At 42.1% G+C, this 1,153,433-nt stretch overlaps 2 protein-coding genes and 2 long non-coding RNA genes across 6 annotated transcripts; 3 read left to right on the top strand and 1 right to left on the bottom strand.

The window, feature by feature from the left end:
- The first annotated feature begins 19,871 nt into the window (after nt 1–19,871).
- On the top strand, nt 19,872–60,804 carry LOC117363276 (cytochrome c oxidase subunit 7A-related protein, mitochondrial-like). The gene is made up of 3 exons (XM_033950709.1): nt 19,872–20,094; nt 54,826–54,975; nt 60,264–60,804. The coding sequence occupies exons 1-3, from the start codon at nt 20,023–20,025 to the stop codon at nt 60,402–60,404; spliced, it is 363 nt and encodes a 120-aa protein (XP_033806600.1). The 5' UTR covers nt 19,872–20,022; the 3' UTR covers nt 60,405–60,804.
- A 34,354-nt stretch (nt 60,805–95,158) lies between these two features.
- Nucleotides 95,159–104,880, top strand: LOC117363438. The gene is made up of 3 exons (XR_004540055.1): nt 95,159–95,223; nt 103,168–103,265; nt 104,626–104,880. It is a non-coding gene; the product is annotated as an uncharacterized LOC117363438 (long non-coding RNA).
- Nucleotides 104,881–421,001: 316,121 nt separating this feature from the next.
- Nucleotides 421,002–818,350, bottom strand: TMEM121 (transmembrane protein 121). Of its 3 annotated transcripts, XM_033953463.1 has the most exons (3): nt 817,858–818,350; nt 613,242–613,310; nt 421,002–423,707 (listed from the first exon to the last, which is right to left on the bottom strand). In XM_033953463.1, exon 3 carries the CDS (start codon nt 422,956–422,958, stop codon nt 422,020–422,022), a length of 939 nt encoding a protein of 312 aa, XP_033809354.1. In that variant the 5' UTR covers nt 422,959–423,707; nt 613,242–613,310; nt 817,858–818,350; the 3' UTR covers nt 421,002–422,019. The 3 variants fall into 3 exon arrangements, with proteins under 3 accessions (XP_033809354.1, XP_033809355.1, XP_033809356.1); XM_033953464.1 differs by lacking the exon at nt 613,242–613,310; XM_033953465.1 differs by lacking the exons at nt 613,242–613,310; nt 817,858–818,350 and adding an exon at nt 466,404–466,515.
- Nucleotides 724,985–911,420, top strand: LOC117364341. Its single transcript, XR_004540216.1, has 4 exons — nt 724,985–725,191; nt 879,418–879,560; nt 893,293–893,520; nt 910,809–911,420. It is a non-coding gene; the product is annotated as an uncharacterized LOC117364341 (long non-coding RNA).
- Nucleotides 911,421–1,153,433: the final 242,013 nt, after the last annotated feature.

Raw genomic sequence — 1,153,433 nt, forward strand, 5'->3', positions numbered from 1 at the left:
CTTAGGCTCCCTGAGGCAAGGGACCCAGGGTAATTGCCCTGGTTGCTACTCCCTAACACACTTGCATACATTCACATATTTTTTTATTCTGAAATGTACTGTATATGTTGCATTAATTGGATTTTACTGGAGAAAAGGGATTTTAGTGATCAGTGCTAGGAAGGGAGGAATAAGAGTCTAACTGAAGGGGGTCTGAAGAGGGCGAGAGGATTTCAGAGGAAGGGCATGAAAAAGGGATCCCTAGCAAGAGAGATGAGGAAGGAAGAATGTGGTACAAGAAAGGGAGAAGAGAGCAGAGAGAATCAGGTAGCTGAACTAGGAAGGAAACGGGGATGATAGAAGAGGAAAGAAGTTAGGGTGGAGGGGAGAGAATGAGAGAATTGGAGAGGGAGGAGGGAAAAGATGGGACCAAAACCACAGAGGAATTTCCAGGATCAAGAGAGGGAAGGACATTCTGATCACAGCCTACCTCCTAGCACTGATCCGTTCTCCTACTCATACACTTTCCCACTCCTTCCCTCACAACCTACACCTTTAAGATTCCCCAATTAATTTTCATCTCTTCCTCTCTCTTCTCACATAGCCCACCAACCCCCTAATTCATTGTTTCTCCCTGCATATCCTCACTCATTTTTAACCCCATCCTATCCTTTACTCTCCCTTCCCCATGCACACCCTCTGATCTTCCCATTCACTGTTCACTCAGCTCTGCATTTGTCCTCATCCCTATCCTACTCTCTTGCTTTATTCCCTCTTTCTCTTTGTTTTCCCTAATTAGACGTCTTGGCCACCGGGATGTCTATACCACCAGAACATCTAACTTTATGCTCCATTTTCCATCAGAAAAACATCCTTGTTGAAAACATCCAAGTATAGACCATTTGGATGTGGGAGGGGCCAGCATAATAATAATAATAACTTTATTTTTCTATACCGCCATAGTCGAAAGACTTCTAGGCGATTCACATTCGAAGAAGACTGGACAATCAGCGAATTACAGGGTGCAAGAAATGAGGGTTACATAAGGAATAGGTAGGGGACAGCAAATTACATTGAGGTAGATAGAGGGAGAATATAATATTGTGAGAATATAACAATGTGAGTGGAGAGGCTTCTGATTAGGAGATGAATTTGTCAAAAAGAACGGTTTTAATTGATTTTTGGAAAGTGCCGTAGGTCAGACTGGCTCTATTTATGTAGTTATTCAGCCAGGACTGCTGTCTGCCTGCATAGTAACGGACTTGCCACATAGACATCCCAACAAAGCAATAGGACACTTTAGAGGGCATTGCTGTGAACGTCACATAAAGGGTGCCAGATGTATATATCACCATAACCCTCTTATAATTTATGGTGAGCCCCCCAAAAAAACCTACCATACCCATCTGTGTACCACCCCAATAGCACTTATTGCTGCAGATGGCACCTATAAGGTAGTTTATTAGGGTATGGGTGGGCTCACACTTTCTACCACAAATATCATGGTTAGAGTGGCATATGGGACTGGGTCCTCCTCTCTATGGTTCAGTAGCCCACTCACCAGGCTACTTAAGAAAATTGTGTGCAGCTCTCTTGGGCTTCCCCATACCAGATGATGCTGTTTTAGAGACAGGTATGTACCTTTTTGTTCTCATATTTGTGTGGTGAAAGGGAGGGTCAGTGAGCACTGGGGGAGTGTGAATGTGTCTTACTTTGATGCATGCAGTGATCATCTGATAAATTTGGGCATATTTGTGGTACTTAGACGCTTCTAAAACAGGTTTAGTTCCAAATGTCTAAGTTCCATCCAGGATGTCAAAGTGTAAGTTGCCCTTAGGCACATCCAGAGTCCGCCCATAACGTACCTCCACCATGCCCATCTCATGCTCTGAACGCAGAGGCTGGGACACCTCGCTAAACGTACAGAAAATCGGTTTCAATTATTGGCACTTGGATGTCCTGACAATTTTTTTTTTTCTGTCATGATACAGCCAATCATGAAACATGGTACTATGTTGGGGTATTTGCAGGAAGAGTGAACTGAATTTATAAATATGAATAAATTAGCTGGACAACTAAAGATCAGCTCTAAGATATATATATATAAAACATTGTTTGGATGTTTATAAGCATAGTGATGTCATTGACCAATGAAGAGTGGAGTGAGTGATTCATATAATATACAGTAGAACCCATTTAACCAGTATTCAACTAACCAGCATTCTCAACCAACCAGCCAAAAAATGCCAGCAAAAAAAGGTCTTCCATGCTCCTCAGACAACCCCCAAAGTTGTGCTCCTGACTAGAGAATGACACGGGGAAAAAATCTGTCCCCGTCACTGCACCGTCCCCGGCCCACCATCCTCTGCACCGCCCCATCACCGCCGTTCCCTTCACCGCCCCATCACCGTCACCGCCATCCCTTTCACCGCCCCGTCACCGCCACTGCCATCCCATTCACCGCCCCGTCACCGTCCCCGCAGCATCCATATAAGCCTTAGTACTGCAATATTTAGCTTATTCCTTTCTTATAAATCAAAGTTCCTGCTGCTGAACTAGAGAAAGAGATGTTCAGCTGGCAGGGCTTTGTTTATAAATTTTTATCAACACAACTAATATACTACTTTATCCTAAAGCAAAAAATAAATAAATAAATAGAATTTTTTTTTCTACCTTTGTTGTCTGGTTTCTGCTTTCCACATCTCATTCAATTCCTTCCATCCACTGTGTGTCTTCTCTCTGCATCTTCCATTTGCTGTTACTGTGCCTCTCCCTTCACCCCCTCACACAATTGGTCTAGCACCCATCTTCTTCCCTCCGCTCCCCATAGTCTGGCATCTGTCTTCTTCCCTTCCAGCGTCTTCTCCCCACCCTGCCTTCCACATTTCCCTTCAGGGTCTGTTCCTCTCTACCCTCTTTCAATGTCTGTTCTATTCCTTTCCACCACCACCCTTCCCTCCCTCCTTTACCATCCGTTCCTTTCTACCACCCTTCTTTCATATCTTCTATCAGTCCCCCCCACCATCACTAGCAGTCTCTCTTCTCCCTTACCATGAGCAAATAGAACTTCTGGAAATTGTATTGCTGAGGCATTATTTCTAATGCCTCAGCATTAGACATCAATTTTATAATTCTTACTGTCTGCTCTGATTTCATTCACAATTTGGTTTGTGTTGTGGCTGAGGAGTCCATGAGGCATTTAACCTTTTCCTGTCTCTTGAACTGTGATTTCAAGTTGATTCCTTCAATAATGGAGTCTCACGGCAGTAGCAGTTTTCTCTTTTGGGCTCTTTGACATTGTTTAAGGGATTTCTTGTACATTTGGTGCTGGTCTTCTTTGATGAGGTCACTTCAGAATCTATTTCCAAGGAAGAGAAACTTTTTCCCTTTCACTCCCTCCTTTCTTGTGTGAGCCGGGAACACGCGGTCCCCGCAGCCCCCACTCGCACGCCAGCTCAATCGTTTAACCAGCTTCCTCTCTCCACCTCACCTTAGTTTGTTGGCTTTCTTTTTCATCGACCAGCACGCGTGGCTGCTCAAAGTTCAATCTTCTGCTCTGCTGCAACTTCCTGTTTCTGGTTGGGTCAGAGCAGAAGATTGAATACTGAGCAGCCGTGCATGCGCGGCTCTTTGAAAGCGTGCCGGTCGCCGAAAAAGAAAGCCGGCAAACTAAGGTGAGGTGGAGAGAGGAAGCTGGTTAAACGATCGAGCTGGCGTGCGGGTGGGCGGGTGGGGGCTGCGGGGACCGCGCGATCCTTGATGCCTCACTGCGGTGACAAGACCATTCACCGCTCCACGGAGCGGTGAATGGCCTTGTCCCCATCCCCGCAGAGGCTGCTATTTTTCATTCCCCGTTTTGGTGGGTTACCCGCGGCTAAACGCGGTAGCCGCGGGTAAACCGCCACCGTGTCATTCTCTACTCCTGACCCAACCACCCCACTCTCTTCCTCCCTCCCTCCAGCCCCAGAAACATCAGTAGCAGCCACAAATCTCTCTCCTACCGCCAGCTCCCAAAGCATCTGCGGCAACCACAAATCTCCCTCCCTCCCTCCCTCCAGCTCCAGCAACCGGAAGTTGCGTCAGAGGAGAAGCTTCTGCCCACACATGCATGTAACTGCACATACGCTCTGGCGGCTTTCAACAAGTCTTAAACCTTAAAACACACAATGAAGATAAGAGGGAGGGAGGGAGATAGGTAGATTCGGGTGGGTAGGTAGGAAAGAGGGAAGGGGCCACGTGAGATCGGTGACCGCGTGCGTTGCCTCCCTTAACTGCGGGGACAAGGCCATTCACCGCTTCATGGGGCGGTGGATGGCCTAGTCCCCGTACCTGCGGTAAGCACCTTTCCCCCCTACACCGTTTTGGCGGGTTACCCGTGGCTAGCCGCGGGTAACATCCACCGTGTCATTCTCTAGACTGTACATCAAATTGGGCCTAATGAAACAATTTGTCAGAGCTCTAAATAAGGAGTTGGCAGCCTTCAAGTATCTTCAAGACATCTTCCCTAATCTGTCTGAAGCAAAAGTCAAAGCTGATGTCTTCATCGGAGCACAGATAAAGAAGATCCTGGAGTGCAAGGAATTTCCCCAAAAGATAACTAGGAAGAAGAAAACTGCTTGGATCAGCTTTATTGTAGTAAAGATCATGAGTCCATGATTCAGTGCTTCCTGGACAATCACAAGGCTGGAAACTACATGGAATTAGTTAAGAATTTGGTGAAGAATTACAGTAAAATGGGATGTAGGATGTCTCTCAAAGTTCATGTCCTTGATGCTCATCATGAGACATTCAAGGAGAACAAGGGAGCATGCTCAGAGGAATAAAGTGAGTGTTTCCAAAGGCCTACCAAAGACAAAATAATGAGAACTTGATGGGAGACTACATCTTGGGGTTGATTCATGAAAGCGATTTACAATATAACCACAAATCTCAAAAATCTACTCACTTCTAAATATTCTCCGGTCATAGCTGTATAACTTCAATTTAGATACATGCTCCATATATTGCTTTTTATGACTTTATAAGAATGAAAAGATGAAAATTCAGTTTTAAATAGGTAAATTACAAAATTTGACTATCTTGCTCACTAAAGCAAAGTTTTATGGAAATAACAGATATTTTCTATACTTTTTAGGCATGAGCAATTAGGAAAGTACACTAAGGTCCAGATTCTGTATAGGATGCCCAATCTCAGAAGCATCCTATATAGAATTGGGCCTAAGGCCACCTAAAATAAACTTGATTCTGTAACCGATGTCCATATTACAGATGCCGATTATAGAACCGGCTTATTGTAGATGCCGGCGCTACACTTATCACAGCCTGCCTGGGGAGCATTTTAACTAAAAACATGCGTCCCGATTGGCTGGTTAGATAGTCAGGATCCACTTTACAAAATCCGGGCCTTACTGCCCAGGAACAAAAATTGTGTTACTTGAAGGCTTATATTCAAAGCACTTAGGCAAACAAAGTACCATAGATTTCTATAGTAGTACTTGGGGGTTTTCCTTATAAGTTACTCTAAGTGCTCTGAAAATGAACCCCATAGCGTTTTCAGTCCACCATCTGGCGAAGTAATTGCATAAATTAAGACAACAAAAAGGCTGTCTTATCTTTATGTGCTAAAGTTAACCAGGCACTGATCTGAATATTGCCTGGTGCCCAGTTATCTTCTGGGTGACCATTGATAGTATATATTCAATGCCAGGAGATATGTATGCAACAGCATTGAATATCTGAGGTCAAGTCAGCCCACGCCTGTGAGTGGTTCTGAAGACACATACTGTCATGGGCTGAATATTAGGCCCACTATTTAAATTTATGCTTGCTGCTTGGTCTACCCAGTATGAATGTTTAAATTACAGAGAGAAGCTGAATTGCCCCCTTTCATATAACTTTAAGCCTGGCTACCTGCCTACCCTAATAAAGATGCATACATTCAGACATTCAGCAACTTGAATAGTCAGAATTTAAGCTTTCCATGGACACCAAATTGAAACATGGCCCATTTTGTGGTTAGTAACCTACTGACCACTGCAAAAGTGGTTTTAAATATCGGACTGTTCCTTTATAATGTCCCCTTAATCTTTACATTAGGGTTTTAAGCAAAACATCTTTGTTATTCTTTTCTAAAAAGTTTAACCTGTAGCACTTGGGTGGATGTGGGGGTGGGGGGGGTGGGGGGGAGGGGGTGTTCCTTATAAGTTACTTAAATTGTGGTAGAAAAATAAAAGTTTTGGACAGAACAACTCCCATGAGACAAGTATTACTGTGAGTTCAGCTAACTGGGGCTTACAAAATCAGCGGAGCCATTCTCCACTCTTATGATCAAGTTGAACATTGTCCAACATTCTTGAAACATGAGACATTTTGCTCAACTAACAAATAAGCCCTTAATCATAACATCTTAGAGGAGTACTCATAGGCAGCCGTAAAATTATTTGCAGTAGGAGGAAGAACAGACTTCAGATTACTGATTTTTCCTGTGGGATATTTTGTGCATTATTTATTTATTTATGTGCTTACTTTTTGTAAAAACATATGTTAAAGGTTGCTGCATGCCTGTAACAGTTGCACATATAATGGAAGCAATTCCATAAATTGGTGCTTACAGTTATGCATTACTTATGGACATCATTTCTGAGAAAATTAGCAATAGGTTTGTAAATGCACTAAACGCCATTCTATACAGGTGTACGTAACTGGTTTGGCACATAAGTACTAGGAGGCGTGCCAGTGAGTGGATCATGAGTTGGGGCACAAATTAACACATGCAACATCCAGTTTCCGTGATAGTGAAGGGGATATTGTGAGGGGAGATGGGTTTTGTTGATCCTTTTTCTCTAGTTGTGATTTATAAAATGACAGTTGTATGCCATATTGTTCCTTTTTATGCTTTAATAAAATGATTTCAATATAAAATAGCTATTCAAGACTTGTGTGGATGGGATCAGAGTCCGTGGGGATGGAGCGGGATGGAGAGAGAGTCCGCAGACATGGGGGGGGGGCGGTTAGGGGATAGGGACAGAGTCCGTGGGGATGGAGCGGGATGGAGAGCGAGTCCGCAGACATGGGGGGGGGGGGGGGGTTATGGGGACAGAGTCTGCAGGGATGGGGCAGGGACGGGGAAATTTTTTTCTCCATGTCATTCTCTACTCAGTCCAGTATGGGCTGCCTAATTTAGGCACTTCATATTAGACAGGATCCTACACCTGGCTTAACAAACATACTTATATGATCACGACATGTGCTATTCCCATTGACTATGTCTGTCTTGAATTTAAATCTATTGACTCCAGATTTTTACCTAAGCTACTCACTAAGGGCCGGATTCTCTATACTGCACCAATATCAGTGGTTGCCTAAAAAACAGATGCTGATCACGTGTCAACCACACAATGGAGCCTTATTTAAAATTGAGCCTCCAAGAAAGGTAAGCACCAGAAATGTAGGCCAGGGTTTTACAAGCCTACATTTCTGGTGCCTATCTTGTCGTGAATCGCGCCTACGTAGGTGCTTTATGGCGCCTAACACTGCTTCCGGTGTTAGCCATGCCCATTGTGGCATTAGGTGCCATAAAGCACCTATGTAGGCATGATTCCGGTGCCTTTTATTAAGATGCCAAGAGGCCCTTTAACGTTGCAGTTTTATGCCATTTTAAACGGCGTTTGTTAATTAACTTAGGTGCTGGCAGAGCGCCTACCGATGCCTATGTTTATGTGCCATTTCAATAATTTCCCCTTAAATTAACATTAATAATTGATTGTTAAAGGCTTGTTAACTAAGAAGTTTGTGCATGGATCCGAGATCCATACTCAGATTAGAACAACAATATTAATGTATTTTTTTAAACATGTTTTAAATGTATTTTGTGTTGAGCTCTTTTATATTATTTTTATGTGTTTATGTACATTTATGTTATTTTAACAGACTCCTGACGCTGGTATAGATGCTGAAACATGGCCCGTGTCAGGTCACGCAATGAAGATCCTCTTTGCTATCTCAACTCTGAAGGCCCCTGGTGCTTTTCTTTTTGTTTTAGATTGTGCGGTGCACTGCAAATTCCCTCTCTTTGTACTTTTCATTATCTATGTGTCAGCACATATGCATGTATATACAGTACAGCATTTTAGAAATCTAAACTTCTGTGGTTCATGGTTCACTTGACTTGATATGCCACCAATCATAGTGCATATCTAAACAGTTGACAATTATAAAATAAGAGATAAAAGCAAGTGACACATCAAAAGGTCTAGGTTACATTGAATCAAGGTAGGGAGTAAGGTAAGGTTTGCAAGGGGAAGCCTGACAGTATGTGCCAGGTTTGCTTTCAAGCGGGCTTTCAAGTGGGCCTTATTACCTCCTATTTGAGAGTGGATCAAGGGGAGTCAGCTCTGATGGCTCCTGAACAGCTGCAGATTTCTGCAAATTCCAAAGGCAAAAGATTTAACACATTTCCTTAATTTATCAAGCTGGTATGAACTTCAGTCTAAAGCAACTCAGAGACCCTGATTTCATAAAAGACACCTACCAATCTAGATGCCTAACTTACCCCCCTCCCCCTCCCCTTTTACAAAACTGCACAAAAGCTTTTTGAGTGCTGGCCATGCTGAATGCTCTGTGCTGCTCTGGCTGGCATGCTGAATTATTCTCCGATGGTCATAGTGTTCCTAAGAGTGTGGGAGCAGTGCAGAGCATTCAGTGCACTGGCCAGCGCTAAAATCCTCGTGTATGGATTTGTAAAAAGGAGGGGGGTGTTATTATTTTTTAATCGGGTTACTTGGCACTAATTATTAAAAGCACCATTAAAAACTGATTAAAAAACCAATTTATTATTTATCATTCTATTGTCCATTTATTATGAATTTCTGGAAATCAATTTGGGACCAAATTAATTGTTTATTAGATAACCCAGTGGCATTATCATATGATACTGTGCTATTTGGTATGGCAATGAGAGCAAAAAGTCAGATTTCTACAAAGAATAACAAATTATTACTTACAATGACTGGGGTTGCCGTTCAACAAATTACGTATAATTGGAAAAATTGGAGTAGATTAAATTATAATTTCTGGTGGAATTCCTTATGTCATGTTTATAAAATGGAAAGATTTATTGCATTACAGCGTGGTTTTTTCAGGAAATTTTTAAGATGTGTGGGAGCCATTTACAAAGTATTGTACCAATTAGATGACATTTTATTTTATTTTTTTTTTCCTTTAAATTTACAAGTTCGATTGTGAGAGGGGGAGGGGAGGGTAAATTTATTGTTACGTATCGTATAAGTATTGATTACATGATAAGAAAGGGTGGGAAGGGTGGGAGATAAGAGCATATTTTTTGTACCATTGATGATTATTAAGTGTTATATTTATTGTTAATTTGTTTGGATATATTGTTACACTTATTGTAAATTTGAAAATGAATAAAGAATTAAAAAAAAATAATTAATTAGACAGTAGGCACCTAACCTCCCCTCCCCCCCCCCCCCCATTTTACAAAACTGCACAAGACGTTTTTAGCACTGGGCAGTATGCTGAATGCTCTGACTCTGACGCTCATAGGAATTCTATGACCATCACAGCGGCTCCGAGCATTCAACACACCGGCCGGCGCTAAAAACCTCTTGCACGGTTTTGTAAAAGGGGGGGGGGTCAGTCGGCACCTACCACCATATGGTAGGGTCAACACCAAGGTGCCTACCAACACTTACATGCAAAGTAGGCGTGGCTAGGAGCAGAGTTTGGGCGTGCTAGGAATCTATGTATAGTGCCAGAATACGAGGCCACGGAAACCCTAGCTTAATATACTGGCGCCTAACATTATGATGTCTACTGGCGCTTAAGTTGATTTATGCACCACTATGTGAGATTCTACAAACAACGCTTAATTTACCCTCCTTTTACAAGTGGTTTTTAGCACCGGCCGGCGCTCTGAAGCTTCTGTGCTGCTCCAACACACTGTGCGCTAAAATCCGTATGAGCATCAGAACAGCGCAGAGTATTCGATGTGCCAGCCGGCGCTACAAACCACTTGTGCAGTTTTATAAAAGGGAGGGGGTGTGTGATTGACATAAGGTAGGTACCGCTTTGCTAAGTGCCTTCCGAGTTAGGCGCTGTTTATAGAATCTGGCGCACAGTGCAAAACGATATCAGTCACACAATGATGGCAGATTCAGAGGCTGAGGTCTACGATCAGATTTAAGGATTGGAGAAAAGGGCTCCTTTCACAAAGCCACGCTAGCGGGGTTAACGCGCGTGACGTTTCATCATGCGCTAACCCCTGCGCTGGCCAAAAACTACCACCTGCTCAAGAGGAGGCGGTAGCGGCTAGCACGTCTGGTGGTTAAGCATGCGCTATTACGCATGTTAAACCGCTAGCACGCTAGCACCTAAGGGCGCCTTTTACAAAGGCGCTAGCAGTTTAACACAGGTAATAGCGCGCACTAAACCACCGGCCGCACTAGCCGCTACCGCCTCCTCTTGAGCAGGCGGTAGTTTTTGGCCAGCGTGGGGGTTAGCGCGTGATGAAAACTCACGCGCGTTAACCCCACTAGCATGGCTTTGTAAAAGGAGCCCTTAGTGTTGTTTGCACATTATTTAGCAAGCAAAGTTCTTTTGCAAGATTTGGTTGCGTTGCCTCAAATTTATGCCTTATGTAAAACTTGTACTATTTCAAAAGGGGGCCTGTTGCATAGTAATTTTGAGGGATATTGTTGTACATGAACCTTACATTTGGTGTAATTATAAGAGTCATTACATGTGCAGAACACTAACCATTTTGAGAGAATTTTGCATATTCCTTAAATGTTACCCATAAACTGCAGTCACTGCTTTCTTCTTGATGCTCAGTGTAAACTGCTAGAAAACAAGCTACAATAGTAACACTCAATGTAGAATAATATTTTTTAGGGGAATAATTAAAAGGGATCTCATGATATATGCTAGCTTCTATAATTACTGTATCTGAAAGAAAGCTTAAGATAATGGTCAGGGAACCAGTATACTCTATCATTTCTGCATCTTTGGACTGCCACTTCATTTCTGCAACTGCAAAAGGATAACAATGTTTCATCTCTTCTCTTCTATAGAAGCCACAAATCATATCGTTTCTAAAACGAATTGCTGCTTCATCCCCCCTCGAGAACAGCTGTGTGTACGTTTCTGGCACAGTGGGAGTCCAAAACTGCCAAGATCTTGCGTGGATGAAAGACGTCAAATCCTGAAAATCAAAATTACTATTATTTGTAAGGACAACGTAATCAGAAAAAAAACTAGATTGCATGGAACATATTAGAAGTTGCACAAGCTCCACAAGTATGCTACATTTTTCTGTTTTCTGTTTCTGTAAAATTGGATAACAAGCTGTATGGCAACATGGGATAAAACAATTGGCTTTAACGGTGAAGATCTCTTTCATCTCAACATTTCTACTCCCACTGTATGGCAATAATATTGTGTGTGTTTATACAACACATTAATGACCACAATATACTACAGCTCTTTAGAGGTTGTTTATACTGAAGTATCTGAGTCACCGAATTCACACGCAGTGCATTTTTATGATTTCTTTATGGGTGCAGTTTTCACAGTGTTTATCTGTAGCCAGATGAGATGCTGGTCAAGAAACCTTTCAATAAAACAGTCAGCTCCTAGCTCTACATCAGTCTGGATCCAGATTCAGATTCATAAAGGAACATGTATATGTTTGTTCATAAGAACATAAGCAATGCCTCTGCTGGGTCAGACCTGAGGTGCCCAGCAGTCTGCTCACTCGGCGGCCCAGCAGGTCCAGGACCTGTGCAGTAATCCTCTATCGATACCCCTCTATCCCCTTTTCCAGCAGGAAATTGTCCAATCCTTTCTTGAGCCCCAGTACCGTACTCTGCCCTATTACGCTCTCTGGAAGCGCATTCCAGGTGTCCACCACACGTTGGGTAAAGAGGAACTTCCTAGCATTCGTTCTGAATCTGTCCCCTTTCAACTTTTCTGAATGCCCTCTTGTTCTTTTATTATTCGAAAGTTTGAAGAATCTGTCCCTCTCTACTCTCTCTATGCCCTTCATGATCTTGTAAGTCTCTATCATATCTCTTCTAAGATATTGAATTTATATAACCTTTAGAATTCATCAAAGTAATTGATTAGAAGTCAGGAATAGAGCTAGCTCTGGGCTAACCAATACCTTATAGGAAACGTGAAATTGACACCTTACCCTCTTTCAGAAATTGTGGCTTTGATACAGCATTCCCTTTTTTTTGGGTGCTGGTGGTAGCTCAGGAAGAACACTTCCCACGCCCTCAAACTCCTTCACCCACAATCTGTCCTTTCTATTTTTCCACGGCACAGCAGCATTCATTAGGAATGGGCTATCAATCGAAATGACTTTCGCCTGCACTCGTTACACATAGGGCATGTGCTGGAATCATCTTTAAGAAAATGGTGCTCTATTAATAGCATTTATTTCAAATGCAAAAAAAAAAGAAAATAAAAGAAAAACATAGGAGTCCTTTTACTAAGGTGCGCTAACCGATTTAGCACGTGCTAACTGATTTAGCACATGCTAATCGATTTAGCGTGTGCGCTAAATGCTAAGGCGCCCATAGAATATAAGGTGATGGGACAAAAGCGTGTGAGACTTTGGTGCGCCGACATTGCAGCACAGATAATTTGGCAGAAGACCTCAGCGCGCCGCCTAAAAAGTTACTTTTAAAGAGCTCTGACGCGGGGTGTGAGTGGGGGGAACCCCCCCCCCAGTTTACTTCATACTCTATGTGCTGCCGTTGGGGGTGGGGTGGGAGGTGCAACCCCCCATATTATAGAGAAAATTTAACTTTTTCCTAAAAAATCAGGAAAAAGTTAAGTTTACTCTATAATGGAGGGTTCCAACCCCCCAACCCTCCCCCCCAAAGGCAAAGCGAAGAGTTTGAAGTAAACTGGTGGGTTCCCCATTCACACCCCATGTCAGAGCTCTTTAAAAGTAACTTTATAGGCGGTGCGCTGGGGTCTTGCGCCAATTTGTCTGCACTGCAATGTCGGCGCACCGAAGTCCCGCGCGCGAATGACTATGAACCGAATATAATGAGTGCCTTAGCATTTAGCGTGTACTAATCTTTAGCACGCACTAAATCGGTTAATGCACCTTAGTAAAAGGACCCCATAATATCATAATATCATTCCTAGGATTCATCTTCTTTTCTCACACTAGGAACTCTCCCTACCTCTTCCTCTACCCTGTTCCGCATCCCCTTCTCTTCACCTCAGGCAGCATTCACCTCATTCTCATCTTGCACAACAGTACATTACATTACATTACATTAGTGATTTTTATTCCGCTTGTGCATTGCGGTTCAAAGCGGATTACATAAGAAGAGAGCTGGACATTTCCAGGAGGGTACATGACATTGGAGAATACAGCTTGAGGGTATAGACTAATGACAGAGAGAGTGTGTAGACATAATAACAATGGAAGATAAATCAGGTTACATTACTATACATATCAAATATTCTGTTTCCATACGTTGGTAGGCAATCTGTTTCGGTAGGGTGAATTGGTTCCAGGTATTTTTTTTTTTTATATGTGTATTTTTTGTCGATTGATGGTATGGTGCCAGGGAGTGATCAAACCTGGTTGGTGGAAGAGGAGAGGGAGATTAGGTAGATTGTAAATACATTTTGAAGAGCAGCGTTTTGATTTCTTTACGGAATGCTTTGAAGTCAGATGTTGAGGTTAACAATCTAGTGATGGAGGGTTCGAGTTTTGCTGCATGCGTTGCTATGAGGTTATCATAAAGCTTTTTTCGATGAGTGCCATTGAGTGGTGGATATGCGAATGGTGTCAGTGTTCTTCTTATTCTGGGTGGAAGGTTACGTTTTAGGCGATCGTTTAGATAGGCAGGTGCAGTACCGTTGAAAACTTTGAAGATTAGACAGTACAGTTTGAATTGAATTCTGGCTTTAATTGGTAGCCAATGAGAGTCTAGGTAGGCGTTGGTGATGTGGTCATATTTTCCGAGGGAGTAGATTAGTCTGAGAGCTGTGTTCTGAACGGTCTGTAGTTTTTTGATCATGTTTGTAGGGCATGGTAGATATAGGATATTGCAGTAGTCCACAAGACCTAGAACCAGGGATTGTACAATGATCCTGTAATGTTCTTTGTCAAAGTATTTCCTTATTTTTCTTAGGTTGCGCATTGTGAAGAATGCTTTTTGGGTAGTTTTGTTGATTTGAGTCTGCATAGTGCAGCATCTGTCTATCAGCACTCCCAGGATTTTGAGGGAGGATTGGATTGGGTATTTGATTGCTTTAATTTCCAGGTCTGTTATGGATGGGTTTTTGTCCGTTTCGAGCATTAAGAATTTGGTTTTGTCCGAGTTTAGTTTTAATTTGTGGTTTGTCATCCATTTTTCTACTTCGTTCAGTATTGTTTCCAGGTGTCCTGTTGAGGTGTGGTCTTGGGTTTCGAAGGGGAGGAGAATAGTTATGTCGTCTGCGTAGCTGAATGATGTTACATTTAGGTTGTCAAGAGTGGTACCAAGGGAGGAGATGTAGAGATTGAATAGAATGGGTGAAAGTGGAGATACCTGCGGGACTCCGCATGGATTTGACCATGGGTTAGATTTCATATCGTTTATCTTAACTCTGTACGTTCTTGTTTTAAGGAATCCTTGGAACCAGTTGTAAACCACCCCTGAGATTCCTATTGCATCAAGTATCTGGAGTAGTATGGTATGATCAACTAGATCGAAGGCGGCGGAAAGATCTAGTTGGATAATTAGGATCCTGTGTCCTTTACTGAGGTGTTGTCGGGCTATGTCCAGTAGTGTTGCTAGTAGTGTTTCCGTGCTGTGGTAAGATCTAAATCCTGATTGGGATGGGTGAAGTATATTGTGGTCAGCTAGGTAGTTGGTGAGGTATTGAGCCACAAGTCCTTCAATCAGCTTGACATATAATGGGATCGAAGCGATAGGTCTATAGTTGGTAGGTGTGTCTACTGGACCTTTTTGGTCTTTCAGTAAGGGTGTTATTATGATCTCTCCAAGATCTTGTGGAAATTGGCCTTCTATGAGAGTGCTTTGTATCCACTGCGTGAGGCTGGTTTTGAATTTGTGGGAGGCATTTGTGAGTAGATACGATGGGCAGTAGTTCAAGTCGCATGAGGTGTGGCTGTATTTTTTATATAGTCGGTTCAAATCAGGCCATTGTAGAGTTGGGAAGGTGGTCCATGTTCTGTCTGCAGTTACGGCTTCTTCCATTGTGGGGGTTGTTATTAACAGTATGATTCTCTTTCTTTTTCCTCTGCAAAGAAGGGACATTCTCTCTGTACCCTGCTCTGCATCCTCGTCTTCACTGTCTCTCCTCATTCCTCCACCCAGTAACATCTCTCTCACACATGCACACTTTCCCCTGGATTCTGTATATGGCATCCAGATTTGCATGTCCAAATTTGGGTATGCTCCTGAGATCTGTGCCTAAATTAATTATCAATCCCTTAACTCTAAATAATTGGATGCTGTCAACCAATTATTGAAGTTAAATGGCACTCATTACAATTTGTGCATGCATCTGGCTGTGTGCTCTCCTCTAAGGCATATGGCCAGATTCTGTATATGGTGCCGCTATCGGCAGCTGCCTAAAAAGCAGCCGCTGATCACATGTCAATCAAGCGATGGTGCCTTATACAGAATCACGTCTCCGGGCAAGATCATGTAGGCCAGGGTTTTTGGGCCTACATTTCTGGCACCTATGCCATGAATCACACCTACATAGGTGTTTTCTGGTGCTTAACGACACTTCTGGATTAGCCATATCCATAGTGGCATTAGGCACTGGGAAACACTTGAACATCAGGGTATTTCGCCATTTCTAACAGTGTTTGTCAATTATCTTAGGTGCCAGTAGGGTGGTTACAAGCACCTAAGTGTTGGCACCAGTTATAGAATTTCTCCGATAATGCCTAATTCAAAAGGGAAACACCAACGATGAGAGGCGCAGCTCTGCAAACACCAGAGTCGTAGAATCAAGGAACAGACCAGATACACCAAGCAATGTGGAAACCAGACTGTTTTGTTGAAGAACAGCCAATTCAGACCTGCCCGACGTGGTCGCATTTTGCCTAAAATTAGGCTGTGTCAGGGGCTAACAACCAAAAGAGAGACAATTCAAACGTGTTTCCCCCCCTAATCAGCCATTTTAATAGACCTCAGAACCACCACTCCTCCGTCCCACAGAAGTGTTATAACGGGGAGATGCAAGTGGTGAACTCCTCACCGGTCTATGCAATTTAAATAATGTGCAATTCTTATCGGTTTTAAACTTGAGTTTTACTTATCTTGGTAATGGTGAACTTTCAGTTCTCATTATAGGCTAGCGGTGAAGAGCACCTTAGAAATTCATTTAAAAATGGGATATTGATTTTTCTAAGGTAACATTTGGCCACACATTAGGAGTCCTCCCTAATCAGGGCCTGAGCACATAGAAAAGCAGACTAAGTCAAAGCACATTCAATTTGTTCAAGCCCTGATTAGATGAAGCAGTTTTCAATTGTCCCTCTTTTGGTTGTTACCCCTGACACGGCCTAAATTTAGGCAAAATGTGACAACGTCGGGAAGGTCTGACTGATTATTCTTCAGTAAAACTGTCTGGTTTCCACATTGTTTGGTGTGTCTGATATGAGCATATCAGGGGCATTGTTTTGTGCATAGTTACAGAAAAGAGCCTTAGTGTGACTAACTTGGGAGCCAACATATATACCAGGTTTCAGCAAGTGTAAGGCTGGTGCCTAAAGTTAGGCAAAGGAATTGGTACTAAGAACAATTCTATAAAAGGTGTGTGCCCTTTATAGAATCACACTTAGGGGCTGATTCTGTACAGGATGTCTAAAGTTAGGCACTTCTTAGACATCTAATGAGGTTGTGCAATTTGTTTCTTTGCATTTGTGTAAGGTTTGGAAACCATTAACAAAGTACTGTAAAGATTAATTTGAAATTGTTTCCCTTATACTTATCGATTTAAGGTGTAGGGAGGGGGGAATTTTATTATTACATGTTTTATATGATGATGGAATATAAGGGTGGGTGGGATGGGAAAGGGGAAGGGATATGTTTTTTATGTAATATATCAATGATTGTTTATAAGTGAGGAAGTAAATGTTAATCTGAATGAATATTTTTAACACTTAATGTAATTTTGAAAATGAATAAAGAATATTAAAAAAAAAACCTAAAAAAAATAAAACTTTTTGAACTGAAAAAAAGAAAGGTGTTGTAATGACTGACTATCTTCCAATGGGCCAAACAGTTAGGGCTCTTTTTACAAAGGTGCATTAGGGCCTTAACGCGCAGCATAGCGCACGCTAAAATGCCACGCGCGCTTGCCGCTACCGCCTCCTCTTGAGCAGGCGGTAGTTTTTCGGCTAGTGCGCGCTATAACGCTAATCTGGTGCGTGCGCTAATAACGCTTGCGCACCATGACCTCAAATCTGAAGATTATTTTTAGTCATTCTGGTTCACTTACAAAATGTTCCTATTTGACAAATTTATCACTCTCATGTGTATCTACAGTCTTTCAAGTGTGAGCCAAAAGTTCTCAGGTTGGATGCCTTGAAAAAGAGAAGCACATTTGCTTCATCCTGTAAGAATTATTTGTCTTTTAGGAGTGTCCAAATGCCATTCAGAATACAGGGGTATGTTTACTTTAGAGCATTAAGCCCTTAACATGCACTAACAGGGGTACCGCACTGCAGGAGAGTGCTAAGGTGTTTTGTGGTAATGCAGTATATCTGTTACCACATCCACTAGGGAATTTTTGGGGGGACAAGGCATGATGTGGGCATGGAAACCTAATCCTGTTAGTTCATTCATGTAAATATAAATTAATAGGAAAACAGATGATTTAACCCTGGATCACTTAACACCCTCCTACTACACAAAGGAGTCGCTAACTTCTCTCACGTTAAAAACTTTCAGTTAACATGTGCGAATGCCTACATTAGCATGCAATCTCATAAAATACCCCCCCAAACAATCAATAATATTAGTTTTGTAGTTAATAGGGTTACCATATGGCTCCAGAAAAAGGAGGACCGACTGAGACATCCGGGTTTGATTTCAATTGAAAGCAATGGAAGTAAAACCCAGATGTCTCAATTCATCCTCTATTTTTTTCTGGAGCCATATGGTAACCCTAGTAGTTACCGTAATAAATGTTAAAATCCATATTAATTGTAGTTCTAATGTCCTTTGATAAACAAACTCCAAAGTTATGATGAAACTGTGTTCTTTCACCGTAGTCAGGCACTCTTTTATCTGTGTTATGCAGTATTCAGTTCCCTCATATCACCCCACTGATATCAAATCTCTGTCTTTTATGAAGGCATAAATATTTTTCCCTTCTGTGTATTGTAAGAGATCAGAAAGGATTTATATCTCTCCTCCTTTAAACTGTTAAAGTTCTTTTCCTTCAATTTTTTCATTAAGGCATGTTTGTGGAATCAAGAAATAACCCTGCTTTCATTACGTTGACACAGTGTCCATAAATCCTATCATCTCTGTCCACTTGTTCTTTTCCCCCTCTGCTTTTGGACACAAATTAAAGAGGTTATTAATTATTCAGAATGCACCTCCCTTTTTGTTATCTGATCTCTGTAGGTCTTCCAAGTCTTCCTGTTTATATTCTTAGTTTCTTCAGTAAAAACTTCAATTGTTTTAGGTTTTATCAGAAAATGTGACACAGAGTCTGCCTTCAAATATCAGTTTCGCTCATGATTGCCCAATTGTCTAGGCTCTAGAGCAGGGCTGGGCAAACTTTTTGACTCATGGGCCACAATGGGTTCTTAAATTTGACAGAGGGGCTGGACCTAGAGAATGACACGGGGAAATATCTGTCCCTGTCACTGCCCCGTCACCGGACCACCGTCCCCTTCACCACCCCGTCCCTACCGTCCCAGTCCCCGCCATCCCCTCACCACCCCATCTTCATCCCCTTCACTGCCCCGTCCCCATAGCATCCATCCCTCTCGCCACCTCACTGCCCTTCGGCACCCCTTGTGCGGTCCATGCATCTCCTTCCCTCCCCCTTACCTTTGCGGCGCGTTTTAAAGTTTGAGTAGCTTGTTGAAAGCCACCAGAGTGTCCGTGCAGTCGCATGTGTGTGTGGTTGGAAGGATGTTGCGTTAGAGAAGCTTCTGCCCACAAACATGCGTGACTGCACATACGCTCCGGTGGCTTTCAACAAGTCTCAAACCTTAAAAATGCGCCGCAAAGGTAAGGGTGAGGGAGGGAGATAGATAAATTTGGGTAGGTAGGGAGGGGGCCGTGCGCAATCGGTGACTACGTGCGTTCCCTCCCTCGGGCCGCAGGTTGGACACCCCTGCTCTACGGTTTGGGTCTTTAAAGTAAGTTATCTGGAACACTTAAAGGAGGTCTTTTACTAAAGATGAGCACGTTATCTGCAGCGAACCCCATATGAATAAAATGAGTCCTGTGGCAGATATCGTGCGCTAATCTTTAGTAAAAGACACCCCTCTCCCCCACACATCACCACATACATTTTTTTTTCTACAATGTTATATCTGCTGTTATAGTGATTTAATCTTTCTTTGCAGTTCATACTCCCCTGATACACCTTATGAGAAATGGAAGCCCTTGTCAGGAATCTAAACATTATTTTTGCCATCTCTAGCCTCCCCATGAAGTTGGATGCCTCAATAATTGAACGCTTATCCAGAAACTTTGCAATGCTCCATAAGCTACTACATATCGCTTTTAAAATTTCTGGATCATTGAACAGTGTTAATGTTTGTGTGCTTAAGATAGAAAAGCTCTGTGGTTCCCTCTTACGAACTACAGCCCAGCCCCGTCTCTCCCTCAATCATTGGGCACAGAGCACTACATTTCCCAGCAAGCCCGCGGAAGCGAAGGGCGCACGCGCGATCCGTAAACACTCGGTGACGTTTTGTTATGGACCGGGCCCGGTGGGGTTTCCGGTGACTGAAGAGGCTTCTGTTTTTTGAAAGAGCTTATTTGGGTGTGGGAACAGGCTCTCGATATGTATTACAAGTTCAATGGGATAACTCAGCGGCTGACGGGCTCCTGTTCTCACGCGGCCTATTTTCCGCAGGTGAGCGGCGCTGCAAGGTCAGACAGGGCCGAAGGCGTTGAGACCAAGGACATGAGCTGCGGTTAATTTAGTCTGCGTCCGTTGACAGCATTATTGTTCTTATTATTTTTAAAGGATTAGCGTCGCCTCGTGCACGCTATCTTTTACATGTGCTGGAGAGAATTTTTTTTTTTTTAAATCAATGCACACACTCTTAGGGAGGCAAAATCAAAACTCAATATCAAAAATATTTCACTTGTAATAGAACCTCAGTGTGCATAACCATGCCACTCAGCAAACTGCAAAATAGATGGAGGCAAAAGAGCTCAGTATTTACATAGATAATGGCGCTCCGAAGTAAAAGTAGAGACACCGTATTCTCTGTCATCGGTCATTAAAAAAAAAACCAACCCTCCACCTTTTTCATAAAACAGGCTCATGCATATCGAGTATCATATACTAAAGAAACATTGTTTCAACCCGCTATAATCAAAAGAAGAGAAACTTAAGGAGCCATGGTATTTGCTTTCTTCAATCCTTCAACATGTGGTTCATTAATGATGTTCTGTCAATCAGAAGAAGAGCATTCTTAATGAATCACATTGAAGGAGTGAAAAAGTGAACATGATGGCTCCTTAAGTGTCTCTTTTGATTATAGAAGGCTGAAAAATTGTTTCCATAGTACGTTATACTAATGTATACAAGATAGATAGAGAATAAACGTGTCTATTTTACTTCAGAGAATGGTTATCTGTGTAAATACTGAGGACCCTTTCCTCCTCCTATTTTTGATAATATAAAAGTCTTGTAGTTTGCTGTGACCTGTGTATGCACATTGAGATTCTATTACAGGTGAAATATTTTTGATATTGAGATTTACTTTTTACCCCCTTTGCTAACCTTGCTTGGACTGGATTTCTTTAACCTAATAGCTATGCAGTAGTGCTGCCTGATTCAGAGAAAAAAAAATTGATTCAGTTCAGCCTATTGAATTGATTTTTCAATTTGATTCGCTTTTCATGCCCAATCGGGTGTTCTTTTTCAAACGTCCTGGCAGATTTATTTTGTAGCCTTTCCACCCCCACCCCCTTTGCCGTCTCCTACCCCATGCCAGTGCTGTGGTGTAAAAATTAACAAAAAAGTTAACACCAGCTCTGGCAGGATACATATTTCAAATTGGACATATTGTAATTACAAAAAAGAAAATATATATTTTTTTCTACCTTCCACTGCCATATCCAACATTTGTTTGTTTTTTTTCCCCACTGTCTATCATCTCTCTTTTCTCTCTTTGCTTTGTGCCCTGGGTCAAACCTCTCTATTCCCCTCCATACAACATCTTTGCCTTCTTTGCCTTCATTATAATGTGCAACAATTTTTCTCTCTCCCCATGAACCATCACTCTCTGCCCTCCACCCTATGCCTAACATTTCTCCCTCTTTTCTCCCTGCATGTCTCCTTCTCCTCCACCATATACAGGATTTCTCCCTCTCACCCCTTTCTACCTCTTTGTTTCATCTCTCCCTTCCTCTCCTCTACCCCCAACAATTCTTCCTCTCTCCCCCTATATGCAGCATATTTCCTCCCCTCCCATTCCCCTGAGCAGCAGCTTTCCTCCCCTCCCACCAATTCCCCTGTGCATCAGTTTTCCATCCCTCCCTTCCATCCCCCTGTATAGTAGTTTTCCTTCCCTCCTCCCTCCCATCATCCTGTGCAGCAGCAGCACTCCACCAACCTACTGTGAGACATACCTCTGGGCCTCCTAAAGTAGTGGCATCGCTGTGAACAGGTTGATTGCAGTCCAGCCTGCCCTTCCAGGGCTTCACTCTGCCATGTCAGCAGTGACGTGGCAGAGGGATGGCCCCAGAGGAGCAGGCCATGAGCTACCAGTTCAGAGCACTGCCTCTGCTGACTGGCCATCGCCATGGCTGTAGCTGCTGCTTTAGGAGGCCTGGGGTTATGATCATGGGGGGATGGGTGGGGTGTTAGTTGCTGAATCAGTGGGTCTGATTTTTTTTCAGACAATCAGTTTGAATCGATTCACTGAAATGAATCGGTGAATTGATTTGAATTGGGCAGCATTACCATACAGTAGCAGCTAAGAGGTGTTATCCACAAATGTGTAAGTGCCGCATAGGGTGTCTTTTGCATTATTTTTTTCAAAGAATGACCAACCCTACCCACTGCATGCAGTGTTCTTGTATATGCGCTACCAAGAGTGTTGAGGACAAATATATTATTATTCCTTTTTGTTACTCTTGCTCAGTCTAGACTTTTTAATGCCTGTGCAGGAACTTAAGACATGCATTTTTAACACAACTGTAAAGCAGCATAGGATGTATTTTGCTGGGCATGATTGAAATATAGGGTCTGCAAATCTTTCATCTTGGCTAAAAAATACATCATGAAATCTATATGTTTTCAATTGCTGGTGTAGCCAAAACATAAGTTTGAATTAGAAAATACTCGTAATAACAGAAGAATTGCCATACTAGGATAGACTAGTATTCTATTTCCAACAGTGACCAACCTAGGTCCCAAATACCTAGCAAGATCCCAAGCAGTTAAACAGATTTTATGCTGCTTATCCCAAGCCATCTCAATGGTGGTCTATGGACTTCTCTTTTAGGAAATTATCCAAACCTTTTTTAAACCTTCCTAAACTAACTGATTTCACCACATTCTCCTGCAAGGAATTCCAGAGTTTAATTATACATTGTGTGAAAAAAATATTTTCTCAGGTTTGTTTTAAATCTACTTCTTAGTAGCTTCATCGCATGCTAGTCCTCGTATGTTTGAAAAGAGTGAACAAGTGATTCACATCTACCATTTCCACAACACTCAGTATTTTATAGACCTCTCTCATATCATCCCAAGCTGAAGAGCCCTAACCACTTTAGCCTTTCCTCATAGGGAAGTTGTCCCATCCCTTTTATCATTTTCTTTGCCTTTCTATGAATCTTTTCTGATTCCGCTGTATTTTTTTTAGATACAGCGACCAGAATTACACACAGTATTTGAGGTGCAGCCGTACCATAGAGCGAAATGAGGGCATTATAACATTTTCATCTTTCTTTTCCATTCCTTTCTTGATGATTCCTAACATTCTATTTGCTTTATTAGACACTGCCACTACTTATTGAACTGAGGGTTTCAACGTATCCTCAACAATGACGCCTAGATCCTTTTCCTGGGCAGTGACTCCTCAAGAGAACCCTGCATCATGTTGCTATAGTTTGGGTTCCTTTTTCTCATATGCATCACTTTGCACGTGCTCACATTAAACGGCCAGTCTCACAAGGTCCTCTTGCAGTTTTTCACAATTCTCTTGCGATTGTGTCATCAGTATCTCACTAGTTATTCCCAAATATACCTAAAATAGTTTTTGCTGTGTTTCTTTTGGAACTTTAAAGTTAAATAAAATGGAAATAGAACAATGTGGTATTTCATTCCATAACATTGTTTTCTTTCTTAATTTGTGTTGCAATACTGTTATCCATGAGCCTCCTCTGTTGTTTTTCCTCTTTCCTGTTATGGATTTGTAGTTCCGCCCTCTCCTGCTAACTGATACTCTTGCTATCAGTTATGTTTTATTATTGTTAATTGCCTAGATCAGTGTATCTCAAACTGTGTGCCTCCTGAGATTTCAGGTGTTCCACGGTACACTGGGGAGGAGGAGGGGTGCCGGTACCAGCTGACTGCCTACAGGATGTGCCTCTCGTGGCAAGAGGCACGTCCTGTAGGCAATCAGTGGGTGCCAGCACCTAACCTACTCTCTGGCCCTCTTCCCATCTGGCACCCCTCACTGGCGTCTCAGGGCCCGCCTTGAGGGCCTTTGCACATACGCGGACATCATCATGATGTCACACATGCGCATGATGTCATCACGGCGATATCCGCGCACTTCCAGGTGCCTTGAGCCATGGCCATTACCTTTAGTGTGCCGTGGCTCGAGAAAGTTTGCGGGACACTGGCCTAGATCGTACCTCCCTGTTACAGTATCAAATAAAGATGAGCCTGAACCTGATCATCTGGTTCTACAGTATTAGAACATTTCAGTGAAATGCATAGGTCTGACCTGTCCTATCTTGGTGGGGTTTTTTTTGTCTTTTCAATGTCCACACATTAACTGGTCTAGACCTAGGAAGGAAGCATTTTTTTTTTTTTTAATGTATCTAATTTTTGAAATACAATTCCAAGATATACATTTTTGTCACAGAAATATATCAGAATCAGTTTTAGTTAAGTAAATGAAATATATTACATAATCATTCTGTGGCACTGTATTCAAATCCACAAGATATAAGAGGAAGGGTGGGGGATGTCCACAATTCAGAAATAAAATTTTTGTATTTAAATAGAAAAAAAGGAAGGAAGCTCTCTAATTATATTCTGTTCTTATGGAGTGGAAGTTGATAGAGGTCGATCTAGGTGTAGATATAGGCAGTTTTGAATTTTAAAAAGCCTGTAAATGTTCAGGACCCCAAAAAGATATATTTAAGGGAATTCCATTTTATAACACACTTGCACAGGAAATTCAACCAAAATAAAGCTCCTAACTGTTCAACATGTGGCCTTAACTCCCAAAACTGCTGACATGTTTTTAAGTAACTCTAGTCACATCTGGAAATACTCTTACTAAGCAGTTAAAAAATCCCAGTGTTGGAAAGATTGTCTCAGTGCCCTGTCACGAACATGGTTTAAAGGGGGAAGGGAATGGGGCTTGATATACATATTATATTCAGGTACTTATTTTGCACCTGGGGCAATAGAATGTTAATTGACTTGCCCAGAATCATAAGGAGCTGCAGTGGAGATTGAACCCAGTTCCCCCAGGCTGCACTAACCACCACTTCATAAAGTAGCTGGTTTCACTCCCACTGTATCATCTTGCAAGGTTTGAGTCAGTTTCAAAACATCAAATGAAGTCTCAGTCTCAATAGGACACTGTGAAGGCTGAGGTGACCCTAGTTTTTTTAAAGGGAGGGATGTCCGTGAATACAGAAAAAACGCAAATAACTTTTTCATGTTATTCGCTGTTTTCTATTAAAAACCATCATGAATAGGGTGAAACTGCGAATAACATGGTGGGAGACCTGGCCTGTTCCTGAAGGAGAGGCAAAACACGGTGAAGAAAATGCTGGGAATCAGCCATTTTCTCTGTAAATGCTTGGAATCAGTGATTTCTCTTTGCAAGTTGACATAATTTGGGGGGAGAAGCCAGCAAGCTAAAAACTGTAAATTGAAACCGCGAATGCTGAAACCGCGAATACAGAGGGAGAAGTGTATAGCTATGTGGCATAAATTGTGCATGAGGCAAATCTATTTAATTGGAAAGAAAGCTCTGGAATGAGAGGGCATAAGGTGAAGTTAAGAGGTGATAGATTACTCCTGAGCCTAAGGAAACACTTTTTTACAGAAAGGGTAGGATGTGTGGAATAATCTCCTGGTAGAGGTGATGGAGACAGACTGTGTCTGAGTTTAAGAAAGCATGGGACAGGCACAGGAGATCTCAGGGAGAGGAGGAGATAGTGGTTGCTGTGGATGGGCCATTTGGCCTTTATCTGCCTTCATGTTTCTATCATTAATAGTGCTACTGGAGAATATTTCAGAAAATTTATAAACCACAAGGTACTCATCCTTGACAAATTATCCAAATTTTACAATTTTCCTTGGCAAAGTCCTGAATGCTAGGGTTATGCATCTGAACCTGCAAATAGCAAGTTGCTTGCAGAATGCTGTCAATTATCTTTTAAACTCCACCTCCTTCCCAGGTAGCTGTTCCTGCCTCCTCATTTATTGGTTTATTTATTTAATCCGTTTTTTACCCCGTTTTTCCCCAAAGATCTCAGAACAGGTTACAGGTTAAACATACATAATATACAGTTTTCAGCAAGTTGCTCAGAAGTGTTTCTGCTCTGTGGTTTTATTATTTCTGAGTATTATGTCTAAGTTCGGTTGGAGGCTCGGTGCACAGAGGTTCCCACTTGTTGGAACCTCTGCCTGGGAGAAGATGCAGACTTGCACTGCAGAAGTCTGCTGCTAGCAGGATCAGCCCTCAGGGACACCCAGTCAGCCTGCTTTTGTATTTTTTGAGCTCAAGGGGCCATCCCCTGCATAGCTTCTTACATCCCTGATTTATCAGGAACTTGAGTGGCCAGGCTTAATAGTAGATTGGCTGCATGGTCCTCTCCCCCTTTGCAGCACAAGGTTTTCCATGGGTTGAGACTCAGTCCAACCTTGTTCTGACTGGCAACCTGAAGACCAAGTTCATCCGGTGAACCTGTGAGGAAGAGTTCTCTATTTGTCCTAGCTGCATTCCTAAGCTGAATCAGGCAGGCATATGGGAAAATTGAGGGGGGGGGGGTGTCTCTAAAAGTGAAATTTAAAGGCTTCTGCAGCCTGAGTCAAGATCCGCCACCTCTAAAAATGTTTTCCCTGCAATTTTTGTACTTCAGGCCATTTTTGGCATGATTTTACTGGTGGTGGCCATCTTGGATATTAAATGATCTTTTTTTCAAAAGCCTCTATCTGCCTCAAAACCCCTTGATTTTACTTAAAATCGATAGGGATGAACTCCTCAGGTCTTCCTACCCCTATATCATGCTATATCATTCTACTACTATTTCTCACTTCTTTATTGCTGAAAGGCATATGCAGAGCTGTACATTTTGACATTTAATAGACTGTCCCTGCTCGGAAGAGCTTAAAATCTAACTTGAACAGACATGACATATAGGGTGGGGATTAAGAACCCAAGGTGAGAGGAGTAAGGTGCTGAAAGCAGTCTCGAAGAGATGGGCTTTTAACTTAGATTTGAGCACTGCCAGAGATGGAGCCCACTGTAAGGATTCAGGCAGTTTGTTCCAGGCATATGGTGCAGCAAGATAGAAGCAATGGAGTCTGGAGTTGGCAGTGGAGGAGAAGGACACAGATAGGAGGGACCTACCGGCTGAGTGGTGCTAACGGAGGGATGGGGAGGACATAGGAGGAGACAAGTGAAGCGAGGTAATATGGGGCTGCTGAGTGAATACATTTGTAGGTCAGTAAGAGGAGTTTGAATTATATTTGGAAACAGATGGGGAGCCAATGAAGTGACTTTAGGACAGGGGTAACGTGAGTATAGTGACTCTTGCAGATCACAAGTCATTCATTTAAATTTTGAATGGATTGAAAAGGAGAAAGATGGCTGAGCGGAAGACCTGAGAGTACTGAATTGCAGTAATCTAAGCACAAAGTGAAGAGGGTGTGGGTAAAGGTTTTGGTAGTGTGCTTGGAGAAGAGGGGTCAGATTTTGGCAATGTTATAGACAAAGAAGCATCAGGCTTTAGCAGTATGTTGTATCTGGGAGGAGAAGGAAAGAGGAGTTAAAGATGACCCCGAGATTGCAAACGGACAAGACAGGGAGGATGAGAGTGTTGTCCACAGAGACAGAGAATGGAGGAAGTGGGCTTAGATAGAAATTTGAGCAGTTCCATTTTAGCCATTTTCAGTTTTAAATGGTGGTGAGACATCAGGCAGCAGTGTTGGATAGGCAGTCTGAGACTTGGTTTGGGTTTCAGTAGAAACATCTGGTGCGAAGAGATAGATTTGGGTGTTATCAGCTTAGAGGTAATACTGGAAATCATGGGAGTAGATCAGTGTTCTAAGTGAGCAGGTGTAGATTCAGAAAAGGAGTGGTCTCATGATAGAGCCATGAGGTACACCAATTGATAGTGAGATAACTGTGGAGGAGGAACCATCATTGTATACACTGAAGGAGCATTGGGAGAGATAGGAAGAAAACCAGGAGAGACAGAACCTTTGAATTCCAGGAAGGACACTGTATTAATAAGAAGGTGGTGATCAGTTTAAAGGTGGCAGATAGATCGAGAAGGTAGACCTGGCCCAAAACAGGTCAAAATTTGGATCTGGCCCAAAACTTTGGATCTGGCCCAAAAGGGCAGTTTTTGTGAAATGCAGCTGGCGAAAGTCTGAGTGAAGCAGATCAAAAATAGCTTGGGATGAGAGGAAGTCCAGGCAATAGCAATGAACAGCAAGTTCAAGTAACTGAAGGGGAGGAGGGAGATGGAGCGATAGTTGGAGGGGCACATGGGGTCTCCCCGTCTGCTTCTAAATATAATTCAAACTCCTCTTACTGACCTACAATCTGGCCCAAAAGAGGTCAAACTTTAGTAAGGGCTGCATATGCCTTTCATCAATAATGAAGTGAGAAATAGTTTTAGAATGATATAGCATTCAGCAATAAAGAATCTGGCCCAAAAGAGGTCAAACTTTAGTAAGGGCAGTTTTTGTGAAATGCAGCTGGCGAAAGTCTGAGTGAAGCAGATCAAAAATAGCTTGGGATGAGAGGAAGTCCAGGCACAGCAATGAACAGCAAGTTCAAGTAACTTGGATATGAAGGAGAGGAGGGAGATGGAGCGATAGTTGGAGGGGCACATGGGGGTCTAGTGAGGTTTGTGCTGAATAGCTTGGTGAGGAGCATCCATGTCCCATGTGTAGCAGAACACACAGAGGAGGGGTGAGAGCCTTGGGCTCAGCCTCCTTTGAATCCTTCAGCGCTACAGGAGGATATGCAGGAGACGTTTCTAGAGCCCTCTGTAGGTGCTTTGGCCAAGCGCAGATGTGTGGTGGCTGTGGAGCCCAGGAGGCTTCTCTTCATCGCTACTCTCATTCTGACAGGGATCACCCTTGCAGCACCGGTTGACTTTCCAAATTATGCATGCTTCACCTATATGTGACTTTTAAAAAAATTAAACTCCAGCATTATGCTCTGGCTTTCACTCTTCAGCATACTTCTCCACATCTGTGCTGAATAGTGAATTAGCCTCTCAAGGGGCATGCCTCTCTGAATAGGCTCCCTAGCAACCCCACCCTGGTGAGACCCGACATATCTCTGATGCCTCATAAAGCAGTTGCAGCAGCATCATTCTGAAAGGACTTCTCTTGGCCTGCCCTTCCAGGGCCTTCCCTCTGCCATGTCACTAATGTCACTGATGACGCGGCAGAGGGAAGCCCTAAAAGGGCAGGCTATGCGTAGCCCGTTAAGAACGATGCTGCTGCTGACCATCTACCACCACAGCTGCTTTAGGATGCCTTGGAGGTATGTCAGGTCTCACGGTGGGAGACTCGGTGGGGTGCCGCTGCACAGAGTGATGGGAGGGATGGAAGCTAAAACACAGGGGAATGGGTGGGAGGGGAGGAAAGCTACTGCTTGGGGGTTATGCCAAGAAAGAGAGGCCAGCGTCTAAAGCCTCGATTTCCAGATGGATTAAAATGACCATTTCCTCCATGTATGAAGGCTGTGGTAAGCAGCCGCCAATCATATTGAAAGCTCACTCCACTAGAGGAGTTGTTACATCATGGGTAGAGACTCAGGTGGGTTTGCCCAAGGAAATCTGTTTAGGAGCTATTTGGTCTACCCTTCATGCCTGTACCAGGTTCTATAGGGTGGATATAGCAGCCGTGAAAGACTTTTTACTGGTCCTCCATTTTGAAGGTGGGCTCAGCAGGTCAGTCCTAGACTCTGAGGACTGCTTTGGTAAGTCCCTAATGTTTAGGACCACTAGATATTGCACTAGAAAGAAAGATTAGGTTCTTACTTTGATAATCTGTTTTCTTGTAGATGTGTCTAGTGGTCCTGAAGCCCAGCCCTGTCAGTGGGCTTCGCCTGCCTTCTGTCTTAAGGTCAGTCTGAATTTGGAGAATTCTTTGTTTCTCAGATTAACTGAGAGGATTAAGAAAAAGAAAGAAAGAGGAAAACACTCAAGAATGTAAAGTCTGGCTTAAGTCTCTGCTTGATAGGACATGCGAGTAGCTACGATCTTCTGTCTAAGATTAGTGCTAGTTGCACATGTTTTTGTATCTGGTTTGAGTAGTTACTTGAATGTTATGTTAATTGGTAATGTTGTTACAGAGCAGAACAGAATTGTAGTGTCAGGGACTGACACTCCTGTTTCCCTCCTGGTCGTCTGTTATTACAGTGCTACTTGATTACTTTTGTAAAGATTGAGGGGGCAGGGACAGCTTCCTGGGAAGGAGGCAGATTCAAAAGATGATTGACAGCATTCTGCAAGCAACTTGTGGATTCAGATGCATAACCCTAGCGTTCAAGACCAGTAGACTCATCTACAAGAAAGAACCTAATCTTTTTCTTTAATCAATGCTGTTTGTCCTTCATAAAAATCATTGTACTTTGTCTCCAAGTTAGTAAAAAATTTCTGCTCCATTAAGTCTATCTCAGCAAAAGAATTATCAATTTAACTGTTTTTACCAGCTTCTGGTAAACAGTATAGAGGCTTCTGTTCCTGCCATGGTATCCTGCAATGAGTCCAGGCTTATCTCAGTTGGCTTCTGAGGAAAAGAAGATTTAATCAAGTCTGCTTGCAATTGGGAGATTTCCTTCCACAATTTCACCAATTATTTTGGCACCTCTCCCGATTCAGTCCCACTGACAACTAACTTTATTTTTCTTTTTCCAGAGACAAGAGAAAAAGTTAGGGCAAAGCAAAAAAGACAGAGAGAGACAGAACTGGAGTTTAGAAAGACAAAGCTGAGAAACACAATTTCTTTTTTCTTTTCAAAGTAGTTACTTCAGATAGGCACTGTAAATGCAGAGGGAGACAAAGAAGAAGGGGGGGTGCCCTCAGCCCGTTTTTTCAAACAAAGAGACGGGACAGAGGGAAACTTTTCAAAGTCAGATTAAAACAGACAGTTTTCTTTTTCACAGAAAGAGTTAGTTCAGAGACAAAGTTTATACACACAGCAGGAAAATATATATATTTTTTTCTCTTCAAACTCAGTAACCTCTGTTATCAGACAAGCAAAAACTTAATTTTTTTTTTCTTCTTTCAGACAGGCATTGCTCAGTTTAAAAGCCAGATGGAAAAATGCCAGCACTGCAAGGGCTGTTACATTCTTTCTGTGTTACTTTTATTTCTAATTTTTTCTTTTTTCTTTTTCCATTAATATTTAATTTCTTATGTACAGATATATACAAGCATGCATGCTCATTATTGTTAAATAATATTTTTTTATTATTTTTAAATTTTTTTTTTTATTATTTTTTTAATTTTTAATATTTTTTTTTATTATTATTATTTTTTTTCTTTAAACAGGCGTAATACTCACAATTTTCCAGTTTTCCGGTCCCGTTTTATCTCTAATTTCCCGCCATATTCCTGCGCAGCCAGTCAACCTGTGACTACCTTTTGTTACACAACCATGCGAAATCTCTAAATTTCCTAGAGGTTCCATGAATAACCTATAAGCTTTTTCAATGCGTCAAATTAGTTAGTTCCCGGGTTTCGCCACCAATTGAGCATGGGGCATTGACGCCATTTGTGAAAGCTTCAGGTTTGAAAATAATTCTACATGCAAAATGACACCAGCGCAAGGTTTTAAAATTATAACCAGGATTTATTGAATTATTGGTTCTATTTTCCCATTATTAGATCAAAAGAATAGCATAATTACCTGCCGTTGCAGGCCTAGGTAGTACATTTTTCTGGCTTTTGCTATCTAATTGGCATTTAAAAGAATATACTTGCACAGACACACTGATCCATAAGAAGAACCGTACCCTGAGTGAACCCCAGCGCCACAGATAAGACCACGAGCTCAATTATGAATATTACTTCATAAATTCAGTAATATCCAAGAGGGGACTGAGTCGTGGCGCTTGGCGCGTGGCGCGTGGCTCGTGGTGGCTAGCGTGCTGTTTATGGTACGATGCAATGGATGTCAGAAGCATGATAGTGCAGTATTTTTGTAGCGCCAGTTTTTCATATGGTTCTGGGTAATTCTAGTTAGACAAACATCTGTGTTAGTTAAGGACCACGCCCAAATAGAAGCGTACGAAAAACAGGTGAATAAAACATTTAAATATAATGTAGCTAAGGCCAGAGAAAAATATACTAAGGATTAATATAAGGGAAAGCATAATAATATCTGTGTATGTACTTTGCTGTTGAGCCAAATCATGGTGGAAATCAGGATTACATGGAATCCATTTTAGGTTCTTTGTGTGTACTATAACTGTCCTGTCTTAGGTCAGCATCTTGTGCCAGTGAATAGTTTCTGTTCTTTGTTCAGCTTCCCGCCTTTAGCCTCGTGGTTCTAATTGAAAACAGATGTGCTCAGGCTAGTTAGAAAAAAAGCATATTAGATTCCATATTCCAAACTGAGATATAAAATGTATGAAGTATGAATGGCCAAGATATGAATGAAATTATGAATGTTTGGGGCCCCTGAATGTGATATGTGGTGACATGAATGTAAAATATGATTGTGGATATATAAATGGTTTTATAAGCATAAACACGCTTCAGGAAGAGGAGAGGGGGATTTAACCCCCCTTTTCTCCTGAGTAAGATTTCTGTGTAAGGCTATGCAATTTGAATCTGTCAGCTTAGGAGTTTTTTTTCCTTTAAGGCTCAGAACTTGTCAGCATGGAAGGACTGAGAATTTACCATGTTAATAATTGTGAATTCTTTTGAATGTTAATGTTAATTCAGAAATCAGCGCAAGGTTTTAAAATTATAACCAGGATTTATTGAATTATTGGTTCTATTTTCCCATTATTAGATCAAAAGAATAGCATAATTGCTTACGTTGCGCTCATGGGAGATCATCATCGTGGCCAAAGACTGGCCTTCTCACAATGGTCTCGTCTTTCTATCTCATTACAGTCTATTATATAACTTTTGGTTTAGTGACATCATCAAGTTTGACGACCAATAACATTTCTCTGGGTGGTCTTAAAGTTTAGACAAAGAAACATTCCTCCATGTTTAAAAGTTATACAAAGTTTTCAGAAAATTACTTTTGATTTCTGAATTAACATTAACATTCAAAAGAATTCACAATTATTAACATGGTAAATTCTCAGTCCTTCCATGCTGACAAGTTCTGAGCCTTAAAGGAAAAAAAACTCCTAAGCTGACAGATTCAAATTGCATAGCCTTACACAGAAATCTTACTCAGGAGAAAAGGGGGGGTTAAATCCCCCTCTCCTCTTCCTGAAGCGTGTTTATGCTTATAAAACCATTTATATATCCACAATCATATTTTACATTCATGTCACCACATATCACATTCAGGGGCCCCAAACATTCATAATTTCATTCATATCTTGGCCATTCATACTTCATACATTTTATATCTCAGTTTGGAATATGGAATCTAATATGCTTTTTTTCTAACTAGCCTGAGCACATCTGTTTTCAATTAGAACCACGAGGCTAAAGGCGGGAAGCTGAACAAAGAACAGAAACTATTCACTGGCACAAGATGCTGACCTAAGACAGGACAGTTATAGTACACACAAAGAACCTAAAATGGATTCCATGTAATCCTGATTTCCACCATGATTTGGCTCAACAGCAAAGTACATACACAGATATTATTATGCTTTCCCTTATATTAATCCTTAGTATATTTTTCTCTGGCCTTAGCTACATTATATTTAAATGTTTTATTCACCTGTTTTTCGTACGCTTCTATTTGGGCGTGGTCCTTAACTAACACAGATGTTTGTCTAACTAGAATTACCCAGAACCATATGAAAAACTGGCGCTACAAAAATACTGCACTATCATGCTTCTGACATCCATTGCATCGTACCATAAACAGCACGCTAGCCACCACGAGCCACGCGCCACGCGCCAAGCGCCACGACTCAGTCCCCTCTTGGATATTACTGAATTTATGAAGTAATATTCATAATTGAGCTCGTGGTCTTATCTGTGGCGCTGGGGTTCACTCAGGGTACGGTTCTTCTTATGGATCAGTGTGTCTGTGCAAGTATATTCTTTTAAATGCCAATTAGATAGCAAAAGCCAGAAAAATGTACTACCTAGGCCTGCAACGGCAGGTGCCTAGAAGATCATACCCAAAGCTTACTTGAATTCTCTAGTGAGAATGCAAGCAAATCCCATCCACTATTCTAGATAAAACCCATTCAAGTGTACATTTATGTAAGTTGCTGTCTAAACCATATCATATAGGAAACTTACCATTCCAGTGGTAGTTAGACAGTGTCTGTTCTAGGTGCAAGTACAGTCCTAGAGCAGAGACGTCTGTTGTTTTATTCATAGAGGTATTCATGAAACTCCAGTACTTTTAAAGTTTAAAAGTCAGAAATTTAGAGAAAGTATAGCTAAAGAAAAATAGAACCCTAGATTTCCCTAAGATAAAGAGAACCTCAGTATTACCTAATTTAATTAGTCCCTATGCTCAAAAGTGTTATAACACCTTGGAATTATATCAATAAAGTGTAAAATAATGTACAGTGTTAAGAAAACCCAAATATATGCTTAATATGGAAATGTACTTATGTGCAGATAATGCATGCACATTAGATATAAGTTTTCTTTTTCTGTGTGTGTTGCAGGAACTCATTTCTCAAATTTAAATTAAAATCATTAAAAGGACTGATGATATCAGCTGTTAAACCCAATTAAACAATATTGTGGCACTGTGTTACAGCTTAGAAGCTGCCACTGTGTATAGAAATACAGTCATATGAAATAAAATTTAAAATACAGGATACACAAAATATTTTCTGAGAACAATGCATGAAGACAATGATAAAGAAAATACAGTTATTAATACAATATCAGAATAAGTCTATGAAATTATGCAAAAGCATAATTAAAGTTCAGAAGCCTAATTCAAATGAAGTGATTTAAAGTAACGTGGTTTAAGATAAAGTCTGTTTTTTCGTTCAAAATTTTTTATATGAGTCCAGAAATGTCTTTTGCAAATAGTTTTAGCAACTTGTAAGGTCGGAGTCTCTAAATTAATTTCAGTGAAATTTAAATCATGGCTTTAAAAAGTTCATGCTGCAACGTTTTCATAATTCAAGCTTGGCTTTTCTGTAACTATAGAATTGCTTTTTTCTTTACACCCGGTACAACTGAAAGGTAAGCACAGCTCATTAGTTGAAGACAAAGGAACACTGAAATTCCCGCCGAAAATTCAGCATCGGAATTTTTCTTTCTCTGTGTTCTCCACAGCTCTAGTGGTGGAATGTGGTACTGCTGGTCAGTGTAAATCCTGGAAGGAAAGCACATGTTCATTAACAAAAGAACAAAGAAAAAAAACACATAGCACGTTATCACGTTATCCCCTCTGCAAACTGTACTAATTCTTGTATTGCAGAGCCACATTCTCTGTGTTGAATTGTTGAAAGGATTCAAAGAAGGTTCTTAACTGAAACACAAAACATACAGATTAAATAGACTTTTTTCAGGGTCCTGTAGTACCAAAATTGGCCACAGGAAAATTTAAACATGCAGACACATTCTCTACATGGTAAAATTAGACTTTCTTTTTTTTCTAACATCAGGGAATTATTCTCAATTCCATATTCTTTATTAGGTTCCTATCCTGAAGAGCTTACTTGTAAAAAGTAAGCAAAATTTCAATTCCGAATTCATCCACTTACATAAAAGTTTATTATAATTGTTCTTTTCCGTTAACCAAGTTAGCAAGCCCTTTGTTTCACATTTATTTCGATTTTCAAAAAATATAGGTACTTAACCTCTACTTTTCTTAATCTTTTTATTTTAAACTTCCCAATTTAATTTTAAAATGTATTTAAATTTAATTACTCCCTAATCATACATTTTGGACAATGCACAAGTTTAAAAATACTTTATAAACCATGCAGGGGCACAAAAATTCATATTCAAAATTAATTTGAAACACTGAGATAAAAATATAAAGGCAGGGATTTTATTTTTCCCTTATGCACACTTGCCTGCTTTTAAGCATGGTATCTGTTTTTTGGAATAAATCTTTTTCTTTTCCACAAAATTATCCTTTCATTCCCAAGTCCAGCAGAATTCTTTTCTCTTCTCTCATCTTCCCTATCGAACTTCTCCATATCAGATCCCTTACAATCAGGTCATAATTCATAGCACATCCTTCCTTAACACGTCTCACAAAACTTTCTTCCACATTCCTGTACATTCGTTCTACAAACTATCTCCCTGCTTTGAAATCGCCAGACATTTAAACTTTCTTTTCCTTTTCACTTCACTTTCTTGTTTAAAAATCACTTTCCAATTCCTTCTGATCCTACAGTTCTGTTCTTCCAACATTCTGATAACCTTTTTTTTTTTAAATATAAAGAAACAAGGGAAAAATTCAAGCTACATAACGTCTTTTTTTTTTTTTTTCTTGTACAGAGCCCTTAGGCTACAAACATCTTCTGAAACTACTAAAGTACCTCAATTGTTCTTAACAGCACAGATCTACACTACAAAAACAACATACACAAACTTTCCGGAACTCTAAACAGCATGCTGGTAAAGTTTTATCAGAGAGAGACCACATTGAATCCTGATAATAAGCAAATACCTGTTGGAAAATCTGTAGCCCTGAGACAAAGGACTCCATTGCTGCTATATTCCCTCCCCCTCTTTCCTCCCCCTTCCCCTCTGCCTGATAGTGAACACAGGAGAAACTCAAAAAAGCCCGCCTTCCAAGCTCACGTGATAGCTCTGTGGAAGGCATAGAAGGAGGAAAAACACAAATGGCGTCAATGCCCCATGCTCACAACTTGAGCCACAGAATACTCTAGCTAACTCTATCACCTCTTCTGACTAAATGAGGCCTGCTCCAGAGCTCACAACATCTTTGGGTGTACAAGTTTCTGCCTGAGACTGGTTTCTCAGTGCTTGCATCAGAGGAAGGCTTTGCAACTGTGGACTAAAGGTTGTTTCTACCTCTAGTGAGTTGAGGGGGAACATTTCCCCTCTTAATGTTCCCTCTGCAAGCGTGGGTCTTTGTCCAGAGATCAACTTTGGAGTCATGCTACAGTTCATTGGTTCTGTTACTGAAACAACCAACCTGGCAGGAAAGATATGGTGCATCCCCCTTCTCTTAAGCATAGTTTGAGAGAATAATAACTTTTAGGGAAAAGGTCCAGGAGATAGGGATAATGTTCCCATTCAATGCTTCCTTTAAGACACTGGAAGGAAGCAATTTCTGAGACTTCTCTTCATCGCCACTCTCATTCTGAAAGGGATCATCCTTGCAGCACCGGTTGACTTTCCAAATTATGCATGCATCACCTGTATGCTTACATCTTATTGAGTAAGATACTAGAACACTGCTTGACTGTGACAAAATCATTGCTTCAGTTCAACTGAAATGTATGCTTTCAACTGACCAAAATCACTGAATAAATGTCAGTTTTTGTTTACTGATGTTACTTTAATATTGATATAGCAAGCTTCTTTTGGAGCTGTACACACAGCTTCCTAACAAAATGTTGGCTTCTTGGTGCAATAAGCAAATAGAATGCAAATAGCCACTGTGTTTAAAAGTGTGTACTGTCAGAATAAAAATACACATGCAATGGTAATATTACAGCATTTGCTGTACTGAAAATAAAATGTCTCCTTTCCTGAGGGTGCATGAGCCAATCATTGCTCATACATTGACAGGAAGGGAGACAAAAATATTGAGTTATCTCTTTGGGTTCTCTGCAACACTTCTCCCAACAATCTTTCCTGCCTGTAGAATCCATAGTGGACCACTCAGATGATTCCTCCAAATGATCCCTGGTGGCCTAGTGGATGCTTCCCTACTCCCCAACCCTAGAGATGACTTTCTAGTGCTGTCCTGACATCCTATGTCCTTCCCCCCCTTCCTTATAAGTTTAAAGGTAGGAACGATACACACTTGTTCCTTCCTTTTCACCACTATCTTTCAAAATGGTGGTGCCTGATCCTGCATGGTGGATCCTATTGAGGAGTCTGGGCAGAGTGTGTCAAACAAAACAAAAAGCCCTTATTTGGCAGACTAATCCAAACCTGGTCTATCCCAGGATGCCCTACACATGGTTAAGAGCTGCCATTTTTAAAAACAGTGGTGCAGAAACAGTATAAAGGTATATGGACAGTGAGGGGGCTATAGAGGAGTTGGAGTTCTATAGACCACCAGAGATGTCGGGAGAGTCAATTCTGGGGTAGTTTTTGAGGATGGGGAATCCTTTATCTGAGGTAAAGTGCAGCACTTTACCGTTTATCACAAAAACAAAGTTGCAGGCCCATTACACCTGCTGTGACTTTTTTTTTTTTTTTTAAATTAAACTCCAGCATTATGCTCTGGCTTTCACTCTTCAGCATACTTCTCCATATCTGGGCTGAATAGTGAATTCGCCTTATCTTTTTTTTTTTTTTTTTAATGTGCCGTGTACTCAAGTTTTTTGCACAAGGTTAGCTTGGGTAGAAAATCTTTCTGAATTGTGAGTTAAAGCCACATTATGCCTGTGAAAAACTTGACTGTACTTTATTGCATTGACCTGTGAGTGTTGCTAATGATGGCTCAAAATTCAATTCTGGTTTTATGCAGTTCTAAGTTCATTTGGTGGATTAGTTTTCTATTTTGTGTCTTTAAATCAAACGCTGATGTGCTGCTGACCTGTTCCCCCTAGGAAGATCTGGCTTCTTCTCTTATCAGTTTTTAACTCCCTAGTGCTACCATATTCTCTCTGTCTCCTCCTCTCAACATAGTGTGCCCCATCCCCAGTTGTACCACTCTCCCATACTACATCACTACCAATCAATATGGTGCTACCCTGGCCTTAGCCCCACTATCAACTTTAACCACCTCACTACTTGTCTTCTACAACCTGTTACTGTTATGATCACTGAGCTGGTGATTGACCCCCTGCTGTTTTCTTTTGCCCTGCACAGCTGCTCCAACCTCCATGGCTGGTCTAACCATGGGCTTCCTCTGGTCCAAGGATGGGCAACTTGCAGTCTGTGGACTAAATGTGGCCTGCCATTTAATTTTATGCAGCTCACGATCATGGAGAATAATACACAGAATACGTTAACCAGAGTTTTGAAGACTTTAAGTATTATATTTTGCAAATATTTTGTGAATAACCACTCTAGCAATTTGTTTCCATCATTTTTAGTTAAAATTTTACTTATGGAATTCTGTTCATTTCCAGTTCCAAATTTATGTAATGTAGCCCACTAGGAATACTACTGACATTTACATGGCCCCCTCTGTGTGTATAATAGGGTGGTCCAAAAAATTAACACATTTAGTTTGTCCACAAGGCAAGTTTTATTCCTTTATATAAAAATGAAAACACACAAAATTTTACTTAAACCTCACTTTTTTAAAACTACCGCTAAGCTTAACAGTATATTGTAATTGTTGTACACTAGACAGATGGTCTATGACATAAGAGCTATCTTTGATGCAAAATCAAACTTCTTTTCAAACTTCTTTCAAACTTCAAAATCAAACTTCTAGCCGAGGAACAAATTGCTTCTGTTCTTCATCTTTTGTCAAAGTATTATAGTATTTTTCAATGAGGCTTATCCCTCGTTTTGCTGCGTTATTAACAACAGTCAGTTTAGATACCTGATTCCAAAATTCCTTGAAAACTGGATTTGCAGATTGTCAGTCCACGATGTTTCTTCAGGAATATTTTCATTTTTGTTGATCCTCCTTCAATCAAGAGATCAAACAATGATTGTGTTCTCTGTTACAAGACTTTCAAAGGTCACAGATTCCATTTCATCTGTAGCATGAGACATCATGGAATGTCTGGCAATGGTGGACACTAAGTTTTGCAGAATTCATAGCTTTGTTTCTGGTTCAATTCTGGAAATGGCTGTGAGCGCCTTGTTTGCAACAGTTTTATTTGTGTAGTTTCTTCACCTTCCTATCACAAGACTCTATGCATTGTGTCGGTATGCTCGCTCAATATCATACCACCATCGCTGACTCCCACGCCAACTTATAGCTTTCCGGTAAAGGTTTTCCTTCGAAATAGTGATAAAAATTGACCAGTTCAACATTCAGTCCATGTGGCAGTCTAGCATTTGACTTCCCAAGGAACCAGTGTTCAGGTGCAGATCCACAAACTAGATGATGCCATACAAACTAATTATGCACAATCTCCTACATACACTACAAACAAGAAAACAGTGCGTGCTGGGGTGACCTCTAAAATATTGTCTAATCAAGCTGAAATTTGACACATGAGTAAGACATATCAAGTGGACAAAAATAAGCTTTGTGGAGACAAGATTTGACAAGGTTGATTTGTTTTTGCATACTACCATAGACCACCCAAGTGTATAAAGGTTGCTCACCTCTGCTTTGGTCCCTTTTCTAGGAGACTATTGTTCTAGGTCGTCTGTTCTAGAGCACCAATGGTCTCACAGATTACGGGTTGGGAACCACTGAATTAAAAGAGAAGTTATGACTCATTCCGTACTGTTACTGAGTTGACACACTAAATGGCATGAGAATAATGCAGTGACTGGCTACTTTTGAACTTAGATTCAAACATTTGTTTAGTTTATGGTCAAATGGCAGAACCACAGTACAGTAAAAGGTACTTTAAAACCTCACTGTGGTTTTTAGTTAAATGCATGATCTCAAAAGTGAGTTATAATCTTGAGTCTGAAGAATAAGTAGCTAATTACTTTGGACACCTTTGAATCTTAAATATGGATACCAAAAATAATTTACCTTTGTGCCTAATTTCTTGTATATAAGAGGAATACATTGATACTATTGAAACAGTTTCATTCACACATCCTGGAGTTTAACAGTCTTGAGTTCCATCACAAATTTTGTATCCATTCATAAAATAGTAGGCTAGAAGTAACTAATGTTTCTATGTAGTTATTAAGGAGGAAGTGTATCTAAATATACATAAATAGCAGGTGTGCAACCCAGAGAAATATATATTATTAGCAGTGTTGACTAAGAAATGATCTGGGGTATTTTACAAGAATTACTGCATGTTAGGATCAGCTGTGCAGCTGGAAGGAATTAACTTGGAACCAAACTCTAATGTAGTTCAACCCCCTTCTAAACTTTGTTAAAAGAAATATAGATAAGATATACACACTGTGAACAATGGGTGAGCATTACCCTAGATTCTAACTTTATGCTAGCAATTGGTCAAAATATGAGAGGGAAGTATCTTCCTTAAAGTTCATAGCACACATGTGCCCCTTTTATCAAGCCGCGTTAGGGCTTTTTATTGCTGGCTGCGGCAGTAAAAGCTCCGACACTCATAGGAATTCTATGGGCATTGGAGCTTGTACCACTGCGGCCAGCGATAAAAAAAAAAAAATCCTAATATGGCTTGATAAAAGGGGGTCCTGAGGAGGAGCTGAAAACCTGGAGTGGATTCCTTCTGCTCGGCTCGCGAGCATGGGGCGAATACCCTACTGCCCAGAATGACACACCTATCTACTAGTAAACATATTAGCAAGGTAAGAACCTAATCTCATTGTAAAACAGATTTCCACACTCAACTTTCAGACACCAATATATACACTTGCTGAAACCTGGTATAATTACTGGCACCTAATTTTTAGAGTTGTGTACAAATGACAATATTCTATACAGTATAATTTTGTTATAACGGACAGAGTCACATTTTTAAAAAACTTTATGTAGGTCAACTTGAAACAACATACAATCAATGAACAACAGTCACTGCACAAGCATATCAACAACATCAATAACAAAACTCAGCAAAACATTGGTATGGCACGAAATGATTGCAAAACCAGACCACTAAGGGCCTGTTTTACAAAGCCGCACTAGCAGCTGCAGCACGGTAACGGCCCCGAAGCCCATAGAGATTTAAAGGGCTTCGGGGCTGTTGCTGCGCGGCTTTGTAAAACAGACCCTAAAAGATGCTCTTTAAAGCATTATACTGTACTGGAAAGAAAAATAATCTGTCATTTTCTTCTGGGCTGCATTTTGATACTATATCACTGGCATGCCATGCGATTTGTAGGCATGTCCGTTATAGCTGAATAAAACTACAGCTCAAAGCAGCTCTGGGGACCAAATTAGTTGTCCGTTATATCCAAAAGTCTGTTATATGCAAGTCAGCTATATGCAATGATTTTCTGCATGTTTATAAAGGCGGTCGGCCGGGACCAACGGATCTTGTCCACTATAGACAAGGTTCCATTATAAGCGAGTCCGTTATAACGAGATTATACTGTATAACATTGTGCCTAATTTCTAGGAACATTTCCCTGATCCACCCATACCTCTTTCATGGCCATGTCCCTTACATAGTAGAAAATTTAGATGCTGATATTATAGAACAGCAACTAGGGCCGATGAGTGTGCAAATGCAAATTCTTTACCAATTAACTCCATTTATTGATAATGCCTTGTTAAATAATAGTTTGTATGCACATTTGCCAAATTTGGGCAACCTATACAAAATCTGGTGAATAGTGGATTATTCGTGAAAATGGCTTGATTGAATTTTGGATTCCACAATAAGAAAAATTGCTCAGACTTTAAAAGGAGGTTATCATCAATGTGGGCTACGGTTGGGGGTTTGTTTGTTTTTGTCTTTTTTTAATTGTTTATTTTATATAGCAAAATATAGCTGATACACAGTGTAAGAAAATTTACATAAATTAGCTATATGTTCAGAAAACACCAAGAAACTATACATAAAAAACTTATGACTAACCCCCAACCCCCCAAAATAAATCCTTCCCCCACCCACCTCCTGTATGCGTATAAAAGGATCTTGAACTACTGTTAAGTCGGGTTATTTTTAGAATAGGGTCCCATTTTATGCAACTTAACATTTTTTAAAAATGCTATAATCCTGTTTTTCACATACATTTACTTGTGGCGAGCAGCGGATTTCCAAGCATGAAATTTCTTAATGTACTTATGCATTTTCAAAAGTAATATGCATACATTTGCAAGAATTGTAAGCATAGTAAATGGAAGGGTTACCAGTTATGCACAACCTTTTTAATAAATATACTTGTCCAGGCACAGATGTCCTTTAAGTATATTAAAAGTAGAGAATGATGGGGACAAATTTTTCCCCGTCCCCATGGGAACTCAATTTTCCCCGTCCTGTCCCTGTGAGTTTTGTCACTTTCCCTGTTCCTGCCCCATTTCTGTAAGATCTGCCATAACTGCACAAACCTCCAACATTTATAATTTTGAAGTGTTAGAGGCTTGTGCAGAAATGGGGCAAAGACAGGAAAATAATTTGTGGGTATGGGATGGGAAAATGAGTTCCCACGGGGACGGGGAAAAATTTGTACCCGTGTCATTCTCTACTGTAACTAAAAATTTCAAAGCAGTCAGCATTTGGGCCCTGAATTCTCATGAGGCATAATTTTAGCAGAAAGACTGATAGATACCTTTATACTGACTAGATTAAATATTATTTTCAGAAGGTCAAACTGTATACAATAAATATACTTTTGGAAGGCTAGATTTTATTTATTAAGGTTTATTTACTGCTCTTTTTGAGGAATCTCAAGGTAGTGTACTGAACGTGTAAACCTGCCATAGGCAATTTACAACTATAGTGTTGCTTTAATAAAAATAAATAAATAAAATAGCATAGTACATGATTAGAACGGCAAGGTGAAAACCTGGTAGCAAAGTAAAGCATAATAATAATAATATGATAGTGTCAGCACAGTACATATTAAAAGTGCAGTAAAATATTCAGATTACAGTATACATTAAAGCAGTAAAACATACTGTAACTGGAGGCATGATAATACAGCTATGTTTAAAATGCAGTTAAAAATTGTATTCTTTTAGGCCTTTGTACTGTTCTCATGACTTTTCTTGGTGTTGTGGCAAGATCAAGTGCATTGGTTAATTTATAGTTTAAGTCCATATTATGATTAGTTTAGGGCTCCTTTCACAAAGGTGCGCTAGCGGTTTTAGCGCGCACTAAAATGCCATGGCGGTTAGCACGCGCTAGTCACTACCGCCTCCTTTTAAACAGGCGGCAATTTTTCAGCTAGTACGCGCTATAGTGTGCGCGCTAAAAACGCTAGCGCACCTTTGTAAAAGGAGCCCTTAGTTTTTAGTTCTTTATTTGTTTTATTTTATTTTTGTTTATATGTTTGAATATTTAAGTTTTATATTGCTCAGCTATTATGATGGGTGGATTATACATGCTTTAAATAGATAAATGCTACAAATAAATACAGATTAAAAATAGCACTTATCTAACTTGAAGGAAAAAAAATTGCATGTGCATTTGGAAAAGGTCTATGATAATGATCTCAAGTAGTTGTGATAAGTTTTTTGTTGCAATGTGTGCAGTCAGTGTCAGTCTGGGTGTTTATTATTTAGTTTAAATTTAAACCATTAAAACCTTGGGAGAAGAGAGAAACTTTCACATACTACTGTTTTTTCATTTTTATAGCACTGAAAGGCATATGCAGTGCTGTACATTTAATATGTACTAGATCAGGGGTCTCAAAGTCCCTCCTTGAGGGCCGTAATCCAGTCGGGTTTTCAGGATTTCCCCAATGAATATGCAAGAGATCTATATGCATGCACTGCTTTCAATGCATATTCATTGGGGAAATACTGAAAACCCGACTGGATTGCGGCCCTCAAGGAGGGACTTTGAGATCCCTGTACTAGATGGTCCCTTCTCAGAAGAGCTTACAATCAAATTTAGACAATCAGAAAGGACATATAGGATTGGGGAGTTTCTTGCATAGATTTATTTATTTTTAGTATTTATTTACCACTTATAGTCTAAGTAGTTTCTCAAGCATTTTCCCTATCTGTCCCGTGGGCTCATACTCTATTTAATGTACCTGGGGCAAAGGGGGATTAAATGATTTGCTCAGGGTTACAAGGAGCAGTGTGGGACTTGAGCCAACAACCTCAGGGAGCTAATGCTGTAGCTCTAACCACTGCTCCACACACTCCACAAAATATGTTTTCTGAAGTATTTCTGGGAGTACCAGAATTTAGGAACAGCTGAGGAGAAAGCTTACTGGTGAATATCACATCATGTGATTTCCTTTGGTGATGAACCTTGTGAGACCTTGAATGTGCATAGAAAAAAAATCTCATTCCTTCTCAGCAGTAGATGAATCCAGAGACAAGTGGGTCATGACCATTTACCAGTAGGCAGAGACAGAGAATATAAAAGCTGAGCTCTGCCATATATACAGCAAGCTTCCAGGTAAGCCAGTTTTTGTCTCTTAGTAGGTGGATGGATGGTCTCTCACAAGTTTCTGGTCTTGGTTACTTTGCTTCTGTTCTGAGTTTCTCAGTTCAGTGAAATGGGGTGTTTAAGCTAAGCAGTACCTACTTTAGGGGGTACATTTGGTGGTGCCAGATCCTTCCCCTACTCCACTGCCCCATTCTCTCTCCTCACAAAATAAAGGGGGGGGCACACTCTTTTGGCATCTTCTAAATGCTTGTAGCTTCAGTTTGGAGGGAGATGAATTAATTCTGAGCCACTGAAACTGCTTCATGTCTGTCAGCCCTTTTACAATGGTGAGTACACTAAGTTTTTTTTCCTTTCTCTATTGGCTGGGGCTATAAAATGTGCTCTCTGGATGGAATGTGAAGAGCAATGGCAGGGCACAGTTTAGGATATCCCTCAGGGTCAGAGCCTTCGGATTTGGCGGTGGTGGCGGCAGTGCCATTGGGTTCTTGTACAACACAGTCTTGTAGCTCAATCACTCCACCCGTGGCCATTTTGAAACCCATGTTTCAAACTTTGCAGGTGAGAGGTCTCCCTGCTGTTTTATCAGACAGCTAATTTCAATGCCAGTTCCTGTGCCTCTGTTCTTGAACCAATGTGTTTACTGGAAGGGCATTCTGTGATTCTTCGTGGCATTTCTGTCAGCTGGTGTTTCTGCATTTAATAATGCTGTTGGACTCTTAACTCGAGACCTGTATGAAATTCCCTAAAAGGGGAGTGATTTAATATGAAACTCCCTAAAAGGGGAGTGGTTTAATTGAAAAATTAGAATTTAGGGGTAGCTGCAGGAGAAAGTGCACTGATGAATATCATATGTGATTTTCTTTGGTGAGGGTATGATTAGGGTTGCTCCTTTTGAGACCTTCAACGTACATAGAAGAAAATCCCATTTCTTCTAAGGGCTTGGAGAGCAGATAGTTTTAAATTTGGTTCTGCAATGTAGAAGACGTTTCAGAATAGGAGACATTTTAAATCTCAAAAAGCTGGTCAATTAGATTGATGATGCAGCCATTGAACCAATAACTACTCCTCCCCCCCCCCTTCTTTAGCCGTGCCGTGTCCCTTGGTCTATAGACCAAAAAGTCTTTTCTTTGTTTTTGTGTCTCTTTGGAAATATCAGGAAACAACCTAATTGTTGAGCCGAAGAAGGTATAATTCATACGTCTGTAAAGTTCATGCAGAAACAGTGTGGTGTGATGTGATGTTGCTTGCAACCTTTTATCAGCTGTACTACAGCATTCTGAAGTGAAGCAGTTAAAAACCATTTGTGGTCAAACCAATACAGAGTGCATTACATTAATTCAGCTTTGACCTGATCATAGCATCTCCCATTGTGACAAGAATTAAGCTTTTCTTAGATCTTCAAGAATAATGGTCAAACTCCAAAAATACTTGTTGACTAGCTAGGTCAGCTCATTCTCAATGCAGGGCTAGCCTAACTTATAGTAAGGTGGTGTATATATACATAAAATATGAGCCAGTCCATAATCAGCAGTCAACATTTTTAAAAATGCTGACCATCACTAGCTGAATTGTGCATGTCTGTGTCTGTCCATCGTGCGTGTCTGTCCTAGCAGCCATCTTGGATCGATCTCAAGTCAACTCTGCGAGCTTCTTTAAGAGTTTATGGCAGCCATTTTCTTTTAGTAGCCACAAGGGTCAGTAGCAAGTAGCCTTTCCCAAAGAATGACTCAATGGATCACTGGGGCCATAAGGTAGGCTTGGACCTCCCAGAGGGGTAGAAGAGTGGAAGAGAGATCATATTCATTGTGGTGGGCTGGGGAAGAGGGTAGGAGGGGACATTGTATAGGGTTCAAGGGACTTTAAAAATAAAAAGTTATGCGGGTGCTAGCTGATATTCAGTGCTGGTACCAACATAGCTAAGAGATCTTTTCTAAATTAGGCTGCTTAGCTGTGCAGGTGCTGGCACAGAATAGTACCAGCACCTACATAACCTTGGGTTTCTCCCTATCACTCATCTCTGTACTACCTCTGACCTGCCTGCTTTTCTTGTGGCGGTCAGAGACGATATTCAGCGGTACTACTAGTTTAGTGTCACTGAATATTGGGGGTTAGGCGGCTCCCAGGGAATTTAAGTAGGCAGGATCCTCTTCTGCCTACTTAAATCCCTTTGAATATTGGGCGGAATGTATATACAATATACTGTATACTAGAGAATGACACAGGACCAAAGTTTGTCCCCACCCCATTTGTACAGGCTCCATCTTTGTCTCTGCTTTGTCACCACAGGCTCCATCTCCATCCCTACCTCATCCCTGCAAACTCTGTTTCTATCCCTGCCACGTTCCCCTGGACTCTGTCCTCATTTGCTCAAGCTTTGAACACTTACGATTTTGTATTTCTTTTTATTGAAGTATAAAAAGGAACAATAGTCTGTTCAACTGTTCATAAATCACAAATAGAGCTTTCCATTTCTATCTGATAGTGGTACAACCTTCCCAAAGATTTAGATGCCTCTGTGTTTACTTCTTCTGAGATGTTAATTGGATTGTCTTTCATACATGGGTGTCAAAGAGAACCTAAACTGTGTAGTGGATGAACAGGAAAATAAGTGTATATTAAATGTTAGAAATGTTCCTTGATACCAGCAATAATGGATGAATCTGTTGCAGTAACAGTAAGATGCTTAAGTAGCTGGGCACATGATGGGCGGGTGTTGCAGATGACAGACAAGACACAAATGATGTAATTTAAAGTAGTTCATTGAAATTCAAGAGCAACTTCTAAAGTTTTTTTTTTTTTTTTAATCATTGAATTCAGTTGCCCTGTATCAGTAGCATGGAATATTGCTACTGCTTGAGTTTTGGCCAGGTACTAGTGACCTGGATTGGCCACCATGAGAACAGGCTACTGGGCTTGATGGACCATTGGTCTGACCCAGTAAGGCTATTCTTAAGTTCTTATGTTCTTTGTTACAACCAGAGCAATTTACTTATTACATACAGGTACAATAGGTATTGTTGATTGGTGCAGCTTTATGAAATATTTGAACATGAATAAGTCTTGTACTAGTGGTAAAAGACTTTTGATAAATTAGGTCCTAAATTGTCTGAAGAGCACCAGCTTGGAATGGATTCAAATTTAAATGAAAGATAGTGCACTCATCTTATCAACCATACTTTTATTCAGTTGTGTGACTGGTAGATTGTAAAGCTCAGCTCTTCACATAAAGCTTAACTGAACCAGTAATTCAAAAGGACTGAAATTTCAACTATTTCTGTGGCTTTCATATAAATCAGTGATTATGTGAATGTATCCTTTTTTTGGTCATCACTCAATATTGAGCAAACTCCATTACTCTGAACAGAGAGCATTCACTTGTGTTGAGTATACCGTCTGTCAACCATTTTGGAAAAGTTGACTCCTATGACCTCAAATGCGCTGCCTACTAATGTAGCAATTGTTTCTCTCTCACATTATGCTAAGGGTACAATTTCTAAAATTCTGACTGGCACTTGTATTAAGAAGATTACTCCTTAAGCAAAACAATATACAAAATGCTGAGATAAGCACAACTGAACCAGTTGCAGCATTTGTTTTGCACAATATTTGAAATTAGAACCTTAAAACATTAACTCCCTATAAGAATGATGGTAATAATAGTATTAAGCGGGATATAACCAGGGGGGGGGGGAAGGGGGAGGCAGGCATAACCCAATATGTGTGAGACACCTCATGCCTGGGAAATCTGAAGAAAGACACCTACATACATATATATATATATATATATATATACACAGTATAAATAAAAAATAAAACTGAATGATATTGAAATATTTTCATTTTAGTATTTCCAGTAAGGTGATTGTTTAAAGGCTTTGATCTAGCTGCATCCTGTTCCAGTAACAGAATAGAGGAAGTGCCCAAGTTCTAGAACAGGGAACAGATCACTGTGCCCTAAGCTACCATGTTGTTACATGATATCTAATGCATTAAAATAAATAACGACCTTGGCTAGTCAAAATGTAAATGCCAACAGGAGCAAAATTAAATAGCATGTGATAACAAAGTCATTATATTGTTGCTAGGGAAAAATTACTAATGAAATAAGATTGACAAAAAACCATCTGAACAAAACTAACCAAAAGAAAATTGCTGGAGTATGCAATTTATCATTGTACTAACTTATGTATGATTTATAATGAATGAAGTGAGGTCATGAAGCTAATAAAAATGGGTTACCACCCATAGCTCTGAGAGATTCTTCATTTCTACCAGTTAGTAGATTGCCAAGAATTCCCAAGGCCTTAAAAGTTTAAACTACAAATTGTGTCTGGTGGTTTATTCTTTGGTCTTCAGAGATGTAAGAAAGGGCTAAGGGGGTATGAAGCCTGTCTGTGTAGTTATTCAGAGCAACCAAGAACAGCCATGTTGAGTCAGATATCATTGAGCCCAACATCCTGTCTAGAAGCATGGCTAGTCTGGCTCACAAGTACTTAGTAGATCTTAAACAATAAAACAAAATAGATCAACAATGGCTCTCTTAAGCATAGCTGATAATGTTTAATGGAATTTTCTTCCAATAATCCTACAATGTTAGTTGCCTGAACCATGTCTTGTAACAACAGATTAATTTGCATGACATGCGAAGAATTACTTCCTACTGTTTGCATGCTGATTAGTTTCATAGAGTATCCTTTTCTATGAGTTATATTGTTATTTGAAAGGGTCAATAACCATTCCACCTCCTCATAATTTTGTAAATTTCAGTCATTTCTTTTTGAAGATGAAGAGCCCTATCATATTTAGTTGCCTTCATAAGGGAGGTGCTCCATTTCCAGTATCATTTTTGTTTCCTTCTCTGAATTTTTTCTTGTCCCATTATATCTTTTTTTGAGGGAAGTGACCAAAACTGCACACAATACTCAAAGTGTAGATCTGGATATAGAGAGAAGTATAATGATATTCTCAGTTTGTTCTTTAATTCTTTTCAAATAGTCATTAATATTTTATTTGTATTTTTTGCAATTGTGTCAAACTGCATGGAAAAGTTTAACTCGATGTCCACAATGAAAATGTTCTTTCTTTGGTGGTGACTCCTAACAAAGAATACAGTATATTTGTGTGTGTGTGTGTACAGTATATATATATATATATATATATATATATATATATATATATATTTGTATCAAAACTATTTTATTCTAAATTTTTAAGAATTGTTTAACAAAATTGTTAAAATGGGAAAACTTACCCTAGTATTAATAACATCAAGAAGTCTGGTCTTGACTCTTTGCATCCTCTTATTTTCTCTCTCACTCTCTCTCATGTTTAAATCTTGATTATTTTTTTTCTTCAATATTTTGCCCCTATAAATTCTCACTGTTGCTTTTACTTTCTGTCTTATTCAAAGTTAATCTGTACCATGCACCTTTATTGGCATCTCTCTGGGGGTTTTGAGCCTTTTAAAAAATGTATATATATAAATGTCTCAAGATCTTAGCTCATGGATCCTTAATATAAATGTCTCAAGCTCATGGATCCTTAATAATGAGCAGTGAGATGAAAGTTTTCATTTTCTCTAGATCAATATAATGAGCTGTATCATCAAGCCCTACATAAGAACATAAGAATTGCCACTGCTGGGTCAGACCAGTGGTCCATCGTGCCCAGCAGTCCACTCACGCGGCGGCCCTTAGGTCAAAGACCAGTGCCCTAATTGAGTCTAGCCTTACCTGTGTATGTTCTGGTTCAGCAGGAACTTATTTAACTTTGTCTTGAATCTCTGGAGGGTGTTTTCCCCGATAACAGCCTCAGGAAGAGCATTCCAGATTTCTACCACTCTCCTTATCTTGAATGTTTCGATCATGTTCCCTCAGTCTCCTCTTTTCAAGGGAGAAGAGGCCCAGTTTCTCTAATCTCACTGAACGGCAACTCCTCCACCCTCTTAACCATTTTAGTTGCTCTTCTCTGGATCCTTTCGAGTAGTACTATGTCCTTCTTCATGTACGGCGACCAGTGCTGGACGCAGTATTCCAGGTAGGGGCGTACCATGGCCAGGTACAGAGGCATGATAACTTTCTCCGATCTGTTTGTGATCCCCTTCTTAATCATTCCTAGCATTCTGTTTGCCCTTTTTGCTGCCGCCACGCATTGCGCAGATGGCTTCATTGACTTGTCTACCAGTACTCCCAAGTCTCTTTCCCGGGGGGGTCTCTCCGAGTACTGCACCGGACATCCTGTATTCATGTATAAGATTTTTGTTACCGACATGCATCGCCTTACACTTATCCATGTTAGACCTCATTTGCCATGTTGCAGCCCATTTCTCGAGCGTGTTTATGTCACGTTGCAGGTCTTTGCAATCCTTCTGGCTCTGTGTTTTTAAGTGCCCCCCCCCCCTCATCATACGACTTAGTAAGCTTTCTCTTGCCTGCCTTCTAAATCCTTGTCACATACATTTATCCCATCTTGTATAGTCATATTTCTCCAAATCTCCCCGTCTATTTTACTCTCAGATCTTTCTACCTATTCTCACAATTTCATCTACCGTTTCTCTTTCCCTACTTCCCTTTATTTCCTAAGCATACTTAGTATACTGACTGAGGCAATAGTAATCATCTTGAAATGGGGTCTGTTGTTCCACAACCTAGACTTTCTACAGAATATCACCTCTTATCCCAGTTTTGATTCATTTGTTGTTACAGATTCTGGGCCTCTATTTTGCTGGAGGAATTGGCTCTGACTCCCAGTTTGGTGATGACACTGATTAATCATAATGAAATGTAGGCTGGAAACCAAACCAATGCAAACAAGCTTAACAATCATTAGACTGCAACACCAGTAATTCAGCAGTAAAGCCAGTGCTGGGCAGACTTATGTGGTCTGTTAAATAGCGTAATGAAGTGTGTGTGTGTGGGGGGGGGGGAGGGGGGTCAGACCACCTAGGGCACCATCTTGGCAGGGGTGCCGAATCCTTTCTGCCCACCCACCTCTTCAAAATCTTCAACAGCAGCAAGCAGCATCTAGCTGCTGTGCCAGCTTCAACTCTTCTTCGAATGTCACTTCTTGGTCATGGGACCAGGAAGTGATGGAAGGACCAGGAAGTGATGGAGGGAGAGTTGAGGCTGATGTGAGTAGCATTTAGGAGATGATGCTGCCACTGAAGATTTTGAAGAGGCATGTGTGTGTATGTGGGTGGGGGGGTGCATGACAAGGAAGGTGGGTGGGTGATAGGAAAGAGTGTGGGGGGAGCACAGCGTGGTGATGCTGGGCGCCACCATCCTGGGAGCCTTGCTCCCTCACTACAGCTCTGGGACTGTGCCCTGAAAATGGCAAGGACAAATCAAGATCAAATATGTACGAGGTTGTATCACATCATACCTTATGCCAAGGGTGCCCAAAAGGTCGATCGCGATTGTCCAGTAGATCGCAAGGGCAACGCAAGTCGATTGAGGAGCCCATCCTGGGCTCCGCGATAGACTCGTGTTGCCTTTGTGTTCCCCTTGCTTCCCTGACGCTGCAAAAGATAGGCAAGTGCATCCACTGCACAAGCGCCAGGCCCATAAGCCTTCCCCCCTCCCCGATGTCAATTCTGACATCGGAGAGGAAGTTCTGGGCCAGCCAAATGCTGCCTGGCTGTCCCAGAACTTCCTCTCCGTTGTCAGGGGGGGGGGGAAGGGAAGGCTTGTGAGCCCGGTGCATGGTTGGGAGTGAAGTCATGGGAAGAAATAGAGGGGACTAGGAAGGGATGAAGTGAATTGAAAGGGTTAGTAGCTGGGACAGAGAATGTTGGTATGAAGAGCCAGAAGTGTCTGAAAGTTCTAAAGGGAAGAGTGACAGACTGATGGAGACAGAAACTTGGAGTGGAGCTCTGGCAGTGGAGAAGAAATAGGCTGTGAGGGTGACAGGAACTCAGAGAGGGAGCATGCGCTGTAATGGGGGAAGAGAACTGAGAGAAAAATACATAATTTGGGAAATAAGAGTAAGAGCAGACAGGAGGAAGTATTTGCTGGGGGTATTTGGCAATGGTGGAGGTGGCTTGGGGGTGCAGGGAGAGAGAAAGAAAGACAGAAAGATAGGGAGCAGGAAGGCAGAAAAAAGAAAGGGGGCAGGGAGAGAAAGAAAGAAGGGGTAGGGAGAGTGAAAGAGGAAGAAAAATTTTGGGGAGGAAATGGAATGTGTCGGGTGGCAGGGGGAAGGCAGGGAGAGAAGAAGAAAAAGTTGGACTCATGGAAGGGACAGAATGGAATTAGGTCTGGAGGAGAGGAAGCATGCAGGAGACAGAAAAGGGAAGAAATATTGGATGCATAGTCAGAAGGAAGTGCAACCAGAGACTCATGAAATCACCAGACAACAAAGGTAGGAAAAATGATTTTATTTTCAATTTAGTGATCAAAATGTGTCAGTTTTGAGAATTTATATCTGTGGTCTATATTTTTCACTATGGCCCCCTTTTTCTAACTGCAATAGTGTTTTTTAGTGCAGGGAGCCTATGAGTGTCGGGAGCAGTGCGGGGCATTCAGTGCAGCTCCCTGCACTAAAAACCGCTATCGCTTCCCCTCTTGCAATCCTCCTCTCTTGCATTCCTCCCCTCTTGCAATCCAGTCTTCCTCAGTCTCCATTAAAGCAGGTAGTAAGACTAATTTGGCTCCCCTTTTAGTACTGTTGGAATTTTGTTTTGGACTCCTGGGTTCCCCTTTTGTGCCAGATAGAGCTTGGACGGGTCCTGTTTGTTACTGAGGTGACATTGCATATTTTAAAGTCATCTGCCTTGACCTCTTTGAAAAAAAACCTGAATATAAATTATAATTAACATTTTCTCTACGTACAGTGTGCTTTGTGCTTTTTTTTAAATTTTATTGTTGGTAGATCATTTTGACTTGGTCATTTTAAAAGTAGCCCGCAAGCCAAAAAAAGTGTGGGCACCCCTGCCTTATGCTATAAGTTTATTCTTCTGCTTCATTTTATTTTCCCAAAGAATAAAGGTGTTTGGTTTTATTTATGGGCATACTCTTCTCTTTCAATTTTACATTTCTTTCAAGGGGCTCACTACTTAAAAGGTTATTCTAATGTAGCAGGATAGCCACCAAATAAGTTTTGGTCTGATGCATGTATGGGTTTGTGATATCCTATAAATTTGTAAAGCTGTAAATGATGAAACAGTGTAGTTCAAAATGGGTTTTATTTATATATTTATCAGCTTTGTACAGTGTAATGAAACAAGAATGTAAACTCTATTGAGTACGGATTGTCTCTTACATGTTAATGTACAGTGCTGCATATGGCATGCAGCTCTATGGAAATGATAAGTAATAGTAGTAAGATAATTCTGCATCAACAAATACATTCATATCCACACATCAAAAACCACCATTCTTAAAAAAAATAGAAGAAAAGAACAAACTTTCAAAAATTTTAAAACACACACATCTACTTAAAAAAAGCTGACTAAAAAAATCTTATTTTGTTAGTCACCAGAAACAAAACAAAACAATGAGACTTTAATTCTATTAGAGCAAACAATTTGACCCCATTCTTTTATGTGATTAAAATAAAAAAAAACAAGTTACAAAAAGTTCACGCATGTAACTTTTGTAGATTGCTTATGAGCCCATGACACAAAAAATCAGCCATTCTTAACATTTTGGATCTGCTATTTTAGTCACCTTTACCATTTACATATAATATTCATCGTTTAGCACTCTTCAGTATACATTTTTAACGTTTAATAAAACATGTTAATTTTTGTTGTGCATCTGTAGGGGTTTAAACCTGTCACTCCAGTAGAGCCAGCACCATTGATATTTGCCACGCCAACTAAATTAGTCACAGAACATGGTTCACGTGGTTCCCTCCAAATGTCAAGTTACCTGGGAAAGAACAAAGTCCCTGAGCTACAAAAATTCTTCCAGGTATTCTTCTAGTATGTTCTACAAGTTGTGCTTGAATGTTTTCATTTTGAAGAAACAAATGTAAGGTTTGGACAGCAGAACACATTGTTCTAATAGGGGATAATGGTGTTTAACAAGTCACTTTTCTTGCCTAGCAAATAATTTTGTAATGTCCTCTGTTCTATATGTTATCATTCATTTTGCATTCTTTAGTGCAGTGGGTTTGGTAGGGGGTGTCAAACATGAGGCTTGTGGGTTGTGTCAGATGTGTAAAAGTCTTTTACCTGGTCCCTGAGGCAGGAAGCCATCTCCGGTGTACTCTTACAGGATGCCTTCTTTCTGGATCTTCTGCTCATTCTTCCGGTACCTACTAAAATCAAGTGCTACTTCTGTCACTGACACACTTGAATTTGGATAAATCACTTTCTATCCCATTGCCTAGGACATCCATTTAGATGTAAGCTCTTTTGGGCAGGGTGTGTTGTACCTAAATTCTTATTACTATACTGTAGTGCAAAAATACAATACAGCGATAAGTAATTAGTTCATTCTTTAATTCTATCTGCTCTCGACTACTGTAAAATCATTTACTTGGCATCTTATAAGAAAATCTTAAATTGTATTTGTTTAATACAAAATACAGCAGTGCGATTGATTTTTAGGTTCAAAAAATGTGACCATGTGAGTCCTTTCTATCAACGACTCCATTGGTTGCCATTTGAAGTGAGAATTTTGTTTAAATTTGGCTGTATCTGCTTTAAAGCCCTGTTTGGTTTGGCTCCAGGATACTATCCTCCCAATTTAAGTTATATAAGTTGAATAAAAATACTCAAAATAACTGTTTGTTTATGTATCCATCTGTAAAAGTTTGTCATTATAAGAGATTTGAACATAAGAACTCTTTTCACTTGAGAAGAGGAGACTTAGAGGGGATATGATAGAGACTTACAAGATTATGAAGAGTAGAGTAGATAGAGAGAGTAGAGAGGGACTGATTCTTCAAACTTTCGAAAAATAAAAGAACAAGAGGGCATTCGGAAAAGTTGAAAGGGGACAGATTCAAAACGAATGCTAGGAAGTTCTTCTTTACCCAACGTGTGATGGACACCTGGAATCTGCTTCCAGAGGACGTAATAGGGCAGCGTACAGCACTGAGGTTCAAGAAAGGATTGGACAATTTCCTGCTGGAAAAGGGGATAGAGGGGTATAGATAGAGGATTACTGTTCAGGCCCTGGACTTGTTGGGCCGCCGCGTGTGCGGACTGCTGGGCACGATGGAATTCAGGTCTGACTCAGTGGAGGCACTGCTTATGTTCTTATGTTCCACAAGCTCAATCATATTATGCTTTCAGAAAGTTGTTGAAAACTTACTTGTTTGATAAGTTTGTGACATGATTATTGTTGTATCCCTGTTTACATGTATGTTTCACTGATTGTACATTCCTTGGTTGTGAACCGCCTGGAACTCATGGTTGGGCGGTATACAAGAATAAAGATTATTATTAATAATATGTAAGTATTAAGAATTAGAAACCAAAACATTCTTACCTAATTTTCTATTTCTTTATTCTCTCCTGTTGAAATTGTAGAGTATTTTTTGTAGATCAGTAAATCATGGAGTAAAAAACAAACAAACTAGAGCTAATATTAATACCTACATAGAACTTTAGAACTACAGTCATGGTACATGGGCTTGTCGTGCCACTGGGGCCTGCACACATCTGAAGCTGAAAGCTATGCTATCGGTAATTTCACTACCAGCAGGGCCTCACAAGGTGGACAGGTTTCAGTGGAGATGTTAGACTAACTAGACGACCTAGATGAACTACTAGCTATTATAAGCAACCTGTCTGTAAACCACAAATAAATCATCATCCTATGAGATTTCAATTTTGTGGACTACCCAGAACTCACCGGTACCCGAGACTTCACCAAGTCACTGTTTGATGTTGCATTTATCCAAGTCCACTCCTCCACACATTCCTCCGGGAACACACTTGACTTGATCTAATCAACCACAAATCAACCCCACCAGTCAACATTCTGGTCCCCTGGACCTACCACCATATAATCACGTTCAACCTTCACATTAAGGCCAAAGGGACTGCAGACCAATCAACATCACAAAAAACAACCACACTTAACCCCAAATCAGTCAACCTTCACACTTTTTCCCTTGGCATCTCTAAAGACCTAAACACAGGTCCCACGACCAACTCCCTAGAGGAGAAAGCACTGGTGTGGCACACAGGCATAAAAACACTCTATGAGGAATTAGCAAAAGTCAAGGAAACCAAAATGAACACAAGATCTTTCTCATCCCCCTGGTTTACAGAAAGTCTGAGTGAACTAAAAAGAAGAGTCAGGAAAGCAGAAAAAACTTGGTGCAAAACACATAGCACTGAGAACAAATCTACTTGGGAAAAGCCTTCTGCAAGAGTACAAACTAGTGACACTCGAAACAACCTAATGAACTCCTACTGTAACTCAAATACCACCCCTAGTACAACTTAAATAGCTACCTAACAGGGTTAGATTCACTAAGGGCACAGATCTGATCATGAGGGATCCGATCTGTGTCTGGGGGCTGATTCATGAATCGCCCTCATGCAAATGAGGGTGATTGGAATCATGCCCCCAACCGACTGAATTGGATTGCTTAACAGCGATCCTTGAGCACGCGCAGACCATCTTTAGATGGTCTTTGCATGCGCTGGCCCTCCATGCCCGGCAGAGCAGGAAGCTTCTTCTTTTTTTGCTTTTTTTTTCTTCCCAAGCTCGTGGTTTTAACCCGCTTTAAGTCCGCAGGTTAAAACAACGGGCTTGCACTGCGGGGATGGGCAGGAGATCAGAGCTGAGAGCAGGAGATCAGGGCTGAGAGCAGGAGATCGGGGCAGGCAGGAGTTTGGGGCAGAGAGCAGAAAAACATGGCAGAGAGCAGGGCGGCAGAAGGCAGGGCAGTTGGAAAGGACCTGAGTGACTGGTCCTCAGCAGTCGCTTATTTTTGGATCGGTCAGCCCAGTCGGTGTCCCTCTTTTTTTTTTTTTTTTTAGTGAATCACTGCCTGCCTGCATTTAAATGCCATTCCCCCTCATTTGCAAGCGCGGATCAGAGGATGATCGGGACAGAGGTAAGTGAATTGGGTCGGAGGGAAATTGGGTCGCAAAGGAGTCGCTAAGTGGTCAGAAGTTGATCGGTAGTGAATCTAGCCCTGTATGGACACTCCTAATACTACTTAAATATGCTACCTACTTAACTCAAATGTTACTCCCATAGCACTTCCAATATAACTTAAGTGTGCTCCCACGGGAACACAAATGCTATACTATCAACCATGTTTAGACCTGTAACACAAAGCTGTACTACCTTTTTGTTATGTATGTATTTGAAATACAATCAACTATGGTATGTCCGCTAAGTCTTTATCATTTAAGTCATGTTCTGTCGGTGAATGTACTCTTGTAACCCATTCTGGGCTCCTTTGGGAGGACGGGCTAAATGAATAAATAAATAAATAACGATGTACCACCCATCTGAGCAACAGTAGATTGGCAATGTTGAGGATCGTGTTTGATACGACATTGGCAATAACATCAAATTTATACTGCAAAGAAGAAAGGCCAGGCAATCTTCTTCTGTATTCTGCCATGAAAACTTGTTATCAAGTTGCTAGGAGTCAAACATGAGTCAATGGCACTTAACCAACAGAATTTTAGTGCCCCATATTCAGAAAATGCTAAGTGCCTAAATTAGGCTCATAAATTAGGCTCATAAATCTGTGCCGTTTTCAGCCAAATTTAGAAGCATCAGATTTCAGCTGAAAATTTCAATTTAATGTAGGAGCTTAAAAGTTATTCTTATAAATTTAGTTTTGCCATTCGTTTGTCTAGATTTATGAGCCTAATTTATGAACCTAGTGTTAAGCTCCCAGCTTCTTTTCCCTACCCCTGTTGCCACCCACTTCTTATGCTCCTAAATTTAAGAGTCAAGTAAAAAATTATGCACTCAATCTTAGTAAACTTTCAAAAACTCCAAATTATGAACATAACTCTCAAAGAGGCCCTTGTACTAAGCTGTGGGTAGCACTAATGTGTGCTTATTGCAGGCTAAAAAGCCCTACCTTGGGGCACACACAGGTGACTTGCAATATTTGCATGTGTACGTACTATGAAGGGGTGCTGAAAAGTTCTCAGCCCAACCAACCAACTTCCTAAATTCTGAGTGTTGTTTTGACAGCGTTTCATATCACTCATTAAACCATATCCATGTTGTTCTTTTTTTGATTGGGCTGAGAAACCTTTCAGCATCCCCCTTGTGCTCACACGCTAAAAACAAAAAACTCTGGGGCACGTTTCATGAGGTGGAAAGTGGACACAGTTATGCTTTCAGTTAGTGCATGGGCATTGCTAAATGCTGATTAGCGCAGGATTAGCATGTAATCCCTTACTGCCTACAAAATAGGTGTCAGTAAGCGCTTACATAGTAATGAGAAAATTAACACATTATTTCAGAAATAGGAAATTTGGCTATTTACCTGCAATTATAAAAGCAGCCTTAGCACACAAAAAAGACCTGTGCTGAGGATAGTGCAGGTTATCTCTAAGTGCTGCTTAGTAAAAGGGCCCCAAAGTTAGCATTAGGGTTACCAGATTTTTCGTTTGGAAAATCCAGACCCCTAGACCTGCCCCAACCCCGCCCCCATCTGCCTGCATGTGACATCATCGCGTGGCATCCACACATGCGTGGATGTGCTCCTGCCCGACAGTGATTTGTTCCAAACTTTTCAAAACAAAGTGCTGGGTTTTGAAAAGCCGTCTGAATCCCAGGACATGTCCGGGGAAATTTGGACATCTGGTAATAAATCGTTTGAATTTCAGGCCCATAGCAATTAGTGGTGTATAAGGAATCATAAATATGATGCCACTTTAAACATTAATTAATGGAATAGGTTGAGAATATATGTTGCTTTCCAGATCATCAGAAAATAATTTGGAGCTGCACCACACATAAGATATCTCATGCTTTGGTGTGTTTGGTGTTTGGGTCCTTTACACAGATATTTTTTGTGATCAATGAAACACACTCCTACTTTAAAGCACTCTTTATTTTTTAGACAGCGGATTGTGAAAAATGTCTTCATACCCTTGTATTTTTACAATATGATAATTTTGCCTATGCTCATTCTCCGATGTATGTCTATTCACTTCAGATACCTGTAACTAGCTGTAGGGTCATCAGACAGGCTTTAGCACCTCTGGTCCTTTGAGCGACCCCTGTGGCTAATGTTTGTTATTGGTTTTTAATTTTAGAGACCAGATGGGTTACCAGTTTATCTGAAAGGAGGATATTCAGATAAATTGCTCTACCGGATTACCATGGCATTGACAATTGGAGGTGCCATCTATTCTTTGGTTGCTCTCTTCATGGCAGCTCAGCCTCAGAAGAAATAGGAAATGAACCTTCACTATTGGATATATTTAATGATTGGGCAATATTGCAATGAATTGATCATTGTTTAACAAGCTTTTAATTTATACCTTGTGAATCAATTGTGAGTGTATAGCAGTATTTTTCATGTAAAAGTATTGTGTATGCAATTTATGTTTTTGTTAAAATTAGATGAATGAGTTTGATTATACATGTTTTCTTGATTACAAGTACGCAATAATCAGAGATGTAATATTAAGTGAATATATAATTAATCAACATTTCTTCAAGTAAATGAACAGTAAATGTTGAAAGTGGAGGAGGCAGAAGTTTCTTCCAGAGTTTTGGAAATATCTGATCACGTTATTTAGCTATGATTATGGTAAATTTATAAAGTAAAATAAAGTACCATTTTATACCACATTTGAACTATTTATTGCTTTTCTGCCTCTTGTTTACTGTATTGGGGGCTATAACAAACTGTCCCCCTCTTTTACTAATGCGTAGTATGGGTTTTAGCGCCAATAACTGCTCCAACACTCATAGAAATTCTATGAGCATTGGAGCAGTCACCGCTAGTGCTGCCCGATTCACGATTCGAATCGATTCACCGATTCGAATAAGGTGAATCAATTTGAATCGATTCAATTTAAAAAAAATCGGCCTCCCGTTTCAATGGCCGACTCTTCCCCCATGCCTTCCTAAAGCAGGAGCTGCAGCGCTGCCTCTTGCTGGCCATCCGCTGCTGCTCCTGCTTGAAGGGGGAGGGTCGGTCAGAAAGGCCTCCCCCAACTTGCTCGCTCTTACCTCCTTACCGCTAATAGGGCAGCTTGCAGGCTCGCTGGTGTTATAACGATCCCTGCAGCTGCCCGTGGCCCTCAGCGGCACGTTCTTCCTGCTACGTCCTGCCCCTGCTCTGACGTCAGGGGCAGGATCGCGGCAGAGAGAACGTGTCACTGAGGACCTCGGGCAGCTGCAGGGATCGCTACAACACCAGCGAGCCTGCAAGCTGCCCTATTAGTGGTAAGGAGGTAAGAGTGGGGAAGGTGCAGGCAGCGGAGGGAGCAGGCGTTCGTTCACGGCGGGGGAGGAGAAAATGTGCCTTTGCGGCGGGGGAAGCAGGCATTCGTTTGCGACAGAGGGGAGCAGGCTTTTGCAGCGTGAGCAGGCCTTCGCGGTAGGGAGGAGGAGAAAATGTGCCTTCGCGGGAGAAGGGAGCAGGCCTTCACGCGGGGAGGAAGGGAGAAAGTGCCTTCCTGGGGGGAGCAGGCCTTCGTGGGGGGAACAGGTCTTCATGGTGGGGAGCAGGCCTTCAGGGCAGGGAGGCAGGCCTGTGCAGAGGGAGGAGGAGGAAGGAGTAAGAGAGGGGAGGGGAGATGCCAGACCTGGGGTAAAGGGAAGAGAGAGACCAAAAAGAGGGGGAGGAAAGCAGAGGAGAGGTGTTGGACTAATGAAGAGAGGGAGAGAGAAATGCAAGACCACAAGGGGAAGGGTACAAAAGGGACAGATACTGTTCTAAAGTAGGTGGGCAAGGTGCAGGATGGCAGGAGCAATAGTAAGAGAAAGCCTGTACCTGGGGAAGGGGATAGAGGAGGTAAGGAAGAAAGAAAGAAGAAGCTGGGTATGGGGAGAGATAAGATGCTGGGCATGGAGGGAGTATAGGAACAGGGACACAGAAGAGAGATGCTGGATGAAAGGGTAGATGAGAAAAGGAGAGAGGGTGGATCTGTGGATGGTGGGGGTCCATCGCTGCAGCTGTGGGGGGATGGAAATGAAAAAAAGGAAAGATGCCAGACCTCCAGGGGAGGAAAGGGAAACAGAAGGGGAAGACAGAGATGGAAGATGGATGGTTAGCACGGAGAAAGAAGAAAGAAGGAGAGCCTGATCAGAAGACAACCAGACCAACATGGGACCAACATGATTGGAAAAATGACCAGACAACAAAAGGTAGGAAAAATAATTTTATTTTCTGTTTTGTGATTACGATATGTCAGATTTGAAATGTGTATCCATCCAGAGCTGTTGTTGGACCGTAAACGTGAGCTAGGATTTAATAGAGAGAGGAAAATTATTTTTTGTTTGTTTATTTTGTTTACACCACAGGACCAGTGTGGGTAGGAGAGGGCAAAGGGGGTAAAGAGGCTATAAAATAAACCCACCAGGATGTTTGGAAAAAACCACCCAATTGGGCAGGAAAATCGAATCGAAAAATTGATTCAATAGGCTGAATCGAATCAAAATTTTTTTTTCCTGAATCAGGCAGCACTAGTTGCCATTGCTGCCAGCACTAAAACCCATGCTTATGCGTAGGTAAAAGAGTGTGTGGGGGTTATATTTGCAGAGGTAGGTTTTACAGAGTCTTAATGGATGCTGTTATTGACTAGAAGATCTGATGGTTGTTTACCAACTACTGGAAGCACTTAGTGTAATTTCATATTATCCCAGACACGGAGGGGGATTTTATAAAAGTCATTCACATTTCAGTGTTACAACGCTGGGCCTTGAGCATAAATTCTATAAGGGCATCAGGGCACCCAAATTTCTTTGTAAAATACAGAATAAATTGGCATTTGCACACCAGCGTTATTTACTATCATGCCAAGTGAAAGGCCGGCATAAATCTTAGAATATAAATGTTTCACTTTAATGTGCAACTTGTAGCATTCTATAAATTGCATATGTAAGAGGGACCCACCCATGCTCCGCTGATCAACAAAAAGATGGTCAGGGGGATCAATACGAAATAGTCCAACTCAAAAATACAAAATCCCACCTTTCACAATACAATAAGTGTTAATATAAGAGGAAAAGGGTCTCAGAAACCTGCTTGATATTCGGTTCCACGTTTCTATCATTGATCCTAAAAAACCTCTTATTATTTTCTTTTATAATATGTGCAATCAACTTCATGCAAAATGCAAAATACATGCTTCATGCTTAAACCAAAACAGAACAGTCCACACTTATCTTAGTGGTTGCAAACAGCCATGGCCAGCTAAGATCTGTTTCACCATCAATAACGGCTTTTTCAAGGGTTCTCTTGGGCTGGTATATTGTTTTTATAATTATAAGCGTGTTTCCCTCGCCTGGCGCTGTTAGCTTCGCAACTGTGTTAACTTCAATTTGTGCGCTTGCGCTTTTAAAGCGTGGCACATTGTTATATGCGCATGTGGCGAGCTCTCTAAAACTTACTGTACCCACCTGTCTACTACGCCAATAGCCCTTATACCTGCAGGTATCACCTACAGTATATGGCAGTACAGTAGGATTTTGGTGGGCTCATACTTTCGACTATAAATGTAGTGGTTAGAGTGGGATATGGACCTGGGGCACCCCTCTCTATTGTTTACTACATCACCCACCAGGCTACTCCAGACACCTGCTTGCTGCTTCACTAGGATTTCCCATGCCATCTACTGCTGTTATAGAGACGGGTATGTACTGTTTCATTCAGATCTTTGAGGGTGGGAAGGGGTCAGTGACCATAGGTGAATGTGAGCAGGTCATTACATAATCCTTCCAGTGGTCATCTGCTAGGTTTGGGTACCTTTTTAGAACATAAGAACATAAGAAATGCCTCCGCTGGGTCAGACCCGAGGTCCATCGCGCCCAGCAGTCCGCTCACGCGGCGGCCCATCAGGTCCAGAACCTGTGCAATCTTTTATCTACACCCTCTATCCCCTTTTCCAGCAGGAAATTGTCCAATCCTTTCTTAAACCCCAGTACCGTTCGCTGCCCTATAACGTCCTCTGGAAGCGCATTCCAGGTGTCCACCACACGTTGGGTAAAGAAGAACTTCCTAGCATTCGTTTTGAATCTGTCCCCTTTCAACTTTTCTGAATGCCCTCTTGTTTTTTTATTTTCTGAAAGTTTGAAGAATCTGTCCCTCTCTACTATCTCTATGCCCTTCATGATCTTGTAAGTCTCTATCATATCCCCTCTAAGTCTTCTCTTCTCCAGGGAAAAGAGACCCAGTTTCTCCAATCTCTCAGCGTATGAAAGGTTTTCCATCCCCTTAATCAGTCGTGTCGCTCTCCTCTGAACTCTCTCGAGTAATGCCATATCCTTCTTAAGGTATGGTGACCAATACTGGACGTAGTATTCAAGATGTGGACGCACCATTGCCCGGTACAGCGGCAGGATAACTTCTTTTGTTCTTGTTGTAATACCCTTCTTGATTATACCCAGCATTCTATTCGCTCTCTTAGCGGCCGCTGCGCACTGTGCCGTCGGCTTCATTGTCATGTCCACCATTACCCCCAAGTCCCTTTCTTGGGTACTCTCATTCAATAACATCCCTCCCATCGTATAGCTGTGCCTCGGGTTTCTGATTCCCGCATGCAATACTTTACACTTCTCAACATTGAACTTCATCTGCCATCTCTCTGCCCATTCCACTAATTTGTCCAAGTCCCTTTGCAATTTTTCGCAGTCCTCCTTTGTCCAAGCTCCACTAAATAGTTTGATGTCGTCCGCAAATTTTATTATCTCACTCTTTGTTTCTGTTTCTAGATCATTTATGAATATATTAAATAGCAGCGGCCCGAGCCCTGAGCCCTGCGGAACACCACTCGTGACCTTCCTCCAGTCTGAGTAGTGTCCCTTCACCCCTACCCTCTGTTTCCTACCCACTAACCAGTTTCTGATCCATCTATGCACGTCTCCGTCCACCCCATGGTTCTTCAGTTTCCGGAATAGACGTTCATGAAGCACCTTGTCAAAGGCTTTCTGGAAATCTAAGTATATGATGTCTATGGGGTCTCCTCTGTCCATCTGTTTGTTAATTCCCTCGAAGAAGTGCAATAAGTTGGTCAGGCACGATCTTCCCCTGCAGAAACCATGTTGGCTGGTTATCAGAAGTTCGTGTTTTTCAAAATGTTCATCTATTTTTTCTTTTATCAGTGCTTCCGCCATTTTCCCCGGAACAGAGGTCAGACTCACCGGTCTGTAGTTTCCCGAGTCTCCTCTTGATCCCTTTTTAAAGATGGGCGTAACGTTCGGCTCTGTAGAAGGCAGAGAGGAGGCAGAGAAGCAGAGGAGGAGAACAGGGGAGCAAAACAAAGAGAGAAACAGAACCGGAGGTGAACAGAAGGAGCGGAGGAGGCAGGATCGACTGGGGCAGCGGCGAGAGTTAGCTCCGCCCACCCCTGACATCATCCAGAAGAGCTACCCCTTAAAAGGGGAGGGGCTAATGGCGCTCATCCGTTCGGCTCTGTAGAAGGCAGAGAGGAGGCAGAGAAGCAGAGGAGGAGAACAGGGGAGCAAAACAAAGAGAGAAACAGAACCGGAGGTGAACAGAAGGAGCGGAGGAGGCAGGATCGACTGGGGCAGTGGCGAGAGTTAGCTCCGCCCACCCCCAACGTCATCCAGAAGAGCTACCCCTTAAAAGGGGAGGGGCTAACGGCGCTCAGCCGTTCGGCTCTGTAGAAGGCAGAGAGGAGGCAGAGAAGCAGAGGAGGAGAACAGGGAAGCAAAACAAAGAGAGAAACAGAACCGGAGGTGAACAGAAGGAGCGGAGGAGGCAGGATCGACTGGGGCAGTGGCGAGAGTTAGCTCCGCCCACCCCCGACGTCATCCAGAAGAGCTACCCCTTAAAAGGGGAGGGGCTAACGGCGCTCAGCCGTTCGGCGCGCGGCGAAGGCGAGCAGCAAAGGCGCTCGCCTTAGCGAGAGCGCCTTTGCGAAGGGCCTCAAGAAGGGACAAAGTCACCACAAGCAAGGACACCTGGGAAAGCCTGCAAGGTAAGGAATCGGCAGGCACAGAAGGTAAAGGGGAGACAGGCACATAAGGAACACACATAAACAGGTAAGGTAAAGCCAAGACAGCACACACAAGCAAAAGGCAGAGAGAACACCAGCAACAGAGGAAGAGAGAGGACACCAGCAACAGGCAGAGAGAGTGAGAGAGAGGACACAAAGCAGACACAGAAGGCACTACCATACATAACATCAGCAGGTCACACGTAAACTACTAACTGTTATCTTACAGCAGGAACAACAATGGAAGTAGAGGGAAACCAGAAGATGAGCTTTCCAGTGTTCTGCACAGACTGTCATATGTATGACTACCTCCCCTTGGGGAGACAGTCATATGTATGCGGTCGGTGTCAGGAGCTGAAAAGCTTGAAGAAGGAAGTAAAGCGACTAGAGGACAAGATACAGATGCTAAAAGGACTCTACACTACTGAGGACCCAGTCAGGACAGCTGAAGACTTCATGAACGAGAGACACATTGAGGAGGAAGTCAGGGAACTCGAGAAATTCATTGAGGAAGCCTACAGGAGGAGGGTGGAAGAGAACGAACTTCAGATGGAAGACGAAGTTACACCAACACCAACATGGAAGGGAGAAGAAGAAGCAGATGACCTCAAAGAAGACGCCCACAGAGGAACATCACACGAGGGGGAGAAAATGGCTGGTCGATGCCTAGAAGAAGAAACAGCGAAGTACATCGAAGACATAGAAGAAGAAGCAGCGAAGTACTCCAAGGACATTGACCTGAGACCGAAGCGAAAATTAAAGAAGGGAAAGTCAGCGATCCTAGTGGGAGACTCGATCCTGAGGCATGTGGACAGCCACGTAGCAGGAGGGAGAGAGGATCGACTGGTGACCTGTCTCCCAGGAGCAGTGGCGTACCTAGGGTATGTGGCACCCGGGGCCCATCATTTTTTGACACCCCCCCATGTAGAAAAATATTTTTTGTAATGACCATGAAACGGAATAAATGGTCAGAATAGAAACAGGCAGTGAAAATTTTCTTATATTCCAAACATAACATAACATAAATTATGTCTGAATTGTCATGACATCAGAAGTACATATGGAGTAGTTGCAGGTGATGCTTGGGACAGTTCTGATTGTGTTAGTTCAGTTTTATGTGTTTTTTGAATAGAAGGGTTTTTATTTCTTTTTGAAGGTTTTGCAGTCTGTGGTCGATGTCAATTGGTTGTAGAGTTGGGGGTCGAGTGTTGCAGCTCGAATGGCTAGGAGGTTGTCGAACAGTTTTTTTCTTTTGACGTTTTTGGTTGGAGGGTGTGTGAATGGTGCGTGAGTTCTCCTATGTCTGTTTGAGATGGATTGAATTATTTAGCTGAAGAAATTAGTTACCCCCTCATCCCACACACATTAATTCTCTTCCATTTTTGTTCCCATTATAAAAAACACTGATAAGTTCCCAGAAAAAAAATACATTAAAATAAGAAGTGAAAACAAAGGCCCCTACAGATGAGAACATAACATAAGAATAGCCTAACTGGGTCAGACCAATGGTCCATCATGCCCAGTAGCCCATTCTCATGGTAGCCAATCCAGGACACTAATACCTGGTCAAAACCCAAAGAGTAGCAACATTCCATGCTACCGATCCAGGGCAAGCAGACACTTCCCCCATGTCTTAATAACAGATTATGGACTTTTCCTCCAGGAATTTGTCCAAATCTTTCTTAAAACCAGCTACACTATCTGCTTTTACCATAACTTCTGGCTACTTCATTTTTAAGTTTAGATCTTTCCTTTCAAACAGAGACCTTGCTAGATGTCAAATACAGCACAAGGTAACTTCACATGGACTTAGCTGTGCAGGAAATGTGAATCTCCTCATACACCCACCATATAGTGCAAAAATGTGCAAAGGTCTGTTTTTTTCTTTCGATCACTACATAGCCTAATGCCACACAAGCAGCGCTGTTACAAACATATTGTGTAGGTCAATGCTAAGGATAACAAAGTTTCCTTCCTTGGACCAGAAGGAGAATACTGATAAACCACTGGAAGAGATCCCAACACAACACCCAAAGACCCACTCAGTGTGTGAACCAGTTGAGTGGAGTGGACTAACTGGGGGGTGGAAATGGGCCCGGAGTTTGCTCAGCAGAATTTCCCAGACCACCTCTTCCTCTCAACACATTGACACGCTGCCACCACCACCACCACTAGAAACACCTCACTGGGTAGGCCAGCTATGCTATAAACTTTATAAAACACATTATTATATTTTCTTATAAAGCACATATTTTAACTGAACTCTCTGACATCCTCAGCCTTTCCATTCACAAAAATAGAAGGAAGAAAAGTTCCCATTTCCTGCTGTTTCATGTCCCCGGCCTATACAATATTTTTTTTCTGCAGACCCTTCAAAAGTCTGACCAAATCCTCGTTTCACTTGCATTATAAAGTACTGAGGATGCCATCTCTCCCCAATCCCAGGTCCTAAAGTCTAAGACAGTAGCGCAAACTAATGCTGCCAGATTCAGGAAAAAAAATTTCGATTCGATTTTCCTGCCCAGTTGGGTGATTTTTTTCAAAACTCCTGGTGGGTTTTATAGCTTTTTCACCACCTTTGGCTTCTCCTAACCACACTGGCGCTGTGGTGTAAATAAAATAAAGAAACAAAAAGGACTTTTCCTCTCTCTGTTAAATCCTAGCTCACGTTTGCAGTCCAACACCAGCTCTGTCAGGATACACATTTCAAATCTGACATATTATAATCACAAAACAGAAAATAAAATTAATTTTTCTACCTTTTGTTGTCTGGTTGTATTTCAAATCTTGTTGGTCCAAGGCTCTGGTTTTCTTCTGATAACTTGCTTGCCAGGGTCTCCTTCTTTCTGCGTGCTAACCATCCATCTGCCAACTCTGTCCTCCCTTTCCATTTCCCTTCCCTCCCCAGGAAGTCTGGTATCTTTCCTTTTTTTCATCTCCCTCCACAGATCCACCTTTTCTTAACTACCCTTTCATCCGGCATCTCTCCCTCCTTCCCCACCACCCCAGAGTCCACCATTTCTCCCTTTCTTTTCCCAATTACCCTCCTATCCAGTATCTCTATCCCTCCTCCACACCATCCCTTGTGTCCAATTTCTCTCCCTTTCAGTTCCTTCCCTCCCTAAATCCCATGGTCAATCATTTCTCTCCCTCTCCTCTATTTTCAGACCCATTATTTCCCCCCCCCCAAAGTTTGGCATATGCACGTCTCTTTGAACACCCCCTTCCCTCCGTGTACTTCTAAACCAGGGTCCCCCCCAAAGGCCTGTCCCCCCTTAAAGGTCTGCCTGTCCCCCCTTGAAGGCCTGCACTCCCCTTGAAGGCCTGTCCCACCCCCTTGTAGGCCTGTCCCCCCTTGAAGGCCTGTCCCCCCACCTTGAAGACCTGCCTGCCTGTCCCCCCCTTGAAGGCCTGTCCCCCCCCTTGAAGGTCTGCACCCCCCTGAAGGCCTGTCCCCCCCTTGAAGGCCTGTCCCCCCCTTGTAGGCCTGTCCCCCCCTTGAAGTCCTGCACCCCCCCGAAGTCCTGCACCCCCCCTGAAGGCCTGCACCCCCCCTTGAAGGCCTGTCCCTCCCCCTTGTAGGCCTGTCCCCCCCACCTTCAAGACCTGCCTGCCTGTCCCCCCTTGAAGGCCTGTCCCTTCCCCTTGAAGGTCTGCACCCCCCCCGAAGGCCTGTCCCCCCCCTTGAAGGCCTGCCTGCCTGTCACCCCCCTCCCCCTTGAATGACTGCCTGCCTGCTCACCCGCCCCACCCCGAAGGACCGCTCGCCCCCCTGGCCTCCCCGCACCACCTATGAAGCAGCACTACCTATGCTCCCGGCCTTGCCGTTCAGTCCCCACCACCACCACCACCCCCGAAGGACCGCTCGCCCCAATGACCTTCCTGCACCATCTATGAAGCAGCCGCAGCAGGATCGCGATGTCAGCTATCCCTGCGCTGCTTAGGCGCTGCTTCCTGCGCCGCGTTCCCGCCCCTCCTCTGACGTCAGAGGAGGGGCGGGACCGCGGCGCAGGAAGCAGCGCCCAAGCAGCTCAGGGATAGCTGACCTCGCGATCCTGCTGCTTGCTGCTTCACAGGTGGTGCAGGAAGGTCAGTGGGGCGAGCGGTCCTTCGGGGGTGTGGGGGGACTGAACGGCAAGGCCGGGAGCACCCCTTCAGGGCTGGCACCCGGGGCGGACCGCCCCTCCCGCCCCCCCCCTTGGTACGCCACTGCCCAGGAGCAAGAACCAAGGACAACGTAGACAAAATTGGAAAGATCCTGGACGGAGCGGAGACGGAAGAGACCACAGTATTGATCCACGTCGGGACGAATGATGTCAGCAGGAGAGACTATAGAAGAAGCGCGCTGATTGAACAGTTCAAGATTCTGGGAAGGAAGCTGAAGATGAGGACTCAGAAGATAGCGTTCTCAGAGATCCTACCGGTACCGAGGGCAGATGTGAAAAGACAGGAGGAACTACAATCAATAAATGCGTGGATGAGGAAATGGTGCGAGGAAGAAGGATTCCACTTCGTGAGGAACTGGACAACGTTCTGGGGCAAGAGCAAGCTCTACAGGAGAGATGGATTGCACCTGAGTGCGGCGGGAACTAGACTTCTAGCAAACAACGTCAGGAGAGGAATAGAACAGGCTTTAAATTAAGAAGAAGGGGAAAGCCGACAGTCGACCAAGCGTCGACGATTCAGAAGAAGGTATCCCATGAAGATACTAGAGGGAAAAAAGGCTGGGAAGAAACAATGGTCAAATTACAGGAGTTGACTAACACAGAAGAGGAGGTTAGAAGTATTGTAGCACAAGAGAATAAACTAAAGACCGAAGCACAGGGAAAGGAAATGAAGACAAGAAAATACCAGGATCTAAATTGCATATATACTAATGCAAGGAGCCTAAGAAACAAAATGGGGGAATTGGAATCCATGGCCAATGCAGAAGACATAGACATCATTGGAGTCTCTGAAACGTGGTGGAATGAAGAAAACAAATGGGATACAGCACTGCCAGGGTACAAGCTCTATCGCCAGGACAGGTCAGGACAGAAAGGAGGTGGAATAGCCCTATACATAAAAGAAAGCATACAATCGACAAAAATGGACAAAGCAGAGACAACCAACAACCTGGAATCGCTATGGGTTAAAATGCCTGGAAGGAAAGGGCCTGAAATAAAGATGGGTCTATACTATCGTCCACCCGGGCAAACCAGAGATATAGATGAAGAAATGGAAGACGAGATGAAGCGTGAATGCAAAAGTGGTAACACGGTTATTATGGGAGACTTCAACTATCCTGGGATAGACTGGAGTCTTGGAAGCTCAAAATGCGCTAGGGAGACAGAATTCCTAGAGGCTATACAAGATTGCTTCATGGAGCAGCTTGTAAGAGAACCGACGAGAGGAAATGCCACTCTGGATCTAATCCTAAATGGGTTAAAGGGACCTGCAAAGGAAGTGGAAATAGTAGGACCGTTGGGAAACAGCGATCATAATATGATCAAGTTCAAGGTCGAAGTAGGAATACCGAAAGGAAATAGAACCATAGTGACAACTTTCAGCTTCAGGAAAGGAAACTATGAAGCAATGAGGATAATGGTAAGGAAGAAACTTAGGAACACTTCCAAGAAATGGCAAACGGTAGAACATGCCTGGTCTTTTTTCAAGGACACGGTGAGCGAGGCGCAAAATCTGTATATCCCCAGATTCAGAAAGGGGTGCAAAAAGAGTCAAACAAAAGACCCGGCATGGATAACTAAAATAGTGAAGGAAGCGATAGGCAATAAGAAATATTCATTCAGGAAATGGAAAAAGGACAAAACTGAGGACAACTGGAAAGAGCACAGGAAGTATCAAAAAGAATGTCACCGTGTGGTTCGAAAAGCCAAAAGAGAGTATGAAGAGAGGTTAGCCAGGGAAGCTCAAAATTTCAAACCTTTCTTTAGATATGTTAGAGGGAAGCAGCCAGCCAGGGAGGAGGTGGGACCGCTGGACAATGGAGACAGGAAGGGAGTGGTGAAGGATGAGAAAGAAGTAGTAGAAAGACTTAACATGTTCTTTTCGTCTGTGTTTACAAATGAAGACACATCCAACATACCGGAACCTGAGCAAATCTTCAAAGGAGATCAAGCAGAAAAATTAACATCCATGGAAGTGAGCCTGGAAGACGTACGCAGGCAGCTAGAAAAATTAAAAACTGACAAATCCCCGGGTCCGGACGGAATCCATCCAAGGGTTCTGAAGGAACTAAAGGAGGAGATAGCGGAACTACTGCAGCAAATTTGCAATCTATCCCTGAAAACAGGCGTGATCCCAGAGGACTGGAAGATAGCCAATGTTACGCCCATCTTTAAAAAGGGATCAAGAGGTGACCCGGGCAACTACAGACCGGTGAGTCTGACCTCAGTTCCAGGTAAAATGGTGGAAGCACTTATAAAAGACAACATTGATGAACATTTTGAAAGAAACAAACTTCTGACAACCAGTCAACATGGTTTCAGCAAGGGGAGATCGTGCCTAACTAACTTATTGCACTTCTTCGAAGGAATTAACAAATGGATGGACAGAGGTGACCCCATAGACATCATATATCTAGACTTCCAAAAAGCCTTTGACAAAGTACCCCACGAACGCCTACTTCGGAAACTGAAGAACCATGGGGTGGAAGGAGATGTACATAGATGGATCAGAAACTGGTTAGCGGGTAGGAAACAGAGGGTGGGAGTGAAGGGCCACTACTCGGACTGGAGGAGGGTCACGAGTGGTGTCCCGCAGGGCTCGGTGCTTGGGCCGTTGCTATTTAATGTATTCATAAATAATCTAGAAACAGAGACGAAGTGTGAGATAATAAAATTTGCGGACGACACAAAACTATTTAGTGGAGCTCGGACTAAAGAGGACTGCAAAGAATTGCAAAGAGACTTGAACAAACTAGGGGAATGGGCGACGAGATGGCAGATGAAGTTCAACGTTGAGAAATGTAAAGTACTACATGTGGGTAGCAGAAACCCAAGGTGCAGCTATACGATGGGAGGGATATTATTGAAGGAGAGTACCCAAGAAAGGGACTTGGGGGTAATGGTGGACATGACAATGAAGCCGACGGCACAGTGCGCAGCGGCCGCTAAGAAGGCGAATAGAATGCTAGGCATAATCAAGAAAGGTATTACAACCAGAACAAAAGAAGTTATCCTGCCGTTGTATCGGGCGATGGTGCGTCCTCATCTGGAGTACTGCGTCCAATATTGGTCGCCGTACCTTAAGAAAGATATGGCGTTACTCAAGAGGGTTCAGAGAAGAGCGACACATCTAATAAAAGGGATAGAAAACCTTTCATACGCTGAGAGATTAGAAAAACTGGGACTCTTTTCCCTGGAGAAGAGGAGACTTAGAGGGGATATGATAGAGACTTACAAGATCATGAAAGGCGTAGAGAGGGACAGATTCTTCAAACTTTCGAATAATAAAAGAACAAGAGGGCACTCGGAAAAGTTGAAAGGGGACAGATTCAGAACGAATGCTAGGAAGTTCTTCTTTACCCAACGTGTGGTGGACACCTGGAATGCGCTTCCAGAGGACGTAATAGGGTAGAGTACGGTACTGGGGTTCAAGAAAGGATTGGACAATTTCCTGTTGGAAAAGGGGATAGAGGGGTATAGATAGAGGATTACAGTCCAGGTCCTGGACCTGTTGGGCCACCGCGTGTGTGGACTGCTGGGCACGATGGACCTCTGGTCTGACCCAGCGGAGGCACTGCTTATGTTCTTATGTTCTTATGTTATGTTCTTATGTTCTTATGTTGGCTATCTTCCAATCCTCCGGAATCACACCTGTTTTCAGAGATAGGTTGCAAATTTGCTGTAGTAGTTCCGCTATTTCCTCCTTTAGTTCCTTCAGCACCCTTGGATGGATTCCATCCGGACCCGGGGATTTGTCAGTTTTTAGTTTTTCTATCTGTCTGCGCACATCATCAAGGCTCACTTCTATGGATGTTAACTTTTGTGCTTGATTGCCATTGAAGATTTGTTCAGGTTCCGGTATGTTGGTTGTGTCTTCACTTGTAAATACAGACGAAAAGAACATGTTAAGTCTTTCTGCGACCTCTTTCTCTTCCTTCACTGCTCCCTTCCTGTCTCCGTCGTCCAGCGGTCCCACCTCCTCCCTAGCCGGCTGTTTCCCTTTAACATATCTAAAGAACGGTTTGAAATTTCGTGCTTCCCTGGCTAGTCTCTCTTCATACTCTCTTTTGGCTTTTCGAACCACACGGTGACATTCTTTTTGATACTTCCTGTGCTCTCTCCAGTTTACCTCAGTTTTGTCCCTTTTCCATTTTCTGAATGAATTTTTCTTATTGCCTATCGCTTCCTTCACTATTTTAGTTAACCACACCGGGTCTTTTATTCGACTCTTGTTGCACCCTTTTCTGAATCTGGGGATATATAGATTTTGCGCCTCGCTCACCGTGTCCTTGAGAAAGGACCAGGCATATTCTACCATCTTCCATTTTTGGGAAGTGTTCCTAAATTTCTTCTTTACCATTCCCCTCATTGCTTCGTAGTTTCCCTTCCTGAAGTTAAAAGTTGTCGCTATGGTTCTCTTTCCTTTCAGTATTCCTACTTCCATCTTGAACTTGATCATATTATGATCGCTGTTTCCCAACGGTCCCACTACTTCCACTTCCTTTGCAGGTCCCCTTAGCCCATTTAGGATTAGATCCAGAGTGGCATTTCCTCTTGTCGGTTCTCTAACAAGCTGTTCCATGAAGCAATCTTGTACAGCCTCCAGAAATTCTGTCTCCCTAGTGCATCTTGAGCTTCCAAGACTCCAGTCTATCCCAGGGTAGTTGAAGTCTCCCATAATAACCGTGTTACCGCCTTTGCATTCTCGCTTCATCTCGGCTTCCATTTCTTCATCGATATCTCCGGTTTGTCCGGGTGGACGATAGTATAGGCCTATCTTTATTTCAGGCCCTTTCCTTCCTGGTATTTTAACCCATAGTGATTCTAGCTTGTTGGCCGTCTCTGCTGTGTCCATTCTTGTCGAATGTATGCTTTCTTTTATGTATAGTGCTATTCCACCGCCTTTCTGTCCTGTCCTGTCCTGGCGATAGAGCTTGTACCCCGGCAGTGCTGTATCCCATTTACTTTCCTCATTCCACCATGTTTCAGAGATTCCAATGATGTCTATGTCCTCCGCAATGATCATGGCTTCTAATTCCCTCATCTTGTTTCTTAGGCTCCTTGCATTAGTATATATGCAATTTAGCTCCTGGAATTTTGTTGCCTTTAATTCCTTTCTTTGGCTACAATCTTTCTAACCTCCTCTTCTTGGTTAGTCGACTCCTGTAATTTGTCCCTTGTTTATTCCCAGCCTTTTTCCCCCTCAGTATCTTCATGGGATACCTTCTTCCGAAACATCGACGCTTGGTCGACTGTCGGCTTTCCCCTTCTTCTTAGTTTAAAGCCTGTTCTATTCCTCTCTTGACATTGTTTGCTAGAAGTCTAGTTCCCGCTGTACTCAGGTGCAATCCATCTCTCCTGTAGAGCTTGCTCTTGCCCCAGAACGTCGTCCAGTTCCTCACGAAGTGGAATCCTTCTTCCTCACACCATCTCCTCATCCATGCATTTATTGATTGTAGTTCCTCCTGCCTTTTCACATCTGCCCTCGGTACCGGTAGGATCTCTGAGAACGCTATCTTCTGGGTCCTCATCTTCAGCTTCTTTCCCAGAATCTTGAACTGTTCTATCAGCGAACTTCTTCTGTAGTCTCTTCTGCTGACATCATTCGTCCCAATGTGGATCATTACTGCGGTCTCTTCCGTCTCCGCTCCTTCCAGAATCTTTCCAAATTTGTCCACGATGTCCTTGGTTCTCGCTCCTGGGAGGCAGGTCACCAGTCGGTCCTCCCTCCCTCCTGCTATGTGGCTGTCCACTTAGATGCTTTTAAAACAGGTCTAGCTCAGGACTCTAACTGGCATCCTGGATATCTTGGGAAAAGTTTGAGCGCTACATGATGTCCGAGCGCTAAGCGTACCCAGATCCCACCTATTACATGTTTCCAACACTCCTGTGGATGCACTGCGGACAAAAAGCCCAGCAGGATGTCTAGAAAGTCAGTTTCAAAAATCGACACTTGGACATTTTGGCAATTAAAACTTCCAAATGCTGTTCTATGCCATTCTTTGGACACACTTTCTTTTTTTAAAATGAGCCCCATGATTTTTGTCCTTTGATATTTGTATTTTGGAAGTCAATTTGGGGACAAATAAATCTTGTTCTTGAAGTGGATATTCCATTAACATATGAGGCCATAATATGTGGAACGATATGACATGTTAAACCCACTTTGGACAAATATAAAAATCGTCTTTTTATGATCATGACAGGTATAGCTATCCAAATGATCACAGGTAAATGGAAAAACTATGACAGAATAAGTTACACTTATTGGTGGGTGAATGTGTGTACAACATACAGATATGAAAGAATAAATGCGGAATGTGGAGGATTTAGTTCATTTAATAAAGTATGGAGCCCATTGACTAAATTTATGAATTTATAATAATGTTATTTATCTTTACTTTTCTTTTTGTTATTTACCTTTACACATCCAGGGTAGGGGGTTGGGGGAGGGAAATAATTCTTGATGGATACACTTGGGTAACTTAATTCTATTATTATATATTATGTCCTATATTATGTTATATTATTAATAAAAGGAGGGAAGAATGGAATGACATATGTGTTACCTAAATAGTTAGTAGTGCAATGTATGTAGTAATTATTGTTCTTTCTTTTGTTTGTTTGTAATGCACTGTTTTAGCTTGAAAATCAATAAAGATTTACAAAAAAAAAAAAAAGAGCTCCATGCAAATGTCAACTATTCTATAGTGGAATCTGGACAACCAAATGCCATTGTAGAATTTGTGTTCAGCATTCTGCATTATAGCACCCAAATGTAGACAACTTTTTAGAATTGTCCCCACCCTCCATGCACAAAGTTCATTTACAGAACTGTGCACTCTTTCGTCTATTGGTTTGAATGTGTGAAGCAAATTCATCTATACAAAGACATGAAAGCTATGATTAGGATGCCAGCAATACATAGGGCTCCTTTTACTAAGCTGCAACAGTGTTTTTAGTGTATGCAGGATTTTAGTGCGCACTACGTGGCTAGAACTAATGCCAGCTCAATGCAGCAATTCAGCACGCGCTAAAACCGCTATCACAGCTTAGTAAAAGGAGCCCTTAGCTTACTCCCATTACTAGTGTATTTTCTTAACGTCTCTTTTCTTTGTTTTTATTGAACCCTCCTTTTGTTCATTCCTTAAATGTCTCCTGTCCTATAAAATTGCAGTTCCTCCCTTTTCTTTCCACTTGTTTCAAGTCAGTCTAGTTTTAGTGAATGTCCAGACATGTATTGTTCTTGTGTCCCCTGCGCTTTATTGATGTACATCGCTTAGAAATATTAGGTAATAAGCATTTGAATCAAATTTTAAATTAAACTTGAACTTGAAACTCGATGAAGGAGTTAGCAAAACAAGTCTGAAGACATCTATCTGTTTTCTTGGAAGCAGAAGCTGGCAGTGCTGGAAAGGGCCTGCTTTGTGTTCAAGTTTTTTTTATTAGGCAATAAAAGGATAATAAAAAGGATAATCACAGTGGAACGCAAAATCTATGACCGTACCCCTGAAACTCAATACAGATCATAGCTGCTGCTCTACAAAGGAGTCAAGACATTTCCAGTTTTGTAAACATGAATCAATTCTGTTAACTCACTGCAGCTTTAATCTCATATTTCCTAAAGAGACTTTGAATGTTCTGCTATTCATTTCAAACTGTGAAAAAGCCTTCAAATTATTGTTTTTAGGACAGTAGTTAACATATAATTGAATAAGCATGCATATGGCCTTGTTTGGCTATTTTTAAGGCCTAGGGATTTCCATGCTTGTATTATTGAACTAGTGTTTAAGCCCGTTAGATTAACGGGTGCTAGAATATATGTGAAAATTACTGAAAACTCAATGTGAGAGCTTTAATATCCATCGTATGGTTGATTTATTTAAAGTTTTTATATTTTTCCTATTTGTTGCATACTTTGTGCTTAATAAATTGTTTTTTGTCCATTTTTTCTGCAAATCTGTATAAGTCTGAGTGTCTGTGTGTCTCTCTCTCCTTGTCCAGTGTTTCTTGTGGGTTTTTTTTCAATGTCTCTTTAGATCCCTGTCCAGAAATTCTGAGTGTCTTTGTCTCTCTCTCTCCTTGTCCACTGTATTTTTTTTATATTTTTTTTCAATCTGTCTCTTTAGCCCCCTGTCCTTCTGTGAGTGTCTGTGTGTCTCTCTGTCCTTGTCCTCTGTGGTGTTTTTTTTTGTTTTGTTTTTTAATCTGTCTCTTTAGCCCCCTGTCCTTCTGTGAGTGTCTGTGTGTCTCTCTGTCCTTGTCCTCTGTGGTGTTTTTTTTTTTTTGTTTTGTTTTTTAATCTGTCTCTTTAGCCCCCTGTCCTTCTGTGAGTGTCTGTGTGTCTCTCTCTCCTTGTCCAGTGTTCCTGTCCTTCTGTGAGTGTCTGAAATTTGTTTTGACAACTGTGGAAGCAAAGAAGAACGTACATACCTCTTTACTTCCATTCAGGTTAGGTTGAGCTGCCACATTTGTTCTGGGAACATCACAAAGCTGTCTGCCTGTATTTCTCCTCAGCCAATTTCCCTCCCTCTCAAGTTCCTGTGCACCACTTGCCAGTGCGCATCCTCCCACGATCCCGGTCTGCATGTTTAGATGTGGCTGTGAGTTCGGGCTCTTCAAATGAGCTGACAATTAGGTGTGTGTGTGAGTTCGGGCGAGTTCGGGAAGAGCTGGCGCTTAGTTGTGCCTGTGCATCCATGGTTTCTGCCACCGCTGCCACTCCTATTTAAAGCGGCCTGCTGAGGTTCGCGGCTGGCTGTAGCGAACCTCGCAGGCCGCTGTCCACCTCAGTAGCATGTTCCCTCTGACGGGATCGTGCTACCATGTGGAGAGCGGCCTGAGAGGTTCGCTACAGCCGGCCGCGAACCTCAGCAGGCCGCTTTGAACATGAGCGGTAGCGGCTGTTGCGGGAGGATGGGGGGGGGGAGTCGTTGGCGTGCAGGCCGCTGTGAACAGGAGCGGCGGCAGGACCATAAGGCGGGAGTGAGCTGTTCGGCTTCCCCTATCTGGGGAAACCGCCGTGCCGAGGAGAGCCGGGAGTTAGTTTTTGACTTCCCCTATTTGGGGAAACCGCCGTGCCGAACTCAGCTGCGCGTCAGGAGTGAGATGTTCTACTTCCCCTATCTGGGGAAATCGCCGTGCCGAACTCAGCTGCGCGTGGGGCCGTAGTAAGCGCGGGACATGCTGCACTCTTGGCGGCCACGGACATACGGATCATGGAAGCACGCCGATAAGAATGCGCATGCACCGCCTACGGTTTTATTATATAGATATGTTAGTTGTTTGATATATAAGACCCTTTTTATTCATTTCCAGATTTCATTACAATATTCAGCTTAGCATGGACAAAAACATGTGTGGCATTGATTCTACATGGAGGGCACAAGACCAGCAATGATTGGGGTCCAGAGGGCTCAGTGGGCAAGAAAAAATGAGGATTGTGTAACCAATTCTACAAGTGAAATATGAATGGTTCAATGCATAAATCTCTTTTTTGCTTTCTAGTAAGTGTCCTTTCTAGATTGTATTCTCAAACTCTCTGAAACCCTGTAGTCCTATCAATGATTTGGATATTTTAAAAAAGCTGATTTCCTAAATAAGAACATAAGAACAGCCACACTGGGTCCATCTAGCCCAGTGTCCTGGGTTCCAACAGTGGCCAATCCAGGCCACAAGTACCTGGTAGAAATCCAAATAGCAGCAGCATTCCATGCTACTGATCCATGGCAAGTAGTGGCTTCCACTATGTATGTCTCAACTGCAGACTATGGACTTTTCCTCCATGAACTTGTCCAAACCTTTTTTAAAGCCAGCTACCCTAACCACTGTTACCACATCCACTGGCAATGCGCACCAGAGCGTAACTATTTGTTGAATGAAAAAAATATTCCCCCCTATTTGTTTTAAAGGCTTTTCCATGTAACTTCATTGAGTGTTCCCTAGTCTTTGTAGTTTTTGAAAGAGTAAAAAATTCAATTCACTTTTACTTTTTTGTTTTGTTCCACCATGGAACCGACATCTAACTTTTCAGGTCCTGCCCCAAAATTGCTCCAACCTTCCCCCTTGAAATTTGGATGAACTGCAGAGAAAAATGCCTCAAATCTGAGTTTCAAAACTCACAGCTTACAAGTTTTTATAAGGCACACACCTTTCTGCCACTTTATGATGATGTTTTTAGACATTTTCTGCTTTGAAAATGAGTCCCTTGGTGATTAATGCTTCATGTTTGATTCTAGTCATCCTTGTTATAATTTCTTCATTTTGGTGATTATTAATGATTAAGAACATAAGAATAGCCTTACTGGGTCAGACCAATGGTCCATCTAGACCAGTCCCATCTTCACAGAGGCCAATCCAAGTTACAAGTACCTGACAAAAACCTACATTTTTCAGTTTTTTAAAAAAAATTGTTTTCAAGTTTATCATGTTTTGTATATCTTTGTGATATTTTTATCAAAGTTTTCAGACCCCTGATGCAGGCAATTGTGCCGAAACCTTTTAGGTTGTTTCCACAATAAATAATTTTGGTGATATCTCCTGGTTGTCCTTCTTTCCTATTGGTCACCTCTGCTCTTCTAGTGTTAAAAAGAAATCTAATCAACATACTGTATATTTTAGGCCTAAGGGACCAAAGAAGACGAGAGAATATCAACATCACCAAATAATAACTGCAACACACTAAAGAAAATCAAGTCCCAAATATAACCAGCACCAACAGTTGCCTAGAAAATTAGATAAGTAAAACTAGAAACAGACATTACACAGAGAAAGTCATACTGATGAGTGATCTAGATGCAAATGAAAGTCACCTAAACCAGCATCTTATATCGAACAATCTAACAGTGGTCTACAAGTCACTATGAAATGTAAAGTATCAACCTATTCAGTTACTACTGCAATTTTGAGGCCCTTTTACTAAAGTGTACTGAAATCTAAGCTTAACACAGTCTAATGCAGTAGTTTCTCATGTGCTAAGCCCAGATTTAACACAGTGCCTTTGCTCTTTTTGGACCTAAAGCTGGAAGGATTCTTGAGGAAGAATAGTGCTTACCTCTCGGAAATTTAAAATCACTTTGAAACACCAAAAGCTTGACTTCCAGATCTTGGATTCTCCATAGGCTTCCCTCAGGTGTATAGTTCTTATACACATAAGTGGCACTAATTGTACATACAGGAGGTGATTCTGTATTGGGTTTTCCATGTGTTAATGCTATTTTACATGGAAGACCCTTTATAACATGTTGGTGAGAAGTGGCCTAGTGGCAGAGCTGCTGCCTCTGCACTCAGAGGTTGTGGGATCAAACCCTAGGGCTGTTCCTTGTGATCCTGGGCAAGTTACTTAATCTTTCATTGTGCCAGATACAACATAAGTGCCTGAATACATGAGTGTGGTTGTATAACTACAAAAAAGCCCTACAGTTATGCAGAGTGAGACAACACATACTTGCTGAATAGTGTCTTGGGTGACTTCTTGAAATAAATAAATATTTGTGTATGTAGCCCCCGCCCTCACCACCATAGTTGTGTCTTAGAATTTAGTTTGGACAGAGGAGTTACAGTGTTGTAGTATACTTTGTATTTTATAAAATATGTGAGTTTATATTTAGAGTTATATTCTACAGTATAAATGGCACCCTAATTTAGATGGTGATTGGCACCCTATCGCTGCCTAACTTAATTAGTAAAGCCATTAAAAAAATAATTATAAAAAAATGTAGGTTCCAACCAGTGGCTCCAAAAATGGTGCCTTGATCGCGTCTATGGAGATGCCTTAGAATATCTAAGGCTGAAATAGGTGTGGTTAATGCTGGAAACGACCTGATGCATTCTTAGGTGTCTCCGTAGATTTGATTCACATCAAACATAGGCATCAGAAATGTAGGCCTTCAAACCCCTGATCTATGTTTGAAGGTAGCTGCGCCTATGTTTGAGGTAGCTGCGGTTCTACAAATGGTGCTGTTATATGATTGACATACGATTGGTGGCCTTTTTATAGGTGGCCACCGATATCGGCGCCATTTGTAGAATCCCGTCCTTAAGGCCCATGAACACATTTGCACTTGCTCAATCTCAAGTCATCTTCTTTCCTTATGACCATCAGCAATCAACTTCATGATTTCACAGTATAACACCACAAACTTTCTGCGCAGGAAATTCTTCATACTGAAATTGAAGTGCGTGCAGCACTTAAATATTGATTATTAAGCTCATTAATGATTAACTTAAGATTTTGAACTGTTGAGTACAGTTTGCATTATATTCTGTGTTATAGTGCCACTTTGTGGCATGTTGACTGTATTGTTTCATCTGTGCAGTTTGGCAATATGAAACCTCTGCACTGATAGGTCATGAAAGTTGCATCAAGAGAAACTCATCTTACTATAATTAGACACTTCATGCTTTTTAATTCTTAATTTTGAAGATTACTTAAAACCCAATTGTTTGCACAGGTTTTGGTTATTTGAGCATCTTGTTAAATCATAAGGGTCAGAATTATGTTCACAAAGTGTATGGGATATATATATATATATAGAGAGAGAGAGAGAGAGAGAGAGAGAGAGAGACACTGAGTTTGGCCTGTTGGCATTCCCTGTTTATGCAGTCTCTAAGAGTTTTCCCTCCGATGAAGAAAATAAAACATAACATGTATCGTACAAATCACATCAAGAAAACACTTTAACAAACTACATAACATACATATAACATCAAATTGCATATGCCCAACCCTATCATACATCAAAATGTAAAATTGCATAAAGCGCACAAGATGCCTCAATGACAAACATCTTTATGCCAAATGAAACAGACCAGACTATTGAAAACCTCCGTGACTTACGAAATTCGGATTGGGTGGGCTACTTTGCAGGGGAGTGTAGCATGGTGTAACAGCACACAAGGGGTAGCAAGAAGTGGCAGAAATGGAATAACACCGCTGTTAAGGCATAGATAAGTACCTTGGCTTTATTTAAAGTTTCTGAAGAATTTAAAAAAAATAAAAAAATTAAAATAAAGTTTCTGGGTGGTATGGGACTTTTTGAAGTGCTGTGATAATCCCATATGCCACTATTGCTTGAACTCATTGAGCAACGTAGGTGATTCGTCTGAGCACTTCATAAAAAGTAAAACATTTTTGTATATATTTGATGATTGTGTTTTATAATATACACTCTGTCATAAATTGTTAGAGAAGTATTTTCCTTCACAGAGGGTTTTTGTAGCATATTTATCCCTATTTTGGCTTATTTAATAATACAAGGTAGTAATAATTTTTTTTTTAAAATAATAGTACATTTGACTATGGGGCTCATAATCGAAAGAGAAAAACGTCCAAAAATCAGCCTAAGTTGGCACTTGGATGAACATTTCTCAAAAACGTCCTAGTGCCGATAATAAAACCGGATTTTGGACGTATTTCTAAACGACCTAGGCCTTCATAGTGCCGCTTAACGTCCACAGCTAAACAGGGCGTTTCGGGAGGCGTGTCGAGGGCGGGAGTTGGGCGGGACGTGGGCCAGCTTAGACTTAGTCGTACAGCATGTATAACCGAAAGTTTAACAACAGAGCCTAGACGGAACTTGGACATTGTGACTTAGACCATGTAAAACATGGTCTAAGTCACAAAAACCCACCTAAACTCACCAGATAAGCACTTCAAACGCATAACACAGACCCCCACACACTACCCCAGTGATCACCAACCCCCCCACCACCCCCATAAAAAATATATTCACAACTTTAAAATTCAATCTCCGGCTTAAGTCATCTTGGGGGTGGGTTAGGGACCCATGGAGAGGAGGACCCATGCCCATGAGCCCCTGTAATTACTGCATTGATACTGAAACATGTGCACTCCCTTATACACCCCCAAAACCCTTTTGTACTGGCATATAAGTGGCTCTTGCAGCCATGAGGGCTATTGGGGTGGTAGATAATGGGTCTAGGGGATTCTGGGGCTCACCGTCACTTATAAGGGAGCTGTAGTGAGGAGAAGCCATGGCACCCTTTTTGTGAAGTTCACAGCAGTGCCCTGTAAGGTACCCCACTATTTAGGTGCCATGTCTGGGTGTTCAGTCCATCACTTTGCAGACCCCTCCCATGTCCAACAGGACTCGTTCTAGGCGTTTTGGACTTGGACGGAAAGTTGGACGGAAATGTGGTATAAAGATGGACGATTTAGCAGCTTGGACGATATGAATGGCAGGACATATAATTAGACGATTTTCAAAAGTAAACAAAAGTTGGACGTCTCTTTCGAAAATGTGTCTTAGGCTCTTTTTAACTTTGGACGACTTGCGAGATGGACGTAAATGAACTTAGACGTCCCTTTCGATTATGCCCCTCTTTGTTTTATTTGGAAAAATGTGGGGCTTCCTTTTTCCAGACACCATTTACAAAGATTGCTTAGAGCTAAATGTCCTTTATAGAACTGGCATCTAGCATGGACTTTCCTAGCATCTAACTTTGGATGCTGTTTATACTGTAGAATCCCCCCAAACACATAGGTGGAGGGTTATTTTCAATATGACATCCAAATTTGAGTCTGGACATTAAAAGACGTGCAAAAATTCAGTACCAAACATGCCCAGTTTCAAAACCGCAAAACATCTATCTTGGTTGGGTTTTTTTTTGTTTTTTTTTTTCCAAAAATGGCAATTTTTTCAGAGAAAATGGCCATTTTTCAGAGAAAAAAACATGTTTAAAAGAAAAACACACAAAACAAGCCATTGGGATGTAGGAGGGACATAGAAACATAGAAATAGACGGCAGATAAGGGCCACGGCTCATCTAGTCTGCCCACCCCAATGACCCTCCCCTACTTTTCTCTGTGAATAGATCCCACGTGTCTATCCCATTTGGCCTTAAAATCAGGCACGCTGCTGGCCTCAATAACCTGAAGTGGAAGACTGGGACCAGCATTTTTAATAGACTAGCCACACAGAAATTCCAACAGACCAGCGGGGCACCTCAGGGAGCATTACAGTGAACTTCATATAAAAGGTCTCACCATAACTCACTTATATTGTGTGATGAGCACATCATTCACTTCTTAGTTGGGCTGAGAACTTTTCAGTGGCCCCTCGTACACAAATGCTTGTATTTCTGAGATATATTTTTGGATAAAAGTTTATACATATATATATATATATATATATATATTGTCTTTTCAAATGAGGTATCTTTTTGGATTTGCCACATTAGCCCCCAGAAATATGGTAAAATTAGCAATGCACAACAGAATGCAAACCATTAAAATCACCATAAATAAATGAAAAGATGTTTCAAAGTGAAAGTTTCAAAAAATTGAATTTTTATACTTAACATTCCATCAGTAGCACTTGAAATTGCTGTTTATATTTTCATAACATTTCCTGCATTTTGTTGCTATGTTTTGGTTTGTTTGGATCACCTCTCAGACTATCTTTAATGCCACTTGAATCTGAACACTTCTAATTCCAAAGCCACTGGTGCTATTTTAATCCTTTTTGTGATGCCTCGGGGATAGGTGGTTTCTTGTTTCAGGTTAGGCAGTATCATAGTGATGTAACATGATATCATAACATTATAAAGATTTATATTTTTGTTTTAATGTTATCTAATTTTATAACAATTTCTACATCATGGCTATCTTATTTAATCATTGATTTTCTTAATTAGCAGGTTAATTATATTTTCTTAATTCTAAACAGATTGAAGAGTTAAGGAGAACATAAATGAAAACTTTGAAACTTATTGGATCCCTTTTACAAAGCCCCAGCAGCCTATGGGCTGTGTCACATTTGCCGTGCCTGGACTTGCTACCGCAGCTTTGTAAAAGGGGCCCTTATTGTCTTGCAAGTCATAAAAATGGCACTGTCCAATTGTATAGAGGACTTGAACAGTAACAAAAATATCCTGGATAGTATTTTGCAATTATTCTGTTTCAACAAAAGAATAGGACAAAGCTCCTCTTTATGCAAAGCAAAATACATTACGGGACTCAGTTTACCCAATCCCAGGCTAGAAAGGAGGCTGTGGTTAATAAGGCCTTGCTTCTATAAACAGCGCTTCTGTTAGGTATCACCAGGCACCCTAATCATGCCTAATAGTGATGCCTAATAAAAAGTTGCATGGAACTTAATTAATTTTCAATGAGTTATTGACCACACCATTAAAAACACATTAGAAATCAATTATTTTTACTGATAAGGTTGTGTGCGGATATCCATGTGACGCCTAGCAATGCCTAAGTTGAGATGCCCTCCAGTGCCTAATGATATCTACCTGAAAAGTAGTTGTAGTTAGGGGCAGAGAATAGGTGTGGTAGACTTTGACTTTGCTTGGCGTGCAAGTTAGGCGCTGGTAAATTAGGGGAAAGTTTATTTCAACCCCCTTTTAGGTATGTGTCCTCATTGGTTTTATTTTTGCCTGCTTTCACATACTCTGGGCTTGATTCTATAAATGGTGCACTAGCTGGGCGCCATAGTTGAGGCCACCTAGCGACACTTAACTAAAATCTACGCCTAACCTAAATTAGCTTAAATGGCATGGAAATTGATGTGCTATTGAAGTGTGAATAATTGATAAAAAAAAAAATTAAAATTAAACGTTAGTTATGGAATTCTGTGCTGCGCCTAGTGATACCTAAGCGGAGGTACATCTCAATGCCTAACTATGCCTACCTGAAATGTAGGCGTGCTTAAGGGTGGATAATAGGCATGGCTGACTTAGTCATCGCTAAGCATCTGAGTTGTTGCTGTTGTTAGGTGCCATCGACTTGTGTTTGAGTCCTAGCGACTTGATGAACTGCAGATCTAAAAAGATTTTGTGCTAGTCCGGAAAGGTCCTCCAGCATCATCCCCATGATTGTTTTCAACGTGTCCAGCCATCTGATTGCAGGTTGCCCTCTTCGCCTGGTTCCTTTGATCTTCCCAAACATGACGTCCTTCTTCAGTGAATGTATAGAATGCCACCTAACGGTACCTAGGCATGCTTAGGTGTCACTAGGCATTTTGGAGGTAGGCACCAGTGTATTAGAACTAACAAATTGATTCTGGAAGAGATCAAACCGGTTATGTCTCTCGAAGCCCAAATGATGAAGTCACAACTGTCTTATTTTGGTCATACTATCAGAAGAAACATAGAAACATAGAAAAATGATGGCAGATAAGGGCCATAGCCCATCAAGTCTGCCCACTCTACTGACCCACCCCCCATAGTCTGTTCTCCTAGAGATCCCGCTCCTAATGACCCATCCTTAACTTCACCCTCTTAGGGACCCCACATGGGCATCCCATTTACTCTTAAAATCTGGCACGCTGGTGGCCTCGATTACCTGTACCGGAAGCTCGTTCCAATGATCAACCACTCTTTCAGTGAAGAAATACTTCCTGGTGTCGCCATGAAATTTCCTGCCCCTGAGTTTGAGCAGATGCCCTCTTGTGGCTGATGGTCCCTTGAGAAGGAAAATATCTTCTTCTACCTCGATGCGTCTGGTGATATATTTAAACATCTCGATCATGTCTCCCCAGTTGTAACTTCATCATTTGGGCTTCGAGTGACATAACCAGTTTGATCTCTTCCAGAATCAATTTGTTAGTTCTTCTGGTAGTCCATGGCATGCCTGAAATCCTTCTCCATTACCAAAGCTCAAATAAGTCAATCTTTCTGTCTTGTTTCCATATTGTCCAGCTTTCGCATCGCGTCTGAGTTAGGCGCTGGTAAACTGGTCCTGGTTAAGTCAGGTCTAATATACTGGCACCAACCTCCAGATTGCCTAGTGCCACCTAAGCATGTCTAGGTGGGATTCTATACATGGCACCTGGAAGTTCATTAAGAAACGTGCCGAACGGTGCCATGTATAGAATCAGGCCGTTTGCACAATTTTTTGCATTGCTCTGCATATTTATACTTGTTCTTTAAGCTGTTTTAGGGTCATTATAATTTGCTAATAAACACTTCTGATTACATTTAGAAACATAGAAACAAAGAAAAAAAAAAGACAGATAAAGATCTTTCTAGTCTGCCTAACTGTACCATTTATTATCCCCTTCTTTCCCTTAGAGATCCATTGTACTTGTCCCAACTTTCTTGAATTCAGATACACTTTTTATCTCCACCACCTCATTATGAAATGTTACTCTTCCTGTCAGTGCCAGAGCCTCACGTTGCACTTTTCCATATGAAATTTCATGTGTCATTTGGATGCACAGTCTTCCAGCTTTCCAAGATCGTCCTGCAATTTCACACAGTCTATGCAATTTAACAACTTTGAATAGTTGTCATCTGCAAATCTGATCACCTCATTCATCGTTCCCATTAGAGAATGACACGGTGACAAAATTCATCACCGTTCCCGTCTCCACGGATAACCGTGGGAAACAATCCCTTGTCATTCTTTAGTGTCCATCTCAACCTCAGTCCTTCTACCCCAGCATTCATCAATGCAAGGCTTGAGGGTCAATGGCTGTGCCTATTCATACTTTGATTCTTTCTTCTCTCCTTAAAGAATGACATGGAGATAGTTTTCCGTGGTTAACCACGAGGATAGTAATAGTGATTAATTTTGTCACCGTCATTTTCTAGTTCTCATTTCCAGATCATTTTTAAATGTTTATAAAATGCTGGTCCCATTACAGATCCTTGTGGAAGTCTATTAGTTACCTTCCTCCATTGAGAGAATTGACCACATAACCTTACTTTCTGTTTTATATCTTGTAACCAGTTTCTAATTAACAACAGAACATTGCCTCCTGTGCCATTTATTTGTTCATTCAATTTTCTATACTGTTCTCCCAGGGGAATTCAGAACAGTTTACATGACTTTATTCAGGTATTCAGACATTTTCCCCTCTCTGTCTCAGCAGGCTCACAATCTATCTAATGTACCTGGGGCAATGGGGGGACTGAGTGACATGCCCAGGGTCACAAGAAGCAGCATGTATTTGAAACCACAACCTCAGGGTGCTGAGGCTATAGCCTTAACCCCTGCATCACACTATCCCTTTTTAGTTTTTTAATTTTCTCAGGAGTCTCTTCTGATTGATTTGTCAAAACCTTTCAATCATCAGGCAGGTACCTGGATGATTTTAATGACAAGGTACAGAGTCCCATTGATTGATCCTCAGTTTCATTAATTTTTAGCTTTTTCTTGGGTGTTTACCATTGAATAACTGCAGTGAATTATGTTCTTTACCAGGCAAAACACATTCGGCGCTTGGTTAGACATTAGTCAGAATTTAGGTATATTTAGGTGTAAATGTAGCACTGTGATGGAGAATCAGAAAGATTAAGTGGTCAACATGTTGAAGATTCTAGCAAAATGCAAGAACAAGAGAATGAAATATTAGAGATTTTGGAGGTATATACTCTTCACCCTGCATTTTACTTTTCATTTTCTCAGTATGTGACCTAAGAACATAAGTATAGCCATACTAGGTCAGACCAATGGTCCATCTAACCTAGTATCCTGCTTACAACATTGGTCAATCCAAGTCACAAGTACTAGGCAAATTTTCTGGATATAAAATAAATTGGAGTAAATTGGAGGTTCTTCCGCTAAATGTACACTTTATAAAAGGATTATTTGACTTATTCCCTTTTCTTTGGAAAGAAGAGGGTATAAAATATTTAGGTATTTGGATTCAAAAAACGCTGGAAGATACAATGAGAGTAAATGAAAAATCCTTATTGCTAAAGGTCTCAGAAATGTGTGAGCAATTACATCTGTCTTGTTGGGGATGAGTCCAAACTGTTAAAATGATGATTTTGTCTCTGGTTTGCTACCAAATGGGTATGTTGCCAGTGTTTTTCAGGGGTCTTTTTATAAGAAATTGAATAATATTCTCACCAAATTTATTTGGTTGAGTAAAACTGCCTGAATTGCTTTAGTATCTTTACAAAAACCAATTGTGGCTGGTGGGGTAAATTTCCCAACCTTTTATAGGTACAATCGGGCCTATATACTGTGTCAGGGTATGTACTGGATCCTTCCTGAGCTCATGGAACATCTCCCTGATTGGCTTCCCTGAATGGCAACTCTTGTCTCCATTGAGATTATGTCATATTTTAAGTATCAAGTTACCTAGGATTTATAAGGACAATAGAATTTTATTCTCCACATGGCAAACATTAAAATTTATTAATAACCTAATACCTATTCTGATTCATCAATCCACGTGTCAGTCCTTGTGGTTGAACTCCAAGATTCAAATTGGCGAGTCTAAGACCCTCTGGAAACACTGGCTGCAGGCGGGCATATGCACACTGGATGATGTATTATCAGATAGAAAGCTGCTTGACTTTTCACGACTGCAACAAACATTTGGTATTGCAAAGTCTCAAATATATAAGTGGTTGCAGTTGAAACAAGCCATTCAGAAATGGTTCCTTGATTGGTGAAACTTGAAAACTCAGTATAGCTTGCCGAGCCTGTGCTACCTTACGTGACAGATTTGCTGGGGTATCATGCAGCCAAGTGGTATAAATTAATATCTGAATTTTTGAATAAAAAAACAAAGACTAGTCTAAAAGACATTTGGGACATTGAGACAAAGCAGCTACGGATTTGGACTTGGAGGATGAGATGTACGGTGTCAGCGTCTATGAGACAAACATGTTTTTTTTGTTGCATAGGAATTTTTGGACCCCTGTTAGTTTACAAAAGTTAGATAGTTCTAAGTCAAATAGATGCTGGCACTGTCATTTTGATATAGGGACATTGGATCATCTGCTCTTCTTTTGTCCCTTGATACTTAAATTTTGGCGATCCATTTGGGGTCAAATAAATAGAATACTGGAAGTTCCATTGGCATCGACGTACGACATAGTGCTGTTTAGTACGTTATTGAGGACCAAGAGTCCAATAACTCCATATAATAATAGATTACTTCTCATTATGATGGGAGTTGCTATACAGCTTATTTTGAAAAATTGGAAAACTTGGGATAGGTTAAATTATAGTTTTTGGTGGGAATCCTTGTGCCAAACTTATAAATTTGAGTACAATACAATTGAAACATTATAAGAAATTCAAGGAGGTTTGGGGCCCATTGACAAAATTTTGTAAAGATTGATTATTGGTTTTAGCCCTTTGATTATATACATCCAGGATGGGTGGGTGGGAGGGGAGAGGGGATATGCCTTTAATTTATTATTTGATTGCAATTTTGTTTGTTTGATCATTTGTATTATTCTTGATTGTCTTTTTGCTTTATGAAAGGGTGGGTGGGGAGGGATATGTTTTTATTATATCATTATATCAGTTGATGGAATTAAGTGCTGTTTATTTGTACATTGTTTGATAATATGTTGCACTTGATGTTGGCTTTTAAAATGAATAAAGATATGGAAAAAAAAAACAAGTACTAGGCAAATACTCGTAGTACAGAGATTCCATGCTACTAATCCCAGGACAAACACTGGCTTCCCTCATGTCTATCTCAATAGCAGACTATGGACTTTTCTTTCAGGAACTAGTCCAAACAGTTTTTAAAACCACATATGCTAACCACTGTAACCACGTCCTCTGGTAATGAGTTTCCAGAGTTTAACTATTCACTGAGTAAAAAAAAAAATACTTCCTCCTATTTGTTTTAAAAATATTACCATGTAACTTTATTGCGTGTCCTCTAGTCTTTGTACTTTTTGAAAGAGTACAACATTGATTCACTTTTACCTGTTCTACACCACTCAGAATTTTGAGGACCTCTATCGCATCAGCCCTGAGCTATCTGTTAAACTGAGAAGCTTCCAGCAACCATCTCATGCTGTATGTGCCAACCCAATAACCCACTATATTGCGTTATACTGCCTAGAGGGGTATATCTCAAGGTGTAATAAATGATTCTCTCCCATCACTCCTACAGAAAGAAAGTTGAGTTGGGCAATGGATGAATTGGGAGGGGGCAGGGAAGAGGGGAATGCAGCTAAGTCCATAACTGATGAGTAAATCACTTTGTTTTCACAGACTCTCAGATCACTTGCCTTACATCTATACAAATTGCAATGCTTAATGAGGTAAGGCTTAGTGTTCCACAGTGGTATGCCTGCAAGCATTTCTGACATCATCTCCCTGAGGTTTATGCTGAGATAATAATGTGTGATTCTGGGCACCAAGAAAAGAGAGTAATTTCTTGAAATAAACTGGTTACCTGCATTCCTACATCATCCTGTAAGCTGTTCTTTTTTTAGACATATTTTGCTGAATATTGGCTTGATTAAATTCGCAGACAAACCACTGAAAAGGGAACTGTGTAGAATAGCTCTGCAGAGTACATCAGAGGGCAAAAGAGGCAAAGCAAAGCAAATTCCTAAAAGATGGGAATTCTAGAAGATTTCTTAATTAGTATTTTTAGAAGCCGGAATTCCACCTAATTGGAAATTAGGCTTTGTGAAACATACTGTCGCATACACTGTTCCCGCTCAGCCGCAGACACATCAAGAAGCTCAGAGGCACAGTCAAGCTGGAGATCTGATTCTATGAGATGAGTAAAAGCTATAATTCAGGCTTTCAGTACTATCTTTACACCAACGACTCCTAAATCTACCTTTCTGCGCTGGAACTTTCACCCAGAATCCAGTCCTAAAACTCAGCCTACGTGTCACTGCCTGGGTGCTCCACCCTACCTCAGACTTAGGGCTCCTTTTACGAAGCTGCGTTAATGGTATAATGTGCGTAATAGCGCATGCTAATTTGCCGGCCGCACTAGCCGCTACCGCCTCCTCTTGAGCCGGCGGTAGTCTTTTGGCTAGCGTGGGGGTTAGCGCTAAAAAGGTGCGTGCGATAAAGCCGCTAACGCGGCTTCGTAAAAGCAGCCCGCAAATTAAGATTATTTTCAAAAACATCCCTGCAGGTAAAATGATATTTTACCCATGGAATATGGCATGTAGTTCCGTTCTGGATATACCCGTATGTGCACTGAAGGAAGCATTTCTGGAAGAAAGATTAGAGTAGGGAGTTAGAAGTAAATTACATATATTGGAATTTTCAAAAGTATGTACTATTTTTAGTCAGAACAGTGTGAATGCGGTTTTCCAGTGCAAGCAGGCCACTCGCACAGAGTCATATTCACAACTTCCTGTCTCTTACCTCATTTCGGGGTCCTTTTATTAAGGTGCGCAAACCGATTTAGGCGCCCATAGAATATCATGGATGCCTTAGCATTTAGCGTGCGCTAAATCAGTTAGCACGCCTTAATGAAAGGACCCCTTTGTATACTGAACGACAGATATTCTTCTACTACTGCTACTATTTATCATTTCTAGAGTGTTGTCAGATGTACACAGCGCTGTATATCAAATATCCAAGAGACAGTCCCTGCTTTCCACTCTGTGTACTGAACAGCTGATATTCTACTTTCCTATCGACACACTGGTGTTTTTTTCTCGCTTTCCGTTGAACTCTTTTTAGATTGTAAACTACTTAGATCTGTTTAGTGCAGTAATTGCAGTATACCAAATGTGAAATATTATTTTACTTTAAAATCTCTGCAAAGTCCTAGCATGTATTACAGTAGAGTGTGCTCACCAGGACGGACAGGGAAAAATGCTTGAGTACCTGAATATAAACCACTTAGACTATCTCTCCCTCTTTTACTAACTCATAGCGTGGGTTTTAGTGCCGGCAGTTGTGGTAACGGCTCCGACGCTCATAGAATTCCTATGAGCGTTGGAGCAGTTACCGCCGCTACCGGTGCTAAAACCTGCATTCTGCGTTAGTAAAAGAGGGGGTATAAGTGATATATAAATGCTAAAAATAAATAAATGAATATATATTTTTCCCAGTTTATATTCTGCACAGTGTCAGCATCTATTTGAATTAGAACTATCTAACTTTTTCAACCAAACAGGGGTCCAGAAAATTCTATACAACAGAAAAACCCAAGTCTACCTCAAGTCCAAATCCGTGGCCATTTAGTAGCAGAAATTTGCTGCTTTGTCTCAATGCTCCAAATGTATTTTAGACTAGTTTTAGGTTTCTTATTCAAATATTCCATTAATTTGTACCACTTGGCGGCCTGATGCTCTAGGAAATCTGCCTGGAACCAAAGGACTGGCAAACTATATTGATTTTTTAGATTTCGCCAGTCAGGAAACCCCTTCTGAATGGCCTGCTTCAACTGCAACCACTTATATATTTGAGACTTTGCAATGCCAAATGATTGTTGCAGTTGTGAAAATTAAAGCACTCTCCCATTTGATAACACATCCAATACTTCCAGATGATCTTAAACTTGCTAATTTTAATCTTGGAGTTCAGCCATAAGGACTGACACATGGGCTGATGAATCGGAATAGGTGTTATCAATAAATTTTAATGTTTGCCACGTGGAAACTAAAATTCTATTGTCCTTATAAATCCTAGGTAACTTGATACTTAAAATGTGACACAAACGCAATGGAGACAGGAGTTGCCATTCCAAGTAAAGCCAATCAGGGAGATGTTCCATGAGCTCAGAAAGGATCCAATACATATCCTGATGCATTATAATTTTCAGTTTGAACTAAGCAGCATGAAATCTATTTAAGGTTTTCACATCTATTAGAACGCAAGTTGAAAAGAGTGCAAAGAGAACAATGCATTAATCAGCAAGACAGAAAGCTAAACTTTCTCCTTTTAGCATCCACTAAAATACTTAAATAAATTACTTGTAAAACTGTCACTTTAACTTAGACAATTTAAGCCTTTCCTTTTTTCTGACGAGAGAAATTGGGTAACTGTAGGAATTTCTATTTGTTCACAAACACAAAAGTGAACATTATAATTTCTAACCTTTTGTTGTCCTTTTCAGTGTGTCTAAGGCAATAACAAAACCTGATTTGTTCTTTCAAAGTGGGCTGAAACAATTCCATTCTAGGTGAACTGCTGCTGTTTCCACGCTGGCTACAGACACTCCCGAATCTTGAAATCAATGGCAAAGCAGGAATCTTTGGTACAGGTTGGTAATCTAATACTGCTCCTTTCTTTGCTAAGGACATTAGCAGATCTTCTTTGTTTGGAAGTCAAGAATGAGTGCACCACACCGAGAGGTCTGAAAAGAAGCTTTTGCACTTAGCTTTTAGTTACTGCAATCTGATACAAGGTGTTACATGGAAATTTTATCTAACCTGGCAAACACATCACAAAGCTTCACTCACACACTGTTCACAGACACATACTTGCTTTTCAGGACCAGGAATAAAGGACATCGGCCTAGATTCACTAAACCCCCCTCTTACCTTTCCGATCCGGGCGAACGATTCATGACGAGTCTTCATGCAAATTGACGCGATCAGAGGCACGCCCCACACCGACTACACGGATCGCTGAAGAGCGATCCCGACGCATGCGCAGACCGCACAAGCGAGGCCAAAACAAAGGGGGAAGGGGGTTAACAGCAAAAACGAAAAGAAAAGCCAGAAACTTAACAGGCATCCCCTCATCCACTAAACTGAACTGTAGCACACACAAAAAAACTGCCAAAGCACATGTGGGGAGAGAGCTCAGAACCGGTTTCTCAGTAAAGGGACAGAGCCTCTTTCTGAAAAGCAGTTGCCCTTTCTCCCTACAGGGGTGTCATGTGGCCCTTTGCTGCTTGCCAACATGTTGTCCATGGTGGCCGGGTTCTAGCTGTTCCTGGCCGGGGCCTTCTTGGCCACACTGCTAGTGCATCTTAGCTCCATTCTGCCAAGCGGTCTCTTCCAGGAGCACATCCGCTACGGCAAGACTGTAGGATGACAGAATCAGCTTCCGGCCACCAGGGGCTACTACCTGCCCAAAATGTATTCGTACACTGTTGGAATCAGTGAAGTGGGCTTTTACTCGCGAGCCCGTGGTTTTAACCCGCGGGTTTAAAGCGGGTCTGCAATATGGCTTGTTCTGTTCTGTTCCAATCCTGCTTTAAACCCGTGGGTTAAAACCACATGCTCGAAGGGTGGTAGAGAGGCAGGGCAGCAGAGAGCAGGACAGTCAGAAAGGACGTGAACGACTAGTCCCCAGCAGTTGCTTCTTTTTTGATTGGCCAGCCCAGTCGGTATTCCTTATTTTGTTTAGTGAATCGCAGCCTTCCTACTTTTGCATGCTGTTTCCCCTCATTTTTTATGCGCGGATCAGATTGGAGGTTGATCAGCCACGAGGTTAGTGAATCGGGTCGGGGAAAAATTGGGTTGGTACACGATCGCAAACACGATCGGTGGGCTTAGTGAATCTAGCTCATTATCCTTGGCCTGATACAGCAGGATTCATTGCTGAAGGGATTTTTAACCCACATACAGGGAAATATTAATCCTTCAGGGGGCCCTAGACCAGGGATCCACAACTTCAATCTTGAAGTGCTGCAAACTAGTTGGATTTTGAGAACATCCTTAATTACTATGCATAAGATAGATTTGCATACAATTGTCATGTAAATCTATATCATGCAAACTCATTAGGAATATTCTGAAAACCAACCAGCTCACGATAATTGAACTTGTGAACCCTCACCATAACATCAATTTTTAAAGCTCCTATGCCCCAACAAAATCACATCGCCCTCCATATCATCTGACTCCCTAGCATACCATCTTCATTCCCTGCTTGTATGTCATTGGCCAGCAGGAGTGTGCAAGCAGCTCTTCTTCCTGTTGCTTTCTCCTTCTCCTCTGCCATCTTTTCTTTGCAGTCAGAAGCATCCAGGGCCAACAGATCTCACAGCTCCATATGGTTCCAACAGGAGAGAAAAACTCCCAGAGGAAACGGCAGGTAAGAAGTACTTAATGCCGACTTCTTCTGCCTATTGAGGACAAACCACAAGGTGGCGCTGGTTTTGTTCTGCTCTCAATTTTCTCTCTCAGCTGATTTACTGGGGCAAGAATCTGCCATGGCAACAGCTGAATTAGAACATCTAATAACGCTCTCTTAAGTACAACTCGAAAGGGTCCATAGAAGAGAGACTAAAATGGTTAAGGGGCTGGAAGAGTTGTCATACAGCAAGAGATTAGAGAAACTGGGCCTCTTCTCCCTTGAAAAGAGGAGACTGAGAGGGGACATGATTGAAACATTCAAGATAATGAAGGGAATAGACTTAGTAGGTAAAGACAGGTTGTTCACTCTCTCCAAGGTAGGGAGAACGAAAGGGTACTCTCTAAAGTTAAAACGGGATAGATTCCGTACAAATGGAAGGAAGTTCTTTTTCACCCAGAGAGTGGTGGAAAACTGGAACGCTCTTCCGGAGGCTGTCATAGGGGAAAACACACTTCAGGGATTCAAGTCAAAGTTAGACAAGTTCCTGTTAGACCAGAACATATGCAGGTAAGGCTAGACCCAGTTAGGGCTCAGGTCCTTGACCTAAGGGCTACCGCGGGAGCGGACTGCTGGGCACGATGGACCATTGGTCTGACCCAGCAGCGGCAATTCTTATGTTCTTATTTGGCTCCTAGGCGTGTACCTAATTTGCATATTCACACTGTTGTGCTTGCCTAGTGCATGTTCCCAACTTTACCCCTTTTTTCCGAAAGGAGAAGCAGTCTTCAGTGTGGGGTTTTCTGCAGATAAGCCTAGTGGAACAGAGGAGTAACTTAGGGCTAGATTCACTAAGCTCATGATCGTCTCCCGACCAGTTTGTGAGCCTTCTCCTACCCTGACCTGATTCACTAACCTTCTGCCCAATCCGATCCATACCTAATCCTATCAGCACATGCAAACGAGGGGAAATGGCATGCATAAGTAGGAAGGCAGTGATTCACTAAACAGAAGATGGAACACCGGTTGGATTTGCCGATCCAAAATTAAGCGACTGCTGAGGACCAGTTGCTCACGTCCTTGCGGACTGTCCTGCTCTCTGCCACACTGTTGAAATCCCTTAAATCTCCCTGCTCTCTGCTGCCCTGCCTCTCTGCAAGCCCATGGTTTTAACCTGCGGTTTTTACCCACGGGTTTAAAGTGGGGCTGCACTACGGCGTGTTCTGTTCTGTGTTGTTCCAATCTGATTGCAAAGCGTGTTCTGTTCTATTGAAATGATTCCTGAAGTCCACTCATGTGGCCAGCTAGTGCAACCACCCCTTGCCCTTTTGTTTTGATCTCAAGCTTGTGTGGAGAGCAAGTGCTTGCGCTGATCACATCTATGGGCAAAGTGGATGGTCTGCGCATGTGTCTGGATCGCTCTGCAGCAATACATGGCGTCGCTAAGGGGCATACGTCCGATCACTTCATTTGCATGTGGACTCTGTAGTGAATCGGTTGCCTGGCAAGACTCAACCACACCCAGATAGGTAAGTTTTAGTGAATCTAGGTCTTAGTGGTTAGTACAATGGGTTGAAGATCTGGGAAACTGGATTCAGCTCCCACTGCAGCTCCTTGCAACTCTGGGAAATCCACTTAACCCCCTTTTGCTTCAAGTACAACTGCTTTGATTGTTCCACAGACAGTATATAAAATCCCATTATCCCCCCCAGGAGCCCATGCTTGCCTGAAAAAAAAATCTATTTCAATATTGCCCTGTATGCAGGTAGTTTTATGAAGGAATAATGCAGAATAGCAATATCAGGGGACTTCTCTAAGTGCTGCTTAAAACTGGATCGTATCTATTGAGAATGCAGCAGTCATTTCTTCAAGTTCAAGTTTCAAGTTTATTTATTCATTTGATGAATCGCCTATTAAAATTGCTAGGCGATGTACAAAATCCATATAGAAAGTAATACAACGAAACTATCAATTAACAATATAATTACATAAAATACAGACATGAGGGGGTAGGGAAGGATTAAAGTTTACAATCTTAAATTTGGTAGAAAAAAGGTAAAGACCAAAAGGTAAGGGGCTAAAATCCAAAGCACAGTTCAAAGCATCTTAGAAGCTTGTAAAAGTTTTAGTTATTAAAAGCATCGATAAATAAGATTTTTAAAGTTTTTTAAAGGTTACAATGTTATTTTCAGATCGAATGTATTGAGGGAGGGCGTTCCACCATTGTGGTCCCATAACTGTGAACATATCTGATCTCCATGTACCTATAGTTTTCAAAGAGGGTACTGAAAGCATGTTTTGGCCGGATGATCGAAGAGAACGTTGAGAGTTGTATGGGATTAGAGATCGGGAAATAAAAAGTGGTTCATTGGATGCTAGTGTTTTAAAGATAAGTAATAAAATTTTAAAGGTAATCCTATGGCTGATTGGCAGCCAGTGGGCGTCTTTTAAAAGTGGAGAAACGTGGTCGTACTTTTTAGCGTTATATATTAGTTTAATGGCCGTATTTTGTATTACCTGCAGTCTCCTTTTTTCTTTCTCTGTGTGCTATCCAATTTTTTATCGCGTTCATTTTTATTTATTTATTTTGCAATTTTATTGCTGTAAACCACTGAGAACTTTGTTAAGATTTGGCGATATATCAAATTTTAATAAACATAACATAATTTGCACATGCAATTTAGGTAATGAGCCTGTTAGCACCAATGACTGGGTAGGACACTAACAATCAATCATTGGTAACAATTTGGATTTATGCACACATCCTACTAAGCACCATTCTACAAAAATGTGTGTGTAAATCCTTGAGTATGCAGCTGAAAAGGGTATCTGGACATGGGATGGTCAGGGGCATTCACTATTACAGATCTTGGAGGATCTGTATCTAAATATAGGCAAGAGGATTTACATCAGGGTTCAGTCAGTGTAAATCAGTGGTCTCAAACTCAAACCCTTTGCAGGGCCACATTTTGGATTTGTACGTATTTGGAGGGCCTCAGAAAAAATAGTTAATGTCTTATTAAAGAAATGACAATTGTGCATGAGGTAAAAAACATAAGAACATAAGAATAGCATTACTGGGTCAGACCAAAGGTTCATCAAGCCCAGTAGCCTGTTCTCACAGTACCTGGCCAAAACCCAAGGTGTAGCAATATTCCATGCTACCAATACAGGGCAAGCAGTGGCTTCCCCTGTGTCTTTCTCAATAACAAACTATGGACTTTTCCTCCAGAAACTTGTCCAAACCTTTCTTAAAACCAGCTACGCTATCAACTCTTACCACATCCAATGGCAAAGCGTTCCAGAGCTTAACTACTCTCTGAGTGAAAAAAAATTTCCTCCAATTGGTTTTAAAAGTATTTCCCTGTAACTTCATCGAGTATCCCCTAGTCTTTGTAATTTTTGACGGAGCGAAAAATTGATCCACTTGTACCCGTTCTGCTCCACTCAGGATTTTGTAGACTTCAATCATATCTCCCTTCAGCCATCTCTTTTCCAAGCTGAAGAGCCCTAACCGTTTTTGTCTTTCCTCATAAGAGAGGAGTTCCATCCCCTTTACCATCTTGGTCGCTCTTCTTTGAACCTTTCCTAGCGCCACCATATATAAGGAGACTAGAATTGAATGCAATACTCCAGATGAGGTTGCACCATTAAGCAATACAGGGGCATTATAACATTCTTAGTCTTGTTAACCATCCCTTTTTTAATAATTCCTAGTATCCTATTTGCTTTTTTGGCCGCCACCACACATTGGGCGGAAGATTTCATCGTATAGTTTATAAATCTTTCCTTTTGGCTAAGTCATAATAATAATATTGTAATTTATAACTAAAGAGACATATGATCAAGAAATTGTTTTATTTTACTTTTGTGATTATGATAAACATACTGAGGGCTTCAAAATAGTACCTGGCAGGCCGTATGTGGTCCCTGGGCTGAGAGTTTGAGACCACTGGTGTAAATCTTCATGTCTAAAAGTTGAGCACAGATCCCAGCTCTATGCGCTATTCTTAGGGTTATCAGACGTCCGTATGTACCCGGACATCCTCTTTTCAGAGGACTATCTGGGCATCCAGATGGCTTTTCAAAACCTGGCAGCTATTAAGATTGGGGCCGAGTCTGGAGCGCATCTGCGCATGTGCAGATGCACTCCAGACCTGGCCCAAAGAGAAGAGGTTTGAGTGGGGCTGAGGCTTTGTAGACCTGTTTTATAGAATGCTGACCATAACAGATATCGGGGGGGGGGGGGGGGGGGTGAGGGGGTTTGGTTCACAATGTAGCCGGGCCTTCATTTGTATAAATGCCATCTCCAACTCCAGAGATGCAGAGAGAGGTTTTTCACTGTTTGATACTTTCTGCTAGAAGAAAGTCACTAAGCAAAAAACAAACAAACTTGAAGGCTCTTTATTTTTTCTAGTATAATTTAATGAAAATACTGAATTGAACTGAAATTCTAGTTAATAATTAAATAATAATTAGGAAAATATTGTTTAAATGTCAAACTTGCAGAATTTGCAAATTTTGTGCGCAGAATTTGGATTTTTTTTTTTTTAACGTAGAATTCCACCAGGAATAAAGACAGTACTGAATATCAAATTCTTGACTTTTTATTTATGCTAGCCATAGTACTGGTTAAATACTCACACCTAGATTCCAGAGAGTCACACATAGTTTATAGTATTTATAAATTATGCAAGACCCACCCACACTCTGCCTAGACGCCACTCATTTGTATGCCTCTCTGAAAATGAATCTTATGCAAGATATGTAAATATTTATATAATTGGGCATAAGTTAATAGTAGGCATGACACATATATATGCCTAACTACACTGTCAGGCTTTTCACTCGGCTTTTTGAGCCCATGTCCTGCACACAGCTTCTACGGAACAGTTTATTTCTGGCTGGCATTTTTATCCTCGTATCTTTACCATAGGACGTCATAGGGACCCCTGAAGAAGACATTGTGCATTGAACAGGAAAATTATTCCAAAACTCAGTGATTTTGAAAGTAGAGACTTCCCTAATATGCCAATGTATATAATGTCTTTCGACGCAGGAAAAGACAATTTGAATTTCTGAGTAGATCTGGCAATATCAGATTTTGCAGAATTCCAAGATGGGGGAGTTAAAGGAGGGAAGATGCCATGCAAGATCGTAAATGTTAAGCAGGCACATTTAAAATAAATCCTGGAAATTATTGGAAGCCAATGAAGTTTTTGCAAAAGCAGAGAGACATGATCAAATTTACTTTTTGCAAAGATCAGCCTAGCTGCAGTATTCTGGATCATTTGAAGTCTTTGTAAGCTTTTTTTGGTCAAGCTTAAATAGACCAAATTACAGTAATCCAGCCTCGAAAGAATAATTGATTGTACAAGAACAGCAAAATGTTGTTGATGGAAACAGGATCTCACTTTTCTCAACATATGGAGACTGAAAAAAACAGTCATTAAATGAAAGTGTTGAATCTATAAAGACACCCATCTATAATGACATCTATAATGACACTTGAGAATTCAATCTGCAGTGAAGGTCTTGAAGGCAATAGAATGGACAAAGGTAGCTGCTTTAATTTTGGACCAAGCCAGAGTAATTTTGTTTTGGACACATTCAGCTTCATTTGTACAGTAAGGCCCGGATTCTGTATAGGACACCCGGGAAGGCAACCTATACAGAATCGGACCTACACTAACCCCGATTCAGTAACCTGCGTTCATGTTACAGATGCCGGTTACGGAATCGGGTTAGAGTAGATGCGATAGGTATAGCGGCTGCAGCCGCCTGTCCCCCACCCACCCACAATCACCGGCAGGAGGGTGCCCAAACCCTCCTGCTGGAATGCCGCCCACCTGACACCCTCGATTGCCAGTAGGAGAGTGCCCAACCCCTCCTGCTGGAGGATGCCCCCCTCCTGACCCCCCATGTTAATGCCCCCCCGCCATGCTAACACTCCCCGATGACCACCGTAATCTCCCCCCCCCAACTAACCTCTTAATTGTTGGCTGGCCAGACGAGTCTTGCTGCTGTCCAGCCAGCAGGCCCGCCTTGTCGAAATGAGGTGGCCCCTTCCCGGCCCATCCTCACTAAACCTAAGGTCCAGGGTGCTCGTTTAAATATTAATGAGTCCATTTTACTACTATTTTAATAGTAATGGCCTTGTTGTACTGCATTTGCTTGGCAGAGTCGGAGGCTGCTTGGAAGCTCGGAAAAGACCTCATGAAACATTCTGATATTCAGGTGGAAAAATACTGGCACACTAAACCGACTGAAACCAGTTCAGTAAGTTTTGAGAATCCGGCCCTTAGTTCTGATCTTTTTCAGTGCTGATTTTTGGGCACCATTGATACAAATCCCTCCTAAATGATCCTTGAAATTAGGTAGATTTTGCAATTAATAAAGCTAGATATATGCAAGGGGGAAGGGCTTCTTTCTGTTTTTCTCAGCATGCTTTTTCTCTGTTTGAAAGTAGATTTGAAGCATATGGGACCGCTTGGTTTTCAGCAGGCTAAGCCAATCAATTCATTCTGACACAAGCGTTTAAAGTCATTAACATGAGCCATAATTGGAACATTTGAGAATTACATTAATCACTTCCATACTGGCTAGGTTTACAAAACAGATACTTTGGAGGAATTATATGTCATTTTCCTGTATTTGATGTAATTGTCTGATGATTTTCCCTTGATTTTCAGGCTGCTTTCCAAACAATCAAACTCTTGCTTCTTATAGAACATTCTACCAGTATGATTTCTGAGAGGATTTTATGTAAAAAAGGTCATTCTTTCCAGTAAAATTTAGAAAAATAGACTATGGAGACAATGAATCACAGATTCTGTCCTGACAGAAATACAAATATCCCAAAGAAAGTTAAAACCAATCAGATTTTCTCTAACTTTCCTAATTTAGGGGTCCTTTTACTAAACCACAGTAAATGCTTGCACGCACTTACCACACATTAGACTTACTGCACTATGTGAGCTGCTGTCCCATCGTAAATTTGCCTGTCTATCCGTGCACACTGCCAGCTAAAAATATTTTCTGTAATTTTTTCCAAGGGAGCGTGGCAGTTAGAGGGAAATTCTATAGACGGGGATCTAAACTTAGGTGCTGATAGGTGCCCTCCTGGCGCCTGTTAATTGGGAAACACAGTTCGAAATGGCAATCAATATCAAATTTAAAGCGCCTGGTGGTGCCAAAATCATGGCTCCAGAGGCGCCTACTGGCACCTAATGCCACTATAGGTATGGCTAACGGCGAGGTTTTAGGCGCTATAAAGTGCCTATGTTGGCGTGATTCATGGCCAAAATAGGTGCCGGAAATGTAGGCCTTGAAAAGTCTGGCCTACATTTCCAGTGCCTATCTTTTCTAGAGGCGCAATTCTCCAAATTGCGCAGTCGCTTGATTGACACGAGATCAGTGGCCATCGATATCGGTACTGGTTAGAGAATCTGAGCCTTAGTTTGGGACTGGTGCATGGGTCCTTACTGACTCTAAAATAGGTGTCAGTAGGGGTTCATGCGGTACCTTTTCTTAAATAGCCACATACCAATGGCGAAATTGGCATGTGGCCTTTAATTGGGAAAATGGAAAAGTCAGCCATATTTTCTAAGATTTGCCTGTTTAAAACTTTATGTTTTAGGAGACGCTCCTTAATATGGCTGCAAGATGAAACATGACTCATGCCAGATAGCAGTCCCCCACCCAGCATTGCAAACAGATGAGTACATTTTGAAAACCTTTTTGTTATTTAAAAAGATAAAATAGAAAAGATACTTCAACTGAAGCATGAGATCGATAACAATGAAAGTGCAAATAGTCTGATGTAAGCATGAAAGTTTATAAGAGGCACTGCTAGTGGTGATTGATCCAGTTTCTATATTACAAAATGTAAATCGGGAGGGGGGGTGGATTTGATATATGATGTTATATGTTTAAGATCTTCTCTGGTATAATAATAATATAAAACAAGTTTTATGCTAGAAGAAGTTGATTATTATACATGAAGATATGGAATTGTTATGTTTAATTGTTAAATAAAGTTGCAACTGGTTTCTACCTCTTAAATTGGTTGTGTTTGCTCTCTTAGGTTGGCATCATGATGATTGCTATTGTCTGGGTCTCGCTGCGTCTGGGTAGGTAGAACGGAAGTTTCAGCCATCATGCTGTGGCTTTCTTCAGGGTGTGTTTTGTTTGTGGGAATTGGGAAAGAAGGTGAGAGTGTATGAATACCTATGTTAAGACACCTATGTTCCTTTATGCCTTCACAATCCAGGTGACCAGATACAAAATTACCACAAATTTACTTAAACTGTGTATGACGTAATTTAAAGGGCTGGAGAAAAAAAAAAAAGCTTTTCTCCTATGAAATAAAAGAAAAAGAAGAAAAACTCTCTCTAAACATGTTAACATTTGTTACTGGGAATCATCTAAGTGACCTTGGTGTCACACTGTCATGCAAGTTATGTTCTCCTACACTACGAAAACAAGGAAGAAACTGCAGATGTGATGTACAAGGCAACAAAGTCTTTTATTGGTAAAAATACAATGTAGCAATTCAAATAATGGTTTTCATATGTGAAGAGACAGGACCTGATACGGTCTGTGTTTCGGAAAACACTCCTTCCTCAGGGGTACGGGATGTTATGATACACATACATAGAGAACCTTTTAAAAATAAAAAAAACAACTCAGGTAATCCGTGAAAGACAGGCGACGAAGAGCTCCTGTCCTGCTGCAGCTCAGTTTGCTAACTGATAGCAAATATTTTGCCAGGAGAATCTGATACTCATGGTCAACACGATTAACTTTCAGATTAATATGGTGTAACAAATAACAAAGTGACACAGTTGCATAGGACATCTAGCTTGGGAATGGAGCAACAAGCTGGGATGTTCACAATTTCTTGCCTGTTCGACAAAATGCTGGTTGTGGAGCCTTTTGTAAAATAGGCAGAGGGCTGCAGGAAAGGCATATGATGTCAATTGGTCTTTCAGGTAATGTATTAAAATGGTTTCAGGGCTTTTTGACTAAAGAATCATATCAAGTCTACAGTGATAATAAACAATCCAGTAGCTGGGTAAACTCTTTCGGAGTGCCGCAGGGCTCCCCTCTTTCCCCAACATTGTTTAATATTTACCTCGCCTCACTGGGGAACTTACTGTAAAGCTTAAAAGTCAAATTCTACATCTATGCAGACGACATCACTATAATCATCCCCCTTACATCCCTGTCGTCTGAAACAAAGAATCACCTGTCATTTATTTGGATGACCGAATTCAAACTAAAACTCAACTCGGACCAAACCAAATTTTTCTTATCAAGCCCAAATGACAAAATTAAAGACTCAACAATTTCTGTGAATGGTCAGGCTTTCCCTATTGAAGATTCCATAAAAATTCTGGGAATGACCCTGGACCGACACCTTACTCTAAATGTACACAAGGACTTTTTGGTTAGGAAATACTTCTCAATCTTATGGAAACGCAGAACCATCAGAAAATATTTCGACACAGTATCATTCCGCTTATTGGTTCAATCTTCCATTCTAAGTACACTTGACTACTGCAACATCATTTATTTGGGTACCTTAAAAAAAAGAAAGACTCCGAATCATTCAAAATTCAGCAGTTTGACTGATTTTTGGGTTGAGAAAATGGGAACGCATCAGCCCCTACTATCAAAAACTTCAATGGCTGCCCTTCGAAGCACTAGTTTTGTTTAAATTTTTTTGCCTTTGCTATAAATCAATTTTTGGCCTGGCCCCTATGTATCTAGTTTCTCAATTTAATCTGGACAATTCCATTAGGTCCACACGCAGAATTCATTTGTTCTCCTTTCCATCGTTAAAGGACTGTCGCTGGACAGAACTCTTGCCTCCCAGGCACGTAAATGGAAACGACTGGCTGGCTAACATCATCAACCAGTCCTCATCATACCTCAATTTTAGAAAATCAATAAAAACAAATTTGTTTAACTGATTGTAACCTATGAATCTAGTGTATCTCTCCTCCCAACCTGTACCTTATTTCCGATGACTTTGCATTGTAACTTCTTCGACTTTGTATTGTAACTACTTCGATGACTTTGAATTGTAACTACTTCGCTGATTGTCCAGCGCCTCGTGTTGTAAACCACCTCGAACTATCGAGGTATATAAAAATAAAATTAGTATTATTATTACATATACAGTGGGTGTACCCATTTAATTAAGTTATACATGGCGTTTTGCTTTTAATATTCTGTTATGTTTTAATTCCAAACCACTTTGATTTGTCTTTCTATAATAGGGCGGTATATTAAATTTGAAAAACAATAAACAAAACACACAGAGGTAAGTAGTGTTTTTAGGCACAAATGCATGTGCTGGATTTTACTAAACTGCACATATAAGTAAAGTCAATTAACGAGCTGAGCTCCAAAACTCTACATTTAAAAATGTTATTAAACATATTTTTATTGAGCTTCTCTCCTACTTCTGACTAAGGTGTGTGGGGGGGGGGAGAGGGGGGTTCGGAGGAGCATCCAGTGGCAGGAGAGAGTGGGCATTCCTCCTTCCAATTTTTTCTCACTTGGCATGGCAGGAGGGAGTGGGCAGGCAGGAGGGAGGGCCGTCTTCGGGGGGGGGTGCTTTTTTCGTATTTTTTTTATTGAGACAGATATTGTGTATGTGTAACATCTATGCCCATTTTTAAAAAGGGCTTGGCCAGTCACTTTTTTTGGATCGCTAAAAGTGATCACTTTTTTTTTGTGCATCGGGAAGCCATGTTAGAGCATCAGTCGATCTGCTAGTTTACATGGCATTTCAATATTAATGAGCTTATTTGCATGGCTGGATCGGAGAATGAGTGATCCTGCAGAAAACCACGCGGTGAGCCGTTTTCTGCATTGGGTCGGCAAATCTGATTGTCGCTAATTTTGGGGATCACTGACTTTAGTGCATCTAGCCCTTAATCCTCTACTTGCCCAGGTACATTAGAGTCAGATAGGAAAAATGCTTGAAGTACATGTATGTAAACCTCTTTGAGTGTGGTTGTATAACTACAAAAAGTAGTATACAAGCCCAATCCCTTTCCAACTCAAATAATAAAAGGAAGCTGTATTGACAATTTATATCCTTCATACATTAAACAGAAGAGATCCAATGTTTTTGAACACTCCAGAGTAAAGTATAATTGTTCCCTCACTTTTCCAAAGCTTTAGGCCAAAGAAATGTTTCTTGATGCTTCTACATGACTCAGAGGAGATACACAAACCAATGAGGATTTAAAAAATATACTTTATGCTTGTCATACTGATCTAGAAATATCCGCTGTGGATGAGTTATGGCAGGAAGTGTGGACCAAAGTATTTATGTCCATTCAAGCGGATTATGAGCATAATCCGTTCCAGAAGCATGCTCGTAATCCAAAATGCTCGTTTATCAAAGCGAGTTTCCCCATAGGAAATAATGGAAACTCGCTTTGATATGTTCCCCCCTCCCCCCCGAGGCCAGCAGCGCTGCTCCCCCCTACGAGAACCGGCATTGCTCCCCCCCCGAAGGCCCCCCGGCACCCTCCATTCCGTGATCCGGCACCCCCCCCCCCGCCGCCATCGGGCACCCCCCCGCTGCGACCTGAGTTCACGTTCTCTCGATGGAACATCAAGTTCAACAACTTCCTGAATCTTCACTTCTAAACCGATTGCATTTCCTGTTTGAATTTCATCCAGTTGTTATATTAAAGCTTTATAGAAGAACATTCTGGCTGCTTTCAGAAAAAGTTTTCAGTTTGTGGGGCTTGGAGATCTCCACCAGCTATGGCAAGGGTCAGAGTTAGCGATAGATATGCTAGGGTCCAGAGAAGAAATTAAGGAGGGGTCCTCCAATGCCCATTATTTCCTGCCCTCCCCATTACTGATAGCCACTCACCAAATACAGAATACGAGATCACAAATTAGAAAAGAAAAATGTGTAAATAAAAATTGAACTGGGAACCTCAAGAAATTAAACTTGGCAGGTACTGTAGCACTGGAGATACCTCCCCCCTCACCCCCTCCAAAAAAAAATACACATTTCCCAAAGGTAATATATTCCAGTTAATAAATTAAAAATAAAAATACTTTCTTCTACTTTTAATGTCTAGATATTTTGTTTTTCTATCATTTTGGTCCCAGTTTCTCTTTTCTGTTTTCCTATCTGTCTTCTGCAAATTCTGCTTCCAGCTACTTCTGTTCTCTGGTGCAGATCGGGGAAGCAAGGCTCTCTCTTCTCCTCCCTGGCCAGGCAAAAGCAGCGGTAGCACGGGGCCAACGAATCAGTAAGTCCGATTTTCTTTAATAGTAAACCGATTTGAATCGATTCACCAAAAGTGAATCGGAGAATAGATTAGAATCGCGAATTGGTCGGCACTATATGAGAACAATGCTGGAAAACATCTCAAGAACCGTTCTGAGAAATTACTTCCTAATGCTCAACACTAATAACGTGCAAATGATATGTGCACTGTTAGTGTTGAGGAATAGAAAGTTATTTTTCTGCCTATACCTGGTGCATGTGCACAGCTCTATGCAAATGCCCAGAAGGAAGGGAGAGCTGGTCTCCTGCTTTCCAAACAAATATGCTGCTACTGCTACTACTACTTCTGTTCATTTGTCTTTTCTCCTCTATCTATTCCCTCATTAGACCTGTCTGACATATTTATCTTTCTCTTTTAGCTTGCCTCCCTTTTTGCCTCTCTGTCCAAATTACACCCTCCCCTTTTTTTACTTTTCACCTACCCATCAACCTATCATCTCCTTCGCTTATCTCCCAGCTCATCCATTTCCCATCTCACTCCTTCCATAGCTTCCTTTTTCCTTCCATTTTTCATCTACTCCTCATTATCACATATCTACCCTCTGAACTCACTAACCTCCACTCACCATGACCCCTTTGGCCTCTCTTACATAGTTCTATCAATCACTGTGTTTCCCTCCCTCAATCTTTGTGGCCTAGCTTCTGCTCCCACTCTCTACCCTCCCCCATCCTTGTAGTCTGATTTCTCCTGGGTCCTTCCACTCTACTCCCAGCATCTTATTGTGTTTTCTCTCTGCCCTCCCCTCCCCACTCTGTGGTCTAACATTTCTCCTTCTGTTATCCCCTCATTGTCCAGCATCCCTCCCTCTCTCCCTTATACTCATGGGTTCATCACTCTCTCTTTCTTCCCTCCCCCTCTACCCCATATCCAAAATCTATCCCTCTTTCTTCCCTCTCTCCTATTGCCCACCATCTGTCTTTTCCTTCTTTGAACCATGGGTCCAACATTTCTCCCTCTATATTTCCTCCTTCACACCCATTGTCCATCATCTCCCTCTATCTCCCTCCCCTTTGCTCCCAGATTCAGCATTGCTCCCTTATCAATCTCTCTTTCCCATTGTTTAGCATTTATCTCTCTCTCTTCCTCCTCCTATCATGGTCTTTCTTTCCCCTTCCTTTCCCTTGTCTACCTTAACAAGTGTCTTTCTTCCTTGGGGTCACTGACAGTGGCAATGAGTCACTTCCCCTGCTTTTGGGCTAAATCCAAAACCTTGGCTCTTCTGCATCATGCCCACCTGACAGAATGTGGTATAAGGAAGGCTTTGGGGTCAGCTGTAGGTAGGTTTACCAGATGTCTAGATTTACCCGGACATGTCCTCTTTTTAGAGGACTGTCTAGGCATCTGGATGGCTTTTCAAAACCTGGCACTTTATATGGGTTTTGAAAAGTTTTGAGCTCGGGGCCACATCTGGAGGGCATCTGCACATGTGCAGATGCAACTGATGTCACACACATGTGTGCATGCATGTGATGTCATTGCATCATACCCGCTCTTGCTCTGAGGTCCTCTAAATGCAGCTCCGAGCTTGAGAAGAGGTTTGGGGGTGGGGCTGGGGGGCAGCATGGGACATGGGCAGGGCTGGGTAGAACTGGGTGGGATTGAGGGCAGGGACACACATAGTAACATAGTAGATGACGGCAGATAAAGACCCGAATGGTCCATCCAGTCTGCCCAACCTGATTCAATTTAAATTTTTTTTTTTTTTTCTTCTTAGCTATTTCTGGGCGAGAATCCAAAGCTTTACCCGGTACTGTGCTTGGGTTCCAACTGCCGAAATCTCTGTTAAGACTTACTCCAGCCCATCTACACCCTCCCAGCCATTGAAGCCCTCCCCTGCCCATCCTCCTCCAAACGGCCATACATAGACGCAGACCGTACAAGTATGCCCAGTAACTGGCCTAGTTCAATCTTTAATATTATTTTCTGATTCTAAATCTTCTGTGTTCATCCCACGCTTCTTTGAACTCAGTCACAGTTTTACTCTCCACTACCTCTCTTGGGAGCGCATTCCAGGCATCCACCACCCTCTCCGTAAAGTAGAATTTCCTAACATTGCCCCTGAATCTACCACCCCTCAACTTCAAATTATGTCCTCTGGTTTTACCATTTTCCTTTCTCTGGAAAAGATTTTGTTCTACGTTAATACCCTTTAAGTATTTGAACGTCTGAATCATATCTCCCCTGTCTCTCCTTTCCTCTAGGGTATACATATTCAGGGCTTCCAGTCTCTCCTCATACGTCTTCTGGCGCAAGCCTCGTATCATTTTCGTCGCCCTCCTCTGGACCGCCTCAAGTCTTCTTACGTCTTTCGCCAGATACGGTCTCCAAAACTGAACACAATACTCCAAGTGGGGCCTCACCAATGACCTGTACAGGGGCATCAACACCTTCTTCCTTCTACTGACTACGCCTCTCTTTATACAGCCCAGAATCCTTCTGGCAGCAGCCACTGCCTTGTCACACTGTTTTTTCGCCTTTAGATCTTCGGACACTATCACCCCAAGGTCCCTCTCCCCGTCCGTGCATATCAGCTTCTCTCCTCCCAGCATATACGGTTCCTTCCTATTATTAATCCCCAAATGCATTACTCTGCATTTCTTTGCATTGAATTTTAGTTGCCAGGCATTAGACCATTCCTCTAACTTTTGCAGATCCTTTTTCATATTTTCCACTCCCTCTTCGGTGTCTACTCTGTTACAAATCTTGGTATCATCTGCAAAAAGGCACACTTTTCCTTCTAACCCTTTAGTAATGTCACTTACATACATATTGAACAGGATTGGCCCCAGCACCGAACCCTGAGGGACTCCACTAGTCACCTTTCCTTCCTTCGAGCGACTTCCATTAACCACCACCCTCTGGCGTCTGTCCGACAGCCAGTTTTTGACCCAGTTCACCACTTTGGGTCCTAACTTCAGCCCTTCAAGTTTGTTCAACAGCCTCCTATGAGGAACTGTATCAAAGGCTTTGCTGAAATCCAAGTAAATTACATCTAGCATATGTCCTCGATCCAGCTCTCTGGTCACCCAATCAAATTTGGATTTTACTGTTGTAAAATCTGGTAACCCTAGCTGTAGGTAGTAAGAGTGAATCACTGCCATAGAGACACTTGTAGACCGAGGGGAACAAGAGGAGATGCCAGACCATGGAGGCCTTTCATAGTTGTGGGGTCTAGTTTGGACTTTGGATCCCTCTTAATGCTGACTCTAACAAGGGTGCACTGCTGCTGGGTGGGTCTGTGCCCAAAGCTGGTGGGCCCACATGTGGCTATGCCATTGCCAGACCCTGTATAGCTTTAAACCACATTAGCCTTTACTCAGCCCTCTTACCACATTAGTTTAATTGGGAGATAATAAGATAATTCTCTCTGATCAGCTATTTCATATCTTTCTGGCAATACTCTATACCATGATATGTTTACAGTGATTTAATGAATACCAGGTCAGTACTTTTCACACATCATCCCATTGTCCTGTGGCAACATAGCAGAATCCTGGAAACTTTTTAGTTCTTTAAACTCCAATTAGAAAAGCCCTTTGATTCATACCTTTGCTTTATAGTCTCACTTCTAGCTATGAGCATTCCCTAGATGTCTCTCCCAAGTTCTTGCTACTTGCAGACTAGTTTCTCTGGCCCAACCTGTTTTCCCATCCACAATCTCTTTCCAGCTTTTCAACTGGCTTAATTGAGTGCAGGTGGCTAATTATTTTGTGTTTCATGCTCTAGCTACCTGGCTACTAAGGTTTCCAGAAGCCCTAGGAGCTCACACAGACCGATGCTCAGACCCTAACAATGGTGCTAGAGGCAATTAGCGCAGAACTAGCTCCAGTGTTAGCGTGCTCAGAATGTTCATAAGCCACTAGTGCATGCAACAGCATGGGAACATGCTAAGTTTTGCCTATTTAATTTAATCCCTATCTCAAAGTCTTACACAGAGATAAACAAATTATCTTGTCAAAGTCAAGCTGAAGAACCTGGAGAATTTTACTGATGAGACAACCCATTTTTACAAAATATCACTACCCTTTCTGCTTATAAATTACCTTATTAACCTAACTTTTGCTTTAAAACTCTTGCAAACCAATTTGTGCATTAAAAGCATTTTCTTGCACAAAAATTAAACTGCACCTGCTAATGGCATTTTTTAAGAGTGTCTCAATAGGGTTTTTTTTGGATAATTTATAAATACCTGAGTATGAGCGAGTAAGCAAGTGGCACAACAGCAAGTCTCCCCCGAGGAAGGCTTCATTAGCTGAAACGCTTCAAATCTAGTGAAAGCGTCTATAAGCGTCGGGCAGTTTATGGTCTCCCAACGTTGGCCATGGCTGAGAAGCCATCAAGATAAGTGTTGTTGCTCTTGATGGTTTTGTATTAAGTGGATAGTTGTTCTTGTTGCTTTTGCATCAAGCACATAGTTTTGAATAGGAAAATTGTACCTCTTATTAGATTTAGTTAGTTATATTACTTATTTTGCTCAATAAATTAATAAATTTAATAAATATTTAGGGAAGGAAGGAGGTTTTGAAGTAGATGATTACATCATATGCATTCAGAATGAGGACTTGAAATAACATCTAAGTTATAAGAGGTCTGGTTCCTGAGAATTTTGTATTTTTACGATACTTCAACCTCATTATTAACTACAGGGATGAGTTCTAGATATTTTTTAAATTTTAGGTGATGGTTTATATGTTTATATTTAAAATAAATGAACTAAAACATTAACTTTCAATAATTTAAAGCACTTTATGTGCAAAAGTAAAATTGTTAAATTCAGGTATTTATAAATTATCCCCAAAAAACCCTATTGAGTCAGTCATTTATGCTTACAGAAATGTCAAAAACCATTAGCACATTTTACTAGATGGACTCTTTAATTGCCACAGATCTCTCCACCCACCTTCTTTAAAAGGATGACACACTCACAGGAAACTGTCACCCACTTAATTATGCTCTTCAGTGTACTGCCTTCCTAAATGCCAGAATTAGGAATGGGAAAGCATTAAAATCTCACTCTTTTAGCTGAAATTCACCATGATTTCAACCTTTATAAATATATGGAGGGGCATAATCAAAAGGAACATCTAAGTCCGTTTTCATCAAAGTCGCAAGTCGTCCGAAGTAAAAATCAGCTGACATTTTCGTTTTGAAAATCATCTAAGTATACGTCCTGCCAATCTGATGATCCAAGCTGCTAAATTGTCCATCTTTATACCACACTAGTCTTTAAGCCCGTTACATTAATGGGTGCTAGAACATATGTGTGTGTGTCTGTCTTTAATTCTTTCTCTCTCTCTCCTTAGCCGCTTTTTTTCTTTCTGCCTTTCTTTTTCCTTGGCTGTCCATCACCACCCCTTGCCTGCTCCCCCTGTCCATTTTCCCTTCCTTTTGTCCACCACCACCCCTTCACTGCTCTCCTTATGCAGCAGCAGCCGTTCTCCCTTTGTTTTACCTCCCCCCTGTCCAGCAGCACCTCTTTCCTTCTCCCCCTGTCCAACATTAGTCCTCCGTTCCTTTTCTTCAACCCCCTGTCCATCAGCATCTCTTTCGTTCTCCCCCTGTGCAACGGGTGCTAGAGTAGATGACTTTTTTTTTTCCTTTCTCTCTCTGTGCTTGGATGCTGTCTGTCTGTCTGTGTCTCTGTCTTGCGCCCTGCCTGCATGTATTTCTCCATTGCACCATGCCTGCCTATCTTTCTGTGGCCCCCTTCTCTTCCCCGGCATGATTGGTGTGTACCCCCAGAACACCCTTCCCCCCAAAGCAGCCCCGTTTCCCAATGCCCCTGCCCCCTTTTGTGCCATGCCTGCCTGCTCCGTGGCCCCCTTCTGTTTCCCCCCTATGATTGCTGTCTGGCCCAGCAAACCCCTCTCCCCAAAGCAGCCCCCTTTCCCTCTCCCCTTGTTGAGCCATGCCTGCCTGTTCTGTGATCCCCTGCCCATGACTGCTGTGTGCCCCCAGCACACCCCTACCCTCAAAGCAGCCCCTTTCCCTCTCCCCCTGCTTGCCTGCCATGCCTGCCTGCTCCCTGTGCATCAGCATCAGCATTTCCCTCCCCCTCACCTGTTCCTTCGTAGCAGCATGGAGATAAAACGGCTCCCTTAGTTCTTTGCTGGATTTTTTTTTTAAAGTTTAAAGATGCCTACGCAGCTCCTCTCACGATCCGGCCTGCGTCGGAAGCCTTCTCTGACACAGGCCGGGATCGTGAGAGGAGCCATGGCGGCAGTTTTAAAGTTAAAAAAAAAAATGCAGCGAAGAACTAAGGGAGCCGTTTTCAAAGCCGCCGCCGCGGCTCCTCTCATGAGCTGCACTTATATTATGTCGGAAGATGAGAGAGGAGCCGCGGCGGCGGCAGATTTGAAATGAAAATAATTTATGCGGCCAGCCGGCTCCCTCGAAACCCTCCTCCCCCCCCCCCCTTTCCCTTCCCGCGGCCCATCTGGCTGCGTTGTTCTCTCCCTCATTCTCAAACCGTCCATGCCAGTTCAGGCCTTGAGGATCATGGCAGGGAGGAAGGCATTGTTTGGCGGCCGCTGGAAGTTGGGGGGAGTGATGAGCCAGCGGTGCCTCTGGATTGTGAGCAGCCCTGCCTTTGGTCCTGTCTCGGTCCCACTAAACCGGCTGGCAATAACGAAGCCAGACATCACGGGGGGCTTTCCCTCTTGCTAAATCGCTATAGGCTCTGCCGGTCTCGATCCCGGCCCTCAAGATCGAGACCGGCAGAGCCTTTAGTAATTTGGCAAAAGGGAAGAACCCATGGCATCTGACTTTGTTATTGCCAGCCGGTTTAACAGGGACAGGACCGAAGGCAGGACTGCTCACAATCCGGATGTGCCACAGGACTCGGCGTTCACTCGCTCTGTGACGGTTCGTCTTCTGGCAGTGACGTACTAAGCGCGCATGCGCAGTCGTGCGGCCACACCACTACAGAAAAGGGATCAGGGAACACGGTTCGCTACTGCGCATGCGCGGGCTAGCATTTTATTATTTAAGATTTTCATCCAACTTTTCGTCCAAAACGCCTAGAACAAGCCCTGTTGGACATGGGAGAGGTCTGCAAAGTGATGGACTGAACAACCAGACATGGCATCTAAATAGTGGGGTACCTTACAGGGCACTGCTCTGAACTTCACAAAAAGGGTGCCATGTCATCATCTCACTACAGCTCCCTTATAGGTCATGGTGAGCCCCAAACCACCTCTAGATTCCCTTAGACCCACTTATCTACCACCCCAATAGCCCTTAAGGCTGCAGGAGCCACTTATATGCCAGCACAAAAGGGTTTTGAGGGTGTATAGGGGAGTGCACATGTTTCAATATCAATGCAGTGATTACAGGGGCTTATGGGCATGGGTCCTGCTCTGCATGGGTCCCTAACCCACCCCCAAGATGACATAAGACGCCTCTGTGCAGCACGACTAGGCTTTCCTATGCCAGGCTACCAGGTGATGATATTCTGGAGGCACAATTTTCAAGTTGTGATTAATATTTTTATGGTGGTGGTGGGGGGGCCGGTGATCACTGGGGTAATGTGTGAGGATCTGTAGTTTGTGTCTGCAGTGCTTATCTGGTGACTTTAGGTGGGTTTTTGTGACTTAGACCACGTTTTAAATGGTCTAAGTAACAACATCCAAGTTCCGTCTATGCTGTGCTGTATAACTTTTGGTTATACACGCAGTACGACTAAGTCTAAGCCTGCCCACATCCCGCCCAAATCCCACCCTCAACACTCCTCCTTTTAGCTATGGTCGTTCAGAGGCACTGTGAAGGCCTAGGTCATTTTTAAATACGTCCAAAACCCGGTTTTATTATCGGCACTTGGACGTTTTTGACTGATGATCGTCCAAGTGCCGACTTAGGCCGGTTTTGGGACATTTTTCTCTTTTGATTATGAGCCCCATACTGTATATTTTTTACAATCTAAAAATAGTCCTCAACCAGTGAATTCAGAAAGCCCCACACTAAGCCCACAAGTACTGCCCTTTCTGGCAGTGGGGACCAAAATCTGATGCGGTTTGGCCTTTTGTTCTCATTAATCAGGTCTGCTGATGAAGCACAGCTGTATGGTCTCAGCTCAAGCTTATGTTTTCAATGCTTGGTTTTACTCATCAGTAAAACAAAACAACAGCGAAAAAATGAAAACACTGAAATAGAAGTGAAAGATTCCCACACAACTCTTGACAATAAAAGTTATCAGTTTCATACTCTAATTTAGGAAAGAAGCCTGAGTTTAATTTATCTTGGCTAATTTGTATATAGTATAGACAGGAAAGTGCTAGTGTTGTACAGATTAGAGCCTCATTCTGTAAACTAAGTTCCAGGCTGCAGGCCACAAACACTTGGAAGAAATCAATAATTTTCTTTATTGCATAGGGATCTTTATTTTTAAAGCTTAATTATAGTGTTAGTTTAAAAAAGAGGTAAAATGTCAGTGCTAAAACTCTAAAATACATTCTCTAAAATTATGACTGCCCCTATGTGTGTTATTCTGTGCCTTAAACATACACCAGCTATAAAGTGAAGACCCAAAGCATTAAATAAAACATATCACAGATGTTGGCCCTAGCCATGTTGCCATAGCCATGCAAAACACAGTTGTTATTGTTGGGGGTTTTTTAACACCAGGTTTGCCATCAAGAAACCTAATACTCTGTTGGACCCCTCCTCCCCTCAAGTGATGCTACATAGATATCCACTGAGTACTATAATCAGACTCGAGACACCTGGACTATGGTACCACTCAAAGTTTTTTTTACTTGTTCCATACAATAGAAAAAGTACCAACAGGATGATAAAGGGTTTATTCTCCTTATTTTGAGAATTAGGCTCCTAAATTGGTCTCTCTAAAAATTTACTAGGATTGAGTTCTTAAATATTTAGGACATGGAAAAATTTTTAGACATGTTGGAGGGGCATTTAAAAAAAACACCAGAAAACCCCGTCTACGTCCAACTTGGACATTTCTAGTTGAAATGTTGGAGGTACAAAAATAGCCATTTTCAAATGGCAAACTGCTGGACGTCCAAATCTAATTTTTTTGAAAACTGTTTGCTTAGATGTCATGGCTACCGAGACGTCTAGTCCACCAGAATGTCTAACTTATACCCATTTTCGATCAGAAAAACATCCAGGTTGAAAATGTCCTAAACCTAACCATTTGGACATGGGTGGGGCCAGAATAGTAATGGGCTGGCCACATAGACATCCTGACAGAGCAATAGGACACCTTAGAGGGCACAGCTGTAAACTTCACATAAAGGGTGGCAGTTGTATATCTCACCATAGTACCCTTATAATTTTGGGTGAGCCCCCCACCCCCCCAAAAAAAAAAAACCAACCCCTACTATACCTTTCTGTGTACCACCCCTTCAGCACTTATGGCTGCAGATGACACCTTTATGGCAATATAGTAGGTTTTGGGTGGGCTCACATGTTCTACCATAAATGTAGTGGTTAGAGTAGCTTATGGGCTTGGGTCCTCCTCTCTATGATTCATTAGCCCACCCACCTGTATGCAGCTCTACTAGGCTTCCCCATGCCAGATGCTGCTGTTTTGGAGACAGGTATGTACTTTTTGTTCTGATTTTTTTTCATTTATTCTGCGCATGTGCCCATTGCTATCACCAATGATGGGAACATGCATATTTAGCAAACCTTCACTACTTTCCGCCAAACTCATTAGCATGAGCATTTTTTGGAGAATGACTCACTTTTTAAAAAATCACTACAATAACAGCTGCAATAGTGGCCCATCAGTTTATAACACAATTTTTTTGAAAATCTAGCCCTGAGTTGACTAACTGGATTGACAATCAATTAGGCTGACTGACTTAGTTGACTAACTTGCTTGACTTCGACTGGGTTGACTGACTATATCAGTTGATTGGATTGATTTGGTTCACTGATTGACTGGGTTGCCTGGATGACTTGGGTTTACTAGGTCAACTCAGTTTATTCAGTTGACTGACTGAGTTGACTCAGTTGATTGTATTGATTGGTTTGACTGAAATTCTTTATTGAATGGTGACTTGCAACAAAGCGCATACATTTTACTAAATTTGGGAAAAAATACTATTAAATGAAAGCAAAAACAAGCATGTTACCCATTTAACAGGTTGTACCAAAAAGGAAATAAATAGAACCCCCACCCCCGCGCCACAAATATCCAGAAACTAACACAATGCAAATCTCATCAAGGAAGTTTTAGTTCCACACATTTCTAAGATTTTCTCTACTTAATAATCCCTACTGTCTGCTTATTCCATCAAAGTCAAAAGTAACTAATAGTGAGGAAAATGCTCTCAAAATATGCAAGGCTGAGAGGTCAAAAACGTTGACATAAATATTGCTGGACCCAAGACTTCTCGATATTATTGGTCAAAAAACGGGACTTAAATATAAATATTAAGAAGTGGAATAATGCAAACTTCACATACACTCAAAATTGTGTAATCCGACCAAGAGCCGTAGCTCCTATAGTTGAACCCACCATCCTATCACTGTGTATGAATAATCAGAAGATAACTCTCTGCTCCTACTTATGAATACAAGTTTCTCATCCGTATCATGCAGCCTCTGTTTCTTTGGCATGTGAAGTTTTCTATTTCTCCTCTGGGTTCCTTGAAACAGACCCACGAAACATGGCCCATGTCGGGACCTGTTAATACATCTTACAGCTAAGTGGAGTGTTTTTCCTCTTATTGCCACTGAGAACAAATATATCACATAATAGAGCATATTGCCTTCAGTTTATTGTTTCTGCACAAAAGTTATACACAGTGATAGGACGGTGAGTTCGACTATAGGAGCTACGACTCTTGGTTGGATTACACAATTTTGAGTGTATGTGAAGACTGCATTATTCCACTTCTTAATATTTATATTTAAGTCCTGGTTTTTGACCAATAATATCGAGAAGTCTTGGGTCCAGCAATATTTATGCTTATTCAATTAGACACATTTCTGTGTTTGATATTTACTCTAACATATAGTTTTCCATAAAATGATAACTAAGTAATATCATTATAATTGCGAGGAATTCTGCACAAGTTCATAGTGTGAGAGAGTGTGGTGCAGTGGTTAACACTACAACCTGAGCACCATGAGGTTGTGGGTTCAAACCCCAGTTGCTCCCTATGACCCTGGGCAAGTCACTTAATCTCCCCATTGCCCTAGGTACATTAGATATTGTGAGCCCACCAGGACAGAGAGGGAAAATGCTTGAATATCTGAATAAATTAATATTTTGTATACTGGGAGAACAGTATAGAAAATTGAATAAATAAATAAACCTTGCCCAAGCACTGGGCCTAGACAATCTCTAAGTGCCATCTGGGGTTGAAAAAAACTTGCACAATTCATGTCATCATTGCTTTCCTCTCCTTTTACCCATCTTTTCTGCTGAGATCTTTCACCTCCTAACAATTTTTACCAAGGTCTCCAGACAGAGACTTTTCAGGAGTGGCCCTTTCCTCATTGCAAACATCTCCTCCTCTTGCTTCCAGTCTCCCCACATCCTATCCTATAGGCCTTCTCCTTGCATTTATAAACTATGCCACTTATCAAGTTTCAAGTTTTATTAAAATTTGATGTGCACGCAATGTCAAATATTTCAAAGCGCATTACAAATTTAAAATAGGAGACAAACCATATGGCAGTTTAATACAAAATAATATATGCATACAAAATTCAGTACAGATACAAAAGGAAAGGGGGATGAACTACGATCATTAAAGCAGAAAGAGAACATTTATGGGCAACACATTAAGGGGGGGGCAAAAGTTAAAAATAAGGAAGGAAAGAGAAGAAAAAAAAATTAAGTCCTATAAATGAGGACTGATTAAAATTGGATGTTAAGATATAAAATATAAGATTAAAATTGATTCAACATTCTAGAGAACTGAAGGATCTAACCGCAGATCTGATTGTTTCTAAGGCTTCGATTCAAAAGCTTGATCAAGATATGCTCATGGCCAAACAAGTACAAGAGTCCCTAATTAAAGATAATATTAATCTTAGAAAGAAATTGGAAACACTTGAAAATAACTCTCGGAATAACAATTTGAGACTTATTAATTTTCCCAGACTAACTACGGTTACTCCTAGGGAAATGCTCAGGAGATACCTGATTGAAATACTGCAAGTTTCAGAAGAAACTTTACCACCATTTGCTCAAGTGTATTACTTGCCAAATAAAGATGGGGCTCAATTGCAGTTTAAAATATCGAACCAGGCACCATTGAATGTCTCTGAAATTTTATACAAGCTATTCCTTCAAAACCAGTACCAATTATAATTGAAGCCAACCCACAATCATATGCAGCCAAAAACACACATAGGTTGGAATGGATATGCTCAAAAAAGAACTTTTATGAAATACCTCAGCCCCACCACTCCACCGCTATGAAAGTTTTTTAAGCGGGAGGTTTATGTGGTGCCTCATCATTGGTAGATCAATATTAAAGCGCCATGAGTATATATATTTTTTATACTTTTCAAAAAATTTTTTTTAATTTTTTTTGTTTTCGCATTAATTTCACTACAAATAGATCAATAAATAAGCAGTTGTAAAAGTAGAATTCGTATACTTAGCTTCTACACACAGCTCAACCAGGTCGTACTCCCTGGTTGAGCTGTGTGTAGAAGCTAAGTATACGAATTCTACTTTTACAACTGCTTATTTATTGATCTATTTGTAGTGAAATTAATGCGAAAACAAAAAAATTAAAAAAAATTTTTTGAAAAGTATAAAAAATATATATACTCATGGCGCTTTAATATTGATCTACCAATGATGAGGCACCACATAAACCTCCCGCTTAAAAAACTTTCATAGCGGTGGAGTGGTGGGGCTGAGGTATTTCATAAAAGTTCTTTTTTGAGCATATCCATTCCAACCTATGTGTGTTTTTGGCTGCATCTGAAATTTTATAAACATCAGATAGGGAGATAGCTGTACCTTCTACAATGATTTTGACTATAGCTCTTGCAATGGATAAAACATGGTTATTGAGACTTTTCTTTAAAAACAAACAGAAAGAGTTTCTTGAATGTAAAATACAAATGTTCCCTGATCTTGCTAGAGAAACTCAAAAGCAATGTAGAGAATTTCTACTATTGAAACCTGGAGTAACTTCACTGGGAGCGACATTTTACTTAAGACATCCTTGCAAGTGTATTATTTGCTACCGTTCAGTTAAATATGTCTTTTTTGAACCTCAACAGTTTTCTGGCTTTGTCTCAATTGGATAAAGAGAAACCAACAGCTCTGTAGTCTATATAAACTGCTCGTATCTCAGTTCTGTCTATAACTTGTCTTCTTACTTTAATATTCTTTAGCTCGCAATATTGTAATCTTGGATCTACATTTTGAAGACTTGAGTTGGGTTAGTTAAAAAGAATTTTCTTTATTAACTTTTATTTAAATAGGTTTGATTGTGATTTATATTGGTTATAAGTCATATTTTCACTAACTTACTTTCTGTACAAGTGATTACTTGGTATGTATTTTGAAAATATATAAATAAATAAATAAAAATAAAATATAAGATTTTAAATGTAGCCTGGCTGTCTATGCCTCAAATGCATCCTTATACAGAAAACTTTTTAAAAAGCCTTTGAATTTTTCTAATGAGGTTTCCCCTTATGGACTAGTGCTTAGGTGTGTCACTGTCCCCAAAAGTGACACTATTCTTACACTTGTATACCCAAGTGGAAGGTAAACATGGGTACCCTGTTATAGAATTATCTCCTAAAGAGTCAATTTTACCTTCAGTGGTTTAAAACTTTTCTGAGCAAATGTCCCTGAAATTATTTTATTTTAATTATTTAGAAGCATTTTTAAATTGTACTTTCAAAATTATACAATCCAATAATAGAAAGTATAGGTAGGCGCCCATCTAGATAGGCACCTATCTAAATTGAGTAACAAGCTCAATTAAGCTTTTTAATCAACAATAATTGAAACTATCAAGCAAGAGACATTCTGCAACAAGGCGCCTCTAAAAATTTAGGCGACCTTCAAAAAAACAGGCGCTATACACGTTAGACGTGGGCGTGGCTACATGTTAGGCGCCTTGTTGCAGAATCACTGCTCTTAAGCGTTCCCGCCTCCAAAATAGATTCCGCTCAGCATGATTCATTAAACTGCATCCAATTGTACTTGAATCGCGCTGAACAGTGCCTAATTAGGCGCCTAACTTGTGGGCTCTTCTTACAGAATTTGCCCTTCAGTCATTATAGTTCTTCTGTCCCTGCCTCAAGGTTCCTTGCACAGTGATCAATTCCTCCCCTTGCTCGTTGAACTGGGCCTCTTTATCTTCCATCTGACAACTGACCTCACACATGTTTGTCCAAAGTTCCCTCATGGCATTCTGCATCTCTCCTCACAGCATAATCAAACTGGATTTCAATTTTTGGAGCCAGAGCTCATTTCACCCTGCAGTGAGGGAATTTCCCTGTCACTTGATTCAGTCACCAACACTTTCTCTGACTCTACTGCCGTCATCTTAGCCTCTGGCTGAGCCAGCAGGGTCCTGTTGCTACTTGAAAATAATGTGATGTCTATTTCTAGGACATCATACTCACTCGGCTTAAATCTGTTGCCCTTCAGCCCAATCCACAGTGCCTAGCTCCACTCTTATGGTATCATTTGGTCTGCTGACCTCACTTCCTCCTATTTTGGGTGCTTCTAATTTTTTGCTTATGCTCACCCTGTAGATTTAGCTCATTGGCTGAAACTTTGCATCAACAAAGTCCCTTATGCATTAAATCAAATCATTTGGGTTGATTAGACAGAGAATGTAAGTATGTAAGAGGAATAAGGAAAGATAGGTGAATGAATGAGATTATTTAGATGACTGTTAACTAGAGTTTTCTATACATTAACAAATGAAGCAGAAATGCTCTTCACCAACCTCTTACAAAGGATATTGATCCAATACTTGTTGCTTTTTTTCAATCTGCATTTTCAAACGTTGCTGCTGACAGCAGTACTTCACAGCTGCTATCACTATGTGCTGACTGATTTTTCCAGGGTAAATACTTCAGCACCCCTTCTACAAACACGTATGAATGGTGCGTTGTCAGAATCCAAATACTGAAAATGCAAGCAACTTGGCTTTTGTCCAGATGCCTCTGAGACATCATGACACCCAGAAGACATCAATAAGCAGGATATTCAGCAGTGAATTTTTGCATCAGAGAGATAAACCACAAGTACCGGTTTTCAGTATATCAATTTGGGGAAGCCATGTCAAGATAATGATTGTTTTTGGGTTTAAAAAAAAAAAAATCTTTATTGATTTTTAAACTTTTGATAGTGCGATACAAATGATAAATCATACAAACTACATGGAAACACACTATTAACTAAACAATTAATACATTAAAAAAGAGCTAATGATTGTTTTAATAAATCCACTGGAAATGTTCCTAAAGCTTCTGTGCCTGGTATAAAATTTATTTATTTAATTCATTTTCTATCCCGTTCTCCCCAAAGAGCTCAGAACAGGTTCAGGTTAACATACATAATATACAGTTAACAGATTACGATTTGCCATAGTTACAGAACAATTTTTTTAAAATTAGTTTTTATCCTAATTTAGCAGTAAAACACCAGAACATATACAGTGGTACCTCGGTTTGCAAGTGTTTTGCAAGAAGAGCAAAACACTCAGCAAAGTTTTGACTCGCAAACCGAGCACTGCCCTGATCAACGAGCACTTACAGTCCAGGAAGCGCCGCTTCGGGGGATTCCTCTTCCGTCTTCCGGCCAGCCTTCTACATCGGGTGCCTTCCGCAGGTTGGAGGACCTTTGTCTGGGCCTGTGCGGCCGGGTGCTGTCCCGCCTGCGCATTGCGTCAATCATCGGTGTTGTGCATGTCATGCGTGGCATGTGGGTGGGGCAGCGCTCGGCTGCGTGGGCTCGGGTGGGGGCTCTCCAGCATGCGAGGGGCATCCGACGTGGAGGGCTGGCCGGCAGATGGATGAGGCATCCCTCTGCAGGCACTGCGATGTTTTCCGGCAGCTGGCATTCCCCCCACCCCCCCCCCGAAGCGGCACTGTGAGATTCTTCTTCAGATGACCGATGGAGGAGACGGTGCTGCAGCACCCGGCACCCGACAGGTATAGACCCCGGGTTCTAGAACGAATTGTTGCTGTTGCCACTATTTTCTATGGGGAACTTTGTTTTGATAAACGAGCATTTTGGATAACAAGCATGCTCCTGGAACGGATTATGCTTGTAATCCAAGGTACCACTGTATTTTACTTAGTCATTATTGGGGTAATATTCAAACTATGGGCTCCTTTTACTAAGCTGCACTAAATTGCTGCGCGCGCTAGACGCTAATGCCACCATTGAGCTGGCATTAATTTTGACACAGCGCAGGGGTTAGCGTGCGCTAATCAGCAGTGCACGCTAAAAATGCTAGTACACCTTAGTAAAAGGAGCCCTATGTGTTTTGGGCCAAACTTGTCAGATAGCTTTTACCTATGGAGCTTTTACCAATAAAGTGAAGGCGTGCAGGTAGCTATTCTTTAACTACTGCCTCAGGAAACAGTACCTTCATAGGTTTACATCTGCTTTCTTTGTGGGTAATTTAATTTGCCATAAAAATTAAAGTAGTTTTGAAAAGCCAACACTGTACCTTTCTAGACAGTGCCATATCCCTGAAGCCATCTAAAAACAATGCAGGTAAAATGTATCTTACAACATTGTGTGGGTGTGTATGTGTGGGGACTGTGTGGTAGAGAATGACACGGTGACAAAATTCATCACCGTCCCTGCGGATAACCGCGGGAAACCATCTTCATGTCATTCTTTAAGGAGAGAGGGAAGAATCAGAGTATAATTGGGCACCACCACTGACCCACAAGCTTTGCTTTGAAGAATGCTGGTGTAGAAGGACCGAGGTTGAAATAGACACTAGAAAATGACATGGGATTATTTCCCGTGGTTATCCGCGGGGACGGGAACGGTGATGAATTTTGTTACCATTAGAGAATGACACGGGGAGCGATCCCCGCAGGGAGCCGCGGCGTGGCTGCGGTTTGGCTGCGGGTTATGGAGACTCCAAAGCCAAATCGCCGCAGACACGGGGACAAAAGTTTTCACCGCCCGCAAAAACGGTGAAAAGATTTGTCCCCGCAGGCCAATGTACCCCCTTCTAGGAACCGCTATTTACCTGTGTTTCACCGTGTTCGTGACCGGGTGTTTGATGTCTCCGCCATGTTGTCTGTCTCCTCCAACTCTCGATCCAACTTGCACGTTGCCGCATTGACTCCGCCCCCCAATATACTGGCTCCTCATTTGTCAGATCAAAGTAGGGGACCAATCGCTACTGCCGCACATGATATTTAATGGCTTGTAGTGCAGCAGTAGCGATTGTGATTTCGGAGCCGAGCAGAGGATTTGGATTTCGCAGCTTCTTGAAAACCTGAAAACTTCGTCGGTTACAAGCTGAGGTAAGGAAAGGAATGTTTGTGTAAAAAAAAAAAACCAGCTCCGTGCTGAGGTCTGGCTGAGCTACTCTTTCCAATAGCATACACATTCTCATGCTGAAATTTTCATTTGCTCTGATGCAGGTGAGATTATTTGCTTTTAGGGTCTCTTTTACTAAGCCACATTAGAGGTTTCTAGTAGGACCAGCTCCGTGCTGAAGTCTGGCTGGGCTACTCTTGCAGCACTGAGCTGGTTCTTTTTTTTTAATCAGAGTGCAAAGCGAATAAGATTATTTTATTTCCAACCCCTTTGCATGTAAGACTGTGTAGTTTTATGTCTGTGCATTGCTAGCCCCAGGGGTGGTGGAAGATTAGTGATTGAAAAATTGTATGAAAAATAAATATTTTAAATTTAGTGATAAAAATGTGTCAGTTTTGAGAATTTATATCAGTCTATTTTTCTATAGTTGTTTCAGAGGTGACATTGCATATTTTTGTCATCTGTCTAGACCTCTTCGAAAAATGAAACAAATATTAATTAATTTTTAAAGTTTTAAACAATGTTTCCTTTATACGTAAATAAAGAAAAGTATATAAAATCGTACCCGTTTGAGGCTTTTATGTATGCAGCGGTGACGGTGACGGGGTGGTGAATGGGGTGGCAGTGGCGGTGACGGGGCGGTGAAGGGAATGGCGGTGACGGGGCGGTGCAGAGGATGGTGAGACGGGGACGGGGCGGTGACAGGGACCAATTTTTTCACCGTGTCATTCTCTAGTTACCATGTCATTCTCTACTGTGTGGTGCAGTGGTTAGAGCTACAGTCTCAGCATGCTGAGGTTGTGGGTTCAAATCCAAAGCTGTTTCTTGTGACCCTGGACAAGTCATTTAATCCAAGAAACAAAAAGGAAGTGGGGAAGGAACACTGTTCAAACCACTGTGTGGATGTGGACAGATACATTTATTTAAATTATAGAGTTTCAGTTAAAATTTGCACAAGTATACATATAAATAAAATGTGGCAGGCATATAAAAGCCTTTGTAATAAAGCATATACTGGACCCCAACACAGTCTGTGTTTTGGCCACAGGGGCTCTCCTCAGGGGTGTAAAAGTAGCCCAGTAGATGGCACCAAATGACATAAAATCAAGCTAAACTGAGTTTACTTTCAGAAAAACTCGTAGAAATGCCTGCCGACTAGTGCAAAATGGAAAAATACAAAAGTGATCAAAGAAAAACACTGCGATAGCCTGGAACTGCTAATTCACTTAATCCCCCTTTGTCCCAGGTGCATTAGGTAGAGTGTGAACCCACCGGGACAGATAGGGAAAAATGCTTGAATGCCAGAATGAAAACCACTTAGGGCCAGATTCTGTAACCAGCGTTCAAGTCAGTAGCCTCTTTAAAAGCAGCTGCAGATCGCCTGTCAATCATTTTAGGGCGCCAGTTATAGAATTACAGCTTTGGGCAGTCCCTGCCACTCAGCTGATGAGGGAGGGGGGAATTCCCCTGTCGCAATCGGCTGAACGGCCATGGCAGGGAACCCCTAAATCCTCTCACACTGTCCACAGCAGGAGAGATGCCCACTCTCTCCTGCCATCCCACCCCTCCACAACCTACTCCAGTACTTTTTTCTTGAAGGCCGGCCAGAGGGATGCCCACTCCCTCTGGCCAGCACCCCTCTTAACATCCCAGCAGGAGAGATGCCTGATCCCTCCTGCTTTCACCTTCCTCCCAAACCCACTCCAGTACCTTTTTCTTGAAAGCTGGCCGAAGGGATGCCCACTCCCTCTGGCCAGTAGGTCTGCTTCTTCTGAATGGCGGGCCTTCCCCTTCCCAGTGCATCTTGGAATGCACTGGGGAGGGGCCTAAGGCCTTAATTTGACCAGGCGTCTAAGGCCTCTCCCACAGGAGAGACTTTAGGCACCTGGGCCAAGTCTTAGGCCTTCTTCCCAGTGCATTCTGGGATGCACTGGGAGAGGCCATAGGGATCTGTCCAAAGTCTTAGGCCACTCCCAGTGCATCCCAGAATGCATTGGGAAGGAGGCTTAAGACTCCAGTTGTCCCAGGTGCTTAAAGCTTTCCTATGGGAGGGCCCTTAGGTGCCAGGGCCAATCAGAACCTTAGGCCCCTCCCCAGTGCATCCCAGGATGCTCTGGAAGGGGAAGGCCTGCCATACAGAAGAATCCCGGAGAGAGCGTGAACTCGCAGGCCTTGAGCATGCGCAGATGCTCGAGGCCCAGCAAAGAAGAGGAGGCAGATCTTCGGGCACTGGCACCAATGCACAGGACATGCCGGTGCCGGTGGCCAGATGGAAGTAAGAAGCATGTTCGGGTGGGTCTGGGGGATTTCAGATTGCGGCGGGGGGGGGGGGGGAAATGTGATGAGAGTGGGGGGGGGGGCGGTGCCGGATCACGGGATGGAGGGTGCCGGATCGTGGGGTGGAGGGTGCCGGATCGCGGGGGGTGCCGCTCGCAAATCAAGGCAAGCTCGGTTTCCGAGGTGCCGATTTTGCAAATGTTTTGCTCGTCTTGCAAAACTCTCACAAACCGGTGCACTCGTAAACCGAGGTACCACTGTATCATCCTCTTATCGAAGGTTTAAAATATTGACCCCATAGGTTTAACCTTTTTATCTCTCCATAAGATGTCACCTAGTGTTGCAAGACCAGACTATTTTTTAGTGATTAATCCCGTATCAGGTATGCTAATGAATTTGAAATGCATATGCTAATATACTTAAATGATTTTCCCAACAAGAATTTCTTAGAGACATTGTTTAATTATAAATGACTCTCCACACTGCAACTTTGCACATGAAATCTGGAATATTTTATAGAAATTTTGTGAGGACCAGTGGATTTATTAGCCTATGTATCTGCCAAACGGCGTAACTTTTCTTTAAATGGTTCTCTGTTACTTGTACCTCTGCTCTGTGCTCACAGCTGTTGGGTTCATGGAGCAGTTGTTTGTGTTTTTCAAAAGCTTTTACAAGCTCTCTCACTGCTATTTATAGCAAAAAGAAAAATAAAGAAACCAATGACTTTAAAACTAGCTAAACCAGTTGGGGATTAAGATTGTTTGCAGATTTTTCCTCTCCTGCAAGATGAGCCTGTTTTTCTTTGGTGGGTCTTACTTCCTTGACAGGAGAAACCTAATACAATGGGCTCTTTGTTTGACTTTCAGCACAGACTGATGAACCTACCCATCTGAAGTGTTGGGGGAGTAAATTACTACCTGTCAGACAGAACTGGAGCTATAGTTGAGACTGCTCAGAGTGTTGGAGTCCACTCATGTTCTCATTGCCTAAAGAATATCCCTAAATGATGAGCAGTTCAATATTAGAGTGAAAAGTTGCTTTGCACTTCAGCATTTTGAAGGGACTTATGGACAAGGAAAAGAACACAGTAAAAACAGGACAAATAGGATCTAAGGATAAAAACGTAAGGGCCAGTATTCAGCTTCTGCGGTCAATTGTTTTCTTGAATGCCAGTCATGTCCAGACATTGCGCACTAGTATATATCATATAGGGGGCTGATTCTATAAATGGTGCCTAAAAAAAAGGCATCGTCCACACATCAATCACACCTAGGCGCCGTTTACAGAATCACAACTAGCGGTGCCTACGTAAAAATTTAGGTGGCTGAAATTTAGGTGAGGGTTTTAAAGGCCTACATTTCAGGCACCTAAGTTTCTGGAGAATCGCGCTTAGTAGCGCCTAACTCGTGCTCCACCCATAGAAACGCCCACTTAGGCATTAGGCGCCACTAAGTGCATTGTGATAGGTGCTTATCGTTTATAGAATTGGATAGATGCCTATTTCCCAATTAAAATTTTCTTTTTAACCAATTATTGAGGCTGATAAGGCTATTTTGCCAATGAAGTTAGGCGCTTAAAACGTGCCTAACTTTAGGCACCTTTTATAAAACAGCATTTAGGTTAGGTGCGATTAGGTACCCTAATCACGACTACCTAGCGACACCTAACTAAAATCTGTGCACAACTAAATTGTTTTGTAATTCCTTAAATGACGTGTTAATTAACCACTTGTAAAAGATCAAAAATGAGCCCTGATTTTAAATTCCCTATAAAAATCTCAACTTTTCATTAAATTTATTAATTGGACTGTTAATCTTTTAATTAGATTGAATTGAGCTTAATGTAATACTAATAGGCACAAGCCTCAGACTTAGGAGTGTATGTTTCCCAAATTGGGATTACTCCAAGAGAGAAATACATTACTCTCTTGCCTCTTATAACATCACCGGCTGTTGCCCCACCTCCCTACTAGTATAGATTAGTTTGATCAAAATTTAAATATCTTCTTATAAAACTTAAACTACATTATATTTTTTCTTACAAATAAATATCTAAGAACCCTGTTCCTACTCTTTTATTAATATAAATCCTTAAAAATTTATTAGATTAAACTACAAAATCCTATTTTGGTATGGAGTACACAAACGCAATACTTTGAACAAATCAACATGCCATTTTTGAAACTCATTTGAAGTTTGTAGTGTTTTGTGGTAATTAACCACACCATTAAAAATTGATTTAAAAACTATTTTTTTTATTACTAATTAAGATTGCACATGGATATCCACACAGTGCCTAGCGATGCCTAAGTCAAAGCACCCTACGACGCGTAACGATGCCTATCTGAAAAGTAGGCATGTTTGAGGATGGGGACTAGGCATGGTAAACTTAGGCATTACTAGCCATAACGAACCTCTACTATTACAATAGCAATACCAACACAATATAAAAGAAAGAGACAACTATGATCAAAAGACCACTGTATCAATAGAAAATTAGATATCATTTAAAAATAGTGGAGAAAAAAAAAGACCCAATTCGCTCCCTGTTTTAGTACATACAAGTTCTGTAATAGAGCATGGCACAGCCATTGGTCGCTCAAAAAAACTACACTTTTCATTTGTATTTCCAAAAATTACCCAAATGCATTCAGAATTAACCAAAATGCAGACAGGTACTTATCGTCAAAGTTGTCAAGGACGGTTAATCACTGGTGTGCAAGAACTTCTGTCGAAAGTCCCTCTTCTCAAAGGCAATAACCCAACCAAATGAGAGGAAAAAGAAAAGGAAAACAGGGCCTGGCTGAAGCTTTATGGTTTTCTTTTGATCATAGTTGTCTCTTTCTACTATATTGTATTGGTATTGCTAATATACTGGTGCCTACTTCAATGATGCCTAGTGACACCTAAGTGACACCTAGATGCCGCAAGGCCTGATTCTATAAAACAGTGTATCGTCAACTGTGTGTCGCAGAGGATTCCAGGTGTGCCCCAAGATGCTGGTGAGTAGGAGAGGCACCGGCTGACTGCTTGCAGCGAGAGGCACTTCCTGTAGTCAGTCAGTTGTGACTGTGCCTTTCCTCCTCGTGGTGCCTCTGCTCCTTCTCCTCACCTCTCCTTCTGCAGCCCCCCTCCCCCCCCACACACACATACACACACACCAGTGGTAATAGGAGGTTCAGGGCCACGGCTGGAGGACATCTGAGATAAGTGTGTCAGCAGCTTAAAAAGTTTCAGGGACACTGCTAGAAACAGAAACATGATGGCAGATAAAGGCCAAATGGCCCATCCAGTCTGCTCATCCACAGTAACCATTATCTCTTCCTCTCTCTAAGAGATCCCACGTGCCTATCCCATGCTTTCTTGAATTCAGACAGTCTCTGTCTCCACCACCTCTTCTGGAAGACTGTTCTACGCATCTACCACCCTTTCTGTAAAAAAGTATTTCCTTAGATTACCTTTTAAATTCATTTTATGCCCTCTCATTGCAGTTTCCTTTCAAATGAAAGAGACTCAACTCATGCGCATTTATGTCACATAGGTATTTAAACGTCTCTATCATATCTCCCCTCTCCCACCTTTCCTCTAAAGTATACAGATTAAGATCTTTAAGTTTGTCCCCATACACCTTATGAAGAAGACCACACACCATTTTAGTAGACTTCCTCTGGACCGACTCCATCCTTTTAATATCTTTTTGAAGGTGCGGCCTCTAAAATTGTACACAATATTCTAAATGAGGTCTCACCAAAGTCTTATACAGGGGCATCAATACCTCCTTTTTCCTACTGTCCATACCTCTCCCTAAGCAACCTAGCATCCTTCTAGCTTTCGCCATCACCTTTTCAACCTGCTTGGCCACTTAAGATCATCACATACAATCACTCCTAAGTCCCACTCTTCTGTCGTGCACATAAGTTCTGTACCGTTCCCTTGGGTTTTTGCAGCCCTAATGCATGACCTTGCATTTCTTAGCATTAAATTTTAGTTGCCAAATTTCAGATCATTCTTCAAGCTTCACCAGGTCTTTCTTCATGTTATTCACACCATCCAGCATGTCTACTCTATTATAGATTTTGGTATCATCCGCAAGGAGGCAAATCTTACCTGACAACCCTTCAGCAATATCGTTTATAAAAATGTTAAAAAGAACAGGCCCAAGAACAGAACCTTGAGGCACACCACTGGTAACATCCCTTTCCTCAGAGAGATCTCCATTGGTCACTACCCTCTGTTCCCTTCCACTTAACCAGTTCCTGACCCAGCCCTTCATTTTGGGACCCATCCCGAGGGTACTCAGTTTATTTATTAGACATATGTGCGGAACATTGTCAAATGCTTTGCTAAAATCTAAATACACCACATCTAGCGCACATCCTCTATCCAATTCTCTGGTCTCCCAGTAAAAGAAATTGATAGATTTGTCTGACAAGATATACCTCTAGTGAATCCATGTTGCCTCCAGTCCTGTAATCCACAGGATTCCAGAAACTTGACCTAGCAGCTGATTGACAACTGCATGGACCAATGCCTACAAGTTAGGTACTGTTTATAGAATCAGGCCCACACTGCCCAGCACTTAATATCATAATGTTATCTGGGTAACTTAGGACTGCCTTTCTGTTTCTGAATATATTGGTCAGTTCTTCTCATTCAATTAGCTGTTGCTGCAATTCAAACGCTTTTGAATATTGTCCTGGGAGTAAGAAAAGAGGACCACTTCTTTCAGTTACTCTACCCATCTGTACTTAGCTACTGTGCTATTACAGGTTTTTCATGTACTGTGATCTATTCCCGTGAATTTTAAGATTCCTTTGTAGATATCACATGCATGCATGAATTCTGTCACTTTTTTGGATCCTATACACTTAGCTGGATATCTCCAGATGTTCACTACACTGCTGGTAAAAAAAAGATTTTTCATATTTCTTTTGTTTCCTCTCTTTTCCTATGCTTTGAGAGCCATGAAATATGTGGAGTTGAGTAGAGACAGTAAGATCTTAGATGGGGAGAATCATGAGATGCAAAACCAAAGGAGAGAAGGAGCCACAGCAGCTGGGAGTAGGAGGAGAGAACAAATATTTTTAGGAAATCTACTATTTTTTAACAGTTGCATTATGGAAAAAGTTGTGGGAGCAGACCAAGTAGAAAATAGTAAAGAAATTTATTTGTAGACAATATAAAATCATGCCCGACATGGCCATGTTTCCTTCTTGATGGGCTGCATCAGAGGCAGACAAAGCTGTAAAAATGATTAAAACGATAATAAATCATATAAATAAGAACAAACCTTCTAATATTCAGTGCTATTTAACTGACCAGGAATGGCTACTGGCTGGTTAAATAGCATTTGGCTGGCTAACCACTAATATTCAGTGGGAGATAGCCGGCCATCTCCGCTGATTGTTAGCAGTTAGCGAATAAAAATATTGCATGATAGCTGCCAATTTTAAGCGCTGACTAACCAAGTTTAGCTGCCAAATCAAGCCACGCAAATAGCAGGTCTATCTTTGGTCACTATAACTTAACTGGCCAGTGCTGAAAATTGACTTAGTTAAGTCTGAGCCAGCCAAAAATAAACTGGATATTCAATGCTAGTCACTAGAAACGGACTAGCATTAAATATCCGTGGTCAGCACCAATTATGAGAGCTAGCTGGCTTGCCTCCTGTGATCTCACTATCGGCCTCCAATAGCTTTAAAAATCAGTCCCCATTTAAATTCAAGTTTTTCCCAAGTTTTATTTAAAATTTGATGAATCGCTTACTCTTAATGCAAAGAGATGAACAAATCTAAAAAAATAATACATCACCAAATTTGGGGAGTCAGTACAAATAACATAGACAAATCACATAACATAAACAGGAGCAAAAGAGAAGTAGGGGTAGAAATACAATGTATGATAGTAAATGAGATGAGTAAGGGATATAACAATAAGGAGGGATTTAAAAAAAAAAAAAGCTGGAATTAAAAAGTGTGACTTAACTATTAAAAACTAGTAGTCAAAAGCATCTTTAAAGAAAGCATTTTAACTTGCTTATAAACCTATCAATGAGACGTTCTTCCCTTATGTGTATTGGGAGGGAATTCCACAGTTATGGAGCAACAACTGAAAAAATATATTGTTTCTGTGTATTAATGGATTTTAGAGAAAGAACAACCAGCAAATGTTGATCATCGGGTGGAGGCATAGGGCATTAACACTCTGTCAATAAAGGAAGGAGTTTTGTAAAGTTTTGATTTAAGGCTTAGCAGACATAAATTGTAAGTTATTCGATGTGCCACTGGGAGCCAATGAGATTTTTTGAGGAGTGGTGAAACATTGTCAAATTTCTTTGCTTTCCATATGAGTCTGATTGAGGCGTTTTGAATCAATTGTAAGCATCTAATTTCTTTAAGGGGAATTCCTGTGAACAAGGCATTACGTAGTCAATTCTGCAAATGACCAATGAACGGATTAATATGTTAAGAGATTTGGCTTCTAGCCATTTTGAGACTGAACAGATTTGTCGTAGTCTGAAGAATGTGGATTTGACTATGCTGCTAATATGCTCATGGTAAGATAGTTTCTGATCAAAAATGACCCCTAATATCATGATGGAGGTAACTACTTGGAGAGTGATGCCATTGCCTACCAAATAAATCATAACAAGAAGACATAATTTAACATATCGTGACACATTCAGCATACATAAAAAAATAGGGGCGTTCAAATTGTACATTTAAAAACCTACATAATAAAAAATGTACTCAAGACTCAGGACTCAAGAAGAAAATGCTTCATACCCCTGTGATGTATATTAGAATTTTACCACTAGACACTACTGTGAAAACCAAATAAAAGACATTAAACAACATCTAGGTTAAGCAGGATTCAGACAAGTATGGGTTATTTTATATGGATTAGAGTAAGAAGGGTAAGGAAGAAGCCATGACTTCAATGAATAAGAACATAAGAATAGCCTTACTGGGTCAGACCAATAGTCCATCAAGCCCAGTATCTCATTCTCACGGTGGCCAATCCAGGTCACTAGTACCTGGCCAAAACCCAAGGAGTAGCAACATTCCATGCTACCGATATAGGGCAAGCAGTGGCTTCCCCCATGTCTTTCTCAATAACAGACTAGGGACTTTTCCTCCAGGAAATTGTCCACACCTTTCTTAAAACCAGCTGTGCTATCCACTCTTACCACAACCTCTGATAAAGCATTCCAGAGCTTAACTATTCTCTGAGTGAAAAAAAATTTCCTCCTATTGGTTTTAAAAGTATTTTCTTACAGTTTCATCGAGTTTCCCCTTTGTAATTTTTGACAGAGTGAAAAATCGATCCACTTGTACCCATTCTACTCCACTCATGATTTTGTAACTTCAATCATATCTTCCCTCAGCCATCTCTTTTCCAAGCTGACGAGCCCTAATCTTTTTAGTCTTTCCTTATATAAGAGGAGTTCCATCCCCTTTATCATATTGGTCGCTCTTCTAAGAACCTTTTCTAGTGCCGCTATATCTTTCTTGAGATAAGGAGACCAGAATTGAACGCAATACACCAGATGAGGTCGCACCATGGAGCGATACAGGGGCATTATAGCATTCTAACATTAGCCATGAAGTGGTCATGGTATGAATCATTGCAGCTAGAGCAACTGGTTCCAAAATGGATGAAATATACAAATTCAGAGCAAAGGAGTTTAGTGATGGCAGAGATTTGAACATCTGTTTTCAAAAAGGAATCAGATAATTCCCAACTCTGTACTTGAATGCTAATGGAACGATTATCTCTGCCAAAGACATAAAAAGCCAGACCTTCATAAAAGTCTTTATCCACCCACAGGGCTTCAGTTTTCTTTGGATTTAAGATTTAGTTGTTCACAAACATCCAGTTAACCAAACATTATTTTACTTCATGAAAATTTATAATTTGACTTTATAATGCTCCCACTGTGTCTGGAAACACTGAGGTTAAAAGTTTTATATCTTTGGCATTAAAATGAACATTTATACTAAATATATGTAGCTCCTCTAATAGACAAAACAAATGAAGCTGTTATTGGCAGAGTTGACATTCGGTGCCACTAAGAGTAAGTGTGGGCCTACATTTCCAGCACCTATCTTCGACGCAGGCCGCAATTCTGAGTGACATGCGACCAGCGCCGTTTTTTCAGGTGCCTCCTGATTACAGTGCCGCTTTTAGAATTTGGGCCTGGATGCTCAATGCTTCCATGAAACAAAAGATTGGATGCAGGTCTGTATTTATGTAAATTATTGGAATTTATTGTTGATTTTACCAGCAAAAATCATACTGTAGATAAAGGAATCCTTTTTCTAAGCTGCGCTAAAAAGTGGTCTGTGTTTTTTTTTTAGCGCATGGATTTCCCAAGGCTACTTTCAGCATGGCCACAATTTCTTTTTTTCCATTAATAGCCACATGCTAATTTCCCAATTAGCACATGGCCATTAGTGCATAAGCACTTATCGCTGCCTATTTTGTAGGCAGTAGGGGCTTCCATAATAACCCTGTTAATCAATGCCTATGTGCTAACCAATTAGTGCACGGGGAGCGGGGCCTAAGGTCTTGAATGGCTCAGATGCCTTTGCGCTTTTGCCCACATAACAACATTGGGTATGTTATCAATGTTTTCTAATTTTTCATTACGGGTACATGTTAGGAATTCAGACACAGGTGGTTGGATTCTTCATAATTCCTAGTGTCGTTTTCCATTATTTATCATTTATTTATTATTTCATGTGTTTAATTAAACACATGAAATAATAAATCACTATTTACTATTTAATTAAACACATGAAATTATTATTTATTATTTAATTAAACACATGAAATAATAAATAAATGATAAATAGTGGAAAACAACACTAGGAATTATGAAGAATCTGACCACCTGTGTCTGTTGATAAAGGTGGATATCTGAATTCCTAAGATGTACCTGTAATGAAAAATTAGAAAACATTGATAACATACCCAGTGTTGTTATGTGGTTTAGACTGTTGTGGTGAAAAGAGTGAAAAATCGTTTGTGTTTTCGCTTTTGCAGCATTCAGTACAGACCTCCCAGCTTTGGCTCCACAGCATATGTGCGGATGATACTCAACAAATAAGTGTCTCCTGAAGAAGGTGCTATTTAGCAACACCGAAACAGGGATCCTTGTTGGGACTCTTTGAACGTTTGTACAATTCAATAAAGACCCAATTTGGTTGATTGGACATCCACCTTGTCTTTCTCCTGTTTGTGTTACTTTTTCCCTAAACAAGGGGCTCTTCTTTTTATGCCTGTCAGATGCCTAAAGCCCAGTCCAAGGGGAGGGGTTTTAGCCATCAGAGCGAATCAGGCCATAGGCTTCTCACTCTGTATCCTGGGATACAGAGGGAAGAGCCTAAAGCACTGATTAGCTTGACAGTACAGGATTCAGGGATCAACCTATCTATAATTCTCAGTTACTCTAGGAATAGGAAAAATGCATATTAATTAGTGTAACTCAGGTCCAGCAATAAATATCCCTTTGTTTCTTTTAATCTTTTTGTTGTTTCTTTGTCAATCTGGATTGTGTCATGTTCCTTGGAAGTAACAAAATGTGTAATCCCCAAAATCTCTTTTTTAAAAAATAATATCTTTATTGGAGCAAACAGTATAGCCATAGTGCAACAAATACATGCCCTCAGAAAAAAAGACAATAATTAATAACAACAGTGTTACTTCCAAGAGATTTTTGGGATTAAACTTGAATGTTTTCTGCCTATTGTTAGAGCTCAAAAAATCTCAAAAAATTCTACCGATAATTCTCAATCTGGATTAAATCTCACTGAATTTTTGGAGAGTTCATTGGAAGTTATTGCAAAATGCACCACTTTGATAGTGACATTTGCTCTAGAATTGGATAAAAATAATATTTTTCATTTGTATTTTTGACATATGGGTGCAGTTTTCTTGGGTTCTAAAATTCACATTTTTCCTGATTTAGCTTATGACACTCAGAAGACGGAGAAAATTCTTGTCTTTAAGATCTAGAGTTCTTTCATTGGGCGGATCTTTTGTTTTAAAATTTTCTTGTAGATGTTTGATATCGATAAATGCAGTTAATTACATTTCCTTTGAACTTAAGAAATTGCGTGAATTTATTCTTTTGAAAGAAGGAGAAAGAGGTATACCTTTGAATGGACTTTCATGATATTATAATACTGTTAGATTGGCTCTAAATATTGTCTCTTGTTTGACTCATTGAGTATTTAATTATTATCAAAGTAGATTGTGAATTGCCTGATCACTGAAGGCAGCTTCATCATATTGGAAGTTTGCCAGGGTCACCTGTCCCAGTCTGGCATAGGCAAAAATATCCTGTGTTGTAGTATCTATAAATCTGGCCAAGAGAGCTTTTATGTCACCTAGATCCAAATTGTGTTCAAATTTAGCAATCCAGTTGGAAGCTCCCTTCGTTCAGGTCACTGAAGGACCAAGGGTTGTAGCACAACCAAAGACTGCCACTTCCTGGAGTTGGGGGACTGTAAACCAGGGAGAATACACTTGCCCACTTCGGTTCATGTTTTTTCACTTCGGTTCATGTTTTTCCCAGACATGTGAGCCCTGCTTCGGGTACTCACAGTCAGGGGTGTCCCATTGGGGACTAGGGATAGTGCCTCTAATGCAGGCTTTAGTAATGTTAATATCTAGGGTAAGCTACCAGATCGGGGTCTGCTAAGTGCTCGGTCCATGTAGCCAGAGTGTCTGATCAGCATGTCACATAAATGTCTGAGCCCTCTCCCTCCCTTACAATAGCCAATGGACTCTTTTTCCTATGCTGTTTAGGACAGGGAGTACAGGTGTGATTAATGGGTAGTTGACCTCAGGGAGGACCTCCTCAGAGGATGCTTTTTGGGAAGAGGAGCCTGTCTGAATTTTCATGTGAGAGCGGAGGGAATAGTTGTGACCTTTCACCATGCTCCCCTTTTACTGTTCAAATTATTCTTAATCATAGTTTTACTGATACTAACGTTTAACCTGAGCCTGCACAGTGGCACATTCCATAATGGAGCTTCACTTTGGCATATATTAATGAGCCCAGTGGATTATATCCATTGGCTATCAAATGGGTTTTCCAATCCAACTTTTGGTGGCTATAGGGCTGGGATGAGCAGAGAGGGTCGCTGGACCCTGAAGTGGGGGTTCACTCTGAGGAAGGGGTTTTGCATCGGGTGGGGGTGAGTCCAACAGTGGGACTTTATAACCTATAGCTGCTGAGGCAGTTGTCTGGGTTGGTTGGCAATATGGGAGTGGGTTCAAACCTGACACCAGTTTGCAGAAAGACTCTAGGACTCTTTCCAACAGCTTCCTACAGTTTCCAAATACTCAAATGTTTTTGTCAAGATTTCTTGTTCTTAGCGTTGGTGGATTCAATCCAAATCTTAAGAGAGTTGAAAGTGATGAACTGAAAGGAGCCTTCTCTGGGCCATGGGGTTGCAAATCTTTAGTGCCCTTCTGCCATTTGGGGTTGAACAAAAACACACAACTTGCTCTAAATGATTACTAGCCATAATATCTATGTAACCTCTTTATATAGCAAATATAAAGGAAAATACAAGAAGACTTGCTTTACTCACCATCTGCAATCTTCAAAGGTACTGTTGCTGACAACACCTGTATACAGCCTTGCTGTTGGTCCTTTTGGGGTGCTTACCATCAGGCAGCAATATGTACATGGATTTGAGTACATAAGCATGTGCATTAACAGGCCCCCCACCCCCCTAAAGAAGAAGGGTTTTTTTTCTCATTTAATATTTCCGCTTGATCCCTTGATCCTTTAATATTGTTCATTGATTTCAATTACTCCAATATTGACTGGGTAAATGTAACATCAGGGCATGCTAGGGAGGCAAATTCCTTGATGAAATCAATAACTTTTTTATGGATCCGCTGGCTCAGTAACCAACAGGTGGCGAAGCAATTCAAGATAATCCTTAGTGGAGCACACGATTTAGTGCAGGAGGTAATGGTGCTGTGGCCACTTGATAGCAGTGATCATAATATGATCAGATTTGATATAATCTCTAGAGTAAGTACACATAGGAAATCCAATGCAATAGCATTTAATTTTTTAAAAAGGAGACTATGATAACATGAGCATGGTAAAAAAGAAACTTAGAGGAGCAGTTGCAAAGGTCAAAAATATACATCAAGCATGGGTGTTATTCAAAAATACCTTCCTGGAAGCCCAGATCAGATATATTCCATGGGAGGAAGAAAGGCCAAATGACAGCCAGCATAGTTAACAAGTGAGGTGGAAGCTATTAGAACTAAAAGAAAATCCTTCAGAAAGCAAAATAAGGATTCAACTGAAGGTAATAGGAAACAGTATAAGGAATAACAAGTCAAAAGCAAAGCGCTGATAAGGAAGGCAAAGAGAGACTTTGAAAAGAAAATTTTATTGGAGGCACAACATATAGCAAAAACTTTTTTTTAGATATAATAGAAGCAAGAATCAGTTGGACTGCTAGATGACTGAGGAGTAAAAGTGGCACTCAGGGAAGACAAGGCCATAGTGGAGAGATTAAATTAATTATTTACTTCAGCCTTCACAGAGGAATATGTGGGGGAGATACCAGTGCCAGAAATGGTAATCAGTGCTGAGTCAGAGAAACTGAAACACATTTCTGTAAAACTGGAAGATGTAATGGGGCAATTTGACAAACTGAAGAGTAGCAAATTGCCTGGACTGGATGTTATACATCATCCCAGAGTACTGATGGAACTGAAAAATGAACTTGCAGAGCAATTAGTAATTTGTAACTTATCATTAAAATCCAGTTTGGTACTGGAAGATTGGAGGGTGGCCAATGTAAAGTCAATTTTTAAAAAGGGTTCTAGAGATGTTTCAGGAAATTATAGACCAGTCAGTCTGATGTCAGTGCCAAGCAAAATGGTAGGAACTATTATGAAGAACAACATTACAAAGCATTCACATAAGCATGGATTAATGAGACAAAGCCAGCACAGATTTAATCAAGGAAAATCTGTCCTCACCAATATACTACATTTCTTCAAAGAGGTGAATAAACATGGGGATCAAGATGAGCAGGTTGATATTGTGTATCTGAATTTTCAAAAGGCATTTGAAAAGGATCTCGTGAAAGACTCATCAGGAAATTATAAAGTCATGGGATAGGAGATAATGTCCTATTATGGATTAAGAACTGGTAAAAAAATATAAAACAGACAGTAGGGTTAAGTGGTCAATATTCACAATGGAGAAAGGTAAATAGTAGGAATGCAGATTTTTAACATATTTATCAATGATCTAGAGGTGGTAATTGTAATCTTTTTTATTTCTTCTTTTGTATTTCATCTTTCTTACTTCTTTTTTTCCTTCTTTGGTCCCGGGTTCCCTCCTCAGAGGTGTGTGTGTAGTGGGGGAGGAGGGGGGGAGAGGGTGTAACACAGGAAGACACCAGACAGGTGTGGCTTGAAAAAAAAGCTTATTACGCATGTACAGTGCTTAGAAGAGAAATCTATTACAGGGCTGCTTTCGTGAGTGTGAATGTGTCTGTCTTGTATGTGGCTGAGGAGCGGTGGGTTTGAATCTGAATATTTGTGTGAAAGAGAAAGAGAGAGAGACGCAAAGGGAGGGGTTCTGTGTATGTCCTGCTCCTTATATACTTGAATTCTCTTTTTTCTAGCATCTTCCTGAGTCATAATTTAGTTTGAGGTTTCTTGATGTCTCCCAGCAGACTCTCAGTTAACCGGCACCCATGGGGATTTGTAGATGCCAGATAAATGTAGTTTCTGGTTGCTTAAGAGTTACTATTAAAAATAGGCCTAACTACCATATATTCAGTACTCAAAAATAAACCAAGAGTTTTGGCACAAAAAATAGGCCCAAAATGGGGGACTCTGTGTATATTTGAGCTCCCCCCAAAGAGCACTGTCGCTGCTGTCCTCCCATTTTAAAGTCCCCCCCCCCGAAGCCACCAGTGCTGATATCCTCCACTCTCAGCCCCTCCCCCCCCCCCCCGAGGCCACCAGTTCTACTATCCTCCACTGCAAACCCACTCCTCGAGGCCACCGGTACTGATCTCTTCCATTCACACTCAAGATGATCACTGCTGTTGTTCACCTCCTCCCTCCACTGAGCGGCACTGTGATTACCATATACGTACTGATGCTGCAAGAGCCTGTCGACAATGTTCTATGCTGGGCTGCAGTGGGGCCTTGAGCATCTGAGATTCTCATGAGATTCTTAGAGAGGGTGGGAGCCAGAAGGCCTTGAGCATGTGCAGATACTCAAAGCCCTGCAGCGGCCCAGCATAGAACATCGGCGGTAGACTCTTTCAGCACCAGTACGCTTATGGTAAGCACAGTGCTGGTCAATGGAGGAAGAAGATACACAGTAGCCTCAATCATCTTGGGCATGAAGGGAAGAGAGCAGCGACATGGCCTCAGGAAGGGGGATTTGGATTGGAGGGTAGCAGCGCCGGTAACCTTGAGGGGAGGGTTTGGAGCGGAGGATAGCAGTAAAGGTCTCGGGAGGGAGGGGGGTTGCTGATTGCTTGAGAGTACCAGTTAATTGGGATTCTACTATACTAAGGAGGTGTGAATTCTTTTGAAGGTCAAGCTCTTGGAGCCATGCTATCTGGTTTCTTTTGTTGCTCTTGAGAACTGGTCCTAAAGCATGCAAATTATGCCCAAAGGGTAGGAGACATCCAGTCTGCCTGCACTAACCTCACCAAGGATCAGACTTCTAATATCTCCCAGAGGCCCTTGACTACACTCTGAGTTAGGGTTACCAGATGTCCAGGAAAACTCAGACATGTCCTATTTTCCCAGATGGACTTTCCAAAAACCAGCATTTGTCCAGGTTTTGGAAAGCCCCGACAAGCTCTGGCCATGTCTGGAGGGTTTCTGAGCATGCACAGATGACGTCACACACTTCTGCGCATGCTCCAGGCCCTCCTGAAGCGGATGGAGCTCGTCTGAAAGAAGAGAGTAGGCTTTGTGGGGGGCGGGGCTGGAGGCAGGACTAGGCGGGGACATGTGTCTGGGGTTTCCTGGAGAAAAATTATGGTAACCCTACTCTGGATAGGCCATGCAATGTCTGTTAGGCTAATCCTGATAGTAATAACTAGTTAGATAAATAAATTTGCTGTTGAAACAAAGTTGTTACAATTTATTAAATCACAAGAGGATTATGAAAAATTGCATGATGCCCAGTCTCTTAGACCTTCTGAGTCTGAGAGACTGGGCATCAAAATGCCAGATGACATTTAACATGAGCAAAGTAATGGATGTGGGAAAGAGGAACCTGAACTATAGCTTCATGATATAGGGTTCCATACTGGGAATCACCACCCAGAAAAAAAAAACAACTAGGAGTCATCATTGATGATACATTGAAACTCAATGCAAATAGAATGTTAGAAATTATCAGGAAAGTAATGGAAAACAAAGATGAGAATGTTCTAATGCCTTTGTATCGCTCCATGGAGTGGCCGCATCTCAAATACTGTGTGCAATTCTAGTCACTGCATCTCAAAAAGAATAAAGCTGAGTTAGAAAAGATACAGAAAAGAGCGACAAAAATGATAAAAGGGATGGGGCAACTTCCTTATGAAGAAAGACTAAAGCAGCTAGGGCTCTTCCGTTTGGAAAAGAGATATCTCAGGGCAGATTTGATAGAGGTCTATATAATACCGAGTGGAGTGGAAAGGATAGATGTGAATTGTTTGTTCACCCTTTCCAAAAATACAAGGACTATGGGGCATGCAGTGAAACTTCTTAGTAGATTTAAAACAAACTGGAGAAAATATTTCTTCACTCAATTTGTAATTGAACTCTAGAATTTGTTGCCAGAGAATGTGATGGAAACGGTTAGCTTATCAGGGTTTTAAAAAAGGTTTGGATAATTTCCTAAAAGAAAACTCCATAAGCTATTCTTAAAATGCTCTTGAGTAAAATTTACTGCTTATTCCTAAGGTAAGCAACATAAAATCTGTTTTCTTTGTGACCTGGGTTGGCCACTGTTGGAAAAGGATACTGGATTTGATGCACTTTAAGTCTATCTCGGCTGCCCATCAATTTTCTGTCTCCTTCACTCAAACCCTAATGCTGTAATTTCTCATCTTATTCCTTCCCCCACCATTCTATTCCCTTTCTTCTAAACCCTGTTACCACATTCCTTTGTGCTCATTATTACTACTACTACTACTACTATTTATTATTTCTATAGTGCTGAAAGGTGTATGCAACGCTGTACATTTTAACATACAATAGACAGTCCTTGCTCAGAAGAGCTTACAATCTAATTTAGACAGGACATTTCAGGGTTGGAGCGATTATAGCAGGTATAGGTATCCGACAGCGGTGAGGAGGAGTTACGAATTGAAAGCAGTTTCAAAAAAGTGGGCCTTTAGCTGGGATTTGAACACTGCCAGGGACGGAGCACAACGTATTGATTCAGGCAACCTGTTCTAGGCATACGGTGCCACAAGAAAAAAAAGGGACAGAGTCTGGAATTGGCAGTGGAAGAGAAGGGTACAGATAAGAGAGGTTTGTCCGACGAGCGACGATCACAAGGGGGAGCATGGGGGAGATGAGTGAGGAGATATATTTGGGGCTTCAGAGCGAACACACTTGTAGGTCAGCAAGAGGAGTTTAAACTGTATTCGGAAACGGGTGGCGAGCCAATGAAGCGACTTGAGGAGAGGGGTAATGTGAGAATAGTGGCTCTCACGGAATATGAGTCGCGCAGCAGCATTTTGAACGGATTATGGGAGAGACAAATTCCAGTATCTCCCTACCCTCACATAGCCCTGCATCTCCTCTCTTCTCCCTCCCACCCCTTTCCTAGTCCCTTTATCATTTTCATCACCCTTCTCCAAACCGCCTGCTATATCTTTTTTGAGATGCGATGATAGAACTGCATACAGTATTCGAAGTGTAGTTACACCATGGAATGATATTGTACAAAGGCATTATAACATTCTCATTCTTGTTTTTCATTCCTTTCCTAACAATTCCTAACATTCTATTTCTTTCTTAGCTGCCACTGCACACTGGGTGGAGGGTTGCAATGTATCATCAACAATGGCATCCAGATCTTTTTCCTGGGTAGTGACCCCATATATGGAACCTTCCATCACATAGCTATGGTTTGGATTCCTGTTTCCCAACATGCATCACTTTGCCCTTGCTCACATTAAACATCATCTGTCATTTTGATGTCTAGTCTTCTAGTCTCACAAGGCCTTCTTCAATTTCTCACAATCATGTTGAGATTTAACACATTTGAACAACTTTTTGCCATCAGTAAATTTAATCAGGTACTAGTTATTCCCTTCTCTAGATCATTTATAAATATGTTTAAAATTCCTCAAACATACAGCAGTGCCAGCAGAAATTCCCTGAGGAACCCCACTATCTACCCTTCTACATTGAGAATACTGACCATTTATACCCTACTCTATGGCCTATATTCACTAAGGGCACAGATCAGATCCGATCCACGAGGGATCCAATCCGATCTGTGTCCGGGGGGCTAATTCACAAATCGCCCTCATGCAAATGAGGGTGATTGGAATCACGCCCCCCAATTGCCTGCCCGGACCGCTCTATAGCGATCCCAACGCATGTGCAGACCATCTGTGTGGATTGGAGGATGATCGGAACAGAGGTTAGTGAATCGGGTCATAGGTAAATTGGGTCGCAAAGGGGTCACTAAGTGGTCGGAACTTGATCGGTGGACTTAGTGAATCTAACCCTCTCTTTTCTATCTTTTAATCAGTTCATCAGATATGGCGATAGCAACCTATTATCACCTGCTGCCTCATGCGGACAGTCTTGAGTGAAAGATTATACTTCTAGGTCAATATTCTACTGGGGTAGTCATTATATTTTTAAATACCAGCTTCTGAGGCCTAATTAGTCTAGAGACATTGCAATGGTGGTGGGTGGCCCAGATGAACCTTTATCCTTCCATCCCTCCCTTCCGTACCTTTATCCTCCACCCCTTTCCCTCCTTAACTTTAAGGCTCCAAGGCTTCATTCCCCCCCCCCCCCCAAGAGTTTGATAAACTCAAGAATCATGATCATCATACAAATATCCTATGAAACTGCAGGTTAAAGCAGTGGTCTCAAACTCGCGGCCCAGGGGCCACATGCGGCCCGCCAGGTACTATTTAGAGGCCTGTTTAGCATAATCACAAAAGTAAAATAAAACAGTTTCTTGATCATATCTCTCTTTAGCTATAAATGACAATATTATTATAGAGACTTAGCCAAAAGGAAAGATTTATAAACTATAAAGAGTTTTACCTCATGCAAAATTGTCATTTCTTTAATAAGACATCAACTATTTTTTTCTGAGGCCCTTCCAAGTACCTACAAATCCAAAATGTGGCCCTGCAAAGGGTTTGAATTTGAGACCACTGCTCTACACTTTTCCAGGTAACAGGTGCTGCTGTCCACATAAGTGCTTTTGGATAGTGGGCTATTCTTTTTCAGGTTTGTCAAAAATACCTACAGTTCACTAGTAAATGGAAGTAGTGGCTTTGTTTTTAAATAAAACAGTCATTAAAGTTTACCGACCATTCCTAACTGTGAACATTTACTTTTATGAAGTAACTTGTATATTGTTTTCATTAAATGAGGCTCCAATTTCTCAATGAGCTGATTGTTCTTTTTGTATAAGGGGAACCTTGTTTCTTCAGACACTGGTATTAAAAGCTGGTTAGTGCACGGACTAAGAGCAATAGACCTTCATACACCTACCAAAACTGCAAGATAAGAGTTTTACCTTCCAGAGATGACTGTTCATGAGTGCCACATAGGCTCAAAGGGCAACATTGTTTGCTGACTCTAATTGCCTTTAGTCCCTCAGGGCTTTGCCTTCCATCCTCCATCTCCACCTCGTTCCCCAAAGCTACTGTTTGTTTTAGTAGCAGATGTGATCATTAGCCCTGGAGTATCTGCTCGAAGCTTGTTATTCAAGTTAAACTGTCTTTCCCATTTCCCTAAGCAAAAAACATAATTACCCCCTAAACTAATGTAATGTCAATCTTCACTGCTATCATTGTTGTTTCATGGGAACTGGCTCCCTGTAGAATTAGAGCTATTGTCTTTCATTCCTATAAGCTCTATTGTTTTTTCTGTAGAGGGAAGATCTGGCTGCCAGTGAAGCTGTTCATTTCAAGTTGATAGGTATGATGGTTTGCTTTTACAGAATTCTGGAATTAAAGAAAACACGGCGCCCACACTAAAACATGGATCTTGCTATAGCATACAAGCACTCTCAGCGGTTTGCATACAGACGCTTCAAGAATTTTCCCTATCTATCATTGTAGACTCACAATCTATCTTAATGTACCTGGAGCAGAGGAGAATTAAGTGACTTGCCCAGGGTCACAGGGAGCAGTGCAGGGTTTGAACCCACAACCTCAGGGTACTGAGGCTCTAACCACTACACCACACTTTTCTCACTACTATGAGATAAGACACATATCACATTTTTGTGATACGTGTGTCATTGTTCTCTTTGAATTTATAAACAGCACTATATGTAACGGGAAAAATAGACCCGGTGAGGAATGGATACATAAAGCCAGATACTATGAAATTTTTGAGTATCGTGGTGGCATCTCTGAGGGTCTTTCGCCACTGAAAAACTGTGATTTAAGTGAGAGTTCAAGGGGGTGATTTAGATTGATTACCCTCTAACCTTGAGAATTATTCTTCTCTTTGATGCATGCAGAAACAGTACCACTGTATGTAACTTATAGGTAGGGTTGCCAGATTTTACTATAGTAAAATCCAGACCCCCCCTAGCCCCTCCTCCCCAGTCCCAACCATTCTACCCATCCCTGCCCCCAATCCCGCCCTAACCCTGCCCCACTCCACTGCCTGCTCTCGGGCAGGAGGAAATCTGCACATGTGCAAAGGCCACATGATAATATCACACGCACATGTGTGTGATGTAATCATGTGGCATCCACGCATTCACGGATATCCTCCTGCCCAAAGCGATTTTGAGGAAGATTTTCAAGACCCAGAAAAAAATGCTGGGTTTTAAAAAGCCATCCAGACCCCCGGACATATCCTCAAAAAGGAGGACATCTCCATGGAAATCCAGATGTCTGGTAACCTTCCTTATAGGGCTATACACAGACAGAACATGTATAGTTTACACAATGCATCAGGATGATGTTGTCAGATATCGAGGACTGGCCTACAGTCTTCCTTCTAGAATTACTCTAAACACTTACTCCAAAGACTTTTCAGATACATGTTCTTAGCACTGTAATTTCTGGGGAAAGTATTTTGGAACCTTTGTTAACTTTTTTTCCCCCTGCTGATTCTTGGTTTTATAATTTTGAATCTTTGCGTGAAATTCCTCATTAATGTTATGCTCTCAAAGATTTTCATCGAGCTTATTCCCCAGTAGATTCTAGGAAGATTTTGCTGCCTCTTCAGTGGTGGTGGTGGTAGTGAGGAAGGGGTTGATATATTACCTAATATTGGTACCAGGAAGGATCAGAGGGGTCAAAGATGGATTGGGTGATGCTCTTAGGGAGGTTCAGATAGTCAAGGGGGGTTTGTGTTGTGGAGGTGGGTGGGATGGTTTGCCATGAGTTGGTTTAGTTTGGAGCAGATGAAACAGCTGCCTCTTCATTATTATGATTGCCCTGAAACAAATGAAAATGTATAAAAACAAAACACAACATAATTAAACACCCCCCCACACACACACACATACACACACAAATAGTGCACAAAACTAAACATTTTTTTTGTCTGAAGTTCATTAATCCTGACTATTAATAATAATAATAATAATAATAATAATAACAGTTTATATATCGCAATACCGTTAAGTTCTATGCGGTTTACAATAGATTAAGCGAGGTACAAATTGATTGAATTTAAGAGGGGGGAAGAGGAGAGTTAATAGGACCGGAAATGCGTTGTTGAGGAGAAAGAGATTAATAGGACAGAGGAATCACTATGGAGGAGTGGGTCAGTTGTTTAGATACTTTAGGAACATTTGAGTTTTTAGACGTTTTCTGAATTCCTCATAAGTAGTGGGCGAAAGCAGTTGATCTAGGTCTTTACCCCACAATGCTGCTTGATGTGAAAGAAGGTGTTCATGGTGTTTTTTCAGTTTACAACCTCTAACTGGGGGGGAAACGAAGTAGAAATGAGAGCTTCTTTTGTGTCTGTTGGCAGAGAAGGAGAAAAGGTCAATTATGTATTTAGAGGCAAGTCCATTTAGCGCTTTAAAGCAGAAGTAGGCGAATTTAAACTTTATGCGTGCTTCCATCGGTAGCCAATGTAACTGCCGGTAGTAGGGTGATACATGATCTAATTTCTTTAGTCTGAAGATTAATCTGACCGCTGCATTTTGCATTAGTTGTACACGTCGCATATTTTTTTAGGAAATGGCTAAGTAGGCGATGTTACAGTAGTCAAGTTGACTTAGTACGAGGGATTGGACCAGGGTTCTGAATGCCAACGTATTGAAATAAGCTTTAATGGATCTGAATTTCCAGAGAGTGAAGAAACCCTTTCTGATTAAGGAGTCCACCTGGTCTTTCATGGTTAGGCATTGATCTAGAGTTACGCCTAGTATCTTTATGGTGGGCTGGATGAGGTGATTAAGTTCATTGATGCATAGAGGTGTTTTGGTGTCAAATGGATGTGGTGAAGCAATGAAGAATTTTGTTTTTTCTGAATTAAGTTTGAGCTTGAAGTTTGTCATCCATTGCTCCATCATGTTTATGGCTTCTGAAGCCTTGGGAATAGTTTCCGAGATAGAGTCAGCAAATGGGATTATAATCGTGAAGTCATCTGCATAACTGAATAGTTTTATCCCCAGCTGAGTTAATTGCAAGCTCAGTGAGGACATGTAGACGTTAAATAGCAATGGAGACAATGGTGACCCTTGTGGCACACCGGATGGATTGCTCCAGGTATCGGAAAGCTCATAATTGAAGCGTACCTGATAGGTGAGGGATGTAAGGAAGCCACAAAACCAGTTCAGCACCTCGTCTTTGATACCAATGGCGTCTAGGCATTGTAGCATTTTCCTGTGGTCTACCAGGTCAAAAGCTGAACTCATATCGAATTGCATAACCAATGCATTGAGGCCCCTGCTAAACAGTAGGCGCAGGTTGTCTAAAACAGCTGCAATTACTGTCTCCGTACTGAATAAAGGTCTGAAACCGGATTGGGTTTCGTGTAGAAGAGAGAACTGATTAAGATAGTCCATCAGTTGGGTATGTACTAGTCCCTCCATGATTTTTACAATAAACGGAATGAATGCTACCGGTCTGTAGTTGGTTATTAGGGCTGAGGGTTCTTTGCGATTTTTTAGAATTGGGGTTATTATTATGTGACCGTTATTAGAGAGGAACTTCCCATTTTTTAAAGTTGTGGGCCAGGTATTGTAGCAGCGATAGTTTGAATTGTAATGGTGCCGCTTTCATAATTTCTGGGGGGCATGAGTCCAGAACGCAATGAGTTTTAGAGTATTTGTTGTATAGTTTGGTGTAATCACTCCATTTCAGGTCTTGAAAGGAGCTCCAGATCATGTCTGCTGGTATGTCATTTCCTTGGGTGTTAGCTATTTGATGATCATTAGGGTCGTTTGTTGAGCAGTGGTTTCTAAGGTTTTTAATTTTTGAATCGAAGTGCAGCGCTAATTTATTCACAAAGGGTAACTTAGTGTTGTGTGTGGGTATGGTGTATCGAGTGGTGTTGAATAAATTCGTGACCAGGTTGAATAGCTCTTTTGTATTGATTCCTTGATTGTCTTGATTATTGTTATTGGATTGTGTTATATCCAGGTAAGTGAAACTGACATTTCATCCATCGCGTTGTGGCTTTCTTCAGCTGAAGAAAGCCATTGCATGATGGTTGGAACGTCGCTTTCACTTACATGGATATGGCTCAACCCAGACAGTCATATTGATCATTATATTAATTGCAGAAGCCTCCCTGGTTTTCTTCTTGCTAATTGCTGCATCCTTGCTTCCCTCTTTGTTCCCAGGTCTCAACTTAGTTTCTTGGCCACTGGAGCAATATCCTGTTTTCAACTCGGTCCTGGAGTACCCCCTTGCCAGTCAGGTTTTCAGGATATCCACAATGAATATGCATAAACCTGATTTACATACACTGCTTCCATTGTATGCAAATTTCTTTCATGCATATTCATTGTGGATATCCTGAAAACCTGACTGGCAAGGGGGTACTCCAGGACCGAGTTGAGAAACACTGACTTAGAACACAGTGGCTTAGTATGAGTGCATGCTCCTATACTCTGGACTGCTAGAACTTGTTCTCCCACTCAGCATGTAATATTTGAGGTTTCAAACTGATCCTTGCTGGGCTTACAGAGTTTAGGGTGAGCATGTGGCAAAAAATCTGATGTGAACTTTGCAGGCAGAAGGTGGCCATTGGCCTGAATCTCCCCACAACAAAAAAATTTCAATTACAAATTAATATTCCACCCTATGCTCACATTATTGGGAGTGAAAACCTGGAATGACATCACTCAAGCTGTCAGGACAGAACCTAATCATACTGCATTGCTGAAGAAACTAATGATCCTCCTTTTCGACACCTTGAGCCCTTCCAACAACTAAGTCCAACTTATAGAATGTAAGTACTCCAAGGTCTTAATTGACTTCTAACATCTCCTTACACTGTAATGCCTCCTTATATCTCAGATCTTCTATATGTAGTGTTTAATGTATTGTCTTACTCATAATATCCCACATAGTCCCATTGCAATGCCCTCCTTTGATTCTGTTTTGATCTAATGCATGGGTATCAAATAACAGATTAGATTAGATTAGATTAGAATCTGTGAGTGCCAGGGGAAGTGCTGTAGTGCTGCAAAAGGGGATGGGGAACCAGTCCCAGAAAAAAGGAATGTGCCTGGAGCCAGGGAGAGCAGAGTAGGGCAATGTTCCAAGTCTGTGGTCAGTAGGGAGTCACAAATTGAAGATGAGTTAAATCTGCAAACATTAGAAAGTCTTACCTGTAGAAGATAGTGAGAAGTGTGAATCAGTGAAAGGATGGGTGAATCGCACCTGCATCAAACAGCAGCTGGCTAGGGAAAAATGCATTGGAGCATGCTGGGGAATGGAGGGAAATAGAAGGCTGGGTCAAGGGAAAATGAGATGCAGAGCAGGCTAAAAAGATTTAGGGAGTGGAGCAGGAAAAAGCTACTAAAATCCCTGCCCCAAATATAAAACATCAAATTATACCTATGCAGGAGGAGAGTGTGGGGGGGGGGGGGAGGGAGGGGGGAGGACCAGGAGGAGAAAAGGGAAGAAGAAATTAGGGGGGGAAGAGGAAGGAATAGAGTATGGTGTAGATGGGCTGAGGGAAGAGAGGGACTGGTTGGAGAAAAGTGCTATGAATGGCTTGAATGAAGAGAAAGAGAATATGATGCTGATAAGCTGTGAGGGGGAGCATAGAGTGGCAGGAGTCAGGACCCTAACTTTTGATATGTCCACATTACCTGCCCTGCTCTTGGCATTTAGATACAAGTTAGTCATTCACTATCAGATGTATTTTGTTTTTCCTTTTTTTTTTTTTTTCTTTTCTGAGTGAGGGGAAATTTGTGGTGAGTTATGAATTGAGCACCCCCCAATTATTTTCAGAAGTTGGCACCTATGTGTGGAGCTATAGTAGGGTGGTCTTCCAGTCAGCCACAAACCACTCAGGTTTTAGGCTATCCATAATAACTATGCATTCCACCAAAAAAACACAAGGTCACAATGAAATGTCAACTACTCATACAAAATAATATTTTGAAAAAATATATTTAAAAAAAGAAAAGGATATGCTCAGGCCCATAACCAAAATGCCATAGGTATAGGCAAGGGTTACCATGGAACTATCATAGCCACATCAGTGTCCTAAGCATGTCACACTTTTACAATATTTTTATCAATCATCTCTTATATATACATAGGTGACAGCTCTGTGGGCGCCCAAGCACCCTAATATTTTTAGGACCTCACATGACCCCATGAGGTCTGGGCAACTCACCCCCCTCTCAGAAAAGAATGCCTGCCTCAGGAGTCACAAAAGCACCAAGAAATAAGACTGGGAAATTGACAAACTGTTGTTTTTGTTTGATAATGACATTTTGTTGGGTAATGACAATTTCCCAGTCCCAGATATTTCATGTTTTGTCATTCAATGTGTGGTACTGTGAGCGAGGGTTGAGGGTAGGCCTTCACTGACACAGTCAGACAAGGTTGTAAAAGGTTAAAGTACAGAAAAACCTCAAAACCTGAGGCCTATTACTTCAGAGGGTCAGGAACAAAAGGAAACAGTTGCTTAATTCAGAGGAAAAGACTTGAGGTTGGCCTTTGGCCGAAAGGGTCCACAAAACTGTGCCTCAAACACAGTCCATCCAGTCTCTCTCTCACTCTCTTTCTGAGTTGGAAAGTCTGGTTCCCAAATAGTCAATGGAAAAAGTTGACTTACCTCAGCTGAGCAGAGTAACTAGATGCATGTAGTCAAGGCATACTGAGGATTTCTTCTTTCTTCCCTTGGTCTCCTTAACCCAACTCAAACCCTGATATAATTTCCTGGGCAGGACTTGGCAGGGAGAAAGACCCCGGACTCAACCTATGTGAATACAACATCACCGAAACAAAAATAAAAGGTACATGCACTGCAGGGAGCTGAAAGGGTATGACAGAGCCTCCCAGAGGAGAAGAGCAGGGGCAGGGAAGGAATATGCGTGAGACTTGGGGGGAAGGAAGACAAGCCCCATGCCCAACATTTCTCCTTCTATCACTCCTCTCCAGCACCATGCCACATCTCATCCTCCATTCCCTCCATCATCATGTCCAACATTCCTCCCTCTTGCATCCCTTTCCATCTGTCCCACTGTTCCCTTTCCACCACATCCAACATTTCTCTCTCATCTCTCTCTACCTCATTCTTCTCCCACCACCATGTCCAACAATTCTCTCCCTCCCTATGCCCAACAATTCTCCTCTTTCTTCCTTTCCCTATGTACACCATCTTTTTCTGTCTCACATCCATGTTCAAAAATTATCCCTTTCCCTCCCCCATCTCAGCATCTCTTTCCCTCTGTCCCTCCATCCTTTGTCTCAAGGTTATGCCCCCGCCCTATCTTCATCCATCCCATGTCCCAAGTTCGTGCCCCTCCCTCCTTCCTTCCTTTGTCCCAGATTCACATTTCCTTCCTTGTCTCAATGCGCCCTTCCCCTCCCTTCTGGTTCCAACACGCCCATCTCCCTCCATCCCTCCCTTCTGTGACCCAATGTGCCTCTCTCCCTCCCTCTCTTGTCCCAAGTTCATGCCCCCTCCCAAGGGTGTGTACCTGTGTTCTTCCAGCTCTAAGAGTGGAGAAGGGACACCACACATGAGTCTCAAGGACAATCAGTTTATTAAGAATATATATATGGTAAAAACATAGCTAGATCATATGTCCCTGTCCCTCACAAATCTGATAGCTTTCCTTCCTTCCCTTACCCCATTCTTCAGTGTCACATCTCTTTCTCCTTCCCTCATTTGAATCCAACATCTCTCCCTCCCCCACTTTCTTTCTCAAGTCCTATATCATTTCCTCTTTACCTTCTACCTCTCCCCTACATCTGGCAGCACCAGGCAGCACTCCTGTGGAAGCGGCATTTTGCTGCCAGCCAGAATACCTACTGGTTGTCTCTCTCTGCCACAAATCTTCCCCAACATTTACTCCTCCCCCCCCCACTCTTCTTCCACCGTGTGTCTACTTTACATTTCTTGTAAATGTTGCTGGATGGAGGAACCAACTTCTCAATGCTGCCCTGGCACCGGCTGGCGTATTCTCTCCACTGTGCCCTGCCCTCTATGACAACTTCCTGTTTATGCTGGGACAGGCAGTGGAGAGAAGTCACCGGCCAGCAGCAGGGTGGCATTGAGAAGTTGGTTCCTCCACCCTGCAACTTTTACAAGAGTAGACGCACAGGGGAGGGGAGGGGGCAAAGAGTAGATGTCAAGGAAGGTTTGCGGCACAGAGAGCTATGGTATTATGGTACTTTGAAACACAAATTGGAAGTTATCAGTTGATAGTACTCTCTTCAGCAGTTTCACAATCTTCAATTTGCCGACGATTTCCTTCAAGCCATGTGAAATGTAATCTGTCATATTTAGAGCTAGGTCAAGAAGCACTTCAAGTGATTATAAACTTTTAACAAGTCGAATATCAACATTATCAATCTTGAAAGAACCAGGGAATGTAGAATTGTCCTGCCTATTTATCCTATAAATTAGCAGTGGATTTTCCCAAGTCATTTAGGAAATTATCCAAACATTAAAAAAAATATATATATGCGCTGTATCTGTTTATCTTGCCTATCTGTGTGGCTTTGTTTCTCCTTCCAGATAGGGAAGTGGTTTGTATTGGTCTTTGTGTATGCATTCTCCTTGCCACCCTCAATAAAAATTATTTGAAAACAAACAAAAAAAACCCCGCTAAGCTAACTGCTTTTACCACAATATCTGGCAACAAATTCCAGAATTTCTGCATTGAGTGAAGAAATATTTTTTACAGTTTGTTTTAAATTTACTACTTAGTAACTTCATTGCTTGCTCCCCAGTCCTAGTAATTTTGGAAAGAGTAAACAAGTGATTTGGATGCTCAATCTCCCAGTCTCATAAGGTCCTCTTGCAGTTTCCCACACTGTACTGCTAGTTTCTCTGAAAAATACTTGGAAAAGGAATTTAAAAAAGAGGATTGACTCAATATTTCATTTGCATAAATGTAGTTGGTATGACTTTAATTTCATGTGTTAGAGCTCTTTTGTGAAACTCCCTTCAGCCATACAAATGAACACATTTCTATTGAAACAGACAATAAAACATAGGGCACTTGCTTCAGTAATCTAAACTAAGCTAAAAGAAAAATGACAGATAGTAGAGGCGACATCTGGGGATGTATAAGGACAAGAAATTCCTGTTTGCATTATACTCACACCCAAAAGCCTATTATCACTACGTAGCATCCTAACCCCTCTGTCTTTCTCCACCTACCCTAAAAACAAATAGAAAAAGGGAACACTACATGCAATGCAGGTTAATAATTATGCTTTGGTGAGATGTGACATGTTCTCTTTCAGTGTACTGTATAGGAATGTGACATGTCCCGTGCTATTGAAAACACTGCCAGAACATACACAACAAGGTCAGAGAATTAATTACAACACAATATTTTCACACTTTACATAGTAACATAGTAGATGACGGCAGATAAAGACCCGAATGGTCCATCCAGTCTGCCCAACCTGATTCAATTTAAATTTTTTTTAATTTTTTTTATTTTTTCTTCATAGCTATTTCTGGGCAAGAATCTAAAGCTTTACCCGGTACTGTGCTTGGGTTCCAACTGCCGAAATCTCTGTTAAGACTTACTCCAGCCCATCTACACCCTCCTAGCCATTGAAGCCCTCCCCTGCCCATCCTCCACCTAACGGCCATACACAGACACAGACCATGCAAGTCTGCCCAGTACTGGCCTTAGTGCAATATTTAATCTTATTTTCTGATTCTAAATCTTCTGTGTTCATCCCACGCTTCTTTGAACTCAGTCACAGTTTTACTCTCCACCACCTCTCTCGGGAGCGCATTCCAGGCATCCACCACCCTCTCCGTAAAGTAGAATTTCCTAACATTGCTCCTGAATCTATATTAACACATCATTAATTGTATTATCAACATGGCTAATCTTGCCCAGGTACATAGCTCAACTGGGCAAGATTAATGCAACAATAACCCAATGTCTATCAAGATAAGTAAGTAAGTAAATAGTTTATTTGATCTACCGCATTTCTTTTCTTTTCTTTTTTTTGTAATTCTTTATTAATTTTCAAATCATATACAAAGTGCAAAGAATATACAATCAATTAATGCATTAAACAAATAATGCATTCAAACAAAATTAATGCATTCAAACAAATAATGATACACAGTATATTTTCCTCCCCCTCCTTGGATGTGTGTAAAGGTCAGTTAGGAATTAAAGGCTTATTCGATTACTCAGTTTTAACAAATTCTGCTAATAGACCCCCATGTTTCCTTAAATTTTTTATTATGTCCCATTTGTTCAGAATTCATTCTTTCAAATCTATAATATTGACATAAAGTTTCCCACCAAAAGTTAAAGTTCAATCTGTCCCAGTTCTTCCAATTTCTTTTTATTAACTGCATAGCTACCCCCATAATAAGAAGCAGTCTGTTTTTCTTTGAATCAATTGGACTCTTAGGTTGCAATAAAGTCCCAAATAGTAACATAGTAACATAGTAGATGACGGCAGATAAAGACCCGAATGGTCCATCCAGTCTGCCCAACCTGATTCAATTTAAATTTTTTAATATTTTTCTTCTTAGCTATTTCTGGGCAAGAATCCAAAGCTTTACCCGGTACTGTGCTTGGGTTTCAACTGCCAAAATCTCTGTTAAGACTTACTCCAGCCCATCTACACCCTCCCAGCCATTGAAGCCCTCCCCTGCCCATCCTCCACCAAACGGCCATACATAGACACAGACCATGCAAGACTGCCCACAGACCGTGCAAAAACAACATCATATGACCGTGATAAAACAATATCATGCGACAGTTGAATAGAAGCATTCAATATCCTATTAATTTTACCCCAAATAGACTTCCCAAAAGTTGAGTATCAAGGGACAATAAAACAACAAGTGATCCAGTGTCCCTACTTCAAGATGACAGTGCCAGCATCTATTAGAGTAGACTCTGGGCTCTTTTTATCAAGCCGCGCTAGTGATTTAATGCGTGTAATAGTGTGCGTTAAACCGTCGGCTGCGCTAGCTGCTAATGCCTGCCTTGAGCATGTGGTAGTTTTTTGGCCAGTGCGGGGGTTAGCGCGTGATTAAAAGTCATGCGCGCTAACCCCGCCAGCGCGGCTTGATAAAAGGAGCCCTTTGAACTATCCAACTTTTGTAAATGAACAGGGGTCCAAAAAAATTCTATATAACAGAAAAAAACCAAGTTTGTCTCATAGATTCTGACGCTGTACATCTCATTCTCCAAGTCCAAATCCGTGGCCATTGAGTAGCATTTCTTAACAAAATTGTCAGATCAAGGCAGTTAACAAATTTAAAATAATAGGCACATTAAAACTTCCCTCTCTGTCCCAGTTGGGCTCACAATCTACACTAAAGGACAAATTCTATAAGAAGCGCCCAAAACTTAGGCGCCGCATTAGTGCCCTGTTCAGTGCGAAAGAAGTACAATTGGGTGCTGTTTATTGAATCACGCTGAGCGGCACCTATTTTGGAGGCACCCAAGAAATAGGTCAACTCTAGGCACAACTAAAATTTAGGCGCCTATATGAATGCCTAGGCATGCTTAAGAGCAGTGATTCTGCAACCAGGCGCCTAACACATAGCCACGCCCACGCCTAATATACATAGCGCCTATTTTTGTGAAGGCCTCCTAAATTTTTAGAGGCGCCTTCCTGCAGAATCGCTCTTTCTTGATGGGTTGCCTAAGTTTCAATTATTGCTGATTAAAAAGCTTAATTGTGCTTGTTAATCAATTTAGATAGACACCTATCTAGTGGAGCGCCTTCGAAATAGGTGCCTAACATTAGGCGCGGTTACAGAATTTGAGCCTAAGTGCCTTGGAGAATAGATTAGAAATAAAGAGAAAGAAAAAGTACCTCCAAAGAAAGTATAGATTATAATTATAACGAACACGGTAGACTTTGCCATTTACTTGGTGAATGTGCATGTAAATAACTAGAACACTAGCATAGATGGGTGTATGTATGCACATATGGACTTAAATGCCAAAATTCCTGCTGGGATTATTCTCTAAATATGCAAATACATGTCACAGCGGATCATGGATGGAACTCGCATTTGCAGCATAACTTATAGAATCCTATCAGTTATGCACATGTCCCTAGAATCTAGGCAAAAGCAATTATTAATACTCTGGCTGCTAAGTGCTCATGCCTAACTTCATACAAGAATTTATAGCCAGTTAACCTAGATTTCCACACGGTGTTCTCTTCAGTGGGCTACATCCCTCCCCCCTCTGGCAATTTCCTGTTTCTCCATAGCAGTCAGGTCTGGGTTAGCGGCAGGCAGCATGCAAGAATCGCTGCCGGCTGCCGCTGACTTACTGAAGAACAAGAGGAGAGCTGTAGAGATGCTGGACATGGGGTAAAGAAGGGAGCTGGGGAGAAAGGGAGAGACAGCAATGGGGTAGATGGGAGGGAGAAAGGGCGCATAGGGGAGAGAAGGAGAAATTGGATAAGATAATGGAAGGGAGGAAGGGAGAGATGATGCATGGAGTTAGTGGAAAGAGAGATGTTGGACCCAGGGCAAAAGGGAGGGAGAGAGAAATAGATGGATATGTGAGTGGATGGAGAGGAAGGGAGAGATACATAGGAGATGGAGAGGGTAGAAAAAGGAAGATGAATCCAGAAGCTGAAGGGAGTGATGCCAGACAAGGAATGAGTGAAGAGAGGAAGATTTGCTTGACCATGGGGAAGAGTGCAGGAGGGAAGAGAGAAGGGACAAGGAAATGAAAGGCTATAAGGAAGGGAGGTGAGAAAGAGGGAGCAGATGCTGGGCTAGAAGAGATTCAAAGTCAGTATTTGGAGATGTGCCTGCTGAACAGAAGAAAGAGTGAAGAGATGAGGAAAGTAGAAACCAGAGACGACAAAGGTAAAAAACAAAAAAAAAAAAAAAAAGAGAAAAACTGTCTTTTTTCTTTAGGATAAAGTAGTATGTAGCTGTGTTGATGATAAAGTAGTATTGTAGCTGTTTTGATAAACATTTATAAATAGAAAATGGAAATAAGGGCCCCCTTTTACAAAGCTGCAGTGAGCGGGTGAGGTAAATGCTCCAATGCTCATAGAATTTACCTTGTTAGCCTGCAGTAGAAACCTCTACTGTGGCTTTATAAGCCAATGAAGGTGATCTTTCTATTCGACTAATTTTAATATATTTTTGATTAACTTTTGGAGACTAATACCACCTTCTTCAGTTCATGATAGAATACCATAACTGCAGTATACTATACTGACCTGAAGAAGGAGGTTTTGGCCTCTGAAATCTAATTGAAAAATATATTAGTCCAATAAAATGATTCTTTTCCATCTTTTGTTTTATTTCTGTTTGTTAATTTGCCTTGACCTTTCTGAAAGAAGCAGAACATAAATGATAGTTAATTACAATTTTCTTTGCATACAGTATGCTTTGCGTAGTTTAATTATATGGTTACCATTATGTATTGTTAATAAGATTACATTCTGTGTATATGAAAAATGAATGGGAATAAATGGCAATACATTTTTTAAAAATAATTAATACCTTAATGGATGCCAGATATTTCATCGATTTCAAAGCCCAAGGCAGCTTGTTCCAATCCAATGGGCCAGCCACACAAAAAGGTCCCAGACTATGTGATGGTAAAACAAAATTGTTTTAAACTGGGTACTGCTAAGTCAGAAGAGGACAAGGAGTGAAGAGCCCACTGAGGAGCATAAGGCTGTGCATTTTGAAAATACAAAGGGCTAGCTTGACATAATCACAAATGCAGTAGTAAAACAGAAAAGACAAGGGAGATGTCTATCCAACCAAGCAAAAATTCTTTATTCTTTAAAAGTACAGTCCCAAAAAGGTTCCACGTTTTTGCTTGGTTGGATAGACATCTCCTTTGCCTTTTCTTTTATACTGTTTCTATTATAAGGCGAGGTTTTCTCTGTTTGCTTGTTTGATAATCACAAATGCATCAGGTCCAAATGTTAAAAGCATATCCTCTGTGTCAAAGGAAGCCATCAAGATCTTCTTAAATATAAAGTAATGTGCTCAGTTTTTGACAATCCAAAAAGCAACTGCATCGTCGAGTTCAATACAACATGCAATGCTTGCACACAACTTCCAGGAAGCCCCAAATAAACAATATTATGTAAGTGGCACCTACCGCTAGTAATTAGTTTACAGAATTGCCCCACAAGTGTTAACTGTTCCAAGAGTCCAGGAAAAGGGATTCTTAGGTCTGATTTTATTTTTTACTAAAGTGGTTTCAACAATAATTTTACCAAATGACTTTTAACATCATCAAGCATTTTTAAGGCCTCATTTACTGATGCTTTACACCCATTCTTTGGTTACTGGAAAAAATGCTTAATAAATCAATCCCTTAATGTATTAGCCAGAGAATTCTCCACCCTCTAAATCTGGAGCTGGAAATCACTTTCTGCCAATGTTACGCTTTTCAGGAGATTTTGGTGCTGTGAAATGTTAATACCAATGGAAAGGTGTTTTTAGTAAGTTATGTTATGAATCTGGCAAAAATTCTTTTAGAAAAACTATTTGTGTCTGTTTCACAAAACAAAGAACTAAGCCCTATTAGTGGAAAAATAAATAGAATACCACCTCAGTTTGCATGGTTCATGCTGAGTAATAGTCCCTGGCACAGATTGCATCTCTTCAAAGGCATCCGCCAGCCCTCAGGGGAGTGATTATAAGGAAGCCTTCATTGCAGATTTGGCTCTCACTGTTTATTAACATAATCCATCCAGGAAATTTTTCTGGGAAACTCCTAAGTGGTTGTGCTGGTACATTTTTTCAGTTCATCCAGTGACCAAAACAAAAACGAACAAAAAGCTGTAATAGTGTTAGCATTTCCCATTAGTGCTGGTTATTAAAACCTCACACTTCCACATGTAGTGCATTACAAATCTATTAAAAGGATGTGGGCTAGGAACAGTGGAAGCATTCATGAACATTCCTGCCCTAAAATCGCTGTAGCTTCATAATACCGACAGCACCAGGGACTGTAAGATTCTCATGGTGTCTATAAACAGAACAGGGGTAATTCGATAACAGGGTACCCTCTTTAGGTCCCTCAATGCTCCAAAGGGAACCTCTGTTCTATAATAGCATCTGGGTGCCTGAATTTCATTATATAATACTAGTGTAAACCTGCATTGGTGCACCTAAACCTCAGAATTTACAGCTTTTCCCTGGCACTTATGGGCCACCCAAATGCACACTCTTTGCAAATAAGGCACACTTTTTTGAAAAAGTGTATGCTCTTTCAGAAGAGTGCACACCCTATTGAGAACAAATTTTAAAAAACAAAACATTTTTTTTCCTGCTCCTTTTCATTTACCAATGACATGAAACAACGTAGGAAATATCATTGACATTTGCTCTATTAATTCAAACAAATACACATCCTCATTTTATATCAGTTTGTTAATGTTTGGTAAAAGGACTACAATTAGACCATTGCTGAAGTAAGGTTTACTCATATGTAGATACAAATCTCTATTTGACTCTTGAGACAATATTCCTCCTAAACTTTCAATTGGGATAAAGGTGATCAAAGAATGTTCCTGGGTGGGTGGGGGTTATGCAGACAGGGTCTGAATGAAACCCAACTGGTTACTGGTTTGTACTAGCAGTTCTCTCTCACTTTCTCAGAAAGCAATATTCTTTTGCAAACCCTTTGAACACTGTATTCACCTGAATGATTGTTGCAGTTGTCTGGGCCTTGAATAGCTGGAGCCAAAGTTTTAGCAATTATGCTGTGACTTTCTTCAGGGTATGCTGTGAGGTCTGTAGTTTGTCTTTATATATCTAGTGGATCCTCATTCCTTTCCCATTAGAATTCAAATTCATGACCAATGGATTTTTCCGGCCAAAATTCAAATTCATGACTGACAGACTTTCCTACCTCAATTTCCTGCTGAAATCATTTCAAACTCCAGCCAAGTGATGGTTGAGGACCCACTATATATAAAGACAAACTGCAAACCTCACAGCACACCCTGAAGAAAGCCACAGCATGATGGTCGAAACGTTGGTTCCACTTTTTCAGACATGGCAAGACCTGGACAACTGCATCAATCATGACGCCAACGGTGGAAACCTAAGGGAAGCCATGCTGCTATTTGATAAAGTTATTGTTTCTTCAATGGCAAAAAGCCATTTTAAATAGTGCTCCAGAGACAGGATACTGGGATAGATGGACCATTGGTCCGACCCAGTAAGGCTATTCATATGTTCTTATGTTCTCTTGAAACTGTTTGGACAACTGTCTTTGACTTAGGCAAAGCAATATCGTTTCAATTTGCTTCAAGGAACATTAATGTTCAAACAAACACAAACACTGTAACATATCTCGCATTCAGAAGCAAATGGAATAAGTTTCTCAGATTTTAGAGGGAAACAATCAATTAAAAGCTCTCAATTGATATATTCAGTGTTGGTTAAGGAAAATACAATGTAGAAAATCTGGAAAATGTGGTCAAATTTTCAAATCTCTGCAAATTATTTTTTCCAAATTGCCATATACTTCATCCAGAGTAATATTTCATTGACATTTGAAGGAGGTGCTCTTAGTACCTGATCAGTCTTTTTCTCCTGCATCTCAAATTCACTATTTGCCAACTGAAATAAAGAAACCTTAAAAGAACAGGCCTAGATTAGGATACTGATACCCAAACTAATGAAATATAGCTGATATCTTGAAGTTATATGAGGCTGATTCAGTGGTGAAAGCCACTTCTTTTTTTTTTTTTAATTACTTCAGCTCTATCATCAGATCAGGATTGACTATTACAACTCTTCTTTAAGAAAAGAGACATGCCCTTTTTGGGCTAAGTCAGACTGTTTCCTGACCTGACTAAGACATCTAAAGAAGAGAGCGTATTCTATTGTTTAAGCCAGCTATAATTCAGGACCTTTAAAATGTAGGCCTGGGGAGGGTATGCTGGGCTTTCTCTGGCGGAAGTGGGAGACTGGCTTGTGAGGCGATCTTGTGGCAGTGACAGTGGAGGTGGGGGCGAGTCCATGTTTTTGGTTCCAACTGAAAATGAAATTCAGGTCAGTTTCGATGTTGGATCCAAAACTAAAACCACAATTCAGTCAGCCTCTAGGATCCAGGGGATGATGCTAATCCCCATAATTGCTGTAAAACATAACTTTTTGGTAAAAGTAATAGATATCCTATGCAAAATGGAACTTGTAAGCCATATTAGCTTGTATTTTATAAAGTATGTATATAAATCCAAACTCTACCTCAACTGCACCCCCAGCCATACCTTTGTTCAGGTTGGAGAAACGTATATCCAGGCCATATGTATATACTTACCTCCATGAACTTTAGGCAGTTTCAGAATGGTAATATTATGTGGAAAATATTGTTTCCTATGCAGACACGGCTTCATTGAAATACCCCCTAAACCAGTGTTTTTCAACTGCTGTTCCGCGGCACACTAGTGTGCCGCGAGATGTTGCCTGGTGTGCCGCAGGGCCGCCATCAGGGCAGTACTACCAGTCCTGCATTCAGGGGCCCGGAGCTGACAGGGGGCCCGAGGCAGGGGCGCCAGTAGCTCGCCAAGGCAAAGTGAGTCGATCACCCAGGACTCACTTTGTCTTGGTGATCTAATCTATCGAGCCGATAAGTCTTCTTCTCCCCGACGTCAATTCTGCAGTCGGAGAGGAAGTTCGGGCCAGCCAATCGCTGCCTGGCTGGGCAGAACTTCCTCTCCGATTGCAGAATTGACGTCAGGGAGAGCATGCGTCGGCGTCGGCTTTGGGGCCTGTTATCCATTAGTGGGTCCTGTTCCCCGATGGCAGTGGCAGTGGCAGTGGCTTGGGGAACGGCAGGGAGAAAGAAAGAAAGGGGGCAGGCAGGGAAACAGAAGGAAAGAAGAGAAACAGAAAAAAAGAAAGAAAGGTCAGGGAGAGAGGAAGAAAAAGTTGGGGGAGGGAATGAGGTGTGGAGAAGAGAAAGCATACAGGCTGATAGAAGGGAAGAAAGATTGGATGCACAGTCAGAAGAAGAAAGTGCAACCAGAAATCACCAGACAAGGTAGGAAAAATGATTTTATTTTAAATTTAGCAAAGTGGAGGCAGTATTACCACAGTTTTCAAAGGAATTTGCCCAAATAACTTAATAGTTAACTGGGTAAATTCCCAGAGATGAAAACTTCCCTTCACTTACTATGCACAGTTCTGAATTTATATCTGCTGTCTATATTTTACAATATGGTCACCTTTTACTAAACCGCAATAGTGGTTTTTAGCGCAGGGAGCCTATGAGCGTCAAGAGCAGCGCTGGGCATTCAGCGCAGCTCCCTGCGATAAAAACTGCTATTGTGGTTTAATAAAAAGGATGGAGGGTATATTTGTCTATTTTTGTATGCTATAAAAACCAAATACAGAGAGAGACTGAGAGCTGTTGACGAAGAGCTACGTGTGTGTCTTTCTTCGATTCCAGCCAGAATATCAGCTTTGTGTTCAGCCAAACAGGCCCAGGTTTCGCACTGAATAAAGTATTTTATAATTTTTCACTATTCTGTTTACTTAATATTTCATAATAAAGTAATTATAAAATACTTTCTTTGTGTTTATTTGATTCCTATTCAAGAGAATTACTTTATATATAGTCAATATAGGCACAGAGTTAAATTTTTTAACATTTTCTAATGGTGGTGTGCCTCGTGATTTTTTTCATGAAACAAGTGTGCCTTTGCCCAAAAAAGGTTGAAAAACACTGCCCTAAACTAACAGCAAACTGTGACTGATTATGAACAAATGTGTTTTGTAGCTTCATTGTGAAACTGCAGGGTTTTATATAGCCTGTATTGTATATGCTCCCCAAATTACAGTATACTGTTGATTCTATAACAGTGCTATGCTTTCATTTTCCCAGCCAGTTTCACTTTAATGTAGCCATTCAAAAAGCTGTTTTTTGTGTGTGTGTGTGTGTGTATTAAAATTGTACATGTCTATATCTGTACGTTTGAATAGCAGCTGGAATGCATTAACCCTATCAGTAGTGAAGGAAGTATGAAAAAAAAGCAAAAATCATGTGGAAAATCCTTATTATGTGCTTTGATTGAGTTCATCTGCTGGGCAATACACTGTTAGCTAGGAATACAAACATTTAGGTGATAGTTATTACTCTGCATAATGTAAAAATAAGATACCAGTGTTAAAATTATTATTTCTGGTTTTTTTTCAATATTCTATACAAGAGGTTTTCTTGGAAAAATTGGAGGTTTTCTTGGAAAAAAAGCAATAAATAAATAAAATAAGATGACAGTGTTTATTTAAAAAAAAATTATATACTGTATATTACCTATATGGTTTACATAATAATAGGCATAAAATGTTAAATAAACATACCTAGTTCAATTATTGCAGGACAACACTCCTTAAAATGTGGTCAATAAGCAGCAAGAAATTTTCAAATCCAGTTTGAATATATAGTTTCAACTTAAAAAAGCATTCACAAATAGTTGGGTTTTTAATATTTTCTTATAATTCATTCTAGCAGTGCAAACGTGCAAAATTTCTGGCAGGATATTCCATAGCTTTATGCCTGCTACCGACAACGTGGTCGCACCGATCTTGATGTGGGAGATTAGCATCTTACCCTCTGAACATAGTTTCATGCTGTTTTCTGATCTCAAATTTCTTTTAGGCTTATAAATTGAAAAAAAAAACCCAAAAACCCCTAGAAAAACAGCACAGGAAAAGATAAGAAGGCGAATAGAAGGCGAATAGAATGCTAGGTATTATCAAGAAAGGTATTACAACCAGAACAAAAGAAGTTATCCTCCCGTTGTATCAGGCCCGCATCTGGAGTACTGCGTCCAATATTGGTCACCGTACCTTAAGAAGGATATGGCAATACTCGAGAGGGTTCAAAAAAGAGTGACACGATTGATAAAAGGTATGGAAAACCTTTCATATCTTGAAAGATTAGAGAAACTGGGGATCTTTTCCCTAGAAAAGCACTGGTTTAGTGGAAGGTGATAGAGTGTAGTGGTAAATGGAATACACTCTAAGGAAGAGAATGTTAACAGTGGTGTGTTGCAAGGTTCGATTCTTGATCCAGTTCTTTGTAATGTTTTTGCGATATTGCAGATCTGTCTTATAAGATTTGCCTCTTTGTGGATGATACCAACATCTGCAATAGAGTGGACACCCATGATGGAGTAGATAACATGAGGAGATATCTAATGAAGCATGAAGAATGGTTTAGTTTCAAGTTTCAAGTTTTATTAATTTTTTGTTATGCACACAATGTCAAAAGCTTCAATGCGTATAACATTAAAAAAAATGGGGGGGGGAAACAAAAGTCTTTTATACAATTACATTCAAATTCTATACATTCTAATATATGACTGGTACAGAAGGTGAAGGGAATGAACTTCAATCTTTAAAGAAGGAAAGGAAACATATAGAGGGAACACATATGGTGGGTAACACAAAAAGAAGGAAAAAAAAAGAAAAAAAGAAAAGTTTATAATCTATGCATAAATCTGATTAAGATCTAAGAAATTTGATGATTTGTAAAATTATGTTGTCTATTTTTCAAATGCGTCCGTGAACAAAAAACTTTTTAAGGAATGCATGAATTTTTCTAAAGATTCATTACAAATATATATTTTTCCAAAGCTGGGGTGCTATAGCTGAGTAGATCTCCTGGTCCCTATTATTTTTAATGAAGGGATAGTCAATAGATGTTGTTGTGTTGAACTTAGTGCCCTGGATTTAGACTACGGTATCATGAGACGATGCAGAAAAATCGGAGCATGAGTTTGTTGAATTTTAAAAGTTAACAATAAAATTTTAAAGGTTATTCTATGTGTGATTGGTAGCCAATGAGTTGCTTGTAGAAGTGGTGTAACATGATCGTATTTTTTTTGAGTTGGTGATAATTTTTATTGCTGTGTTTTGTATTATCTGTAATCTTCTTATTTCTTTTTGAGTTATGCCCTGAAATAAAGTGTTACAATAATCAAGCCTAGAAATGATTAGTGAATGTATTAGAATGTTAAGGGCCTCAGGTTTTAAAACTTTTGATAAGGATCTAATGAGACGTAACTTATAAAAACAATTTTTAATCACTGAACTAATCTGGTCATGATAGGTAAGTTCCTGATCTAGTGTTACTCCCAAAATTTTTGTTGTGGTTACTTTTTGAAGAGGGATATTGTCTAGGAGAATCTGTGATGAAAATTTAAGATCATTTTTCCATGGGAAAAACATTACGGAAGATTTTGTTGCATTCAGTGCCAACATATTATCCTTTAGCCATTGGCTTATTTGTCTTAACTTGTTATTTATAGTTGTTATCTCATTGGGATCTGCTGTATTTAAGGGGTACATGAGCTGAATGTCATCTGCATATGCATACGAGGAGAATCCTATAGACTGACTGAGGGTTAAGAGAGGTGATAAAAAGATATTAAATAAAAGTGGGGAAAGAGTTGAACCTTGAGGAATCCCGTATGAATTTGAGAAGATGTTTTTTGATGAGCTATTAAAAATAACTTTAGCTGACCGATCTTGGAAGTAAGATTTAAACCAATATAGTACTTGGTCAGAAATTCCAACTGAGGATAGCCTTTTGATGAGTAAATGATGGTCTATGGTGTCAAATGCTGCGGATAAGTCAAGTGAAACCAGAAGAACAGATTTGTGATGATCTAAGTGATATTGAATATTTTGTTGTAAGTCCTATCATAGAATGTTCAGTTGAATGGTTTGATCTAAAACCTGTCTGATTGAGATGTAGTGTGTGATTTTTTTCTATAAAGTTGGTTATATGGTTAAAAACAACTTTTTCTTTTTTTTTTTTAAATCTTTATTGACATTTCAAACTTTATAATGTATACAATTGAAGAATCAGAAAAAAAACTGTATGAAAATAAATTATAATCATCACAATTATTACATTAAACAATTTTTATCCCCTTCTTATCCTAATTATAAACAATAAAATTATATATTAGACTATCAATATAATAAAAAATAATTAATTTTACTCTTCCAAATAAATATTCCACCTCCCACCCTCCCTGGATGTGTAAAGGAATCTAATGGAAAGGAAAAAAAAAAAAAGAGAATCATAATTTTAATTATAACATAATAAAATTAGTCAATGGACTTCATACCTCATTAAAGGACTTGCTAGTACCTAAACGTTCTGCCATTATCCTTTCATATTTATACGTTGTGCACACAGTTGCCCACCAAAAATTGAAATTAATCCTATCATGATTTTTCCAATTGTATGTAATCATTTGAACCCCTATTCCTGTCAAAATCATTAAAAGGCAACTTTTATTTTTATCTAAAGTGGGTTTAATATGGAGAATCGCTCCACATATTATCGCCTCATATGTCAAGGGGATAGATGCTTCAAGAATAAGATTAATTTGTCCCCAAATTGACTTCCAAAAACTAAGTATCAATGGACAAAAATATATCAGATGATCCAAAGTCCCTATATCAATATGACAATGCCAACATCTATTAGATTTAGAATTATCTATTCTATTTAACCGAACTGGGGTCCAGAAAATCCTATGCAATAAAAATAACCATGTTTGCCTCATAGATGCTGACATTGTACATTTCAACCTCCAAGTCCAAATTCATGGCCAACGAGATACAGAAATATACTGTTTTATCTCAAAACTCCAAATGTCTCTAAGACTATTTTTTGGCTTCTTATTTAAAAATCCAGAAATCAATTTGTACCACTGGGCGGCCTGATGTCCTACTAAATCTGTTTGGTAGCAAAGGATCTGCAAGCTGAAATAAGTTTTTAAATTTTTCCATTCAGGGAACCCACTCTGAATAGCCTGCTTGAACTGCAACCATCTATATTGTTGAGACTTCAAAATGCCAAATGAATGCTGCAGTTGTGAAAACTCAAGCAGTTTACCATTAGATATAACGTCATCTAATGTCCTAATATTTGCCTGCATCCAATTCTTCCAAGCGATCCCAGCACCACCTATTTGAATCTTGGAGTTTAACCATAAGGACTGTAAAGTAGAATTCATTATTGGAACCTCTGTTAATATCAATAAGTTTAATTGTTTTCCACGTATCCAATAAAATTATGTTGTCCTTAGCATATCTAGGTAATCTGATACTTAGTACATGAGATAGTCGCATAGGGGACATAATTTTCCATTCAAGATATAACCAATCCGGTTGATGTTCCATAAGCTCAGGGAGGATCCAATACATACCTTGACGCATTATAAAGGGAAGATTGGCTATGGGTCGGTAATTAGATTCGGTTGCTATTGATTCTTTAGAATTTTTTAAAATTGGTCGGATGGTTGCCTCTTTCCATTCTTTTGGCAAGATTCCTGTTGTTAAACTGGTTTCTACCATTCTCTGAATAAAAGGACTGAAAAAAATAAAAATGACGTTTTAGAAAAGATGGAGAAATTGAATTGATGTCTGAGCCCTTAGTATTGATGCTTTGAAGAAGTATTTTGAGATCCTCTGAATTTGGTACATTAAAATTGGCACACTTAGAGATAGGTATTATTTGAATTTGTTCTTCATCTATGTTAGAATTGGTTTTTGAGTTGATGCATTTGTCAGCTAAGATTTAATGCTAAAAAATACAGGGTTATGCATTTGGGCATCAAAAACCTATGGGAGAGATACAGCATAGGAGGGAGAAACACTTCTGTGCACGAAAGAACAGTGACACTTGGGGGTGACTGGCCACTTTAAAATTATCAGATACAAACAGATAGAAAAGGTGATAACAAAATCCAGAAGGATACTCGAGTGCATATGGAGAGGAATGGCCAGCAGGAAAAAGATGTAATCCTGCCTCTGTGTAAGTCTCTGGTGAGACCTCATTGAGAGTATTGTGTGTAATTCTGGGCATCACACCTTACATAAGATGTAAACAGGATGGAGTTGATCTGGTGTCTACTAAAATGTTCAATTTTCTTTTTTGTTATAAAGCATATGGAGACAGAAGATCTCAATATGTATAATTTTGGGGGAAAAATGCAAAGATGGAGATGATATGACAGAGATATTTAAATACTTCCATGGCATAAATTCAAGGGAGACAAGTCTCTCTCACTTGAAAGGAAGCTGTGGAGCAAGGGGGCATATGATGAAGATGAAGATGAAAGGCAATAGACCCAGGAATAATCTAAAGAAACTTCTTTATGGAAAAGGTGATGAATGCATAGAACTTTGGCTCCCAATATCATCCCGAATAATCTTCAAATCGTCATGTATCCTACACCAGATCCTATATGGAAGCTCAGCAGCCCCTCTCATCCAATTATTCTCTAATGCTTGGTCGACATAAAAAAAAAAATCCTTAACAGAGTCTCTATCTAAACCTACAATCAACAAAATACCTCCACTACAAACAAATTTTCCACTCTATGCTAACCTATCTGGGTGTAAAAATCTAGAATGATATCTAGATTCAGAAAAAACCTGAAGATTCACCTTTTTGACAACTAACAATCTCAGTTTCTGTATAGCATCCTCTAAGTATAAGTCCCTCCTCTTATCTCTCAATGACCTCTTCCCCTCCTTCTTTCCCCCTCCTCTTTGATCCTGTATAGGTATGTTGCGACTCACAAATGGAAGATTAGATTAGACTTTTTCAAGGAACCCCAAATAGAATAAAGTGCTTGTCTCAAAATGAGTGGAGTAGTGAGTCCAAATTAAATTCCCGCTCTAACATGCTGGCAATGAAAATTCTTATCTTCGTTCTGCAGTGTGGTAGGTGTTGCTATAGGGGGGGCTTCAATCCTTGGTAAGGCTACACATCTCTGAGCACATGTTGTATTGTAATTTCACTTACAATTACTATATGATAGTATGAAATTTTGAATAGGGATCATTATTATATATTGACATTTCAACCCTTTTGATCTCTACATTTAATCCTCCCTGACACTGCACTGAGGAACTTCCTTTGGGCCAGCTATGTTGGTCCTTTGAGTGTGTGGTATCTGCTGCCTCACCCAGATCAGAAAGGAAACAGCAGGCTAGCTCCCACTTGAAACACGAAAGGTTGAACTCACAAAGAATACAAAGAAAGATGATGGTCCCATTGTATTTTTTCTATGTGCAGATGCTTGCATTTTGTTCTATGCTGTTTGCATTTTTTTATCTCTTGGTAACCGAGTTTCCTATTGTATTGTTTCTGTTCTCTATTGACTCCTTAATAAATATGATTTAAAAAAAAAAAAAAAAAAGAAAGACGAGTAAATGACAATACAGAAGCAATAATTATAGTACCGTATTTTCACGTAGGTAACGCGCACCCGTGTAAAACGCGCACATGGGTATAGCGCGCGAAAAACACAAATTTATGTACAGAAATTTTTATATACCGCGCACACCCGTATACCGCGCATGCTGCCCAACTATCCTTTCGCCCGCCCCGATTCTCCTCTGGAGACCCCGATTCTCTTTTCGCCCGCCCCGACTCTCCTTTCCCCCTTGAAGTCCTGTCCCTACCCTGAAAGCCTGATGCCCCCCCCGACGTCTGATTCACCCCCCTGCAGGACCGCTCGCACCCCCACCCCGAAGGACCGCTCGCACGCACCCACACCCCCACCCTGAAGAACCGCTCGTACTCCCACCCCGAAGGACCGCTCGCACCCCCACAGCCTCCCCCCCTCCCCCATGGAGAAGCTGTCTACCTTGTTTCCGGATGCCAGCGAGCCCAGCTGTTTCCTCTGCTGGTGGTCCCGCCCCTTCTCTGAGCCCTGCTGCGCTGCTTTTTCTTCCGGCGGTCCCGCCCTTTCTCTGACATCAGAGAAAGGGCGGGACCGCCGGAAGAAAAAGCAGCGCAGCACAGGGCTCTGAGAAGGGGCAGGACCGCTGGCAGAGGAAGCAGCTGGGCTGGCATCCGGAAACAAGGTAGACAGCTTCTCCATGGGGGAGAGGGGGAGGCTGTGGTGGTGCGAGCGGTCCTTCGAGTGGGGGTGCGAGCGGTCCTTCGGGATGGGAGTGCGAGCGCTCCTTCCGGGTGATGAATCGGGCATCGGGGGGGGGGGGGAAACTATGTAAAAAAAATTTTGTACAACGCGCTCACGCGTATAATGCGCAAGGGTATGCGCGGTTTGTAAAAACCACGTATAACGCGCGCGTTATATGCGAGAAAATACGGTATATGTATATAGATGATATAAATGGATAATATTCACATATATTTAATGAATACATTGTAACACCTTTACTGGAGCTCATGTATTGTATCACCTTTACTGAAGCTCGTGCATACCGCACAAAATTGACTTCCCAGTCATTAGCAGCAGTATAGAAGCTTCCAATAAACAATTCATGGGTGCGATTTTTCTTCCTTCTCCCCAGGAAAATATCCAAATAAAATTTAATTCTCTTGAGATTTCGGTCTTCTGTTTTCTGACAAAAATCTCTTTAGCTTCCTTGAGCCCTCTCTTTGGCCCAAACCTATAAAAGCAGTCTCTTTACAACACTGAGAAATCCCACTCTTCTGCAAGCCCTTTCTGAGAAATCCCTTTAGCTCCCTTGAGCTACTTGTTGGAATAACACTCTCCACAGTTCAGAGGAAAACCTCATCCCTTCTTCCCTTCATGCAGAGAAAAGGAAAGAAAGAATTCCCTCTATATAAATTCTTTTTTATATTCCCAGCTCTCTATAGGCCAGGGGTGTCAAACTCAATCATATAAGGGGCTGAAATCCGAAAAAAAGCTAAGTTGTGGGCTGAATTTTTAAGTAAGATACTTAGGGGCCCTTTTATTAAATGTGTACCTTAATAAAAGGACCCCTAAGTGACTAAGGCTTAAGGCCTCTTCTATTAAACTGCGCTAGCAGTTTTTAGCGCAGAATGGCCCACTGAATGGCCCACGCTGCTCCCGATGCTCATAGTAACTCTATGAGCATCGGGAGCAGCACAGGCCATTTAGCGCGGCTCCCCGTGCTAGAAACTGCTAGCACAGTTTAATAGAAGAGGCCCTTAGTCTTAGTAGAAATATAGGGTTACAACGTCTCCAACCTCACGCTGGCTCTGTGGTGTAAACAAAATAAATAAAAAATACATTTCCTCTCTCTGTTAGGTCCTAGTTCATGCTTGCTATCTAACACCAGCTCTGGCAGGATACATATTTCAAATCTAACATATTGTAATCACAAAACTGAAAATAAAATTATTTTTTCTACCTTTTATTGGTCCCAGGCTCTGGTTGTCTTCTGATAACTCGTTTGCCAGGGTCTCCTGCCCATTTGTAATTTTCTTCTTTCTCCGTGCTAACCATCTATCTTCCATCTCTATCCTCCCCTTCCGTTTCCCTTTCCTCTCCTGGATATCTGGCATCTTTCTTTTTTTTCATCTCCATCCCCCGCAGCTGCAGCAATGGACCCCATCATCCCCAGATCCATCATCTCTCCTTTTCTCAATTACCCTTTCATCCAGCATCTCTCCCTCCTTCCCCACCACCCCATAGTTCACCATCTCTCCCATTCTCTTCTCAACTACCCTCCTATCTAGTATCTCTATTCCCCCCTCCACACTATCCCTTGTGTCCAGCTTCTCTCCCTTTATGTTCCTTCCCTCCGTTCATCCCATCTCTCTCTCCTCTGTTTTATTTCTTCTCCACCCCCTCCCCTCAGTCCAGCATATGCACGTCTGGACCCCTCCTTCTCTCTCTCTGGGTACTTCTACACCAGGACCCACCCCTCGTCCCGAAGGTCTGCATATTTTCCCCCTTCTTCTTTCCGGTCTCACCTTCAGATTGGGCCTGCCGTTCCTACCCTCCTTCCATCCCGGCTTCCTGGTCTCCTCTTCAAAGCAGCCTGCTGAGGATCGCTGGCCGGCTGTAGCGAACATCTCAGGCCATCATCGACCTCGGTAGCATGTTCCTTCTACTGCGGTCCCAACCCTCCTTTGACTTATGGGATCGCGTCAGAGTGAATGTGCTACCAAGCTCAACGGTGACCTGCGAGGTTCGCTGCAGCCGGCCGGTGATCCTCAGCAGGCTGCTTTGAAAAGGAAGAGGAGACAGGGTGAAGGCAGACACACATGAAGAGCAGCAGCAGCGGCAATGGCAGCGATTTGCCCTTAGCAACAGAGGAATTAAAATGCAGTGTGTCTTTTTCTATCTGCCAGTAACTGACTACAATATATGACTACTATAGTATATATAGAGATGTTTCATGTGTTTCTTTGTTTCTATATTGCACAGGTACATCCTGCTTCTGTAAATGAATTGAAAACTGTCATTTTCCATGCATTGTCAACCTTTTTTTTTTTTTTGCTTTTAAACAAGTTTTGCTTTTAAACAACAAAAGTTAAATACTGCTCCCAGTTTTTCACAATTTCATATGTCCTGCATAAGAGAGGCATTACAATATGCATAGGTTCTATTTATAATCCTGTTTCTGATGTGGAAAAAAAAAACATGTTTGCTTATTTACTATTTTAACTTTGGTTATTCATTTTAGTTTAAGAAATAATTTTTTAAGCTTTCCTATAGTGCCATCTATTGGCAGGCAAGCAACTATTTTCTAGGATATGGTGTGACTCAGGTCTTAACAGAAGACCTTTGGTGAGTCTTGTTTATTTAACATTACATTTGCTTTTACATTACTTCCTGTTCCATTGTACCAGTTGTAGATGGGAAAAGCAGGATTATATATTCCATAGGGCACAGGGATGCAAATTCAAAAAGGATTTGTGGAAAACATGCCGTAATACCTCCAGTGGGCTGCTACTCAGAACACCCTTCTGTAGACGTACCTGAACTAGTCTAAAATAAGGACATCATTCTATACACACCTGTAATTAGGTACCCAGAGGGCATCTGGTAGAAGTCTATTCAATAAAGGAGCATAGGCACCTACTTTCCTTTATAGGTTACTACAAGAATTGCATGGGGACAGAATTTGTTACCGTCCCTACAGATAACCATGGGAAACCATCCCGTGTCATTCTTTAATGTCTATCTCAACCTCAGCCATCTACACCAGCATTCTTTTAAACATTTTTATAAGTGATATTCCTGAAGGGCTGTCGGGTAAGATTTACCTCTTTACGGATGATACCAAAATCTGCAATAGAGTAGACACCCCGGTTAGTGTGAATAACATGAAGAAAGACCCAGTGAAGCTTGAAGAATGGTCTGAAATTTGACAGCTAAAATTTAATACTAAGAAATGCAAGGTCATACATTTGGGCTGCAAAAATCCAAGGGAATGGTACAGTTTAGGGGCTGAAGAACTTATGTGCATGACAGAAGAGCGGGACTTTGGTGTGAATGTATGTGATAAGGTGGCCAAACAGGTTGAAAAGGTAGAAGGATGCTAGGATGCATAGGGAAAGGTATGGCCAGTAGGAAATATGAAGTATTGATGTATTTGGTGAGACCTCATTTAGAATATTGTTTGCAATTCTGGAGACCGCACCTTCAAAAAGATATAAAAAGGACAGAGTTGGTCCAGAGGAAGGCTTCTAAAATGGTGTGTGGTTTGGATAGGTACCTGGAAGACAAAGGGATTGAGGGGTACAGATAGGAGTAGAGGTAGGTTATAGGGATAGGATTAGAGGCAGTTACATAATTAGTCAGGGACACTGTTCAGGCAATTAGGCCTGATGGGCCGCCGCGGGAGCTGGGCAAGATGGACCTCTGGTCTGCCTCAGCGGAGGCAATTTCTTATGTTCTTATGTTCTTATGTCATAAGGCGTATGGGAAAAGGCTTAAAGATTTCAATATGTATACTTTAGAGGAAAGGCAGGAGAGGGGAGATATGATAGATGTTTAAATACCTACATGGCGTAAATGCACATGAGTAGAGTCTCATTTGAAATGAAGCTCTGAAATGAGAGGGCATAGGATGAAGTTAAACATAGAAACATAGAAGATGACGGCAGAAAAGGGCTACAGCCCATCAAGTCTGCCCACTCTGGGGGCCACGTGATGTGTTTGCCTGGGTAGGACGTGATTCCCTGAGCTCTCCGAGTCTGAGCCCCTAAAACCCGCTTAACTCCCTAAATACCGCGGTTTGGTGGTTTTCGCTTGCCCTTTCTTAGGGTTGTGAGTGCTGCACAGAGCTCTGCGAAATCGCTGACTCCTGGGATGCCGGTAAAAACCGCGAAGACGCCAAAACATAAGTCTGTCTTGTCTGGGGCAAAAATGGCGGCGACCTCGACTCCCCCTGCTGCACCGGCTCAGTGGGGTGAATGGGCCCAGGAGATCTCGAGGATGGTAACTGCAGCTCTGGAGGATCGCCTGCATAAGCTACAGTCCGCAGTGGAGGGCTTCCATGAGCGGTTTGAAACCCACAGCACCCGTCTGGCGGAGGTGGAGCAGCGGGTCTCGGACAGGGAAGACGCGGCCCTCCAGGAGCGCAACAGTGTCTTGGCTTTGCAGGCTCAGGTGGCTACCTTGACGGGTCGGCTGGACGACCAGGAAAATCGCCAGCGTCGGAATAATATCCGAGTGGTGGGCCTGCCGGAGATGAGAGCAGATCAAGAGCTGTATGCTTTCTTTCAGGTTTGGCTTCCCACGCGGCTGGGACTGGAGCCGCCGACGGCGGGCTTTTTGTGTGAGAGAGCGCATCGTCTGGGGCAGCGCACGGAGGATAGAAATCGAGCCCGAGCAGCAATAGCGCGATATCTCAACTGGAGGGAGAAGGAGTTAATAATCCAGGCTTACCGGAGGGCTGGTGTGCTGGAGTACGAGGGAAAGAAGCTGCTGCTCTTTAATGATTACTCCCCCCACGTGGCTTCTCTACGAAAAGATATGGTGCCGCTCTGCACTGCTTTCCATCGGCGGGGAGTGCGCTTTGCGCTCGTCTATCCGGCGTCCCTGCGTGTCTGGCGAGAGGGGAAACCCCATACTTTCCCGGATCGGGCGGCTGCTCAGCGATATTTGGACTCTTTGCCGGTAGGGGTCGATGGAGGAGTTCCCGCGGCAGATTGATCGGCTGGCTTTGCGGTGCTGGTTTGGCTCTGTTGGCCCTGTTTGCACTACTCTGCTCTGGACAAGCTGTTTGCAGTCAACGTGGTGCCTTTGCAACTTTTCTATTCTGTGAGTATGACCGACCCCGCTGGCCTGCACACCCTGCCCTTCGGGGTAGAGCTGTCTGATGTATGCCGGTGCGTGTGGAGCAGTCTGGTGCACTATGGACTTGGAGAGGCCTGAGGACTGGGCCGTGACCTGTCCATGCTGTTGATCCTGCGGCTGATGCCTAGCCTGCCTACAGGGGTTTCCGGAGCTCCCTCTTTCATTATCTTGTACTGGTTGCCTTTTCATTTTAGACTACCGGGGGGGGGGGTCTCTTCCCTATAATGGTGGGGGGCTCCTTCTGGGGGCTGTTGGACAGCGGAACTGGCCTCGTGGGGCTCTGGACTTGGAGAGCTCATACAAAGGACTTTAGTTGCTACACTCGTTGGGAGTGCTGTTTTCTGTAATTTTTCTTTTTCGTTTTTTCATTGAGTGGGATGGGGTTTGTGGGGGGGCCACCGGAGATGGACTGCTCCGGGGGTGGGGGGGGCTGTTCTCCGTTTTCTGCTGGGTTGGGGAGACTGGGAGAGGGCTGGGGTGATGAGTCTCTTAGGGGTGGGGAAGGGGCTGGGGGGGGTTGAGAGGGGGTGGTTAGTGGGGGTTGCCTGGGGGTTTGTGTGGCTGTGGTGTGTATGGGTTTGGATGTGTTTAGTGTGGGTGATGGTGCAGCGCTCTGGGTCCAGACTTCAGTATTCTTGGATGGGAGGCCTAGCTGGGGGGCTACCCATCTCTGCTATTTCGCTGTCTTCTGTCCTTATCTCTGAGAGTACCCCTTCTGCATGACTAGGTTGACTATAACGACCCTCAATGTGGATGGGATCCATTCTCCTATTAAGAGAAAGAAGATATTGACCTGGCTTCGTCGGAGGGGGACTGATATTGCCTTTGTGCAAGAAACTCACCTCTCCCAGGCGGAACATCTGAAGTTGAGGAGGGACTGGGTGGGTGAGGTTTGCTCGTCTGCCTTCGGTACTCGGAAGCGGGGAGTGGCTATTCTTCTGCATAAACAGCTGCCCTTTCACACTCACAAGGTTCTCCAAGATACGGAGGGCCGCTATGTTATCGTCCTGGGGGAATTGTGGGGGTCCAAATGGTTATTGTGTAATCTGTACGCTCCTAATGGGTATAATCATAAATTTTTTTCCGCTTTGCTCGCCAAGATAGCCATGTACCCTGATTACCAACCGCTGGTGGGAGGAGATTTTAACATTACTGCAGATCCTGCCCTGGACTGCAATCCGGCAAAGTCAGGGGCCAGGGACCATGGAGCTCGGGGGGTAAATTTTTTGTTAAGTCAGTTGCAGTTATTGGATACTTGGAGGATTTTGCATCCTACGGAACGCACTTACACATTTTACTCGCATCCCCATAATGTCTATGCTAGATTGGATTATCTGTTGGTTTCCCCCTCTCTGCTCCCTAGGGTGGCGCGCATAGACATTGAGGAGGTTCCACTGTCGGATCACTCGCCGGTCGTCCTGGAGCTCCAGTTTGCGTCGGAAACCGGGGAGCGGCATTGGAAATTTCCGTGCTACTTGTATAGAGATCTCGCCTTTCACAAATACATTCGGGAACAGTGGTTGGAGTATAGTTCTCACAATAATACCGCTGATGTTCATTCGGTGACATACTGGGAGGCTTCCAAGGCGGTTCTGCGGGGGTTTATTATTGCTTATCTTTCTCGCAAGAGGAAGGCCATGGATGCGGAGCTCCTGACACTTTCGGGGGAGCTTCGGCAATTGCGGACGCGCCATTGTAACTCACTCTCACCGGCGGACAAAGGTCGCTTGTTGACTGTTAGGCGGCAGATAGATGCAATCTTGACACAGCGGGCCACTCGCGATGTATATTTTCAACGTTATAAACTGTATGCTTGGGGGGGGAAGACGGGGAGACTGTTGGCCAATTTGGTTAGGCCTCCGCGTACCCGCCAGGTTGTTTTGTCCATTCGGGATTCTAAGGGAACTAGTTACACGCAGGAACAGCAGATCCGGCAGCAATTTGTTCTCTTTTATGAATCTTTGTACGCTAACCGCCCATTCTCGGATGCTGCTCGGGATACTTTCTTTCAGGGGCTCCGGCTCCCTCGGTTGACGGACGCTCAGTTGGAGCAGTTGAATACCCCTATTAGCTCCGAAGAAGTACTGCTAGGTATTAAACAGCTTAAGTTAACTAAGGCGCCGGGTCCGGATGGGTTTGGCTCCGAATATTACAAGATCCTGTCGGATCAGATCTCTCCTGCTTTGGCTGGGGCCTTTAACGCGCTTACCGAGTCTCGAGGTTTGGGGACCCCCAACATGGCACATGTTGTGTTGCTGCCTAAGCCGGGTAAGGACCCAGCCCTGGTGGGCTCTTATAGGCCTATTTCCCTCCTTAATCAGGATGCCAAGCTGTTTGCTGCCATATTGGCGCGTAGGCTGAATGCTTTTCTGCCACTCTTGATCCACGAGGATCAGGCTGGCTTTGTGCCGGGCAGATACGCGTCCATGAATCTTATTCGAGCTTTGATGGCCCTTCATTCCAGGAGGGGGCTGGTGAGCGACTCGGCTATTGTAGGCCTGGACATGGAGAAGGCCTTTGATAGTATTTCTTGGCAATATCTTTTCTGGGTTTTACGGCAGTTTGGCATTGACGGCTCTATTCATCAGTGGATCCGTAGCTTATATCTCTTGCCGCAGGCGAGACTTTTGATTAACGGTCAGTTTACAGCCCCTTTTGCTCTGGGACGGGGGACGCAACAGGGCTGCCCGTTATCCCCGTTACTTTTTGTACTGGCTATTGAACCTTTGGCGGCTAAGATCCGCGGGGATCCGGTTATTGAGGGCATTCGCATTGGGGATAAGGAGAGTCGCATTAATCTCTTTGCCGATGATATCCTACTTTACCTGGATCAACCTCGAAGGGATTTGGACCGGGCCCTTGCCTTGGTCCGTTCTTTTGGGGATCTTTCTGGCCTGCGCGTTAACTGCGATAAGTCTGAACTTCTTCCCTTGCGGTCTCCTAATGTGGAACCCTGGCACGCGAGTCTCGCAATTCCGCCGGTGAGGGGGCCGATGCGTTACCTTGGTGTTTATTTAAGTCCGGACCTTACACTTTTGTATCGTTCTAATGTGACCCGTCATCTGGAGGCGATTCGGCAATTGTGTGATAAATGGAGGGATCTTCCGTTGGGTGTATGGGGGCGGGTGGCCTTGACTAAGATGGTACTTCTCCCCAAGATTCTGTATCCATTGCAGGCTGTGCCCATTTGGGTTACGGATAAAGAGGTGCGCTTGTTTCGGTCGATTATTTCCACGTTCATCTGGCGGCATAAACGAGCCCGAATCAGTTACGCTACCCTAGCTTTGGATAAATATAGGGGTGGTTTGAATCTTCCCGATCTTCGGTATTATAATGTCGCAGCTTTGTTTCGCTTTATTCACGAAGGTTGGTCGGGCTGTTATAGATTCTCTTCCCGGGAATGGGTAGAGTCCTGGTGCGCCCCACACTCCGTCCTGTCGCTTTTGCACGCTCCGATGTCGGCTATACCGGGTGGGGGGGCTAAGTTTGCGTATCTTTTGCCCTTGCGGCGTGCGTGGCGGTGGCGGCGGCGGCAGGGGAAATCTCCGGAGGCTTCCCTTTTGTTGCAGCTGTACGGCAATGTTGACTTTCCTCCGGGGGTGGGCCATGCTTGGTTTCGGCAATGGGAGCAGAGGGGGGGTAGAACCCTTCAGGATATCCTACAGGTGGGGGGGGGGGGGTCCTTTCCCGTCCTTTGCTCAGCTCCAGACTCAATGGCAACTTCCTCAGACTCATTTTTGGGCTTACCTCCAGGCCCGGCATTATTACTTGTCTCTAAGCCGGCGGTGGGGGGAGGCTTGGCTCTGTGGGCCCTTGGATGTCCAATTTTTTCAGGTCTCTCCTGCCTCTAACAAGCTGGCTACTTGGTATCGGATTCTGAAGAATGCGTCGGCCCTGGACTCTATTGATCGCTTGGCTTCCCAGTGGCAATCTGATCTTGGTACTCTTCTGGACCGTAAGGCCTTCATGGATCTCTTTGCCGCTGTGTATGCCTTGGGGGGGTCCACGGAGTATAGGGAGATGCAGTTTAAAATCCTCCACCGGGCGTATATTTCTCGAGCTCAGGGTGCTCGAATGGGGCTGTGGGAGGATGCAGTCTGTATCAAATGCCATCGTTCTGTGGGCTCCCTTACTCACCATTTCTTGGAGTGCCCTTCCACTGCCGTTTGGTTGCATGCTCTTCCTTTTTTGGAGGGCATTTTACAACGAGCTGTGCCCTGGTCCTATGGCTTTTTGATATTGGGGGATCAACGGGAATTAATTGAGGGGGGGCTTACATTCCCTCAGCGCAGGGTTCTTTACATGGCTGTCTTGGTGGTGAAAAAGCTCCTGTTACAGAACTGGGTGGGCGATTCTGTGATCTCCTTCCCGCTATGGCGGGCTCGGTTGGCTGAAGTGGGGCGTTATGAACTTCAGCGTGTTCCTCTGTCTGGGAACCTGACTCATCGTTGTTACCGAGATTTGTGGCAGCGGGTGTTGAAGGGCTGTTCCAGCTTGGAGGCAGAGGAGGTGCCCTCCCCCCCCTTGACTTCTTGACTTCTTCCTTTCTCTCTTTCTTTCCTTTTTCCCCGCCCCTTTCTTGGGGGAGATGCTGCTGGTGTTTTTGCTTTTGCCTTTCCTTTTCCTTCTTTTCCCTTCTGTTTTTCGCTTTGTTCCCCAGAGTAGCTGTATATGTGGTGGTGTGGGTGTGTGTGCGAGGGAGGGGGTTGATGGGCTGCTGGGTGGCATGTGAGTGATGTGGCTGGTGAGATTTGTGGTGTGGGCTTGGAGTTGACAGGTGTGTGTTTGTTTGGGGAGGGGTATAACTTCAAAATGTCAATTGTGATGGGCATTCACCCATGGGGTTTTTGTATTATGTATTTCTATTGTTGGCCTTCTCTTTTATGCTGTTTCTGACTGTTGTCGATGGCTTTTTTGGCTGTTTTGCCCGTGGATGTTTGTTCCTTCGCAATTGTTAATAAAGATATTGAATAAAAAAAAAAAAAAGTCTGCCCACTCTGCTTACCCACCCCCTGTCTATGCCCTAATGACCCAATTTCCTTATCTTGACCCTCGTAGGGATCCCACATGGGTATCCCATTTATTCTTAAAGTCTGGCATGCTGTCTGCCTCGATCACCTGCACTGGAAGCTTGTTCCAATGATCAACCACTCTCTCTGTGAAGAAATACTTTCTGGTGTCGCCATGAAATTTTCCGCCCCTGAGTTTGAGCGGGTGCCCTCTTGTGGCCGAGGGTCCCTTGAGAAAGAAAATATCATCTTCCACTTCGACACGTCCCGTGAGGTACTTAAATGTTTCGATCATGTCTCCCCTCTCCCTACGTTCCTCGAGAGTGTAGAGCTGCAATTTGTTCAGTCTCTCTTCGTACGAGAGACCCTTGAGCCCCGAGATCATCCTGGTGGCCGTCCGCTGAACCGATTCAATTCTGCGCACATCTTTACTGTAATGTGGCCTCCAGAATTGCACACAGTACTCCAAATGAGGTCTCACCATGGCCCTGTACAACAGCATTATGACTTCAGGCTTTTGGCTGACAAAACTTCTATCGATACAACCCAATATCTGCCTTGCCTTAGATGAAGCCTTCTCCACTTGATTGGCAGTTTTCATGTCTGCACTGATGATTACTCCTAAATCTCGTTCTGCTGAAGTCCTAGTTAAAGTTTCTCCGTTCAAGAAGTACGTCCTGCATGGATTTCCGCTTCCGAGGTGCATGACCTTACATTTCTTAGCATTGAAGCCTAGGTGCCAGGTTGAGGACCAACTTTCCAATGAAAGCAGGTCCTGCGCCATATAATTCTGTAAACTGCATCCACTTACTATGTTACATAGTTTGGCGTCATTGGCGAATAGTGTTATTTTACCTTGAAGCCCTTGAATCAGATCCCCTATGAATATGTTGAAAAGAAGTGGACCCAGGACCGAGCCCTGCGACACTCCACTGGTCACCTCCGATGTTTTAGAGAGGGTACCATTAACCACCACCCTCTGAAGTCTGCCACTCAGCCAATCATTGACCCATGCAGTTAGTGTCTCTCCTAACCCCATCGATTCCATCTTGCTTAGCAGCCTGCGGTGTGGGACACTGTCAAAAGCTTTACTGAAGTCCAGGTACACGACGTCCAAAGACTCTCCCAAGTCCAACTTTCTTGTTACCCAGTCAAAGAAGCTGATGAGATTGGATTGGCAGGACCTACCCTTGGTGAATCCATGCTGACTGGGATCCCGAAGATTCCCTTCATTCAAGATCGTGTCCAATTTGCTTTTAATTAGTGTTTCCATGAGTTTGCACACTATTGATGTGAGACTCACCGGTCTATAATTCGCAGCCTCTGCCCTGCAACCCTTTTTATGCAGAGGAACGACATTAGCTAATTTCCAGTCCAGGGGAACTTTCCCCTTACTTAGGGAGAGATTGAATAGCTCAGCCAACGGTTTCGCCAGGACATCGCTCAATTCTCTGAGCACTCTTGGGTGCAAATTGTCTGGTCCCATGACTTTGTTCACCTTGAGTCTTGCCAGTTCACTGAAAACTTCACCTGGTGTGAACTCAAAATTCTGAAACGGGTCTTCTGTGCTTTGTGTTGCCTTCAACTGCGGACCGTGTCCCGGTGCCTCACAGGTGAAGACTGAGCAGAAGTATTCATTCAGTAGTTCGGCTTTACCGGAATCTGCTTCCACGTAACTTCCGTCCGGTCTTCTAAGGCGTACTATCCCGCCTGTGTTAAGAGATATTAAGAAATAGGCTCAGTGGTAATCTAAGAAAATACTTTTTTACAGAAAGGTGGTAGATGCGTGGAATGATGTCCCAGAGGAGGTGGTGGAAACAAAGACTGTGTTTGAATTCAAAAAAGCATGGGATAGCTACGTGGGATCTTAGAGAGGAAGAGATAATGGTTACTGTGGATGGGCAGACTGGAAGGGACATTTGACCTTTATCTGCTATCGTGTTTCTATTCTTCAATGCAAGACTTAAGAGTAGTGGCATAGTAAAAGGGGGGAGGGGACAGGGGGCAGTACCCGTCCTCCTCTCCGCCTCCCCCCCCACCCACACCACCACTACTGCACATGCATACCCATTCTCTTTCCCCGTACCTCTTTAACGTTCAGGGTGTGAGCAACAACCCCAATCTGCTGCTCACGCTAGCATTGGCTCTTCCTCTGATGTCACTTCCTGGACTCCTGCCTGGAAGTGACTTCAGAGAAAGAGCCGATGCTGGTGGTGGCAGCAGGTTGGGGTAGCTGCTTGCGCCCCGATTGTTAAAGAGGTACTAGGGAAGGGAGGTGGGAAAGGTGTGAATGGGGGTGGGGGTGGGGATGCAGAGAAGAAGGCGGGGAAGGGGCACCACCACCCCAAGCGCCTCTCACCCTCATTATGCCACTGCTTGAGAGTCTATGGCTGTGCTCATTCATACTCTGATTCTTCCCTCTCTCCGTAAAGAATGACATAGGGATGGTTGCCTGCATTTATCCATAAGGACAGGGACAGGGACAAATTCTGTCCCCATGTCATTCTTGTTCTCAGCCTAACCCAAAAAGTCGGGGCAGTCTCCATCAAGGGCTATTTACTTAGCCCAGCGATTTTCCACTTTTTTCATTCTGTTGGAAAAATATTGAATGAAATAGAAGGACATCCTGTTTTTCAAGTTCATTGGCTCATTTCCTTTGCCTGGATATCAGGGATTAGCGTGTTGAGCCTAGCTGTACCCCAAGACTCTTGACTTGTGATTTAATGGGGAGTTCTTATTTCCTAGAAGAGATTTTAATGTCAGGTAATGTATGTGCCCAATTGTGTTAGGAATTTATCAAGGTGCACTAGGGGGGTTAGCACGTCGGACATTTCATCACGCTCTAACCCCCGCGGCACACCAAAAAACTAATACCTTGTAAATGGAGGCATTAACCGCCTATCGCAGCTTGATAAAAGGAGCTCTAAGTTTTACTAGGATTTACCCAAAGTTTGTTGTTTTTATTCATTCTTGAATTGCTGTTAAATAGGTAGCTAGTTTATTCAGGGCTGTAGGTAAAGCTAATGCAGTTGGTAGGAATAGCTGCAGAGCTACAGCTTCAGCATCCTGAGGTTGAGGGTTCAAACCCCGTGCTGCTCCATGTGACCCTGGGCAAGCCACTTAATCCTCTACTGCTCCATATACATTAGGTAGACTGTGAGCCTGCTGCAACAGATTGGGAAAATGCTTGAGTACCTGATTTGTAACCCCTTCTGAGTTCTTTTGGGAAGATAGGCTAAATATTGAATAAATACAAAAATAGAGCTGCACAGAGGTGGGCTTAAGTAGTCTGGGGGGTAGACTAGTGAACCATAGAGAGGAGGAGCCAGGCTTATAAGCCACTCTAACCACTGCATTCATGGTGGAAGATGTGAGTCCCCCCCAAAAAAAACCCCCAAAACCCTACCGTACTGCCATATAGGTGGCACCTGCAGCCACAAGGGCTATTGGGGTTGTAGACAGGTGGGTATAGATTGTTTTGGGGGTATTTTGGGGGGCTCACCATGACTTATAAGGGAGTTCTGGTGAGATGTTTATGTGGCACCCTTTTTGTGAACTTCACAGCAGTGCCCTGTAAAGTGCCCCACTGCTCTCTTGCCATGTCTGGGTGGCCTGTTCATCACAATACTGGCCCCTCCTTCATCCATAAGGTCTTGTTCTGGGTGTTTGGGACTTGGACAAATTTTTGGTCGAGAATACGGTATAAAGATAGACATTGTGGTGGTATGAACAATCAAATGCATGGATGTACATATAGACGATTTAAAAAAAATATGGATGTACTTTTTGAGAATGGACATTTTGTCACTGCCGACTTTGGGAGACTAGCGGCCTACTTCCAAATTGGACTTAGACGTTTCTTTTGATTATGCTCCTCAACAAATTGTTGCCTATCTGATAGACAGGATCTAAACCAAGCAAATACAATGTCACTTATACATGCATATTGTCACTGATAGGCTAGTATTCCCTAAAGGAAAGTAAGCACCCACTTTTCTTTATAGAATAGGATCCAAATAGGTGCCCTCTAAGTGCCTAAATATAGTCACACCTTTATGTAAGAGACATCCTGGAGGGAAGTTCTACAACAGTGCACCGATGTTTAGGTACTGAGGGGCTGATTCTATAAAGGGCGTCTAAAATTAGGCAACTCTTACACCCCAGACTTACTGTATATACTCGAATAAACTGATCCGAATATAAACTGAGGTAACCTTTTTCCCCCAAAAAAGGAGGAAAAAAAGTTGACTCAAAATATAAACCTAAGTTAGAAATTTGGGTTATGTGAGTATTGTTTGTCAGGGATCTTGCCCTAAGTAATCACTAATTTTTCAGTTGAGCTGTTTTGAGTCCAAAAAAGCTGAAGGAGGGCCAACAAATGTTGTCCTACTTGGGGCCACAACACCAACCAAAGTTTCTGGACTTCTATCCCCACAAGAACACCTGGCCTCTGTCACACATATAGAAAGCAGAAAAAAACCCTTTTCAAATACAAACTCACAAACTAAAAATACTATTGTACACAAATGATAGGTTCCCTGCCGTGGCCGCTAAACTGATCACGGCAGGGAGATTGCCTTGTTGTGATCGGCTCAGCGGCCGCGTCTATTTGAAATGTAGACCAGGAGAGGAAAGAAATAGCAAATGGAGCATTTGAATTTCTTCTGCAAACGATCATCTCATGGATATGCATTACAGTGTTTAAAGATTGCCACGGATATGCATTACAACTTACAGTGTTTAAAGATTGCTTTTTGGGTCTCCTGAAGCAGACCACGAAACGGGGCCACGTTGAGACCCGAGACCCCTAGAACAAGTTTATCTCCATAAGATAAGTGCACCAAAAATCCAGCGAGATTTATTACATTTTAGAACCTTTGAACCTGGACTGAGTTTAAAAATACTAAGACAATAACAAGTCTTTTTGATTTACACTAGTTCCACTGCACAACAATTTTTTGGTTAAGTCTTGATTCCTGAAAAGTTTTTGGTGATTATGACAGGTACCAACTTGGTATGCTCAAATATGGTTTTGGTTTTACTGCATCACGTAAGAACTATGAGAAATAGACATTTTTATGTTTACTGACAATAAAATATATAGACAAGTTTACGTTTCGCACAAGCGACTAAATGAAACAGAATTAAAAGTGTTTTGCTCCCGAGTTTCTTTTATATTCAGTGTCTGGTGCATCACGTTGTAGCATCCAACAATAGTCGGCAAGCATTGACGGATTCCAATTGCCCTGGTATCGTTTCTCCATCGTAGCTATGTCTTGATGAAACCTTTCACCGTGCTCGTCACTCACAGCACCGAGATTTGCGGGGAAGAAGTCCAAGTGTGAATGGAGGAAATGAATCTTGAGTGACATATTGCACTTCATTCTCTTGTATGCTTTGAGAAGTTTGTCTACCAGCTGAATGTAGTTTGGGGCTCTGTAATTGCCCAGAAAATTGTCAACAACGTCTTTCAAGGCTTTCCAGCCAATTTTTTCCGGCCCAACTAACAGATCTTCAAATCGCTTGTCACTCATAACATGTCTGATCTGGGGGCCAACAAAAATACCCTCTTTGATCTTGGCATCAGTTATTCTTGGGAACATCTGTCTTAAATAACGAAAACCTTCCCCTTCCTTGTTCATTGCTTTCACAAAATTCTTCATGAGTCCCAGTTTAATGTGAAGAGGAGGCAAAAATATCTTTGTCGGGTCAACAAGCGATTCATGTGCTACATTTTTCTGTCCTGGAACTAACTTTTTACGGAGTGGCCAGTTCTTTCTAGAATAGTGCGACTCTCTGTCTCGGCTGTCCCATTCGCAGATGAAACAGCAGTACTTTGTATAGCCAAGCTGCAGTCCTAGTAACAGAGCAACGACTTTGAGGTCTCCACAGATATTCCAGTTATACCTGGTATACTGGACATACTTTAGTAACATTTCCATATTCTCATATGTTTCTTTCATATGTGCTGCATAGCCAACAGGTACTGAAGGATAAACGTTGCCATTGTGCAACAGAACAGCTTTCAGGCTTAACATTGACGAATCAATGAAAAGACGCCACTCTTCCGGGTTGTGATCACAACCAAAGACCGAGAACAATCCTTCAATGTCACAACAGAAACAGAGACTGTCGACTTGTGCAAAAAATTTGGTTATATCATGATGCCGGTCTCGAAACACAGAAATTTTCGTACCTGGTGATAGCAAACACCATTCCTGCAGTCTCGAACCTAGCAGCTCAGCTTTTGCTTTTGACAGACCCAAATCTCTGACCAAATCGTTCAATTCGGACTGTGTTATCAGATGTGGATCGCCTGATGAGGATGGTTCAAAATCCGGGTCAATGTCACTGTTAGAACCCTGCACTGCAGTTTCTTCATCTGGTTCGTCTAAGGTCCAATCCTCTGGTGGTTTCGGAACTGGAAGACTGTCATCATGTGGCATGGGTCTCATTGCTGAAGGCAGATTAGGATATTCAATTGACTTCTTGTTTTTGGCAGAGAAACCAGACACATTAGTCAAACAGAAATAACAGTCCGTCACATGGTCTTTCTGTTCTCGCCATATCATCGGAACAGCAAATGGCATTGTCTTTCGAGTACCTCTGAGCCAGGCTCTCAGACTAACAGCACATGTCGCACAGCAAATGTGAGGCGCCCATTGCTTGTCTTGATCACCTATTTTGCAGCCAAAATACAGATGATAGGCTTTCTTTACAAGGGCAGTCATCGAACGTCTCTGAGGCGTAAGTGTATATTCCCCACAGATATAGCAGAATGTGTCGCGGCTGTTACGACACCGACGAGACATATTGCCCGACACCAAAACGTCTATAGCATCAAGCTTACTTACTGTTATATTGCTACAGCTACTATACTACTATACTTTACTATACTGATACTATATACACACACGGACTATCTATATTAACCAAATGAGCAGGATCGGTGTATGGAAGCCACCATTATAGCATGGTGAGACAGCGCAAGCTCGTTCAGACCTGCCCAGACATGCCCAGGATGTCATCTTCCATAAAACAGCTTCCAACCTGGCTAGATTTTATGCATGGACATACCCAGGCGGCACAAACCGTTGTTGATAAGACACTTATGGGAGAAAAAATTGTTTGCATCCAAATATAAGAAAAAATCACGACAAAATTGAAGATTTCTCTGAAATGGTACGTGATGGGTAATTTTTGATGTAATATTCATGATCAGCACCCAAAATTCTATAAGAAACACCCAGCAGTGTTCAGGAAGCAAAAACTTTGTTGTGCAGTGTTCTCAGAGAGTGATTTTTTGAATCAATCATGCAATGACTGGACGGTAAACTCTTACCCTAAGAAAGGGTTTTCAACCCCTCTTCAGAGTTTCACTTTTCTGAGCATACTTTATAAATCTTTCTCACTCTCTGTGCACTAGTTTTCAGCATAGTCAGTTCTTATTTTGGTTATCATACATACTTTGACTGACTTTTGTCATAATCTTTCCCTGTGTGTAGAGTGAACATAACAAAGGTAGGAAAATATTTTTTAATTATAAATTTAGTGATTGAAATATGTCCATTTTGAAAATTTACATCGGTTGTTTTTATATTTTGGACTGTTCAGGAAAAAATGCATTTCTTTCTATTTCTTTTGTGGTGACTGTGTGCAGAGTCTGGCATATTATGTGCAATTAAGAAAACCAAATATGACAAAAAAATCTTTTAGATGGGATCAGAGACCCACAGGCAGCCGGTCAATACACTTTGGGTGGTACAATAGAACCAATAATGACTTTTCCCCCTTCTCTAGCTTTAATAAATTCAGATAGCTGTCTTGGCTCAAAAAATAGGAAATTTCTTCCTTCTAAAGAAATACAGCATTTCGCAGGAAATTTTAAAACAAATGAGGCATCTAGGGCCAAAACCCTAGGGGGCTCATAATCGAAAGAGAAAAACATCCAAAAACCGGCCTAAGTTGGCACTTAGATGAACATTTCCCAAATATGTCCAAGTGCCGATAATAAAAACAGGTTTTGGATGTATTTCTAAACGACCTAGGCCTACATAGTGCGCTGAACAACCAAAGCTAAACGGGGCATTTCAGGAGGAGTGTCGAGGGCGGGAGTTGGGCAGGACATGGGCCGACTTAGACTTAGTCTTACAGCATGTATAACCGAAAGTTATACCGCCCACGATCGACGGAACTTGGACATTGTGATTTAGACCATGTAAAACATGTAAAACATGGTCTAAGTCACAAAAACCCACCTAAAGTCACCAGATAAGCACTGAAAACACATAAAACAGACCCCCACACACTACCCCAGTGATCACCGACCCCCCCCCACCCCCATAATAATATTCATCACACCTTTACATTTCAGCCTCCAGACCATCATCACCTGGCCGCCTGGCATAGGAAAGCCTAGTTGTCCAGCACAGAGGCGGCTTAAGCTGTCTTGGGGGTGGGTTAGGGACTCATGCAGAGGAGAACCCATGCCCATAAGCCTCTGTAATCACTGCACTGATACTTAAACATGTGCACTCCCCTATACACCCTCAAAACCCTTTTTTACTGTCATATCAAGTTTAAGTTTCAAGTTTATTCAATCTTTTGATGGATCGCCTATAACAATTTCTAAGCGATGTACATAATATAATAATAAGAGATAAGAAACTTAACATAATAATTATATTAACATAACATAAAATAAAAACATTTAAAACATACTTGAGGGGCAAGGGAAAATTAAAAAGTTACAATTTCGGGTTTTGTAGGAAAAAGGGAAAGTACAAAAGGTAGGGTAAAAAAGATAGAACAAAATGGCTTAAGCATACTTCATTAACAATAATACCAGATCATAAGTAATTTAAAGGAACTATTAAAAGTCAAAGGCATCTTTAAATAAAAATAGGGCTATTAGGGTGGTAGATAAGTGGGTCTAGGGGATTCTGGAAATGGTTTGGGGGGCTCACCTTGACCTATAAGGGAGCTGTAGTGAGGAGAAGACATGGCACCCTTTTTGTGAAGTTCACAGCAGTAAGGTACCCCACTATTTAGGTGCCATGTCTGGGTGTTCAGTCCATCACTTTGCATACCTCTCCCACGTCCAACAGGGCTTGTTCTAGGCGTTTTTGACTTGGACGAAAAGTTGGACGGAAATGTGGTATAAAGATGGACGATTTAGCGGCTTGCACAATCAGATCAGCAGGACGTATACTTAGACGATTTTCGAAACAAAAAAAATTTTGGACAACTTGCGACTTAGACGCAAATGAATTTAGACTTCCCTTTTGATTGTGCCCCTCCACGTCTATAACTTAGGAAATCTCTTCTTCTTTTCTATGTTTCTTTAGACAAGTCATGAAAAATATGAATACTGGATCCGAGAAACTTATCATTCATGTGTCTAAAGTATGTCCGTAAAATTAAATCCCTATCAAATTCTAGGGAAAAAGACACAATGAGAGTAGTTCTCTCAGTTATAACTTCAAGCGAGTCTTCCAGAAAATTTGTAAGGTTTAAGTCACTCTGACTTACTTCACTTTTTCCTCCCGGAGTGGAGGCAAGCTGTTTATTCCCCATATTCATAGATAGATATTGTGCTCTAGTTATTGGTGGAAGACTTTCTTCTGAATTAGCAAAATCTCTTTCAGATACTTCCGTACCATTGCTAATAGAAAATTTAGAAATCTTAAATTATACCTCCTCTGCTTATTTTCTAAAAATTCCATTTTTCTCTGTATAGAAGATCTTTCTTGAGTATTTCTGTCTCCACACTTTTAATTTGATTAATCTGTTCCTCATGATTTTTTATAGATCCACTTTGTTCTTCTAACGTAATCCCATGTGCTGTAACCTGAGAACTGATAGTAGCACAATCTACATGAACTACAGTCATAACTTTTTTAAGGCTCCACAGGTCGTCTAAATTGACTTTGGCAGGTTTAACTAAGTCCCCAAACTATCAAAAGAAGGAACGCTCTCACCAGTTCTAGCAGTGGAAGACACAGATGGTAGAATGTTTTCAATGGAAGCCTGTCTCACAGGATATTTTACTTCCATCTCTCCTTCGGGACTGCCCTGTTGTCCACCTTCCAGGAAGAGCTGAGTTACCGCTTCCACTGCAACTGCTCCCCCCTCAAGTTGGGGAGGAGGCTGCCTCTGTATTGGGCTTAGAGAAGCCCGATCTAAACTAAGGTTTGCCGATGCATTCAGCAATCCTCCCGAAGTCTGAGGCGTCCCCTGGGGCTGACGCGCAACTCCAGCATCCAATGTCTAGATCAATTTCGAGCCTCCAGCCACCGGAGGAACCGGCCGAGAAGCTCCTTTCCTTTTGCCCATGAAAGGCAAACAAGCACCCAGTCAGGGAAAGCTCACTCGCCAGCAAACTCCAACAAAACTCCGCAGCAATAAATTCAGTCGGGTAAGGGAGTACGAAAGTGAGACGCAGAGCTACGATTCATACTCCTATCTCAATCGCCATCTTGGATCCACTGTCCTGTGTCCAGATTAGAATGAGTCTCACTCAACAGCGCAATAATTGTAATTTCAGTATTGAAACCTTTCCTAAAACCAGATTGTCTGGTGATATCAGACAAATCTTTTTTTGTGTTACATATCATATATAATAACCATAATAAGAGTAATAATGATATAATTAATTGAAGCTGAATTGCTTAATTTTTACACAGCCTAGAAGGGTTCTGAAAAAGTCTAGACAGGCCTTTGCTGTGAAAGTCAATGATGATTTTCAAGTCTAATCAAGCTAGCAAATGCCTTGTAAGAAATCACTTTTGTCCCAGATACTCTATTTCTGTAAATGCATTTTAATTGCTTGGACCTTGCAGGCAGATTTCAGCCTTCCGTTTACAGCCCTGAAGCCCCAGTTCACGTTGGAACAGTAGATTTTTAATTGGCGCATGGATGATGAGAGTTTGGCAGGTCACTTCAAATCCCTTCCACTTATCAGCTTTAACATCAAAGGCAAGTGACACTGGTGTGTTTTCAAGCCAGGTTCAGATGTAAGCTTCTGTTTCAGGTTTAATTACGGAGCTGCCATGTAATTGTGGCCGTACATTATTCTTGACACAAATGCTTCTGTTGGGGGACATTCCAGCTGGCTTCAATTGTGACTTAATCTTTTTCATTAGACTTTTTCCTCTCATGACAAAATCTTGGTACAACTATAGAAACAATAGACTTAAGCACTGTGCAACTTGGCAGAATGGAAATTAATTTACAGATACCTGTATGCATGGAGCAAGGGGAAAAACTCCTAACATTCTTTCTTTACCTCTAGACAAGTCTAATCACTGAAGATTAAGCACCTTGCCAAAACCTTTGGCTGGCCCTGACCCTGTAGTCTTTTATTATAAAGCACTTCCCCAGACTCCTCCCCTCCCAAAATGGAAGAATATAACCAGTGTTCTCTCTAATTATCTCAATTTAAAAAAATTGGCTTGGTGATAGGCATATATAAAAGTTTAATAGGGTTTGAGCTCTTTTTCAAAGATTCAAGGACTTCATGCTCCAGGGGAGGACAATTAATTGAATCAAAAAAAATGTTCTCTCCAGCCATGGTAATTTGTAACTTGTGAGTCAAAAGTTGAGGTCTAATGTATTAAACTGCCTGAGGGGAAGGAAGAAATTGCTAGAAGAGGAAAAGCAGATGGACAATGGGTTAGTGAAGGTAGATGATACAGATAAGTTGTGTTGGACATGCACGGTATAAAAGAGGTGTATTATGTGGTAAAAGTGTCCAAAGCACCTGAGAGTGGCTTGGACCCAGTACCACCACAGTTGATTAAATAGTGTTTTGTAGATATTGCCCCATTGATGCATTATTGATGCTTCCTTATCCTTGGGATTCTTTCCAATTCAAATATGAGAAGATATTACATTACATTACATTAGTGATTTCTATTCCGCTTGTACCTTGTGGTTCAAAGCGGATTACATTGGAAGAGAGCTGGACATTTCCAGGAGGATGCATTACATTGGAAAATTGTTGGTACAGGTTACAAATTGAGGATTCAGATTACATTACATTGGAAAATATTTCAGGTTTTGTTACATAGAAAAAATATCCGGCTTCCTTACATTGGTAGATAGTTGGTTTCGGTAGGAGATATTAGGTTTCAGGTTGATTCTTGGGTTTCCGGTTACTTTTTTGGGACGTTGAAGATATGGTACCAGGGAGTGGGTTATACTTGGGAAAATTATAGAGGGGATAGGAGGAGGGGGAGATTAAGTTGATTGAATATACTTTTTGAATAGAAGTGTTTTGATTTCTTTTCGGAATGCTTTGAGGTCAGATGTTGTGATTAACAATTTGGAGATGGAGGGTTCAAGTTTTGCTAATTGCATTGCTAGGAGGTTATCATATAGCTTTTTGTGATGAGTGCCTTTGAGTGGTGGGTAGGAGAATGGGGTCTGAGTTCTCCTTGTTCTGGGTGGAAGGTTACGATTTAGGCGATTGTTTAGATAGGCAGGTGCGGTACCGTAAATTACTTTGAAGAGTAAACTGTATAGTTTGAATTGAATTCTGACTAGTTTTAAAGAAGACACATTTGGATCCCTCCCTTTTAGAGAGGTACAATCCAATTTTTAATTTACCGTTTTTGAGTAAATTAACTAAAAAAAAAAAAAAAAAGCCATGGCAGGACAAATTTATCAATGGATAGAGGATAAAAAATGTTTTCATCCATGTCAGGTTGGGTTCCACCCCTGACATAAAATCAAAACTGCCTTGATTGCCTTAACAATGCATTAAGAAATAATCTAGACAGAGGGGTTAATTCTCAGGTAGCAATATTTGCCTTTTCTTTGGCCTTTGATACATGGACCATGTTATTCATTGAAGGGTCTTGGTGTTTGGTCCAGATGAAAAGATTGGTTCAATTTATTTTTGAAGCACTGACAACACCAAGTTTATAGGAGGGTGGAGGATGTGGAAGCTCTTGGGAATTGGTTTCCACATTGTGATTAAAATACTTCTATTTTCTGCAAATGATATTTTCTGCAAATGATATGGAAGATATCAAGATGAGAATTTGAGAGCATGAGTGGTATATTTAACCCAGGTGCAGAATTTGCTATGAATAAGATAGAATTCCTGAAAAGCTGTTTTGGTCCTCTGCCAGTACTCCTGCTAGTGCTATGACATCAACTTTTTGATCAGAAGAGACAAATGTGTTCCTCACAACCTGCCTTATCTTGTGATTGAAACACTGGTGAAGGACTGCTTATTAGGAATATTGGAATAAGGTATATTAAAATGAATGAAATCTGTACTCTTTTGTGGCACTACGATCATTTTTGTGTCACTAAGGACTAGATGCACTAAAGTCAGCCAGTAATACTGACTAGAACGCTGTCGGCTGATTCTCTGGCCAATTATGGAATAGTGATCGATGCGCTACTCCCTCCTGCCTGGTCGAACACTTCCATGCCATGCCCCCACCTGATCCTGGAGCCCCGCTCCACCGACCCCCGACCCCCCAACAATCCCCTACCCTCCAATTCCCTCCTATCAATGGAGACCCTCTTCTTCCCCCCCCAAAAAAAAAAAGGCTGGAGGGATGCCCACTCCCTCCTGCTACTGGATGTTCTCCCCCAAACTCCTCCCACACTCCATGAACCCCCCCCCCCCCCCCCAGTATCTTTACTAGATGTTGGGAGCTGGAGGGAAGGTCATTTTTAGATTACAGCTTCATCCTTTGGCGTTTAGTAGTTATACTGTTAATAATTAGTGTATTAGGTATTTTGTTAAACTTACGGAATTAACAGTGATGGGGAACTGGCTGAGGATGAAACTGAGCAGTTGTGTGCAAATTAGCAGTTGTGTGCCATGTTTGTATTACAGGTCCAGTGTTGATATGATTGGTTATATCCTGACCTAGTCAGGCTCTTCTATACAGCAGGGCCTCCAGCTGGGTTCCCGTAGCTCAGAGACAACAGATGAGACAGGCTTATCAGGGAAGAGTTGTTCTTCATTATTGCTGATCCCCATTCAAGTTTGAATATTTTTGCTTTTCATTACCCCCTACAGCCAGCAGATGGAACTCCTTATCTTCCCTCCTAAACCTGCCTCTCCTCTCCCTACATTCTCTATTTTGGTGGATAACACTCTCATCCTCCATGTCTCATCGACTTGCAACCTCAGGGTCATCTTTGACTTGTTTCTGTCCTTCTCTACGCATATCTAACAAACTACCCAAACTTGTTGCTTCTTTCTATACAACCTAGTCAAAATCCAGAATTTCTTTTCTGAGCATGCTGCCAAGACCATTCTCCATGCCCTCATCACCTCTCACCTGGATTACTGCAACATGCTTCTCATGGATAACACATCTCTCCTCCCTTCAATCTGTTCAGAATTCTGCTGTGCACCTTTATTCCACCAGGGTTGTTATGCTCATGTTACCCCTCTCCTCAAGTCACTTCATTGGCTCCCTGTCCACTTCCGCAAACATTCAAACTCCTCTTACTGATCTTCAAGTGTACTCACTCTGTGGCTCCTCAATCTCTCTCATCTCCTATCTCTTACTATACTCCACTCCAGGAACTCCATTCTTCGGGTAAGTCTCTCTTGTCTGTACCCATCTCCTCTACTGCCAACTCCCGACTTCACCCCTTCTGTATTGGTATGCCTGGAACAATCAGATCTCTCCAAAAGCTTAAATTATCTTTCTCCTCATTAAAAGGTGTTATCTATATTGGAAAATTAGGGAAATCTCTTTACTTTAAAATTACTGAGCTTTGGAATAATTTTCCTGTCCGGCTGCGTAACCTGGGCTCTTTCCAATTATTTCAAAAACATCTGAAAACTTGGTTATTTTAAAAAATGGTTTTATCTTAGGGAGCCGCGCTGAATGCTATGCGCTGCTCCTGACACTCATAGAGTTCCTATGAGCATTGGGAGCTGCACGTAGCATTTAGCATAGCTTCTGGCGATAAAAATCACTAGCGCGGTTTAATACAAGGGGGCCTAATCTAGAAAAGGTTCCGTGTCCCGTACCTCCCCCCCCTCCCAATTATCTGTCACTGCCATTATGGTGAAGAAGCCCGCGAAGGAGCAGGATGAAGTCTGGGGTCGGCGAGTATGGGAGCTGAGCTCCAGCCTGACCAATTGCCATTGCTTTGAGTTTGAGCAGTGCGGGGTGACACTGACATCACCATGGGAAGCTTCGTGTGCACCTCCTACTCCAGTCTCTTGTGAGTATCATCTAATACAGTAGGGGTCGGCGAGTATGGGAGCTGAGCTCCAGCCTGACCAATTGCCATTGCTTTGAGTTTGAGCAGTGCGGGGTGACACTGACATCACCATGGGAAGCTTCGTGTGCACCTCCTACTCCGGTCTCTTGTGAGTATCATCTAATACGCAGAGGTCCTCCAAACACAGCCCCGAACATGGGGAAGGAGACACAAGTTTTGTGTTGGGGTAGGGCTGGAGGTGGAACAGGGAGAGGCCAGGTGTCCTCTTTTTTTTAAAGAGGAAATCTGGTAACCCTAACCAAAAAGAGCTTCATTCTGGCATCCATAATTTTATGTATAGGCCATGGATTCTCAACCCAATCCTTGTGATTCAATTAGCTAGTCAGGTTTTCAGGATATCCACAATGAGGATGCATGAGACAGATTTGCGTACAATGGAGGTAGTGCGTGCATAACTATCTCATGTATATTCATTGTGAGTATTCTGAAAAATCTGACTGGCTAAGTGTGTCCCGAGGAATGGGTTTAGGAACTTTTGTAAAGGGCTATAAATGTGTGTTTAGAAGTTGCTCTTAATCAAGCTAGATGTGCCCATTAAGATGGGAAATATTTCTGTGCCCTTCTGGCACACTTTCTTGGTCTGTGACTGCATTTCCTGGTATTTCAAGATCTTTTTTCTCTCTACATAATATACTGTACAAAATAATCACTCAGCACTGACACTTCGGTTATCAATGTCAATCTCATGTGCTTCTCCTTTGCCACTATGTCTGATTTTCTTGTACTGAGCTTTGTATCAGTTGGAATGGGAACATCTCAGGGCTTCACAGCCACATCATTCTACGCAATTCTTCTAAGATTGTGATTCTGATGCTTTTATGGTACTGTGATGCTATAACACTATCTGGGGCATTTTCAAAACACTAAAACATCCCCAAAACAGCATAAATCGGCACTTGGACATTTTTATCTCCAAAATGTCCAAGTTCCGATTTTCAAAGCCGTCCTTCTGAACGTCTTGTTAGGCTTCTTAGCTGTATGCATCCAAAGTTCAAAGGGGCGTGTTAGAGGCATTTTATGGGTGAAACTTAGATGTCTGGAGCTAGACCATCTAAGTGCCAAAGAGGTACCCAAACTGACCAGATGACCACTGGAAGGATTAAGATATAACCCTTCCACGCTTTCCCAGTGGTCACTAACACCTTCTCACTCCACAAAGATCTGAATGAAGCAATATGGCAAGCAGAGATGAGTATTAGTACCCTGAAGGGAATGTAAATAGCACGTGAGATTTTCTACTCCTCTCATGTGTCATGATATCAAATCTATCAATAAGATATAATGGGGCAACACCAAAAGCTACTTTATAATATTAGCATACCAACTTGAAAATCACCTGGGCCTCCACTGGGAGCCAATGCAACTCACGATAATAAGGAGTGACATGATCGTACTTCCTCAGGCCATAAATCATTCTTACAGCTGTATTTTGGATCAAAGTCAGTCTAGTCAAATTTTTCTTAGTACTTGTCAAGTATACAATATTACAGTAATCTAAAATATTCAAAAGTAATGTCTGAACTAAGAGTGTAAAAGCGGTAGCATCAAAGTAAGATCTGATGGTACAGAGTTTCCATAAGGTATAATAACTCTTCCAAACCATTGCATCTATCTGAGCTTTCATAGTCAGACACTGATCCAAAACAACTCCCAAAATTTTAATTGTAGGGCTTTTTGTAAATGATACTGAATTGATCTTAATTGTTGGTTCAAGGGTAATCGTTTGTGAAGATACAAAAAAGAGTTTAGTCTTTTCCTGATTTAGTTTCAGCTTGAATTCTTGCATCCAGGATTCCATCATATTTAGCACAGACTCAATAAATTGAGTACTATTGGATAATTGTAATATTGTCAGCATAGCTGAACAACCTCAAACCCAATTTACTCATCCAATGACTCAACAAAAGAAGATACTCATTAAAGAGTACACTTCTCCCTCCGTATTCGCTGTGATAGGGGATTAACAGAACCGCTAATACTGAAAAACCACAAATAACTTTTTTATATGTTATTTGCTGTTTTCTATTCAAAACCATTGTGAATATGATGAAACTGCAAATAACATGGTGGGAGACCTGGCCTGTTCCTGAAGGAGAGGCAAAACACGGTGAACAAAGTGCTGAGAATTAACAATTTTCTCTGTAAACGCTTGGAATCAGCGATTTCTCTATGCAAGGTAAAAACCGTGAATAATCGAAACCGCAAATGCTGAAACCGCGAATACGGAGGGAGAAGAGTATAGGAGAAAGTGGGGAGCCCTGCGGGACTCCACACGGATTCTTCCAAATTACTGAAAATGCAGCCTTGAATTTAACCTGATAGAGTCTTGATTCTAGGAATCCTTTACACCATGAGAGTACTTTACCTTGGATTCCTAAAGAATCCAAAAACTCGAGCAATTTACCATGGTCTAGTAGATCGAAAGCGCTACTCAAATCAAACTGAAGCACCAACGCGTTACTACCCTTACTCAGAAGACTGTTCAAGGCGGTCCAGTAGTGAAGCTAATACCGTCTATGTACTATAGTGAGATCTAAAACCTGAAAAGGCCTATTTTTACAGCTGTAGTAAAAATGGCCTTAGTGTGTGGGGAAAACTTCTGCAAGGGCACAATACAGCCACTTTGTATTTATTTTATTTTATTTTTTCAGTTTTCAATACCGTTCTCCCAGGTTTACATGAATTTATTCAGGTACTCAAGCATTTTTGTATTGCAGCTTAGTAAAAAGGACCCCAAAATTAGAAGCATAGATCCTTTGAACATTGGTCCCTTTATTTCTTCTGTTTAATGTTGCCTAAATGCAAGTGACAAATATTCACTCTGCATCTAGGAACTATAGCTGTGTGAAATTAGAAAGAAAGGCAGTCAATGAATCTAAGCACTCTTTTTGGCTATATATAGCTCACTCAGTTATTCAATTATCTCAAAATGAAAGTGAGTCAGTGAGCCAGCACATAAAGATAAGCAAACCATTTATCCATTTGTTTTTATACCTGATACACATTGGGCCTATCAGCTTAGGTCGAACTGAATATGCAGTGTTAGATAGAATGTATGCTTAAAGATTCGTTCCAGAAGCATGCTCGTAAATCAAGTTACTCGTATATCAAAGCGAGTTTCCCCATAGGAATGAATGGAAACTCGCTTTGATTCGTTCCACCAAACGCCCCCCCCCCACCCGAGGCTACTGGCGCTGCTCCATCACCTCCTTCCCCCGCTCTAACCGGCATCGCAACCCCCCCCCCGTGAACGCCGCCCCCCCCCCGCGAGAACCGCATCGCACCCCCGTGTTGAAAGCGGCATCCACCCGCCCTTCCTCTCAAACATGCTCCTTACCCCTTCTGCTGATTGTGAGAGTGAAAGCAAGCTCCTGCCTCTTGCCTGGGCCGGGTCTTGAGCATCTGCGCATGCTCAAGGCCGAACCAGAAGGCGATAAAAAAGCCGCAGCTTTGTAAAAAAAAAAAAAGGAGGGGGTATATTTCTGATTTGGAATTTTTTTATGTGACAAAAATAGCTGTATATTCCTTTCAAGGCAGTGATCCAATTCTTTCTGAACCTCTCACTGAGAATTTTTCATAGCACCTGGAAAGAAAACCTTAAAATTTAATTCCGGCAATGTCATTTTTTAAAATATAATTAAACAATAATTTTCCTCTTCAAAAAGTTTATTATAGTGCTGTGTCTATAGGGCACATTTCATCCATTCTATGGTGGTTAACTGTACTGTTTAGTTGTTTGAGCAGAACAATAGTTTAGCCTGTCGTTACAGGTGCCTCTACTTCACAGATAAGATGAGCGTGTCTCCCTATGCTTGGGTACTGGTACTGACTGCTAGAGAGCGCTAAACTAGCCTGTGAAGTACACTGAGGCAGAGTGAAAAACCTGAAATGGATTTCTTCAGCAGCTCATGCGAGTAAGGGGAAAAACCCTATGGTCTAGATCAGGGATCTCAAAGTCCCTCCTTGAGGGCCGTAATCCAGTGGGGTTTTCAGGATTTCCCCAATGAATATGCATGAGATCTGTGTGCATGCACTGCTTTCAATGCATATTCATTGGGGAAATCCTGAAAACCCCACTGGATTACGGCCCTCAAGGAAGGACTTTGAGATTCCTGATAGAATGTCTTACCTATCTACTGGAAAAGAGCTTACCAGGGTAAGTACAGAATCTCCTTTTTTGACTAATTCCTTGATCTCATTATCATAGGGCTCTTTTTACGAAGGTGCGCTAGGGTTTCTAGCGCATGCTTAAAATTACCACACGCTATAGCGCGCGGTAGCTGAAAATCTACCACCTCCTAAAAAGGAGGCGGTAGTAGCTAGCGTGCTCAGGAATTTAACGTGTGCTATTGCGCGCGTTAAGGCCCTAGCGCACCTTTGTAAAAGGAGCCCATAGTGTAAAGTTGATGTGTTTGCATTTGTAGCACCATTGTTAGCGTTAAGTTATAGGATGGATAAATTGAAATGTGCTTTAAGTTATAAAATCTGGTTTAAACTGTTAGTGTGATAAATTGTAGCAAGCCCTGCTTTAAGTTCTCTACTACGGGGAGCCGGTCTGGAGGTTTTTTGCCAGTGAGGTGTTACGTCCAACCACCTTGGACCACCATTGTGGTGGTGGAAGGGCTCCTATCTGAGGCTTTTTCCTCCAGTTAACTGTAACTCCCCATTTTGGAACTACAGCAGTGCTGCTTTCTTTTTGTTTGTGACATCTTTTCATTTCAGTGAAAGTGTTTGTTTACAATACAAGTGTGATAAATTGTGCCATTTTGAAAGGAAAAATATTACATAGGCCCCCCCCTTTTATTCAGCGTTCGTGCTTTTTATTCACCGGCCGCTGTGGTAAAAGCTTTGACGCTCATAGGAATTCTATGAGCATCGAAGCTTTTACCACAGCGGCTGGCGATAAAATACTCTAATGTGGCTTGATAAAAGGGGGCCAAGGTTTGCACATTTTCATGATTCATTTAGATGTTCACGCTATCTACACACAGGTTTACGGTGGCCATAGCATGTGCTTATGCGAATCATTACACCGCTAGTACCATTTTTATTGCATGTGTAAGGTGGTCCAATTAATAGTCATGCACCAATTTTCCATTCATGCGTTGCCATTAGCAGATGAGCCCCATACTGCCACCTGTTCTGTAGGTAAAAAGGGGCTCACTTGCTAACCATGCATTAATTGTTTAGCGCAGAGCAATGTAGCTGCACTGACCAATTAGCAATGTATATACCTACTGTCCTTCCCCGATTTATCCCCAGCACTAAAAAGTCAATATATATTTTTTAGCAGATGGGAAGTGCACACAGATGCCATAATTACCCTGGGACGCCTGAGTGCACTACTGAAAAATCAGGAAGATGGTTTGTGGGATTAACTGGAAAATCCACAAATACAAATAGATCCCACAACAGGATATATTAAAGTGAGAATGGAGGATAAAGGGTCTCAGAAACCCGCTTGGATAAGAGTATAATACCCAATACCAAGACCAAGTGGTTTAGAGTCTGAATCATTCACCCTTATGACCTCCTCCTCCTGGAGCTCAGCTTCATTCTAACTGTGCCTTATATATTTTTTAAAATTTATCTATTTTTTGTATTCACACCAAGAAGTGCTACTTATCTTTAATATGCAGAGTTTCTAACAAGCTCAAAGTAAGGAAGGACTTGTAAAAACATAGTTGCAGAGCGTCCTACGAACCCTTGAGAAAGCCATTTTGTGGTGAAACGGGTCCCCGTTGGGCTTGTTAGAAACTCTGCATATTAAAGATAAGTAGAACTTCTTGGTGTGAATATAAAAAATAGATAAATAAAAAAAAGAATATGAGGCATAGTAAAAATGAAGCTGAGCACCAGGAGGAGGAGGAGGTCATAAGGGTGAATGATTGAGACTCTAACTAAACCACTGAGCCTTGGTATTGGGTATTAAACTCTTATCCAAGCGGGTTTCTGAGACCCTTTATCCTCCATTCTCACTTTAATATATCCTGTTGTGGGATCTATTTGTATTTATGCCTGAGTGCACCCCATGGAAAGGCATTTTTAGCTGCAGTAATCGTGTGTTAGTGCTTATCGCAGCTTAGTAAAAATATCTCATAATGTTTTGGTAAATCTTAGGTGTTCAGGATCCTCTGAAAGAACTCTTCCTTTACCATCCTGTTACTTCAAGGAACTTCAGTACTAGTTAGGGGTGTGTGCAGGCAAGAAAAATTTGGTACATTTTCATTTTTTTCCCCCCCCCCCCCCACAAGTTTTTTCCTGTTTTATGGGTATTTTTATCAGTTAGTTTCACACATTTTTATTGTGTGCACTAACTGGAAAAAAAGAAAAAGTACTAAATGTACACAAGATAAATGAAGGCGTGTTAAGTCAATTATTGCATGCTTAATCAATATGGTATGCGCTAAATTTTCTAAAGCACATTAGTGAATTGAATGTGCACTAATGAACTTATAGCCCTAGTACCATTGCATTATGCTTTTAAAGCCCAATTATACAAAGGGTTTATCGGCTGCCATTATATTTTAACTACTGATAAAGCATTACTCTACTGATAAAGCAACATGTAGAAATATGATGTGATCAGTATTAGAGGCTGACTGGATTTCAGTTTCGATTTTGACTTCACTGCTGAAACCAGCCCCAAATCCACTTTTGCTCTGTTTTGGTTTTCACTGAAAATGCTGGTGCATTTACAGCTGAGTCAGAAACTTTTTGGCCCTCAAGTTCAAGTTTCAAGTTTTATTACCATTTGATGAATCGCTTATACAAATTTTCTAAGCGATGAACAATTTAAAAAGCCACTAGTTAGTGGTCTCGCATACAATTGGATAAAAAAAAAAACAACATACAAATTAAATAAATCTATAAAGTCCGCCTAAAGTTAGGCGCTGATATAGAAACCGATTCTATAAAATTTAGACACCCATTTTAGAATCACGCTTAGCATCACCTAAGCGTGCATAAATAGCGCTCAGCATCCAAATATTTAGGCATCCTCAATTTATGCCAATATCAGAGTGCCTAACAAAGAGGTGCCTAACTCGAAAACACACCCATGATCAACCCCCTAGCCACGCCCACTTTTTGTGTAGGCGCTTACTTTTTATAGAATTGAGTTTTTCAAATTAGGTGCCTATCGATTAAGTCCAATTAAAACTGATATCTGCACCTATCTTTAGCCCTCTTTTACAAAGCCACACTGTTAGGGTTACCAGATTTTTCTGTTTAGAAAATCCGGACCCCCTTAGACCCGCCTCCAGGCCAGCCCAGTTCCACCCATCCCCGCCCCCATCGTGCTTTAGTCCCACCCCAATCCCACCCTAGCTGCCTGCTCTGCTCGGGCAGGAGGGCATGCGCACATGTGCGCATGTGACATGATGATGTCATATGCACGCGCGTGCGCATGTCATCATTGCGTTGCCCTCCTGTCCAACAGCGATTTTAAGAGAGGCTTTTCAAAACCCAAACAAAGTGCCATCTGGAAAAGCCATCCGGACCCCTGGGAAAATCCGGACGTCTGATAATCCTACGCACAGTTGAGTGTCATGCGGCAAATGCTCCAACACCCATTCAGTTCCTATGGGCATCGGCGCATTTACTGCACCATCCCACGCTGCTGGCTATTGTAAAAGAGGGGGTTTAGGCAAGCTTTAAAGAATCAGAACTTTTATAAGCCATGGCTCTCTCCCCCTTCCCCCCCCAAACATAAGAATACTGCAGAACATATTAATACATTTTGCACATTTCCTCATGCTCTAAAAGGCACATTTGGGTTCGACGCTTTTTAATAAATTGACCCCCAAATTATTTCTTTTCCTCATTTCTTTTTGCTTATGTTGATTGGTTATATAGAAGTTAGCTGTGTGTCTGTTTTTCAGGGAGAGAGAAGGTGTTTTGAGTGAAAGGGCCAAGGGTAAATGAAGTTCTAATAGCTTTATGTTTAGTGAGACAGATTCTGTCAGAGGAATAGTGACTGCCTTAGGGGAAGGGTGCCCTCTGTTTTTGATGGGTTTTTTTTAATGTTGTTGTGAATCCTTCAATAGTAATTGCCTCCAGCAGTGCCCTAGCATGCATGACATTCTGTCAGTTGTAGGATTATATGTAGATGAGACTGCCACAGGTGAAAGAATTATGGAGGGTCTTATGATTTCACAACCAATTTTATGAATAACAACTATTTATTTAGCTGGCATTTAATCCCCAGATAAAACAAAAGCGCCATCTAGTGGATACAAATAAAAATTGGTGAGGGCTGCATGCTTCTCTACAGACTCTTTGTAGTCACCTTTGCTATTCTTAATACTTATACCACATTCTTTTTCAGATGATCTACATTTCAGGTCATGTTATAAACTGTTAACTTCACTTTTGTGATGTTTCAAACAAAAAAGCAAGAAAAATTTTGGGCTTGTTTGCTAGTAGGTTGATTTACAAAGGGTTTAGCCACTTAACTTTGGGAGTTTACTAGCTAAACTTTTGTTACTAAAAATGCCTCCCCCCCCAGGGTCTAGTACTCATCCAGTGGCAATCAGTGCTTTGCTGACCTCCACAGGCTTTATACCTGGAAATTCAATGCCGAGTCACATTCTAGCTTCAGTATTGAATTTCCGGGATTATAGATCCCACATGTCTGTCCCACACTTTCTTGAATTCAGACAGTTTTTGTCTCCACCACTTTTGTTAGGAGACTATTACATGCATCTACCACCCTTTCTGTACAAAGTATTTCCTTATAGTACTCCTGAACCTATGATCTCTTAACTTCATCATTTGCCTTCTCATGCTGGAGTTTTCCTTCATTTGAATAAAGGTTCACCTCCTGTACATTAATGCTACAAAGATATAAACACATCTCTTTCATATCCCCTCTCTTCCAACTTCCTTCCAGAATATTCATATTGAGGTCTCTAAGTCTGTCCCCATATGGACCAATTTCATCCTATTTATAACTTTTTGAAGGTGCATTCGCTGGAATTGCACACAGTATTCCAAATGGGGCCTCATCAGAGACTTATGCAACAGCACTATCACCTCCTTTTTCCTACTGGCCATTCCTCTCCCTGTACACCCAAGCATCGGCTGGCTTTGACCATCGCTTTTTCTACCTGTTTTGCCACCTTGATATTATCAAACACAATCACCCCCAAGTCCCTCTCTTCTTTCGTACACAGAAATATTTTGCCTCTATACTATACCGTTTTCTTGGATTTCTGCAGCCCAAGTGCATGACTGCATTTTTTTAGCATTAAATCTTAGTTCCCAGTTTCTGGACCATTCTTCAAACTTTGCTGGATCCCGTCTCATGTTATGCAGACTGTCTGGGGTGTCTACGCTATTGCAGAATTTGGTATCATCCGCAAAAAAGACAAACTTTACCAGTCTTTTCGCAATATTATTCACAAAAGATGTTAAAAAGAGCCAACCCAAGAACAGATCCCTGCAGCACTCCACTAACAACATTCTTTTCCACTGAGCAAATACTTTACCACTACCCTTTGTCTCCTTCCACTTAACCAGTGTTTTAATCCAGTCCATCACTTTAAGTCCTATATCGAGGGCACTCAGTTAGTTTATCAGCCACCTAAGCAGAACTGTGTCAAAGGTTTTGCTAAAATCCAAGTACACCATATATAGCACTCCTCCCATATCCAACTGTTGCTCACTCAGTAAAATAAATCAATCATATTTGTCTGACAAGACCTACCTCTCGTAAATCCATGTTGTCTCGGATTTGGCAGTTCATTCTATTCTAGAAATCTTACTATCCTCCACTTAAGAAGTTTTTCCATTAGTTTACTCACTACCATGGTCAGTCTAAAAGGCCTGTCATTCCTGACCACCTCCTTACTTCTAGTCTTGTACAGAGGGACCACATTTGCAGTTTTCCAGTCCCCCAGACCACTTCAGAAGCATTGAAAAGATGAGACATCGGAGCCGCCATGAGTACCTTCGGATGTATCCCATCAGGCCCATCACTTTGTCTAGTTTTAATTTAGCTAGCTCCTCATCTGTGAATATATCCTGGTCTACCACACATCCATTCCCATTTGTGTTTGTTTTCTGTGGCCCTACCCCCGGTCTTTCATCTATGAACACAGAAATATTTATTAAGCAGTTCAGCCTTATCCTTATCAGTTTTGGAATATTTATCCTCTTCACCCTTGAGCCTCACAATGCATTATTGACACTTTCTCCTATCACTGACATATCTAAAAAATGTCTTGTCCCTGAATTTTACCAAATCGGTTATCTTTTCTTATATTTCCATCTTTGCTTTTCTGACAGCTTTTCCAGCTTTCCACATATTTTTGGCTATCTTCCTTTCTGCGAACTCTTGTAATTTATGAAGGCTAACCTTTTTCCCCTTACCATTTCAGCTACTACATTTGAGAACCAAAGCAGCCTCCTTTTTCTTTTGCGTACTTTTCTAACATAAACAGCTCCTCTCAGTTTTGCCCACTGCTGTTCTACTTCATTCAGCTGTTCCCATCCAACTAACTCCTCCTTGAGATATTCCCCCATCTTGACAAAGTTAGTTCTTTTAAAGTCTAGAACCTTCAGTTTTTAATAAATCCTTTCCTCCTGCATGTTAATATTGAACCATACCATTCTTTGATCACTAAATGCCAAATGATCTCCCACCGTGACATCAGACCCATTTTCCCAGTTTGTAAGCACCAGGGATACCCCAATCAACGTCCGGCATATTAAAATCACCTATCAGTGAATGTCTTTAATTAAATTTCTGTCCATTCCATCTGATTGTGAAGGAATTTTGTGTATCACACCAAGGTAAATACATTTTCCATTTCCTATTTTCCAGATTAACCCAGAGTGCTTCTTCTTTATCCCTTACTAGTCTTTTAGCCCGTTACATTAACGGGTGCTAGAATATATGTCTGTCTGTCTTTCTTTCTGTCTCTCTCTCTCTGTCTTTCTCTCTCCCTGGCCTCCTTTCTTTGTCTGTCTTTGTGTGTGTTTCCCTGCCCCCTGTTCAGCAGCAGCAGCAGCATTTCCCCCCACCCCCCTTCTCTTCCCGCAGTCTGACCTTCGGCCCCCCCTTCCCTTCCCATGGTCTGGCCTTTAGCATCTGTCCAGAGAGGAGCGTTACTGTCCCTTTAAGAAAGTTTTCGCAGCTCCCGCAACCGTCTCCTTTTCCTTCAGTCCGTCGGGTCCCTCCGGGGGGGGGGGAGGGGCGGGGAAACCGAGGTCCGCACGCCGTCGAGCTGCTAGGAGAAACGGAACTGAATCCAGGGGTGGGGATGAGGTGGGGGAGGATGGTTGCACGTGAGCTTCCACCTCCTCCTCCTCCCCCACCCCTTCCCAGGTCACCGCCAGTCAATGAAGGGCTGCTGCATCTTGGGGGCTAAGGGTGTGTGGCGGGGCCGTGGCATGAGCAGTTTTAATTGTCATTTTGCACGTGCGGCCGTCCTTGTGCTCGGTCCACCGTGCGCGTGGGCTGCCTCTGCCCTCAGGGTCGCTCGGCGGCGATGCCTTCTCCCTCGGCGCCGGTCCCTCTCCTCTGTCCCCCCCTCCTCCCCGCTGCTGCAGCATTCTCTGGGAGCTCTCTTGGCGATCCTCCAGTAAGGGCTTGTGGAGGTGATAGGCGTCTGTCTGCGGTCCCGGCTTGTGGAGTGGATCCTGTTGACGTATTAAGCGCGCATGCGCACTCTCGCCAGCACAGCGCGACAGAAAAGGGATCAGGGAACACGCAGCGCAAGTGCGCATGCGCGGCTAGCATTTTATTATTTAAGATGTGCTACAATTCTGTCACTTGACTATTATTTTTAACATATAATGCCACTCCTCATTTTTACTTACTCTGTCCCTCATGAATAGGTTATAACAGGGGCAGCAGAATGCCTTTTTGTTTGGGGGTGCCTAAGTGTCGTTTTGTTTGGCGGTACCCAAGTGTCTTTAGAAGTTAATGGTGTACTAACGTTGATATAACTAAAATATTGTCATAAAATTAAACAATAGAAAATATAAATGATACAATTATGTCTTGATCCTTAACCCTAGGTTTCAAAGGCATCTCGATAAAGAAAACGTTTGAGGGAGCCTTTGAATCTATCTAATACTGTTTCCTTTCTCAGATAGACTGGTAGGGCGTTCCAAAGTTGGGGAGCTGCAACCGAGAAGATGGCATTGCGCCTTATACTAATGATTTTCAAGGAAGGGATGGAGAGAAGGTCTTGTTCATTTGATCTTAATATCCTGGACAGGGTAGGGTATAAGAAGATTATGATAAACAAATTTTGAAAATTATAAGGGTTATTTTATAAGTAATTCTATGAGATTGGAAGCCAGCTACATGCTGACAATGGGCATTTAAGTGTCATCTCCAGCCCCAAAAGAGCCAGATTCAGTTGGGGCTCTAATTGAGCATTTTCAGCGGCACTGTTTAGTTAAGTGCTGTCGAAAATGCCCAGTTAGCCCCAGACAGATGATTAATGGTCAGGAGCCATTCAATATCAGGTCTATAACCATCTAGTATTACTAGGTGGCTGTATTTAATAGGAAAGGGAGTTTATTTTATGAAAGGATGTTGATGTAAAAGGACTACACAAATGGTCTTACTCAAATTTATTCCTTCTACGAGAGTGTAAATGTGTGCTGGTACTCTGGGGTCCTTATACTACGCTGTACTAAGAAATGAGCTTAGCATGTCTTTGAGTTAGGCGTAGGCTTTAGATCAAGAAAACCTTGACATAACTAGGGTGTGCCTAACTATTAGAACGCTTAATGCCGCCTAAGCTTGCTTTTAGGTGGCGCTAAAGTGTGGTTCTATAATGAGTGTCTAACTGTTATAGAATCACGCCTAGCATCGCACTAATCAGCACCAATGTTTTAACCGTTCCCCTTAACTCTATCCATGACATCATATTTGTCTTGCCTATTTAGATTGTAAGCTCCTTTGAGCAGGGACTGTTTTCTTACTCTTTGTGACTCTGTGCAGTGGTGCCTGTGTCTGGTAGCGCTGTAGAAATAATGAATAGTAGTAGGTGACATATTTAGGATCAGGCCCTTAGGCCTATATTCTGAATAGTGCGTCTAAAGTTAGGGGTGCTTTGGACGTCCGAGTTAAGCAGTTACTGCCTCCAAAACAGATGGGTGGTAAGGGCTCATGTGCTCATTTTTGTTAATGGCTGCGAGATGATGGCAAAAAGTAGCGCAGGGCCATGAAATTGGAAAACGGAAAATCAGCCATTTTCTGGCAGTGGCAAAACATAAGAACATAAGAATTGCCGCTGCTTGGTCAGACCAGTGGTCCATCTTGCCCAACAGTCTGCTCACACGGCATCCCCCAGATCAAAGACCAGTGCTCTAAATGAGTCCAGCCTCACCTGCGTATGTTCCAGTTTAGCTCCGCCTTTGCAATGCAATAAAATGCAATGCAATGTTTTCTTATTATGAAGAAAAAAACCCAATTGCCTCCGAGCCTTGGCAATGATAAAGTCTGATGTATGTGTTAGCTCTACAGGGACCCCTGTCGTGGCTCGGCAGTCAGCTCTACCTATATTAATTTTTAGCATACCAATAGCACATGCACATATCAAAAGTACTGCGGGACTTCTCAGCACACCCCATGGTAATCTGTGGTAAGCATGCAATAGTGCTTACTACAGCTTGGTACCATAAGAACATAAGAATTGTCGCTGCTGGGTCTGGGTCAGACCAGTGCTCCATCGTGCCCAACAGTCCACTCCCACGGCAGCCCTTAGGTCAAAGATCAGTGCCCTAACTGAGTCCAGCCCTACCTGCGTACATTCTGGTTTAGGAGGAACTTTTCTAACTTTGTCTTGAAACCCCGGAAGGTGTTTTCCCCTATAACAGCCTTACGAAGAGCGTTCCAGTTTTCCACCACCCTCTGGATGAAGAAGAACTTCCTTACGTTCGTACAGAATCTATCCCCTTTATGCATTATATCAGCTATTTATGGACATTCCAGATGGCACATTCTTTTAACTCTAAGTGGTGTTATGTGGCTTTCTTGCCTGGCTCCCTACACGAGCAGCACTATGTTCAGACTTCCCCTTTTGTCCTGTTTGTCCTAATTAGATTGTAAGATTTTTTGAGCAGAGACCGTCTCTTGCATGTCCAATGTACAGCGCTGCTTGTGCATGGTAGCGCTATAGAAATAAATTGTTGTTGAGTGTTCACAGTTACATAAAAATATGGAAGGGTGGAAGGGTGGAGAAGCTGCTTAATGAATTTGACCTAACTGCAGAAACTAATTATGGGATGAGATTCACTGGACATGTGTTTTTTGTTTTTTTTTAATGATGCAAGAGACAGAGGACTCATATAAGAACATAAGAACAGCTTTACTGGGTCAGACCAATGGTCCATCAAAACCAGTAGCCCATTCTCACGGTGGCCAATCCAGGACACTAGTACCTGTCTAAAACCCAAGGAGTAGCAATATTCCATGCTTCTGATCCAGGGCAAGCAGTGGCTTCCCCATGTCTTTCTCAATAACAGACTAGGACTAGGGACTTTTCTTTCAGGAACTTGTCCAAACCTTTCTTAAAACCAGCTACGCTATCCGCTCTTACCACATCTTCTGGCAACACGTTCCACAGCTTAACTATTCTTTTCTGAGTGAAAAAAATTTATTCCTATTGATTTTAAAAGTAGTTCCCTGTAACTTCATCGAGTGTCCCCCTAGTCTTTGTAATTTTTGATGGAATGAAAAATTGATCCACTTGTACCCATACTACTCCACTCAAGATTTTGTTCAATCATATCTCCCCTCTGCCTCAGTCTCTTTTCCAAGCTGAAGAGCCCTAACCATTTTAGTGTTTCCTCATACGAGAGGAGTTCCATCTCCTTTACCATCTTGGTCGCTCTTCTTTGAACCTTTTGCTAGCGCCACTATATCTTTCTTGAGATAAGGAGACCAGAATTGAACGCAATACTCCAGATAAGGTTGCACCAACTCCAGATGAGGTTGCACCATGGAACGATACAGGGACATTGTAACATTCTTAGTCTTGTTAACCATCCCTTTTTAATTCAATATTTTTTATTTTGAAAAAGCAGGTAAAATACATATTCTTCACAGTAATTTGCATCAACAATGCGTGAACAGCTCATATTGATTGGTCAGAACATACAGAACAGAACAAAGCAGAAGATAGCCTTATACAAACTAATATAAGAAATATGCCTACAAGGATCATTAACATACTAGTATTCAAGTAAGGATAATTTCCACCAGAAAAACTAAGGTAATGTGCACTACTCGTTTAGAGGAGGCCATATTTTATCATAGGAACCTACATGAACACATTCCTAACATCCTGTTTGCTTTTTTGACCGCCACAGCACATTGAGTGGAAGGTTTCATGGTATTGTCTACGATGATACCCAGATCCTTTTCTTGGGCGCTAATCCCCAAAGTGGACCCTAGAATCCGGTAACTGTGACATCTTTATAACTTGTCTTTCAGTGATGCAATTATATATAGCCCTGTTGCAATATCTGATATACTATTCCGCTTTCATTGGTAATGGCATGTAGTATCTTTCACTGACCCCAGGGTTTGTTTTGCTCTTCTGTGCTGTTTTTCATTTCCTAAATCCACGCTTCAGTTATCCTGTCACTTCTGTTCCTCAGGCAGTTCCATTAACCCTATAAAAAATCCCTGTGAAATGAAATGATAGACAGTTCTTTAAAAAAAAAAAACCTCATTGATCTCTCTGTCTGTACAAGTATTTTTCTTAATTCAGTCTGTGAAAATTGCATAAATATAAAATAAAAATAGTAATTCTATTCTGATCATTTTGGATTTTAAACTTCTCTAATTCCAGTATTCTCCAACTAAGCTCATGCAATTTGGTCTAGTGCTGCTGTGATAACACAGCTGGCTTGTGCCCAGATTATAATAACAGGAATTTTATTAATGCATTATTGCTGTTATTTTTGAACATTTTCATGGATTTAATAGGGATGGACATCTGTTAGAATGCATTTTATTTATTTGCATGTGCAAATTGATTTAACATGCATAAGCCTAGGGGGTCCAATATTCAGCACTTAAAGCCCGCCACTAGCACTGATTACAGATATTCAGTTCTGGGCTTGTGTTTGTGGTGATCTGCATTGAATATCCGTGTTTTTTAAAAAGCGGCTAGCTGATAACTGGTTAGACGGTATTCAGCACTGCCTGACCATCGGCTAGCACATAAAAATATTTATGCAGTCCTATGTGTTAATCTTGGCTGGTTAGCGTTGAAAAAATCCAGGCCTGTATCAGACCCAACCCCAGGATTGCTGGCTACCATGTTGGTTATCTCCCATTGAAAATGACCAAATAGCTGCTGAGACACAAGCTAACCGGTTGGCAGCTGTTACCAACCAGTTAACTCATTTTGAATATCAAGGGTAGGAGTTTTTTAAATAAATGTATAATTGATTTGTAGATGTTTACAATTTTTTGTGTACATTAGAACTATTCATTTAATGTGTGAAATCAACTAAAAAACGGTCCAAAAAGCAGGGCAAAGTCTGACAACAGTGAAAATAAACCAATTTTCTTTTTTTTGCCCGTGCAGATCCCTGGAAATTAAGAATATTGTTAAATTTCTCAGGGTTTCTTCTACTGTAAATTTTTTTACAGTGTGCCATATTGTTAGGTAGAATTGGATATCTTTGTTTACTATGGTGGACATTCTATAAATTGACACTTCATTCTAAGCGTCAGAAGGGGTCGTGCTTAGTATCAGTTCTATAACAGCTTAAGGGTGCAACTAGGCTATAGAATATTAGCACAAAACTGCATTAGTGTGACAAAAGTTAGGCATGCCTACTGTGACAGGTTGCGGTTCTGTCAATCTCTAAAGGAGGGTGCCTTGTCCCCATTGGCCACAGGAGGGAGCTCAGGTTCCCTATTCATGAGTGAGAGTAAGAAAAGGGTTGTTTCTCTTTCAATTCCCACAAACCCTTGCTAAGGCGGGGATGTTAGTGTCTAGCGTGCACTAATTCAATTAGCGCACGCTAATCGGTTAGCACACCTTAGTAAAAGAGGGAGGTTAGACTATAACAGTCCAAAATTTCTCTCCACCCCATTCCACCTACGATCAGATCTAAATGGAACCAGTGTGTCTCTCCCTAGCCACAACTAGAACGCAAAACATGTTGATAAATTATTTACACTGCAGATTTTCATCCAATTAATTACAACACTTTATAGCATTTCTTTTCCTAGCGTTCCCCTTCTGTAGCTTGTTCTTCAAATTTAATAGGCTATAGTAGCACGCTGGATTCATTTTAAAGGACATTGAATTTATTTATCCCTTATAAGTGGGAAGTTACTCTAGGATACATATGAACACTTAATACGGCAATTAGCACATAATTTACTCTATGGTAATTTCTTGTCATCCCAAATGCATTGTGTTCTCCCACTATCTTATTATTACCGAGTCCTTTATAAATCAAGTTGCTTCTGTGTGTTACAGTTGCCTAGAAAATACCACGGTGTCATACAGAAGTAAAAGCATCCCTCCATATCTCTGTCTTTTTTCATGGTCAGAATGGTAAAATTCATCATGAACTGAATGCTCTTGAATCAATAGAATAGTAATTACACAGTGAATTAATTATATGCACGATATCTGATAAAACCACTGATTTTTTTTGTTTCAAATAGAATCTAATAATTCACTGAACAATTAAGCAAGCTGTCAGCTTATTCGAGGAGGCAGCAGACACCAAACAACTCCATCTATGTGGTTCCTCTTTCCTTTCAACAGAAGCGTACCACCTGGAAAATAGGAAGGGTCTTTTCAGGCTAGGCGGAAAATATGTTTAATAGTAGAGAAGGAACCCATCCCGTATAGGTACTAGCTCTGGGTGCTTGAGCACCCCCAATACTGAGGAAACTCCTTCACTGTGTCCAACAAGGGGAAATTTGTTTTCTGAGTCCCCCGTCCCCCCCCCCCAAATAATTTTGAAACGCTGACTCCTATGAATGGAAGGGCATTTTTGATATGACATCTAAATCTGATTTTGGATATTTAGTGGAATAAGTCCACTACACTATCCACCAGGCTACTCCAGGAACCTGTTTGCTGCTATAATCGGACTGGCCATAACATCTGAAGCTGTCATACAAGCTGGTATGTACTGTTTCTTTATCACCCAAATTATTGCCTATAATTCAATACAATAAAAATAAATAAATAAAAAAAGCCAAAAGATTATATATACTGTATGTTTCAAATAATAACCAGCCATCCAAAACAAAGAAAACAGTCATGAATTAGCTTAGAATGTGTATAATATGTCTACTCGTGACCTTACAATTGATGAATTGGCTGTCCTGCGATTAGGTAAGTCATATGTTCCATCAGCCTCATATAATTCCTTTGCTTAAAGATATCAACTTCAAAAAATTTGTAGGAAGCTTAGACTAAAAGTCATTTTTGGGAATAAATCAGAGACCGTTGACTCCCATGTCCTTTTCTACAGTAGGAAAATTACCATCTACTTGGATACTCCCGGTATACCAGATCCTTCAGTCAGTGCATTTGAGAAATTGATTCTCCTTGATTTAGGGAACCTAGATTTGAACTCGAGAAAAATTTATCAAAATTTAACTAAAATCCAGCAGCAAGCATTAAGAACTCTGTCACAGGACTCAAGTATAGTAATAAAGAGAACGGACAAAGGAGGTTCAAAAGTGATTTTGGATAAACATCAATATCTAACAGAGGCGTACCGCCAGTTATTGAACACTGAATTTTACCAAAAAGTAGTATGAGATTCTACAGAAAAGATTGGAGACATGGTGTTCCATGAGTTAAGAGATCCTTCCCAACAAGGATCCAAGTTTCGGCATAAGGTTATGCCTTCATCAGGGGACTGAATGGGATTAAAGGAGTCAAGATTTTTAGTCAATCTCTGACTTTTTAAGTTCTCTCAACTTTGGAATGATCTTCCATTTCTTTTAAGGAGTTCTGGCTCATTTCAATTTTTTTGTAAATCTTTAAAAACTACTTTATTTGCTAAACAATTTGAAAATTAATCTTCCGAAAACTTAGTTTTATTTTTTATGGTTTTTATTTATTAAGTTAACTATTGTAAACTGAGTCGAGCTTTCTTGGAATGATGTCTCGGTATATAAAGCCAAGCCTTAGATTAGATTAGATTAGACAAAAAAAATAATTAGAACATAAACACAAATTACAGGATTACAGCTAAAATATGGTCAGAAGAATACAAATGAGTGGCCGTGCTCTGGTATCTGGAATGAAATACTGTATAGGGAAAAGAGGATAAACCGATGAGTCAAAGAAAATGGATAAAATATGGTGCTAAACATGCTCTTACAATAATATAATCTATGAATGTCTAGAGCAGCGCAGAGCATTCAGCATGCTGATCCTGCGCTAATAACCGCTATCACAGTTTTGTAAAAGGAGGGTATATCTAGTCAGAAGCTATCAATGCTCATTACAATGTTAAGTATTGTTATTTAAAACAAGTACTTTGAATTTGAGCAATAATTTTTTCTTCAAACTAAACTACTGTGGCTCCCTCTGTGGCATGTCTCTACATGGCTCCATTTGAAGAAAAATATGTATATAACAGCAAATATAGGTCTCATATATTGTCATGGAAGAGATATATAGATGACGTTATTATGATTTGGCAAGGTTCAGACATGGAATTACAATAATTTCTTCAGTATATTAATGAAATTGAATGGTCTACTGCTTGAAGCATTTGATACAAACGTCATTGAATACAATTACTTATTTTGGCATTTAAAAGATCCGGGGGTCATCTGCTGAGTTGATTGGCGTCTTTTGACAGATTTTCCTGAAGCCTTGAATGGTATGCCACTGTTAAATTTCTTTTTTCTTTTTTTTTTTCTTTACTTAGATTTCTTAGCTCAGTATTATTAATTTACAAAGATGTTTTTTTTTTTTAAATTTCTGTTTAAAAGCTTTGCATGTTTGGTGGCTATGCTTTAGTGGAGCACAAATTAATCTCATTCCCACTGAAGAACTTTTTGAAACTCGGCCTGAGTCAAGGAATGATTTTGGATTTCAAACTGAATGTCATTCAATTATTGAACACTTTGAAGATTTCGAAGACAGTGGGAAGATTTATTGAATAATTTTTCAGGGTTTTTGGGACTTTTGTAGTTTGGAGTTATTCACATTTGGACTGCTCACCTGGTTCCTTTGGAATTTTGAATATTTAACATCACCTTACTAGTGGATGATACTTTCTAAAAAAAAAAGAAAAAAAAAAAGAACTAAGTAACCAATTAACCAATTTATTGGAAAAAGTGTTTAAGGGAACAAAGTGTAGCAATGATGGTTCCCTTGTTCATTGGTTCATTGGGTGATTCCAAATTGACCAGTGAGTAGGAGCACTGAGCACACTGTTATTATTTGAAACATATATAATCTTTTGGCTTTTTATTTATTTATTCTTTATTATGTTGAATTAAAGACACTAATTTGGGGGATAATTTTGACATGAGTGCTGAATTATAGCATATATTTCCATAATTCCCAGTTAAGCACTGCTGAATATCAGAGTGTGGCCAACTCAGCAGAGTTTAACCGGGCAGAGGCCTTTTCCGTCCAGTTAAACCCCTTTGAATACTGACCCCCTACATAAATAAACAATAAGAAATGATCAACAAGACTTATAGAACTGAGCAATCTGTATGGATGGATAGATGGTATGTGCCATATGAACTTTAGTTGCTGTCATTTTCTCTGTTTCTAGACTTTTGGCCATCTATGCAAGCTGAAAAATCAAATGACATCTCACCCTTAGCTTTTACCTAACTCCATGTTTACGATTGCAGGGATGTTTTTGTGGAATAACTTATCCTGTCAAATAAAATTATGGGCTCCTCTTACGAAGGTGCGCTAGGGTTTTTAGCGCCCGCACAAAATTACCGTGCGCTATAGCGTGCGGCAGCCAAAAATTTACCGCCTCCTAAAAAGTAGGCGGTAGTGGCTAGCACACTCGGGAATTTAACGCGTGCTATTGCACACGTTAAGGCCCTAGCGCATCTTTGTAAAAGGATCCTATGTGTGGAACATTCTATTTTTAAAAAATGCTTAAAACTAAGCTATTCGTTGATGCTTATTTATGATACGGTATGATAATTATTCCCCTGAAATTGTTCTGTTTTCCCTTTACTATGGTTGATGAGTAATTGTTGAAAGTTTTTTAAAGGCATTTTTCTTATGTCGTTAGCTATATGTATGATGATTTTGGATTGCTGTGTTCCAGTGTTTGTGTATTTGTATGCTTTTATGTATGTTACTTTGTAAACCACTGAGATTTTTGGCGGTATAAAGTTTTTTTAAAAAAATTCAGACCTTTTTTTTTTGAGGTGGGGGGGGTAATGCGGTGTCTCTTTTACTTTAACAAGACCAACCAGCGCCAATAATTGGCAATTAATACCTCATAATTGACGCTACACGCACAATTTGGTAGGCGCATTCTATAAAGTGGTGTGAGTCAGTTCTAGTACGTGAATCTCAAAATGAGGCATGGCCAGGGGAGAAGCATAGGTGGATTATGCCCAATCCGCTCACAACTTAGGCATAGCTATTTAGACCTGGTGTTCTGTATATGGCAGGTGTCTTTTATAGAATCACAAAAAGCACCAATTTTTTTTTAGGTGTTTTATATCTAGAATCAGGTCATTAGCCTTTCCCTCTCCTTCCTCTTCTATTCCTCATTCTATTTGTAAAGATTTTTTTTCAGTTCATTTCACCTATTCATCATGATAATGATTTGTTTTTATTTTATAATTTTGTAAAAGAAACTTCAGATCTTTTTAACATGTGCAACTTGACTTTACATGTTTATTTATTATTATGATTATGATGATGATGATTTTATATACCGCCTATCAAGGTTATCTAAGCGGTTTTACAATCAGGTACTCAAGCATTTTCCCTGTCTGTCCCGGTGGGCTCACAATCTAATGTACCTGGGGCTATGGAGGATTAAGTGACTTGCCCAAGGTCACAAGGAGTAGTGTGGGATAGGTTAACACTAGTTTGTAGGTAAACACAAGTTAAATCGATTTAAAGTGTGCTAGTGAATTTATATCCCGGCTATATCAGAAACAGGAATCAATTGATGGCGTAAGTAGGATTATGGTTTTTATTGTAGGCATGCAGACTGAAAGGCACAATTTTGCCCCTAGGTGGCACTCAAGCTGTGCTCATAATTACTCTCATATCTATTGAATTGTGAACTAAAGGTATACTATAGACATTCTTGTCTATGCTGACAGAAATGAACAATTAAGTAAATGTAGGCAAGTGGTTCTTGCTTCAGTTAGGAGGAACTAATCCTTTAGCTTCGACTTGAGTGCATGATATGGATCAAAATCTCGAATCTTAGAAAATATAGTACTGCAGATAGATGCAGGGAATTTAGATCCATAATCTAAAATATTGTACTAGCTCTAAAAATAAAACACATTGGGGGGGGTCAATATTCTTAGTGATTCAACTGGCCATCCTGGCCTGTTAAATTGCTTGTTCGGGCACCAGTGGCGTAGCTAGGGAGGTTGGCACCTGGGGCGGTGGCACCTGGCATCACCATGTCGTTTGTCCCCTGCTCTTCCCCACCTCTGGAGCACCCACCCCCATGTACCTCTTCAAATGTTCACCAGCGTGAGAAGCATCTTCTACCTGCTGCTCATGCTGGCCTCGGCGCCCTTCTGACATCACGTCAAACAGATTCTGTGTAGGTCATCCAAATTTGGGCATGGATCCCAGATCTGTGCATAAACTAATTAGTCAATTAGGTGCTAACAATCAATTATTGGAGTTAACAAGTACTTAATTGGCAGTCATTAGGAATTACACAGGGATCTTCCTTATACCCTATCCTAGAGTCTTTCAAACTTTCTCGAGCCGTGGCACAATAAAGGTAGTGGCCTCGGATCGAGGCACCCAAAATGTGTGGACATCACCATGATGACATCACGAGCATGCATGAAATCATCACATCGATGTCCACACATGCACAGAGGCCCTCCAGATGGGCCCTGAGACGCCAGTAGGGGGTGCCAGCAGGGAAGAGGGCCAGAGAGAAGAGGCGCTGGCGCCGGCTGATTGCCTGCAGCAGTGTTTATCAACTACTTCAAGCTAAGTACCCCAACCACAGACCTCCCAAACTCTACCCTAGACCCACCCAAGCTCTGCCCCTGATCCCACCCCCTTTACTAATTATAATGCAATTTTTTTCATTCATTTTTCATATAAACAATATACACAGCAGATATAAATTCTCAAAACGGACACATTTCTATCACTATATTGAAAATTAAATCATTTTCCCTACCTTTGTTGTCTGGTGACTTTATTTTTCTGTGTTTTAACTATGTTTCCAGTGCCTTCTTATCCACTAACTGTTTTTCTCTACTTCTCTTTCTGCCTTGAATCCATTTTTGGCATTAACTTAACATTCAATTTTTCCATTTTTCTGCTTTCTTCTCAGAATCTACTTTTTCATGTCTTCCCTTCCTATCTCCTTCCCTCCCCATTTCCATGGGTTGACATCTCTCTCCTTCCCTCCCTCCTCCCAGTGGTCCAATATTTCTCCCTCCTTTCCACCAGTCCAACATTTCTTTCTCTTTCTCCTGCATGCTGCTTCTCCTCCAGTCCTCCTTCCCTCCCCCAACCATCTTATCTCCATGAGTCCAACTTTTCACTCTCTGCCCACTCCCCTTTCCCCTGAATGTGACATTTCTCCTTCCCTCCTTTCTGTTCTCCCCATCCATCTCGCCCTTTCCATGAGTCCAACACTTTCTGCCTCCTGCACACTTTCTCTCTCTTTCCTTGCCTCTTCAGAGTGACATCTCTCCTTACCACCCCCAACCCAACATGCTCTCGCCCCAGGCACCATTTCTTCCTCTCCTCCATCCCATATCTATTTCTCCTTCTCTCATCACTTTCACTCCTCCTGCAACAATTTTCTTTCCTTTCCTCCCCAACCGCACTCACAACTAATACGATCTCTTCCCATGCAACATCTCATCCTCCCCTCCAGAGTGCAGCACCTTTCCTTTCCCTCTCCTTCTGCCAGGTCCAGCAGTACCTCTCTTCCCTTCCCTTCCCCTCCTCCCCTGTCCAGCAGTACCCTAGAGGTTTTTGATTGATGATTGTAGTATAAAACCCTATGGGGCTCATAATAAAAAGAAAAAACGTCTAAAATGTGTCCTAAATGGCTACTTGGACGATCAAAAAAACTGATCGTCCAAGTACCCTTAATCAAAGCTGGTTTTAGACATATCTAAAACCAGCTTAGGCCTTTCCCCTGCCACTAAACGCACAGAGAGAAAAGAGGCATGTTTAGAGGAGGGGAAAGGGCGGGAGGTGGGCCGACCTACACCTAGGCGTGCAGCAGGTATAACCAAAATCTTAGGCAGGTTGCCTAGTCGGCACTTATATGTTTTGACTTAGACAAAGTCAAAACAGGTCTAAGTGCCGAAAAAGGGGACGCTGAGCTGATCGTGGCCCCAGCAACCTGCCCACAGGTGCCTAAGGCCCAGCCCACAGGAGAGGCCTAAGACTCCCGGGCCTATTCTGGTTGGCCCAAGCACCTTAGGCCCCACTTGTGGGCGGGGTTTCAGATGGCTGGGCCAATCCGGCCCCATTCTGCAGCCTGCTGGCCTGCCGGACGGGAGGGTTTTGCACCCGTCTGTCCGGCCAACATTTTACAGGAATGGGGGGTGGTATTGGGGGTGGGGGGGTCATGAGGTCAGCGGGGGGTCGTGGGTCGACGGGGAGACGATTGGGGGTTCGGGGGGGCGGTCGTTGGAGGGGTTGTGTCGAGGGCAGGAGGGCCTGGGATCCCTCCTGCCCGCATTGTAGTGGGGGGTGGGGGCTAGGGGGTCTGTCTGGGCAGGAGGGGTTGGGCTCCCTCCTGCACGATCTTGTAGGGAGTGGGGGGCAAGAGGCCATGAGGGCTTGGGCTCCCTCCTGGCTGGATCAGACTTGGGGGGGGGGGGTTGGGGATCGCGGGGCAGAAGGGCTTGGGCTCCCTCTTTCCCCGATCTTCATTGGGGGTTCTGGGGTGCCGCAGAGCAAGAGGGCTTGGGCTCCCTCTTGCCCCGATCTTCATTGGGGTTTCGGGGGTGCCGCTGGGCAAGAGGGCTTGGACCCCCCCCTGATTACATTCGGGCCCAAGCCCTCTTGCCTCGCGGCACCCCCGACCACCCCGACAACATCGGGGCAAGAGGGCTTGGCCCCGAATGTAATCGGGGGGGGGGGGGGGGGTCGGTGCCGCGGGACAAGAGGGTTTGGGCTTCCTCTTGCTCCGATGTCGTATGGGGGGGTTGGTGTGGATTCTGTAACTGGTGTTGTTTCTGACAGACACCGGTTACAGAATACAGCTTTTAGGTGAAGGACTGGCTCCTCCTTCGCCTAAAAGCCCTTGTGTTGGACGTTTGGGGCTTAGGCGTTTTTTTGATTCATTATGGGGTATAAGTGTAGATGTAGTGGTGGTCTGGGCGTTTAAACAGCTGAATGTAGAGACAGGCCATTATTTTTTTAAAAAAACTCAATTTGGACGTTTTTTTTTTATTATGGACCTTTTCCCTGCTTCTACTGTCAACGTTTAAGGCCTTAGGCCAAAAGGGGACTTAGACGTTTTTTTTTTATTATGCCCCTCCCGCTTTTAGCATAATTGCAGAATAAGCAGGGTGTCTGAGGTCCTTTTCTTATATTTTAGTATACAAAGAAATTTACAAACACAAAGAGATCATAAACAACATTAAAAATTGAAGGTATTAAGAAAAAAATCATTGCATGCAATCAGATTGCCTTTTCCAGCAAGCGTGCACACTGGCAACAATGTTCTAATTTTAATTTTTATCATCCTGGGAGAAATAGGCATTATCAAATATTTAGTAATTGCAAAGTACACACCGTAAAATATAAATCAAGATTTCAAAATGAAACCACAAATATCTTTACCTCCCTATCGCTAGCCCTTTTCTCAGAGCCAGTGGTAAAAACAAATATGTTTTGATGTTGAGGGTATGGAAATGTTCAGCCTGGGGAACTTATTTCCTAGCTGCTTAGTTACCCTGCAAAATTCCTTTGAAAGTTACCTTCTGTGCTGGGGATTTCATTTGCTTTCCATCCTCTGGAGCAGGCTTGTCTTCAAAGATCAAACAAGCAGAAGCATCAGTGAAGTCTGTGTTCCATTAATATCTTAGTCCTACTGCGAAACTAAATCCTTTTTGTGAATGGAGTGTCATCTCTTTTATTCTAGTATGCATTCCTGCCAGCTATCTAAGATCCTTATTCCCTTACAACGCAGAAAAGTACGCCAGGCTTTGCATACTGGTTAGCTCAGCTTTAGTGTACAATTGTGTAGGTGCCCAGTGTAAAGATGGGTTTTGCACATAAGCTAACCCTATGTAAAACCTAGCACAGCACATTTGAATCCAGAGAAAACAGGCTACTCAGCACAGATGCAGAGAAGTGTGCAAAAAATAAAAATAAAAAAGCTGAGCACAGCACCAGGGCTCTAACACCAGGTCTAAGGCAGCATAAAAGTTTACGCAGAACTTCTGTGATAGCATTTGTAAGGGTGTCATGTCTCTCAAACTTTTTTAGCTCCGGCACACCAAACAGAGCAAATGGTTTTCGCGGCACATTATAATTGAAATTACAAAATTTGCAAAACCAACAAAAAATTATATTTGAGAGTTATGCCTTTAAAGTTCTTTAAGCTATGTTTGGATAATTGTAACAATGGTGAAACTAAAGTAGATAGAATAGAATTGCTAATCAGTGTGATGGATGTGCTTGTTTTTGAGCACAAATTAACTCAAAACGTGGCTCAATAGTTGACAAGCAGGCACACATTTCATCATCTACCATCTGCAGTCATTCTTTTTTTTTTTCATTTTAATTTCTGGTCAGAGCTGAAAATCAAAGTTTGCAAACATAACAAAATCCAAATGGTAACAACGTCTTGATTGCTTTATTGCTCAAGTTAGGATAACTGACACAGATCCAAGATGGCACGGTAAGGAGCCAACACACAAGCTGCTAGCTCCTGAGCTTTGGTGAGCAGACTGTGGAACTGGTAGCCTACCATGTGAAGGATGGGGAAAAGGAGGGTGGAGGTGCGTGAGCTTCCCCTGGCTTCTTCTTCTACTCCTGTGATGAGGCAGGCAACGCTTGATGGCTTTCGAACTGCAGCAGGACAGAACTCCTTTCTCTCTTTGGTTGAGCCTGCAATGGAAGTTTCGGGCAGCAGTGTAAGTAGGGTGTCTTTGTTCCCCATTCAGCAGGTGGCATCCCCTCAGCCAGGAATCGGTTTACCTGCCAAACAGCGTGGACCAGAGGAGATTTGCCCTCAGGGAGATTCTGGTATACAAGGAGGGTTGGCGGTGGAGGCAGTGAGCCTAACTCCAGAAGAAGATTCTACTGCACGAGCGGCCTCGAAAGTTTTGGGGCAAGGAACTGTAAGTAACTTACTGAGAGTTAAAGGCCAACCGATTCTTGATTTCCAACAGAGGGAAATTGTGAAACCACTCGGAGTGACATTGGATTCACTTTGGGAGGCCATTAATGGCCTGCATCACTTGTTATTTACCAATGTGAAACAAAATAGTAGAGATTTGAAAGTTATTTCAGAAGCGGTTCATCTCCAGGCACAAGTTTCAGATCAATGCTCTTCTGCTATTCTACTCTTGTGATTTGTTGAGTTTGAAAAAAAAAAGATTCAGACATTGGAAACGGTTGGAAACTTTTCATACTACTGGAGACCACACTACCGAAAAGATGTGTTGAGAATTGAGTCGGTTCAGCGAATGGCTACCAAGATGGTCTTGGGGCTCAAGGATCTCACGTATGAAGAAAGGTTAAAAAAACTGCGAATGTACTCACTGGAGGAGCGAAGAGAGAGAGGGGACATGATTGAGACCTTTAAGTATATTACTGGGCGTATAGAGGTGAAAGATGATATCTTCAGTCTTACAGGGCCCTCAGTAACCAGAGGACACTCGCTAAAAATCAGGGGAGGGAAATTTCGAGGTGATGCTAGGAAGTACTTCTTCACCGAAAGGGTGGTCGATCATTGGAACGAGCTGCCTCAGCGGGTGATTGAGGCCAGCAGCGTGTTAGATTTCAAGAGAAAATGGGATATTCATGTGGGATCTCTAGGAGAGTAAGAATCAGGGAGTGGGTCATTGGTATGGGCAGACTCGATGGGCTATGGCCCTTTTCTGCCGTCAATTTCTATGTTTCTATGTTACTATTGCTCTGTGAATTTGTGGTGGTCTGCTGTTGTTGCTCCTGGACTTAACATCACAGGTCCCTTCCTCCTATCTAACCCTGCACATGTACATATGTGCATATGCTTGAATGCTAGGCACATATTATTGTCCATAAATATTGGTATCATAAAAATATTTAGGCACAGCGTTCAAGCATTTGCACATATACATGTGCAGGGTTAGATAGGAGGCAGGGACCTGCAATGATCTCGGGGCTCAAGGGTCTCTCGTACGAAGAGAGACTGAACAAATTGCAGCTCTACACTCTCGAGGAACGTAGGGAGAGGGGAGACATGATCGAAACATTTAAGTACCTCACGGGACGTGTCGAAGTGGAAGATGATATTTTCTTTCTCAAGGGACCCTCGGCCACAAGAGGGCACCCGCTCAAACTCAGGGGCGGAAAACTTCATGGCGACACCAGAAAGTATTTCTTCACAGAGAGAGTGGTTGATCATTTGAACAAGTTTCCAGTACAGGTGATCGAGGCAGACAGCGTGCCAGACTTTAAGAATAAATGGGATACCCATGTGGGATCCCTACGAGGGTCAAGATAAGAAAATTGGGTCATTAGGGCATAGACAGGGGGTGGGTAAGCAGAGTGGGCAGACTTGATGGGCTGTAGCCCTTTTCTGCCGTCATCTTCTATGTTTCTATGATGTCAAGTCCAGGAGGAACAATAGCAGACCACCACAAATTCACAGAGCAATAGTAGTATGAAAAGTTTTCATGTACAATTATCACAATGCCCAATGTGGCCACATTTTGCCTACAATGCTGTATCAGATGTAACTGTCTGACATAAAACATAAATCAATAAATGAAAGACATACGAGGGGCCGCTGAAAAGTTCTCAGACCAGCCAAGAAGAGAATGATGTGGAGCCATGCCTCTTATAAGTCATTCCACACGTTTCTTGACACTTTTCGTTTCATTTCATATCACTGAAATGAAAAGTGTGGAATAACTTGTAAATTTCATGGCTCCACATCATTCTCTTTTTGGCTGGGCTGAGAACTATTCAGCGGCCCCTCGTATACACAATGGAATAATTCTATGACAATACACAATAACAGTAAACATTAATAATAAAGAACAGGTAATAACCTTTTCTAAACTATTTTGTAAAAAAAAAAAAATCATACTGAATGTTAATAGTAATAAATGTAATAGTAATGAACTAGACACCTCTCTACTTAATTAGAGTGGCATTATGGGGTCCTGTAATAAGGCTCGCTAACCGATTTAGCGCATGCTAAAGATTAGCATGCGCTAAATGCTATGGCACCTATTATATTCTATGGGCACCTTAGCATGTGCTAATCTTTATCACGCCTTAGTAAAAGGACCCCTATGTGATTAAAGAAACAGTGACACGCATACTGCTAGATAGGCAATTCATACATCAAGTGAAACATCAAGATGATAAAGGACAAATATCTAGAAGGGAAAGGAGAACTTGCATCTCTTTAGTGTAACAGGAAAACACAAATCTACAAGAATTAAAAATAAATTATAGTCAAAATAACACAAAAGTTGCCACACTGGGACAGACTGAAAGTCCATCAAGCCCATTATTCTGCTTTCAACAGTCGCCAACCCAGGTTACAAGTACCTCATGGCAGCCAATCAACTAACGGCTGTGCAAGAGCAGGAGCATAAGAAGGTCGCTCCTGCCGTGGTTCACCGCTGGACCACCAGGGAGGGATTCTAAAGGTATACAGAGGAGGTGGGAGGAAGGTAAAAATTCTTAGAATCGACTGTGACAGGAGGTAGTGTTTTCATAAGCCCTGCTATTCTGGCAAACCGCTGGACCACCCGGACTTATGGCAGGTCCAGTGGGAGGGAGGGGGGACAGGGTATAGAACCTGGCAGGGCAGGAAGGGGGGGGGGTGCGGCTAGGTGAGGAGACTGGCAGGGCAGGGAGGGAGGGGGAACAGGGTACAGAGCCTGGCAGGGCAAGGCAAGGCAAGGCACTGAACTTGAATATTAACCCCCTGATTTTATATTTGAGTCAACCTTTTCTCCTCCTTTTTTGGGGGAAAAAAGGTTACCTCGGTTTATATTTGGGTTGATTTATATTTGAGTATATACAGTGTATTGAAAACTAAAACAAATTTTTTTTAAAAAACTATTTCCTTTCCTACTGAGGTAGATAAATTATTGAACACACGTCGTTTAATTCTTTCCTGATTTCTTTATCCATCCTGTTTACTCTTAACATTGATATCTTATTTATTTAAGGGTTTGACAAGTCAATTCAAACAGTTTTGATCTTCCTCCTGTCAATGTCTGATCTGATAACTAAAGAGAAAGCACTACACAAGCAGTGAAACATTCTAACAGTAACATTTCCTCAATGCTCAAGCTAAATTGTTTTTATGGCTGATGCCATCTCAACACTTAACCAAGGATCACTGAAGCATGACTACAGGGATTGCAAGGCAAAATTCCTTCCCTGCATGAGAGTAATTACCATTTGCAGGTCCCATACGAAAGTGATTTTTTTAATGTTCTGCAACTTCTCAATATTCCCTCCTACCTGGACTACAAATGTATGGTTTTAAAAGAGTGGAAAAACTAGTTTTAACAGTTAAATGGGCCCTTTTACTAAACTACAGTAAGCACAAGGATGCATACCACAGCTAAAAATTCCTTACCGTGGGGTGCATTCAAGTGTCCTGCAGTAGTTTTGGGATTGGCTACTCAAACACTTAAAATATTGGGGTGGAGTGTGGGCTTGTTCTGTGCTTATTGGTTGGTGCAGCTACATTGCCATGCGCTAAGGCCCGGATTCTCTAAATGGCGCCGTTTTCTGTTGCCACTTTAAAAGCGGCCGTCGATCACACATCAATCACACAACAATATGGGAAGGGGTAAAACGCGGACCTTACGGACCTCGTGGATCTAAAATCGCACGTCATTAAAAATCCGAGGTCCGCGCCACTTTTAAGGTCCATGACACTTTTAGTCTGGCTCTGACAGAACTCTATGACAATTTAACTCTGATGGATCCTAGCATAAGGAGGGAAAAGCATTAGGATCCATCAGAGTTAAATTGTCATAGAGCTCTGTCAGAGCCAGACTAAAAGTGGCACGGACCTCAAAAGTGGCACGGACCTCGGATTTTTAAGGATGTGACGTGCAGTTCAGATCCGTGAGGTTCGCGAGGGAGCCGGGGGCCTGAGCTGAGCTGCAGGGAAAGCGAAGGCGGACTTGTCAATGCACGGACCTCGGATTTTTAAGGACGTGCGGTTTTAGATCCGTGAGGTCCGCGTTTTACCCCTTCCCCGACAATATCGTTTAAAGAATACCTAGGATTACCTGATTTTACTGTTGTAAAATTTAGACCCATGGCCCCGTCCCAGGCCCGCCCAGTTCTGACCAACCCCCATACACAGGTGTGACATGATGATGTCACATGCATGCGTGTGATGTCACCGCAGTACATCCATGCATGTGCAGATACCCTCCCAATGCGGTCCTGAGGTGGAAGCTTTTCAAAGCCCAAAGTGCCGGATTTTGAAAAGCTGTCCAGACACCCAGACATGTCCTCTAAAAAGAGGACATGTCCTGGTAAATCCGGACATCTGATAACCCTAAGAATACTGCCTTTGGGAAAGGTAGGTGCTGGAAATGTACGCCAGGGTTTTTCTGGCTCCTACCTTTGACATGAATCACATCTATGTACACTTCTCCCTCGTCATTTGCGGGGGATACGGGCAGAGCCGGACCATGAATGGCGAAAAACCGCGATTATCCGGCTCTGACCCACCCCCACCTCCCTGCCGCCTTCCCAGACTTACCTGGTGGTCTAGAGGGCTTTCGGGACAGGAGTGATCTTCCTACGCTCCTGCCCCGTGCAGATCGCCATGAGGAAATGGCTGCTGTGAGTTCCCGTAGTCTCTCGAGATTACGCCAGGAACTCCCTACAGCCATTTCCTCATGGCGATCTGCACGGGGCAGGAGCGTAGGAAGATCGCTCCTGTCCCGAAAGCCCTCTAGACCACCAGGTAAGGCCGGGAAGGCGGCAGGGAGGAAAAAAATATGGGTTATTTTAAAATTAAGACTGCTTTTTTTTATTTTCCCCCTCCCCAGAACAAATCGCGATTATATGAAACCGCAAATGGAGAAACCGCGAATGGGGAGGGGGAAGTGTAAGCATTTTATGGTGCCTAACGCAACTTCCAGATTTAGCCACGCCTACATTGGTGGTAGGCACTGTAAAGCACCTATGTAGGTGCTAGTCTAGTGCCATTTTTTAAGCGCCGATAGGCACTTTGAATTTTGTTTTAAAAGGTCTTTTAAATGGTGTTTTGCTTTTAACGTATACGCCTGTAAGGTACCTACTAGCACTTAAGTTAAGATGCCATTTATAGAATATGGGTCTAATTGATTAGCGTGTGGTTAGCGCACAAGCCTTTACCATCTACACAGTAGGTGGCGATAGGGGCTCATGCACTAATGCCCATGCATTTATGGAAAAATTTGCATATGACCATAACTGTTGGAAATAAGAAAAATCAGCCATTTTACCCCTGCCCTATAAATGGCTTAGTACACAGTAATAACCCACTTAAGGATGTGCTAAGACCAGGGGACACTCGATGAACTTACAGGGAAATACTTTTTAAACCAATTTAGAGGAAATATTTTTTTCACTCAGAGAATAGTTAAGCTCTGGAACGCGTTGCCAGAGGATGTGGTAAGAGCAGATTGTATAGCTGGTTTTAAGAAAGGTTTGGACAAGTTCCTGGAGGAAAAGTCCATAGTCTGTTATTGAGAAAGACACGGGGGAAGCCACTGCTTGCCCTGGATCGGTAGCATGGAATATTGCTACTCCTTGGGTTTTGGCCAGGTACTAGTGACCTGGATTGGCCACCGTGAGAACGGGCTACTGGGCTTGGTATGACCCAGTAAGGTTATTCTTATGTTCTTAGGATGTGCTAAGGCCACTTTTTACTGCAGCTTAGTAAAACAGCCCCAAAGAGATTAATAGGGTATTCTAGGAGAATAGGTAGCCTGAATTTAGAAGATAAAGAAAAACAAACCAAGAAAAAAAATTATTTTAAACTCTGCATATCACGAGGAGTTGGAAGATTGCTTTAGGCAGGGAGCTTTGAAGCTGAAAGATGTTTCTTTATCTAGTGTGATGTTTTAATTAGTTGATTAAGGAAATAGATTAATCTTCACTGAAAGTAATAGGAATGTTGTAGTCTAAATAGAGAGAATTCAGTAAAGTAACCTTTTGATTAATTGATGCAAATGGAGAGAAATGGTAAAAAAAACCCCCCAATACCCTGCACTCTCCATTATGAAATTTAGGACCCCTTTTATAAAGCTGCGGTAGCAATGCTGCCGAGGTAAATGCACCAAAGCCCAAAGGCATTAAATGGGCTTCGGTGCATTTACCATTGCAGCATCGCTATCGCAGCTTAGTAAAAAAAGCCCTTAGTGGAAAAATTGTCAAAAATAGTCAAGATACTGGGCAAGTTACATAACCCTTCATTGCCTTAGGTAAAACCTTGATTGTGAACCCTCCAGGGCTAACTTTCCCCCCCCCCCCCCCCACACACACACACAAATACCCATCGTACCTGAATGTACACTGTTTTGATTGCTTTCAAACTTGCAGGTGGTATACTGTTTGGGCATGCAGGCCAATCAGGATTGGGGATATAGGGCTCCTTTTACTAAGCTGCACTAGCGTTTTTAGCGCACACTAAAGATTAGCGTGTGCTAACCCCGCGCTACACAAACAATACTAACTCAAGCTCTATGGAGGCATTTGCGTGTAGCGCGCGCTAAGACCGCTAGCGCAGCTTAGTAAAGGGAGCCCATAAAGCAAAGAAAAATAAGGAATTGGGGGATCGGGTCACTCATTGTTGTGCACTGCCTTGCAGCTTTTTTACCTGCCTGGTTAGGAGACTGTGACTCTTATTATTTTGTTCTGTATGGTTTCTCGTCCCTCACGTATGCGTGGACGAGCCCTCTGATATGGACTGGTTTTCTTCTAATTTGTATTCTATTTTATTGGTTGTGTCCTGCTGAGTTTCGTTTTGCCTGTTCCCTGATTTCTTCAATAAAAATTATTAAAAAAAAAAAAAGAAAGAAATGAAAATAAAAATAAAAAGGAGTGCAAAGAACTTTTATTTCAAGTTTCAAGTGTCAAGTTTATTAAAATTTTTGATTAAACGCAAATCAGAACTTCTAAGCGTTTTACAAATTGTATTAAAAAGGGGAAGACAAAACAGACAAATATTCTGTTAACAAAACTTGACCAATATAATGAAAACAATAGGAAATAAGGGGGAACTACACAATTAAAAGTAAAGAGTACATAAAATGTAAGCCACAAAAGGGAGGGAAAACAATCAAGATTGTTGAGTAACTCTGGCAATATTCAAGATCTTTTTTTTTTTTTTCTTTGTATAAACTGTTTATTCACAAGAAAAGAAAAAGACACGCAATAAACAGAAATCACATTTTTCAATACAAAACAAGTATCAATCAACCAACAAAAGAACCTAGAAAACAGGGAGAGTCCAGGCCTGTGTTCTGATAGCCTGGACCCCTCCAGTCCATATCCCAAAAGCAACCCGCCCACTCTCCCCAACCCAAAGACCCCCCAACCACCTCACCCCCCAAACCCCCACCCTCAACCCACTGGCAAAAAGGGAACTACTGGCTTCCGCAATCGATTGACCACCTGGCTTTTTATCATAGGGGGCAAAGTGTCCAAATAGGATGCATCGTGGAAAAGGTAAGTCTTTAAATTTCCCTTAAATTTGTCTAGATTTTTTTTCCGCCTTGATATGAAGAGGTAGAGAATTCCATATCATTGGGAGTGTAATAGTGAATGAAGTAGCTCGACGTGTGCTAATGATTTTCAATGATGGTATATGGAGTAGATATTGAGAGGCGGATCTTAAGATTTGAGTAGGTTCGTGAGGAATAAGAAGTTTATGGATAAAGGCTGGTTCTTTAGTATTTCATACTTATGGTTAGAATTGGCTGATTTCATCAAGAGTCACACTGTTTACTTGTTCACTGCTAGAGGACAAAACATAAGAATAGCCTTATTGAGTCAGACCAATGGTCGAGCTAACCTATGGCAGCCAATCCAGGTCACTAGTACCTGGCAAAACCCCAAATAGTAGCAACATTCCATGCTACCGATCCAGGGTAAGCAGTGGCTTCCCCTACGTCTGTCTCAATAACAGACTATGGACTTTTCCTCCAAGAAATTGTCCAAACCTTTCTTAAAACCAGCTCCATTAACCACTGTTACCACAACCTTTGGCAATGCATTCCAGAGCTTAATTATTCTCTGAGTGAAACAATTATTTCCTCCTATTGATTTTAAAAATATTTCCCTGTAACTTCATCAAGTGTCCCCTAGTCTTTGTAATTTTTGATGGAGTAAAACAATTGATCCACTTGCACCCATCCTACACCACTCAGGATTATGTAGACCTCTACTATACTAGAAATTCCATTTTTTCAGTAGTCGCACCCTCGCTCTGGAATGCAATGCCACTTTATCTTCACAGTGAAAATTCTTGTAATAAATTCAAAACAAACCTTAAAACTTTCCTCTTCAAAGATGCCTATCAATAAAGCATTTAAGAAACTATTAAAGGGAAAAAATGCTTTTAAGAAGCGACATCCCCATCTCCCTTCTGTTACTTCCTATTCCTCTATCCTTCCTTTTATTTTTATTTACATATTGTAATTAAAACTTTCCTATTCCCCAGTTCCTTTCGTTTCTAATAAGTCTAATTTTTTCTTAGTCCTAATTTTAACCCCTCTTTATTTTATTTTAACCAAATTTCTATATTAGATTTTTCCAATTTTTAATATTGTAAACAGTCCAGAAACATGTGATGGTCAGTATATCAAGCCATAAAATAAACTTGAAACATATCTCCCCTCAACAGCCTCTTTTCCAAGCTGAAGAGCCCTAACCTTTATTCTTTTCTTATACAAGAGGAGTTCCATCCCCTTTATCATCTTAATTACTCTTTGAACCTTTTCTAGTTCTGCTATTTCTTTCTGAGAAAAGGTGACCAAAATTGAAAGCAATACTCAAGGTGGGGTTGCATCATGGAGCAATACAGAGGATTATAACATTTTTAGTTTTGTTAACCATCCCTTTCTTAATAATTCCTAGCATCTTGTTTGCTTTTTTTGGGCTGCCACAGCACAGATCTTTTCTTTGGCGCTGACCTCGAAGGTGGACCTTAGCATGTGGTAACTATGCACATTAGGTTATTCTTCCCAATGTGCATTATTTTGCATTTGTAGACATTACATTTTATCAGCCATTTGGATGCCCAGTCTTCCAATTTCCTAAGGTCTGCCTGCAATTTATCACAGTCTACATGTATTTTAATAACTTTGAACAGTTGTTAAAATGCATGCATGCAGTTGAAGGCCTTTTTCAAAGCCTTTGATGAGTGATGGACCTGAATAGCGGAATTTCATATTGGTGACAATTTTTTCTCTATAAAGGACATCGTACAACAGATAATTCCAAAGACCCCTGAAGCAGCCCGAAGGCCAAAACACTGGCAGTGTCGGGTCATTGCTTAATAAAGAATATTTGAAGCCAGTTCTGTAAGCTTGGACATCTTTTGGTGTTACTGGCTTTTTGCGCATTTGTTGGATTCCCTTTTTTTTTTTTGCATTGTCGCCTGTTTTGAAAATGCTCATTTTGCTACTGGATTTTTGTGCACGTTCCAGAAAACATCTAGACTTGGGTTTAGATGTCATATTGAAAATGCCCTTCCACGTCTTTTCTTTAGCTTAGGATGCAATGGACAATTCAGATACTCCATAGATGTGACATAGAGAAGGGAAGCTGTTTTCTTTCTCTTTACTCTCACAAATGTAAGGTCAAGAGATTAAACTTGAGGGAACAGGGGGACGGGAGAGCCAAGATGTTCAAAAGAGAATAATTAGTCTATCCTGCAAACAGGTTCCAGGGGTTTATTTTCCACAGTGGGGAGCTAATTAATAAGCTTTATGTTAGGATGGTGTGCTGAGCTTCACGGCACACTTCATAAGGCATACAGTGACAAAAATATTTTACTCCTGATGCAGTAAATTAATGACAAATTACCACAGTATTAAAAATTGTGCACTGACAGAGAAAGTAGCACACATCACCACAGTATATTGGGAATATGAGGTGTATTTCCTTTTGATGGGAGCATTTGATTACAAACTGAAAGAGAAAAAGGGAGAAATTTTTTTCACCCAGCTTCCTTACTTTCCCTACTGTATCCCTTGCTTGTGCACTCCTATTCTGGGCACACCAAGTCAGGTAGGCCCAGTGGCATAGTGAGGATGAAGGGTGCCCAGGCAGTGGCACCCCCCCCCACCCTCTTCTCCACCCCCTCCCTCCCCCTAGTCGCAAGTGCTTGCCCTTTACCTTCCCCCATACCTCTTTAACTGCCCTACAACGAATACGCATAAGATCTATTTGCATACAATGTAAACAATACATGCAAATAAATCTCATACATATTCATTGTGGAAACTTTGAAAACTCGACAGGGTTTTGCCCACAATGACAGTAGTTGCCCACCCTTGCACTAGGGGGTCAGGTGCAACCAATTTTGAAGACCACAGCAAAAACAAGAATTTGCCGCTGCTGGGGCAGACCAGTGGTCCATCGTGCCCAGCAGTCCACTCCCGCGGCGGCCCCCAGGTCAAGACCAGTGCCCTGAGACCAGCCCTACCTGCATATGTTCCGGTTCAACAGGAACCCGTCCAACTTTGTCTTAAATCCCTGGAGGGTGTTTTCCCCTATAACAGCCTCCGGAAGAGCGTTCCAGTTTTCCACCACTCTCTGGGTGAAGAAGAACTTCCTTATGTTTGTACGGAATCTATCCCCTTTCAACTTTAGAGAGTGCCCTCTCGTTCTCCCTACCTTGGAGAGAGGGTGAACAAGAGTAAGAAGACACCACTGTACATTTCCGTAGGATCAGACAAGTATTATTTGCCCATAGGAGTGAGGGAAAAGTTCTATTCCAGCACAAACATTAATTGTCTTTGCTTTCTGTAGCCACCGGAGAGTGCTCTGTCTTGATAAAACAGCAGTTAAAGCCAGTGTGTGTGTGGGGGAGGGGGGACATCCAACAGAAATGATCCTAAAAGCTGCAGGAAGTGTAAAATAATAAGCAAAAGTATGAATCCATTTTATTAAAGGGACTGTACAATTTAATGCTATTATTTTTGTACTGCACCAAAGGTTTCATCCTTTGATGTTTAGGATGTTATAAAACAATGCTGTCTGTCTTGTACACCGGAATTACAGGAAGCTTGATAAAAGGAGAAAGAGTAAAGTTTACTACCAAGATTATTAGAGGAATGCAGCATACAACCTAGACACAGGTGATGCCGATCTTTAGGCTCCTTTTACGAAGGTGCGGTAACGGTTTAACCCGCGTAATACCGCGTGCTAAACCGCCGGCTGCGCTAGCCGCTACCGCCTCCTCTTGAGCAGGCGGTAGTTTTTAGGCTAGCGCGGGGTTTAGCGCGTGATGAAAAGTCACGCGCGCTGAAGCCGCTAATGCGGCTTCATAAAAGGAGCCATTTGTTTCTATTACAGCCTGTCAGTGAGGATCCATCATTCTTTCTTCTTCACATTCCTCTCTCTCTCTATTCATATGCAATCTTTAAAAAAAAATCTAACCTTGTTTCCTTAAATTCTAATTGAAAACCTAATCTGTTCAGATGAATTTTGTATTTTATTACATACTATCATAAATAGTGCCATAAAAATTGCTGTGCTTTTGTCAGGATAATCCTGTCAAGTCTATTATCCTATCTTGGACAGTGGCCAATCTGTGTCACCCAAAAGCATTTAGCATATCCTAATGAGAAGATTCTCTCCTCACCTCCTCAGTCTGAGATGCAGGAGGTGGAAACTCCTATGCCTTCTTGGCTAATTATTGCTAATGGCCGCATCTTCAAGTTTTTAATCTGAGCTATATTACACTCGACAACAAATTTTTCTAAAAGTTTGCTTCCTTAAAACAAACGGTTCACAGTCATTCGCGCGCGGGACAAAGCCACGCCGACATTTGAGCCCAGACAATTGGGCGCAAGACTCCAGCGCGCCACTGGAAAAGTTAATTTTAAAGAGCTCCGATGGGGGGTGTGAGGGGGGAACCCCCCAATTTACTTAATGTGTTCACGCTGCCATTGGGGGGGTTGGGAAGTTGGAAACCCCCCATTATAGAGGAAACAACTTTTTCCCGATTTCTTAGGAAAAAGTTAAGTATAATGTGGGGGGTTGCACCCCCCCACCCCCCCTCCAACGGCAGCACGAACAGTATTAAGTAAAGTGGGGGGTTCCCCCGCCCACACACCCCCATCGGAGCTCTTTAAAATTAACTTTTACAGCGGCGCGCTGGAGTCCTGGGCGCAATTGTCTGTGCCGAAATGTCAGCGTGGGTTTGTCAGGCATGCTTTTGTCCCATCACCAAACAAACCGGTGACTATGAAAGACGCCTTCAAAATAAACACAAATATAATTTTCCACTGACTGTATCATGTAGTAATTTTGAGAAACACGATGGTATCTTTAATCAACTGTATCTTTAACTAAAACATGTTGGTTTTTTTTAGGGGGGGAGTTTATTTATCAATTTTCAATTATTGATATCAAGCATTAAATCTTGTACGGAAAAGATTGACATAGTCTGACAATGATCAGGAAATACAAAGAACATTCCCCTTCTTTTGTGAACACATAGTGTGGGTTTTAGCACCAGCATCGGCGGTAACTGCTCTGACGCTCAAAGGAATTCTATGAGCGTCAGAGCAGTTACCGCTAGTGCCAAAACCCACGTTAGACGTTTGTAAAAGAGGGGAATAGTAGTGTACTACTTGGGATTATGACTATTCATTCTCAAGTCTTCAATTAGGATCCATGATTTACATTAAAGCAGAAATTAAAGGTAATGCTAGAATAAACTAGAACACTATTGAAGAATTAACTGACACCTGGGCCTCTTCTCCCTTGAAAAGAGGAGACCGAGAGGGACATGATTGAAACCTTCAAGATAATGAAGGGAATAGACTTAGTAGATAAAGACAGGTTGCTCACCCTCTCCAAGGTAGAGAGAATGAGAGGACACTTTCTAAAGTTAAAAGGGGATCTATTCCGTACAAACGGAGAGTGGTGGAAAACTGGAACGCTCTTCCGGAGACTGTCGTAGGGGAAAACACCCTCCAGGGATTCAAGACAAAGTTAGATGAGTTCCTGCGGAACTGGAACATACGCAGGTAGGGCTGGTCTCGGTTAGGATGCTGGTCTTTGACCTAGGAGCCACTGCGGGAGCGGACTGCTGGGCACAATGGACCACTGGTCTGACCTAGCAGCAGCAATTCTTATGTTCTTAATGCTAGAGACTTCTAATCTTCTTATGAACTCATATTTTGAACTCCTTCAAGGCGTTTCATGGATATGAAACCAGACAGATGAGAAGGTTCAATGAACACATATTTTGGGGATTGATATCTTACTATGCATTTACAGGGATATCTCAGATAAAAAGTCCCTCCTATAAGGATAATACCTGGTTTCAAAATCAATAGTGCCTTTGTGTACCTCGAGAAACATCAGGAAATATCTGAATTTTAAACCCTAAAAATTCTTTAAGTCTGTTTTTGAAGAATAGTTTCAAAATCCAGGTTTTGTCGGGCAAAAGTACCACCGAGGCCACATGTGTTGAAGAAAGTTTGTGGTGTCTTGGCACCCTGCAGTTGTGGGTTCAAATCCTGCACTGTTCCTTGTGACCTTGGGCAGGTCACTTAATCCTCATTGCCCCAGGTACATTAGTTAGAGTGGGAGCCCACTGGGACACTTAGGGGAAAATGTTTGAGTACCTGAATAATTTATAATCCACATAGAATGGTAGGATATGCAGAATATAAATTATTTTTTTAAAAAAAAGGTTTAGCCACCTCTTTATCAGAGATCTCCAAAATGGTTGAAATGTCCAACTGCCCTTTATTCTTTGTTGATCCTGTTGTCTTTCTATGGGTAGATAATACACTTGAGAGAAAGGAGGAATTAAATCTTCCAATATAGATAAAACATCCAAAATTATAGTCAAAATAATATGAAAATAAGAACATAAGAGTTGCCATACTGGGACAGATTGAAGGTCCATCAAGCCCAGTATTCTGTTTTCAACAGTGGCCAACCCAGGTCACAAGTACATCGCAGCAGCCATTCAGCTAGTGGCTCTGCACGGGCAGGAGCTATATAAGGTTGCTCCTGCCGTGGTTCACCGCTGGGTAAATGTGGGAGGCGGGAGGCAGGTAAAAATTCTTAGAATCGGCATGGACAGGAGGCAGGAGGGATTTCTGCTGTCCTGGCCCACCGCTGGCCTACCAGGACTTATGGCAGGCCTGGTGGGAGGGAGGGGGTTCAGGGTACAGAACTTGGCAGGGAATGAAGGGAGAGTAGCTAGGTGAAAAGACTGGCAGGGCAGGGGAGGGAGTAAGTGAGGGGGCTGGATGCAGAGCCTGGCAGGGCAGAGAGTTAGAGGAAACAGGGTGCAGAGTCTGGCAGGGCAAGGCAAGGCACTGCACTTGAATATTAACCCCCATTTAAGAACATATGAACATAAGCAATGCCTCCACTGGGTCAGACCTGAGGTCCATCGTGCCCAGCAGTCTGCTCACGCAGTGGCCCAACAGGTCCAGGACCTGTGCAATAGCCCTCTATCTATACCCCTCTTTCCCTTTTTCCAGCAGGAAATTGTCCAATCCTTTTTTGAACTCCAGTACCGTACTCTGTCCTATTACGCCTTCTGGAAGCGCATTCCAGGTGTCTACCACACGCTGGGTAAAGAAAAACTTCCTAGCATTCGTTTTGAATCTGTCCCCTTCCAACTTTTCCGAATGCCCTTTTGTTCTTTTATGTTTTGAAAGTTTGAAGAATCTGTCCCTCTCTACTCTCTCTATGCCCTTCATGATCTTGTAGGTCTCTATCATGTCTCCTCTGAGTCTCCGCTTTTCCACGGGGAAGAGCCCCAGTCTCTCCAATTTTTCAGTGTATGAAAGGTTTTCCATGCCCTTAATCATTCGTGTCGCTCTCCTCTGGACCCTCTCAAGTATTGCCATATCCTTCTTAAGGTACGGTGACCAATACTGAACACGGTACTCCAGGTACGGGTGCACCATTGCCCGATATAACGGCAGGATGACTTCTTTCGTTCTGGTCGTAATACCCTTCTTAATAATACCCAACATTCTGTTTGCCTTCTTCGCGGCTTCTGCGCATTGTGCCGTTGACTTCATTGTTGTGTCCACCAGTACACCCAAATCTCTTTCAAGGTTACTTCACTCTAATACTAATCCCTCCATTTGGTAGCTGAGCATCGGGTTCTTTCTCCCTATATGCATGACCTTGCATTTCCCTACATTGAAGTTCATCTGCCATTTATTCACCCACTCCTACAGTTTGTTCAGGTCCCTTTGTAGGTCCTCACATTCTTCCGCAGTTCTAACCCTTCTACAGAGTTTAGTGTCATCCGCAAATTTTATAACTTCACACTTCGTCCCCATTTCTAGGTCATTAATAAATATATTGAACAGCAGCGGTCCGAGTACCGACCCCTGCGGAACTCCGCTCGTGACCCTCTTCCAGCCTGAGTAGTGATCCTTCACTCCAACCCTCTGCCTTCTGCCTGCCAACCAGTGTTTGACCCATCTGTGTACATCCCCTTCCACCCCGTGGTTCCACAGCTTCCTAAGTAGCCGCTTATGGGGTACCTTGTCAAAGGCCTTTTGGAAGTCGAGGTAAATGATGTCCACGGGTTCCCCTTTGTCCAACTGGCTGTTTACCCCCTCAAAGAAGTGCAGTAAGTTTGTTTGGCACAATCTTCCCTTGCAGAAGCCATGTTGGCTCGCTTTCATCAGCCCATTTTTTCGATGTGCTCACAGATGCTGTCCTTTATCAGTGCTTCTACCATCTTGCCCGGAACCGATGTCAAACTTACCGGCCTGTAGATTCCCGGGTCTCCTCTTGACCTCTTTTTAAAGATAGGTGTAACATTTGCTATCTTCCAGTCCTCCGGGATCTCGCCAGTTTTCAAGGATAGATTGCAAACTCGTTGGAGTATTCCCACTATCTCATTTCTTAGTTCTTTTAGTACCCTATTGTGGATGCCGTCCGGGCCTGGTGATTTGACGCTTTTCAATCTATCTATCTGTTGGAGGACATCCTCATGGCTCACCTCTATTGTTATCTATGCAATAACACAACTCGCATACTCCACAAGGGACTTAAATCAATAACCGTTCTTCCCAAGGTAGTATATATTCAACTACCCTGATATGCCCTCATGCACGAATATTTAAATCACTGTTCTTAAGGATCCTCAGCGGTACCACTTGGGGCTCAATACCATCTCATTGCTCCAAGCTTTACGTGTCAACTCTTCATCGGGTCCTATCTTAACTTGTACAGTTCTATTACTTTTTATACTTTTGTTTTTATAATTTTTATATATTTATTTAAATTTAAAAAGCTATACTTAGCTTTTTGTCATGTGGTCTCTGGCCAAGGGATTGTCATACTGACATGTTTCGCTATGAACTAGCTTTATCAAGGATAATCCCCCATGCATTAAATCGCCAGCAAACACGACCACTCTGCCTATAAGCGATTTAATGCATGGGGGAATATCCTTGATAAAGCTAGTTCATAGCGAAACATGTCGGTATGACAATCCCTTGGCCAGAGACCACATGACAAAAAGCTAAGTATAGCTTTTTAAATTTAAATAAATATATAAAAATTATAAAAACAAAAGTATAAAAAGTAATAGAATTGTACAAGTTAAGATAGGACCCGATGAAGAGTTGACACGTAAAGCTTGGGGCAATGAGATGGTATTGAGCCCCAAGTGGTGCCGCTGAGGATCCTTAAGAACAGTGATTTAAATATTCATGCATGAAGGCATATCAGGGTAGTTGAATATATACTACCTTGGGAAGAACGGTCACCTCTATTATTGACAGTTTTTCTTCTTGGTCTCCATGGAAGATCACGTCGGGTTCTAGTACACTGGATGTGTCCTCGCTTGTGAAGACTGATGAGAAGATTTTGTTTAACCTATCGGCTACCTCTTTTTCCTCCTTTATCACTCCCTTTCTGTCTCCATCATCCAACGTTTTCTTCTTTCCCTGTGCTCATCATTCATCTTTCATCTCTGTACCTTCCCTTCCACTGCCATATCCAACATTTCTTTTTCTTTCCCACTGTCTACCATCTCTCTTTCTCTCTCGCTTTCCCTGCCTTGTTCACTGGGTCAAACATCTCTATTATCCTCCATGAATCTCTCCCTTCCTCTCCTCCATTATCATGAGAAACATTTCTTTCTCTCTTCCCATGCACCATCTCTCCTTGCCCTCCACCCTTTGTCCAACATTTCTCTCTCTCTTTCTTATCCTTGTATGTCTTCCTTCCCTCCACCATATGCAAGATTTCTCCTTCTCACCCCTTTCTACCTCTTTGTTTACTCCTGGCAGAATTCTGTGCAAAGAAAATTCAAAATTTTGTACACCAAATTAGCAGATTTTGCAAGTTTGTCAAAATTTAAACAATATTTTTGCTAATTATTATTCATATTCCATTTAAACAGTTAAAATGTTTTCTTCTACTTTTGTTGTCTGGATGTTTTATTTTTCCATCATGTTGGTTCCAGTTTCTTTTTTCTTCTTTCCTGTCGTCTGCTAATTCTCTTTCAAGTGGTTGAAATTTATTTGTTTTTTCTACTATCTCCTGTCTATTCCCTCACTACACTTGCCTCAGACACATTGATTATTCCTTTTTAGCTATATTCTCCAAGCAATATAAAATACCCCCAGCATAATCATTTTATGTGATTGTCTGCAAATAGGACAAATTGACTCAAGAGGTTCAATGTGTGTTACCACTGTGACTAAAATCCATACTACAGTTTTGTAAAAGGGGGAGGGGTTAGTTTGTGATGACATATCCATACTAGGCGAAGGTGTTTTCTGTGTTCTGTGTGTTCGAAAGACATGGTTTTCTGTTAGGATTGACGGTGTAGGATTGATCTGTTCTGGTCTGGCTTATTTAGTTTTACAATGGGTGTATTGATGTACTGCTCACTGCAATATGTAAGATGCTGCCTTTTCCTAGGTACTCATGTGTGACGTGTGGCTTGTTACTAAAAATCATGTTTTTCGTACAGATGAGGGGGGTGCCAAAAAATGATGGGCCCCGGGTGCTACATATGCTACGTACGCCACTGTATGTAAAGATACCAGAAAGCTGGCAAAACAAAAACTTTAAGTAAATTGTTATTCTTCTAAGTTTTGAGTATTTAACCCTCCCACAAACTCACGGGCACTCGTTTCAAGTTTCAAATTTATTGAGATTTTGATTTAAAAGCAATATCAAATATTTCAATGCATATAACAAAAATAAATTTGGGGAAATAAATAAAACCATTTGAACAATAAACATACAAACATATCTATCCATAGATGATTAAAAATACATAAGGAGTACAAAGATAAACTACATTTGTTTAAAAATGCATCCTCTGCTCCTGCTCATAAATTTGTGGAGTATGTAACTTGTCGCTCATGCATATTTTTTTTTTGCACACACCTCATCAATCCTTAGAGGGACCTCCAACTAGAAAGTGCCAGACGAAGGTCATACTCTCGCTTCTCACTGAAGTACTGGAATCAGCTACCTCCTAACAGATCCCTTGATGGTCTTTTGAGCTTTAGAAAAACAATAAAAATCTACCTCTTCACCTGACTCCTCAGGACAAGCTAGCATTCAGACTGTTACTCTCAAACCACTGTATTCTTAATAGATATTCAACTGACTCGCTCCTTTTGCACACACTGACTCTCTTCTTGTGCATGCTTCAGGCTCCAAGTGTCTGCTAATCCAGAACAACTGGACACATCTCACTGTACTCTTTTGCCTTAGTCTTCTGTTCCTTATTAATTGTTAAGTGTCTTGTTTGCTAACTGTTATGAATGGTACCATGTAACCTGTTCTGAGATCCTTGGGGAGGACGGGATACAAATCAAATTAATTAAATAAATAAATAAGTTCCAATTATTGGCATGTTTTAGTTGTTAGTGCCAATTCATGGATAATTTGCCAATTAACTTACACACATAGCTGGCACTAATCTATAATCTGTGCGTGCAATTTTGTGTGCAACACATGAGAATATGCATACAAGCTTATAGAATGAAGGGTTATGCCCCATAACCTAAGAGCTTGCAGTGATGGAAGGGAAGATGAGGTGTTGGGGATCAGGTGTGATTGAGTGAGAGTGAAAAGAAATATTGTATGTAAACTTTCAAGGAATATATATCTAAGGAATATATGTGCCCCTTCAACACATACATTTACATATTCTTATAGGACCCCAGAAGAAGGTTATCATTAACTGAAACACGGACCGTGTTGGGTCCACACAACATTAATTTACTGTGTGTTATATGGATTTATCAACTGATCTGCATCACTTTTATTTGTGAAGACTTTTATTAAACTTTTGTATGTAAAGATTAGCACATATCTAGATTATTGGTATGTATTCACAACCATGGGGAAAGTCTATGAGTCACCTATAGATAGACACCTAAATAAATAATAACCTAAATAATTTAGCCCCACTTTTATCAACCTGCATAAGGTTTTGTTTTGTTTTTATCACAGACCTCTGCGGTAAAAGCTCCAAATGCTCATAGGAATTCTGTGAACGTTGGAATTGTTACCACTGCAGTCTGCAATTTAAAAAAACCCTTACACAGCTTGATAAAAGGGGGCCTTAATAAGTAGGTAGATTGTGAGCCTACTGGGACAGACAGGGAAAAATGCTTGAGTACCTGAATAAATTCATGTAAACCGTTCTGAGCTCACCTGAGAGAATGGGATAGAACGGGGGTCGGCAACCTGCGGCTCCAGAGCCGCATGCGGCTCTTTTCCACCTTTGCTGCGGCTCCGGTAGTGTGTCACGCAGGCATGCAGCTTAAGTCCGGCGTCGCGGCGGGAAATAGCCATGCTGAGCAGTGAGCTCAGCACATACACAGATGAAAGCCTTGCTTGCTGATTGGTCCGGCGGCCCCGCCCCGCCGGACCAATCAGCAAGCAAGGCTTTCATCTGTGTAGTGCTGAGCTCACTGCTCAGCATGGCTATTTCCCCCGCGACGCTGGACTTGTAAGGTGCCTGAAAAAGAAATCATCCTGGCCGGGGTCGGTGTCATGCTCCGGAGATCTACAGCCTTCCTATCTCCCTTCTACCTGCTTCCGGCCACATCCCCTGCTCCGCGGCTCTCTTCGGCAACTCAGCAGCAGCTTCTGACGTCGGGGCCTACCCTCTGCGAGTCCCGCTTGTTTCAACTTCCTTTTTCCACAAAGGCGGGACTCGTAGAGGGAAGGCCTCGATGTCGGCAGCTTGTCTTGATCACTGCTGCTGACGAGTTGCTGAAGAGAGCCGCGGAGCAGGGGGGTGTTGCCAGGTGCAGGTAGAAGGGAGAGGGCCAGATGCAGGACTCTTGGGTGAGGGAGCAGAAGAGAGAGAGAAAGAGAGAGGGGAGGGAAACAAAAGGAAATATTTCATACTGGGCTGGGCCGAAGTGGAGGGAGGGTGGAAAGATTCTGGCTACAGGGTGCATTAAAAAAGGAAAAGGGGGGAAAGCTGAAAATGGAGATAGTGACACAAAGAAGAGAAAGGGTAAGCAGGACCTACTGAATAAGGATAGAGATACAGAGGGGACATGAAGAGGAGGTGAAATAGAGACATAGAAGTAATGCTGAAAAAGTGGGGGGGGGGGGGAGATAAAGACATTGAAAGGGCAAATGGTGAACATGGCGTAAAGATAAGGACAGAGACAAATGAAGATTCTGAAAAAGTGGTGAGATAGGGATATAGGTGAGATGGACACAAAGAAGGGTGATGCTGGAAAATAGGTGGAATGGTAATTCTGACAGACACAGAAGGGAAATGCTGGATCAAGGAGAGATGGGGCTCAGGCTGGATGGAATGAGGAGAAATGCCTTGTTGGCCCGGAACTTCCTCTCCTACGTCAGAATTGACATCAGGGAGCGGAATGCTGGTCAGCGCAACACTTCTGCAGGGAAAGCTTGGGACGGCGGTGGCTTGGGGGCTGTTCCCCGATTGCGGTGGCAGCAAACCGAGTGGCTTGGGGGACGGCACGGAGACAGAAAGAAGGGGGAACAGGGAGACAGAAAGAAAAAGTTGGGGGAGAGAATGTGGTCTGGAGGAGAGGAAACATACAGGAGGCTGAAAGAAAGGAAGAAAGATTGGATGCACAGTCAGAAGAAGAAAGTGCAACCAGAGACTCATGAAATCACCAAATAGCAAAGGTAGGAAAAATGATTTTATTTTCAATTTAGTGATCCTGTATATAGCATTAAGATAAGAAACAATATATGCAGTGTTAGATTTGTTTTATAATGGTTTTGCGGCTCCAAGTTTTTTTTTCTTTTCGAAAACGGGTCCAAGTGGCTCTTTATGTCTTAAAGGTTGCAGACCCCTGGGATAGAACATTGAATATATAAATTGGCTTCAATCATGAGTTGTAACAATTGGGTGATAGGTGCCTATCTTCTTATGTGGCATCTAACACCAAAGTAGGTGTGTTTAGGGGTGGAGAAAGACTTAGGTGCTGCTAGGCATGATTCTGTAAAGGACTTAGGCATCTATAATATAGGCTTTTAAAACTCTGGCCTATATTATAGGCACCTAAGTTTTAAGTTAGGCCCCACTAAGCATGATTTTGTAATAGGTGCCTAAGTGTGATTGGTATGTAGTAAGCACCTATCTTTTTTAGGTGTCAATTGCAGAATCTGGCCCACAGTATGTGTTCATTCTGGATAAGTCCACATATATGCAAAAGTGATTAAAATACTGCCGTTGATGTGTGAACGTTCTATCTAATTTAGGCAGTTCCTTATAGAGTTACTTCCTAGAAACAGTTTGCTTAAATTTATCCATGCTTTGGGAAGGGCTGATTAGGTTATTCTGGTGATATCATCTATACCTAGTTGGAAATTCCCTGTGGGAATAAATAGAAAGATAATGGTGTCTTTAATATGTACAGGCAAAGTGTGGATTTTTTGAGTGGATAGATGTCATATAAGCCTTTGAATACTGACCCTTCTGTTATCTTATATTCTATGCTGCACTTTTTCCAATAAAAGGCTTATAGATTAAAAGCGGGCATGCTGTTGCTTGTCAGTGCGGAAAGCTGCTTGAATATCCTTTTGGAAGGAGACATATTGCTCCTCTTATTTTGACATTGATGTTAGTTCTGGTTGTCTGGTCAATAGATTTTTGTAGTTTGGCTCTCTGTCAGATTCAGGGCTCTTCCAATTTGTTATTCTTTGTAACCTGGATTCCAATTCTTTTGTTGTTACTTAAGGCCATCCCATAGTTTGAGATTTTGACTGCTATGATTGTTTTCTATAATTGCTGTTTCTGCTATCAGGGCAGGACAAACCCTTTGACCAAGGACTGATCCCTGCAGCACAACACTGGTAACATCCTTATCCTTCGGTCACTTCCCACTTAACCAGTTTCTAACTGAGTTAGTAACTTTAGGGCCTTTACCAAGAGCACTCAGTTTATTCATAAGGGCACTGGTCCTATAAATGGCTCCTAACTGCTAGGCGCCATTGAGCAGAATTGTCAATTATTTGCTAAGGGGGAAATTCTAGAAACGGCGCCTAAACTTAGGTACTGGTAGGCGCCCTACCGGCACCTAAGTTAATTAACAAACAACATTTAAATGGCAAAAAAAAAAAAGCAACACTAAAGCGCCTATCAGCACCTAAATAAAAGGCACCAAAATTACACCTAATGCCACAATAAGTATGGCTAATGCCGGAAGTGGCATCAGGTGCTGTAAAGCACCTATGTAGGCGAGATTCACAGCTAGATAGGTACCACAAATGTAGGCCTGGAAAACCATTTCTGGTGCCTATCTTTCTCAGAGGCAAGATTCTCAATACGGTGCCATCACATGATTGACACGTGATCAGCGGCCATTTTATAGGTGGCTGCCAATATTGGCCCAACATAGAGATTCTGGCCCTAAGTGCCATTTATAAAATGATGCCCAGCGGCGCTTAAGCACTCTTAGATGCCAGTAGGTATTGAATCCTTAGGCATGTTGCCATTTAGGCCAGGTTTTTCTTGGCCTAAATGAGTGCAGCTAAATTAGGTGCCTCAATTAAGTTAATTAAAAAAATTAAGTACCTAGATCGGCTAAGCATGCCAAACCAGGCACCTAACTTCAGGCACCATTTATAGAATCTGGGCCAAGCTGCCTATGTGGAACCATGCATTCAGTGAAGTAGATATGAATCGCTTGTTTACTCTTTCCAAAAATACTAGAGTATAATTAAACTCTGGAATTTGTTGCCAGAGAATGTGGTGAAAGCAGCTTAGGAGGGTTTAAAAATGTTTGGATAATATCCTAAATGAAAAGTCCATAAATCATTATTAAGATGGATTTGAGAAAATCTACTGCATATTTCTAGGATAAGTAGCAAAAAGTCTGTTTTACTCTTTGGAATCTTGCCAGATACTTGTGACCTGGGTTGGCCACTGTTGGCTTGATGGACCTTCAGCCTGACCCAGTATGGCAACTCTTAGGTTCTTAGGTTCCAAAGGCATTGCTTTATAAGTATATCACAGCCAGTGCTTGTCCCTGGTTGAATTTATTGGTCATCCGATCAAAAGATATTAATTAGATTTGTCTATCTCTAATTAACCATATTGCCTGGGATCCTGCAATTGATTGGATTCCAGAAACTGCACGATCCTTGGATTTAGTAGCCTTTTTATTAATTTACGAACCTCAAGGTAAAACTAACCAGTAAATTCCAACCTCTTCCTCACCTCCATTTTTATGAGAAAAGACCATATCTGCCTTTTTCCAGGTTTCAAAATCTCTTCTGTCTCTAAAGAATCATTGAAAAGTTCAGAGAGTAGAACCCCCAGAACTTCCTTAAGTTCTTTCAATAACCTTGGACATAACCCATTCGGTCCCATTGCTTTGTCTACATTTAGTTTCGTTAGTTCTAAATGAACAAAATTTTCAGATAATAATGCAAGGGTTACCTCGCTGCTATTACTATATGCTACTCAATTGTGTTTGCGATCGTGTACCGACCCGATTTTCTTCCGACCCAATTCACTAACCTCTGTTCCAATTATCCTCCGATCCGATCCTGATCCGCACATGCAAATGAGGGGAAACTGCATACAAAGTAGGCAGGCAGCGATTCACTATACAAATCTGGGACACCGACTGGGCTGACAGATCAACAAAAGAAGCGACTGCTGGGGACCAGTCACTCACATCCTTTCTGACTGTCCTCGCCCTGAAATCCCAGCCCTGCAGCCCATCAAACCATCAAAAAAGCCCCCACCTCTCTGCTGCTCTGCTCGAACAGGGATACATCGCCGCACTTTCATTCAAGAGCCCTGCTCTTGCTGCTCCGACTCTCCTTCTCTCTGCGACCCTTCCCCACAATGCGAGCCCATGGTTTTAACCCGCAGGTTTAAAGCGGGGATGCACTGCGGGGAAGGGTGGCAATGAGCAGGAGAATTGAGGCAGCACAGACTTCTATTTCGGGTTTTTAGCCTGATGTCGCGCTGGGCACAAGCAGCAAACTTCTCCTCCACATCCCTCCTCGGTGAAGAAGAGGCCATTCCATAAGTCTTTCTGCCTTGAAAACATTTTACAGAGACCACAGGGGTTGCAATTTCACCACTTAAATGTGCCCCGATTGTTTGAGCCCCTGAAATTAAGCAGAGTGCCGGGACTTATCTCTACTTTTCTCTTGTTCCAGCGGAGAACATGCGCAGACCATCTACAGGCAAAGAAAATGGTCTCCACATGTGTTGGGATCGCTCAGTAGCGATCAGTGCGGTCAGTGTAGGGGGGGGGGGGCATTCCTGCGATCACCCCTATTCGAATATTGTCCCGTTGTGAATTGGTCGGCCTGCCATGGATCGGTCACGATCGGGCAGGTTAGTGAGTCGGACCCTATATGTGTTTGTTTTCTGAACTCCTGCTCCAGACTTTCTATGTGTGAACACAACTGAAATATCTGTTAAGCAGTTTACTATAGGCTCATGATCTTTTGCATATTCTTTCTCTTCACCCTTAAGGCTCATTAACATATCAAAAAGTACCCCCCCCCCCACCCTCCATTTTACTATGCTAGGTACTTTTTAAAATTGCTTTTGTATCTTTGTTTTCCTGACTAGAGTGGCATAGTAAGGGTGAGTGGTGCCTGGGGCATTGGTGCCTCTCCCCTGCCCCCCTCTCACATTTGCTTAGCAGTCTTGGAAAGGAGCAGCTTACACCATTTGCTCAGGAAAAATATGACCTATGTACTATATTATGTTGTATATCCTTTTTGTTCAGGGCTGGATTTGGGCACAGGCAATATGAGCACATGCCTAGGGTACCTAGATCAGGGTTGTCCACGTTCAATCCTCAAGAACTCCTGGCTAGGTTTTCAGGCTATCCCTAATGAATATGCATGAGAAAGATTTGCATGCCACTATATCCATTGCATACAGATTCCTCTTATGAATACTCATGAGGGATAGCCTGAAAACCTGGTCCGCTTCAGCCATTGAGGACTGACTTTGAACAAACCTGCTCTACAGGATGTCCCTCTCTGCCTCTGGGTGCAATAATCTTAGATCCAGCTTAGTTATACAAGTTTACAAATCCTAAGAGAACAGATTAAAAATCAAAGAGTGTTTTTCAAAGGACTTTAATTACACATTTAGTTATAAGCTCTGTTTCCTTAACTATTGTTCTGGCTAAGATTTACAGTTTTTGATTTCTTGTTTGAAAGTTCTTCCACATTATTTGGCAGACACATTCCTCATTTTCTAGGTTGTTTCTCTCTGCAAGCTATAATTTAAAGCCTACCCAAACTGCTAGCAGTGTCTAGAAGTTTTTATGGTTCTTCAATTTTGTTTCTCATAATATGGTCAACAGCTAAAGCCTTTGGGGCTAACCTAAATTTACCTTAGCAATGGTTGGTTTCTTTGAGGGTAATTTTATAATGAGTCAACAAGGTTGAGACGGCAAGAAGGTGCCTATTTATAGCCTATTTTGTGAAGACACATAGGTGCCTGGGTGTCTATAAAATATAGGCACAAATCCTGCTTAAATCAAGGCTAAATTGAACTGGCAGACTTAAACCAGCTTGAGTACAGATGTAAATGTATTACAATATCCATTAATATATCCATTTTATAAAGTGTGTATGTAAATTGCTCAACAGAAAACCTGCACCTCCTCCCAATAAGCCTTCACTTAGGTTACTTAGGTTATGCAATTTTGGTCATCACGTGCACTTTTGCAAGGGGATGATTTTATAAGTGGCATTTAACTCATGCATACTCTCATTTATGTGCAATCTGCATACAATTTGAAGTGTATTCACAAATGCACATTGTACAGGTTGACAAAGAGCTTCATTTATGTTTTATTATTCATCATTAGAGGTATGTAATCAACTGGAAAAAAAAAAACCCCAGGAAATGTCAATGACATTCCTATTATGTTTCATTTTGGAGATACGAAATAATGGCCCTCATTTTATAAGCTGAATTTATCCATCCCCTTTACAAACCTGTGGAATCATTTTTTAGCGCGGGCCAGTGTGCTGAATGCTCCACGCTGTTCCCGATGTGCATAGGAACTCTATGAGTGTCTGGAGCAGCGCAGAGCATTCAGCATGCCAGCTGGTACTAAAAACTGCTTCCACGGTTTTGTAAAAGGAGGGTATGTTCAGTAGCATAGTATGGGGCATGCAGGGGATGCGGCCACCCCGGGCATGATCTTCCTAAGGGCGCGGTGACACCCTTTCTCCTCTCTGCCCCCCCTACACTTGCCCCCCACCTACTCACTCGCTCCCTGATCCTCTCCTTGCTGTGCATGTCCCTTGCCTGCCCCTTTTTGGCACTTTCTCTGATTTCACTTCCGGGATCTGCGCCTTGGAAGTGAAGTCATAGAGAGCGCCAAAAAGATATGGGGGGAGGCAAGGGGGTGTGCGCTCGATAGGGGAGGGGTGCCACCACCCCAGGTGCACCTCACCCTTACTACGCCACTGGGTTTGTTTGACACATGCATAAACCAGCACTGAAATGTTTATCTTGCATAAACCTTTATGCCTCCATTTTGCAAAGCCAAGTACATGCAAATGGCAAGGAGGCATGGTCTGAGTGGGTTTTTTTGGGGGGTGGAACAAGAGCATGGCAAATAAATGCATGTGTATTTTTTATTTCAGAATGGGACTAAACATCTCGGTCCTAAAAAATTTATGTCGGAAGGTATACCTGCTACCAAGCATGTTTAGGATTTGGTAAACAACTGCTGTTGAGCCAATCCAGGTCCCTAGTACCTGGCCAAAACCCAAGGGGTAGCAACATTCCATGCAACCGATCCAGGGCAAGCTGTTGCTTCCCCCATGTCTCTCTAAATAACAGACTATGGACTTTTCCTCCAGGAACTTGTCCAAACCTTTCTTAAAACCAGTTACGCTATCCGCTCTTACCACAACCTCTGGCAATGCGTTCCAGAGCTTAACTATTCTCTGAGTGAAAATAAATTCATCTTATTGGTTTTAAAAGTATTTCCCTGTAACTTCATCAAGTGTCCCTTAGTCTTTGTAATTTTTGACGGAGTGAAAAATCGATACACTTGTACCCGTTCTACTCCACTCAGGATTTTGTAATCATATCTCCTCTCAGCTGTTTCTTTTCCAAGCTGAAAAGCCCTAACCTTTTTAGTCTTTCCTCATACGAGAGGAGTTCCATTCCCTTTATCATCTTGACCACTCTTCTTTGAACCTTTTGTAGCACTGCTATATCTTTCTTGAGATAAGGAGACCAGAATTGAATGTAATACTCCAGATGAGGTCGCATCATGGAGCGATACAGGGGCATTATAACATCCTTAGTTTTGTTAACCATCCCTTTTTAAAATAATTCCTAGCATCCTGTTTACTTTTTAGGCCGCCACTTCACATTGTGTGGAAGGTTTCATCGTATTGTCTATGATGACACCCAGATCCTTTTCTTGGGCGTTAACCCCCAATGTAGACCCTAGCATCTGGTAACTGTGATTAGGGTTATTCTTCACGATGTTCATCACTTTGCATTTGTCCTCAATCCCCCAGAAGAGGGAGAGCTACTAACCAATGATTTAGCTTTGGTGGGAGGCTTTGCCCCAAAAGAAAGGAGGGAAAACGTGCCAGTAAGAGGAAGAGGAAAGGAGACATTGGAAGGGGGGGGGGAGGATGAATGTGCCAGTAAAAGAAAGGAGAAAGGAGGGAGATTCTTATAAGTCGACCATTTAATCAGCAAGCGGGGGGTCTTGTCCCCCTCTAGAGTGCTTTACATAGGAGAAAGAAGGTATTGTTTGGGGGTTGGGGAGTGTGCCACTAAAAGAAAGGAGAAAGGAGGAAGAGCTACTGAGCTGATGATTTAATTGTAATGTCAATGCAGCAGGCTGCGATGAAACGGGTGAACAATGGAACAGTCATAAAAATTCAGACATATATTCTATAGATGAAAGATGAGGTAGAGGAGATACTGATGGAGACCATTCAAATACCTCCAATGTAAAACTGTACATGGCAAGAGTGATGGATGCATGCTCTTCCCCCCCCCCCCCCCCCCCCACACACACACACACAGTAGAAGCTGTGGACATGAGGGCAGTTTCTGAATTCATGAAAGATAGGGCAAACATAGATATCTCTGAGGAAAAACAAGAGATTGTAGATCTGAGAAGTTGGTGATGTTAATACAGATGCTGACTACATAGGCCATGCATTTTCTACCCTCATGTTTCTATGTGTTTGTTTTTCTACACAGTTCTTTGATTGATTCATTTTATCCTGAATAATTCAGCTACGATTATTTCAGTCTCTTCAGTGTTATACAGCATGCTATGATGGATCTCAAAAGCAGTAATTTTACTGATGAGATGCTTAAAAGAAGAATCAAAACAATGTGATTCAATCAGAAAACATTTTCAACTGAGCACGAATCACATTATACATTCTGGTTTATTTTCTTGGTTTAATTTTACATATATACAGCAAAATCATCACTATAGGAATCCATTAAGCTTGAGTAACTGATGAAGAGACATAGATAACAATACATGATAGTGTTTCTCCAGATATATGACTGAACCATCTTAAGTTACAACTGTGTTGATTGTTCTAGAATCTTATTATTCAATAAGAGTATTCCTTTAAGAAGGCCTGCTGTTTAACTCTTGTACACAAATTACTACACCTTTCAGTGACCTTGCTTCATACAAGGCTGAACAGAATATTACAATGCGTCAACAGCATGGACTCACCACCAATTTGAGACAAATTGGCTCTCAGTTGTAGCCTAATTAAACGCTACAGTTCACTGGAGTCATCTTGACAATATACGTATAATTTAGAATGCCCAAACTTTTACATAAAGGAAGCTTAAATGGGAATATGGAATATTGTACAGAAGGACAGATATAACACAGTAGGTCTTTATAACACAATTGTTCCCCACCAGTAGCTCAGTTCAACTCAATTATTCACAAAAAAATTTATGCACTTAAAATTTACCCAGACTTCAGTCATATGATGTCATCACAAAAGCACAATTCTTCCTGGGGTCCTCAAAAGTACTGAAGTTTGCATCAAATGAGATACCCAAAGAAAAGCACAAAAAGGATAGAATAAATATAAAACCCATTGGAATGGGCCCTATTTATGATCTGCTTAAAGTTCAGTGCTATTATTTTTGAGAGCACCTTCACGAATGAATTACAGAAAGAACATTACTTTTGACATTTTTTGAACCAGCTTTATTAAGTATTCATTGCTGATATGCGACGATGATCTGACAAAATCTATGAGCAATGCAAAAACAAGAATGAACATTGCAGGACATAATTCTCAAAAGGTCACCTTGAGTTAAGCACCAAAAAATGATGCTCACTGTTGCCCAGATTCTATAAACAGCGAGAACTGATGGCAAGCCAATCACAGAGCGGGACCAGGCAATCACAGAGCGGGACCAGGCAAGAAATGCAAAGGGCTCTCCTGCCTTATGCGCCGCTCTACAGGGAGAAAAGCAGCCATCTAGCACCGACCACACCAGTTAAAAAAAGGTACCGGGGGGGCTGCGGGCTTCGGACTTCCCAACACCAGATGCACCAGACCACCAGACTCACCTACGTGTGGAGGAGGAAAAACCAAGAAAAAATAAATTCTGAACCAAAATTTTTTTCTTGGTTTTTCTTCTTCTACAGGTGGGTGCATTTTATGGGCCGGTGCATCTTATAGAGCAAAAAATATGGTACTTGTTTTTGAGTGCAAATTAACTCAAAACATGGCTTGATAGTCGACAGGCCAACACACATTTCATCATCTACCATCTGCAGCCGTTCTCTTTTTTTCAATTTAATTTCTGTCAGAGATAAAAATCCAAGTTTGCAAAGATAAGAATGGCAAATGGTAAAAAGCTTTGATTGCTTTGTTGCTCAAGTTAGGATAACTACTGCATAAAAAATAAAATTACTTGCCTTTAGTTTTCAAGGACCAATCATGTCAAAGAATGATGCTTGTCTGGGTGGTTGTATCCTTACGCACACAGACGTTCATAACATTGATAGACTCTTGCATATGCAACATGCATGTCATCTATTCTAGTGTATACTTATGAAAAGAATTCTTTAAAATTCTGGAATCTCTTGTGGCACACCTGGAATCTCTTCAGGGCATACCACTGTGCTGTGGCACACACTTTGAGATGTTGTGCTAGGTCTTAGATGCCAGTAGGCATTGAAACCTTAGGAACACTCCCATTTATGCCAGAGTTTTCTTGGCCTAAATGAGTGCACCTAAATTAGATGCCTAAGTCAAAACACGCCCAAATTCTGCCCAGAATCCTCCACAACCACACCTACTGAGTTAGGCACCTACCAACAACTTATTTTTTAATTGTTTTTAAATGCCACTTTTTAATTAATGGCGCTGATTAAGCCAAACCAAACAATTAAATTAGGCACTTAGATTGGCCTGGCGCGCCAATCTAGGTGCCTAACTCAAGGTGCCATTTATTCAACCTGGGCCTATACTGACAATACGTCCGCAGTTAGAAACATAGAAACAGGATGGCAGATAAAGGCGAAATGGCCCATTCAGTCTGGCCATCCGCAGAAACCGTTATCATTTTCTCTCTATAAGAGATCCCACGTGCCTATCCCACGCTTTCTTGAATTCAGACACAGTCTCTGTCTCCGCCACCTCTTCCGAAAGACTGTTCCACGCATCTACCACCCTTTCTGTAAAAACAGTATTTCCTTAGATTACTCCTGAGCCTAATACCTCTTAACTTCATCCTATGCCCTCTTATTCCAGAGCTTCCTTTCTAATGAGACTCGACTCATGCGTATTTATTTACGCCATGTAGGTATTTAAACGACTCTATCATATCTCCCCTCTCCCACCTTTCTTTCAACGTCTACATATTAAGATCTTTAAGTCTGTACCCACATCTTTAAGACTGCTGAACAAGGACATATGCTGATAAGGCTAGTCTCAGCTATGGAGCTCGTCTTAGACCAGAGGGCAGCGGCTATTCTGCAAAAACATACGTAATTTAAATAAAATACAAAAGATGCCTCTCTTAGCTGAACTATGCATTTACGAGGAAAACAAAAAGAACCACTTCCCTCCCAAGGATGTTACATCCTGTCTCATCTTTTTTTCTTGGTTTGGTTTTTTTTGGGGGGGCAGACATCTGGGAAAATATAAGGCCCTCTTTTACTAAGCAGTGGTAGAGGTTTCTACCGTGGCCCGGGGTGCTAAATGCTCTAACGCTGCTCCGATGCTCATTGGAATTCTATGAGTGTTGGAGCATCCAGGCTGCAGTAGAAACCTTTACCGTGTCTTAGTAAAAGGTGGTCGTGGTGGGGTTAAGGTTTAGAACCAAGAAAATCAGCTCCCTGAAAGCAGAAATAGCAAACCATGACAGTTTTTGTCTTGCTCAGTGCTGAATTTCTGGAGGAAGAGCCTGTAAAGCAGTTCCTCCACTTCTTTTCAGACTCCTGAAGCAGCAAGGATATTCTCCTCCAGCTACTTCCAGGAAGCCTGCAGGGAAGATGAGGGGAGGGTGTGAACTTGGAGCAGGAATACAGAACTGTCACTCTGTTCCCTAATCCAGCCTCTGTTCTCCTGCTCCTGGCCTTTATGTGCCCCTCTACCCAGTGGCATAGCGAGGGTGAGAGGCACCGGGGAGGGGTGTCATCCCTCCCCCACCCTCTTCTCCACCCTCACCTCCACACATTCCTTCTACGCCATGCCTAACATGTGCGCACTGCTTCCCTTCCCCCGTACCTCTGTAATGTTTCTGGTGTGAGCACCAACCCTCAACTTGCTGTTGCGCCAACGTCAGCTCTTCCTCTAACGTCACTTCCTAGGTACGGATCCTGGAAGTGATGTCAAAGGAAGAGCCAACGTTGGCATGACAGCAGGTTGGGAGTTACTACTCATGCCAGGAACATTACAGAGCTACGGGGGAAAGGAAATGTGCAAACATGTGGTAGTGAGGGGGGGGGCCCAGGAAGGAGAAGGGGAGAGTGGAGGATGGGTGCCTGCACCCTCACCAAGACGGTGCCCAGGGCAGACCATCCCTCCTGCTCCCCCCAATACTGCGCCACTGCCTCTACCTGTTCCACAAGGTGGAGCACTGGGAAACATTGTGTGCTTGGAGCTGTGCAGTAGAGCCGGAGAAGAGACAACCTTAGAGATTCCTCACCGTGTGTCTTTGCAAACTACGCCTATGCGCTTAGAAGACAGCAACTTCCCCTCACAGCAGTCTGCTTTATGAAACTGGTTAGAAATAGCCACTGTTTCATGGTAACCATGGAATCACCCTCGTTCAAAAATCCTTGAATGCCCTTATCCAAGCATTAATTTTGATTCTAGTGTTGTTTTCAGCTGGAAACAAAGTGCCCAATGTTTTCTTTGGAAAATAAATTATTTAAGGATATTGTTGAGAGTTTATTACACACAAAAAAAGTGCAGCGATTAATTGAAACGGAGATTTCCATCTTTAAAATTTCTGTCCAAAACACTTAATGAAGCTGAGAATATTAGAGATATGAATGAAATCAAACTCTTGTACATTTTAATGTGGCAGATTGCTATTTAGCTACATCTGCAAGACCACATTTCCCACTGGAAATTCATTTAATTCTGCTGCCATTGTCCATGGATGTGACAGACGACTAGATGGCACTAAATTTAGGTTGATATAGGTTTAAGGAAAAATAGTATTAGTGAATCATTATTAGTGAATAAGCCACAATGGACATTATGTAATAATACACTTTGATGAATCAGCTTGTTAATATTCTCCGGGCTATGATGATGATGATAATAGAGTCTCACATTGTTAATGACATATGAGTTTTCAGCATCCCCTTTCATTATGTGAAATTATACTCGTATAATATTGATTTACTAATTTATCCATTCATTTATTATCAACCAGAACAGCTAATAGCTGATTTAATCAGAATACACTGAAACAGCCATAAAATTATATGCAAAATTATAAAAATCAAACAACCGTCATCAAGCTGTCTACGGTGTAAAATAGCTTGAGCATGAGTACATTATATTGAGAGTGATTTGGGCAGCCTCAATCCCATGGTCCACATGCAATACACGCCCCCCCACCCCCCTAATTCTATATATTGTGCTCAAAACTGAGTGCACAAATTAGGGCGTACACCTAATTTTCATGAGCAATTGAATTGCACAATGAGCCAATTAGTACCTGTAATTGGGCGCTAACAATTGGTGCTAATTGACAACAATTTGAATTTACGCACATATCTTTCTAGTCAGTAATCTATATAAATGCACCCGCAAATTTATAGGTGTGGATCAGAAAAGGGGACTTGGCCATTGGAGGGGCAAGGGCAGGTTGGGGGCATTCCTAGAATTTGCACACAGTTTTCTAGAAAAAGGCAGGACTGCACAAGGATTTACACCAAGTTTTGGTTGGTGTAAATCAGGGTGCCCACACTTTTTGGGCTTGCGAGCTACTTTTAAAATGACCAAGTCAAAATGATCTACCAGCAATAAAATTTTAAAAAAACACAAAGCACACTGTACGCAGAGAAAATGTTAATTATCATTTATATTCCGGGTTTTTTTCAAAGAGGTCAAGGCAGATGACTCTATGCACTGTCACCTCAGTAATAACCATTACCCCCCTCCCTTTTTACTAAACTGTGATAGCAGTTTTTAGCATAGGGAGCTGCACTGAATGCCCTGCGCTGCTCTCAACGCTCATAGGCTCCCTGCATTAAAAACCACTATTGCGGTTTAGTAAAAAAGGGCCATAGTGCAAAATATAGACAGCAGATATAAATTCTCAAAACGGACACATTTTGATCACTAAATTGAAAATAAAATCATTTTTCCTACCTATGTTGTCTGATGATTTCATGAGTCTCTGGTTGCACTTTCTTCTTCTGACTGTGCATCCAATATTTTTTCCCGTCTTTCAGCCTATATGCTTTCAGTCTGTATGCTTCCGCTCCTTCAGACCTCATTCCCTCCCCCAACTTTTCTTCCTCTCTCCCTGCCCTTTCTTTCTTCCTGCCTCCCTTTCTTTTTTTCTCTCTTCATGCCCCCTTTCTTTCTGTTTCCCTTTTTTCCTTCTGTCTCCCTGCCTGCCCCCTTTCTTTCTTTCTCCCTGCCCTCCCCCAAGCCACTGCCACCATCATCAGGGAACAGGCCCCCAAGCCGCCGCCGCTCCAAGCTCTCCCTGCTTCCCTGCATTGGGCCGACCATCATTCCTCTCACCGACGTCAATTCTGCCATCAGAGAGGAAGTTCCAGGCCAGCCAGGCATCGATTGGCTGGGCTGGAACTTCCTCTCCGACGGAAGAATTGACATTGGGGAGAGGAAGGCTGATCGGCCCGGTAGATTGAGATGGCATTTTTTTTGCTACTTCAGCTTGTCTGCGGTGTTCTTTGCTCACATGTTTAAAGACAATAGACTGTTTTCAGACTGTTGTAATTCTTTATATGTGAGGTTGCAAACCATTGGACCCCTGAGGAAGGCGTTCGCCGAAACACGGACCATGTAGGGTCCGGTTTGATTTTTATCACAGTATTTTTTATCATTGTACTTTTTAATTGAATTTTTATGGTTTTATATGTCAGTGTTTAATAAATTATCTCCAGAACATCTGTATCCACAGTTTTTGTTTTTGTTTGCATCGGTGGATTGTTTTCACTGTGGATCATTGGGTCTCCCCATTTTTCTTTGTTGTGTTCTCTGCTGCAATCAGGTAAAGGGAACTGCGGGAGACCAGGGGGGAAACTGGACACTGCTGCATCTCCCGACTGTCCCTCCCCCCTCACTGTCTAAAGCAGGAACGGCAGTGCCAGCCAACAAGAGGCAGCGCTGCTGATCCTGCTTTAATAATAATAGTTGTAATATGTCAGTTTTTGAAATGTACTTCTGCTATCTTTATATTTTGCACAGTACAGGGGGAATGTACATCACTTTTTCTCTTTCTCCAGTGTTACACTATGGCTTCTTGGGAGAGCATCGGTGAGTGTGCTGGAGAACATGGGGGAGGGGGGGGGCTGTAAATGAGAGCATTGGGGAGGGCTCTGGAAAGCTCGGGAAGGAGGTTATAGAGCATGAGGGGGGCTGTCCCAAATGTGCTGTTTATAGCCCATTAACAATAGTAAAAGAAATATTTTAGTAGCTTGACAATTTTCCTTTTTCAGGAGCCACATGCACTTTTATGAGTTAATTAGATATGGAATGGTACAGCTGAATTAAATATTGTTAAACTAGTAGATGGAATCCACTATTAAAGCAGCAGTCATTGGGGGCTGAGAAAGGAAAGGCTTTTTTTATGTGATGATCTGGGTGTTTGATTTTTATTACATTTTAAATAGAGGCAGAATGGGGTTGATAAGCCTTGTTGTATTAGCTGCTTTAAGAGAGAGAGAAGAAAAACCTATTTCAGAACATGGCATTAAGGAATGCAGATGTTCGTGTGTTTTGTGTAGTTTAATTTTGTAGTTACCATTATATATTGTTAATAAGATTATATTGTGTGTATATGGAGAATGAATGGAATAAAAGGCAACACATTATTATGGGGTGGAGTCTGGAGCGGAGCTTGGGAGGGGTCTGGGGCAGAGTTTGAGTGGGATATGGGGTAGAACTTAGACAGGGTCTGGATGGAGCTTGGGCACCCCTGGATGAAACTTTCTGCCCAATGTGTGGCGGCGGCCAAAAAAGCAAACAGGATGCTGGGAATTATTTGAAAAGGGACGGTTAACAAGATTAAGAATGTCCCAATGCCCCTGTATCGCTCCATGGTACGACCTCATTTGGAGTATTACCTTCGATTCTGGTCTCCTTATCTCAAGAAAGATATAGTGGCGCTAGAAAAGGTTCAAAGAAGAGCGACCAAGATGGTAAAACAGTTAGGGCTCTTCAGCTTGGAAAAGAGACGGCTGAGGGGAGATATGATTGAAGTCTACAAAATCCTGAGTGAAGTAGAACGGGTACAAGTGTTATCGATTTTTCACTCCGTCAAAAATTACAAAGACTAGGGGGCATTCGATGAAGTTACAGGTAAAAATACTCTTAAAACCAATATGGGGAAATATTTTTTCACTCAGAGAATAGTTAAGCTCTGATACACATTGCCAGAGGTTGTTGTAAGAGCAGATAGTGCAGCTGGTTTTAAGAAAGGTTTGAACAATTTTCTGGAGGAAAAGTCCATAGTCAGTTAATGAGAAAGACATGGGGGAAGACACTGCTTGCCCTGTATTGGTAACATGGAATATTGCTACACCTTGGGTTTTGGCCAGGTACTAGTGACCTGGATTGGCCACCGTGAGAATGGGCTACTGGGCTTGATGAACTATTGGTGTGACTCAGTAAGTCTATTCTTATGTTCTTATGCCCTTGATTGATACTGTTTCTTTTAGGTAGGAACACCCCCAACTACATTTTAGTGTAATGTATACTGTATACTCCTTCTGAATTACTTAAGAATGTGTTGCTAGTGGCATACCCGGCTTTCTCGCTCCCCAGGGCAGAGCACCCCTTCCTCCAGCCAGTTGGGGGATGTGCAGTGGTCATGGGGGCCATTGGGACTGCTGGTCCCCTGCCCCGGAACAGGAAGTAAATGCCAGAAGGGGTGGGAGTGCGCATGCGGGCCATGGCCACATTGATCACATCGTGGACCGGCGTCTGAAAAACACTGTCTCGGGCCTGATGGACATGCCGGCCCTGTGGATCAGCAGAAAATTTCTGCGGACCGGCACCGGTCCATGAACCGGCGGTTGAAGAACACTGATCTTTAAGATGCTTGTGTCATTTAGTGACATATCCATTCTCCATCCATATGTATTTCCCCCTAAAATTCATGCAATCATCTTATATTCATTATGGCTTTTTTAAGGATCTTCGGAACTTAATGCAGTAATTCTTCAGTAATACTTTTATGAAGATCTGCTAAAATCGTCATCAATCCTTTATCATATCTTTCATTACTTTTAAATTTTATGCTTTTTCTTTATTCAAATAATTTAGATAATTTAACTTAAGATTTCAAGCTGAAACACTTATCTTTTTCAGCTGAGACTGTCGGCTGGGGACTTCTGCCGACATGTTTCGCCATACTGGCTATATCAAGGCTGTCCCCTAAACAAACCACATTATTGCTATATCAATCCTTCCAAAGTATATTCAATAGCAGTGGTTACAACTTCTTTTAATTCTCAACCGCTTATCGTTTGTCATTACACCTCCTCATCTTTCCCGTTCTATCTTTTGGATAAAAATGGCAGCAGTATGTTTCTTATCACGTTTATGAGACTCCCCTATGATGTCACTACGTTTTAAAATTTTAAACCATATTTTACCATACATCTATTTATCTAATTGGTATACTTTAAGCGAAATTCATCACATCCCCCTTATTAGTTTTGACTATAATAAAGTCATCCACTTGATTTCGAGATTTAATCCCTTCAGTGTTAACAGTATCTAAAGTAAAGATCCACCTCTGTTCCTTATAGTTCAAAATCCTGTCACAATTACCTCTGCCCCCTTCTACTACTTGATATACCAGTACAACTGGGGAGACGACAGAACATTTACATACAGAGTGTGGATCTTGCCAGTGGTGTTCTTACTCAATAGTAGGACCTGATTGGCTTGTACCAGGAATAAAAAGAACGATAATAACTAGAACATCTACCACTTGTAAAAACAGAAATGTAATTTATATAATATAATGTCCATGTGACTTGATATATAGGTAGAATTAGTAGGCCGGTTCATATCCGGCTGAACGAACATAAATCAAGAGTCGTGATAGGAGCATTACAAGCCTCACTAGTCCAACATTGGAGGGAGAAACAACACAGTTGGGAAGAGATAAAATGATGAATAATAGACCAAGTATAGTATTTAGCCGTTGCTCCCTAGAAAAAAGTTGTGCATAAGGATTGCGGAGCCACTTTTAATATTTCACTATATTGATCCTTAACTCCTTTAGAAGAATAGTGTACATACCCTAAATCAGATTTCAGACTCCTGAGGCAAGCCCATTGGGGCCGAAACACGATCGTGTCGAGTCTTGATATATAATAAAAGTGATTGGGCGCCAGAGTCTCCTTCGTTGTTTGTTTACTACCACCCACGGCTATGTTACAGGTTACATGCAAATGGTTGATCATGACTTATAGCCCAGTATAGGGTTACCATATTTGAAGACGGGAAAATTCTAGATGCATGGCACTGCCCCATTCTATCTCTTGCTACGTCCTGTTCCGCCTCTAGCCCTCCCTCCCCCAAAAAGCCACATCTCTTCTTTTTCTGACCTCTGGCCGCTTCTGGCAGATGTTTGTGACATCATCTTTGCATGCTTGTTGAAGGCATTCCAGATGCGGCTGGAGTTCGGGGCTTTCCAAAACCTGATCAAACTGCCAGATTTTGGAAAGTCCATCTGAGAACCCAGACAGTCCTCTATAAAGAGAACATGTCTGAGTTTCACCAAATATCTGGTAACCCTAGCCCAGTAAAGCCTGGTTCCAACTGAGCTGGAAGCTACATATTGCTGGTGGATATTTTCTGGCAAAAATTTAGCTAAACTCATGACTTAATAGATATTTTTCCCTATAATTGTTTGCCAGGCTATTTTATAAGATGAGTATAGGCGAGAAAAGGTCACCTATTGAGAGCAAGGCAGAGCACATGTTCTGAATCCTTCAGAGAATAAGAAGCATACTGCAGCAAAACAAGAATTTAAAAAATTCCCATTAAAATACATTACCAGCTCTTGTTAATACTTAAAAAGTTCATGCTGTATGTGAAGTTTTAGAATAATGCCATTCCACACAAAGGTTATATTGCAGGTGGAATGCGCTCCCGAGAGAGGTGGTGGAGAGTAAAACTGTGACTGAGTTCAAAGAAGCGTGGGATGAACACAAAGGATCTAGAATCAGAAAATAATATTAAAAATTGAACTAAGGCCAGTACTGGGCAGACTTGCACGGTCTGTGTCTGTATATGGCCGTTTGGTGGAGGATGGGCTGGAGAGGGCTTCAATGGCTGGGAGGGTGTAGATGGGCTGGAGTAAGTCTTAACAGAGATTTCGGCAGTTGGAACCCAAGCTCAGTACAGGGTAAAGCTTTGGATTCTTGCCCAGAAATAGCTAAGAAGAAAAAATTAAAAAATTTAAATTGAATCAGGTTGGGCAGACTGGATGGACCATTCGGGTCTTTATCTGCCTTCATCTACTATGTTACTATGTTTGCTTTTAAAGTTTGGAAGTTGGACCTTTGAAACACCAGACAAGGTTTGTTTCATATATTTTCTTCATTGGAGACTTATCTCTGACTGATTAGCTATTTTATCTGTAAGGCATTTGGAGACAATCTAGCGCATGATGATTGCTTTCGTGTGTGTGTGAGTAAAGTTTAGAAAAAAGAATGGAGATGATTTTGATTTTTACTGTTCTATCACACAATGAATTCAAACAGTACATAAAAACAGCTGGCCAAAAATGGTTTGTGCTCTTGGCTGAATTCATTAAGTTTCTTCCTTCTGTAACTGAGCTAGGCAAAGAGTTCAAAACTTCTTTCTTCTACAGTCTCTGTCTAAAGATCTTTCCCTGCTGAACCAGTCACAGCTGCCACCTTCTCTGTTCTGCTTATTAGTAACCACCCTGCTAACTTTGCTTGTTCTCTGTAGATGGCAGTAGCCTTTAGATATTACACCTGCAGTTCAGTCTGCCTGAACATAATCTGCACTTGGTTTGAAATGCAGATTGTCAATATATAGAAAAATACGCAAGAGGCTTACTTATTCAAATATACTAAAGTTCTTAGTAGATAGGTCCTGTTGAGATTCCTGGGACCTATTTAGTTTAGTTTTATTTCTAACTATACCGCTGCTCATACTATCGAGCATAACAAAGCAGTGTTCAATTAAAAAAAAAAAATTCATAGCATGACAATATGGCAACAGGAAGGTCAGATGTTGACTAAGCTCTGAGTTACAACATGAAGAAGGGCAAGAAAGGGGAAGGGACGAGTGAAAGCAACTGCCTACCCACCTGGGTCTAGCTTCACCCCAGCCTTGGTCCAGTCTTCAATTTGAAGCTTAGCGATGCCTGCTTTTGATGCCCTTGAGTTCATTGACTCTAGGACGGCATTCAAAGTTTGGTGCTACAGAGGTTGGACTACTGCAATACTCTATACCTGGGGATGTGATTAATGAACCAATTTTTTTTTTTTGAAGTGAAGTATGTTCATTCTTTGTTTAAAATTTGGAGGAAAATGTATGAGTAATATATTACTGTTGTATGATTTTTTAAAGGTATGTTATTTGTATTCTGTGTATGTGATTTTGTAACCCACTTAGGGTTTAAGCAGGCTAGAAGTTTTTTATTTTTTATAATTTTTTATTGATTTTTCAAACAACAATAGTGCAAGACACAAATATATAACATATAATTAGTGAATAAAAGCACATTCAACTTACAAATATACATGCCCAACCATTTTATCTCTCCCCCCATCCAATGCTCAGTCAATAAAACTCAAAATTTATAGCTTTTCCCACTAACCTTATCTTATTCAAATTAATAATATCCTTCCATCCTCCTCCCACCCTACCCATATGTAAATATTCAAAAATGGAACAGAAATAGCACCCCTCCCTCCCATCCTTCCCTGGATGTGTATGAAAATCAACAAAAATTGACTTATAATCAAAGGCCTACTATATTGAAGTAATATAAGATGGCAATGGGCCCCAAACCAATTTAAATAAATTACTATGCCCCAAACTATCGGCATTCATTTTTTCATACCTATAACTGGAGCACAGATTTGCCCACCAAAAAGGAAAATTATGCAGCTTAAAAAAAACCAAAAATTAAGGATTATATGTAAATTTGAGGTAGCTCAGAAAAGGATAAAAGTCAAGGGCTCTTATCAGAGAATTAGTCAGAGTGAACACAAATTGAACCCTGAGCAAGGCCTGAAATCAGTCCTCATATCATTACCCTTTAGCAATAACAGAGCTGTCATATGACCTGAATGTAGATGAGGGTAGCAGGACACCAGATGAATAGCTGGATGAGAGAGAGCCCCAGGAGTTCCCACCAATATAGCAGAGAGGATGGCTGGTAGAAATCCGAATGGAGGTAATTCAGGCCAAATGGATAAACTAACTACTACTCTCTGGTTTCCAGTATGTCTTTATTTGATGACCTTATCCTTGAAGATGAGCAAACTCCTCTTTAAGTTCTGGGCCTTCTGAACATGTAAGCCACAAAGTCATCCAGTTTGCATTATTGAAGGTGAAATCCCAAGAACTTAGACTCCAGTATAGTTTATGTGAGTGATTTAAATAAAACTTTAAAACCTTGAAAACTTGAGAGCAGGGGGAGTAGGAAGTAGAGAAGAAATGCCTTATGCCCATCCATTCATCTGCTGCCCATCCCCCCCCAAAAAAAAAAAAAAATTGCTTCCTAGCAAGGCCACTGCATAATCACCATTAAGGATCATTTGTACTTGTCCAAAGATTTTCTGAAATCTGATTGTTTTCCCCCTATCAGCTCTACAGGATGGGTGATGGAGCACTGTGCTCTGCTTTTTCAGCACTTTTTCTATGAAGAAATGTTTTTACATTACTTTTCAGTTTATCTCCTTCAAGCTGAATGTCCCCCTTGACCCCTTGTTCTAGTGTTTGTTTCCACTGACTAGTGCATGTGTTATTTATACCCTACAGATATATGAAAGTTTCTATCTTCTCCCATCCCTCCTTTACTCCAGGGAATATGTATTAACATCTTTATGCCTTACCTCACAGGATTTATGCTACAGAATATAGGGTTTTGATAGCACTTCTTTGGATTGCCTTGCACTACCTTTTCTATTCAAATAGGTACCTCTGAAAGTGGATAAAATTCTCCAGATAAGATTTTACCAATGATTTTATTAACAGTTATTGCCAACTATATATATATATATCTATAAGTTTCTTTTTGCCTTGTCATACTGCTTAGCCACTTTGAAGTTCAGAAATGATGACCCACAGATCTTTCTGCAATATAGTCATTAATATTTATTTATTATTTTAGAATTATTAATCACCTTTTCATGAAGAGATTCACCCAAAGCGGTTTACAATTCATTGAATAGTAAGCAGGTACTCTTAAGTATTTTCTCTATCTGTCCCAGGAGGCTCACAGTCTAACTGGGGTACCTGAGGCAAGCAAGGGAGAGTTGAGTGACTTGCCCAGAATCACATGGTCAGATCCCCATTGCCTAATTCTCACGTGGGTGTTTGCATCCCAAGTAATCAATGTACAACTTTTTATTATTATACCCTCTCCTTTTAGAAAACTGTAGTGTGTTTTTTTAGCGCCAGCCATGGTGGTAACAGCTTCAACGTTCATAGGAGCTGCTACCTCCATGGCTGGCACTATAATCCACACTACGGTTTTGTAAAAAGGGGGAGGGGGGTTGCTAAACCTTAGATGCTATTCTGATTGTTCTCCATAGTGTTTTAATATATCCCAAAGGACATATCAAAAAGAAATATGGGACTAAATTCTGTATGTGACACCTAAAACATTAGAACTGATACCCCCCTTCTCCAAAGCACTATTCTATAAATGGTGCTTAAAGATAGGCATGGTTTAAAGAATAGTGCTTAAGCCCGAGACCCACGCCTAGTTTTAGACATGGCCATTTGTACCAGCTGAAATGTGGAGCAAATCCTTGTGCCTAAATTAGGCGTGGATGCCCCTTATTCTATAACTGCTTGCATAACTTCATGGAACACCCCCATTCCACTCATAACCCTCTCATTTCTGTGCCCCCTTTTTTGACTCATGCATACAATTTAGGTGTAGATCCCACGCCTAAATGTATGTATGTATATAAATGTTAATTAAAACTAATTAGTGCCAATAATTGCTCAAGAAGAACCCAATTATTGGTGCTAATTAGCTCATAATTCGATTGAATGGAGTACTTGCCCAAATCTGTACACAAATTTTAGCACTTTGTTTAGATTTTGGGGATGATGTTTGTCTCAAGCAATATTACTTATGAAAATGTTGAAAAAACAGAGCTTTGCATAGATTTTCCGGCATCCCACTAATCACCTCAGCTCCTTGAACAGAACTCTCTTTACCACAATCATCTTTTGTATATAACTCACCCAGTCGTAGCAGAATTATATCTGCATAAAGTCTTCCTGAAATCTAGATGCATCCCACTTTTCACACTCCTGGCTTAAGCCTTCCGTTACCCAATTTTTTAAAAAAATCAATTGAATTCTTTGACATGACTGGCTCTGGTGAACTTCTGCTGTCTTAATATTGCAATCCTCTGAATTTAAGGATTCCTACAGTCTTCCTGGAATAGTGATTTTAGTGCCTTTCAATTGTTTCCTAAAGTCAAGTTAAGCGGCCTTCAATTACCAGCCTCCTATTTGCTTTCACTTTTGTTTACATTAAATTAATCCTTTTCTCTCCAATTTTCTGGAGTCATTCCTATCATCACCATGTAATTGAATGAAACTGCTGTAGTTCTAGTCACATTTTAGTTTTCTAAATGACCTTTTTATATACAGTACATTTTTTGAGGGGGTATTTCCTACTCTGAGGATTTAATCACAGACATTATTATTATTATTTTTCTTTTTGTATTTCAAAATCTCAAATTTATAAGTAGTTGCAATTCAAACAAGCCATTCAGAAGGGGTTCCCTGAATGGCGAAATTTAAAAAATTATTATAGCTTGCAGGTCCTATGCTTCCAGACATATTTGCTAGGACATCAGGCCACCCGGTAGTATAAATTAATATCTGAATTCTTGAATAAAAAGCCAAAAACTTGTCTTAGAGACATTTGGAGCATTGAGATAAAGCAGTATATTTCTGCGTCACGAATTTGGACTTGGAGGATGAGATGTACAGCATCAGCATCTATGAGACAAACATGGTTTTTTTTGTTTCTGGACCCCTATTCGTTTACAAAAATTAGACAGTTCTAAATCTAATAGATGCTGGCACTGTCATCTTGATGTAGGGACATTGGATCATCTGCTGTTCTATTATCCTTTGATACTTAACTTTTAGAAATCAGTATGGGGACAGATTAATACCATACTGGAGGCATCAATTCCATTGACGTATGAGATAGTCATAATTGGAACATTATTGCATATTAAGCCCCACATGGACCCCTATAAATGCCGGCTTTTCCTAATTATGACTGGGATAGCCATGCAAATGATTACTCACAATTGGAAGAATTGGGAGCACCTTAGTTTTCCTTTCTGGTGGGCGAGCTTATGCTTAACTTATAAGTATGAGAAAATGATTGCTGACTTATTGGGGCATAATAAGATATTCAGATTGGTTTGGGGTCCATTGACATCTTTTGTAGATTTGTTATAGTTGTTCTTTATCTTTATTTTCCGTCATTTTTCACCCACACATCCAGGAGGGAGGTGGGATCGGGAGAGGGGTATATCTTTTGTTTTGGTATTATTTCTGATGGTAATGTTGGATGGGGGAGGGAATTTTATTTTTTGTATAGATTCTGATTGTTTATAAGTGCTTATTTGATTATTATTATTTGTATGTAAATTATATTGCACTTTTTGTTGGCATTAAAAACTAAATAAAGTTTAAAAAAAATAACAGACATTATTAGGAAACACCCTGATACTCTTTCCTAGCTACAACCTTAAACTGATTCTGTAAACGGTGCCTAAATCATCCTTGTGTCAATAATACTTTGGCGCTGTTTACAAGAATTGTGGCTAGCGGTGCCTGAAATGTGGACAAGGGTTTTAAAGGCCCACATTTCAGGTGCCTACATTTTTGGAGAATCACGCTTAGCAGCACCTAACTCACATTCCAACCAGAGAAACACCCACTTAGGCTTTGCGCCATGCGATAGGCACCTATCGCCCAATTCATTTTTTTAAAGCAATTACTGAATGAATAGCATTTAAAGACAGAAAACAAGAATGCACAACAGACACACTTTGCAGTGCAAATGATAATTGAGTATCAAGGATCACACCAAGGTACTTTAAAGATTCTACTACACATAGGGGAATATTATGAATACAAGGAGTAATAGTAGAACGAGTAGGACAGCCTGTGATCCAGAGAGCTGCAGATTTAGCAGGATTAAGAAGCCAATGATTCGAGGAAAGGCAAGGATTAAGCAAGGATTAAGAAGCCAATGATTCGAGGAAAGCCAAGAATTAAGCAAGGATTAAGAAGTGAAAGATTTGAGCCCCCTCCCTGCCCCCTCCTTCCTGTCTCCATCAATCCAGCCCATGCCTATTAAGTATCCCTCCCCCCTGGAATGACCACCCAACCCCCCCATCTCAGTACGACTTCTCATTCCCCCCCCCTGCCACCCCATGCCTACTATATCTTCCTGGTAGTCCAATGGGGGTTAATGAAGGCAAGAGTGAAGCCCACTCACTCCTGCCCATTGTGGCTGTTTTAGGAAAATAGCTGCTGCAACCTTTTGTGGTACTAACCACTCTGCCTGCTGTTTCATTGAGCAAGCTTTTAGTGACAGCTGGACACTGACTCCGGTGGTGCTTCAAATTGGGACAACTTTTTCTATAGGAGAATTATATGAAAGATAAATTAAAAGACCCCTGATGCAGGCCGCAGGCTGAAACACTGACAGTGTCGGGTCACCGTTGAATAAAGATCATTCCGTTCCAGTTCTGTAGACTTGTACACTTTATTTCTGGTGTATTTGGCTCTTTATGTATTTGTTGGTTCCTTTTTCTGTGTTGGCTGGTCCTCAGTATGACAAGAGCAGAAGCATCACTGTAAAAAAAGTACTTTGCATGAAATTGTTCTTAATTGGAAGCATCTTCGTGGAAGTTGATTCCAGACAGGTGAGACTATATGTGAAACCAGAAGGGAATAATCTAGCGATGGGATTAACTATGAGATAATTAAATTTGCTGATGACACAAAGTTGTTAAAAGTTGTTAAATTGCAAGAGGACCTTGTGAGACTGGGAGACTGGGTGTCAAACAGCATATGATGTTTAATATGAGCAAGTGCAAAGTGATGCATGTAGAAACTATAGCTACGTGATGCTGGGTTCTGTGTTAGGAGACACAGCCCAGGAAAAGGATTTAGGTGTCATTGTTGAGGATACATTGAAACCCTCAGCTCAATACACGGCAGCGGCTAAGAAAGCAAATAGAATGTTAGGAATTACCAAGAAAGGAATGGAAAACAAAGATGAAAATGTTATAATGCCCTTGTACTCTATGGTATGGCTAAACCCCAAATACTGTGTGCAATTCTGGTTGCAGTTTCTCAAAAAAGATATAGTGGAATTAGAAAAGGTAATGAGAAAGGTGACGAAAATGATAAAAGGGTTGGAACAACTTCCCTATGAGGAAAGGCTAAAGCAGCTAGGTCTTTTAAGCTTGGAGAAGAGATGGCTCAGGGGGGATATGATAGAGGTCTATAAAATAATGAGTGGAGTGTAAAGGGTAGATGTGAATCATTTGTTCACTCTTTCCAAAAATACTAGGACTAGGGGGTATGTGATGAAGCTACTAAGCAGTAGTTTTAAAACAAACCAGAGAAAATATTTCTTCACACAACATGTAATTAAACTTTGGACTTCATTTCAAGAGAATGTGATGAAATCAGTTAGCTTAGTGGGGTTTAAAAAAAGTTTGGATAATTTCCTAAAAGATAAGTCCATAGGTCATTATTAAGATGGCTTGGGGAAATCCACTGCTTATTCCTAGGATAATCAGCATAAAATCTGTTTTACTATTTGGGATCTAGCTAAGTACTTGGGACCTGGGTTGGCCACTGTTGGAAACAGGATACTTGGCTTGATGGACCTTTGTTCTGTTCCAGTATGACAAGTTTTATGCTCTTATGAAACAAGCGCTCACAACATGATCCAATTCGACCTGGACGCAGGGGCGAAACATCGGTCCAGAACGACGGCTACGGCACTGAACTTCTGAAAGGGATTTACGAAGAGATGAGACTCATGGTGAGGAAGAGGATAACCACTGTAAAAACGCTAGAGCAAGCTTGGTCCCTTTTTAAGGACACAGTCACCGAGGCACAAAATCTATATATACCGCGTATCAACAAGGGATCCAAGAGGAAAAAGAACAAGGAACCGGGGTGGCTCACTTTAGAGGTGAATGAAGCGATCAGAGACAAGAAAACTTTGTTTAAGGAATGGAAAAGGTCAAAAACAGACGAAAACTGGAATAAGCACAAACACCATCAATGTAGGTGCCATAAGGCAGTAAAAGGGGCCAAAAGAGACTATGAGGAAAAAATAGCCAAGAAGGTGAAAAACCTCAAGCCGTTCTTTCAATATATTAAGTGGAAACGACCCGCGAAGGAAGCGGTGGGACTGTTGGATGACCATGGAATAAAGGGAGTGCTAAAGGAGGACAAAGCAATCGCAGACAAAACTGAACACATTTTTGTGTCTGTATTTACTGAAGAGGATTTACACAGCATACCCATCAGGCTATATGCTGGAAACGAAGACGGGAAACTGATAGGGTTGACGGTCAATCTAGAAGAGGTTTGTAGGCAGATTGATAGGCTTAAGATCGATAAATTCCTGGGACCTGATGGCATCCATCTGAGGGTCATCATGGAACTGAAAGGGACTATAGCTGAAGTGCTTCAACTAATAGCCAATCTGTCAATCAAATTGGGGGGAGATTCCGGAAGACTGGAGATTGGCGAATGTTACACCGATCTTCAAAAAAGGTTTGAGGGGAGATCCGGAAACTACAGACCGGTGAGTCTGACCTCAGTACCGGGAAAGATGGAAGAGGCGCTGATAAAGGATCACATCATTGATCACCTTGACGGACACGGTCTGATGAGGACCAGCCAGCATGGTTTCTGCAAAGGCAGATCTTGTTTGACAAACTTGCTGCACTTCTTCAAGGAAGTAAACAGGCAGATAGACAAGGGTGACCCGGTCGACGTTATTCAGAGTAGTGAAGACACAGGAGGATTGCGAAGATCTGCAATGTGATATAATCATGCTTGAGAAATGGGCATCAACATGGCAAATGAGATTCAACGCGGATAATTGTAAAGTGATGCATGTCGGTAACAAAAATCTCATGCACGAATACAGGATGTCCGGGGCGGTACTTGGAGAGATCTCACAGAAAAGAGACTTGGGAGTTTTGATCGACAAGTAAATGAAGCCGTCCGCGCAATGTGTGGCGGCGGCAAAAAAGGGCGAACAGAATGCTAGGAATGATTAAGAAGGGGATCATGAACAGATCGGAGAAGGTTATCATGCCGCTGTACTAGGCCATGGTGCGCCCTCACCTGGAGTACTGCATCCAGCACTGGTCGCCATACTTGAAGAAGGACACGGTACTACTCGAAAGGGTCCAGAGAAGACCAACTAAAATGATTAAGGCGCTGAGGGAGTTGTCATACAGTGAGAGATTGGAGAAACTTGGCCTCTTCTCCCTTGAAAAGAGGAGACTGAGAGGGGACATGATCGAAATATTCAAAATACTGAAGGGAATAGACTTAACAGATAAAGACAGATTGTTCACCCTCTCCAAGGTAGGGAGAACAAGAGGGCACTCTCTAAAGTTGAAAGGGGATAGATTCTGTACAAACGTAAGGAATTTCTTCACCCAGAGAGTGGTAGAAAACTGGAACGCTCTTCCGGAGTTTGTTATAGGGGAAAACACCCTTCAGGGATTCAAGACAAAGTTGGACAAGTTCCTGCTAAACTGGAACGCAGGCAAATGAGGCTGGACTCATTTAGAGTACTGGTCTTTGACCTGGGGGCTGCTGCGTGAGCGGACTGCTGGGCACGATGGACCACTGGTCTGACCCAGCAGCGGCAATTCTTATGTTCTTATGTAATTAAGGGAGAGAACTGGGAATAAATAATTGTACTGTACTGTATGTGCCCTGGGCTTCAATCCAGTGATGGACCACCTCGAGACTGAGAGACCAGATAATCATATACATTTTCATTTACAGGTTGGATTGAATTACAAACCAAATTCATATCACGGGGACCATATTTCCTTGCAACGCGTTCCAGAGCTTAATAATTCTCTGAGTGAAAAAATATTTCCTCCAGACTGAAAACAGATAATTTTGTTTCACTCAGCACACAATTATAATGTGGATTCTGTTGCTGGAGGATCAGGTCAAGGTGACTAACATAGCACAGTTCAAAAGAAAGTTTGACAAGTTCTTGGAAATAAAGTCTATTAAAATGTATTAGCCAAGTAGACTTGGAAAAACCATCACTTATGCATGAAAATGTGCTATGAGAATTATTTTGGGATCTGCTGGATACTTGTCATATGGATAAGTCGTGTTGAAAGCAGGATGCTGGCCTCAATGGACCTTGATCTTTCTCAGTATGACTTTTCCTCTGCTCTTATTAATAAAGATACAGTTATTTTATTTTATTTTGAATACCGTTTCTATATTTTTGTGTGTTATTACCAGAGCACCTCTTTTACAGAAGTTGGTTGAAAGCTTTGTGATTCAAAGACCTGACATAAAAATCAAAGACTACAAAAAGAAAAAAAAGAAAACCTGAGCAGCAGGGGATGAAATGATATGCTCAAATCATACAACGAGAATAGTGGAAGCAGAAACAGCAGCAAAACCACCTGCTGCACTGCCAGAAGAGGAAATCCTGAGAACCAGCATGGCTTTAGACATATTGTATTTATTGTAAGTAAAATTCATATCAAGGGGCATGAAATGGAGAACTCCTGCGAGCAGCCTCTATCTGCTTTTTAAAATGAAAATGCTAAGAGATTTATAAGTTGAAAATGAGATAACAATAGAAAATAAAATTCTGAATATGCAAGAATTCTACTGAAATAAAAACTTACAAAGTCAAAGCATTATAATAGAAACCCAGTAATTATCAATATACAATGTATAACACATTTAGCTCCTCATCTATAACTTTAGCTCCTAAATGTAAGTGCCATTTGCATGCTAAAATTGTAGATTACTAGTACTTACATGGGTGAATGTGCGTGTTGTAACAAAACCCCTACCTCACGGTCCTCAATGTGGGGCTCTGTTCACCTATAATTCACCCTGACGTGCTTCCCCAAAGGTAGGAAGCCCTGCTGGATCCTTCTTCATTCATGGAACGAAAAAATCAAAAAGAATCAGTTCATGGTTCTATGCAAAACAGTTTATTGAACCCTGGCATGAGAGTCTACTTGCTCACAGTTTAGACTCTCCACTATAAACTTAGTCCAAACAAAACAAAAATGAAGCTGATACAAAAAAGCATATTGCAGCTCACACCTTCATCCAGGTAGGTCAAAATCACAACAAAATTCAAAAGGTTAATATTGTCCCAAACCAACAATGAAAGTTCAAAATGTTGCTGCCTTTATGTTTCGCCAGGCCAACAACAATCCAGACAGCACTCCCAAAAGTGCTGAGATCAAGCCTCCAGAGTAATCTGGCTTGGACCCCAATCAGCTCAGCAAAGCTAATGGGGGAGGGGAGCAAGTGAATTCACCTTTAAACTTTCTGCAAACAGAATGCCACGAATGGCCCCACTAACCCAACCTGGTTGTTTGGTGAATTCTCCCCAACTTGCTTAACATCCCTCAATTAACTTCTTCAGCAGAACTATACATAAACTTCCTGCTTGCTGCTACTTTAAAGTTGAAAACAAAAACGTTTTTTTTTCTTTTTGCTTCAAGACAGCACAGCAGCACAAACCTCAGATAATTCACTTAGCACCTTGTTTTAAGGAACAAACAGTCAGAGTACTGCCATTACCTTGCCCAACACCCCAACCCAGCTACTTAGCTTAAATCCATGCCATAATTCTCAGGCAGATCCTCGGGTTGTGAACATTCCATGGGCTCTTGCACTGCTTGCTAGCTTAGCCCCAGGTCAGTATCTGCTTCCAGCATTTCAACATCCTGGGACTGCAGCCCTTCCTCAGGTGAGCCCTCTCCTCAAGCTGGCTCAGGGAAGACTATCCTTCTTCTCCTCCTGAGAGCAGCCTCTAAATTGCAGAGACGCCCACGCCCTGTTCTCACAGGAGGAGGAGTTAGTTGCCCTGCCTGCCTACTAGCCTTGCCTGGCTTCCTGTTAATCACCCTCAGCTGGGGGACAGCAGAGGGAAAGGGATGACTCAGAGGCTGTTCTACGCCGTTACTCTCTAAACCCTCCACCCCCTGCAGACTGTTTGCTTCAGTGTTAAAGGGGAAGTCCAGCATTTTCCTTACCCTGGGCTTAATCTTCTCTCCCTGATTAGCCCTTTGAATTAAAGGACTAGCTTTTGCATTAGCAAAGCTTGGCACGAGCCCAGCTCTAGGGCTAGGTTCGTGACAGTGTGTATTAAAATTTTAGCTGAACGCTCAATGCTATTTAATAATTTAAGGACATAATTCATTTAGCAGATGAATGCAAGGAAGCATACATTTGGGCAGAGCATGGGTTTATCATAAGCATGGACCACTTGCATGTGTAACTTAAAGAATATTGCATCAAAGTCTGATAGATCTGCCCAGTGATACTGTGGTTTATTCATGGTTGCATCCTTGCAACAAGAAACACATAGGAGTTTCAAGTTTCAAGTTTATTAAAAGTTTGTTGTACACGCAATATCAAATACTTCAATGCGTATGACAATTTAAAATTGTGAGACAAAATAAAACAATTTGTACAATTAAACATACTATGTATGTACACAAGTAATTAGCGATACAAAAGGGAAGAGGGGTGAACTACAATCTTTAAGGAAAGTAAAAATACATTTAAGGAAAAAACAACATCAGGAGGGTAATGAAGAATGTTTTAAAAACAGAGCTAAGTCTAAAAAGAGGATAGGGGAGGTTGTGGCCTATAAATAGGTCTAGTTAAAATTAGATATTTGAGCCTGGGATTAATAATAGATGAATTATCCTATCTATGACTCAAATGCGTCTTTGTACAGGTAGCATTTTAATGTGCTTTTAAATTTTTCTAATGTGGTTTCTCCACGTAAATAGATTGGCAAATTGTTCCAAAGCTGGGGTGCTATGACTGAAAAAATTGTAGCTCTTCTGGTACCTATTATTTTTAGAGAAGGGATAGTTAGCAAATGCTGTTCCATTGATCTCATTGTCCTTGCTGGAGAGTATGGTATCAAGGATATATCACAGTATTATTAAATACAAGAATCTAGGTGAAAAATGCATCAGTTACTAACCCCCCATTTACAAAGGTGTGATAACGGCACCAAAGTCTATTATTCCCAATGGGCTTTGGTTTGATTACCAAGGACTGCTTTAATTTATAATATAATCAGCTTTGTAAATGAGGGCCTAATTTTTTTTTTTTTTTTTTTAAATACCTCAATATCTATTATTTATTTCTTGCTTCAGGCTTATCCAAGTTCAATCCTCAAAGGGCTGCAAGCAGACTGTGTTTTCAGGATATCTCTAATGAATATGCAATAGAAAGACTCGCATGCCTACTACACTTCCCCCTCCGTATTCGTGAATTCCGTATCTACGGATTTGCTTATTCGCAGTTTTAAATGAAAAAAATTACTTTCATTTTTTGGGCTATTTTAAGCCCTGTAAGCCCCCCCCCCCCCTTAAGCCTTACCTGGTGATCTAGTAGGTTTTCGGGGCAGGAGCGATCTTCCCATGCTCCTTCCCCGTGCAAATCGCTCACAGGAAATGGCTCAAGAGACTACGGAAGCTCAAGGCAGCCATTTCCTGTGAGCGATCTGCATGGGGCAGGAGCATGGGAAGATTGCTCCTGCCTGAAAACCCGCTAGACCACCAGGTAAGGCTTAAGGGGGGGGGGGGCTCACAGGGCTAAAAATAGCCGTGGAAGCGGGGGATAAGGGCAGAACCTGCCCAAATATTATTCACGGTTTTTCCATATTCACGGGCTAACTCTGCCCCTAACCTCCGTGAATATGGAGGGGGAAGTGTACATCCACAGTATGCAGATCTCTGTCATGCTTTTTCATTTGGTATATCCTGAAAACCTAGCGTGCTTGTAGCCCTCAAGGACTAAATTTGGGCAAGCCTGCTCTAGTTCTTTAAGGATTGAACAGATCCCCAATTATACATGGAGGGTCATTTTCAATAGGATGTCTAAGTCTGATTTTGGACATTTCCTGCAAAACGTTCAAAGTCGGAGGCAGAGGATTGTTCATTTTTGAACGGGACATCCCAAAAGTCTCCTACTTCGATGTCTTGGCTGCCAAAACATCTAGACTGTCAGGTCGTCTAACTTTATTTGCTATTTTTTTATCACAGAAATGTCCAAGTTAGAAATGTCCACGTCAGCACCATTTAGTTGTGGGAGGGGCCAGCATTGTAATGGACTGGCCACATAGACATGCCAGTAGAGGTGATGGAGATAAAAAAAAAAAACATGTCTGAATTCAAGAAATCATGGGACAAACATGTGGGATTGGGCAGACTGGATGGGCCATTTTTATTTATCAAACCAGCATATTGAGCTTCCATGAAGCCAGTGGTATTGAAAGGCCGTACACAGGCGGCGTTTCAGTGGTGAACCATTTTGAAAACTTCCCTCCTAAGGTGTTTATTTTACTGTTAGCTCAGGTTATTAATTACTAGATCTCATTGCATAAAATGGGACCTGTGATAAAACAACACAAGTTAGTGGCAAAATAACACATCTTAATAGTAGCTTATGTTAATAATTCCCTTCCCCCCCTCCTTTAATGACACCTAAGTCACACATAAAAGAACTGTTTTTGACATAGAATAAAACAGTCTAGAAAGTCATTTTGGAATATAGATTTATTGTTGTTGGTTCCAACTGTAGACTGTTATGTCCTGTAGTTTCTGTAATCGTAAATATATTTCCCTTGAGAGTAAATTAATGGTTAGTAAGTGAAAAATAAGTGATTACACTCGTATATTAACTAACTTAAATTTTACAAGAATGTTGGCAGTGCAAAATACCCAGGAGTAATTACTTTCATCTTCATTCACAACTGGCCCTTTCTTTTGTACTTTCTTTCTTCTGATTTAAATGGGCTTGCACATGGTCAGCCCCTGAAATTCATAGTGAATTCCTCCTTTTATCATTTGAAAGGATATTGACTTGCATTACCACAGAGTGAAATGTGCAATGCATTATAAGCAGAAATAGCAAGGTATTCTGTCCAGGAGAGCGTTCCTTTCAGAGGGCCGCTTTCATATTTTCAAGCAGACTTTCACATAATGCACTTTCTTGCTGTTTATTGACTACTGTGCAGGAACTTTTGTGTTATTCATTTCTACAAAATGCCAGAGTGAGTCATCAGTTTAAACCTGTCTATTGGTGTACCTTTAACTTAGAAGACTATGGCCAGTGCCTTTTCACACAATGGAATTTTAATTCAGTAGGAATTCAGTATGTGGCAGTTTTGTTTCTCCACCGGTTAGAGGATGTAAATTTAAAAGACATCATCAACATCTTTTCTCACATCAGGCAGCATTATGGGGTAAAGATCTGGAACAATTGCTTATGCCTAATACTTATGGGGAATTTAGGAAACACCTAAAAACATATCTGTGCCTGAAGTATTTAGGCAACTGACCTGTACAACCTTATTCCACAATAACTGATCTCTAGATTAGAGAGCTGCACGGGAACGGGGAAGACGGGAATCCCGCGGGACCCATGGGGATCCCTTGGGTTCCCCCTTCGGGTCACGGGGATCCCGTGGGGACGCCCCCTAGGGTCGCGGGGATCCCGTGGGGACGCCTCCGAGGGTCGCGGGGTTCCTGCAGGGCTGGATGTAGTCAGCCACGAAGCTCGTCTCCCTACTTGCCCTGCCGCACACAGCCGAACAGAAGTCTTCCTGATGTCAGCGCTGACGTCGGAGGGAGGGCTTAAGCAAAGCCCTCCCTCCCTCCGTCAGTGCTGACATCGTGAAGACTTCTGTTCGGCTGTGTGCTGCGGCAGGGCAGGCAGGATAAACGCAGTAGTACAAGGCGGGGGGGCGGTCCGCCCCGGATGCAGCACAGCCAGCCAGGTCTCCGTCCGACCGACCGACAACAGGCCTGGTCCGTCAAACCTCCCTGCCCTGTAGCCGCAAATCTAAATTACTTTCTTACATCAGCTTCAATACTCCAGCTGCTGTAAGAAGGTAATTTAGATTCGCGGATACAGGGTAGGGAGGTTTGTTGGACCGGGCCTGTTCTGTTGTCAGTCGGGTGGGTAAGCGCCACAAAGGTAAGGGGCAGGGAGGGAGAAAGGGAGGAAAGGTGGAGTGGAAAGGAAAAGGCGCTTAAGGTAAAACTGAGGGGGGAGAAGGACACTGAAAGCACTGGAGAAGACAAAGGGGTGGAGAAGAACGCTGAAAGGACATGGGGAAGATGGGGGGAGAAGGACGCTGAAAGTTCATGGGGAAGGCAAAGGGGTGGAGAAGGACGCTGAAAGCACATGGGGAAGACAAAGGGGTGGAGAAGGACGCTGAAAGCACATGGGGAAGACAAAGGGGTGGAGAAGGACGCTGAAAGGACATGGGGAAGACGGGGGGGGAGAAGGACGCTGAAAGGACATGGGGAAGACAGGGGGAGAAGGACGCTGAAAGGACATGGGGAAGACAGAGGGGGGAGAAAGACGCTGACAGGACATGGGGAAGATGGGGGGAGAAGGACGCTGAAAGGAAATGGGGAAGAGAGAGTGGGGAGAAGACGCTGGCAGGGAAGAAGACAGAGATGCCAGACTATGGGGGGAGCGGAGGGAAGAAGATGGGTGCCAGACCAATTTGGAAGGGGGGAGAAAGGGAGGCACAGTAACAGAGCAAATAGAAGACGCAGAGAGAAGAGAGACAGTGGATGGAAGGAATTGAATGAGAACTTGAGGAAAGCAGAAACCAGGCAACAAAGGTAGGAAAAAAAAATTCTATTTCTTTTTTTTTGTTGTTTTTTTGCTTTAGGATAAAGTGGTATATTAGTTGTGTTGATAAAAATTTATAAACATTAGAGGCTCTGGTAGAAACCCGTTTACAAAGTATGTATTCTTCCCAATTAATATTTCCAAATTAATAAAGTCTTTTTGCTTATTTGTAAATGGGCTTCTACCAGAGCCTTTAATTCAGTAGCATAATTAAATGAAATAACTATTTCTGTAGTTTATAGGGACGGGTGGGGAAGGAGGTGATTCCTCGCAGGGACGGTTGGGGATGGAGGGGATTCCTCACGGGGATGGGTGGGTACGGGTGGGATTCCTCACGGGGATGGGTGGGACTTTGGCGGGGACGGGTGGGATTTCTGTCCCCGCGCAACTCTCTACTCTAGATATGTTAATCTCTAGCTCTTAACTTTGCTAATTGTACTCAATTTGTAACACCTTTTAATCATTGTAAACCGCATAGAACTTCACGGTCCTGCGGAATATAAACTATTATTATTATTGTATACTAGCTGATGCCCCGGCGTTTCACGGGTATTTAATTATAGCAATAACACTGTAAATGGATTCAAATAAAGATACTTTATAGTGGTGAATGAAATTATTTTTTTACAGCTTAATAAAAAGTACAATATTCAAATTATAATGTGAAATATTTGACAAAATGAATACAATACAACTAACGCAAAACGTGATTATAAACAACATTTTTAGTTTCACCTTCTGGAGCAAGAACATATAAATTCTTGGGTGAACCCACCCTTGAGCAAGCAACATAGAGTTGTGGGCCGCGAGACCCCCAGAGCATATCACCCCAGGTAGTGAGGGATCTGCATACCAAGGTTCGTTCAAATCTGTCAAGCCGTTTTTGAATTACGGTGAGAATGGCAGCTTTTTACATTTTTTCCATTGACATGAATGGGTGAAATCTGATGTTCTGTTTGTAGCTCCGCCCACGTGTGCAGGTGGGCCGCGAGACCCCCAGAACATATCACCCCAGGTAGTGAGGGATCTGCATACCAAGTTTCGTTCAAATCGGTCAAGCCATTTTTGAATTACTGTGAGAATGGCAGCTTTTTACATTTTTTCCATTGACATGAATGGGTGAAATCTGATTTTATGTTTGTAGCTCCGCCCACGTGTGCAGGTGGGCCGCGAGACCCCCAGAACATATCATTCCAGGTAGTGAGGGATCTGCATTCAAATCGGTCAAGCCGTTTTTGCGTGATCGCGGCACATACACACACACATACATACCTCCGATTTTATATATATAGATTTCAACCTATTGGAACTACCATAGGAAGAGATCCCAGCTGTTGGTGTACTGCTCATGGCATATTTTCCTAATGAATCATTCTATACAGTAGATTTTTTTTAAAAAGCTGTGCTGCCTATGAAAAGTGGCTGTTTTCACTGCAGACTACAATAAGATGTTATTTGATACAGGGAGCTACACAAAGCTCTTTTGAAACTAATAGATCCACCATAGATTTCTTGTATAGGTGACAGATTTCAGCTGAGGCAATGCATATGATTCAAACTGGATCACAGAATCATATCTAGATTTTGTGGCAGTTTGGTAAGGAACATAAGAATAGCCTTACAGGGTCAGACCAATAGTCCATCTAGCCCAGTATCCCATCTTCACGGAGGCCAATCCAAGTCACAGTGATGGCAGATGAAGTTCAACGTTGAGAAATGTAAAGTGTTACATGTGGGAAGCAGAAACCCGAGGTACAACTATACGATGGGAGGGATGTTAGTGAATGAGAGTACTCAAGAAAGGGACTTGGGAGTAATGGTGGACATGACAATGAAGCCGACGGCACAGTGTGCAGTGGCCGCTAGGAGAGCAAATAGAATGCTAGGTATAATCAAGAAGGGTATTACTACCAGAACGAAAGAAGTTATCCTGCTGTTTTATCGAGCGATGGTGCGTCCGCATTTGGAGTACTGCGTCCAATATTGGTCGCCGTACCTTAGGAAGGATATGGCATTACTCGAGAGGGTTCAGAGGAGAGCAACATGTCTGATAAAAGGTATGGAAAACCTTTCATACGCTGAGAGATTGGAGAAACTGGGACTCTTTTCCATGGAGAAGAGGAGACTTAGAGGGGATATGATAGAGACTTACAAAATCATGAAGGGCATAGAGAGAGTAGAGAGAGACAGATTCTTCAAACTTTAAAAAAATAAAAGAACAAGAGAGCATTCAGAAAAGTTGAAAGGGGACAGATTCAAAACGAATGCTAGGAAATTATTTTTTACCCAACGTGTGGTGGACACCTGGAATGTTCTTCCAGAGGGCGTAATAGGGCAGAGTACGGTACTGGGGTTCAAGAAAGGATTGGACAATTTCCTGCTGGAAAAGGGAATAGAGGGTATAGATAGAGGATTACTGCACAGGTCCTGGACCTGTTGCGCTGCCGCGTGAGCGGACTGCTGGATGTGATGGACCTCAAGTCTGACCCAGTGGAGGCATTGCTTATGTTCTTATGTTACAAGTACCTGGCAAAAACCCAAATAGTAGCAGTATTTCATGCTACCGATCTGGGGCAAGCAGTGGCTTCTCCTATGTCTGTCTCAACAGCAGACTATGGACTTTTCCTCCAGGAACTTGTCCATTTTGAGCACTGGTCTTTGACCTGAGGGCCGCTGCATGAGCAGACTGCTGGGCAGGATGGACCACCGGTCTGACCCAGCAGCGGCAATTCTTATCTATATCAAGCGCTCTTACCACATCCTTGTTATACTTTCAGTAGTATTCTAATATGCATTTTTATGATGCAAACATTGTGACGATATTCAGTTAATTCAATGATGCACAGAGCGCATAGTAAGGGGTTTGTGGGGGAACACATTTCCAAGCCATATCAGGAATTATTCCTCCTTACCGATATATAAGACAAATCTAAAAACTTTTCTATTTAAGGATGCCTTCACTCCTTAAGAACTCTCTATTTCTAGGCAGTGCAGTACTTTTCCCCCCCTTCCCCCTCCTACTGTGTAAGCCCTTTTGACTTTTTGCTTTTATTTGAATATTGTATTTATTCCCTCTCCCTCCCTTTTGTTTTCTATTTAATTAGTCCTACTTATTGTATGTCCTAATATGATGCCTCCCCCCATGTTTGTAACAATTGTTATTCTTGTGAAAACCGCCTAGACGTAATGAACTTGAAACTTTAGCCATTCAGGAGTTCAGGGCAGAAACTGGGAAGGGGGCCCCAGACTGGTCTTCAGCCTATGTCTTTTTTTTCAGCTTGAGGCAGGCTCAGGGCCCCCTTATAGTGTGGGGGCCCAGGTAGGGTTACCAGTTCCACCCATCCACGTTGTGCCGCAGCCTTGCACCTAGCTCCGCCCCTAGCCATGCCCCCTCAGCCTGCTCGTCTCAGTCGGGTGGGCATCCACGCATGCATGGATGCCCCTCCTGACGTCATCTGCTTTTCAAAACCCAAAGTGCCAGGTTTTGAAAAGTAGTCTGGACGCCTGGATATGCCCTCTAAAATAAGGCCATGTCCGGGTAACCCTAGGCCTGGGGCAATTGCCTGTTTGTCATCCCCTAATGGCCAGCCCTGCCTGGGTCTATAGCTGTAAGTTGTTCATGGCCTTTTGATCCAGTATTATTATGAGTTTCTCATGCCTTAGGCACAAGTCTGATGAACAAACCATTTCCATGATATGTACTGTAGAATCCTCCAAGGTAGCATTTTTTTTTAATAGCAAAAATATTAGCAACTATGGGAACTTTGCTTCAGAGGAACAGCATGTAAAAAAATAATATGGTTGCAGAATTATCCTGCTGTAGTTTTTGTAAAGAAAACTGTACCACATACAGAGTAGCATAGTGAAGACTTAAACTGTTCTTTTCAGGTCACTGAGTCCCGCAACTACTGCAATATGAATAATAAAAAGCACACCAAGGAGATCGCAGTGTTTTTTTTCCCCCCTTTCATTCATACTTTTTCATCTACAATCATGATCTAAATAAATTATTTTGCATTCATGTACTGTACTTACTACTTAATTAACCTTTTCCCATATATTCAGTTAACCTGGTTATATTTTGCTTTGCAATAAGTGGTATAAAAGGCATGCTAAATAAAAATGAATGATTACAAAAAGAGCAATGAGCTGACAAATTTATCACACCCTGCCTTATTCCTCTCTGCACATTAGACATAATGAACTGGAACTTATGCAAATTTATTGATTCAGAATAGCCCAGAATATTTAGAAATTATTCAGTTGATTGCCTATAATATCTGAACCTATGCATCTCTGGTGCAATTTTTTTCATACAATATATATAAGGGACCTATTAGGGCTGTGCATTTTCATGCCTTCGGGTCATTAGAATCTCTTAAAAAATGTAATGCTGGCAAAATCAATTTAGAGATCCTTTTACAAAAATGCGCTATAACTTTCAGGGTTTAACGTTTGGTAATGTGGGATTTCGCCACATGCTAAGCCGAGGTTTTAAACCAGCACTTTGGGGGATTTTTTAAAATATATTTTATTACTAGTTATGCACTAATTTTATCATACACCACTGAAGTGTAATCCCAAGCATATAAAAAGAGAAACTACCTCTGTGTTCTTGAAATCTTTCCCAGGGCCTCAGCGGCAAAACTCCGAGCTCAATATAATTTCATAGCCCTAAACTTAATATGTCTATTTGTCATTGGCCCTTACCAACCACTCTATGTTTCATTCATTTTATCTTTTCACTTCCCAAACAGAGAATAAATGCTTTTTACATAGCTTTACAGTCGCATTAATACAGTGTTCCTCCTCAAATTCACTGTTCACGGACTCAACCAATCGCGGTCTGCTCTGACCACTTCTTCCTGTAATTAATGCCAATAATTGGCATTTTAACAAGCAATTATTGGTGCTAATTAAAATTATGGGTTATGTGCATAAATTTAGGTGCAGGATCTGCGCCTATATTTTACGCACCAGTCAAGAAAAGGGGGGGGGGCATAGAAATAGGTGGGAGGAACAAAAACCAGGAGAAAAGCCTTCACACACAAGTCTATAACCAACAAACAACCGTGGAGGTCCAAAGTAGTTGGTATGCAATTTTATTAGTCAAATTACAGTCATGTGTGGTGGCTTGACACGCACATATTTCGGCCTCTACAGCCTGCTTCAGGAGCCTTTGTAAACCAAAAGGTGCGATTGTATGAACAAGATAATGATTGATCACAAACACTAAAAAAATACCGACCATAAAATCACTGATACATGCTAACATGCCCCTTCCCAAAAATATTAGTTTTGTTTCAAGGAAATAGGATGGATTAGAGTATACATCCAGTTTCCTTTAGTGAGTTAAGGCAGAATGGAGGGAATGGTATCATTCTGAATTTCTCTTTGAGCAGTTGTCCCTGGGTTGAAGTCCCTGGGAGCATCGGGCACAACCCTCATGTGTTTTTTGACATGAGGAAGTATTTTGAATTTAAGAAACTTTGGTTCTTCTCCTAAGGTATGACAGGTTCAATAGCATTAGAGATATAGGAAGTCCTCCTTCTGTAAAATAGGTGGTTAGAAGGAAGATTGGTCCTCGGTAGAAGGTGGTCTGGGGACAGACAGTGAATTTCGGAGATATCCATCCAAAATAATGAAAAGCATTCACAAGTCTGTTGTGATATACTGATCTCTGCTTCTCACAGGCAGGGCAGGATAAATGTTCTGATGATTGAATTCGAGGAGCATAGTCTAAAAAAGGCTTTGGGTGAGCTCTTTTTTTTTTTTTTGCCTATCCTTAAGGGCTATCATACAGTGAGCCTAAGGTCATGTCTGTATTGGTTGAATGGAATGCAGTTAGCAGAGGTGATCAATGAGGAAGATTGAAGATGTTGAAGATTAGACCATTGGTCTTTAATCACATGCATTATTTCTTTCATCTTCTCTCCACAGGGTGGGTCTTTTGCACATGGAATGTCCAAAAGCAGGGACTAGCCCACAGTCTTAATATGAAGGAAAAAAGGATTGCGGCAGAGACTATATAAATGTCTATTGGCATAATGTGGAAACTAATTTCTTTCATCAATCCAAAAAGTCTTCATGGATCGATGAAAGAGACTAGTTTCCACATTATGCCAATAGATATTTATGTAGTCTATGGTGTGGACTGCTGAGATCCTTTTTCCTTCATATTAAGACTGTGGGCTAGTATCTGCAATTGGACATTTCTTGTTTTGAGGATCTATGTATATAGTGGATTGTCTACATTTCTTGGTTTTGTTTCACTTGCACATGGACCACCTTTCAACTTGTAGCGGGCATCTTTTCACAAGACTGAAGCTCACACATTGGTATTGGGCTGTAGTTGTCAAAGCAGAGATCCTAGCCAAGGCCTCAAATCATAAGCAGTCCTGTTCAGATGTGTATCACATCCATCAGCTTCTGCTAGTATGGAAACTAGCAGAAAATAATGAATGTATGGAAACAGTTGTGAACGTCTTGCAGAAAACATCCAACCTCAGACTTAGGCACACTATCGATTATGCCCATCCACAGCTCTGATTCTCAAAATGTGTGTCCCGATTGAAGATGGCAGAAGGTGTCCTACCACCATCTGGCAGCCAATCAAGACGCACATTTTAAAAAAAAAATTGTTTGAGATAGGACACCTTCATTGTAGGTGTCCATAGCATGTCTACGGAGATGCATAGGGATTCTTAGGTATGTCCAAGGCAGGCTGTGGGTGGAGTTTCCCTCATAAGTGGCCTTGGACATGCTTAAACGGCCCTATGCATCTCCATAGGTGTGAGACAAATGCCTTACATGTAGGCCTGCAAAATGCTGGCCTTCATTTAAGGCATCTGTTCAGTGATGTAGACGCGATTCTCTTTAGGACACCGATGCGTGATTGACACACGATCTGCGGTCACCTCTTAGGTGGCTGCCGAGATCAGCGCCCTAAAGGTCTGTTTTGCTTCAGTCCTGACCATGATCAAAAGGATACAGTGCTCAAGTTTTGCCAAGAGCATGAAGAGGCTATCTGAAAGGGTTCTTCAAAATGTTTCCGCACTTTTATGTTTTCGTGGGAAATGGTTGGGGCGGGAGAAATGGGAAGAGGGTGTGTCGTAGAACGTCATGCAACTTGTCAGTCAGGCAAGTCGGCTCACCTTGCAGGTAGTGATGTAATTTAGATTTGATATATTTAATAAACAGTGTTTAAAAAATAAAAGTGAGAAACGTTTTGAAGATCTGTCATAAATAATCTCTGAGAGCATTTGGATGCTGAGAAGATTTTACACCTAGAAAAGATGTAAGTACAAAAAAACTACCTAACTCTGTACAGATCAGTCAAAATTCTTCCACAGAGAAGCCTTCAATCTCTAGGGACAGTGATTATAAATGTCCAGTTGTACACAGGACAGATGCCTTGAGGTATCCAGGCTTACAGTACAGCTGCATCTAGAGCAGAGAATGTGGCCAAGATATGAGACAACTCTGCATATCAACCATTCGAAACTCAGGGCAATTTTCTATGTTCTATGATTATTTCTTTGGTACCTTTGCAGTTCTAATTCAGACAGACAATTAAGTCATGATGTTTTACATGAACAAGCAAGGGGGCACAGGATCTCTTTGCCTTTCTCAATAAGCAACCAGGATCTGTGTCACAGCGGTAGCCAGCTGCATCTATATCCAGACCACTTACATGCCCTGGCTGTAGGATCAGTTAGCTGACAGTCAGCCTTGCAAATGGTCACGCGTGGTGGATGTTCTGATGTTCCTTTTTCAAAGCTGGGGAACATTTCAAATCAACCAACAACTTCATCCAAACATCCAGGTTCTTCATGGCTTTGAAAATTAAGCACTTGATAATTTCTGTACTTGGTGTTCTATAGCCAATTCAGGACATCCTAATAACTGCTCAAAAGCCTTTTACTACATACACATATGCTTTCAAGTGCAAAAGATTTTTACTCTGGTATTCTACAAACAGACATGATCCTTTTGTGCATCATGCTACTACTACTAATTATCATTTCTATAGCGCTGCTTGACGTACGCAACGCTGTACATCACACGTTCAAGAGCTCAGTAGAGCTTTATAATCTAGTCACCAAAAAATAGTGATACTTAGAAAAGTCACTACAACACCATCAAGACAATGTAAATTCAAAAATAAATGAACTTGTTGACAATTTTTTCTTTTAGAACTCTGCTCAGAGACATGAAGGCTGATTACTCCGCCTCACCACCCAATCATTGCAGTGTTCAGAAAAAACTGACTCTGAAAATGTGAACTTTCAATAACTCAAGTGCTTGCCCAAAATAGCTATGCTAACACTGTGATATACTTCAATACTTTAAATATCTTCAACAATGAACTTAACTTTGAAAAAAGTGACTGGTTCCGACGTGCCACGTTTCATTGCTGCGTCAGGGAACCGACAAGACAGCTAAACTTAAAAGCTGGAGGTGAAGTCACATAGATTTGAAAACGCTGGTTCGCTAAACATGTACTTCTTCTTAAAGGTCTCGCAGGTCTAGTCAAGCAGACAAGCAGGACAAGTAGGAGGTTAGGGCATCCCTTCTCAGTAGAGCTTACAATCTAATCAAGCTGACAAGCAGGACAATTAGGAGTACAGGGAGTTTGGCAGAAAGGGAATGATAAAACAGGCATGGGTGCTGTACAAGTGAGCTGGAGTTAAAAACAATCTCGAAAAAGTGGGCTTTTAGCCTAGATTTGAATACTACCAGAGACTGAGCTCGATATATGGATTCAGGCAGTCTGCTCCATGTGTAAGTACATATCTATACCACTTACATTGTCTTGGCCTTCAAATTAGAGAATGACACGGGGACAAATTTTTCCCCATCCCCGTGGGGACTCATTTTCCCATCCTGTCCCCGCGAGTTCTTTTCTTGTCCCTGCAAGCTCCGTCGTCATCTGCACAAGCCCTCAAACACTTTAAAATCATAAGTGTTTGAGGCTTGTGCAGTTAAGGCAGAGCTTACAGGAACGGGGCAGAGACAGGGACTGCGACAACACTCACGGGGATTGAATGGAGAAATTGAGTCCCTGAGGGGACGGGGACAAATTTGTGCCCGTGTCATTCTCTACATCAAACCTTCCAGGGTATATTTCAATATATTGTCAGCATACCAAGCTCCAGTGGATTACTTCTTATTTTCCCAGTCACAACTAGTTGCACACTTCATACAGGTCCTATTTCATTTTAAACCTCCATAGTAGGAGCCCTCTGTTCCTTGGGACTTGAACCTAGTTCGGTTTCACTCATGAAGACTCCTTTTGAACCTCTAGAGTTCCTAGCTTGGAAAGTGCTGTATCTAGTTGCAAAAATTTCAGCTAGGAGAGTAAGTGAATGTCAAGCATTAGTGATATACAAACCACATAATCAATTCATCATCACATCATCTTTCAATTGCATCCCAAATTGTTACCTAAGGATGTCACATCCTTTCACCTTAATGAAGAATTAATTCTTCCCACCTCCTGATTGAAGCCTCATTCAACGGTCTGATTTAAAAAAAAACCTTCACACCCTAGGATTTTAAACATGCTTCTACTTGCTACTTATAAAGAACTAGATCAATTTTTTTAAAAATCTACATAACTTTTCATCGCCTTCAGTCCTAACAGAACTGATATGCCAGGTGCAAAAATTTCTTATCAAACTAGCCTCTTCTGTGCAGTTCTGTTATGAATGAACAGATAGTCCTCTTAGCTTCAAAATTAAAATCTTATAAGATTAGAGCTACTGAAAGGTCACTTGGACACACAAAGTCAGAGGCGTGAAGAAAGTACAAGAGATTTATTTACAGCATGCCGGACTCTTGTGCAGTGAGCAGCCTGCTTACAAGAGTGCCAGAAACAGGAAATGCACGGACTTTTATGCCCTTTTCACAAACTAATATATGCAAAATCTACAACTTTTCATTTGTTACTTCTATAACTTTTCTACAATTATTATTGGTCCTAAGCTAGCACTTGTGATAGGTTCAGGGGTACAACTTATAGTCCTATAGGAAGCTAGTTCATTTACCTGCTTATCTAAACCTTGCAGTTCTAACTGTTACATGTTTAGGAGGGCAGGGTACATCATGGCTCAAACTCTTATCTATTTAGCTTACAATGTGGTAAGGCAGGGACATACATTTCAAGCAGATGATGCCAGCAGATTGTACACTGTTTCCAGCTATGTAGGCCAGAACAGTATTTCAAACAGCAGTTAACCATTTCATGACCCTACACTACTACAGCCAGAATGGCCTTCTTGAAGTCTGACTCATTCAATATACTCTAAAAAGTGGTTACTTGATCCTCTATTCACACTTTTATGGCACATTATTGTTGGGTCCAAGGTTCAGCACAGAAAGGTGCCTTTCTGCTGGGCAATCTGTCTTTCTCAGCTAACTCTTGCATATGACTATGTGGGTTGCTCCTAAAACTGAGACAATTCAGTTCTGCTTGTCAATGAAAAAAGCAATGGTGTCCACCTTTAACGGGCATATTCTGTAGACAGCATGATTGAGAAGGTGCACAATCTCTCCCAGCTTCCCAAGAGTTTCTCACTATTTTCAGCTTTGGAAATGAAGAGTTTCTATGTGGGAAGGACCATGCATGCTGTCGCCTCCCAGGGTCCACAAGGGTCGATGTATCAACCCTCCACTAGGTGGCACTAATGATACTAAGCACACTTCCCAAGATGGAAGAAGCTCTACAGGGGGTACTGGCTCTGAATGGTAGCCACACCACTTTTAAAGACCAATACAGAATGTTACACACACATGGCACAGAGGAAAATGGCTTGGTTTCAAACAAAATGCAGCCTTTAATTACAGGAGCCTCAAGGCATCCAAACAGTTCCAGAAAGCAAAGCTTGTGACACCCCCCCCCCCCTCATTGATCACCTCTGCTAACTGCATTCCATTGAACCAATACAGACATGACCTTAGGCTCACTGTATGATAGCCCTTAAGGATAGGCAAAAAAAAAAGAAAAAGAGCTCACCCAAAGCCTTTTTTAGACTATGCTCCTCGAATCCAATCATCAGAACATTTATCCTGCCCTGCCTGTGAGAAGCAGAGATCAGTATATCACAACAGACTTGTGAATGCTTTTCATTATTTTGGATGGATATCTCCGAAATTCACTGTCTGTCCCCCCCCCAAAAAAAAAAGAAAGACAATAAAGTGTAAGAAAAAATATGACATTCAAAAACACATTTCAATGTGGCATAGATAGTAAGCAGCAGCAGTCCAGGTTGAAGTAGCTTCTGAAGCTTCTTCTCTTGCAACCATAGGCACCGGAAAGGGGGGGCACAGGGGCCGTGGCCGCCCCCAAATTTGATCCCTGGTGGTCCAGTGGAGCAGCGGGCAGGAGCGAGCTTTCTGCACTCCTGCCCGCTGCTAACCCGGTCAGTGGCAGCTGATTTCTTCTTCCACTGAGGGGCAACCAGCAGGAACACGCTTTGGCGCTGCCTGCTCAGCACTCAGCGGCTTCTTTGGCTCTTGTGAGACTCAAAGATGAAGCTGTAGCACAGGGAGCGGGACTGTAGAAGACAAACATGAATAGTGATGGAAGAGTAATTTTCAGAGGGTTGTGTTCATAAGGAGCTTGCTAAAATAAAGGTAGACAAAGCAATGGGGCTGGATGGTGTACATCCAATGGTGCTGAAGGAACTTAGGGAAGTTCTGGTAGCTCTGCTGACTGACCTTTTCAATGAGTCTCTAGAGTCAGGAGTGGTACCAGAAGACTGGAGAAGGGTGGATGTGGTCCCTCTCCACAAAAGTGGAAGTAAGGAAGAAGTAGGTAATTACAGGCCGGTAAGTCTGACTTCTGTGGTAAGCAAATTAATAGAAACACTTTTAAAACAGAGAATGGTCAAGTTTCTGGAATCCTGTGGATTACAGGACTGGAGGCAACATGGATTCACTAGAGGTAGGTTTTGTCAGACAAAGCTATATTTGAAAGCAATATTTATTTATTCAATTTTCTATACCTTTACATGGGTTTATTCAGGTACTCAAGCATTTTTTCCATGTCTGTTCCGGTGGGCTCACAATCTATCTAATGTACCTGGGGCAATGGGGGGATTAAGTGAAGTGCCCAGGGTCACAAGGAACAGCATGAGTTTGAACCCACAACCCCAGGGTGCTGAGGCTGTAGCTTTAACCACTGCACCACACTCTCCCCTCCTCATCAATTTCTTTGACTGGGTGACCAGAGAATTAGATAGAGGATTTGCGCTAGATGTGGTGTATTTAGATTTTAGCAAAGCCTTTGACAATGTTCTACACAGGCATCTAATAAATAAACTGAGTGCCCTTGGGATGGGTCCCAAAGTGACGGGCTGGGTCAGGAACTGGTTGAGTGGAAGGCGACAGAGGGTAGTGATCAATGAAGATCACTCTGAGGAAAGGGATGTTACCAGTGGTGTGCCTCAAGGTTCTGTTCTTGGGCCTGTTCTTTTTAATGTTTTTATAAATGATATTGCTGAAGGGTTGGGTAAGATTTGTCTCTTTGCTGATGATACCAAAATCTGCAATAGAGTAGACATGACGGATGGTGTGAATAACATGAAGAAAGACCTGGCAAAGCTTGAAGAATGGTCTGAAATTTGGCAGCTAAAATTTAATTCTAAGAAATGCAAGGTCATGCATTTGGGTTGCAAAAACCAGAGGGAATGGTACAATTTAGGGGGTGAAGAACTTATGTGCACGATGGAAGAGTGAGACTTGGGTGTGATTGTATGTGATAATCTTAAGGTGGCCAAACAGGTTGAAAAGATGACGGCGAAAGCTAGAAGGTTGCTAGGTTGCATAGGGTATGGCCAGTAGGAGAAAGAAGGTATTGATGCCTCTGTATAAGAGAGACCTCATTTAGAATATTGTGTACAATTCTGGAGGCCACACCTTCAAAAAGATAAAAAAAGGATGGAGTCAGTCCAGAAGAAGGCTACTAAAATGGTGTATGGTCTTCATGATAAGGCGTATGGGGACATACTTAAAGATCTCAATCTGTATACTTTGCAGGAAAGGCAGGAGAGGGGAGATATGATAGAGTTGTTTAAATATCTATATAATATAAATGTGCATAATTTGAAAGAAAACTCTACAATGAGAGGGCATAGGATGCAATTAAGAGGTGATAGGCTCCGGAGTAATCATAGGAAATACTTTTTTACGGAAAGGGTGGTAGATGCATGGAAAAGTCTCACGGAGGAGGTGGTGGAAACAGAGACTGTGTCTGAATTCAAGAGGGCCTGGGATAGGCACGTGGGATCTCTCAGAGAGAGAATGAGATAATGATTACTGTGGATGGGCAGACTAGATGAGCCATTTGGCCTTTATCTGCTGTCATGTTTCTATATTTCTATGTTTCTATGTTTTAAGGCCTTGAATAGACTTTTACCCAAATATCTTTTAGATTGCTTCAATTTAACTACTAGAAAACACTTGCGTGTGATAAGATTTTTTTGTCTATAAAGAGATGTGTTTACAAACGATTTCTTAGTAAAACTTTGGCATATTTGGCAGTAATGTGGAACAAACAAGTTAGTACTTACATATCAATCTCAACTTCGTACCTAGTCTTTAGAAATTTGTTGAAAATCCACTTGTATAGCCATATTTTGTATTTCTCCTTGTCATGTTCTGTGCAACTTGTGATTTTTGTACCCTTTCCACTTTCAATAAACATATGTTAAAAAAAAAAGAAAACCTCCAATTGTTTGGTAAATATTTTGATTAATTTGTTATGATTTTACTACATATGGTAAGTATTTCTTAGCTGTTAACCGCACTGAAGTGCAAGGTAACTGCAGTATATAAGAATTTATGTAATAACCCACCCATAAAACGCCTCCAACATGTCCCCTCAAACTTCAGACATACAGTGGCTAAGAAGCCTAGCAAGACATCCAGAAAGTTGGCTTTGAAAATCAGCACTTGGATATCCTGGCAATTAGGACATCCCACTGTTGGTTTATGCCGTTTTTTGGACGCCTGCATTTTTTTGAAAACGAGCCTTTAGGCTGCAATTACTTTAGAATGGCAAAATCACAGCACTGTGGAAATAAAGGAAAAATCTTGAACACTGTAATTTCTTTGCTAAAAGTTTTATTCAAAGCTTCCCTACTTTCCCCAAGAATTAATAAAATCTAACAAAATTTGCAGTCCTCTTGGATAATGGTTTATGGATGATAAAACTGGCCAGTTGGCAAAAAGGTAAATTTTTAAATAAGATGGCTCAGTTCCATCAGACCTCTAAAGCTTAAAAATGTTCTGAACTGTTCAAGCTTGCATGAGCAAAGGACCTGGAGTAGAAACCTGTGTGACTTATATGAACATGAGTAATATTCTTGCATGATCTACAATTTTTCTAATTACAGTATCTTCCACAGAGGCATGTAAAATTAAATTAAACATTTTTAACTGTTAATAATGCCCACGGACCAAGGGATCTATAAAGACTAAAACTCATTGACAGGTGCTTAGGGTATTTGAAATGAGGCTGAAAGATGACTGAAAAAAATATCTTTATTCAGTCTAGAAACCAAGCAACTGTGTAAAAGGCCAATATAATATCATATTTGTGTATTACACTTGTAATTCACTCATGCTGCCATACTGGAAGACAATGGAGTATGGCCACTACCCTAAACCACCCTCACCTTATCTCTCCATATTGCCTTAGCGGAATTCTCCACAGACTGTGCCTTAAAGATTAGACACTCGAAGATGCTGATCTTTTGTGTGTGTTAACTATACCCATGCATTGAATAGGATGGGCTGGGTAGGGTATCAATGGGAACTCCACTAACTTGGAACATGAGGATGTTACTGGCCAGACATTAGGGCAGATATCCTGCAAACAATGGGATGGTTGGATAGGCTAGAATGAGTTTGGATGACAACTTCAACATTTGGAACCTAGGACAATACCAGTCTATGACCCAGAAATATCAAAGAAGAGACAAGTTAATTTAATCATGTATTTTGTAATGGGATGCACCGTTCAAGTCTTTATCTGCCATCATCTACTATGTTACTATATGAATATAAACTGTAACCTGTTATGAACTCTTAGGGGAGGATGGGATGTAAGGATAAATAGATAGATAGATAGATAGATAGATAGATAGATAGATAGATAGATAGATAGATAGATAGATAGATAGATAGAGCTAAGAAATTGACTTAGTGCATTCCAATGTGGGACTTTCCTGAACAATTAGCTCATGTGCAGTGTACCCAGGAAAAAGGGATATTTCTTTCAGGTATTTCTTTGTTGTGTTTATTTTCTATTTATTAATCACCTTTATGAAGAGAGTGACCCAAGGTAGTGTACAACATGCACAGGTTAACATAAAAGTTACAGTTTTGCTAACAGCATAACAGTAGTAAAAATTACCAGATATAAACATAAGTACAATAAATGAGGTAAACTTGAAAGCAAATAATAGGACTAACATGAAATGGAAACAAAATATACGTATTTAAGAGTGCTGAAATTCATACTTATGAAACACCTAATAAGCACACATTAGAACATTCAAATAACATACTGCTTTTCTATAATACAGCTTACTATACTGTATAGCCGAGGAGTCAAATGCAAATACACTTACCCCTCCCGATTCGCGGTTTTAGGACTCGTGATTTCGATTATTCGTGATTTCCTAAAACCAGAATAACCCTCACCTTCCTCCTGCCTCCCGAACCTCCTCATACCTTACCTGGTGGTCTAGTGGTCTTCCTACGCTCCTGCCCTGTGCAGATCCCTCATCCAAAATGGCTGCCGTACGTTCCCATCATAGTCTCGAGAGACTACAAGAACTCACAGCAACCATTTTGGATGAATGATCTGCATGGGGCAGGAGCGTAGGAAGATCATTTCTGCCCTGAAAGACCGCTAGACCACCAGGTAAGGTCCGGGATGCCGGGGAGAAGGTGGGAGGGAGACGGTGGTGGGTCAGAGTCGGCCCAAAAGGTATTAACAAGTTTTCAATATTCATGGGCTGGCTCTTCCCCTAACCCCTGCAAATATTGAGGGAGGAGTGTATATAGATGGGGATAAGATTGATATTATAGAGTCAACAGGGGTAAATAGAGGGGTAGCTAAACTCAAGGTAAGTCCTTTGTTCTGTTAAACAAGCTATAAGCAACTGTTCTAAGTTACAGTGTGTGTAGTAAACTAGTCCAGATGTAGCATTGTGTACAATCAGTCATATTAGTATGCGTAGCCTGGAAAAAAATGAACAAGGGAGTACTTGCTGTCTCCTATTAGAAGGCGGTAAGGACTCCTGCAGTAAGGATGTGCAACCAGTTAGTACATGCAAATATCAATGTGCTAGAAAGTGGCACAGTGGTTAAAAGCTACAGCCTTAGAGCGGCATAATAATAATAAAAAAAAATGTTAAGTCCATTTTGAGCCTAAAGTGCTAGTCATCCAAAGTCAGCAGCATACAAAGTCCATTCTCGAAAAATACATCCAAAATTTTTTTTCAAAAATAGTCTACTTCTACGTCCAGCAGTTTGATCATCCAGACCGCTAAGTCATCTATCTTTATACCCCATTCTCGACCAAAAAATCATCCAAGCCAATAACACCTAGAAAAAGACTTTTTAGACATGGGAGGGGTCAGCAAAGTGATGGACTGACCACCCAGACATGGCAACAGAGTAGTAGGGCACCTTACAGGGCATTGCTATGAACTTCACAAAAAGGGTGCCACATAAACATCTCACCATAACTCCCTTGCAGGTCATGGTGAGCCTCCCAAAACCTACTATACCCACCTGTCTACTACCCCAATTGCCCTTATGGTTGCAGGTGCCACTTATATGGCCGACAGTAGGGTTTTTTTTTTTTTTTTTGTGGACTCATATTTTCCTCCATGAATGCAATGATCAGAGTGGCTTATGGGCCTGGGTCCTCCTTTCTATGGTTCACTAGCCCACCCCCCAGACTACTTAAGCCACCTCTGTGCAGCTCTACTAGGCTTTTCTATGCCAGGTGCTGATGTTATGGAGGCAGGTATACACTTTTTTATTCTAATTTTTATGGAGAGGGGGTGGGGTGGGGGGGTCAATGATCACTGGGAGAGTGTGTGTGGGTCTGTACTATGTCCCTGCAGTGGTTATCTGGTCACTTTGGATACTTTCTGGGCACTTAGACCTGTTTTTAGATTGCCTATGTCATAGCATATAAGTTCCTTCTAGGCTTCTAGGTGTCAAAGTCGGTCCTCGAGGGCCGCAATCCAGCCGGGTTTTCAGGGTGTCCCCAATGAATATGTATGAGATCTATTAGCATACAATGAAAGCAGTGCATGCAAATAAATCTCATGCATATTCATTGGGGAAATCCTGAAAACCTGACTGGATTGTGGCCCTCGAGGACTGACTTTGACACCCCTGGTCTAGGCAGTCTTAGGTCCGCACACATCCCGCCTACCTCCCACCTAACCACTCCTTCAAAAACACCCCTTTTCACTCTGGACATACAGCAGCACTGAAAAGGCCTCTGAAGCACGAAAGGCCTGCAACCTGAACTTTAAGGGAAGCCACTGTTAAACCCTTTTCTAGGTCCACCTGAAGAAAAGCCAGGTCCACCAAAATGGGAGACCTCTCAGGCTCCACCTGGTCCTTAGCATACCACTGATGGAAAGCCTTCCAGGCTTTGACATAAGAAGCCATAGTAGAGGGTTTTTTTCGACTGCAAAACAGTTGAGATAACTACATCTGAATAACCATGCTTCATCAAGGCTGAGTGCTCAAGAGCTATGCGGTAAGACAAAAGGGTTGTGGGTTCTCAGTGGGCACCAGCTCCTGACTGAGAAGGTAGCGATGAAGAGGGAGTTGGAGTTTCTCATCCCGCTGAAGATAGACAAGATTCACATACCACAGGCCAGGCTGAAGATACTAGAATCACAAGGCCGGGATGCATCGCTACCGGCGGATGACCCGACCGACCAGAAGCCATGGAGGGACACATATAAGAGCTCATGAGCTGGCCAGGGCTGAATGATGACTCTAGTGCTCCTGTGTCTATAATTGTAGTTCTCCTCTGCCTCATGGTGGGGATGGATGATGGGGATCATGAGCCAGGCTTGCTGGAGATAACCTTTATACCCTGTGTGTGTGTGGTGGTGGTGGTGGTGGGGTGCAGAATGAGAGACAGGGGTGCATTGTCAGATATGGTTAATTTGGAGAGGGACTGCGTTGGGGGATGGTAGGGAGGACAGGTGTCTGGGGTTTGTGTGTTCCTTTGCTGCTTACCTAGCAACTAGCCATCAATGATTTCCCATTCTAGAAGGGAGCTTCTCTACAGACTTGAGAAGGTAGCCAAAATCTTCACGGCATGTTGTATAACTTGGCACAGAGACCCTGCCAGACACGGTACATCAGCCACAGCAGTAGCCACCAGACCCTGATGATAAGGATCCCTACCACCACCCCCGCCTACAGAACTGACCGACTTCATGTAAATGTGAATGTACAGTTTTATTAGTGCATTACACCTTTCACAAACACCACCACCACCACTACCACCCTCTCACTGTGACACCTCAGCACACACCTCCAACCTCCTCCCCTTCCCCATTCATATACCCTCCTTCCCATAGCACACCCATTCCTTGCAACCCCCTCCTCCATGGATACACCCTCCTCACCCCAGCACAGAGATCCACATCTGGAGCTCCCTGCCTACTTCCACCTCCCCTTGTTCCTTCCTTGGCACCTCCCTCTCCCACATAACATGTTGACGAAATTGCTGGCATTTTCCATACATGTTAATACTGCAGACCTTTTCCATGGTGCATTTTTGACACATGGTGATGTTTATCAGCGAACAGTGATACCATCTATAGATGCCAATTTTCCAGACATCTATCTTGGTGATTTTTGAAACACACCATATGTTTGAAGTGTTGTTTTTTTTTATTATTGCTGTTAGAGTTTGGTCATCTTTTGGGTGACATCTAACCTTGAATTTAGATGTTATATTGAAAATGCCCCTCCACATAGGACAGTGCTTAGTGCTGATTACCACAACCATCTTTGCGCACGCAGACTTTTTCACATGCTGAAACCTGGCGTAAATCCTCATTCAGCAAATGACCCTATTCTATAACACTGTGCTTATATTTTGGGAATGCCCCAGACCCACCCATAGCCCCTCTCATGTCCACATGAGTTGCTCATGAGACAATTTAGATGTGCAATGTAACACACAGGCAAATTCATGTGCATCTCCTAATTAGAACCAATTAATGTCAATAATTGATTGTTAATGGCTCATTATCGAATTAGTTTGCATGCAGATCTGGGATCTGCTCTGCACCCAAATTTGGGCAACATTTAGTGAATTCAGCATTCAGAGATTTGAAAAAAGCACATTCAAGATGTCGTTTGGGCAGAGTAAGTAGAGGCAGCTTATCAAGGATAGAGTAGGATAATGGAACGGATGAAAAATTGAGCTCCAACTGTTCATATAGTGTTACCTCTTTTTATGGGGAAGTTAAAGTTAAAGTTACCAAAGACAATATGGAATGTAAAGCTTTGACAGGACTACTTATAAATGTAACACAAAGGCTGCAAGTTAAATAAACTAAAGCTGAACTCATCCAAATCCAAAGTCCTATGGTTAAGGAAACCGAATGCAGAAAATTGGAAAACAGCTGTCACATTAAAGAATATTTGATACCTGTGAAAGATCAGATTCACAGGGTAGCAATATCAATGGATTTTAGCTTAATGTTTAAAGTTCACATCTTAGAACTGAGAAGAAAATGTTTTTGGTATATAAGGCAGCTGGGTCAAATCCACCCCTTATTTAAGGAGGTGATTTTAAAATTCATTCTCGCAACTCTCATAGTATATTTAGAATCAGGGCTGGCTTTAAGCCATGAGCTAGGTGAGCCACTGCCTCAGAGCACCCATGATAAAGGGCACCAAATTCCTCTGCCTCTGTTGTCACTAGTTTACCCCAAAATGGGAGGAAGGTGCAAAAGCCAAAGCTGGTTCAAGGTACCACAACTCTTAAGCTCAATACTGCTCTCGTGACTTTTAGGACTTCCAACGAATAGGATAAACAATCTTCCACTTGAAAGGTAAACTGTTAAAATGTCATAATCACTGAAGCCATTTGTCCCTGCCTTTCTGAGAACTACATTGGTTTCCTATTGCATCAAAGATCTCTCACAATCACTCTTTAGATTAAAACCCCGTTATCAGGAATATGAGAAAGAACTGAAAACTTGATTATTTAACAATTCTTTTTTAACATTTAGAGTTTCATTTTTGAAATTCTATTGAATTTTAGGAATACGTAATGTTTTATTGCAGTGGTCTTTGATCATTTTTAAGTGAGGGCCGTTTTGGATCCATAAGGGCTGAAGGAGGGCCAATAAATATCTTCCTACTTGGAGCCATGATACCAATAATGCTTCATGACATTCATTCCTACCAGACAGTGGCGTACCTAGGGTATGTGGCACCCGGGGCCCATCATTTTTTGACACCCCCCCCCCCCCCCCCCCCTCATGTAAAATTTTTTTTTTTTTTTTTTTTGCAATAACCATGAAATGGAATAAATGGTCAGAATAGAAACAGGCAGTGAAAATTTTCTTTTTTTTTTTTTTTTTTTTTCCAAAGTATTTTTATTGAGAATGGCAAAAGGTCCAGACAAGCAACCATGGTCTGTACAGAAACTTATACATTATCAAAAAGAACACAGAATGAGAGTAACAGCAACAACAAGCATGAACAAGCCTCTCCCAAGAGAAAATTGCCAATGAGAGGCATAGCAATACACAACAAAAGGCCAAAACTTGGGGCAAGCAAACAAATCCCACCCCAGAACCCACAAGAATAATAAGCCGGACTAGACCCTCAGCCATATTTTATAATGAAAAAAACCCCCACAAGCAACAACACCCAGACCGCTCACCAGACACACCAATCCGCACAACAAGCACCCAAGAAACACCCAGCCACCACCCAGACAAAACTACCAGACACACCTACCCCACCAAGCCCAGACCCAACCCCCCCTCCCCAGAGAGTGCAAGCGCAAAGTGGACCGTGAAAAGGGCAGCTGCAGAAGTGGAAAGCCCCAGATAAGTAGGTTAGCTAAAGAAAGCCCACAGATAGAAGAAATCAGGATAACAGAAGTTCCAACAAATGCTCCCACAGAAAATTTTCTTTTATTGAACCTCATTTATGTAACCATTATTCCAAACATAACATAACATAAATTATGTCTGAATTGTCATGACATCAGAAGTACATATGGAGTAGTTGCAGGTGATGCTTGGGACAGTTCTGATTATGTTAGTTTGGTTTTATGTGTTTTTTTAATAGAAGGGTTTTTATTTCTTTTTTTAAGGTTTTGTAGTTTGTGGTCGAGGTCAATAGGTTGTAGAGTTGGGGGTCAAGTGTTGCAGCTCGAATGGCTAGGAGGTTGTCGAACAGTTTTTTTCTTTTGACGTTTTTGGTTGGAGGGTGTGTGAATGGTGCGTGAGTTCTCCTATGTCTGTTTGAAGTGGATTGAATTATTTAGCTGAAGAAATTAGTTACCCCCCCCCATTCCACACACATTAATTCTCTTCCATTTTTGTTCCCATTATAAAAAAACACTGATAAGTTCCCAGGAAAAAAATACATTAAAATAAGAAGTGAAAACAAAGGCCCCTACAGATGAGAACATAACATAAGAATAGCCTAACTGGGTCACACCAATGGTCCATCATGCCCAGTAGCCCATTCTCATGGTAGCCAATAGTGCTGCCCGATTCAGAGAAAAATATTTCATTCGATCCGATTCACCCTGTTGAATCGATTTTTCGATTAGATTCACTGTTAATGACACCGCTTTTTAAGTTTAAACAAAGTATAACAATAAATTTCACAACAACAATAAATTTCACAAAGTACTTAAAAAAAAAAAAATCACATTTTTCCATTAAAGCAGTTCTGGAGACATTTGCTTGAACAGTCTTTTTTCCCAGTCCATAAGCAAGCAATATGAAAAAGATTTCCTTAATTATCTACTCAAACATTTTTGCTATTTACTTTCATTGTACCTATACTATTATTCAGTAGAAAAAATGGACTTAACTGTGCAGGAAATGAATCTCCTCATACACCCACCATATAGTGCAAAAATGTGCAAAGGTCTGTTTTTTTCTTTCGATCACTACATAGCCTAATGCCACACAAGCAGCGCTGTTACAAACATATTCTGAAGGTCAATGCTAAGGTTGACAAAGTTTCCTTCCTTGGACCAGAAGGAGATACTGACAAACCACTGGAAGAGATTCTAAAACAACTACCCAGAAATAACACCCAAAGACCCACTCAGTGTGTGAACCAGTTGAGTGGAGTGGACTAACTGGGGGTGGAAATGGGCCCAGAGTTTGCTCAGCAGAATTTCCCAGACTACCTCTTCCTCTCAACACACTGACATGCTACCACCACCACCAACACTAGGAACACCTCACCGAGTATGCCAGTAATGCTTATAAACTTTATAAAACACATTATTATATTTTCTTATAAAGCATATATTTTAACTGAACTCAGCCTTGCCATTCACAAAAATAGAAAAGTTCCCATTTCAAGCTGTCTCATGTACACTTTTCAAATCTAACATATTGTAATCACAAAACAGAAAATAAAATTATTTTTTCTACCTTTTGTTCTCTGATCAATATTCAAATCTTGTTGGTCCCAGGCTCTTGTTGTCTTGCTTGCCAGGGTCTCCTTTCTCCGTGCTAACCATCCGTCTGCCATCTCTGTTCTCCCCTTCCGTTTCCCTTCCCTCTCCCGGAGATCTGGCATCTTTCCTTTTTTTTGTCTCCATCCACAGATTCACCTTTTCTCAACTCCCCACCACCCCAGGATCCACCATCTCTCCCTTTCTGTTCCCAACTATCCTCCTATCCAGTATCTCTATCCCCCCTCCACACCATCCCCTGTTTCCAAGTTCTCTCCCTTTCTGTTCCTTCCCTCCCTAAATCCCATTATGCACCATCTCTCTCCCACTCCTCTGTTTTTAGACCCATTATTTCTAACCCCCAAAGTCTGGCATATGCATGTATCTTTGAACCCCCCCTTCCCTCTCTCCCTCTGTGTACTTTTACACCAGGACCCCCCTCCCCCGAAGGTCTGTCCCCCCTCCGAAGGGCTACACCCCACCCCTGAAGACCTGCACCCCCCGAAGGACTTTACCTCCCACCCGAAGGTCTGTCCCCCTCTGAAGGCCTAAACCCCACCCCTGAAGGACTGCACCCCCCCCCCCCGAAGGCCTGCACTCCCTTGAAGGTCTGCACCCCCCCGAAGGCCTGTCCCCCCCTTGAAGGCCTGTCCCACCCCCTTGTAGGCCTGTCCCCCCTTTAAGGCCTGCCTGCCTGCCTTTCCCCCCCTTGAAGGCCTGTCTCCCCCTTGAAGGCCTGCACCCCCCTTGAAGGCCTGCACCCCCCTTGAAGGCCTGTCCCCCCCCTTGTAGGCCTGTCCCCCCCCTTGTAGGCCTGTCCCCCCCCTTGTAGGCCTGTCCCCCCCCCTTGTAGGCCTGTCCCCCCCTTGAAGGCCTGCCTGCCTTTCCCCCCTTGAAGGCCTGCACCCCCTTGAAGGTCTGCACCCCCCCAAAGGCCTACACCCCCCCCCGAAGGTCTGCACCCCCCTGAAGGCCTGCCTGCCCCCCTTGAAGGCCTGCACCCCTTGAATGTCTGCACCCCCCCCCCCCCGAAGGCCTGTCCCCCCTTGAAGGCCTGCCTGCCTGCCTGTCACCCCCTCCCCCTTGAAAGCCTGCTTGCCTGCCCGCCCGCCCCACCCTGAAGGCCTGATGCCCCGACCCACCCCGAAGGACCGCTCGCCCCCCTGGCCTCCCCGCACCACCTATGAACAGCCGCAGCAGGATCGCGAAGTCAGCGTCGGGTACCAGCCCTAAGGGGGTGTTCCCGGCCTTGCCGTTCAGTCCCCCCGCCCCCCCCGAAGGACCGCTCGCCCCCCTGGCCTCCCCGCACCACCTATGAACAGCCGCAGCAGGAACGCGAAGTCAGCGTCAGCGATCCCTGCTGCTTCCTGCGCCACGGTCCCGCCCCTCCTCTGACGTCAGAGGAGGGGCGGGATCGCGTCGTAGGAAGCAGCGCAGGGATGCTGACGCTGACTTCGCGATCCTGCTGCGGCTGTTCATAGGTGGTGCGGGGAGGCCAGGGGGGCGAGCGGTCCTTCGGGGGTGGCGGGGGACTGAACGGCAAGGCCGGGAACACCCCCTTAGGGCTGGTACCCGGGGCGGCCCGCCCCCCCCCGCCCCCCCCTAGGTACGCCACTGCTACCAGAACACCTGGCCTTAGTCACACATGCAGAACACAGAGAATCCCTGTGCAAATACAGGACCACATACTAAGGGCTCCTTTTATCAAGCTGCAGTAGGCGGTTGACGCGCAGAATACAGCGCGTTCAACCGCCTGCCGCGCTAGTTGCTAGCGCCTCCATTGACGAGGCGTTAGTTTTTTGGTGTGCTGCGGGGGGTTAGCGCATGATGAAATATCTGATGCGCTAACCCCCGTAGCGCACTTTGATAAAAGGAGCCCTAAAAGTCCTAATATACCCAAACGAAACCCTAAGATGCCAGACTTTGCATGCAGTACAACACCAGAGAAATGGAAACAAATGCATTTCTTCCTGAGCAGTGCAAAATATAGACATCAGATGTAAATTCTCAAAACTGATCTTTATCAATCACTAAATTTAAAATAAAACCATTTTTTCTATCTTTGTTGTCTGGTGATTTTATTTTTCTAATAATCTTTTCTCAATCTCTGGTTGCATTTCCTTCTGTCTGTGCTCATAACTCTGTTTCCAGGGTCTTCTTATCCATTTGCTGTTTTTTTTCTCCACTTTCTGCCCTACATTTATCTTTGATCCAAACAGACCGGGGATTTTAAATTACAGTCCACTTGAGGGGGGCAATACTTTCAAAATAAAACAAAACACAAAAGACCCCCCCTCTCATCAATACTGGGCAAGTTTCTCAAATAATATGATCATATACCATTTAAAGGCTTTTAGATATTTAAATGTGCTCATAAGCTCTTCAGCAAGGTGCCACAGCAGCGGTACAATGTCGCTGGATAGGTGCTTGAATTTTAATCATAACACATTGCATGGAGCAAGGATTCTCGCTTCTACTGGAGTGGCAAATGTTATGGCTCTACAAAAGTTGTTTAACAGTAGACCACTTATCTGAAAAGGTCAGTTCACGGCTCCAACACAGTCTGTGTTTCACTGCGCTACATCAGGAAGCCAGAAAGATGAGCTTTTTATTTTGTTTTTATTTGCAGTGTGCAGTGCCTGAGTCCTTTGGTCTACACACTTGATGTTGAAAGACTCCCAGGGCTGTGGAGGGTTTCGATGGCTGGGATGGTTAAGATGGGCCGGAGTGAGCTTTGATGGAGACTCCAGTAGATGGAACCTAAGCACACTACTGGGCAGGGCTCTGGGTTTCTGGCCCAGAAATATCTAAGAATAAGGACCATTTAAACTAAATCAATTTATGGAGCATATATGGTTGGGCAGACTGGAAGGACCGCTCGGGTCTTTATCTGCCATCATTTACTATGTTACTATGTTTCAGAACAGGTAGTATTTATTCATTCATTCATTCAGTTTTCTAGACTGTTCTCCCAGGGGAGCTCAAATCAGTTTACATGAATTTATTCAGGTACTTAAGCATTTTCCCCAGTCTATCCTGGTGGATTTGCAATCTATCTAATGTACCTGGGGCAAGGGATTAAATGACTTACCCAGCGTCACAATGAGCAGCATGGGTTTGAACTCCTCAATGTGCTGAGGCTGTAGCTTTAACCACTGCACAACACTCTCAGCTGGTACAGCTGAAAGACCCCCCCCCCCCCCCCCCTTTTTACAAGACTGTAGTGTGTTTTTTAGCGCCGGCCGCGGTGGTATTAGCTCTGATGCTCATAGAACTACTACCCCCACTCCCCCCTCAAATACGGGCAGGAGGGAACCCAGGTATTATCGGGGTTTGGGGGGTTCGGGGGCCTGCGCCTCGGCAGGAGGGCTTGGGCTCCTTCCTGACGGTATTGTAGGGGGATTCAGGGGGGTGGATTGTGATCACGGCAGGAGAGATCAGTCATCTCTCTTGCCATGATCATTGCGGGGGTTGGGAGGGGGATTCTGTAACCCGTGTTATAGAATCCAGCTTTTAGGTGAAGGACTGGCCCCTCCTTCGCCTAAAAGATCTTGCTTTGGACGTTTGGGACATGGGCAATTTTATGGTTGATAATGTGTTTTAAGTTTAGACGTTGTAGTGGTCTGGGTGATTAAACTGGCCATTCTCAAAAAATAAACCACCTCATTTTGGACAGTTTTTTTTGAGAATGGACATTTTCCCTGCTGTTACTTTCAGCCTTTAGGGGCTTAGGCCAAAAAGGGACTTAGATGTGTTTTTTTTATTATGCCCCTCCATGTCACTGTAAAGTCATTAAGGACTCCTTTTATCAAGCCGCGCTAGCGGGATTAACGCACGCGACTTTTCATCACGCGTTAACCCATGCGCTGGCCCAAAACTACTGCCTGCTCAAGAGGAGGCGGTAGCAGCTAGCACGGCCGGTGGTTTAGCGCGCGCTATTACGCACGTTAAACCGCTAGCGTGGCTTTATACAAGGAGCCCTAAGAGTAAACTAGTAGGACATTTTTTTTTTCCAAATAATGGTAGTTTTATAATGCAATACCATATTGCATTAGGAGCTTTTATTCTGACTTAACCTTGCAGTTCTAGGCAGATTACAAAACAGGTAAGCTGGACATTTCCAGAATTACAAGATCAGGTACTAATTTACAAGATCAGCGATGAATTTAGGTACAGCATTAGCTTATCTTGGCAAATTTCCTGAATAGCAGGGTCTTTATTTTCCTTTGGAGGGTTTTGTAATCAGGTGTTGTTATCAGTAAGTAGGTGAGGTGGTGGTCTAGTTTCACTGCCTGCGTTGTGCTGTGTAAGTAAATGGAATCTGAGTTCTCCTTAGCCTGGCAATCGTTCAGGTAGGTAGGGGTAGCTGGCTTAGACAATTGCCCTCTTTCTCTCCCCTCTTTCATCCAGTATCTCCCCTCTTTGTTTCCCCCTTTTATACAGCTGCTGCCCCCTCTTTCTTACCTTTCCATACAGCATCCATTTCTCTCTGCTCCTCCCCCTCCATCAGTATCTCCTCCTGTCTCTTCTTACCCCCCCCCCCCCCCCCCCCACCTTCGGACATCCCTGCCACTGCTTCTCCTCCAAATGATCATCATCAACAAAACAGTACCCATCGCTAGCTGAGCTGCAGACTGTGTACTGAGGCTGCCAACTCTGTCTTGGTAAAGGAAGGTGACCAGCAGCCGAGTGTATCAGGTCTGTGGCCCCCGTGGGAGTGATGTATGCTTTTTTTATGTCACTGCTGCTACTCTCACTAACTGAGCTCATTAGTCTTTTTTTTTCTGCCATTGTCTTCTAAGTTACTTTGTGAAAGTATGTAAAATGATTATAGATCTTTTGGAGTCTGCAATAACTAGCAAGCGCCTTCAGACCAGACTGCTTGCACTCACTGACTTTGTGAACGCAGGGGAGTAGTTTATTGATTCATCTACTCCACTTGAATAAAAATCGGTGCTTAAAAGATTCCCTTGGCTGAAATATATTTTTCCTACTTATTTAAAGCTGTCAAATCAATCAGTATATATCAAGCAGCATACCACATATACTGTTTAATGCATTTTTAAAATCTTAATTCATGGACCTGACTTCAATAAAGAAGGAGTTCCAAACAATTTATTTTCTATGTGCCTGTCTATTATTTTTTATTAATCATAAAATCTTACAGGTTAGTGAATTAGAAATTTCTCCTGGAAACACTAATATTTGGACTTAATAGAAAACATTTCCCCAGGCTCCAGGCTTGTGTTGTGCTTCAGGAGGAATTTGAAAAAGCCTGGGTTCTCCACTAACCTTGAATCTTTGATATTTCAGACTAATTACAATGTCATGTGTATAATGTATGATCTGAGAGTTAGGGAAAGACGGTGCCACTCAGCTTTAAAGTCTTTACTGGTGCTTATAACTTGTGCACCTGCTTGTGACTCACCTTGAGCTAATCCTATTATTGAAGCTAAGGGGCCGATTCACTCAATATGCTACAATTTTTATGCATTGAGGCCCTCATTCTATACATTTTGCACCTAAATGAGTATGCCATTTTTGTGCTGAAATTATAGAATACTAGCACATAGGTGGGTAAATGTGCATTGTTTTCATGTTAGTTGAGCACTCAGGCCTGGATTCTGTATAGGACGGGAGGGGCCTTAGGCGCTTGGGCCAATCAGGCCCTAGGATTCTTTAGGTTGGGCAGGGGAGGGGCGGGCCCGCCTCATTTAGACAGAGGCGGGCCTGCTGGCCGGACGGTGCGAAGACCCGTCCGGCCAACTTGGTGGTAAGCTTGAGGGGGGTTCCGGGGTAGGGGGGTTCATTGGGGGGTCTGGCAGGAGGGGTTGGGCACCCTCCTGTCGGCGATCTTCGGGGAGGCATTGAGGGGTCCGACAGGAGGGGTTGGGCATCCTCCTGCCGGTGAACTTCGGGGAGGCCGTTGGGGGTCCGGGGAGGGCAGTTAGAGCATTTTGTTAGGGGGGCTATTGGGGGGGGGTCTGGCAGGAGGGGTTGGGTACCCTCCTGCCAGTGATCTTGGGGGGGTGGGTTCTTTCGTCAGGAGGGGTTGTGCACCCTTCTGCTGCGAACATCAGGGGGGGGGGGTTGGGGAGACTGGCAGCTGTAGCTGTGGCCGCTATACTAATCACGGCAGGGAGATCCCTTGCCGCGATAAAGTATAGCGGCCGCGTCTACTTACCATGTAGGCCAGCATTTTGCTAGCCAACATTGTAAGTGTCTTCCGCTCTGCTAGGGAGATCCGCAGGGCCGCCTAGGTTCACCTAAGGCTACCGCCTAGGCTTAAGCGAGCTTAGACGGGCTTGTAGGCCTCCCTAGGCTCTTGGAGGTGCCTTCAGTATAGGCGGCCTGCCTGGGGAGCATTTATTTTAGAAAACGTGCCTCCCGATTGGCTGATTAGACAGTTGTAGGTCGCCTACAGCTGCCTACAATTGGGACGCACTTTGCAGAATCAGGGCCTCAGTGCCAGATTCTATATATGGAAACCTAACTTGGTAGGCGCCTAGAAAAGTGGCACCTACTGCATGTGAAAGTTACTGTAGGTGTCGTTTGTAAAATCGCACTTAGATAGGTGCCATCGACTCGTGTTTGAGTCCTAGCGACTTACTGAATTACAGATCTAGTTCGGTAATGTCATCCAGCATCATCCCCATGGTTGTCTTCAACATGTCCAGCCATCTGATTGCATGTCGCCCTCTTTGCCTAGTTCCTTAAATCTTCCCAAACATAATGTCCTTCTCCAATGATCTTTCTTTTCTGACAGTAGGACCAAAATAAGACAGTCATAACTTCATCATTTGTGCTTTGAGTGTCAAAGCCGGTTTGATCTCTTCCAGATCCAATTTGTTAGTTCTTGTGGCAGTCCACGGCACACATAAAATCCTTCTCCAACACCAAAGCTCAAGTGAGTCAATCTTCTTTCTGTCTTGTTTCCGTAGTATCCAGCTTTCGCATCTGTAATTGACCACTGAGAAAATGAGGCGTGGACAAATCTGATCTTCATTTGGAGTGTTATTTTCTTGCTTTGGAAAACTTTGTCAAGAGCTATCATGGAAGAGTGACTAAGTGCTATTCTGCAGATTATTTCTTCCCTGCTAGTTGCTTCTGTGTTTACAAAACAGCCCAGAAGATTGAAATCCTTTACAACTTCTATTCTATATTATCGCCTTCAATCTCAAAACCTTCATCATTTTCCGTGTTCCTGATCTTCGTCTTGTTTATGCTCAGTTCTAATTAGAGAATGACACAGGGACAAATTTTTCCCCATTCCCGCGTGAACTCATGTTTCCATCCTGTCCCTGCAAATTCTTTTGCTGTCCCTGCACCATTCCTACAAGCACCATTCCTACAAGCTCTGTCCTCTATGTGCAAGCCTCAAACATTTTAAAATCATAAGTGTTCGAGGCTTGTGCGGTTAAGGCAGAGCTTATAGGAATGGTGCAGGGACAGAGACAGCAACAAAACTCATGGGGTGGGATGGGGAAAAACTTGTCCCTGTGTCATTCTCTAGTTCTAATCCCATGCTAAGACTTTTGGCTTTGACTTTTATTAGTAGATACAGCATGCCTTCTTTGCTGCTGGTGATGAGCATTGCATCATCTGTATAGCGCGGGTTGTTTATATTTCGGCCACCAACTTTGAAACCAATGCACTCTTCTTCCAAATTTGCTTTTCTGAAGATAGCTTCACTATAAAGGTTGAACAGGTAAGGTGACAAGTGCATCCTTGCCTGATGCCATGTTTTATTGGAAACCAATCAGTGTTGCCATGTTGTGTTCTCACTGCAGATTCTTGATTTTTATAGAGGCTCTTTTTCAGCTGAGTTATGTTCTGGTGTATTCCCATTTGCGCTAGATTCGCACAGTCAAAAGCTTTGCTGTAGTCAATGAAGCAAAAGTATAGGGGCTTTTGGTATTCTTTGCTCTTCTCCAATATCCATATAACATTGGCAATAATGTCTCTTGTTCCTCGACTTTTTCTGAAACCAGCCTGAACTTCAGGTAGCTCTTGAACAAATGTAATGTAATGTAATATGCACTATGCTGTCGGCTTTTGTAAAAGAGGGGGTAACTCTGTTAGCGCACCATAGTAAAAGAAGCCCTAAGTGGATTTAAACATGTGTTAGATGATTTACACCTCTGCAGGTAGAGAGAGACAGAGGAGCACACTGATGGTAAGTATAGGGGTCTGAGAACCATTAAAGGCCAGTTCAAATCCCATGGTGGTTCCTTGTGATCTTGGGCAACTCACTTAACCCATCATTGCCCCAGGTACAAATTTAAAGGCACTTTTACTAAGCTGAGTAAAGCATTAATGTGCACTTAATGCAGCAAAAATAGCGTAATGCAGGACATGCTAAAGTGTTCTGTGTTAGTTTTTAGCGTCTGCATACGCTAAGCACCTGGTAATCATTTTTTTGTAATTTTTTGGGATGAAGCATGTCAGGGCAGACAATGGGTATGGATGCGCTATTCAGCTAGCACATCTAAATTACTGTTGTGCTCAGTGGCGTAGTAAGGGCGAGCGGCGCCTGGGGCAGTGGCGCCCCTCCCTCGCCCTCTTCCCTGCCCCCCCCCCGACGCACGTGCGCCCCCTTCCTTTTCCCCATACCTTTTCAACATCTCCGGCTTGAGTAGCACACTTCCCACAATGGTGTCGGTTTGGCCTTTGACATCACTTCCTAGACATGGGTCCCAGAAGTGATGTCAGAGACAGCACCGATGCCGACGCAGGCAGCAGCCCCATGCCATAAAGATATGGGGGAAGGCAAGGGGCATGTGGTTGTGGCAAGGAGAGGAGCGAGGAGCAGGGAGCGAGCAGCCGGGGAGAAGGAGGAGTGCCCCCGAACCCTTAGACCATGCCCAGGGTGGACCGCACCCCCCTCCCTCGCATCCCCCCTTAGTACACAACTGGTTGTGCTAATTGGTTGGTGCATCTATAAAGCAGGATCCTATAGCACATCCTAAATAGGAGGTGATAAATTCTCCTGTGATAGTTTTTGAAATGACTGCATGCCAATTAGACGCACGGGATCAGTTCACAGCGCTCGTATCATATGCGGTATGACACTCCATTTTGATTGGTTCTTGGTCAAATCTGCATAATTTGCATGTTATCATTTGCGATTTTTAAGACTCCTAAGGCAGGCCTGACGGCCGAAGCATGTACATGTCGAGTCATTGAGTTGGTGAATGTATCATTTTGATGTTTGAATAATAAAGATCGTCATATTACCAGACGGATTGGAGGACACCTTTTTGTTGCACATCATTCTTATCTGGACAATTCCACTCTGGTTCCTGCATGCATGCACGCCAATTCTAACATTAGTGCATGTCCATAAATACAACAAATAGGAAAAAAAAAATCATTTTTGCTGGCCAAGCTAGAAATGGGCGTTAGTGCACAGGAAAGGCCTGTGTAAGGGTGCGCTACACCCATTTCTTAATGTAGCTTAGTAAAAGGATCCCTTAGATTAAAAAGGAACACTATTTTGTTTTATATTGTCTAGTATTGTTTTACTAGACTTCAGATTGGAAAGAGGTAGTTCTTAGGGACTATATATAATTAAATGGGTTTTATCCAGAGGAGGTAACTTGCATTGCATTGCATTGAGCAATAGGTACAACCCTAACCAAAAGCATTGTAGGGGTCGTCTTGGAGCACTGAGCAACAGCACAACTCTAGTCACCTTATTACCTTTTTACCACCTCTTTTACGAAGGTGCGCTAAGCTTTTTAGTGTGCGCTAAACACACGCTAAAAGCTAACACGTGCATGTTATCCTATGGACGCGTTAGCGGTTAGCGCACGCGTTGATTTAGTGTGCACTAAATCCATGCTGAAACGCTTAGCGCGCCTTTGTGAAAGAGGGCCTTAGTTTTTCACAAAAGCTTCAAAGCCTATCTTTTTAGACAGGCTTTTCATAATCTGTGATGGGTATCTGTTATTAATTAATTTTTTTAATTTTTATTTTAGAGATTGTTTATGCATTTTAGTAGATCTGTATGTATGTGCTTGTTAATCTGATTCATGAATGTAACTGTGCGTTTTGACTTATGTATTTATTTATTTAAAAAATTGTATACTGCCTAAGTTCTAAGTGGTTTTCAAGTAGCAAATATTCATAAAATTAAAATGACATCCAACCACCATTATCTACATTTAACATCTTGTCCACATACAACATACATTATTTTCTGCAGCCTACAAAGCAGGCAATAATGAACATCCTGCGTAATAATGTTTCCAAAAATTGAAACAAATGGAACTTGCTGCGACCTCTACATATAAGTGTCAATGAACAATTGAATTTTTAATAATTTCTTGAATTTAGGGCAGTCCGTACATAGCCTCAATTGTCCAACTAAAGCATTCCATAATGAATGTGGGTTACCATTTTAACCCACATAGAATTGGGATATGTGAGATATACATGTTTTAAATAAATAAATTACTAAGCAGACTGGATAGACCATTTTAGTCTTTCTCTACCTGCTGTTCCAATGTTTCTGTGTAATAATATAAGTAAAAATGAATAGTCAACCATAAGCTTAAAAATAATAAATAAAAAGTAACACAGTTAAAATTAAAATATTTTAATAAATCAGATCTATGCATCAGAATAAAGCAAATAAACAGATGTTTAAGCATTTAAAGCCTCTAACAAATAGAACTAAAAGACCTTTTTTTTTAGAAAGCCACATTTTAATCAATTGTCTAAAAAGTAATTATCAGCTAGACATGCTTCTTTTGGCATATTATTCCAAAGATGGGTACCAGTACAAAAAAAGCCATTTCCTGTGTACATTTCTCAGACAATGGTAGCACAACTAATAAAGCATCGCTAGCCAAAGGTATCGAGCAGACAGAAATGCATGACACTAAACAATTCTTCAGATAAATTGAACTAGAACTCTTTAATGTCTTAAAAATGAACAGGATGGCTAATCTTCTACCAAGGTAAATCTTTTAGAACATGGAATTTTACTCTGGAAATTAGCTGCACATCAACAAACTTTCTGAATACTTTTGTAAACAAATGCAAAGAGAATGATTTTTGGCAGGCAAAACAGTGTTGAAATGGCAGGACCTAGTACTGACACCAGAGGGCAGGCTTAGCCAGTGTGAGGATACGCTGCTTGAGATTACAACTAGAAGAGGTAGGGGAAAGGGGGTGGGGGGAGAATGCATTTAACAGAACTCCCCCCATAGGGGAAGATGCCAGGTGTCTTTGTCCGAGGCACCAGCTTCCTTTGCTTTGCCACTGCCTCCATTGCCCAGGTACAAAATAAGTACCTGTATAGAAAATGTAAACTGCTTTCATTGTAACCACAGCAAGGTGGTAACATAAGAACATAAGAATTGCCACTGTTGGGTCAGACCAGTGGTCCATTGGGCCCAGCAGTCCACTCATGCGGCGGCCCTTGGTCAAAGACCAGCGCCCTAACTGAGATTAGCCCTACTTGCATACGTTCTGATTCAGCAGGAAGTTATCTAACTTTGTCTTGAATCCCTGGAGGGTGTTTTCTACTACGACAAACTCTGGAAGAGTGTTCCAGTTTTCTACCACTTTCCCAAATGATTGGCTTGTTTGTGTTCAAGGATTTCTTAGCTTATTTTTGTTAAAATTGCGTAAATAAAGCTTTTTTTTTTTTAAAGGAATGTGAGGATATCCAACATTTCTGCCCAGGCTTTCTCCTTCTCTAACATAAATGTAATGGCATTAGCCATTTTCCTGATAAAGCCACTGAAATGAATATCCTCTAAGAAAGCCTTTCTCATTTAAGGGGTCTTTTACTAAGGCGCGCTCGCTGATTTAGCGCGTGCTAAATAGCATGAGCTAAATGCTAACACGCCCATTATAGTCTATGGATATGTTAGCATTTAGCGCGTGCTAAATCGGCTAGCGCACCCTAGTAAAAGGACCCCTTATTGTGGAGATTAAGCCATATAGAGCCCTAGTTTTTCAGAGAACTATTGAGAATTCAAAATTCTGGTAAAGAGTGTGTTCTGATCTCATTTAGAATGTTGTGTACAATTCTGGAGGCCGCACCTTCAAAAAGATATGGAGTCAGTCCAGAGGAAGGCTACTAAATTGGTGCATGGTCTTCATCATAAGGCATATGGGGACAGACTTAAAGATCTCAGTCTGTATATTTTGGAGGAAAGGCGGGAGAGAGGTGATATGATAGAGAAGTTTAAATAACTACGTGATGTAATTAGGCATGAGTCGAGTCTCTTTCATTTGAAAGGAAGCTCTGGAATGAGACTAAATTAAGGATGAAATTAAGAGTTGATAGGTTCAGGAGTAATCTAAGGAAACATTTTTTTTTACAGGTGGTGGAGACAGCGACTGTGTCTGAATTCAAGAAGATGTGGGAAAGACACATGGTATCTCCGAGAGAAAGAGATAATGGTTACTGCGGATGGGCAAACTAGATGGGCCATTTGGCCTTTATCTGCCATCATGTTTCTATCTAGAAAATAACTTAGATGTAGAAGCCCGTATCTGTGTCTAGTAGATGTCAGTGTGACAATGGGTGCAACTTTGGACCTTGGAACTCTGTGTTCCAATGAACTAAAGATAGACACTCCTTGAGATCTCAATATTGAAGAAACACCTCTAGGTAGGACCAATTACACAACTGTATACATTGATGTTCAACTAATAGCCAATCTGTCGATCAAATCGGGAAAGATTCCGGAGGACTGGAAGGTGTCAAATATTACGCCGATCTTCAAAAAGGGTTCGTGGGGAGACCCGGGAAACTACAGACCGGTAAGTCTGACCTCCGTACTGGGAAAGATAGTAGAGGCGCTGATAAAGGACCGCATCATTGATCCCCTTGATGGACATGGTCTGATGAGGACCAGCCAGCACGGTTCAAGCAAGGGCAGATCTTGTTTGACAAGGGCGAACCGGTCAACATTGTATATCTGGACTTTCAGAAGGCGTTCGACAAGGTACCGCATGAATGACTACTTTGGAAAATTGTGAACCATGGAATCGAGGGTGAAATACTCATGTCGATTAAAAACTGGCTGGAGCATAGGAAACAGAGAGTGGGGGTAAATGGACAATACACAAACTGGAAGAGCGTCACTAGTGGGGAGCCGCAGGGCTCAGTGCTTGGACCCATGCTCTTCAACATCTTTATAAACGATCTAGACATAGGTGATGAAGACGCAGATGGATTGCAAAGATCTACAATGTGACATAATCAGGCTCGAGGAATGAGCATCGACATGGCAGATGAGGTTCAACGTGGATAAATGCAAAGTGATGCATGTCAGTAACAAAAATATCATGTATGAATACAGGATGTCCGGGGCGGTACTTGGAGAGACCTCCCAGGAAAGGGACTTGGGAGTTCTGATCAATAAGTCGATGAAGTTGTCCATGCAAAGTGCGGCGGCAGCAAAAAGGGCAAACAGAATGCTAGGAATGATAAAGAAGGGGATCATGAACAGATCAGAGAAGGTTATCATGCCACTGTTCCAGGCCATGATGCGCCCTCACCTGGAGTACTGCGTGCAGCACTGGTCGCTGTACATGAAGAATGACACGGTACTACTCGAAAGGATCCAGAGAAGAGCAGCTAAGATGGTTAAGGGGTTGGAGGAGCTGCTGTACAGTGAAAGATTAGAGAAACTGTGCCTCTTCTCCCTCGAACAGAGGAGATTGAGAGGGGACATGATTGAAACATTCAAGGTACTGAAGGGGATAGACTTAGTAGATAAGGACAGGTTGTTCACCCTCTCCAAGGTAGGGAGAATGAGAGGGCACTCTCTAAAGCTGAAAGGGGATAGATTCCGTATGAACGTAAGGAGGTTCTTATTTACCCAGAGAGTGGTAGAAAACTGGAATGCTCTTATGGAGTCTGTCATAGGGGAAAACACCCTCCAGGGATTCAAGACAAAGTTAGACAAGTTCCTGGTGAACAAGAGCATACACTGGTAGGGCTGGTCTCAGTTAGGGTGCTGGTCTTTGACCAGAGGGTCCCCGCATGAGCGGACTGCTGGGCATGATGGACCACTGGTCTGACCCAGCAGTGGCAATTCTTATGTTCTTATGTTCTCTCATTGATTCTCATGTTGAGCTCCTCCTCAAGGACTGCAGACAGCAACTTCGAAGAGGGTGTAGTAGGAGAGACCATATTTTCCTGGGTCACTTGAGGGGTATCAGTGGTTGAGAGCTTTTATAAACCACATTGATCTGCAAGTCAGTTAAAAAGTGGTATATCAAGAATGAATAACCTAAACTACCTCATTTGGACCTGGGCACTAGAGGCTGTTCCTGTCCCTTTTCCACTAGTCATAAGGGATACTCCCAGTAGGTGGGAGGGTTAAGGTTCTTTTGGAAAAGAGGGGTTTTGGGAGTGTTAAGTCTTTGGAGTTATGTGGTTAAAGTGGAAGTTATGGCATTGGTATCAGGCTAACTTGGAGTCAAGTTTCAAGTTTATTTAGATTTGATAAATCACTTATTTATAATTTATTAAGCGAGTTACAATAAAATATAAAATAAACATACAATTAAACGTACTGCTTAAAATGGGTTAGACGGACAAACATACAAACAAACTTGAATACATAAGGAAAAAAGGGAGAAAGTTACAAAATTAATGTTTAAAAAAAAAAAAAAAGAAAAGAAAGAGCCCTGAGTGGAAGGAACATGAGGAAAGGTAAAAAATTATATTATTATTAATTTTTTTTTTTTTTTTTTTAATAAATTGTGTTTGCTGCGCTGTGTGTATGTCATTTAAAGATTAAAAGCGTCTCTAAAAAGAAAAGTTTTCAGGTTGTTTTTCAATCGATTAAGGTCCTTTTCTTCTCTTATATGTTGTGGCAGAGTATTCCATTATGTTTGCTGTGACCAGGGACGTGTGATGTTCCCCATGACAGAAATGCAAAATAAAATTTTGGGACTCTCACACGGAAAATTTTGCTTTGATAAAATTGCAATTTAATGCAGTTTAGAAACTAGGGCCCTTTGTATGTTTTCGGTTTGTTTGACAAATATGTAGAGCTTGCATTTCAGGTTCTTAATGTAGAAAGGAGCTTGAATCACTTTAGAACTGCTCTTTGGCATGCCTTCCCTTAGTACGGATGATTGAATTACCGAAAAGGAATTTGGTCCTTTATGTGAGTCAGCATTGGTCTCATAATTTATACTTGCTCATAGCTGTCATCACAGATAAACAAAATGTAAATTACACCATTGTTCCCTATGCTGTTGTGAAAAATTTAATCATTTTACATTATTGAGCACCTTGGCTTAGCTTTGCATGCATTTAATAATGTACTATGCCACTAGGATGCAAACATAATCGTACCTGGGATTTTGAATTTTAATCTGTAATTATGATTACTTCTTCTTCGAAGTCATTGACTTATATTGAATAAAAGGGACAAATTGACTCATAGGGGATTAATTTCATTAGAGGGTGTCTGTGAAGTGTCCAGAATGGTACCTGCTTTCTAAAGGCAGTATATGTGCCGTAATGCCTTTATAAAATAGGCTCCAACAAAGATCTCTAATAGCGCACAAATCATCTAACACAAAAGTATCTGTCCAGAGGAAGGCTACTAAAATGGTGTGTGGTCTTTGCCATAAGGAGTATAGGGACTGACTTAAAGATCTCAATCTGTATACTTTGGAGGAAAGGCGAAGAGAGGGGAGATATGATAGAGATGTTTAAATACTTACACAATGTAAATGCGCATGAGTCGAGTCTCTTTCTTTTGAAAGGAAGCTCTGGAATGAGAGGGCATAGGATGAAGTTAAGAGGTGATACGCTCCTTTGTAATCTAAGAAAATACATTTTTTTATAGAAAGGGTGGTAGATGCAAGGAACAGTCTCCCAGAAGAGGTGGTAGAGACATAGACTATGTCTGAATTCAAGAGTGCCTGGGATAGGCACGTAGATTCTCTCGGAGAGAGAAAGAGATAATGGTTACTGTGGATGGGCAGACTAGATGGGCCATTTGGCCTTTATTTGCTGTCATAGTAACATATTAGATGACGGCAGATAAAGACCCGAATGGTCCATCCAGTCTACCCAAACTGATTCAATCTAAAAATCTGTTGGGTTGGGTTTTTTTTCCTCTTAGCTATTTCTGGGCAAGAATCCAAAGCTCTGCCTGATACTGTTCTTAGGTTCCAACTCCTGAAGTCTCTGTCAAAGCTCACTCCAGTCCATCTATACCCTCCCAGCCATTGAAGCCCTTCCCAGCCCATCCTCCACCAAACGGCCATATACAGACACAGACCGTGCAAACCTGCCCAGCACTGACCTTAGTTCTTCAATATTTACTATTCTTTTCTGATTCTAGATCCTCTGTGTTCATCCCATGCTTTTTTGAACTCCGTCACCATCTTCATCTCCACCACCATGTTTCTATGTATAGGAACTAAGAAAATGTAATTAGTTACCATACTTAAGTAAAAGTTTTATTACTTTAACTTGTAAAAAAGTACAGAATAACATTTGTTACTTTTACTGAAGTTTCACCTGATGCTTGCAGTTAAAAGTTAAAAGCGGAAGCAGGATGTAAATGACGATTCCTCAGTAAACCAAATGAAACAGCAAAACCGGGAACAGGATTGTGCTATTGCAAACCTTGCCATGCAAACAGCGGATCATCTCATCTTAAATGTTGTTCAATGAATATAGCCTATAAAAACAGTGGAGTTGGTTGTATTTGTTGAACTGGATACTGGTCTCCAGCCAAACAGAACAGTGATGAGCGAGGTCACCTTGAAGTGGAGATGAAACTGAAGCTGATACCACCCAGATTCCTTTATAGAAACTAATGGAACTTGGAATCGGTATGTCTTACATGTGAGCCCTGATGTAAGTGTGTACACCTAAATGTGTCTGAAATGCACGTAACTTACAGAATTTTGTAAATTATGTACATACATGGGTGCCATGCTAATATCCTGCAGATGCTCCGTCCACATGTGCACCCCTTGCAATTATGTGCTAAAGTACCCTTAAAGAATGGTGCTTAGAGTGCTTCCATGCATAAGGGCTAATTTTCTGCATATTTATGCGTGCAAAGGGTGCATAAGTGTGGGTACCTAGTTATACAATTGCCATTTTTTAGGACTGAATTCTGTAAATTTTTTTTTTTTTTTATATATCGCCTGGAGTTTCAGCGGTTTCCATATGACAACATACATAATAAACATGAATCATACAATTGACAGATACACATCATCCTGAAGCAATAGCTCCACACACTCAAAACAAAAACAATAATACATCCTAGGAAAACATTAAAATCATTTAAAAAAAATGAAATATAATAGAGGAACCCGAGAAGATTTGAAAGAAGTAGATCAAAAATAAGCATCTACAAACATCTTAGTTTTCAGCTACTTCTTAAAGCTGTAATGATCAGTACATAGTCTCAAATGGTGCCGAAAAATCAGTACTGGCTAAAAAATCAACTAAGGCCCGGATTCTCTAAACAGCGCCGATATTGGCAGCTGCCTACAAAGCTGCCACTGATTGTGTGTCAGTCATGCCATGGCACCATTTAGAGAACTGCACCAATCGCACTTCTGGGAAAGATAGGCACTAGAAATGTAGGCCAGGGTTTCAAGGCCAACTGTACATTTCCGGCGCTTATCATTGCCATGAATCATACCTACATAGAAACTTTATGGTGTTAGCCACACCTATAGTGACATTAGGCATCAGTAGGCACCTCCAGAGACGCGATTCTGGTGCCTATTGTATTGGCGCTAGTAGGCGCTTTAAATTTAACTTTAATTATCATTTCAAACATTACAATTAACTAAGGCACCTAAGTTTAGATGTCGTTTATAGACTTTCCCCTTAAGTGCTATTCTATGAATGGACTGTAGCCCCACTGGGCCTCAATCGTGAGGTCGAGTGGTGGGCTTTTCTTCAATAATATAACATTTGAGCTTTTATGAGTCAGGTTTAGTTTTCAGTTTTTAAATCTCCTGGTATTTGTGTGGACATCACTTCTGATTTGTTTAACTTATAGCCAGCAGTGGTTTGACAGCGGCGTTGTATAAGCAGTGGTTCCCAACCCTGTCCTGGAGGAACACCAGGCCAATTGGGTTTTCAGGCTAGCCCTAATGAATATGCATGAAGCAAATTTGCATGCCTATCACTTCCATCATATGCAAATCTCTCTCATGCATATTCATTAGGGCTAGCCTGAAAACCCGATTGGCCTGGTGTTCCTCCAGGACAGGGTTGGGAATCACTGGTATAGTGGAAAAAGTAGAGAAGAGTGAGGTACTCTCCGAAGTCTCCACAATGATGTAGATTGTTGTTTGAAGAGTTTTGAAGCACATTCATTATAAGTCGTTTGGTTTTGGTTTTTTCCACAGACCACTGTTTCCTTTGGAGGAAGTGTTATAAAAGAAGTTTGATGCTGGGTTTCCTGAGGCAACTTTTCAGTGAAACATGTCAAGACCCAGGAGAGCTCAAACAGATAAGTGTGAATTTATTTAAAAAAAGTGTGAATTTATTTAAAAAAAAATAAATTTTCTAACCTGCCTAGACCTAAGCGATTTATAAAAATACAACCATAATCATCATGTAACCAACATACACATAATGACAGAAGAGTTTCTTGACTTGGGCTTCCACAAAAGTGCTATGACTGAGAGATAAAGTGGGGTTTAACTCCAGTTATGGTCTCCAATATACACTTCTGAGCACTCTTTGAAAATGGCCAATGTAGTATAACATTGAATCATTGCAGGGTTTTCATTTATATTTACTCATAGTTAGGTGCCACTTACAGAATTTTATTTATTTTATTTATAAACCACTTATATCCTAAGTGGTTTACATTCAGGTACTTTATCATAGTTCCCTAACTGTCCCGGTGGGCTCAAACTCTATCTGGTGTATCTGGGGCAATGAGAGGATCGTGACAAGAATCATGCCTAACTTTAGATGCAACCATTTACATCAAATAATCCCTGGTATAAATCCTCATGCCTAAATTAGGTGTGGATCCCCCTTAGTCTATACAGTGCACATAAATTACATTTAGGGTGACACTAGTGGGGTGGATTGTGTTTGCTACAGCTGCAGAAATCAGAAGTTAGACCCATATTCTCAGTGATTATTGATTTTATTACATGTTCATCAACTTGATAGTTTATGTATCATGGAATCTTGATTACAAGCCAGTGATATAGTTTGAATGAATCAATATGTAGGCTTACGATACTATGTTTTAAGTTATCTAAGGGAGAGTTAAAAAGAGAAATGGTTTTCTTATTTTGGTTAAAGACTGTTAGGATTTAGATCAGGCCTTTTCAACCCAGTCCTAGGGATACACCATCAGGCTTTCTCAATATCTACTATGAATATGAATGAGATAGATTTGCTTTCCAAGGAGGAAGTGCATGCAAATCTGTCTCATGCATATTCATTGTGGATATCCTGAAAACCTGATGGGACTTGGTGTGCCCCCCTTTCCCCAGGACTGGATTGAGAAGCCCTGGTTTAGATGAATAGAGATGGAGATTATTTCTAGGTATGACACACTATTGTATCCAAATACCTCACTGGTAGGTATCACTTCATACAATTTCTTTTGATGAGGTGAATTCATTGGACTTAAGTTCATATTGACGTCAGAAGGGTGCTAAAGCCAGCACACGTAGCAAGATGTTGCTCGGGCTGGCGAACATTTAAAAAGGTACGTGGCACCCCCCAAGAAAACGGCGCCCAGGGCAGTCTCCCCCTCCCCTCCTTTTTACTATGTCAATGCCCAATACCAATCCTTGGGGCATTCCACTGCTCATCTTTCTTTCCTCCAAATGAATTCTATTCACTACTACCCTCTGACATCTCTCAGGCAACCAGTGTCTAAGCCAATTCATCACTTTGGGACCTAACTTCAGCCCACTGAATTTGCTCACAAGCCACCTATGAGGAACCATGTCAAAGGCTTTGCTGATAGACATAGACCACATCTAGCTTTAAAGAAATCAATTGGATTTGTTCAGCACTGTTTTATTGGAGAGGCTTTGGCAACTCTGGTTAGTGTACCACAGGAATCTTGAATGTCTGCTTTTTTTGTTTAATGTTTATCTATTACTGATATGTAATATATTTAGAATTTTTGGTGTCTGTTATCATCTGTATTCAGATGATATTATGTTGTACAATACTTTTTCCATTAAGAGAGGGCTTGACATCACTTTGATTGCTGGCTGTTTTCAGTCGATGATAAATTGGATGGATAAATTGGCAACTGTGGTTAGGTGGAACCTTACTTGATTGGTTTCAGTCCTCTCTAGTGGATTGGATGTAACAGATGAGGGTTGAGGTAGTTTTTTCTTCATGGGTATATACTCAGATGGTGTATCACAAGGATCTTGTATGTCTGCTTTCTTGTTTAATGTTTATCTTTGACTGCTTTGTAATATATTTAGACTTTTGGTGTCCGTTATCATATGTATTCAGAAGACATTATGTTGTACATTCCGTTTTCTATTAAGAGAGGGCTTGGCAGCACTTTGATTGCTGGCTGCTTTCAGTGGATGATAAATTGGCTGGATGCTCAGGATTTAGTTATTAATTTAAAGAAAACAAAAGCGCTAATAATTTCATCCGGAGGTAGCATAGATATGCATGCGTTTGTAAAATGTAATAGATTAGATATACAGTACCTGTGAAAACAGAGGTTAACTATCTAGAGATTCCTTTTGATGGTCCGTTCAATCTGAAAAGGTATTTGAAGAAAATTGTAGTCTACGTGGTATAAGTTAAGAATTACTTTAGACCTATTACTTTAGACCTATTTTAGCATCTTCACATTTTCAGACAGTTTTGCAAGCTTTTATTTTTTCCTGTTTGGAGCATACAAGTTTTATATTGGTAGGATTACCAAGGTCAACCATTAAGGCTGTATGAGTTGTTCAAAACTCTGTAGCTAAGGTTCTTTTAGGGCAGCATTTTTCAACTGGTGTGCTGTGGTTAGTCCACAGTTGTGCCATGGGAACTGTGAATCATTTATTAGCAGAGCCAGCTTAATTTGTTCTGGAACGGAATGTACCTTTTATAAGTTTTCTTGTTTCTAGCGGTTGGCAACAGCAAGCAGTGATTCATACAGCCTGCTCATACTAACCCTGGAACCTTCTCTCTGATGTAATTTCCTGCTTATGCATAAACAGTATGGGGCAGATTCTAGAAACGGCATCCCGATTGTAGGCAGAATGGGCATCCTACTACTGTCTAAACAGCCAATTGGAACACACATTAAAAAAAACCAAATACCCAAAAGACAGGCTTCCTACATTGTAGGTGTCTGTCATGATTGAGAGAGATATGTAGGGATGCTTAAGCTCGCCCAAAGCTGGGCATAGGCATGGTTTCACCCGAAAGTGGCCTTGGGTGAGCTTAAGTGGCCCTAGACATCTCCCTAGGGCCAGAAAGATGCCTGAAATGTAGACCATCAAAATGCTGGCCTACATTTTAATTACCTTTAGAAAAAGCGGGGATACTACTAGTGAAAACTAGAAGAAGTCAGAAAGAGCTTTGGTCAATGGTATATGAACTGACTTCACATTCAACACAAACCTGTCTATGAAGTGTGATCAATGTATTTATAAAGTTGCTCAGACTGGGAGGTAAACTCTGTTTCCATTCTAGGGGGGTGTATTCCCTCCTTGTTGAGTTTCACATTTCTGAGCAACTTTATAATACATTGATCACACTTCATAGACGGGTTTGTGCCACATTTTAATTAGACATGGCCATTAAATTCCCTCTAGGCACCTAACTTAGGAGTCCTTTTACTAAAGCACGCTGGCCATTTCAGCACGCGCTAAATGCTAATGTGTCCATAGTCTATAATGGACACGTTAGCATTTAGTGCATGTTAAAATGGCTAGCTCGCCTTAGTAAAAGGACCCATTAATCATTCAATTAGGCTTAAACAGTACAGCTATTTGAAAAGTGCCATTAAAAAGCATTTTAAAACACATAACATAACATAGTAAATGAAAGTGACGGTCTGTCCAGTCATAAGAACATAAGATTTGCCATTGCTGAGTCAGACCATCGTGGTCCATCGTGCCCTGCAGTCCGCTCACGCGGCGGCTCTTAGGTCAAAGACCAGTGCCCTATTTGAGTCTAGCCTTACTTGCGTATGTTCTGTTCCAGTAGGAACTTATCCAACCTTGTCTTGAATCCCTGAAGGGTGCTTTCCCCTATAACAGCCTCCGGAAGAGCGTTCCAGATTTCTACCACTCTCTGGGTGAAGAAGAACTTCCTTAAGTTTGTACGGAATCTTTTCCCTTCTAACTTTAGCGAGTGTCCTCTCGTTCTCTTCAGCTTGGAGAGGGTGAACAATCTCTCTGTCTCTACTAAGTCAATTCCCTTCAATATCTTGAAGGTTTTGATCATGTCCCCTCTCAGTCTTCTCTTTTCAAGGAAGAAGAGGCCCAGTTTCTCCAGACTCTCGTTGTACGGCAAGTCCCCCAGTCCCTTAACCATTTTTGTAGCTCTTCTCTGGGCCCTTTCAAGTAGTACTATGTCTTTTTCATGTATGGCGACCAGTGTTGGACGTAGTATTCCAGGTGGGAGGGCGTACCATGGCCTATTAGGTATTAGAAGAGATTTTTAGAACTGGCCAGCGCGCTGAATGCTCTACACTACTCCGACGCTCATAGGAACTTTATGACCGTTGGAGCAGCACAAAGCATTCAAGGGGGGGGGGGGGGGTGTAGGCGACTACCACTTTAGAAAGTAGGTGTGGTTAGAGGCAGATTCTGGACAGGTTTTGGATGTGTTTTAACTTGGGTGCATTCGTTTAGGCCAAGAAAACTCTGGCTTAATTTGAGTGTGCCTAAGATTTCAATGCCTACTAGGCACCTAAGACAGTTGAAACACTACTAGATGCAACCCTATAAACGGTGCCTAGCTGATGATTGACAAATGAGCTCCGAGCACCTAGAATTTGTACAATCAGGGCCTTTCTATTATATAGCACATATTTCACAGGTACATATATAGTATAGGTGGAGTCTGGATAGAGCATGGGCAGGACTCCACTTATACTATTCGATATGTTATGCATGTTAAGTTACACGAATATCTCCACTCCAGCTGGCATAATTGTTCATGCGTAAAATATGGCCATGTACATAACCTGTTCTGTTATCTATCATAATAAAATGCTAAGCGCACATGCGCACTCCTACCTACGTGTTCCATGATCCGTAGGTCCGTGGCCGGCAGGAGTGCACATGCGTGCTTAGATGTGCCAGTGGCCGGCAGAGAAATTGTAAAGCGCAGGCCTCCCTGCTCTCCAGCAATCGGTGGGTCCGTGATCCGTAGCTCCGTGCAGTACACCGAGCATATGGCATTTTCCACGCGGCAGTTTCCCCAGCGACGGCTGCGTTTTCCATGTGGCGGTTTCCCATGATGAAAAAGGAGACTACGGTGGTGGAGGTTTTCATGCCTCATTTTCCACAGCTGACAGAAGGAGCCTACAGCGAGCCCGCCCCAACTACCTCTGAAAGCAAGGGACACTTCGCAGATAGGGAGGAAGCCGAAGAAGTCAGCTGTTTGCCTGGTGTCTTTCCCTTGCCGGCATGTAGCATCGTCAAAGGCACCGACATTGAAGAAAAGTATTCACAGCCCTAGCAACCGCCATGTGAGGAGCACACGAGGCAAGCAAAAATAACTGCAGGCTTCCACACACGAACCCCTGACAATTACTGATTTAGAAGGTTAGGGTTTTGGGTTTGTTTGTTTTTAAAGCAGTTTGCTGAGCAGGAAAAAATACTTGCGGTTTGTTTTGGGTGAAAAGGATGTGTGCTGGGGAAGCTGTGAACTATTGTGCATTGATTTAGGTAAAGGGCAAGGGGGGGTGCTGGAGAAGTGGCCCAGGGAGCAATCTTGCTTTACTATGGGGGGGGGGGGGGGGAGAAGGACTACTGCTGGACAGGGGGGATCAGGAAAGAGGTGTTGCTGGACAAAGGGGAGGTAAAAGGAAGGGAGAAGGGCTACTGCTGGACAGGGAGAGCAGGGAAGTGGTGCTTCTAGATATGGGGGAGAGACAGGAAGAAAGAAAGACAGACAGACGGAGCCAAGGAGAAAGAAAGAAAGAAATGCCTAAGTCTACACATCTATTCTAGCACCCGTTAATGTGACGGGCTGAAAAACTAGTTACAGTATAAAGTAGGTTCCTACTTTCTTTTATAGAATGAGTGCTTATATAAAGGTGCACATGTAACTCTCCCAGATATTGAAAACAAAATAGTTATACATTTATCACAGCTGAAAGACAAATAACTGTGGTTTGAAATTTTTAAGGTGTACTAACAAAGCAAATGCACAGTAATGGTTGTAACAGCCCCAAAATACATTAGCCTAAAGACATGAGTAATTCCACACTGGTTCACAATAGAGTCAGCCCAATAATTTTTGTGAGGGTGGCTTTAAAAATGCCTGAGGTTCTTAAAATTCATGCTCTAGGGAAACCTATATTGAGCTGTTTATGTTCACATTCATTTCTTCTGACAGTCCAATTTTTTGTCTGTAGATAGAAAGTGCTAAGCTTTGTTAGACTGAAAGGAAAAAATGGACGGAAAGAAGAGAAGACTGGTGAAGACCAATATAGAAAAGCTGTTTAAATGTAAAGCAATTAGACTGACAGTATATATACTATATGTATATATATATATATATATATATATATATATATATATATATATATATATATATATATATATATATATATATATATACTAATTCAGACTTTACTTTGCTGGCTGTTTCTCCTGTTTTCTATGATCACTTTTATTCCTCCTAGAGCAGATATCTCAAAGTCCCTCCTTGAGGGCCGCAATCCAATCAGGTTTTCAGGATTTCCCCAATGAATATGCATTGAAAGCAGTGCATGCACATAGATCTCATGCAGATTCATTGGGGAAATCCTGAAAACCCGACTGGATTGTGGCCCTCAAAGGAGGGGCTTTGAGACCCCTGTCCTAGAGTGATGAGTTTAGCAGATACTAAATATTTGTAAACAATTGTAATATCTGCTATTTTCCGCTCCTTGATTTTTCTATACCTCATTTTAAATAAGGAACAATCAAGCTTCCTTATATTCATTATACATGAAATACTGAAAGGCTGAAGTGCTAGCCAATCAATACTCTTGAGTCACAGAATCTTTGCTTCTAATTCAGAGGCAATTGAAAACATATCTGTTCCAACAGGCATTTGGTTGATTTTACAGAAATGGTTTTATCATGCAATTTATTTAGTATATGTTTTGTTTGTGTTGATCATTGTTTGATATGATTGTGTATGTATTCTTGTAAGCTGCTTAGGTTTGTTGAAAAGTGTGTGTGTATGGGGGGGAAGGGTTAATTATTAATCGCTAAGAATTGAAAGGTTGTAGCAGTATATAAAACAATTGTTATGTTACGCTTTCATGTAGTACCTGGTAACATGTTAATATTCAAAGTGACTTAACCTGCCGGGAGAAGCTTCTGGCTGGTTTAAATCACATGTGTGGCGCTGTCTGCTGCATTTAACTGGTTAGCGCTGCTGAATATATCAATACTAACCGCTAAAGCTGTAGCTGGCTATTTTGTAATAATAATAATAATAACTTTATTTTTATATACCGCCATACCACAAACAGTTCTAAGCGGTTTACAAGGGAAGAGACTGTATACAGACAGCGACTATACAGAGAACTTTTGAAATTACATTGGCATGCTAAGTTTAGTCAGGTTTATCTGGAAGTGTTTTGGAAGTACATCAGGTTGAAGTGGGGTCAGAGAAATTTGTCAAAGAGATAAGTTTTTATTGACTTTCTAAACGTTTGGTATGAAAGTGCATTTGAGATGAAGTTGGTTAAACATTTGCTCCATTTGCCTGCTTGGAATGATAGTGTTTGTGGTTCAGAGGTGGAGTTGGCACTTACCCCAACCCCCCCTTTACTAAACTGCAATAGCGGTTATTAGTGCAGGGAGCTGCACTGAATGCTTTGCGCTGCTCCCGACGCTCATAAAGTTTTGGCCAGGTACTAGGGACCTGGATTGACCACTATGAGAATGGGCTACTGGGCTTGATGGACCATTGGTCTGACCCAGTAAGGCTGTTCTTATGTTATTATTCTCCACCCTTAACCATGCATGCTTTGTGGGTAGACACAAGTAGGCACGAGTAGGAGCCTCAACATAGGTGTTGGTAGGTGCCTTGCTGAATTTCATGCACAACTTTAGCTTTTAATGGTGGTTTCAATTAGAATGCCAATTAAGCTAATTACATAATTTTGAGTTGCACATGGAATTTGGCTGGGCGCAGGTAGGTGCCGCTGATGGAGACGCCTAGTGAAACCTAACCTAGACCCTATTATAGAATCAGGGCCACAGTGATCATGGTCTGTTCATAATATATTAATAAAACCATTTTCAACTGTGCTACAAATAAATGCCTGTGGTTTGAATAAATGCCTTTGCTTGAATCAAATGTGCTATTTTCTCTGCTTGCTGTTCTTCCTCCTTTTCCATCTGTAACCTTGGATGCCACTCGTGCCCCCTTTCTGGTGATGAACTTGATCACATTTCAGATGTTTTAAAGTGGAAGACTTTCTAATGAACCGAAGGATTGACAGCATTCATGGGCCAGCTGCCTAGATAATTATACCAGAGCTGGAAAGATCATTGAGCATTTTTGAAAGAAGTATATATCAGAAATCCCAGCTAATCACACAAGGCTGGGTTAGGGCAGTTGCTACAGAATGCTATTTGGAGAGTCTGATTAAATTTGAGACTGGGTGACAGTATGCAATGAAATGGAATACTTGCAAGATATATTCATTCACCTGTAATGAATAATAAACATGGAAAGACAGCCATGTTAAAAATGCAAGGGCATCCGAACTGGGTGAAACATTAATGGAAGTCAAATCCAGACTTTACAGAAAATCCTCAAAAAGTGCCAATCCAGACCTTCTGGCTTAGTAGACTCTAGTATTTTCATCATTTTCTGATGCCTTATGTAACATAAAGCATTAAAATTTAAACAGCAATGTAATGGAAGGAGGATGCAGTCTCCCCTACTTCTAACCTATACTCATGATGTTTAACAAGCAATATTCCACAGTACAGTAAGAAGTGTGCATGAAAACTGGACAGAAAAGGGAAAATGGTAGATTGATAAAAAGTTTGGAATTTTGGAGTTGGGTAAATACAGATTAGAGAATGACACGGTGACAAAATCCATCACCGTTCCCATCCCTGCGGATAACCGCGGGAAACCATCTTCATGTCATTCTTTAAGGAGAGAGGGAAGAATCAGAGTATGAATGGCCACAATCACTGACCCGCAAACTTTGCTTTGAAGAATGCTGGTGTAGAAGGATTGAAGTTGAGATAGACGCTACAGAATGACAGTCTCTGGTATCCAGAGCAGATATTGTGATGTCTTAATGCCTCATTCCACCAGTGCCTAAGAGCCAATCACATCAGTGATGTCACAATGGCTTCATTATCCTTGGCTCACATAAGAATCAGAGTATGAATGGCCACAACCACTGACCCGCAAGCTTTGCTTTGAAGAATGCTGGTGTAGAAGGACTGAGGCTGAGATAGATACTAAAAAATGATATGGGATTATTTCCCGCGGTTATCCACGGGAACGGTGATGAATTTTGTCACCGTGTCATTCTCTAATACAGATCCCTTTTTGACAAACAAACATGCAACCAGACTAATATTATGATGTGAAAAATCTTCCTTTATATTTTTACCTGCTGATAGAAACGCTTCTGTATGGCATCAAAAGATATCTTTCTCATTCACATAACTTTCAAGTTTCCAAGTCTCTAGAACTTTGTTAGCAAAAACTGTGAAAATTGAAAACTGAAAATCCTGCAAAATTCTGTTAACATCTCTAGCTGAAAATCCTTTCAGGGTACAATTTGACTAGCTGGTCAAGGGGACTGAATTTCTCTGTTTACTCCAATACCCAGCAGAAAAATGGGGGTCAGTTTATAAGCAATTTGAGTGAATTGAACAGCATTTTACACACTCAGATAGGTGCTTATAAAATTGAGTATGTTGGGGAAGGGGTTATACTTGCATAACAATAGATGTTAAGATAAACAAATAAATCATACAGCGCTTAATTTTAAGTGACATTCACATAGGCACTTATGTTGGTGGAGAATAGGTGAATTGGAGGAGGGTTCAGCATTTCTGCTTTTTAAAAAAAAAAAAAAAATATACACATAGGCCCAAATTCTCAAAACTGTGCCAAAAGTTATGCAGCGAGAGGCATCCTACCGCTGCCTAACTTAATTGTTTTAATTGGTGATAAGTGGCAGGGTAATTGACCGTGTCATTTAAAACCAATTTCAATCTAATTTTAAAAATGTAGGAGCTTGCAAGCACCTTCAAACTAAGGCATCCAACTCCATCCATAGAGGCACCTACCGGCACCTACATCTAAAGTAGGTATAATTCATGCCAGAAGCGGATGTAGGCGCCTCTATGTTCACAATTCTCATCAAAAGCAGGTGCAGGATATGTAGGCCTATAAAACCCTGGCCTACGTTTCCAGTGCATTTGACGTGGCCATTCTCTAAATAGCGCCATTGCGTGATTGACATGCAATTGGTACCACTTTTCTAAGCGGCCACCACTAATGGTGGCGTTTAGAGAATCCAACCCATAGGGCCTGATATTCAGACTGCAGGGGACAGCCCGGCTATCTCCCAGGGTCAGTGGTGAACCTGAAAATTCAATGCTGGGCCATATTTGGCAACCAGCATTGAATTTCCAGGGTATTTTGGCCACTAGAAACATAGCTGGTTAAGCTGATATTCATCAGCTGACCGGCTAACTCTCGTTTCCAAAATTAGATCTACTATTTATGCAGGTCTATCTAGCCTCTACACTTAGCCAGTCAGCCAATGAATATTGGTGCTCACAGGTTGTCACAGGTGCTGAATATTAGCACTTAGACATTTAATTGTTATTTACCCGGCCAGGAGTTTTCAATAGTCATCTTGAGCTGAATATTATCACTTAGCCAGCTAACTGCTATTTATCTGGCCAAGAGTTATTCTTGGCCAGTTAAATACTGCTGAATATCGGCTGGATAGGTTCCACACCTTGCATTGCATGCATGCAAAAACTTCTTTCTGTACTGGATGTAATTTTGTGTAGATGATTTTGGAGCAGCAATTTTATATAAGCACATAAGCTCATGTATGAAGCTCTATGGCTGGCATGAGTGTGAGCACCTAATGTTAAGTGCATTCACACCCAGTTATGCTAGTGTTCTTCATCGTGTCTGAAAAAAACAGGACCTCCTCCCTCCCCCCCAACACTTTTCCAGGGTCTTACTGTAGCAGAAACTTCTGTCTGAAATTCAAAATGGAGTTCGCAAAATGGTTGAGCTCTTATTTAACAAAACCCCAGAATCCATTAAACCAACAGTTCAGTAGAGTCAAAGACTTTGTGAATGTGTCAAGGTTGAATGAGGACACTTTGAATACAAATTATACTAATATATTTTCAAAGGTCAAATATTTACACAATTGAAAGTATTTTGAAATTTTGCAAGAGGACCCATTTTTCTGGATATCTTTATATGATAGGCTCCTACTGCACACCTTCTGGGTGCCTCATTGGATATAGATGCAATAAGTACTTCTATGTGCTTTTTTAAGATCCTGTATTATAGAATTCATTCTATGGGGCTATGTACTACATTAGTTCCACCCAATCTGAATATAAAAAAATCATAAAGCCACTAAAAAGATATTCATACACTATATCCCCCTACCAGAGATTTCAATAAGGCAGGTATCTGAAATATACAGAGAAAAGACCTCAGTGTTCCAGGAGAAAAACTCAGGGAACACTGTTCTTTTTTGCAGTAAGTACTGTGTATATTAACTTGGATTTTCTTTATTTTTTAGAAATTCCCCTGATGCAGCATGGTCGCGAAACAAGGCTTGTCGGGAATTTCTTGATAATCTCCAGTGCTACACCAGATTAATTGAAACAAAACTGAGTGATTTTGTTCACTGCGCTGCAGTGATCTTACCCACACCAGAGGACAGAAATATACCTCTAAAGATAAGTGCAGGTTATTTATATTAAAAATTGCTGGAAATAGGTTTTGATGAGAATAATTTAGAACGGAGTTTTTCTTGACCAAGGATGTGTTTCCTATGACAATTTTACAATTGCCATAGAAGTTCCCTGAGTTTTTCTCCTGGAACACTGAGGTCTTTTCTCCTTATATTTCAGTTACCTGCCTTATTGAAATCTCTGGTAGGGGGATATAGTGTATGAATATCTTTTTAGTGGCTATGTACTACATGACATTAGCTTTTAATGTGGCAGTTATGACATGCTGGTGGTTAATGCAAGCTCAACACTATCAGTTAGCAAAGTGTCTTTGCACTTGGGGGCAATTCTATAACAGCATATTCTAGAATGACACCTGGATGCCCAGGTGCTGTTATAGATGTAGCCTGGGGGCAAATTCATGCACTGGGAGATGAATCTCTCCGGCTTATGCAGTATGCAGCAAGCTTAGCGCTGCTTATTCAGTGGAGGTGTATGAAATGTGAAACCTGATAGGCACTGTGCATAAACAGTAAACAGCAAGCAGAAGGCAGTTGGAAACTCAGCTTTGGGTTTCCAGCACCTTCTAGAAATGGACAGTGCATAAGACCCCAGGCAGAGTTGGAAGTTTTCTGAAAGTGGATTCATATTATTTTATGTGTGACATCATCAGAAGTTTTTTAAGTTTGTGTCTTGGGCAGGAGATTGTCTTATGGGTTATCTCCACCAATAGATCAGATTCCTACCAGCATAGAGGATCTTAACAGGAGATGTACAAATACTTTACCAACTTATCGAAAGAGACTTTGTAAATAGGTTGTTATTTTTGTTAACAACTGTATGGGTCAAGAATCCCTTTTATCCCTCTTTCCCATTGGAGAGAAGAACAATAAAGTTGAAGTTAAGTTCATAAATAACTACCAGTGTGGTCTGAAGTCTTTGAACATGCAAGAAGTGTGAGTGAAGTGCTTGCTGCAGCCTACCAGAGAGGTTCTGGCTCACAGCCCTCCTAAAGAAATAACCTGTGAGGACTCCTGCCCTGCAGCTGGGTAGAAAAAGATTTAACTTACATAGAATACTAGCACCGGGAAGGAGGCCTAAGGTCCTGATTGGCCCAGGTGCCTAAGACCCCCTCCTAGGATGAACAGGGAAAGGGAAGGCCCACCATTTTGCAGAGGTGGGCCTGCCGTCCGGAGAGAATAAACTGGACATAAAAGGTATGAAGGGTGAGGGGTGTCAGGGTGGTTTTAGGGGTGTAGGGTGGGGGTCTAGAGGTTTTAGGGAGGTGCTGAGAGATCTGGAGGTTTGGGGTGTGTCACTGGTTGGGGGTGGCGATGTTTCTGGGGTTGGCAGCAGCAAGGAGTAGGCAACCCTCCTGCCAGGCTACTTTCCAGGGGGGTGGCGGCGGGAGGGTAGTGGCATTCCTCCTGCTGGGCTACTTTCTAGGGGTAGCGGGCGTTCGGGGGGGGGGGGCAGGAGGGAGTGGTCATCCCTCCTGTTAATGGTGCTTTGCAGGAGGGTGTCAGGGGATCGCAGGTTAGTGGCAGGAGGGAGTGGATATCCCTCCTGCCGATTTCAGGGAGGCCTGCTGGCTCAGCTGATTGCAAGGGATCCCTCGATGAAGCAGGCACAATTCTGTAACCAGCGCCGGTGACATAGGCACTAATTACAGAATCGGGGGGGGGGGGGGGGGTAAGGCATCTGTTTTTACAGACAGAAGCGATTCTGTATTGGACGCCGGTGTGCAATTCTCAGTCGCTCTGGGTAAGAGCGAACAAGAAAAGGACCTGGGTGTACTGATAGATAGACTCTGAAACCATCATCACAATGTGCGCGGCTGCAAAGAAAGCAAATAGAATGTTGGACACGATAAAGAAGGGAATCACGAGTAGATCAGAGAGGGTCATAATGCCTCTTTATAGAGCAATGGTCAGACCACACTTGGAATATTGTGTCCAACATTGGTCTCCCAACCTAAAGAAGGATATAAAACTGCTGGAGAGGGTGCAGAGACGAGCAACAAAACTAGTAAAAGGTATGGAGAAACTGGAATACGAGGATCAACTTATGAGACTGGGATTGTTCTCCCTTCAGAAAAGGAGAATGCGAGGGGATATGATCGAGACCTTCAAAATACTGAAAGGAATCGACAAAATAGAGCAGAAAAAAATTATTTACATTGTCCAATTTGACACGGACAAGAGGACACGGAATGAAGCTAAGGGGGGACAAGTTCAGGACAAATATCAGGAAGTTCTGCTTCACGCAGAGAGTGGTTGACACCTGGAATGCTCTCCCAGAGGAGGTTATTGCGGAATCGACCATCCTAGGATTCAAAAGCAAACTAGATGCACATCTCCTTACGAGAGGCATAGAAGGATATGGGTGATTAAAATTTACCACAAAAAATTGCACCCTCCAAAATACAGGACAAAAAAGCCACCTTTCTTTACAAAAAGGGAGAAAAGACCTCAGTATCTAATAGGGGCTCTTTAAGCTTCCCATATAGACAGGCTAGTTTTAAACAGAATTTAATCCTAGCAGACACATCCTTGGTCAGAAAAACTCCCAATTAGTAAGTGAACCTCTATTCTAATTTTCTAATAGTTTTATATATTTTCTTATAGTTTTATATATTTTTTAAAACTTTTCTTCAAACAACAATTGTCAAAAATAGAAGTCACTTATCTGAGCACTTCGATATTCAGGTGTAGTCCTGGAGTAAAGCAAGCAGGAAAAACTGCTCTATGGAAAAAAGCTATCAGTCAAAACATTTTTCCAAAATATCCAACAGGGGCCCCTGTTTCGCAACAAAATGCTTCGTCAGGGATTTGAGCGATCACACACCCGCTTCCACTATTAGAAAATTAGAATAGAGGTTCACTTACTAATTGGGAGTTTTTCTGACCAAGGATGTGTCTGCTAGGATTAAATTCTGTTTAAAACTAGCCTGTCTATATGGGAAGCTTAAAGAGCCCCTATTAGACACTGAGGTCTTTTCTCCCTTTTTGTAAAGAAAGGTGACTTTTTTGTCCTGTATTTTGGAGGGTGCAATTTTTTGTGATTTATTTTGGGCATCCTTTTCTTGATTTTTTGGATATTTTTGATTAAAATTTACGCCAGGTATACACCTGGCAGGGCCTCCGTGTGTGCGGATTGCCGGACTTGATGGACCGAAGGTCTGATCTGGGGATGGCGCTTCTTATGTTTTTATGCTTCTTAGGCAGCTGATGAGACCTGCATCCTATATAGAATCTGCCCCTATAAGTTTTACTTAAGTGAAAGTAAAAAAGTTGATGCCTAATACAATACACAACTACAATGAATGCAACTATTGTGAACAGTTTTCTCCCAACAACTTTATTACTCTACAATTCAATCCACTTTGCTTTTAGTAAAACTAAATTTTGAAAATGAATGTTGTGAGTGCTTGTGAGTCATTATTAATCCAGCACAGCTAAAACGGAGTTCAACAATTGCACTATCAAAAAGTAGATTGCTCATTCTGATGAAAAGTTCTTTCAAATTAGGACAGACTGCAATAATATTGATGTCTTCTGATCGGGTCTGCAGGTTTTGAAACATCTGACTTCCATACAACAAATAATACATTAACATCACCATTATCATCTGCATTAGAAGTAGTGTTGTCTAATTCTTCACTTGCATCTTTATTATCATCAGCATGCTGTCTAATTACAGAAAAAACTTGCACAAAGTTGGTATCATTGTCTGTTGATGCTGACAACTGCTGGTTGAGTACTCTATATATTTACTTACAGTATATATTTCATTCCTTTCAAGGAGTAGCATCTCCATATGGGTTAATTTTATACATAGCACAGTTTCTGTTTTGCTTTGTTTGGTTTTATTAAAAATCTAAGAAAGAACTCAAAACCATATATTTCTCACAGGCTTTTATTTAAATTGTTGTGATGGTTCCAGGGAGGAATAAGAATTTGCCTCCGCTGGGTCAGACCAAGGGTCCATCAAGCCCAGCGGTCCTCTCCCGCGGCGGCCCATCAGGTCCATGACCTGTAAGTGATCTTTTGTCTAACCCTTGGATTCCTACTTATATCCTGAAAACCCTCTTCTTCCCTCTTATCTTTGCCCTTTTTGCTCCTATGTCCTCCTTTATCTGTAGCCCTCAATCCCCTTATCTTTCAGGAATTTATCTAGTCCCTCTTTGAAACCCTTTAATGTAGTCTGTCCTATTTCATCTTCCGGGAGCGCATTCCAGGTATCCACCACCCTCTGAGTGAAGAAGAATTTTCTGGCATTGGTTGTAGACTCAGGGAGCGACAGCTTATTTTAGTATTGTTCACTGTTTTGCAGTTTTGGTTTGTTTGTTTTTTTGTTTAGATGAAAGGCAGCTAATCAAATCTAGAATAAATGAAAATATGAACTTGATTTTTCAGCACCTACTTTGCTCTAAAGATAGCCTCCAGGTGGCATTTAGAAGGTGTAATCTGCACAAGTAACATACCATGATGCACTTGTAAGTAATTTTTAAACAGGCCGCGGGCACCTAGGGGCAAATTCTATAAGAAGCGCCCAAAAGTTAGGCGCCATAATTAGGCACCGTTCAGTGCAATTCAAGTAAAATTGGGTGCTGTTTAGTGAATCACGCTGAGCGGCACCTATTTTGGAAGCGCATAATAAATAGGCCAGCTCTAGGCACAACTAAATGTTAGGCGCCCATGCGAGTGTTTAAGCACTCGCAGAAGAGCAGTGGTTCTGTAACAAGGTGCCTAACATGAAGCCACGCCCACGCCTAACATGCACAGTGCCTATTTTTTTGAAGGCCGCCTAAATTTTTAGAGGCGCCTAAGTTTCAATTAGCGCTGATTAAAAATCTTAATTGAGCTTGTTATTCAAATTTAGATAGGCGCCTATTTAGCTGGGCACCTCCAAAATAGGTGCCTAACAGGCGCCGGTTACATAATTTGGGCCCTCATTCAGATGAGGTTATTTTTGTATCTTTCTATCCTTTTCTCTTTACATTTGTTGGTATTTGAGCACCTTCTCTTTCTCTATGGAACGGACACTTTTATTAACAGTACATTTCTTGTGCTTTTATCCTTTAACAGAATGTCCAGCTTTCTTATCAAGCTTTTTAATCGGTGATGACAGAAACTTCCGAGGTGATGTCAGCTTCATTTCACCGTTCTATCAATCATGATCCCAGTTTTTCTGACGCTACAGTGTTTTAGTGTTAACATAGCTTCTGGTAGATGAAACATGCTTCCTTAATGCATCTTTATGCTTACATTTTTTATAACTCGCCCAGAGACAAGATGTTTCACCTTTTTCCAGTTGTTTTTCCTGGCTTGTGATCTTATTCTTTATATTTTTCTTGTTTTTCATGTTCTGTTGCTTCTTTCCCTCCAAGGGCTGTTGAGCTCTCACTAATCCCTTTCATTCATCAGAATGCTTGCCTGGTATACAGAAAATGACTCTGGCCATTTACTTTTTACTTTAATACTTTATGAACAATTCTATAAGGAACACCAAACAGGTGATGAAATGCTAGATTCTGTATAGGGTGCCCAGTCTCAAAAGCCACTTAAATGGCTTTTGAAAATCGCACATGGGTGTCCTATATAGAATTGCTTTAAGCCGCTTAACCACCACTCTAACCTGTGCCCTTGATTCCCCCCCTCCCCCACCCGAAGGTCATACCTTCTGACTCCCCACCAGCCCACCCAGCCCCCTAAGGGAACTGACCAATCGGAATCATAGGCCACTCCTAGCACATCCCAGAATGCACTGGGAGAGAGGTCTAAGATTCCGGTTGGCTCAGGTGCCTAGGATCCTCCCGCATTTCAGGCCAGCAAAATGCATACATACAAATACATTTCAGGTGCCTACCGCAAGCTTAGGGAAGTGCCTAGGGCCGCCTAAGCTCACTTAAGGCCACTTCTGGGCGAAACCACACCCACGCCTAACCTTAGGTGAGCTTAGGCGCCTTACGTGCCTCCCTAGGCTCGCGGAGGTGCCTACAATGTCAGCGGCCTGCCTCAAGATGTTTTTTTTTTTTAAATCGTGTGTTCCGATTGCTGATAGACAGTGGTAGACCATCTAAAATCGAGAGACCATTTATAGAATTTGCCCCTAAGTGTAAATTTTATAATGCCTAGATTCCCATTCTATATAGCACTAGCATAAGTTGGCATTTATGAGCCAACTTTTAGGTGCACCCATTTGCATCATGTCTATGGCAGGCATAAATGTGTGAGCCTGAATGCTGCACTTTAGACAATGATGACATCATTCTATAATATGTGTATTTAATTGCGGGGCATGCACATTTTCTACCCTTATGAATGTCCCCTTGCAATTGCACACTATGCAAGCTGAATGCTGATAATAAAATACTGCTTAGTGGCCATTTAGCATTTATGTGCAAAGAGTCGTCTGGATGGGATCATCTGGAAGAAGTAAGAAAGCAGTGGGCAAAACTGAAATAAACTATTGTAAGGGCAACAAACCATTATGTAAGGAAAGTATGAAGAAAAGAAGGGTAAAATAATTGGGACTTGATATACCACTTTTTCTGTGTGCTTACAATCAAAGTGGTTTACATATTTTCAACAGGTACTTATTTGGTACCTGGGACAATGAAGTGTTAAATGATTTGTCCAGAGTCACAGTGGGAATTGAACTTAGAACCTCAGTGGGCTGAGGCAGCTGCTGTAGCCACTCGACCACTCTTTCACTCCTGCTTTGGCTTTGGTTCTCAAAAGTAATAGCTGAGAAGGTAAAGAAAAAGAGGTTAGCTCTCATAAACTACAAAAGATCGTAGAAAAAGGAAGACAGGAAAAATATCTGGAAAAGTTAAGAGAAGCTGGTTTTGTAGTCAGGAAAGCCAAGATGCAAATGGAATAAAAAAAAATAGCCATCATGGTAAAATGTGGGTATAAGACATTTTATAGATATGTTTGTGATAAGAGGAAATGCAAAAGTTGCATTATGAAACTCAAAGGTGAAGGGAAAGAATCCGTAGAAGCTGATAGGACCAAATGTTATATATGACACAAAATAAAACGAGCACTAAGTGCTATTCTAAAAATGATTCTCCAGATTAGACACCATATCTAAAATAGCGTCTAGTGCTGGAATCTGTGCCTAACATTTGGGTGCAAGGATTTATACCAACTGAAACCTGAACAGATCCTCTGTATTCTGTGACATGACCAGCCCATGCCTGTCCCATGACCATGCCCCCTTTTCAGATCCATGCACAAGAATTTATGCACACATCTAATTCTAATTATTCTAATTCTAATTCTAATTATTGCCAGTTATCACCAATAACTGATTATTAGCACCCAATTATCAGTGCTAACTGGTTCATTAATAAATTGTGCACGCAAATTGGGCATGTGCCCAAATTTTCAGCACAACTTTGTGCACATTCTATTGAATCCAGGGGATCATGTGCACTATTTCCAAAGAGCACACAATATTATCAGAAAATTGAGAAAATGAGAAAAGGCCAGAAAAGCTCAAATAAAACAAAAATTCCCATAAATGACATGGGAAATGACACAAAACAAAAATTGTCTGGCTGCCTATCGCTACTAGACATGGTTACCAGGTACATACCTTCTTGTTCTCTGATGCTGGAAAGAATGCTGAAATTCGGGGCTCTTGGGAGATACACATGGATTATCCTCCATAAGGCTGAATAAATTTCTGATTGAAATACGACAGACACTAGCAATTTAATTTAGTATTTCAGTTTCCCATCATAATACTTGTTTATGAGTATGTTTATTGGCATTTGATATATCACCCTATCTTGCTTTATAGTTCATTCTTGATGTTAACTAGGTTTCATTCCAACTTCTACTGAACTTTTAGTTCTGTATTTGAATCCAGTGCAAAGGCTTTGCAACAGATTTTTTTTTTTTTTTAAATGTAGCTTTCACCATTAAGTTCTGTTGCTAATACAGGATGTTATACGAATACAGGATGTGCAGAGTGGTACTTGGAGAGACCTCCCAGGAAAGAGACTTTGGAGTTCTGATCAACAAGTCGATGAAGCCATCCACGCAATGTGCAGCGGCGGCAAAAGGGCGAACAGAATGCTAGCAATGATAAAGAAGGGGATCACAAACAGATCGGAGAAGTTTATCATGCCACTGTACCGGGCCATGTTGCACCCTCACCTGGAGTACTGCGTCCAGCACTGGTCACCGTACATGCAGAAGGACACGGTACTACTTGAAAGGGTCCAGAGAAGAGCAACTAAGATGGTTAAGGGGCTGGAGGAGTTGCCGTACAGTGAAAAATTAGAGAAACTGGGCCTTTTCTCCTTTGAACTGAGGAGATTGAGAAGGTACATGATTGAAACATTTAAGGTACTGAAGGGAATAGACTTAGTAGATAAGGACAGGTTGTTCACCCTCTCCAAGTTAGGGAGAACGAGAGGGCACTCTCTAAAATTGAAAGGGGATAGATTCCGTACGAACATAAGGAAGTTCTTCTTCACCCAGAGAGTGGTAGAAAACTAGAACACTCTTCCGGAGTCTGTCATAGGGGAAAACACCCTCCAGGGATTCAGGAAAAAGTTAGACAAGTTCCTGCTGAACCAGAACGTATGCAGGTAGGGTAAGTCTCAGTTAGGGTGCTGGTCTTTGATCAGAGAGCCGTCGCGTGAGAGGACTGCTAGGCACGATGGACCACTGGTGTGACCCAGCAGCGGCAATTCTTATGTTCATATGTTCCTATGGTAGAAGTGAAAATGCTGAAGCCATGTTCAGCTGCTTAGTGCTTTTATTTCAATAGTTCATGACACTCTATTAGTAACACAGCATTTAACAACTGAGCACTCCTGATGCAGGCACTGCTGACGAAACACAGTTGCATTGAGTCTATTGAGTCCATCTCTGTGCCATGGACTGTTTGTGAAAAGTGTGTCCATTATAGATTTATATATAAAAATTAGTGCCGTTTGTATAAATTCATTATAGATGAACGCATACAGTATTTCTTTATTAAGGATATTTTTAGTGGATTTGTTCTTCATCATCTGGTGATTTGCCTCACTTTTATATAGAGTATATTGCAAATATAACATGACATAAGATTGAGTGTAGTCCTGTTATAAAGAATTTGGGAGTCCTCACAATAACAGTTGACTAGTTAAATGTACTTTAAATATTTTTATTTTCTGAAGTTTGGACCAGTGCATTCATTTGGTGCTCAAAGGCAGATGACCATCATTTTTTTTTTTACACGAGAAATACATTTCAGGATGATTCCTGAAAGCAAAATGCTGCAAGTGAGCAAATTGATGAATCTATCCATTCAGTGATTGATAACTCTGTCTACTGAATAGTGAAACTGGCAATTGATTTGTTGGGCTGTTTCCTAGCAATGTGATCTGCCTTCATGGCAGCATCTTAATGAAAGATTAAAAGAGACGGGGATGGGAAAAAAAGCATTAAGTAATTCCAAATAATAAATCAAACTGGTTGAGTTTAGTTCAAGTCTATAATACTTTAAAAACTTAAAGTATCAGCAAGTCCAAAAATATTCAGGTAGAAAAGACTGCTTGCACATCAATCATAATAAAAAGAGTGGGTAAAAGTAACTTTAGATACTACAGTATATAGAATTAAATTTATGGTAGACCTGGAGGTTTGCCAACCTCAGTAGACTATAATTTAATCTTCATAAAGGACTGCCATTTGATGAGTAGAGCACTGGAATGTAGTCCAACTCCTCCACTGATTTTTCCTGCAGATTTAAGAAAGACACTTTTGAGAATAACTTTGAATCTAGATAGGAAAATGAACATTAAAATCTAAGCATAAAAAGAAATATTGCCTGTTAGAAAAGGCTTAGTAAACACAGCCTCATCTAGAATATACAGTATGTAGTGGTACTAATAAGCCCGTATTTATGCAAGAATAAACATATGTTTTGATTTAATAAAATAAAACATATACTGTAACTAAAAGGTAATCAACATGACTGTACATTTGTGCCTGTAATTACATGTTAATGGATATTCAGATTTCATCAATGTTTTGTTACACTATGGAGCTTATTTTTAAAACAGAAAAATGTCCAAAAAGAGACATAAAGGGGCAGATGAACGTTTTTTCATCAAATCATTAAAATTGCTATTGCTGTTCTTCAGTAGTGCGACTAAATCTCAAGGGTGTGTGTTGGATAAGTGTTTTGGGCAGGACTGGAGCGGGCTTATGATCTGGATGTTTTTCTATAATAATGGAACATTGCAGAGTACTTCCAGGGCATGATTTGGATATTTAAGGCTAGAACTGTTTTCATAACAAATACGTGCCAAAAAGGTGTCCAAACTGACCTGATGACCACTGGAGAGATGAAGGCATAACCCTATCTTTCTCCTCCAGTGGTCACTAATCCCCTCTCACCCCTGAAAGATGTGAATGAAACAGTACATAATGTCTGTATGACAGCTTGAGATGTTATGGTCAGTCCTAGAAGAGCAGCAAAAAGGTTCCTGGAGTAGTCTGTGGGTCGGTGTGGTGAACTATAGACATGGGAACTTAAAGCTATATCTCACTCTTAACTACTACATTTATTGTAGAATATGTGAGCCTTCCAAATCCCACCCAAATCTGACTGTACCTTCATATAGGTGATACCTGCAGGCATAAGGGTTATGGTGCTGTATACAGGTAGCTCCAGTAGGTTTTGGGTGGGTTTTGGAGGACTCACCATAGAATATAAGAGAATTATGGTAAGTTATGTACCTGGGACTTTTTATGTGAAGTTCACTGCAGTGCCCACTAGAGCAGGGATCTCAAAGTCCCTCCTTGAGGGCTGCAATCCAGTCGGGTTTTTAGGATTTCCCCAATGAATATGCATGAGATCTATGTGCATGCACTGCTTTCAGTGCATATTAATTAGGGAAATCCTGAAAACCCGACTGGATTGCGGCCCTCAAGGAGGGACTTTGAGATCCCTGCCCTAGAGTGCCCCACTGCTCTGCTGAGATTTCTGTTTGACCAGTCTACTAAAAATGCTGGCCTGTGCTACATCAAAATAGCTTGTTTTGTGCATTTTTCTTTTGTGCTTTTTATTTTTGAAAATGGTTCAAAAAGAAAGACGCACTGAGATCAACCACACGTCAAATGTGGCCATTTTTAAACAAAAAAATGGATGTTTCCTTGTTTTGAAAATGGTCATGTTTGTTACTGAACTTTTGTGTGTTAAAACATCAAAACTTGGATTAACCTTCTCTCCTCCCTTCCGTCCAATGCCTGCACCCTCTCTCTCCCCATTCCATCTAATGCCTGCACCCTCTCTCTCCTCCCTTTCATCCAGCACCTGACCCCTCTCTCTACCCTCCCCTTCTATCCAGTGCCTGACTTCTTCTCTCCCCTTTACATCCATTGCCTGACCCCCCTCCCTCTCCATCTATCCAGCGCATCTCTCCCCCCTCTCTTCGGAGGCATCATGGTGCATCCTAGCGGCTACTGGCCCTGACCCCTTCTGACTTCACTTTTCAGGGCAGAGCCAGCAGCTGTGAGGATGAATACAGCAGCCCTGTGACACCTTGATATTTGTTTTCCCACTGCTATTCACTGACAGTCTTTTATCTCATACCATTCTTGACCCCCTTCAATCAGGTTTTCTCCCTATCCATTCTACGGAAACTGCACTTGCTAGAGTTTCCAATCACCTCCTAGCCAAATTTAAAGGCCACTACTCTGTCCTCATCTTCCTTGATCACCACCTACTCATTGACACACTGTCCTTGTTTGGATTTCAAGGTTCTATCTCATAGTTTTCTTTATACCTTTCCTGTTGCACTTTTAGCATGTGCTCTGGAGGAACCTCCTCCGCTACCATTCTGCTATTGGTTGGCATACCTCAGGGCTCTGTCCTGGAATCTCTTCTTTTTTCCATCTACACTTCTTCTCTTGGAGCTCTGATCTCCTCCCATAGCTTCCAGTACCATCTCTATGCTGACTATTCACAAATCTACCTCTACCTCTTTATGCCCAAAATTTCTACTGCAATCCAGGTCCGAGTCTCGGCCTGCCTCTCCTACATTGCTACATGGATGCCATCTAAAATTAAACATGGCCAAGACAGAACCCCTTATCTTTCTTCCTAAACCTGTGTCTCCTCTCCCTATATTCTCTATTTCAGTGGATATTGCTCTCTTCCTCCCTGTCTCATTGGCGCGAAACCTCGGGGGTCATCTTTGATTCATCTCTGTCCTTTGCTTTGCATATCCAACAAACCACCAAAATGTGTCACTTATTTCTATACAACTTCACTAAAGTCTGGAATTTCCTTTCTAAGCACGCTGCCAAGACCATTATCTATGCCCTCATCACATCTTGCCTGGATTACTGCAACGTACTTCTCACGGGTCTCCCACTAACCAATTTCTCCCCCCCTGTTTAGAATCTGTTCGGAATTCTGCTGCACACCTTGTATTTCACCAGGGTCATTATGCTCATGTTACCCCTCTCCTCAAGTCGCTTCATTGGCTCCCAGTTCGCTTCTGTACACAGTTCAAACTCCTCTTACTGACTTACAAGGGTACCCACTTTGTGGCTCCTCAATATTTTTCCTCTCTTATCTATCCCTACACCCCACCTCGGGAACTCCGTTCTTCGGGTAAGTCTCTCTTGTCTGTACCCTTCTCCTCTGCTGCCAACTCCTGACTCTGCCCCTCCTACATTGCTGAACCTTACATCTGGAACAACCTGCCTGAATCAGTACACCAGGCTCCATATCTGGCTGTATTCAAATTCAGGATCAAAGCCCATTTGATCCTGGAAGCTGCGTTTAGGATCTAATGCTTCCAACTATATCTGTTTCTTATTCCCTCTGTAGCCCTTACTCTCTCTACCTCTTCATCCATTTGTGTGTCCCTTCATGAGCACCATATACTGAGCCACCCTGTGTCCTGTGTGTCTGTCATAATTTAGATTGTAAACTCTTTCAATCAGTGACCATCTCTTATGTTTTTAATGTACAGTGCTGAATGCATCTGGTAGCAATATAGAAATAATTAATAATAGAACTAGTTGTAACAGGGTATGGAAATATTTTTTGAAGTGCCATGGCACCCATGGCTCCCCCCGTTCCGATGCCTGTGCTCTATTCTATAACATAATCTGGATGGAATGGAGAGTGGCTGGAGGCAGAATGGGGAAGGGCCAAGTGTCCTTTTTTTATAGAGGAAATCTGGCAACCCTAGGAACTTGTCCCTAGCCCCTCTTCTTCCCTCAGTTTGTCACCCCTTTCCCCTTCTCACCAAAATCTAGTAGTACATTGTCTAGTAGAAATAGTACTGTGCTCCCCCGCAAATTCACAGTCCACAGTTTGCAGTCCCAGTCATTTGCGGTATTTTCCAACCGCGAAGGGGAGGCAGGAAAGGGCAGCCGGAGTGCCGACGAGTGAAGGAAATCACTCGTTGTATGCTCCGACCACCTCTTCCTGTACTAAAGTCGGGCCTTACCAATCAGGAGCTTGTTTGACACGCAGCTCCTGATTGGTGAGGCCCGACTTTAGTACAGGAAAAGGTGGTTGGAGCAAACAGTGAGTGATTTCCTTCACTCGCCGGCGCTCCGGCTTCCCTCTCCTGTCTCTCCAGCTACCCTCTCCTATCTCCCCTGCCAAAAAACTATATTTGTGGTTTTTTGACATTCGTGGGGGTTCCTGGAACGGAATACCGGGGGAGTACTATAGTAGTATTGCTCCAGGCTCTGGCTATCAATGCTTCAGGTCTCAGCTTCATTACCATCAGGGCAAGATTAATTTGTCGAGGGCCCCTAGGCACACAAGTACACTAGGCCCCCTATCCCCCCTGCCCCGCCCCATTTATTTACTCATTTTCTTATTTACTTCTTTATTTTCACTTTGTTTCTTTTATTTTAAAATTCAAAACAAGCAACAACGATTACCATACCAGTGCCAGTGTATAGTTTTTCTTCTATGCAACCTCCAAACATCTCTGAACAAATCTCCCCTTCCTTCCTAGAGTAAGAGATCTTCAGCTGGCAGGGCTGTGGGAAGCTACTAAGCATCAAAGATGATGAAGACGGAGGTGAGGTGAAGGAACTTCTCGCATCCAGATAAATCCTCACTCATAAAGGGAAATCTTCCACAACTTTAATTTCTTTTTCCAAAAAATCCAGACAGACACAGATAATGAATCTTAATCTTTTTCTTTATTATATTCTGGCTTGCCCCAACTTAAAGGCCCGACGGGACCCGTTTCGCCTCAAAAGGCTTTTTCTAGGGTACCATGGGGAGTACACAATCATACGTACTCTCACTCTCAGGATTTCCCTTTATGAGTGAGGATTTATCTGGATGAGAGGGCTGTGGGAAGCCCACCAATTTATATTTTGCATATGGGTAGGAGGCATGAGGCAAAAAAATTTAGGCCCTGATTCTGCAAAGTGCTCCCGATTGTAGGCAGCTGTAGGCATCCTACAGCTGTCTAATCAGCCAATCGGGAGGAACTTTTTCTAAAAAAAAAAAAAAAATGCTCTCCAGGCAGGCCGCCTATATTTAAGGTGCCTCCAGGGAGCCTAGAGAAGCCCGCAAGCCGCCTAAGGCTAGGCAGTAGCCTTAAGCGAACCTAAGCGGCCCTAGCATCTCCCTAGCAGAACGGGAGACGCTTACAATGTAGGCTAGCAAAATGCTAGCCTACATGGTAAGTAGACGCGACCGCTGTACCTAATCACGGCAAGGATCTCCCTGCCGTGATTAATATAGTGGCTGTGGCTAAGGCCGCAAAAGTATCCCTTCCCCCAACGATCACGGCAGGAGGGTGCCCAACTCCTCCTGCCGACCCCTTAACGGCTCTCCCGATGATCTCGGTAGGAGAGTACCCAACCCCTCCTGCTGACCCCCTGACGACTCTCCCGACGATCGCGGCAGGAGGGTACCCAACCCCTCCTGCCGACCCTCCCAATGGCCCCCCATAAGATCGCTGGCAGGAGGGTGCCCAACCCCTCCTGCCGGACCCTCCCCCCCAGCGAACACCACCACCCCGGAACCCCCCCTTGACCTTACCAGCAAATTGGACCGGACGGCTCCTCACACGTCCGGCCAGCAGGCCTGCCTCCATTCAAATGAGGCGGGCCTGACCCTACCCTGCCCCTACCCTGCCCAACCCACAGGATCCTAGAGCCTGATTGACCCAAGCACCTAAGGCCCCTCCTATAGCATTTTGCTAGCCACTTTCCCTCACCCTCCCCACTTCCATTAGCATCTGCCCCCTTTCTCTCCCTCTACCACCCTGTCCCACCACCCTGGCCCCTTTCTCTCCCTCCACCACCCTTCTATGCTCTTCCCTCTCTCCCTCCAAACTAACCAATGCCATGAAGATTCATGAATGATGTATGGCCACATTAAGAACAGTGGGTGGTTGTACATGCTGTACCTTAGAGGGAACACTGGTTTTTGTCAGCTGAGAGAGAGGTAAGCAGCATAAATCTGAAAATTGACAAGTTCTCAGTTACATATAAATCCGACTTAAAAACAGCTTTTAAAACGTAACTCGTTCTTAAACCAGGGACTGCCTGTATGTCTTTAAGGGGCTCTTTTACTAAAGTGTGGTAAAATCTAGGCTTAACACGTTTTAATGAGGAACTTTTCCGAACGCTAAACCCATATTTGATGCAGCAATTTTTGGGGGGCTTTATTTTCATTTGCAGGTTATGTGCTAATGTTCCCATTAGCATATAGTGCCTGCAAAAAATTAATGCAGGCACATTTACTATCTTCTTTTCAGGTAGTACAGTGCTCCCACATTAACTCTACGTTATCCAGTTAGTGCATGCTGATAATAATGTGCTAGCTGGGAAACACGGTTACATCCCCAATCAAATTTTTTTTAAAAAAATCACTAATATGAAGGTTATCCTGTTGGTGTGTCCTAACATAGTAACATAGTAGATGATGGCAGATAAAGACCCGAATGGTCCATCCAGTCTGCCCAACCTGATTCAATTTAAATTTTTTTTTTTTTTTTCTTTTTAGCTATTTCTGGGCAAGAATCCAAAGCTTTACCCGGTACTATGCTTGGGTTCCAACTGCCAAAATCTCTGTTAAGACTTACTCCAGCCCATCTACACCCTCTCAGCCATTGAAGCCCTCCCCTGCCCATCCTCCACCAAACGGCCATACACAGACACAGACCGTGCAAGTCTGCCCAGTACTGGCCTTAGTTCAATATTTAATATTATTTTCTGATTCTAGATCCTTTGTGTTCATCCCACGCTTCTTTGAACTCGGTCACAGTTTTACTCTCCACCACCTCTCTCAGGAGCGCATTCCAGGCATCCACTACCCTCTCTGTAAAGTAGAATTTCCTAACATTGCCCCTGAATCTACCACCCCTCAACCTCAAATTATATCCTCTGGTTTTACCATTTTCCTTTCTCTGGAAAATATTTTGTTCTACGTTAATACCCTTCAAGTATTTGAATGTCTGAATCATATCTCCCCTGTCTCTCCTTTCCTCTAGGGTATATGAGTTAAGGGCTTACAATAGCTTTTTTACAAAGTTGCAATAGAGGCAAGGAATGATAAAGAAGGGGGATCACGAACAGATCGGAGAAGGTTATCATGCCACTGTACCGGGCCATGTTGCGCCCTCACCTGGAGTACTGCGTCCAGCACTGGTCACCGTACATGCAGAAGGACACGGTACTACTCGAAAGGGTCCAGAGAAGAGCGACTAAGATGGTTAAGGGGCTGGAGGAGTTGCCATACAGTGAAAGATTAGAGAAACTGGGCCTTTTTTCCCTTGAACAGAGGAGATTGAGAGGGTACATGAACGAAACATTCAAGGTACTAAAGGGAATAGACTTAGTAGATAAGGAGCGGTTGTTCACCCTCTCCAAGGTAGGGAGAACAAGAGGGCACTGTCTAAAATTGAAAGGGGCTAGATTCCATACCAACATAAGAAAATTCTTCTTCACCCAGAGAGTGGTAGAAAACTGGAACGCTCTTCCGGAGTCTGTCATAGGGGAAAACACCCTCCAGGGATTCAAGACAAAGTCAGACAAGTTCCTGCTGAACCGGAACGTACGCAGGTAGGGCTAGTCTCAGTTAGGGCGCTGGCCTGACCCAGCAGCGGCAATTCTTATGTTCTTATGCAAATGATCCGACGCTCATAGGAGTTCTATGAATATAGAAGCACTTACCTCCCTGGCTCATGGTAGAAACCTCTACCACAGCATTGTAAAAGCCAGTGTTAATGCCCTTTAGTGAAAAGGCCCATAAATGTCTTGTGGGACATAGAAGTTGACCACCAGATTTCCTGCACAATATAGCATGTAGCACAACCTCTAGAAAAGTGTATACTGTATTATAATAATGACATTACAGTGCTGAACTAATCTATTGTCAGAATAGAGAGAATTGTGATGGTGTTTTGATTTGATCATGCATAAAGCCCATCAGCCTATGGAGGATTATTTGAAACCCTCAATTTATTTCTGTCTCCCATACAGTGAGCAAAGTTCCATGAAAAGTTTAAATTGGAAAAAGTATGCATGGCTAATCAGTCCTTTTATTCGGAAAAGTGCAAAGTAGATAAATGCTCTGCATTGTGTTATGTTTTAGAGTAGTTTTTGAAATAGCCTGTGTCTTTGTCTGGGATTTTAATTATGTGGTCTGTCTGACTCTGTTTAATGCAGATTTGTGTAACTTACCCCATAAACCACTCAGGGCTAACTCAGATGATGATAAATAAAAACGAGTTATAAATAAAGAATGCTTCTGTTGTCCTTTTCAAATTGGTTAACGTGAATATCCCATTTCCTAACAATATTTTGTGACTTTCAATTAACGAAATGAGAATAAATAATCTTGGTTTTGTTTACTGCAGATGCCTACAGTTTTCTCCATTTAAGCTGCTATCAGAAAAGTACCACTTGTCCAATAATGGACTATAGTTAACTATTAGGTGAGGGCAAGGTATTGCATTGTTCATTTCATTTCATGATTAAGTTGAATTGTCAAAATCTAAACAGACATCTGGACTAGAGGACACAGTTATTTGGGTGGGAGAAGGAGGGAGGAGACACAAAGTAAAGGTGTGGACATCTACATGATGCAATCGTGTCAATGTGCATGCATATGTGACGCCCTCTAGATGTGGCATGCAGCTCAGGGAAGAACACACGAGGTTTATGTGAAAGCAGAGCTGGGGGCAGAGCAGGGCTTGACTGTGGTAGAGTGGGGCGGGGCTGGGGGGGTGGAATTAGGTGTGGCCACATGTCCTCTTTTTTAAAAAAGGAAGTCTGATAACCTTACATACAGGACTTTTGAATATGGGACGAGTTGGGTGTAGATGCTGATGGCAAGGTAGCTCTACCTTTTGCCTAAATGTTGGGTCCAGTCCAGGTGCCAGACATGCTCAATAGAATAGCTGTGACAATGTCACTCCTTAATCTGCTCTTCATAGGGGGTTAGAAATTAATTAGTGTTGTAGGCTTAGAATCTAGATATCAGTAAATACAACCATGGGTATATAAGGAAAAAAAACAACAGGACAACAATGTAAAGACGGAACTATTGTATTAATAAATAAGCTAAATAAAATAACAAATTTAAACATAGTAAAACTCTCTCTCTCTCTGTATAGATAGATAGACAGATAGCTAGACTAAAACCTCCATAGTTGACCACCTCCTTAAGTTGATCTAATTTTCATAGACTGGAAATACACCACATATACGCAATGGAAGACTGAACTCTATATATTGACCACCTCTGTAAGTTGTATACTGACCACTTCGACTGTGACACACAATATTCATTTACCCTCTATAACTGGACCAGTTGAGACTACTCTACACCAAGGGGTAGAAGGTGTAGGCTTTGCCCCTTAGTTGTATTATTTTTTCTTTAGTATTTTTTTATGCTTTATTATTGCCACGTGTTGGATTAGGCCTAAAATCCTATTGTTTATCATGTGTTGCTAAAGATTTTTTCAATGTGAAGGACTGGTCTAAATTGTAGGTACATCCTACAATTACTGTAAACATTTATTACAATTAATCAAGACATGATGATCCAAAGGAAAGAAACAGACCAAGATTGACTCTTTTTTTTTTCATAAAGAATGATTAAACCATGAGAAAACAGTAAATATGTTGATTTTGTATGATACTGCATATATGATTTTACTATGTTTTGGTTATATGTGATTCATATGATATTCTCTATTAAAAGCTGTATAAGAAAGTAAAGTACATGCACGTATCAGTACAGTATGCCTAGTTCCTTATGTTGACCATGTCTGTATGTTAACCAGTTTGTTACAGTCCCTTGGATGGTCAACTTACACACATCAAATATAAAGGGACAAGGAAAGAAGTAGGATTACTGTGGACAGAGGGGAAGAGGTGGGGAGGGAGGCTACCCTAAGAGCTCCTGGAGCTGCATCATTTGGTGGAGCAGAATAAAGGTACAGCAAGGGGTGGGATCCTAGGATCCCAACATTCTCTAGGCAGATAAAATGTGCCCTAGAGTATGCTCAGTCCTTTCCTTACCCGTTTCAAGGGACCTTAGTCTATGCTCAATGGCTTCCCATATCATTACCAACTCTTCCATCACAGCTTCATTTCCAGTAGCAGCTGCAGGCAAAGATGGGGCTTCAGCTACCCCTGCAAATGGCAGAGCCACAGCTCTATGTGGTGGGAGAGATGGGAGACATTGTGGGAGCTCATTATCCTCTCCCTCTTAAATGACAGTCACCTCCAGATTCTGGTTTGCTGTTCCTGTGGTAGCACACATGGTCTAGGATGGTTAGGTTGTGCTAGGAGTTAGGGAGGAGGGCCCACAGCAGTGTACCTTGGAGGCTATTCCACTTTGACTCCCTACTGCCTCTTGCAGCTCAATTACCACCTCCTCTTCCTCAGGTGCTGCTGGAGCCAGTCCTGCACCAGCAAATCCAGGGGTTGCTGCAGTTGCTCAGTGGCCTGAAAATATAGTAAACATAAACACAGGTAACATTCATGCTCTCCTTCAGCTGTGCATTTGGCATCCCTCCCTTTTCAATATTTTTCTTCATCCATTAGGCTATGCATTGTAAAAAGCTAAATTTATTTATTTCATCTATACAGATGACATTACTGTACTTATCCCCCTTTTTTTTCTTAGAACAAATCAAATCTACAGTAAACATATCAAATCTACAGTCTCAGCCTTCTACAAAATTGCTTTCCTAGAAGCTAAGAAAACATACTACACACAACTCCTACAGAGAGTTCTAAATAGATCTAAACGTCTATTCACCCTGACAAACCACCTCTTCACTGCGGCCCAGGGAGACAGAAACAACAACCCCACTAACCTGGACAGCGAAAACCTCTCTGACCTCTTCCAGACCAAAATTGATGACATCCGCAACAAACTTGATACCACCCCTAGCAGAAGCTCCCCCTAAATCCTCTACCCACGCACTCCTGAAACTGTGTCAAATAGAACCCTCTCCCAGTTACACCTGGTCACACACAACGAGCTTCTTGAAACCCTGAAAGAGCTCAGACCCTCCAATACTATCCATGACCCCCTGCCCGTCCAGCCTCCTTCTATCCACAGCAGATGCCCTAGCAGAATCCATCCTCCCCATCATAAACATCTCCCTAGCTACAGGGAAGAGCCCTCACAGCTGAAAATCAGCCATTATCAAACCTACCCTCAGAAAGCCCACCATAGACCCAAACATTCCCGGCAACTACCGACCAGTCTCCAACCTCCTATTCGCCTCCAAACTCCTGGAAAGGATAGGTCTACACCATCTACTACCATTCATAGAAGAGCAGGGAACCCTGGCCCTATCCCCCTTCCAATCTGCCTTCCGAGCCGGACATAGTACGGAGTCCGTTCTCCTGGATATCATCAATTACAGCTGATCAATACTTGATAAAGGGAGTAATGCACTACTAGTACTACTCAACTTAAGCGCAGCCTTCGACACAATCGATCACCAACTCCTGTTACTCTGACTCATAGACCTCGGAATCAAGAACTCCGCCCACAAATGGTTCACCTCCTTCCTCCATCAAAGAACTCAAACTGTACTACTATGCCCAAGCAAATCTGATCCCAAACCCATCAAATACGGAGTCCCCCAAGGTGCCCTATTATCCCCTCTCCTATTCAACCTCTACAATAGGCCAATCATAGATATTGCTCACAAACAGAACATTAAAATTCACTCCTATGTGGATGACCTCTAGCTACTGCTCCCACTGGGTGAAAACTGATCTTCCCAACTCTCCAATCTCCAACATTGCCTTTCCGAATTAAAGAGCTGGATGACAGCCAACAAACTCCAGCTGAACACCTCTAAAACTGAACTCCTCTGGATCAGAAAGAGAATCACAAACTTTGCCTGCCCGACATTAACCTGGGAATCAACCTCCCTAACAGAAAAGGACCATGTACGCAGCCTCGGGTGATACTGGATGGCCACCTATCCCTCTCAGCCCACATTTCACAAGTAGTTTCCACATCCTTCTATTACCTAAACAACTCCAAAGGATTAAGCCTTACCTCTCCAAACCTGACTTATGCCAGCTCATCCACACCTATTTACTTTCTAGGCTAGACTATTGCAACTCTCTCTTCAACGGCATCACCACAAAGGAGCTCAAATGGCTTCAGTGGGTCCAAAATATAGCAATCCGACTCCTATAGGGCCTCAACTACCGTGACCCCACCTCTCCAGCTTTCCAAGCAGAACATTGGCTACCTATCAGGAAATGCTGCATCTTCAAAGCTCTAGTAATTGCTCACAAAAGATTCCACAACATAACCCCTACTTACATAGCTTCCAAACTACACCAGTACACCCCCAATCATCCCCTTTGCTCAACCGTATAAAGACTGCGCATCCCCCATCGAAAATCCCTCCAGATGGAAATGCTCATACAGTCATTTCATCTCAGCTCTGGAACCAGTTGCCTAATCAGATAAGACCTCAGAACTCACTGATGACATTCCGGAGAGCAGTGAAGACCATATTTTTCAGGTGAACTGCGACAAGCAGCAAAGACCATTCTTTTCATCTAAACAGACTCTGACAGACTGCCTCCCCTTTCTGTAACCTGCCTTTGTGCCCCTGTATTTAATGACCAATCTCAAACTTAGTCTCTGTGAAATTTCAACAATTTTCTCTCGTCATACCCACTTCCCTAAGACCTGTCATGTCCCCGCTTTTGTATAATGTCTGCATTGTGAATGTCCTGATGTAACCCGTTCTGAGCTTCGGGGAAGATGGGCTAGAAACCGAAATAAATAAATAAATAAACCATTGCATAAATCTGGTTAATTGTTCCAAAATGGAGAGTGAAGTTAAAGTGTTATCAGAAAACAATATTGACTACATTTTGGCTTCAATAATCAGAATTCTAGTACATTTTGATAACAATCTTTCTCTGTTGCCCCAAGTCAACATGTTAATCAAAAAATAATTTGGTCTTTTTTAGAAACTAAGATTAAGGAAATATATCAAGCATCATCAATTCCGTTTGCTGGTGCAATCATTATTCCTGTCTCTATTGGATTATTGCAATGTTACATTTTTAGAGTGTCCCAGAACAATATTGTAAAAAAAAAACCACAAACCCAAAAACCCTACAAACTCTTCATAATACAGTTATAAGACTAATTTTCAGATTGAAGAAGAGTGATAGGATTACACCTTATTGACAGGAGCTTCACAGGTTACCAGTTGAAACTAGGATCTATTATAAATATTATTGTATATTGTTTAAAACTTGCTATGGGAACACTTCTGATTATATACCACAATTTTTTAAGTTCTCCACCGAGGCAGCTTTTAATTTAAGGCAAAACCATCCTTTTTGTTTTCCTGAAATTAAAAATATAAAATATACCAGAATTTATAATTCAACCTGTGCTTATCAAGTGGCTAAACTATGGAAAACTCTGCCTATTCGGATTATTCAGCAAATTAACTTTAAGAGTTTTAAAAAAGATCTGAAGACTTAACTTTTTGAAGAATTTGTACTTAAGAAGTTATAATTGTAGGATAACCAATTCACAATTTTTGTATTCTCATTTGTTTAATGTAAACTGCTGTGAACTAGACAATGACACGGTGGCTGTTACCCGTGGCTAGCTGCGGGTAACCCGCCGAAACGGTAGGGAAAAAAGTTTTCACCATGGGTATGGGGACAAGGCTATCCACCGCCCCATGGAATGGTGAATGGCCTTGTCTCCTTAGTTAAGGGAGGAAACGCGTGTGGTCACTGATCATGTGCAGCCCCCTCCCTCCTTCCTACCTACTGATCACTGCCACCTCTGCATCTACCTTCCTCCTTCCTACCTACCGGCCGCTGCTGCATCAATCTTCCTCCCTCCTTCCTACCTACTAGCCGCTGCCGCATCTACCTCCCTCCCTCCCCCTTACCTTCATGGCGCGTTTTAACGTAATTTGTACAAGCAGCCAGAGCCTTGAAATCATATGCGTCTGTGGAAGTTTCTCCTCTGATGCAACTTCCGGTTGCCAGACCAATGGGGGTGGAGGGGTGGAGGGAGAGATGGAAGGGAGAGATACAGTAACAGAACAAGTGGAAGAGGCAGAGAGAAGGCAGACAGTGGATGGAAGTAATTGAATGAGGAGAAGATGAGGAAAGCAGAAACCAGAGAACATAGCTTAAAAAAAAATTCTATTTCTTTTCTTTTTTTTTTTTTCTTTAGGATAAAGTAGTATATTAGTTGTGTTGATAATGTTAAAAATTTATAAACAAAGCCCTGCCAGCTGAACATCTTTCTCTAGTTCAGCAGCAAGAACTTTGATTTATAAAATGACAATTGTACAGAATATTGTTTCTTTTTATACTTTAAGAAAATAAGTTCAGTATAAAATTATTTGAGGCTTGTGTGGATGGGATCAGATGGTTTGCGGGGACGGGGCAGGGACAAGGACCAAGCTCATGGGGAGGGAATAGGGACCGAGCTCGCGGGGATGGGATGGGGATGGGGACCAAGCTTGCGGGGATGGGGACTAATTTTTTCCCCGTGTCATTCTCTACTCTGAACTTCTTTGAGGTATTGTATTGCATTAGACATTTGTAGCTGGGCATTATGGTTTAACAATTTTGTATATGCAGGTAAGGGACCAACCCTTGACTACTGCTTATACTTTTCACATATTGTTTCTAGTAATCCAGTTAGAATGCTTAGGTATGGCTTCCATCATTCTTTAGTATCTATCTCAACCTCAGTCCTTCTACACCAGCATTGCTCAATGCAAGGCTTGAGGGTCAGTGGTTGTGCCCATTCATACTCTGTTTCTTCCCTCTCTCCTTAAAGAATGACATGCAGATGGTTTCCCATGGTTAACTGCGGGTACGGGGACAAATTCTATCACCATTTGTTCCGCCACTAATTTCTGTCAAGTGGGATGATCAGAGATACTCAGAAAAACACACAGACAATATAAAGCATAAACAATAACACTTTAATATATATATAAGAATAAATTATCATCACCGTATCTCACGTAAACCCTCCCTTCACCATTCGGAATCCCTCAATGGATAGGCGAGTAGGACACAGGAGTCTGCCCCGTTAGACCTGACGTCTTGGATAGCCGGCTAGGATTCTAGATTCTAGGAGCAGAATTCCGTCCTTATAAGCTGCTGAGTTAAACAGCTGGTCCTGCAGTAACAGCGTCCTTTGATTCAGGCACACCCCAGGTCGGTCCCTTTGAAGCTGTTTTGACAACACCCAGGTCAAAAGAGGTCAAGATAGTAGATACTTGTCACTGTCTTTTTCTTTTTGACGTAGTTTCCCATCTGTCTTTACTGATGATCATCTGGTTTTACAGTCCTTTGAAGATCAATGAGGTCAGGATGTTAGCTCCTGTGGAGATCAGGATCTCAAATAAGCAAGGTTATTGCAGAGACCATCTGGTCTTACTGTCCTGTGGAGATCAAAGAGGTCAGGACGCAAGGAGGTGTTGCAGTTTATAGTCTCTTTGATGCTATCCAGTTGACACTTAGACAAAGGAAGTCAGGATCTCAAATAAGCAAGTTTATTGCAGAGACCATTTGGTCTTACTGTTCTTTGGAGGTCAGGAGTTCAGGTAAGCAGATTTGAGAATACATATTAGTAAACAAAATTATCAGTAATATGCTGGGTCAGCAGACTTGAGAATACATAAACAAAATTATCAATAATATGCTAGGGTATAACTGGCATAACACCATGTCATTCTCTAGAACATCCAGACACTACCTTTCTCCATGGTATGGGTCTGCTGCCTAACAGCCACGTCTGGTGCAGAGTGTGCAATGACAAAAACAAAAACAGTTGTGGGGAAGATCATGCATATAAGAAAAGCAGCAGTGGAGATGACAAGAACCAAAGAATAGAATCTGCTGACATTTATTCAAATTTTCTTTGACCTGACACAGGCCATGTTCTGGCTACAAAGCTTGTATCAGGGATTCCAAAAATTGTCTCAGAGAAATGTAAAGGAAGCTTCTTATGAAGAAAATCAATCCTATCCAACATCAAGGAAATGCTTGTGGCGTTCACTGCTTAAGCTTGGCACTCTCAATTCTCCAGTGTAACTGCATTTCTTATGAATAATATGATTCCTTCTCTTTATTTCACTATGTTTGATGCCATATTAATGCATTGTATTTGTCAGTTGTTGGTTTTTTTTAACATTTTGGGTTTCCTCATTGATGTGGGCTTGTTTCTGTTGTTAATTTCCCTTGTCTGTGTTCTGTTGTATATAAGATAGCAAAAAATCTAACTTATTCATCATCATAAACCTTCAGAGCCCAGGTCCATGCTAAGTTCTATGAGACATGAAGTAGGTGCACTTACCTCCATCGGGAATGAGGCTTTTTCATTATAAATTGCAATCTTTGCCATGCACTCCTGAAGCCCAGATAGGTTCTGTGATACCCATCCACCGCTTCTAGACACAAAGGGTGATGAGCTGGACCAGAATCAGGGTGTTCTGTTCACTGAAACTCAGCTGCTTAATGGTGGTTGCTATTCACAGTGTCTGCGCACATGATGCCATCACACACATAAGAACATAAGAATTGCCGCTGCTGGGTCAGACCAGTGGTCCATCATGCCCAGCAGTCCGCTCACGCGGCGGCCCTCTGGTCAAAGACTAGCACCCTAACCAAAACTAGCCCTACCAGCACACGTTCTTGTTCAGCAGGAACTTGTCTAACTTTGTCTTGAATCCCTGGAGGGTGTTTTCCCCTATAACAGCCTCCGGAAGAGCATTCCAGCTTTCTACCACTTTCTGGGTGAAGAAGAACTTCCTTACGTTTGTACAAAACCTATCCCCTTTCAACTTTAGAGAGTGCCCTCTCATTCTCCCTACCTTGGAGAGGGTGAACAACCTGTCCTTATCTACTAAGTCTATTCCCTTCAGTATCTTGAATGTTTCGATCATGTCCCCTCTCAATCTCCTCTGTTCGAGGGAGAAGAGCCCCAGTTTCTCTAATCTTTCGCTGTACGGCAGCTCCTCCAACCCCTTAACCATCTTAGTCGCTCTTCTCTGGACCCTTTTGAGTAGTACCGTGTCCTTCTTCATGTACAGTGACCAGTGCTGGAAGCAGTACTCCAGGTAAGGGCGCACAATGGCCCGGTACAGTGGCATGATATCCTTCTCTGATCTGTTTGTGATCCCCTTCTTTATCATTCCTAGCATTCTGTTTGCCCTTTTTGCCGCCACCGCACATTATGTGGACGGCTTCATCGACTTGTCGATCAGAACTCCCAAGTCCCTTTTCTGGGAGGTCTCTCCAAGTACCGCTCCTGGACATCCTGTATTCGTGAATGAGATTTTTGTTACCGACATGCATCACTTTACACTTATCTACGTTGAACCTCATCTGCCATATTGATGCCCATTGCTCGAGCCTGGTTATGTCACGTTGTAGATCTTCACAATCCCCCTGTGTCTTCACTACTCTGAATAACTTTGTGTGGTCCGCAAATTTAATCACTTCGCTCATCGTACCTATATCCAGATCATTTATAAAGATGTTAAAGAGCACGGGTCCAAGCACCGAGCCCTGCGACACCCCACTGGTGACTCTCTTCCACTCCGAGTATTGTCCATTTACCCTCCACTCTCTTTTTCCTATGCTCCAGCCAATTTTTAATCCACGTGAGTATGTCACCCTCGATTCCATGGCTCGCAATTTTCAGAAGCAGTCGTTTATGCGGAACCTTGTCGAACGCCTTCTGAAAATCCAGATATACAATGTTGACCGGATCGCCCTTGTCTATCTGTCTGTTTACTCCCTCAAAGAAGTGCAGCAAGTTCGTTAAACATGATTTGCCTTTGCTAAAACCGTGCTGACTGGTCCTCATCAGCCCATGTCCATCAAGGTGATCAATGATGCTGTCCTTTATCAGTGACTCTACCATCTTTCCCAGTACCGAGGTCAGACTCAGAAATCTGTAGTTTCCCAGATCTCCCCTCGAACCTTTCTTGAAGATCGGCGTAACATTCTCCACATTCCAGTCTTCCGAAATCTTTCCCAATTTGATTAACAGATTGGCTATTAGTTGAAGCAGTTCAGCTATGGTCCCTTTCAGTTCCTTGATGACCTTCGGATGGATGCCATGTACTTATTTCATCATACATATTCACATGCACACTGAAGTATGGGCTCAACAGCACACTTAAACACTCGTGTATTTTATAAAGGGTGTGGCCTATTCCTGCCCTTTATAGAATATGTGCATAAATATTGGTGCTCCAGTTTGGATGCATGCTAATTTATCTGAAAGTTTTTTATGGAATCTGCCCCAAAATGTCTTAATAAATAGGCCTTTCATTCTTATTGGTTCAAGTATTTTGGAGAGAACATACTAATTCTAAGGACTTTTATAACACAAAAATGAGAAGAGCTGTGATAGCTTTTAATGAATTAGTGTATAGCTTTTAAGACATATTGAGCCCCATGAATGTTAACTACAGTAATTATTTAGAAAGAAACTTCTACATAAAAAACCCTAGGCCTCAGAAGGAGAAACCCCCAACACCTCTTTTCTTCTGGCAGTTAATGAGGAAAATGGTATGGTGCAGATGACACTTTCAGAGATATAGCTAACTATATTAGTGGTAAGAAGGATAACATCACCAAAGGCAAAACATGAAGGAACAAATACTTTTGAAAAGGATTCAGTGATGTGCTGGGAACACCCCCAGTAGTTGCAGTTTTGTACCTATCATGGGTTAATTCAGAACCAGTTCCATTCATATGCTTTTTATCCATACAACCCTGCTCTCATATTTATCTGGTTTAAGAGGCTTGGGCAGTTAGGCTTTCTCAAAATTCAGACTGGAAGAGTGGAGCTGGAGATGAAATTGGAACAAGCAATATTAACAGCATAGGAGCAGTGGCATAGCCATGGATGGGCCTGAGCCCATCCATTTTAGGATAAGGCTCACCAAAATTTTTTGCACCCTTGAAATGGGCTGGTGAGGATCCCTGTGGCAAGAACTGCTCACTCTCCCACTGGCACTGTGGGACAGTGCCCCCTGTGACATTGTCCAAGTGCTGGCCTCCCCCTGTTGCACATGCTCAGTTTTGCACAATTTTGCACAGTTTTGCACATTGACACTGGTAGTGCATGAACAGAACTACAGGCTGGAGCAAGTGGCAGAGGAAGCAGTTCTTGCTGCTAGAGGACCCTTGCAGAAGTGGTAGTTCATGGACAAAGCCACGGACTAGAACAAGTAGCAGAGGGAGCAGTTCTTGTGCCAGAGGACCCTTGCAACTGGTGGGGCTTGGGGATACCCACCAACTCAGGTATTTAATGTTTTAAGTTGACCGGGGGGGGGGGGCATGGTAGGGGGAATGTGGAGATCACCACATGTGCCCATTCGGTCTGCCCAGTGATCCACCCAAAATTTGAGGTCTGGCTACAGCTCTGCACAGTAGTCCAAGTTCTGATGGTAGTATGTCTGGACTATAGGAATATTTTGTTCACAGCGTTACCAAAAATCTTATTAGAGTCCTGTGATTCAAAAAGCCTCTGCCCAACTGTGAGTGCATTATACCCTTGAAACTCTTCTCATTCTCCACTTCATGCTGTCCCCTTACTAGCACCACTATACCCTTTTCATCCTCCTGATGTGCCAAAGTTTCCCTTCTCTTTCTGTCCATGCATTGTGCCCCATCTTCTACCACCTCTCACCACTACATATACAGTCGTTCTGTCCTGGATCTTTCCTCCCACTTGCTGTTCCTTGGTATTGATTCAGGTAGTAAATTGGTTAGACAGGAAGAGTTTTAGGATTCTTCTCTCTCCTCAAAAACTATGCTTTTAAGAGGCCTGAGATAATTGAATGGGAGATATACTCCAAATTTATTTTGTTTTTTAAATATTGAGATTGAATTATGAATCTGAACATGTCTGTTACTATGCACATATTTTTTTCAGTGTTGCTATGGTACCCAGATGTGGTGATGTCACAGTCGAATTGAGGAGTCACTGACCTATACTGTTCTTTATGACAGAGGATGTTGCTTAGTAACCAGAAAGCACACAAAACTGCAGCCAACTGTTTGTCTTCCATTCTGTTGAACAAGTTGGTGGGCAGCAGCACTTTGGAGGATTTGGGTCACCAACTGGCTTCATTTATTAAAACAGGTTGATCCAGCCCTTTTATTTCATTGGATCAAGCTGTCCAGATGCAATGGAGCCTGTGGATAACCCTATCAGTTGTCTGCAGTGACTGCCAATTCTGAGCAGACACTCCAAGTGCATTGTCCCCCCCCCCCTAAAAAAAAGGCCTGAAACCACCTAAGACATGACTACAGCAGAGGCAGCTAATGAAGGTAAGAGTTTGCTACAAAAGCGGCACTCGGCATTAGTTGCCTCTCTATTGGGATACCCACCTCTCACCCCCTCCCCTTCCCCTCTTAATTCACCACACGTGCACCTCCGCATTATTAGAAGAAGAGTTGTTTATTAACAATTGGAATAAATTAAGGCCGCAGCCATAGATCCAGTAACATCAACATCAAAGCATACAACTGTCCACTAAACAGATCCTTGTACATCATCCCTCTGCTGGGCATCACATCTACTCGACGTCTTGTCTGAGGTTCAGCAGAATATGCAGTTACCAACCACCTATCGGGGAATGCTTTTCAAGCCACCCCCTGTGCTAGCCATCCCCTTTCCCGTATAAGGAAGGGCATCATTTAGAATATTGTATACAATTCTGGAGGCCGCACCATCTAAAAGATATAAAAAGGATGGAGTCGGTCCAGAGGAAGGCTACTAAAATGGTGTGTGGTTTTCATCATAAGGCATGGGGACAGACTTAAAGATCTCAATCTGAATACTTTGGAGGAAAGGTAGAGAGGGGAGATGATCATTTTACTAACCCCTTACTCTCTGGGGATGCTCTTCCCGTGGCTGGAGACTCGGGAATGTGTGCTGGATCTTTGGATCCTTCTTTGAATTTTGGACCTGGGGTTGATCCCAAAATTCTGCATTTATTTAAGGCTTCTGCCTTACCAGGTCTCATTTCAAAATCGATACATGAGTTAAATTTGGACACTCAGCCAGCTCCTTCTACTTCCTCCTCTCTCCTAAGTGGAATGCAAGCTCATTCTTCAGTATTTCTCTAGCATCCTGATAAAAGTATTCTGATCTTGGAGCAGTGGGACTCTCTGGAAGGTGCTCTCAAAGTGGCAAGAGCTATATCCTGTCTGTACCCTATGGCAAAGGAGTGCCTGCAACTTTTGTGTCAGTCTAAAGTAGACTGCTTGGTTGCACAGGTTACTAAGCACACCTCCCTTCTCTGCAAGGGTGGTGTGGTGATCAAGGATATGCAAGACAACCGAGCGGATGTAGTTCTCAAGAGACTCTTTGAAGCGGTTGCTCTGGGAGTCTAGGCTGCCTCGGTGGCATCCAGGCTGCGTCGGCGGCATCCATTGTTACTCGCGCTTGTTTGTCCAGGCTGCACACTTTAAAGAATGAGGGCATAGAGCCTCCTCCTCAGCTTCTCTTCTCCTGTTATTTTAAGGATAAGTTAAATAAAGTATGAGGCAGCCAGGAGGTTAATCTGGAATCTTCTGATCTGTAGTCAAATGCAGTCTCCATCGAATTATTGGACTAATTTTATTACTTTCAAAACAAAATGTTTTTTGACCTTTATATAACTTTTTACAATTTTATAGCAGTTGGCATGAGAAAAATTTTGAATCATTTATCTCTGTTTTTTTTATTTAAATACTCCTGGACTACTTCAGTTTTTATCTTAACCTTTCCATTAGGATATATTCTAACTTCTGTACTTTATCATTTGGACACTGTTGGCTTTCCCCCGGGTTCTAGCTTAAAAACTGTTCTATACCTCTCTCCCGCCTCATCCATGCTTTGGCTCAGTGCCCAGAGTACTGACCTGTAGAGTAGGGAACAAAATAAAAGCTATTCCCAAACTGGGAATTGAACTGCCTGGTGGAAACCCAGGAATCCTAGCCACTAGATTATATGGGAGATTTTTTTCCAGGTCATCTACTAGAACTTTTATACCAGGACCTGCTACAAGGAGCCAGGTAAGTGTTAAACTACTTTGAATTTACATCATTGGGCTCAGGGCTCAGTACTAAACTTTACACTATGAAACATCATAACACTCACTGTAGAGTGGAATATTTACCACTATTACAACAAGGATTAACCAAAGCACCAGAATAATTGAATTGCCTGGTGGAAATCCAGGAATCCTAGCTGCTAGACCATATGGGAGATTTTTTCCGGGTCATTTGTAAGAGCAGGCAAAATGGAGATCATGCAGTTGCCCACTCCCCTCTTCATGCTCCTAGTTTCCACCCTTGGCACCGCCTCTTAGACTTCCCCTCATTCCTAACTGCTGCTACCCATCCTCCTCTAATACCTTTAGCTACTTCCCATTTTCTTATTCCTGTTTTAACCTATTAGACCTACCCAGCCCATTCTTTCCTACCTGTCTCCCTTCCCCCTTCCTCCTGCCTCAAAACTATATCCCCAGCTAAGTGCCAGGCCACTGCCTGTTTGTGTTTTTGACTTTCCTATGTGGCAAGGTCAATTTCTTTTCTTGCACCAGGAGCCAGGTAAATGCTTTATTTAGTTTGAAATTATTAGACTCAGTATAGGGATAGAGTGCCTTAGGCAGTCAGATGGAAACTACGCGGAATCTGATTCCACCAAGGTAGAACTACTAAACGAATACTTCTGCTCAGTATTCACCTGTGAAGCACCGGGAGCTGGTCCACAACTACAGACAAGAGACAGCCAAAAAGACCTGTTTCAAGATTTCGAGTTTACACCCAGTAGCGTCTACTACAAACTTTCAAGACTCAAAGTAGACAAAGCCATGGGACCAGACAATCTACACCCCAGGGTGCTCAGAGAGCTGTGTGAAGTTCTAGCTGAACCACTATCCGTGCTCTTCAATCTTTCCATGCACACGGGAAGAGTACCCCTGGACTGGAAAACAGCTAACGTAATTCCACTCCACAAAAAGGGCTGCAGAACAGAAACAGAAAATTACAGACCGGTGAGTCTCACATCCATAGTGTGCAAACTCATGGAAACACTGATCAAACAGAAACTCGACCAAATACTAGACGAAGAAAATATACGTGATCCACACCAACACGGATTTACCAGGGGAAGATCCTGGCAATCTAATCTGATTGACTTCTTTGACTGGGTGACTAGTCATCTGGATGCCGGGGAGTCCCTGGACGTGATTTATTTGGACTTCAGCAAAGCTTTTGATAGCGTCCCACAGGCTGTTGAACAAACTAAAATCTATGGGATTAAGGGATACACTCACTACATGGGTTAGGGATTGGCTAAGCGGTAGGCTTCAAAGGGTGATGGTAAACGGTACCCCCTCCAAAACGTCAGCAGTGACGAGTGGAGTACCACAGGGCTTAGGGCCGATTCTATTTAATTTATTCATAGGAGATATGACCCAAAGGCTTAGAGGAAAAGTGTCACTGTTTGCCGACGACGCCAAACTATGCAACATAGTAGGTAAAAGCAGTGTGCCTGACACTATGACACAGGACCTACGGCAGCTGGAACAGTGGTCATCAACTTGGCAGCTAAGCTTCAATGCTAAAAAATGTAAAGTGATGCACCTAGGTCAGGGGTGTCCAATGTCGGTCCTCGAGGGCCGCAATCCAGTCGGGTTTTCAGGATTTCCCCAATGAATATGTATGAGATCTATTAGCATACAATGAAAGCAGTGCATGCAAATAGATCTCATGCATATTCATTGAGGAAATCCTGAAAACCCGACTGGATTGCGGCCCTCGAGGACCGACATTGGACACCCCTGACCTAGGTAAAAAAAATCCACACAGAACTTACACACTAAATGGAGAAACCTTGTCCAAGACCACGGCAGAACATGATTTAGGAGTGATCATTAGTGATGATATGAAGGCTGCCAATCAGGTGGAGAAGGCTTCATCCAAGGCAAGACAAATGATGGGCTGCATCCATAGGGGTTTTATCAGCAGAAAACCTGAAGTCATAATGCCGCTGTACAGATCCATGGTGAGACCTCATCTGGAGTATTGTGTTCAATTCTGGAGACCGCACTACCGGAAAGATGTGTTGAGAATTGAGTCGGTTCAGCGAATGGCTACCAGGATGGTCTTGGGGCTCAGGGAACTCACGTACGAAGAAAGGCTAAAAAAACTGCGGATGTACTTGCTGGAAGAACGAAGAGAGAAGGGAGACATGATTGAGACCTTTAAGTATATTACGGGACGTATAGAGGTCAAAGATGATATCTTCTGTCTTACAGGGCCCTCGGTTACAAGAGGGCACTCGCTGAAAGTCAGGGGAGGGAAATTTCATGGTGATACCAGGAAGTACTTCTTCACCGAAAGGGTAATCGATCATTGGAACGAGCTACCTCAGCAGGTGATTGAGGCCAACAACGTGTCAGATTTTAAGAGAAAATGGGATATTCACGTGGGATCTCTAGGGGAATAAAAGTCAGGGAGTGGGTCATTGGTGTGGGCAGACTTGATGAGCTGAGGCCCTTTTCTGCCGTCAATTTCTATGTTTCTATGTTTCTAACCATTACACTACGGAATAACTTGACAATCTTATTCTAGAATGAAATGTTTACCACTATGCTAACAAGGGTTAATCAAAACATCAGTAGAACAGCAGGCAACGTCCAGTTCATCTTTTCCACCAAGAGCTATATAAGTGCTATTTATTTCAAGATTAGTAGATTCTTCTTAAAACATGATAAGAATTACACTATGGAAACACTTAAGGCTTCTTTTACAAAGTTATGGCCTTAACGCGCGGAATAGCGTGCACTAAAATGCCGGTAATTTTTCAGCTAGTGCACACTAATCTTGTGCATGCATTAAAAACGCTAGCACACCTTAGTAAAAGGAGCCCTTGGTATTTCAGTTAAAGTACAATACTTATAATTATACTAATGAGGATTAACAAATACCAGAATACTGTGGAAGACCAGCACACTTCCAATTCATTTTTCGTACCAGGAGGACTCTCTACAAAGAGCCAGGTAAGTGCTTGATTTAAACTCACATTATTGGATACATGTAGAGTGTGATAATCATTACATTACTGAAAAACTTGGTAATTCATTAGTAGAGGTTTAGAGATGAACAGCGGTTTTATTTACTGTGCTGAACAGCGGTTTTATTTACATCTTTTATAGCTATATTGTACTTTGAGTGGACGCAGCACTGCAAAATTTTCTGTTTCTAAAATTACTAGCAAAATGAGAGTTTAAGATCTTATGTGTATTGAATCTTTAATACCGTGTTGCATCTGCTAAGCTTTTCAAGTGAACAGTCATCCTACATTCTCAGGTACTGTCTACTGAAGATGAATGATAAAGTTTAGGTTGTATTTTCCCTGCTTGTGACATCATCAGGCAATTTCTGGCCCATTGTTTCATGATCTCCTGAGCAGGGAAAATGCAGCCTGAATTTTTGCATCCATTTTCAGTCTGTAGGAGCTAGGGGAACTTTTTTTTTTGGCTTCACAATGGCTGCATATTGAAGATAGATGATAAAGTTTAGGTTGTATTTTGCCTGCTTGTGACATCATCAGGCAATTTCTGGCCCATTGCTTCATGATCTGAACAGGGAAAATGCAGCCTGATCTTTTGCATCTATTTTTCAGTCTATAAGAGCTACAGGATCTTTTTTTTTTTTTTTTTTTTGGAGGTGGGGGGGTGGGGGTGGGCTTCCCAATGGCTGTATATTGAAGATAGATGATAAAGCGATAAGAAGAATTCATTCAAGAAATGGAAAAAGGGTAAAACCAAGAAGAACTGGAAAGAACACAGGAAGTATCAAAAAGAATGTCACCTCATGGTTAGAAAAGCAAAAAGAAAATATGAGGAGAAGCTAGCTAGGGAAGCACAAAATTTCAAACCGTTCTTCAGATATGTTAAAGGGAAGCAGCCGGCCAGGGAGGAGGTGTGACCGTTGGATGACGGAGATAGGAAGGGTGTGGTGAAGGAGGAGAAAGAAGTGGCAGTAAGACTAAACACGTTCTTTTTGTCAGTATTTACCAATGAGGACACATCAAACATATCGGAACTTGAATAAATCTTCAAAGGAGAACAAGCAGAAAAATTAGCATCAATGGAAGTAAACATTGAAGACGTACACAGGCAGTTAGGAAAACTAAAAACTGACAAATCACCGGGCCCGGATGGAATCTACCCTAGGATACTGAAAGAGCTTAAGGAGGAAATAGCAGAACTACTACAGCAAGTTTGTAATCTATCCCTGAAAACAGGCGTGATCCCGGAGGATTGGAAGATAGCCAACGTTACACCCATCTTTAAAAAGGGATCAAGAGGTGATCCGGGGAACTACAGACTGGTAAGTCTGACCTCGGTTCCAGGGAAAATGGCGGAAGCACTGATAAAAGATAGCATCGAGGAGCATCTAGAAAGGAATAAACTTATGAAAACAAGCCAACATTGCTTCTGCAAGGGAAGATTGTGCCTAACAAACTTATTGCACTTCTTCAAAGGAATTAACAAACGGATGGACAAAGGAGACCCCATAGACATCGTATACTTAGACTTCCAAAAAGCCTTTGACAAGGTACCCCATGAACGCCTACTTCGGAAACTGAAGAACCATGGGGTGGAAGGAGATGTACACAGATGGATCAGGAATTGGTTGGCGGGTAGGAAGCAGAGGGTAGGAGTGAAGGACCACTACTTGGACTGGAGGAGGGTCACGAGTGGTGTTCCGCAGGGGTCGGTGCTTGGACCGCTGCTATTCTATGTATTTATAAATGATCTAGAAACAGGTACGAAGTGTGAAGTAATAAATTTCGCAGACGACACCAAACTATTTAGTGGGGCTAGGACTATAGAGGAATGCGAATATTTACAAAGGGACCTGAACAGACTGGGGGAATGGGCGACGAGATGGCAGATGAAGTTCAATGTAGAGAAATGCAAAGTCTTACACGTAGGAAACAGACACCCGAGATACAGCTAAACAATGGGAGGGCTGTTACTGAGTGAGAGTACCCAAGAAAGGGACTTGGGGGTAATAGTCGACAAGACAATGAAGCCGTCTGCACAGTGTGCAGCGGCCACTATGAAAGCGAATAGAATGCTAGGTATAATCAAGAAGGGTATTACAACCAAAACAAAAGAAGTTATCCTGCCGTTGTATCGGGCGATGGTGCGCCCGCATCTGGAGTACTGCATCTAGTATTGGTCGCTGTACCTAAAGAAGGATATGGCGATACTCCAAAGGGTCCAGAAGAGAGCGACACGTTTGATAAAAGGTATGAAAACCTTTCATATGCTGAAAGACTGGAGAAACTGGGGTTCTTTACCCTGGAGAAGCAGAGACTTAGAAGGGATATGACAGAGACTTCCAAGATCATGAAGGGCATAGAGAAAGTGGATAGGGACAGATTTTTCAAACTTTCGAAATCTGAAAGAACGAGAGGGCATTCGGCAAAATTAAAAGGGGACAGATTTAGAACCATCGCTAGGAAGTTCTTCTTCACCCAATGGGTAGTGGACACCTGGAATGCGCTTCCAGAGGGCATGATAGGACAAGGTACGGTATTGGAGTTTAAGAAGGGATTGGACAATTTTCTGAAGGAAAAGGGGATAGGAGGGTATAGATAGAGGGTTACTATATAGGTCTTGGACCTGGTGGGCCACCGCGTGAGTGGGCTGCTGGGCAGGATGGACCTCTGGTCTGACCCAGCAGAGGCACTTCTTATGTTCTTAAGTTTAGGTTGTATTTTGCCTGCTTGTGACATCATCAGGAAATTTCTGGCCCATTGCTTCATGATCTCCTGAGCAGGGAAAATGCAGCCTGAACTTTTGCATCCATTTTCAGTCTGTAGGAGCTACGGGAACTTTTATTTATTTTTTGGCTTTACAATGGCTGCATATTGAAGATAGATGATAAAGTTTAGGTTGTATGTTGCCTGCTTGTGACATCATCATGCAATTTCTGGCCCATTGCTTCATGATCTCCTGAGCAGGGAAAATGCAGCCTAAACTTTTGCTTCTATTTTTCAGTTTATAAGAGCTAAGGGAACTTATTATTTTTTTTTTTTTTTTTTGGGGGGGGGGGATTCCCAATGGCTGCATATTGAGGATAGTGGATAAAGTTTAGGTTGTATTTTCCCTGCTTGTGATATCATCAGGCAATTTCTGTCCCATTGCTTCATGATCTCCTAAGAAGCGAAAATGCAGCCTGAACTTTTACATCCATTTTTAGTCTGTAGGAGCTATGGGAACTTTATTGTGGCTTCCCAATGGCTGCATATTGAAGATCGATGCTAAAGCTCAGATTGTATTTTCCCTGCTTGTAACATCATCAAACAATTTCTGGCCCATTGCTTCATGGTCTTTTGAGCAGGAAAAAAATAGCCTGACCTTCAGCATCCATATTTACTGTGTAGGAACTAAGGGAAATATTTTTATTTTTGCCATCAGTATTTTTTTTGTAACTCAAATTGCCTTGTCTGTCACTATAGTTTATACAACTGGAGCTGTATTTCAGCCTTGCTGGCCTTAATACACTTCTATGTATGAATCTGTGAGTGCCTCTTTGTATGACTGAGTATGCATGTGAAGGTGAAGGAGTGAAGGCACTCGCTTCTCCTGCAGTGGTGTCTCTATAGAGAAGGCACTTTCTGTGCTACTGTTATCTTCTAACTAAATGAGGTAGAGGTAGGAAGAGCCAGTGCCTCCAGGTATGAATGTGTATGAATGCCAACAGACATGGGAATGGACCTTGACATGGTTCTGATGCTCACATTTGAGGAAAATGTGCTAACGCATTCCCACTGAGTATGGACATTTGTATGAATTGGACATAGATTTTACTGCAGTTGTCAGACTCAGTCCTGGAAATGTTTCTGTCTCACTGACACCTTCAAATGACTTTGTTCATTGTCTGGGAACTGGAGGATTTTAAACAAAGCTTTGCACATTAGGGGCATCACTAGGCGCTGGCACATCATGGCTATGCCCCATTATATTCTGTGATATCCTGAATCTAATTGGTGCATAATCCAGGTAAAGTGCACACAATTGTGTGTCTGAAAAGAAACTCCTCAGCCTTTACATTGATAACAGAAATCTCAAGATCTATTGCTTCTTCTGTCATCCCCTAGGTAACACCAAATTTCCTCTCTTTTACCTACAAACCTTGTCTGCATCCATCCCTCCAAACCCTTCGTTGTTTAGGGTTACCAGATTTTGTCTGAAAAAAAAAACCCCCAAAAGGACATGTGGCCCACCCCATTCTACTTTAGCCCCACCCCCATACAAACTTCATCTCTTCTTCCTCAAGCTCGGGGCCACATCTGGAGGTTGTCTGAGCATGCGTAGATGTGACATGATCTCACATCGTATCCATGCATGCTCGGAAGCCCTCCAGACAAGGCCCCAAGTTCGGGGCCTTGCATAACCTGGACAAACTGCTGGGTTTTGGAAATCCCCCAGGCACCTGGACAGTCCTCTATAAAGAGGACATGTCTGGGTTTTCCTGAACATCTAGTAACCCTATTTGTGCATGGAAGCCCTAAAAAGTGGGGCCTGTGAATTTACAACTGCAGACTGACATCATTCTCATGTTCAATGCTGTTTATAAGCAGCACGGCCAAATCCTTCCTGTTTATAGGGTTGATGGGGAGGGGTCCATCACTTGACTATAGGGAAACAGAAGTAGAATAGAGGGGAGGATCATGGATATCAGAGAGCCATTGGGTTTGGGGTATATGGAACTTGCCATAAGAGATTTGTGTGAGGTGGTGATTAGGGAATTGGACCTGAGGCTTTGGGAGAGATGGAACCTACAACACAAATAGTATGTAACACTGTTCAGTCTAAATCTTTAGCACCAGCTATGGAATACATGCTGCCTTATCATTCCAGATGCTGATGCCTTACCAGATTATTCCAGATGCTGTGCTGCCAACAAGTGGAGGCTAACTATAGAACTATGATGTCATCACTTAAAAACCCTATGCAGCCCTCTAGCCAGTCAGTATTTCTAAATCTTCAGCAGGTGGTAGACATCCATGCAACGTTGCAGAGGTACGGGGGAGGGAAGTGGTGTGGGAGGGGGGAAGGGAAGGGGTGTAGGGGTCGGGGGTGAGGGGTGGAAAAAAGAGGCGGAAAGGGGCGCCACCACCCCAGGTGCCTCATCCTTGCTATGCCACTGCTCCAACTATATGTGTTTCATGGTTTGGTTTCCCTCTCGGCTCAGGTACTAAGCCCTGGCTGGCCATTCTCACTCCAAGCACAGTTCTGCTGCTCAACTTTTGACTCAGCCCAAGCTAGCTTTTTGGATGTGTGAACTGTGCAGGGCACCATGAATTAGGGGTACTACTACTACAGTGCTGTGCCATCCCTATATCCTTCCACATCATGTAGACCAGAGAAGACGTGAAATGGGGGTGGGGGTGGATAATGGTGATGGGCAGAGAATAGAGGACAAAGAAGTGGATGTTTTGGTAAAAGGAGAGAGTAAGAGAGAAGTTGTGCTGGAATCACCACTAATAAAGGAGGGGGCATTGTACCAAATTTCCACATTTGCAGAAGGCACTAGAGACAGTGCTAACTCATGTTTCCAAGACACTGCTGGAGCACCCCTCCCCCCACTCTAGCACTGGAATGCTTCCCCATGTGCCTTTTGAAATGTTCGCTGGCAAAGGCATCATCTTCCAGGCTCGTGCCGGCCATGGCTCCTTTCTGATGACACGTCCTGATGTCAGAAGGGAGACAAGGCTGGCGCGAGCGGCAAGTAGAAGATGCTGCTTGCGCCGGCAAACATTTAAGGAGGTACGCGGGGGGGGGGGGTCAGAGGAAGAGAGGTACCCCCTGCATTCCCTGCAAAGACAACACCCTGAGCAGTCTGCCCCGCCCCCCCCCCCCTTACTATGCCACGGATACCAGTTTCTCCCAAGCTCTGCTCATGAACCATCTTAGCACTATTCAAACAATTCCATGGCAGCTAAAGCTAATACTCCTTTGCACTGCCTGATTAAGCATCACTGAATAGCAGTAACCAGGGCGCAGAGCATCATTTAACTGGGTAGGAACCTCTTCTGCCGGTTAAATGGCTTTGAATAGTGGGGCCTTCTTTCTTACGCTAATCCAAAACTTTTAAATAGTACAGTTTATTCCTTCTACATTTCACTTTTCAGATTTTGTCCTTGTCTTGAAAGTCATTTGAGGCAATCATCAAAGCTGCTATTTGTTGTAGTATAATGATTTTCTTGCCAGCAAGCAATCATGTCTTTCAATATTAAGTCAGTTATCTGCCCTGCCTTCCATGGGGACCTCTGATATGAAATAACAGGAAAGATTTGATACTGTGGCATTAATTCTCTTTTTCCTTAGCAGAATTATCTTAGAGCTGTATGCAAGGCTTAATGAGCAAATCTGAGCCCTCTTTTTCTAACAACCACAGTACCTATTGAACTGATGCATCTGATGTAGTGGGTTCTTGCCCTCAGAAGCTTAGGTCTCAATAGATTTGATTGTCTACAGGAAAGTATTTCCCAAATTTTATGTGGCCGTGACCCTATTTTAATAGGTACAGGCAAGCACATGACTCCCATGCTAGCTGCTCATTCCACTGGGCCAGGCCCTCAAGTGCCATTGACTGTGATGCTGATGTAATTCCATTCTTTCTACAGAGCCCATACAGAATTAATTATTGACCACTAAACATTCCACAAATGCATCCAAATATGAGCTTATCACTATTATATCAATATCCTTTAGATCAAAAGACAGAAGAACTTGGATGTGATCAGCCTAACATACTCACTCTTTACCCATGTCTGAAGCAATGCTATAAAAACAGTGCTATAAATACTGTATTTTTCGCTCCATAAGGCGCACCTGACCATAAGACGCATCCTAAATTTAGAGAAGGAAAACAAGAAAAAAACATTCTGAACCAAATTCTCCCTGCCAAGCTCTGCACCCAACCCCATTACTCCTTGCCAGGCTCTGCACCCTGTCCCCCTTCCCTGCCAGGCTCTGTACCCTGTCCCCCTCTGCTGGTCTAGTGGTGGGCAGAGACAGGGCATACGGCAGGCAGGGACAGGGAACAGATATCAAGGCAGATGACTTTTTAAAATATGCAATGTCACCTCAGTAACAACTATAGAAAAATAGCCAAATGTGCAAAATATAGACAGCAGATATAAATTCTCAAAACTGACACATTTTTAACTGAGTTTCAAAGTGCTTACCGGCGCCTAAAAATTCAGCTCAGAATCATGCCTCTGTAGGAACTATAGGCTGCCTAATGCCACTTTGGGCTTGGCTAACACCAGAAGTGGTGGTAGGCGGCCTAATGCGCCTACGGAGGCGCGATTCACATCATAGGAAGGCAACAGAAATGTAGGCCAGGAAAACCCTTGTCTAAATTTTCAGTGCTTACCTTTGTTTGGAGGTGTAATTCTGTACCTGGCGCCATAATGTGATTGGCACGTAATCGGCGGCCGCTGACAATGGCATCAGTTACAGAATCTGAGCCACAGTGTACAACATGAGCAACAAAATACAAGTTCAAACTGTTAACATCCTTCAAAGCAGTCTCACGGATTGTTTTATTTATTTATTTTAAAAATTTCTATACCGTTTACAGCTAAACGGTTAACAGTATATACATACATAGTTTTAAAACATAATAAAATATACAAACAAGCATTAAAATTCATAGCTAAAAAAATACTAAAATAGCTTTGCATCGAAACAGAGCATAAGAGACATAGATAAGCATTAATAGCATGTCATAGATACAAATTAATAGCGATTCTGTAGATCATAAACGGTTCATCAGGTTTACCAAAAAAGATATGTCTAAAAGAAATAATCAACAAATAACTGTGTTTTAAGTAATTTTCTAAACATACCCCTCACAACAGTTCCGTATAACTCCTGCACAACAAAAGATCTTTTTGTCAGTATCAACTAACTTTGGATTCACACTTTGTCTTCAGTAGAGTCAAGTACTCAGAATGCAAAGATCATTTTGGAATGTAACTAGGTATGTTATTTTTAAATAATTCTGGAATATTTCCGTAAGAAATTGGTGACAAATCATTAAAACTTTGTACTGTATTCTGAAGGCGACTGGTAACCAATGTAATTTTTGTATCATTCCGTTCATGAGGAACACACTGTGAATGCACAATGTTACAAGTCATTTCTGCAGTACCGCCCGTGTCGTGCAGTACAGGAGAAACATCCAGAACTTTTGGACAACACTATGATCCTACATGATAACACTTTCAAGGATGAAAATGCTTGACATGTGTACTTCTTAATGTTGCCACCAGGTGAGAAATGAGTACAGAGATCTCTGGTAGGGGAGAAGCAAAAAACATGACATTTGAAATCATTGTTTTAGTAACAAACGAGTAATAAATGTTAGTTGTTTCACTAAACCAAGCACACAATTAGCTTGCAAGTGAGTATGTGTAACAATTAAACATACTCACTCTCAAACTGATTTTTGTAGCATTGTGTTGTTATGGTTGCCTGCATCTTCATTAATCCCCAAATTCTATATACGAGGGACCTCAATAATTTACCTACCTCAGTAGGAAAGAAAAAAGTTTTCAAAAATTTTTTGTTTGATTTGAAAAGAATTCTTCTAATTGATCTTCAGACTAGGATGTCACAGCTTCCTTGACATCTTCATCACTTGAAAACCGCTGTCCATAGAGAGATTTCTTCAAAACTCGGAACAGGAAATAATCCGAGGGAGCCAGGTCAGGACTGTAGGATGGATGGTTCAGCGGCTGAGAGTGTGGCACAGTGGTTAAAGCTAAAGCCTCAACGCCCTGAGGTTGTGGGTTCAAACCCATGCTGCTCCTTGTGACCCTGGGCAAGTCACTTAATCCCCCCATTGCCCTAGGTACATTAGATAGATTGTGAGCCCACCAGGAGAGACAGAGAAAAATGCTTGAGTACCTGAATAAATTCATGTAAAATTGTTGTGAGCTCTCCTGAGAGAACGGTATAGAAAATTGGATGAATAAAACTCACATTCTCTCATGGCAGCCTGTGATTGCCATGACATGCACCGGTGCATTATTGTGAAGAAGCAGCATGCCTGCTGTGAGTTTTCCTCATCTTTTCTCCTTGATTGACTTCCACAAAGTGATCATTGTGTTGGCATAACTCTACCCAGTTATGGTTGTCTTGTGTGGCATGAACTCCAGAAGCAAAAGTTTTTCATCGTCCTAGAAGACAGTTGCCATGATTTTGCCTGCAGATTTTTCTGTATTGAACTTTTTTGGGGATGGGGGATGACTTCTGCTTCTACTACAATGACTCCATTTTGGACTCAGGATCTCTGTGACAGATCCAAGTCTCATCTCCAGTCACCAAATGATGAAAATAATCCACTTGGTCGTCAAGGAGCATCTCCATGTTCTCCTGACAGCACTGGAACCTCATAGCCTTCTGACATGGCGTCAGCATTCCTGGAACCCATCTTGCACTAACCTTTGATATGCCGATTTCTTTAGCTATTCGGGAAACCTTAATTTCTGTATCTGACAAAATTAAATCCTCAAATTTCTTGCACATTTCTGTGGAAGTTGCTTCAACAGGCCATTCAGTTTGAGGTAATCCTCAATGGACTCTCTACCCCACTTAAACTGCTTGCTCCAAAATTTACTTTGTAGGTTGATGGGGCAGACTCACCATAAACTGTAGTCATGCCTTCATGGATTTGCTTTGGCTGTTTCCTTTCTTTTGAGAGAAATTTTATCAGTGAACAGTGCTCTAAATCTAGCAGTTTCTTACTTGATTCACATGAGGACTCTTCTGACATCCTGTCTTTTGAAATGTTAGATCGCACTGAGACACAACTGTGCATGAGCAATCTTGAGACATGTCACAACATGCACAGACTTGTTTCAATACACTTGCTACTTTAGTTCATAAACAAGTGGATAAATTATTGAATGCACCTCATTAAAAAAACTCCCAAGTTTTTACAATCTGGAAAGTAATAAATGTGGCAATTTTATAAATCGACACCATGATTTAGGCATCCCTGTACCATGTACTCAGTACCAATTCTGTAACACTATTTTGGCACCAAAACTCCAGTGTAGTCAGACTAACACATAAATGTTGTTGTTATTCTATAACTTATGTGCCCAATTGGTGCCAATTTTTTGAATTGCCCTTCACAACATGATTGACAGAATCAAATGATGCAGAATGATTTAACAGTACCAGCAAAACCATATTACCTGCACCCAAGGTGACCCTAACTTCATTTAAGAGACCAGCAAGGAGTGCCTCAGCGAAAACCATACAACCTACATATTCATGGATGAAACTGAAGGCACTTTAGGAAAATGAATAGTGTGTGTATTCTATTTTCTAAAAGCATTTTCCAAACTCTTAGTCATACATAGGATCACAGTATTTTTCATAACTGATATCATTGTTCTGAGGTTTGATAAACACTTCTCAGCATGAGTTAATTGGTTCTTATGATCCTTAATCACTTATTAGTGGAGAATGATTTTTGCAGCTAAGCAAACAAATGAAAAATCTCTTATGCCAGAGATTTTTCAAGAAAGATATTTATCTTCCGTACTTCCTCCCTGTTTATAGTTTTAGTCCCAAGAAAGTTCCTGCAAATTCTGCTGATTTCCAAAAGCAGTCCTATTACCTGGGGATCGTAGGGTTTCTGTAAAAGATTTCACCAGTCCTTCAGCTGCCTCTTATAGCACTTTATCCTCTACCATGATAACACTGGCACTTCCTTCTCCTGCCGATCTGTATGCATAGCTTCGGTAGCAAGAAATGGCTTCACAGCTGACTCTTCAGTAGGCTTGTGAAATTCTGGACTCAATGAGATATCCATATCTGAAAAAACCATTCCCTGAATTCTATATGGCAATAAGTCATAGCGCCTAACTCTACTAGCGCGTAACTTAAAAGGTAGCATGACCGTGGGTGCGTCGGGGTATTCAAAAAGTTGTATGTGGAATTATAGAATATGGACTCAGCACACCTAACTTAGGTGCCAGCATTTACACCAGATTATGCAGGCGCTAAGCATGATTCTGTAAAGAGCGCATGCCCCTTTGTAAAATTGTGCAGGATTTTTTTTCAGCGACAAATTATGAGTGCCATTTATTGCATTCAGTCCCAACTGTGATTATACCCCAACAGCGCTCCAAGGATTCCTGAGGGTGCGCTGGGGACTCAGGGCCAGATTCTCAAAACTTAAGGTTGCCTTTAACACAGTCGCTAAACTGGTTCCAGCCAGTTTAGCATGCATGTATTTTAGTGGCAGATTATGAAAATGGCTTACCTTGGCCTTTTCTGAGCTTCCTAGCAATCTCCGATTCTGCCATACAAATGGGCTCATCAATATTTAAACAAGTACTCCGGTGGATTCTTCAACTTCAATGAGTCATTCTCCAAGCGCAGTGTCAGATTTGGTGCCCAAAAATCAGCGACTGCTCTGGGGGTGACGGTACTTTGAAAAGCGCATCTCTGGTGTGTGTTTTGACTGTGGCTCATGAAAAAAAACCCCTATATGATTCACATAAATTATAGTCTTTTTTTTTTTTTTGGGGGGGGGGGCAAAAACATGCTTCTTGAGCGTTTGTATTATAGCTATGTCTTATGTGTTTCTGGCTGTGGTTCATGATAAAATTTGACATTAAAAACAAATTGCAGATTTACATGAATTATAGCAGTTTTGGAGGGGAGAAAAGGCGTGTTTTATGTGCACTTGTTCAAAGCCGATGTTGCATCTCCCCTCCCTTCATCCAGTAGCTCTGGCACGCCTATGATTGACACATCACTTACAGCATTGCTTTTCTCGGTAAATGCACACATGGTGTATTCTGCGCATGTGCCTATCACTATCACAAGGGACTCATTTCATGTAAATTTAGCAAACCTTCACTACTCTCCGTCAACCTCATTTGCATGCATGGATTTTTGAGACTGACTTGCCTTTTTGAAATCACTACGATAATGGCTGCGACAGCGGCCCATTGGTTTTTATCCCAAAGTTTTGAGAATCCAGCCCTCAGAGTCTACCGTGTGAACTACATATTCTCACATCCCATTTTGCATTCTTACTTTCTCACATTCCCCCACTCTTTCCCTAATACTCTTTTGCACTCACACTCATTTCACATGGCTTCCATATACCTTCTGCCTGACTCTCTCTTACTTCCTATACACCTCCCACACCTTAGTCTCAGTTCACTTATACCAGCGGTCTCAAACTCAAACCCTTTGCAGGCCCACATTTTGGATTTGTATGTACTTGAAGGGCCGCAGAAAAAATAGTTAATGTCTTATTAAAGAAATGACAACTTTGCATGAGGTAAAACTTGTTATAGTTTATAAATCTTTTCTTAATTGCTTCTGATAATTTCAGCTATACACAGCTGAAAACAGTGTAACATGCAAAAAGTGAAGTTTAGATAGTTTTTCACTTTCTGCATGTTGCACTGCTTTCAGCTGTGCATAGCTGAAATTATCAGAAGCAATTAAGGAAAGATTTATAAACTATAAAGAGTTTTACCTCATGTAAAATTGTGATTTAGGTTCTAAAGTATCAACTGCAAGAGACAAGATTTTGGTGTAGTCCTCTAGGCTTTTTTGCAGAGGGGAAAATCAATATCCAACTTGTGCCTGGAAAACTTATGCCTTAAGGCAGGGGTGTCCAATGTCGGTCCTCGAGGGCCGCAATCCAGTCGGGTTTTCAGGATTTCCCCAATGAATATGCATTGAAAGCAGTGCATGCAAATAGATCTCATGCATATTCATTGGGGAAATCCTGAAAACCCGACTGGACTGCGGCCCTCGAGGACCGATCCCTGCCTTAAGGCCTAGATTCTGTAAAGTGTGCCTAACTTTAGGTTTGCTATAGACGTCCTTGGTGCGCAAGTGGCAATCAGCGTTATTTAGGCACTGTTTAGGCGTTGTATAGATGTCTTAGCTTTCATCTCACAGTTAGCTGAGACAAAAGACTGGTAGCTCAATGGCTTAAAACGCTGCATTCACTGTCCCAAAAGCCAGAATCTCAAGTTGGGTTCAATAAATGTGATGTGGATTCAAATACTGCTGTTTTGTATCACACGCAAACTCAACTTTTGGAATAGATTGTTTCTAGTATTGCTAATGTGCTGTTTGAGTTGAAAATTAGATGTGATTGGTCTGTAGCTTGTAATTTTTATTAAAATGAGTATTTTGTCAGCTGAAGGACATGAGGGAGTCAAACCCAGACCAGGCTCATACCCCAACCTTCATTCTAACCACTGTGCTACAGAATCAGCCATAAAATCATAGCAATTCTAAATGGATTATACTGTGCTGTTTAGGCGTCCGTTGGGCACCCAAAGAATGCAGAATCAGCTGCAGTTCAGCGTATCTCAAGCTGTCAGGGTAGGAACCTGACTGAAAGAAGCCACCAAGTTAAGGCACCTAGTTCATCCTCTCTACCTCATCTAATCCCATATTCTCAAATATTATACTAGTTGCAGGCTGTGAAGCAGGAGACATGCCAGCTAACTTAAGCCTAACGTATGCCTAACTTAAGCTCCATTGAAATGAAGCAAAAACTACACTTAGACCAGCTTTTTCTACACCTACATTTTCCACACTGTTTAGATGCCCTCTGTCGCCTAAGTAGCATCTATGTGATGCCTATCCTTAACCACGCCCATGTTACACATACGTCAACAAACTTGATTCGACTATTCCTTAAATCTGCGCCTATTTCGCATCTGTGCTCTACGGATGCCTAAAGGACAATTAACCCTTGTTAAGATCTTAAATCGCTCATTGTCCACTTATATCGGATGCCTAAAGCACGCCTAAAGTTAGGCACACTTTACAGAATCTATGCCTAAGTGTCCAATGGTCGCATCAGCTCTCATCTCCTCTAGTACTGGGACACAACTGCCATCTTACATCAAGCAATCACCGCCAGGAGAGGTGCCGAATTTCACGAGAGTTCACGAGATTATGTACACATGAACAAGCTACACTGCCTCCAATGGTTACCTTACGTTCTGGAACGTAGCCCGCCTCACTGCTGTAACCTCACACAAGTGCTACTGTGTACGCGATTGTCCTCTCCACTCCACCTCACAATCGTGTACAGATGAAGGAAAGCGCTTGCGTGAGGTTACAGCAGTGAGGCAGGCTACATTCCAGAACAATGGTAACATAATGAGGGCCTCAAAATAATACCTGCCGGGCCGCATGTGACCCCTGGGTGGCGAGTTTGAGACCACTGGCTTATACCTATAGCAGAGCATGAGAAGGCTGACATTAATTCACTGAAGTGAAATAAAAGCTATTGGCACATTTCCTCATTTCTTTAATCATTGTGAAAAAGAAGGCTAAAAAATAATCTTCCCCTATTCAGGCTACAGCACCAATTGTCAGACCTATGGACAGTTTCATTAAGGAGGTGGTAGCATCTAGATTAGTTGAGCTGATGGAGGAGGCAATAAGAATTGCTCTTGTCAGCTAAAAAGCCTTGTTAACCTTTAGCAAAGTGTTTTCTCCCATACTGTAAGAAAAAATGCTGGTGAATTCAGGAGCAATTTGTAACTCAGCGAGCCTTATGCTCCCTGACTTCCACTCTAAGCATTAATAACCACTAATGCACTCAAATCTATAGTGAACAAAGTTGCAGCTTGCTTGCTTAATTGATTGGAATTTATTAATTATATTTATGAAGACAGTCACCCTTCATATTGTAGCCACACTGCAGCCATAGGCCGGGGCTCAGCAGCGCCTTCAGTGGCCACCAACAAAAGTACACCAGCGTGTGACCCGTACTGGAGTCACCCTGCAGGTTTTCCACGGAACTTAATCAAAAGCCCAAACACAGTGATTTGAATAGCAAAAATGCAAATTTTACTTGTCAGAAATAAAAGTCGAAATGGCATAAAGTTCAAAGTAACAAACAAATGTTCAAACTGGAAACAAAATAAGGCCAGAGGAAAACTGGCAGCCTTCAGGATTTGTATTCCTTATGCAACAGTTCTCTCTGTGACTCGCACTCTCACAGAGCAGCTTTACACAATAACTTTCTTTCTCGCAAGTCTGCTCCTCAGCAGAACTCAGGTAAGTTCATAGCATTCAAAAAACAGTTCCCAGATATATTCCTGTTCACTCCAATCTCTAGGCAAACACATACAAAAATAAAGCCTCCAGCCTGAAACTGTACAAGGGCTGGGTAAAGAGGAGTCCAGGTCCGCCATCAGGGCAGTACTACCAGTCCTGCATTCAGGGGCCCGGAGCTGACAGGGGGCCCGGGCTCCCCCAGGGTCCTAGGCAGTGTTCTAAGGCAGGGGCGCCAGTAGCTCGCCAAGATCACCCAGGACTCACTTTGTCTTGGCGATCTAATCTATCGGGCCGATCAGTCTTCCTCTCCCCGATGTCAATTCTGCAGTCGGAGAGGAAGTTCGGGCCAGTCAATCGCTGCCTGGCTGGGCGGAACTTCCTCTCCGACAGCAGAATTGACGTCGGGGAGAGGAAGACTGATCGGTCCGAAGCAGGGAGAGCATGCGTCGGCGTCGGCTTTGGGGCCTGTTATCCATTGGTGGGTCCTGTTCCCCGATGGCAGCGGCAGTGGCTTGGGGAACGGCAGGGAGAAAGAAAGAAAGGGGGCAGGCATGGAAACAGAAGGAAAGAAGAGAAACAGAAAGAAAGAAAGAAAGGTCAGGGAGAGTGGAAGAAAAAGTTGGGGGAGGGAATGAGGTGTGGAGGAGAGAAAGCATACAGGCTGATAGAAGGGAAGAAAGATTGGATGCACAGTCAGAAGAAGAAAGTGCAACCAGAGACTCATGAAATCACCAGACAAGATAGGAAAAATGATTTTATTTTAAATTTAGCAAAGTGAAGGCAGTATTACCACAGTTTTCAAAGGAATTTGACCAAATAACTTAATAGTTAACTGGGTAAATTCCCAGAGATGAAAACTTACCTTCGCATACTATGCACAGTTCTGAATTTATATCTGCTGTCTATATTTTACAATATGGTCCCCTTTTACTAAACCGCAATAGTGGTTTTTAGCGCAGGGAGCCTATGAGCGTCAAGAGCAGCGCTGGGCATTCAGCGCAGCTCCCTGCGCTAAAAACTGCTATTGTGGTTTAATAAAAAGGATGGAGGGTATATTTGTCTATTTTTGTATGGTTGTTACTGAGTTAACAATGCATAGAGTCATCTGCCTTGACCTCTTTGAAAAAACCCCAGAATAGGAATGATAATTAACATTTTCTCAGCGTATAGTGTGCTTTGTGTTTTTTAATTTTATTGTTGGTAGATCATTTTGACTTGGTCATTTTAAAGTAGCTCACAAGCTCAAAAAGTTTGGGCACCTCTGAGCTAGAGTGTTGAAACTGTGTATTTCTATTTTATCCCCCCTTTTACAAAACTGTGGAGCGTTTTTTAGCGCTAACCGTGGTGGTAGCAGCTCTGATGCTCAGAATTCTATGAGCGTCAGGGCTGTTACCACTGTGGCTAAAATCCACACTACAGTTTTGTAAAAGAGTGAGGGGTTAGTTTGTGATGACATATTCCATACTAGGCGAAGGTGTTTTCTGTGTTCTGTGTGTTCGAAAGACATGGTTTTCTGTTAGGATTGATGGTGTAGGATTGATCTGTGCTGGTCTGGCTTGTTTAGTTTTACAATGGGTGTATTGATGTACTGCTCACTGCAATATGTAAGATGCTGCCTTTTCCTAGGTACTCATGTGTGACGTGTGGTTTGTTACTAAAAATCATGTTTTTCTTACAGATGGGGGGGGGGTGCCAAAAAATGATGGGCCCCGGGTGTTACATATGCTACGTACGCCACTGTATGTAAAGATACCAGAAAGCTGGCATAGCAAAAACTTTAAGTAAATTGTTATTCTTCTAAGTTTTGAGTATTTAACCCTCCCACAATCTCACGGGCACTCGTTTCAAGTTTATTGAGATTTTGATTTAAACGCAATATCAAATATTTTCAATGCGTATAACAAAAATAAATTTGGGGAAATAAATAAAACCATTTGAACAATAAACATACAAACATATCCATAGATGATTAAAATTACATAAGGAGTACAAGGATAAACTACATTTGTTTAAAAATGCGTTCTCCGCGCCTGCTTATAAATTTGTTGACTGGAAGGATCCAGCAATGTGGCCAGATGCCATTCAGGACAAAGACAGAAAGAATTGTGCAATTTGGATTAATGATGGAAGATGATTTAAAGCAAATGGCACAGTCTATGAGTAAAGATCTTGACGGACGTTCTTTTTATGAATATCTCCTCTATGCCAAATCACCCAATGGACGTGAGAAGATTTTACGGGACTGGCTTAGGTGGAGCATTAGCAGAAAAGTAAGTGTGTATTCGGCCCATGGAAGAAGGGGGGGAGGTGTCAGGGGGGGGAAGGGGTGCGTGGGGGGCCCAATAGGATTGCTCAGTAAGGGGCCCAGAAATTTCTGATGGCGGCCCTGCTTAGCAACACCTAACCTCAGCACTGTTTATAGAATCTGGCCCTATATATTATAACCAAAGCATTGGTAATAGCATTTAACTTGCTTTTTAAGATCTGTTCCCTTCCCCCTTGAGTTGTACAGCACCCTCACTCGCATCATATAATAATAAAGTGAGATAGAGTACTATAGTTGCTGAATCTTCTTCTTTCTTTTGCCATTTGTGGAACTCAGGTCATAAAAGTCTGCCAGCATTGACCTTAGTTTCCTAATACTACACCATAAGTGTTAACATTCTGTAATTTTTTGTACAGGTAAAGAGCATGTCAATTCACCCAGTTATAGAATTGCCATTATAGTGACTTTCATAGTCAAAATGAATTGATATAAGTGCCAGGATTTTTGTTTAAGGAAGCACTAACACGGTTGCACCCACTGCTGATAGCAAAAGTGCTTTGAATATTCGGCTCACTGAAATTTTCTCCTGAGGCTATGCCTTCTACTGTTATGGTAAATTTCTTGCCTTGGTATAGATAACAGATGGAACTGGAGACAACCAAGACAGTTTAATTTCCTCAGATAGTTTGGATGTACCTTCTCTACTAGAAGAAAGTCAGGAAGAGAAATTGCCCCGAGCTACACTTTTGATATCTTTTGTTTTAGAAGCAGAGAGTGTGTACCGAGAGGATTGCTTTTCATAATAATGATGTTCTCTCTTCAGTCAGATCTGAATCTTTCCTGATCTGAGCAAAGCTATCGAGAAGAAGTATATTTGGCACTGCAACGATGGATGGTCTCTTTCAGGGCAGAAGTTTTCCTCTAACATTCCTCTGAAATATACTGGTGAATATCAAGGTGTTCATTTTACTTTTTCAACTTTTTAAGTTAGGTTCCTGAAAGTACAGGAAGTGTGGGCTCAGCTGCACTGGTTTCTGGATGAGTAAGGGTCCCATTTTGCTAAAGGGTGGTAGGTTTTGCCCCTTATAAGAGCAAAAATTAACATGCAGTAATTGCAGAATAGACTGACCAGTGAAGAAGTATGCTGCAATGTGAAACGGTGATTGATGAGGCAGCTCCTGATGAAGCTTTGGTGAAACGGGCAAGCGCCATTGGGAACATAGCAGCCGATTGAGGTTAAGTAGATGTTGAACACCAGAAAAGTTGACTATTTATTGCAATGTTTCTTTACGAAAATATCAAGTCATTTAAATGAATTATACAGATAAAAGGACAGTAAGAGTGGAACATAAAAAGAAAGAAAAGATAAACACAAAAAAGGAAATAATTTTTAGAAATGAAACAGGAGGTTTCTGTGACTTATGATAGTTTGCTCTTAAAGTAGACAGCCTGGGGTTGTCTACAGAGCCCTCAAAGTCTTTTCCACCTGAATAATGATTTTGATTAAATAAGGTATTGAAGGAAGTCTGAAGGGAAAGTAGTTCTGTATCAAGATTAGTCATTCGTTTTGTGGTGGACATGAACATTAAATCTTGAGCCATGACAAGTTGGATTGAGAATACGAAAATAAAAATTTAAGACAAGCCAGGAATGTAAGATCTTTGAAATCAAAATGATAAAATATTTTAACACCCATGACAGGACTTAACAAAATCTTGTTTTTTCATTGCATTACAAACCATAAACTTATACTGTTTGTCACCTTCTTATCACCCATCCATCTCTCCCTGACTCTCACCCATCCAGTTCTCCTTGTTTCTCATCTTACCTATACCTTCCCTCTTCCTGATAGATTGCCATTGGAATGCTTTTGTTTCACTTATATATTCTGATATTTGTCACCATTTGCTTATTTCTGATCTGAAGAAGAAGAGTTACCTTCAAAAGCAAATCAAGAATGCATTAAGACCCTCTTTTACTAAGCCGTGATAGAGGTTTCTACCGTGGCCCGGGGCGCTAAATGCTCCAATGCTGCTCTCAAGCTCATAGGAATTCTATGAGCATCAGAGCAGCATTGGAGCATTTAGCACTCTGAGCCACAGTAGAAACCTCTACTGCGGCTTAATAAAAGTGTGTGTGTGTGTGGGGGGGGGGTAAGTTAGTCCAATAAAAAAAGGTATCACTGTATACAGAAACAGTGGTGTAATTAGAGTGAGAAGTGCCTGGGGCGGTGATACCCCTCCCCCACCCTCTTCTCTGCCTTCCCATCTGCTCCTTCCCCGCCCTTTCCTGTCACGCATGCATGCCCCTTCTCTTTCCCTGTACCTCTTTAACATTCCCAGTGCAAGCAGCAACCCCAAGCTGCTGTTCGCGCCAGCATCGGCTCCTCCTCTGATGTCACTTCCTAGGCGTGGGTCCAGGAAGTGATGTCAGAGGAAAAGAAGATGCTGGAGAGAGCAGCAGTTTGGGGTTGTTGCTTGAGCCGGGAATGTTAAAGAAGTATGGGGGAAGAGAAGGGGTGGGCGCATGCAGTTGTGTGTGGGGGAGGGAAGGAGCGGGGGGAGCGGAGAGGAGGATAGGTGCCAGTGTCCCCACCAAGAAGGCGCCCAGGGCGGATTGCCCCCACCCCCCTTACTACACCACTGTACAGAAATAAAACATACCTAGAATAGTTAAAAGTGGAATAGAAAATCTGATTAACATAACACTCTCTTAGAACCTAAATTTAAGCTTCCCTTTACAGAATTACCCATATAAAGGCCTATTCTACACACTAGGTACTGGCATTTACACAACCATTGTGCCTGTAAATTTATAAAATACCAGCATATCAAATGCCCTATTATCAGTGTTGTGCTAGAGCTGGCTTGCCCTGGCTCAGGAGAACTGTTTGTTAAGTTTGTAAGAATTTTGGGAGCCAGTTGTTAAAGAAGACTTTTCATTTGAAAAAAAGCCGACATGAGTTTAAAAAGGAAGTGATGACCTAGCCCCGTAGTGCAGGGAGGAACAACTGTATGTAACAGCATGAGGCCGGCCAGCAATAGCCCACACCAGTGCTAGATACTGGTTTCCAGCGTGTCTTCACTGGAGGTGTATGCTGGTATATTTGAATTAATAAGCCCACAATCCTACCACAATATAGTACAAACTCCCCCAACTTCCTCTGGGCTAGACCTTTAAATGGCTTCACACTGTCCTCCTTGTAAAACATCTTCAGGAGTTGCCAGGAAATCAAAAAGAAATCAAGTCTTTCAAATATGTAGCAAAAGAAATACTTTCCTCCAGAGCAAAAAGAGTTAGCTAGTAGCTTTTCACTTGCCTCTGTTCTCTCAATTAATGTCCATGTCCTGCAACTCCTGGCTGCTCAGGTCAGAGCCCATCTCTACCTCCATAGGCTGGTCCATGTGGTCATCTACGGTCTGGTACTCCTCTTCAGCTTCCTGCAGTTCCATGGATTCAGGCAGCTCTGAATTAGCAATGGCCCTCAGCCCTGAAAGGTCCTTGCGCTGCTCCCAGTATATTCTCTCCCCCTCTAGCCAGTTTGCCTTTGCATTTAAAAGCTGACTGCCACACCCCAAACTCCCAGGTAAAGGGAATGTTCTCGGTGCTCTCTTAGTCCCTCCCTGGTGGAAACTGGAATAACTCCTAGAGGGACGTGTGAACTAGTGCTGCCCGATTCAGGTAAAATTTGTTCAATTCAATTTGATTTGACCTATTCAATTGATTTTTCAATTTGATTTTTCCACCCAATCGGGCATTTCTTTCAAATGTCCTGGTGGGTTTATTTTGTAGCCTCTTCACCCACCCCACCCACTTTTGCCCTCTCCAACCCTACCCAAGTGCTGTGGTGCAAACAAAACAAACAAAAAAGTATTTTCCTCTCTCTGTTAGGTCCTAGCTCACGCTTGCTAACACCAGCTCTGGTAGAATACACATTTCAAATTTGACATATTGTAACCACAAAATAGTAAATATATATATATATATTTAACCTTTAGTTTTGTAGTCATTTTATTATTCAAACCATGTTGCTCCCAAGCTCTAATTTTTGTTTGTCTTCTGATAACTCGCAGGGTCTCCTGCCCTTTTGACATTTTCTCCTTGCTCATCATTCATCTTCCTTCTCTATACCTTCCCTTCCACTGCCATATCCATTTCTGTTTCTTTCCCACTGTCTTCCATCTCTCTCTCCATGGGTCTTTCTATTCCTCCTTTGTGGTGTCTCTCCCCCCTACCCCCCAGCTAGGTGTCTCTCTCCTTCCTTTCTAACTCACTCACCCCCCCCTGCAGTCCAGTGTTTTCTCTCTTACCTCCCCTCTCCAGATGTTGGTCTCTCTATCCTTATTCCCTCTCCCATGGCCCCCCTTCCACACTCCTACTTCCCAGCCGGCAGTGCTTTGTCTTACATGTTAGCATTACCGGCTGACTGGCTGATTTGTCTTCTTTCTATGGCAGTCTGGATCTAGGAGAAATGACTTCAGTTTCAGGAGAATAGGTCTTTCTCTGAGGGAACTGCTTTGACTCTGTTTCACAGAATTTTACAGACTCATGCCCGGATTCTGTAAACTGCATACCAATTGAAGGCAGCTGTAGGCGTCCTACAGCTGTCTAACCAGCCAATGTGGACACACTTAAAAAAAAAAATGCTCCCCAGGCAGGCTGCCTACATTGGAAGTGCCTCCGGGAGCCTAGGGAGGCCCGCTTGCCTGCCTAAGCTCACCTAAGGCTAGCCATGAGCATGGTTTGCTCCAGAGGTCACCTTAGGCGAACCTAGGCAGTCGTACACGTGCTGGCCTACATTGTAAGTAGATGTGGCTGCTATACTTATTGCCACAAGGGATCTCCCTGTCGCAATAAGTTTAGCGGCCGCCAATCCCCCCCGAATGAACGAGGCAGGAAGGATGCCCAAACCCTCCTGCCACGATCTTCGGGGTGGGTTGGGGGTCTTTGGGCAGGAAGGATTGGGCATCCCTCATGCTTCGTTCATTTCGGGGATGGGGGAATGGCGACCATAGTCACAGCCGCTATACTTATTGCGGCAGGGAGATCCCCTGCCACAATAAGAGTAGTGGCCGCATCTATAATAACCCAGTTCTATAACCGGCATCTGTAACATGGATGTCGGTTACAGAATCGAGTTTATTTTTGAGACCAAGTGTCCTATACATAATCCGGGCTTCAGTGTTCCTGATAGTGGGCACAGGCAGTCTACCACACTGTGTATCAAGGCCAATTCTACCGCTGCTGGAAAATAGCCGATTTTTCATTTTCTAAAGTAATGGCCACGCATTGATGTTATAGAAGACACCCGATTTGCACACAATTTAGGCACAGGCATTTAGGCCTGATATTAGCTGGTCTAAGTGGGTGTCCTAACATATGCGACACACACAGCCGCTAAGCGTGATTCTATAAAAAGTATGTGCAACTTATCAAATCGTGCTAAGCATCGTTCTAAAGAATCAGGCCATAGGCTACATCCTGTCCCTTGTAGTCGTGCAAGCCTATTCCAAATTAAAAACAGCATTCTATGACATTTATAAGCTTTATGATTCTTCAACACAATAGTAACATTTTAGGGGTATAAATGTATGTTCTTAATCAGCTATAGTAAAGCATCCCTGCCATATTTCCAGACTTACTTTTTAGGCTTTGACAAATGGACCTCTTTCAAGTATACTTTTATATATTGTGTAATTACTGATCAAGAATGACCTTTTATTTACTACCGGTACCTTCTGATACATTCATCCATCTTGTCCAGGTATGTGTTGACAGTTGTTAACGGCCTTTGGGTGTGCTATGGTGCTGACATTTCTAAAGATTTTTATTGTTGAGTCAAAATAACTGCAGGCAACCCATTGTTATTCTACAATCATCTCAGACAACTGTGCTCATGTTCCCCAGCTGTAACTACGCTTTTCAGCCTACTCAGTCCTGGGAGATTTATTATAATGGTTCTTGGGGACAAAATAAAGACCATCATAGGTATGTGTTTGAAGGGTTTTCTGCCCTTATTCTTTCAAAGATAATTATTGGTCTAGGCTTCAGGTGTCCTTTTGAATGCAGAACATGACATGCTTGCTTTCAGCAGTGCTACGATTTATATTTTTTATGTTCCTGTACAGCAAAAAATGTATCTTTAAAACTGGTCACATCTTTGGTTTTTGAGAACCTCTTCTGTAATATTTATGCTTCATTAGTTTGTCTTATATTCATGTCTCAGGTGTGATCTCACGGATCTAGACCAGGCATCTGATAGTGATCAATAAAATGTCATCTGAGAAGATTTTTAAACATGCAAAACAATAATGAAGATCAAAGGAACCAGGTGAAGAGGGCGACTTGCAATTAGATGGCTGGACACATTGAAAACATGCTAATTTGCCAGCCACACTAGCCGCTACCGCCTCCTCTTGAGCAGGCATTAGTTTTCCGGCTAGCGCGGGAGTTAGCGCATGCTAAAAACGTGCGTGCAATAAAGCCGCTAACGCGGCTTCGTAAAAGGAGCCCTAAGCATGGACCTCATGCATGTTAATTTCAGGTCTTCAAAATTAGATGCAATTTCAGCAGAACATAGGGGCCTTTTTACTAAAGTGTGTTAAGTGCTTATCACATGAATTACCATGCTTTAACTGTGATCGCACAAGTATACCAACTCTTACCATAGTAGGTTTGAAGTTTGTACACTCTAATGTGTGCCTTGATTCCCAGATTCTGAGTTGCATGTACAAATAAATTGTATAATGAGCTCCGAGTCATCAATAATTGGATGCTAATTGATGTTAACTGGCACTCATTAAAGGGGTCCTTTTATTAAGATGCGCTAACTGATTTAGTATGCGCTTAATGCTAAGGTGCCCATAGAATATAATGGATGCTTTAGCATTTAGCACGCGCTAAATCGGTTAGCGCGCCTTAATAAAAGGACCCCAAAATTTGCACCCGCATCTGGATTAGAGAGTTGCACGGGGACAAAAATTCCACCCATCCCCGCCCGACTCCCGCCAGGATCCTCTCCATCCCCACCCATCCCCGCAAGGAATTATCTCTAGCCCCGCCCGTCCCCATAAAAAGCAGCAATTACTTCTGACAGGATCACCAATTCCACAGTTTCTTTTGTGTTTGCGCTGCTGTTTTCCTTGTGGAATCTCTTTGGTGGAACCCTTTTTTTTGTTTTCTGTTCAGGTAATTAACTTATAAACCCCCTCTTTTACTAAGGCTGACGTGTCCATTATATTATATAGATGAACCCTGCTTCCAAAGCCTTCCATCCCCGTGGGAGTCCCGTTGGCTAGAGGAGGGTCCCTGTGGGAGTCCCGTAGGCCAGAGGGGGGTCCCCATGGGAGTCCTGTGGGTTAGGGGGGATTCCTGCGGGACCCCCGCAGGACCTGCGGGATCCCCGCGATCCCCGTTCCCGTACAGACCTCTAATCTGGGTGTGTGCTATTCTATATGACATGGTGCCTAACTCCCTTGGTGTATAACTCAAAAGGGTGGACATTCCAAAATGCTGCACCTGCAATTACAGAATAACACCTAACCATGTCTAACTTAAGTGCTGGCATTTGCACCAGGTTTCAGCAGGTGCACGTCCAGCACCAAAACATTAGCTGCAGAATCCGCACTAAACACTATTCTATACAAGGTGTGGCCCTGTATAGAATAGCACTTAGTCATGCTGTACAGAGTCACAAAGAGTAAGAAAACAGTCCCTGCTCAAAAGAGCTTACAATCTAAACAGGCAAGACAGACAAACAAGAAATAGTAAATTTCTGCTTAATGCTTTTAGTGCTAGTGACCTGGAGTGGCCATTGTCAAGACGGGCTACTGGGTTAATTGGTCTGACCCAGTAAGGCTATTCTTATGTTTTTATGTAATGGATTTGCTATAAAAGGTAAAACTCACAGCAAGTCTCTGGCAATAGAGAACAACGCGGAGACCTTATGGAAAGTAGATCTCCATTTCTTCATTGAAAGGCTGACTGTACAAGAGATTTTGGGATAGGACTCTTTCTTTTCAGGCAGGTAATATGAACGATTGGTTAAGTAAAACCATTTTGAAAGCTTCTTCTTACCAATCTTTCAGAAAATCAGTAAAGACCTATCTTTTTGTTAAACTTGTATCTTCATAATCATGCTACTGAATGTTTACATCGTTTGTAACTTCGTTGTTTGTCAGTTATCTCTTTATTGTGAACCGCTTAGAACTGTTATGGTATTGCAGTATACAAAAATAAAAGTTATTATTTAGATTAGATTATTTGAAATGCACTACCATGTGTACATAAGAGTAATCAATAAAGATTTGCCTATAGTTAGGTAGTAGGATGCTGGGTGCTAAGCTTGAATTCTATAACAGCATTGTGGAATACAAGCATAAATTTGCATTATGTTATCTAATTTTAATCACAGGCATTCATACCATGTCAATATCTGGTATAAATATGAGAGGCATTCAATAATTTATCTACCTGAATATAAAAGAAAGTAGCAAGTGTGTTGAAATAAGTCTGTGTATGTTGTGATATGTCTCAAGGTTGGTGGCCTGTCAAATGCATGTAGGACATTGCGCCGACAATTGCACCCCGACATTTGCGCGCATGGACAAATGTGGGCACGGGAGGTGAATATTCACTTCCTATCTAGCGCACTGAATGGGAGGTGAGTGTACTGAACGGACAAATGCGAACATGTGATGGAGGTGACCCAAAAGGATACTATTTTGTTTTTTTTGAAGGTTACAAATTAAACCTCTTTTTTGAGGGTGTGGGTGTGGAACCCCCCACCCCCACCCCACTACACTCAAAGCATTCACATTCTATCTAGTGTTAGGGTTAGGTTTTAATCATGATTATGGGAACCCTTTTACTGGATATCTGGAAGGCCCTGATTTTCTCAGACTCCTCCTTGTCGGGCGTATTTGTCGGAGCCCAAATGTCCTGCATGAATTTGTCAATGTACTCTCAAGGTTACACATGCACATAAGAACAGCCAAAGGTCCATCAAGCCCAGTAGCCCATTCTCATGGTGGCCAATCCAGTTGTGACTCAGTGTGAGTCTAACATTCCAAGAGACAGGATGCCAGGAGAGATCTCGTGTGAATCGAGTAAGAAACTTTTAGATTTGAAGCACCGTTCAGTAATATAATTTCTCACAAAAGAAGGGATGTGGATGCTATGTGGATGCCGGCACTGAATATTGGCTGACATCCACATAACTCTCAATATGGTCTTTTAGCCCCACTGATCCTCCCTCCCATCCCTCCCAGAATGCCTTTCTCTTCCGATCCCCCTCCCTTCCAGCCCACATTATCAACATCCCCTACACCTAACCCACTGGAGAGCTCCCCTTATGATCCCTCTCTCCCCAGCCTGAGATATCAAAACCCCTCTCCCATCCCATCCCCAACCCCCTATTCATGATAGCCTCCCCCCCCCTCAACCATATCTCAGATCCCTGATGATCCAAAGGCAGCAATCAAGAAAGGAGTGAACTTCATGTGCTCCTGTCACTAGTGTCTACAACAGGGGAGTCCAACCTTTTGGCTTCCCTGGGCCGCATTGGCCGAAAAAAATGTTTCTGGGGCCGCACAAACGCGGAAACACTGCAGCAAGATAGAGGAGGGAGCCTGCAAGATGGTAAACACTCGAGGGCAGCAGAGGAAAACACTGCATTGCCTTCGACCGGGGCCGCACAAAATACTTCAAGGGCCGCTGGTTGGACACCCCTGGTCTACAACATCAAGATTGCTTCCGATACCCCTCGTAGCAGCCTTGATGCAACACCTGCAGTACCTTGAGGTTGCCACATATATACCAAAGTTAGGTACGAGATCCACGCAAAATTAGTATTTTGTAAGAGTGTGCCACCTGCTTAAATTGTGGCCCGCAGGCCGAATACCAATATTCAGTAGCACTTAATTAGTTAGTGTCACTGAATAGCGAGTCTGACTGTCCATTTTTGAAGTGGGCCAGAGAGGGGTGTTCTAAAGAGGAAGTTGGGGAGGGGCTGGCAGCTAGGCAGTTTTCAGGAATATTTAGTGGCAGTGCCCACATACCTAAGAGACCAAATAGTACCATATAAAAAACAGTCTTTACTCTGGTTGCTTAGTTATGCAGGTGCTGGCACTGAATGTTGTCTGGCATCTGCATTGCTGTCAGTTATCTCTCCCCCTCCCACTACTTTGGAGAACTTCCAATCCTAAGTGAGTTCAAACTTCTCTCCTACCCCTGAAACAGCTCTGATTCTCCCTCCTACTATGAAATGGTTCCAATACTCCTCCCCCCCCCCCCCCCCGGGAACAGCTCTGAACTGCCTCGTGTTTCATGAAGCAGCTCTGCTCCCCTCTCCCCCTGAACCCTGGATCAGGCCTACTTAAAATCACTGGTGATCTAGGGAGCAGGAGCGAACCCCACTTGCTCCTGCCATCTTGATTCCTCCTGCTGTGACTTTTAGCAGTAGTCTCAAGCTGCTTCAGGGGATGGGAAGAGACGTACATTCTAAAACCTTTTTAGCATGCAAATCAGCTCTGTACACATTAATGCACAAATACAAGCAATCTGCACAAACAAAACTGTTAAGTCCCCAAACAAATTGAATGAGTGCTAATGAATGCACACCCCCATGAAAAGGCTATTAGCTTGCCAATAGAGGCATCTTATTTCAATGTGCATTTTGATCTGCGGACAGCAGATAATTGTGCTATATGCATAGTTAATATTATTGAAATTATGTATTTTTTTCTGCTGTAGGTTTCCATTTTATCTTCATTATTCATGGGAACCTCTTGTTCTGTTCCAATAAAAACAAACCAATTAAATTCCCAGTGTGAAGTGTTTTCACTGTGACTCACTGCAGCTGTGCAAGGCATACATTACTTGAAAAGTGTCATTAGGCAACATTGTTAGTAGTTTTATTTTTGTTAGAATCCAAGGGGAAGTAAGAGTATTCAAAGGTAAAAGTTTCCTCCATTTTGAGACTTTAGTTTTGCTCTCTTGCCTCTTTGCAGATGAAACCAAAATCTGCAATAGAGTAGACACCCTGGATGATGTTAATAACATAAAGAAAGACCTGGCGAAGCTTGAAGAATGGTCTGATATTTGGCAGCAAAAATTTAATGCTAAGAAATGCAAGGTCATGCATTTGGGCTGCAAAAACCAAAGGAATGGTACAGTTTAGGGGGTGAAGAAATGGGCAGCAACATGGCAAATGAGGTTCAACATGGATAAGTGTAAAGTGATGCATGTCGGTAACAAAAATCTCATGCACGAATACAGGATGTCCGGGACAGTACTTGGAGACACCTCTCAGGAAAGAGACTTGGGAGTTCTGATTGACAAGTCGATGAAGCCGTCTGCACAATGTGCTGCGGCGGCAAAAAGAGCCAACAGAATGCTAGGAATGATAAAGAAGGAGATCACAAACAGATCAGAGAAGGTTATCATGTCGTTCTACAGGGCCATGGTGCGCCCTCACCTGGAGTACTGCGTCCAGTACTGGTCGCCATACATGAAAGGGTCCATAGAAGAGCGACTAAAATGTTTAAGGGGCTGGAGGAGTTACTGTACAGTGAGAGATTAGAAAAACTGGGCCTCTTCTCCCTTGAAAAGAGGAGACTGAGAGGAGACATGATCGAAACTTTCAAAATACTGAAGGGAATAGACTTAATAGATAAAGACAGACTGTTCACACTTTCCAAGGTAGGGAGAATAAGAGGGCACTCTCTAAAGTTGAAAGGGGATAGATTCCGTATGAACATAAGGAAGTTCTTCTTCACCCAGAGAGTGATGGAGAGCTGGAACGCTTTTCCGGAGTCTGTTGTAGGGGAAAACACCATCCAGGGATTCAAGACTAAGCTGGACAAGTTCCTGCTAAACTGGGACATACACAGGTGAGGCTGGACTCATTTTAGAGCACTGGTCTTTGATCTGGGGGCTGCCACATGAGCGGACTGCTGGGCACGATGGACCACTGGTCTGACCCAGCAGTGGCAATTCTTATGTTCTTATGACAGAAGAGTGGACTTGGGTGTGATTGTATGTGATGATATTAAGATGGTCAAACAGGTTGAAAAGATGACGGCAAAAGCAAGAAGGATGCTAGGTGCATAGGGAGAGGTGTGGCCAGTAGGAAAAAGGAGGTATTGATGCCCCTGTACAAGACTCTGGTGATACCTCATTTAGAATATTGTGTACAATTCTAGAGGCCGCACCTTCAAAAAGATATAAAAAGGATGGAGTCGGGGAAGGCTACCAAAATGGTGCATGGTCTTTGTCATAAGGTGTATGGGAACAGACTTAAAGATCTCAATCTGTATACTTTGGAGGAAAGGCGGGAAAGGGGAGATATGATAGAGATGTTTAACTCTCAAAAAATATATCAATGTTATTAGCCTAGTGGTGAAGATACCCACTGAAGCACATTTACTAATAGTGGAGAAAAAGCTTCAACTGCATTAAAAAATGCTTTCAATATCAGATGGCAACCCAGAGGATTATAAGCCAGTCAAATTCTGTCTCATACTTCAATGGTGGAAAATGTGAGCCCACCAAAAAACCCCAAAACCCTACTGTACTGCCTTATAGGTGGCAACTGCAGCTCTAAGGGCTATTTGGGTTGTAGACAGGTGAGTATAGTGGGTTTTGGGGGGGCTCACCATGATAAAGGAATTGAGGTGAGATGTTTATGTGGCACCCTTTTTTGTGAAGTTCACAGCAGTGCCCTGTAATGTGCCCCACTGCTCTGTTGCCATGTCTAGGTGGCCAGTCCATCACAATGCTGGCCCCTCCCATGTCCAAAAAGTCTTCTTCTGGGTGTTTGGGGCTTGGCAAATTTTTGGTCGAGAATATGTTATAAACATAGACGTAGTGGTGGTCTGGACGATCAAATGCTTGGACTTGGACATTTCTTTTGATTATGCCCCTCTATATGTCTACTTGAACACTTTGGCCAGATTCTCTAAACAGTGCCATTGTCAATTATGCAATAGCGCTGGTTAGATAATCACACCTCTGGCAAAGGCAGGTGCCAGAAAGGTAGGCCAGGGTTTTCCAGGCCCAGATTCTAAAAAACATTGTCAGAAGAAAAAACCTCAGATTAATGGCAGATGAAATTTAATGTGGACAAATGCAAAGTGATGCACATTGGGAAGAATAACCTGAATCACAGTTACTGGATGCTAGGGTCCACTATGGGATTAGCGCCCAAGTTACATGGCTTCAAAGAAGGTTTGGATAGGTTCCTAGAGAACAAGGAAATTGAGGGGTACAGATAAGAATTAAGGATAGGGATAGGAGTAGAGTTAGATTAGAAAAATAGTCTAGGACCACTGCTCAGGCAATGGGCCTGATGGGCCACCGCGGGAGCGGACCGCTGGGCGCGATGGACCTCTGGTCTGACTCAGCGGAGGCAACTTCTTATGTTCTTATGTTCTTAAAAGGATTTGGGTGTCATTGTAGACAATACGATGAAATCTTCTGCCCAATGTGCGGTGGTGGCGGCCAAAAAATCAAATAGGATGCTAGGAATGATTAAAAAAGGGATGGTTAACAAGACTAAGAATGTTATAATGCCCCTGTATCGCTCCATGGTGTGGCCGCATCTGGAGTATTGCATTCAGTTCTGGTCCCTTATCTCATGAAAGATATAGTGGTGCTAGAAAAGGTTCAAAGAAGAGCGACCAAAATGATAAAGGGGATGAAACTCCTCTCATATGAGGAAAGACTAAAACAGTTAGGGCTCTTCAGCTTGGAAAAGAGACAGCTGAGGGGAGATATGATTGAAGTCTACAAAATCCTGAGTGGAGTAGAATGGGTAAAGGTGAATTGATTTTTCACTCCATCAAAAATTACAAAGACTAGGGGACACTCGATGAAGTTACAGGGAAGTGCTCTTAAAACCAATAGGAGGAAAAAAATTTTCACTCAGAAAATAGTTAAGCTCTGGAACATTTATGGGAGTTTGTTGAAACGGGACCTGTCGGGCTGGCTAGTAATGCTGCATAATAAAGATAAGTGACAAAACTTACTGTGATAATCTTTTATTGAAGTTTACTTGTATATTAAATGAGCAACAGTAAGATTTTTGCATAACATCAGAGAGGAAGTGGCAATAAGGGAAAAAATGCCAATGTGGATGCCAGAAATCAGGATTCTGATTTCTTCAGCTTTACTGCATCCACATTGGCAATTTTTTTTTTTTTTTCTGAAATGGTAAGAGCGGATAGCGTAGCTGGTTTTAAGAAAAGTTTGGACAAGTTCCTGGAGGAAAAGTCCATAGTCTGTTATTGAGAAAGGCACAGGAAAAGCCACTGCTTGCCCTGTATCAGCCAAAATTTATGAATTAGTCACTCTATAGTCCTTAAAGATAACTTGAGGAGGTATCCTTCAACTACTGTTGGAACTTATGCTCAGAGACATGAAGGCAGATGTAACCGCCTCACCACCCAATCATTGCATTGTCCAATACAGTGTCAGAGTGATAACGATGGTAAATATGAAACTTGCTATTGCTGAACAAGCTATAAACTCTGTATCTTATATTAATGACTCAAAATTGAGGTTATAAGAACTGGTTCCGACGTGACACGTTTCGGTACTGCTTCAGGGAACCGACATTGCACTGCGTCAAACTGAATCACACTTTCGCCATTAAATTCACTTCTTGATGCTATAATGGCCGTTTTAGCAACAAGAAGAAGTGAATTTAATGGCAAAAATGATTCAGTTTGACACTGCATTAGACTTCATTACCCAACGTTTTGAGGTGATGTAGCAGTGCAATGTCGGTTCCCTGACGCAGTACCAAAACGTGTCACGTCAGAACCAATGATTCCTAAGTTAAGTTCTTATAACATCAATTTTGAGTCATTAATATAAGATACAGAGTTTATAGCTTGTTCAGCAATAGCAAGTTTCATATTTACCATTGTTATCACTCTGACACTGTATTGGACAATGCAATGATTGGGTGGTGAGGCGGTTACATCTGCCTTTATGTCTCTGAGCATAAATTCCAACAGTAGTTGAAGGATACCACCTCAAGTTTATCTTTGAGGACTATAGAGTGACTAATTTATAAATTTTGATTGGTCTATTTTTAGTCACTCAACATTGTGATACAGGTTGAGTGTATTTGCCCTTTCCTGTGATTTTTGCCCTGTATCAGTAGCATGGAATATTGCTATACCTTGGGTTTTGGTCAGGTACTAGGGACCTGGATTGGCCACCGTGAGAACGGGCTACTGGGCCTGATGGACCATTGGTCTGACCCAGTAAGGCTATTCTTATGTTCTTATGTTCTTAACCTAAAGTGCTTTCAATATCTGCTTTTGATATGTTTAAAAAGGGCGACTAAGATGGTTAAAGGGCTGGAGGAGTTGCCATATAGTGAAAGATTAGAGAAACTGGGCCTTTTTTCCCTTGAACAGAGGAGATTGAGAGGGGACATGATCGAAACATTCAAGGTACTGAAGGGAATAAACTTAGTAGATAAGGACAGGTTGTTCACCCTCTCCAAGGTAGGGAGAATGAGAGGGCACTCTCTAAAATTGAAAGGGGATAGATTCCGAACGAATGTAAAGAAGTTCATCTTCACCCAGAGAGTGGTAGAAAACTGGAACTCTCTTCCAGAGTCTGTCATAGGGGAAAACACCCTCCAGGGATTCAAGACAAAGTTAGACAAGTTTCTGCTGAACCAGAACGTACTCAGGTAGGGCTAGTCGCAGTTAGGGCGCTGGTCTTTGACCAGAGAGCCACTGCGTGAGCGGACTTCTGGGCAAGATGGATCAGCGGCAGTTCTTATGTCTATCTGAGTTGTTAAAAGTTCCAGAATCCTCTTATCCTCCAATCTAAAAAAAATATTACCTTCCTTTGGGAAATAAAAAATTAGTCGTCAATCAACAAGGTCCTTCTGTGGACAGTTTGGACTTGGCAAATTTTCTAGAGAAATCTAACATGGAGGTTGTGGCCTTGGCCACATTATTTGTTCGATTGTCATTAGATTCTGACAGAGATTGGTTGCTGAAAATGTTTTTTTAAGCACTAAGATAATTTAATTATAAACCATAAAATTTGAATGTATCCTGATGTATCAAAAGAGAAAGCAATTTTTACTTTTGTGACCTCAGGTCTTACGAATGGGTGCAATGTTTGTGTAAATGTGTGGCTACCCTTCAGGGAATTAGATATATGTTTTCTGAGTCTTTACAATTACCGGTAACCAATGGCTCCTTTTACAAAGGTGTGTTAGGGCTATAATGCGTGGGATAGCACACGTTAAAATGCCGTGCGCGCTAGCTGCTACCGCCTCCTCTTGAGCAGACGGTAGTTTTTCGGCTAGCGTGCGATAATCTGGTGCTTGCGCTAAAAACGCTAGCGCACCTTTGTAAAAGGAGCCCTAAATTTATTCTTGGCAAAACATCAGCTTTCTCTAGTACTCTTCAAAGTCTTGAACCTTAGGCTCCTTAAATCTTTCTTGTTACAGAGGTCAAATATCAAAGATAAAAAAGATTCAGTTTTGCTGGCAGGCTTAAGTAAACAAGCATGCCTGCCATCAAAACTGAATCTCTTTGACCTTTCCTTGTTATTAACTGCCTGCAGTGCATACCTTTCCTTTTGGCTTTTTCCTCCCTTTTGTTTCATTTCCTTTGTCTCTTTCTATTTTTGTTGTCTTTTTTAATCTTTAGTTTTTAACCCTTGTACCCTATTTTAAATAATATTGTATACGATAAGATGTTTTATATCGATTCTGTGGTATAACAAGTAAATTTGACCTTGAATTTTCTAGATAATTGGACCTACCCTCTGGAATTCATGACCCCTGACCATCAAGTTAAGCCTTCATTGAGGAAATTTAAAGTTATGCTAAAAACGTAGGGGTAGATTTCCAAAAGCATTTAGGGGGAAAGTTATTAAGATATGTGACCATTAAGATGGGTTATTTTTACTGGTTATGCTAGTTATTAGTAATTAGCTCTCATTTCATTAAAAAAAAGTATACATGATAAAATAACACTCTTAATGGTAGCAGGTGCTGCTAAATGTCACAGCAACCATTCAGATAGCGGCTCTACACGGGGCAGGAGCGTCGGAAGATCGCTCCTTCTCTGGTTCACCGCTTGACCACCAGGGATTTTAAAGGTACCAAATTTACTAATCGGAGAGGTGGGAGGGAGGTGAGAATTGTTAGAGTCTGCCAGAACAGGGATCCGTCCTGTCCCGACCCACCGCTGGACCACCAGGACTTACGGCAGGCACGGTGAAGGCTTGCAACAGGTCTGGAAGGGGGATGAGTAGGCACTGGCCTGAATTTAAACCGAGTCCCCATTTTGGGGCCATTTTATTGGCCCAAATAATCTCCAGTTTATATTTGAGTATATATGGTAAAACTGTTGCATTTAAATATTGATCTATGAATTTTTTCAGGCTCGTGGAGCAGTAATGAAGGCTCTTCCCTAATCTGCTTGGCTTGTGTTGTGCTTTGCAGTCCTTTCTGTTTTGCCCCTCCTTTTGTCCATTGTTGCAGGTCTATGGGTCATTGGAGAGTAATTCTATAACAGTACATCTATATTTAAATGATTAGAGGTTACCTATGGGGGAGGGTGACTAGTAGGATCCTACTTTCCCTTATGGAATACTAGTGTAACAAGTTAGATATACTGTAGCATGCAGCCATAATTCAGGTCAGAAAACAAAACAACCCAAAGAATCCGCAGTAGATCAAGTAGAGCAAAACACAAAAGAAGACTGCGGAAGGGATGTCCGTGCTGCCAGCTTTTATTCAGTCAATTGGATGATGTACAATCACCTATCAGTATCAAAATCCACATATGCATTGAGAGTTGAGGACCCAATTCGGTCCATGTTTTGACACAACCGTCTTCCTCAGGGGTCCAGAGATATTTGATTTCAGAAAAAAAAAAAAAAAATGCCAATGTGGATGCAGTAAAGCTGAAGAATTCAGAATCCTGATTTCTGGCATCCACATTGGCATTTTTTCCCTTATTGCCACTTCCTCTCTGATGTTATGCAAAAATCTTACTGTTGCTCATTTAATATACAAGTAAACTTCAATAAAAGATTATCACAGTAAGTTTTGTCACTTATCTTTATTATGCAGCATTACTAGCCAGCCCGACAGGTCCCGTTTCAACAAACTCCCATAAATATAAGTGAACCCAGTTAAATCTAGCCCTTAAGAAAGAATGGATGCTGGAAAACAGCTCCTATAGAACCCTTGATAAAGCCAGTAATTGGCGAAACGGGTCCCGTCGGGCTGGCTAGTAATGCTGCATAATAAAGATAAGTGACAAAACTTACTGTGATAATCTTTAATGAAGTTTACTTGTATATTAAATGAGCAACAGTAAGATTTTTGCATAACATCAAGGAGGAGGTGGCAATAAGGGTGAAAGATGAAGACATCAACCCTTTCAATTTGCACATTAGAGAAATATATGCTGCCCCCTTCTGTGTAGAGTTCACTCAGAAGTGGGTTCACTTATATTTATGGAAGATTCCATTTAGCCTCACTTCATCATCTTCTTTATTCTGGTAGAAATACAAACTCCCCCTCAAATCACAAATCAGGAACCCTAAAATACAGCTCATAGATAGTTATTCCCCATTTCAGAAAGGAACTAAACCTCTATACCATAAAAGACTGACATTAGGAACAAAGTATTATTTTTTTATAATGCCAATTTATCTATGCCATGTTATTTTCCTTCTACTATGTGCATAGGTGTTTTTTTCTTGCCTCTTTTGTATGTATCATAATAAATTACAAAAAACAGGGAGGAATGGAGGGAAATATAATACAAAAATTCAAAAATATCACTCCAAAACAAAAGCACCACACAAGCCAAGAAAGCTAGCTTATTACTTAAGAGAAAGAAAAGCCTCAGACAAATGGAGAGGTGTACCCATACTCTTCCAAGTTTAAAGTTAGCAGGTGGGAGCAAAAAATAGCCGAGAATGGTAAAAACCACTGAACACAAACAGGCTAGGCCAAAAGCAGCAGTTAGGATCTGTGTATTGATAGCCTGGATTTGGCGCTAAGGCCCTGAAGCAGTGGTTACCGGCCCCAAAATGATCGTCGGCCTGGCCTGTTTGTGTTCAGTGGTTTTTACCATTAATCATTCTTGGCTGTTCTTTGCTTCCACCTGCTAACTTTAAACTTATGCAAAAGTTTTTTTGCCTATGATGCTTTGGTGGAAGAGTGTGAGTACACCTCTCCATTTGTCTGATGCTTTTCTTTCTCTTAAATAATAAGCTAGCTTTCTTGGCTTGTGTTCTTTGGAGTGATATTTTTGAATTTTTGTATCATAATAAATTACTACACTGGCATTTGAGAGCACAGATATGAGTTTAGCAAACACCTGGGACTTATGAGTTTTTTTTTATCTTTTGGTTCTATTGATTCTTTTTGTAATCTTTGAAAACCACATCTTTGCTTCTGAGGCTACAAAACTATAAATTTAGTAGTGATAGTGACAAATAATAAGGATATCACTAGCAACACCAATGCACAATAATAATGCTCTCTGAGGATGTTAGTTTAATTTTGCATGCTTCTTTAGAACTAGCAATTTTTACAGCACTAGAGTCTAGACCACGGCAAACAAACTCTCTTCCTGTAAGATCGTTGTCTAAACATGTAGGAACACGGTTCTCGTGTTGCTCGGTATTTTGCAGTATTGCTCTGTCCTTCTCAAGCCATTATACATGCTGTCAAAACCCCCACAAAAGCCATAAATCCTGAAGCAAATCTTTCTCTTGCTCCGGTTTTTTAGGTGGCCTTTGAATTCCACTGTTAGATGTGACTTGACAGAACATTTGTCAGCCCGGTATCAAGCACAAGTCATCTTTCCTTTAGTTCTCTTGTTCACGTTTTCCTATGAAAACAGCAAACTTGTCAAAAAATATAAGCTGCAAAGACAGATCTTCAATCAACTGTGCTCAGATGGCATAAATGCTCGTGTATAGATTTATTTTTTTTTTTTCAGCATTCCTGGTTCTCTAGGAGTAGGGTTACCAGACGTCTGGGAAAACCTGGACATGTCCTGTTTTTAGAGGACTGTCCAGGTTCCCGGATGGACTTTCCAAAACTCAGAAGCCCCGAGCTCCGGCCATGTCTGGAGGGCCTTCAACAAGCATGTGCGGATAATGTCACACAGGGTGGGGGGAGCATCTGTTGGGAGTGTGCATTCCTCCTGCCTTTTATTGAGGGGGGGAAGGTAGGGGATGTTTGGAGGGTGCCTGGCGCTGGAGTGGGCCTTCCTGTATCGCTGCTGCTGTGGGGAGTTGCATTTCATTGGCAGGAGGAAATGAGCATCCTTCCTGCCTTTTTTATGGGGGGGAAGGGTTTGTGGGGGCTTCCTTTGGCAGGAGAAAGTGAGCACTCCTTTTGACATTTTCATTGCCGCTGGGGGGGTGGGGGTCGGTTGATGGTGCTGGTTTGTGGGGAGGGCCTTCATCGGCGGAGAGGCGGGTGCTTTTTTAATGGAGTAGGTATTGTGCATGTGTAACATGCAAGCATCTGTGCCCATTATAAAAAAAAGAAGTTTCCTGCCCCAAACAGCTGAGTGGCAAGAGGCTGCTTTTGGTGCTTCCCCTGCCTCTCAGCTGTTCAGGCTTTACTTACCGGCTCTGTGTATGTGTGAGAGTCATTCTCACAGTGCTCAGTTGGAGGCTGAGTCAGGGATTACCATGAATATCTGCGTGAATCATTTGCATGTAAACTTTTTAGCTCTTTTTGAATCGGCTAAAAAATTGGATCAGAGAAACCCACACAGTCTTTCTGATCCTCTTTAGTGCATCTAGCCCTCAGTGACCTTATCTTCCCCTATATTCAGCATTTCTGCTATGTGAACTTTTCTTGCATTTCCACCCTGAATCCATATTCCTGTGATCAGCATACTCCCTCACCACCACCACCTGTGGCCAACACTGTCCTTTTGTGCCCCTATTCCTTCTCTGTCCAGCACTGCTCTTTTATAATAATAATAATAACTTTATTTTGTATACCGCTATACCCAGAGAGTTCTAGGCGGTTCACAGCAATTAATAATGTTACAAAAGAAGATACCATTGGGAATTAACATTTTTTGGAATGAACATGTCATTTAAGTTGACAAGAATTAACATTTTTTGGGGTGTACAGGTCAATGAAGTTGACAGAATATCCAATGGGGTACAATAGGAAAATACAAGAGTGTACAATAGGAGGGAAAAAAACTGGTCAGTGAAGTTAGTTGGTTATGTCTCTAAGTTCCCTCCATGTCCAACATCTCTTCTCCATTCCCCTGTTCCTCCTCTCTCTTTCCTTCCTCCCACACCCTCTACCCTAGGGCCAATATCCCCCACCCATCCCTATCTACTACTTTTCCATCTTGTGTCCATTGTACTTCCCACTCTCTCCCTCCTGGGTCTAGTATCTTTACTCCTCTCTTCCTCTCTCAACTGGTCTCAGACTCTTTCTCCCTTCCTTCTACTTCCCCCCACCCCACACAACTGATCCGGCATCTATTCCTTTCACTCCAACTCCTAGGTCCAGCACCTCTTCCTGTCTGTCCTCCTGATCTAACAGAGCAGTATCTTTTGCTCTCTCCATTCCTGGTCCAGCACAACTCTTCCTCCCTCTCCCCCCCCTTTCCCAGTTCCCGCATCTTTCCCCTTTTCTTCCCCCTCCCCTTCAAGGTTCCATTATCTATCCCTCTCCCTCCCTCCATACAGTCTATCTAACTTTTCCTTCTATCTCTCCATCCTGGGTCCAGCACTGGTCTTTCCCCCACCCCCTTTCCTGGTTCCAGCATCTCTCCCATTTTTCCCCCTCCCCTTCCAAATTCCAATGTTTGTCTTGTGTCTGATCCTATCCCTCCTTCCTTCTTTCGTTCCTACAGTCTATCTTTTTTCCACAACTCCTTCCTAGTTCCAGCATCCCTTCCTCTAGTCGCAAATCCCAACTCTCACTCGCTCGCTCCAAATCTGTCCCCGAGTCCTGCCTTTCTCTCTCCCTCTATTTCCTGGTTCCAGCATCCCTCCCTTTTCCTTCTCCTCTTCTTTGTCCCTTTCCCTCCCTTCTCATGGCCCATCTAGCACTTTCATCTGCTTTATTTGCTGCATCGGGGCTTCGGGCCTTCCCTGTGAGCTTCCCGCTCTCTGCCAGAGGATGTGGCAGCAGCAGTTAACATAGATAGGTTAAAAAAATGGTTTTGACAAGTTCCTGGAGGAAATGTCCATAGTTTGCTATTGAAATAGACATGGGGGGAAGCCAATGCTTGCCCTGGGATTGATAGCATGGAATGTTGCTATTATTTGGGTTTTTGCCACTTGTGACCTGGATTGGCCATTGTGAAGATGGGATATTGGTGGACCATTGGTCTCACTTAGTAAAGCCATTCTTGTGGTCTTATGTTCTTAAGTGCTGAATATTGGCACTTGACTGCATAAGTGCCAACTCTGCCCCTGGACTGCCCACAACACAGCTGGTTTTCATTTAGGTGATTAGAGTGGTTAATTAATAGCACTATCGGTTAAGTGCCACAGAATATCAGCAGATATCACATGTGCAGAGCTAATTGGGCAGGAGCCTCTCCTGCTTGTTTATCTCGCTTTGAACATTAGTCCTTTAGTCATGTTTTACAAGCTGGTTTTCCTGCTGTGGGAAGCTTCCCTGTCTGTCTTTCTCTACATTTGTCCATCTGTCTGAGCATATTACAGGATGTGCACAGGGGCCATTCATTTACAGAAGCAATCACCCACAGCCATATCAACAGGAAACGCTATGTTTTACCACAAGGAAGGGTATGATGTTGACTTGGTTCCCTCTGCAGTTGAACAGGGTATACATCCAAAGCTGGTCAAACTGTCAGCCCAGTTACGTTGCACTTTTGCATTCATGGAATTGCAAATTCTAGCTCCTGCATGCTAACATCGTGGAGAACCATCTTAATGCAAGTTAAACCCTTTCTGCATTACATACTATTTTCAATGCATTTAGGAAGGCCTCAACATTCACATTAAACTTTATTGTTGCATTTGCTCTACTGTGCCCTGACCAGTAGTATAAGAATGCCAGCATTGCCTGGAATTCACTTAAAGAATATACTTTAACTATTAGCCAAGCTGAAAATGCACAAAAGGAGAATGGATGTCAAAATCTCATTCCACTCATAAGTTCTGGCAGTACCTCCTGGAATAGAATATCTAAGTAAATGATAAGTGAACATTATAAACCATTTAAGAACTATTTGTAGCTTTGCCGTTATAAAATTTCCAGTGCTGAGCTCATGCAGGCTAGTGTTTTCTCCTCATTTGAAGCCTGCTTGTAGCTCTTGCATTGATGGATGGTCGCTTTCCCTATGCTTAGCTCAGTCATTAGTATGGTCCTGTGAATGGGGAAGTGATGAATCACCCATGCCGTGAGTCTATAAAAGCAATGCTACCAGGAGAATTTAAAAATTATTACCTCCAATAGTAGGACAATACTTGGGGCCTCATTTAGTAATGTGTATCGATTCAACTTACAGTAAGTACACAAAAGGTCATTTTATTTAGAGCTGCATAAAAGTTAAGCTGTATGTGCTAGATTCTTTAAATGGCCTTTAAGTTTCTCCTCCCTATCATTCTTCCCTTTTGTACTTTCCTATCCAAATATTGTAGCTCTGCCCCTTTTCCCCTTTCGTTCCTGTTCCAGTCTGTGCGAGTCATGTTTATCTGTGGTGCGTTCGTTTGTTTATTTTAATATTTTATGCATCTCCCCCTTTGTTTTAAATATGTAAACCGCCTTGAAGCCCGATTAGGCGGGATATCACATTTTTTATATACTTGTAAACTTGTATTCTGTAAATGGCGCCCAAAGACAGGTGCAGAAATGATGTGTGGTAAGGTAGGATACTAGCTTAACGTGCATTTCAGCACAGATTCTATGAATGGTATCTGAAGTAGGGCGCCTAGATCAGCACACCAAGTTGATCTAGGCGCCTTACTTAATTTCTTAACTAGCTTAATTGGTACCATTAATGAGCAATAATGAGTTCATAATTGGCAAAACTGAAAATGAATTGGGCGATAGGTGGCTAACTCGGTAGGTGCCTAATGCGTTGATATAGGCGCCTAGCCCAAAGCACCTACCAGAAAGCGGGCATGGTTAGGGGCAGATCATGGGCATGCTTTGCATCTAGGCGCCTAAATTGAACTTTGACACCTACCAGTGCCTAAGTCCAATTTAGGCATTGCTTGGCACGATTCTATAAACAGCACCTAACTGAAGACTGACAAGCACTATGCGCCACGTTCTTTGGTGCCTATCTTTTAGGCACTATGTATAGAATCTGGGTCTTTGAGCCTGCCAAAGGCTGATGTAAATGCTTGTGCAAACCTGATGACAGGCACACAAAGTCTATAATATAGTGCCTAATTTTCAGGAATGCCTCTGACCTGCTCATGCCCCTCCCATGGCTATTGCCCCTTTGGAGTTGCATACTATGAAATTTAAGTGCACGTTATAGAATAGAGCATAGGGCAGATCCATATGTAACTCCCAAAATGGGGGGGGGGAAGGGAGAGTGTGGTGCACTGTTTAAAAGCTACAGCCTCAGCACCCTAAGGCTGTGGGTTCAAACCCATGCTGCTCCTTGTGACCTTGGGCAAGTCACTTAAGGGCAAATTCTATAAGAAGTGCCCAAAAGTTAGGCGCCTAAATAGGTATTGTTCAGTGTGATTCAAGTAAAATTGGGTGCTGGTTACTGAATCACGCTGAGCGGCACCTATTTTAGAGGCTCTAGGCACAACTAAAAGTTAGGCGCCCATGCTAGCGCTTAAGCACGCTTAAGAGCAGTGATTCTATAAGAAGGCGCCTAACACATAGCCATGCCCACGCCTAACATGCAGAGCGCCTATTTTTTTGAAGGCCGCCTAAATTTTTAGAGGTGCCTTGTTTCAGAATCGTGCTTTCTTGATAGGCGCCTATGTTTCAATCAATGCTGATTAAAAAGCTTAATTGAGCTTGTTATTCAATTTAGATAGGTGCCTCCAAAATAGGTGCTTAGCTTTAGGCGCTGGTTACAGAATTTGGGCCTTAATCGCCCCCATTTCCCCAGGGACATTAGATAGATTGTGAGCCCACCGGGACAGACAGGGAAAAATGCTTGAGTACCTGAATAAATTCATGTAAACCATTCTGAGCTCGTGTTAGAGAACGATATAGAAAATTAAATAAATTGTTATCAATTAAAAGTCTGCTACCCCCAATTACTGATTGTTAGCATCTAATTAGCTAATAAGTTTAAGCACAGATCTGTGATCTGCACCCACATTTGCACCCCAACTTTGGATGATGTATTAAGAATATGCGAGATAGACTGAAAGAAGTTTTCACTTCTTTAATCTATCTCGTATATTCTAAATCAGTGGTCTCAATGTCAAACCCTTTGCAGGGCCATATTTTGGATTTGTAGGTATTTGGAGGGCCGCAGAAAAATAAATAACAATTTTGCATGAGGTAAAAAAAACTCTTTATAGTTTATAAATCCCCCCCACACACACAAACACACGAAGGCTTGCATGTTCCCCCCTTCTTTGCAGTGTCCTCCAGCTTCCCCCCAGCCTCCTGATCTTAGTTTCAGCTAATTACCACAGCCTGCAGAGAAGATCGCTGGTGCTGTAGCGTTCCTTGCAGGCTGCCATCGGCCTCTGCAACACGCTCCCTCTGCTATGGTCCTGCCCCTCCTCTGACGTCAGGGACAGGATCGCGGCAGAGGGAACGTGCTGCTGAGGAAGACGGCAACCTGCAAGGACCGCTACAGCTCCGGCAATCCTCTCTGTAGGCTGCGGTAATTATCTGAAGGTAAAAGTGGGAGACCAGTGGGGAAGCCGAAGGAAGCTGCAAAGAGCTGGCAGCACTAGTACAGACCACGGGCTGCAAAATAGTATCTGGCGGGCCGCATGTAGCCCCCGGGCCGCGAGTTTGAGACCACTGTTCTAAATGTATAGAAGCAACAATCGCTCATAATATTTACATTTGTATACATGTATTCACTAATATGTATATCTTTTTATGTATTCTTTTAGTTTATTTGTCCCCTGAGGAAGGCGACTTCTGTTGCCAAAACTTGGATCCGAGTTGGGATTTTGTTTGTACGATTTTTTAGACATTTAAGTTTCAATAAAGGTTTTTGCAACCATACGTTAGTTTTTGACATCTTCTAGTGCCTCTTTTTGTTCCATTGTATTTTGAGGCTTGGACTCTTCTTTCCTTTTTTTTCCTCTGTATATTAGTAACGAAGCATATTTTTATATATCTTTCCTCTAAGCAGTGTATCTCTGTTATATTAAGCCTATTTCTGCACAATATATTCTTTATGCAACCACTGTTGGCTATCAGTGTCATTAATTTCACCTCCTGCTGAACCTCCTCTGAGGGCATTGAACCCAGGATCTCTGGTGGATTATAGTGCCGTAACCTTAATTTTTTTTTTTTTGGGGGGGGGCTTGTCTGCTGCACTCCCTTGCAAATACTTACATTTGGGGGGGCCTGTCATGGTCCCTCCTGGAGGCTTTCAAGTAGAATTTAATTTTTCTTGTATGCACTGTGCACTAGTTATGATATATGTTGCATAGACAAGGTGAGAGATAGTATTTTACACTCAAAAGTCCTTATCCAGTTTTGATTGAAGATTGGTTATAGACAGAGCGAAATAGGAATTAAAATTGTGGTTTTAAACTAGATGACACTATTTAGTGGACAGACTATGCACTAGTAGCGTTTAGGAAGAGTGACACGTATGAAAAAGCTCCAGTAATACCTATGTATTGTGGGTTTTAGAGATCTTCCTTATCAAAAGGCTCTGTGTTAATCCTTGATTTTTATTTTAACCTGTGCCTGATGCCATGTGGTTTGCATTTTACAATTTGCTGTTATAGGCTTGTCAGAGTGTGTGTCATAAAATTTGGTTTAATATTTGAGCTGCTCTGAAGAGAATGCTAGAGAATCCAACTGTTTGGATGTGGTACTAAGTTAAACAGTCAATCAGTTAAGACATCTCACGTTTGTACTAAGAACTTCACTTTTAGTAACTTTGTGCTTTTAATTCTATTTCCTCTCAGTCTCTGTCTTGGTGCAAGCACCAGTATATTCTGGGCCGTAAATGAAACTGGCAACCCGGCTCTTCTAACACCATTTTTGTATTTTTTCCTGCTACTCTTCTACCTGTTTCAGGAAGTAACCTTTGTACTCAAAGTGGGGGCATAAGTGTGGTCTTTAAGCTGGCAACTCTGGCCTAGCTCTTTTAACCCCCATTTTTCTACCTATCACTAAAGTCTCCCTCCTCCATAAGTGGGAGCATTTTGACATCAAAGGCTACACAGTTAGACAGGGCTATTTATAAAGCCATATAAATATATGAGCAAGTACCAAGGCAGACTTCTGCAGCTTCAGATATGGATGCTTTTGATTTTAAAGAACTCACAGATATTGTACAGAAATATTTTGAGAGAAAGGGAGGTCCATATATAGGTAATTTTCCAAAAAGCATATGACACAATATTAAAAAAACCAAAAGGTTAATCATTCTCAGGAGTTCAGAAAGAAAACAGATAAAACAAAGTGTCTTTTCATCCAATGCATAAGTAGAGGACTTATTAACATGAGACAGGAAAATACTGACCTGGCCACTCAGTACAATCATTTGACCAAGGACTTAGCTGAAACACAAATTAATATCTTCATGTTACAAACTCAAATTGTTCAAACTATGAATTCCTTTTTAGCTGTAAATGAACAATTAGAAGAGGCTAAGGATGAACTGAAATATTTAAAGTCTACATTTGTCTCACAGACAGGTTAATGAGGTCTCCGCACAGATTTCACCCTCTGCACCTTTGTCACCTCCACCACATAAGCCATGTAACCAATTTATAGAGAAACAGAACACAGAGGTTTTGTAGCAGGGCAGAAAAAAGTTAAACAGGTCACAGAACCAGAACAGGAAGATCAGACAAACACAGAGAGGAAAGTTCACTCCCATGCTAGAGCAATAACCAGAGTGACAGAGAGATTACGGTGACCCCCCCTGTAAATGAATCTACAGCACCAGTAACAGTATATAAAATCCGGGAATATGTGCAGATATAAATGACATTAGTCCAGCAGCACACAGTTCTGTAAATACCTATGCATATCTTTGATATGGATACTTTGTAGGTGTGCATATGGGCAGAATCCAAGTTTCCAAGTTTTCTTTATTTTTGATATACTGTTTATCAAGCAAATGTCTAAACGGTTAACAATAAAATGAAATTTTTAAAAATAAAAGTCTTAAATGGCTAAAAAAGGGAAACATTTACATACTGATGTACATGAGAAGAAAGGGAAAATAGGGGAAGGAAAGTTTGTAAATGCATCGAGATAGAAAAATAAAAATAAAGAGAGGTAAATGGAAGGGGAATACATAGGAGAGGGCTCGCTTCAAAAGAAGCGTTTGATTGCCTAAGTACGTCTGAGAGAGCAAATGAATTAACAGAGGAAGATTGGATTAAAGAATGTAGGCATCTTTAAATAGAAAGGTCTTGAGTTTAGTTTTAAATTTTTCTAAGGAAGTTTCTAATCGGAGTTCAGTTGGAAGGGCATTCCACAGAGAGGGAGCAGTGACAGAAAAGATGGATTTGCGGGTAGTGACATAAAAAAGTTCCCGTATTGATGGAATAGTGAGTAGATTTTGGTTGCTAGATTGTAAAGCCCTACTAGAAGCATACGGAATTAGAAGTTTTTCTATAAAAACTGGCTGGTGGAAGTTTTTTGTTTTGAAAGTAAGAAGGATTATTTTATAGGTGAGACTATGCGTGATGGGCAGCCAGTGTGCTTGGCGGAGGAGAGGTGTAACATGATTATATTTTTTTGCGTGGTAGATTAATTTGACGGCCGTGTTTTGCAGTAGTTGTAGGCAACAGATTTCTTTCTGGGTTATGCCTTGGTATAGGGCATTGCAGTAGTCTAAGGTCAAAATTACAAGGGAATAAATCAAGATGTTGATAAAAGAGGGATCAAGAAGAGAAGAAATAGAGCGGATGAGCCTTAGCTTATGAAAACATTTCTGGGTGACTGCACTGATCTGCTGATGGAAGATAAGGCCATTGTCGAGGATGACTCCAAGAAGTTTAAGTTTGTTGTCCATTTGAATGGGGGAAGAGTCAATACAGAATGCACATAGATGTTCATCAGTAGAGGTTGGGAAAAGGACACCTGTGGTTTTAGAAATATTCAAGGAGAGTTTATTGTGCCGGAGCCAGGAACTAATTTTGTCAAGTTTGGAGTTAATTTTGATTATTTCTTCTGGGGATGTAGCGAGTAAGGGGTGAAGTTGTTGGATATCGACGGCATACGTGAACATTGTAAAGCCTATAGATTGCGATAGGGTAAGTAAAGGAGTTAGGAAGATGTTGAAAAGAAGAGGAGAGATGATCGAGACTTGGGGGACTCCATAGTTTTGAGCAATAGTAGAAGAAGTGAAATTATTGAAGCTGACATTGTAATTTTGATTGTGAAGGTAGGAGGAGAACCATTGTAGAGCTGTGCCGGAAATGCCAATAGATTCGAGTCTATTAAGGAGGAGGGAATGATCAATGGTGTCAAAAGCAGAGGTAAGGTCTAGTGAAATCAGTATGGAAGATTTGCAGTAGAGGATACAAGTTGTCACGCTGATGAGAGATAGTTCAGTAGAATTATTTTTCTAAAATCCAGTTTGGTAGGGGTGAAGGGCGTTAGTTTTTTCGGCAAAGTTGCATATCAAAGTTTCTATCAACTATGCATAATGAATATGCATAGTTGATAGAAAACCAGTTTTTCAGTTATTTTTGCTAGAAGAGGTAAGTTAGCGATTGGTTGACAGTTGGTAATTTGGTTTTCAGATGTTTGTTTGCTTGAGTTTAGGGAATTCTAGAGCGGATTTCCATGATGAGGGCATAAGGCCTGTGGAGAGACTTTTGCTGATCATGTCAAGTAGAAATGGGCCATAAGTCAAAAAATGTTTTTTGAGTATGGTTGGAGGCAGGCTTTTGAGGGAATTATTCAGCAGATTTAGACTTTGTGTAATCTTCTTAAGTTCATCTAGTGAAGGCAGGTGGAAGTCGGTGAGGGAGCTGAATGAGAGGGAAAAATCAGACGTAGGAGAAGTTGATGTCACAGATGTAGGGAAGCTAGTAAATGTAGAGTGTACAGTTTTGATTTTTGCTTCAAAGTTGTCAGTGAGATCTTGCGCTGAAGTTCGGTTCAAATTGGCAGAGAGTCTTCTGGTATACGGGGAAAGAGAATTGACAATAGAGTAGAGTGTTGAGGAGTTTTTGGTAGTAGCTATACATATGGCGTAGAAATTTTTCTTAGCAGTCTATAAAGTGTTTTGTAAAAATTGGCTTGTTCTTTGTATTTCCTTAGTGTAGATGAAGACAGCTTTTTTCTCCATAGGCATTCGGAGGAGCGTCGCTGAAGCCGAAGTAGAGATAATTCTTGGTTGAACCATGGCCTTTTTTTTTAGAAGAAGAGGAAGGTGTGGCATATAAATGAATAGGAGCCAATGAATCGATCATTTGTTGAGTTTTGGAGGACCAGGTCTCGGATTGTTCTTCTAGAGAAAGGTTGGATAATTCTTCCATGTGGAGTTCTAACATTATTAATAGAGCTTGTAGTGATTTTACTGTAGTCCCTAGAATTGTACTGTATATGTGAGGGATAGGTTGGAGGTTATGCTGACATTGGGGTGGATTTAGGCTGATCAGAAAGTGATTAGTCCATGGAATAGGAAACATTTTTTGTTTTTTAAACTCAGAGGAAAGAGATTTTTGGGTGAAGATTATGGCGATAGTGTGGCCGGCAGATGTAAATGCTAGTGGAGAAATATTTTAAGGTATATGTTTAATGCCTTTGCATAACAGGAAAATCTATACATTTAAATCACACCCAGATCACACGTCCATGAAATCTGTGTGTGATGCAGGCATACACATGTAAATAGATGCTTTTCTAAAATCAATACTTACACTTGTATCCCAGTTACATGAATCAACTACAACTGCTTTGAGTGTGGTTGTATAACTACAAAAAGGCGTTATACAAGTCCCTTTCCCCCTTTTCATATGTGCAGATGGTATCTAAGCTTTCTAAAATGAACTCTTTGGTTACTTACACTGGACACATTGAAATTTCTTTGTAAGATGTACCCTATCAATGCCAATTGGTTTTCCTACTGAAATTCATTTTTCATGTCAGTAAATATGGTTTTATTGCATATGTAAATGCCTACGAGGGGCCGTTGAAAAGTTCTCAGCCCAACCAAGATGAGACTGATGTGCAGCCATGAAACTTACAAGTTATTCCACACTTTTCTTCACACTTATCATTTCAATGATATGAAATGAAACCAAAAAAGTATCAAGAAAAGTGTGGAATATAACTTGTAAGTTTCATTCTCTTCATAGCTGGGCTGAGAACTTTTCAACAGTCCCTTATAGAACAGTGTTTCTTAAACCTGGCCTGGGGGTCCCTCAGCCAGTCAGGTTTTTAAGATATCCCTAATGAATATGCATAAGGCAGATTTGCATTCATGTCACCTCTATTATATGCAAATCTGTCTCATGCATATTCTTTAGGAATGGTGTATGAGTTGGTTGATTGGCGAAAGGTTCACCAACAGTAAAATATTTATATGGAAAAAATTTTATAACTTGTGAAAAATTATGTAATATTTATAATTGAGTACAGGTATAGGGTGCTTGATGGTGTTTAAGTTATTAAATTAATTAAAAGGAAAACGTGTTTTAGCAATAAATAATAGCTGATTTGGGTGTTTTAGTAATGCATATTCTTTAAGAATGCAGCACAAAAAAGAAAGAATGAATGGAACGGACGAGCGCTGTACTCTCCAGTCGCACTCAGCAAAATTTTTGATATAAAGAGTAAGATCAACCCCTCCAGTCATACGTCATGTGCACAAACAACAGACACTCCGTACAAACCACAACAAACACTCCACAGATACATTCTCCCACGCACACAAACACCCTCCCCTCACAGTTCGATTCTGTATTTCCCTATTTTTTGGACCTTGTGTCCTTGTACTGTTGGATTTCTGTACACTCTTTGTTGCATTCGCTAATAAAAATTATTTGGGGGGAAAAAAAAAAGAATGCAGTATCTTAAAAACCCAATTGGCCTAGAGTAGTTCTAGCATAGGAGGAAGGGATAGTGAACACTTGTACCAGATTGCATCTTAAGAATCCTACATGTCTTTTCCTTTCCTCCGTGTGCGGACTGCTGGGCCACGATGAATCACTGGTCTAACCCAGCAGCGGCGATTCGTATGTTCTTATGAGAAGGAACAGTCAGCATTTGGAGGGATTATTCCTAGTCAGAATGTTGAAAAATTGTTCCCATGTCGGCAGAGAAGGACTCTTACCTTATGTTGTCTTCCTAGCTGTCCCTGTCTAATGTGTGCCTGCAGATCATATTCAGTCCCTAGTCATGTCCCTCTGTCACCCTCACCACTGCACTTGGCATCTGTTTTAAGTATTGCTGCATTCAGTCATGTGTAGTTTAAAATGTATTTGCCTTTTGTTAAAAGAAAATTAGATTTGTCAATCATATTTTCTTTCATATGGGTCTCAGATGCTTTTTAGTTGTCATGAGCTGGTGTCAAAGGACATTTGTGTTAATCAAATTTATATGACTGGAAAGTAACAATAGCCACAAAGGCAGAAAAAAGTATGTAAACTAACTCATATCCTATTCCAATTTCAGCTATACTTCTGAAAAGGAAAGAGAAACAGGAACATTCTAGATTTACAGTAGCAATATGAAATTAGCATATTTTTGAGGACAGGAAATAAGAAGAAAAACAGAGGAAAAGTGAGGGCAGAAGAGAATTATGTTATTCAAACTCAATTAGATGCAAATAAAATACAAATCAGAATAACATATTTCTATTTTGGGGTTTTATTTTTATTCTTCATATTATTATTCAAGCACAACAAGGAGCGTCCTATAACTCCTCACCATAAAAAAACATACAAATAAAAATGAGATTTGTACATTGTGATTTCAAACTGCACTTTTCTGAGACAAGGCAACACCAGCATTTTTGTTTAAAACAAAATGTATAAATATTTATAAGTATACGGGCTTCATAAATGAGCCTTCTTTATCAATGCTGATGTTCAATTAAACTGAATTCACTGATTGTACTGTACTTTTCAGCTCACAGCGGAGCTGGTAGTTCTCAAGAGAGTACTCTGGTAATGCTCTCAACATTGCTGCCTTAAACACAAAATTCACTAGGTAGCCTCACAAGAAATAGAAAGATTGTGCTGAGCGATTGAAAATGAATGACATATTTATATGTGCTAACTTTAAATTAATACATTTGTCAAACCAAGTGTAGTTGACATTAGTGCAGCTGAAAGCATAGATGTCCACCTAAAGCAAATGCTGGGCAAAATGATTCTAGCAAATAAATGGGCAATCTGTGGATTACAAAGAAAGCTGTGTGACATATATAATAAATTAATCTGCATTGTTCTATTTTAGAAACTGTAAACTGATTTTTTTTTCCCCAATAAGTTGTGTGTCCCCCACGCTTGATGAGGAAGATGGGAGAGAAAATAACCACTGATAGCAAAATCATCATTTCATCTTGCAACACTGTTGAGTTTCTTGAGAACTGAAAGGGCGAACATCTCAGCAACAGGAAGCTTCAAGGGAGGGGAACAATCTAATCCCAGACGTTTCAAACGTTTTAAACATTTTTGGTTTTCTGGAGGATGACAAAAGGTTATACCTGAGGTGAAGAAAACTAGGGAGTCTTCTTCATTTTATTAAAATATATTTTGTGCACTTGGAGAGCTTTCATTAAAGAGACATCCTTCCCCCATTTTCATTATATCTCTTGCTTTTGCCATAAGAGAGCTATATGCTACCCCAAGACAGGCTGCGTAAATACCAGTGAGCAGCGATGCTGTCATGTATCTATAATCTCCCTGGAAGGAGACTGCTCTTGAGAAACTCCCTGTGTACTGTGGATAGTCTGATTGTGAGAAATAGAATTCTGTTGGAGTTCTAGAGCAATGGCATTCTGGGGAAACTCCTTTACCTGTTTTTTATATTCCAAGAAAGTGCATGCCTTGGTGGCAATGGCAATGATATTTTTGCCAATAAAGATTGTTGAAACCCTGCTGTCTTGAAACAAGACCATGTTAATCGCCCGGATAAACACTGTGACAATATTGATGGTGACCAGGCTTAAGACTGGATACAGCATCATCTTCTGTGGAGCTATGTGTTCTCCTTGCATGCTAATCTCACTCAGAGAAACACATGGAAGAATCAAGAGAAGAATGTAGCAGTAGAAAAACATGAGGCCTTCAGCCCAGATTGGCAGCCCAGTTTTGTGTGGCTCCCATAAATTTGCTTGGATGTCCAAAATATCAAGCAGATCCAGGGCCACCCAAAAGAGGCGACCCCGTAAATCCTCTTTTTTCCTGAACGTTCGTACATATTCCATACTGTCCAGCGCTACCAGCACTAAATAAAGTCCTGGCACACAAATGGATAACAAGAGGGTCAACGCTTTCCTTGCAATGGTATCTAAATTCTTTTTGTCAGCTTTGTAATTTTGAAATATAAAATACAGCTTGATTTCCAGCACAAATATATATAAAAACCACAAGATCATAGCGTATCCCCTTTTGGCAGTCTTCACTTCTGCACCGACCCACACAGCCACGTAGCGAAGCACAATTAAAAAGCAGATGTCTCCCACCAGCACAATAATGCAAACTCCAATTTTCCGTGGTCCTTGGTTTTGCTCGACAAGGTAAGCATCCATGAAGGCCATGCTGGTCATTATGACAATTGTAGTAAGACACACATGGCGTTTGTCTGGAGGTGGCAGCACCATGTTGAGAAGAAATCTCCACAGCCTCCTTCTGTGTACTTCAATGGCAGGTTAGCATCGAGGTAAAGCAGTTGCCTTGTTTCTTTAAGACAATTTAACCTTCCTAAGCTCTGCTGTTATGAATAGAACACCACTGGAAAACAAATATTTATGTGCTTGTGGGAATACCTCATAGTATCCCATCAACTTTTAATTTGTACATTACAATCCTTAGCTTGTTATGCCATTGATGTTCCCGTTGGTGGGCTCTTTCTCTAGTATTTTCAGATGACGCTTTCCCCAAATTAATGTTCTTCAGATCCACCTAACTTCTATAGGGTTGATAACAACATTGAAGATGTTTCAAAACATTCTTTTTGCTTCGTCACCAGAAGAAAATAAATAGTCTTTTTTTTACTTAATGAGGGGACAAAACAATATATTTGGTGTGGCTTGTGGTGGGGAGTCAGTCATTCTAAAATAGATCCTTAAAAATATTAGGTTAATTGCCAGTCAAGCCTCAGATAGTGTTTTATGTGTACACGGCAAGGAAGAATCATCAAAAGAGATGCATTTCTTCAGGAAATTATTCACAAGGGAGATGAATTAACAAGGAAAATTGCAACCATCTCTTATCTTGGTTCATAAGCATTTTTTCTGTAGCTTCATGTTCTAGGGCTTCTTTGTAGAAATTTCCCTCATTTTCATTCCAAAGTTTCACTGTGTTGCTCTCTTTAATCCATCTGATTTCTTGTGATATTGTTCACTTTGTTCTGAAAGAGACAAAAGAGAATGTGTTTAAAGACATATCTTGTTTACATCAGGCAAATGTGAACTGTTAAATCACAAGTTTTTCTACATATGCAATTTAGTAAGCACACAAAAAAAAACAATTAGCATTTTTATTTTTGATAGTCACTATAAACAACATAATGATTATTTTCTTTTTTTATCTTGCTCAGTTCACAACTTTTGTCACAGCTCTGTGCATTAAAGTAATACTAAGATAATATTTTCACACTGTAGGGTCTGTATCACTGTTGATCTAACTATGACGGCTGTTTAGTCTTTCCTGTGACATAATCTTGCTCCTTCTGCTTGACATTTAGGACTGAATTTTATACATGGCACTTAAAAAATCAGAACTGATTAAAAACCTGCTTATGCCCTACTCTGTAAATTGTAGGGTTGCCAGATTTTCCCGAAGGACAATACAAACCCATGGTCACGCCCCCAGGCCCGCGGCATCCCATCACCCAGCCCCACCACTAGATGGCATCCGCGTATGCTTAGACACGCCGAATTACATCACACGCGCTCGTGCGTGCACATGATGTCATTGTGTTGCACATGCGCGTATGCCCCTTCCCAATGCGATTTTGACGGGAAGTTTTTCAAAGTGACGGGTTTTGAAAAGCCATCAGGACCCCAGGACATGTCCTTGAAAAAAAGGACATGTCCGGGGAAATCCGGACATCAGGTAATCCTAGTAAATGCCCAGGGTCACAAGGAGCAGCACTGGAATTTGATCTCATAACCTCTGGGTGCAAAGACAGCAGCTCTACCAGTGAGACACACCTTCCCCATAAACAGTGCTTAAAGTTAGGTATGGTTTTAAGAAAAGCACTTATGCTCGGGAGCCAAACATCATACAAATCCTGGCGCCTAAAGTTAGGCACGGATGCCCTTAATGCAGGAATACCCCTAACCCTCCCATTCCGTGCTCTTTTATGGCACCAAGCATAGAATTTAGGCATAGATCCCATGCCTAAATTTATTTGCGCACATAAATTTCAATTAACACTGATAATTGCTATTAAAATGCCAATTATCAGCACTAATTGGCTTTTCAATTAAGTTGCATGTGCTAATTAGGCAAGATACCAAATTTGCGCTCATAATTCAAAGCACCATATATAGAATTAGGGGGTTGGATTATTTTATGTTGATTATATTATGCATGATTTTGTTACCCGCTTAGTTGTAAGTGGCTATAAAAAGTATATATAAATAAATACATATAGTCTCTTAATCCTGAAATTACTCATGCTATATACAAGAGACATTTGGCCAATTTCAAAAAGCAATTATACATTTTACTAGCTCTTTAAGCCCGTTACATTAACGGGTGCTAGAGATGCTTCCTCCCTTTCCCCTTCCCCTTGCACGGTCTCCCTCGTGATCAGGACGGGGTGGAGGGGGCTGCCATCCGGGGCCGGCGGAGAGCAGCTAGGCGGCTGGAGGAAAAGCAGCAGTCGCTGTCGATCGCAGCCTCCGTCCTACCTGGATTTCCTTTTTTATCAGCATCGGGAAGGTGGAGAGCGGCCTGCGAGGTTCGCTACTGCAGCTGACCAACCTCAGCAGGCCGCTTTGAAGAGCAGCGGCAGCGGGAGGGAGGAGTCTCTGGAACACGTGCCTCCAGCTAGCACAGAAGCACACCTCACGCCACCAGGAATCACGATTTTTGAAAAACACATGCGCGCTTAGCCTTTTATTATTATGGATGATGGTGAGTGAACGCATGATTGTTCTATTCTTACTTGGCTCTTTAGATCATTAAGGGGGGGGAGTTATCAATGTGGGCTACTGTTAAGATATGTTATTTCACCACAACTTGCACTATTTTAACACAGGTCCCATTTTATGCAATGAGACTTAGGATTCAGTTTACTAAGCTGCAGTAAAACCTGGGCTTAACACGGGTTAATGTGGGTCCTTCCTGTGATCTAAGTCCACATTGAACAGAACATTTTTCATGCATTTATCTTTCATTTTAATTGCATTTGGAAATGCCTGACAAATGCCTTAGGAGGTGGTAAGTGCTCCTGCATTAACCCTGCACTATCCATGTGCTAACAATAATGAGATAACCAGATAACACAGGAATGCATATTCTCTGCCCATCACTATATATACGACCTTAATTTTTCTTGTGTAAACAAATAAAGCTAGTGAGGCATGGTTTGGTGCATGTGTGTAGGTGACCCTAATGTGCATGCTTGAATTTTTTCCCACCTACAGAAGCTGTCAGTTGCCAGTAGACCATCGATGAGTGAGGAAGTGTAAGTGAGCGCCGTCGGATTTTCATTTTTGACAAAATGACAGAAAAAGTTGAACAATGCTACTGCATTAAATTTTGTGTAAAGCTTGGCGATTCCCAAGTGGAAACAATCCGCAAGATTCAGCAACCCTTCGGAGATGAAGCAATGGACACCACACAGATAAAGGAGTGGTACAACCATTTCAGAGATGTCCGCACATCAGTGGAGCGTGAAGCATGTTCTGGTAGGCCCTCAACATCTTGAAATGAGATCATCATTGACCAAGTGAGGACTCTGATGATGTAGGGGTCCTACCAAGAGGTTCTGCATCTCCTTCGCAACGTTGTGAGACGCAAACAGGCAGATCTGTGGGCAGCGGGCAATTGGCAACTCCATCACGATAGCACGCCTGCCCATTCTTCACATTTGATAAGGAGTTTCCTGGCCAAACATAACACACCTGTGATTCCTTTGGCTCCCTACTCTCCTGACATGGCTCCTTGTGACTTCTGGCTTTTCCCCAAGCTGAAAATGCCCCTGAAAGGGACCAGATTTCAGTCAAGAGAAGACATCATACAGAATGTGACGGACCTGTTGCGAGCAATCTCAAAAGAGGCATTCTAGTGCTGCTTCCGACAGTGGCAGAACCATTGGAAGAAGTGTGTGGCAGCCCAAGGGGACTACTTTGAAGGAGATTAGTATAAGATTGTTGTATATGAATATGAGTATTTTTTATGAATAAAGGTTTGATACTTGATGCTTCAGATTGTTATCACAGTCACTTCTTATCTTCTTATCTTTGTATCTTTTCATCTTTCTCATTCTGTATATAGCATGATCACACTTGGCTCACTTGCTTTATCTTGCAGTCGAATATACACACTAATATGCATGCTTTAGATTGTCATCACAGTCACTTCTTATCTTCTTATCTTTTCATCTTTCTTATTATTCATCATTACCTCTTCCTTTTAGGACCCCTGAGGAAGGCGTGTCCTGGTGGATTTTTATCACCATATTTTTTAGCATTGTACTTTTAATTGAATTTTCGTGGTTTTATATGTCAGTGTTTAATAAATTATCTCCAGAACATCTGTATCCACAGTTTTGTTTTTGTTTTCATACTTTTTGAACAGCCCTCGTATTGGCTTATTTTCAATTACACTTAGGGCTCCTTTTACAAAGGCACGCTAGGGCCTTAACGCGTGGAATAGTGCACGCTAAAATGCCACACGCGCTAGCCGCTACCACCTCCTTTTGAGCAGGCGGTAGATTTTTGGCTACTAATCTAGTGCATTCGGTAAAACCCGTAGTGCACCTTCGTAAAAGGAGCCCTTAAAGTGAAGTCGATCTAAACAGTCAACATATAAATCTTCACTTCCATATCATTCAAAACTGTTCAGAAATAATTTCTATTTACTCCAAAACTTATATATTTCATAGAAATTTTTACTTTCTCTTTTATGAAATATACAAGAGTTTTGGAGAGAATAGAAATTATTTCTGAACAGTTTTGAATGATACGGAAGTGAAGATTTATATGTTGACTGTTTACTCTCTGCCCATGACACATCCCATCCTAAGAATATTTTTCAAAAATAGGTACCAAATAGATTAGTGCATGCAAACAGGCAAATTACTGCAAATTGCTTTAACACATTCTGCAGTAGCCAGTTAGCATGTGATGTAAATGCGCATGAGTCGAGTCTCTTTCATTTGAAAGGAAGCTCTGGAATGAGAGGGCATAGGATGAAGTTAAGAGATGATAGGCTCAGGAGTAATCTAAGGAAATACTTTTTGATAGAAAGGGTGGTAGATGCGTGGAACCGTCTCCCGGTAGAGGTGGTGGAGACAGAGACTGTATCTTCATTCATGAAAGCCTGGGATAGGCGCAAGGGATCTTGTAGAGAGAGGAAGAAATAATGGTTACTGCGGATGGACGAGCTATTTAGCCTTTATCTGCCATCATGTTTCTACGTATGTTACAAAAATAACCCATCTTAATGGTAGCCCACATTGAAAACTTAACCCTTAAGGGGGATATTCTACAAATGGCACTGGAACTTAGGTGCCCTACCAGCACCTACGTTAATTGAGAAATGCCATTTAAAATGGTGAAAAACAGTGAAAATAAAGCACCTACACTAAGTTAGGTCAAGAAAACCATGGCCTAAATGGGAGTGTGCCTAAGTTTTTAAGGCCTACTAGTACCCAAGAATGCTTAGGTGCCACTAGGCACAATTCTATAAACAGCACTTAATAGATGATTGACAATTGCGCTCAATGGCGCCTACAAATTAGGTGCCATTTACAGAATCAGGGCCTATGTGTGTATGTGCTTGAGGATATGGGGTATGGTATATGGGCAGGGAGTTTTATATTATGTAAGTTTTGGCCAGGGTTATGCCAGTTACGAGGTCTGTTCAAAAAGTTCCAGGAATGAATTTATAAAAATTTATCAAACAATCTTACAACTTATTCCATTGGATCCCCTTCCCTATGTATACACTTTTCCCATCGTCATTTCCACTTCTGGAAATAGTCCTTAAATGCATCTTCAGGTCTTCAATAGTGTCAAATCACTTTCCTTTCAGCGTGGATTTAAGTTTAGGAAACAAGAAGAAGTCCGGTGGGGCCAAGTCAGGATAGTAAGGTGGCTGGGAAGAACTATCATCGTGTATTTTTGCGCAAAATATGTGCATTTTGACGCAATCAAAACACCTTCCATGACTCATGACAGGTTCCCAATAAGCCACTTTCAACATTTCATAAGTTTTTTTAGCAGTCTTACCCAATTTAAACAGAACTTCACGCTGTAGCGCTGCTCATTGAGGTCGCACATGATGAAAAATAGCCGATCACAAAAACACTTTCACAAAAACTGCTGTAGCTCGGAGATGAAAACAGATATAAACAAATGGAAAAAAAAGGAGGTTGCTCATAAGGTTTCAAGCTACTCAATGCTGCCTAGTGCATCTCAAAAGAACTTCCCGTTGGAACACAATTCAAACTATCCTGGAACTTTTTGAACAGGCCTCGTATATTGGTAACAGAAGATTTGAATCTGGTTTCTAGTCATCACCGGATACCTGTTACTTTCTCAGGATGTGTGAGTTATAAAAATCCAATGCCTACATTTGCTCCCACGGAAGTCATTATCCTTGAAATTTGGAGCTTAGTGGCTAAGGTGGCAACATCTTTATCTGGATGTCTGTCTCAGCTATTAGATGGTTGAGAATATATCTATGCTGTAAAAACAAGATGAGGAGGCGAAGGATCTGATAGATAAGAGGTTAGATCCATTAAAAAGATTTACTAATCCATTTATAAAAGTCAATTTTCTTCTGAAAACTATATTGAGAGGAGAAAGGGAATGGGACTGGTATACCATCTTTTTGTAGATATACAAGAACGAGAGGGCATTCGGAAAAGTTGAAAGGGGACAGCTTCAAAACAAATGCTAGGAAGTTTTTCTTCACCCAACGTGTGGTGGACACCTGGAATGCGCTTCCAGCGGGCGTGATAGGACAGAGTACGGTATTGGGGTTCAAGAAGGGATTGGACAAGTTTCTGTTGGAAAAAGGGATAGAGGGGTATAGATAAAGGATTACTGCACAGGTCTTGGTCCTGTTGGGCCGCCGTGTGAGCGGACTGCTGGGCAGGATGGACCTCAGGTCTGACCCAGCGGAGGCACTTCTTATGTTCTACATTCAAAGCAATTTACATATTTACAGGTACTTATTTTGTACTCGGGGCAATGGAGGATTAAGTGACTTGCCCATAGTCACAAGGAGCACTGGGATTCAATTCTACAACCTCAAGGTGCTGAGGCAGCAGATCTACTACCATGCCATTCGTGGTGAAAATACTCTGAAGGCTATTAATCTGAAATTTTAGAAAAAATTGTAATTTAATTTCCCCTGTTGAGATATTAAAACAATTTTTTTTTTTTTTTACAAATTTAACATTTTGACTCCCTATCTATGATAGCTAGAGTTTTCTATGCTCCTCGGTCTGTAAGAAAGTTGGGAAGTGAAGCTGTGATGAATTTACTAGGGGTAATTTAACTACTACTAAAAACTTCTCTGCAGGAAATCACAAAGACATGCTAGTGAAAACCTATAATATTGGATCATGATTTTTTTTATTTGGATTCATAACATAAGAACATAAGCAGTGCCTCTGCTGGGTCAGATCAGAGGTCCATCATGCCCAGCAGTCCGCTCATGCGGCGGCCCATCAGGTCCAGGGCCTGAATAGTAATCCTCTATCCATACCCTTCTATCCCTTTTTCCTTCAGGAAATTGTCCAATCCCTTCTTTAACCCCAATACCGTACTCTGTCCTATCACGCCCTCTGGGAGCGCATTCCAGGTGTCCACCACCCTTTGGGTGAAGAAGAACTTCCTAGCACTGGTTCTGAATCTGTCCCCTCTTAATTTTTCCGAATGGCCTCTCGTTCTTGAAGTTTTCAAAAGTTTGAAGAATCTGTCCCTCTCCACTTTCTCTTTGCCCTTCATAATCTTGTAAATCTCTATCATGTCCCCTCTAAGTCTCTGCTTCTCCAGGGAAAAGAGCCCCAGTTTCTCCAATCTTTCAGCATATGACAGGTTTTCCATACCTTTTATCAAACGTGTCGTTTTATCAAACGATTCTTTAAAAGTTTGATGCCATTCCATAGTCATAAAAATATATTTACCTTGATTTTTCACCTCAAACTATAAGGTAGGAATTCTTACAACTGTGTACTCATGTTTTGATCTTATGTGTGTCTTTTTTATTTATTTTTTTTTTGCTTTCCCAGGAAGTATTTGATTAAGCATGTACATTTTTTTCAATCCTGCCCAGCTTAAAGAATTGATTCAAAACCAAGAAGATGAAGCTGTCCAAAGTTCTTCCCCTAATGCATCTTCTGATGTGAATTGTATAGTTGAAATACTATTTCAGGATTATATGGGGTTGTTTGTTTGTTAGCACCAAGGGATAAAACCCAGTAAAGCATCAGTGATTTATCACTGATTTGAATTTGGCTATACAGTGCTCCCCCGGTCATTCGCGGTCAGAGATTTGCGGTCCCGGACATTCGCGGTATTTTCTGACCGCGAATGACCTGGCAGGAGAGGGCAACCAGAGAGGCAGGAGAGAGCAGCCGGAGCGCCGGCGAGTGAAGGAAATCACTCGCGATATGATCCGACTGCCTCTTTCTGTACTAAAGTCAGCCTCACCAATCAGGAACTGCATGTCAAATCCATTCCCATGGCATCCAAAACAGTCTCACTGCTACAACCAGGGTAAAAAAAGAATCTGGAAGGAATAAATAGCCATAATGTCAAGAAAACAAGCTTTTTAAACCATCTCCTTAAAGTAGGCCGATTATTCATTAGCAAAGCAGGGTCTAATAATGATTTATTTTGAAAAATAGGACACACCACCACCTGCTTTAGCAAACTGGGAAAGGTACCATCAGACTCCTTGAAGACAAAAGAAGGACAGGGATTAAGCACAGTTCGCACATATTTTGATGCATTCAAACAATTAAATTATCAAAATAAATTCTTCACTAGCACTTTTACTGTGAACACAACCCACCATCACCACCACCACCACACACTTCAGATCTCATTATAGGTTGCAACAGATACCTGAAAATGTGTAAAGAAATAGAGAAAAATGATGGAAGATGAAGGTCAAATGGCCCAACCAGTCTGCCCATCCACAGCATCCACTATATCCTCCTCTCCCTAAGAGATCCCACATGCCTGTCCCACACTTTCTTGAATTCAGACAGTTTTTGTCTCCACCACCTCTACCGAGAGACTATTCCACACATCTACTACCCTTTCTGCAAAAAGTATTTCCTTAGATTACGCCTAAGCCTATCACCTCTTAACCCTCTCATTCCAGAGCTACCATACCTTGCTGTAGGTCCACTACAGATATTTTCAAATAACCAAAATTCTTTGAGAGAGAAGCATTCTTCAAACTACCGCCATAAATTCTTACGAAGTCACTGCAATTAATTTTGCAGACTTTTTTTTTTTCATAACCATTTGTACATTCCTAATTGTAACCTTGATGATTGTTGCCAGGATATATCGACATGCTGCTCCTAATTATTTTAGCCTCCTGCAACTCCTCCAGTTATTGAAGTTTGCTAATTGCAGGATTTTGGAAATAGAAAACAAAATGATTACAAGTACAGCTTTAGTTGTACACTTAAGTCAGGTCACTGTGTGGTGGGTCCTTGACATCGGTGGTTGTCTTTGCAAGCTACACTAAAAAGAAACAGCCAGAACACTGCGACATAAAATCCACGTGGGTTCTGAAGAGCAGAAGTATAAGGACTCTAATATTCATTGCTCTACTCTGCACGACAATTATTAATTGGTACCTTTATATATTAACATTAAATTATAAACTAGAAATAGTAATCTTAGGTGGCTATATTCAGCCCATGTCAATATTCATCCCAGTTTTTAAGCCATAGGCTAAATTAAACCTGGATATTCAGTGTTGGGTCTTCTCCAGGCTCCAGCATTGAATATTCAAGTGAGTGGTGGCACCTGAAACGTGCATGGGATATGGGCAAGGTTACCAGAGGTCTGGGAAAACCCGGACATGTCTTCTTTTTAGAACCCGGCAGCTAAAACCCGGCAGCTTGCCAAGGTTTTGGAAAGCCCTGATGAGCTCCGGCCACATATGGCAGGCCTCTAAGCATGCATGCATGAATTTATTTATTTATTTAAAAATTTATAGCCTGTATATCCAACAATTCTATGTGGATAACATAAAAACATGCATAATAAAATCACAAAAAACATGACACATACAATATAGACACCAATGCAACAATTCATAAACATCCAATTCACTAAAATTAATAACTGCATTCTCCCTCCCAAATAACGCATACATCCGCACATGCTTCAGGCCCTCCAGATGCAGCCGGAGCTTGTCGGGAAAGAAGACGAAGCTTTGAGGGGGCAGGGCTGGGAGGCAGAATGGGGAAGGACTTGAGGAAGAATTGGGTGGGGTTGGGGGGTGGGACAAAGCAGGTATGGGGTGGAATGGGGCGGGGCTATGCATCCGGGTATGTGAGGCTCCAAATGTGGTAACCCTAGGTAAGGGCTTTCCATTACTGTACCTGCCTACCAACCAGGCAAAGTTAGGATAGTCCAACTTACTCAGGTTTGGAGAGAGTGTCCAAGGGGTGGGGAAGATTCAGTACTTGGAGGATGGAGCTTCTTTTTTTGGGAGAAGGGATTTGTCATAATGGGGGTTATTCTTCAGATGGTATGGGGAAGAAATCAGGATTTTTGTAGGACTGGAGATGTCAAGGTGTGTCAGTGGTAGATCATAGGTGGTGGGTGTTTTGGAGGAATTAGAAGTATTGAGTTATATTGGGGGAGATTGGAAGAAGTTTTTGATTTGGGGAGGGAGTACAGAATTGGGACAAGGGAAAGATACTGCCTTTTTGTTGCTTTGGCATTTCCAAGCTGACATTCAAAGAAGGGCACTGGAGTATTAAGTGACTTGCCCACAGTTGCGTAGCAAGGATGAGTGGTGCCTGGGGGGTGGTGGTGCCCCTCCCCCACCCTCTTCTCTGCTGCCACTCCTTTCCACTCTCCCTGCCTTGCTTGTACGCTCCTTCCTTTCCCTCCCCTTATACCTCTAAATTTCCCTGCACGAGTAGCATTTCAAACTTGCTGCCCACGTGTCAGCTAGCCTTCTGATGTCATTTCCTAGACACGGGGCCCGGAAGTGACATCAGAGATAAGTGACATTGACGTGGAAAGTCAGTTCGTATTGCTGCTCAAACAGGGAAAATTAGAGGTATGAGGGAAGGGAAGGGGTGCACATATGCGGCTGGGGGAGGGGGCAGGAAGGAGAGGGGAAGGAGAGGAGGACAGGTGCCTACATCCTTTACAAAGACTACGCCTGGGGCAGGCCGCCCACCCACCCCCATCCCATACTTACTATGCCACTGCTTGTCCATGGTCACAAGGACTGGTATTTAATTTCAGAACTTCTGGGTGCAGAGGCAGCAGATCAACCAGTGAGCTCAACCAGCATTAGAACCAAGGCTGTGCTACCAGACTACCAGTATCATAACTACCCTTTTTGCCTCCTTTTGATATAGCAGGATCCTCAAAAGTAGCTACCCCCAGAGATAAGCAGTGGTTTTCTCTCATCTATCTTAACAATGGTTTATGAGCTTTTCCTCCAAGAAATTGTCAAAAACTGCTATTAAGGAAGATTTGGAGAAAGCATGGAATCTTGCAACAGTGTGGCCCCTATATAATTTGTGAAGCATAATTTTATTACAGGGGGCCTAGGAGGAAAAGCACAGAGACACAAATGTACCTATTTTGTTTGTGCCTATGTAAAATTACTCCTGAGAACATAAGCATACATATGTACAGGCCTGGATTTCTAACTGGCACCAACTTTTTAGGGGCTTAGGTGCCCAAGCTCAGTAAAAAAAACGCCATTTACACATTTTTTACTGAGTTTCAAGGCCCCTAAAAGCACCTAATAAATTGGCACTGGAATTGCGCAATTGTAGATGCTTTAGGCCGCCTAACGCCAGAAGTGATGTTAGGCAGCCTAAAGCGCCTACATAGGCATGATTCACGACAAAGATAGGTGCTGGAAATGTAGGCCTGGAAAACCCTGGCCTATATTTCCAGCCCCTATCTTTCCTGGAGAGGCGATTCTCTCTACAGCGCTGTTGCGTGATCGATATGCGATAGGCGTCCACTTTTTTAGGTACTCGTCGATATTGGCGCCATATAGAGAATCCAGGCCACAGTGTTTATCCATTTAAATACTGGTTTTAAAATTATTTAGCCTTATATATGTGCCGATAGGTGCTGCCAGACACCAGTAAACGCTGCACCTTTTCACACACTTTAATTTCTAATTGGTTTTTAAATTGACTTTTAATGGTATCTTCAATTTAGATAGCCAGTTTAAAATTATATCTGCTATATAGCTGATGAATCTTTTTGCCACTGAGTGTCACTGTTTTTGCTTTCATCACCCTGCTCTTTCCACCCCCATCCTTTTCAGATGGATAGATTTGACTATTTTGAGCCTGAATCTATATATAGCACAAAAAAAAAAATTGGCGTTGACCAAAACAAAGCTTAGCGCGATTATACAATATATATGGACTAAGCGCCAGTGCGTCATACAACTTTTAGGTGCATCAATTTAGGCCACTTAAAACCAGGCCTAAATGCCTGTGCTTAAGTTGTTAGTGAATCAGACACATTCTCTAAAACAATGGCATAACTTTTAGGAATGCCCACAATCCACCCCAGCCACGCCCCTGTTTCAAATTTGTGCACTGCAACTTGTGCATACTTTTTTTTTTTTATAGAATTCTGCTTTCTAAGTTATGTATGTCACTTTTAATTAGTTCCAGTTAGCATCAGTTATGAGGTATTAACTGAGAATTATCAATGCCAATTAGGCTAATTAATCAATTAAAGTTGTGCACGCAAATTGGCTGTGTGCATGGATTTGCACAAACAACTTAAGGTGCCATATACAGAATTTGGGGGGTTGTGAATAAAATGGAAAAGTAATCTGAAATTAAAGTTTTAAAAGTATTTATTCTGTCTTCACCATTACCAGCTACATAAATGCTATGATTTAAACTAATGATAACTGAATGCACTTCCTGCCATAAAGATATTTTCCTTGGTTATTAAACCACAAAAAGCTTTAAAGTTTCAGTTATAATGCCAGAGGCTTACAGCAAATATAAGTCTTGTCACTTACAACTTGCAGCTGCTGAAAGGGATGGTTCAGCAGTTTCACATAATAAGCTGAATTGTACAAGCTGCTTGAAGCAAAATCGTGTAACTCCTTTTTGTGTCATTCTGAAACCAGTGGTCTTGAAGAAGGCACTGAATACTCACGTTGGCCATGCTGCATACCTGCTGTATAATTGCTACCGTCTTTTTCAGTTATTATACTGTATTGAAGCCTCTTTGCAACGCTGACACTATTGTTTCTCAGTGTGTGTTCTTTATACATTCAGATTAATTGAAAAAAATGATTTTGTCTATTTATGAATGTGATACCTGCTTTGGCTAGATCTTAAGACTCCTTAGGAAGGCTTTAATCATGCGACCAAATACTTTACGTCTATTACTCTTTACCCTCCCTTTCGTCTTTCCCCTTTTTGTTTATTCTCTCTAAGAAAGAATTGTAACTTTTCCCTCCTTTCCTCCCTGACTCATGTTTGTTATATTTGTAAGTCTGACGCTATTTTGTTGGTTATTTACAACTATGTTTTTTAGAAAGTTGTACATCGCTTAGCAAATTGAATAAGCGATTCATTATATATCAATAAAAACTTGAAACTTGAAACTTTAATAGTGAAAATTTAGATATGTCGAGATTGGATCTATAGACTTACCGGTAGTTTTATGTCGCATATACTTGCGGACCTCATTATGGTATACTGCACATGTATGGTTTATTGTTGATGATTTTATATTGCATTAAATTTTCAAATTGGCCTTCCCCTACTTTCTTCTGTTTGACACTGTATTAAAAGTGCCATTTGGTATAGGGACTCTGCAAGGCAAGTCAGGTGACCAGATATGGATGGTTACATTCCCCTCCCCCACTGATATTTTACAAAAGGCTCTGCTGCACATGAAGCCTTTTGTAAAACAGGGATGCCAGCAAATAGCTGAGCAGCAATTTCAGGAAAAAAAAAAATACACATGTAAAAAGAAAATGGCAGAAGTACGTGCTGACTTTACAACATGTGACCATCTGCTCCTACTTCAACGCATATGCACTGCATTTTATAAACCTATATTATGTTATGTTAATTATTTGTATCCTCCCAAATCCCTAATCAATCAGATTCAAAGCGGGTAACAGTATAATCAAATCTACAATTTTAACCCTCCTCTCCCCCCCCCCAACTTTTACAAAACTGTAGAGCTGTTTTAGTGCCAGTTGCCGCGGTAACAGCATCAGAGCTGTTACCGCCACAGCCAGTGCTACAAACCGCACTATAGTTTTGTAAAAAAGGGGTGGGTGGGGGAAATGAACTAACATATATAAAAATTAATGAGCACATACAAACTTGGTAAAATGTGTGTTTTCAGTTTCTTTCTAAATTCCATACAAGTCAAAATTAGACTGATGTTCAAAGATAAAGATACTAATTGCACATAACTAAAATATTTTTTTTTCATGAGCAGATTTAAATTTCATTCTCTTCATTGATGGAAAAGACAAGATCAATTTCCCCCCCCCCTTTTTTTACCAAGCTGTGCTACCAAGCAGCATGAGGTAAATGCAGAGCCACCCATTCTATGCCTATGGGCAGCTTGGCATTTAGGGGCTGATTCTAAAAAAGGCATCTAACTTACTTTTACTAAACTGCGATAGCGGTTATTAGCGCTGTGAGCCAAGCTGAATGCTCCGTTCCGCTCCCGATACTCATAGGACTCAGGAGCAGCAAGGAGCATTCAAAATGGCTCCCTGCAGTAATAACCGCTATCACAGTTTAGTAATAAGGGGGGTGGGGAGGTTAATTGGCAAAATACCCTTAATAGGCTCAATAATTGCTAAAAAAAAAAAAATTAATTGGGCAATAGGCACCTATCTGATTCTATAAAAAACAGGCACCTAGCGCTTAGTGATGCCTAATGCCTAAGTGGCCATTTTTCTATGGGCGGAGTGTAACTTAGGCACCGCCAAGCACGATTCTCCAAAAATTTAGGCACCTGAAATTTAGGCCATTAAAACGCATGTCTACATTTCAAGCCTTAAGTTTTTACATAGGCACCACTAGTCACAGTTCTGTAAACAGTGCCTATGTGTGATTGACATGCGGCTGGCACCTGTTTTTTAAAAAAGCTGTCATTTCAGTCAGGGCTTTACACAAGAGTCAACCCCCCTTAATCCCATGTTTATGTCCACCTCTGAAAAGAAATTATGCTAACATTGAAGCCTTTTATTGCTTAACTGGAGACATGTACATGTTTTCTGTCACCGCTGTCCTATCCAATATGAAGTAGTTTCTCTTCCTTTCGATTCCTACTTTAATTATTTGGTTGTTCACTGCCTTGATATTAAATGCTAAAAGCAAAAAGCTGAATGCACTACTTTTCACAGTATACTTTTGCTGATGTGTCTGCTAGCAGCCATGAGGTGCTCCGAGATCAGACCGTTGGTAAATTGATCAATGTGTGTTTCTAAGGTCACTGTAAATGTTGGTAGATTAATCAATGTATGTTCCTAAGGTCATTGTAACTTTGATTATTCATTATGAACCGCTTTGAATTGAATACAGTAGTGGCAGCCGATCCTGACCACCCCCTCCTTTCCTTACCAAGGCAATAGCGGCAATCGGTGAACAGAAGAAGCGCCGTAAACAGGCTACTTCTGAAGCGGCAGAAGAAAGGCTCTGCCGGAGCTGACCAGAAGCAGCCTGTTTACAGTGCTTTTTCTGTTCACCGGTTACCACTACTGCCTCAGTAAGGGTGGGAGGGGGGTTGTCAGGATCAGCTGCCGCTGCTGCTTTGGAGCCGAAGGAGGAAGGGGTGGTGTCAGGATTGGCTGCTACTGCAGGGGGGTTGTCAGGACCGGCTGCATGCCGCTACAGTATTTTAAAAAAGTAACTCTCAAGCAACCAGAAAAACAGTTATCCGGCATCCACCATTTCCCATGGGTAACTGGATAACTGGGTAAATGGATAACTGAGAGTCTGCTGTAAAATGGAGTCAGTCCATAAAATGGCTATTAAAATGGTCAATGGTCTTCATCAGAAATTATATGGGGATAGACTTAAAGATCTATATACAGTAGAAACATAGAAACATAGAAAGATGACGGCAGATAAGGGCTACAGCCCATCAAGTCTACCCACACTATTGACCCTCCCTATTAAGTCTAATGACCCCCTTAAGTATAATTGTAATTATACTGCCACTCTACTGACCCGATCTTTCAAGTCTATACCCTAGTGACCCTATCCCTTGGCATGACCCTCGTAGGGATCCCACATAGGTATCCCATTTATTCTTGAAGTCTGAGATGCTGCGTGCCTCGATCACCTGCACTGGAAGCTTGTTCCAATGCTCAATCACTCTCTCCATGAAGAAGTACTTCCTGGCGTCTCCAAGAAACTTCCCTCCCCTGAGTTTGAGCGGATGACCTCTTGTGGTCGAGGGTCCCTTCAGAAGAAAGATATCATCTTCCACCTCGACCCGTCCTGTGATGTACTTAAATGTCTCAATCATGTCTCCCCTCTCCATACACTCTTCGAGAGTGTAGAGCTGCAATTTGCTCAGTCTTTCTTCGTACGGGAGACCCTTTAGCCCCGAGACCATCCTGGTGGCCATCCGCTGAACCGATTCAATTCTGAGCACATCTTTACGGTAATATGGCCTCCAAAATTGCACACAGTATTCCAGATGAGGTCTCACCATGGTTCTGTACAATGGCATTATGACTTCAGGCTTCCTGTTGACGAAGCTTCTCTTGATACAACCTATCATCTGCCGTGCTTTAGATGAAGCCTTCTCCACTTGAGTGGCTGCTTTCATGTCAGCACTGATGATTACTCCTAAGTGTCGTTCTGCCGTAGTCCTGGTTAAAGTTTCTCCATTCAGGGTGTAAGTTCTGCAAGGATTTCCGTTACCGAGATGCATGACCTTACATTTCTTGGCGTTGAAGCCCAGCTGCCAGATCGAGGACCAACTTTTTAAAGTACGCAGGTCTTGCTCCATAGCATCCTGTAGATTATAGCCGTTTACTATATTGCATAGTTTGGCGTCATCAGCGAATAAGGTAACCTTGCCTTGAAGCCCTTGAGTCAGATCTCCAATGAATATGTTGAAGAGGAGTGGGCCCAGGACTGAACGCTGTGGCACTCCGCTAGTCACCTCCGACTTTTTAGAGAGGGTACCGTTAACCACCACCCTCTGAAGTCTGCCATTAAGCCAATCTTTAACCCATGCAGTTAGAGTCTCTCCTAATCCCATCGATTTCATCTTGTTCAGCAGCCTGCGGTGTGGGACGCTGTCAAACGCTTTGCTGAAGTCCAGGTACACGACGTCCAAGGACTCTCCTGAGTCCAGTCTTCTTGTTACCCAGTCAAAGAAGCTGATAAGATTGGACTGGCATGATCTACCCTTGGTGAATCCATGTTGACTTTGAGAAAAAAGCAGGAGAGAGGAGATATGATAGAGATGTTTAAACAACTCCATGTCATAAATGCAGTCTCTTTCAATTAAACGGAAACTTTGGAATGAAGAGGCATAGGATGAAAGTGAAAGGGAACAGATGCAGGAGTAACCTGAGGAAATAATTCTTCACAGAAAGGGTGGTGAATTTGTGGACATGGTGGAGATGAAGACTATCTGAATTCAATTCAATGAAGAGTCAAGTACATACATAGGATCTCTAAGGGAAAGGAAGGGATAGTAAATGGCATCAATGGACAGACTGGATAGATCATTTGGTCTTTATCTGCCTTTGTTTTTCTGTGTCTTTGTAATCAGTATTTTTCTCCCTTTTAATTCACTGGTGGTTTTCACTCCTCTTTTGAAGGTGAAGTCTCCAGAATTGTACACAATATTCGAAATGAGGTCTCACCAGAGTCTTATACAGGGGCATCAATACTCAGGGCTGGATTAAAGGGTAGACCTAGTAGGCACATGCCTCAGGCCCAGAGACTTCATGGGGGCCCACCGCCAGTGTGCTGCTCCGATGATTGTCTAGCACTCTGGCTTACACCCAACTCCCCTCACACCCTCACCTACCTCCTCCCTGACGCTACTATTGAATCTTCGGGCAGCCAACAGCAGGAATGAGGTGAGCCTGCTGCCAACAACCTGCCCCAGAAGCCACCTCTCTGCAGCGACTTCCTGTTCCCACATTGGCAGGACTTGCAGCGCTGCGGCTTCTGGGGCAGACTGATGGAAGCAAGCTCACTTTGTTGCTGCTACCAGTTGCCCAAAAATTCAGTTGCTGCGCCAGAGGAGGTAGATGCAACCCTCCCTCGATCCTCTCATCTCCATGCCTCCATGCTTGCTGCATTATATCCGGAAAGTCAGCAGCGGTGTCTTGGTATGACATGGCACTGAGTATCTGGGTTCAGTGCTTTCTGTGTTGCTTTTTAAATTGTGCTCAGGTTTTTGGGGATTTAAAGATGTTGGGGTTTTTTTTTTTTTTTTAGAATTCATGTTGAATCGTTAAATTTCAAAATGATTGTGCTAGAAAAACAAGGTCTCACACAATCCCTAATGGAGCCCAACACTCGCTTGCTTAATATTCTACTGTTTCTGGCTATCTAAAACATCTTGCACTGCTGGAAGAATTTGTCTAAGGTAGAATTCATAGTATGGTAGAACACAGTTAGTTTTACTAGCAAGATTGAAAGTGTAATTGTAGAAAAACATCATTTCCACTAGATCATTCCTTAAAATCTAGAGTCCGGTCCAATCTTATTGTAATTTAGACCACTGACAATCAGTATTTTAGATCATATGGTACAAAGATTATACTGATCATCTTCTCTTAACATAATTATTAAGTGATGCTCGTTGGAAGATCTCTTATATGCAGGCAGACATAAAATTTACTGATAATGCATGTGTTAGTTTTGTATATCAGTTATATATATTTTATACATATAATATTCATGATTTGCACATTTGATTTGTTTTATGTTTTATTCAACAATGGTACACTTTGAGCTCCTTGTATCAAGGCGCGCTATGGGGCTTAGCGTGTCGAACATTTCATCACACCCCTGCAGCAAGCCAAAAAAACTAACGCCTCGTCAATGGAGGCGTTAGTGGCTAGCACGGCAGGTGGTTTAACGAGCGGTATTCCGCGCGTTAAACCCCTACCACACCTTGATAAAAGGAGCCCTTAGTTTATTTGCTTTAGAAACTTAATAACAATACTTGAACTTAAAAAAAATAATTAATGTTGTCAATGTTCAAATTATTATTCTTTTTTTTAGCTTTGATCTATTTTGGATGCTGTGTTGAGGCTACAGTTTTGCTTGTCAACTGTCTCCAAGTGATTGAATACAAATTGTGAAGCTTTGGATGTAAATAAATCAGAAATTATTTTTGAGTCATCCTAAGAAAATAGAATTTCCTTCTGAAGTGTCTTTTTGTGAGTCAGACTCACGATTAAACTTTTCATCTCAGAATTTGAAATTGGGGTTACCTTGGATTCATATTTTTTTTTTTTAATTGAAAAGCTTTTATTGAAAAACACTCCAAACAGTACAGAACAATTGCACATGAAAGGCAAAAACAAAAATACATAGAGCTGAATACCACACTCCAAAATAGCACATAGAATTAAAATCAACAGCATAAATATGTGCAAGTCCTTCAAGCTAATAAAACAATCTAGAATACCCACCAAAGCACTGCCAATATCCCCCCTCCCACCCCCAGGGACAAAGCACGATACCCACAGCTCTCTATATGGTTGAGAGATAATCAATTCCAAACATATACCAAAGATTGAACAGGAATATGGTTATGAGATCCCCCCCAGCATCGCCCATCTATTCCAACCCCCAGACCAACTCAACGCCCCTGACCACGCCTACCACAGATCCCCACAGAAGCCCGGAATTTGCGCCACACATGAGCATAACCATGTAGTTTACCATGTTGCAAGGCCGTTAAATGATAAAGATTCTGCCAATTAAGCAAACGTTGCTCCACCAGGGCCCACGTGGGAGAGAGCGCCTGATTCCACAGAGAGGCAATGGCCAATCGAGCAGCAGTGAATGTCAACTTACAGAACAAAGAGTCCCCCCCAGCCAGATCCAATTGATGCCAGAACAACAAGGCGTGTCGCCAATCGGCCGGTATCTGGACATCTAAGATCCGGGACACCCGATCAAAGACCTCAGTCCAGAATCCACACACCTGCCCACACTGCCACCACATATGAAAATAGGTACTCACTTCCCCACAGCCCCTCCAACACTGATCACACCTTGGATTCATATTTAATGCTAAAACTTCACATAAAGAATATTTTCATGCAGCATTTTTTGACTATGACTTGTTGCTAAATTGATGAGGATGCCAATTTTGAGGATTGTAGAACTGTTCTTTAAAGCTTGGTATTGCAATTTTTTGTTGGTGGACATGCTGACTAGTCAGTTTATCACTGTACGGTATATTTAAGTTGCCTCTGTGTAGAGGGGAAGTGTAAAATCAAATGGAAATCTAAAATCAAATGGAAATCCCACCTGAATGACAAATCAACGTTGCAGTACACTTTTGCATACGCACGTATGGAAAGGGTTTAGAGTCCTGGGAAAGTAGGTGGGAAGGGAAGGAAGGAGGGGGGAATTTGTTCAGAGATGTTTGGGGGTTGCCTTACTGCTACATGAAAGAAAAACCTGTACACTGACGCTGCTATGCTAATCTTCATTGTTTGTTTTGAATTAAAAAAAAAGAAGAAGAAAAAAAATCACGTGGAAATAAAGAAGTAAATAAGGAAGCAAATAGGTAAATAAATAAAGACAGCGGTGGGTTGGGGTCATGGGCCCAGTGTACTTGTGTGCCTAGGGCCCATCGAACGATTAATCCTGCCCTGTCAATACGTCCTTTTTCCTACTGATCATTCCTCTCCCTATGCACACACGCATCCTTTTATCTTCCACCATCGCCTTTTCTACCTGTTTGGCCACCTGTTTGGTGTGATAGTATATGGATCACCATTTACAATCACACCCAAGTTCCACTCCTCTTTCATGCAAAAGTTCTTCTCACCCAAACTGTACTGTTCTCTCAGGTTTTTGCAGCCCAAGCACATGACTTTGCATTTCTTAGCCCTAAATCTTAGCTGCCAGCTTTCAGACCATTCCTCAAGCTTTGCTAGGTCCTTCCTCGTGTTATCTACATCCTCTGAGGTGTCTATTCCATTGCAGATTTTGGTATCATTTACAAAGAGGCAAATCTTATCAGACAGCCCTTCAGGCAATATTGCTTAGAAAAATGTTAGACCGAACCTTGCAGCACGTCACTACAAATGAATGCCAATTGCCACCAATTAACCCCACATAAGGGCTATTATTGGAACTTAAGGCCAATTGGTGCCCAATTTAACAATTAAGGTAGGAGTGATCTTCATTGACCACTACCCTTTGTTGTCTTCCATTTAACCAAGTCCATCACTTTGGGGCCCGTCCCGAGAACAGTGTCAAAGGCTTTGCTAACATCTAAATACACTACATATAGTGCACCCCCTCTATCCATTCTCTAGTCACCCAGTCAAAGAAATTGATCAGATTTGTCTGACAAGACCTGCCCTAGTGAATCCATGTTGCCCCGAGCCCTGTAATCCACTGGATACAAGAAACATCCCTATATTCTGTTTTAAAAATGTTTCTATTAATTTACTTACCACAGAAGTCAGACTTACCGGCCTGTAGTTCCCTACCTCTTCCTTACTTCCACTTTTGTGAAAAGGAACCACATTTTCCCTTCCCCGGCCCTCTGGTACCACTCCTGACTAAAGAAGCATTGAAAACGTCAGCAAGAGAAGCCACCAAAATTCCTTAAGTTGCTTCAGTACTCTCGGATGTATACCATCCGGCCCCATAGCTTTGTCCACCTTTAGTTTAACTAGTTTCTCAAGAGTACAGTCCTCTGAAAATCGTTCAGTCTATCTCACCTCCATCTCTATTTGCATTTGTCTTCTGTAGTCCTGCTCCTGGCACTTCAGCTGTGAACACAGAGCAGAAAGAATTGTTAAGCAATTTAGACTTTTCTTTATCAGCTTCTACATATTCCTCCCCTTAACCTATGAGTCTCACAATGCTGGTTTTGCACTTCTTCCTATCACTAATATATCTAGAAAATGTTTGGTCCCCTGTTTTACCGTGTCGGCTCTTTATTTCTTCCATTTGCATCTTTGTTTCCCTGACTACTTGACCAGCCTCTCTTAAATTTTCCAGATACGAGTATGTTTGCCTGTCTTCCTCTTTCTACAATCTTTTGTTGTTTGTGAAAGCTAAACTTTTTTTCCTTACCTTCTCAGCTATATATTGTTGATGTAATATTAATTGCGTGTTTGAGTTAGGAATTTTGTTATATGATTCCAGTACGAATATAAAGGACACCATTAAGCAGTTAAGACATTTTTCTAGATGGCATCTTTACCATATCACATAAGGCTCGACAGCATACAGCTCCCACTCACCTAAATATTTCACATTCCTTCTCTCGGTTTAAATTTAATCCTGGTGGGAATTGTGTAAGCTGAATTTCAAGCAACAAAACAATCCCCTGAAGGAACTTTTTCACAGCAGAATATAATTACCAGGTTGTTTGTGAACACAATACTAAATAAAGAAAATTGACGTGCCCCATAAAATACTGGCAGAGAACTGCTGAAGTGCTGCAACTTTGTAACTTTGTGGTGATTTTTGCAGTATGCATTGTTCTCAGACTTTTAAAATTATATCTGCCACTCTCTAATGCCTTACAATTAGCATGTTTGTTGACAGTCTCATAGAGCACATAATATCAATCCTGTAGTTTTCACGTGAAGCTTGCGAGTGTGAAGTTTGCAGTGTACATCTGGTCCCAGTTGGTAGTCTTTATATTTGGAAGTTATTTCTCCGAGTTGCTGGTTTCTTCACATAGCAGCTTTTATAGATAATTCAAGCCCATTGTGTACAGAGGTTATATGTCTTTTCACTCCTAGAGCTGATTGCTGCAGCTGAGCAATTTTGAAGGACACAAGCTTTGTCAAATGGATATATGGAGATCTCAAAAACAAAAATGTTGTTATCATAATGCCACTTTTTGCTAATTATTTACGCAGTGTATTGATCATTGAGGTTCTGAATGGACATATTTAGGGAAAATGTTTTATTCTAACTTTCACAGTTGGGGTGTGTGTGGGGGGGTAATTCTATCAGGAGAGTGTCAGGATTTAAGTCCCCAAAAGCATACATGCAGTAAATACATATATACATAAATGAGTAGAATAACGTGCATATGCCCAAACTCATGTATATGCCAATATGCCGGCTACATGGTGCCTAGATACGATGGTGTGTAGGTTGAAGGTGGGCATACACAAGGGCAGACTCTGGGCAGCGAGTGGGTGAGGTGCATAAATTTAGACATGCTCTTGTGCCATTGTAATCTTACAAACCTCCGTTCAAACTTGTGTGAAAAGGCTGATTACTTCCTTAGAAATCTGACCAATTAAACTAGAATTGTTTCTAAGGTGTTTAACTATGTGTCTGGCCTACAAGATCCTACATGACATCCTTCCTGAATGGTAAGACCGTATGAAAAACAAGATAATCACCATTACTAAGTTAAGTAATAACACACTAAGAAATGCATGGTATTTAAACTTTGAAGAGACCGATGAAGATTTCACTGCTTGTACTCCCCGTATATACACCTTGGTGGACGGAGGAGTGGTGGTTCTGAGGTCTCATGAAAAGATTTAAAAAAGTATTTTCTAAACATTATGAACATTCAGTCAAATTAGAAACTGGATTTGAAAGATACATAGTTAAACACCTTAGAAACAATTTAAATTTAGCAATGAGCATTTCCACCAGCTCTATGACTAGTATAATTGGTCATGCCTAAAATATGCATGTGTGTTCTGTAAAAGAAGGTAGGTACCTATCTTCCTTTATGGCAGTGTGTGGTGGCAGCCAAAGAGACAAACAGGATGCTAGGAATTATTAGATAAGGGATGGAAAATAAGATAAAAAATATTATGATGTCTCACCTTGAGTATTGCGTGCAATTCTGGTCACCGTATTTCAAAAAAGATATAGCAGAATTAGAAAAGTTTCAAAGAAGGGTGACCAAATGAGGAAAGGCTTAAGAGGTTAGGGCTTCTTCTTTAGCTTGGAAAAGAGGGGGTATATGATAATGGCCTTCAAAATGCCTTTTGAAAATCCAAATATATAATATCAGTCGGCACACCTTTATCCACATGTTTATTCACCCCCTTCGAAGAAATGTAGCAGATTGTTGAGGCAAGATTTCCCTTGACTAAATCCATGTTGGCTTTGTCTCATTAATCCATGCTTATGTACTACTTCTACTATTTATCACTTCTATAGCGCTAAAATACCACATCTTCTTGTAAAATAACCATTCTTAAAGGAAACTCACGTTGTTAACTTCCCCCTTGAATGTCCCACCCGTAAGGGTGATAAGAAAGACTTGTTGAGTGTCTATAGCTTTCTCAGTAGCATCCCCCATTCTGTGAAGTAGCCTTCCTTTGGAGCCACAGCCTGAAATGAATGTTTTGTGGTTTTAGGAACAGCTAAAAGCCTTTTTTATTCCCACAGCTTTGATTGTCAGAGGTGGATGGGGTTCAGGAGGATATGCAGTCATTTATGTTAATTTGTTCATGTTTTGACACTGAATTGTTTCTTATTGTATTTATTGGTGTTGCAAACTGATTTGAACGGCTGAGCTCCAGAAAGGCTGTCTATAAATATTTGTAAATATGTAATCAAAAATAAAATAGTCAGACTGAAGCACAACCCTATTACCTTATATAATCAAATATAAGTTGAGATTTTGGGGACAAAAAAACTGCCCCAAAATGGGGCTCTCGGTTTATATTCAGGTCCCGCCACCCTCCCAAACCAGTTGCAGGCTTCTGCCAGGCCTGCCATGAGACCTGTTAGTCCAGCAGTGGTTGGAACAGGAGGGATCCCTCCTGCCTTCTGTCCTAGCTGATTCTAAGAATTTTTACCTCCCTCCCACCTCCCCCATGTACCTTTAGTATCCCTGGTGGTCCAGCAGTGAACTGATCCCGCAAGAACTCAAGGCAGCCAATCAGCTAGCGGCTCTGCACGGGCAGGAATGAAGAAAGGTCACTTCTGCCGCGGTTCACAGCTGGACCACCAGGGATACTAAAGGTATGCGGGCGAGGTGGGAGGGAGGTAAAAATTCTTAGAATCAGCTGGGACAGGAGGCAGGAGGGATCCCTCCTGTCCCAGCCACCGCTGGACCACCAGGTGGAGGTCTGCAATCATCAGGAGGGAGGGAGACAGATTATAGAACCTGGCAGGGAGAGAGGGGGGTTGGGTGCATAACCTGGCAGAGCAGCGAGGGAGGAGGAACAGGGTGCAGAGCCTGGCAGGGCATGGTAAGGCACTTCACTTGAATATTAACACACACACACACACACCCCTGGTTTATATTCTAGTCAACCGTTTTTCCTCCTTTTTTTGGGGGGAAAATAGGTTACCTCGGTTTATATTTGGGTCAGTTTATATTCAAGTATATATGGTACTCATTCAATAAACCAAGCAATTAGTACAGAAAAACATCTGGAGTTCAAACTTTAGTTTCTAAGTCAGTTCAATACTTAAATACGAGATACTGAGAGGGGCAATTAAGATTTTAATATCAGTTGCAGTATGCTTTGAGCTAAATGTGCATTATCCTACTGATGAGCAATTTAGCTAATGTCTTTTCAGTGGCAGCTTGAGGTGCGTTACATACAGACATTTCCCTTCCCTAGAGAGCTTACAATCTAAGGGTCTCTTATTAAAGGGTGTTAAGCCCTTATGCATATTTACAGTAGCATATGAAAAACAGTCTACCACAATATGCTTTAACATGTTTTGTGGTATTTTGCCTGTTAGCTCATGTTTAGTGCAGATTAACTAGTTTTTAAAAAATATTTTTTAAAGGGAGCGTGACATGGGCAGTGAATGGGCCTGGAAGTGTTAACCAGCTAACTCGTTCACATTAGTGTGCTCTAACTAGCTAATGCTTAGTTAACTTAGGAACACTCAGGGCTCCTTTTACGAAGCTGCGTTAGCGGCTTTATCGCACACACATTTTTAGCGTGCGCTAACCCCTGCGCTAACCGAAAAACTACCACCTGCTCAAGATGAGGCGGTAGCGGCTAGTGCGGCCGGAAAATTAGCACGCGCCATTACGCGTGTTAAACCGCTAACGGTATCATAAAAGGAGTCATCAGTCCCTCCTAAACAAAAGTCATTAAGAACCATATTCTGCAAACAGTAGGTTTGGCAGTGGTAGGTATTCTACCCCCACCTAACTTAATTGGCTTAATTGGCTTTAATCAGCATGGTAATTGGCCACGCCAGGTAGGCACCGGCCAATTGCATCTACAGCAGGGCGTCCAGTGGTTCCTCAGGTGAAAGGAGACGTGGCTACGGGTGGAGATAAACTCAGGCGCCGCTAGATGCGATTCTCCGTAAAACATAGGCGCCAGTTTTTCCATAGGTGTTCCCTCTAAGCTGAGCAGGAGTCCTCCACCCACAGTCTCACCAATAGAGGGTGCTGTTTTACTGTCACATTTTTCAATTGTGAGGGACAGGCAAGTTCTGCAGGACTCCAGGGAACATACCTGTCCTTAGCGACTGAAAATATTCCACCCCCTAGTGGTAGCAATGCAGCTGGAGGACACCTGCTCAGCTTAGAGGGAACTGTGAATTTTCACGGCTGCTGCCATTTTTGTAGGCGCCAGCCAATTTAGGCGCTGTTTACAGAAACCGTCCCCAAGTGTTCCCGCGTTCATCTTTTTGCACGTTCCATGTGTTAATGGAAAAATTAGCAAGTGGGTTGCAAATTTAAAAAAATGTAAAAATCCTGATGTACTGCGCTTGTGCTGAATTGTCATCGCGCTGAATTGTCATTGCGCTGAATTATCTTGCGCTCAATTGTCTTGTGCTGAATTGTCTTGTGCTCACTTGTCAGCGCGCAAATGTCCACGTGCATTTGTCTGGCGTGCATTTGACTGCTGCACTGAATCTGGGCTTAGCACATGAGAAAGCCCACCATTAAGATGCGCCAAACCCAGATTCTAAATCCCTTTAGTGAAAGGGTCCCTAAGTCTGTAGCTGAGTCAACAAAGATTTAAATTACTTGCCCAGGATCACAAGCAGTATTCATGGGAATTAAACCCTGGCTTTTCGTTAGTTTTCTTTCCAGTGCTAACCATTAGACTATTTTCCTATTCCAAATTATTGTCAACCATGTTTGGATCCAATCTATGATATAGAAACATTTGACTTGAAAATTACTCAAATAATCAGAGTACCCTACAATTTGATTTATTAAACCCAGGTTTACTTAGATTGATTTTACTTTTATTTATTTATTTTTTTTAAATGTCTTTATAACAAATATTTAGATTAACCACTTAGGAATCCAAAGTAGGCTAATGTATAAATTCAAATCAAAGAAAAAGAAAGTGTATTCTTGTGTCTGGAGGGCATGGGTGGGGGTGTGGGGGGGATCTTAAAAATGTAGAGAGGTGATTTCAAAAGTCCAGGTTGGGACCTGGAAATTTCCCATTTTATAAGAAGTTCAGCCAAATGTAGAACCTCTTGTAATACAGGTGTACTGTACAGTATTAGTTTATCCCTCCACAACAAGAAATGGAAAAAAAAAACCCACAAACCCCCCCCCCCCACACACCCCCACACACACTTGCAACACCACCCATATGTTTGTGAAGCAGCCTATTGAAATCACTGCTACCAAGCTCAAAGTTTCCCTAGTTTCTTCAGCATTGGTCTCCTTTTACCCTCAGTCACATCTGTCAGTCTCTGATGCCCTCCCACTCCCTGCAATTACTTTCAATTCTGCTCCCCTCCCCCAAACCTTATGCACAAATCCAACCCCCTTCATACTCTGAACACATCCAATGCATCCACCTGAACATATCCAGTGTACCCACCCCTCTCGTTCACATCAAATCCCTGCCAGGCATCTCTTCCTGAGATAGAAGACTCTCTGGGAACAATGAACCCCTCCTTGCAGCTCCCTGACAGATCACCCACCACTCTATCCCTGGACTTAATGGGGGACTTAGAATCTAGCGGGAGCAGGAACGATGCCCACTCATTCCTGCTCTGATGGTCCTGTGTTCCAAAATGGATTATATGATCCCTAATGGTATTACCACTAGGGGCAGCCTGCCAATAAGGACCTTTGTTCATGTCTTGTTAACAATAACACAGATCTTTTTCTTGGGTGGTGATGAACTCAGAAACCAGTGGTTTATAGCTGTAGCTGAGATTATGTTCTTTATGTGCATCACTTTGCACTTCTCCACCTTAAATTTAATCTGCTATTTAGACTCCCATTCTCTCAGCCTCACAAAATTCTTCTACAAATCTTCACAATCTTCTACCATTTTTGCTACCGTGAATAATTGTGTCATTTGCAAACTTAATCATCATACTCACTCATATTTCCAGATCATTTATCAAAATTTAAAACAGCACTTTTTGTACATACCATTATTGACCCTTTCTGTGGGAATTGCTAACCATGCAATTCCACTTTCTGTTTTCCTTTTAGCCAGTTTGCACTGACACTTTATCTCCTATCTCATGACACAGGGCTCAACAAATCCTGGATCACCATGAGCCTAAAATTTAAACCCTGCTGCCCAGAAATTTGTGATACCATTACCACTATAACCACGTGTGACTTTTACTAACTTTAAACTACATAGTTGAGGACCATCATGAGATTTGAGGCTATTATACTCTACTGGAGTTTTTGCATGGCACAGATTAAAGCTAATGAGAACCATGATGGATGCAAGGAACATACACAGTAAATAACAGCAGAAAAAGACCTTCATGGTTCATCCAGTCTGTTCACAGACACAGAAAACTGAGGGCTTCCATTCACTTCACAATTTATTCATTGCAGTTTATACATGTTTTCATAATCCATAATTGTCATTTTCTCATTTTTTTTTTGCATTCACAGTTTTCCCTTTCTTTGTAGGTTTGTGTTAGTGAAAATCCTATATACAAACACGTATACAGTCGCACATACATATACAGTCGCAAACGTCTTTTCTCAAACCACCCTCCCCCCCCCCCACACACACACACACATACATACATATGCATTTAAAAACAGAAGGGTTGGAAAGAATTCCAGCAGTCGTGCTGTGTATGCTTCTCCCACTTGTTTACAACAAAAGCGCCTCCCTTTATATCAATAATGACAGACATTTTAAATGGCTTCAAGAAATATTAGTAGAAATAAAAGAATGTTATTAAAAAAAAAAAACACCAGGTTTTTGTTTTGTATCAGGACAGCCAAGGTGTATCAAATCAGAGCCTGTACTGGCAATTAAATACCATTCTGTTGAAACAAAACAGAAACACAGCAGTGGCTTTGGTCCAGCGCTCTAATCTCATGGGTTATTCTCTAGTTGGTACCAAAGTATGAATGCAGTTTGCAAAATGAATTAGGTCTCCTTTGCCCTAGTCCATTAACAAAACTCTTGTTTGTTAACACAGACAAAATCAGCCTTTTTTTCTTGATAAGGGATCCTGTCAGTTCCAATTAAAAAGGGATCTTCAACATAAGGCAGAGTCACATTGAACCTAGGCAGGAAACATTGATTACTCTGTTCGGGAAATAAATTGTATCTCTCTGTGCATCCTAAATGGTGGTTGTTGTTTTTTTTCCTTTATCACAACTGAAAATAACATTGGACAAAAATGCATTAATCTCCTTTTTTTCTTATTTATTCATTTGTGTATTTCTGAGACTGAGAAATAAGTATAGATTGGCATCCCTCCTTTAAAAAACATCTAGAACAGTAAAGTGCTGCAGTGTGAATACAAGAAAATTCTGAGGGCCACCAAAAGATTTCAAGCTTACTCATACAGTGGTGCCTCGCATAACGAACGCCTCACACAACGAACGCTGCACACAACGAACTTCATGTCTTGATTCACACAACGAACTTCGTTTCACACAACGAACTTCACACAACGAACTTCGTTTCACACAACGAACTTCGTTTCACACAACGAACTTCGTTTCACACAACGAACTTCGTTTCACACAACGAAGTCGCCCGAGCTGCCGATGTATTGCATCCTTCCGCGCAGGCACTGCAGGCAGTCGTTAGTCACTGCGCTTAACTGCCCTCTCTCACTGTATACAGTCGTCCTTTTAAGATAAACTCAATATTTTTTATATATCATGGCTTCTAAAAAAAGCAGGAAGGTGATTTCTGTTGAAATGAAACGGGAAATAATTAGAAGGAGTGAATGTGGGGTAAAACAGTGTGACCTCGTCAAAGAGTTTGGCCTCAGCAAGACCACCATTTTCACCATTTTGACAAATTTATCTTTTTTTATGTCATCTTAGCATATTTTATGCTGCAGAACGAATTATTTTTTTTAACATGTATTGTTATGGGAAAACGCGTTTCACATAACGAACTTTTCGCATAACAAACTTGCTCCTGGAACGAATTAAGTTCGTTGTGTGAGGCACCACTGTATTACTAATTTTGCAAACTGCCTTGACCTGCTTGCTCAAACTGGGTATTAACATTAGAAATACCACCAACTTTGAGTGAATCTCCTCACAAAAAAGGCAGTTAATAAATCCAAATAAATAAGGGAGAGTGTGGCACAGTGGTTAAAGCTACAGCCTCAACGCCCTGAGGTTGTGGGCTCAGACCCACGCTGCTCCTTGTGACCCTTGGCAAGCCACTTAATCCTCCCTTAGCCCCAGGTACGTTAGATAGATCGTGAGCCCACCAGGACAGACAGGGAAAAATGCTCGAGGACCTGAATAAATTCATGTAAACCGTTCTGAGCTCCCCTGGGACAATAGTATAGAAAATTGAATAAATAGTGCCGGTTGGCAAGGTTGATGCTCATAGGAACTGAATGAGCGTCAGAGCATTTACCTCGCTGGCCAACGCTAAAACGGGAGCATTTGATTCTACAACATTTCAAGGATATATTTTAAAAACTCACTTTATCCCGGATTGTCAAAAGTAGCAAATTCCATAAATGAAACACCTGAGTAACACGGTTAACATTTTATTTGTACTTACTACACATCTCCCTCTGTATTCACGGGGGTTAGGGGATTAACATGACCGTGAATACTGGAAAACCGCAAATAACTTTTTCTTATATTATTCGCGGTTTTCTTTTAAAAAAAACCCTCCTGCATTTGGTGAAACCGTGAATAACAATCTCGCGTTCTAGTAGCTGAACCTTATTCCAACCTTACTTCATCCCCGCTTCCCTCTGACACAGCCACTTTCTCTGTGCCATGTCCTGCCTCCCCTCTTGACTAAACTTCCTGTTTCCGGTGGGGCAGGACAAGGTGGAGGGAAAGCTCCAGGGCTGCCACAGGCAACCCCATGTAAACTGCCAGCAACCTCAGAGACAAGTTTGAAGGTAGAACCAGTGGGGTTTGAGAATGAGCAAAAGATGCCAGACCTCGGTCACAGTAGGAGTGTGGAGGGAAAAATACCGGACCGTTGGCGGGGAGGGGGGAGGCATGCTGATTGGGGAGAACGCAAATGTGAATGACTTGGTCTCTTTTGACTGATTCTTGAAAAGAGGCTGGTAATCTGTGATTTTCTCTGTGCAAGCTGCGAATCAGTGCTTGAAAAAAATGTGGCAAAATTTTTCTCTGCAACCATGGATGACCTAATTTGGGTAGGAGGAGTCAGAAGTCATAAAACCTTGAATAATCAAAACCGCGATTGTGGAAACTGCAAATATGGAGGGAGAAGTGTATATCAAATAGGCAAAACTGAGATTAAGGCATTTACAGGATTCTGAAGAGCATTTCAGCCAACTGTCTGAGGGCCACATCGGAGGACTTTGAGGGCTGCATGTTGGAAGCCATTGATCTAAAGCTACCATTAATACAGGTGAGAATTAGAGATAACTCAGGGGCTTTCAAACTGGAGGTTTTTTACTGGTGCATGCATGTGAGATATAATGCATGAAAATTCATGCCACTAAAGGGGAAAGTTATCCGTGTGGGCAGGTTATTTTACAACTCATACAATTTTAGCACAGTCCCCATTTTAATGCAATGAAACCTATTTACTAATAACTGGAACTTAGGAATGGTTAAGATTCGATGAATCAGGAACCAATTCTGAGTTTTCATTATATCTTATGTTAGTTGATATTAAGGTTTGGCTCCCCAATTTTGTGGGCTTGAAAAGGAATTTTGTATTATATGTATAATTCTTGTAAAACTTTGTGAAAGAATCCTTTTTCTTTGGTTTCATTTGATATTATGAATTGTTAAATTTGCATAAATTAAAAAACAAAACTGGAACTTAATCTTTCCATCTCAACCCCACCGTTCATTCCTTCCCTCTTCTACTACTACTATTTATTATTTCTAAAGTGCTGAAAGGCGTACTCAGCACTGTACATTTTAACATACAATAGGTGGCCCCTGCTCAGAAGAGCTTACAATCTAATTTAGACAGGACATTTCGGGGTTGGGGAGATTATGGTAGAGGAAATGTTACAGTGGGTTTAGGTATCTGTCAACCGTGAGTGGGAGTTAGGAGTTGAAAGCAAACTCAAAAAGGTGGGCTTTTAGCTTGGATTTGAACACTGCTAAGGAGGGAGCATGACGTATCAATTCAGGCAGCCTATTCCAGGCATACGGCACTGCAAGAACGAAGGGACAGAGTCTGGAGTTGGCAGTGGAAAAGAAGGGTACAGATAAGAGGGGCTTGCCTGACCAACGGAGATCACGGGGGGGGGGAGTATAGGGGGGAGATAAGCGAGAAGCGATATGGGGGGGGGCTTCAGAGCGAATGCACTTGTAGCAAGAGGAGTTTAAATTGTATTCGGATGGGGAGCCAATGAAGCGACTTGAGCAGAGGGGTAATGTGAGAATAGCGACTCTCATGGAATATGAGTCACGCTTTTATTGTAATCTATCGATTTATTCCTTTCCTCATGTTGCTGTGGCTGTTTGACTGTTTCTCTGTACTTCGTGCTTTGTTTAATTTTTGTTTCCTACCCGATTATATGTTTTTCACTTTTTGTTTTCTTTTTATTCATTTTGCATTTTACTGTAAACCGCTTAGATTTACCTTGGTTTTATATTTGCGGTATATTAAATCAATTGAACTTGAACATCTTAACGGTAGCCCATGTCGATGACTTCCCCTCTAAGAGGCCAAACGTCTTGTCCTTAGAGAAGTGATTCTCAACCAAGGTATTAGGACACACTGTTCCTCAAAGCAGCACCAAAATAATTTGCAAACAAGTTCCATGCAAAATCTGTGTGCTAATGTGGGCAAACATGCCCGAAGCATATGCACATGGGTCTGCAAAAGAAACTTACATTTTAGCACAGATTCTATATACGGTGCCTGAGGTTAGGTGCCTATCTTATCTCCCCTTTTACAAAGCCACGGTAGCGGCTGCAGTACGGAAAATGCTCCAGTACCCATTAAATCCCGGCATCGTAGCGATTACCGCAGCAGCAGCCACTATCATTGCTTTGTAAAAGGAGTCCTTTTTATTTATTTTTTTTAAAATCAGCTTAATTGACATCATTAATGAGCAATAATGATGAGCACATAATTGGTAAAAATTAAAATTAATTGGATGCTAGGTGCCTAATTCAGTAGATGCCTTCCACTTTTGGGTAGGCGCTTAGCCCAAGGCATGTACAAGAAAGTAGGTGTGGTTAGGGGGCAGATTTGGGGCATGTTTTGTATCTAAGTGCCTAAATTGGACTTAGGTGTTTCATAGTTTCATAGTTTATTAAAATCTGATATTCCACCTTATCAGTATTCAAAACGGTTTTACAAAGTTTTATTAAAAAAAGAAAAGGGAACAGCAAAACAACATCACAAACGACAGGCAAAGGACTAACAAAGTGACAATGACATACTGAAACATGAGGAGATGGGGAGGAACTACAATATTTGGATAGTAAAGAAAAAAAAAACCGGATAAAAACAAAAGGGAGAACGAGAAGCTTAGCCCAAGTAGCTGGGCTAACGTAAGCTTAAAACGCCTTTAAAAGGACAATCGTATATCAAATGTGTCTTTAAAAAGAAATGTTTCTAAACTGGATTTAAAGTTATCTAAGGATGTGATCTCTCTTAAGTAGCTTGGAGCCGAGTACCAAAGCAAGGGGGCCATAACAGAGAAAATATTGGTTCTCATGGTATTAATGTGCCTTAGAGATGGAATAGAAAGTAAATGTTGGTTAGAGGATGGGAGGGAACGATGGGGAAAGTAAGGACTCAAGAGCCTGTTAATAAATTCTAGCTGACCAACGGCTTTAGTTTTAAATGTCAACAGCATAATCTTATAAGTAATTCGATGTTCGATGGGTAGCCAGTGAGCTTTAACCAGAAGAGGGGTGACATGGTCGTATTTTCGCGCATTGAGGATGATTTTTATGGCAGTGTTTTGGACAATTTGTAGATGCCTTATTTCTTTCATGGTGATTCCTTTAAATAGAGCATTACTGTAATCCGGACATGAGATAACTAAAGAATGAAAGAGCGTGTTTAGTGAAGACTGGTCAAGCAACCACTGGTAGGTGCCTTACTTAGGTACCGTTATATAGGCCAAGAAAACCCTAGCATAAATAGGGGGCGCCTAAGATTTTGCTAAGTCCAATTTAGGCACGGCTAGGCGCAATTCTATAAACCAGTGTCTCTCAAACTGTGTGCCACAGCACAGTGGTGTGCCCCAAAAATATTCTGGGTGTGCCACGAGAGATTCCAAAATTTTACTTTAGTTTTAAAAATTCCCTTCACAAGTATAAACTAGAATAGATGACATGTACATCAATGTTATGAATGTCTTTGTGCATAAGAATAGAACCGCCCAGACAAGCATCAGTCTTTCACATGACTGGTCCTTGAAAACTAACGCAACGACTACAGATAGTGGATGAAGAAATGTGTGTTTGTCGACTATCGAGCTGCGTTTTGAATTAATTTGCGCTCAAAAACAAGCACATTCATCACATTGATTAGCAATTATATTTCATCTTCTTTAGTTTCACCATTGTTACAATTACCCATATGCAACTTAAAGAACTTTAAATAAAATAACTCTCAAATGTAATTTTTTGTTGGTTTTACAATTTTATAATTTCAGTTATAACGTGCTGTGAAAAAGTTTGAGAGACACTGCTTTAAATGGTGCCTAACTGAAGATTGACAATTACTATGTGCTGTGCTCCTCAGCACCTATTAGGCATCATTTATAGAATCAGAGCCTGTGTGCACAAAACAAAATTAAAAAATACAGTAAAACCTTGGTTTACAAGCATAATTCGTTTCGAAAACATGCTTGTAATCCAAAGCACTCGTATATCAAAGCAAATTTCCCCATAGGAAATAATGGAAACTCAGACGATTCGTTCCACAACCCTAAAACTTTAATACAAAATACTAAACGTACTTGTATTACAAGACCTCGCTCATTTAGATCAGTCACTACACACCTGCAGCGTCAGAGAGAGAAGAACCATCGGCTCAGTTGTGATGTGTGTATATTGTATGTACTTGTATTGCAAGACCTTGCTTGTAAATCAAATTAAAATTTAATAAAATGTTTTGCTTCTCTTGCAAAACACTTGCAAACCAAGTTACTTGCAATCCAAGGTTTTACTGTATATATAATACTGACACTTGGAGTTACATGCGCATGGGCTGGAATACTATTCTGTGTTTTGAGAAAATTATTTCTGCATACTAAGCTGTACACAAACCCCCCTCTTTTACTAAGGTGCGCTATACTTTTAAGCGTGCGATAAATATTAGCGCGTGCTAATCATGCGCTAGCCGCTAACACGTGCGTGTTATCTATGGACGCATTAGCGGTTAGCGCATGCATCGATTTAGTACGCGCTAAAACACGTTAGCGCACCTTAGTAAAAGAGGGCCAAAGCCTACCGTAGTTTATTACATTGTCCCCTGTGTGTCTGTGGCTGGGAAAAATGCAACGCAGGGTACTAGATACTTGTACACATAACTGCTCCCTAATTCTGCCTCTCTTCATCCCCACTGATCACTTAGGTGATGGTTTTAGCATTTCACCCTTACTTTTTAATTATATTCCCCCCTGCAGGGCCGGATTTTCCTATAGGCTAACTGGGCTTCAGCCTAGGGCCTCAAGATCCGTGTCACATTTTTTATAAAGGTTAGTACCAATAACAACATGTTTCATTTAACATATTGATATATATCACAGTAATGATGTATTTTATTATCTCTCATGTAATTTACAAACTTAAAAATGGGAGGTGAAAGGGCCTCATAAGTGGAATAGCCTAGGGCCTCTTTTCATCTAAATCGGCCCTTCCCCCCTGTTATCATATTTTCTTACATAGGCTTGATTATTATCGCATTGTTGCATTACACAATTAGAGAATGTCATAGGTTATCCAAATTAAGTTAAAAACCCCTCTGGTTTGCAGGTGATTTATATGTGAAGCACCCCACCCCAGGATAGGGGAACTTGGCAGCATTGTATGAATCTTTATTCCAGCATGGTTACTATAAAAAACAAATAAGAAATAAAAAACAGGACTTTATTATCTATTACTGAGTCATAGTATGCTTGAAACTAGGACTCCAGTTCCTAGCAATTTAAAAAGAAGAAATATTTTAGCTAACAAAAAAACCTGGAGCAGAAACAATTGATCAAAACTATTATGACTCTTGTTGTATAGAATTCTTCTCAAACCTGAGGAAATAGAACCAGAAGGAATAATCAAATAAAGAGAGAGATTTGTATTAGGCATTGTTCAGAGACAAATTATTCTGTGAGCTTCCCTTAAAAAATTCCATAAAATCCAATTAACGGAAGCAGATGGTTCATGAAATCAGGCATTACTTGGCAAATTGCTTTTAAGTGTACTTTATTTTTTTTTTTTAATTCAGGGAACGGAGTGTCCTATATCCAAAAGTATGTTAAATGTGTTTTTAGCACATGTTATGAAAATAAAAAGAGCACTTACATTTTGGGGTTGTGTGTCTGTCTGTGAGACTGACATCACAGGTCACAAGTAGGCTGGATAAAATAGCCACCTATGCAGTCCTTAGATCATTATTTAATCAGATGCAGGAGCTCTTTGGGGAGCTTAGGGGCTGTCCTTGCCAATGCCTTAAGCATAACTTGCCACTACAGTGGTACCTCGGTTTACGAGTGCACCGGTTTGCAAGTGTTTTGCAAGACGAGCAAAACATTTGCAAAATCGGTGCCTCGGAAACCGAGCATGGCTCGATTTACGAGCACCCCCCCACCCCCCCGCAATCCGGCACCCCCCCCTGCGATCCGGCACCCCCCCTGCGATCCGGCCCCCCCCCTGCCTCGAACCGGCACCCCCCCGCCACGATCCGACCCCCCCGACACGATTGGGCACCCCCCGCCACGATCCGACCCCCCCGCCACGATTGGGCACCCCCCCAACACGATCCGACATCCCCCCCGACATAATTAGGCACCCCCCCCCCCGCTGCTTCTTACCCTCATCTGGGCACTCTTGAAGATCGGCCTACTCGTCTGCTGGGCCTTGAGCATCTGAGCATGCTCAAGGCCTGCGAGTTCACGTTCACGTTCAGAACATGAACTCGCAGGCCTTGCTCCTGGAACGGATTATGCTCGTAATCCGAGGTACCACTCTACTCAGAATACTGCAGTTCCAGTTCTAGGCTTGTGCACACTTTGCCTTCTGTTGTAAGCCGCCATGAATCCTTGCTGAAAATTGTGGGTTATAAGAAACTATATGATATGGTTAGGGTTACCTGACATCCGGATTTCCTCGGACATGTCCTCCTTTTCAGGACATGTCTGGGCATCTGGAAGGCTTTTCAAAGCCGGCACTTTGTCCGGGGTTTTGAAAAGCTTCTAACTAGTGTGACGTCAGGATGTGATACAAAGTGGATTTAACACACCCTTATGTAGGTCTTTCCTGCTTTCGAAGGCCATTTTTACGGCACCCGGAAATGGTTGATTTTCTATTTTTTAAATTAATGACCAAACACTAATATCTTTTAATAGCCATGTGGGCCTTACTGCCACCTATTTTGTAGGCAGTAATCCTGTGCTAATCAGTTACTCATGAATTGTATAAATGATTTGTAAATTTCCCCATGTCAATTAATCTACTTTATTTATTTATTTAAAAATTTATATACCGCATAAAACTATGCAGTTAACATATTGGGTTCACACATAGGCCCTGTTTTACAAAGGCGCGCTAAGCATTTTAGCAAGGATTTAGCGCGCACTAAATCAACACATGCGCTAACTGCTAATGCGCCCATAGGATAACATGCACGTGCTAGTGTTTAGCATGTGCTAATATTTAGCACGCGCTAAAAAGTTTAGCGCACCTTTGTAAAAGAGGGGGATAATATACCGATTGCCCTTTAGTCGTATGGCTATGTACAAACATTAGACAAACATCATATCAATAAAACATTCAACAATAAAACTGTAACAAGTTAAAACCTAGATATTCGTTGGCACTATATCTTACAGGAAGAATAAAAGTAGCAGCATTTCATAGAAAAGCATTAACAAAGAGCTGTGCTTTCAACATTTTCTTAAAATCGCAGTATGCTTGGTAGAGCATTGCAGTGTGTGGCACCCGCCACTGACATCATTGACCTAGAGGAAGGAACATCCAGTGAGATCATCATGTTTGCAGATGACACAAAGCTATGCCGGGCAATCAGATCGCAGAAGGATAGCGAGGAACTCCAGAGCGACTTATGTCAGTTAGAGAAATGGGCGGAGAAATGGCAGATGAAGTTTAATGTGGAAAAGTGCAAAGTAATGCATTTAGGCAGAAAGAACAAGGTGCAACTCTGGGTAAGACTTGGGTGTACTGATTAATAGGATCCTGAAACCGTCGGCACAATGCGCGGCAGCGACAAAAAAGCAAATAGAATGTTAGGCATGATAAAGAAGGGAATCACGAGTAGATCAGAGAGGGTTATAATGCCGCCCTATAGAGCAATGATCAGACCACACTTGGAATACTGTGTCCAACATTGGTCTCCCAACCTAAAGAAGGATATAAAACTGCTTAAGAGGGTGCAGAGACGAGCAACGAAGCTAATAAAAGGTATGGAGAAGTTTTGAGTTCAAGTTTAAGTTTCAAGTTTTTATATACCGCCTATCAAGGTTATCTAAGCGGTTTAACAATCAGGTACTCAAGCATTTTCCCTATCTGTCCCGGTGGACTCACAATCTATCTAACGTACCTGGAGCTATGGAGGACTAAGTGACTTGCCCAGGGTCACAAGGAGCAGTGCGGGGTTTGAACCCACAACCCCAGAGTGCTGAGGCTGTAGATCCAACCACTGCGCCACATGCACGAGGAACAACTTAAGAGACTGGATTGTTCTCCCTTGAGAAAAGGAGACTGCGAGGGGATATGATCGAGACTTTCAAAATACTGAAAGGAATCAACAAAATAGAGCAGGAAAAAAAAATTATTTACAATGTCCAATGTGACACGGACATGGACTGAAGCTAAGGGGGGACAAGTCCAGGACAAATATCAGGAAGTTCTGCTTCACGCAGCGAGTGGTGGACACTGGAATGCTCTTCCAGAGAAGGTTATAGCGGAATTGACCGTCCTAGGATTTAAAAGCAAACTAGATGCACATCTCCTTACGAGAGGCATAGAGGGGTATGGGTGACTAAAAATTACGCCAGGTGTACACCTGGCTGGGCCTTCGCGTGTGCAGATCGCTGGACTTGATAGACCGAAGGTCTGATCCGGAGATGGCACTTTTTATGTTCTTATGATGCTCCAATTCTAACATGAATAAAAGGCATCCTCCCCTCTAAACTCAGGGCTCCTTTTATCAAGCCACGCTAGCGGGGTTAGCGCGTGTGACTTTTAATCACACGCTAACCCCTGCGCTGGCCAAAAAACTACCGCCTGCTCAAGGCAGGCATTAGCGGCTAGCGCGGCCAGCGGTTTAACGCACGCTATTACGCGCGTCAGACTTCTAGCGCGGATTGATAAAAGGAGCCCTCAATTTCATAGTGTTTTCAGATCTTAAATTTCTTCTAGGTTGGTAAATTTCAGACAATTCTTTTAGTGCCCTTGGAGCAATATGATACAATATCTGATGGATGATTGCAATGATCTTAAAAATGTACTCTTTGCTGAATAGGCAGCCAGTGTAACTGTTTCAATATAGGAGATATATGTGAGCTCCTAGGAACCCCTGTAACCAATTTAGCGGCCGAATTGATCAGCATCTGCAGTGCAGGTGATCCTGAGATGCACATACAGCTGAATTGGCTAACGAACCAATTAGTGCCAATAGTGGGGTGTTAATCATTTATTAGCATTAATTGGCAACATTTTGGATATGCCAGTTCAATGTGATATACAATTTAGAAGAGCCTGGCCATATCCAGGGATTAACTTAACTGGCAGTGCTGTATATTAACTTAGCCCCTCCCCCCCCCCCAACACACATACACACAGATATTCAATGCCAGTCACCAGAAACAGCCTGACATTGAATATCCAGGCTCATTGCTGACCGCAGGAATTTGTGTAAGAGTATGTATTTGTGTTATTTTGTTGTTGATTTAAATTGTGTATATTGATTTGTAACCAATTTGGGACTCTTTTGGGAGGACGGGCTGAAAAAAAACAACTGATTAAATAAATCAATTGCATTTCTTCCAGGGCTGATCCTCCCATTGAGTATTGTATATTTTGCACCTGGCCCTGCTTTTCAGCCACTATTGACATATGCAAATTAGATCTACACATGGCCCTGAATCGCTTCACATCATCCACAGACCACTTCTTGTTACTTCTCTGCTTTAAATGTTAGCCACAAACTCACTGTGCAGTTGATTTAACTGTACATTTATCATAAGCATAGCATTATGCAGGACTGTTCATCATAATGCTGCTTCATAGAAAGTTACAATTTAAATACAGCCTTGCTAATACGACTTGACATGCAATCATTGGGGTTTTCATCGGCTGGCGTTTCTGAATTCTACTTTATTCCTTCCAACTTGACATTCTATTTTAAACTGACACGTTACCAGATATAAAGAGGCATTGAAAGGATTTAAAGCAACTAAGTAGAGGAATTGACTGAGGGTTGGAGAAGTAGGCTGAGAACCGGAAAAGCCGAGTTCACAGCCCATTGCACTGCAGTTCTTTATGATCTTGAGCAAGTCACTTCGGGGCCATTTTATTACAGCTTAGCGTGTGCCCATGGACATTAACATGCTCCAAATGCCACTTGGGCTAGAGATATAAAATAGGAAGCAAAGCACTTAGCGCATGCTAACCTTTATTGAAAAAGTCCCTAAAACCTTCATTGTCTTAGGTTCAAATTTACGTAATTAACATTTCATCTACTGCTTTACTGGCCAAAGATCAAGGAAGTTTACATCAAGATAACCTATACTAAAAAGGCACCTTAAAGCTTAAAACTTTACTGAAAGGGCCCCTTAAAGCTTTGCAGATTTATTGAAAGGGCCCCTTAAAGCTTCATTGCCTCAGGTTCAAACTTACTTAATTATTTAACATTTCATCTCCTGTCTTACTAGCCACAGATCATTCCAGGAAGTTTTCATTCAGAAAAACATCTACAAAAAAAAAAAACAACAGACCAAAAATAATCTCTCTGTCCTAGATTCCTTTATGCTCCCCATATACACCACCCACTCTACCCAACAGCAGCCTTGGCTCAGCTCACCTTCCGTTCACACTGAGAAAAACAAGGCTTTTAATGTTTTCCAAAACATAAAATGATCAGATTCTAGTTGTAAATTTACTGACAAGGTACTCCAGAAAACAAGCATCACTAAAAAAAAAATGTTTTATTAAACAAATGAATTATGTTACCAATTTTTATATGGTACGATCCCTGAATTTTTTTTAAGGTTTGATGTCCGAGTATCAACCATTAAGATCATTGCGCTCTGAAAGTTCAGCATTGCTGAAAACGAATGCTAACCCTAAATATGTGGAAACGGATGCCATGACTTTTACATGTGCAGGGGTTAAGTTGTGGTCAAATCTGAAAATAAGAGCTCATTTAGGAAAATGCTGAAAACACAATTATTTGTAGATGTATTTCTTTGAGAAATTGATTTTATGTAAGCATTGAATCTGTTTGTTTTGTTCTAACCTTGTTCTGAATTTTATAATATTTTATGTAAGTAACTATTTGTAAACCGTTTTGGAATATAACGGTATATAAATTAAAAAAAAAAAAAAAAATCAGGAAACTGGCCATAATGTCCAAAAACAATCCAGTTATTTTTCCATTCATATTCCTCTTTTGTACAGATACACAGTGAGCTCAGTGTAAAAATATTTAATGTGAAAATTAGTTAGGGTGTCTAGCAGAAAGAAGATAACCACATCTTTAGAGGCATATCACCTGATATTCCGTGATTTTTAGCCAGCCAAGAATGACTAGGGTTACCAGACGGCCAGATTTCCTCAGACAATATCCTCCTTTTGAGGACATGTCCAGGGGTCTGGATGGCTTTTCAAAACCCGGTACTTTGTCCGGGTTTTGAAAAGCTGTATCAGGCGCGAATGTCCTCCCTGTCTGACAAGAGCAGGCAGCGGGGGAGGGGCTAGGGCGGGCTTGGGGGTGGCATTAGATGGGCCGGGACTAGGGGGTCCGGATTTTCCCTACGAATGACTAAGAGTACAAAGCAGCCTAAGTGCTAATATTTAGCGTGAGATAACTGCTAAATATTAGCAGTTAGCGGCTGCCATCTATGTCACGCGATTAAGCCAGCTATCCACAAAAATAAAGACTGTGGGCCAGTTAAGTTAAGTCACCAAATCAGGCCACTGAAATAGTTCGTCTATATTTGACTCCTATAAACTTAGCTGATCAGCGCTGAATATTGTAACCGGCACTAGAGCCTTCAGCTTAGACTCCACAGTGCCCCTAGTGGTTACAGCAAAAACTGCACCGGCGTGTGACCCAGTATGGAGTCACCCTGCAGGCACTGCATCAATATGAGTAAAACCAAAATACAGAACCAATGCAAAAAGTTCCAGGTTCAGTTTTCAAAAGAAAATTTAATTCAGAATGGACAGAATGGCAAAATCCCAAAACAATGCAACTTGCAAAACATAACAAAAGAACAAAAAATCCAATGGGAAAACTCCGGGTGTGTTCAGGATTTCTCCTTCCAAAATGCCAATAATCTGCTCTGTGCTTTTATTCGCCACAGAGCTTCTGGCAATCAAGCTTCCAAAGCCTGCTCCTAGCAGGTTTCCAGAAAGTTCAACTCCCTGCTATGGTACACCAATGTTCAATCAGTTTTAAATAGCAAAGCCTCCTGCTTATCTTTTAGCATTGCTGGGTCTAGAGGAGTGCCTCAAGTTTGCCTGACCAAAAAAGCACAAAGCAGCTTTCAAAATAGCTCCCAGTTGTTGGCAAACCTCTCCCCACAAAACACTCCCAGCTTAACAAACTGTGCACATAATCAAAATAGCAAAGAAAAAAACAATTCCACAGTTCAGGCAGTCCATGCAACCTACTGAGAGAAAGAAAAAAACAATCTCAGCCAGAACAGCAAACAAAAGAAAAAACTCACAGTTCTTTGCTCAATCTTTGCAAATGGTTGCCAAGCCTCTTGCCTTTCCTTGCAGCTCCACAACACATGCTGGCCTGTTCTGCAAATGGTGGTGTGGATTCAGCCTCTTCCACACTCAGGTCTACGGCATTACCCTAGCTTGAGCCAGCAATGCTCTACTTGGGAAGAGATCCATGACTTCCCTCTCACCTTCCTTTCCAAGAGCAAACTACTGGCTTTTCATGGGAGGAGCCACACCCTGCTCTGAGTCTGCTCTCACCTGGGCTTCTCTCTGGCTCCCCTCAGTGGACACTAGGGAAACCACAGGGACCAAGGCAGGCACGGAGCCTGACTGGTCACAATATCGACATGTCAGTCATCGGAAACAGCCTGGTATTGAATATCTAGGCTCAGCGTCAGCTGCGGAAGTCAACCCAGCTAACTCCTGTGGTCTAGGATCTGGATATTGGGCCTTTAGCTCTCTTTTTTAGGAAAAGTTGGCCTGCAGACATTTGGAAATGTCTCCTTTGAAACAATGAATGCATTGCATCACAGTAGCTCATTGTTAACGAGATAAACATGGGGAAGTCACTGTTTGCCCTGGGATTGGTATGTTGCTAATATATGGGTTTCTGCCAGGTACTTGTGACCTTGATTGGCCACTGTTGGCCAATAGTGGCCAATCCAGGTCATAAGTACCTAGCAGTCTGACCCTGTTTGGCTATTCTTATGTTATGTAACATGGATTCATATTTACACGTCTCAAGACCATGTGAGAAAGTTAACTATGAGGACAGGGTCAAGTTTCTTAATTATTTTAGATGAGCCCTACAAGTGGAAACACAGGCAAAACCCCAAAATGTTGCATTGTAATACATTTTGAGCCTTTTTTACTCATATAGGTTCAGTCTAATCTGACATTTAGGGCCCTTTTACAAACCATGCCAAGCGTTAACATACATTTATTGCCAGGAAAAAAGCTTATAACAAAACACATTATAGTGTTTTGCAGTAGTTTGCCTGTCAGCATGCACAGCTCATGCATTAATTAGCTAGTTAAAAAGAAAAAAAAAATGACTGGAATGTGTCATGGATGGAGAATGGGTATGGAAGCGTGAACCAGCTACTACGACTACTTTTTATTTCTAGAGCGCTACAAAACATACACAGCTCTGTACATCAAAACATAGAAGCATGTAGAGAGTTAATAATGGGAACACTCGGGGCTAGATTCAGTAAACAGCACTCAAAAATCGGAAGCAAAAACTTCAGGGATCAATGCTAATTCTATTATGCGCACTCAAAAGATGAGCATCCATTATAGAATAGCTTTGAGTGCCAATTTAGGTGCCCAGATTTGGGTAACAGGTCTTGCACCTACTGAAACAATGTGCAATTTCCAGTGCCCAATATGGGCACTTTAACACAGTGAGCAAATTGATTATTGATAGGAAAGAAAGAACGAATAGGGAAAGGGAATCACAATTGGGAGGGGAGATGTAAGTTCGTCTTGGATTGGCACTCAAATATCAGTGCCCAATTTTGGGTTTCATATAGAATTGAGAATTGGTGCCTCCTAAATAGGAAGTGGTATATTTAGAAGGCACTAAGGGCCAGATTCTACAATCGGTGCCTGTAATGGCCGGTGCCTCCAAAACTGGCACCAGTCTCATGCAATGATGAAAAAAATTACTTTTTAATAATAATCGAGCATTATCTTTACAAACGAGTGCGGAAAAATTCTCAGCCTAGCCAAGAAGAGAATGACATGGATATGGTTCAATGAATGATCTGAAACAATATCAATGCGTAGAATTTTGTTTCTTCCAATTGGCACTTAATGAAATAAGATGCATCAGCTACGGTGGCAAAATAACACTCAGAATTTAGGAAGTTGGTTGGTTGGGCTGAGAACTTTACATTACCCCCTTTTAATGCTAATCGAGCACAAACTTTAAAAAGACCCACCACAGCTGAGGAGCCATCAATGTGGGAGAACACAGTGAAGGATCCAAGTCAGACAAATAGAGGCACGAGAAATGGGGCAGTGCCATTTTTGGTGAGGTTACCATATGGCTCCAGAAAAAAAGAGGACGGATTGAGATATCCAGGTTTTACTTCCATTGAAAGCAATGGAAGTAAGGATGACGGGCAGAGACATCTGGGTTTTACTTCCACTGAAAACAATGGAAGTAAAACCTGGATGTCTCAATCCATCCTCCTTTTTCTGGAGTCATGTGGTAACCCTATTTTTTTGTGATGTTTATCAAATAATCTGTTTTATTTATTTTTGCTTCAGCATGCTTTATCAGTATTTATCGGTTTAAATCCAAAAAGAGAATCTGTCAGGGTACAAGGGATAAAACTTAGGTTTCAGATAGGGGATTCTTACTGGACTGCTGACTACATTCAGCAGAGGAGAGAGAAAACCGGTAGCTCATTTGCTTTTCTTTCATTCATGTCATGGGATTAAGGATTATTAAATCTTCACAAGAAATGGAGATTAATTCAGGCAGTCACAATAAGAGCACATGTAATTAATGGAGCAATCACTGAGCTGGGACCTATCATTAATAGATTATTTCCCTCACAGTGTAATCAGTTGTGTGGAAGGTTAAAGCTTTCTCATTCTGCTTTGTTAACCTGCTACAAGTGTGATCTGTTATCCCTGCTTTGCCAGCCTTCCCATTCCACCAAATAAACTGAGACCCTTATAGAATCTCGCCAGCGGCTGTACACATCACTAACATTTAGGCAAAAAGAAAACAACCAGGCGTAAATATCTGCACTTAAGTTGTATACAGATCAGGTGTATTCTATAAAGGTGTACATAAATTTTTAGGAATACTCACGATACACCCATGCTCCCTAGCCACACCCTCTTTTCAGATTCACACACTGGAAATGGCGAGCACCACTTTATAGAATGTGCCTACCAAGTTGTACATTAACTACTAATTAGCGTCAATTAGCATCAATTAATAGGTGCTAATTGGCAATTAAGTTGTGTGTGAAAATAGGCTGTGTGCACCAATTTGCAAGTATACACAATTTGGGGGTTAGTGCAATTTAGCATGGGACTTTCCTGTGTGCTATGCTCATTTGTAACATTCAGTATTTTAGGTTATTTTTTTTTCATTTTGTTTTTCAAGTTGTGCACTAATGTTCACATTAATACATGTTACCTGAAAAATTGCCTTTAAGTGACATGGTAATTGACCACATCGTTTAAAAGCAATTAAAAGTGCATTTTTAAAAAAGATAGGTGCCCACCGGCGCTTACATTTCCAGCCTTGGAATCTCATCTATGGAGGTGTCTACAAGCACCTAAGGTCGACAGAGGCATGGTTAATGCCGGAAATGACCTTAAGTGCTGATAGTTGCCTCTGTAGACGCGATTCATGTTAAAAACATAGGTGCCAGAAATGTAGCCCTTCAAAACCCTGGCCTACATTTCTGGTGCCTATGATTGACCTGACCTCGATTCTACAACCAGTACCGGTGCTTGATTGACATGAGACAGCATGCTTGCATGCTTGCAATTCCTTGGTCCACCCCTACACCATAGAAACATGATGACAGATAAAGGCCAAATGGCCCATCCAGTCTGCCCATCCATTTAGGGCCCTTTTACTAAAGGGTGTTAAGCCCTAATATGCAGTGTGAATGCAAGAGAAAGCTTACTGAAAAACTTGTTAGAGCAATGTGCAGTAATTTTCCAATTGTGCCTTATGTAAATGGTAACTATTTAAAAAAAATATTTTTCAAGGGGTGTGTGCCATGGTCATTCCTATGTTATCCGGCTAGCACATTATGATTAAAACACGCTCACCAGATAAAGGGTTAATGTGCAAGAACTTAGCCTACATAGGAGGCGGCAAGTACCCCTGCAGTAATCCCAGCAGGTGGCGCAGGCTAATGGCTGCATTAGTACATGACCTGCCGCAAAATATTTTTTCAATACATAGTCTAAAACAGTAGTTCTCAACCCTGTCCTGGAGAACCACCAGCCAGTCAGGTTTCTGGGATAACTCTAATGAATATGCTTGAGAGAGATTTGCATATAATGAAGGTGAGAGGCATGCAAATCTGCTCCATGCATATTCATTAGGGCTATCCTGAAAACCTGACTGGCTGGTGGTCTTCCAGGACAGGGTTGGGAACCACTGGTCTAAAACATGTTGAATAACATCTGGGCTTAGTGCCTGGGAAAATCCCAGGTTAAAAGTGCCAAGCTCAGTTTTCAGTGTACTTTAGTACAATGGTCCCTTCAAAACAGAGGCTCAATATTCAGCTGTCAGAAATCAGCATTTTGCTGACCACCACCAATGTTATCCCCAGAAATCCAAAGCTGGATCATGTCCATGCCCCAGCGCTGAATTTCCGGTTTCCTGAGCTGGCTAATACATAGCCAGTGAAGTGCAATATTCAGTACTTAACTAACTGCATAAAGATAGGACTGACTTTTATGCTGCATGTTGGCACTTAACCAACCAAGTTCTGACTCCATTCCTGGAATGTCCTTGAACTAGCTGGTTTCAAGTTGGGCGCTAACTGGACATTTTTAACAGCAGTATCCAAGTTAAGTGCTGCTGAATATCACCGGTTAACCCCCAAAATGTAAGTTAACCAACCAGGAGCTGTTTCTAGCTGGTTAAATCACTTTGAATATTGACCCCCATTATTACCCTCTCGCTGGTCTGTTGCACAGCTCTTCCCAACAGTGAATATAAGAGCAGGGAGTAAAAGGACAACATGAGCAATGATGGGGATTATGAGAGCGCTAAGAGCAGGGATGAGGGGTGTACAGGTTAAAAGTTTTCATTCTGTTTAGTCGCCTTTGTCATTTATCAGATTTTTCATTTTATTTAGGTTTTCAAAATGTATTTTTGTTATGGCAACTGCCTGTTATGCTCTCTATGGAATAATAGTGCAATAGTGATACAGTAGTGCACATTATTGAACCATAGTGAGAAATATTACTCCACAGCATGCACTACTGACTAATAATGCACATTATTATAGGCAGTCCCTGGGTTAAGCACGAGTTACGTTTTTAAAGCTGTTTTTAAGTCGGATTTGTGTGTAACAGAACTTGTAAATTTTAAAATTCTTGTTGCTTACCTTTGCTCCCAGCTGACAAAAGGGCCAACTCTCCCTACAATGTTCCCTCTAAGGTACAGCATGCACAAGCATACACTGTTCTTAATGTGGCCATGCATCATTCTTGAACTGGTGGCTATGGAATTGGGAGTGCTTGTCGGACAGAAGTTAATCTACGGTGTTAGGCAAGCACTGGTATTTCTAATTCTCTGCCCTCTCTTCCGCTGATGAGCTAAATTTTACCTATGCAAATTGTAGTTAGAATAAACAAAATCATAGCTAGAATAAACAAAAAGAAGCAACATCGGGGGACATTTGCAGCTTACAGTCAGACTTTGGCTTGTCAGTGCTAATATTCAGCATTGGCTGGCCAAAGTTACCTGGGAAACTTTGGTTGGCCAAAAAAGCAGATGTAAAATAACTTTAAAAATATATATATAAAAATTAAGAATGGCCATACTGGCTCAGATTCAGTAAATGGCACCGTAAGTTAGGCGGAGGTAAGCACCCTACTGCTGCCTAACTTAATTGCTTCAATTAGTTTTAATCAGAACAGTAATTGACCACATCATTAAAAACCAATTCAAATGTTGTTAAAAAAGTGGGCGCTGGAATCGCATCTAAGCAAAGCGCTTATCAGCGCCTAAGGTCAAAGTGAGCATGGTTGACCATAGAAACATAGAAGATGACGGCAGAAAAGGGCCACGGCCCAACAAGTCTGCCCACTCTAATGACCCACCCCCTAAATTCTTCCCTGAAGTGATCCCACATGCTTATCCCATTTTCTCTTAAAGTCTAGCGTGCTGCTGGCCTGAATTACCTGCAGTGGAAGACTGTTCCAATGATCAACCACCCTTTCGGTGAAGAAGTATTTCCTGGTGTCACTATGAAATCTCCCACCCCTGAGTTTCAATGGATGTCCTCTTGTCGCCGTAGCTTCTTTAAGAAAAAAGATATTCTCTTCTACCTCAATACGGCCCGTGACATATTTGAACTTCTCAATCATGTCTCCCCTCTCTCTTCGCTCCTCGAGTGAGTATAGCTGCAACTTACCCAGCCGCAATGCACGATTCTCCATCAAACTTAGTTTGTGCCTAAGTTTTTCGGTAGCCGCAATTCTGTTAACAGTGCTTACACGTGACTGACGAGCTGTCAGCGCCATTTTTGAAGGCGATGGCGACATAGGTGCCATTTACAGAATCTGGGCCACTGTGTCAGACCAAATGTCCACCCAGCCCGCTATCCTGTTTCCAAAAGTGGTTAATCCAGATCACAAGTACCCAGAAGGATCCCAAAAGTTAGAGGCCAGACGACCTAACCCCAGGGATGTGCAGTAGGGACAGGCAGTCCAAAATGTTTCAATTCCCTATGCATAGTATAGTTCATTTTCTTTTGGCTTGGTTAGTGTTCATTTTCATTTCATGCAACATCATTAAATGTGTACCCTATTACTGGCAAATTAAAAAAGCAAAACAAAAAACACTAACTCCCTAATTCTATACATTTACCTGTACAATTTAACGCTTAGCACACGTAGTCTGCGCACATTGTAGAATACTATCAATTATAAATGTAACTTATTTGCATAATTGTTTAATTGATGTCAACTATTAATTGGCTATAATTGGTGTTAAGTGGCTCTAATCTGCATCGGGGAAGCCACTGCTTGCCCTGTACCGGTAGCATGGAATATTGCTACTCCTTGGGTTTTGGCCAGGTACTAGTGACCTGGATTGGCTATCGTGAGAACGGGCTACTGGGCTTGATGGACCATTGGTCTGACCCAATAAGGCTATTCTTATGCTCTTACATGAGCCAAGTATAGGACAATTAAGCATCACTGATGAGATTGGCTCTGAGGCACTGTGGAATGAGGCATTATGACATCACAATCTCAGCTCTGGAATATTGCTCTCATAGGGGTTCCGGAATCTTGCTATCCTTTGAGATGCTGGAATGTTGCTACTCCTTGGGTTTTGGCCAGGTACTAGCGACCTGGATTGGCCATCATGAGAACGGGCTAATGGGTTTGATGGACCATTGGTCTGATCCAGTAAGGCTATTCTTATGTTCTTATGGTTTCTCAGTATTCTACAAATTGTGTGCAAAATATCCATTGCGTACAACTGCTAAGGGGGGGGGGGGTGGATCTGAGAGGGGCATGGACCAATCAGGGGCATGCCTAGCACATACATGCACAAGTTCTGGAATACTAGCAGTTAGATGCATAACTACCAACAATTAGGCTTGAGCATTTACACCAGCCATTGAGCTAGCGCCTATAGCTAAATTTAGGCACATAACTGCAGACTTATTCCAGTATTCTGTAACAGCAAATACATGCACAGCTGCCAATATAGAATTCATACTTAGCACAGTGTCCCAGAACCTAACTTTAGGTAGGGTTACCAGATTTTTGGCATCTGCACATGCATGGATGTAACACAGTGATGTCACATGCAAGCGTGTGATGTCATCACATCACACCAGCACCTGTGCAGATGCCCTCCTGACAAGCGACCAGGTTGAGGGGGCAGGACTGAGGGCAGTACAGGACGTGACTTGGGTAGAACGGGGCGGGCCAGGGGCTGGGCCATGGGTTCTGGATTTTTGTTCCCGAAAATCTGGGCCCGCGCCTAGGACGTGACGTCAGAGGAAGAGCCGACACTGGTGCAACAGCAGCTTGGGGGTTGCTGCTCGCGCCAGGAATGTTACAGAGGTAGGGGGAAGGGAAGTGGCGTGCACGTGGCAAGAGGGGGAAGAGAAGGAGCATGTGGAGGGGAGGCAGAGAAGGGGGCAGGGAGGGGCACCACTTCCCCCCGGGCGTCTCTCACCCTCACTATGCTACTAATTGTGCGCAAAGTTTTTAGTGCTTTTTATAGAATTTGAAAGTATATGTACAATACATTTATTGTACTTGTAATTCACTCAGAATTTCATAGATCTCTATCACATCCCCCTCATATTTTCTCTTCAAGTTGAAGGGCTCTAACCTCTTGAGCCTTTCCTCATCGGAGGGCTGTCCCATCGTTTAGTCATTTTGGTCACCCTTCTCCAGACCTTTTCTAATTTTATCTACCTTTTAAGAGGAGGCGAGGGAAAACCGCACGAAATATTCAAGGTTCAGTTGCAGCATGGAGCGATACAAAAGTATTCTGCCCCTAATTATTCTGTTTTGCCTTTTGTCCACTGCTGCAAACTGAGCAGATTTCAACATAATGTTCATGGTGACATTTACAGCTTTTTTTCCTGAGTGGTGACTTCTAATGAGGAACCTACTGTAGTATCATGCACCTATAATTGGGCTATTATTCCCTATTTGCACCACTTTGCTTTTATCCACATTGAGATTCATCTACTATTTGGTGACTTATTTTCCCAGTCTTGAAAAGTCTTCCTGCAATTTCTCCCAATCTGCATGCATTTTAACAATTTTAAATAATGGGGCCCTTTTACTAAAGGGCTTAGAATCCGGCCTTAGCATGTCTTAACACTCATAGACCTAAAGCAAGCAGACTCAGGATCCTGCACCACTTAGGCAGTTGGCACCGTAGGAAGTTGCCTATATTGCTTTTGGCAAATCCTGGCCTGCTGGGGTGGTGAGATGTGAGCTGACTTTCTCAATGTCATGAGAGTATGAAGGTGGGGGGGGTGGGGGAATCTGATTCCCAGTTTCCCTAGTTCTCGCTGCACATTGTTCTAAGAACTGATTTTATTAGATGTTACACTAATTGGAATTTCTACTGCAACAGTACAATATTGCATTCAGGAGATGAGCGTCCCAACGTGCAAAAATGTCTACTCTCATTTATAAGAAATAAAAGAAAAATGAAAAGATAATTGCGAGGTCTCAGTGTTAAAAAGAGGATTTATGTTGATAATTGCTTAAGATTAGAGGAATGACTATAGGAAATATTTCAAAGTGAAGAGTTTTATACTACGCTAATAAAGAAAACAACTGAAATCCTATGTTCACTACAATGGTGTAGTAAGAGGGGGCAAGGGGGGTGGTCCGCCCCAAACACCATGTTGGTGGGGGTGCCAACACCCCTCTTCCTCTCTTCCACCCGCCTCTTCCCATTCCTCTCCTCCACGCGCACGCCCCCCCCTTCCTTTCCCCCATACCTCTAATTGAAGTTGTTTGCGGCGGTGAACGATCTGCTCTTCGCAACCCCATTGGCTCTCCCACTGACATCACTTCCGGGTGCCGCACTTAGGAAGTGACATCAGAGGGAGAGCCAACGGGGTCACAAGGAGAATGCAGTCGACCGCCACAAGCAACAATTTCAACTAGAGGTATGGGGGAAGGGGGGTCGCGTGCAGCAGGCAGGAGCGGGGGAGGCGTGCACGGCAGGTGGGAACGGGGAAGGAGTGGGGCAGAGATGAGGGCAGGGGAGCCACCACCCTGGTCACCTTGCTACGTCACTGGTTCAGTAAAGTGCATAAAGCAGTTAGGGAGTGATTCTGTAAGTGGCACCTGCCATGGCAGGTTCCTAGAAAACAGGCGGCTGCTGCGTGTCAATAACAGACAGGTGCCACTGACAGAATCGCGGCTATTGAGGACCCTAGGTGCTGGAAATGTAGGCCAGGGTATTACAGGCCTACATTTCCAGCGCTTAGGGTCCTTGCAGAATCATGACCAGTGGTGCCTAGTGATACTGAAGTCCAGCGCTGCCCCTAAGCATGCCCACTTCTGGGCTTTGGTGTCACTAAATGCCACTAGGCACCATGAACCCAGGCACCAGGCGCAGGGACCACCTAGTTGTGCCTAAGCTTTTTAATGGTATGCCCAATTATCATGCCACTTAAAACCAATTAAACATAGAAACATAGAAGATGACGGCAGAAAAGGGCTACAGCCCATCAAGTCTGCCCACTCTGCTTACCCACCCCCTGTCTATGCCCTAATGACCCAATTTCCTTATCTTGACCCTCGTAGGGATCCCACATGGGTATCCCATTTATTCTTAAAGTCTGGCACGCTGTCTGCCTCGATCACCTGCCCTGGAAGCTTGTTCCAATGATCAACCACTCTCTCTGTGAAGAAATACTTTCTGGTGTCTGCAGCACCCACTCTCTCCTCCTCTCCCTATTGGCTAAGGCTCGTAACATTTGCATCTCCTCTTCCTATAGGCTAAGGCTCTTTACACCTGCATTGTGATGTCATAGAACTTTCTGATTATAGAAACATAGAAACATGATGGCAGATAAAGGCCAAATGACCCATCACAGAAACATAGAAACATAGAAGATGACGGCAGAAAAGGGCTACAGCCCATCAAGTCTGCCCACTCTGCTTACCCACCCCTGTCTATGCCCTAATGACCCAATTTCCTTATCTTGACCCTCGTAGGGATCCCACATGGGTATCCCATTTATTCTTAAAGTCTGGCACGCTGTCTGCCTCGACCACCTTCACTGGAAGCTTGTTCCAATGATCAACCATTCTCTCTGTGAAGAAATACTTTCTGGTGTCGCCATGAAATTTTCCGCCCCTGAGTTTGAGCGGGTGCCCTCTTGTGGCCGAGGGTCCCTTGAGAAAGAAAATATCATCTTCCACTTCGACACGTCCCGTGAGGTACTTAAATGTTTCGATCATGTCTCACTTAAGTTAGGCGCCAGCAGGTGTGATTATAGGGGAGATGTGACACAGTGGTTAAAGCTATAGCCTCAGTACCCTGAGGTTGTGGATCCTGGGCAGTTCACTTAATCCCCCCCATTGCCCCAGGTACATTTGATAGATTGTGAACCCGCAGGGATAGGTAGGGGAAAATGCTTGAGGACCTGAATATATTCATGTAAATAAAACGTTCTGAGCTTCCCTAGAATAGTGTAGAAAATTGAATATATAAATAATTTTGGGTGACTTTTTTCAGAATTTGGCCCTTAGTACAAGTTTTGACATATGCCAACAGCTTCTATGGACTATCGTGTAATTACCCCAAGCTAACTTCTTAGTGCAGGATGGGACAGGGACTGGTAGAGATTGGGTATGATAAGCACATTTCAGTTGGCACAGAGTAAGTAGCATAAACTGTCAAATGTGCATTTAGCACAGTTACACCTGACCTAATATCCTCTAAAGATAGGGTTACCAGGTTTTACTACTAATATACCTGGTCATAACACACAAGAGATTCTACCAAAAAACCCCAGCCTACATAGCATCCAAGCTATGCCTTTACACCCCTAACTGCCCCCTCCGCTCCAAAGCAGAACAAAGACTCAGCATTCCCGCAGGGAGATCCCTCCGAATGAGTATGGGGTACAAAAGATCCTACAGCCATTTCCTACCTCAGCTATGGAACCAACTACCCACACAGATCAGGTCGCTAGACTCACTAACGACCTTCCGCAGAGCAGTATAGACCTTCCTCTTCCGCCAATCGGGCCATTAAAAACTGTCTCCTCAATATACTTCTAGCACTCTTCACTATGACCAGTCTGGTCTCTAGAATAAGCTCTGTTATTGTCTACTGTAACCTATTTGTTGTCAGGACTAGTCTGTTTTCAAACGATTGTGAATGTCTACTTGTAACCCGTTCTGAGCTTCTGGGAGAACAGGATAGAAATCGAAATAAATACGATCTTAATGTGGGAAAAAAGGCATGCTTCAGAATATGTTAAAGCATTATGTGGTAATATGCTTGTCAGCATGCAATAATTGTGTGCTATTAATTTTTTTAATATTCTCAAGGGGGAGAGGCGATGACAATGGCAGGAATGGGCATGGAAGTGTTATCCAGCTAGCATGTTCACATTAGTGTGTGCTAACTGGATTATGCAGGCCTAATGCAGGACTACTTAGCACTTCCTAAATAGGAGGCAGTAAGGGTCAGATTCTATAAACGGCGACTGAAGTTAGGCGCCCTGGTCGGTGCGCCTAGCTTATCTAGGCATATCACGTAATTTTATTTAATTGGCTTAATCAGCACTGAAAATTAAAAGTGCCATTAAAAACCAATTCATAAAACATGAAAAGAAATTAATTAGCCAGTAAAGGCCTGATTGTAAAAATGGCATCCTGTTTTAGGTGGCGGTAGGCATCCTATTACCATCTAACGGACCAATTGGGACACATGTTAAAAAAAAAAAAATCAATGGGCAAAGGACACCTACAATGTGGATGTTCTTTGTGTGCATATGGAGACATCTAGACATGTCTACAGATGCCTTAGGCCAGCAAAGGTGTGGTTTACGTTGGAAGTGGCATTAGGCATCTGTAGGTGTACCTAGGCACTTCTCATAGGCGTTGAGTCCGACGCCTTAAATGTAGACCTGTGAAATGCTGGCCTACATTTAAGGCAACTGTAGAAGAAAATAGACACGATTCTAGATGTGGCGCCTACCAGTGATTGACATACGGTAGATGTCTGTTTTGAAGGCAAGTAACATAGAAACATAGAATTTGACGGCAGAAAAGGGCCACCGGCCCAACAAGTCTGCCCACTCAAAGGACCCTCACCCCTAAGCACTCCTCGAAGTGAACCCACATGCATATCCCATTTTTTCTTAAAATCAAGCACGTTGCTTGCCTCACTTACCTGAAGTGGAAGATCATTCCAATGATCAACCACCTTTTCGGTGAAGAAATACTTCCTAGTGTTGCTATGAAATCTCCCACCCCTGAGTTTCAACGGATGCCCTCTTGTTGCCGTAGGTCCTGTAAGGAAAAAGATATCCTCTTCTACCTCAATACGGCCAGTAACATATTTGAACATCTCTATCATATCTCTGCGTTCCTCGAGAGAGTATAGCTGCAACTCACCTAGACGTTCCTCATATGGGAGATCCTTGAGTCCTGAGACCATCCTGGTGGCCATTCGCTGAACCGACTCCACTCTCAGCACATCCTTTTGATAATGTGGCCTCCAAAACTGAACACAATATTCCAGATGAGCTCTCACCATGGACTTGTACAACGGCATTATAACTTCGGGCTTCCGGCTGACAAAACTTCTTCGGATGCATCCCAGCATTTGCCTAGCCTTGGATGAAGCTTTCTCTACTTGATTGGCAGTCTTCATATCTTCACTAATGATTGGCATAGTAGGTATAGTTAGGAGCAGATTTTGGGCATGGTTTCATTTATTCGCTAGTAGGCACCTATCTTAAGCACACTCATTTATGTTAGGCCAAGAAAACCCTGGTCTACACGGCTGTGTGCCTAAGGTTTTAACACCTACTGACGCCTAAGAACGCTTAGGCACCATTAGGTGCGATTCTATAAATGGCGTCTAGTGGATGATTGCCAACCACTCTCAATGGTGCCTATGAGCTAGGTGCCGTTTAAAGAATCAGGGCCTAAGTTCTCCCATGTCAGTGATTTTGCAGGTCTCACGCAGTAATGGAAACATTAGCATGGGACCTGGAAAAAGAAAAAAGCCCTATTTTTTTGGACAGCATTAGGAATTAACATAGCACACAAGAGAGTCCTGTGTTAAAACATGCTAAGTCCGTTTATTAAGGTTTTTTTAGTAAAAGGTCTTGTTGGTTTATCCTACAAAATATGCAAATACACTACCACACTTTAGTAAACCAACTGGTTTGCCATTAAATTTGGTAGGATCACTCCAAATTATGTACCCAAAGGTTCATCTTGGTGTATCATTTGATATACAGTACCACCTTGCAAGCTATATATCAAAGCAATTTACATCTCACAACAAGGCTGGATGAAGAAAAGGGAAGACAGGAGATAAATTAAAAATGTAATAGAAAACACAGAGACAGAGTAGAGGAGAGGGATATAGGATTAAATGCAAAGGAGAGTAGTAGGGAGGAAGCTAACCAAAACACCCATGAGAAAAACCCAGCTTTAATCTGGATCACTGCATGAAGTAGGTAGAGCAATTATTCCCAATATTTTTGTGCCTGTGACCCCTTGATTGCACCAAATAAAATTGTGTGACCCCCCCCCCCCCTGAAAGTGCAGAATAATGATGTACCTATGGAGAGCCTACCTATGATGTGATCCCAAAAGCAAGTTTTATAATCCCCATTTGGGGGTCTTAACTCAGGGTTTGAGAAGCTCTGAGGAAGAGTCAGACATTTGGGAGAAGGAAGCAGAATTGCACAGCAATGGAACTCGATAACAGAAGGCTGGAAGGGGAAGAAATAGTAAGAAGGTAATGCCAAAACAATCTCAAGTAATGAGATGGCATATAAGAAAGAAGAAATACTAGATATTTAGATTTGAAAGTCAAAGGGCCTCTTCTATTAAACTGTGCTAGCAGTTTCTAGCACGGGGAGTTGCGCTGAATGGCTCCCGCTGCTCCCGACGCTCATAGAGTTCCTATGAGCATCGGGAGCAGCGCGGGCCATTCAGCGCGGCTCTCTGCGCTAAAAACTGCTAGCGCAGTTTAATAGAAGAGGGGGAAAGTTTCCTAAAGACCAGCATATAAATTAGAGGTGGGCAACCTTGGTCCTCAAGGGCCACAACCCAGTCCGGTTTTCAGGATTTCACCAATAAATATGCATGAGATCTATTTCCATGCACTGTCTCCATTGTATGCACATAGATTTCATACATACTCACTGGGGAAATCCTGAAAACCCAACTGGGTTATGGAGCTTTAGGACTAAGGCTGCCCACCCCCGATTTAATTTTAAATTTAATATTGAAAATGATGCGAAGCCAGTAGTGGTCAGTCAAGAGTGATGATATAGATTGAATTTACAAGTGTTGCCTGAAAGTTTAAAAAGAATGCATTGAATGAATTGGATACGCTTCAGAGAATGGAGAGATGTCAGACTAGGAGATTTCAAGTTGTCTAGGAAACTAAGATAAAAGTCTTTTTTTGTGTGCAGAGAAAGACAAAATAAAGAGCATTGCATAGTAATAAAAAGTATCTTTTAGTAAGAGCAGAAATGTGGGTGTGAAAATGTAAATGTGAAATGATAGAAGGATCTAGGAAGAGCAGCTTGTTTATGTTCAATCTTTTTATTGAAAGTTTTCAAGAAAAACATAGTATTAGTTATACAAAATATGTTTTATGTTTTATTAAAATATGATATACTATTCCGGCTTTCAATAGTTCTAAGTGGTTGACAAAATTATACACAATTAGAAAGAAAGGAACTTCATAAAATAAAAGGAAAGACCTAAACTACTCATACATAGTACCTATTATAACAGTAGCTGGCAATTATTTCAGGTGAAACTCACTGTCTTGTCAGGATATCATCAATTAATAAATATGATCACTGGGAAGCATCTCTTTGCCAAAAGCTTGGGAAAAAAAATAATTTTAAAGTAATCCTATGAACGTCATGAAGTTGCATTCTGATCGCAAATACACTGGGTTTTACTAAATGGCGCTAGAGGTTTTTAGGTAAATACTCCGACAATCATAGAAATTCTATAAACAGCGGAGCATTTACCTCGCTGGCCCGCGCTAAAACCTCTAGCGCTGTTTAGTAAAAGGAGCCCATAATTTGGTAATTTATTCCATAAACTAGGACCTAAACAACAAAAAAAATGCTTTAGATCTAGTATTTTCCCACTTTACCTTTTTTGCCGTTGGTATTGCTAACCTGTTATCTTGTAACGATCTAAGTATTCGAGAAAGAATTCAAGTAGGTTGGTTCTTGATGATATGGTCTCCTTTTACTAAGGTGTGCTAGCATTTTTAGTGCACGCAGCAGATTAGCACGCTAACCCCGTGCTACGCGGCTAGAACTAATGCCATCTTAATGCTGGCATTAGCGTCTAGCGCGTACGGCATTGTAGCAAGCGCTATTCCACACGTTAAAGCCCTAACGCAGCTTAGTAAAAGAAGCCCTTTGTGCATAAATGCAAGTAATTTGTATTTTATCCTATATGCAATAGGAAGCCAATGATATTGTACAAACAACGGTATAACATAATCACATTTCTGTTTGTGACCTAACAATTTTAAAGCTGTCTGAAGATGTCTTAAATTGAAAGCTAAGATTCCAGCATAAACTATGCTATAGTAGTCCAAAAAAAAAAAGCGTGGATTAAAGTATGCAAATTGTCATTTGTAAAATAATGTTGTACGTGATAAATTCAAAGAAAAATCATGTACTAAAAGAAAACAAAATATCAGAACCTTCTCTAGCAGAAACCACTACCTGATAGGGAGTAGCCCAGGTAGAATATGCTTAATAAAATTAATTACAGCAAAAGTGACCCCTATATCTCATGGCAGCTTGTTTTCTAGCTGACCTATAGAGTTTCCAGTTTCAGGGGATTTAACATCAGCCTAGGATTAGATAGCCAAATAGCAGTTGTGTCAAGAAAAGCAGTTGACATAGCAGCCGGCTGTAACTCAGATGACTCCTTAACATTTTTCAAGTTGAGATGGCGGAATTGGCAGATGGCCAGGGAATGCTTGAGAACCGAATCAAAGTTTTGTGAAGTAGAAGTCAATGAGGCGTTTGGGATTTTGTTAGAAGGGCAGCAGCATAAGACTAGATTTAATTTAAAAGTTCCTTACTGTGGTACATTGACACAGACTAAGGTATAGCTTGTGAAACGTTCATTAATCTGCTAGCCCGAGGAAAGGAGGGAAAAGTGGTCCTGTCTCTTTCTTCCCACTTCCCCTGTATGCTTTGCCCCATCTGATCCTTCCTCTGCATACATTCCTCTGCCTATCTTCCATATCACCTCCACTTCTTCTCCGGCATCCACCCACCTACTTCCTTCACCGATATTCATTTATCCTGCCTTTCCTCCTCCTAACCCCCAGCATCTGTCCTTTTGCTCCTCCATCTCCACACTCCCTTACCGTTGCTTCTTCCCCTTTATAGTATTTGTCCTTCTCTTTCTTCTCACTCCCCCAACATCAATCCCTTCTTCTGCCCCATACCCATCTCTAGTATCTGACCCCATCAATCCCCTTCTCACATCTCCAGGCACTACATCAGCTCCCAAGGTTGACATTAGTCACCATTTCCTACCTCACCCCCAGCACTTGCCAGCATCAGCACCATACAGGCTGATATTCAGACTGTAGATTGCCAGTGATCTCCAGTGGTCTATGGCGATACTGAAAACTCTATGCTGGCGCCATATCCAGCCACCGGCATTGAGTTTCTGGTCTACTTTTGGCTGGCTGAGCCATAGCCAGTAATGCCAATATTTAGCAGATACCTGGCTAAGTCTCAACGGCCAAATATATACCACCATTTTAGACAGTTGTCATTGGCAGCTGAAATTAGCTAGTGAGCTACTGAATACTGGTGGTTACTTCATTAACTTCATAAACTTATATCATGCATCCAACCACTTTTTAAACTTAAACACATGTGGGGAATCTCGGAACGCCACCTGTCTGATCCAGCACAGTATGGCAATATTCTTCACTGGCTCACCCAATCGTCACTATCTGGACTTATATTTTCAAGATCTTTTTTTTCTTTTATGCTTTTATAGTTTTTAAATGCGTTTTTACTATTTATCTTATTTCATCCAAATAAATAAGTTGATTAAACAGGCTAAAATTTTTCTTCATGGGTCATAATTCATCAATATACATCTTGTATTTCTTCAATTTCACTTGCAATTCATTTTAGAAATCATTTCATTTAAATCACCTATAAAGGTTTAAGTAAGTGAATTGCAAGTGAAATTGAAGAAATACAAGATATATATTGATGAATTATGACCCATGAAGAGAAATTTTAGCCTATTTAATCAACTTATTTATTTGATGAAATAAGATAAATAGTAAAAACGCATTTAAAAAATATAAAAGCATAAAAGAAAAAAAGATCTTGAAAATATAGGTCCAGATAGTAAATGCATGATAGGGTGAGCCAGTGAAGAGTATTGCCATACTGTGCTGGATCAGACAGGTGGCGTTCTGAGATTCCCCACATGTGTTTAAGTTTAAAAAGTGGTTGGGTGATATAAGTTTATGAAGTAACTATTTTAGTGGTTTATAGTATTATTTTGAGTGCCCACGTTAAGTGTGAATACTGGTGGCTGCTGAAAAGTTCTTAGCCCAACCAACAAGTTTGGGGCAATCTCCTTCGAGGGCTATACACTTAGGGCCAGATTCTGTATAGGACGCCCGGTTTCAGAAGCAGACAGGCGTCCTATATAGAATTGGGCCTAAGGCTGCCTAAAATAAACCCGATTCTGTACCCAATGTCTATGTTACAGATGCTGGTTAGAGAATTGGGTTATTGTGGACGCGACCGTTAAGCTGATCACTGCAAGGTATGTCCCTGCCATGATAAATTTAGCAGCCGCCAGTCCCTCCCCTCCCAAACAAATGCGGCAGGAAGGATGCTCGGAACACCCCCCACCTTACCCTGAAGATTGCCGGCAGGAGAGTGCCCAATCCCTCCTGCCGGAACATCCCCCGAATGAAACCAGCAGGAGGATGCCTAATCCCTCCTGTTGGAACCCCCCCCCCTACCTCCCAAAGATCGCTTGAAGGAGGGGACAGCGTCGGGATATCAATGGTGGGAGGTGGGGGTTTCTGTCAGGAGGGATTGGGCACCCTCCTGCTGGCAATCTTCAGGGGTGAGTGGGGGGGTGTTCCGAGCAGGAGGGATTGGGCTTCCCTCCTGCCGTGTTTGTTCGGGGGAGATCCCTTGCAACAATAAGCTTAGCAGCCGTGTCTACTTACAATGTAGGCCAACATTTTGCTGGCCTACATTGTACATGTCTCCCACTGGACTAGGGAGACCTGTACAGCTGCCTTGGGTCGCCTAAGGCAATTTCCGGGTCAAACCATGCCCACGTCTAGCCTTAAGCGAGCTTAGGTGAGCACGCGGGTTTCCTTAGGCTACCGTAGGTGCCGCCAATGTGGCTGGCCTACCTCGGGAGTTTTTTTTTTTTTTTTTTTAAAAACATGCATCCCGATTGGCTGGCTACACAGCGGTAAGAACATAAGAACATAAGCAATGCCTCTGCTGGGTCAGATCTATCCCCTTTCCCAGCAGGAAATTGTCCAATCCTTTCTTGAACCCCAGTACCGTAATCTGCCCTATTACGCTGTCTACAATCGGGACGCCGTTTGCAGCATCCTGGCCTTAGTCCAGAGATTTTCCACCTCTTTTATTGTGTCAGAAAAATGCATAATGAAAAAAGTAGAGATAGCCCTAACTGTGTTGGTTGGGCTGAGAACTTTTCAGGGGCCCCTCATAGCAGGTCATCAGCCAATCCGCTAAGCCGAATATTCAGCACTGGATAACTGGCTATCCTTCACTAAATATCAGTGGATAGCTGCCTATGGGCCATTTAGATGGGTGGGAGCTTTTCCCAGGCAGCTAAATAGCACTGAATACCAGCCCCATAGTTTATAACCTTTAACTAAATGGTGTAGAGCTTTCTGCCGAGGGACAGTGAGTTACAAGTTCTGATGGTCTTAAGAATTCTATGAGTGTCAGGGTATTTAACTCGCCGGTCCACAGTAGAAATCTCTACCGCCATTTATTAAAAGCCAGCGTTAATGCACTCATATCATGCAAGATTGCTGGCTTCTCAAAACTATACTATTAGTTTCAGTTTATTTATCTACAGATGTTTTCTCTCTCTGTCACTTCCTGGCAGCATTGCAAGTCTAAAAGACAAACATAATCTTGACGAATAATGTTGCTCAGTGCTTTGTGTGCCAATGTTTGATTTATTTTATTTTAAAAATTTATAGGCCAGTTGATATACAATTCTCTGTTTATACAGCTGCCCTCTTTAGGGAATATAGCCCAGAATGCAAGCAAAAAAAAAATAAAATTCTGCCCACCCTGAGATTAGCTGAAATTGAGTGTAAATTTTCATTTGGTTTTATCTTCCTTCTGTTTTAGTGCATCAATTTCACTTAACAGGTGCTAAAACAGTGCACTATGAAATAGAACAAAAATTAATGGAATAATAAAAAAAACACTGAAAATGAAACTAAATAAAAAAAAAATCTGATCTGTTTCATGTGTATATTGTTAAATATCGGTGATAAATAATGAAACATGATGGTGGTTGCACACTTTTGGCCATGACTATAAAAAAACCCAACAACTGCAATTCAGGCATCTGGAGAAAGAAGACAGCAATACGGATTGTCTTGGAGAGAGAAGATGGAACCTCTGTTCACACAATTGTCATCTACAGATAATAATAATAATAGTAACTTTATTTTTTCTATACCGCCACAATCTTGCGACTTCTAATAATAATAATAATAATTTTATTCTTATATACCGCCATACCCAACGAGTTCTAGGCAGTTCACATCAATTAGATTAGGATCCGCAATGACATGCAGATTTACAACAATTTATTAGATTGACAACAAAATTAGCCGAGCTTGGCAGATGAAGAAGGAAGAGGGTAGAAGAGTGGGGAGAAAGAAGTGATCGAGAAGGGGGAGATGAGCCGAGAGAAGGCCAGGCGATTGCTGGAAGGGGACGGTTAAGGGTTTTGTTTGCTGAATAGGTGAGTTTTGAGTAGTTTTCTGAAGCCGAGGTAAGTGGGGGCCTCGAGTATCATTTGGGCTAGCCATGGGTTCAGCTTGGCTGCTTGGAAGGCGAAGGTTTACAGTAAAGAGAGCTGGACAATCAGCGAATTACAGACTACAAATAGGGAAGATGTCACTGAACAGTCAGTGGAAACAGAATACAATTAGTGAGAATACACAATATCAACATGTTGTTAATAATTTTAGAAGGGGTATCTGACTAAATGTCCAACACTACACAAACATTTGGACAAAGATGTAGTTATAGATATCCAAGGGCTGGGAATAAAAGGCAAGGCAGAAAGAAGTAGAAATTGTGGATGCCTTTCAAGGAATGCTATCTTCTCAGAGAAATGGTGTCAGAACCCACAAGAGAAGGGGTAATGCTGGATCTCATGCTCACAAATGGGGATAATGTGTCTAATATCTAGGTGAGTGACACCTTGGACAGAGTGATAATCCCACTGTAATCAATCTATAAACTGATTTGGGGCCACATATACAGGGACAATGCTCTTGATTCCCTTGGAACCAGGGCTGGGGAATGAGTGTATATGTAATGGCACTATATGACCGTAGGAATATGATCTACTAGTGTTTAAGCCCGTTAGATTAACGGGTGCTAGATGTCTCCTGCTTTTGAACCTGGGCAGGGGCAGAGGCAGAGATGGGGCGGGAGGGAGAGACGGTGGGAGAGCAATTTCAAAGCCTCGGCAGCGGCGGCTCCTTGACCAATCCGCGCTTACAACGTCCCCACACTCGCGGTCTGGCTGGCTCCCCCTCCAAAGCCCTTCGCAGCGGCAGCCCCTCCGCAATCCGTCCCCGCGTCCCATGCCTCTCCGAAGGCCGGCTCCCACGAAAATGGTGCCCCTCTGTGCAAAGCCGCAGCGGCAGCCTCCCTCAAGACACATTTAAAATCTGACATATTGTAATCACAAAACAGAAAATAAAATTATTTTTCTTACCTTTTGTTGTCTGGTCATTATTCATATCATGTAGGGGTCCCAGGCTATGGTTGGCTTTTGATAACTGGCTTGCCAGGGCCCCTTCTTTCTTCTTCCCTCCCTCCATCCCTGCAGCTGAAGACAGGCACCTCCCCCCAGTGGTCTGAGACAGGAGGGAGCAGTTAGGAGAGGGTCTGAGGCTAAAGAGGGGCTCAACAGCGTCCAACCACCTTTCCTTCCCTCCCTCCATCAGGTGCAGTGAATCCACCAATGTTAAAAGGAGCCGCGTCGAAATTGGAGGCCTGCCACTGCCGTAGCACGTTCCCCTCTGCCTTGGTCCCGCCCCTTCTCTGACATATGGGACCGCGGCAGAGGGAACGTGTTACGGTGGCGGCAGGGCTCCAATTTCAAAGCAGCTCCTTTTAACATAGGCGGAGATGAACTGTACCTGATGGAGGAAGGGAAGGAACGGTGGGGTAAATTTCGGGAACGGCAGGAATTGTTTTGCGGGCCAAGCACCGTGAAAGTTTGTTTCTTTAGGCAGCCCCGGTTGTTTATTTGGATTAAATGTGAGCCGGGTGAGGAAGGCCGCCGCAGCCTCGCTATGGTTGTTTTGGCCTTAGTCGCGCACGGTCATGTTTGGAAGTTGATTTTTCACCCTCCTCGTCTTTCGGGAGTGCAGTTGGTTACTCCGTTCCCTCCCTTCTTCCCTGTCTTTGGATTTGGGGGGGGGGGGGTTGTGTTTTGGAGTGGAGTGCTGCCATTAGTGACACGGTAGGGGTTTTGTGATGCTGCAGCAGTCCGGGTTGGCCGTGACGGTATGGGAGAGTGTGATGTCATGGCGGCTGTGCTTTGCTGGAGTACACTGGTTGCAGCTATGTTGGGCAGGTAGGGGACAACAATGGCGCTTATGCTCAAGTCCCCGCCGCAGCTCCTCTCTCGATCCTGGTGCGGTTCGAGAGAGGAGTCGTGGCGGCGGCTTGAACATAAGTTTCAAGTTTCAAGTTTCAAGTTTATTTGGTTTTAATATACCGACCATCAAATAAATATCTGGCCGGTGTACATTACAATAAAAATATAAATTAAATAGGGAAGGGGAGTTAAAATATTATGCATTTAGAGGTACAAATAGTGTATATTAAAACATAGACTAGACAAACTTGATTGTGAGGGATGAGGTTAATGGAAGGGTAAAGTTACAATGTAGAGAGAAAAGGGAGAAAGAGGGGATGGGAAAACAACATTTGGGAAGGGAAAAAGTCATTAGAATAAAATTTGTGATGTTGAACGAGTGAAGATGACTGAGAGTTAGCTACTAAACAGAAATAAATGCATCACGGAATAGGAAAGTCTTTAAGCCTGTTTTAAATTTATCTAGTTGTTGTTCATCACGAAGAAGTTGTGGTAAAGAATTCCATAGCATTGGGGCAGTAACAGAGAAATTTATTTTCCGTGTGTAATAAAAACTTTTGATGGAGGGGATCAGAAGAAGATTTTGATTTGTGGATCTTAAGGTACGAGATGAACATTGAGGGATGAGAAGTTTATGTAGAAATGAAGGCAGATGGGAGGATTTTATTTTAAAGGTCAGGAGAATAATTTTGTAAGTAATTCGATGGGCCACAGGAAGCCAGTGGGCATCTTTCAGAATTGGGGTAACGTGATCATATTTTCCTAATTTATAAATGAGTTTTATTGCTGTATTTTGAATCAATTGAAGACGTCGGATTTCTTTTTGTAGAAGACCGTTAAAGAGGGAATTACAGTAGTCAAGATGAGAAATGATCAAGGAATGGACTAGGATTGTAATAGATTCGGTCGGTAGGATTGAAGTCAGAGAGCGGATGATACGAAGTTTATAGAAGCAAGTTTTTACTATAGAACTGATGTGATCGTGAAATGACAGGTCTTTATCGATAATAACCCCTAGAAGTTTTATTTTTGTTTCCATTTGGATTGGAACTGATTTAATGGCTATTTTTTCAGGTAAGGTTTCAAAATTTTTAGTTGAAAATAAAAGTCCACGAGATTTGTTAACATTAAGAGAAAGTTTGTTAGTGTAGAGCCAGTCGTTTATGGAATCCAGTTTATTGTTAATATTTTTAATGTCAGAAGTATTAGAAGTGTCAATTGGATGAAGAAGTTGAATGTCATCTGCATAGGCGAAAATAGTAAATCCAATAGATTGAGCTATAGTTAGAAGTGGAGATAGAAAGATATTAAATAGTAAAGGTGATAGGATAGAACCTTGTGGAACCCCATAGGTTTGAACTAAAGAAGATGAAGTTTCGTTCATTGCCTGAACTTTGAAACTGCGTTCTGTGAAGTAAGATTTAAACCATGAAAGTGCAGATCCAGAGATACCGCAGTCTTTAAGTCTGTTTAGAAGGAGAGAATGGTCAATAGTATCAAAGGCTGCTGAGAGGTCGAGAGATATAAGAAGGACGGATTTTTGGTGTTCGTGATAGTAGTGTATAGTTGATATGAGGCCTAGCAGTGACAGTTCAGTTGAATGAGATGAGCGAAAACCGGTTTGACAGGGGTGTAAAGCGTGAGTTTTTTCGATGAAATCAGATAATTGAGTATGAACGATTTTTTCTGTTAGTTTCGATAATAACGGAAGATTAGCAATTGGACGATAATTTGCGGGAAGAGAGGGATCAGAATTATGTTGTTTAATTTTTGGAAAGACAAGAGCAGCTTTCCAACCCGAAGGAACAGAACAGACAGAAAGAGATTTAGAAATCATTTCCCAGATATATGGCCCAAAGTGGGAAAAAAAATTTTTAAGAAGAAAGGGAGGAATACTCTCTAGAGGAGTATTAGAAGTGTTTAAAGATTGCAGGATGAGGAGTAAGTTTGTTAGAGATGGCATTTTAAAGGTTGAGATCGAGCTGAATGGGAGATGTGAAGAATCATTTTGTGTATGGGTTAAGAGAGGAGGGGGGGTTGGTCCGAGAAGAGTTCTGATGTCTTTGATTTTTGTATCGAAAAAAAGAATTAATTCGTTAGCTGAAGGAGTGGAAGTTATGGGTAGTTTTTTTTTTGAGTATTTAGAGAGGGATTGAGCAAGATTAAAGAGAGTGGAAGAGTTACGGGTGGTTGATATAAGTTTAGTGTAATAGTCTTTTTTTGCTTGTTGAATTGCGTTTTTGTAATGAGTTGCTTTTTCTTTGTATAGGATAAGGAGATTGTTAGAGGGTGTTTTTCGCCATTTTTGTTCTGTAGAGCGTAGTTGTTTGCGAAGAAGAATGAGATTCTCGTTATACCATGGTTGTTGTTTATTTTTGGGGGTTAGGTTTGAACTGGATTTCTTTTTTTCCTGTTGGGGTGCCAGGGAGTTTAAGAGGGATATTGTAGAAGTATTCCAGAGAGCGGTTTGTTCGTCGAGAGAGAGGGAAGAAAAGTCTGTAAGGTTTAAGTTGAAGGAGTTCTGAAGATCTGTAAGAGTAATTTTTTGGATATTGCGAGTAAAGTGAGTATTTTTTATGTTTTGTTTTTGGAGATTTAATGGTTTAGAGGGGGATTCGAAGTACCAACTAATTAGAAAGTGGTCAGACCAGGGTAGTGGAAGGAACTGAAAGTTTTTGAAAAGATGGGTAGCGGAGATAGGGCAAAAGATCATATCTAAGGTATTGCCGGCTTCATGGGTAGGCGTAGAAATGAGAGAGGTTAATGAAAGATCAGAAATCAGCGTTAAAAGTTCAGAGGTGTTATGATGGTTAGGGGAATTAAAGTGGATATTAAAATCACCGAGTATTATGGAGTCAGGATACCTTATGTTGAAGTCAGATATAATGGAAATTAGGTTTGAGAGTGAAGTTTTTGATACGGGAGGTGGAAGATAGACAAGAAGAAAGTTGTCCCCCTACTTAGCCGCGAGGCTGCGGCAGGGTTTCCATGGCAACCCTGATCGCGGATCTCAGTGTAGGGCCTGGTCTGGCGGTGCCGTGTAGGGCGGAAGCGGGAGGCGGGACCTCAGCACAGCACCGGCGGCCCCCAGGAGTTTGAGGTCGGCGGCGGACATGCCTGGCGTGGCATGGTGCAGGAGGAAGTGATCGGTGGCGCGAGCTGGAGAGCAGGTGGTGACAGTGATCGGTGGCGCGAGGTGGAGAGTAGGTGATGACGTAAAACGTGCGCATGCGCACTCGTGTTTTCGGGACGGATCAGGGAACACGTTTTTTTTAGTGCGCATGCGCGGCCTAGCATTTTATTATATTAGATACTTCCCTAAATCCAAGTTCTACCTTATGCACCCCAAAACCTAACAAGCAATAACCCAGGCCGTGCATTAGAAAAATAGATTTTATTTAACGCACATGAGAGAAAGAAAAACTCTTATTGCTTATTTACCGAGTAGAGGAGGAAGGAGTGGCCTAGTGGTTAGAGCTACAGCATCAGCACCCTGAGGTTGTGGGTTAAAATCCTGTGCTGTTCCTTGTGACTCTGGACAAGTCACTCAATCCTCCATTACCCCAGGTAAGTTAGATAGATTGTAAGCCCACCAGGACAGATAGGGAAAATGCTTGATTGTAATCCACTTAGATAACATTGATAGACAGTATATAAATACCTAAATAAATAAATAGAGCAAACATGCACACACACCATAATCCTCACTAAGCCACTGAACGATAAGGTATTGTTACTATTCCCAAAGAATACAAGAGTTGGTTTACCACTTTCAGCAGTAAGATCTAGAGAGGAGTGCAGACAGTGGGACTCAGACATCCTCCAAATCTGATATTACAGCTGCAGCAGATGGCCAATCTTTGGTCCTCGATCCTGTACTGATGTGCAGCTGGGTTTTTATAGAGTGAAAAAACTCTGATCCTCCCATTATTGCTCAATACCTTGTTCTGGAAGTTTCACGAAGGTCTCTGAATGTCCTAGAAGCCTTAGGAAGGTCCTAGAATGACTCAGAAGGGAGAGATCATCCTTTTCAGATCACATGATCATGAGTCAGCTGACTTTGCCACAAGGCTAGATCACGTGTTCAAGATCAGCCAAATTTATTTCAGTCCCATCCTGGTCAGATGCAACAGACGGTCCTGGTCCAGAAGAGCTGACAATCTAATTTGGACTGGCAGACAGGTCATATAGGATGATCATAGGTAATTTTATGGTGCTTAGGAATTAGGAGTTGAAAGCAGCAGCAAAAAAGTGGGCTTTTAGGTTGGATTTGAATAGTGCCAGAGACAGCGCCCGACGTAAAGATTCAGTGCGTTCCATGCATACGGTGCAGCAAGACAGAAGGGACAAAGTCTGGAGTAGGAAGTGGAGGAGAAGGGACTTGCCCGATGAATGGAGATTGCTGGGTGGGGGGAGCTTAGGAGGAGAGAAGTGTGGAGAGATATCGAGGGGCTGCAGAGTGAGTACACTTGTAGGTCAGTAAGAGGAGTTTGAACTGTATTCAGAAATGCAAGGGGAACCAGTGAAGTGATGTGAGGAGTGGAGAGGAGTAATGCGAGTGTGATGGCTTTCATGGAATATACAGTAAGTCATGCAGCAGAATTTTGCACGGATTGAAGGGGAGAGAGATGGTTGAGCGGAAGACCTCAGAAACAAGTTGCAGTAATCTAAGTGAGCCTGTATAGGTATGCGTGACTCACAAATGGAAGATTAGATTAGATTAGATAAAACTGTGGATCAGGGTTTTAGCAGAGTGCTCATAAAGGAGAGGTCACATTTTGGTAATATAAAAGTGACAGGATTTAGCAGTTTGCTGGATATGAGTGGAGGAGACAGGAGTCAAAGATGGCATTCTTTCCTGTTCATTTCAATGGAGTTACTTTCCTTGTTGGAAAAGGCGGCTAATCAAGAACTAATAAGCAAACATAAAATCTCATGAATAATATAGCCTACTCATTCTCAGGATATCTCCAGGGTCTCTACTATCTTTTTAGCGAATATTCTTCGATCATCCACTATCTTCGAATTAATGGCATGCACAGTTTCTGGATCTGTCACTTGAGTCGGTCTCCCAGAATGTTCGTCTTCTGTGCTCCAATGTCGTTTTCTAAACACAGCAACCCAGTTTTTGACTGTGGAGTAGGAAGGGCACTTATCTCCTAATGTAACTGCCATATCATCTTAAAATTGTTTGGTTGAGTTCCCTTTTAGGTAAAGATATTGCATCACCGCTCGGCACTCTTTTGCAGTGAAATCTGTTATTTTCTGCTATTTTCACTCCAGATCTGGAAAAAAAAATTAAATAATCATGCTACAATTATGAAATTTAGGTCAGACACATATGAAACAAACTTTGATGTGATGAATTATTACTCTAAAAGCAGTTGAAATAGGAAAGCCAAAGACTTATCAGCACCCCCTTGTATTGTATTAGAAACATAGAAACTGACGGCAGAAAAGGGCCACGGCCCCTCTAGTCTGCCTATACCAATGTCCCACCCCCTAACTCCCTCCGTGAAGAGATCCCATGTGCCAATCCCATTTTTTCTTAAAATCTGGCACGCTGCTGGCCTCAATTACCTCTAGTAGAAGACTATTCCAGCGATCAACCACTCTTTCGGTGAAGAAATATTTTCTGGTGTCACCATGAAATTTCCCACCCCTGAGTTTCAACGGATGCCCTCTTGTTGCCGTGGGACCTTTAAGAAAAAAGATATCTTCCTCCACCTCGATACGGCCCGTGACATATTTGAACATCTCGATCATGTCTCCCCTCTCTCTGCGTTCCTCGAGTGAGAATAGCTGCAACTTATCCAGCCGTTCCTCATACGGGAGATCCTTGAGTCCTGAGACCATCTGGGTAGCCATTCTCTGAACTGACTCAATTCTCCGCACATCTTTGTGGTAATGTGGCCTCCAGAATTGTACACAGTATTCCAGATGGGGTCTCACTATGGATCTGTACAAAGGCATTATGACCTTGGGCTTACGGCTGACGAAGCTCCTAGGGATACAACCTATGATTTGTCTAGCTTTGGATAAAGCTTTCTCCACTTGATTGGCAGACTTCATGTCTTCACTAATGATCACCCCCAAGTCTCATTCTGCTACAGTCCTTGCTAGGGTCTCACCATTTGGGGTGTAAGACGTGCATGGATTTTTGCTGCCAAGGTGCATGACCTTGCAATTTTTGGCATTGAAACTTAGTTGCCAGGTCCTGGACCAATGCTCCAGTAGGAGTAGGTCATGTGCCATACTGTCAGGTATTGAGCCTTTGTCAGGCACTGTGCTTTTGTCTGTTGTGCTCTTGCCCACTATGTTGCATAGTTTGGCGTCATCGACGAATAACGTAATTTTACCTCGAAGACCCTTAGCCAAGTCGCTTACGAAGATGTTGAATAGGATCGGGCCCAAGACCGAGCACTGCGGCACTCTGCTGATCACCTCCGTCGTTTCAGAGGGGGTGCCGTTTACCACCATCCTTTGAAGTCTACCACTAAGCCGGTCCTTAACCCATGACTGGATTTGGGATTTGGTGCCAAAAATGAGCGTTGATAAAAAAAAAAAGGCACTGGACCTATTCTATAAAAGGCACTCCGAGATGAATGGCCTTTATAGAATAGCACTTAGCCCATATTCCTGTGCTTAAATAGGTATAATATAACTATACAGGATTTTTATTTAAATATACTGTATTTTTATTAAATAACACAAATCTTAACACTATATTATACATTAAACATAAATGAATCCATATTGCACTTCCAGTTACTAAAATCTGCATTTTACTAAAATCTTTAAAGTGCAATAACTCACTATTTAAATTGTAGAATTTCTGTAATTAAAAATCGTTGTGGGCATTAATTGCAGATATTCTACAATCACAGAAGAATAATCTCTTCATGTCTGCTGCAAGATAAGTGAGTTATTCCACTTTAAGAGATAGACACTTGAAGAAATAATAAAAAACTTGAAAATAAAATCATAAAATAAGAGTGAATTTAATGGGAAAATATATTAATTACACACCTATTAAGAAGGTTTTTTTGATCTATGAATGAAACTCTCCATCCACAATTTAGCCTATGAAGATCGTGTGATCTCTGGCGTCGATTTCTGAAATCCTTTTCCTTCATTTTATCACTTTCTCAACACTGCTGACCCACCCATGTCCCTCCCATAGTCACGCCTCCTTCTGAGTTGCACACAAGAAGATTTGGGCACGGATCTTTAATACAATCACGCACAGCCAGCCTCATAAGCAAATCCAAATTAGAGCCAATTAATGTCAGCAATTGATTGCTAATAATAAATTATTGATTATTCATAGCTCATTAACGGGTCCTTTTACTAAGCCGCGCAGCCGAGCGATATGCGGCAAATGCTCTAAGGCCCATTCAATTCCTTAGGGTGTCAGAGCATTTACCATGCCAGCCTGTGCTGTTGGGGGATAAATTATTTGCATGCAGACCCCAGATTGTACACAATTTTGGGTCTCCATGTTTGGGGGCCATTTATAGAATCCAGGGGAATTTGAGGCTGATATTCAATGCTATTTAACTGGCTGGCGATGGCTGTTGGCCAGCTAATCCGCAATATTCAGCAGGAGATAGACTGCTGTCTCCTGCTGAATATCTATCTGAGCAAATTGGCTGGTGACTGGCTATGTTGCGTGACATAGCTGGTCACCGTCAATTTCAGCAGCTAGCCAGCTAAGTTCACTGGTCAGAAAGAACTTCCTAAAAGGGTCTACTATCTTTGGCAACTGAGACCTGGCTGGCTTGCTGCTGACTATTGGCCTAGCTTGCTATGTGTCAGCTGGCCAAAAATAGACAGGAAATTCAATGCTGGTAGCCAGATACAGTGCCAGCACTGAATTTCTGGATTCAATATTGAACACGGGAGATCACTAGTGATCTCCTGGGGTCTGAGTATCAGGGAGTATGTTTATTGGCTACTAGTAAATATAAATGTCTTTTTTTTTTAATTCCATAATAGAACTTTATTTCGATGTATTTGTTAAAACAAATAGAAACATGATGTTTATGTTTATTGAGAGCTTCTATACCACTAGTAATGACTGGGGAGTCAATTCAGAGTGGTTTACATGAGCTTTTGTAGAGACAGAAATATAGAAACACATTGGCAGATAAAGGCCAAATGGCCCATCTAGTCTGCCCATTCGCAGTAACCATTATCTCTTTCTCTCTCCGAGAGATCCCATGTGCCTATCCCAGGCCCTCTTGAATTCAGACACAGTCTCTGTCTCCACCACCTCTTCTGGGAGATGGTTCCACACATCTACCACCCTTTCTGTAAAAAAGTATTTCCTCAGATTACACCGGAGCCTATCACCTTTTAACTTCATCCTATACCCTCGCATTGCAGAGTTTCTTTCCAAATGAAAGCGACTCGACTCATGCACATTTATATTACACTAGTCGTTAAGCCCGTTACATTAACGGGTGCTAGAATTTATGTCTGTCTGTATTTTTCTTTCTGTCTCTTTCCTCCCTCCATTTCCCTGTGTAGCGCTGTCTCTGCTTTCTTCCTCAGTCTGCACTCTCAAACTGTAACATTACTGCTTAGCTTTTTCTCCCTGCAAGCATCTCTGCTCTAGCCCCCTGTCCTTCTGTGACTGTCTGTGTGTCTCTCTCTACTTGTGCACTGTTTGTTTGTTTTTTTCAATCTCTCTTTAGCTCCTGATCCCCTCTCACTGACCCTTGCCGACTGCATGTAATTCCGGTTAGGTTTCCATGGCAACCCTGCTCGCGGGTCTGTTCGGTAGGGCCGTTTTTTCGGGTCTGCCGGCGCCGGGTGGGGAAGAGTCCTGGCTCCTTTTTTGGTTTGGGCGCGTGCAGAGGGGCTCAACAGCGCACAACCACCTTTCCTTCCCTCCCTCCATCAGGTGCAGTGCAGCTCCACCAATGTTAAAAGCAGCCGCATCGAAATCAGAGGCCTGCCACTGCCGTAGCACGTTCCCCTCTGCCTTGGTCCCGCCCCTTCTCTGACATATGGGACCGCGGCAGAGGGAACGTGTTACGGTGGCGGCAGGACTCCAATTTCAAAGCAGCTGCTTTTAACATAGGCGTAGCTGAACTGTACCTGATGGAGGAAGGGAAGGAACGGTGGGGCAAATTTCGTCAACGGCAGTCCTTGTGCGGTTCGAGAGAGGGGGGGGTGGAGTCGGCGACTTGCAGCTTCGCGTGCCTCCCACCCCCCTTCCCTCCGGCTCCGCCGCCGATAGTCTCCACCTGCATTGCCCCTGGCGCAGCACTCACCGGCCCGTCGGGCGGGGAACGGAGGAACAGGTTCAGGGCTGCCAGGGGGGGAGGAGTGAGTCCGGCTGAGACTGGCAGGAAGAGGAAGGCGGAGCAGGTGAGCCGGCACCAAAAAAAACTTTAAAGAGCCAGCCAGACCGTGAGTGCGAGCTGTTGTAAGTTTGCATGTGCACTCTTGCCGGCCACGGACATACGGATCACGGAAGCACGCGGATTAGAGTGCGCATGCGCCGCCTATGGTTTTATTATATAGATAGGTATTTAAACGTCTCTATCATATCTCCCTTCTCCCGCCTTTCCTCCAAAGTATACAGACTGAGATCTTTAAGTCTGTCCCCATAAGCCTTATCATGAAGACCACACAGAGTTACAAAGAACTTCTGTGAGGTGTTACAATACAGAGTTATTAGTACTGGCATAATTATGTCATAATCAATCATCCTACTTATGTTACTGGCACATTGTTTATCCTACTTATATGCACACATTTATCAAATCAGTCGTCCTATGTATGTATACATATAAACTAGATTTACTATTGCAGCTAAATACACTATAATTATACACCTCCTATGGTCCTTTCTAGCTTTAATTCCATCGGTAGGGCATTCCATCACGTTGGGGCCATTACCGAGAAAGGCCAAATGGCCCATCCATTCTGCCCATCCACAGCATCTATTTTCTCCTCCTTTCCCTAAGAGATCCCATGTGCCTGTCCCACGCTTTCTTGCATTTATACACAGCCCTTGTTGCCCCCCCCTCCACACACACAAAAAAACTTGTTTGCATCAAGTTTCAAATTTTCAAGTTTTATTTAAAAATTTGATACAACTTGGTATTAGGTGTCTCTATTCCATTGTTGTATGACGTTGTTTTATTTGGGACATTGCTAAAACTTAACAGTCCAATTGCCAAATATAAAAGTAGACTTCTTATTATTTTAACAAGAAAAAAACATAAAGAATGTAACTTCTTATTATTATGACGAGAGTGGCCATGCAATTAATAACCATAAATTGGAAAAATTTTCATTTTGGTGGGAAACACTTTCTTTATACTATAGATATGAAAGGATGATAGCAGAACAATCTGGAAATGGTAAGATTTTCAAAGTGATTTGAAGTCCATTGGAGTCATTTGTTGAGCAATAGAATGATTGAGTCTTTAGCTCCTGGAATTAATTCGGTTTCCACACACATCCAGGTAGGGAGGGAGGGAAAAGTGGGGGGAGGGAAATTTGTTTTAGATATTTGCAAGAATGTAAGTACTGTTACTTGATATTTCTGAATGTATAATTGTTGCACTTATTATATGTTTTAAAAAATCAATAAAGATTTATTATATTAAAAAATTAATACAATGCCTATAAAAATTTCTAAGTAATTTCCATAATAAAATTGGGGTAAAAGAACATATAAAAACTGACATCGACATAACTTACTTGAGACTCAGGGAGGGAGGGGAAGAACTATAAATTATTATAGTAAAGAGGAACAAAAAGGGCATCTAGAATTATTGAAAATAAAATTAAAGGCACTGTATAGCGATAAAAGATTTAGGTGCATATTTTAGAAACTCTACTCATAACTAGGCTGCTGGCACTATCGTTTAAAGAGGAGCTAAAGTAGCTTTTAAATTCAGATGGGGTGAGAGCCAATAGTCAACCAGAATTTGGTCTATGTAACAGGCAGGCATCCTAGATATTGCAACCTTGGTTAAACAGACAAGATATACAGTAAATTTTCCTTAAGTGTAAGAATTCTTCATATAACCATTTTTCTTTTTTTTTTATAATAATAACTTAAAAAAAAAAAAAAAATATATATATATATATATATAACCATTTTTCTAACACACATTGGAAACTTGGGGCTCCTTTTATCACGTTTCAACACGCGTTAACCCCCGTGCTGGCCTAAAAACTACCGCCTGCTCAAGGGAGGCGCTAGCGGCTAGCATGGCCGGCAGTTTAGCGCGTGGTATTACGCGCATAAAACCGCTAGCGCGGCTTGATAAAAGGAGCCCTTGAATTGTAAGTTGACCACAAGTAAAATGTTAACTGCATTAACCTTGCATATCACCTTATGCTGGGATGCAAAAGCTTTGTTCGGCAACCAAGCAGAACTTGACTATACCATCTAGAGAGGAGTTAAGTCTGCAGACAGTGAGAGAAAAGGTTTTTTCATGTAGTGGCCCAGATGAGTGGAATAATTTCCCTTCTTTCATTAAGCAGCAGGAAAGTTTGCAGGCTTTCAAGAAATTGTTAAAGCATCATCTGTTCTGTTGTATGAAATACGCAGTATGACTTCATCGGCTTTGCTATGACTACTACATGTTATGCTCATTTAATTGATCCTTTTGGGATGCAGGGTTGTTTGATGATGTTAATGTTGATATGTCAGTCTGATTATGTAATTTGGTGTTGTCAATTTTTATTTTTTGTAAAATAATTTAAATGTTACTTATGTCTATTTATGAATGTGTTGATGTGCTTCGCCTTGTATGAGGCAGATTATAAATTAACCAAACTTTCCCATGAAGAAACGATTTTTTTAAATGTTCCCAATAGTGGTCAAACAGCCTGCAGTAATGCTTTCAAATTTGATTGCAGGCATATTAATTCTACTGCATCTTACTGAGCTTGGAAGATCTCATCTATGGTGGAATAGCTTGAGGAAAGTTAATCAAACATCAGCTTTTCTACCGTCTCTTTGGGAAAACTATTGTTCCATCATTACTCTGATTTAATAAGCTATTTCAAAGCTCAGTACAGCATGAGAAATATACCACAAACCTACTGGAAACTTCTAGTATTCAGTAGTTTGTTTTTTTTCGCACTTTAGTTGCAATTAGTGTTAAGCTGGTATTATTAAACCTTGCCAACTCCACAATATGCAGCTTGAGAGACTGAAAATGCTGCAGAGTGATGGAGGGTATTTATTTGCTGTAGATTGCAGATAGGGAGGCAGCCAGGATGACAGACTTAACACGTGCCAAGAGGAAGCACTTAGAGACCATAGAAATAAAACACGGCAGAGGTTTCAAAATTTGTCTTGGAGGCTCCCCAGCCCACTCAGGTTTTCAGGATACCCACAAAGAATATTCATGAGAGATAAAGGGATCGTGGGATACTGAGAGAGGTGCTGGGATGTAACACAGGTATAGAAAGCTAACCAGGTAATAAGTATAGAAACCCAACAGGTCGTGCATGTGCAAGACCGGAGGGTTAGGACTACGATGGGAAGATAGGACTTCAATGAGAAACCAAGGTGGCAAGGGAGCCCCTTCTGGTGATTCAGACAGGTCGTGACCTGTTTGGGCCGCCGCGGGAGCGGACTGCCGGGCAGGATGGACCTATGGTCTGACCCGGCGGAGGCACTGCTTATGTTCTTATGTTCTTAGATTTGCACGCAGTGGAGACAGTGCATGTAAATCTCTCATGAATATTCATTGTGGATATCCAGAACTGGCTGGGGAGTCTCCAAAGTATAGGTTTGGGATTCACTGAACTAGGGGGATGAGCCACTGCCTGTGAGGGGAATTCATCAAGAGACACTAACTGATTTAGCACGCACCAAATGCTAAGACTCCCATAGGGCGTCTTAGCATTTACTGTGCACCAATCGTTAATGCGCCCCTTGATGAATTCTCCCCTAAATTTTTAATTCAGGACTTTCCAAACCTGGGTGTCCTAACTTAAGGCGCCGTTTATGGAATATGGATCTCACTGGTCCCCTGGAAAGTGGGTAAATGAAGGCACTATAGAGATGGGTGCCAGCAATATTCAGTGCTGGTATCTGCATAGCTAAACAGGCATGTAGGCCCACATAAAAAGCAATCCTAACTTTACCCGGTTATCTATGTGGGTCTGGAACTGAATATTAGCCAGTATCCGCATAACTACCAGGTGGTAGCCTGAAGATGCTCCACTCTCTCTCCTGCTCACCTCCCAGAGTATAGTCTGACTCCCCTCTTTCCTGCTCCTCTAGCACAATCTTCCCCCTCTACCAAAGCCCAGCCCTCTCTCAGTATGGTTACCAGATGTCCGGAAAAATCCCGGACATGTCCTCTTTTTAGAGGACTGTCTGGGTGCCCGGAGGAATTTCCAAAACCCAGCAATTTGTCCGGGTTTTAGGAGTCCCCAAGCTTGTGGAGACCCTATGGATATTGACACAATGACATCATACGCATGCGCACTTGCACATAATGTCATCATGTTGATATCCGCACATGATATCCCCCAGACACAGCCCCGAGCTTAACGAAGAAGACTGGAGGTTTGTGTAGAGGTGGAGTTGGGGGCAGAACGGGGTGAAGCTGGAGGTGGACTTTGGGCGTGGCTGGAGGTGGAACGGGGCAGGGCCAGGTGTCCTATTTTTTTAAAGAGGAAATCTGGCAACCCTATCTCCCAGCTCTCCCCCCCAAGTCACAGTAGCCTGCCCCCCTTGGCCTACTTGAAGAGGCCTAGCGGTCTAATGCTTGACTCTGACTTCTAACTGGAGTACCGCAAGACTACTGCTAGAGACCACAGCAACCATTTTATCAGAAGCCTCAAGGGGCAGAAGTGGGGCTTTGTCCTGCCCTGACCACCAATATGCCTTTTTAAGGAAGGCCCAGCTGAGAGCCTTCTATGACTTGAGCGGAGGACCGAGAGGGGTTAGACTTTGCTAGAAGAAGGGGATCAGGCTTTGTTGGAAGGGCAGGGGGAAAGGAAAATCAGACCATGTTTGGGGGAGGGCAGAAGACAGGAGCTATGGACTGCATTTAAGTGGGTCCCTGCTGGCATATTGCTGCCTGCTGAATATTGGCCAGGGCTGCATAAATTCTGGCAGCTAGGAGAAGTCTGATGAGACCTGGATATTCAATACCAGTGACTGGACATGGCTCAGCATTGAACATCTGGGGCTAATTTAGCCAGAGTCTGTCAGCGTTTAAAATAAAATCAATGACTGCTGCTGGCTGAATATTGATTGGACAATTTATAACATGAACACTTTTTTGTTTATTTTAAATGTATCAAATTTTGCTAATTTTTTAGCAGATGCAATAATTGTATGCATATACCTTGACATTGGCTATTGTTTATGCTAACATTTATATGTTACTATTTTATATTATGTATGATCACTTTTTACTCAAACTATACATTGCATTGCAGGATGGTGCAATACGTTTTAATGAATGTGACTTCTAATCCAGCCATACAAACAAAACACAACCATTGTTGTGAATTTTCTGTCTTTTTCTTGGTCACCTTGCTTCTCATTTGCTTAATCATAAACCAAAATATGTATCCATTTAACCTCCCCCTATCATATCCCTATATCCATTCCATATGTTTATGCTAATAGAATCTTACCTTGGAGCAACAAAAATTGTTTAAAAATATGAACATGTATTACCTAATAAGACATGTACAGTTGCTCACAGTAATTAAGCCATCACAAAAAAATGTATACACTGTATCATGGCTTTAAGGAACATTTCGTAACAAAACAAAAGAAAAAAAGACAGTCGGCTAACAAGATCCAACAGATAACAGCAAGCTGATGAGAAAATTAAAATTTATCTTTATTCAATACTTCCTCCGGGCGGTTAAGAACAGGTGCCCACCTGGAACAAGTTGTGAATAAAGTTTAATTTTCTCATCAGCTTTGCTGTTATCTGTTTTTTCCATATTGAATCGTGTTAGCCGACTGCCTTATTTATTTATTTTTTTAATGAAATATTCCTTACAGCCGTGATACAGTGTATACAGTACAAACAAGTTTGTCAGTGAAGCTGTCTTCTCCTATAACGCCAATTTCTCCTCTGCTTTAGAAACCCTCACTCATCGCATTTCACATCCAGTAAGGCATGCCAAACTCCAACCCTGGCTGACTCGACATCTGCTGTCTGTGTTCCTGTGCCCAATCTGCTGAACATATTTGGCTTAAATCTCGCATACATACTGACTTCATATGCTTCATATGCTCCCGACATCCTTCCAGTCAGCCTTCTCGCTTGCCAAACCTGAATACTATGCCAATTTAACTAACTGTCTTAGCTCTAAACCTCACCGTCTCTTTGCCACACTCAACTCTCCATTCAAAAGTGCCCCCATCTCCAATCCCACCTTCACTTCCCCCCAGACGATGACAGAGCTCTTCTATGACAAGGTTCACAAGATTCACCTTGAATTCTCAACCAAGTCGTCTGCCCCCCCAACCCCTACCCCTTCTAGTTGTCCACTCTGCCAAACTCCCTTCAACACCTGCCACCTTTTCCTCCTTTTCTGAAACCACTGAAGAGGAAACTGCACATCTTCTCTCCTCCTCTAAACCCATTACTTGCTGCTCTGATCCGATTCCCACCCACCTACGTAGCACCATCTCTCCCATTGTCATCCCTCCTATCTGTCACATTCTGAATCTATCACTCTCCACTACAACTGTTCCTGATGTCTTCAATCATAACATAGTTATACCTCTCCTCACTAGACCCCACATTCCCTCCAACTATTGCCTCATCGCTCTTCTCCACTTCTTATCAAAGCTACTTGAACATGCTGTTCACCGCAGTTGCTTGGGCTTCCTTTCATCTCAAGCTATCTTCAATCAGGTTTTTGACCACTCCATTCCACAGCTAAAATCCCTGATGACCTGATCCTGGCCAGAATCATATCCTCCATTCTATCCTCATCCTTCCCAATCTATCTGCTGCCTTCGATATTGATGATCACCATTTACTCCTCGATACCCTGTTTTCTCCTGTTTTTCTTCCTATCTCTCCTATCGCACTTTCATTGCTATCCCACTGTCAATTGGTGTATCTCAAGGCTCTGTCTTGGGCCCTCTCCTTTTCTACAGATATGCCCACTTCCTTGGTGCACTAATCTTAGGGTTACCAAATTTTCCCGAAGAAAAATCCAGACCCATGGCCACGTCCCAAGGCCCACCCAGTTCTGCCTTTGTCATACCCCGTTCCACCCCCTGCCCAGCCCCCATATGGCATCTGTGCATGCGGTGGATTCAACACAATGATATCACCACGTTGTGTCCACACATGAGCAGATGCTCCTTCCTGACGTGATTTGGACGGAAGCTTTTCAAAACCCAAAGTGTCGGGTTTTGAAAAGCTGTCCGGACCCCTGGACATGTCCTCGAAAAAGAGGACATGTCTGGGGAAATCTGGATGTCTGGTAACCCTAACTAATCTCCTCCCATGGCTTTCAGTATCACCTCTATGCTGATAACTCCAAGATCTACCTCTCCACACCAGATATCTCTACAGGAATCCAAGTCCACGTCTCAGCCTGCCTGCCCGACATTCCTGCTTGGATGTCTCACTGCCATCTAAAACTGAGTACGGGTAAGATCAAGCTACTTATCTTTTGCCTAAACCTACCTTCCCTCCCCTCATTCTCTATTTCTATAGACAACACTCTCCTCCCTATCTCGTCAGCTCACAACCTCGGGGGGTCATCTTTGACTCCCCTCTCTCCTTCTCTGATCAGATCCAACAAACTGATAAAGCCTGTCGCTTCTTCCTTTATATTACCAAAATCTGACCTCTCTTTTCTGAGCACACTACCAAAACCCTTACCACACTCTCATCACCTCTGACTTAGATTACTGCAACTTTCTTCTCTCAGGTCTTCCACTCAGCCATCTCACTTCCCTTCAATCTGTGCAAAATTCTTTTGTATGATATATATTTCATCCATTTCTGAATACAGTTCAAGCTCCTCTTACTGACCTACAGGTGTACTTACTCTGTCTGCAGCCCTTCAATATCTATCCACACTTATCTCCCCCATGGTCTCCCCCTGTGAACTCCATTCATCGTGCAAGTTCCTCCTATTCATACTCTTCTCCTCTGTCATCTCCAACCTCCGTCCCTTCTATCCTGCTGCATCATATGCATGGAATAGACTGTCTGAGTCATTACGTCAAGCTTCATCTGTAGCAGTACACTTCTCCCTACGAATTCGCGGTTTCAGCAATCGCAGTTTTGATTATTTGTGGTTTATAGCTTGCTGGCTCCTCCCCCCAAAATTACGTCAGCTTGCATAGAGAAATTGTTGATTCCAAGAGTTTACAGAGAAAATCAATGATTCTCAGCACTTTCTTCACCGTTTTTTGCCTCTCCTTCAGGAACAGGCCAGGTCTCCCACCATGTTATTCGCGGTTCCACCATATTCACGGTTTTTAATAGAAAACAATGAATAACATATGAAAAAGTTATTCACGGTTTTTCTGTATTTGTGGGTCTGTTAATCCCCTATCACAGCGAATACGGAGGGAGAAGTGTATTCAAATCCAAGCTAAAGGCCCACTTTTTTGAGGCTGCTTTCAACACCTAACTCTTACTCACCTTATGTCCTTCCTATCATTCTCTCTGCAAGAAACTCTCTAACCCCTAATATGTCCTGTCTGCCCAAATTAGATTGTAAGTTTTTCTGAGCAGGGATTGTCTTGCAGTGGTTCTTAAACTTGTCCTGGGGGACTCCCAGCTAGTCAGGGTTTCAAAATATCCCTAATGAATACGCATGGGGCAGATTTGTATGCCTGTCACCTATTTTATATGCAAATATGCCTCATGCATATTCATTAGGGATATCTTGAAAACCCGACTGACTGGGGGTCCTCCAGGACAGGTTTAAGAACCACTGGTCTATTGCATGTTAAATGTACAGCACTGCATAAGAAATGATAAATAGTAGTAGCAGTGGTAGTAAAGATAAAATTAAATTTACTCATCGGCTTGCTGTTAACTTTTTTTTCCCACATAGAATATTTCTTTGTCGTATCTTTGAGAGCTGTTTGAAAAATTTGGTAAAAAAACAAGTTAAACAAATATATATATTTTTTTAATTTGACAAAACATATTTTTTCCAACAGGATGGAAAAACTGGACACTCCCTGGACTATGTGTACATGCCATGATGGAGACTGTCCCCCTGTTTTACTAAGGTGCGCTATGTGTTTTAGTGCGTGCTAAATCTACGCACATGCTAAATGCTAACGTGTCCATAGACTAACATGCATGCTTTGGCGTTTAGCGCCTGGGTTAGCATGCGCTAAAATGCTTAGTGCACCTTAGTATAAGGATCCCTATGTTGATAAATATAATTGGTTTAAAAAAATATAGATTTGTTTAACTTGTTGGTTTTTTTTTTTAACTGAAGTTTTCAGCTACAAAAATTACCCAGATGCAGTACTTTAGAGAAAGTCAATACTCAGTCACAGTGGCTAAAGTATTTATATACTATATATGTCTTAGCATTGGAGTAATCCAAAAATGTTGCATAGCCTACTCTAATTGAGAGGGATCACAAAACGATTCTTGAAAAGCTCTTGAAACAAAGGGCTCTTGAACACGCTGTTTACATTAATAAAATTGCAATTTGTGAAGCTCAGGGTGTTCAATCAGTTCATGGGAACTTTTTAGGCATCAATCAAAAGTTCACAGGGGTTTATCCAAGCATCTAGCACCCTAGAGTGTGTTGCAGGAATGACCCTTAAACATCGTGCTGTACACCCTGTAGCTGATATAACTAATTTTCTTTTTAAAAAAAAAATTGTATACGTTTTTAGTTTTCAAATAAATATTAAAACATGCAAGAAATAATTGCCCAAAGTGCCCAGTGCAAAATAGTCATATTCAAGAATTCAAAAGCTCTAAATAGTGCAAAGTCATTTAAAATAGTCCTCGTAATAGTAGAGTGTGTCAATAATTATTAAACATTTAAATATAGCTGCTACAACAGGAACTTATCTTAATGAAGACCGTCAACATCCACCAAATAGGAAAGTCCATTAAAGGGAGTGCAGGCTGATCACCCTACAGAGTCCCGTTTCGTGTCCTTCGTCAGGGGCACCTCCCGCTGAATGTCGAATCAAATGCTGCTCCTCTTCAGCGCGGCTCAGCATTGGAGTATACATCGAGAGTAAATATGGTCTAGGTCAGTGTTTCTCAACAAGCAGTACGTTTCTTGCTGCAGCCACATATACTATATTAAGATTACATTATTTAACTTCAAAGTACCACATCTATTCCTTCCTACAAAAAATTTGTATATATATTCTCTTAAGTGGTATTAAAAGCTTGGTTCTTAGCTGCTTTAATTATGTGCCTCTAATTACCATGTGGGAAGTGTTCATTTTATATACTGAAGTGTTTGAAGAAAAGATTAATTTGAAAGCAGCACACGCCTGATAAATGCAACTTCCAAAACAACCATAGTTATTAAACATTAGACTGGCAAAAAAAAAAAAAAAGAAAGACTCCAGTTTAGTGTGTCTTTCAAAGGAAAATAGAAAATGCTGCTAAGGGCATGAGATGTTACCATTGCTGAGCACATGGCCAGTTACTAAGCAGGAAACATTATTTTATTTAAGGAAAACTGAATATGAATAGAAATTTTCTACGCCGTGGTAAAATAATCTATTTTCCTGAGATATACAGTAAGGGCCTGATTCTCTAAAGGACGCTGATCTCGTGTCAATCATGTATCAGCGTCTTTTAGAGAATCACATCTTTATTTTCTAACAGACGTCTTAAATGTAGGCCAGCATTTTACAGGCCTTCATTTAAGGAGTCTGTATCGTACCTGCATAGGGATGCAAGGCCTACATCTATCTCGTGCCTACATAGGGATGCAAGGCCACTGCTGGTGGAAACCACGTCCAAGCCTGCCTTGGGCATCAATAGGCACAGGTGCGATTCAGGTGTGTTTCGTTTCACTTCCGTTGGAAGGCTTGCTCCAAACAAACCTCTTCTTGACAGTTTTATCAGAGGCATTAGGTACAGTGAAATTTGTGTCATCTCCAATAGGACCCCTGCGGAAGGCCGAAACATGAACCGTGTAGGGTCTGAACATCTGTGACACATTATCTACCTATATGAACTCTGAGGTTGTTTTTATCTGATAATTTGAATAAACAATACTTCCTGGATTTTCAGAAACACATGTTTCTCTTTGTGCTTTCAGTTAACAGTAAACTAACATGTCTTAATGGTAGTCCACATCGATAATTTCCTCCTTAAATATTGAATGGTGTGTGCTTTTCTGAATTGCCCATATTGGCTAGTATATGTTCTGTGTTTTCACAGTAGAATCTTGGTGAATGGACATTACCGCCATTTTCAGTTTCAAGCTGACTTTGCTCCTCTACACTGGATTTTTTTTTTTTAGAGATACAGGAACGGCCTGTTAATGTCTGTTCAACATGATGCGCATCTGGTATGAGCTATAAAAATGCTAATGATTCTAATGCCAATTCTGTGACACACATATTCTCATTGTCTTGCTTCGCAGAACTACTCTGGATTTAACTTTATTATTGATGTTTAAACTTGATGAAATTAAGCAAAGAAAACAAATGCATTCATTTGTGAGATGTGTCTTTGCTACATAGCAAAACCAAAATACCAGTTGTAAAGAAAGGCCAGCCACTCCAGATATCTCATGTTTTAAAAGAAAAAGCGGAGCACCTCATTCCAGCAACTCAGTCCAATAGTTCTGCATAGGGGATCCAACACAATCATAGATCTCAGAAAAAAACTATACTCCAAAACATACAGGCAGTCCCTGGGTTAAGAACAAGTTAGGTTTTTAAAGCTAATCTTAAACCAGATTTGTATGTAACTCAAAACTTGGAGATGTTAAGCTTCTTGCTGCTTACCTCTGCTCCCAGCTGACAAAAGGGCCAATTGTCCCCAGTGTTCCCTCTAAGGCACAGCCACACACTGTTCATAATGTGGCCATACATCATTCCTGAATCTGCTACAGGAGAAGTGTAGGAGTCCATGCCACTGGGAATACCGCTCAGTGAAATCAACTGAAGCACCAATCGCGTTTTTAAGTACGAGTTATACTTATGTTGGGCATCTGTAACTCGGGGACAACCTGCATATCATATCAGAGCAGCAATAGACTTATCTTCAAAGCTGGGATCTGGGATTTCTTGAACTCCTCCAATGCAGACCAGTATCCAAAAACTTTTCACAAACAACTGGTGAACAAATCCTGAGCTCAACAGTGGTCCTGTTTCACAACAGCTTCAAGAGCCAGGCACAAACATTCTTCCGGTCCCAAAATTGTAACTTATCGTATTTTTCGCTCCATAAGACACACTTTTTCCACCTCCAAAAAGGGGGTGGAAATAAGGGTGCATCTTATGGAGCGAATACCCAACCCCTCCCATTACCTTTTTGTAAATTCCGAGGCCCTCTCTCGCTGGACGCAGCTGCTTGGAGCACTGACAGCTGGTGAGGCTAACGAGGCAGGCCCCCGCCCCCCCCCCCCCGAACCTATTTTTAATTAGACAGGGCAGCTCCTGGCCTCCCTACCCCCACCGTTACCTTTTAAAAAATTCTGAGGCCCTCCCTTGCTGGACGTGGCTGCCTGGAGCACTGACAGCTGACGCGGCTTCCTCAGAGCCTTCATCCCATGCAGAAGAGCAGCGCACAAGGCTGCCAGCATGGTCCCGTGCTGCTTCCTGCGAGAATTCTTAATAGGAGAGTTCTCATGGGAAGTGGCACGGGGCCAGCCAGCAGCCATGTACGCTGCTCTGCCGCAAGAGAAGAAAACTCAGAGGAAGCCGCGTCAACTGTCAGTGCTCCAGGCAGCCGCATCCAGTGAGGGAGGGCCTCAGAATTTTTAAAAGGTAATGGTGGGGGGAGGAGGGAATCTGGGAGCTGCCCTGCCTAATTAAAAATAGGTATGGGGGGGCCTGCCTGCCTGCTGGCCGAATTAAAAATAAGGAGGCCTACCTACCTGGGGAGTATGCCTGGGAAGGGGGAAGCCTGCCTGCCTGCCTGGGAAGGAGGTAGGCCTGCCTGCCTGGTTAGCCACCTAGGAGGGAGTAGGCCTGCCTGCCTGCCTGGGGGATAGGCCTGGGGGGGCTGCTTGGGAGGGGGGGAGGCCTGCCCTGTCCCTACCTGCCTGCCACTAGGCCTGTCTGCCCTGTGCCTTGTCCTACCACTAGACCACCAGAGGGGGGGGACAGGGTACAGAGCCTGGCAGGGAGAGGGGACATGGTGCAGAGCTTGACAAGGAGTGTGGGGTTGGGTGCAGAGCCTGGCAGGGATAATTTGGTTCAGAATGTTTTTTTTTTCTTGTTTTCCTCCTATAAATATAGGATACGTCTTAGGGTAAGTTGCGTCTTATGGAGTGAAAAATACGGTAATCAAAAAGAGCTCAGAAAAGTGATTCACCCTGGTGCTGCTCTGAGGTCTCTTTTTCTCCACTTTTTCTTTTACAAAGTGAGATATCTGGAGTGGCTGGCCTTTCTTTACAGCTGGATGATGTTTGCTACATAACAACATGCTAAATGATGGCAGATAAAGACCAGCATCGTCCAAGAATTACAGCTCAGAAAAGCGACCAGGTTTGTACCTGCGACTCAATCTAAGTTACACTCAGAGAAGTAGCCTAATGGTTAGTGTAGTGAGCTGAGAACTTGGAGAACTGGATTCAAAAACCATACAGCTTCTTATGACCCTGGGCAAGCCACTTACCGTAACCCTTCAATATTCCAAGTATAAGACTTAGGGATCCTTTTATCAAGCCACAGTAGAGCTTTTACTTTGGGCTGGCAAGGTAAATGCTCAGACACAGACAGTCATAAGAACTGAATGAACGTTGGAGCTTTTACCTTGCCGACCTGCAGTAAGAAGCTCTACCATGGTTCGATAAAAGGAGCCCTTAGATTGTGGGACCACTAGGGACAGACAAACTGTTTTGGTTGTGCCCACTGAAAGGCAGTATATTAAATCTATGACCCCTTTTTTTGTCTTTAGGGATAGGACTGAAGCTCAGTGCAGCCTACCACCCTCAGTGCCTCTTTTAAGATTTTTATTATTATTATTATTTAGAGTGTGAAAGATATATTAATTTTGCTGTGAATATAAATTCTCCATGATAGCAATTCTCTAAAGGGGCTCCTAGATATAGACAACCTGATGAAGTGAAGAGATAGCCTATGCTAGCCCAGCATCTAGGTGCGTAAATTCAGTTGTAAAATACTAAGGTAAATCTGCATTGTCATGCCTAAATATGGGTGTGCTCAGTTATGCCAGGTTGATGGCAGGTGTAAACGACTGTATGCAATTTACAGTATTGTGTGTGATAGCCATAATGAATCACTATGTTACTTGTGCTCTTTAAAATGGTCCTCTTGTCCCTCCCACCACCCAAAGATGTGCAAGAAACAGTATATTCCAGTCTGTATTACAACTTCAGATGACCACACAGACACAGCCCAAGAAAGGGGCACTCTAGGGGGTACTGGAGTGAACTTCACATTATAAGGTCCCAGGTACACATTTCACTTTAACCTGATTATATTGTATGGTGAGCCCTCTAAAACCCACCCAAAACATACTGTACCTACATAGATAAAACCTGCAGCATAAGGACTATTGTTGTGGTATAAAGTGGGTACAGTAAATTTAGGGTAGGTTCTGGAAGGCTCATCATGCAATATAAGCAGGTTATGGTGAGATGTATTGTATACCTGGGACTTTTTAATGACATTCACTGCAGTACCCCCTAGGAAGGGGTCATACTAGACTTAGTGCTTACAAATGGGGAAAGTGTTTCTGATGTTACAGTGGGCAATCATCTGGCATCCAGTGATCACTGCTTAGTACAATTTAATATTAATACAGGTATAGAGAGGGCTCATTCAAAAGTAAAGGTCCTAGACTTTAAAAAAAATTAACTTTGTTTGGATGGGGATTACAAGGAATTGTCTGGATGGAAACGTCTGGAAGGAGTAGAAATGCAGTGGGCAAAACTGAAAGGAGTTATTGTAAGGGTGACAAATCTTTTTGTGAGGCAAGTAAGTAAAAGTATGAGGACAAGAAGGCTTCTTTGGTTCTCAAAAGTAGTAGCTGAGAAGGTAAAGAATAAAAGGTTAGCTTTCATAAACTATAAAAGATCACAGAAAAAGGAAGACAGGCAAAAATATCTGGAAAAGTTAAGAGGCTGGTCAAGTAGTCAGGAAAGCAAAAATATAAATAAAAGGAAAAATAGCTGACACGGTAAAACGGGGAGACAACATTTTTTTAGATATATTAGTGATAGGAAGAAGTGCAAAAGTGGAATTCTGAGACTCTAAAGTGAAGGGGAGGAATATGTAGAAGCTGATAAAGAAAAGACTGAATTGCTTAACAAATATTTCTGTTCTGTGTTCATGGATGAAGATCCGGGAGTGGGACCACAGAAGACAAATGTGATTAGGGATGATAGAGTGGTAGACCCCGATCAATTTTCAGAGGGTTGTGTTCATGAGGAGCTAGCTAAATTAAAGGTAGACAAAGTGATGGGACTGCATGATGTAAATCAGAGCGTGCTGAAGGAACTTAGGGAAGTTCTGGTGGCTCCACTGACTGACCTTTCTAATACTTCTCTAGAGTCAGGAGTGGTAACAGAGGACTGGAGAAGGGCCGATGTGGTCCCTCTATACAAAAGTGGAAGTAAGGAAGAAGTAGGGAATTGCAAGCCAGTAAGTCTGACTTCTGTAGTAAGCAAATTAATGGAAACACGTTTAAAACAGAGAATTGTGAATTTACTGGAATCTGGTAGATTACAGGACCAGAGGCAACATGGATTCACTAGAGGTAGGTCTTGTCAGACAAAGGGAGGGAAGAAAAAAAATTAAAGGATTAAATACAATTTGTAAACAAATAAAAAGTGTTAGGTAATGAAATAAGAGATGGAGGGAGGTTACCCTCTTAATTTTTGCTTACCAGAACTGCTAGTCCTCTGTAAAGTATCCTTAGAAATGATTCTGTTAAAAGTGTCCTTAAAAAGCCAGCTTTTTAGAAGACTTTTAATCTTACTGAGTAATTTTTCTTCTCTTATATTGATCGGGAGCGAGTTCCAAATTTGAGGGGCTATAACAGAAAAAGTCGCATCCCTCCTTAAATAAATGAATTTTAATGAAGAGACTAATAATAAAGATTTATCTTTGGATCTTAGAGATTTTATAGGAGTATAAGGGATTAGAAATCGTTCTAAAAATCAGGAGCTTTGTTTATTAGTATTTTATGTGTGAGTAATGCTATTTTATATGTAATTCTGTGATTTACAGGTAACCAATGCTTTTCCTTTAAGAGGGGAGTTACGTGATCAAACTTTTTTCTTTTAGTAATTATTTTTATTGCGGTATTTTGAAGAATTTGCAGTCTACGTATTTCTTTTAAGGTAAATCCCTTGTACAAAGCATTGCAATAGTCAATTTTTGATATGACTAACGAATGTATTAGAATATTCAGCGATGATTCCTCAAGGAATGCAGATAATGATCTAATCAGCCTTAACTATAGAAACATGTTCTCACAAGTGAACTTATTTGATTGTGGTAGCTCAGTTTTTGGTCCAATATGACCCTTAGTGACTGCTTTAAGTGTAGTTTTATTTATGTTTATGTGTGCATCTAATTTCTGACCCTCCCTGCATGGAAATAGCATAATCTCTGTTTTAGATGTATTAAGAGCCAGCTTATTGTCGTGTAATTTTTTAGACCATCACAAATCTGTCATTCTTTTTTCATTAGATATTTCCGTCACTTTCGATACTATAGACCACGATCTACTTCTACACAGGTTAGAATCAATAGGCATAAACGAGAAAGTTCTTTCTTGGTTCACCTCTTATCTCGCTAATCGCACCTCTTCTGTCAGGTTTAATAATGAACTGTCCACAACCTACTCCTCTTCTTTCGGAATCCCTCAAGGATCTATTTTGTCCCCTCTCCTGTTCAATATTTTTCTCTCTCCATTATTAAGCATCTGCCAGTCCATAGGCTTCATTCCTTTCGCTTATGCCGATGACATTCAACTCATTCATCCCTTGGACCCAGAAAATAATAATGATATTACATCCATCAATCATAAACTGGAAACAATACAAAACTGGCTCAACACAAACAAATTGGCACTAAACATAAATAAGACTAAATCAATGTTATTTACCTGGAAAAAAGATATAATCCTGACAAACTCGTTCATCCTCAATAACATTCCACTTAACCTAGTCTCCTCTGTAAAAATCCTTGGAGTAATAATTGATGATAAACTGCTCTATCACGAACACATTTCCCTTACTGTCAAAAATTGCTCTTTTAAATTACGTCTGATCCGATCAATCGCCAAATTTCTTAGCTCAAATTTGATCAAGATATTAATTCATTCTTTAATTATAGCAAAACTTGATTACTGCAATGCTCTTCTTCTTAACATTACTCAGAAAGAAAAAAGGAGACTTCAGTTAATACAAAACACGGCAATCAAATTAATATATAATGCTAGGAAATATGACCACGTCTCACCATTGCTGATAGATGCCCATTGGCTTCCAATCGGTCATAGGAGTATCTTTAAAATAATGTTGCTTATCTACAAAACACTAGCATCCAATGAACCTCAATTTATATCTAGATTCTTAACCCCACACAGTACTCAACGCCCACTTCGTTCATCTGGTCAAAATCTCCTCTCAGTTCCCTCTCTGAAAATTATAGGAACAAGAAGATCTGATATGTTCTCTGTGATGGGACCTCAATGGTGGAACGCTCTGCCACATTATATTAGAAATGAAAAAGACGTCACAATATTTAAAAAATCTTTAAAATCCTATCTGTTTAAAGATGCTTTTAATATTTAAAATTTTTTTAATTTTTTTTTAGTGAGGTTTCTAATCGTGCTATGGTTTAACTGCCCCTCACCCCCTTGTTTTTTCCTTTTTCTACCAAAAATTGAAAATTGTAACTTTTACTTTTTCCCTCCCGACTCATGTTTGTATTTTATGAAATTATATTGTTAAAATGTTAGTTTCTCTTTATTATTCTTTAATTGGACTTTGTACATCGCTTAGTAATTTTAATAGGCGATTCATCAAATGTATTAATAAACTTGAAACTTAACCATTTAGATATTTTTGATAATTTCCTGTTGACTGCTGTGTTTTCTTCAACTGAGCTTGGGAAGATTAGCAGAGGTAAGAAACCTAATCTTTCAGTCTTTATCTGCTTGACTACAGATTACAAGGGGGGGGGAAGAAAGATGCTGGGGGGGTATACAAATGTGTGTGGGCTTTGTATTGTACTTAAGTTTGTGATTGAGCATTGTTTCCCTGAAAATAAGACCTAGTGCGTTTTTTGGGCCAAAAATTAATATAAGACAGTGTCTTATTTTCAGGGAAACACAGTGTCAGAAAAAAGTATTTTCACCTCATTTTCAATATTTTGCCAGTTTTTATTCTGTCTATGTTTATATTATCCTAATTTTTCACCTCTCCCAGCTTTATGCAATATTTTCTTTTGTGTTCCTCTTCAACAATACTTTTATTTCCTTTATTTTTGCAGCCACCTATGTAGAAAGCAATATAGGTCACCTTTTTCTCTTGCTTTTACTTATTTTCTTTACATAAAGATCTATTGCCCTTTTCATAGCTCTTTCAGTTTAGCCCACTGACCTTTTACTTGATCTCCTCTCATCATGCCAGTTCTTCCTTAAAGCACTTCTCCATTTTGCTGAAATCTGAATTTCTGAAATCCAGAGCTTTAGATTTTGTGTGACTGGACTCTTTTCTGGCTCTTATATCAAACCACACCATCCATTGTTCACTGCTGCCAGTGGCATAGTGAGAGTGTGAAGCACCTTGGGCAGTGCCTCCCCCCCCTCCATCCTTCCATGCCACACTCACACACTTCCCTCCCATACCTCTTTAAATCTTCACCAACGCGAGCAGCTTCTCTGGCCTGCTGCTTGCACCGGTGTTGGCTTTCCTTCTGACATCACTTCCTGGCCCCGTGACCCGGAAGTGATTTCAGAGGGGAGTCAGACCAGTGTGAGCAGAAATCCTGAGAAGTTGCTCATGCTAGTGAAGATTTAAAGAGGTATGGGCTGGGGGAAGGGAGAGCACGAGCATGGCATGAGAGGCGAAGAGATGCAGCACCCCCACCAAGAAGGCACCTGGGGCATTATACCCCACTCACCCACCCTTACCACGCCACTGACTGCTGCTCAGGTGAGTGGCTACCAGACATTAGATACACTCTCTCCATTCATGAATATTCAGTTCACTAATGACCCTTCCCTGGTGTATTTCCTTTCCATTGTCTAAACAAAGACTTTTGTAGGGCATCCACTTTTTTACTACTTCTTACCAGATGTACAGATAAGATACTGCAAAGCACATCTGGTAGATTAAAGTCATCCAATATCAACACCTCACCTTTCATTCCTACTTTTGCAACATTATCAATCACGTTTGTTGCAGTTTTCTGGGTCTTGCTGCATCTTTACTAGATGTCTGGATTTCTCCGGACATGTCCTCCTTTTGAGGACATGTACAGGGGTCTGGACATTTTTTCAAAACCTGCCACTTTGTCCAGGTTTTGAAAAGTATCCTCAAATTGCATCGGGTAGGAAGGACATCTGCGCATTGCTGGACTTCCTCCCTGCCCGACATGATTTGCGGACAAGAGCGGGCAGCGAGGAGCAGCGGATAAGAGCAGGCAGTGGGGGTGGGGCTAGGATGGGAATGGAGGCAGGATTAGGGCAGAGATGGACGGGGCTAGGGGGCCTCAGATTTTATGATTGGAAAATCTGGCAACCCTAGATAGAACTAACATTTCAACCATCATGCTGTGGCTTTCTTCAAGGTATGCTGTGAGGTTTGTAGTTTGTCTTTATATATAGTGGGTCCTCAAACTCGATTGACTGGGGCTTGAAGTGCATGAGGCAGGAAAGTCGATTGGTCAGCAATTTGAATTCTAGTGGGAAAATACGTTGGTCTCTTTTTCCTATAGATCAGGGGTAGGGAACTCCGGTCCTCGAGAGCCGTATTCCAGTCGGGTTTTCAGGATTTCCCCAATGAATATGCATGCAAATAGATCTCATGCATAGTCATTGGGGAAATCCTGAAAACCCGACTGGAATACGGCTCTCGAGGACCGGAGTTCCCTACCCCTGCTATAGATGGTCTTTTATTCTTGTTGAATGGAAAATTCTCTGATGAATTTTCTCTCTTATATAAAGGCTTAGATCAGATTGTTGTATTACATAGATAATTTTGTATGAAACCCTAATCTATATTATACGTACAACGTATCTGTATCTTGCCTCATTAACATTTCTTTTTTTTTTTTTGTGCTTATTGTAAAATCAATAAAATCTTCGAACTTAAAAAAGATGTTGTCCTTGTGAAGCTGGGTTATTTTTTTTCTTAAGGTTCCACAGCTGGTGTCATGCTTGTTGCAGTTTCCAGGTCTCGCCATATCTTTGTAGGTAGAACCAACATTTCAGCCATCATGATGTGGCTTTCTTCAGGGTATGCTGTGAGGTTTGTAGTTTGTCTTTGTATATAGTGGGTCCTCAAAACCAACTGGCTAGGGCTTGAGGTGAATGAGGCAGGAAAGTCCATTGGTCACCATCAGAACATAAGAATAGCCTTTCTGGATCAGACCAATGGTCCATCAAGCCCAGTAGCCCATTCTCACGGTGGCCAATACAGGTCACTAGTACCTGGCCAAAACCCAAGGAGTACCAATATTCCATGCTACCGATACAGGGTAAGCAGTGGCTTCCCCCATGTCTTTCTCAATAACAGACTGGACTTTTCCTTCACAAAGTATAACAGCAGCTGCAGAAGCCTAAGAGAACATATAACCAAGCTTCACCGGGAAAACATCTTTAAACTTACCAGAAAATTTTCCATTCTATGGGAAAAAGAGACGAACATATTTTCCCATCAAAATTCAAATTTGTGACCAATGGACTTTGCCACCAAAATTCAAACTGGTGACCAATGGATTTTCTTGCCTCATTCCCCTCACGTTCCAGCCAATCAGGTTTGAGCACCCACTATATATAAAGCCAAACAACAAACCTCCCAGCAGACCCTGAAGAATGCCACAGCACACTAGCTGAAAAGTTGGTTCTATCTACAAAGATGCAGCGAGATCCGGAAAACTAACAAGTATGATGCCAGTCTTGGAAGCCTAAGAGATCATCCATGATCAAGTTTCTGTCCAGTTCTTCTGTTTAAGTTGGATGTTTCCAGACTATGCTATTGTAGATGACAATGTCATTCCCTCTTTCCAACACAATCCACAGAGCTTCTTTTTCCTCACACTCTTTGCATTTTATCTTTTTTAACACTGTCCTTCACATAAAGAGTTGTGACTCCTCCTCTGTCCCTCTTAAATACGTTATAGCCAAGTATGGTGATATACCCTTCATGAGACTCACTGGCCATGTTTTTGTGACAGCCACAATGTCCAACTCCATGTTTATCATTAGGGCTACTAGATCAGGAAATGTATTGACTAGACAATGAGCATTTGTACTTATAGTCTTCCAACAATATTTAGACAGTTTGCTTGTATTTTGTAAAGTTTTTGTTTTGGTTACCTCCTCCCCTATGTTGACATCATATCTCTTGCTATTTTTACTATTGCAATGTTTTGTCAGGCAATGACTTCCGGAAATTATTTTATTCCATCTGCCACCTCCTTCCTCTAGTTCAAACGCCTGTTCACATTGAATTTTTCAGTTGGAATCCTTTCACCTGCCACAGAAAGATGGCTATATATTTAATTTCTACCCACTTCCTTTGCTTATTTTGATAATGAACTTTTTTAAAACCAGTCTCAGAAAGATATCAGAAACCTACATCAATCAATCTTTTTTTATACCCTGTAATTATAAATGTGTAGAGAAAATGCATGGGTGTATCTGTAAATGTCTCATGCAATTTGAATGATGGCAAAAAAATAGACAAAGGTTGGTATATTCAAAAGTAAATGGTTTTCTGAGAATACCTCAGCCCCACCACTTCACCGCTTGTGTTTGCTTCAAAACCGCGGGAGATTTACGTGGGAACTCATCATAGGTATTAAGTTTATCTAAATGCTGTGGCAATTTTTCAATATTATTATCATTTTTATAGACTAAAATAATGTATTTTTAATATAGTATATATACTTAGCTTTTAACCACACAGCTGGACCTGGGAGTCTGACCCGACATGTTTCGCACAATCAGTGCTGTTTCAAGGGTCTCCCGAGGCCGCCGTTGTCATCCGACTCAAGAAGTTGCACTTGTGAGTCGGATGACAACGGCGGCCTCGGGAGACCCTTGAAACAGCACTGATTGTGCGAAACATGTCGGGTCAGACTCCCAGGTCCAGCTGTGTGGTTAAAAGCTAAGTATATATACTATATTAAAAATACATTATTTTAGTCTATAAAAATGATAATAATATTGAAAAATTGCCACAGCATTTAGATAAACTTAATACCTATGATGAGTTGCCACGTAAATCTCCCGCGGTTTTGAAGCAAACACAGCGGTGGAGTGGTGGGGCTGAGGTATTCTCAGAAAACCATTTACTTTTGAATATACCAACCTTTGTCTATTTTTTTGCCATCATTGAAGAAGGGTTGGTTTCAGAAATAATAACTGATATACTGGTATTGGGCTCATGCAATTTGAAAGCATTTATCTTAGCTGGGGGGGAGGAACTAGTAGACCAAGGTCAAGATTAAAAATCAATTATCATGTCTTAATAGGATAATGAATACAGTGTGCAGAAATACAAAGATGCCCTTTAATACCTTCACATCAGAATTCAGAATGTGACTGATATATCCATATCAATTACTTTATGCAAATCACATAGATAGGAATTGGCTCTGTAACATCACTGCTATAGTTTGTTTTTATCAGGTTTCCAAAAGAAATGATTAAACTAGTGGTTGTCACAATGTGGTTTGCAGTCTACCCACAATGGGGTCAACATTCAGCTTTCAGGCGGTGAGCGTTTTGTACACCATTGACGGCGTGATTCCTGGATATTCAAAGGCAGGATCTTCAGCACTTAAGCAGACATGGATTTCCGCATAAAAATAGAACAAACTTTTCTGTGGTCCCATTTCTGCAGTAATCTCGGTGCTTAGGGCCAGATTCTACCAACGACGCTGGTATTGGTGACCACCTAAAAAACAGCCGCCGATCGCGCATCAATCATTCAGCAGTGTCATTTGTAGAATCACAGTTACCTCAAACAGATGATGGAAATGTAGGTCAGGGTTTTGAGGCCTACATTTCTGGTGCCTATGTTTGACATGAATCATGTCTATGGAGGCACCTAAGGATGCCCAAGGTCATTTCCGTCATTACCCAAGCCTACTTCAACCTTAGGCATTCTAAGGTGCCCCCCCCATAAATGCGATCTAGGTGCCGGTTTATAGGTGCCTACACTTTTATTTTTTTACCAATTTTAAAATGACTTTGCCACTTAAGTTAGGCACCGGTAAGGTGCCTACTGGCACCTAACTTATGTCGCCATTTATAGAATATGGGCCTTAAGAGCTAAATATCAGCACTAAAGCAGCCAAGTGCTGACTTCTCCACCAGAATGTCCCAACATAGCCTGCTGTGTTTCAGATGCTAACCGCAATATTCAGTGATACTTATCTGGTTAAGTACCGCTGAAAATGAGTGACTAGCTTCGATGAAATGATTTAACCATTCATCAGCAGGCCCTAGAAGCATATATGCATTGGAGATTGTCAAGTTAGGACTTCTACAGTGATAAGTCCTATACAGTATACGTGTGGAAAAATTCTGCCTTCAATTCTGTGAACAATATTTGATATCATGCAAAATTCTGACATGCTATAACCATTGCCTTTGAGAAATAATTAATTTAAAATGCAATACAGAAAAAGATAATTACTTAGAGATTCAACATTTTTACAATGAAAAAACCCATTTGGAGCCTACTTTTTAATTTAAAGAAAAGTAACTGCCCAATATTCAGCGCTATTTAGCCAGCTGGGAATGGATCCTGGCAGGCTAAGCCAGCTAACCGCCGATATCCATAAGAACATAAGAATTGCCATCTCCGGATCAGACCCTGGGTCCATCAAGTCTGGTGATCCGCACACACGGAGGCCCCACCAGGTGTATCCTGGCATAGTTTTAGTCCCCATATCACTGTATGCTTCTCAAGGGAGATGTGCATCTAATTTACCCTTACCCATATCACTCTAAGCCACTCTTAAGGAGATGTGCATCTAGTTTACCCTTAAATCCTAAAATGGTGGATTCTGCAATTACTTCCTATGGGAGAGCATTCCAGGTGTCCACCACTCGCTGCATGAAACAGAACTTCCTGATATTCATCCTGGACCTGTCCCTCCTCAGCTTCAGTCTATGTCCTCTTGTCCGTGTCACACTGGACATTGTAAATAACTGCTTTCCCTGCTCCATTTTGTCGAATCCTTTCAGTATTTTGAAAGTCTCGATCAGATCCCCTCGCAGTCTCCTCTTCTCAAGGGAGAACAACCCCAGTCTCCTAAGTCGTTCCTCGTAATCCAGGTTCTCCATACCTTTCACTAGCTTCGTTGCTCATCTCTGCACCCTCTCTAGCAGTTTTATATCCTTTAGGTATGGAGACTAATGCTGGATGCAGTATTCCAGGTGCGGTCTGACCATGGCTCTGTAGAGCGGTATCATAACTTTCTCTGATCTACTCGTAATTCCCTTCTTTATCATGCTTAGCATTCTATTTGCTTTCTTTGCTGCCGCCGCACATTGTGCCGACGGTTTCAGGGTCCTATCTATCAGTACACCCAGGTCCTTTTCCTGTTCGGTCTTTCCCAGAGTTACACCTGACATACTATACTTGTGATCTTTATTTTTTCTGCCTAAATGCATCACTTTGCATTTTTCCACATTAAAATTAATCTGCCATTTATCTGCCCACTTCTTCAATTGATTCAGGTCGCTCTGGAGTTCCTCGCTGTCCTTCTGTGATCTGATTGCCCGGCATAGCTTTGTGTCGTCTGCAAACTTGATGATTTCACTGGATGTTTCTTCTTCCAGGTCATTTATGAAAATATTAAATAAGATGGGTCCAAGTACCGAGCCTTGGGGTATACCGCTAGTCACTTTTTACCATTCTGAGAACTTCCCATTTATGCCCACTCTCTGTTTTCTGTTCTCTAGCCATTTGCCTATCCATCTTATTATATCTCCCTCTATTCCATGGCCTTGTAATTTCCTGAGAAGTCTTACATGTGGAACCTTGTCAAACGCTTTCTGAAAGTCCAAGTATTCAATATCCACCGGTTCTCCACTATCAATTTGTCTGTTCAATGTCAGCAGCTAGTCCAGGGGTGGGCAACTCCAGTCCTCGAGGGCCAGAATCCAGTCGGGTTTTTAGGATTTCACCAATGAATGTGCATGAGATCTATTTGCATGCACTGCTTTCAATGCATATTCATTGGGGAAATCCTGTAAACCTCAAGGACTGGAGTTGCCCACCCCTGAGCTAGTCAGTCAGCGCCAATATTCATTGGCTGATTGGCTAAGTCTAGCAGCCAGACAGAGCTGCCTAAATAGCAGGTCTATCTTTGGCCGCTATGACTTAGCTGGCTAGCCTATGAATATCAATTTGCCTGGCTATGTCTACTGCAGTTGAATTTAGACTGGAAATTCAATGCCAGTGACCAGATTTGGCTCTGCATTGCATAAGAACATACATAAGAGTTGTCATACTGGGACAGACAAAGAAACATAAAGCCTAGTATCCTGTTTCCAACAGCAGCCCACCCAGGTCACACATACCTGGCAAGATCCCATGGAGTAAAACAGATTTTATGCTGCTTGCCCTAGGAACAAGCAATGGACTTCCCCAAGCCATCTCAATAATGGTTTATGGGCTTTTCTTTTAGGAATTTATCCAAACCTTTTCTAAACCCGGCTAAGCCAACTGCTTTCACCACATTCTCCGGCAATGAATCCCATTAAGTGAATTTGCGTTAAGTGAAGAGATATTTTCTTCGGTTTGTTTTAAATCTACTACTTAGTAGCTTCATCGCATGCCTCCTGGTTCTAGTATTTTTGGAAAGAGTAAACAAGCGATTCAGATCTACTCATTCCATTCTACTCCACTCAGTATTTTATAGACCTCAATCATATCTCCCCTAAGCTGTCTCTTCTGCAAGCTGAAGAGCCCTAGCCTCTTTAGGCTTGAATTTCCAGGTTCACCGCTGACTGTGGGAGGTAGCCAGGCTGTGTCCCCTGGTCTGAAAATCAGCCCCTATATGTCTACTTTTCTTTATACAATACTAACGTAGCAGGGCAAATATGTGCGCCATAGAACTGAAATAAATGATCAATCTAGATTGCTATAATCCAGGTATAAATTAGAGCATTCTGTAATTTGGGTGTGTAATGTGTACTCCACCCATACTGTACTCAGATTCTTCCCATGTGTACACCTAGCTTCAAACTACATACTGTACCATCACATTTCATTACCTGCTTATAGAATAACATGGAACCAGAATATTGGCAATTACATTACTGGCGATTCTTTAACTAGATGCCTGAAATTAAATGCCTATTTATATGCATATATGCGACAAAAAGTAGCACATATAAGTGATCTTAGTCCTACAGGGATGCATATAGGTTCTATAGTGCACATATGCAAGGAGGCCTGCCTATATATCCATCTGTAAAATGCATACAATGTAAGATACAAATGTTTTTCCATGCTGCCTATTATGGTATCATGTATATTCTGCCATTTATCATATTACTGTCAATGTGATTGTTTTACAGTACTATAAAATATATACAGTATATTTCTTTTAATATACCACATTAGTCCTATAACTATGGTTCAGGAGATGAAGGGGTAGGGACTTGATATACTGTCTTTCTGTGTCACAGCGGTTTACATATTTTAGACAGGTACTTATTTTGTACCTGGGGCAATGAAGTGTTACGTGATTTGCCCAGAGTAGCTGCAGTGGGAATTGAACTTACAAGTAGAGAATGACATGGGGAAAAAAATCTGTCCCCGTCACTGCCCTGTTACCGGACCGTTGTCCCGTCTCCGCCGTCCCCTTCACCACCCCATCCCTGTCCCCGCAGCATCCACCCTTCCTTCTCGCCACCTCACTGCCCTTCGGCACCCCTCACGCGGTCCGTGCATCTCCCTCCCTCCCCCTTACCTTCTCGGCGCGTTTTAAGGTTTCATACTTGTTAAAAGCCGCCTGAGTGTTCGTGCAGTTGCATGCGCGTGTGGGCGGAAGCTTCTCCTCTGAGACTAGGAGATGACTGAATTGTGCACAGCTGTTTTTGGATACTTGCATTAAGTTCAACTGATGCTATATTTTCAAATTCCTCTGCAAAACTTGTCATATTACTGATACATCAAAATGATCACATCTCTAAAGAGAGACGAGGAGCATGTCCATATAAGCTGAAAATGCAGTTTGAGGCTGAAAAAAGGAACTATTTTGAAACACCAAAATTTCCTGAGACACAAGGCCTCTCAGTCTTGTCAAAATACAGGATACAATTAGATTTATTTGCTTAAGGTGGCAATTATATTCTGGTCTTCACATATCCTAAATCCCATATAGAATTGAACAGACCTTATGGTAAATTGCCAATTTCAAGTCAACGAAGAGGGGATAGTGTTTTGATTTTTTTTTTTTAATTACTCATCTCTGATTAAAGAATGGAATGTTTGCCATTTCTAATGTTATATTATAGATGAACATCTCACTCTACTTTGCTCTAAGCTGCTGCTGATAATCATATTATTGCAGCACTGCCAAAATTTTTTTGAAAAAAAAAATTGTTCTAATGCATAACTGCAGAGAAATATAATTGCCACTGCAGTGCAGTTAAGATTTTGGCTTGTTTGGCTGGCAGACAATACCTTGTAGTACTGCTGTTCATCAAATGGAAATTAGCCAGTTCAAACTTAGTTAAAATTGCCAAAGTGCTAGAAATTGATATAGATTTTAGCACCCTCCCAAAATGGTATGTACAGTGCTCCCCTGCAAATTTGCGGTCCGCGATTCGCGGTCCCGGTCATTCATGGTATTTTCCGACTGCGAATGACCGGGCAGGAGAGGGCAGCCGGAGTGCCGGCGAATTAAGGAAATCACTCGTGATATGCATCAACTGCCTCTTCCTGTACTAAAGTCGAGCCTCACCAATCAGGAGCTGCTTTGACATGCAGCTCCTGATTGGTGAGGCCCGACTTTAGTACAGGAAGAGGCAGTTGATGCATATCACGAGTGATTTCCTTCACTCGCCGGCACTCCGACTGCCCTGTCCTGCCTCTCCGGCTGTCCCCTCCTGTCTCCCCTGCTAAAAACTGTATTCGCAGTTTTTCAACGGAACGGAACCCCTGCGAATATCGGGGGAGTACTGTATTGAAAAGCCCAGCTGATCAAATTTTATGTGGAACATTTATTTATTTATTCAATTTTCTAGACTGTTCTCCCAGGGGAGCTCAGAATGGTTTACATGAATTTATTCAGGTACTTAAGCATTTTTCCCTGTCTGGGCGGACTCACAATCATTTAACATTTAATACATTTTCTATATTGCTTGGCTACAAAGATCATAGTGGCACTACCAGTATGTACTGTTATTTGAATATTTTTACTGCTGCAATTGTCTATTGCTTATGTCATATTTATTCTTGCTGTGCCCTGGCTTGCCTGAATTTCTTCACAAAGGTGATAAATCCTAATAAATGAATAGATATGCAACCCTCCGTTCTCTCAGATACTGACAGAGGGCGCAAAGTTTAGTAAATGTGTATTTTGAGGACCCAAAGTAGGAGCCAACTTTTACAGCTGAGCTCCCGAGTAATCAAGCATCAAACTTTTTCCTTTCTTGCTTTAATAACGGTGGACCACACTAGAGGGTTTGCTGAACAAACTGAACCTTTTACTTCTGAGGTAAATTGAGAAGAAGCAATATCCATAACAGCAACAGTTTCATAAACAATCCAACAGAACAGTACAGATCTCCAAATCAGGTGTACTTGACTCTAAAGTTTAGCAATCCTCCATGTTGGAAGGATCTTATATTAAAGTCTCAACACAGGCCTATTGGTCTGGGATAGACCTGGCTTAATAGAAGTGATCAGCTGGTTGTGGGTTTTCCAAAATACAAAACTCCCGCCCAGAATCAGGGCTTAAGACTCCTCTGGAATGAGGCCAAACCCCCTACCCCCACCCCCACCCTCCAGGCAGTCCCAAGGCAGGCATGGGTTCTGGAAACTGCTAGAAATCTGTGGCAGTTCCAGAGATGCCTAAAAGTCAGAGGGCTGCCCCAGTCCCCATGGAAACCCGGGTGCAGTGAACTTTGTATCAAAATGCAGTTCAGACGTTCACTCCTTCACTTCCCATCATCTTAAACTAGTGTATCGCATACTGTGTGCTGCGGTAGATCCCTTGTGTTGTACAAGACGCCGGCAAGGACGAGAGGTGCCGGTGTTGGCTGAATGCTTACAGGATGTGCTTCTCAAGGCACGTCCTGTAGGAAGTTAGCCGGTGCCGATGACTCTCCTCCTCGCTGGCGTCTCTCCTCCTCTCTCTGTACCTACCCTCCTCCAGGATTCCGGTGAACTGACAGGTTCAGGATTGTGGCCAGAGGGCCTTCGTGCATACGCAGACATCAACATGATGACATTACGCATGCACGTGACATCACGTCAACGTCCATGCACTTCCGGATGCCTTCCAGCTGTGGCACCAGGTTTAGTGTGTCACAGTGCCGAAAAGTTTGCGGTACATTGTTTTAAACCAACTGTCTTATCTCTGCAGCTCCAAAGGTGGAGGCTACGCTTTCTCACTGGCTGTGGAACACAGCACAAATAATATTATACTGTTACAACGAACTTGGCTGCCATAGGTAGGATATATGCATAACCTCTTATTCTCCATAAAGCACATATCCACCTAGGGCTATAGATCATAAATAAATGACTTGAATACCATCATTTATGTACAGATTTGCTGCCTAATTTAGAAAAAAAAAAAACAAACCCCAACAACTGTGCACCCTTGGGAGGGTCCTAAAGTGACTTGATTGGGTTAGATACCAACTGCATGGAAGGCAACAAATGGTGATGGTAAATGGAACTCATTCAGAAGAAAAGAGCATTAACAGTGGTGTGCTGCAGGGATAAGTTCTCTGTTTGGCCTTTTCAACATTTTTTTAAAGTTATATTGTAGAAGGGCTGTGTAGCAGTGTGGGTAGCAGACAGGCCTGGACCCTTAATAAACTATAGCCACATAGACAAGGCACTCTGTAGATGTACAGAAAGGGCCTGTTCATTTCATATCTGAAGGGAAATAAACAAGCAAAGAAAAGTCAGTCTCTTGCAGGTTCACAGCATGCACTAGTCTTAGGGATACCAGAGATCCGGGAAAACCCAGACATGTCCTCTTTATAAAGGACTGTCCAGGTGCCTGGAGAGTTTTTCAAAAATGGGGGAGTCTGGGTTTAGCCAGCTCTCCCTACTCTCCCACCCACCTCCACCCCGGGCCTGACCACTGTAATTAATCTTCAGGCAGATGACAGCAGTAGCAACAAAGTAAACCTGCTGCCGCCAGTCTGCTCTGGAAGCCGCCTCTCTGCAGTGACTTCCTGTTCTCATACAGATGGGACTTGCAGAGAGATAATATAATAATAATAATTTATTGTTTATATACCGCCAAAGCCAAAATAGTTCGAGGTGGTTTATAATAAAGAAGAGCTGGACATTCAGCGAAAAAAACAATGAAGTCTTTGAGTACTTGAAAATTTGTGCAGAGTAAGGTTACATTGTAGGGGCGGGTTTACAATAAGAAGTGGGCCGAGGCGGTATACAGTAAGAAGGGCTGGTCATACAGTGAAGACTTTAGGAATCCTTGGTCACAAATCGGTTGAACAGGTTGGTTTTAACTAGTTTTCTGAAGTTGAGATAGGATGAGGAGTGCTTGATGATGATGCTTAGCCAGTCGTTCTGCATACTTGCTTGGGGCAGGCTGGGGCAGTAGGCTTACCTTGTTGCTACTGCTACTAGGTGCCTGAAGATTAATTATAGCAGCCGGGCCTGGGGAGGAGTTAGGTGGGAGCTAGAGAGCAGTATTGGGGGAGGGGGCTGCAGAAATAGCATGGAAGGAGGGAGGGAGGGCTGGAGAAGATTATGGAGAGAGTGCTGGAGAAAAGAGCATGGAGTAGGGTAGTGCTAGATGGGAGAGGAGAGACAGAAACAGCAGGATGAGGAGGTTGGAAGGAAAGAGAGGGGCACCCGTGTGTGTGTGTGTTTGGGGGGGGAGGGGGGGCATTGAAAGGAAAGAGAGAGATAAAGAAAGGAAGAAGCACCCACAGGAGAGGAGGGTTGGATAAAGGGAGAGCGAGAGAGAGAGAAGCCAAGGAAATGGGTGGAGAGTGAGTGGTGTTGTTTTACTTCTTTTTTGTCTTCACAAATATGGTAACTCTAGTTTGTCTCTCAAAGAGCATAAATAGTTGGTCTGTAGCCCGGAGACTCAGAATTAAAGTTTTTCAGTATCCAACAGTCAGATCTAACTGAGCCCTAAAGTTCAAAGTTACAGTTATCAGCAAGATTCCAAGATAAACTCGGCCTAGTTCAGTAGAACATCTGCAGCCTACACTTCTGTGGTGGAGGCAGAAGATGAAGAACTTCTTTTCTTCCTGGGTGGGGGTGGGGGTACTTCCTGTCTGTCCTGTCAGAGGGCTTTTAACTTCCCCCTCCTTAAAGTAGCTAGTTTCAGCCTGTGAGTGAGTGTCTTTAGGAATCCCTGCCTTGTACCGCCCATCCCTTCGCAGGCCGTCTGGTAAGGTTTACCTCTTTGCTAAGTACTGAATTCCACCCTATATGTGTAGCAGTACTAAATGATATATATATAAATTAAATTCTTGTACAATCTCTCTGGAAGCTGAACGAATGGGATCTTGTATCTTTATTAGCTTCAGCTGCAGGGCAACTAAAAGAAGATCCCTCCCCTTTGGGCTACCTGCCCGGGAGCTTCCTGTCTTGCTTCAGTTTGTTCCTGCAGCTTCACTGCTTGGTTTCATCTCAATTAATTCTGCTCATAATTTGTTTTCACTTCCTCGTGGGCTGAATCTCATGCAGTCTCGCCTGAGGAGAATTGTCGGGAGGCCACGTGGGCTTCCCTTCATATCTTTTTTGGGTTTTCCAGGCTTGATGTGATGGCTATAGGTGATATGGCCTTTGGCGTTTCTGTTCTTGCGGCGGGCTCATCGGGCCCCCCCCCCCTGAGTTTTGGGGACTGCTTTGAAACGTCCCATTCGTTCAGCTTCCAAAGAGATTGTACAAGAATGAAAGATTAGGTTTCTTACTTCTGCTAATCTTCCTTCTTGTATATCTTCTCTGGAAGCTGAATGCCCGCCCATCTGGGGTTTTTTTTGTCCGATTCGCAGGTCACCTCTTCAGTATCTGGTAAGCTGGATTTCTGTCTTTGACCAGCCTCACTAAAAATTTCATGCGTATTCCCCTTTTTTGGGTTTAAGGATTGGTGGGGGTTCCCTGGGGGGGTGCCCCTTCTGATCTTCAGGCTGTGTCCATGTTCCAGGATTTTAATGGGTTTTGCAGTTTATGATGTTTGCATTATCTGTTTGATTCCAGTTTGCCATTTTTGGCTGTAGTTTTTAGTATAATACGATATTGAGCAGAAATTAACTGGTAGCGGGAGTTCCCGTGCCCTCTCTCTCTTTTCTTCTGTTTCCTGTTGTCATAGGTCTACGTGGATTTTCTACTAACTAAAGCAAGACAGGAAGCTCCCGGGCAGGTAGCACAAAGGGGAGGGATCATCTTTTAGTTGCCCTGCAGCTGAAGCTAATAGAGATACAAGATCCCATTCGTTCAGCTTCCAGAGAAGATATACATGAAGGAAGATTAGCAGAGGTAAGAAACCTAATCTTTCATTCTGGCACTGGTATTTAATTTATTATGGTCTCTGCTGCTGCTGAAAATTCACCTCAAAATTACTGAGTATATGGATAAATGTGGCTTAATATATCAGAGCCATCACAAATATAACAGAGGGAATATTTGCCCGTTAGATTTAATTTATTAAATTTATATGCCACCAATTTTGGCTAAAAGTCAATCAAAGTTAAAACGAAAAACTCATTTAGTAACAGACTATGTAACATTTGTATCCAACAAATGCAAACATACCAAATTAAAACAGACTTACAGTAGCCATGACAGTAACAAATTAAACTGTCTCATTAGCATGAAATGTAGCCTTCTCAACTTGCTTAAGGAAAATGTAAGGCCTTGATCTGTTTCTGAAACGCTGACAGATTTTTCTCCAATCATATTGCATCTGGTAATCTTGTTCCAGATATTTGGATATCTGCTCTGCACAAGACACCAGCGGAGGAATAGTTAAAAAAACAGTCCTGCATTGGTTACAGCTGTGGAAGTGCTTTGTTGCAGCCATCCTCCTGAAAACTCTGCTTTGGCTGTGGTGCTTTATCTCAAATGCGTATAGGTGCTGATCTCTATCAAATAGGACTCCTGCGGAAGGCATAGATTGCCAAAATAATGGACTGCATTAAGTCCTGTCCTACAGCATCACTTTTGAGACTGTGTCCCATTAATACATTTCTTTGCTTATCCAGACACTGTGGTTGTTTTCCAAGTTTTCAACCTTATCTATAGCTCTTAGGTACTTATCCAGCAGGTATGTACACACATCTACTGTATGCTAGCAGTGTAAACATTTATGGTATGTAATGAGCACATTCTATTCAGGCATTTCTATAAATACCAAATCTTAACATTTATGTGCTTATTAGGCACTTAAATATGTGCTTATAACTACTACTACTATTTATCATTTCTATAGGACTGAAAGGTGTACAAAGCACTGTATATTTAACAAGCAATAACATACAATTTAATTTGGACAGACAGACAGGACATACAGGGATTGGGGAATTTCTTGCAGAGAATGATAGGATGGACATAGGTATAAGATTGAACTCTCTCCCCCCATTATATAATTGATAAGAATATAATAGCACAAAACCTTTAAAGTGAATTATTTCAGCCGAGGTACAAGATTATGATTTCAAATATTTTTATTGAAATTTTATCAGATAGAAAATAAAATAAACAAAACAGATATGATAGATGCCAATGCATGACTACCAAACTATGTAAAGAGAAATTACAAACATCTTCAGTAAGTATATAATAAGGCAATAATACAGTGCTTACGTTTGAGGTACAAGATTATGAAAACAAGATGATATTATAGAAATGAATAGATTAACAGGGGCATTTTCAATATGACTTCCAAATTCGACCCTAGATGTCATGGGTAAAACATCCAAAAATGCAGCAAACGGCCACCCTCATACCAGAAAATCATCTGAGCCTCCACTTCAAAATAGGCCATTTGCTAGATGTTTTTGAGCTCAGTGCATCTCTCCTCTAGGACTGTTTAAAAACAAAAAAAGCATCGGAGGGATAAATGCACAAATACAAGCTGCTAAGATGCATGAGGAGGTCAGCACTCCTAGCTAAATAGCCACGCAGACATTCCATCAGAGCAGCGGGACACCACAGGGGACACTGCAGTGGACCCCACACAAAAGATCCCAGGCACACATCCTATCACACCTCCTCCACACTGCACGGGGAGCCCTCCAAAACCCACTGCACAAGAAGGTGTACACAGAGGCGGGACACAGGCGGGTCACAGACAAGGCTCTCACTTACAGAATGCTATAAGATATGCATATCCCTGGTGCCCCTAGACTCTATGGCTGGTATAAGTAGTGGAGGAATAGCCTAATGCTTAGAGCAGTTTCTTGAGAACCAGGAGACCTGAGTTTGATTTTCCACTGTAGCTCCTTGCGACTCTGGGTAAGCCACTTAACTCTTCATTGCTCCAGGTATATAATAAGTGCCTGTATATGATATGGAAACCGCTGTGATTGTAACCACAGAAAGGCAGATCCCATTTCCCTTAAGTACATAAACCTAAATGTTAGGTGTGTTGATACCGGATTATGCTGGTATTGTATAATGGAACTGGGATGCCTGAGTTCCTGAGGAGAAGCGCGTGGTGCAGTGGATGGAGCTGCAGCCTCAGCACTCTAGGGTTGTGGGTTCAAACCCCACACTGTTCCTTGTGACCCTGGGCAAGTCACTCAGTCCTCCATAGTCCCATGTACATTAGATAGGAAAAACGACAGGACCTGCGGTGCTTATACGCCAATGCAAGAAGCCTCATGGCCAAGATGGGTGAACTAGAGGTCGTAGCCAAGGGGGAGGACCTGGATATAATTGGAATTACAGAAACATGGTGGACAGAGGTAAATCAATGGGATGTGGCGCTGCCAGGGTACAAGCTCTACAGGAGGGACAGGACCCACAAGAAGGGGGGAGGCATAGCACTATATATAAAGGACTCTATCTACTCGGTCGGGATGGATATGGCAAAGAAGGCAGAGGGGCTGGAATCGCTATGGGTCAAATTGCCGGGAAACAAGGGTGCAGGCATAAAACTGGGGCTGTACTATCGCCCACCTGGTACGCCGGAGGAAATCGGACACGACTTGGAAGCTGAACTGAGACAAGAATGCAGGACTGGAAGTGTAACAGTGATGGGGGACTTCAACTACCCGGGGATTGACTGGAGTACGGGTCACTCCAACTGCACTAAGGAAACAGGATTTGTAGAAGCTGTGAGGGACTGCTTCATGGAGCAACTAGTCAAGGAACCAACGCGAGGGAGTGCTACTCTTGACCTCATCTTAAACGGATTAGGGGGGCCTGCAAGAGGGGTAGAAGTGGGAGGACCACTAGGCAACAGTGACCACAACGCGATCCGATTCACATTAGAAAGGGGGACACCCACAGTAAAGAGGACCGCAACAACTGCGCTCAACTTCAGGAAAGGGAACTATGTTGCTATGAGGGAAATGGTGGGGAGGAAGCTCAAAAACGTCCTTAAGATGGAGACTATAGGAAGCGCCTGGACCCTATTCAGGGCCACCCTGCAGGAAGCACAAAGAATGTACATCCCAAGTTTCAGGAAAGGCGGAAAGAACAAGCGGTCAAAGGACCCGGTTTGGATCTCAACAGAAGTAAAGAGGGCAATAAACGACAAGAAAGTGTCCTTCCGGAGATGGAAAAAGGACCCAACGGAGGAAAATCACCAGGCGCACAGGAAATGCCAAAAGGAATGCCACCAAGAGGTTAGAAAAGCAAAAGGGAAATATGAAGAGGGGCTGGCCAGGGAGGCGAAAAACTTCAAGGCATTCTTCAGTTACGTAAAGGGGAAGCGACCAGCGAGAGAGGAGGTGGGGCCGGCCGTTGGACGATGGGGATAGGAAGGGAGTGATCAAGGAGGATAAAGAGGTAGCTGAGAGGTTGAACACGTTCTTCTCGTCGGTTTTCACGAGAGAAGAAACATCTAATATACCGGACTCAGAGGAGCTCATGAGTGGGGAACAGGCTGAAAAATTAGAACACATAGAGGTAAGTAAGGAGGATGTCCTCAAGCAGATAGACAGGTTAAAATGCGGCAAATCGCCGGGCCCGGATGGGATCCACCCAAGGGTTCTGAAAGAACTAAGACAAGAAATAGCGGGCACAATCCAGCATGTTTGCAACCTATCCTTGAAAACTGGAGAGGTACCAGAGGACTGGAAATTGGCGAATGTCACACCTATCTTCAAGAAGGGATCAAGGGGTGACCCCGGAAACTACAGGCCGGTGAGCCTGACTTCAATTATAGGGAAGATGGTGGAAGCTATGATCAAGGATGGTATTTGCGAGCATATCGAGAGATATGGCCTACTGAGAACAAGCCAGCATGGATTCTGTAAGGGAAGGTCATGCTTAACGAACCTTCTGCACTTCTTTGAGGGAATAAGCAGTCGGGTGGACAATGGGGAACCTATAGACATCATTTACCTTGATTTTCAAAAGGCTTTTGACAAGGTGCCACATGAAAGGCTGCTTAGGAAACTGTGGAACCACGGGGTGGGAGGGGATGTGCACAGATGGATCGAGCACTGGTTGTCGGGTAGACTGCAGAGGGTCGGAGTAAAGGGACAATACTCTGACTGGCGGGGAGTCACAAGCGGTGTGCCACAGGGATCGGTGCTGGGGCCGTTACTCTTCAACATATTTATCAATGACCTGGAAAAAGAGGCAAAGTGCGAGGTTATAAAATTTGCAGACGATACCAAACTGTGCGGCAGAGTTAGGTCTAGGGAGGAGTGCGAGGACCTGCAAAGGGACCTGGACAAGCTGGAAGACTGGGCAAACAAATGGCAAATGCGCTTTAACATGGAAAAATGCAAGGTCATGCATATAGGTAAAAAGAACCCGTTGTTCAAATACAAATTGGGGGGGGCATTACTGGGAGACAGCAGTCTTGAGAGAGACTTGGGTGTGCTGGTAGATGCATCACTGAAGCCATCTGCACAGTGCGCAGCAGCCTCGAAAAAAGCCAACAGAATGCTGGGCATCATAAAGAGGGGCATAACAACCAGGACGCGGGAAGTCATCATGCCATTGTATAGAGCTATGGTGCGTCCACATCTGGAATACTGCGTTCAATATTGGTCGCCGTACCTCAAGAAGGACATGGCAGTGCTTGAGAGAGTCCAAAGGAGAGCAACGAGACTGGTAAGAGGGCTGGAACACTGCCCATATGCCGAGAGGTTGGATAGGCTGGGGCTCTTCTCTCTGGAAAAAAGGAGGCTCAGGGGAGATATGATAGAGACCTTCAAGATCATGAGGGGCATAGAGAGGGTGGATAGGGACAGATTCTTCAGGCTGAAGGGGTCAACAGGCACGAGGGGGCATTCGGAGAAACTGAAGGGAGATAGGTTCAGAACAAATGCAAGGAAGTTTTTCTTCACCCAAAGGGTCGTGGACACTTGGAATGCGCTACCGGAGGAAGTGATCAGGCAGAGTACGGTACAGGGTTTCAAACAGGGATTGGACGGATTCCTGAGGGATAGGGGGATCGTGGGATACTGAGAGAGGTGCTGGGATGTAACACAGGTATAGAAAGCAAACCAAGTAATAAGTATAGAAATCCAACGAGGTCGTGCATGTGCAAGACCGGAGGGTTAGGACTTCGATGGGAAGATAAAACTCAATGGGAAACCAAGGTGGCAAGGGGGCCCCTTCTGGTGTCTCAGACAGGCCGTGACCTGTTCGGGCCGCCGCGGGAGCGGACTGCTGGGCAAGATGGACCTGTGGTCTGACCCAGCGGAGGCACTGCTTATGTTCTTATGTTCTTATAATAATAATAATAATAACAGTTTATATACCGCAGGACCGTGAAGTTCTATGTGGTTTACAATGATTAGAAAGATACTACAAATTGAGTGGACTTACATAGGACTGTTTTTTTTAACTATTCCTCTGCTGGTGTCTTATGCAGAGCAGATCGTTTTCAATGTCTGCTCCAAATATCTGGAAAAAGATTACCAGATGCAATGTGATTGGAGAAAAATCTGTCAGCATTTCAGAAACAGATCAAGGCCTTACATTTTCCTTAAGCAAGTTGAGAAGGCTACATTTCATGCTAATGAGACAGTTTAATTTGTTACTGTCATGGCTACTGTAAGTCTGTTTTAATTTTGTATGTTTGCATTTGTTGGATACAAATGTTACATAGTCTGTTACTAAATGAGTTTTTCGTTTTAACTTTGATTTACTTTTAGCCAAATTGGTGGCATATAAATTGAATAAATTAAATCTAACAGGCAAATATTCCCTCTGTTATATTTGTGATGGCTCTGATATATTAAACTAAACTAAACTAAACCTTAAGTTTACATACCGCATCATCTCCACAGATGTTGTGGAGCTCGGCACGGTTTACAAGAACTTAAAATATAGGAAGAGAAGGAAAAAAAAGGTTTACATGAACTTATATATAGAAGAGAAGAGTAAGGGGGGATAGAATTACATTTTAGTGAAAAGCCAGGTTTTCAGTTGCTTGCGGAATAATTGGAGGGAGCCCAAGTTCCGCAGCGGGGTAGTAAGGTCGTTCCAAAGACCTGTGATTCTGAAGAGAAGGGATTTTCCCAGTTTGCCTGCATAGCGAATACCATGACAGATAGGGAAAACACTTGAGTACCTGATTGTTAAACCACTTAGATAACCTTGATAGGCAGTATATAAACTAATAATAAGAAAAAAAAACTTCCTTCACAGAATAGTCTCCTATAGTGCACTCTTGGGGCATCTAAATGGAGGCCTCCAGTTTTAGAATTGATCCCTGTTTTCCTCGTTTCTCCTACAAACTTCATTGTGCTGCACACTTACAAGAATAAATGATAAAATACTGCAATGTACTCATATTTTCCCCAATCTATGTGTGAGCAATTACATCAGTGCTCGTGCTTAAATCATATTAGTATACAAACCCAGTTATGCTAGTATTTTATAACGAAAAGTAGTCACCTTCTAGGCACCTATATATAATGGCACCTTCACAGAATCGCCTCTCTAGTGCACAATTAATTTGTCTGATTAAAGACAACCAATAAGCTGGACACACTATCAGATCTCTGATAGTACTAAGGCTGAATTTATTTCCCCTCAGGATAACAGCTCCTTCTCAATCTTTTTTTCTCTCTCTCTCTCTCGCTCTTTCTTTCCTGCTTTCTTCTTGGGCTTAGCGTTTTACAATGAACTTCAATGCAAGCAGCATAGATTTTTGGGGAAGATCAGAATTGCCTCAAGTTGAAAGGAAATTGTTTTTCGAACAGGAGTTATGAACTCTTTTGATGAAAACCATATTCTAAAGGATCAAACTAGCTCCTAGATGAGGAATGTGAGAGATCGCTGAGCATATTGGAGCACAGTTTTCAACTATTTGAAAAGATTTCACAAAATAGAATAAGATACGGGCTGCTTTTCTTTTGTTTTTAAACTGTGATTAACCATCATTATTTTGTTCTAAACTCTAACAATTCTACTTCCTATGTAACACAGTAGATTTCTCTGCCAACATTATGAAAAAAAAATGTGCTCTCATTTTTGTGTGGCATTTTCCCTCCCTTTCTCATTCAATTAGAGTTGTCATAATTAGATTGTAAGCTTCTCTGAGCAGGGACCATCTATTGCTTGTTAAAATGTACAGTGCTGTGTACACCTTTCAGCGCTTTAGAAATAATAAATAGTAATAGTAGTAAATATATGGGATTCAGTGTTTTCTCCACTTTCCTCCTAAAGCTTATCTCCAGCCAGTGGAATAGCGAGGGTGAGAGGGGCTTGGCGCGGTGGCGCCCCTCTCCTGCCCTCTTCTCCACTCTCCCTCTTCTTCCCCTCCCTCTCTGCTGCGCACACCTACCCCTTCTCTGCCCCATACTTCTTAATTTCCCAGCATGAGCAGCATCACCAACTTGCTGCCCACATCGTCGGCTCTCCCTCTGATGTCACTTTCTAGGTGTTAGTGTGGTGTATTCTGTTTGCTTTTGGGTAGACAAGTGCTTTTGGTTGAGGGTGTGGTTTAGTCCTGGAAAGGGTTTGTTGGTCTTCTCCTCCATGTTGGTGTGATGATGTGGTGTATGCAGGTCTGGGAGTTTATGTTTCTGTCTGTAATGGTTCTCCTGGGTGGGTGGTGAATTCTATTTGTAGTTGAAATAATTGGTATTGGGGAGATGTTGCTTGCTGCAGCCTTCCAGTTGGTTAGGAGCAAGATGATCAGTAGGATAGTTTGTGTTTGTGGTGTAGCTTTCATTGTGAAAGTTAGGAGGTAGAGGGTTGGTGGGAGTGAGGTTGAAGGTGATTTTCTGGGGGTTAGATAGTTGATCTTTCTCTGGGTGTTTGTTGGTGGCAAGTGATTGGGATTTCAGCGTGATTGTGTGTGTGGTTGGGGTTGACAAAGGGTCCAGGTGATCTGGAGAAGGCAAGGTTAAGGCTAATCTGCATTTCTGTGGGGCAAAGTTGGGCCCAGGGCAGAGGGGAAAAATGGATGACGCTGAAGTATTTCCCACAATACTCCATTTTTTTTTTTTGCTGTATTAATGTCTAGTGTAGTTTAATAAAAAGACTGTCCTAACTGTATACACCAAGTTTAATTCAGCACAGGTCCGAATATCAGCTGGTGACCAGTTAAACTCACAGAGTCTGACAGACCCCCACCCCTTGTGATCCCTTTCCCACCCCCACAGAAGGATATGGAAGGCTGCCCAACCCCCACCCATGGAGATTCCCTGGGACAACCTGGAGAAGTTCTCGGTGGTTTAGATGGAAATCAGGCAGGAGCAATGCCTACTCCCTCCTGCCTGGTGCCAGACTGCATTCCAAAATGACTGCTGTGACCTCAGCACACTTAAATAGAAGCTTAAAAATTAAGCAGAAATAGCAAATTAATATTCACAATATAATTATAAATTATGAATTGAAAATTATTTTGTTAAATATAACAGACTATAACTTGCCTCAAAGAAGGAATTTGTAGCATGAAATTAAATACTATATATGGGATACAGGAAATGGCTAGCGGCACTGACTCCTGGCAGCTGGTGACCTCCTCCACGGGCAAACATAGGAGACCCCCCCCTTTTTTCAATCTCTTCATCTTCTCCTTCTTCTTACAAACAAGGCAGCTATACATCAACCCCTCAACTCGCCCTGCGGAACAGATTCCAGATTCTTCAGGAAGGAACTGCCGATGAGGAACAGGAGCAGGAACAGGAGCAGGCCCAATACACAGCTCCATCTCCAGGGACAACTGACCAGTTCCCCCCAAAGAAGCGCAGAGTAATAGTCATCGGGGATTCCATGCTGAGGGGCACCGAGGGACCAATTTGCAGACCGGATATGCAATCTAGGGAGGTCTGCTGTCTGCCTGGAGCCAGGATACGAGATGTCACCGCCAGTCTGGATAGACTACTCACGCCCCGAGACCACTTTCCTATGCTTCTTGTCCACATAGGAACCAACGACACTGCCAGGAACACACCGGAGACCATCACCAGAGACTTTGGAGCACTGGGTGAGAGGCTGAAGCGGACAGGAGCGCAGGTGGTTTTCTCATCGATCCTCCCAGTTAGAGGCAAGGGAAGAGCCAGAGATGAACGTATCCTGAGGACGAACGAGTGGCTACAGGAATGGTGCCGGGATATGATCTTCGGATTCCTAAACCATGGGGAAGCGCTACAAGGACTTCAGGGACCAGACGGACTCCATCTGACCAGTAGGGGTAAGAACGTCTTCGGACACCAACTAGCCCGCCTGCTTCACAGGGCTTTAAACTAGGTAAGTCGGGGGAGGGTACCCATTCACATATTAGTGCAGAAAGGAATTATCCTGATGAGGTGATTCGAAACTCCGCTTCCATGTCCAAGGTAAGTACCCACATTGCAAACAGTTCTTTGGGAGTCACACCGACTCGGGTAGGATACGCCTCACAGGGACTTAGCAAACACAAGATATGGAGGGCCATGTATGTCAATGCACACAGTTTAGGTAACAAAATTCTAGAATTGGAGGCTGAAATAAGGAATGCCGACCTAGATGTGGTGGCAATATCTGAAACTTGGTTCATGGACTCACATGGGTGGGATATGGCTATACCGGGCTACAATCTACTTCGTCAGGACAGAAAGGGCAGGTTAGGGGGGGGGTAGCTCTATATATTAAAGAGGACATCAAAACCACCAGGATCACAGATGTCAAGTACACCGGGGAGTCCCTCTGGGTAAACCTGGCAAGAGGCAGAGAAAAATGCCTGTATCTAGGTGTGGTATACAGACCCCCAAGACAACTGGAAGACATGGACGCAGAATTAATTGAAGACATAGAGAATATCACTCTACGAGGAGAAGCTGTACTGCTAGGGGACTTCAATATGCCTGATGCAGACTGGAACTCATTTTCAGCGACAACCAGCGGTAGCAGGAGGCTCTTAACCTCCATAAAGGGAGCACGTCTCAAACAAATGGTAACGGAGCCCACTAGGGCCCAGGCGATCCTCGACCTGGTACTCACCAACGGGGAAAGCGTCTCAGAGGTCTCAGTAGGAGATACGCTAGCCTCCAGCGACCACAACATAGTATGGTTCAACCTTAGGAAAGGCTTCCCTAGATCAAACACGAAAACAAAGGTACTCAATTTCCGGGGCACAGACTTCGCACGCATGGGAGATTTCGTCCATCAGACGCTGCAGGACCAAGCGGAGACCGATGATGTAGAAGCTAAGTGGTTAACACTGAAATCAACCATACATGAAGCAACTAGCCGCTTCATAAAATCAGTAAATAAACGACAAAGAAACAATAAACCCCAATGGTTCACCGCGGAGATCTCGCACCTCATTAAGGAGAAGAAAAAAGCGTTTCTCTCCTACAAGCGCACGGAGAAAAGAGAGGCAAAAGTAGAATATAGGACCAGGTCTACAGCGGTCAAAATGGCAGTTAAGGAGGCAAAACTTCGAGTGGAAGAAATTCTGGCAAAAAACATTAAAAAGGGGGACAAATCCTTCTTCGGGTATATTAGTGACAGAAAAAGGAACACAGGCGGGATAGTACGCCTTAGAAGACCGGACGGAAGTTACGTGGAAGCAGATTCCAATAAAGCCGAACTACTGAATGAATACTTCTGCTCAGTCTTCACCTGTGAGGCACCGGGACACGGTCCGCAGTTGAAGGCAACACAAAGCACAGAAGACCCGTTTCAGAATTTTGAGTTCACACCAGGTGAAGTTTACAGTGAACTGGCAAGACTCAAGGTGAACAAAGCCATGGGACCAGACAATTTGCACCCAAGAGTGCTCAGAGAATTGAGCGATGTCCTGGCGAAACCGTTGGCTGAGCTATTCAATCTTTCCCTAAGTAAGGGGAAAGTTCCCCTGGACTGGAAATTAGCTAATGTCGTTCCTCTGCATAAAAAGGGTTGCAGGGCAGAGGCTGCGAATTATAGACCGGTGAGTCTCACATCAATAGTGTGCAAACTCATGGAAACACTAATTAAAAGCAAATTGGACACGATCTTGAATGAAGGGAATCTTCGGGATTCCAGTCAGCATGGATTCACCAAGGGTAGGTCCTGCCAATCCAATCTCATCAGCTTCTTTGACTGGGTAACAAGAAAGTTGGACTTGGGAGAGTCTTTGGACGTCGTGTACCTGGACTTCAGTAAAGCTTTTGACAGTGTCCCACACCGCAGGCTGCTAAGCAAGATGGAATCGATGGGGTTAGGAGAGACACTAACTGCATGGGTCAATGATTGGCTGAGTGGCAGACTTCAGAGGGTGGTGGTTAATGGTACCCTCTCTAAAACATCGGAGGTGACCAGTGGAGTGCCGCAGGGCTCGGTCCTGGGTCCACTCCTTTTCAACATATTCATAGGGGATCTGACTCAAGGGCTTCAAGGTAAAATAACACTATTCGCTGATGACGCCAAACTATATAATATAGTAAGTGAATGCAGTTTACAGAATTATATGGTGCAGGACCTGCTTACATTGGAAAGTTGGTCCTCAACCTGGCAGCTAGGCTTCAATGCTAAGAAATGTAAGGTCATGCACCTCGGAAGCGGAAATCCATGCAGGACGTACTTCTTGAACGGAGAAACTTTAACTAGGACTTCAGCAGAACGAGATTTAGGAGTAATCATCAGTGCAGACATGAAAACTGCCAATCAAGTGGAGAAGGCTTCATCTAAGGCAAGGCAGATATTGGGTTGTATCAATAGAAGTTTCGTCAGCCGAAAGCCTGAAGTCATAATGCCGTTGTACAGGGCCATGGTGAGACCTCATCTGGAGTACTGTGTGCAATTCTGGAGTCCACATTACAGTAAAGATGTGCGCAGAATTGAATCGGTTCAACGGACGGCCATCAGGATGATCTCGGGGCTCAAGGGTCTCTCGTACGAAGAGAGACTGAACAAATTGCAACTCTACACTCTCGAGGAACGTAAGGAGAGGGGAGACATGATCGAAACATTTAAGTACCTCACGGGACGTGTCGAAGTGGAAGATGATATTTTCTTTCTCGAGGGACCCTCGGCCACAAGAGGGCACCCGCTCAAACTCAGGGGCGGAAAATTTCATGGCGACACCAGAAAGTATTTCTTCACAGAGAGAGTGGTTGATCATTGGAACAAGCTTCCAGTGCAGGTGATCGAGGCAGACAGCGTGCCAGACTTTAAGAATAAATGGGATACCCATGTGGGATCCCTACGAGGGTCAAGATAAGGAAATTGGGTCATTAGGACATAGACAGGGGGTGGGTAAGCAGAGTGGGCAGACTTGATGGGCTATAGCCCTTTTCTGCCGTCATCTTCTATGTTTCTATATAGCATGAAATTAAATACTGACATTAAAAAATAGATATTACTGCAATACCTACACAGTACAAATAAACATATAACAGAAAACTAAAATGGAATTCAAAAGGGTCTATAGCAATAAACAAAAATGCCATTCATCGAAAAGCACTATTGCATATAACTTCCCTTCACATGAACAGTGTTACTTAAATTAGGAGAAAAACACATCAATTCATGGAGGCAAGATCCCTCTAAATAAAGAAACAGTCTCCTGTTTAATCCATAAATCACTGTTCCATTGATGCACAAATGAAAGAAACATTGATGTATGAGGAGAAATCTCACCAGGAGAAACTTACTTCATATAATTCTCTTGTTATCGTCTAAGCAACAAAAGACCTCACAGTTCAATATTGTATCATTTCTGATAGAGAACATGCATCATGTTTTGCCCATATATAAAAAAAAAAGAAGGTTTCCTCAGGGGATGCTAACTACACTCAAACCAACACTGCAAATTCACCAATAACAAAATAATCCACAATGCAATCTTAGTGGGGAAAAAATTGGCCGCAGCTTATTTACTACAACAGTTAACATTGTCATTTGGCATAACTACACCTCTTAAACCCTCTTGCCAGACGGCCCTAACCTCTGCCTCTTAATCTTCTATTTCAAAGGCCACTCAATGACAATCTAGCCCCCAAGCCTTCCAATATAAATACCCCAAACACTTCAAATAACTATAATAATCTTAATCAACTACAAGTAAAGTTAGCCTTGTGATGATACCAAGACCTTGCCTTGGCTCAATTCGTAGCCAAGCCTTTGTTATTCACACACAAACTTCATTGACTTTTAATTTCTACCCATTTTCCTAAACTAATTGGCCACCTAACTTTATTCCCCCCTATCTCTGCATAGCTACAACCCTACTAGGATCTAACCCCACCTCCCACCCCATCCTATCCAAACACATCAGCCCCACCAATCCACAGCCCCCCCTCAAAAGGCCCCAGTGTGGGTGGGAAGAGGTGCACCAAAATAAACCTTCCACATCACCTAATCCCTCACATCTTTTCCCCGACCACCCAATACCCAACTACTTTCCAGTCTGCCAAAACCAAAAATCACCACCAACCTTCAGACCTTTTTCCCACTTCAAATCAAATTCCTTCTTGACTCTCATCACCACCCACTCTGCTCAGTTACTAGCCTTATCACTTTACAGCTGCCTTTAACCCTTCTCAATCCTCCCTTCTCATGGTAGCATCTCCACTCTCCTTCCTTCCTACCTTCCCCTCCTCTCACCCTTCCCCCTTTCCTTTCACCCTTCTCCCCCACATACTTGACAACTTTACTTGACTACAGCTCCACCAAGGTTAACAGTCCCTTGGTAAACTCAAGGAGCTTCCAATGCCATGAACAAGCTATAATTAATAAAGACACTATATACATAAAACAAATAAATATATTTGACAAACATTCATAAATGACACCTATCTTATAACAAACAACAATTTTTACCCATTCTTTCTTTGGGTCATACTCAAATATGAATAACAGTAGACAATGCAAATTCATTGTCACTATGAGCCAAACTGATGGTACAGTTCTTCTTGCAGGTTTCCAGGACTCGCTGCATCTTTGTCAGGTAGAAACCGACATTTCAGCCACCATGCTGTGGCTTTCTTCAGGGTATGCTCTGAAGTTTGCAGTGTGACTTTGGAAATAGTGGGTTCACTGACCTGATTGGGAACAGAATAGTCCACCAATTTGAATTTTGACGGGAAAGTCAGTTGGGCAGAAATTTGAATTTTGTTGTGAAAGTCCATAGAATGGAAAAGTCTCTAGTAGGTTTAGAAATGTTCTCCCCTTGGAGCTGGGTTAGATATTATCTCAGGGTTGCCTGAAACAGCCTTGAAAATGGAAACAGAATCAGTTGAGAAGATTGTAAATCCTATGGCTTTGGGCTAAACAGATGGTATAGCTGTCTTTGAAATCCATGAACATATATTCTACACAGTGGATCCCGAACCTTGTCCTAGAGGCATGCCAGCCAATCAGGTTCTCAAACTATCCTCAATTCTTCAGGTGATGTTCTTCTTGCCTACTTATGCAGATTTGAAAAAAACAGATGCTTTGTCTCTACATGCTAGCAAACATGTGTGCACACTTGCACATTCCATTTTCCAGCTCCTGCCAGACAAAATGGGGCATCGTGTCATTTAAAAAAAATAATTTTCATTCTAATACAATTTGAACATTATGGTTTTGGAGGGCGTTGGAGATTTGAAAATGCAAAGGAAAAACAAACAAACAAGATTAGATGTGGCTATAGCAGGGGTTCTCAACCCAGTCCTTGGGACATACCCAGCCAGTTAGGTTTTCAGGATACCCACAATGAATGTGCATGAAGGAGAACTGCAGATAATAGAAGTAGTGCATACAAATTTCTTATGCACATTCATTGTGAATATCTTGAAAACCAGACAAGTGGGTGTGTCCCAAAGACTGGGTTGAAAACCCCTGGACTATGACTAGGCGTAGCTGTATTGGGTTTGGGATTTTTGAACGGAATGACAAGATGCGCATGCTGATTAAGATACACCAGCCAATCAAACTGCTTCCTAAATCTAATTCATTTGCCATATAATCTTGGATGTGTTAGATGTTATCTGGTGCGCAAAGGTCACCAATCCTTTTAATATTCATCTTTGAAATTCCATTTTCTTGTTTAGGCATTTGATGTAAATTACCCTCTAACATGATTCAATTGAGGTCATTTTACTGTGATCTCCAGGTTATCTTCTTCCGACAGCCTATTTCAATATAAAATAGTTGTCTCACATTAGGCATGCAGATGATTTTTCAGGATTTTTTTTAACATCAGAAGCAGTTTTGCTGGCATAGAATAAAACATGAAGTCGACAACACATTAATATTGACGTCTAATCTCTTGCTTAGAAATGTGAACGAAACACAAGATGCATAAAGAGCTGTAGTTATTTGCTAGACTAAAATAGTATTAAATGGAAGATCTGAAATATTTTGTTATTGAAGAAGGACAATGTCCACAAGGAGGCAGTTTTGTCAAATATTTTAGTAGGAGAGAGCATGATTATATGTGTCGTTTGCATCATTATATCCAAATGGACTAAATGTTGATACTCAAATGGCAACTGTTTACTTGTAATTTTAACATTTTCATTAGTCATAGTGTCTGTTTAATCAGTATGCACGCACCAGCATTTGTTACCAGCTGTACAGATGGTGCAGAGCTAATTGCGAGGTCTTGTACGAGACCTTCTTATGCAGTTTTTGAAAATAAAAGTATTTTATGCTTGCTTCTCTAATCTTGCTTTCTGAAGAAACCCCATGACGGGATGAAACCTGTGGCCTGGCTGGAGCTCGGTACTCATGAAATCATGTTTTGTTTTTTTTTGGAGGAGTGGATAACATTTTTTGAAGGATTTCAGTCAGGTAAATCAGTGTGATGATTTTTTGTTGTTGTTGTTATTATTACATTGCTAATTGATACATTCATTCACAGAGGTTTCATTGAGTAAAAATAAAAGGCTTATAAGTATAAGAAAAAGAAAATAAATGTATATTGGAAATAGATCTTCTGTATATATAAAATTAGGATGTATACATTGTATGGTCTGCCAAATTGCAACCCGTTTTGACTGTATATTATGGGCTCCTTTTATCAAGCCGCACTAGCGGGGTTAATGCGCGTGACGTTTCATCACGCGTTAACCCCCACGCTGGCCTAAAAACTACTGCCTGCTCAAGGGAGGCGGTAGCGGCTAGCGCGGCCGGTGGTTTAGCGCGCGGTATTACACGTGTTAAATCGCTAGCGTGGCTTGATATAAGGAGCCCTATGTATGTTAACCTGTAACCCGTTATGAACTTGTTGGGGAGAATGTGGCACAGTGGTTAAAACTACAGCCTTAACACCCTGCGATTGTGGGTTTAAACCCACGCTGCTCCTTTTGACCCTGGGCAAGTCACTTAATCCCCCATTGTGCCACGCACATTAGAGAGATTGTGAGCCCACCAGGACAGGGAAAAATACTTGAGTACCTGAATAAATTCATGTAAACTGTTTTGAGCTCCCCTGGGAGCATGGTATATAAAACTGAATAAATAAATTAAAAAAAAACAAATTAAATAATCCTGAAGCTCATTAATGAAGCTGTATAGCTGTGATTGGTGGCTCATTCAACTGAAACAACCTGTAATAAAATTACTTTCCATAGTTGCATCATACCATATAACCTTCTATCACATGCATAGAATGTCTCCTATGTGTTACAAGATGAGAAGACTGGAATAACTGTGTTTTCCTCAAAAATAAAGAATGGGAGAAGAAAGGTGAGTTGAAGGGAGATAAATTGCCCAGTTTTGGCTATGTTCAGTTTCAGATGGTGGTGAGGCATTCAGGCAGCAAAGTCAGACAAGCAGGCTGAGACTTAGGCCTGGACACCTGATAATATTTCAGATGTATCCCTTAGCTGCCAGAAGTTTGTTGTTTTGTTTTTTTTAAGTTAAGAACATAAGAAGTTGCCTCCACTGGGTCAGACCAGAGGTCCATCGTGCCCAGTGGTCCGCTCCCGCGGCGGCCCATCAGGTCCATGACCTGTGAAGTGAATTGAATTGTTTCTAGAATAGCAGGAATAGAGCTGGTTGTGAAATAGATCAAAACATCATCGGCGTATGCAGAACTTTTGACAATCTTATTAAAGTACTTTTGAGGTTAGCATCGGTTGTTGACTAGGGTAGAGGTCTGCACGGGAACAGGGATCGCGGAAATCCTGCGGGAATCCCCCCTAACCCATGGGACTCCCACGGGGATGGAAGGCTTTGGAAGCAGGGTTCGTCCATATAATATAATGGATATGTCAGCCTTAGTAAAAGAGGGGGTTTATAAGTTAATTACCTGAACAGAAAACAAAAAAAGGGTTCCACCAAAGAGATTCCACAAGGAAAACAGCAGCACAAACACAAAAGAAACTGGAATTGATGATCCTGTCAAAAGTAATTGTTGCTTTTTATGGAGACGGGTGGGGATGGAGGTAATTTCTTGCAGGGGATGGGTGAGGATGGAGAGGATCCTGACGGGGACGGGCGGGGATGGGTGGGATTTCTGTCCCCGTGCAACTCTCTAGACTAGGGATGACCAATCATTTGCAATGTCATTTCCTATGGCCTGGCATATTGTTTGAAGAAAGACTGTACTCTGGTTAACTGCAAATTCTTCTTTTCAGTCAATCAATCAATTTTTTATTGATATGACCTAATTGATAATTTGTTGTGACCAGACACGGTCCGTGTTTTGGCTAAGCAGAGCCTTCCTCAGGTGTCATGTAATCATAAAGCCCTTTTGGTAGTTAGATAGCAAGATTGGGTAAATTAATCACTTTGTAGGAATAGGCAGGGTAAATCTATTCCTACAGCTAAAGCCACTTATAAACCAGGCCAAGCTAAAGCCAAGCTGGAACCTTGAAGGGCTGAGTGGAAAGCCCATACTGGACTGTGCTGTACAGCCTGTTTATACAAAGACTGACAAGAGCCAGTGTTAAAGAATCCAGAACTTGGGGCCTGTGTTTTGTTGTGTGAAAGCTAAAAGGAAGAAATGTTTTGGTGCTTAATTTGAACTGCTATCCTGAGGAAGCAGCATAAGACATTAGACTGTGAGAATACTATTATTTATGGCATTGATGATGCACTTAGGGCTCCTTTTACAAAGGTGCGCTAAGCGTTTTAGCGCATGCTAAATATTAGCATGCGATAAATGCTAACATTAGCAGCTAGCGCACATGTATATTTAGCGCATGCTAAAACGCATAGCGTTAGTTTGGAGTGCAAATGAAGACACCTGCATGAACTCTTTTGTGTTTTGAAGTTTGTGGAATAAATATGAAAGTTCACACTTATTTTTGCAAGACACATTTTATTTTGAGTTTGAAATCATACTTGGCCACTCCAGTTCCGCTTGGCTGATGCAATGTGATATGATAGAGATGTTTAAATTCCTATGTAATGTAAATGCGCATGAGTCAAGCCTCTTTCATTTGAAAGGAAACTCTGCAATGAAAGGGCATAGGATGAAGTTAAGAGGTGACAGGCTCCGGAGTAATCTGAGGAAATACTTTTTTACCGAAAGGGTGGTAGATGCGTGAAACAGTCTACCAGAAGATGTGATAGAGACAGAGATTGTGTCTGAATTCAAGAGGGCCTGGGATAGGCACATAGGATCTCTCAGAGAGAGAAAGAAATAAGGTTCATAGACAGTAATGTGGAAGACAAAGGTGCGTGCCGACAACTGAGCGCAAGATGGAGGCGCGCGCCGAAGAAAAAGACTGTTTTTAGGGGCTGTGACGGGAGATTTTGTTGGGGAGCCCCCCCCACTTTACTTAATACATATCGCGGCGGCGTTGTGGGGGGTTTGGGGGGTTGTAACCCCCCAAATTTTAGTGAAAATGTAACTTTTTACCTAAAAACAGGGAAAAAGTTAAGTTTTCAGTAAAATGTGGGTGGTTACAACCCCCCAAACCCCCCACAACGCCCCCCACAACGTGGCGCGATCCATATTAAGTAAAGTGGGGGGTTTCCCCCCACCCCCCATCGTAGCCCCTAAAAACAGTCTTTTTCTTCGGCGCGCACCTCCGCGCTGCGCTCAGTTGTCTGCTCGCGCCTTTGTCCCGGCGCGCTTTTGACCTGACACCAAGATATAATGGTTACTGCGGATGGGCAGACTAGATGGGCCATTTGGCCTTTATCTGCCATCAAGTTTCTATGTTAAGGTCAAGCCTCACGCTTCCCTTACTCCCTGCCACAGCAGGCAGCCTGCTCAACCAGTCACACTGCATCAAGCAAAAAGTAAATCAAAAATAAAAGCAGCAGGACTCTTGGGATGAGGATTCTTCAAACCCCATGAAAGCCCTGATAGTACTGATTTGAATTTGATTGACTAAGCAGCTTCTGCCTACAGCCTGCTCAACCAGTCAAATTCAGAGCAGTGCCCTCAGGGCCTTTAGGGGGGGGGGGTGGGGGGTTGGCGAATCCCCTGAAGGCCCTGACCACACACCACTGCCAAGTAGCATAAACAGTAAGCTGAGATCCTTGGGAACTGGGTTCAGTTCCTACTAAAGAGTGTGGGGAGAGTGTGGCGGAGTGGTTAAAACTACAGCCTCAGCACCCTGGGGTTGTGGGTTCAAACCCACGCTGTACTTTGTGACCCTGGGCAAGTCACTTAATCCCCCCATTGCCCCAGGTACACTGATTGTGAGCCCACTGGGACAGACAGGGAAAAATGCTTGAGTACCTGAATAAACTCATGTAAACCGTTCTGAGCTCTCCTGGGAGAACGGTATAGAAAATGGAATAAATAAATAAAAAAATAAAGCTCCTTGTGACCTGGGCAACTCACTTAGCCATCCATTGCTCCAGGTATTAAAAAAAAACACTTTAGATTGTGAGCCCGCTATAGACAGAGAAAGTACCTATTTATAATGTGTACAGCACTGCGTACATCTAGAAGCACTATAGAAATGGTAAGTAGTGGTAGTATTAGATAATGGAATTATAGTAGAATTGAAGTACATTGAAAGAACACCTTTACATTTCCTTTAATGCAGTTTTAGTTTACAATGTACAGTCAAACCTCGGTTTGCAAGTAACGCGGCTTGTGAGTGTTTTTGCAAGACGAGCAAAACACTCGAGCACACTTTAACTCGCAAACCGAGCATTAACTCGATCAACGAGCGTGTCCACCCCAGGAACCGGCTTCTCTCCCCCCATGGCCCAACCCCAAACCCTTACCTCCACTCCTCCAGCGGACACCGTGCCTTCTAGATGTTAGCACGCATGCGTACGTAGTTGTGGTTCTCCTGGGTGGCGTTGGGTGGGTGGAGCTGTGCTTGTGACTTTCAAGAGCCGTATTGCTGTAGCCCGGATGGTTTGGGCTTCCTTTGGTGCCGCAATGGCAGCACTGTGAGTTGCTTGGGGGAATGGAGGTCAGCAATGGTAGCGCCGTGAGTTGTGATGGCAGCGCCATGAGTTGCTTGGGGGAACGGAGGGTCCCATGCCCTTCGACTGCCATGGTGGCCCACAGGAACACAATGAAGGATGGAGGCAGGGTAAGTGGCTGTGTCGGAATGGGAAACTTTGCTTCTTTTCGGGCGGTACTGCCAGGCCGGAAGCTCTTAGCGCGGGGGAGTGTTTGCAGCTGTTAGAGGGATTTAGCGAAAGCTAAGCTGGGGTTGGCTAGTTTCTGGTTGAATTTAGGGCTTTGGGGTGAGGGGGGGGGGAGAGATGTATTAAGTCATTGAAGTTGAGTGAAACATAAGCCTATTTTTGGGATGTGGAACGAATCATCCGATTTTCTATTACTTCCTAATGGGAAACTCGCTTTGATATACGAGCACTTTGGATTATGAGCATGCTTCTGGAACAAATTATGCTCGCAAACCAAGGTACCACTGTATTATTAATTAACTATTTAGCCAGCTCATTTGCAAAAGTTCCATATAACCAAACACAAACCTGCATTTTTAAATCAGCCTCTTTATTAAAAGAGACACTTCTCACTTTCACGCAAAATAGTGTTTTAAATGTGTTATTCAAGTGCTATTATCAAAGTACTGATCAAAAAAGCATTGCTTTTATGTTCAGTCCTTTGAATTTCAGTCTGTAGAGGTCACATCCTCTAAACCAGTGGTCTCAAACTCAAACCCTTTGCAAGGCCACATTTTAGATTTGTAGATACTTGGAGGGTCTCAGAAAAAAATAGTTAATGTCTTATTAAAGAAATGACAATTTTGCATTAGGTAAAACTCTTTATAGTTTATAAATCTTTCCTTTTGGCTAAGTCTTAATAATAATAATATTGTAATTTATAGCTAAAGAGACATGTGATCAAGAAACTGTTTTATTGTACTTTTGTGATTATGATAAACATACCGAGGGCCTCACAATATTACCTGGCGGGCCGCATGTGGCCCCTGGGCCACTAGCTTGAGACCACTGCTCTAAACATAGGTCATTACAGTTTGACTGATTCCCCTCGTAATGAAATGGAGAGACTCCCTTTATGCACAAGAAATATCAGAAACCAGTGAAATTACAATACTTTTATGTTTTATTTTGAAGATGCTCAAATTACATTCAGCATGATTCCCTTATGAAATCTGAAAGCAAGAACATCCTGTTTAATAGATGATCAGACAAGGAAAGAATGATAATGGAGACAATAAAAAGAACAAAAATCTTATTCATATAAATTTAATTTAAAAAAGTAGCTCTTAACCTGTTTTACAGTTTGTTACTTTAGAGACATGTCGAGACACGACTATTCTAATACAGTGCCATCCATATAGTTATACAGTTATTTTATTTGATATACTGCAAATTTTAACAAAAAAAAGTCAAATCTAAATGATTTTCAATAAAAATAAGAGGGAATAATTAAAATCAATAAAATCTGTGCTCCAGCTATAGGTATGAAAAAATGAATGTCGATAGTTTGGGGCACAGTAATTTATTTAAATTGGTTTGGGGCCCGTTAACATCTTATATTACTTCAATATAGTAGGTCTTGGTGGGTGGGTGGGGGCCTGGGTAGGGCTTCAGTGGCTGGGAGGGTGTAGAATGGAATGAGTGAGCTTTGACGGTATAGATGGACTGGAGTGAGCTTTGACGGAGACTTCAGTAGTTGGAACCAGTCTGTGTGTGACTTTGGTTGTGAGAGGAGCTGAAGAGAGAGCTGCAACTGAGAACCAGAGGCCTGTGGAAGGTGGGAACTGGGCCTAGCTCTGTGCCCCAGGCAGAGCTATGAAGCCTGGGGTCCCTTCCCAGGGAAGGTCCTGGTTTGGAGGGCCTACTATGGAAGGAAGGAGGGAACCAGATGGTGAAAAGCCTGGGCCATCAGGCTGGAGGAGGCCAGAAGAGCCAGACACCAGAGCTCCTAGAGGAAGGGTTCCTGTTCCAGAATTGACACCAAGGAGCATGAAGGTACAACAGGGGTCTGGCAGGGCCTGGGAGTTGGAGGTGGAGATGGCAGGAAGAAAGCCCAGGCTGTTACAGTGGTGGAGGATATGGAGGACTCACAAGGGTCAGAGGAGGATATTTTCAGTGGGGAGGAGGAGGTGGAGAAGGACATGGATTTGGCCACAAGAGCCATATTAAGAGTTAAGGGGATGGCTGGACTGGAGAAAAAGCTGCAGGACTTACAAAAGAAACAACGTATGGTGTCCACTCTGTATAAGCTGGCTCCAGAGAAGCAAAAGAAAAAGTATAAGAAAGAACAGCAATACCTTCAGCGGCAGGTGGAGAACTGCATAACAGAGATAGCTGGTATTACAAAAGATGTGTCTAACCCCATGGCTGAAGTGTATCAGAACAGAGAGAGAATGGCAGGGCTGCAGGGACACCAGGGGAAATTACAGGCAGCAGTTTCTGCAGAAGAACCCTGTGCAGAAGCAGGACAGTTGGAAGAAGTGCAGGAAACTCCCACAGCAGTGGAAGAAAAAGCTACCACAGAGGCTACTGGAGAAAAGTTGGGAGACAGCCTGAATTGGTACAGCTGGGAAAAGAGTGCAGACACAGCAGAAACCAGAGTGGAGGAGGGACGGATAAAGGAGCGCAGGAAGAAGAAAGCCACACAAAGAGTGAACTACCTGGAACAAGCAGGGACTGAAAAACTTCATATAGAGTTTGAGCAAGTATTAGCAGGGACTGAGAAACCACAAACAGAAATTGAGCTACCACAAACTTTAATAAAAGCACCTGAGGGAGTGCTAGAACAGCAGGCAGCTGAGACTAGTTTGTCCAGTAACTTGCTAAAATTCTTGGAGGAGGAGGAGGAATCTGATTTGAAACTGATTGAGCAGCAGCCTGGATTGGAAACACCTGAGTTTCATCGGCAAGGAAAATCCCAGAATGCAGCTCAGGGGAGGAGTTCCCAAGAACTGGTGGGTGGAATATTTTGTGTGACTGAGAAAGGGGTGGAGTCTTCTCTGAGCTGTGCTGAGGGAACTCAGCCTAATTCAAAGTGCAGAGTACAGCAAAGAGGTGTTTCCAGTGTGTTGGAAGGAGTGGAGTGGAGTCAGGAGCTGGAACCTGAGAATCTACAGAGAGAAATACAGCAGGAGGTGGCTGTAGGTGATGAAGCTGTGCTGCCACAATGGCAGCAATGGACAAAGCAAGTTTTGCCTTGTTCTAAAGAACTGCAGTTGAAAGAACTGAATGCAGGACAGATCCCTATGGATGTGAATGGGGGTGTTGGGGAGGGGGTGGGAGAGGGTGGGGGATCTGGTGGTGGTGGGCATGGTGCCCGGAAAGGGGTTAAACGGGGAATATCTTTTGCAGATGTGGGGCTGGGGGATCGGGACAGGGGGGTAGGAAGCGGGGGAGGGGGAATGCGCAAGGGGAGAGTGGGGGGAGGAGGGAGGATGGTGGAGGGAATGGGAATGGTGGTGGGGGGTGGGGTAGCGGGGGAGGGGGAGAGGGGGGTATTTTCAAGAGAAGAAATGTGGTTCAGTTGAAGTGGGTGGGGGTGGGGAATATGCCAACAAGGGACAGGGTGTTGAGAATGGTTCTGGGGTTGGGCTTCATCCCTGAGGACCTGTATGCCTGTATTCATCCGGTAATGGTTCCAGAGTATGACATCAGTTTCCAGAGACAGAGGGGTTTAGAGTTATTTTGGGAAAAATATGAGGGGGTGAGGGGGAGGGAGCAGTGGGCAGAATTTAAAGCCATACCTGTGAGTAAGCCTGACTTTGTGCAAGTGACAGTGTTGGTGAGAAATGAGTCCATCCCCAGTTCAGACCTGACATACTGGTTGAATCGGTATGGGATGCTTCGGACTCCATTAGTGAAGATCATGGACCCGAGTAGGGTCTGGGCTGGTGGATGGACGGCCAGCATGAAGCTAAGTCAAGTGGGTAATGTGATACAGCATGTTCCACCAGTGGCATACATTGGGAGAGAGCGCATCCAATGTTTTTACAAGGGGCAGCCCAGGGTATGTTTTCGATGTGGATCGTTTAGGCATCTAAGTATGGTGTGTCCTACCCTGATGTGTGTAAAATGTGGAGGGAAGGGGCATATTGGGGAGGAGTGTGACCTCATTCGGTGCAACTTGTGTGGATGTCTGGGACACCCGTTCAGCAAGTGTCCGAGGGCTGCACATAACAGGTGGCGAGAGGAAAATGATGGGGGAGGGGAGGAACCGCAGGAGCAGGCCCAGGAGGAGGAACGGGATCAGGAGGGTGGTCAGGAAGATAGCCAGGAAAAGGTGAGGCAGGGTGAAGGGCTGGTGCAGGAAGCAGAGGGGGAGAGAGAGGGTGGGGGTGGGGATGAGGGTACATGGGAAAAAGTACGTAGTAAGAAGGTGGGGAAACACCAGAGGAAAAGAAGGGGAGATAGGGTTGAGGATACTAATAGGTTTAGTGTATTGGCACAGGAGGAAGAGGATGGAGGTGGGGTGTCCCAGAAGAGGAAAGGGAAGAAAGGTCGGGAGGGAGGGCAGCAGGAATACCCGGCGGTGATTCTGGAGAGGTTGCGGGTTTAGACAGTGGGAGAGGAAGGGGATGGGGGAGGGGCTTTTCTAAATACAGAGGTGGGTGGGAAGGAGGGTATGGAAGTAGATGGAGGGGATGTTTTGCTAGTTGGGAGGGATGTGATTAAGGAAGGGGAAGATAAGGAAAGGGAAGGGAAGGAATTGGGGAAGAGTTGATTCTGGCGGAGGGCGAGGCGGTCCCGCCAGGGGTGGTGGTGAAGAGGGGAATGGAAGAAGGGAGCGGAGAGAAGGGGGGGAAGAAATCTAAATTAGTGTCATGATGGGGGGTCCCGGTTTGAATATTGCAACTTTGAATGTTGCTAGTCTCCGAACGGAGAGAAAGCGGTTTCTGGTTTATGAGTTCCTGGCTTCCAAACAATTGGATGTTATCATGTTGCAAGAAACAAGGGTTGACCACCCAAGTTTATTGTGGAAAGTTAAAAGGGACTGGAAATGGGGGCCGTCATACTGGGTATTAGCCCAGGAGGCTTATGAGGGGGTGGCAATTCTGTTTAACTCCAGGGCGGTGGAAGTGCATAGGGTGGTGGAATTGGGTGGGGGGAGGGGGCAGATATTGGATGTAAGGGTGGAGGGAGAGGAGGTAAGGTTGGTGAACATCTACGGTTCTCAGAGGAAGTGGGAGCGTAAAGCTCTAATCTCCCGGATCAGACCATATTTATACACGGCCAGGAGGGTGGTGTGGGGAGGGGATTTTAATGCAGTGGTGAGGCTGAAGGATAGGGAAGGGAGGAAATTTTCTTTAGGATATGATGAATTATTTTTGAAACAGGTGGGGGAGGGGGCAGGACTGGTTGATATTTATACAGTTTTTGGGAAGCAAGGGGGGTTTACGTTTGGCAGGGGGAAATGCCGCAGTCGTATCGACAGGTTTTTTGTAAGGAGGGAAGACTGTCAGGACCCTCCCCAAGTGCAGCATGTTGAATTTACAGATCACGCTTTGGTGAGCATACAGGTAGGGGGGAAGAACCCAGTTATGGGTAGGGGTCTGTGGAGGCTCAACAATGCATGGCTCCAGGAGGAGAGTGTACAGGAGGCCTTTAGGGAGTTCTGGACAGACCAGCTGTCTACTGTAAGCGTGTATGGGTCATTGGGGGGATGGTGGGAGGTTGTGAAGGGTAGGATCAAGGGTTTTTTCAAGAAAATAAGTAGGAGGGCATCACAAAATAGGGAGGGGAGGCTGGTAGCCCTGAGGAAGGAATTAAATTGGAGGATGGAAGGGGGTGAAAAGGGGGAAGGGATTCAGGTACTCAAGGGAAAAATTGAAGCACTACAGTACGATAGATATAGGTCCTTAGTGTGGGAGAGGGACTATGGGCATTTCATCTCACCGGACCCTTTCAGGGCATGCAAAGAGAGGGTCAGGCGGCGGAAGGTGGGGAGTTTGTGGGACAATGAGGGGAAAGAGCAGGAGTCACGAGAAGGGATATTGAGGGTGGTGGGAGAGCATTTTGGGGGGGCTCTTTGAAGTTGGGCAAGAGGAAAGGGAGGGGTGGGAGGAATATATAGAGGGGACCCCGGGGGTGGGAGGAGGGTTAACAGAGGAGCAGGCAGAAGCGCTGAATGGCCCATGGACGGTGGAGGAGGTAAGACGGGCGATAGCCGGCCTGACCAGAGGGAAATCACCCGGTCCAGATGGGTTGACAGCCGAGTTTTTTAAGACATTTTGTGAGCAGATGATACCTTTCTTGGTGCGGCTGTTTACGGAGCTTAGCTGTCAACCTACTTCTGCCGAGGTCCATGAGGGAGGCGGTATTGGTTTTTGATTGCGAAGCCAGGGAAGGAAGGGTCAAGGGTGAGAAATTGGAGGCCGATTTCTTTGCTTAATACAGATAGGAAAATTTTAGCAAAGATGATGTGCACAAGACTGGGAGAGGTGGCGGCATCAGTACTGGCACCAGCACAGATGCGTGGCGTGCAGGGGAGGGGGGCGATGGAAGCAGCCGTAACAGTAAGAGAGGCAGTTGAGAGGGGTAGGAGGGCACAGGGGGGGCGGGTGCTTGTTAGTTTGGACCAAGCCACAGCCTTTGATAGGGTGCCATACAAATATTTGTGGGGGGTTCTTACAAAGTATGGGATTCCTGTGCAGTTTGTGGAGGGGTTGAAGACTCTGTAAAGGGAGGCAGCAACCTTTCCCTTGGTGAATGGGTGGAGGGGGGAGCGTTTCTCCATTGGGAAAGGGGTGAGACAGGGCTGTCCCTTAAGTCCATTGCTATATGTATTTGCCATCGATCCATTGCTGCAGCGGCTGGAGAAGGGTGGGGGTTTAACAGGGATAGATATGGGGGAAGGCACAAAGGTCAGGGTGGTGGCATATGCCGATGACATCTCTGTGTTTGTGTCTTCAAATAGAGAGTTTAGGTGGATGGAGGAAAAACTGGGAGAGTATTCAGGTGCCACAGGGGCGTGCATTAACCAGGAAAAGAGTCATTTGTTGAAACTCGGGGATCCGGCATGGGAGGTGGAGAGTACAAGTGGGTTCTTGCCTCCAGAGGGGAGGGTTAGGGTGCTGGGGGTTGTCTTCAGTGGGGATGAGGCGTATCAAATGGAGAATTGGAAGGGAAAAATCCAGGAAGGGCAGCAGAAGGTGGAAGCCTGGAAGCAGTGGAAGCTGACATTTCTGGAACGGGTGCGTCTAATGAAAGTATATTTGGTTCCTTTGTTCTTATTCCTTAGTTATGTGTGTTTGCTCCCGCAGAGGTTGCACGCTACGATGTATAGTCTTTTTTTTCAGTGCCTCTGGGGTAACCGCTTAAATCCAATAAAGAGGGGGGTAACGTATTTGGCAAAAGAACAAGGGGGCTTGGGGATGGTGAACCCCATTCTTTTTTTCTCCTCCCTCTTCCTCCACTTCCATTTGGTGGGGTTGGTGAGGGGACAGCAGGAAAGGGTGGCATGGGTAGAAAGTATTCAAACGTGGGGTACAGTGTTTTGGAAAGACTGGTTGGGGGGAGTGGAAATAGGGAAGAAGCGGGTGGTGGGGGTTTTGGCAGGAGTGCCGGGTCAGGCGGACATGGCCCGTTTAGTTAGGAGTTGGAGGGTAACGGTGGATGAAGTGGTGGAGGGGAGGAAGACATGGATGGAAAGAGTGCTGCACCAGTGTTATGCAGTGGAACCTCTGCTGAAGGATTGCCCGGGGATACGTCAACAGCAGGCACTCCGTTATGTGGCGATGCCACGCCTGCCCCCTAAGTACTTCGATGTGGCATGGCTGGCACTGCATGGCAAGATGTATGTCCGGGCGAATCTAAAGTGTAGACCTGTGACTGACAGGGAGTGTCCAAGGGGGGAGTGCCAGGGAGTGTTAGAGACAATGGAACATTTTTTGTGTTTTTGCCCCTTTTCAGTTGAGGTGGGGAGGAGGGTGGCCAGGGATTTGGGGTTTCAGGTGGGTTTGTTTGAAAGTCTGAGTTATGCGGATTGGGTTTATGGGGGTGGTGGGGGGAAGAGGGTGTATGGTGAAATTTTTTTTATTATTTTATCCATACTGAAGTATTTCATTTGGATGGCACGTTGCCAGATGTCGCTGAGGCAGCGACAGCTGGCACCGGACACAGTGGCGATGGATGTGGTGCGGGCAGTGTGCCAAGTTGCAGAAGCAGAGAGAAAAAGGAGGAGTGAACAGCAGTGGCGTTTGTTGTGGAAGGGGGTGCGGCTTCAGCCTCCCTGACGAGTGTTACAGTTTTTGTTTTAACTGAGTTTTTGTATTTATGTTTATTTATTGCTGGGAGGGAGGGGGGGGGGTTCTAGTCATTTTGTGTACAGGTTTTGGGGATGTTTAGTTTCATATGTACAGGTTTGGTGTGGGGATAGTGAAATGTCAGTTTATGTTTGTATTATTTGTATGATATTTGCTGCTGTCACTTTGTAATGTATTGAATTGTAATGCTTTTTTGGTATAAGTCTATATAGTAAAAAGAACTTTTCAGTAGTTGGAACCTAAGAACAATACCGGGCAGAGCTTTAGATCCTTGCCCAGGAATAGGTAAGGAGAAGAAGAAAAAAACCAAAACCAAAAAAAAACCCAACAGACTTTTAGATTGAATCAGGTTGGGCAGATTAGATGGACCATTCGGGTCTTTATCTGCCGTCATCTACAGTGTTACTATGTTATTCCTCAGGAGTCTCAAACAGATGGGATTTTCTAGGTAAAATTATACGAATCAACCCATTTGATCAAAAGTATGCATATCCACTGTGAGTATCCTGGAAGAGAGACCCATTTCTATCATGGCCCAGAATGCTAAATGCTATGATACTCAAAGAATTCCTATGAGAGTTGGACCAGCATCGGAGCATTTAGCTCACCGGGCCATGGTAGAAACCTCTATAACAGCTTAGTAAAAGAGGGTCTAAATTTACAGCTATTGCACATAAAATCTTATATTAAGGACAAGGTATTTAAATAAATGAAAATAATAACAAGAAAAATCTGGTCAGAAATGAAATGCATTTTCTGCTGCGTCTCATGTTATATAATTAAGGAAGATGGTCTCTTTAGCTCAGATATAAGGTCTTGGCTGACAGGGCAATCTTCTTCCTGAAATTTCCATGCAAGTATTTGACTTCTTATCAAGGTATTTGGTATTAGCTATGTTTTCACTGATATGTTGCATTTGGAATATATTTTGAATATGTTGGAATATTACTTTGCAGGGCTTTTAGGGTGAGGAGGATTGTAATTACCTGTAATGCACTGTCTTCCAGCTGATCTAGTTTCTCTCCCCATAATATGGACTGTTTCTTTTTCTTGTACTGGATTATAGGGGCCCTTTTTACTAAACCACATTAAACACTAATGCACAGGACACCGTAAAGCATTTTGCATTAGTTTTGCTATTGTGTTTTAATCTAAGAAAGGGTACAAAATCTTAGTGTATGCTTACTTGTGAGATGAGGCAACAATGCCTGCTGAGTTCTATTTATTTGATAAATTATATTGTTAATTAAAACGGTAGATCTCTGGCAAATGAAATGATAGAAATATGTGGTTTGTTGCATTTGAATCAGCATCTTTACTTAGCCAGCTGAAGAACTCAGTTTTTAAGACTCGTCCAGGACAGCTCATTGGGTGGGTTTGGGGAGACCTTCTTTGGGGGGGGAGGGGTTTTATGAGCTGCAGGCTGAAGGAGAAATATCAGGCAAAGGGGCATGGTCAGGGGCCATGGGAGTCAAGAACAGGGTTTTATTTAATTTGGAAAAAATAAAAATAAACATATGCAGCTTGCCTGATATTCTGTCAGGACCACATAACCCTTATATGGACCAGGATGAATATCAGCCGGGCCCACATAAGCTCTGGATAGCCAGGCTGCCTAGATTATGCTCTGATGTTCAGTGCTTGTGTCCAGATATGGCTTGACACTAAGGGCTCCTTTTATCAAGCCGCGCTAGCGGGGTTAACGCGTGCGACGTTTCATCACGCGTTAACCCCCGCGCTGGCCTAAAAACTACCGCCTGCTCAAGGGAGGTGTTAGCGGCTAGCGCTGCCGGCAGTTTAACGCTTGCTATTACGTGCGTTAAACCACTAGCGCGGCTTGATAAAAGGAGCATAATTTAGCCAGCAAAACCAGCACTTAAATACACATTGACCACCATCGGCGGAATATCGGGGGATTGACCACACAGTGGGGTCCTTTTACTACGGCACGCTAATCGATTCAGCGTTCGCTAACAATTAGCTTGCGCTAAATGTTAAGGCGCCTATTATATTCTATGGGCGCCTTAGCATTTAGCGCACGCTAATCGTTAGTGCATGCTAAATTGATTAGGGCACGCTAAATCGGTTAGTGCGCCTTAGTAAAAAGACCCCAGTATTTTTTATTTTCACTTTTTTGGAGGGGGCATGGCGGGGTGGAGAATGGGTGTGGAAGCACTATTCAACTAGTGCACTGACAGCATGTGCTAACTGATTAACACTGGCTTAATGTGGGAGTCCATAGCACCCTTTAAACAGGAGGTGTAAGTGCTCCTGTGCTCATTATTATTATTTTTTTTCCCCAGAGGCCATAGATTAATGCTAGCTTTAGTGCACAGCCAACAAACGATCTAGTTGAAAAAGACAAAATTTATGCTCATGCTAAAAATGATCTTAGAGCAGGGGTGTCCAACCTGCGGCCCAGTGAAGTATTTTGTGTGGCCCCGATCGAGGGCGATGCAGTGTTTTCCTTTTCTGCCCCTGGGTGTTTACCGTCTTGCCAGATCCCTCCTGTGTCTTACTGCAGAGTTTGCATGTTTGTGCGGCCCCAGAAACATTTTTTTCGGCCATTGCTGCCCAGTGAAGCCAAAAGGTTGGACACCCCTGTCTTAGAGCATGAGAAAGACCCACCTTAGGAAACACTAAGCCCATTTAATAGCACGGCTTAGTAAAAGGGCCCCTTGATGCGATTTCTGTTACGCACACAAAAAAGAAAATCAGCATAGGTCTCCATTCAATAAAAATTGCTATTTCTATTTGTTATACACATCTCCCTCCGTATTCGCTGTGATAGGGGATTAACAGACCCGCAAATACAGAAAAACTGCAAACTTTTTTATATGTTAGTCGCTGTTTTCTATTAAAACCATCGTGAATATGGTGAAACCATGAATAACATGTTCCTGAAGAAGAGGCAAAACACGGTGAAGAAAATGCTGGGAATCAAAGATTTCTCTATGCTAGCTGATGTAATTGTGGGGAGGAGCCAGCAAGCTAAAAAACGTGAATAATCAAAACCGTGATTGCTGAAACCGCAAATACAGAGGGAGACGTGTAAATATAGGGCCATTTACAAAGCTGCGGTAGCAATGCTGCCACGGTAAATGCACTGAAGCCCATGGGTTTCAGTGTGTTTACTGTGGCAGCATCGCTACCGCAGCTTTATAAAAGTGGCCAATTATGTGGCACCCTCCAAGGGTAAAAAAAAAAAAAAAAATAAGATGGTTGGTCTCTACTCCTGAAAACAAGAAAATGATGAAAAAAATTTGAGGCAAGAGTCACACATATTATAATTTGCGGAATGAAAGGATACAATAGTTGAAACAGAAGATGCAGTAAGATGCAATCCTTCACGTTTCACCAAATCTGCTTTCTGTATCGACAATAAGTCGGGCATAATTGTTTAACTCTTTAGAATATAAAAAACTGTCTTCATCAAAAAAATATATTAATATTATGTAACTAGTTTTTTAGCCCTTACATTAACGGATGCTAGAATAGATGTGTAGATTTAGGCATTTCTTTCTTTCTTTTTTTCTCCCCCCCCTGCCAGCAGCACCCCTTCCCTGCTCCTCCTGTCCAGCAGTAGCCCTTCTCCCTTCCTTTTACCTCCCTTGTAGTGATAGGGAAACTGCCACACGCAAACCGTCGCAGGCTTCGTATTCAGCTGGAGGAAACCACCGCACGCGTCGGACTCGCAAACTGCCATAGGCTCCTTCTACATTGCTGGAAAAACTGCCGCATGCGTCGCAAATTGCCGCAGGCTCCTACTGCGCATGTAGCGATACGGAAGCATGGATCACATATCACGGAGATTGAAGTGCGCATGCGCGCTAAGGGTTTTATTATAGCAGATGGCTAAGAATTGGTTATTTATAAAATGGATAATATCGAAAGAAGGTAAGTGAATTCCATCTACAACATTTGAATCTTTGTGTATAGTATGTTTGTCTCTGTATTATTTATAGCTCAATATATTTTATTGAAAATAATATCAATTCAGCTTCCAAAGAACAAAACTAAGTTATATTATTTAAGCAATGTCTTTATCTGAAATGGAGCATTCTGTTTCGGAGAAGCATGATTTATCATGTAGCGCAAATTAATGTTGACAGTCAGTATGAATTTACAGTGCATTAAGAAAGTAGAAAAATACTATTACATTCTGAAGACTCCGCACCAGAATGCATTATAATTTTATCCTTTCTGAGCGAGATATAGAATAGAGAATGACACGGTGACAAAATTCATCACCGTTCCCGTCCCCGCGGATAACCGCGGGAAATAATCCCATGTCATTTTCTATTGTCTATTTCAACCTCAGTCCTTCTACACCAGCATTCTTCAAAGCAAAGCTTGCGGGTCAGTGGTTGTGGCCATTCATACTCTGATTCTTATGGGAGCCAAGGATAATGAAGCCATTGTGACATCACTGATGTGATTGGCTCTTAGGCACTGGTGGAATGAGGCATTATGACATCACAATATCTGCTCTGGATACCAGAGACTGTCATTCTGTAGTGTCTGTTTCAACCTCAGTCCTTCTACACCAGCATTCTTCAAAGCAAAGCTTGCGGGTCAGTGGTTGTGGCCATTCATACTCTGATTCTTCCCTCTCTCCTTAAAGAATGACATGAAGATGGTTTCCCACGGTTATCCGCGGGGACGGGAACGGTGTTGAATTTTGTCACCATGTCATTCTCTAATATAGAATAAAGCTCTGAGACTGATTTTACTCCACTGTGCTCGTATGGGGCTGTTTGATGCACCTGATCTCATTTTACCTCACATAGGGCCCCTTTTATCAAGCTGCGCTTGAGGTTTTTAGCGGGAGCCAGTGCAGTAAATGTTCAACACTCACAGAATTACTATGAGCGTTGGCGCACTTACCTCTCCGGCCCATGCTAAAAACCTCGAGCGCAGCTTGATAAAAGGGGGGGATAGGTGTGTTTTTGAGTCAGACACCTGTTTTTGACTTAGGCATTGCTGTGTGCACAACTTAGGTGCAGGCATTTAGGCCAAGAAAACCCTGGCATAAATACAACGCGCCTAAAAGTTAGGATGCCTAGCGATGCCTAAGGCCACTTAGGCAGCGCCAAGTGTGATTCTACATAGTGCACCTAACTTTTACAGAATCACACTTAGGGCTCCTTTTACGAAGCCGCGTTAGCGGCTTTATCGCATGCACATTTTTAGCGCGCGCTAACCCCCCACGCTAGCCGAAAAACTACCGCCTGCTCAAGAGGAGGCGGTAGCGGCTAGCGCGGCCGGCAAATTAGCACGCGCTATGATGTGCTAACGCAGCTTCGTAAAAGGAGCCCTTTGCGTCACAATAGTTTTTTTAAAATTTTCCAAATTAACGGACCTGTACTAAAGTTGCCATTAACAACCCCCTCCCCCATTTGCAAGTGATCCCTTACCACTCTCTATTTTGTAGGCAGGAAAAGCTCACATGCTTATCCTGTGCTAATCAGTGCGCAGTAATGTAGATGGCGATAACTGATTAGCACAGAAAACACACACTCTCTGCCCTAGACATACATCCTTCTAGAAAAATGTTAAAAAAAAAAAAAAAAAGCACATAGTTTGCATGTGTACATTCAGAACTTACCATGGTACGCAGTGGCATAGTGAGGGTGAGAGGTGCCCGGGGCAGTGGTGCCCCTTCTCCACCCTCTTCTCTGCTCCACTTGCTCTTTCCCCACCCCCTCCTGCTGCGCGTGCACACTCCTCTCCTTCCCCTGTATTTCTGTAACAATCCCGGCAAGAGCAGCAGCCCCAACCAGCTGCTTGCGCCAGTGTTGGCTCTTCCTCTGACTCCGCTTCCTAGGTGCAGGTCCAGGATATGACAGCAGGCAAAGGGCCACCACTGGCATGAGCAGCAGGTTAGGGTTGCTGCTCATGCTGAGAATGTTAAAGAGGTATGGGAGAAGGAAAGGGGCGTGCGTGCGTGCATGGTAGTAGGGACGGAGAGGAGGATGGGTGCCGGCACCGCCCCCAAGATGGCGCATGGGGTAAACCGCCCCCTCCTGCCTCCTCTTTACTACGCCACCGATGGGATGCTTCAATGAGAAAGTGTGATGCAGTGGTTAGAGCAGGGGTGGGCAATGAGGGCCGGAATCCAGTTGGGTTTCTAGGATTTTCCCCAATGAATATGCATGAGATACATTTGCATACAGTGGGAGGCAGTGCATTTCAAACAGATCTCATGCATATTCATTGGGGGAAATCCTAAAAACCCAACTGGATTCCGGCCCTCTTTGCCCAACCCTGGGTTAGAGCTACAGCCTCAGCACCCTGCCCCAGGTACATTAGACAAACCGAGACAGATAGGGGAAATGTTTGAGTACCTGATTTTGTAACCCGTTCTGAGCTTAGTAAAAGGAGCCCTTAGGAATAAAAGCACACTAAATACATGAAGTTGGGCTTGGATCCAGGCGCTAACAATCAATTATTGGCTTTAAAAATAATTTAATTGGCAGTAATTAGGAGCTACTCACGTGCTGTATCTGCCCTACACCATAATATGTGCTCCTAAATTTCATACTTCACAACTTCAAAAGGGACATGGACATGTGAGGAGCATGGGCGTGTCACAGGTGTTCCCAGAATTTAGCTCAATTCTACAGAATACCTGCATTTGTCTATTTAACTGCCATTATTTGGGCACAAACCACGTTTTGGCCGGTATAAATGCTCACACCCAAAGTTAGGCAAGAAAGGCCCAAGTAAATATATGTTGCCTAAAAAATCAGTGCTGACTAGAGTGGCACTAAATGCGATTCTATAAAGGTTAGGTGCCTATTATAGAATCATGCTTACAACTGCCTAAGAATGCTCAGATAGCACTAACCATTCTAACATTTAGGCCAGGGGTGTCAAAGTCCCTCCTTGTGGGCCACAATCCAGTCAGGTTTTCAGGATTTTCCCAATGAATATGCATGAGATCTATTTGCATGCACTGCTTTCATTGTATGCTAATAGATCTCATGCATATTCATTGGGGAAATCCTGACAACCCGACTGGATTGCGGCCCACGAGAAGGGACTTTGACACCCCTAGTTTAGCCGCACCCTATTTATGCCTGGGTTGTCTTGGCCTAAATTCCATGTGACTAAGTTAGGCACTCAGTAGCTCCTAACTCAAAAACATGCCTATGATTTGCCCCCTAACAACACCCACTTTACACTCTGTACTTTGCACTAGGTCAGGGGTAGGCAACTCCTGTCCTCGAGAGCCGGAATCCAGTCGGGTTTTCAGGACTTCCCCAATGAATATGCATTGAGAGCAGTGCGCGCAAATAGATCTCATGCATATTCAGTGGGGAAATCCTGAAAACCCGACTGGATTCTGGCCCTCGAGGACCGGAGTTGCCCACCCCTGCACTAGGTGCATAACTGTTGTAGAATTACGCCTACCAAGTTAAGTGCTTAACTTTCAATTAACTCAACTTAGTGCCAATTAAGATGTGCTCAGTACCAATTATCAGCACTGATTTATCCTATTACTTAATTAAGTTACTTTAGGCACACTTTATACAATTTGGGTAGACATGTACGCCAAGCTAGTATTTTGTAAAGGTCATTCTGCACAGAGTGCCCTTTACAGGACACTATCTTAGCACAGATCATCTCAGTGCTTAACTTTGGGTGCCACTTATTAAATTCCTACTTTACTTCAAAAAGAGTTATTGTTCTTTGATACTCAGTTTTTGGAGATCTATATGGGGACATATTACTCTGAATCTGGAGACTGTGATTCCGCTGTCATATGAAGCGGTAATATGTGGGACGTTGTTATCTCCTAGATCTCCAGTAGACAGACAACACCTCAGCAAAGGAAACAAGCTGCTTCTCATTCAACTCGATCTTTCTGCGGCATTCGACCTAGTTGACCATCACACACTACTCCAGATATTAGACGCAATAGGAATCTCAGGTAATGTTCACAAATGGTTCCAAAGCTTCCTCAAAACACGAACATACAAAGTCAAATCAAAAGAGCACATATCCGAACCATGGTCAAACCCATGTGGAGTACCACAAGGATCACCATTATCACCCATATTATTTAACCTCTTCATAGCATCCCTAGGCATAACCCTAGACGCCCTAAACACAGTATCATTCAGCTACGCAGATGATATAACTATCCTCCTCCCCTTTAATATTCAAGACCCCTTATCCACAAACCACCTGAAAATGATAATGGAAACGGTAGAAAAATGGATGTCAAGTCATAAACTAAAACTGAACTCGGAAAAAACTAAATTCCTACTACTGGAAAGGGAAAAAAACCCATCTCTCACAGAACTAGAAGTAAATACAATCAAGTACCCAATGCAAAGCACACTCAAGATCCTGGGAATTCTACTAGACAGAAACTGCACAATGCAGTCTCAAATCCACAAAATCATCCAAAGAGCATTCTTCACAATACGTAACCTAAGAAAAATAAGAAAATTCTTCAACAAAGATCAATACAAGATATTAGTACAATCCCTAGTACTGAGTATTGTAGATTACTGTAACAGCCTATACCTATCATGCCCAAATTACATGATAAAACAATTACAGACAGTTCAGAACACAGCCCTCAGAATCATCTACTCACTAGGCAAATATGACCACATCACCAAAGCATACCTAGACTCACACTGGCTACCAATAAAAGCAAGATCCCAGTTCAAATTCTACTGTCTACTATACAAAGTAATACATGGAACAGCACCCAGCTACCTAAACAACAGACTACACCGTAACCTCTCACACAGATTAAGGAGAACTCAGAGCCTATTCACTCACCCCCCTCTCAAAGGAACACGACGAAAGAAACTATATGACAGCCTTTTAGCGACACAGGCAGCAAAGATCGATACTACCATCACCAATCTACTGACCAAATCAATAGACATTAAAGCATTTCAAAAAGAAATCAAAACTCATCTCTTCAAAAAACACTTCCCATCATCATAACCTCACAAAAGTATTAGAAAATGCTCTCATGACTACCCTAACACCACCACCAGCAACACCCGAATCCGGACAGTATTATCTCTATTCGTCTAAACAGCAGAATCCGGACAATATTATCTCTATTCGTCTAAACAACCTATCACTATCTACTATCTACTACCAATTTATCCTGGAAAAGTCCAGAACAACAATTGTAACTTAACGCATTCTTGATTATATGTACTGCAATGCTACTGGAAATGTCCAGTCTTCTAACTTGTAATCCGCTTAGAACCGCAAGGCACAAGCGGAATAGAAATCACTAATGTAATGTAATGTAATGTAAAAACAGGTTATTGGGTATAATGACTGGGGTAGCCATCCAAATGATTACAAAAAATTGGAAGAATAGTGATCGATTAAATTTCACTTTTTGGTGGAATTCGTTAAGCTTGTGTTATAGATAGCCCCAGGTACGTTAGATAGATTGTGAGCCCACCGGGACAGATAGGGAAAATGCTTGAGTACCTGATTGTAAAACCGCTTAGATAACCTTGATAGGCGGTATATAAAAACCTAATAAATTTGTATGTAAACTTGTATATGAGAAAATGGTTTCTGAGCAAGGGGGTAACAAATGGTTTAAATTGACGTGGGGTCCATTGACTAATTTTATTGATTCTAATTGAATGGTTTATCCCTTTACTTTTATAATTTTCACATCCAGGGGAGGGTGAAGGATAGTGAACAGGAACTGGTTTATTAATGATTTGTAAATACTATTGTATGGTTATCTTGTATACATTGAAATTAGGGGGGGTGAAAATTATTCTGATGTATTTTATTGATGGATGTAAGTGCTGTTTTATTAAATAAGTTGTATGAATTCTTGAATGCACTGTTTTTAGATTGAAAATGAATAAAGATATTAAAAAAAAAGCGTTAAAGTATTATTTAGCTAGCATGAAAATGAATAAAGATATTAAAAAAAAGCATTAAAGTATTATTTAGCTAGCATGTTCTATTATTTATTATTTTTATTTTATTTTGATATTAACCCCCCCCCCCCTTTTATGAAGCCGCGTTAGGGGTTTTTATTGCAGGCCATAGCAGTAAAAGCTCCGACGCTCATAGGAATTCTATGAGCCTTATGTTTTCCCATTTGAATCAGAGAAGGAAGCAAAGAGTACCTGAAGTCCTAAAATCTTCAAGAGCTACCAAATCTCATTGTTCCCTTTCTCCTTCGGGGCTCCTTCGGGACTCTCAAGGTGCCTGGCATGTCCCTTAGGGCACACCACTTTGGCCATGCCCTGTGGCCATGCCACAGGAGTCTGCCACACTTTTAATCTTTCTGCCAGTCCATTTGGATGACATCAGCGGGCTGGTGACATCGCTGGAACTGGGAGACTCCCTCTCTCCCACAGGCACCCCCTGACTCCAGCACCAGTTAGGCAGTTACTCTCTTCTCCACCTCCACAGGAGTCTGCCATGCTTTAATCTTCCCACTGGCCCGCTTGGATGATGTCAGCGGGACAACGACATCTCTGGATCTGGGAGCCTCCCTCTCTTTCTCACAGGTACCTCTGGATTCTTTCCACCAAGAGATAGACAGCTTCTCTCTTCTCCTGGCATGTTCTGTTTAGAACATGCTACATAGCTAATGCACACAAAATGCAGGAGCACCTAGCGCCTCTTTAATAGGAGCTCACTCTTTAATAGGATTCACTCCCACTTAATATAAGAGAAGAAAAATCGCTGATCAAGTTTAAAAGTCTCCTAAAGAGCTGGCTATTCAAGGACGCTTTCCAATAGATTTGTTCTAACCTATAATAGTTCTAGGAAGATTGATCTAATAGAATTAAGCAGGTACCTGCTCCCCAACCTTTTGTGTCTTTGGACCTTCCCTTTGTTTTATTTTTATTTATTTAGAATTGTATTTATGCCAATTGCTGTCAGCCGCCTCCCTCCTTATATGTATTACTGTATTAGTATTGAATGTTATGTTTGTCAGTTTTATTATTTTACCTAACTTTGAATTTATGTAAATCGCATTGGATTTGGATTATGCGAATTAATCAAAGAAATTAAATAAACTTGAAACTTGAGGGGAGTGAGTGCTCCTCCATTAACTTCTTACAGGTACTACCTGCAAATGGCAACATTAGCACATTTCGCCTATCATTCAATTAATGGATCATTTTAGAAAGCTGCGCTGTAGAGCAGTGCATGCTAAATGCTGAATACCTTAGTAAAAGCAGGGTTAACTGACATTCATATTTACACAGATATGTCCTCTTTTTAGAGGGCTGTCCAGGCGTCTGGATGATTTTTCAAAACTCAGCACTTTGGGTTTTGAAAAACTGTTGAGATTGAGGACAAGTCGAGTGCATCTGCGCAGATGCGATGCAGTGATGTCATCACACCGCATCTATTCATGCGCAGATGTACTCCAGACTTGGTCCGAAGAGATGAGGTTTGCATGGGGCTGAGGTTGAAGGGAAGAACGGGGTGGGGCCGGGGTTAGAACAGGGCGGAGTCACGTGTCCTCCTTTTCCAGATGCAAAATCTGGTCACCCTATGTAAAAGGACCACATTGTTATTGAACTATTTTGGCTAAGCAAAATATTCATTTTCAAATTAAATGAAATGAGGATGGAATTGTTTAAAATCCAGGATTGGTCAAAAATCTCCCTCTTGGGGCTAAGAAACTAGACAGCACTGCTGAATCTTTTTTTTTTTTTTTTAATGACTGTACAGTACTTTGTCCTTGCAGTCTGCACCTTGAAAGATGAACCAGATAATCTGAGTCAGCTCTAGTGAGACAGGATAATGAGAATACAGCTCACACTTCACTGACCCGGGAGTGCCCCAACCCCCACACTCAGAAGCTCAAACAACTTCGATGTGCAGCGATTTCAATGCATGTACATACAATATGGAAACTGGATTTATTCTGGTCAAAAACTGGTCTACCTAGTAGATCTGAGCAGCAAAAAAATGAGCAAGATAATTTTCTAGCCCATGACAGTCATTTCCTGTAGTATTTTGATAATGGCTGTGCTTTTAATTTGTTATTCAGCTTTGTAAGCCGTTTCAAGGTCACAAAGTTTGAAATATTCAAGAAATATAGAGTGGCAGTTTAGAAAAGATGTACAAAGTGGAAATGAGACATCCAAGTCTGGACATCTCAAGTTCCACTAGTATAATAGAACAGGGTCTACCAATGCAGAGCCTGTTCAAAAAATGCAATCAAATAGTCACTTGCATGCCGGCAATGTACTAAATCACTTAAACTGGCTGAAACTGAGTCACTTAATAGGTCTGATAGAAAGTATATATCTCAATTAAACATCAAACCGATCTTTTTAAATCAAAAAAACTCTTATAAGTTCAGTAATGTCATTCTCATTCCCACTTCATAAGACTCAATCAAATTTAATCAGTTTATATTTCAAGAGCCATCAGAAGCGGCACTCTAAGGCAGTGTTCTTCAACCTTTTGACACCTATGGAACGGCGGAAATAAAAGAATTATTTTGTGGACCAGCACCGGTCCACAGACCGGCAGTTGAAGAACACTGGGCTAAGTCGTGGGCCAGAACTCCGCCCAATCTCCGCTCCAGACCCCGCCCCCATAAAAGTACTAATTGTAACACCATTTTTTCCATTCATTTTTCATATTTATATACACACACACACAATATAATCTTATCAACAACACATAATGATTAACCACAAAATTAAACTACACAATGCATACTTTATGCTTCTCAACATTCATTCCTACCAGAAAACAGATAACCCCATGAAATTACAGGACCAAAAACTAAGCGCTCCTTTTACTAAGATGCGATAGCATTTTTACTGTGCGCTACATTGCCACGCACGCTAACCCCATGCTCTGCACCAAGAACTAACTCAATGATGGCGTTAGCATCTAGCACAGGCAACAATGCAGCGCACGCTAAGTGCGCGCTGAAACCGCTAGAGCAGCTTAATAAAAGGAGCCCTAAAAGTACTAATATATCCATACAAACCCTAGGATGCAAGACTCTGCATGCAGTACAACCCCAGAGAAAAAGAAACAAATGCATTTCTTCCTGAACAGTGCAAAAATACAGACAGTAGATGTAAAGTCTCAAAATTGACACAATTCAATCACTACATTTAAAACTAAAATCATTCTCCTATCTTTGTTGGCTCCCTCCCTCCATGCTGTGCCTTACTTTCTGGCCTGCTCCCGCCTGGCCTTTTTATGCCACCCCCGGTTTTATCTTCAGGCCTGCTCCCTCTTCCTCACTGATGCAGTGCACAAAGACGCGGGCAGCGGCTCCTCACTTGTCCTGCACCTCATCTGGAAGCCTTCCCTCTGATGTTGCGACGTCAGAGAGAAGGCTTCCGGTTCAGGTGCAGGACGCGCGTTGGAGCCACTGCCCACAGCTTTGTGCACTGCAGCACTGAGGAAGAGGGAGTTCATGGCTGAAGTACACTGTCTCGAGCCTGATGCATGTGCTGACCCTGTGGACCGGCAGGAAATTTCTGCAGACCGGCAACGGTTCGTGGACCGGCGGTTGAAGACACTGCTCTAAGGTACACGAAGTACTACAGTTTATAGAGTTTCTTGCCGCTATGCTTCCTCATCAGCTTATATTCTGCCTATATTCTTATTAATTAGAAACTTATCTGGAAAACTCTGGTGTGGCATATAGCTTAATGCATGCCCATAGGTATTAGATTGCACCGCTGCTAAAAACATTTATATGCCGGCAATGTGCTATAGAAAGAAAAATGTCCAAAATATGAGTGGAGAAAAACAAGTACATAAACATCTATTTGACAGCATATAAGCAACCATGTTGTAAAAAGCAACATTTGTTCATTTTGATCCAAGCTGTCACAGAACCTGGTATGATCTAGTGCATGGGTACTAACCATAGGCTAACTGTCATGGCTGCTGATAGCACTGCAAACTTACCACTACCTTCAGAGGAAGCAGTAAATGCAATGGTGCTATTAGTGCTATATTAGCATGGCTGCATAGTTTTTGCTCCACATTTCCAAATTTCACCTTCAGTACCTGATCTACCTTCCAACTACCACTTGGAGCTCCGATCCTTCTACTGACCCTTCCACAAGTACCTGATCCCTTTCCTGACCTTCCCAATAGTACCTGAGTCCCCTTCTGATCACCCCTCAAAAATTCCAATCTCCTTCCTGATCCTGCAAGAATACAAGATCCCCTTCCCAACCTTAACACCCCTCTCCCCAGAGTCTGATCCTCCTTCGGACTATCCCAGTATGACAACTCTTATTTTCTTATGAGATACGATTGCGGTCTACAAAATCCTGAGTGCTGTAGAATGGGTAAAAGTGAATTAATTTTTTACTCTTTTACAAATTATGAAGACTAGGGGACACTTGGAAATACTTTTAAAACAAATAGGAGAAAATATTTTTCACTCAAAGAATATTTAAGCTCTGGAACTCATTGCCAGAGAATATGGTAACAACAGTTAACTTAGCTGGGTTTAAAGAAGGTTTGAACAAGTTCCTGAAGGAAACAGGCATGGGGAGAAACTATTGCTTGTCCAGAGATCAGTAGCATGGAATGTTTTTACTAGATGAGTTTCTGCTGAGTGCTTGTGACCTAGATTGGCAACCGTGGAAACAGCGTACTGGGCTAGATGGACCATTGGTCTGACCCAGTATGGCTATTCTTAAGTTCTAAACTGAACCCTGACACAGGCAACTTGCTGAAACACGTCCCGTGTTGGGTCTTTAATAAATGTGCTCAATTACACCATTCCTTGAGGATGACTGTGTTCCTTCCATTGCACCTTGCCTTTTACCCCATTTTAAGAATGCCAACCTGTCAATCAAAACAGGACAGATACCGGACGACTGGAACATAGCGAACGTCCCGCCGATATTTTAAAAAGGATCAAGAGGAGTACTGGGCAATTATAGACCTGTGAGTCTCACGTCGGTCCCTGGGAAGATGGTTGAGGTGCTGATCAAGGATAGCATAATCCAGCACTTAGACACACATGACCTGATGAGAGCCAGCCAGCATGGATTCAGGAAGAGGAAGTCATGTTTGATGAACCTACTTCAATTTTTTGAGACAGTGAACAGACAAATTGATAGCGGAGAACCGGTGGATATTGTATACTTGGATTTTCAGAAAGCGTTCGACAAGGTTCCACATGTATGAGTCCTCAGGAAACTGCAAGGCCATAGAATAGAAGAAGACATACTAAGATGGATAGGCAAATAGCTGGAGAACAGAAGGCAGAGAGTGGGCATAAATGGGAAATTCTCAGATTGGGAGACTGTGACTAGCGTTGTGCCCCTGGGCTCGGTACTTGGGTCCATCTTATTTAATATCTTCATAAATGACCTGGAGGATGGAACATCTAGTGAGATCATCAAGTTTGCAGATGGCACAAAGCTATGCCGGGTAATCAAATTGCAGAAGGACAGCGAGGAACTCCAGAGCGACTTGAGCCAATTGGAAAATTGGGCAGATAAATGGCAGATGATGTTTAATGTGGAAAAATGCAAAGTCATGCACTTAGGCAGAAAAAAATAAGGAACACAAGTACAGTATGTCAGGTGCAACTCTGGGAAAAACCGAACAGGAAAGGGACCTGGGTGTATTAATCGATAGGACCCTGAAGCTGTCAGCGCAATGTGCGGCGGCAGCGAAGAACACGAATAGAATTCTAGGCATGATAAAGAAGGGAATCACGAGTAGATTGAAGAAAGTAATACTACCGCTTTATAGAGCGATGGTCAGACCACACTTGGAATACTGCGTCCAACATTGGTCTCCATACCTAAAGAAGGATTTAAAAGTACTCGAGAGGGTGCAGAGATGAGCAACAAAGCTAATAAAGGGCATGGAGAACTTGGAATATGAGGAACAACTTAAGAGACTGGAATTGTTCTCCCTTGAGAAGAGGAGACTATGAGGGGATATAATTGAAACTTTCAAAATACTGAAAGGAATCGACCAAATAGAGCAGGATAAAAAAAGAAAACTATTTACAATGTCCAATGTGACAAGGACAAGAGGACATGGACTAAAGCTAAGGGGAGACAGATTCAGGACAAATATCAGGAAGTTCTGCTTCCCGCAACGAGTGGTAGAAACCTGGAATGCTCTCCCAGAAGAGGTAATTGCGGAATCCACCATTCTAGGGTTTAAGGGTAAGTTAGATGTACATCTCCTTATGAGTGGCTTAAGGTGACATAGGTAAGGGTAAGCTAGATGTGTATCTCTTATGAGAAGCTTAGAGTGATATGGAGACTAATACTATGCCAGGGTACACCTGGCGGGGCCTTCACGTGTGCGGATCGCCGGACTTGATGGACCTAGGGTCTGTTCCGGAGATGGCACTTCTTATGTTCTTATGTTTATTCGAGAACCCTCTAAAACATTCCAGACACTTTGAATCCAGGGCAGTGCCAGGGGAGGAGTGGAAGGAGATTTGGTTAAATCTGTGAGAAATAAAAATATTAATATATTTTTTAATGGTGTTAATTATTGCAGAATAATGCAAAGGTGTGATATATAAAAGAACAGAGCACTTACATATAATACATTTAACTACATAGAAACTACAAACTAAAAGATATTGCTAATACATATAGGGCAGAATATCATATAATAAATATCCTGAGGAGGTAACATTATACAAACAAGGATAGTGGTATAATTCCAGAAGAAATTTGGCTAACACTGCATGCACATGACAGTAAGAAGTATTGCTGACTGAAAAGGAGAGGGGAGGGGGCATTCATGAGACATTGAATACAATGCCCTTAGTCAAGTGAACATTGTATTAGAGGTGGCAGCAGAACTAACCATAAGGACTACTGTTTAAAAAGATGACCTAAGCATGTCACGTGAAGGGCGAGCATGTGAAAGGAGGGAACAGTGCCCAAATTTGGGCAACGGTAAATATGGTCATGGGTCCGGAGAATAAGGGGAATGGGAGAAAGTGATTAGGGGTGGAGAGACAGGAAGTAGGTGTGAAAGGATTTGAGAGGTTGGGAATTGTACTACTGTATCAAGTTTCAAGTTTATTTAAAAATTTGATTTGATCGCAAAATCATAATCCAATGAGATTTACAAATAACAATAAAATCTAGGTAAAAGAAAAAAACACATTGATTAAACCAGCCAATTAATACAACTTTTGACAAAACAAGACACAAGAGAGGGGAGAGGGGGGAAAGGATTAAATACAATTCATAAACAAATAAAAAGGGCATAGATAATGAAAAAATAGGATGGGAAAAGGTTACCCGCTTAATTTTCACTTAACAATACTATTAGTCCGCTGTAGAGTATCCTGATTATATAGAATTCAAATAACTCAGTTAAAGGCGTCCTTAAAAAGCTAGCTTTTCAAGAAGACTTTTAAACTTACTAAGGGCTCCTTTTACTAAGGTGTGCTAGCAGTTGTAGCACACGCTTAGCGTGTGCTACAATGCTCCGCATGCTAAACGCTAACGCCTGCGTTAGTATTTTTCGTTTAGCACCTGGTATGCATGCGCTAAAAATGCTAGCACACCTTAGTGAAAGAAGCCCTAAGTAATTTTTCTTCCCTTATGTTGATTGGGAGCGAATTCCAGATTTGAGGGGCCGTGACAGAAAAGATCGTGTCCCTCCTTGAATAAATGAGTCTTAGTGAGGGGACTAAGAGGAGAGATTTTTCTTCAGATCTTAAAGATTTTGTAGGAATATGAGGGATTAGAAGCCTTTCTAGGAATGCAGGAGCTTTGTTTGTTAATGTTTTGTGTGTAAGTAATGCTTTTTATATGTAATTTTATGATTTACAAGTAACCAGTGCTTTTCCTTTAAGAGAGGAGTCACATGATCAAATTTTTTTCTTTTGGTAATTATTTTTATTGTGGTGTTTTGAAGGATTTGCAATCTACATATTTCTTTTAAGGTTATTCTCTTGTACAAAGCATTACAATAGTCAATTTTTGATATGACTAACGAGTGTATTAAAATATTCAGTGATGATTCATCAAGAAATGAGGATAATGAAAAAAAATCGACCGTAACCTATAAAAACAGTTTCTAACAAGTGAACTTATTTGAGCAGGGCTAGGATTGGGCTTGGAGAGGAGGTGTGGTCAAGAACGCCGGCGCTTTGCGGCGGCAAATCAAAGCAAGGCTAGGATCTGAAAATGAAAATTAAACAGGTAAACTATAAAACAAATAAAAACAGACAAGTAAAATCTAATCTTATATTAATAAAAAGACTAGCAGTGCCAGTGAAATCAATAGTGCACTCACTAGTGGTGTGCAATAAAATCCAGTATCCAATGAGCAGACAAGCAGGAGGGGCTGACTAAAGATTGTATTTACTATACAGTATATTCAATGACTGTACCAAGCCAGGTGCGTCCATCTTGACAATTTTTGTGCAGAGGACACCCTTTTTGAGCCAAAAACATCAATTAATTTTAATTGCATTACATTACTCAAAGTCTCTCAGAGTTATACTCATCTTGGGGGCAGTGCTTTTCTCACAAAACCCCCTTCATGTCCTGAGGATGGGAGGTTTTAGCTCCTGTAAAATAGTTACAAAAGTATTACATTATATATTCTTTTATATTAATACTATTTATTAACTTTTATTTAAATGCACTGAAATAAAAGTGATAGATACAGACCTTATAGGAAAACTGAATATTCTTTTTATAAAAGAAGCTTCATAATATCAAAATGAGACTACATAAAGAATCCCTACTGGTTAATTCATGCATGAACTATAATGCTTTTGAGGGGTGGGGTTTTTTTTTTCATTCTCTTCTTAATCAACTTAAGTAATTAAATGCTATTTGAAACCGGAATTGAACAGCCCTAATTATAAAATGTTTCAAACAAAACAGCCACTTACTGCCTCTTTTACAAAGCCGTGTGGCAACAGCCCCAAATCCCTTTAAATTTCTAAGGGCTTCGGGGACATTAGCGCAGGGGAGCCACTAGCGCGGCTTTTTAAAAGAGGCCCCTAGTATATAGCTTAACAGGGACAAGATTTTATGCAAAAGTTCTGCATATATACTGGAGATCTTGAGAAATATGTTGTAAGATGAGAAGAGAGGAGCAAATCTCATTTGGGCATAAAGATGGAGACAATTGTGAATTGAATCTCTCTGCTCCAGGGCGTCAAAGGCTCTTAAGCATATGGTTTCCTAGGCTGTTCTCCAATAGGTTTTGCTGCCATTGCATTTTGCCCATCTTAGATGTATATTTATACTTAATCAAGTGTGTTTAGTCTATGCACTCCAGAAAATGCAATATGCCATTTATTCAGTTAAGCAGGCAATTCAATAAAGGGGTGACTGCTTCTAGGTGCCAAGAAGATGCCTATCTAGTGTCTAGTCTATAACATAGAGGCCTGTTTTCCTTTGTAGAATTCTACTGTATCAGCACAAATGAAGCCTCTCCTGCTCACTTAAATTGCTTTGAATATTGACTCTAGAGCAGTGATCTCAAACTTGCGGCCTGGGGGGTCACATGCGGCCCACCAAGTACTATTTTGAGGCCCTCGGTATGTTTATCATAATCACAAAAGTAAAATAAAACAGTTTCTTGATCATAGGTCTCTTTAGCTATAAATGATAATATTATTATTAAGACTTAGCTAAAAGGAAAGATTTATAAACTATAAAGGGCTAGATTCACTAAGCAAACTGATCATGCACTGATCGGTTTGCGAGCCCTTAGCGACCAGATTTCCCTCCTGCAGTATTCACTAACCTGTGTAGCGATCCGCTTCCGGTGCACGCATGCATGCAAAGTAGGCAGGGACGCGATTCACTCAAATCGTGCACTCAGCACTTGTTGCCCCCTGGCAGGTAGGACCTGGTACAAACGACACTCAGACAATTTCAACTCAGAGTGGAATTTATTAGGCCGCAGCCAGCAGCGCAATATAACATTACTTATCTGCAACAGATGAACATAACATAACAACATAACGTAACTATATAACATAACAACAGCCGCACAGCATATGCCTATCTCCCTGCCCGATGTAGGGGGCCGTACAAGCTTCCCCGGCTCGCCGGACCCTTCCCGTGCAAGGAGGTGTCCTCTCCTCAGCGTTAGGTTGCAGTGAAGCTCATGGCCTGGCCTCCCTGCCGTCCAAGCAAGGTGACGTGCCCTATTTCTTAACACTGCCCATATGTATGCTTTTAGACATATGCTGTGCTTACCTTCCAGGTGAATGGCTGCAACGATAGTCGAGGGTGGGTGGGAGGGATGCTGCCTCCTTCTCCTAGCTCTGGCGTCGCCGAAAAGGGTGCGTCCCCCTTCCCACTCCTCTTTTATCTAACCCCCCCCCTTTCCTCCGCCCCCCCTCCCCCCCCCCCCGCTAGTGGCAACGGTTTCGGCCGATTTGCCATCGCTCCTCCCTATGGGGATCGGAGCTGATTCTCAAATCGTGCACTCAGCACTTGTTGCCCCCTGGCAGGTAGGACCTGGTACAAACGACACTCAGACAATTTCAACTCAGAGTGGAATTTATTAGGCCGCAGCCAGCAGCGCAATATAACATTACTTATCTGCAACAGATGAACATAACATAACAACATAACGTAACTATATAACATAACAACAGCCGCACAGCATATGCCTATCTCCCTGCCCGATGTAGGGGGCCATACAAGCTTCCCCGGCTCGCCGGACCCTTCCCGTGCAAGGAGGTGTCCTCTCCTCAGCGTTAGGTTGCAGTGAAGCTCATGGCCTGGCCTCCCTGCCGTCCAAGCAAGGTGACGTGCCCTATTTCTTAACACTGCCCATATGTATGCTTTTAGACATATGCTGTGCTTACCTTCCACTACCCGTGACTAGCGAAACCTCGCTTAGCGCGGGTTCCCCCCAAGTGTCATGGCTGCGGCCCGGGACGCATCAGTAGCGCTTCTATGCCATCCTGTAGGGTACTGAGGAATATGTCTAGGCCGATATCGGAGAGGTGTACCCCATCCGGTCGGTACAAGCCTACAGATCTGCTTTCCTGCCATGTGGCCCCCTTGTTGAGGAAATTGGGGAAGCGGCCGTGGTCTGTCTCCGAACCCTTGGGTCCCGCTAGTGGATCTGTCTGGGAACCTATCAGGCAGAAATGGCCGCAAAGCGCACATTTCGTCCATCCATAGATCAAATACTCTATGCTTCCATGTTATTGCTTTGTTTTCTGCCATACTTTTCCGGAATTTAATGTCGTAGTTGAGCCAGGCCCATCCCCCGTATTTCTTGTGCGCCCGGATAATTGTGTCCAAATATCTGATTAAGTAGGGGGATATCTCTGGCTCTCTTTCTACTACTACACTCATGTATATGTGGAAGGCGGATATCCAGTTAGTTAAGGATTTATAGATTTTTGGTTTTCTCTCTCTCTCTAACTGTATGTATATCCTATCAGTCTCTATGTAGTTGTCCTCCTCAGGTTCCCTCTGTAATAAGGAAAACATGTCTACATAGTCTCTCTTCCATATTTTCTCTTTCACTGCTCTAGGGACTCCCGAAGCGAGAGTGGTTACACCACATGTGATGTCATCCCCTCCTCTGCTAACTATGGGGTCTGTTTGAACTGAAGGCCCTGCGTTAATAGGTTCAGAAGGGGGTATAGCCCTAGACTGTTCGAAGATCAACAGTGCCTCACGTATACTACGTGCTAGCGTAAGCTGGTCCTCCGCCTGCCCATTAGCCAACCTGAGAGATGAGGGCATAATGTGTGAAGAGAGAGCATCTCGTGTAACGGGCGCAATCTCGTGTGCTAGAGGTGAGTATGTTGGTGTTAGTGGCTCACCTGGGACCAACAGCGGCTGTGCTGGTAACATCGGCTGTGCTGGAGGTGGGTATGTCGGTGCTGGTGCTGCTTGAGGTGGGGGTGGTGCCGCTTGTGGTGGCTCCACAGGGACCCGTGTTGACTGGCCCCCAAGAAGTCGTTGGTGCACCGTTTGAACCCTGTGCTGAAGTATCTGCCTCTGGAACTCCGCCATTAAGGCAACTAGATCTTGCTGAGATTGTGCTGCCGTAGAAGCTGGCACTGAAGTTGAGGCCGTGGAAGCCTCTGCTGTTAGAGCCGCTGATGTTGTATATTGCTGATATTGTGCTGCCGTAGAAGCTGGCGCTGCAGTTGAGGCCGTGGAAGCCTCTGCTGTTGTATATTGCTGAAATTGTGCTGCCGTAGAAGCTGCCGCTGCAGTTGAGGCCGTGGAAGCCTCTGCTGTTAGAGCCGCTGATGTTGTGGCACGCGTAGTCCTAGTCTTTTTCTGACTAGTCGCTGAGGGCTGTATCTGAGCAGCTGGTTTTGCTCGTGGCTTACGTTGAGCTGCTGGTTTTGCTCGCGACTTATGTTGAGCCGGCATGTCTATAAGAATTACTAAAAGAATAGAGACAGAAAGGCAGGCAAGAGAACCAGCTGGAGACCCGCGCGTTGGTGCCACGTTGCATAGCATATACAGATAGCAAGAGAACCAGCTGGAGACCAGCGCGTTGGTGCCACGTTGCATAGCATATACAGATAGCAAGAGAACCAGCTGGAGACCAGCGCGTTGGTGCCACGTTGCATAGCATATACAGATAGCAAGAGAACCAGCTGGAGACCAGCGCGTTGGTGCCACGTTGCATAGCATATACAGATAGCCAACAAAGAATATAATGGCCAATAGCAAATAATAGCCTGAAATAGCATTTAAACAGTAGACAAGCGCGTTGGTGCCAAGTTGTTGTTGTTGTATAGCATATCCACTTAGCACAAATTAGCATATAATGGCCTGAAGTAGCATTTAAATAGCATATAATGCCCTGACATAAAATGGCACATAGCATGCAGCCTTTAATAGCATAAAATGGCACATAGCATGAAATAAAAGTAATTGCCATAATTAGCTTGAATGTCCTATACTAGCGGACGAGTTGTGCCGGAGAGTTAAAGTAAAAGCCAAATAATAGCATAAAATGGCAGTTAGTGCTGCCGCTAATAAAGTCTTACCATAGTCGGGCTACCAGGCAGGGGCCAAGTGGGTGGTGCCTTCTGTCCCTTGGGTTCTGGAGATGCAGCGCATCCAACCCCTTTTGGAGGTCGTTATCCTGGCAGGTACTGGCGCTTCCAGCTCCTGCGGCGGACATTCCTTTCCTGCGTCCTCCCTCCGGCAGCTGCACACCGGGGTGTATAGAACCGGTGTCGTTATCCCCACGGGGCGCTTATGCAGCTGCCGGATGGCGGAGCACCGGGCCGCAAGCCGCTAGTCCCAACGCGGCCCGCAAGGAGGGAGTCGCTGTCCCTGAACTCCCGCGCCCCGAACGCCCGCGCCGCCCCCCACAACCTGGCCCGCGGCCTAGGAAGAAGGGCGTCTGTCGATGCTGCGAGCCGCAAGCCCCCACGCGGCCCGCGGCCTGGGAGGAGGGGATCGACGTCCACGAACGCCGGCGCCGCCCCCCCAACGTGAAGGGAGTCGTTCGGCGCCGCAAGCCGCTAGCTCCAACGCGGCCCGCGGCCTGGGCAGAGGGGTTAGCCATCCCCGAACGGCAACCTGCGGCCAGGGAGGAGGGAGTCGGCGGCCCTGAAAGCCGGCGCGGCCGACGCCGCGACTCCTCAAAAGCCGCACCCCTCCCTCTCCTGCACCAGTCACACGCCGGGAGAGCCGGCACTAGGAAGCTGAGCGGCAGGAAGGCGCGGCTCTCCAAGGCAGGCGGACCCGCACGCACGTTCAGAGCGGGCCGCCCCCTCCATGCCGTCCCCGAACGCCAACGCGACCTGCGGCCAGGGAGGAGGGAGTCGGCGGCCCTGAAAGCCGGCGCGGCCGACGCCGCGACTCCTCACCAGCCGCACCCTTCCCTCCCTTGCTCCAGCCCCACGCGGGGAGAGCCGGCAACAAATTTAACAAAACCGCCGAGGGCAGGAAGCCGAACGGCAGAAAGGCGCGGCGCTCAAAGGCAGGCGGACCCGCACGCACGTTCAGGGCGGGCCGCCCCTTCCGTCCTCTCCCACATCGAGAGCGCCGGAGGGCGACGCTCCCAGCAGCCGGATCGGGCCGCGTTGCCGCAACAAACCGACAGATTCTTACCTGTCGCGTTGATATTGTGAGTTGTAGTTTAAATTCTTTTTTTTTTTTTTTTTGGATTTTGCGAAAGCTGGGTGGCGGTGGAGCTATAGGGAGATGGGATGCTGCCTCCTTCTCCTAGCTCTGGCGTCACCGAAAAGGGTGCGTCCCCCTTCCCACTCCTCTTTTATCTAACCCCCCCCCCTTTCCTCCGCCCCCCCCCTCCTCCCCCCCCGCTAGTGGCAACGGCTTCGGCCGATTTGCCATTGCTCCTCCCTATGGGGATCGGAGCTGATTCTAAACTTTTATTCGATCCGACTGGGCTCACAAAAAGCAACTGCTCAGGACCAGTCGCTGAAGCCCTTTGCGACTGCCCTGCCTTCTGCCGTCCTGCTTTCTAACCTGTCAGCCCCATCTCTTGCAGCCCCGAACGAGCCTGCCTGCCTTCCCCAAACACGTCTGCCTGCCCCAAATCCCCCTGCCTGCCTGCCCCAATCTCTCCTGCCTGCTTGCCCCGACTCTCCTGCTCTCTGCCGCCCTTCCCCGCAGTTCAAGCCTGTGGTTTTAAAGCGGGGCTGCATGCCGCAGTGCAGTGCCAGCTTTAAACCCGCGGGTTCACACTGAAGGGAAGGAAGGGAAGAGGGCCCCAAACATGCTTGCCCCGACTTCCTGTGCAAGCCCGTGGTTTTAACCTGCGGCGAGTTAAATCCACAGGCTCGCAAAAGTTTTTTTAAAAAGTTGTGGATAGGACGGGTCTGCGCATGCGCACGGATTGCACATGCATGATCCATGCAGGCAGATGGGGGCGTTCATCCGATCGCCCTCATCTGCATATTTTAGGTTAGTGAATTTGTCGGACCTGCCTGAATTGGAAACGGATTGTTCCAATTCGGACAGGTTAGTGAATCTAGCCCAAAGAGTTTTAGCTCATGCAAAATTGTCATTTCTTTAATAAGACATTAACTAGTTTTTCTAAGGCACTCCAAGTACCTACAAATCCAAAATGTTGCTCTGCAAAGGGTTTGAGTTTGAGACCACTGCTCTAGAGGTACTGAATTAAAATGAACTCTACATGGTCATGTTTCAGATAATTGTCTGCATTAAGGGCACTGAAAATAATACATGAAAATATACCACACCTATGAGACAAAACAGGAGAAATATACCAGAATATAAATATGGCCTTGAATAAATAATCTGATAAACTGCATTAAAATCACCCCTGATACCCCCCAAAAAAAATTCAGTTGGTGGCAGTGAGCATTTTGCTATTGCCCACTGGCATTATTCCTGGATATTCAATGCTGGGCTCTGTTCAGGCTTCAGGATTGAGGGGTTGATTCTATAATAAGCATCCCAGTTGTATGCGGCAAACAACTCCTATATTGTAGGCATCTTTCTTATGCCTACAGAGATGCATAGGGATGCTTACAGATGCCGTAGGCTGGTGTGGGCATGGTTTCTACCAGAAGTGGCCTTTGGCATCTATAAGCGTCCCTATGCATCTCTGTAGGCACGAGAGAGACACCTTAAATGTTCTGTAGGTCTGTAAAACACTGGTCTACATTTAAGGAGTCAGGAAAAAAAGAGCGATTCTCTAAAGGATGCAAATGCGTGATTGACACACGATCGGTGGCTGCTGAGATCGGTGTCCTATAGCAAAAAATGCTGTTTAAGAAAAGATGGGCGTAATGGAGAAGAAAGAGGGAGGAGATAGTACACATGGGAGGAGATGGATAGATGGGAAGGGAAGATATGGAACAGTAGATAGTTTTTAGAAGGAAACAGAAAAATTGAAGAAAGTTGAATATTAAAAGTTAATGCCAAAGATGGATGTAGAATATCTAAAGTAACAGGCTATTGATTTCTGGGCTTTTAATATTAGAATACTAAACCCATCAAATCCAGACACCCAATATTGTGCAATAAATATATATATTTTTTTTATCCTCTGTAGGCATAAGGAGAAAATCGAGCCTACAGAAAATAAAAAAAATATTTATTGCACAATATTGGGTGTCTGGGTTTGATGGTTTTAGTATTCTAAAAATTGATGTAGGGCAGAAAGTGAAGAAGGAGAAAAAAAACAACAAATGGATAAGAAGGTCCTGGAAACACAGTTAAGAGCACAGAGAGAAGGACGTACAACCAGAGCCTGGGAAAAGATGATTAAAAAACATAAAATCACCAGACAACAAAGGTAGGAAAATGATTTTATTTTCAATTCAGTGATTGAAATATAGTAGTTTTGATAATTTACGGTACATCTGCTGTCTATATTTGCCACTGTTCAGGAAAAAATGAATTTATTTCTATTTTTCTGGAGTTGTACTGTACGCAGAGTCTGGCATCTTACGGTTTCGTTTGTGTATTTTAGGACTTTTAGTCTGTGGTCCTGTATTTGCATAGCATTTATCTGTGTTCCGCATGTGTGACCAAGGCCAGGTGTTCTGGTAGGAATGAATATTGAGAAATGCCATACAGTGTGCAGTAGTTAGTTGTTCAGAGCTCATTTGCGCTCACATCTCAAATGCACACACAAATTTGGGCACCAGATATAAAATCTGGGGGTAAAAGCTTTTTCCTCATGCTCTGGCAATGAATGCCAGAGCTTAATTATGGACCAAATCTATTTTAATTGTATTATTTAGAGATTCTTTTACTAAGATGCAATAACTTGTGTACTTACTGTCCTTTAACAGCAAAGATTAATGAGCTTGTGCTTTAAATGTTGGAGGGTAACCAGTATGTCCTCTATAGTTTCTGCATTGCAATGTTCTTTACTATATAATAAGACTACTGCATTTGCAATTAATGCAGCTGCACATATCATAAAATGCCACTTACAAAACTATTGCAAATGCAAGCAGTGTCTTACTTCCGGCTCACCACACAATTGTTTTCCACGTATTCACCTTTATAGGACCCCCAGGGACCCCTGAAGAAGACTTTTTGTAGAAACGCAGACCGTGTTGGGTCCTTTATCCCTAGCGAACTAGGTCCTTTAAGGCTTTTATGTGGATGATTTATTTTTATGTGGATGAAATTATTTTATGTGGATGATTTCAGTGTACCTTTGGAACTTTGACACTTTCAAATAAAGTCCATTTAGGAACATCGGTCACTCCACAGAGTTTTTTGGGTTTTCTCTGGATTTTCTTCTTTGTGGATATTTTGGGGTCAATTCCTTTTGTTTTGTGCTTGTGACAAGAACACACACAGACAGTTGTATGTTAAAAGGGAATGGGGACATGTATACTGCCTTTTTGTTGCTTTGGCATTTTAAAGCTGACATTCAAAGTGGTGGGCACTGGAGGATTAAGTGACTTGCCTATGGTCACAAGGAGCAGCACTGGGATTTGATCTTACAACCTCAGGGTACAGAGGCAGCAGCTCAACCAGTGAGCCACAGCTCTATGCTCTCTAAATATTAATAATGTTGTGGATGGGCAGACTAGATGGGTTATTATCTGCCGTCATGTTTCTATGTTTCTATCTGGGAGAGGCACGTGGGATCTTTCAGAGAGAGAAAGAGATAATGGTTACTGTGGATGGGCAGACTAGATGGACCATTTGGCCTTTATCTGCCATCATGTTTCTATGCTTCTATGTTAAAAGAGCTCAGGGTTCTGCACACTCAGTGCTGCCTTTACATGGATTTTGTAGCTGGTTGCAGGGGGCCTGGTACTGTGGGGCAGGTCCCTTAGTGATCAACCCACTTTTGAAGAACGGCTTGGTATCAGCAACTTTTTTGCTAGGAAAAAATGCACTGGTTTGGAGATAGGTTTTGGATGGACGATTTGCACATGTATTTATAAAATACATGTGTTCATGTGTACTGTACACAAGTAATCTTTATACTAGTTCCTGACCTAGTATAAATATGAGTATATGTGGCTTATTTTAGCTACAATTCTTGCAACTTTTGCTGGTTAATGTTATAAAGACACATAGGTGCCTATGTGACTCTCTAAACCGGGCTGAAAATAGGCACCTGTCTGACCTCTCAGCCTAGGTGACCTATTAATAAATGACTGTTCATGTGGTTCAGGGATCTCAAAGTCCCTCCTTGAGGGCCGCAATCCAGTCGGGTTTTCAGGATTTCCCCAATGAATATGCATGAGATCTATGTGCATGCACTGCTTTCAATGCATATTCATTGGGGAAATCCTGAAAACCCAACTGGATTGCGGCCCTCAAGGAGGGACTTTGAGATCCCTGATGTGGTTTGATTGACAGTGCTGTCCAAGAAACTGGCCTCTCATTATCCATATTAAAGCAGTATGCTATGCTCAGTGGTATATTTAAAAGAAAGAGTGCAAAACAGGAGAGCCACATTTGCAAGTCAGACACAACCAAACAGTGGGGATGTCCAATCAAGATAGATGAGCTTTGTATGCTTCAAAGCTCTCTTTTATTCACTTCAATAACTCAATGACTCAACATGTACATGTTTCAGCAACACTGGCCTGCATCAGGAGTCTTAGCTAACAGCTGCTACTTTCCACAGGACTCTGATTGTTTCGAAGGCACAGCCTGCTCCCAAATATATATTCGCATCTGGGTTTCACATTCAATTCTCCTCTTTACTATTCCAAATACACAGACAGCAGCTATATATGGAATTCATGTATTAACAGTTCCAGCCTTCTCCTCAGTTTTTTATATTTTCTCTAAACCTTTAGAGGTGCTACCCAGATGTCCAAGAGGTCCAAATACCACTTCCTCCTCCTCTCAATAATTCAGTGCAGCTGCACTTACTTTCCACTCGGGATGATGCAGAAGAGGCTTGCACAGACAGTATGCTTTGCTCAGTGGTATATTTAAAAGAAACACATTTCACTTAGGTTTGAACTCAGAGAGGGTTATAAAAGGGGTGGATCCAGTTTCAAAAACTAGGACTGGACATAAATGCTTTCAACCTTTCATAGAGGGAAGGTGTCTCTATCAAAAGCCTTCTCAGCATCTAAACTAATTACTAGGGAATTCTGGTCCATCAAATTCACCATGCATGTTCTCTGTGATGGCCCCTACACTGTGGAACTCTCTTCCAAATTTTATTAAAAGTGAAAAAGACCTTGTCTCTTTCAAGAAAATTTTAAAAACATATCTATTTCAAGATGCATTTGATTCTTAAAATGCAATATTTTAAGGTTTTTTTATTTTCTCTCTTCTTTTATATTTAATATCTTTGTACATTTAAAACATTTTATTTTACCTCACCCCATTATTACCCAATGTGTTTTCCTTTTTATGTAAAAATTTTAACAAACAACGAAATTGTAACTTTCCCTTGCCTTTCCACTTACTCTTGTTTGTCCAATTTGTCTGTCAGTTGTTTAACTTATTCAAATTATATGTATTGCCACATTCTGATGGTTTTTAATTGTACATCGCTTAGATATTGTTATAAGCGATTCATCAAATGCAAATTAAACTTGAAACTTGAAACTTTTGGTTTTTTTTTTTAAATGGTGGTAACCATCTGTTTGGGCTCTGGGATATAAAAAGGGAAGGATTGGCTGTAGCCTTCTTCCAGATAACTTAGCAAACATCTTTGCATCATAATTTAAAAAGAGCTACAGAGAAGTAAGTTCTTTACATTCTTATAGATAGTGCCAGAGTAGCCATTGACGTGGGTCTTAGAAAACATTCCCCACCGGACTACTATTAAACAGATGCATCATCCTTGGTATTAGCTGTTAAGGAAATTGTTAGGTGCCATCGACTCGTATTCAGGTCCTAGCGACTTGATATCATCAAGTTTTCATGGCAGAATACAGAAGTAGATTGCCAGGCCTTTCTTTTGTGCAGTATAAATTCGATTTTGTTACCATTGTCCCATCAAATGTGATCCTTCGCCTCCAAAACTGCCCAGATGAGTGGTACATCGTTAAGTCTGACATCTCCATTGAAACCTCACCTGGGGCTTTTCCAGCTTTCAGTGACCTAATAGCCTGATCAATTTCAAATTCGGCAATTTTAGTTTCTAACTTAGCGATAACATCCTGGGGAAATGGGGAACAAATTAAATCCCCCCCATCATTCCCCATCATTTTGATATTTGATATTTCAGGAGTACCAGTATCACTGCAAAAATATGACAAATAATTTTTCCATTATAACTAATGGTAGCCCCTGATGTCATAATAGAACCAATTAGATTCCTACTTCAAGCACTTCTCAATTTATCTGCCTTATTGCCCTTAGCATAATATAGCCTTTCTGAAAGTCAAATAAGGTCGCTCTCTCCTTTTCATCTAAGAATGAATTAAGGGATTCTCTTTTAATCTTCGTTTGAACTTTATAGTGACAGGACAAATACTTCTTATGCAATTTTTCATACGCCTTTAGCTCTTCCCAAACCAATTTTTCTCCCGCTTCAGATTTTATTTTCTCTCGGATATTACGAGCGTTATCTTTCCCCATTTAGTTGCATGGGCTGAGTCTCTGAATATATCTTCTGCAGCTTCCCCATTATTGAGAAGAATTAATTCAATGATTTTCATATGCTCACAGAACTCCTGATTCCATAGTGAGAAATACAGATGCCATGATCTATGCATATTAGACATCAAACCTAACCTCCCTTTTAGTAATATTGGAGCATGATTGGACCAAGGCATGGTACCAATTGCAGCCTTTGCTAGTGTTGACACAAGGAATTAATCTATAAAAAATGTCACTTCTAAAAGAGGTAAATGAGGGAATGAGACAAAATAAAACCCTCATCAGAGGCCTGGAATTCGCATCAAATTTTACACAGGTATAAATCAGATATATTGTTTGCTGAATGCAACTGTTCTGCTCTTTACCTCCTTTGTATAAGATTCTGTTTTATTCAAGTCTATACACAATACTACCTCCCTCCCTTTAAAAAAAAAACGTAGCACATTTTTTAGTGCCGGCCGCAGTAGTATGACGCCATAGTCGGCACTAAAAACTGTGCTATAGTTTTGCAGTACTATACATATGTTGTAGATCTTTGCCTATGATTCCTTTCTTGGTCTATGTATAAGCTGTCAACATCAGGAACCACTGTGACCCCCACAGCAGTCCTCTTAATTTGCAGAAAGAATTCTTTTTCAAAATAAAAGTAATTACTTCTAAATGCAAGATCCTCTAGTTCACATAGAAAGTCTGTTAATTTGCTCCGACTTAGACAAAGGCTTGCTACACTTTACTACTACTACTTGTTCTGCTCTACAAATAAACCAATGATCTACGAAACCATTTTTGAAGGGGTGATACAGAATGTGGCTATCACTGAGCGAATCCATCAAAGAGTCCAGGGCAGACCACTGGTAGGATCCATCTGCTGTGAAATATCGTCACTGTTCCCCTTCCCTCCTCTCCATGGTCTGGTACAGGGATCGGCATCTAGTAGCTCGCAAGCCACATGCAGTTCTTCTTGCATGTGGCTGTGGCTCTACAGGCCTGACCCTTTAATCTCCCACCCAACTCCATGATCCTGACCCCCATGCCTACCGAGGAACCTGGTGATCCAGCGGGGATCTTTGTGGCAGGAGCGCGGCCCTCTCGCCCCTGCCTCCTCGCAGCTGCTTTCTAAAATAGATGCCGTGACCTCGCTCAGCTGCTCGAAGTATTTCCTATAGTACTGTGAGCTGTCGTGGCAGCCATTATAGAAGGAAGCCATGAGGAGGCAGGAGTGAGAGGGCCACGTTCCTGCCACAAGACTCCCTCTGAACCACCAGGTACCTCGGTAGGCCCGTGGGGAGGAATTGAGGGGTTGGGAGGGAGATTAAAGGATCAGGGCCTGGAGAGGGAAGAAAACCATGGCTATGGACAGGGGAGGGATGAGAGGTGCAGATACCTGCGAGGGGTTGGACAGGATAGAAACTACACTTTGTGGCTCTTTGTAAATCTTGGGTCAAACATTTTGGATAAAATGGCTCTGCTGTAAAAAGGTTGCTGATCCCTGATCTGGTATCTTTCCTTCACTCCCCTATGCCCGCAATCTAGCATTTCTCCCTTTCTCTCAACAATCCCCCTCCCCCCAAACACAAACATATTGTACCTTCAAATTGTACCTTCAAATATTTTTTACTGCTAGAGGTTGTTGTCAGTAGTAGCAATTCACAGCCATTGCCTGTAGCCTGGCCTAGAGTTTTCCCCCTCGATACAACTTCCAATTTCTATATGGGTGCAATGCATCAGAGGGAAGGTTCCAAGGCAGACTGAAGGCAGTGGTAGTGAAGCCCTTCTGCTGGAGCAACATTTAGCAGTATGATAAATTTGAAGGTAGACAATGGGGATAGGAAGGAGGAGGAGGTGTGAGAGAAAGAGAGATATAGGATTGCTGGCAGGGGGGAAGGAGGGAATGTGAGCAAGAGATTCCAAGCAGGGGAAAGAGGAGTGGAAGGAGAAGGGAGTAGAGGATCCAAAGGGCCATTGACAATCCATCAGAAACTGTTCTTAACTAAGGAGAGTCACTATGTCTAGCTGTACTTTTAAAGAAAGAAATAAATGTCAAATGTGTAATTTCAACATAACTTTGAAAAGGTCACCTCTTGTTTGCAATATAGTACATTGAGTAGTAGGAACAAAGGACAAGCTCTTTATAAGAATGATAATGTCTGAATCAAAAAGGACTGCAAGTGGGAGGCTGACTTCCAGAAACTCGCCCTCCTTGGAAGCAAATCTTCCCACTCCTTTTGTAAGTTGACCTCTATTGACATTCTGTTGATTTCAGCTCCTTGGTGCCTTTTCTGAGTTAAAAGAAAACAGCTTGAAATATTCAGATCCTAAAAATGAAAAGAATGGCATGAAATATAAGAAAAAAGACAGAAGGCTGGGCACAAATATGGACACCAGTGTATGTACACCACAAGAACTAAAAAATGTTTTGGCTAAATTCAGAGAAGGTGTAGTGAGAGATCACTTGAGGGATAGAGCAGTGCCTCTCAAACTGTGTGCCCCAAAGAGATTCCGTATGTGCCATGAGAGATTCAATAATTTTACTTTATTTTAAAAAATTCTCTTCATAAGTATACACTAGAGTCTGTCAATGGGGTATTTTAAAAAAAAAATTCTATACTGATTTTCAAAACTTATAAAAAGTGCAAACAAATATACATTCAGATATATTGAATAACAGCACTTGTATTCTTACAAATAATGAAACAAATTACCCTATTCCCTCCCCCCTCCCTTTCCCTCCCTCCCTACCTGGATGTGTGTAGAAATCTAAGAAAATCTAGGAATTAAGGATTCAATCATTCTGCTGTTTGACAAATGAACTCCAATGAACTCCAGATCTCTTTGAACCTTTTATTATTTCCAGATTGTTCCGCTATCATTCTTTCATATCTATAATACAAAGTGTTTCCCACCAAAAAGAAAAGTTCAACCTATCCCAATTCTTCCAATTTCTAGTTATTAACTGCATGGCCACCCCCGTTATAATAATAAGAAGTCTATTTTTAGGTGTGTCAATTGGATTCTTAGGTTTCAACAATGTCCCAAATAAAGCCACATCATAAGACAATGGAATAGAGACACCTAATACCTGATACTTCCAAAAATTAAGTATCAATGGACAATAAAATAGCAGATAGTCCAATGTCCCTATTTCAAGTTGACAGTGCCAGCATCTATTAGACTTTGCTAAAGATCCAAGTTTGTTTCATAGATGCTGACGCTGTACATCTCATTCTCCAAGTCTAAATCCGTGGCCATTACGTAGCAGAAATATGCTGCTTTGTTTCTATACTCCAAATGTCTCTTAAACTTGTTTTAGGTTTTTTCACCAAATATTCAGATATTAATTTGTACCACTTAGCGGCCTGATGCCCTTGAAAATCTGTCTGGAAACATAGACCTGGCAAGCTGTACTGATTTTTTAAGTTGCGCCAGTCAGGAAACCCCTTCTGAATGGCCTACTTCAACTGCAACCATTTTTAACCTTGAGAATTTGACATGCCAAATGATTGTTGTAACTGTAATAAATTTACCATTTTCCCATTCAGAATCACATCATTTAGAGTACGAATGCCTGCCTGCAACCAATGTTTCCAGAGGATTTAGACTCACCGATTTGTATCTTGGAGTTCAACTATAGGGATTGACAGTTGGTTTGCTGTATCGGAATAGGAGTTGAAGAATCTATATATCTTAACGTAGTCCAAGTGGAATGAAAAATAATATTGTCTTTATATATTATAGGAAGCTTGATACTCAATAGATGGCTGAGTTGAAGTGGGGCCATAAGATGACTTTCCAGAATCAACCAATCCGGTAGATTATCCATTAGTTCAGGAAGGATCCGATACATACCCTGACGTAAAATAAAAGCTTGATGATATCTGTAAAAATTTGGAGTATGTCAATGTTATGAGCATCTGTGTGCATACGAATACAACCATCCAGACAAGTATCACTCTTTCATGTGTTTGGTCCTTGAAAACTAACAGCATGTAATTTTATTTTTATTTATTTATGTAAGTTAGTTATCCTAACTTGAACAAGAAAGCAATCAAGGATTTCTTACTGTTTGGATCTTATTATCTTTACGAACTTGGATTTTCAGCTCTGACAGAAATTAAATCGATAAAAAGAGAACGACTGCAGATGGTGGATGATGAAATGTGTGCTTGCTTGTCAGCTATCGAGCTGTGTTTTGAGTTAATTTGCACACAAAAACAAGCACATCCATCCCATTGATTAGCAATTCTATTCTATCTACTTTAGTTTCACCATTATTACAATTACCCATACATAGCTTAAAGAACTTTAAATAAATAAGTCTCAAATTTAATTTTTTGTTGGTTTTTGCAATTTTATAATTTCAATTATTAATGTGCCACAAAAAACATTTGCTCTGTTTAGTGTGCCAGAGCTAAACAATTTTGAAAGACACTAGGTTAGAGAGTAGTGGTTTGCAGGCACTGGAGAGGATGGCCTGAGCCATTGGGACATGAAAAACAGACCCTTGCTGTCAGCTATTTTAGTGCATCCCTGTAGCAGAACACAGGCGAAGGCATGTGGCAATAGGTGGGTGCTCAAAGAGCTGTGGCCAAAGAGGCAGGTCCCAACCCTTTGGAGCCCCTTCGAAGAAACCGAGGAATATTGAACATCAATCATGCGATGGCACCGTAAACAGAATTGCACCTCTGGGCAAGATAGGCACTGGAAATGTAGGCCAGGGTTTTCCAAGGCTACATTTCCGGCGCTTACCTATGCCGTGAATCGTGCCTACATAGGTGCTTTCAGGCACCTAACACTACTTATGGCATTAACCATACCCATAGTGGCGTTAGGTGCCAGAAAGTCCCTACGTAGGTGACATTCTGGTGCCTTTTTATTTAGGCTCTGGTAGACACTCGAATGTTGGGGTTTTTTGCCATTCTAATGGCATTTGTCAGTTAACTTAGGCACCAGCAGGGCGGCTACTGGCGCCGATTATAGAATTTTCCCCATTAGTGATCATAATTATGAAAAAATTAATCAACAAATGTAAAAGCTCCAGTTCTAGTTTGGATAAAAAAAGCAGAAGAATGCTGCTTGAAAGACACCCGATGTCCATGCCAGCTGAGCCACCTTCAGCTTCCGTGTCATGCGACCAATTTCTTCCATGCTTCTCTCTTGTGGTGCTGATCACTTCTTCGCACTGTGTGGTCTAAGCATCACAGAGATTGCAGTCACTCTCTCTCTTTCTCTCTTAAATCTTAATAATGTAGTTCCTTTCTTAATTATGCTTTATGATTTGTGAACCGGTTTTAAACATCAAGCATTCAGCAGAGTGTGTGGCTACCTCCAGGTTCAGCGCCATAGGATGAATATCATCGTTTTCAACCAGCTTCCTCGTTTAAGGGAACAAATTCACAGCTTGCTGTCCCTTTATTTGCCAGCACCCAAGAGTCATAGACACCCAATGGCAGCACCATAACAGCGATACCCAAATAGCAGCACCCAAAAGTTACACCCCCAAAGCAATTTGAAATGTCTCCTTTTAAAATAATAAGAGAATGAAATGTTTGATTATATGACCACTTGAAAGGCAAGTGTAAATGAAGATATTCCTACTGACAACTTAAGCAAGACGTGTCTTTCTAGCAGGCCTTTTAAGAGGTGAATTTAAAGCAATGCATTGCTCGAAATATGCTTCATGTACCTAGAAATGCCGTTATGATGTTGGTTATGGAATACAACAATATTTCTTTTGTTAAATCTAATTTCCTGTTTATATTTATCCCTTGTGAAGGAATTTATTTTTGCACGATGAAATTTAATTATCCGTGAGATAATTTTTAAGGAGAATATTAGTATTAAGTTTTTCAATTTTAATGTAATTTATAAATTAAAATTAGGCAAAAGATGCAGTCATATTCTGGTATTTCTCTCTCTCTCCCAACAGTTTTTTTACTTTTATGTACAAGGACATTTAGTTGTAAAAGGCCATGTTGGTCAATTTCAATTTAATCTCTAGGTAGTTTTATTTGGTTAATACATTTAAAATAGAGTTTGGCAAAATGTTTTCCTTTTTCGGCTCCCTTTGTTCTATTTGTTACATCAATAACCTGCCTGGGGCTTCCCACTAAGTTGCACTAAAAAGTGACCTAGTATGTGGGTTTCCCATGCACTGAGGCTGCTTTTATCGTGGCTGTAAAATGATCCCATTTTCTATTTGCTCAATTAATGGCCATGTGCTAACTTCCCAATTGGCTCATGGCTAATAGGGTGGGAGCCCTAACCAATAACTATTATGTATGCGGTAAGGGCACCCACACTAACCACACATGAATTGGTTTGTGCCCATCAATGTGGCTGCACTAACCCCAAACAAGCCCCCAGCACAAAAAGAGAGTGTGTGGTTCAGTGATTAGAAGTACAGCCTCAGCACCCTGAGATTGTAGGTTCAAATCCCATGCTGCTCCTTGCGACCCTGTGCCCCAGGAACATTAGGTAGAGTATGAGCCCACCAAGACAGATAGGGAAATATGCTTGAGTACCTGAATGTAAACCACATAGGCTACAAGTGGTATATAAATAAATAAAAAATATTTTTAGCCCATGAGAAGCACACACAGATATGAAAACTACCACAGAATGCCTGTGGGCACCCCATGGTAATGGATTTAAACATGCAGTAAGAATGCATTTCTGTTTATGGCAGCTTAGACCAGGAGTGCCCAGAAGGTCGATCGCAATTGACCAGTCGATCGACTCACGTTGCCTTTGCATTATGTTCTCCCTGCTTCCCCGATGCCAAGCCAGGTGAGTACAAGTGCCGGGCCCACAGCCTTCCCCCCAACATCAATTCATCGTCGGCAGTGGCTTGGGGGCAAGGTGAAAGAAAGACAGACAGAAAGGGGGTGTAGGGAGAGACAGAAAGAAAGGGGGGCAGAGAGAGAGAGAAAGAAAGGGGAGGGGGCAGGGAGAGAGGAAGAAAAATTTGGACTCATGGAGGGACAGAGAAAAATGTTGGTTGGGGAATGGAATGAGAGCTGGAGGAGAGGAAGCATGCAGGAGGCAGAAAGAAAGAAAGATTGGATGCACAGTCAGAAGAAAGAAGTACAACCAGAGACTCATGAAATCACCAGACAGTAAAGGTAGAAAAAATGATTTTATTTTAAATTTAGTGATCAAAATGTGGCTGAATTTATATCTGCTGTCTATATTTTGCACTATGGCCCCTTTTTACTAAACCGAAATTTTTTTTAGCACAGGAAGCCTATTAGCGTCGGGAGCAGTGCGGGGCATTCAGCACAGCTCTCTGTGCTAAAAACTGCTACCGTGGTTTAGTAAAAGGGGAGGGGTTATATTTGTCTATTTTTGTATAGTTGTTACTGAGGTGACATTGCATAAAGTCATCTGCCTTGACCTCTTTGACATCCCCCCCCCAATATAAATGATAATTAACATTTTCTCTGCGTACAGTGTGCTTTGTGTTTTTTAAAATATGATTGTTGGTAGATCATTTTGACTTGGTCATTTTAAAAGTATTCGCAAGCTAAAAAAGTGTGGGCACCCCTGGCTTAGACGCTTAGGGGCTATGGGAATGGCATAAGTAATTGTGCTTTAAATGTCAGTATGTTGCCCCTTAGTTAGTATTCTAAAAAGAGAAATAGGTGCCTACTTTTCTTCATAGCATATTCTTAATAGGGGCACTCTAATCAGTGCCTTTGGTAAACCCTCTGTTATATACTATCCCTCGTTGTATATTTCCTGCCTAAGGGCTCCTTTTACTAAATGGCAATAGAGGTTTCTACCATGGGCCAACGAGGTAAATGCTCCGACAATTATAGGAATTCTATGAACATCGAAGTATTTACCTTGTAGGTGCCTCTACAACTGTTTAGTAAAATCCAGCACAAGTGACATAATAAAATTACCCTCCAAAGGGTGATTATATGCTCAAGTAGATACTTGTAAAATTGCCCTGGTTTATACATGCTTTTCTTATATCTCCCAGAAATTAGCATCACTGAATTTCACAATGTTTTCTGTAATAAATTTCCTGAAGCCCCTTCTTTTTTTCTCCTCTGTGCATCCTGGCATTATTGTAAACTGCAAGCTTGGAGTACCTCTTATATATATCTGTACAGATGCTGCAAACATCTAGGAGTACCATTGTAACAATAGGTACTACCATTAGTATTATTTTTCCATTCTTTTTATGTATCCAGAAGATATAAATGACAGAGAAGTGGATAATGTTTTCTTAAGCATACATGAACAATGGATCACACAGAAATGTTGTTCTGGCATTTCAAAACAGGTAGAAAGCTTCAAGCACAGTCTAAAGTTTCATGCAGCATTTAATAAATGGGACCTTCATTCTTTTGCTTTGCAAAGTGCTGAAAGATTTTGCAGATACCATGTGTTAATGGCCCAAACTGATGCATCACAACTGCTAAGTCTACGGGGGCACTCTCAACATTTTGCCATTGGCAGCAAGTTCAGAACGAATGCCAGGAAGTTCTGTTTCTCACAACGAGTGGTGGGCGCTTGGAATTCTCTTCCTGAGGATGTTGTGGCGCAGACTACTCTTCGGGGTTTCAAGCACAAGTTGGATATACACCTTCTTGCAAATCATATTGAGGGATATGGTAATTTCAGGTTTTCATAATAGAGAACCTAAACGGGCCGCCGCGTGAGCGGATCGCCGGACTTGATGGACCTCGGTCTGATCCGGTGTAGGCATTTCTTATGTTCTTATGTTCTTAAAAGGTTTTCTTATTAAGCTGTGTTAGCTGATAACGTGTAATTGGCGCAGCAAAAAAAGAAAAGCCCTATGAGGGTTGCGTTAATACATTTAGCATTACTTTTGGGATGTGAATGCGTTTAGAGCAAAATAGTTTTTTTGTATCTTTTTTTGAAGGAATGTGTCAGGGTTGGAGGGGGGGTGTTCCTCCATTAACCAGTTAGTGCATCTATATTATGACATGCTAACTGGTTAGTGCACAGATAATGCAGGAACCTTTACCACCTACAAAACAGGTTGGCAGTAAGTGCTCCTGCAGTTTTTTAAAAATTTGGCCGCACATTAATAACAAGATTAGTGCATGGCTATTAATGAAATAAATACAAAATCAGGGGGTTTTATAGTTGCAATAGGAATGATCTTAGCGCGCAGGAAAGAGCTGCGTAAGGACGCTAAAGCCAATTTTTACTGCTGCTATGTAAGAGGACCCCGAAGTTCTTTGCCACCCATTGTTTGAATGGCAGATAAGGTGATCCAATTAGCCACATACGAGTTTATTCAGATAGTGTTAATTGCAGCATGTTATCTGCCAGATCAACATTTAAGGGGCCCTTTTAATAAACCGTGCAAAAACATAGATTTAGCACATTTTAACACCGGACTTTCCCATATGCTAAGCCCATATTTAATGTACCAGCATGGATTTTTCTTTCTTGCCTATTCTGCACCCATTCTCTGCCCTGTTCCACGTTAGGTATTAATTTATAAATTATCACAATTTGGGGCCCTTTTACTAAACTACAGCAAAAAAAAAAATGGCCTTAGTGGGTTTTTCCTGCCCAATAAGTCCATTTTTACCACAGGGAGTAAAAATGGCCAATTTTCAGCAATTTGCTTTAATGGCCCACGCATTAATTTTCTTATTAGCACATGGCCATTAGTGTGTGCGCCCTTACTGCCATCTATGTTGTAGGCAGTAGGGACTCACATGCTAAAACTGCACTAATTGGTTAACATGTGGAAATTCTGACATGTCAACCCAGTGGTTCTTACCTGTCCTGGGGAACCACAACCAGTCGGGTTTTCAAGACATCCCTATTGAATATGCATGAGGCAGCTTTGCATATAATAGAGGTGACAGGCATTCAGTTCTGTCCAGTAGATGGTGAGGGAAATTAATGAGGTGCTAATTTTTAATTATTAGTGCCAATTAAGCTTTTTAAATAATTAACCTCCCCGCTCCCCCTTTTACAAAACCTCACAAGCGGTGTTTAGCGCCGGCTGGCGTGCTGAATGCTCTACGCTGCTCTGATGCTCGTAGATTTCCTATGAACATTGGAGCAGTGCAGATCATTCAGCGCATCAGCCAGTGATAAAGATCACTTGCATGGTTTTGTAAAAGGGGGGGATACTATCCCTTTGTGAAGCTAATCATCCACGTCATGACCACAAAGTTCCTGCTATCAAGATCTTAATTAGCTTCACAAAGGGATAGTAGCCCTGAAGAAACCCTCTGGGTGAAACATGTTGGCTTTTGTATCCCTTAGAACCTGACCACTCTAAGCTAAGTATCATACAAACCACAAAGCATTAAAAAATATATAAATTATAAAATATTTATTAATATAAAATATTTATTAGTTTGAATGATACAACCATATTCAATATTAAAAATATTATAAACCAATATAATATTTATATTATATATAATATTATATATATCTTATATATCTTATTATATTATATTATATATATTATATATAACTTATATATATTATTATATTATATAAATATTATATATATCTTAATAATATAAGAGACCCGGTGAAGATCAAATGCATAAAGCCAGATACTATAAAATATATCTGAGTATTCTGGTGGCATTTCTGAGGGTCTCGGTGACTAACAATATATGTGAGGGGGATTAAGAGGTAGTCAGAGTTGGACTACTCTCGAAGCACCAGATTATTATACTCTTTCATTATTACTTAGACACGCTGTTTACATAATATGTTTAAAAATAGGCATAGTTATGAGCAGAAAATAGGGGTGGTTGATTTAGGCATTGTTAGGCGTGTCTAGAAGGCCTCCACGCATTTGTGGACATTGATATGATGACATCACACTCATGTGCGCATGCATTTGATGTCATCATGTCAACATCCGCACATGAGCAGAAGCCCTCCAAATGCGGTCCCTAGCTTGGGGCCTTCCAAAACCTGGACAAACTGCTGATAAATATCTTTCTACTTGGGACCAAGACGCCAATAACACTTCACAACATTCATTCCTTGATCACACGTGCAGAACACAAATAAACCCTAAACAAATACAGGACCACAAACTAAAAGTCCTAATATACACAAAATAAACCCTAAGATACCAGACTCTGCACCAGAGAAATAGAAAGAAATACATTTATTCCTGAACAGTGCAAAATATTGAGAACAGATGTAAATTCTGAAAACTGACACATTTCAATCACTAAATCAAAAATAATATCACTTTTCATACCTTTGTTGTCTGGTGATTTTATTTTTCAGCTCATCTTTTCCCAGTCTCTGGTTTCACTTCCTGTGCTCTTAACTGTTTCCATGGCTTTCTTATCTAATTGCTGTTTTTTTTCTCCTTCATTTTCTGCCTGTATCCATCCTTGGCAATAACTTTTAACATTCAACTTTCTTCCATTTTTCTGCTTCTTCCTCAAATCTATCTAATTTTCCAAGTCTTCCCTTCCCATCTATCCATGTGTACCATCTTCTCCCTCTTTCTTCTCCCCTATTCCCAACTATCTATAAACAGCATTTCTTCTTTTGTATTCCCTTCCCCATTCATCCTGTTCCTATGCACCATCTCCTCCCTCGCATTCTATTCTTCCTCACCCCTCACATTCATGTGCACATGTCTTCCCTCTCTCTCCCCTTTCTCTCCATCCCTGTGTACCATCTCCTCCCTCTCCTATGGTCTGACATCTGTCTTACCCCTTTACCCCTCTTATGTTCTAGGATCTTTATCCTCTCCTTCCCATAGTCTGGCATCTCTTTCTCCTCATTCCTTTCCTTTCTCTCCCCCCCCCCCCCATCTTTTGTGGTCTGGCATCTCTCTGTCTTTCCCTTCTTCCCCTTCCTTTCCCTGGTCTGACATCTCTCTCTTCTTCCCCCCACCCCCTTCCTCATCCAGTGGTCTGACATCTCTCTCCTTCCCCTCCTCCCATGGTCTGGTATCTCTATCTGCCCCTTCGCTTTCTTCATCTAGGGCATCTTTCCTTCCCTTTCCTCCCCATTCTGCAGTCCAGTATCTCCCTCTCTCTCCCCCCCTCCCCCCGATCCTGTGCTTGCTCACCCAGCACTGCTGTAACCCTTCAGCTGTCATCAGCATCAGTGAACTAAGCACTCTACCTTCAGTGATTCGGAGGGCCTCCAAGCATTGCAGGTGTGACACAATGACATCACCGTATTGCATCCGCACATACACAAATGCCCTCCAGATGCAGCCCCGAGCTTGAAGCTTTTCAAAACCCAGATAAAGTGCTGGGTTTTGAAAAGCTGTCTGGACACCTGGACAGTCCTCTATCATGTCCAGGTAAATCCGGACGTCTGGTAACCCTACTCATTAGTGCACTTTAGTAAAGCTAGCCTTAATTTTATTGTCTAGTGCTGAAAATCAGAGCCAAGTGCTTGAATTTTTCCCACGCTCTAACTCCACCCTCATAATCATCCAGACTATGATGGCTACATATCATTTGTATATTGTTACTAGATGGATGCAATGCTGTACACCTGTTGATTTTCATAAAGTCTGATTGGCCTCATTGTGACTAGATTTTAAGATTAATGATGTCTTCTTCAGGTCAGTGGTACTGTCTAACATTTTAGGCAGACATTAAAAAGGTTTGTCTCCATAGATACAAATGAGAAACCCCTTTTATGCTTTCTAAGATATGAAATTGTTGAAAATAATTATGGTAAAGGGATCCATGCCCATCTGTTTATCCATATGTCACACTGAAGGCATAACCACTCTCTAAAAAGGGATGCAAATTAACTGTGTAGGACATAGATTAAAAAAAATATTAATCTCCAGTAAGTTTGGAATGACAGGTCAATATTTTTAGAGAACCTAAGCCTCCAAAACATAAAATCCCTCTTACGCACAGTGGCACCGTCTTAGAGGGGGCACTGGCACCTATCCATCCTCCCACCCCACCCTCTCACCCTCCCTCCCAGTACCTATTTAAATCTTCGCCAGTGAGCAACTTCTTCGGCCTCGCACCAGCCTGGCTCTCCTCTGAAATCACTTCCTAGTCACGGAGCCAGGAAGGGGCCAGGAAGAGACAGCAGAGGAAAAGCCAACACAGACCAGAAAAGCTTTTTGCGCTGGCAAAGATTTAAAGAGATATGGGGAGAAGGGATGGTGCATGTATGGCATGGGGTGGGGAAGGAAAGGGGCAGAGGAAGCAGGGGGATGGAGAGGAGAGTGCGGGGGGGGGGGGGCGTAAGGGGGCACCACTGCCCCAGGCACCTCCTACCCTCACTACGCCACTGCTTATTTATACTATATAAATTCACAGATCCATATTGTATCTACACTCTAAACTCCCTAAACACCATCCCCATATTCTCGTTCAAGCAATTCCATTCAAATCAATAATCTATATAGAAGAAATGGGTAGCCTGAAAATTTACATACTGTTTCCTGTTTTGAAATGAAAATTAATAGTGTGCACAACCTGCAGATGCCCCCTTATGCTATAATCATACAGCCCAGTTTTTAATGTGATTTAAACAGCCCGGAGAGGCTCCTGACCATTTAAAATGCTTGTCTGGTGCTAACCATGAATATTCAATGACATTTAACTGGCTAGGGCCGCTGAATATCAGCACCTGCCAAAACTTGCTAGCTTTTAAATGTTTCAGGCGTGCAGTCAACACTTATGCAGTAAAAGGCCATATTTAGCCCTTAACCACATCCAGTGTATCACAAGCTGATTGCCACGGTGAGATTTTAGGTGTGCCGTGAAAGAGACGAGTCGGTCACTAAAGGCACCGTCACTGCCCACCTCTCTCTGTCCCCCTCTCCCAGCAATGGGGGGGGGGGGCGGTAATTTCCAAAATCTGGCAGTTAATCTGGGATTTGGAAGGCCCCCGAGCTCAGGGATGTGTCTACATCTGTGAAATGGGAAAGTCAGAAATCTACCCAAAAAGTGGGTGTGGGCAGAGTTTGGGCATGAATTGTCTTAGGTGCTGGTAGGTATCCACTTTAGATGCCAGTAAGTTAGGCCTAACATTAAGGGCTCCTTTTACGAAGGCGCGTTAGGGCCTTAACGCAGAAAATAGCATGCACTAAATTGCTGTGCGTGTTAGCCGCTACCGCCTCCTTTTGAGCAGGCGGTAGATTTTTGGCTAGCGCACGCTATAGCATGCGCTAATCCAGTGCGTGCGCTAAAACGCTTAGCGCACTTTCATAAAAAGACCCCTAAGACACCTACTAGAACTTAAGTTGAGTTAGGCACCATTAGATGCAATTCTTTAAATGGCGCCTAACTTTGATTGGCATGTGGTAGGTGCCATTTTCAATGGTGCCTATCAATTTAAGCACCGTTTATGAATTCAGGCCCTTTGCCCGCAGTTCCTTACCTAATTTTGGGCAAACTATGTTGAATTGACATCATAGTGAGCACTTTTCATAAAAAGTGTGCACTAGTTGCTAATTCAATGAATAAATCAGTACCAGAAAATAAATCTACGCTAAGCACTATTCTATAGAGGCTGCTCTGAGCCAAATATCCTCTACAGAACAGCACATAGCACCAAGTGTCGGGCACTACCACTTATGGCAATTGAAATCTGGTATAAATGCTGGTGCCCAACTCGTGGCATTTGGGTGCATAAATAGCACTATCCCAGACATGGGCAACTCCGGTCCTCGAAGGCCGGAATCCAATTGGGTTTTCAGGATTTTCCTAATGAATATGCATGAGATCTATTTGCATGCACTGCTTTCAATGCATATTCATTGGGGAAATCCTGAAAACCCGATTGGATTCCGGCCCTCGAGGACCAGAGTTGCCTACCCCTGCACTATCCTATAACAGTTCACTAAATTTTCAGAATTCCTCAACCTACCTATGCCCCCTCCTTTTGCCATGTCTCTTTAGTTTTACACCATGACATTTAGGTGCTTGGTGTTATATAATCTAGCTCTATCAAATCTTATTTCTAGTTACACTTAATTATTTACTTCAAAATCTCAAAAAGTATACCACAATAATATTTAATATATTTAAGCCAGATCTTCAGACGTGCCTTCTATATAGTTATATCCTGTATCATTTGTAACTTGCACACACTTGTCATGGATCAGCTTATGACATTTCCTAACTCTTATTTTTTTTGTTGTTTTTTTTTTCTGTTAATTTATTTATTTCAAATATTCGTTATAAATAACTCTCTTTAAGCTTAAAGTAAACTACTTATCTGCTCTCTACTGATGTAATGGCGGCCGGGGACTAGTTTCATCTGACTTGTTTTACCAAAAGTGGCTGCTTTAAGCAGAACACCGAGGAATGAGCCAGAGAGGCAATAATTAGGGGACTTCCTTGAAGCAGCCACTTTTGACAAAACATATTGGATGAAACTAGTACCCGGCTGACATTACAACACTGGATAGCACATAAGTGGTTTACTTAATCTTAAAGAGAGATATTTATAATAATAATAAAAAAGTATTTGAAAGAAATAAATTTAACAGAAACCCTCCTCAAAAAAACAAAAGAGTTAGGAAATGTCATAAGCTGATCGATGACAAGTGCATGCAAGGCACATCTGAAGATCTAGCTTAAATAAATTACATATAATTGTGGTACACTTTTGAGATTTTGGTTTTATAGACTAGCACACAGACAGATGCCCACGCAAATCCTAATTATTAGCAATCGATGTTAATAATTGAATGTCAATGTCAATTGATTAATAGTTAATGGTTCATTAACTAATTAGTTTGCATACACATCTTGGATTCATACCCAAATTTGGAGTATCGTGTGCACTCTTTCCCAACAGCATACTCTCTTATTGCTTAACAAAATTCATTTCAAATGACAACCCATCCCTACTATATACGGTGAAGTCTACAAATACATAAACACCCAATACATATTTCCACACACAAGCCACCTGCATGTACAGTACCCATGCCCACACAGACACACTGACACGTGCATTCCATCTCTCCATATGCACTCACATACCTGCAAGCCTCACAGCCATCCATAACCCTCATACATACCATATACACACCATATTCCCACTATCTTAAACAATCATACAGCTACCCACACCTGGCCTTGCATTCCTTTACCCCTTTACCCACCAAAGATACTTGCAGAAAACTACAGCTAAAGTATGTTTATGTTTATTAAAAATATTTATATACCACTTAACTAGCCAAAAAAGGATCAAAGCAGTTAACAATATAATTCAATCAAAGTAATGAAAAGAACTCCATTTTAATAGTAAAGATTAAAAAAATACATTTCTAATACATAATATTTAATATAAGTACTATTGCTACTACACACACAACTGACATTTTTATGCCCTGACATCTACCCCCCCCAGATATGCAATACAAAAACACACACCCAGTACATTTGCAGCCACACAAACATCATTCAACTCCCCATATATCTTGTACTCACCTGCCATAGACACATGCATCCCTACACATATCTAAATACCTGTTCCCTTTTCCTCACAACCCCTCATACATTTCTATATGCGCACAACTACCCAACCCCTTCAAACAAGCTTACAATTCATGCATTCCTAAAAATCACAATGTATGTAACTATATATCTCCCACCCTAGCACACAACCTCCTATATAACTCTTCCCGCCACATAATATAGTTCCCCATGCTACCCAACTTTAGTGGAGGAGTGGCTTAATAGTTAGTACAATGGGCTTAGAATCTGAGGAACTACATTTGATTCACATTGCAGCTCTTTGTGACCCTGGTCAAGTCACTTAAGGGCAAATTCTATAAGATGCGCCCAAAAGTTAGGGGCCTAATTAGGCACTGTTCTGTGCAATTCAAGTAAAATTGGGTGCTGTTTAATGAATCACGCTGAACGGAACCTATTTTGGAGGCGCCCAAGAAATAGGCCAGCTCTAGGCACAACTAAAAGTTGTAGAAGGCATGCAGTTGGTGGGGAAAAGTCTCCTGGTTCGGGGAGGGAGGGGGAAGGGGGAGCTGATGGCATCAGCGGCGGGGAAGGAACACTAGTGAGTTGGTGATAGGAATTGAACTTCAGAGGGGAACTTGAATATAAACTGAGACCCCTGAAGCAAGCCAGATAATTAGACATCTGGATAATCGACGTTTGGATATTTGGAGTCCCACTGTATATCAAATCCATGACCCTTTACCATAACCTCCATCTACACCTCAATCACAATACCCTCATACAATCTTCTTCTACAAATCTATATTAAATAGCATTTCCAAGGCCATTCCACTGTATGCCTCCCTTAATTGGCAAACTCTATCTAAAACACAGGTTATAACTTTACAGGTTGGTATTATCATATATGTAAACTATAGGAGGAAACATACAGTAGAATTTTCAGCTGGAGTGAGTTGGGGCCCTCACTGTTACCACCACCACACCTTGGCCCAAAAAAATAGTAAACCTTGCTCTGCGGACCAACCCAGCCATGGGCAGGAAAAAGTTGGCAAACCAGAAAGGCTTGTAGGGTCCAGTCAATGTTTAATAGTGTAATTTGTTTTATTCAGTTTAAGTTGTAATTAACCAATGTGGTGTCATCTTCAACAGTAAACAAGTTGTAGTTCAATAAAAGAGTATCAATTATAGTTTGTTTTTATTACCAAGATGTTATAAAATTTCACAGCTGTGAGTGGAATGTTACTTCTGTGAAATTCTTTAGAAACAACAGCATGATAATTCAACATTATCTGTTTTCTTTTCACACTTAGGTCCCAGGGGCTTAGTTGATAGAAAGATCCTTGAAGGTCAGGGTTATTTCTTTTAACAGTGCTAGAGAGGTACATTGATAATTGCTTTCATCTTCTTGAACAATATGAAAGTTTGTCATCTAATCTAGTCTTCGGTTTATATACTGGGTCATCTCCCGAAGGAGCTCAACTCGGTTCACAAGTGGTTAAGATCAGAGTATATAACAGAATATAAACCTAAAAGGATAAGCATGCTATTAATGCATCAGTTTCATAAATTCTCTAATAATTAAGACAAAAATATAAAATAGAATGTAAAAGTAAAATATGCTATTAATGTGACACTTCAATAATTGAGCCACTAGTGTATTGCGTGACCAAGATTTTAAGTCTTTTCAAAATTTTTGCAACTGACCTATCAATCTTACAGTCAGGAAGTTTGTTCCAAATTTCTACCAGATTGAATGCCATAGATTTGCTAAGCTTCCCAACAGATTTAAGTCCTCTAGAAGAGGGAAACAATAGTTTATATATCTGTGTAATCGTCGAATAGCAAGATCTGGTAGTATTCCAATATAAGGGAACTGAAGGGTCAAATATTCCATAAAGGAACTTAAAGATAATGCATGCACACTTAAACTGTATCCTGAAACGAACTGGGAGCCAGTGAAGCTTTCTCAACAAAGAGGAGACATGGTCGTACTTTCTTTTTCCAAAGATAAGTCTGGCTGCCGTGTTTTGTATCAACTGTAGCCGATCTAGACTACCCTGTTTAATACCCAAGTAAACAGAATTCCAATAATCTAGCTGAGTAAGCACAGTGGACTGTACCAACACTGAATAATGTTCTTGATGAAATAGTGATCTAACTTTCCTCAGAATATGCAGACTAAAGAAACACTTTGCCAGAGAGTTTATCTGATTGTGAAATGTAAGTGATGAGTCAAAAATAATACCCATATGTTTTGGGGATGCACGCTAAGCAAAGTCTCAGTCTGTAATTGCTATGACCCTGCATTCCTCTTCGACTCCGTTGATGAGTTCTCACAAGATGGTTATATTATTTCTGCAAAGAAAGCACTCGGGCTCTTTCATTTCTTTCAGAATTTTAAATGTCACACTTTTATTTGAAAAAAAAAAAAAAGTCTTCTCCAAAAATATCTCCCAGCTACCCAAAGTACAATCTAAGGTCCTTTGAAGGAGATGACAGAACAGATATCCATAGATGTGTGTGCGTGTATTTTTCTAAATGAAATAAATTACTTTTATTCATACATAAAAGACTAGGCTGCCAGGTTTAAAGGCAATTATATTTTGTCACAAAAAGACTACAGACTGTATGCATGAATATACTAGGTATATGCTGTAGTGTTTTCAACAAAATCTTTGTGCATTTTCCCTACCCCTAGAATATAAAATCATTGATCTAAGGTAGTACAGAATTATTGTAGTAAAAAAGAAATGTAGCTCCTTTGAAATATAAAAAGACATGCTACCTATTAACCATAAAAGAAATGCTTTTGATATAGTATACTGTGAAATCCAGTACATAATCACTTTTGTATATATATATATGGCATTGCACACAAATTGGAGTGCATAGCTGATTTGTGCATGCAACATAATTGTTTAACAAGCCAATTGGAAATTAACATCTAATAATTGACACTAATTGACACAAATTAGAAGTTAACACACAGAGCTTTGTAGGCACATTCTATAAAGTTGTGCAAAATCACTTCTAGTGCACAAATCTCAAAAAGGGGGCATGGCCGAGATCAGTGGCATAGTAAGGTGGGTGTGCAGACCACTCTGAGCGCCAAGTCAGTGGGGGCGCTGGCACTCTCCGTCCCACCCTGCCAGGCTAGCATCATCCTTCCCCTACACCCCGTATCTCTGTATTATCTTCGCTAGCACAAGCAACTTCTGCCTGTTGATTGCGCCAGCCCGGTTGCTCTCTGAATCACTTCCAGATCAAGGGGCTAGGAAGTGATGTCAGTGGGAAATCCAACGCTGACGCGAGGAGCATGCTGCAGAAGCCACTCGTGTTGGTGAAGATTAAGAGGGAGAGCACAAGTGGGGACGGGAAGAAATGGGGGCACACAAGGAGTGGGGGCATGGGGGGACACCACCTCCCCAGGGGCCTCCTACCCTTATGCCACTGGTCGAGATGGATCAATCATTCGGGTGGCCACGTCATATAGAGTTACACAGTTTTGAGGGATTGTGCCCTGAGGAAACCCAGATAGGGTGAAACATGTTGGCAGTACTCTGTCCCTCTTGGCTGAACCACCCAAGATAAGTGTAACAAATTTTACTAACTATTTATTGAATGAACACACAAGCAAACTATAGCATTGCACAAAAAAATATCTCTAAAAATTAATGACCCGATGACGATAGGGGGCGTAAAGCCAGTTGCTATGAGATATTATTGAGTATCTGGTGGCACCTCTGAGGACCTGAAGGTTCTGGTTATTGAGCAGTTGTGGCATAGAAGATTTCGTGGGGAGGGTTATAGTGAAACCCTCTCTTTAGGTTGTTATAGCACATATTCTTCTATAATTATTCTTTAGTTACAAGCCTATATACTAATTTCAACTGGTCGAGATGGAGCATGAGCAGATTGTGGGCATTCCTAAAAGTTAGGTGCATTGCTTTAAAATATGCTCAATTTATGCACAGGTATTTAGGCCCCTGGTTTTCCTTAGTCTAAATGGGTGTGCCTATAGATTATGATGGATACGGCCACTAAGCACCCTCCAGGGATTCAAGACAAGGTTAGACGAGTTCCTGCTGAACCAGAACGTACACAAGTAAGGCTAGACTCAATTAGGGCACTGGTCTTTGACCTAAGGGCCGCCGCGTGAGCGGAATGCTGGGCACAATAGATACTGGTCTGACCCAGCAGCGGCAATTCTTAGGTTCTTATGATTTTTTTAGGCATCCTATATACAATTTGGTCCTATGAATCTAATTTTATGTGCAGAGTCCTAAAAAGGAAAAGCAAAAAAACACTGTGGAGAAGATGTCCAAGATGCAGGCTTTATTGAAGATACAAACGTGAAATCCACATGATAAAATGTCAAGGACCCAAATGATGGGGACATAGGACCTAACAGGGTCCGTGTTTCGACTACCCTGTCTTCCTCAGGGGTCCCTAAAGTTCTAAAGGTAAAAACATGTGGATTAAAGGCTAAAAAACAATTCTGCTCGGGAACTCTGTAACACTTCAAAATCTCACCAAATACATAGTTAACAAGGGGAATTGTAAGGTTAGAAACCAGCTAACATGAACAATATTATTTTAAACCTTGAGTGACAAAAGCTAGGTACTGTTGCCTTTGAAACAAATGCAGCGGTGAATCATCATTTTACCAGAAATCACTTATTATTTTCACCATAGGTAGCCATTAATACAGCACCAAGTTGTTCTAGCACAAATTGGTAAGAATGATGCACTATGTTTCTAAATTGAAAGCAATATACCATTATTTAGTCATAAATGAGTTTCAGTTACTCACTGGATTTTAACATTCTGTTTTACACTTTAACATATGCTATATCAGCGTTGAAGGGGGCGATTTTTACATTACTCCAATGGGCAACCCCAGGGTCATTTGCAGCCCCTGAAGTCCTCCATTTGGGCTCTCAATCAGTTGGCAGAAATGCTCTTCAAAACGGTAAATGTATTAATTTCAATCTTGCTCACTTGATATAGTGACTGCAATCAATCTCTTAAGTGTGTGAACTCCCCCCCCCCAAGAATGTCTCTGCTATAGAGAAGGACATGTTGGATTCTTTGGAGAGTTACTGAGGGTGTGCTTTTGAACATTGTAGGAGGAGTTGGATGGTCTTTTGCATAAGTGGGAGGGGAAACAGTATAAAAGGGAAATGAGGAGTGAGATTGAGGCTTTTGGTTATCCTAATTCTCTTGCCAGAAACCTAGTACTGAGAGAGACTCCTGAGGTACTGATTGCTTGTGGAGGGAAAGTCTGAAAGGGTTGCCAGAAGAGCAGACAACAACGTGAGAGCAGAGAACATAAGAATAGCCTTACTGGGTCAGACCAATGGTCCATCAAGTCCGTTCTCACGGTGGCCAGTCAAGGTCACTAGTACCTGGCCAAAACCCAAGGAGTAGCAATATGCCATGCTACCGATCCAGGGCAAGCAGTGGCTTCCCCCATGTCTCTCTCAATAACAGACTATGGACTTTCCCTCCAAGAAATTGTCCAAATCTTTCTTAAAACTAGCTAAGCTGTCTGCTCTTACCACAACCTCTAGCAATGAATTCCAGAGCTTAACTATTCTAGAGAGTTTCACGGAGAGAGAATATGAGACTTTATTTTTCCAAGGGGTCACCAAGAGAGGACAGAGTAAGGAGTGTGTGGAGATCTAACTCCAAAGGGAAACTGTGAGTGAAAAGACCCTGCTTGCAGAGCCTGTGTGGAGTGTTTCAACTTGACAGGAAAGATACAGTGGGCCCGTGTGTATTAAGGAATTGTATGAAGAGATTGGGGAACATAATAGAAGTGTTTCTGAAGTGACTTTATCATAAACAGCTAGAAAAACCAATTTCAGTATTCACAGCAGAAGAAATTGTAAATAGTTTATACAACGACGTTGCAATCAGGCAAAGTTATCAATTGTCCAATGGTCTCAGCTTGATTCCTTGATAAGTAATTACGTAAAGGACTGAGTGTGGTAATTAAAACCTGGGACTGGGACTCTTCAGCCTACCAGAGTAAGTCCAGCCCTGACTTGCACCCATCTCACAGACTTTAAAACAGTTCCAAATACATTTCTTTTTGTAAGCACTGGTAGCAGGTGCCTAACCTGACTGTGTGTGAGCCAGGCCAATGTTATAAGTGTGTTACTCAGGTGTCTCATTTATGGAATTTACTACTGTGTCAATCAAAAATAAAATGAGTTTTAATATATTCTTGACGTGGGTTTTTTTTTTGCAATTTTTGTGTCTGTTGTTCAGTTTGGGCAGGCGTTGTGTGTGATTGCTCATGTTATGTACCTAAGTCAAACTGAACTACAGACAGAAATGGCAAAATAAGGTCACAGCTTTATTAATTAAACATCCAACATAATCCTTAATTACAGCAATATGATAGTACAGTTGATATGGTCACACTCCGTTTTTCAGCCTAACAAAAGATCACATCTCTCCAATACTCCACTTAGGAAAGGTACTGTCTTCAGCCCCTTCAGCTACCTGCCTAGATGGTGTCATTCTGTGCATGCACATGATGTCATCATGTCGACACCTGCACAGGCGCATATGCAGACGTCATGCATATGATGTCATCATATTGACGTTCTCGCATGCACAGAGGCCCTCCAGAGGCGGCCCTAAGCTCAGGGATGGATATACAAAGTTCAGGTGGGGGCAGGGTGGGACTGAGGGTAGAGTGGGGCAGGGCTGAGGATGGAATGGGGAGAGGCCAGGTATCCTCTTTTTTTAAAGAGGAAATCTAGTAACCCTAACAGTATACCATCACACATTAGACAGCTTACATGCCTTAAACCACCATGGAAGTGCAATTCATAACAAAGCACATTGCTGTCGTGTAAGAATATAGACACAAACTTACTTACATTTTTAAAATGCCAGGATTTAGAAACTTTTCTTTTTTGCAGTACAGGCAGCAGAAGACTTCTGAATACCTGGGGGGAAATTAATATGGTTTCAAAAGTATAGTATTGAGGGAATTCTATAAATAGTGCTAACAAATGGGCATTGAAAAAAAATCAGCTAAGCGCTATTCTATAAAGGGCATGCACCCTGTACAGAACAGTATGCAGCTCCAACTCCCACACCTAACTTTGGGTGCCAGACTTATGCCTGCTGAAAACTGGGGTAAATGCTGCTGCCCAAGTTAGGTGTGCTTCCCTAGTCCTCTATAATAAAACCCTAAGCTAGCATGTGCATTTACAATGCCGTGATCCCTGCTGCCGTGATGTATGCTTCCGTGCCGCACATGTGCACTGCCTGTCCTCTGCCCCGATCTACGATGCCGGCTGACTTCCTGCGCAGCCGCTGCCAGGATGCCTCTTCTCACCCTTGGACCAGCAAACGCAGCAGCCGCAGTTTCATCTTGCAGCTGCGGGGCATTTGCTAGGCCGGTCGACTTCGATAATGCAAGGTGGGCCAGCCCAGCAAAAGCCCCGAGGCTGCACGGGCAGTGGATGCTGGACAGGGGGAGCAGGGAAAGGAGAAGGGGTACTACTGGACAGGGAAAGCAGGGAAGGCCTGCTGCTGGACAGGGGGGGAGGTAAAACAAAGGGAGAAAGGCTGCTACTGGACAGAGGGAGCAGTGAAGGGGTGCTGCTGGACAGGGGGGAGGTGAAAGGAAAGTAGAAGAGCTACTGCTGGACAGGGGGAGCAGGGAAGGGGTGCTGCTCGACACAGGGGAGGTAAAAGGAAGGGAGAAGGGCTACTGCTGGACAGGGGGAGCAGGCAAGGGGTGGTGGTGGACAGCCGAGGAGAGAGAGAGACAGAAAGAAAGAAAGACAGACACACACATGTATTCTAGCACCCGTTAATGTAATGGGCTTAAAGACTAATATTCTATAAATATGCACATAACCTTTTGGAATGCTCCCGACACACCCATTCCCTTCCTATAAAAGGGATGGTACAACTTCCCTATAAGGAAAGGCTAAAGCGGCTAGGGCTCTTCAGCTTGGTGAAGAGACAGCTAAGGATATGACAGAGGTCTATAAAATATCGAGTGGAGTGGAAAAGCTAGATGTGAATTGCTTGTTTATTATTTCTCAAAATACTAGAATTAGGGGACATGCAAGGAAGCTACTATATAGTACAGTAGATTTAAAACAAACTGGAGAAAATATTTCTTCACACAACGTGTAATTAAACTCTGGAATTTGTTGCCAGAGACTGTGGGGAAAGCTGTTAGCTTAGCAGGGTTTGAAAAGTGTTTAGATAATTTCCTACAACAAAAGCCAATAAGTCATTATTAAGATGGCTTGGGGAAATCCACTGCTTATTCCTAGGATAAGAAACATAAAATCTGTTTTACTCCTGGGGATCTTGCCAAGTACTTGTAACCTGGGTTGGCCACTGTTGGAAACAGGATACTGGACTTGATGGACTTTGGTCTGTCCCAGTTTGGCAACTCTTATGTTCTTATAGTGCATATCCCCTCAATGACTTTAAAACTCACAAATATATTACAAAGTAGGTAGCTAGCATCAATAAATTAATAAAAAGGCAAACTGTTTTAAAGTCATTGTGCCGTTTTAAGCTTTTTATACAAGACAATTCTTTAAATCAAGCAACTCTTAATGATATTTGACTTTATGTTTTTCACATTTAATTTTTTCTCTCTCTTTTTTTAAAAAAAAATTTACAGTAGGGGCTGGAGACCTCACGAATTCAACCTTATAAGTGTTATAGATGACTGCCTAGGTCAGGGGTAGGCAATTCCGGTCCTCGAGAGCCGGAGCCAGGTCAGGTTTTCAGGATATCCACAATGAATATGTATGAGATGGATTTGCATGCACTGCTTCCTTGAGATGCAAATCTATCTCATGCATATTTATTGTGGATATCCTTAAAACCTGACCTGGCTCCGGCTCTCGCAGACCGGAATTGCCTACCCCTGACCTAGGTAAAAGTTTTTATTTGATATTTGAGTTCTCTATGAGGTGCTGTGTGCCCTTTTAAAAGTAAAGGTTATTTAGGAAGATTTTTACATCTTCAATTTTATCTTATTTTATTTCTAGGTGGGTCATTTGTCCAATAGACATTTCAATTCTGCTCCTGAAGCAGGCATAATGTGCTGAAACATGTTGGGCCGATTGACTAATAGTTCAAGTGTTTTGGACTCACCACTAATAATAAGGTTCTTTTGGTATTTTTATGAACTTCTAACAGCTACTAGCTTTATATTGCTGATCTATGTTACAACAAAACATTTGTACAATGCCTTCTTTTTATGCAAATAGATAATAATAATAATAATAACAGCTTATATACCGCAATACCGTGAAGTTCCATGCGGTTTACAAAGATTAAGCAAAGGTACAATTGATTGACTTTAAGAGGGGAGGAAGAAAGAGGGTTAATAGGACAGGAAATCCATTTTTGAGGAGAGAGTGATCAATAGAACAAGTTAATCGCTATAGAGGGGAGAGAGAAGAGAGGATCAGTTGTCTAGATGCTTTAGGAACAAGTGTGTTTTTAGACGTTTCCTAAATTCCCCATAAGTAGTGGGCGAAAGCAATTGTTCTAGGTCTTTACCCCATGATGCTGCTTGGTGCGAGAGAAGATGTTCATGGTGTTTTTTCAGTTTACAACCTCTCACTGGGGGGGAAACGAAGTTGGAATGTGAGCTTCTCTTGTGTCTGTTGGCTGAGAAGACGAAAAGGTCAGTTATATATTTAGGGGCAAGTCCGTGTAGTGCTTTGAAGCAGAAGCAGGCAAATTTAAACTTTACACGCGCCTCCATTGCAGGCAATGCAGCTGCCGGTAGTAGGGTGTCACATGGTCAAACTTCCTCAGCCCAAAGATCAGTTTGACCGCTGCATTTTGCATCAATTGTAGATCTCATGCATATGCATTGGGAGAATCCTGAAAATCAGACTGGGTTGCAGCCCTTGAGGAATGAGGTTGCCCATTATGGACTACAACCATTGTTTATGATTTTTAACAGAGGGCTCCTTTTACAAAGCCACAGTACAGGTTTGTACCACAGGCCGGCGAAGTAAATGCTCCAGTGCTCATAGGAATTCTATGATCATAGGAGCATTTATCTCACTGGCCTGCGGTACAAACCTCTACCACAGCTTAGTAAAAGCCAGCAACAATGGGGAAAAATGTAGCTGAATGTAAATCACCTTGAAAAAGGCGCGACTTAAAGCCATAAAAATAAATAAAGTCTTGAAGTTTCCATTCCATTATCATACGGAATTATATTCTTTGGTACTTCAATTATGAATAGGAGCCCGCTCAGTAAGTTCAAGAATAAATCTTTTTCTCATTATGACAGGAGTTACTATACAAATGTTTACAAGGAATTGGAAGCAATGGGATCGGTTAAATATGCCGTTTTGGTGCGAGACTCTTTGCATGTATTATCGATATGAGAAAATGTTATCAGAGAAAGCGAATGAATCCCAAAATTTCATAGGAATCTGGGGTCCATTAGATTCTTTTGTTAAACAGCTTTAAAAGCATTCTTGAACCTGCCAAATTAAAGATTCATATTTTACATACAAATCCAGAAAGAGAGGGAAGGGAGTTGTTTATTTTGTGTTTCATGTGTGGAGGGGCATAATCAAAAGGAACGTCTAAGTCCGTTTTCATCCAACTCGCAAGTCATCCAAGTAAAAAATAGCTTAGGACACAATTTCAAGAAATACGTCCAAATTTTTTTTTTTCGTTTCGAAAATCGTCTAACTATACGTCCTGCCGATCTGATCATCCAAGTTGCTAAATCGTCCATCTTAATACCACATTTTCATCCAACTTTTTGTCCAAGTCAAAAATGCCTAGAACAAGCCCTGTTGGACGTGGGAGGGGTCTGCAAAGTGATGGACTGAACACCCAGACATGGCACCTAAATAGTGGAGTACCTTACAGGGCACTGCTGTGAACTTCACAAAAAGGGTGCCATGTCATCATCTCACTACAGCTCCCTTATGGGTCATGGTGAGCCCCCCCAAACCACATCCAGAATCCCCTAGACCCACTTATCTACCACCCCAACAGCCCTTATGGCTGCAGGAGCCACTTATATGCCAGTACAATAGGGTTTTGGGGGTGTATAGGGGAGTGCACATGTTTCAGTATCAATGCAGTGACTACAGAGGCTTATGGGCATGGGTCCTCCTCTCCATGGGTCCCTAACCCACCCCCAAGATGGCTTAAGATGCCTCTGTGCAGGTCGACTAGGCTTTCCTATGGCGGGCTGCAAGGTGATGATTGTCTGGAGGCTGAATTTTAAAGGTGTGATTATGATTTTTGTGGGTGATCACTGGGGTAGTGTGTGGGGGGTCTGTATTATGTGTTTGCAGTGCTTATCTGGTTACTTTATGTGAGTTTTGTGACTTAGACCATGTTTTAAATGGTCTAAGTCACAACGTCCAAGTTCTGTCGATCCTGTGCTGTATAACTTTTGGTTATACATGCAGTACGATCAAGTCTAAGCCAGCCCACGTCCCACCCAGCTCCCAACCTAGACACTCCTCCTGAAACGTCCCGTTTAGCTATGGTCGTTCAGCGGCACTAGGAAGGCCTAGGTTGTTTAGAAATACCATACATCCAAAATCCGTTTTTATTATTGGCACTTGGATGTATTTTGACAATGTTTGTCCAAGTGCCGACTTAGGCCAGTTTTTGGATTTTTTTCTCTTTCGATTATGAGCCCCATAGTATATAAGTGCTTTTAAGAAATGTTGATGTCTATTTTGTTGCACATTCTGTAAGATGTTTTTATAAAATTAATAAATAGTTTAAATAAATAAATGCACCTTCTGACACCAGACAAGCTGTGAATTCTGAATTGTAAATGTTTGTCTCACTTGTATTGAGGCGTGGAGGGGCATAATAAAAAAAAATGGGTTGGGCCCTTGTGCCTAAGGCCCCGCCCACAGGAGGGGCCTAAGACTCCCGGGCCTATTCTGGTTGGCCCAGGCACCTTAGACCCCACCTGTGGGCGGGGTTTCAGATGCCTGTGCTAATCCGACCCATTCTGCAGCCGGCTGGCCTGCCAGACAGGCGGGTTTGCCACCCGTCTGTCCGGCCAACATTTTACAGGTATGGGGGGTGGGATTGGGGGTTGAGGGGTTGTGGGGTCGGCGGGGGGGGTTGCAGGTCAGTGGGGGGGCCAATCAGGGGTTTAGGGGGCGGTCATTGGGGGGGTTGTGTCGAGGGCAGGAGGGCCTGGGATCCCTCCTGCCCGTATTGTAGTGGGGGGTGGGGATAGGGAGTACGCCTGAGCAGGAAGGGTTGGGCTCCCTCCTGCCCGATATTGTAGGGGGTGGGGGGCGAGAGGCCAGGAGGGCTTGGGCTCCCTCCTAGCCCAAACGTAATGTGGGGGTGCCGACGATCGCTGGGGCAAGAGGGCTTGGGCTCCCTCTTGCCACGAACGTAGTCGGGCAGTCGGGGTGCCGCTGGACAAGAGGGCTTGGACTCCCTCTTGCCCCGATAGTCGGGGGGGGGGGGTGATGTATCGCGGCAGGAGAGATTGGCCATCTCCCCTGCCGCGATGCGATCACTCCTCTACCCGAACTGCCATAACCCGCGGCAGGAGAGATTGGGCATCTCTCCTGCCGCGGGTCACGGCAGTTCGGGTAGAGGGGTGCTCACATCGCGGTAGGGGAGATGAGGCATCTCTCCTGCCGTGATGGTTTTGGTGGGTGGGTGGGTAGGTTGCTGGGCCGCTGAACTGATCACGCCAGCCACCATCAGCTCAGCGGCCCCTTTTTCAGCACTTAGACCTGTTTTGACTTTGTCTAAGTCAAAAACATATAAGTGCCGACTAGGCAACCTGCCTAAGGTTTTGGTTATACTTGCTGCACGAGTAGGTGTAGGTCGGCCCACCTCCCGCCCACCGCACGCCCTTTCCCCTCCTCTAAACACGCCTCTTTTCTTTCTATGCGTTTAGTAGCAGGGGAAAGGCCTAAGCTGGTTTTAGATACGTCTAAAACCAGCTTTGGTTATGGGTACTTGGACGATCAGGCTTTTTGATCGTCCAAGTAGCCATTTAGGACACTTTTTAGACATTTTTTTATTATTATTATGAACGCCATAGCTTCAATTTAAGCGTTCCCCTAAACATAGGGATGTTTATTGTAAGACTTTTCAAAGTAATGCAGCACATGAGACTTGTTTAAAGTGCGAGATGCACATTATCTTTATATATTAGGCTTTTAGAAGCAAACATTTTGGCTGTGATTAAGAGATCTTCATTAAGTACAATTTAAGTTATTCTGGCTTGGAATCAAATAATTAGATTATATTGAGGAGTGCCTATATTCTGTGTTATAATTAACAAGATGTGTGTATTAGAACAATTAAATGTTGACAATTTGAAACATAAATGAGATTTCCATCATTATGCTCTCTTCACCGATTCTTTCTTTAGAAATAATTTGTCTCTGCTATCTTTTTCATTACTGCAGGAGCACTCAAATAGAATAATCAATATAAGGTTACTAGTGCTTAGTTTCAAGGAAAAAAGTGAAGTGAGAATATTTATTAAGAACAGTTTTTCCTTGTTAAACTGTCTTTTTCATAAAGAGTATAAAAATAAGTCATTTCAGTCAAGCTGAGTAGATGTAACAATTTATGAACTTTAGATAGTCTCAAAACGATTTTCCTATAAACGAGGGTCATTTCATAAATAATAGACAGTTCCATGTGGAAGAAGTGTTACAGCAGTGTATTATCATGATTTTTTGCAAAAAATGTGCAGAAAAATGCACAAAACCCAACCTCAGTTGCTCTTGGCTGGGCCACTCATTCTTCACAACGCTCGCCCGCACATAGGGAATGTCATCATTGAAAAACTATACAAATACGGCTGGGAGGTGTTACCTCATGCTCCCTACAGTCCAGACATGAGTCCACCAGACTTCAACCTTTTTCCAAAGTTGAAACAACCTATGCGTGAATATCGTTTTGCATCTCTGGAAGGGCTTTTTTTCCGCCGGTACCCGAGCCATTCAGCAACTGAACAAAAATGGTGTCTTGAATGGAATAATGAAGCTTACCGGACGTTGGGACTCAGTCACTGCAAACCAGAGAGACTATATTGAAAGACTGTAAAGAAATACTTGAAAAAAAAAAAATAAAACGTAAATTTTTTTTTAAAATAGTGTGCATTATTTATGAAATGACCCTCGTACATTTTTGGTTTGTTTTGTGTAGCATGTGTGTGTGTGTGTGTATGGAGGGGGGTTGGGTTTCCAATTTTGGTAAAATAGCTTAGATGAGATGATGGTTTAACACTGTCTGTGGGATGATAATCTCACATGAGAACTTCATTTCACACATTGGCAAGGTTTAAACTAGAGAAGGGTGTGATAGATGGAAGCTAAAGCCATACAGGATAAGCCTCCTCTCCCCCCCCTTTTTTACTAATTCACAATAGAGGTTTTTACTGCGGCCTGAAGTACAAAAATTTCTGACTCTGCTCTGACACTCATAGAATTCCTATAAGTGTTGGAGCATTTAGCACCCTGGGCTGTGGTAGAAATCTCTACCGTGGCTTAGTAAAAGGGGTGGGGGTGGAGAGTAGAGGTGATCTGATTGTTTATTAAATTGTTATTCCATTCTTAGCCAAGCTAATTTTTAATCATATGCTTTTGTCACAAGCTCATTAATAGTTTGATCCATCTACTGGGAGCTCATATTGTTTTCTTGGATGATGTGCTGGGTTTTGTTCTGTGCTATGGTTGTTTTATGATTATTATCCCTTTTTTAAATTCCCAAATAAATTAAAAATAAAAGAAATACCTTTCAGCTATGAAATAATTAATAGTCAAAACCTCCTGGCCTTCTTAACTTACTGTACAGTATACTGTGCAGTATATTCATCTTTTAAGTTGATCCAATGCATAGGTCAAAGGTATTTTTAGACCTAAAAATGGTCTAAATTCCTATGACCCATGCACATGGAAAAATCCTGTTCTAAAACCCTCAGTCCATAAAGCTAAGCCAGTTCAGCATCCAGAGAATAGGGTTTTAGGCAGAGTAAAACAAGCAGGGTTAAAAGAAGAGAGCCATCCACCAGGAAACCCAGTAGGGAGGGCTCCCAAACCACAGTCTAATTACCATTATTCCTTTCCCAAGAGCAGAGAAGTTTCCCTGCAAATCCAAGCTGTGAAACAGAGAATCAACCCAGAAGGGGGCGGGGCTACACTGGGGAAACTGCAAGCATGTAAGCCTTCAGATGTGAAGAAGGGAAATAAATTAACCCCAGCTGTGGCTGGAAGAGAGATTCGAGCCCAGCCCACAGCTCCATGCTGGACATTCCCTCCACAGAGACAGAGAGGCAGCTCTTTGCCACCCAGAGGACAAACAGAAATTCCCCAAGCAGCTAAATACTGGGACCTTGCACAGTGATTTGTAAGGGAAAGGGAAAGTTATGCTACAGAGGGGGAAGGGGAAGCTTGGCCAGCCACCTCTTCTAACTACTTTGAAGTTGGAGGGGAATGGGAAAATGTAAATGCAGAAAGCATGGAAATAGCTGAGTATAATTATGATACCAGTAGTATGGGCTGGGAGATCCACACCAATATCCCAGAAGAATATAATTTGCCAGAAAAAGGCATGGAGCTGTAATGAAACTGCTCACCAGCACTGCTCTTTGCAAATCTTTCTACAGCTAGAATATTAAATGAGCTAGAATGTATATGTGTTGGAGGGAGGGCTGACAAGAAAGAGGGACCAAGCACAAGTGCTAGGGAATTAGCCATTCCCTGAATAAACTTTTAAACTGCCGGGAAGTAGCAAAGGGGTGCTTGGAAACTTGGGTGGGGCATAGAACAGCTGTATGCACAGGAAGGGTTGTTTTGTTTCCACCCTCACTAGTTAGGCAGAATGGGAGAAGTCCCAAGAGAGAAAAGCAGTGAAAGCTGAGAAGCCAAAAGTCAATGAAAACTATTTTGTTTTATTGTTTGGACTAGCTATGATATACCAGGCATTGTTTTAAGAGAGGGGAGTAAGCTGGCAAGCACTCCCTAAGAGGGAACCTAATTACCTGCGGGTAGGGGTCCAAACAGAGACTATAATATTATTTGGACATAGGTATTAGAGGCAAATGAAGCCTAATAGCAATTAACTTTGGAATGAAGTACAATAAAGGATGCTTCACCCAGATGGCAGTAAAGACTGAACTGCATTGAACTTATCACTGGATTTAAGTCTGATATTTTTGGTTTTGGTTTTCTTGTGGACAAATAAAGTGTAAACCTTATTTTGAACTGAATCCAGAAAAAAATCTGTGTTTTTCTTTTCACCAACCAAATCAAAGGCACCCAAAATCTTGCCTGCGGTCCGAAGCGGGTCTTTCGCTTGCGGAGAGCCTGGCCCGGCCACAATAGGTTCAGGCTCCCCTCCAGCCTTTACCTGAGAAAGCACCTCTCTCGCTCCCTTCCACCGTGTTCCCTCCTACCTACCTACCTCCAGCAGCCTGCAGCTTCAGTCTTTCAAACCCCACCACCCTCCCTGTGTATCTGCAAAATAGTTTTCATAGAACCATAGAAGATCAGTGATCCTCCTAGGCTATCTGCTTCCTGCCCTGGAGCACTCTCCCTGATTTGTCCTGCTCTCTCTGACTCAATTTCCTGTTTGGTGGATTCTAGGGGCAAAGTCACATAAAAAGCAGTCCTATCTTTACCTGGTTAGGTATACAGATAATGAACATCAGCCAGGAGCCAAATAACTTCCAGAACTGATCCATATATTAAATGATGATGACCGGACATGGCCTGGCATTAAATAATTAGGTTAAATTTAGCATGCGGCTGTCAGTGTTTGTAAAAACTGCTGACTTCTGTGGGTTGAATATCAGTCATCTAAATAATATATCACTCACAAGCTGAAAAAGCAGGAATATACTATTATTGAGATACTCCCTGATCCTTGAAACTTGGGTATCTGTTTTAACCCCTTAACTTTCCATACAATCAGTGGAGTCCTGACTGGTAAAGAAAGGCAAATCTTTCCAACAGTCACAGCATAACTGACTTGACTTGATTCAGGCATAAACTATGCTGGCTTATGCAAATTCCCATCACTTTCAGAAATTAATTCCATCTGATATTCAGACTGTGGAAGACAGATGACTATCTCCCACAGTAGGCGGCAAAACCAGCAATTCATTGTCAGCGTTGTATCCAGCAATCAGCATTGAATTTCCTTTTTTTTTGGGGGGGGAGGGGTGCTGGGTAAGACATGGCCAAAGATAGATCGCCTAGAAAGCAGGTCTGTCTAGCCTGGCAGTCACTGAATATTGATAGTGACCAGTAAATGCTTTGATGCTCATAGAATTCCAATGAGCGTTGGAGCATATACCTTGCTGGCCCACGTTTAAAACCTCTAGTGCTGTTTAGTAAAACCAAGAGGATTTTACTAAACAGAGGATAAAGTATACATGTAACTAAAATGCTCCTAAAAAAACACTTTAAATACATCAATCATAGCAAACACTACTTGTGCAATCTAAAGCATAATTAAAATAATGAGTGATAATTAGGAAGGCAACAAATGAACACCATTCAAAACCTTTTCAAACAGTCAGCTGTAAATAATAAGCAAATACTGTATAGTGTATTTTTAAATTACATCAGTATAGCAGCCATTTTAATATCAATTTTCAGACATATCTCTCTGATCTTATATTTACTCTTTTAAGCAATACAACTAAAGAATGATACCTAAAAAAACATAACCTACTCTTATCAAGCTGCATTGCTGAGCAGCGCAAGCTAAATGCCAAGCCGCCCATTCTACTAATATAACAAAACAGTGAAAGAACGCCAAAGAAAAATAAAACTAAGAATAAAAACAGGAATAAAAAGATGGAATAAACAGAAAAAGAAACAAAAGAATCGTGGAGAGTCAATGTCAAAGATGAAGGCTTTATTCAAACAAATAAATAATCGACATAAAAATGTCTAGGGCCTGAACCTCTGGTGAAACATTTGGGTCCAAACGTTTCACCAGACGTTCAGACCCTAAACATTTTTATGTGGATTATTTATTTGTTTGAATAAAGCCTTCATCTTGGCATTGACTCTCCACGATTCCTTTGTTTCTTTGATATTACTCTTTTGTGGAGGGACTAGGGTCAATTTTCTTGGTACTTATAACCAGAAAGAGATTATTTACCTTGCTGCAAAAGTGTAGTAATAAAACTGGCTTGAAAGCAAACAACAGTCCAAAAAACCTATAAAATACAAATATGGTAAACCTTTTTCAGAGAGTCGACCAAAGCAATATACAAATGTGTTTCAAGTCACAAGTAGTGACCACCTGATCATGAAATCACAAATAGGAACCAAGCTAATAACAACTTAAAATTCTTAAAGAGTTCTGCTTTCACTTGCAAAAGAGAGCCCCCTGTTTCTTCTGAATCATAGAGGCTATCATGGTAACCTTAAGGGCTCCTTTTCCGAAGCCGCATTAGTGGCTTTATCGTACGCACCTTTATAGCGCGCGCTAACCCCCGCGCTAGCCGAAAAACTACTGCCTGCTCAAGAGGAGGCGGTAGCGGCTAGCGCGGATGGCAAATTAGCGTGCGCTATTACACGCGTTAAACCGCTAACACAGCTTCGTAAAAGGAGCCCTAAATTTCAAAAGGGCAACCAAAATATAAAAACTTACAAAACGGAGGCCTTTATCAGATCCTTGTATTACTAGAAAAACAGCACCAGTCTGAAGTGTATAAAGTATCACGTACTAGTGATTGTGTGATTTGGATAATTTAAAATATGTAATGACAACCATTGCAAAGTTACTGTCTCATATCTCCGAAGTGTAGTCAACTGATGTGCACTGAGCCACACATCTCATGAAAGGAAATAAGAGGCATATGTTTACTACATACCCTTAAAAAAAAAGTGGACACCACGGCGTCTGATATTTGCCTGATGTCATCTTCCTGCCAAAATTCACTCCGTTGTAAAAAAAAGTGTGATAGACTTAAATGTGTATTTTGGTTTAAATAAAATTGATGGAAATTGCTTAACCCATATCTATTCGGTATAAACAATCTTTAAAGCTGCTTGTCTCTAAAATCAAAAGCAAAAAAAGCAACCTGCCTGGTTAAATAGCTTTGAATGTTGATCCCTATCAGCCTAATTCTATATAACGGTGCTAAAAATGGCACACTGAAATTTAGGAATGCTCTCAATTTCCAAATACAATTTAATTGAACAAGCCAATTAACAATGATAATTGGGTGCTAACAATCAGCGCTAATTGGCTCTAATTTAAAATTTGGGCACATATTTTTAGGTGCCGGAATCCATGGGTAAGTTTTACGTGTGGATCCATAAAGGGGACACAGCCATGGGAAGGGCATGGACGAATCAGGAGTGTTCCTGAAATGGTCATGCGACTTTATAGAATAAGGGAGATCCGCGTGTAATTTAGGTGTGAGAATTTGCACCAGATTCTACTTAGGGCTCCTTTTACTAAGGTGCGCTAGCGTTTTTAGCGCACACAGGAAATTACCACGCGCTATGCAGCTAGAACTAACGCCAGCTCAATGCTGGTGTTAAGGTCTAGCGCACGCGGCAATGTAACGCATGCTATTCCGCCCGTTAAAGCTCTAACGCAGCTTAGTAAAAGGAGCCCTTAGTGTAAATCCTCGTGTCTTAAAGTTAGTGTGGATCCCAATGCTAAACACTGTTCTGTATATGGTACACAGCTCTGAGCACTGTTTATAGAAGAGCACTTAGGATTAAATTTTATCAGGGCTGATTTTCCGCGCCATTTATAGAATTGAGACCTATATATATGGCAGCACATTTTGCATAAGGCCCTTTTAAAAATTGTTCTCATACTGTCTAGCTCAGTGGTCTCAAACTCAAACCCTTTGCAGGGCCACATTTTGGATTTGTAGGTATTTGGAGGGCCTCAGAAAAAATAGTTCATGTCTTATTAAAGAAATGACGATTGGCATGAGGTAAAACTCTTTATAGTTTATAAATCTTTCCTTTTGGCTAAGTCTTAATAATAATATTGTCATTTATAGCTAAAGAGACATATGATCAAGAAACTGTTTTTTATTTTACTTTTGTGATTATGATAAACATGCCAAGGGCCTCAAAATAATACCTGGCGGGCCGCATGTGGCCCCCGGGCCGCGTGTTTGAGACCACTGGTCTAGCTCAAGGCCACATGGTGAGTCTATAGCTGAAGTGAACCTGTTCTATTAGATTGTTCAATGACCTGCTGGATTTCATGCAGGTTTGTGGTTTCAACTGTTACTATGTGAAGTGAGTTGCCCTTTCCTACCGCTGTTCCCTTTGAAACACAGAAACATGATGGCACATATAGGCCAAATGGCCCATCCAGTCTGCTCATCCGCAATAACCATTTAGTAATACGTTGATTGAAACTGCAGAAACAATTGTCAGAACGGAAAAAAAGCCTGGGTGGCAGCCCAGCTTTTCCCTGGAAACACATTTGTACCTATCACAGTGAATATGCACATGACAAAGCCTGTTTAATTTAAAATGGAACCTGGATGTGTTTTTTTTCTCTCTCTATTTCAGTCTCTCCTATGGCCATGAGCATCAGCAAGAAAAAGGGAATTCAGAGCTTCACACCAATTACTTTTTAAAAGAAACTTCCCCATCTATAAATATGGTATACACTTCTCCCTCCGTATCCGCGGTTTCCGTATCTGCAGATTTGCTTATTTGTTATTTTCGGAAGCTGACTTCCCCCCCACAAAAAAATTATTAAAGTTCTGTTTCCTTTTACTGTACCGATAAAAAAGTGTATCGCTTACCATTCACACTGAAAATCACTGCTACCATGCTTTCTCCCACAAATTCACTGTGTCCATGCTTCCCAGTATGCACTGAGAAAAACACTGCTTCCCAGCATCCATAGAGAGAAAGGCTTCTTCCCAGCATGCCTGCCCAGAAATCACTGTAGAAAAGTTATTTGCAGTTCCAAAAATAAAAACAGAAGACTTTTTCTAAAAACCGCGAATAACATTTAAAAAGTTATTCGTGCCTATGGTCCACCCACATCCCCCACAAATACAGAGAGAGAAGTGTATATACAACAGGGTTTCTCAACTCCTGACCTCAGGGACTGTAAGCAGCTCTGATTTTAAGAGTAAGAAAGCTGTGCAAATTAATCTGATTCTGCTGTGAATGCATATGCATGCAAATACATCTGATGAGCATAATTCCTTCAGATTCTGTACACATGGCTTATGTACTTTGTTTTAGGAAATTAGCCAAACCTTTTTTAAACCCTGCTAAGCTAACTGCTTTCACTGCATTCCCCAGCAACAAGTTTCCAAGTTTTATTAAAATTTGTTATTCCGCTTATACATTTTCTAAGCGGTTTACAGAGATAAAATATAAAAAATAAGGGGGTAATACAAAACAAAAGTCGTTAACAGACAATATACATGTATATATAGACATTACGGACTAACAGTAGTTACAAGATGGTAAAAGGGAAGAAATACAGTTTTAAATAAGATAGGGAGGCATAAAAGGATAACACATATAGGAGGGTGGAATTACGTCTGTGGTAGATGAAAGGTATTTAGTTTTTATAGGTCAAATGCATCTTTAAATAAGAAGGTCTTTAGATTTAATTTGAATTTTCCAAGGTTGAGTTCTTTCTGAAGGTGATTAGGCATTGAGTTTCTTAGTTGTGGGGCTGTAATGGAAAATATTGATGAGCGTGTGGTATCATGGATTACTTGTTGCGGTGATGGTATGACTAGTAGATGTTCAGAGTTTAATTACACATTGAGTAAATAAGTATTTTTTCTGGTTTGTTTTAAATCTACTAAGTAGCTTCATTGCATGCCCCTTAGCATAGCCTCTATCATTAAGTCCAAACTCAATCCAAGATTAATAGACGCCACCACATTAAACACACTAGAATGCCTCATCTTCTCAGCAGGTCACAACAGAGATCTCAACATCACCTTGGTATGCAGAGCACCACACTCTCCAATGGTCTTCTTAGATGACCTACTATCCATCCTTGGCAAAGTGGTAGTCACCTACAACCAGATTATCATACTAGGAGACTTCAGCTTCACAGACTACTCAAATGAGACTGGATCTCCAACAGATTTCATAACGTCATTTTCAGACTTAAGCTTCCACCAAATAGTCCCTACAGTACACTAACCAACTCTGCAGGCCACATCCTAGACCTAATCTTTACTCAGAAAGATACATAATTTGTCACAGAAACTCCTTCCTGTCCCATCAAACCAGTACCCTGGTCCAATCATCATCTAATCACATTCAACCACAATAACTCGCAAAAACAACCTCCAACCAGGAAGCTAACTCAACTCAAGAAAATATATAACAATGACACTATCGACTTAGGGGACCTCTCCTCAGGCCTTTCCAACCTAGCAGGAACACTAAAACTCCAAATCCATTGATGAGACTGCCAAGGATTGGTATATGGAAGAAAGAACCATAGCACCAGTCAAAGAGATCAAATACTATCCCCGTAAACACTCCTTCCCTTGGTTTACTGACAGCTTAAGAACTAAAAAAACAAAAATAAGAAAAGCAGAAAGGAAATGTTACAAATCCAGGCTAGACAGTGGCAAATCCTTGGAAAAAAACTGCACAAAGAGTACAAACAAGCTACCCTAGATGGAAAAAAAAAAAAGTATATTTCTCCCAACTAGTAAAGATCCCCAACAGGTCAAAAAAGATTCATAACATCACAAGGAAACAACCAAAGCCTTAACGCTGAACTTAACAGTGAAATGCTCTCTAACTTCTTCAATGACAAAGTAGATAAGATATGATCCTAACTCGACTTCATCATACTACCAACACCAATCCCCCATAATAAAGTTAAAAAAAAAAACTAAATCTACTACTGGAAACCTAACGCACTTTGAAACTATCCTCAACCTCATCAAGATACTTGACTCTATTTGCCCCTCTGGCTCCATCCTGGACCCCTGGCCACCACACCTTCTAGTTGCTGTGAAAGATGCCTTTGCAAGCTCCATTCTGTATCTTATCAACACCTGCCTACTACAATCAGGCTCAGTGCCCACAAACTGGAAATCAGCTATCACACCAATCTTGAAAAAATCTACACTCGACCCTGGTGTGCCCAGCAACTTCTGACCAGTCTCCAACCTACCCTTTATCTCCAAGATCCTGGAAAAAACTATACTCAACCAACTACACTCCTTCATTGACAAACAAGGAGCCCTATCCACCTCCCAATCAGAATTCAGAACATTCCATAGCACTGAGACCATCCTTCTCTACATCATAGATGACTGCTGGAAACATATGAATAAGGAAAATGATGTCCTTCTGGTCCTATTGGATCTCAGCGCAGTCTTCAACACCATTGACCACATTCTTCTCATAATCTGACTATCCGCATAGGTAAACAAGAATTGTATATGTATATTGAGCTAGATCCTCTGTATAGGTGAAGTTAGCATGAACACACTATATCCCAAATTATACAAACTGATAACCATTTTTGACTATATGTTAACCTGTAACCCATTCTGAGCTTGTTGGGGAGAACAGGATTGAAAATGAATTAAATAAATAAATACTAGACTCCTCAATCTGCTAAACAGAGCTGCAGATCATCGCATTTCAAATGAATGTACATCCCTAATGTTTACTGTTGTCACCATGGAAACATCTTAGAAACAGATTTAGAAACAATGCCGCTGTGCCTCAGTAAAGACAAGGTTAAGGTAATTTATGCTAACATAATGTACACGTACTGTATAAGAAAAGCCATGCTAAGTTAAACCAAGGTCCATTGAGAAGTGCTACATCCATGTTGAAACAGTTTATTCATTTTAAAAACCCTGGAAGAAAATCTGAACTCAGCTTTCTGAATCAACCCCCCCCCCCCCCCCAAAAAAAAAAAAAAAATAAAAAAATGCCACCAGAACACTTGTCTGTAACTGCAAAAATACAAATAAACATGTACTTTCAGTATCCTATGAAAACAGCACATTGTCTGAAAAATAAGCATCCACATTTACAGTTTATAAATATATAAGATCCAAAGCCTTTAGTGCAGCAAAGAGAAACAGCTACACTACAGAGTCACAGAATTCAAGAGATGCAATGCATAACAAAATTCAATTTTACTCTAGATTCTGCACCGAAAGGACTATAGCTGAAGGCAATGATGCTGAAAAATTTCCTTTACCTCTCAGTATCTTGCGGCAAATCAATATAATCCATTTCACAGCAGGCTTTTCTGATATTTGCCATAAGGCGCTTTCCTCATTACAGGGTATGACAGATAAAACTACAGCAGGATTGTGTTCTTTCTCAATGATCATTTCATATTCTCACACACATGAGCAGCCATTTAAATGGAAGCCTTTGAGATAATAAAGTAATGTCATTTAATTGCCTTCGGATGGCTATATCAGTTCTCAATTAGCGATCAGTTCATTTGGAAAAGGAAAAGACTTACCTGTCTACTAGAGCATAAGAAGCACCAACTCAAACTTGTGAAAGAAAAGCGATGAGGTAGGGAAAAGTAGCTTGCTAATGTCACGCAGGACTTAGCCAAATTCATTTTTGGAGACCTCAATTTTCCTTGATACAAGTTTCCATGTTTATTCTATATTTGATATACCAATTGGTTCACAGAGTAAAATTGCAATGTTAATTACAATATTAAAATTAAAATATAGTTCAAAAAAAATTTTTTAAAGTCATTAAGGGCTCCTTTTACAAAGGCGGTTTAACGCACGTAATAGCGCATGCTAAACCACCGGAAGCGCTAGCCGCTACCGCCTCCTCTTGAGCAGGCAGTAGTTTTTGGCCGGCATGGGGGTTAGCGCGTGATGAAAAGTCGCATGCGTTAACCCCGCTAGCGTGGCTTTGTAAAAGTTTTCACATAACTGATGGACGGGACTTAGACTGGTTTGCAGGATTGCAAACTCAAAATAAAATATGTCTTGCAAAAATAAGTGTGAATGTTCTTGTTTATTCCACAAACTTCAAAACACAAAAGAGTTCATGTAGGTGTCTTCATTTGCACCCCAAACAAAGTACATCATCAAAGCCATAAACAATAGTATTCTCACATGCTGCTTCCTCAGGATAGCAGTTCAAATTAAGCCCCAAAACATTTCTTCCTTTAGGGCAGTGTTTCTCAACTTGGTCCTGGTGTACCCCCTTGCCAGTCAGGTTTTCAGGATATCCATACTGAATTTGCATAAACTTGATTGGCATACACTGCCTCCATTAAATGCAAATTTCTTTCACACATATTCATTGTAGATATCTTGAAAACCTGACTGGCAAGGGGGTACTCCTGCTTTAGGGCTTTCAAACAGCAAAACACAAGCCCTCCCACGTTCTGGATGATTTATTATTGGCTTTTGTCAGTCCTTGATTAAACAGGTTGTCTGCACAGTTCAGTTTGGGCTTTCCACTCAGCCCCTCAGAGTTCCAGCTTGGGTTTAGCTTGGCCTGGCCTATAAGTGGCTTCAGTTCGCTTCTACTCCTCCTGGGTTAACTGACCACTATAAAGATTTAAGGCATTCTCATGCTGTCTCATAGCAGTGCACACTAGGCTAAATTATTCTCACCTTATTTACTGTTAGTAAGAACTCAGTGAATGAATTTTCTATCTGTAACTCAGTGAGGTAGGGGCATTCCTCCCTTGGATGGTATCTCCTCCAGAACCACAGTAATAAGGTTTAAATAAAACACTTTGTTGGCTGTAAACATTAGAACTCTTATCACAGCTGTTACTAGCTCTGGTAAGGAAGGATTAAGTACCGTATTTTCACCCATATACCGCGCACCCGTGTAAAACGCGCACACGGGTATAGCGTGCGGGGAACAGAAATTTAGGTAAAAAATTTTTACTATAGCGCGCACACGCGTATACGGCGCATGCCGCCCCGACTCTCCTCTCGCCCGCCCCGACTCTCCTTTGCGAAGGACCACTCGCACCCACACCCGAAGGACTGCTTGCACCCGCACCCGAAGGACCGCTCGCACCCCCACAGCCTCCCCCCTCCCCCTCCCGCATGGAGAAGCTGCCTACCGTTGTTTCCGGATGCCAGTGAGCCCAGCTGCTTCCTCTGCCGGCGGTCCCGTCCCTTCTCTGAGCCCTGCGCTACGCTGTTTCCTCTTCCGGCAGTCCCGCCCTTTCTCTGACGTCAGAGAAGGGGCAGGACCGCCGGCAGAGGAAGCAGCTGGGCTCACTGGCATCCGGAAACAACGGTAGGCAGCTTCTCCATGTGGGAGGGGGAGGGGGGGAGGCTGTGGGGGTACGAGCGGTCCTTCGGGTGGGGGTGCGAGCGGTCCTTTGGGGTGGGGGTGTGAGCGGTCCTTCGGGGTGTTGAATCAGACGTCGGGGGGGGGAACTATGTAAAAAAATTTGTACAACGCGCTCACGCGTATAATGCGCATGGTTATGCAAGGTTTGTAAAATCGTGTATAACACGCGTGTTATATGCATGAAAATACGGTAATCTCTTCTCTCACTGGGAATGTCCTCTGTAACAAAACTACTGTGGCAATGTGTTAGCCTTGCTTCTATCTCAGCTTAATACTAATAAACACGATATTCATGCCGAAACCACTCATGCATTAACAGCTTCTTTTACAAAGCCGCACAGCAACAGCCCCGAAGCCTCTTTAAATCTCTATGGGCTTCAGGGCCGTTAGCGCAGCCGCTAGCGCGTCTTTGTAAAAGAGGCCGTAAGCCTGAACTTCTGGCTCCCATTGCATTTCTCTGTTATAAACTGAGCAAACAGAGATACCTTTCTCAAACTCCATATTTTTATTTAACCAAGGCTCATTCCCACTTTCCTCAGACAGTGAAAGCATTTCTATCTCTTGCTCATGTAGTATTAGTTCTGTGCCTTGGAGAGACTTATCTGCTTAGCTGGGTTCTAAGGATTCTTTAGCCTGGTTCCTTTTGTCAGCCTTTCTCTCTTTAGTGGCTGTAACAGTTGGGCATATCAACCGGCGCTGGTTAGAGAATCGTGCCTGCCTGATCGCAAAGATAGGTCGCTTAGCCACCTATCTTTGCTGAGGGATCCCTTGCTATCAGCTGATCGCAGCACAGGAATGCCCAATCAGCTGAGATGGCAAGACTCCTCGAAACTGCTGCTTTGGGGAGTCCTGCCGGCTCAGCTGATTGGGGGAAATTACCATGCCGTGATCAGCTCAGCTGGCTGCAACAGGCAGAGGATCCCCGGACATGCACACCCGTGATCGGCATCGGATGATCACTTCCTCTTACCTGACACCCCCAACACTCCCCCCTCCTGAGATTGGCAGGAGGGATGCCCACTCCCTCCTGCCTGACACTCCCAACACCCCTCCCAAAATCAGCAGGAGGGATGCCCACTCCCTCCTTCTGCCAGGCCCCCTCAAACCCCTGACACCCCACCCCAAGCTCCCAATACCCCAAATCCCCAACACCTTACCCCAACATCCTCAAATCCCCAACATCCTCCTGATACCCCCATACCTGTAGAGCAGGGGTAGGGAACTCTGGTCCTCGAGAGTCGTATTCCAGTCGGGTTTTCAGGATTTCCCCAATGAATATGCATGAGATCTATTTGCATGCACTGCTTTCAATGCATATTCATTGGTGAAATCCTGAAAACCTGACTGGAATACGGCTCTTGAGGACCGGAGTTCCCTACCCCTGCTGTAGAGGAAGACCAACAAGAGAGATGCCCACTCCCTCCTGCTGACAAGTCCGCTTCTTCAAAATGGCAGGCCTTCCCCTTCCTGGTGCATCCTAGGATGCACCTGGGAGAGGCTTAAGGCCCTGATTAGCCCAGATACCTAAGCCCTCCCATAGGATGGGCCTTAGGCATCTGGGCCAATCAGTTCCTTAGGCCCCTTCCCAGTGCATCCTGCCCAGATATCAAAGGCCACTCCCATAGGAGTCCTGCTGATTCAGCTGATCGGGGATTCCCGTGCAGCGATTAGCTCAGCCGGCTGTGGTGTCTACTTTTTCAGCTGGGAAATGTAGGCCAGCATTTTGCAAGCCTACATTTCAGGTGTCTGTCACGGGTCTACGGAGACTCATAGGGATGCTTCAACATGCCCAAAGCCACTTATGCGCAAAACTATGCCCATACCCTGCCTTTGGGCATGCTTAAGTGTCCCTACTTTTTTATGTAGACTTGTGACAGATGCCTACAACGTAGGCATCCTTCCTCACCCTAGTTTTTTTTAGAAAACATGTGACACATTGGCTGCCATACAGGGCTAGGAAGCCTACCACCACCTAACATCAGGATGCACGGTTAGAGAATCAGGCCTTAAAGGCAGAGCAGAGTGGTAGTCTACTGTAGTAGTTAGTGTAGTGGACTTTAAACCAAGGGACCCTGGATCAAATCCCACTTTAGCTCTTATTTTGTCATTGTGAGCCCTCCAGGAACAGAAAAATACCTACTCAGCCTGAATATACACCACTTCAGTATTTATTTATTTAAAATTTTTCTATACCGTTTAAGAACTAAACGGTTCACATGAGTTAAAACAAACATAATAATTATGACAAACTAAAATCTTAAAATCAACAGGGGAGAACTATCTTTTCTTTTCCAAAGAACTGTTAAGTCATAAGAATGCGGTGACAATGGGATTTTAGCTGTTTCTTGAATTGAAAACAATCAATACATTGTTGCAACTGACCCACCAAAGCATTCCACATCTTACGCGGAATGTCATTGCTCTGGTGTCTGCATAGTAACTTTGCTTCCTTGAGGTTAATACATTTTTATTTTCAGATCATAAAGATCTGCCTGGTTTATAGTTTGCAACGACTTGTTGAAAATATCACGGTTTTTGATGCTAAACAACTTGATGGATCACAGAAATAACCTTGTATTGTATTCGAAATAAAACTGGTAACCAGTGTAATTTCTCCAAAATTGGTGTCATATGTGTCATCCTGTCTACACCCAAAATTAACCTGGCCATAGCATTTTGTATCAGTTGTGATGCTTTTCCTCTTCTCTTTGGAAATTCCAAGGTAGAGTGCGTTGCAATAGTCCAACCTCGACAAAACCATCCCCTGTACAACAGTTCTAAAATCATAGGTTGAGATCAAAGGTTTAAGACGATGAATACACATAGTGGATGGAATATATTCTAATTATTGTTGACAGAATGGATTTTTGTGTGTAGTATTAGGTCTTTAAAAGGCTGGGTATCTCATTTTCTTTATGATTTTGTTTGTATGCCATTGCCCTCTGGTATTTTCCTTGTGTCTATGAAGAAGGCAGTAGTGAGACGTCTGTTGAAGAATTGCTCAGGGCTTACTACCGATGTTCTAATTCCTGTTATATTTCTTCATTCCTATTTTTGAGTAAAATTGATTGAACAGATTGTACACATTCTGCTTGCTAATAATGTTGCCAACAATTTTCTGCTGGGCAATGGCATGCAATCATTTGCCATCTCTTTTTTTAGTACCTTGTATTACAAATTAGACTTGTGATACCACTTTTTTGTTATTCTTTACTGAGGTTTCATCAGCCTTTGACACAGTGAGTCATTCTCTGTTGATTATTGCAGAATTGTGGAATTCATGGGACTGTATTCCATTGGTTCCAGTTCTATCTGGATGACCACTCACAATGTGTTTAAACTTCTGATGTTATTTCCCCCTGGCATTCTGTTGATAGAAGACCGCTCCAAGGATCTGCATTTTCCTCCATGCTATTTAATCTTAGCGCGTGATGAAATGTCCAACACACTAACCCCCGTAGCGCGCCTTGATAAAAGGAGCCCTAAATGTCAAGGTTAATGTTTTGTGCATCAATTGAAATTTTATAGGTAACCAATGGTGCTTCTTCAAAAATGAAATCACGTGGTCAAATCTGCAAACATTTTTTAGAACCCTAATGGCTGTATTTTTTGAGAGCAAATTTTGGAAGACCAGAATAAATTATATTACAGTAGTCTAGTTTAGAAAATTACTAAAGCATGAATTAGGGATTCACAACTTGATTTATCAATATAAGGACGAATGGCTCGGATCTGACGACGTGACAAAAAACAAGATCTAGTCACAGAAGATAATTGTTAACTGAATGATAAAGATACTTCAAGATTCACATCCAGATAATGTGATGGGATTACCTCGCAGAGATGGAGTGACGGAAGGAGAGCTCGAAGCACCTGTGATCTAAATTCCAATGTTTTTTTTTTAAGGTTTAAGGGTTTAAGGTTTAAGGGTTTAAGGTTTAAGGTTTAAGGGACAGATTCTTCAGACTGAAGGGGACAACAAGTACGAGGGGGCATTCGGAGAAACTGAAGGGAGATAGGTTCAAAACAAATGCAAGAAAGTTTTTTTTCACCCAAAGGGTCGTGGACACTTGGAATGCGCTACCGGAGGAAGTGATCAGGAAGAGTACGGTACAGGGATTCAAACAGGGATTGGACGGATTCCTGAGGGATAAAGGGATCGTGGGATACTGAGAGAGGTGCTGGGATGTAACACAGGTATAGAAAGCCAACAGGTCGTGCATGTGCAAGACCGGAGGGTTAGGACTACGATGGGAAGATAGGACTTAAATGAGAAACCAAGGTGGCAAGGGAGCCCCTTCTGGTGATGCAGACAGGTCGTGACCTGTTTGGGCCGCCGCGGGAGCGGACTGCCGGGCAGGATGGACCTATGGTCTGACCCGGCGGAGGCACTGCTTATGTTCTTATGTTCTTAACTTATTCTTTAGTGCCATTTGTCAATGTTAAAAAGGTATTTATTTTTATTTTTAATAAGTTATGCTTAGTGAATCATTTTTGGTCTTTTTGAATCCTGTTTCAAATGGTGGCCCAGTCTATACTTGTAATTAAATAACTGAGTACTATAATATTGTATATTTGTGGTTTCCACAGGTCTCTCTCTGGTCTTTGCAACTGCTACAAAATGTTGTGGCACACGATTAGGGGTTTATATTGTTTGGACCAAGCTTCCCCCTTTTTTGCTCTCTCTTCATTGGTTGCCTTTTCAGTTTCAAATCAGAATTAAGGCCCAAATTCTCTAAGGGCTCCTTTTACAAAGCCGCACTAGCGGGTTTAACGCGCACGACTTTTCATCACGCGCTAACCCCTGCACTGGCCCAAAAACTACCGCCTGCTCAAGAGGCTGGCGGTTTAGCGTGCACTATTACGCTCATTAAACCGCTAGCGTGGCTTTGTAAAAGGAGCCCTAAATGGTGCCATTATCGGCGGCCTTAAAAGTGGCTGCCAATCACATGTCAATTACACAGTGGCGCTGTTTAAAGAATTATGCCTCTGGCAAAGGTAGGCGCCAGAAATGTAGGTCAGTTTTTAAGACCTACATTTCCGGTGCCTACCGTTGATGTGAAGCACACCTCCGGAGGTACCACTTCCAGTGTTAGCACCTTGAAATTTCTTTTAAGTATCATTTTAAATGGTATTTTGGACTTAACTTAGGCACCAGTGAAGCGCCTAACACCGCCTAAGTTAAGGCGCTTTTTAGAGAATCTGGTACAAATGGTAGGGATGTAGTTTTGACTCTTCTCTTTCCAGGGTCCCTTCTTTTGGAATGCTCTTCCTCTTTTTATTCAGCCTAAATGTGATCTTTTATGTTTTCTCAGACAAGTGAAATCGTATCTATCTGCTTTGGCTTTTCCTGATGCTATTTCATCGTTTCTGTTTTATCGATTGATATACAGTACTTGTACTATACATCTGAGATTATGGGGCCCTTTTATAAAGCTGTGGCAAAACACAGTGGCGTACCTAGCATATGTGACACCCGGGGCCCATCATTTTTTGCCCCCCCCCTCCATCTGCACGAAAAACATGATTTTTAGTAACAAGCCACATGTCACACATGAGTACCTAGGAAAAGGCAGCATCTTACATACTGCAGTGAGCAGTACAACATCAATACACCCATTGTAAAACTAAACAAGCCAGACTAGTACAGATCAATCCTACACCGTCAATCCTAACAGAAAACCATGTCTTTCGAACACACAGAACACAAAAAACACCTTTGCCTAGTATGGAATATGTAATCACAAACTAACCCCTCCCCCTTTTACAAAACTGTAGTGTGGATTTTAGCCACAGTGGTAACAACTCTGATGCTCATAGAATTCTGGGCATCAGAGCTGCTACCACCACAGCTGGTACTAAAAAACGCTCCACAGTTTTATAAAAGGGGGGATAAAATAGAAATACATAGACAAAGGTTAAATTGAACCAGCAAGAAGCTGGACTCTGCATACAATGCAACACCACAGAAACAGTGACACATGTCTCCTAAAGGAATAAATAAATAGAAAAATTTTCTACCTTTGTCTTCTCTGGTTTCTGCTTTCCTCATCTTCCTGTTACTCTCTTCCTTCCATCCACTGTCTGCCATCTCTCTGCCCCTATATGGCATCTTCTCTCCTTCTATGCTCCTTCCAGAAACTGTATGCCTCCCCCTTCCATCTCTCCTTTCACCCCCATTGGTCTGGCATCTCTCTCCTCTCCTTCCCTCTCCCACACCTCTCTTCTGCAATCCCTTTCTTCCATCATTTTCCTCATTTTCCTCCCCCCCCCTTGGTACGCCACTGGCAAAACATAATCTTAGTTTATGGGAAAGATCCATGCAAGGGTGGGCTAAGGCCACTTTTTGCTGTGGGTGGAAAATGGATGATTTTCCATTTTCTAAATTAACGGTCATGCGCAAATGCTGCCATTATCAATCAACCATTAACAAAATTTAGGGGGTGAGTGGTGGAATAGCGAGGGTGAGAGCTGCTTGGAATGGTGGTTCCTCTCCCCCACCCTCGTCTCCACCCCCCACCCGATCCTTCCACGACCCCTTGCCATGCACACACACCCCTTCCCTTCACCTCTAGTTGTTCACCACAATGAGCAACAATGTTAACGTTCTCCTGGTGACCTCAGCTCTCCCTCTGATGTCACTTCCTATGTGAGGCACACCAAAGTGACATCAGTGCGAGCCGATGCAGTCACGAGGAGCACATTGACTTCGTTACTTGTGGCAGTGAGCAACTAAAGGTATGGGGGAAGGGGGTGCGGGTGAGCAGGGGGGAGGAGTGGGAAGAGGCGAGGTGGAGAGGAGGGAGGCACTGGCGCCCCCACCATGATGGTGCCTGGGGCAGGCCGCCCCCCCTCCCTCCCTGCTGCCCTATTGCTATGCCATTGAGTGTGAGCCCTTCTCACCTATTTTACATGTAGTAAGGGCTCATGCACTAATCCTGTGATAATCAGTGCGTGGAAATGTGGCTGCAATTAGTGCAGATATGCGCCCTCAGTCCAAAAATAAAATGTATTTTTCAGCATGTGGGTAATGCATGCACATATGCATCTTAATACATAAGTACAGGCTAAACTAAACTAACTAAACTAAACCTTAGGTTTGTATACCGCGCCATCTCCACAGGCATAGAGCTCGGCACGGTTTACAGAGTTAGGAAGAAAGGAACTCCAATGAAGGGTTATAGGAAAGGAACAAGAAGAAAGTGAGGGACAAGTGTCCCAGAGAGCAGGTGGTGTTAGATTTTTGAAAAGAGCCAAGTTTTCAGGTGTTTGCGGAAGAATTGGAGGGAGTTTGAATTTCTGAGCGGGGATGTGAGGTTGTTCCAGAGTTCTGTGGTTCTAAAGGGGAGGGAGGCTAAGTGCACATTCATGTTTCATTTCATAGGAGCGGTTCAAGCGGCAAACCAAGGGGAATATCTTTGAGAAAGCTACAGAGAAACATCGTTCTACGTCAGAACAAGACTCCCCTAGCTGTCTTCCTCTTTAACCCTTTCAGGACCATAAGGATCGTAGGCCAATTTTTGTGGTTTTGACGACATTTTTATGGTAAAAAGAGCTTGCAGATGCCAAAAAATTGATTTTTTTTGTGAAATATCATTATTTTTATTTAAAAAAATCACACTTCTGGCTTATGGACAGTGTGGCAAGTGAATCTTCTCGTCAATCTGGCAACGACGCTAATGAATGAATGTCGGAACCAGTTTGTTTACATAAAGGCAGTATCATATGGAATCCGTACATATCAAATTTAGAACTGTAGACTATCCCAATCAAAATTTATAGGATTTTAAAGTTATGGGACAAATATGTCCCTTGGTCCTGAAAGGGTTAAAGATGAGTATTGAAAACTATATCAAATAAAAGATTTTGAAGAATAAATAGATATGCTTAGTGCAGATAAAGCATGCAATTGAAAGTTTATTAAGACTGATGACGAGACAGGTGTGATAAGTCTGTATGTGGACAGTTTGTTCACACAACTATACCGCCAAGGTCTGAACTCTCAGTTCAGAGCAGTGTGTGTGAATGTCTTAACGCATAAGAACATAAGAATTGCCATACTGGGACAGACCGAAGGTCCATCAAGTCCAGTATTCTGTTTCCAACAGTGGCCATCCCAGGCCCCAGGGGCATTATGACATTCTTAGTCTTGTTAACCATCCCTTTTTTTAAATAATTCCCAGCATCCAGTTTGCTTTTTTGGCCACCGCCGCACATTGGGCGGAAGGTTTCATCGTATTGTCTACAATGATACCCAGATCCTTTTTCTTGAGCACTAACCCCCAAGATGGACCCTAGCATCCGGTAACTGTGATTCAGGTTATTCTTCCCAAAGTGCATCACTTTGCATTTGCTTCATGGGATGCTTTGTAGTATGCTATTTTAAGCTGCAGAAAACTTGCATTAATTCTTACTTCAGCTTGCTAAAAGAGCTTCTGTGTATGTATGTTTTATTGTGAACTGCTCAAAAGTACAATGACATATGGATATAAACAGTGGTGTAGGGAGGGTGAGAGGTGCCTGGGGTGATGGCGCCCTTCCCCCACCACCGCACGCTTCTTCCCCACCCTCCCGCTGAGCGTGACCGGTTCCCTTCCCCCCGTACCTCAGTAACGTTCTTGGCACGAGCGGCAACCCCCAACCTGCTGTTGCTCCAGCGTCGGCTCTTCCTCTGATGTCATTTCCTAGGAGCCGGTCCAGGAAGTGACATCAGAGCAAGAGCCAATGTTGGCCTGACAGCAGGTTGGGGGTTGCTGCTCGCACCAGGAACGTTACAGAGGTATGGGGGAAGAGGAGCGGTACACATGCACAGCAGTGGGAGTGCGGGGAAGGAGCATGGGTCGGAGAGAAGGACAGGTGCCTTCACTCTCACCGAGATGATGCTTGGGTCGGACTCACCCCCCTCCCCCGCCCCCTTTACTATGCCACTGGATATAAATCTATTTAAATAAACAGATTTCAGAATACATCATTGACAGGATTTATTATAATTTTTTAAATCTTTATTCATTTTCAATTCGAGAATAAAGTGGATGAAATTATATATACAATTAATATCATAAACAGCACTTACATTTGATGAAAGAATAATACAAAATTTATTTCCACCCCTCTCTCCCTCACACCCTACCTGGATTGATCCTCTCCCATTAAGACCCATGGACGGGATAAGATGAGGGGCTGAGATGAAGGGTTGTTTTTTTTTTTTTCTATTACTTGTTTAATGATGGGGGTGGGGGGGAATATTTCATTTGTTACGAAAAAAGCAAATGAATCCAAATATAACATTTTCTTTAGATTCCCTATTTTGCTTCCAATGAAAGAACATCCCTAAATTATTAACTAACCTTGTCAGAAACATTTCACATTGGCTTGACGCTATACAAGCTTTGTTTTCCACACGGATCACAGAAAGGAAAAGTCATTCATCATCTATGAATGAGACATCCATTTTTCATGTTTGTGCATAAAGTAATCATTTCTTTGCTGGGGTTAACATATTATTGCCATCAATTTGATTCAAGATCGCCAGTGAGGCTCAGTTGGCTACAACAGAAGTTATTGCTGTCATTGTAACTTAGTTTTGTTAACACTGCTAATGCTAGTATCTACAAGGAAGTTATTAAGGTGTGTTATGAGCTACTTGCCTGTTAACATAGATTAAATGGCAATACAATGTATTACATTACTGTAATATTATTGGATTTATCATCTTTCTTCAATTTATTTAAGCATTCCTTGCTTTTCTCCTAACTCTCAACCCTGGGGTTGTGTGGTAGTACTGCATTGCTTTTAGATTATATGTAATTTCTTGATATGCTGCAATTTACAAAAAAGTGTCATTGCAGTTTACATATAATATTCCACTCTTATATACTGATAGCTGTCAACATTTGTTTATTTCTGATCTGAAGAAGTATACCTTCGAAAGCTAATCTAACAATGCTCTGGTTAGTCTTTTGTTTTATTTTTATTTTTATTGTTTTTAAGAATGGACTAACATGACTGCCACACCATTTCTCTCATAACATTTCAGCATACTGTATACAATTATACAAAAAATAAAAATAAATCACAGAATAAAAAAATTATTAAAAACTTCTAAGTTCCATAAAACTTCAGTTCCCATAACCTATGAAGAATAAAATTGCTAAAACAGTAAAGTTTTGACTACTTTATGAAAAACAAAATAGGAAGGATTTGCCTGACAACTTTCTGAATAAGAATTTCACAATAATTTCCTAAAACAGAAGTCTATAGGCCATTATTGAAATGGCTTGGGGAAATGCACTGCATATTCCTAGGATAAGCAGCATAAAATCTCTTTACTATTTGGGATCTAGCTAGGTACTTGGGACCTGGGTTGGTCTCTGTTGGAAACAGGATACGGGCTTGATGGGCCATTTGGCCTTTATCTGCCATCATGTTTCTGTGTTTCTATGATTCTATGTTTGATGGATCTTTAATCTGTCCTAGTATGGCAATTCTTAGGTTCTTATAGGGCCAATAAAGATCTTTCTTTCTAATCATTCTTTTACAGTAAGTGCTCTTTTTTATCTTTATTAATTTTCAAAACTAATACAAAGTGCCATAAATTATATATACATTAATAACAAAATAAGCACTTAAATTCCATCAATAACAATGCAGATAATAAATATCCCTCCCCTCCCATCCAACAATTTGATCAAGAAATGAACCAGAAATATACCCCCCTCCCATCTCTCTCTCTCTCTCTTTCTCTCTCTCTCTTAACCCAGAACTCAATAATGTAATGTTCCCAGGGTTTGATTCTTTCTCCATTCTTATTTAATTTGTTCCTGAGGTTCTGATGCTTTAAAATCACCATTAAAAACCTGTGGGTCGCTGTGGTGCCAATAAATTGTCTGATTTGAAAACAGCAATCAATATTCAAACAACTTCGCTTTCAAATGAGTTTTGCGGAGGTCTGATGTAATCCTATCCAGTCGGTCATAAGAGAAAGTGACCGACACGTGCAGAATAGTTCAAGGATAGAAGCACAAATGTGTGCATGTGCCAGGAAAAGTTATGTCGTAGTCACATATGAGCGTCAGTCATAGTCATGCTTTATTGTAGCATGTCACGGGCACGTGTCATAGGCACACATCATATGCATCTATAGCCGTAACGCGCTCATGCCACAAAAGTAATTTAAAATGACTGGCACTTTTTCCTTTTCATTCGTGTTGTGGTCATAAACACGATCTATATATGGCCCTCATATTTCAGTTTCTAGAACCTGCAGCCCAGGCTTGATGGTGTACACTTTGATGCACGTGCAGATGAGATACGCCTTTAGAGAAGGACACAGGGACAAATTTGTCCCTGTCCCAACAGGAACTCAATTTCCCGTTCCGGCCCCGCGAGTTTCATCGCTGTCCCTGTCCCATTCCTGTAAGCTCTGCCTTAACCGCACAAGCCTTGAACACTTATGATTTAAAAGTGTTTTGAGACTTGTACAGATGAGGATGGAGCATGCAGGGACAGGAAAAGAACTGACGGGGACAGTGCGGGAAAATGAGTTCCCGCGGGGGACAGGGAAACATTTGTCCCCGTGTCATTCTCTCTGCACTTTTAATGCAAGTGCCTGAGACATGCTTTTAACACATTACTGGAACCTCCAAACATGTCAGTCATTTTGGCTCATTAAAGGCTGGCGCTTTATATAGTACTTCACCAGGCAATATTAGAGCATTGCTCGGAGTGCTCATTTTGACCTCATTATACTACATTCGACCTCGTTGTATTACATTTGCATAGCTGAGTCAGAGGCTGCTATATGAAACACAGAAAAGACTACAGTGAGCCATTATGAGCAGCGATAAGTAAAATACAGTCAAACCTCGGTTGGCGAGTAATGCGGTTTGCGAGTGTTTTGTAAAACGAGCAAAACATTCTTTTTTTTTTGTGTTCAATATTTTTATTGAAGTTTTCCAGAACAATGAATATAGAGAACAAGAAAACAAAATACACCATGATACAGAACTGAGACAGTGTCTAGGAAGAAACAGCGAATGTCACAGGGAATATTGATGATACATAAAGGAACAGAAATATATAATCAATGCAGAACTTATACCATGATTGCAAATCGTGACTCGCAAACTGAGCGTTGACTCAATTTGCAAGCAACGCCCTCCCCCCCCCCACTCGAACCGGCATTGCTCCCCCGCCCAAGAATTCCCCCCCTGAGAACCGGCATTGCACCCCTGTGCTGGAAGCGCCATCCCCGCCCGCCCAAACAAGCCCCTTATCGCATCTGGCACCAGCATACATATAGCATCTGCACATGCTCAAGGCCTTCTGGCTCTCGTTCTCTCCGAGAATCAGATTCTAAACTACAGTTTACTACCCTACAGTTCTGCTACAGCAGGTATTAAAGCTTGTTAAATACCCACAATACCATTAAACATGTATTAAAACAGTGCTTTGAGTAATGTTTCCCCCCCCCCTTCCCCTTGATATGGATGTTTGCATTCCACAATTTCAATGAGGTGCTTAAAATGCTACATTAAGATAATAAGCTCTTTTAATTATAATGCAGATAGCGGTAGCACAAACAAATCTGCTTTAATGTCATTGTTAATGCAAAACTAGCTATGCCTCTAGAGGTGTAACGTTTCTTGATTATGCAGGACAGGAAAGTGGGAGCTAGATGCACTAAAAATGGTCATTAAGACCGTGCGGGTCACTGTGGGCCAATTTTTTGGCCGATTTCTAAACAGTTACTGACAGGTCTAGCTAACATTACAGATCCAATTATGGCATGCAATGTTAGGGCATTGATCAGTTGGCTAGTTTTAATATTAACGGCCTCATTTTAATAGTAATGAGGTCATTTGCATGCCAGAAACAGAGAAAATACGAATGCACAGAAAATCACGCGGTGAGACATTTTGAGAATTGGGTTGGCAAATTCCGTCGGTCACTAAACCAGTCAAATTGGTAAGGATGGGGTTGAAAAAGTTGCTATAAAGTACATGCTTTTATGCATGTAACATATAGAATACTGTAACTGCTTATCATCTTCTGTATCCGGCGGTTAACAATGTACAATCATAAAAGAAATAGAAAGAAGAACTCTAAAATCCTGATGGGAGTAATGAGTGAACTTTGGATCTATTCTGGTAGAATTCTGCGCAACTGCACAGTGCAGAATTTGTGCAGTATTCCCCATTTGCGCAGAATTTTGCACATTTTGCACATGCGCCACAGCCTCAAGAAAAGCAAACAAAATGTTGGGTATCATTAAGAAGGGTATCACGACCAGGACAAAGGAGGTCATCCTGCCACTGTATCGTGCAATGGTGCGACCGCATCTGGAGTACTGTGTCCAATATTGGTCGCCGTACCTCAAAAAGGACATGGCGGTACTTGAGGGAGTCCAGAGAAGAGCAACTAAACTGATAAGAGGTATGGAAAACCTCTCATATACTGACAGACTGAAAAAGCTGGGGCTGTTCTCCCTGGAAAAGCGGAGACTTAGAGGAGACATGATAGAAACCTTCAAGATCCTGAAGGGTATAGAAAAAGTAGACAGGGACAGATTTTTCAGATTACGGGGAACCACAAGTACAAGGGGGCACTCGGAAAAATTAAAAGGAGACAGGTTTAAAACAAATGCCAGAAAGTTCTTTTTCACCCAGAGGGTGGTGGACACATGGAACGCGCTCCCGGAGGCTGTGATAGGCCGGAGCACGTTACAAGGCTTCAAAGAAGGTTTGGATAGGTTCCTAGAGGATAAAGGAATTGAAGGGTACAGATAAGAGTAGCGGTAGGTTATAGGGATAGTCTGGGACCATTGCTCAGGCAATGGGCCTGATGGGCCGCCGCGGGAGCGGACCGCTGGGCGAGATGGACCTCTGGTCTGCCTCAGCGGAGGCAACTTCTTATGTTCTTATGTTCTTATGTTCATGCTGTGCAGAATTCTGCGCAAACCTTTGTTCTGCCCCTGTCCCCATTCCATCATTCTTCCCCGCTTGGGTCTGGCCTCTCTTCCTCCAACCAGCTCCCCCCTCCCCCTTACACACACACATGAGATCAGACATATCTGCGGGCCTCTCAAGGAAGTAGCAGCGGTGGTAGTCAGCCAAAGGAAGCAGCACTATGAATGAACTGCTTGCAGCTTGTCCTGCCAAGGACCTCCCTGTGCCTCATCACTTCCTGTAGATACATGACTTGGCAGAAGGAAGGCCATGGCAGGGCCAGCTGCAAACAGCCTATTCCCAGTGCTGTCTCTGCTGGCTGGCAGCTGCCACTGCTGCCACTCCCAGGCCCGCAGATATATCTGATCTCATGGGAGGGAGGGTCATTTGGTGAGAGGCCAGACCTGTGCAGGGGAGGGGATGGGAACATGGATGCTGAACCACAATTTGGGAAGGGGAGGGAGGGAAAGAGGGAACATTGATGCTAAGCCCATGATGGGGGAAGAGGAGGGGATATGGATGCTGGACTGCAACTGGAGTTGGGGGGAGGGAAAGAGTAGGTGACGGAGAAATTGCACTGCCAATCCTGTGTATTGTTGTTGCTGTTTTTAGTGCAAACGCCATGAAGCAGTTCTTAGGCAACATTTTAAAACACAGCAGAACAGATTTATTTGGTAGTAGGTCAAAAGGTCCTATGGGCAGACTAATCAAATAGACATAGGAATTTATTGATCTTAGGATAAAAACTCAGATCGGTTAATCTTTGTTATGTGGAAAGTTTTGAGAGGTTGTAAGCAAAGAATATTGTTCTATCCTGTCCTGGGTATTATAGCATGGTCTTGAATAAGGCTTTGTCCAAATAACTTCACTACAGCTATTTATCTATGGAGAGGTTCACCACATAGCAAACTTTTGTCAGCTAGTGCATTTCAGGGTACAGCAATATTTGGGAGTATCTCTTCTAGCTAACCCCCCCCCCTTTACTAAACCATGATAGAGGGCTCTACTGTGACCTGGAGCATTAAATGTTCTGATGCTGCTCCGACGCTTATAGGAATTCTGTGAATGTCGGAGCATTTAACACTCCGAGCTGCGGTAGAAACCTCTACCATGGCTTAGTGAAAGGGGGGGGGGGGAGGGGCTGGCAACTGAGGAGATCATTTTATAACTGCAGAGATGTGGGCTTTGCCATTTTCTACAGAAAGGTTGATGAATATTTCTGTTTTAGAAATTACCCCAGGGAATCTGTATGCTTACTTTCAACACCTGTTCTTTGGCGCGCACACGTTTCCAAAAGTCTGCGCATATGCTCAACCCCTCCCTCATCCCAGCTCCAGGAACGCCACTGCTCCATCCAGGTAGAATTAACCCTTGGGTTCTATAAATGTTGTGCAAAATTTCCACACACAAAATGACACCCAATTCTGAGACACGTGCATAACGAAATTACCTAATGAGTCGATGAAAGCCAATAATTTAGTGCTAAGAATCAATTATTGACATTAATTGGCAACATTTTTTGATTTGCACGTACATCATGCTGAGCACCATTCTATAAAGATCCTCATGCAATCTTATAGTGCACAGCTTAAAAGGGGAGAGGTATAGGTGGATCGGGGGTGGGGGGCATTCACAGTATTTCTGAATACTAGGTATCTGTGCCTAAATTATGGGCCATGATTTGCATCAATTTTCAGTCGGTGTAAATCCTTGCATCCAAAGTTTGGCACAGAAATCGGCCCTAAGTGCTATTTAAAAAAGGCACACAACTTGGAGTACCATTTATAGAATAGAATGCAGATTTTGTTTTGGTCTAAGAGGTTTCTTTTTAGTGCATTTTCAAATAAGAAATCTCTGTAGTAGACTGAAGTTCAGATGCTTCCAATGAAGCTACTTTAGGACCTACTTTGGATCTAATCTATCAGGAAGATCTGAGAGAGAGGAGTGTGATCAGGAGAGCTAAGCAAAACTCCCGATATTGACTCTAATCTATTAATTTGAGGTAAAAGTATTTCACGTGAGGTCACATGGTGGTCCATAGGATCTGATGTTACTGGGATAGACATGCGTGCCTTACTTTTACGTTTTCCCATAGAAGAAGAATACAAAGATTATATAATAATAAAGGAAGACTTATATTTTACTCCCTCATCACTCCTCGTGGCTCCTCATGGCTCCCAAGGGGCCTCATGTGTCCCTTAGGGCATGCCCCTTTGGCCATGCCCTGTGACCCAAGGTGTGTACAGACTGCATTGGCGTAACTTCACATGAATATCTAGCAACCAATTGTTTCATCAGAAGAAACACGTTTCAAAATTATCCTTTTTATTTCAGTTCAAACTTGGTATTAGTAAAAAATAAATGTACAAAGTGTCTGTAACAAGTAACAATACATTGAACAATTGCATAGCAATCGCTAAACAGTATGTAATGTTTGATCAGACTACAGCCAGTTTCAAATTACTGTAACATTTTTTTAGTGAACAAAATTGGTCAAGCGGTGCCAAGTATTCAAAGTAGAAGCCACATTTCTCCTTTTTATCACTGCCACCTCTTCATACTTTCTTATAAGACATGAATGGCCCCCACCATTTGTGCATAGATAAATCTGTATCATACTAATAGCTAAAGCAATCATAGTATCAAATAATTTAAAATTAACCTTTTAATAAGATGTTCTATTTTCTTGTGTGTACAAAGAATATTTTACATGCAGAAAAAGGCTTTTTAAAAATTGTGTGACTTCAGAGGTACATAAAAGGTACACACATGGAAAATAAGCATGGAAAGTGTGTGCCTACTGTTTATGTGTTAGGAAAAATCTTAAAAATAGAAAAGAATTTGCTTTTTGCGAAGATCAACCTAACCACAGTGTTCTGGATCTGCTGAAGTCTTTGAAGACTTTTCTTGGTTAGACTTAGATAGATGGAGTTACAATAGTCCAGTCTGGAAAGAATTCCTAGGGGGCTTTACCAAGGCTCACATATCCAACTCCACCATGTGCAAAGACAATGACTTACTTGTCTTTCTTACCCACACATCAGCTGTGACTATGAATCCCTTCCACCACAACTTTAAAAGCATCTCTAAAAGTATTTGAGAAAATTGATTCAGTCAAGTAAATCTTGCCTCACAAATTTTCTTCATTTTTTTTGGAGGGCATGAATAGAAACATAGAAACATAGAAGATGACGGCAGATAAGGGTCATAGCCCATCAGGTCTGCCCACTCTACTGACCCACCCCCAAGTCTACTATCCTAGGGATCCCACTCCTGGTGACAGGTTCCCTTGGCTTAACCCTCTAAGGGATCCCACATGGGCATTCCATTTGCTCTTAAATTCTTGCACGCTGTTTGCCTCGATCACCTGCACCGGGAGCTCATTCCAAGGATCAACCACTCTCTCGGTGAAGAAATATTTCCTGGTGTCGCCATGAAATTTCCCGCCCCTGAGTTTGAGCAGATGCCCTCTTGTGGCTGAGGGTCCTTTGAGAAAGAGAATATCTTCTTCCATCTCGATACGGCTGGTAATATACTTAAACGTCTCGATCATGTCTCCTCTCTCCCTACGTTCCTCGAGTGAGTACAGCCGCAAATTTTTCAGCCTTTCCTCGTACGATAGATCCTTGAGCCCCGAGACCATCCTGGTGGCCATCCGTTGCACCGACTCTACTCTCAGCACATCTTTTCGGTAGTGTGGCCTCCAGAATTGCACACAGTATTCCAAATGAGGTCTCATGTGGATAAAGATGAGTCAGTTGATGTAGTGTATATAGATTTTTGGAATCTCTCATGAGACTCCCGAGAAGCTAAGAAATAGGAGGCATTGATCTGTTGTGGATTGGGAACTAGTTAAAAGATACAGAGTAGGGTAAAATGGCCATTTCTCTCAATGGAGGAAGATGAGTAGTGGAGTTCCAAAGTGATTTGTACTGGGACAGGTTCTATTTAGCATATTTACAAATTATTTAGAAATGGAAGTGATGATGAGTGAGGTGACTAAATTTGCAGATGACACAATTATTCAAAGTTGTTAAATTGCGTGCAAACTGAGAGAAATCACAGAAGGACCTTAGGAAATTGGAAGACTGGGCATCCGAATGGCAGATGAAATTTAGGGCTCCTTTCACAAAGGTGCACTAGCGTTTTTAGAGCATACACCGCCTGTTTAAATAGAGGCGGTAGTGGCTAGCACACGTGGCATTTTAGCCTGCGTAAAGTGCGCGCTAAAACCGCTAGTGTACCTTTGTAAAAGGAGCTCTTAATGTGGACAAATGAAAAGTGATGTACATTGGAAATAATAGTCCGAAACAGTTACTTTAGGAGTCACCACTGAAGAAAAAGATTTAGGTGTCATTTCCTCAGTGTGGGCTAGCAGCCAAAAAAGCAAATAGAATGCTAGGAATTATTGGGGAAAGGATAAAAAGTAAAATAAAGAATATTATAAGAACTCTATATTGCTCCATGGTATGATTTCACCTTGAATATTGTGTGCAAGTCTGGTCACTGTATCTTAAAAAAAAGATCTAATCTAATCTAAATATAATAGAATTTGAAAAGGTTCAAAGGTCAACCAGAATGATTAAGGGAATGGAACTCTTCTTATATGGAGGAAAGACTTAAGAGGTTAGGGCACTTCAGCTTGGAAAAAAGATGGTTGAGGAGGAATATGATAGAGGTCTACAAAATTCTAAGTCAGGGGTGTCCAACCTGCAGCCCGAGGGCCCCATGCGGCCCAGTGAAGTATTTTGTGCGGCCCCGGTCGAGGGCAATGCAGTGTTTTCCTCTGCTGCCCCTGGGTGTTTTTCATCTTGCCGGCTCCCTCCTTTGTCTTGCTGCAGCTTTTGCGCGGCCCCAGAAACATTTTTTTCAGACAATGCGGCCCAAGGAAGCCAAAAGGTTGGACACCCCTGTTCTAAGTGGAGCAGAACGGGTAAATGTGAACCAATTGTTTAGTCTTTAAAAAGTACAAAGTCTAGAGGAAGTTACATGGTAATACATTTAAAATTAATAGGAGGAAACATTTTTTTCACTCAATGAATAGTTAAGCTCTGGAACTTGTTGCCAGAAGATGTGGCAACACTTGTTAGTGTATCTGGATTTTAAAAAGGTTTGGACAAGTTACTTGAGGAAACATCTATAAACTGCTACAGAGAAGGCCAATATTTATCCCCTGCGATAGGTATGAAATCTTACTACTCTACGATATTCTGCCAGGTACTTGTGACTTGGATGGACCACTGTTGGCAGCAGGATACTGGGCTAGACAGACCATGAGACTGACATAGTATGGCTATTTTTATGTTCTTATTCAAACTTATATCAAAAAGATGGATCCCATCAACTCAATAAAGGCCCAGACAATCCACTATTAGTAATATGAATCAGACCTTCTTATGTAAATACTCCACAGCTTTTGCCTTCTAAGCTCCACTCTAAATTCTTCTTGGAATAATATACAACCAAATCAAATGCACATCTGGAAACTTGCCCTTAATCCACAGCAAATCTTTTTTCATCTGCCTAATGAGATCAACTCGTTTAACATAACATAAATCATTACTCCATAATGAGCTAACAATTGCAGAGCAGCCAACCAGCATCTAGGTGGCAAAACAGAAGGGCAACAGCGGATCCCAAAGTATCTCATGGACACCCAAACAATAAATCCAGAATCCAGGTGCAACAAGACCCAAATGACTTCTCTGCCTGCATTTGAGCTGAAAACACATAAGAATGTCCAGCTTTTACATTCAAGGACTAAGGGCTCCTTTTACGAAGGTGTGCTAGCGTTTTTGGTGCACGCTGAAGATTAGCATGCACAAACCCCCACGCTAAATGGAAAATACTAATGCAAGCTCTATGGAGGCGTTAGCGTCTAGCGTGTGCGGCATTGTAGCGTGCGCTAAGCGCGTGATAAATCCGCTAGCGCACCTTAGTGAGGAGCCCTAAAATACATACTATTAACTCAGCAGCATAAAATGTACCATCTGTGAGCACACACATCTTTTAACTCACAGACCACCCAGCATAAACCCTGAGTTGCAATGAATCAAGCTACCGCAATCCAGAAAGAATTTTTCCCAAACACAAATGGATCATAACCAACTGCGACCGATATGCTCTTAAGCACCACAGCAAATTGACACCATCTCAAAAGAGGCACATCATGATAAACATCCTTCCGTCACTCTGCACTCCCAAAATATGACCTAGTTACTCATACTAGGCAACTAGATAACACTGGCATTCTCCACACTTGTTACAATCTGTTACCCAATGCCTGATTAAAGGGAAAACCTAGAAGAGCAGGATCAGTGCAGGGTGATTCACCTAGGAAGTGTAGGTGACATCACTTTCACTTTAGAAGCACCGCTAACAAAAAAGGGTAACCTAGACCAGTGTTTTTCAACCGCTGTTCCGCGGCACACTAGTGTGCCGCGAGATGTTGCCTGGTGTGCCGCAGGGCCGCCGGGCCCGGAGCTGACAGGGGGCCCGAGGCAGGGGCGCCAGTAGCTCGCCAAGGCAAAGTGAGTCGATCACCCAGGACTCACTTTGTCTTGGCGATCTAATCTATCGAGCCGATAAGTCTTCTTCTTCCTGACGTCAATTCTGCAGTCGGAGAGGAAGTTCGGGCCAGCCAATCGCTGCCTGGCTGGGCGGAACTTCCTCTCAGATTGCAAAATTGACGTCGGAGAGAGCATGCGTCGGCGTCGGCTTTGGGGCCTGTTATCCATTGGTGGGTCCTGTTCCCCGATGGCAGCGGCAGTGGCAGTGGCTTGGGGAACGGCAGGGAGAAAGAAAGAAAGGGGGCAGGCAGGGAAACAGAAGGAAAGAAGAGAAACAGAAAAAAAGAAAGAAAGGTCAGGGAGAGAGGAAGAAAAAGTTGGGGGAGGGAATGAGGTGTGGAGGAGAGAAAGCATACAGGCTGATAGAAGGGAAGAAAGATTGAATGCACAGTCAGAAGAAGAAAGTGCAACCAGAAATCACCAGACAAGGTAGGAAAAATGATTTTATTTTAAATTTAGCAAAGTGGAGGCAGTATTACCACAGTTTTCAAAGGAATTTGCCCAAATAACTTAATAGTTAACTGGGTAAATTCCCAGAGATGAAAACTTCCCTTCACTTACTATGCACAGTTCTGAATTTATATCTGCTGTCTATATTTTACAATATGGTCACCTTTTACTAAACCGCAATAGTGGTTTTTAGCGCAGGGAGCCTATGAGCGTCAAGAGCAGCGCTGGACATTCAGCGCAGCTCCCTGCGCTAAAAACTGCTATTGTGGTTTAATAAAAAGGATGGAGGGTATATTTGTCTATTTTTGTATGCTATAAAAACCAAATACAGAGAGAGACTGAGAGCTGTTGACGAAGAGCTACGTGTGCGTCTTTCTTCGATTCCAGTCAGAATATCAGCTTTGTGTTCAGCCAAACAGGCCCAGGTTTCGCACTGAATAAAGTATTTTATAATTTTTATAATTTTTATTTTGTAATAAAGTAATTATAAAATACTTTATTTGTGTTTATTTGATTCCTATTCAAGAGAATTACTTTATATATAGTCAATATAGGCAGAGAGTTAAATTTTTTAACATTTTCTAATGGTGGTGTGCCTCGTGATTTTTTTCATGAAACAAGTGTGCCTTTGCCCAAAAAAGGTTGAAAAACACTGACCTAGACCTCAGCTGCTGCTTGCCCTGAAAAGGTCTACGTGAGGATCTGCTAAAGAGAAGAAAATCTCCATTGGAATATCTTACCTGCTGGCATTCAGACTTGGGAAAAGGTAAACTTGGGCTTCAGTAGGTTAATTCATTGTCTTTCTCTTTCAATTTTTTAGTTTAGTACTGTTTTTTCAGCAAAGTCAATTTAGGCAATAGTAGGGTCTCTGTTAGGATTTTTATATAAGATAAGATAAAATTAGGGCATAGACAGCAGTTGAGGAAAGTCTCTGTTTAGTGTTTAATTCCATCCTACCCTCCTCAAGGCTAATCTTTTGATTTATAGGCTCTTCAGCCAATTAGGAACAGGACATTGTTTTGGTAGGATTTTTCAAATTTTTCTTCTCTTTTTTTTTTCATCAGGTGTGAGTACTTCTGGACAAATATCTGGAAAAGTTAACAGAGGCTGGTTGAGTAGTCAGGAAAGCAAAGATGCAATTGGAGAAATAATAGCTGACACAGTAAAACAGGCGGGAGGGACAAGCATTTTTAAGATATATTAGTGATAGGAAGAAGTCGACTTAAAGGCAAAGGAAATAAATATGTAGAAGCTGATAAAGATAAGGCTAAATTGCTTAACAAATATATCTGTTTTGTGTTCACAGCTCAAGCGCTGGGAGTTTGACCACAGAAGACAAACACAAATATGGCTGGACGTGTGGTAGACCTTGATCGATTTTCAGGGGATTGTGTTCGTGAGGACCTAGCTAAACTAAAAGTGGACAAAGTGATGGGGACAAATGGTGTACATCCGAGGGTATTGAAGAAAGGAGTTCTGGTGGTTCCATTGGCTGACCTTTTCAATGCTTCTCTAGAGTGGGGAATGGTACTGGAGGACTACAAAAGGGCAGATGTGGTCTCTCAACAAAAGTAGAAGTATGGAAGAAGTAGGGAACTATAGGCTGATAAGTCTGTCCTCTGTGGTAAAGAAAGTAATGGAACATCTTTTAAAATAGAGAATAGTGATGTTTCCAGAATCCAGTGGATTACAGGACCCAAGGCAACATTGGCTCACTAGAGTCAGGTCTTGTTAGACAAATCTGATCAATTTCTTTGGCTGGGTAACCAGAGAATTGGATAAAGGGAAAGCACTAGATGTGGTATATATAGATTTTAGCAAAGCCTTTGACAGTCTTCCACACAGGTGTCTAATAAATAAACTGAGTGCCCTCGTTATGGGTCCCTAAGTGACATAACATAAGAACATAATAATTGCAATACTCGATAGACCGAAGGTCCATCAAGCCCAGTATCCTGTTTCCATCTGTAGCCAGCCCAGGTCCGAAGTATCCAGCCAGATCCCAAGTAGTAAAACAGATTTTATGCTGCCTATCCTATCCTAGGAATAAGCAGTGGACTTCCCCAAGCCATCTCAATAATGGCCTATGGACTTCTCTTTTAAGAAATTATCCAAGTGTTTTTAAACCCCATTAAGCTAACTGATTTCACCACATTCTCTAGCAACAAATTCCAGAGTTTAATTATACATTGTGTGAAGAAATATTTTCTCCAATTTATTTTAAATCTACTACTTAGTAACTTCAACACATGCCCACCTAGTCCTAGTATTTTTGGATAGAGTGAACAAGCAATTTGCATCTACCTTTTCCATTCCACTCAGTATTTTGTAGACCTCTGTCATATCACCCCTGAGCCGTCTCTTCTCCAAGCTGAAGAGCCCTAGCTGCTTTACCCTTTCCTGGTCCAATAACTTTTTGATTGGAAGGTGACAGAGGATCGTGGTCAATGGAGACCACTCTGAGGAAAGGGATATTACCAGTGGTGTGCCTCAAGATTCAGTTCTTGGGTCTGTTCTTTTTAACATTGTTGTAAGCGATATTGAAGGGCTGTCAGGTAAGATTTGCCTCTTTGTGGATGATACCAAAATCTGCAATAAAGTAGACACAACTGATGGTTTTAATAACATGAAGAAAGATCTAGCAAAACTTGAAAAATGGGCTGAAATTTGACAGCTAAGATTTAATGCTAAGAAATACAAGGTCATGCATTTGGGCTGCAAAAACCTGAGGGAATGGTACAATATAGGGGGTGAAGAACTTTTGTGCACAAAAGAGGAGCGGATCTTGGGAGTGGTAGTATGTGATGATCTTAAGGTGGCCAAAACAGGTTGAAAAGGCCTCTGCTTCTCCAAATCCAAACATTTTACAATCCCTCACAAATTATGCATAAGGAGAGGTATGGCCAGTAGGTTAAAGGAAGTATTGAGGCCCCTGTATAAGACTCTACTGAGACCTCATTTAGAATATTTGTGAACAGTTTTGGAGACTGCACCTTCAAAAAGGTATAAACAGACTGGAGTTAGTTGAGAGGACTAAAATAGTTGGACCGACTCCATCCTTTTTATATCTTTTTGAAGGTACAGCCTCCAGAATACCTAGGACCATCATAATCACCTCTACTTCTCAAAACATCCTCTCACTCAAGACACTGCTTGCCAACCCCAAACAGTTGCACCCACAGCTGAAAAAAAAGCAGGACAGTCTCCAGTACCACCAAAATGAGCTTTAGGAAGAATAAATTTGTTCAAATTCGTTCAAGTTGTAGTTATAGCCAAAACAAATCAGAACCCTGGCTAGACTGTGAACCAAGCTGTTTCTCTTATAACTATAGCCACTGCAAACTCAGGCAAGATCTGTAAGTATTTTAATTTAATTATGAGAATCAATTTTCCTACACAAATGTCTGCTGGCACAAACCAACCTCCCACACCCGAGCTCTTTCTCTCTCACAAACAATTATATTCTTTAGTTCACAAAGCTAAACTAAAATCCTTTGAGCAAACAAACTGCCACTGCCACCTTTCCACCAGTCTTCCCCATTCCCTGATTGGCTGTTCCCCCAACACCCCTAGCCAACTAAAGTGGGATGGGAAGGGATCAATTTATTCCCCATTATACAGCCATAGCTTTAATATGAATTAAAACTATGGCTGTATAATGAGGGCTTCCTTTTTATAGTTAAATATAATACAAATTAGCAACTCCTCCCCCCCCCCCATGGGGTTACCAGACATGTGGGAAAATCCAGACATGTCCTCTTTTTAGAGGACTGTCCAGGTGCCCATAGGAATTTCCAAAACTCAGCAGTTTGTCCGTGTTTTGGAAGTCCCTGAGCTGAGGGCCACGTCCAGAGGGCATATGCTCATGCATGAATGTCAATGCGATGACATCATACGCATGCATGCGTACACGTGATATCGTGTCAATGTCCGTGCATGCTCAGGCTTGGTCCTGAGCTCAGGGTGGTTCCTGTAGGGGTGGGGTGGGAACAGAATGGAGCAGGGCTGCATGTGGGACCAGATGTTCTCTTTTTTGCATAGGGGAAATCTAAGCCAGTGGTCTCAAACTTGCGTCCAGGGGTCCACATGTGGCCCACCAGGTACTATTTTGAGGCCCTCGGTATGTTTATTATAATCACAAACGTAAAATAAAACAGTTTCTTGATCATATGTCTCTTTAGCTATAAATTACAATATTATTATTAAGACTTAGCCAAAAGGAAAGATTTATAAACTATAAAGAGTTTTACCTCATGCAAAATTGTCATTTCTTTAATACGACATTAACTATTTTTTCTGAGGCCCTCCAAGTACTGACAAATCCAAAATGTGGCCCTGCAATGGGTTTGAGTTTTAGACCACTGCTCTAAGCTTATGAAAGGCATAATGCACATTCAAAAAAAGAAAAAGAAAACACTTGCTCTTTCATTAGAAGGAAAATGAAGTGCCTGCTAGAGCACAGACTTGTGCAGCATGCTTTCATGTCCCTAGCTCTTGACTCTCTTTCATAAGAACATAAGAATAGTCTTACTGGGTCAGATCAATGGTCCATCAAGCCCAGTAGCCCATTCTCACAGTGACATCCAGGTCCCTAGTACCTGGCCAAAACCCAAGGAGTAGCAATATTCCATGCTTCCAATCCAAGGCAAGCAGTGGCTTCCCCCATGTCTTTCTCAAAAACAGACTATGGACTTTTCCTCCAGGATATTGTCCAAACCCTTCTTAAAACCATCTATGTTATCCCTCTTCCAGGCAGCATATTACATTTAAATTATATTTAATAAAGAAGATGGGTTTTATGTACACAAATAGTAAAAACATGGGGGAGAAATATAACTAGGTTTATAAATTTTTTTCAAGTTCACTATTTTGCTACTTTTAATTTTTTTTTAATTTAATGTTTATTCATTTAACAAATCCTTACAAGTAAAACTACATGTTCAAGAAATTCAGTCATATCCAATCTTAAACAATTCTAAACTCCAATTGCTGAAAAAAATTTCTCTACCTAGGCAAAGAAAGTAAAGGACGTATCTCAGATTTATAAACTTCCCTTTTTACTAAGCTGTGGTAGAGGTTTCTACCACACCCTGGAACGCTAAATGCTTTGATGCCCATAGAATTTCTATGAGTGTCAGAGCAGCATTGGAACATTTAACGCCCCAGTCCGCGGTAGAAACCTCTTCTGCAGCTTAGTAATGCCTTAATGACCTGGCTCCAACCTATCAGTTAAAAGGCCCTTTTACTAGGCTGCAGTAAGCACTAACACATGCTTACCTACTGTATGTTCCCTCTAAGCTAAGCACATGAGCAATCGCTCATACATTCTAGGAGCATTGCTCACAGATTTTACATGGTCGTTCACAAAAATACTTGCAAATCTGTTTTTTTTAGAACTTGTCACTCACCTGAGAAATAATTTACATGCACCCGGCCAGTCCTTAGAGGGAGCATTGGTTCTTACCACTGTTCCCTCTAAGCTGAGCGGGAGTCCTATACCTACGGTAATGAGGGACAGGCAAGGTCTGCAGGACTCCAGGGATTATGCCTTTTCCTAGTGATTGAAAACACAATATTGAAGCATGACTCCCTACTAGCAGCAATGCAGTTGGGGGGCACCCACCCAGCTTAGTGACTACTGGTTACCACAGCTTAAAATGTCTTATCAGGTGTCCCACAATGATTTTTGTATGAGTGTGTGGTGCCCATGTGCTAAAAAATACATTTAAATGTAGCACTGAGGGCAGAGAGTAAACATATCTTGTGCTAAACGGTTAGCTCAGCTACAATGCCATATGCTAACTGATTTGCACATGGTTAGCAAGTGAACCTTTAATACTTATAAAGCAGGTAATGTAGGGAGGCTCATGCACTAATAGGAAATTATCACATGGCCATTAATAGATAAAAAGTGGACATTTGGCCATTTTACCCATGTAAAAAAAAAATGGCCTTAGCACATGGGAATGACCATTGTAAGCATGTGCTAAGGCCACTTTTTACCGTACTGAGTATAAGGGCCCCTATATATCTGGTTCAGTGGGAATCTGCTGTTCAATAACTAAAGAAGGCTGGGGGAAAAAGTTTGGATTTACATGTCTAAAGTTTCCATATCTTTAAACTTGGTTGCAGTTTAAACTAAGATTTTAGTGAAAACTTTTCATCCTACTTTAATCTGTATGTAAATGGGATCATCATAATTTTTTGCTTTGCTGTTGAAATTGTGAACAATCAATCATCCTAAAATGCAATTGTTTTGGAAAGAAATTCAGACGAATCTACACAACTATTACCAATATTCATCACCCATTTCTATATGAAGTATTGGGAAGGAAAGATTATGGGGTAGTTAAAGAGCACACCCTTATATTTGTCCAAACAATAAGAGACCCATAATCAAAAAACACAGACATCCGAAAAGCATCCTAAAGCAGCAGAATTCTGTTTGAAAAACTTTTTCTAACCTTTAAGGTAATTTCCAATTATTCACCTGTTTTCATAGATAGAATTTTAATTCTGCATACAACATCAAGACCGCTTTGATCCACCCAACAATCTCTTCTTGCAGTTCCCTCTATTAGGCAATTATTTATTGACATCACTCGTAAAACCATTTTTACAGTGGTAGCCTTAATGTTGTGAAATGAACTGCCATTTGCTCTTAGGAACAACTTCAACCTTTTCAAATTCAAATCAATGCTCAAAACCTCTCTCTTTAAAGAAGTATACGAGACCTAGACCTTGCAATTAATCCTATACATTTCAGCCAGGCCTTTTATTTTTTCCTTCCCTACCACCTTTTTATTTTAGCAATGTAACCCTTCCTTTTTCCCTCTTATGTGTCTGGTAGTTGATCATGAGATTTGTCTACCTATGTATTTATGTTTATAAAGTCTATAATTTGTTGTTTTTAATTTTTAAAGATATGTAATATAAACCGCTTTGGAAATGAAAAGCAGTATATCGAGCCTTAATAAACTTGGAACTTAGGGCTCCTTTTACTAAGCTGCAATAGCATTTTTAGCGCACGCTAAACCCATGCTACGAGGCTAGAACTAATGCCAGCTCAATGTTGACATTAGCATCCAACGCGCAGGCATTTTAGCGCGCACTATTCAACGCGTTAATGCCCTAACGCAGCTTAGTAAAAGGAGCCCTTAAACTTGGACATCCTAATCACCAGGATGTCCAAGTGCCAATAATCAAAACCATCTTTTTGGACATCTAGCGAGGTGTTCTAGCCTTTGTACATTCAGAGCACGAGATGGGCATGGTGGAAGCGTGTTATGGGCAGGCTTTGGGCAGTTTCAAGGGCGGGTTAAACATTATAATCAAACATTTTTCAAGACATCCTGAACGGAACTTATATGTTTGGAAATAGATCTGTTTTGGAAGGGTCTATGTGCCACAAAGGTGTCCAAACTGACCAGATGACCACTCCATGCATCAAGGTAAGACACCCCCATACTCTCCCAGTGCTCACGGACCCCCTCACATCCACAAAGATCAGAATACAAACATACATACCTGTCTCCAGAATATCAGCACTGGTATAGGAAAGCCGAGTAGAGCTGCACACAGGTGTCTTAAGTAGCCTGGTGGGTGAGCTAGTGAGCCATAGATCATTATCGAAACTATTAGATGCCGCATCTTTGAAAATTTTGATTCACTCTCTCGTGATCTCGTGCATTGACTATTATAATGCCCTTTATAAAGGTATAACCAATAAAAAAATTTGAAGACTTCAGATAATACAAAACACCGCCGTAAAAATCATATTCAACGCAAAGAAATCCGACCATGTCACCCCCTTGTTGCAAGAAGTCCACTGGTTGCCAGTGGAACACAGAATCACTTACAAAATTCTTCTGTTAACATTTAAGACTAGACAAAATAATCAAGCTGAATTTATAAATAATCTTCTTACCCCTTATAGTCCTTCTAGGTCCCTAAGATCAACAGCCAATAACCTTTTCTCTATACCATCACTGAAGTTTATATATACAATGAGGTCTACTATCTTCTCTGTCACTGCCTCCTTTCTTTGGAATAGTATTCCATCTTATTTATGCGAAGAATCAAATCTTAACTTTAAGATGAAGCTAAAGACATTTCTCTTCCTTGATGCCTTTGAGGCCTAACTGTCCTTTTAAGGGCAATTTGAGCGAAAATACTATTGAGTTTAACAGCAACCCTCCCTCTTGTTTTTTTTTCCTTAATTGTTCTCTTTTACTTTGCCTAATGCAGCTCCTGCCTTTTACCTTTTGTTCTTGTTTGTCTTTGTTTTTAATAGTTCTTAAAGTTTTTATAGTTATAGTTTGGTGACGTAATGTCACCTCAAACTTGTATTTGTTCTCTGTTTTTACAAATTTATACACCGCCTAGAAGGCTGATTGGGCGGTATAAGAAATTTTAAATAAACTTGAAACTTGAAATAGAGAGGAGTAGCAAGTCCCATAAGTCACTCTAACCACTACGTTCGTGTTGGAAAATGTGAACCCACCAACCCTCCCCCCTAAAAACCCTAATCTACTGCAATATAGGTGCCAACTGAAGCCATAAGGGCTAGTGAAGTTGTAGACAGGTAAGTATAGTGGGTTTTGGGGGGATCACCATACCCTATAAGGGAGTTCTGGTGAGATGTTTATCTAGCACCCTTTATGTGAGGCTCACAGCAGTGCCCTCTAAGGTGCCCCACTGCTCTATTGTCATGTCTAAGTGGCCAGTCCATTACAGAACTGGCCCCTCCCATATCCAAATTGTCTTGTTCTGGGCGCTTGAGACTTGGATGAAATTTTGGTTGAAAATGTGATATAAAGATAGTTGTCCTGGCAATCTGGGCATCCCAATGGCCTGGATGTTCAGATTGAGGATTAAAAAAAAATATTATTTATAAACGTATGGTGGTTTGCCTTTCAAAAATAGGCATGTTCTTACTGCCGACTTTGGACGTCTAGCACCATATGACCAAACTGGATTTAGACGTATGTTTTGAAAATGACCCTCTAAACATGGTAACATTTATTCATGTTTGATAAAGAAGGGTAATGTGAAATGGAGAATCTGTTGGGAGGGTTAGGGAGAGAATTTTACAGTCATTTGATTAATATCTTAGACTTCTAACTTTTTCATTGAGATAGCATTGCTCTAACATTTGATTAATGACTGTTGAGAAACTTTGATACTGACGCATTGCTTCTCTGATTGTTATACCCACATTTTTATAACTTAAGAGTTGACAAATGCTGACTTTTACAAAGCCACAGAAAAGGTTTCTATTGCGGGCCAGTGAGGTAAATACTCTTATAGTTTATAGTTTATTATTTATAGTCTGCCTTTAACAAGACGGTTTATAACCTTATATACATCTATAATAATAAAACGCTAAGCGCACATGCGCACTCCTACCTGCGTAATCCGTGATTCATATGTCCGTGGCAGGCAGCAGTGCGCATGCGCACTACTGACAGAAAAATTGTAAAGCGTGGACCTCCCTGCTCTCCAGCTCCTCCAGGCATTGAGCGACAGTCCTCCATCCAGTCCACCGAAGCAGCTCTTCTGTCTGCCCTCCTCTTCAAAATACCCCACTGAGGATAGTGGCCGGCTGTATCGAACCTCGCAGGTCGATCTGCACCTCAGTAGCACATTCCCTCTGACGCACCGGATCGCATCAGAGGGAACTTGCTATCAAGGTGCATAGCGCCTGCGAGGTTCGCTACAGCCAGCCGCAATCCTCAGTAGGCTTTTTTGAAGAGGAGGGCAGACACGAACGACCAGGAAGCCAAATGCTGGACAGGGGGAGAAGGGAAGAGGTGCTGTTAGATTGGGGGGGGGGTAAAAAAAAGGGAGAAGGCCTATTGCTTGACAGGGGGGAACAGAGAAGAGGTGCTGCTAGACAGGGGGGGAGGTAAAAGGAAGGGAGAAGGCCTACTGCTGGACAGGGGGAGCAGGGAAGAGATGTTGTTAGACAGGGGGGGAAGTAAAAGGAAGGAAGAAGGCCTACTGCTTGACAGGGGGAACAGGGAAGAGGTGCTGCTAGACAGCGGGGGGAGGTAAAAGGAAGGGAGAAAGCCTACTGCTGGACAGGGGAAACAGGGAAGAGGTGCTGTTAGACAGTGTGGGGGGTGTAAAAGGAAGGAAGAAGGCCTACTGCTGGACAGGGGAGCAGGGAAGAGGTCCTGCTAGACATGGGGGAGGTAAAAGGAAGGGAGAAGGGCTGCTGCTGGACAGGGGGAGCAAGGAAGGGGTGCTACTGGACACGGGGGAGTTAAAAGGAAGGGAGAAGGGCTACTGCTGAACAGGGGGAGCAGGCAAGGGGTGGTGGTGGACAGCCGAGGAAAGAGAGAGACAGAAAGAAAGACAGACAGAAAGCAATCAAGCAAAGAGAAAGAAAGAAAGACAGACACACACACACATCTATTCTAGCACCCATTAATGTAACGGGCTTAAATACTAGTAATAAATCTAAAACACAACACAGAATCTTACAAAACATAATAATTTCTTACACAATCTTCCATCACAATGAAACGTCAATAATCATATTTCATCCTACAAAACAGATGATACTTCAGCATTTTCTTAAAATTGCATAAGTCCTGCTGTCTGATGTAAACTGGGAGTTTTCCTATGAGCGTCAGAGCATTTAGCTTGCTGGCCCTTGGTAGAAACTTCTACTATGGCATTGTAAAAGGGAACTACAATGGGGTTGCAAACATTTTCATTTTTGTTTAGTTTATTGAGTCATTTTCAGAACATTTTTGTTTTGTTTTGTCTTCATTTTGTAAAATTTGTTTTCAGGGGCAATGCCATTAACACTGTCTACTTGGTGTAAAGAGTGTGTGCTATTTTTTTTTTCTACCATTATTTCTTAGAAACATAGAAACATGACGGCAGATAAAGGCCAAATGGCCCATCTAGTCTTCCCATCTGCAGTAACCATAATCTTTTTCTGTCTCCGAGAGATCCCACGTGCCTATCCCAGAACCTTTTGAATTCAGACACAGTCTCTATCTCTACCAACTCTTCTGGGAGACTGTTCCATGCATCCACCACCCCTTTCTGTAAAAAAGTATTTCCTTAGATTACTCCTCTTAACTTCATCCTATGCCCTTTCATTGCAGAGTTTCCTTTCAAATGAAAGAGACTCGACTCATGCGCATTTACATTACGTAGGTATTTAAACGTCTCTATGATATCTCCTCTCTCCCACCTTTCCTCCAAAGCATATAGATTGAGATCTTTAAGTCTGTCCCCATACGCCTTATGATGAAGACCACATACCATTTTAGTAGCCTTCCTCTGGACTGACTCCATCCTTTTTATATATTTTTGAAGGTGCAGCCTCTGGGTTTTCCCAGACGTATGGTAACCGTAGATGAAGGTGTATGCTGAAGGGCTGCTCTTGTCTTTCCTGAGCCTATCTGGATTGCCTGCACTCAGTTTTCCTCTCACTGCCTGAACCACACCCTTTCTGCTCTACCTTGATAATCAATCTAGATGTGCAGAGAGATTGTGTGTTGAAGGAGTCCATTTGCCCTGATGCAGTGTCCGAAACAATGCTATAGTATGTTGGCAATCAGCTCTCCTGCACAGTTCATAAGATAAGTTTTGTTTTGAGAAGAGGAATGCATTTAAAGTACAAATTTGTGCATTTTCAAAAAGCTAATGAAATTGAAGAGAGTGCATTACGGACGTATTGAGGAGGTGTTAGTTGGTCACGGTTGTTTGCATGAAGTGATTGCTGACAATGGCCACTTCTGAACAGTCCTAAAAAAGCATTTAAATTGCTGATTGTAGGATGTTTGATTAATTAATACTTTGGGGCGATCCTACAGCAATAAGTATTATTCTGACTTATAACTTGCTACAGTGAAAGTGTTTTTAATTAATTAAGCGTCTTTTTTCTGTATGTTTGCATGCAGAAACTATGCTGCATTATAAAGTGCTCCTTCCTATTACGATACTGAGGAAATGATGCTTCATCTGGAATTTTATGATTTATAGTAGAAGACACTGTAAGTTCTTTATTTGAAAAACTTGGCTTTCATCACTCTGTACTGCGGTCCTTATGTACATTGGCTAAATTGCAAGCATTTCCTTTTTCTTTTTCTGGTTCAGGATAATAGAAAAGCTACAACGACAAGCAAGTGCAATGAGCCAAACATGCTGCAGTGGGAAAACGAGCTGTAGAATGATAACCTTTGACTACTTGTCAAAAAAACCAGACACCCCGCTGCTTCTGGATCTCCAACAGAGACAAGTACTGGAATAATTCCATACACAGGATTAGAAGTATACCTTGACAGCCCACTTAGGGAGAACAGCTTATGATTGAAAATGGAAGCACTGCACCTCCGCTCTTCTGCTCCCTCACTGCAGTCACTGCCACCACCAAGGGATTTCATGTTCTATAGCAGGGTGGATAATTTTAATAACGAGCTGTCTAATGTGGGTGGCAGGGACTGGCATCAGCTGCGACAATCTTAGGGGAAGTCGATACACTGAAATGTATTACAGCAAACGCTGCACGACAAGGGTCACAATATGTCCAAGAATATGGAGGCATTGGTTACTGCAAAAGGGGGAATTCATGGCATCTGTATTGCACACCTGCTCTTAATTACAGCATAATCTGTCCTCAACCCTGCAGTTTACAATGGCAGAACCATTTGGTTATAAGTAATGCACATTTCAGAGGTGCAGTGCCATAAGCTAGTCAAGAAATGAATTAATGTTTGTCCAGTGAGAAGGCAGCGGTGCCTGGCGATATTTTTTGTTCATTAAACTTCATTCCCACATGCTCACGTGAGCTAACAGAGCAGCCACAATCATTTATCCAGAACTGCTGTGGGAAATACCGGTCCATTCATAACACAACATTCTAGATCCGTCAGTCCACTAATGATATTCGTTTTAGCTAACTGGTGGGGTTTTTTTAATGTGGTGAGGTGAGCTATGGATGACTAATTGTCAGATGGCTCTTAACCAGAATTAATGTTGCATGCCTGGAGAGTTTGTTGACAGTCCCTGTTCAGACAAATGTATATTTTGATAAGTGATTTGTGGCAGGAATCTAGGCAATGGTTGGCTGAAAAGCAGTCAGCCTGGGGTGAATTCTCAGTAGGAAACACTGTCAAACACTGTGTGATAACTAGAGAGTTATTATAGTGATCCTTTCTGTGAGTGCTGGTAAATAATAGACAAAATATCATTCATTTATTTTATAAGGGTACAGTTATTTGTGAGCAGCTCACAAGTAACTAGCAGAAAAGCCCAGTCAAAAACCTCATTGTTCAGCATCATTAATTACATAGTAACATAGTAACATAGTAGATGACGGCAGATAAAGACCCGAATGGTCCATCCAGTCTGCCCAATCTGATTCTATTTAATTTTTTTAATTTTTTCTTCTTAGCTATTTCTGGGCAAGAATCCAAAGCTTTACCCTGTACTGAGCTTGGGTTCCAACTGCCGAAATCTCTGTTAAGACTTACTCCAGCCCATCTACACCCTCCCAGCCATTGAAGCCCTCCCCAGCCCATCCTCCACCAAACGGCCATATACAGATACAGACCGTGCAAGTCTGCCCAGTACTGGCCTTAGTTCAATATTTAATCTTATTTTCTTATTCTAGATCTTTTGTGTTCATCCCACGCTTCTTTGAACTCAGTCACAGTTTTACTCTCCACCACCTCTCTCGGGAGCGCATTCCAGGCATCCACCACCCTCTCCGTAAAGTAGAATTTCCTAACATTGCCTTTGAATCTACCACCCCTCATCCTCAAATTATGTCCTCTGTTTTACCATTTTCCTTTCTCTGAAAAAGATTTTGTTCTACGTTAATACCCTTCAAGTATTTGAACGTCTGAATCATATCTCCCCTGTCTCTCCTTTCCTCTAGGGTATACATATTCAAGGCTTCCAGTCTCTCCTCATACGTCTTCTGGCGCAAGCCTCCTATCATTTTCGTCACCCTCCTCTGGACCGCCTCAAGTCTTCTTACGTCCTTCGCCAGATATGGTCTCCAAAATTGAACACAATACTCCAAGTGGGGCCTTACCAATGACCTGTACAGGGGCATCAAAACCTTCTTCCTTCTACTGACTACGCCTCTCTTTATACAGCCCAGCATCCTTCTGGCAGCAGCCACTGCCTTGTCACACTGTTTTTTCACCTTTAGATCTTCGGATACTATCACCCCAAGGTCCCTCTCCCCGTCCGTGCATATCAGCTTCTCTCCTCCCAGCATATACGGTTCCTTCCTATTATTAATCCCCAAATGCATTACTCTGCATTTCTTTGCATTGAATTTTAGTTGCCAGGCATTAGACCATTCCTCTAACTTTTGCAGATCCTTTTTCATATTTTCCGCTCCCTCTTCGGTGTCTACTCTGTTACAAATCTTGGTATCATCTGCAAAAAGGCACACTTTTCCTTCTAACCCTTCAGCAATGTCACTCACAAACATATTGAACAGGATTGGCCCCAGCACTGATCCTTGAGGGACTCCACTACTCACCTTTCCTTCCTTCGAGCGGCTTCCATTAACCACCACCCTCTGGCGTCTGTCCGACAGCCAGTTTCTGACCCAGTTCACCACTTTGGGTTTGGGTCCTAACTTCAGCCCTTCAAGTTTGTTCAACAGCTTCCTATGAGGAACTGTATCAAAGGCTTTGCTGAAATCCAAGTAAATTACATCTAGCATATGTCATCGATCCAGCTCTCTGGTCACCCAATCAAAAAATTCAATCAGGTTCGTTTGGCATGATTTACCTTTTGTAAAGCCATGTTGCCTCGGATCCTGTAACCCATTAGATTCAAGGAAGTACACCATCCTTTCTTTCAGCAAAACTTCCATTATTTTTCCAACAACTGAAGTGAGGCTCACCGGCCTGTAGTTTCCTGCTTCATCCCTGTGACCACTTTTATGAATAGGGACCACATCCGCTCTCCTCCAATCCCCAGGAATCACTCCCATCTCCAGAGATTTGTTGAACAAGTCTTTAATAGGACTCGCCAGAACCTCTCTGAGTTCCCTTAGTATCCTGGGATGGATCCCGTCTGGTCCCATCGCTTTGTCCACCTTCAGTTTTTCAAGTTGCTCATAAACACCCTCCTCCATGAACGGCGCAGAATCTACTCCATTTTCTCGTGTAACTTTGCTAGACAATCTCGGTCCTTCTCCAGGATTTTCTTCTGTGAACACAGAACAGAAGTATTTGTTTAGCACATTCGCTTTCTCCTCATCACTTTCCATATATTGGTTCCCAGCATCTTTTAGCCTAGCAATTCCATTTTTCATCTTTCTCCTTTCACTAATATATGTGAAAATTTTTGTCTCCTTTTTTACATTTTTAGCCATTTGTTCTTCCGCCTGTGCTTTCGCCAGACGTATCTCTCTCTTGGCTTCTTTCAGTTTCACCCTGTAGTCCTTTCTGCTCTCCTCTTCCTGGTTTTTTTATATTTCATAAACGCCAACTCTTTCGCCTTTATTTTCTCAGCCACTAGGTTGGAGAACCATATCGGCTTCCTTTTTCTCTTGTTTTTATTGATTTTCTTCACATAAAGGTCTGTAGCCATTTTTATCGCTCCTTTCAGCTTAGACCACTGTCTTTCCACTTCTCTTATGTCCTCCCATCCTAACAGCTCTTTCTTCAGGTACTTTCTTATAGCATTAAGCCAACAGGATGCTGGGCATCATCAAGAGGGGCATATCAACCAGGACGCAGGAAGTCATCATGCCGCTGTATCGAGCGATGGTGCGCCCACATCTGGAATACTGCGTTCAATATTGGTCGCCGCACCTCAAGAAGGACATGGCAGTTCTTGAGAGAGTCCAAAGGAGGGCAACGAAACTGGTAAGAGGGCTGGAAAACTGCCCATATGCTGAGAGGCTGGATAAACTGGGGCTCTTCTCTCTGGAAAAGAGGAGGCTCAGGGGGGATATGATAGAGACCTTCAAAATACTTAGGGGCATAGAGAGGGTGGACAGGGACAGGTTCTTCAGACTAAAAAGGACGACAGGTACGAGGGGGCACTCAGAGAAACTGAAGGGAGATAGGTTCAAATCAAATGCAAGGAGGTTTTTCTTCACCCAAAGGGTCGTGGACAAATGGAATGCGCTCCCGGAGGAAGTGATCCGGCAGAGTACAGTACAGGGATTCAGACAGGGATTGGACAGATTCCTGAGGGAAAAGGGGATCGTGGGGTACTGATGGAGGTGCTGGGGTGTTGCATAAGTATAGACAGCTCACCAGGTCGTGCAGGTGCAAGGCCGGAGGGTTAGGACATTGATGGGAAGATAGGACTTCGATGAGAAACCTAGGGGGCAAGGGGGCCCCTTCTGGTGATTAAGGCAGGTCATGACCTATTGGGCCGCCGCGGGGGCAGACTGCTGGGCGGAATGGACCTCTGGTCTGACCCGGCAGAGGCACTGCTTATGTTCTTATTAAAGTCCATACGTTTGAAATCTAGGACTTTAAGTATCGTGTGGCCCCTCTCCACTTTAGCCGTTATATCAAACCAAACCATTTGATGATCGCTACTTCCCAGGTGAGCACCCACTTGAACATTAGAGATACTCTCTCCATTTGTGAGGACCAGATCCAATATCGCTTTTTCCCTTGTGGGTTCCGTCACCATTTGTCTGAGCAGAACCTCTTGAAAGGCATCCACAATCTCCCTACTTCTTTCCGATTCTGCAGACGGAACATTCCAGTCCGCATCCGGTAGGTTGAAATCTCCCAACAGCAGAACCTCCTCTTTCCTTCCAAACTTTTGGATATCCACAATCAGATCCTTATCAATTTGCTGCGATTGAGTCAGAGGTCTGTAGACTACACCCACATAGATAGAAGTTCCATCTTCTCTTTTCAGAGCAATCCATATCGCTTCTTCCTCTCCATAGGTCCCTTGCATTTCGGTCGCTTGGATATTGATCTTTACATAGAGAGCTACTCCTCCACCTTTTTGACCATCTCTGTCCTTCCTAAAAAGATTATATCCCGGTATGTTTGCATCCCATCCATGTGATTCACTGAACCATGTCTCTGTGATAGCGACAATATCTAGATCTGCCTCTAACATCAGGGCTTGCAGATCATGAACTTTGTTGCTTAGACTGCGAGCATTTGTGGTCATCGCTTTCCAGCTATTTTTCAGTGATAATCTCCTTTTTCGTATGGATTTTTATTTCGTTTCACTTTCCGTTGCAATACTAAGAAATGAATTGCTGATATTGCTTATGTTGCAGTCTTTACTACTATCACATCTTTTCTTTTGCCAGGGGTGGTCTCTATAATTGTCCTTTGTACATACACCACCCCCACCTTCTAGTTTAAATGCCTAGAAAAATATTGTCTAAATTTCTCTGCAAGGTTTCTTTTTCCTGCTGTAGTAATATGTATCCCATCAGTGCAATATAGCTTCTTGTCCTTCCATGTATTTCCCCATCTTCCTATATACCTGAAGCCTTCTTGATGACACCAGTCTTTGAGCCATCTATTAAAGTCCTCTGTGTTTTTCACTCTTTGCTCTCCCTTTCTATTGTATCAGCAACATTCACTGAACTTTATTGTACATATTTTTCTCTACACAGAAGCTTGATTTGTTTCAGGTTCCTGTGCTTTAGAAGTCCAATTATTAGGCTTCCTTTTGAAAGTGTGATAGTCGAGCTCTGCTGCTAAAAATGATAAGATGCCCGGTATTTGAAGTTTGGGAACGCAGATGATCTAACTCCCTTTTAAACTAGTCTTCATCGCTGGACAAGATTTGGATTTGCCAGGTCACAGCAATGCAGACAGAGAGGGAAGGCTTGAAGGATTCCCTGAGGCAGAATCACAGCGCTTTCCTGTTGCTAGAGGAGACCACTACAAACCAGTGGTTCTCAGACCAGGTCACAGAATACGCCCAAACAGGTTTTCAGAATGTCCATCATAAACATATATGAGATAGATTTGTATAAAAGGGGGATAGAGTATGTAAAACTGGATCATGCATACATACAATTCAGTTCTTATATTCTGCATAGTACCAGATCAAGTTTCAAGTTGAATAATATTTTGATTAAAACGCAATATCATAAATTCAATGTGATGTACAAAATTTAAAAGAGGGAGAGACAAACAGAGTAAGACTGTAACATAGACAAATAGAACAGGAGAACATAAAACATGCATGTAATTTTACCGTTCGAATGCATCTTTAAAAAGAAAGCATTTAAGATTTCCTTTAAATCTATTAAGATTAGTTTCTTCTCTCAAATGTGCCGGCAGCGAGTTCCATAAATGAGAAGCTGTCACAGAAAAGATCGTATCTTGTCGAGTGTTGATGGTTTTTAAAGAAGGAACTGAGAGTAAATGTTTATCCTCAGATCTTAGTGATCTAGATCAGCGATTCCCAACCCTGTCCTGAAGGAACACCAGGCCAATCGGGTTTTCAGGCTAGCCCTAATGAATATGCATGAGAGAGATTTGCATATGATGGAAGTGATAGGCATGCAAATTTGCTTCATGCATATTCATTAGGGCTAGCCTGAAAACCCAATTGGCCTGGTGTTCCTCCAGGACAGGGTTGGGAACCACTGATCTAGATGGAACATGAAGAGTAAATATTCTTTCCAGAAATGAAGGTGCTTTAGACATTTGAACTTTAAAGGTTATTAGGGCTATTTTGTAGAACTAGTTATAAATTAGCACTATAGACGCATAAAACATTAATGAACAAAACTCCCGCATTCTTAAAAAGACACCTGATTCCATATGCTCCAACTAGATCAGGGGTGTCAAAGTCCTTCCTCGAGGGCCGCAATCCAGTTGGGTTTTCAGGATTTCCCCAATGAATATGCATGAGATCTGTTTGCATGCACTGCTTTCATTGTATGCTAATAGATCTCATGCATATTCATTGGGGGAATCCTGAAAACCTGACTGGATTGCAGCCCTCGAGGAGGGACTTTGACACCCCTAAACTAGATCCTTAAGATCTGAGGAGAAATCCCTCCTTTCAGTCCCTTCTCTAAGATTCAATTACACTTGGAGGGACCCGATCTTCTCTGTTATGGTACTGCAAACATGGGATTTACTGCCGATACATATCAGGGAAGAAAAGTTGCTTAATAAGTTTAAAGGACTTTTAAAAAGCTGGCTCTTCAAGGATGCTTTTAAATGAGTTTTTAAAAATTCTTTTGAACTCAAATATTCCTCAGAGAGCTATTATCCCTAAAAAAGAAAATTAAGAGGTAACAATTCCCTAGTTTCAAGTTTCAAGTTTATTAATTTTTAATATACCAACCATCTACGGGAATCTAGCCGGTTTACAATAAAATGTTAAAATAAGAATAAAAATAATACTTGTGGGAAGTGTTTAAAGAGAGGAAGGGAAGTGTACATTGAAGACGTTGACAAGACAAACTGGAAAGTGTAGATAAAGAGAAGAAAGGGAGGGGGGGGTAAAGTTACATTATTAGAGGTTAAAAAAAAAAAGGATTGAAAGGAAATGGAAGGGAAGGGATAAAACATTGGGGATGGGATCGCTTCTTAAAAGCGATTGGCTGATTTGAAAATGAGAAGGATCAAGAGCAATAGAATGCATCTTGAAATAAGAATGTTTTTAAATTTGTCTTGAATGTATCAATTAATTTTTCGTGGCAAAGTTGAGATGGCAGAGCATTCCATAAGGTTGGAGCTACTACTGAGAAATTAGATTTTCTGGTATAGAAAATTTATTTATAGAATAAATAGAAAGTAAGTTCTGATCAGCTGATCTAAGAGTCCGTGAAGGGCGAAAAGGGGTGAGAAGCTTATCGAGAAAAGAAGGTTGATGGGAATGTTTGATTTTGAAGACCAGCATTACAGTTTTGTAGGTAATGCGATGTGTAATAGGTAACCAGTGAGCTTCTTTCAGAAGAGGGGTGACATGATCATATTTCCCTAACTTATATATAAGTTTTATTGCCGTGTTTTGAATAAGCTATAGACGTCGTAATTCTTTTTGAGGAATTCCATTATAGAGAGAATTACAATAGTCAAGATGTTCTAACCCAGGGGTCTCAAAGTCCCTCCTTAAGCGGGGGCTATGCCTTCCTTTTTCAAATCTTGAAGTCACCAGATGATGCGGAGGCAGGAGAACACGGCCACGAGTGGGTGAAAGGAAAGGAAAAAAGCAGCAGTGGGATGAGGGGAGTTATTTCCCCATCTCTCTCAAACTATGCAGCTTCAGCAAGGTAAAAGCTTGGCATTACAATGGCTGCGATGAAGCAGCCGTGGTTCAACAGCCATGCTGAACTAGCCGTGCTGATTCATCCTAGACCTCATGGGATTTGGGTGCACAGTTTTTAAGAATAGCATGTAGCAATTTGGAGCCAATTAATTGATTGTTAGCACCCAATTATTAGCATTAATGGGTTAATTACCCAATTTAGTTACGCGCTCATCTCAGGATAGGACCCAAATTTGGGAATGCAATTTTGAGCACCCTTTATAGAATCTGGGGATTAATGTACTTTTTCAGATGTCTAATTAATACATTCTTACAATAGTCTAAACACATTGAGAGCCGGCCTTATAGTCATGGGTTGAATTTTTATCATCAATGAACAAACCTACAAATCAAATGGTCATGCATTAAGCAAACAAACATTGCAAATCAAATTAATCTATGGGATCACGGACAACTTATCATTGATAATCCTCCCTAAATCCCTAACCTGAGAGCAGACCGAAAGCAACAATGATCATTTATCAAGAATTTAATCAGCTTCTGTGATTTGTTCTTACCAATCCAGATTATCCAGAGTTTAATTACACAGTGAGTGAAGAAATATTTTATCAGATTTATTTTAAATTTACTATGTTGTAGCTTCTTTACATGCCCAATGCCTCACTCATAAACCAAAGTATTATTGGAGATGATCTCAGTCTCAGAATTAGGGCTCCTTTTACTAAGGTGCGATAACAGTTTTAGCGCACGCTTAGTGCACGCTGCATTGACGTGCACGCTAGACGCTAACGCCACCATTGAGCTGGCATTAGTTTTTGGCATGTAGCGTGGGGTTAGCGCGCACTAAAAACACTAGTGAAGTGGTTCCCAACCCTGTCCTGGAGGACCACCAGGCCAATCAGGTTTTCAGGCTAGCCCTAATGAATATGCATGAGATATATTTGCATATAGTGGAAGTGACAGGCATGTAAATCTGCTCCATGCATATTCATTAGGGCTATCCTGAAAACCCGATTGGCCTGGTGGTCCTCCAGGATAGGGTTGGGAACCACTGCACTAGCGCACCTTAATAAAAGGAGCCCTTACTGTTAATACTTATCTCAGCGCTTGCATTGTGCCAAAGTGGGCCTCCACCTATGGTATATACATAAGATGTACTATATATTCACTTTTTCTCCGATATTTGATGAGTACGTTAGCTTGATTTAATTATAAGATTTGTGACACAAAATTAACAGATATTACCTCCTTTTTATCATTATCAGTCCATGTAACTATAGTTAGTCTTTACTTAACTCTTTAGCCTATGCTTAACTGTCATTAATTTCTATGGTTATTGCCTACTGCAGTGGTCATTTCGGAAAATTTTAAAGACAATTTTGTTTCCTAATTATTTTGGAAACCACACATTAATTTGCCCTTCATTTTTTGGTTTAATTTTTTTAGCTCTCTCTTTTTTATCTATGTACCATTCTTATTGTTAACCAAGTTGAGCTCTTATTGATGATGACCCAGTCTACAAATCTGGTTTAGTTTAGTTTAGTATAATTATGGTGTCTTGCTTTTATCTTTCCCTTCATACTGAGCCACTGGAAACAACTGGCCCTTTAAACTTCTGAACTGTAGGAAAGCAGTGAAAACATACCTCTTCACCGAACTCCCCTGCCCACAGCCGATGAATTACAAAGAAATGTATATTGGTACTAGATTTTCGATATGTGTCACGTTAGGATAAAAACTGGTATTGAAAAATCTTGCACTGTGACTAAGGCAAATTGGAACCTGTTAATTGTACATTGTGTTTGTTAACCTGTAACCCGTTCTGGGCTCATTGGGGAGATCAGGATAGAAAACGAATTAAATAAAATAAATAAAGATTCTGCACTATTACACTGCCATCTTTAGTCCTATAGCTTAATCTAAGAGTGGGCATCTTTTCAGCCTGGGAGACATGTGCCCAGGGTATATTTTTACCTTCCCACCCCTACCCTAGAATATTCCTGTGGATGCAAATAGGTGATCTAAGGTGAATATTCAAGTGGGTGAAGCACTGAGGAAAAGCAAAGGTAATAATAATCGAATGATCTTATTTATCTGCTTCCAGATGTAATATTCAAAAAGGACTGATGAAGTTTAAGTACCGTTTTCCTTTACAAACCATAGCTCATAATTACCTCATAACTATCTTCATCATTTATAACGGCTGATAATTGAGAGACTGCTGCCTTTTCAATCAGCTAACACTCATCAGAAAATTCTCAGAAATAATATGTTGTACATGCTATTTATCAGCTCAGGAATGGAATTAATGTTATTTTCTAATATAAATATCATAAAGGCAAGGAGATCAATAAAATTCAACAAATACCTAAAACGGTAATGGTTGACAAGGTTGATTTAGTATCTGCCTGTCATCTATATCAGGATGAATATAAAATATGATTGATATATTGATCAACGTCTTTGAGAATCTGTGAATTTTTATACCACTGTAGTATTTATTGTAGATAAATATATTTTATTGCTTAATAACATATTTGTATTTATTTAATATTTTTCTAACCTATTCCTGCTAATCAATAGTCATTTTCAGTGGTCTACAAATATTGGAATCTATTTATTTGCCTCCCATGCAGTATCTTAACAGATATTGAGTACCAGAACTGATGAGTCTACTTGGTTAAATTTTTAAAGCTTGGAAGTCTATCTGTATTAAGAAATATTGCTTATCATGGTCTGGAATATGAAAATACTTAAATGGCTGTGGCAACATGTGCAAGCATTTGAGGGCTAAGCCTTTGACACACATCCAGATCACAATTCAGAGGCAAACAAAAAGGTTTATTCATATACAGTCGTAAAAGATGAAACATAAAGACACTTGTCTTCCTCATAGCCTTTTCCAGCAAACAGTTAACCATATAAAAAGAAATGTCTAGTCTTCTGCAAGCTTAACAGATGGGTATACAGATATAAACAAGATACAACTTTAACTTTGGCAAGCTGCAAACCTATATGTTACCATTCCTTACAGTAGACAACTGCAAACCTCTCTTTAGGTCCTTTGCAACCCCATCCTTATGTCTCTGGCAATCCTCTCTCTGGCAAGTCACAGACAGCTTTCTGCCTTGCAGGATACCAGCTGCAAACCTCTCACTAGGTTTTTGCAATTCTAGGGTCTGTCCAAGAGATTCCATCTCTTCCCTCTGGGCCTCTCCTAGCTTTGCTCTGGGGTTTTATCTCTACTGACTGAACCGTCCTTTTTGCTGAGCACTCCAGGACTCAGTGGCGTACCTAGGGGGGGGGGGGGGGGCGAGCCGCCCCGGGTACCAGCCCTGAGGGGGTGTTCCCGGCCTTGCCGCTCAGTCCCCCCCCACGCCCGAAGGACCGCTCGCCCCACTGACCTTCCAGCACACCTATGAAGCAGCCCGCAGCAGGATCGCGACGTCAGCAATCCCTCAGCTGCTTGGGCGCTGCTTCCTGCGCCGCGGTCCAGTCCCTCCTCTGACGTCAGAGGAGGGGGCGGGACCGCGACGCAGGAAGCAGCTCCTAAGTAGCGCAAATATAGCTGACGTCGCGATCCTGCTGCGGCTGCTTCATAGGTAGTGCGGGGAGGCCAGGGGGGCGAATGGTCCTTCGGGGTGGGTCGGGGATCTGACCCAGTTCTAATACCTCTCCGTCTCCGTGCCGACCGACCCCCTCAAGGACCGACCCTTGGAAACATGTTTTCAGGCTTGGAATCCAGTTAAAAGGCAATAGACGCTCTGTCTATACCTGGGACCAAACTGAAAGAAATTTGTCCAGCCCTGGCAAGTTCAAACCCAACTCAAACCAAATTCTGCACTCCTGGGGAAGGGGGAGGTTTTGCTTCTGAGAAAGTGCTCCTTAGTACATCAGAATCTCTGTCTGCTTCTTGGCACCAGCACTGGAGAAATAATGAGACGCCCTACTTTCTTTCTGCATGTGAAGCCATCTGGAGGGGGGGGGGGGTGTGTGTTTGTGAGTACCAGAAGGCACTGCGAGGAAGGAACGGGGTATATTAGTAGATCTGTGTGTGATGGAGGGCACTAGGGCCAGCAGGAGTGAGGTACATAGTTAGAGCTGTAGAGGGGGGGGGGGGAGAAGGAGGGTGTCCCTATTGCAAGGGAGGAGTGAGGTTTTCCCTCGCCTTTTCTTCAGTCCTAAAGTTCACATTTTCTGGCTTTGGCTGCCTTCAGCAGTCATGCGACCGGGTAACAAAGCCCCCCTGACCCTGCACGCTGTCTGATTCGGCTGCTGTTGAACAGTTTGCGTGCCGGAACCCTTCTCAGGCTGAGTGGAATTTGGGTTATGAGCTGCAGGGAGTGGTTGTGAATTTCTCCGTGAGAACCTTGTGCATCCTCCTCCAGCTTGAGTCCGCACTAGACGTCCCCACTAGACGCCCGCACTAGACGTCCGCAATAGACGTCCGCACTAGACGTCCGCACTAGACGTCCGCAATAGACGTCCGCACTAGACGTCCGCACTAGACGTCCCCACTAGACGTCCGCAATAGACGTCCCCACTAGACGTCCGCAATAGACGTCCGCACTAGACGTCCGCACTAGACGTCCGCAATAGACGTCCGCACTAGACGTCCGCACTAGACGCCCCCACTAGACGTCCGCAATAGACGTCCCCACTAGACGCCCGCACTAGACGCCCCCACTAGACGTCCGCAATAGACGTCCCCACTAGACGCCCGCAATAGACGTCCCCACTAGACGTCCGCAATAGACGTCCCCACTAGACGTCCGCAATAGACGTCCGCAATAGACGTCCGCAATAGACGTCCGCACTAGACGTCCCCACGTAGACGTCCGCACTAGACGCCCGCACTAGACGTCTAGTGCGGACGTCTACGTGGGGACGTCTAGTGCGGACGTCTACGTGGGGACGTCTACGTGGGGACGTCTAGTGCGGACGTCTAGTGCGGACGTCTACGTGGGGACGTCTAGTGCGGGCGTCTACGTGGGGACGTCTAGTGCGGGCGTCTACGTGCGGACGTCTACGCGTGCGCGTCCTCGTGCGCGCGTCTTACATTCAGCACCAAGTGGCAGAAACCTAAACCCCAAACTCAGATAAATGCATTCCCAGGCCTTGTTCTCCCCTCCTCCAGGTCAGATTGCTGTTGAAAGCTGAGGCAACAGGAAATACGTCAGCCTCGGGGAGGATCGGAACTCAAGCTGGAGGAGGATGCACAAGGTTCTCACGGAGAAATTCACAACCACTCCCTGCAGCTCATAACCCAAATTCCACTCAGCCTGAGAAGGGTTCCGGCACGCAAACTGTTCAACAGCAGCCGAATCAGACAGCGTGCAGTGTCAGGGGGCTTTGTTACCCGGTCGCATGACTGCTGAAGGCAGCCAAAGCCAGAAAATGTGAACTTTAGGACTGAAGAAAAGGCGAGGGAAAACCTCACTCCTCCCTTGCAATAGGGACACCCTCCTTCTCCCCCCCCCCCTCTACAGCTCTAACTATGTACCTCACTCCTGCTGGCCCTAGTGCCCTCCATCACACACAGATCTACTAATATACCCCGTTCCTTCCTCGCAGTGCCTTCTGGTACTCACAAACACACACACCCCCCCCCTCCAGATGGCTTCACATGCAGAAAGAAAGTAGGGCGTCTCATTATTTCTCCAGTGCTGGTGCCAAGAAGCAGACAGAGATTCTGATGTACTAAGGAGCACTTTCTCAGAAGCAAAACCTCCCCCTTCCCCAGGAGTGCAGAATTTGGTTTGAGTTGGGTTTGAACTTGCCAGGGCTGGACAAATTTCTTTCAGTTTGGTCCCAGGTATAGACAGAGCGTCTATTGCCTTTTAACTGGATTCCAAGCCTGAAAACATGTTTCCAAGGGTCGGTCCTTGAGGGGGTCGGTCGGCACGGAGACGGAGAGGTATTAGAACTGGGTCAGATCCCTGAAGAAGCTCATTCTCCTTCTATCAGTTTGGTTCGGTGCAGTGGCGTACCTAGGGGGGTGCGGGGGGGGCGGGCCGCCCCGGGTACCAGCCCTGAGGGGGTGTTCCCGGCCTTGCCGCTCAGTCCCCCCCCACGCCCGAAGGACCGCTCGCCCCACTGACCTTCCAGCACACCTATGAAGCAGCCCGCAGCAGGATCGCGACGTCAGCAATCCCTCAGCTGCTTGGGCGCTGCTTCCTGCGCCGCGGTCCCGTCCCTCCTCTGACGTCAGAGGAGGGGGCGGGACCGCGACGCAGGAAGCAGCTCCTAAGTAGCGCAAATATAGCTGACGTCGCGATCCTGCTGCGGCTGCTTCATAGGTAGTGCGGGGAGGCCAGGGGGGCGAATGGTCCTTCGGGGTGGGTCGGGGCATCAGGCCTTCAGGGTGGGGCGGGCGGGCGGGCAGGCAGACTTTCAAGGGGGAGGGGGGTGACAGGCAGGCAGGCAGGCCTTCAAGGGGGGGTGCAGGTCTTCGGGGGGGGTGCAGACCTTCAAGGGGGTGCAGGCCTTCAAGGGGGGGACAGGCAGGCAGGCCTTCAAGGGGGGGACAGGCCTACAAGGGGGGGGGGACAGGCCTACAAGGGGGTGCAGGCCTACAAGGGGGGGACAGGCCTTCAAGGGGGGACAGGCCTTCAGGGGGGGTGCATGCCTTCAGGGGGGGGTGCCGACCTTCAAGGGGGTGCAGGCCTTCAAGGGGGTGCAGGCCTTTGGGGGGGTGCCAACCTTCAAGGGGGGGTGCAGGCCTTCAAGGGGGGGGACAGGCCTTCAAGGGGGGACAAGCAGGCAGGCCTTCAAGGGGGGGGACAGGCCTACAAGGGGGTGCAGGCCTTTGGGGGGGTGCCAACCTTCAAGGGGGGGGACAGGCCTTCAAGGGGGGACAAGCAGGCAGGCCTTCAAGGGGGGGTCAGGCCTTCAAGGGGGGGACAGGCCTACAAGGGGGTGGGACAGGCAGACCTTTAAGGGGGGACAGGCCTACAAGGGGGTGGGACAGGCAGACCTTTAAGGGGGGATAGGCCTTCAAGGGGGGGGACAGGCCTTCGGGGGTGCAGGCCTTCGGGGTGGGTGCAGGCCTTCGGGGTGGGTGCAGGCATTCGGGGTGGGTGCAGGCCTTCGGGATGGGTGCAGGCCTTCAGGGAGGGACAGACCTTCGGGTGGGGGGTACAATCCTTCGGGGAGGGTGCAGGCCTTCAGGGGTGGGGTTTAGGCCTTCAGAGGGGGACAGACCTTCGGGTGGGAGGTAAAGTCCTTCGGGGGGTGCAGGTCTTCAGGGGTGGGGTGTAGCCCTTCGGAGGGGGGACAGACCTTCGGGGGAGGGGGGTCCTGGTGTAAAAGTACACAGAGGGACAGAGGGAAGGAGGGGTTCAAAGATACGTGCATATGCCAGACTTTGGGGGTTAGAAATAATGGGTCTAAAAACAGAGGAGTGGGAGAGAGATGGTGCATAATGGGATTTAGGGAGGGAAGGAACAGAAAGGGAGAGAACTTGGAAACAGGGGATGGTGTGGAGGGGGGATAGAGATACTGGATAGGAGGATAGTTGGGAACAGAAAGGGAGAGATGGTGGATCCTGGGGTGGTGGGGAGTTGAGAAAAGGTGAATCTGTGGATGGAGACAAAAAAAAGGAAAGATGCCAGATCTCCGGGAGAGGGAAGGGAAACGGAAGGGGAGAACAGAGATGGCAGACGGATGGTTAGCACGGAGAAAGGAGACCCTGGCAAGCAAGACAACAAGAGCCTGGGACCAACAAGATTTGAATATTGATCAGAGAACAAAAGGTAGAAAAAATAATTTTATTTTCTGTTTTGTGATTACAATATGTTAGATTTGAAAAGTGTACATGAGACAGCTTGAAATGGGAACTTTTCTATTTTTGTGAATGGCAAGGCTGAGTTCAGTTAAAATATATGCTTTATAAGAAAATATAATAATGTGTTTTATAAAGTTTATAAGCATTGCTGGCATACTCGGTGAGGTGTTCCTAGTGTTGGTGGTGGTGGTAGCATGTCAGTGTGTTGAGAGGAAGAGGTAGTCTGGGAAATTCTGCTGAGCAAACTCTGGGCCCATTTCCACCCCCAGTTAGTCCACTCCACTCAACTGGTTCACACACTGAGTGGGTCTTTGGGTGTTATTTCTGGGTAGTTGTTTTAGAATCTCTTCCAGTGGTTTGTCAGTATCTCCTTCTGGTCCAAGGAAGGAAACTTTGTCAACCTTAGCATTGACCTTCAGAATATGTTTGTAACAGCGCTGCTTGTGTGGCATTAGGCTATGTAGTGATCGAAAGAAAAAAACAGACCTTTGCACATTTTTGCACTATATGGTGGGTGTATGAGGAGATTCATTTCCTGCACAGTTAAGTCCATGTGAAGTTACCTTGTGCTGTATTTGACATCTAGCAAGGTCTCTGTTTGGAAGGAAAGATCTAAGCTTAAAAATGAAGTGGCCAGAAGTTATGTTAAAAGTAGATAGCGTAGCTGGTTTTAAGAAAGGTTTGGACAAATTCCTGGAGGAAAAGTCCATTGTCTGTTATTAAGACATGGGGGAAGCGTCTGCTTGCCCTGGATTGGTGCACTCAGTTGTTCCCACTTGGAGAACCTATTGACTTTTACTGCTTTTCTGTGTGGCTTTAACATTTTTGCTATTCAGTATACCTAAACTATTATTCAGTAGAAAAAATTTGTTTGTTCAATCAAATCCTGTGTGGACATTGGACTTCTATGAGTGAATGTTCTGCTTGATTGAACAAACTAAATTTTTTCTACTGAATAATAGTCTAGGTACAATGAAAGTAAATAGCAAAAATGTTTGAGTAGATAATTAAGGAAATCTTTTTCATATTGCTTGCTTATGGACTGGGAAAAAAGACTGTTCAAGCAAATGTCTCCAGAACTGCTTTAATGGAAAAATGTGATTTTTTTTTTTTAAAGTACTTTGTGAAATTTATTGTTGTTGTGAAATTTATTGTTATACTTTGTTTAAACTTAAAAAGCGGTGTCATTAACAGTGAATCTAATCGAAAAATCGATTCAACAGGGTGAATCGGATCGAATGAAATATTTTTCTCTGAATCGGGCAGCACTATTGGCTACCATGAGAATGGGCTACTGGGCATGATGGACCATTGGTGTGACCCAGTTAGGCTATTCTTATGTTATGTTCTCATCTGTAGGGGCCTTTGTTTTCACTTCTTATTTTAATGTATTTTTTTCCTGGGAACTTATCAGTGTTTTTTTATAATGGGAACAAAAATGGAAGAGAATTAATGTGTGTGGAATGGGGGGGGGTAACTAATTTCTTCAGCTAAATAATTCAATCCACTTCAAACAGACATAGGAGAACTCACGCACCATTCACACACCCTCCAACCAAAAACGTCAAAAGAAAAAAACTGTTCGACAACCTCCTAGCCATTCGAGCTGCAACACTTGACCCCCAACTCTACAACCTATTGACCTCGACCACAAACTACAAAACCTTAAAAAAAGAAATAAAAACCCTTCTATTAAAAAAACACATAAAACCAAACTAACATAATCAGAACTGTCCCAAGCATCACCTGCAACTACTCCATATGTACTTCTGATGTCATGACAATTCAGACATAATTTATGTTATGTTATGTTTGGAATAATGGTTACATAAATGAGGTTCAATAAAAGAAAATTTTCTGTGGGAGCATTTGTTGGAACTTCTGTTATCCTGATTTCTTCTATCTGTGGGCTTTCTTTAGCTAACCTACTTATCTGGGGCTTTCCACTTCTGCAGCTGCCCTTTTCACGGTCCACTTTGCGCTTGCACTCTCTGGGGAGGGGGGGTTGGGTCTGGGCTTGGTGGGGTAGGTGTGTCTGGTAGTTTTGTCTGGGTGGTGGCTGGGTGTTTCTTGGGTGCTTGTTGTGCGGATTGGTGTGTCTGGTGAGCGGTCTGGGTGTTGTTGCTTGTGGGGGTTTTTTTCATTATAAAATATGGCTGAGGGTCTAGTCCGGCTTATTATTCTTGTGGGTTCTGGGGTGGGATTTGTTTGCTTGCCCCAAGTTTTGGCCTTTTGTTGTGTATTGCTATGCCTCTCATTGGCAATTTTCTCTTGGGAGAGGCTTGTTCATGCTTGTTGTTGCTGTTACTCTCATTCTGTGTTCTTTTTGATAATGTATAAGTTTCTGTACAGACCATGGTTGCTTGTCTGGACCTTTTGCCATTCTCAATAAAAATACTTTGAAAAAAAAAAAAGAAAATTTTCACTGCCTGTTTCTATTCTGACCATTTATTCCATTTCATGGTTATTGCAAAAAAAAAAAAAAAAAAAATTTTACATGAGGGGGGGGGGTGTCAAAAAATGATGGGCCCCGGGTGCCACATACCCTAGGTACGCCACTTCCAGGACTAGACATCTTATAGTACTTTTCACTAACTGATTTAGCGTGTGCTAATCATCAGTGCACACCAAATATTACATCACCCATAAGAATATAATGGGCATCTTAGCATTCAGCGTGGTCTACTCATTAGCACACACTAAATTGGTTACTGCACCTTAGTAAAAGGACCCATTAATGGTGACGGGATAATCGCGTGCCAGACACCAGTGTGCCGACAATCCAGCGCTGATAATTTGGCGTAAGAAAGAAGCGTGCCGCCAAAAAACTTATTTTTAAAGAGCTCTGACAGGGGGTGGGGGGAACCCCCCACTTTAATGCATAATGTTTGCGCTACCATTGGGGGGGGGATACAACACCCCACATTATAGAGAAAACGGAACTTTTCCTGAAAAAAATCAGAAAAAGTTCCGTTTTCTCTATAATGGAGGGTTCCAACCCCCCAACCCCCCCAACAGCGGCGTGAACACTATGCATTAAAGTGGGGGGTTCCCCCCCCCCACACTACCCTTCGGAGCTCTTTAAAAATAAGTTTTTCGGCGGCACGCTTCTTTCTTGCACCAAATTGTCAGCGCTGGATTGTCGGCACGCTAGATCGTCGGCATGCTGGTGTCTTGCGCGCCACTGACTATGAACCTCCATTAATATGGCCCTGTGAGGAAGTGTGCTTAAGGAAAACAAAGAATAGTGTTTTAACAGTTTTGTATTTCAGTTCTCTTTTGGGACACTCAGATGGTATGGGATTAATTTTATAAACTGTATTGAGGGGTGTTTGGAGTGTGATAAAGACTGTACACAGTTTAGCAGCGGATCATCAAAAGTGATTATCTCCCTCTTTAGTGAGGTTTCTAGCAGTCTCCGACACTGACATGCAAACGGGCTCCTCCGGTGATTTCTTTAAAATTGCCGAGGGGTGTTGTGATGCAGTGGAGAGAATGGGCATCTCTCCCGATGCATCACAACACAGGGCTTTCTAGCAGTCTCCGACAATGACCGGCACTCCTGGTCCAGTCACTTTTTTTTTGTCGCCAAAAGCCAACGCTGCTTTTTGAAAATGTCTCGGCATTTTTCATGAAACCACCGGAGGGCTCATTTCAATGTTGAAGAGCCCATTTGCATGTCAGTGTCGGACATTGCTAGAAACCTCGCTAAAGAGGGAGATAATTCCTTTTGATGATCTGCCGGTAAATTGCGTACAGGCTAAACCACCAGAAAACAGTTTAGCAATGGCTTTAAATTTTTGAGAATCTTGCCCTCAGAGTTATATCCAAATAAAAAAGTTTTGTTGCACTTTTTAAAGTGGTTTATGTGAATGTTTGGGTTCCTGGAAAACTTGGACTGGACTCTGCCACAGTGAGTTAACTAGGTAGGAGCTGCTCCACCAATTTACCAGACCCTGAATCTCTGTCACTAGTTTCTGCTTTGAAAGCTTTCGTGATCCAGGCATCTCATACTGATAGGATGGTTGCACAGGTTTTTAAAAGCCACAATCATAGTAAAGGATACTGAAAAGCTGTTTTAGGTTAAAAAGCTAATGGATTATGGATTTTATGATCACTATTAATATTAATACTATTATATATAACAATTCAAAAAATATAACTACGTGGTTCCAGTAACAACTACTAAAATAAAAAAAATAAAAAAATCCACTGGTAAACCAAATAATTCTGTAAGTTGCAGCTTTAGTGTTCTTCAAGGGGGTAACAAAGCCTCAGAATGTGGAGAACAATCCTTCAGAGTGTTCCAGGCTCCTGAAGGGAGCAAATCTCTCCAACAAGAAAGCGGAAGGCAACAGGTGTTACCTACACAGGTGGAATAGGAAATACAGTAAAACCTTGGATTGCAAGTAACTTGGTTTGCAAGTGTTCTGCAAGACAAGCAAAAACATTTTATTACATTTTAACTTGATATACAAGCAATGTCTTGCAATACAAGTACATACAGTCTACACCCATCACAATTGAGCCGATGGTTCTTCTCTCTCTAACACAGCAGGAGTGTAGTGACTGTTCTAAACGAGCGAGGTCTTGCAATACAAGTACGTATAGCATTTTGTATTAAAGTTATTGGGTTGTGGAACGAATCGTCTGAGTTTCCATTATTTCTTTCGGGGAAAATTTGCTTTGATATACGAGTACTTTGGATTACAAGCATGTTTTCAGAATGAATTATGATTGTAAACCAAGGTTTTACCAAAGTTTTACAGATATCTTTCCAATGTAGAAGAGACTGGGATCTTGAAATGCTCTTTTTAAAAAAAATATTTGCCCTGTTTCTGAAATTGAGATAGCGAGCCCAAACAGTCCATTGCCCGAGATCCCTGATGCAGTAGGAATAGATTTAGTCCCGCGAAACGCAGGCTACGTCGGAGTAGGCTTGATACAAGCAGCGGCTTTGCAAAAGAAGCAGGATATACTGTACAGTATGATAAATCGTTGAGTTTTTGAAAAACCATCTCAAAGATAAGTGCTGCTTCTCTTACATACATACAATCCAGTATGTTTCTGATGGTTTTATTTGTCGACTCTGACCCAAATAATTGTGAAGTGTTTGTGCACCTTTTGGTTATTTCTAATCCCCAGAGAAATTTTGGCTATTTTTAACCCCCGGAGAAATTTTTAAAAAGAAGTCATTAAAGATTATTATATTAAAAAAGAAATTTAGCGGTAGTGAGGGGGTAGAGCCGGTGACGTGAGCAGGAGCTTATGAATGCTATTCAAATGAACAAATTGAATTAGGTAGATTGCTCCACATTCTGAAGCTCTGTTAACTCCTTGAAGAACACTAACCCCCTCTTCTATGAAACCGCGCTAGAGGTTTTTAGAGCAGAGAGCCATTCTGAATGGCCTGCGCTGCTCCCGACGCTCATTGAGTTCCTATGAGCATTGGGAGCTGCGCGGGCCATTCAGTGCGGCTCTCTGCGCTAAAAACTACTAGCACAGTTTCATAGAAGAGGAGGTAAAGTTGCACCTTACAGAATTATTTGGTTTACCAGTGGATTTGTTTTTATTGCACTATTAATATCATGAATAGTTTAAATCTAGCGGATTTTTGTTTGCTTTTTGAGAAATTCTACTGTTTTTCTATGATGGACTGCCAAAGGCTAGGACATCTTCCTTGATATGATAGATCTTTATACAAGATTTTGTTTTATTCTCTGCATTTTCTCTTGCAATGGCAAGCTAATTTATGCCAATGTGAATTTGATATAGAGTTCCTAAGGATGACAAAGTATAGTAGTGACTAAGCATCTGTGATTCTGATTCTCCTCCACAATGAAAACGGTAGTACTTTCCTGTCAAAGCTTAGACAATGGGTGAAATTGCATTTGATTTCCATATCATCACTTTTGGAATTTTCTTTTTCCCCAAAACCCCCATTGCTTTGTTTGTGCTTTCAGAAACTAGTTATTTCTCTCAAACTAGAAACTAGTGAAGTATGAAGATACATTTTTATAGGTTGTATAGGTGACTAATCCTTGGGGGTGGGGGGGTGTTCTGTCAGGAAGGACTGGGAATCCCTCCTGCTGGAAAACCACCACCACTACCAAACATCGCCAGCAGGAGGGATGCCCAGTCCCTCCTGCCGGACCCCCTCCCCCCCCCAAAAAAAAAGACTTCTCTCTTAGCTCTAATAGCTTCCTTCACCATGCTTGTCAACCACATAAGCTGCTGTTTGGTCTTCCTTCTTCCTTTTATAATATATGTAATATAGCTAGTCTGTATTCCATGCATTAAAAAATGTTGGAAGGAAGACCAAACAGCAGCCTCTGTGGTTGACAAGTGAGGTGAAGGAAGCTATTAGAGCTAAAAGAAAATTCTTCAGAAAGTGGAAGAAGGCTCTGACTTAAAGTAATTGTAAACAGCACAAGGCGTGTCAAGTCAAAATGCAAGGTGCTGATAAGGAAGGCAAAGAGAGACCTTGAAAAGAAGATTGTGCTGGAAGCAAAAACACGTGGAGGGGCATAATCAAAGACACGTCTAAGTCCTCTTTTGGTCTAAGTCCCTAAATGCAGAAAGTAGGCAGCAGGGAAATGTCCCCTGTAAAAAAAAAAAAAAAAAGTCCAAACTGAGGGTTTTTTTTTTAGAATGGCCTACCTCTACGTTCACCAGTTTAATCGTCCAAACCATCATTACGTCTATCTTTAAGATACATTCCCAACCCCATAATCGCCCAAGTCCCAATGTCCAAAACAAGACCTTTTAGGCGAAGGAGGGGCCAGTTCTTTACCTAAAAGTAGGATTCTGTAACCGGCATCTGTCAAAAACAACGCTGGTTACAGAATCCTATAACCGTCGCCCCTCCCCCCATCATGGCAGGAGAGATGCCCAATGTCTCCTGCCGAAGAACAACCCCCCAACACCCACGATGACCTTCATGAGGGATCCCAAGCCCTCCTGTTGGAAAGAACACCCCTCAACACCCGCAATGACTGTCAGGAGGGATCCCAAGCCCTCCTGCTGGAAAGAACACCCCCCACTTGTGATGACTGGCAGGAGGGATCCCAAGCCCTCCTGCCGGAAAGAACACCCCCAATAACCGCAATGACCGGCAGGAGTGATCCTAAGCCCTGCTGCCAGAAATATCAACCCTCCCCCACCCAACACCCATGATGACTGGCAGGAGGGATCCCAAGCCCTCCTGCTGGAAAGAACACCCCCCAACACCCACGATAATCGGCAGGAGGGATCCCAAGCCCTCCTGCTGGAATGAACACCCCCCCAACACCCGCAATGACTGACAGGAGTGATTCCAAGCTCTCCTACTGGAAAGAACACCCCCCAACACCCACGATAATCGGCAGGAGGGATCCCAAGCCCTCCTGCTGGAATGAACACCCCCCCCCCCCCAACACCTGCAATGACTGACAGGAGTGATTCCAAGCTCTCCTACTGGAAAGAACACCCCCCCAAAACCTGCGATCATCGGCAGGAGAGAGCCCAAGCCCTCCTGCTGAAGAACCTCCCCCCGAACCAACCTCCTCCCTGATCCACTCATCAGCAGGTGGGAGCCCAATCCCTTCTGCCTGAAGGCAAACACTCCCTCAAAAAACTTCTATGATGCCCGGCAGGAGGGAGCCCAAGCCCTCCTGCCAGAAGGCAACCCCCCCCTGAACCACTGCAATGCTCGGCAGGAGGGAGTCTAAGCCCTTCTGTCGGAAGGCAAACACCCTCCAAAATGAGCCCCCTTAGGTTGGCCCATGTGCTTACAGCCCCGTCCATAGGAGGGGCCTTAGGCAACTGGCCCAATTCTGGTTGGCTCAGGTGCCTAAGGCCCCTCCTATGGGCAGGCATTAGCCACCTGGGCCAATCAGGCCCCATTCTGAGAATGACAGGTCTGTCGGCCTGGGGATCCATCATCCGTCCAATTTACAGGTTTGTGGGTGGGGGAATCCAGGGTAGGGGGGGTCTGGGTAGTGGGGGGCATTCAGGAGGTTCGTGGGGGGGTACATCTTCGGCAAGAGGGCTTGGGATCATTCCTGCTGGTATTCGTGGGTGGTGGTGGGTTCCGGGGTGCGTCTTTGGCAAGAGGGCTTGGGATCCCTCATGCTGGTATTCGTGGAGGGTAGGGGATGATTGCCTTCTGAAGGAGGGCTTGAGATCCCTCCTATCGGTTTGAGATTTTGGGGGTGGGGGGTGCTGGCAGGAGGACTTGGGATCCCTCCTGCCAGCGATCACGGTTTTGTCAGGGGTGCTAGCAGAAGGGCTTGGGATCCCTCCTGCCGGTTTGCGCCAGTTCGGGGTGGATTGTGATTGCGGCAGGAGAGATTAGTCATCTCTTCAGTTGCGATCATTACGATGGGTGGGTGAGGGGCAGTTTCAGGATTCTGTAACCGGCTTTGTTTTTTTGACAGATGCCGGTTACAGAATCCTGCTTTTAGGCGAAGGACTGGCCCCTCCTTTGCCTAAAAGGTCTGGGTTTGGGCGTTTGGGATTTGGGAGATTTTTTGGTCGGGAATGTGTTGTAGCGATAGACATAGTGACAGTCTGGGTGAGTAGATTGCTGAACATGGAGGTAGGCCATTCTAAAAAAAAAAAAAAACTCATTTTGGATGTTTTTTTGACAATGGTTATTTCCCTGCTGCCAACTTCAGTGTGTAGTGTAGAGAATGACATGGAGGAAAAAATTTGTTCCTGTCCCTGTAACCACCGTCCCTGCTCTGTCCCCATCCCCGCAATCACTGTCCCCGCCCCGTTCCGTCCCCGTGACTACTATCCCCGCAGCATCTAAATAAGCCTCAGTACCGCAATATTTAGCTTATTCCTTCCTTATAAATCAAAGGTCTGGCTGCTGAACTAGAGAAAGAGATGTTCAGCTGGCAGGGCTTTGTTTATAAATTTTTATCAACACAATTAATATACTACTTTATCCTAAAGCAAAAAAAAATAAAATAAAATAAATAGAAAATATTTTTTCTACCTTTGTTGTCTGGTTTCCTCATATTCTCATTCAATTCCTTCCATCCACTGTCTGTCTTCTCTCTGCGTCTTCCATTTGCTCTGTTACTGTGCCTCTCCCTTCACCCCTCCCCCCCCAACTGGTCATCTCCCCACTCTGTCTTCCTCATTTCCCTTCAGCATCTTCTCCCCACTATCTGTTCCTCATTTCCTTTCAGCGTCTGTTTCTCTTTACCCCCCTTCAGTGTCTGTTCCTTTCCTTTCTACCAACACCCTTCCCTCTCGCCACCTCACCGCCCTTCAGCACCTCTCGCTTGGTCTGAGCATCTCCCTCCCTCCCCCTTACCTTCACGGCATGTTTTAAGTTTAGAGAGCAACTTGCTCAAGTCGCCGGAGTCTGTTTGAAGTTGCGTGTGTCTGTGGGCGGAGGGAGGGAGATACAGAAGATAGATTTGGCCGGTAAGGAGGGAGGGGGGGCCGTGCGCGATTGGTGACTGCACACGTTCCCTTCCTTAACTGCGGGGACAAGGCCATTCACCGCTCCACGAGTCCTTGTACCCGCACGGGTCTTGTCCCTGTACCCGCAATGAGCACTTTTCCCCCCTCACCATTTTGGCGGGTTACCCATGGCTAGCTGCTGCGGGTAACAGCCACCGTGTCATTCTCTAGTCTAGTGACTTAGGCCAAAAAGGGACTTAGACGTTTATTTTTATTATGCCTTTCCATGGGTCTAATACCAATAAACATAATATAGAGTTTACAGGTTACGATTTGCCATAGTTATCCTTAATAGTTCAAGTTTTATACGAACTAGACACAAGTCTCTGAAGGCTTTCCCAGGGATGATCATCCCAGTCAAATATTGGGAATAAACATGTCCAAAAAAACTTCAGCCCATATTCAGATTTTTCAGATACAGTATATTCCTTGTTTTTGAGTGAGGTTTTTTTCTTAAAGTTCAATTCACACATTTGTTTTACCAAAACAGGGGTAAGAAAGGTCATCTAAATTTAGGCGTCCCAATAGAATGCACTAAGCATGAATTTTATAATGACAATTATGCACATTTTTAAAGTGTCCAAACAAACAATATATGTTAACGAATACACATCCCTATAAAATATCCCTCTCTGGTTATCCAGGTGAATGGGTCATGACTTTTCAAGATCTCATTACATATTGGACTAAGAAGAGGGCACAGAAATGCTGATTATTCATTAACAAAGCAAGAATACGCTAGTCAGCATCATTATCCGAACAAATCAATGAGGAGCCTAACAGACAGACTGGCAAATTGGAATGACTCATCTATTATCCTTCTAAGAACAGAAAATGCACTGTCTGCTTTCTGATAACAAAAAATGTGTGGATAGTCTATGAAGGCTTTAAAGAAAAATAATTCACAAATTACCAACCATGCAGTATTTATTATCAGTTAACATCAGCCATGCCCAGAATAAGGGGTCATTTTACTAAGGCGTGCTAACCGATTTAGCGCACGCTAAATGCTAAGGCACACGTAGAATATAATGGGCAACTTAGCATCTAGCCTGTGCCAATCTTTAGCACGTGCTAAATCTTAGTGAAAGGACCCCTAAGTTTTTTTATTTATTTAAACATTTACATTCCATTTAATCTGCACTACTAAAACATACATAATTTCAAAACAACATAAAATAAAATAGTATACAAATAATTGATAGCAATTTAAAATAAACTTCATATTTTCCACAGGCAGAACCAAAATACAAATGGAAAAATCAGTGTAACATTCGCTAACTATAGCTGAGAGCATTCCTTTTCTTTTCCAAAAGTCTCAAGTGCGTTCTCTGATTCAGCATGACTCATCACACTGTGGTGCCCCTCTTGGGCATTAAGAGTAAGATTCTATAAATTGGCTGGTGCCTAGAAAAATAGTGCCATTCGCATGTCAAATATCACCAGGAGTCCAGCAGAAAACAAACCCACGTAAACAATAAGAGCCAGGTGGACAGTGGAATGGGACAAATGGACTTTGCACTAGAGCAGGGATCTCAAAGTCCCTCCTTGAGGGCCGCAATCCAGTTGGGTTTTCAGGATTTCCCCAATGAATATGCATTGAAAGCAGTGCGTGCACAAAGATCTCCTGCATATTCATTGGGGAAATCCTGAAAACACGACTGGATTGCGGCCCTCAAGGAGGGACTTTGAGACCCCTGCACTAGAGTGAGAGCCAACAGGATGATGTAAAAAAGTTTATTATGTCCAATACCATTGTGATTGGACATAATACATTTTTTTACATCATTTTGTTGGCTCTCACACTTAGGCCCTCTTTTACAAAGGCGCGCTAAGCGTTTTAGCATGGATTTAGCATGCGTCCATAAGATAACATGCACGCATTAGCATTTAGTGTGTGTTTAGCACACACTAATATTTAGTGCGTGCTAAAAAGCTTAGCACATCTTTGTAAAAGACGGGGTTAGGCACCTTTTACAGAATCGCGGATAGTGCGCTCATGTAAAAACTTAGGCACCTGATATGTAGGCCAGGGTTTTAGAGGCCTATATTTCAGGTGCCTATGTTTTTGAAGAATCTCGCTTAGTAGCACCCAAGTCATGCTTTGCCCATAGAAATGCCCACTTAGGCATTAGGCGCCACTAAGCGCCATGTGATAGGTGTCTATCTTTTATAGAATTCAATAGGTGCCTTTCACCCAATTATAATAATAATTATTATTATTTCCAATTATTGAGGCTATTAAGGGTATTTTGCCAATTAACTCCCCCCTCCCCCTTGTAATAAGCTGTGGTAGAAGTTTCTACTGCAGCCCAGGGCGCTAAATGCTCTGACACTGCTCCAACGCTCATAGAATTCCTACGATCATCAGAGCATTTAGCGTTCTGGGCTGCGGTAGAAACATCAGCCTTGACTTAGTAAAAGGTGGGGTAAGTTAGGTGCCTAAGAGGAGCCTAACTTTAGGTGCCCTATATAGAATCAGCCCCTAAAAATTGAACCCATTGAGTCCAAGTTTCCAAGATTATTAAACTTTGATATACCTCTTATATATTGTCTAAACGGTGTCATTCAAATGATGACATCATTAATGATTTTTCCATAGCTAAAGCAAGAAAAAATGTATTTGAAAATTGAGTGTAGTAAGAGGAGAATGAAAGTGTTAACTTTAGATTATATTAAAAAAAAATTTGATGGGCAATTTTCAAACTGATTGCATCCTGCTTCCATCAAAAACATTTTACCCTCCTTGTCCAATCCATCATCCTCTCCAGATTGGACTATTGCAACTCTATCTACTTAAGCCTAACTAAGAAATACCTCCACAGACTCCAACGGATTCAGAATGCCGCGGCCAAGCTCATCTTCGCTAAAAGTAAATTTGACCATGTCTCCCCGCTCCTGGCCAAGCTCCACTGGCTTCCGATAATCGCCAGGGTCCACTATAAATGCGCCTGTTTAACTTTCAAAATCCTATATGGTATCCTCCCTCCCTTTATCCCTCTTTCTTGGAATTCCTCAAACCCTAATACCACCAGATCCTCCCACAAATTAAAACTATCCTTCCCCTCGCTAAAAAACATTTCCCACACAGGAAAGCTAGGGACCTCCCTCCACTTCAAAATCACTGAGCTCTGGAACAACCTTACCTCCCCTCTTCGGAACTTGAGCTCTCTCCAAGTTTTCCGCAAACATCTGAAAACCTGGCTTTTCTCAAAATGTAAGTCTCCCTCCAACTTAGGAATCAAGGAAACTCTTATATCTTGGCATCCCAAGTCCTCTAAATTTTCTTCACACTTCTACCTCTAATCCTCTGTTGTAGTTCCTTCCTATTTTTCCTACTGTAAACCGCGTCGAGCTCTACGAACGTGGAGATGATGTGGTATACAAACCTAAGGATTAGATTAGATTAGAACAAAGATCTTATCTATTTTTCAACTACAGTATTTGAATACCTTTAATTTTGAAACAAGATACAAGTACATAGAACATAGAAACATATATTAAAACATGTTTAATGGCTGTGAGTGAAAACTCAAATTACTTCTCAATTGATAGATTTTCAGATTTTATACTGATGTATAGATGGTGCAGCTTTATTGCCGTTCATGTCACTTTGTGACCTGAGAATGTGAGAATTCTTGGAGGTGGTGTTAATAACTTTACATTATGTGGAAACAGAAGTAAGTGCCTTTTTAGTGGCTGGTGCATTGCTATGGAATGAGCCTTGTAGTCACCTGCATTTTTTGTTCAAATTTATTACAATTTAAGAAAGTCTTAAAACCTATTTGTTTTGGCAAGTCTTTTCCAGTGTGTGATTATAAAGTAGTCATCCAGTATGTGTATAGAAAAGCTACTGTAGGTGGAAAATTTTAACTTTAAATTTCTATTGGAGTGATTTTTTTAAAATATATTGTTGTGTATGTTTTTATTGTGAGTTGCTTAGTTTTAAGTGTGATATAAATTATCTGACTGAACAGTCTGAAACTCTCTATAAAGAGGCAGGGCTTTGGGTGGAGCAAAGATGGGTCAAATATTAAGATAGCAGCAACGTTCAGCCAATCTCCTGATAGTTTAGATTAAGGCACTCTTTTACTATGGTGCGCTAACCGATAAGCGCACGCTAAACGCATGTTAGTCTATAGACACATTAGCGTTTAGCGTGTGCTAATCGGATAGCACACCTTAGTAAAAGAGGGGGTAAGTCTGCTGACTGTCATCTAAACTAAATGGATAGCCACGGTATCTATGTTCAGTGCCACTACCTATATGTAATAATTTAAGCATTGGCACTGGCGCTCAAATAATACTGTCACTGTGGAACTTATTTTTAAAAAAAGAAAAATGTCCAAGTGGCTTAAAGGAACAGATGGACATTTTTCTCACCAAACCATTCCAATTCTCTATTTTTGAAACCTATTTTCTAAACAGGCTGTTCAACTACAGTATCTCTAAATCTCAAGGGGGGCATGTTATATAAGAACATTAGAATTGCCATACTGCAACAGACCAAAGGTCCATCAAGCCTAGCATCCTATTTTCAACAGTGTCCAACCCAGGTCCCAAGTACCTAGCTAGATAAACATATTCTATGCTGGTTATCCTAAGAATAAGCAGTGGATTTCCCAAAAACATTTCAACAATGGCCTATGGACTTCCCTTTTAGGAATTTATCCAAACCTTTTTTAAACCCCGCTAAGCTAACTGATTTCACCACATTCTCTAGCAACAAATCCCAGAGTTTAATTACACATTGTGTGAAGAAATATTTTGTCTGATTTGTTTTAAATCTACTACTTAGTAGCTTCATCACATGCCCTCTAGTCCTAGTATTTGAAAAGAGTAAACTAACTAAATAAATAAACAAGCGATTCACATCTACCCTTTCCACTTCACTCAGTATTTTATAGAGCTATTTTATATCACCCCTGAGCCACCTCTTCTCCAAGCTGAAGAGCCCTAGTCACTTTAGCCTTTCCTCAAAGGGAAGTTGTTTCATCCCTCTTTATGATGTCCTTCTCTGTACCTTTTCTAATTCCGCTATATCCTTTTTGAGATATGGCGACCAGAATTGCACATAGTTTTCGAGATGTGACCATACCATTGAGTGATACATGGGCATTATAACATTTTCACCTTTGTTTTCCATTCATTTCCTGGTAATTCCTAACATTCTATTTGCTTTCTTAACTGCCACTGCACACTGAGCTACTCCTCACTATCTTTCTTCACATATCTACCCCTATGACCCACCCCCCCATCATGAGATTTCAACATGGGTGCAGACCAAATTTTAGTACAGAAATTCTTTTAGTGTCATTAATTTCAAAGATTCAAAATTTATAGATACAAAACAAATGTGCGGTACTGTTACAATTTGATTTGTCGGCTGCGTTTGATGTGGTCCACAATGACATTTTGATCCGTATGTTATCTGATATACTGTAGGCTTAAACCATGTGGTTTTGGATTGGTTTAGCAAATTTATTTTGCAGCGATCCTATGAGGTAAACCTAGAGGGCAAGGTTTCATCTTCATGGAAACCTAGTTATGGAGTACCACAGGGCTCCCCCTTGTCACCCAATTTTGTTCAACGTCTACATGACCTCATTGAAAAATTTTTGCCTTACTTCTTCAGAGACTATATTTACTTATGCAGATGACATTTTCATTTGATTGGAGATCAGTTGTGATCTTAGTGATTTGGCTTTGGGTATAGATTGCTGCATTTCCAAATTGCAAGCATGGGCTATGTCCATTCAAATGAAATTGAAAGTTAGATCACTATTCCATCAAGAGCATTATGCAGTGCTGGTACAGTCAACTGGATTACTGTAATTCTGTTTACTTTGGCATTAAACAGGGTAGTCTAGATCAGCTACAGTTGACACAGAACACGGCAGCTAAGCTTATTTTTGGAAAGAGAAAGTATGACCATGTCTCCCCTTTGTTGAGAAAGCTTCATTGGCTTCCAGTCTGTCTTAGGATACAGTTTAAGTGTGCAAGTGTTGTTTTCAAATCCTTTACGAATATTTGACTCTTTAATTCCCCTGTATTGGAATACTACTGGAACTTGTTATTCAAGGAGCACACAGATTTACAAATTATCATGTCCCTCCACAAGAGGACTTAAATCCGTTGGGAAGCTTAGAAAATCTATAGTGTTCAAATGAGTAGAAATTTGGAATAAACTCCCTGACTCCGTAGGATTGACAGGTCAGCTACAACAGTTTCGAAAAGATTTAAAAACTTGGCTGTTTACTCAATACCTTAGAGGTTTGTCTAACTGAAATGTCATATTAATAGTATATTTATTTTTCTAACTCTCTTTTAAGTTTATATTTTATTATATATCCTAATCTAACTACTTGTAAACCGAGTGGAGCTCATTTGGGAGATGACCCGGTATATAAACCAAAAATTAGATTAGATTAGATTTGCTCAGCTGGTAAGTCCCTCCTATCTGTGCCCTTCTCTTCAACTGCCAACTGCAGACTCCATCCCTTCTGCTTTGCTGTGCCGTATGCTTAGAACAAGCTGCCTGAAACCCTACGGCAGGCTTCATCTCTGGTAGTGTTCAAGGCCAGAAAAAAGTCCACCTCTTTAAGAGTGCTTCTGACTCCTAACTCCTCTCAACTTGGGTTTTGCATCTCCAACCCTATATGTCATGTCTTCCCAAGTTAGATTGTAAGCTCTTCCGAACAGGGATCATCTACAAATGTCAATCGGTCCAGAGAATGGCCACCCGGATGGTCTCAGGACTGAAGGATCTCTCGTATGAAGAACGGTTAGATAAATTACAGCTATACTCGCTTGAGGAGCGCAGAGAGAGGGGCGACATGATCGAGACATTCAAGTATCTCACGGGCCACATCGAAGCGGAGGAGGATATCTTCTTTTTCAAGGGTCCCATGGCAACAAGAGGGTGTCCGTGGAAAATCAGAGGTGGGAAACTGCGCGGGGACACCAGGAAATTCTTTTTCACTGAAAGGGTGGTTGATCGCTGGAATGGTCTTCCACTTCAGGTGATTGAGGCCAGCAGCGTGCCTGATTTTAAGGCCAAATGGGATCGACACGTGGGATCTATTCACAGGGTAAAGGCAGGGGAGGGTCATTAGGGTGGGAAGACTAGATGGGCCGTGGCCCTTATCTGCCATCTATTTCTATGTTTCTATGTTAATGTACAGTGCTGCGTACACCTTTCAGCAGTAGTAGTAGTGGATAAAGGATCTTGTACCTGTACATTCATGGCACAATTTGGATATCTGAGGCTAGACCCATTTTAACAACGAAAAGATGCCCAAACTGACCAGATGATCACTGGAAGGATAAAAGCATGACTCCCCCATACACTCCCAGTGGCCAATGACCCCTTCCACTTCCCAAAGATATGAATGAAACAATGCATACTTGCCTACGATTGCTTCAGATATTGTGGCCAGTCCTATCAGAGCAGCAAGCAGGTGGCTGGTATAGTGAACCATAGAGATAGGGACTCAGGCCCATACTTCACTCTTACCACTACACTTATGGTGAAATTTGTGAGCCTTTCAAACCCCACCACAATCCCATTTTACCCTCATATAGGTGTCACATGCAGGCATAAGGGATATTGGTGTAGTGTACAGTAGGTTTTGGAGGGCTCACCATACAATATAAAGGAGCTATGGTGAGATGGGTACCTGGGATATTTTATCTGAGGTTTATCCCCATTGCTCTGCTGGGATGTCTGTGTGGTCAGTCTACTAAAAATGCTGGCTCCTCCTATATCCCAAGGGCTTGTTCTGTGCATTTTTCTTTTGGATGCGTTTTTTTCAAAAAGATAGATACGCCAAGCACAAACATCCATTTTTGAAAACACAATATAGACATTTTACAGTTTTGAAAATGGGCATGTGTGATACAAAATTTAGGTGTCGTATCAAAAATGCCCCTCTATATCACTGAAAATCCTCAATATAAAAACAGAGACAATGATGGCTGAAAAATACTAAATTACCTTTTAAGTCCATCCATCCAAATCAACAGCCTAGTCTCTTTAACCTTTTCTTCTTCTTCTTTCTCAGAGATCCTCAGTACTTGCATTATATTTTCTTGAATTCAGCCTTCATCCGCCATGCTTTCTGTAAAGAAATCTTTCTTTAGATTATGCCTGATCCTTTGACCCTCTCCCTGGTTCCAGAGCTACCTTTGAGGAAAAAAAAAGGTCTACTTCTGTATATTTATGCCTTGGAGGCATTTAAATATTTCTACTATATTCCCTGTTTCCTACTTCTCCTCCAGGCTACCATATTCCCTGTTTCTTACTTCTTCTCCAGACTATTTATCTTTAAGTTTGGCCAAATATGCTTTATTAGAAAGAACATTAACCTCCCTCTGGATTGAATATATCCAGTTTTTAGGATTTTGAAGTTTGCAGTCTCCAAAATTGCACACATTAATCAAATTGAGGTTTCATCAGAAACTTACATAGTCACTTTTGCTTCTTTTTTCCTACTGGTCATTCCTTATGCACTCCAAACATCCTTCTAGTGTTCTGCTAGATTATCTACCCCTCTGGCTACTTTAGGAACATCAGATATGATAACTCGCAAGCCCTGCTCTTCCGTGCGTAGATGAAATTCACCCCCTTATTTTGTACCACTACTTTGGAGTTTTATGGACCAAATTCATGACTTTGATTTTTTTAGCATTAAACCTTAGCTGCCAAACGCTCCTCAAGTTTCAAGTTTAATTAAAAATTAGATTAAATCTCAATTTCATATTTCAAGGCGATGTACAATATAAAAATAGGGCAAACCGACTACATGCGTTACAATACGATGTGGACGAAACAAACATGTGCAAAAGGGAAAACGGGTGGAACTACAAATTAATTAAAGAAAAGAATGACAGAAAAGGTAAAAACAGAAAGGGAAGGGCTATCTTTATGCATTAAAATAAGCTAGCCTTGTAAAAGCTTCAAGTTTCAAATGCATCTTTGTACAGCCAACATTTTAGTGTTCCTTTGAATCTATTAAGGATCTTTTCTTCCCTAATATAAGCCAGTAACTATATTCTCTTTATATTATCCACAGCTTCAGGGTATCAACCCAGCAGCAGATTTTAGTTTCATTTACATAAGGCAAACTTTTCCTAAAAAGCCCCTTCATAATATCACTTAACATATGGGAAAGACCTGGTCCAAGAAAGAATCTTGCAGCACACCACTAACATTGCCCTTTCCCTTGGCCTGAACTCCATTTACCTCTACGCTTTGTTGCCTCCCACTTGACCAGTTTCAAAAAACACAGTCAATCACTTTTGTATCTATACCAAAGATGCTCAGTTTATTTATTAATCAATTATTTGGAACTGTCAAAGGCCTTGCTACTGCACATTGCAGGTGAAGAATTCTATGTTTGCGGCACTGAATTTTACACAGAAACCATGAGAGAGCTGGTTATTTGAATGGCTCCCTCCTTCTCCTCATGGTACATACTCCTCTTTTCCTAGGGTTACCATATTTTTCTCTGGGGAAATCCCGGACACATGACCCAGCCCCGCTCAATTCTGTCTGCAGCCCCTTCTGGGAGGAAGGGAGGGAGCACAAACTTCAGACAAAGGATGGAGGGAGGGAGGGGCATGAACTTGGGACACAGAATGGAGGGAGGGAGGGCAGCATGAACTTGGGCCTTAGAATGGAAGAATGGAGGGAGTAAGGGAAAGAGATGCTGAGGTGGGGAGGGAATAGAAAGGGAGAAATGGGTGTCTGAGTGAGAAGAAAGGATAGATGGTGCACATGGGGAAATGAAGAAAGAGGAGAATTGTTGGGCATAGGGAGGGAGGGAGAATTATTGGACATGGAAGTGAGAGAGGAGTGAGGTAAAGATGCACAGGGAAGAGAGAGATGAGAGGGAGTAATGTCAGATGTGGTGGTGGAGAGGGAATAGTGGGATGGATGGAATGGGATGCAAGAGGGGCCTGAAGGAGATGGAGAAGGTGGGAAGAATACTAGGATCCAAGTTACATACAAATTCAACTTAAGAACGGTTTTAAAAACGGAACTTGTTCTCAATCTGGGGACTGCCTGTATGCATTTGGGGCTGTGACAGAGGAGGTAAGGCAGCAGGCAGGGCGTGTGCCTGTGGGAAAGAGAAATCAACTTGAGGTATACTGCTAATAATCACTTTTATAGTGCTTTGCTAATTGGTGTAGCCTACATGTGCAACAGCCTACATATTAGGAGAGTGTGACGTAGTAGAGCTAAGGCCTAAACACTTTGAGGTTGTGGGTTCAAACCCCATGCTGCTCCCTGTGATCCTGGGTAAGTCACTTAATCTTCCAGTGCCTGATTCACATTATACCAAATTATTTCCTGGGACAGATAGGGTAAACTGCTTTGAGTGTGGTTGTATAACTACAACAGGTTGGTATATAAGTCCCAATCCCTTTCCCTTTATTCCTGCTCTAACCAATCTGCTCCATTCAGAAGCTGCACATACTGTATTAAAAATGCTGCGGATCTGGTAAAATTCCCTGCATGTGGGAATAGCTGTGGTTTGAGAGCATGCCTTGGTATAAATCTAACTATTGGCTTCACTTTTATAAAACCACTCAGACACTGCTGTTTCCATATTCCTGATTCACATTACACCACATTCTTTCCGAGGACATCTGTCCATATATTAAGGAATTTATTGTGTGCCTAATGTTTGATAACCTCTGGCTCATATTTTACAATGCATTAAGACTATTAATAATTGCAGCTGACATTTTCTGCAGAACATAGGGACTGTTTGTAACCACCTCGTACAGATTTATGGGTTATGAACACTGTATATTGCACATGCCATAACTTGTCCTACTCTTCAGTGGCCTGGAGTCTTTGGATTGCTTTCTATGGTGCAGTGCTAGATGCGTTTCAGATACATTTGGGCATTTGGGATTCAATGGGCCTGAGTTGACCATAAATCTCTGATGTAATCAGGAAAGGGCAGGTGGCCTTCACTTTTAATTGCAGACCAAGGAGCTGTGAACAGCCCTAGCTCAGCATGGAAATAAAGATAATTCAGTACAGTGTCCTGTATGAATCTACCACAATGCAAAATCTCTTTGTGTTTCTTAAAATACTTTATGCTACACTCAACATATAACTTGTTTTTTTCCCCTAATTTGTGTGCAAGTTAAAATAATAATTAATGTGCCAAATCACACATGGAGTGAGTGAGATTGTTGTTGTGATCCTGGTTTGGATGACCTATCCAGTCTAGTTGCCTTTGAATGTGCAATATGATGAATTATCAGATGGAGCCTCAACTTCACAAGTCCTGAAGAGGCCTTAAGTGGCGAAACATGGCTTTGTGTTGAGCAAGTGGCATTATTGGACACAATTTGGACAGATTGTGGGGACCAGCAACTTTGTACGCAATCTGAACAGATTGTGGTGGCAAATATACAGCAAAGTTGCGATATAACGTGGAGGCAATTTTACAGCAAAGATCTAGGAAGTTAAATGAGTTGCGATACAACGCAGATGTTTCAAGTATTTATCCACCATCGGGTGGACTTGTATTAAGGTATTTTAGATTGACTGTATGAACTTTTTAGGGGAGGGGTTCTGGATGTTAGGTATGTAGTGTATTAGGTATTTATTAGATGAGATTGATAAATTATTTAGTATGTAATAATAAATAAAAGGTTATATATTTTAAATTGAGTATGTGAATAGTTTCCTCTATAATGTATAATAGTTTCCTCTATTGAAGATTAGTGGAACTATTAAATAGTTGTGATAAGTCCAAAGATTTATCGTATTTTGGTAATGAATATGCATGAGATATTTTCAAGCACTCTTCCAGGATTTCAGTTTGACATCCCTGTTCTAGGCCTTGGGAATTGAAAGGCAATGGGAACAGGACTTGATATATCACCTTTCTGTAGTTATAATCAAAGTGGTTTATATATTAGGGGCATAGCCAAAAAACTAAAACATCCCCCAAAATACCTAATTCGGAACTTGGATACCCTAATCGCTGGGACGTCTAATCAAAACTGTTTTCTTAGGGCATCTAGCAAGACATTTCTCCTGCTGTTCTAAGGGTTATGTTGGGGGTCATGTTATGGGTGTATTTTGGGAAGGCTTTGGGCATGCTTAACTTGGATGTCTTGCAGCGATATCAAACCTTTTCCAAGACGTCCTGGATGGAACTTAGATGTTCGGAGCTAGACCTGTTTTAGAAGAATCTAAGTGCCAAAAAGGTACCCAAACTGACAAAATGACCATTGGATACATTCAAGTATGACCCCCCCCCTTCCCACTCCCTCACTGCTCACTAATCTACCCCAAAAAATCTGAATGAAAGAATACATACCTGTCCCTAGAACAGCAGCACTTGGTATGGTAAAGCCTATTAGAGCATTACACAGGTGTCTTAAGTAACCTGGTAGATGGACTAATGAGCCATAGAGAGAAGAACCCAGGCTCATAAGGCACTCTAACCACAACATCTATGATGTTAAGTACGAGCCCATCAAAACCCACCAAAACCCTACTATTCTGCAATAAAGGTGCCACCTACAGCCATAAGGGCTACTGAGGTGGTAGACAGGTAGACAGGTAGACAAGTTTAATTGTAGCTTTGGAGGGTTAACCATACATTATAAGGTGAGATGTATATCTTGCACCCTCTATGGTGCCCCACTTCTCTGTTGGCATTTCTATGTGGCCAGTCTAAGCTGATGAAATCGATGGGGTTAGGTGAGAAACTAACGGCGTGGGTCAACGATTGGCTGAGTGGAAGACTTCAGAAAGTGGTGGTCAATGGCACCCTCTCTGAGACATCGGAGGTGACTAGCGGTGTGCCGCAGGGCTCAGTCCTGGGACCATCCCTTTTTAACATATTCATAAGGGACTTGACCCGAGGGCTTCAGGGTAAAGTAGCGCTGTTCGCCGACGACGCCAAACTGTGTAATATAGTGGGTGGAAGCAATCCCACGGATGGTATGACGCAGGATCTGATCAAGTTGGAAAAATGGTCCACGACATGGCAGCTGGGCTTCAACGCTAAAAAGTGTAAGGTCATGCATCTCGGCAGCAGAAATCCATGCAGAACATACACCTTGAATGGAGAAACACTAGCTAAGACTTCAGAGGAACGGGACTTGGGAGTGATCATCAGTGCAGACATGAAGGCTGCCAAACAGGTGGAGAAGGCCTCATCCAAGGCGAGGCAAATGATGGGATGTATCAATAGAAGCTTCGTCAGCCGCAAACCTGAAGTCATAATGCCACTGTATAGAACCATGGTGAGACCTCATCTGGAGTACTGTGTGCAATTCTGGAGGCCACATTACCGTAAAGATGTACTTCAAGCTGAGTCGGTCCAGCGAATGGCCACTAGGAAGGTCTCTGGACTCAAGGGTCTCTCATACGAGGAAAGACTGGGCAAATTGCAGCTGTACTCTCTAGAAAAGCGCAGGGAAAGGGGTGACATGATTGAGACTTTTAAGTACGTCACAGGTCGTGTCGAGGTAGAAAACGATATATTCCTTCCCAAGGGACCCTTGGTCACAAGGGGGCACCCGCTCAAACTCAGGGGAGGGAAATTTAGAGGTGACATCAGGAAGTATTTCTTCACAGAAAGAGTGGTGGATCACTGGAACAAACTTCCGACGCAGGTAATCAAGGCCACAAGCGTGCTCGACTTTAAGAATAAATGGGACATCCACGTGGGATCCCTACGTGGGTCGAACAGCACTCAGACTTAATGGGGTGGGTCAGTAGAGTGGGCAGACTTGATGGGCTGTAGCCCTTTTCTGCCGTCACCTTTCTATGTTTCTATGTTTCTATGACCCTTCCTGGTGCTGATGTGGATGTTTCTAACTTGGACATTTCTGTAGTTGAAAATGGCAACTAAAGTTAAACATCTTGGCGATCTGGATGTTTTGGCAGCTAAGACGGATATTTTGGCGGCTAAGACGTTTAAGTAGGCGATTTAAAAAGAAAAAAATATATATATATAAAAACCGAATGATTAAAGAAAAGCGTTGTAAACATTATTCCCAAATAATTAATTCCCCTTCGCTGAATAGCAAAGAACTTTTCAGAGTAGTCAACTCTCTGTTCGATATTGATTTACATAAACGCTCCAACTCAGACCTCCCACCCTCTGCTGTAACCTAGCCGACTAACTTTGCCAGCAAAATTCATAATCTGAAATCGTTTCTCGTAGTTTCCAACATAGAACCAACAATCAGCCAACCTGCCATAGGAAAGGAAGGTTCAATAGCAGACATGACCTGGAATCACTTTGAAAACCCAGACTGGAACCTATTTATCAAGCTCTACTCTAAATATGCAAAATCCAATTGCCTACTAGACAACTGCTCACCCTCTATCATGAAATCTGCCCCTCCCCATTTAAAACTGAACTTTTCAACTGGGTTTCACTATGCTTGTCCACTGGCCACTTTCCGATGGAACTCGGCCATATCTTTGTATCTCCTATTATTAAAAACTCCAAGGAACCAATCTCTTCGGCTACCTACTACAGACCCATAGCCAATATACCACTCTTTCAAAAACTTATGGAAGGTATAGTTAATCATGACCTCATGATATACCTAGAGAAGTTCAACATTCTTCACAACTCCCAGTCTGGTTTTCATACAAATCATAGCACAGAAACTGTCTTAGCTTCCCTGACTAACTACCTTTTCCATTTGTTTTCACTGGGGAAAAATGCCCTGGAACTTCAGTTCGACTTCAGCAGTGCCTTTGACCTGGTTGACCACAACATTTTGCTCAGATGCCTCAACTCCATTGGCATCACTGGACAGGTATCACTGGACAGCATCACTGGACAGGTTCACAGGCTTCTTAAAAAAATGCACTTACCAGGTTCACTGTAACGGAACCTTCTCCCAATCCTGGTGCAATCCCTGTAGAGTTCCAAAGGGCTCCCCTCTATCCCCCTCTCTATTCAACGTCTACATGGCTTCATTGGGACATATGTTATCTGACTTAAAACTGAAATCATATATATACGCAGATCACATCACAATTATCATTCCCATAACTTCTCTGACACAATTCACCTCATCCATCCTCACCAAGATAGAACAATGGACCACACTATTCAAATTAAAACTGAACCCAGAAAAAAACAAGATTTTCTTGGCAAGTCCTACCTACAAGATAACAAATACCTCTTTGAAATTAAACGGGTTAAACTACCCAATTAACCCTACTATCAAAGTCCTTGGAGTCATCCTAGACCGATGCCTGACTTTTGAAGCCCATACTAATGCTCAGGTTAAAAAATGCTTTTGTACCCTCTGGAAACTTCGCACCATCAAACACTATTTCGACTTCCTCTCCTTTTGACTGCTGGTCCAATCACTAATCTGAAGCATCTTAGATTACTGCAACGTTATATACCTGGGATCCTTTAAGAAAACCATCAAATGCTTGAGAATCGTACAGAATGCTGCCATTCGCCTCATTTACAATCTCAAAAAATCAGATCATGTAAGCCCTTATTACAGAAAACTGCACTGGCTGCCAATGGAGACAAGGATCATCATCAAATTTGCTTGCCTCTGCTTCAAAACCTTAACAGGCTCTTCCCCAATCTACCAGTCGGAACATTTTGAATTTTCAGGCCCCGCCCGCACACGTAATGCCTACCTGTTTGCCTTCCCGTCTTTAAAGGGTTGTATTTACAAGAGATTCCTTGATAGATCTCTGTCATTCCAAGCAGGCAAATGGAACAAATGTCTGACCACCCTCATTTCAAATTCACCCTCCTACCAAACCTTCAGGAAATCAATTAAAACCTATCTCTTTGATAAATTTCTCCGACTCCCTCCCTGCCTTGAATCCCTGCCTTGTATCTCTGATATGCCTCTGGATATACCTGACTAATCCCAACTTGCTAAGCTAATCTGAATGTCTTGTATGCAACATCGCTGTCTGTGTACAGTCTCTTCCTCTGTAAACCGCTCTGAACTGTTATGGTACTGCGGTATACAAAAATAAAGTTATTATATATATATATATATAATAAAACCATAAGCCGCGCATGCGCACTTCCACTTGCGTGTTCCGTATGTCCATGGCCTGAAGAAGTGCGCATGCGTGACTACAATGCCCCACACGCGGCTCTGTGGGGCAGTGGCAGCGACTGAGTGGTGGAGAGTAGCCCCGCTCTGCCCGTTGACCCTCCACAAACCTCCCGGCTCCAGCAGTGTAGGCAGCACTATAAACACGCTGCTTCGCACCCTTCCACTGCCGATTTCCTCTGCCGCGTCTCTGATGACATCATCGGAGACAGACGCGGGAGAGGAAATCGGCAGTAGAAGGCCGCGAAGCAGCGTGTTTAAAGTGCTGCCTACGCGGCTGGAGCCCAGAGGTTTGTCGGCGGTGGGAGGGTCAGGAGCAGGCCAGATCAGCAGAACAACGGCAGTAAAAGAAGGGGGAGGGGCCAAACGGAGCAGGTAAGAGAAGGGAAAGGGGAGTGGGGAAAATGCTGCTACTGCTATACAGGGACTTGGAGGGGAAAGGAAATACCGCTGCTGCTTCTGCACAGGAAAGGGGGGGGATAGGAGGGAAGTGGGATAGAAATGCTGCTGCACAGAGAAATGGGGAAAAATGACAAATAGACAGCGGGAGGGAGGGAGACAGAAAGAAAGAAAGACACAGGGGCAGGGAGAGGGACAGAAAGACAGACAGAGAAAGGGGGCTAGGGAGAGAGTGAGTGTCAGCGGGAGGGAGACAGACAGACATATATTCTAGCACCCGTTAATGTAACGGGCTTAATGACTACATAATAAAACCCTATGCGGCGCATGCGCACTCCTACCTGCGTGTTCCGTATGTCCGTGGCCGGAAGGAGTGCACTTGCGCGCCTACAACTGCCCCACACTCGCGAAGGGAGAAGATACAGAAACAAAGAAAGACTGACAGACAGCCAGGGAGAGAGACAGTAAGACAGGGGGCCAGGGAAGAGACAGAGACACACAGGGGGACAGAGACAGAAAGAAAGGGGGGCAGGGAGAGAGATAAAAACCATAAAGTAAGAAAGAAAGAAACGCCTCAGCGACCCATTGTGCTAAAAGTCTACACATCTATTCTAGCACCCATTAATATAATGGGCTTAAATACTAGTATATATATATATATATATATATTGGGACATCTAGCAGTTTGGCTTTTGAAAATGGCTGTTTTTGTGCTTCTGGTTGTTTATTAGGAAATGTCCAAATCAGACTTAGATGGGGGGTTTTAACGGCTCTCCATATATAGACACTTCTCTCTGAATCACTAACTATTCTCTGTACTCTTTTAAATCTCTAATCTAATAAAGCTATATGGTGCCTATTTACATATTGCGGCACCATATACACTGTAAAGAGATTATTGGTCTAATACTAACATACACTTCATTATATGTGTTTATGTATATATATATATATATATATTAATTCTTCATTTTTTCATTTGTATGGACCTTCAGATATCAACTGGATCATGAGTAATGCCCAGCAATCTCTTGTCTTCATCAGTCCACTTTATTGTTTATTTACTCAAAACTCTAAAATTCATTTAGTTTCATACTTAATCTTAATTTCATAACTCCATAACTATTTCTTCATTGTATTTCATTTTCGTTCACTTCACTTTCTTACTTAATATCTTTCTCTTCTAATTTAATCTTATTACTTAGCTACTTAGCTTCGAGGTTAGCTCTCAAACGTTCATCAATGCCACCTCTCCCGAAAACCATGTTTCAAACAAGGTTTTTCCTTCAGGGTCGAGGGGAACAATCTGAAGTTTGCTAATATGATAGAATGGCACGGTGCACTTCAAAACATCACCCCTAATATGTGACAGTCAAGCACAATTCTAATTCCCTGCGTGGGTTCCTTGAAAAAGTTCCAGAAAACGTGGTCCACATTGGGACCCATGAGACTATATAAAGCTAAGTTACAGCATTTTTAAAAAAGTTTTTTATATGTCCTTATTTAGTCATCAATTGAAAAATCTTTTCTACACGACATTAAATATTTATATGCAGTGTGGAAGAATTCTTTAGGACCTTGACTTTTGTTCATAAATATTAATTTGCATCCAAAGTTCAGTGCAAGAATCTGCTCTAAGCGCTATTCTATAAAGGCTGATCAGCCTGGAGTGGCCTTTAGCACAACCCCTCCCCCCTATGAGCGTTGGAGCTAATACCACAATGGCCGAAGATAAAAAAGCCTAAGGTGGCTTTGTAAAAGGATCCTAGAATTTCACAAAGTCAAAATTAGAGCGCCATTTACTGAATCTGGCCCACGGTAGATTAAAACCAGGACCGGATCAGACTCTTTGACTTGGCCTGGCTGAACTGGAAATGAAGAGCAAACCAATGTTTCAGTTTGCTGAGCAGAAGCAAATTCTAAAACTGCTCTATAGCTCTGTGAACTTCAGTTTCCAGAGCTGTCAGTCTGAGATGTGACATCTTTCTCAAGCACTACATCTACTAGACTAAAAGATAAGATACAGTTTGAAAAGTTTACTGTTTTAGTTGTGTTAGCTCAGTAAAGGAGTCGACCTGGAAGAACACAGAAACTGAATTCCCCTTCTCTTTTCAGAATACAGTGCTAAATTGCTGCTGAGAAGCCTGCAGAGCTCACCCTGCACAGACATGCCATAAATAAGCAGAAAACATTAGCCTCCAGTGTTCTTAATTCCTGGCCCTTCAGCAGATCTTGATTCATAACTTGAAGTTTAATGGAAGCAGGGATAGTAATGCAGTGCCTCAGCACTGGTGCGTGACACAGCCAAAGAATTAACTACATACTTTGTTATCAAGGCTTCTGAGTTTAGCTACTAGGCACTGATTGATCCCTGTAAATGGGTTCTTTCTAACTAATTTGGGGCTCTGTTTCTATAGAACAGCAATTATTACTGGTTTGAGGATAAATTGGCATGCAATCAAGAATGTAAAACAAACCAAAAAAAAAAAAAAAACCCAAAAAAAATCCCAAAACGTTTTTAAAAATGTGCGTCTCCATTGGCATTACGACTGTCAGAATGTTCAGATATAGTTAAAAATAGAAAACCAAATCTCAGTATTTTGGCTGAATTTCAAAGTGGTTGTCACATCTTAGTTTAATCAGAAGTTGTGAATTCCTGAAGGAATTAATATGATGTGTTTTGTTTTTTTTTTAGTTCATTAATGTTTCTACATTACAGTGCTTAAAACTTTCCATGTTTAGATGTATTTAATTTCTGCAACACTCAGAATGCATATGCTGCTCAGCTGAATTTCCTTATAAATCCAGGTGAAATATGTTTATAAATGGAATTAATTCTTATGAAACTTGTTACAGTTCTAATGCCAGTTTAATTACTTGCCTTACCAAATCTAAGTCCAAATATATAAGGGGAAAAGTTACAAATAAGTGTGCAAGATACACCTGAGAATTATGTCATTGGTTTCCAAACCTGTATTAGAGAAGTTGCCCAATCAGTCAGTTTTTCAGGATATCCCAAATGAATATTTATGAGGAAGATTTGCATGCAGTGGAGGTGAATCTCCCTCATTAATATTTATTGCAAATACAACGTTCCCCTGCGAATTCGCAGTTCGCGAATCGCGAACTCGCTCATTCGCAGTGTGCTCCGATCGTCTCTTCCTGTACTAAAGTCGGGCTACACCAATCAGAAGCTGCATGTCAAAGCAGCTCCTGATTGGTGTAGCCTGACTTTACTACAGGAAGAGGTGGTCGGAGCAGACTGAGTGATTTTTTTCACCCGTCGGCGCTCCAGCTGCCCTCTCCTGCCTCCCCTGCCTTTTGACAGGTGAAAAACCACATTTTCTGTTTTTTAAAATTTGCGGGGGTTCCTAGAACGGAACCCCCGCATATTTCGGGGGAGTACTGTATCTTGAAAACATTACTGGCTGGGGAGCCCTCAGGACAGGTTATGGAACCATAGATTATGTGAATTACTCAAGGTTAGAAGGAGAGCGTTAGTGGACACAGCAGGGATTTGAACCCTGACTTCCCTGACTCTCAGCTTGCTGTTCTAACCATTAGACTAGTCCTCCACTTTTTTGTACCCTTTATTTCTTACATAGACAAATTTAGTAAATGCTGGAGCCTTGCATAATCAAGGACCCTGAAAACAAATGGTGTGTGGCGTACTGGCTTAACATTACGTTAGCATTTAAACTTTCAGCTTCAAATCTTTGTACACTAAAAATATATGAGCACACAGACCCGATCCTACCAAGAGTGTGAACTCTTCCCACCCTGCAATCCGCTAAGAAGATCGACTGTCGGCTCCGGGCGGCTTTCCCGCAGAGGAGAGAATCCTGCATTCACCGTGGGCCTCATCTGGGGCAGCCTCCTTGGAGCGGATGGGGCACGGGCAGTGTGTCTGGGAGGGAATGCATGGATGGGAGAACATCGCAGGGGAGGAGACATAGGCATCCTGGGACTGTCGGCCAAGTCTCTTCCCTGAAGAAGCCCTTTCTGGAAACTTCAATCGCTCCTCCTAAACTTACTTGCTCCACTTCATCACTGACGCTAACCCATTCTGCTTCTATTCCTTTCTCTCCTCTCTTCTACCTTCCAAGTATTTAGATCAATGCTGTCTTGTTATTTTATTTTTCCTCTAACTCTACTTTTCACTTCTCTATTACCCTCCAGGTACTTTAGTTAGATTGTGAGCCTTCGGGACAGTAAGGGAATTTTTCAAGTACCTTTCTTATTTCTAATCTTAATGTATATTTTCTGTAAACCGCTTAGAACCTAACGGATGTAGCGGTATATAAGAAATAAATTACATTACATTACATAATTATGACCTTTGGAATAGGTACCAACATCCCTTCAAACTGTTGATATTTTACTTGCTTTGCTTACATATCTGCACTTAGGAGTTATAATTGAGGTAAGCAACGAGACTCTCACCTTTCCAGATTGCTTTCAATTGAAAAAGAGGACAGCCACACACAGTATACTTTTCTGCAATGGACAACATATATTTTAACAGATACATTCTGAATACAGTGAGAGACTGAAACATCTTTGTCTCCAAACAGCTGAATCTAGACGGATGGTTGTTCAAATGCTCAGGCAGATAGGATATGTCTCTGTTCAACAGGAGCTGCCGCTGTCAGCTCATCTGATCTGATCAATATACTGTGCTTTGAGCAGCTTCAATTAGGGAATGTGGCGCCCTTGAATGCAAAAGCCAGTATTTCTCACTTCTGTTTCTCGCCGCTATTGTTCTAATGCGCTGGGTTGAAGCGGCTCTAGAAATCCTCCCTGCCCTCTACTCCTCAAGGGTGCACCGCGCAGTTTAGTTCTGTCTTGTTTCTGACTGCCACAGAAAATACAGTTTTCTAAACAGTGCACTCGCTTTACAGACCAATACCTAGAATAGCTTGACCTTTCTTTTGGTGAAAAACAGAAGAAAATGCGTGTCTACAGAGTTTAGACAAAGAGCTGTGGAAAAGCAGTCATAACTGAATGAACAGAATGTACTTTCATTTCTCTCTTAACATCTTATGCTACAGCTATTGGCAAGGCAGTATCTTTTTGGTTTATGGAAATAAAGCATTTTATGTTGTTGTTGTTTTTTCCTTTAGAACTGATGCTATACAGTTAGAACTACTATCTTATAAGTACCCTGGTTTGCAAGCATAATTTGTTCCAAAAACATGCTTGTAATCCAAAACATTCGTATATCAAAGCAAATTTCCCCCATAAAAATAATGGAAACTCCACAACCCAAAATCTTTAATACTCGTATTGCAAGACTTTGCTTGTTTAGAACAGTCACTACACTCCTGCGGTGCCAGAGAGAGAAAAAGTTGCGATGATGGGATGTGTGTATACTGTATGTACTTGTATTGCAAGACCTTGCTTGTATTTCAAGTTAAAATTTAATACAGTGATACCTTGGAATTCGAACGCCCCAGTATTCGAACAACTTGGAATCTAAACTAAAAATTCAAGCAAATTCTGCTTTGGAATCCGAATGCCCAGCACATTGTTCGTTTGTGTTTGTGCCCCGGAATCCAATCGCTGCTTTGGAATCTGAACACCCTGCACGTTGTTCGTGTGTGTTTGTGCGTACTGTGACGGGGCCAGGGGTAACCTAGCGCTGGCAACCCGGCTCCCATCCCAGGCGCAAGTATTAGCGCTCTTTGGAGGGCCACTCTGGGATAAACACAGCAGAAAAAAAACTCCACAAGTAATTGCCAGTTCCAAGTTTTATTCCCCAGTTCAAAGGCACTGGTTCTAAGGCAGCCACACCAGCTGATGCGGCTTGGAAAAGATTTATCCTAAACAAAAGTTCTCTTTTATAGCAAGTCCGTGCTTCATTCAAGAAAGAAAAAAACAACAAAATTATTTCCTTTTAAATAGGATTTCTCTTTCTCCTAGTTATGCTGCCAGGCTTTAACAGTTCAGGGCAGCCTTCGGGTTTCCTGGACCTAAATATCAGCGTTTAGCTGCACTCTCTTTAGGCTTGGAACAATTACTGTTTTGTGCCTTGTGTTGTTTCAGGAAGTTTTCCCCACCTGACCTCCTGAATTATAAATGCCCTTACTACCCTCTTTATTTCAGGGCAGGGGCTGGGAACCATCCATCCTTTGTTTTACTGGTCTAAGATTCCCCTCCCAAAAGTTCCCACTATCAGGGCTGTGCAATGTCAGGTCACTGAATCCACTCTGGGCTTTACTTCTCCCTTTAAGGTTAGTTAGCAGTACCCCTCCCCCACTCACTATGCTTAGCTTGCATACAGGGATTCTGGTTTAATTTCTGCTACTAACCAAACCTCACATTCACACCTCCAACACTCATTCATTATACAGTCCTTCCTAAGGACAGAACTGTTTCTTTTAAATATGTTAGACTATTGTTACAGCACAAACTTTCATTCCCATCCCCAGGGCCGGATTTAGATGAAAAGAGGCCCTAGGCTATTCCACTTATGAGGCCCTTTCACCTCCCATTTTTAAGTTTGTAAATTACATGAGAGATAATAAAATACATCATTACTGTGGTATATATCAATATGTTAAACGAAACATGTTGTTATTGATACTAACCTTTATAAAAAATGTGACACGGATCTTGAGGCCCTAGGCTGAAGCCTAGTTAGCCTATAGGAAAATCCGGCCCTGCCCCTCCCCCACACAGTACCTTACAGCAGGGGTGTCCAATGTCGGTCCTAGAGGGCCGCAATCCAGTTGGGTTTTCAGGATTTCCCCAATGAATATGTATGAGATCTATTAGCATACAATGAAAGCAGTGCATGCAAATAGATCTCATGCATATTCATTGGGGAAATCCTGAAAACCCGACTGGATTGCGGCCCTCGAGGACCGACATTGGACACCCCTGCCTTACAGACTCATGCTGCATTCAGACATATAGTCTAAGGCAGTGGTTCCCAACCCTGTCCTGGAGGAACACCAGGCCAATTGGGTTTTCAGGCTAGCCCTAATGAATATGCATGAAGCAAATTTGCATGCCTATCACTTCCATCATATGCAAATCTCTCTCATGCATATTCATTAGGGCTAGCCTGAAAACCCGATTGGCCTGGTGTTCCTCCAGGACAGGGTTGGGAATCACTGGTCTAAGGCAGGGGTAGGGAACTCCAGTCCTCGAGAACCGTATTCCAGTCGGGTTTTCAGGATTTCCCCAAAGAATATGCATTGAAAGCAGTGCATGCAAATAGATCTCATGCATATTCATTGGGGAAATTCCCTACCCCTGGTCTAAGGCTTCAGGGCTGCAGTCCATGTCAGTTCTCTCAGAGATACCTCCTTCTACCTCCATAAGAGATTACTCACTCTTTGAGGCTGGATACAGGCTATCCTCTGAAGATGCATTTGGCAAACCCTGCTCCCGGAGCCTTTCCCTTTCACTTAGCCTCTGCTTGGAAAGCAGCGTTGTGTTAGTCTGCAAGTGCTGTGGGTCAGGGAGTTTCTTAGCCTTCCATTCCCTGCTCTGTGAGGCACCTCCTTCCCTCCAAGTGCCTGATTGCTTCTGGGGGTTCTCAGCTGGCCTTGATTTATGCTGCTGGGTAACTTTAGCTCCTGCTCTAGCCACTTCTGCCTGTCAGCTCCACCCCTTTCCTTAACACTTACTGGATCAGATTTCCTGACCAGAGGTTTAGCTAGAGAATTAACAGATGATTTATAAAAGGGATTATAGTGACTTGGAACAGGTCTTCTATTCTCCTCTGCCATCTCTTCTCTGTTCTGCCCTGCCTGTCTGATCTTAGCACTGGGAACAGAGTTAATGGGCAGCTTCCTTGGCTTAGGAATAGGCACATTTGTTTTAGTGGCAGGGTTTAAAGCAGTTCTTAACCCAGTGACAGGAGCTTCCCTGTCACAGTATGTTTCCCCAGCCACCCACCCATACATCGTTCAGTTCATTGTTGGAGGCTGTAGTGAAAGCATCTCGGGTGATTTTTGCCTTTGTGTAGTGAGGAAAATGCTGTTCTGTATTATTATTATTTGTTAATATTTTACTTTAAAATATAGTGTATTTACTGTTAAAATTTGAGTTTGTGGGACCCAGGAACGGATTAATCCAGTGTCTATTATTTAAAATGAGGAAAATTGTCTTGGAACTCGAATAGGGTTCTAGAATGGATTAAGTTTGGATTCCAAAGTATCACTGTAAAATGTTTTGCAAAACACTTGCATACCAAGTTACTTGCAATCCAAGGTTTTACTATATTTTTGATGTATAGGGCTGCTTGTTTCAGAATAAGAACATAAGGATAGCAAATATTTTTTATTTATTTTGATTTATATCCCGTTCTTCCAGAAGCTCAGAACAGATTACAATTGGTCATTCACATAGAAGGAAGCTTATTGAGAGGAGGCTGTCTGTTGATGGCAGGTATAGCAGAAGAGGAAGATCTTCACTGCTCTTCGAAAGGCCATTAGTGAGACTAGTATCCTTATCTATGCGGGCAACTGGTTCCACAGTCGAGGGAGAAAATTGCTGTAGGAGCATATGTGTGCAATTTCCCTCTGGAGGAACTTCCTGGAGGGATGCTGAGTCGTCTCTCCGTTTTAGAGCGGTTGGGGGTGTACGGGCGCAGCTTGGATACTATCAAGGTTCCTCGATAACTATTACATGGTAACAAGTTTTGAATTGGTTTTAATCAATACGGTCAATTACTGTGACAACTAAATCCAATTAAAGTATGTTAGATGCTGGTAGGTACAACCAAGGCACCGTTTACAGAATATGGCTCAAAATGTTCCTTAGACGTGACAAGGTTCTCCGGTTGCCTGCTCCTACAGGGCCACGGCCTACGTTACTGTCTCCCAGCATGGCAGTACACTTTACTTGTCTTTGGCCTGGTTCCCCAGAGTTATCAACCAAGGGCCAGATTCTGAAAACTTACCGTGCCTTTCACAATGGTCACTAAACCAGTTCCAGCCAGTTTAGCGTGCAGTATTTTACCAGACGATTATCAAAATGGCTCTCTGTGGTCTTTTCTGAGTTTCCTAGCAGACTCTGACTTTTCCATGCAAATGTAGTACAACGAGGTCATTAATATTAAAATAGTAGTAAAATAGGCTCATTAATATTTAAACGACCATGGCGATTCTCTTTCATCGACAGGTGATTCTCAAACCTCGTTGAACTATATTTGAGGGCAAAATTTTCCGACAGGGCCTGAGCTGTCATAGCCTTACTTTCCGGTCAGCGCCTCAGCGCCGATTGTTCAAGCACTGACAGGAAAATAAGACTTGACAGCTCAGATACTTCCCCCAAACAAAAAAGAAAAAAGTCCCCGATTCATCCCTCCCTCAGAGCCTTTTGATATGATGCCCCCCGTTCACCAGAAGAGATGCCCATTTCCTCATGCCACCGGTGTTCCTTATTCCTGGCAACTCCACAACAGCTCCTGTACCTTTAAATTGAAGGACGGCAGGAGGGATGCCCACGCTCTCCAGTCACCGCTAACCCCCCCAGATAATCTGCCGCTCCCCCATACATTTAAACTGAAAGACTGCTGGAGGGATGCCCACTCCCTCCTGCCACTGGTGTCCTCCACCTCCCCCATCCCCCCCGACAGCCCCCACACCTTGGAATTGAAGGACAGCTGGAGGGATTCCCACTTCCTCCAGCTAGCAGGCCCACCTCTTCAAAATGTTGGGCCTTTTCCTTCCCTGGGATGCACTGAGAGGGGCCTAAGGTCCTGATTGGCTCAAGCACCTAAGTCCTGCCCAGGAGATCCGAGAGCTAGGACAGGCACCTGAGCCAATCAGAGCCTTAGGCCTCTCTCAGTGCATCCTGGAATGCACTGGGAAGAAGTCCTATCATTTGGAAGAGGCAGGCCTGCCGGCCAGAAGGAGTGAACATCCCTCTGGTAGTCCTTCAATTCCAAGGTACCGGGGGAGGGTAGGGAGGCTGTCAGGGGGTTAGGGGTGGAGGATGCTGATCTTGTACAGGGTGTTGGAGGAGTCTGGGAAGCAGTGAGCGATGGAGGGGTGTTAGCGGGAGGGGAGACTTTTCTTTCTGCTGCTCTCCCTGCTGGTTAATCAGTTGAGCCGACAGGACTTGCAGAGACCTGCAGCTAAGTTGATTGGGGCAGAAAGCAGCTTTGACAGAAGGGAGGAGCTGTGCTTAGCTATTACTCTTCTGAGCAGCTGGGCATCACTGCTTTCCTCTTGGCCTCCAATGCAGCTGTGCCCTGAGCTTTTAAACTTCCTGGACCATGCCTTCCTGAATCTGCCCCACCTATATTACTGCCCCCCTGGGCAGGACTAAGTTTTAAGGTGGCTCTGACACTTTGAGGGAGTCCTATATAGGGAGAGGGACTGTGTCCTATTATAGGACACAGTCCCTCTCCCTATATAGTACTCCTATAGACTTACTCACATAGTAATTGAAAACATTATTTTATTATGGCCCAAAAAGTTCCCCCTCTTCCCTCATGCTCCTGAATGAGCTACAACAATTCATTGTGCATCCCTAGTCATGAGTAGAGTTGTACATTCATTTGAAATTACATGGAAAATGTCACATGAAAATGAGAAGGGAAAAAACATGAAATTTCAAATTTTTAAATGTTTGGGTTTTTTTAAAATGCCTACTTTTCAAAAAGTGTGTCCTTCAAGAGTATATGCATTATTTGAAAATAGAGTGCACTAATTCAGAAAATTTTTCACTCTATAAGACACACTTTTTCCCCCCCAAAAGTGGGTGAAAATAAAGGTGCGTCTTATGGATCGAATACTAACTTACCCCCTCCCCTACCTTAATTCCTTCAGCGCTGTAGGGCAGGAGCTTTCAGCCTCCTGCCCTTCCCTTCGGCTTTCTCCCCAGCGGCAGTGGCAGAGTTGGGGCGGCAAGAAGGCAGGCTCGAGTTTTTCGCTTCCTGCCTTGTCCCGTGCTGCTCCGTGAATGGTGGTCCAGCACTGTAGGGCGGGAGCTTTCAGCCTCCTGTTTTCTCCTGAGCGGCACTGGCATCGGCAGAGTAAGAGTGGCAAGAAGGCAGGTGTGAGTTTTTGTGAATGGCTGCCCCAGCCTCACCCCCCTCAACCCGTTCTCATGCTCAGAACCGCGTCAGGAGGGCATCTGCGCATGCGTAGGTGGGATGCAATGAAATCACATGCATGCGCGCATCATCACCTCGTTGCATCCACACAAGTGCAGATGCCCTCCCAACGTGGTTCCGAACTGGAAGCTTTTCACAACCCGAGTAAATCTGGACATCTTGTAACCCTAAGTCTATATCAGTTCTGATTTATTTATTGCCATGGGCCAATACCATGTAGTTACAGATAGCACAGGTACAGTACTCTCAAGCTGTTACTCAGGGTATTGTGGTGCCATACATTAACAGTTTTGCTCTTTGCATTAAATGCAGGGCACATTACCACATGTTAACTTTTGTACTAAATGTGAAGCAAGTGCGAGTTTTAAAGTTCTTAAAAATGAATTCTATAAGTTAAGGATATTAAGAAGGTTGAAACCATTTTGGGAGTTTAATGATTTCCCTATTGTAATGCAGCAGCTGGTATAAATGTCCTAGAATTATTGTAATATTCTATATTTAGAATTAAGCATATTCAAAGGCCATGCAAAATGTTCCTGCCGCTGCCCATCTTTTGATTGGCATTATAATGTATCAGCATATTTTGCCTACATCATCTTTGAAAATCGGTGGATCTTTGATCATTCTCAATCCCCATGGAATGCGCTCCAGTTTATAATATTCAATGAGTACTTCGCTGTTAAGCTCCAAATTAATGACAAGACTTCATTTGATTTTATAATAGACCACATATCGGAGTCTACAATGTAAGAGGCAGGAATATCAAATTCCGAGGGTGCTTCTAGCAAAAAGCCAGCATGCTCACTAGTGAAGCTGAAACATAATATAAAAAATCATAACATAAAATCAACTTATAGACCGCATAACTGTGAGGATCTATGCAGCTTACAAAAAATTAACCTAAGTCACAAATGAAACTCAGAAGAAATTAATTACCCAGAAATCTAGAGAACAAATAAGTCTTCAAATGTCTTCTAAAATCCAAGTATGACATGGACAGAAAGAACAGTTGCTTAAAATCTTTGTCCCAGAGGGCGGCCTGGTAAGACAGTGGCCATCTTTACTTCACAAGTGGACATTTCTGATAAATAGATGGATGAGGAAGCAAAAAAACCACAAACTGCTCAAAATATACCCAAGCCTCCTACTAGATACGTAGGCCCAGATTCACTAAAGATATTGACTCAGTTGCTATTGGCCGATTCTCTGGCTGATTTTCAAACAGCGATTGATTTACTAGCAAGTTTGCATGCAAACTCACCGACTCAATCGCTCAGTGAGCGATTGAGTCGGTGAAGAGCCCTGATAGTAGTGACAGGAGATGCAGCCTCCTGTCACTGTTGTCAGGGCTTCTGCATTTTTAAAAATGGGACAGATGTTCTGCACAACTTAAACGCACACCATCTGTCCCATTAAAAAAATACAACTATCTCCTGCCTGCCCCCCCCCCCCGAGTTACCATTCCCCTGCTCATCCGCCCACTCCCCCCCCAAAAAAGGCAGGAGGAATGCCTACTCCCACTTGACCGCAAATACCTCCCCCCTCCCCCACTCCGAAAAAAATGGCATTTTGCTTGCCTGCATTTCAGGCACCTATCACAGCCCTAGGGAGACACCTAGGGATGCCTAAGGCCACTTCTGGGAGAAACCTAGCCTTGGGAGAGCTTAGGCAGCCCTACACGTCTCCCTAGGCTCGCGAAAAGCCTACAATGTAAGCTGCCTTCCTCGGGGGGGGGGGGGGGAGGAGGTTGTGTTTTTTTTACATGCATCCCAATTGGTTGGTTAGACAGTGGTAGGATGCCTACCACTGCCTACAGTCAGGCACTATTTATAGAATTTGCCCCTAAGTGTCTATATTAAAAGAGAGGAAAGTGGGCTTTTATCGTAGATATGAACACTGGCAGACATGGAGTTTGACATACCGACTTAGGCAGTCTGTTTCAGGCATATGGTGCAGCAAGATAGAAGAGACGGAGTCTGGAGTTGGCAGTAGATAAGAAGGGTGCAGTTAGGAAAGACTTACCGGAAGAACAAAGTTCCCGGGGAGGAGTAAAGGGACACTACAGGCACACATTAACCTCAACTTCAGAGCAGGTATTGGACAAGCCTCTTCCAATTAAAAGGAAGCTCTGCAATGGAGTAAACTAAAGAAGAACTTTTTACAGAAAAGGTGGTAGATGTATGAAATGACATTCCGGTGGAGATGGTAGAGATTAAAGACTGTATCTCATTTCAAGAAAGCACAGGTTCTGTGCAGAGGCCCTGCGGCCTTTATCTGCTGCCACTTCTCTGTTTCTATGTAAGGCAGACCTGGAGAAAGCCAGAGCTTATACTTGGGGGATAAGTAGCATTGAATCTTGCTATTTTTTGGGATTCTTCCAGGTACTTATGACTTAGATTTATCCTGTTAAAAAAAGGATACAGGGTCTTTGTTCTGACTCAGTAATGCAATTCTTTTGTTTTTCGATTCTTAAATGGGCAGACTGGATAGACCAAATGATCTTTATCTGCTGTCATTTTCTCTGTTTCACATATTTTCTGCTTTGTTTTTTTCTTCTTTTGTATAATAAGTAACGGACAGAGAGAAAATCTTCCAAACGGTCTATAGGCACATGAAAGGAACAAAGAGCAACCTCCTTATTTATGCTGTCAAACATACCATGACAAATTCTAGCACTTAGCATTGAAAATGGCTGCAATTTGGACTCAGCTAGTTGCAACTAGGCATATAACCCCTTATTAAAACATTCCACTGAAGTCCCTTGGTGATAACAGATTTTCAGACAATAACAAAGTAATTCATTGATGTAACTTTTCTTTTTCTAAATATAGATAACTGACTCTTTTTTTTTTTCAAAAATTATAGGCTGATAGAATGATCTGCTCCATGATTTAGCTGCTAACGTAATTATAAATCATACGAGGTCTGTTTGAAAAAGTTCCAGGACTGATTTTATAAAAATGAATTAAACAATCTTACAACTTATTTCATTGGGTCCCCTTCAAAGTACAGTCAAACCTCAGTTTGCGAGTAGCACAGTTTGCGAGTGTTTTGTAAGATGAGCAAAACACTCCTGCAAATCTTACCTTGCAAAACGAACATCATCCCGAAACATGAGCTCTCAGCGATGTTGTGCATGCTTACACGTGACGGCGTGCATTATCGTGACAGCGGACAGCTTAATTTGGGAGCTAAGAGCTCCATGCGTGTTGTGACAGGGTCAGGGGTAAGCCTAGTGCTGGCAATCCAGCTTGTCCCAGGTACAAGACTAGTGCTCTTTGGGGACCACTCTAGATTAAGCACAGAGGAAAAAAATCTCTTCACCAAGAATTCACAGTTCCAAGTTTTATTATCCAGTTCACCCCACACTGGTTCTAATAGAGCCACACCAGTTGAGGAGGCTTAGATTAGAAGGAAATTAATCACAAACAAAAGTTCTCTTTTACAGCAACTTCTTACACCAATCACGAAAGAAACCCCCCCCCCCCCAAAAAAAAAAAACACATTTCCCTTTAAACTGTGTTTCTTTCTCACAGTTCTGCTGCCATACTTTGCACAGTTCTCGGCAGCATTCAGGTTTCAAGAACTTATATACAAGAGCCTCTACGGACCAGAGCTGGCCCTGGGCTTTAGCTCCACTTCTAGGCTAGTACACTGGTGTGCTTAGCTGACTGTTTTTCAGGAAGTTCTCCCCACCTGACTGCCTGAATTATAAATATCCCACTGACCCTTCTTATTTCTGGGCAGTGGGCTGGGAATCATCTACCCTAGTTTTAATGGTCTAAGATTCCCCTCCCAAAAGTTCCCACTATCAGGGATGTGAAATGTCAGGTCACTGAATCAACTCAGGGTTTCATTTCTCCTTCTAAGGTTAGTTAGCCTTAACCCCTCCTCCACTCATTGTGCTTTGCTTGCATACAGGGAGTCTGGTTTAATTTCTGTTGCTAACCAATCTTCACATTCATTCACACATCAAACACTCATTCCTTAAGCAGTCCCTAAAGAGGACATAAATGTTTCTTTGAAGTACTTTAGACCATTGTTAGAGAACAAACTTTCATTCCCTTCCCTCACACAGTACCTTACTGACTCATGCTGCATTTAGACATATTTTATTTTTTCATTACTCTACTAATTGTCATTTTTCTAGGTACTTTAGTTAGATTGTGAGCCTTCGGGACAGTAAGGGAATATCTAAGTACCTATTTTACGTATAATTTTAATGCACCCTATTGTCTATTTTTTTCTGTAAACCGCTTAGAATCCTAACGGAGTTTAGCGGTATATAAGAAATAAATTACATTACATTACATTACATATTGTCCAGGAGGGCTTCTAGGCTGCATTCCAGTTCATTCCATTTGGCTAGCTCTGCTCTAAGAACTTTTCCCTTCCAATTAGCCTCTGCTTGAAAAGCAAAGTTTTGTCAGCATGGTTATGGCTTGGTACAGAGCTCCTAGCCTTCTGGTCCCTGTTCTGTGAGGAACATCCTTCCCACCAGGTTCCTGATTGTTGTTTTTTGTGTCTTCTCAGCTGGCTTTAATTAATTCTGCTGTGAAACTTTCACTTGTGCTCTGAGCAGTTCTGCCTTTTAGCTCCTCCCCTTTCCTTAACCCTTGCTGTATCAGCTTGCCTGAACAGAGGTTTAACCTGAGAATGAACAGACGGGTTATAAAAGGAATTATTGGCTCTTGGAACAGGTATTCTGTTCTTCTCTGCCATCCCTTCTCTGTTCTGCCCTGCCTGTCTGATCTTAGCACTGGGAAGAGAGCTAATGGGCAGGTTCCTTGGCTTAGGAATAGGCACCTTTTCTTTAGTGGCAGGGTTTAAAGCAGATTTTGAGCCAGTGACAGGAGCTTCCCTGCCACAGCATGCTTATATTTGACAGCGGACAGCAGAGGCATCACCCTGAAGTGGAAGGGCAGCTGTACAAGGACCCTGAGGGAAAGAAGTCACCCTACTGAAGGGGCTGTAGCACCCAGGCATTATCCAGGCAGGTACCCACCCCTGGGCCACCATAGTTGTGGAACAAATTGTCTGAGTTTCTTTTTTTTTCCCTATGGGGACATTTGCTTTGCTATACAAGTACTTTGGATTCTGAGCATGCTTCTGGAATGAATTATGCTCATAAACCAAGGTATCACTGTACACCCCTTCCCCACATATATACTTTTCCCAACGTCATTTTCATTTCTGGAAACAGTCCTTAAACACATCTTCAGGAATCGCCAAAATTTGCTGCGTTGAATTTTGCTTTATGTCTTAAATGGTGTAGAATTGCTTTCCTTTCAGTGTGGATTTAAATTTAAGAAACAAGAAGTCAGCAGGGGCCGTCAGGAGAGTAAGGTGGCTGGGGAAGAACTGTTATCGCTATTTCCTCACCCATTGTGATTAGGTTTGAGTATACCTGGCAGATTGCCTTTTATTACACAGCTCAGTTCTCTGATACTCCCTGCCACTATGCCTCTATTCTGAAACCTCTTACCCTACCTTCAGAAAAGGTTTAAATAGGACTGTGTTTTGCTTAAAGTTTTAATTGGAATTGTGAGATTTAAGATTTTTTTTTTTTTCTTTCACTGCAGATCCTTGTGACTCAGGACAAGCCACTTATCCCTCCATTGCCCAGAGCCACAAAGAGCTGCAGTAGGGAAAAAAAAAAAAAGTAACATATTATAAATTTTAATTGAAATGTAGCCTATAAAGATAAGAAATACAAATTGAAAAATTACAAATTAAAGAATTTAAAATAAATGCAAAATAGCTATAAACTAGGGTTACCAGATTTTATGATTGTAAAATCCGGACCCGTGGCTCTGCCCCCAGGACTGCCCAGTTCTACCCAGTCACACCCCGCAGCGCACCAGCCCCACCCCAACCTCATGTGCTCGGAGCCACGTCGGGCGGACATCTGCGCATGTACAGATGTGACACAATGACATCACATGCATGTGTGCGGTCCCGAGCTGGAAGCTTTTCAAAACCCGGACCAAGTGCCGAGTTTTGAAAAGCTGTCTGGATGCCTGGACAGTCCTCTAAAAAAAAAAAAGAGGAAATGTCTGGATAAATCTGGAGGTCTGGAAACCCTATATAAACAGCTTTACTGTTCTGCCTCCATATTCTTAGAGGTAGGTTGCTTGTTGTTTTTATAGAGTATGCATTGCTTGTACCTTTAAGATATGAGATTGTGCCCTTGGACTAAAACTTTATGTAATATTGTAGTTCTCTGTTATAGGCTCCTTCCGTTTATGGAACTGTTCCTATTGGCTGCTTGCTCTCCAAGTGTGCTGGGCTAACAGCACCCTTTTTCCTTCTCTATGCCCTGAGAGCATGGCAGCCATAGCTCCCTGATCTAACAGTGCATGCCGGCAAAAATAACTAATTCTATCAAATCGTTTTAGTCATTCATATTCAAACACAGCATTATCTCTCAGCAAGTGCTGATCTTTCTCCCAGCCCCCTAACCCTAGGGAGGAGCGGTGGTTGAGTACAGGCTTTGGGAGCAGAGGCTACAATTCTTTCCAAGCAACAGAACTGTAAGTCATGTTCTCCTTGTTTTAAGCTGCTGTATTAAAGAAGATTTGCTTGAGGGTCTGCTCTGCTTACAGTACTGGGTTTAAGCTACATGCTAATCACTCAGGAGTGAAGTAACAACAATGATAAGGCTTGCTTGAGACACACTTACAGTTTTCACAGCCTACTTCAGAAAAGTAAGCCTAGTTTAAAGACTTACAAGACAATGCTATACCAGAGTGCCCGCAATTACGCATGCCTTGCACACTTAAGTGCACAGTAAAGAGTTGCGCGGGAACAGAAATCCCACCCGTCCCCGCCAGAATCCTCTCCATCCCCACCTATCCCTGCAAGGAATTACCTCCATCCCCACCTGTCTCCATAAAAAGCAGCAATTACTTCTGACAGGATCATCAATTCCATAGTTTCTTTTGTGTTTGTGCTGCTGTTTTCCTTGTGGAATCTCTTTGGTGGAACCCTTTTTTTGTTTTCTGTTCAGGTAATTAACTTATAAACCCCCTCTTTTACTAAGGCTGATATGTCCATTATATTATATGGACGAACCTGCTTCCAAAACCTTCCATCCCCGTGGGAGTCCCGTTGGCTAGTGGGGGGTCCCTGTGGGAGTCCCGTGGGCCAGAGGGGGGTCCCCGTGGGAGTCCCGTGGGTTAGGGCGGATTCCCGTGGGACCCCCGTGGGACCTGCGGGATTCCCGCGATCCCAGTTCCCATGCAGATCTCTAGTGCACAGATGATTTTGCACTTACATACAGTATATAATTATACGAGTTATACCCTATTCTATAAGGGTAAGCCTTAGCTCATAACTGCAAGGGGATAAAACACATGGACAGAAAATGGGAGAGGCATGGGCGTGTTTTCACCTTACACGCACAATTTATGCCATTGATACCTGCCATTGACCTGGTAAAAAATGGTCAGACCTAAATGTAGGCAAACTAGTTTGTATTTATGCACACAGATGCCCAATTTTGAGTTGGCATTCAGCAAGCAGCATCAGTGCATCTAACTTGAGGCACCAAGTTCTAGAATTACCCTCATGGTTCTATGAGTAAGCCTTAAGCTCCTCCTATTTTCCCTCTTAGAGGACTACGGGGGGGGGGGGCAAGTGGGTGTTTCATTATGCCTCTCGCTATACTTCCCTAGTTGTTTTCTTTCCAATTCCTCATTTTGCTGTTACTTTTATCCTTCCTTCCTCCCTACCCTCCTCTTTCTTCCTTTATGTCTTATGTAAATCACAAGGAGGCAACTCAAACTGAATGGCAAGGTGTTAAATTACGTTCTGTGACATCCTGAAGGGTCAGTTGTCTGTACAGAATTTCCAAATGACCACATATATTGTGACTGTGTGTAAATCAGTTTCAGTTTAAGAAACAGTTAAAAACTCAGCTGTTGTTACTGCATTTTTGTGATCTGTTACTAAGTATTTGAAGAAAAGAATCTGTTTAATCATGTTTGCTATTGTAATCTTGCGATTTATTAGGTGACATTTGAAGAGAAGAAATTGTTTAATTATGTAGGTTTTATGACATGGTTTGTTTTTATCTGAGGTATGTTTTTAATTGATGTAAACCATTTAGGGCTCCTTTTACTAAGCTGCATTGGAGCATTAATATGCGGAATAACGCATGCTGAATTGCCGTGCACGCTAGACTTTAACGCCAGCATTGAGCTGGCATTAGTTCTAGCCGTGTAACACGTGGTGTAGCGCGCAGTAATATCCTGCGCGCGCTAAAAACGATAGCGCACCTTAGTAAAAGGAGCCCTTAGTTTTTTGTACAGTATAAAAAAGTTTTAAATAAATAAAGATCAAGTATTGTAAAAAAAAATTTGGCTCAGTTTCATCCTGTTTATCAAGAGTTAGATTTATTAAAATGTGTTGCCATGTTACTGTATGCTAATGTGCATTAGCAAATAGGACTATTTGCATAAATAAACAGTGAATAAAGCATGTTAATGAGTATTAGCTTGAAGGTGTACGGTAGCAGCACTTTTTAGTGCATCTAGCCCTTAATAATAAAAGATGAATAATGTCTCTGACCTTTTCAGAAAGCATATACTGCATTTGCAAACATGTTCCTAGTGTGAATCAAAACTCTAAAATTATCACAGTTTACCGTGGTTGATATTGAGCACTATTGATTGGGGTTTACAAGAGAGCTTGTAAGGCACCTCTCTTTCAATCAAAGGCCAATTAATTAATCTGCAGTCAATGCCATTTAAAGTTTTCTCACGATACAAGGCCATAAATGCAATAGCTTTATTGAGGTGTTTTCTTTAATTTTATTTTTTTTATAAATCCATACAAAATTGCTAACTTTAATGCGATAATATTGTGGAAAAACCTTGCTTTGCGTGATTTTTCATGCATTGTTTTATTATTTCAAAATGGCAGTTTTGCCTAATTCTTCACCTCATGAGTGATTTTGCATTATTTGAACAGCTTCATACAGATAAAGTTCCACAAAGAAAAATGACAACAGCATGTGCTAAAATTTGTAAACATGACTATGCATGATGTTTCCCTTTTTATCTATACATTATTACATTTGGGATACCATTTTCAGATTAGAATATTGTGCTGGAGACAGTGGCGTAGTAAGAGGGAGTGAAGGAGCGGTCCGTCCCGGGCGCCATCCTACTGAGGGTGCAGCACCCCTCCTCCTCTCTGCCACCCCCCCACCCTCCCCCCATGCTCTTCTCCTTGCCTTTCCTGTACCTTTTTTGCTTAGTTTCTGACATCACTTCTGGGACCCATGCCTAGGAAGTGACATTAGAGGGTGAGCCAACACCGACATTCACATGTGGCTCACACCGGAGAAGTTAAAAAGGTATGGGGAAAGGGAAGGGGGTGCGCATGTGGCAGGGGAGGGGCGCCACCGATAGCCAGGGGGATAATGTTGTCACTGGAACCACACTCTGGTTATTCATTTTATTGTTGACTCAGCAACAATAAAATTGTGTTTTGGCAAGTGTCTGCATCAGGAGTTTCTCTGTGAGTAAGCACAAGAGGCATTTTCAATACAATGTTTCAGCCCAATTTGGGACATTTTGGGAATGATTCTATAACGGTGTCTGTCGGCGTGGTTGTCAATCAACTGCTAGGCACCATTTACATAATTGCGCCTAGCGTCACCTAATTTGACTTAGGCATTGCTAGAAGTCCTAATGTTAGGCACTGGTATATTAGGTCAAGGTTTTCCTGGCCTAATTTATGGCACCTAACACAGACGCCTAGCGACACCTAAGTCATACCATGCCTATTCTCCACCCCTAACCACACCTACTTTGTGGACAGGCATCGTTAGACTTTGCCAGGTGCCTCGGCTTTGGCATCGGTAGGTGTTGTTCCGAGTTTTGCATGGAACGCTTAATGAATTTTGAATTTTCTTTTAAAATGAGCTTTTAATGGCATGGTCAACTGCCACACCGATTAATCTCACTATTCAATTTTGAATTCTGCACGGAACTCAGCTAGACGTCCCCAATTGGGTGCATAGAAGAGCCTAACCTAGGTATCATTTATAGAATATGGCCCTTTGTAAAAAAAAAAAAAAAAAATGTTTAAAAATCAAGTAACAAACAGAGTGATTTTTTTTGGGGGGGTGGGAGGGAGGAAAACCATTTTAATTTTCAAAGTGCTTCTATTGCAAGCCATGCCATAGAAAATACATTGAGACAAAAGGCTAAGGCAGCCCATCATTCTCCACTGCACAGCTCCCTGATCCCTCCAGATGTTCTTAATGCCCTAAAGGTTTTCTATTTCTATTTAAATTGTTTATTAATTTTATAAAAACATATCTTACAGTAAGTGTAACAGATTATTCATTAATAACATTCTTGAAAAACACTTATGTACCCTATACATGAATCAGAAAAATGTCTTTTTTATTTCAAAAATCACCATTTCCTAGAGACTTATATGGGTTCAGTGCACCTTTTCTTCAGATATCATTTTTGGAAAAAAAAAAAAAAAAAGTCCTGTGGAAAAATGTACAAAACAAGCCATTAGGATGTCTGGAGGGCAAGTATTTTTAGTAGACTGGTCAAACAGACATCTCAGCAAAGCAGTGGGTTAGCCTAGGGGGCACTGCAATGCACTTTACAAAAAAGGTCCCAGGTACAACTTTTACCATAACCCCCTTATATTGTATTGTGAGCTCTTCAGGAACAGAAAAAAAACAAAACTGTACTTCACTGTGTACCACTACAATAGCCCTCAAGTCTGCGGATGTCAGCTATATATAGGTATAGCAGATATTTATTTTTTATTTATTTTATTTGTTTTCTATCCCATTCTCCCCCACGAGCTCAGAATGGGTTACAGGTTAAAATACATAATTTTACAGACAAAATGGTTTACAATTTGCTAGACTTACGCGTACAAATCAATGATTCAGCCTAACATGACATATACAGAGGAATAGATAAGTAACAAAAGAAAAAGATTGCAGAAGCGATGTACAAAGCACAGGATACTTTATTGAAGTGAATACAATATGGTGATCCCAATGGTGGTTCTCATGTATGAAGATGCAGGACCCGACACGGTCCGTGTTTCAGAGAAACACTCCTTCCTCAGGGGTTCGGATTGGATAGTGGACAACCGTGGATATCAAAACTGATACGACAAATCGGGTTCAGTGAGTACTGTCAGATTATGTCCTGCTGCTACACAGTGTCAAACACTACAAAAGTAAAAAAATATATATATATATAAAAATAAACCATAGTATGAACCCAGTGACATTGTTATTCCGCGGGCCATCTCCGCTTTTTGCTGTTTCTATTTTCATGTCAGAAGAAGCCATTTTATAAAATAAAATGAACAAAGCCTACTGGCATTGCTTGAAGGTTTGCACATGTAAGTAGTGCTATTGGCATTTATTAGCAGTTGTGCTAGATTTTGCAAAATTGCAAGTCAAGGTGGGCCAATTAAATAGCCAATATCAAAAATACTATTTTTTGCATTGGATTGAGGTTTTTAACCCCAGAAAGGTAAATGCTATTTCTAAGGATGGGCAAGGCCAAAAAAAAAGTGTTTATCGTTTCTAGAATTTTTCCTGATTTGTATGGCTTTTAATGCCTTTTCATTCATTCATTATAAATGCGCACATTGGTTCACATCACGTGTATGCCATAATTGTGCGCAACTTAATTTACAAATGAGTAGTTACTCTGCAATAATTGGGCACTATCAATTATTGTTGCTAATTCGCAACAGTTCCATGCACATCTTCCTAGTCGGGATTCTATAATGCTGCATATGTACATTTTTGATGCGGATCCAAAAAGAGATGTGGCCATGGGTGGGGAATGGGCGAACCAGAGGCATTTCTAGAAATTGCACATGGTGTTACAGACTGTGGCAGATCCACACCTGATTTAGGCATGAGAATTTGCACCACATTTCATTTGGTTGGATGCAGATCCTGGTACTAAGTGCTATACTATAAATCTGTGTGTTGCAAACTTTTTAAGGTGCAGCACACTAATCTCGCAGCCGTAGCTGGAGGGCACCTGGAAATGCGTAGACGTTGATACGATGACATCACATGCATGCGTGACATCTTCATATCAACGTCCATGCATGTGCAGATGTCCTCCAGCTGTGGCCCTGAGCCTCCTATTACCACCGTTGGAGGGGGAGGGGGAGTGCTGCAGAACGAGAGGTGAGGAGAAAGGGCTGAGGCGCTGTCGAGGAGGAAAGGCGCAGGTGCACTGTGAGAGGCATATCCTGTAAGCACTCAGCTGGTGCCAGTGCCTCTCGTCCTTGCTGGCATCTCGGGGCACACCTCGAATCTGCCGGGGCACACAGTTTGCAATACACTGCTATAAATGGTGCCCAAATTTGGGCACGACTTTTAGAATAGCTCTCGGCTCTCTTTTTTTTGCACCCAAATTTATGGACCAATATATGTGATATTCAGCCATCTGCAATCAGTGTTTTGCTGACCACCATTGGTCTTATTCTCCAGAAATTCAATGCCGGGCCACGTCCAGGTATTGACATTGAATATCTGGGTTTATGTTGCTGGCGAAAACGTAACTGATTAAGAGTAATATTCAGCACTTTCATAAGGTCCTATTTGAGTAGTTTTAAAAAAAATTTATTTATTTATCTATTTTCAATTACAATCAAGTTAACACTTGTGCAGAAAGATAAAGTTGAGCAACAAATAAAGTACAATATAAATTATATCCTACTAACCCACTAGTCCGAGATAACTTAATATAGCTTAACTTTAACTTAAGTCCTCAATAATAGAACCAAAATGTAGAAATCAGCGAGATGATAACAAGGAATTAGAAATGAAGATAAAATAACGGTTGTTGGCTGAGACAGGAAATCAAAATCTATGAGTGTTTCAAATATCCACTCCTTTTTTCAGGATTTTTACGATTGGTACACTATCACACATTTACATGGGTGACAAAGAAAATAGGTCGCCCCAAGAGCAATAACTCCCGGCTTTAAAAGCAAAAATTCACGTTGATGTTTTTGTGTATCTCGTGACAGATCTGGATACATTTGTATTTTATACCCTAGAAAGTCTTTCTGTTTATTCTTGAAGAAAAGTCTTAATAGCCAATTCTTGTCTGGTATTAAAGCAACTGTAAGAAGAAGTATTGCTGGCTTTGCAAGTTCGCTATCTGAAAGTTCCAAAATTGTAGAAATATTAAGTACTCGTTGACCATCTTCTTCCTTTAACTTTTCTTCCCTTTTTATTGGTAAATAATACACTTGGATAATTGGCGGTAGCAATTCCTCAGAAATTTCCAATATCTCTTTCATACCTATTTGTGTAGTTACCTTGCCAGTTAAGTGCTGACTCTCTACTCCCGGAGTGCTCATAAAATGGCCAATTGCATGCTGGGTGCTAACCAGACATTTTCAGTGGCATTTCGAGGAGCTGTTAGGACTGGAAGAAATAACATGCTCTCCTTTCCAACCTTAAAAAATGTAAAATATAAACGTTATCATCAACTGAGTTTTGCTTATCTTGGTGCTAAGATCTGGAATGATATCCCTGTCCAAATTAGATCATCCCTGTCGTATCGGTTATTTGGCTTTATTAGGATTCTTTTGTAATTATTATTGCAGCATTGCTCTTGCTGTAATCCGCATTGAATTCATTGGAGAAATTGCAGAATATAAGATATTTTAGCATAGTATATAGCACTAACCTGTTAATCCCCCTTTTATTTGAAGCCGCATTAGGCTTTTTTATTGCCGGCCGCAGTTGTATTTGCTCCGACGCTCATAAAAATTCTTTGAACGTCGGAGCTAATGCTGGCAATAAAAAAAGCCTAACGCTGCTTCGTAAAAGGAGCCCTAAGTACCACTGAATATGACTGGTTATCTTTCAACAAGCAAACTTAACTGGCCTGGAGGTGTTTCTGGCTGGGTAAATCACTTTGAATATTGACCCTGTGCATAGTATGAGGCATCTAGGACCCCTGAAAGTAACTGATGTAAAAAAAAAAAAAGTAAAAACGTATCATAGTTAATACGAGGGTCCTTCAAAAAGTTTCCGCACTTTTATATTTTTGTGGGAAATGGTTGAGGCGGGAGAAGTGGTAAGAGGACATGTCTTAGAATGTCATGTGACTCAGTCAATCGCAAAAAAGGGTGATGAAAATTAATGTTATGTACTTTTGAGATATTTAATAAATAGTGTTAAAAAAAATAACAACGTGTGGAAACTTGTTGAAGATGCCTCGTACGTTAACAAAGATCCCTTGGCCTCGTGGGGCAAACTTTTATCATCTATAGCCTGTCCTGACAATGAATCAACTGAGTCAGAATGATCGCTACAGCTGAGATGTAAGCTTTCATTTTTTAGAAAGCTACCATTTCACATTTCATCACCACACCACTAGAAGCAAAACCTCATTTGTTATTCATTGTAGTTTTTTTTTTTTAATTTAGTTTAGCGAGAAGCTTTCACAATTACCCCGATCTCGGCCTCATAAATTCTATATGGGAAAGTACTGCAGTTATTTTCAAATGGGAATGTATAGAGCAAGCACATTCATTTAACTGACTACCGCATGACATGTGTTGTAAATATTCTTGGCTGAGGATCGCTACTGCATTGATCTGAAATTAAGATCTTTCAGAGGTTCTCACAGAGGAGCACCTGGGGTTAGATTTGCTTATATACAATGTTGTATCCCATTCAGGCGTGTAATGGTTCACATAAAAATAAGCAGGTGGACATAACTCATTTCACAATATATTTTTAGACCACATTCATTTTAAGCTCTTTGCAGACAGAAAGACCAGAATGTTTTCTAGACATGGCCTTATAAAAAGTGCAGGAACCTATTTACTTAGGGTTATCATATGGCTCCAGATAAAGGAGGACAGATTGAGACATCTGGGTTTTACTTCCATAGGTTTCAATAGAAGTAAAGCCCAGATGTCTCAATCCGTCCTCCTTTTTCTGGAGCCATATGGTAACCCTAATTTACTAAAACTGCATATAGGTTTTGTACCTTACACAAGTTAAACCATTAGAACTGGTAGACCTCCATGGTAACTGTTGGGGGCATTCGCAGCACTTTGGCAAGGCAGCTGTGCCACTAATGCAGGGTACTAGAAGCTTTCATGTGTAAACAGCATGGCCGCAAACCTGAAATATAGTCGTTGACACCTCTGGAGGTGACATTAAATGTTCTGCATTATCTGCTGTGTTAACCATTAGTATGTGGCACAGTCCCATCCATTTCACTACCTACAATTGGCATTTCTATGCTATCTTTTAGTACATGCAAAGCAAAGAGAGAAACAAATGATAGAAACAACAAGAAAACAGGCACAAATGTAGGGTTACCAGACATCCGGGAAAACCCAGACGTCCTCTTTTACAAGGACTGTCCAGATTCCCAGAAGGTTTTTGAAAAATGGGAGTCTGTCTGGGTTTAACCGGCTCTCCCGACTCCACCACTTGTTTCTTCAGCTCCCCCTCCTCCCCCCTGTTGTTTCTCTAGCTTCCCTCCCTCCATGCTTTTGCTCCTGGCCCCCTCCCTCTATGTTGTTTCTCCAGCAGCAGCGAGGTGAGCCTGCTACCACTGGCTAGCCCCAAAAGCCACCTCTCTGCAAGTCCTGCCTATGCAGTAACAGGAAGTTACTGCAAAAGAAACAGCATGGAGGGGTTTGGCCAGGTACGAGTGACCTGGATTGGCCACCGTGAGAACAGGTTACTGGGCTTGATGGACCATTGGTCTGACCCAGTAAGGCTATTCTTATGTTCTTATGAGGGAGGGAGATTGAGAAACAGGGAGGGAGAGGGATGGGTACTGGAGGGAGAGAGGGATGGGTATTGGACAAACAGCAAGGAGAGAGGAAGGGGTGGCTGGATAAGTATTATGGAAAGGAGAGAGTGTAGGAGAAAAGAGCATGGAGTAGGGTAGTGCTGGATGGGAGGAGAGAGACAAAAACTGAAGGAGAGGAGTTTAGAAAGAGAGAGGGGGGCACCCACTGGGGGAGGGGGAGTGAGGGTTGGAAGGAGATAAAGAAAGAAACTACACATAGGAGGGGGGGAGGTTGGAAGGACACAGAGAGAGAGAGAGAAGCACCCTGTGGGGAGGAGGGTTGGAGGAAGAGAGAGAGAGAGAGAAGCACTAAAAGGGTACAGAGGATGGGAAGAGAGACCAAGGAAGTGGTTGAATGTGGGTGGGGTTGTGGGTAGAGTGTAGGCGGGGTCATGTGTCTTCTTTTTTATCTTCACAAATATGGTAACCTTACACCAGTGGCCTTCAAGGTTGGAGCAAACAGCGTTCTTTTTATTGATGGACTCAACATGGGCAATGTTTCAGCGTAACAGTCAGCATGAGGAGTCAGTTGGTTAGATTTTTTTATACCTGGATGCATGAAGAAAAAAACACCCAGAGACAAAAAGGGGTGTTTTTTTAATTGATGTTACTCCCAAGTCTATGATCCTACAACCTTGAAACTATTGATAAGGCGGTATATCAAATTTTAAAAAAACTTGGAAACCTCAATTTATATCCTCTAATATTACCACTTCTCTGCATCTGGAAAAGATTTGTTTGTAAATTAATTCCATTCATGAATTTAAACGTCTATATCATATCTCCTCTATCCCTTCATTCCTCTAAAGCAAGGGTATCAAAGTCGATCCTCAAAGGCTACAATCCAGTCAGGTTTTTAAGATTTCCCCAATGAATATGCATGAGATCTTTTTGCATGCACTGCTTTCAATGCATATTCATTGGGGAAATCCTGAAAACCTGACTGGCTTGCAGCCCTCGAGGACCGACTTTGACACCTGTGCTCTAGAGCAGTGTTCTTCAACCTTTTTACACCCGTGGACTGGCAGAAAAAAAAGAATTATTTTGTGGACCGGCAAACTACTAGGACTAAAATTTAAAAACCCCGTTTCCGCCCCATCTCCGCGAGCTCGGTCCCCGCAAATCATCTGATCCCATCCACACAAGCCTCAGTTATGATTTTATATTGAATGTATTTTATTAAAGTATAAAAAGAAACAATATTCTGTACAATTGTCATTTTATAAATACAAATAATTCAGAGCAAGGATCAACAAAACCCCTGTCTCCCCTCCCCTTCACATATATCCCTCTACTATCAAGAAAACTGAACAAGCCAAATTATTACAGAATGCTACACAGAAATATCATGCTAACAGAATACTGCAGTCATACATGACAGGAATAGTTTTAGGTGAGTGCAACTAGGGCAACTGCCCCCTGGTCAGAGAGTGCCCTAAGCCAGCTGGAAGCTAAAGAAGCACTTCCTGGGTTTTGCAGTCCCCAGTTATGTCTAACACCAGCTCTAGCAGGATATATATTTCAAATTTGATATATTCTAATCACAAAATAGAAATAAAATTATTTTTTTCTACCTTTTGTCGTCTCTGGTTTCTGCTTTCAATCTTCTTTTCACTCTCTTCCTTCCAGCGTCTGCCCTCTCTGTCTCTTCAATCCAGCATCTGCCCCTTCCATATGGTATCTGTCTTCTTTCTATGCCCCTCTCCCCTTTCCATCCAGCTTGTACCCCTCTCTCCTTTTTACATGATTCATTCCAGCTTCATTGCTCTCTTCATTTTTATCTCTCCTACACCAGATCTATCATCGTTGTCCCTCTCTGCTTATTTTTCTGCTGACTCCTTCCTATCATCAATCTCTCTACTTTCTCATGCCTGTGTCTCCCCTTCCCCTCCTCTAATCTCTCTGTCAGCTGTTTCCTTCCTTTTTTCATTCTCCCTTCCCTCCTCCTCCTGTCCAGCAGCAACTCTCTTCCCTTCCTCCCCTCCCAGCAGCATCTCTCCTTCTCCCTCTCCAGTAGCAGCTGTCCCTTTTTTCCCTTGCCCAGCAGCTTCCCAGACTCCTTTCCTTCCTTCCCTCCCAGCAGCATCTCTCCTTCTCCTTCTCTCCAGGTCCAGTAGCAGCTGTCCCTTTTTTTCCCTTGCCCAGCAGCTTCCCAGACTCCTTTCCCTCCTCCCCTCCCAGCAGCATCTCTCCTTCTCCTTCACTCCAGGTCCAGTAGCAGCTGTCCCTTTTTTTTCCTTGCCCAGCAGCTTCCCAGATTCCTTTCCCTCCTCCCCTCCCAGAAGCATCTCTCTTTCTCCCTCTCCAGTAGCAGCTGTCCCTTTTTTTCCTTTGCCCAGCAGCTTCCCAGATTCCTTTCCCTCCTCCCCTCCCAGAAGCATCTCTCTTTCTCCCTCTCCAGTAGCAGCTGTCCCTTTTTTTCCTTTGCCCAGCAGCTTCCCAGATTCCTTTCCCTCCTCCCCTCCCAGAAGCATCTCTCCTTCTCCTTCTCCTTCTCCCTCTCCAGTAGTAGCTGTCCCTTTTTTTCCCTTGCCCAGCAGCTTCACAGACTCCTTTCCCTCCTTCCCTCCCAGCAGCATCTCTCCTTCTCCTTCCCTCTAGGTCCAGTAGCAGCTGTCCCTTTTTTTCCCTTGCCCAGCAGCTTCCCAGACTCCTTTTCCTCCTCCCCTCCCAGCAGCATCTCTCCTTCTCCTTCCCTCCAGGTCCAGTAGCAACTGTCCCTTTTTTCCCTTGCCCAGCAGCTTCCCAGACTCCTTTCCCTCCTCCCCTCCCAGCAGCATCTCTCCTTCTCCTTCCCTCCAGGTCCAGTAGCAGCTGTCCCTTTTTTTCTTTGCCCAGCAGCTTCCCAGATTCCTTTCCCTCCTCCCCTCCCAGTAGAATCACTCCTTCTCCCTCTCCAGTAGCAGCTGTCCCTTTTTTTCCTTGCCCAGCAGCTTCCCAGATTCCTTTCCCTCCTCCCCTCCCAGAAGCATCTCTCTTTCTCCCTCTCCAGTAGCAGCTGTCCCTTTTTTTCCCTTGCCCAGCAGCTTCTGATAGTGGCTTTCTCCCCTCCCAGCAGCTCTTCTTATTTCCCAGCGCAGCGATTCAGGAAGGCGGCCTCAGGTCCTTTGTTGGGTCGCGCCGCCTCTGAGGAAAGAGGAAGTTGCATCATCAGAGGCAGCAGCGACTCAGCAAAAGCCCCGAGGCTGCCTTCGTGAATCGCTGCGCTGGGAAGTAAAGGAGAGCTGCAGAGAGGGGAGAAAGCCACTGTCGGAGGCTCCCCAAGATCTCTCCGGCCCAGCGCAGACTTCAGATGTTGATCTTGCCGGCCCTGCGCGGACCGGCAGAAGTTGAAGTAAGTCAATCTTGCCGGCCCTGTGCGGACCGGCAAAAGTTTCCTGCGGACCGACACCGGTCCACGGACCGGCGATTGAAGAACTGTGCTCTAGAGCAGTGGTTCCCAACCCTGCCTGGAGGACCATCAGGCCAATCGGGTTTTCAGGATAGCCCTGATGAATATGCATGGAACAGATTTGCATGCCTCTCACTTCCATTATATGCAAATCTCTCTCATGCATATTCATTAGGAGTAGCCTGAAAACCCGATTGGCCTGGGGGTCCTCCAGGATAGGGTTGGGAACCACTGCTCTAGAGCTTACATATTCAGAGTATAGATATCTTCGTATTCCTTCGTATCCCTTCATTCCTCTAAGGCAGGGATCTCAAAGTCCCTCCTTAGGGGCCACAATCCAGTCGGGTTTTCAGGATTTCCCCAATGAATATACATTGAAAGCAGTGCATGCACATAGATCTCATGCATATTCATTGGGGAAATCAAGAAAAAACGACTGGATTGCAGCATATTCACATACATCTCTTGGCGCAATCCTGATATCATTTTCATTGCCTTGCTCTGGACCATTTTGTCTTCTTACATCCTTAGCAAGATAAGGCATCCAGAAACAATATAAGGCATCCAAACAATGTGGGAGTGTGTGGCACATGGGTTAGAGCTACAGCCTCAGCACCCTAAGGCTGTGGGTTCAAATCCCTCACTGCTCCTTGTGACCCTGGGCAAGTCACTTAATTCCCTCATTGCCCCAGGTACAGTTTGAGCCCACCAGGACAGAAGGGGAAATATGATAAAGTACTTCAATGTAAACCACTTAGGATATAAGTGGTATATAAATAATTAAATAAATATTCTTAGTGGGGCCTCACCAATCAGTTGCCCAAAGGTCTTAACATCTCCCTTTTCCCTCTGGTGATTCCTTTTTCTATGAAGCCTAGCATCCTTCTGGCTACAGTCATTGCCTTGTCACATTGTTTCACAGCCTTGAGACCTTAAACACTATCCCTTGTCCTGGCCTATTCATATCTGTCTCTTACCCCTAACACATAAGACTCCTTTAGATTTTTAACCCCCCCCCCCCCCCAAGTGCACTCATTGCATAAAATTGGACCCTGTGGTAAAATAACCCAACTTAAAAGTAGGCCACTTAATAACTTCCCCCCATAATGTTCTGGCCATGATACTGACTAGATCTCCAAGTTCCTACCCACCATTTATTTTACTTCAGAATAAACACTAGCTCTAAGGTATGTCCCTTCAGATTTAGCTTGTGCTTTTCTTCAGAAGTAGCTGCAGATGAGTTATATTGAGTAACTCTAGGAATTTTTCCTCTTCCTGGAAAGCTTGCAGTCTAAGCTAGTACCTAAGGCAATGGAAATTGTAGTGATCTGTCAAACATCACAAACACCATGGAGACAATTCTAGAACTTGACACCTCAAGTTAGGCACCACAATGGTGCATGCTGAGCACCAAATCTATAACGCAGTGTTCCACAAATGTTTTGCAGCCGAGGCACACTAAACTCAGGGCCGCGGCTGGAGGGCATCTGGAAATGCATGGACATCAATGCGATGTCCACACATGTGCCGAGGACCTCTGGATGGGGCCCTGAGCATGCAATTGCTACGCCGGGGGGGGGGGGGAGCATTGCAGGTGGAGAAGTATGGAGGGGAAAGGCACCTGCTGACTGCCTAAATGATGTGCATCTCGCTGCGAGAGGTATGTCTTGTAAGCAGTCAGCAGGCACAGGTACCTCTCCTTCTCACCGGCATTTCAAGGCACACCTGGAATCTCGCCGCAGCATACAGTTTGCAATACACTGCTATAACGGCACTTAGATGTAAATCCACATTGGTACACCAAAAGTTAGGTACATTCATGGCAGGTCAATGACAGCCGTTGGAAGATAGAAAACAGAGAGTGAGGGTAAATGGACAATACTCGGACTGGAAAAGCATCACTCTGTGGAGTGCCGCAGGATTCGGTGCTTGGACCTGTGCTATTCAACATATTTATAAACAACCTGGAAATTGGTACAATGAGCGAGGTGATTAAATTTGCAGACAATACAAAGTTATTCAGAGTAGTGAAGACACAGAAGGATTGTGACATAAACATGCTCGAGAAATGGGCTGCGACATGGCAAATGAGGTTTAACGTGGATAAGTATAAAGTAATGCATGTCAGTAACAAAAATCTTATATACGAATACAGGATGTCTGTTGCGGTATTCGGAGAGACACCTAGGAAAGAGACTTGGGAGTACTGGTCGATAAGTCAATGAAGCCGTCTGCGCAATGTGTGGCGGCAGCGAAAAGGGTGAACAGAATGCTAAGAATGATTAAGAAGGGGATCACGAACAGATCGGAGAAGGTTATCATGCCGCTGTACCGGGCCATGGTACGCCCTCACCTGGAATACTGCGTCCAACACTGGTCGCCATACATGAAGAAGGACACAGTACTACTCGAAAGGGTCCAGAGAAGAGCAACTAAAATGGTTAAGGGGCTGGAGGAGTTGCCGTACAGTGAGAGATTAGAGAAACTGGGCCTCTTCTCCCTTGAAAAGAGGAGACTGAGAGGGGACATGTTCAAAACATTCAAGATAATGAAGGGAATAGACTTAGTAGATAAAGACAGGTTGTTCACCCTCTCCAAGGTAGGGAGAATGAGAGGGCACTCTCTAAAATTGAAAGGGAATAGATTTCGTACGAACATAAGGAAGTTCTTCTTCACCCAGAGAGTGGTAGAAAACTGGAACGCTCTTCCGGAGGCTGTTATATGGGAAAATACCCTCCAGGGATTCAAGACAAAGTTCCTGCTGAACCAGAATGTACTCAGGTAAAGCTAGACTCAGTTAGGGCACTGGTCTTTGACCTAAGGGCCGCTGCGGGAGCGGACTGCTGGGCACGATGGACCACTGGTCTGACCCAGCAGCGGAAAATTCTTATGTTCTTATGTATACCTAGGTGAGCCATGCAATGTGTATAACTTACAGTATTCTTTAAGCTGTGTGCATATGTTGGAGACACGTCCATGATCTGTTAGGCACTATAGCAGTTATGCATGCCTTACAGAATAGTGCTTAGCACATTTGTAAGCACAAGTGCCAAGTAATACTGCACTGTTAGCGGCCAATCATAGAATTGCCATCAAGGTTTTTACTAACCTGAAATTTCAGTTGAGTTGCACCCTTAACTTATTCCATACCCCACCCTGTAGGAAGCCTAAAAGCAGATCCCTTTTTACCCCATTCCTTCTTATATATGTATAGTGAAATTTCTCAACGGCCTCCAAGGACCACTATTAGTTAAATATACCAATGCATAATTCACTAGATCTTGTGCAGAGCTGCCAGGAATCCAATAAGCTAATAAAACAGTACACTCTCTTTGTCCATTCAACTGAAAAGCCACATATTCCATCTGAACAGTTCTTTCATTTTAAAGTCTTCCATTCTGATCTCATCTTTTTGCTTATATACTCTGTACTAAGCTAAACCCCTACAAGAAACCCCTACAAGACACACCTAAATATTGAAAATTAGAGGATATACTGTATATAGAAAATGGAGGTAATTTTGTTACATCACCTTCTGTGTGGGTTTTTTTATTTCCAAGACATGTCGCTAGGTTTCCAAACTGCAACATAGCATCATACAGTAAATTTAGAACTTGCTTATTAATGTACATTAATGAGTTAAGGGTCATTAATTCTTATTAATATGTTAATGCTGTTTAACATACATTAGATACTGATTATTCTTAATAGGGTTTAATTCAAAACAATGAGGTAATTTTATAATGCTCATAGATATGAGTTTCTATACACTTACAATTCCACTTACAAAATTACCTGAACTGTGAAGATGTTAAGGTTAGTCTTAGATCTACAGGCTAAAGGAAAGTTAGGTTAAATTGGTCTTTGCTACATAGTTGTCCAGACCAAGCTGCACTTTATGTTTTAAAGAGAATTAAGCTGTCAGCATTATTGATCCAAGCTGGTATACTGAAAAAAATGTGTAACTTGGAGCTAGATTATTTATTCTAGGTGAGATCATGGGACAGAAGAATCGTGGTGGAAGGCCATTTAGGTCATGATAGAAACTTAGAAACATGATGACAGATAAAGGCCTAATGGTCCATCCAGTCAGCCCATCTGCAGCATCCACTATCTCCTCCTCTCCCTATAGGCTAGGGCTCTTTATACCTGCATTGTGAGTTCACAGAGCTTTATGGTTAAAGAAACAATGATTGCAACCAAATGGGGAATAGCTTATTCAACTCTGTGATGATACTCTTCAATCTCCTAATCAATCACAGCCCTTATATGATTTAATATAAATATAAGTATAAATTAGTAAAAGTGCTCAGACCACCTAACCATATGTTTAGTGATGACACCAAACTGCGGTTAGAATCGGGACCATCATGGCGAATTTTACTGTCCCTTGCCCAACCTTTAACCTTAAATGTATTCACTATCTTGTCAGGATTACCTGACTTCTCAGCCCGACAGGTATAGGCTGCCGTAATAAGTGTCCCCTCCTGATGAAGAGTCGAAACTCGAGTCGGGGGGTCATGGAGTTTTATGTGCGCTGACACAGTAGTAGCATTGCACGTTTGCACGACTATACTGCGGTGGAAAGAGTACCCAACCTGCTATTCTACAGATATGTGATTACTTCTTTACAATATAAGGGCTGTGATTGATTAGGAGATTAAAGAAACAATGAGACATAATGGCAGATAAAGGCCAATTGGCCCATCTAGTCTGGCCATCAGCAGTAACCATTATCTCTTCCTCTTTCTAAGAGATCTCACATGCCTATCCCATGCCCTCTTGAATTCAGACACAGTCTCTGTTTCCACCACCTCTTCCAGGAGACTGTTCCACGCATCTACCATCCTTTCTGTAAAAAAGTATTTCCTTAGATTACTCCTGAGCCTATCACTTCTTAGCTTCATCATATGCCCTCTTATTCCAGAGCTTCCTTTCCAATGAAAGAGACTCGACTCATGTGCATTTACATCACATAAGTATTTAAACATCTCTATCATATCTCCCCTCTCACACTTTTCCTCCAAAGTATATATATATATATATATATATATATATATATATATATATATATTGGTTATTGGATAGAAAACAGAGGGTAGGGTTAAATGTTAATTTTTCTCAATGGAGGAGAGTAAACAAAGAAGGGCTGCTATTGACCTTAGCACTTGGAGATAGTGCCAGGCATCATCAGGAGGTCTGAAATCTGGCTTGGGAAGAAAAAAATGGCCCTCTTCCATGTTAAATCATATTCCCATATACTCCAGTGATTAGGTTGGTTCCAAGTGGCTTTTCTGGAAATTGATAATCCAACTCGGGTTCTGCAGTAGTTGTACCACTTGGGACAACCTTCTTGCCAACTGCCTTGGACAAAGCCCTGATCAATCAATCATCCAAGTATGGATGCACCTGAATCTCCGCCTTGTAGAGAAGTGCTGCAACCCCAGCCATCACCTTGGTGAAGGTATGAGGTGCTGTTGCCAGACCTTTTCCCCAGACTCCTATTCCCTTCCATATGTCATCTACTCTTCATTACCATATTTCTACCCTAAGTATACTCCTTTCACTCATCTCCAGCCCCTCTCCCCGGATTCTCCTACATGGTTTTGCAATTTCCTGCATCTTCCCTCACTCTTTCCCTCCACTCTTTAGCCATCATATCTTCATCTCTCTTCCCCTTCCCATGATACAGCATCTCCTCTTCCTTCCCTCCATCCTTCCTATTGTCCAGTAACTCTCCGTCCCTGCCCTCCACCCTCTCTCTTCCCTTCATGACTCCTGTTGCCCAGCATTTCTCCCTCCCTCCCTCCTCTCCATCCCCACCTGGATCCAACATTTCTCCCTCCCTCCTCTTTGTTTCTGGATCCAACATATCTGCTTCCAGTTCCCTCCTCATCTTTTCTGGCATTTCTCAGTCACCCCCACCCCCATCAACCTTAAAACATATTTTTCTTCATAGGGGGTCATTGCCAGAGGAAGTGATACTAATGCGCTGCCTGCTACTGACCCCACAGCTTTCCCTTTGCTATGTGCTGCCCAGAAACAGAAGTTGCATCAGAGGGATATGGGATGCAGTGGAGGGAAAGCTCAAAGGCTGGTGGCAAGCAATGTATTAGAATTGCTGCTGCTTCATAGAAACATAGAAACATAGAAATAGACGGCAGATAAGGGCCACGGCCCATCTAGTCTGCCCACCCTAATGACCCTCCCCTACCTTTCTCTGTGACTAGATCCCACGTGTCTATCCCATTTGGCCTTAAAATCAGGCACGCTGCTGGCCTCAATCACCTGTAGTGGAAGACTGTTCCAGCAATCAACCACTCTTTCAGTGAAAAAGAATTTCCTGGTGTCACCTCGTAGTTTCCCGCCCCTGATTTTCCACGGATGCCCTCTTGTTGTCGTGGGACCCTTGAAAAAGAAGATATCTTCCTCCGCCTCGATGCGGCCCGTAAGATACTTGAACGTCTCGATCATGTCTCCCCTCTCTCTGCGCTCCTCGAGCGAGTATAGCTGTAATTTGTCAAGCCGTTCTTCATATGGAAGATCCTTGAGTCCCGAGACCATCCGGGTGGCCATTCTCTGCACCGACTCCAGTCTCAGCACATCCTTGCGATAATGTGGCCTCCAAAATTGCACACAGTATTCCAGTTGGGGCCTCACCATGGATCTATACAATGGCATAATGACTTCCTCCTTACGGCTGACGAAACCCCTTCGTATGCAACCCATTATTTGTCTTGCCTTGGATGAAGCCTGCTCCACTTGATTGGCAGACTTCATGTCCTCACTGACGATTACCCCCAAGTCTCGTTCTGCTACCGTTTTTGCTAGGATCTCGCCATTAAGACTTGCATGGATTTTGGCTGCCCAGGTGCATAATTTTGCATTTTTTGGCATTGAAGTTGAGTTGCCATGTCCTAGACCAGCGCTCCAGCAGGAGTAGGTCGTGCATCATGTTGTCGGGCATTGAATCTTCGTCTGTTGTGCATTTGCCCACTACATTACTTAGTTTGGCGTCATCGGCGAATAATGTTATTTTACCTCGAAGCCCTTCTGCCAAGTCCCTTATAAAGATGTTGAATAGGATTGGGCCCAAGACTGAGCCCTGTGGCACTCCACTGATCACCTCCGTCATTTCGGAGGGGGTGCCATTCACCACCACCCTTTGAAGCGTACCTCCAAGCCAGTTCCCAACCCATTGCGTCAATGTGTCACCTAATCCTATAGAACTCATCTTGCCCAGCAACCTGCGGTGTGGTACGCTATCGAATGCTTTGCTAAAGTCCAGGTACACGATGTCTAGGGACTCCCCAATATCCAGCTTCTCCGTCACCCAATCAAAGAAGCTGATCAGGTTGGATTGGCAGGATCTCCCCTTAGTAAATCCATGTTGTCGGGGATCCCGTAGATTCTTTTCATCCAGGATTTTATCCAATTGGTGTTTGATTAGAGTCTCCATTAGTTTGCTCACTATCGATGTTAGACTCACTGGTCTGTAGTTTGCTGTCTCCATCTTTGAGCCTTTCTTGTGGAGTGGAATGACGTTAGCCGTCCTCCAGTCCAACGGGACGCTGCCTGTACTAAGGGAGAGGTTGAAGAGCGCGGACAGTGGCTCCGCCAAGACATCACTCAGTTCCCTAAGCACCCTGGGGTGCAGGTTGTCCGGCCCCATTGCTTTGTTAACCTTGAGCTTTGACAGCTCACCGTAGACACTGCTGGGCGTAAACTTCTGGTGACCACTGTGAAGAAAAATATGTTTTGAAGTAAATGAAAGAAGAGAAGAGAAAGACATGTTCCAGGGAGAATGGGGATGAGATGCTGAACCACAGAGGCCAGGGGGCCCTGTAGCAGTGGTATCCAGGGCAGTTGCTCTATTTGCCTCCATTAATTCTGGTGCTGGGTGGGTGAGTGTTCACATTGCTGGAATTGGGGCAGAACACGTCCAATCCATCATCCTCTCCAGATTGGACTATTGCAACTGGCCAAGGAGGCGAAAAACTTCAAGGCATTCTTCAGTTACGTAAAGGGGAAGCGACCAGCGAGAGAGGAGGTGGGGCCGTTGGACGATGGGGATAGGAAGGGAGTGATCAAGGAGGATAAAGAGGTAGCTGAGAGGTTGAACACGTTCTTCTCGTCGGTTTTCACGAGAGAAGACACATCTAATATACCAGACTCAGAGGAGCTCATGAGTGGGGAACAGGCTGAAAAATTAGAACACATAGAGGTAAGTAAGGAGGATGTCCTCAAGCAGATAGACAGGTTAAAATGCGGCAAATCGCCGGGCCCGGATGGGATCCACCCAAGGGTTCTGAAAGAACTAAGACAAGAAATAGCGGGCACAATCCAGCATGTTTGCAACCTATCCTTGAAAACTGGAGAGGTACCAGAGGACTGGAAATTGGCAAATGTCACACCTATCTTCAAGAAGGGATCGAGGGGTGACCCCGGAAACTACAGGCCGGTGAGCCTGACTTCAATTATAGGGAAGATGGTGGAAGCTATGATCAAGGATGGTATTTGCGAGCATATCGAGAGATATGGCCTACTGAGAACAAGCCAGCATGGATTCTGTAAGGGAAGGTCATGCTTAACGAACCTTCTGCACTTCTTTGAGGGAATAAGCAGTCGGGTGGACAATGGGGAACCTATAGACATCATTTACCTTGATTTTCAAAAGGCTTTCGACAAGGTGCCACATGAAAGGCTGCTCAGGAAACTGTGGAACCACGGGGTGGGAGGGGATGTGCACAGATGGATCGAGCACTGGTTGTCGGGTAGACTGCAGAGGGTCGGAGTAAAGGGACAATACTCTGACTGGCGGGGAGTCACGAGCGGTGTGCCACAGGGATCGGTGCTGGGGCCGTTACTCTTCAACATATTTATCAATGACCTGGAAAAAGAGGCAAAGTGCGAGGTTATAAAATTTGCAGACGATACCAAACTGTGCGGCAGAGTTAGGTCTAGGGAGGAGTGTGAGGACCTGCAAAGGGACCTGGACAAGCTGGAAGACTGGGCAAACAAATGGCAAATGCGCTTTAACGTGGAAAAATGCAAGGTCATGCATATAGGTAAAAAGAACCCGCTGTTCAAATACAAATTGGGGGGGGCATTATTGGGAGACAGCAGTCTTGAGAGAGACTTGGGTGTGCTGGTAGATGCATCACTGAAGCCATCTGCACAGTGCGCAGCAGCCTCGAAAAAAGCCAACAGAATGCTGGGCATCATAAAGAGGGGCATAACAACCAGGACGCGGGAAGTCATCATGCCATTGTATAGAGCTATGGTGCGTCCACATCTGGAATACTGCGTTCAATATTGGTCGCCGTACCTCAAGAAGGACATGGCGGTGCTTGAGAGAGTCCAAAGGAGAGCAACGAAACTGGTAAGAGGGCTGGAACACTGCCCATATGCCGAGAGGTTGGATAGGCTGGGGCTCTTCTCTCTGGAAAAAAGGAGGCTCAGGGGAGATATGATAGAGACCTTCAAGATCATGAGGGGCATAGAGAGGGTGGATAGGGACAGATTCTTCAGGCTGAAGGGGTCAACAGGCACGAGGGGGCACTCGGAGAAACTGAAGGGAGATAGGTTCAGAACAAATGCAAGGAAGTTTTTCTTCACCCAAAGGGTCGTGGACACTTGGAATGCGCTACCGGAGGAAGTGATCAGGCAGAGTACGGTACAGGGATTCAAACAAGGATTGGACGGATTCCTGAGGGATAGGGGGATCGTGGGATACTGAGAGAGGTGCTGGGATGTAACACAGGTATAGAAAGCAAACCAAGTAATAAGTATAGAAATCCGACCAGGTCGTGCATGTGCAAGACCGGAGGGTTAGGACTTCGATGGGAAGATAAAACTCAATGGGAAACCAAGGTGGCAAGGGGGCCCCTTCTGGTGTCTCAGACAGGCCGTGACCTGTTCGGGCCGCCGCGGGAGCGGACTGCTGGGCAGGATGGACCTGAGGTCTGACCCAGCGGAGGCACTGCTTATGTTCTTATGTTCTTAACTCTATCTACTTAAGCCTAACTAAGAAAAACCTCCACAGACTCCAATGGATTCAGAATGCCGCGGCCAAGCTCATCTTCGCTAAAAGTAAATTTGACCATGTCTCCCCGCTCCTGGCCAAGCTCCACTGGCTTCCGATAATCGCCAGGGTCCACTATAAATGCGCCTGTTTAACTTTCAAAATCCTATATGGTATCCTCCCTCCCTTTATCCCTCTTTCTTGGAATTCCTCAAACTCTAATACCACCAGATCCTCCCACAAATTAAAACTATCCTTCCCCTCGCTAAAAGGCATTTCCCACACAGGAAAGCTAGGGACCTCCCTCCACTTCAAAATCACTGAGCTCTGGAACAACCTTACCTCCCCTCTTCGGAACTTGAGCTCTCTCCAAGTTTTCCACAAACATCTGAAAATCTGGCTTTTCTCAAAAAATGTAAGTCTCCCTCCAACTTAGGAATCAAGGAAACTCTTATATCTTGGCATCCCAAGTCCTCTAAATTTTCTTCACACTTCTACCTTTAACCCTCTGTTGTAGTTCCTTCCTATTTCTCCTACTGTAAACCGCGTCGAGCTCTATGAACGTGGAGATGATGCGGTATACAAACCTAAGGATTAGATTAGATTAGATTAGATTGATAATTCCACACACTTTTTTTTTTTTTTTTTTTACAATCTAAGCACGAACATTTACACTAGATCTGTGGCTAGTGTAGTTTAATTTAATTTAATGTGTGTATTTATATTCCACTTTCTTTGAAGAGTTTAAGGTGGATTACAGAGAAAAAAAATAAAATGACATCATTTATATCTTAGCCGAGGCCGGCTTGAGCAGCAGGTTGGAGATGCTGCTCATGCCAGCAAAGACTTAAAAAGAGGTATGGAGTGGTGAAGAGGAGGAGAGATGCCAGCGCCCCCACCAAGACAACTTCCGGAGCTCTCCACAATGTCACAATGAATATCAGCTGTTCTGATGTGTTTAGGGCAATGGTGTAGCATGAGTGGGCCCAGGTGGGCAAGAGCCCACCTAATTTGGATTAAGGTTCACCCAGCAGTGACACACATCCTCAGTGTAGCTGGCTGGGATCTTCAAGCCCCACCAGCTGAAAAGGTTCTCTGCTGGAAGCCCCAAGTCTTGTCATTACTGGGGTAGTTGGTAGTGTGCTTCCATCCATCAATGTCTGCACCCCCCCCCAATACATATGTTCAGTTCATGTGTATAAACTAAGCATGTGCAGAGGGTGCAGGCATCAGTGGATGGAAATATGCCAACTTACCCAGTGTTCACATGACCCAGGAACAGTGGCATAGTAAGGGGGGTTTGGGCAGGGCCGCCATCAGAAATTTCTGGGCCCCTTACTGAGCAATCCTATTGGGCCCCCCATGCAGCCCTTCCCCCCCCCCCCCCGACACCCCCCCCTTCTTCCATGGGCCGAATACACACATACTTTTCTGCTAATGCTCCACCTAAGCCAGTCCCGTAAAATCTTCTCACGTCCATTGAGTGATTTGGCATAGAGGAGATATTCATAAAAAGAACGTCCGTCAAGATCTTTACTCATAGACTGTGCCATTTACTTTAAATCATCTTCCATCATTAATCCAAATTGCACAATTCTTTCTCTGTCTTTGTCCTGAATGGCATCTGGCCACATTGCTGGATCCTTCCAGTCAACAAATTTATGAGCAGGCGCGGAGAACGCATTTTTAAACAAATGTAGTTTATCCTTGTACTCCTTATGTAATTTTAATCATCTATGGATATGTTTGTATGTTTATTGTTCAAATGGTTTTATTTATTTCCACAAATTAATTTTTGTTATACGCATTGAAAATATTTTATATTGCGTTTAAATCAAAATCTCAATAAACTTGAAACTTGAAACGAGTGCCCGTGAGATCGTGGGAGGGTTAAATACTCAAAACTTAGAAGAATAACAATTTACTTAAAGTTTTTGCTACGCCAGCTTTCTGGTATCTTTACATACAGTGGCGTACGTAGCAAATGTAACACCCGGGGCCCATCATTTTTTGGCACCCCCTCCATCTGTAAGAAAAACATGATTTTTAGTAACAAACCACATGTCACACATGAGTACCTAGGAAAAGGCAGCATCTTACATATTGCAGTGAGCAGTACATCAATACACCCATTGTAAAACTAAACAAGCCAGACTAGCACAGATCAATCCTACACCATCAATCCAAACAGAAAACCATGTCTTTCGAACACACAGAACACAGAAAACACCTTCGCCTAGTATGGAAATTCAACGCTCTAGCTCAGAGGTGCCCAAACTTTTTGAGCTTGTCAGCTACTTTAAAATGACCAAGTCAAAATGATCTACCAACAATAAAATTAAAAAACACAAAGCACACTATACGCTGAGAAAATGTTAATTATCATTCCTATTCTGGGTTTTTTTCAAAGAGGTCAAGGCAGATGACTCTATGCATTGTCACCTCAGTAACAACCATACAAAAATAGACAAATATACCCTCCATCCTTTTTATTAAACCACAATAGCAGTTTTTAGCGCAGGGAGCTGCGCTGAATGCCCAGCGCTGCTCTTGACGCTCATAGGCTCCCTGCGCTAAAAACCACTATTGCGGTTTAGTAAAAGGGGACCATATTGTAAAATATAGACAGCAGATATAAATTCAGAACTGTGCATAGTAAGTGAAGGGAACTTTTCATCTCTGGGAATTTACCCGGTTAACTATTAAGTTATTTGGGCAAATTCCTTTGAAAACTGTGGTAATACTGCCTCCACTTTGCTAAATTTAAAATAAAATCATTTTTCCTATCTTGTCTGGTGATTTCATGAGTCTCTGGTTGCACTTTCTTCTTCTGACTGTGCATCCAATCTTTCTTCCCTTCTATCAGCCTGTATGCTTTCTCTCCTCCACACCTCATTCCCTCCCCCAACTTTTTCTTCCTCTCTCCCTGACCTTTCTTTCTGTTTCTCTTCTTTCCTTCTGTTTCCCTGCCTGCCCCCTTTCTTTCTTTCTCCCTGCCATTCCCCAAGCCACTGCCACTGCTGCTGCCGTCGGGGAACAGGACTCACCAATGGATAACAGGCCCCAAAGCCGACGCCGACGCATGCTCTCCCTGCTTCGGGCCGGTCAGTCTTCCTCTCCCCGACGTCAATTCTGCAGTCGGAGAGGAAGTTCCGCCCAGCCAGGCAGCGATTGGCTGGCCCGAACTTCCTCTCCAACTGCAGAATTGACGTCGGGGAGAGGAAGACTGATCGGCCCAATAGATTAGATCGCCAAGACAAAGTGAGTCCTGGGTGATCGACTCACTTTGCCTTGGCGAGCTACTGGCGCCCCTGCCTTTGAACACTGCCTAGGACCCTGGGGGAGCCCGGGCCCCCTGTCAGCTCCGGGTCCCTGAATGCAGGACTGGTAGTACTGCCCTGATGGTGTCCCTGGGTTTGGGGGGGGGGAACTGCCCTGACACTGTCTTTGAAGGATGTCAGTACCTCTCCTCCTCTACCCTGGTGTGAGCATTTGCCACCTGCTACTTACGCCAGCCTCGGCTCCCTTCTGACATCAATTCCTGGTCGCGGGACCGGGACATGTTGTCAGAAAGGAGCCTCCAACATTGGTTTTGGCTAGAAAGCCATCAAGATAAGTGTTGCTGTTCTTCTTGAAAATATATATTGATGTATTGATTTTAGATTTTGATACTATTATTAAAAATAAAGAAAATAATATTAAATAAATGAAAAAGTTAAACCCTTAGTTAGTTTTTATATTAGACAAAATTTGAGGTTAAGGTTAGGAAGGAGGTTTTGAAGTAGATCAGGGGTGTCCAACCTTTTGGCTTCCCTGGGCCGCATTGGCCGAAAAAAATGTTTCTGGGGCCGCACAAACGTGCAGACGCTGCAGCAAGACAGGGAGGGAACCAGCAAGACAGTAAACACCCAGGGGCAGCAGAGGAAAACACTGCATCGCCCTCGACCAGGGCTGCACAAAATACTTCACTGGGCCGTATGCGGCCCTCGGGCCACAGGTTGGACACCCCTGAAGTAGATGATTACATCACATGCATTCAGGATGAAGACTTGAAATAACATCTATGTTATAAGAGGTCTCTTTACTGAGAACAGTGCATTTTTTATGATACATCAACCTCCTATTGTAGTTGCTTTGGGGTGAGTTCGTTGCTAAATTGAGGCATCATTTTAAAGATAAAAAGTAGTGGGTTAACAGAAATGGTATTGCAATTATGAAATGGAAGTCAGATACTCATGTGTTTAGAAATTTTTCAAAAGCAAGTGTTTTATAAATTATCCTTAACACCCCCCCCCCCCACCACCACCACCTCCTTTTTCGTTGATTAATGATATGTGATCTTGGGTTGGCTAACTTATTAGGTGATCCGTTTGTGGCAAACAGCAGGTGGCAAAAGAGCAGGTCGGTGCAAACAGCAGGTGGAAGATGCTGTTCACACCGCTGAACATTTTAAGAGGTATGTGGGGTGAACGTTCAAGCAGTGAAGGCAAGTAAGAGCAAGGGCCGCATGGTACAGCCATGTCAGGCACCACTGCTCCTGGCACCAACCTCCCTAGCTACATCACTGTCCAGGAGAGTTCCAGTGGATAACATCTGATGGGGCTTGGTGATCCTATAGCAAGGTATGTGTGAGTGGTGCATGCAAAGGGCACATGAGAGGTAGGGGTGCTAAAACTACTTGAGCACAGGCTGCAGCACAGAGTGCCTCCTTGCGTCCCTCCTGCCCCTTCTTCCAGTCACACAATGCAGATTCTTCACATCCCTTTCCTGCCCTCTCCCTTCTGTGATCATCTTCTGTTCTGGACTTCCATAGACAGATGGGGACCATATTTAGCGGATACAGTGGTGTTCTGTGGAGCAACCTGCTCAGGTGCGTTCCAGGCATTGGAGTTCTGCCCCCTTTGATGTGCACTTCCTGTTGCTGTGTAGCCAGGACCCAGCAGTGTCTGGCCGTGCTTGAGTGGGAGGCTCCTTGGAGTGTTGTGCTTGCTGGGCATAATCTCTTGCCTGCTGGTGGGGTGTTTGGGGAGAGGTGGATTCCTAGGAGGAAGGGTGGGAGGGGAATGGATGGAGATGCTGAACTGTGTGTTTGGGTGAGGCAGGAGGGAAGCAGGGAGGCAGTCTGCGGGGGGGGGGGGGGGGGGCCATACTGTTCAGTTGCACAGGGCACAGTTATGACTTGCTAAGGCCCTGTTTGGGTGGTATGGGAAAAGAAATGTGTGGGCCCTCCCAGTCCTCTCCGGGCCTACCCAGAAATTAACCTGTGAAGAGCAGTATACAAAATCTTTTGTAAACAAATAGGCTGAAATACTGAGCAGCAGACAAATGAATTTCCTCAGCTGAATGAAATTATGTATAATGATACATGATATAAACCAAAGCCTTCCCTTATAATATTTTAAATACAAATAGTAACAATCTAATCTAATAAAATGCTAAGCGCGCATGTGCACTCTTACCCCGTGTTCCCTGTTCCCTGATCTGTCGGGCTGTGGTCGGCAGAGTGCGCATGCACGCTAAGGCGCATGAAAAGCGATATGGAGCGGCGGCTGCCAGGAGGAGGGCTTCACAGAGCGGTACTGGCGGCAGCTGCCGGGAGGAGGGCTTTGAGGCGAAGCGGCTGTCTGCTTCAGGTGCGCGCGGTGGCTGTCGGCGCCTGCAGGCCACGGTGGCTTGAGGCGGCTGTCGGTGGAGGGCAGACACGAAAGGAGGTAAGGGGTGCTGCTGGACAGGGGAAGAGGTGCTGACAACAGGGGGGACAGAAAAAGGAAGGGAGGCGTACTGCTGGACAGGGGGAGCAGGGATGGACAGGGGAAGAGGTGATGATGGATGGGGGCAAGAAAAAGGAACGGAGGCCTACTGCTGGACAGGGGGAGCAGGAAAGAGGTGTTGATGGACAGGGGGAGAGGTGCTGATGGACAGGGGAGGAAGAAAAAGGAAGGGAGGCCTACTGCTGGACAGGGGGAGCAGGAAAGAGGTGATGATGGATAGGGGGGGAGGTAAAACAAAGGGAGAAAGGCTGCTGCTGGATAAGAGGAGCAGTGAAGGGGTGGTGGTGGACACAGGGGAGGTAAAAGGAAGGGAGAATGGACAGGGGGAGCAGACAAGGGGTGGTGGTGGACAGCCAATGAAAAAGAAAGACAGAAAGAAAGAAAGACAGAAATACAGAAAGTGGCTAAGGAGAGAGAGAGAGAAAGAAATAAAGACAAGACACACACATATATTCTAGCACCCGTTAATGTAACGGGCTATAAGACTAGTTTAATTTGGCTGTTTTCTGCCACTTATACTAGTATTATATACAGAAAGGTAGATGTCTACTGTTCTTTATAGAATAAACTTCAAATAGGTACTTTTTTAGGTTCAAATAGATGCTTGTACTACTATTTATTATTCCTAATATGCTACCAGAAGCATGTAGCACTATACATTAAACACGCAAGACACAGTCCCTGCTCGCAAGAACTTACAATCTAATTATGACAGGCAGAGGACAAAGGTGAATTTATACATGATACTTAGGTGGGAATTACAAGGGACTTAAGAGGTGGAGGGATAGGATAGTAAGAGAGAATGGCTACAAATATGGGTGCTTTACAAGTTGGCAGAGTAAGACTTAAATGCAGCTTCAAAAAAGTGGGCTTTCAACCTGGTCCTGGTCTTGACGACTACCAGAGACGGGGCTCAACGCACTGCTTCAGGCAGGTTGTTCCAAGCATACGACACAGCAAGGTAGAAGGGATGGAGTTGGTAGCAGAGGAGAAGGGTACTGACAAGAGAGACTCACCTGATGAATGGAGTTGCCAGGGCAGAGTAAAGGGAGAGACAAGAAAGGAGAGATACTGAGGAGCTGCAGAATGAATACACTTGTAGGGTTAGTATGTGGAAATGAACAGGGAGCCAGTGAAGCAACCTGAGGAGAGGGGTAATGTGAGCATAAGGACACTGGCAGAATGACTCCGAGGTTGCGAGCCAACGAGACAGGGAGGCTGAAAGTGATATCCACCAAAATAGAGAAAGGAGGAAGGGGACAGGCAGGTTTAGGAGGAAAGATAAGGAGTTCAGTCATGGGCATATTTAATTTTAGATGACGGTGAAACATACATGTAGCGATTTCAGACGGGCAGGCTGATGCTCAGGCCTAGATTTCCATAGAAATTTCAGGCATAGAAAGGTAGATTTGTAAGTTGTTAGCACAGAGGTGGTACTGGAAGCCATGGGAAGCGATTAGGGCACCAAGGGAAGAAGTGTAATCTCTGCATCCCCTTATAGAATTTCCCTCCCCACATTCAACTCAAATTAATGAGTGTCAGTGTACATTAATCTGCACCCAACTGGTTAATGCACCATCGCTAATGAGGTCTATAGGTGCTATTTTAGGCTGTAATCTGTAATACAAACACAAAAGCCCTTTACTGAAAGTCTTATCACAAAAAAGCATTCTATACAAAAAGCCAAAAACCTTGTGAATAAACACATCAGAAAACTAAAAACAGTCTTTTCACTCCAGCCTGTAAAGCAAGCTGCATCTGTTCCTTTCTCACATATAATTAACAAACTAAGCAGAAGAAAGCCCTTTGAAATGGAATACAGATTCTCTTTTTCTTCAGAGATTTCATTCAGATTGAATTTTGCCAACTGTCCTCCTTCAGAAAAGAGCGTTGGCAAGAGCAACAGTGGGGGGGAACAAAATATAACAGAGAGACCAGAATAACAAATTATACATGATTCCTGCCATCCTGTACTTGAGCAATCTTGAGGGAACTCACAATAAATCTAAGAAAATGTTAGCTGTCTCACATATAGAAGCACTGAACAAAGGGTAATATTTTTTATTGGTGCATTTTGTATTAAAAAAAATACTTTTATTTTAAAGTATCTGAAGAATTGGCTGTGCCTTTATATCACATGTAGAGGATCCCAATGCACGTCTGTGGATGGCTTCTTGTCTTCCAGATCCCTGAGGATGAAGGGAAAGAAGATTCACTTCAGTAGTTTGCTGGGATAATTAACTGAAAGCAGTCTCTCTCTCTCCAAGACTTCTCCAACCTTAGAGAAGCATTTGGAGAGAAAGAGAGAGAGTGCTTCCAATGAGAGTATCCCACCAACCTAGGGCTTTGAAATGAATCTTTCTCTCCTTTGGCTATCAAGATCCTAGAAGAGAGAAAAGGAAACAACACACTTGGGGAGAGAGAGTAAGACCATAGGCAGCGGAATGCTTTTTTGTTTGGGGGTGGGGCAAGAGCTCCACCCTAGACTCCGCCCATTCTCCACCCAGACCCCTCCCCAATAATAATAATAATAGTACTAATTGTAATGCCATTTCTTCTATTCATTCATCATATACACACAAAATAATCTTATTAACAATACAGTACATAATGGTAACCACAAAAGTAATAATAATAACTTTATTCTTGCATACCGCCCCACTATGTAGTTCTGGGTGGCAGTGGCGTACCTAGCATATGTGACACCCGGGGCCCATCATTTTTTGACACCAGCCCCGCCTCCCATCTGTATGAAAAACATGATTTTTAGTAACAAGCCACATGTCACACATGAGTACCTAGGAAAAGGCAGCATCTTACATACTGCAGTGAGCAGTACAACATCAATACACCCATTGTAAAACTAAACAAGCCAGACTAGTACAGATCAATCCTACACAGTTGATCCTAACAGAAAACCATGTCTTTTCGAACACACAGAACACAGAAAAACACCTTCGCTAGTATGTATCACAAACTAACCCCTCCCCCTTTTACAAAACTGTAGTGTGGTTTTTAGCCATGGTGGTAACAGCTCAGATGCCAACGCTAAAAAACGCTCTAGTTTTGTAAATGGGGAGATAGAATAAAAATACGTAGACAAAGTTAAACAAGCACCAAGAAGATGGACTCTGCATACAATGCAACACCACAGAAACAGCAATGCATCTCCCCTAAAGCAAAAATAAATAAATAAATATAATTTTTTTTCTACCTTGTCTTCTCTGGTTTCTGCTTTCCTCATCTTCTTGTCACTCTCTTCCTTTCATCCACTGTCTACCCTCTCTCTGCCTCTTCTATATGGCATCTTCTCTCCTTCTATTCCCCTTCCAGAAACTTTATGCCTCCCCCTTCCATCTCTCCCTTCACCTCACCTGGGGTTAACAGCAAAATAACACATCATTACGGTAGCCCATGTGATAACTTCCCCTTAATTAAAAAAAAGAAAGAAATGTCTCTAGAAATCAAAACCATTACTACAAGTGAACCAAATGTAGGGTAATTAAGTCATTGTGACATCACTGATGAGGTTGGCTCTTAGGCATCATGATATCACAGTATCAGCTCTACCAGAGACTGAAACACTTCACTCAAGGTGGGACATTATCAATGCCGGCTATTATTAAGATGCATTATTTTACTACCAATTTGTGCTATTTTACCACAGGTCTCATTTTATGCAACGAGACCTAGTTGTTAGGAACTGGGGTTAACATCAAAATAACACATCTTAATGGTAGCCCTCGATAACGAAATCACTACAAATGCTGACTTATTCTATCTGGATATTCAATGCCAACCACTCTCCAGATAATAATAATAATAATAATAATAACTTTATTTTTGTATCCCGCCATACCCGGAAGAGTTCTAGGCGGTTCACATCAATTAAACAAGGTTACAAGTGGTTTACAGCAGTTGAGCGGGGTAATAGTACTGAATATCTAGATTTATTTCAACCACAGGGGCTGTTTTTTTGGACATCGCAGGGGAGGAGACATAGGCATCCTGGGACTGTCTGCCAAGTCTCTTCCCTGAAGAAGCCCTTTCTGGAAACGTCAATCGCTCCTCCTAAACTTACTTGCTCCACTTCATCACTGACGCTGAAACCGTGGATTGAAGACAAAGTTTTATTTTATTTTTCTTTCCAGCTTATGATTTATCTTTAATCTTATCTATTGTTTTGCCTTTTGTCTTTGTTTTGTTCTATTTCTATCATTTAAATTTCTCCAGAATTCTACTGTTCAACGGCTCCCCCTTCTGCTTCTATTCCTTTCTCTCCTCTCTTCTACCTTCCAAAGTATTTAGATCAATGCTGTCTTGTTAAAATGTTTATTTTATTTTTATTTTTCCTCTAACTCTACTTTTCACTTCTCTATTACCCTCCAGGTACTTTAGTTAGATTGTGAGCCTTCGGGACAGTAAGGGAATTTTTCAAGTACCTTTCTTATTTCTAATCTTAATGTATATTTTCTGTAAACCGCTTAGAACCTAACGGATGTAGCGGTATATAAGAAATAAATTACATTACATTACATTACATTTACAGGTAAAGAAGCTATCATCAAAACAAAAATAAGTAGAAAAGACTTGGATATTCTCTTTATTTCTCTTATGGGCTGATCTGAGAATTATCCTGCTTCAATCTAGACTCACAATAAGAAACTCACTCTCTTGACCTGCAAGACACTCCAACATTTTTCGTCTCTTCCCTCTTATATCTAGGAATTCTGGCCTGCAAGATACTCCATGAAATTTACAACTTCAAAATCTTTCACAGGTTACCTTGAACTAAGTGGGTCTACCAATTTAGGTCTCTCTGACTTTTTATAAAACCAGTCCTCTCATTTTTACTTCTAGGGCTCCTTTTACAAAGGTGCGTTACGGCCTTAACGCGTGGAATAGCGCATGCTAAAATGCAGCGCGCTAGCCGCTACCACCTCCTCTTGAGCAGGCAGTAGTTTTTTGGGTAGCACGTGCTATAGCGCATGCTAATCCGGTGCGTGCACTAAAAACGCTAGCGAATCTTCGGAGCCCTAAATGTTTTTCTTTCCTATCTCAAATTGTAGTTCTACCCTTATACGTACCTTTCGTTTCAGGTTTGTCCGTATGTTTTTAGTTTCGTCTGCATTTTTCTTAATTTTTTTTCTTTTTTATGGAAAAACTCTGTTTGTTCGTCCTTCCCCTTATTTTTATTGTAAATCGCTTAGTAGTTTTGATAAGCGATTATTCTATTAAAAACTTGAAACTTTGAACATTTGCAATCTCCTCTTCATGGATTCCTGAGCCTTTGGAGTAAGAAGTGTACTATCCCTCCTCTCCGCTCCCCTTCCCTCGTATCTCTTTAATTTTCCTTGTGTGAGCAGTATCATGAACTTGCTGCCCACATCGGTGTCCCTCGCCCAGGAAGTGACGTCAGAGGGAGAGCCGACATGACGCGGGCAGCAAGTTCGTAATGCTGCTTGCACCGGGAAAATTAAAGAGGTATGTGGGAAGGGAGGCGTGTACGGTGGGGGGGAGGGTCAGGAAGGAGCGGAGATGGAGAAGAAGGCAGGGGAGCCACTTATCCTCACTACGCCACTGGATTTAATTCCCACTGCAATTCCTTGTGACCTTTGGCAAGTCACTTAGACCCCCTTTTATCAAGCCGCGTCAAGGTTTTTTAATTGCCGCCCACTGCGGTAAAAGCTCCAAAACCCATAGGAATTCTATGAGCGTTGGAGCTTTCATCACAGTAGCCGGTGGTTAAAAAAAACAACCCTAATGCGGTTTGATAAAGGGGGCCTTAATCTTCTGTTGCTCCAGCCACAAAAAAGTAGATTGTGAGTTCACTAGGAGCAGAGGAAGTACCTATATATAATATATACAATTGCTGTATATAAGATACATTACCATGTCTACCATTACTGTAGATGCTGAATTAGACTGGAATACTGGGATTCACATGCATTCTTACCACATAGATCCAATCAGCTCCTTATACAAATTACCCTCATACAGATTCATGCAGCACTTCAAACCATCAATAATGATGGATATCCTCATAGGGGTTCTGCACAGCTAAGCAACCCTCATATTGCTAAGGACCAAATCTTGTGCCCATAAATTACCATTTTAAGTCTCAGGTCCAGTTTGGTTCCCTAGGGAAAAACTTCAGGAGCTTCCTTCTAGCTCCATATTAGATCTGAGCAATTGCATTTTCTAATTCTTTAATGCTATATAGTGGTTTAGGAGGCAGAGCTTTTCACTTTTGTCCAGAAGTCTGCTGGTTAAAGACTTGGGGGTCCTTTTATCAAGCTGCGGTAGGGGTTTAAAGCGCGTAATACCACGCGTTAAACCGCCTGCCGCACTAGCTGCTAACACCTGCATTGAGCAGGCATTAGTTTTTTAGCCGGCCACGGGGGTTATCGCGTGATGAAATGTCCGACGCGCTAACCCCGCTAGCACGGCTTGATAAAAGGACCCCGTGGTATAATCTTTCTGATCATACATATAGTGTATGTACTGTGCATTCATACATACATATGCGTGCGCACACACCCCCCTCCATCAATCAATTGGGCATTGAAATATGAGTAAGAAACTTGCAATTTTGGGAGAGGAAATTTCAGTTGTCTTCCTTGACTAGAGGTGGCTTTGGGCATGCATTCTGATAAATTAATTTGAATGAATAGAAATGGCAATACATAGAAATTAAACAAAGCAAAGGAAATAAGGTAATACCTTTTTATTGGACTAACAATTCATTAAAAAAAAAATTATAATTTTACAAATATAAATCCACAGAGGATACAAGAAAATGGAATTTAACAAGGAAAAGCAAATAACTAATTAATAGAAAGAAAAAGGAAAAATATATAATATTCCATCAAGCCCAAAATATGATGATAAAACACAGGAAATTTGGATCCAAGAATCTAACATCTTAGAATCTTAAAACATTCATAAACTACAAAGCCACGCTAGCAGCTGCCGCACGGCAACAGCCCCGAAGCCCTTTAAATCTCTATGGGCTTTGGAGCCATTACCGTGCGGCTTTGTAGAAGAGGGGGTAAGGTTACAGAAAAAACAGGATCCAAATATATATTTGGTTCCTCTTTATGAAATGACTCCCTAACAAATCAGTCATGCTTTTGATTCATGTAAGTTAATAAACTGTTCTAATTGTAAAGGATCCCAAAAACAAAGTCTTTATCTTGAAATTTCAACAAACATTTACAAGGAAATTTACTTAAATAATTTTTCCATTAACTTTCAATGATAATCCTTCAGATCAGAAATAAGCAAATGTTGACAAATATCAGTATACTGTATATGAGAAACAAAAGCATACTAGTCACTCTCCTCCACTGCCAATTCCAGACTTCATTCCTTTCATCTAGTTGCCCCCTATGCCTGGAATAAATTACCCGAGTATGTCCGTCAAGCCCCTTCCCTTCCCTTGTTTAAAAGCAGACTGAAAACCCACCTTTTTGATATAGCTTTCAATCCTTAACCCTACTCCTCTGCTCTCCAACCCAGCCTGATGATTAACTGTTCAACTGTATCCATGACATCCTGTTTGTCTGGTTCACCTGTTTAGATTGTAAGCTCTTCAAGCAGGGACTGTTTTCTTATTCTTTGTGACTGTACAGTGCTGCGTGCGTCTGGTAGTGCTATAGAAATAATTAATAGTAGAAGTAGAAGTAAAATGAGAAACAGGAGGGCTGGGTGAGTGAGAGACTAAGCGATATGGATATAATTGTACTGCTTTGTCACCCTCTTATCACTCCATAGGAGTGATGTCAGCTATGGAGGGTTAGGAACAGAAGAGATGCTGAACTCATGAGGGGTGGAGAATAGGGATGGGGATTGGTAAAGGAAAGATGCTAGCCTATGAGGAGGAGAAGGGATGAGAGGGCAAGATGCTGGAACTGAATATGATGGAGAGAGAGAGAGAGAGATGCTGGATCATGGTTGATGCAGTAAAGGAGGGAGAGATGCTGGACCCAAAGGGAAGTGGAGAGGGAAGGGAAGGGAATGATAGGAAAGAGATGCTGGCTTGCCCACAGAGGATGGAGAGAAGGGAGGTAAGAAGATACTGGATTCATGGAGGGATAGGTCCCATACCAACCACCATGCATTTTTTTTAGCTGCCGACTGCCATGTCACAGTTCCAGAAAAAGGGAGGTAATACCTGAACACCTCATGGAGGAGAGAGAGAGGGAGGGAGGGAGGGAGTGAAGGAAGGAAGGAGATGGAACCTGGAATCCAAGTGTTGATGCCATCCTCTAAATTGTACTGCCCTAATTATCTACCTAATCAATCTAGTAGACAAGCCGGCATTGGGTTGGTCAGGTTTCTGCAACTCTTTCCTTATAAATTTGTCACAGAAAATATTAATAGAAAAATGATTTGTTTGGCCTGCACAATTCATTATAGAGCTCTAGATCACTTGGGGATCACATTTTCAGCTGCTTTTAATCTCACAGATGTGCATCCAGTCACATCTACTTCATCAAGGCCTGGGAAAAAGAGATCAGGAAACACAACTGTAGATTTCCAGGTTATTTAATCAAAAACATTCAACATCCTGCAAGCATTACCATTAAAAATGTTCAAACAAACCTGGTGACAGTGGTGTGGTGAGGTGCCTGGGGTGGTGGCACCCGGCATCACCGATCATCTCCTGCATACCGCTTAAAAAATGTTCGCCAGCACAAGCAGCATCTTCCACTTCCTGCTGGTGCTAGCCTTGGCTCCCTTCTAACATCACGCCCTGATCCCTTGACCAGGAAGTGACATCAGAAGGGAGCCAAGGCCGGCGCAAGCAGGAGATGGAAGATGCACTGGTGAACATTTCAAGAGGTACAGGGGGGGTGGGGTAGAAAGGAGGAGAGGCACCAGCATTGATGCCCCTGCCAAGACGGCACCCAGGGTAGACCTCAACCTCCACCCCTCCACTATGCCACTGCCTGATGATGAACAATTTAGCAGTCATACAAAGAAAAACGCTTATCCTTCAACGAGGAATATTTGACTGATCATTTGAGGCTAATATGCCAGACATGATCACAGGCCCTTTACTAGCGTTGCCAGATTTTCCTTTTGGAAAATCTGGACCCCTAGCCCCGTCCCCAGGTCTGCCTAGTTACACTGAAGCCTGCCCTATCCACGGCCCTCGCTGCCTGCCCTGTTGGGCAGGGAGGAAGTCCGCGGATGCTACGTGATGATGTCACAGTGCATGCACGGATGCTACGTGATGATGTCACATGCACATGACATCATCACATAGCATCTGCACATGGACAGACTTCCTCCCTGCCCGACAGAGCTTTTCAAAACCCAGACAAAATGCTGGGTTTTGAAAAGCGGTCCAGGGAAATCCGGACGTCTGGTAACCCTACCTTTTACAAAGTGCAACTCAAAGACATTTTTGAATACCTTGAAACAGGTACCTTTTAATACCTTAAAATAGAATATTCTTGAAATCAGGAGTTAATGAGGAGTACAGTTCAGGCAAAAATAGAGTGAATCCATGTTGATGCTGTCACCAATCTTCAAATGTGAGCCAAAGACTTTTATTTATTTATTTCTAAAATTTCTTAACTGCCTTTAACTAAGCGGTTTACAGCATAAAACATTCACAATGATTCAAAGAGCAACATACAGTATAACAATACTTTCAGTACAACACATTTAACCCATTAAAAATAGCAGGGAACTACAGTAGGATTACATATCACCAATCATTAATGAATCAAGAGCATTATTCACAGTTCAGATTCCTCCTTAAACATCTCCCTTCCATATAGCATCATAGGAAGGCATCTACATACAATTGAGTTTTTAGCATTCGCTTAAACTGTAATCGATCCGAACAGGTCCTCAGGATGCCAGGGAGGAGAGTCCATTGTTTTACTCCTGCCATGGACATCAGAGCTATTCTTCATTTTTCATACTGGACAGTATTCTCCTTCCTTGAGATTAATCTCGCTGTGCCTTCAGACCTTAAGCATCTCTTTGGTTGGTATACCTCACATAGAGTTTGAAAATTCAGAGGAACAAAACCATGCAAACTCTGATGTACCACTGAAGCAGATCCGTTGTGCCACTGGGAGCCAGTGCAACTGCTTCAACACCGGAGTAATTTGCTCTCTACGTGGGATTCCCGAAATCAACCTTGCCGCAGAGTTCATCAATTTGAAAAACCTATTAACAGAATCACCTGAAATTAATTGATAATGTCTTTCTAGCTGTCAAACTAAACTCATCTATGTTGTCTGTACAGAAAATCCATGACCATTAAGAGAAATAAATTGTGTGTCAGCTGGAGAAGTAAAAATTATGTCTGAATTCATGAAATGCATCAGTGCCTTGAATACCACACTTCAGATTTAATAATGCTAATCCGGCAATCAGCTTTCTACATACTCACAGTTGACAAAAGTACAGGCATTTCATTTTCCAATATGTTGATTTTGCATAGTAATGTAAGAAAGCTGACAATCTTACCCATACCTCCGTGTTTCCTGGAATTATTAAGTTAGTAGCTTGTGACAGTGCTACAATAGTTTCGGCAATTAAACAGTTTTATTGTGATAATAAATTTGATATGAAAAGAATGGTGATGTTTACATCAGACGGTGCATCAACGATGCTTGGAAGACACAGGGCTCCTTTTACTAAGGTACGTTAGCCTTTTTAGCGCGCGCACAAGATTAGCGCACGCTATAGCGCGCGCTAGCTGAAAAATTACCGCCTGCTTAAAAGAAGGCGGTAGCGGCTAGCGCGCGTGGCAATTTAGCGTGCACTATTCCGCGTGTTAAGGCCCTAACGCACCTTTGTAAAAGGAGCCCATAGTTGTACGGCAGCTATTTGTTTCAATCTCTTCCTCACCTGATAGAGCAGCCTTGGATGGCATACCTTCAGGATTTAGGCACTGATGATGCCTGAGAACAGATTCCATTTTTGAAGGATATACTGTAGAAATACTTATACACAACATCTACACAATTTTTTTTTGCAGAGCTAGTTGGACAAACCTGAAGTTTCATGATCTTGCTAAGGTTACAGTGTTGGTAGATTGTTACAGAGAACAGGTTGATGAAGATGATGATCCAGTGCAAGAATACTGCCTCGACAAATTGATTTGTAGGTTGATTTTCAATTTGAAAAAGAATCGGATCATGTCACCCTTTCTTATTGTAGGCTGCACTGGCATCCGATTGAGACCAGGGTTATTTTTAAATTCGGATTCCTGTGCTACAAAGTGTTGTTTGGTCTCACAGCTGATTATTCAGTGGAATATTTTGTATTTGCTACATCTAAACGTTCACAACGTATCCAACATATTTTTACTTTCCTTCTGTTATGAGCCAACGTTATAAAAGATACTTTGACAGACTACTCTCTTTTCAGGCAGCAATTAGAGACGGCTATTATTATAGTAAACCTCTGTAAACATATCTATTCAGGGCCGCCTTCAGGGCAGTACCACCAGTCCTGCATTCAGGGGCCCGGAGCTGACAGGGGGCCCGGGCTCCCCCAGGGTCCTAGGCCACAGTCTAGGGGGAGGGGCGGTCCGCCCCACGTGGACAGGAGAGAGCTGGACGGGGGACCCGCGGAATTCAATACATCTCGAGCCGCGAGGCTCGTCTTCTGTTCCTGCCTGCCCTGCCGCTCACATATAGCCGATCGCAAGTGTTCCCCGATGTCAGCGCTGACGTCGGAGGGAGGGCTTAAGTAAAGCCTGCCCTCCGACGTCAGCGCTGACGTCGGAGAATACTTCCGGTCGGCTATTTGTGCACGACAGGGCAGGCAGGAAACAGAAGACAAGCCTCGCGGCTTGAGCTTCGTTTTGCTGAGAAAGTTGCAAAGATGGGCTGGGAGGCAAACGCGGAACACAAAAGGGGGGAGGGAGTGCGTTTTGGACACAAGGCATGAACTTGGGAGAGAGGAAGGGAGGGAAAGAGATGCTGAGGTGGGGGAGGGAATGGGTTTTTGGACACAGAAGGCATGGACTTGGGAGAGAGGAAGGGAGGGAAAGAGATGCTGAGGTGGGGGAGAGAATGGGTTTTTGGACACAGAAGGCATGGACTTGGGAGAGAGGAAGGGAGGGAAAGAGATGCTGATGTGGGGGAGGGAATGGGTTTTTGGACACAGAAGGCATGAACTTGGGAAAGAGGAAGGGAGGGAAAGAGATGCTGAGGTGGGGGAGGGAATGGGTTTTTGGACACAGAAGGCATGGACTTGGGCGAGAGGAAGGGAGGGAAAGAGATGCTGAGGTGGGGGAGGGAATGAGTTTTTGGACACAGAAGGCATGGACTTGGGAGAGAGGAAGGGAGGGAAAGAGATGGTTGTGTACACGGGGAATAGAAGAAATAATTTTTGGTCATAGGGAGGGAGTGAGGTACAGATAGTGGCATACCAGGGTGGGGGGGGCGGTCCGCCCCGCCCCGGGTTTACGTCCCAAGGGGGTGCACAACTGGCCACCCTCCAGTGTTTTTCCTAGGCCGGCAAACTGCGGCTCTTTAGCCACTTGAGTGCCACCGCCGCCATCGGGAACAGGCTGGCACCAAGTTCTCCATGCTTTTCCCTGTGGGGCCGACCAACTCTCGCCACTCGCGTCAATTCTGACGTCGGAGAGGACGTTCTGGACCAGCCAATTGCTGCCTGGCTGGCCTAGAACGTCCTCTCTGACGTTAGAATTGACGTCAGGTGGCGAGAGTTGGTCGGCCCCGCGGGGAAGAGAAGCAGGGTGAACTCAGCTCTGGCCTGTTCCCGATGGCGGCAGTGGCAGCCTATTCCCCAGTGGCGGTGGCAGCATTTTCCCAATGGTGGTGGCATAGGGGAGGGCAGGGAGAAAGAAAGAAAGGGGGGACAGGAAGCCAGAAAGAAAGAAAGGGGGCAGGGTGAAACAAAGAAAAATGGGGCACGGAAAGAGAGAGAGAGAGAAAGACAGACATACAGAACGAAAGAGGGTGTGGAGAGAGAAAGAAGGGGGCAGGGCGAGAGAGAGAAAAACAGACATACAGAAAGAAAGGGGGTATGGAGAGAGAGAAAAAGAAAGAAGGGGCAGGGTGAACAAAGAAAAAGTTTGGGGAGGGAATGAGGTCTGGAGGAGAGGAAGCATACAGGAGGCTGAAAGAAGGGAAGAAATATAAGAAATATTGGATGCACAGTCAGAAGAATAAAGTGCAACCAGAGACTGATGAAATTATCAAAGGTAGGAAAAATGGTTTTATTTTCAATTTAGTGATCAAAATGTGTCTGCTTTGAGAATTTATATATGCTGTCTATATTTTGCACTATGGCCCCCTTTTACTAAACCGCAATAGCGTTTTTTAGCGCAGGGAGCCTATGAGCGTTGAGAGCAGCGTGGGGCATTCAGCGCAGCTCCCTGCGCTAAAAACCGCTATCACGTTTTAGTAAAAAGGGAGGGGGAATATTTGTCTATTTTTGTATAGTTGTTACTGAGGTGACATTGCATAAAGTCATCTGCCTTGACCTCTTTGAAAACCCGCGGAATATAAATGATAATTAACATTTTCTCTGTGTACAGCGTGCTTTGTGTTTTTAAAATTTTATTGTTGGTAGATCATTTTGACTTGGCCACAAAGGTATGGGGGAGGGAGGGAGGGGAACTGCTGAAAGACATCTAGTAATCCTTGAAGGCTTGACTGTGCAGGGAATTATTTTTGTAAAATCATGTTTTGTTATGTGACTGGCATTATTTAGACTTTAATTTCTATGAATGAATAGAATGAAAATGATATAAATTACTTGCTTGTTTTTATGTGCGTGTGCTGAAGGAAAGTGGAGAGAGAGTGGGCTGAGGACGCTGAAGGGAAATGGGGAAGAGAGAATGGGGAGAAGACGCTGATTTATAAATTGACAATTGTACAGAATATTGTTTCTTTTTTATATTCATCCATAGCTGCATGTTAACGATGTGCTCATATGCACTTATTTATCATCATAACATATACATCATCATTAACATGCAGCTGTGGATGTGTAAGGACAGGCTGAGGAGGATGGATTGGAAGGAAGGAAGGAAGGTGCACATATCAACATAATGTACATTTTTAACATGCATGATACCGGACGACTGGAGGATAGCGAACGTCACCCCAATTTTCAAAAAAGGATCGAGAGGGGAACCGGGCAACTATAGACCTGTGAGTCTTACGTCTGTCCCTGGCAAGATGGTTGAAGCACTGATCAAGGATAGCATAGTCCGGCACTTGGACGCATATGACTTAATGAAACCCAGTCAACATGGATTCAGGAAAGGGAAATCATGTTTGACTAATTTACTCCAATTTTTTGAGACCGTGAACGAGCAAATCGATAGTGGGAAGCCGGTGGACATAATATATTTGGACTTCCAGAAAGCGTTTGACAAAGTTCCACACGAAAGACTTCTCAGGAAACTACATAGCCATGGCATAGAGGGGGATATACAAAGATGGATAGGCAAATGGCTGGAAAACCGAAAGCAGAGAGTGGGCATAAATGGGAAGTTCTCCGACTGGGAGAAAGTGACTAGTGGTGTGCCCCAGGGCTCGGTACTTGGGCCGATCCTTTTTAATATTTATATCAATGACCTAGAGGAAGGAACATCCAGTGAGATCATCAAGTTTGCAGACGATACAAAACTATGCCGGGCAATCAGATCGCAGGATGATAGCGAGAAACTCCAGAGCGACTTGTGTCAGTTAGAAACATGGGCGGAGAAATGGCAGATGAAATTCAATGTGGAGAAATGCAAGGTAATGCATTTAGGCAATAAAAATAAGGAATACGAGTATACAATGTCAGGTGCAACTCTGGGGAAGAGTGAACAAGAAAAGGACCTGGGTGTGCTGATAGACAGAACCCTGAAGCCGTCGGCACAATGCGCGGCAGCGGCAAAGAAGGCAAATAGAATGTTGGGCATGATAAAGAAAGGAATCTCGAGTAGATCGGAGAAAGTTATAATGCCGCTTTATAGGGCAATGGTCAGACCACACTTGGAATACTGCGTCCAACATTGGTCTCCCTACCTAAAGAAGGATATAAAACTGCTGGAGAGGGTGCAGAGACGAGCAACAAAACTGGTGAAGGGTATGGAGAAACTGGAATACGAGGACAGACTTATAACACTAGGATTGTTCTCCCTTGAGAAAAGGAGACTGCGTGGGGATATGATCGAGACCTTCAAAATACTGAAAGGAATCGACAAAATAGAGCAGAGAAGATTATTTACATTGTCCAATTTGACACGGACTAGAGGACATGTAATGAAGCTAAGGGGGGACAGGTTCAGGACTAATGTCAGGAAGTTCTGCTTCACTCAGAGAGTGGTTGACACCTGGAATGCTCTCCCAGAGGAGATTATTGCGGAATCTACCGTCCTAGGCTTCAAGAGCAAACTAGATGCATATCTCCTTAAGAGAGGCATATAAGGATATGGTGGAATATAAATTACACCAGGTGTACACCTGGCAGGGCCTCCGCGTGTGCGGATCGCCGGACTTGATGGACCGAAGGTCTGATCCGGAGAAGGCAGTTCTTATGTTCTTATGTTCTTATGATGCAGCTATAGGCAAGCAGAGGAGGATGGGATCATACAGATGTGTATGTTCAGATATGCGCTCAGATGTGTAGTTTTTTCTGATATATTTATTAAGCTAACAGTATTTATAAAAACACATTTAATACTTGTTACAAAAAATATTGTGCAATTGTGATCTACTTCTGGCCTACAAAGGTCAAAAGAAATCCTTAACTGAGATTTTACATTCAAAAGTGAATTATAGCTACTAGCACTATTATTTTAGTTATTTATTATGCAGATGTTTGTTAGTTTGTTATTAGTTCAGTATTAGACATATGTTAGTTTAGAATAGATAGGTATAGATTAGTTTAGTTTAGTTTAGGTTAGGTTAGGTTAGGTTAGGGCCCTGCTGAAAGAGTCTACCTTGACGTGGTTGCAGGCTTACAAATCTTTTGGTCAAAGAGTGCGGCGACAGAGAAAAGTATGTGTGTATTCGGCCCAAGGAAGAAGGGGGGTTGGGGGGGGAAGGGGTGCATGGGGGGCCCAATAGGATTGCTCAGTAAGGGGCCCAGAAATTTCTGATGGTGGCCCTGTATCTATTTGATAAATTTTTATAAAATTAGAACTGGATAATTTGTTAATCTGTACTCCCTGAGACTGTCTCATTTTCTTCTAGTTGTAAACTGCATAGAACTGGAAGGTTATGGGGTATATGAACAACTTTGAAAATGTAATGCAATGTAAAGCATAGTATTGAGTACCATTGGTTATCCTCAATGATGTTCTAAGTCAGTGGTTCCCAACCCTGTCCTGGGGGACCCCCCAGCCAGTCAGGTTTTCAAGATACCCCTAATGAATATGCATGAGAGATTTGCATACCTATCACTTCCATTATATGAGCAAACACTCACACTTAAAAATAGAAGAGACCTTACTTCCACACCGTGCAAGGCCAACAAAAGAACTAAGAAATCTACCCTGCTCACTATCAGAGACGAAGATTCGTTAAATGTAGGCTCTTGAGAAATTTAATCTTCGTCTCTGATAGTGAGCAGGGTAGATTTCTTAGTTCTTTTGTTGGCCTTGCACGGTGTGGAAGTAAGGTCACTTCCATTATATGCAAATCTCTCTCATGCATCTTCATTAGGGATATCTTGAAAACCCGACTGGCTTGGGGTCCCCCTGGACAGGGTTGGGAACCACTGTTCTAAGTGATGTAGTCAAACTCTACAAAACTCTTCAAAGAAGTTCCTTTTCAACAGTGGAAGCATTTTGGTTTGCAAAAGCAAAAATCACAAGCCTAAAGACAGAATATCTTGCAGAAAAAGTTTAGCTCCTTTCAGTGGAGCTGAGCTAGAATTGCTGTCATCTATCAGTGCTTCCATTATCAGTTTCAATTCTTCAGTTTATTAATCAGATGTGATAATAGAGATAATGCATGAGGCAGATTTGCATGTCTGTCATCTCTGTTATATGTAAATCTACTTTATGAATTTCATTAGGGATATCTTGAAAACCTGATTTGATTGGGGGTCCTCTAGGACAGGTTTAAGAACCACTGTTCTAGAGCATAAATTGTGAAAATGATCTATTTGATAAAGATTGTTTCACTACTCAGTACAATATTGATAATTCTACCTTTGGACATCAACAGTTTACCAGATTAGCTAGTGTGACAAGATTAGGTTGTGCCCTGTTATGAAGATGCCACAGGGAGAAGCCCTGGCTTCCTAATTACTTGTGATAAAAGAAATGGTATTTTCCCTTTAAGAGGAAGGAAACTACAAGTCCCATAAGGCTGAGGGGGTGGGGCTAGAGTAAATGATTCCAAGAATCCAGGAAAAGGAGGAAGAATTGGGGATAGTCTAGCCCAGCTGGGAGATGAGATTCAGAAGGCTGGAGATGGGAAGCTTAACAGGAAACTGCCCATATTTTGAATGGCTGTGTCAGAAAGAGTTTCAGTTATATGGAATAACAAATATGTTGTCTTCTTTCCAATGAGTAAAGGGTATGGGACTTGTATAGTAGAATCCCAGTTAACCGGTATTCAACTAACCAGCAAAAAAATTGCCAACAAAAAAAATTGGCTCCTGCACTCCTGACCAACAACCTTCAAATTCGGTTTTGTGCTCCTGACCTGACAATCCCCCTCCCTCCCTCCAGCCCCTGAAGCATCAGTGGCAGCCAATCCTTAAAACTCCCCCCCCTTCACTTACTCAAAGCAGCAGCTGTCCTGACCCTGCAACCTCCTTACCTCCCTCTAGCCTCAAAGCAGCAGTGGTCCTGACTGCCAATCCCCCTCTCTCCCTCACTTACCCAAAACACCAGTGGCAGACGTCAGCAGAGGCAGTGCTGTAAACATGCTGCCCATGGTCAGCCCTGGTAGGACCTTTCTTCTGCTACGTCACTTCTGGGCAGCCTGTTTACTGTGTTACCTCTGCTGACCGTCTGGAGAGAGGGAGGAGGACCAGAAGCGTGTGTGTGGGGAGGGTCCAGCAGAGTGAAGGGGAGGGAAGATAGATGGTTGCTGGACCCATAAGTAGGAGAAAGAGAAAGGGGGAGAGAAAGTGACCCAGACCAGAAAGGAGGGTGGGAAGGGAGGAACAGCGAAACAGCAGGAGGGATGCTCACTCCTTCATGCCACCAAAGACCCACCCCCACGCCAGGCGCCTCCCTAAACATCCCCTCCCCCTTCCCCTGAAAAAAATGGCAGGAGGGATGCCCACTCCCTCCTGCCTCCAGAGGTCCCCCAACCCCCCCTCCTCCTCTCCCGTACCTTTTCAGAGAAGTTGCAGCAGGAGGGAAGCTCAGTCCATCCGCTTGTAGGCCTGCTACTTCAAAATAGTAGGCCTTTCCCTCCCCGGTGCATCATATGATGCACAGGGAGGGACCTAAGGCCCTGATTGGCTCAGACGCCTAAGGTGTCTTACTGATCCTCTTAGTGCATCTAAGCCACAGGGACTTGTAACATTAATGAACAGTATGCGTTATCTAATAAAGATGCCCGAGAATAAACTCTGTGAACATTATTTAGAATTTAAGTTACTTGTATCTGGGGAAATGGAAAGGGAACTAGTTAACAATTTTCAGGACATACAAAGCTGCAGCAGGAAAAATGTAATGAACTAAATCTGGATTTTTCTGGTACTTTTCAAGCTTCTAGCTTTGACGGTGAATGGGAATTCAGCTTGATGAATACAATTAAAACTAAGATCAGAAGCTGGCTAAAAGTTTAATACCCTGACAGTACTAAAATATATCTGCAGTCTGAAAACAGTGGTGATCTGGGGGTCCGGATTTTCCAAATGGGAAATCTGGTTACCCTAATTCCCTCATTCCCACTCCCCTGGTAGGGCAAGACCACTCACTCTATAGGAATTGAATGGGCTTTGGTGTATTTACTGCAGCAGAATCACTACAGCAGCTTTGTAAAAAGGGCCCAAAAACTGTTGAAGGTTTTTAAATCATACGAGGAGTGCAAGAATTGCAGGAGGTCATTGGGAGGCTGGAAGACTGATCATCCAAATGGCAGATAAAATTTAAAGTGAACAAGTGCACAGTGATGCACTTTGGGAAGAACAACCCAAATTAGCTGCATGATACAAGGGCCTGCAGTAGGATTCACCACCAAGGAAAAGAACCCAGGGGCCACCATGGACAAAAGAGCAAACAGAATATTAGTTTGATTTATTCTCTATTCCTTTCCTAATAATTCCCAAGTAATGCCTCTGTGTCACTCCATGGTGAGGAATATGTAGAAGATGATAAAGATAAGACTGAAATGCGTAACAAATATTTCAGTTCTGTGTTCACAGTTGAAGCGCCAGGAGCAAGACAGCAGAAAACAAAAGCAAGTAAGGCTGGAGGTGTGGCAGACTCTGATCGATTTTCAGAGGATTGCGTTCGAGGGAACTTGCTAAACTAAAGGTGGATAAAGCAATGGGGCCAGATGATGTATATCCGAGGGAACTTAGGAAACTTCAGGTGGCTCTGCTGAACCTTTTCAATGCTTCTCGAGAGTCAAGAGTGGTAACGGAGGATTGGAGAAGGGTAGATGTGGTCGCTCTCCACAAAAGTGGAATTAAGGAAGACGTAGGGAACTATAGGCTAGTAAGTCTGACCTATGCTTTAGATGTATGTATACATTAAAATATTAATAAAAATGATTGAACTCAAAGCTCAAATATTACATAAATAATTTTATCATTTCTCAAAAATATGTTTTCTATATTACCTATTCATAATACCATATATACCCCCCTATTCCTTTCTCCCCCTTGCCCTCCCCTACACATCCCCCAAATTTTTTAAAATATAACAATGTAATAAATTAATTATATAAATATACAATTCAAGAAGTTCCAACTATTATTATCATCAAACAAATTCTCTCCCTACCCCCATAATGAAAGATGACACATATTACAAAGTGTTAAGAAGTAATGAAAGTTTCTTATTCCTCAATATAAAACATTAAGAATCATACTACGAGCTCTATGGGAAAGATTTTGAATATATGGATTCCAAATTTTCAAGAAATACCTAGTTCTAGGAAATTTACGAACCTCCCAGACCTCAAATAAAATTAACCGATGGAATTGGTTCCTCCAATGCCAAAAACTAGGAGGATCTTTCTGTAACCAATATTGTAGAATACACTTATGACCAATCATGCATGCCTTCTGAAATAAAATATTTCTTTCTAATCCAAAAACCCCACAAGCAGCAGCTTTACCAAATATTACTCCCCTTACAGATTCCACTAATAAGATGGCAGATCAAAATGATTTAATAAGAGGACATTGCCACAATGCATGAGATAAAGTATTTGGGTCTTTATCACATTTGATACAACTAGGAGAATTTACTAGACCTGCATGAAATGTTTGTACTTGTGAGAAATAAGCCCTATGCAACACTCTATACGTACATTCTCTCTATAAATAACCTTTAACAATTTTGGATACACAATAAATAGCTTGACTAAAATCTTGTAGAAAAATCTGCATCCCCAATTCATCACACCATTTTTGTATAATAGTATCATATGTTCTATTTGGAATTAAACACCACCAGAAATTGGAATATCATTACTTTGATTAAAAAAATTAAAAAAACCTTTCATGAACACCCAATGAAATTCCCACTCTTCATATTTTACTAATATAATGTGCTAATTGCATATATCCAAATAATGATCCTGGACCACTACCCACTGTTAAAGAAATATCTGGAAAACTTCTTATTTTTCCAGAATCATTCAAAATCTGAGCTATAAATCTAACCCCTTTATTTACCTATAATCTAAACGTACCATTTGTCATACCTGGAGAAAAATCTCCATTTCCCTGAATTGGTAAAAGATCTATTATATTAGATTGATATTCTCATAGTTTCAGAATTTTACTCCAAACTGATCTCAAAGGAATTAGAATAGAATTACCTTTAAAATAATCTGGTAATCTTGAATTTGGTATTTGAATTAAAAATAATAAATGATATGGATGGAAAAATGCTTTCTCATATGACAAAGAGGTAAACAAATCATCCTCAAGAATCCAATATCTGATGTGTCTTAACAGACATGCCCACTTTTAAATCAGAGAATAGTACAGTTTCTGGAATCCAGTGGATTATAGGACCTTAGACATCATGGATTCACTAGAGGCAGGTCTTGTCAGACAAATCTAATCAATTTCTTTCACTGGGTGACCAGAGAATTGGATGGAGTGCATTAGATGTGGTGTGTCTAGTTTGCTTATGCCTCAATCCTACCTTCCTGGTTAGGATTTAATGTGGATCTAGTTTGGGTTACTAACATGGTTCAGATTTATACATAAACTAGTCTTTAAGCCCATTACATTAACGGGTGCTAGAATATATGTCGGTCTTTTTTTTTTTCTTCTTTCTGTCTCTCTCCCCCTCCATTTCCCTGTGTAGCGCTGTCTCTGCTTTCTTCCTCACTTTGCACTCTCCAGCTGTAACATTACTGCCTCGCTTTTTTTCCTGCAAGCATGTCTACTCTCTTTCTCATCCCCAGACTCTTTGCTCTTTTTCTCTTCTTGCAGGAGTCTCTGCTCTACTTTCTCTATGTGTTTCTTATTCCTGAAAACCTCTATGCTGTATTTTTTTCTCTGTATGCTCCTGATCTTGTGTTTCTCTGTAGGTATTTATTCCTATTTTTTTTCCTTCTTCAGTCTCAGCTCTTCTTTCTCTGAACATTTCCTACCTCAGTCTCTCCAATTTTCTTTCCTTCTTCAGTCTCAGCCCTTCTTTATCTGAACATTTCCTTCCTCAGTCTCTACAATTTTCTTTCCTTCATCAGTCTCAGCTCTTCTTTATCTGAACATTTCCTTCCTCAGTCTGTCCAATTGCAGCTCTCTTGCCCTCTAAGCCCCTGCTGCAATTGGCTGTGCATGTCTTCTCTCCTGCTCCCCTTTCCCGATAAACCTGCGACTCCAGCAGCGTGTGCAGCACTCTACACACGCTGCTTCGGGGCCTTCTACTGCTCTGATTTACTCTGGCATGTCCCTGATGACATTATCAGAGACCGCAGCAGAGCAAATCAGGGCAGTAGAAGGCCCCAAAGCAGCGTGTGTAGAGTGCTGCACACGCTGCTTGAATCGGCGTTTGGAGTCGGGACCACGAAGAAATCTTTGTTCGGCGCTTCCCTTCCCGCCCCTTGAGGTGTCGCCGCGACTCCTCTCGATCCCCGCCAGCGTCGGAAGCCTTCTCTGACGCTGGTGCGGCTCGTGAGAGGAGCCGACAGGAGAGCAGGATGTCCAGCGCTGGGGTCCAGTCCTTCTGGCGAGTGTAGGTAGGTGCTGGGGATTGGCGCATGCGCACTCCTGCGGCCATAGATCTACTGATCATGGAAGCACGCCGATAGATGTGCGCATGCGCAGCTAGCATTTTATTATACAGGATAATGTTAAAGCTTAGTATGAGAAGGAGAAAGGAATAGATCATTGAATGTATATAATGTATCTCAGTTTCTGCCTAGAAATAAGGCCATCAGCTTCTAAAAGATCTGCTGAAATCAGCTTTGAAATCCGCTGCTTGACCACACACAATGATTTATTGCTCTGCATGAATGAATCCATTGAAAAGTTCTGATGAGAGATAAGTGCCTGAGCAGAGGAGGAGTGAAAGGTGTAAGGGTCTTTTATTTTGCAAACCAGTAGGCCCAGAAAATGCAGTTTAGCCTCTGCTGGGAGCTTCCTAAACATTCTGTCATTCAAAGATGTGTAGCATATTCCCTGGCTGCCCTCACAGACACAAATACGCTATGACAGAGTCAGCACTATAAGTCATTCATCTGGAAAAAGAAAACTTTACCTCATAAAACTGACTGACTGCAGGTTTGAAGATTGATGGACAAACCTATGGCTCCTTAATGAGAGAGGAAAAATTCCCTCAGGCAGATATTGACCGTTTTCGTGACTATCAAATTAGCTGTTAGATATTGAAATCTGTATATAAAAGGGTGTGCAAGTGTATGTTGATTGCATGCGTATAGTCATCCTACTATATTTTACTCTCCCATCCGCTTTGTTATGATAGACCTTGGATTAGGATTACTATATGGCTCCAGAAAAAGGAGGACGGATTGAGACATCCGGGTTGTACTGCCATTCCGGTCCTATTAACTCTCCTCTTCCCCTCTCTTAAATTCAATCTATTTGTACCGCGCTTAATCTATTGTAAACCGCATAGAACTTAACGGTATTGCGGTATATAAACTGTTATTATTATTATTATTCCGTTCAATGGAAGTAAAACCCGGATATCTCAATCTGTCCTCTTTTATTCTGGATCCATAAGGTAAACCTACCTTGGATGGAAATAAGTGCTGTTGGTATACAACAGGAAATTTAGCGCAAGGGATCTCGATGCCTCTGAACTAGGCCTTAGAGGAAATATTAAGTGAACTGACAGTAATGTTTCATCCATTTCTAGACATAAACAATTAATGTAATGTATCAGAAAGGAGTGCATGATAAGCAGCACTCTTCACATCTATGCATTACAGCAAATGTTGAAACTATGATAAGGTCAGGCCACTCTGTCTCTAACGTCTGGACTAATCATAAAGTGCCAGCAAGGCTCTGCACCTGCTTTCACTTGTCTGCAGTCAATGACAGGCAACAAACAATTGCTCATGGATATAAACCCTATACAGTATAATAGTTTCCTGTACACCAGGGATCTCAAAGTCCCTCCTTGAGGGCCGCAATCCAGTCGGGTTTTCAGGATTTCCCCAATGACTGTGCATTGAAAGCAGTACATGCACATAGATCTCATGCATAGTTATTGGGGAAATCCTGAAAACCCGGCTGGATTGCGGCCCTCAAGGAGGGACTTTGAGATCCCTGCTGTACACCAACCAGTTAAAGAAGGAGATCTCCAGACTTGGATTTGCCATTGAGGGAAAGACTCCAGCCAAGAGGTGAAGCAGAGAGGATCTTGCTCTAGGCCATGCTAATAGGCTTCCATTCAGAGAGGGGAGGGAGGGAGACATCTTTATTGATAGGGTTACCAGACGTCCAGGAAAACCCAGACATGTCCTATGTTTTAGAAGCCTGTCCAGGCTCCCGGATGGGCTTTCCAAAACCTGGCATTTGTCTGGGTTTCGGAAAACCCTGACGAATTCAGGCACATCTGGAGGGCATCTGAACATGCGCGGATGATGTCACAGGCTCCAGGCCCTCCAGACTTGGCCGGAACTTGTCGGGGAATAAGAGAGGAGGTTTGTGGGAGCGGGGCTGGAGGCTGAATTGGAAGGGCCTGGGATGGAATGGAGCGAAGCCGAAGGCAAAACAGGGCGAGGCCATATGTCTGGATGTTTGTGGCCCCCAAAAATGGTAACCTTATTTATTGGAAACAGATAAGTATAAGCATTACAAGCTAGGAAGTGTTTATTACTGAATGACATAAAGAGAAATGAGTTTCTCTCTTTCATGTGTGTATGCGTTGTAACATAAGAACATAAGAATTGCCGCTGCTGGGTCAGACTAGTGGTCCATTGTGCCCAGCAGTCCACTCACGCGGCGGCCCCCAGGTCAAAGACCAGTGCTCTAAAATGAGTCCAGCCTTACCTGTGTATGTCCCAGTTTAGCAGGAACTTGTCCAGTTTAGTCTTGAAACCCTGGAGGTGTTCTCCCCTACAACAGACTCCGGAAGAGTGTTCCAGCTCTCCACCACTCTTTGGGTGAAGAAGAACTTCTTTACGTTTGTACAGAATCTATCCCCTTTCAACTTTAGAGAGTGCCCTCTCGTTCTCCCTACCTTGGAAAATGTGAACAGTCTGTCTTTATCTACTAAGTCTATTCCCTTCAGTATTTTGAATGTTTCGATCGTGTCCCCTCTCAGTCTCCTCTGTTCAAGGAAGAAGAGGCCCAGCTTCTCCAATCTCTCACTGTACGGCAACTCCTCCAGCCCCTTAACCATTTTAGTCGCTCTTCTCTAGACCCTTACGAGACCATGTCTTTCTTCTCTATAGAACTTATACTTGTTCTACTTTATCCTTAAACTCACCTATTCAAGCGTGGTGCAGTGGTTAGACCTACAGCCTCAGCACATTGAGGTTGTTGGTTCAAACCCTGCACGTGTCCCTGGGCAAGACATTTAATCCTCCTCTGCCTCATTTACATTAGATAGATTGTGAGCCCACCAAGGCAGATAGTGAAAATATTTGAAGTACCTGTATGTAAACCTCTTTGAGTGTGGTTGTATAACTACATAAAAAGGTGTTATACAAATCTCTTTCCCCTTAATGTAGTGCTATTATAGATAATTTTTCTCTAACAGCTAGATCCACAGTATCTAAGCGGCCATTAAGCCCTTAATGCACAGTTTCTGTATGATAACAACCTGTGAAACAAGTATTAAAGCACTTTGCATTATTTTTCTTGCTAATGCATGCTCAATCGTGTGTTATTCAATTGTAAAGAAATTTTCTCCAAGACATCTTTCAAGTGAATTTGGCGAGCCCTTTAAAGATTTGCCCTCTTCCACACCCACTCCCACTAGCAGAATACTGGTAAAGTGCAGTTACACATATAACTGCAAAATAGTGCCAATTAATAATAATAATAATAATAATAACTTTATTTTTGTATACCGCAGTACCAGAATAGTTCAGAGCAGTTTACATGACAAGAGACTGTACATCTACAGCGAAATTTACAAATAAGTCAATCAATCAATATAACTTAGCGAGTCGGGAGCAGGCAAGAAGGAGATAGAGAGGTTATAAACAAGTCAATCGGCGTGGCTTAGGAAGTCGGGTGCAGGTAGGGAGAAGGCAGGTAGGTGGGAGGTGCAGGAAGGTGGAAGGTATAAGGCATAGTTAAAAGTAGAGTTACAAGGAGGGCGGGAGTCAGAGATATTTGTCAAAGAGATAAGTTTTGATTGACTTCCTGAAAGTTTGGTAGGAGGGAGAATTAGATGAGAGTGGATAGACATTTGTTCCATTTGCATGCCTGGAACGCCAGGGATCTGTCGAGGAATCTCTTGTAGATGCAGCACTTTAGGGACGGGAAGGCAAACAAGTGGGCGTTACATGTGCGGGTGGGGCCCGGACGGACAAAGTGATCTGATAGGTAGATTGGGGACAAGCCTGTTAGGGTTTTGAAGCAGAGGCAAGCAAATTTGAAGATAATCCTTGCCTCCATAGGCAGCCAGTGCAGTTTTTTGTAGAAGGGGCTTATATGGTCAGATTTTTTGAGATTATAGATGAGTCGAACAGCTGCATTCTGAACAAGTCTTAAGCGTTTGATGGTTTTTTTTAAATGAACCTAGGTAGATGATATTACAGTAGTCTAGGATGCTCAGGATTAGTGATTGGACCAGTAATCGGAAGGAGAAGTCAAAGTAGTGTTTGATGGTGCGGAGTTTCCAGAGGGTACCAAAACATTTTTTAATCTGAGCATTGGTGTGGGCTTCGAAAGTAAGGCAGCGGTCCAGGATGACTCCAAGGATTTTGATTGTGGGGTTAATTGGGTAGTCTAACCCGTTAAGTTTCAGGAAGGTGTTTGTTAGCTTGTAGTTGGGACTGGCCAAAATTTAATTTTTGTTTTTTTAAGAAGTTAGCAATGCACGTAACCAACAGCAATCTATAACCTGCATCAGCAATTTTTATGTTAAACACAAATGGGTTTGCAAGATTATGGAATTAGGAGGCATATACAGTAGCATAGCGAGGGTAGAAGGTGCTCTAGGCGGTGGCGCCCCCTGCTCCTTCCCCCTAACACACTCATGCCCTCCCTTCCCTTGTACCTCTTTAAATATTCACCAGCACGAGCAGTTTCTCTGGACTGCTGCTCACACCGGCATTGGCTTGCCCTCTGACATCACTTCCTGGCCCTGTGACCTTGAAATTGATTTCAGAGCAGAGCCAGGCCAGCGCAAGCAGCAGGCCAGAGAGGTTGCTTGCACTTGTGAAGATTTAAAGAGGTATGGGACAGGCATGGCATGGGGGGCAGAGAGGTGCTTGTGCCCCCACCAAGATGGCACCCTGGGCAGTCTACCCCCCCTCCCCATCTTCTCTTACTACACCACTGGGCATATATATTAATGCAGATATTAAATGACATTTCACTTGGTCAGACTCCTGAAGATTCTGCAAGGTCTAAAATGGTTAGGTGATGCCAAGTCAATCTGTGCCAGGATCCTGGGAACCTCAACTCTGACAGGAACATAAGAGCAGACATACTGATGCAGACCAATGGACCATCTAGCCCAGTATGCTCCTTCCAGCAGTGGCCAAGCCAGGTTACAAGCACCTGGCAGAAACCCAAATACAATAGTATGTGTTTATGGAGTGCTACATATGCCTTGTAGCATTATATAAATATATTATAATAGATAAAATTATAAAATATGGAAAAAAAAACACAAAAAATGGATATAAAGTAATATAAATAAAATGCTTATATATAAAATGCTAATATATATATATATATGCACACACATTTATTAATTTTTTTTCTTTCAGTCAAAATGAAAAAGCTAAATCAGGAGCAATGATAAACAGATGTCAGATTCAGCTGTGCGTTACTAAGTAATGAGAAGTAAAATATGAGCCTTTGAGTTGTGTGGGGTGGACAATCTGTAGTCTTGTAAGAACCTCTTGGTGGTGTGTATAGAATGGTCCATTTATTTAAATATGCTGGATGATATTCCCACAAAGTGATGTTTCCAAATTCTACAAGGAGTTCAGATAACAATTATAAATGTGATAAAACAATTATTGTTCCACAATAGATTAGATATATTTGGGGTTATAAAATGAAAAAAAACAAACAAACCATATTTTAGTAGATGAAATCATTTACATTTTTATAAACTACTGAGATTTGAATGAGAAACTATTGCAGTTAGACTGAAATGATCGAGAGGACATAGATTCAAACTAATTAATGAGAAATGTACTTTCAAATTGGACATTTTGCACAGACTTGATAATGAGACTCTCAAATAATTCATCTTCAGATCTAAGGAATGTCCCGCAGAGGTTTTAAATATTAGCTGCTAACTCTACCAACTGTCACAGAGACACTCAAAAATGAATTAACATAATGAATCTAGGTCTTCACTCAGTCTGAAAATCTATGTGATTTTTAACATGAATTTGATGACTTGCAGTTAGTATATCATAGATCACTGAATTCTTTATATATACTGTGTAGGCAGCGGAACACTTTTTTATTTGGGGGGGGCACCATCTCCGCCCCAGATCCACCCAAGCTCTGCCCCAGACCCTGCCCCATAATAGTACTAATTGTAATACCATTCATTTTTCATATATACACACAATATAATCTTATTAACAATACATAATGGTTAACCACAAAATTAAACTATGCAAAGCACACTGTATGTTTCTCAACATTCATTCCTACCAGAACACCTGGCCTTGGTCACACATGCAGAACACAGATAACCCCTATGCAAATACAGTACCACAAACTAAAAGTACTAATATATACAAACAAAACCCTTAGATGCAAGACTCTGTATGCAGTACAATGCCTAGAGAAATAGAAACAAATGCATTTCTTCCTGAACAATGCAAAATAGACAGTAGATATAATTTCTTAAAACTGACACAATTCAATCACTAAATTGAAAATAAAATCATTTCCCCTACCTTTGTTGCGTGCTTATTTTGGTTTTCAAACCATCTTTCCCAGTCTCTGGCTGCACGCCCTTCTGTCTGTGCTCTTAACTATATATCCAGGGCCATCTTATCCATTTTCTGTTTTTCTCTCCTTCACTTTCTGCCCTACATTTATCTTTGATCCAAACAGACCGGGGATTTTGAATTACAGTCCACTCAAGGGGGCAATACTTTCAAAATAGAGCAAAACACAAAAGACCCCCCTCTCATCAATACTGGGCAGGTTTCTAAAATAATATCATCATATAACATTTAAAGACTTTTAAATATTTAAATGTGCTCATAAGCTCTTCAGTAAGGCGCCACGGCAGTGGTATAACGTCACTAGAAAGGTGCTTGAATTTTAATCATAACACATTGCATGGAGCAAAAATTCTTGCTTCTACTGGTGTGGCAAATGTTATGGCTCTTCTACAAAAGCTGTTTAACAATAGACCACTTATCTGAAAAGGTCAGTTTACGGCTCCAACACAGTCTGTGTTTCGCTACGCTACATCAGGAAGCTGGAAGGATAAGCTTTTTATATTGATTTTATTTGCAGTGTGCAGTGTGCAGTGCCTGAGTCCTTTGGTCTGCACACTTGATGTTGAAAAAAGTGTGCAGACCAAAGGATTCAGGCACTGTACACTGCAAATAAAATCAATATAAAAAGCTTATCCTTCTGGCTTCCTGATGTAGTGTAGAGAAACACAGACTGTGTTGGAGCCATGAACTGACCTTTTCAGATAAGTGGTCTATTGTTAAACAGCTTTTGTAGAGCCATAACATTTGCCACACCAGTAGAAGCAAGAATTTTTGCTCCATGCAATGTGTTATGATTAAAATTCAAGCACCTTTCTAGTGACATTATACCGCTGCTGTGGCGCCTTGTTGAAGAGCTTATGAGCACATTTAAATATTTAAAAGCCTTTAAATGTTATATTATGATATTATTTGAGAAACTTGCCCAGTATTGATGAGAGGGGGGGGGTCTTTTGTGTTTTGTTCTATACATCCATCTTTAGCATTAACTTTTAACATTCAACTTTCTTCCATTTTTCTGCTTTTTTCTCAAAATCTACTTTTCCATGCCTTCCCATCTATCCATGTGTACCATCTCCTCCCTCTTTCTTCTCCCCTACATACATAAGAAACATTTATTCTTATCTCTTCCCTGTCACATCCATCACTGTGCACCATCTCCTCCTTCTGTCTCCCCTTTCCCTCCATCCTTATGCACCAACTCATCTCTCTCCCATGGTCAGACATCTCTGTCTTCCTCCTTTCCCCCTCATATGGTCTGGTATCTTTCTTCTCTCCTTCCCATAGCCTGAAATCTCTCTCCTCTCCCATGGTCTGGCATCACTCTCTCCTTCCCTCCCTCTTCCCGAGGTCTAACATCTCTCTCCTCTACTTTCTGTAGTCTGGCATCTCCCTCTCCCCTCCTCACCTTCCATTCTGTGGTTTGGCATCTCTCTCTCTCTCTCTCTCTCTCTCTCTCTCTCTCCTTCCTATTCCAGTGGTCTGACATCTCTCCTCCCTCCCAGTGTAATATTTCTCCCTCCCTTTTCTCCACCACTATCATGTCCAACAATTCTCCCTCTTTCTTCCGTTCCCCATATACATCATCTCTCTTTCCCTCTCACGCCACATACCTATGTCCAACAATTCTCTGTTCCTTTTCCCTCCCCCACTGGCAGCATTTATTTCTCTTCCTTCCCACTACTCCACCCGTGCAGCATCTCTCTTTTCCTCCTTTCCTAACCCCCCTCCCCCACCTGTGCATTTGTCTTTCCCAACCCTCTCCCTGTCAGACTCTGCACCCATTCCCCTCCCCTCCCAGACTCTGCACCCAGCCACAGTTACTCCCTCCCCTCCCCGATTCTGTACCCAGCCACCCTCTGTCTGACTCTGCATCCAGCCCCCTTCCTTCCCTCCCTCCCAGACTCTGCTCCCCTCCCCTGTCAGACTCTGCACCCAGCCCCTTTCATTCCCTCCCTCCCTCACCCCCTTCAGACTCTGCACCTAGCCCCCTCCCCCATCACTCTGCACACAGCCACCCCTGTCAGACTCTGCACCCAGCCCCCTTCCTTCCTTCTCTCCCTCTCAGACTCTGCTCCCCTCCCTTGTCAGACTCTGCACCTAGCCCCCTTCCTTCCCTCACTCCCTCCCTCACCCCCTGTCAGACTCTGCGCCCAGCCACCCCTACCCTCTCTGTTTGACTCTGCTCCCAGCCCCCTTTCCTCATGCGCTCGCTCTGCACCCTGCTCCGTCATCCTACCTCCTCTGGCCTGGTGGTCCAGAGGTGCAGCGGGTAGGACCCCGCTGCTAACCCAGTTGGTCGCGGCTGTTTTCTTCTGCCACTGAGAAGCAATGAGCGGCAGAAGAAACCAGCCATGACTGGCCGGGTTAGCAGTGGGCTCCTGCCCGCTGCACCTCTGAACCACCAGGAATAAAAATAAGTGAGTAAATGGAAATTTTTGGGGAGGCCATGGCCCCTGTGGTCCCCCCAATTCTAACACCTATGTATATATACACATACAGTGTATGTGTGTGTATATATATGTATATAGATACGTACACACACATACACTGTGTATATATTTATTTATTTAAAACTTTTTTATACCGTTAACTAAACGGGTTACATCAATTAAAACATACATAAGATAAAAAAACAAGCCATATCATAAAATCTACATAATAAAATAATTTCTTCTCTTCACTTGTCAACTAATAAATCACAAGAGTACAATAGCAAACATGGTTAAACAGATTATTTTCTTCAAAAGCCAACTAATATATCACAAGAATGCTGTACCAAACAGCTGAGTTTTCAGTTGCTTCTTAAATTGAAACCGGTTCACACACAGTCGCAATTGGCCCACCAGGGCATTCCACATTTTGACACCAGCAATACAAAAAGTCATCGTTTCTGCATAATTTTATTGTGGTCAAGGGAGACTTGTCAAGCCTCTTTGAGCAGACACATGCGCGGATCCGAGCGGTCCTTTAGAGTGGCAAAGTATCACAAAAGGTTTTAATATTCCAACACAGTGCCACTAAGGGCTCCTTTTGCAAAGGCTCGCTAGGGCCTTAACGTGCAGAATAGCGCGCGCTAAAATGCCAAGTGCGCTAGATGCTACCGCCTCCTTATGAGCAGGCGGTAGATTTTTGGCTAGCGCGCGCTATAGCATGCAATAAAACCCGTAGCGCACCTTCGTAAAAGGAGCCCTAAAACTCTGTTTCATAAAGCCGGTTTATTCCTTGGATTAAAGCTTTTCTCTGTATAAGCCAATGTCCTTGATGTGTAAACAAAAAATGTAAACATCTAGCAAACAGTCCAAAACCTCAAATAAGCTTCTTCATAGTAGCCTAAACCTTCCTTTCACTACAACATTTCACTCAACTTCACAGTTAAGTCTCTTTGCCAGAGCTTTAACCATCAAAAGGAAAAAAAAAAAAAAAGAATATTGTCCAACATAGGCCTTACTCAGGCCAGAGCCAGGGCCATGCCCTAGGCTTCCCTTAAACAGCTTCTGCTTCCTCTTATACCCTTCAGTTTGATTTCATGCAAACAATCCCAGTAGCACCAAGAATTCATCTTCTACTGAGCTCTTCTCTACTTTAGCCCATGGAAAGGAACAAACCACCCATTGAGTTTGGTATTACACTCCCTTTCAAGGTTTACCACAGTCCTTTTTAAGCCCAAGTTTGGCTTTTCAGTTCCAAAGGGTCAAATGTTAAATACTTCTCTGTAGCTACTGAATTGCACAGGTTCCCAAATGTCACATATTTGACTACAGTTTCAACAATCAATAAACCCTTTTCAATCCAGCCTATCAGCAACTTAGTACAAACACAGACTGATCTTTAAAAGCCTGTTATCCACAGCAGCAGATTATTATTTACCCTTCTTTCAGGCATTAGATTCCCAAGCCATTTCTTCTATTTCAGGAACTTTAGGATAAATCCCTGAACAGTTCATGGGTTCTATTTGTTCCCTTATATTGGCATCAACCTCAAAAATAAACAGATAACTGTTCCTCAATATCTTCTGCTACAATGTGGCTCAAACTCAGCTGTGAGATTTTTCTAGACTTCTTTAGTGAGCTAGACCTTGGAGCAGGAACTGGCTTGCCTCCTGTTTTCCCACCAGCTATGGGGGTTGTGTGGCTGCTTCTCTCCTCTGCCTGAGCCTTAGTCTGTTCAAACACCCTCCTAGGTGTGCTCTGATCTCTGATTGGATGGGGTGCTCTCAAGCTTGAAGCTTGGGGCAGAAACTATCTGCTGATTTGAATAGGGTATTCCTTTTCCTATATCTTTTCTAGTAGAACTTTCTATTGTGGTTTGGAGTTCTGAAACTTCCTCTGGTACCTTAGTGTCATGTTTGGGAAATAATAAATAGGTCCTTGTGTCTGCTACCCTTCTTTCCTCATAAAAGAGGACATATCCGGGGAAATCTGGACATCTAGGAACCCTAATCGTGAAGCAGTGGCGTACCTAGGGGGGGGCGGGGGGGGTGGGCCGCCCCGGGTACCAGCCCTAAGGGGGTGTTCCCGGCCTTGCCGTTCAGTCCCCCGCCACCCCCGAAGGACCGCTCGCCCCACTGACCTTCCTGCACCACCTGTGAAGCAGCCCGCAGCAGGATCGCGAAGTCAGCGTCAGCATCCCTGCGCTGCTTTCTGCGCCGCGATCATGCCCCTCCTCTGACGTCAGAGGAGGGGCGGGACCGTGGCGCAGGAAGCAGCGCAGGGATCGCTGACGCTGACTTTGCGATCCTGCTGCGGCTGCTTCATAGGTGGTGCGGGGAGGCCAGGGGGGCGAGCGGTCCTTCGGGGTGGGTCGGGGCATCAGGCCTTCAGGGCGGGGCGGGCGGGCAGGCAAGCAGGCTTTCAAGGGGGAGGGGGTGACAGGCAGGCCTTCAAGGGGGGACAGGCCTTCGGGGGGGGGGGCAGACCTTCAAGGGGGGCAGGCCTTCAAGGGGGGCAGGCAGGCCTTCAGGGGGGTGCAGGCCTTCGGGGGGGTGTAGGCCTTTGGGGGGGTGCAGACCTTCAAGGGGCAGGCCTTCAAGGGGGGGAACAGGCCTTCAAGGGGGGAAAGGCAGGCAGGCCTTCAAGGGGGGGACAGGCCTACAAGGGGGGGGACAGGCCTACAAGGGGGGGACAGGCCTTCAAGGGGGGGTGCAGGCCTTCAAGGGGGGTGCAGGCCTTCAAGGGGGAGACAGGCCTTCAAGGGGGGGAAAGGCAGGCAGGCAGGCCTTAAAGGGGGGACAGACCTTCAAGGGAGTGCAGGCCTTCGAGGGGGGTGCAGTCCTTCAAGGGGGTGCAGGCCTTCAAGGGGGGGAAAGGCAGGCAGGCAGGCCTTCAAGGGGGGGACAGGCCTACAAGGGGGGGGAGAAGCTACAAGGGGGTGGTACAAGCCTTCAAGTGGGGGACAGGCCTTCGGGGGGGGGGTGCAGACCTTCAAGGGAGTGCAGGCCTTCGAGGGGGGTGGTGCAGGCCTTCAAGGGGGTGCAGGCCTTCAAGGGGGGACAGGCCTTCAAGGGGGGAAAGGCAGGCAGGCAGGCCTTCAAGGGGGGACAGGCCTACAAGGGGGGGGGAGAAGCTACAAGGGGGTGGGACAGGCCTTCAAGTGGGGGACAGGCCTTCGGGGGGTGCAGACCTTCAAGGGGGGGACAGGCAGGCAGGCCTTCAAGGGGGGGACAGGCCTACAAGGGGAAGGGACAGGCCTTCAAGGGAGGTGCAGGCCTTCAAGGTGGGACAGGCAGACCTTTAAGGGGGGACAGGCCTTTGGGGGGGGACCATGATTTAGAAGTACACGGAGGGAAGGGGGTGTTCAAAGAGACATGCATATGCCAAACTTTGGGGGGGGGAAGAAATAATGGGTCTGAAAATAGAGGAGAGGGAGAGAGATGATGGACCATGGGATTTAGGGAGGGAAGGAACAGAAAGGGAGAGAAATTGGACACAAGGGATGGTGTGGAGGAGGGATAGAGATACTGGATAGGAGGGTAATTAGGAAAAGAAACGGAGAGATGGTGGACTCTGGGATGGTGGGGAAGGAGGGAGAGATGCCGGATGAAAGGGTATTTAAGAAAAGGTGGATCTGTGGAGGGAGATGAAAAAAAGGAAAGATACCAGACTTCCTGGGAAGGGAAGGGAAATGGAAAGGGAGGACAGAGTTGGCAGATGGATGGTTAGCATGCAGAAAGAAGGAGACCCTGGCAAGCAAGTTATCAGAAGAAAACCAGAGCCTTGGACCAACAAGATTTGAAATATAACCAGACAACAAAAGGTAGAAAAATTAATTTTATTTTCTGTTTTGTGATTATAACATGTCAGATTTGAAATGTGTATCCTGCCAGAGCTGGTGTTGGACTGCAAACGTGAGCTAGGATTTAACAGAAAGAGGAAAAGTCCTTTTTGTTTCTTTATTTTATTTACACCACAGCGCCAGTGTGGTTAGGAGAAGCCAAAGGGGGTGAAAAAGCTATAAAACCCACCAGGAGTTTTGAAACAAATCACCCAACTGGGCAGGAAAATCGAATTGAAAAACCAATTCAATAGGGCTGAATCGAATCAAAATTTTTTTTTCCTGTATCTGGCAGCATTAGTTTGCGCTACTGTCTTAGACTTTAGGACCTGGGATTGGGGAGAGATGGCATCCTCAGTACTTTATAATGCAAGTGAAACGAGGATTTGGTCAGACTTTTGAAGGGTCTGCAGAAAAAAAATATTGTATAGGCCGGGGACATGAGACAGCAGGAAATGGGAACTTTTCTTCCTTCTATTTTTGTGAATGGAAAGGCTGAGGATGTCAGAGAGGTCAGTTAAAATATGTGCTTTATAAGAAAATATAATAATGTGTTTTATAAAGTTTATAGCATAGCTGGCCTACCCAGTGAGGTGTTCCTAGTGTTAATGGTGGCAGCGTGTCAATGTGTTGAGAGGAATAGGTGGTCTGGGAAATTCTGCTGAGCAAACTCCGGGCCCATTTCCACCCCCCAGTTAGTCCACTCCACTCAACTGATTCACACACTGAGTGGGTCTTTGGGTGTTGTTTTGGGATCTCTTCCAGTGGTTTATCTCCTTCTGGTCCAAGGAAGGAAACTTTGTTATCCTTAGCATTGACCTACAGAATATGTTTGTAACAGCGCTGCTTGTGTGGCATTAGGCTATGTAGTGATCGAAAGAAAAAAACAGACCTTTGCACATTTTTGCACTATATGGTGGGTGTATGAGGAGATTCACATTTCCTGCACAGCTAAGTCCATGTGAAGTTACCTTGTGCTGTATTTGACATCTAGCAAGGTCTCTGTTTGAAAGGAAAGATCTAAACTTAAAAATGAAGTGGCCAGAAGTTATGGTAAAAGCAGATAGTGTAGCTGGTTTTAAGAAAGATTTGGACAAATTCCTGGAGGAAAAGTCCATAATCTGTTATTAAGACATGGGGGAAGTGTCTGCTTGCCCTGGATCGGTAGCATGGAATGTTGCTACTCTTTGGGTTTTGACCAGGTATTAGTGTCCTGGATTGGCTACCATGAGAATGGGCTACTGGGCATGATGGACCATTGGTCTGACCCAGTTAGGCTATTCTTATGTTATGTTCTCATCTGTAGGGGCCTTTGTTTTCACTTCTTATTTTAATGTATTTTTTTTCTGGGAACTTATCAGTGTTTTTTATAATGGGAACAAAAATGGAAGAGAATTAATGTGTGTGGAATGGGGGGTAACTAATTTCTTCAGCTAAATAATTCAATCCACTTCAAACAGACATAGGAGAACTTGTGCACCATTCACACACCCTCCAACCAAAAACGTCAAAAGAAAAAAACTGTTCGACAACCTCCTAGCCATTCGAGCTGCAACACTCGACCCCCAACTCTACAACCAATTGATATCAACCACAGACTGCAAAACCTTCAAAAAGAAATAAAAACCCTTCTATTCAAAAAACACATAAAACCGAACTAACACAATCAGAACTGTCCCAAGCATCACCTGCAACTACTCCATATGTACTTCTAATGTCATGACAATTTAGACATAATTTATGTTATGTTATGTTTGGAATAATGGTTACATATATGAGGTTCAATAAAAGAAAATTTTCACTGCCTATTCTGACCATTTATTCCATTTCATGGTTATTACAAAAAAAAAAAAAAAATTTTTTTACATGGGGGGGGGGGGGTGGGGGGGTCAAAAAATGATGGGCCCCGGGTGCCACATACCCTAGGTACGCCACTGTCGTGAAGTAATTTCCAAATCTGAACATGCTGTTTTTTTATTTTTCTTGGAGGGGTACATGAATGAGGGTAGAAAGCAGGCATTCCTGCACCAATCAGTTAACACATCTACATTACTGTGCATTAACTGATTACCACAGGATTACTGTGCAAGTCCTTACCACTTACAAAATAGGCCTCAGCACAAGGGAAAAATAACCTGTGCAAGGGTGCATTAAGGCCCCTTTTTACCACAGCTTAGTAAGAGGGCCCCTAAAGGAGTTACATGCTTAGATCTTGAAAACTGAAACTGTTTCTTGGGTTCATAGACAAAACCGCGGAAGACAAAGGCGTGCGCCGACAACTGAGTGCAAGACGGAGGCGCGCGCCAAAGAAAATGACAGCTTTTAGGGGCTCCAACGGGGGGGTTTTGTTGGGGAGCCCCCCCCACACACTTTACTTAATACAGATCGCGGCGACGTTGTGGGTGGTTTGGGGGGTTGTAACCTCCCTCATTATACTGTAAACTTAACTTTTTCCCTGTTTTTAGGGAAAAAGTGAAGTTTTCAGTAAAATGTGGGGGGTACAACCCCCCCAAACCCTCCAACGCCCCCACAACGCGGCACAATCTGTATAAAGTAAAGTGTGGGGGGTTCCCCCCACACACCCCCATCGGAGCTCCTAAAAACAGTTATTTTCTTCGGCGTGCGCCTCCGCGCTGCGCTCAGTTGTCGGCGCGCGCCTTTGTCTTCTGCGGTTTTGACCAGACACCATTTCTTGTATTCATAAATGTAAACTGTTCTAAGCTCCACTGGGAGAACGGTATAGAAAAATAAATAGATATGTTTTTCCTTTTCTAAATAGGAAATACAGGCATATTTTTCAGATCTGCGCTAACTAGAGTTATCAGACGTCCGGTTTACCCGGACATTTTATTCATTTTAATATGCAATAAGTACAAAAAAAAAAAAATGTTAATGAGGCAAGATAAAATGGATGTCCTTAGTATAGAAAAATTGTCAGTTTGTTCAGTAATACATTTATCTTCTTTTTTTTTTTTTGCATGAAAGGCACAATGATCTATCAGAGGGGCCTCTCTCAGTGCATTTTAGGATATGTTTCAAATGGTTTTAACCAGAAAATTAGACAGTATCCCAGGTAAAATTGCCCTTCCCATTTTCAGGTAAATACACTGGGAAAGAGTGCTTTCATCTGCACTGCCATAAGTTGGAGCTGGGCAAGAGGAGGACAAAGCCAGAAGATAAAGCACTGAGTTTTCATTTTGGGAAATGACTGAAAAAAAGAAGGGCAGGACATTTCTCCCCATTGCATTATGCATTTAATGTGACATTCTTCCTTTCTCCAAGCCTATGTTCTCAGTTAACTACATATGTTTACCTTTGTTTCAGTTTATTGATTCCCTTCTAAATGGGAATATTAGAAAAATTGTCCTTAAGTTTTTTGTGCCCTTATGTGAGACACTGGGGATTTACTGTCAAGGCAGTTTGGTCTCAACACCTAGGATAAGGATTGATTCATTTCTAATCTGATTGGCTCAAAGAAGCTTGAGCTGAGATTGGCAGCTCCATTTTCCAGGATGTTTGAAGGCCTGTTTTACAGTAGCATTTTCATTTTAGGCTCTTCTACAGAGCCAATATATAAAAGCTTTTAACGATGAAACCATATAGATGAATTGATGAATCAGCACATTAATTCCCCCCCACCCCCACCCCCACCCCTTTTATCAAGCCATGTTAGGGTTTGTTATTGCAGGCCATGGCAGTAAAAGCTCTGACACTCATAGGAATTCCTATGAGCATCAGATCTTTTACCGCAGCAGCCGGAGAATTTTAAAACCCCCTAACGCAGCTTGATAAAAGGGGGCCTAAATTATTTATGCAGTGCACCCAGACTGCCACACTTCTATAGTTGCTACAGGAATTGACTCTTATCATGGCAAACTTTCTATTGGAATGCCACTGTCCAGGTTATTTAATAAGAGTGCCCTTAGGCTAAACCTGAGGGCATATAATATGGCTGAGCCTGCCTTAGTGAGTAGGAGCTAGGATATGAGCAATGAAAAGGAATGAGTGGGGTAATTTTTGTTTGTAGTTGAAATAGGAAGGAAGTAGTTGCCTGGGGTTTTAAGGGTTAAGTGTGATGAAGGTAGGGGAGGGATGGTGGAGCCGCTAGGGTTAACGTACTTAGGTAGATTGTAGCTGGGGCATTGGGACTGGTGGGGATTGGGGAGATGGCGGAATTTGATCAGGGGGGTTTAGAAGCGGGTTTTGAGTGGAAAGATTTTTTTTGTGATAAAAGATGGGGGTGGACAGATGTCAGTAGTGATAGTGTTTGTCCCGCTCTCCCTTTGGCAATTCCGGTTTGTAGGGGGGGGGGCAGTCGCAGCTGGGGAGTGGAAGAGACGCCTTATAATTTTTTATTTTTTTTTTAAAGTTAGATTGAGCAATAAATACTCAAGAGACTGGAAGTTTGTGTGTGTGTGTGTGGGGGGGGGGGGGTTGGTACTCACGGACAACACTGCCAAGAGTGCATGCTCAACCCTGCAACACAGTGAGACATGTATTATTAAGAAGAAATGTAATGGGTATTGGCGGTTCTCACCTATATGATGTTTCTTAAGTAGTTTGTATTGTACTGATTAAAACTAACACACACACACCCTCCCCTTTTTTACAAAATCGTAGCGTGTTTTTTAGCGCCGGCCATGGTGCTATGAGTATTTATGAGTTGAGTATCGGAGCTTTACCGCCTTAGCCGGTGCTAAAAACCACGCTACAGTTTTGTAAGGGGGGGGTGTAACAGTGTGAAACAATTAACTCTGTAGCATAGTTTTGCCATGACCTCCTGGAGTTGTTCATGTATTTAGTTGGGCAATGAGTATTTTGTTTTCTTGGTGATGCTGCAAAGAGGTAGTGCAAGTGGTAATGTTAGTAATTTTTGCAGATAAGACAGTGTTTTAAACACAGAAATAGTTGGCTATAAAACTGTCCAAAGTATTTGTAACTACAACCTAATTGTATTAATAGTTGTACTCATAGGCGTCGGAGCGGGGGAGGCCACAGGGGCCATGGCCTCCCTCAAAATTCTCGGTTGCTGTTTTAGCTCTTCCTTCTGCCCACCATGCTTTCAGTGTTTGTTTAAAATCTTCGGGCAGCAACCGCGCAGCCGCCACGCAGCAACAAACACCAGGACAGGCCTGCCCCAGGACCTTTCATTCTACTTCTGGGGGTAGGTCTGCTTATGGATGCTGCACGGCAGCAGCTGAAGATTTAAAACGCTGGGAGGAGGTGAGTGGAGGACTCGGGAGTGTGCCAGGGCGGAGCTTCTGCCCCCCCCCCCCCAAATAAAGCAGCGTTCCGCTGCCTATGGTTGTACTGATCTACAATGTCCATTGTAACTTTCTGGGTAACTGACCCAACCTCTTATAATATAATCTGACCTTGAACTGAATAGGTAAAGGCGAGATAGAAAACCTGATTAACCTAACATAGCATAATATAACAAATGTCACATTTAAATACTAGTGTCTCAAAATCCAATATACTTTTATAGATGCCTTTTTAGACAATACTCTTCTGCGGCTGTGGGATGCCAAGTTCTATTTCGTGACAAAAAAAAAAAAAATACCAGCATACAGAGATTTGCAAAATAGGGCAGCTGAGAAATCACATTAGTCAGCACTCTATATTTAGGTCTGTGAAACAAGGATATTATTAATATGGATGCTCTTTATTACCACAGTACAATGTTGATTCTTCTACATTTGTCAATCTGTGATCATCCTATTGATTTACCTGGAGTTGCCAAGGAAACCTGCTTTGCTTCCATTAGCTTAAATGCTGCCTTCTCAAAGGTTGACATAGCAACCTCTGACAATCTGCAAGTTGTAACAGGTTTCTACAAGTTCAAAACCATATCACACTACTATGATGTCAATAGATTGTATTGTGCCATATAAAGGCCCTTTAATTCATTTGTTAAGCTGGTTGCTAGGTGCTACGGCACCGTGTTGATGTCACGGGAGGGTGGTTCTACTTTAACGCTCGCAAAAAAATGCCACGGCCATCTTTGGATCACTAGCGGCTGATGTGAATGGGAAAGTTTTACTTCACTTTAAAGCAAGTTAAAGATTTTTTTAAATACTTGATGTATTAACGATATTTAAGTAGTATGGGTACTAATAATTATATGTTGTGTTTTAACAATTCCCCCGACCTTGATAAAGACAAGCGAAACACGTCGGGAAGGGGAACCCACAGCGATAAAAGCTAAGTTACACAGTTATAAAGCATGGCTAAGTTATGATAAAGAATTACAAGTTGGATAGAGTATGAAGTGAAACTATGATGGGAATAATGAAGAATAACACCATCTGAAACATTATGAGCTGGGTGGAAATCTGAACTGCAGGCAATGTACAAGATGCAGGCACTGTTTATTGCAACATCAATGGTATATATAACCTTATTACCAACCAGAGGACCCAACAAGGTCCGTGTTTCGGACAACACACCTTCCTCAGGGGTCCGTGGTGAATAAGGTATTGAGACTAACAGCAGTGAACAGGTCAAACCAGGGTTCTCCGAGACGCTTGCTGCTTGTCCCACTGCAGTTTTTGTTGGATTTTTTTTTGTGGAAATCTGAACTCATTATAGTCTTCATTGTATGAAATTGAAACGAATATAAGTGTTTTTGATTGATGATAAGCTGTCATTCGCAATGACGAGAGAAATGTCAATGACATATTCAACGTCATTGCATGTCATCAATAAACAAAATCAAGCAGCTAATAGTACACACTATTTCCAAAGATGACACGCATTTTTTCCTGACAGTGCACACACGTGTGAACAATCACACATCTGTGAACCATTGCACATTAAATGTACCTGCACAGGAAAAGAGTGTGCACTCTTTGTATAGAATGTGTTCTCTATACAAACTGTATGCACATTTTAGAAAAGGGTGCCCTCTTTGCAATTAGTGCTCACTCTTGACAATGTAGCTCTAAACAATGCCAGGAAACCTCCCCCCCCTAAATAAAACAAACATTTCCAGAAATGAGATGGGACATGAACTTGTACTAATTAAAAAATAATACAACTAAGGGGCAAAGCCCACACCCTCTACTTCTTGGTGTAGAGTAGACTCAACTGGTCAGGTTATAGAGGATAAATTAATATTGTGGGTCACAATCCAAGTGGTCAAGATACAACTTGCAGAGGTGGCCAATATATATTGAGGTCAGTCTTCCATTGAGAACATGTGGTGCATGTCCAGTCTTTGAAAATTAGGTCAATTTAAGGAGGTGGACAACTATGGAGGTTCTACTGTATCAAGAAAGAATCACTTTGAGAAACTGAATATTTGATGCAATGGCTTCCTTTGCTGATGGATATGCTTGGAAGGAACCAAGACCGGAATATCACCATAATTTTGTATGATTAATTTGTAAGTGACTTTCTAGCTCCATATTTGTCCTCAGAACTCTGGTATTATTGGAATTTGGAAAATTTTGCTCTTTTGCTTTTTGAATGTTTGTAATTGGAGATCTTTACAGGGAATCTTCTGCTTAGTACCTGGTTTTTTTGTGGGGTTTTTTTTTAACAGTTACCCCTCCTTCTAAAAAAGCGTAGTGTGTTTTTTTAGCACCAGCCATGACGGTAACAGCTCCTACACTCATAGGAATTCTATGAGCGTCGGAGCTGTTACCGCCACGGCCAGCACTAAAAAATGTGCTACGCTTTTTTAAAAGGGGGGGGGGGTTAGTTTGTCTCCATTAATGTGGAGTATTTTTAAACCATTTTTTTAACCAGTTTTTAGAAGCCGATAATAATAAGAGTAGGCATTGTACGTTTGTGTATTGTAGCTTAGTCATATAACACCGTGGAGAGTTTTGAGGCTAGATTTGTTAATAACATAATAGGTTGAGCTACTTGTAAACATCTCCAGGTCTATTGATTAGCAAACATAATGATCTATGCTATGGATAATGACAGGAAATGAAAAATTTCCAGCTGCCCATCCTACTGTCCACCTCTCCAATTGTAGCTTAATTTATAGATGCATGTTTCTGTCCATGCATTAAGCACTGCTGTATGTGCAGAAATCCATCTTAAAATTCTCCAGTATTGAAAAATGGATGTTCCTCAAATCGATTTCCTCTCAACCTGAAGGTGCGATATGTAAAACACAGGGTTTAACGATGCTTTCTTGTTCATCTTCACTTAAAAATGCTCCAAGGACAGACTAATTAAATATTACTCACAGAGAAAAGGGTTGATTCATCACAGTTCAAACTGCACATTATGTCCTTCAATATACTTAAAAGCTCATATTTAATCATCACTTGGTCAAAAAAATTCACAATAATTGTTCCTATAAAAGTGAGTGTATTTTTTAAAAAATTGAAAACATTGAAAATCTTTATTCAAGGTCTTTCATCCTCTCTATGAAAATTCATTTAAAAAAAAAGCATTGTGAACTTCTACAGTTGTCTTTTGATATAAGCATTTGCAAACACATCCACCTCTTTGAAAATGAACAAAAAGACTCCTCAAAAATTTAAGTGGCAATTAAAATGGCTGCAGCTTTATTGGGACAAAACAAAACAAGAACAATCTAAGTATAGCACGGCTCTGAAAATACACCCGAGAGAACAATTTACAAGCTAGTAAAGTAATAACCTTTCTATCCAGCATATCAGTATTGAACCAGCCACAAAAATACCCAGCACCCCAAGGCCCATGAGCCATGATTGAGGGGTAGATAATTTAATAGGTGATGGAGCTTTGAACAAATATGTCCCAACTGGCGGAACATCAGAATCCTGGGTGAGAACTGCACCCACTGCATCTCTGCTGAAACCTGCATGCAGTACAGTCACAATGTCCCTAATTGAACTGGACAAAAAAAAGAGGCAGGGAAGATGTCAATACCAACCGTTACGTTTATTCAAAGCAACAAAAACAAACCATTAAAAATCCTTGATCTCAAAAAGATCAAATGAGGTCCCAAAGGTAGAATCCTAGGAAAGTCCCAACCAGGATCCAGGTTTCGGCAACTAGCGTTGCCTTCTTCACGGGACAATAAACAAACGATGTGAGTCATATGATCTTGGATCCCCCCCAAACACCCCTGGTGCCCAGTTGGACCACCCTCTGAGACCATCTCCAGTCCTTCCTATCAGACTCAGAAATGAAGGAATCAGCAGATGAATCCTATGAGTTCAAACCTTCATAGGATCTGCATGTTCCATCCTCTTTCTGGTTCTTTCTTTATTCAATCATTCACAACGTGATGCAAATGCTTAAAAAATTTCCTATTCTCCAACCTAAGGATTGACTCCCCTCTTCCCACCAACTGATCCTTAATCCACTCTCAACCTCCCAGAAGTAGTAAAGGGACTGGCCCCACTCCGAGACTCAACATCCCCAAGGACAGCAGTCAAAAGGTCAGATTCACCAACAGGCAGATCATTTTCTAAAGGACCATCACACAAGTTTCAAGTTTTAAGTTTATTAGATTTTATATACCGCCTATCAAGGTTATCTAAGCGGTTTTCAATCAGGTACTCAAGCATTTTCACTATCTGTCCCGGTGGGCTCACAATCTATCTAATATACCTGGGGCTACAGAGGACTGAGTGACTTGCCCAAGATCACAAGGAGCAGCGTGGGGTTTGAACCCACAACCCCAGGGTGCTGAGGTTGTAGCTTCAACCACTGCACCACACACTCCTCCCACACACTGGAAATTGCTATAGACTGCGCAAATACTGTGCTCACCCTCTTACTGGAATGAGAAGGTGTCTTCCTGCCAGCCCTAGATGGCTGCTGTGTTGCTGCAGGACTAGAAACCCTTTTCCCTTGCACACCCCTTTTCCCCTTGCCTCTGAAATTCTCACCTGGCCTCCAGTCCCTATCATGCTTCACCTCACCAGCCACCTTAGACCCCTTGTTTGAAAGCCATGCGCACACTAAACCAGACAAAGCATTCCTCCCTGAGCAGGCCACACAAGCCAAAGAACCTGATCACACTCTCACATACACACACACACACACACACACACACACACTTCTCAGAGAAAATGCGACAAGCTGGAACACTGAGCTCCGCTGATGTCCTTAGCAAGCTGCTGCCAACAGAAGACGATGCCTTCCCCACCAGCTTCAAGCATGACAAACACTGCAGCGGCCCCAGACACACACAAACATTGCATAGCAGGTAGCCACAGGAAATGCCACTGACGAATACTTTGCCACTACCGCTTCCCTCATCTTCCTCCCTACCCCCAACCAAACCACTCCAGTCCTACATTCCCAATTCTACAATCCCAACCTTTATCGCCTCTCTTGTCTTCCATCTATCTCTGCTCCCTCCTCCACTCCCTTCAGCATCTAACAGTAATCATTTGGCCTGCCCCAGCAGCCTTTGCTCTGTAGCATTCCACCTACGAGAGAACAGGAAGTGCTGTAGCGTGAAGGCTTCCAGGACAGGCCAACAGCAGCACTATCTTGTTGCTAATGCTGCTGGCTGCCTGAAGATTTGAAATTGGAGGAAGAACTGGAGACAGGGGATACTCAGAGAGCCATACCCAACTTTGGGGTGGCCTGGGTGAGGGGCCTGGTGAAAATAGATGTTATTCTAGAGATTGCATCTACCAGTGATTGACACACGCGTGGTAGGCGCCTGTTTTGCAGGCGCCTATCATAGCAGTTACCATTTTCAGAATCAGGCCCTTAATGTCTTTATAAAATAGTAGGGGCATGGCATCAGAAATTACAGCTAGACTGAAGCCCTGGATCTTTACTTCTGCTCGGAAGTTGGCATAAATGTTTCTGTATAAATTGTGTGTGAATTATGTAACTCAAACTCTACCTTTGGGCATGCATGCTCGCAGATCATATAAAAATATATGCCTTGTCATTCCATGTATGTTGTTTTACATATGAGACCTTGGAGTAATTTTATGAAAACATTTACACTAAAAGACCTTTATGAGTGGAAAGATTATTTAAGAAATAAGCCCCAAAATGCGGTTTGAGAAAAAGTGATGATCCAACCTTTTTTTTTTTACTGTGAGTGGTATTTAATTAGTCTGTACTTGGTACATTATTAAGTAAGGATTAACAGAGAGCAATCTTAGACCCCCTTTTGACATTTTAAAATTGACTTTCATTACTGGCAAATTTGCATTTCTTGTTTCTAGCATTAAGGCCCAGATTCTGTAACTGGCTGCATTAAAAGCAGGCACAGATTGCATGTCAATCACACAATGGCACTGGGTACACAACTGCACCTATGGAAAAGGTAGACACCAGAAATGTAGGCCAGGGTTTTTCTGGCCTACATTTCAGACGTCTACCTATGATGTGAATCATGCTACCTAATGCCATTTCCGACATTAGCCAAGCCCACAGTGGCAGTAGGTGGAAATACTTTTAAAACAAATAGGAGGAAATATTTTTTTTCACTCAACAAATAGTTAAGCTCTGGTACTCATTGCCAGAGGATATGGTAGCAGTAGTTAGAATATCAGGGTTTAAAAAAAGGTTTTGCCAAGTTCTTCGAGGAAAGTCCATAGTTTGCTATTGAGATAAATATAGGGGAAGCAACTTCTTTATTTGGGATCGGTAGCATGGAATGCTGCTACTATTTCAGTTTCTACGCGGCACTTGTGACCAGGATTGGCCACTATTGGAAACATGATATTGGTCTAGATCAGTGGTCTCAAACTCAAACCCTTTGCAGGGCCACATTTTGGATTTGTAGGTACTTGGAGGGCCTCAGGAAAAAAATAGTTAATATTTTATTAAAGAAATGACAATTCTGCATGAGGTAAAACTCTTTATAGTTTATAAATCTTTCCTTTTGGCTAAGTCTTAATAATAATATTGTAATTTATAGCTAAAGTGACATATGATCAAGAAACTGTTTTTGATTATGATGAACATACCGAGGGGCTCAAAATAGTACCTGGCGGGCCATGAGTTTGAGACACTGGGCTAAATGGACCTTTGATCTATCCTCATGTTTTTATGTTCACTGCAATAAAGTATGCTGGGCTTTCTACACAGCTTAGTTCACTTCTTGCACACAATGTTATCAGCACTCTGTGTTAAATCAAGTTTTGCACATGAGCTAACTATACACACAGACTCATGCTGGCATTTCATGGTAATGAAGGCTATTAAAAGCAGAGGCAGAGAAGTGTGCAGAAGGCCCAGTGATGGATTGGATGGTTTTCTAATGCTGCATAACATAAGAGCTGAGGAGAAGTAAAAGTTCAGCTCACTCTGCAGTCAGCATTGGTGAGGATTCTGTGCCTGTTCCTTCTTTTAATATACCCGTTGTCTGGTTTTGTTGAAGGGGATGGTTCACAATAAAATGTCAGGGCTGAGCAGATGAGGGGGAGGTATGCTGGAACAGAGTAAAGTGCTAGACTGTTGAGACACGTGCAGAATAATATCAGTGTTTCTGCACAAAATTTCATTTCTAACACATTTTCATAATGTATGCGCATGAACTCCCCTTAGGCTCATAAATATTGCAAGCACTGCATCGGCACTCAGGGTTACACATGTACTGCAATACCGTGCGCAATTTTGGTCACTGCATCTCAGACGAGATAAAGTGGAATTAGAAAAGGATCAGAGAAGTGGGATAAAATGATAAAAGGGATGGGACGACTTCCCCAGGAGGAAAAGCTAAAGAGGCTAACACGGCTCTTCAACTTGGAGAACAGACAGCTGAGGGGAGATATGAAAGAGGTCTGTAAAATACCCAGTGGAGTGAAATGGGTAGAAGTGAATCACATGATTACTCTTTCCAAAAATACAAAGGCTAGGATGCACACAATGAAACTTGCTAAGTAGTAAATTTAGAACAAATCAGAGAAAATATTCCTTCACTCAATGTGTAATTAAACTGTGGAATTTGTTGGCAGGGGATGTGATAAAAGTAGTTGGGAGTTTAGAAAGAGTTCCATAATTCTTCTAGATCAGGGGTCTCAAAGTCCCTCCTTGAGGGCCGCAATCCAGTCGGGTTTTCAGGATTTCCCCAATGAATATGCATGAGATCTATGTTTATGCACTGCTTTCAATGCATATTCATTGGGGAAATCCTCAAAACCCGACTGGATTGCGGCCCTCAAGGAGGGACTTTGAGATCCCTGTTCTAGATAGTGCTTCTGAGAACTTTAGGACAGGATATAAACCATCGTTAACCCTTTCTTTTGCACTGTTGCTCAGAAGCAACACGTGTTTCTATGGCTCATGGGAGATCTGCCTCTCCAACTTACTTGGCACTGTTGCTCGCGTTCAACATCAAGTTACGTAAAGCAGCCGTTTTCACCATCTGCCAATTAAAGGGTTAACTAGTTAGGCTCCTGAGTTTGACTGAAAAAAAGGGCACAGATTTAGGAACCCATTTTAAAGCCTAAATTTAGGTGCTCACCTTTTTTTTCCAGTATTGGGCCTGTGAAGTTTAAATTAGAGAATGACACGGGGAAAAAATCTGTCCCCGTCACTGCACCGTCCCCGACCCACCATCCTCTGCACCGCCCTGTCACCGCCGTTCCCTTCACCGCCCCGTCACCTTCACCGCCATCCCTTTCACCGCCCCGTCACCGCCACTGCCATCCCATTCACCGCCCCGTCACCATCCCCGCAGCATCCATATAAAGCCTCAGTACTGCGAAACACCATGAAGACAGAAGAGAGTTCTGCCACTACTACTACTGCACTGAGAATCTGTTTCAGTGCCTCTGCTCTGTAGTAAAAACCGAACATAAAATAAATCAATTAACTTGTCCTCCCTTTCAATGACGTGTCCCCCATGTTCACCTATAGCTCGAATCAGGTCAATTGTGCACACTAAAAATGCAGGAGGATCTGGAACGTGAGCGCAGGCAGGCAGTGATACAAAAACAGCAGACACCCGACCAACTGCAGTGTTCCGCCATCTCCCTCCCTCCATCTCACCTTAGATGTAGAGTATGCCAGCTTTCTTTTTCGCCCAGCCGCATGTGCGGGTGTTCATTTGTTCAATATTCTCCACTGATGCAACCGGAAACAGGAAGTTGCAAGAGAGGAGAAGATTGATCAATGCTAGCGCGGCTTGGCGAAAAAGAAAGCCGGCATACTCTACATCAGTGGTTTTCAACCTTTTTACACCCGTGGACTGGCAGAAATAAAAGAATTATTTTGTGGACCGGCAAACTACTAGGACTAAAATTTAAAAACCCTGTTTCTGCCCCATCTCCGCAAGATCGGTCACCTCAGTAACTATAGAAAAATAGACAAATATAAACAGCAGATATAAATTCTCAAAACTGACACATTTTGATCACTAAATTGAAAATAAAATCATTTTCCTACCTTTGCTGTCTGGTGATTGATTTCATGAATCTCTGGTTGCGTTTCCTTCTGCCTGTATATCCTTTATTTCATTTCTTTCTTTCTGCACTCAGGCCCAAGAATTGTCCCTTTCTATTCCCTCCCTCTTTCCTTCCTATGTCCTTAGTGCCCCCGGTGCCTCCTTCCCATGTCTTTAGTGCCCCCGGTGCCTCCTTCCCATGTCCTTAGTGCCCCTTCCTGTCTTTAGTGTCCCCAGTGCCTCCTTCCCATGTCTTTAGTGTCCCCAGTGCCTCCTTCCCATGTCCTTAGTGCCCCTTCCTGTCTTTAGTGCCCCCAGTGCCTCCTTCCCATGTCCTTAGTGCCCCTTCCTGTATTTAGTGCCCCCAGTGCCTCCTTCCCATGTCTTTCGTGCCCCCAGTGCCTCCTTCCTATGTCCCTCTCACTGCCTCCCACACTTTGTCCCACCCCCACCCCCGAAGCCTGCCTGCCTGCCTGTGCCTGTCTACCTTTCTCCCTCCCTAGCCAAAGCCAGCCTGCTGCCTCCCTGCCGCTCAAAAAAAAAAAAAAAAAAAGCCTCCGTCCTTTTCCCCTTCTCTTACCGCCATCCTGCAGCTGCTAAAGCCGGAAGTCTTCTTTCCGACTCAATTTGAAGTCGGAGAGGACGTTCTGGGCCAGCCAGGCAGCGATTGGCTGGCCCAGAACGTCCTCTCCGACGTCAGAATTGACGTCGGATAGACTTCCTGTCGGCTTTAGTAGCTGCAGCATGGCGGTAGGAGCAGGAGAAAAGGAGAGGCTTTTTTTTTTTTCTTCGCGCGGACCGGCAGAAATTCAACCGGCGGTGCTCTTCCAATTCAAAGGTGAGGTGGAGGGAGGGAGATGACGGGGACCGCGCGATCTTGATTGCCTCACTGCGGGGACAAGTCCATTCACCGCTCCATGGGGCGGAGAATGGCCTTGTCCCCGTCCCGCAGAGGCCACTATTTTTTCTTCCCCGTTTTGGCGGGTTACCCGCGGCTAAATGCGGCTAGCCACGGGTAACCCACCACCGTGTCATTCTCTAGTTTAAAATCTGTGCATCCATCCTTCTATATAGTAAGTATAATGTGATCTCATTAATTGGTTTACTTTTTAAATTTTTTGTGGTATTTCAGGCCTTAGACAATAAAACAGCATTAATGAACACTAACACCACCAACATAATTTTCTAGTTAACGAGGTCTGAATTTCCAGCTTAACATGCAACTGTGCTAATTATCATGCCAAATCATGCAAATAAGCTGATTGGCATGTGCAACATAGATGGGCAAATATTAAGGCACAGTTCAGTTGCTGTAAATGTTTTATAGCTGAGCCTGGGCAAACTAATGCAGGTGTCAGTGCTCAGTTCCTTGAAAAACTAAACTGAAATAGAAACGCTCAATGAACTGTATGATATGGAGAGATGCAAAAAAACTTATATATATATATATATATATATATATATACTAGTGTTTAAGCCCGTTAGATTAACGGGTGCTAGATGTCTCCTGCTTTTGAACCTGGGCAGGGGCAGAGGCAGAGCCGGGGCGGGAGGGAGTGACGGTGGGAGAGCAATTTCAAAGCTTCAGCAGCGGCGGCTCCTTGACCAATCCGCGCTTACAATGTCCCCACACTTATGGTCTGGCTGGCTCCCCCACCAAAGCCCTTCGCAGCGGCAGCCCCTCCCGCATCCGTCCCCGTGTCCCAAGCCTCTCTGAAGGCCGGCTCCCACGAAAATGGTACCCCTCTGTCCAAAGCCGCGGCGGAAGCCTCCCTCAAGACACATTTCAAATCTGACATATTGTAATCACAAAACAGAAAATAAAATTATTTTTCTTACCTTTTGTTGTCTGGTCATTATTCATATCATGTAGGGGTCCCAGGCTATGGTTGGCTTTTGATAACTCGCTTGCCAGGGCCCCTTCTTTCTTCTTCCCTCCCTCCATCCCTGCAGCTGAAGACAGGCACCTCCCCCCAGTGGTCTGAGACAGGAGGGAGCAGTTAGGAGAGGGTCTGAGGGCAAAGAGGGGCTCAACAGCACACAACCACCTTTCCTTCCCTCCCTCCATCAGGTGCTCCAGTGGTCTGAGACAGGAGGGAGCAGTTAGGAGAGGGTCTAAGGCTAAAGAGGGGCTCAACAGCGCCCAACCACCTTTCCTTCCCTCCCTCCATCAGGTGCAGTGAATCCACCAATGTTAAAAGGAGCCGCGTCGAAATCGGAGGCCTGCCACTGCTGTAGCACGTTCCCCTCTGCCTTGGTCCCGCCCCTTCTCTGACATATGGGACCGCGGCAGAGGGAATGTGTTACGGTGGCGGCAGGGCTCCAATTTCAAAGCAACTCCTTTTAACATAGGCGGAGGTGAACTGTACCTGATGGAGGAAGGGAAGGAAAGGTGGGCCAAATTTTGGCAACGGCAGGAATTGTTTTGCGGGCCAAGCACCGTGAAACTTTGTTTCTTTAGGCAGCCCCGGTTGTTTATTTGGATTCAATGTGAGCTGGGTGAGGAAGGCCGCCGCAGCCTCGCGGCTAGGTAGGGGGACAACAATGGCGCTTATGCTCAAGCCCCCGCCGCAGCTCCTCTCTCGATCCTGGTGCGGTTCGAGAGGGGAGTCGTGGCGGCGGCTTGAACATAAGCGCGATTGTTGTCCCCCTACCTAGCTGCGAGGCTGCGGCGGGGTTTCCATGGCAACCCGATCGCAGATCTCAGTGTAGGGCCGGGTCTGGCGGCGCTGTGTAGTGCGGAAGCGGGAGGCGGGACCTCAGCACAGCGCCGCCGGCCCCCAGGAGCTCGAGGCCGGCTGCGGACATGCCTGGCGTGGCATGGTGCAGGAGGAACAGTGCTCGGTGGAGAGCAGGTGATGACAGTGATAGGTGGCGCGAGGTGGAGAGTAGGTGATGACGTAAAACGTGCGCATGCGCACTCGTGTTTTCGCGACGGATCAGGGAACACGTTTTTTTTAGTGCGCATGCGCGGCCTAGCATTTTATTATATTAGATAACCAGGGAAAGCCTTGTGAAGATTCTTGCCTTTAAATTTTACAACATTTAAACATGGAGATCTTGCATTGCACTGCCCTGAAGGAGTAGGTGAGAGATTGTCACTAAGGCGCAGGATTTGCCTGTGCTCTCATTTCTGCCATTCTGCCAGGCAAATCAGCCTTCACTTCTAGTAGGGTGAGTTGGCTGTACAGGTGCAGAGGGGATGCACCTCTTTCAGCTAAATAACCCCTGCCAGTCATCTAAAAACCAGCAGTGGAATCTACTAAAAATGCTACGGCTAAGCTATAGTGAGATTATGGGCTCCTTTTACTAAGGTGCGTTAGGGCCTTAACGCGCAGAATAGCGTGTGCTAAATTGCCACGCATGCTAGACCTTAACGCCAGCATTGAGCTGGCGTTGTTCTAGAAGCGTACCACGCGGTGTAGTGCAGAGTAATTTCGTGCGTGCGCTAAAAATGCTAGCGCACCTTAGTAAAAGGAGCCCTATATAATTTCAAATGGCAGCCGTTTCCTGTAGGGAGTGAAGCAGTCAGTAAGCTAGAAGAACTCCTAGAAATAGAAAGTAGTCTTTTGAAGAGGAAGAATGGATTTTTCTTTTGTTTTTCTTTATCTTAATTATAATTATTACATTCAACAGTGAATGACACACAAAGAAATAATAACAATATAAGAATAAAGTTGAAGGAAATATAACGAATCTAACTTTACTCCACATCAGGGGAGTCAAGAAAATAAATGAATCTAAAGAAATATATGAAAAAATAAGTCAAATAAGAGATTTACAGCAATCATGGAGCAGCTGGTTAAGGATCAGTGGAAAGCTATTCAAGAAACAGTTTGTTTCTCTCTAGCGTTCAAAAATTCTATGAGTTGATTTTTGATCAATAATTTTTTTTTAAAAAAAAGTATTAGCATTAAAAGCAGAATGGATTGGTATTAATCACTGAAAAAACATACTGTGACAATCGCTTAGAAAAGTGTCTTTTCCAGAGGCAATATTCAGAACATGTCTGAATTCATGAGTATCAACTGCACTTTTGTCTGTGAGCTATCTCTGCTTTTATGTAGTTGTTCAGACATCACTCACCCAACAGTGTAGCGGGAGTAGGAGTCACCCTGGGTGGTAGTGCCTGGTATTACCATGCTGTGTGCCTCCCACCCTATTCCCTACCACATACACCACCACCTTTCCTCCTCTCCACCCCCCCCCCCCATCCCTTTAAATCTTCACCAGCAGCGAGCAGCTGCTTCTACCTGCTGCTTGCGCTGGCCTGAGCTCCGCCTCTGCTTTCCTGGCCCCCCAGAAGTCACTGACCTTCTCCTATCCTCAAAAGATGTAAATGAAACAGTGCATACCTGTCTCTAGAACAGCAGCACCTGGGATGGGAAAGCCTAGTAGAGCAACACACAGATGTCTTAAGTAGCCTGTTAGGTGGGCTAGTAAGCCACAGAGGGGAGGACCCAGGCCCATAAGCCACTCTAACCACTACATTTATGGTGGAAAGTGTGAGTCCTCCAAAACCTACTGCACTGTCAAATAGGTGACACCTGCACCTATAAGGGCTATTGGGATGGTAGACAGGTAGGTATAGTAAGTTTAGGAGAAATTTTGGAGGATTCACTATACACTAAAAGGGGGTTGTGATGAAATATGTACCTGGCATCCTTAATGTGAAGCTCACAGCAGTGCCACCTCAGGTGCCTCACTGACCTGTCGAGATGTCTGCATAGCCAGTCTATTAAGATGCTGGTCCCTCCATTGTTCAAATGAACATTTTAAACATGGACATTTTTATAGTAAAAAATGGCCCAAAAAGTTAGATGTCCTAAGGGCCAAGATATCCAAATAGGTCATTAAAAAAAACACAAATTTGGACGTCTAGCGGTTTCAAAAATGGATGTTTGTTTCCCCGCACTGACTTTTGGACGTCTTGCAATAAACATCCAGAGTCGGACTTAGATGCCCTATCGAAAATGCCCCTCCATGTCTCTGATATGCTTATTATGTCTACATCTTGTTTACTGGCATATATTCTAATCACATCATATTCATAATAATTTGAGTGGCTAGGAGAGGCTTCTGCCTGCTTAAATCACTTGTAGCTGCCTAGCTGCCTATATTCAGTGGTACTTAATGGGGCAGTGCCGCTGAATATTGACTTTGACTGGCCATGTGAGGAGTGGGCAGGTCAGGGGTAATACAGGGGACGAAGTTTGAGAAGAGTGGTAGTTATATGACTGCTGGAAATATTCAGTGTAGCACCCGCATCGCTAACCAGGCAAATGTGAGACTAAATATGCCAAGATAGCTATGTAGGTGCCCACAATGAATATCTACTGGCACTCTCATAACTGCCAGTATTGGCTGGCACCAGTATGGATGGGAAAGGAAATGATACCTGTACCTGTGAGAGGGGAGGAAAAAGTGGGAGAGATATTGGATCTGCAGGTGGAGGGAGGGGTCTGAATTCCTAGGAAGGAGGGTAGGAGTAGGATTTCCATATGGCTCCAGAAAAAGGAGGATAGATTGAGACAACCGGGTTTTATGTCTACTGAAAACAATGGAAGTAAGGAGGTCAGATAGACATCTGGGTTTTATTTCCATTGAAAGCAATAGAAGTAAAACCCGGATATTTTAATCCGTCCTCCTTTTAGGTAGGAGGAAAGGAAGAGATGTTGGATTTTGGAGAGGAGGGCAAAAGGAAGGGAAAGATGTTGGACATGGATAGGGACATAGAGGGGTAATAGTAGATATGTGGGTGGGGGATAGAGACCCAGGGCAATGCTGGCCACATGGCAGATAGGGACACAGAGGATTAATGATATACACATGAAGGATGGAGATTTGGTATATCACCTTTTTATTGTTACAAAGTGATTTACATATGAGTATTATATGCAGGCACCTTTTCTGTCCCTAGTGTGCTCACAATCTTTTTTGGAGGGAGGGATCTGGGGCAATGAAAAGTTAAATGATTTGAGCAGGGTCACAAGGGAGCTACTATAAGGGGGATAAGGACATAGAATGGTGATGTTGGACAGAGCAAGAATACATGCATTGGATTATTCTAAAAAAAAAATCCTCTAAGAATAACAATACTATAGTGTCTAAAATACTGTAAGGGAAGAAAAAAAGAAATAAAAAGTAGTGGAGGGGGAAGGAAAAAAGAAAAGGAGTAGGAAGAGAAAGGAAAGGGAATCTCAAACTATAACATCTTTCTCAAATGCTAGGCTTGCATTCATTACCTTGAATGTTTTAATATTCCCAAGGCAAATAAAATCGGCAGACATAAATATATGTCACCAATTATTTAATAACAATCTCAATGTCAAGCACACTATCAAAACTAGAAACAAGAAATATTAAAAAGAAATGAATTACATGCCAACTTTCAAGATATAACATCAGCGCAGCAATTATCTATTAGTGGTTCTTCATCAAAATGCTGTTCAAAAAAATACCAGACAGGGGTTATCTTCCTAAGTCAAAAATGATGATAAAACACTTGTCAAGCTCACCATTATAATTAATTATTATAGATTATCTTGATAAAATAAGACAACTACTATTCTTTATCCTGCATTAGAATAGCTCAGTTAGTGATTCACTAGCCGCAAACACAAAAGGTTAGAGGTTTATGACTGGACAGGAACCACAAAAAATTTTACAATGTTAACTTAAACAAATAATTTATTTCAAAATTGTCTATTAAATCCAATAGTAAAATATTTGTAAAAATTCCTTAAAATAAACACAGGGCTCCTTTTATCAAGCCGCACTAGCGGGATTAGCGCGTTGGACATTTCATCATTCGCTAACCCCCCGCGGCCAGCTAAAAAACTAACGCCTGCTCAATGCAGGCGTTAGCGGCTAGTGCGGCAGGCAGTTTAACATGCGGTATTATGCATGTTAAACCCCTACTGCAGCTTGATAAAAGGACCACACAGTCTATGGATAACTAAATACATGGGTTCTTCAAAATGTTTCCGCACTTTCATATTTTCGCGTGAAATGGTTGGGGTGGGAGAAGTGGTAAGAGGGCATGTCGTAGAATGTCATGTGACTAGTCAGTAAAGCAAAACAGGGTGATTATGTGGAAAAGTGATATGATTTCTTTTTGAGATATTCAATGGTGTTTTAACCTCAGTTTTATATTTGCGGTATATCAAATAAATTGAACTTGAACTTTTAAAAAATAAAAGAGCAGAATCTTTTTGAAGATTCCTTGTATAAAGGAAACTCCTACCCCACAGATCATCACTTTAATGTAAATCAAAACAATATCACAATGGAAAAATCAAAGTACAGTCAAACCTTGGTTTGCGAGTAACGCGGATTGCGAGTGTTTTGCAAGACGAGCAAAACATTCTCACAAATCGTGGCTCACAAACCGAGCGTTGACTCGATTTGCAACCATCTAGTCTCATTTGAAGCCAATTTGGAAGGGAGGTTGCAAGTTGAAGTTACTGTATATTGGTTAGAATAAAGCCATAAGAAGATAGTGGACAAATAAATAAGGTACCTAGATTGATGCAGGAAAAGAAAAAGATCCAAAAAAGATAAATGGTGAACAGTGACATTTATAACATTGTTTATATGAAATAGGCTTTTTTATTGCTCTTAATAAACACTACTTTTTACCATTTACCTTCTTTTAGATCTTTGTATTTTCCTGCATCAGTCCAGGTGCCCTATTTTTTTGACCACTATCTTCTTACGACTTTTATATTAGGAATTCACCCTCCCCCCCCCCCGCCTTTCTTTTTTTGTTAGAAAAAGCTGCAGCCTTATTTTGCCATTATGTTTTGAAGTTTGCTTTACCATTTATTTGTGTGAATGAATTAGGTAGGTTCATAGACAGTGGAGCGCAAGACGTCAGCACGCTGACAATCCAGCGCCGACAATTCGGTGCAAGACAGAAGCGCACGGGGGAAAAAGTAATTTTTAAAGAGCTCCGACGGGGGGTTTGGGGTGGCAACCCCCCCACACACACACACACACACTTTATTGGTTAGTGTTCGCGCTGCTGTTGGAGGGAGGTTCGGGGGTTGGAAACCTCCATTATAGCGAAAACGGAACTTTTTCTGATTTTTTTCGGGAAAAGTTCCATTTTCTCTATAATGTGGGGGGTTTCACCCCCCACACCCCCTCGCAATGGTTGCCACCCCAAACCCCCAGTCGGAGCTCTTTAAAAATTACTTTTTCCCCCGTGCGCTTCTGTCTTGCACCGAATTGTCGGCGCTGGATTGTCAGCGCGCTGAAAATGAGGAGCACATGTAATCTTTTAAGAACAAAGGTAGCAGCGACTGACAAGAGCAATAAACAGACGTATGGCAAACAAGATGGGAGAAGGTTGAACTACAATAAGTTAAGAAAAGTATATGTAAAAAGGGTAAAAACAAAAGGAGGGGGGGAAGAAATTTACAATTCATGGTGTTTAAGGTGTAAATCGAGAGCAAACTAATATTGGGATGCATGAGTCTGAGTAGGAATATAGCTCAAAGGCACTACAGAATCAAGGGATGCAAGTCATATATATGCATTGTGGATATCCTGACAACTAAACTGCCTATGTGTACTCTGAGGATTGAGAACCATTGGCTTAGAGCAGGGGTTTTCAATCCAGTCCTCAGAACACACCCACTTGTAAGTTAAACAGTTTTCAGGATATCTACAATAAATAGACATGAGATAGATTTGCATACAATGGAGGCAGTGCATTGGAGGCGTGTATTCATTGTGGATATCCTGAAAACCAGACTGGTTGAGTGTGTCCTAAGAACTGGGTTGAGAACCCCTGGCTTGGGGTGTTTCTGCTATTTCAGTCCTTTTGGCTTATTTATGGAAAAGTTGGAAGATCATCTGGTTGGTTATTTGAATAATAAGACATTGCAGTAATAAAAACTGAAATTCAGGAAAAAAAGAAGGACTTAAAAATGGTTAACAGTAACCAAGATTTAATTGTGAAAGATAACCTGACTATGAGAAGAAAATTGGAAGCACTTGAAAATAATAGCCGGTTTAACAATTTGCATTTGATTAATTTTCCATCGGTCTTGTCAATTTCTCCAGGAGATATGTTAAAACATTGCTTTCTGGAAATCCTAAAAATTCCTGAGAACTCTTTGCCACCACTTCCAAGAGTGTATTATTTGCCTAAAAAGAATCAGGACTCTCAAAAAAAAAAAGCAACTGTAGTGGACAGAAACCCCCAAAATTGAGAATTGATGTTTGGGTGCTAATCCAAGATGTTGGCCCGACTAAATTTGTCTAATGAGCCTAGTAGCACTTATTGGTGCCAATTTAAATTTGCATCCACATCTCTCTATGCACTGTTCTATAACAATGTGCATCTAAATCCCAAACCCCCTCTTTTACTAAGGCGCACTAGCCGATTTAGCGCACACTAAATGCTAATGCGTCCATAGAATATAATGGGTGTGTTAGCGTTTAGCACATGCTAATATTTAGCATGTGCTAAATCGGCTAGTGTGCCATTGTAAAAGGACCCCCATAGTGCATAACCCAAAAGGGGACATGGTAAAAAGGAGGTATTTGGGTGGGTCAGGGGCATTCTTAAAATCTGCAGTGTTATAGAATACTGGAATGTGTGCCCAAACTGGGCGCCAAAATCGGCACTCAGTGCTCTTCTATAATGGGCGCTCATCATTGAGTGCCTATTAGAGAATAATGTTGGCTGCCAAATTTTGAGTGCCATTTACTGAAATCTAGCCTAAAATATCTTCTAGGCCAACGTGAATTCTAACAGAGCATTAGAATGGAGAATTCTTGCAGAAGAAACGGGGCCTTTCTGTTGCATCCAAGGAAAAATGAAGCTCTTTTAATAATCTTTTATTCAAAGCATTGATTTGAGTGTACAATATTCTATGCATGTCTAGGACAGAACAAGATCAGAATGTTTCCTTTCTCCATACAGTATATATTTTGTGAGTAGTGTTGATGATAATTTACACTTAGCAGAGTCAGTGCAGCTAATTGCTCTTCTTTGGTGGTTCTTCAACAAAGTTCTCCTCTACTACTATGTTGATTACAGTAAGACAGAGCCTTGCACAGAAATATAGTTAAGTTGGGCCCATAGACAGATACAAAATAAATCATGGTACTATGGCCTATAGTTCTACATTGCTCTAGGAAATAGATTTACTCAACTCCAAACTTCTGGTATAATGGGAGAGAGCACCATAAAACTCAGAAACAAAACTAAGGGGCTCATTTAAAGGAAAGTGCATGGGAGATTTCCTTACTAGCAAATGCAATTTGTCTATGGTCCATATATACAAAGTGTTAGCAATACCTGTTTCAAATTTAGACTGTAAGGCAGCCATATCTAGCTATACAACACAGAAATGTCACTCTTTATCAGAAGGGACTTTTTAACACTTGCATAGAAGTTATTCCACAGCCCTCTTTCAAGTGTAGCCCCTTTTCTGGGCTCTCATTATAGACTAGGGGATAATGGTAGTTGACTTTTGTGAGGCCACTAGCAACCCCTGAGGCAGACTACATCTAGAGAACTCAAACGCTAGCCCTCAAAGTGTAAACCAGCAAGTATTACAGGATATCCTTCATGAATATGCAAGAGATAAATTTACATACACTTGTGCAAGAGAGAAATTTGCATACACTTGAGGCAGTGAACATGCAGTTCTGTCTTATACATATTCAAGAGGCTATCCTGGAAACCATGTGGGTTTGTCTTGTGGCCTTCAGGGACCAGCATTTGAGATCCCTGATATAACCCATTAAGAATTCAAGAAAAAGTAAGTAAACAGTCCTTTTTGTACTAGGCATAAGGCTATATGCATTTTAAATCATCTTTTTCAAAGGAAATATTTTGCAGTTGTGATGGTCTGCCTATAGAGTCTCAAAGTTTAGGCAAGTAATGCTTTTTATTTACGATGGTCCGCTGAAAGATTCTTAGCCCAACCAAGAGGAGAGTGATTTGGAGCCATGAAACATACAAGTTATTCCACACTTTTCAATGATATGAAATGAAGTGTCAAGAAAAGTGTGGAGTAACTTGTAAGTTTCATGGCTCCACAATATTCTCTTCTTGGTTGGGCTGAGAACTTTTCAGCGGCCCCTCGTCTTGTGATGTCATAATGCCTCATTTCACCAATGACTAAGAGCCAACCTCATTGGTGATGTCACAGTAGCTTAGTTTCCCTATACTTGTACCCCTTTACTAGATGCATTTGCCTCACTGAAACAAAAAGTGTCAAGAAAAGTGTGGAATATCTTGTAAGTTTCATGGCTCCACATCACTCTCTTCTTGGCTGGGCTGAAAACTTTTCAGCGGCCCCTCCTATTAACAACAGCAGTAACCAACAGACAGTGACATGACAGAGGATTGATTCAAAAGTGAAACAGCTAGTGGTCATTAAAGCAAGGGATTCCACAGGCTTTCTTTTTCTAGTGTAAACCCTATGGGGCTCACAATAATAATTAAAAAAAAGGTCTAAGAAGTGGCCTAAATGGGTACTTAGACGATCAAAAAGCCTGATCGTCCAAGTACTCATAATCAAAGCTGGTTTTAGACGTATCTAAAACCAGCTTAGGCCTTTCCCCTGCCTCTAAACGAATAGAGCGAAAAGAGGCATTTTTAGAGGAGGGGAAAGGGCGGGTGGTGGGCAGGAGGTGGGGCGACCTACACCTAGGCGTACAGCAGGTATAAACAAAATTTTAGGCAGACCAAGTCAAAACAGGTATAAGTGCCGAAAAAGGGCATGCTGAGCTTATGGCGGCTGGTGCGATCGGCTCAGCAGCCCGGCAACCTACCCACCCTTCACCGCAACCATCGCGGCAATAGAGATGTCTCATCTCCCCTGCCGCAATAGCGATACCACCAAGTGCCGCCAAACACGGCACTTGGGATCGCTAAAGCAGCAGGAGAGATGAGGCTTCTCTCCTGCAGTGATCCACCCCTCCCCCTGATCTGATCGGGCCAGGAGAGAGCCCAAGCCTTCCTGGCCCCGCCGAGTACAATTGGGGCAAGAGGGAGCCCAAGCCCTCTTGCCCGTGGCACCCCGACCTTCCCCAACTTGATGGGGCAAGAGGGAGCCCAAGCCCTCTTGCCCTGCGAGCCCCCGAACCCCTGACTATGATTGTGGCAAGAGGGAGCTTAAGCCCTCTTGCCCTGGCGATCCTGGAACTCTCCCCCCGCCGATAACAATTGGGCCAGGAGGGAGCCCAAGCCCTCCTGGCCACATGACCTCCCCCCTACAAGATCGGGAAGGAGGGAGCCCAACCCCTCCTGCCCAGGCGAACCACCTACCCCCACCCCCACTAAAATACGGGCAGGAGGGATCCCAGGCCCTCCTGCCCTCAATGCACCCAAGCTCACCCCCCATGAACCCCTGATCAGCCCCCCCGCTGACCCGCAAGACCGCCCCTGCCGACCCCTCAATCCCCCCACTCTCAATCCTCCTCCTAGCAATCAGGCCCTAAGGCCAGCCATTCCTGCAATGGCTGGCCTGCCGGATGGATGGGCTTGGCACCCATCCGTCTGATCAATGATGTTAAGGTAGGGGGGATTGGGGTTGGGAGGATCAAGGGGTCGGCAAGGGGGGGGTCTAGTAGGTCATCGGAGGGGCCGATCGGGGGTTCGGGGGGTGAGCGTGGGTGCATCGAGGGCAGGAGGGCCTGAGATCCCTACTACCTGTATTTTAGTGGGGGTGGGGGGTAGGTGGTTCGCCTGGGCAGGAGGGGTTGGGCTCCCTCCTGCCCGATCTTGTAGGGGGGGGTCGCATGGCCAGGAGGGCTTGGGCTCCTTCCTTGTTCGATCGTTATCGGCGGGGGAGAGGATTCCAGGATCGTAGTCGGGTGTTCTGGGGCTCGTGGTGCAAGAGGGTTTGGGCTCCCTCTTGCCACGATCATAGTTGTGGAAGGTCGGGATGCCGCGGGGCAAGAGGTCTTGGGCTCCCTCTTGCCCCAATCGTACTCGGCGGGGCCAGGAGGGCTTGTGCTCTGTTCTGGCCTGATCGTTGTTGGGGGGGGGGGGTGGATTCTGTAATCATTGTTGTTTTTGACAGACACCAGTTACAAAATCCAGCTTTTAAGTGAAAGACTGGCTCCTCCTTCGCCTAAAAGCTCTTGTGTTGGGCGTTTGGGACTTAGGCTGTTTTGGGTTGATTATATGTTATTAGTGTAGACGTAGTGGTGGTCTGGGCGTTTAAACAGCTGAACTTAGAGGCAGGCCATTATTTTAAAAAAACCTCCTTTTTGACTTTTTTTTGATAATGGACATTTTCCCTGCTTCTACTTTCAACGTTTAAGGCCTTAGGCCAAAAGGGGACTTAGATGTTTTTTTTTTATTATCCCCCCCCTCTCTCTCTCTATATATATATATATATTTTTTTTAAATCCTAACTAAGGGGACTCTGCTCTGTTTGTTATTCTCTCAAAATTTATCTATTGGATAAAACTCAGCAAGGTACTTCATTCATCTGATGACTTTGAGGGTTTTTTTTTTTAGGGTGGGGAGGTTGCACCAAGGAGTTAGAACCATTGTTGGATAATATGTACTTGAAACAAGGTTGGAAAATTAGGATAACAACAACTAAATCACTCAGAATCTGGCTTGCTGTTGTCTGCTTTGATTTTCGCTCCTATTTATAAATAACCCTGTCTCTTTTTCTTTGTTTAGAAATGAATATTTTTCAATCGTTTCAGGACCTAGATACTGAACACAATCATAAACCTTCCCACATGTATAAAATGAGCTCTTTCTCCGAGTCCATTCATCTTCCAACTAGCTTTTTAATCATACTTTGCATAGATCAGCCTGTCAGCATGGGTTTCTCATGAGGGTCAGCAGAACGATATGCTAGTATCCCTGTTGGTAAATGAAGGTGTGGGTAATGGAAGATTGGCATTCAAAAACTTATGAACAATATTTAAAAAAATAAATTTGCAAACAAATCATTATATAAAAAGTCTCCTTGTGTTTTGTTTTTTGTTTAGTAATTGGGAATCTGAATGATTATAAAAAAAAAAAAAAAAAACCCTTCCAAAATGACTTGCTAATAAAGCACTATATTAAGTTAAACCTTGTCTCATTGCTCAAAGAAAACCTCCGGGAGGGCCCCTTTCCCACCGGACTATGATCAAAATAGTATAAAACAAAATGAGTTGTCTCCAGTTTTCATTTGTTCCTCTTATATGCTGGCAGTGGCTTCGTCTTTTCGGGAATATGGTTTAGGTATGTTTGAATGTCTCTCTATAAGAATTACACAGTGGCATTCATTGCTTGTAACCTCTTTCAGTCCTGTGGCTTTTTAGACTATTACCTGGGTTGGAAGAAATATTTAAAGACTCCTTGCTTGCCAGTTCAGTAGTCCCTGTTCAGCTGTATTGCATCCTCTAATGCCCAGCAAAGCATTCCCTTCTTCCCTCAACAAGAAAACAGCATGGAATTAAAGAATATAGAATTAAAGTCAAATGAAGGGGAGGGGGGAGGGGGGTTGCTATTGAGTGTTTGACCAAACAGCAGTGAACTTATATTGAGTTTAGGGCTTTCTAGATACTAAAATAATGTGCTGTATTGGGTTAAGAGCATGGCAGAAATTGTGTACAAGACAAAACCAGATCAGTGCCAAAATCTGCAGACTTTAAACATATCTAAGTTTATATTTGTCCTATGCCTGTCATACAAATACCCATGCACATGTCTGATTGTATATTTGTAACATTAAAATCGATCTGTTCAGCTGTCTATTAAGCTCATTTTTATACGGAGTTAATGAAACCTGCATGACATAGGAAGAGGCTGTTAGCCTATTTCCAGATTGACAGAAAGAGATTTCTTTGCAATTTTGAGTTCTCTTACCTGAGATTAAGTGCAGGAGTTTCCAAATACTGAAATCCAGCATTAAGAATCCAAATGCAGTACTTGAGATTTGTTAACGTGTTCTCCTGTTATTTTTAATCCTTCCCAACTTGTGGACACAACAATCGAGGGAGCCCTTTATCCTTGCTCCAGGCTGTGGAATCCAGCATCCTCTACGAACCGGACCCAAATCCGAGGACCACACCGACCCGAATTAGAAAGCAAGAAAAGGTTTCCCAGGGTATGCAGGCTCCAGCTTCAGATGATAGGTGCTTGTGAGAAAACACCGGAGCTCTCCCCTGCCTCGCTGCTTTGTGAGTGCCTCCACGGTATAGTTAACTTCACTCCTAAGGAAGCCTGCATAATTTGCTAGCAATTTGCTTATGCATAAGGGCTGTCAGACATCTCTCCGTTTGCTGAGGTGGATGCTGTCAGCATCTCTCCAGCCTGTTTCTCCTAGCTGGATTTCATCAGAAACAGCCAACACCACCGTTCTGCATTCAAGCAGTCATTGTAGGATAAATGCCAATAACCGTGAAGATGTTGGCTGTGCGGGTGTAGATGTGTGTGTGTGTGTGTGTGTAGGGGGAGGAGGAAGAAAGAGGAATGGGAAGGTTTATCTGGTGGCTATTGCCACAACAGCTAAAAGAGTAGGATCACATCAGCAGCTATAATCGCTCTGATGCTTTATTCATGCACAGCATATTTAATTCTGCATATCTGACACACATTGCTCAAAGGTATTTCTGATTTTGAGATCTATTTACTGACCTCTGTTAAAAGTAGCCATTTAACATAAGAACAGCCATACTGAGTCAGGCCAACGGTCCATCTAGCCCAGTTTCCTGTTTCCAACAGTGGCTGATCCAGGTCACAGTACTTGGCAGAAACTCAAATCGTAGCAATGTTCCATGCTGCTGATCCAAGACAAGCAGTGGCTTCCCATGTGTCTGTCTTAGAGCGTTGTGCAGGGACAGAAATCCCACCCATCCCCGCCTGTCCTCACCAGAATCCCCTCCGTCCTCGCCCATCCCCATGAGGAATCCCCCCCCCCCTAAAAGTTGCTTGTCCCCATAGCGCATTGCATTTCATTCATTAATTCTCAATAAAGAGTCTAAAGACTACCAGGCACGCTCAGCTCTTTCTTCGGCTCCAGTATCCACCTGTCCTAACTTTATATGTTAATTACCTGAACCAAGGAAAACAGCAGCACAAACACAGAAGAAACTGTGGAATTGATGATCCTGATGAAATCTTTATTTGAAAAAGGTGCGGATGAATAAAAAAATAAAACATAATATGAAAATATAAAACACAGTAAAAAAAAAATATTCATCAGGATTATTCAAGTCCACAGTTTCTTTTGTGTTTAAGTTAATTACCTGACTGCTGGTGCTGAAGCGTTTATGAAGCACTTCTTCCTGCCCGCTGTGCTCACTGCTGCTAACACTGGCTGCCTCTCTGATTTTCCAAATCCTCCTCGGCTCAGGTCTCAATCGAGTCACTCAATTCCTTCTTCTCCTTCGGGTTAGTAGAGTCTCACAGTCGCCAGTATCGGGGCCTTCGGGGTGCTTGGGTGGCTCACTAAATGCACCCTGTCTTCCCGCTCTAGCCTTGCATGTGAACCTGCCAACCAATCAGCAAGCAAGGTTCTCAGTGTGTGTACGTGCTGAGCTCACTGCTCAGCATGGCTGTTCCCGCCATGGCGCCAGACCGGTCTCATCATAAAGTTTCAATTATATTGCTGTAATTTAGGTAGGCCTCAGGAACCTTGTTTCCATCCCCGTGGGAGATGCGTTGGCCGGGGGGGGGGGGGGGTTTCCCCATGGGAGTTCCATTGATATGGGGTGATCCTTGAGGGGTCACCACAGAACCGGCGGGATTCCCGTAAACCCCGTTCCCTTACAGACCTCTAGTCTGTCTCAATACTAGACTCCTATCCAATAGCAAGGTCCTCTAGGACCTTATCCAAATCTTTCTTAAATCCAGCTATACTAACCACATCCTCTGGCAATGAGTTTCATAACTAAACTATTCTTTGAGTAAAAAAATATTTCCTACTACTGTACTTGTTTTAAAAGTATTTCCACTACTATTTATCATTTCTATAGTGCTGAAAGAATGTTATAATGCCTCTGTATCGCTCAGTGATGTGACCTCACCTTGAGTATTGTGTTCAGTTCTGGTCTCCTTATTTCAAAAAAGATACAGTATAGCAGCACTAGAAAAGGTTCAAGGAAGAGCAACCAAGATGATAAAGGAGTTGGAACTCCTCTCGTATGAGGAAAGACTAGAGAGGTTAGGGTCTTTAGCTTGGAAAAGAGATGGCTGAGGGCACATATAATTGAAGTCTACCAAATGCTGAGTGGTGTAGAATGGGTACAAGTGGATCGATTTTTTTAATGCATCAAGATTTACAAAGACTAGGGGACACTCAATGAAGTTACAGGGTAATACTTCTAAAACCAATAGGACATATTTTTTTCACTCAGAGAATAATTAAACTCTGGAATGTGTTGCCAGAGGATGTGGTAAGAGTGGTTAATGTAGCTGGTTTTAAAAAAGGTTTGGACAAGTTCCTGGAGGAAAAGTCCATAAACTGCTGTTGAGATAGACATGGGAAAAGCCACTGCTTGCCCTGGATTGGTGGCATGGAATGCTGCTACTATTTGGGTTTTTGCCAGGTACTGGTGACCTGGATTGGCCTCCATGAAGACGGGATACTGGGCTAGATGGACTATTAGTCTGATCCAGTAAGGCTATTCTTATGTAATTTCATTTACTGTCCACTGGTTTTTGTATTTTTTGAAAAAGTGAAAAATTGATTCACTCAAACCCGTTCTACACCACTCAAGATATATAGATCTTAATCATTTTCCCTCTCAACTGGCTCTTTTCCAAGCTGAAGAGCCCCAACCTCTTTAGTCTTTCCTCATACAAGAAGAGTTCCATCCCCTTTATCATTTTGATCATTTTTCTTAGAATCTTTTCTAATTTCATTATGGGGCTGATTTTCAAAAAAGAAAAATATCTAAAAGGTGGAATACAATGGCAAATGGGCATTTTTCTCACCAAACCCTCCCAATTTGATATTTTCAAAACCCATTTTGTAGCCATATTTCTATGGTGGTTGTCTGCTGTGTGCCTAAATTTGAAGGGGATATGTTAGAAGCATGGTTTGGGTGGGATAAGGGCAGGCTTGTGATTTGGACAACATTTTGTATTAATTGAACATTTTGGAAAATGTCCAGGGCACAATTTGAATGTCTGGGGCTAGACTTATTTTAACAACATAAAAGTACTGAAAAGGTGCCCAAACTGACTAGATGACCACTGAATGGATGAAGGCATGACCCCCCTCCGCCCACACTCCTCCAGTGGTCATTGACCACCCCTTCTTCTGGTTTGCTGAAAATCAGCACTGACCACCCACATTATTTGGGTAGTATGGGGCAGTTTGTAGGCTTTGTCTCATTAATCCATGCTTATGTAAACAGTAGTGTTGTAAGGGGGGGGGAGGAGCAGACCGCTCCGGGTGCAGTTTTTTTGGGGGGTGCCAGCGCTCCTCTTCCTATTCAACTAATGGGTGGGGTGACCAACCCAGCACCAGTGCTGGCTTACTCCCATGAAAAGGCAGCATTAGGAACTTATGGTCCCTTACCAAAAGAGCTGACCAGGTCAGTAGCCATAGTCAGGAGTTAGTTGGCTACTCCCCAGGCAGTGAAATTGGGCAAGTCAGGGACTGGTTACCTAGCCACACACAAAGGAGACCTCAGGAAAGGTTTATTTCTGAGCCAAGAGGTTTACTGCTTTTGAAGAGAAGCCTGTTATTTTGAGGCAGTCCCTTAAAAAGCAGTATGGAGGAAGCCATGCTCCGCAGCTTAGACAATCAGTTCCCCTCCTCCACTCCAGGTGCAGTGGGCATGGCTATTCCAAGCATAAAATGCAGGACTTGGAACAGCTAGAGATGGAGCAGGAGCAAGAGAAGAAGCCTCAGGAGCAGTGCTGGAGGCAGCAGAAGGAGCTGGTAGAAAAGACCAAGGGAGCAAAGCATTGCCTTGTTGAGCCATGGTTGGGCCAAGAGATGGACATGCTTGAGGAGGGACTGGCTTCATCCCAAACCTCCAGGGAAGCTATGGATATCATCTGTGGGCCAGAGAAGGTCAATTACCTTCCTGAAGCTATGGAGGTGGGTCCCTGAAAGGTTAAACCTTTGAACTGTTTTGGATTGTTTGGGTTTTTTTTCCCTTTGTTGCCTGTTATGTTTAAACTGGGGCTGGGAAGCAGAAGCTTCTATAGGAGGAAGCAGGAATCTGACTTTGGGGAGTTTTATTTCTTTTCCCCTATCAGTGTTTTGGAGGGTTTTTTTTTTCTTTTTGGCTGTGAAGCTTTTTTCCTACTGCTCAGCTCAACAGTAATTGCAGCTAGTTGTGGACTATTGGGAGTGTGTTCCTGGGGAGAAGGCCCAAGAGCCCTAGAAGTCAGACCAAGGGGATTGGCATTTATTTTGAGGGTGGTTTGTGGGTTGGGTTTTTTTTTTTGTTTTGTTTTTTATAAATGCTAATTTGTGAATTTTTTCTCCTTTGTGCAAGTAAGACCATTCTTACCACTTCAACCAGGAGAAAAAGGAACAACCTTCCTTGCTTTGAAGCACTTACCAGCATAAAGCCATTACAGGACCTGATTAAACCTGTGAGACCACCTGCAGTACAAGCCATTGCAAACAGCTACAACTCAGTGGTGCAGTTTATGGTGTATCATCTTCCTGTTTGGCATTGCATGTTTCTCTGTAAAGTTCTTTTTTGATTTGATTTGGTGTGGATTGCCTTTGTGTTTTACAGTTGCCAGCCTGACTATTTTGCTTTAAGCCCAGTGAAAGGGCTAAATAAAGACTACTTTTTCTTTTCACTACTTGTTTTGTATGGTGATGTTTATGGCTACTACAGCCAGCATACTGGCTGATCCTGGGCAAGCTCCCGGGCCAGTGCTCCCTCCTAAAGGTTACCCTAATTCCAGGGGAACACGCCAGGAATCCAAATCTAGTCCCCACCAGTGCCCTCTGCTATTCTGATTAGAGGCCTGGTGGGCGACAGTGGTGTAGTCGACCACAGAGACAGGGACTAGGGGCCATATTCCACTCTAACTACTTATGGTGAAATATGTGAGTCTTCCCCTTAGACCCCTGGCCTTCCTCAACTCTCATATCTGAGTTGAGTTGACCTTTTCCAGGAGCTAAGGAACTGCTGGGGTGGCCTCTTGACTTAAAGATGGCATCTTAGGAGGATCCTTAGGTAATTGTGGGGCTCCTTGAAAGTTTTCAAGTGAAGGGTCAGGCCTAACTTCCCTCTTCCTAACTGGGACCATACTCCCTTATCAGGAAGTGATGTCAGAAGGGAGCCAAGCCTAGTGTGTGTAGCAAGTTGAAGATGCTGTTTGTGCCAGTGAATATTTCAAGAGGTACGAGGGGGGGGGGGGGGCAAGAGAAAGAGAGGTGCTGGCACCCCACCAAAAAAACAGCATTCAGGGTGGTCCACTCCCCCCTTACTTACACCACTGTATACATAAGCATGGATTAATGAGACAAAGCCAACAAACTGCCCCACACTACCCAAATAGTGGGTGATCAGTGCTGATTTTCAGCAGCACCACCCAGTTAAGTGCTTGCCACAAGTGATTTAACAGAACAGAAAAACCTCTCCTGCCAAGTTCAATCACTTTGAATATCGACCTCTTTATTATGGGTTTATTCCTGAGCTTCGTTTTGACTTGCTTGCCTGAGCAACATTTTATATCAAACTTGGCAAAGCTTATGATTTTTCCTGTTTTCTCAGTTTGGATCTGCTTTTCATTTATGAAAGATGTTCAGCTATAATAGCTTCGTTTTGGCCTTCATTCTACCTTTTTTAATTTGTGTTAAGACATCTGATCTTTCAATATGGTATTTTTAAACACTGTTTATGCCTGATATAAATTCTTAACCTTTGCAGCTGCTCCTTTTATTTATTTTAAACCATTTTCCTAATTTTATCATAGACTCTGTCTTTAAAGTTAAATGTTAACACAATAGTTTTCTTTAGTATCTTTCCTCCAATTAAACAAAAAGTTCTTATTTGGAGGGCTGACCCCCCCCCCCCCCCCCTAGCAGTAGCAGTGTGATACTACCACTAGGGGTCATGGGCACCATTTTTGTTACCAGGCCTGAATAAGGTGGGAGTGGAGGGCTCTGCTCCAAATCTCCTTTACTTGACTATCAGGATCTTTGCTGTGATTGGAAATTTCAAGAAAGAATGCCGTCGTTGAACTGCATGTGGGGATTAGATGAGGGATGGTCAGGGGGAGGGGTCACTTCAAGGTGAGGGATCAGCTCTATGGAGGCTCAGGGGAATTGTGATCGTGAGAGACCTCTTTCAGAGCAGGGCTGATGAGGATAGTGACTTTTTCAGGAGTTTACTACTACTACATATCATTTCTATATATAGCATTACTAGACATATGCACCGCTGTACATTAAACATTCAAGAGATAGATCCTGCTCAGTAGAGCTTACAGTCTAATTAAAATAGACAAACAGGATAAGTAGGAGGTTTCTCAGAAAGGGAATGATAAAACAGACATGGGTGCTTCACAAGCAAATGGGAGTTAGGCGTTAAAAGCAAACTCAAAAAAGTGGACTTTTAGCCTAGATTTGAAAACTACCAGAGGCGGAGCTTGATGCACAGACTCAGGCAGTCTGTTCCAGGCATAAGGTGCAGCAAGAGAGAAGGATGAGTAGGGTACAGATAAGAGAGACTTACCTGATGAGCGGAGTTCCTGAGGAAGAATACACTTACCCCAACATATTCGCGGTTTGTGGTCCGCGGTTTCAGTTATTTGCGTGTTTTTGATCGAAGACTCCGCCCCCAAATTTACATCACAGGAAATTGCTGCTTCCGGCATTGCACAAAAAAAAATCACTGCTTCCAGCTGCACTTTCTTCACTGGAAGAGGTCAGGTTATTCGCGGTTTTGTATCTTTTTTTTGTGTGTGCTTTTTTTTTTTACAGAAAAACCGTGAACAACATACGAAAAGTTATTTGTGGTCTTTCTCTATTCGCTGCCTTGCCATTACCCTATCACCGCGAATGTGGAGGGGGAAGTATTTAGGGAGAGATAAGAGAGGATTTCTAAGGGTTTCTGATGGGGATTGTATCTTCTTCAGGGGTCTAATAGAGGAAAGATAATCACAGCAGGTAGCTCATACCACATTTTACTGCTACTTGTCCTACACTTATTTATTGGGTAGAGCAGGTGTAACTCCTGACATTTATCTGTCAAGACAGACATATAAATTGCATAGCATGCTCCTTTCTTTCTGAAAATTGTGTTTTACATATGTATGTCAACACAAAAAAAATAAAATTGTCACTCCAGTGTGAAAATACACCATCTATGCCACAGTAAATATAATGCTTAAGCGAAAGAAAAGCCTCAGATCAATGGAGAGGTGTACCGACACTCTTCCACCCAGACATCACAGGCACAAACTTTCACAAAAGTTAAATACTGACAGGTAGGAGCATAAAAATAGCCAAGAATAAATCGTGGAAAAACCACTGATTACAAACACAGGCCAACAATCGTTTTGTGGCAGTGGTTAAAAGCAGCAGAGTAGATCTGCGAATCGATAGCCTGGAGTGTTTGGCCCTGAAGCAGTGGTTATTGGCCACGAAACGATCGTCGGCCTGTGTTTGTAATCAGTGGATTTTCCACGATTTATTCTTGGCTATTTTTATGTTCCTCCTGCCAGTATTTAACTTTTGTGAAAGTTTTTGCCTGTGATGTCTGGGTGGAAGAGTGTCGGTATACCTCTCCATTGATCTGAGGCTTTTCTTTCGCTTAAGCATTATACTTACTATGGCACAGTGTCACAAACCCAGCACTGCAGCTAGGCTTGCTCCAGTTAAAAGACAAAAAAAACATAACCTTGAAGAGAGCTGATCAATGCAGCAGTTCTTCTATCAGTAGACAACAAGACTCTGTCCCTAATGAGAGTGCCCAAGAGCAGAAGCCCTGGGAGGAGGGGGAGCAGGATGAGAACACTCACTTCTCTAAGCCTAGAGTAGCTCCCAGTAAAGCACAATCTAGGAGACAGGCTCCTAGCCCTTTTAGCACTCACCTGCTGAAGTTAATTGAGCAGCAGGAGAAGACTAAGCAAAAGCTTGCCCATCTCCCACTCAGGTTGGGGCGTGGCTTTCTGAGAGCCAGACAAACTGAGCAGAGAAAGCTTAGGAGAGGCAGTCCTGATCCAGCAGAGGAGGGAGACACATGGCCAGGTGCTCCAGAGGACAACCAGGGGAATGAGATTGAGATGAGAGATCTGGATGATTCCCCACTGGCAAGCCAACCAGATTGCTTACAGACAGAGGAAGCCATGGACATTGCTTTGGAACCTGAGGAAGTCTGCATGAAGGAAAGTTGAGTTTTTTTTCTCTTTTTGAACTGCATTATGTTTGATGAATGTAGGGACTGTTGCTGGCTGTGTGTGTGTGTGAGATTCGCTAAGTTCACCACGGAGAACCTCTACCCATGAAAAGGGGCACTCCATTGACATCATTAGCTTTCTTGACCTGACTGAGCATAAAACTTCCACAGATACGACCCGTTGGGAACATGTTCCCTGGTCGGATCACCTCCTAGGCTCTTTCTGCCTCCCTGTCTTCATGTCAGCCCTTGATACCACAACCCGTGCCACAAACTCCATCACCTACCGCAAAAAGATCTCAAATGAACTATTCTGGTCCCAGTTTCTCAACAAACTCCCTCCCCTTCCCACTCACACGAACCCTGACTCAATCTGGCACAACTGGGTGACTCTTTCCGAATCCACGTACCGTGCCCTTGCCCCTCTAACCACTAAACCCATCTCCTATTCTCACAAGGCTCCCTGGTACCTCCCTTACCACAGAGAATTAAAACAGAAATGTTGGGCCCTGGAACGGAGATGGAAAAAATCAAAATCCCCCCTAGATAAGCAATCCTGGAGAGAAAACATCAAATCCTACAACTCCGTACTAAAAAAAGCTAGGAAGAATTACTATGGAGACAAAATCTCCAGGTCAAAAAACCAAAACAGTACACTGTTCCACATCTGGCGGAACCTAACTTCTAAAAATGACTCCGCCCCCTCCCCCCCTCCCATCTCCAAATGACCTAGCCAAAATTTTCAACGAGAAGATCACTACCATAAAGAGCTCGTTTCCCTCAGCTATCTCTTACAACTCTCTCCCCCCGAAAGACTCCGACGCTATCCCTGCCGACAGATCATGGACTACATTCGAACTTGTATCCGAGACCCAGATCTCTAAACTTTGCCTCAAACTTAAATCCTGCAAGTGCATCCTAGATCCCTTCCCATCCTACCTTTACGAAAAAATCCCTACACAGGCCATCTCTTCCCTTACTAACCTCATAAACAAAGTCGTACTATCGGGCCTGTTCTCCACCGAAATGGGACACATTGCCTTATCCCCTCTTCTGAAAAAACCCGATCTTGACCCTTCCTCACCATCGAACTATCGCCCCATAGCAAACATCCCTCTTTTAACAAAACTTCTAGAGGCCATAGTCACCACTCAGCTCTCCTCTTACCTAGAGAGATTCTCCATTCTCCAACACTACCAATACGGATTTAGGCCCAATTTCAGCACCGAGTCCCTCCTAGTTTCCCTAATCTCAAAGGTGCAACAACTACACGCCCGAAACAAATTTGCTGTTCTCCTACAGTTTGATCTCTCCGCGGCTTTTGACGTCGTGCATCACGACATACTAATCTACCAACTTTCCGAGATTGGGATAGACTCTTCTGTCCTAAAGTGGTTCTCAAACTTTCTTCGCGATCGTTCCTACATTGTCAACACAAACGGCTCCAAATCCATTTCATGGACACCATCCTGTGGTGTTCCACAGGGCTCTCCCCTATCCCCTATTCTCTTCAACATATATATGACCTCCCTGAAGCTCCTTAAACTATCCCCCCTTGAAACAATTTACACATATGCAGACGATATCCTCATCTTCCTCGAAACAGATCCAAACCTTACAAACCTCCAAGAGAACATCACATCATGCATAATGAGACTTCATGCCTGGTCCCTCTCAGTACAGATGAAATTAAATGAATCAAAAACAAAATTACTCTGGCTCGGCCCAAAATTAGCTCACCTGCCCGCCCTTTTCACCCTACCCACAGGCCCTGCTCTACACCTTGAGTTCTCAAGCAAGGTCCTTGGCATCACTATCGACTCCTCCCTTTCCCTCAACGATCACCTGAATTCCCTGGCAAAATCTTGTTTTTTCAGCCTCCACATGCTGAGGAAAGTTAGATCCTATTTTCACCAAAAGCATTTCACCGTCCTTGTACAATCCATCATCCTATCCAAACTCGATTATTGTAACGCCATCTACTTAGGCCTAACGAAAAAAAGTCTTCGCAGACTCCAGCTTATCCAGAACACTGCGGCTAAGCTGATTTTTGCTAAATGCAAATATGACCACGTCTCCCCTCTACTTACCAATCTTCACTGGCTCCCAGTACTTTCCAGAATTCATTTCAAATGCTCCTGCCTGGCTTTCAAGATCATTCACGGCATCCTTCCGCCCCTAATCCCTCTATCCTTCCTCGCCCCGACACCAACTACCATCAGATTGCCCACAGACATAAACTATCCTTCCCCTCTCTACACGGCATCCTCCACGCAGGTAAACTGGATCCCTCCTCTCCAAAATCACCGGCCTCTGGAACGACCTCACTGTCCCGCTGCGGAACCTGGACTCCCTCCAACTATTCAGAAAACCACTGAAAACCTGGCTTTTCTCTAGCATATAATAATCTCTTCTCCTGATTACATCCTCTCTTTTTATGCTTTGTAAACTCTTTCTCTTCTCTCTTCCCATATTTTTTAAACTCTGTAAACCGTGTCGAACTCCACTTCAGTGGAGAAGATGCGGTATATAAACCTAAGGCTTAGTTTAGTTTAGAACCTCTACCTTGTTGAAAGGACTGTGAACTGTGTTTTTTTTCCCTTTTGCTGGGGAGAGTTTAGCCGCTGATTGTTTCAATGGGAGTTGTGGGGCTGAATCCACAGAAGATCCTAAGGGTTAGGATTGTGGGGCCATTTTCTGGCAATTTTGTTTAGTGGATTCAACAACTCCCCACCTCCGCCAGCTTGCTTGAGTTGGTAGGGGAAGCTTGTTTAAACCCAGGCAGGCACAGTGTGCTTTTCAGGACAAATTGACTGTTATAACCAGTGCAAACTTACCAATTATTGTCTTTCCTGTTGGTGTGGAAGAAACTGGTGAGAGACTGATAAATACTTACCCTGAGGAAAGGGTTTGTCCAGCCTTGTGCTAACTTAGTAGACAAGCCAGCTGAACTGTTTGTGTTTGTTTTTACTTTTGGTTTTGAATTTTGAACGTTGGCTACATTAATGGACACAACTTCATTGTTGAATAAAGCCTTATTATTTTTGGAGAACTAGGCTGTTCTGGCTTTATTTTTCCTGACATTATTATAACCAGCAGGGCCTTCACGCTGAAGGCACGCCAAAGCTTGTATTGTTGCACACTGCCCGGTAGCTTTCCAGAATCCAGTACCGGGACTGTGACAACAGATGGTGTATTTTCACACTGAAGTGACAATTTTGTTTTTTTGTGTTGACTATATTTCCCTCCAGCCCTCCTTTTTGTCATTGTTGTTTACATATGTATGTTACATATGCATGTAAGTATTGGGTTTTATATCTGTATATCACAGATAGGGCTAGTAAAATAAGGGCCATTGCACCACCTCTCAACCAATTTGACCTGCCAGATGTGGATTGGAAAGTTCCATTCACGGAATTAGAAAGAAGCAGAGAGATTGTGGATGCCTTTCAAAATGCTTTCCTCAGGTAAATGGTGACAGAACCCTCAAGCGAAGAAGTGATGCTGGATCTGAAGCTCACAAAAGGAGAAAATGTATCTAGTGTCCAAGTTGATGCCCACCTGGGCAGTAGTGATCATCAAACAATATGGTTTGATATAACAGCTAAAGTGGAGGGTGGCTATAAAGAAACTCTAAAGTCCTGGATTTCAAACATATGGACTTTAGCAAAATGAGGGATTATCTGAAGAAAGAGCTGAGAGGATAGGAGGATATAAGAGAAGTGGAAGAACAATGGTCCAAGCTGAATGGAGCAATAAACATGGCCACCGACCTTTATGTGAGGAAACTAAACAAAAGCATGAGAAAAAGGAAACTGATATGGTTTTCCAAAGAAGTGACGGAGAAAATAAGGGCACAAAAATTGGCATTTGTGAAATACAAAAAAATCCAACTCAAGAAGAGGAGCAGAGAAAGTAATACCACATGAAATTGAAAGAAGCCAAGAGAGAATTATGTCTGGCGAAAGCGGAAGAACAAATGGCTGGAAATGTAAAAAAGGGGAACAAAATGTTTTTCAGGTATATTAATGAAAGGAGGAAGGCCAAAGATGGAATTGTGAGGCTGAAAGAAGCTACAAACTGCTATGTGGAGACTGATGAGGAAAAAGCTAACTTGCTAAAGAAATACTTCTGCTCTGTGTTCACAGAAGAAAATCCTGGAGAAGGACTACAATTGGCTGGCAAAGTTACTCATGAGAATTGAGTAAATATTGCACCATTTACTCAAGAAAGTAATACTTGAAAAACTGGAAGTTGGACAAAGCCATGGGACCGGATGACATCTATCCTAAGATATTGAGGGAGCTCAGAAAGGTTCTTGTGGGTCCTCTTAAAGATTTGTTCAATAACTCATTGGAGACAGGAGAGGTTCTGTGAGATTGGAGAAGAGTGGATGTGGTCTCTCTTTACAAAAGTGGTCGTACAGATGAAGCGGGAAACTGCAGGCCAGTAAGTCTCACTTTGATTTGTTGGAAAAATAATGGAAGTGTTGCTGAAGGAGAGGATAGTGAATTTCCTAGAATCTAATGGGTTACAAGATCTGAAGCAACATGCCTTTAATAAAGATAAATCATTAAACAAATCTGATTGAATTCTTTGACTGGGTGACCAGAGAATTGGATTGAGGTTGTGAGCTAGTTGTAATTTACTTATATTTCAGCAAAGCCTTTGTCACGGTTCCTCTTGAATAAACTTGACAGGCAAAATTTAGGATCCAAAGTGGTGAACTGGATTAGAAACTGGTTGATGGACAGAAGCCAGAGGGTGATGGTTGATGGAGTTTTCTTGGAGGAAGGAAATTTGAATAGTGGAGTGCCACAAGAATCAGATGGGGGCCGATTCTGTTCAATATATTTGTGAGCCACTGCTGATTATTTACAGCTTATAACAGACTGTGAGAATCCAGCAACTTGTATCATGTAGGTACATGTCTGACAAATATCTGATACCAACCATCTATCTGCAGGGGGCTTACTGTAGACAGCTTGAGCTGGAGAAGAAGGATACAATCCATCATCAAGTAACTCCACCGTGAAGGATATTACTGGCCGTTAAGATGAGAGAAATACTTTTATACAGAAAGGGTGGTGGATGCATGGAACAGTCTCCCAGAAGAGGTGGTGGAGACAGAGACTGTGACTGAATTCAAAAGGGCCTAGGATAGGCACGTGGGATCTCTCAGAGAGAGAGAAAGAGATGATGGTTACTGTGGATGGGCAGACTAGATGGGCCATTTGGCCTTTATCTGCCATCATGTTTCTATGTTTAGATTCCAAGGTACATGGAGCCCGATAGTCAAAAAGCTAGCCAGCAGATCAGTGAGAAAAATGGCAATTAAGTGGTTATAACTGCCAAGAACAAACCTGGGCGATGGACAACTGGATATTTGAGGAACTCATCTTCCTCAAGCCAGCTATGAGTGGAGGCATGCCACGGCATGTTTACAAGCTTGGCAGCTAAAGCTAATATTCAGCGCAGCTTGTCTGGCTAGCATTTGTTATATAGCCACCTATATTTAGAACTATTTTTCCGGTGGCTACACCTTTTCCAGTTTTGAATATTTGTCCCAATTCTTAGCGGTTAAACCAGGCAACAGTTATTTGAAACTACCATAATTGACATTTCAATCTTCTCTCACCTACTTTAATGTTATGTTATACATTTTGCCATTATGTCTCTTTCTCTTTCAGTAAACTTTCAAACATAAGAACATAAGAATTGCCGCTGTTGGGTCAGACCAGTGGTCCATCATTGCCCAGCAGTCCACTCACGCGGTGGCCCTCTGGTCAAAGACCAGCGCCTTGAGACTAGCCCTACCTGTGTGCGTTCCGGTTCAGTAGGAACTTGTCTAACTTTGTCTTGAATCCCTTGAGGGTGTTTTCTCGTATTAAAGACTCCGGAAGGGCATTCCAGTTTTCTACCACTCTCTGGGTGAAGAAGAACTTCCCTATGTTTGTACGGAATCTATCCCCTTTCAATTTTACAGAGTTCCCTCTCGTTCTCCCTACCTTGAAGAGGTTGAATAACCTGTCTTTATCTACTAAGTCTATTCCCTTCAGTACCTTGAATGTTTTGAACATGTCCCCTCTCAATCTCCTTTGTTTGAGGGAGAAGAGGCTGAGTTTCTCTAATCTTTCGCTGTACGGCAACTCCTCCAGCCCCTTAGCCATTTTAGTCGCTCTTCTCTGGATCCTTTCGAGTAGTACCGTGTCTTTCTTCATGTACAGCGACCAGTACTGGACGCAGTACTCCAGGTGAGGGTACACCATGGCCCGGTAGAGCAGCATGACAACCCTCTCCAACCTGTTCATGATCCCCTTCTTTATCATTCCTAGCATTCTGTTTGCCCTTTTTGCCGCCGCCGCATATTGCACAGACAGCTTCATTGACTTGTCGATCAGAACTCCCAAGTCTCTTTCCTGGGAGGTCTCTCCAAGTACCGCCCCGGACATCTTGTATTTGTGCATGAGATTTTTGTTACCGACATGCATCACTTTACACTTATCCACATTGAACCTCATCTGCCATGTCAATGACAATTCCTCAAGCCTGATTATGTCACGTTGCAGATCTTCACAATCCCCCTGTGTCTTCACTACTCTGAATAACTTCATATCATCCGCAAATTTAATCACTTCACTCATCGTACCTATGTCCAGATCGTTTATAAGATGTTGAAGAGCACGGGTCCCAGCACCGAGCCCTGTGGCACTCCACTAGTGACATTCTTCCAGTCCGAGTATTGTCCATTAACCCCCACCCTCTGTTTCCTATGCTCCAGACAGTTTACATTCCACATGAGTATTTCACCCTCGATTCCATGGCTCGCAGTTTTCCGAAGTAGTCGTTCATGCGGAACCTTGTCAAACGCCTTCTGAAAATCCAGATATACAATGTTGATCATGTCGCCCTTGTCTATCTGCCTGTTTACTCCCTAGAAGAAGTGCAGCAAGTTTGTCAAACAAGATCTGCCTTTGCTGAAACCATGCTGGCTGGTCCTCATCAGACCGTGTCCGTCAAGGTGATCAATGATGTGGTCCTTTATCAGTGCCTCTACTATCTTTCCCGGTACCAAGGTCAGACTCACCGGTCTGTAGTTTCCTGGGTCTCCCCTCGAACCTTTTTTGAAGATCGGCGTAAAATTTGCCACCTTCCAGTCCTCCGGAATCTTTCCCAATTTGATTGACAGATTTGCTATTAGCTGAAGCAGTTCAGCTATAGTCCCATTCAGTTCCTTGGTGACCCTCGGATGGAAACCATCCGGTCCCGGGGATTTATCGCTCTTATGCCTATTAATCTACCTGCATACCTCTTCTAGATTGGCCGTTAACCCGTTAACCCCATTAGGTGGGCTTTGGTAGGCAGTGGAGGGGGGATAGGGATTTATGGACATGAGGAATGCTAAGACTGTGGCCTGTTGCCTTGTGGCTATGGAGTGTTAGTCAGCAGAATATAACACCAAGACAAAGTGATAGAAAAAAAAATACTATTGTACAACAAGTTTTCTCTGATAACCTGCTAATATACCACTTATGGTTTTCATTTAATTTTCTATACTATAAAGACGCTTTCAACAGATAAGATTTCTATGAGGATTTGTTTACTATTTTCTTTCCTGTCCTTATGTTTTGTCCTATAATTGTTTTCTTTCTTATCACAATTGTAGTTCTCCCTACATCCTTTTCGTATCCAATAAGTTATGTTTGGCCATGTCCATGTTCTTAATTGTTTTGCCTGTCTTCCCCACATTTTACTGTACATCACTTTGAATTTTTATGAAACTGCAATTTGATCAAAATTTTTAGTAAACTTGAAACTTAGAGTCAGTTGGGACAGGATATGGGAGGGATCCCTCCTGTCCTGGACCACGGCTGGACCACCAGGTCTTACAGAAGGTCTGGTAGAGGCCTTCAAGGCATTGGGAGGTAGGGGTCAGGGTGCAGAGCCAGGCAGGGCAGGGAGGGAGGAGGGCTGAGTGCAGAGCCTGATAGGGCAGGGAAGCTTCTACAAGTGTTCCAGTTCCCAGTGGTTCATCTCATGCTAGCCAACACAAGCAAGTCCTCAAAAAGGAGAGGTTTCTATCACTAACTGCTGTTTTTATTTGTATGCACACATACATTTTTCAGATAATTTTTTAAAAGACACACATTTAAAAGAATTCTAAGGCTTTAAAGAGTAAAAGTTAAAGAGTAATCTAATCTAATCTTTGGTTTATATACCGGGTCATCTCCCAGTGGAGCTCGACTCGGTTCACATATGATTAAGACTAGAGTATAAATAAATGTTGGCACTGTCATCTTGAAGCAGGGACTTTAGATCATTTATTATTCTATTGTCCATTTATTATGTATTTTTGGAAATCAATTAGGGACCAAATTAATTGCTTATTAGACAACCCAGTGGCATTATCATATGAAACTGTGCTGTTTAGTATGGCAATGAGAGCAAAAAGTCAGATTTCTTCTAATAATAACAAATTATTACTTATAATGACTGGGGTTGCCATTCAACAAATTATACATAATTGGAAAAACTGGAGTAAATTAAATTATAATTTCTGATGGAATTCCTTGTGTCATATTTATAAAATGGAAAGATTTATTGTAATACAGCGAGGATGTTTTTCAAGATGTGTGGAAGCCATTAACAAAATATTGTACTGATTAGATGACATTTTTTCCCTTAAATTTACAGGTTCAATTATGAGGGGGGAGGGGGGTAATTTTATTATTACATATTGTACAAAGTATTTGATTATATAATAGGAAAGGGTGGGAAGGGTGGGAGATAAGAGCATATCCTTTGTACTATTGATGATTATTAAGTGATATATTTATTGTTAATCTGTTTTAACATATTGACACACTTATTGTAAGTTTGAAAATGAATAAAGATTAAAAAAAAAAAGACTAGCATATATAGCAGAAAACATAAGAGAACAAAGAACTAATTAAAAACTAAAGTACATAAGAAAAGCATAAGAAAAATAACTATAATATCATTTTGTTGAAACTGTAGTAAAGAAACTTACCTGTCAGCAGCCCTGAAAGAAAGAAAAACAAGTTATTGTTTTGCACAGTTGAAGTTTCCTCCTGGTAGGGCAAAGAGATAGGGGGGATGGGAGCAGAGTCCGGTAAGGCAGGGGAAGGAATGAGGGAATGGGCTTGGAGCAGAGCCTGGCAAGGCAGGGCACTTGAATATAAATCCTCCGGATTATATTCGAGTAAACTTTTTTCCTCCTTTGGGGGGCGGGGGGAGGGGGGAAGGTCACATCAGTTTATATTCAGGTCAATTTATATTTGAGTGTATAAGGGCAAATTAGTGTCATGTCAATTGGTACCAAAAAGAAAATATTATCAGCATATGAGTAAAGAGTCTCACCTAAGTCAAAACAAATATGGGACAAAGAAGACAGATTAAGAACATAGATGGGTGAGCCCTGTAGGACACCACAAGGAGAACTCCAAATTTTAGAAGTTGAATCATCGTTCAATACCTGATACAATCTATTCATCAAGAAACCTTTAAACCAGGCAATAACAGGGCCAGCAAGGCTGCACCAAGATAGTTTTCCCAACAAAAAGTCATGATCTACTGAATTAAATGCTATTGAGATGTCAAATTGATGCAGCATCATTTGGTCTATCTTACATAGTGCACTCCTAACTGTTGATGTTTCAGTACTGTGGAAACATCTAAATACATATTGTGAGCATAAAAGCAAATGATGTTTCTCAATATAATCAGATAATTGAGAGCCAACATAAAAATTCTACCAGTTTAGTCAAAAAAGGACTACTAGCTATACGAGGAGGCACTGAATAGTTCTCAGCCCAACCAAGAGAATGACGTGGATATGGTTCAAGCAATAATCTGAAACAATGTAAAAGCAGAATTTTGTTTCTGCAGATTGGCACTTAAAGAAATAAGATTACACTCTTTTCAGCTACAGTGGCAAAATAATGCTCAGAATTTTGGAAGTTGGTTGATTGGGCTGAGAACTTTTCAGCACCCCCCTCTGAGGAAATTAGAAAGTCTCAGGATAGGAGGTAATGTCCTATGGATTAAGAACTGGTTGAAAGACAGAAAACAGAGAGTGGGTTTAAATGGTCAATATTCTCAATGGAAAAGAGTAAATAGTGGGGTTCCCCAGTGGTCTGTGCTAGAGATCGATGCTTTTTAACATATTTATCAATGATCTAGAGATTGGAATAATTAGTGAGATAATTACATTTGCTGATGACACAAAGTTGTTCAAAGTTGTTAAATCACAAGAGGATTGTGAAAAATTGCAAGAGGACCTTGTGAGTCTGAGGGGGTATATCTTTTGTTTTGGTATTACTCCTGATGGTAATGATGGATGGGGAGAGAATTTTTATCTTTTGTATAGATACTGATTGATTATAATTGCTTGGTTGATTATCATTATTTGTATATAAATTGTATTGCACTTTTTGTTGGCATTAAAAACTAAATAAAGTTTTTAAAAAAGGGCAGATGACATTTAATTTGAGAAAATGCAAAGTGATGCATGTGAGAAAGAGGAACCCGAACTATAGCTATGTGATGCTGGGTTACTATGTTAGGAGTCACTGCCCAGGAAAAGGATCTAGGTATCATATGTTGAAACCCTCAGCTCAATGTGTGGCAGCAACTAAGAAAGTGAATAGAATGTTAGAAATTATCAGGAAAAGAACAGAAAACAAAGATGAAGATCTTGTAATGCCCTTGTATCACTCTATGGTATGGCCACAATTTAAATACTGTGCGCAGTTCTGGTTGCCGTATCTCAAAAAAGATATAGCAGAATTAGAAAAGGTACAGAGAAGGGCCCCAAAAATGATAAAAGTTTTGTGATGACTCCAGCTAGGGCTCTTCAGCTTGGAGAAGAGATGGCTCAGGGGTGATATGATAGAGCTCAGAGTAGAATGGAAAAGGTAGATGTGAAACGGTTGTTCACTCTTTCCCAAAAATACTAGGACTAGGGGGGCATGTGATGAATTCACGAAGTAGTAGATTTAAAACACACTGAAAAAAATATTTCGTCACACAATGTGTAATTAAACTCTGGAATTTGTTGCCGGAGAATGTGGTGAAATCAGTTAGATTAGCAGGGTTTTAAAAAAGGCTTGGATAATTTCCTGAAAGAGAAGTCCAGAGGCCATTATTGAGATGACTTGGGGAAATCCACTGCTTATTCCCAGGATAAGCAGCATAAAATCTGTTTTATTATTTGGAATCTAGGTAAGTACTTGGGACCTGGGTTGGCCACTGTTGGAAACAGGATACTGGGCGTGATGGAGCTTCGATTTGTTCCAGTATGGCAATTCTTATGTTCTTATGTAAGCCTAAAACTGACAGTTTTTGTTAAATCTAATCCTTTTGCTTCAGGGATAGGAGTTCAAATGATATATCCTAATAAAGATGGAAACCATCTTTTATTCAAGATAAGGTTAACAAAATGAACAAGACAGTTAATGATATCCTCAGGGATATCTAAGAGTAAGTAAGAAGGATACACATCTAATGGACAGTAATTCGTTGCAAGACATTTAATCACTGACAATATTCCACTAGTTGTAACATATTTAAAAGATAGTCACAATATATCAGCAGGAATATCATATGAAACAAAATTAGTATAAGAAGAATTTTGAAAAAAAGAGAGCTAAATCTGCTGCTCCTGGCTGATTTAATGTGTTTGATTCAGTAAAAGTAGTTAATTGTTTTATAAGCCTAAGCAACTTTTTCATATTAGAATTTTCCATCTGGGATCAATTTATTGGAAAATCCGGTGACATTGACGTACGATACCATCTTATTTGGTACGTTCATGAGAGCTAAAAGTCAAATATCTGCTCAAAATAATAAACTTCTCCTTATAATGACAGGGGTTGCCATGCAACTTATTTTGAAGAATTGGAAGAACTGGGATAGGTTAAATTACACATTCTGGTGGGAATCCCTTTGTTATATTTTTTAAATGTAACATTTCATGGCCATACAGCAGGGACGTTACAGGAATTTTATGGATGTTTGGGAGCCATTGTCTAAATTTTGTAAGGAATGATAACTGATTTTATTTCATTGACCTGTAAACATACACATCCAGGGTGGGTGGGAGGGAGGGGGAAGGGAGTTGTACTGGAATTTAATTAACAAAACATAACATAACTTTATTCTTCTATACCGCCACAAGGGAATTTATGGATAGTTTCTTGAAGGTTTTTATTTTATTTGAATATTAGGTGGAGGGTGGGGGTAAATATAATTGTACATTAATTTATGAAAAGTTTATTGTGCTTTTCTTGTAATACAGTGTTACCTCGGTTTACGAGTGCACCAGTTTGCAAGTGTTTTGCAAGACGAGCAAAACATTTGCAAACTTGGTGCCTCGTAAACCGAGCGCGCCTCGATTTGCGAGCGCCCCCCCTGTGAACCGGCACCTTCCCCCCCGCTATCTGGCACCCCCCCCCGCCTCCATCGGGCACCCCCCGCCGCCATCAGGCACCCCCCCTCCCCCCGCGACCTGAGGTCCCCCCAACCCACCCGAACCCTCTTCTTACTTTGATGTAGCCTCCGCACCTGCACCAGCATGTCCTGTGCTGTGCTATGCTGCGCCGGTGCCTGAAAATCTGCCTCCGGTGCTGGGCCTTGAGCATGTGCGCATGCTCAAGGCCTGAGAGTTCACGTCCAACGTGAACTCTCACGTCCAACATGAACTCTCAGGCCTTGAGCATGCGCACATGCTCAAGGCCCAGCACCGGCAAATTTTCGGGCACCGGCACAACACAGCACAGGACATGCTGGTGCAGGTGCAGAGGCTACATCAAAGTAAGAAGAGGGTTCAGGTGGGTTGGGGGGACCTCAGGTCGCGGCGGGGGGGTGCCCGATGGTGGCGGGGGGGGGTGCCGGATCACGGGGGGGAGGGTGCCGGTTCACGGGGGGGGCCTTCGGGGGGAGCAATGCCAATTCTTGTGGGGGGGTGGGAGAGCAGCGCTGCTGGCCTCAGGGGGGAGGGGGTGGAGGGTGGAAACCTATCAAAGCGAGTTTCCATTATTTCCTATGGGAAAACTCGCTTTGATAAATGAGCATTTTGGATTACGAGCATGCTCCTGGAACGGATTATGCTCGTAATCCAAGGTTATTATATGTATATGAATTACTTGTTACACATTTGTAGTTAGAAAATTTAATAAAGATATATATATATAAGTTAACTCTTGGGCATGATGCTTTTTAAGACACTTTAATTTCAAATCATCATGAATTATCCTAATCACAGTTGTTTGGCTTATTCCTACTTCTCTTGCTGTTGAGTTTTTTTGGTGTATTTACGGCATGTATTCCTGGCTCAGTACAAGATCACTTACAACATCAGTGTGCTCTTGTGTACGAATCAAGCACGGTCATCCACTGCCTGGTTTACGATCCACAGTGCTCATTGCTCGGATCTTACATAGCAGCTCATCAAGGCCATTTTTGTTCCAACCCTTCTGTGGAACTCTTTCAACAATCGTTGACTACTGTAACCTTTTAGCAGTACCAAGTTGTTTATCAGAATTCGGTCTTCTGCAGTGAAAACCATTTTGATACAGAGATTGTTTACAAACTATTGTCTGCTCCTGTGCATATCCCATAGCAACAATTCATTTTCAGAAGCTAGTGCTGTGATGCAGTGGAGAATATTTACATTTTACATCAACTTCATTCAGGACACGACACACTAAATTTCATAAGAATCAGCCGAGTTCTGTAGAAGATACAACAAAAAAACATTTTGGTGTGGGTTTTTATTTTTTTTTTTTTTTTTTTGATTCATAGTATAGAAGTGTTTCTAGGCTATGCACTGGATGGAATTCACATTGAGAAGAAAATAAATATGGAAAAGAATCTAAATAATCAGATAATTGGATATTTATAATCAATTCCAATAATTTAGTAATCCAGAGAATGCCAGCAACCAGTCTAAAGTTTTCAACCAGAGGAACTGCATAGAAAAACGTCTAAAATATGGGTTTTGGAAAATAGTGATTTGGATGTTTTAGCAAGAAAAACATCCAAATGCCATTTATGCCATTTTTGGATAGTTTTTCACTTTTCTTAAAAAGCCCCAGTGTATTACAAAGTAGATCACAAAATGAATCAAGAGAAGCAATGAGATATATTAAGAATTTTTGGAACAAATACATTTTCATTTTTTTCCTAAACAACCACTATTCATATGCCCAACTGGACTGGTTGTCTGAGAGCCAAATGTTATATACAGTACAGTATTTTTCAGAGTAGTGCAAATATTGTTCTTTTTCATATGTTGTATTATTTTGATTTTTTTTGGCACATAATTCCTGGAGTATTTTCGGTGTGTGTATTACCATCAGTTCTATATAAGAGTAAATATCTCATATAGTCCCAGGTTCATTTATATGCAATCTCTGTTCTCATAAAAGTTTTTCTTCCTTTGTTGTCCATAAGACCAATAATTAAAATTGATTGAAAAAGGTACTGTTTTACTTCTTTATTGTGATGCAAGCACAATAGCGCTACACGGTGGCCATTTTCTAAACACTATATTATATTAATTTTAATAGTTGGTCTTGTGGACAATAAAGGAAGATAAACTTTTTGGGAGAACAGAGATGAAATAGTTATATTGTTCTGGGACTGAGACATTGCATACTACCATCAGTAACAGAAGTACTGGGAGTGGGGTAAAAACACTGATAGAGTTGCACCAAAGCTACACAATGAAGGACTCCTTATTTACTGTGTCCAATAGCCCCCTATTGTTCCTTTACTGCTAACGTAGGTGTTGACTCCAACCCCAAGGATTATAACTTGCTCCAGTGTGCCTTGCCTCACACCCTGATTCAATCACTGTTCCACCTTAGCCTCCCCAAACAACTGAGTCACTGACCACCTATGTTTAGAACTAGTATATAGTGTATAAATGTTGAAATTAGTCCAATTGGTCTGATATTTGGCTATAATGTTGTAAATCTGTGCTACTGTTGGTGATATTCTTTTAAAAAAATATTTTATTAAATATATGAATTTTCAAAATATGTATAGAAACAGAAAAATTAAGGCAAAAGAGACCATATGGTTTATCCATTCTGCACATCCAGGCGATTTGCTATCTTAGCCTCTTCCTTTGAGATTCTATGCACTTGTCCCACGTTTTCTTGAATTTAGATACATTTCATTTACATTCAGATACATTTCATTTCTACCACTTCCTATGAGGATGTTCCATTAATTCACCCTTTCTGTGAAGAAGTATTTCCTCAGGTTACTTCTGAGTCTGTCCCTTTTCACCTTCATTCTAGAGCTTTCATTTGAAAAAGACTCACCTCTTGTGCATTTATGTCACAGACACCCTCTTTTACAAATGCATAGGGTGGGTTTTAGCACCATCAGCGGTGGTAACTGCTCCAATGTTCATAGGAATTCTATGAGCATTGGAGCAGTTACCGCTGCTGCCATCGCTAAAACCCGTTCTATGCGTTTGTAAAAGAGGAGTGGAGGTATTTAAATACCTCTTTCATATCATCTGGCTCTGGCCCTTGACCTACCCCACCCCCATGGTTCACTTCTAGCTCTGGCCTTGCCCCCAGTTCCACTTACTTTTTGTCTACAAATTAAGCCCTGGGATAACCAGAGTGTTAGATGGAGGGAGAATTAGATGTGATGCACTTAGGTTTTTATCAAAGCGTTCAATGCATTTCTACATAACCACATTTAAGTAAACTGAGTACCCTTGATATGGGTTAGAAACTATAAATTGCTGCAAACTCAGCAATTTTATAATTGCTGGAGATACACGATGATCCTTTCTTTGGTATCTGTGGTATTTTTATGTCCTGTCAGCTACATCCCTTGCTCCTAAGAACAAGTGTTGTTTATGGACTCCCGAGGAAGGCACCTTTGCCAAAACACAGCCCTTATCAAGTCCATGGCAACTTATCCTTTGAGTCTTTCATGGCTTTTTCACTTTGCGTCTCTTTTACAATAATCAATGTTGGACTACTCAAGTCATCCATCTGGTCATTCCCATTGTTTTGGTTTCCAAACCAGTTTTTAAAAAACATTTTTTAAGCAATATCACAGAAGCCTGAAGTCATAATGCCGTTGTACAGGGCCATGGTGAGACCTCATCTGGAGTACTGTGTGCAATTCTGGAGGCCACATTACAGTAAAGATGTGCGCAGAATTGAATCGGTTCAGCGGACGGCCACCAGGATGATCTCGGGGCTCAAGGGTCTCTCGTATGAAGAGAGACTGAACAAATTGCAGCTCTACACTCTCGAGGAACGTAGGGAGAGGGGAGACATGATCAAAACATTTAAGTACCTCACGGGACGTGTCGAAGTGGAAAATGATATTTTCTTTCTCAAGGGACCCTCGGCCACAAGAGGGCACCCGCTCAAACTCAGGGGTGGAAAATTTCATGGCGACACCAGAAAGTATTTCTTCACAGAGAGAGTGGTTGATCATTGAAACAAGCTTCCAGTGCAGGTGATCGAGGCAGACAGCGTGCCAGACTTTAAGAATAAATGGGATACCCATGTGGGATCCCTACGAGGGTCAAGATAAGGAAATTGGGTCATTAGGGCATAGACAGGGGGTGGGTAAGCAGAGTGGGCAGACTTGATGGGCTGTAGCCCTTTTCTGCCGTCATCTTCTATGTTTCTATGTTTAAGGGCTGTTTGGTAAGATTCGCCTATCTGAGGATGATACCACAATCTGCAGGATCTGATGGAGGAAACCAATAGGCTGTCCTGTGATCAGGATAGCTATCTGGGTAAATGCTATTCTTGATATTTTATTTCTTTGTGCAATAATTTTAAGTATATGTACTCCCCTTAATGTAGGGTTCTTCTTGTAATCCACATTGAATCTGAATTGAAAAATAGCAGAATAAAAGACTACTGATTAGATTAAATTAGATGATTAACTTTGGTGGTACAGGGTTTTCCAGCTATCATTTTGCTGTTAGAACTGTGGTATTTGTTGAAAGTAATGTGGAAGACCTACTTTTCAGTTAAGGGTTTTTCAGGAATGCATTGTTAGCTGTCATTTGACTGAAGTATGGGAATTGAAAAAAAACATTTTGAAAACTGTGTGCCAGTCAATATTTGATTTCTGTAACAGTACGAGTACAGTATTTGAAAACTATTAATTGCATTGAGAAATCCCATTGTAATAGAGCGAAGGCATGTAATAATAGAGGTATATGATATTTGATACTGATGGTATATTATCTTCATCAATAATATGAAAAATATGGTGCCTTATTTTTAAGTGCTGTGTAACCATAGCTTGCCAGATCTCCTGAGCACTGGATTCTCCAGGAGCACATATGTTTCCATTACTACTTTAAGATTCCTCAAGGCCAGATCTGAAGAACTAGGAGGGTAACAGCAAAAGGAGGCAGTGGAGATGTCACAACCACCAGTTGGATACAAGTCTTTTATTTGAGAATAAGCCACTATAATTTGTAAAAACCAAACAAAGTCCCAAGAACTGCAAGATTCCAGATGAAGGTTCACGAAACCGAGCTCAGTAGAACCAGTTTTGTGGCCTCAAAAGGAGTGAGGGTTGATTTGTCATTAAAAAAAGCCATCTAAATGCCGACAGCTTTTTCAAATGCCGATAGCTCAGCAAGATAAGTTTATTGCACATTTGAGCTTCCGTTGAAAAGTTTAATATTATGTGCTACTAAGGGACACACCGTTATCAGACATTATGATTTTTGTTCACTGTTTGTTATAGCTTCAATTATTAGATAACACACAAGGGTGGTCCTATGATGGTGTGTAGCATACGGCAAAAACAGCCGTTGCACAAGTTAAGCAATTGAATGGAGCTTGTTCCCTGTTCTACTAGCTTATGCTTTCACACAGGACACTTTCACATACATTTAATTATAGTGAGAGACTTGTCCATATGCTTTGATATAGTATGTTTCCTTTTTTGGTTACACAGATTGCAATGCTAGAGAAGAACTTTAATTTAAGATCTCCTGGGCTCAACAAAGTTCAAGTTCAAGTTCATTAGTTCTCCTCTTTTGTTTACTCTCTACATTTCGCTTGTCCTAGATATAGCCCATAAACACCAAATCCAGATTCACTCCTTCGCCGATGACATCCAACTATATCTTCTACTAGGAGAGAATGGCAACTCCCAGATTATGAAACTTCATAACTGTCTCTCAGAAATCAAAAACTGAATGTCCACAAAAAAACTGCAATTAAACACCCCTCCAAACAGAACTCCTTTGGATCTGCAAAGAGCGCTACGCCTGCACCCGGCCATCTCTTCTTTGGGAATCAACTACCATAACCACAAAAGATCAAGCACACAGTTTAGGAATAGTTTTCAACTCTAACTATTACTTTCCAACCATATCTCTCAAGTGGTCACTTCTTCATTCTACTATCTCCAACAACTCTGGAAAATAAGAAACTATTTCTCTAAATCCTTTACCCAACTTCCCTGTGCCATTGTCCTCTACCGCATGGACTACTGCAACACATTATTCAACGGACTGACAGCAAAAAATCTTTAGCATCTCCAATGTGTACAAAGTGCAGCAATTAGACTTCTAAAGAACCTTTATACCCATGACCCCAATTTCCAAGCACTATCATCAGCCCACTGGTTACCCATAGCCAAATGCTGCATCTTTAAAGTCTTTGTACAAGCATACAAGTCCTTACACAAAAAGGCACCCTGCTACGTATCAGCCAAACTTCCACCTAATGTCCTGAATAGACCACTCCACTCCCAAGAGGAAACACATCTCCGACTCCAAACTGTCAAGTGCCGATCCTACTCCCATTTCTTACCAAGTTACTGGAATCAACTGCCTCTACATATCAGATCCCTTGAAGGGCTTTTGAGCTTTAGGAAGGCAATAAAAACTTACCGCTTCACTTAATTCCCATAGCCTAGTATCCTTATGGTAAAGCACCTAGACCCATAGCACCCTCTGCACTTCAACTTTATTACACTGACTAAAATCTAACCCTCCAATCTTCCTCCTTCAGTTTAAATGACCATCCAGTCTGTAATTCCCAAGCAAATATATACCACATGCATGTATGCCTGCTCTGTCAAGAGTGTTTTCTATTTGCAGAGTGTGCATATTTGAAAAAGAGCGTGCACTATTTGCAAATAGTGCTCACCCCTTCCCAAATAATGTACACTATCTTTGCTACAAGAAAATAATGAAATTGTTATTTTATAGTTTGGGGCTAAAGCAACATACAATGACATGGGAATACCATTTCAAATGAATGCAAAGCCCTACAGAGGAGTGAACCCCCATGTCAGGGTCTGCTGTATAGAGATTCACTTTTTAGACTCATTTATGAGAAAAACGCTCATTCTAATGATCCTCGTTGTGACTGTTATATATGAGGAAAATCTTAAATACTTATGAAGTTTAAATGCACATATAAAAAATGAAAATAAAAGTTGAAAAAGTTTTGAAAACTAGAAGTTTGATGACCAGTAAATAAAATTGGAGTCAAATTAGGCAGCATTTACAGATAGCCATGGTTAATTAGCTGTAAAAGTGTGTTGCTTGACGTATGAGGTCTTTTCTCCCTGTTAAACAGTTAAGTACACCTTATTTTTTTGTTTTGGTTGCTGTTGATACATTTTTTGAAGAAGGTATTATCCCTCTTTTATTGTGAGCTGTATATACGAATCATAAGAATACCATGTTTTCCAGTGCTCAACCCCTTCCCCCTCAAAACAATAGTTTGGTTGGCTCTATCCTAGTGACATCATCCTGACATCTGCACTCATTTTTTTAATCTGTGACAAATTAGGGATTTGAAATATATGCTTGTCATATTTTTGTTTCTGAACTGACTCTGTGGAAATAAGCATTTTGCAGTATCAATAAAACAAGCATCATAAAACCATCATCCAGTAGCTAAAATTGGTTTGGAGTTTATTGTAAAATAAAATATTATGATGATATTTATCATTTGAGCTAAAGACTAGAAAACAATTTTTTTTTCTCTTTATGAAAGAGTTGTTGGTAATTAGTGGCTCATGGCGATAGAGAACTAATTAGATTTTATTTTTATTTGTTCTATATTCATGATTTTTCACAAAGGAAAAACCTCTGAGAACAAAACCTCTTACAGTAAAAAAAAAACCAAAACCATGCTACTAACTTTGTTTTATGAACAAACGAAAAAATATCAAATAGGTAAAATTCAAACTGTGATTGCTTTATCAAATCTGCAAAGTATGGAAAGATCCATGCCTCAGATGTGGGGCTGCAGAACACCTTTTTGGTTGGAAAAGATAAACAGACCAATCGGCTGGCCCCAGCTCCCTTGATCTCTAGCTGCTGCTGCTATGTTGAGCAAAATATGGATCAGGCCATGGGGCTATGGACAAGTTATCAAGACCCAAATGATTACTCTTTTATCATTTTCAGTACAGTATTTTATTGTTGCCAATTAAGATTCAAGCTCTTAAAGTATAACAAAAATTAAATAGAGTGTCTCATGAATAAAAAAATATGGATGTAGGATGGACAATTGAGCAGAATTAATCACCTCTTCTATTAAACCACACTAGCTTTTTTAGCACGGGGAGCCTTGTTAAATGGTCTGCGCTGCTCCCGACGCTCATAGAGTTCTTATGAGCATCGGGAGCAGCACGGATCATTCAGCGCAGCTCCCGGCACTAAAACCGCTAGCACGATTTAGTAGAAGAAGCCCTAAGTTATTACAATATGGACCTCAAAATCCAGAAAAAAAGAGACATTTGGGGGGTCATTTTTAAAACCATGAGGTTAAGTAAAAGAGCTTCCTCACCACTCCAGCAAAGCCTTGGCTACAGTGACATACCTGGCAGGGCAGGAAACCCTTCAATGATAGTACGTCTAATACTTACTCTTCAAAATTTGGTATTCCACAAGGTTCAATATTATCCCCCCTGCTTTTTAATATATTCCTCTCCCCGCTTTTAAATTTAACTCAATCTCTAGGTTTTACAGCATTTGCCTATGCTGATGACATCCAACTCATTCATCCACTAGATCCTGAAAATAAAAATGACATTACAACTATTAACAACAAACTTGTAACTATAAAAGACTGGCTCAGCACAAATAAATTGGCTTTAAACCTCAAAAAAACAAAATCAATGCTCTTTTCTTGGAAAAAAGACACAATATTAAACTCCCCAATCTCTATTAATAATTTTGAAATAGAACTGGTTACTACTTTAAAAATTTTTAGGCGTAATGATTGATGACAAACTTACCTATCACAACCACATTAGCAATATTGTCAAAGCTTGCTTTTATAAATTACGTTTAATTCGTTCTCTCGCTAAATTCTTACAACCAGAATCCATCAATATTCTAATTCATTCCTTAGTAATATCCAGAATAGACTACTGTAATTCTCTCCTTATCAACATTACCCAAAAAGAAAAAAGAAGGTTGCAATTGATACAAAATACTGCCGTGAAATTGATCCACAACGCTAAAAAATATGATCATGTTACTCCCCTGTTGATAACTTCTCATTGGCTTCCGGTAAGCCATCGCATAACTTTTAAATTACTGCTTTTAGTTTTTAAATCCTTAAGTTTTAATGAACCACAATTTATCAACAGGTGGCTAATTCCCTATAGCACAACACGATCTCTCCGCTCGACCTCTTATAATCTTATCTCCATTCCCTCATTAAAAGTTATAGGAACCAGACGGCACAACATGTTTTCAGTTATGACCCCTCATTCATGGAATCTCTTACCTCAATACATCAGGGATTTAAAAGATTTAATTCTATTTAAAAAAAACCTAAAATCATTTCTCTTTAAAGATGCTTATGATTCCTAGCACATTACTCTTCGTTTTTTATTTAAGCAGCTAAAATTATCCCCCCTTTTTCGTCTTTCCCTTATATGTTTTTCCTTCTCTTCTATCTAAACATTGTAACTTTTTCCCCATTTACCCTCACAATTCTTGTAAGTTTTAACTCAGAACAAAATGATTTTATATGTATGTATTTTGTTTGTTAAGTTTTAGCCCAAGACATTAGTTATTTTATATGATTGTGACGTACAATTTTATTAAATTTTGCGATGTTTTCGTCAGTTGTACGCATTACTTGCCGCCCTGACCTCTCCATCAGTGACGCTTTCTCTCCCCTCAGAAAAAATGTTTATCCATTTGTGCATTGCCGTTTTCTTCATGGCATTATTACATTACATTACATTAGGGATTTCTATTCCGCCATTACCTTGCAGTTCAAGGCGGATTACAAAAGAATTATCCAAGATGTATTACAACAAGAACTTACAAAAAAAAAAAAAAAAATTGGTCATTTTCAAAAAGAGTAAGAAATGGGTAAGTTTATTTGTTTGGGGTAGTTGGCTTTAGTGAGAGGTGGAGTTTGAGACTTGTGGTATTATTTCTTTTATCAGAGTTTTCTTGAAGAGTATGGTCTTTCTTTCTTTTCTAAAAGTCTTGTAGTCGAGGGATGCCGTCAGTAGATTGGCGATTTGGTTGTCTAGTTTGGCTGCTTGAGTGGCCAGGAGGCCATCATATAGTTTTTCCGTTTGACCTCCTTAATTGGGGGGCTATGAGAATGGGGTGTGAGTTTTCCTATGTCTGGTTGCGGTGTTGTGGATGAGGCAGTTATTCAGGTAGTTTGGACTGTCTCCGTATAAAGTCTTAAATAGTAGGCAGTAGAATTTAAATTGTATTCTTGCTGGGATCGGAAGCCAGTGCGATTGGAGATATGCTTCTGTAATGTGATCATGTTTCTTTAATGAGTAGATGAGTCTTAGTGCTGTGTTTTGGATAATTTGTAGTTGTTTTGTTATGGTTGTAGGGCATGGGAGGTAGAGGATATTACAGTAGTCAAGTAGGCCTAGTATTAAGGACTGAACTATGAGCTGGAACTGAGTTTTCTCAAAGAATTTCTGAACTTGTCTTAAGTTTCTCATGACTAAGAATGACTTTTGTATTATTTTATTGATTTTATTATTATCCCCCATAAACTTGGACTAACATGTCCTGATTTCACTTCCACTCTTGCCAAGTTTAACAGCATTCTCATGATGGCACACAAAAACATACAACAACAATAATGAACGCCACTCCGAAAGACACCGCCACATGTCGACACGGACACAGCTGTGAGGCACTGATATACAGTCATGTGGAAAAAATTAGGACACTCCCATGAAATATTCAGTTCTTTCTTAAGAAATGTTCACATATCGATGTCAAATCTTTTTTTTAAAATTTATCTCTGGAAAAGAAAGTGATGTAATTGCAGGTAAACAACAAAAATTTTATTTGATTTACTCGTGAAACAAAAGATATCCACAAAAATGTGTATTTCATATTGCAACTGGCGGTCTTTGAGTGACGTCTTCTGCTATATGAAGTAAAGAAGGCAAAAAATATCATGGTATTAAGTACTGAGGCACTGGACACACCAGTTATGTGGGTCAGCAGCTGAAATAGTCCTGTTACACTGAGTGCACCACCTGAAGCCATTCGGAACTCTGGACATTGAGGGAAACACCACTGATGCTAGGTCAAAGGGCACTATGGTCCGAGGAGGTCAAGTAGATAAGAAATCAAAAAGGGTTCAACATTCTTGGCCTTAAAACAGGTTGAGGTGAGCCTGAAAGCCCAATACAAAAAATTGGGCAAAAATAAAAAATTTCTAACCAGAATGAAACCAAAAGGAGAAAAAAGAAAAAAATTATGAAAGAAACAATGAAAATAATGAATGGGAAGACACTGAAAAAGGAAATGTTTTACATGTAAAAAATTGAGAACTGATGGGCCCGCAAGCCAACGTCAGGCAGGAAGGCACCAGCACATGCGCAGTACGGGTGGTCTTCAAAAGACAAAGTGACAGCACTCTCTAAAATTGAAAGGGGATAGATTCCGTACGAACATAAGGAAGTTCTTCACCTAGAGAGTCGTAGAAAACTGGAACTCTCTTCCGGAGTCTGTCATAGGGGAGAACACTCTCTAGGGATTCATTTAGGGCGCTGGTCTTTGGCCAGAGATCTGCCGCGTGAGCAGACTGCTGGGCACGATGGACCACTGGTCTGACCCAGCAGCGGCAAATCTTAGGTTCGTATGTTTTACTCTCCATACCAGGCTCTGTGAATGGCTTTACGCACATGCGAGAATATGCTGCCAGCTTTTCCTAGGATAAATAGGGCATATCACAACAGTGGCTTGAACAGATGAAAACACTCGTACTAAAGAGAGAATTAGCATTTTAAATTTTTGCTTTGTGAATTTGTTAAAAGACAAGTAATAAATCTAAAATCCAAAAATCCAAGGGCTCCCTTGCTATACAGAAACTCTTCTACCTACCATGCTTGTTTAAAGCCCTCTTTCAATTTTACTTAAGCTAATCTATGTTGCTGGAAACAGGAAAGCTTTTTAGAAAGACTAAGTTTCCTTTTATAGTCAAATTAAATCTTAACAAAATAATATAATTTTATTGATGTAGTCTGAGTGCAGTACAAGGAATGGGTTTGTAATAGAATGAGCCATTGTAAACATTACAGTTCTGGCATCGACTAATGCTTTAACAAACATTTCTGTTCTTAAATTTGATTTCTGCATCCTATTTAGCAATATGATTGTGCATGGCAAGCTGCAGTTAATAAAATGTGGCATCCTTTTTTAACACCGTATGAGTAAACGTCCCAGTCTCCTTTTTTACATTAGTCACCTCTCTATACTCAACACTTAAAAGACTAATGTCTCCACCGTCTCAATAATTGTTCAATTTTTTAATTTTTTAATTTTTAACTTTTAACGGGCTTCAGACATGCCATTTTTGTACGCCCACATTTTTTGGCGATACAAAATGTTCTTAGTGGCTATGGCTGCTGGCTTCTTCATTCGCCCATATTATTTACTTTAATTTCTCATTTTTAAATTTAAGGAACCAACAGATATTTAAGATAAGTTAAATTTCATATCAAAATATTTTTATTGCAAATATTTATGAGGGCACTATGCACTTTAAAAATTTTAAAATGAGAAATTAAAGTAAATAATATGGGCGAATGAAGAAGCCAGCAGCCATAGCCACTAAGAACATTTTGTATCGCCAAAAAATGTGGGCGTACAAAAATGGCATGTCTGAAGCCCGTTAAAAGTTAAAAATTAAAAAATTGAACAATTATTGAGACGGTGGAGACATTATCCTTTTTTAACAGTCACTCCTTTTCTCGGCACTTATGTATAAACAAAGTAAAGTAAATAAATCTAGACTCCAAATATCTTTACCTTGACGTTTTCATAAGATCTCAGTGGCTACATTCAAAACAACACCTCTTAGTTCTGAGATTTCTGCAGCTAGCCTCCTCATCAATATTTAAACATAATCACAGTCATGCTACAATATCCCTTCAACCAGTTTTTGCAAATCACCATTGTGCCTCAAAGAAGAAGTACAAATCAAAGGTTTAAGAGTTTAAAAAATCTCTTGTATTATAACTAAGATAGTGGAAAGGGGCAGCCAATCCTAAAAAACAAAAACGTTTTGCATTCATAAAAGCCCTAAATCAGGGGTGCCCACACTTTTTTGGCTTGCGAGCTACTTTTAAAATGACCAAGTCAAAATGATCTACCAACAATAAAAAATTTTAAAACACAAAGCACACTCTACACAGAGGTCAAGGCAGATGACTTTAAAATATGCCATGTCATCTCAGTAGCAATTATACAAAAATAGAAAAATATACCCTCTCCCTTTTACTAAACTGCGATAGAGGTTTTTAGTGCAGGAAGCTGCGCTGAATGCCCTGCGCTACTCTTGATGCTCAGAGGCTCCCTGCGCTAAAAACCGCTATTATGGTTTAGTAAAACGGGGCCATAATGCAAAATATAGACAGCAGATATAAATTCTCAAAACAGACACATTTTAATCACTAAATTGAAAATAAAATCATTTTTCCTACCTTTTTCTCTGGTGATTTCATGATTCTCTAGTTGCACTTCCTTCTTCTGTAAAGCCAATATTTCTTTATTTCTGCCTTTCTTTCTCTCTCCCCCTGCCTGGTGTTGCAATAGTCAAGCCTAAAATGATTAATGAGTGTGTTAGAATGTTAAGAGCTTCAGGTTTTAAAACTTTTGATGAGGATCTAATGAGATGTAATTTATAAAAACAATTTTTAACCACTGAACTAATCTGGTCATGATAAGAAAGTTCCTGATCTAATATTCCAGGCAGTGATTGGCTGGCCCAGAACTTCCTCTCTGACGTCAGAATTGACATTGGAAGTGAAGTCTTGTGGGCCTGGCTCGCGGAAGCAGCAGGGAGAAATCGGCGTGATGTCTTGAGGGTGGGGGTAGGGAAAGAATCTGGGAAGTGGAGAAATCGGCAGGTGAAGTCTTGTGCGTCCGGCGCTTGTATGCACCAGGCCTAGTTTGGAGAAGCAGAAGGGAGAAAAAGATTGCAAAGGCAACGTGATCGACTCGCGTTACCTTTGCGATCTACTAGTCGATCATGATCGACCATTTGGGTACCACTGCCCTAAATCCATACATTTTTAGCAATTTTCTGATCTCCTTAAAAGCATGAAACCAAGATAAAATCAACACAACACAACTTGCCCTTATGAAAATGTTAAAAATCATTATCAAAATCATTCCAGTTTGATCTTAATTTAATAAAAGGGTAAAAATGCTATGGGGCTCATAATAAAAAAGAAAAAATGTCCAAAAAGTGGCCTAAATCAGTACTTGGACGATCAACAAGCCAGATCATCCAAGTACCAATAATCAAAGCTGGTTTTAGATGTATCTAAAACCAGCTTAGGCTTTTCCCCTGCCTCTAAATACCTAGAGCGAAAAGAGGCATTTTTAGAGGAGGGGAAAGGGCAGGAGGTGGGCCAACCTAGACTTAGTCGTACAGCAAGTATAACTAAAACCTTTACCAGGTTGCCTAGTCAGAACTTATACATGTTGACTTAGACCAAGCCAAAATAGGTATAAGTTCCGAAAAGGGAGCGCTGAGCTGATTGCGGCTGCCATGATCAGCTCAGCGTCCCCAGAAACCTGCCCACCCCCCACCGCAAACGATCATGATCCTCGTCTCGAACTGCTGCGGTTCGCGGCAGTTCAGGGGATCTTGATCGCGGCAGGAGAGATGGCCAATCTCTCCTGCCGCGATCACAATCCACCTCCCCTGAAACAATACCAGCAGGAGGCAGCTCCTGCCACGCAACCCCCCCACCTCCCCTAAAATATGGGCAGGACACCCCCCCTTTACTCACAGTAAGTTGCCCAGACGGATGAGTCTCAAGCCCATTCGCCCAGCAGCCATGCAATCCTCCGAATGGTGGGCCCTAGGGCGCCTAAACATATCACTTTTCCACATCGTCCCCATGCAAGGTGATGCATTTGTTGTATCGTTCAACTAGCTTCTGCATTCCTGCAGAGAAGTTTTTTGGCTGCTCCCGAATCAGGATGAGCAACGCTTCCTTTACTTGATCGTGCTTTGTCTTTTGCTCTCCAGGTCACAGCGATGCACCCATGTTTCGTCACCGGTAACAATTCTCTCCAGAATACTTGGATCTTCTTCATACCATCTCAGGAACTGGGTCACAACCTCCATACGCTATTGCTTGTGCAGATCAGTAAGCTGTCTGGGAATCCATTGTGCATAGACTTTCCTGTATCCCAAGCCATTATGGCAAATACAGATCCATAACTGATACACAAGTTTGCAGCCAATTGAAACACCATTATCAGTTGGTCTTGTCTAATCAAGGCATCCACCCTATCAATGTGCTCTTGTGTGTGTAAAGTTGATGGTAGACCAGAACAACCTTCATCGGTTATACCTGTTTTTACCACTTTAAATCTTTTTACCCACTCATAAACCTTTCATTAATTTGTGGTGCTATGTCCATACTAAGTTAATATCCGATGGTGAATTTCCACAGGTTTCACTCCCTCTGCCCAAAGTGCTCTGCTGCACATTGTTCTTTGATGGTGCAATCTTGCAATGAAGCATCCATGTTTTTGACCTCATGGTAGTCCTATGCACTGTGCGTGGATGAACTATCCAACAGATAGTGTACGAGTACATATGTTGCATTTTGCTAGTTCTGTTTTGGTTTGCCTTTAATTTCTAATTCTTCCTCATATTTATTTATAAACCATTAACCCTCTCCGTGACTACAGCCATTGAAGATAGTGCACATTAGAACAGAATTATAAACAGTAAAAACTCACACTAATCCATAAACATGTTCTTCTAGAAAACCAATAAAATTTCAAAGCTTTTTTAAAATCAAGAATAACATCATAGTGCACTGTAGGCTTCAATTCTTCTGGTAATCTATTCCATCTTCCCACTGCTATCTGTCTGAAAGCCTTCTTTCTCCATTTCTGATCCTCTAATGCCAACTTACCGAGACCTGTTAATAGTGATTTTTAGGCTGAACAAAGCATTCACCTGGGAGGGTATACCTGTACATGAGGGCATAATAGTGGAAGAACCTAAATTTTAAATCTCAAAAGCCAATAATAAAATATTTAAAACACCCCATTCCTATGAATGTAACCAGTGCAGCTGATGCAACTGCATGGTATGTACTTTATCTATTTTAGTAAAAAATTGTACTGCTATATTTTGAGCCACTTGAAGCCTCCTTAACAGTTTCACAGGAGGTCCCACATAAAATACATTACAGTAATCTAAGGAACATATTGAAGAACAATTTCCAGAACTTCCTTTCTAAATACATCTTCGATCTTGGTTTTCCAACAAGCTGTATCGTAAAGCATACCTTTTTTTACTACCTGAGATATCTGATGTGATCCAGTTCCATCATCTTCTAAAATCATTCCTAAAAATGTTGCAATACTATCTTCCCTACAGTCACCCCTAAACGAAGTCTTGACCAGTCAATATCCCTGAAACAAGGTTTTGCAGAATTATTCACATTCCACACTAAATCACTCAAGATAAATCATTCATCTCTCTCATGCAATCATTCATCTCTCTCAAACAGCCTGACTCGTTCTCTTGTTGACTATCATCACCTCTAAGCAGCAAAATAAGCTATATATCATTAGCATAAGCAAAAACCAGAATCCATACTTCCTGACCACATCTGCTAATAGGGACATAAGAACATAAGGGACAATACATATTAAAGAGCAGAGAGGACGACGGGAATCCTTGCGTTACCTCCCCGATTTAATTTAACTTCCGACCAGCTCCCATTAAACCTCACCTTAAACAATCTGCAAGACAGAAATTAATTAATCCAGCATAGCATTTTGTCATATAAATCAACCTTTTCACAATGTTTGAGAGTAGACATCACCAAATTAAAAACAGAACTCAAGCCAGTCAAAAGGACCTCAAATCTATCTATCCAGAGGTACACCTCATCTAATAAAGCCACCAACATGGAATTGGTATGTGAACCTTTTCTACATGCAATAACCACATATCCAATAAAACACATTCTTCCAGATAGCTCCATATACTGTATTTGCTACTACTTTCTTCACTAATAATTTAGCTACCATTGGTTAATTAGATATAAGATGATAATTTTCACAAAGGTCTATACATAATCCCTTCTTTTCAGCAGTGGAGTTAACCCTGCTTCTTTCAATGTGGATTTCTGCCCTGAATAAAGGAGGCATTCATAATATCTGCTAACCAAGAAAACATAAACTCAGAACATCTTTTAAACAGGCCAACAGAAGCAGAATCTGAAAGCACATAAGGCTCAGTCTAATTCTTTCACCTTTTCTGGTGTAACCTTGTGAAAACAATGGCTATAATCTTATGGGTCCTGAGAAACACACTTTTACGCGTATGTTACTACATAAAGAACTTTTTAAATCTGCAATTTCTTCCCAAAATTGAGAGCCAAATCTTTCCCAGAAGTACACTAACCATTAAAAACAACAATCTAGATTTATGAATACAAGCATTAATTTTACTTGAAAAAAAATTGGCATTTAGTTGCTTGCTGTATCCCCAAATAGCTGTTTGTTGCCTGCTTCCCATTTTTCTTGCCAAATAATTATCTGGACTTCCTCCACTTTCTCATCAATAACCTTATTTTGTCTATAAGCATACAGTTCGTGTAAGAACTATGGATTATTCCTATTTTTGTTCACACAGATAGTACAAGAAGGGACTATCTTAACCAAACTAATCCAAAACTAATTTGTAGCCTAATTCTCATACATCTGTCCCAACTCCCCCACATCCGTATCTCTGAGGGCCTTTAAAACCTCTTTCTCTCATGAGGGAAAAATCAACCTTACTTCTAACCATTTTTGTTTCAGATTACGTAACCATTCCTCCAGGCTTCAAACTAAATTAAATCAAATAATACTTGAAAATGATTTGTCCAAGGAAAAGGAATAATACTTTTAATTCCTAAGAACATAAGAATAGCCATACTAGGTCACACCAATGGTCCATCTAGCTCAGTATCCTGTTTCTAACAGTGGCCAATTGAGGTCACAAGTACTTGGCAGAAACCCAAATAGTAGAGTGGCTTCCCTATGTCTATCTCTATAGCAGACAATGGAACTGTCCACCAGGAACTTGTCAATACCTTTTCTAAATCTGATATAAAAATTGAATCCATTGCCTCTGTTGTATAGTGTTAATAATAATAATAATAATAATAATAATAATAATTTTATTCTTATATACCGCCATACCCAGCGAGTTCTAGGCGGTTTACATCAATTAATTAAGATCCGCAATGACACGCAGCTTTACATTTTATTAGAAATGCAAGCAGCAATGAGGGAGAGGATAGAAGGTAAGGTAGAGAAAGGGAGATCAAGAAGGAAGGAGAAGAGCAGTAAGGGGGGAGGATTTATTGCTGGAGTAGGAGGGGGATTAAGGGTCCTGTTCGCGTAATAGGTGAGTTTTGAGTAATTTTCTGAATTACTCAATTATTACATAGTAGTATAGTCGATAGCAGTGAGAAAAAAATCCATCTATCCCATCCAGTCTGCCCAAGCCAGCACAGTGATATAGTAAGTTACTGCCCCTCCCTCTCCCCGCCTTTGATGTTAGACTTACCACTACATTAACATATATACTTTCTAGTTGTTTGGATCTCATTGTATATTTCAGGCGCAGGAACCTTTTGATTCCCTGATTAAGCCGTTGGTGAAACAGGTTCCCATTGGGACCACTTGCAAAGATAAGTGCTGTTTTTACCTCACATTTTTGTCATGAAATTATTTTTGTTGCACATGTTTGAGTTAAAAATAGTGCAGTGGAGGTTTTTGTCAGTGGTTGATGATGGTCCAGTAGGGCTCCAGCTTGTAAAGTCCTTTTTGTAATAATTTTGGGCACTGTGGTGCTCATTTTCAAACAAGATATACATCTAAAAGATAGCATAAACCAGCACTTGGACATCTTACTAGTCAAAACATCTAAGTGGGCATTCTCAAAGACTTTCCAGATGGGTTTTTTTTTGGTTGTTTTGTCTCCAGTGGGCATGTTAGAGGGATGTTTTGGATGGGCCTAGGGGAAGGCTTAGGACTTGAACGCTCCTCAGGCATAATCAAACCTTTAACAAAAGGTCCTGGGCTTTTTCTAGATGTTTGGAGCTAGACTGGACCATCATCAACCACTGACCAAAACCTCCACTGCACTATTTTTAACTCAAACATGTGCAACAAAAATAATTAATAGCCATACTAGGTCACACCAATGGTCCATCTAGCTCAGTATCCTGTTTCTAACAGTGGCCAATTGAGGTCACAAGTACTTGGCAGAAACCCAAATAGTAGAGTGGCTTCCCTATGTCTATCTCTATAGCAGACAATGGAACTGTCCACCAGGAACTTGTCAATACCTTTTCTAAATCTGATATAAAAAGTGGGAGAGGGTAGATATGATAGAGACATTAAAATACCTAAGGGGCATAAATGAGCATGAGTTAAGTCTTTTTCATTTGAAAGGAAGCTTTGGAAGGAGAGGGCATAGGATGAAGTTAAGAGATGATAGGCTGAGGAGTAACCTAAGGAAATACATTTTTACAGAAAGGGTGGTAGATACATGGAACAATCTCCCGGAAGAACATAAGAACATAAGCAGTGTCTCTAACGAGTCAGACCAGAGGTCCATCCCACCCAGCAGTCCACCCCCGCGGCGGCCCAACAGGTTATGACCTGCCTTAATCACCAAAAGGGGCCCCCTTGCCCCCTAGGTTTCTCATCGAAGTCGTATCTTCCCATCAATCTTCCCTCCGGCCTTGCACCTGCACGACCTGGTGAGCTGTCTATACTTATGCAACACCCCAGCACCTCCCTCAGTAACCTACGATCCCCTTTTCCCTCAGGAATCTGTCCAATCCCTGTTTGAATCCCTGTACTGTACTCTGCCGGACCACTTCCTCCGGGAGCGCATTCCATTTGTCCACGACCCTTTGGGTGAAGAAAAAACTTCCTTGCATTTGATTTGAACCTATCTCCCTTCAGTTTCTCTGAGTGCCCCCTCGTACCTGTCGTCCCTTTTAGTCTGAAGAACCTGTCCCTGTCCACCCTTTCTATGCCCCTAAGTATTTTGAAGGTCTCTATCATATCCCCCCTAAGCCTCCTCTTTTCCAGAGAGAAGAGCCCCAGTTTATCCAGCCTCTCGGCATATGGGCAATTTTCCAGCCCTCTTACCAGTTTCGTTGCCCTCCTTTGGACTCTCTCAAGAACTGCCATGTCCTTCTTGAGGTGCGGCGACCAATATTGAACGCAGTATTCCAGATGTGGGCGCACCATCGCTCGATACAGCAGCATGATGACTTCCCGCGTCCTGGTTGATATGCCCCTCTTGATGATGCCCAGCATCCTGTTGGCTTTCTTCGAGGCTGCTGCACACTGTGCAGATGGTTTCATGGATGGATCCACTAGCACATCCAAGTCTCTCTCAAGTCCGGTGTCTTCCAGCAATACTCGAACAATGGGTTCTTTTTCCCTATGTGCATGACCTTGCATTTATCTACGTTAAAGCGCATTTGCCATTTGTTTGCCCAGGCCTCCAGCTTATCGAGGTCCCTTTGCAGTTCCTCACACTCCTCCCTGGTCCTAACTCTGGCGCAGAGTTTGGTATTGTCTGCAAATTTTATAACCTCACACTTTGCCTCCGTTTCCAGGTCATTGATAAATATGTTGAAGAGTAGCGGCCCCAGCACCGATCCCTGTGGCACACTGCTCGTGACTCCCCGCCAGTCAGAATATTGGCCCTTTACTCCGACCCTCTGTAGTCTACCTGACAGCCAGTGCTTGATCCATCTGTGTACATCCCCGCCCACCCCGTGGTTCCACAGCTTCCTAAGCAGCCTTTCATGTGGCACCTTGTCAAAGGCCTTTTGAAAATCGAGGTAAATGATGTCTATGGGTTCCCCTTTGTCCACCTGACTGCTTATTCCCTCAAAGAAGTACAGATGGTTTGTTAGGCACGACCTTCCCTTACAGAATCCGTGCTGGCTTGTCCGCAGTAGGCCATTTTTCTCGATGTGCTCGCAAATGCTGTCCTTGATCATTGCTTCCACCATCTTCCCTATAACTGAAATCAGGCTCACCGGCCTGTAATTCCCGGGGTCACCTCTCGATCCCTTCTTAAAGATAGGTGTGACATTCGCCAGTTTCCAGTCCTCTGGTACCTCTCCAGTTTTCAAGGATAGGTTGCAAACATGCTGGATTGCGCCCGCTATTTCCTGACTTAGTTCCTTTAGAACCCTTGGGTGGATCCCGTCCGGTCCCGGTGATTTGCCGCTTTTCAGTCTGTCAATCTGCTTGAGGACATCCTCCCGACTTACCTCTATATGCCCCAATCTTTTGGCCTGCTCCCCACTCATGAGCTCCTCTGAGTCCGGTATATTGGACGTGTCCTCGCTCGTGAAGACCGACGAGAAGAACGTGTTCAACCTCTCAGCTACCTCTTTATCTTCCTTAATCACTCCCTTCCTATCCCCATTGTCCAATGGCCCCACCTCCTCTCTCACTGGTTGCTTCCCCTTTACGTAACTGAAGAATGCCTTGAAGTTTTTTGCCTCCCTGGCCAGCCCCTCCTCGTATTTCCCTTTTGCTTTTCTAACCTCTCGGTGGCATTCCTTTTGGCATTTCCTGTGCTCCTGGTGATTTTCCTCCGTTGGATCCCTCTTCCATTTCCGGAAGGACACTTTCTTGTCACTGATTGCCCTCTTTACTTCAGGTGTCATCCAAACCGGGTCTTTTGACCGCTTGTTCTTGCGGCCTTTCCTGAAACTGGGGATGTACAGTTTTTGCGCTTCCTGCAGTGTGTCCCTGAGAAGGGTCCAGGCGCTCCCTACAGTCTCCATCCTAAAACCGTTCCTGAGCTTTCTCCCCACCATTTTCCTCATAGCAAGATAGTTCCCTTTCCTGAAGTTGAGCGCAGTCGTTGCGGTCCTCCCCACTATGGGTGACCCCCCTTTCTAATGTGAATCTGATCACGTTGTGATCACTGTTGCCTAGTGTTCCTCCCACTTCTACCCCTCTTGCAGGCCCCCCTAATCCGTTAAGGATGAGGTCAAGAGTAGCACCCCCTCGCGTCGGTTCCTTGACTAGTTGCTCCATGAAGCAGTCCCTTACAGCTTCTACGAATCCTGCTTCCCTCGTGGAGTTGAAGTGTCCCGTACTCCAGTCTATCCCCGGGTAGTTGAAATCCCCCATCACTGTTACACTTCCAGTCCTGCATTCCTGTCTCAGTTCTGCTTCCAAGTCGTGTCCTATTGTTTCTGACGCATCAGGCGGGCGATAATACAGCCCCAGCTTTATGTCTGCACTCTTCTTTCCCGGCAATTTGACCCATAGCGATTCTAGCTCCTCTGCCTTTGTTGCCGTATCGATCCCAATCGAATAGATATAGTCCTTTATATACAGCGCTATGCCTCCCCCCTTCTTGTGGGTCCTGTCCCTCCTGTAGAGCTTGTACCCTGGCAGCGCCACATCCTATTGATTTTCCTCTGTCCACCAGGTTTCTGTAATTCCTATTATATCCAGGTCCTCCCCCTTGGCCATGACTTCCAGTTCACCCATCTTAGCCATGAGGCTTCTTGCATTTGTGTATAAGCACTGTAGGTCCCGGTGTTTGTCCTCCACCTCTGCCTTTACCTGGGCCGCCTTCCCTTGGGTCTCGGGCCGTTTTCCCGCTCCCGGTGCCTCTGCTGTGCCCTCCGCCTTTACCCTCGCAACTCTCTTCCTCCCCATGTCCCCTCCACCCCACCTCCCCGCTTTTCCCCGGGGAGTACCAGCCTCCTCCCATGCTATCGTCCCCTGGGCCTTGGTTTGTTCCCCCTTGCCTTGTGGCTCCCCTTTGCCCTGTGGCTCCACCTTATTGCCTTCTGTTTGCACCCTGGTGCCATCTTGTCCTCCTGAATCCCCTGATTTCCCCTTCCCCTTAGGCTTCTCCCAGCAAGTTGCTGTTACCTGGTGTTTCCCTCGCTGTCTGATCGCGAGTTCCATCGGACCCCCGTCCTCCTCCCTGCAGTCAGCCCGTTCAGCATCTTTTCTGGATACTGCTGTCCGAAGCGTCATCAGGTCAGCTGTCGGCTTTCCCCCTCTCTGTAGTTTAAAGCCCTCTCGATCTCCTTCTTTACGTTGGCTGCTAGTATTCTTGTTCCCGCCGTGCTCAGGTGCAGACCATCCCACCTGTAGAGCTTGCTCTTTCCCCAGAAGGACGACCAGTTCCTCACAAAGTGGAAGCCCTCCTCCTTGCACCACCTCCTCAGCCATGCATTCACCTCCTGGAGCTCGGCCTGCCTCCTTGCATCTGCCCTCGGGACCGGCAGGATCTCTGAGAATGCTTACCTCTGTGACCTCCGTTTCAGCTTCCTTCCCAGGACCCTGAACTGGTCTGTTAGCGCAGGCATGCTGAAATTCCTCTGGCTCACATCATTTGTTCCGACGTGGACAATTACTGCTGTCTCCTCTGTTTCGGCTCCGTCCAAGATCCTCTCGATTCTGTCAGCAATGTCCTTTGTCCTGGCCCCAGGGAGACATGTCACCAGTCGGTCCTCTTGACCTCCAGCTACGTGACTGTCCACCTCCCTCAGGATCGAGTCTCCCACAACAATTGCAGTCTTTCCCTTCCTCAAGAGCCTCCTCTGCCTCAGGTCTGTGTCCATGGTAAATCTGGGCGCTCCTCCCTCAGGGTCCTTGGCCTCCTCTGCCCTCCTGGCCTCTCCACTGGCCTCTCCACTAGGTCCATCCTCCGGTGGGTCCTGGCTCTCGTCTGATGACACCTGTCTGAGTTGCTGCTGGTTCTGCTCCTCGACCCTCCTGTAGCTCTCCTCGATGAATCTCTCAAGGTCCCTCACCTGATCTTCAATGGACCTGTTTCTGTCTGGATCCTCAGACACCTGGCATGGCTCCTCTGAAGCGTGCAGCCCCTCCAGGTCCTGAACCCTGGCCTGCAATCTCGCGACCTCATACTTCAGGCCTTCCAGCTCCCGGCACCGACCGCATCTGTACTCCCGCCTTCCCGAGGGGAGGTAGTCGTACATATGGCACCCCATGCAGTATACTGGAAAGCTCTGGTGTATTCCGGCTGCCTCCATTTCTATCTTATCCGCTCCGCTCTCCGGTCTCCCTCAGCTCTCCGCTCTCTCCTTTGGTCCGTCTATTTGCTCTCCGCTCTCTCGTCTGCCTGCTCTGCTCTCTCCTCTGGCTCTCACCACTCTGGTCTCCTCTGATCTGTTGGTGTCCTCACTCCCTCGCTCTCCCTCTGCCTGCTGCTGCTGTGTCCTCTCTCCCTCTGCCTGGTGCTGCTGTGTCCCCTTTCCCACTCTCACTCTCCGCCTGCTGCTGCTGTGTCCTCTCTCCCTCTGCCTGATGCTGCTGTGTCCCCTCTCCCACTCTCGCTCACCGCCTGATGCTGCTGTGTCCTCTCTCCCTCTGCCTGGTGCTGCTGTGTCCCCTCTCCCACTCTCACTCTCCACCTGCTGCTGCTGTGTCCTCTCTCCCTCTGCCTGCTGCTGCTGTGACCTCTCACCCACTCTCACTCTCCGCCTGCTGCTGCTGTGTCCTCACTCTCTCTGTCTGCTGCTGCTGTGACCTCTCACCCACACTCACTCTCTGCCTCCGGTTGTGTGCTGACCTTGGTGTAGTGCCCTGGCCCTTCGCAAAGGAGCTCTCGCTAAGGCGAGCGCCTTTGCCGCTCGCCTTCGCCATGCGCCGAACGGCCGCATGCCATTGGCTCTGCCCCTTTTAAGGCGGAGCTCCGAGGTCTGACATCGGAGGGGTGGGCAGAGCTACCTCTCGCCGCTACCCCTCGCTCTGCACTCTCTCTGTGCCCTCCTGGCTCTCCTCCTCTCCTAACCCCTGCCTTCCAAGTCTCTCTCTTGCCTCTCTCCCTCTGTGGCTGCTTGCAGGCAAGCTGGACTCGTTCGGCGTTGGCTCCGCCCCTTTTAAGGCGGAGCTCCGAGGTCCGACGTCGGAGGGGTGGGCGGAGCTACCTCTCGCCGCTACCCCTCGCTCTGCACTCTCTCTGTGCCCTCCTGGCTCTCCTCCTCTCCTAACCCCTGCCTTCCAAGTCTCTCTCTTGCCTCTCTCCCTCTGTGGCTGCTTGCAGGCAAGCTGGACTCGTTCGGCGTTGGCTCCGCCCCTTTTAAGGCGGAGCTCCGAGGTCCGACGTCGGAGGGGTGGGCGGAGCTACCTCTCGCCGCTACCCCTCGCTCTGCACTCTCTCTGTGCCCTCCTGGCTCTCCTCCTCTCCTAACCCCTGCCTTCCAAGTCTCTCTCTTGCCTCTCTCCCTCTGTGGCTGCTTGCAGGCAAGCTGGACTCGTTCGGCGTTGGCTCCGCCCCTTTTAAGGCGGAGCTTCGAGGTCCGACGTCGGAGGGGTGGGCGGAGCTACCTCTCGCCGCTACCCCTCGCTCTGCACTCTGTGCCCTCCTGGCTCTCCTCCTCTCCTAACCCCTGCCTTCCAAGTCTCTCTCTTGCCTCTCTCCCTCTGTGGTGGATACAGAGTCTGTGGCTGAATTAAAGAAAGCGTGGGATAGACATGTGGGATCTCTTAGAGAGAGGAAAATCTAATGGTTACTGTGGATGGGCAGACTGGCTAGGCCATTTCGCCTTTATCTGCCATCATGTTTTTATGTCTCTAATAGAAGCAAGTTAAAGTGACATCTGTGCCTAGGACTTTTAATATGACATTCTCTGCAGTAATCTTTCTGCTGTACTGAGGAATGCTCAGCTGTCTGTGAACAGTTTGCCAAGAATGTCCCAAAAAACATGTTTTTGTGTGTTTTTCATGTGGACGTCTTTATAATTGAGAATGGCCAAAAAAGATAGACATACCAAGGACCAAAATGTCTACCTAGGTCATTAAAAAAAAAGCATGGCTATTTTGAGAATGGACTTTTTCTCTACTGGATTTCTGGATGTCTTTCCCAAAACATCCAAACTCAAATTTAGGCATCGTATCGAAAATGTGTTGCTTTGACCTCAACATCTGAATTCATTACCTCCACACACAGTATTATTATTATTATAGCATCATTTCTGCATATTTTGTTTTTATAGAAGAGTCTATAGATCCACTCTCGTTTGTTTTACATCTTACTGTCAGCCATACTGTGTGAACATGGCCATATCTGTTGGCAAAATATTCATAATGACTTCATACCTTGTGCTTAAAGACCTTCCTTTAAAGGTGATGATATATACAGTACAACCCATTATATCTCACAGATTTTTCATAATGTGCCTTGAACAGGACATTACATAGTGGAAGGAAAGTTGTCATCTTTGTTTCTTGTATTTATTCTATATTAAATTTGCACCAACATGTCTATAGTATCCATTCTGACTCTTAAGATGCTATGCTATGTTGTGTTTCTAGACCATATTACAAACCAAATGGGTTTATAAAAAGGAGTAATCTAATAGCAATCATATATTAGTTCAACCCAATGTTTTTATTAAGGTTTCCACCTCACCTGAGTCAATCTAGAGCAGCTGATCCAGTCTTGGTTGTCCCTTATCATTTGCACAGGGATGCAGTTTCACTTTTCTTATAAGGAAAAAGGTTATCAGAAATTGTTGAAACAGATTGGCATCATACTTCTGCTACAATGTTTTTCCACTTATAAATTCTCAGAAGCTTTGATTGCTGCTGAAATAAATGGAATGAGCATTTAAGATGGTGGTCAGTCTATGTTTCCAGGAATTATAAGGGGTTGATATTCAGCAGTACCCCATCCAGGCAGAATTAGCTCCTATTTGGATAAGGTTGATTTATTGGGGTCAGCCACTGATTTGCAGCACTATCCAGATAGTCTTCACTGACTGTCCCAGCATTATTGGGAGCAGAGATGAGGCAGTTATTCAAGACAGTGGTACCTTGGTTTACGAGCATAATTTGTTCCAGAAGCATGCTCGTAATCCAAAGTACTCGTATATCAAAGCAACTTTCCCCATAGGCCATAATTGCAACGCTGACAATTAGTTCCAAAACCCAAAAGGTGCCGAGGAAGTGGCGAGGTGTGGTCCAGGGGTGTCTACCTGTGGGTGCCAGGTGCTGCAGCGCCGTCTCCTCTGTCCGCCTCCTCCTTCTGCCAGCCGCTGGAGAACCCCGCAGTGCCGCTTCGGGGGGATGGAGAACCCCGCAGTGCCGCTTCGGAGGATGCCTCTTCTGTCCGCCAGCCAGCCTTCCATGCCTTCCGCATGTTGGAGAGCCCCTGAGCCCACACAGCACTACTTCAGGAGGATTCCTCTGCCGTCCGCCGGCCAGCCTTCCACACCGGGTGCCTTCCGCATGTTGGAGAGCCTCTATCTGAGCCTACACAGCCGAGTGCCGTCCCACCTGCACGTTGGTATGATCTTGCACAACGTCGATGATTGACATTGTATGTGATCATATGCAACGTGCAGGTGGGACGGCACTCGGCTGTGTAGGCTCAGAAAGAGGCTCTCCATCATGCGGAAGGCATCCGGTGTGGAAGGCTGGCTGGCGGACGAAAGAGGAATCCCTCTGAAGTGGCGCTTCCTGCAGTGTAAGTGCTCATTTATCGGAGCAGTGCTCGGTTTGCGAAACACTCGCAAACCGCGTTACTCACAAACCAGCTACAGTACCCAGATAACAAAACAGGATGTTAGGACAACAAAATAGATCTCCTAACTTCCAGTGGATATCTTATATGTGCTGATACTTTGGTATAATCTAGCACTGAATATCCAGGTTTAAATTTAAACACTGTGGTCAGCGTTTGAAGCTGTTAAGGTTACGATTTGCACTGGATTTGTCATAATTTCAGTACAAGTTTATGATACAAGTTTTTATCCTAACTTGACAAATACTAGGGGTCTAATACTAATATAGATAATATACAATTTATAGGTTACAATTTGCCATTGTTATCCTTACAGTGCAAGTTTTCCAGTACAAGTTTTTCTTATGTGACCCATACCATTGTCTTTATAAAAATCAACCTTAAATAGGCACCTGACAACAACCTTAACTAGGTGCCCCTTTATAAAGTCACCTTCTGTATTCCATGTGCACAGTTTTGAAAATTACTCCAAGCAGGGATGGGGGAATGGCAGAAATAACTAGGATTCCTCAAGGGTGACATTTGTCAGAACAGAGTTTAGCAAGTTCTTCCCTGTTGTACCATGCTCCTTTGCTCTACAAATTCCATTGGAAAGAGTTTTGTTCTTTCCCAAGGTAAATGGTGACGGGGTGGTATTGAACTGAATTATCCAGCATCTGGTCCCTATCTAATAAAACCACAGAAGAGAGATGAATCATCTGGACAATACACGGCATTTACCAGTTACTAGTTCAAAAGCTGAAGTGTTGCCTCCAACACTCACAGAATGAGTGTATATCTCTGGCTACCCATATTCTCCTGTTCGAAAAGGAGGGATGGAGGCCTGGCATCTTGAATAAAGGCTTTTCTTGTTTCTTTTCAGATGTGCATCATTAATTCTATCAGCAGAATTAATTTCCTTCCCCACTTCCTGCTCTGTTGGATGCTAATGGGCTAAAGAAAATACTAGGCCTTGTTGATTCTGATTTCTTAACAAGCCACAAAAAAGATCTGTGTTGTAAAAATAAAGAGCAATTGCAAAGGAAAATAAGCCAATGCTTAGTTCTGAAATGAAACTGCTTTATATTCTTTTGCTTCTTTCAAGGAACAAAGTGGGTCAAAATTCCAGGGAAGGAGAAAAAAGTGCTGTAAGGCAATTGTTCCCAACCCTGTCCTGGAGCACAACTAGGCCAATCGGGTTTTCAGGCTAGCCCTAATGAATATGCATGAGAGAGATTTGCATATAATGGAAGTGGCAGGCATGCAAATCTGCTCCATGGATATTCATTAGGGCTAGCCTGAAAACCCGATTGGCCTAGTGGTCCTCCAGGACAAGGTTGGGAACCACTGCTGTATGGTATCATCTGAAAATACAGGAGGGAATTTTCAAAAAGATTTATATGTTTACTGGTGGCTGGTACACATATAAGGGGTAAAGTTATCAATGTGGGCTACCTTTATATAAGGCTTCCAACTGGATCCAGATTCATAGGCAGGGTTGATACAGACCTGGATTTATCCCACCCCATATAGGGACCTGTAGTTCTGATTTCCTCATTGCAATTCCTAAAAAAGCCAGACTACAAGTCCCAACATGCATTGGGAACCCAGGCCTGAATCAACCCTGTCCTGCTAATCTGGATCCAGTTGGCAGTCTTACCTTTAAGACAAATATCCCTTGAACACTGATGTATAAAAGAGAGCTTTTTAACACAAAGCCTACTGTTCTTTTGTATAATATTATATATATAAATATACTGTAGGATTTATGTATTTTTCTAGGCTAAAAGACCTCAAGTGTTCACAGCTGTCTGAAGTGGGAAATAATCCTATCCAGACAACCTATTATGAACTATCACTGGTCTTAATTGTCTTTCTTTTGACGCTCTTTTTGTATTATATTTTTTAAAACTGTTTTGTTATTTTTTGATCTTTATTTGTTGTATTATTTTAACTAATGCCTAAAGTGATAGAAATCTGTCGGCTGCCATTCAAAACAATACTATTGTTTTCAATTCATGACTTAAATTATTGTTTAAATTATTGTTTATCAAAGCTTACTTATTATAGAGCTTATGATTCTTACCCCCTCTTCTACCAAGCTGCGCTAGTGGCTGCCGCGCCCTTAGAGATTGAAAGGGCTTCGGGGCTGTTGCCGCGCGGCAGCTACTAGCGCGGCTTTGTAAAAGAGGGGGTTAGCTTATATGGTAGGTACTGCTTGATTATCGTGCTGGCAGTTCGTAGCTATACACTTCTCCCTCCGGATTCGCGGGGGATAGGGGCAGAGCTGGACCGCGCACGGTGAAATACCGCGAATATCTTCTGGTCCAGCTCTGACCCACCCCGCCTCCCTCCTGCCTTCCACCCGGCATCACGGCCTTACCTGGTGGTCTACCGGGCTTTCGGGGCAGGAGCGATCTTCCTACGCTCCTGACTCGTGCAGATCGCCAATAGGAAATAGCTGCCGTGTGAGCCCTCCAAAACCCACGTAAGCATACCGTACCAACATATAGGTGACACTTGGAGGCATAAGGGCTATTGGGGTAGTACACAGTTGGGTACAGTAGGTTTTAGGTACATTTTGAAAGACTCACCATACAATATGTACCTGAGACCTTTTATATGACGTTCACCGCAGTGCCCCCGAGGGTCACTGCACTGCTAGGATGTCTGTGTGGCTAGTCTGCTAAGAATGCCGGCCCCTCCTATATCCCAATGGTTGTTTTATTGTGCATTTTTCATTTGGACTTTTTTTTTTTTTTTTCAAAAAAATAGTTCAAATAGATAGACATACCGAGGACAAACACATATAGGGAATGGCCATTTTCAGGGGGAAAAAATAGGTAGGCATTTTTGTGGTTTAAAAATGATCATTTTCTCTACTGGGTTTTTGGACTTTTTCCCAAAATGTTCAAAATCAGATTTAGATGTCATGTTGAATATGCCCCTCTATCTTTACCAAGGAAAAGTAAAACAAAATTATTTGCTACTGAGCATCCTCTGTCAAGAAGTTCACACTGGAACTGACAGAAAGATGATACCTGAGATGATAGCCTTTTACAAGACAAAATGGAGGGTCAATACTTTGGATCAAAAGTATTGCATGAAACTGGGAAGTCACAGATGACCAAAACCAGGTTTTGGTTGTTTTTTTTTTTTTTTAATTGTTTACAATGTCCATGATCTGGCTGTAATCAACACAACAGAGTTACTGGCAAGAACATAAATCAGTTCAAGTTTATCTTTTAATTAATTTTGGAGCTTCAGCAGTATCACATCTCTTTGAGCCATCGACTGAGAAGAGCATGACACATTGCGATGTGCAACAGAAACAAAGCTATGGAAGTGTGTGGTGCTTGAAAGAAGCCTGTGTGTGGGAAACGTACCAAAAAAGCCGAGTTAACACACATTATAGAATAACATATTTTTAGAATTACTCTGGTTTTAGAAACACCCTTGATTTTTACTTCAAGTTGTTCAGTTATTCATATTTTATTTTCCACAATTTTATAATTGTTTGAAAAAATGAATTATCATCTACTAAAGTTGCTATGAAATTTTTGCCCAAAACCACCAACTTGAGTTTCAAGCAAGGCTTGTTCATTGCCTTTTATTTCTTTATTTGGATTTAGGTCCTATCTTTACTGTAGTAGCTCATGGTGAGTTACATCCAGGTATCTTTGCACTATTTGCCCTAATTATGCCTTAATGTTGACCTTAACTGGGAAATCTCAGGTTTTTACTTGCATAATTACAGTTTATCTGTTCTTGAAACTCTGCCTCTAAATTCTTAAAATGTTATCTGTCTTCACACATTTCAGGGACTTGGCACAGTGCCTTAACTTCTCTGCAGGAAAGGCTTTTTAAGTATGTAAATCTGAAAAATCTAGATCATATGCAAAGAATGGTAATGAATAACATGGAAGAATTTTTTTTGGTGAGGTAGCAAGACATGGAGCAGGTTGATGGAATGGGGGCAAAACAGTCAGAAACCCAATTTTCTCATATAGAGAAGACATGTCATCCAAGTGCCAATAATCGAAACGGGTTTTAGACGAATCTAAAAACAGCTTAGGCTTATTCAATGCTGCTGTACGCCCAGAGCTTAAAGGGGCATTTTAGGAGGAGTGGTGAGGGTAGGATTTGGGTGGGACGTGGGCTGACCTAGACTTACCCCGTCTTCTAGGAGGAGTGGCCTAGTGGTTAGGGCTGTAATCTCAGCACCCTGAGGCTGTAGGTTCAAGCCCAGCACTGTTCCTTGTGATCCTGCGCAAGTCACTTGACACACCATTATCCCAGGTACATTAGATTGTGAGCCCAACAGGACAGTTAGAGAGAAATGCTTGAGTATTTTAATGTACACCGCCTAGATGTTAAGTGGTGTATAAATACTAAAATAACTAAATAATGTTAATTATTAATTAGTAACTAAAAACCTCTATAACCGAGGGGTATATCAAGTGTTACATAATTTTGAAACTTGGTAGGACAAGATACTCCATAGCCAGAAGATGATTGGGCAAGGTCTTCTGCTTGTAAGGGTCACCTTCATCTTCCAGTCAAGCCTTCATGTTCACCAGGTCGTAGCTGCTTCAACTCAGAGTTGGAGTGGAGTACTAGATACTAGAGGAGCCTAAATTGAGGACTGTAAACAAGAGCACAGGACAAGAAGGTACAATGTAGAAGGATAGCCAGGATTTAGCAGAGAGTAGTACATGACTGTGAAATCGTCTATATCACATGCTGGCTAGAGATCAAAAGTTTATCCAGATAAGACTCTTCTGGGAACTAAAGGTCAACTACAGCACATAGAGACCTAAGTGAAGAAAAGATCTCAGAAGTACCACACCGATGATCAGATGGAGTTCTACTCTGAATGCAAGGTGGTGTTGGTAGGTCTCTTTCATAGATCAGAAAACCTTCACTGTTATTTTGGCCAAAATATTCAGGCCTTATCAATCAAATTTTTTTTTGTTTTCTTAAGTGTCTTTCATTCACCATAACTAAGTGAATAAATATGTGGCAGTTGCATACAAAAACTTCATTACTGCCACTGCATATAAATAAATAAATATATTAATTCTTTGTTCCTCCCACAACTTAATAACTTGTGGAACAGGTCAAATATCCCAAGCAGAAAAATACATAATGCCACTTATCTTTAGCATTAGTCTGTAGCAGCTCAAAACTGCATAGTTGGGACCACCCGCATAAACCATCGTGTTTTGTCGCTTTTCAGTCGCCTTCTTCAGGATATTTGAATGGGCTGAAAAATAAACATAGACTCACTCTAGGCTATTGAATGGAAGAAGCATCTAAAGTGCTTACTTCATCCTTTGACACATATGGCCTACTCTTAGATTGCTTACAGCCATCGGCACCACTGGAACCCCGCATCATATAACATGATGCACAGACACGCTAGTTATGCAGCCTTCGTCTACAATTCTGTAGATGCCACTTTCCCTTTCACTATATATTATACATGTAGATTAATATAATGCGGTGCATATGTCTTTGAGCCCATATATCCAAAGATATCAAACGTATCCCCAGTAGAACTCCTATGAATAATTAGCCATATTGAAGCCTGTAGCATTATCAGAAGGGTGGGAATCATTTTGAATTATCCTTAATGACTCTTTTCAACTTCCCCAAAGGGAAGGCTCTTATTTGGCTGAGGCAGAATTATCCAGTTTAATTACACTGAAAGAGAGGTTCTGGCTGTGTGCTAACAATGAAGTTCATTTGCTGCTGGTTTAGTGTGATTCACTTACGTTACCCGAGGGAAATCCTGTGGACTAATGAAAGCAACCATGGATAACTAGCACTGATTACTTCACTTTTTGCAGACATTGGCTGACAGCCTGAAACCCTCAAGTGTGCAGGAATGGAAGAAGAGGCAAAAAAGTCATGATACGCTAGTAAATCGGATGACAGACTGGGAACATTTATTTTGTAGGAGTTTAGACACTTAAAGGTTATTCATTTAGAGGTATGTTTTCAATAGGGTTCCTACCTTCAAAAGCATATTCATACTTTACAGCCCAACAAAGCACAGGCAAACACAAGATATATGCATATATGGTTTCTGATTATTGATATATTATGCAGTGAAGAGGGTAAATTGAGAATAGGGTACCTAATTTTTATTGTGAATAATTTACCTATTTTGTGATTATTTTAAAAAGACTAATATCAAACACTGAATCTACAAACCTTCACTGGTTATTCTTGCACTTTGTTAACTTGGTCCACAAACAAGCATTAATCAACACACTCACATAACCAATGCAGGTAAGAAAAAACTCATTGAGCTGAACGGAGTGGCAAGATGACAGAGGTGTGAAAGCCGCTAGGGAGAAGCTGTGGAAGATCTGACGATTGCTGGTGCCTTTCATTTGAATTATCTTACCTCTCTTTGTTTTTCCAACATGCTGCATTCAAAGAGGAAGAGGGTGATAAGGGCCGTACCTTCGCCGGCCCTTTTTTCTATGCCCATCCAGCAAACCGTCAACCACTTCTTTGTGGTTTTGCCCTCGGTTGCACAGGATACCGGAGGAAGTGACCTGGCTTTGGGGGAAGGTTTTGGAGAGCCTTTTCCCCTCTCGGGACTTGAAGCATTGCGATCCACCCCGGCTCCATCCAACCCTGCATGTCTAGCCTCTGCCGGGACTCAGCTGCAGGAGACCTACGATCCCGGAAGGGAATCTACAGTGCTTCCTGGCGAGGGCGCATAGCCAGTAATGGCAGGGCAGCTGAAGACACCAACTGAGAAAGAGGGAATTCATCCCACTCCCACGGAGGCTTCCTTAGGAGACATTTGGTCACTCCTTCAACAGCTGGAGACTGCAATGATTAAAACAACTGAGGAGGTAACAAATATTAGTTCTAAGCTTGACAATCTTACCAAAACTGATGACTCAGTGAAAATGAATTACTCAAACCAAGCCAAACAAATACAGGATGATATACAGCAGCTGCAACTATTTAAAATTGCAACAATTAAAGATAATTTCTTTATACATAGAAAATTAGAACAAATTGAAAATCATAATTGGAGAGTAAATCTTCGCATCTTGAATTTTCCATTTTCTCTAGGAATTCCACCTATAGATTTCCTCAAAAGATATTTAATTGAAAATCTAAAAATTCCCCCTGACAATATTCCTCCAGTAAATAAAATTAATTATTTTCCAAATAAAAAGATACCTCAAAAAGAAATGGAGAAAAAGAATGGAGAAGAAAAACAGATTGATTTTTGAGAACATCACGGCTCTTTTGGAACAGACTTTGAATGTAGATACTGAAAGAGCTACTCTTCTAATATCTTTTGTTTTTGAGCAAGACTTAAATATGATTTTAAGATTACCGTATACTTTAAGAACTCTCAAAAACTATATGGAGAACAACGGATTTGGATGTATCCAGACGTTTCAATAGTTACTCAAGAGCGAAGAAAAGATTTCCTTTCCTTACGTCAAGAGAATCTTTAATTGGAGGTACATTTGTTTTAGCCTATCCCTGTATATGTCTGGTGAAGCATTTGGGAATTAAATATACCTTTTTTTCTCTAGACTACTTGAGGGAGTTTCTAAAAGTCAAAAGGATCATTAAGGATTGATTAAGGAATGGATTATACCAATCCAACACTAAGTTTTTTTCCTATGAATTTAATACTTTGATTATCTCCATTATTGTGAATATCACTCCTCCCACATTGTGGTCTAAGGAAGGGACAGTTTTACTTCTGTATTTTGACAAGTTTTGTTTAAATGGTTAAAATTGGTTCTTTCTCTGTATTACGTGGAACAAGATTAATTCTTGTGAATTGATGTAAAAATCTAATAAATAAATAATAATAAAAAAGCTGAACTGAGCTTATAATATTTTGCTATTTGAACCTTCCACATCTCATGATATGCAAAAAAAGCTTTCCTATGGTTTATCAAATATTTTGCTGCCTGACGCTTCTATATTTCATGATAGTGTTCTGATAAACCATACGAAGGATTTATTTTGCCTAAGAGATACATAATAATAAAACAAACTATGTCTAAAAACCCGCATAAATCAGCATCTGGATGATCAAAAAGACAGTTTGTCCAAGTACCAATAATCGAACTGGGTTTTAGACGTATCTAAAACCAGCTTAGGCCTTTTCCCTGCCTCTGTGCACCCAGAGCGAAAAGGGGCATTTTTGGAGGCGTGGATAGGGAGTGAAGTGGGCCGACCTAGATGTAGTCGTCTGGCAGCCATAATCAAAAACTTTGACAGGTTGCCTGGACAGAACTTATACATTTTGAGTTAGACCAAGTCAAAACAGGTATAAGTTCCAGATTGGGCCACTGAGCTGATTGCCAAACCATCCCCCTGCCCATGGATCATTTTTATCAGGAAGGTGCTGGTCACCAATGTTTTATTGTTTGGTATTTTGTCTTTTTTGTATTTTTAGATGTAATTTTTGTATTTTTGTATGCAGTTTGTAACCCGCCCTGGATAAGAGCAGTATATAAGAACACTGGGTCAGACCAGTGGTCCATCGTGCTCAGCAGTCCACTCATGTGGCAGCCCATAGGTCAAAAGACTAGTGCCCTAATTGAGTCTAGCCTTATCTGCGTACGCTCTGGTTCAGCAAGAACTTGTTTAACTTTGTCTTGAATCCCTGGAGGGTGTTTTCCCTATAACAGCCTCCGGAAGAGCAGTCCAGATTTCTACCACTCTCTGGATGAAGAAGAACTTCCTTACGTTTGTATGGAATCTATCCCCTTTTAACTTTAGAGAGTACCCTCTCGTTCTCTCTATCTTGGAGAGGGTGAACAACCTGTCTCTATCTACTAAGTCTATTCCCTTCATTATCTTGAATGTTTCGATCATGTCCCCTCTCAGTCTCCTCTTTTCAAGGGAAAAGAGGCCTAGTTTCTCTAACCTCTCACAGTACGGCAGCTTCTCCAGCCCCTTAACCATTTTAATCGCTCTTCTCTGGACCATTTCGAGTAGTACCGTGTCCTTCTTCATGTACGGTGACCAGTGCTAGACGCAGTATTCCAGGTGGGGGCGTACCATGGCCCTGTACAGCAGCATAATAACCTTCTCTGATCTGTTCGTGATCCCCTTCTTAATTGTTGCTAAGCCTAAAAAAAAAAAAAGCTCTAGTAGAGACTATACTTATCACAAAGAGTGAGCACTATTCCTAAAGAATAAGCACTATTACTCAATAGTGTCCACATGTGCCCTACTAAGATTATCTTTACAAATAAGAATGCACACTATGGGGGGTATTCAATAAATGACTGACAGAAAGCATAGGAACTAACTTTTCAAAATGATTGGGGGTGCTCAACTCAGCACAAACCACCATCCACATAAAGGGAATTAAAGCATGGTGGGTTGTCAACACAACTAGAAGAGTGACCAAGATGATAACAAGGATGGAACTCCTCTCGTATAAGGAAAGACTAAAAAAAAGGTTAGGGCTCTTCAGCTTGGAAAAGTGACGGTTGAGGGGAGATATGACTGAAGTCTATAAAATCCTGAGTGGTGTAGAATGGATACAAGGGGATCTATTTTTTTCCTCCATCAAAAAATTACAAAGACTAGGGGACACACAATGAAGTTACAGGGAGATACTTTTAAAACCAATAGGAGGAAATATTTTTTCACTCAGAGAATAGTTAAGCTCTGGAATGCATTGCCAGAGGTTGTGGTAAGAGTGAATAGCGTAGCTGATTTTAAGAAAGGTTTGGACAAATTACTGGAGGAAAAGTCCATAATCTGTTATTGAGAAAGCCATGAGGTGAAGCCACTGCTTGCCCTGGATCAATAACATGGAATGTTTCTATTATTTGGATTGGCCACTGTGAGGATGAGCTACTGGGCTAGATGGACTATTAGTATGATTCAGTAAGGCTGTTCTTATGTTCTTATGTCACAAGGGAAGACTTGTGGTTAAAAGAAAATACATTTTAAAGTAGTTCATTGATATATAAAATGTTATATGGTATGGAACCTGAAAATTTATTAAGATATTTATCCTTTCCATTAAGTAGGATCAGTGGCGTAGTAAGGGAGGTGTGGGGAGTCGGCGGTCAGCCCCGGGCACGGTCTTCCTCGGAGCGCTAGCATCCCTCCTGCTCTCCACCCCTTCCCACTCCTCCCCTTGCCATGTGTGCACCCCTTCCCTTCCCCCGTACCTTTTTAACTTCAATGCGAGCAGCCAAAAAGTGGCTGCTCGTGTCAGCTTCAGTGCTCACGCTGATGTCATTTCCGGGAAATAATGTCAGAGAGAGCGCCAAAGCCGACGCGAGCAGCAACTTCATGGCTGCTTGCACCGAACATAAAAAGGTACGGGGAGGGGGGCATGGCAGGGGGATGGGGAAGATAGCAGGAGAGGGGCGCTACCGCCCCAGGTGCCGCCGCTCCCCTCTGCTACGCCACTGAGTAGGATTGCTTCTTGTTTCCAGTATTCTTTGAAGCTCAGTTATTCAACAAGTAGATATATTTGTTTGAAGTCTTTTATGAGTATATCTTTTGAATATGTAGGAACCAAACTTTTAATGGATATGGTGAATATTTAATTCCTCATACACTGAGATGTACTTGGTCATAGAAATGTAATCACATTAATGTTAAAGTGGTGGGCACAGGGCCGGATTTTCCTATAGGCTAACTAGGCTTCAGCCTAGGGCCTCAAGATCAAGAGGGGCCTACATTCAAATCGTTAGCAAAATTAAAATTACACTATTCTAAAAACAGTGAACATTAAAACACTGAACCGAAAATAAGGAGAAATTCTACGCATATGACTAATAAACAAACATAAAAATGTATTGGTTAAGATCAACGCGTTTGGCTCATTGGGTCTGTTCGTTTGTATATACTAGATTGCACCAAAGTATAGTTCATACGTTCACTGATTGCTATGGCAAATATTGACGTGCCTTAGGCTACTAAGCTCTGGTTTGTTCTTGCATAAATAAAGTGCAGATTGGTGTAGATTGGAACAGACAAACGAACAGACCTATTGATATCCCGATGTTCGGTTATATTCGTGTTACTTCTATAGTATGAAACACGTGTTAATGTTATTTGAAAAGATTCTTATTTTAGGATTGCGTACACGATCATTTGATTCTCGCCTTTTGAGTTCAGTAGGTTCAATACTTTAGTGAAGTGTTTATAGACTATTGAAAAAATTTTTTGTGATAATATCTTCATTTCGCGGAATTCTAAGTAAGTTCTTAACATATGTTTTAATTTGCATATTTTAAAATGTATATTATGTGCTTTATTTTATATTTTCATGATTATATCATAAATAATAAAATCCTAGAGCGCGCATGCGCTGTTGAAATATCGTGAATCCTGGTGGCGTGAGGTGTGCTTCTGTGTCACTCCTCATGGCGCCTGCGCCAGCGACGCATCAAAATTCAGCCGGTGGTGGGGAATCCGAATTGCACACGTGCTCCAGCTCCGGATCGGATCCCGCTGCTCCTCTCTCCCCCCCCCCCACCCCTTTCCTGGCTCTGGAGGGGAATCGGTCTCAGCCCCGGGTGGGGGCGCATGCTGGTCCCCGGTCCGATCCTGCCTCCGGTTCAGGTTTTAAATGTATACTTGAATTGAATCAGTTCTTAAATAAAATAACTATTAACATAAAATTTAATATGATATACAATTTGATATTTTCTTTTTTGTGATCTGGATTTTGTTTGAATAAAGTTCCATTTTTGGTTTAGTTTAAGATTTAAAATTCATAATAATTCATACTTAAACTTTAAATGCAAATTATTATGAAATATATTTATCTGAATTGAATTTGGTTTAATCTTCAATGTATTGAATATATTTAATTTAATTTGATAGAAAATATGATAATTTTTATTGCATATTTTTTTTCGTAGTCAAAGATTTTCATTATTTGAATTTTGTTTCTTTGTAAATATGTGTTATGTTTGATTAGTTATTGTTATGGTGCTGAGAATAAATGTCCAAATAAGTGTTCTCGACTTTTTTTTATGTATTATCCGTGTCACATTTTTTATAAAGGTTAGTACCAATAACAACATGTTTCATTTAACATATTGATATATATCACAGTAATGATATATTTTATTATCTCTCATGTAATTTACAAACTTGTACCTTTTCTTTGTTTCTTGTTATTTGTTCTTGAAAACCTAATAAAAATTTCATGGAAAAAAAAAAAAAAAAAAAAAAATGGGAGGTGAAAGGGCCTCATAAGTGGAATAGCCTAGGGCCTCTTTTCATCGAAATCCGGCCCTGGGTGGGCAATGTGAACATTGGGTATTGAAGAGCATTCAAGCAGTTGAGAGTTGATATATAATAATAATAATTATTATTATTATTTATTTTCTTATATACCGGGCGGTTCACAGCAAAAGAACTGAGACATATCAACGAAGACACAAAATACAGTAGAATTCAGAGGAATACAATACAGTGAAATACAATATGATGCAATACAATGTAATATAATGTAAAATCATCGCATAAATTTGCCAAACAAATAGGTTTTTATCGATTTTCTGAAGTCAAGGGAATCATACTATTCTTTCTGTCTCTTCTTGGTAACCAACTAGAGAACATTATTTGCTCTGATGGTAATTGATTTACTGTGAGACATGCCAAGTCATTTACTGCTTTTAGGCACATTTCCAATTGGTTTAATTCATTGGTTCCTTTAATATATATAGGATTGCTGAACTTAACACAACATGCCTTACTTATTTATTTAATTTTCTATTCCATTCTCCCAAGGGAGCTCAGAACGGTTTACATGAATTTATTCAGGTACTCAAGCATTTTCCCCCGACTGTCCTGGTAGGCTCACAATCTCGTATCTAATGTACCTGGGCAATGGGGGGGATTACGTGATTTGCCTAGGGTCACAAGGAGCAGTGGGAGTTTGAACCCATAACCCAGGGTGCTGAGGCTGTAGCTTTAACCACTGCGCCACACCCTCCCTTTACTCTTTCTCTCTTTGTGTATCTGATTTTCAGCACCTTATCACCTGGGAATTGGCATTTCTCATCCAGATATTTGCCGTTTGAGTCCATTAGCAGTAATACATCAACTTCTTGGATCAGTCTGCTGCTGTCTGAAGGTCACTGCTCTCTAATGGAGTCTGTTTTATGGGATTCAGGTGAGCTTTGCACTTTACTCAGAAACTGAATTATCCTTTGCAGCACAAGTATACTGGGTCTCAGTTCGTTGCTGTTTAGTTTAGTTCAGTTCGGTGCTGTTTTAGTGTCTTGTAAATGAGCTGTCACAGGGCTTGCTGGCTGAGGCCTGCGGCAAGATTTTTTGTTTCGTCTCAGCTGAGCTCATTTCTGTGCCATGCAACTGGGCTATCGGCTTTCCAGCAGAGTTTGTTGTTTGAGTCTCAAGCAGATGCAGAGACTGATTTGCTTGCTCCAGTTTTGCCAGTTCTACCTCCTTCTAGCCATACTATAGAAAAGTGTTCTGGGATAATTTGGATACATTTGTTTAAAAAAATATATTTAAGGAGCACTGTTTCAAAACAGCACCTTCTAACGATTCCATCGCTAAAAATAATAAATACGCGTCGTCAGTTTATTTTTTCAGTCACTGCACCCCAGACTTGGAATTCTCTACCGAGCTTTATAAGGGAAGAATCTAATTTAGGAAAATTTAAATGTAAACTAAAAACATTCCTGTTTAATGACGTATTTATAAACTAACTATGCTTCTAATCGTCTTTTTAAATAATCATGAGAATCTCATAAAGTTTTCTTTCAAGTCTCATTTCCAATTTTACTCTTCTACTAAATTTTATCTTTTTAAAATTATTATCATTATCCCTCCCTTATGTGCTTTCCCTTTATGTATATTCTTTTTTATTTAAAATGTAACTTCTTCCCCATATTTTCCTCTTGTCTCCAGTTTCGTCAAATTTGTTTTTTAACCTTGTTAGTATTATCTTCTATGATTCTGTTTTTACATTGTAATTTTATCATATTGTACATCGCTTCGAATTTAGATGAAGCGATTAATCAAAAACATATTAAACTTGAAACTTGAAACTTGATGTAAAGACCGATTTTGAAAAGATAATCGAGAAAAGGGCTGTTTGCAGTCAGTGCTGGGCCCTATGTGGCAGTGTGTGCTCAAAGACCCCAGTGCTTTATGTAGATTTCCAGTTTAACAGGCGACCTATGTAGAAGGGGCCTGTGCTGTGAACACCAACTCACAGGCACTATTCTGACTGCCCCTACTCGCCTAGGTCACAATGGAAGTCCAGAAGGAAAGGAAATTGCCATATTTCTGTGTTTTTTGTATCAACGAAATTGGGACTTCATTTGGGGTCCTGACCCACAGTTTGGAGCCACTGGCTTAAGACCATAGAAGTTTTGGGCAAAAATTCCACAGCAGCCCTTGTTGGATGATTTTGTTTGCACAGTTTTTCTCAGTAATTTGTATTTTCTTTCCTAAAGTTTAGGCTGAATGATGTCAAAATTGAGTAGATCCTTTCTATGTTCTGCTAGATTTAAATGCTAGTTTTGTATAGATTCTTGAGATAAGAAAAGGGATATCCAAGTCAGGACATGCTGTTTCCTCAGTATTTTACAAAAGGCTCACTGAACACAGACTGGCCAATATGTACAACTATTTAACCAGTTATCTCCCACTGAATATCCCCAGTTAGTAGCTAGCTGCTAACTGGTTATATCACATGACTTATCCAGTTAGGTACTGATATTCTTTGCCTAACTGGATAAGTTTAGTCCTATCTTTCACTGCTAAAAAGTTAACTGGTTAACACTGGACATGGCTTGGCATTGAATATCCAAGTTTAACGTCAGCATCTGACAGCAAAGGTGTTGCCTCCCACTGGCTCAATATCGGGCTCAGAACTTTTTGTTAAATACCTGTAAGGGCATGGAAAATATCTATACCTTGAGAATACCAAACAAATGGAGATGACCAAACAGCACACCAAAGAAATGGACTTTCATCAGACTCTTATCTGAAGGAAATTTCCTTAATCATAAATTTTCATCAGACTCAACATAGTCATGTTTCATCTAGTAGGCCTGCATCAGGAGTCTTCAAAGAAACATCATATAACAGGTACATAAATAACAAAATAATTAATAGAATGATAGGGCTCCTTTTACAAAGCCATGATAGCGGCTGCTGCTGCAGTAATCACTCTGACGCCCATAGGGCATCCGAGTGTTTGCCGAGTGACAGCCGCTGCCACAGTTATGTAAAAGAGGGGGATAATATATTAAAATGATTAAATAAATTATATAATTGATATACATCAAATAATAAAAAATATACAGTACATATAAATATATACAAGCAAAGTGAACCACGAATGAGATGAAACCCAATTAAACAAACATTGATGCAACAAATCACAAAATATGAGAACTTGTATATTATTGAACAAAAAAATTATATAAAACATCTCATAATGAAGAATTTTTGATTCAAAATAAGCTATGCAAAATAAAAATCATGAAAAAATTAATAGTGACATACCTATATTGAAGGTATAAATATACTGTTGATTCTTGGATATTAAACAGCTTCCAATTTGATCTTCAAATATACATTACTCACATAAATGACAATAGTACACTAAGAATTGTATCGACAGATAAAAAAGTGGAAAAGTCAAAGAAATAAAAAAAAATAAATAAAAGGGGGAATGGGGGAAGGGAAAGCAGAGTGGGAAAGGTAGGAAAAGAGAAGGTGGGAAGGGGAATTGGGAAAACAAAACCAGGGAAAAACGGAGCAAAGAAAAGAAAGGGAAAAACAAAGAAAAGATCTGTGTATTTTTGCCTTTGTAAATGTACTGGGAAAACTGACAGCAAATGCCCCCCCTCTTTTTTTTTTTTTTTTTTTTTTTTACTAAGCTGTGGAAGGGGAGGACCAAATCCAAACTAGTCTTTAAATTTTGGACTTCTGTGGAATCAGCAGTGTTACTGGCAATATGTAAAATCAGGACATGATAGGGAAATAGAATTCTTTGATGAAAACAAGGACTGCTTTATGGAGCAGCTGGTTCAGAAACCAAGAGGCAAAGCAATTATACACCTAATTCTTAGTGGAGCACATTAATTGGTGAGGGAGGTGATGGTGCTGCTGCTGCTTGATAACAGTGCTCATAACATAATCAGATTTAATATAATCCCTGGAATAAGTTCACACAGGAAATCTAATACCACAGCATTTAACTTTTTTTTAAAAAAACTATAATAACATGAGGAAAATGGTAAAAAAGAAACTTAGAGGAGCAAATGCAAAGGTCAAAAATTTACATTCAAAAATATCATCCAGGAAGCTTAGGCGAGATATATTCCAAGTATTAAAAAGGATGAAAGAAGACCAAATGGCAGCCGGTATGGTTAACGAGTGAGTTGAAGGAAACTATTAGAGTTAAAAGAGAATCCTTCAGAAAGTAGAATAAGGATCAGACTGAAAATTAACTTAAACAGCACAAGGAATGTCAAGTCAAATGCAATGCGCAAATAAAGGAGGCAAAGAGAGACTTTGAAATGAAGATTATGTTGGAAGCAAAAACACACAGTAAAAACTTTTTTAGGTATATTAAAAGCACGAAGCCATGAAGAGAAGCGCTATAGAAATAACTAATAGTAGTAGTATTAGTAGTAGAATCAGTTGGACTGCTTGACGACCGAGGGATAAAATGGGCTCTCAGGGAAGACAAGGCCATGGAGGAGAAATTAAATGAATTATTTGCTTTGGTCTTCACTGAGGAAGATGTGAGGGAGTTACCAGTGCCAGAAATGGTATTCAAGTCTCATGAGTCAGTGAAACTCAAACAAATCTCTGTAACACTGGAAGATGTAATAGGTCATTTTGACAAAATGAAGAGCAACAAATTGCCTGGACCAGATAGTATACATCCCAGAGTACTGATAGAATTGTAAAAATTAATGTGCAGAGTTATTGTTAGTAATTTGCAATTTATTTTTTTTAAATCTAGCATAGTACCAGAATATTGGAGGTTTGCCAATGTGACACCATTTTTTAAAAAGGGTTCTAGAGCTGATCTGGGAAATTATAGACCAGCGAGTCTGATGTCTGTGCCGGGCAAAATTATAGAGACTATTATAAAGAACAAAATGATAAAACATATACATAAGAATGGATTAATGAGAGAAAGCCAACATGGATTTGGTCATGGGAAATCTTGTCCCACCAATCTACTGCATTTCTTTGAAGGGGTGAATGAACACCCGGATAAAGGTGAGCCGGTTGATACTGTGTATTTGGATTTTCAAAAGGCATTTGACAAAGTACCTCATGAAAGACTTCTAAGGGAGTTAGAAAGTCCTATTATAATGGATTAATGTCCTATTATAATGGATTAAGAACTGGTTGAAAGACAGAAAACAGGGTAGGTTTAGATGGTCAATTTTCTCAATGGAGAAGATTGAATAGTGGGGTTCCCCAGGGGTCTGTGCTAGGACTTCTGCTTTTTAACATATTTATCAATGATCTAGAGATGGGAATAACTAGTGAGGTAAATTTGCTGAAGACACAAAGTTGTTAAATCGCAAAAGGAGGACGAAAAATTGCAAGAGGACCTTGTGAGACTGGGAGACCGGGCATCAAAATGGCAGATGACGTTTAATGTGACCAAGTGCAAAGTGATGCATGTGGGAAAGAGGAACTCAACTATAGCTATGTGATACAGGGTTCCACAATAGGAGTCACTGCCTAGGAAAAGGATCTAGGTTTCATCGTTGAGGATACGTTGAAACCTTCAGCTTAATGTGTGGCAATGGCTAATAAAGCAAATAGTAAGTTAGGAATTATCAGGAAAGGAGTGGAAAACAAAGATAAAAAAATGTTATAATGCCCTTGTATCACTCTAAGGTAAGTCCACATTTTGAATGCTGTGTGCAATTCTGATTGCCATATCTCAAAAAAGATATAGCAGAATTAGAAAAGGTACAGGGAAAGGAAACAAAAATGTTAAATGAGATGGAACAACATCCCTACGAGGAAAGGCTAAAGTGGCTAGGGCTCTTCAGCTTGGAGAAGAGGCAGCTGAGGAGTGATATGATAGAGGTCTAAGTGGAGTGGAAAGGGTAGATGGGAATTGCTAGTTTACTCTTTCCAAAAATACTAGGACTAGGAAACATATGATGAAGCTACTAAGTAGTAGATTTAAAACAAACCAGAGAAAATATTTCTTTTCACAATGTGTAATTAAGCTCTGGAATTTGATGCTGGAGAATGTGGTGAAATCAGTTAGCTTAGCAGGGTTTAAAAAAAGATTTGGCTAATTTCCTAAATGAGAAATCCATAGGCCATTATTGAGATGGCTTGGGAAAATACATTGCATATTCCTAGGATAAGCAGCATAAAATCTGTTTTACTCCTTGGGATCTTGCCAGATACCTGTGACCTGGGTTGGCTACTGTTGGAAATAGGATACTATGCTTGATGGATCTTCAGTCTGTTTCAATTTTCTGTAAATCCCAGAAGCAGTAGGGGATGCACTGTCAAAATTGATGATTAAATGAGCTGCTTGAGGTGAAAGGGCCTTGATCAACCTGTCATCCAGATAGTGGAATACATAAAAATTGCAAGAATGGAATGTTGCAGTCGCTACAACTAAACATTTTGTGAATACTTTGAGTGCTGAAGCCAGACCAAATGGAAGCACCTTGTATTAGAAGTGACGTGTGCCCAGGATATTTGCTTTGGGCTGAGAGAATAGGTATGTGCGTGTAGGCCTCTTTGATATCCAGAGAGCAGATCCAATCAGTTTTGTCTAAAAGTGGAAATAGGAATACCCAGGTAGAGCATTTGAAACTTCTCCTTCACTAAGTATTTGTTGAGAGCACAGAGATCTAATATTGGACAAAGTCCTCAGGTCTTTTTTGTTATTAGGAAATACTTGGAATAGAACCCTTGATACCTCTCCGGCAAAGGAACTTGTTCAATGGCATTGAGCTGGAGGAGGGCTGAGAGCTCTTGGTGAAGAATGGTGGTGTGATGGGAATTGAAAGCAGACTCTCTTGAAGGATGGTTTGGAGGTGTATGTTTCAGATAGAGTGTGTAACCTTGTATCACTACATTGAGGACCCAGTGATCTGCTGTAATCAAAGCCAAACATTGGTGGAAGTGAGTAAGATGATTTCCTATAGGAAGAGTCTGAGGAATAGTTTGTATTATGCTGGCTAGGCTCTCTAGAAGAAAATCAAAAGGACTGCTGAGATTTTTGATGAGTCTGCAATTGGGTCTTTTGAGTCCTCTGTTTGTTTGGGGCATATTTGAGGAGGTACATATCTGTGCTTAGAGTAATAGGAGGAGCGCTTAGGTTTGTAAAATTGTTTGGCAGGTTGAGGTTTAGTAGACCTTGAAGCCGAGAGAGTTATTATGGACTGCTCATGCCTTGTGATCTTTTGGGTGTCCTCATCTATTTTTTCATCAAAAAGTTAATCAGCCAAGCATGGAATGTTTATCAAGCACTCCTGGATATTGGCATCCAAATCAGAAACTCTCAACCATGTTTGTATCCTCATGGCAATAGATAATGCTGATGCTCTTGAGATGACATCAAAGGCATCAAATACTGATCTTGCCATACATTTTCTGGTTTCTAACAAGTTTAGAAATGTGTTTAAAATCAGTCAATTGGTCATCAGGAATATATTGGTCATAATGAGATAATTTCTGAGTTAGTGACTTCATGTAGAAAATCATGTAGAAATTATCACTCAATATTTAGTTGGCTAGCATTGCATTTTGGAATAGTCTATGGCCAGATTTGTCTAATGTTTTTCATTCTCTGCCACGAGGGGCACTAGCATAAGTCCTGGAACTGCTAGCTTTCTTCAACACAGATTCTCCAAGCAGTGATTGATGCTGGAGTTGAGGCTTGTCAAATCCGGGGCAAGATTGGAGTCTGTAAAAAGAGTTTAGTTTTTTTGGAACTAGAAGGTGTACTTCCCAATTTTTAAACATAGTGTCATTTATTGAATTGTGAAAGGGAAGCTTTAGACAATCCAAAGCACTAAAATACTCTGCTCTAGGTTCAGACCCGGACTCCATCTTAATTTTGTAAAGGAGAGGCTTTCTGGTGGTGAGTCATTAATGTAAAATTCTCATGCTGTGTGCCGCATTGATTCCATATAAAAAAAACCAAAACTGCAGGATACAAGAAGTTGTATTGTATTGTTTTGTATCTCTTGTGAGGAGGTGGAAGGGATGGATCTGAAGAAATCCCATATGATTCCTCGGTTGAGAGATCTGGACACTCAAAAAAGGAGGAATGGTGAAACAAAGCAGAATCATATTCCTCAATGTCAAGGTCAAAACATATGCTGAGATGGAGAAGAGCATTGACTATGATGTTGAGGAGAGCAGCAAGATGTACTTTGAGATGCTCTACAATGTTGATGTGATGTAGATATAGAGGAAGAGCTCGAGATCTTGATGATGTTTCTCTCCTCAACCTCAAATGACATCAATGGCTGTATAGAGCATTGCTCAGGCTGGGCTGGGCTGATGCCACTGCAGTGGTGTAAACTGCTTGGGACTGTAATATGTAAAACTCCCTTTGTATTAGCTCTCTGATCTGATACTGTAGAGAAAGCACCAGTGCCATGTTAGCCATCAGTACAGATGGTGTAGATGGTATTGGGTGTTGAGGCATTGTTGACCTTGATGATGAGGTATGCCTTCCAGGAGACCTTGTTTCTATGTGTCGACATTTAGAATGTGTCAATGGTGTGGACGTCAGAGATGCATGCCAATGCCGCCGATGCATTAGCATAGAGCATGCCTACTCTCCATATCCAGACCTACTCCAGCACCAAAAAAATATAACTTATTTTTTAATCGCTTGGGTAGTGCATGTACATCCTCAGATCACTGCAGGACACCTCAGTGCATCCTGCAAGAAAGCCATTTATGCTACTGTAAGCATTAGTGCTTGCTGCAGCTTTATAAAAGGGCCTCATCCTTGTATGTGGCTACATACTCATAGGAATGGCCTTATAAATACTATTCTCTCTTAGCTGAGTTGGAGTCCTCCGACTGCTTTGCTGCCCATTGGTAGGATTGTAGATGAAGGGCTCCTGCTCAGCTTAGAAAAGTGGTCTCAAACTTGTGGCCTGCCAGGTACTATTTTGAGGCCCTCGGCAGTGGCATACCTAGCACATGTGACACCCAGGGCCCATCATTTTAATGACCCCCCCCCCCCCTCCCTCCCATCTATATGAAAAATATGATTTTTAGTACCAATCCACATATTGCACAACAAGAGTGTACCTAGGAAAAGGCAGCATCTTAAACACTGCAGTGAACACCAACACATACATTGTAAAACTAAACAAGCCAGATCCCACACAGTCAATTGATCCTGCAGTCAATGCCAACTGAAAACTATGGGGCTCATAATCGAAAGAGAAAAATGTCCAAAAACTGGCCTAAGTCGGCACTTGGATGAACATTTCTCAAAAACGTCCAACTGCCGATAATAAAAACGGGTTTTGGACGTATTTCTAAACAACCTAAGCCTTCATAGGGCCGCTGAACGACCAAAGCTAAACGGGGCATTTTGGGAGGCATGTCGAGGGTGGGAGTTGGGAGGGACGTGGGCCAGCTTAGACTTAGTTGTACAGCATGTATAACCGAAAGTTTTACAACAGAGCCTAGACGGAACTTGGATGTTGTGACTTAGACCATGTAAAACATGGTCTAAGTCACAAAAACCCACCAGATAAGCACTGAAAACACATAAAACAGACTCCCATATACTACCCCAGTGATCACCAACCCCCTCCCCACCCCCATAAAAATTGTAATCATAACTTTAAAATTCAACCTCCAGACCATCATCACCTGGCTGCCTGGCATAGGAAAGCCTAGTTGTCCAGCACAGAGGCGGCTTAAGTCGACTTGGGGGTGGGTTAGAGACCCATAGAGAGGATGCCCCATGCCCATAAGCCCCTGTAATCACTGTATTGATATTGAAACATGTGCACTTCCCTATACACCCCCAAAACCCTTTTGTACTGGCATATAAGTGGCTCCTGCAGCCATAAGGGCTATTGGGGTGGTAGATAAGTGGCTCTAGGGGATTCTGGAGGTGGTTTGGGGGGCTCACCGTAACCTATAAGGGAGCTGTAGTGAGGAGAAGTCATGGCACCCTTTTTGTGAAGTTCACAGTAGTGCCCTGTAAGGTATCCCAATATTTAGGTGGCATGTCTGGGTGTGCAGTCCACCACTTGGCAGACCCTTCCCATGTCCAACAGGGCTTATTCTAGGCATTTTGGACTTGGACGGAAAGTTGGATGAAAATGTGGTATAAAGATGGACGATTTAGTGGCTTGGACGATCAGATCGGCAGGACGTATAATTAGACGATTTTCGAAAGTAAAAAAAAGTTTGATCTATCTTTCGAAAATGTGTCTTAGGCTCTTTTTAACTTTGGACGACTTGCGAGATGGACGTAAACGGACTTAGACATCCCTTTTGATTATGCCCCTCCACGTTCTTTTCGTACACACAGAACAGAAATACGCCCTCGCCCAATATGGAATAATCACAAACTAAAAATAGAAATATGTAGACAAAAATAAAAACTGAATCGCTAAGAAACCAGACTCTGCATACAATGCAACACCACAACACCACAAAAACAGTAACACATGTCTTCTAATACTGTGCAAAATATAAAGACAGTAGATGTAAATTTGAAAAAAAACTGATACATAACAATCACCATTTTACAAATTAACAAATAAAAATAAAACAAATAATGAGAAATAAGAAAATACCATTTTATAGGACTAATCCCCATAAGCTCGGTCCCCATCCCCGCAAACCACCTGATTCCATCCACACAAGCCTTGAATTGTTTTATATTGAACTTATTATATTAAAGTATAAAAAGAAACAATATTCTGTACAATTGTCAATTTATAAATCAGCGTCTTCTCCCCACTCTCTCTTCCCCATTTCCCTTCAGCGTCCTCAGCCTACTCTCTCTCCACTTTCCTTCAGCACACACACATAAAAACAAGCAAGTAATTTTATATCATTTTCATTCTATTCATTGATAGAAATTAAAGTCTAAATAATGCCAGTCACATAACAAAACATGATTTTACAAAAATAATTCCCTGCACATTTAAGCCTGCAAGGATTACTAGATGTCTTTCAGCAGCTCCCCTTCCTCTCTCCCCCTTACCTTTCTGGCCAAGTCAAAATGATCTACCAACAATAAAATTTTAAAAACACAAAGCACACTGTACACAGAGAAAATGTTAATTATCATTTATATTCCACAGGTTTTCAAAGAGGTCAAGGCAGATGACTTTATGCAATGTCAGCTCAGTAACAACTATACAAATATAGACAAATATACCCCCTCCCTTTTTACTAAACCATGATAGTGTTTTTTAGCGCAGGGAGCTGCGCTGAATGCCCCACTCGATGCTCATAGGCTCCCTGCGCTAAAAACCGCTATTGAAGTTTAGTAAAAGGGGGCCATAGTGCAAAATATAGACAGCATATATAAATTCTCAAAACAGACACATTTTGATCACTAAATTGAAAATAAAATCATTTTTCCTACCTTTGTTTGGTAATGTCATCAGTCTCTGGTTGCACTTTATTCTTCTGACTGTGCATCCAATATTTCTTCCCTTCTTTCAGCCTCCTGTATGCTTCCTCTCCTCCAGACCTCATTCCCTCCCCCAACTTTTTCTTTGTTTCATCCTGCCCTCTTCTTTCTTTCTCTCTCTATGCCCCCTTTCTTTCTGTATGTCTGTCTTTCTCTCTCTCTCTCTGTGCTCCATTTCTTTCTTTCACCCTGCCCCCTTCTTTCTTTCTCTCTCCATGCCCCCTTTCTTTCTCTATGTCTGTCTTTCTCTCACTCCGTGCCCCATTTCTTTCTTTCTTTCACCCTGCCCCCTTCTTTCTTTCCCTTTCCATGACCCCTTTCTTTCTCTATGTCTGTCTTTCTCTCTCTCTCCGTGCCCCATTTCTTTCTTTCTTTCACCCTGCCCCCTTCTTTCTTTCTCTATGTCTGTCTTTCCCTCTCTCCGTGGCCCATTTTTTCCTTTCTTTCTTTGTTTCACCCTGCCCCCTTTCTTTCTCCCTGCCTTCCCCCATGCCACCGCCATTGAGAAACATGCTGCTGCCACCGCCGCCGGGGAAAGGTTGCCACTGCAGCCATCGGGAACAGGCTGGCACCGAGATCTCCCTCCCTGCTTTTCTTCCCTGCGGGGCCGACCAACTCTTGCCGCCCAACGTCAATTCTAACATCGGAGAGGACATTCCGGGCAAGCCAGGCAGCGATTGGCTGGCCCAGAACATCCTCTCTGACATCAGAATTGACTTCAGGTGGTGAGAGTTGGTCGGCCCCGTGGGGGCAGAAAAGCAGGGAGAACTCAGCGCCAGCTTGTTCCTGATGGCGGCAGTGGCAGCCTATTCCCCCGGCGGCAGCCTATTCCCCGGTGGGTGGTCATTTGTGCACCCACTTGGGGCGTGCACCTGGGGTGGACTGCCCCCCCCCCCGCCCCCTCCCTTGGTACGCCACTGGCCCTTGGTATGTTTATCATAATCACAAAAGTAAAATAAAACAGTTTTTTGATCATATATCTCTTTAGCTATAAATTACAATATTATTATTAAGACTTAGCCAAAAGGAAAGATTTATAAACTACTAGTCTTATAGCCCGTTAGAATATATGTGTGTGTGTCTCTCTTTATTTCTTTCTTTCTCTCTCTCTCTCTCTCTCCTTAGCCGCTTTCTTTCTTTTTGTCTTTCTTTTTCCTTGGCTGTCCATCACCACCTCTTGCCTGCTTCCCCTGTCCATTCTCTCTTCCTTTTACCTCCCCTGTGTCCACCACCACCCCTTCACAGGTCTCCTTATGCAGCAGCAGCCCTTCTCCCTTTGTTTTATCTCCCCCCTGTCCAGCAGCACCTTCCTTCTCCCCCTGTCCAACATTAGGCCTCCATTCCTTTTTCTTCACCCCCCCCTGTCCATCAGCACCTCTTTCCTTCTCCCCCTGTCCAGCAGTAGGCGTCCCTTCCTTTTTCTCCCCCCCCTCCTCCTTCGTATCCCTTTGATATACTTACCTTGCTCTGCCCCAGATCAGAGGCTCCCGACAGCACCCAGTTGCACCCATTGGCAAAGTTCCCTCTGCGGCATCCCGCACCCCTCCTGACACGACTCCCGCTGTCTTTCTTTCTGTTTGTCTCTGTCCCTGGCCCCCTTTGTCTGTTTGTCTTTCTGTATATCTCCCTGCCCTTGTGTCTTTATTCTTTTCTTTCTGTCTCCCTTCCTCCCTCTGTCTGTCTGTCCGAAGCAGCATTCCCTCCCCCTCCATTTCCCTCCCCCCACACCAGTTCCCTGTGCACCTGCCCCTGTGTCTTTCTTCTTGTATTTCTGTCTCCCTTCCTCCCTCTGTCTGTCTGTCCAAAGCAGCATTCCCTCCCCCTTCCATTTCCCTCCCCCACACAGCAGCATTAGCGTTTCCTCTACCCCCTTTCCCTTCCCACAGTCACGACTACAAACGCGGGCCCGAGTCCTTTGCCGCCCCTCCCCCCCCCGTTCCCTTCCCGCAGGCCCGACTACACATGGCGATTTAAGCAGCGTGTGCAGCACTCTTCGCATGCTGCTTCTGGTCCTTCTACTGCCCTGATTTACTCTGACACGTCCGGAGCAAATCAGGGCAGTAGAAGGGCCCGAAGCAGCGTGTGAAGAGTGCTGCACACGCTGCTTAAATCGCCAGTCGGGCCCGCGGGAAGAGAAGAGGGGGGGCGGCAAATAACTCGGGTCCCGGGCAGCGGAAAGTTGCTGGGCTCCTCGGTGGGGGCGCTGAGCGGCTGTGATCCCTTTCCTCCCAGACCCCCCCCCCCCCCCCGGAGGAACGGAGATCGGCAGCTACAGCCGCTGGCTTCGGCGTCTTCTATCCACTGCGGCCAACCCTAGCGGAAACAGGAAGTAGTCAGAGAGGGCGGCCGCAGTGGACAGAAGACAGCAAAGCCAACGTTAGAGCGGTGCAGCGCTTTTCTCTTCATTGAAAAGCGGGTGAGCCGGCGAGAAGGAGGAGGTGGTGGTTTTGGCAGTGAGTGAGGGCGGGAGGGTGGGAGTCGCCGGCTGTGCTGTGCTGTGCTTTCTCGATCTGTCCGCCGCATACGCACTCTGGCCACGGACCTACAGATCACGGATCAGGGATTACAGATCACGCAGGTCTGAGTACGCATGCGCGGCTAGCGTTTTATTAAATAGGATAAAGAGTTTTACCTCATGCAAAATTATCATTTCTTTAAAAAGACATTAACTATTTTTTTCTGAGGCCCTCCAAGTACCTACAAATCCAAAATGTGGCCCTGCGAAGGGTTTGAGTTGGAGACCACTGGCTTAGAAGGAATAGTGCTTACATAATTATCTTCTAAATGTGAAACTGCTTTTACACATGCAAAGGCTATGCAAGCTTTCTACAGAGATCTCCAATGCCTTTAAATTTGAACTGTGCCTACACCACTCAAGACTGACCTGTAAGTTTTTCCATCTTGTAAATCCATAAGCCTGTTATGTGATAACAAGCATGGAACATAATGCTGCTTGTTAAAATAAACTACTTGACCATTGTAGCACTTTAGAAAAATAATGGAGTCACTTGACCTTCAGAGTGGTTTCATAAAAGTAGTTTTTCATCTGTAGTTCACAATTGGTCTCATTTATAAGACCTTCTGGAAAGAAAAAAAAACAGAAAAAATAATAAATAAAAAATACCTTACAGTCCAGCTTCAGAAATGAGTTTCTCAACATCACCTTCTAGAACATTCAACCATCAGTACAAAATTTGGGGCAGTAATACCAAATTTGTTGTGTTCACAGATACACACTGAAGAAAGCCCCTGGAGCTAATGCTGAACATCGGTGAATTTGAATACCTAAGAGTTATCTGATTTAAAAAGGCTTTGAACATAGTAACAAAAAATCCCAGAGGAACAACAATGGGAATACAGAATGCTATCAAAAGATATAAGATTTTTATGAGAAACTCCTTGTGATAATGTGTGGGATCATGGATTTCATAAAAACACAGTCAGACACGGATACAAGGTAAAGCAAAAGCTCTTTATTAACCAATAATGAACCTTGTTACTTCTGTGGTACAGTAAATAAAGAATAATGTCTCAAGTTCAGAACTAAAGTTTAGACATCCTCAAACTCTCAGTGCATTCAACATCTTACAGGGTTCACAAACACAGGTCTGGCTCCCTCCAGACCTCCTAAACAGGATTCTTATGTAGCCATACTTAAGGCTTGACCTTCCTTAGCTGACTTCTCATGATTTATACACAAACAAGGGAAACCCAAACTCCCAGGCTGCTTCCCTCTTCCCAGAGCCTCTGCCTTAGGCCCACTCCTAGAAACATCTTGCCTAAGGGTTTTCCTCCTAGAAACTTCTTTCTTTGGGGCCTCTCTTGTTCTCCATGGACAGCTGATCCATGGAGGCTGTGACAACACTGCTCTGAATTTGATTGGCTGAGTAGGCAACAGACAGAAGCTGCTGAACCAATCAAATTCAGATCAGTACTGTCAGGATCTACAGGGGGTTAGGTGAATCTCCAGCCCTAGAGCCCTGCTTTTTTGTTGTTGTTTTTGTTTACTTTTTGCTCAACAAATCAAATCACATCAAGCAAAAAGTAAACAAAAAAGCAGGACTTTAGAGCTGGGGATTCACTGAATCCCATGAAAGCTCTGACCGAATGCCACTAGTATAAACCATATGAACAAACACCCCCTATCAGTTTTTGAAGTTTCTGTAGTCACAGTTAGATCTGCATTTCTAGTCTTTCTAATCAGTCACAACATTTCAAAATCCTGTTGATTAATGAATTTGATTTTGCCTCAATTCTATTCAATATGTCTGAGAAAAACCCCAGATTTAAAAGAAGCCAATTATGTGACCATAAGATGTCAGAAACATACCCGCATACCTCTTGTATTTGGTGATTGGGCATCAATCATAAAGTGGACTCATGTCCTGACTGCAGAAAAATGAATCTAAAGGCCTTGAAGATGAAAGAGCTAAAATTAAAGGATTATATTAGTAAAAAGAAGAAAAAACTATTGTCTGTATCTGCTTCATCTTTACATTAAAAAAATCCACAAAATAAATAGAAACATTCATTTAGGAATAAAACAAACACCCTCTTTCATAGCCCAATGCCTTAGAGAATGGGGAAAAAGGAGAAGCATATGCTGAAGATGTCATTGATTATGCTGATGCCACATCAAGCACCTCCTCTGCTGGAGCCTATTGACCAATCAGGAGGTGAGGCTGCTTGTTCAGCCTCAAGAGGGATATCCCCAATTAGGAAGGATTCCTCAGGCTTTCTCTGTATTTCCAATGCCAAAAAAGAGGAGGTGTCGATCGTATAATTCTCACCTTTCTTGACACTGAACATCTTCACCTTGGGACTCCTGTGAAGAGGCCAAGGCTTATGAGGTATGTAGGAATTTGGGTAGGTTGCCATGTTTGCAAGCTCGTTCCCTAAATATACTGTATAGTCAGAAAGTCTAGGATCCAAATAATTTTTACCTCGGAGGAATCAGATTTATCGGGTCATTCTCTGACAGGGGAACAGGTTTTACTACATACTTCTGAACCTATAAAGGCTTCAGATAACCCTACGGGTAACCTTACTTCTGAGGTTCTTTTACTATTAAAACAACTTTTACAGCAGAATCAATATCCACAGCAGATTCAAATTCAGCAACCTACCACTTCTATAACTGAACAGTCTATAGAATCAGAGAAGATAAAAATAACTGGGTCTTCATTGTCTCTGCCTCATTTAAGAAGAAAATCTTGGTCCTTTCAACCACATCTTCAGTTGAGGTAGCAGTTACACCTTGCTTTGAAGAAACTCTGCAAGCATCTCTTCTCCATCCCCAATAGGGAGAAATACACTGGGTCTGCCATCTGACCCATACGTGCCTTAGATAATGCAATCCTCACAACCCAAGTATACTGTACATTGTGTTTGAAATTCATTCAAAAATGACTCAGACTCTCCAAATTCCAACTTCTTCCAAACCTGACCCAAAGGCTCAAAATTTAACAGTCCTTAAGTACTTAGATGTACTAAAAGAGATTATATTTTTGCCCATCCATGAGGAGCTATTAGATAATCATAAAGCTATCTGGTCAACTCCATATTCCTCCTGAGCTGCAAAGAGGAGCTTAGAGTCAAAATATAGAGTACAGAATATATGGGGACATAGTGATTTCTAATTATCACACCAGTCTGTAGTTGTCAAGTCCACCATGCAGAAGGCTAAAAGGTTCATGGGAATATTCCAACATCCCTCCATTTAAGGAAATGAAGGTCATGGAAGGAATGAGATGGAAGATATATCAAAATGAGATGCTGAGTGGTAGAATATTCATCCATCAGTTCTACATTCAAGTACCTATATACACTGAAGGATGCACTTCATAAAGAGGAAGATTTTCTTCAAACATCTTCCAAGTCATCCTTTGAAAATATTTTAGCAGACTTAGAGAATCCATGATACTTACAATATAACTCTACAGTAAATGAAGCAGCAGTGGCTATTTCTACAAAGAGATTGGTTTGGCTAAAGTCATCAGCTTTTTGCCAAGATGTACTTGAAAAGGTTGCTGATGTACCTTGTCTGAGTGATACATTATTTGGTGAGATTGTCAAGGAAATCATAGACTCAATTAAAGATGACTATACCTTCTTGGTTACACTGGAGGAGGAAAATGATGACTAGGCAAAGCTGGCTTATAGGAAATTACCTTATTACTCCCCCAAAGATCAGATCCCTTGAAGGACTCCTCAGTTTTAGAAAAGCAATAAAAGCATATCTCTTCACCTAAACCCCTGCTCTTGACCGATGGACTACAATGAAATGTATATTGAGACCAGAACCAGTATATGTTACATATGGATAACTTGTATTTTAAAATCATACGCTGTAACTATCTGTGTGTCAAATTAGAATAAAACTTGTTCTAAAAACCTTGCACCTTAAGGATTACTATGGCAAATTGTAACAAGTAAACTGTATGTTATGTATATTACTATTAGACCCTAGTATGTATCAAGTTAGGATAAAAACTTGTACTGAAATTATGTATGTTCAACCTGTAACTTATTCTGAGCTCTTTGAGGCTAACGGGGTAGAAAACAAATTAAATAAATGAAATCTTTAGCATTAACTTTTAACATTCAACTTTCTTCCATTTTTCTGCTTCCCTCTCAAAATCTACTTTTCCCTTCCTTTCTATCCATGTGTACCATCTCCTCCCTCTTTCTTCTCTCCTATTCCCATCTATCTATAAGAAACATTTCTTCTTATTTCTTCCCTGCCATCCCGTAGTTTGCAGGATATCTACTGTAAAGTCTGGCCAATAATGTCCTCCTGTTCCAAGTTAGTGAAGTTCCCATTGGCTCTACTTCAGCCTCTGATTCCTCAAGTAATGCCACCTGCTGGAAGATAGCTTATATACTTGCTCCCTCACACTCCTCTAGTGTCTTCTAGAGCTTTACAGATTATATGAGTCTGTGGATAGTCCCTTCACTTCTGAATTCTAGTATATAAAGGTATTTTTTATGCTTGCCTAAGTATTTCCTATAAATAATGTAATAAATGTCATTGGTAATTTGCTTGTTAGAACACTAAGTGTCAGCTAAATCCATTTAATCGGCCCATAGAGAGGTTTCTACAGCTTGTTTTCCAATTTCTGTGTGGACATTTTTATACACTAGAGAATCCAAATTAAACACAATATTGGCTGAACATTGAAACTTGCTCATGAAGATTCACTTAAAATTTAAGCAGTGAGGTTACAGATAGAGATGGGCCAATCAAATAAGAAATGGAAATGAGACTACAAGCTTCAGTCATTTGCATTAGTTATTTGTTATGGCCCTTGAATTGTGTTAACTGTGAGGTCTGTAGATTATGTTATATATTAGAGAAATAAATGATTATGATCTTACTGTTTGCTTAAATTCCTTTTTCCCCAAGTAAAAACAGCAAGATTCCATTGTTTCATAATGTAAAATAATGTGGGAGTCGATATTTGGCCCAAGGGGGTAAGGGGCTTGTAAGCATCTCACAGCCATGGTCTGAGTTAACCCAGATATTCAGTGTCAGGACATGAGGGACAAAAAGGGCAGCTGCCCTGGGTCCCACAGCTCCAAAGGGTCTACACAGACCAATATGTCCTTCCCTTCTTCCTATCCTGGTCTGAAGCCCGTTCTCCCTCACCTTTTAAAATATAAATGGGTTGCTGGTGTGGCAGTAATACTTCAGCATTGCCCACAGCCTCCTCAGCACTGTTCCTCTGCTTTGGTCTGCCCTTACGCAACTTCCTGTTTCCGCTTCGGCAGACCGTGGCAGAAGAACAGCTGAAAAGGCCGTGGGCAGTGCTGAAGAATCACTACCATACTGGTGACCTCTTTACATTTTAAAAGGTAAAGGGCAGTAGGCTTCAGACTGGGGTGGGAAGAAGAGAAAGACATCCTGTCCCGCAGGAGCCTCCTGAAGCAGCTGATTTTTAACTGAAGAGAAGGGATGCTGGATAGGAGGGTGTTTGGTGAACTCAAGGGTGGTGGGGAGGGAGGGAAGGAGGAGGAAAGGAGAGATGCTGAATGGGAGGCAGTTGGGCAGTGGAAGGGAAAGATGGTGGACCTGGGGGTAGTGGGAAGGGAGTGAGAAATATTGGATGGAAGGGCATTTAGTAGTAGGGAAATCAGTGGAGGGAGCAAGGGGAAGACGAATTGGGGGCCCCCTCCTTAATTTCTGCCCTGGGCCTAGCATGTCTAATACCAGCATTGATCAGCTGATATTCAGACCAGTGCGTAATTAGCTTGGCAGATAAATTAGGCCAGCCTTTCAGTTGTCCTATTTTTAGAAGAACATAAGAACTGCCATCTCCGGATCAGACCCATGGTCCATCGAGTCCAGCGATCCGCACACGCGGAGGCCCAGTCAGGTATACACCTGATGTAGTTTTAGTCACCCATATCCCTCTATGCCTCTTGTAAGGAGATGTGCATCTAATTTGCCTTTGAATCCTAGCACAGTGGATTCCTTAATAACCTCCTTTGGGAGAGCATTCCAGGCGTCTACCACTCGCTGCGTGAAGCAGAACTTCCTGACATTTGTCCTGTACTTGTCCCCCCTTAGCTTCAAACCATGTCCTCTTGTCCATGTCACGTTGGACAATGTAAATAATTTATTTTCCTGCTCTATTTTATCGATGCCTTTCAGTATTTTGAACGTCTCGATCATGTCCCCTCGCAGCCTCCTCTTCTCAAGGGAGAACAGTCCCAGTTGCTTGAGTCATTCTTCATATTCCAAGTTCTCCATACCTCTTATTAGCTTCGTTGCTCGTCTCTGCACCCTCTCCAGCAGTTTTATATCTTTCTTTAGGTTGAGAGACCAATGTTGGACACAATATGGCATTATGACTTTCTTCGATCTACTTGTGATTCCTTTCTTTATCATGCCTGACATTCTGTTTGCTTTCTTTGCCGCTGCCGCGCATTGTGCCGATGGCTTCAGGGTCCTATCTATCAGTACACCCAGGTCCTTTTCTTGTTCGCTCTTACCCAGAGTTGCGCCTGACATTCTATACTCGTGTTCCTTATTCTTACTACCTAAATGCATTACTTTGCATTTCTCCACGTTGAACTTCATCTGCCATTGCTCTGCCCATTTCTCTAACTGATACAAGTCGCTCTGGAGTTCCTCGCTATCCTCCTGCGATCTGATTGCCCGGCATAGTTTTGTGTCGTCTGCAAACTTAATGATCTCACTGGATATTCCGTCTTCCAGGTCATTGATATAAATATTAAATAGGATCGGCCCAAGTACCGAGCCCTGGGGCACACCACTAGTCACTTTCTCCCAGTCTGAGAACTTCCCATTTATGCCCACTCTCTGCTTTCTGTTTTCCAGCCATTTGCCTATCCACCTTTGTATATCTCCCTCTATTCCATGGCTTTGTAGTTTCCTGAGAAGTCTTTCATGTGGAACTTTGTCGAATGCTTTCTGGAAGTCCAAATATATTATGTCCACCGGCATTCCACTATCAATTTGCTTGTTCACGGTCTCAAAAAATTGAAGTAAATTCGTTAAACATGATTTCCCTTTCCTGAACCCATGTTGACTGGATTTCAGCAAGTCGTGTGTATCTAAGTGCCGGACTATGCTATCTTTGATCAGTGCTTCAACCATCTTTCCAGGGACAGATGTAAGGCTCACAGGTCTGTAGTTGCCCGGTTCTCCTCTCGATCCTTTTTTGAAAATTGGCGTGACATTCGCTATCTTCCAGTCATCTGGTATCTGTCCAGTTCTGATTGTCAGATTGGCAAGTTTTTGCAATAACTCTCCGATTTCAACCTTCAATTCCTTTAAGACTCTCGGGTGAATTCCATCCGGTCCAGGGGATTTGTCACTTTTAAGTTTGTTGATCTGGTAGTATATCTGGTCCAACTCCACTTCAACTGTGGTGAGGCTGTCTTCTATTATTCCACCAAACACTTTCACTGCTTCTGGTATTTTTGCGGTATCCTCCTCCGTAAAGACGGACGCAAAGAAGGAATTTAGTTTGTCTGCAATTTGTTTATCTTCCTTGATGTACCCTTTTCTTCCTGGTTAGTGGATTGAATATCACAGCTAACTGCTGGCTCCACTTATGCTCCACCCCTTGGACCGCCCCAACTAGTTAGTTAGTGCTTTGGCAGTGATAGAAGATATTTACTGGCACTATCCGGTTAAATGCCACTGAATATTTGGGAATGACCAGCTCATCAGGATTTAACCAACCAGGCAGATCCTGTCCTGTCTGGTTAAACCTTTATAGGTATCAACCCCATGATATTTATATTCAAAATTTCACTGGAAACCCAGTATCTCAGATCCTGATATTCAACGGGCAGTGGGCAGCTCTTTGACTGCCTGCAGCCAGCATTCAACCCAGATATTCAATGCCGGGCCATTTCCAGCAACCAGCATGGAATATCCATTTTTCAATGCTAGCTAGTTCATGGCCAGTTAAGGTGACATTTATACTTAACCGGCCAAGACTTAATGGGCAAAGATAGGCCTGCTTTTTTGAGGCCTTATTTGCCTGCTAAGCCTTTCTGTTTAAGTTACGAATATCAGGGCTTAAGGAATCATGTCTCCAGAATGCCCCAACATTGCCGGCTTTTTTTTGTTGCTAACTGGGCATTTTCAGTGGTGCTAACTGATTAAATGCCACTGAAAATGACTGATTAACTGCCGAGACGCAAGTTAACCAGTTGGTGGCCATTCCCAGCCGGTTAAGTCATGCTGAATATCAGCCGGTCAGTGTAAAACGTATAATATAAACATGCAACATCTGCAAATATATAAGACAAAAATAATAAATAACGAGCTTAACTAATTTAAACAATGTAATCAGCCTAACAAAATATAGCAAAGTTACAAAATGCCAATCTCAGTTTTGTCCCTCCAATCACCAGCTACTCATATTTCCTCAGTGCTGTTGTAAAATCCAAACCTGAGACATGAACTTTCTAAAACATTATGGGGAAAAATATTCAAGAAAGACTACAATAAACTCCCCGATAATGAGCCCATAGTATTGTATTAATATTTGAATATTTTTACCATTGTTGATTCTTTTTGTTTGACTTATTCTTACTGTACATCTCCTGAGTGAATTTCTTGACCCTAATAAATTAATAAATAAAATACCTGCTGCTGAATATCTGGAGTTACCACGGACCTGTCATGCTATCTGTTTAGTGACAATAATCAGACTGCTACTCAGAAATCTATCATACACCAAATATTCATCATGTGCACTAATCTCTCACTCAAATAAATTAGCAACTTTATCAATCAGCTTTTCATTATTTAACTTTCTGCACCATATCTTCAGAAATACCTCCAATGGATATAACTTTAACAATCAGAGATCATGCACTCTCTCATCATTGATCTGTTATGCACTTATTTCAAATTTCATTCCATTCCGTCCTCTTTTTCTCTTTTTTAATAATTTTTATAATATTATACAAAATCCACATTTATCTGTTCATTACTGCAACTTGTCAGAAGGAACTCTATCCATCATGTTTCACCTTGCAGCTGTATCAATGATGTCCCCTGTTGCAAAATAGATATAGAAAAAAATGTTTTTAAAAACATATGAAATTCTATTTAAAAATATCCCTCGATATTATTCATACACCATCTCAGTACTTCTCTACTCTTACGCTCACATTTACCTCTTCATTTCATGCCTCTCTATCTTGGCTCGCTACCTTCCCTTATCAAGATGGTGTCATCATCTTTTCATTACAATATATAGGGTCCTCCCTCATTTCATGATATCACAGGATCTCCATCATCCAATCCTCAACTATTTCCATGCAATAATCTCTCATTTAAAACCTCAATATAATTTATAAGAATGTTGTCAGTCTATTTTGAGATTCAAGCCTGCAGGAGTTACTGTGTTTAATGTAAATATCCACTGTCGCTCTTTAAAATTCAGAATGCACTTATAATTACCACCCTCCCACCCTTCAATTACCTGATCTATCACTCTCCATTTTATGTCATTGATCTGATGATTTAGCTGTTGCCAATATTGAACTGACGGAGCTTGTAAAGTCTGGGTGTTAATTCTAGACTTGTGCTCACTGAGGCAGATCTGTATGGCTCTGCTACTCCATCCTATATATATCAACCTACAAAGGCACTCAATCATATACAGTACACAACATTTTTGCTCTTACAGTTCGTAATTCTCTTCACTTTAATCACTCTATCTGTTCCCGGTTCTTTCCATTCTGTGCCTGTAATGGTGCTATAGCACCATTGACATGCACCATATTTGTCGTGTGTATATACTTCCCCAATGGTATGCATATCTACATTTTGCCACTAACTCTCCTATATTTTTATTCCTCTGATGTGCTATTATCAGCGGCTCTGCAAAGACAGAAGGTAAAAGTCGCAACAAATGTCAATGCTTTTTAAAATCAGTTGTTTTAATTGAATAGTCCTTTTTGTATAAGGCAAAACACATACCAACTTCTAAACCGTTGATTTTATTGTTGTTTGAAGTAGGAAATGTCTCTGACCAAATTTCACTCACAAGTAGGCCTTCTATATAGTTTTTTCAGGATATCTTCTTTGTATAAAGCAATTTTGCAGAGCTTTTGCTTCAATTTTATATAATCACAAATTTGAACATATCCTCCTCAATTGCAAAAATTGACCAACTGGTAAATTATCCTTCACAGAAAATGGCTGAAAACTGTGACATTTCAACAAGGCATTCTTCTCTACTGTTTTCTGAAACAACATTGTCAACATCCTGGATCCATATTTCATTATCGTCAAATCCAAAAACTCAATTTTCCCAGCATCATAATTCATCACAAACTGTATATGGGCCTCTTTGACAAACAGACAAGCAGCTTGAAATTCCAAGATGCTGATAGAAGGGAAAATTATTTTTCCTCATAGGCCAAAAAGCCTATAAATGGTGATATGGTGATACAGGCATAGGCCTACAGAAGTTACCAATGAGTTTCAAGTATATGATCACTTTTTTGTTCTGACCAGTAATGCTAAGAAAGGCAGATCTGCATCCAAGGCCTCTTGATCTCTGGATGGATTAAAATGGCAATTTCCTCCATGTATGTTGCCTGTGGTAAACAGCTGCCAATCGCATTGAAAGGCACACTCCACCAGAGGGGTGGCTACCTCATGGAAAGAGGCTCGGGCGATATCCCCCTGTGATCTTTAGAGCAGTGATATGGTCTACTCTTCATACCTTTACTAGGTTCTAAAGAGTAGACATGGCAGCCAGGAAGGATGCCACTTTTGGATCCTCAGTATTAAAGGCAGGCTCAGTAGTCCTACCCTAGACTCAGGGGACTACTTTGATACGTCACTAGCATTCAGGACTTCTAAACACATAGCACTAGAAAGAAATATTAGGTTCTTACCTCAATAATCTTTCTTGTAAATGTGTCTAGTAGTCCTGAAGCTCTGCCCTGTGAGTGGACTTCGCCTGTCTTTGTTTTTAATTTCATTCTGTGTCTGACTGTGAAGGATTTCTCTGTTTCTCAGCTAAGCTGACAAGAAAGAAAAAAGGGGGGGGGGGAGGGAAATCAAGTCTGAGTTTCTACTTCTTAGCAGGATATGTGATTAGCTATGACCTCCATATATGTTAGTGCTGGTTGCACACAGTTTTTAAGATTTTGATAATGTTCTTGCAAGTGTTTCAGAGCAGAACAGAAGTATAGCATTGGAGAGTTCTCCCCGTTGCCCTCCGTCTGGTGATGTCTTCCATTTCAGTGGTTCTTAACTGCTTTTGTACAAACTGAGGGGACAGAAGCATGCCTACTAGGAAGGAAGTGGAGTTGAAAAATGAGTGATATCATTCTGCAAGCAACTTGTGGGTTCAGATGCATAACCGAGCATTTAAGACTACTAGACATATTTATAAGAAAGAAAATTATCGAAGTAAGAACCTAATCTTTTGTTTTGCCATTTTTGAACATTTTTTTCTTTTAAAAATGAGCCCCATTGTGATATATTTGATATGCCAGCTAAAAATATTTCAAATAGAGAAAGAAGAATTTGAAGCAACAATTTCAAGTATTTGCATCTTTTCCCAAGGGATACATTGGAGTTGGTTTGGGATATACTTGTTCCCAAAACATGAATATGAGTGAACAAGGACAATTTCTGCTATCAACACTCAACATCTGCTGTAATGCCAAGAGTTCAAAATTTTCTTCCTGCTGTTGACCCTGTGACCCAAACCATCTCCACAAATTTAAGATGAGCTCAAATGTGAATTTTTAATGGTTTTGGCTACAGAAGAGGCACAGTGAAACCAGTGGATTTTATCAGAATAATTTGGCTGCATTCTTTCCAAAATAAATCTAATTTCCTCATCATTCTCTGACAGAGAAAAAAATTGGATAGACATATGTAAACCAGGATTACTTCTAGGCCTGGAGGACAAGTCAAAACATGACATTTAGCCTGGAAATGTAGTTTTTGTATATGGAACATTACTGCTAGAAATAAACCCTACGGAGAGGAACAATTTCATTTTCTATAAGGCACTGCCAGAGGCAGCAGTATTGTAAAGTGTAAAGAGCATAGCCAGACTAGCAACAGTTGATACAAAACAGAGTGAAGTGATGCTTAAATAGCTCTGAGGCTCAGCCACTCAGTTTGGTGACCATCCTTCCTTCAGAGCCAAAACTGTAACCATACCTGACAAGCAATAATAACTATTATAATGAAGTCACAGTCTCAGGTAAAAGTATGGTCTGATTCATGTGTTCCCTGCTATATCTCTCCTATTGTCTTTCCTTCCACTTTGAAAAGATGTTTCAGTAATTCTGGGAGTCATTTTACTAAGTTGTAATAACATATACCATTTACTACACACTAATCCCCAAATTCTATAAATGGCGCTTTGAGTTGTGCATGTACATTTGGGCATGTGCCCAATTTATGTGTGCAACTTAATTGAATATAGAGACAATTAGTGATGATAATTGGCTGCTTAACAAACAATTATTAGCATGATTTGGTTTTCATTTAGGGCTCCTTTTACAAAGTCGTGGTAGAGGTTTCCACTGCAGGCCAGTGAGGTATATGCTTCAATGCTCATAGGAATTCTATGAGCGTTGGAACATTTACCTCATCGACCCGCAGTAGAAACCTCTACTGTGCCTTTGTAAAAGCCAGTGTTAATTTATGTATGTAATTTAGTTTATATTATGAAACACATAATATAAACTAATAAAATCACACCAAGCAAAAAAAAAAAAAAAAAAAATTATATATATATTTTATATATATATATATATATATATGTGTGTGTGTGTGTTTGTGAATTATTGAACAAAGAATAATTAAATCAAGTACACGAGTAATAAAGTACAAGCACAAGTAATAAAGTACAAGTACAAGTACACGAGTAATAAAGAATAAAATTACGCATTTCTTAAATTTCTATCTGCTTGATACATAGCCACAGATTTAACATGTTTTAAACCTTTACAGCTGACCTGTAGTGGATTGACCACTGTTGGAAAGAGGATACTGGGCTGGCTGGACCATTGGTCTGACCCAATAGGCTCTTTTTATTGTTTTAATGCTGTCTGAGCAGCTTTCTTCTGATATTACAGAAGTATCCATTAATCTAAGGCTGCCAACTGGATCCAGGTTCACAGAATAAGGTTGATCTAGGCCTGGGTTTACCTCAGTGCCATGCTGGGATTATAATCTTGCTTTTCTTAGGGGATGCACTGGGGAAATCAAAACTTCAAGTCCCTGCATGCAACAGGGTAAACCTAGAACTGGATTAACCTTGTTCTGTGAATCTGGATCCAATTAGAAGCCTTGCATTAATCTCTTGTTTCCAAACTTAGTAAAGAGGAATTTTTTGAAACCCATTGCTGACCTTCTTCTTCCACTCATTTTCTTGTTTCATTCCTAAATTGGTAGCATATTCCACGGGGAAACAAGGAAATGCATTCAAGCACACACTCATATTGTCCACACTGTGCTGACACTGATGCTCCATTTCTGTTACGGTCTGCTACTCTGGGTCCTATAGCCCTTCATCTATATATATAAAATCGGAAGTATGTATGTGTGTGTGTATGTGCCGCGATCACGCAAAAACGGCTTGACCGATTTGAACGAAACTTGGTATGCAGATCCCTCACTACCTGGGGTGATATGTTCTGGGGGTCTTGCGGCCCACAACTCTATGTTGCTTGCTCAAGGGTGGGTTCATCCAACAATTTATATGTTCTTGCTCCTGGAGGTGAAACTAAAAATGTTGTTTATAATCACGTTTTGTGTTTGTTGTATTGTATTCATTTTGTCAAATATTTCACATTATTATTTGAATATTGTACTTTTTATTAAGCTGTAAAGAAATAATTTCATTCACCACTATAAAGTATCTTTATTTGAATCCATTTACAGTGTTATTGCTATAATTAAATACCCGTGCAACGCCGGGTCATCAGCTAGTACAATATAAATCCTGGACTGGGCTCACCTCATTTCAAGTCCCTTTACCTTGCACAGGTGTTAATCCTTCTTTTGCAATCAACATATTTTAATATATTAAACTTTTTATCTAACTCCGTCGCAGTTTTAAAATACCTTTTATCAAATCTTGGTCACAATTGGTTCATGAAAGAACCCTTTAATGTAAGTGTTATAGAGATTCTGCCATGATTTAAAAGAACTGTTAATATTTGGAGATTCCTATGTGTTTCCTGATGATAATTTAAAAATATTGTATATATATTTCAGGTCATTATATGCAAGGCAGCTTGATAATTTAAGTTAGCTACAGATCTCACTCATTGCTGTAAATTGAAAGGAAGGTTCAGAGGAGGGGTGACTAGCAATTTGGTACAGGGAATTAATCATTTAACAGAGCGTACTGAAACTGTTTTGAGCAAATACAGAAACAGCTGTAGAAAGACTGAAAATGATACTTTTCTAATGACCATTTCATTGGTTTATCTGAAATAGGAACGTGGTATCCATCTGACTGTCAGTAGATATACATTTTCCTAGTCTCAAGTGAAAGAAAGGAATGGGAGAGCTGCTAGCATGTAATAACTTGATATTAAATCCACTGGGTAATATAGTACAACAGATAGGAATAAATGGCATCCAAATTTGGATACTGAAAAAAAATTCACATGCCCCCTCTTTTACTAACGCCTAGCGTGGGTTTTAGCTTCGGCAGCAGCGGTAACTGCTCCGATGCTCATATCAGCATCAGAGCAGTTATCACCACTGCCGGTGCTAAAACCCGTGCTATGCATTTGTAAAAGAAGGGGGACTGAGCACTATTCAAGACATTCCCTTCCAAACACACAAGACTCCCACTGGAAATACGCCATCCTCCAGGACCCTGACTCCTCTTCAAAAGCCGACATGAGCTGGTCATACTTCAAGGAAACTGACTGGCTAACATTCATCAAGTACTACAACAAATACGCCAAATCGTATTGCAGATTAGACCCGTGCCCCCCAAACGTGATGAAATCAGCCCCTATTATCTTCAAAACCAAACTTCTAAACTGGATCAACCTACAATTATCCGTTGGGAAGTTCTCAGAAGACCTGGGCCAAATCGTCATAACTCCTATAAAAAAGAACAAAAAAGAAGCATCCATCAACGTTTCCAACTATAGACCTGTCGTGAACATCCCTTTGGTTGCCAAATTAATGGAAGGCCTGGTAAATGCTGATCTAACCAACTACCTAGACAAATTCAACCTACTGCATACTAACCAATCTGGTTTCAGACCCGGCTTCAGCACTGAAACTGTAATGGCCTCTCTTCTAAACTATCTAAACTAAACTAAACTAAACCTTAAGTTTATATACCGCATATTGTAGCTACATTCCCTCCTTAGCCAAGGCTCCAATGCTTTGATTCTCCAACTGGATCTAAGCAGTGCCTTTGACCTAGTTGACCACTCCATCTTACTACACTGTCTGGAATCAATAGGCATCTCAGGAAACACTCATACTTGGTTCCGGAGATTTCTTGAACTCAGATCCTATCAAGTACTCAAGGATGACAAATTCTCCTTCAGCTGGAATAACAACTGCGGACTTCCCCAGGGCTCCCCGCTGTCACCGACCCTTTTCAACATCTACCTCATCTCATTGGGACACCTACTACAGAGCTTAAATCTCACCTTCCACGTTTACACTGACGATATCACCATCGTGCTTCCACTATCCGATATTTCACCGAATTTCATTAACCTCCTATCCAATATCCTAAACCAAATAGAACTTTGGATGAAGGCCTTCAAACTCAAACTGAACACAGAAAAAACTAAATTTTTCCTGGCTTCTCCCAACGAGCAGATAAAAGACAATAAGATTCACATGAACGGCAGAGACTACGAAATTGCTCAATCTTTAAAAATACTAGGGGTTACCCTTGACAGACATCTAACACTAGAAAAACATACAGATCTAATGTTCAAAAAATGTATCTCTACTCTATGGAAACTCTGCACCATCAAAAAATTCTTCGACGAATCATCCTTTCGACTACTAGTATAAGCCTCCATCCTGAGTACTCTGGACTACTGCAACATCATATTCCTGGGAGCTTACATAAAGTCACTTCACAAGCTAAGATTAATCCAAAACACCGCAGTCCGACTCATCTTCGGACTAAAAAAATGGGACCATATCACCCCATATCTCCAAATACTTCACTGGTTGCCAATAGAATCCAGAATACTATTCAAGTTTGCCTGCATCAGCTTCAAAGCTATCTTCGGGATGCTACCAACTTACTTAGCTTCCCAATTCTTCACCAACTGCCCGAATAAGTCATCTCGCAGAGCAAACCTCTTTATCTACCCATCACTGAAATCATGTCACTACAAGAAGTACCTAGACAGAATGCTATCATTCCAGGCAGCTAAACTGAACACATGGCTAGCAAAACCAATTCTCGAGGCCGCATCATACACAGACTTCAGAAAATCACTGAAGACCCGTCTCTTCAACGCCATCTAGTTTTTCTTCTACCAATTGTAACCCCCCGAAAGCCCATCTGCTCCCTTTCCCCTTCCCCTTTCGACGTATATTGCTGTAATCCTCTCATATTCTCATTGTAAATATCCTCCTATAAACAGCGCTGATCCCCTGTATCTTGTTCACATTGTAACACCATGTTTCTTATTGTAAATATCTTCCACTATCTTACTCACATTGTAATATACTGTATCTTACTCTTATTGTAATTATCTTCCTGTAAGCAGCTCTGATCTCTTGTACCTTGTTCTGAACCCTTCGTTCTGTAACTTGACCCAAATCACTTCGCCTCATATGGCTAACCCCTGTATTCTAATCACCTGTATATTCTTGCAAGCTACCCCAACCAGTTGTATTTTTACAGCCATATCTTCTTGCAAACTGCCCCATTCTGATTTACCCTGTTTCAATCCAATGTATCTTAGATATCCTGTTCCAAAGCCAATGTATCTCAGATTCCTGGTCCCAAAGCTTGTATCTTATATCTTGTTCTAAACATATGTATCTTGTTGTAAACACCTGTTCTCCTGTTGTAAACTTTGTACTCTCATTGTAAATCGCTTTGAACTTAGGGTATAGCGGTATATAAGAAATAAAATTATTATTATTATTATTCAATAAATGATGGTTTGAGTTGAGCACCATTTGTAGAATAGTGTATACTGCCGGGATCCATGCCTAACTTTTAGGTGTGAGAATTTACACCCACTAAAACCTGGGTGTGTGAGATGGAATAGGAATAGACTGCATTTTTCAAATTTATGCGCACACATTTCCAAGGGGAGATTTACTCATAGAAAAAAAAATCCAAGCAAATCTCTTTCAACACTTTCTCTTGGACAAATTTTAGAAAAGGAAAGCAAAATCCATAGCTAAAAGTACTAGTGGATTCTCCACTAGAGAATGACACAGGGACAAATTTTTCCCCGTCCCTGCAGGAACTCATTTTCCCGCCCCATCCTCACGAGTTCTTTTCCTGTCCCTGCCCTGTCCCTGCAAGCTCTGTCCTCATCGACCACTTTAAAATCATAGGTTTTCAAGGCTTGTGCGGTTAAGGCAGAGCTTACAGGAAAGGGGCAGGGACAACTACAGCGAAAAAATTCACAGGGACGTGATGGGGAAATTGAGTTCCCACGGGGATGTGAACAAAATTTTCCCCATGTCATTCTCTACTCTCCACATATTCAGGCACTTACAAAAATTGCCCCCATAAATGAAAATTTGTTTTTATACTCTATGCACAAAAATCACTGCAGTTAATTGCAATATCGTGCTATATGATTATTAAATTCTTGTAAAGTAAATCAAGCGTTGTACTACTCCTACACATACTTTCATCCCTTGCCCATGAGACTTCAGCCGAGAAAAGATGTGGTGGGTAGTCATGCAAAGAGATTTAAAAAGGGACTTTCCCATTAACAGGGATGTCAGTTTTATTCTTACCCGTACCTAGTTATTTGTGTGACCCAGTAAATCATTTCTTGTGCCTTTCTTTCATTTATATTTATATTTTTACTTTGAAAATTTCTATTTCTCTGAGAATTTTCTGCCTAGTGGAAGATTCTGATGAAGGGTTTGACATCCATACATTGCTCATGGTAAGCTATTAATGATTCCTTAGTTATCTTAGCTTCTTACTATTTTTCCAGATTAATTCATATAATAGAATATTTTTAGAGTTTACTAATATGTCCATAAAACAGTCACTATTCATTTTCTTTTGGTAGGTTTCCAGAAGAGATCAGAAATACGGGAAGCAGAGTTTGACCCGAGGAGGATAAGAATGACATTTAGTATAAATGTGCTCTAGTGTGGATGTATCATTAATCTGAAATAGTTACAGCTATGCTTTCCATAAGGAGATTGTGTTGTAAAATTAGTAATATAAAACTTTGTTAAACAAATTCTCATTTCCATTGTATTCACCTTATCGTCTTCCCCTTCATCATGTTTTATTTTAGAGCGAGACAGGTATGTGGCATTATAATAATGTACTGGCTTGCTGTCGTTTTATTGTGCATGAAATTATGAGGGGATACAAGAAGTAATGAGCCTATCTATATGCTTTTGTTAGTTTACGAAGATGTCAATCGTATACCCCAGGCATTCAGTGCATAATTCTGTACAATCCATCAAATGACTGCATTATTCAAAGATATTTGTTAGAAATGGTCAATGATTATTAACGTGCAGAATGTCAGGATGTTCAGAGAGCCATAGTGCCAATGTGCAGTAAATAACAGCACTTAACAAAGTCTGTAATTCTTTCAGATTCTGAGGCTTCAAAATGATCTTACTGCTGTAAATTCTTTCTAAGGCTGAGCAAGGCATTTTTTTTCCTTTGTTCTAGTAGGGCTTTAAAAAAAAATAAATAAATAAAAATAAATTTGCTTTCTTTTTGTTTCACCCACTTATTTTCTGTGGTGAGATTTCTGTATAGGTCGTTTATCGTTGGGTGTTTAATTTTGTGTATGGATCCAAGATTTGAGTGCAAAGTACTCTGTATACTCGAATATACAAGGTCATATTTTCCCCCAAAAAAGTGTGTGTGTGGGGGAGGGGGAAGGTTGATTTGAAAATAAATTGAATTTGCAGTTGTCTCACAAGGTTGCTGTGGAAATTTGCATCAGCCATTATGAGTAGTGAGACTGCACGGGGCAGAAGCATAGGAGGATTGCTCATGCCCTGGCTCACCACTGGACCAACAGGGCTTAAGGTAGGCCTAGGGAGAGGCCTGTGATGGGTCCATGTCTGTTTTTGTAAACGCAAAAAGCAGAGTCAACAACCCCACAGTAAAAGCTAGAATAAAGGAAGAAAGTGGGGAGGTAACTGTACACATCAACCTATGACTCGTTGTTTGTGAGAGGCCTGCCTACACTGCTCTTCGAGTGATACGTTGGATTTGTGATGACAAAGAATTTTTTCCATATATGCAAAGTGTTTCAATGCCATCTAGTGGACAGTTTATCTATACCCCTGATGCAGCTCTTATTCTGTAACACGCATGGCTAATTTTCATAGCGCATGACTCCAAAGGGGATGTATCCATGGGAGAGGCATGGGCAAGTCAGTGATGTTCCTAGAATTTAGGTGTGGTGTTATAGAATACCAGCATTTATGCACTTAACTGCCATTAGTTGGGCACGAGCATTTACACCAGGCTTTGGCTGGTGGAAGAGGTCATGCCTAAAGTTAGGCGTGAAATGAGCACTAAGCCAGTATTCTATAAAGGCCACTCCACACAGAATGACTTTTTATAGAATACTAACTTAGAATGAATCATCCTGATGTTTAACTTTTGGTGACCTATACAAAATTACCCTGAGTAATGTGTTATTCTTATTGTTACCCCAATTTTAATAGTTTTTGTAAATCACATTGAAGTAAGATTTTGCGATCAAATCAAAATTTTATTAAACTTGAAACTTGTATGTGTTGCATCCATTCCCATATGGTATTTTTTAGCATTATATGCCCAGGTATTTAAGATGTGAAGGGACCCATGCCAGGAAGGTAAAAGGGGGTGCAATGGTCATTCAATGACATACATTCGGTTTTATCCCAATTAATCTTGTAGCCCGAAAAGGCAGAAACTGTGTTAATGAGATCATTCAGGGCTGTCAAGGAGAGTTCGGGGTCAGACAAGTAATGGAGTATGTCGTCTGCATAAGCGGATCATTTGTATTCCTCTTTTCCAAATGAGAAACTATGGATGTTAGCATTGTTCTTTATGGCTATTAAAAGAGGCTCAAGGGCTAGATCTAAAACTAATGGGGAAATGGGGCATCCCTGCCTTGTCCCTCTCTACAGGGTTAATTGACCAGAAAGTTCTCCTTTGACCAAAATTCTTGCAGAAGGCAGTGTGTATAGAATATTCAACATGTGTAGGAAGTGGAACGGAAATCCAAATTTCTGCAAAACAGCAAAGAGATATGAACATTCGACCCGATTGAAGGCCTTCTCTGCATCCAAGGAAACAGCCATGATGGGAAAGGCCCTCAATTGGGCCAAATGTATGATATGGCAAAACAATCTGCTGTTATCAGTGCCATATCTATCACCAAGGAAACCAACTTGATCTTTATGTATAAGTGGTTGTATGACCTTTTCCAGTCTAGGCCAACTGGGCCTCTTCTCCCTTGAAAAGAGAAGACTGAGAAGAGACATGATTGAAACATTCAACATAAGAACATAAGCCGTGCCTCTGCTGGGTCAGACCTGAGGTCCATCATGCCCAGCAGTCCGCTCACATGGCGGCCCATCAGGTCCAGGACCTGTATAGGAGCTCTCTATCTATACCCTTCTATACCCTTTTCCTTCAGAAAATTGTCCAATCCTTTCTTGAACTCCAATACCGTACCCTGTCCAATACCGTACCTTTGGAAGCGCGTTCCAGGTGTCCACCACCCGTTGGGTGAAGAAGAACTTCCTAGCATTGGTTCTGAATCTGTCCCCTTTCAATTTTTCCAAATGCCCTCTCGTTCTTGTAGTTGTCGAAAGTTTGAAAAATCTGTCCCTCTCCACTTTCTCTATGCCCTTCGTGATCTTGTAAGTCTCTATCATATCCCCTCTAAGTCTCCGCTTCTCCAGCGAAAAAAGCCCTAGTCTCTCTAATCTTTCAGCGTATGAAAGGTTTTCCATACCTTTTATCAAATGTTTCGATCTCCTCTGAACCCTCTCGAGTATTACCATATTCTTCTTTAGGTACGGCGACCAATATTGGACGCAGTACTCTAGATGCAAGCGCACCATTGCCCGATACAATGGCAGGATAACTTCTTCCGTTCTGCTTGTAATACCCTTCTTGATTATTCCTAGCATTCTATTCGCTTTCTTAGCAGCTGCTGCACATTGTGCCGACGGCTTCATTGCCATGTCCACTATTACCCCCAAGTCCCTTTCTTGGGAACTCTCACTCAATAACAGCCCTCCCATCGTGTAGCTGTACCTCGGGTTTCAGTTTCCTACTTGTATGACTTTACATTTCTCTACATTGAACTTCATCTGCCATTTCGTCGCCCACTCCCCTAGTTTGTTCAGGTCCCTTTGTAAATCTTCGCAGTCCTCTTTAGTCCTAGCCCCATTAAATAGCTTGGTGTCATCTGCGAATTTTATTACTTCGCTCTTCGTCTCCGTTTCTAGATCATTTATAAATACATTGAATAGCATCGGTTCAAGCACCGACCCCTGCGGAACACCACTCGTGACCTTCCTCCAGTCCAAGTAGTGGCCCTTCACTCCTACCCTCTGCTTCCTGCCCACCAACCAATTCCTATTCCATCTGTGTACGTCTTCTTCCAGGCCATGGTTCTTTAGTTTCCGAAGTAGGCGTTCATGGGGTACCTTGTCAAAGGCTTTTTGGAAGTCCAAGTATACAATGTCTATGGGGTCCCCTTTGTCCATCCGTTTGTTAATTCCTTTGAAGAAGTGCAATAAGTTCATCAGGCATGATCTTCCCTTGCAGAAGCCATGTTGGCTTGTTTTCATAAGTTTATGCCTTCTAGATGGTCCTTGATGCTATCTTTTATCAGCGCTTCCGCCATTTTCCCAAGAACCGAGGTCAGACTTACCGGTCTGTAGTTCCCCGGGTTACCTCTCGATCCCTTTTTAAAAATGGGAGTAACATTGGCTATCTTCCAATCCTCTGGGATCACACCTGTTTTCAGGGATAGATTACAAACCTGCTGTAGTAGTTCTGCTATTTCCTTCTTTAGTTCTTTCAATACTCTAGGGTGGATTCCGTCCGGGCCCAGCAATTTGTCAGTTTTTAATTTTTTTATCTGCCTGTGTACGTTCTCAAGGCATACTTCCATGGATGTTAATTTTTCTGCTTGATCTCCTTTGAAGATTTGTTCAGGTTCCGGTATGTTGGATGTGTCTTCTTTTGTAAATACTGACGAAAAGAACATGTTTAGTCTTTCCGCTACTTCTTTCTCCTCCTTCTCCACTCCCTTCCTATCTCCGTCATCCAGCGGTCCCACCTCCTCCATAGCCAGCTGCTTCCCTTTAATATATCTGAAGAACGGTTTGAAATTTCGTGCTTCCCTGGCTAGCCTCTTGTTTATATTCTCTTTTTGCTTTTCTAACCACGAGGTGACATTCTTTTTGATACTTCCTGTGTTCTTTCCAGTTCTCCTCAGTTTTGCCCTTTTTCCATTTCTTGAATAAATTCTTCTTATCCCCTATCGCTTTCTTCACTTCTTTAGTTATCAACGCCGGGTCTTTTGTTCGGCTCTTTTTGCACCCTTTTCTGAATCTGGGAATATACCGATTTTGCGCTTCGCTCACCGTGTCCTTGAATAAAGACCAGGCTTGCTCTACAGTCTATCACCAAAAATACAGATGGATTGTTGCTTAAGCCACACTTCTTACATGAAGTTGAATAAAAGAGATTAATAATGGATCTCAATCGCTCACTGTTACACTGCCACTAGAACATGTCTCGGCGTGCAACATATTTGTGAGCTATCATCGGTCCTATATGCTCTTTATTCTTATCAAATTCTTTTTTATTTATTTTTTTCTCTCATCTTCTTTTAATCTCTATTTTATTAAAATTATCATAATAATCCCCTCACATTATTATTATTATGATTATACTTAACTTGAACGAAGTTTTACTGCCCAATCATGTCTCTATGTCATAAAGACATGATTGGGCAGTAAAAGAAGATGAGAGAAAAAAATAAATAAAAAAGAATTTGATAAGAATAAGGAGCATGTAGGACTGATGATAGCTCACAAATATGTTGCATGCCAAGACATGTTCTAGTGGCAGTGTAACAGTGAGCGCTTGAGATCCATTATTAATCTCTTTTATTCAACTTCATGTAAGAAGTGTGGCTTAAGTAGCAGTCCATCTGTATTTTTGGTGATAAAGTGTGGAGCACTATTTTTTTTTTTTATTATAGTTTGAATAGTACATTATCCAATTATATGAAGGAAAAAAAGAGAGTCTACATACACATTACATAATTCATCATACATAAATCCTTTTTAAGCCCACTAAATGGGGAGACAAGATACTATATTCAACTAAACATAAAGAAAAGATAAAAGAAATAATTTTCAGTTCAACTACGTGAACCTTGTATCATTCCTTACTATTAAAGGTATACATCCTCCTCATTACCTTAGCGATGAAATATACAAAAATATACTACTCATTTCTGCTCGCGAGCAGCTAAAAATTGTTGTAATTGAATGGGATCCCAAAAAACATATTCAACATCATGTAACTTAACTAAAATTTGCAAGGAAATTTTACATAAAAAGACGCCTCCAGAGCCAAAACTCTAGGTTTTAACCTCAAAAATTCTTTACTTCTACATTGAGTAGCTCTGGAGACATCAGGAAAAATCCTGACTAAGTCACCACAAAATTTTGTTAATTTTTGAAGTAAAGTTTCATGATTAACATTTTATTTATCTCACTCATGCATGTTATCACCAAGGTAGATCGAATCTGGATCACATCTTGTGTATCTTCCAAAAATTCAGTTAAATTAATTTCTGTTGTGACCAGATGATCCACCTCCTGGGCGGATTCTTTTTTCTTTTGAGGTACATAGTAATAATTATTTATTGGAAAATTCTCCACATTGGGTAATTCCAGTACTTCTTTAAGGTATTTTTTTAACAACATTTCAGGTGCTAATAAGTGAGTCACAGGGAAATTGACCAATTGGAGATTTCTCGCTCTATTCATATTTTCCATAGATTCTATTTTAGCATGAATCACAGTTGAATTCTTAACAGCAGAAACTGAGACAGCTTGCAATGTGTTGCATTGAGCTTCCATAACATTTAAACATTTATCCAAACAACTTAGATTAGAATCCACATTTTTTAGTTTACAGGAAACAGATTGTGAAAAATCCCCCATTTGTTTCATCATTGACCTAAGAAACCCTTCAACCCTAGTAATGCCTAACCACAAGTCTTTGAGAGTAATATCTTGTGCTTCCACCGAAGGAGATTGTTCCTCCACTAAACCTAAAGTCTAAAGCCTTAGGTATTACAGAATATACAAGCTTATTAGTCTGAGTGGAGGCTACCGCCTGTTCGGGGGAAATGGCAGGAACAAAGTTCCTACTGTCACCAGATACTGGATGAAGGGGAGGAGATCTTTCGAGAGGACTCATAGAGGCCCCTGACAAAGAAGAGTTCATATTGATTGGTGCAACAGGAGAGTTCCTGGTAGCTAATGTTATATGCCTATCCACGGGGCCAGAAATGGCTGGTGTAGAACTTTTCGGTTTGATTTTCCTTTTCCCCATTGTATGCAAACATTAACAATATATAATTACCATCAACATTCAATTCCTGCTCCCCAGCTCCTCAAGGCTCCAAGGGGCTCCCAAGGGGCTTGGCGTGCCCCTTTGAGCACGCCCCTTCGCGCACGCCCTGTGGCTGCGCGGTTGCAGCCACAACCGCAGCGGTGGCGCTGTTTAAATCCGATGCGAGACGGATCCAATGACATCAAGGGTCCGTCTCGGTAAGTGCCTGCAGGTAAAGCCTGAAGATTCACCGCTGCTGCAGGAGACCGGGAGGCGTGGAAACAGCCACAAAAGTCCCTCGACCCTCAGATATTGTCTCCAGCTCCCCGGAGCACTATTTTTTTGAAGGAGTGATTTGCTCTACAGTCTGCCATTTCTTTGTGTCGTTCCTGAGTTTCTTCCTTACCATTACCCTCATCGCTTCATAGTTTCCTTTCTTGAAGTTAAAAGTTGTCGCTGTGGTTCTCTTTCCCTTCGGTATTTCTACTTCAACTTTGAACTTGATCATGTTATGATCGCTGTTTCCCAACAGTCCCACTACTTCCACGTCCTTTGCAGGTCCTCTTAGCCCATTAAGGATTAGATCCAGAGTGGCATCTCCTCTCGTCGGTTCTCTGACAAGTTGATCCATGAAGCAGTCCTGTATAGCCTCCAGGAATCCGGTCTCCCTAGTGCATTTTGAGTTTCCAAGACTCCAGTCTATTCCGGGATAGTTGAAGTCTCCCATAATGATCGTGTTACTGTTTTTGCATTCCCGTTTCATACTGAAAGGAATAGACTTAGTAAATAAAGACAGACTGTTCACACTCTCCAAGGTAGGGATAACGAGAGGGCACTCTCTAAAGTTGAAAGGGGATAGATTCCATACAAACGTAAGGAAGTTCTTCTTCACCTAGAGAATGGTGGAGAGCTGAAATGCTCTTCCGGAGTCTGTTGTAGGGGAAAACACCCTCCAGGGTTTCAAGTCTAAGCTGGACAAGTTCCTGCTAAATTGGGACATATGCAGGTGAGGCTGGACTCATTTAGAGCACTGGTCTCTGACCTGGGGGCTGCTGCGTGAATGGACTGCTGGGCAGGATGGACCACTGCTCTGACCCAGCAGAGGCAATTCATATGTTGTTAAAACTCAAGAGTTTGGTATATATTTTATAGTCCAGATTAAGCAAAGAAATTGGTCTGTAATTTTGTATCAATTGTTCATCTCTACCAGATTTAGGAATAATAACCACGGTAGCCTCTGAGAATCTACCCAACGTAACAGGGTCAGCACCCAGGAAAGATGGAAAGGACTTGTGCAGTTCTGCTGGTAAACCGACTGGGCCAGGAGATTTTGCTGGAGGAAGAGATTTTATAGCTGCCAGGATTTCAGATATCTGTATAGGAGCCTGAAGACCCTGAAGTTGAGCGAAGTCCATCTGGGGCAATTGGAGAGCCAAGAAAAAGCGATTTGGTTGCATCCAGGGAAGCAGGAGCCTCCGAGGTATATAAAGCTTGATAGAATTCCTGGAAGTCTTGCAGGATCTGAGGTGTGGAGGTGAGTAAATGACCAGATTTTGATTTGATCAAGGCAATGCGATGTTTGACTCTAAGACCTTTCAAATAAGATGCAAGAAGCTTACCCGATTTATTGGCATCCGAGTAGTATAAGGCACTTTGACGGAATGAAAAAGCCAGGGAGATTTCTGATAATGTTGTATTATATTCAAATTTCAGAGTCTGAAGCTTTCGTTGGGCAGCTGGGTCCAGCTGAATGTAAAGTGTCGATACCAATTCATGGATTGATTTCTCCGTCTGAGTCAGTTTAGCAGAAAGTTTTACATTTGTGAGCAGAGTAGCTTATAACAACACCTCTAAGAAATGCTTTGTATGCCTCCCAGATAGAGATGTAGGACAGTTCAGGATCCTAGTTATATTCAAAGAAGTCATTACTCTGCTGTAGTATATAGGCTAGGAATTGTTCATCTCGGAGAAATGAGGTATTAAGTCTCCAGGAGCCAGCAGACTTATCTCGGAAGGCCGTGTCAGGGTGGATTGAATTTCAGCATGGCCTGAAATGGAGATTCTGTGGATTTGGGCCAAAGTGAACAATGGGATGAGATCCTTGGAGGCAAAAAAATAGTCCAACCTGGAGTAAGATTGGTGGGTGTTGGAGTAAAAGGTGTAATCCTTCGAGGTGGGATGAAACAAACACCAAATGTCAGACCATCCATTGGTGCACATTAAAGCTGTCAAGGAAGCTTGGACCTGTAGTTTAGAGGGTCTGACTTGGGATGTGCGGTCTAGCAGTGGGTCAAGGGGAAAGTTAAAATCTCCCCCAAGAATTGTATGTGAATTTAATGCAGAAGAGGAGGCATCATTCAGGGCTTGGAAAAATTGAGGATCATCCATATTCGGGGCATTGATATTGATGAGGGTGATTGGAGAACAATGAATGAGACCTTCTAGACTAGACCAGTGACCCTCAGAATCACAGAGGTGCGAGGTCATTTTGAAAGGAAATGACTTACAAATCAAGGTAATAACTCCATTCTTTTTCTTGAGAGCTGGTGAAGTAAAACATTGATCAAAAAATGTACCAGTAAGTTGCTAAGCTTCTGAAGTGTTGAGATGTGTTTCTTGTAAGAAACAAATATCAGAGTTCAGATGCTTAAGATATAAGAGAATCTTCTTCCTCTTGATGGGGTTCACAAAACCTTTGACATTCAGGGAAGTGATTTTAATGTATACAATTGAAGAATCAGAAAAAACTGTATGAAAATACATTGTAATCATCACAATTATTACATTAAATTAGATAAATAGATGATGATGATGGGAGATCAGATCAGCACACCAATGAAATCAGCCAAAATGGATGGCGTTGAGAATTCTAACACTGAGTGAGACATATCCTTAGAAAAAATGAATAACAAAAAATGCAGATGTACAACAGTGTACATCAAGGCCAGAAAGTACTAAGTAAACCCAAAATAGCAAATTACAGAATACTTTTGGGATATGTGAGGTCAGCAGAACTGAGCGCAACTCGAAGCTCAACAAAAGGGCAGCTGAACATAGTAAGTGATAATATCACTGTAAAAAACCACTGCCATGTAGTGAGAAAAAAAAATGGAAACGGTGGAGTAAGTCAGGTCGGGTAATGCAGCTGGTCTTGAAGAAATTGCTGGACAGCAGCAGGATCATCGTAGGTTTTAGTGTTGTTTCTGAAAGTCACTTTCATTTTTGCAGGGAAGAAAAGCCCATATTGGGTGCCCAGGGCTTTGAGCTGCAGGCGAAGACCTAGAAAGGTTTTCCTTCACTTGGCCATGGCAGGGGACAAATCAGGAACAAAAAATAACTTATTTCCTTGATGTAGGTTAGAGGTTGATCTAGCTGCCTGCAATATTTGTAAGGCTTGAAAGTAGCACAGAACCTTAAATATCAATGGTCTTGGAGATTAATTTGGCAGAGGGGCCCTGGTAGGTATGCGGTGGGCCATCTCGATCTCAAGGGGAGGGGAGAATTGAAGATGGGGAGCAAATTGATCAAAAATGATATGGAATTAGTACCTTCAGAGGTTTCAGGCTGACCTAATATTCTAATGTTCTTCACATCTTCTATTTCAGACTGCAGCAAATCTGCTTTGTGGAGTTTGTGCTGGAAGTTCATATGGAGTTCATAATGTGCCGATGTGCATTCTTCCAATAACTCGATCCGCGCTTGAATGGGGTAAGTTGGGTGGACATATTAGTAATGCCCTGCTTTATTTCTGATATAGCTTGCATATTTTGTTGCATTAGCTCTGTTAGGTGTCTAATTTGCTCTGCGAGCGGGTCGTCCTCGCTGCTGCGAAGGTCTGGCGGAGCAGCTTGTACAGGGCCTTCTTCAGCATCGACATGTCTTTTTTCGAGCGCTTAGCTGCAAAAGGGATGATGATCGCGCTCTCATTTTTATTTAGGTGTCTGCCTCACTAAAAGAAACTTGCAGTAGAATGCGATTTGGCCGATAATTCAGATAAATTAGCCCCACTGTGGAGAGAGCGATCGTGCTACACGTCCATACTGGATTGCGTCAGGTGACGTCCCCCTTCTTTTAGGATCTTGGCAGGTTCTTGTGATCTGAATTGGCCACTGTTGGAAACAGGATACTGGGCCTGATGGACTTTCAGTCTGTCTCAGTAAGGGAACTCTTATCGCATAATATTCAGTGTTAAAAGGGGATAGATTCCAAAAAACATAAGGAAGTTCTTCTTCACCCAGAGAGTGGTAGAGAACTGGAATGTTATAAGGGAAAACACCCTCCAGGGATTCAAGACAAGGTTGGACAAGTTCCTGCTGAGCCAGAAAGAATGTAGGTAGGGCTGGTCTCGGATAGGGCGCAGGTCTTTGACCTGGGGGCCGCCGCGTGAGCGGACTGCTAGGCACGATAGACCACTGGTCTGACCCAGAAGCGGCAATTCTTATGTTCTTATGTTATTTAGCTGGCCAGGAGCAGCTTAAAGCTGACTATATAGAACATAACCAGCTATCTGCTGATATTCAGCAGAGGATAGCCGGATATCTCATGCTGAATATCCTGATCTTCGTATTAGCTGGTGATAGAAACGTAGAAACATAGAAACATAGAAACAGACGGCAGATAAGGGCTAAGGCCCATCAAGTCTGCTCACTGCAATAACCCTCCCCTACCTTTCCCTGTGAAGAGATCCCACTGACGATCCCATTTTGTCTTAAAATCAGGCACGCTGCTGGCCTCAATTACCTGTAGCGGTAGACTATTCCAGCGATCAACCACCCTTTTGGTGAAGAAGTATTTCCTAGTGTTACTGTGTAGTTTCCCATCCCTGATTTTCCACGGATGCCCTCTTGTTGCCGTGGGGCCCTTGAAAAAGAAGATATCCTCTTCCACCTCAATATGGCCCGTGAGATATTTGAATGTCTCGATCATGTCTCCCCTTTCTCTGTGTTCCTCAAGTGAGTACAGCTGCAATTTATTCAGCCGTTTCTCATACGGGAGATCCTTGAGTCCCGAGACCATCCGGGTGGCCATTCGCTGAACCGACTCAAGTCTCAGCACATCTTTGCGGTAATGTGGCCTCCAGAATTGTACACAGTATTCCAGATGGGGTCTCACCATGGATCTATACAAAGGCATAATGACTTCGGGCTTAGGCTGACGAAACTCCTACGTATATAACCTATGATTTGTCTTGCCTTAGATGAAGCTTTCTCCACTTGCTTGGCAGTCTTCATGTCCTCACTGATGATCACCAAACAAAACAAAAGGTGTGAAAACAAACAATGTTCAAAATCTTAATTTTATTTCTTCAGAAAGACTAAAAGCATTGTCCACATTGGTATGGAACTGACCCAACACGGGCCATGTTTCGGTAAAACACCTTTTTCAGGGGTCCAAATGAAAGCTGTAGCTGACCAAATATGGAAAGAAAATGCCAGCACTGCTGCCCATCGACTCACAATGAGAAACAAATGGCCAATCTGAGAATTCCTTAGGCTCCTTCCTAAGGAAGTCCCTGATTGGCTCAGGTGCCTCAGGCCCGAGGCATCTGAGCCAATTAGGGCCTTAGGCCCCTCCCTGTGTATCACACAGTCCCATTGTTGTCAGAAGAAAGGAGGCGCACCTGCTCCCACTGTTAAGATAGGAGTTACAGGGCATGGGGTGGAATGGGGAGGGGGACCTCTGGTGGCAGGAGGGAGTGGGCATCCCTCCTACCATTTTTTTCTTCTTCCAGCCAGAGCTCATCGGGTATTGGAAAATCCATCTGGGAGCCTGGACAGTCCTCTAATAAGAGGACATGTCCGGGTTTTCCCGGACATCTGATAACCCTAGGTGAACGCAGAGTGCTCCAGTGCAGGAAGCAATTTTTTAACTGAAAAACTCAGAGAACCCTTACAACAGAACCAAAAATTTAATAGCAGATTCATAGTAAAAGATGTATTTTAATAAAGAGCTAGACCTGGGGCCAGGTTTTTTTTCCAAATAACAGTCTTCTTGTTACTCTTTAAAAAAAACAGAGTTCTAGAAAAGGAAAGCAAGAGTTATGTGGAGGGGACGATGAAGGTAGGGAAGAGTGGTACCAAATCCTCAGGGTGCAACTGAGACTCAGATTCATATGTACAGATGAGTACTTTATTTTTATAACATATACAACCACAGTTTCTCTATTTCATACCACTAATGGAACTTAATAATAAAAGGTTTAAGAGTCATCTATTATTTTAGTTCTATAATGTGTTCAAGTTAAGATTTATTTTTGACTTGCCAGGGATTATGAGAATTCTCAGAAAGCCATAAATATAAGCTCTGAATAACACTTAAAGCAATGCAATATTCTTTTCTACATTTAAACATCAGTGGACAAAAATAATTGTACAAATTTCTCTTCAGCTTTCAAAACTTTCTCATTCAGCATCAAATTCTTAATATTTTCCAACTGGGTTCTTCTTTAGGGCCTGATTTACTAAGGGGATCATATTTATTTATTTTTATTAAAAAAAAAATTGTAACCTGTGCTATTCTAGGTGAGTAACAATAATTCACACTCCATTAAAGGGAGAAGTTATCAAGCTGTTTTAGGGCTTCAAGTTGTGTTATTTGTCCCATAATGGGACTTATAGGGCTCTAACTTAGCTTGTCTTGTTTTTCTGCAGTGATATCATTGATAACCCTAGTGATCCAGAAGTCATTGGGCAGCAGCAATCCTCAGTTGCTCCTGCTCTGCCAGTGCCATCTCCAAAATGATGCTTCTAGCAGTAGTCTCCTTCCACTACCACTAAGGGTACTAGTTTGAAGATGGCACTTGTAGGGCAGGATTGACTGGAGATTGCTCTTGCCTGAAGACCACTGAACCATCAAGGATATTGATGGTATGCCTAATCATGGGCATTGGAACGGGAATGGCCATAGGGGCCATGGCCCCCAATATTGGCAGACATAGGTCAGAAGAGATGGCTCTCCTGCCTCCCCCACCCATCTCCTCCCCAGCAGCTCTCATTTTAAATCTTTGGGAAGCAGCAACGAGTGAACCTGCTACCATCAGCGTGCCCCACCCCCCTCAAAACAAAAAGCATGCCACTGCCTATGAGCCTGCTACATTGTAAGGTGCCCTTTGAAGGGAGGTCTTGACTGCAGGATGGGAGGGTACGATCAATAGGGTGGAGGGAATGTAGTAGTAGCTGAAATAAACAAACTGGATTATTGAAGATTGATTCTACGTAGACATTCAATGCTGTCAGAATAACTGGCCTCTTTCATACAAACAGACCTTCACTAAGCATGGGATAAGTATCTACAGACTAAAAATAGAAATATACAGACAAAAGGTAAACTGAACCACAAAGAAGCCAGGCTCTGCATACATTGCAGCACCACAGAAACAATAATACATGTCCCCTAATACTGTGCAAAATATAAAGATAGCAGTTGTAAAATTAAAAAAACAAACAAACTGACAAATGACAATCACCACTTTACAAATTAACAAATAGAAATAAAACAAAAAATAGAAAATAAGATAATGACATTTTATTGTATTACAACATTTTTCAGTAAGCTTTCAGAGGCCAAAACCTCTTCCTCAGGTCAGTTCAGTATACTGCAGTTATGGTATCTTACCTGAGTCTCAGAAAGTTAGTAAAAAATATATTAAAATTAGTCCAATAAAAAGATTACCTTATTTCCATTTACTATTTATAAACATTTATCAATACAGCTACAATGCTACTTTATTCTGAAGCAACAAATATATCTGTTTTCTACCTTTTGTCATCTCTGGTTTCTGCTTTCCTCATCTTCACTCTCTTCTTTCCATCCAGTGTTTGCCCTCTCTCTCCCTTCCATCTACTGTCCACCTTTTCTCCCCTTCCATATGGCATCTCTTTTCCTTCCTTCCCTTCTCCCCCCAGCATCTCTGCCTCCTTCCCTTCCTCCTGCAATGGGGGATTAAGTGACTTGCCCAGGGTCACAAGGAACATACCCAAAGTTAGGCATGAATGGCTGAATTCTATAAACGGTGTGAAGGTTCAAGGTTCATGGTTTATTAAAATTTGTTATACCGCGTAATCTAAAATTCAAAGCGGTGTACAATAATATTCATTATCAGCGTAGAATGACATTAAAACAATTGATTAAAAACAGAACATATTACAGGGGATTTGTCAATAAAAACAAACATACATACACCAGACAGACAAAAGTAACAAGAGGAAAAAGGGGAGAACTACAATCAGTAAAGGAAAGAACAAATAAGGGAAGAACAGTAAGGAGAGGGTAGACTTGAAAAATAACAAAGAAATTGCTGCCCTAACGAGGGCAGTTATGTATCAAAAATGTCTATGGATAGGCAAGTCTTGAACTTAATCTTGAAAGGGCCTACAGAAGTTTCTTCCCTTATATAGTTGGGAATGGAATTCCAAAGGGAAGGTGCTGTTACTGCAAAATTATTGTGGTAGGCATCTTACTGCTGTCTAATCAGCCAATTGGGATGCATATTAAAAAAAAACAACCAAATACCCCAAGGCAGGCTGCCCACATGAGGGCCAAGGCTAATCAACTGTATTTAACGCAAGCAATGTTCTGCTTGTTTTTCCGTCCTATAAGACTTAACGTTCATTTTCCATTTTTTATAGTCTTATATTTGTAAACTGCCTAGAAGTTACTATAGGTGATATAACAAATTTTAAGAAAACTTGAAACTTTCACCCAGAAGTGGCCTTAGGTGAGCTTTGACAGCCCTAGGCATCTCCCTAGGGCAGCGATAGGCATCTGAAATGTAGGCCACAAAATGTGGGCCTACATTTTAAATAGATGCAGCCACTGAGCCGACTGTAGCAAGGGAATCTGCCTACCATGATCAGTTTAGCGGCGGCAGCAGGGAACCTATCCCTCTCACAAAAATGTCTGTGTTAGGAGGAATGCCCAGTTCCTCCTGCAACCATCCCCCCAGGCATTCCCTGGCAGGATGTATGCACACTCACTCCTGTTTCTGAAGCCCCTCTGAATGTCCATGGCAGGAGGAATGCCCAATTCCTCCTGCCACATCCCCAAGGCATCCCTCCTTGCTGGCACCATCATCTCCCGAACCTCACTAAACACTCCCCGACTCTACTCTGACACTCCCCGACTCCACCTCTAACACTTCTGGACACCCCAAGATCCCCATGACACTCCCCAACTCCAATTATGACATCCCCAAGATCCCCCTGACACTTTCCGACTCCACCCAGACAACTCCCCAACACCCCCAAGATCCCCTGCCATCCCCAAACCCCTCTCCCAGCAAGATGGATGCCCACTCCCTCCTGCCAGCATGCCTGCCACTGCAAAATGGTGGGCCTTCAAGTTTCAAGTTTATTTAAATTTAATGGTTCGCTTAAGAATTCTAAGCGAATAACATTACAATAAATATAGGGGTAAAAACAGTTAAGATCATTTTTGTGAATTAAAAAACATATTCGTGACCACTTAACAAAACAGACACTACTGGAGTGGGTGGGAAAAACATGAGGGATAAAAAGTTACAATATTGTTGTGTCCTCGTATATAGGCGAAGAGAGTTGGATAGGGTAGGATAGAACATTGAGGTTGGGGTACCTGAAGGTAGAAAGTTTTCGAAGTTTATGATATTTTTAATTGATGAAAGATGATTCCTATTTAAGGGTTAAAGGAAACTTTAAACAGGAATGTTTTTAGATTAGTTTTGAATAAAGTGAGATCTTTAATGTTTCTAATGTATAAAGGAAGAGAATTCCAGATAAGTGGGGCTTTGACTGAAAAAATATCGTGTCGCCTAGTTCCTATTATTTTCAATGATGGAACCATAAGTAACTCCTGACTATTAGAACGGAGAGAGCGATTTGAGAAGTGTGGGATTAATAAGCGGTTAATAAACTGAGGTTCATTTGTTGTAGTTGTCTTAAAGACTAATAATGCTATTTTATATATTATTCTCTGGTTAATGGGTAACCAATGAGATTTCATCAGATATGGAGTCACGTGATCGTATTTCTTTCCATGATGTATTAATTTTATGGCGGTGTTTTGAATTATTTGTAAACGTCTTTGTTCCTTATTTGTTATGTTTAATAATAAGGAATTACAGTAATCTAATTTGGATATTATGAGTGAGTGGACTAAAATATTTACTGATTTTGGCTCTAAGTACTTGGACATTGAACGGATTAGACACAAGCGGTAGAAACAGTTTTTAACTGTGTTATTAATATGTTCTTGGTAAGAAAATTTACTATCGATGATTACGCCTAAAATCTTAAGTGAAGTTGCTAATTCAATTGGTGTGTTGTTGATCGAAAAAGGGATTGATAGTTTTAGGTCTTGTTTTGAAGGAAAAAATAGAGCCCTTGTCTTGGATACGTTAAGTGCAAGTTTATTTTGTGCTAGCCAACTTTTAATTTGTTCTAATTTTTGGTTAATTTGAATTATGTCATTTGGATTTTCTGGGTTGAATGCATGAGTCAACTGGATGTCATCTGCGTAAGCATAGGTGGTAAAACCTATGGATTGGCTTAGGTTAAGTAAGGGAGCTAAAAAAATATTAAATAAGAGAGGAGACATTCTGGTATGCACTGGGGAGGGGCCTAAGGCCTGATTGGTTCAGATGCCTAGGCCCCTCCCATAGAAGGGACCTTAGGCACCGGGGCCAACCGGAGTCTTATGCCTCCTTCCAATGCATCCTGGGCAAATTTGGGAGACTATTGTTTCAGCATATCTTCTGACAGGTAGGCAGTTGCTGACAACGTTTAATGCTCATTCAACCAAAGTTGTGGCAACTTCTTCAGCTGAGTCCAAATGCTTTTTGCTCGAGGAAATTTGCAGAGCAGCAACTTGGTCCTCATTGCACATGTTTTCTAAGAAATATAGATTAGATGTGGCATCACATTCAGAGGCTTGTTTTGGTGTGTTAGTTATTGTGGGGGCTGTGGCTTCTTCCCTCCTTACTTAAGGACTGTTTTGTTACATCCCATTAAGTCTCTGGATTCATCTGCTGCTGCTGCTAAGGAAGGAAAATTATGTCCTACCTGATCATTTTCCTTCCTTTAGAAGCAGCACATGAATCCAGAGTCCCACCCTGGTTATACTGCTATATTTGTTCTATCATAAAAGAAATAGGTGGTAGGTCTCCCTGTCAGAGTTAATAGTTGTTAGTTGCATTCATTGGTTCTACGTTTAAGTTGACTTATGGTTTCCCGTTCCTGATGCTTTGGAAAGAGCAATACTAGTTGGCTAGGAGGCTTCCATCCACAGAGTTCAATTCAGTACTTTCTATCTCCACCTGCTGGTAGATGGGCACAACCTCATTAGTCTCTGGATTCATCTGCAGCATCTAAAGCAGGATTCTTAACCTTTTTTGAGTCATAGACCCCTTTATGAATCTGATGAAAGCTATGGACCCCCATCCCCAGAAATATTCACATAAACACAACTCTATGAGTGTTGGAGCAGCGTGGAGCATTCAGCGCGGTTCCCTGCACTAATAACCACTATCACAGTTTAAAAAAAAAGGGGGGGGGGGTATAGTTATGAAATACAATCCTCATGTGAAAATTAAAACAGATCTACTACTATTACGTTCTCTACTACCATTATTATTTTTTTTATTATTTATTTTAGTATTTATATACCACTTAAAGCCTAAGGGGCTCATAATCAAAAGAAAAAAACGTCCATAAACCGGCCTAAGTCGGCACTTGGACAAACATTTCCCAAATACATCCAAGTGCCGATAATAAAAACGGATTTTGGACGTATTTCTAGACGACCTAGGCCTATATAGTGCCGCTGAACGACCAAAGCTAAACGGGGCGTTTTGGGAGGAGTGTCGATGGCGGGACGTGGGCCGGCTTAGACTTAGTCAAACAGCATGTATAACCAAAAGTTATACTGCTAACGATCGACGGAACTTGGACGTTGTGACTTAGATCATGTAAAACATGGTCTAAGTCATAAAAACCCACCTAAAGTCACCAGATAAGCACTGAAAACACATAAAACAGACCCCACACACACTACCCCAGTGATCGCCGACCCCCCCCACCCCCATAAAAATATTAATCACACCTTTAAAATTCAGCCTCCAGGCCATCATCACCTGGCCACCTGGCATAGGAAAGCCTAGTCGTCCAGCACAGAGGCAGCTTAAGTTGTCTTGGGGGTGGGTTAGGGACCCATAGAGAGGAGGACCCATGCCCATAAGCCCCTGTAATCACCGCATTGATATAGAAACATGTGCACTGCCCTATACACCCCCACAATACTTTTGTACTGGCACATAAGTGGCTCCTGCAGCCATAAGGGCTATTGAGGTGATAGATAAGTGGGTCTAGGGGATTCTGGATGTGGTTTGGGGGGCTCACCATGACCTATAAGGGAGCTGTAGTAAGGAGAAGCCATGGCACCCTTTTTGTGAAGTTCACAGCAGTGCCCTGTAAGGTACCCCACTATTTAGGTGGCATGTCTGGGTGTTCAGTCCATCACTTTGCAGACCCCTCCCACGTCCAACAGGGCTTGTTCTAGGCATTTTGAACTTGGACGAAAAGTTGGATGGAAATGTGGTATAAAGATGGACGATTTAGCGGCTTGGACGATCAGATTGGCAGGACGTATAATTAGACGATTTTCAAAACAAAAAAAATTTGGGAGGTATTTTTTGAAAATGTGTCCTAGGCTGTTTTTTTACTTTGGACGACTTGCGAGTTGGATGCAAACGGACTTAGACGTCCCTTTTGATTATGCCCCTCCACGTGGTTTATATTCAGGTACTCAAGCATTTTTCCCTATCTGTCCCAGTGGGCCCACACTCTACTTACTACTATATCTACTCTCTCGTTATCTGTGAGAAAAATCAGTATTGGGCTGACCCTCATGGACCCCCTGAAACCCATCTTGGGTCCACGGACCCCAGGTTAAGAACCCCTGGTCTACTACTACTACTATTAATTAGTTCTATAGTGCTACCAGACGCACACAGCGCTGTACAGAGTCACAAAGAGTAAGAAAACAGTTCCTGCTCAAAAGAGCTTACAATATAAACATGCAAGACAGACAAACAGGATCCATGGATACAGTTAATGGGAACGGTTAATCAGCGGGCTGATTTGGAGGGCAAAGGAGCAGGGTTAAGGACTGAAAGCTATATCAAAAAGATGGGTTTTCAGTCTGCTTCTAAACAAGGGAAGGGAAGGGGCTTGACGGGCAAACTTAGGTAATTTATTCCAGGTATAGGGGACAGCTGGATAAAAGGAACAAAGTCTGGAATTGGCAGTGGAGGAGAAGGGTAACATTAAGAGTGACTGAGGAACGGAGTTCTCTGGGAGGTGTATAAGGAGAGAGACGCGAGGAAAGATATTGAGGGGCAGCAGAATAAAAAGATAATTATCAGGTAGGACATAATTATTCCATTTATTATAAAAAAAAAAAAAAGACATACAATTTATTTTAAAAGTTAATATGCAAGAACTGTTCGGTGATTTAATTAGGTTTTGTATGTATTTTTGATTTTAATGATAAGAAGTGTGGGGAGATTGATCTTGTAATTTAAACATTTTATGGTTTTTTTTAAAGGAGTTACTAAAGTTTTGTAATTGAGCCAGTTAATTTGTTTTGCATTTCTTGTTATTCACTACGAATTAAATGGAAAGCCAAATAAAGGCTTGGTAGAGGTTTCTGTTGCAGCCCGGGCTGCTAAATGCTTCAACACGGCTTTGTAAAAAAGGAAGGGGGGAATGTTAAATAAAGAGCTCTGAATTAAATTTATTTATATACTTATTTATTTAAAAAATTTCTGTACCGTTTTTATCCAAAACGGTTCACAAGGAGTTACATACATAAAGGGCTCCTTTTACAAAGGTGTGTTATGGCCTTAACGCGCGGAATAGCGTGCGCTAAATTGCCGCATGCGCTAGACCTTAACGCCAGCATCGAGCTGGCGTTATTCTAGAAGTGTACTGCGCAGTTTAGCGCACAGTAATTTTGTACGTGCGCTAAAAACGCTAGCGCACCTTAATAAAAGGAGCCCAAAATGTTAAAAGTCTATACAAAATAAGAAAATAAAATAAAAATATACAGTACAGCATGAATTCAGTATAATATGAATCAATTGCTCAGAAAAATGCATTAACAAACAGCAGCTAGACACTCCATTGCCGATGCAATAATCAGTTTTTAAGAAAACGTTTAGCCTTAGAAATATTTTTCCCAGTTGCTAAACCATGGAAATGAATCCATTTTCTCCCTTTTCTATACCTTTTCCTTTCTGGGAAACAAAGCAGTCCTCTCACAACAAAAGTGTATTGAAAAACAGCAGAATGTGCTGAACTGTGTAGGAGATGAAGTATAAATTGGATTTTTAACCATATGGTGCATGCTGTCTTTTTAGTCCTGAAATAAAGCTGGAGATGTCCCTTTGGTTGAGGAGGATCAATAATAAATCAACTGTTTAGAAATAGAACTGGGACAAAATTTATCAAACGCAAGTTACTAAAATGTGGAAGGAGTTGCACAGTTTAATAAATCTCTCCCCTTTACTGTTACTTATTATTCTCCTGACTCAGAACAACTTTAACAAGGAAAACTCAGCTCCTTCTAGGCAGAGGTTTCTCTTAAATAAACAAAGAAGGTGCACTTTCTTTTCTTTTTAAGAAAAAACATATAAAAAGTGGCCTAAAGGGGCAGACAGCCATTTTTCTTGCCAAACCCGTCCAATTCGCTATTTTCAAAACGTATTTTCTAGACGGATATCTATGTTGTTCGTCCACAGTTTGTCTAAATCTCAAGGGGGCATATTAGAGGCATGCTGTGGATAGGACTAGGGCGAGTCTATAACTTAAGAACATAAGAACCCAAGAATAGCCTTACTGGGTCAGCCCAATGGTCCATCAAGCCCAGTAGCCCGTTCTCACAGTGGCCAATCCAGGTCACTAGTACCTGGTCAAAACCCAAAGAGTAGCAACATTCCATGCTACTGATCCAAGGCAAGCAGAGGCTTCTCCCATGTCTCTCTTAATAACAGACTATAAACTTTTCCTCCAGGAACTTGTCCAAACCTTTCTTAAAACCAGCTGCGCTATCTGCTTTTACCGTTCCAGAGCTTAACTATTCTCCGAGTGAAAAAATATTTCTTCCTATTGGTTTTAAAAGTATTTCCCTGCAGTTTCATCGAGTATCCTATAGTCTTTGTGGATGTTTGTTTTTTTGCCATAATCAAACATTTTAGAATATGGCTAGGGCACAGTTTGGACATTTGGGGCTAGAAGTGTTTTAACAATGAATAAATGGCAAAAAAGGTGACCAAACTGACCAGATGACCACTATAGGGATGTAAGCATGAACCCCCCCCCCCCAACATTCGTAAAGATGTATATGAAAGTACATGCCTGCCTATATGACAGCTTTAGATGGTATTGCCAGTCCTATTATAGCAGAAAGCAGGTTTCTGTAGTAGCCTGGTAGTCAATGCAGTGGCCTTCAGAGAAGGGGACCCAGGCCCATATCCCACTCTACTATACTTGTGGTGAAAATTGTGAGCCTACCAAATCCAACCAAAATCTACGTATAGGTGACACCTGTAGACATAAGTGTATTGTTGTAGTGCACAGTTAACATAGAAACATGATGGCAGATAAAGTTCAAATGGTCCATTCAGTCTGCCCATCTGCAGTAACCATTATTTCTTCCTCTCTCTAAGAGATCCCATGCGCCTATTCCACGCTTTCTTGAATTTAGACACAGTCTCTGTCTCCACCAGTTCTTCCAGAAGACTGTTCTACGCATCTACCACCCTTTCTGTAAAAAAAAGTATTTCCTTAGATTACTATTACTACTATTAATTATTTCTATAGCACTACCAGACACACGCAGCACTGTATGGAGTCACAAAAAGAAAACAGTCCCTGCTCGAAAGAGCTTACAATCTACACAGCCAAGACAGACAAACAGGATGTCATGGATACAGTTAAGGGGAACGGTTAATCAGCTGGCTGGGTTGGAGGGCAAAGGAGCAGGGTTAAGGATTGAAGGCTATATCAAACAGGTGGGTTTTCAGTCTGCTTTTAAACAAGGGAAGGAAAGGGAAGGAGTTTGGTGGACAAACTCAGGTAATTTATTCTAGGCATAGGGGGCAGCTAGATCAAGTTTAAGTTTATTAAAGTTTTGTTATCTCGCCTTATCAAATTTCAAGGCGGCTTACATTCAAAATACATTAAGTAAGGGTAAAAAACAAAGAAGTCTAAACAACAAATTAGTATCAAAAATTAAAAACAAAAACGAAACAACAGAACTACCAAAAAAACCCAAACCCCTATACTTTTAAACAGACGTATAGACCGGAACGAAAGGAAGGGAGAGAACTACAATGATTTGAAAGGAAAGGATAAATAAGGAAAGAACAGAAGGTTGGGAGGACACTGCATTTTCCTGAGCAGAAAGACTGATCAGAAAAGAGAGAGGAAAAAAAGAAAAATTCTAATGTTTGATTAAAAGAAGGGGAGGACGCTGTTTAAGATGGATTTAAATTTGTCTAATGAAAGGAATAAAGTCTGGAATGGGCAGTGGAGGATAAGAGTACAGCTATGAGTGGCTTATCTGAGGAACAGAGTTCTCTGGGAGGTATAGAAGGAGAGAGGTGAGATATTGAGGGGCAGCAGAATGAACACACTTGTAGGTCAGAAATAAGAGCTTGAATTGTATGCGATGGCAGATAGGAAGCTAGTGAAGTGACTTAAGGAGAGGGGTGGCATGAGCGTAGCGAAGCTAGTAGAAGATGAGTCGTGCAGCAGAGTTTTGCACAGATTGCAAGGGGGTGAGGCGACATTGCGGGAGACCAGTTAGAAGTAGATTGCAGTACCGCTACAACCTCAGAGCTCTGAGAAAGACTCCGGAGAAATCTAAGGAAATAATTTTTTATAGAAAGGGTAGTAGATGTATGGAATAGTCTCCCAGTAGAGGTGGTAGAGACCAAGACTGTGTCTGAATTCAAGAAAGCATGGGACAGGCGCATGGGATTTCTAAGGGACAGGAGGAGATAATGGATGCTGCATATAAGCAGATTGGATGGACCATTTGCCTTTATCTGGCATCATATTTCTATGGGGTCCTTTTACTAAGGCGCGCTAACCGATTTAGCACGCTTTAACCAATTTAGCGCACGCTAATCAATTTAACGCACTCTAAATGCTAAGGCACCTATTATATTCTATGGGTGCCTTAGCATTTAGCGTGTGCTAATCAATTTAGCGCACGCTATATCAGTTAGCATGCGCTACATTGGTTAGTGCGCCTTAGTAAAAGGGCCCCTATGTTTCTAAGTGATTTGTCCAGAGTTACAAGGAGCTGCAATGGGAACTGACCCTGCTACTCAGTTTACTGCACTAGTCCTTAGGCTACTCCTCCACTGTTTGTGAGGAGTCTGCTTTTTATAGAACTGAGAAATCAAAAAAAAAAACTCTGTGGAGTGACGATGTTCCTAAATGGACTTTATTTGAAAGTGTCAAAGTTCCAAAGGTACACTGAAATCATCCACATAAAATAATTCCATCCACATAAAAGTAAATCATCCACATAAGAGCTTTAAAGGACCTAGCCCGCTAGGGATACAGGACCCAACACGGTCCACGTTTCGACAAAAAGTCTTCTTCAGGGGTCCCTGGGGGTCCTATAAAGGTGAATACGTGGGAAACATTTGTGTGGTGAGCCAGAAGTGAGATGCAAATGCAAGCAGTGTCTCACTTCCGGCTCACCACACAATTGTTTCCCACGTATTCACCTTTATAGGACCCCCAGGGACCCCTGAAGAAGACTTTTTGTCGAAACGCAGATCGTGTTGGGTCGTGTATCCCTAGCGGACTAGGTTCTTTAAGGCTCTTATGTGGATGATTTACTTTTATGTGGATGGAATTATTTTATGTGGATGGTTTCAGTGTACCTTTGGAACTTTGACACTTTCAAATAAAGTCCATTAAGGAACATCGTCAATCCAGAGTTTTTTTTGGATTTCTCTGGATTTTCTTCTTTGTGGATATTTTGGGGTCAATTCCTTTTGTTTGTTTGTTTTTTTTTGTAGAACTGAACAATTTCCACAGTTAAGCGTTTTCCATACGAGACAAATGTGTAGAATAACTAAAGAGAACTTTTGTTTAGGTCCTATAATTCTGAAGTCAGACAGTACCCGGCATCCATAGAGAGAAAAAATGTTTCTTATGCTTCTAGACTGGTGGCAGCCTATGTTCAGAGGGAGATAATAGCTAGTGTTGTTCATAGCCTGGTAATTTTCTTAAAGTGTCAAACCCTTGGTATGTGTCACTTCAGTTACTGTATTACAAGTCCAGAGAACAACTGTCTTCTTGAGCCTAAGGCTTAAGTTTGGATCAAAAGACTCACCTTGAATTATAGGCTGATGTGCCAAGGTCAGGCTATCTTGACTTCTCATATGTTCAGTTCTCCTGGGTTCCATGGTCGAAAATGTTAGGCAGATACTAAGTCCTCTATTTGCTGTATAAATTGAAGAAAAGCTCTAAGAGCGATCCGTCAGTCTGCTGAGGTCTCTGCTCGGTCAGTATTTTCAATTTCCAATTGTCATGGTCTCAAAAAAAAAAAAAAAGGCATAGCAGTTTGAAACCAAAAGTACGGCTCCTGCTCAGACCCTGCCCAATTTGTATGTCACTTTAGAGCTTCCAGTATTTGGACAATTACTTTTCTAAGAAATGGCTAAATTAACTGTACTCTGTTTTCACACAAGAGCAGTACAAGAAGGGAGAAGGAGGAGTTTGCAGCATTTTCTTTACATTTATTTATCAAATTTAGGGCTCTTTTTACGAAGGTGCGCTAGCGGTTTTAGCGCACGCACTGGATTAGCACACGCTCGCTGAAAATCTACCACCTGCTCAAAAGGAGGCGGTAGCGGCTAGCGCGTGCGACAATTTAGCGCGCGCTATTCTGCGCATTAAGGCCCTAACGCGCCTTCGTAAAAGGAGCCCTTAGTCATTTCTGTCGTTGCAAGTTATACACTCGTTTTGTTTTTATTTCCTCATTTAAACAATATACATAAACAAATGTACAGGAAAATGAAACTGTAAAGAAACTATATCAAGTTTCAAGCTTCAAGTTTATTTAAAATTTCTTATACCGCCTAATCAATCCTTTTTTTTAATATATAGTTCACATTTTGGGACACGTCATCCAAAACTTGATCTGAATAACACAGACAAATTGACAACATATATTTATGACTCTGTCATCACAACTACTAAATATAGCTAAGAAACAGATTACTAATTAATTAGGAAATTTTCTAAATGGGAAGGGTCAACATATCTATTATTTCTTTAACTGATGAGGCATTTACAGGGAAACTCCAGGAAAAAGGTTTTTCTACAGCTACAAGTTATACACTCTTAACCACTTCACTGTCAAAGTGTTTGAAGCTTCTCCAATGGAAGGAATTACAAGCCGTTTAAATCACCTGTCTGGGGCTAATCAAGATTTCTCAGTGGCACTTAACCCCATACTGCTTCTGCAAATGCCTGGTTACCACTCAAGCCAAATCAGGTTATTTTGGGGAAGTTCTGGGGGCCAATTTGGCATTTTGTCAGTTAAGTGGTAATTTTTCAGTACTTAACTGATAAACTCCCCCCTCCCCTTGTTAGAAAACTGCGCACAAGGTTTTTAGCTGGCTGTCACACTGAATGCTCTGCGCCGCTCCGATACTCTTAGGAACTCTATGACCTTCAGAGCAACGCACAGCATCCAGCATGCTGGCTGGCGCTAAAAACCTCTTGCGTGATTTTGTAAAAAGGGGGGGGGATAACCACATAAATAGGACTGCATAAAACACAGTGGTTCTTCACAGACTGTTAAAAGCTAACATGACCATTTATTTTTTTTATCAAAAGGGGACATCTATTAATTGTCAGTCCCGCCCCCAATCTCACCCTAGTCCCGCCCCAATCCTGCTCTAGCCCTGCCCCCAATCACGCCCCCAATTCCTTCCATTCATTTTTCATGTACACATAATATTAATTCACTAGTATTTTAGCCCGTTACATTAACGGGTGTTAGAATATATGTCTGTCTTTATTTCTGTCTCTCTCTCCTTTCCACTGACTTTCTTTCTGTCTGTCTCTCTCCCTGGCCCCCTTTGTCTGTCTGTCTTTCTGTGTCTCTCCCTGCCCCTGTGTTTTTCTTCTTTTCTTTCTGTCTCCCTTCCTCCCGCTGTCTGTCTTTCTTTCTATCTGTCTCTCTCCCTGCCTCCTATGCAGCAGCATTTCTCTCCCCCCACTTCCCTGTGCAGCAGCCACAGCAGCATTCCCTCCCCCTCCATTTCCCTGTGCAGCAGCATTTCCCCCACCCTACGTCCCTGTGCAGCAGCAGCATTTTGATTCCCCCCACTTCCCTGTGCAGCAGCCACAGCAGCAGCATTCCCTCCCCCTCCATTTCCCTCCTCCCACACCACTTCCCTGTCCAGTAGCAGCATTTCCCCTACCCCCTTTCCCTTCCCGAGGTCTGGCCGGCTCCCTTAGTCTCTTACCGCCCCCCTCCCCTTACCTTCCCGCGGTCCTGACAAACCTGCCGATTTCAGCAGCATCTGCAGCACTCTACACACGCTGCTTTGGGGCCTTCGACTGCCCTGATTTACTCTGGCACGTCCCTGATGACATCATCAGAGACATGGCAGAGCAAATCAGGGCAGTAGAAGGCCCCAAAGCAGCATGTGTAGAGTGCTGCGGACGCTGCTGGAGTCGGCAAGTTTGGAGTCGGAAGTCTTCTCCGACGCTGGTGAAGTTTGAAAATAAACTTTGTCAGTCTGGCCAAAGCCGGCAAGCCTGATGCGAGAGAGAGAGAGAGAGAGATGCGTCATAAGCATGCATGTGCACTCTGCCGAGCACGGAACTACAGATCAGGTAACACACCAGTAAGAGTGCGCATGCGCAGCTAGGGTTTTATTATATTAGATAATGGTAACCATAAAATTTTTAAAAAACTACAAAGCACACTATACGCAGAGAAAATGTTAATTATCATTTATATTTGGGGGGGTTTCAAAGATGTCAAGGCAGATGACTTTAAAATATGCAATGTCACCTCAATAACTATAGAAAAATAGACAAATATAGTGCATAATATAGACAGCACATATAAATTCTCAAAACTGACACATATTGATCACCAAATTGAAAATAAAATCATTTTTCTTACCTTTGCTGTCTGGTGATTTAATGAGTCTCTGGTTGCGTTTCCTTCTGTCTGTGTATCCTTTCTTTTATTTCTCTCTTTCTGCACTCAAGCCCAACAATTGTCTCTTTCTATTCCCTCCCTCCTTCCTTCCCATGTCCTTGGTGCCCCTTCCCATGTCCTTAGTGCCCCCAGTGCCTCCATCCTAAGTCCTTAGTGTCCCATCCTATGACCTTAGTGCCCTCAGTGCTTCCTTCCTATATCTTTAGTGCCCCCAGTGCCTCCTTCCTATGTCCTTAGTGCCACTAGTGCCCTCAGTGCCTCCTTCCTATGTCCTTAGTGCCCTCAGTGCCTCCTTCCTATGTCCTTAGTGCCTCTTCCTATGTCCTTAGTGCCTCCAGTTCCTCCTTCCTATGTCCCCCTCACTGCCTTCCAGACTTTGTCCCACCCCCACCCCTGAAGCCAGCCTGCCTGCCTACCTCCCTCCCTCCCATCCCCCTGTGCAGTAGAACCCTTGAGCAGCATCTTTCCATTTCTACCCTCTATCCACCCGTACAGTAGAACCCGGCATTTTTCTATCCATCCCTCCCTCCCATCCCCCTGTGCAGTAGAACCCTTGAGCAGCATTGTGTGCTAAGATTATAAAATGATAGCACTCGGTAAGCAAATGTAACAGTTATATGCGTGATAGAATACTACTTGGCATGCAGCTATCATTTACATCCAATGAATGACAGCACATTATAGGGGGAGGGGAATAAGCAGGTCTCACATAACACGTATTGTATAAGTAACATGGCAAGGCACAGTATTTATGCCCAAAAATTTGGTTTGTGCATTATTGTCCTGCGCGCTTTAGTCCCGTCACTCAAAAATTTATGTCTGCTGTTGAAATGACGCAAGTGTGCGCACCTTAGTTTTGGTGTGTAAAGGATGGTTACATGCTAGTATTCTATAAGAGAAATTACATAAGTGCTGTTATAGAATTAGCACTCAGAGCACTAAATTTTGGTGCCTAACTGTAAGCAACTTTTCTTAAATTGCCCCCCTTAGTGACTATTTAAAAATAAAAGCTAGCTATCTTGACCCATTACCAAGATTGAATTCTGTAGACAGTACATTTCCTGTCATAAATATAGCTAGCTCCTGAACCATTATAAATGTAAGCAGCTTTCCGCCGTGCTACGACAAATGAAATCAGGAGCTGATTGTTAATGGGCCCCAGGCTATGGCATTTCAGGCATTAATGAAACTCAGGAGGCTGCAAGATTATATTTTCTTGTGCAGCCCATTGAGACAATGACTGTGATCTGTGGTTTATCCTGCATATAGTTTCAAAAATTGCCTCTCGTGCCCTTTTGTTTTCTGAGTTAAATGAGCAGTTCAACTTAAAAGAATCAAAGTTCTTCATGCAGAATTGCCCAGCTATAGGAGAATTACTGCGTAGCCTTCTCCAGACTCTTGAGGAACATTAATTTTAAGCGATTATGGGATCTCCAGGCAGCTATGAGACATTAAAACATGGCTGAACCCCCAGATCACTCTTTAGCTTGTGTTTGCAAATCTCCTATTTCTGGTTGCCAAATGGGCTTGGTCTGGCTTGACAAGATTACTATTGTAAAAGGGGGGAGGCTACTAGGAAGATGCTGATTAGATGAGAATTGAAGTTTTTCCTGTCATTAGGGTGAGGTAGCTGGCTCCCTTGTTTTGGCAGCTCAGGGGAACATGAGTGTTTTTTTCTTGCTGATGGTGGGACCCCTTTCTTCAAATTTTGTTGATCTGCAGTCAGGGTCAGGGTCAGGTGTCCTTGTTCTTAGTGTGAGCTATACTAATGTGCTGTTTCCCAGGTCTTCAACGTGAAAACAATGGGATAAAAGCAGTATAATGCAATACATTTATTATATTCTGTGATTTCTAGACTTATAAAGAATTGTCATACTGAGACAGCCCGAAGGTCCATCAAGCCCAGTATCCAGTTTCCAACAATGGCCAACCCAGGTTGCAAGTACCTGGCAAGGAGTAAAACATTTTTTATGCTTCTGTGCCTAGGAAAAAGCTGTGAATTTTCCCAAGTCCATCTTAATAACGACCTTTGGACTTTTGCTTTAAGAAATTATCAACCCTGCTAAGCTAACTGATTTCACCACATTCTCTGGTAACGAACTCCAGAGTTTGATTACACGTTGAGTGAAGAAATATTTTCTCTGGTTTGTTTTAAATTTATTATTTAGTAGGTTCATTGCATGCCTCATAGATCTAGTATTTTTGGAAAGAGTAAACAAGCAATTCATATCTACCAGTTCCACTCCACTCAGTATTTATAGACTTCTATCTTATCTCCTCTGAGCTGTATTTTCTCCAGGATGAAGAGCCCTAGACACTTTAGCATTTTTTCATAGGAAAATCGTCTCATCCCCTTTATCAGTTTTGATGCCCTTCTCTATACCTTTTCTATTTCTGCTATATCTTCTGGTTCACGGTGGATTACAACAAAGAGGTCAATCAGTTACTGGGAAATTTTGGCACAAATAACTCAAAAGATAAGCCTGAATTATATTTCCAAAGTTTTAGGAAACAAAAAAGTTTTTAATTTCTTCCAAAAAGTCAGATAGATTTATGTATTTATTTTTTTCTTTACTTATATACTGCACAATCCAAAGTTCTTGGCAGTTTACAAGAGGAGGAGAGTGTAGCATAGTGGTTAGATCTAAAGCCCCACTGCCCTGAGGTTGTGGGTTCAAACCCCATGCTGCTCCTTGTGACCCTGGGCAACTCACTTAATCCTTCACTGTCACAGGTACATTATATAGACTGTGAGCCCACCAAGACAGATAGGGAAAATGCTTGAGTACCTGATTTGAAACCCATTCTGAGCTCCTTTGGGAGAATGAGCTAAAAAACCGAATAAATAAATAAATGCACAGTAGAGCAAACAATAAACATAAGGTTACATATTTCAATATATAGATTCAATAAATGGCACTGATGAACAGGTAGTGGGAAAAATCATTGCTCTATTCTATAAAGTGTTCCCAGCTCCTGCCTCAAAAGGATGACATGTCTGATAACCCTACAAGTAAACAGCTTCTTCTCTCAGGACCACTTGCATTGTAAAACAGTAAATATGTTTGCAGGCAAATGAGTATTCAAAGCTCCTCAAAAATCCTGCAAATGCATTTGGCAAAGGGTTCCATAGTTCAGGACTGAACGATAGAGCCCACACATGCAATATTTTGAGGCACCTATCAGCAAAAGGTGGCAATCATATGTATTTCAAAGACTTGCTCTAAGAGCGGGAGTGTCCAATTTTTGCCCTTGAGAGCTGCAACCCAGTCAAGTTTCAGGATTTCCCCAATGAATATGCATGAGATCCATTTGTATGCACTGTTTCCACTGAATGCAAATAGACCTCAAGCGTATTCATTGTAGAAAGCCTGAAAACTTGACTCTGCCCAAGAGGATATCTAGAGCAGTGGTTCTCAACCTAGTCATCAGAGCACACCATCCAGTTAGGTTTTCAGGATATCCACAATGAATTTTTATTGAAATGAGCAAATTGGATAGTTCTCAGTCTAATAGATGTTGTCACTGTCATCTCGATGTAGGGGCATTGGATCATCTACTGTTCTATTGTCCCTTGATACTTAGATTTTGGAGATTCATTTGGGGGTCAAGCGAACGAAGTAATGAAAAATCCTGTGGCACTGACGTATGATACCGTGCTATTTGGCACATTAATGAAGGCTAAAAGTCAAATATTTTCCCATAATAATAAACTTCTTTTTATTATGACAGGGGTTGCCATACAACTTATTTTGAGGAACTGGAAAAACTGGGATTGGTTAAATTATACTTTCTGGTGGGAATCTCTATGCCACACTTTTAAAATGGAACGTATGATGGCCATACAACAGGGACATTATAGGAAATTTATGGATGTTTGGGAGCCATTGACAAAATTCTGTAAGGAGTGATTGTTGATTTTGCCCTTTTATCATACACGTCCAGGGTGAGTGGGGAGATACTTTTAATTAGAGTGCAATTGTTGGATATGTATAAAGGGGGGATGATATATGTATTTGTCATCAAATATAATTTGATAGAATTTAAGTGCTGTTAAAGTGTAAAATGTCTGTATATTATGTTGCACTCATTTTTGCCTTTAAAATGAATAAAGATATTTAAAAAAAAGAAAAAGAAATGAGCAAATATTCTTGTTATAATATAGTTAGAATATTGAGTAAAATTCATAACATTAGTATTCACACTCCATTACCTGCAACTGAAAGCTAAACGCCATCAACACAGATTTATTATCTATCTTAATATTATCTCCAATGCATATTTCAACACCTCCCTCCCCCCCTCCCTCGGAGCTATTTGGTGTTGAAACTATCTCCTGTTAAGTCTTTAAACTTATAACGTTCCCCCAAATATGACCCAGGGTGATGACAGGCCATGCCTCCCCTTCCCCAAACATGACCCACAATGATGCCAGGCCATGCTTTCCCTCGCAGCAGTGCCACCTATGAGTTTTACATTTATTTATTTATTAACTGCTCATCTCCCAGATCCAGATGGGCCAAGCCCTATTTTCCACCCTGCCCAAAGCTGTGACTGTCTCTCCCAACCCCAAAAGCTCAACCAAACCCACCTAAGTCCACATAAAACCTGTAAAACGCACATACACCCCCAACACTGACACAAAACATACCACTAGCACAAATGGGAAGGAGGGAGGGATAATTTTTTCCTGAAGAGACCACTCTACTCTTCCCATTTCCTCACAGAACTCCCTCCAACCTGCTCCACCCCCATTACCTTGGAAACCTCCCAAATCCTTTTTCTTTGTCTAGTAACCCTTTCTTACCTCCTCTTATAAACTTGTCAGTTCTTATTCTACAGACCCTTGACATCACCTCATATATTCTCTTCACCCTCTGCTCTCTCCCCCACCCACCCCTATTACACACACACCACCATCCAATAAATATTGCCAGAAGGTGACATCAGCTCAGATCTCAATATGTAAACTTTAGAGGAAAGGCGGGAGAGGGGAGATATGATAGAGACGTTTAAATACCTATGTGGCATAAATGCGTATGAGTCGAGTCTCTTTCATTTGAAAGGAAGCTCTAGAATGAGAGGGCATAGGATAAAGGTGAAAGGTGATAGGCTCAGGAGTAATTTAAGGAAATACATTTTTACAGAAAGGGTGATAGATGCATGGAACAGTCTCTCAGAAGAAGTGTCTAAATTTAAGAAGGCGTGAAAATAGGCATTTGGGATCTCATCGAGAGAGAAAGAGATAATGGTTGCTGTGGATGGGCAGACTGGATGGGCCATTTGGCCTTGATCTGCCATCATGTTTCTATGTTTAGCCCCATGAATAGTGTTTTTAGAGATTAGAAGTTATTTAAGGATTTTACATAATTTTGTTTTAATATATTATATTAGTGAATGACTATGCTTGAGATAGATCTGCATATCAAGGAGGCAGTGCATGTAAATCTCTCTCATGCATATGCATCATGGATATCCTGAAAACATGGCTGGCTGGGTATGCCTGTAGGACCAGATTGAGAAACACAGATCTAGAGGTATGAGCATGTAGTGATCAAATCAAACAGCTAGCAGATAAACCATGGGCTACTTTGAATACCATTATTAAAGCCTTATATCGTACTCTATACTTAGGGCTCCTTTTACTAAGATGTGCTAGCGGTTTTAGCGCATGCTGCAGATTAGCGCACGCTGCCCCCTGCGCTAGGCGTAAGAACTTACGCCAGCTCAATGGCGCAGCTTAGGAGTCCTTAGGGTTACCAGACATCCAGATTTCCCTAGACATTTCCTCCTTTTGAGAACATGTCCGGGGGTACGGATGGCTTTTCAAAACCCGGATGTATGTGACGTCATGACGTGGCATCCATGCATACGCGGACTTCTTCCCTGCCCAACAAGAGCAGTCAGCGGGAGGGTGGGACTTAGGGCATTATAGGGCTGGGATGGGTGGAACTGGGCAAACTTGGGAAGCGGGTCTAGGGGTCCAGCTTTTCCGATTGGAAAATCGGGCAACCCTATCTATACTCCACTGGGTGAAGTATGAGATGGGGTGATATGTTCACATCCAGAACTCCATGATACCAGTTGCTCCTAAAGACATTACGGTATGAACACAGTCAAGTGCTAGCATTCCAAAGTATCCTTCATTTTTTGTTTGGGGTGCTCACCCAGAGTTTTAGGATTTTCATACCCAGAGAACTCCCAGAAAAAAAGTTATAGTCATTAATATCTGCATTTATATTAAGCAGTCTCTGAAGTTTTTCTAGCATATTGTATGAAAGCAAAAAAGAAACCCATAACTGGTACAATACTTTGTCACGAGTCTTTGGTTAGTGAATAATCACTCAAAAGCAAAAATTATTATAATTAACATAACAAAACCATCACATCTATTGCTTATTCTAAAATGGGCTTCAAGCACATAATTCACAGCTGCATCATAAAATGTGTGGTGGAAGTGATATGAATGTCAGCATATTTTTTTATTCAATTTAGCATGCATATGTTCCATTCTTCCAACGTCTTTGACACCAATAAAGAGGACATTTGGCTTTTCTGATAAGTAAGTGAATTTTTCATGGCAAAACAAATAAAGAGAAAAGCTGTACCAAAACATATTTTGTGAATCTTTGATGCAATGAAAGTAGACTTTTTGTGCTTTTATTTAACCCCCCTTTTTACAAAACTGTAGCGCGGTTTTTAGCGCCAGCCGTGGCGGTAACAGCTCTGATACTCATAGAATCGCTAGGAGCGTCAGAGCTGTTACAGCCACGGCCGATACTAAAAAACAAGCTATGGTTTTGTAAAAGGGGGAGGGGTTCATTTATTTTATTATCCTGGATGAATTGTTATTTATTTTCTAACAAAGGGAAGTTATTCTGTTGGTGATTCACCCATTTAATTGCTATTAAAAGCATGTGGAGAATTGCTATTCTCTGTGGTCAGCTGAATATCTTATTTGCTACCTTGCATTTGAAAACTGGTTCATTGGGAGTCTGAATAGCAGGAAGAGGCCTATAATGTGGCATTTTATGCAAGACACTCTGTGTGATATAAAATGTGTTATGTGCCTTATGAAAATATGCAAAACCTCCTTTCTAGATAAGTGAAGTTGGGCTTCTGTTGTCAGAAATATTCAAAATTAGGCAGAGAAAATGCACAGAACACACTTAAGAAGAACTATCAGCTTAGTTTTCCCAGAAAGGAAAAGCAGATAATTCTTCCCAAATTTCTTTAAGACCCTAATTAGACCTACATGCCACAAGGAAAGCTGAGTCAGAGTGTTCACTTCTTTTTGTACATTGCGAAGCAATATTAGAACATCAATTGCATGGGGGTAAGCTGGTTTACAGAGGGAGATGGAGTGATGCAGGGGGTGGGGAGGAGGAGAAGAGGTAGGTTTTAGAGATAGAGCTTTTGGAGCAAGCATTTATTGAGCAGACCACATTGGGTCCAGGGACCTGAGGTTTCGTTGAGGGAGGGGATTTGGAGACCTCAGATTTTCTGCTCTACCGCCAGCACTGTAGCAGGTTTAAATGCAAAAACAGGAAGTACTTTTTTCTTGCATTTAAACCTGTAATTGTGCCCGTAGCAGCCAGAACAGAATGGCTTACTCTGGCCGCTGTGAAGGGTAATATGGTAACATAGTAAATGATGGCATGGCAGATGATGACCCGTATGGTCCATCTTGAGTCTGCCCAATAATTTATAAGGACGAGGCAGGCTTTTGGTACCCTTGAACTTTGGTGCTCTGTTCAGTGCCTTCGAGCTCACGCTTTAAGCTGGCCTTATAAGCATTCAGAGATACCAAGTAGGGGATTTTGGTTTGATTGTCTGGCTTCTGTTCCCAGGGCTCTCTAGAGGAATGGAGACTCAATCTTCACTCAGTGGCAAAGCCTACTCCCTACTTATATAATTTTTCATGCCTATTTTCATGTTTGCCACTTAATTCTATAAAAAGTGCTAGAAATTGTGCACAGAATTTAATTCAATAACAAACCACTTAGTGCCACTGATTGACATTTTAACAAGCAATTACTGGTGCTAATTAAAATCAATTATAAGTTACGTGCATAAATTTAGTTGTGGGATCCATGCCTAATTTGACATGCAAATCAAAAAAAGGGGGCACAGAAATGGGTTGATCAGAGGGTGTTCCTTTAAGTTACACGTCTAGTTATAAAATAAGGACATCTGCACCTAAAATTTAGGCATGGGCACTGTGTCATATTTTCATTGGCGTAAATATTGTGATTCCAAGGCATATGTGCTATTCTACAAGCCACGCCTCATTTTAAGCACAGTTTATAGAATAGCATTCTTTTGCTGCACCAAATTTCTAGGCGCCATATATAGGATTTACCTCTTGGTGTGCAAAATTGTGCACACAGATTACAGAATACTGCCAGTTATATGCATAACTTGATTGTTAAATTAGGCACTAAGCAGCATTAACAGTAATTGGCTATAATTGGAGTTAACTGATGCTGATCTACAGTCATGCACTTAACTAGACGCAGTTAGTATTCTATAAACTAAAGCATAATTTATTTAGTGTACAATTGCTATTGGAGTATAGACATGGATTAAAGAATGACACGGGAAAAAAATTCCCATCTCTGCCCCATCCCCATGAGCTCGGCCCTGTCACCGTCCCATCCCCACGAGCTTGGTCTTCGTCACCGTCCCATCACCGTGAGCTCAGTCCCCGTCCCCGCCCCCACAAACCATCTGATCCCATCCCATCCACACAACCCTTCACGCGGTACAACAGCCTCCTTCCTCCCGCCCGCCTACCTTCTCACTTGCCGTGGTCCAAGTATCTCCCTCCCTTCCCTTTATCTTCGCTGGCTTCTTTTAATTTTCTCTTAACAAGCAGCTGGAGCCTTGAAGTCGCATGCAGCTGCAGGAAAGTCCTCTTCTCATGCAATCGGAAACAGGAAGTTGCATCAGAGGAGAACTTTCCGCCAGCTGCAAGCGACTTCAAGGCTCCAGCTGCTTGTTAAATTAAAAGAAGTCAGAGAAGGGAAGGGGAAGGGAAGGGAAGGAAGGGAGGGAGATGCCCGGACCATGATTGGGAGGAAGGAGAGATTTTGTGCGCATTTCCGCAGCTAACTGCGGAGATGAGGCCATTCACCGCTCCACGGGGCGGTGAATGACCTTGTCCCCATTCCCTGCGGTGACCAATTTTTTTACATCCCCATTTTCGGTGGGTTAACCGTGACTATCCGCAGGTAACAGTCACCGTGTCATTCTCTAACAAGGATAGGGCACAGGCAAAGTGAGGCATGTCTAGCACTTATGCACATAGGTTATAGAATACTGTGAGTTACACACCTGTCAGCAGCTAGGTGCAAGCATTTACACCATGAGAAACTGTGGACTTATGCTAGCATTCTACATGCATAATTGCCATTATAGAATTCAAACTTAGCACACACACTGTAGGCACCTAACTTTAGATGGCCTTTTGAGAATTACCCCCTTAATGGTTAGACTGAGAATCCAAATAGCAATGAAATTTAATGTGGATGCACATCGGAAAGAATAATCCAAATCATAGTTACAGATGCTAGGATCCACCTTGGGGGTAAGCCCCCCCAAAAAGATCTGTGTGTCATTGTACACAGTACGCTGATACCTTCCAGTCAATGTGTGGCAGTGGCCAAAAAACCAAGAAAGATGCTAGGAATTATTAGAAAAGGGATGGTAAATAAGACTAAGAATGTTATAATGCCTCTGTATCGTTCCATGGTGCGACCCCACCTTTAGTATTGCATTCAATTCTAGTTGTCTTATTTCAAAAAAGATATAGTGGAATTAGAAAAGATTCAAAGAGCAACCAAGATGATAAAGGATGTGGAACTCCTCTGGTATGAGGAAAGGCTATAGAGGTTAGGACTCTTCAGCTTGGAGAGAAGACAGCTGATGAGGAGAGAGCTGATTGAAGTGCACAAAATCCCTGTGCATCATATGGTGCCAGTTTGTTGGGGAGAGCCATCATCGGCGGAGGGGGGTAGTTTTTTTATGGCATATAGCTTGGTGAAATTCTTCTCATACTTCATTCAAATACTTTCTCCAATATCCAAGACCCATCAGAAGTGGCACTCTATTGTGTATCAAACACTTAAAGGAGCATAATAAAAAAATATTTCTAAGTCTGTTTTGGGCCTAAGTTGCTAGTCGTCCAAAGTCAGCAGTGTCTAAAATCCATTCTCAAAAAATACGTCCAAAATATTTTTTTTTCGACAATCGTCTAATTATACGTCCAGCCATTTGATCGTCCAGACCGCTAAGTCATCTATCTTTATACCATATTCTCATCCAAAAATTCATCCAAGTCAAAAATGCCTAGAACAAGACCTTTTGGACATGGGAGGGGCCAGCAAAGTGATGGACTGGACACCCAAACATAGCAACACAGTAGAGGGGCACCTTACAGGGCACTGCTGCTAACTTCACAAAAAGGGTGCCACATAAACATCTCACCCCAACTCCCTTATTGGTTATGGTGAGCCCCCCAAAACACCCTCCAAACCTACTAGACCCAGCTGTCTACAACCCCAATAGCCCCAGACTACTTACGTCACCTCAGTGCTGCTCTACTAGGTTTTCCTATGCCAGATGCTGATGTTCTGGAGGCAGGTATGTACGTTTTTATTCTGATTTTTATGGTGTTGTGGGGGGGCAGTGATCACATGGGCAGTGAGTGGGGGTCTGTACTTTATGTCTGCACTTTGTTATCTGGTCACTTTGGATACCTTTTTGCCACTTAGACCTGTTTTTACATCGCCTAAGTCACAACATAGAAGTTCCGTCTAGGCAGTCTTGTTAAACTTTCAGTTATACTTGCAGTACGACTAAAGTCTAGCTCAGCCCACATCCCGCCCGAATCTTGCCCTCACCACTCATCCTAAAACGCCCTTTCAGCTCAGGGCATACAGAAGCATTGAAAAGGCCTAAGCTGTTTTATATACGTCTAAAACCTATTTCGATTATCGGCACTTGGACGACTTGTCTTTTTAATCGTCCAAGTGCTGATTTAGGCAGGATTTTAGACGTATTTCCATTTCAATTATGAGCCCCAAAGGGTATAGAGTTTTAAAGCTGCTACACTTCCTCAAAGGCTCAAACTTAATTTTAAATTTTTTAACTTTTCAATTTTTCAGTGATAACTACTTTACCGATGAATATCAAGTCTTTGTTGTAATGTAAATGCACATTACTTCTTGACCAGCTTCCCCACATTGTATGTGCTATACTAAATACATATTTTAATGAATTATGTATTTATATTATTATTTAACTTTTTTTTTTTTGTTTCTACACCTGATGCAACCCTGAGTGGGTGATATGTGAACCACTTTGGATATTTGTTGTGAATAAAGAATGTACCTTGGATTCTTTTGTTTGGGATATGCTTTTTTATATTCTTCAAGGACTTGACATGTTCTGGGGAAAACAGTTTTGTTTTGGTTTTTTTTTTGGGGGGGGTTGTTAATAAGAAATAATGGGATGATTTATAGAACCTTTTTCTTTCTTTGTGCCATACTAACAATCCTGTTTGAGCTTTGGGATTTTTCCATTAAAGTGTTTTTCTGTGTTATAACAGAGAAATCTCAGTGTGTAATTTCTGGGAGGCGCTGAGAGCTGTGTTCCATTATTCAGAAGGACAGCTAGGCCTAGCCGGAATCCTGTCCTACATAAGTGATTTTACTGCCTCCTAGTGGACACAACAAGAATTATTTTTGTTCCCTGTTTTTGAAAGAGGTAAACCATTTTTTGGTGTGTTTTGTTCCTGCTACAACTTGGTGTTCCTGTGATATGGTTGGTGGTTGAATTACTGCTTGGGAGCGACAGCTGTGAAGTGTGTGTGAGTGTTGAAGCTGTGTGGAGGACGCAGCGAAAGCCAGTGGAGCAGAGTGCTGGTTCGAGAGGAGCCAGAGGCATCAGCAACCCATGGTTGGGGACTCCCAGAGATCCCAAAGCGCTGACTCTTCAGTCCCTAAGGTAAGAGGTACTTAGAAGGGGGCTGGAGAGGATTCTTGGAGTAAGGGAGGTCTCCTAACTAAGCGGGGAAAGAATTTATTGACTTGGTGTGCTTTCTTTTTGCTTTGTATTCCAGGATACATGCTAAGCAGTTGAGGATGCTGGGAGACAACAGCTGACGGAGGACCTGCGTGCTGTGATTCACTCCAATGAGGAGATATGGAGAGCCAGCCAGGAGGCAATTCAACACCATCACAAGGAACTGGTCAAAGTTGTTTCATCACAACTGAGGACTGCTGGACTTGGAGCTACCAGCTTACAATCACCCACTGGGGCAAATGTACCAGGGACAAGTGTCCACAATCTGGTAGGACCTAATCCTCTATAATTCTTGACTCTTTGTAAAATGGGTCCACAGGATGCGGCAGACAACTTCCTCAACACCTTTGAGCGTATAGCTACTGCAGCAGGGTGGCTGGAGAACCAGTCGGCCATAAGATTGGCACCATGTCTGGTGGGGAAGGCTCTGTCAGAATGCCAGACTCTAAGCCTAGACTGTATCACTGAGAATACCCGAGTTAAAACCCACATATTAGAAACTCTAGGTCTCACTAAAGAATATTACCACCAACAATTCAGGGGAGCTCATATGCTACAAGGGGAGTACCCAAGGCATTACTGCAATGCCTGCAATGCATGGCGGAATGGTGGTTGCAACTTTACCTAACTGACCAATGGGAATTGTTCAGTGAAATCCTTAGGGAACAGTTTATAGAAGCTTTGCCCATGATTGTTCAAGGTTGGGTCAGGAAGCAGGGAGGAAGAGATCTTGCCCAAGTGGTAGAAGTAATTGAGAATTTCCTGGATGCTAGTGCACCATACCCCGGGGCAGAGGAGAGTACTAGAACCCTAAGTAAAACCTATTCTGACAGTGAGGTGATACGAGTAGCAGCCTCGGGTATATCCGCTAAGACAACCCCTGATAAGCGAGGAGGGTCTAGGATGGAGGTGAGCTGCTATAAGTGTTGGAAATCTGGGCATGGGAAAAGATTGTAGGTTGACCAGGGAAGAGGTCCTAGTGGGTGCCAGTGAAGCACAAAGTTTTCCTTACAAACACCTAGTCCAAGTAGAGGACCAGATGGTTGAAGCATTACTAGACACTGGGGCTAACCAATCCATTGTGACTATGTCCTGGTGGTGGGAGGCCTTGAGAGGATGCTCTGAACCCCCAGTGGTAGGACAGGTGGGAATTAAATATGTTCATAGAGCCACTATAAGTTATCCTCTAATAGAGGCTAGGGTGAAATACCAAGGATATCTCCATAAATTGAAGGTAGCTGTGGTTCTCAGGGCCCCATACCCATTGATTCTGGTGCGATTGGAGGGGACTGGAGTCCATGTTATCTCACAGAGAGGGACAGGTAGACCTAATTTATTAAACAACACCACTTAGCTTTTAAAGAAGTTTAGCACTAGCCCTTTAAAAATGATGTCGTTGCGGCGCCGGAAATGGTGTGAGATTATACATAAAACTGATGGTGGCTTGTGCCATCCGTTGCACATTTCAAAAATCAAGAAGATACCTCGCATATATTCTTCTTAATGGAAGGTATTCTCCCTATATTATTGCCTCTGACTGGTTTCACAATGGTAGGTTTTTAACAAGCATAACTAAGATGTAATACGTTTTGATTACAGATCAATGGCATACCTAGCATATGTGATACCCGGGGCCCATCATTTTTTGACACCTCCCCATCTGTACGAAAAACATGATTTTTAGTAACAAGCCACACGTCACACACGAGTACCTAGGAAAAGGCAGCATCTTATATACTGCAGTGCGAAGTACAACATCAATACACCCATTGTAAAACTAAACAAACCAGACTAGTACAGATCAATCCTACACCTTCAATCCTAACAGAAAACCATGTTTTTTGAACACACAGAACACAGAAAACACCTTCGCCTAGTATGGAATATGTCATCACAAGCTAACCCCTCCCCCTTTTACAAAACTAGTGTGGATTTTAGCCACGGTGGTAACAGCTCTAACGCTCATAGAATTCTGAGCATCAGAGCTGCTACCACCACGGCTGGCGCTAAAAAACGCTCCACAGTTCTGTAAAAGGGGGGATAAAATAGAAATACATAGATAAAGGTTAAATTGAACCAGCAAAAAGCTAGACTCTGCATATAATGCAACATCACAGAAACTGTGACACATGTCTCCTAAAGCAATAAATAAATAGAAAATTTTTGTTCTATCTTTGTCTTCTCTGGTTTCTGCTTTCCTCATCTTCTTATTACTCTCTTCCTTCCATTCACTGTCTGCCGTCTCTCTACCCCTATATGGCATCTTCTCTCCTTCTATGCCCCTTCCAGAAACCGTATGCCTCCCCCTTCCATCTTTGCTTTCACCCCCATTGGTCTGGCATCTCTCTCCTCTCCTTCTCTCTCCCACACCTCTCTTCTGCAATCCCTTTCTTCCCTCATTTTCCTTTTCAATTTATTTTCTGCATCCATCTAGATTACGTTCTTACTACCCTCTCATCAATTTCCTTTTTTACTGTCTACCTACAGCTCGCCACCTCTTTCCTTCACCCCTCCAGTATTTCCCTAACTCAATCCTTTTCCCCCCATAATGTGCCCTCTTTTATTTATCCCCTCCTTCCATCATGTGCCCTCTTTCTCTACCCTTTCCATCTAGCTAAAGAAGCACTGCCTGGGCTTTGCAGTCCCCAGTTATGTCTCTAGCAGGATATATATTTCAAATCTAATATATTCTTATGACAAAATAGAAATAAAATGATTTTTTTCTACCTTTTGTTGTCTCTGGTTTCTGCTTTTATCTTCTTCTCACTCTTTTCCTTCCAGCATCTGCCCTGTCTCTTCAATCCAGCATCTGCCTGTTCCATCCACTGTCTGCCCCTTCCAGAAACTGTCTGTCTCCCCCTGCCATCTCTCCTCTAGCCCCCCCCCCCCCCACACACACACACACTTTGGTCTGGCATCCATCATCTTCCCTCTGTTCCCTCAAGGTCTGGCATCTCTCTCCTTTCATCTCTCTTTCCCTCCCCACTGTGGTTTTTAGCATCTCTCTCTTCTCATTTCCTCCGCTCAGATTTGATATCTCTGTCTCCTTCCCCATTCTCTGGCATCTCTCTCTCCTCTCTCTCTCTTCCCTTTCCTTCTCTGGCCTTCCTTCTTTATTTTCTGCCTCCATCTAAATTAAATTATTTCTTACTATGCAGACCTCAGTTTCTCTCTTTTCACTGTGTCTACCCACAGCATGCCACACCTTTCCTTCACCCCTCCACTATCTCACTAACTCTATCTTCTTCCCCCATCCAGCATATGTCCTTTTTCTTTATCCTTCCTTCCATCCAGTATATGTTCTCTTTCTCTACTTCCATTCAGCATTTGCTCTCCCTTCTCCCCACTTCCATCATCTGCCCTCTTCTCTCTCCTCACTTCCATCATTTGCCCCTTCTCCCCACTTCAACCATCTGCCCTCTTCTTTCTCCCCCTTCTCTCTACTTCCATCATCTGTCCTCTTCTCTCTCCTCCTTCTCCCCAATTGCATCATCTGCCCCCTTCTCTCAATCTCTCTATCCACCACAGGCCCATCTCTCTCCCTTTCTCTCACCTTTCTAATTTTGGCAACATGATTGGCAACGCCCCTCCCTCCCCACGATGACACTTAAGATCGGCAACAGGCCTCCTTCTATCCCCGGCATCAACAGAACTTCAGATCGGCAACACGGTGCTCAGTCAAAAGTTTCCCTCTGAATCAGCTTCCTATTTCCGCTCAGGCAGTTCAGTCAGAGGGAAGCTTTTGACTGAGCACCATGTGCCAATTTGAAGTTCTGTAGAAGGAAGCCCGTTGCTGATCTTAAGTGTCATCACTGGAGGGGGGGGCGTTGCTGATCATGAATTGCGTCGCGGGGGGGAGTCGCCGATGCCATCCATCGCCGTTGCAGCCCAGATGTTGCAGATGGCCCCAATGCGATCTTGCTGGCCCTGCACGGACCGGCACCGGACGACCCGGACCTGGCCAGCTGTGCACCCCCTTAATGCGTGCACCCGGGGTGGACCGCCCCCCCCCCCCTTGGTACGCCACTGTTACAGATTAACTATCCAACAGCGAGGGGAAGCTAGGAGGTGCTGTGCTGAACTGCAACACAAAGCACGTGGCAGGCAGTGGAGGAAGCTGCGGGATTTGGGATTTCCCAAGTGATGAAGTGTCCCAAGTGATGAAGTGTCCCAGTGATGAAGTATCCCAGGTGATGAATTGTCCCAGTGAAGAACTTTCCCAAGTGATGAAGTGTCCCAGGTGATTAAATGGCCCTGTGATGAACTGTCCCAGGTGATGAAATGTCTCAAGAAGTGTCCAGTGATGAAATATGCCAGTGATGAAGTATCCCAGTGATGAAATATATCAGTGATTAATTGTCCCAGTGATTAAATGTGTAGGTGATGAAGAGTCCCATGATAAAATATCTCGTTTTCCGTAATCTTTTGCTCTATGTTGGGGGTTATCAATCCCAATCCTGGTCTCATTCCATTCAAGTCACACCACGATGTCTCCAATTTTATTTCTGTTCCTCTTCTCATGATCTCCTTTCTCTTGTGCACTGTGGAATGCCCCTCCATCTCCAAGTTTGCTTACATCCATGACCTCTTTATCTCTCAAATTCTCCATCTCCTTGCACTGAACCAGTGTTCCCGCTAAGCTGCGCTGGCGTGCGCTGGCGCACAAAATATTAGGTCGCAGCGCACAAGTTTCTTGTCACAGCGCAGGACCGGCAAGATTGACTCATTTGAACTTCTGCAAGATCAGCATCGGAAGCGTGCGCTGGGCCGGAGAGATCTTGGGGAGCCTCCGACAGTGGCTTTCTCCCCTCTCTGCAGCTCTCCTTTACTTCCCAGCGCAGCGATTCACGAAGGCAGCCTCGGGGCTTTTGCTGAGTCGCGGCTGCCTCTGATGATGCAACTTCCTCTTTCCTCAGAGGCGGCGCGACCCAACAAAGGACCCGAGGCTGCCTTCGTGAATCGCTGCGCTGGGAAGTAAGAAGAGCTGCTGGGAGGGGAGAAAACCACTATCAGTCTGGGAAGCTGCTGGGCAGGGGAAAAAAGGGACAGCTGCTACTGGAAAGGGAGAAGGAGAGATGCTTCTGGGAGGGGAGGAGGGAAAGGAATCTGGGAAGCTGCTGGGCCAGGAAAAAAAAGGGACAGCTGCTACTGGAGAGGGAGAAGGAGAAGGAGAGATGCATCTGGGAGGGGAGGAGGGAAAGGAATCTGGGAAGCTGCTGGGCCAGGAAAAAAAAGGACAGCTGCTACTGGAGAGGGAGAAGAAGGAGAGATGCTTCTGGGAGGGGAGGAGGGAAAGGAATCTGGGAAGCTGCTGGGCAAGGAAAAAAAGGGACAGCTGCTACTGGATAAGGAGAAGAAGGAGAGATGCTTCTGGGAGGGGAGGAGGGAAAGGAATCTGGGAAGCTGCTGGGCTAGGAAAAAAAGGGACAGCTGCTACTGGAGAGGGAGAAGGAGACGGAGAGATGCTTCTGGGAGGGGAGGAGGGAAAGGAATCTGGGAAGCTGCTGGGCCAGGAAAAAAAAGGACAGCTGCTACTGGAGAGGGAGAAGAAGGAGAGATGCTTCTGGGAGGGGAGGAGGGAAAGGAATCTGGGAAGCTGCTGGGCAAGGAAAAAAAGGGACAGCTGCTACTGGATAAGGAGAAGAAGGAGAGATGCTTCTGGGAGGGGAGGAGGGAAAGGAATCTGGGAAGCTGCTGGGCTAGGAAAAAAAGGGACAGCTGCTACTGGAGAGGGAGAAGGAGACGGAGAGATGCTTCTGGGAGGGGAGGAGGGAAAGGAATCTGGGAAGCTGCTGGGCAAGGAAAAAAAAGGGACAGCTGCTACTGGAGAGGGAGACGGAGAGATGCTGCTGGGAGGGGAGGAAGGGAAGAGAGTTGCTGCTGGACAGGAGGCTGGGAGAAAGAAAGAAAGGGGGCAGGCAGGGAAACAGAAGGAAAGAAGAGAAACAGAAAAAAAGAAAGAAAGGTCAGGGAGAGAGGAAGAAAAAGTTGGGGGAGGGAATGAGGTGTGGAGGAGAGAAAGCATACAGGCTGATAGAAGGGAAGAAAGATTGGATGCACAGTCAGAAGAAGAAAGTGCAACCAGAAATCACCAGACAAGGTAGGAAAAATGATTTTATTTTAAATTTAGCAAAGTGGAGGCAGTATTACCACAGTTTTCAAAGGAATTTGCCCAAATAACTTAATAGTTAACTGGGTAAATTCCCAGAGATGAAAACTTCCCTTCACTTACTATGCACAGTTCTGAATTTATATCTGCTGTCTATATTTTACAATATGGTCCCCTTTTACTAAACCGCAATAGTGGTTTTTAGCGCAGGGAGCCTATGAGCGTCAAGAGCAGTGCTGGGCATTCAGCGCAGCTCCCTGCGCTAAAAACTGCTATTGTGGTTTAATAAAAAGGATGGAGGGTATATTTGTCTATTTTTGTATGCTATAAAAACCAAATACAGAGAGAGACTGAGAGCTGTTGACGAAGAGCTACGTGTGTGTCTTTCTTCCATTCCAGCCAGAATATCAGCTTTGTGTTCAGCCAAACAGGCCCAGGTTTCGCACTGAATAAAGTATTTTATAATTTTTATAATTTTTATTTCATAATAAAGTAATTATAAAATACTTTCTTTGTGTTTATTTGATTCCTATTCAAGAGAATTACTTTATATATAGTCAATATAGGCAGAGAGTTAAATTTTTTAACATTTTCTAATGGTGGTGTGCCTCGTGATTTTTTTCATGAAACAAGTGTGCCTTTGCCCAAAAAAGGTTGAAAAACACTGGTCTAGAAATTGAAAGCATCAAACGTATTGTCTTCTGGACTGTTTTTAATTTACAGTTTACACATATGGATGTAACAGACATAACTACATTTGTTGTAAAACATTTATTAAGATATCATTTCATCCCTACAATTTCTGTGTTCTTAAAAATATTATTTAACGTTATTTAATTTAGCGTGTAGGCCTAAAATTCCTTTGAATACCTCGTCCTCATGTATCAGCAACTTTGACAACATATTTATTTGGCTCATAACTTGCTGGCGCCCGATATTTTTAGCTCACAGTGAAAAAAGTTTGCTCACAACACCCGCCCGCTTAGAGGGAACACTGACTGAGACCTAGCTCTGCCCTGAAGATTCTGCTTCAGCTGCTGCCCCATGTCATGGAGGTTACATTTTCTCCCATTCACTTCACCCAGCTGGTCGTGTGTGTGGTGTGGGTGGTTACTCTAAGCCTCTTGTAGATTTCAACCCCTTCATCCACCACAGTCTTACTGCTTCTCTTTGTTTGAAGTTCACCCCATCTGTCTATTTGCTCCACTACCTTTCCGAGTAGCAGTCATTTATCACCTGATAAGTACCTTTGTTCCTTTCTCACTGACTTTGACTTCTGAGTTTTCTTCTTTCTTGAAAATTCAATTTTTTCCATAATTCTTGGTGATTATAACATTCATGCTAATGACCCCTCTGATTCGTATGCTTCCAGGCTTCTAGCCTTAACATCTCTCAATCTTCATCTGTGCTCCACCATTCCTACACATCAGAATGACCACTGTCTTGATCTTGTCTTCTTCTCCAACTGTTCCATCACAAACTTCACCAAAGTTCTTCCCTTCTCTGACCATCATATAATTTTCACTATTCATTACCCTCTCCCCAGACCCAGTCAATATTCACCAATACATTTAGTAATCTTCAGGCTATTAAGAACATAAGAACTGCCATTTCCGGATCAGACCTTCGGTCCATCAAGTCTGGCGATCTGCACATGCGGAGGCCCAGCCAGGTGTACACCTGGCGTAATTTTAGTCACTCATATCCCTCTATGCCTCTCATAAGGAGATGTGCATCTAGTTTGCTTTTAAATCCTAGAACGGTGGATTCCGCAATAAACTCCTGTGGGAGAGCATTCCAGGTGTCCACCATTCGTTGCGTGAAGCAGAACTTCCTGATATTTGTCCTGGACTTGTCCCCCCTTAGCTTCAGTCCATGTCCTCTTGTCCGTGTCACATTGGACATTGTAAATAATTTTTTTTCCTGCTCTATTTTGTCGATTCCTTTCAGTATTTTGAAAGTCTCAATCATATCCCCTCGCAGTCTCCTTTTCTCAAGGGAGAACAATCCCAGTCTCTTAAGTCGTTCCTCGTATTCCAAGTTCTCCATACCTTTTATTAGCTTCGTTGCTCGTCTCTGCACCCTCTCCAGCAGTTTTATATCCTTCATTAGGTTGGGAGACCAATATTGGACACAGTATTCCAAGTGTAGTCTGACCATTGCCCTATAAAGCGGCATTATAACTTTCTCCGATCTATTCATGATTCCTTTCTTTTTCATGCCTAACATTCTATTTGCTTTCTTTGCCACTGCCACACATTGTGCCAATGGTTTCAGGGTCCTATTAATCAGTACACCCAGGTCCTTTCTTGTTCACTCTTACCCAGAGTTGCACCTGACATTCTATACTCATGTTCCTTGTTCTTTCTGCCTAAATGCATTACTTTGCACTTTTCCACATTAAACTTCATCTGCCATTTCTCCGCCCATTTCTCTAAGTGACACAAGTCACTGTGGAGTTCCTCGCTATCCTTCTGCGATCTGATTGCCCGGCATAGCTTTACGTCGTCCGCAAACTTGATGATCTCACTGGATGTTCCTTCTTCTGGGTCATTGATGAAAATATTAAATAAGATTGGCCCAAGTACCTGGCACACCGCTAGTCACTTTCTCCCAGTCTGAGAACTTCCCATTTATGCCCACTCTCTGCTTTCTGTTCTCCAGCCATTTGCCTATCCATCTTAGTATATCTCCCTCTATTCCATGGCTTTGTAGTTTCCTGAGAAGTCTTTCATGTGGAACCTTGTTGAACGCTTTCTGGAAGTCCAAGTATATTATGTCCACCGGTTCTCCACTATCAATTTGTTTGTTCACGGTCTTAAAAAAATGAAGTAAATTTGTCAAACATGATTTCCCTTTCCTGAAGCCATGTTGACTGGCTCTCATCAGGTCATGTGTATCCAAATGCTGGACTATGCTATCTTTAATCAGTGCTTCAACCATCTTTCCAGGGTCAGATGTAAGGCTCACAGGTCTGTAGTTACCCGGTTCTCTTCTTGATCCTTTTTTGAAAATTGGCGTGACGTTCGCTATCTTCCAATTGTCTGGCATCTGTCCAGTTCTAATTGACAGGTTGGCAAGTTTTTGCAAAAGCTCTCTGATTTCAACCTTCAGTTCTTTTAAGACTCCCAGGTGAATTCTATCAGGTCCAGGGGATTTGTCGCTTTTAAGATTGTCGTTCTGGTAGTATATCTGGTCCAAGTCCACCCTTTTACTTTCTCCACCACTCTTTCACCCTTCCTTTCCACCACTATGTTACACAAGTCTGTCAATGAGGCTGTCTCCTAAAATACATATCATTCTCTCCTCTGCTCTAGATACTCTTGCTCTCCCCCACTCAACATTCTGTAAGGCGTGCCAAACCCCATCTCTTGACCTAAAATCCACTACTTGCTTTCCTGTGTCAGGTTTGCTGAATGTCTTTGTCTCAAAGCCCACACTCATGCTGACTTCATACATTTCAAATTTCTCCTCATCTCCTTTCAATCTGCTCTTTCACTTACCAAACAAGACTACTACATCCATTTGACTAACTCTCTTGGCTCCAACCCTCTCTATCTCTTTGTCACACTGAACTCTCTACTCAAAGTGCCCTCATCTCCAACTCCTCCATCAGTTTCCCAGCAAACTATGGCTGAGTACTTCTATGACAAGGCTCACAAGATAAACCTTGAGTTCTCAACCAAGCCACCTTCATCTCTCCCACCCCCAGCCCACTCTATCTACCTTCCTTCAGCCCCTGCTGCCTTTTATTCATTTCCTGAAATCATTGAAGAGAAAATACACATTTTCTTTCTTCCTCCAAACTCGCTACCTGCTTCCCACCATCTACTCAGCACTATCTCTCCTACTGTCATCCCTTCAATTTGTCACATCCTCAATCCATCACTTTTCACTGCAACTGATGTCTTCAATCATGCCGTAATTACACCACTCCTCATAAAACCTTCACTGGACCTTACCTGCCCTTCCAACTATCTCTCTATCTCCTTCCTCCACTTCTTATTCAAGCTACTTGAATGTACTGTTCACCACCTTCTCCTTGATACACTGTCTTCACTTGGATCTCAGAGCTCTGTTCTTTCTTGGATCTCTTCCTATCTCTCACATAGCATTTTTAGTGTATGCAGTGGTGAATTCTCCTCCACTGTTAATGCACTATCAATCAGGGTGCCTCAAGGCTCTATCCTGGGACCTCTTCTTTTCTCTATCTATACTCATTCCCTTGGTGCCATGATCTCCCCCCATGGTTTTCAATATCACCTCTATGCTGATGACTCCTAGATCTACCTCTCTACACCAGAAATCTCTAAGGAAGCCAGGCCTGAGTCTCAGCCTACCTGTCTGATATTGCTGCATGGATATCCCACCACCACTTAAAACTGAACATGGCTAAGACTGATCTACTTTTCCTTCCACCTAAACCTATCTCTCTCCTGTCGCTCCACTCTCTATCTCAGTGTATAACACAGGCAGAGCTCTGGAGCAGAGTTCCATAAGGCTTCAGAAAAAGGAGGATGGATTAAGAAATCCGGGTTTTACTTCCATTGAAAACAATGGAAATAAGGAGGACAGTTTGACACACCTGGGTTTTACTGCCATTGCTTTCAGTGGAAGTAAAACCTGGATGTCTCAATCTGCCCTTCTTTTTCTGGAGCCATATAGTAATCCTACTACGGAGTCTTAATGCTTGGATGAGGTGCAGGGAAAAGGATTTTAGATGTGTTAGGAACTGTGCAATATTCCCTGTCTTGTCAGCTCACAACCTCAGGCTCATCTTTGACTCCTCTCTCTCTTTTTCTTCACAAATCGTAAGGAAACAGACAGAAACAACCTTTTATTTTGCATCAGTTTCCATCCCAGGCATTTAAGAGACAATTTACCGGTGGGATAGTTTTTGTGATTACGACGTTTGTATTCTCACAGAGATCAATTCATTGAGAGAGTTAAATCTATGATGGATTAGTTTTCTGCATGAGGTTATCCTCCTAAAGTGATTACAGGAGCTTACAAGCATGCACTTTATGCACCACAAGAAGCATTATTGCAACCTAGCAGATAAGTACAAGGCTCCAGTTTGACTTGTATTTTGCTTTATTCATCCCAAGCTTTTGCCACTAAAAGTATCATTAAATAATATTGGCATGTGTTGGGGGCTCACAAGGTATTTAGGATTTGCTTTTCACGCAGTCGAAACTTGAGGAAGCATCTAACCAAGTCTCACTCTATATTTATTACGTCTACTGATCTTGGTTCCCCGCACGGTCGGTGTTCAGTATGTTCTCATGTCCGCAATACAAATATTGTGGAGGTATCTGATTTTTCATTTGTGCTTTGAGGGTTTACTGATTGTTCTACCTCGGCAGCAATCTATATGATTTTTTTTGTCAATGTGATAAGATATATATAGGCTGCACGATTAGGTCTATTCGTAGCCACATCCAAGTAAACGGAGGAAAAGTTTTGAAGGTCCTCTTGTGTAACACTGGAAAGATTGTTCCCATTCTTTATTGGATCTTAAATTTGTGATTCTACAGATTATTTCATTGCCCCAAGGGGGGGGGGGATGCATCAAGAGCCCTCTGGCAGCTTGAACAATGGTGGATTTTCCATTTAAATACAGTACAACCCAATGGTTTGAATCATGAGGTGGAATGGTGTACATTTTTATAGTTTTATCATCATTTCAACTTTTGTCAATTTGGGAAGAGAATTTTTAAATCTGCCAAGGTTTTCTTACCGGCAGGGTATTGAGCAGATTCTTGTGACGTCACCATGTCCAGTGCTTTGAACTTCGTTTTGATGCCAGCTTCACAGGGTGTCTTTTTGTCTGTTTGCTTTTTTGAAACTGGCAAGTCAAAGGAATCAATGTACCACCTGAAGGGCCATACTTCATTAGATTTTTAAAATTTACATGAGAAATTGATGTTATGAGTCATGTTCAAATTTTCTATTTTTCACATCTATTTTTCATATCATTATTCACAGACATTTTTTTTTTTTGAAAAATCGTTATTATACTCAGATTCCTGAAGTAGCAGTTGAGAAACACGGCTCATGTCAAGGCCAAGGTTCACCTGGAAGAGGTGTTTGAAAATTATATCATTATAAATTTAGACACATATCTACAGCAGATTCTTTCAGCAATGTTACTGATATTTTGTTAAGCCTATGTGCTGTAATTAGAACAAAAGATGCACCACTAGTAAAGAAGCATTTACTGTATGGTCACTGTTGAATAATAATTCTATGAGCGAAGGAAGATATATATTCTAAAACAGTGAGGCACATATCTATATATTGTGAAATTGTTTATATCTTTGGGGACTTTTTTGATAGAATGTATTACTTTTTCCTCTTTGATATTTACTTCATTCAGTAATTTCCCTTTTGGCTTTGGAATATAGATGGATGTAGGGCAGAAAGTAAAGAAGGAGCGAAAAACAGCAAATGGATAAGAAGGTCCTGGAAATACAGTTAAAAGCACAGACAGAAGGAAGTTCAACCATAGACTGGGAAAAAATTAGAAAAATAAAAGTAGGAAAAATGATTTTCTTTTCAATTTAGTGATTGAAACATGGTGGTTTGAGAATTTACATCTGCTATCTATATTTTGCACTGTTCAGGAAGAAATAGAAACAAAGAAAAATGATGGCAGATAAAGGCCAAATCTGCCCATCCGCAGTAACCATTATCTCTTTCTCTCTCCGAGAGATCCCACATGCCTATCCTAGGCCCTTTTGAATTCAGACACAGTCTCTGTCTCTACCACTTCTTCTGGGAGACTGTTCCATGCATCCACCACCCTTTCTGTAAAAAAAGTATTTCCTTAGATTACTCCGGAGCCTATCACCTCTCAACTTCATCCTCATTGCAGAGTTTCCTTTCAAATTAAAGAGACTAGACTCATGCGCATTTACATAACGTAGGTATTTAAACGTCTCTATCATATCTCCCCTCTCCCGCCTTTCTTCCAAAGTATACAGATTGAGATCTTTAAGTCTGTCCCCATATGCCTTATGATGAAGACAACATACCATTTTAGTAGCCTTCCTATTGACCGACTCCATTCTTTTTATATATTTTTGAAGGTGCAGCCTCCAGAATTGTACACAATATTCTAAATGAGGTTTCACCAAAGTCTTATACAGGGGCATCAATACCTCCTTTTTCCTACTAACCATATCTCTCCCTATGCAACCTAGCATCCTTCTAGCTTTTGCCGTCACCTTTTCAACTTGTTTGGCCACCTTAAGATCATCACATACAATCACACCCAAGTCCCACTCTTCTGTTGTGCACATAAGCTCTTCACTCCCTAATCTGTACCGTTCCCTCGGGTTTTTGCAGCCCAAATGCATGACCTTGCATTTCTTAGCATTAAATTTTAGCTGCCAAGTTTCAGACCATTCTTCAAGCTTTGCCAGGTCTTTCTTCATGTTATTCATACTATCTGGCATGTCTACTCTATTGCAGATTTTGGCATCATCCGCAAAGAGGCAAATCTTACCCGACAACCCTTCAGCAATATCATTTATTAAAATGTTAAAAAGAACAGGCCCAAGAACAGAACCTTGAGGCACACCATTGGTAACATCCCTTTCCTCAGAGGGATCTCCATTGATCACTACCCTCTATCGCCTTCCACTCAACCAGTTCCTGACCCAGCCTGCCACTTTGGGACCCATCCCAAGGACACTCAGTTTATTTATTAGACGTTTGTGTGAAACACTGTCAAAGGCTTTGCTAAAATCTAAATACACCACATCTAGCGCACATCCTCTATCCAATTCTTTGGTCACCCAAACAAAGAAATGCATTTGCTTCTATTTCTCTGGTGTACTGCATGCAGATTCTTGCATCTTTAGGTTTTGTTTGTGTATATTACGACTTTTAATTCATGGGCCTGTATTTGCATAGCATTTATTTGTGTTCTGCATATGTGACCAAGACCAGGTGTTCTGCAGGAATGAGTGTTGAGAAGAGCCACTGCCAATCAGTTTAATTTTGTGGTTAACCATAATGTATTTTTAATAAGATTATATTGTGTGTACAGTGGTACCTCGGTTTGCGAGTAACCTGGTTTGCGAGTGTTTTGCAAGACGAGCAAAACACTCAGCAAACCTTTCGACTTGCAAACCGAGCACTGCCCCGATCAACGAGCACTTACAGGGGATTCCTCTTCCATCTTCCGGCCAGCCTTCTACATCGGATGCCTTCCGCAGGTTGGAGGACCTCTGTCTGGGCCTGCGCGGCCGGGTGCTGTCCCGCCTGCATGTTGCATGTGACGCACACAGCGTCAATCATTGGTGTTGTGCGTGTCGTGTGTGGCATGCAGATGGGGCGGCGCTCGGCTGCATGGGCTCGGGTGGGGGCTCTACAGCATGCGAGGGGCATCCGACGTGGAGGGCTAGCCGGTGGATGGAGGAGGCATCCCTCTGAAGGCACTGCGAGGTTCTACGGCGGCTGGCATCCCCCTCCCGAAGTGGCACTGTGGGGTTATTTGGCGGCTGGCATCCCCCCCGAAGCGGCACTGTGGGGTTCTCCGGCGCCTGGCATCCCCCCCCCCCCGAAGCAGCACTGTGGGGTTCTCCAGTGGCTGGCATCCCCCCCGAAGCGGCACTGTGGGGTTCTTCTTCAGATGACCGATGGAGGAGGCAGACAGAGGAGATGGCGCTGCAGCACCCGGTACCCAACAGGTATAGACCCCGGGTTCTAGAATGAATCATTGCTGTTGCCACTATTTTCTATGGGGAACTTTGTTTTGATAAACAAGCATTTTGGATTATGAGCATGCTCCTGGAACGGATTATGCTCATAATCCAAGGTACCACTGTATATATGAAAAATGAATGGAAAAAATGGCATTACAATTAGTACTATTATTATGGGGGCAGGATTAGGGGCAGAGATTGGGCAAGGCCTGAGATGGAGCATGGGTGGGGTCTGGGGTAGAACTTGGGAGGGGTTTAGGATGGAGCTTAGGCAGGTTCTAGCCATTTCAGCTTTCATGCCTTATATAGAACTGTTCCTCTCTTGAATCATCAATTTTATGTGGCCAAATTCTGCCTTTACCGACTTCAAAATATCTACAATATCTCTAGGAGTTGCTGTTTTGATTGGCATTGGGAGGTTCTGTTTTGGTCTTTTAAAACCTCCTGCTGGAGGGAAAACAGCATTGATTCTCTTCTCCTTCGATCTGGACATCCTTCAAAACTGAAATGTATAAGAATTTCCCCTTCAGGTATGCAGGAAGAACAAAATATAAGTAGAAATAAGCGGGAGCTCCGTGTTAGGTAGCCATGCTGATGCACACCAGAACCAGAGGTCCAATATATATACTTATACAGTCAAACCTTGGATAGCGAGTAACGTGATTTGCAAGACGAGAAAAACATTTTATTAAATTTTAACTCGACAAACAAGCATTGTCTTGCAGTGCGAGCACGTATACGTGGGTCACGTCAAGTACGCACAATATACGCGCTTCGCATCACTGATTGCGGCTGAACGTAATGCAAGAACTTGCAGTTCAAGCATGCAAAACATACGTACATCTCACGCTGAGCGCGGCTGAACGTAATAAAAGCATCACACCCAATTCACCCGCAGTGTAGTGACTGTTCGAAATGAGCGAAGTCTTGCAATACAAGTATGCACAGTACTGTATTTTGTATTACAGTTTTGGGGTTGTGGAACGAATCGTCTGAGTTTCCATTTCCTTTTGGGAAATTTGCTTTGATATACGAGTGCTTTGGATTACAAGCATGCTTTATTTATTGTTTTTGATCTTTTTTTGAACCTAGTCTACCCTTTTTAACAAACAGTGCAATTGTTTTCTGTAAGGCTATTGTCATTTCAGCAGTTTTCTTTAATTTTCTTATGCTCTGTTTAACATAGGTTTGCATTATTCTATTTTAAAAGTAGAATTACTTCCTCTGCTCTTTGTTATTCTGTTTTTGTATTTAAAGGGGGCTTCATCTCTTGGTTTGGCAGCTCAGAAAATATTGACCTGACGGCTCAGAGTTTTAATTCATCCGAGATACTGTTTCCTTTCAGTGAACTAAATTTGGTGGCTTTTTTGACCTTCTTTGGAGAATTATTCAGCCTTTGGAACAACAGGTGCTGACCTATTTTAAGTAATTCTTTTGAGAAAAGCCTCGATTGCGCATTTTATGGAATCTTGCGAAAGTTGCTGGTATCATAGTAGAATTTTTAGAACTAGAGCACAATACTCTGTTCAGTACATAATACGCCTGTTACATTTCTAATTTTACAGAATTAATGTGGTGCTTAGTGGTAAGCCACATTGAAAGAATGATGCAGAATTAATTGGTTTACAGCAAGATTGCCATTACTCTGCACAAGGCCAGTCATTTTTATTGCACAGTGTGCTTGCAAACAGCAGTTGGCGGTTTATTTTCCTCTGCAATTATCATATTCAGAACCATGCAAGTTAAATGAATTGTGACTTGTAGTTTGCACATGCAGAGCACACTTTAAAGATAAATCAGCAAGAACGTCTTCATGTTGTATCAAAAAGGCTATAAGAAGAAAATGAATCCTTGACAGTTTCTCCATTGTTATAAAAATAGTGTTTGTTCCATAGACCAAAAGACCGTAGTAACCCCTGATCATTTTTCCTTTTGTACATTAGTGGATGTAATTTATAGGAAAATTGTGTGGATAATTTTATAGTGAGAGAATAGGGAGGTCTGTAATATGATATAGGTGGTATAACAAATGATATTAACCATAACATAAACATAGCACTATGAACAAATAATATGTACGGTTCAAGAAAAAAAAAACCAACAACAACCCTGTATTAACAATATATCTTATTATTTAATAATTTGTTTTCTCAGGTACTTTAGCTAGATTGTGAGCCTTTGGGACAGTTAGGGAATTTCCAAGTACCTAATTTTTTTATTTTTAATTTTACTTTTATTTTATTGTAACCCGTTCTGGGCTCTTGGGAGGACAGGCTATAAAAATGAACAAATAAATAAAATAAAATATGACTTATCTATACATGAACCTCTAAGATTAGGTATGGCCTGACAGCTATTTGACTATGCTAGATCCTAGCAGAAAACAGTTGATAGAGCTCAGGGTGTCTGCTAGAATTGAAATCTGCTTCTCTCTCTGGATAACAATCTAATCCATTAAAAATCATTTGCTAGTTTTCATTATAAATTGGCCTGAGTGGATCATGACGATTATATGAAATTCTCAGTTTAAAACTGTTATTATTTTTCTGATTTTTCTCAGAATTCAATCAGAAACTGCCCGGCTGGAACCTAACTTGTGGACACCTGGGCTTCTTTCTTCCATTTTTTTTGTTCTGTCTCCCTCTCATTCACCTAGCATCAGCCCATTCGCTCCAGAACATACAGAACCTCATAATGTACTATTGAACCTGTCAGAAAGTGTCATTCTTAAACAGCGGCTGGGAATTAACGCTCCATTGCCCCAGGGGGCTCTTTTACTGATCAAGGAGAAGAAAAAAGCATTCATCTCTTACAAACAATCGGGGAAGCAGGACTCTAGAGCAGACTACCTGGCCAAATCAAAAGCCGTCAAAACAGCAGTCAGGGAGGCTAAATTCCTCATGGAGGAGTCTCTAGCAAAGAACATCCAGAAGGGAGATAAATCCTTCTTCAGGTATATCGGTGATAGAAGAAAAAACTCAGGCGGGATTGTACGTCTTAGGAAACCAGACGGAGACTATGTGGAAAAGGATTCGGAAAAAGCCCAACTATTAAATGAATACTTCTGCTCAGTCTTCACCCGAGAAGCGCCAGGGCTCGGCCCTCAGCTACAGACAAGGGTTGGCTCAGTTGACCCGTTTAGTAACTTTGAGTTTACGCCCAGCAGTGTCTACGGTGAGCTGTCAAGGCTCAAGGTTAGCAAGGCAATGGGGCCGGACAACCTGCACCCCAGGGTGCTTAGGGAGCTGAGTGATGTCTTGGCGGAGCCACTGTCCGCGCTCTTCAACCTCTCCCTTAGTACAGGCAGCGTCCCGTTGGACTGGAGGACGGCTAACGTCATTCCACTCCACAAGAAAGGCTCCAAGATGGAGACAGCAAACTACAGACCAGTGAGTCTAACATCGATAGTGAGCAAACTAATGGAAACTCTAATCAAACACCAATTAGATAAGATCCTGGATGAGGAGAATCTAAGGGATCCCCGACAACATGGATTTACTAAGGGGAGATCCTGCCAATCCAACCTGATCAGCTTCTTTGACTGGGTGACGGGGAAGCTGGATATTGGGGAGTCCCTGGACATCGTGTACCTGGACTTTAGCAAAGCATTCGATAGCGTACCGCACCGCAGGTTACTGAGCAAGATGAGTTCTATAGGATTAGGTAACACATTGACGAAATGGGTTGGGAGCTGGCTTGGAGGTAGGCTCCAAAGGGTGGTGGTGAATGGCACCCCCTCCGAAATGACGGAGATGATTAGTGGAGTACCACAGGGCTCAGTCTTGGGCCCAATCCTATTCAACATCTTTATAAGAGACTTGGCAGAAGGGCTACGAGGTAAAATAACATTATTCGCCGATGACGCCAAACTGAGTAATGTAGTGGGCAAATGCACAACAGACGAAGATTCAGTGCCCGACAACATGATGCACGACCTACTCCTACTGGAGCGATGGTCTAGGACATGGCAACTCAACTTCAATGCCAAAAAATGCAAAGTTATGCACCTGGGCAGCCAGAATCCATGCAAGTCTTATACCCTTAATGGCGAGATCCTAGCAAAAACGGTAGCAGAACGAGACTTGGGGGTAATCGTCAGTGAGGACATGAAGTCTGCCAATCAAGTGGAGCAGGCTTCGTCCAAGGCAAGACAATCATGGGCTGCATACGAAGGGGTTTCGTCAGTCGTAAGGCGGACGTCATTATGCCATTGTATAGATCCATGGTGAGGCCCCACCTGGAATACTGTGTGCAATTCTGGAGGCCGCATTATCGCAAAGATGTGCTGAGACTGGAGTCGGTGCAAAGAATGGCCACCCGGATGGTCTCGGGACTCAAGGATCTACCATACGAAAAACGGCTTGACAAATTACAGCTATACTCGCTCGAGGAGCGCAGAGAGAGGGGGGACATGATCGAGACGTTCAAGTATCTTACGGGCCGCATCGAGGCGGAGGAAGATATCTTCTTTTTCAAGGGTCCCACGACAACAAGAGGGCATCCGTTGAAAATCAGGGGCGGGAAACTACGAGGTGATACCAGGAAATTCTTTTTCACTGAAAGAGTGGTTGATCGCTGGAATAGTCTGCCACTACAGGTGATTGAGGCCAGCAGCGTGCCTGATTTTAAGGCAAAATGGGATCGGCACATGGGATCTATTCACAGGGCAAAGGTAGGGGAGGGACATTAAGGTGGGCAGACTGGATGGGCCGTGGGCCCTTATCTGCCGTCTATTTCTATGTTTCTATGTTTCTATGACATCAGCATACACTAAACGCTACAGTATATCTTCTGTTTTATACTTAGCAAACACTAATGTCCATTAGCAAAAAATAAGCTTTAGTAAAAAGACCCCTTCGATTGTAAGCCCTCCAAGGACAAAAAAAATACCTGCAAGCACCTTAATGTAATAACTCACCTTTAGCTACTATTGAAAAAAGGTGTGGGCTAAATCCAAATGCAACATCCTTATTCCCTTGCCATTTGATAGGCCAAGGAGTAGGAAATGTGTAAGATACCACGCCCCCCCTTTCCCATTTTTGCCAAGCAGCACGAGCAAAATGCCAAGTCACCCACAGGAATAGAATGAGTGGCTCAGCATGTAGTTGGTTTCTTTGGCTCAGCTTGTTTTATTATCCAATCTCCCAGTATTGTTTATCGTTACGTTTTTTTCACTCATCCCACATATCTCTTAAAATCTGATATGCATAATTTAATACTTTTAACCCACTTCTCTAGAGTCTTCTCCTGCTTAATGCAGTACACAAAATATCACCCCTACCTTCACTCATAAAACAATAAAACAAACAAAAACTCTCAGGTATATCAAAATCTCCTTCATCTATGTAGTGAAATGCCTTTTGGGGTTGGAGGAGTCAAAGAAACCGATATTTGCCCTTCCCGCAAACTCTGCAATTGTTGTACAAATTATTTGTTGGGCCAAAGCCCTAGTGCTTCAACCCATACTGCTGCCGATGTATTTCCATGTTCCATTCTCAATAAAGAGCAAAGGTGATTCCTAAAATTTCTTACATACTATTGAAACTTAACTGTTATCCCTTCCTATCTTCCTCCTTTTTTTAATCACCCATGCAAACAGTTGCTGATCCCAATGCATTGCCTTCTCTTTTCCTTGATTGAATAAGTACCGGAATGTCTTAAGTTTATTATTTAAAAAAAAAAAAAAAAAAAGTAATCCTATTCTACCCTTAGTTCCTGAGGGAGCCCATTTCCGAAGTGTGACAGCAGCTCTTGAAATGCTCTGGTATATGTCAGAGAGAAATGTGTCTCTTTTAGAATTGGGAGGTCTAGGTGGCAGTATTGGCAGAAACATGATGAGGATCCTGGAGCACACAGGGTAATACACCTGAAGATACTGAGGGCTAAAGTACTTGAAAATCACAATCAACACCTTACAATGGATTCAATGAACAACTGATAATCAGAGTACATTCCCCTCTCCCATCTTTTATGTCCTATAATTGGGGCTTCAAATTTTAGGCTGATAAATACTAATAAAACATCTCTTAAGCAAAAAAAAAAAAAAGGAAAAGGAAAAAGGTATTTAATGAATAAGCACTATAAAAGCACCATTTCTCCTACTTGTCTTATATTTTGGACTCTTTTTTGGGTGCTAACCACTGCTAAGTAACACAAATGAACATATTTGGTTACACTGGAAAGATAGCCAGCAATAGAACCTGTGGTATGAAAACACAAATGAACAATTTTATACAGTGATGGACAGCCTGAAAATTGTCATTTTCTATTGTTCCCATGTTGTCCCCCTATTTCCATCCTTTATGGTCGTACCCTATCTTATCTGCTCTGTCTCTGCATCCCCCCCTGTCACTCATCCCCTTTCTTCCTTCAATTCCTTTGTTAGGTCTTACCTCCTACCTAGGTTCCCACTTTACCTTTTCTTTCCAATTTCCACACTCACATTTTAGAAAGCACTGTTCCCTTCCGTTGTCTTTCATCCTCTTCATAGCCCTCTTCCTCTTTCTTCTTTCCTCAGACCCAATGTCTTCCCTTCCTATCCCTAGCATACATTTTCCTTTTCTTTCCCTATAACCCTTTCCTCAGTATCTGCCCAACTCTTTCCTTCATTTAACTTACAAAGGGAAGAATTCTGGAAGTAATAAAAAGGATAGGTTTTTAAAAAATATTCACCTTCCACTACACATGCTTTGCTGCCCCCTCCCCCACAGTTATGGTCCTTTTTCTTATCATTTTTCCAGCATCAGCCTCCCTTCTTCTACTGCGACTGCCCTATTGGCCATCAGCTCTCAGCTCCCTTCTCTCAACCCAGCATCAGACTCTTCTCCAAAAATGTGTCCACGTCCCAATTCAATCCCCAGTCCCTACATCTGTCAGAATTAAACATATTCTCCCATCCCATCTCTCTTCTTCCTACTCCAGCTTCAGACTTTTTTTTAACATGATGCCCCTTCTCCTAGCCTATCATATGTTAGTATCAGCCTTCTTCTCTCTCCCCAATCCAGTAGCTCTCCTCTATCTCTCTGTTCCCGCCATTATATGTCCAACATCTTTCCTCTCCTCTTCTCTCCATGTAGGTGGGAATCTCTCTGCCACCCCTCCATCCTATATCACCCCCTTTGACCTCCTCTACCATGATCCCTCACATCCCTTATTCCCTCCTCCTCTCCCATCTACCCATCCCTGAAAACATCCTTTATGTCTGTCATAGGCCCATGTGTCAGCAGAAAAATGAAAGCTTATGGATCCTCACACTCAAGCTTTCAGCAAAGCTCTCCTGGTCTCACCCCTTCAGCAGCAGGAAGTGTATATAAATATTGGCATTCTGAAATTGTCATTCACTTATGTATACAACCTAAGGGGAACAAAAAAACTGTGAATGTGGATGTTCGAAATGATGATTAATCATGATTTAATCATCATTTTGAACATCCACATCCACAGTTTTTTTGTTCTCATCGCTTGGATTGCTTTCACTGTGGAATACTGGGTCTTGTTTTTGCTTTTTGTTGTGTACAACCTACGGGGCAAATTCTGTAAAGGATGCCTAAAAGTTAGGTGTTGTTTAGATGTCTGGGATCAGAACACTCATCGCGATTCTATTATGCATAGACGCACAATAGAGAATTGCGCTCAGTGGCTTCTAGCAAATTTAAGCATGTCTATACTGTTAGACATCCTTTATAGAATCGCCTTTTAGGTGTCGCATAGACGTCCTGACAACGGCTATAACGTTATCGCATTTAGCATTATGATGTCATTAGAATGGCGATTTTATGATGTTTTTTACATTAAAATTATATGCAGTAAAATTGCACCACTATTATATTTTATTTATTTATCATTTAATTATTTATATATCACTTTAAATCCTAAGTGATATTTACATTCGGCTACTTTATCATATTTCCCTTCTGTCCCGGTAGGCTCAAACTCTTATCTAGTGTATCTGGGGCAAGGGTCCCAAGGAGCATTGATGGATTTGAACCCACAACCTCAGTGTGCTAATGCTGTAGCTCTAGCCACTGTACTATACACTCAGCCACTAAACCACATTTCAATTCTAAAGCCAAGCTTATATCCTCTTGATTCACAAGCAATCATTTCTCTAGGATAAATATCAAACATGTACCTTCAACACTTGTCCATTTCCTCTGCTGGTTTCCAATAAAAAACCTCCTTTGGCATCTGTGCTCCTCAATCAAAGCACATGGAAAAAAAAATCTATATATTACATACTAAACCTTCTGGGTTTTGGTGTAAAGAGTACTCCAGTTTGATATTAAGGTTACCCGATATTTAATAATGCATTACTCAAACAAAGCACATAAACAAATTTATTGCATACTAAACCTCATTCCCAAAGTTTAAGAAAATAAGAAGAGATACCCTACTCACAATAGCTGGCAGATTGTCACAAAAAAAAGGAATATGTCCTGGGGTACCTGACAATTTGCCATCTAGGTGCATATTGATGATATCACAATGATGTCAAGATTGTGCATCAGACATGTCCACTTGCTTTGAACCACAGCTATTGTGAGTAGGGTTTCTCTTCTTATTTTCTTAAACTTTTGGAATGAAATTTAGTATGCAATACATTTGTTCATGTGCTTTGCTTGAGTAATTCATTATTAAATATCTTTTAATTTTAATATCAAGGAGTACTCTGTACACCAAAAAACAAAACCTTTTGGGAATGAGGTTTAGTATGCAATATATTTTTTCATGTGGCTTTTTTTGAGTAATGCATTATTAAATATCTTTTATCAAACTGGAGTATTCTTCCCCCCCCCCATAAAAACAAAAATAAACCTATACCACTATATCTAGATGCCTCCAGCACACCTAGTTCATACCTAACTCATGCCTAGCTAGTGCCTAACTCACATCCAAAAGTAGATCTGGTTTTGCAATGCCTACATTTTAGGCGAGATTGTAGATGCATTAAGATGCTGAGTGGCGTGCGATTTTGTAAATGGATGTTGTGACCAGTCAGGCTCTGTGCCTGCCAAGGTCCCTGTGGGTGCCGGGAGGAAAGGAGATAGGAAACCCAGAAAGGGGATGCCCAAGGCCCGGCCTCGTCACTATGTGGATTTCCCGGAGCCTACTAACCATCCAGAGGCAGGGGCTGGGAAAATTCCTCACAAACCTCGGGAACACAGCAGATCTAGGACCCAGGAGAGCCAGAGAAAAGCAGGACCTGTAACTAAGCCAGGGTCCTATTATCTAGGCCAGTGGTTCCCAACCCTGTCCTGGAGGACCAGCAGGCCAATCGGGTTTTCAGGATAGCCCTAATGAATATGCATGAGAGAGATTTGCATATAGTGGACGTGACAGGCATGCAAATCTGCTTCATGCATATTCATTAAGGCTATCCTGAAAACCCGATTGGCCTGGTGGTCCTCCAGGACAGGGTTGGGAACCACTGATCTAGGCCACCACCGGGGAGCCAGAGAGTGGAGCAGATCCCTGCTGACTCATGCAGATCAGGGCGTGTCCCTCCCCTAGAAAGGCCAACATCTGGAACAAACTGTTAGGCAGGATAGGGAGGAAGTTGAGGTCTCTCTTCCATGAGGACCTCCCTGGCTCATGCAGGCGTAATGGCTGTGCACCCATGGAGGTAGAGGAAGCTGGAACCCCTCTATAACTATCTCTAGCTGATGAAGAAACTCATATGGAAGTACCAGGAGAGCTGCCTGCTGAGGAGCTGGATGTGTTTCCAGAACCGATGGATGTGGGAGTGGTGATCAGCTCAGAATGAGTGAAGACTGTGAGTGTTTGTGACTATTTTTGTGGCTGGGTTCTTTTTACTGCTCCCAGTAATTTTGCAAAGACTTTGAACTGTGTAATTTTGAGTAGAGCTAAGAGTGAGTGTGGGGGAGAAGTTTGCTTACATCCAGGAGGGATTTTTGAAAGCTGTTTTGTGCTTGTGAAAGGCAAACTTATTGAACTCCTCTTTACCCAGCCCTGATATATTTTAGGTTTTGAGATTTGCACTATGAATACTGTAGTGGAAAAGCATAGTTGAACACTGTGGACTGCATGTGCCTGAGCTCTGCTGTGGAGCAGACTTGGGGGAAGAAAGAAGTTCAGGATTTAAACAGCATTGTGACAGAATATCATAGGCAGGACTGAGCCATTGAGAAAAGACATCCTGAATGCTGGCAGGGTTTTTACCTCTGCCTTCTTTTTGGTTTTTGGTTTTGGTATGAACATTTAGTTGCTATGATAAACTCTGAGCCATTTTGATTGTTTGGACATTCTGACATTATTTTGTAAAGTAAATTTGCTTTTTTGCCATTTAAACAACTGTATTGGTGTTTTGATTTAAGTTCCTGAAAATCCTGCAGGGTGACTCCAGTCCGAGTCACACGCAGGTGCACTTTTTGTTGCTGGCCACTAAAGGCACTGCTGAGTTCCGGCTTAGGACTCCAGTGTGGCTACAATGTCCATATTAAAACCACACCCATGCCTGTCATGTTAGGTGCAGCTTTTTCCAATGGGCATCTATGAAATTCTGGATGCCTATTTTGTGTATCACGCATAGTCTTTAGATGTCTACCTTCCAATTATTGCTTGTTAAAGTCATTAATTAGGCTTATTATTCCATTTATTTGGACGCCTTAGTGGTTGGACGTCCACATTATGGACACCTAACTTTAGGCATCCTTTACAGAATTTGCCCCTAAATGCACAGCCTACAGGACCTAAAATAACTGATTTGAGCTATTGCGGTTATTAGCGAAGGGAGCCACACTGAATGCTCCGCACTGCACCCAAAGCTCATAGAGTTCCTATGAGCGCTGGGAGCAGTGCGGCTCCCTGCGCTAATAACCGCTATTGTGGTTTAGTAAAAGGGGGGATATTTAGATGTTGGGAAAAGGCTCTAAAATTACTTTTTATTTGTGCATGTATGCGTTAGGCAATTTTTAGAAACCTGATTTATGCACAGAAATGTCTTTGGAAATGGCTCTCAGTGCTTGAAAAGGTATTTGAAGTGCTGTGATCTTTCAGTTATCGCTGATAGACGAATCTAACACTGAAAGCTTCTCATTAAGAATACCACTAAACAAGACATTTCTCCATTTTCAAATAAAACATGTTTTTGTTTAACTGAAATGCAATATATAAAAGCAAGGTTATCTGAACTGACATTGATTAGATATGTGAAATAGTAGTGGTGTATCACTGATTTACTACAATGCCAGTAATGGGTCATCCCATAACCTGCTATGGTACTTAATGTGATATTTTGCAATTTAAAAGACCATAACTCACCTTGAAAACGTCAAATCAAAATGCAACTATGCTACTGCATAAAAATTATTTAATACAAAAATGTTATCCAGTCTCTAGGTAACAGATTGTGCATAAGAAAAACTATTCATACTCGCTGTCTGGCCATTTACAAGACAAACCTTTGGTGAATACAAAAATGTAAGTTACTAGGAATGTGCACAGCAAAAAATGTTTGACTCGGTTTGTGTTCGGTTCAATTGACCATTCAGTCCAGGAATCTGCCCCGGAGACAACAGCACTCCAACGCATTACCCTTTTACTAAAGTGAAGTACAGTTGTCAGATGCTGCATGTTTAATGCAAAAATTAGCATGTGGTAGCTGCAAAGTCTTTGTGGTAAATGCAGAAGTCTCGTTCATTTGAAAGGAAGCTCTGGAATGAGAGGGCATAGGATGAAGTTAAGAGGTGATAGGCTCGGGAGTAATCTAAGGAAATACTTTTTTACAGAAAGGGCGGTAGATGCGTGGAACAGTCTCCCGGAAGAGGTGGTGGAGACAGAGACTATCTGAATTCAAGAAGATGTGGGAAAGGCATGTAGGATCTCTCAGAGAGAGAAAGAGATAATGGTTACTGCGGATGGGCAGACTAGATGGGCCATTTAGCATTTATCTGTCATCATGTCTCATTGTTTCTATAAATTCTTTATTCGTTTTTAAACGTTCAACAAGTGATTTATAATACAATCATATACACTTTAATATCACTTATTAATCATACAAACATTGAACCATAATATAATTCCTCCCTCCCTCCAATATAACCTTAAATTTTCAGATAATTTGAAATTAATCCCACCCTCCCCCACCCTATATTTCAATAAATAAAAGGGGAAGAAATAATTATAATCAATCCTTACAATAATTTTTTAATGGATCCCAAACATCAATGAATTTTTTTATAACGTCCCTGTTGAATAGTATTTTCTCCATTTTAAAAAATATGGCACAATGAATTTCACCAAAGATTATAACTTAATCTATCATAATTTTTCCAGTTTCTCGTAATTTGTTGAATGGCAACTCCTGTCATTATGAGTAAAAGTTTATAGTTTTTAGAGGATATTTGATTCTTTTTCCTCATTGATGTACCAAATAATATCGTATCATATGAAATCATTGTTTCTATAGAGATATTTTTAGAACACTAGATTTTTCCTTTTTGAAGAAGGTGATTAATGCAATTGAAAATCTATACTTATATATTTATAATTCCCATCAATATTGAGTGTGTTCATTGTTTCTATAACCATAAAGCTCTGTGACCTCACAATGCAGGTGTAAAGTGCCCTAACCTACAGTATAGGGAGAGAAGGCGATAGTGGATGCTGCAGAAGGGCAGACTGGATGGACCATTTGGCCTTTATCTGCCATCATGTTTCTTTGCCCTACATTTATTATGACTGCTGCAGGACACTATATTACATGCAGTTCCAGATAGCACATTAGCAATTCTGCTACCGGCTCCTGCATGCAATATGCTGCAGAGTCAGATGTAAATAAATAATAATAATAACTTTATTTTTCTATACCGCCATAGTCAAACTGACTTCTAGGCGGTTCACATAGAAAGAAGGCTGGACAATCAGTGAATTACAAAATGCAAGAAGAAGGAAGTTACATCATGAATTAGAGAAGCATGGGGAAAGAATACATGAGAGAAGAAAGATGTTACATAATACAATGGGGTTATAAGGGGAAGAAAAAAAATACCTGAGAGAGGTGATCTGATTAAGCAAGGAATTTGCCAAATAGAATAGTTCTAGTGTGGCAATGCTCTCCCCCTTTATCCCCGCAGTCACATGTACTAATCCCCTGACAGCACCCAATTACTACCGCTCACCCTTCAATGAAAACACCAAGACCACCCTGCACCCACAATGAAAACATCACCATCTTCCACAGTCCTAAACCAAATATTAAGTCACTCCCTCCAACAATCCAGGCCCTGACATACAAAGCCATCCCTCATGTAAAACTGCCCCCTGCCAGCAAAAACCCGACGTCGCTGCTAGCTGGAAGCTTTTCAAAACCCAGACAAAGTGCCGGGTTTTGAAAAGCCATCCGGACCTCCGAACATGTCCTCAAAAAGGAGTACATGTCCGGAGAAATCCGGATGTCTGGTAACCCTACACTAAAGGAGCTCGTTCATTATGGATTTACTCACTGGTTTGAGTGGCAGTAATATCAGTATGTTAGCTGATTAGTGCATCCATGCCCCCTCCAAATAAGAAAAAAAAACACAACAATATCTGACCAATATTCAGTGCTACTTAACCAGCCAAGAACAGCTCCCGGCTTGTTTAATAGCACTGTCATTAAAATGTCCAAATGCCAATTTTCCAAACCAAAAAGTTAGATGTTTGTAGGATGTTTTCCCTCCAGAACATCTAATTAGTAAAGGGGTTTGTTAGAAGCATGTTTTGGGCATGCTATGGGGTGGTTTAGACTTGGACACCTTGCCACTATAATCAAATCTTGTGCAAGATGTCCTGGATGGAATGTGGACGTTTTAAGCTAGACCTGTTTAGAAGTGTCTAAGTGCTAAAAGATTACCCAAACTGACCAATGGAAGGATTAAGTAATGATCACCCCACACTCTCCCAGTGGTCATAGACTCCCTCCAACACACCCAACATCCAAATTAAACAGTACATACTAGTCTCTAGAATAGTAGTATCTGGTATAGGGAAGCAAAGTAAAGCATCATAGGTAACCATAGAGAGGAGAAGGCAGTCACATAAGCCACTCTAACCACTACATTTATGGTGGAAACTATGAGCCCTCCAATACTCACCATAACCCTATAATACTGCTATATAGGTACCACCTGCAGCAATAAGGGATATTAGAGTGGAAGACAGGTGGATATAGTAAGTTGGGGGGGGGGGGAAATTTTGGAGGGCTCAGCATAATTTATAAGGGGGTTATGGTAAGATGTAAATCTGGCACCCTTTCAGTGAAGTTCACAACAGTGCCCTCAAAGGTGCCCCACTACTCTGTCTATGTGACCTGTCCATTATTCTGCTTACCCCTCCCATGTCTAAATAGTGCCAATTTGGATGTTTCTGACTTGGACGATTTTGTGGTCAAAAATAGGGCATAAAGTTAGACGTCCTAGTGGTCTAGACATTCTGGCAGCCATGATGTCCAAGTAGATGATTTAAAAAAATATATATATTTGGATGTCCAGTTCAAAAATGGTTGGGTTTTTTTGGCCCTCAACTTTGGACATTTTGCTGGAAATGTCCAATTGGACCTGTTTAAAAATGGCCCTCCATGTGCGTATGTGTGTGTATTCATACTATTTGCCTTACAATTTACCTCCGTCTATTTCTCATGATTACTTATTTAACATTGTTGGCTGATGCATTCTTTTTGAGCTATAAATTTCTTGGGGGTTCTAGAATAGGCACGTGTGATCTCTCGGAGAGAGAAAGAGATAATGATTACTGCGGATTGGCAGACTAGATGGGCCATTTGGCCTTTATCTGCCATCATGTTTCTATGTTTCTGTGTTAGTCATTTCTCATGTACTGTAGATGCTGTGATCGTGTAGAAACAGTATGTATTTAAAATATAGTACACAAGAAATTACCAGATTGTGACTTATCTGGGTTAGAAAATAAATTACAGATGAACTGCTTCACCCATCAGGCCTTAATAATGACGGTATAAATAATCATAGGCCACTTATAATATAATGAAGTGTCTTTACCAAGGTAGGGGTCTATAAATCAGAAAGACAGTACTATTTATCACTTCACTTCAGGTTTGCATTCCAGTGCTATAGATAATTGCTGGTCACAATAAACCTTAATGCATGGTGAGGCAAGCCTTTCGGAGAACAATTTGGAAATGATTTTACAATCACTGCAATTTCATGGTGAATTTGTTAACTAGATATAGTTTCTCAATAAGAGTCTATATCAGCAATATAAACTGACAGAAAATCAAAGAATGGTGGAACCCTATGTATTTTTTTTCTATATTGATTAGGATTTATTAATATACTAGTGTTTAAGCCCGTTACATTAACGGGTGCTAGAGTAGATGTCTATCTGTCTGGGTTTTTTTCTTTGACTCTTTCTCCTTGGACGCTGTCTGTCTGTCATTCTTTCTGTCTGTATCGCTCCCTGGCCACCTGTCTGTCTTTCTTTCTGTCTGTCTCCCCTGGCCCCCTGCATGCCTGTATTTTTTTGTTGCGCCATGCCTGCCTGTCTCTCCATGGCCCCATTCTGTTCCCCCCCCCCTCCCAGAGCAAAGCATGATTGCTGTCTGCCCCCCAGCACAACCCCTCGCCCCAAAGTAGCCCCCATTCCCTCTCCCCTGCCCCCTGTTGTGCCATGCCTGCCTGCTCCGTGGCCCCCTTCTGTTCCCCCCTCCCAGAGCAAAGCATGATTGCTGTCTGCCCCCAGCACACCCCTCCCCCCAAAGCAGCCCCCTTTCCCTTTCCCCCTCCACTTCTTACCAGCATGGGACACATGATTACTGTCTGCCCCCCAGCACACCCCTCCCCCCAAAGCAGCCCCCTTTCCCTATCCCCCTGGCCTCCTGTTGTGCCATGCCTGCCTGCTCCGTGGCCCCCTTCTGTTTCTCCCCCCCCTCCCATTCTTACCCTCCCTCTATCCATGGTTCCTGGTGTCTTTGGCCCACCGGCACAAACCACTGCTGCTCCTCTTCAACAAAGCAGCCTACTGAGGTTCGCCGGCCGGCTGTAGCGAACCTTGCAGGCCGCTCTCCACATTGGTAGCACGTTCCCTCTGATGCAATCGCTGAGGTGGCGAACCTCAACAGGCTGCTTTGAAGAGGAGCAGCAGTGCGGCAGCGGTTGGTGAGTGAGGGCGGGAGGGGTGAGTCGTCGGCATGTTCCCTGCATCCGTGTTCCAAAATAGAATACGGTCAAGTAAGGACACAGCATGCCGCAGGAATCACAGAACCCTAAGTGCGCATGCGCGCTTAGGGTTTTATTATAGAGGATATAGTGGTGAACAACAGGTAAATCTTGAAACACACCTTCCATTGTATTAATAGCGCTACCATGTAAAATGGTTAAAAACAATGAGGTAAATTTGAAACTAGGCAGATTTTATGAAGGTGTGCTAGCGTTTTTAGCACACGCACAAAATTAGCGCGTGCTATAGATCGCGCTAGCCAAAAAACTACTGCCTGCTTAAAAGGAGGTGGTAGCGGCTAACGCGCGTGCTCAAAACGCTAGTGCACCTTTGTAAAAGGAACCCTAAAAACTAGTAATAGAAATAATATGGTACAGTTACCAAAATATAAATATTACAACAGCATAGTAGAATGTTAATACAACAGAAATATGATGAATATTGAAAAGTTATTCATGGTTTTTCCATATTCGCGCCTATATCCAGAACGCATCCACCGTGAATACGGAGGGAGAAGTGTAGATTGTTAGATGAAGGCAAATTATCCTCCCGATTCTATATACTGCGCCAAAAGTTGCACATGCAGATCTGTGCATACTACATATTTACACGCACAAGATAACTGGTTAACAAATAAATGGAACATCAAGATATGAGCATATTACTCCATATCTCCAACAACTACAATAGCTGCCAGTTGTATTTAGAATTCAATACAAAGCAATTATGTTATGTCATCAATTTTTATATGGTATATTCTATAATTCTTTAAGAGCTTGATGTCTGAGTATAAACCATTAAAATCATTGCGCTCTGAAAGTTCAGCATTGCTGAAAACGAAGGCTAATCCTAAATATGTGGAAACGAATGCCAGGACTTTTATATGCATAAAACATTTCACCAAACAAGTCTTATCAATCACTATAGACCTCAGTTGGTGCCACCCATACGTATATTAGACTTTATACACATAGAAACTAGGCACCAAGATTCTTCATTGGTCTCAATATTTCAACTATTTTTTAAATACTTTTTTATATATACTTACAATTTTTATAAATATTATTATAAATACTCATCTTAATCTACGCGGATGGGGGTAGGCACTCCGACAATGTTTTTCCTGGTTAAATCTACAGACGCGGGAAGCATGAGTCGCTTGTTCTAAGGGGGATTTCCTTGATAAAGCCCTTTGGGTGAAACATAGATCTATGTCAGAGTGCCTACCCCCACCCGCGTAGATTAAGATGAGTATTTATAATAATATTTATAAAAATTGAAAGTATATATAAAAAAGTATTTAAAAAATAGTTGAAATATTGAGACCAATGAAGAACCTTGGTGCCTGGTTTCTATATGTATATAAAGTCTAATATACGTACGGGTGGCACCCACTGAGGTCTATAGTGATTGATAAGACTTGTATGGTGAAATTTTTTGTGCTTCAATGCATGAGTCTTATCGAAGATAGAGCTATATTTAGAGTTTGTATCGACGAAAGACTTTTATATGTGCAGGTCTTAAGTTGTGGAATAGCATTGTTGGTCAAATTCGAAAATGTAGAGACAGGAACTCATTTAGAAAAATGTTAAAAAACACAACTATTTGTAGATGAATTTCTTTGAGCAATTGACCTTATGCAAAAATTGAATCTGTCTGTTTTTGTTCTTGTCCTGATTTTTATAATATTTTATGTATTGTGACCAGGCAGGCTCCGTGCTTACCTTGGTCATGGTGGTTTCCTGGCTGTTCACCAGGGGGAGCCAGAACAAAGCTAGAACTGAAAGCCCTCAGAGAAACCAGTATCTAGGTTACCACCAGGGGAACCCAAGAGGAGAGCAGAGCCAGGCAGACTCAGTAAGATCAGAGTGTGTCCCCCATCTAGAAAAGCCAGCAGTCCTTCACAAACTATTAGGCAGGACAGGAAGGAAGCTGAGGTTTCCCTCTCAGGAAAACCTGCCTGGTTCAAGCAGGAGTAATGGCTATACACCCATGGAGGTTGATGATCCTGGAACCTCTCCAGATTTAACAGCAGCTGATGAGGAGACTCCCATGGAGATTCAAATGGAGATTCCTATTGAAGGGGTATGTGAAGCCCCGGAACCAATGGAGGTGGGAGTAACAAGCAGCCTGGACTAAGTAAAGACTCTGAGTTTTTTTGTTACTAATTTTGGTGACTGGGTTTTTTACCTGCTCTCAGTCATCTTTATAGACTGTTGTTTTTTTTTGCTTGTGAAGCTCAGAGAGAGTTAGGGGGGAGAAGTTTGCTGACACCCAGGAGGGAGTTTTGAAAGCTGTGTGTACGCTTTTTGGAAAGGCAAACTTAGACCACTCCTCTGTACCCAGTCCGGATATTTTGTCAGGCTGGAGGTTTCTTTTTGGTTTATGGTTTGAGACCAAGAAGACTGAAAGTTGGAAAACTTAATTTTACAGGAACTGTTTGTAGTGTGGTGAACTGCATATACCTGAGTGCTGCTTGGGAGCAGACTTAGGTGAAAAGAAATCTTTGGGGAAAGTGAGAAATCTTGAGAGCTGCCAGAGTTTTTCCTCTGGTCATTTTTGTTTTGGACATTTATCTGTTTGTTGAACTTTGAGCCATTCTGATTTGTGGAACATTATGATTTTATTTTGAACAGTAAATTTTTTTTCATATTGCCATTCTACAGCCGTGTCTGTGGTTTGATTTCAGTTCCTTTAGAAAACCTGCAGGGTGGCTCCAGTCCGGGTCACATGCCAGTGCACGTTTTTTTAGTAGCCACAGAGAGCACTGCTGAGTCTCAGCCTAGGTCTGCAGTGGGGCTACAGTATCTAACTTTTTGTAAACCATTTTGGAAAAGAAACGGTATAGAAATTTTTATAAATAAATAAATACCACAGATAATTGACAATTAATAAGAAATTATTGGCACTAATTAGAATTTATATGCACAACTTTCTAAGTATCTACTATAATAAAATGCTATGCGCGCATGCGCACTCATACCGGCATGTTCCCTGATCCCTGATCTGTAGGTCCGTGGTCGGCAGAGTGCGCATGCGCGAGTCTCCTGGACTGTCTTCTGCACCTGTGCTGTGCCAATTGCGGGGTTTAAAAGCCGTGGCATCTCCTCCTCTCACGAGCCGCACCAAGGGTTCCATGCTGGTGGAGATCGTGAGAGGAGCCGCCTCAGTACCTGTAAACGTTTTTAAAAAACAAACAAACTTTGGAACATGGTAAGGGAAGGGAGGGCTGATAAAGAAGAGGACTCCAGCTGTGAACTGCCAAGGCACCTTTAAACTTTAAAAAAAAATTTGGCACGAGCAGACAAGACGCTGGAAGGGAAGGAAAGGAAAGGAAAGGGAATGGGGGGCCGACAAAGAAGAGGACTCCAACCGCGAGCCGCAAGGAAGAAGCTGGGCCTGCCTGCCTGCCTGCGGGGAATGCTATAAGGGAAGGGGGGGCCATGGAGCAGGCTAGACCGCGGGGAGGGAAGGAGGAAGAACCGAATGGAGCAGCCAGATTGCAACAGGCCAGAACGCGGGAGAGGGGCCTAACAGAGCAGGCCAGATCGTGGTAAGAGAAGGGAAGGGGGTGGGGGGAAATGTTGCTGCTCCACAGGGAAGTTGGGTGGAAATGCTGCTGCACAGGGAAATGGAGGGAAAGAATGACAGACAGACAGCAGGAGGGAGGGAGACAGACATAAAGGAAGAAAGACACAGGGGCAGGGAGAGGGACAGAAAGACAGAGAAAGGGGGCTAAGGAGAAAGAGAGAGAGACAGCGGGAGAGAGAGAGAGAGACAGAAAGAAAGAAAGACAGACAGACATATATTCTAGCACCTGTTAATGTAACGGGCTTAAAGACTAGTATTCTATAAAGTGGTGCATGTAAATTCTAGTGTGTGGCTCTCAAAAGGGGGTGTGGCCAGGAGAGGAACATGGGAGGGTTTGGGGCATTTCTAAAAGGTGCTCTATTATAGAATATGCCTGATCTGTACACAATTTAGGTGCAGTCATATATATTTAATTTTCATTGGTATAAATGCCTGTACTTAAAATGTTAGTCACACAGGCAGGGGTTATGTGTGATTCTATAAACCAAGCCTAACTCTGGAGGTGGTTTTTAGAATAGTACTAAGCACAATTTTATTCAGTGCTGATATTTTAGGCAACAGATTTTCAGGGGAAGGATAATGCAGAGTGGTCTAAAACTAGGGCCAGTTTTAGACATGCTGGGGCCCAGGGCAGAAATTAAGGAGGGGGGCCCTCTCCCACTTTCCATGCCCTACATTACTACCATATACGTATAAAACAATTTTAAATGACTTCTTCACACATATGTGACACCCATCAAGAGTGTACCTAGGAAAAGGCAGCATCTTACATACTGCAGTGAGCTGTACATCAATACACCCATTGTAAAACTAAAAAAGCCAGACTAGTACAGATCAATCCTCCACAGTCAATCCTAACAGAAAACCATGTCTTTCGAACACACAGAATGCCTAGTATGGAATATGTAATCACAAACTAACCCCTCCCCCTTTTACAAAATTGTAGTGTAGTTTTTAGCCTTGGTGGTAACAGCTCAGACGCTCTTAGAAAAAGTAAGTGCTGAAGTATAGGAAGGTCCCGTGATGACTGCATCTGCCGGCTCTGCTCCGGAAGAAATAAGTGACATCAGAGGGGGTGGACCGGCAGATGCAGGGAGTTGCGGCAAGGTCCTGTGATGACTGCGGCTGCCGGTCCACCCCCTCTGATGTCACTTACTTCTTCTGGAGCAGAGCTGGCAGACGCAGTCATCACGGGACCTTCCTATACTTCAGCACTGCTACCGACTCTGCTCTAGAATAAGTACGTTTGAGGGGGTTGACTGGCAGCCGCACTGAGGTGCAGGTTCTTCAATGGGGAGGATATGCCAGCTCACGAGAGCCCCCTAGAGCCATGGGGCCCGGAGCAGCTGCCCTCTTTGCTCCCCCTATCGCCGGCCCTTTCTAAAACCCCAGTTCCCCTGAAAAGTCCAGTATTAGGACCTATATTCCTTGCCCAGAAAATGCCAGGGCATCTCAAGTCCATAAGGGGAAGGTTAAAGGGGGTAGTAATACAAGTTCATAGAAAGGAGAGAGTTTGGCTGCCAAACTAAGCCTTGAGTTTCAGTTTCCCGGGGTCCATAAAGGTTAACATCAGCCCAAGAGAGAGGCCTGCCACATCATGGAGAACAGAGAAGCCTTCTCAGGCAGTTCCTGGGATAATCTGGGGTGGGAATATAAAAGGAGAACTTTCCAGGGAGAGGACTTAGGTGAGAGCACCGATTTCCCTGAGAATCTAGATGTTGAGATGGGGGAAGCTGCTGATAATAAGGTAGAGTTTTCACCTGCTGAAATCCTTCCCACAGAGAGTAGTATGGATTGGGAAGCCAGTGTCCAGACTGGGGAAGAAGCAGAAATGGCAATTCAGGTTCTGTGAGACCAAGGAACAGGTCAGGAACTATGAACTGTTATGCCTTTGCAAAAACCTTGAAAGGAAAATTTCTTACTGCCTCTTTTAAATGCTTGCATTTCCTGAGCCTAGAGAGAAAGTGGGGGAGGGGAGTAATTTGCTGAATTCCTTCAGTACAGGAGGGAGAATAATACCTTGGGTTTATTCTACATCTTTCTCCCCAAGAACTAGGGTGTTGTTATAACCTGCTATACTCTGGCATTTGAGAAAGCTGAATGAAGAAAGGAGAAGAGGAATTGATTTGTTTTGAAAACACAGAAACAAGGACTTGCAGTGTGCTTTGAGTAGGGGGGGGTACCTTTGGACTATAAGTTAGTAACTTCCCAGCCGGAGGAGAAGACTAGGGTTACCAGATTTTTTTCTTTTAAAAAAGAGGACACTTGCCCCTGCCCTGTTTCACCCCTGGTCCCACCCCACCCAATTTGGCCTCATCCCCGCCCCATTTTGTTTTGTCAAGAATAAACGGAATGGGTTTAAGACTGATTAAAGACCAGGCTGATGACTGGTTTAAGACTGATTAAAGACCAGGCTGATAACTGGTTTTTTCCTATCTCTTTTGGATGAGTTGAACTTAGGTGTCAAGGAAGAGAGACCAGAAGCCTGACTGACTGCTGGCGGCATAAATATGGTGTCACTTTGTGGGATCCAGAACTGCCTTTGAGGGGGACACTTGGATTGTGAGGTGCAGTGGATAGCAGTGAAACAGGAGTGGCAGTGAGCAAAGAGGAGCACGACAAGACCGGGGAGCAGGAGATAAGCCAAGGATCTATTTTGGGGGTGGCTGCAGACCCAAACATGTAGAAAAGCTGTGACTCATCTCACGCCTTGGTAAGCAGCCAGGCTGGGTAGGGGGGGGAGAGGGTGGGCCTGCAGGGTGGTCTAAAAGGGGAATAAGCAATCCTCTGCCAAAAGGGATTGTACTTCGTTTCTTGTCTTTTCTGTTTGTCTGTTCCAGATCGATGATGGATCCGCACCAGTTGACCGCAGCATTGGTGGCCGGATTGCAGCAGTCCTCGGAGGACTTGAGAATCTTTATGAAAGCGAGTCAAGGGATGCGGCAAGCGGGACAGGACGCTGCACAGAAACCACATGCAGATCTTATGCAGACCACGCAGAAAATGATGGTGCAGACTCTGGATCAGACCCAAGTCATACCCAAGTCACACTGGGGAGTTTTATTTTATCATTTAAATTTCCCCAGAATTCTATTGTTTAACAGTTCCTCCCTTTTACTTCTATTCCCTCTCTCTACTCTTTCCAACCTTCCAAAATTCTCCCTACCCTTATTTAACCCCTTCCTTTGTAATGTCGCCTAGAGCTTGTACAGGTTATGTGCGACTAACAAATGGAAGAAATAATAAATGATAATAATAGGAACTGCCAACATCCAAGGACCGGTAGGACAAAATTTTTTCCAACCCAAAATTCTATGCAAAATGAGTCCTACTGATGCTGTAGATGATTTTCTTACGGCTTTTGAGTGCACAGCCGTAGCAGCAGGGTGGCCGGCAGTTCAATGGACCACAAGGCTAGCGCCATGTTTGGCAGGTGAGGTGCTTGCTATCACACTATTAAGCCCAAAGATATGTCAAACTATAATCTAGTCAAAACACACATATTGGACTTTTTGGGTTTCACATGGGAGAAATATAGACAACAGTTTAGGGCCGCCCATCTAGGGGACAGCGAGAGGCTAAAAGCCTTGCTGCAACACCTCAGATGATTGGCTGAGCACTGGATGCAACACTGTCTGACTGATCCAACAGTCATGTTTGCTGAAATACTGAAGGAACAATTTGTGGAGGCTGTTCCTAAAAACATGCAAAGATGGATCAGAAGACAGGGGGGACAGACCCTAAGTCTGGTAGTTGAAGCTGCATAAAACTAGATGCTGATGTTCCCAGCTTTATCACAGGGGGGAAGGACCTACCAAAAGATAGGGGCCAAAGGATAGGGGAAGTAGTATCCTGTTACTGGCATCTCCAAAGTCGCGGGCCTTCAGAGTAAGACAGGCACTCAAGGGGGAGGTTCAGGAAGTCCTTATAAGTCTGTCTGGAAGTGTTACGATTGGAACCAGCGTAATATAAAATTTATTACGATAGGTAAAGATTAAGTATTTCTGAATATTAAAATTAGAGTCTACCCAGATGTTTTGAGGGATATACAGATGCATAAAAAGGAATTTCACTTTTTAAGACCTGGTGTTCTTTAGTTAGGTACTTTTTTTTTTTTCTTGAAGTTTCCATGTAAATGAATTACCAAATGCCGATCTGTTAAATGTGTTGGTTTATCAAACTGGATAATTGACATAATTTCTAGTTGCTAATAGGAAAATTGCAGCTGACTATGTAGTTCCATCTGTTAGCTCAGTATAACGTCCGTATTGAAATAGTCTTGGAAATTATCCACAGTGTTTCTCTTTTTCCTTTGATTAGATTAGGTTATCTTTTCCATTAATAGTTGGATTGGTTTTTCTCCCCATTATTGTGGGCTCTTGTGGATGCTAAATCATTTTCCTTAATTGGGATTGTTTTTCTCCTCTCTCTTTATAATTTATATTTATATGTTCCTCTTTTCTGTACAAATGTGATGCTTGGTTTATTAGGTTTTGTTTCATGACTGCAAAGCCACGGCAGCAATTCTCCCGTGGCAAATGCACCGAAGCCCATAGGAACTTCTTGGGCTTCGGTGCATTTGCTGGGGGGGGAGGGGGAAATTGCTACTGCAGGTTTGTAAAATGGGCCTAAATTAAGAGGGTCTTTTAATAGAATAGGATCCATAGGAATAAAATGGGTCCTATGGCAGATAACATGCATTTCCATAGTTAGTTGTGACATTATACTCACCAATATCCTTTTTTTTTTCTTTTTATTGAAAATAAGTACCTAGATCTTTACAAATAATAGTACTACTTTGATAAAAACATGTAACTGTTCTTTGCTACATTGCGTTTAAGGCATTTAAAAATACATAAATATTATAATGATTCTCTATAACAGATAATTCAAAGCATTCAGATATTATTCTGTTTTTCTGTTCGTTCCATACAGATAATCATACAATTGCTACAAAATGGGCTGCTTTCACCTAGGTCTTGAACAAAGAAACACTCTCCAGGGCATAATCCAAATAAGGAATGTAACCTGCGATCATCTCTGTATAAAATATTAATCTAGTATTTTGCTGGGTTTTTATTTCTATGAAAACAGAAAGAAATCTTTTCTTTTTATTCTTGCAGCCAGATCTTATCTAGAAAGTGCTTTTATTCTATTACCAGATTGAAAATCATCATATTTTTTATGGGTGGTGTTGACTAAGAGCGGATAGTGTAGCTGATTGTAATAAAGGTTTGGACAATTTCCTGGAGGAAAAGTCCATAGTCTGTTATTGAGAGAGACATGGGGAAGCCACTGCTTGCCCTGAATCGGTAGCATGGAATATTGCTTCTCCTTGTTTTTTTTTTCCAGGTACTAGTGACCTGGTTTGGCCACCGTGAGAACAGGCTACTGGGCTCGATGGACCATTGGTCTGACCCAGTAAGGCTATTCTTATGTTCTTATGCTTCTTCCTGTTCCCTTGGTGTTCCTGTAGATTGCCGGGTCTTTCTTCTGGTCTCTAGCCATACAGAAAAGTGATGTGTTAGGTCACTTTAAAGAGAAGCTGAAGCTGGAAACAATTCTGGGTAAACAGACCTTATAGTTGCGGTACTTTTATCTTTTATTCAAAAAGTATTATATTAGGCAAGAACTTTTTTTACCTTCACTTAAGTAATTGTCAGCATTCTTAAACAGTAATCAACCTATTCTGCTAGCTTTCCATTATTCTCTTAGTTCTAGGCTCAGCACAGAGGAAGAGCCTTCAGAACACCAGAACTAAGCACAGCCTGTTTACACACACGTGCTAATTGGTGTAGCCTTACTGATAACATTATTTTCACCCATATCTGCCAGTAGATGTTCCCAATGGTCCATCAGTTACTATACAAAAGAGCCTGTTGCCAACTTGTGGTATCAAATTGAAGATTGAGGAGTTCTAGGTTACACAGAAACATGTCAGCAGATAAAGACCAAATGGTCCATCTAGGCTGCTCATGTGTAGCATCCACTATCTCCTCCTCTCCATAAGAGATCCCATGTGCCTGTCTCATTCTTTCTTGAATTCTGACAGTCTTTTTCTCCACCACCTCTATTCCACGCATCTACCACCCTGTCTGTAAAAAAGTATTTCCTTAGATTACTCCTGAGCCTATTACCTCTTAACCTCATTCTCTGCCCTCTCACTCTGGAGTTTCCTTACAGTTGAAAGAGACTTGCCTCATGCGTATTTATGTCACATAGGTATTTAAACATCTCTCAATCAATAAATCATAGTGACAGTAGAATAAATAATTAAGAAAATGTCACCCACCAGCAGTGGACTTAATTACTCAGATCAGACATTCAAGCTAAACAGATGGAGAAAAAGCCTTAAATATTATGGAATGTAGCAATCATTGATGATTTTAAAACTCATGTTATTTTTGTCATTGGCAAAAAACTCACACCAAAAAAGAATGTCAGAATCTCAGAGGAATATAGAACCCACTACTATGCACAGTAGAAAAAGCTATTTGTAAAAAATTTTCAATTTTATAACTCTTAATCAAATTACTATTTCAAAAAAGCCCATAATTAAAGGCATCCAGTATCAGATGAATGATAGAAAAAAGAAAAACTTAGCTCTGGCGCCAGAACTCTCAGCTGTAGCACTCCTTTTCAGCGACATTCAAACAACACGGTGACAGGCCAAGCATTCATCCTCCTACAAGATCTGATTTGAGTAATTGAGTCCACTGCTGGTGGGTGACATTTTCTTAATTATTTATTTAAACATCTCTATCATATCTTCCCTCTCCTACTTTTCCTCCAAAGTATACCTATTGAGATCTATAAGTTTGTCCCCATATACCTTATGATGTACTGTAGACTGCCAACCATTTTAGTAGCCTTCTTGTGGACTGACTCCATCCAGTTATATCTTTTTGAAGGTGCAATCTCCAGAATTGTACACAATATTCTAAATTAGGTCTCACTAGAATCTCATACAGGGGCATCAGTACCTCCTTTTTCCTATTGGCCATTCCTCTCCTTATGCACCAAAACATTCTTCTAACTTTTGTCGTGCCTTTTCAACCTCTTTGGCCATCCTAAGATCATTACATACTATCACATCCAAGTCCCACTCTTTTGTGCACAAAAGTTCTTTACCCCTTAAACTGTACCGTTCCCTTGGGTTTTTGCCGCCCAAATGCATGGCCTTGTATTTCTTAGCATTAAATCTTAGTTGCCAAATTTCAGACCATTCCTCAAGTTTCACTAGGTCCTTCTACATGTTATCCACTTCATCAGGATTGAGAGAAGGATAAAAATAAAAGAAAAAAAAGAAGAAAGAAGTAGGAAGGGAGAAGATCAGCAATTGAAAGGGAGGAGAAAGAACTCATAGTGCCCAAGAAAGAGCAAACAGAAAGCAGAGAGATCATGATCCTTGAGGGCTCAAGAGCTACATAGGCAGGCAGTAACAACCACACCAGGACTACCTAACCTGAAGACTTAACTGATCAATGGCTTTTTGAAAAGTGACTACATTCCTATTATTTCATATATGAGTTGTTAAATATTCATATACATGTAAATTCATACTCTTCCTACTGTCAACAGTGAATATCATGGTGCCGTTTGTTCTAGGGGACATACTATTTTAATCAAGAAAATTTAAGACTCAATGGGAATTGATCAAGGGTTTTTATTCATATTAATGAAATACTTGAAATAAGACATCTCTTTCCCCAGCAAAATGTGACCTTCATTCTAAGTAATATTTTTTAATTTGTAGAAACTCAACACCTTATGCTGAAATCCTTTTGCAATTCATTTTTATAACACTGAAATGAGGAGGAACTTTGAACATTATTGGGGAGGGAGAGGAGTTACTATAGAAACAGATGGAGAGGATCATCCCCGAGGCTTGGCATTAATCTCATATATTGTGGTGCATCTACTTTTGCGGCCAGTACTAAAATTGTTTCCTTTATCTTCCTGGTATTTTATAATTGTTCCTAACTTTTGATAGAATATGTTTATGTTTATTATTTCTTGATATACAGCTTAATCCAACACTTTCTAAAATGCAATCTGCAATGCAGATAACAGTGCCAAACCCACAAAGCATTTCATCAAATGGGATAGTGTACATGATTCCTGCTCCTGATTTCACTGTGGAAGCACAGATTTCCATAATATTTTAACATTTTCTATCAGCAGGCACAATTTATCAGGGATCATTAGGGTACAGTGTATGGGACCACGTCACTAAAAGTCGCAATAAAATCACCATTAGTGTCCTAGGAGTGGGTTTTCAAAGTGATTTAGCAATCTAACTACTGAGATTTAATTAGAGTGCTGAGGAAAGTGAGGGACTGGCTGCCAAACTGAGAAACAGATTGAAATAAGAATCAAAGGGCTCATTTTCAGAAAACATAAACATCCAAAAGATGGCATGAACCAGCTGACATCTTACTAGTCAAATCATCCAAGTGGGCATTTTTGAAACTGATATTTTAGATATCTTTCTGGTCATTGTATCTCCAATGCATCTAAATCAGGGGTTCTTAACCTGGGGTCTGTGAACCCATAGGGGAACTATGGATGGGTGTCAGGGGACCGTGAGGATCAGATAAAAATTAAAATTTATATTCACGCAGATAATGAGAGAGTAAATGTAGTAGCAGTAATGGTAGTAGAAAACATCATAGTAGTAGATGTTTTAATTCACACAAGAGGATTGTATTTCACAGTTATAATGAGTGGCCATTACTTTTTGCATAAAAAAGGAGTGGGTTTTTTTTTTAGATTGCTTACTTTAAAGTTTAATAATGCTTTGTGTATGTCATATATGTATGAAACAATCAAATTTTGATAAATAAAGTACATTATATTCACTACATGCAAAGTTGTGTTTATGTGACTATTTCTGGGGAAGGGGGTCCATAGCTTTCATCATATTCTTAAAGGGGTCCATGACTCAAAAAAGGTTAAAAATCACTGATTTTAAGAGGGTATGTTAGAGACATGTTTTCGGTGGGATTAGAGTGGGCTCAGCATTTGGACATTATAGAGCAATAATCAAATATTTTATAAAACATCCAGGGCACAAATCGGATGTTTGGGGCTAGACCCATTTTTAAAATGAATAAGGGCCAAAAAAGTACCCAAACTGACCAGATGAATATGTGGCCCCCGCGCACTCCCCCAGTAGTCACTGACCCCCTCCTACCCCCCAAATATGTGTATGTGAACCCTATATATATTTTTTTATGTTTCCAAATTTACAATTCAAGATTAAACTTGTACAGAAAGCGAATTAAAACAAAGAAAATTTTTTCCCCCAAATATATAGAAAAGTAAATATTGCGTAATTGACTCAAGTCCACAATAAGATCCAAGGTGTAATATACACGGAATAATAAGGAAAAATTAACATAAGAAGCGTGATAAACGATTAACTGATGTACAGGCTTCTAATACTTTTAAAGCCCTCATTTCTTTTCCTTCTCCAGGCAGGATAAAGAGAGGAAAGCCGTCAGCTGATATGGCTCAAAGAAAACATATTTCTGAGAATTATATTGTACTAGCTGATGCCCCGGCGTTGCACGGGTATTTAATTATAGCAATAACACTGTAAATGGATTCAAATAAAGATACTTTATAGTGGTGAATGAAATTATTTTTTTACAGCTTAATAAAAAGTACAATATTCAAATTATAATGTGAAATATTTGACAAAATGAATACAATACAACTAATGCAAAACGTGATTATAAACAACAATTTTAGTTTCACCTCCTGGAGCAAGAACATATAAATTCTTGGGTGAACCCACCCTTGAGCAAGCAACATAGAGTTGTGGGCCGCGAGACCCCCAGAACATATCACCCCAGGTAGTGAGGGATCTGCATACCAAGTTTCATTCAAATCGGTCAAGCCGTTTTTGAATTACTGTGAGAATGGCAGCTTTTTACATTTTTTCCATTGACATGAATGGGTGAAATCTGATTTTCTGTTTGTAGCTCCGCCCACATGTGCAGGTGGGCCGTGAGACCCCCAGAACATATCACCCCAGGTAGTGAGGGATCTGCATACCAAGTTTCGTTTAATCGGTCAAGCCGTTTTTGAATTACAGTGAGAATGGAAGCTTTTTACATTTTTTCCATTGACATGAATGGGTGAAATCTGATTTTATGTTTGTAGCTCCGCCCACGTGTGCAGGTGGGCTGCGAGACCTCCAGAACATATCACCCCAGGTAGTGAGGGACCTGCATACCAAGTTTTGTTCAAATCGGTCAAGCCGTTTTTGAAATACTGTGAGAATGGCAGATTTTTACATTTTTTCCATTGACATGAATGGGTGAAATCTGATTTTCTATTTGTAGCTCCGCCCACGTGTGCAGGTGGGCCGCGAGACCCCCAGAACATATCATCCCAGGTAGTGAGGGATCTGCATACCAAGTTTCGTTCAAATCGGTCAAGCCGTTTTTGAATTACTGTGAGAATGGCAGCTTTTTACATTTTTTCCATTGACATGAATGGGTGAAATCTGATTTTCTGTTTGTAGCTCCGCCCACATGTGCAGGTGGGCCGTGAGACCCCCAGAACATATCACCCCAGGTAGTGAGGGATCTGCATACCAAGTTTCGTTTAATCGGTCAAGCCGTTTTTGAATTACAGTGAGAATGGAAGCTTTTTACATTTTTTCCATTGACATGAATGGGTGAAATCTGATTTTATGTTTGTAGCTCCGCCCACGTGTGCAGGTGGGCTGCGAGACCTCCAGAACATATCACCCCAGGTAGTGAGGGACCTGCATACCAAGTTTTGTTCAAATCGGTCAAGCCGTTTTTGAAATACTGTGAGAATGGCAGATTTTTACATTTTTTCCATTGACATGAATGGGTGAAATCTGATTTTCTATTTGTAGCTCCGCCCACGTGTGCAGGTGGGCCGCGAGACCCCCAGAACATATCATCCCAGGTAGTGAGGGATCTGCATACCAAGTTTCATTCAAATCGGTCAAGCCGTTTTTGCGTGATCGCGGCACATACACACATACATACCTCCGATTTTATATATATAGATTGTGCACTTGCATGGGTGATGAAGATAAAAAGTCACCCCAAGAGCTAAAACTCCAGATTTTAACCTTTTCCTATCGTAATAAATTTTACGTTACGCTGGTTCCAATCGTAATTATCGCTACTGCCCGCTACATTTTCTGCATCAAAGTCCGAATCATTATCCAACTCAGACTCTGAACTACTTGGTAATAAATAGATGGGACAAATGATAGGTAGAAGGTGTACTATATGTCCCATGCCATGGGCCATACGATGGCAATGACATTTTTGGAATGTCCCGTCATCCGGGACACACAATAGGAAAAGGTTAATAAGAGAAATTATTTTCTACACTTTTGTGTGTCTCTTGCCAAGTCAGGAAACATTTGTACCTTAATGTCCAAAAACTTTTTTTCTTTGTTTTTAAAGAAAAGACTCAAAAGCCAATTTTTGTCCAAAGTAAGAGCTAAAGGAACCTGAAGCCGTTGGCTCAATGCACAGCAACGGCAAAGAAATCAAACAGAATGTTGGGCATGATAAAGAAGGGGATCACGAGCAGATCGGCAGCCATTATAATGCCGCTTTACAGAGCAATGGTCAGACTACACTTGGAATACTGTGTCCAACACTGGTCTCCATACCTAAAAAAGGATATAATCCTGCTGGAAAGGGTGCAGAGGCGAACCACGAAGCTAGTAAAAGGTATGGAAAATTTGAGCTACAAAGAATGCCTCGGAAAACTGGGTTTATTCACCCTCGAAAAGAGGAGACTGCGAGGGGATATGATAGAGACTTTTAAAATACTAAAAGTATTTGACATAATAGAGCAAGAAGCATCGTTATTCACTTTGTCAAATGTGACATGGACAAGAGGTCATGGACTGAAACTGAGGAGCAGCAGGCTCAGGACAAATGTCAGGAAGTTCTGTTTCGCACAGCGAGTGGTGGACGCTTGGAATGCTCTCCCGGAGGAGGTTGTGACGGAGACTACCATTCTGGGTTTCAAGCGCAAGTTGGATGCACACCTCCTTGCAAAACACATTGAGGGATATGGGTAATCAGGTTCTCCATCTGGGAGCACCTGACTTGGCCTCCGCGTGTGCGGGTCGCCAGACTAGATGGACCTAGGGTCTGATCCTATGTTATATGTTATGTTAATGTTGCTGGTATGGCACTTTCCTTGTCTGATAGCTCAAGTAAAGCTGATACGTCGATTGGCCCTTGAATTCTTTCCTGTTGTTGATTCTGATTTTTATTTGGCAAGTAATACACCTGCGTGAATGGAGGCAATGAATCTTCAGGCACTTCTAGTATCTCCAACAGGTAACGCTTTAACATTTCTCTTGGGGTAACTGTTGTGATTCAAGGAAAATTAATCAATCTAAGATTGTTACTCCTAGAGAAATTCTCAAATGTCTCTATCTTCCTTCTTAAATTAAGATTGTCCTTCATTAATGTCTCTTGGATTAATTTGGAAGATTTGAATTCATCTTTAATATTCTGAATATCTATTTTTGATTCACCCAGGTCGTGTTTTATTTGGACAATTTCCTTCTCTTGGATTTTTATCTTTCCTTCAATTTGAAGATGATTAGTATTCACAGTTCTAACTAAATTGGCAACCAGATCCCACAAGGCATCCAAAGTTACTTCTTGGGGCTTTACAATATTAAGAGATTGCAAGTCTAATGCTGCAAGGTTCTGCTCACCAACCGGAGGTTCCCCTCCTCCTCCTCTCTCCTGGGTCGGATCTGACCCCGATGTTACTCCATCCTCGTCCATACTCAGGCTCCGGCAACCTCCGGGGTAGACCGCAAGACGACTTCCAGCTGCCTCTCAACCCCCGGGGAACTGGTGGCGCCATGATTAGGGGGAGGTGCTCTCACGTCAGGACTCAGAGTGGTCTCGAAAGCCTGCAGAGACGCCTCCATTCCGTTCCCCAGAAGCGTCTCGGGCAAGGGCATCACCGATGGAACTGAAACGCCTTGCATTCGCCTCAGCAAATCCTCGATATTACCGAAGGCAGCTGCTCCGGAGCGTTGCGAGGTTCCAGCGGCGCTCTTCCCTCTCCTCTTTGGCATAGCTGGGTATGAAATTCGATGAAACAGTGTCAAAATGAAATTTTAAAGGAGAATCTTTTGCGGGCGGTAGCTCAGTGAAGCGCAACCTCAGCCATCTTGGATCTCAAGAAATCTATGAACCCTATATTTTAACACTGTGAATGTAAACTGCAACCCATTCAGAGCTCTTTGGGGAAGACAAGATATAAATCTGAATAAATAAATGCAGCTGCTGATACTAGGGCCAGTCCTAGTAGAACTGCAAGCAGGTCTGTGGAATTGCCTGGTGGGCAGTGTAATGGAGTGCACAGATGGAGACCCAGCCTCATATGCCACTCTAACTAGTACACTTCTGGCGGAAAGTGTGAACCCACCAAAAACTCACTGTACTACCATATAGGTAACACCTGAAGACATAAGAGTATTGGGGTAGTAGACAGGTGGGTACCATAGGTTTGGGAGACGTTTTAGAGGAATTACCTTATAATGTGTGGGGGTTATGGTAAAATGTGTACCTGGCACCCATAATGTGAAGTTCACAGCAGTACCCCCTAGGGTGCCCCACTGCTTTGCTGACATGTCTGTGTGGTCAGTCCATTAAAAATGCTGGCACCTCCTACATACAAATGGCTTGTTTTGGATGTTTTTAATTTGGATTTTTTTTATTTTTTTAATGGCAAAAAGAAAAAGTGAGATGTCTAGCTGCACAAAGGCCTAGATTCTGTAAAGTGCGCCTAACTTTAGGCGTACTATAGACGTCCTTGTAGCGCAAGTGGCACTCAGCGTTATTTAGGCACTGTTTAGGCATTGTATAGACGTCTCTAATGCACTAAGCTTATTTTAGGCGTCTATTAGGCACATGTTCCCAAAAAACCCATATAGACGCCAGATATACGTCCCTATGATGTTATATATAAAAAGGTAGTTTTTACTGATTTGTTATCATTATTTCAGGACTGTAAGCTTTAACATAATTAACCCAAAGTATACCATCATTAAAAGGATAATAAAAACACAGTATACCATGTTTAAAAGGATATTTATAATATATTAGTTTCAGTAGGAGTTGATCTGGAAACATCAGCATGGAAGGGGGGGGGAAGCTTCACTCCTGTACTACACTGAAACTTGTATAGCAATGGTATCATTATCTCCTATAAGTGTAAAGCATAGGACTTTGAGCTCCCTATAGGCTTCAAATAGACGTGGTTTAAGCTCCAGAAAGGCTTTAGCACAATACATGCTATTTAGGTCATCCAATCAGCTTTCTCTGGGCATCCCACAGACGTTATTTGAGAGAGGTTTTTAGAAGCGATTCCTTGCTCTAAATAACACTCTCTTTATCATGAAACAGTGCCATTAGAATCAGGCCCTTAACCTGGAACGTGGGGAAATCACTGAATAGCCCCAATAAAGGAACACTTTAAATTATGAAGACCTAAATAGATAAGGAAGATTTGACGCTATCCTATAATTTGTCAAATCTCCTGAAACGAGGCTTCCCTCCTTTAAAATTGGTTTTATTATATTGCTTTTCAAAGAATCCAGAAATTCTCTCTTAGCCAATATGTTATTGACCTTAGACAGCTAGGCAGAAAGAATCATGTTAACAGTCAAAAAGACTTGTACTTTCAAAACCATGGCATTAACTTCTACCTGTTTTTTTTACCTTAGATTGTACACTGCTTCAATCATTGGAATTACAGTATAACAAGTACTGAAATAAAATAAATTTGCTACAGAAGAGTCACTACTGCGGCTTTTTAAAAGGAGCCCTTAGTGTGTTCTGTGTTGACCCTAAAGCATTCCACGTTAGTCTTACTTTCTGCACGTACTAAGCGTGCAGTATTTATTTCTTTATTTTTGGAAGGGGCATCTCAGGGGTGAATGGTTAAGGAAGCACTATTCAGCTAATGCGCAGACATTAGCACACGCTAACTGAATAACACTGACTTAATGCAGGAGTTCTTAGCATCTCTTGAACAGGTAAGTGCTCCAGCAATAATTTTTTTAAATGATCATTCAGAGCCAAAAAATATAATAGAAAAAGGCTGAATTTATGGCCATGCTAGAAATGGGCTTAGCATGTGGTATTTAAGATACGGCAAAGCTTTTGTCTAAAATACTACTACAACTGAGCGTGTCCCAAGCTGGGAGTAGCAACAAGGAGGAAATAATGACTAAACCCCTACTTGGAACTAGAGAGTTGTGTAGGGACAGAAATCAAACCCATCCCCCGGTAGAATCAAACCCATCCCCGCCCATCCCCGTTGGAATCAAACCTGTCCCCACCCGTCTCCATAAACTTCAGAAGTAGTTACATGGTATTTCATTTAATTATGCTACTGAATTAAAGGCTCTGGTAGAGACCCATTTACAAATAAACAAAGACACTTTATTAATTTAGAAATACTGTACATACTTTGTAAACGGGTTTTTACCAGAGCCTCTAATGCAGGGGTGTCCAACCTGTGGCCCAAGGGCCACATGCAGCCTCGTGAATTATTTTGTGCAGCTCTCGATAGAGGGCAATGCAGTGTTTTCCTCTGCTGCCCCCAGGTGTTTACCATCTTGCAAGCTCCCTCCTCTGTCTTGCTGCAGCGTTTGCACGTATGTGCAGCCACAGAAACATTTTTTCGGCCAATGCAGCCCGGGGAAGCCAAAAGGTTGGACACCCCTGCTCTAATGTAAATATAAATACTCAGCTGATGAGGACCCCCGAGTTGTCAGCTGAGGACTTCCTCTGCAGTTGGTCGGGAATCCCTTTTTCCAAGCTTGGCAGGCAGCAGCAATGTCCCTGAGTCACAGATGCTGGCACTTCGGTGGCTCATGGATGCTGTCAGTGACTGCTGCGCTTGGTGGAGTGGAGTTCTGGCCGTCTCTAGAGGAGGTCTTCTGCTGGCAGTGCTTGGGGATCCCTGAAACGAACAGGATCCATTTCTTGGTCCCGAAATCATCCTGCAAACATTCTATCATCTATTACAGACGTCTGGAGGCAATTCCCCTTAGAAAGAAAGATACGCAGACAGAGTTCTAAAGGGATAGCCTGTTTTATTATTAGTCTGCATTCATTTATATATCCTTGAACATGGGTCAGTGGTAACCATCACAGGAAAAGGGGGATGGACAAGAGAGGGGAGGGGGTGTGTGAGCAGGATATGTACATGGCAGGGGGGTTTGAGTCTTTATTGTCTTAAAGACGAAACTTTGTTAACATGATTAAATGACCTCTTCCCAAACCATTAAGAAAGTAAACACAAACATTCTGCATTTGATTACCTCCAGCACAGGCAGGAACAAAAGACATAAAATATGTGTGTCCTTTTTAAATGTGTCCTTTCATAGACAGAGACAGAAAACCTATCCTTTCCTTTCAATCCCCACCAGCCACAGGTTAGCAAGTACTTCAGCACTGGAGAAATAAAGCCAGAAATGTATTTCCTTATCTTTTGAACACAATACAAAGACATCTGCTATATACATTTCCCAAAGCTAACGTATTTTAGTCAGTAAATTCCGTTTTTTTACCTTTGTTGTCTGGAGACTTATTTTTCCATCAAGTTGGTCCCTGTTTCTTTTTTCCCCTTTCCAGTCTTCTGCAAATTCTTCTGTTGCTGTCCATGGTCCAGCATTTATCCCTTTCTCATCTTTCGCACCTGCCCACCAGCCCCATACCCAACATTTCTCCTTCTATCACCTCTCTCCAGGACCACGCCACATCTCTCCCTCCATTCCCTTCTCCACTATGTCCTGCATTCCTCCCTCTTGCATCCCTTTCGATCTGTCCCACTGTTCCCTTTCTACCACAACATTTCTCCCTCTCTTTTTTTGCTAACCATGACATTTTATTGAAAAGTTTTAATGAAATACAAAAGAAAAACAGAAATCTGAGTACAAAATGTACAATTCAGATAAAGAAATAACAAGTCAAAGTGAACAATATCAAATGTACACCAATCCGGGTATTATATACACTTCTTCCTCCATATTCGCGGGGGATGCGGGCTTCTCATAATTCTCAAGTTTTACAAAACTGTTAAATCCAATATTATTAACAGGATCTATAGCACAGGGAGTGCCATTACAGTGCGACTGAGGAAGTAGGAAGGCACCTCCGATTAGCAGGAGCACATAAGACCCAAAGGGTCGTGGACACTTGGAATGCGCTACCGGAGGACGTGATTGGGCAGAGTACGGTACAAGGATTCAAACAGAGACTGGACGGATTCCTGAGGGATAAAGGGATCGTGGGATACTGAGAAAGCTAACCAGAAAATAAGTATAGAAACCCGACCAGGTCGTGCATGTGCAAGACCGGAGGGCTAGGACTTTGATGGGAAGATAGCACTCAATGGGAAACCAGGGTGGCATGGGGGCCCCTTCTGGTGATTTGGACAGGTCGTGACCTGTTTGGGCCACCGCGGGAGCGGACTGCTGGGCAGGATGGACCTATGGTCTGACCCGGCGGAGGCACTGCTTATGTTCTTATGTTATGTTCTTATGATCCATGGGAAAATACTGCAAGCGGCTGGATTTTACTGCAGTGAGGGGTACTGACGTCCTCTGCCCCCATAACAAAGTCCACCACCTCCCTTCTAGCACCGAAGTGCCGTTCAGACCAGCAACACATTCCCCTCCTCCGGCTAACTGAACCGAAGCTTCCCTTCCCCTCCTCCCAATAAGAGTCATGTCTGCCCGTGACATACCTCTGTCTCTCTGGGGCTAGGGTTGCAGCTCTTCCCAGGTCAGCATCCCCCCGTCCCCGATTTAAGATGCCTTCGCAGCAGCAATTCTTTACCCAGAGCTGTAAAAGGGAAAAATAACTTTAGTGATGATGTAATTTTTGTGGGCGGAGTCAGCAGCCAAAAAATCGTGAATAAGTGAAACCGCAGATACGGAAACCGCGAATATGAAAGGAGAAGTGTATATCTAATATAACCATAAGGGGAAAAATAGGAAGAGGGACAAAGAAAAGAGAAGTGAAGGAGAAGCATAAGAAACAAGAGTGGTAGGGAGAGAAAGAAGAGAAAATCCCTCAGAGGCCACAGAAGGAGAAAGATGGAAGAATAGAGATATGCTTAGGAGATATGTATTTGTTAAGAAAATGAAGAAGAAATAGGTGATTACTGTACATAGAGTTTCTCCCTCTCATCTTTCTTTTTCCTCTCATCTGTACCTCCCTCCCTTCCTATGACCAAAAATTCTCTTCCATTCCCCGTGTACAGGGCAGGATTAACTCTTCAGTGTGCCCTAGACACACAAATACACTGTGACCCCTAGCCCCACCTGTCCATGGCCCTGCCCCCACCCATTTAGTTATCTGCTTCCTTGCGTTTTTATTTATTTGTTTACTTCTACTTGATTTCTTTTTTTCTCTATTTTAGAGCATGACATTCAGCCCCAAGCAGAGAGAAAATCTCATGCTGAAGGGGCTGAGAGAGGAAGAGTCTCTCAGCCCCAAGAAGCATGAGAAATTCTCCCTCTCGGTGTGGAGCCATTGTTTGAATTTGAAAGCCATAGGATTTTACTTACATTTGTTGGCCTCTGCAAAAGTCTTTTGCTGCCAAAAGTCAACTGCTGCCATGAACCGCGCACGTGCACCTCCCAAATGGCTCAGCCTGAACCATTCTGGATTCCAAGTCCAGCAACGTAAAGAACAAGGGAGAAAAGCAAGCAAGCGTTTATGAAGGGGGTGGGGCTAGAGGTCACACTTGCCAATCCCCAGTCACAACATGCTTCTTCGCAGGGCAGCAAGCCCTGCACGCTGATGACGCGAAGCCTTCCCTTCGAGGTCAACTCTGACATCGGGGGAAGACTTCCGGGTCAGCTACATGTGGTGTGCTGGGAGCGCTGCATACTGAATAGAGGAGCCAGCTGGAGGGCAGGAAAAGGGGGCGTGCGCACCAACAAAGCTCTCTCCAACCTCGCGGGATCCCCAAGACCATGAAGGGGGAACCTGCGATATCCCCACGGGTCTCGCGGGATTCCCGTCGTCCCTGTTCCCGTGCAGCTTTCTACTTGGAACACGATGGGATGAACACAGGCAAATTCATAAATGTAAAGTATATAATAAATAAAACACAGATACTAGAAGTATAATGTATATACATAAAATGAATGTATTATGGTATACTGTAAATATGTAGGATAAATGTAGATATAGGGTAAATGTAGTAATCTAAAATACAAAATAGAAGGTGAAGATAGTGTGTAAATATTGTACACTCATAAAGGATATGCGAATGTACCACACCAGGATGCTCAAAAGCACCAAAACCAATAGAACACTTCTGAAGTTCAAGTATGAATAACCATCATAGAAACACCCTAACTCTGTACTAAAGCTCATGTATTATAACAGCATTCCTGAAGCTCATGCATTGTAACACCATTATAAAAGCTCTTAAATCATAGCTCATGTAATACCATTGCCGAATCTCATGTATTGTAACATCATTAGAGAAGCTTATGTAAACCAAGCTAAATTTACTACCCAATCATTAGTAGCGGTATAGAAGCTTTCAATAAACATTAAACAATCTCTGCATTCCTTGTGAAAGAGGGCTATTTCTGCATTTTATCATGCGTTGAATTGTATGACATTATAAATTTTGTTGTACAATGCTTGGTGCATATCGATAAACATATAAACCAATGCAACATCATGAAAAATTCAGCAGTTTAAGGCTGAGAATGAATAAATAGGGAATTTCTTGTATTTTTACATTTTATATGTCTTTTTTAGTCACACATTTTCAAGATAATTACTTTTGAATTAATCAGCATCTTGATTAACTTCACTATGGAGTTTTTTCAAAATTATTATTAGAACGCTTTTTAAACTCCATGGAAAGGTAAATTTAACTTGCAAAGATTATTCTTTCTTTTAAAAATTTTATAGCATTATAATGCTGACTTTCAGAAATTAATATATTTTCAAATTAAGAGGTAGCACAGTCATTTCTTATCTTTAAACACTGTAAATTGATCTGCATGTGAGTGCACATCCCACTAGAAAAAAAATGCTCTTTATTTTCCAGTAGCCTATCTCATCTGTCTTATTTCCTGATTTCATTTGAATCTTTCTTTACTACACTAGAGCTCAGCCAAAGGCCAAAAGCAATATTTTATTTCTTCTTTAATAACCATCAGTGTTTTTAATTGATAAACATTCAAGACAACTCCATGGATCCCAACTAGAGAGTTGTGCGGGGACAGAAATCCAACCCGTTCCCACCTGTCCCGGCCAAAATCCCACCCATCCCCGTGAGGAATCCCTCCGTCCCCGCCCGTCCCTATAAACTTCAAAAATAGTTATTTCATTTAATTATGCTACTGAATTAAAGGCTCTGGTAGAGACCCATTTACAAATAAGCAAAGACACTTTATTAATTTGGAAATATTAATTGGGAAGAATACATACTGTGTAAACCGGTTTCTACCAGAGCCTCTAATGTAAATATAAAATAGAAATACTCAGCTGATGAGGACCCCCAAGCTTTCATCTGAGGACTTCCTCTGCAGTTCGCCGGGGGTCCCTTTTGCCAACCTTAGCAGGCAGCAGTAGCGTCCCTGAGTCACAGATGCTGGCACCTCAGTGGCTCATGGATGCTGCCAGCGACTGCTGCACTTGGTGGAGGGGAGTTCTGGCCATCTCTAGAGGAGGTCCTCTGCTGGTGGTGCTTGGGGATCCCCACCAGCCATAGCAACACTGTAGAAATAAAACCAGAAATGCATTTCCTTTTCTTCTGAACACAATACAAAAACATTTGCTATATACATTTCCCAAATCTAACATATTTTAGTCAATAAATTCCATTTTTTACCTTTGTTGTCTGGAAACTTATTTTTTCATCAAGTTGCTCCCAGTTTCTTTTTTCCGCTTTCCCATCTTCTGTAAATTCTTCTGTTGCTGTTCATTGGTTCTTCCTACCATGGTTCAGCATTTATCCCTTTCTCATCTTTCGTGCCTGCCCACCAGCCCCATGCCCAACATTTCTCCTTCTATCACCTCTCTCCAGCACCATGCCACATCTCTCCCTCCATTCCCTTCACCACTATGTCCAGCATTCCTCCCTCTTGCATCCCTTTCGATCTGTCCCACTGTTCCCTTGCCACCACATTTTTCACTCTCATCTTTCTCTTCCCTATCATATTCTATACCTTACTCCCTCCCTATGACCAAAAATTCTCCTTTTTCTTCCATTCCCCGTGTGTACACAATCATCTCTCTTTCCCGCTCACTGACACACCCACACCCAATTCTCCCTTTCTATTCTCTCCCCCACCCTCAATATCTCTTACCCTCCTTTCCTCTCTCCGTAGTTCATGACTTCTGTATCCAAGTTTAAGTTTCAAGTTTCAAGTTTAATAAGGTTTTTGATTGATCGCGTAATTATATTTCAAAGCGATGAACATAATAAAATTACAATATTTAGGGAACAATACAATACTTAACAAAAATTAAGTCCAAAAGGACTATTAACAAACTTAACAAACAGATAAACATAAGGAAAGAAGGTAAGTGAACTACAAAATATTTAAAAGAAGCAGAACAATCAAGGAAAGTACATAAGGTAGGGGAAATAGAAAAATTCCATGATATTATACAAAAAAAAAAGAAATAGCCAGAAAACTAGATAATTAGTTATCAAAAGCATCTTTAAAAAGAAACGTTTTTAAATTACTCTTAAATTTGTGAAGATTGCGCTCCTCTCTCAAATAAATAGGAAGAGAATTCCAAACTTGAGGGGCTGTAACAGAGAAAATAAATTGTTGTCTCGTATTAATAATCTTAAGGGAAGGAATCATCAATAAAATGCATTCCCTCCCCTACTTCAGCATATCTTTCCCTCCCTTCCTCCATCCTCTCTTCCAATTTCATGTCTTCTGAGTTCAAAAATGCACTCCCTCCCACCCTTTCATTCGAGTCCAGATAACAGAAGGGGTTGGAGGCAGCCTGCAGCACGCCATATGTAGCCAACCCAGAAGTCTTCCCCCGAAGTCAAAGTTGACGTCAGAGGGAAGGCTTCGCGTCAGTCTGGCGGTGGCTGAGGTGTCAGATGGGAGAGAGTAGATACTGGATGTAAGAGGTGAGAGGAGACAGAATGTAGATAGAAAGGGGGAGGGATCAGACACACTGGATGAAAGGGGAAGATAACAGACAAGCTGGAATGCCTAGGGAGAGAGAAAAAGACTGATGATGGATATAAAGAAAAGGAGAGGGGAGGAAGACATTGAATGGAAGGGAGGAGAGGGGGAGGATGCGGATGGAAGGGAGGAAAGAGAAATATGGGGCAGACACTGAATAGAAGGGAGAGAAAGAGAAATGAAGCCGATGCTAGGCTGAAAGGGGGAGAGAAAGATGGGCAGATGCTGGATGGAAGGTAGAGAGAGAAGGGTAGATGATGGATGGGGTGACAGAGGGGGATGAAAGGAGGAAGAGAGGAGACAGATCAGATTCTGGGCAGAAGCAGGAGAGAGAGGGGCAGATGCTGGATGAAAAGAGGGGGAGGGGCAGATGCTGAATGGAAAGGAGAAAAAGAAAGAGAGAGGGCAGATGCTGGATGGAAATGGAGGAGAGGGAAAATGCTGGAGAGAAAGGGAGCTCAGGTCAGCGTCTGAATGGCCGTGCAAGTCTACATAGGTCCAAATGGTGTCACATGCGGTTAGACCCCCCTCCCCCCCACCACCACCACCACCATTGTGCCTTCTAGAAGCCAGTATTGTGGTGCTCCAGGTCCCTGCTAGGTTTTCTCCCCTTAGAATGGGACAAACTCTGTGCTTTTGCCGGCAGAGTGGTAAGCCAGCACGATGGCGCAATCAAGCCCCCCTCTCCCCAAGTGTCCTCCACCCAGAACAGGACCGAATCTGGGTTCCCAGTGGCTGAGTGGTGAGCCGGTGCCGTGATGCAGTCTGGCCTGCCAAGGCATCCCCTACTAAGAACGGAACCAATTCTGCATTCCCTACCTTTGTGTGAAGGAGGTCTGGTATCCTAGAGAAAGGAGACCTGCAGCCATAGAGCAAACAGGCAGCATGTACATAACTGAGAGCCTTGCTTGCTGACCCGCCCCGCCATGCTGCTGGACCAATCAGCAAGCAAGGCTTTCAGCTGTGTACATGTTGAGCTCACTGCTCAACATGGCATTGGACTTGTCTCTCAGCTGCATCGCCAGAATTTAGTTAGGCCTCAGAAAATCGAATCCTGTTTCCGTCCCCGTGGGAGTCCGGTGGACCAGGGGAGCGTCCCCATGGGAGTCCCGTGGGCCAGGGGATGTCCCTGTGAGATTCCCGCGATCCCCGTTCCCGTGCAGATCTCTAATCCCAACTAATTAGTTTGTGCTAGCTGGAGCCTTAAGCTGCCGTAGAGGTTTTTACTGCGGGCTGGCAAGTTATATGCTCTGACATGTATTTATTTATTTTATTTAAGACACTTGTAGCCTACATATCAACCATCTACCATGTTTCCCTGAAAATAAGACAGTGTCTTATATTAATTTGGGGTCCAAAACACGCATTAGGGCTTATTTTGGGGGGATGTCTTATTTTTTTCATGTACAACAATCATCTCTCCCTTCCTCTCCTCCACCCCATTTCTTCCTCTTTCTTTCTCCCTCCCCCTCCCCCCCCCCATGTGCAGCATCTTTCCTCCCCTCTCACCCATCCCCTTGTGTGGCATCTTTCTATCCCTCCCTCCCTCCCATTCCCCTGTGCAGCAGAACCCCACCGACCCTACCACCGTGAGACTGACATACTTCCACTCCGAGGCCTCCTAAAGCAGCAGAGGTGGGGATTGCTGAATCAATGAATCCAATTTTTTTGGCAAATCAGGCAGCACTAGTGTCAGGGATAGAGTCAGGGAGTATCAGGGGCATTCGGGGGGGGGGGGGCTTCAGGGGTCGATATTAATTAGGGCTTAATTTGGGGATAGGACTTATATTAGGAGCATCTTAAAAATCATGCAAGGGCTTATTTTCGGGATAGATCTTATTTGGGGGGAAACAGGGTATGTGGATAACAACGATACATTACATACATAATCAAACAAAACTTAGCAGATTATTAAAATAACAGCATATAATAAACAACTTAGAATTCCTATGAACATTGGAACATGTACCTCTACCATGGCTTTGTAAAAGGAGCCCTTAGTCTTTATCACAGAAACAACAGACCTGGAATGTATTAAACTGGAAAGGTACTTGAGGAATCTTGAAGCTGATAAAAAAAAGCTAACAAACAAAAGCATTTCCTTTCAGTTAATTTAGCATAGGAGAGAGGGGGAAACCAATTTTATAGAAGGAAGAGAGAAATACCTTTCATGTTTTGGAGTAAAATAGTTGATGAAGTTCATTTTGAATGATGTACAGGCTTTTCATTACTGTCCTGCAGTTTATTAAATTTATGGAGGACTGGCAGTACATAAAATAAGGCCTCACATATACTGTGCAGGGCCAAATTTCATTCTACGGTCATAGTAATTCATCCTGGAAGAGTTACAGGGCATACGAATGCTACTGAAGCTAAAGAATAGTGCATTATTTAATGTAAAAACTAATGTTCACAGGGGAAATGTGTTTTTAAAGCTACAGTTTTGAATTTGTAAATAGTAAGCTATCTCAATACCTTTCATACAAATCTTTTCTTTTCTTGTCATTCATGTTACACACACCAGCTCTGAATTGGGAGCAAGATGTGCAATTAAAGCAGCAGGTAGAGAGCTGCAGAATACCAAAGAATTGAGAAATGCATTATTACAATGCAAAATTCTTTCATCTAATATGAGGAAGCTGGATAGAAGTGAATAGAAGTGGGGATAGATGGTAGAAGGTAGAGTGAACTTATCAAGGATAACAAGCAAGCTAAGCTGGCATCTCAGCCAGGATATGAAAGGGGGAGGGGAAGTCTCAGCCAAATAACAGAAGATGTCCACTAAGTTATATGTATGCAATGGTGGTAAGAAAACTTGACAGCCGTTAATATTCACTGTGTCCAAAGTAGGGTTACCAGATTTTACTATTGTAAAATCTGGACCCATAGTCCTGCCCCTAGGTCCGCCCAATTCTACCCAGTCCTTCCCCAGCCTTGCCCTCCCAATCCCACCCCCCTCAACCTGTTTTTGTGCTTGGAATTGCATCAGGAGGGCATCTGTGCATGCGCAGGTGTAGCGCATGCGCGAGACATCACCGCACATCACCGTGTTGCATTTGTGCATGGGGCGTGACTTGGGCGGAACAGGCGGGGCTGGGTGGGCCTGGGGGCGGGGTCATCGGTCCATATTTTACAATAGTAAAATCTGGTAACTCTACCCCAACACAAATCACGCTGAATATTGACCCCCCTGGGTTTGTAAGTGACCTTTATATTCTCTTGTTTCATTGTTGAACTTTCTGTGACAGAACGTGCCTCATGTTATACCTTTCTTTTCTTTGGCTACACACTTGGGACATATTATAAAGAAACACTGGGGTGTAATGAAAATGCATGATTTATTTTTATCTCTAAAAATTACATTTTCTCAGGTGGAAAAAATCTGTGAATTTTTATTACAGTTTTAATTGGATTTATTCTTTTTGAATGATATATCGCTCTTGACAAAAATTATTAAGTGGTATACAACGTACAAACAGTTTAAACAATTACATACAAATTGTTTTACAACATTTTATTTAGAAAAATTCATAGCAGCTCGTACCATAAATATGATCAAAACTGATTCACAGGTGTAGTAAGGAGGGGTGGGGGGGGGAGAGGCGGACTGCCCAACTGCTGGCACCTCTCTTCCTCTCTCCCCCTCTGCTTTCTTCCTGCTCCACCTGCTGCTTGCACCAGACTCGGCTCCCTTCTGACATTTTACAGAAACATGTGCCGTGAAAAAATTATTATTCATCAATGCCCTAAATTCTGCCATGTTGAATCTGAGCTTAGCAAGATGGAAGGTCCCACATTAAGACTTGATAAGCACAGATCCTAATGTTCTTTAGTAAAAGGGCACCAAATTTTTTTTTGAAAATCTAGTGAAGTCTGCATAGATAAAACATAAACCCATTCTCTCCAGGCTGGGTTCCACATAAGTATTTTTTTAAAAAAACTGAATGCCTCCTTCTGCCCCCCACCAACAATGCCCCCTTCCCCTCCCCATCTCATGACAACAACATCCCCAGAAAAAACCCCTAACCTATCCATAGCAAGTATAAGTAGTCCCCCTGGCCTACCTAGCTATGTGGTAGTCCAGCGATGGTTTTCAGGAGCAAAAGTACAGCCCCCATGTGGCAGCCTTTCAAAATGGATACTGTGACTTCTTGCGACAACATGAAGTACTACACGCCATTTTGAAAGGCACTGTGAGGGGGCAGGAGAAAAGGAGATACTCCTGCCCCGAAGTCCCCACTATAGGCCCAGGGGGACCTATCTATACTTTGGATGGGTTGGGGTTTCGGGGGGGGGGGGGGGAAAGGCCTTCAGAAGAGGGTTGTCATTGTGGGGAGGGGGAGGGCATGGAGGCATGTTCAGGGGGTTTGGGAAATTCTTTTTTTTTTATTGTTAATAAAAATGTTATGCTGATGCCAGCCCGATATTTAGTGTTGGCAGCCGCATAGCGAAGCAGCCGGATTTAGGACAGCTTTTGAGCATCCACATAACCTGGTGCTGCTCGCTAATGCCACCCTCAGTGCTATCCCCGACCTGTCCATTTTGTAGTTGGGAGGTCTGGGGAGATATTCAGTGGTACTCTCCCTCTTAAGTTGGGTGGAAGCGATTTAAGCGGGCAGGAGAGCTTCTTATCCACTTAAATCCTTCTGAATCGGCCCCATCCTTTTTAGACATGCTTGCACTTATAAAATTACCCTACTATGTCTAGTTCTATTTTTAAATACCTGCATGTGACTGTAGTCATTTCGCCAGTGAAAAATTAATCTCTCTGTTTTGATTTCATAGGGCACAATGATGTGTTACAACATGAAGCAATCTGTTTCTCTCTATACTCAACGATACTAGATCCAGAGATGTATCACTCTCAGTTAAGAAAACTAATACATTCATCCAAGTATTGTCAGCTAGATAATTCAAGGTCTATTTTCCAAGGCTGCAAAAGATTTCTTCTTGCTACCCTGTATATTGTCAAAACCAAGCAAACTTTGCGCCTCTTGAGGACAGAAATGAAAATCTTTTCTACAGAAATTGAAAGCACAGCAAGTTATTCCTGCAGTGGAAATATGTACATGATTCTTAATTTGCTTCATTAATTTGCTTCCTTAATCATAATGTGAAATTGTATTTTTATACAGAATTTTTTAATTTAAAAAAAATTCTGTATAAAAATACAATTAATTAATTTTATTAAATTCAATTGATATTAATTTTTTTTTTCATTGTGCTATATTTCATTTTTAGCTTATGTTGAGGATAATTTCATAGAATCAGCAGTATAATACTGAACAATTCAACTCCTAGGGAAGGTGGGAAAGTATAATGCATTTTTGGCATCAATTGCTAACAATTCTGCCTTCGTCCGGACATGTGGGCCTTCCATCCATGTGCAGAGTATGTCTAATGTTGTTCCCAACTCCCCATCTGCAGATAAAGCCCAATTGATCTGGATGAACCAGGTTTGGTAAAAGCTTAGCCAATCTATTGGCCAATACCTTTGCAACTATCTTAATATCAATATTCAGCAGAGAAATGGGGTGATATGAACCACACCCTGCAGGATCTTTCACTGGTTTCAAGATAACCGATATGCCTGCCTCCTGAAATGAACTTCTGTTAAGCAGGGTAGACCAGGGAAGATCCTCAAAAATCAAAAACTTAACTTCCTTCCATACAAGCTCTTTCTGCATCTGGGCACTCCTGAGAATCCTTTCCTTAGTAATATAGTCTCCAAAACACAACATAATGTCTCTATGAATGCCCTTTTTTGATTGACCAATGCCTCAATTTGCCTTTAAAATAGTAAAATCACAGGTCATATTCTGGTTCAGACGTCACAACGTCTGCACAAATCTCCTTGACCACCGAAGCACATTCTTTATAGGCAGCCACTTCAAGGATTCCTCTAAATTATAGATTACTTTGACAGGACCTATTTTCAGGGTCCTCAATTTGTTCCAACATGACTTCCCAAGCAGCGGCCTTGGTTCGATGATCCAACTGCTTCACCTCTACTTTATCAGAGACCGAGGCGATTCTTCCACCTGTTCCATACATGTACGAAGATCCCCCAGCTCTGTTTTTAATTCTGCAAATGCTGCTTGAAAATCTTGTCTGATTCACAATATGTCTTGCTTCATCTTCTGAAACCAGAGCATGACCTCGCTTTTTATAAGTTCTTGGCTGTTCGCATCTAGGGCCTTGGTTTCTTCCACATCAGAGACGGGTTTATCTGGCACCATTCTTTTTTGCTTCACCACACTCATTACCGGCTCTGTTCTCACACAATTCCCAAACTCTCCTAAATTCTTAAATGTCTCCAATTTCTTATGGGTAGACATTCTGGAGTGGCCTCTAACCACTTTTGGGAAAGCAAATATGCCTTGTACTATTGTAACTGCTTGTTTTAACACAGCTCAGATGTAGCTCGAGCCTTAGACAGACATCTCCATCCGTGACGTCACTTCCTCTCCCTGGTAAAATGTTTTTTAATGACCAAGATGACTTTTGACTTGAACAAATGTGCAAAGGCATCCTTCTTCAAAGGAAAGCTATGTAAGAGAACAAAGCAACATGAAAAGTCCTGTAAATGATGAAGGAAAAACCAAAAGAAAATGGGGAAGTGTTCCTGGGAATTGGCATCTACTAGTGGTCATTATACATAAAGTAGAGTGCACACCTGCATGGGTTCCCAGATCCAATCCCCTACCTACCTGATCTGGAGCCAGTACAATTTGGAAATGGTCTTTGAGTGCTATGGGTGCCATAGCACCCCTAATATTCTTTGCATTACTTCACTGGCACCGGAGCTGAAAACATCCAGTTGCAGAGCTCCACAAAAAGCAGGAAGGAAGGAAGACTGGTTCTCCTCAGCTACTTCTCCTGCCTTCCCCTATGACTATCAGATCAATTTTCATCTTCATCTGAGTGTTTGCTATAGTACAATGCTTCCTAGATCAGTGCTCATGATTTACCCAACTCATCCAGTTTTCAAGATGTCCACAATACATACGTGTCGGTGGGGATTGAGACAGACCCGATTCTAAGCTAAGTTACCATTAAGCATTCATAGTTTCACAATATGTTTTCTAAATGAGCATGACACTTTATAAATTATATAAATTATTGAGTAATAAAACGTAAATAAGAACACATGTAATCAAAAGAATCACACTAAACAAAGTTCTGGTGAGGACGGCTACCACACAATTTTAATGTGTGGCATTCTGAGGAACAAAGTGTGACTTGAATACAAATTCAGTGGTGGACATTAATTTGTTGATGGTACCTTAGAGGGAACACTAGTAGGGACAATCAGTCCTTTTGTCAGCTGGGAGCAGAGGTAAGTAGTAAGAATGTTAAAATCTACAAGTTCTGAGTTACATACAAATCCAACTTAAGAACAGCTATAAAAACTCGTTCTTAACCCGGGGACTGTCTGTATTGCTTTTCTATGCTATTACCAAAGCATTTTACATTTATTATATGCAGTACTTTCTCTATCCCTCATGGGCTCAAAATCTATGCATTTTGTAATTTATATTGTCAATATAGCACTAAGGATAATGCATAAAAGAACTCTAACCCAAGGCTGATTCAGAAAGCATTTTTTAGTCATGCACTGATGGCTTAAAGCATAGCATACTAATGCAAGTGTAATGTCAATACAGTAAATAAATATTATGCAAATAGGACCTGCACAAATGTGTGTGCTAACAAAGGAGAGAACAAACAACGAAGGTGTTCAATTTCCTTTTATTGTTTAATATGACTCGACACGATCGTGTTTCGGTCCATGAAGGCCTGCCTCAGGAGTCTGAGTAATAATGGCCAATCTTAAACCAAAATCTTCTCGGTGAAATCTTTAGATATCCGATCTTGTAGTCACGTTCGTTGTTTGTTCTCTGCTTTCACGGTTGTGAAGGTAGCGTTTCCTGTTTCTTGGGACATTTGGATTTGGAGATATGCTAACCAAGGAGAACAAGTTTCAAGTTTCAAGTTTATTAGCATTTTATGAATCGCCTATCGAAATATCTAGGCGATGTACACTCTAAAAGCCACAGATAGTGGTTTCACATATAATTTTGACAGATTAGACATATTACAGACAATTTAAAACAGTATAAAAATTTTAAGGAACAGTCAATACAATACATTTAAGGTCAAAGAATAACATGACTAGGCAGGAAAGAAGGGAAAAGTTACATCATTTTTATCTATTGAAATTTACATGAAAGGGAAAACACAATACGGGGCGAGGGGATTTGAAAAGTCCAATATTTGTAATAAAAAGTATAAAAATTATGTGTGTTATATCATGTGTTCAAATGCATCTTGAAATAAAAATGTTTTTAAAAGTCTTTTAAATGTTTGTAAGTCTTTTTCTATTCTTATGTAATTTGGTAATGAGTTCCATAACGTGGGTGCCATAACGGAAAATATGTCGTTTCTTCTTATGCCAATAATTTTCAAGGAGGGGATAGATAATAAGTTCGAAGCCGATGATCGTAAAGAACGTACGGAGTTGTATGGAATGATCATTTTAGAAATAAATTGCGGTTCATTGAGAGTCAGAGTTTTATGTACTAAGAGTATAATTTTGAAAGTAATACGGTGGGAAATGGGTAGCCAATGTGATTTAATCAGTAGTGGAGTGACGTGATCATATTTTTTAGCTTTGTGAATTAATTTTATTGCGGTATTTTGAATTATCTGAAGTCGTCTTTTTTCTTTCTGGGTTATATTAATGAACAGGGAGTTACAATAATCTAATTTAGATATGATAAGAGAATGAATCAGAATATTGATAGATTTGGAGTCAAGAAAGGTTGAAACACACTGGATGCATGAGCACAAGATTCTGCACTAAGGGTAGCTAGTGCTGTGCGCATGTCTCACTGAGTAAAAGGACCAGCACACATTTGTGCAATATTTATGCACAGAATAGCAATCCAACACATGCACAGATATGCATTATTACAATTTTTTTGTGCTTGAACCTGTAGGCAGCTGTGGCTGCACTTAAAGCAGAATCACTACCTCTCCTATGCTCCTCATGGAGATCACAAAAAAGTTAATGGGATGGAGATGTGATAGGCCCTAATTGATTTTCAGAGGACTGTATTCGTGAGGAGCTAGCTAAACTAAAGGTGCATAAAGCAATGGGGCCGGATGGTGTACATTTGAGGGTACAGAAGGAACTTAGGGAAGTTCAGTACTTCGTTAAAGTCAGGAATGGTATTGGAGGACTGAAGAAGGGCAGATGTAGTCACTCTCCACAAAAGCTGCTCCTTGTGACCCTGGACAAGTCACTTAATCCTCCATTGCCCCAGGTACATTAGATAGAGTGTGAGCTGAGAGGGAAAAGTGCTTGTGTACCTGAATGTAAACCATTTAGACTATGAGTGGTATATAAATGCTAAATAAAAAGAATTAAGGAAGAAGTAGGGAACTAAAGGCCGGTAAGTTTGACTTCTGTGCTAAGTAAATTAATGGGAACACTTTTAAAACAGAATAGTAACGTTTCTGGATTACAGGACCCGAGGCAACATGGATTCATTAGAGGCAGATCTTGTCAGACAATCTGGTCAATTTCTTTGACTGGGTGATCAGAGAATTGGATAGAGGGAGACCATAAGAATTGTCATACTGGTATAGACTGAAGGTCTATACCAGTATGCTGTTCACAATAGTGATATTAGTATGATAGTGGGACAACTCTTCCTTGTTCTACTTTCTGTTCTCATTCAAGTGCTTTATAACATATTAGAACCTGAGACTCATATCATTCATTGTCTTAGGCTTTAAGTGCTGTCTCCTCATCGGGGCATATTGCCTTAGCAGTGCTCTCTCATTCTATGCTTTGATAAATAAATAAATAGTTCAGCTTTGGATAATATTAAAGTGACTAGTGACTTATCTTATGTGATCGTCCTTTCAGGGATAGCTTGGCTGACATAATTCACCAAACGTTTTTTTCAAGGCTGTACTTCCCTTAACTGAATTCCAAGTTAATCAGATTGACCACGGTGTATGCTAACATTGTTTCCAATAGTGGCCAGCTCAGGTCCCAACTACCTAGCAAGATCCCAAGAAGTAAAACAGTTTTTATGCTGCTTATCCTAGGAATAAGCAGTGGATTTCCCCAAGCCATCTCAATAATGGCCTATGGACTTCTCTTTTAGGAGATTATCTAAGCCTTTTTTTTTTAACCCTGCTAAGCTAACAGATTTCACCACATTCTCCGGCAATGAATTTCAGGGTTTAATTACACATTATGTGAAGAAATATTTTCTCCAATTTGTTTTAAATCTACTACTTAGTAGTTTCATCGCATGCCCCCTAGTCCTAGTATTTTTGGAAAGAGTGAACAAGCATTTCACATCTACCCTTTCCACTACACTTAGTATTTTATAGACCTCTATCACATCACCCCTGAGCCGTCTCTTCTCCAAGCTGAAGAGGTCTAGCTGCTTTAGCCTTTCTTAATGGGGAAGCCATTCCAAACCTTTTACCATTTTTGCCGCTCTTCTCTGTTTCTTTTCTAATTCTGTTATATCTTTTTTTAGATACAGCTCTTCAGACTTGACATTCTCTGCATTGATGCAGAATAGCTAATTAACCTATTGCAATGATTTTGAACATGCTGTGTGTTAGTGTCTAAGACAAAGCTTTATACAGGGATAGCTTGTGCATAAAACCCCTTTTTTGCATTGTTCACCTACAAAATTGTGCATTAAAGCTGCGTTAACCCTGTGAAAAGCCTACATACACTTTATTGTATGACCCCCCTCCCCCCACCACCTCAGTGTTTTTTACCCAGCTACTAGGTAATTATAATTTTTTCAGGCTACCCGCCCAAAAGCTTGGTGGAATTGACAATTTCCTTTTTAGGTTGGCCAAAAACATACACTAAGTAAGAAAGAGAGATAAGAGAGTAACAACCATTTATGGAAGTCTGAATAATTCAATAGTTTATCTGCAAAGTTACCATTTAATACTCTATTTTCCCTTAGTACCAAAGGCAGGCATTGATCCAGGCTCTGAAGAGAGAATATATTTTCATTATAGTGCAGCCAGAATTAAGTGTGTAATTTCCATTAACATCTATCAGGATCCGGAGAGGTTGTTCTCTCTAATCCTAAATCTCTATAAAATGTTTCAGTTAATCAAGCCAGCGCGCTTCAGTTTACGATGTAGCCATGTGATATTGTCTCATCAGCTATTCATTCAATAATATATTAGCAATCACTTTCAACTAGTACCATGACTATGACTGTTTGGAGTGTACTAATTAGAGAAAGTGATGTCTAAATTAAAATACATGAATCTAATCTTGAAAAGAAAAACTGTGTAGCACATTTCTGTTTCTTTATCTGGAGCTTGACTAGACTGAGGAAAATCTATCCTCTGGCAAAGTAGGACTATGGTACTGCCGCACTAGTAGGAATTAGCATATTGTAATGGATGACAGGAGGAACACCTTTTTTGTGCTCAATAACGTGGCTTCTAGTGGCAGAAAAATATGTGCGTGTCAGGCACTATCCCCTAGATTCCATAAAGGTTACTGAAATTTGTGCGCAGTCATGAGATATTTTTTTATTTATTTATATACCATTCATTTCCTAAGTAGTTTACATTCAGGTACTTTATCATATTTCCCTATCTGTCCCGGTGGGCTCAAACTCTATCTGGTGTACCTGGGGCAATGAGGGGATTAAGTGACTTTGCCCAGGGTCGCAAGGAGCAGTGAGGGATTTGAACCCACAACCTCAGGGCGCTAAGGCTGTAGCTCTAACCACTGCACCATACACTCCGCATAACAATTTAATGAACAAATCAATGCCAATTATTGGCATTAATAGGCAATTATTTTGGATTTATGCGTGCTTCTGCCTGTGCACTATTCTATAAAGCTGTGCACTTAACTTTCATCCCCATTTACTGAATCTGGCCCTATGATTTACAGAATATAGTGTCATATATAATTCCCTACAAGGAATCTATGCAGTTTACAATAAGAGTTAAATCAAGTTCTTTGAAGTTACATTTTTAAGCCTGATCTTGTGGTTCTTAGAGGGAAGATGTGAAGGTTGGCTATAGAGAGAAGAGATATAAGTCTTTCTTCCAAAAGTCAAGGTAAGTGGTGGGTTGTCTTAGGTATGTTGGCAGTTTGTTCCAGATAAGAAGGCCTTGGTATTCAAAGTTAGCCTCAAATATCTTCTTCTGCCAAACTTGTTGAGGTGATGGGAATGATAAGAACATAAGAACATAAGAAGTTGCCTCCGCTGAGGCAGACCATAGGTCCATCCTGCCCAGCGGTCCGCTCCCGCGGCGGCCCATCAGGCCCATTGCCTGAGTAGTGGTCTATACCTATCTATACCCTTCAATCCCTTTTTCTTCTAGGAATCTATCCAAACCTTCTTTGAAACCATTTAATGTTTTCTTGTCTACAACAGCCTCTGGAAGCGCGTTCCATGTATCCACCACCCTCTGAGTGAAAAAGAACTTCCTAGCGTTTGTTCTAAACCTGTCCCCTTTTAATTTCTCCAAGTGCCCCCTCGTACTTGTGGTGCCCCTTAAATTGAAAAATCTGTCTCTGTCTACTTTTTCTATGCCCTTCAGGATCTTGAAGGTTTCTATCATGTCTCCTCTAACTCTCCGCTTTTCCAGTGAGAAAAGTCCCAACTGCTTCAATCTGTCGGTATATGGGAGATTTTCCATTCCCTTTATCAGTTTAGTTGCTGTTCTTTGTACTCCTTCAAGTACTGCCATGTCCTTCTTGAGGTACGGCGACCAGTACTGGACACAGTACTCCAGATGCGGCCTCACCATTGCACGATACAGCGGCATGATGACTTCCTTTGTCCTGGTCGTAATACCTTTTTTAATGATACCCAACATTCTGTTTGCTTTCTTTGAGGCTGTGGCGCACTGCGCCGATGCCTTCAGTGTTGCGTCTACCATCACTCCCAGGTCTCTGTCCAGGTTACTGACCCCTAGCGGTGTTCCCCCCATTCTGTACGTGAACATCGGGTTCTTTTTCCCCACATGCATGACCTTGCATTTTCCTATGTTGAAGCTCATTTGCCATTTTTCGGCCCACTTTTCCAGCTGCGTTAGATCCTTTTGGAGATCTTTGCAGTCTTCCCTGGTTTGAGCCCTGCTGGTTTGGTGTCATCTGCAAATTTAATGACCTCACACTTGATTCCCGCCTCTAGATCGTTTATGTAGATATTGAACAGGAGCGGTCCTAGCACCGACCCCTGTGGAACTCCGCTCGTGACCCCTTTCCAGCCTGAGTAATGGCCCTTTACACCAACCCTCTGCTTCCTGTTTGCCAGCCAGTTTTTGATCCATTGGTGGACCTCCCCTTGCACCCCGTGGTTCCATATCTTCTTAAGCAGTCTCTCGTGTGGTACCTTGTCGAAGGCTTTTTGGAAGTCCAGGTAAATGATGTCTATAGATTCCCCTTTATCCACCTGGCTGTTCACCCCCTCAAAGAAGTACAATAAGTTTGTGAGGCATGACCTGCCCTTGCAGAAGCCATGTTGACTCGGTTTTAGCTGCCCATTTTTTTCGGTGTGCTCACAGATGCTGTCTTTAATTAGTGCCTCCATCATCTTTCCCGGGACTGAGGTCAGGCTCACCGGCCTGTAGTTTCCTGGGTCGCCCCTTGAGCCCTTCTTGAAGATGGGCGTAACATTTGCTATTTTCCAATCCTCCGGGATCTCTCCGGTTTTTAAGGATAGGTTGTATATCTGTCGAAGTGGCTCCGCTATTTCATTTTTTAGTTCCTTGAGTACCCTTGGGTGAATGCCGTCCGGACCTGGCGATTTGTCGCTCTTTAGTCTGTCTATCTGCCTAAGTACATCTTCCTGGCTTACCTCTAAATTGACCAGCTTATCATCTTGGTCTCCTATTGCGATCTCCTCGGGTTCCGGAATGTTGGTTGTATTCTCCACCGTGAAGAACTCATTTAACCTGTCAGCTATCTCTTTCTCTTCTTTTACTACTCCCTTTCTGTCTCCATCATCCAATGGTCCACTTCTTCTCTTGCCGGTTGCTTCCCCTTGACGTATCTGAAGAACGGCTTGAAGTTTGTTGCTTCCTCTGCCAGTCTCTCTTCGTATTCTCTTTTTGCTTTTCTAACCACTCGGTGACACTCCTTCTGGTGTTCTTTGTGCACTTTTTGGTTCTCCTCTGTTTGGTCTTTTTTCCATTTCCTGAACGATGCTTTCTTGTCGCTTATCGCCTTCTTCACTGCATTTGTTATCCACACTGGGTTTTTTGTTCTATTTTTTTTGCACCCTTTCCTGAACTTGGGGATGCACAGGTTTTGCGCTTCGTGCACAGTTCCCTTGAGTAAGGTCCAGGCTTTTTCTACGGATTTTATCTTCCCTATGTTGCCTTTGAGTTTCTTTCCCACCATTTCCCTCATGGCATCATAATTTCCTTTTTTGAAGTTGAGTGCCGTCGTTGTGGTTCTTTTCCCCTTTGATGATCCAATTTCTAGCCTGCACTGGATCGTGTTTTGATCGCTGTTACCTAGCGGGGCTAATACTGCCACCTCCTTTGCTGGCCCCCCTAGTCCGTTGAAGATTAGGTCAAGAGTGGCGTCACCCTGTGTTGGTTCCGTGACCAGTTGCTCCATGAAACAGTCCCTCATGACCTCTAGGAACTTGGTCTCCCTTGCGCAGTTTGAGTGCCCAATACTCCAGTCTATCCCAGGATAGTTGAAGTCCCCCATCACCACCACATTTCCGCTTCTGCATACCTGCCTCAGTTCTGCCTCCAGGTCCTGGTCGATTTCTTCAGGTTGTCCAGGTGGGCGGTAGTTGTCCAGGTTGTCCAGATAGTTGTCCAGGTAGTTGTCCAGGTAGTTGTCCAGGTGGGCGGTAGTCTGAGGCATTGTGATATTCATGAATTGAAGAAGGAGTGTGGGATTTTAATATCAGAAGTTAGTCCAAGTTTTCTCCATAGATCGCTTTGTAAACCAAAGTATAAGTTGTACTTAAGTCAGGCATCTGTAACTCGGGGACTGTCTGTACTTGACTCACATAAGAACATATCCGCCTTGAACCGCAAGGTAATGGTGGAATAGAAATCTCTAATGTAATGTAATGCAGGCTATCTTGAATTGGATTCACTTTTTAAGCGGTAGCCAGTGCAGTTATTCTGATAGCAGACTTGCCCTATCGTACCAATTCATTCTGAAAATTAGGCTGGCAGCAGTGTTTTGTAGTAGTTGTAGCCTTTTGAGCTTTGTAGTATTTTATTTTATTTATTTATTTTAACAATTTCAATACCGTTTAAAACATAAATGGTTTACATAATGTTACATACATAAATTGTAGTTGTAGTCTCTTAAGAAATGCCACAATTTAATGAGTTACAATAGTTCAGGTATGGTATTAGTACAGATTGTGCTACTGTCCTGAAACTGCCCTGGGTTAGGGCTGGTCATTTTGTCCTCAGTTGCTTCATCTTAAAGAATATTCTTTTTTTACTAGAGAGGTGATATGTGTGTTGAATGTTAAGTTTGAGTCTAGTGTAACTCCCAGTACTTTGGAGGAATTTTCCATCTTTAGTCTCTCACTTATGGAAAGTTCTAGTTCTGTGCTAGTTAGCTATAGTCTCCGAGCCATAATATTTTTGTCTTTGATTTGTTTAGTTTGAGGAAGTTTCTCATCGTCCATGCACTTAGGTTGTTGATAGTATTTTTTTTTAGTAATTTAGAGTATTATCAAAGGAATTTTTGGCTATACAAAGAAAATATCATCTGCATAAGATGGGTCAAGGGCAGATTATTTCCCAGAGCTCTCAAATAGATGTTAAACAGCGCAGTCAACATTCCATTACTGGGATTTCTTCTCGTCTTTCCATACTTCATACAGTATGTTCTATTTTTTTTTTATATATATAATCTTTATTCATTTTTATATCTTACAACAAGTGTATCAATAAATTGACAATTGAAATTAAGTACATCTATTTTTTTAAGAATTGTGAAAACCATTGTAGTGCCACACCCTGTATTCCAAGTTCATTTAGTTTGAGAAGTAAGAGTGAGTAGTCCACTGCTCAAAAGCTGACGAGATGTCAAATTGTAGCAGTATTGATTGCTTGCCTTTCCTGAGTTGATATCTTACTTTAGATGTTAGTTCAAATAATAGGGATTTGCCACGATCAGTTCAGCAGCCCAGGCAACCTGTCCTCCTCTCCCCACCCGCTTCAATGATCATTGGCAGTCCCTCCTGCCCGAACCTGCCACGACCCCTCACAACTTTTGCCAGCACAATGGATGTCCAGTCCCTCCTGCCGGACACCCCAGAACCCTGAATCTGCAGCTTCTCTCAGGCAGAGCTGTCCCAGAGCAAATGAAAAAGACACCTCCTTGCTTGCAGAATGAAAAAAACTAAGGAGGGCAGTGCCCAATCCATCCAGAATTTGGCTGCACGACTCATATTCTGGGAGAGCCACTTTACTCACAAAGTTACTTCATTGGCTTCTCATCCGTTTCTGAATACAATTCAAGCTCTTCTTACTGACCTACAAATCCACTCACTCAGCTGCCCCTCACTATCTTTCTTCATTTATCTCCCCCTATGATCTCCCCCACCCAAGAGCTCCGCTCAGCTGGTAAGTCCCTCCTATCTGTGCCCTTCTCTTTAACTACCAGCTCCAGACTGTCACTTCTGCCTTGCTGCACTCAGGGCCACCATCAGAAATTTCTGGGCCCCTTACTGAGCAATCCTATTGGGCCCCCCCCGCACCCCTTCTCCCCCGACCCCCCCTTCTTCTATGGGCCGAATACACACATACTTTTCTCTGTCGCCGCACTCTTTGACCAAAAGATTTGTAAGCCTGCAACCACGTCAAGGTAGACTCTTCCAGCAGGGCCCTAACCTAATCTAAACTAAACTAATCTATACCTATCTATTCTAAACTAACATATGTCTAATACTGAACTAATAACAAACTAACAAACATCTGCAAAATAAATAACTAATAAATAATAGTGCTAGTAGCTATAATTCACTTTTGAATGTAAAATCTCAGTTAAGGATTTCTTTTGACCTTTGTAGGCCAGAAGTAGATCACAATTGCACAATATTTTTTGTAACAAGTATTAAATGTGTTTTTATAAATACTGTAAGCTTAATAAATATATCAGAAAAAACTACACATCTGAGCGCATATCTGAACATACACATCTGTATGATCTCATCCTCCTCAGCTTGCCTATAGCTGCATCATGCATGTTAAAAATGTACGATATGTTGATATGTGCACCTTCCTTCCTTCCCATCCATCCTCCTCAGCCTGTCCTTACACATCCACAGCTGCATGTTAATGATGATGTATATGTTATGATGATAAATAAGTGCATATGAGCACATCATTAACATGCAGCTATGGATGAATATATAATGATGTTATGAGTGTGCACCTCTTCCTTCCATCCTCCTCAGCATGTCACATACAGCATGTTACGTTACACAGACTTTGTGTAATGTAACATGCTGTATGTGACATGCTAAGGAGGATGGGAAGGAAGAGGTGCACACTCATAACATCATTATATATTCATGAATTAATCTGATAATCATCACCACCAGGCTGTATGTGTTATGAGATGGAGGAAGAAAGGTGCATGGGATGGAGGAAGAAAGGTGCATGTTTAAATTGATCACTGCCTTACTAGTTCTGCAGCTCCTCATGCTGCTCCTCTCGTCCTGTCCTCCTAGAGACGTGGTGACGTCATCCGGCCGACCCGCTCTCGCAGATTCAGTGGCAGGCAAGTGATGTGTCTCCTGATTGGCTAGGCACCCTAAGCCCAAGCCAATCGGAGTGGAGACATGGCGGGCCTTGGTGAAGAAGTTAGGAGACGAGAGGCACGCACCTAGTATATCGCCGGCTGCGGCCGCGGGCCAGGTAGACGGATCCACTTTTGTCCGGGGGGGTGCTATCAGGAAATTGGCAGGGGACAAAAAAAAGTATGACAGCATTGTTTATTGTTTATTGTTGTGCACAGCAGAAGCATAATACAGGAATTTGTGCTATGGTGGCCTAGGACAGTGTTCTTCAACCTTTTTACACCCATGGTCCGGCAGAAAAAAAAGAATTATTTTGTGGACCGGCAAATTACTAGGAATAAAATTTAAAAACCCCGTTTCCGCCCCATCTCTGCGAGCTCGGTCCCCACAAATCATCTGATCCCATCCACACAAGCCTCAGTTATGATTTTATATTGAATGTATTTTATTAAAGTATAAAAAGAAACAATATTCTGTACAATTGTCATTTTATAAATACAAATAATTCAGAGCAAGGATCAATAAAACCCCCGTCTCCCCTCCCCTTCACATATATCCCCTCTACTATCAAGAAAACTGAACAAGCCAAATTATTACAGAATGCTACACAGAAATATCATGCTAACAGAATACTACAGTCACACATGACAGGAATAGTTTTAGGGGAGTGCAACTAGGGCAACTGCCTCCTGGTCAGAGAGCGCCCTAAGCCAGCTGGAAGCTAAAGAAGCACTGCCTGGGTTTTACAGTCCCCAGTTATGTCTAACACCAGCTCTAGCAGGATATATATTTCAAATCTGATATATTCTAATCACAAAATAGAAATAAAATTATTTTTTTCTACCTTTTGTCATCTCTGGTTTCTGCTTTCAATGTCAATTTTCCTATAATGTCCCTGCTGTATGGCCATCATATGTTCCGTTTTAAAAAAGTGGCATAGAGATTCCCACCAGAAAGTATAATTTAACCAATCCCAGTTTTTCCAATTCCTCAAAATAAGTTGTATGGCAACCCCTGTTATAATAAGGAGAAGCTTATTATTATGGGAAGATATTTGGCTTTTGGCCCTCATTAATATGCCAAATAGCACGGTATCATATGTCAATGTGAAGTGGCACTCTAGGGGGCGCTATGGAATGGATATTGAATAAGATGTGTTTGTGGAGTATTTTGTGGAGTTTTTCTACAAAAATGCCTGTGGATTTATGAATCAGAATAGATGTTAAATTATTAATAAATTTTAATGTCTGCCATGTGTCTAATAAAATTCTATTGTCCTTATACAGCCTAGGTAACTTGATACTCAAGATGTGACCCAATCTCAATGGAGACAAGAGTTGTCATTCCAACCATAACCAGTCTGGAAGATTTTCCATGAGCTCGGGGAGGATCCAATACATACCCTGATGCATTATATATGCTTGATGGTACCTATAAAAATTGGGAAAATTTATACACATACACACACATCGCAATTGGTTTTTGTAAAGATACTAAAGCAACTCTCGCAGTTTTACCCAGCCAAATAAATTTAGTAAGAATACTATTTAATTTCTTGTAAAAGGACACCTGAAAAACACTGATAACATGCCCATTTGATAGCAAACCACAGGCAGAATCATCATCTTAACCATTTGAACTCTCCCCCACCAAGACAAATGTAATGGGTTCCATTGCTCACACATTCCTGTGATCTTCAGTAATAAAGATTTTTCATTTACTTTCATCGTTTCTTCCAATGTTTTTTGTATCCAAATACCTAACTATTTTATACCCTCTTCCTTCCAAAGAAAAGGGAATGTATCAAATAATCCTTTTGGACAATGTACATTTAGTGGAAGAACCCCCGATTTACTCCAATTTATTTTATAACAGAAAATTTGCCAAATTGGTCAATCAAATCTAGTAAATGTGGAATGGTAAATTTCAGGATTCATCAAATGAAACAAAATATCATCTGCATAAGCAGAGACCTTATTTTCCTGACCAGCATAAGGAATATCCAGAATCTCCTTTGCCTGCTGTATAGCCAATAACAAGGGTTCCAGAACAATATCAAACAGTAAAGGAGATAACGGACACTAACTCCCCTCTCCAGACAAAAACTTTCTGAAAAAATATTATTAATATATAATCTGGCAGAAAGTGAACTATACAAGTTTGAATCATTTGTATAAATCCGGATCCTATACCAAACCAATCCATTGCTTGATGCATGAAGGTTCATTCCAAACAATCAAAGGCCTTCTCTGCATCCAAGGTTACAGAGAAGGCCGGATCTTCCATGGCTTTTGTTAAGTTTAACATGTGGAAAGCCAGTCTAGTGTTGTATGAAGAATGTCTTTGAGCAACGAACCCCGTTTGGTGCATACCAATAATATAAGGGAGAGCCTTGGCCAAGCGTAAAGCCAATAACTTAGCCAGAAGTTTTCCATCTACATTTATCAAAGAAAGGCCTATAATTTGAAACCAACGTAGGATCTTTATTTGGTTTCGGCAAAACAATAGTTAAAGTTTCTGACATAGTACCTGTAATGCAACCTTTAGTCAGTTGAGCCTGATATAAATTTAATAGATGAGGCAATAGGGTAATTTGAAATGATTTGTAAAACTCTATAGTAAACCCATCACCACCTGGAGCGGATCCAACTCTAAGGGACTTCAACGCTGCTTGTAGTTCTTTCATTGATATAGGTGAGTCAAGAGTTCCTTTTATATGCTCGGGAATCTTAAGCCCCTTGATTAACTTCAAGAACGCTAAACCCTCAATTTCTTTATTTGAATAAAACTCAGGAGAATATAAAGCTTTATAATATTTCAAAAATTGTTTTAAGATATTTCCAATTTCAGAATGAGTTTCCCCATTCTCATCTGTGATAGCCACAATTTTTATTTTCCTTTTTTTAGCTTTAAGGTAATTAGCTAATACTCTTCCCGCTTTATTCGAGTTTCCATAATACAGAGCCTGTTGAGAAAACAACTCTTTCCTAGCCATTTGAGAGGAAATCTCATTGTATTTATATTTAGCTTTTAAGAGGGCCTGTAAAGTAGTCTATTCTCAATTCAAAGCCAATTGGGACTCCAAAACCTTAATATTTTGTTCCAAATTAGAATATTCTATTTTAAGTTGTTTCCTAACATACGCCGAATATGAAATTATTTGCCCTCTCATGGTAGCTTTGAAAGCATCCCACAATGTTTCTAAAATATTTTCCTCTGAGGCATTGATTTGAAAATAATCATTCATTTTTAATTGAAATTCCTCAATAAAGTTTGAATCTGCAAGCAATATATTATTGAATCTCCGAACAGGTCTATTTGAATCTTGTTCCTCAAATTTTAATTCAATCCAAACTCCAGCATGATCTGATAAAACAATTGGGTCTATGCCAGTTTTGGTTACCTGTTGAACTAATTGATCTGATACAAACGCATAGGGCTCCTTTTACTAAGCTGTGTTATGGCATTAACGTGCGGAGTAGCACGCGCTACAATGCCGCGCATGCTAGACGCTAATGCCAGCATTAAGCTGGCATTAGTTCTAGCTGCATAGTGCGGGGTTAGTGCGCACTACTCTGCTGCATACACAAAAAACACTAGCACACCTTAGTAAAAGGAGCCAATAATCTATTCTTGAAAATGATTTATGAACATGGGAGCAAAAAGAAAACTCCTGAGCATTATAATGGAGAATCCACCAAATATCCTTTAATCCACAGGATTGAACTAAATTATCCAATCCCTTTGATTTCAAAAGCTTACTGGGTTGTTTATTCAGCAATGGATCCATAACAGCATTGAAGTCCCCCACTACCACTAGATTAGAGGCAGCCAGCGGCAGAATACCTATTGAAGAGTTTTAAAAAATTCTGCTTGATTTGAATTAGGGGCCTAGATATTAAACAGCATCAGAGCATATTTCCCTAAGGTCATATTCACCTGAACCCACCTTCCTGAAGGATCCGCAGAAATAAAATTAAATACAGCTGAACATTTCCTATGTACTAAAATAGCCACCCCCACTTTCTTTTCAATAGCCGGCACAAAGAAAACCAGTTTGACCCATCTCCCTTCCAACTTCATCAATTCCGCAGCCGACAATTAGAAATCCCTAATGTAATGTAATGTAATATATATCTGCAACTTGCTGCTTTAAAAAAATTAGCGTTTTTTTCCTCTTATCAGGATGATTGAGACCATTGACATTTAAAGAAAACATTTTAAAATTCATTGCAAAATTTCAAGGAAGAAAATCCATAATAGTATACCAAAAATCCTTTTCCCCCCCATAAACACCCTTTGCTCAATACAAGTCCTTAACCCCTTAATAAAAATCCCCTATTCTCCCCTCAATTCCCTAACCCCCATATCACACGATTGCTTGAAGACATACATTTAGACTAGCAGCCGGAACTCTCCCCCAGGTAATATAATTAATTACTTCCTCTTATAAAATTAAAATTAATCAACCCCTATAATATTGATCTATCCATTATACCCAAAATATTTAATAGATGTCTGAATAATTGAATAAATAATTCTAAATGGTGAATAAATAAATAATGGATTATAACAATAAGAAAACTCCCAACCAAGAAGGGATGCCCAAAACAATTATATATCCCCAAATAACATTAAATTATATCCAGTACTACAAACATCCATACATCAAAAATGGAGAAAAGACCTCAGTGTCTAATAGGGGTAACAAAAAAAACTTTCCATATAGACAAGCCAGTCTCAAAATACCAACTTTGAGACCAGCAGACACATCCTTGGTCAAAAACTCTAAGATAAGTGGAAATGAATTAATTATCACAGTCCTTAATAATAAATCAAAATACCATCACTTATCTGAAAATGTAGTATTCAAAATGATCTTTGTAGTAGTGATGAGATGTAGAAGCAGGAACAACCCGCACAGTGGAGCATGAGCACTAGCACAGCAGCTAAACATTCCTCACCGCTTGCACTTTATCTCCACAGTATCCTGGGTATAGTATATTGATCCAGCATCTCTTCCTGACTCTTCGCTTTCTCCGTCTATCATTTGTCCCTCTATTCCTTTCCCCTTCAATCAGTGACATAGAGAAGGTGAGAGGTGGCTGGGGCAGTGGTGCCCCTCCCCTGCCCTCATCTCCGTGCCCCGCTCATTCCCTGATCTCACCTGCCACGCATGACTCCTCCCCCTTCCCTTTCCCCATACCTCTAGTTCAGTGGTCTCAAACTCACGGCCCACCAGGTACTATTTTGAGGCCCTCTGTATGTTTATCATAATCACAAAAGTCAATTAAAAGAGTTTCTTGATCATATGTCTCTTTAGCTATAAATGACAATATTGTTATTAAGACTTAGCCAAAAGGAAAGATTTATAAACCATAATGAGTTTTTACCTCATGCAAAATTGTCATTTCTTTAATAAGACATTAACTATTTTTTCTGAGGTCCTCCAAGTACCTACAAATCCAAAATGTGGCCCTGCAAAGGGTTTGAGTTTGAAACCACTACTCTAGTTGAAGTTGTTGCTCATGGCAATCAACAACATGCTCCTCACACCTGGAAGTGATGTCAGCGTGAGAGCCGACGGGGTCACGAAGAGCATGTTGTTGACTGCCGCAAACAACTTCAACTGCAGGTATGGGGGAAGGGAAGGGGGGCACGAACTTGATAGGGAAGAATGGGAAGAGGAGGGGGGCAAAGAGGATGAGGGGTGCCAGCGCCCCCACCAACATGACGCCCGGGGCGGACCACCACCTTGACCCCCCCTTACTACGCCACTGCCTTCTATCCATCACTGCACTCACTTTTTTTTTTCTTGCCGCCACCACCACACTATCATTGTTCTGTTTTTCCATCTGCTGCAGAAATGAAAGAAAAGAGTAGCACAGGGTCAGGAAGTCCATACCTGCACTGCATCTGCCAGTCCCACCCCATCTGATGTAGGCTTGCAGCTTCAGAGGGGGGCAGGACCAGCAAATGATGAGATAATGCACCGACTCTAAAGTCCTGCACTGCCCTTTTTTTTCATTTCTGCCATTTCCGCAGTCAGGAATGCCTTCTGAATTTCAACAGCCCCATCTCCCTCTTGAGTAGCAGTGTCTGTTTTCTCAGCAGGGGTGTGGGCGAAGACTAACCAAAGCGGGAGTCTTCCACTGAAAGTGGGAGACTTGACAGGTCTGCAAAATGCCAAATATTCGTTTCAGAGCCTGGTTTCTTACTTAGGACTAGATTCACTAAGCATACTGATCATGTACCGATCAGTTTGCGAGGCCTTTGCAACCCGATTTCCCTCCGACCCGATTCACTAACCTCTGTGCTGATCTGATTTCGATCTGTGCATGCAAATGAGAGAAAACAGAATGCTTAGTAGGCAGGGACACGATTCACTAAACAATAATCTTTAACACCGACTGGGCTGGCCGATCAACAAGAAGCAACTGCTGAGGACCAGTTGCTCACCTCCTTTTCGACTGTTCTGCCAGCCCTGCAGCCCTGAAATAAACTGCTCTCTGCCTCCCCGACTCTCTCTCTATCTCTGGCTCTCCAGCTCTCCTGCTCTCCGTTGCGACCTGCTCTATGCCTCCCCCGACTCTCCTGCTCTCTGCCACCCTTCCCTGCAGTGTGAGCCCATGGTTTTAATCCGCTTTAAACCCGCAGGTTAAAACCACGGGCTTGCACTGCAGGGAAGGGCGTCAGAGAGCAGGTGAGTCGGGGCCAGTAAAAAAAAAGCTTAAAAAGTAGATGGTCTACGCATGTGTCGGGATCACTACCTAGCGATCCATGTCAGCGGATGGGGGCGTGCCTCCGATCGCCCCCATTAGAATATCCTTGTTTGCAGAATCCATCGGCCCTGCCCGGATCGGACACGGATTGGTCATGATCGGACAAGTTAGTGAATCGGCCCCTTAGTTACTGTGGGTATAGAGTTTTATAAAATTCATCATTTATGTTTATAAGTAGTCCCACTTACATATATAAGCAGCAAAATCATGGCTTACATGCGTAGTTAGCCCCATTTAGGCATGCAAAGCCCCAAATGATGCCATTCATTTCTTCACTGTCTTCTTTTGCAAAATGCCTTTTTCTAATGTCCAATTTGTCAATTAATGCTAATAATTGATTGCTAACACCCAATTATTGGCTCTAATTGGCTCGTTAGCCAATTTAGTTGCATGCACATCTCAGGATAGTGTGCAGTTTTGCATACCATTTATAGAAACCAGGGGTTAGTGTATCTAGGTTCATACATCCATTTTCTCTGTAATCCCATGTGCTAGGCCCCTTTCCAAATGTACCTCCATCATATCTTCTTGTCAGACACCTCAACCATCATCATTTACCCGTCCGTTATTTTTTTGTATAATGTGTGTACAAAGAACATGAGTCTGAAATTAGTGATTTAAGATGGTCAGCCAAGGCCAGAACAATTTTGGCTGTGAGCAAAATAGAGCTAGATTAAATACCTCTCGGTTCCCTCCTTAAATTATTCAATTCATAGCACAAATCTTATGAATTATTGATGCCAAGTTTTGCATCTCCTAGCAACATGTTTATTTATTTCTCTGCAATCACAGCCCTTTCTTGGCATAAATGCAGACTTGCCTCTCTCTCTCCTTAATCCCTTACTCCCACTCAACCTTCGCAATGTACATTAATGTCATGTTTCCCTCTTCAGTTGCTTTTATGTCTGTCACATTTCTTTCTGAACAGATCAGTAGAAAACCAAAGAAACTTTTTGTTTTAACCCCAGGATCTCATATCTTCAAGAAGTTGGGGAACAATTTTCAACAAAATGTGTCTAGATAACTAACTACTTATCTATGGAAAATGCCTAGAGTGAAAATTGCCTCCACTTCAGGATCTAATGGAATGCATGCTGTGAAAAGACACACATAAATTTTGCAATGGTAAACAGTGGCAAGACTGGGATAGTTTTATGGCTTACTGAATTCTATATACCACAAATAATAAAATATCTAAATATCTAAATGGGTAGGGGTAGGCTAGATGCATTTCTCTTTACGAGAAACTTGGAGCGATATGGGAACCAAAACTATGCCAGGGTACACCTGGCGGGGCCTCCGCGTGTGCGGATCGCCGGACTTGATGGACCTAGGGTCTGTTCCGGAGATGGCGCTTCTTATGTTCTTATGTTTGCAACAACTAATAGTAATAACGTTAAAGTTTACTAAGGTAATTAAAACAGTAAATAAATAGAAACATATATGATGGCAGATAAAAGCCAAATGGCCCATCCAGTCTACTCATCCATAGTAACCATTATCTCTTCTTCTCTCTAAAAGATCCCACGTGCCTATTCCACATTTCTTGAATTCAGACACAATCTCTGTCTCCACCACCTTTTCCGGGAGACTGTTCCACGCATCTACCACCCTTTCTGTAAAAAGTATTTCCTTAGATTACTCCTGAGCCTCTCTCATCTCTTAACTACATCCTATGCCCTCTCATTCCACAGCTTCCTTTCAAATGAGACTCGACTCATGCACATTTAAGCCACATAGGTTTTTAAATGTATCTATCATACCTCCCCCCTCCCACCTTTCCTCCAAAGTATACATATTGAGATCTTTAAATTTGTCCCCATAACGTCTTATAACGAAGACCATGCACCATTTTAGTAGCCTTCCTCTGGAGTGACTCCATTCTTTTTATATCTTTTTGAAGGTGTAGTCTCTAGAATTGTACACAATATTCTATATGAGGTCTCACCAGAGTCTTTTACAGGGGCATCAATACCTCCTTTTTCTTACTGGCCATACCTCTCCCTATGCACCCTAGCAACCATTCACCATTACTTTTTCATACTGTTTGGCCACCTTAAGATCATCAAATACAATCACACCCAAGTACAACTCTTCTGTCATGCACACAAGTTCCTCACCCCCTAAACTGTACCATTCCCTCGGGATTTTCAGCCCAAATACATGACCTTGCATTTCTTAGCATTAAATTTTAGCTGCCAAATGTTAGTCCATTCTTCAAGCTTTGCTAGGTCTTTCTTCATGTTATTCACACTATCTAGGGAGTCTACTCTATTGCAGATTTTGGTATCATCCACAAAGAGGCAAATCTTACCCAACGGCCTTTCAGCAATATTGCTTATAAAAATATTTAAAAGAACAGGCCCAAGATCAGAACCTTAAGGCACACCACTGGTAACATCCCTTTCCTCAGAGCGATCTCCACTAATCACTACCCTCTGTCACCTTCCACTCAACCAGTTTCTGACCCAGCCCGTCACTTTGAGGCCCACCCCGAGGGCACTCAGTTTATTTATTAGACGTCTGTGTGAAATACTGTCAAAGGCTTTGCTAAAATCTAAATATATCATATCTAGCGCACATCCTCTATCCAATTCTATGGCCATGCAGTTAAAGAAATTGATCAGATTTGTCTGACAAGACCTACCTCTAATGAATCCATGTTGCCTCCGGTCCTGTAATCCACCGGATTCCAGAAACTTCACCATTCTCTGTTTTAAAAGTGCTTTATTAATTTACTTACCACAGAAGTCAGATTTACCAACCTATAATTCCCTACTTCCACTTTTATGGAGAGGGACCACATCCACCATTCTCCAAGTATCACTCTCGACTCTAGAGAAGTATTGAAGTAAGCAGAGCCACCAGAACTTCCCCAAGTTCCTTCAGCACCCTCAGTACAAAAAAAAAAGGAGAATATTGAAAACAAAAATCATAAAGCTGGTGTTATTTTTTCATGAGCAATGCAGCTTGTAATGTTTAACACAAGTTGCATTATTTGATGTGCATAATAATGAGGTACTTTGCATGCATTTGTATGCTTTGCATATCATTACTTACCCACTTGGTGCAATACAGTATTGATTTTACCATTTAAGAAATGTTAATTGACAAATATTATGCTGTTTTTTCTTAACATGTAAGCAACCTACCCCTTCAGTTCTATATAGTATGTCAATCAAACTCTTGACATTTCAGAGTTATAGAGAAGATGTTAAGCATGTGCATTTGTCAGAAATGGCATGGGAAAAGTCAGTGGCATGTTCATGTCATAAAAAAATGTGCAGTGCACTATTAGTAAATTGTTCACTCTCTTTTTGGAAGAGTGTGTCTACATTTCAAAACAGGGCACACTTCTGATAGAGCGCAATGCAAGAACCATTGCACACACATGCACAATAGGAAAAGAGTGCACTCCTTCAGAGTTCACAAATAGGGCACACTCGTTTTTGTTTTTTTTTAATAATTCTTTATTCGTTTTCAAATTGAACAGCAAGTGCATAGAAGAATATATTATACAAATTATTACACAATAGCACATTAATATCTACCACATAAAATCTGGTGATGCAATAACCCCCCCCTACCACCCATCCTTTATCATATTTTAATAGGAATATACACATATTATATAACATATTATCACATATTATGTAAAATTATTCCCAACTCCCCCTTTAGTGTGCTAAAAAAGAAAAAAGAAAAGGAGAAGAGAAGAATTAATGACTATTCACCACAATATTTTGCCAATGGCCCCCATATTTTTATAAAGTTAGTATATGTCCCTCTTTGTATTGCTATTGCTCGTTCCATTTTAAATATATGGCATAAAGAATTCCACCAAAATGTGTAACTAAGGTTACTGTGATTTTTCCAATTGTTGGTTATATGTTGGATGGCAACCCCTGTCATGACTAATAAAATCTTGTTGTTATATGATGATATTTGACTCTTTTGCCTCATCATCATGCCAAATAACACTGTATCGTAAGAAAGTGCAACATGCTCTTTTAAAAGATGGTGCATTCATTCAAAAGAAGGCGCAATACCAACATCGCCCTCATAAAAATAAAAATGCACGAAATGAAAATTCCCATAAATGACATGGGAAGCAATATGAAATAATTTTGGACTGCACACATCTAGCATACTAAGGGTAGGGCAGTGGGAGCAGTGTGGTCAGGGTGCAAGCAGTGGAGGGAGGTATATGGAGCAGTTGTGGCTGTGGTCAACATGCATGGGGCTGTTAGATCCGCCAGACCCTGCCCTCCACTGACATCAATATCCTGTTCTGGAGTAGGGGACCAGCAGAGCTGGTGGTCATGCCTATGTGGACCGCAGCCCCTCAATCTTTCTATGCATCCCCCCCTGCCTAAAGGAGGGACTGCTCAGGATGGCCACCAAGCCAGGGACATTATTGCTGCATACCCCTTGAAAAAAGAGTTTAGATTAAATGTGTTTGTTCTCTGTACTAACCCTCATAATTTGACGAATATCATTTTGAGAGCCTATGGGGCTCGTTTTCAATAAAGATAGACATCCAAAAGACAGCATAAACCGGCATTTGGACATCTTACTAGTCAAAATTTCCAAGTGGCCATTATCGAAACTGACTTTCTAGAGGTTTTTCTGGTCATTTTGTCTCCAGTGCATCTAAATCTTAAGAGTGTGTTTTAGAGGCGTGTTTTGGGCGGGCTTAGGACTTGGACATTCTGCAGGGATAATCAAACTTTTAACAAAACAGCCAGGATACTATAGACATTCGTAACTAGACCTGTTTAAAAAATGAATAAGGGTCAATAAAGTGCCCAAACTAATGAGATGACCACTGGAGGGATTAATCCAATAGTTTCCATGGCTAAACAATACTTTTTGGCACACACATCATCATTAGATCTGCTTATTACAAAAGTGCTTTGTGTTTTGAGTGATTTTTAGTGATGTTTAAATAAACTTTTATAAATACAAACTTCTAAATTAATTAAATAACTTAGCTCTTTTTCCTATATGCTTTTTGTCTGCGTTGGGAAGGGACCTCTCAATTCAACATGTTTCGTCACTCGGCTTCTTCAAGAATAGTCCTTGTTACGCACCATCCCGATTTGAACTCTTCCAACAAATGCCGCTGAAGGCAGGAAGGAGGTAACTGGGATCCCCCACTGCTCCGAAGTCTTTCCTCTGACGTCAGCTCTGACATTGAAGGGAAGCCTTTTGGGTCAGCTTCAGTGGAAGGTGGCGGGTAGGAAGGAGGGATCCCCGCCTGCGGCTTTGGCATAAGGGGGTGGGTGGGCAGCCAACATCCTCAGCGGCGGTGGTCAGTGCCACGTACCCCCTTCAAGCGGCTTGCATACCGCGTGTTAAGAAACACTGCTGTAGATGGCCTGAATGGAGAGAGAGAGAGAGAGCAAGAGAGTATGATGCTGACAAGTTGCAACAAGGAGGGGTAGGATTCTAGTTTTTGATTTGTCCATATTACCTGCCCTGCTCTTGACATTTAGATACAAGCTGGTCATTCACTACCAGATGTATTTTGTTTTTCTTTGCTGGGTAAGGGAAAAATTGTTGTGAGTTTTGAGTTCAGCACTCCCAATCATTTTCAAAAGTTGGCTGCTGTGAATCTACCTATAAGCACCATATGAATTATCAAGCTTCTGAGGGCCAGAACAAAGCACATGGAGGGTTGAGTTCTGGCCTCAGGGCCATAGATTGGACAAGCCTGGGCTATAATATTTTAGAAAGGCTCATAGTTGCATATTTTGCCTTTATAAAACAGGTACAATAAATACATCTATGTACTTATCCTGCCTAGGTCCCCTGTGCAAAAATTCTATACCATCAATAAATTGTATTAACTGAAAAAATTGAAGTGCATTGAAACTGTGAAATCTTTTTAATTGACTGAGATATTGAGCAATTTACAAGTGAAAGGGAACAGATGGGCCTGGCTTATTTTGTTTCAATGCCTGGAGAAAACAATTTGAATTCTGTTATGTGCCATGGATGTTAGTGTCGCTCTTATTGGCTAACAGGGGTTTATTCATATGCCTAATACTAACAGCATCCCAGATGCTATTGCAGAACCAATGAGGGCTGGGTGTCATTTAATCTTTGGATCTTGACCTTTACTCATTTCATTTAGGCTCTTAGGGGGAAATTCTATAACCAGTGCCTAAACTTAGGCATCGGTAGGCGCCCTGCCAATGCCTAAGTAATTGAAAAATGCATAGGCACTAGCATGATTTTGCCTGGAACGCTACTGAAAATTGTTAGTGTTACACTGACCAGAATGTGAACTTATAAAGGGAAAATCTTAATATGAACATCTGACTGTGGTTTATGTTCTTTTCTCCTTTTATTTTATAACAGATTTATTAGAAAAGGATGCAAAACTCTCGACACCTCTTATCCCATAATATATAAAACTATTATATTAAGATCACTCAACCCATCTCTGCCTATAATTCTAAACTCTTTGACATAATGATCGCTTTGGCAGTTCACCTGATAGTTTGTCATTGGAAAGATAACTCGCACTTGAACTCCTCTGAATGGTGGAATTATCTTTGTCCAAAATAACATCCAATATACTTCAGCACTACCTATGGTATACAACAAAAAAGGAGAAAAGACCTCAGTGTCTAATAGGGGTTCCAAACAAACTACCCACATAGACAAGCTAATCTCAAAAAACTCAAGTTTGAGACCAGCAGACACATCCTCGGTCAAAAACTCCAAGATAAGGGGTATTACATTATAAACAAAATACAGTCTTTCAATAACATCACTTATCTGAAAATGTAGTATTCCCAATGTCCTTAGACATAATGCTGGAACGTAGAAGCAGGAAAAAATCGGCACAGTGGAGCATAGAAACAGCACAGCAGCTAAACCGTCATCACCGCTGGCATCAAAGATTCCACAATATCCAACAGGGCCCCCTGTTTTGCAGTCAAGCTTCTTCAGGGATTTGCTACAAAAAATAAAAAATAAAGGGTTTGTGTACGCCAACAATCAAAATAAAAAACACAACCAAAATCACAAACCGCAGCACAGCTCTCAGCATCAGTTAACCCTCTTCATCTCCTGTTCTAAAATGGCTTCCCAGCGTTCTGCCTGACTTAAGGCTCTCAGCGTCATCACTGGATTTTTCTTCTTCAGACATGTTCACCTATTGGTTTGAATGGTTGTGTGGAATGGAGAGCTTGATTTTGATTTTGGTTTTTGCTTTTGGGGTTATGTATTTGGTTTTTTTCTTTATAGATTTGAATGCATATGATGTCATCACGTACACGTGATGACGCTGAGAGCCTTAAGTCAGGCAGAATGCCGGGGAGCCATTTTAGAACAGGAGATGAAGTGGGTTAACTGATGCTGTGAGCTGTGCTGCGGTTTGTGATTTTGGTTGCGTTTTTTATTTTGATTGTTGGCGTACACAAACCCTTTATTTTTTCTTTTTTGTAGCAAATCCCTGAAGAAGCTTGACTGCAAAACAGGGGGCCCTGTTGGATATTGTGGAATCTTTGATGCCAGCGGTGATGACTGTTTAGCTGCTGTGCTGTTTCTATGCTCCACTGTGCCGATTTTTTCTGCTTCTACCTTCCAGCACTATGTCTAAGGACTTTGGGAATACTACATTTTCAGATAAGTGATGATATTGAAAGACTGTATTTTGTTTATAATGTAATACCACTTATCTTGCAGTTTTTGACCGAGGATGTGTCTGCTGGTCTCAAACTTGAGTTTTTTGAGATTAGCTTGTCTATGTGGGTAGTTTGTTTGGAACCCCTATTAGACACTGAGGTCTTTTCTCCTTTTTTGTTGTATACCATAGGTAGTGCTGAAGTATATTGGATGTTATTTTGGATATAGAATATTTGGACATTCTTTCTTGTTGGTGAATGTTTTTTGTAGGAATTATCTTTGTTCCATGAGAAAGCACGAAGAAATTATAGCCTTAAAAAATGACTGTTCATCTCTCTTTTCCAAAATGTGGGCTCCCCTAGATAGCTATTGTAATGCTACTAATATAATCATCTGTGATATGGCGTTGCTTGTAATCAAACACATGTTAAGATGCAGCAAATTCCACTCAATGTTTCGTTGTTGTTCTTGTTTTATGTCATTCATTTGCACTAAATTTAATAATGATATTTGGAAGAAAAAGAAAGAGATGGGAGAGTTAGCTTCATCAGACTGAATGTTGCCTGTTACCACATCTAAATCCAAAGTGGTACATGTTGTTCTTGGAAATCTGTATTCCTGAAGAAGGACAGTTGATAGGACTGGCAGGAGGGGAAGGGAAGACTTAGTCACTAGAATTGAACTGTCACTTTTTATTAAAGGATGAAACCTACAAAGGGGCTTTTGTTTAAATCCAGGTACTTGGATAGAACGCTAGACAGTAACAGGCATTGACACATAGAATGACATTCAGATGTTAATAAAAGCATATACTCTTCCTGTCCATGTTTAGCTTGTTTATTTCCTCTAGTGTTTCACAGCTGGTATATACTCACTTATGTAGGTCTGCTTTACTGGGGAAGAGTGATGAACATAGACTTTCCCATCATGCCTCAATCTTTTCAAAGAAACCATTTTGGGATTATGACATTGCATTTCTTGCATTTGCTCTAAAACAAAAATGTTGTTTTTCACTTCTGAAAATGATCAAAACCTGATTCTGCATACGAAGAAGCAACTTGGACAAAGTGTGTGCATCCCTTTCTTTTTTGAATAGGCTAGATTATTGTAATTCATTGTTACTGGGATTAGCGAAAGCTAAAATGAGAACATAACAGGTTATGATGAACTCAGCAGCTAGACTGATTAGCGGGGTAACAAAAACATCTCATTTTACCCCTGTATTGAAAGTCTTCACTGGTCAACCAATTGAACAAAGGATTCACTTTAAAGTGTTATCTTTGGTGCATCAAATCTAGCATCGATCAGTACCATATTGGTCCCAGTGTCTCTGGGAGGGTACAGACCTGGTAGAGCTCTGCGATCAGTTGGTAGCATGATGTTAGTATGTCAATTAATTATGAATATAAGATATGTGGCCACAAAAATGAGAATGTTTACGACTGCTGGGATGTTTTTGTGGAATAAGCTATCTGGTCAATTAAGATTATGTATGGACTATACTAGGTTTAAGAAATTGCTTAAAACTAAGCTATTCAGTGATGCCTACTTGTGATATGTAATGAGTTACTCCTCTGAAATTGCAGTTTTCCCTGTAATGTAGTTGATAAGTAATGGTTGAAAGCACCTCAAAGTGCACAATTACTATTTTGTTAGATATATGTATGATGATTTTATTGGGTTATTGTATAACAATATGGGGCTCATAATCAAAACAAAAAAATGTCTAAAAAGTGGCCTAAATTGGTACTTATATGACAAAAAGCCAGATCATGCAAGTACCGATAATCAAACCTGGTTTATCTAAAACCAGTTTAGGCCTTTCCCCTGCCTCTAAACGCATAGAGCGAAAAGAGGCAGTTTTAGAGGAGGGGAAAGAGCGGGAGGTGGGTAGGAGGTAGGCCGACATACACTTCGTCGTACAGCAGGTATAACCAAAACTTTTGACAGGTTGCCTAGTCGGCACTTATACGTTTTGACTTAGACCAAGTCAAAACAGGTATAAGTGCCCAAAAGGGACCACGGAGCTGATCGCGGCTGCCGCGATCAGCTCAGCGGCCCCGGCACCCTGCCCACCCCACACTGCAACGATCATGGCAGGAGAGATGCCTTATCTCCCCTGCCACGATAACGATCCCCCGAAGTGCCACCAACCTCAGCACTTCGGCATGAGGTTCCGGCAAGAGATGAGGCATCTCTCCTACTATGATCCTCACCCTGAAGTGCCACAGTTCCCAGCACTTCGGATCGTTATCGCTGCACGAGAGATAGCCAATCTCTCCTGCCGTGATCTACCCCCTCCCCCCACCAAAACGATCTGGGCAAGAGGGAGCCAAACCCTTCCTGCCCAGGCGACCCCCCCAATCCGCTATGCGATCCGGAAGGAGGGAGCCCAACCCGTCCTGTCCAGGCAACTCCCCCAACCCGCAATGCGATCTGGGCAGGAGGGAGCCCATGTGACCTGCCCATGTGACCCCCCCACGACCACCTCTCCAAACCCCCGATCAGCCCCCCAAACCGCCAACCCCGTGACACCCACCCTCCACCCCCCTTTACCTAAAATAAGCTGGCTGGATAGATGGGTCCCAAACCCGTACACCCGGCAGGCCCAACATCCGCTGAACGGCGGGCCTTAGGGCCTGATTGGGTGATTTTTCATGTCGCTCATGCTCGTTAGCATTGTTTTTGATTATAAGTTTAAAGACAGTTTGACTGTTTTCAGTCCAATTTCTTTATCTGTGCATTTGAGAACTATTGGACCCCTGAGGAAGATGTGTTTGCTGAAACACTGACCGTGTAGAGTCCGGGTCCATTTGGACTACTACCATTGTATTTTTATGTTTTTATGGTTTTATGTGTAAGAGTGTTCAATAAACCATTCCCAGAACATCAGCATCCACAGCCTTTTGTTTTTATCGTTGGATTGTTTTACTGTGGATTTTTGGGTCTTCCTCTATTTTTTGAACATAGATGTAGCCCATTCTCAAAAAAGGCCTCATTTTGGATGGGTTTTTTTTTTGAGAATGGACATTTTCCCTGCTTCTACTTTCAGCATTTAGGGCCTAGGCTAAAAAGAGACTTAGACGTTTTTTTGGATTATGCCCCTCCACGTGTATATTTTTAGGTTCTTATGTGTGTTACTTTGGAAACCGCTGAGATTCCTGGTGGTATATATTTATTTTAAAATAAATAAGTGGCCTTAATTCAACACCAGTGCTGTTCTTCCCCTTTCTCACTCTAGCAAGGGGAATGTCTTCCTGTCTTTCTTCATTTCATTGTGGGTGGATCTGGTCATCTCAGAGTGAGTAAAGGTGGACAAGCCAGCAAATAGAGGTTAAAAGGGAAGGAAGCAGGAACTCAAAACTCCCTCTACTTCAGGAAGCAGGCGAAAGACTGACTCTTTTCCCAAGCTGGTAGCACATGTGGAGATTGACTAGCCCCTCACTCTGCAAATGGACTAGATAGCTTTATATCCTCTAATATATACCAGTCCTTCATATCTTATTCAGCTGTACATTAATGGCACCATTCTATAAGTCGGCACCCAATGTTAGGCACATAGGTTATACAATACTAGCACTTATGCATGTTATTTGTGCCAATATTTAGCATTTACACATATAATTACTAGACAATATTCTATATAGTAAGCACCAAAATCACGTGGAGGGGCATAATCGAAAGGAACCTCTAAGTCCGTTTTTGTCTAAGTCACAAGTCGTCTAAAGTAAAAAACAGCTTAGGACACATTTTCGAAAAATACATCCAAATTTTTTGAAAATCGTCTAAGTATACGTCCTGCTGATCTGATCGTCCAAGTCGCTAAATCGTCCATCTTTATACCACAGTTTCATCAAACTTTTCGTCCAAGTCAAAAATGCCTAGAACAAGCCCTGTTGGACGTGGGAGGGGTCTGCAAAGTGATGGACTTAACACCCAGACATGCCACCTAAATAGTGGGGTACCTTAAAGGGCACTGCTGTGAACTTCACAAAAAGGGTGCCATGTCATCATCTCACTACAGCTCCCTTATAGGTCAGGGTGAGCCCCCCAAACCACCTCCAGAATCCCCTAGACCCACTTATCTACCACCCTAATAGCCCTTATGGCTGCAGGAGCCACTTATATGCCAGTACAAAAGGGTTTGGGGGATGTATAGGGGAGTGCACATGTTTAAGTATCAATGCAGTGATTACAGGGGCTTATGGGCATGGGGTCTTCTCTCTATGGGTCCCTAACCCACCCCAAGACGACTTAAGCTGCCTCTATGCAGGACGACAAGGCTGTCCTATGCCAGGCTGCCAGGTGATGATGTTCTGGAGGCACAATTTTCAAGTTGTGACTAATATTTTTATGGATGGTGGGGGAGGGTCAGTGATCACTGGGGTAGTGTGTGAAGGTCTGTATTATGTGTTTGCAGTGCTTATCTGGTGACATTAGGTGGGTTTTTGTGACTTAGACCATGTTTTAAATGGTCTAAGTCACAACGTCCAAGTTCCGTCGATCCTGTGCTGTATAACTTTCGGTTATACATGCAGTACACCTTGACCAGTGGGGCGTGGTATAAGGGAGAAGTGGTAGCCCCCAAGGGAAAGGGCAGTAGCTACAGTGGAGTCATCAGGGTGAATTCACGTCTCGGTGGTAGGTTGTGTGCTAGGAAATAGGAGTTAGGAATTGGCCTGTGTTGGGGGTGGGGAGAAGTATGGCTGCTTCCGTTGCTTAAGATTATTTAAACAAAAGTAAACAAAACTCAAGGGTTAAATGGTTCTTCAGCTTTCTGTACTGACTGCTGAGTAATTGATATGCCAGCCGCTTTCTGTGCTGCTTGTCCACGGCAGGTGGCCCTGGAACCAAGCATGCATAGTTTCACTCACTAGCATTATAAAAGTAGATAAGTCAGGTCTTTGGTGTAGCTACAGTAATCAGATGATGCAAGTGGGCTTGAAAATAACATGGTAATGATATACTGTCTGAGCTGTGGGTATAATGCCTTTACGATGCAAACAGCTGTTGCAGCATAAATCCAACTGTGAAGAAATCATTATCTGTAATTTTATGTACCCGTTTTAGAAAAGAAAAACATGCAGTATGTACAATGTCATCTATACATCGTGTAGATGTATGCACATGTATACATTAACACATAGCACATTAACACATACGAAATATGAGTCATGTTATATATTTATAAGCGTAATACAAAAATTATCATCTATCATTTATTTTCAATATTTTGCTTATTATTCTAAGGTCTCTTAGGGTGGGTTACAGAAAATCATAAAAAAAGCAAACAGACCCCAAAATGCTTAAAAGAAGCAGATGCACAGGGCATAAAATCAAATTATAAATTATAAATAGTGAACAGCAGAAAATTAAAAGATTTTGTAGAGCGTCAAGTAGACATAAGGCCAATTGATAGGCGCACAGCTGTAGGAATTTATTCAGTCAGTTTGAAACTGCACACAAAAGCTGAGTTTTCAGGATCCGGCTGTGTTAAAGGCTTTAGATGGTCGCTTCATCTGACAATTGCAATCTTGTGAACACAAGTGAAGCAGATTGGAAAGAGTCAATCGCTCAGCCAAATAGGTGTGGTCCCTGTTATCTTGGGCCTTTACTCCTGGATTCTACATAAGGTGTTCGAAATTGTGCATGCGAATTTGGGCACATAGAGGAATTTTCTATTAACAGCGCTGAAACTTAGGCGCTAGTAAGCACCCCATCAGCGCCTAAGTTAATTGAGAAACACCATTTTAAACAGTGAAAAATGGTAAAAATAAAGTGTCTACCAGCTCCTAAATAAAAGGAACCAGAATTGCACTTATGCAGGTGCTTTACAACACTTAATACCACCATGGGCCACTATGCCACTATGGGCATTAGGCACCATAAAGCACCTACATAGGCGCAATTCACAGCATAGATAGGCACCAGAAATGTAGGCCCAGAAAACGTTGGCCTACATTTCTGATGCCTATCTTTCATGGAGGCAAGATTCTCTATAGGGTGCCCTTGCGTGATTGACACGTGATCAGCAGATGCTTTTTAGGCAGCCACTGATATTGGCGCCCTATAAGGAATCTGGGCCATACTCAATTTGTGTGCACAAGTTGGGTAACAAACCAATTAACACTAGTAATTGGGTACTAGCAATCATTTATTGGCGTTAATTGGCAACAATTTGGATTTGCACGCACATCTTGCTAAGTGCTACTCTATAAAGATGCAAGTAAATCTTTTAGCGTGTGACTGAAAAGGGGGTGTGGCCATCAGAGCGGGTCAGGGATATACACTAAAGATGCACGCAGTATTATAGAATTCAAGAAATCCACACCCAATTTATGCACAAGGATTTATATCAGGTTTCAGTCAGTGTAAATCTCTAGGACAAAAGTTGGGCTTGGATCTCAGTGCTATGTGCTGTTCTATAAACGACACCCAACTTGGAGTGCTCTCTAGCTGGATATATGGCCTGCCGAAAATAAGCTACTTTGGTTTGGATGTGAAGTTTCATTAACGTGACTGAAAATCATGACTTTAAAATAAGTACTTTGCCTGAGAGGTTTATATTGACATTTTCTTGAACTGCAGATGATTTACATAAGGGATTCTGATTTGGAATGATAGAGTCTGGGCTTTTGTAGAACAGCCTTTTTCTCCTATCCTTTTATAGGCGTTTAGGGTGTTTGTTTTTACTGTTTTTCTCAACTGTGAAGAGCAAGCCAGTGATATGAGCTGGGCTTCTGATCTCAATAGTGGTCTATTCTGAAGCCTGTTTCCTGGTTTTGAGGCTTACCATTTGATAATAATTACTTCCCGGTTTATCCCTTAGTGCAACTCATCATTAGCAAACTTATTATCTAATGCAACATTGTTGGACCCAAATGTGGGCACCATTTACTGAATCTAGTCCTTAAAAGTTAATATATTGAGTAACTGTTAGCCAGTGAAAAGCAGTAGGAATAGGTGAGATATGTTCTCTGAATTATGCATGGGGACAAAGTCAAGCTTTTTGTTTCATTTTGAAAATACAGAGGCCAGACGTAGGGTTACCATTTTTTGGGCCGCAAAAATCCAGACACATGGCCACTCCCTGTCCTGCCTCTGGCCCCGCCCTGTTCCACCTGTTCTGCCTTCAGCTCCACTCTATTCTGCCACAGCTCCTGACATTTCAGCCTCCAACCCCACCCCTACAAACCTCTCTTATTCCCCGATAAGCTCCAGCAAACTGCAGGGTTTTGGAAAGTATGTCCTGGACCCCGGACAGTCCTCTAAAAAGAGTACATGTTTGGGTTTTTCCGGTCGCCTGGTAACCCTAGCCAGAGAAGTCATAGATACATGAGTCCCTGTAAATTTAACATCTATTTTGATCAGGTACAAAATGCAATCTCTGCATGACATTGACTGGTTCTGTTTACCTCTCATACCTGGACATGCCCATTCCTGGCAAAATAAAACTATCCATGCTGTGAAACAGCATCTAACCTTTAACCCACATGCAGAGCTGGATTAAGGCATAGTCAAATCAGGCCTGTGTCTTGGGCCCAAAGGTTTGGGAGGAGGCCCTGCAGATGGGTTCAGGACACAGGAGGCAAGGATTACAAATCTTTGGATATTTTTTTAGGATTCTACAATTAATAAATTACCTGCCCTGAAGCCAGGTAAATAGATAAAGTATTTAGATATTTTTTCAGAGTCTAGCACTACTACAAGGAAAAATAGCCAATTAGGCAAAAAACTTCAAGCCATTCTTTCGATATATCAAGGGGAAACGACCCGCGAAGGAAGGGGTGGGACCGTTGGATCAGTGGCGTACCAAGGGGGGGTGCGGGAGGGGCGGTCCGCCCCGGGTGCCAGCCCTGAAGGGGTGCTCCCGACCTTGCCGTTCAGTACCCCCACACCCCCGAAGGACCGCTCACCCCACTGAACTTCCTGCACCACCTGTGAAGCAGCAAGCAGCAGGATCGCGAGGTCAGCTATCCCTGAGCTGCTTGGGCGCTGCTTCCTGCGCCGCGGTCCTGCCCCTCCTCTGACGTCAGAGGAGGGGCGGGAACGCGGCGCAGGAACAACGCAGGGATAGCTGACGTCGCGATCCTGCTGCGGCTGCTTCATAGGTGGTGCAGGAAGGTCAGTGGGGCGAGCGGTCCTTCGGGGGGGGGGGGTGGTGGTGGGGACTGAACGGCAAGGCCGGGAGCATAGGTAGTGCTGCTTCATAGGTGGTGCGGGGAGGCCAGGGGGGCGAGCGGTCCTTCGGGGTGGGGCGGGTGGGCAGGCAGGCAGGCATTCAAGGGGGAGGGGGGTGACAGGCAGGCAGGCCTTCAAGGGGGGGGGACAGGCCTTCGGGGGGGGGTGTGTGCAGATCTTCAAGGGGGAGGGACAGGCCTTCAAGGGGGGGGCAGGCAGGCCTTCAAGGGGGGACAGGTCTACAAGGGGGGACAGGCCTACAAGGGGGTGGGCAGGCCTACAAGGGGGTGGGACAGGCCTTCAGGGGGGGTGCAGGCCTTCAGGGGGAGTGCAAGACTTAGGGGGGGTGCAGGCCTTCAAGGGGGGGACAGGCCTTCAAGGGGGAGACAGGCCTTCAGGGGGGTGCAGGCCTTCGGGGGGGTGCAGACCTTCAAGGGGGGAACAGGCCTTCAAGGGGGGGACAGGCAGGCAGGTCTTCAAGGTGGGGGGACAGGCCTACAAGGGGGAGGGACAGGCCTACAAGGGGGGGACAGGCCTACAAGGGGGTGGGACAGGCCTTCAAGAGGGGGACAGGCAGGCAGGCCTTCAAGGGGGGGACAGGCCTACAAGGGGGGGGACAGGCCTACAAGGGGTTGGGACAGGCCTTCAAGGGGGGGGACAGGCCTTCAGGGGGGTGCAGGCCTTCGGGGGGGTGCAGACCTTCAAGGGGGGGGACAGGCCTTCAAGGGGGGGATAGGCAGGCAGGTCTTCAAGGTGGGGGACAGGCCTACAAGGGGGAGGGACAGGCCTACAAGGGGGGGGGGGGACAGGCCTACAAGGGGGTGGGACAGGCCTTCAAGGGGGGTGCAGGCCTTCAAGGGGGGACAGGCAGACCTTTAAGGGGGGACAGGCCTTTGGGGGGGACCCTGGTTTAGAAGTACACGGAGGGAAGTGGGTGTTCAAAGAGACGTGCATATGCCAAACTTTGGGGGGGGGGATGAAGAAATAATGGGTCTGAAAATAGAGGAGAGGGAGAGAAATGATGGACCATGGGATTTAGGGAGGGAAGGAACTGAAAGGGAGAGAAATTGGACACAAGGGATGGTGTGGAGGGGGGATAGAGGTGGGGAAGGAGGGAGAGATGCCGGATGAAAGGGTAGTTAAGAAAAGGTGGATCTGTGGAGGGAGATGAAAAAAAGGAAAGATACCAGACTTCCTGGGGAGGGAAGGGAAATGGAAAGGGAGGACAGAGTTGGCAGATGGATGGTTAGCACGCAGAAAGAAGAAAGAAGGAGACCCTAGCAAGCAAGTTATCAGAAGAAAACCAGAGCCTTGGACCAACAAGATTTGAAATATAACCAGACAACAAAAGGTAGAAAAATTAATTTTATTTTCTGTTTTGTGATTATAATATGTCAGATTTGAAATGTGTATCCTGACAGAGCTGGTGTTGGACTGCAAACGTGAGCTAGGATTTAACAGAGAGAGGAAAAGTCCTTTTTGTTTCTTTATTTTATTTACACCACAGCGCCAGTGTGGTTAGGAGAAGCCAAAGGGGGTGAAAAAGCTATAAAACCCACCAGGAGTTTTGAAAAAAATCACCCAACTGGGCAGGAAAATCGAATTGAAAAACCAATTCAATAGGCTGAATCGAATCGAAATTTTTTTTCCTGAATCTGGCAGCATTAGTTTGCGCTACTGTCTTAGACTTTAGGACCTGGGATTGGGGAGAGATGGTATCCTCAGTACTTTATAATGCAAGTGAAACGAGGATTTGGTCAGACTTTTGAAGGGTCTGCAGAAAAAAAATATTGTATAGGCCGGGGACATGAAACAGCAGGAAATGGGAACTTTTCTTCCTTCTATTTTTGTGAATGGAAAGGCTGAGGATGTCAGAGAGTTCAGTTAAAATATGTGCTTTATAAGAAAATATAATAATGTGTTTTATAAAGTTTATAGCATAGCTGGCCTACCCAGTGAGGTGTTTCTAGTGGTGGTGGTGGCAGCGTGTCAATGTGTTGAGAGGAAGAGGTGGTCTGGGAAATTCTGCTGAGCAAACTCCGGGCCCATTTCCACCCCCCAGTTAGTCCACTCCACTCAACTGGTTCACACACTGAGTGGGTCTTTGGGTGTTGTGTTGGGATCTCTTCCAGTGGTTTATCAGTATCTCCTTCTGGTCCAAGGAAGGAAACTTTGTTATCCTTAGCATTGACCTACAGAATATGTTTGTAACAGCGCTGCTTGTGTGGCATTAGGCTATGTAGTGATCGAAAGAAAAAAACAGACCTTTGCACATTTTTGCACTATACGGTGGGTGTATGAGGAGATTCACATATCCTGCACAGCTAAGTCCATGTGAAGTTACCTTGTGCTGTATTTGACATCTAGCAAGGTCTCTGTTTGAAAGGAAAGATCTAAACTTAAAAATGAAGTGGCCAGAAGTTATGGTAAAAGCAGATCGTGTAGCTGGTTTTAAGAAAGATTTGGACAAATTCCTGGAGGAAAAGTCCATAATCTGTTATTAAGACATGGGGGAAGTGTCTGCTTGCCCTGGATCGGTAGCATGGAATGTTGCTACTCTTTGGGTTTTGACCAGGTATTAGTATCCTGGATTGGCTACCATGAGAATGGGCTACTGGGCATGATGGACCATTGGTCTGACCCAGTTAGGCTATTCTTATGTTATGTTATCATCTGTAGGGGCCTTTGTTTTCACTTCTTATTTTAATGTATTTTTTTTCTGGGAACTTATCAGTGTTTTTTATAATGGGAACAAAAATGGAAGAGAATTAATGTGTGTGGGATGAGGGGAGTAACTAATTTATTCAGCTAAATAATTCAATCCACTTCAAACAGACATAGGAGAACTCACGCACCATTCACACACCCTCCAACCAAAAACGTCAAAAGGAAAAAAACTGTTCGACAACCTCCTAGCCATTCGAGCTGCAACACTCGACCCCCAACCCTACAACCAATTGACATCGACCACATACTGCAAAACCTTCAAAAAGAAATAAAAACCCTTCTATTCAAAAAACACATAAAACCGAACTAACACAATCAGAACTGTCCCAAGCATCACCTGCAACTACTCCATATGTACTTCTGATGTCATGACAATTCAGACATAATTTATGTTATGTTATGTTATGTTTGGAATATAAGAAAATTTTCACTGCCTGTTTCTATTCTGACCATTTATTCCGTTTCATGGTCATTACAAAAAATATTTTTTTACATGGGGGGGGGGGGGTGTCAAAAAAATGATGGGCCCCGGGTGCCACATACCCTAGGTACGCCACTGCGTTGGATGACCAAGGAATAAAGGGAACACTAAAGGAGGACAAAGCAATTGCTGACAGACTAAACACATTTTTTGCATCTGTATTTACTGAAGAGGATATACACAGCATACCAGAACCAATCAGGCTATATGCTGGAAGTGAAAACGGGAAACTGACAGGGTTAACGGTCAGTCTAGAAGAGGTATGCAGGCAAATTGATAGGCTTAAGAGCGATAAATCCCCAAGACCGGATGGCATACATCTGAGGGTCATCAAGAAATTAAAAGGGACCATAGCTGAACTGCTTCAACTAACAGCCAATCTGTCGATCAAAACGAGAAAGATCCCGGAGGACTGAAAAGTGGCGAATGTTACGCCGATCTTCAAAAAAGGTTTGAAGGGAGACCCAGGAAACTACAGACTGGTGAGTCTGACCTCGGTACCGGGAAAGATGGTAGAGGTGCTGATAAAGGATCACATCATTGAACACCTGGACGGACACAGTCTGATGAGGACCAGCCAGCACGGTTTCAGCAAAGGAAGATCTTGTTTGACAAACTTGCTGCACTTCTTCGAGGGAGTAAACAGGTAGATAAACAAGGGTGACCCGGTCGACATTGTATATCCGGACTTTCAGAAGGCGTTCGACAAGGTTCCACATAAATGACTTCTTCGGAAAATTGCAAGCCATAGAATCGAGGGTGAAATACTCACGTGGATTAAAAACTGTCTGGAGCATAGGAAACGGGGTAAATGGACAATACTCGAATTGGAAGAGCATCACCAGTGGGGTGCCGCAGGGCTCGGTGCTTGGACCCATGCTCTTCAATATCTTTATAGACGATCTGAAAACAGGTATAATGAGCGAGGTGATTAAATTTGCGGACGTTACGAAGTTATTCAGAGTAGTGAAGACACAGGGGGATTGCGAAGATCTGCAACGCGACATAATCAGGCTTGAGGAATGGGCATCGACATAGCAGATGAGGTTCAACGTGAACAAGTGTAAAGTGATACATGTCGGTAACAAAAATCTCATGTAGAAATACAGGATGTCCATGGCGGTACTTGGAGAAATCTCCCAGGAAAGAGACTTGGAAGTTCTGATCGACAAGTCGATGAAGCCGTCCATGCAATGTGCAGCGGCAGTGAAAAGGGCAAACAGAATGCTAGGAATGATAAAGAAGGGGATCACGAACAGATCGGAGAAGGTTATCATGCCGCTGAACAGGGAAATGGTGCGCCCTCACCTGGAGTACTGCGGACAGCACTGGTCATGGAACATGAAAAATGACACGGTACTACTCGAAAGGGTCCAGAGAAGAGCGACTAAGATGGTTAAGGAGTTGGAAGAGCTGCCGTACAGCAAAGATTAGAGAAACTGGGCCTCTTCTTCCTCAAACAGAGGAGATTGAGAGGGAACATGATCAAAACATTCAAAGTACTAAAGGGAATAGACACAGTAGATAAGGACAGGTTGTTCATCCTCTCCAAGGTTAAGAGAACGAGAGGGCACTCTCTAAAGTTGAAAGGGGATAGATTCCGTACAAACGTAAGAAGGTTCTTCTTCACCTAGAGAGTGGTAGAAGACTGGAACACTCTTTCATAGTCTGTCATAGAGGAAAACACCCTCCAGGGATTCAAGGCAAAGTTAGACAAGTTCCTGCTAAATAAGGGCATATGCTGGTAGGGCTAGTCTCAGTAGGGCGCTGGTCTTTGACCAGAGGGCCACCACGTAAGCGGACCACTGGGCATGATGTACCACTGGTCTGACCCAGCGGCAACTCTTATGTTCTTATGTGTCACAGCGTTCCTATGAGGAAAGGCTTACGCGGCTGGGGCTCTTCAGCTTGAAGAAGAGACAGCTCAGGGGTGATATGATAGAGGTCTAAAAAATAATGAGTAAAGTGGAAAGAGTAGATGTGAATTGCTTGTTCACTCTTTCAAAAAATACTAGGACTAGAGGACATGCGATAAAGCTACTAAATAGTAGATTTAAAACAAACTGGAGAAAATATTTCTTCACAGCATGTAATTAAACTCTGGAATTCATTTCCGGAGAATGTGGTGAAATCAGTTAGCATAGCAGGATTAAAAAAAGGTTTGGATAATTTCCTAAAAGAGAAGTCCATAGGCCATTATCGAGATTGCTTGGGGAAATCCACTGCTTATTCCTAGGATAAGCAGCATAGAATCTGTTTTGCTACTTGGGATCTAGCCAGGTGCTTGGAAACAGGATACTGGGCTTGATGGACCTTCAATCTGTCCCAGTATGGCAATTCTTATGTTCTTACATATTGTGACATTTCCATCCCTAGGAATGAACCTGTCAGGGTTAAGTCAGGTGCTAAACCAGTTCCCAAAGGCAAGAAACCAGCTGAAAGTAGAGCCTCAGAGGCTGTAGAGGACAGGGCTGCCTATCCTAAAGGGAATGAGCTTGACTCTGACCCAGAACCCATTCTAGAGCCAGAGCCTGTCAGCAGAGCAAGCTCCCTTAGAAAGTTCAGTCAGTTACCAAACTGCAATATCCCCAGTGAACTGAGAGGGAGCCAGAGAGCAGTCAAACCTGTGCCCCAGCCAGGTAAGCTAGAGAGTGGCTTTAACAACTTAAAACAGCTCTCGAAGAGTGTGAAGCAGGCAGCTCAGGAAGACCTGGCAGATAGGGCTCTTCTGGCCAGGCAAGGGCAAAGCACCAAGCAGGAGCCCATGGAATGGGAAGGCCCTGCACCCCAGGATGCTACAGAGCTGGAAGCCCCAGAAGAAAGCATGGACATAGTGTTTGAAATGCCTGGAGCTGAACCGGAACAGATGGACGTGAGTTTGGCAATTTCCTGCCAGTGATTTAATTTGCTCTTTTTGGATATTTTTGTTGGGATAATTTGCTAATGAAGTAGCTACCAAGGAACTGTGTTTGAGAAGGGTTTTTTTTTGTTGTTGCACAGCAGTGGGGGCTGGGCTAGAAGCAGTGCTGGAATTGTGCACAGCACTAATTGAACTGCTCTACACCAGCTGGGACTGAGCTTGTAGGAAGCTGGTGTGTTTTTTTTGTTTGCTGCATTGCAAGAAGGTGATTTCCAGAATTGGGGAGGGTTCACAGAAGACCTCGGGTAGAGAATTTGGTGGGTGCTTGTAAAAAGTCATTATTAAAAGTGAATCCAGCAATTCTGTTCCCAGTCCCCAGGGACTGGAGAGTTGCTATAGTCTAGTGAGGTGAAGTGTTGAACTGCATTGCTCCAAAGGATTTTTTTTAATTGTTTAAACTGCAAGGACCTGGTGATGTTCAGGACTGTGATAACCTAAAGCCCAGGTCTCTATAGCGTGGAGTGGATATGTTGTTGTTTTTTGTTTCTTGTTTGGAACAGTATGGAACTGCCCAGGACATGACTGCAGGCTACTTACCTGGGACAGAGCTTGAGTTTTGCTTATTGGACTATAAATTGGCTACTATGAACTATGTGCTTGTGAGTGAAAGCTAGTGAAACAGTTTTGTTTCATTTTGATTAAAACTTACTGCAATGGTCTGAGAGCTTTTTAGTTTATTATTATTACACCAGAGAACTGAATTACTGTGTAGGGGCTCCCCCTTTGGGAGCTACGCCAGGGTTGTGCTGCCACCTGTCGGCAGCCCCCCGCAGTCTCCTTGCAGGCCCGACTGGTGACAATATATATTCTGATATAGGTCATCATTTGCCCATTTCAGATCTGATCTGATCTGATTTGAAGAAGGGTTACCTTTGAAAGCAATCAAAAATGCATTGTCAGTCCAATAAAATGGTATCATTTTATTTTATTTATTTAATTGTTATTGATTACCTTTGAATGATCTAACATGGCAATCCTACCACTTTACTCCTATTATGAAAAGGAAAGATTGGCTTAGAGACCAAGACAGACATTACATTTGTTAAAAGAAAGCTCATTAGAGACAGAATCCAAATGACCCTTGGGCACCAGGACCTGTGAGCCCATCCAGGCATCTTCCCAAGAATGCCATGCCATAGGCCTCATAAAGAAGTGGAAGACCACAGTGGTGTATCAAGGGAAGGGCGGGTCCGCCACAAGTGCAGGCCTTGGTGGGGTGCACAGCCAGCCAGATCTGGGTCTTCCTGCCCTTCCTTTCTCCTGGCCGCGCCGCTACAATCCTACCTCCCCCCGCCGACAAGAAATATTTCCAACGTCAATTCTGATGTTGGAGAGGACGTTCCGGGCCAGCCAGGCAGTGATTGGCTGGCCCGGAACGTCCTCTCCGATGTCAGAATTGACGTCGGAAAGATTTCTTGTCGGCGAGGGGGGGGGAGGAGGGAGGTAAGATTGCAGCGGTGCAGGCTGGGGGAAAGGAAGGGGAGAGGCGCTTTTTTCTTCTTACGCGGCAGGGAAGGTAGGATGTAGGCAGGCAAGCTGGCTGGCTTTAGCGTGGCAGGGAGGGAGGGAGATAGGTAGACAGGCTTTGGGGTGGCCAAAATCCGAAAGGTAGTGGGGGGACATAAGAAGGAGGCACTGGGGGCAAAAAGGACACGGGAAGGAGGCACTGGAGACACTATGGACACAGGACAGAGGCACTGGAAGCACTAAGGACACAGGACGGGGACACTGGGGGCACTATGGACACAAGACGGAGGCACTGAGGCACCATGGACACGGGAAGGAGGCACTGGGGACACCATGGACACAGGAAGGAGGCACTGGGGGCACTATGGATACGGGACGGAGGCACTGGGGGCACCATGGACACGGGACGGAGGCACTGGGGGCATTATGGACACAGGAAGGAGGCACTGGGGGCACTATGGACACAGGACGGAGGCATTGGGGGCACTATGGACATGGGACGGAGGCACTGGGGACACTATGGACATGGGACGGAGGCACTGGGGGCACTATGGACACGGGACGGAGGCACTGGGGGCACTAAGGACACAGAACGGAGGCACTGGGGGCACTAAGGACACAGGATGGGGGCACTGGGGGCACTAAGGACATGGGAAGGAAGGAGGGAGGGAATAGAAAGGGACAATTGTTGGGCCTGAGTGCAGAAAGAAAGAAATGAAAGAAAGGATACACAGTCAATTAATAGATGTCCCCTTTTGATGAAAAAAATAAATGGTCACGTTACTTCTGACTTACTTTCTCTGCAGCAGAGTCGGCAGCCGTGCTGAGGTGCAGGAAGGTCCCACGCTGACTCATCTGCCGGTTCTGCTCCGGAAGAAGTAAGTTACATCGGAGGGGGTGGACCCGGCATACGCAGTCATTGCGGAACTTTGCCACAACTCCCTGCATCTGCCGGGTCCACCCCCTCCGGCGTAACTTACTTCTTCTGGAGCAGAGTCAGCAGACGAGTCATCGCGGGACCTTCCAGCATGCGGCTGTTGAGTCCGCTCCAGAGCAAGTACGTCGGAGTGGGGTGGAATGGCAACTGGTGCTACAATCATCGTGGGTCCTTGCTGCATGAAGGGAGAGAAAGGAGCAGGATTGCTGGAATGAGAGTGGTGGAGGGAAAGAAAGGGGGCAGAGTGGTATGGAAGGATAGTGCTGATAGAATTGATGTACAGAGAAAGGGGAGAGACATAAGGGGGAAGGATATTGGAGGGAGAGAAAGGGCAGACATTGGATGGTAGTGGGGAGCCTATGCTGGATGGTTCATAGACAAAATCGCGCCGACAACTGAGCGCAAGGTTGACGGCGCGCCGAAGAAAAGCACTATTTTAAAGGGTTCCGACGGGGGGTGTTGGTGGGGAACCCCCCCTATTTTACTTAACAGACATCGCGCTGGCGTTGTGGGGGGTTTGGGGGTTGTAACCCCCCTCATTATACTTGAAACCAAACTTTTTGCCTGTTTTTTAGGGATAAAGTTCAGTTTTAAGTATAATGTGGGGGGTTACAACCTCCCAACCCCCCCCCCCGACGGCAGCGCAATGTCTGTTAAGTAAAGTGGGGGGGTTCCCCCCCCCCCCCCCATCGGAGCCCTTTAAAATAGTGCTTTTCTTCGGCGCACCGTCAACCTTGCGCTCAGTTGTCGGCGCGCCGTTGTCTCGCGCGATTTTGTCCCATCACCATGCTAGATGGAAGTGCAGATGGGAGAGATAAGGGAACAAATGCAGGAAGGAAATGGGAGGAGAGAAAGAGGAGAGCAGATGCTGGATGGAAGTTGACAGAGAGAGGAGAAGGTATTAGATGGAAGGGTTGGAGAAAGAGGGTACATGATGGAAGGAGGGGATAAATAAATGGAGGTCACATGATGGGGAGAAAAGGATTGAGTTAGGGAAACACTGGAGGGGTGAAGGAAAGAGGTGGCAAGCTTCAGGTAGACAGTAAAAAAGGACATTGATGAGAGGGTAGTAAGAACGTAATCTAGACAGATGCAGAAAATAAATTGAAAAGGAAAATGAGGGAAAAAAAGGGAAAGGGATTGCAGAGGAGAAGTGTGGGAGAGGGAAGGAGAGGAGAGAGATGCCAGACCAATGGGGATGAAAGGAGAGATGGAAGGGTGAGGCATACAGTTTCTGGAAGGGGCATGGAAGGAAAGAAGATGCCATATAGGGGAAGAGAGAGGGCAGACAGTGGAAGGAAGGAAGAGAGTTACAAGAAGATGAGGAAAGCAGAAACCAGAGAAGATAAAGGTAGAACAAAAATTTTCTATTTATTTATTGCTTTAGTGTTAACACCATGACTAAAATTCACACTACAGTTTTGTAAAAGAGGGAGGAGTTAGTTTGTGATGACATATTCCATACTAGGCGAAGTGTTTTCTGTGTTCTTTGTGTTCGAAAAACATGGTTTTTTGTTAGGATTGACTGCAGGATTGATCTGTACTAGTCTGGCTTGTTAAGTTTTACAATGGGTGTATTGATGTTGTACTGCTCACTTCAATATGTAAGATGCTGCCTTTTCCTAGGTACTCATGTGTGACATGTGGCTTGTTAATAAAAATCATGTTTTTCATACAGATGGGGGTGTGTCAAAAAATGATGGGCCCCGGGTGTCACGTATGCTAGGTACGCCACTGGAAGACCAGGATCAGCTAGGCATGACCTGCGATTAACTGTTCCTGGAGCCAAATGCAAGTAGCCTTGTGGTTAGAATAGTTGACTGTTAATCAGGGAATCTAGGGTTCAAATTATGGTTTTTCCCACCACACTATTTGTCACTTTGGACAGATGTCATCACCTGTTAACACAATTTAAAATTGTTACAGAATTACCCCATGTACCTGTGATTTAGTGAATTATTATTTCCTGTTACTTACCAAGGATATAATGTAAATTCCTGGTTATTCCCTCAAATTATTTTTTTCTCGCTATTCTATTGGATTAAAATCCTTTTGATTTGGGACAGCCCAGGCAAAAAGTCATCTGTAGACTACTCAGCAGATTACTTATTAATCCAAATCAGATCACACAGCAAAAAATAACTTTAAATGGAAAAAAGTATCCCTTTAAAATTGTGTACATGTATCACTCCACCAGGAATGGATAATCCACATAGAATTAAACAGGTTCCTTCATGAATATGCATGAGCTACAAATATGGATCTAAAACATGCAGTATATTTCCACAACCAGCTGGTAGATTGTACTTTGAAATGGTGGTGAATTATCTCCTATTATGTATGCAAAGGACTGCCTTCTAATTGACTTAAGGAGTTTCTCATTTTAAACTAAGTGGTAACTCTTCTAGTTGTAATAACCAAGTGTATAAAGTCCTTGGGATTCACATTATGTAAATCTGTTCAATTTATTTGTCAGTTTCACTTAATTTATCCCCCCTCATCCTTTTCAAGTTTGCTTCATTCTTCAAAGGAATATTCTGTAGGTTTCTGACATCATAGCTCATTTTCATGGAAAGAGATGTGACATTCAATGAAGAGACAGGGCAGAAAGGAAGACTTATTTTGAAATGGGGCTTTTCATCACACACACAAAATCTTAAATAGTAACTAGATATTGATTCTGCCCTAGTGTGAAAACCATGAGATATCGACCAGAGAAGTGACTGGGGAATAAAACAAAGGCTCTTTTTATAACATTTTTATGGTGGAATTCATTACACGAGCTGCAGCAAGAAGTTAAGATTTTAAAAATTGGCAGGGAATGCTTAGCTTAAGAATTGGCACAATTCCCAAGAAACAGAGACGGACTTTATAACAAACAAGGTAATGTCAGCAGCAGCAGCTCTTTTAAATTTGAAATCTGCTGCAGTGCATACCCAAGGAGCAGGAATTTCCTTTTTCAGCGCTCCTTTGGATGCCTCTTCCAGGTGCTTCTATTCTGTCTGTTCTCTGTTTCATTTCTGGCTGCTACTGTTCTACTCAGCAACCCTTTCCAGCTCTCCCCAGTCCTGGATTTAGAATAGGACACCTATAACTAACAGCCTATCCTTGGGTCCGTCTGTCTCTCCATAATCTTTTCAGACCTGAACCTTCTCCTTGCCTCTTTAAAACCCATTCTATGAGATCCACAGTAACATAAGAACAGCCTTACTGGGTCAGACCAATGGTCCATCAAGCCCAGTAGCCCATTCTCACAGTGGCCGATCCAGGCCACTAGTACCTGGCCAAAACCCAACGAGTAGCAATATTCCATGCTACCAATCCAGGGCAAGCAGTGGCTTCCCCCATGTCTTTCTCAATAACAGACTATGGACATTTCCTCCAAGAAATAGAAAGAAATGTATGAATTTAGCCACATGCCTTTTTACAGATAACCAGAGATGGGACAGGGTGGGACCTTATATCCCCATAGTAACCGGGCAATAAAATGTCTTTAGATGTCTGCAGATGTTTTCACATTGGGGCCAGAGGTAGAGGGAACAAGACCTGAACCTGGTTACTATGGGATCCGAGTAATAAATTGACTTTGATAGAACGTAGATGGGAAAAGGACTATATAACTTTGTATTGTCCAGCCTTTGGTCTAAGAGGGGGAGACCTGGGAGATTGGGTTTAAGCTCTCCCTCTCTCAGACTGGCTCAGGGCATCCTTTTAAAAGTGAATCTTTTTGTTGTATTATTTTTGTATCATGCTAAACTTTGTGAAGGATGGCTGCATAAAATTTGTATGTACTTTAAATTTTTGATTTGCCAAAGAAAAAGTAAAGATTAAAACAATTTTTATTGGCAACTGACCCTGAGTCCTAAATTGATTTATTTTGGGGGAAAATGTCCAAATGCAGTCAGTCAATATTCAGTGTCATGCTCAATAAAAGATATCTTCAAATGAGTTTAAAGGTTAATGCATTCAGTATTTATTTATTTAATCAGAACTTTCTATACAACTTTTAACTGTAATAACAGAGCAAGGTGGTATACAAACTAAAAATAGAAAAAATGAAAGGAACTACAATTTGTACACAGGATAGTTACAAACACACTAAAATCCATTTGTTACTTCTGCTAATTCTCTTTCCACTAGCTGCTATCCATTTGGCTTTTCTTATCTCTCCTGCCTTGTTTCATTCCCTCACTACACCTGACTCTGATATACTTTTAGTTCTTTCCTCCTTTTTTTTCTCTTCTGCCCCATCCACTCAAATTTAACCCTCTTTCTTTTTACTTTACAACTTTCTATCTCCTTCTGTCATGCTCTAGTGCTCCCATTTCCCATCTCACTCCTTCCCCAGCCTCCTATCCCCTGCTACTTTTCATCTATAATGCATTACATTTCTACTCACTATCCTCCTCCCACTTATCTCCTTTCCATCCCTCCCTTTGATCTCTCCCACATAATTCCACTATTTCTAGTATCTCCCATCCATCCACTCTTGTAGCTCAGTATCTCCTCTCCCTCTCCCCTCATGACTTCAAATCACCCTGTCTCTTTCCCTCCACCATCTTCTGGCCCATCTCTCTTCCCTTCCACGTCCTCCCCTCCATGGTCCACCATCTCTCCTCTTTCTCCTCATCCAATTCTTCTCCCTCTTTTTCCTGCTGTTCTTCCCTACTTCTGCTCCATTATCCATCATCTTTCTATCCTTCCCTTAAGTCCATTTCTCTCTCATCCCTTCTTCCCTCTCGTTGTTCAACATTGCTCTTGCTTCGTAACTGTGCTCTCATATCTCCCTGCATCCAATATCTCTCCTTTTCTTTTCCCTCCTATTGTCTACCATCTATCTCTTTCATCTCCCCTCCTGATTTTGGGCTAATCATTTCTTTCTCCATGATCATCCTCCCAGCTTTGGTCCTTCATGCCCCCCTCTCTCTCATCCCCTCTCCCCTTCCTTCACCTAAATTAGAAAGGCTCCAGGAGACACCGTGGCCCAGCATCTCTCACTTTATCTCCAGCATTGGCCCGAGGTTTCCCTCCTACCTTTTCCTCTCACCTTCCAGTCTATAAAACCCATTTCCCAAGGCAGTGACTCTGAATGGCTGGCTGCCTTGAAGATTTCTCTCTGCTGCATTCTGGCCCCCTCAACACAATTTCCTGTTTCCACTTGGGCAGAACATGGCAGAGAGAAATCTTCAAGGTAGCCATTCATTTTCACTGCTAGGGAAATGGATTTTGTAGACTGGAAGAAGAAGGGAGAGAAGCATCAGGCCAAGTTGGGGAAAAGGCTGGAGATGTCGGGTCACAGGACCCCCTGGAGCTGTGGGGTCCAGGGCAACTGCCCTGTTTGTCTCCCCTTAAACCCAGCTCTGCTTGCGCTTAAATATGAACCTTTCAAAAATTATTTAAGGCACAGGCTCAGAAGATCAGCATTCATGTATGCTTGCACTTTCATTTTTTGTCTGGATATGTGTATAAGAGCCCGGGTGCTAAAGCCCATAACACAGGTCAAACACAGAAACATAGCAAAGCAATGCTCAGAACAAATTCTATGCAAATGATATGCACACAATTCATAATAGTAAACTGAAAGTAGAGGGAGGAATGTGCCTGGCACCTGCGCACAAAGGTTTTGCGATAAGTGCGGTTCTTGTACACATGTCCAACTCCAGACAAAAAAAATGGAAGTAGCAAGCATACATGAGTATTGATCTCTGTCCCTTAAGAACTCAGTGACTGTCCTAGGGATTTAGTATGATTTCCTTCTTTGTTTTCTCCAGCTTTTCGTGGTCCACCTGATAGTCCAGAGTTTCCATGGACCACCTGTCGGATACAGGCTGGATAGAAAGGACCATCAGTTTCTCATTCATTTGTTTATCTGCATCTGCCTTGGTTCCTGCAACTCCTTATTATGCAGCCTAAATCTATTTTTTGTCTAAAGGTTGCAGGCCATTCAAATACAGCTGTTAAACTTCTCTTCAAAGCTGGCAGATATAACCATATCACCTCCTTGATATTTGAGGAACACCGGCTGTCAGTTTCTTTTAGATCTTACATTATGTTGTTCATATTGGTCTTTCATATTATTTAGCTTCTGTGCACATTTCCTTGCATCCCCTCAGGTCCTTACAATTGATCTATGTCTCCCATCCTCTGACGCCACCATAATTGAGGTCACCAATCATTCATCCTTCACACAACTTGCTCCTGTACTCTGGAACAAACTTCCTTCACATATCAGCTATTCCAAATTTAAAGCAGCTTTGAAAACCTGGCTATTTCATTTGCTATGTTCTCCTTTTGTCTAAAAATATATAATTACGTAGATTTTGAGGACAATCGTTCTTATATCTTGTGTATTCTGTATTCCCAGCCAGATCTGCCCTTGTCTCCTTAAATCCCTGTTCTTATATGGAAGCTGTACTTTTCTTCTGCATCTTTCATTACCTTCCCTCTACTTCTCTTTCTTCTATAATCATTATTAACCAATTGTTTGCCTTATTCCCTAAGTCAGTGGTCCCCAACCCTGTCCTGGAGGACCACTAGCAGAGTCAGGTTTACAAGATAGCCCTAATGAATATGTATGGGGCAGATCTGCATTCCTATCATCTTCATTACATTCAAATCTCTTTCATGCATATTCATTAGGGCTATCCTGAAAACCTGACTGGCCGGTGGTCCTCTAGGACAGGGTTGAGACCCACTGCCCTAAGTAAGTCATGATCATATCCTCTTTCATTGTGTTGTATTGATACAACAAAACAACAAAAATTTGAATGGTACTATATTGACAAAATAAATAACAAAAACCATTCACCAGAACTCAAAAAAGAAACACCGATTCCAAAGCTATTTATTAAAATTTACTATAAATCTTAAATCTAATTGTTTAAAATATTTAAATTATTAATTAATTATTACGGGGAAATGCCTCAGACTTAGGAGTAAATTTTTCCAGCTGGAACTATTCAAGAGAAGAATGAATTAATCTCTTGCCTCCTTATAACATCACAGGCTAATTCCCCACCTCCCTACCAAAATATTTATTTTATTACTTTAATTAATTAAATAACATAACTTTTGATCTAATTTTAATTAATTTAGTAGAGAATCAACATATAACTTATAGTCTATTTTAAATTAATTTAATTTAAAATTTTAATTTAAGAATCAGCATATCATTTTTTGAGACTCGAGATAGTTAAATTGATACTCTAACAGAAGTTGGTCTCGAGTCTCAAAAAATGATATGCTGATTCTTAAATTAAATTATTAAATTAATTTAAAATATAGTAAGTTATATGTTGATTCTCTACTAAATTAATTAAAATTAGATCAAAAGTTATGTTATTTAATTAATTAAAGTAATAAAATAAATATTTTGGTAGGGAGGTGGGGAATTAGCCTGTGATGTTATAAGGAGGCAAGAGATTAATTCATTCTTCTCTTGAATAGAGTTCCAGCTGGAAAAATTTACTCCTAAGTCTGAGGCATTTCCACGTAATAATTAATAATTTACATATTTTAAACAATTAGATTTAAGATTTATAGTAAATTTTAATAAATAGCTTTGGAATCGGTGTTCTTTTTTGAGTTCTGTGAATGGTTTTTGTTAGTTGTATTGATACAGTCATATTTTTTTGTTTTATATTGTAAACCGATAGGCCGTTGTGTTGTTTCAATAAGCTCTCCTTATGTTTCTTGTTACTGTATGTTATGTTTGTCTTCCCTTGATATGCTTTTACTTTTTAATCTTTGTACGTCTCTTTGCTGTCTTTGATGAAAGGGACTTAATCAAACCATTTTACACCTTAAAGATATTAACTTTTGAATATACGTTACAGGGGTGCTGAAAAGTTCTTAAACCAACCAACCAGCTTCCTAAATTCTGAGTGTTATTGTGCCATTGTAACTGACCAAAGTGTTAGTTCACTAAAGGGTCCGTTTACTAAGACATGCTAACTGATTTAGCGTGCACTAACTGATTTAGCGTGCACTAACCGATTTAGCGTGCGCTAAATGCTAAGGCGCCCATTATATTCTATGGGTGCCTTAGCATGCAGTATGCACTAATCTATAGCGCGTGCTAAATTGATTAGTGCATGCTAAATCAGTTAGCACACCTTAGTAAAAGGAGTCCTAAGTGCCAATTTTCAGAAATGAAATTCTGTGTTTTGACATTGTTTTATATCAATGATTGAACTATATCCACGTCATTCTCTTCTTGGTTGGATTAAGAACTTTTCAGCACTCCTTCGTATAAAATTATATAATGATAATTTAAGATCCCTTGCTCCTAAATGTGTAACTGTAAACGTGTACAGTTTTATAAAGAATATTTGTTCACACATCATTTACATTTGTAACTTTATTAATCATAGTTTTCTACTGGAATTACTGTATACTTTATCTTAATTCTGATAAAAACATTATGATATGCCTTGCTGAACAGTGAAGCAATATCACACATTTTCTGCATTTCAGAATTACTAACAGGTTGCTTGGCCTGACAAGAAATTTCAGTAATGAGCTGCCCCTCATTAAGGTCATGATATACTAACGGGATTTCCCATTTTCTCTGCCTATAATACACTGAGTTCATGCATAAAAGTCATATGTAGCAGATTAAAAAATATTTGACATATTAAAGCGATAACCCATCTGTGGCATGGGATAATCATGTACAATGGTTTCTCACTCTTACATTAATTACATTGCATAATATGCAAGTCTTGTCTTGTACTGGGCTCGTATTTTTTATTAAAAATAATGTATGACAGTGATCCCAGAAACAATAATTCATTAGAGGTCTTGAAGTCTCGATTGCCTTAGTACAAGGTATTTGCCTAGAATCCTACAGGATAGCTGTAGTCACTAAGGAGAGAATTCAGTAAATGGTGCTCAAAATTCAGTGCCCCCCAAAATCAGTGTTAACTACAATTCTATAAAAAGCACATGTGTTTTATAGAAATGTGCTTGGGTGTGGGACTTGGATCTACTAAAAGCAGATGTAAATTCCAATGCCTAGTTTAGGTGCAGATCAATTCTGCAATTCTATAATTCTTAATTCTGAAATTCCATGTGGAACTTTTGGGGCTGCCTCCAACCTGCCCTGGCCATGCCCCCTTTTTAGATATACACTCACCATATAAGTTGCATGTGGATCTTTATGGAGTAGCATGCAGCAAGATAGATATGCAACTGCCAATCAAAGCCATTTAACTGCAATAATTGGTTGTTAGTGCCCAATTATTGCTAGTTAAGGGCTCGATAATCAGTTCAGTTGAACGTGCATCTTGGGCGCACACCCAAAATTCATCTTGTGACTTTTGGCATGATATATAGAATCTAGGATAAATCAATCAGTCCTTGGAACACTTTAGGGATGGGTATTTGTCTGAAATGACATGGGAGATGTAGACAACCTGTGGGCAGGATTTGAGCCGCCTGGGCCAATCAGGCCCTAAGACCAGCCATTCCTGCGATGGCTGCTCTGACGGACGGGCTTGGCACCCGTCCGTCTGGCCAATGATGTTAAGGTGGGGGGATCAAGGGGTTGTGGGGGGGTCTCGCAGGTTGGCGGGGGGGCCGATCGGGGATTCAGGGAAGAGCATGGGAGGGGGGTGCGTCGAGGGCAGAGGGCCTGGGATCCCTCCTGCCCATATTTTAGTGGGGGTGGGGGTAGGGGGTTCGCCTGGGCAGGAGGAGTTGAGCTCCCTCTTGCCCGATCTTGTAGGGGGGGTTGCATGGCCAGGAGGGCTTGGGCTCCCTCCTGGCCCGATCGTTATCGGTGGGGGGAGGGTTCAAGGATCACCAGGGCAAGAGGGCTTGGGCTCTCCCTTGACCCGATTGTAGTTGGGGGTTCGGGGGCTCGCGGGGCAAGAGGGCTTGGGCTCCCTCTTGCCCCGATCATAGTCAGGGAAGGTTCGGAGTGCCGCGGGGAAAGAGGGCTTGGACTCCTTCTTGCCCCATCGAGTCAGGGTTGGGTCATCTCTCCTGCCGCTTTAGCGATCCCAAGTGCCGTATTTGGCGGCACTTGGTGGTATCACTATTGCGGCAGGGGAGATGTGGCATCTCTCCTGCCCCGATGGTTATGGTGGGGATGGGTAGGTTGCCGGACTGCTGAGCTGATCGCGCCAGTCGCCATCAGCTCAGTGGCCCCTTTTTTGGCACTTATACCTGTTTTGACTTGGTTTAAGTCAAAACGTATAAGTGCCGACTAGGCAACTTGTCAAAACGTTTGGTTATACCTGCTGTACGCCTAGGTCTAGTTCGGCAACCTTCCACCCACCGCCCGCCCTTTCCCCGCCTTTAAAAATGTCTCTTTTTGCTCTATGCGTTTAGAGGCAGGAGAAAGGCCTAAGCAGTACCTCTATGTTGGGAGCAGGAGGGGTGCTCAGTCCCTCCTGCTTCTCCGAGTCCAGCGATGCATCTTCTGGGCCTTAGGCCACGCTCTGGTGCATCATGTGATGCACAGGGAGGAGCCTAAGGCCCTGATTGGCTCAGGTGCCTTGGGTTCCTCCCTACTTGATAGGGGCCTGAGACACCTGAATCAATCAGGGACTTCCTTAGGGCTGAGCCTAAGGAAGTCCCTGATTGGCTCAGGCATCTGAGGCCCCACCCAAGGGGGAGGAACCTGAGGCACCTCAGACAATTAGGGTCTTAGGCCCCTCCCCATGCATCAGATGATGCACTGCAGCGTGGCCTAAGTCTACTATTGTACAGCGGCCAGCGGGGGTGCAGGAGCAGAGGACTTTGCACTTCCTCCTGCTCCTGAAGTTTGAGGCCTAAGGAGCAGAAGAGACCGGGCACTCCCTCCTGCTTCCAACAATTTAAAAGGTACGCTGGGCGGGTGGGCCGGGCCTGACCTGGGGTGGGCCGGTCGTGGCAGAGGCAGTAGGGCCAGTCGGGGTTGAATTCAGGGGGGGTGTCGGGCTGCTGCAGACTACTGCAGACTCTCCTGCCTGCCCTGCTCTGCCCCGATCTCTCCTGCCTGCTCACCCCAACTCTCCTGCTCTCTGCCGCCGTTCCCCGCAATGCAGGCCCGCTTTAAAACCACAGACTTGCATTGCGGGGAATGGTGGCAGAAAGCAGGAGTGTCCAGCGAGCAAGCAAGAGCGATCGGGGCAGAGCAGGGCAGGCAGGAGAGATCAGGGCACAGCCCTGACAGCAGTGACAGGAGGCTGCTTCTCCTATCACTACTGTTATGATCTGTGCATGAGCAGGGATCACACATTTGCGATCCCTGCTCGCAAATAGGGGCGTTCCTCCAATTGCCCCTCATTTGAATACAACTGATTGGTGAATCAGTTGGATCTGCCCCTATCGGAAACAGATTGTTATGATTCGAGCAGGTTAGTGAATCTAGCCCTATGCCTACTTTCTGGTAGGTCCCTTAGAATAGGCATCTACCTGAAAATAGTAGGCAACTACCTAGTTAGCCACCTACCACCCAATTAATTTATGCCAATTATGAGGTGCTAATTACTTGTTAATGATGCCAATTAAGCTTTTCAAATAATTGTTAGACCCCTTGATTGGCTAGGCATGCCAATCTAAGTACCTAATTTTAGGTATCATTTATAGAAGAATCTTCCAGAAATTGTCCATTATGTGACCATTCAAAACTTTATCAAGGTGTTTTTTTAGTGGTTGGAAGGTAGGGAAGGGGACCTTGTATATTGTCTTTGGCACTGAAAGTGGTGGACACTAGAGGATTGAGAATCTTGCCCAGGGTCAAAAGGAGCAGTACTGAGATTTGATCTCACAACCTCTGGGTATAGAGACAGCAGATCTACCAGTGAGCCACACCATCGGGCTAGTGTTTGTTGTAGAATAAATTATTTACCTTTTCAAAAAAACCAAATTTAATATATATGACTCCTCATCTAATACTGAGCTCCAATCCATGGCATGATAGATGGCACTGTATAGATCCTATCGATTCTTGATCATAAAAACTACTGCAGACTATAAGCAATCATAACCGCATGATTTTAATATAGAGATTGGTCATGAATCCAGGCATAACATTTTACCAAGTAGAATGATGTCAGCTGAAACAGTAGAATCACACTCCACATTCGAACACAGTATCCATACTATTCACCATATACAGTATAATGTGTTAATAGGTTCTGTGCACTGATCAGATGAAAAAGCTCAAGGGCATGTTGAAGTTTTGGAAGCAGATTTGTTTGCCTTGTTTTGTTGGGGATAAGAAACAGGATCAGATTTGTACTTTATTCTACACAAAGGTCATCATTTTTTAAATGAGGACAACATTCTCTGCCGTGGCAACAGTAGACTTTTCTTCTTATATTTGCTGTAGCCAATGAAATGGCAGTGTAACCTCAGGTTGTCTTGATAAAAAGCATAAATTTAAGAAAGTATAGAAAAGGAAAACTGAAATCTAGTGCACACTCAAAAGCATAGCTCAGAGAGGACAAAATAACCCAGATGGAAAGTTTAATATACTTTTTTTTTTTTTTTTTTAATTGAGTATTTTTAGAAAATACAGGAAGCAGTTCAAATACATAAGATCAAAATAAAGCTTTCTGTATAAAGAACCTACAAATCTATATTCAACTATAGAGGAACATAACAGTAAGAAAGGTTCCTACTATTAGAACTGCATGTGAAGAATATATAAGAAAAAAGTGAGGGAGAACAACAAAAAAAAAAAAAAAAAAAGGGGAATAGGAAGAAAAAGTAGAAAGGAAAAGGAAAGAAAAGGAAGGCAGGAGTGCCTACGGAGCAGAACGTACATAGGTATCCAGGAATGACCAAGGTGATTTATTAAGCTTCAAGTTCATGGGGGTTCTGGATGCATTTTTTTTCTCATATGCATAGGATTCAAATCTATGATACATACACAGAGAGTTCCACCAAAAAGTATAGTCTAATAATGAAGATGATTTCCAATTTTTCAGAATGTGCATGAGAGCAGTCACAAACATGGTATCAATGAGTTTAGGAGGACAATTTGATTGTGCAAAGCAGGGATGTTGAGAGCGAAGGATTACAATGTCCATAGAGATCTCTTCCGAGCAGTTTAATATACTTTAAGACTTTAAAGGTACCAAAATTTATATGTTCTCAGTCAAACACATGAGGACTAACAACTTCTTATGTAATGTAATTTCACAGATCTCTCATCATCATTATGAAAGGGAGGATTGAAATCTGTCAAGTCTCAGTCAAAGAAGATATATTTCATTTCCTTTTAACCATAGGCATGCTAAATAAGTGGAATAATGTATGTTTAGAGAAACAACAGAATGCAGTTCTAGCTGAATTCAAACCCATTAAAAGGCCAAAATCTGAATGTAGAGACAGCAGAAATAACAGACCAAGTTTTCAGGATATTTCTACAAGTATTCTAATGAGCTCTTCTTGCAATGCCCAAAAGGAAACAACTCCCCCCCCCCCCTCCCAGTCTACAGTTGTTAATTACCAGCAGCTCAGGAGCTGTCGGTAGCTATAGTGGAGCTACGATTTTAATGGGTGCAGCTGTTGTGCATGTGTTATACATATACAGCAGAACCCATTAACAATTTTTTTTAAAAATCTAATCTAATCTGGGATTTATGAGTCGTGTTATGCCTAAAGAGGTTCAAGGTGACCTACAGAACAATGTTGGCAATACAGTTTAGTGCAAAGCAACAAAGTAGAAGAGTTGCATTATAGAACCTATGTGATTCTATGAAGTGGAGATTGTTATATCATGCAGTCAATGAGATAATTTGGGTTCAGAGATGTTACAGGAAGTACTTTACATAATATTACATAGGGTTACATTACATATAACACAGTGAGAAGAGCTATTAGAGTTGATGCACGATGACATGAGGTAGATAGAGTCTGCCAAAGTTACAAGCTGGCAGTTGATAGTGTACTTGGTGCCAATGTGGCGATGAGGTGAAGAATAGTTACATGAGTCAGTTTCCTTGAGTGTGTTATGACCAAGCCTGGTTCACCCTAATGATTATAGGATTTAGTTCTTGTTAGAGTATCAGGAGTCAAAGAAATAGGTCTTTAGTTTTTTGAAAAACATAAGGTATTTAGGTGCAGATCTGATGATTGTTGGAAGATAATGCCATTGCTTCACGCCAGAGAATGTAAGCATTGTGTTGAAAATGCGTTTACATTTGGTTTTTTTTTTTTTGTTGTTGAGGGGAAGTTCAGCTGTATTCTGCCAAGATTTCTGGGTAGAGAGGGCCAAGCTGAACAGAATAAATGAATAAGTGCAGTGGAGTTGCCATGAAGTATATAGTACATGATGCAGGATGTTTTGAATTTTATTTATGATAAGATGGGTAACCAGTGTAATTGCTTGAATATGAGTCTTGTTGCCATGTTTTGTATGAGCTGTAGTTTGTGGATAAGGGTGGTGTTGATGCCTGCGTAGATGGAGTTGCAATAATCCAACTCTGATAGGATTAGCATTTACACAAGTAAGGCGAAGTGTTGTTGATGGAAGTATGGTGTGATGAGTCTCAATTGTCTCATAGTAAAGGAGGTCTTCTTCCAGAGGTTGGAGACTTGCGGTTCAAAGGATAGCATGGAGTCTAAAATGATACCTTGTGCTACGGAGGATTTTTCATTCGCAAGGGTATTCCCTGAAGAGAGGATAATATTTGTTGGAGCTGTTTGTAGTGGGGTGTGAAACCAGAGAATTTTGGTCTTTGATGCATTTAGTTTGAGTTTGTCAATTGTAGCCCATGTTTGTATTTTGTTTATGCTGCTGAGATTTTTTGGGTTGTATCAGATTGGTTCTTGGTTTTTGGGATAAGGAGAAGGATGTCATCTGCATAGGATAGTATGCATTCATTGTCATTGAATGATATTAAGAACATAAGCAATGCCTCCGCTGGGTCAGTCCTGAGGTCCATCGTGCCCAGCAATCCGCACACACGGCAGCCCAACAGGTCCAGGACCTGTGTAGTAATCCTCTATCTATACCCCTCTATCCCCTTTTGCAGCAGGAAATTGTCCAATCCTTTCTTGAACCCCAGTACCGTACGCTGCCCTATTATGCCCTCTGGAAGCGCATTCCAGTTGTCCACCACACGTTGGGTAAACAAGAACTTCCTAGCATTCGTTTTGAATCTGTCCCCTTTCAACTTTTCCGAATGCCCTCTTGTTCTTTTATTTTTCAAAAGTTTGAAGGATCTGTCCCTCTCTACTCTCTCTATGCCCTTCATAATCTTGTAAGTCTCTATCATATCCCCTCTAAGTCTCCTCTTCACCAGGGAAAAGAGTCCCAGTTTCTCCAATCTTTCAGCGTATGAAAGGTTCTCCATCCCTTTTATCAGAATTGTCGCTCTCCTCTGAACCCTCTTGAGGAACGCCATATCCTTCTTAAGGTACGGCAACCAATATTGGACGCAGTACTCCAGATGCGGACGCACCATCACCTGACACAACGGCAGGATAACTTCTTTCGTTCTGGTAGTAATACCCTTCTTGATTATACCTAGCATTCTATTCGCTCTCTTAGCGGCCGCTGCGCACTTTGCCGTCGGTTTCATTGTCATGTCCACCATTTCCCACAAGTCCCTTTCTTGGGTACTCTCCTTCAATAACATCCCTCCCATCGTATAGCTGTACCTCGGGTTTCTGCTTCCCACATGTAGTACTTTACATTTCTCAATGTTGAACTTCATCTGTCATCTCGTTGCCCATTCCCCTAGTTTGTTCAAGTCTCTTTACAATTCTTCGCATCCTCTTTAGTCCGAGCTCCAGTAAATAGTTTTGTGTCGCCGCAAATTTTATTATCTCACACTTCGTCCCTGTTTCTAGATCATTTATGAATATATTAAATAGCAGTGGCCCGAGCACCGAACCCTGCGGGATATCATTCGTGACCCTCTTTCAGTCCGAGTAGTGGCCCTTCACTCCTACCCTCAGTTTCCTACCCGCCAACCAGTTTCTGATCCATCTATGAGCGTCTCCTTCCACCCTATGGTTCTTCAGTTTCCGAAGTAGGCGTTCACGGGGTACCTTGTCAAAGGCTTTTTGGAAATCTAGATATATGATGTCTATGGGGTCTCCTCTGTCCATCCGTTTGTTAATTCCTTCAAAGAAGTGCAATAGGTTCGTTAGGCACGATCTCCCCTTGCAGAAACCATGTTGGCTGGTTATCAGAAGTTTGTTTCTTTCAAAATGTTCATCGATGTTTTCTTTTATCAGTGCTTCCACCATTTTCCCGGGAACCGAGGTCAGACTCACCGGTCTGTAGTTTCCTGGGTCACCTCTTGATCCCTTTTTAAAGATAGGCGTAACGTTGGCTATCTTCCAGTCCTCCGGGATCACGCCTGTTTTCAGGGATAGATTGCAAATATGCTACAGAAGTTCCGCTATCTCCTCCTTTAGTTCCTTCAGAACTCTTGGATGGATTCCGTTCGGACCCGGGGATTTGTCAGTTTTTAGTTTTTCTAGCTGCCTGCGTACGTCTTCAAGGCTCACTTCCATGGATGTTAATTTTTCTGCCTGATCTCCATTGAAGATTTGCTCGGGTTCCGGTATGTTGGATGTGTCTTCATTTGTAAATACAGACGAAAAGAACATGCTAAGTCTTTCTGCTACTTCTTTCTCCTCCTTCACCACTTCCTTCCTGTCTCTGTCGTCCAGCGGTCCCACCTCCTCCCTAGCCGGCTACTTCCCTTTAACATATCTAAAGAACGGTTTGAAATTTCGAGCTTCCCTGGCTAGCCTCTCTTCATACTCTCTTTGGGCTTTTCGAACCACACAGTGACATTCTTTTTGATACTTCTTGTGCTCTTTCCAGTTCCCCTCAGTTTTGTCCTTTTTCCATTTCCTGAATGAATTTTTCTTATTGCCTATCGCTTCCTTCACTATTTTAGTTATCTAGTGAGCTTATAAATAAATTGAACAAAATTGGGGAAAGTGGAGAGCCTTGGGGTACTCTGCAGAAGGCCTTCCAGTTGTTGGAGAAGATTTCATTTTTCCTGACGAGGTATTCCTTTTTTGTGATAAAATCTTTAAACCAATATAGTGCAGTGCCTATCAATCCTATTTCTGAGAGTTTCATTAAGAGGAGCTAGTGATCTACTGAGTCGAATGCGGCAGAGATGTCGAATTGGAGACGAGCTGCTAGCTGGCCTATGCTTAGTGTCTGTTTGATTTTTGTGGTCAGAGTCAGTATGAGTAGTTCTGTGCTGTGCTGTGGTTGAAATCTGAACTGAGTGGGATGCAAACATGAGTGTTGTTCCATATATGTTGTGAGTTGCTTGCTTACATGGGTTTTCAGGAGTTTGGTAAATATGGGTATGCCAGCAATGGGTCTATAATTTGAGGGAGAGGAGAGATCTGCATTCTGTGATTTAGGTATTGGAGAACTATTTTTGCTATTTCTTTCGGAAGTTGACCCTGGTCTAGAATGTTATTTAGGAGTTTGGTGATCCAGGTGATGATTGCTTCAGGTGCGAAAGTGAAGAGATAGGAGTGACAGTTGTCTAGGGAGCTGCAATGGATGGATAGCTTGTTTAGTAGGCTTTTAGTCTCGAAGGCCGATAGGGTAAAGGAGTTCCATATTTGGGCCACTTGGCAGGGCTCCTCTGGGCTCTCGTGTGTGAGATGCGTTGGTCTCTGAATGATGGTCATTTTGGCAACTTCTGTTTGAACTGTTTTGATTTTGTTGAGGAAGAAATCAGTAAGGTCCTGGGCTGTTGGTTGATTATGGTGACCGTGATGCCCTGTCCGGGAGGTGCCATTAAACTTTTTACAAGATGAAATAGTTTCTTGTTGTCTAATGTTTTATTTCCTATTTCAAAGGCATAGTAGTTTTTCTTAGCCTCCGAGATGTTGTATTTGTACTTGTTTATCGTCATCCTCCATAGCGATTTATGGTCAGGTGATTTACTCTTCTGCCATTTTCTTTCTAGTCTTCGGCACATTTGTTTTTCCATTTTTAGTGTCTCAGTATACCAGGGGAGGTTTTATTTTATTTTGCAAGGGTGTTATGGGGCAGTAATTTTGTTCCAGAATAAGGTGGGGTTTATTGGGCCTCCTTTCCCCCTCACTGTGCTGGGCTCTGGTGCTTGATCTTTCCTGCTGGGCCGTTTAACGGGCTGGATGGAGTTCTGATGTTGGAGGGTGGGGCTTCCTGCCGAAGATGTCGTCTGGTGTGGTGAGTTGGAACATTTAAAAAGTCCGCTGTGCTGCTCTCCTGCTGGCTGAGCTGATTGTGACATGGGAATCCCCAATCAGCAAAGCCAGCAAGACTCCCTGAAGCTGCTGATCAGCAGCTATGGGGATTCCCCTGCTGGCTCAGCCGATTCGTGCCATTGCTGCTGCTCTCCCTGCCAGCTAAGCTGATCGTGACAGGGAAATCTCCAATCAGCTGAATGGCAGGGGAAGCCCTGAAGCTGCTGATGGACAGCTTTGGGGAGTCCTGCCAGCTTGGGCGATCTGGGATTCCCCTGCTGCAATCAGCTCAGCTGGTAGGGAGAGCAGCAGCAGCAGCAGCTTTTAAAGTTTTTTGACAGGAGGGATGGGGGAGGAGCTGTGTTAGCGATTGCTCTTTTGAGCACGTGCCAGGCACAGTTCCTCCCCTTTTTACTGGGGCTGCTCCGCAGGAATAGCATGCATATAATTTGCATGCTATTCGTTTAGAGCATCACCTGGAAAACAAAAATTGCTGCCTCTACTGTACTGTCGGAGCTTAGTGCATCGTCCCCTTAGTGACAGCCTCAACTATATGTACGTGTTGAGATAAATTGGACAGTGTCGCTGGTCTCAAGGCTATGCTGCAGCTGCAAAGTTATTGGGAGTGGAGTAGGGGTGGGGCAGGGACAGAACATGGGTACTTCAGGTTGTAGGTGTTTCTTTAAATGTCCACCCATCCTCTTAAGTGGCTGGAATTTCCTGTGGCTCACCCAAAAATGATTTTGCATTGTCTATTTTCACTCCTATTTGAGTATGACCTGAAGAAGAAATGGTTGACAAGGTGAAGCTTATTTTGTTTTGTTGCATGCACTCTGGTGGTCATGTGTCAGCTGCTTTCTGTATTTGTCTCTGGTTTGTGAATCCACAATAACTTGCTGCTTTAGACTCAAAATATCACAAAGTCTGTATTGCTCAAAGTATTTTTTGATGGAATCTGCAGTTCTACACCACATAATGTCAGTCTGAGTATAACTCTAAAAGACAGATTTTGGAAAGGTGGTAGTAGTAAAAAAAACTAGTTTCTTCACATCAATACAAAAGTCAAAAGGAGAAGTAGCAAATGTTATAGGTGACTCTCTGAAAGAGACCAAGACGTGACATCATTCACCTCAAACAATGAGCACATTAACATTAATTAAGAATACATATTTCAGTAATGTTGCACATCAGTGGTCTAACCTTGGTTCTTGAGAGCCTCAGCTTAGTTGGGTTTTCAGGATTTTTGAGATTTATTAGTTGGCATTTGAAGAAAAGAATCTGCTTAACCATCTTTGCTATTGTAAACTTGTGATTTACTAGTTGAAGAGAAGAAATTGTTTAATTATGTATATTTTATGATGCGGTTTGTTTTTATCTTATGTGTGTTTTAATCTGATGTAAGCTGTTTGGTCTTTTGTAAACAGTATTAAAATGATTTAAATAAATACATTTCTCCAATTCATGTTATTATTTGTATGCACTGTCTCCATTGTATGCAAATAGATCTCATGCGTATTCATTATGGAAATCCTGAAAACCTGACTTAGCAGGGCTGAGGTTTGGTCACCCCTGGTTAGCTCATCTACTGAATCCCCTGCTATAAATGTCATTACTGCACAGCAGGTACCATGTGCTAATTGGAAAATTAGCACATAACTTATGATTTAAACAAATGAAAAAAAAACCTTTAAAAAAGCCTGTGTTCAATCTGAGCTTAACCCAGGTTAAGCCCAAATTTTACTGCAGTTTAGTACAACGGCCCCTGAGGTCCTGGCCTTCAAAGACAGAGTAGTTAACTTGTGAAACTGTGTCACAATCTCTCAGTACTAACGAGGCAACTCACGGTACAAAGAAAAGCTACAGATTTTAAAGATATCTTTCTGCTTTATGGTTGACTGACTGTCGTCATGGTACCACCTCAAGCTGCTTTCCAGATTTAAAGGAACAGGATCATTTTCTTTAACACAGTGTACAGTTTTAACTTTTCATAAGTTGTAAACCTACTCTCTCATATCATCAAAAGACAAAGCAAGTCCAAGCCCAAGTACCGTATTTTTCGCTCCATAAGATGCACCTGACCATAAGACGCACCCTAGATTTAGAGTAGAAAAACAAGAAATAAACCATTCTAAACCAAATTGTGTACTAACATATACCAGGCTCTGCACCCAGCCCCCCTCACTCCCTGCCAGGCTCTGCACCCAATCCCACACTCCTTGCCAGGCTCTGCACCCTGTCCCCCCTCCCCTACTAATTGTAATGAAATGTTTTCCTTTCATTATTCATATACACACAGCAGATATAAATTCTCAAAACTGACACATTTCGATCACTAAATTGAAAATAAAATAATTTTTCCTACTTTTGTTGTCTGGTGATTTAATTAGTTTCTAGTTGGACTTCCTTCTGACTGTGTATCCAACATTTCTTTCATAATCCAGCTCCATCCCCTTTGGGTCTAGGTCTCTATCTCTCTCTGTCTTTCTTCTGTTTACCAACTTCACCACCCTCCCCTCCCCCCCCCCCCGTATCCAACATTTGTTCTGCTTTCTTCCAGGTATTTCTCTGCTTCTCTCTCTCTCCTTCCTTCTTCCCTCCCTGGTCCAGAATCTTTCCACCTCTCTGCAGTCTCTCTCTCTCTTCCCTCTATACACCCCCAAGTCCAACATCTGCCCCCTCTCTTCTGCCTCCCCTTTGTTTCAGGTTTCTCCCTCTCTCTATCTTCCTTCTGCTAACATTTTGAGTCCTCCCCTCTCTACCCCCTCTAGGCCAGCATCTGCCCTGTCTTCAAGTCTGTTTCCTGCCCCTCCTCAAGGTCCCTTTCTGTCTCTCTTCCCCTCCCTCCCTCCCCGGTGTCCAGATCCAGTGTCCCGCCGGGGCACTCACGATGGGTGGGGCCTTACCTTCACTGCTTCCTGCGAGGTTGTTGTCTCCGGCTCCCAGATGGTGCTGGGTTGAGCTGTGATGGGTGGCAGAAGCCCTCAGAGTGCATGGCTGCAGCTTCTGCCCGGGTCCAAATGAATGCTCCAGAGTTGGCATGCTCTCATCATCTCCCCAACAGTTGCTCGTCTTGCTCACTACCTGGGGCAGGAAATCGGGGGAGATACAGCTCTCTGATGTCAGGGGCGGGACCGTGGCAGAGGCAATGTGCTTCGGAGGCCAATGGCAGCCTGCTAAGGTCACTCTGCAGGCTGTCGTAATTAGCTCAGTAGCGGTCACAGCATGGAAGAGACCTCTTGCGCTGGGTACGGGAAGCAGCTTGTAGGTAAGACCCCCCCCCCCCGATGCGAGTCTAAATAGCTTTAAAGGGGGGAAGCCAGGGGAAGCCACAAAGACAGCGAGGCGCTAGGGAGAGCCGTATTTGGCGTGGGCCTTTAAAAAGGTACGATAATGTGGGAGTGGGGTGTTAAAAAATAAAGTAGCTTTGTTGCACAAGATGCACCGATATTTCCACCCACTTTTGGGTGGAAAAAGTGCGTGTTATGGAGCGAAAAATACAGTAAGTCCCCTCAACCCCCCACTCTCTTAGGCCCCGTCTGGACCTACCTCAAATCTACTTAGTGGTCGGGGGAGGGGGGGGAGTTGTTGTATGGGCAGAAGTGATGCCCATTTGCTTTTGCCTGTGATGACTGAAAATGGCCGCAACAACACCTACTGGCAGTCTCATGGTACTTATATTGGAATTTGGCATATCTGAACTCCTCAATCTCCAAGATATGTCTGGATGCAGTAAGGATTAAGTAGCACAAAAATGCTGAGATATATGTGCAAACAAAGAAATGACAGAGCTTTAAGAAAAGCATTCAAATTCTATGAGACCACAGTAGGATTTTTAACTCTGATTCTCCTTTCACATTTTAAATGTTATACTATAAGTGATATGCTGTTAATCCATCGTGTACAAATATCCTGCACAATACATTACAAATTAATCAGTATTACAGTATGATGGTCTGATATGGTAAGGTCAACTTAATTAAAACCCTTAGTACCATAAATTGATAACACTTACTTTTTAACTGCCTTATATCTTCTGCTATCATCCTTTCGAAAGTTTAATTAATGAGAATATATATAAACAATCCTAATGAGGAGCTTATTTAATTGAAGTGAAATGTCATGTAATGATGATAATTAGAGCATACTGACAAAATGCCTTTTACATCAGCCAGAGAAAGTGACATCCTTGGCGGTACTAGTGGATAATTTTGAATAACGTAAGGGTACAGAAATTGATCTCAAAACAGAGAAACTACAGGAATTTAATTAAGATGTCAGTGTCCCTAAATAAGAAAAACTGATTTGAGTGAGTTATAATAACACCTGCATATTTATTTAGCTTTTAATTTCTGGGCATACCACTTCACTAAAGTAATTAAGTGATCATAATATTATTAGTAGTAATTTTGGATTATGCTTTTGTACAAAGCACTTTACTGTGTACAACTAATAATGGATATATGAGAGGTTAAAATGTTCTTCTGAGTCTAATTAGGTTGTTGCTCACAGAGCAGATTGCATAACTGATGCTCTAATCTAGCCATGGCCTTACTCCAAAGTGCAACAAATTCAAGAATGTAGAACCCCACAATACAAATGTACGAGAAAGTGTACTTGGACAAAAATGAAGTTAATGTTATGTAAAATGTACTACATGTGGTTACTGAAAGCTTAAAATGGGGAGGAAAAAGCCTCAGAATCCCGCAGGTTAAGAACGGGGTTAGGGGATTTCATTGACATAAAAGCCTCCACTAATAAGCTTAATATTGCAGCCTTGTGCAATGCAAAATTTGTCAAAGGATAATCTAAAGACACAGACCAGAAGGCAGAACAAGTCAAAAAGTTCTGAGAGTGGTAATCTGATGATTGACAGACCTGTGTGAAACAACACAAAGCATGAATTTTGTGAAATATTATTCAAAATTATTAGTGTAATGGGGTATCCTCAGCGTGAGAGGTCAGCGAAGGGAGAAATCCTCCAACGCTTTACACAACAAGGCAAAGGTAAGCAAACCTCTGCCTGCACACCATCATAGTGTGCTTAACCAAAATAGTGAAAATACCACAGTAAAGTAACTAATAATCACACGATAATCCAAACATCCCTGGAAGCGGGTTCAACCAAGCCCGGTTTCGGAAATTCAATGTCCCTTCATCAGGAACCCTTAGCTGCTTGATAACTGGGCTTGGTTGAACCCGCTTCCAGGGGTATATGGATTATCGTGTCACCCCCCATTTTTCAGCAAGATTTATGGACACATTTTATAAGCTAAGTTCAGGTCATTTGGGGAGTTGGCTGGAGGGTTCTCAGAGTGGTTCTGATTATTGACTTTACCTGTGTGATTATTAGTTACTTCACTGTGGTATTTTCACTATTTTGGTTAAGCACACGTGAAGTATTTGACTATATTTGAGTACCCATTGCCCCAGGTACATTAGATAGAGTGTGAGCCTACCAGGACAGATAGGGGGAATGCATGAGTACCTTAATGTAAACCACTTAAGCTATAAGTGGTATATAAATATTAAAAAAAAAAACAGGTAAAATTGAAAGGGGATAGATTCCGTACGAACGTAAGGAAGTTCTTCTTCACCAGAGAGTAGTAGAAAATTGGAACGCTCTTCTGGAGTCTGTCATAGGGGAAAACACCCTCCAGGGATTCAAGACAAAGTTAGGCAAGTTCCTGCTGAACCAGAACGTACGCAGGTAGGGCTAGTCTCAGTTAGGGCCCTGGTCTTTGACCAGAGGGCCGCCATGTGAGCGGACTGCTGACCACTGGTCTGACCCAGCAGCGGCAATTCTTATGTTCTAAAAATGTTCTGCTAATTTTGCTATATCTCTCTGATATATTTGACTTGATATACCACTCTGTTCTCCTTCAGAGGTTTTCAAATATGTGTGTCTTAGATGCTGGGCTTTCTTAGTTCCAATCCTATTTAGAACATAATGCTTCCAAGCTACCTCGGTCCCAAACCACTTCTACTCAGTAAGATCTATCTTGTGGGAGTATCCCAGGAGTCAATATTAGTCTCCATTCTTTTCAACATCTCCCTAGCTCCCTGGTATTGTTAATCCAGTAATTGGGTTAAATTTCTTCATTCATGCAAATGGCATTCAGTTGTTAACTATTATTTTTTACATTTACCTAGAACAGGAAAAAAGGGTGGAGGAGTGGCAGTATGTTATAAAGATTTTTCATATGTGGAATTGAGAGCTAAGTTAAACATAGCTTTTTTAGAGTTAATGTCTTTTGAAGTGCAAATGAACTCTCATTTGGATTCTTTATTGCCCACCTGGATATGGAATGAAGTTCAGACTAATATATATGGTTTTATTGCACATAATGTTCTTAATTGTAATCATGTGCTGTTGCTAGGAGATATGAATTTGCACTTGGAGGATAGGAATGACTTAAATGTTAAAGATTTTGTAGCTTTTTTAGATTCTTCGAGAATACAATATTATGCACTACACACGAAAAGGGTTATCATTTGGATCTGTTTTTCCTTTTCCAACCATCTTTCAAAAGCTATCATTTTTCAAGGGAATGAATGGATAGGATTTTTTGAACTGATCATTATATACTAAATTTTACTAACAGTTGGAAGAAAAAAGGGTTAGTAATTAAGAAGAACAATCAGGAAAGATGGGTATGGGGTAAAATAGATCCCACTTTATTTTGGCAAAAAGTGGCAGATAAAATGGAAAATTTTGATACTACTTTAATTAGAACATGAAATTTGCTATGTAAAACTATACTAGATGAAATAGCCCCTCTAAGGAAGAAATCTGGACACAAAAGACAAACCTCAGCTTGGTTTTCAGAGGAATTATTAAAATTAAAAAGAGTGTAAGAAATTGGAAAGACATTGGGAGAAAACAAATAGAATGGAAGAGAGATTTAATTGGAGATCTATGATTAAGAAACATAAAGCTAATTTAGTTCAATCAAGGAAATAAGAAGTTAATAGGAAAAGAACACTTGGATAATAAGAAATTGTTTTCTACTATAAATTACCTCACTTAAGCTAAAGAGTTAAATTTAAGCTCTTCTCATATTATTCCTTCAGCCAACACATTGGCCATTTATTTTAAATCAAAGGTAGAAAATTTGAGGACTAGTATTATTGGCTCTATACATAAATCATTGATTGACAGTGAATTAAAAAGTCCAGAAATTCCAATGGACAGAACTTGAAACTTTTTTGACCCTGTAACATATCAAGATGTTCAGAAGTTATTTAAGAAATATGTCATATCACACTGTATGTTAAATATGTGTCCTCTTCAAATATTTCAAATTTGTCCCCCTAGCTTTTTTAATGGCCCTTACAGACTGACTAAATGAAGAATTGCAAATAGGAAAATCTGATGTTTGTTCAGCAATATTATTTTAACCTGTATACTAAAAATCATAATGGGAAAGTACAGGATACTATAAATTATAGGCCTTTTACAACCAAATTGATTGATTATTTTGAACATTATAACTTGCTCCACCCCATCAAATCTGGCATTAGAATGGGCTATAGTATGATCTCTCAAGTGCATTTGATCTTACAAGTTTGGGGTTTGGAAGGCATTAAATTGAATTAAAGGATTTTTATCTCATAGATAAGGGTTTCTCAATGCACGGTACACGTACCCCAGGGGGTACACGGGCCACTTGTTGGGGGTACGCAGGTTGACCGCCACCTGCCCGCTACATTTAATTACAGCCCCGCTGGTGCCGCAGCTACAGGAAGGGAAGGGCCAGGTGTGTGCAGCGATTGATTGTCACAGGCCCATAAATCTTTCCCCCCTCCCCCGATGTCAATTCTGACGTCGGAGAGAAGGTCCAGGCCAGCCAAGCAGCAATTGGGAGAGGGTTAAGGCCTAGTAGGATTCATGTGTTCTGGTTGATTGCCGTCCCCCCTCCCCTGCCTGCAAAAGTGTCTTCCTTGCGTGGAGAGAGCACGCGCAGACTATCAACAGACAAAGAGATGGTCTGCGCATGCGTCGGGATCACTCAGTAGCGATCTGTGCGGTCGGGGGGGGGGCATTCCTCTGATCACCCCCATTTAAATATTTGCCTGTAGTGAATTGGTCAGCCTGCCATGGATCAGTCATGGATTGGTCATTATCGGGCAGGTTAGTGAATCAGGCCCATTGTAAGTACCATTTTTGAAAAAAAAAAAAAATCCCAGGGAAAAAGCATAGAAAAAGAAGCCATAGAATCTGTCTGGCAATATTCCTAGTAAACTGGCTACACAGACATCCCTGCAATGCAGAAGGCAGCTTACTGGTCAATGCAATGGACTTCACATAAAGGGAGCCAGGTACAAATTCCAGATCACTTCTGTAACCCTTCTTAAAAATCGATATCATGATGGCCACTCTCCAGTCTTCTAGTACTCTGCTGGATTTTTAAGAAAAATTACAAATTAGTAACAATAGCTCTGCAAGTTCATTTTTCAATTCTATCAGCATTCTGAGATGTATACCATCTGGTCCAGGCAATTTGCTACTGTTCAATTTATCAAATTGGCCCATTACATCTTCCATTGGTACAGAGATTGTTTGGATTTCTCTGGTTCATCAGAATTGAATACCATTTCTGGAATCTGTAACTCCCCTAAATCTTCCTCAGTGAAGACCGAAGCAAAGAATTAATTTAATCTCTGTGCTATGACCTTATCTTCCCTGAGAGCCCCTTTTTGCTCCTTGGTCATCTAGTAGCCCAACTGATTCTCTTTCTGGCTTCTTGCTTTTAATATTCCTAAAAAAAAAAAAAAAATTTTTACTGTGTTTTGTTTACAGTGCAATCTTCTTTTAAAGGTCTCTGCCTTCCTGATTAACACCTTGCATCTGATTTGTTATTCATTGTGCTATTTACAATTATTTTCAGTCGGATCCTTTTTCTACTTTATAAAGGATTCTCTTTTAGCTCTAATAGCTTCCTTATTATAGCAATCAGTTAATCATCAGCATGAAGTTCCTTCAATATTTAAGTATCTTTTCTGATAAACTCTCATCCTCTTGACAAGCTTTTGTTTGATGCTAATGTTGAAATGGAATTAATCAATCTACATGATTCAAGAATGACAGAGTGTATAACATGACATATTTATATCTGTTGTCAGCATTTTAAGGATTATTTACTGACAGTTAATGCATGCTAACTCTGTTAACATGTGTTCTCTGTGGCAGTACCCATTGCATAAGACACAAAGAGGAGGATGTCACATCGGTTATTGTATGAATCACCATTGTAATTAACAATGTTGGTTTTTTTTCTTTAAATCATAGATCATCTACTGTAGCAGTACCCATTGCCTAAAAATGTTTCTGCAATTCTAGTATTGACACAATAAATCCAGGTTCCCCTCCTCCTGAAAAAGCACAAATAGTAATGCAAAATGGTTGTCAAATAGTAACTTTGGAGCTTCCTTTAATCTTGTGGTCTCGAACAGACTCTATTAGGAATGGAAAGGATGTTTCTTGTATAGTGAATCCCTGTGACAGAGGTCTCTTGGGACGCTCTTTCTCCTGACTTCTTTTACTATGATCATGGGTTCCCTTGATTCTTCTTTTCTTGAGTTCTTATTCTGTGAGGAAATAAACTATCCCAGGAGTCAGCTGCAGTTCCTGCCTTTACTCTCAAGGAGTATGTAGTGCAGTGGTTAGAACCACAGCCTCAGCACCATGAGGTTGTGGATTCAAATCCCATACTGCTCCTTGTGACCCTGGCAAGTCACTTAATCCCCCCATTTGCCCCTGGTACATTAGAAAGAGTGTGAGTCCACCAGGACAGATGGGAAAAAATGCTTGAGTACCTGAATGTAGGTTATAAGTGGCATAAAAATGCTAAAATAAATAAAATGATGGCAGATAAAAATATGACCTATCTAATCTGACCATTCACACCAAATTCTCAGCTCTCCAATCCCTACCTCCTTCAGAAATGCTTTCTGTATACCCTGTTTTCTCAAATTCAGATATTCATCTGAAGTTGTTCCACAAGTTTGCATATTCTTTCTATAAAGGAATATTTTCATACAGTATATTATTTCTGTCTACTCCCTTCAGGATAGCTCATTGGCGTTAGTCAAAATTAGTTCTTTATGGCAGGCTTCCTAGTTTATACATTGTTTCATAGTACTGTATATTCTACCAAACAATATCAATATACTTCACATTAAATAGTGGGGGTTAATTTCATACCAAGACGCCACTACTTTCCCAGTGATACCATATGGCATATATCCTGTAAGTGGGTCATGGGTTTTGGAAGATCGTACAGTGGGGGATCAGGCAGGAGATTGCCATGAAACTGTGAAATTAGTGTTGCTCCATTCAAGGGTCCTGCTCTGAGGCTGAGGTTGGTGGGTGGGACCACGTGTACTGCAACTTTCGATATACTCATCTTCCAGTCCCTGTAGAAAGATTAAGGACAGTTCAAAGGGAAAGGGACAGATTAGTATGGAGTTCCCTGTGGCTAGCTGAGTTCTGGCTTTTTTCTGTCCTGGGTGAATCGAGACACAGAGACACCTGAAGAGGAGCAGATTTGTTGAAGTCCAAAGAGTGCTCAGCAGGGGAACTGAGCCATAGGTGTCAGAACAGGGGCGGCCACAGGGAGCATGACCTCCCCCAAAACTGCCAGGATTTAATTTAAAATGATCGGGCAGCTGTCGCCATTCAGCTTCAAGGAGCAGGCCTGCCCCCGGAAGTAGAATGAAGACTTCCGGGGGCAGGCCTTCTTTTTGATGCTGTGCAGCGGCTGCCCGATCATTTAAAATTGAAGCTGCCACATGATTATGCCAGGGCTAGGGCGGAGCATTCCGCTGGCCCTGAATGGAGCTATAAAGAACCACAACAGCAGCTGAATAATTTATCCGCCTAGAATCTACTGTGGACTGAAGGACCAAGACTTTCATATTGTTTAAATTTCTTAAACGTGTATTTTCTTTTTACCTCCTTTCTCTCTTTAATTTATCCCCTCCTGATTGTGTTAACCCTTCCTGCTCCTTTCTGCACTATTCCTTTTTGTAGTTCTTTCCCTTTTCCATCCTGTCCCAGTCCAGTTTTGTACGTCTTTTTGAAAATTGTCCTTGTACATTATTGTCCCCCATTTTAGAATTGTAATCACTTAGAATTATTTGATAAGCGTGTGTATCAAATTTTAAATAAAACTTGAATAGTCGCGGGTCTAGGAAGTGACAACAGAGGGAGAGCCGAGGCCAGCGCAGGAAGCCCCAAAACACCTCCTCCCCTCGCTACACCACTTTGATGGAATCATCTTTTTAACATTTGTTGAGGATTTCCATTTACAGAGTATCCAGAGGAGGGATGAGTTCTCCTACATAGAGAAGATTGAGCTACAAAGAAAGAGCCTGAATAAGTGCCTGATTTATGGCAAAAACTATCCATAGCTGAGTACTGCGGCCTAACATGGATTGACATAATGCAAAAGGACTGATTGCCTGATTTACTATTGCCACCGGGATCATCGACCTAAAATGGCATAGTGAAATTCAAAAGACTAGACTTTAAAGTTTTAGTTTGATTTGTTTTGTTTTCTTTGCAACTATGGACTTGTTGCTGATTTAGATTGTTTTTTTATGGACTTTTGAAGTATTGATTTATGTGTGTAATTAAGTATGTGCAATAACAAGATAGTGATAGGCCTATTAAAGTAATATGTGTTTACAAGGTGTACCATTTAGAAAGCTTATCTGACAATCTCCAAGAAATTGGCCAGACTTATATTGATTCACAACACAGCGGTTAGATTGATCTATAGTCTTAAGAAGTATGACTATGTAACTCCATTTTATTGTGAATTACATTGGCTTCCAATGGAGGCTCGTGTCTTGTTTAAGTTGGGTTGTTTTTGCTAAAGGGTTATATATGGTACCGTTCCATTTTATATGGCTATTAGATTTTCATTAGCATTGTACAAATATAGTAGAAGATCTCATGCCCTGTTTACTTTTCCACCAGTACAGGCCTGTAAAAGCAAGAAATTTCTAGACCATACTCTAGCATTTCAAGCGGCTTCCCATGATAGAGAATTTCGACCGCTATTGCTTGGAGCTTGTTCTTATAAACATTTTAGAACTCAATTGAAAACTTATCTTTTTTCAAAATACTTGGTCAAATAATTTTCCTGCCATCATTAAATTGTCTATTGTTTATAATCTTTTGTACACTGTGTAGAACTTATGGTTACACGGTTAAGAAATACGATGTTATGTTATGTATGGTTTTTTTCATCCTGTTTTGAATCTTGAATTGTACCCTATCTTTCCAACTTCATGGGACTCTTCCTATGCCCTTCTTGTCGCCCAGTTGGAATGAAGTGCAGTGAAGAAAGGATGAAGATACCATCGACTGATATGGAATGGGGACCATGCCTGATGCCACAGATGCTGCCTCATGATTGAAACCCAACCATTTCTCTGATCCAGGGGTAGAGACTTCTCGACTGGAAAGTGGAATTGCTGAAAATGAGAGTATGGGAGATTCTAATGTGGTCGCCCAGACTTCAACACCTTGACCTGTGAGCAAGATGGAGCCATAAAATAACAGGCCCTGGAAATAAGCTAAAAGTCACATTGACATATTTGTTTATTTGTTGCCTGATGAGTTAGGGAAAATCATGTGACTATAACCATGTGATTGCAGAAGTGTATTGTTTAGCAAATGAAACACATATTTTAATTCCAGTAGTTGTTTAAATGGTTTGTTCTATGAAGGAAATATATGTACTCTGCATGCTATCTTTGCTGTGTCACAGGTTACTGAAGGATTTCTATTCAGCTACATCTTCCATATAATATTAGTGTCTTTCAGAGCACTAACTAAAAGTGTATCTAATGCATATTAGAATGGAGGCTCCGACCCTTTATATTTTGCATAATACAATTATCACTATCAGCTTAACCCAAACATAATCCAAAACCTGAACTCATCTCTGTAAGTCTAATCAAATAACATGGTTTATGTTTCCTAAACCACAGCTAACATGTTTTCCCAATTAAAAACTGTCAACTCTTCACTGTATACAGTGCTTCTTCCTCAAAGCCAAATCCCTTGATCACATTGATAAAATGAACTGAAGGCAACAACTGCGTTGACAGAAAACAGAAGGGGAAAGACAGGTCCATGTACACTTTGTGTCCTACAAAGAAAGCCCTAAGGCCAGAAATCTATCTATCAAGAGAAACAGCTCTACGCTTTTGGGCATCTCTCTGGCTGTGTTGCAAGTTTATCTGCAATAATTAACTGCTAGATGTTTCTAATCCCTACATATGTATTGGACTAATTATAAAGCTCTGTTATAACAGTTCTGAGTCAACTAGCTTGTTGTCATTTTATTTATTACACCATACTAGCTATACGTGTATAAATTGTCACTTTGCCATGGCATGTTAACTGAAAATAATTGTTCCCGAGAGAGAGAGATTATTTTCTGCCACATTAGATGTCATTCTACTGGCCACCTCTGTAATGGAATATTGCAAGAGGACAGGTTTACCATTCATTTGTATCTTTGCTATACAAGGATTATCTAGTCCCAGTTGACATTTATCTATTACAGGAGCAATTCTGTAACTAAGTTCCTGGTACGAGGACCCCATTCTAAAAAGCAACATGGGTGCCTGCTTTCCCTTATAGAATACTAACGTAACAGCAAAAATGCATGGCCTGAACAGTTACGCTGGCCTGTGTGTGTGCACCTAAATTCCAGACATATGTTTGTAATTATAATATTCTGTAAGATCCATCCATGCTCCTCCCATGTGTACACTTACCTGTAAAATTCTTATTATGTAAGATATGTGCATATTTGGAATTTTTGCATATAGGTGTGGTTATACACATATGTGCATGTATGTCATTATTCTAATGACACACACATAATTGGCAAACAACTGTGTGTATTTCATAGAATTGCCCTTTTGAGAGGTGTAACACATCCCTCCCTCCAGGCAACATAGGATTTTGCCAGAGACAGAGGCCTGACTTAAAATTGCCCTGCTTAAATATGTCCAAAAGTATGAAGAAGGGGACTGATACCGAGACCGCAGAAGGCAGCCCAGCTATCTCCTGTGGTCAGCAGCAATCCCGATTTTTCAGTGCTGGGGCTATATCCAGCCACCGGCTTTGAATATTCAGGTCAAGTTAACCACCACGGCCTTAGATGACCAAGTGGCCAAAAGCAGACCTGCTTTTTAGGCAGTTCTTTCTAGTCACTAGCTTTAGCCAGCCAGCCGCTGAATATTTTGGTGGTGATTGGTTATCTGCTGACCCAGATATTCAGCAGGAGAGAGCAGGCTAACACACACAGATACACTTTTAGAAATACATGTGTCATTTTGACTTTATTCAGCCAGCTGCTCAACTAGTAGGCATGTCAATGGTTCTTAAACCTATCCTGGGGACCCCCAGCCAATTGGGTTTTCAAGATATCCCTAATGAATAGTCCCACCAACCCCAGGGACCACTATTCATATATAGAGACCCATATAATCAGGACTTCACAACCAATCAAGATGACCTTTATTCTATGCAATCACTGTGGTGCTTTAATTCCAAGACATACTATTTGGAGGCTTAAGGCTTGCCCCATCTGTCTTCAACTTGCCAGTATTAAGGAGGAGCTCTGCAAACTTAAACAGGAATTGAATACAATTAAAGCAGCTTCCATCACTCCACAAAATCATACCAACTTACCACCTCTACCTCAAAGAATAAAACAGCCCAGGAATAAATGGGTCACAGTAGGCTCAGGAAGACTGCGACATGTAACACAGAAACATCCACCTTCACTAATATTACCTCTACAGAATTCCTTCGCTCCACTAGTGCACTGCGATACTCAGGAAAACAGAAGGGAGGTGGGACTGGAACCAATGAAGGAAACTCAAGAGAACAAGAGCACCCTAAGTACAAATAAAAAAGCCAAAAACAGAAAACTATTACTGTTGGGGGATTCCATCATCAGAGGCATTAACCTTGGAACACAGGGCGAGGAGTCCAAAATAGTGAAATGTCTTCCAGGATCCTCAGCTACCAGGAGTTCCAGGCAAATACTGACTATAATTAAGGAAGAAACTAAGGATTTTAACACTGATGTTGTTATCCATCTGGGAACAAATGACCTGGCCAACAACTCCACACTTGCAGCACAGAAAGCTTTTCGGGAGCTTGGTGAGGGCGTGAAACCTTTTGTAAAGACTTTAGCTTTTTCTGAAATACTGCCTGCATATGGAAAAGGAGAGCAAAGAATGAAAAACACAGAGGACTTTAATAGATGGCTCAGAGCCTGGTGTCATCAAGAAGGCTTCAGGTACATAGGAGGATGGGGAAATACATGGAAGGACAAGAAGCTATATTGCACTGATGGGCTACATATTACTACAGCAGGAAAAAGAAACCTTGCAGAGAAATTTAGACAATATTTTTCCAGGCATTTAAACTAGAAGGTGGGGGTGGTGTATGTACGAAGGACAATTATAGAGACCACCCCCGGCAAAAGAAAAGATGTGATAGTAGTAAAGGCTGCACATAAGCAATATCAGCAACTCATTTCTTAGTATTGCAACGGAAAGTGAAACGACACAAAAATCCATACGAAAAAGGAGATTATTGCTGAAAAATAGCTGGAAAGCGATGACCACAAATGCTCGCAGTCTAAGCAACAAAGTTCATGATCTGCAAGCCCTGATATTAGAGGCAGATCTAGATATTGTTGCTATCACAGAGACATGGTTCAGTGAATCACATGGATGGGATGCAAACATACCGGGATATAATCTTTTTAGGAAGGACAGAGATGGTCATAAAGGTGGAGGAGTAGCTCTCTATGTAAAGATCAATATCCAAGCGACCGAAATGCAAGGGACCTGGGGAGAGGAAGAAGCGATATGGATTGCTCTGAAAAGAGAAGATGGAACTTCTATCTACGTGGGTGTAGTCTACAGACCTCCGACTCAATCGCAGCAAATTGATAAGGATCTGATTGTGGATATCCAAAAGTTTGGAAGGAAAGAGGAGGTTCTGCTGTTGGGAGATTTCAACCTGCCGGATGCGGACTGGAATGTTCCGTCTGCGGAATCGGAAAGAAGTAGGGAGATTGTGGATGCCTTTCAAGAGGCTCTGCTCAGACAAATGGTGACAGAACCCACAAGAGAAAAAGCGATATTGGATCTGGTCCTCACAAATGGAGAGAGTATCTCTAATGTTCGAGTGGGTGCTCACCTGGGTAGTAGCGATCATCAAACGGTTTGGTTTGATATAACGGCTAAAGTGGAGAGCGGCCGCACGATACTTAAAGTCCTAGATTTCAAACGTACGGACTTTAATGCAATGGGAAAGTACCTGAAGAAAGAGCTGTTAGGATGGGAGGACATAAGAGAAGTGGAAAGACAGTGGTCTAAGCTGAAAGGAGTGATAAAAATGGCTACGGACCTTTATGTGAAGAAAATCAATAAAAACAAAAGAAAAAGGAAGCCGATATGGTTCTCCAACCTAGTGGCTGAGAAAATAAAGGCGAAAGAGTTGGCGTTCATGAAATATAAAAAAACCCAAGAAGAGGAGAGCAGAAAAGACTACAGGGTGAAACTGAAAGAAGCCAAGAGAGAGATACGTTTGGCGAAGGCACAGGCGGAAGAACAAATGGCTAAAAATGTAAAAAAGGGAGATAAAAATTTTTTCAGATATATTAGTGAAAGGAGGAAGATAAAAAATGGAATTGCTAGGCTAAAAGATGCTGGGAACAAATATGTGGAGAGTGATGAGGAGAAAGCAAATGTGCTAAACAAATACTTCTGTTCTGTGTTCACAGAAGAAAATCCTGGAGAAGGACCGAGATTGTCCGGCAAAGTTACACGAGAAAATGGAGTAGATTCTGCGCCGTTCACGGAGGAGGGTGTTTATGAGCAACTTGAAAAACTGAAGGTGGACAAAGCGATGGGACCAGACGGGATCCATCCCAGGATACTAAGGGAACTCAGAGAGGTTCTGGCGAGTCCTATTAAAGACTTGTTCAACAAATCTCTGGAGACGGGAGTGATTCCTGGGGATTGGAGGAGAGCGGATGTGGTCCCTATTCATAAAAGTGGTCACAGGGATGAAGCAGGAAACTACAGGCCGGTGAGCCTCACTTCAGTTGTTGGAAAAATAATGGAAGTGTTGCTGAAAGAAAGGATAGTGTATTTCCTTGAATCTAATGGGTTACAGGATCCGAGGCAACATGGCTTTACAAAAGGTAAATCGTGCCAAACGAACCTGATTGAATTTTTTGATTGGGTGACCAGAGAGCTGGATCGAGGACATATGCTAGATGTAATTTATTTGGATTTCAGCAAAGCCTTTGATACAGTTCCTCATAGGAGGCTGTTGAACAAACTTGAAGGGCTGAAGTTAGGACCCAAAGTGGTGAACTGGGTCAGAAACTGGCTGTCGGACAGACGCCAGAGGGTGGTGGTTAATGGAAGTCGCTCGAAGGAAGGAAAGGTGACTAGTGGAGTCCCTCAGGGTTCGGTGCTGGGGCCAATCCTGTTCAATATGTATGTAAGTGACATTGCTGAAGGTTTAGAAGGAAAAGTGTGCCTTTTTGCAGATGATACCAAGATTTGTAACAGAGTAGACACCGAAGAGGGAGTGGAAAATATGAAAAAGGATCTGCAAAAGTTAGAGGAATGGTCTAATGCCTGGCAACTAAAATTCAATGCAAAGAAATGCAGAGTAATGCATTTGGGGATTAATAATAGGAAGGAACCGTATATGCTGGGAGGAGAGAAGCTGATATGCACGGACGGGGAGAGGGACCTTGGGGTGATAGTGTCCGAAGATCTAAAGGCGAAAAAAACAGTGTGACAAGGCAGTGGCTGCTGCCAGAAGGATTCTGGGCTGTATAAAGAGAGGCGTAGTCAGTAGAAGAAAGAAGGTGTTGATGCCCCTGTACAGGTCATTGGTGAGGCCCCACTTGGAGTATTGTGTTCAGTTTTGGAGACCGTATCTGGCGAAAGACGTAAGAAGACTTGAGGCGGTCCAGAGGAGGGCGACGAAAATGATAGGAGGCTTGCACCAGAAGACATATGAGGAGAGACTGGAAGCCCTGAATATGTATACCCTAGAGGAAAGGAGAGACAGGGGAGATATGATTCAGACGTTCAAATACTTAAAGGGTATTAACGTAGAACAAAATCTTTTCCAGAGAAAGGAAAATGGTAAAACCAGAGGACATAATTTGAGGTTGAGGGGTGGTAGATTCAGGGGCAATGTTAGGAAATTCTACTTTACGGAGAGGGTGGTGGATGCCTGGAATGCGCTCCCGAGAGAGGTGGTGGAGAGTAAAACTGTGACTGAGTTCAAAGAAGCGTGGGATGAACACAGAAGATTTAGAATCAGAAAATAATATTAAAGATTGAACTAGGCCAGTTACTGGGCAGACTTGTACGGTCTGTGTCTGTGTATGGCCGTTTGGAGGAGGATGGGCAAGGGAGGGCTTCAATGGCTGGGAGGGTGTAGATGGGCTGGAGTAAGTCTTAAAAGAGATTTCGGCAGTTGGAACCCAAGCACAGTACCGGGTAAAGCTTTGGATTCTCGCCCAGAAATAGCTAAGAAGAAAAAAAAAATTTTTAAATTGAATCAGGTTGGGCAGACTGGATGGACCATTCGGGTCTTTATCTGCCGTCATCTACTATGTTACTATGTTACTATGAGACAGATTTGAATGCCTGTCACCTCTGTTATATGCAAATCTGCCTCATGCATATTCCTTAGGGATATCTGGAAACCCGACTGGCTGGGGATCCTCCAGGACAGGTTTAAGAACCACTGGCAAGTAATCCAGTGCTTTTTTTTTTTTTGGGGGGGGGGGTGCAATTTTCATATAGTCTGCAGTAAGTCATAGAGCTTTGCATTAGTTTTCTAAGTGACAGTATGGCTATCTTTTTTGAACCAAAACAGTGTGCAGTACATACTTTTGAAACTAAAAAGGAATGCATGTTATATCAATCCCCACTATAACCCTACTTCTGCCTTGTTGTCTGGGTCTTGCCACATCTAAGTAAGTGGAACTTTCATTTCAGGCTTTCTTTAGGGTATGCTGTGGTGTCTGTAATTTGTATATTTGTATATACACTCATACATACATACACACACGTATATATAATGTTTGTTCTCAAACCTGATTGTCTGGGGGTTGAAGTGGGTAGTTTCCTCAGGGAAGAAGAAAATTGAGACAAGAAATTGAGGTGGGGAAAGTCTATTGGTCACAAATTTGAAGTTTGGCGGGAAATTCAGTTCCACTTACTCTTCCACACCAAGACTGGGACAACTGCAACAATCTTGACGCCAGAAATGGATGCCTAAGAAAACATAAAAGGGGCCGCTGAAAAATTCTCAACCCAACCAAGAAGAGAATGATGTGGGGGCCATGAAACGTACAAGTTATTCCACACTTTTCTTGACATTTTTTGTTTCAATGATCTGAAATGAAACAAAAAGTGTCAAGAAACTTGTGGAATAACTTGTACGTTTCATGGCTCCACATCATTCTCTTCTTGGTTGGGCTGAGAACTTTTCAGCAGGACCTCATATACTTTTATACGAATGCTATGTGTGCAATTTTCAAATGGCCTTGGGTGCATACTTTTATACTGGCTCATTTACAAATAGCAGCAATGTGAATTATTTCCCTTTCAGTAGTAGCGTAAACTCTCTTGGCTAAAATAGCCCAAACACTTTTCATTCTACATGGGCTAGTGTAGCTTCACTTTTATTCATTCATGCTCAGCTATTTGGATCATAATACTGTCATAAGCCTCTGAAAAATTTCCACATGAGCTTAGATTACATTTAAATTCTTATTTTCCAACTTTCTTTTTTCATCAATTTCATTCCTTAATTAGTAGATTATTACCACTCCATCATATTCTTGAGTGTTTCTAATCTATGATTTATTTTTAACATAGTTCTCCTGGGATTTATATCTCTTGTTATCTATCCATTTTATTTCCCTCTAATTTCTCTGACTTTATCTCCTTTAACTTATTGATACAGACAGTTTCTTTTCTTTAGCTAAGTTTTTTTTTTTTAAATTTCATGTCATTGTAAGATATTAATCCAACCCTTATATTCTAATGCTTATCTGTAATATAAGGGCTGATGCAATAAAAATGTGCAAAGCTTTATATAGAGTTAGCACAAGGTGAGCATAGTTTTAATGTAGGCACATAGATGCAAAAAAGGGTTTTGCACTGTAGCTAATCCAGCACAAAGTCTTGCATTAGACACCAGCACACAGCATATTAAAATCAATTGGCCACTTATAGCTACTGCAGTAAAGGCACTGCAGCCCATAGGAATTGAATGGGCTTTTGCGGTTTATGTTATGTTATCAAGTCCAAATTAACAATGGGAAAACAGTTTGTTCAACCTGACTCAAACAGACAATTGCATATGAACAAACTCATGCAGATTATTGTCAAACCTCAAACACCCAAGACACTACTTTTTTATTTTGTGTCCTTACTGGGGTGACATGTTCATCATCGGTCTGATTTTATTACTTTTAGTGCAGGTAAGACCCAAATTAACCAATGTGGTTCTGTAATTAAATTATTAAGAAGATCACTTAGCTTATAGCCCTATGGATTATGGAAATCAGCCCTATATGAAACTAAAAGTGTGATCAAAAAATGCGGTGAATGTTTAAATGGAACAAAATTATTACAGTAAGACGCATTGCCATTAATCCCCCTCAAATACTCCTCGCTTTGAACACACTTATCCCATCATTCTTGCCACTTTCTGAAGCAGTTCTGGAAGTCCTCTTTCATGAGTGTCTTTACTTATGCCTTCGTTGCTGCTTTGATGTCAGACGTTTACCTTTCATGGTCATTTTGACTTTGGGGAAGAGCCAAAGGTCGCACAGTGCCAGATCCAGTGAATAAGGAGGAGGAGGACATACCATAATGTTTTTATTTGACAGAAATTGCCGTACCAGAAGTGATGTGTGACACAGAGCATTGTCATGATGAAGAAGGAAACCGTTTGCCCATTTCTCAGGTCGCATTCACTCACCTCATGTTCAAATCTGTTGTTTAAAATGTTTTGAATGGAACCATAAGAGATGTTTAGATCCTCAGAAATTTCCCTAATAGTCAATTGTCTGTTTGATCAAATCATTATGCTTACTCTTCAATATTCAATTTTTAATGTTGAAGGACGTCCCAATCTTTCCTCATCTTCAACTGATTCACAACCATTACAAAATAGCTCAAACCACTTGTAAACCGCCTTCATGGTCACTACAGAATCACCATAAACTAATTTTAACATTTTGTATGTTTCTTACAGTTTGAAACAAAATGTCATATTGTTTGTGATCCATGATTTACGTCACACTTTAAAACACACCTTCTCTCAACCGTAGCTCAGCCCTTAAACTGAATAGGTAAAGGTGGAATAGATAAACAGATTAACATAACATAACATGTCAGGTCTTGAAATAAAAGTTGCTTTCCTGCATTGTGACTTTGCCTGTTTCTTCCATCTGTGGCCTTCTACATTCTTCTTTGCATTTAGAAATTAAAAAAACAAAAATGGATTAAAATCACATCCTGACATAGTTGTAAACACTAATGAAGCAACCTCACCTTGTTTCCATTTATATAACTCTTTTAAGATAATGTTTAACCCTAATTTCAATTGATAAAATTTTGCAACCATTTTCCTACATAAGAACATAAAAATAGCCTTACCGGGTCAGACCAATGGTCCATAAAGCCCGGTAGCCCGTTCTCACGGTGACCAATCCAGGTCACTATTACCTGGCCAAAACCCAAGGAGTAGCAACATTCCATGCTACCGATCCAATTGCTTCCCCTATGTCTCTCTCAATAACAGACTATGGCTCATCAAATGTACACATGCTCTAGAAAAAACATAGCGAAGAGCCATGAGAGTAACAATAATTTGGTAGTCCATACTGGATGTCAATGGAAAAGGACAGACAAGAAGTAGTAGAAGGGAAAAGCAGTTCGAAGAGGGAAAAGATTTCTTTCCCTTTTTTTTCCCCCCCCCCCCTTTTCCTTATTTTTCTGTTCTTGATCTTTGGATGTACTTGTGTTATAACATGTATAATTATTATCTTTGTATTATGCATCCCTTTTGCTTTATCACAAAACCAATAAAAAAATTTTGAACTGAAAAAATAACAGATTATGGACATTTCCTCCAGGAAATTATCCAAACTTTTCTTAAAACCAGCTACGCTATCTGCTCTTACCACAACCTCTGGCAACATGTTCCAGAGCTTAACTGGGTAATGTGACTAAAATTTTAGTTTGCAAGTAAATTCATGAATATTCCATAAACACATACTATAGAATAATGTCACAATCTGGATAAATTTCATTTATTATTTATATGCAACCCTTCTAATAACAAAGGTTGCCTAGTGTGATACATACCATACAATAAAAAAAACATCAGTTGTGGACCAGTAGAACTATTTCCACTGTGGCAGATCTTCACCAGTTCCTGGGGCCACACAGCAAAATGGTGCCATCCTTGGGTCAGACGGTGCCATTATGAAATATGTTGTTTGTAAAATAGGAGCCAGTGGGGATTACTGCTGCTCTCAAGAGGCAGCTATGATAGCAAATTGGAGTGGGGATGTTAGAGCAGTTTGTTAGGTGGGGGTATAGAGTGAGGACTAATGGGCTTTTTTGAAATGTTGGCATGAAACTAATCTAAAATCTTATAAGAATAGGCTATCACACAAGTATATGATCACATGAACAGGTATTTCAGAGAGAAACCAGGGGTCTCAAGTGCTCCCAGCCACAAGCCCGATATGTATTACAAAGCTAGTGGCTTATTCGGTGTGCTATCATCGGTCCCGTTTATGCTCTCTATACCAATAGTTGTTTTTATATTTATATGTTTTTATATATATTATTTAAGTTGTTTGGGTCTTTGTAAGGAGCAGACTCTTCATTATATTAGCTCGGATATCTTTGCAGCGCCGGGAGTGTTAACAGTGCTGCCTTTGGCGCTTTCCTGATGAAGCTCCTGTTTAATTAATAGGAGCGAAACGGAGATCTTCCGTCGTTGAGAAGAAAATTGATACAAAATACTTTCAGCCAAAGAACATGAAAGCTAAGTAATTTCTATTAAAACGGAAGAGCAATATAATAGTATTTTAGCTGTGCTAAATATGGAAAATAGCATAAAAAAAGCATAAAAAAATAATATATATAAAAACATATAAATATAAAAACAACTATTGGTATAGAGAGCATAAACGGGACTGATGATAGCTCACCGAATAAGCCACTAGCTTTGTAATACATATCGGGCTTGTGGCTGGGAGCACTTGAGACCCCTGGTTTCTCTCTGAAATACCTGTTCATGTGATCATATACTTGTGTGATAGCCTATTCTTATAAGATTTTAGTGTGATTCACAAATTTTGGAAAGTGGGTTTATGAAACTAATCTAACCACTATGAAGACCCCCACCCACATTCCCATGTAACTATGAATTTAAACCCCAGTATCAATGAGTAAAGCAAGAGTTAATGTACAGTGCTGTGTACGTCTAGCAGCGGTATAGAAATGATTAGTTGTAACAGTAGTAGTAAACTGTGAATCAGAAAACTTAGGAAAAATAGAGAAAACTGTCTCTAGGCTAAATCAGCAAGCGGAAATAAAGGGAGCTGGCCTACTCAAGGCCACAGCAATACTTAACAATTAATATCCGTATGCCAGTAAAGGGAACTATGTTGCTATGAGGAAAATGGTGGGGAGGAAGCTCAGAAACATCTTTAGGATGGAGACTGTATCCTATTCAGGGACACCCTGCAGGAAGCACAAAGAATGTTCGTCCCCAGTTTCAGGAAAGGCTGCAAGAACAAGCGGTCAAAGGACCCGGTTTGGATGTCAACAGAAGTAAAGAGGGCAATAAATGACAAAAAAGTATCCTTCCGGAGATGGAAAAAGGATCCAACGGAGGAAAATCACCAGACGCACAGGAAATGCCAAAAGGAATGCCACTGAGAGGTTAGAAAAGCAAAAGGGAAATACGAAGAGGGGCTGGCCAGGGAGGCGAAAAACTTCAAGGCATTCTTCAGTTACGTTAAGGGGAAGCGACCAGCGAGAGAGGAGGTGGGGCAGTTGGATGATGGGGATAGGAAGGGAGCGATTAAGGAGGATAAAGAGGTAGCTGAGAGGTTGAACACGTTCTTCTCATCGGTTTTCACGAGAGAAGACACATCTATTATACCGGACTCAGAGGAGCTCATGAGTGGGGAACAGGCTGAAAAATTGGAGCACATAGAGGTAAGTAAGGAGGATGTCCTCAAACAGATAGACAGGTTAAAATGCGGCTAATCACCGGGCCCGGACGGGATCCACCCAAGGGTTCTGAAGGAACTAAGACAAGAAATAGCGGGCACAATCCAACATGTTTGCAACCTATCCTTGAAAACTGGAGAGGTACCAGAGGACTGGAAATTGGCAAATGTCACACCCATCTTCAAAAAGGGATCGAGGGGTGACCCCGGGAACTACAGGCCGGTGAGCCTGACTTCAAAAATAGGGAAAATGGTGGAAGCTATGATCAAGGATGGCATTTGCGAGCACATCGAGAGAAATGGCCTACTGAGAACAAGCCAGCACGGATTCTGTAAGGGAAGGTCATGCCTAACAAACCTTCTGTACTTCTTTGAGGGAATAAGCAGTCGGGTGGACAATGGGGAACCCATAGACATCATTTACCTCGATTTTCAAAAGGCTTTCGACAAGGTGCTACATGAAAGGCTGCTTAGGAAAATGTGGAACCACGGGGTGGGAGGGGATGTGCACAGATGGATCAAACACTGGTTGTCGGGTAGACTGCAGAGGGTCGGAGTAAAGGGCCAATATTCTGACTGGCGGGGAGTCACGAGCGGTGTGCCATAGGGATCGGTGCTGGGGCCTTTACTCTTCAACATATTCATCAATGACCTAGAAAAGGAGGCAAAGTGTGAGGTTATAAAATTTGCAGATGATACCAAACTGTGCGGCAGAGTTAGGTCCAGGGAGGAGTGTGAGGACCTGCAAAGGGACCTGGACAAGCTGGAAGACTGGGCAAACAAATGGCAAATGCGCTTTAACGTGGAAAAATGTAAGGTCATGCATATAGGGAAAAAGAATCCGTTGTTCAACTACAAATTGGGGGGGGCATTGTTGGGAGAGAGCGGTCTTGAGAGGGACCTGGGTGTGCTGGTGGATGCATCACTGAAGCCATCTGCACAGTGCGCAGCAGCCTCGAAAAAAGCCAACAGGATGCTGGGCATCATAAAGAGAGGCATAACAACCAGGACGCGGGAAGTCATCATGCCATTGTATCGAGCGATGGTGCGTCCACATCTGGAATACTGCGTTCAATATTGGTCGCCGTACCTCAAGAAGGACATGGCGGTACTTGAGAGAGTCCAAAGGAGAGCAACCAAACTGGTAAGAGGGCTGGAACACTGCCCATACGCCGAGAGGTTGGATAGGCTGGGGCTCTTCTCTCTGGAAAAAAGGAGGCTCAGGGGAGATATGATAGAGACCTTCAAGATCATGAGGGGCATGGAGAGGGTGGATAGGGACAGATTCTTCAGACTGAAGAGGACAACAGGTACGAGGGGGCATTCGGAGAAACTGAAGGGAGATAGGTTCAAAACAAATGCAAGGAAGTTTTTTTTCACCCAAAGGGTCGTGGACACTTGGAATGCGCTACCGGAGGAAGTGATCAGGCAGAGTACGATACAAGGATTCAAACAGGGATTGGACGGATTCCTGAGGGATAAAGGGATCGTGGGATACTAAGAGAGGTGCTGGGATGTATCACAGGTATAGAAAGCTAACCAGGTAATAAGTATAGAAACCCAATCAGGTCGTGCATGTGCAAGACTGGAGGGTTAGGACTTCGATGGGAAGCTAGGACATAAATGGGAAACCAGGGTGGCAAGGGGACCCCCTCTGGGGATTCAGACAGGACTTGACCTGTTTGGGCCGCCGCGGGAGCGGACTGCTGGGCAGGATGGACCTGTGGTCTGACCCGGCGGAGGCACTGCTTATGTTCTTATGTTCTTATGATAAGAAAGTAGCCTTTCTGCTTTAATTAAAAATCACAGATGTTCCTTGGTCTGTAAATCATATAAAAAGCCACAAAACCCGATGGAATGCCAAAGACAGAATTGCAGTGTCAAGCTGTGCTTATATGACAAAGATGGAAACTTTCAGTTTGCAATGATTTTTTTTTAAGTGAGTTTTATTTTTACACTATGCTATGCTCACATCACCCTTCTCAAGTCATTTCATTGGCTCCCTATCCATTTCCGCATACAGTTCAAACTCCTCTTATTAACTTACATAGAAACAGAAACATGATGGCAGTAACCATTATCGCTTTCTCTCTCCGAGAAATCCCACATGCCTATCCAAGGCCCTTTTGAATTCAGACACAGTCTCTGCCTTCACTACCTCTTCCGGGAGACTGTTCCATGCATCTATCACCCTTTCTATAAAAAAAGTATTTCCTTAGATTACTCCGAAGCCTATCGCTTCTTAACTTCACCCTATGCCCTCTCATTGCAGAGTTTCCTTTCAAATTAAAGAGAGTCGACTCATGCGCATTTACATTACGTAGGTATTTAAACATCTCTATCATATCTCCCCTCTTCCGCCTTTCCTCCAAAGTGTGTTCACTCTGCAGTTCCTCAGTATCTCTTTTCTCTTATCTCTTCATATTCTCCTTCTCGGGAACTCTGCTCATTGGGTAAGTCTCTCCTACTTGTACCCTTTTCCTGTACTGCCACCTTCAGGCTATGTCCCTTCTCTCTTGTTGCACCTTACACCTGGAACAGACTTCCTGAGTCCTTATGTCAAGATCTGTTTCTGATAGTATTCAAATCTAGGCTAAAAGCCCAGTTTTTCAAGATAGCTTTTAACTCCTAACTCCCACTTGCTTGTAAAGCACCCATGCCTGTTTTATCATTCCCTCTCTAAGAAAATCCCTACCCCCTACTTGTCCTGTTTGTCTGCTTGATTAGATTGTAAGCTCTACTAAACAGGGGCTGTCTTTTGAATGTTTAATGTACAGTGCTGTATAAATCTAGCAGCACTATTTAGATAAGTAGTTTATTTATTCATTTTGATTTATTTTTCACCCTCCCAGAAAGCTCAGGGCGGGTAACATTTGAACAAACACAGTTTCAGAGAGTGGGGTGACAGAAAACAGAGGGAACCCAGGTACAATATTAAAGTCTATCAAATTATCATCAAGGAGAAACATAAGGGTAAAGGATAGGGACTTGTATACCACCTTTTTGTAGTTACACAACCACATTCAAAGCGATTTACATACTCAAGCATTTTCCCTATCTGTCCTGGTGGGCTCACAAGCAGTGTTCCCTCTAAGCGGGCGGGTGTTGTGAGCAAACTTTTTTCACCGTGAGCCAAAAATATCGGGCGCCAGCAAGTTATGAGCCAACTCGCCCGATTCTCCTCTCGCCGCCCTGCCATCTGCCGTACGCCTCTTCCGATCGTGCGCTGTGACGAGAAACTTGTGCGCTGCGATGTAATATTTTGTGCGCCAGCGCACGCCAGCGCAGCTTAGCGGGAACACTGGTTCAAATGGTTTTATTTATTTCCCCAAATTTATTTTTGTTATACGCATTGAAAATATTTGATATTGCGTTTAAATCAAAATCTCAATAAACTTGAAACGAGTGCCCGTGAGATTGTGGGAGGGTTAAATACTCAAAACTTAGAAGTTTTTGCTACGCCAGCTTTCTGGTATCTTTACATACAGTGGCGTACCTAGCATATGTAACATCCGGGGCCCATCATTTTTTGGCACCCCCCCCCATCTGTAAGAAAAACATGATTTTTAGTAACAAACCACACGTCACACATGAGTACCTAGGAAAAGGCAGCATCTTACATATTGCAGTGAGCAGTACATCAATACACCCATTGTAAAACTAAACAAGCCAGACCAGCACAGATCAATCCTACACCGTCAATCCTAACAGAAAACCATGTCTTTCGAACACACAGAACACAGAAAACACCTTCGCCTAGTAAGGAATATGTAATCACAAACTAACCCCTCCCTCTTTTACAAAACTGTAGTGTGGATTTTAGCTACGGAGGTAACAGCTCTGATGCTCATAAAATTCTGAGCATCAGAGCTGCTACCACCAAGGCTGGTGCTAAAAACGCTTCACAGTTTTGTAAAAGGGGGGATAAAATAAAAATACATAGACAAAGGTTAAATTGAACCAGCAAGAAGCTGGACTCTGCATACAATGCTTCACAGAAACAGTGACACATGTCTCCTAAAGCAATAAATAAATAGAATTTTTTTTCTACCTTTGTCTTCTGTGGTTTCTCCTTTCCTCATCTTCTTGTAACTCTCTTCCTTCCATCCACTGTCTGCCGTCTCTCTTCCCCTATATGGCATCTTCTCTCCTTCTATGCCCCTTCCAGAAACTGTATGCCTCCCCCTTCCATCTCTCCTTTCACCCCATTGGTCTGGCATCTCTCTCCTCGCCTTCCCTCTCCCACACCTCTCCTCATAGTCTGGTATCTCCCCTTCCCTGATTCTCTGGCATCTCTCTCCTTTCCTTTTCTTCCATCTTTCGCTCCCCCTCCATGCTCTCACATCTCCCCCTTCCTTTTCCCTTAGACTGGCATACCTTCCTCCTACGCTCCAAGCCCTGGCATCTCCTTTAATTCCCTCCCTCATCTTCCTTCTCCCTCCAGCTGGGTACCGCAACACTCTTCCCTGCAGCTCTGCACTTCCCCACAATTGCCATGCTTCGGTTCCTCTTCTTCCTTCCTTCCTCCCCCCCCCCCCGCGGGACCCTGCGGCACCATCAACTCTTACTCCCTCTAATGTCGGCCCTGCAGCTCCAGACTTCCTCGCACCTTCTCCCCTCCCCCTTTGGATCGCTATTATTTTAAATGTTATAGCCGCGGAGCTGTATCCATCAGTGGAGATGTCTAACCTCGGCCTGCCCCGGAACTCTTACTGCAGCAGACGCCCGTCTAGGCAGGAACAGGAAGTCACTGTTGCAGTAAGAGTTCCGGGGCAGGCCGAGGTTAGACATCTCCACTGATGGATACAGCTCCGCGGCTATAACATTTAAAATAATAGCGATCCAAAGGGGGAGGGGAGAAGGTGCGAGGAAGTCTGGAGCTGCAGGGCCGACATTAGAGGGAGTAAGAGTTGATGGTGCCGCAGGGTCCCGCGGGGGGGGGGGGGGAGGAAGGAAGGAAGAAGAGGAACCGAAGCATGGCAATTGTGGGGAAGTGCAATCCCCCCAATGCGTCCCCTTACCTTACCGACGCGTGTGTGCGCTGTGAAGAGAAACTTTGCGCTGCGATGTAATATTTTGTGCGCGAGCGCAGGCCAACGCAGCTTAGCGGGAACACTGCTCACAAGCTATCTAATGTACCTGGAGCAATGGAAGATTACGTGGCTTGCCCAGGGTCACAGGGAATAGCATGGAGTTTGAACCCACAAGCTCAGATTGCTAAGGCTGTAGCTCTAACCACTGTACCACACTCAGATTCCATAGGCAGTGGATCTAAGTACAAGGTGAGGCTAACATGTTACGTACAAAGGAAACTAGGTGGGACAAAGGGCATACATAGATTAGGGAGAGAGGACATGGGTAACATAGGGAGCATAGCAGGGCACCGTCTGAAAAGCATATTGGAGCTGAGGCATATAGAGGGGAAGTCAAACAGTGGTGTAATCTTGTTCATATAGCTTTAGGACTTCATTGTAGTAGTACCTTTACCCTTCATACAGTTGCACAAGTGATCACTCCAGCTGAACTGAAATAAAAGTCTATTCTAATCTATGAAATTTGTTTTCGGTGGCAGAAGTGTGTGCAAAATCAACTGTATTTGCAGAATTTGTGTAAAAGAGTTCTAGCAATCATAGGGATCCTTTTACTAAGGTTCGTTAGCCGTTTTGGCGCACGCTAAATATTAGTGCGTGCTAAATGTTTACGCGTCCATTATATTCTATGGACACGTGAACATTTAGCGTGCGCTAAAACAGCTAGCACGCCGTAGTAAAAGAGGGGGATAATTTTGTTTTGGAATTAAAAAATAAATGTGTGAAATGATCTGGGGAAAAAAGAAAATGTTAAAATTGAGAATTTGGTAAAACCTAAAAACAAATTGAAAATTTTTGGCCATGCATGCATATCGCTAGAAATTTTGTGTCCCTAGGTCGTGTCAGAAATATAAACACAAAGTCAGTCAAATGACTATTAAAAACTCCATAAACCTAAAACACAAGAATGAACTGAATGATCATAAAAGCCAATATCAGATTCAGCTATTTATTTTTACAAGTTAGCTACAAAGCAGTTTGGATGTGTTATTTATTACATGTGTGTGGTTTTCAGGACCTGAAGGAATAGTGGTGCTAGGCACTGCTGTGCACTAATGACCATAGATCCCAGAATGCCTTGTTATACAAAAGAGTGCAGCTGTGCTATCTGCTCCTGCCTTCAGTCTTTTTGCTTTCATTTCTAGTGCCAACCATTTTTGAGTTACTGACGCTAATATTTTGGGAGTTTGTTTCACTTTCGAGGGGGTGCTGGAAAGTTCTCAGCCCAACCAACTAACTTCCTAGATTCTGAGCGTTATTTTGCCACTGTAGCTGAAAAGTGTTCTTATTTCGTTAAGTGCCAATCTGCAGAAACGAAAGTCTATGTTTAGACATTGTTTCAGATCATTGATTGAACCATATCCACATCATTCTCTTCTTGGTTGGGATGAGAATTTTTCAGCACCCCATCATAAGTGTCATATCTGCATCAAATCTAAATTTTGAAATCTTCTGAATTCTATTTTTTTTTAAAGCAAATCAGAGCTATAGCAATGCAAAAGAACAGTTCTATATGCTTAAAAGAATAAGAGAAAGGTAAGGAAAAGTGACATCATTAATAAAGATGGACACCTGAGCTGAAAGTTCTGTGACAGGCTGATGGCCTCTAACAACTGTTAAGATTTGTACCCTCAAAACGAAATGCTAAAGAGATTTTCCTAATCAAAAAGTTTCTGAAAGAAAATGAATGCCAGAAACAGAAGTGCAGCTCATAAATCATACTTTAAGCAATTTAACTTAAGGAGCAGGCCCCGCTCCACATGGATTCACCAGAAAGTGCAGGAATGTTCACTCCAATTTGGATAATGCATTTAGTATTGATAAATCTTTGACAGCTAGAGTAGGTATGAAACAATGGTTAAAGAAATGAAATATGTTTTTAAATACAAGGTTTTACAACATTATGGGCTCATTTAACTAAGGTGCGCTTGAGGTTTTAGTGCGCGCTTAGCATGCGCTACAATGCTGCGCACGCTAACGCCTCCATAGAGCTTGCGTTAGTATTTTTTGTTTAGCGTGGGGTTTGCGCGTGCTAAAAATGCTAGCGCACCTTAGTAAAAGGGGCCCTATAAGTTTAAAGTGTGAAGAGAATGAATTGGGGGAATTCACAAATTCACAATAATGAGTACAACTGGGCGCATACCAGAGCTGAACTACAAAAAAAAGTGGGGTAATAGAAAGGAGAACCCTAAAAGTGAGAAATGGTAATCTGGTTAGAATAGCTGTCATAGACACAGGGCTTCTTTCTAGATAGTAAGATAACAATAATAAAATGTGGACCCTCCTTACAGAGGAAGCTCCCCCTGCATTCAAGGCACATGAGATCACCATGATTTAACTATCGGTACCTTCTCTACCAGCTTCATGACAAGGGAACAGCTATAGACAGTTGGTGACTCAACTCTTTGGGGAGGCTAAGTTGGGGTAGGGCTGAGACGGGGCTAGAGCAGGATGGAAAGGAATATGATGGGGTAAGTTAAAATCTTTAGGGTGGGGGCGAGTGGCCAAAATGGTGGAATGTACCTGATGAGTTGAATGCTCTCTCTTCTTCTCCTCCTCCTCAGTTTTCTTGCTGTTTGGTTGTTCTTCTAGAGTTCTAATATGCCCCATAAGAAGAGGAATGGGGCAGTGAGATCGATTCCCTCACCAGCTCACACTTCATTCCCAGTACAGCAGAGAATAAAACAATATATCGCCAGGCCTGCAACTGATAGAATCAAGGTTGCAAGCCCTGCTTTGAAGCAGACTGAAGCAGTCCCCACCTTGTTGGGACATGATGTCGCTCCATTTCCCCTGGTTACCAGTCCTCTGCCATATCTGGCGGCAATGGCAGTGTTGTCTGTTGACTCGCAGGTGCCATCGCGATCAGCACTGAAGGCCTCAGTTGAAGACGTCACGCCACTAGGAAACTGCTGAGATACTAAGAAAGCATCAGTAAAACAGTAGATTCTGTGTCCCCTATGGCAGTAACTTTAGATTCTATTTGGCAAGCTCTTCTGAATTTAACCACTACTGTAAAGAAGGGTCATTGATGTCGAAAGTTGATGGTTTGGCTAAAGCGGTAGATGGTATAAAAAAATGACTGCTCCAGCTAGTTCCAACAGATTCAGCTTTTTAAAATGCTGTTAAAAATACAAATGGCATATGCATAGGACAATTGAGCAAATGGAGAATTTCAACAGAAGATTAATCCTTTGGGTATTACATTTTCTTAGGACCCTTGGGTTTTTCAAAAAAATACCTCATGTAAGGTCTATAATTTTCCTCAGATCTTATTCCTCCTTTGAATATGAGTAAGGTTTTTTTATTTTAATGTTTCCTTGAGGAATTCCCAGGGAGAAATACCATTTGAGCATGATCAAGATAGGCATTTTAGATATATTGGAGGAATGCATGACAGAATCAACTCAGAAGTTCACTTTGGTAGTCTCATTTGATTTTTAGCAAGACTTGAATAACATTATGAAGTTCTATTTCTGTAGCTCACAAGTTCTTTTCTATGGACATAAAGTATGAATGTATCTGGATGTCACTAAAGCCACACAAGATTGTAGGAAAACATTTTTAGCTCTTAGACAGAAATGCTTAATCTTGGAGCAACCTTTAGATTGGTTTATCCCTGTAAATGCTTGGTATAATATGGAGGGTCAAAATGGTTTTGTTTACTTGTTTTAACACTAAACAATTACAATTTTTTTCTAGAACTTAAAAAGTTTACTTCAGATTGATGTAGACTGGTTGGTAACTGTATAATTGCTTCAAAGTGGGAGGCCATTTCAATATGATGTCCAAATTCGAGTTTGGACATTTTGCGGAAGACGTACAAAAATCCAGTATCAAACATGCTCATTTTCAAAACGTCTACCTTGCTTTGTTTGAGTTGGGTTTTTTTTTTTTGGGGGGGGGGGGTTTCCAAAATGACTATTTTTCAAATGTGTGTCTATCTTTTTTTTAACATTTTGGAAAAAACAAACAAACATGCCCAAAAGAAAAATGCACATAACAACTCATTGGGATTTAATATTATTTGATTTGGATACATGGAGGGGCATAATCGAAAGGGACGACTAAGTCTGTTTAAGTCCATCTCGCAAGTCGTCCAAAATAAAAACCAGCTTAAGACACATTTTCGAAAGATACGTCCAACTTTTTTTTCGTTTCGAAAATCGTCTAATTATATGTCCTGCCGATCTGATCGTCCAAGCCACTAAATCGTCCATCTTTATACCACATTTTCATCCAACTTTCCGTCCAAGTCCAAAACGCCTAGAACAAGCCCTGTTGGACGTGGGAGGGGTCTGCAAAGTGATGGACTGCACTCCCAGACATGCCACCTAAATAGTGAACTTCACAAAAAGGCTGCCATGGCTTCTCCTCACTACAGCTCCCTTATAGGTGATGGTGAGCCCCCCAAACCACTTCCAGAATCCCCTAGACCCACTTATCTACCACCCCAATAGCTCTTATGGTTGAAGGAGCCACTTATATGCCAGTAAAAAAGGTTTTTGGGGGTGTATAGGGCAGTGCACATGTTTAAGTATCAATGCAGTGATTACAGGGGCTAATGGGCATGGGTCCTCCTCTCTATGGGTTCCTAACCCACCCCCAAGACAACTTAAGCTGCCTCTGTGCTGGACTAGGCTTTCCTATGCCAGGCGGCCAGGTGATGATGGTCTGGAGGCAGAATTTTAAAGTTGTGAATAAAATTTTTATGGGGGTGGGGGGTAGTTGATCACTGGGGTAGTGTGTGGGAGTCTGTTTTATGTGTTTTCAGTGTTTATCTGGTGACTTTAGATGGGTTTTTGTCCAACATCCAAGTTCCGTCTAGGCTCTGTTGTAAAACTTTCAGTTATATATGCTGTACGACTAAGTCTAAGCCGGCCCACGTCCCACAAAACTCCCGCCCTCGACACTCCTCCCGAAACGCCCCATTTAGCTTTGGTCATTCAGTGGCACTATGAAGGCCTAGGCCGTTTAGAAATACGTCCATGACCCATTTTTATTATCGGCACTTGGACGTTTTTGAGAAATGTTCATCCAAGTGCGACCTAGGCCGGTTTTTGGACGTTTTTCTCTTTCGATTATGAGCCCCTTAATATACCGCTAAAAACCGAAGTGCTATAGTGGTTTAGAGTTCTAAAAACAGCTCATTATAACAAGTTCCAAAGTTAGGCCCTTTTATTAAGCCGTGGTAGATGTTTCTAACGTGGCCCAGAGTGCTAAATGTTCCAACACTCGTGGAATTATATGCTAAAAAATTCAAATTACACCCACAAACTAAAAATAGAAATAAGTAGACAAAAATTCAAATACTTATATTCCACCCGTGCCTTAAAGGTTTAAGGTGGATTGCAGCAATATAACTAGGCATTTTTCAAATGTACAGTCAAATGTAAAGTATTAAGATCAGTTTTTCTTTAACCTACATTCTTAAGAATACACTAATACGGGTTTAAGAACATCTGAAATTAAACAGAACCCCCAAGAAGCCAGACTTTGCACACAATGCACCACTACAGTATGTGTAAAATTTGACAGGGTTTTGAAAAGCCGTCCGGATCCCCGGACATGTCCTCAAAAGGAGGACATATCCGGGGAAATCCGGATGTCTGGTATCCCTAGCTTCCGTCCAAATCATCTAATCAGTGACTCTCCCAATCCACCCAATCCCTATCTGCCTGCCCCTTCATATTCAACCCAGCATTAAACTTCCCACCAATCCCGTACCCCTACCACTCACACACACTTCCCAACCCCACCTAACCTAAACCATTCCCCCCCCTACCATCCCTCAATAACTCTGCTCACACAGTGGACTCAGCCAATGTTATCAGCCACTGATTACCTCAGTGAACCTCGTATAATGGAGGTGTTTTCTTAGTTCATAATTTGTGTTCAAAGCATCCTTCTTCAACCTTGACACATTCACAAAGTCTGTGAAACCACTGAGCTGTTGACTCAATGAATTCTGGGATTTTATCGAGATGAACTGTTTTGTGAGCATCCATCCTGTTGGATAAGAAATGTCTCAAATGTCTCTGCTGCAGTAGAACATTCTTTGGGGTTTTGGAAAAATGTTGAGGAGTCCCGATTTTTCCAAACATCGTGTAGAAAAAAATGTGCTAGAATAAGGATTCACACACAATGATAAAGATATACATATCTGTAATGTATATTCATTTTCCTGACCTTCTCCCTTCTCTGGGAACGTTCCTTACCTGAATAGCTGAAAGTAGATGCGTTTGTTATTCAGAGCATGTATTTTCCATAGTGGGTTGATGAATATATGCAAAGTCAAAAAGTGTATTTCTTTTAGCTAGAGAAAGTTCATGCAGTTTTTACACAGCAGGTACACCTTTATGTGCACAGAGACTGCGCAAAGATCAGAATGATGTTTTGCTGCTTAAACACATTTTCAGTCAAGTGAAATGCACATATTTATTTTACAGCTGCATAAAGGAGCGTGAAGTTCAAACACAGACTGCCTGTCTTATTTATATTTGAATGTGGAATTGCATATGCAGATAGAAAGCAAGAGCAGAACGTGTTTCCAAAAGGTACTTTGACAGTGAAACACAGAGGTTTCTACCGCAGCCCGAAGTGCTAAATGCTCCAACACTCGTAGGAATAGCATTGGAACATTTATCGCTCTGGACCGTGATAGAAACCTCTACCGTGGCTTAATAAAAGGGGGGGGGGAATTAATGCCCATGGAACTACATTTATTAGACAGGAGACTGTACAAACATGTACAAGAGTGTGAAAACCTGTGCAAGAACCTCAGGGAAGACCCTCACATTCAGTGGCGTGGTAAGGGGGTGGGGAGGGGGGAGGTCTGCCCCGGGTGGCATCTTAGTGGGGGCACTAGCACCTCTCTGCCTACCCACTCCAGGATTGTGCCATCTCCCACCCTCCCCCATACCTCTTTAAGGGGTCCTTTTATTAAAGGTGTGCTAAACGATTTCAGGTGCGCTAAAGCTAAAACATGGATGCCTTATCATTTAGCGCACGCTAATCTTTAGTGCGCACTAAATCAGTTAGTGCACCTTAATAAAAGGACCCCTCCATCTTCACCAGCATGAGCAACTTCTCCAGCCCGCTGCTCGTACCAGCCTGACTCCCCTCTTCTGGGTCGTAGGGCCAGCAAGTGATGTCAGAAGGAAAGCCAACGCTGGCGCGAGTAGCAATCCGGAGAAACTGCTCGTGCTGGTAAAGATTTAAAGAGGTACGGGGGAAGGGAGGGTACGAGTACTGCATGTGGGGCAGGGAGGGAGCGAAGGGAGGTAGAGAGGAGGGCACAGGGAGGCGCCACCGCCGCAGGTGCCTCATACCCTCGCTACGCCACTGCTCACATTGCATGGATTTAAGAGAAAACAGTCACAAAAAAAAAAAAAGATTTCAGACAAGCAAAAGACATGGCATCTCACAACCACCCCTATTCACACAGTTGATCTTTATATTCATGTCTGACTGAATTTCAGTTTCTTTCCTTTTCAATTTGTCAGCAGGTCCTATTAACCCTGGAGAGTGAGATCGGAGAAAAAAAAACCCCCAGAAAGAAAGAAAAAAAAAAAAAGGAAAGGTAATGCTCCCCTCACCGCATCTCGAAGGACTGAATACACATTTGCTAGATCTAAACACATTCCGATTCCTCTTTATTCCCATTGTTTTCTGCATTTTTGACTCAATGTAATAATATTTCTGTAGGCTTCTTTCTCCGTGCTCCTGTTTAAAGTCTTTCCAGTCGCATGGAATGGATTTTGTCAGCAGCAGATTGTTCATTTTCAGTGGTATATTTAGTTAGAATTACTGGCATGCTGTTCTTTAGAGGGTAAATTAAAAGAGGCACAGAAATTCATATGCATAATAGGTATTTGACAGGGCTTTGCCAAGAACACGCTCCAGACAAGATCACAGTGTCATTGTCCTTATTCTGTGAATGAGATTCAGAATTTGCAACCTATAATTTTGCATGTGTAAATGATTATGAATAGCAACTGAATCTAATGCCATCAACTGTTTCCCTTTCATTGGGAATCTTCTGGCAGAGCACCTTTCTCTATGATGTAAGGGAAAAATACCCTGTGGTATTTTAAACATGTTTTGGTTGCTGCTGATGCTTTTGCATGGTATAGTTACAAAGTAGATGATAGCAGAAAAGGGAAAATTGGCTCGCCTGTCCACAGTGTAAGGAGCTATCCTGCCAGCCACAGATGCATAACTGCTTATATCATTTCTTTTCCTTTTACAAGTAAGTTCTGAAGTTCTCCTCATTAGTTGTCTATCATCTTGCGTGGATGCACAGAAAGCATTCCATACTTAATCCAGCAAATTGTGCGCATCTAATATAATAAAATGGTAAGCCGCGCATGCGCACTTCCTAAGCGTGGGTCCGTTTTCTGTGAGCTGTAGCTAGGAAGTGTGCATGCGCGGCTCATCCCCTGCCCTCTCCGTCGTCTCCCGGCTCCAGCGGCGTCACAGTTTTCAAAGAGGCGCGGGATTGTTTCAACGCGGAACCACCAGCCGTTAAAGCTCCAGAGGCGCGGGATTGTTTCAATGCGGAACCACCAGCCGTTAAAGCTCCTGGCGCTGACTCCCGACGGTGGAGGAGAGGCAAGGTAGAAGAAGATTTCCGCCGCCCCCCCTTCCCTTACCGCAGCCCCAACTGGCGATTTAAGCAGCGTGTCCAGCAGTCTTCACACGCTGCTTCGGGCCCTTCTACTACCCTGATTTGCTCCAGACGTGCCAGAGTAAATCAGGCCAGTAGAAGGACCCGAAGCAGCGTGTGAAGACTGGTGGACACGCTGCTTGAATCGCCATGTGTACTCGGACATGCGAGAAGGGAAGGGGGGGCCGCCGGCAAATGACTCGGGCCCGCGTTTGTAGTCGCGACTGTGGGAAGGGAAAGGGGGTAGAGGAAACAATAATGCTGCTACACAGGGAACTGGTGTGGGGGGAGGGAAATGGAGGGGGAGGGAATGCTGCTTTGGACACACAGACAAAGGGAGGAAGGGAGACAGAAAGACAAGAAGAAAGACACAGGGGCAGGTGCACAGGGAACTGGTGCGGGGGGAGGGAAATGGAGGGGAAGGGAATGCTGCTTTGGACACACAGACAGAGGGAGGAAGGGAGACAGAAAGACAAGAAGAAAGACACAGGTGCAGGGAGATATACAGAAAGACAAACAGACAAAGGGGGCCAGGGACAGAGACAGACAGAAAGAAAGACAGCGGGAGTCATGTCAGGAGGGGTGCGGGATGCCGCAGAGGGAACTTTTCCAATGGGTGCAACTGGGCGGCTGTCGGGAACCTCTGATCAGGGGCAGAGCAAGGTAACTGTATCATAGGGATAAGAAGGAGGAGGGGGGGGGGAGAAAAAGGAAGGGGTGCCTACTGCTGGACAGGGGGAGAAGGAAAGAGGTGCTGATGGACAGGGGGTGGGTGAAGAAAAAGGAACGGAAGCCTAATGTTGGACAGGGGGAGAAGGAAGGTGCTGCTGGACAGGGGGGAGCTAAAACAAAGGGAGAAGGGCTGCTGCTGCATAAGGAGAGCTGTGAAGGGGTGGTGGTGGACACAGGGGAGGTAAAAGGAAGGGAGAATGGACAGGAGGAGCAGGCAAGGGGTGGTGATGGACAGCCAAGGAAAAAGAAAGACAGAAAGAAAGAAAGTGGCTAAGGAGAGAGAGAGAGAAAAAGAACTAAAGAGAGACACACACACATATATTCTAGCACCCGTTAATGTAACGGGCTATAAGACTAGTAACTTATAATTAGTGACAATTGGCGCCAATTATGAGGGGGTTATTGCCAATTATTAGTGCAGATTAGGCCAATCAAATAAGTTGTGCATACAAATCAGCTGTGAGTGCCAATTTGTGCACCAAACTTAAGGCACCATATACAGAATTTGGGGGTTGGCGTGCAGGAAGGTCCCACATTAAAATGTGTTACACCCATTTCTTAGTGCATCTTAGTAAAAGGACGCCTTAGATAGTTATCAAAACAAATGAATTTGTCACAGAGCTACCTAACCTTTTTGGAGAGTACTCCACCACTACCAATCTCCCTTTACATTCCTTCTTCAACAGCAAATCATAAAAAAATGTGGTGTGCATCCAAGTTAACCAAGAATCACGGTAAGCATATAATATTCTTATCTCTCTCCATCCAACCCTCCAAAAGAATTCCTCCAATTACCAAAACTCTTATTAAAAAGCCTCTCCTCCTGTTTTGAAATATTTCTTCATGCTGCTGCTGATTACTTTTATGGTGTGACTCCTCTTTCAACTCTGCGTCTTCTTCTGATATCATTGTGGACCAGTGCTATTTAACATGAAGAGTGAAAAATTGCAGGAAGACCTTAGGAAATTGAAAGAGTGAGCATCCAAACAGCAAATGAAATTTAATGTGGACAAATGCAAAGAGATGCACATTGGAAAGAATAATTCAAATCATAGTTACCAGAAGCTAGAGTCTACGTTAGGGGTCAGAACCCAAGAAAAAGTTCTTGGTGTCATCATAGACAATACGTTGAAACATTCTGTCCAATGTGTGGCAGCAGCCAAAAAAGCAAATAGGATGCTAGGATTTATTAGAAAAGGGATGGTAAATAAGAATATTATATTGCCTCTGTATCGCTCCATGGTGTGATCACTCCGTGAGTATTGTATTCAATTCTGGTCACCTTATCTCAAAAAAGATATAACAGCACTAGAAAAGGTTTAAAAAGAGCGACCAAGATAATAAAGAGGATGGGACTCCTCTCATATGAGGAAAAACTAAAGAGGTTAGAGCTCTTCAGCTTGGAAAAGAGACGGCTGAGGGGGTCTACAAAATCCTGAGTGGTGTAGAATGGGTACAAGTGGATAGATTTTTTTTTTTTTTACTGCATCAAGATTTACAAAGACTAGGGATCACTTGATGAAGTTTCAGGGAAATACTTTTAAAAACAATAGGAGGAAATATTTTTACACTCAAATAATAAACTCTGAAACTGATTGCCAGAGGATTTGGTAACAGTGGTCAGCGTAGATGGGTTAAAAAAAATAGTTTGGACACATTCCTGAAGGGAAAGTTCATAGTCTGCTATTGAGACAGACATGAGGGAAGCCACTGCTTGCGCTGGGATTGGTAACATGGAATGTTGTTGCTTCATGGGTTTCTGTCAGGTACTTGTGACCTGGATTGGCCACTGTGAAAACAGGATACTGGGCAAGGTGGACTATTGGTCTCAATATGGCTATTCTTCTGTTCTTACCAATGCCATGAAGACATAGTGGTATCACACAGAAAACATATCACCGACTACCAGAACCTACTAAATCCACTGTGAGATATGGGGATTAAAGTATCTTTGCCATGATTTTCCAACAGAACTGTGAGTTGGCTGAAATGATCCCCCAAAGGTCCAAACAGAAACCTGAAATACTTCCAAAAATTACAATAAGTATTAGCAAAAAACAAAAGGAATTGACCACAAAATATCCACAAAGAAGAAATCCAGAGAAAAAAAAAAAAAAAAAACAAAACTGTGGAGTGACAATGTTCTTAAATGGACTTTATTTGAAAGTGTCAAAGTTCCAAAGGTACACTGAAATCATCCACATAAAATAATTCCATCCACATAAAAATAAATCATCCACATAAGAGCCTTAAAGGACCTAGTCTGCTAGGGATACAGGACCCAACACAGTCCGCGTTTCGACAAAAAGTCTTCTTCAGGGGTCTCACTTCCGGCTCACCACACAATTGTTTCCCACGTACTCACCTTTATAGGACCCCCAGGAACCCCTGTAGAAGACTTTTTGTCGAAATGCGGACCGTGTTGGGTCCAGTATCCCTTAAGGCTCTTATGTGGATGATTTATTTTTATGTGGATGGAATTATTTTATGTGGATGATTTCAGTGTACCTTTGGAACTTTGACACTTTCAAATAAAGTCCATTTAGGAACATCGTCACTCCACAGAGCTTTTTTTGGTTGAATAAGTATTAGCAAACACGTTTATAAGAGACTCTGCCTCCCTCACAGTATACTGACTGAAGAGGGTCCTGTATCGTCCTGCCCCTCTACTATAGACTTCAAGGCCCTGTATCACTCAGTGTAAAACTGGGATGTAGAACCTCATAGTCTCATTATGTTTGCCCATTCCTATAGTAAATTTTGAAATTCTCTGCTTTCAACATCATTTTTTCCTTTTGTTTTCAACTCTGTCTTTCATTTATAAATGCTTTCTCTTCTATACAGGTCTCTTGGGACTACAATAAAGAATCCATTTTCTTAAACACTGAGGGCTCCTTTTACTAAGCCGAGGTAGCGGTTTAACGTGCGTAATAGCGCGCGCTAAACCGCTGGCCGCGCTAGCCGCTACTGCCTCCTCTTGAGCAGGCGGTAGTTTTTTGGGTAGCGCAGGGGTTAGCGCGTGATGAAAAGTCACGTGCGCTGAAGCCGCTAATGCGGATTAGTAAAAGGAGCCCTGAATGTGCCTTCGGTATCTATGCTTTTTAAATAATTTTCAAGTAGTCTACACTACTCAAGTCCTCCCGTTTCTCTTATAAAGACTTTTAAAATATGAATGTCTTTATTTCTACACCATTAGCACCTTTGAGAGTGAAAAAGGGAAAGATTTATTATATAAATGCTCTGGCAGATCTCATTTTTCTGTTTCTCGCATTTTTCGTACAGTTTCAGTTGAACATGTACTACTACAGTGTCTCAGAGCATGGGCCAGTTTAGACATTTATTTGGTTCCTCAAGATAAACAGGACCTCTAAACCACTTTTTTTTTTAAACGGCCATATATTATTTTTATTTGCTGTAGCTGATGGAAAACTTTCTACAGGAAAGTGGGTGTATTCAGTTACAAGGCAATATTTGCTAACAGATTTTACTTTTTTGTGATGCTATAGTTGTGTGAGAACGAGGAAGCATAACCCTGTCATGAACAATCATATGGGGAAAAAAAAACAGAAGACTAGAACTGCCTTTCAAAAGTGTGATTCATAATTTATTTATTCAATTTTCTATACCATTCTCCCAGGGGAGCTCAGAATGGTTTACATGAATTTATTCAGGTACTCAAGCATTTTCTCTGTCTGTCCTGGCAGGCTCACAATCTATCTAATGTACCTGGGGTAATGGGGGGATTAAGTGACTTGCCCAGGGTCATAAGGAGCAGCGTGAGTTTGAACCCACAACCTCAGGTTGCTGTAGCTGTAGCTTTAACCACTGCGCCTCAATCTGCGTGGCTTGCATGTCTAGGCCTTATAGTTGCTTGGGGTGGGAGGGAGAGGTGAGTGGTTATGTGTGTAAATTCTCTGTTTCTTCCTAATGCTGGCAGAGGGCACATAAAGTTGTTTTCTTTGTTGAGGACCAGAGCAGGAGCCTTCCCTGATTGGACTCCATAGCAAGCATGTACTTGGGAAAGTGAGTAGACTTCTACGCGCTTTCCCAATGGTGTTAGACCACACAAGTAAATTGCTGAGTAACTCAAACCTTTACTTCTCCTTCGAACACAGAAAAGGCAATATGCTTGAACTGTAACAGTATTTTTTTCAACATTCCAAACTTATGTACAAAGTCCCAATCAGATGTAAATAGTTCAGATACACTGGGATTCTCCTTGGATGGATCCTTCTGCCATTCTAAAGTCCAGGTCTCTTTGTGTGGGATAGACCTAAATTTGAGTTTAGTTGTGATCAGTTGGGTTGTTCTGCCCAAAATACAAACTTCCCACCCAGAGCCAGGGCTTAATACACCACGGGAGTGGTGTCACTTTTCTGGACCACCCTCTAGGAAGTCCCAAGGACTAGTTTGGCTTCTCACATTACCCTGTGGTTTCTGGAAAATGCTGGAAACCAAAGACAGTTTCAAAGGTGCCTGTCTGCCTCTACTGTCCAGTTCCCTTGGAAACCAAGGTGTAGGTAGCTTAGTACACACACATAGAGGACAAAAGTTCACACTCCAACTGTAGAACACAACAAAACACAGCACTGATCATTTTAAATTGCAAACTCTAAATCTTCCAAACTTTTACACCATTTACTTGCAATCATGGGGAATAGAAACATAGAAGATGACGGCAGCTAAGGGCCATAGCCCATCAGGTCTGCCCACTCTACTGACCCACCCCCAAGTCTACTATCCTAGGGATCCCACTCCTGGTGACAGGTTCCCTTGGTTTAACCCTCTAAGGGATTCCCAAATGGGCATCCCATTTGCTCTTAAATTCTTGCACGCTGTTTGCCTCAATCACCTGCACCGGGAGCTCATTCCAAGGATCAACCACTCTCTCGGTGAAGAAATATTTCCTGGTGTCGCCATGAAATTTCCCGCCCCTGAGTTTGAGCGGATGCCCTCTTGTGACTAAGGGTCCTTTGAGAAAGAGAATCTCTTCTTCCATCTCGATACGGCCGGTAATATACTTAAACGTCTCGATCATGTCTCCTCTCTCTCTACGTTCCTCGAGTGAGTACAGCCGCAAATTTTTCAGCCTTTCCTCGTACGATAGATCCTTGAGCCCCGAGACCATCCGTTGCACCGACTCTACTCTCAGCACATCTTTTCGGTAGTATGGCCTCCAGAATTACACACAGTATTCCAAATGAGGCCTCACCATGGTTCTGTATAATGGCATTATGACTTCAGGCTTCCGGCTGACGAAACTCCTGCGGATGCAACCTAACAACTGTCCACTACTCCTTACCTCAAGTACACAACATTCTCCCTTGGCTACAGATGTATGGAATAGAGGCTCTCAAGCTTAGGGCTACCAGATGTCCAGATTTCCACATAAATGTCCTATTTTTGAAGACAGAAGTCTGAGTGGTCTTTCAATTTTACAACTTTTGTCTGGGAAAACCAGACATCTAGTAACCCTACAAGCGCTTATGCACCTATCCGGAGTTCTCCTTCTCCTCCCTCCCCCCCCCCCCCACCTATCCAAATGTAGGTGCCATTTACAAAATCTGACCCTTTGTGCTCAGTTTGGGCAGTTGTGGGGAGTTAATTTCGGGAGGTGGGGCAACCTGAATGGTGGCAAAGCAGTTGCTGTAGTAGTTTTTGGGGATGGCAGCAGTTTTTGAGATGGTGGGCCAGGATACGCTATGTATACATATCTATCTCATGCCTCTACATTAGAGATATTCTGAAAACCTGCTCTGTTATTTCTGCTGCCTCTACATTCAGATTTTGATACTGATACATTTTTTGGCCTCTTTTATTGGGTTTGAATTCAGCTAGAACTGCATCCTTTTGTTTCTCTAAACAAGCATCATTCCTCTTCTTTAGCATTCCTATGAGTAAAAGAAAATGATAGATATCTTCTTCTTTGACTGAGACTTGGCAGCTATCAATCCTCCCTTTCATAATGATGAGGAGGTCTGTGAAATTACATTACATGAGAAGTTGTTACAGACCCCAAGTGTCTGACTCTGAGAACATATAAAGTTTAGTACTTCTAAAATCTTAAAGCCACTATCAAGCATATTAAACTTTCCATCTGGGTTATTTTGTGCTCTCTGATCTAGGCTTTTAAGTGCACAATTGATTTCTGTTTCCTTCTCTACACTTTCTTAAATTTATGTTCTTTATCAAGTCAACCTGGGGTTGCACCATACAATATGCCATTGCATTTCATTGGCTACAGCAAATATAAGAAAAGTCTATTGTTGCCACAGCAGAGAACGCTGTCCTCGTTTCAAGCATGATCATCTTTGTCTAGAATGAAGCACAAATCTGCTTTTCCACCCGGCAAGGGTTGTCAAAGTAAGAAATACCACGATTGCACACTTTCTTTTCAAGCAGCCTCCTATGACAAGGTCTTTCATCATCTTCTCCTTACGTCACATTCTTATTTTCATTTCAGAAGGTTTTTGGTGTAGTCTTACAGAATAGGGTCCTAATATTTAGCGACAGAATAAAAATGATAAGCAAAACATCCCCTCCGAGAAAATGTTCACTTCAAATAGTCAATAATTTGCTTTGGTTTTTTTGGGGTTTTTTTCCTTTAAAAAGGTTCTTTAATATAAAACAGGCTTCCTGGATACATTCATCTTTGTTCTGCTTTTCAAGAGTTTTTTGAGTTCAAATATATTTATTGGAGTTTCAAAAAACAACAAGTAGCTATATCATTAGAGAACAAGAACAAATTTGCTTTGTTTAAATGTTGCTTTATAATCCCCCATGAAACAAAATACAAATTTAAAATCCCACAACTTATCTCCAAATAAAACCTCTCCTTTACTAACGCGTAGCACAGGTTTTAATGCCGGTAGCAGTGGTAGCTACTCCGACGCTCATAGCTAGCTCTTTTCAGTTTGGTTCTACTGAGCTCAGTTTCAGAGAATGCCACTTTCTTCAGGAGCCCCTACAATTTAAGTAAAATACTGTGCTCTCAGGGATCACAACTACATAGTTTGTAATAGTGTTAATTCTGTTCCTATGTGTGGTTTGATATTTAGCATGCGCTGCTTGGCAGTGCACCTTTGTAAAAGCCTGCTTAACTCAAGTAAAACTAGTCTTATCTCTGAAGATAGGTAGAACTGATATATTCCTAGATTAATTCTGAAAAGCATGAAAGCTTCTAAGCTAATTTACAATGTTACTTTTGTGTCACATTAAGATAAAACCTTATATTGATAAATCTTGCACTGTAACTAAATTTATCCTCGTATTGTGTCAAGTTAGGATAAAACTCGTATTGAAAAACCTTTTTCTGAACTATGGCAAATTGTAACCTGTAAACTGTATACTACATATATTGATATTAGATCCCTAGTATGTGTCAAATTAGGATAAATCCAGTGCAAATCATAACTTGTTAACTGTATATTATATATGTTTAATTTGTAACCCATTCTGAGCTCTTTGGGAAAAACATAGAAACATGACGGCAGATAAAGACCAAATGGCCCATCTAGTCTGCCCATCCGCAGTAACCATTATCTGTTTCTTTCTCTAAGAGATCCCACGTGCCTATCCCAGGCCCTCTTGAATTCAGACACAGTCTCAGTTTCCACCACCTCTTCCGGGAGACTGTCCCACGCATCTACCTTCCTTTCCGTATAAAAGTATTTCTTCAGATTACTCCGGAGCCCATCACCTCTTAACTTCATCCTATGCCCTCTCATTGCAGAGTTTCCTTTCAAATGAAAGCGACTCGACTCATGCACATTTATATTACATAGGTATTTAAACGTCTCTATCATATCTCCCCTCTCCTGCCTTTCCTCCAAAGTATACAGATTGAGATTTTTAAGTCTGTCCCCATACACCTTATGATGACCACATACCATTTTAGTAGCCTTCCTCTGGACAGACTCCATCCTTTTAAAATCTTTTTGAAGGTGTGGCCTCCAAAATTGTACACAATATTCTAAATGAGGTCTCACCAAAGTCTTTTACAGGGGCATCAATGCCTCCTTTTTCCTACTAGCCATACTGCTCCAAATGCAACCTAGCATCCTTCTAGCTTTCGCTGTCACCTTTTCAAACTGTTTGGCCACCTTAAGATCATCACATACAATCATACCCAAGTCCCACTGTTCCGTCATGCACATAAGTTCTTCATCCTCTATACAGTACCGTTCCCTCTGGTTTTTGCAGCCCAAATGCATAACCTTGCATTTCATAGCATTAAATTGTAGCTGCCAAATTTCAGACCATTCTTCAAGTTTTGCCAGATATTTCTTCATGTTATTCACACCAGAGTGTAATGTCTATTCTATTGTAGATTTTGGTATCATCCGCAAAGAGGCAAATCTTACCCGACAACCCTTCAGCAATATCATTTATAAAAATGTTAAAAAGAAAGAACAGGCCCAAGAACAGAACCTTGAGGCACACCACTGGTAACATCCCTTTCCTCAGAGCAATCTCCATTGATCTTTCCTCAGAGCGATCTCTATTGATCTCCTGACCCAGCCCACCACTTTGGGATCCCAATGGCACTCAGTTTATTTATCAGACGTTTGTGTGGAACGCTGTCAAAGGCTTTGCTAAAATTTAAATACACCACATCTAGCACACATCCTCTATCCAATTCTCTGGTCACCCAGTCAAAGAAATTGATCAGATTTGTCTCACAAGATCTACCTCTAGTGAATCCATGTTGCCTCCAGTCCTGTAATCCACAGGATTCCAAAAACCACCATTCTCTGTTTTAAAAGTGTTTCCATTAATTTGCTTACCACATAAGTCAGACTTAACGGCCTGTAATTCTCTACTTACAATTTAATAAAAGTACACCATTTCAAGTATAAAGCTGTAGTTCCAAGACAAAGTTTGAGAAATTAATTCTTGAAATTTTGGTGTTGTTACAGTCCATACCCCTGGATAGCGCAGCGGGCCCGGTGACTATAACAAATATTGAGCTGGCGTAAGCCCCACTGTCTTAGGGAACCCTTCAGGTTTAAAGTCTGTTGCCTACAATAGGGCTGCAGGTAAGTATTCCCTTTCCTTCTGAGAGAATAAGGACTCAGACAACAAAGCAGGTTTCCAGCTTTTATTCTGGCCAAGAGCCAAATTGTGGTTAAAGCTCACCACTATCTTGCAATGCAAAAACACACCAAAACAATTTCAAGAAAAATAGGAAGCACAAAAAGAAAATGCCCCATAAACACAGGCTCTCAGTTAAAGTCAGAATAGTTGAGTTCAATTGCTGGTTCCTGGACTTTAAGTTTTAAGCTATAATCCTCTTCACCAGGACAGCCTTGAGTACATTTGGCGATTTTCTGCCAAAAAAATAATTTTCATTTTTCAGGCTATTATAAGCCCTGTGAGCCCCCCCCCCCTTTAAGCCTTACCTGGTGGTCACAGAAATGGCTGCCTTGAGCTCCCGTCGTAGTCTGGAGAGACGACGGGCGCTCAAGATAGCCATTTCCTGTGAGTGATCTGCATGGGGCAGGAGCGTGGGCAGATCATTTCTGCCCGAAAACTCGCTAGACCACCAGGTAAGGCTTACAGGGCTTAAAATAGCCGGGGGTTAGGGGCAGAACTGGCCCAAATATTATTTGCGGGCCGGATCTGCCCCTAACCATCGCGAATACGGAGGGGGAAGTGTATAGGTTAATTAATCAACATTGTAAATCCCATGGAAAGGTTTCAAATGGAGTTCTTCTCACCAGCAGCATAAGATATTGTCACAAGCAGTTTTACATTCAACATGCTCTGGATATTCTCATAGACCTCAGAGAATGATGATAATCCCCAGAGCTCAGAGCACTTCAGTAAGAACTGTGCTGTTCTAAACAAGCAGCCTTTCCCCAACTGTTGCCCTGCCAACCTCTTCTCAGCTGGTTCAGCTCGAAACGTAATGCAGTGCAATCACAGAAAAAAATATACCTCAGGGTTTTTTCTTGTGCGGTTAAAACAGCCTCCAAGTTCCATTACTTGTTTTAACTTAGTCACTCTCCTAGCAGGCAATTTTCCATAGCAGCAACTTTCCCAAAAACAAAAATTCAAAACCCAAATTAGCACAAACCCTGGCAGCTTCAAAATACCCACAACTCACTTTTGCAGCAGCTTATTTCCATGGCTTCTGCATAAGTTCCTGACTCTGTTGCCATGACTGAAGTATTCACAAACTCCATTTTCTCAGGCTGTTCCTCCACTGGAAAGGAAGAGATTTCTTCCATCTCCCAATCTCCATGTCTGCTGCTGTCTGGCTAGGGTAAAAGCTCATTTTCTCCCTGCATGGCTGCATGGCTACTTGCCTTCCTGCTTCTGTGTCTCCTGCTCTCTTACTGTCTGCTCTTTACTGAGCTCAAAGCCCCAACTCCTCAGCCTTGATATGGGGATGGGACTGTTCTCTCTCCTCAGCTGTATGTGTTTCTCAGGGACAGCATTTCTCTGTTTTACAGGAACAGAGTGTAATCTGGGTTCTATCCCTTTCACAGGATTAGCAAAGGCTCTGGGCTTCTTCCTGCAGGTCACTTACTGACTCACCCTGGCTGCACTGGTGGTAATCAGCGATATCAGGTTCCAGCTTGCTGAGCTGGTCAGCTCTTCTGCACAGGGGCAAGCTGTTCCTATACATTTTCTTAGGGACAAATCATTTATTGGCAGAGGATTTGTCACAGTGTCTAGACTTTGATTCTGTGCTAATGAGATGCAAGTAAGATTTATCTACCAGGTGTTTTTGTTTTGGCTTAAATCATTTTGAGATATTTTTAAAGACTATGCGGTAAGATGACTTTGCATCAAACACTTCCTTAGGAGAGCTCTGGATGTCAATATCTGTGCTACTTGACTTTTGAATCGTGTTATATGCAGGGAATCATGTGTACTGACTCGTTGCCAGCGGTTTGGAGTACATTTCTAACACCAGCTGCTGGAACAGTGGGAAGCTTAGGGAGTGACAGAAATGAGGGGAAGATTGATATTCATGCCTTTTTAAACTAGAACTACTTAATGGATGCAACACTGACTCTCAGCAGTTTAGATATTATTTATTTTAACTGGCAATGAGGGTTAGATAGGGTGCATCATAAGACAGCCACTAAAACGCTCCCCCCATGCCGTTGTAGTCTGCTTGTAACCTTCAGCATTTAATCACATTGCAGGGATGCTTTATATTATTTAAAATATACACTACGATCACATCCCATATCCATGGGTGCATCTGTACTTGCCAATTCTTATTTGCTTTTCTTTCCAAAACCTACTGAACCTAACTGTATACACACCTAGTCCTTATGCCTGCAGGTGTCGCCTATATGTAGATACAGTGGGATTAGAGTGGGTTTTGGAAGGCTCACGTATTCTACCATAAATGTAGTAGTCAGCGTGGGATATGGGCCTGAATCCCCATTTCTATGGTTGACTCCACCGCCTAATAGGCTACTCCGGGAACCTGTTTGCTTCTCTACTAAGATTGGACATAATATTTGAAGCTATCATACAAGCAGGTATGTATTGTTTCATTCACAACTTTGGGGGGTGAGAGGGGGCAAGAGTGTGTGTGTATGTGTGTGTGGGTGTGTGTGGGTGTGTGTGGAGGGGTGTGTGTGTGTGTGGAGGGGGGGGGGGGTCATGCCTTCATCCCGCCAGTGGTCATCTGGTCAGTTTGGGCACTTTTTTGGCACTTATTCGTTCTTAAAACAGGTTTAGACCCAAACATCCAAATTGTGCCACAACTCTGGAATTCTTTACCTCTACAATTAAGAGATGAAAATAACCTAAATGATTTTAAAAAGAATTTAAAAAGCTTTTTATTTAAAGATGCTTTCAACATATAAATTGCTATTGAGCTCTTCTTCTTTCTCTTGCTTTCTTCCCTAATTCTTCCCTTTTTATGTTTATCTTTCCTTTTCTCACTATATAACTAAATTAGTTCATCAGTTATATTCATTATGTAAATATTTTTTTTATTTATTTTTTTTTTTTTTAATTGTATTTATTGTGTAAATTGCCAGGTTTTTTTTTTATATCCAGTATGTCGTTTTTATTTTAATAGTATGTTTATTACTTTCATATATTGTAACTCGCATAGAAACAATTTTAATTAAGCGATTAATCAAATATAAATAAAACTTAAACTTAAGTTTTTTAAAATGTTCTATTATTGCAGAAAAATGTCCAAGTTAAAAGCCCACCCTATTCCAGCCGCACCACGCCTCTAACACGCCTCCTTGAGAATTAGACGCACTGTTGACAACCACCATAGAAATCCACCCACAAAATGGGTTTGGAAAACAGCGAGAAAAACTTCTATCTTTATGCTACAATTTGGATGGTTTTCTTTTTTGAAAATGAGTCCCATGGAATATAGCTCTATGTACTATAGAGCAAAAGACAGTTTTAGCAGCTGAGCCACTCCTGACAGGAGCCCCATTTCACTGAAAGCTTCATTAGAGAAGGGCACTCATGCAAAAAACGAAAATCAGCCTTCCCCCTTCGCAGCCTTTTTGTATGAGTGCTCTCCCCTGATGAAGCTTTGGTTTTTCCCAATCCAAAAGCTGCTTGTTATGAATTAAGAACTGGTTGAAAGATAGAAAACAAAGAGTAGGGTTAAATGGTCAATATTCTTAATTGAGAAGGGTAAACAGTGGGGGTTCCCCAGGGGTCTGTGCTAGGACCAATGCTTTCTATGCTCTGGCTTAAGAACTGATTCTGATTCCTGAGTTAATTGCATTTTGCTCTTTGGCTGAACCCCTGATGCAGGCGTTGTTTGCCAAACATGGCTCATGTTGGGTCAACAAAGACAAGGCCAGGTCAACAAAGAGAAATCCATGTTCATTGAGGTCCTTGGTGCTTTTTTTGCTATATTGGCTACTGTTAGAAACAGGTTACTGGGCTTGATGGATCTTCACTCAGTCCCAGCATGGCTACTCTTACGTTCTTGGTATATGTTCTTAACTAGATCATCTACTTTATACTTCACTGCCCTAAAGATTTGGAATGACTTCCCTCCTGATATTTGCTCTCAACAATTTTCTCCCAAATTTAAGATTCTTTTGAAAACTTTCTTTTTATAATCAGACAAGCCTTCAGTGGGGATTCGTAGTCTGTCCCACTGCCTATTTCATAGGAATATAACACGGCTCTCTATTTTATCTTGTGTGTCTGCTTCTCTCCTTTCTATGAAATGGTGTTCTTTTCTTTTAACTATTTTAATTAAAATTGTAAACTGCTTGGAGATGTTTACCAGGTCAGATGGTATATTAAATGAATAATAAACAATTTGCAACAGATTGGATACCCCGTAGGGAATAGAAACATGAGAAAAGAAATACAAACATTAGAGAAATGGTCTAATGTTTGGCAGTTAAAATCTAATGTGAAGAAATGCACTTGGGGATTAAAAATACAAAGGAGCTGTATGTGCTAGGGGGCGAGAACCTGATCTGCACGGTGTCAGGTCAAAAGCGCGCCGGGACAAAGGCGCGCGCAGACAATTGAGCGCAGTGTGGAGGTGCACGCCGTAGAAAATTACTGTTTTTAGGGCTCCGACGGTGGGCGTGGGGGGAACCCCTCTACTTTACTTAATAGAGATCGCGCTGCGTTGTGGGGGCGTTTTGGGAGGTTTGGGGGGTTGTAACCCCCCACATTTTACTGAAAACTTCACTTTTTCCCTGTTTTTAGGGAAAAAGTTAAGTGTACAGTAAAATGTGGAGGGTTACAACCCCCCAAACCCCCCCACAACGCCGGTGCGATCTCTATTAAGTAAACTGGGGGGCTCCCCAACAAAAAACCCCATCGGAGCCCCTAAAAACTGTAATTTTCTTCGGCGCGCGCCTTTGTCTTTCGCGGGGTTGTCTATGAACCGATCTGCACAGGCCAGGGGTAATCTTTTCTGCGGATCTCAACACTGCAAAACAATGTGACAAGGTGGTGACCTTAGATAGAAGGATGTTAGACTATAGGACAAGGAATAACTAGCAGAAAAAGGGAAGTCTTAATGCCCTTGTACAGGTTGTTGGTGAGGTCTAGGGTTACCAGACATCTGGATTTCCCCGAACATGTCCTATTTTTCGAGAACATGTCTAGGAGTCCGGACGGCTTTTCAAAACCCGGCACTTTGTCTAGGTTTGAAAAGCTTCCTGTAAAAATTGGGTCAGAAGGGGGCGTCCGTGCATAGACCACAGTGATGTGACGTGCACGCATGCGTATGCATGACATCATCACATCGCATGAATGGATGCCGTCTGGGGACGGGGCTGGGGCGGAATAGGGCATGATGATGTTGGAACAGGGCGGAACTGGATAGGCCTGTGGGCGTGGCCAGGTTTCTGGATTTTCCTTCAGGAAAACCTGATAACCTAGTGAGGTTTCATTTGAAATGTGTTTAGCTCTGGAGGCTGTATCTTACTAAGGATGTAAGAGCAGTCCAAGAAAACATACAGGCAGGTGAGAAAGAGGAGTAAACTCCTCTTGCACGAGGAAACACTAAAGAGGTTGGGGCTCTTGAGCTTGGAAAAGAGACGGTTGAGGGGGGGATATGATTGAGGTCTACAAAATCCTGTGTGGTGTAGAACAGGTAAGAGTGAATCGACTTTTCTCCCTTTCAAAAAGTAAAAACGAAAAAAGAGGAGATATTCAATGAAATTACATAGGAATACTTTTAAAACAAATAAGAGGAAGTATTTTTTTACTCAAAGAATAGTTAAGCTCTGGAACTCGCTGCCAGAGGATGTGGTTACAGCGGTTAGCATGGCTGGGTTTAACAATAGTTTAGATAAGTTTCTGAAGGAAAAGTCCATAGTCTGCTATTGAGACAGACATTGGGGAAGCCACTGCTTGCCTGGATCAGTAGCATGGAATGTTGGTACTCTATTTGGGGTTCTTCCAGGCACGGTGACCTGGATTAGCCACTGTTGGAAGATGGATAGGTAGAAGAGAGGCCCCTTCCTTAATTTCTACTCTGGGCCCCTTTATGACTGAAACCGGCCCTGACCACACAGTCCTGCCTTTGCTCTGCCAATACTCTGCCCTGTGTATGCTACCGCCCCCCCCCCCAATCTTTGTAAATATGCCCTATGTAAGTTAAGTGAGTATATGCAGAACATTACTTAAGCACCCCACTAGCACTTAAGTGTTAGCATTCTAAAAGCTTCTTCGATTAGGGAATCTAACCTCTTGTGGGAGGAGGGATGGCGCAAGCGTGCCGTGGTGTGGCAGGGCAGAGAGGTGCCCGCGCCTCCACCGACATGACATCCGGGGTGGTCCGCCCCACTTACTATACCCTGGCTCTTGGTGGGTGGCTGTGATTAGAACTGATATTTTTTTAATTTTTGCTGAGAGAACTGGTCTGCTCATACTGTGCAGTATTCTGTTTGCTTTAACTATTAAAGAAATGTTAATAACTTTAAAAGTAACTCTTTTGAAGTTACAGATATCTACTTGATAGTGTGTTCACCATTATCGTGCCTATCGTGCTTCTGTTATGAGAGTCTTTTAAGTGTGCTCGCTTCATTGGACTTAGACGGTCTTTTGCCTAATTGATGAGGACAGTCTTATTTAATATCGGAGGCTGCATTTAAGAAATATTTGGATTCCATTTGACTGTTTTGGGGTTATAATATTGTATATGCTAAGGGTGGGTTTAGTTTAGGGTTTCCTAATCATTGGCTTATTTTATTTAGGGGTCCTTTTATTAAGGGGCGTGTTCCGCCACTTATTTCTGCCCAATGGGATGATCAGTGACACTCAGAAAAGCACACAGACAATATCAAAGCATAAACAATAACTCTTTATTATACATATATATATATATATATATATATATATATATATATATATATATATATATATATATATATATATATATATAAGAATAAAATAGCATCACCTGGACTCCATACACTGACCACCTTCACAATTGGGAATCCTTGCAATTGATAGGCGGGGGGACCAAAGGACTGTCCCTTTTGACATCGTGGCTTCTCCTTTCAGACGTCATGGATTCTGTCTGTCAGGGTCAGAATCCCGGTTTTATATAGGAGGCAAACTGCGGAGTTCATAGTAAAAGCATAAACAGCTGGTCCTGAATACAGCTGGTCCTGCTCCTTTGTTCTCTGTTTTGACAACACCTAGGCCAAGGAGGTGTGGCAGAGACCGGACCATCTGGCTTTATTGTCCTTTTGATGTTATTGTGGAGGTGTTTGCAGAGATTGTTTTCCCATGAGACTGGTTTCACTGTCCCTTTGGAGATCAAGGAGGTCAGGATGTTAGATACTTGTCACTGTCCCTTTGATGCTGTTTGGGCAACTCCTAGGTCAAAAAGGTCAAGTTAGCAGATACTTGTCACTGTCCCCTTCCTTTTGATGTAGTTTCCCATCTGTCTTTACTGATGTTATTTGAGCAGCTTGCCTGCAAAGGAAGTCAGGCTCTCAAATGAGCAAACTTTACTGCCCTTTTGAGATCAAGGTAACGCTCATGACACGGAGGTCAGATAAGCAGACTTGAGGAGACATGTCACGTATTATGCTGATTACCCCCTGGGTATAACATTCCACCCCTGGATACTCAAGTCTGCTCCTCCAAATTAAGAAGTCCTCCGAATTAAGGAAGAGAGTGTCTGTTTGTATATACAAGAGGTAAACCCACAATTAAGAAATGTTAACATAAAGATAGCTAAACAAAATTATAGAGTACAAAATGAAGAAACACCTTTTGTGCCATATCACTGCCTCTAGTATTAGCATCCCACCCATGGAGTGCAGTGGTAGCTTCAATATGATCTGCCACAGAATGCAAGTTAGTATTTCAAAATTCAGTATCTATTTAAAGTTAATTCTTTGTGATATCATTAACGACATGTAACATTAACTGATCATATCGTAGCGTTAGTTCATAATTATGTACAGTATTTGGCACCCATTCACCTTCCCATCTAAATACATCCGCTACTCTGGAGCCAAAATATGCTTGTTTGCCAGCCAGTATTTCAGAAACAATAGTATTTATTCTACATTTAAGTAAAGGTTTACACCATTTTCTATCTAAGGGTACAGAATGTGATGTGGTTTTAAATCAATGCAATTATGCCGTAGCAAAGTAAGGTTACATTGCTGTTTTGCTTTATTTAGAATTGCTAAGCTTTCTTTCAGTGGCGTACCTAGGGTATGTGGCACCCGGGGCCCATCATTTTTTGACACCCCCCCCCCCCCCCATGTAAAAATTTTTTTTTTTTTTTTTTTTTGCAATAACCATGAAATGGAATAAATGGTCAGAATAGAAACAGGCAGTGAAAATTTTCTTTTATTGAACCTCATATATGTAACCATTATTCCAAACATAACATAACATAAATTATGTCTAAATTGTCATGACATTAGAAGTACATATGGAGTAGTTGCAGGTGATGCTTGGGACAGTTCTGATTGTGTTAGTTCGGTTTTATGTGTTTTTTGAATAGAAGGGTTTTTATTTCTTTTTGAAGGTTTTGCAGTCTGTGGTTGATATCAATTGGTTGTAGAGTTGGGGGTCGAGTGTTGCAGCTCGAATGGCTAGGAGGTTGTCGAACAGTTTTTTTCTTTTGACGTTTTTGGTTGGAGGGTGTGTGAATGGTGCACAAGTTCTCCTATGTCTGTTTGAAGTGGATTGAATTATTTAGCTGAAGAAATTAGTTACCCCCCATTCCACACACATTAATTCTCTTCCATTTTTGTCCCCTTAATAAAAAACACTGATAAGTTCCCAGAAAAAAAATACATTAAAATAAGAAGTGAAAACAAAGGCCCCTACAGATGAGAACATAACATAAGAATAGCCTAACTGGGTCAGACCAATGGTCCATCATGCCCAGTAGCCCATTCTCATGGTAGCCAATCCAGGACACTAATACCTGGTCAAAACCCAAAGAGTAGCAACATTCCATGCTACCGATCCAGGGCAAGCAGACACTTCCCCCATGTCTTAATAACAGATTATGGACTTTTCCTCCAGGAATTTGTCCAAATCTTTCTTAAAACCAGCTACACTATCTGCTTTTACCATAACTTCTGGCCACTTCATTTTTAAGTTTAGATCTTTCCTTTCAAACAGAGACCTTGCTAGATGTCAAATACAGCACAAGGTAACTTCACATGGACTTAGCTGTGCAGGAAATGTGAATCTCCTCATACACCCACCATATAGTGCAAAAATGTGCAAAGGTCTGTTTTTTTTCTTTCGATCACTACATAGCCTAATGCCACACAAGCAGCGCTGTTACAAACATATTCTGTAGGTCAATGCTAAGGATAACAAAGTTTCCTTCCTTGGACCAGAAGGAGATAAACCACTGGAAGAGATCCCAAAACAACACCCAAAGACCCACTCAGTGTGTGAATCAGTTGAGTGGAGTGGACTAACTGGGGGGTGGAAATGGGCCCGGAGTTTGCTCAGCAGAATTTCCCAGACCACCTCTTCCTCTCAACACATTGACACGCTGCCACCATCACCACTAGGAACACCTCACTGGGTAGGCCAGCTATGCTATAAACTTTATAAAACACATTATTATATTTTCTTATAAAGCACATATTTTAACTGACCTCTCTGACATCCTCAGCCTTTCCATTCACAAAAATAGAAGGAAGAAAAGTTCCCATTTCCTGCTGTCTCATGTCCCCGGCCTATACAATATTTTTTTTCTGCAGACCCTTCAAAAGTCTGACCAAATCCTCGTTTCACTTGCATTATAAAGTACTGAGGATGCCATCTCTCCCCAATCCCAGGTCCTAAAGTCTAAGACAGTAGCGCAAACTAATGCTGCCAGATACAGGAAAAAAAATTTTTGATTCGATTCAGCCCTATTGAATTGGTTTTTCAATTCGATTTTCCTGCCCAGTTGGGTGATTTTTTTCAAAACTCCTGGTGGGTTTTATAGCTTTTTCACCCCCTTTGGCTTCTCCTAACCACACTGGCGCTGTGGTGTAAATAAAATAAAGAAACAAAAAGGACTTTTCCTCTTTCTGTTAAATCCTAGCTCACGTTTGCAGTCCAACACCAGCTCTGGCAGGATACACATTTCAAATCTGACATGTTATAATCACAAAACAGAAAATAAAATTAATTTTTCTACCTTTTGTTGTCTGGTTATATTTCAAATCTTGTTGGTCCAAGGCTCTGGTTTTCTTCTGATAACTTGCTTGCCAGGGTCTCCTTCTTTCTGCATGCTAACCATCCATCTGCCAACTCTGTCCTCCCTTTCCATTTCCCTTCCCTTCCCAGGAAGTCTGGTATCTTTCCTTTTTTTCATCTCCCTCCACAGATCCACCTTTTCTTAAATACCCTTTCATCTGGCATCTCTCCCTCCTTCCCCACCATCCCAGAGTCCACCATCTCTCCGTTTCTTTTCCTAATTACCCTCCTATCCAGTATCTCTATCCCTCCTCCACACCATCCCTTGTGTCCAATTTCTCTCCCTTTCTGTTCCTTCCCTCCCTAAATCCCATGGTCCATCATCTCTCTCCCTCTCCTCTATTTTCAGACCCATTATTTCTTCCCCCCCCAAAGTTTGGCATATGCATGTCTCTTTGAACACCCCCTTCCCTCCATGTACTTCTAAATCATGGTCCCCCCCCAAAGGCCTGTCCCCCCTTAAAGGTCTGCCTGCCCCACCTTGAAGGCCTGCACCCCCCTTGAAGGCCTGTCCCTTCCCCTTGTAGGCCTGTCCCCCCCCTTGAAGGCCTGCCTGCCTGTCCCCCCCTTGAAGGTCTGCACCCCCCGAAGGCCTGCACCCCCCCCGAAGGCCTGTCCCCCACTTGAAGGCCTGTCCCACCCCCTTGTAGCTTCTCCCCCCCCCCTTGTAGGCCTGTCCCCCTTTGAAGGCCTGCCTGCCTGCCTTTCCCCCCTTGAAGGCCTGTCCCCCCTTGAAGGCCTGCACCCCCTTGAAGGCCTGCACCACCCCCCTCGAAGGCCTGCACTCCCTTGAAGGTCTGCACCCCCCCCGAAGGCCTGTCCCCCACTTGAAGGCTTGTACCACCCCCTTGTAGCTTCTCCCCCCCTTGTAGGCCTGTCCCCCCCTTGAAGGCCTGCCTGCCTGCCTTTCCCCCCCTTGAAGGCCTGCACCCCCTTGAAGGACTGCACCCCCCCCCCCCCGAAGGCCTGCACTCCCTTGAAGGTCTGCCCCCCCCCGAAGGCCTGTCCCCCCCTTGAAGGCCTGTCCCACCCCCTTGTAGGCCTGTCCCCCCCTTGTAGGCCTGTTCCCCCTTTAAGGCCTGCCTGCCTGCCTTTCCCCCCCTTGAAGGCCTGTCTCCCCCTTGAAGGCCTGCACCCCCCTTGAAGGCCTGCACCCCCCCTTGAAGGCCTGCACCCCCCCTCTTGTAGGCCTGTCCCCCCCCCTTGTAGGCCTGTCCCCCCCTTGAAGGCCTGCCTGCCTTTCCCCCCTTGAAGGCCTGTTCCCCCCCCTTGAAGGCCTGCACCCCCTTGAAGGTCTGCACCCCCCCAAAGGCCTACACCCCCCCGAAGGCCTGCACCCCCCTGAAGGCCTGCCTGCCCCCCTTGAAGGCCTGCACCCCTTGAAGGTCTGCACCCCCCCCGAAGGCCTGTCCCCCCTTGAAGGCCTGCCTGCCTGCCTGTCACCCCCTCCCCCTTGAAAGCCTGCTTGCCTGCCCGCCCGCTGTCACAATCCTATCCCTAAAGTGCAGCTTTCTCCAGGGCAGGCTATTGTCAAGCCTGGTCCAGTGATCCAGAGGGCAAATCACGGGGATAGGATTGTGACCAAGCCTAAGGAAAAATCTAGCTGGCCCTTTAACTCAGTCGGGGCTGAGCTCCAGGGAGGAGAAGAGGAGAGTTGGGACAACCCACAACAGCCCCAGAGAGAACTCCCTTTCCCTGGCTTCTCCCAGCTGAAGGGAATGATTAGGCTCCCAAAGACAGCTAGGGGAAATCGGCAGAAAGCTCCTCCCCCTTCCAGGGCAGGTCAGATTCCCCTAGGTACTTTAGAGGCTGCTCTGAGAAGGAGGAGGGCAGTCTACTCAGGGCCAGACCTGGGAAGGATCTCTCCTGCTGAAGGTGTCCCGGAGTCTTGTGACTGGGAAATGCAGGAGCCTGACACAGACCCTTTGTCCAACCAGATACCCAGTGAAGAATCTATGGAGTTTGGAGAAACTGTCAGCCTGCCTGAAGAGGTGCCAATGGAAATGAGCTAAGTGGCAGGGCTGAGAGGTGTAGGATTTACAATGCTGCTGGGTTTGGGGTTTCACTGTGTGTGAATGGATGTTTGATTCTTGTATTCCTTTAAATGACTTGTGCTGGCTGTGACTGCCCTGCTTGAGGGAAGCAGGAGAAGAAAGAAAGAAAGAAAAAAAAAAAAACGTTTTTCTTTTTGGTGCTAAACTTTGAATATCTGAATACCAGAAGTTTAATTAGTTTTCTTTCTGGCTGTGGTAATTACCTGAGGGAAGTGAGGAGATAATTGGGGAGAATCCACTTTCCATACAAGGAGGGTTAGTGGGGCCATTCGTGGCATTCTGTTATTCAGAAAAGTTTTATAGTGGATTCACTTCCTCCCCTCCCCCACATCAGTTCAGTTAAACTGAGTGGGAAGAAGCCAGCTGAACTTCAGGGCTTGATTACAGCACTACCAGCAGTGCTTGCTATATTGTTGAAAGACTGTTGAAGTTTAATGAACCTGCATTTTGGATGTTTTTTGGACTTTATGATAACGTTACCTACCTGCATTAAGGTGATAGCTGAGCCTTGTGTTTTGAATTCAGCTATATTTTTGTTTATGGATGGTTCCTATATTTGGGGAGTCAGGACTGGGTGTGAAAACTGACTCCTTCATTCCAATTGACAATAAAGCATTTGATTTTGCATCATGAACTCATTTTTCATATCATTTATATTTCCTGAGTCATGAAGAGTGTTCCAGCAGGACTTCTTACCTAAAGGAAGCACGTCAAGGGGGCGTACAGGTGAGCGGAGACCGGCATCACTGAAGGCACAGGTACCGGCTCCGTCACACCGCCCCACCCTGAAGGCCTGATGCCTCGACCCACCCCGAAGGACCGCTCACCCCCCTGGCCTCCCCGCACCACCTATGAAGCAGCCGCAGCAGGATCGCAAAGTCAGCGTCAGCGATCCCTGCGCTGCTTCCTGCGCCACGGTCCCGCCCCTCCTCTGACGTCAGAGGAGGGGCGGGATCGCGGCGCAGGAAGCAGCGCAGGGATGCTGACGCTGACTTCGCGATCCTGCTGCGGGCTGCTTCACAGGTGGTGCAGGAAGGTCAGTGGGGCGAGCGGTCCTTCGGGGGTGGCGGGGGACTGAACGGCAAGGCCGGGAACACCCCCTTAGGGCTGGTACCCGGGGCGGCCCGCCCCCCCCCGCCCCCCCCTAGGTACGCCACTGCTTTCTTTATAGGTAGCAATAAAACAATTGGAGTAAGTACCTCGGCAAAAGAAAAATTAATCATCACAAACAAATGTGGTATCCATTGGATTCCCACTATCAGGTCACAGTGCTGGACGTATTTTAAAGATGGCACAGTGAGATTGGTTCTCCTGACCATGTCTGGATACTAAGCTTCTAAAAGAAAGAGAGATAGAAACTTAAGTTAATTGCTCTATAGAAAGCTGGTCTTCTTTCTATCTTCCTTATACTATCTAACAAAACTTTATACTTTATAAAGGTCACTTAGCAATATCTCTACTTTTTTATTGTTCAACCTACCCCATATGTTACCCCAGATGTGAAATATGTTGCCTCCAGACTCAAAAAAAAAGGCCCAAGTCTGTTTTTTTTTTGTTTTTTTTTACTTTGGGGAGAAGGGAAGTTTACAATTTTCTGTTTAACTTTCTCTATCACCTCTCGGCATCCTTTTGCCCACTTTCTGCTGTAATCTTGTGATAGAAAGTGGGACTATCTAAGTATTTTTGTGGTAGTCTGGTATATGTATATTGCATCCCTTGCCAAGTGAATGCAAATTGTTCTGGACATTGCTCTACTATAGGAATAGTAAAAATGCATTGGTTCATGTTTACAATTTTTGTGGAGATCGGTACTACTATTGGTTTCCCCACCACTACTGATCTCATAGGAATGTCTGGCAATTTACCAAAACTATAGATTCCATCGGAAAGCTGTAATGTTAACCCTTTTTAGGATATCTAGCCCTATTATATTTTAAGGAATCCCATAGATTAATACAGTATATTCCCAAATTGGTAATTGTCCAATTTTTTCTTCCTGCTTGTATAATTTTCCCCCCAATCCTGATATTTATATTCCTCCACCCCAGTGTCCACTACAGCTTGTACCTTTTGCTCCCCAGATTTCTACTAAATATTTATCTCTACCTGCGGACGCTGTTCTAAATTGTTCCAGGCAAACACTGAGGCTCGGCATTCACATTATTGATCCTCCCAACACTTCCACCCTTTTAAATCAGGATAAAGAATGGAAGCAGTTTCCTCAGGGGGAGCCGTTGGCACCAAAATATCCTCCCTCTCTCCTTTGTTCATTTGTGCTTGAGACATAGATTTCTTTCCCAGTCCTCTATTTTTGTACATTTCCCCTAATGTCCTTTTATTTTTCCCCTCTATTTCTTCCCCCTTTACCCCATCTTTTATTAATGCCAAAAACATATTCCTCCGAGACACCTGATTAGCCCTGTTTGAATTGGATGGTCCTTTTCTCTTTTTATCAAAAGTATTTTGAGGTCCCCAGTCCCCCCGATCTCCTAACTGTCGGACCGCTTCTAAGGCTTCCAAAATAGTCCTGTCTATTTGATTGATCAACAAAGGTATCATTACCTGTGTGTATGCCGGTGCAGCATACTTAACAATTTTATTTCTAATGGACACTGTAAAATATAATGACATATATCTGTCAGCGTGACCTATTACTAAGGCTACCTTCATAGTCTCCTTCTTAATTCTCATTTGAGCATCTTTTAATGTATACCAAATTTTATCATTTGAGGGCCAAACAGATTCAAGTGGATATCGCTTCGTGACACCCCTACTAATTATCTCTAATAAAGACCTTTGGGCATTTTTTGCAGGATAAGGATCCTCCCGTAACGCATTTTGTACTGCTACTTCTTGACTAATTTGAACAAATTTAGGGGCATCTAATCCCGGCTGCGCCCAGCTCCTGCACCCGAATTACCTATTGTATTAGTGGTTCCCCAGGCTGCTGTGTAAAGCGTGCCATCGTATCCATGATTTCATGTGGAGTAACATTCTCCCTAACATTATTTCTAGTTAGATTTTCTCCTGTTTGCAGATTTCCCTGTAATCTTTCTTTCCTCACAGGCTTTGCTTCTAAACTTTCTGCCTGCTCTCCTTCAACACATATATCCTCCTCACTGTTATTAGAATTTGAATCCCAAATATTCCCATCCCATTTGTTTGGATTCCAATCATCCAGCAGATGATAAATTAAGGTTTTAACTTTTCTGTAACTCACTTTCCACCTCCGTTTCTTGTATTTATATCGTGCATATCGCATAGCTGACTTTTCTGTTACATTTTGATAGGTTTCTACCTTATCCATTAACAACTTATTCTGACATTGTAGCATTGTAATGGCATGCTGTTGATTATTCCTTTTCTTTTCCAGCTCTTCTAATTTCAATTGTAATTCCTGTTTAGCTTCATGCAAATTCCTCCAGTCTGACAAAATCATCCTTCCTTGTCTAGAAATTCCTTCTTGCTCTTCTCCTTTTGAGATTTTCACCTTTTGTAAGGAGGCACATAATTCATGTGGATCCCCACTTCCAAAAGTACAGGATTCACTTAATCCTGCTTCTACAGACCATTCAGTGGCCATTAATTCAGCAGAAATCCATGCAGAACATACACCTTGAATGGAGTAGCACTAGCTAGGACTTCAGAAGAACGGGATTTGGGAGTAATCATCAGTGCAGACATGAAGGCGGCCAAACAAGTGGAGAAGGCCTCATCCAAGGCAAGGCAAATGATGGGATGTATCAAGAGAAGCTTTGTCAGCCGCAAGCCTGAAGTCATAATGCCACTTTACAGAGCCATGGTGAGACCTCATCTGGAGTACTGTGTGCAATTCTGGAGGCCACATTACCGTAAAGATGTGCTTCGAGCCGAGTCGGTCCAGCGGATGGCCACTAGAATGGTCTCCGGACTCAAGGGTCTCTCATACGAAGAAAGACTGGGCAAATTGCAGCTCTATACTCTAGAGGAGCGCAGGGAAAGGGGGGACATGATTGAGACATTTAAATATGTCACAGGACGTGTCGAGGTGGAAAACGACATCTTCCTTCTCAAAGGACCATCGGTCACAAGAGGGCACGAACTCAAACTCAGAGGAGGGAACTTTAATGGTGACACCAGGAAGTACTTCTTCACAGAAAGGGTGGTGGATCACTGGAACAAACTTCCGATGCAGGTGATCAAGGCCACCAGCGTGCTCGACTTTAAGAATAAATGGGACATCCACGTAGGATCACTACGAGGGTCGAGCTAAAGAACTAAGTCATTAGCACCCAGACTTAATGGGGTGGGTCAGTAGAGTGGGCAGACTTGATGGGCTGTAGCCCTTTTCTGCCGTCATCTTTCTATGTTTCTATGTTTCTAATTTACCTATACTGTCATTCCCATTCGGAATGGAGGGATTGGGAGCCTGCTCCTCAACCCCATGTTTTATCTGGTGCTTTTGTGACCACATTGATCAACCCCACTTCTGGTACCAATTTGTTCCGCCACTTATTTCTGCCCAATGGGATGATCAGTGACACTCAGAAAAGCGCACAGACAATATCAAAGCATAAACAATAACCCTTTATTATACATATATATATATAAGAATAAAATAGCATCACCTGGACCCCATACACTGACCACCTTCACAATTGGGAATCCTTGCAATTGATAGGCAGGGGGACCAAAGGACTGTCCCTTTTGACATCGTGGCTTCTCCCTTCAGACGTCATGGATTCTGTCTGTCAGGGTCAGAATCCCGATTTTATATAGGAGGCAAACTGCGGAGTTCATAGTAAAAGCATAAACAGCTGGTCCTGAATACAGCTGGTCCTGCTCCTTTGTTCTCTGTTTTGACAACACCTAGGCCAAGGAGGTGTGGCAGAGACCGGACCATCTGGCTTTATTGTCCTTTTGATGTTATTGTGGAGGTGTTTGCAGAGATTGTTTTCCCATGAGACTGGTTTCACTGTCCCTTTGGAGATCAAGGAGGTCAGGATGTTAGATACTTGTCACTGTCCCTTTGATGCTGTTTGGGCAACTCCTAGGTCAAAAAGGTCAAGTTAGCAGATACTTGTCACTGTCCCCTTCCTTTTGATGTAGTTTCCCATCTGTCTTTACTGATGTTATTTGAGCAGCTTGCCTGCAAAGGAAGTCAGGCTCTCAAATGAGCAAACTTTACTGCCCTTTTGAGATCAAGGTAACGCTCATGACACGGAGGTCAGATAAGCAGACTTGAGAAGACATGTCACGTATTATGCTGATTACCCCCTGGGTATAACAGGGCGTTAACCGATTTAGCGCACACTAAATGTTAAGGCGCCCGTAGAATGTAATGTGCTAATCTTTAGCGCGCGCTAAATCGGTCACCGCACCTTAATAAAAGGACCTCTTAGTTAGGGCCAGTAAACCAGTTCATTGAAAGGAAATAAATGCACCTAAATATTTTTTTTAGATAAAGTTTTGCTTTAATGATTTATTTAAGATAGGCCAGTAGGTACCAACTGAGAACTACGATCAAGCCAAGTACCCTATTCATCTCAAGACAGAAGAAAAGAGAGGAGGGGAACATAAGAACATAAGAAATGGCTTCACCGGATCAGACTCTAGGTCCATCCAGTCCGGCGACCCGCACCCGTTGAGGCCAAGCCAGGTGTTCCCTGCTGAGAAACCTTGTTTACTCATATCCCCCAATGTGATTTGCAAGAAGGTGTGCGGCCAACTTGCTCTTGAATCCCAGAAAGTTGGTCTCCATCACGACCTCCTCAGGGAGAGCGTTCCAAGCGTCCACCACTCGTTGTGCGAAACAGAACTTCCTAATATTTGTCCTGGGCCTGGTGCCCCTCAGTTTCAGTCCATGACCTCTTGTCCGAGTCACATTTGACAATGTGAATAACGATGTTTCTTGCTCTATTTTGTCAAATCCTTTTAGTATTTTAAAAGTCTCTGATTTGGACGTCCATAGAAAAGTGGTATATAAAGTCCAATCCCCTTTCCCTCTTACTGCAGTACAACTGAGTGGGCCCCACGATAGAATCTTTTAGCTGCAGTGAGCACACACTAAGCACTTACCACAGCTTACTAAAAGAGGCCCTCCACATTTAAGTGTGTAATGCATATGTCAATATTTGTGCCTAGGTTATAGAATTGACCTTTTAATGCTTGTGGCCAGTGGCATAGTAAGAGTAGGAGGCACCCCCACCCCCACATGCCCTCCTCTTCACACTCACACTCCCGCTCTCCCTTCTCCCCCAGTACCTCAAAATCTTCGCCAGTGCAAGTAGATTTTCTACAGCATGCTGTCGCGGCAGCTATGGATTTCACTCTGATGTCAGTCCCTGGCTTCTCGACCCAGAAGTGATTCAGAGGGGAACAATGGTTGGTGTGAACAACAGGCAGAAGTTGTTCGTGCTAGCGAAGATCTACAGAGGTATGAGGGGGGGGATGGTGCAAGCGTGGTGGGGTGGGGTGGGGAGGGGTGGGACAGAGAGGTTCTGACACCCCCATAGACCTGGCACCTGAGGCGGTCCATACCCCTTATACCCCCTTAATATGCCACTGCTTGTAGCTGTGTTTTTAAACGCATTCTAATAAACAAGGGTCAAATTCTGTCAAAAAAAATTTAGGAGAGTTTGCAGCCAATAAGTATAGCTGGTAAGGTTCATTATTGGTTTTAAAATTCCTTGGATGAAACTAGTTAAAATTAACTGGTTATCTTTGATATGCAATGCTTCTTTAACAATTGACTCCAACCTACCTGAACAACCGCCTCATCCAAACCACCTCAGTCAGACAAAGAAAAACACACACCCCATTCACACACCCCTCGATCAAAGAAGTAAAACAGAAAAAACTATACGATGGCCTCCTGGCCACTCAAGCAGCTAAACTAGATAACCAAATCTCCAATCTACTGATAATGACACCAGACTACAAGATGTTCAGAAAAGAAATAAAAACTATACTCTTCAAGAAATTCCTGAAACAGTCCTAACATCATATTTACCGTCCTTCCTCCCTCCCTATTCCCACCACACAGAAACTACATGACCTACTCTTTACCTCTCTAGAAATGGCAAACGATCTTCCATGGTAACCCACCGTTTATAACTCTTTTGTAATCCGTCTTGAACCACAAGGTAATGACGGAATAGAAATCTCTAATGTAATGTAATGTTGTGGCTGCAAACTGATGTGTGTTTGGTTTTATTTTAAGGTTTTATTTTTTTCTTTTAACCTGAAGCCTGAAAAATATTGTTTATGAAATAGCTGAAAAAATAAACTAAAAAGCTTTGATGTCGACATGTAGTAATATAACTGTTAGCAATTTCAGAAGAAGTTTAGCATGTAGCACAATTTCTTTAAGCCAATACTGATTGGTAAGCGCTCTACTTGTTTGGATGCTTACGGAGCTTTTTAAATTGATGTTTCTATTTATTTTTTAATGAGACCTTGTTTGTCAAGTGGTTTTCTCCCAAACAGCTCAGAGCTTTCTACATTCGTGTCTAATTCTTCTAAAACTGACAGCCTTTTTTCAAGTGTCAGTAGCCCTTTGCAGAGGTTCAGTGGTTTAAAATTAATTATTGCTGCTTTGCTGTTTGCTTGGCTGTCCAGACCAATTTACTCGTTTCACTGCCACACACATCCAGTTTCCAGTTCATCAGGGTGTTAGCAAGTTTGTTTTTTTCTGGACAAAGTGAGTTCCCAGCTGTCAAACTTGATCACTCAGAGAACTTTAAGCAGCAAATGCAGTTTCGTCTGTTCAAAATCAAATTGTGCTCAGTCCATGCAAATGGCACGTTAATATAATCCCCCCAATATTCAGCAGGACTTAGCCATCCGGGAACGGCTCCCAGCTGGCTAAGTCCCATTTGGCTGGCTATCCACCAGTATTCAGCGGGAGAGAGTCAACAAGCCTGGTGACTGCCTATGTTGTGCGATAGAACTGGTCACTGCCGATTTTCATCGGCTGGCCGGCTAAGGCATGCAGCCATATAGACCCACCTAAAAAGCAGGTCTATCATTGGTCATTAGCCTTAGGTGACCAGCTGATGAAAATCGGCTTGGCTGCAGAACTTTGACTTGGATATTCAGTGCCAGTGGCTGGGTACGGTCCTGGCATGGAGTAGCTGGGCTGCCTCCCGCAGTTTCAATATTGATCCCAATATGTCAGTATATTGCACCAACCAAACAGGGATCAATGACCACCACCATTTGTTCAAAAAGACTCTTATAGGTGTCTTCTTAGGGCTTCAGACATGCCAATCGGTCACCACATTATCCGTGGTTTCCCACTTTTTGGCTATGGCTTCTTCACTAGCCCACTTAGTAGTTTTCTCATTTTTAACTATTATTTATTTAAAGTGCTAAAAGTGCTTGATCTTAATCTAAATAATTTAGTAATAATCTTAATAACTTAGTAATTAAAAACTTATCTTAAATATTTGACTGTTTTTTCTTTTTCCTTTTCTCATCAAAGTTCTTATCACATCGAGAAGGGGACCTGTCACATCGACATGTTTCGCCGCTAGGCTGCTTCAAGAAAAGCCCCACTCTCAAAATTCATCTGCACCATCCCGATCCATATATCTCTGTTAGGCATAGTTTAGGGGTTTTTAAACAATGGTATCCACAACCCCAAGGGATGTTGAAAGAGGTCAAACAGGGTTCAATGAAAGGACTTGAAATCTGAGGCATTAGTAGGACAGTCATGGTTAGTATAATTGTGTGCTACTGTAATTTTAGTGACATGTGTAGCTGTTTAGGAAGAGAATGTGAAGGTTTCATTGATCAGTTTCATTGGTTGCGGATTTTGTATCGTATCCAATTCAAAGTTTTGAAACTTGTCCAACAAGGTGTTTATGACATCCTGCCGAAATATTTTGCAAAATGCCTAACACTATATACTCCACCAAGGATGCTGAGGTCACATAATTGTTGGTTGTTAGACACATCAAAGGAGAATATTTTATGATATGTATGGACCAAAAATTCATGTTTCTCTATAGCTGGACCATTTATGTGGAATGCATTGTCTGGTACTTTACGGTTTTGTAGAAATCTATTGCAATTTAGAAAGTTGCTTAAGACCTATTTGTTTGTTCAAGCTTTTTAAAGCTAATATTCTGCTTCTTGAGTTAACACTACAGGAAACAAATTGATTTCTTCTGTTCAGTTTATAGGATTGGAAGATTTCTGTGAACTCCAGATTGCTCAAACATGGTTAGAAAAGTATGGGGGGGGGGAGGACAAGATTTTAAGGGGGCTCAATGGTTTGGAAAGTTTCCTTTCCTGGCACACTCAAGATTGGCACTAGTGCCACTTTATCAGTTCTGGTTGTTTTATTTATATTTTTTATTTTTTGTATTTATACACCGCTTATAGCCTAAGCGGTTTACATTCAGGTACTCAGGTATTTCTCCCTATTTGTCCTGATGAACTCACAATCTAACGTACCTAAGATAATGGAGTGTTAAGTGACTTGCCCAAACTCACAGGAGCAGCGCTAGGCTTGAACCTGCAACTTCAGGGTGCCAAGGCTGCAGCCCTATCCAGTGGGCCACTCCTCCACTTTACACATTTTTGTGGATATCTTTTGTTTCATAAGTAAATCAAGGAAAATTTTTGTTGTCACTTTCTTTTCCAGAGATAAATTTAAAAAAGATTTGACTTCGATATGTGACCATTTCTTAAGAAAGAACTGAATGGGGTGTTCTAATTTTTTCATATGACTGTATTCTGATCAATTTTATTCATAAAAATGTCAAATCTCAACCGATTTCTTGCTTTTCCCCAACTTTTTTATTTTTTAATATCTGCTTATCCCAGGATTCTTGAATTCTATCACCATTAGGGGGAGAATAGCCTTAACACAGCAGCAAGGTGAGAAACAAGGAAGCCAAGGTTAAAATTCTGCTTCTTCTACCAACTCTCCCTCTGACCTTGGGTAAGTCAAGTCATCCCTTGGGTATAAGATTACAAGTCCACTTGATAAGGGAAATAACTATCAACTAATGATTCACTGAACTGGTACAAGCAAAAGTCTGTGTTATTCAGGATAGGTATGGGAACCACTGGCATAGTACTTTCATCCTTACATGCTGGCTTTATAATAAATCATGAATGCCTTAACTGGAGTGTGCAACTGAATATCACATGTGATTGTTGCAGCACTCTCTGGTTAATGTTAGGCTTGTCTGCAGGCGGTTTTGGGGGGGGGGGGATTTGGACAGTGCAAGAACTTTGCCAACTTGGTAATCATGCTTTGTCCACTGGCTAGTTGGGTGATTGGATAGAGATGGAACAGCAATAAAGCTGTCCTGGCTTTACTGAGGCCCTTGCCAGGTGATGGTCTACATACAGGTTTGTGTCTAGATGGGTTCCAGTAACTGGACGTATCCTTATCTTTGGCACTAGAATCCCAGTAGGTTTTGATGCTGAATATTTGAATATACATGGCAAAATATTGGGGGAAGGGAGAAATCTGTCCATTTTAATTAGTATACTTTATTGTACATTTTTGATTGGCAGCATAGAAATAGGGTTTTTAAAAATATGTTCCCTGCCCCCCCCCTCTTTTTAGATACATTTGATGGGATTTAGGCACTGTGCCTTATATAGAACAGCATGCAACCAGATGCACACTCAGATCCTGATTGATACCAACCAACTATATAATCATTGGTTGTTAGCATCCAATTATAGCTAGTTATAGTTAGTTATAGCTTAATCAATCAACTTGCATGTACATTTTGGCCATGCAACCAAATTTACGCATGCAAATTAGGGCACCATCTAAAGAATCCAGGAGTAGGTGCTTAGCATGATATTTAAAATGCATCTGTTAATATAGACCAGATTCTATAAATGATACCTAAAGATAGATGCCTGGATTGGCGCGCCAAACGTTACCCCCCTCCCCTTTTATAAAATCACTTTAGGGTTTTTTTTAAACGCAGGCTATGTCAGTAAAAGCTCTGATATAGAGAATGACACGGTGACAAAATTCATCACCGTTCCCGTCCCCGCGGATAACCACAGTAAACAATCTTCATGTCATTCTTTAAGAGAGAGGGAAGAATCAGAGTATGAATGGCCACAACCACTGACCCTCAAGCTTTTCTTTGAAGAATGCTGGTGTAGAGGCTGAAATAGACACTAAAAAATGAAATGGGATTATTTCCCGCGGTTATCCGCGGGGACGGGAACGGTGATGAATTTTGTCACCGTGTCATTCTCTACTCTGATACTCACAGGAATTCTATGAGCTTTGGAGCTTTTACCACCACCACAGCTGGCAATAAAAAACCCTAATGTGGCTTCATAAAATGGGGGATTAATTTTCATAATTGGCTTAATTGGCACTGATAATTAAAACCATCATTAGAAGCAATTCAAAATCGATTAACAATTAATTAGCTGGTAGGCATGTAACTTGGTAGGCGCCTACCACTTTGAGGTAGGCGTCTACACTGAGGCACCTACCAACAAGTTAGGAGCAAGATTCCAGGTGGATTTGGGGTGTGGTTTGACTTAGACACTGGTAGGTGCCTAACTAGGCATATCCATTCAGGCTAAGAAAAGCCTGGCCTAAATGGCTGTATGCCTAAGGTTTCAAGGCATCGCCATGCATGATTTTATAAACGGTGCCTAGTGGATGATTGACAATTTCACTCAACGGTGCCTACAAGTTAGATGCCATTTATTGAATCAGGTCATCAGTGCTCTAAAAAAGAAACATACATAAAAACCCATGTTGTACACCTACAGTAATGCTATTTATTAAATAAGCCCCTTTTTATATGTCCACTGGGTGAGAAAGACTGTAGATATATTTTTTAAAGTATAAATCAAATTTATTTACAATAGGTGGTGCTCTTGATGGAGTAGAACCTAGGCTTGTGATTGTCGAAACTTAACATTTAATAACTTCTGTTTTATCCTTTGTCAGTGACTCAGATTTGAACACAGACTTTTGCTTGTACCAGTTCAATGAATCATTAGTTGATAGTAAGAGAAAATCAAAGAAGCTGCTGGCAAGATTCAGTAGAAGAGTTGTCAACATATATGCAAGGGACAAAATGTACTATTTTATTCCTAACTGTATTTACCATGATCTAGCATTTTCATTCCATGAACATGGCATTCCATTTAACAAAATAATTGGTCACTGGGAAATTGCAAATAGTTTGCATGGCAATGATAGATATTTATTTAAGAAAAAAGGGGCCGCAGCTGTACAGACTACTTCAACAGATGAATTTTGTAACGTGGCTGCCTAATTTATAGATATTAATTTTGGTATCATGTAAATACATTAAATCATCTAAAATATTTTAGGCAAATGTTATTACACATTGATTACTTGATCTCTACAAACAGTAACTTAGACATGCCATACTAGTAGGGCAGGCAAATCAGTTGGGCAGAGATTTAACCAATGATATTCCCAAGAGATCAGAGAGACAAGATGCTGCTGGTTGGAGGTTTTAATCTTCTGGATGTTTCATAGAGCATCTTATCTGCAGAAATATTTGGATGAGGCCAGCCTGGTGGCTCAGAGGCAGTACTGAACATGGGGGCACTCAGAGAAATTGAAAGGGGAGAGGTTTAGAACAAACGCCAGGAAGTTCTTTTTCACACAGAGGGTGGTGGATACATGGAACGCGCTACCAGAGGATGTGATAAATAGGAGCACGCTACAGGGGTTAAAAGAAGCTTTGGATAGGTACTTGGAAGACAAAGGGATTGAGGGATACAGATAAGAGTAGAGGTAGATTATAGGGATGGGATTAGAGGTAAGTTACAAAATTAATCAGGGACCACTGTTCAGGCACTAGGCCTGATGGGCCGCCGCGGGAGCGGACCGCTGAGCAAGATGGACCTCTGGTCTGACTCAGCAGGGGCAACTTCTTATGTTCTTAGATCTATTTGCATGCACTGTCTCCATTGTATATAAATAGATCTCATGCATTTTCATTGGGGAAACTCTGCAAACCCGACTGGATTGTAGCCCTTGTTCCACACTCCTGGTCCAGACTTTAGATGGTAATAAAACACTCATAATGTTTCAGCCTCATAATTCCTGCATCACGGGCAGAATGTGCATAATTCTTAGGACATAAAACACACCTGGTATAAAGTACAGTACTTAAAAGCTGAGAAGTCACCTACAATGAGCTCCCAGAGTTCAGTATGCTTTGAAAATCCATGAAAATCATAACGGTTAAAGGTTGCCCTTTTAATATTTATTCATCTCGAATGACTGCTCAGTGGCTTGGCCGCTATTTTCCAGCAAATGCAGTAAGAGCAGAGATTTTATAAAAACAAATATAGACAAAAAGAGCAGCATTACTTGGCAGCTTCCACATATAAATGCTGACATTTTATATGGAAGTGATGATTTCACAGCTTTCACTGGTCCCTGTGCTGGCATTTATATACAGTATATACCACCAGATTCTGCATAAGTTGCCCAAAGTTGGGCATGTAAACTAATTAGCTAATTGGGCAGTAACAATCAATTAATAGCATTAGCAAGCACATAGGACTAGATTCACTAACCTGCCCAATCGTGACCGATCCGTGTCCGATCCGGGCAGCTCCGATGGATTCACAAACCGGCAATATTCTAATGGGGGCAATCAAAGGAACCCCCCCATCTGCCAACAAGGATCACTAGTGTGCAATTCCGACACATGTGAAGACCAGCTGTAGATAGTCTACGCATGCGTCTAACACCTGTCTGAGCCGTTAATTTATTCTTTTTAAAAAAAATCTTTTACCTTACTTTTAATAGCCTAGCGAGCCCGTGGTTTTAACCCAGGCTCGCAGTGCGGGGAAGGGCAGGAGAAATTCGGGGCAGAGCAGGTAGGACAGATTTGAGGAAGAGCATCGGGGCGGCAGGCAGGACAGATTCGGGGCAGCAGAGAGCAGGGCATGCAGTGAGCAGGGCACCAATGGAGCTGGAGAGTCGGAAAGGATGTTTGCGACTGGTCCCCAGCAGTCACTTCTTGGGTTGCTCAGTCAGCCCAGTCGGATCGTGAAATTTGTTGTGTGAATCACGTCCCTGCCTACTTTGCATGCCGTTCCCCTCATTTGCATGCGCGGATAGGAATCGGATCAGCAGAGAGGTAAGTGAATCGGGCCGGAGTAAAATTGGGTTGCAAAGGGGTCACAAACCGATCGGTATGCTTAGTGAATCTAGCCCTTAATTAGCAGCAATAGGAATTATGCATAGATCTGCTCTATGCCCTATTCTATAGCATCACACCTAAATTTCATAGGGTAAAAGGGGCATGGCCTTGGGAGGGGCATGGGTGAGTCAAGGGCATTTCCAAAATTTAGGCATGATGTCATATAAAATATCTATATTTCTACACCTAACTGCCTTTAGTTGTGCAGGTACATTTACACAAGCCTTTGGCAGGCATAATATTCTGTAAAGTGCGAACTGCATGTATTATCCCAGTGCCTAACCTTGGCCATCATTTACTGAACATCCCCTGCCCCTCCCCCTCCCCTATATGGTCCTCATCTCAGAAATATATGCATACAATTGGAGCTAAGAGGGGTCACTGGAACATTCTGAGCCCAAACGAGAACGATGTGGAGCCATGAATCTGTCAAGTTTTGCACACTTTTCTTAATATTTTTTGTTTCATTTCATATCATTGAAATGAAAAGCGTCAAGAAAAGGTGCAAAACTTGACAGATTCATGGCTCCACATCGTTCTCGTTTGGGCTCAGAATGGATTGTTTGGGCTCAGATACTGGATTCACTGATTAATTATGAGGGCTGCTGAAAAATTCTCAGCCCAGCCAAGAAGGGAATGATGTGGAACCATGAAACTTACAAGTTGTTCCACACTTTTCTTAATATTTTTTGTTTCATTTCATATAATTGAAATGAAAAGCGTCAAGAAAAGTGTGGAACAACTTGTAAGTTTCATGGTTCCACATCATTCCCTTCTTGGCTGGGCTGAGAATTTTTCAGCAGCCCCTCATAATTAATCAGCGAATCCAGTATCTTTATTTTTCCTTTTCAAAGGCAAAAAATAAAATATGGGGGATTAAGAGCAATAACCCCCTCAATCCATCATTTTAACCTGTGGCCAAGATGAGTGCTTTTATGAAACCTGTAGTTGCTTCAGAGAAGGTACAAGAAAACAAAAGGAACATTTTTGCTAATTGTATTCCAGTGTAACATGGCAAATAAACATATTGTATAACACTTTGGCTTAACCAAACCACACCTGTGATACACCCCCTTGAAATTTATGCACTATATATAGAATGGTTGTCTGAAATCACTATTTTCACATGTAGCCAATCTGCACATATTCAGTAGCACTATCTGATTAGTAACATTTTGGCCATTGACCATTGAATATTCCACTTTTTGGCACTTATTCAGTTAGCAAAACCTGGTAACCAGATAAGAATTTTAAAATATCAGTCAGAAAGGCTATAATTTGAACTGTGTTAGAAATTAGTAACCAATGAAGTTCCAATAAAATCGTAGAAACATGAACATGTTCCGTTTTAAAATATTTTATTGAAATTTTAGCATACACAGAAGAAAAAAAACCCCAAGGAGATTTTACACTATATATGTTATGTGCATACAAATCATAGATGCAGTGAGTACTAGAAAGCATCTATGTCAACTAACTAATACACATACGAAGTCATCTTTTAGAAATAAATTAATCACTCCCATTCAGACCAGAGATTAGATTAGGTTTAGATTATAACATGGCTTGATAAAGCTAGCTGTGAGAAACTATTAGAGTTATATTAAAATATTATATTCAATACTATCAGTTAGAATATAACATTAAATTAAGATACAGAAGAGATATTTGCTATTGATGACCACATTTTTGGGGTTTTAAAGCTTTTATTAGTAAGGGAATTGGCTTTACATTCATATTTGTGACTCAACACTACTGTTGCTCACCAGAATGAGGTGTTTAATAACTGAGCTGATTTCCAGTGCAAGAGAATTATTTGTAAAGTGATATCAATTAATGTATCAAATAACTTGGAATGCCATTTATTCAAGTCATCAGGCAGAGTAAGAGATCTAAAGAGGACAATATTAAAAGTTAGTTGAGAGGAAATAGGTAATATAGGGCTCCTTTTACTAAGTTGTGATAGAATTGCTGCGCGTGCTAGACGCTAACGCCAGCATTGAGTTGGTGTTAATTCTAGCTGTGTAGCACGGGTTTAGCGCGTGTGACAATTCTGCGCACACTAAAAACGCTATCACAGCTTAGTGAAAGGAGCCTATAGTACATATAGGGGTCCTTTTATCAAGCTGCAATAGGGGTTTAATGCGCATAATACTGCACGTAAAACCGTCTGCCATGCTAGCCGCTAATGCCTGCTTTGAGCAGGCATTAGTTTTTTAGCCGGCCGCGGGGGTTAGTGCGTAATGAAATGTCCGACGCGCTAACCCCGCTAGCGCGGCTTGATAAAAGGACCCCATAGTCTTCCAGAAAGAACACCAAAAAGGTTGAATAATTGGACAATCATAAAACATTTGTTTCAAGTCACCTAAATTATTCCTACAATGCCAACATTTGTTAGAATCAGATAGGTGAATCCTGTGTAACTTGTTTGGGGTCCAATATGTTTTATTAAAAAGAAAATATAATGATTGCATTAAACTAGTAGATAGCGTGGGGCGTTGTATATACTTAACAAAAATAGAACCATTGATCATCAGAATCCGACCAATTAGATTCAAATGTCCAAATACGTTTTGTACAAATAATTGGATGTAAAGATGATGATTTAAAAAACTTATAATAGAGTGAGGTCGTATGTCCATGAGTGACTCCTAATTGACAAAATTCTAAAAAAATTGATATTGAAGGGGTTTTAGGATGAAAAGGCCATTTTAATTTCTTTAGACAATGATGTAGTTGAAAACATCTATAAAACTCCGTGGAAGAAAGACTGAATTTAGTCTGTAATTGTTGGAAGGTAATTAGAGGTTTATTTTCCATAAGTTGACCAATATACCAAATATCCTTCTCTATCCATGACGAGCAATGTATTGGCACTCCCCCAATATTAATATATGAATTATACCAAAGAGAGGCATAAAGAAAATGTTTAATTTGAGAGAGTTCAGGTGAAGCCTTTTCAAATGCTTGTATGGTATGATTTGTAAAAATGATAGTATCATGTGATGATAAATGTTTAATGTTATTCTGGAGGGGATACATTTCAGCGGGATCGGTGAAGTTAGATAAGTTTCAATAATGTACCATGAAGGTGGATCAGCTAAGGTCTGAGGATTATCAATCATCCACAAAGTGCCATATCTCAAAAACTTTGCCAAATTATATTTATAAAAATCTGGAAATCCCAAAGCCCCATTTTCTTTTGGTAATTTTAATGTAGAACGAGCAATACGCAGAGGTTTGTTTTGCCATATAAATTTAGAAAGGATGGTTTCCAGATCCTTGTAAAAGGAGCGATTGGCAAATCTAGGAAGCATTCCCAAAACATAATTTATTATAGAAGTTATAGTCATTTTAACAGCTTCTATTCTGCCCCACCAAGATAAGTGGTATATGGACATCATCTAGAAGTCAAAGTTGTAATTCTGCATTGTAGAAATTTCAGATTTAAGGACATAAGAATATCTCTATGATACCTAAATATTTTAACTGATCAAGAGACCATTTTATAACCGTAGGACCTAAAGCGGATAGAAATGTGTAATCATTCAATGGCATTGCTTCTGATTTATTCCAATTAATGTGATAGCCGGAAAATATGGAATATTAGCAACTGTCTGGAGTAGTGCAGAAACAGTCAGTTGATTCAGTAAGGAAAATAAAGTAAGTTGTCAGCATATGCTAATGATTTAAATTGATAACCTCTACAAGAGATACCTTTGATAAGGGGTGAATTTCAGGAGTCCATTAAATTTTTTCTGCTATACTATCCATCAATTGTAAATGAGGTTCCAGTCTTTGGGAAAGACTAGGCAGGACATCATTATAATCTAAATTGGCTATTAACCATACTTAAACATAGTAATAGATGGCAGATAAGGGCCACAGCCCATCTAGTCTGCCCACCCTAATGACCCTCCCCTACCTTCATTCTGTGAATAGATCCCAAGTGTTGATCCCATTTGGCCTTAAAATCAGGCACGCTGTTGGCCTCAATCACCTGAAGTGGAAGATTATTCCAGCGATCAATCACCCTTTCAGTGAAAAATAATTTCCTGGTGTCACCGTGCAGTTTCCCGCCCCTCATTTTCCACGGATGCCCTCTTGTTGCCGTGGGACCCTTGAAAAAGAAGATATCTTCTTCTACCTCGATGCGGCCCGTGAGATACTCGATCATGTCTCCCCTTTCTCTGCGTTCCTTGAGTAATTTATCTAGCCGTTCCTCGTACGGGAGATCCTTGAGTCCCGAGACCATCTGGGTGGCCATTCTCTGGACCGACTCCAGTCTCAGCACATCCTTGCGATAATGCGGCTTCCAGAATTGCACACAGTATTCCAGGTGGGACCTCACCATGGATCTATACAATGGCATAATGACTTCAGGCTTACGGCTGACGAAACCCCTGCATATGCAACCTATGATTTGTCTTGCCTTGGTGAAGCTTGCTCCACTTGATTGGCAGCCTTCATGTTCCCACTGACGATCACCCCTAAGTCTCGTTCTGGCGAGTTCTTGTTAGGAACTCGCCATTAAGGGT

Source organism: Geotrypetes seraphini, chromosome 7, assembly GCF_902459505.1.
Source record: "Geotrypetes seraphini chromosome 7, aGeoSer1.1, whole genome shotgun sequence".
Taxonomy (NCBI): Eukaryota; Metazoa; Chordata; class Amphibia; order Gymnophiona; family Dermophiidae; genus Geotrypetes; species Geotrypetes seraphini.

Bases quoted from the DNA above. Each gene is read 5' to 3' on its own strand.
- LOC117363276 (XM_033950709.1), top strand. From the start codon at position 20,023: ATGTATTACAAGTTCAATGGGATAACTCAGCGGCTGACGGGCTCCTGT. The intron at 20,095-54,825 runs GTGAGCGGCGCT...GTGCATCTGTAG, and splicing joins ACGCGGCCTATTTTCCGCAG to GGGTTTAAACCTGTCACTCC. The intron at 54,976-60,263 runs GTATTCTTCTAG...TTTTAATTTTAG, and splicing joins AGCTACAAAAATTCTTCCAG to AGACCAGATGGGTTACCAGT.
- TMEM121 (XM_033953464.1), bottom strand. From the start codon at position 422,958: ATGGTGCTGCCACCTCCAGACAAACGCCATGTGTGTCTTACTACAATT.